This window comes from Lepidochelys olivacea, assembly GCF_965140295.1.
Source record: "Lepidochelys olivacea isolate rLepOli2 genome assembly, chromosome: 11".
Taxonomy (NCBI): domain Eukaryota; kingdom Metazoa; phylum Chordata; order Testudines; family Cheloniidae; genus Lepidochelys; species Lepidochelys olivacea.
The window spans coordinates 56611795-57627039 of NC_140421.1; the positions used below are offsets into that span (position 1 = coordinate 56611795).

Here is a 1015245-nt window from a genome sequence, read left to right on the forward strand (position 1 = left end):
TCTAGAGATAAGGCAGAAGAACTGGTAACTCCTCCCCTCCGTACTTGCTATGTGTATAGTATTAGATCCACTAAAATACTCTTCACAGACAGAATATATCTACCTCATACACACGTATCATATATTTCCTTGTCAGTTAATCATTTTTAATCTTAACATTTGAATAAGGTTTAACAATATGTACACAAATGGTAGCTTTGGAGTCCTAGAACTTGGAAAGAACAAAAAATGACAATGTTATGGAGGAAATATAAGGTGAAGACCACTAGGGGATGCTAAGAAGTGCATAGCACACCAGTTGGAGGGCATATCATTTGAGTCAAGTCTAGGCAAAATCATTCAGTATTGTGGACTGGAAGTTTTCTTACCTGATCATTTCCTTTCTGCAAGCAGTGTTTCCCACAATTCTGCTACATATGGGTTATTCCCCTCCTGTTTCAGATTCCAAAGGCAATTCAAAACTGTAGCATAACCTGTGCTAGCTACACCCCCTTCTCCAGCCTGCTGCCAGATGATTAATTCCAAAGCTGTGTAAAAATTTGTAGAAAATAATTAGTAACAATAATTCCAATGCTAACTGAGTAACTACGTACAGTAAGTCCTTGTTTATATGGTAACTATCCAAATAGTTGGAGAGCTGTCCAGGGTGGGTAGAACTGTGGGAGATGCTGCTAGCAGAAAGAAAATGTAAGAAAGGGGGAGTCATTTTGCCCACTAAATTTTCTCCATTGCTTCTGCACAAAGACCTACTTTCCTTGTCCTTCCTTGGTTAAGGAAATAAGACTGGCCATACTGAGTCAGATCGATGGTCCATCTAGCCCAGTATCCTGTCTTCCAACAGTGGCCAGTGCCAGATGCTTCAGAGGGAATGAACAGAATTGGGCAATTATAGAGAGTGATCCATCCCTAGTCATCCAGTCGAGGCTTCTGGCAGTCAGGGGTTTAGGGACACTCAGAACATGGGGTTGCATCCCTGACCATATTGTAATAGGCAGTGATGGACTTATCCTCCCTAAATTTTTTTTTTTAATCCAGATATACTTTTGGCCTTCACAACATCCCTGGCAATGAGTTCCACAGGTTGACTGTGTGTTGTGTGAAGAAGTACTTATGTTTGCTCTAAATCTGCTGTCTATTAATTTCATTGGGTGACCCCTAGTTCTTGTGTTTATGTGAAGCGGTAAATAACACTCTCTTATTTACTTTATCCACATCATTCATGATTTTACAGACCTTTATCACATCCGTGGTCATCTCTTTTCTAAGATGAACAGTCCCAGTCTTTTTAACCTCTCCTCATATGGAAGCTGTTCTATACCCTTAAACATTTTTGTTGTCCTTCTCTGTACCTTTTCCAATGTGAATATCTTTTTTTGAGATGGGGAAACCAGAACTGAAGGCAGTATTCAGGTTTGTATGTGCAACCACTACCATGTTGACTGACTGGACCAGGATGTGGTTCCTTGCATGTGGTTCTAGAATCTCAGAAGAGCTAGTTTGATTGTGGTTCCTTTCCTCAGGGGCCCTGCACCTTCTTCTGGGTCCCAGAGGTGCTCTCCATCCTTCAAGACTGGTATTGATGGTGAGAACCTGAAGGTCTAGAAGGTTTATGGAGAGATCCCTGTGGATATTGCCCAGGACTGTCCACTGTCTCAAGGAGTCGCTGACCTGGTTCGAGATCAGTATCTGATCTTGAATGTGCTCCAGGGAATGGTCCTATACTTTCAGAAGCAAAGCTTGGAGGCTGTGGAGGTGTGATCTCACCCATGGGGTGACCTCTGTGCAAGAGACCAGAAGGCTCAGTAGTTGAAGGCACTAAGCTATGGTTGGGCTCCTGCACTTAACCAGCATGAATATCAGATTCTGAATCTTCAGGAATGTGTCAAGTGATGGGTAGATCTGTGCTACTGATGTGTCTATCTCCACATCCAGGTGAATAATCCTTGTCAAGGGAACCAAGGAACTTTTCTTAGCATTATCGTGAATTGGTGCACTTAAAGAAGATTCAGAGTCTGGATCGTGGCACTGTGTGCTGTGGTCTGGCATGGGATTCTGATTAAGAAGTCATCCAGAAAGAGATACAGGTGAATACCTGGGTTCTGAGTCTGGCTATAATCACCACCAGCATTTTTGTAAATACCCAGTGGGCTAACGAGACACTGAATGGCAGTGTTCAGCACTGGTAGTAATTTATGTTGTAAGCAAATCTCAGAAACCTGCAGTAGCAGGGGTGCACTGAATTGTGGAGGTACACATCTGCAACATCCACTGAGGTTAGGAAGTCCCCTTAAGACAGGGATGTCACTATCAAAGCTAGATTCTCCAGCTGTAACTTTGTTTTCTTCATCCATTTAGTGAGTCTTTTGAGGTCAAGGATGACCCTGACTCCTTTGGTGCACTTCTGAACAATTAAGAAGATGGAGTAAAACCCTAAGAACACTTTTCTGGGGGAACTCCTATCACTCCTCTGTCCAGGAGATGGGAGAACTTGTTCTGGACAAGCTTGCACATGGCAGGGTTGCTGGTGATGGGAGACTGGATGAAGAAAGGATGGGGTGGAGCCCTTACCTCAAGGGAGTATCCCTGATACATTATCCCTCACTGTCTGTGGTAGAAGCAAACCAGTCATCTGGAAAGTGGGAAATCATGGCTCCCAAACTCAGGTCTGGGCAGACTCGGCAGAGGCACATTCGCCCATTGTCATAATGAGCCCTTGGATGACGCAGGAGTATCTCTAGATTTTCACTCCTCAGTTCCAAAGTTTTCCTTTGACATATCTTTCATCTTTCCTTTGGAACCTCTGCAAGTGTGTCTGTCTGATAATGGCTTTGTAGTCCCTTTTTAAAGTATTAAGTGGAGAGGGGACGAGACTGTTTAGGTTTGCCAGTGTTTTCAGCCACTATCTTGTCCAATTTTTTTCCAAAGAGGAGAGATCTTGTTAATTTAGAGGAGCACAGGACTTGTTTGGAATGAATATCTACGTTCCATGGACAAAGCCATACGTGTCTCCTGGCTAGTGATCTAAATTCCATGGCCCTGCCAAAAAACCTCATAGCATCCATTGAAGCATCAGCAACAAATGCTACGATAAGGAGGTTTTCTTATGTATAGACTTAAAACTGGGTTTGCCCCTAAGGGTTTTAAGGTCCTCCAGTCATGTGGCTTTAACAAAGCACTTGGCTGCCAGAGATGCTCTGAGGGTGGCTAAGGAAGCACCAAAGTCCCTTGTAAGGGTTCCTTCAACCTTCCTATCCATTGGATCATTGGGGGGAAATGTCCCCTTTGGGTCAAATAACCATATCCTTTGCTAGAAATGCCCCAGCTGCATCGACCTTAGGCATATTTGAGAGAGAAACTTCTCCCTCAGAGTTCTCCCTTTTAGACTCCCGCTCCCCCAGGTTGGGGGATGGAGACTGTCAGAAATTCCTGACTCAATTCCTGACTGTGAGCTCTGCTTCTCTCTTTAGAGCACTTAGGACCCATCTCAGGGCTTGTGGTGGTACCAGGAGCCATGCTAGGATCTTATTCTTGTGCTCCTGAGTTGCCACAGTCCTCCTCATCCTTAGAGCAGAACAGGGAGAAGCTCTGTTTCCTGGTTGGGCTTTTCTGTGGTGGAGTCGCAGCTTCTTGGGAGGGATAAGGGTCCCGACATACCTGTCTGACTCACAGCTCCATGCCCGAGCAGTACTAGGGTCAGCTGCTGAAAACAGGCAGGGCATGATTTGTCCTCTGTAGAGCCTGTTAAAGCTGGCTCACAGATGAAGCATCTTTTAAGTTTAGCCCAATGTTTGTGTGCCTGTGTAACACCGACAGACCCCCCCTCCCCCCAGGTCATCAGCAGGCAGGATCAAACCAGGGACCTCTGGAGCTTAGTACATAAGCCTCTACTGCAGGAACTAAAAGCCAACTGGCTAAGGCTAAGGCTGTAGAGCAGACTCATTAATTGCTCTCTAAGTGGTCTCGGTGCCACTAGATGGTACAGAACACCACACCCAGAAGGTGTGTGGGTTACACCTGCTCTGCCATCCCTGAAAGGGGCCAGAGGAGCTTGGCAGAGAAGTGCTGCACAGGGACTCCATGTGGCTTCAGCCATGTGCTACTAAATACCTGGTCCAGGAGTGGAGGAGAGAACAAAGAAGACTGCCCCCTACTGTCCTCAAAGGGGAAAAAAGCAGAGGAAAGATCTGGAGCAAAGACAAGTGCCACTGACTGATGCCCCAGAAGCAAAAGATCTGCAGCAGGCTCGAGAATGGGGCATGACTAGCACAGGCTGTGCTACAGCTTTGAACTGCCTCCTGAAACTGTGGACAGGAGAGAAATAGCCCACACACAGCACAATTACGGGAGATGCTGGGCTGCAAAAATGCACATTGATTTCTGAGATATTGTAAACAACACAGCAAACACATGCCGGCAACATTCTCCTCTTTGTCTAGTTGTAATGCAGTTTCTTATCGGACAAGACATTCAACCCATAGCTATCACATGGGGACTGGGCCTAACCACGTCAACACTAGTTGTATATGATTATGGTTGTATATGATATTATGTATATTGTATATGATTATGGTTCTCCCACTGTGTTATAGGCTAAAGCAACCATGTCACTGAATTGTCATAGTCACAAGAATTACTCAGTAGTCTCTGACAATTTTTTCTAGTGCTTGTATGAGTGAGCCCAGAACAATCTGCAGGACCTCACTGGAATAGCACTGGATCTGCACATTGCAAAGCGTGAGAGAGCTATTACTTTGCATTTAGTAATCTTCACACCAGGAGATAGCCACATAGGAAAGACCCATATGAATAACAGTTTATAAAAAAATTGTGGTGATATTCAGAGCTTTCTAACTCATTGCTTGGGAAGACTAAAATAAAAGTTGAAGATATAAAAGCTTCATTTTGGTTTCCAAGAGCTTTTTTGCAGACAAACAGTGGCTCTAAGGGCTTTTTGAAAGCAGTTGAATCTTTTAAACAGTTTGAAAATCTCTGTGATGGATTTGATTGGTTGCCAAGTTGAGTTCCCTTTGTGAGGAGGCAATCTAAGCAGTTGCTCTAGAATTTGCAGACTTTCATTTTTGTTCTATCTTTGGTGTAAGAGCAACAACATTAATGTAATATGAAATTTTAACTCCAGTGATAAATGAGCTAACTACTTCATTGCTTCAGTTTATTTTCAGCAGCTGACTATTATTGAAACCTTATTTGGCTAGTGGCACTATAAAATGAAACAGCAGCCACCTACTCTGGGATAAGTCATCCAGCGGAGGTGATATTTATATCAGAACCTAACAAATAAGGAACAGAAGTAAAATGCATGATTTTGGTAAAGTGGAACCATTTCTGAAAAATATAGAATGTGTTATACCACTTGGTTGTTTGAATGTACATTTTAAGAATCAGAGCCACATTTTACATCATAACTCACTCAGGACCATCCATCTAGATTTTAGAACTGTAAGTAATAGAGATTTTTCACTATTACAGTCTTAAATCTTTAAGAGGCTCTTCTCAGAGAGCCATTACCATCTTAAAAAGAAACGGAGTACTTGTGGCACCTTAGAGACTAACCAATTTATTTGCACATAAGCTTTCGTGCTTATGCTCACGAAAGCTTGTGCTCACGAAAGCTTATGCTCAAATAAATTGGTTAGTCTCTAAGGTGCCACAAGTACTCCGTTTCTTTTTGCAAATACAGACTAATACGGCTGCTACTATGAAACCTGAAATTACCATCTTATGCACTGAGTTCATTATAAATAATTTCAAGTAGCTTTGACAAACAAAATAGAAATGTGCAATGCATGGAGAGATCCATTTGACTAGGAGTGCTCTCTACACAGTACGAAAAGTAAACAGCATTCCAAACATACCAAATGGTCCACAAGATGAAAATTAAAAGATGGATGCAAGTAAGAGGCTGTAGGTTATTATAGAATGTGGTGCCAAAAAAGTAAATGACAGTGCTTATGTCTTTCTTTGGCTGTTTGTATCTCCTCACATATTCTTTCAGGGACAGAACTGTTATGTTTTGTGGTTATAAAAGCCAAATAAACACTTAAAAAGCCAAGAGATATGGGAGTATTATTGTAATATTTAATATTTATTTATATCATGTCATGGAGGCATGCATGGCACTTTAGAGAAAAATATAATTGACAGGACTTTGCCCCAAGGACTTTATAATTTTGATTAGATATAAACAGCAAAGATACAAACGGAGGGTGGGGTAGGAGGAATGGGAGGATGAAGGTTACAATAATGCTGGATCATAAAATATGCTTATTGTTATCTATACATCAGGTTAGTTCATTTAAAAAAATAATAAACTATGATAAATTCTAGGGTGGAGGTCTTTAATTGCCAGTTACTATCCTAACTGCCTGAATAGGAATTCTGCTTATCAAAAGCATCTTTACAGACCCTGGGGACCAGTACAGCCTGACCATTCCTTCCTGTCCATGTCTTGTTCCTCCATTAAGCCCAGCCTGGTCAGGCCCTGTGTACGATGTCTGGCCATCTAGTCGATGGTTGGCCTTTAGGTCTGACAGACCTTGGTTGGCATTTGCATTTTTTTTTTTTTTTGGTAACCTATCATCTGACTCCTACAATGTCCCCACTATCATAATCTTTTCAATGTAGCCAATCTTATACCCTGATGTCACATTCTAGTCTCCTTTTAACTTCTTCCCCTGGCTCTGTTTGGTGCAAGAAAGCATAGCTGGCTTGCCAGCACAACACACAGTGGGCAGGGCCAGGGCCTGACTGGCTGAAATGTGCTAATTCAATGCATCTCCAGTTGGAGTTTAAAGTTGCCTTCCTCTGGGATGACTCCCTACGGTGTGGCCATCTCCACACTCACAGGGGTTGAATCTGGCCTTCGGATTCTGTGAGGTCGAGGTGGGTGAGTAAGTGCTAGTCAAGGGACTTCTCCTGAGAGCACCCAGCTCCCCAAACACATCTAGGGTGTGTCAGAAGCAACCCAGCTGATCTCAAACCCTAGGTTAAAGCATGAAAAATACCCTAATTCAGTGGACAGTTACATTTTGCACCAGGACACCACAGCCACTATGTGGTTGTCTGCTGTAGATGCAAGTAGAGCACACTGCAGTAATCTATTCTGTAGATGACATGCTTATTGATAACTGCAGTGAGGTCCACATGCCAAAGGAAATATCTCAACATTCTCACCAAACACAGATGGTAAAAAGCATTCTTGGTTTCTGCATCTAGAAACAACCAAAGATCCAACAAGACCCCCACACTGTAAATCAGAGTAACAAAAAGGTATGCAAAATTCTTCAGATGAGCAGACAGATATGACCTCTGAATTTCATCCAGCTGTTGCACCCAACCTGGCAGCATCACCTTGAACTGAACTTTATCCAAGCCCCAATCTTGGCTAGAAATTGGGAAGAGGGATCAATTCCTCACCATAGAAGGTTAATTATTATTTATTTAGATCAAAGTGTTTCATGATAAGTCTGAATGATGACTGCCTAGAAAGGAGTATTGCGTAAAGGGATCTGGGGATCATAGTAGACCACAAGCTAAATATGGAGTTAAGAGTGTAACACTGTTGCAAAAAAAGCAAACATCATTCCGGGATGTATTAGCAGATGTGTAAGCAAGACATGACAAGTAATTCTTCTGCTCTACTCCGTGCTGATTAGGCCTCAACTGGAGTATTGTGTCCGATTCTGAGCACCGCATTTCAGGAAAGATGTGGACAAATTGGAGAAAGCTCAGAGAAGAGCAACAAAAAAGATTAAAGGTCTAGAAAACATGACCTATGAGGGAAGGTTGAAAAAATTGGGTTTGTTTTAGTCTGGAAAAGAGAAGACTGAGAGGGGACATAACAGTTTTCAAGTACATGTTATAAGGAGGGAGAAAATTGTTCTTCTTAACCTCTGAGGATAGCACAAGAAGCAATGGGCTTAAATTGCAGCAAGGGAGGTTTAGGTTGGACATTAGGAAAAACTTCCTGTCAGGCAATTTATTCCAGTGCTTAACCACTCTAGGAAGGTTGTGGAATATCCATCATTGGAGATTTTTAAGAGCAGGTTAAACAAACACCTGTCAGGGATGGCCTACAATACTTAGTCCTGCCATGAGTTCAGGGGACTGGACTAGAAGATTTCTCGAGGTCCCTTCCAATCCTTTGATTCTATGAATTGAAGAGCAACAGCAGAAAATGAATCTAAAATGACAGTATCCCACCATTACACCACCATTTGCATACACACTTCTCTTTAATCCTTTACACTAGCTTCCTTCAGGCTTCCTTTAATACCTAGACCCTGTAATACCAAGAATTCTTTCAAAAGAAATAATTCCAAGGTAGTAAGAAAATTATCTTAACACTAAACTATAAAAGTTATTGTATATAAGGTGTTACATAAAGATAGCAACGTTGTTATCAAACCACTACAGAAAGTGGGCTATTACCTATTTCTGACCTGGCAGAAATATAGAATTGGCTCCAATAAATAATGGACAATATCTCTTGCTAGAACTAGCATAATAAATTATAAAAACTGCTTAAATTCTTTAGCAGGGGACCATTTACTTTTATTATTTTGGAAGCCAGTTTTTCAAGAATAACACTCAGCAATTTCTCTGCCAATAATCTATTGATTATTTGGATTTAAGAACAATCATTATGATCTTAAACATTGGAAGAGAAGTGCATATTTTCCCCAAAGATTTATACCTATTAAAATATCATGCTATCTCATCATAGGCCATTGTCAATCAAATGTACCTTTGCAGCTTTCGATCCTCTGTAGAATAGACATTGAAACAATTTAGTGAATTCTGATCACTTTCCAAGGTGGAGATTCCAGGGCATTGTCCTTTGGTAATTTCATTTATCATAGCCTTGGTTTCAAATGTGGTTCTTTTGCAAAAGCTGAGGCAGAGTGTTGCAGAGTCTTTACTTTCTCTGTTGCTGAAATGTTGTTCCCTTTAAGATATGTCACTTTCCAGAACACATGGCAATTAATGTAAGGTGATGAAAGTGTCTTTGAGATGCTCTAAAAGTTTAAACCTACTGGCCAGGATTTAGAACAATTCATATATGAGAACTAATCTTTTTAAAAAATTAGACCAAAATACTTTCAGATGCATACAGAAAAAGTTAATTTCCAAAGTTATTTACAAGAAGATTTATTTTTGATTAAGTGATTTCATGATGGAACAAGGTTTTAAACAAAATAGAGATCAGGATGAAAATAAAATAAATTGTATACAGTAAAACTCCTTCCCTCAACACATTTTTAAATAATAAGAAATACAACACAAGAGACAGGTGTTCATCTGAGTAGATAACCATACAAATCTGTAAGCAGCCAAGCATTTAAGTACATTCCTCAAGTACAGCCACTATGTAATGCCATCCATGTAACATACTCAGTCAGCTGCATTATCTGCTCTTTCTGCCTTGAAACAAGAAGATGACACATAGCTGATGCAATGTGAAATGGAGAGACATACCTCATCCTAACTCTTGAATTATATTCCCCCATTCCCCTCCTCCCTCATTTTGTCTCTTATGAAAGATACACACTAAACCCAGATGAAACAAACTGGTTTGTAGAAAAGTAGAAAAAATTGGTGCTGCATTTGATACACAGTCTTGTGGACACTCTCAACATAAAAGAGCATGGAAAGGCTTAAAAAATATACCATGTGCCCTACTTAACATTTAGAATCTATGCTCTTTTTACAGTGCCTGAAATCTTTTAAAAACAAAGAACTAGTATAAAATTAGATCAGGTAACACTTTGTCAAAAGTAAGGGAGATGCATGTATACACCTGTTTGGTTCTGGATGCCCGCATCCCCATTATAAAAACTTGTAATCCTATGTGTTTTCAAACATACTAACAGCTCACATTTAGTAGTTTTGGTTAAGAAAGAGCTAGTACATACAACACGTTGGGGTTCCAGTGTTCCTCACAGCACACACTGGTAACTATACTCCTTCCCCCCTTTCTCCCCCCCCCCCCCCGCACGTTCTCCAAAGTATTCCCTTTTCTCCCCACACCACCTTTTGCAGTTAGCAATGTTCAGCCAGTTACACTGAAGATACCCATACATATAGCTCAGTAATTGCTGATCCAGGTTCATGGATACCCCCAACATTACAGCATTTTGAAGAGAAATGGAGTACAAAGAAACAGTATCTTTCTATGATTATTTACATACTTACTAACAATACCATTGTGATTCCCAGTCCCATCTGTGATGCCAATAATAAAACAGCAGTCTCCTGAATGTTGAAGGCTAACTGCAAAATAATGTCCAACTATGTAGAACTATGGCAGTCCAATAAACTGTACTTTTTCTGTATGAAGCTCTGACCATCTTGACTATCTTGTTGAAGAGAAATGGAGAAAGACTTTCAGGGAGTTTTTGTTTTTTTTATTGCAAACTTTTTCCAATGTTTTGTTTTTTTTTAATCACAATGGCCAAATCCCAAAATCCTTACGAAGTCCTTACTCAGCAAGCCTCCCACTGACATCAGTGGAGTGTGACGGGAGTCAGGGTCCATGCAACTGAGGCCCACTGAAGTCAATGGGAGTCTTCTTATTCACTTCAGAGGGCTTTAGGTCAATCCCCCTGGAGAGAAATTTCACAGGAGGCCCAGGTTAGAAGAAAGTCCTTGATGGAGTTTCAAGGTTCTTGTGCTGCAACCAAAATGTACCCCATCCCACCCCAAAATACATACAAACAAATAAAATCCACCGCATGGAGTTTCTCAAATAAATACCGATTAAAAACTGTGTTTGAACTTTAGGATTCAGACCATCATATCTAAAATGCAAGTTACTATCTGGAACAATGGCTTAAATAGCTTCTTATCCGATACTATTTCACCTGCAAATATATCCAGTAATAAGCATAACAGTTATTATTTGTAAACTAAAATAAAAATAGACGCACCGCCTCTTATACAAGGTTCCATTATCCTGATAACAGTTCAATTAAAAAGAAAAAAAAAAAAAAAAAGACATGTAAGCTAGATTTCTGAACCTCCAGGTCAGACTATGAAGACTTTTAATACTTCTTGGCTAAAATAAGCCTTACAAGTGCAGGAAATATTAACTAACTTATTTATAATTTATGGTACTTTTCCATTTATGTGTATTATTTGGTGTGCATTTTCAAGCAAATGCCTCACTTCACAATGCAGGCTTTCCTTTTGTTATTAGTAACTGCGTGTGCACTGCACAGCATACTCCCCAACACGATTCACAAAAGTCAATGTCATCTCGTCCTCTTCATTTTTTTTTCCTGCCCTTTCAGTTTTGTCTTCACTCAGTAGCATTGCTCCATGGCTGCTGTTGCGTTGTTCAGCTCCCACTGCATTTTTCATGCCATGCCCACTGTGTGTGATTATCATACATTATGGTAACAGCTGCTCAAGAGCTACAATTACATTCCTGAACTGGCATGACTCAAGAGGCATCAGTAGTTACCTCTTGTTTGTTTATTTTTTAAAAAAATATCCAGCTTCAGGCCCCAATGGGAAACTGGAAAATCAGCAGCCAACAGTACAATCAAATCCAATGTCTCAGGGAAAATTTTCATATTGTATCAGTTACATCTGTACAGTTGGAGAACATGGTACAGTCCTAATATACATACCTACCTCTTCAAAGTATAATTTTCATGATGAAAGACAAAGATGCTTAACTGCTGACTCAGTGGAATGTGCCAACACCTGATTATGCCACCAAACAGGAAATGGAAACATGGGAGGAGTGCTAGAATCCCAAGCTGTCCTTCTAGAAGAGCCACCTTTAAGTACTGTGTGGGCAATGTACTCCATCTATGGAAGGAAATATTTTGGCTGTAATCGTATATATCACACCTTCCCCAGAAATCTCGATCAATATTAACCTATGCCCTGGTAAGGGGCTTTCACTAATCTCTTAGCCAAAGGTAGTTGCACTTAGTAGCAATTCTTGGAGGCGAGAAAATAAGTTAAGCATGTGCACGCAGGGCCGTCCCTGGGGAGCGGGGGGTGCAGGGACCGGGGCAGAAGTGACAAATCCATCACTTACAGGACTGACCCATCACTTCTGTGGCCGACTGCGCCGGCCAGTTGCACCAGGGCCTGGAGCGGTTGCCCAGATTCACTGTACCAAGGGATGGCTCTGCGCACAAAAAACCTGTTAACTTCAAGAAACTAAATTCAAAAAACATTTAGCTCCTTGGATTAGCGGAGCTAGACTTGTAGCAAAGGAAACGTGTTTAATTCCTGAGGAAAAAGTGCAGCAAGCCATAATCTTAGCTTCGCTATCCTGACTCTGACACTGCAGTATCATAAATGGTTGGTTGCTCTTGGTTGTTGATTGTAGGTTGGCTGCGGCAATAGTCCAAATCAAATGCAACTCAAGTGGGAGAAGAGAGTTGCTGGGAGGCTGCCCAAAATAAGAAAGTGAATGAAAGCACAAAGAGCTCCACTTTGACTAGTCCCCATTTTAAGAGTCTTATCGTCCCATAGATTTTCAATTAGAAGTTCCCAGTGGAGAACTCTGGTAAATTAGTGGCATAATATGGCTCTTAGTTATTATTTATGGAGAGGTAAGGACTTTCTAGTTGTGGATGAATGAGAAATTCCTGTCTGTACAAAGAAAAAAACCACCATATACTGAACAAAGAAGCAGCCCTTCCATTAGAAACCTTTTTATTAAAGAAGTTTTAGGCGGTGATAATTGAAAGAAACAAAGCTTGGATGCATTTTGCCTTCATCATAATATCAAACAATTTCTTAGAATATTTTTCAGTGGCTATTCTGTGATGTACTCTAATTACATTTGGTATTTAAAGAAAGTTAAAATTGCCAATGTAATGATTCAACATGGGGCTAATTCACTGTTACAGTAACATTTTTCAAATAATTTCAGAAGTTGTTTCATTACATTTTACATGTACAGATATATTACACAATATCTGTAACAAATCCAAAGGAGGCTTTACAATGTGTTGCCATCTTTAAACTGCAGCCAGACCGTGTACTCAAGGGGAGTTTTCTGGGGTACTGATGAAGAGTCATATGATGCCACTGATTATGAAGCAGATCTTCCCAATGAAATTAATCTTGAGCTCAGTTTAAAACACCCAGGGTATAACATGGCCTTGACAAAGGCCTGTTAGGATGGCACTCCTGATTTTTTAAAGGGGCACAGCCAGGCAGTTTAGACCCTCAAATTAGGTTTCTTTAAAATAAAATGTTAAAAAAATGAGAAATATTTTCATAAAATTATTTAAAAATTCACTAAGCTAGTTCATGTGAATAGAAAGTGCAATTGACCAGAAACTGACCATAAGCAACCAAAGTGACCACTCTGTTTGCATTGTGCATGTTGAAAAATATGCAAAAAGTAAAACAAAAATTGCAAAGTGTATTTAATTTTATATGCTTAGTTTTAACAACCTAAAGTGTTATTAGTAACAGAAAAGGATATTTTAAAAATATAGCTCTGAATCTGACAGTATCCATTTAAATATATATATTTAAATGCTATATAACCTGTATTTATTTTTCTAAGAGACAAGAGCAATTTCAAATCAGCCTTTCTAGTCTGTATTTTATGTTAAAAATATTTAACCAAAGGACTAGAATAGTTCTAAAACAGTCATTGTGGTCACTCAGATACAATTTTAAAGACCTTTCATTTGCAATCTGTTAACAAGTCGTCACTGAAAATTTCTGCCAATGCCCCTTAGATTGGCTAGTGGTGCAGTCATTGGATAATAATCCAACAATGGCTGGTCACTTGGGAAACATTTAAAAATCAGGTGTCAGTAATCATTTTGAAATTTTGTTTGGGATAGAGAGGTGCTGGAGGAAGGAACAGAAAACTCATTTTTGGGTGATGGAGTGGGTTTTAATTAAAAACAGGTCCTACCTTGTAAGATTGATGTTAAGACAGATGTCTATTATCTCTCCAAAGAAGATATTACTTAATTTCCATTAGTATTACTAGGAGCAAATTTTCCTCTTTCCCCAAATCAATGGCAAGATAGATAAATATGAGCAACAGTTCTAAAAACTACCATAATTCAATACAAACAAATTTAAACCTTTAAACATGATTCAAACCGCTTTGTATTACATTATGGAAATATCAAATCAGAAAGACTAGTCGAACACAGTTAATATAGATTTACCATTTGTGCGTAAATTCTGTCAATCCAGAACACTGCCTCTGCAAACATCTCAATGACTATCTTCAAATAACACTGTAGAGATTCATTAATACTGCAGAGACTACACGGGCATCTGCAATTAAACACTGCAGAGACTACTTTAGCAACCACATGATATTAGTCTTAACATTTAAATTTGAAGCTATTTTGGACTTCTAGAAGCACTGAAAAAGCATAACAAACCACAAAACCTTTTAAATTTCTGTAATCTAAAAACAAACAAACCACCAGTTCAATGTTCTCTGCCAGTTTCCATCATGCCAGAAACTTTCTTTTAGATGCTCTGCCACAGTGCTACTGCCTGGATTTTCAACTTCCTTTGAAAATTATATATTACGTACAGTAGAACCTCAGAGTTACGAACACCAGAGCTACAAACCGACCAGTCAGCCACACATCTCATTTGGAACCCGAAGTACACAATCAGGCAGCAGCGGAGACAAGAAAAAAAAAAAAAAAAAAGAGAGGCAAATACAGTACAGTACTGTGTTAAACAAACTAAAAAAGCAGCATTTTTCTTCTGCATAGTAAAGTTTCAAAGCTGCATTGTCAAGGTTCAGTTGTAAACCTTTGAAAAAGAACCACAACGTTTTGTTAAAAGTTATGAACATTTCAGAGTTATGAACAACCTCCATTCCAGAGATGTTCGTAACCCTGAGGTTCTACTGTATATTCACTATATAATGTAAGACCTGGGGTGAACAACTTTACCATGAGGCTTGTGTGTTGCATCGCTGGCTCCGAGCACTGAGATGATTTCACCTTAGATGCACTCTACCTCTGAATGATGTTAACTCCTTTATTTATGGTATGTCCCTGGTCCACAACATGGATAATGAAAATAATTTATTTAACTATGAAAAGTTATTTTTTTTATTGTGAAAGTATAACAAAGATTAACTGGGAAAAATAAATCTCTGCCTCCATTTTGCAGAGTGAAGGTTATGTTACACAGAAATTTATTTTGGGCTGAGAGATTCCTTTAATAAATTAATATACAATCTGCTGCTGAGGGTATTCCTTATCATAACAGAAGGCTGTCTCAGGATTTCAGTGGTCGAGAAAACTGCTATAATAAAGTAAAAGGTTCTGACATACATACCTTGAACAAGAGAGTATATATGACATAATAGGCATCCATGCCTCTGATAGTTGGGATGCGTTCATTAATTAGATGCTATTCCAACATATTTGGCAGAGATAATGATTAAGTTCACTAGAGCTGTGCAAATTACATCCCATCTTCCCATTAGGAGAAGCTGTGCTTCAGGGCACCCAAGGTTGGGATTTACCCCAGAAGAAGAGACCCCTTTCCCTGGCAGTTCTGCCAAGGGAAGAAGCCTACCTGCACCACTTGCTTTCTGTGTAGTGCTCGCTGGCTCAGAGCCCCCTGTCAGAGCAGGGGACGGGGCTGTAGGTGCCTTAAATTGGCTACTGTGAGCAACCATCCAATGGGCTTTCCGCCATATAAGGGTACTGGCAATTATGTTGGCACAAGTCAGTATCATGCAGTGGCTGAATGGGGCCCATTATTTCATTCTGCTCTGCTAAACTGTTTCCTTCCCAGAAGGAAAGCTCCTTATCAGCCAAGTAAGATCTTCTAAATGATATATTGCTTTAAGCCAGGGATTTTCAAACTTTCTCCCCATCCACAACCCCCACACCAGACAGTTTCTTGTTATGAGTTCAACCCCCCCACAATCCTTGTAATCACACCCTGTAATCTTCTGCAGAAACACAGGGCTGGCTTTTTTGGAACGGATGTTGAATGGGCTGGTGGGTGAGTGCTGCTGCTGTGGGGTAATGGGTGTGTGGGGCTGTTAATGCTTCTATGCTCCTTCCTTCCACTCCCTTTTTCAGGGACGCGTTTCTTAAAATACAGCAAGAAGCTAGCCAAGGGCTATGAGCAGAAGGGGCTGCAGCATCAAGGCAGCCAGCTCCCCATCACCTTCAGGCAGCACTTCCCTAGAGTCCAGTATGGTGCAGGCAAGACAGGAGGAGGGAGCAAAACTTCTCCCCTCCCCTTAGCTTGCTCCTCCTGGATCTGAGTGGTTGCTGCGTTTTGTCTTTTTTGCTGAGACCTGCCACCCTTGCTGATCCTGCTGGAGCTCTGCAGAGTCCTGGATGGTCACCGACTGGTGAAAAGGGCAGAATACAGAACAAAAGTAAGTAGTACATCTCATTTTTTAAATAAAAGATGACAAATGCATTTATTACTTTTGATTTGTACAAAAGCATGGCTCAAATGCAGCCTGATGTAAACTTTTGTGTCAAATATTTAACCCTTTTAATTCCAATGAGTTTCTGGATTGATGTTTGTAGACCTGTTCTCCTTTTTTAGGGAAAATATACTGTAATATTACAAGATCCAAATTCTGCGGTTCTTAGAGCCAAATTAAACTTTTGATTGGCTAAGTGACTAGAGTGTCAGGTACTTAATGAATCTGATCACATGAAACATGAGCCATGCTGAAATGACCTGCTCACAAGTAAATTTATCTACTGTGTATCAGTTCTTTGATACAACACATGCATTAGCAAACCCTGGACCATTAATGTGATATCTTAGCAAACACTGATAAACTTGGATGTAAAAACAGAATAACACAGCTTGACTTTTCTTTGCCACTTAGTGCAAGCCAGGAGCAGTTTAAGAAAACTTGTGTGATTCCTAGATGTCATTGTTTTAAGGAGGAACCCATTATTTGTGAAGTCAGAAGGTATTTTCATTTTATTTTTGACAGTCGGGTTTCCTCAGTTATCTGAACACAGGCATTATTTCCTATATCGTTTGGGGAATGGAGAGGGGGAGGGATCTGGGGCAATTTAAATTTACCCAGCACCCCGCTCCTACCACCACAACAGCATCTACTTTCTCATGGGGAGCGTGAAAAAGTAGTCTTTGCTGACAGCATCTTTATTGCCATTCCAATGTTCACTTGAGTGGATGGGTGCTCCCATTGTTACGAATACGGACAATAAGCATGTCATCTCACTGAGACACCTACTCAATGAGAGTCCCCAGAGTGGGAATCCTGAGGTTACTCTCAAACTTAGTTCTTCCACAAATCAGGTCTTGAAATGCTTGAGTGCTATCAAAAAGAACACAAAGAGCTGTATTTCTCTTCTTGCCATCCAGCATTCAGTTGCAGTTTTCTGGAACTCTGGCACGATGTATGTCGTATTTCTCAATGGCTGTACAAGTGCACAGATGCAAAACTAATTTATGGGGAATGGGTTCAAGTGACGCCTGTGCACTGTAGCAAAATTAAGCATAATTAAATTGGTGGATTCATTCAGTTTTTGATATACAATTGAAAAGGACCTCATTTTAATTAACATTGACAAGAAAACTACTCAGTGAAAATGCAAACTTAGAAAAACATTACGAACAGTTTATAGCTTGGAGGTGTTCACTGACAAGGGAGAGTGGAATCATTACTATTAAAGGTTCATCTTCTTAAGTGTCGCCCATGGTTTCTCCAATAAGCTAGTGTGTTTTACGGTGCTGTACAAATAAAAGTTGCTGGGAAAATATGAAACATCTGTATTACACTCAATCCCTTACAGGTTATTTGATGGATGAAAAATGAACCAAATGCATTTAAAATAAATGCATATTACAATATCACATGTAGTGATTTTTACAAAATTATTACTTATGTGCACAGTCCTGATATCTATAGACATGGCACTGTGAAGAAAGCTCGGTTCTTAAGAAGCTATTTTCTAGATACTTGTAAGAGTGATGCAGTTTGCGGTCAGTCTGATCATAATGTCCCTTCAACTTTGGTACATTCAGTGCAAAATATTTTTGGGAATTTCTTACTCATATAAAAATAAAAGGCATTTTTTTCCTTGAGTGCGCTTAAAGAATAAAACACTAGCACAATGTCTGTAAATGCGTGAAAAGTGAAATGAACAGAAATAGCATTTAGTTTGCTAGTTTCTTATTTACACTCTGAGGAACTTAACATAATGAACCTATAAAAATAAACAGAAGTCACTGTGTAAGTTTCTTTTTCCTGATATGCTGTGATAAATTGATACTTATTTTTTAAAACAGTTTCCATGCAGTACAAAGCATAAAATCAGACATTATTAAGTTCTCCTTATAATAGCTCATCATTTGCCATACACGCAGCACTTGCATATACATTTTCACAAACCTCCTTATTGCAAGCCATTGTTTTGACATCCCTTACTGCTGATTTTCCTTCAAATTCACTTCTGCCCCAGGAAGCTGAAATCTATGGTGCACACCATGCAGGCACTCGTAGTCTTAGGTATAGCAAGTAATGGATTTTCTGTTATAGTATATGGCATAAAGTAACCTATCTTTAGGAAACTTTTTTTTTTTTTTTTTTAAAGATTTCCATAGTTTGATTTTAGCAAATTTAGGGGCGGGCTGAACGATTTCACATTTTGACTTGAACTTTACATTCAAGGACTTTTGTTAAATCCAGTTTCAAGATACTTGTCAGATTTTGCAGTAGCCACCTTGCTGATCATGCATGGTCACATCCTTTGCTTGGGCCATAACAAACATGGCACTCAAGAAAAACTGTTTATTGCAAGACTGTTGGTTTTCCCTGCACACCAGGCACACTCCAGTATTACTGTAGAGTACTCTGCCACTACCACAATGCTTGTAACTGCTTCCGAAGCTAGATTTACTCATTCATAGAAATCTCATTATTTGAATTGTATTGTAAAACATTTTCCTCTAAGAAATCCAATACAACTGTTCATTCGTTCTTAAGAGGACAGATCCACAAACGTCCAAAGAGCTGGGCACTATGGTTTGCGTATCACTCAAGTCCAAAGGTACTTGTCTCTTCAACAGCTGTCAACAGTTTCTCACAGAGCATGGAGAATGATGGGTAAGGGGGAAGGTCAAGACGATTGAAACACGTATGAGCCCTGCAAAAAAAAAGTGGCAAATAAGCCATGGTTATTCAGAAATTCAAATGAAAGTAACTGGAAATTCAGATGTGCAAGAAGGTCCTTTCAAAATACCATGCTTTGTGAAATATTATTGTGTTGCTGAACACTTATTTTCAAGTTAAAAAAGAATTAATTGTCAAAGATATTTTTGAAATTCTGACCCTTAACGTGGATCACAAGTAGTAGCCTAAATTTTGCCTGTAAAATGTGCACACACAAAATTTGCAATTTAGGGGCACAATTGAGGCAGTTTGTTTTGAAAATTTGGCTTAGAATACATACTTTTAAAATTAGTATTTTCTATTAATAATTAGTGATATTTGAATATTAGGTCTGTAATCATGAGGAAGTTATTTTGAAGAATGAATGTACATAAATTAGATAGAGTTAGTGAAATACTAGAAAACACACATAGCGAATAGTCCTACTGACAAGAGATAGACTAGTTAGCAAATTAGGTCTTTTCCATTGATAATTTCTCTGGGCCAGAGCCTCAGCTGATGTAAATCAGTGTAGCTGCCTTGAAGTTAGTGGAGGTATACTGATTTATACCAGCCGAGGATCTGATCTTGGGAATCTATTACAGAGAAATATATTTAGTAGTTAAATGAATGTATGTATATAATTCTCAAAACACACTCTGGCTTTCTTGACAGGACAGGAATATATTCTCCCCCCTCCCCCCCATTTCTATAATCTGCCTATCACAATCTCTACATACATTGTGAAAAGATCCTAGAGACCCCATCCTCTGACTAGAGGAAGGACCAGAGTTGCCTGAATTTGATACAGGGATTTATTGAGTAGCAGGGTAATTCCGTCCTGCTCCCACTGAAATAAATGGCACAGCTCCAAGTGACTAATGCAAGTAGGATCTTTCGGGAGAGAGGTTCTGAGGTGAAAGCTCCAAGGACTTTTCATTTCCTCTTCTTTTTTGAAAGCTAACTGACCCTTTAGACCTTTGCTTTGGAAGATAAAAGTCCTTTTGTATTTGGGTTTGGCCCTTAAAGGGGCAGGACTTTCTTTACATTTACTTTTTCCTTTTGCAATCACACCACACTGTTGTTTAAACCTGTTCCCGTTGGCAAGCAGAAACCTTTTCTGCAGTGGCCTGCCTGTCACCACTTGAACAGCAAACATTTAAAAAACACACAGCATAATAAATTTAAGTGTATAATGTCAGGAACTCTCCCCCCACCAAGAACTGAGACTCCTGATTCAACATACCCCATTCAGCAGTAGTCAGAATGGCTACACTGGATTTACAGTGAGCCTTCTCAAAACAAAAGGGTGCCCAGCCCCCAAATCAGGGACCATCATCTTAACTGCCAATCAGATCCTAACTACCAGGTTGGAACATGAAGAGAAGAGGTGAGTCATTCTAGCTTGTTTATAACACAGAAGCTAAGAGTTCATTACAAGCCCTCAGTGAAGGTGAAACGCTGAATTAGCAAACAGCATTATAGGGTCATAAAAATATCAGACTTTGGGAAAGACACAGTATGCAGGGCCAGATTATCATTTTAAACATCAGACCAAACTTCAGGTGTATTGCTGTGGTAGAAAAAATATTGTATTTTGCTCCATCCAATTATTGTAGACTTAACAGAACTCAGACAGAATGTTTTTCAGCAGGTAGAGTTCACACCCCATGGTATTCTATGGGGCTGCTCATTTCCCCCCTCCCTCCCTACTAGAGGGATCAACCCTTGGCTGCCAGCAAAGGGAGCAGGTCAGCAGAATCCGTGGTTCTCTTTTCTCTTCCCAGAACATTGTGGAAAGCTATCTGTGGGATCCAGGAAGTGTGCTTAGAGGATCTAACTTTCCTGCAGAGTCCCTCCATGTTGGAGACCCTTGTTAAGGGGTGAGGTGGGGGGAAAAGACAGTATGATTACAATTAGAGCAGTGCTGTCAGGTAGTTAGATGACCCTGTACATCCACCAATTCTCTGGGTTCAATTTAGACCTCGGAAGATCCATGGTGGCCTAACCTCCAGCATCTGGTGGGTGGGTTCAACTGATTTCCCCCTCCTTAACCCTCTGGAAGGAGAATTTGGAGGAAACATTATAAAAGAAACTTCATAGAGCTTCTCTTTCTATCAGGCCCACAGGAGGGGAATGTGGACCATTGTAATAATCCTCCTTGGATCCTCTGGCTGCTCACACAACCAGCAGAAGAATTTCCTCTTGCTTCTTAATATTAATAAACTCACAAAGGGTGTGGAAGGAGAGGAGTTTCTTTGAAACAGACATCCACTTGTTAGAATTATGCATCATGCATAATGTGGGTTGTACAACCACAAATTATAAAAACCATAACGCATGAATCAATAAGGGATTCATTGCAAGCTAACAATCTTGCATCTTGGTTTAACTGATTAGTAGGAAGATAAGTTGGGTCTTCTTTCAGTTTTTGAGGATGATTTTGTCAGTGTATTGAAAATGTGATCATTTTCTTTAGAGAGAAAACTCATTTTTAAAAATAAAGATACTGATCCTGTTGAGGAAATGTGCTCTTCTTCTACCAGACAAAGGACTCTGTCATTCTGCAAGGAGAGTGATTTTACTGTGGATACTGTTTTCCCAGGACATTTCAAGCTAACTGTATACTATGTTCATCTTTGTGCTCTCACATTTTCTGATAAAGGTAAATGTATCTTAGTTCCTGGAGTCTTGACATTCAATCACTTTCCCCTTCACTGGATTTCAAACAGTATTACAGTCAAATTAACTTTAAGTCCAAAGTCCAATACCTTAGCAATAACAGAAGAATGCTGTTCGCGTGCAAATGTTTATATATTCATCATCACTAGCTGCTATATAATTAACACTGCCAACTTCTAAACATTTAAGAAATAGAGAGTAGGAGTTCCACTAGTGATATCTGATTTAGCCTGACATACAATAAGATAAACAAGCTGAAAGTAAAGGTGCTGACAGGGACAGCAGGGGCAAAACTAAACTAAAAATAACTAACTTTATCAGTGCATGCACATGCCACTAACATAGGATGGAAAGGGCAGTGATAAAAGCCAGGCAACTTGACATGCAAGGTCCAGAAGTTTCATTTTTCTGGTTCAATAAGGCTGATTATAACATGATCAGAACCGTGGAAGCTATGGAATCATCTAATCAATCTGTTATCTGTATTAGCCTTCCGCAGCTCTACAGAGCCAAGAAAAGGGAATGGCTACAATAAAATGTTTTCATTCATTTATTTCTTCTCTCTGGTATGAATTAAAAACAAACAAACAAAAACAAAAAAAAACCCTTGATTTGTAATTTGAGAGCCAGATTTTGCCAATAGTACCAGGCTCCACAAGTGGTCCCATTGAAATCAGTGGGACTATTCACAAAATAAAAATATTAATCACTGAGAGTGAGGGTAAAAGAATTTATCCCTAGGTTAATACAAAACCCTAGAACCATTAGGCATTGAAGAGCCTCTGGGTGAAATTTTCAGTGGGTGTCCAACAATTCATCCACATCTGCAGGATCTCTTTTAGGAGCCTGCTGAAAGTCTGCCACTCAGTGTCTTTGTTAAGATAGCCAGTGCTACTCAGTGTTTGCATAGTAAAGCCTCTGAAGCTGGTGCGGCTTAGGCTGAAGCCACTCTGCACATAGGAACTGGAGATGTTAGAAAAGTGAACACAGTTTACATTCTGCTCAGAGCTAAGTTTGAAATGAATGCTGTAAGTCATGCATTTCCTATGGGATTAGAGTACCATGTCTTGAGCACTGGGAGTGGCTGACTCACGACAAATAAACTTGTGTTATTTGGCTCTCATGTTTGTAAAAGTATCTTAAAACAGTAGTAAAGTTGTGGCCCAGTGTCTCCAAAGCAACGGAACTGAAAGTTAAAGATCAAGGGCCATGTTCATTGCCATGGGCAAAGAGGCAAGCAGCTGGCACCCTCCCTTCACCCACTGGGCTGAACTAGTAAAGACGCTCAGCACATATCTGAGCACTCTCTTTCTCCAAAGTGAAGCAGTTTTATTTTACAGCTGGAGCTCCGCAGCAGCCCTGCCACAAGAAACTCCCTCAGTGAGGTGCTGAATCTCCTGGCTTGTCCCGCCCCTTCTCCCTGTGTAGAGTGTACCCGCTGGCTCTGGTTTCCCTGGTAGAATGAGCAGCTTACAGGAGTGTGTCCCTGTTCCAGGTTGGATCCTGCTGCCTAAGAGGTGAATTTGGTCCCAAGTCTCTGTATCTATGCACAATAAATGAGTAAAGTGGGTTCCATAAGTTATATTTATAGACAGTTAGTTTGAGCCTTCCCTTTGAGTTCCCCTGCTTTAGTGGGTTTTTATGGGTCCAAAACACTATTTTAAATGGAGCTTTCACAATTTATTTTTCTTTCTCCCGTTTTTAAGTTACTTTAAAAATCATCAACACTATACCCCCCTAAAACATTTATTTTTACAGATGAGAAGTCCAGCAAGGAATTTAATGAATTAATTTGTCATGTTCCTCCTCACAGTAGCCAGATTATCAGTCCTGGAAAAATCTGATTTCCAGTTATTTGTGCCTCCCAGGCCAGCATCCTGCCACACTTATCAAATACATGTTTTGGGTCTACTTACATCTAGCTATTAAGGTCCCGATCTTGGTGACATATACACATGTGCTAAACTTCATTACTAGTAGCCACCCATATGGTGCTAATGGGACGACTCAGCACAGTGAAGTTACGCAGGACTGAGACCTTAGATTGCAAACCTTTTGGGGCAGGAATTGTCTTTAGATGTGAAATGCGCCCAGTGAATGGTGCCCTCATCCTAACTGGGACCTGTTATTTAATAATAATATTTCAGTACTGCCTAAAGTCGGTCTTAGAGACTGAATATTAGAAGATACAAAAACTACAATATTCTCTTTTCCTACTTAAGTATTGGTATAAAATGGAATAGCACTGCTGAAGTCCAGGTTCATTCAAGAAAATGCAACGGTTTATATTTTTAAAATGCTATAGGAACATAATCTATTTCTCATTTCAGTAACAATCATTCTCTGAGGCATGCTTAGGTGGCTGATGCACAGAATACCTTTTGACCCTAAAAGATACTACAGTAATTGTTTTGAAATATAAACTCTTAGAATTCTCTTAATGTACCTTTGACCTTCAGCTGCGTGGCTCCCATTTATACTCTTAACTGACAAGGTGGTTTTGTGTTCAAGCTACTGACTCCACAAACTTGTACACTGGGTCTGTGCATTTCAACTACATAGTACTGTTTATACTTTGACTTTCTATCAGATAATCAAAGTTAGTAACGTATCTATTTCCAACCAGTGTAACTTCCTCTAAATGCTACAGAATTGGATGATGGGAAATCTTCCCCAAATGTATTAATCTGCAAAACTGACCTCTCTGTAGAGAAATTCTTGTTAATACAGAGTTCAGTCAAGATGACTTTTCAGATCCTGGCTCATATGTCATCAGTCTTTGATACTGTAGATCATTTAAGACCACAGCTCTTTTCCTGGCATCACAAAAGGAAAAATGAGGAAAGCAATTCCTTCCTTACTTTTTCCTCTTGCCACTCTGATCATGTCACTTTCCATCTTGAATTCTATCCCTGGCTTCAGCTCTTCGAGGCTTTGTGCAACTCAGCTTTTCCTTACATCCAACTCATTTCTTTCTACTCTCCTTTTCACTTGTTTTACTTGGCCCAAGCCTCTCTACTACTTGCTCTCTTTACAATCTTCACCCCCCCTTAACATCGTGTTTTGCCGCCTTCTCTCTCTCCTCCTTCAAATCACTCCTCAGAACACACTTTTTCCTCTGATTCAAAAAATCACCACAGCAAGATTTCTACACAATGCTGAAATCATGCTGGCCCTCCTAGGGAACTGAACTAGACTGTAAATACATTGGGTCTCTTTAATCCAGAGTTGATATCCATTTTCTGGCAATGACCAATAACTTACCTTTCAGAGAACATCATAGATACTATTTTAGGGAAGCAATGCCTGCTTTCATGACAAACAAAAAACTCTATAAATTTTAGAAGAGAAGTTGTAAACCTGGTAAAGTAGAAAGAATTGAATTAAGGTACAGACTCCTAAGCACAATTAGTTTGTCTTTCCCAGCATGCAGGAAAACAACCTCTTCAATTCAAAGAAAGATAGATATGTCATACACACTGGAACAACTAGGAAGCAGAACTTCCCCTTCAGCAGAGCCTACTCAGTCAATCAATGACAGCTGTTTGTTTCTCAAGCAGCTTCTGCATAACCCCAATAGTTAGCAGCAGGGGTAGTTGAGAATATCAATGTATCTATTGTGACTGGCTCACAGAGAACTGAACTCTATCCAAGTAGTTCAAAATTTACTTAGATTAAAAAAAAAAACACCCCTACCCAAAACATACACATACACACACTTTTACCTGGGAAGAGCAGTGATTTTCCCCCATTTTTCTACACAGAATCTTCTTGGCCCATTGCTCCCTCTTAGAGATGCAAACCCCTCATAAGGTATGCTGGATGTGCCTGTAACAAACTACCAACACAAAAAGAACAACACGGATGACAGATGTACAACCTGAGGGTTGTGTGAATGCTCATGCATAAGTAACTACTCACAGCAGTGTTCCCACTAAGTCAAGTTGTTCTTGTATAAGACTTTGCAGAATCAGGCCTTATTTGAAGGGGAATCAGGAGTATTAAAGTCCTGTTTAAAATGTAGGGGAGGGAAAGTGGCATATTTCTTGATTAGCATTCTAGGAGGGAGGTCTTACTAGACTAATTTATGTTACAGATTTCACTTATAGACAGCCAGTATATAAGAATAATTATGATGCACAATCAGTGTAGAATTAAAGTCACATTACTAGCATCATCAAGCTAATAAATAATAAAGGGAGGAGGGAGAAAATAAAATACACTTAATAAGGTTTAAGAGGGACTAACTAATAAGTAAATTACCATATATGTTACATTTATGTCGTGCCTTTCATTCAGCTGGATTTCAAAGCACTTTACAAACTTTACTAACTGATATAAGCTAAGAGACAAATTCTACAGTTCTCATTTAGGTAAAATTCCCATAGATTTCAGTGAGAATTTCTTATGACATTTTACAGAGCAGATTTGACTAGAATCATCCATCAATAAGAGAGAGTCTTGTGACAGATAGAGCTTACTTATTTTTTAATGGTCTGTGATAAAACACCTATATAAAATATTTTTGACCTGCAGCTGCAGAATCCCTACACTGTATTATAATCGCAAAGGGAAATCTTAGCGATAAAGTTACACAGCCATCTATGGTACTGCATCAAAAGTGACACTTCAGTAAGGTTTCCCACATAGCATTTACACAGAGCCAGCTGTAACAGGAAAAAGGAATGTTCGTGACACAGTTAACATGATCAGATGCCAGTTCTGAAATGTTTAAAACAATGGATTTTAAACTAGTGCAACTATGTGGCAAACCCAGATAAAATCAGATATGGCCCCTTCTAAAGAATTTGGTGTGCTAGAAGTACCTGTATTTGATTACATGTAACTCTGTGAAAAACCCACGTGCATTAAAATTCCTCTACTGCCTTCAGTGAATCCATCAGGTAAATGAACCTGTCCATCAGTGGACACACTGTGTGAAGCAGTGTTTCTATTTATTTGTTCTTAATTTACTGGCTATCAACTAAGTGAAGACCTCTTGTTTTCATGTTATATAAAAGGATAATAATGGGGGACTGGATCAGTTTTCAATATCATTTTAATAATTTTGAACACCTCAGCCAAGTCCTCCCTAACTCTTCCTCTGAATAATCTTCAAAGGTAAATATGATCATGTTTCTTTTCCTTTCCTTGGAATACAAATTTTGAGGATTTTTTTAGTCAAATAATAAAAATCACCACCACCCAACACTCATACTGTTTGGTAACTTTCTATCAAGGGGACTTTTGTTTTTAGTTAGCTTTGACATTTCAATTATTTACAGTAAGCATCTGGAGACTGCTGAGTTACCAGGCCATTCCCGTGTCCTGACATCACACTGTCTGAAGGTTTCATTATCCGAAACTGATGAAGTAGTTTAACATTTAATGTGAAATGGTGTTATATATTTTTATACAAATCTACTGATTTCTCACCTGTAATAGCCTTAGCCGTTGTTCATTGTTGAATCTTTCTACAGCAGCCCAGAACCACCGAATTACAATGTGATTGTCATGGTAACCTGTTAGAACAGCAACAAAAAGCCACATTACCTTCGATTCTTTTAATATTAAGTGCTACAGAAGTGCAGGAGAACACACATGTGAAATATTAATCATTAATGGCCTTCCCCAGCTCAGTCTTAGTTACAGTCTTAGCCTCCATACTTATAATCAAATATCAGCAAAAGACAGCAAGTGAGACTAAACCAGGGCTCTTATCAGGGTCATTGCACGTTGCTCCAAATTAAAGGCAGACATTCAGTTTCCCTTTTGCGAACACTTAAACCATTAGCAAGCCAATCATCCGAGTTGCCAATTCTTGTGACATTACATTTTTGTTTTTTTTAAAAGCTGCTCATGATACCAGTAGCAACTGCAGCCACCTCACTCAAAACAGCTGTCATCTCATTCTTCTTGATGGAACTGAAGCTGGACTGCACTCGGATAGGCTCACTACCAGTTCCAGATAGCCTTTGGAAATGGAAGTGAAGTGGTCCTTACTAAAGAATTCTGCCTTACCACTCTCTTTATGCAGTCAGGCAGGAGAAAAATCAGAATAGTTGAATGTAAGAGCAAGGAGAAAGACTGAGCGTAATGGGAATGTGAGAGGGGTTTGGAGTCAGATATAACATGAATCTTTACCTGCTGCTGTAAATGAACTCTGAGAACACCTTTATGTCAAAGGTTTGCCTACTCACTTTCAGATGCCATCAACCTCTCTGTAAATTCAAAATACAAACATGCTCTTGCCGTTTGGGATCTTACTCCTTTTATCAACTAAAATGTCTGCTCCTAATTCAAAAGCTAACCAGGAAAATAAAGACATTCCAAAATTAGTTTAAATGGGCTCCAACACTTATTGAATTGACATATTTCATAGAATAGGTTTAGCAAAATCTTAGACAAAGGGTACTTCCAGGTTCACTCATGCAGTACCAGAGCTAACTTTGACTAGGGAAAAAAAAAATCAATATCACCTCCTCTATACTCTGTGTTGTTTCTCCAGTCACTTAAGTCAATTTCTGCTGTGCCAGCAATAACCAGTTCCAATTCTCTTGCATCAAATACAGACACCAGCCTAGCGTCAACAACCTGTGAAAGGAAATAGAATACATAGAAACCTGCCTTCATTGTTTGTGTTATTTTTGCCTCCTAATAAACAGACTCCGCAGTTACTAATGCTGTATCATTTTTCAAGTAATGTTCTGGCTTGTTCAATGAATGGGGAGGTTTAAGGTTAAAAGATTTTTCAAAAGATGCAAATATGTGGACTATTCTTCCACTGGGTTTCATACTGTAGCTACATTCAGTTTCATTAGAAGCTCTTAGTATTTAGAAGGAAAATTATTAGAAAAATAATACAGAAATACTTCCAGGGCAATAAGGGTCAATATATTCAAGGTCCATGTTCAAGGTGGAAAATGTAAAGGAAAACATCTTGAAATATCCTCAGCCAATTGTGTAATGCTGGACATGGAGTAAAAAATTCCTTCCTGAGTTCAACTCTCCTTATTATCTGAGTTTGCACTGCTGCTAATGCAAATAGTGGTAAAAATGTTTTCCATTTCTTTAGAATATAGTCATGTTAGTTGACTCAATGACCTCCAACAAGTGACCTCCCCATATATAAGACGACATTTGATTATTATGAAATACATTAGGTGCACTGTAGGATACATATAACTCTCACTCCTGATTTTAACCTATGTTTTCTAAACACTGCATGGTTGGGTGTATTAGAAAGGCAAGTATGGAGAATGCTACATAATATACATATGGGAACTAGAGTTGAGTAGGATTTCTCACCTCGTAGAAACCTCGAACTAGACTTTCTGTTTGCTGCACAACCCCTCTCTCAATTCTCCATTTCACCATTCTCTCTATGTATTCTTTCTTGTTCTTCTCTGTGACTGGGATGTTGGCACCCCCTGGTTTCAGTTCCCGTTCAGTGATCTTAGAGGAAAACCATAACCAAAATAATATAAATACAACAAGAATATATTGTAAACTCAAGCTTTTTGTTAAATACGTAGCGCTAATTCCCCAATATCCTAGGCCAAGCACAGATTGGTTTAACAGACTGGAGTACATAAAATCAGACAGATGACATGAAACTGAAATCCCTGTTTTCACCAGATCATGTCAAGTACAAAGTAAGAACAAGCAGCTTCAAAATAAGAGATGCAAACCAACTTCTGCATTCTTTAGGTATTGCACTGGTAGGTAACGAATGATAATCTCTCTATAGGTTTTTCGATTGTTCATATCAACCAAGATTTTTATTAATGAACTCAAATCAGCTGGGAATGACATCATTTTTCAGTCCAAAGAAACAGTTACCTAACAGAATATAAAGAGGAAAGGAAAGAAAAGTAGCAATCTTGCACACCTGCCCAAAAACTTCTTCATTTACAGTGAATGTGAGATCTAGGATATCATGTATATCGTTGTCTTTCATCCACTGCAAACTCTGGTGGAACTCCTCATCAAGGTATTCCAAGTCACTCAGGTCACAGAGTCTAACATAAACAAGAAGAAAATATACAAATATAGCTGACAGCCGTAGTGCGTGCTCATTAACAGAGCTGAGACAGGACAGCCCTACAAAACAAACTGAGAATAAAGGGAGCTCAGAGAAATCAACAGAACAAAGAACAGTGGTTACTGGATTCCTTTGTGCTGACGTTCTGAAGTCAAGTTAGTAGAAACTATTCTGAATCTCTGTATTTGCCTAGCAATGATAATAGCAACTACTTGCGTAACTCTCATCTCTTTGTTGTTAAACTACAAAACCCTGAATTTCCATTTTAAAGACCTTTTGCTTGTAAATTTCACTTTATTTCGAATTCTGGCCACTTGCACCATATTTCAATTACTAATACCCTTATTTTGACCATGGATTACAAAAAATGCTATTAATTCTTGTAATACTTAAAAAGAACAGGAGTATTTGTGGCACCTTAGAACTAACAAATTTAGTCAGTGTCTCCTGCAAAGATATGTGCAGAGCTGGTTCAGACACCTTCTGTGGAGCTGCAGACCCAGGAGGGAGTGCATGAGCAGGGGTATCCATAAAGCTACTTTGTAGTGTCTTTCCGCTGGCAAGGCCATAAGGGGATCATGAATCAGGCCCACTGTTTGTGAAGGTGGCAGAATCTGGCCCACAGCTATTTAAAAAACTTCTAGCAAGCCACTATGACCAATAGATAACTAAACTAAGTAATCACATGATATTACTGCTGGAGTCCTTCTCTTTCACCACCCATCCCCCCTACTGTTTTATTCGTCTCCCCCGCCACATCACCTCTAACCTTGGACTGTAAGGTCCTTGGGATTGGGACCATGCCTTTTTAAAAAAAATTCTGTAAAGCACCTAATACAGTTTTGGTTGTTGTAAAAATAAGCTTGTATTATTTGCACAGCACCATAAATGTGAACAGTGCTTTACAGATAAAAATAAATCATCTTCCAAAATTCTCAGATGTGGCTTCTGATTTTGGGCTTCCTTTTTTGGATCCCTAAACATTAGATCTGATTTTCAGAGGTACTGAGCAACTGCAGTTCTTGTGGTCTTCAGCTGAGCTGCAAGATGCAGTACTTCTGAAAATCAGACCCAGGATATCTCAAATTAGGCACCTCAAATTGAAGCAACCAAAAATCAGAGACTACTTTTGAAAACGCCGATCTTAAAAAGTCTAAATAAGGTTTGATTCACATCCTGTCCTATGAGTCATTAAAGACAAATGAACAAGCACTCTATTAATATCTGATGTTTCACTGCAGGATTTGAAGAGTATGATTTTATAGAAGGAACAGGTGATGTAATTGGTTGACAGGAATCACAAGGTTTTGATATTATCAGCAACAACATCATCTAAGTCATCAAGTAACTGGCTAGTACCATAAATGGGACTTAATTTAGGCAACTATACTTTAAAGTAAACCTTGGATTAAAACTAAATGACCGAATTATATTGACCTATCTTCTTGGAGTAAAGAACCTAACATTTATCGCTGGTCAAAAACTGCATTTTCCATGAGAAAAAGAAAATCAGAACATTTCTACTCACATTCTGAGGAGGGCTTTATAAAAGGGCCGTGTAAAGAAGGCATCTAACAAATACTGATGTATCAGAGCAAGACCAAGGATTCGACCACTGAACCTGAACCTGAACGACAAAGGAAATGAGTTATAACCAGTACACTCAGACTTTGTGGTTTGTGTGCTGCCCTATCATTTGTCTGTGTACCAAGTTTAATAGTATATTTAAATCAGATAACTATAACTGTGTTGTGGTAGCCTGTTTCTTTTTAGTTCTCGGTAGAATGTAGCGGGAAAAAAAAATCTGCAAGGCGTGGAAAGTACCTGGGGTTTCAAAGCTGAAGTTGCCACTTTTCAGCTACTGAAATCTAAACTGAACTCATTCTAACCCTACTAAACTAGGTCCTTTTTTCAAACCCTGGCTTCCAACATGACAGTTGTTTTCTGCCCCTCCATCTCCTCATTCTCCCTTTCTGAGCACTGAGAGACTGACTAACAGATTATTCTAGGCATCCTTTTCTAGCGAGTGGGTGGCTCCATGCTCTTTTTCATGACTGATGGATGTTGGGCTCCATGTAACCTTTTCTGGGGGAGTGGCTGGAAACTATCACCCTTACCATTCCATTTCCCCCAAAAAATACCAACATGATTTAAATCCCCTTGTAAACTCATTGCTGCTGGAAGATTAGAAATTAGGAACGTGGCAACTTTGTTTGCAACACTAGGGCCTTCACATAGACTCTGTTAGACTCCAAGGGCACAATTCTGCTGTCAGAAATGATGGTGCATGTTGCAGAACATTGTGAAAAAACTCATTAAAGAAACTAGGCATGCCCTCCATATATCTGAAAGCAGATTCAAGCCTAATGCGCTCTCTGAAAGAAAATCAAGTTTCTAGACTTCCTGGTAAGATATATACTCAGAACTACTTTACTTGGGAAAAATTAAGGCTTTGTTATGCCTGGCCCTATGCAGGGTTTGCAAGATGGGGAAGAGACACACAAAGCTTCCTCTCTCTCTGCACAGGTCCATTCCTTGCACTCTCTCTGATGCTGATGCTAGCACTAGTCTCTCCAGAAACAAATGGGTCATGCCCCACTCACTCTCTGGCTAGATCTCTAGCTCCACACAGCTTGGGATGGGGAGAAGATGGCCACGCACAGCCCTGCACCTTGTTCTGTCAGACTGTCATGCTTTTTCAGATGCAGCATATACAGTTTGTTGTTGCTGAACTTCTATCCAGAGTCCAACAAGTGCATTGCTTCAACTGATGAGCAGTGCAGCCAGCACTAAATGGCGTAACTCTCAACTATACTTCATTGCAATGATTCTACATCATTTGAGACCCTAATTTGCCTCTGTCCTACACAGACTTGCAGCTGTCACCCATTACTGTAATTTAAATACCTTAGACCCAGATTCTCAGCTAGTGTAAATGGCATAGCTCCACTGATTTCACTGGAAATGTACTGATTTATACCAGTTTAGAATTTGGCCCTTAATCATGAAATTGCAATTTTATATATATATATGATACATTTTATAGATAGATATATACTGCACATCATTTCAGGTTTTTTTCCTCTGTTTTTCAGATTCCTCATAGTACATCCTTTTTACAGATTTTAAAGGCTACTATCAGATATATGGACCTTGATTAAATAGCAAAGAACAAGAAGAGATATCTCAATAGATTTTCCTACTCCAGATGTGGACTGCCTTACTTGGAACAATCTATATTCATGGAAAAATCTCAAACAAACAACATGCAATAAAAGCTGATTGAAATCTCTCATACACTGAGTTGACTACAAGCCAGTGTTTAATATAATCTGCTTTTCATGCACAAAGGACTGACAGTGCTTTGGTGAAGCAAATGTTTGCTCTTGTACAAGAAGTGTGGAGTTTCATATAGTGAGCCAAACCCACAATACATATGTTCCAAATCTCATCTTTGCTGACATTGTGAGAAAAAAGAATATCTGTTACCACCAACTACAAAAAATAATAATGAGGAAAGTCTAAAGAAATGCAATTATTTTACTGCTGGTTAAAAAGATCAAACTCTGTGTTTGAACAAATATGAGCTGGTTCTCCACAAGTAGAAACAATAGAAAAAATAAGATTAAAAATTAATTCTTACCATTCATGGTGATTGTCTACAAAAGCAGACATGGGACTTATTTGTACTGTGTAGGTATCATTGGCTGAATATTCAAATAAACCATAATATGGATTGAAAAGCTCTCTGGACACCAGGAAAAAAAACTCTCTTGAAGGTCCACTGTAATCCAACCTTTAAAAAAATTCAAGTTAATTAATTACAGAAGGTTTATTTGATACAACAAGGCTTATCATAAGAACATAAGAATGGTCATATTTGGTCAGGTCTCTAGCCCAGTGGTTCTCAAAGTCAGTCCGCCGCTTGTTCAGGGAAAGCCCCTGGTGGGCCAGACCTGTTTGTTTACCTGCCGTGTCCACAGGTTCGGCCGATCCCACTGGCCGTGGTTCACCGCTCCAGGCCAAATGGGGGCTGCGGGAAGCGGCGCAGGCCCAGGAATGTGCTGGCCACCCTTCCCGCAACCCCCATTGGCCTGGAGCGATGAACCATGGCCAGTGGGATCTGCCGAACCTGCGGATGCAGCAGGTAAACAAACCGGTCCTGCCCGCCAGGGGCTTTCCCTGAACAAGTGGCGGACTGGCTTTGAGACCCACTGATCTAGCCCACTATCCTGTCTTCTGACGGTGGCAAATACCAGATACTTCAGAGGGAATGAACGGAACAGGTAATTATTGAGTGATGCAGAGGCTCAGAGCATGGAGTTGTATCCCTGAGCATCTTGGCTAATAGCCACTGATGGACTTATTCTCTATAAATTTACGTTCTTTTAACCATTGCATAAGGTTTTTCTAAGGCACCTATCACTGTGGTGTTTAAATCCTTGATCCCGTGAGATGCGTCATGTGGGTGGACTCCTATGCCCGCATGGAGCCATAACTGAAGTGGAGTAGCTTGCAGGATTGGGGCCTAAGTGACACACAACCTTCAGTGAAGACCCTTGCTTAGTCTATATCGGTCTCTTGAGAATAACTTTGATCACTGGTGTCAACTCGAGTCATTCTGGAGAAGCTAAAGGGAAAGCAGAAATCCCTTCCTATATACAGCACACAATAAAAGAGCCATCATTAAACCTACACATATATGCATCTGACAAATCAAGGCCAGAAATGAAAAACCAATCATTGTATCCTTGCAGATTGGAAGCAATATGGAAATTCAAAGAGTTATATTCTCCTTTACAAAGAAAATCTCAAATTACTTTAATGCTTTATCTTTCTTGGACTACCTCTCTCCTTTCAGGACCTTCACCCTATCAAAGTAGTTTGTTTTTTATTTAAAAAGCTGGGAGTTATTTAGATTCTTTATTTATTAGAAACTATAATCTTGAATTAGTAGAACCTGAAGGAAATGCATTCTCCAGGTGACATGTAATTGCCCTCAAATTGGTAGGACAGACAGCCTCCTTGCTGAAATAGAATTGAGACAAATTATTGTCTTGCCACTCCTCCCAGGGTCACAATTGAAGTGAATCAAGTGCAAGACTAATACCTCTGTAGCAGTGCAGAATGGAAAACTGGGGAGTTTCCCACTGGGAACAGACATTATTATAGCCCTAAAGGAGAGGAAATAAAGCACCACTATAGCCCAAGGATTTCAGACACTGACCTTCTTTAGTCTAAGTAGTGCCAGGATAACGTACATATAAAAAGGCAAGAGACTAAACTTTGAAAGGACAATCTGTACCTCTTATGATAATTATCCAATGCACAGTTAATATACAACATCAAATGTATAGAATGAGACATGCTTTGCACTATATATGTGTGGGTTTTTTTCCTCTTTTATTTTGATTTCAAATACCTAAAATATAAAAATGTACATATCCTTGGATCTGGGCATCTATGTCCTTTTTCAAATATACAAATAATATACAATACAAAAAGAGTTTATATTAAAATATATAATATTCCACCCTTTTCCAAAAATGCTGGCCATTCTATTCCCTTGTGCAAAAGCCTGAGCAAACAGATCAGTTTTTTAATGTGCTCAGAAGCTCAAACAATTTGTTTTATTTTAGACCAAGGTGGGGCCTGGATTCCAAAGATGAGAGGCTCTTCAGAATGCCCTGCCAGCAGCTCCTTCTCATTCAAATTGAAGGAGTGTCACTGCTCACTGCAAATGCATGGCACAAGGAGAAAAATTCTCTGAAACAGGCAGTTCTCTAAACTGGCCATTCAGGCACTTACATGTGAAAATAAACATCTTAGTATCTTACCTGGAAAAACAAAGAGCAGCTCACGCAAATCATAGGAGATTAGGGTTGGAAGAGACTTCAGGAGGTCATCTAGTCCAACCCCCTGCTCAAAGCAGGACCAATACCAACCAAATCATCCCAGCCAGGGTGTTGTCAACCCGGGCTTTAAAAACCTCTAAGGATGGAGATTCCACCACCTCCCTAGGGAACCCATTCAAGTGCTTTACCACACTCCTAGTGAAATAGTGTTTCCTAATATCCAACCTAGACCTCCCCCACTGCAACTTGAGACCATTACTCCTTGTTCTGTCATCTGCCACCACTGAGAACAGCCGAGCTCCATCCTCTTTGGAACCCCCGCTTCAGGTAGTTGAAGGCTGCTATCAAATCCCCCCTCACCCTTCTCTTCTGCAGACTAAACAAGCCCAGTTCCCTCAGCCTCTCCTCATAAGTCATGTGCTCCAATCCCCTAATCATTTTTGTTGCCCTCCACTGGACTCTCTCCAATTTGTCCACATCCCTGAGCACTCGTATAATATGTTCACAGTGCAAAACCCTGCTTCGTGAGCAGGCTCCCATGTTCTGCGCCAGCTCGGTTTCTGAATGAATTTAAGGTATAACTCCACTTTGCAGTGTGCATAATGCACTGCAGTAGTTTAAACTCAAGATGACAAAGGTAAAGGTGATGATATTGAGAGGTCCATGTAAGAAAGAAAAGGTCACAACCACCTTGACTGCTGGCTGATATCTGGTTATTAAACATCTAACCACCTCAGTGAGAAAAGGCAGGCCACGCTCTCAGTCAGAGGAGCAGATGTAATCTCCACCATATCAGGTTTGCCTTCTCCCACCTATTAATATCTTCTGAGTCTTTTCTGCATTGAGCCTCAGCCAAGTAGCTCTTATCCATGCCCCAATCTCCACCACCCATTTGCTTCAGCTAAGGAAAAAAGATGGCCTTGTTCTGACACGTAGGTGATCGAGGTTCAGTTCCTGGCTGTGACATAGATTTCCTATGTGACGTGGGCAAGACATTTAGCCCCGGTTCCCCATTTGTAAAATGTGGAAATGAATACTTTTCACCTCACAGAAGAGTTTATGAAGATAAATTCTTCAAAGTTTTACCTCACCAAAGATACTATGATGCTGGGGTCCATGTAAGTATCTACAGAGATACAGAGCAGGGTGTCACAAGCACATTGAAGACAATGTAACCAAGGTTTTTGTTTCTTTCTTTCTTTCTTTTTTTTTTTAAACACTAACCCTCCCAATAGCCTCAGATACTCATTAAATAAGAGATGTGGCCAGATAGAACCCTGCCACAGGAGAGCTCCCTCTCACGCACTAATGGTGCAAAACACTCTGGGATTTAACAGAAAGTAATGGACAGCTATTCCTTAGTGTCTGTTTCTGCTAGGGTTCCATGAATTTCTACACTACTTTACCATCAAGAGTTACCAAAGGCAGCTGACAGACCTAATATCAACCTGGGCACCCAATCCATCACTAGGACATTTCATCCATCAAAGCAGTCTCCATGCCATGCCCAAGCCTGCAACCAGATTGTCAAGGAAATTGGAGGGATCTAGATACCATGAGAGTTTTCTTGCCATAGCCTTTTCAGTAATCTTACCCAGAAATGGAAGATGAGATAAAGAACAAGAGTTAGCATTGACGGTTTCTTGAGCAATGGATGTACAAATGCTTTAAGGTAGGCAAGCAACCCACCCTCCCTAATTGAAACTCTCAAACTCCACCAGCAATTGGCCCAGCTCTTCCCCACTGGCCTTCACCAAACAAGGAGGAAAACAACAAGAGTTGTTTGCAGTGTTATTGTAGCTGTGTGGGTCCCAGGATATTTGTGACATAAAGTTCCCTCCATTACCTTAGTGAGTGATGCTGACTGAAACCCAAGCAGAGAAGCCTTAGTCCCCTTCAACATACAGCCCCAGCCTCACAGATGCAACCAGTTCAGTATGAACCTGGGCAATTTTGTCCATCAAATAATGTAATTTTTCCTCACAATGGGAGGAACACAATACAATTAGCAAGCAATGACAGCTCAGACTATCTGTGTTGTTCAGCACCCACAAAAAAACTACTGATCAAGATGATGCCGATGCTTTAGTGGAGGAGACTCTCCTTTGCCTCCTACTCATCCATGTCACAAGAATGCAAAAAATCTATTGCACAAATCGATCAGCTTCAGTAAAAGACTTCTGCCATTAGCACTCTGCCAGTCATCTCTGCAACTTCAGTTGTTGCCTGCCATCTATAAACCCAGCATGTGACCTGTGGGAATGAAGTTGGGAAGAGACAGTCTAGGGATCACTGTCAAGTTGAGAATGAAGCTAAGAATGCTCTATCTGAAGAAAAACTATTCTCCTTCAGTGATCTGGAAGCATTTAGGTTCCATTAACATCTCAGACTGGAGTATCAAAGCTGGTCTCTCACCTGGACAGGAGAGGTGTGTCCACCCTCAAGTTGCAGAAGGAAAGGATAGTTCCATGTGATGGGCAAAATTCCAGTTGCTCAATCTCCAATCCCAGCCCAAACACCCGATCAAGAATATGGTCAACTATAGGAGTTGAGCCTCTAAACTTCTGAGATAATCCCATGGCAGCCATAGTAGCCATGAAATCCCAGGATAAAACATGACTTTTGTGTTTTATCTAATTCCAGCTATTCCATCCAGCTGCTTTTATACATACAGTTAATATAACTCACATCAGATGGATCATTCATTACAGTCCTGCTCTGTCAGTCAGGTTTGTCCCACAACTAAAGACTTGGCACAAGAATGAAAAAACTCCATACAATAGGCACTCAGCCACACAACAGCTGCAACCGGAGGCATTTGAGTATTCAAACGCAGAAGTACTGTGGTTGGCAGCATGTTTCAATTCTCCTGGGGAGGAGTGTTAGGCATTTTAAACTACCACCCTCTCATGCAAGGCAGCTGTTTGACATGCAGAACAGACTGTAGCAGCAGGACCTTTTGATACAGTTAGATGCTTGTTATTTTTCAAAGTCACCTTCATCAGTGCTAAATAAGCATTTACAGTATAAATGCAAAGAATAGCCATAGAGTAAGAAAACATGACACATTATTTTACTTTATATGATCTCTTTAGACTAAACAGTTCTTTGGACTTAAATCATGGGTGAGATTCTGAGCTGTGCTTCTAACAGGAGCTAGGAATGTTAAGTTAACTTTAAGCCATCTGTGGACCCTCCCAGTCCTGGGCTGTCCTGAGGGCTGGAGAGAGACTGGAATTTAGACAGTCCCAGGGGCCCTTCTGAATTATGGCAGCCTCCCTGGGCCAACCTATGAACCACAATGCTTCCCAGAGCCTTCACAGTGATGTTTGCTGCAGCCTGGCTCGGGCACACCCCCTGCACCAGGACTTACAAGGGGATCTTTGGGAGTCAGCCTCCACAGTGTCTGCACCAAGACCAAGGGAATCCACCTGCTGCTGCCACTGGGGCTTTTATGGCCCACTTATACCACTCCAGCCATTTTACCTGACTTACGGGGCTGGAGCAGGGCATGAGGATATCACTACAGGATTCAAGGCATCAGAAACATCAGTATATTAATTCTTTTGTCATCTGAGATGGCCCAAGACATGGGCTTTCACATGTATATAATCAACCATTAAATAAAAAATGACAGAGTAATAATAAGTCATATCTGAAGACATCTAAGGTAGATGGATGATACTGTTGATTTTGCTATTGACAGCAAATCCAGGCCCTAAAACTATCCCTTTTAAACTATCCCTTTTTTACCAATGCCAAATATTTTAAAAAAAGTATCTGGTCCCAAAAGCCAAATGTTTGGCTGGAAAATCATGAAATGTAGAAAAACTAATACATTTGGGGTTCATTTTATTTGCTTTGAGATTTTGATTCTTTTCTGAAACCATGAGGACTAGAACTTATTTAAAAAAAAAAGTACAGTGGATTCTCTCATATAATCTCATGATTCCAGGAACTGGGGCTTTATAAGAAAAAACACAAAATATTGTGAGACTCATGATAAAATTGTCTGAATCGCAACAGTGGGGTTTAAATTACCCCATGTGCTAAAGCAAACAAGTGTAGAGTTAATCAAAATGTTCTCATATACATTCAGTGGGGATTTCATTACCTATTTCTTTATGACTTATATTTACAGCATTACAAATGGACGAGGAACAGAAACATAAAACCAAGTTCCTGCCCAATTATCAAACAATAGTTTAGCCTGCATTAAAAAAAAGGGGGTGGGGGAGAGTAGGACATGCTTCTTTCAAAATTTCTCCTATTTCTTTCCCTTCCCCCACAGATAGTCATCCTACATCTAACTAAATGAGCAGTTCTGCATGGTTCACATCCTTGCATCATCTATGCTGAAAGATTTGTTTGCACACATCCTCTCACCATTCAAAACTGGATCAAATGATTGTATAAAGCTGAGATTAGTCATTTTGCTAGCAAGACACTTAATGTCATTTTGATTTGATGTTACTCATAAAATAACTCATTCTTTTCCTCAAAGAAAGGCATCTTGTACAGAAGTGGCTATCAGGGGAGAAAGGAACAGTGTGTGTAACGTGTTCCTCATCCAGGCCACTCTTCATCTTGTCATTTTGTGTTTAGAAAAGCAAAAACCTGACATGATCTGATCTGGAAGAACACAATCTACCTGACTTTAGTTTTATTTTCTTATTGTATTTTTTCAGCTCTTCCCCTCCCCTTCTCCCATTCTCTCATGTATGGCTTGCAATCATTTTATATATATTTTAAATTTGGGTGAAGCTGCTAGTAGTAAAAACAAAGGCTGAAATAAGTTCAATCAAAACACCTTAATCCTGTACTGTTGCATTCCTGCCATTCCAGTTCTGGGTTTTTCTTGGACCAAGAGTACCCATCAATCTGAATGGTGCCAGTCAGTATGGTGATATTATGTATGTGAACAAGCCCACACTTGCAGTTAGGGTGAGACCACCACATTTTACTTAAAAACTTTAACTAGGTCATATTAAAACTTGGCCGTTGAGGATGAACTTTAAACACACTACAGAGTTTAGAACCTTTAAAAGGAGTATTTATCTAATCTTGTACAAACTGCTTTTACTACACCAGAGCTGTGAAAAGCATTCTAGAAACTTAATGCCAAACCACATGGTACTAACAACCAATAGTATTATAAGGACTGGTTCAAGACCTATTTTGCAACAGCTCCCTTAAAGACAGTGCAAAATCTCTGAAACACATGTGAATAAAATTCAGTATGTTTACAATCATTACAGTTTTAATCACGTTCATAAAAGGTCAGACGTGAACAACTATTCATTTTCAAGCATGTTGCCAATAATTGTGTGTGCAAATCAGGTGTGAAAATGCAAGTTAATCTGCATGTTTTGCCACTTGAAAAATCAGACCTTTGTGGCAAATCCTCATGCCAGCACCCATCCTAGCAGCTCAGCAAGGCAGAGAACAGGTAGTAGCGTGGCTGTGGCACCCACTTCAGTTTATTAGCTGAAGCAGCTCTCTATGCCCCTTACACATCACTACTACAACATGAAGGATAAACAGAGGATCCTCAAAGTAGCAGATTCTCTGGATATGCTCTCCCACAACCTACCTCCTGCCGTGCTGCCACCCCCACCTACCTTCTGAGTACCGTCATGCCAGGAGCCACTGCAGTGCAGGGCTTGGTGCTGGGCATTGGATATGCATTCCCCTCCGCAGTTGAACTGTGTTGGATTACACTGCCAGGAGTCCCTGTGCAGTGGCAAAGGATGAAGTAAGATTTGTCTCTTTGGGTCTAATGAAATAATACATTGTAAAAGGCTTTAAGAACTCATGGGGGAAAGGTGTGGGGGGGCAGGGAAGAAAAGCAATACATTGTTCAAAGTTGCATTTGGATAAAGGAGCTCTGACCAAATTCCTAACCTGGCCTCATAATGCAAATCATACAAATGCTACAACACATCAGCCTTCAGTCAGCTGCAGGCTAAGCATTTGCTGCATGGCTGTGGAATATTAGAAACACTTGTTTATTTAACAAATAGCAACCAACCAGTTGCCTCTGAAAGTTTTATTTGTGACAAAGGACGTGATTCTGAAAGGTGTCCAGGGCTCTTAATTCCCATTGATCTGAATGGGAGTTGAGGGTGCACGGCAATTGGAAGGACTGGCCCTTTCGTCCACCCTGTCTAACTCCCACCAATCAAAATACCTCCTATCTTGTAGCAGGCATGAGGAAAACACTGGCAGAGATGAAAGAAATAGAAACAAAATGACAACTAGGTTTGGGTTTTTTTGCTGACTTAATGACACACTGAAGTATATATTGGTTACAGCAGAAATTCCATATACACATAGATACATGCTCTTTTTTTTTTTTTAAAGCAAGATGCATTACCAAGAGCATCAAAATGAATTATTTGGCTTTGTGAAATGTGAACAGCTGTAGGTTCTAGGCTTATGTTTGTGGCATTTCCTGACGACAATCCTTCCTCTTTCCCCTCTAGACCGCAACAGTATGGTGAAATAGCCAAGGACAGCTGCAAACATAGTTGATTAATGTGTTCATGCCCACTTCCACTACTCACCCTTCCTCCCCAACAAACGTGACATAGAGTTTATTTCTCTGCAGGTCTTTTCTTGAGTAACCCATAATCTGATTGAAGGCATCTTCCAGCAAGTGGTCTCTCCTGATGATTAATCTGCACAGCAAGATAATTTTAAACACGGTAATTCACAAAGGTGAACTGCAGATGAAAACACATAGTTACACTGGCTGGTAACTGTTCAAGATAATGGATACAAACAATATTTAATCTCCTCTTTATACAACCATTTGATTCAGATTTAGCAGCTAATATCGGTTAGCGTATGTGCTTCTTGGATATTCTTTATTCAATAAAATTAATAAAATGTCCACATAAAGAAATAGTATTTTAAATTTTTCAAGTCCGGTTCTCATTTACACAGTCTGCTTTGCACCATTCTGGCAGCATGAAGGGGTTTTGAAGTGGGCATTTAAACCCACTCGAAAGGCTGTTTACTGTGCCGGGGCTCTGTAAAGTGGCCTTAAGGTAAATGAGAATCTGGCTCTTCAACTAAAGCAATATAGTCCAAGGCAAGGTAAATTTGGTTAAAGGTGTTGGATTGACAGCCCTGGAGTTTAATATCCTGTATTTATGCACAGAACAGGTACAGAAGGACAGCAAGCAATGCCAATTGGAGTGGCAAATAGTCCTCAGAGCAGAATTTGGTACTAAATGAAAAAAAATGTAATGCCCTAGTTACTGGAAAATTTGTAGAAGGGGGAAAAATCAAGGGTCTGGAATAATGGCCAAAATAATCCTGCACAGAACTGAACATTTATGTTCATGGCCAAAATATGTTTATGCAGCACTGGATTCCCTTAGGGAGAAGAGGGAGAACAACAGGAGGAAATATAACCACCTGAAATTGTGTTACGAATTATTCTTGCCTGTCATAGCAAAATGGCTGCAGTAGTATATTATTTGTAAACATTCAAACACCTTAGAAACAACTTTTAATTTAAAAAGTTACCTATTTGTATCAAAATAAACTATAATTTTGTTTCTCTCCCTTAAAACCTCTGGTATGATGGTAAATCCTACCAGAAATATACCTGTAGTTCACAAACCCAGAAAAACAAGGTAACAGGAGCATTTATATATCATAGATCTTATAGCTGGCAATAGCCACCCCCTTGCACAAGGTATTTGCCAAACTGGTCACTGCAGCTCTCTCTTTTCTTTTTTTTACAGCTTACTTTTTTCTATTTTTTAATCAATTACATCACAGGTAAGCATTTCCATTCAAATCCCTTTTCAGCTGTTGACAATTTTAAGAAATGTTCACCTGAAATTATCAGAGTTTGGACTCTGCCCAAAGGTGAATATTTTTGGAAAATTTACATAAGAAGGGCCATACTGGATCAGACCAAAGGTCCACGTAGCCCAGTGTCCTGTCTTCCGACAGTGGCCAGTGCCAGGTGCTCCAGAGGGAATGAACAGAACAGGTCGTCATCAAGTGATCCATCCCCTGTCGCCCATTCCCAGCTTCCGGCAAGCAGAGGGTAGGGATGCTATCCCTGCCCATCCTGGCTAATAGCCATTGATGGACCTATCCTCCATGAACTTATCTAGTTCTTTTTTGAGCAAAAATGGTTAAGTGGCAAAGAAAAATACACCTTGCCCTTTCTAAATGCAGTGAATTTTTTTTTTAAAAATAGCTCTAGTCCCAGAGTGGTTGGAGCTAGAAAACTGGTATGAGGCAGGGAGATGGTTCTTTGGGAGAAAATTTATCTTTTCCATGAAAAGTAGGTTTTTATTTGGTTAACTTATGGGAGTTTGAGGATCACAGTTGGTGTAGGGCACAGATTTTTTTTTTATATCAGGCAAGTGTCATGTGATGATGATCTCTTAACATAATAGTTCTATCACACAGTGGATGGTAGGTCCAATTGGCTGTGACGTGGTAGGTCCAATCTCACATATGCCAAAGCAGGTGCCCAATTAAGAGGGCAGGGCAGCAGCTTGGAGCTATAAAGGACTAGGGAAAGACCCAGGGAGGGGAAATCCCAGTGAGTTAGAGTAAATTGCTTCAGTCAGGACAGGAAGATGAGAGCTACCAGAGACCCAGGAACTAGAGGAGTCCCAGAAGGAAGCAGAGGGTGGTTCCCAGGAAAAGGCCGAGAGGGGCTTGCTGGCTGGCGACCCCAGGCCAGACAGCCAGGGCTGGAGAGGGTTGAAAGCAGGAGGAGCACGAGCAGGAGCAGCAGCAGGAATTGCCTACTGTCTCTCAATCGGACAGCCAGAAGAATGGCCGGAAAGGACTGAAGGCCAAGGAGCTGTGGAGGAGCTTACCCACGGATATTCTCACTGCTGGAGAGCTGGACCCAGAAGAGCTGTGAGAGGGCCAGTGGGAGTGAGGGAAGCCAGGATGTTCCCAGGAGAGAGGCTGTGGGGGTTCACACTGGGAAGAGCAGGGTTGCACTCAGGTTGGAAGGGCTGGGGTGGCTGTCCTGGTAGAAGGACAGGAGAGGACTGAGAGCCCTGCTACCATCAAAAGCACCAGTGTGTGGCATGGGGGAAACAGAGATGAAATGTCTTGAATTTTAATAACTGCTTGCACTGGGGGGAGAAATGGACTCCATGTCTGGGACTTTTGTTATGGATTATTTGGCCTTACGCTGTTGTAATAAACCAGCCCCAAGGAGGAACAGTATTGAGACAAGACAGCCTGAAGTTATTGGGTCAGCTGAGAGGGGAAACTGAGGCAGACATTCCTGTCGTACTGTGTCCTGCTGCAGGAGGCTGCTCCTGGAAGGGGCTGCCCGATGACACGTATGTAAGCATGTGATTAATTATTCTATACTAATGAAAATTCACAAGGAGGCAGAGTTAAGGTGGCATGAAGCCTTCATTTCGGCACTCCCACATATGGAGTGCTTAACTTTACCAAAAACTACGTTCAAGTTTCAAATTCTTTGGAATTTAATAATATTTAATTATACAAATTCTGATCAGTAAAGATTCTGTATCTACACAAAGATGAATCATATGAAAGTATATTTATTTTTGTTGCTGGGCAAGACAAATGAAAATAGAGTTACTTCAACTTGCCCCACAGTGACTGTTGTAATGGAAGTGGCCCAACTGCTCCCTGTTTCTTTGAGTGCTGCTCTTCAGAGGACTTTCTGCCACTGCAATAGTATTAATGTGCATGTGAAGAAACTACAGCAGGAGGTAACATCGGGAAGAGATGCTTCAAATGTGTTCTCTGCTGTGAGTGAGATGGCTTTTAGTGCCTTATAACACACTTCACATTGAATTCAATAAGTGCAAGAATGCATCATGTTACCAGTGGGATTCCCAGAGGAAAGAGGTTCTTACACTTGCAAGGAAAGAAGTTCTGCCTGTGAGATAAACCCTATTTGATAAGGTGCTTCTACATACTTTAATTTCCCAGGCCCTTGTCCATATCCTTTAGTCTCCAGCTTCCTGTAGAAGTTCCTCAGTTTGGCTTCAAAATCTCTTTTATAAGGAGCTGGAGCTCTGGCATTAGCACGCTGAGTACCTGCAGCAAACAACAAGCAGAAAATGAACTGCAGCTACGCAAAGCATCACTTTCCAGCTCTGACTGAAAAGAAGGTTCTTTGCTGACCAAAAGCATGGGACATGGTTGGTTTCTTTTAAAATCCTGGTTTATAAACTGCTAAGAGATCCGTATCTCCACACCTACTGTAGGTTTAGATGTTTTTGATTGCTGTTTGTTTGTCCAATGGCTTCAAGATTTTAGATTAAGTCCTAAAATGTTGAAGCCATCCAAAGCAGACCTCTCCCCTCAAAAAAAAAAGAAACAAAAAAAAAAACCCAAAAAACCACACCTCAACAACCCCCTCAAAACCAAACAAAGAAACTGGAAAAGACCCAACTTTTGTTTGGCATATGTGCATTTTATGAATACCTGTGTTTAACGACTAAAATGATGCATCCTCCTAAAAAAAATGTTTTTCACTGTCAAGAAGAAAAACAGGTTCCAATGAGCTAAATTAGTATGTCCTATGTGTGTAATACACCTTATAGAGTGCACATAGAATCATCAATGCATGGAGTTTCTCACCTTACTGAGGAGAGAATACTGTGAAAAAGTTTACTCAGTGAAACTCAGTCAAGTACAACAAAGGAGAAAAATATTGGGAGAGAGGAAAGACTGAAGACTTTTCTCTTCATTCAGATATCTGGATCAAATGAATTACTGTACTAAGTTTCTTTCAAACATGACTCAAAAAGGTGAATTCATATTTTGAGATACAAGTTTAAGGAACAGTTCTTTAAAGGAGGCAGATATCTGTATGCCAAAAAAATTGCACATCTGCCTACAGTTGCATGCACAGTTATTGCAAATTGGGTAAATAAACCATTGATATTAATGTGACACGGAGTGGGAGGGATTTATCCCACCTCCCTCCCAGTTCAGCTGTGTAGCCAGTGGTACCTTCTAGTGTTTAGTCCAGTCTAGTTTTAAACATCTCAGTCAATGAACTTCCTCTACTTCCCTTGACAGACTATTCCACAGCCCAAAAGATTTCACTGCAAGAAGGTGCCCTCAGATTCAGCCTACATTTTGCCCTTTTAATTTCATTCTCATATCCCTACTTACCTATAACTTTAAATAATTCCTCTCCCTCTCTGGCATCTAGATCATTGAAATATATATTGTTCAAAATATACCTGGAAGGTTGAAGTTTCATACACCCAGGAATATGGGTAGGCTCCTAACTACTCATTTGTGAGTAATCTCATGTGTGCATGCAATTGGCTTTAAAGCTATTTATAAGTAAAATATCAGCCAGTTCAGTACGTCACTTTTCTTTTCTCTCCCTATATAAGGCTAACCCAGCAGAGGAGGTTTCATTACTGTGGAGGCAATGTGCCTAGCCTTCAGCAAGGGAAAGAGGGAAGAGGAGGAGCAGGCAGTTTGCTCAGATTCTCAGTGGGAGGGGGCTGTGCTCACAGACTCTAGACAAGTAGGCTGGGACGAGGAAGCAGCTTGCTTAGCCATCAGCTAGATGGGTGGGGTGGATGAGGTAGCATCCTCATTCTCTGGGCTGGAATTGCTCGAAGAAGCTGAATACTCAGTCTCTGGACAGATGTGGGAGAGGTAGAGGAAACTGTCTCTCATTTTGGTTAACAACGAATGCCATTAATGGGTCCCTTAAAGAATCCCAAGTGTTTCCCTGTCACCAGAGGATGATGGTGGCAGTAGTGCATGTGAGAGGAATTCAAGCTCTTAAGGAGAGTTTATCAGAAGCTGTGTTTTTGTAGTCCTTCCCTCAGCCACTCAACCTATCAGAACTAATAATCCATGCCCCATCCTCAGAAGCCAGGCAGAACATGTGTGTCGCTTGAAAGTCAAAAGACAGGGCTCTGAGGGAGAATATGGCAGGAGATCTTTGGAGTTCCAGGAGACATGTGCAGAACATCTCTGGAAAACTAAACCATACACATCAATTGAACCTGCTGTAGCTGTTCATATTTTAATGAGTATTCCAGGTGCTTCCTACTGGACATTTCTGCTGAATACTCTAAAATATGTAGCCATTTAAATATATACAGTACATTAACTGATGTCTTCCACATCATTTGTTTATTTGGAGGTTATTTTGATGTGGGTGGAGGGAGGTACAATTATGAGTTCACCAAAGAATGTGACAAACCCACACTTTCATCTGCATTGTGGTAACAGCCCCCAAAGGAACCTTTTGCTAAGAGATACATCATGGTAAATAAAACTGGTAACATATTGCTTCATGGTTCAAAAACTATCAAGAAATTATTCTGTCAGCACATGACAAACTCTCACTGCAAATGCTAAGAAATTCCTGGGCAATTATAGCAATTACTTCCACCTTGTGAACCAAAAGTGTTAGGGGAGGGAGAGGGCTACAAAAAATACAAATGATATGGGTAATCATGCTGAAGTCTCAAACAGATTACATTGTCCAAAAGAGATAGAGAGAGTAATTTCATGACTATTTGTGTCCTTTAATGGAAGAGCACAGTAGCTGAAGAGATCTGTAACTGAGGTTACTGATCAAAACACTGACTTGATCCCTATTATAATTGTATCCTCTGCATTCAGAAATCTTCTTCTAATTTGACACCACTACATTTTAGGATACAGGGATATTAATCAATTCCTATGAAGTTAAACATCACATTCACAGCAAAGCCAGTAAGATCAGCCTGATTAGTGTCACTGCAAGAAATTAAAAAGGAATTAAAAAAGATCACCCCCTTGCTGTACAGAGCAGCCAGTTTGGCAATACAAAACACACAGAGCCCCAGTAGAAATGACTACCTGTTTCAAAGATTTCTCTTTAAAAAGTCATAGGGCTCCATCCACAAAACCAAATGACTGATAGGCCAATTCACTGTGTTTTCTATTTATCTTTTTGTGTTTGTTAGAACAGAAATTGTAACTAAGAAAAATGAATCTGAAATCTTCACATTTCAATATTTAGGTCTTAATTCAGGAAAGAAATTATGTGTTTAGTGCTTTTCTGGATAGGGATGGCAATAATTATGTGTTTCAGCTTAAACAGGTGCTTTATATACTTTGCTGAATCAGGACCTTCACCAGGGTGTTTTGGTGGACCCACTTCAGAAATGAGAACTGTGAGGATAGAATCCCTTTTGATCATAAAAGACTGCCAAGTTTGCAGCAGCAATAAGGTGCGTGTATATGGATGTTCATTTTTTCTTTCTTCTTAACAAACGACAAGAAATAGTTTCTACACAAATAGTAGCTGCCACAAATGTAGGCAATAACAGCAACACTAGCTGTGGATGTATATTTCACTGCTGTTCAGAAGAGAGTCGTTATCAAAACAGTCATGAAAAACTCAGCTTAAACTGCTGCCTTGCCCTTCACAGGTGCATGGCATGGAATAGAGTGAGAAATAGGGATGTAAGAGCAGCCTCTATATCGTTAGTGCCCTTTTGCCAAAGCTGAGTACTGTACAGGTAAACTCTGATTATCCAAATTCTCAGGATACAGCCAAAGCTTTGAATAAAGAGAAAACACATTTAATATTAAATACAAATAATGTGGATAATTGGAATTTAACTATAGTGACATAGATACAAATGTAGCCTGTCACACTGCACAGCCCTAAGGTGGGAGGGACAAGTTAAAATGGGAGCATGACCAGACTTTAGTGTGCCTGCTAGTTACCAGCAGCAGCAGCAGGCATTTTTGAGAGCATGCACTGCTCCTTTCTTCAAGATACTCTCTTCTCCCTACAGCACTCTTGAGGTGTCCTATCTTTGCGTATTCTGAGGAAGCCAAATACCTCAAAGGACCTTTGTTCGGACACTACAACTCCATACCCATCTCTCCCCAAGGCACGTCAAAGATTTCCAGTTTGACCACATCACTTTTTTTTGTTTTGGCAACAAACAGATTTTGTACATCCAGCTCTATCAGGGCAGATTAGGACCCACTAACAGGTCTGTTGGAAGGTTAGGGGGCCTTATCCAAAGCACAAACCTTTTAGGAATCCTCTTAGAAGAAGATTTTATTAAAACAACAGAATCTGACGAGAAGGACCTCCTCAAGAGAAGCTAACTTATTTTACACCTATTATGCCCCCCCAGCCCAGTTCATGGATTGTATGGAGAGATCCAGCACTTAAATTTGTGCCAGGGCTTGCCAGGGCTGTGCCCCAGCACCTCCGGGCTTGGGAGTTCATAGCCCTGTCACCTCTGGCTTGCCGCATCAGTTATGAAAGTAAAAAAAAACTGCTCGAGCCCCGGCATCCCTTTCATTACAAATTAAACACTGGAGAGTGGTAGCATTTGTTCTGTGGCAACAAAATCCATATCAAGAGTGAAATGAATCACATTTCATGACCACCTGGAACCTTCAGATAGTGCAGCATGCAACAGCCTGCTGGGTTAGCAAAACTGCTTACAGGGAGAACTTTATGACCATGATCTGTGACCAGGACTGGCTTCTGACTGCATTCCACATAAGTTCAAGGTATTGGTTTGAGCTACAAAAGGCAAATGCTTCAGACCCTTGCTGTTTTAGAGATCACCTTTCCCCTCGCAGCACGCCACCACTGAGATAGGCTGAAGAGCTCAGACTGACAGCACCCTGCTGGAAGGGCAGTGGTAGCAGGATGTTTTCATTGAAGAGTCCCCCTTGGGTCTCACAGAATCCAGTCTTTTGACTTTCAGGACACACATATGCTACCCCAAGCTTGTGAGAATGGGGCATGGATTATTAGTTCTGTTGGGCTGAGTGCAAGACTACAAAAACACAACATTCTGATAACCTTTCTTACAGGCTTGAATTTTCCAGGTGTGGTCTTGTCTCAGCCCACATTTTTCCTTTTACTTATCTATCACTATTCCTTTCCAATAAAATAATACCAGCTATATTTGAAAACATCAAACTGCTGTATGTGGACCTCGGAGGAGAAAATAGGCTTTGCTACATTTGAAATAATTTAGTCTGAATTAACTAAATTATTAATCACTATTTAAACATGCACAGATATTGTCACATATTCTAAAGTGTGTGTCTGCAGACAGATTTATTTAGCGTGTGCACAGTCGTCTAGCCAAGCGATGGCATCTTCAGTGGTGTAGACTGTCATGAAGGCCCCAGCAATACTGGTTGGCTGCACAGAGACCTTGCCCGGAGCAGAACCTGTTCAACAGGGACCACTGGCGATGGGGCAGGTCAAAACCAGGTGGGCAAATTGTGGGGTTGGCGACGAGGGACTGGTTGGGGATTATACCAGATATCCATTCCTCTCGCCAGAGTGTTTCTGCCCTAACATCCTGGAGTGGCAGATGAGACTATAATGGGCGACATGACGGCAAACGTGCAGCTGGTGGTTTAAAAAGATCATTGTGCAGCAGCAGGCTTGAGTTGCAGTACGCACACTCTTAAACACATGGTAAGTGACAGCAGTCTGACTTTGTATAACTGTTGTCACTCCCCCTTATTCCTCAGCCCTCTAGACTTTGGTGCCCCAGCGTGGACCCTTTCATAGAATATCAGGGTTGGAAGGGACCCCAGAAGGTCATCTAGTCCAACCCCCAACCTTTCAAGTCAGTTAGAAACAAGTTTTACCAGTCCGAAACAAAGCACAAGTTCTGGAGTTTGAACACATTTTTTTTTTATTGTCAAATCTCATTGTGAGCCCAAGGCAAGTTTCCAGTTTGAGAGGTTCATGCCTCATCACGCTGGTTTGCTCGAATCAGAAATGGGATTAGGCCTTAGTTCTGCTGAAACAACAGCGCTCTGATCTCAAGGAAACTGGGATGTAATTATATGAAGCAAAATGTAAATTAATAACGACAGCAGGATTACTACAATACTATAATGAGATTATTATAGTATTGTGATGAAACTAATCCTTTGGGGGATTACAGCAGTTACTAGGCCACTGTGTCCTATGTGCAGTAGGAGTAAAATTTTCAGAAGTGCTAAAATGACTTAGCTGCCTAATTCCCATTGCTAATCAATGGTACTTAGGTTTATAAGTGCCTAAGTCCCATTTTCAAAGGTGATTCAGGCACTTAAGAGCCTATGTCAGGTCTTTTGAAAAGGTTATCCTGGTTAATAGTAGGCCTATGGTACGAGGCTGCCATACAACTGTTTTATTTCAATTTGTTTGCAAAGAGAATCCCCAAACCCATTGAAAAAAAATTTCCAGCAGTATTAAGTAAACTTCCCATGCCTTGCAAGAAAATAAGAAGCAGACCTATCTGAATAGTATTTCCCCTTTAAGAACAAGAATATCACCAATTAATTTTTTTCAATTTTTCTTTTCAAAAATATGTTTCAAACAATGTTTTAAAAGTAAATCTTAGTGCTCAGGAAAGATGCTATACTGACTTCCCCACAGTCTGTTCTATAGATTTTGTACTGCATGGGCAGTGCCAGGGCAAGCTACAGGACACTTTCCAAGACCTTGAACTGGAAAGATCATCTCTCAGGGTGACGGGGTATTTTAGTTTCCTCATTTGTGTTGTGAAGTCAATGGGAGTACTCACGTGCTTGAGGTGAAGCCTGGGTTTAAGTGCGTTGCTGGATCAGGACCTCAATCCTTAACTACTCTGGTGAAAATGCTCTGGTGGAAGTGTGATTTTGTGATGAGGAACCCTACCAGAACTGGACTGAAAACACCAACTTATTTCAAAAGGCCACCAAGACAGTGTAGCCTGTCAAGAATCCATCAAATAAACCTCTGCAAGCAAATCAGCAGTGCTACGACTTCCAATAAATACAAGTCATTTAGGCATTATTTACAGACTAAAGAGCAAAAATCAAAGAAAATAAACCCCATATATAGAGCTATATGTTCCTACTGCATATGAAAATGAGACTACACGCTTCAGAATTGGAGAGTAAATAATAAGGTTACATTTACATTATTTGTCTACTTTTGTTGTGTAACTTCAAAATCTGTTGGACTACAGTGGATTCTCATCATCTCACTGTCTATGACCTCATCATCTGGAAAGACTTTCATGTCTTACAAAAAGGGCTCTTCTGAGAAACATCATGCAGAATTAAAGCTGTCAATGTAACGAAGTAATTACAGAAAAAGTATCCGACAGCCAAGAATTCCTTTACTGCTTTTGTTCAGAGGGTAAAATCCTGGTCTCGGTGAAGTCAATGACAAAACTCTTATTCCCTGATCTTATTTGGTGCACACTAAGTATCTGGAATTGCTCCCTAAAGATCCCACTGTAAACTTCAACAAAATTTACCTGGAGAGTTCTGAGGTGAGGATACTGGAGAACCTCTTGGGGACTGGCAATAACTGGGATGAAGTAAGGCATGTGGCGGCACGTATGACATTATTTCTTCTTCGAACAAACTGGTAAAAAGGAGCAAACAGGAGAAGGCAGAAGATGTTTATCTGAGCCAAGGATACGTTCTACTTTCTAGCAATAATGTGGCCTTCAAAGCCAGTCTGGTTTTTAGAAAGTCACTCACCTGTCTCCCGTGCACATGCTCAGAATGCAAAAAAGGAGGCTTTTGTTGCCCTTCTGTCAATGTTATCTCTGTAGAACAAGGACTGGAATCTTGCAAGTGACTGGGAAGTCACAGTTTTAGTTTTGTGTGTGACATCTCAGTGTGATGACGTGTACTTGTTTTCAAAACTAAGGTCCACGTATTTAATGGACCCTTTAAAAGTTACATTGTTTTATACTTTTGCTTATACATTTTCCCTGCCAACACACCATTAACATTCACGGCACTTTCCTATACAAAAATTTGTAATATTGTACATAAAGAACAGAGCCAAATACTCTGAACTTCTGGTGTAATCAATCATGTGCGAATTGACTTAGTGAATTGAACAATATACTCTTTAGTCTATTAGGAATTAATGCTTCATTTACTCTTACTTAACACGTCATATACAGAGAAAAAAGTATCATATAGAGTTTCACCAGGTTAGGCTTCAGTATGCCTCACCTATTTTTCTATGATTTTAAAATGTTTTCGGGAAAGTACAGTTTAACTTTCACAGCCAGAAACATTGAAATAATCTATAATTTAGATACCATTTAATAGTTCATAGTATGGCTGCCAAACAATTAAAAATAATCACAATTAACTGCAAGATTAAAAAAAAAGCTGTGATTAATCAGATTTTTAATTGCATTGTTAAACAATAATGGAATACTAATTTTAATTCAGCATGGAAGCATGTCGTCTGGAATGGTGGTCAAAGTCTGAAGGGGCATATGAATATTTAGAATATCTGGCAAGTAAATACCTTACAACAACAGCTACAACAATGCCTGTTCTCACTTTCAGGTGACATTGTAAATAAGAAGGTGGTAGCATTGTCTCCTGCAAATGTAAACAAACTTGTCTGTCTTAGCAATTGGCTGAACAAGAAGTAGGACTGAGTGAATTTGTAGACTCTAAAGTTTTACATTGTTCTGTTTTTGAGTGCAGTTATGTAAAAAAATAATTCTACATTTGTAAGTTGCACTTTCACGATAAAGAGACTGCACTACAGTACTTGTCTGAGGTGAACTGAAAAATACTATTTCTTTTGTTTATCATTTTTACAGTGCAAATATTCTTAATCTAAAATAAGAATATAAAGGGAGCACTGTACACTTTGTATTCGGTGTTGTAACTGCAATCAATATATTTGAAAACATAAAAAACATCCAAAAAATATTTATAATAAATTTAAACTGGTATTCTATTATTGTTTAACAGTGTGGTGAAAACGGCAGCTAATCGCTTACGTTAACTGTAATTAATTGATAGCCCTAATTCATAGACCATGTATGGAATGTTTGCATAACCCTAAATCTCATTGATTTTTTCCAATTTGATAAGACCATAACATCCAAAGCAGGCATGTTTATAATATTTTAACATAATACATATATAAAATAAAATATGAAATAGCATAGCTGTTGGATGTTATCACAACATATACACATTGAATCGACTAGTTAAATGACCATCTTTATTTTCAATTGTTAGGCTGTACAAATACATCATTGTCTTGTGGTTCTCTCATTTCTGAGTGATATAGTAATCTAACTGGTTAAAATAAAACGGATTTCATGTCAAATCTGTTCATTACAGATACCCGCAATAGTTCTTTGTGAATGGTTTGGGGGGTTTTGGAACAGATATTTACTGACATTTTTGCACTCCTAAAAAATCATCTGCAGTATATAATATGTTTTTTCACAGAGAAAAGTTGAACTATGGTCTTCAAATGTGAATAAAATCTGAAAAAACTGGTTCAATCTGAGAATAAATTAAGAACCTGATTTGTGTTTAAATTAACAAGATAAAACTAGAACTGCATAGCATATAGCCTAATGGTATGTTTACAAGCTCAGAGTGCAAATTATCTCCTCCTAGGAACCCCATCTCTGAAACAGAATATTCTGTTACATCAGGTTTCAGAGTAGCTGCCGTGTTAGTCTGTATTCGCAAAAAGAAAAGGAGTACTTGTGGCACCTTAGAGACAAACAAATTTCAAATAAATTTGTTAGTCTCTAAGGTGCCACAAGTAATCCTTTTCTTTTTGTGTTACATCAGTTATTCTCAGGCTATTTTAACTAAGGCACCTTCATTCCCTATATAAAAAGGTGTTTATATTCAGCTGAAATTTGAGTTTTATTGATGCGTGGGAGAAAACATTTTAAAATTTGCGTAAAGTTCTCCAGCAGTAAGAAAATTCCCACATTTTGAATGCATTGAAGACAAGGATGCATTGCTCCTGCTAGAACATTTTATATTTTTTTTCCTGTTTAACTCTAAAATGAGAAATCAGGCACACACACTAAATTACTGTTTTAAACAACCCCATCTCTGCTTTTACATCAATATTTACTATCACCCTATAGCTTACCAAATAACTCAACACAGCTTAGTGAGTTCCCAGGTACACCACTGAGGCTCTTGGGAACCAATAGAAACACAGAAATCATGTATTCAATAATTTATTTCCTGAGTACAATGATTATTATTAGGACTGAAAAGAGGGCTAATCACAGATCAAATCTATTAATAGTTAAATTAAGAGAAAATCATTGTAAACAATTGATTTTAAGAAGTAAGTGTGTTAAGTAAATAGAAATCTGAAAAATCAGATATTTGGTTTTGTACATTTTTGTGGGGGTGCTCTTTGTCTTTTTGAATTTTTTAAATTATGAGTTTTCCACGAAAGAGAGATATCAATTATAGTATCAAATTATTGTATTTCCATTATAAGAATTACTTGGAGTCTTCGGTATGAGCAGAATTTACAGATTAACAGAAAAATACATTCAAGCAGCAATGACAAAATGATTTATATCATGTCTATTTAAAATAGAAATAGAAATTGAGGTTCAGTTTTCTCTGTAAAACGTGTGACCTCTTCATGTATTATATACCAATAAAAAAAACCTACAATTTTGTCTTCTATTCTTTTTATTTTTTCTTTAAACAACATCAGCACAGTTTCAGACTAAAATGTTAATAGCTTTTAATTAATTCACAGATTTTAAGGCCGAAAGGGACCATTATGTTCATGCAATGTCACCCCAAATAATAATTATATTAATGCCAACACTTCATAATTTAGACTATTTTTAACATTAAATGTAAAACTTTTTTCTACAGATATATTAGAGAAAAAACTGTTTTTCGGGAAAAATCTATCACACTTACACCCTGAATGAGCATACCATGTGTCGGACATAAGAAAGACGCTACTATCAGCTGCCTGTTTTTCTGGGTATGCAGTGTTGTAGCCATATTGGTCCAAGGATTAGAGAGAGAAGATGTGTGAGGTAATAGCTTTTATCGGACTAACTTTTGTTCGTGAGAGAGACAAGCTTTCAAGTTTACACAGGTCTGAAGACCTAAAGAAGAGCTCTTTGTAAGCTTGAAATTTTGTCTCTCTCACCAACAGAAAGAAAAGGAGTACTTGTGGCACATTAGAGACCAACAAATTTATTTGAGCATAAGCTTTCGTGAGCTACAGCTCACTTCATCAGATGCTGTAGCTCACGAAAGCTTATGCTCAAATAAATTTGTTAGTGTCTAAGGTGCCACAAATACTCCTTTTCTTTTTGTGAATACAGACTAACACAGCTGCTACTCTGAAACCTGTCACCAACAGAGTTAGTCCAATAAAAGATATTACCTCTCCTACCTGGTCTCTCTTTTCTGAACCAATGCTGAAGTGGGATACATTAAAGGGACAGTTCCTCACTCCTAAAAAGCAATAATCAATCATCCCATCAACAAAGTGAGCAAAAACTGTCAGCATAGTTGAAAGATACAGTGTGGTGTTCAGCTAAAATAACGGAAGCATATCAAGTGCTAACTTCCAAAAACATGATACTTGCAAATCACAGAGGTAAACAGAAAATATACTTGAAGGAGCACAGAGCAGGGACTTTCAAACTGTACTGATCTATATAAATCTCTGTCCTTCTAACAATGACTATAACTGAAAAATTTAGGGCAATCAGGACAAGCCCATTTATTCTTTTCCTTGCAAGAGAATCATATAGTAGCTTGGACTGTAATTAGGTTTAAATTCTACTTGCAGTACTGTACTCTTTTACCCCCTCCTTCCCGCAGGGATAATCATTTTTCCGCACCACTATGAAAAATGTGATCTCCCTACTAATAACCGACATCTGGAATCTCAGCACTGGGAAAATCAAGAGTCTGAATCCTCTGCTGCAGCTCCCCCAGCTGCAATTCTGAGAACTGAAGGGGAGACATTTAGGTCACCCTGTCAGTACACACAATACACAGAAAGGCACTTCCCCAGCTGCTCACAGCATATTCCCAACCATCCATTATGAAGCACTGCTACCTACCTTAGTAACATGACAAGGTCTGCATCACTGGATAGACGCACTAGTCCAGGTGTTCCCTCTGTTCGGATAAACTGGATCTTCTCCCTGTTTAAGCAAAGGAAGAGTTCCAAGACATCTTTTGCAAATAAGGCACCAATGTACACCACGGCAACAAGAAAAAATGCTGGGTATACCCAGTAGACCTCTGGGTTATGCCTCTCTATTTCAGACACCATTTTTCTCCCTGCCACACCATGTCCATGTGAGCAATAGAATCAAACAATCCCAAAAAAAAAAAAAAAGAAAAAAGAAAAACCAACCTAATTTGTTCAGAAGAATGATTCTCCTGTTGCCCTCATCTGTAAGATGCTCAGGCTGCTTCAGGTAACACAGCCATCCAACCAATAAAAATCAATCCCTCAAGTTAATATAAGTTGTGGCCCTGAATTCAAAGCAGCAGACAGAGCCCTGTGGGAGGACATTGCTATTCTGAAAGTGAACTGCTTAAAGTAGTACTCTCCAACTCCTTTCCTCTCCCCTTCATTTTTTAGTACAAATTCAAGCTGTCTATTACAGACCATTCGTGCTTTTTAAGGTAGCTTTTATGTACAACACTGCACTTACAGATCTTCCAGAAAGGCTTTCTGCTGTGTGTATGCATGCACCTTTCTCTTCCTCCCAGCCCTCCCCTACCCCCCAGCCCCGCACACTTCCCTCCCCAACCTCCCAATTCAAGTCAGTCACTATTCTGGATTCTATGCATGCCCAACACTGTGCAATGCTGGTGATTTTTAAGCTGTACGCTGATTAAAGTCCTCAGATGAATGCCTTTGAACAAAAAACAATTATTTGGGGGTGGGTGAGTGAAGTCTGTGTGTTACTTAACTGCAACAGAGTCAGGAGAACAAGACCTTGAACCAGCTTCAGAAGTTACACCTCTCTATATCAGTGAAATCTGTTGTACTCTGGGGTAAGAGTTCACCACTGGCCTCTCCTCGAGAGTGGGTGATTTAGTTTGCACCAAGCTATTGATGGGATATGCTGATTCTGCACATCTCCAGCAACCTTAGCTACATAGCCACTTTTGGGGCTGTGGTGGAAGAGACGCTACAGATCAAAGGAACTGGGGAGCGACAACAGGAAGAAACAAGGGCAGAGATTTCAGCAGGAAGATGGAGGGATCATCAAGACAAAAGCTGAAATTGTTCAGAATTAGGCATGAGGCCCAAAGAAAACAACTGAGGCAGGATGGAAGATGACAACAGCTTGAACAGTAGTAAAAGGTGGCTAGATGGACCTCAAAAAGAGAAGAAGCTGTTGGAAGGAGAAGGGGAAAGGTGACTCTGTGAATCTGTCAGAGGATGGCTACAGAAAGTCACAAGGAGACAGCCAGATTTAAGTGAAGGCAAAGAAAATAAAGGGCGGCAGACAAGGGGGCTAAAAATGGCACAGAGAGAGAGAACGAACACAGCTGTTGAGAAGGAGGGGAAAAGAAAAAAAGGACGGGAACAAAGTTAGGTGCTTTAAATATGGAATGCCAGGAAAGGAGACGGGATTGAGGATGGGAGGACAAGAATATGGGGCATGGGAACCTGTATAACATCTGAAGGTGATGAGGAGCAAGGCAGAGGAGAAAGAAAAGAAAACACACCTGGGAGCGTAGGATATATGAGGGCAGGGAGGAAAGGTGAGAGGAGCTAGTGGGGAGGTGGTAGGAAAGAGAATGAAGTAGTGTTCACATGACCAGAAATGGGAAGGAAGAGAAGCAAAAAGCTGATAAAGGGATACGGTGAGGCAATCAGAAAGGAAGATGAGAGCATTGGAGACGCAGAGAAGGGGAAACAAGATGAAGCCATAGCAATAGCAGCACTAGAAGTCAGGTCAGAAATGTATGTAAAGAAGGATGAAATCGTGGCCCTCCTGGGAATAGGAACTTTGCCATTGACTTCAATGGGGCTGGGATGTCCGAGCAAGCAAGCAAGCAAGCGTACGTGTTTAAAAACAAAACTGCTGTACCTTTTGCAAGCAACAAAAAATCCCTCCAGAAACTATCACTTCCTCAGAAAAATAACAGTACAAACTTTCCAGCAGTAAACCCACACATTTCAGACACAAACAAACAAATTAAAAGCCACAGAGAAAGAGAAGAAATTCAAACCACAAGAGCTGTTGCCTCCTACTACTGACATACATGAGTTGGCCCAAAACTCCTCATCAAAAGCCCCAACTAAAGCAAAGACAGGGAAAATACATAAAAAGCAGTTCTAGCCCTGCACGAGTACTAGGGAAATACCAGAGAAAGCCCAGTAATGGCCTGCCCCGCCCCATAAGGGTCAGAGAGAGAGTCCAGCCAATCCAGAAAAGAGCTGCTGTACAACTGGAAGTAATTTATAATCCCTAGCTATGGAGAAGTGAATGTCAATAACAACATGCTCAGTTCTTCACATACTGTCCAACTGTGTGCACGTGTATTAAAACAAAAAGGTAATCCAAGATGGGATTTATTTTTAAACTTCCATAATAATTTAAACTTAACATGCACCTTTGATAATAGAACAAACAAATACAACAGAGTCATAGGAGGAGTGCATACTGGTCATACGCACACTATTAATCATCTTCCCCAATAGGCCTTAATTCAGCAAGGTAATTAGGCATGTGCCTAACTTTAGGTGACTTCAATGGCACTACTCAGTGTCACATGCTTCAAATTAGGCACATGCTCAAGTATCTTGCTGAATCAGGGCCCTAAAAGCTAACTAGGAAAACGGGTAGCAGCATCATTATAAAAGATACACAGCGATGTGATGGAAGCGTCAGTCCTATAAAAACTGTGTGAGATGCAGTTTTAAAGAATGTGGGAGTAGGGGCTAGGGGCCAAAGGAAGGCAACTAATTCTTAACCAAGCATCATAACTCCAAGGAGCGAGAGCAAAGATCTGGCCATACAGTGTACCCACTCTCAAACCAACTATACTGAACAAAGCATCATGCTCCTCTATTCAATAAAATCCTCCATCCCTCTACTAAGGCAGGTAAGAGAGACAGACACATTTCTTCAGTCTAGTTACTGCAGGGACAAACTGTACCTACTGAGTAATGGATCCTATCTACTGGCACATACTAACACCTTTTTTACCCTTGGTCTGTAATTTTAAGCTGTGAACTAACTGATCCTGACAAGGTCCCCGTGGCGAGCTTGCTCTGATACTATGATCCGGGAACCAAGATACTAGAAGTAGTAAAATCTGATGATAGCGTCAACAATCTTTTGAACATCTTCTGATTTGCAAACTGAGTATAACAGGGCAGAAATTAAGAAAATTGACACTGGGGCTGTTGCTATTGGAGTAACTGAAGCCAAGAACCTCAGGGGAAAAAACCAGAAGTTGGTTTTATTTTATTACCTGATGGATTGGCTTGTTCACATGTTGAACACAATTAAAATGAGACAAGCCTTCTGCATAACAATATGGGTACAAACAGGGAATACTTCGACAGGCTGAGATCTGCTTTGATTTTCCTCCTCCCCTCAATTTTCTAGAAAGTGTGAATTCTGTTGGTAGTTGATTTCAGGGTTGTCAACCAGGACTTACTCAGAGGATAAATCAGTCATCAGTCTACTTGTTGGGACATGAAGCTCAGGGAAACTGCAAAGCAGGATAGCTGACTGAGCTCTGAGAACTTGCAGGGCATGCAGGGTCACTAAGAGCAAGTCTACATTACAATCAGAGGTTTGACCGCTGCATGTGCAAACATACCGGAGCTAGCTTGATCTAGCTAGCTCCAACAACAACAACAACAGTGAAGCTACGGCAGCACGGGCAGCAGCACAGGCCAGCCACTCAAGCGTACAGCCTTGTGCTGCTGCGGCTTCACTGCCAGTTACTTCAGCTACACGTGCTGCAGTCACGCCTCTAACCGCGGTGCAGTCACACCCTGTGTATCGCGGCACAGAAAAGGAGGCAGGTAAGTAGTTGCGAGCTCTTGAGCCAGCACATCCTGATCAGACTGTTAGAACACGTGAGACTCTGACTCTGGGAAGTGAGAGCACTGCATTGGGAGCCACAGTGCACAGTGAGATCAAAATCTTCCTAACTACCATAATGACAGATGTGCAGCAATGAACTCACACATTTTTCAACAGTAGTGTCTCCAAGACAGTTCTGGAAACATACATTTGAACACCAATTTCTAATTCCCATGTTAACAGCAAGTTAGTTTTACAGCTAAGCAACATATACTTAATTACGAAAGAGATATACCCTAAGGGTGAAATTCACTCCTGTGTAAAGGGTCAGCATAAGACTTAAGACAGCATAAGACAAGTCCAGCATATTTATGAGGGATTTAAAGCTCCATCCTGCAATGTGCTAAACCCTTTGACTTCCGTTCAGCAAAGTAATTAACTACCTGCTTAATTTACGCATGTCAGTAATCCCAATGACATCAACAGGACTACTCATGCTCTTAAAATTAAGTACGTGTATAGGAAAGACTTAGTGGCTTTGTGTTGACCCTCTGCACGGGGTGAATTTCACCCTGTATCAGTTATATTCTACCTGTGATATATAATACCATAATCATCATATAATATTATAAAGCATCTTTGATAATATACTATGTATCTCTTGCGGTTGTGCAAGAACTATACTGGTCTGTTCCTAAACCATATGTGCAACTCTAAACATGCTAAATGGATATTGCTGATTGAACTTATCCAAAAATGCAGGGCCAACTCTAGGTTTAGGAAGAACCCTACAATATATATCAAGGAAGATGAGCAGGGCCCCAACGAACGCCTTTCTAACTGAATGCTTCACAACCATGGACCACCAATGGCCACATCTTGCCTGCCTGCCTGTTGGTGAGATTCTGTGACTTCTGGAGATATCCTACGTCAGTAGCTCCAACCCTCTTTCCCCCCCGAGATACTTTGTCTTTGTAATGGAATGGCAGGCTGGCATCCTACTCTTCCAGCTCCCATTCCCCTTGCTCCACGCCTAGCACCCTGAGTTGTCCATCTATGCTCACTTTCTCCCCTGCCTACCTGCCTAGCATGGGTTTGCTCATCCCATCCCTTTTTGTTTTCATTATTCTCTTCTTCCCTGTTCCTCACTGAAAATTATTATTCACATGCACACACTCTCTTTCCACTTCCTTGGTTGCCCAAGGCTACGTGTTGCTGGCGATGGCAGAGTTCATTGGTGGCTCCGGGAGCCAGGCGACATGCACTAACGTGGTTAGGAAGAGTGCTAAGGGAGAAGAGAAGATAAGACCAGCTTGTCAAGCTGCAGTTTAAGAACAGGGGGAGGAGCCAGGTACCTTTTGAGGAGCTGTGGTTTGCAGAGGTGCCCATGGCCACATTTGCAGTGGGGAAGGGAAGGAAGAAGGACAGATCCAGGGTCATGCAGTTTCACCTGCTTCCACTATTCCTTTTCTTTCCCCTGCATCCCTCCCTAGCGTGGGAAAACTTGCCCTACTTGGGCACCACCTGAGGATGGCTGAGGAGCTGAGCAGAGAACCAAATGAGAAGACATGGAGAAGAGACTAAAGTGCGCTATTTATGGCCTCGCAACCGACAGGCTGGATGCATGTGTGTAAGTTCCTGAAAGAGCGTAACTGCACTATTGCAAAGGTCCAAGGCACTATATAACAGCACATTAAAGGAATGTTTCCTGCAGTTCTTTGATTACGCTGAAATTACACAAGGTTTGGGGGATTTTTGGGGGGGGGGAGGGAAGAGAGGAAGGAGAGGGTTTAAGTTTATAAATGACCAATGGACATCGAGCAAGCAATATTGCCCCCCCCCTTTTTTTTTTTTAATACTGCAAACTTTGCCAGAAAAAAAGAATACGAATTGATGGTCTGTTCTGAAATGGGACAGTCAGTTGAAAGTAAAGCTGGAGAACAGAATCAACATCATTACCTGAGTGAATGATTCCTGGTAAGATCTGGTTGACGCTCTTGTAGAATTTCAAAGATATTGGGCTGTCGCAGAAATGCGACAATCTTGTCGTTGTAGGCTGTAAGTGGCAACCGAAAACAGCTTACTGCAAACAGGTGCATTGAAAAACAGCATTATATTTTTATAACTTCTGAATAATAATGATAATGGAATTATGTCTTTATATTCATAATCTTTTTATTTACTACATTAATATGATCTTTTCATTACATTTTTAGCCTAAAGGCTAGTGCTGGTTTTTGAATTTGGATATACATGGCCCACTTTATTATGAATAAAATTTTAGATTAAAACATCATCAGATGTTAATGTGCCTTTCTGAAGAATTCAGAGTATTATAATATTTCATCACATACACCCTCAGCTCACGCCAACCTGGAACATATAACCACATGAATAAAGTGTACGGGGCCTTATTTTCTATACTTCTTTATTTCTTAGACTTACAGGACCAGGTGAAAACATAAGCTCACTGCTTAATAGTAAATTGCATGTGCTTCTTATTGGCTGCACATTAATGTGTGGGTATTTTTGTTTTGCTTTCTCCTCTCCTTGCCTCCACTATTCTGAAAAATAATTATCTGTTTTACTCATATTAAGGATCTGATATAGTCTCACAAAAGTAGTATCTTCACACAAGGCTGAAAATCTAGGCTTCCATACCAGCCTTAACTCATGCCACTTTGCCTAGGTACTGTGATTCTAAACCCTTATGGTACACAATGACAAGTGTATTGGCCAGCTCTTCTGCCTTAATGGTGAATTTCCTTATTTTTGCTTTCAAGAAAGACTCAAAGCTTCACAGATTTTATTCCTCTTCCTTTTAACATTAGAATGAGAAAGGAATAAAATGATCAACAACAAATTCATAAGGACACTGTCAATGTTGGTATGTCAATTTGTCCTACCTTCAAATAGTTTTATCTGGCAAGAAATATTCTACTATTATCATATGCCTTTATAACTCCCCAGTTCTGTCACTGGGAACTATAACTTCCTTCCTAGTACCCATGATGATGATGTGTTGCACTAAAACCTAGTGCATCATTTTTTCTTCCTGCTCTGCAGCATGTATTTGAACATACATGGTTTACACAGCTGCACACATTTTTTATGACAATAGCAATCCTACTGCTGGACAGATTGGCAGACAACTTGTATTGTGCCATACAGGAGTAAGATGCAGTCACTAATGAAACTTCTAAGAAGGTCTGACAAATATTACAGTCAAAAGTAACGAAAAGCTATTGAAATGTAATTGGCAGTGGCCATCTTTTCATTTATGGTTTTTATTTTTACTGTTTGTTCTATCACAAAGAAAAAGATTACATAAATATTTTATATTTACTCATGTCTCTAAAGTGGTTCCACCTATGAAGCGAGGGCCCACTCAAAGTGTTTGTGCCTGTTCCACTGTCAATTATTAAACAGCAATTAAAAGTATCTTTGTTCAAAACATCTCCAAAAGCTCAACCTGAAAAATATACAGTGTCCATAGCAAGTGAAAGGAGTTTAAATCTGTGGTGACTGTGCTACTGAACAAAGATCAAGCAGATCAATCAATCATGATTTTTTGCACAATGCCTGTTAATTCAGCGCACTAAATTATTTTCTTAGTGGCGATTATCACAAAAGGCTTTGGTGTGTGTGTGTAACTGAGAAAAAATTTAGGCTACTGACCAATTCTGAGGTGCCTCACACCTCATGGAAGCCCTCTGAAATAAAAGCCTAGTATTTGTATTGAAATTAATGGGACTACATAGGGCCCAGGTCAATACAGAATCTGGCCCTCTATTTGTAACTCTTCTAGTTACTTCTGAGGGGAAGTTAATTAGAAAATTTAATGAAAGAAACCCTTTGCATTAACTAGCAAACATTTTGGTATTAATAAATTGGTCATGCCTGGAAGTTTTTCCACTATTACGCACACAAATTGAAATTCCATGATAGGGATTGATAACGGATAGAGCTAGCCATAACATACGGTAAAAGCAAAAATTAGAAAAACCCAGCAGTGCACACAGACATGCACAGTTAAATCAAAGTACACTTCCCTCAAGAGAACCTCCAAGCCCTGACATACCCACTGGAACCATGTCCTGGTACTGAGCCCTGCTGACTGTATTAAACGTGCTGGACGGTCTTGGTAGAACCGGTGGTCCTGAATGACGGGAATCCTCTCCTACCTAAAAGTACAGTAGTAATTATGGTCAGCACCAAGCAAATAACAAAACAAAACAAAAACACCTTCTTCATCATGGCCTAGATCTAAAAGACAGGAAACAATTCTCATGATGACTAAGAAAAGCACTAGAATCCAGCTCACACTCTCTCAGTTGGGTGGATTCTGCAGGGCACACACAAGTAAAAAGCACTAAAACAAAATTATTTTGTATCACCAAATAGAGCAGATGGAACTCTGAACTCACACAGGGAGCAAGAAGGTGTTATTTGTACAGAATTCTTTTTCACAGAAAAGCAACACTTGATTATGGTCACTACTAGGAATCGCTTTAATGTCAGAGCAACTTCTTGCTTTTGTGGGCTTGATCTTGTTGCATTACCATTGTTTTTTTGCTTTTAATTATTACTATTAATTCCTTTGACTTATTCCCGCTCCATTCTGTGCACTGAACATAGCAGGGAAGAACAAAGAGTTTATGATAATGTAATTACAGATTGCATCATATTATTAGAGATTGTATCAGAGTGTAGAGGGCAGAAAGCTGTCCTAAAGAGGCAGCACTAGTTTTCCCCCACTGCAAGAGAATTCTCAGGTCGTCATCAGCCACCCCCGAGTAAGGTACGTCAGGGGTGGGAAGCCGGGAAAATGCATGCAAGGAGTAAGGAAGCATTCCGGCAGACCCTCATCAGCTACAGTTGCTACTCACAGATAGCATAAATTAGAGCAGCCCTCTAGCTTCTCTAAATTATGCTGAGTGCAGTGTTGGTCCCTAACCAGACCTAAATGAGAGTGGAAACATGGCTTAGAATCACCCTCCGCACCCCTTTCCTCAACTTCAGTGAAGGTAAACTCAGTACAGTCAAGGAATGAGCCTACAGTATTTGCATATGCTTATAAACATAAAAATATCTTACAGTCAGGACATAATTTACTCAAAACCTCCTAGTGAAAACAATACAGTTCAAGAGCTTTGTAATCAGAACCCAAATACAGAATTTTTTATATTATAGATAAGGAGTTTTAAGCACTTCTACTTAGAATCCATGTTCTAAAAAGGTTATATTATTACTAGTGTAATATCATATGGACCACAACATTTAACGGTCTGACATTCTGTCAGTGGTAAGAAGAATTTTTACCTTTCTTGGTCTATAGTACCATGGAATAGATGGGAAAACGTTTAGTATAATGTTTAGGCGTGCATGCACACAAACTTGTTTTTCTAAATTAAATCGCCTACTTGCTTGGACACTTCCCAAGTCAGTGTGAATTGCTGTGCTAGTAAAAAACAGGCTACGGCTGTTTGGTGAAGAAATCTGTATTCAAGAGCCCTCCTGTGGTTTGATGGAGTTACTGCCCTTTAATAGCAGCAGATAAAATCCTATCAGATTATTAGCTTAATCAAATCAGACCTTTCCTTGTACAATAAAGGCCATCATTGGCTTTTCAAAAGGCAAGAACGTCTTTCGTTTGCAGGTGGATACCACACTGGCAGAACCATTAAACGACTGACAAAATAATGTTTGAATGGAATGATGTGAAAACTGGATGATCCTGAAATCCTTGTTAGCTAAGTAACAGGAGGAGCAGTTCAGGCTTACCTCACCAGCACTGTGGCTGCGCTGTCTGGTTAAGTGCTGTCGATGCACTAATGCACTAGTGGGCCTGCTACTCTGCAAGGGAAGCCGTGGGTCAATGAACGTAGTGGTGCGGGAATTGTGGTCAACAAAAAAAGCCTAGAAAAGGAAAAAGAAGATTTCAGAGTCAACATTCATTGTAACTTAGGAGCTTCCTAACTACACCTTCCTGCAGTAAGTACACCGGCAGGAGAGAAAGTGTGTGAGAGTTAAAGCACAGGAGGATCTGGGTTCCAGTCACTGCTTTGAGACTCTAGGAAATTATCTCACTGTGCCTCAGTTTTCCCCTTCTGTAAAACAAGGATAATGTGTCTGTCTCTCACAGGAGACTTATGAGATTTAATTCATTAATGTTTATACAGCATTTTGAGATCCTCAGATAGCCCACAACATGAAAATACCAAGACAAATCATGATTGTTCTTCTAGAAAAGAGGACGTGAATGTCTAACAGAAGTTATGTGAGCACATTCACCAGTTCATTTAATCTATATGCATCTAAAAGGAGGTCACTTAGTGGCAACAACATTGCACTTTAACAAGTTATTTATCATATCATTATAAATATAGATGGGGTGTGTACACGTCAAGCATATGATTATGTTCGAGGACACAGTGTGATTATAGGTTAAAAGGAGCTTTCACCATCCTTCTGCTAGAACTATTCTAGGTAGGCCAACTTAGAGAATCGACCAGGGATACAGAGAAGATGATGCCAAAAATATAAAAAAAGAATTTAAGGCAGGCCCAATGGTTTCCTGGGATAAGAAGAAATGACAAGTATTGACTGGTTAGCCATTTGCTGAGAGAAGGCCACGTGATCATGGGTCCTAAACCCGAAAAGCCTCAAGCTGCAATACAATTAGAGCAAAAAAAAAAAAAAAAAACAAAAAACCAAAACCCCCTCTCTATTCCAAGATAATTTAAACTTGTTCCAGTTTTAGTGTCACACTTGGGAACCATTTCCTTGCCATTCTCATGCTTTTGGGGATTTTCAGACACTGTGAAGGAGACACGTGGCACCATAGGGGGAGAAGGATATCTAGACTGAGAATCCACCCAGGCGATCCCAAGGCAGGTACATCAGCTCCCAAGGGAAGCAGTTCCTCCTGTCTGTTCAATGTCACTTCCTGGCCAGGAGAACTAGTAGCTGCCTTGTAGTTCTGACAGCCTGCTTATGCTCATGCCTCAGCCCCTGTTACTGCTCCTGGGCTCACTCCCACTTCAGCCTGCTCTGCTCTAGCTCATGCCGCTGCTCCAGTCTGCATCTGCGCCTGCCCCAGCTGGCTGCCCCGCAATTCTGACAGCCTTCTCCTCAGCTGGGAGTTTTGGCTGTTGAGGAGGAAAATGGCTACTTATCTTCTCATAAGTGTTGTTCTGCAAGATGCGTTGCACGTGTCCATTCTATTGTGTGCATGGCTGTGGAGGAGATGTCATGCACCAATGCTAGAGTTTCCCTAGCGGTACTTGTAAGGGTAACCTGGCTTCCTTGTGCCTGGATCTAAAGATATAAAGGGTGGAACCCACTCCCCCAACTCTCCTTCACTTCCTTTGAATGAGAATCACATAATGAGAGACTTTGATGTGCTGGGGAAGGAGGGTAGGTCACAGAATGGATATATTCAACACATCTTGAAGAGCAACAGTTTTTCCTTTTTCAGGAGATTACATAGGTCCATTCCAGTGGAGGTGACGCCCAAGCTGTTTTCAATGGAGATGGGGCTCAGAGTCCCATCTGAAGAGGGACTGTTGGAATGCTTTCCCAACATTCATGTCACCCCTTGAGGCGGTTATAATTTCATAATATCTAGCAAAGGTACATACACATCACTACCCTGGAAATATCAACGAGAGGACTGGTTCCTACAAAGCCAGTAGATGCTAAATGTGCTCTAGTTGAATGCACTGACAGTTTTTCAAGAGGTGTCAGAAGTTTGGCATTATAGCACACAAAAATGCAGCTGGTAATCCGTTTAGAAAGTCTGTGTCATCACAGGATGACCTCTCATTCTCTCTGCATAGGAAACAAAGAGCTGACAAGAAACCTGGAGGAGTTTTGTTCTATCCAGATAAAAAGCCAGAGTTCTGCACACATCCAGAGTATGCAGCTTTTGTTCATTTTTCTAAGCGTGTGGCTTTGGAAAAGAGACCAGTAAGTATATTGGCTGATAGTGGGGGCGATGGCTACTAAGAAGAGTACTTTAGACAAAAGATGTAACACTGAACAACTGACTAAGGACTCGAATGGAAGCCCCTTAAGAGCCTACAAAATTCAAGCCCTAAGGCAGGGCCAAATCCCAAATAAGTGGGCAAAGCCTATTCAATCATTTCAGGAATCTGGTTGCTATGGGATTAGTGAACATAGTCCTTACACCAATACAAGTGTGACATGTAGGAATTGCAGCCAGATGCACCTTGATCAAGCTGACTGCTAGATCTGACTCTTAGAGAGACAAAGTGGGTGAGCTAATATCTTTTATTAGACCAACTAGGGATGTAAATACCATTTAAAAAGTTAACTGTTTAAATTATTAAAATGTGTGGTTTAAACGGTTAACTGATTTAGCATGTGAGGCTGATCCTGCAGGCCGGTGCGGCTGGGACTGGGGCCGATCCGCTGGCATGGCTAGGGCCTCTCTGGCCGGGCGGTGCTGTTGTGCCAAGCGGCACGGCTGGGCCCGCTCCAGCTGGTGTGGTGCTGCTGGTCGGCCGGCGTGAGGTTAAGAGTTAAGGCAGATTAACTGGTTAACCTTTTACCTCCCTAGGACCAACTTCTGTTGGTGAGAGCCACACAGAGCTCTCCTTCAGGTCACAAAAGCTTGTCTCTTTCACGCACCTTGTCTCTCTAATATCCTGGGACCGACACGGCTACAACTACACTGCACACAGATCTGACTCTTTCAGGTGTAGAACAGAGTTCAAAATCTTCTAGACTGAAGATTAAGAGACACATATTGGTGGGTCACCCACATGGAGTAGTGTTTCCACTTATGGTAAGGAAGCTAAGGTGTAAGCAGAATATTCTGGATCGCTGCTGAACAGCATGCCACTTCTGGCATTAACCAACAAGAAACCAACTCTTGACGTGAAGCACTTGTTGAGTTGAGATGCAACACCTGACTGTGGTTTTATAAGATTATAGTCCTTGACTAGCTGGAGAAGCAAGGGACAGCCTGCGCAGATCAAAGTACAGGGTTGTCTTGGTCAGGCTGGGTCTATGAGGATCATCCTTCCTCTATTTGCCTTTCAATATCACTCTGGGAATGAGAGGTACTGGTGAGTAAGCATATAGTATATCATTGTTTCATGGAAATAGGAAAGTGTCTGATATGGAACCCTGACTGTGGCCAGCTTTGGAACAACAGTGGGGGCATACCCTGTTCTACCATGTTGCAAACATATCTACTGGAGGAATTCCCACAACTTGAAATACCGACACATTAGAGTTCATGGTCTCTGCTTAGATCAGCAGGTGTGAAGCCTTGGGAGTTATATAATTCCTTATATTGAAATCCCACTTCTTGACTGCCTCCTGACATAGGTTGTCTGACTTGGTGCTTGTTTACATAAAACATAGCTGTGGTGCACGCCATGAGCACCTGACCTGAATGAATGGGTGACAGGAACTGCTGACATGCTCAGAATGTTGCACGCTGCTTCACAGTTTGAGAACATTTATGTGTAGCCTGGCCATGTGAATAGACCACATACCTTGAGCTTGCAGCTCCCCACTCCATGATGGAAGCATCCATTTATGAAAGTCACTGAGGGGAGAACTGGTAAGAATGGGACTGCCCTGAACACAATGCCTGGGGGGATCCATCCATCCAGGGATGACAATACTCAGGCTGGGATGTATGCCAACTTGCCCAGGTGGTGTACCTCCTGGCACTAGACAGGTTTTAGCCATGCCTGCATACACAAGAGGTGGATCTTGGCTTGTGTGTCACATATGTACAAGTGGCCATGTGCCCCAGAAGCCTGAGGCAGTTTTACACTGTGGTTTACAGCTGCTTCTTGAAGCAAAGCCTGGACAAGCCAAAGCAATTAAAAATGAACTTTAAGAAAAAAACAAAAACAAACACCCAACTGGATGAAAAAACGAGTGCCACTAACTACTATGGATAATTATACACTAACTACATACACATTTAAAGGCAAAAGACTACCAAAGTACAACAACATGCTCCGACCATAGATGGTAAAAAAGGAACTGAAGGAGGATGCGGTGGTTCGCTCCACCCTTTATATCCTTGATTCCAGGCATGAGGTAAGGTAGGGCACCTGCCTGCCCACCCCTATTAGGGAAAACTTTCTGTTACCAGTGCATGAGACATGCACACACCCCCCCTCACCCCACAGTGGAATGGATATATGCAATCACTTGAAGATGAAATCAGAGTTCCTCTTAGAAGCTGTATGAAAATACACAGACAGAAAACATGAGTCATGCTATAGAAGAGATAAGTATTATTTACTATTGTGGGGAGCATAGGGTCACTTCTGGAAAGTTCACAAGACATAAAGGAGAACCAAAAGAAGCTTCAGACTATGGCATGGGACTACGATATCAAATTGTCCTTTTAGTTTTCAGGACAATGGGTTTGAGGTGTGGAAAGTTTGGAATTTGGGAAGGGGGGGTTGTCAAAGGGGAGAGGGATTGTATCTGTGTACTGTCCCTATTGTGACTATAATTTATGATTACTGTTTTGAAGTTTTCACTAAATAAATGTGAACGGAAAAGAAACTGAGGCTCCAACATATTGGGAATAGTTCAGCAGAGGACACCAAAACTCTTAAGGACCCTGACTGTCACGATGCTGTCTGGTAATCTGGAGCTAAAGAGAGATATGCCTTACAAATTGGTATCTGGGATGAGACAAACTTTATACAGGAAAACTATATACGTTTTGGTCAGCTGAGATATCTATAAATGTATAAATTAAGCATAATGTTTCTCTGTTGAATTTTGAAATGTTTTTGCTAATGGCAATGTTTGAGCCTCAGGCTAGTGGTGTCTACCTGGCAAAACAGTGATGTCATTTGTGACACTGGCTACACAGGATCCAGGCATTAAAGAATACTAAACTACTCTGTAAGCAGGATGGAACCTGTTTTACCAATTTCAATATTGGCTTTTTAAATTTCTGCAAGGAGGCAGAGGGAATGGGCCATGTCATCTTTGATATCTATGCCCCAGCTAATAGGTTTAATTCTCTTACTAGCAAGTGTCCAGTAATTCTTTTCAGGCACTGATATCTATTTTATCCAACCCTATCTATCAGTATTTTGAAGGAGGCAAGACAACCTTCCAAAGGCTGACTTCAATGTACCAACCTTATAATAGAGTATATTTAGAAAAACAAATAAAAACAATGATTCGATACGAAAAAAGTTACTTGTTTAGAACTTCCTTGCAGATGCCCAATTCTCTGATTAATGCAGCCATCTAACACCGCATATAATGCTTTTTTGTACCCACTTAAACTATGCTTAAAGATTATATTAAGGGTGATCATGTCTTATTAAGCATGAATGCTTTTAGGCCAGCCAGCAGCAGTCTATAATATAATAAAATGCAGATTTACTGCGCTGAAGCTTCCTTAAAGAAAGTCATTGGAACTTCAAGTCTCTGGGCTAATCTGGATGCTGACACCACAGCTGGAAACTGAGCTGAGCACGCACACATGTGCACACACATTAAAAAAAAAAATCCTAATTTTAAAGAAACTCCTATCACTGGTCCTGGCAAGGTACAGCCAGGAAACTTACAACAGTTGTGCAAAGTGACAGAATCTTGGTTTGACCAAAAATTAAATCCCTTCCCCCTCAAAGAACTATAGATTTTTAAATAAAAGTTATTTCAAATAAAGGCTGTGAATGCTTGTTTTAATACGTTACTTCATCAAGGTTCAACTTTATTTTAACATTCCCTAACACATACTATTTATACACTAGTTTTCTGTTTATACACTGGTTTTCTATGTATGATTTGCTTGCAAATCCAGGAAAGATTCTTTTTTTTTTAAAAAATATGAGAAGGCTGTTTAGTTTAGAGACAGGCATTTCAGAACTAGTTCTGCTTAAGCTTCCCCACAGAGTTCTATCAATGGACCTCAATTCACAGCCAATTGCGCAGATGTAAGAAACATCAGCATCTACTGGGGAGTAAAGCCCACTTGTCCCATTCTTTGTCTCTGCTCTAGCTGCTGATCTATGAAATAAGACACTTTAATCTTCTTCACCGCCATTGGCCTAATAATTTGTGTCATGAAGAAAAATATCCATATATCCTCTAACTGGCAGGGTCCCACTCAGTCATTCATCCTCTATATCACGATATATAAATCCAAGAATTCACTTGTGCACATGAGATATGTGTTTCATTTTTCACCTGCTGTCACCTTAAAAGTATGTTAAAGCATAATAAAAAGAAAGAATTTTTTAATTGCAGCACAACAGAGATGAGGTATGGTCACCATCAGCACAAGTACTAAGGCAAGTAGAAGATATATTTATGCATTGTGGCAAAAGTATTGGACAAGCAATGCACATGGCACAATTTAGGCCAACCAAGCCCTCATTTAGGTCATACACATGCTATGATTCCTCTACTGTACTGAATACATTTTTCTACTGTGACTCAGCTTCCACTGGTCACTGCGGAAGCAACTACTACTTGTGGAAAAGCCAATTCATAATGGTGAGAACCAGCAATCATGAGCTAGGACACAGAAAATACACTTCAAAATAAAGAGCTTCCTCTGAGGCTTTACTCAGTGCTTCCTCTGTGTTTTATTACGGCTGCATTAATCACGATCACCAAGTACTACACACAGAAATCCAGGGTTTGATTCTCCCTCTGGAGGATATGAGTAGCTCCTACTGAACTCAAAATGGAGTTACTCATATTCTTCAGGGAGAGAACTGGACTCCAGGAAATTTAAGGGGAAGGGATCAGTGAGACAGAGAGGAAGAGGAAGAAAAAGGAAGTTAAAATAATTGTATCTCCCCCACCATTTTTACACAATGTTTTCCTTAAAGCTGCAAAGTAATAAATCCAAGACAACAACATACCTCAAGCATATTTCTTGCCTTCAGTTTGGAGTCTGTTTGTATTCCTTTCAGGTGTCAAGCACATTACTCATGTGGACACGCAAACATTCATGGCTAAACATAGCCAAGAATTATAGACATAGGCACTTATTGTCTTAGTCAGACTATAGTCCTAACTGTTGCATGCAGTTTTGTTGAAGCTGTGTTGGTTCCTGGATATTAGAGATAAGGTGGGTGAGGTAATATCTTGTATGGGATCAACTTCTGTTGGTGAAAGAGAGAAGCTTTCGAGCTGCACAGAGCTCTTCTTCATGTTCTGGCAGGCTCTGGCGCTGCTTTGAGCTGGTGGGTCCTGGATTGTATGAAGCTTGCGTCTGATGATGAGCTTGGAGAGTTGGGCGGTTGCTTACAGGTCAGAAGAGGGGGTTCAGGAAAGATTTCTTTCAGGATGTGGTCCCCATCAAATATGGTCTGTACTTGTTTAAGGATACCTCCTACTGGTTCCAGTGTGGGGTCAAAGGTCACAGCTAGGGAGTATGGTTGGAGGGAGGTTTATTATACCCTTAGTTGTCACCTACCAGCTCACCCATGCAAAGAACCCATACAAAGTATCATTAAATAGTTACAATCCATACTTGATGACAACCACTTCCTGACAGAAATCTTCCCTGAAACCCTTCTCTGGCTTTCAAACAACCCACCACCTCACCAAGCTCATCATCAGAAGCAAGCACCCCACAGACTAGGATTCAACTCAGAGCAGCACCAGACCCTGCCAGACCAACAGACGCGAAACCTGCAGACATGTCTCCATTGCTACAACAATCAACACCCCCAACAACACACCTTTCAGAATCCATGAGTCCTACACATGCCTATTACAGCATGTGATGTACTTCCTACAGCACACAAAATGTCCCAACAACAATTATGCAGGTGAAAGCAGACAATTACTATGCTCCTGAAATGAACTCATACAATGATAAAAGACAAAAACACTGCATCACTTGTGGGTGAACCCTTTTCACAAAGTGCTCACCCTATATCTGGGTGCTTATAACCCCCACCCCCACGACCGGAGAGATGTTAACTGGCCATTTCACCTTGAAAGGTCCTTTAAAATATGTGAACTACTTATGCTAAACAATCTGTTCCACCTCGTATGTAGTTGTGACACTGAGTACATTTCACAGGCTTGAAGAACAAGTCTGGAAGCTTGAAAGCTTGTCTCTCTGACCAACAGAAGGCAGTCCAACAAAAGATATTACCTCCTCCACCTTGTCTCTCTCTAGTCCTAATTACCATTTATTTCTCACCCAAATAGATATCACTATCACTCCCTCACATGTTAATTCTAGTATACTTTTATTCTTTCCTATACCTATGCAAAGGAGAAAATGCCACTCTAGGTAGCACTAGTACAATGTAAGGCCACTGAAAATTCCCAGTGGTAGCTTCAACTTAACTTTTGTTTACTTAGCATTGAATATAAAATTCCAAATGTCACGGTCATACAAAAAGTAACTGTAATTGCCCCCTGCTCAACAATATTCAATAATATTTTCCCAAGGAAAGAAGCAGATCCAATATCACACCAACTTGAAAAAAAAGGAAAATTAATGTAGGAACCACAGAACAAATTTAAACTTTTACTTCTGAAATAAATATCATAACTTTTCTGACAATGAACATTTCTAATTCAAAGGATGGGTTAAAAGATCCTAATTCTTTTAAAGTGGCCAAACTACAGCCTTAAATCTAGAAGGCTTTTAAGAGCAGATGCCTCAATCCCATCATTACAAAGACAAAATCCAACCAGCATTACATGTGTGTTCCAGGTACCTTGCCCTGATGGTCATGCTTCATTTCCCAACCTCTCGGCAGCTCCAGCTGTTTGTTAGCAAACATATTGAGGAAGCCCACCAAATCTCGATTATGCTGGTAACGCTCAAAATGGTGGGTGTCCCGCCGGACTTTGGTGATCATGTGCTTCAAACACGTGTTGTTTGTAAACATGCGGTAGGCACTCTGAAAAATTCATAGTAAAATAATTTCAGGAAAGGACACAAGAAGTTAAACATCTACATAGACAGACAACAGTTGGATGAGTGTCCTACGTTCCAATGAGTGGATAATAACTTGAACCCCAAAGCACTTAAGCCTGAGTTCAGTGGGCACTGGTCCTTGCCCAGGAGCAGTCTCACTTGAATTCAACAGGACTGCTCACATGTTTAAAGTTATGCATGTTCTTTAGTGATTTGCTGAACTGGGGCCCTGACAATTAGATAAATAGTCAGCAATATGGAAGAATGGACATTAAAGAGAGAATAGCAGAATGGGAAGCAGTTATTAAATAAACATTTCCCAATATATTTGTTCATAAATGTTCTATTCTTGCAGGCTTTTCCAAAGTATCTATATTTTAATCAAACAAAAGTATTTAGCTCTTTTTCCCTGCAAAGGCAGCCTTCCTAATGTAAATTTATGGCCTGCAGCTCTAATAAACTTTGAAGGAAACTGTTTCCAGCTGAACAATAATAGCAGAAGAAAAGCCATGAAGTCTTCATTGCCTGACTCTATTCACCCAATGAGGTGCAAACTATATTTTCCAGCATTCCACTTCACTGATGTTGGTATAGTTATGACTGCTTCTTCTAGCAGTAAAATTGGCCTAAATTGCAGAGACTTCACAATGCCTTCTTAAGCATTCTCTTAAGGGTAATATATATAGAATAATGTAGCCATTGTACCTGGCAACAAAACTGAAAGTGTATTATAGTATGGCACTATATTCTTTTATGGAAAGTCACCAGGGATTGACATTAACATTGTTTTGACCTACTTGGATTCTAAAAGGACACTTGGCGTGTTTGATTGTAGCTCTACATAAACAAAAAGAATGAAAGTCACAGAAATACACATGCCTTTTTTTCATCAAACAAAAATGGACCCCTGCCTTATGAATTAAAGATGCAGCTATGCAGGCTAGATTCCATGCAGCTGATTGGAACGATACACACACCATACGATTAAAACTAACACTGCCCAGTAGTTTTAAAGCCACTGAATTATTAACAGGAGTACTTGCAACAGTGAAGTATTCATTACATTATTTCTATTTATAACATGCAAGGAAAAAATACTGAACAGAAAAACCTATGTAGGAAAGAGACTATTGGAGAATAAATAGGGAAAACTTTAAATCAAATATGGGGGAAAACAACACAAGAGGCCTCTTTTATTCAATGATTTCTAATGTACTTTCATATAAAATAGGTGAGTATGAATATGCTCTACTTAAATCCTCAAAATAATGTAACTTGAATAGTGCACACAACCGGCCATCTGCAGGGGTGTATTTAACCCTTCATAGGTGGATCACCTGTTGCAAGAAGCACATTAGTTATGTTTTGCAACATAAGACTGGGCAAACAGATAAGCCAAAAGTAAAAACTAAAGCACTGTAATGCCTCTAAGGGCAGTTTGTATATCACACCCAGCTCCAAAAGAACACACATCCAGCTCCAAAAGAACGCACTAAAGCAGTAGGATTTCCTACATCTGCCTGAATACACTTACCAGTCATGTCTGTAGATTGTAAGCTGTTCAGGGCACAGATTTATTTGTTTGGCACCTTCCCTCTATTGTATAATGCCATATACACTTACAATGCTGTATACGGTAGAAGCCATTACAAAGTTAATATTTACCACCATTACTGGAGTGATATCTGATAATGCAGAGATTCACTGTGTGTAAAGTAGACAATAACTGAAGCATCTCAAATAACATGTTGGTAAATGGGTAAATACTGGTTCTTTAACAGTTATCACTGTAAATAAACAAATAAAATAAATAAAATACCAAAACAAACAAACAAAAAAAGATTCACCATTGCATCACTCTAGTTTTCTGCACATCTAATGTAATGCAGTGGTGAACCAGACCCATAACAAATAAACGCTGCAGTTCCGCAGCACAGATGAAGTCGAAAACCTTGACTTGACTTAACAGCTGGTATACTGCCAATTTTCCAGTGTTTTCATGGATATGCACAGTTTGAATAGTAAAGTAATAAATGCCCCATACTGAGTAGCTCATCACATAGTTTCCTTTTTCATATCTTAGCCTCAAAATATTGAGTAAGATTTTTGTATATAAGAAAAATACAGAGACCACAGATGTGCCCATATTTATCAACATATATTTATGAAATTGCATGTCGGTATACACTGTACTCACAGGGTTAGAATGCAGCACTGTAAAGAACTCTGGACTGATAAGGAATTTCACCGGAGGAGACTGCAGCAATAAAGTAAGCCTGGATCTGGAGGTAGAGTGAGGCAGAACATTCTCCCTTCGGAAATCTAACAATGAAGTGAGTGACAAAGGTTTCCAGTAATAACTTTTAACAAAACCTCACTGCAAACAATGACACTGATTTGCATTATACACTCATGATAATTCCTTGATGGACATTTCTCTCTGGTTCTTAAAACAGTCTCTACATAAGTGTACCTCAAATAATCCTAATTTATCAATGCATGTTTGCTGAAGATATCAGAGGTTTCCAGGGTAACAGTGCAGTAATAGTTTTTAATGTTTTCTGATGTAAGATATACAGAAGTGCCGCTCTTACAAATCAGTATTTACCCACAGTCACCACACAATGGTACTTGGGATACAAGAGCCATATTCCTACAAATGGAAAAGGCGGCAACTGTGGTGTGTCAGATACCATTGTGCTGTAACTGCAGACAAATACTGATTGTTTTTAATGCCAACCAACGTGAATACGTAGCTCATGAAAGCTTATGCTCTAATAAATTGGTTAGTCTCTAAGGTGCCACAAGTACTCCTTTTCTTTTTATAAAATTAATGTAATTTGTTATATGTTCCACTTCTCCTACTACAAGATAGCCAGCAATGAAGCACTGATCAGTTGTACAGTATTTAACCAAAATGCTCACACAATGGAGGAAAGAAAAAGTTGGGTACGGAAATCGATTTCAGTTCCATGTTTCCAGATGGATATGATAAACATTTGGGTGTCCCTTGAGCAGCCGCTTTTGCTTATTGATTTCTCACAAATATCATGAACCGGAGAGGATCCATGGATATCATCTGTTATATTCTTTCAACTAGAAAGGGCAACTAGTAAGCCTCTTTTAAAACAAACAGGAGATTTGGATACAGATTTTAAAGTAGATGGGAGATTGTAAACATAGATTGGGATCATGATCGTACCCAGGTCCACCAAAAATCATGCCATCTTCCATCCTTCACAAGCCCATTCTTTTATGTGTGTGACAATATGCACAGGGTCATCCTTCCTCACTAATTCTGGGAAGTCCAGCCACCCGTAAATGACAAATGAGCTCCGTTAGGAAGAACACTATACTTTAAAAAACTAGAGTATATAACTTAATAGAGGAGACAGGAAGAGGGAAAGGACAGGTGTTAAGTGGGAATAAAAGCTGAGGGAAGAACAGGGACTTCGAAGGGGGGGGTGATCGGAGAGAGACAAAAGAAGGAAGGAAAAGAAACGCAAATGGAGAAAGATAGGGAACATAATAAAGGAGGGGAGAGTGGGAAACAAAGGTACTATCTGAAACAAATATGGAGAAAAATATGTCAGGCATTGAAGGAGTTCTGAAAAATGGAAGAGAAGAGAGATGAATAAGAGGAGAAAAAGATTCTTAGAGCTACTGCTCATGCAGTATTTCCCTCAATTCCTCCCACTGTATGTCCATCATAGGGACGCTGCCTTATTCTCAGATGACATTCTCATCACTTCTTTTGTGAAAGTCAGTAGTAGAACATCTAATTAGCTTCTTGGCACCTCCAGCAGTCCCTGTGCCCCTCCCCCCATTGCCAATAATGAAATTATGCACTGAGAAAGACCCTGACTTTTGGCTTCAAGGGGTTAACTTTAACAATGGAAAAACAATGGAAAAACCTCACAATTTCAGACTTGAAATTGCCTGACAAAATGGAGGATTCAGGTTACTTCTCAGATATATAATTCTGCTGGTTTAATTCATTCAAACTCTAAGCTCATCTTCCCTGACATTAGCAACAGAAGCAACACTGATAATAGCTCAGAAGTCAAGAGAAGAAGGGGAATTCATATTAACAGAGTGAAAGGAATTACTACAGAATAGCCTGCTGTTCTCTCTATGCCACCAATAATAATACTAATCACTAAAAAAGTTGACAGCTGCAGAACATTTTTATGCAAATGGCCTACATTAGCCATTTACATAGCTTCCTAACGTGAGAGAGTAAAGAAGCTGAAAAACACACACACACACACACACACACAGTTCTTCAACATGCTGATTGAATAAGTCCTAATAAGCCGAGCCATCGCCTGCAGAAACAGGACAGTAAATGATAGTAAACGGTGATCCAGTTCTATGCAGACAGAAAATAGGGTTCTCCTTATCTTGCTCTCGCTAAATGGCTGATTGGCTGAACTCTCCATTGATCGACATCAGTTTTATTTTTACCTGCATTAGAATGATGGAAGTCAGTATCCTCTCCAGCTCCATCAATGGCATGTGGGTGCTCTTCAGGCCTATCATTAGTCATCGTTCGACGAATACTCTGATATCTAGAATTACAAGACTGGATTTACATACACTACAGGGTGAATATACCCTACATCTGGCGCTAGGAAACTTCAACTACTGAAGCTTGTTTCATTTGCTTTTTCTCCCGTGCAGCCTAAAATCTACTGATGTCTGATTATTCATAGCCTTCTGTGGCCTGAATTTTTGTGGTTCCTTACCCATTGTTTTTGGCCAGGTTGCCATTGAACATTAATGGAACACAGATTATAGTAGCCTGCATCCAGATTCAGGGGGACATTCAGAAGAACCACACTTAAGATACACTAGTCTACAAAAGACGGCGCAGAGCTACTCATGGTAGCAGCTGGGACCTAGTCCTCATGCCAAGCACACTTTTGGTACTATAAACTTAATAATCACGGACAACAACAATTCTTACCGGCGATTCAGCTGCTCCATTTGCTGTATAGAATTTGACCTCTGGAGGATCTGTGGGGCTGGAGGAGCTGTGGGTCGCTGCCATGTTGTTGTTCTGTTTACATGATCCACGTAGAATATCCTCCCATGGCTGTCGATTCGGGCCTCCCAGTCTGAACAGCAATAAATCGTCATGAGGTATGATTTTTCTTTAAATTTTGCTGCTTTTTAAACTATACCTATTGTCCTGAGTTTCTATTTCTCTTCTACAAGATTCCTTCAATCCAGCACTTTTTGATTGCCCTCTGTCTACATGACTCATAGCTAAAACCCCAGGCTTCTCTCAGATGTTATTCCACAAATCAGCCTCCCACTGTCCTGAGTTTTTACAGAATTCACATGTAATATGGATTATCCAATATGTGCTGATGCTCCACTGACTAGGGAGTGTGTGACCCTCGGCAGAATCTGTGTGTTCACACCCTATGCACTAGTGCAATGATGTTTTGTACAAAATATGCCTTGTGAGGTATCATTTGAAAACTACCACCACACTGGTCAATAATATCATTGTAAAATATATGTGACAATGCTGTATGTGAAATTATGGATACTCATTGATATTATGCTTTAAAGTCTGTGACTAAAAGGTGTTTAAACCAAGCATGCAAGGTGGAATGGATTAACAGGTTTTGTCCAGAAAAAAGGAAAGAGGGTGTGGCCAAATTCAGTGGGCTATTTATTTGTATTGTAGGTGGCAGCAGGAAGAGATAATTTGCACTTTAGCAATCACCAGCAGAGGAGGAACCAGCATAGAGCCTTATCTTCCAGAACCCATGGCTCGTTTACTGAGCATGAACTAATTAACTTTATTTGGGGATAGCCTTCAGAAGAATACATTTCAGAGGGTCACTGGACTATATGAAAGGGGAAGCAACCATCTAAATTATCCTTCACCATAAGGAGACAAAGAAACCAAGTGATTTGACCTCTGTGAGGGGTCCTAGCCAGGCCAGTCAGTAAAAATTTGGAAAGAAGACTGTGGGTGAGAGAAAGACCTTCTTGAACAAAGACTATCTTGCTCGGTGAGTGTTTTCACTTTTATTTGCTTGCGTCCTTTAATTTTAACTCAGTATCACTTAACCTGTGCTCTTCTGTGCATACATTTGTTTTACTTTTAAACTTAATGAACCCAGCACTGTGTTTGAACTGAAGTGATAGTTAACTCTGATTAAAGTAATAAGCTGTACTTTTGTCTCTTTAAAGAAGCAATAAACCTTACTGCTTCCTTAAGTGTTCCAGAGGAGGGCTGGATGCTTCCCGGCAGCCAGACAGTTTTGGGAAATTCAGGACTGGGGTGTATGTTGGTGTCACCCTGCAAGTAGTAACCACAGGTTGTGTTGTAGGCAGGCTACTGGGGTCAGAGTGCTGAACCAAGGCTTCACAGCACCCAGACACAAGGGAACTGCATGCTTGTCTGCTGGTGCCCTGGATGTGAGCTACAGCAACAGAACATTTAAGGCACTCAGGATTACAGGGCAGACAGTGACACAACCTCTCAGTGGGTTTGTACCCCAAAACATTACAGAGTGTGAATCCCAAATTAAACAATTCAAGATATTTGGGTTCACTCACTTCATCTGCAGTATGCTGTGATGCAGTCATTGAAGTTTACGGCAGGTCAGAAGGCCAGGTCAAGTTCCATGCACCAAATGAGCTCCATTTAAGCCCGAATATATAGATTTAAGCAGAACTTCAGGGCTTGTCTACACTACCTATCAGATCAGCGGGCAGCGATCGATCCAGCAGGAGGGGATTTATCAGACGCGATAAATCAACAGCTGAGCGCTCTCTCGTCAACTCCGGTACTCCACCAGAACGAGGAGCACAAGCGGAGTCGACAGGAGAGCGTCGGCTGTCGACTTACCGCAGTGAAGACACCGCGGTAAGTAGATCTAAGTACATCAACTTCAGCTACGCTATTCACATAGCTGAAGTTGCTTATCTTAGATCGACCCAGTACAGTAGTGTAGACAAGCCCTGAATTGCACCTTTATAGAACAGAGGTGACCTTTGTAAATCTTAACTAGTTGTTTTGATTTTGATACTATTTTTGACAGCTGAAAAAACCGACCACTAGGTAAGGCAGATTAGTTAATGATACATAATGTGTATTTCATTGTGATAAATTACTCTTTAGAGAGGAAAGATTATATTAAATGCTCTTCCAGTGCTGCAGTGTATTACTATGATAAATGAAAAACCACAATCAGCTAAGCATCCCTTAGCAGAATTCACACACACAGTAGAGTACTAACAAGAGACTGTGGAAAACAACCAGGCACATTCGTAGGGAAAGCAACAAATAAATGGAAGGAGACAACCTTAATTACTTGCATAGAAGCTTGTTTACCTCTCAGGATATTTCAGAGTATATAGAGATTTTATATTCAGGTGAAAAAGGCCTTTCTAGAGGGAAATTTGCCTCTATTTAGCACATATATTCTCCACTCCTTTCTTCAAATCAAGTTGCAGCTGAACAGTGTTGTGCTAAGAGTGTTAAGATCCCATTCCGGAAAAGCACTTGTGAATATGATTAACTTTAAGTATGTAACTAGTCTATTTTCTTCAAGTTAAGCACAGGCTTAACTGCTGCGATGCACTGAGACTGCAAAGTCATTACTGAGGCAACCATTCAGATTACTGCCTCCTTCTATCAATTAAACTGGATGCAAACGTGCTTACAAAAATATATTTTTAAAACAAAAGCTTGGAAGTACAGTGAATTTGCATAGTTTCTATGCAGTTAATCAAGGTTTTAGAATACCAGGTCATCTGTTTTTTGCTTTCCCTATTAATACAGTGAGTAATTTGTAAAATCAGCATATGGTATATGTATATTGCATAAATAATATATATTTTTCTAATTTTTGATCATCATCTATATGGCAACTGGAATAACTATTTTTCTTCTGTCTCAGCTTGAAGCAACACCACCAAGAACGTATCCCAAAGCACCTTGAGACTGTGGTACGCTGCCCACAACCTTTGACTGAATAAGCATGTTCCATTACAGTGAGTGTTGCTCCAGATAACATCACAATATTAATAATGTAACATTCAAGCACATTTGCAGACAGAAAAACTGAATCCAGATGGCATTTAGTGTTTTTTTCTGGTTTAAGTTTTATTCATAGCAGCACATGGATAATCTGTATATACCCTTGCACTGTGCCTTGATTTTTTTTTCCTCTAAATACTTATAGAAGTATAGAGGCAGGGAGCAGGGAGGGAATATCAAGGCTCAGTATTCGGTACAAACACACACACACCCTCCTAGTAAATGACAGTGTTGCAATATTATATTGCAAAACAAAATGTAAATATTATGAGATTTTTTTTGAAAGGTAACAATTATAGCAGACACAGCTTATGAGAAAAATAAGCAGTTTGTATATACATCACTGCAGTATAAAAGCCACCTCTCAAATGTTTCTAATTTATTATATCTTGACTTGATCTCATCTAAATATTTCCTGTAAATGTCCTGTATCTTGTCAGTGAGAAAAGTGATGAAAATGCCAAAAATACTTATCTCCCCCAGGCAGGACTCTGAAAAGAGATACTGTGTTATGAGAAATTTTAAATTAAGGTGTAGGGTGCTAACATTCTCTTTGGCTGACCTGGTAGTTGGGGATTTTTGAATGACAACACTATCATGACCATTTGTTGTAACAGAATCAAACTGTAGCAAGAGGATAATGGGCTTCATACAGTACTCCTCTGAGGTGTCTCGTTACTAATGCCAACACAATCCTATTCCATATGGCAAGATTAATATCTTACTTTTTATTAAATTAAATGGGGAAAAATCCTGATCCCATTAAAGTCAAAGGGAGTTTCTTTTCTGCTGTTTGACATCAGTCTTCAAAACCACCTGCCTACTCTCACCACCCCTTGGGAAACAAAGAATAAGTAGTCAGGGCTGATATAGGTTAGTGATTGTCTACGAAGGTGATGTTGGTAATTGGCCTCCATATTTGGGGTGGGGAGGGAGTGGGGGTAAACAATGTTTCCCCACTAGCAGTGTACAGGTAGATGATATAATCCTTCCCCTTCAAATATTTAATACTGACTGGGTTATCACTGGGCCAGGGTTATTCATGTGCATTAGTCAAGTAATTGAAAGCAACGTGCTAGCCACATCTACAATATTGAGTAACGATTTCTAAGCCAATTTAGAGGCATCCAATAGTTAAAATAAACCTAGATATTAAACTATGTCCAGAGTGTCTTCATGTCCTCCACAAAACAAAAACAATTAAAATAACAAATGTTTAATTTCTTTTCACAACTAATTGTATCACCATTCCACTAATGATCGCTCTTTGGATCCATCAGCAATGAGAACATTAGCGCCCTACACCTACTGCATCCCGTGAATAATAAATATATCCCATGACACAACAGCTGAAAGCAGGAAGGCTAAAGCTTCAAGTTCTCGCTTTCCAACTGATCCTAGAACTCCAGTTAGCACTGTGTGTCGTGGAGTTACGTTATTTCAGTGTAAATCTCCACCAGCTTTGAAGTACTCCACAGCTTCCAGAGTCCTTGGATATCTTTGCTTCCTAGCCCTTACCACAGCACATCACCCCACATCACCACTCATCTGGATCACAAGTTGAAAAGGCAGTTTCTTTCCCCCATACCTCTCTACCAATTTCATTTAGTGGACGACCACAAGAGGTTTAATCAGCACAGCACATTGTGGTACTTCCTAAACCGAACAGTCTCTCTTACAAAACATTTCATAGCCTTGTTCCCCACATAGAACTCCTCTGCTGAGCTTCGTTCTCGTTGAATTACAGGGCCATATTACTCCTAGAGTAGCTCATATCCTGAACATTTTGATTAAAGTAAAACAGAATCTCACTTGGTGGCAGAGCCTCATCCACTCTCTGATATCGGCTAGCATCCTGACGTACTGAAGGTAGAGACCTCAAAGTCTGGTGGCCATTGGCTTGGGAACCTAGAAATAAACAGAGAAGACATTCTGCTATTTTTTCATTCAGTGCTAAGAAGCTGTTGAGTGACCTCTGAATTGAGCGGCACAGTGAACTTGGATTCCGTCTGTAATTTCAAGTCTCAGAGGGGGCACCAACTCACATCTGGCCCCTCAGACAGCATGCAGACCACATGGAACCACTGCGGAAACCCAATTTAAATACAGTAACTGCTGCTTTAAGATCTTAAGGCCAAGTTCTATATTGGGGTTCATGGCTGCAACTCCACTGATTTCAGTAGAATCATGCAAATTTACACTACAAGGGAATTTGGCTCTTAGTGTCTGGATAGTAGGACAACAGAGGTCTGTTGAACATACTTTAACAAGATCTCCCACAAAAATAATTTCTCTTAGTCACGTAAGCAAGGGGTGAGGGCTGCTCAGTGAGAGAAGGGATAAAGGATTCTACTTATTGGTTTGTTCCCTTAAATGGGGGGAGAGAATGCCATTTGTCAAGATTTCTTATATTACTAATTGACAGGTTTCAGAGTAGCAGCCGTGTTAGTCTGTATCTGCAAAAAAGAAAAGGAGTACTTGTGGCACCTTAGAGACTAACCAATTTATTTGAGCATAAGCTTTCGTGAACATGCATCTGACAAAGTGAGCTGTAGCTCATGAAAGCTTATGCTCAAATAAATTTGTTAGTCTCTAAGGTGCCACAAGTACTCCTTTTCCTTATGTAACTAAGTGCACTTCACTGGAAAGATGTACACATTGTTGCTGAAAAATATACCAACCATACTAAAAGTATACACAACTTGTACACTCTGGGTGAAATCCTGGCGCTACTGGAGTCAAATGACAAAACTTCCATTGACTTTAATGGGGCTGGGATTTCACTCTCTGTGTAGGTGGCGTGTGAGGATTCTGAGAGAGTCTGGGAATATTGTTTCCAGGGATATTTTGGTGCAATCTGGTACATTCAGAAGTCTAAATGTTATTCTTCAAAAGTATTTGATGTACTTCAGATAAGCCTTCACTGGCAGGGATGACTTACTGTAACAGTATCCAGCATGTGATCAACTCCATCAGAGGCTGGCGGTCATCCCAGGCCTCCTCAAATATGGCGGTGAAGTGCTACCAAGGAACTCCCAAGAGTCCCACTTCATCACCAGAAAAAGGAAGTGAATGAATACATGGTAAATTATGACTAGGGACAAGTTATTTATTACAATATATTACTACTTACACTGAAGTTAGGTATGACATGCAATTTTTATATCCTAAATTAGCTTTACAAGTAATTGTTGTAAATAGAATGAATGTATGAAATCTCTTCCCACGGACAGACATGTTTGAGCAGGTCAGAATTTGTAAATGAGAGGGGAATCAGCTTTAAATCTGATAAATAATTCTTTAAAAAATAGAGCTTTTTTCCTCTTTGCACTTTAGAGTGGAGAAGGATCCTTGACACATCATAAACTCTAGGGTACAGATGTTGGGACCTGCATGAAAAACCCCCACAAGCTTATTTTTACCAGCTTAGGTTAAAACATTCCAAAGGTACAAACTATTTTACCTTTTGTCCCTGGACTTTATTGCTGCCACCACCAAGCGTTTAACAAATATAACAGGGAAAGAGTGCACTTGGAAATGTCTTTCCCCCTAAAATCCCCCCAAGCCCTACACCCCCTTTTCTGGGGAAGGCTTGATAAAAATCCTCACCAATTTGCATAGGTGAACACAGACCCAAACCCTTGGATCTTAAGAACAATGAAAAAGCAATCAGGTTCTTAAAAGAAGAATTTTAACTAAAGAAAAAGTAAAAGAATCACCTCTGTAAAATCAGGATGGTAAATACCTTACAGAGTAATCAGATTCAAAACACAGAGAATCCCTCTAGGCTAAACCTTAAGTTACAAAAAGACACAAAACCAGGAATATACATTCCATTCAGCACAACTTATTTTATCAGCCATTTAAACAAAACAGAATCTAACGCATATCTAACTAGATTGCTTACTGACTTTTTACAGGAGTTCTGACCTGCATTCCTGCTCTGGTCCCGGCAAAAAGAACACACAGATAGAGAGAACCCTTTGTCTTCCCCCCCCCCCCCCCAGCTTTGAAAGGATCTTGTCTCCTCATTGGTCATTTTGATCAGGTGCCAGCGAGGTTGTCTTAGCTTCTTAACCCTTTACAGGTGAAAGGGTTTTTCCTCTGGCCAGGAGGGATTTAAAGGTGTTTATCCTTCCCTTTATATTTATGACAGATGCATAAAGATTTGTTTTCCCCTTTCCCCAAAACAATAAAAGTGCCAGGAGCTCAATTTCTCATTTATTAGTTTTCTGGTTTGTTTTTCCCCTCATTAATAATTTTGATTAGCCAACACAGTAACAGGATGTGGTTTCTTTTCCAAGATACAACACTTTCCATTTCAATTTTTTTTAAATCTGATTTTCAAAACCATAACAAATTGATTAAAATACTATTTAAATGTTTTTTTTTAAATCAGACTATTTCAAAACCCACCAAGAACAGAACTATTTTGAAATTTTTATGAATTAAGTATTTTTAAACAACTCTTCTAATGACTGCAGAAAAGACTTCTCACTTATAAAACAGCCCCATTTATTGACTACCATAGTAATTACCTCCAGTAGCTCCTTCAACTTGTGTAGCTCCCTCCTCGCAAGCAGCTTGGGCCCCTCCAGTTTCTTCATCCTGACACTGGCTACTTGCTGCTGCAGCCTGCAGACTCCTCCTCTGCCAAATTTCTTCGGAGTCATCTCTATCCTGTAATTCAGCTAGCTGCCGAGCCTCCTCTTGAGTGCTGGGTAACCGCACCGCAGGTAAAGAGCCAGGAGTGCACACAGAGTCCTGTGTTTCTGTAGCAGGCTCGCTTCTGGTCACATGGGTGGCACAAGCTCCCTCTTCCTCTTCCTGAGAAGAAAAGGCAGGAGTCTCAGAAAACCTGGCACTTTCAAAAGAAGAACACCGAGTTTCAACTGAGGAGAGACGTGTAGTCACACTTTCATTGCAGGAACTGTCCGCCCCTTCCACATCACTCTCTCCTTCTGGCCTGGTACTGACCTCACTGACACTTTCTGTGCGAGCAGGATCGCTGTGCTCAGTTTCTGAGGATATCTGGGAAGGTTCAGATCCTTGGTCAATGGATTCCATTTCACTAATACCTCTTCTGCTACCAACTGCAGAGTCTGAAGCTCCCGTGTCTGCACTGCTAGTAGGCTGCTCTGCCACCTGACAGGCACCCAATTCACTGCTAGCCCATTCTACCGACAGATTGTTCTGAGAATCTGGCTGGCCTTCACCTTCTTCTCCTGCTAACTCTGATGGTGGAAGCCCTTGGAGAGTCTCCTGCTGGTCATCAGAGGGCTGCAAAGGATTTTCAAGGGCTGGTGCTTTCCCATCCTCTGCAAGACCTTGCATTATCTGATTTGATGATGAGTAACTTAAAAAATTTCCTTCAACACCCCTTGTAGCTCCATTAAACATTACTAAACCGCCATCTTCTTCCAAGGAAGACTGAAAACCCAGATCTTTATGCAACTCATGCTCCTCTTCATCCGAGTCAATGTGAAGCATTGCATTAAGTCTCGTGTCAGTAGGAAAACTACTCCTTAGTTTCGGGGATGCCCCAAGTGAACGCTCACTGCAGGCAGATGTCCCAGGTCTGGGATGACTATTATGTTCTATTGCATCCAGATAGTCATTCAGTGAGTTCTGGCGACCTCTGTTAGGTGATGACCTTGCAGCAGTAGAGGTTAACTCCTCCTGGTCCATTTCTAGAGTTGTACTAGTCCTTAAAGAATGCGTAGAGACTGCATTTCCAACAGACTCATCAAGGATTGGGCCATTTAAACAAATTGGAAGTGCATCATGGTTCCCTGCTGGCAAGTCCTCATCATCAGAAGGGCTTCCTAAGTCTCCATTCACAGAGTTCACTCCTAGCAAAGTACCAACTGTTTCTGGTGAAGCATCTGCAGTGAAACACAAAGACTGGGAATGAGACACATGAATATATTCGTTCAGTTCATTCTAATATCTCTGCACAACACGATGCTATAAAAACACACTTCTGTTAAGATACCCATTTGCTGTATACAAACAGTGAAGTGAAAAACAAAACCAAAAACAAAATAAAATACACTTAAAAAAATCTATACTCCTACTCATGCAGGACCAACATTTATAGACTTCGCCCAATCTAAGTTTAACCTATTTTGTACAATAAGGAAACACAATATGCATGAAGTATCACTATAAAGGACTCCCATCCTGCTCTTATATATTCAGCACATTGCCAAAATTGGCTTTGATAAAAAACAGTTTTCTAAAGTTTGTGCTCTTGTTCCTAAGAGCAAGATCTGCACAGAACTTGAGACACATTAACTGCAACAGTCTCCTTATGAGGCAACGAGATGCACCGCAGCCAGTATCTGAAATTAAATGAGGCAGTCACAACCTGTACAAATATGACACTCTGCACAGAACAGTTTTATATTTACTTAGGTTTTTTTCTCTTTAGAAAAGGAGGATCTAAGTTCCATGGATAGTAACTGTATGTCTACACTTCAAAAATGACCCCAGCAGTGAGTCTCAGAATCTGGGTCAACTGACTCAGACTTGTGAGACTTGTGCTACAGGGCTAAAACCAGCAGTTGAGATGTTTGAGCTGGGGCTGGAGCCTGGGCTCTGAAACCTGGGGAGGGAGAAGGGTCACAGAGTATGTCTACACAGCAGCTAGACACCCGTGGCTGACCTGTGCCAGCTGACTTGGCCCTGTGGGGCTCAGGCTGTTTCGTTGCTGTGTAGACTTCCAGGCTCGGACTGGAGCCCAAGCTCTGGGACCCTCTTACTTCTCAGGGTCCTAAGGCCTGGCTCCAGCCCGAGCCTACACAGCAGTGAAATAGCCCCACAGCCCACGCCCCATGAGCCTGAGTCAGTTGGCATGAGCCAGCCAGTGATGTCTAGTTCCCGTGTAGACATATCCTCAGAAACATTTTTACACTTTAGGAATTGAAAAGAATGTATGAGGTCAACTAATCTCCCTACAATGAAAATACTTGTATGCCAAGTACGTTTGAATATATCAGCAATAAAAAAAAGTAGAAAATAAATAGGATAAAATTAGTATTTAGCAGTACTGCTAATAATAATCTCAAAAGTAGTATTTGAAATGTTTGGTCCATCACTTTCACACAAAGCTTTTCTATAGTATGGGCACTATACACAACAGGATTAGTATGTGTAACAGGTAGTCATAGTACATAATGATTTTCTCTACCCAATCATGTGTGCGCACAGGTTTTAAATCTCACCTTCATGAATGGAAGATGTAATCTCGACTTTGAATTGGAGATACCCACTTACATGGTCAGCTGGGAGCCTTCTGCCGAGGTTATAGCTGAGAATCTGGTCTCTGCAGAGAAGAAAAAAATTACTGTTCTCTACATCTTTTACTATTATTTTAATTTTCAAATGTTTTACATCACAGGCTCCTGTCAGAGAGATCCGGCATAATAAAAGGTAATAGAGAATCATGAATTCATAAAAGTGAGCATCACGTTAGCTTGTGTAACAGAGCATGCAGACTGTACACTTCCTAAAAGACAATTACCAGATAAAGCAACATAGCATATCCATAAACTATGCTTTCGTCTTTATTCCAAATATAAAGCGTGCACTGGCAAATTTCATCCACCCACAAATCTTTTCTTAGGCCATGTCTACACTACCTGCAGGATCGGTGGGTAGTGATCAATCTACTGGGGATCGATTTATCTTGTCTAGTGTAGACATGATAAATTGATCCCCAATTGCTCTGCCATCGACTCCGGAACTCCACCACTGCAAGAGGCGGAAGCGGAGTCGACGGTGGATCAGCCGCCGTCGATCCCACGCTGTGAGGACGCGAAGTAAGTGATTCTAAGTCGATCTAAGATACATCGACTTCAGCTACGCTATTCTTGTAGCTGAAGTTGCATATCTTAGATTGATCCCCACCCCCAGTGTAGACCAGGGCTTAATAGAAAAACAACAACAACAAAAATGTGTGTACTTTAAGATTACAAAACCTTTTCATTTCTGAAATCATTCTGCCCTCTGGTGGTTTTTACTGCACAGAAAATATTTTTAATTATTTACCTGAACAAGAGACACTATAATTTTTATTTTTAGGTTCCAATGCAAGAAAGCACTTATGCTAAGCTCTTATGCCTGGGCTTAAATTTATACATGTGCTTAAGCCTTAGTAACTTCAATGGGACTTAAAGAAGTGCTTACGTGCTTCCAGAACCGGGGTCTTAGGATGAGATTCTGAGCAGCATAGAACTCACAGCCCAGGGTCCTCTCCAACATAGTTTAGACAGCTGTGTGGGGCCTTGTCTAAGGCCTTGTTTACATGGGAAAGCTTTACCATTTATACAAGTATAGTTATACTGGTGTAACCCCCCATTTGGACATACTTATTCCAATATGAGTGAGACTTTTTTTGGTTCAGCTTAAACCCCTTCCCAAACGACAAACTAAACCAAAAATGCCACTTCTATACCAGCGTAAGTGTCTCCACATGGGGGCTAGGGGTAATAGCAGTACAACTATAGTGGTTTAAATTCACACCTTTGGAGAGATTTTATATATATACATATATATATATATATATAAAGCTGGAATCTCCACATCGCTACATGCTACAGCCCTGTCACAGACACACCATTCCTGTCCTCAATCAGGCATGTCCTCTTTGCCAGGGCATAGGAGGGGGATCCTCAGAAGACAGCCCTTTGGCTATCTTTCACAGCTCCTGTGCTGGCATAATCCTCCTCCAGATGGAAAAAGAGCTTTTAGAGCTCCTTTACGCTGCTCTAGCCATTTTATGCAGCATAAACAGGCCAGAACGGTGGGTGAGAATCACACCCTTAGTGCCTACATTAGGACAGGCCATATTAACTTCTGATTGGCTATGTTTCATATTTTCCACAACAGCTTCACAAAATTCAAAATGCGTTGGCACTTTAACTACACAAATATGCAGAGTATTGGTGCAAACAATGCCACAAATCAGGACTAATTTCAAATACAGACAAGGCCTAAATTAGCACTATGTACCTTGAGAATGGCAAGTTCCAAGCTTCAAACATTCCATTACATTCCCATGAATCAAGAGTAACATCACTGACATGGGAAAAAAGCGTGAGCCAGGAATGCTTTTTTATAGTTCCTGTGTACAAAATGCAATATTCCTCCTGTGCTCCTCAAACCAAAGCAAGTTTTGTTCAACAGAGCAACCATAGCGTACGTCTATTTTGTGTGTGAAAATAAATCCTGTATATTCAGTTGATTTGGCACGTCTGGTAGGAAATTAGATCTGAGTGGATGATCAATGCAAAAGTCTCTTTAAACAGCATTACATTAAATTTACAAAATAAGGGTCTGATTCACCACTGTGTTCCTCTGGTTTTACGATGCTGTAATCTATTGGAGTAATTTACTAGTGAATCAGGACCTTAAATGTTTAAGCTGGAAAACTGCCAAATTGCTTCATCCCCAGCTCGTAACAGGAAAAAGCCCTCATGGAAAGCAAGTACCTTCTCAATAAACATGTCTAGCCCCTTTCATCACTCAATACCAGTGGCTAGATCACAAGTTATCCAGTTAGAGACAAAATACACTTCTATAATAGCAGTATAATACCTTCTTTGAAATCAGAGTAAGTTCCACCACTGCAAATTGTGGCTTTGTTTGTCTACTTGAGAGGTTTGCACATGTGCATTTGCACCAGTAGCTGAAATTGGGGCTAATTCTATGTTTAGATAAGATGTAAATTAAGGGTATTTAGAGAATGGCAGCTTTCAGACTTCAGCTTGTCTAGTATTTATTCAACATTCGCATTCCTCAATATTAGTCAAGACTCGAAGAAGGAACTTCAATAATAAATAATTCCAAAATCTTACAATTCTGAACTTTCAAAATGGACTTTTATTCAGAAGATGATTCAGTGCTAAAAAATGCACTAGGTGAATTAATTAGAATTTGTTTGCATTGTAGTCTTCTGTTCTAATGAGGATGGAGCTTTGTAGAAAGCATCTAGATAGCACATTGTACAATTCTGTATTTGAGAGAGAAAATACAAAATTAAATCAGTAGCCTTCAGCACTTAGGAAACTCCAATTAGTGCAGAACGTTGCCACACATCTCCTCAGCAACACAATGGCTACTGGGAACATATCAAACCTCTCATCCAGTACCTACACTGGCTTCCCAAAGAATATCAAATCAAGTTCAACATCTCAGTCCCTACCTTAAAGAGGTCCAGGACTGGGCTTAAGGATACCTAAAAGACCATCTAAAGCTCCGAGATGAAGACTGTGGTCAACAACTTTGTATTCTGGCACAACTGCACTCTCAACAAGAGTAAAGTGTGTCTGTGTGGAAGACAGAACTTTCTCCAGGAGCAGTCCAAGACTGTGGAATGAACTCCCACTAGGAACTAAGGACTATCACAAACCTCACACACCTTCCGCTGCAAGTGCAAAGAATATTTCTTTGATCTTGCCTAGTCTAATATAAACACAGAGCAACTGGTGTCTATTTATATATTTTTATATATGTGTGCATGTATATACATACATACATACACACACACACCCACCCACCCCACTATATAAAAAAACACCTCCGCTGCACATGGTTCTCCCTCTGGGGAGAGGGTGAGAGAACAAAACACATGACAAATGTGTAGTCATGTAGTTTAACACACTACTGGAATACTACGGTGATGAGCAGTAAAAAAAAATCGATATAGGATAAAAAGAATCGAAGTCTATATTATACAAAGTTAAACCTTTGGGGCTTGGATTAATGCCATATTTTTAAAGCTTTAATTATCTCCACCTGTCCTTGAAGTCATCATGATGATGAAAGAGATTTCATTTTACTAGCTTGTTCAAAAAGAAAAACCTACTTCAGCTTACTTCTTACTTTATCATAATTTGTGTACTTCACAGTTATATTGTCTATACTTTTCTTCCAATCAGTTTGTTTCATACACCCATTGAGGCGTCATAACCTAGATTGTAAACTCACTGGGGAAGAGGCTGTCTAGCTGTCTAGCGCCTAGTCAATGGGCCCTTGATCGCTGACTGGTACTTCTAGGCACTACTGCAATAAAAATAACAGTAATTACTTGTCCTGGATGAGAGGTTAAAATATTTTTTCAAGACTGCTTTAAAATAGTTCTAATGCTAACACATTACCAAACTGAATACCCACCCATTTTCTCCTTGTGCACTTAATGTGCAATCCTTCCTCCTCAGAATGATATAAGATAATGTATATACAACTGAAATATGGAGACTGAAAATCTCTTCCATAATTTTGGCTGGTAAAACATACAGAAGAGAACTCCCTGGATATGGATAAGCACACCAAAATCACTAAGGTAGTCCCCAGACTTCACACAAAGCACTACTATGAAATAGAGAACTAGAAGAACATTTTGAGCATCAATGTAAAAATGAACACATAAGGTGCCACGGGACTCTTTGCCGCTTTTACAGATCCAGACTAACACAGCTACCCTTCTGACATTAAGCAATATTCTGACAGTCGCTCACAGAGTTGTTACATTCGTCTAGTGTCGAGCAGTTTGCAAATTTATTAGAATAAGCCTCTTATTCTGATGTATCATAATTTATTTAAACTGAGATCTGAATAAAACTATTGCACTAGAACAAATATAAGTATCACATTTAGAAATCAAACGACAAATAAGCAATGTGGGTTTTTTTAACGCAGGACTTCTTAGGAAAGTCAGTTTATATATGAAGCTGAGATACTCTTGATATTATAATAAAGTGTATGGGCAGACCCCTTTAATTCAAAATTACTCAACAGAAGGCACCATCAACATTTTAATGGTATACTTTTAAAACAAAAACAAACCAAAAAAAAAAAAAAAAACTTACCTGTGTAAATACCACCTTGGGAAACTTAAAAATTAAAATTGTTTTCAAATTGAATTTGCCTTTCTCCATTCATGCAACTTCTTATTTTGGTGGTAATATCTATGAAAAATAGGGAAATTCATCTTACCTTAGCCCAAAATTTCCTTTCTTCTATGGGAAAAGTCCACAGATCCAGTACAATTGGTCTTATTCCTGCTTGTAGCTTCTTGAGCTCAGTAACCAGACTTGTCAATCAGTGAGGCTGGGAGTGGCCACTCTCCCGAAGACCCAGTCAGCTAACCAGTCCAAGATACTTCGAAAGCTGTTTTGTAGAGCTACGTCCTTTAAAGTTTAATTCACAGGTTAATTAAAAAAACTTAAAATCATACAAACGTTTCATGCTGCAGAGCAACGTGAAAATCCACCCCAAATACAGTGTTCCCACAAGTGAAAATTCCACCCAAGGAAATATATGTTTTTTCCACATAAAGAAAATGGAGGAGAGTGAGACACTAAGCCTCCCTCAGAATCATAATCCTTGTGCAGAGTGGGTTGTGCAGAGTGGGTTGGATCTGTGGACTTTTCTGCTAGAAGAAAAGAAATTTTTGGATGAAGAAAGAAATTTTCCTATTCTTCTTTATAGGGAAAGTCCGCAGATCCATTACAATGGGATGTCCAAAAGACGTGTATAACCAGGGAAGGAAAACAAAGAATGAATAAGGAGAGAGTGCTCTCAATTTTTTAAATATATTCCAGGGTGAACAAAGAATGCAGACCCCTCCATCCAATGGAGGAGGCTGAGGAGGTCTGCAAAACTTTAAATTTGCAAAACTTAGCAAAGGTGTGAAAAAACACATGACAAGGTAGGCACTGTACATCTGTATTTGTATGTTGTATGTATGAATCTTCAGGTCAGGAGGATTCCATGGCTCTGAATGAATGAGCACGTTTTCTTTCGGCCCACTTTGCATTGACGCAATACATCCAGGCCTATAACTTACCACTATGCTATACATATAGACCAGCCCCTTTAGATGCCTTGTTTGTAAAATACCTTCTCAAGGCTAAAAGAGAAGTGTGTTATAAACATATCTGAATATCCTATTTTACCTAATACATCTCACATATTGTACATTTAGTTAGATTTAATTTTCTGGCCTTGGGTGCAGATTCTTCTTGTAGAGACGACATAACCAAGTGGCGTTGCCACTTGAATTGGACATGAGACCCAGAACTTCCCCTGACAATGTAGGGCCAACCCCCACTCACTCTGCTTCTTGTGGCTGTCCAGGAGTATGTTATGACATCCCCCCAATCTTCCCCCCAAAAAAAACAAAAAAACCAGTCATGCTTTGGGCCATGAAAGCAAGTGAACAATTGCAGCTATTGCCTATTAATTTCTTCATCTGGAACAACACTTCAGTTTCTTTGCTGGGTTCTGGATGCAGCTAGGTCCATGGACAGGCAGGCAACTCAAGGCCATCTCTCCTCTTGAAGATGCTGTACACTCCATTCTCCTGTATTTTTCCTTTTCTTTTCTTAACTGATGCTATGATGTTTATTTCCTCTTATATGAGGTGCCTGAGTATACAACAGCTTTCTTTTTGTTTGTTTTTTAAATATGCACCCGGGAACAGAGATTAGAAGCTCACAGCCACATTGAAGATCTGGTACCACCTTGTTGATAAAAGCCGTTGCTGAAGTGCTGTACAACACCACCGGTACATCTTGGCTGATCAGGACTGGACTCTTAAAACCTGATTGCTCTGCCCTTGATCCAACTGACACCATGTTGGAGGTCTCATCTTCCATTATCCTTGGATAAAATGGTTCCCTCAATAAGGTTCCCTATTCTTGAAGCTGGCACGGATTTTCTTCACCAATCCTTTCTGACTGCAACACGTTGTGACTTTCCAAGTACTCCTTGGCACTGGGGCAAGGGAAAACAGGAATGAAGGGTACTACAACCTCAGGATATTTAGAAATTTATGGAGAAAATAACCCACATGGAGTCTCACTCTCAACAGAATGTTATTGCTAGTGACCTTCGTTCTTATCCAAGACATCAGAACCATGATAGATGTGTCTGGAGAATGAGTGACATTGTGCTTTCTGAGCACTGGCTTCTGAATCCTGATCTCTGATAGAAATAAACGCCTCTGGAAGTGGATATCTATGACTACTCCCAGAAGTAATATTGACTGCATGCCATCACTTGGATGTTAGTGATATTGCCAAAAAAAATTGTTGTTCCAAAAAATCTGAACTACATAATGGCTGTTTTGCGTGCCTTTTCCAGGAACAGTAATCTGATGAATGGGACACCTTATGTGTATACGGGAACCCTTTCTGCTCAAGAAAAAACAGCATTGACTTGCATTTTGGAAAACACCCCTAAAAAGGCAGGTAGGCCCAGGAATAAAGAGGTATAGTTGGTAACTTTGTCTGTTGCATGTCACATTGATATGTCCTCTGGGAGGGTCGCATAATAGTATGTAAATAGGCGTTCATCAGATCAATTATTGATGGAAATTGATGCTTTGGTAAAAATTAAAGGTCTCCATCCTGAATTGAACTGTGGCTTTTGGAGAAAATCCACTCAAGAATTTCCAAATGAGCCTCCTGTTTGGAATTTGGGCACTAGAAAGAAGACAAAGAAGAAGTGTAAGTCGTCTTGTTCGCTGGGAGATCAATTTTGCAGCAGACGAATACGGCAGCCTTCATATGCTCGCTTTCAATTGGTTGGAAGAAGGGGATGTCAGTCTTGGTTTGAAATGCTTTTAATTCTCAGATGTAAGCCAACTCGATATCTCACGCTAAGATTCATTCTTCTGACAGCATTGATCCAACACTTGAAATTTCCTGCTCTCTATTTGGGAAACCTCTTCAAACCGAATCAGCCCGTAGTCATACTTGCTTGAAAAAATGCAGAGGGTTGTCCTGCAGTATCTCCTCCGTCTCTCATGTCACTTTGTGTATTCAATCAGCTCAGCTAGATGGACATATCTCCTATAACTCATAACTGGATCAAAGAGTGCCAAGACCCACAATAAGTTCTGTATTTCCTTTTGAGCTACCAGAATGCCTTAGATTATGATTATTTTATATTTTATTATTAATTATTATTATTATTAAAGGAGGATTTACCTGGTAGTGCCATCTATAGTCACCAAAGCACCTGTCCTCAGGATACTTAGCAGTAACAAATACCCAATTTGCCGGGGGATTGGATTTCTGGAAGAGTATACAGTACTCATAATACTCCTGAGAATGGTTTCAAATTGCTCCTCAAAAGCTGATTCTGAGGTTCTTCCCCTGAGGGTTCTAGCTTAACGACTGAAACAGCTCTCACATAAGTGAATCTGAGGAGACTTCTCTGCACTTTCTGGGCTCTTTCTTGTCCCTTTCAGAGCCTTTACTCTGGGAAGATTTGCATTACAGTGAACTAGAAGGGGAAGAAAGTCCCTGCACCTCTTTTTCCTCCTTTTACTAGGAAAATAAAGCCTTAGAAATTTCCTTTGTGGAGGAGTGACTCCTGTGGCCAGGATCTGTAGTATGCCTTTATCTTTCCTTCCTAGTTTGTCAGAGTTATAGGGGAGAAAGTGAGAGAAATTAACCTTGAAGTCCAGCCACTGCATGAATCCTGATTTATGGAGTTTGCCACCCCCTAAATGGTAGGACAAAGGGAGAGAGAGAGTGGCCTCTATCACCTATGATAACAGAATATCACTGAAGAGAGAGCCTGGAGGGAGAACACCACCACCTGCTGCTGTGCTTCTGAAATAAGTTCAACATTTGTAAGGTTCACTCTTTTGAGATGATCCCTTAGTAGGGTTCCTTAAACTTTACAGATTCTCCCTAAACCCCTGCTTGAGGCAAGGGCACATGGCACAGCCCTTTTGTGTCACTGGATCCTGCTGTGAACCAGGCAGTCTTACACAAGATGCCACATGGCACTGCCCTTGGTCCTGGGTGGACTAATTTTAATTAGCAAGCAAAAAACCTTGATTTAAATAATTTTAAATCATGTTTTGAATCCTAATTTAGCTATTTTCCTAAAGAAAGGCTGAGTCTCATTTGTTGGTAACCATTACAACATGTTGGTCTGCAACTAAATATAGCCTTTACACTAAATTTGGTGGTTTTTATTTTATTTTATTTTTTTGGCAAACCTGGCGGATACACTACATCCACACACATTTAAGCAATATTATCGCTTAACCTACATTTATTCAGATTCTTAACTTTCACATTTTTATTATGACTAGAAAATGGTGAATGTTGCCATTTCTTATTTACTAGATGATTAATTTTTACTTCTGATTTGTGTTAAGATCTATTTGGATGGAAATGCAAATTCAATTAAAAGCACAAAAAAAGCACATACATTTTAAAAATAATATTACTAACTTAAATGTGCTGGATACAAAAGAAAAAACATTTTAAATGCAAACCATATTTTGATAAACGAATATTGATTAAATAAAGGAGGACTTATCTATAGTTAGGGAACTGAACTAATTTTGGCCCCTATGTCCTTCAATATTTTAGAACTAGTAGATCTCATCCTCTCATGTCTACTTTTTGAAACTGCTTTTTCAACTCCCAGTTAGAGTCTTAACTTTGAATGAACTAGTCATTGAACTGCACTAGCTGAATAAACTGAAATGAAGAAAATATTCTCTCTGCTCCTGCAGAAGAGACTACATGCTGTCAAAAGCCAGTTAGCACTTCAACACAGTCTGGTTCTAGATGCATAGCCAGTGACTTCACCAATTCACTAGTTTGACTTTCTTTAAAATATGACAACATACACGTACTACTTTACATTAAATTTTATATTTAAATTATTTGAATACATTATGTAAAGGCTTAAAGTTATAATAAGATGTCAAATTCAAACAGTTTTTTTTAAATAAACCTATATTTAATTGAGCTTAGAAAATCTTTTAAAATTTAAAAAAAAAAATTTAAATCATCAATTTTTCTACACCCTGCCTTTGTCTCACTGAATCCCATATTAGGCCCTGCTGTGCTAAACAGCAGCCCTTTGTTTCACCGAATCCCTTAGCGAGACAAGCAGAGCTGCACATAAGCTGCATGGCATGGTCCTTTGTTTCAATAGATCCCTCAGTGTCAGGCAGACTTCCATAAAGGCTGGCTTACACCTTAAACCAGTCAAAAATAAGTGCATGGTCTCAAGTTGCAGTGGGGGAGGTTTAGGTTGGATATTAGGAAAAACTTTTTCACTAGGAGGGTGGTGAAACACTGGACTGCGTTACCTAGGGAGGTGGTGGAATCTCCTTCCTTAGATATTTTTAAGGTCAGGCTTGACAAAGCCCTGGATGGGATGATTTAGTTGGGGATTGGTCCTGCTTTGAGCAGGGGGTTGGACTAGATGACCTCCTGAGGTCCCTTCCAACCCTGATATGCTATGATTCTGTTCCAGTAGCCCTTTACCGCCTGCTTGTTCCTCCATGTCTGGGCTGCTATCCCTCTCAGCCCTGCAGGACTGGCTATATTGGGATTGGTTGATTCACAGTGAGCACGGTCCCATCAGCCTCACCGGTGTGGAAAGTCTGATCCACTACACGAGCAGGGTTCAATTAACCTGGCAGCTGTGGCATGGCTGACCATGATAGGGTCTGATTAGCCCAGGCACTTTTGCATTCTTTTTTGCCAACTTCTCTGTTCCTCTTATTTGCTGTGAGGTGTTCTACCACGAATGCCTGCCCAGACATGTTACGCAGGAAGCTGCTGCAGGCAGCAACCTCAGTATAAGAAGGGAGTTTCCAGCAACCCTGCTGCAGAGCCCCCCATCACTCCTGAGGCTAAATAATAGCCCTGTAACACTTAGAATCCCTTTTGGTTTTGTTTTCTTGTTGCTCTAAGCAGGAGGTCTGGTAAAGTCTTCCAGCAGCTGCTGAAGGCAGGTCAAACTGGCTAAGTCTTCATGGATATGGCCACTCCCAGCCTGCCTGATTGACAAGTCTGGTTAACACCCTCAAGAAGCTGCAAGCAGGAGTAAGACCCATTGTACTGGATCTGCAAACTTTCTCTGCCAAGGCCACTATTTGCCTGACAACCAGGATGCAAACAAGAACATGATGTTACTCTCACGCCCTTTAACTTCCCAGGAAGAACATATTTTTTGCTTCTGCTTCTTATGGCCTGATCCAGAGCTTCCTTGAAGTCAGTAGAAAGACTCATTGACTTCAACGGGCTTTGGATCGGGCCCTAAAAGAAGAGTGTTTGACACAGTTCAGCTCCTCCCATTTTCTTCACATGCGTGAATATTAAGAGAAGTATTATTTATTGTCTACTCCTAGAACTATTAAATGCACTATTAAATGAATTTTAAAGATCCTGATAAAACAAAGTACTGTACTGGATTATTTCTTAATTTTTATTTTAATTTGTATACATACTATTATCTGTCCACTCTTAACCTACAGCCATCTTCCTCCTGAACCACAATGCCAGGGCCCAATGTTCCAGCCCAGAATCCCTTGCCTTTATCCTTCCCTCCTTGCCCAACTATAGAATTCCAGAGCCTGTCCAACCATCAAGCAAGATTGGACAGTGTTTCCATCCCTACCAATGGTCACTTTGGTTATCTGAAAACTTGTCTTTTTAAAAACAAATAGTATCGAAAGCTAAGAAAAAGTTTTTAAAAGCACAATAGATTAATTTTGGGCCCCATCAAACCTTTATTCATAGTGAAAGTCAATTTCAATTTTGTGGTATTCCCAATACTCAGAACAATACCCAATTAGAATCCTTTCATTTCTACCCAGTTAAACCATTGTGAAATCTTTCTCACTATTAAGCTAACTATTAGAAATGTTTGAACTATAAAAAGAAACAAGACAATAAAATCTTTTTGTTCTAAGTTGGCACACTACTGTATATTGCTGGAAGTAGCTATGCCTTACTTCCTGATTTATTAGCAACAAGTTAATTTTTTTTTGCCTCAGAAACCTTAAAAAAATAAGTTGTAACAAACCACACACAGGTGCTTACACACACAAATTTAAAACAGTCTAAGAAATGCAAGCATATTCGTATCAGAGGTCATAAGGCTACAGAGAGATTAGCTTCCTGCTATGGCAAGTCTGTGGTATATGATCACAATGAGTATACGATTAATTAGCCAAGAAAAGGTCGTTTGTGCCAGTATCGCAGATGCTGATCTGATCTTCCCTACTGACTTAATTAACAACAACGAGTTAGTTTACCCTATTGCATGCCTCTCCAATAGTCTCTGGACTGGTATTGTTAACTTCCCAAGAAAGCGCTTGATGATAGGACGACTCTTGGCAAATTTGTCTTTAATTTCAATTTCCAAGACGTCTGTTAGAAGTGCAACAAAAGAATATTTCTGAAAAAAAGAACACATTCAGTAGTGTATCATTACACCGTTATTCAACATATATGTACATTTACACCACCCGTATGTGACAGGCAACCCAAAGCAATGTTTATTGATGATGACAGCTGCTTCCAGATTACAAAATGATGCTTCAATCATTAAAAACAAATGATTCTCCCTCCTCGAAGAATAAATGGCTTTTTCATTTCTATATTACTATGATGTTTCATCAAAAATGACAGTTTGGTGAGGCATCAATTTTCTGCTTGGAACAGCCTACATCAACTACTTAGACTTCCACTGGCCTTCACCTTTCGGATTTCAGTGCAAATCACCACCTTACAAGAAAGGCTAAAAACAGTCTGGCTGGTTGGCTAAATAATTCTCAACAGGGAACAAAACAAGAGGCTAGAGTTCAACTTAGTTACAGACATCAACCAGACAGGTTCAAATCGCTGCACATCTGGCAGAGTCATAAATCAGCAAATGAATGAGAGTCATGAATAAAAACAAAAATTCTCATCCTTGTCAATCAGGGTTGTATTTCCTGTGGCTGTTAGCCATCTGTTTGCTACAGAAATTGCAAGTTGTCATTGTGGAACCCACAGAGAAAAGGAGAGGGCCAATTCTGCATCAAGTTCAGCATATGTAATACAATCATAAGATAGTACTGTCAAAGCATTGCTACAGGGAAACGCACATCAGTTACAGCATGCGAATATAGTTTGTGGTCCAATGAATACTGCACAATACATTATCACTTTAGTAATAAGTTGCAAAAATAAGAGACCAGAGAAGAAAGGAGGAAACAGAATAGAGGAGTTTTTTATTTTTATTTTTTTACTGGCTATTACAAAGAAAGACAAGAGACTCCAACTAAAACTCTTATTTCTGAGCTTAATTGTGAGGGAAATCTGCATAACTGTGAATGATGCCAGAGTGATATCACTGGGGGAAACGCCCTCTATTTAGCCACAGAACAGCTAGACCATGAGTAGTGGCAGTGTTAACAGTGACCCTACACTGTCCTGCTTTGTTGCTAATCTACTTCAACCATGTTCTCTGTTAAGATTCCCATTCCCACTCTGTCCTTGACCTCTTCGTTGAGTCTGTGAAGTCAGACACCAAATGTGGCGGGGGCACATGTACACTAGAATGTAGACTCAGACCATCAATTCATTTCACAAAAACCAAACCAAACCGTGAATAGCCTCAAAAGGTTACAGGTTTTGGTTACTAAGAGGTATTCATTTTAATATTATTTCCAGTTCAGTGGGTTTTTTTCAACACACACATTTGCCATTCAGCACTCAAATGTATATGAGAGAGTGTCATTTCAGTGTCCATTCTAACAACAAAACAGCCTTCCCTGCGGAAACAAATCTCAAAAGTTGCCTTTTGTCAAGCTACATATAATAATTCAAAGATCATCCCCCTTGCCTGATGACAGAGAAATCTTTGACCTTGCCAGTTGCTATGCGCCATGAGAGAGAATAATTTCTCAATTAACTGTAGTCCAAAACATTGCCCAGGTTGAGCCTGAACATGAATGTTAACTTCCTGTGCCTTTTTGTAATGATTCTTCTCACAACATATAATCCATTCTAATTAATTTATTCCTGCAATTTCAAGGAATCCACAGGGCTATTAAGCAATTCCAAAATTTGCTATCAGAAGAGGGACTGAGAAGCTCACAGCATATGATTAAAACATGTTACAGAAAACAACTGTTCCTACCCAACAAGAGGGTTCCTACAATTACTGCAATTTCCATGTCAATTTAAATAACCAGCTCATAGTATCAGACGTTAAAGACCAATACAAAAAAGAAGGAAACAATATCCTAGTGACTTATTGCACTAGCCAATTGAAGGAGTTCTTAAAAGGCATACATTACCTCTCTGTGCCAAACAGGATTAGTTGTGTTACTGATGATAGTAGACCGTTTTTCCTGACCATGATGGGCAAATGTAGGAAATGTGCTTTTCTTTCCTGGCTGAATGGACATCTTTAGGTAAGGATCAGGATTGAAGAACATCCCTTTTTTAAGCCCAACTGCTCTAATATCTTGAAAGAAAGAAGGAAAAGGAACAAAAAGATTAAAACATGAAGTTCACAAATGAGGTAGTCCTAAAATATTACCTCAGATTTCAGTTTAACACAAAATTACTCATACTATGATTAATTAGATCTAGTGAATGGAAGCCTATGGCAAGAATTCACTCAGTTTTCCTGAGAGAATAAACAGATGAGGTAATGAGACTAGACTGGGCTCTTGATTTACATTCCGGTCTCCAGTTATTTCTAATATAAAATACTTTGCGCACTTCTGACTCTGAGTTGCAGAATTGTTTTTTTCCTGTATTTGCATTCAGAGAAAAAGCACCTAATCTCCACTCCTCCACATGCTGCTGGATTTAAAAAAGAAAGAAAGAAAAAGAAAAGAAAAGAGCCACCCATGAAATAGGATAATGAAACAATGTTTTTCAGGATTGATACACTGATGCATAAAGATCACCCTAAATATTCAGAAAGCAAGATGGTGCTCTGGGCTGGGAGGCACATGGTCTCAGCCCAGAGGAAGAAAAGCCACTCCCAAGAGAGGAGATGCGGAGTTTTCTGAGGATGTTTCTTTCTTTACACAGAGGTTTTCCCCCACAGAAACAAAGTGTGGCAGCCTTGTGCCATCTGCTGTATGATGGAGGAACATACACTGATGCTCACCTGCCAGAAGAACTTTTGTTCGTATCCTCAGTACCTGCTTAAATGCTGGGGCCACAAGCCTCAAATAGCCAGGGTAAGAGGGGCACTTTCAATACAATAATTGATTTTAAAATTCACTTTCAAAGTATTTTTCTTTTCCAGTTCCCCGAAGCCACAGATTTCTGGGTCCTTCTTCATGAGCTATCCTAGCATGTAGTGTGCAGTCTCCAACCTCAGTGAAGCCGGCACACACGAGGTCAGATATGCAATTTTGTATGTAGTTTTTGCACACCCAGAAAAAGGTTGCTGTACTAAAATGAGACCCTGAATTTGGATTCAACCTAAAAACCCCAACCTAACGATCAAAAGTAATCGTTGGGGGTGAGGACATTAAAAATAGTATATAGGAAATACCATAAAATACATACTAAACCCTTTTAAGAGCAATTTCTTCATAACTGAAATGACAGAGAAAGAACATTACAGTTCTCTATCATGCACTTCTCATCTGAACCAGTTAGACACTCTCCTTCTCCAGGCAGGAGCACAGTTATGCTTGTGAAGGAAGAAGCCCTCTATGCCTCTTTGTAAATGGTTATCCACCAACCATGAAAAGCAATTCATGCATAAAGAGACAAGAACTCATTAGCAAGCAAGAGAGACTTTAATGTTTTCCCCCACTTTTTAAAATATATCCACAGAACGTAATCTCTGTGTGCATTCAGAATAATTTAAAATTAAGAACATGCAGGATCCTACAGCCTAAGGCAGATATATTATTTCATCACGTGACCCGATTTTACATTGATATATTAATATAATAATGTACTGCATTATATCACTAATGCTTTCTGACATGCACTGTCATGGCCTATAAACAGCAATGGTTAGGGAGGTTCAGCCACTCCGCTTTCTAAGTATTCCCAACTAATTTTAGAGACCTCTTTATAAAAACAACCTATCCTTTCATCATCTTTAAAGGCCAGCATTTTGAAATGGGTTTATCTGAACATAGTTAATTAAAGTGCTCTTAGAAAAGATTGGAGAATGAAAAAGAGCAGGCTTTTAAAAAAAAATATGAAAGGCACTTCCATAAAAGGAAGATTATAACCTGACCTTTAAAACAAAGTCGGTAAGTCAAGATGGGAGCACAGTGAGGATTATTATTTGCAACTGTGTTTTCTATTCAATGTTTTCCCCAAATATTTGTGCTCAAATTTTGTTCACACACTAGTCAAGGAAAATGGACTTCTCAGCCTGTAGCCAAAATTTGTTTCATGATTAAACAATGTTAGTTTCACACCAAAGCAGAAGTCATAGACCTGCTTTTCCCAGTCAGTCTGCCCAAACAAGATTGTTATTTCCATGCTCTGTTGCTAGAGGAAGTGTAAGGACAAATTTACCCTGACCGTGCACCTGTTTTGACTATCCCCTGGAGACAGTGCAGGACCTAAGTTTGTCTTTTTTGGCAGACTGCTTTCTTTACTGCTTTCCTCCCTTGGTAACCAGAGTGCTGATGAGCAATAAAGGTATTTATGAATGGACAGATGCTTAGTTAGCACCACACAGGATCAAGCCAGTTGAAATGTTATATTTATCCATGTTCATCTCTGATGGGAGTGTTAGCAGATCAAGAATGGATCAGAGCATTGCAGCAGACAGAGGGGGAAAAGGCCATTCTGAGTGAGTGAATTGATGAAGACAGCTCCTTCCCACCATTCCCATACATGCAAGTTAGGTGCTCCACTGAGCAACTATTTTGGGAACAATAGGTGGCATATTCAGAGATCTGTCCTGGAGGGACTTCACGAATAGAAACTTAAGTTTTGAAACATTAAAATGAGCAGAACAAAATGCCACCATTTGTAATTACTTCAATTGCTGGAGCTAAAGGCTGAGTTTTCAACTCGAATGAGAAGGAAAGATGTGGCTACACAGGAAGTCAGGCTAGATAATCTAGTGATCCCTTCTGGCCTTAAAACACAGTTTCATTCACTTCAGCTTCACTGAGCGTTCAATCATGGAATTAAACTTTTACAAAGAGTTCATGTTCCATGGGTGGGGACAGTTTTCATCATGACCAAACTGACACATACTATAAAGATTATAGTGAAAAGGTGTAGTGCAACTAAACTTCTATCTTGTGCTAGAGATGCCCAATTGCTATTCTAATTTTTTTCCATTCCATCTCTTCTTCTCCTCCAGGTTTTGCTACTATAACTGACCTTCCTGCTTAGATCATGAGAAGATGTAACATACAATTTAGAACGCCATTTTAATGTCATTTGTGTTCACAATTATTATTTGTAAGTGTAATTACAGAATTCTTCAAACGACAACTTGATTTTTCCTTTCCTCTGAGAGAGTCCTCCATTAGGGCAACCAATAGTGAAAGTTATTCATGTAATTTTTAAAAGTATATTTTCTCCGGTCTGCCGGATCATCTAGTCGGACCACCTATGCAGCACAGGCTACGAGTATCCCACACTAAACCCAGCAACAGAAATTAGTTCAAGGTATTACCAGCCCTCAGGAAACTAAGCTACTATGTGCCACAGGCAGAGGATAGGAAGGACCAAGACGGATCAATCCTCAAGGCCCCTGAAATGGGAGGAAACTGATTAAGTGAGATGAACCTAGATGATCCTGACAAGAAACCTGCAGAGTTGCTGCCAATCCGACCTGTTGGAATATTCTTTTCTGACTCCACATATGGCAATTAACTAGTCCCTGAACAGGTGACATTTCATTGTACCACCAAACCCCTATGAATACCTAGCAGCGTGCCATCTGTAGTAAGAGATGGACTGTACACTCTGCAAATGATGGGTCCTGTGGCTAATCACTGTTGCATGTGTTCGTTGTAGAGCTAGACCCCCCTTTATGCCACCTTTCTGCCTCCTCGCTAGATCAGTCTCATATCTCCTACTTGTGGGTCACGTCTTCTGTCTGGGATGCAATCCTCTGCAAAAGTGGATATTTCATCAAAATAGTACATAGTAAATTCAACTGTCCTCTGATGCGATATTATACCCACATTGGAGAGTAATGCAATTACTGATGTAAGCAGTGTCAGGATGAGCTCCACCCTGACATCTGGTGGTGAGGTGTGGCAAGTTGTGGAAAAGAACTTCAGGGGTCGATCTCATTTGCATAGGCACACCCACCCCACCTAGAATGAGGCCATAGCTGCCCAAATGGTCACTTTGGCTGCTGTGGGATCCCCAGTGTCTCTGTTATTGGGGCAGGAAGAATAAATTGTTATTACCCTGATTATGGGAACTGTGCTTGGAACTGTACTTGGCCTTTTGTTATGATGGAGGGACTCACCATCAACTAAGTAGCACTCGCTAGGCAAGGGTCATGGGTTTTAAAACTCTGACTGGAGAGAGGCTGGGGACAAGTATTAATACTTGGTGGCATGGGCCCCTTGGTGAGGGCCTTACATGCTAATTGCACTTCCTCCTCTCTCCACTGTGGAATATCAGAGCTAATTTTGATTCCATTAGGAGTCTAGTTACAGGCTGCTGAGTTCACTTTGGGCTAATGGTGCACCAGCACTGAGGCTCACCTACTGCAAGCTGAATTCACCAAAGAGCTGAACTGACTAAGAGCTGAAATCACTGAGTGTTGTGTTAAGTAGTGGGGGAGCCTGAAGATATATTGTGGAGCAGTTTGTGGGATGGCTGGAGTGCCTTGTGGACAGGCCGGTGGAGCAGTTCGTAGGACGGTGGGAGCTGCTTGTGGGACGCGGAGCAGTTTGTGGACCGGCTGGTGGAGCAGTTCGTGGGACGGCGGGAGCTCCTTGTGGGCCGCGGAGCGGAGCTGAGTGAAGGAGTTCGTGGGCGGCTGGCGGAGCGGAACAGAGCAAAGCGAAGGCCTATGGAGCTGTGGGGTGGTCAGCTTCAGATCATGTAAGGTGCCTCTTACCCCCGTCCCATCTCCACCCAGGTTGGGAGGTAAAGCTCCGCAGATAAACTTTCGAACTCTGGGGCTGCCCTGACCAGGGACACAGACTTTTGGGTCATTGGACTTTTGGGACTTTGGGTGATTTGGGGTTAGAATCATAGAATACCAGGGTTGGAAGAGACCTCAGGAGGTCATCCAGTCCAACCCCCTGCTCAAAGCAGGACCAATCCCCAATTAAATTGCTGGACTCAAGAACCAAAGGGAAAGGGGCATGCCCCAATTTGCTTGGGGTGGGTTTTTTTCCTCATGGGTTGTGTTATGAATCCTGTTGGTGTTTCCCCAACATAATGCCACATTGTTTCTCTCTGTTATTAAAAGGCTTTTTGCTACACTCAGACTATGTGCTTGCGAAAGGGGAAGTATTGCCTCTTGGAGGCGCCCAGCGGGGGTGGTATATATTTGTCCCAGGTCACTGGGTGGGGGCTCGAGCCGGTTTGCATTGTGTTATTGGAATGGATCCCCTAGATATTGAACCCGGCCCTTGTTGCTGCCAACTCTGACGGGCAGAAGTGTTGCACTTAAGTATGAAACAGAGGGATTTTGGCCATGATTTAAGTGTAAATTGCAGTAGTGGAGTCACTACTGATATCTCTCTATAATCATATTCATACAGGGGGCTGGGACTAATCTTTCACCCCCAAAAGTAGAAACTTCTTGCACTTAAGACAAAAAGAGACCTACTTTGCCAACATTAGTTAGGTTCCTGATCCTCTCTGCAGCCAGCCCTGGAGGGCAATATCATTCACACAAAGGCACTACACCCTGCAAAATTCTGTTTACAAGGTAGAAGTATCTCCTTCTCCACACAAAAAAGCCCAAACACTTAAAAAACATACTACCTTTCCCCTAGACACAGCACCTTTATGGAAAAATCTTATTAAATTTGCCATTCTATAAAATGTTTAAATCAACCATACAATTCTTGCAGCTGAGCTAGAACTCTCTGTTACACTCTATAGGGTTTTGGAGTGATTTTTATTGAACCCTATTTATTTTCTATAGGCTCTCTTGTGTTTTTCCCCATTAATTGCTACAAAACCATTCTAAAAGACAGCGTTAGTGTGTTCTAGTCCTACAGAGAGAGAAATCTCCTCAAGGTTTTTGTTGTCTGTTCTTCCAGATTTAGGGACCAGATTCTACCTTCGTTGTTCACATTGAGATACTTTACTCTCATGAGACCACATATAGATTAAGCACTAATCAACATGAGTAAGAGTTCAATTCCTTTTCTCGGTTACTGACTGGGAAAAAAAGTGTTCAGAAAGATTTCACTATTTACAACCCTTGTTGTTTTGGTATTCTGTCCATCTCTCAAAGCAATGGGACTACCTTGCATTCCATTAGCCCTTTTCTATGTGCAGAAAAGATAGCTTTACCACTACTCAGTCTGAGATGGATGTTCCCTTGGGCACACTGAAAATTTCTTGGAGACTTCTCATGCTAGGTCCAACAAATTGGTTTCATTCACTTCTAGATATAAATGAATCTGGTTTGCTTTCAGCATACACATGTTCTCAATGAAATTATATAATCTGAGCCACTAGCATGCACTCCTAAAGAAGACAGATGCAGCTGAAGAGGAAATGTTTTCCATCTTTGAGTATTTTAGTTCAGTATTTTTTTTAATGTACATTTGCTTTGCCATAGCACAGTTGGAGTTAATTCTGACTTTCAGTAACAATCTAACACAAAACTCATGCTTGTTTTAGTGGGATAATGCAAGATACTTCTGAAATCTTACCTGATAATTCAAAGCTGACTAGTTTCCGAGATTGCTGAGTTGCAGAAGCACCTTCATCCATGCCATCCACCCCCATCTAAAGAGGGAGAAAAAAAATGAAGCGTATCATGGCATTTTTCATTTGTTTTTGTATGTTCATGAGGATGGTTATGAAGTACTCAGGAGAAAAATATTACCCATAGACAAAGCTATAATCTGAAGACACCAGTACTTGTTTCCGTCCACCCCAAATTCCCTGGAATTTCACAAATACTGACAACTGTCTGTGCAATGTAGGGTCAATATTGCAATACTGAGAATATTTCTGAACATACATAATGCATTATTATTAGGTGTGTGGAAGGTATTAACTGGAGAAAGCGAAAGTACTTCTTCCTCATAGGTTTTTGTGTCCTCTCAAAAAATCAATAGCGCAAATTGGCATCTTATACATAAGCATGAACTAACCACAGACACTGTGCAGTAAGTAGTTCCATGTACCATTTATGACCTAAACACAAAATACATGGCTTACTGAGGGCAATCAATCAAAATATTTAACATCTGTGTGACAAAATAAGGCACATCAGATTTCTAACTATGGCATTGATCTGAAAGTCATGCTCATACCTGGGAAACTTTCCCTGAGGTTTATTTCTACTTTCCCTGATAAGGGCTTTTTTTGTTTGTTTGTTTTTGTAAGTTTCACTTCTTAGAAAAAAAAATCTGCCCCATTGCCTCCTTCACAAGTGGAGTTTTTGCAAATGCATCAGTAGGCGGAGCTTGCCTCCCCCTCCCCCCCAAGAGTGACATGTATCCAGCTAAACAACCCATCACAAATCATGGACTATTAGGGTACGTCTACACTGCAGCTGGGAGGGAGCCCCCCAGACCAGGTAGAGAGACTTGTGCTAGCTCCACTCAAGCTAGTGCACTAAAAACAGCAGTGTGGCTGTTGCAACACAGGGGGCAGCTCAAACTAGCCACCCAAGTCCAAGCCCACATGACCTCCTTGGACTGAGCTTGGATGGCTAGCCCATGCCATTCCCCGTGCCGCAACATCCATACTGGTACTTTTAGCACACTAGCTCGAGAGGGGCTAGCACAAGTCTGTCTATCCACACTAGGAGGCATGCTCCTAGCTTCAGTGTAAGACGTACTCTTACTTTTCGAATCAATTGAAAATATAGGGTTTGTGTTTCAGGACAAATGGTTCCAAAAGGAGGCACAGCACTCTCATCCAGCAGGGAAAAGACAATGAATTGCTAGGATAAGGTGAAGACAACCTGTGGAAATGCTTACCAGATTGTAAGTCTGATAAAGCTTGATACCTGGACACACTGTAGGGTGTACACTGGGGGTATCTCTAATAAAATAGAGTGTTACCAAAGTGATTTTATATTTAAAAAGAGAAAAATATATTGAGGATATATGCTTGTAAATTAAGGGTATAAAAAAAGATACACAATAGAAAAACTATTAAGTGATCTGTTTCCAAGAATATAAATCATAGTTGGGGTGTAAAACACTGAGAAAGATACTGCAGTCTGGCTGCATTTAGCCATATGTTAAATCTGTGAAAGATAAGACACCTCTTTACATCAAGACTGGATAGCTTTCTAAAAATGAAGCTATTACTCAAACAGAAGTGACAGGCTTGATATAGGAGTTACTGGATGAGGTTCAGCGGCCAGGAATTCAGACTACATGATTGTAATAGCCTCTGCTGGCCTTAACATCTTTAATCTGTGAAGAAACTCAGCTTTGCCTTAATATAAAAAGTGTAATGGCGGTCTTTTAAAAGTTTTTTTTAAACAAACAAATATTGCGATCTCATCTGTTAATCTGACTGCCATGCCAATCGTCATGGAATGTATCTACACACTACAGCAGCGCAAACACAAAACAAGACTAAGCGGTGAGAATTAATCAGCATCTGAAGTCTAAGAATTTCCTCATTAGCAAAATTCTAACATTTAGCAGAACATGTAGCAAAGATGAAGAAACAGCAGTGAAAGAAAAAGCGATGACAATCATGTCTGAGGTCTCCATTGGCCTTGAGTCTCTTCAGAAAGGATGCACAGTGACAGAAAATTTACATTGTTCACATCTCAGCATATTTCATTTTGCATAAGTACAATATTCACGATTCACCGTTTCTCATGCAATAACATTTCTCAATATAGTGTTCTTCATTCTGTCACGTGCCTATTGACTATGAAACTGTTATTCCAAATGACTTCATAAGGGTAAGTCACCTGTGACACCATGCAGCAGAATGACCTGGTCTTCCATGGACAATGGGTTAACTCCATCTCAGCTTCCTCTATCCTTTGCAAAGGTGCTTGGAAAGCAGAGAGGGGTATATATATATCTTTGGGACAGTTGGGCTGAACACCAAGGGTCATAAGAACTGTGGAGTTTTCGGGTTTTTTTTTTTGGGAGGGGGGGCTGTTAACTTATATTGATTTCTTGTTCCAAACATTCTTCATTAAGAAAAAGTCCTCACGGATTCTGTGTATATTTTTTCTGAGGCGTCCTTCCATCAGATAGGACCACATTATCATACTAATAAATCATGGCAACAAACTATCCACATGAGTGATACTTTTTTTTTTTAAACAGAAAAAATGCCTCCATTCAATTCAATGATTATAAAAGTAAAAATACATCCATGTTACAGCAGGGCTGGCACTTTGAGGGCATATAATCCAACACAATGACAATGAAATACAATCTTGAATACCCACATCTTTCACATATTCATTGTATATACCCACACTGTACAGACCTCCTTAAAAAGGAGGAGTGCAAGATCAAGAAAATACTAATGACATGGAATAAATTACAACGTTCAGTATCCGCAACTGTACAATCACCAGAGGATTATCTGGCTACACATTATATTACTAAATAAATTAACAAAATGTACTGTGGAATATTATGTAAACTGGGTACATAGAGTGATAAACTGAAATAAGTATAATATAAAGTTGGGAAGCCTTGCAGTGCATATAATAATGCATTTATTTAACAGAACTGAATTATTTATTTTAAACGATTAAAACTATTTACTTTAAATAGTCAGTATTTCACAAGAGTGTGTTCAGCACTGGGATAAATAGTTTGATGTTGAGAGGAAAATCTAAGTCTACTACACTACAAGATGCTTAAGGAGTAGTCACGAGAATTCAATTATTTTCAGGTATTACCAAGAATTCTTCCATCTACCCTTGTAATTTCCATTTTAATCAGTGGGCAACTCTCAGTAGTTCTACCTACTTTTAATAAGTAATTAACAGTCCAATAAATTGGAGTTTTAGTCATCTCAAGCTTGAGATATGGGTAAACCCAAACTCAGAAAAGGTATGCTTTACATATATAGAGAGGTTTAGATTGAGGGAAGCTATTCATGTTTCTCCTTAGTACATCTCTCCACAGGAAATAACTCAGCATGCATATAGAATCATGGCCAGTCTTTTCAGTTTGTTACGTCAGCATAGCTATGAAATAGCTGTAAGCAGGATGTGCACTGAATTGTAGGTATTGCCAAACAAATGAGCATCAAGAATTGCTTACTATCGCAACAAATAACTTGCTAGAGCAGAGTTTATTCAGGACACATGCAAAAAACATGCATGTGATAGCACTGACTGTCTTGATCTTGAAAGGTGCCAACGGCTGATCTGCAAGATGCTGAAGACTGTAAACTCCCATTGGAGATGCTTAACACCTTGCAGGATTAGGCTCAAGCCATGCAGTTCCCAAAATATTATCAAACAGTTCAGTGTGTTTAGATGTATGCTCTATGGGATTCTCCCAGCTTTCCTATTCTGTTGTTAAGGGCTTTCTGTCCATGCTGTACTACAGCAAACTCACTTATCAACCAATTAACAGAAGGTCCTACTTAATAGAAAAATTACATTCACCAAATGATTTCACACTGGGTTTAATACAATTGCATCCACTCACTACCAAGTGTCATTAAACAGGCTCCTGTTTGTTTTCTTTTAAATCCCTGGTTTTCTGACCCAAAAAGCATTTAATGTTGATTATTGTGTGCATCTCAAGAGAGTTCTCTGTATTTTGATTAAATATGTAATCTACAAATGAAAACTCAATTTAGTGCATTTTGCTTAGTTGTATAGTTGTGTGTGGCCAAAAATTGTGTAAATCTGACTGAACTGAAATACAGTTCAGTTGTGTGCAGTGACTAACAATGGTGTCATGGAGGTTCCACATTTAACGTGTCTTCTTTTCTGTTAGGTGTGCATAGTTCATAAAAAAAAATTTCTAACTAACCAGGTTTTCCATCTCAACTTAGTATCTGAGTGTGAAATTGGGCTGTTTTCAGTATCTTGTACAGAGATACTGAAGAACAAATTATTCCCCTAGTCTACACCTGTGCAGTCCTATTGTCTTCAAATAACTTCTTCAGTTGCAACAGTGTACTCCCATTAGATGTCAATAGCAGTGCACAATTAGAACTGAGAATATAATGTAGCTTTTTCCATGTAATTTTAAATTAAGAGGTTGCAGACTTAAAAAAGTGATAGTAGTAGTAAGTTGTCATTCTCTGTACAGGCCAGACTCTAGAGGAAGATAAGGCAAACATTTGCCAGTGAGCTAATTTGAAGACAGGAAAATTTAATACCAAGATGAACAGGTTTCAGAGTAGCAGCCGTGTTAGTCTGTATTCGCAAAAAGAAAGGAGTACTTGTGGCACCTTAGAGACTAACCAATTTATTTGAGCATAAGCTTTTGTGAGCTACAGCTCACTTCATCGGATGCATTCAGTGGAAAATACAGTGGGGAGATTTATATACATAGAGAACATGAAACAATGGGTGTTACCATACACACTGTAACGAGAGGTTTCAGAGTAACAGCCGTGTTAGTCTGTATTCGCAAAAAGAAAAGGAGGACTTGTGGCACCTTAGAGACTAACCAATTTATTAGAGCATAAGCTTTCGTGAGCTCGAGAGTGATCACTTAAGGTGAGCTATTACCAGCAGGAGAGCGGGGGATGAAAAAACCTTTTGTAGTGATAATCAAGGTGGGCCATTTCCAGCAGTTGACAAGAATGTCTGAGGAACAGTGTGTGTGGGGGGGGAGGGCGGGGGTTTAGAAGAATAAACATGGGGAAATAGTTTTACTTTGTGTAATGACCCATCTACTCCCTGTCTTTATTCAAGCCTAAGTTAATTGTATCCAGTTTGCAAATTAATTCCAACTCAGCAGTCTCTCGTTGGAGTCTGTTTCTGAAGTTTTTTTGTTGAAGAATTGCAACTTTTAGGTCTGTAATCGAGTGACCAAAGAGCTTGAAGTATTCTCCGACTGGTTTTTGAATGTTATAATTCTTGACGTCTGATTTGTGTCCACTTATTCTTTTACATAGAGACTGTCCAGTTTGGCCAATGTACATGGCAGAGGGGCATTGCTGCCCTCCCACACAGTTCCTCAGACGTTCTTGTCAACTGCTGGAAATGGCCCACCTTGATTATCACTAAAAAAGGTTTTTTCTCCCCTGCTCTCCTGCTGGTAATAGCTCACCTTAAGTGATCACTCTCGTTACAGTGTGTATGGTAACACCCATTGTTTCATGTTCTCTATGTATATAAATCTCCCCACTGTATTTTCCACTGAATGCATCCGATGAATGTAGCTCATGAAAGCTTATGCTCAAATAAATTTGTTAGTCTCTAAGGTGCAACAGGTACTCCTTTTCTTTTTACTAAGATGAACGAATCCTAGGTTCTACTCCAAGTTCAAAAGGAAACATGCTTTAGTGATTACAGACCTTTCTGCCCTGTTTCCCCCTCCCTGCTTCTTCCCCTGGTCCCTCTACCTATCCTTGACCCAGTCCTCCCTGACCACTTGTCCCAGCCCCCTCCAAACCAAACTCATTGTCCCAGTCTCAGCCCTCCCATATTCAGCTCCACATCCCAGTCCCCCCTTCTACTGAGCATGTGTGAACTGAGATTTTCAAAGGCTCATGACTTGTCCAAATTTCTGTGGATTTCTACAGGGATGGCAAAAAGGCACTTCTGCTAAATTTCAGGTCATTGTGCTTCTCAACAAAACAACTGTTTTGCCCATGCTAAATATACGTATTTCCTAACCTAATTCTGAGGAAAAGTTAAACTGTTTTGGCTCATACTTTCTAAAAAGATTCAGCCTGAGGTAGATACATAGCATGAAAAATCTCAACCCAACCAGTTAAAGTTTGTCAAAGTTATAAGCAATTGAAAAAAAAGTCTTATAATGAAAAGTATTGAGCAACCTTAACAAGAGTCATCACTTCTATGCAGCCTATAATACAACTGGATTACATCAGGTAAAATCACAAAAATCCCAGTTAATGGCAAAACTCGGAGATTGCAGTTGATATTAAGTGGGTATGACTGACAGGTTAAAGCATCTCTTTACAGATAAATTACAAATTGATATAAAGGCTCCACTTACCATCACAGCGGGGTTTTTCACAGTGATACATGGGGTAGTAGCTCGCAGGGCTCCACTAATACCATGGTAGTATTTAAAACAGATCTTTATTTCAGCTGGGAAAACAAACAAACACACACACTCATGTGGAATCCATACACTGATAATGTGAGACAAAACAGTGGTAGCCCCATGCTTTGGAAAGCTCAGCGGAAACTCAACTGAATCGTAGTTCACTCTTCTGGAAATGAGCGATGGGCTGTTTCACCAACATTATTTATTAATCTAGCCCATCTCCAGTATAATGGCATTTCAATGAAAGTTATGATTTATATTTCCTCTCAAATTCTGGAAACATGAAAATCTTTTCTTCTTAAAGAGGAAAGAGCCAAATTCCAAAATCGCTTCAAAGCCAGTAAAAACCTGGTGGCCCATTCACAATAATCACTTGGTAAGAAAGATAATAAATTTCAGCATGTGGTTTTGTCCACATGAAAGCAGCAGCCTAGACAGATATTGACCTGCTTTTTATACATCTTCTGGAGCCAAATAACAGGGAGACAAGATCACTGAATAATGTATTTAGTATTGGCATTGACCTGTGAAGGGAGCTCCATTTTACTCTAAAAAATAAAGGTGAATTAAAATCACTTAAGATCTTCATCAGATCTAGAAATAGATTTCTTGCAATGAAAGAGACTATACTGTATTGCATGCAAGCTGTTTTATGCTTAAACTATTTTGTCATGTAACTGTTAAACCCTGGAAATGATATAACCCTAGATATAGCTACTTTTCAACATTTGGTCAGTTTAATTGAGGATATTTTGTATCTTGATATTTTATGCAATAATTAAGGAACTGACTATTTGGCTTCTCAAGGGGAAAATATTATACAAATATGCTTAGATAATACATTAATGTTTTTAGATCACAGTAAAAAGTGCCAGCATGCATTATACTGAGATGAAAATTTAACCAAGAGGTAAAAGCTGAGGCTCTGCCAAAATTGCATATGAAAACTTTTTTTAAAATGTGGATACTGTTCTGGAATACAGAATGATTATTAATTCTACAATAACTGTGGTTATCCAAGAATCAGTGTGGATCCCACTGTAGGTGTGCATCCACCTCATGCAAATCAGAGCAAAGAATTCTGAATAGCAGTGCATGCAGGACCACCCATGTACCCTGTGTCTCCTCGTGCTCTTGTATGAGGACAGAAAGGTTGGGGCAGCCACAGTCCTCCTTCAGTTCCCTTGGAATTCTAACCCCAAGATTGCTGAGGGCTCTGAAACATGGGGAAGGAGGATAGGGCGTGGGATCCACACTGTCTACAACACCTCAGAAAAACACAGTTACTGTAGGGTAAGTAACTGTTCTTTCTTCAAGCGAAAATACATAAGGTTTAAAGTCAGAAGTCATCTAGTCTGACCTCTTGTCTATTACACGCCATTGAATTTCACCTACTTATCCCTGTACTGAGCCCAATAAGTTAGGGATTATTCAAACACAAGTTGTAATTGACTAAAGCATCTCTTTTCCAGAAAGGCACCCAATCTTGATTTGAAGACACCAAGAAATTGAGAATCCACCACTTCCCTTGTAGTTTGTTCCACCCTCACCGTTAAAAATGTATGCCTGATTTCCAATTCGAATTTGCCTGGTTTCAGCTTCCAGCCACTGGTTCTTATTATGCACTTCTCTGCTCAATTAAAGAGCTCATTAGTACTTGTTATTTTCTCCCCATGAAAGTATTTATACACCATAATCAAGTCACCTGAATTTGAAAAACTAAAGAGGTATTGTACTTCAGCTATAACAGTGTAGAGGCCCTTCAGCACCGTATGTACAGATCCTTTTGTGAACTGGGGGGAGGGGAGAGACACTCTTTCAAGCACTGTTTACTGACAAAACTCTCAACTGTTGGAGGCAGTCCAGAGTACTGCATATACATTTTCAGCAATACATAAGGGTCTCTATAATCTCTATTGATTTTTCCCAAATTCGAAAAACAGGAATGAAAAGACATAAAAAATTACTTCCATAGAATGCTGGGAATTTATTTTATTTGTCCCTTTACAACTGATTAGATAGTTCTAAACAGAAGCCCACAACTTAACAATTTAAAAACCATTTATAAAATAAATATTTGTACTTTAATCATAAGACGTATTACTATACATTTTTTCCAGGAGTTTGAGCTTTGATATCCCAGCTATGAACAAAATTTCACTTGAAGATAGTCTCCCATCCACACCCAAGCACCAAAAATATAAACTCATCATGGAAATACTTCCTTTTAGAACACAAGGATCAAGTCACAAGTTTGATGTCATCAGGATTTAGCTCAATAAGGTCCAGTCTGTGGTCCTAACTCCCCAAAGCTATGGCAGCCATGATGGACCAGTCAACTATGGCTTCACATGATGGACCATGATGGCAGCCATGATGGACCAGTCAGCTATGCCATTCCTCCTGGCCTCTTATCAAGTAGTTGGGTCCCGAGATCCTATGATACAATATCAAATGTGTCTCAACCACTACCAGCGGGTCCTGGAGATTCAACGTCATTCCTTAGGAAGGGACTACAAGACAACACTGGTCAATGTGTCCCCAACATGAATGCACAGCACTTACGATAAAACAGATAGTCTCACCAGCTGGAAAGTTGAGAGAACTCATGTTGAAATTAAACTGGTCAGAGAAAGAAAAGTTTCTAACTGATGGGGCCAGCCTTAGATCTACTGATATCAAGAACAAAGATATTTTTGATGCTCCTTGTTTTCTCCTCCACCCTTTTCCCCTATATTTCTCTCATCTGTTTCCCTCTACTGTCTTCCCCTACCAGCTCTTTCTCTCTGGCCCCTACACCATTATGTTATTGGCTTTAAACAGATATAATAGATTTCACATGCAAATGACTTGATTATTCTACAATCCTTACTGAATGCCCACTCATGGCTTACAAGGGTTCATATTACTGTTCTGAGTGAAGGCCAAGTATATTTACCCAGGGAGCTTAAGGTTGAATCCCTGTTCCACATACATCCATGGATCTGTGCCTCCTTTATCATATACATAAAATGGGGCTTGTAAAGATTCTTGGATAGACTAAGTGCAAAATATTATTATACACAATCATCTACTTTGCATATTAAGCTACAGTTCAGCAAAGCACTTATGTACATGCTTGATTTTCAGCACAAGTAGTCCTATTGTCTGTTTTGTCTTAGTGAGATTATGGAGATTTGCCATATGTTGTGTAAATGAGACAAAAGATGATAAAAGTTTAGCTTGATTCTCAAAAAGAAAAGGAGTACTTGTGGCACCTTAGAGACTAACCAATTTATTTGAGCATAAGCTTTATTGGATGCATCCGATGAAGTGAGCTGTAGCTCACGAAAGCTTAGAGACTAATTAATTGATTTGAGCATAAGCTTTCGTGAGCTACAGCTCACTTCATCGGATGCATCCAATGAATTGAGCTGTAGCTCATGAAAGCTTATGCTCAAATAAATTGGTTAGTCTCTAAGATGCCACAAGTACTCCTTTTCTTTTTGTGAATACAGACTAACACGGCTGCTACTCTGAAACCTAGGTTGATTCTGACACTTTCAAAAATAGTGGTTAAAGGCAACAGATTTAAAAACAAAACAAAAAAAAATGTAACAAGAAAATTTCTAAGGAATCCCAAACCATCTTCAGCAGAATACTGAATGCTGCTAGAAACAGTTTATAAATAGTTTGGGAACAACAATCATGCAGAAATGAGATAAACAGTCCCCAGATGGAACAATTAAAGGACATGGATTACATAATAGCAGAACAGCATTCCAGGGTTCTGGAGGTGCCATGTAATTCTCTTCATTAATCAAAGCTAATTCAGAATTCTGCTGCTTAATTATTTCCAACATACTCTAAACTTCCTAATTCTGAGGTGACCCTGATGGGATTGAGAAATATTAAGATATTTATCTTGTATTTTCTCTGGTCTTGATTCCACCACCCTTACTCATTTTGAGTTCATAGACCATCAGGGTTGGAAGGGACCTCAGGAGACCATCTAGTCCAACCCCTTGCTCAAAACAGGACCAATCCCCAATGTTTGCCCCAGATCCCTAAATGGCCCCCTCAAGGATTGAACTCACAACTGTAGGTTTAGCAGGCCAATGCTCAAACCACTGAGCTATCCCTCCCCCCACAAACAGTCCCATTAATTTCTTGTAAAGTAAGGTATGCAAACAAGAGTCAGGCCCTTAGAATTTAGCGGGTTAAATGAGAAAAAATAGGAATATTAAAATTAAAATGCATACAAGTGATGAATATTTGATAGTCATCTTGCAACAAATATTCTTGGTCAAAACTTCTTCTCATTGATGTAACTTTATGAAAACACTGAACTTTGCATTCTTATATCTCCTAACAATGCCTTCCCCCCCCATCCCTGCCAACTAGCCTTAGCATTAATCCTCAAGGATTTATGGCATGCTGAGTTCAGCTTTTAAAACAAATATTAAAAAAAAAAAAAAAAAAAAAAAAAAGATCTGAGTGGAAGGAATGGTCACAAAAATTTTTCAAATTCTACCTCTCACTAAGTGAAAATAAGCGAAAAAATGTTTTTAAATCAAACTGAAAGGGAGATGATTGGAAAATGAGCTTTACTGACCCCAAGTACAGCAAGTTTCGATCTCAAAGAACTATTTTTGCCAAAGTTATAATTAGTTGAAAACAGAGCTTGCATATAGACACCTTATATATCAACTCTGACTGTAACATCAGTACACCAGCATGATGCAGACAGTATACAAATGAACCATACATATATGCATTATTACATTCATTGAACCTATCTCACACTCCCTTCAGGCCCCAAACTGAGATTCCTATCAGTACAAAATACAAATGGTCTATATGCACAGATGTTGAGCTAGAATGTTGTACTGCAGTGACAGTAGTAATTTACCCATAAATATCCCAGAGGTGATTGATGTGACAAGACTTGGAGTATCAGAAAAAATCCCAACAGCAGCAACCATGCGTTAGTGTTCAAGATTTAAATCTGTAGTATCAGCACAACAAATATATGCAAATCAATATATTTATAGAAAATTATAACACATTTCTACAATATTTATCGAAATAAAAATATGACATTAAAGCTAAAGTACTACTTTATGTAGGATTTTTCTTGGAGAGAAATTTTGATATTAACATTCATCGGAATGAGATTACAGACAGTATAGTACATTATTACTTTAGAGCCCCAATCCACCAAGTGTTTACTTCTGAGAGTAATCCCATTGACTTCAATAGCCTTTGTCTATTGTATAAAGCTGAAGACAATGGAGTAAGCAGTGTGCCCAGTGGCAAGTGTTTACAGGACTGGGCTTTTATTTTGTAGCCTCTTTCATACAAAATGATGGAGAAGTGAGATGCAAACACTATCAGTGGAAATGTCTGTTTACTAGCCCACTTGTTTGTGAACCCCTCGACTGACCTTGTTTTTCCTGCTCTTTCTTGGGAGGTAAAAGTAAAGCGCTCTCTCTCTCTCTGAGAGAAAGACATTTCTAATCATCTTTCTTATACTCTTGCTACAATAATTTCATATTCAGAGAGAATTGTTAATAAATCACCAGGTGGTTTTGATGACATTTGTAGATGCTCTAGTCAGTTCTACATTATAGGTGCAAAAATTAATTTTGTCGCAAAAGTCATATGGAGAGTCTGCAGAACAATTTTATGAACACAGAAAAGAAGGCTGGTCGAGTGGTTTGGGCAGTAGCCTGGGACACATGGGTCAGTTCCTTGCTCTGCCACAGACATCTTGTGTGACCCTGGGCAAGTCACTTAGTCTCAATGTGCCTCAGTTCCCCATCTGTAATATGGGAATAATAGCAGAACCCTACCCTACAGGATGTTACGAGGAAAAATATATTAGCAATTGCGAGATAATCAGATGTAATGGTAAGAGAGCATTACAAACAAAGAAAAATCAGAGCAGCAGCAACTTTAGGAAACCCAGTTTGCCGCAAATGTCTTATTCTGGCATATCGTTCTATTCTATTCACTTAATGTGGACATGGAATGTCACTTGTGTATTTGGCAGTATATTTCAGGAATATTTAGGATCCCTAGAATGACAAAGTTAAGGGTTGGAGATATTCTGGCTGTTCCCCAGTGTACAAAGTAGACAGGTTTTAAAAATAAAAATGATAAGAAAAAACACCAGACGAGACTGACTGCCTCCCTGCTGCTTTCCATTTTAACTGATAGTGTAGCAGATGGTAAAGATCAGGCCCTGAAATAGTTGAGATGACTAGTGAATCACAACTTTTAGCCCCTCACCATACCTCCCTCCCCCGAAAACAGGCAGCTCCCATTAACTTGTTTTACATAACATGAGTAACAAAATATTTCTCTTTTTTAAAATCTCAGTGATATCACAGCTCAATTTTGCTTTGTTGAATTTCTACAGCTACAGAGTGTTACATTTCATGCTAACATCACACTTTTGCCCTTTGCCTAGGGACCAGAAGAAAGGAACACCTGCCTCTGTTATGGCTGGCGCTGCAGCATAAAGTCAGCCCCTTTGTCTGGAGAGGACAGCCTAAGGGCACCAGCTATTTGTGAGGTGAGCAGGACATTGTATTCGGCAGGTGCTTCATTTCACCCTTCCTTTTCATTCCCTGCTCGCTCCCATCCATACTGGTTGTGGATATTTTTGGAGCAAGTTGGTGTGTGCACAATTATTATTATTATTGGTCTTTGTTTTGATTACTATTTAGAGCATTTGTTTAGAAAAGAGTCTTTTCTGGCTGCTTTGTTGATTTTTGCTTTAGGATAGTGAGTTCTCCTTGATCATCTTTGTTTGTTGATTCTTCGGGGGGGGGGGAGGTGTCTTTGGGGGAGTGAATGAAACTCACCATTTTCACAACAAAGAATTTCCCCTGCCACCTTTTGTGTCTGCTTTTTGTGGTTTGTTTGAGTTGAGGGGAGGAAAAGAAGAGTTCTTCCTTTGTGTTTGTTATGTGTTTGGCAATGGCGTGAATGGAAGATGGTTCCGTAAGGAGAGGTTATATGATGGGAGAATGAATGAATGGAGCAACTAACCTAAAGGGATTGAAGATACCCTAAATTAGGGCCTTAATAGGTACTAAACCATGTGCCTGACTTTAAACATATGACCAATCCAATTGACTGGGACTACTCACAAAAAGTTAAGCAGCTTTTTCAGGGCATAAAATGTAAAATGCCTCTCTGAAAAGGATGTAAGCTTTGGGGATAGCAGAAGGAGCCTTTGGCCCAATCTACCCAACTCTCACCGATAAAAGCGAACGTGATGGAATTGGTCATTCCAGATTCCTCGTAGACCACCCTGATTATTTAGCACACGGTGTGGCTGTAATATCATTAACAGGTATTATCAGCACTTCTCTTAGTGAGTATGCTAGCTATCTTTAGATAAGAAACCTTCTCTTCATACTCGAGTACTTGTCACTTACCACCAAGTCTCATACCTACACCATTTGAGAAAGAGAACTGAGAAAGCAGCAGCTACTCAACTTTAGGTGCATTGGAATACCAATAATTCCCATTTGAGTACCAGCCTTTGGCATTTAGGCTGTGCTTGTCAGGGTCACGAATAAGTCTGCTGCAAGGTTTGGATTGCGGTCAACTAGTCATTTTGTTCATGCTGGGCCCTCAGTAGCATTTGACACACTGACCATGGATTGTAGTTTCAGGAAATAGAGGGCATTGCTGTGCCTGGAACTGTCTTTTAGTTGTTCCAGTCATTCCAAGAGAAGAGCAGTGTAATCACTAAGCGATTTAAATATCGCAAACCGCAAGGATCTAAACTATGACCCATAGTTTCAGATACATCGAGTTCGTTTCTAAATGCAGGGTAGGTATTATTGGTACACTGATGAAACCCAACTACATAGCTTTAGCTTGATGGCCACTGCTCTGGAGGCGTGTTTGGAAAATATTAGGTCCAATGCATCCATCTGCCACTTAACTTCAACCCTGGAAGAAAACAAGTCTTGCAGAAGGACAGCTGTCACCTACAGGACATATCGTTCATGCTGATTCCCTACTGCAGGAAGTTAGGTGTCTCTTGTGGTCAAGCCCTGAATGGAAACGCATACTACTAGTGGCATATTTATCCTGGGACACTTCGCAATAGCAATACCTTGTGCTAACAAACACAATATTAGATTGACATTCCCTCTTGAAGAGTGTCATGTGGGCTTTTCAATTGCTTGTACCTTGTTCATAATACAGTGGCATAATTGTTAAATGCCAAAAACAACAGTGATCACATTAGACCTGGCTTGCATTCTTTATGTTGGCTGCCTGTGAAGTGGCTAGCTGATTTTAAGCTAACATTGCTGGTTTTTTATAGCCCTACCCCTGGAACCCAAGTATATTTGAAATATTCACCTTGACTCTGGTCTTGATGGTATGTTGTATCTGCACAAAACCAGCCATTTACAGATCCAAACATTGCACCTCAAGTCAGCAGGCAATTGTACATTTTCTGTGATGGGCCTAAGTGTGTGGCATTCCCCAGACATCCATCTTAGTCCATGGCTAAAATACTGCCAAAATAATTTGATGTTTCCCCAGCCCCCAGTGTTTATTAGCTTCCTATCCTATACCTCCCCTCCACCCCACACACTTATTTTATTTTAATGAATTATCTGAATTCATTTCATTTTTATTCTATTAGGACTTTTTATTATGTTTCTATAATGTTCTATTGTACTTTCAGAACCATGTTATGAAATGCACAGACCCTTGGTGGGTAATTTGCATCAAGACCTACAAACAGTTAACAGCATCCCAATGTAAAATGAGGTAATAACAGACAGGCATAATTTCTCTCTCTCTCTCTTTTTTTTTTAAATACCATAGCATCATAGAATATCAGGATTGGAAGGGACTTCAGGAGGTCCTCTAGTCCAACCCCCTGCTCAAAGCAGGACCAATCCCCAATTTTTGCCCCAAATACTTAAATGGCCCCCTCAAGGATTGAACTCACAACCCTGGGTTTAGCAGGCCAATGCTCAAACCACTGAGCTATGCCTCCCCCCAGGCAACATTTGTTACTTTCAGGCAAATTGGGTTGCAAAGCAGCCCTTGAAGCTTTCCTCATCTCTTCTATGACAGAATTGTCTTTGCACCTTTGATGCCAGACAGATTAGAATTTCTAACAAGTTCATCCACATCATTCCAGGATTATCGCATGGATTTCTCCCAGTTGATTAAAATTACAGAAGGTAAAACAGTTCCTTTTCATGTGAAAAGTAACACTTCACAGCAGCCCAGTTGCTTATGAAGATTGGTGACTGAATTAGGAAGGGGCACAACTTTGTAATTTGAATTTTGGCTGCCAGTACCTCTCAAGGAGTTTAACTTCAAAGAGAAGCTACCACTGTATTCAGTGTTTCAGAGGTGGCTGGCAGCCTTTTAAGTTTTACTTAACTTAATCCATTAAATTGGGAGCTCCCAATTCAGATTTTTAAATAAAGATCAAACCAAAGCAGCTGAGCTGGGGAATGGTGGTGGGGATTCCTGAGACATAGAGAAATCAGGTGACTTAAAGCTGCTTTTCATGTGCACCTCTGCTATTTTAACATCCACAAGAGAAAGCAGGCCTCAAACTACTGCTGTAAAAAGAACATCGGGGCATATGGAGGACAGCAGGAGGAAATTAAAGTATCAGGAAATCAATAATTGGGGGGTGGGGGGATATTAATTTTTAGTTTAAATAGGAGGGAAATGATACTTCTCCCACACAACTCTGCCTTTTTCCTAATGTTGCTCCCTATACTTGGAAAAGCTCCCTCTCACCATCCTCAAAGTAACCTCACTCTTCTCCTTTAAATCTCTCCTTACAGCTTGCTCCTTTCATCTAGCTCTTCATAGTTAAACTCCTTTTTGGAGTCAGCTACTCAAGGTCTCATTACTATTTTTAATAAAGCTGGTCAAAAAATCCTTTTTTTGTTTTTGCAGAAAGTGGTGGAAAAAAGTTTTTTTCTCCCTAAAATTCCTCCTGCAAATATGATTGATGAAAATAGAAAATTTCCAGAAAAAGTTTCATTTAAAAAAATAACTGAAAATTTTAAAGCAGCTCTAACCTTTTACTTAAGTCAATTTTTTAAAAAGATCCCCAAAATTATATGTATTTATTCCAAACATAACATGCATATAGTTCATTATTTACACATTTGGAGTTTTACTACTCTACAATAAAAGCTCCCATCCACTCCTCAGGACACCCTTGAAAATCATTTAAAAGCACATTAACAACCAGATTTGTCAATTACCCCAAACAAATCAAATAAAATCCTATAGCAACAATATAGATATAACAATCATCCTCCCCACACAACTACTACCCAGCCCTACCCAACACTTGTTTCCTGACAGGAAAGGAGTAAAAGGTGAATTTTGCACCAGGCTATCATACTCCAGGCTCTTACAGAGAGGGAACAGGGAACAAGTTTTAAAGGTCTGGGGTCAAAACACCCTACCAGCCATACCCTCTCTTTGTACCCATGAGACTTTAGCTCCACTCACTAATTCTTGCTGCTTTACTTAGTTGGACAAAGCAAAGAAATAATGATGGCAGATAGAGATTAACAATTTATTAGGGGCAGGGACCTCCATCTCCTTACAACTTTTATCTAAAGGGCCAGGCATACGTATGGTGCTACAATATAGAAGTATCTTTTTTGCTACTATAAACTAGGTCTCAGAGTGGAAGAACATTTTTGGAGTAAAAATGCACAACTTTCTTCAGCTTCAGGTCTTAGAACACGCCCAAAGGGTGCTCCAATGGCCCAAGGATATACAACCTTACTTCCTCTATACATAACTGTGAGGGGGTCTATCAGTTCTTCTCTGCCCCCAGCTGGAGGAGCTGCTGCCATGACACGCCCCTGCTCAGGCCAGGCTACCAACAAGACTTAGTCTCCACAGACCTAGAAGGGCCAGGAGGAGACAGTGATCAATCAGAAGCCAGCAGGTCAGTTCAGGAGGCTTCTTCTCAGTCTCAGAGGCAGAACTGGGTGAGACTGGAACAGAGGAGGAGCTCTCCAGTGCTTGCCCCAAGTCCCAGAACCAGGTCAGGGCCTTAAGTAGGACTAAGTGCTTGCCTTTGAGGTGTTTTTCTTTAAAAAGCACAGACAGCCAAACTCTGAATTTTTTATTCTATTTGACCGTTTTTAGACACTGACGCAGAGTTGATGGCAAGGGCCACCCTGCTCCAGCGGCCACTAGGGATGTAAATATCCGTTTAAAAAGTTTAAAATTATGTCATTTAATCGGTTAACCAATTAAATGGAGAGGGGCTGAGGCCATCCGGTCCTGGGGATGAAGGCTAGGGTCAGTTATCCAGTAAGACTAATGCTTACTGGTTAACCGTTTCGTATTCTACATCCCTAGCCGCCACAACTTCTAGACTAAGGAAGGGCATACCTATAGTGCCATGCCTGGCACTGCAAGAGTGCTAAAAAGCAGCCCTACATGTGACAATACCCTAAACACACTCAAGGGTCTGTTTAGTTTTCCCTTCCAAAGCATGGCTCTTTGTAAAAACAGCTAACAGAGGTGATTTCAAAATGCTGTCAGACATGGAAATATCACTAACCATAAGCTGCTTTGTTTAGCAGACTTTGATAAAAAGTCATAGCAACTAACAACCCTTAGGGACTGCTGGTTTCCATGTCCATGCCCACCCTGTATTACACACATAGGTACTTACGTTCCATAAAATAGGGGCCAGGTTCAATTCGCCATATGATTTGTCCTTTTTGTGTGCCCGTCACTCCCCGGTTCTTGGAATCCCAGAAATTGGCAGGAGAATTCTCATCTGCAACAGCAAAAAGAAAACCTCTTTCTGTAAAATGGTAACTAATATTAGCCACTAACATCAGTGGATTCTGCCCAGCATGTAACCCAGATATAGGTCAGGTGATAGTAGCCAGGAAATGACTAGCAACAAGATAGAGAGGCCTTAACGTTCTTTCACATTTAATAATCTACAGTTCTTTGGGCAAATAACCCCTTTTCTTTATAATCTGCAGGTTTGGTTGTCGGTTTTTTTGTTGGTTTTTTTTTTGGGGGGGGTGGGGGTTGAGAGTAAACCAAAAGACCATTAATCTTGGATCTTACACTAAACAGAATGTTTGTTTGTGGTGGTTTCTTATCCAGACTGATGGGCATTAAAATGAAACGGTCAATGATAAATGGCCTTTCACTCCACTGCTGGTATTTATATCCATTTGTGCAAAGAGAGCAGACAGACATATAAATATAGTAAATGTACGGCATCTTGTTAAAGGTAACCTGCAAAGGCAAAGTATTAAATTCCAAAGACTTTACTTAGTGTTACTTTCAATATCTAGGCTAATGGGAACAAGCAGCATGGTGCAACTGAAAACACCATTCTGCTTTTCATCTTAGAGGTGCCACATTGTACATTCTCATCAGAGCTGTCCCCCTCGCTCGGTCATGTGACACTCCAGCATTCCCCAGCTGCAATATAGTGAAACCCAATGGACAGAGCAGCAATACAGTAGTTCAGGTACATCAATTTTTTTTAATATATTGTTTCTTTAATAAAGTATATCCCCTAGAGAAGAAAGGAGGAGGTTTAATGCTCCTAAGGTCTTGTCCTGCAAGATGCCAAGCAACTGCTGTTAGGCAGCTCAGCACTCTCAGTTCTTAGCTGACTCCAGTAAGCATTCACGGTGTTCAAAACCTCTAGGATGCTCTCAGCAAGGTAGAGGATCAGGCACTTAATAGAATGCATGGTATCTGTGAAGAAGTAAAGAAGGATTGGGCGAGGAAAATGTTACTCTTAAGTTAATTAACATTTTGGTGTTGGCATCAATAAAAAGAGATTTTCACCAGGTGACAACTTACTTTTCAGGTACCCAGGCTCTTGTTGGAATGAAAGGAATGCAGGCTGAGAAGCTGTTCACAGAGAGCAAAGGAGAGCACAACAGGAGTTGACTGCCAACAGACAAGCTGATGTAAGTCGATGTGGAATTATTTATACAAAAAGTTCACCCTGATATTTTACAAGTTTAGTTGAGCTCAGATGCTTTGGTAGGCACATAACTAGGCTCACAGAGCCTTCTCTCTCACTGCACTTGTTTACCCATGTTAATTTTAAAAAATATTTCTATTTAATTGCATGGGCATGAGTGTACATTGCTACACTCCTAAAATGTATTCACTGAACATGTAGCCTCCTCTGGGTTTTAATGTGCAATCCTTATTCATGCAAGTAGTCCTTTTGGACTTGATGAGAGCACTCACATGAATGAGGATTGTAGAATTCAGCCCTATGTTCCTAGAAATGTGTACTCCATCTAAGAAAGAAAAGAAGAAAAATACAGTTTTATTATTTAAAATGTCACAAATATATATATACTTAGCTGAATTCTCTACACTGAATATTCAGCTCTGTGTATGTACACAGTATTCTCCTGAATCATGGTACCACAATTCGCTGTGTAATTAGTTTACCTAGAAGAACATATAATCTCCTTTCAAAATCAAAACACAAGCTTTTAAATCTCACGGCTATTTTCAAAGATGAATGCAGTCTGATATTATTTAAAGCACTTGAATTTTATTTATTGATTTTGTTTGTATATAGTTAAATTACAAGAGTGGGTGTCAGAAGTCCTGGGCTCTGTTCCACAAACTTCCTATATGACTTTGGGCAGATCATGTCATTGTTCTGTGCCTCAGTTTCCTTGTCTATAAAATGGGAAGAAGATGACTGCTTCCTTACCTTGAAGGCATGCTGCAAGACTAAAATTCATTTATGTTAGCATTGTGCTTTGAAATCCTCATATACAAGACACTATGGATGTGCAAAGAGTTACTGGCCCAAAAATCAGGAAAGAATTTCTGCAAGGATCATTTATCTGATGGAGTTCCTCCCTGATTGTTCTAGGCCTGCCCATGACTCTGGAGGATCTCCATGGATTCACAAAAGGCCAAAGTAATCTGCACAGAAGCCCTCGTGCCTCCACACTGCTCTGGTGAGTACCCTGCTCCCTCAGAGCAGCATGGCTCTACTCACACACTAGTCATAACTGCCCCTTGGAGATGGCAGGAGTGGGTGAAGTCCTGTGCGGAAACATAATCTAGACAAGATCTGATTAGTATTATCCCCATGGGGCTGGAGGGAAGACCATGTGCAATTGCTGGCATCCTGCTCTTCCCTGAACACACCCAGACACCACCTCCACAGAGATAGGTGACCCCTACTTCCACACAGGAGTCGGGGAGATTTCTATGAAGATGGTCCTCTCTATGTTTGGATGTAGGGGTCAGGACATTCTGGACCACTATTATTAACTCCCAGTCCCAACCACGGTAACATCCTTATCAGTCTGAAATAGTTTCCTTATTCCTCAGTCACATCAACTGTCTACAGACTGTGATCCTGCATAGATTTACCCACACGCTTAACTTTACACATTAACTTCAATGGAATATTCATAGTGCATAAGATCAGGCACAAACAGGATCAGGGCCTAAACCATGTAAATGTTTTCTTCATTATTATCATACCAACTTTTTCAGCGTCAATGACATGCAGTTCAATGCTGTGCCATTCCATCATCTCTCACCATTCAACTGGGCACATTTTAATTTTTCAAAGATCAACAGTGTAGCAAAGCACTCCTCACATACATGTTTTGCTACGTCATGAACCATACTTACCCGAAACAGTCACATCCCATGACAATCTATTACACTGAATATTCGCTCAATTATCTGAAACACGAATCATTTCAAATGATTCATTTTTCATTATTATGCCTAGGGAACTATAGTTGTCCGACAAGAGCCAGTTGCTGTAACGTGCTCTTGTTTCTTGAATTCAAGTATGAACTGAATTGGAGAGTGTTCTATTTAGATCAGATTCACAAGGAAAGACATTCAGTATATTGTACACATTAGCATGAAAACACAATGTATTGCTTCAGGTAATGGAAGAATGCAATAAATATTTTAAGCAACAAAATGTGACTTTATCAACAACGTCTCGACAACTAAAATGTTTAACATTTGTTCTTTAAGGGCCCAATCCAAAGCCAACTGTGATGATTCTTGAGGTACCTAGGACAGAGAGTCATCTTGTTACCCCCTGCCTCCAGCATGAGGGAGTCTTGCCTGCGAGGGTTGGGTGTTTGCTCCCTAACACCATCAGCCTCTCAAGCACTCTGCTCTGGGCTATGCTAGCCCTTTCTTTTGCCTTTCGGGTTAACAAGAAGTGCACTCCAGTTCCCAAGTTCCCTTGAATCATTCCCCTGTGATGTCCAGCCCCTGACACTGGCTACTCACAGAAATCCCAGATCCTCTGCTCCCAAAAGAGTACCCCAGTTTACCAGTTTCACTTTAAACCACCACTCCTGTATAACACACCGCACTTGTAGTGAACCAAAAGAAGGTTTGTTTAAGAAAGAATAGAGATTCCACTGGAAACAAGGGACAGTGATGGAAACAAATGGTTACAAAACAAAATCATAAAACTTGAAGCAGGGCCTGCACTTATTTATAGCTACCTTTCCTATTGAACAAAATAGGTTCCCACCCAAAGTTCAGTCTGTTGCAAAGCTGACTGGCTTCACATGAACCAGGATCTAACCTTTCATTAAAAATACCCCCACTCAATAAGCTGTCTCCTCAATGAATGGATCCAGAGTCTCTCTTCCCTTTGTCTGCTATAAATGTTCCTTTTTTTTTCTTCAAACCTCCATGTGGTTTCAGTTGTTTGCAGTTGTCTTTGATGGCTTTCCACTAACTGTTCTGTGATGGGGCAATGGTAGACAACTGTACTTTTCCTGACCTCACCAGCTAACCAGGGAGGGATGGCAACTCCCTGATGCATAAGTAAGCCATCGCCACCTGATATCGCTCCCTGAGTGACGTCTTTTAACCTTAAGGCCAGAAGGGCATAAATGTCAGTATAGTTACACTAATCCTTAAATATTACCTGAACACACATCATGCATAGATTAGGAACAATAATAAGTGACAAGCTTTCAATAGAGACCTTACATGTTACCCTTTATGGACAAATACCCTGTAGGCAGTGTGTTTGATGTTGCAAGTTTGTCAGGTCTGAGATGAGAGCTGTTTGCAAAGAATAGTGGACCCTTTGCCAGGGGGCCTTTGTGTCACCCACTATAGTCACTGGGAGTCTTTCCATTGACTTCAACCAGCTTTGGAGCAGGCCCTAAATGAAGAAGCTGCAGAAGGTGCAAGCTGCCTCTGAAATATTGAGTAGCTGAGAAGGTTCCAGATTTTCCTAACATTTCAATTTGTTTAGTCAGGATGTAAAACAATATCCTACGTAATTAGCATCCTGCTTCTCTCCCCTTTCAGCAAGAAACACTGCCATTTCTAACCATGCTTCTAAATCAAGTGTAGTCCTCCTTGGTGCTGCAACTGCTAGTACAATAGAGAGGTGGGGAAAATTAATAAAAATGACAGATTTGCGAGACAGCTCACTCCACACAAATTATAAATTTGTTTGTTCAGGGTAGGGGCTTTTTTTTTTTTTTAATATGGTTATTTGCTATTTGTGTTATATCATTCAACGGGAAGAATGATTATCAGTGGGAAGATAATTTAAAACTTCGGTGCATGGATTTAAACAAAACAAATATTTTCCTTACACACCAATAAAAATGAAAACTAAACTAATATACAAAAAAAATAAAATATACCTATGGACTGACTCACTCTCTCACACATACAGAGAGAGAGAGAGAGAGAGAGAGAGAGAAACTCTGAGCTAAAACTCTGAGCTAATTTTCTCAGAAACTAGTTCTGTGGTCCTTGGTCTGTGGTCTGCAGTCAAAGTCCTGAAAAGGACTGGAAGCCACAGGCCAGGACTGCTGCATTCATCCATGGGCAACTTCAGTTTTAAGCAATTGTAGACCCTTTTTTGGCAGTTAATCCTATTGCTATTTGTTCAGCTGGCTGATTGAGTTGGAATCTGTGCCAAACAATTTGTCTACAATCAGTGACCACAACATACAGCATGCAATAAACTACAGTCTTCATACATCAATAATTTACCAAGTCAAATTTCCGCTCTAGCAATGCAAGATCCCCAAATTCCTGTATGTAGTTATCTCTTTGCCCGGGTAGGAAAAAACCCTAACAATGTTCTATCAGATACAACAAGCTCTAGAAATTAACAATTACTACATAATGATGTAATACAATTTGGTGGATGTGGGATTCAGCTAAGTTCTTTCAAACTGCTGATCTACTCCAAAAAAAATGACTTGTTCAAATAGTATTGAGTGGTTGCATGTTAACCACGTCTCAATTACTTCCAGATCAAATTGTTCAGTTTATGAGTAAATTAAAAAACAAACAAAACAAACCTACTAGCCCTGTAAACAAAACCTTGAATTTGAGAATCAAAATGAATTTTTTCCTTCTCATGCTTCATCATCAATAATAAAAGTTCTTCAGACAAATGAGGCTCCCAGATCCAGCTGTGTAACCCAATGTCCTCAAATTGCGTCTTCGGTGACAACTGTGCAAAACTACTACTGCCCACAGTTTTACACAGGCGTAACAAACTGGACCTTAGTGAACAATCCTGTTGACAATGCGCAAAAAGGAATAGAAGCCAACTCATTTTTCCTTGCCATTGTTAACTCTGCAAGGATACCTAGAGTAAAAACAAATTTGTGTCACTGCTGTCAACAGACATAAGCTGGGATATGTATAGCAAACAGCCTTGTTGAATAAGAAGGTACCATTTTTGCAAAGTCACTTTTCAGACTAACTGCACTACCCTTATAGTTCTGATTTCATTTTGCTACTATAGTGCTAGCTTCATCATGCAGTCTCAGCTTTTAATTGCTGTCTCTTTACTTTGTTGTCTCGGATAAACAGTTTCCACAGTTAACACTGAAAATATATTCCTTGTTTAGCCACCAGGCATTCTAACACTAGTGAACACACGACTCATTATTGGATTGAATTCCTGGAATTACCCTTAATCCTTGGTGCCACAGTTTTGCTGAATGAGCCAACAGAAACTGGGATTGCTGTAGAGAGGATGGCCTCAGCCTTCAGAAGAAATGCGTCACTTTGGTGTGGTCTTCCTGGCTAATTAAGTAGTAGTATTTGCGTACTTTGAATGGGCCTGAGGCTAGATGGTCATAATGAAAGGTCTGGATGGGGAGATCTACATCAAGGCAAAATGGGGGAATCTGCAGGGCTTGACTGGAGAAAAATGAAACAGAAAATTCTCTTTCCCCTAGAGAAAAGTCTCCAGAGACCACTGATTCTACCCATGGCCCTCAGCAGTCTGCACTGGTAGCATTTCTGTTGAGCCCCAGACGGAGTTTAAACCTGCTCTCCTATAGCTAAGAGCAGCAGTCCTGCCTGCATCCCCATCCAAGCTGAAAGACCTTGCCGGTAGAGCTGCTTCCAAGCACACAGGTACGATGAAAATTAAACAAACACTCTTTTGTTTGATGAATCAAGCCCAAGTCTGTATGGTCAGAAATCCCTACAACTATGTATCCTAGGGACCACATAAGATTTGACATACACGATTTAGAATTGTAAGAGGAAAACTTTTGAAAAATAATTTTTAACAAAGTTTGTGTTTTTTAAATTTCATTGATTAACAAAAATCATATCAGGTGTTTTTTAAATTTACAATTTGATTTCAAGATACCATTATGGAGCAGCTCATTTTTCTATGCAAAGATTATGACAGGCATCCAGCCAAAACATGTTTGACTTTATTCAATATCGTTTTAACATGCAAAATACTAAAGAGCTATAAAAAAATCATCTGGGATTTTTCCCACATTTACAAAGTCATAACAACAGTTACATTATCCAATGGATGAAATATAATCTTCTAAAAAATAAAATGAAAAGAAGGTCCTTTTTTGATTGGCTGGCAATCAAAGATTTGCTATATTTGTTAAATCCATAACTAAATATCTCAAGAGAGATCCACAGCTTCATGTCACAAATTGAGAGAGAAGATTAATGATCGATGTCATATAACTACAAAACAGAAGGCTCTCTCTTACTTGATAATTCTTGCTTTGTTAAAAATAGATTGATTGCCTAGGAAAGATAGAACAGGGTACGCTGAAGTCGTTTTACATTCAACTGTGGAATTATCAGTTGGGGTTAGGTTTCTCCTATACTTACAAAAATCCCAGGCACGAAGACTTATAGCATAGAGCAGAGGTTCTCAAACCGTGGTCCGCGAGCTCCATTCAGGTGGTCCGCAGATAGTTCCCTCTAAGGTGTGCGCCTGGACAGCTGCACACAAGAGAATGAAGGGCCACCCACCTAAATAGTGGAGCTGCGCAGGCGTGGCTCCACTAATTAGGTGCCTGGACCCTGGAGAAGACGCATGTGTAAGGTGAGGTGGTTGCCTTGGGGGGGGAACAGGGTAAAGATGGGAGGGGGCAGTGGGGTGAGAAGAGGGGGTGGGGGGAATTTGGGAAATGCAGGCCTGCGGCAGCCAGAGAATGAAGCGACTTTCCTCAGCTCCGGGGCTGCAGCTGCCGGGGAGAGACGGCCCTCCTTCCCAGCCTGAGCTCTGTGGCTGCTGTGGCTGGGGAGAGACCCTCTCTCCTTCCCAGCCCCAGCTTAAGGGCTGCCATGGCCAGGGAGAGAGGGCACATCCATCGCATTAGAAAGGTAAGACTACGGATATTAAAATATGAGCTGTGTGCTTTTATGTGTAGAACAAAAATCGTTTATTATTAAGGGGTTTTTTATATAGCACTTTTCTCCAACATGCTTTACAATGGCTAGCTAATGGTAAAAACAACATTTGGAAAGATCACTAAGTGGTCCGCTGAGACTTTCAGTAATTTTCAAGTGGTCCGTGGAAAAAAAAGTTTGAGAACCACTGGCAAAGAATCTCATCGAGTACATATTACTGCTACCTCATCAAAGAATGCAAGTTTCAGCTGATCTTGTTTTCTCCTCTTTCTTCTAACCAGCTGAAATTGTAAACTGGGATTTGAAAATTAAGTGTTTCAGCAAAATATGAATCCAAGCACTTAAAAAGTCAAGTATTCTCAAAGGCTGATAGAAGCAATAACACTGCCTCCTAGGAGTCACACCCCACCTCAAATGTACTGCCATTTATTTGCATCTCACAACACAGGATCTGTACTACTGCTGAAGGGTGAGTATCTGACATTAGAAATCCTATTGCATCGAACGAGGAAAATAGATTTATTAAACTCTGTGTGTCATATCTTTTTTGCTACTCTGCCCAAGGAAAAAGGATAAACTCCTAAAATATACCTCCTCCGAATCATTTGTTGGTATTTTATACAAGTTGAAAAGAGTTAGAAAACAGAATCTTCTAACAACATTACAAAATTACCAAGCCTGAGGCTAGCCTGATAGTAATAGTGCTCTGAATGGCCATGTGCAGATCCATGCTCATTTTCTGGCCTCAGTTTCTCTGGGTTGCAGCATCCCAACTGTTGAAAAGTATGAATGGGGAAAGGCTTTCCACACTCAAGAGCAACTTCCCTGGCCAAGTAAGAAGCCACATCAACGGGCTCAGAGGAGAGTCTTGTCAGGTCTCCTTGGCCAGAAAGTTAGTGGCCATGTTACTAAGTCTCTCTGATGGCATTACATTATGATCATTGTGATTACTTGATCAATCAGAATGGATCCTGCATATTGTTTCACAAAACTCATAATGCAAATGTGTGGTTTTTTACAAGGTTCTAGAGTGAAGGTCCTTCCTATGAGGTTCTTCTAACTCACGTAGTTTGAGGACGCCCAAAATCTTTAGTTAATAAACATGGAAGCCAGTCATCAGGCTTTGAAGTGTGCACTCTGTAAGTGAGATGTTGTGGTGCTTAGTCTTACAGCTCTTTTCTTAAGCACCACCGATGAAGATCATCAAGAACACCCCCTACAATAGCCACTCAGGCAGCGCATCCTTGATTAACGGAGCAGCACTTAAATGGAACCAACTGTTATCTGAAACAGGGTCACATTCTCACCTTAAGTCAGGAAAGCCATGGTTCTGTTTGGATAATAGGGAAGTCTAGATTAGCGTGGAATGAAAAATCAAGGTTGCACTATGTTATCTCTGAATTCACATAATTAACAAATGCATTGCTGCTGAAGCATCATTTATAAAGATGATTCTGGTTCCCAATGCCTAAACTTGCAGACAATGAAACACAGAGACAAGAGAACTACAGGCTCATTAGTTTGTGTTACAGAACAGCTTGTAACATCTATCAGCTAAACTGAGCGCAAATTTAGAGAAACATTTTGTCCCTTTGGAATAAAAAAATTTCTAAAAATACTCCAGCCCTGAACCTTCACGAGGACTATTCACTTTGTGAAAGAAAAATATGCTGCCCGTAGCTATTTAACTACTTAAAAGTTACTATAAATCAATTCCTTTTTGTTTAGTAGGTTGAAAAAGAGTTTGTGACATACAGCTTAGAGAAAAAGTTATGTCAAATACATTCAGTTGCTGTGAACATTTTTTATGAACATTTTTAATCATCATCATCATTCACCGCTTTAGAAGGGTCTTGCAATCTAAAGCTCTTCAAAAAGATCTTCAAAAACATTCATGCAGCACAGCCTGGAAAAGATCGATCACGGTGCTAGCAACATTGTCCGTACGTATTACGGAAGATATTGAAGTGGATCTCAGACTGGGGAAGGTTTCAAAGTATCCTTTTAAGACAGGTTATTATTTTTGTCAGGTGTTTTCTTAAAGTAAGTGTCACCTGATCTGCAGAAACTGATGTGCAGCGAGTATATTCCTTTAACAAGTATATTTTTGTCTCAAAGTGAGTTTCATTGACCTGACATCAAGTTCTCTAGTAAACATACTATAAAGAATGATCTGCCTCCTCTCCATTTTAGTCAAGTTTGAACATTTTCACTAATATTTTCTTTTTTACTAGAATGTTAGTTAAATTGCTTGTTTTCATTATTGGGCAGAGATGCAAACCATCAGGTCTTAATTCTGCACCAATCACCAGTAGACCTCTAGGCTGAGATTTTCAATGAAATCCTGGGGATTTAACATCCATTACTTTTACAGCATTGTGATGCTCGTAAATGCACTCAGATTTTTATTAAACACAAAGAATTCTAACAACTGAAACAAAGAATGCATGTTGTAAATTTCATTGATTCTTTGTTGTTTCAGTTGTTAAAATTCTTTATGTTTAATAAAAATCTGTATTGGCTTTATGTGGCTGAGAAGGCACAAATTTCTGTCCCTACCTGCTAACACTGACAGTTTTCATTTTGATACACTGTAAAAAGATGCATGCTTTTGCAATATTAAAGAGTTCTGTGGGCACAAATAAAGGAAGCATCACATAATTCACTGGAGAATCTTGTGTGTGTACTTTAAGCAGTGAAACAACCTCACTTCTCTTCTACATCAGCAAAAAAAAAGAAATGCTTAAAAGCAATTGAAAGTGGTATCAACACACATTAAAAGGGAGAAGGCAAATTTAATCCTGAGGTCTCACTCCTCTTCTTAAAGTTTAGTAAGCAAATTAAATCTTGTGAACAAAAGCATCCCCAGAAAGCAAGTCTCTAGGTAAATTATATTAAAGCAATTCACTTAAAATGCACTAAATGAAGTTCAGAGCCTTTTTCAACCTTCCCCTACTTCCAAATGTTAAGTGACTAAGTGTGATTTATACTCTGATAACAGTCAAATAATTTTCCATAGCCGACTGAACGTTTCACAGGCTTTCCAGGGGGAAAACAATTTTAACAGAGAAAGCGTATTTAATACAATCCTAAAGTTGCCTGTAAAGGATCCACACTTCATTGCACATTCTAGCCTTACCTCACTACTGCAAAGGATCCCTGCTGATCCTAAACTGCACTCCTTCATATCAGACCCAGTTAATGAACTGGAGAATCAGAAAGTGAGACGTTCAACAGGAGGTATTCTGCATGGCTCCTGTTATTCATGCGTCAGCCCTGTCTCCAGTGATATGCAGTAAGGTTTTTAAAAGTTGCCTTCTGGAACCAGACAGTGCAGCTCAGTGTTGAAGAACTAACACTATACTATCATCATTGTGCAATCACCACTTCAGAAAGGTGCTTCTGCATTTTCTCTCTTCCTTCTGTCATTATAAGGAAGGGATTTAAGAAGGATGGTCTCAAACTCCTAAGGAGTTTCCACCAGTTACACACAATTGACTGTCCTCCTTTAATCAAGGGCTTATCTAGGTTCAAACATCCTAAGTTAAAATATATAAAGTATTACGTCCTTCAAACTAAGCTATTTGTGGCCACTCCCCTCTGAAGGGTACAGGATGCAATAGCTCCATCCTCCCTCAGCTTCCTTCCTTTACTTTTCCATGGGAGAATTCCAAAGAGCGAGTTACGTCCCACATGTAGTTAAGCAGACTGATGTAAACAGGAGGACTTTAAAATCCCAGAAATGACAGCAAGCCAGTCATAACAAAGAACACAGTGGGGAGCTCACTGGGAAAGCTGGCTTTTGTTTTCCCAGCATTTCAACACACTGTATGATTTCCTTGCAAAGCCATTTATTTTAGAGCAGTTCGGGTTGCTCAGTGTCGTTCTGCTGGTGCAAAGATACCATAAAGCTGCTGTAGCCAGTCACTGGAGGATTCCTCAGCACAAAAGGATCAATGGGTGGCAAAGAGCTGCTTCTGCTAGGCCACCCCTTCTTCAATGGCAACATAGGCGGCAGCGGCAGAGAAAAGCAGCATGGTTAGGGCTCCCTTATACCTGCTGATCTGACTGCTAGAATCTCTACTTGTAGCCACTGGCAGCTGGTATATGGCTGCTCTAATTTATGCCACAGACCATATGTCAGCATGGCCCCAGGATCAGGAGAGCACAAAAGGTGGTTTAAGGCCAGTTTTGCACCCTGTTCCCCTTCCTAAATGTCACAGAGTTCTTCAGTCACGCTCAGGATCTGGTCCACAGGTTCCTCACCAAGCCCTGCCTTACCGAATGTTTGTAAAACACTGCACAGGTTTAAAGTGCTAAGAGATTTTTGTTATTTTTGATAATTCGGTAATTAATATTGACCAAATATTGACCAATATGGACCAAAACCGGACCCAAAACCCCACAACCACCTGCAGAAGTGTTCATTCATACTCAATAGACCTTTCAGTAAAGCGCTTCCAATCAAATCAGGTGAGATGAGCTTGCTACAAGCAGACTCTGGTAACTTCTGTATTATTTCCATAGTGCTATCACTGCACATGACTTTTCACGAACACACAGAGATGCAATCCCTGCCTCAGAGAGCAGTGAAAGGAAAAACCTCAGGAAAATATGATAAGGGACATTTAAAATACAGTATAGCCGAAGACTGAGGGCCAGATGCTGCTTCCACTAAAAAGTCAATGGCAAATCTCACATGGAATTCTATAGTCAGCATCAGGCCTTAAGGGATGAACAGTGCAACTCTTATCTGTGTAAACAGTTCAGCCAAATGTGAGCAGCTCCACAGTGATTCAGTTTGCAGGATCAGGCCCAGGCACTTATTGGCAGACTGAGTGTTAAACTGATTTCAGAGTGGTGGCCGTGTTAGTCTCTAAGGTGCCACAAGGACTCCTTGTTGTTTTTGCTAATACAGATGAACAAATTTATTTGGGCATAAGCTTTCGTGGGCTAAAACCCACTTCATCAGCATCTGATGAAAGCTTATGCCCAAATAAATTTGTTTGTCTCTAAGGTGCTACAAAGACTCCTCGTTGTTTTTGTTTAAACTGAGATAGTCAAGATAATAGCTGCAATTCATTTACCTATTCTGGAAACAGAGAAAAATACATTGTAACTTCAAAGCATACATGTCCTCTCTAGAGGCACAGGTGCTTTCACAGGTTGTGAGAAATACACATGCATGAGGGTTTAATTATTTTCAAATCAAGCCCCATTAATGTTTTAAGAAGAGCTAGATTCTTGATCTAAATTGTAAGGCAGTCTTTTTAAATACTTATGCTATGGGGGATTCTAAAATTTTGACTAATAAAGACATAACAGTTAAATCTACAGGTGGTGCGCAGAAAGAGACAAATATGACAGATAAGATAAAAGACTCACTTAAAATCTTACTGCTTAACAGGGGAGAGAAGTAGCCATCCTGGCTCCTGCCCTCTTATAGAGGACACTTTGACAATATGAGATACACACAGGGATATGCTGCAGTTGTGCTTCACCACATGAGGGGGAGGAAAGCATTTAACAGCCTGCCATGAGGCTATAGGTCAAAGTTCTGGACTCTAACATATGGGCCAGGTACAGGTCTTCTGCAAAATAGTAATACAGTCCCTCTACAAGGAAACACAAGTAATGAGTATGCTCAGATTTACACACCCACAATCAGAGATTTAGTGTTGCCATCCATCTCTTTCAGCCTTGCGGAGTGTGTGTTTGCTCCTAAAACTCTAGCTTTCATATGTTGGCAATGTGTTTTTATTCTTAACTGCAAAGGAAAATACATTTACAGCCTTTTCCATGGGTGGGTGGGGGGGCAGGGGGTGGAGGGGAAAGGATTCCACTTATACAGGAAGCCAAACTGAGGTCATCTCTGACCAACGTTCTCCACGGGGAACATACTAGAGGACAACGCCACTTGAATGACAGCCAAAGTTATTTGTGCTTATTATACTGTGTTTGTTTACATATTAGGAAGGAGGATTAGCACTTTTTAGCCTACTCTTTTGATCCACAGGATGTTCAGGAATGAGCTGCATACTTCTTGTCAGAAGGCCAGAAGGAACCATTAGACCACACAGTCTAACCTTATGTATATCACTGGCCATTAAATATCATCCAGAGACCCCTATATTGAGCCCAATTACTTTAGTTGAACTAAAGCATTTTAGTCCTCAGGAGAATAAACTGTTATGTGCCCAAGGCAGAGAACAGGAGAGATAGAGGTACCACCAATGCCCACAGCCCCAACAATGGCAGGGAACGGATTAGGTGGAATATGCCCAGATGATCCTAGCAGGTGATCTATGCTTCTCAGATGAAGGCGAACAAACAAAAACAACAAAACCAAAGTTCCTTCCTGACCCTAAATCTGCTGATCAGTTACACCCTGAGCATATTAGCAAGATACATCACCCAGACATCTAAAAAAAGAGGATTTTCTGTGCTACCTCAAAGTACTGGTCCATCCAGGCCAGTGTGTCATCTTCAGCGGCGGCCAATTCCAGATGTTTAACAGGAAGGTGAAAAACAGAAAAAGACCAAACCAACCCCCTGCCCATTCCCCTCCTCCCCCCCCAAAAAAAACTTTTCATAGATTTCAAGGGCAGAAGGGACAATTACGGTCATCTAGTCTGATCTATTGTATAGCACAGGCCATAGAACTTCCCCAAAATAATTCCTAGAGCATATCTTTTAGAAAAACATCCCATCCTGATTTGAAAATTGCCAGCGATGGAGAATCCACTATAACCCTTGGTAAATTGTTCAAGTGATTAATTACCCCCACTGTTAAAAATTTACACATTCTCTCCTTCTTGAATTGTGGACACCAGAACTCAACCCAGTATTCCAGCAGCAATCACATAAGTGCCAAATTAGAGGTAAAATAAACTCCCTACTCCTATCCCATTTATGCATCCATTCAAGGATCACACTAACTGCTTTGGCCACAGCATCATACTGGGAGTTTATGTTCAGCTGATTATGCACCACACCCCAAAATCTTTTTTTTGAGTCACCACTCCCCAGAATAAAGTCCCCCATCCTATACATATGGTCTACATTCTTTGTTCCTAAATGAGCTGCCACATGCCTCCAATTTTCTACCAGTTAATTCTTACGTTGCACAGAAGTGGAAATCCTAGGAAGTCTCTAGTACTGCACCCAAACTGTAAGCTTCACATATGTTATGTTACTGAAGTTTAAATTAGTTGAGGGGTGAGGAAGGCACTAGTCTCTTGTTTTCATGCAAAGCTTTATCCTGCATTGCAGCATGTACCAATTTATTTCCCTCCCTTTATAAACCCCCTTTTTTCATTATCATGGACACTGACATATCAAGTGATTATTAGAGAGTGTCTCTATGCTGTCCTAAACAATATGGGTCCTTGGTGATATTGGATTCACAGCAGCAGTTTAGTGAGTTAATTAACTGGAAAAAAGGGCATGAGAAAAAGACACTACAAAAACAACAAGTAACTCTTTTCAGAAGTGTCGCAGAAGACAGTGGTGAGGAATTGAGAGGAATTCCACATTTCAGTATTCCAAGTCGACATCATTTAAATTCAAAGTATTCAAAGACAAAAATAAAGCCCTTCACCCATCACAATCTGGCAAAGATTCAAGAGTGCAATAACAGGAAGGAAATGACCTCAAGATTAAACTCTTTCCTGAAGATCTCATTAATCTCACTGTAAAATGATGTGCATTTCACACTCATCTACATCTTACGTGCATCCTTTTTATACATTACTTGAGTGCCACAGCACACATCTACATTTCTTCTGCAATCTCTCTTGGACTGAGTGGTCTCTACTGTGTGATACAAATGCCAGGAGAACACGGTCAATGCATACATATTTTATACAACAACCTGAATTTCTAGAATGTTGAACCACAAAAGACAACCAGAATCTAAAAACAAACAATGAATTATGTGCTATGAAAGAAATATGAAAATATTTTTTCTTAGAGAATAACAGTCACTAAATTATCCCAAGTGTGTTGTGAGGTACCAGTAATTAAATATTTTAAAGTGTTTTGTCATCTTCACATAGAAAGAGACCCTACAGAAATGCAAAGAATTGCTATATCTTCCATCATTTAGCTTTTGATGGGTAAGTATTTCATATTTTTAGGAAGGAAATAAGAGGATGACAAAAATAGCAAGTAAGAAGAGAAATACTGTAAAAAGAGCAGGTACGAAAAAGGAAAACTCTGTTCATTCTGGGTCTCTCTTCTTTTTTCCTCCTCATGACCATTTTTGCTTCCTTCTAACTTTTAATTACCATATTACTGCATCTCAGCTTCTTACAGCAACTACAGTTTCCCTGTAACGTTCAGTTCCTAATCTACACACATAAGCTTGGAGGTACAAATCAAGAGGAGTGGTGGTAAGGAGCTCTCTTTTTCATCCATTTCTTGACCAGTCTGTACGTGGCCACAATGAGAGGTAGGTATTAAAAGAGGTATACAAAACTGCTACTATGACATCAAAGTGTGTGCCATTCAAATAAGCTTCGTGATATTTTGTAGACAGTTAACATTATTGAACTGTAACAGTCATTAGGAAATTTATAACTCTGAATACCTTATTCATTTTGCTTCTAAAAACACACAAAGTGGGCCTAACCGTTTTCATTTATTTCTTACTCTCCCCAAACTTTGATCAAAGTCAAATGTAGTTTTAGGATTCAGGTGACAAGTTTATGGAGGGAAATGTTAAAAAAGCCTGAAGGCCACATACAATATCATTCTGGAGCAAGGATGATTACACAACATGCTGATGGTCATGTTGAGTTGCATCTACACAGCTAGCATCATGTATTATCCAGTTCTGAGAAGGCTTGTTTTAAAAAGCAAGACAAGGGCAAGCTGCTATTACATGTATCTTTTTTATGTATCCAGAGTGTCTGGAGATTTACATTCTCATATGGTTAGGAATTTTCTATTAACTTAATTGGATACTTTTCTGAAGGAATTAGAAGGTGTGCACATATAATGGTTTTCTTTGGCAATACTTCAACTACTCTGCTTAAAATGAACAAATAAACGTCACCACTATTATTTTTCACCTTGTGTTAAGACTCTGTGTTCGTATCCTGCCTGAGCTATCCGTGGTATAGAGTAAAGACAACATTCTTCCTTCTCCATGTTAAAAGGTCTATAGGGATGATTGGCTTTATCACAGGAGACCCACTGCTGCTCCATGCATCATCGCCTTTTGGGTGGAGGAGTCGGGTGCATCGTAGAAGGCAGGTTTGGCAGTTTAAAGGGAAAGCAGAAAACCAAAGTACAAGGCATGTTCCTATTGAAATAGGCTCAGAAGCACTCCCTCCAAGGACTGCTGCTGCAATGTCTGTAAGATTATGTCCCCTGCCACACTGCTTCTGGCTAACGTCCATTGCTAGCCAAAGCCCTTTAGTTTCTTTCCAGTTTCTAAAGCCAAAGCTATTTTCTTTAATCTTGTATCAATCAATGTTAAAGATCAGCTACCAGTGGAGACTCAAGTCAACAGAGGCTGCTGGGTGCTCAGCACTTTTGATGATCAGGTCACTGACTCAGGCCCCTGAATAAGGACATAAGAATGTAACTTTAGGCACCTATGTTTGAAAATCTCAGCCTTTGCACAAAATTAGGTCAGCACCTGTATCATCACCATTTCAAGTGGCAAGCACACCAGAATACCGTGACTCATAACATTGATGTCTCCCACGTTTTACCAGTACGTATGATTTCTTTACTACTTCACTTTACTACTACAAAGGCCCCTATCCTGAAAAAGGCTTAACCTTAACTTTATGGCTAACTTTATGCACTGAATAGTCCCACTGATTTCAAAATACACACAACAGTATAATAAAGCTCTTGAAAGTTTAATAAAAAACAAAAGCAGCAGAACATTCTCTATAATATTCAAATTCCTAGCTTTCCCCTCCTTCTTTAACTTTTCCACAGAAGAATTCCAAAAAGTACGTGTCAACTTGAGAATGATAAAGCACAGAACTAATAGCAAAACAATCATAAAGAGGATAATATTATAGGTTCATTAACCTAGGTTTGTTGTTGTTTTGTAACTAACAAACTGCCTTGCGTTTAAATCTCTAGGATAATATATGCAGTTTACCTCCCCCCACACTCATATCCACAATGAAAAAACTGCTGAACCAATGAGTTTTCATGCTTAAAAAGGAATCTCATAAAAATACTTTCAATAAAAGGAGATGCATTTGTTAGCTGCAACCTATTGAGAGATTAACGAGTGCAGCCTAAGTACTTGTTTTTTATCCTGGCTTTTTTTCCTCTAATGAACTGGACACACTTTTTATTCGGTTTACAATAAAATTACCTGAACTGCAAGTTTAGATGCAATGGAGTGAGTTTTCAAAGCATGTTGGGTTTTTACTTATACCTTACATCCCACAAAACACACACATATGTATATAAAAAAATACACAAACTGAAAATATGGCTTCCATGCTCACACCAGCTGTCATAAGGACCTTCTAAGGGAAGAAATGAATTGTGTGACGTTAACCTGCAATCTAAGCTTCTTGTAGAAGGTTTTGCATTATTTCCCCTCTTAACTGCAGTCCTGTAGAGCATCAGGTATGCATTCTTTGCTGACAGCACTTCAGCTGTACTAGTAAAACACTCCTAGTGCTAGATGTGGTCATAGACAAAAGTCCACACTACGAGTATATTATACTAGCAAAATGCTCCTAGTCTGGATGCAGCTAATAACAGCAAACTGTACTTTTGTTGGTACAGCTCATTTCAGCTCCTCTGAGGTAATAAAGCTATGCCAGCAAAAGCGCAGTTTTGCCAGCATAACTTTATCCACACTAGGGGTTTTGCCGTCATAGCTATGTTGCACAGGAATCACACCTCTCCATATCCCTGACCAACAGAGCTATTCTGGCAGAAGTCTGTAGAGTGGACATGACCTAGGTATCTGACAAAAAGTTATGCTGCATATTGTGTAGTATGAATGGAGGATTTTAACCTTGACATTAAGTGACCTATTACTTGCATAAAGTTCAAACTCTACTGGGAAACAAAAATTCATATGGTGAATAAGGGAAAAGCAATAGAATCACCCACAATCCATGGAGAGCTGCCAATGGGATGGAATTTGTATACTATAAAAGGTGTAACTGATCATTTAAAAAAAATTAAAGCAATTATAGGACTATGTGCCTGAATAGCATAATGCAGTGAGAGATATTAAACATATATTTTCTTGTGGGGGGGATGGAGGGGGAGGGAAGGGTTGGTTGTTATTTATTTCAGGGCTCCCAAAGTTGCAGAGAGCAGTCACTCACTGCACTGAGAGAACTACAGCAGGATGCATGCTGTGACTTCATACACATTAGAACTTCACTCATGCATAGAGCTATCCAGCATGTGGGGATTTTTGTACAGGGTGTACTCTAAGATAAAGGTTACAAGAAAGCTGATGTCCAAAAGAGTGGGAAATAATTTTTAAAACTTTAGGAAATCCAAAACAAATGTACATGCAAGAGAACTGCATACAAGTACAATCAAACCTTGAAGTTCATCAAGATCAGCAGCTGCAAGCCAGTTACGGTCTACAAATGCATTTTAAAAATCAAACATATCCAGAACAGGAACTTCAGGCCAATCCTGCTTTCATTAAGTCAATGAGACTTTTGCCACTGATCACAATAGGAACAGGCCCTTGGATCTTGTGATGCTCAGTTGAGATCATCCAAATGGCAACTCGCCGAGCCATTTGCTTTCCAGGTAACCTTAAGTACCTTGAGTCCCACATACATATCTCCCATACATAACATATTCTTCAAAAGGCCTTTTGTTTTTGTGAGCAGACAGCAAAAAAGAGTGCTGTGAGAGACCTTAAAATAGATTCACAAATGCCCGCATTCTACTTTTACATTGTTTACCTGTAAATCTCTAAAAATATCATTTTGAAATGTTATGAAACATACATCTGCCCTTTAAAAGCTGTACACTGTGTACTGGAATGTGTCAACAGCACAGAAGGCTGGTAGAGATCTTTGTTGCTGCAGTATGTTTTTCTAAGCTTAAAATGACTGACAAATTGTTCTCAATTCTCTTTATTATTAAAAATATCCCAACAAGTATAATCAGATGCATGTCAGCAAAATTATTTGGCAGCTCTACTAAAATATTTTGCTTGGATACATTAATATAATTGCACTACCAGCATGTTAAGCTTTTCTCAGTACTACATTGTAAAACATGACTCATGTTGGCTACCTATAAAGCAGGGTAGGGTATTTTCAAAACCTACTTCCCACATCTTTGCTATAAGAAGTCTGGAGATATGCAGAGAACAATTTTCCTGTCTCCTTCCTTCCTGTTCTTCGGTCTCCTGTCCCCTTCCTTGAGCATTAGCAGTAGTACTGACTGCACAGGTGACTACCGCACTCGATAAGCGGCCTGTAACACCGCTGCTACGTTGTTGTCAGAAGTTCCTGTAACTGTGACAGGCATGACCCATGAAGAGACTCAGCTGTTACTGAAAAGTTTGTCTCCTTATGCTGGCTTTGGATAAAATGCACTTCAAGTTTTATATGAAGTACAGAGGAAGGGATTGGAAAGGTGAGACCCATGAACCCTGGCCCGGGGGTCTAGCTGGAATACAGCTCCCTGGGTCACTTTTATAGAATATTATGGGCACTGGCTCCATGTGAGCTCCTCAAAGTGGCCCAGTCCCTGCTCTACCCACCTACACTGAGCTAGGTAGGCTGGCACAGAGATCCCCTGTAGCCTTCAGGGAGTGCAAAAGCTGCACATCTGTTCCTGTGGTGCCCCTTACATGAAATAAAATGGAATTTTGGGTATTTTATTTTAATTTTCCTTTTGGTGAAGAGTTGACGCTGACTGGTTTGTTAGCAAATCTCTGACATGAGGGTTAGGGTTCGGAGGCTTTTTGGAAGAAGTATGTTTTCAGAAGAGTCTGAAGGAAGAAAAAGTGGGGGAGTATGTCAGGCTGCATCAAAAGGTGAGTTCCAGCTGTAGGGACTGCAGCAAAACAAGCCCACTCACTGGAGTAGAATGGCTACATTCATAAAGAGAAGCTATGTGGAACACACAATACTTCTGAAAGTATCCATTATAATCAATTACATGCACTTACACTCATTACAAAGACATGACCAAAAAACCTCAAGTTTGATCAAATCCATACAAATGTTTCAGTGAACATAATCATACGACTGAAATGTTCTGCTGTTATTAGAGGGAGTTGCACCAATTCCCCTTGCCTCACAACTCCTTGATAATATGTATTTCAAAGAACAGTTGCACTGATTTTAGGTTAACAATCAGATACTGTGTCTACCCCCATCTTCCTATCCCCAGAGCCTGGTATGCAGATCCTGGTTAATTACATGAATCTACAGTACAACGAAAAGGGCTTTCATAAATAAGTTTGAGAGATCAGAAACCGCAGCTGATTGCAGAAAGCCTCAAAACAAACACCAAAGCAATGTTAACTACTGATCATACTAATGTGTCAATTAAAAATGGAATAAGGGTATTTCTACCCCATAACAATTGGACAAATGCCTCAAAAGTTTTCCACAACTATTTGCTAAAAAACTGATTTCACTTCTGCATTGTTTGTGAGCATTTCAGCTTATTTTCCATTAATATTTACTGGCAGAAGTGTTTGCAGAAAACAACAAAATTAACAAATATTAGATAATATTAATGGAAAGCAAACTATAAACTCAAATACTCTTTAGGTCAGAAACAGTCTCTCACTGTGTGTTTGTACAGCACATATCACAATGAGATCGCAATCTTGGTTGAGGTCTCTTGGCACTACTATGATAGAAATTAAAACACACCCTGGAGTATTGGCACTTGATTTTAAGAGTTATGCTCAAATTAAAGAACACAGACAATACCATGTGATCTGTATGTACAATCACAACTACCCAACAGAGTTTCAGAGTAGCAGCCGTGTTAGTCTGTATTTGCAAACAGATGCATCGGATGCACTGAAGCGAGCTGTAGCTCATGAAAGCTTACGCTCAAATAAATTTGTTAGTCTCTAAGGTGCCAGAAGTACTCCTTTTCCAACAGAGTTTGAATTTCAAATATTGAATGCATGTGACAACATTAAATGAAAGATCTGAAGACCAAGACATATTCAATAAAGTTGTTCAGAAAATAATGTTGAGTAAACTTAGGAAAAATCACTCTGCTCGCATACATGCTGCAAATAAAAAAGGCTAACTTAATCAAATAACGTATTTGCTACACATTATCTACACTGCTCTAGCAACAAGAAAATACAGGTCAACAGGTTAAGAAAAATATTCCTTGATAAAATCACCACACAGGTGGCACTAAGAGGCTGGAATCTACCCCAACTGACTAGCTGGGAATTCCCTGGTGTCGCAGAGCTCACATCTGGTGTGAAATCAATGTAGCCAGTTCCTAGATCAAATGGTCTGCCTCACTGCATTATGGGGCAGGAGGGGGACAAGTCAGGTGGAGGGCAGAATGCACCTGTGCGTCACCAATTACCAAATGGCTTGTGGTACACCAGCTGGAAGAGTAGTAGTTAGTATTAGAGTCAGTCAAGTAGGACATGCTCTAAACTCTGCAGCTTGAGAATCAGGGATTCATCACCAGCTCTCTGACTACTCCTTCAATCACTCCTATGAGGAGAGGATCTTGGTGCAAGAGAAAACCGGGCCAGAGTATTCAAGAGCCCATTCTGTGGATTTTTGCCTTTTGAAAATGAATTCAGTATTTTCAAAGGTGCAGGATGACTGCACAATACGTTTTGGGTCACAGTGATTTACAGCACCTGAGGATCTGGCCCAGTCCGTGTGCATGACAGAACACTAGTTTTTTTTTTAGTTCTGTGTCCTGTGTAAAGCCAACAGGCGTGCAACATTTTATTTGTTTTGTTTTTTAAACAACTCTCACCTGGGTTCCCAACAGCTAGATGTAAATTTTGCATGAACCAACAGTGAGGAAGGCCAACGCCAGACACTCTCCAGGGTTCCTGTTAAGATCAGTCTAACCTTTCACTTACGTCCTGCTGTTTCTACTGTTTTATATGAAGTTTGCCAAGATCAACTGTTAAATTTTTTTAAGTTTAAATCTAACGCTGGTGAGAAGTGCCAGAGTGAAAGCCCTGGAGACTGTCCACAGGCAGATATATTATGGGGAACAGCAGTCTGAGTTGCCCCACACTGACCCAAGGAAATCACTTTTCGACAAGACAGAAGTTAGTTCAGTTTGTGTCCCCATTTAGGGCATTATCCCACTGCTGAAGTCAATGGGACCTTTCTCAATGACTTAAAGGGAAACAGGATTGAACCTTCAGTTCTTGTTTTTACCGGAAAATGCCAAGAACTGTATCAGTTGTGATAGTGATTTCTTGTTGGACTGTTTTAAAATTTGATACACAAATAAATCAATTCACTGCCTTCAACCAATTCTGAAGGGTGTTTGACATTATGTAAAGTTATTTTGTTGCTCTTATTTCTGTTAGCAATCACATACAGAAAGGTCAAGTGGAGCAGATAAAAGTAGTTTCTGCAACGACATGTTATTTTAAAAGACTATAATTACATATTTTGCGTGATAGTCAGCAAACATATTTGTATTTGGAACAATCACGAAATGTTCAAATTACTCAAGAGAACAACAGTGTTAGAACACCCTAACATTTTAAAAACTACTCATGTTATCAGACATCCATGCTTCAGAACAGTAAGAAAGAACAGTATACTCTGTCATTAGAGCACCTCCCAAGGGAATAATATGGAGAAACATCATATTAGGGTACTGTAACTCAGAACAGCCTTAGGTTTTGTATTCACTACTAAACGTGGTTGCTAATGCATGTTAGATACCCACCTGTAAAATCCCAGTACACATAAGGCACTGTAGATTTACCATGAGGTGAACTGTGTGATATCAACGATAGCTGGTTGATGTATGGTGTTGATCTTACCTAGATACCCCAAGGTACACACAAGTCCCTTGTCTCCATTACAGTTTTACAGCAACATAACTATTACATATTAGTACACATCTTTATGGCAGTGAAGAAACAGTCTTATTAAACAGGGGAAGTGTTTGGTTCCCCATTAGACTTTGCTACGAAACTGGCTAAAGAGCTATAACCCAATTAAAATTGTGATTTTCATTTTTTAATCAATGCTCATGAGAACAGTGTTTACATGGGGAGATCAAGTTAAATTATTTATAGATTTGAATCCAGCACTATTGTGACTACGAGATCTACATCAACTCCCTGGCCGACAAAGCAGAGGACGGCCTGAAATACAACAATCTGCATCCTGCCTTCAGAGCCATTACACGCCTAGCTGGCATCCATAAACAGCCTTCTAACATGCTTATCACGAAACCAGCCAGCTCTCCCTGCTCATCAATACATGAGGACCTGTACAGATGGAAAACTCCTTATTAAAGCATGGTGAGCCATGCCCCGGCTAATGACTACCCAGAGCTATTTGAGCTGGCAAACTGCACAGCTGCAGATCCAGGAACAAACTCATACTTCTTCGTGTGACGGAGCATCAGAAAGGCCATCCAAAAGTTATTAAATGGACAGGCTACTTGACCTGATGGTATTCCATCCGAGCTGCTCAAAGATACTTTGGAATCAGTGAGCACTGGCCTGCAACAACTGTTCTTAACAGTTGGGCATCAAGCGAAGTATCAGCAGCAAGATGGCATCAAAGTGGAAAGATGGCATCAGAGTGTCCCTGTACAAAGGCAAACACTCAAACCAAGCATTGCAGCTACAGGCTGATGTCATTGTTAGTGGTCCCTAGAAAGGTCTTCACTCATGTTCTTCTTGGCAGGATGCAGCAGCTCCTTAACAGACATTGTCATGCACAGCAATCAGATTTCCCTTTTGGGTGATCGACAAAGGACACCATCCTTCGCCTCTGGCTTCTGGCTGAGCTGCACAGAGAATTTAGCCACCTACTTCACGTGGCATATATATATCAAAGCACCTTTTGATTCAGTCAGCAGGTCAAAACTCTGGCTAAATCTGGTGCGTGATCTTCACACAGGTACGAGAGTGCCATGTTTCTACACAACCTCACATGTGCAGCAGGGATGCACTGTCACCCTGGCACTATTCTGTCAAGCTATTGACTAGATTTTAGGTCTTGCCACTCCACTCATTGGAAGCAAGGCTAGTCAAGAAGCCTTCACTGATCAAGACTACGCTGACAATGCTGCCCTGCATATGGAAGAGTCTCAGAATTTCAGGCCCACCTTCCAAAATAGTCTAATGGCAGAAGACCAAGGCCCAGAACCTAGGAGCTGGGCCATCAGAATCCCTAGTGCAGGTGGGGTCGAGTACTATGGAGACTGTTGAAGAGGTCCTCTACCTAGGCTACAAGCAGAGTTCAAACATTCACAGGAAACTGGACATTCTTCAACAAATAGATCTTGCCAGCTCCTGCAGGAAGGCCATGTCTTCCTTATGTCTTTGCACTGAGACAAAGTTCAGCATCTATCACACCCGTGTATTACCTGTATTATTACACGGGTCAGAAACCTGGACCCTCTTATAGGCAGACTTGGAGGGGCTAGACAAGCCATATGTGCTGTCAGCACCAAATACTGAGCATATAAGTGGTTCAACTGTGCAAGCTGTCATCATCTTGCAAAGATCTTCCCGCTGGAGAGTGGGGGGGAAGGATCTTGGGGTTACTCTTCTGAGCAGCTGTCTTGCCCAGAGAAAGAGGGGTTACCAGGCTCTCCTTGCTCTATCTGCTCTGGATCCCTGTCTGTAGCTCTCCACTGCTACTGCAGTGCAGAGGAGGGTAAGGGAGGGGTTGGGCAGCTACCTGTGTGGTCAGCAGATGTGGCTGGGAGCCCAGGGTCCAATGGCCAAGTGGGTAGCTTCCCTGGCCCTTCGACACTGTGCTTCAAACAATATTCCCCTCACATGTATGTGCGTGGTGGAGGATGAGGGGAGAAGCTGCCTCACTTGCTGAACCTGGGGCCTGATCCAGTCACCTGTTCCAGTTACTGGAAACCTTGCCTATGCCTGAACACTTGAGAGAGGCCTGGGTCTCCACAGAACAGGCACAGATCTCTATGTAGACACTTAATCAGCAGGGCAAATGCAGGACACAATGCCTGGTTTTTCCTCTCACTGTTCTCTGCCATACTGCATTCTGCATAGGCACACGGAGAGTCCCAGACACTAAGGTGAAAGAGAATCCTCTGCTGATAAAGGCTGACACTACAGCCTGATTATTTTATCCTTCTTGTTCTTCTCCTTTAAATTCCACTCCAGCAGGACGAGCTGGTCTGCAGACAAAAAAAATCGAGCAGTTTCTCAGAGGTGGAGCCACACTTGCCTCTGATTGACAGATTTGGTCTGCCTCCTAGGCTGTATACAGCCACGTACCCAACCTCATGGGTCTGTGGACCTCATTACAAATAAAGAGGAAAATTTGATCAGTTTTGTTAAGACCAACTATGCACCATAAACCAAGTTTCAGCCTGTTACTGATAGTAACATTTCAGTTAATTCTGGAGATTTTAAAGCTTTTGTAAAAGGCTGTTAAATGTCCAGGTCATGCATGATGAGAGAAACAGTGATTATTTTCTGTTACTGCAATACATATATTTCATTTTCACATATGGCAACAGTAATCTCATGTTGAAAAGTTAACACCTGGGTCCCAATCCTGCAAACACTATACACATGCAAACTGTGGACTGCGACCTTAAAAAGTCATTTTTAGCTGCCCTCTGCTTTTTGTGCTGGCATATTTGCATATGCAAAACTTACAATTATTTGCGCAAATAGTCACTTGTGAATAAAGACTAGATGCCCATCTCATTTGCACAAACAAAGGCCTCTTTTTTTGAAACTGGTAAGCACATGGCAATACAGTACCAATCACCATACCAAAGGAAACTCTATAGACATCAGAAACAAGGGGAAGTAGTGTGTGAATAACTATGTTCTGTCCTTTTTAGAAGCTATTTTGTTCAATAGTTAAAAAAAAAAAATCATAACATGGTTACATATATTAACGTCAAGCAGAAACAGTATAGCCCAGAAATAGTTAAGGAGCTTTGCATATTCTGAACTTCCAAATGCACTTTCAAAGATGTTATTTTTCCAGGCCAGGCATGCACAGGAAATTTGATTAGTTCATTTCTATTTCAGTGCCTACACATTTGTACTGTCCCTGATCTGACACTGGCTATTGGACTGGAGCCCGCGGTTTGCATAACATGTCTTTGAGATCTTTGCTGAGGAGCCAAAACACAGTAGGTCTAAATGTGCCCAACAATTTGTCACATAGGTTAGTACGTGGCTGGGTGCATTCAACTCTGTTCTCTATTCTATTTGCACGCTGTCCACGTGTGCCTCATCCCTAAGCTAGAAGCAAGAAAGTGTGCTGATCTGCAAGTCTACTGTCTCATTTCAAGCATGTGTTATCCTTTTTCTTCCTTCTTTCAGAGCATATTACAGCTCAAAATTTCTCCAAGTTACACAAGCACTTCTGCAGACCCAGTACATTTCCTCTTTTAAAATCTCAATCACCTGTCTTTCATTGCTCCCACTTCTAGGGTACCCACCATCTTTCCCGCATCTTCAACCACAGCCATTGCAGCAGCCAATCTCCAAAAGAATTCAAAATAATTAAATAAAAGCCTTAAGATTGCATTCTGTATGTTATTACATACATTTACCAGGGTACACTTTCCATGACTTAAAGTTAATAATACAAATATATAGGGCAGAGCCCCTGATACCTGCAACTTTAAGGCAGAGCATAGAGAGGTATCTAACTTCATAATATGGAGGATTCCTCTTTATAGATCTCTGCAAACACAAACCAACTTGTAAAATATTAATCTTAGTTGAGGGTAATTCTGCACGCGTGCACACACACCCACACCCCACCACATATTGCTTAGCGGGGGGGGGGGGGGGAATCTATTTTCTACCCACTAGTGATACCCATTTATTTCTAACTCAAAGATGTCAAAGCAGCTCTCAAAAAACAGCCAGCTTCATTTTTTATACATGTGGCTAGATCACAATGCAGGTCCCCTACCACTGCTGCAGATGCACATGATTGCTGCTTTCTTCATTCATCTGTTTTAAGAAAGATTAATAGATATTTGTGCAGCCTCTTCATAAATACTTAAATTGCATTAACCACCAGGACAGAACTGCTGTGGGACTGGCAGCTGTAGCTCCTATTGCCTACTGCTGCTTCAACTCTAAAGGTCAAATTAAAAAGCTTATGAATCAAACTTTCAATCTGATCTCTGTATCTGTCCTTGGAGTGCAAGTTCAAGGCATGTGAATTTGCTGCATATGATTACCAGTCACATAAAAAACATTTGAGACAATGTGAACACCAGAAGGAAAAGTATGCGTTATCTTCAAAATAATTTCCCAGCTATATCTGCTGGGGACTAGGGAGGGTGAGGGGGGTGGTACAACTCACAAACACACCCTTGCAGAGACACCAGGTAGAATGAATATGTGGAGTAGCCATGTACAATCTTGCGATACCTAGCCACTTATGAGAACCATGGATAATTTAGCGAAGTAGGATGTTCTCCTCATTAAAGAGCTAAGTGTTCTAACATTGCCGGTGTGAGACAGAAGCCACTGACCGACTGGGTGAGCTGTTTCACAGTAGGAGTGTTCAATGAGGAAACACTACTGCTCTGAAAAGCATTTCTTCACCATTGGATGTTTTTTCTTCGACGTGATGCTTCTTATCTTCTTCATTGTGATGACTCGACACACTCATTTGGGACACTCCATGCATTATTTTAAGCAGTCGATGTTAACTTCTTATATGGCCTATCTACTTAGGATGACATTTACACTCACATAGTGGACCAACACAACAACTATGCACCACTTGAGTCCCACTTTAGCCATCTAAGTGCACAGGGGTGAACTTTACCCTTAACAAATCAAGGATAAAGGGAATAATAAAAAACAGTTAAATACTACAGGGCTTTCTATAGATCAAAAGGCATATTGCTGCATACTAGCCCACCCCCACTCTGCATGGTTGCTGACACAGGCTGTTCATAACATTTGTTTCTGATGAAATATTAGAAGTGACATCATGCTACAATACGAATAGTTCAAGCTTCTAAGTAGCAGCAAATCTGATTAAATTTGCTGTACGTACCTCCCTGCTACAAAAATATTTAGCCATTGGATTTTAATTTGTCTTGCTGGAATGGACTGGCGGTTAAAGGCAGTTAAAGTGTATATGGACTTGACTCTTTACATGAAGCATGGCACTTTAACAAATATGTAGATATATCACACACAACTCCAATAATATAAACCGTTATATATTATTATAATGTAGAGTACAGTTTAATTAGTACTATTAAACACTTCATGCTTTGTAACTCTATTCTAGTGATTAAAGCAAAATACATTGCGGGCAGGTAATGAAAATTTAAGAGGAAGGCTTCAGGCTCATATTTTATTCCTGAAAGTTTTTCTCTTGCACTTTATCTCATATGTGGCTAAAAAGGTTGTTCATAGCCTTTTATTCTTAATAAAGGTTGATTTATCTGCTTCTGAGTCAATCTACCCCCACTCAGATTTGCAGGTTCTTGGTTTGGGCTGAGTACAGAGCAGTCTCTTATAGTGCAAGCCTCCAAAGTTATTGTATCTAAAATATCCACACTAAAGGAAGGGAAATTGTTATTTTGTTTCTGTATAATTATAGCTGAGAGTGGGGGGTTACTTAAACTCCATTTCTATGATGCTTTCTGTTACTGGTTATTAAACCACACTCCTTTGACCAAAGGCAGTCTGCAGAGAAGAAAGGACTGTTTACATGATTCTAATTCATTCTTTCCTGCTACTAAATCTCATTAAAAACAGCTAAATACTTTCCTAATACTTTCCCATGTAAACAACTGCAGCAGCTAGTACAAGGATGCTGTGCAATTTATGAATAGGAGGCAACATGATCCACAAGAAAGTCTCTATTTATTGTGGTCCGCCCTGTGAAAAAGCTTGAGGAGCACTGTGTTCTGTAACTAACTGGAATTATTAAATACTGATCTTGCTCTGCAGAGTTGAGTATATGTATTCATAATGAAGTTTAATTTTTTTTTTAAATCACCACCACCACACCACTATCACCTACCCCCCTCTGCTTCTTTCATAAACTGTATGCTGAATGTCTAAATCTGTAAGCTATTTGACACATCCCTTTTTCATTTATAGTGCAACTTTCAGGGGCCTGCATCCTTACCGACCGAGTTTGTGATCTCATAAGCAAGGACAGTCCAGGCTCATTAGTAGTGGGAAGGAAGACTTCCGTGGAGAACCAAGATGTTGCAGGAAATGGTGCTGGCAGCTCAGTATATAATCCTCTTTTTTTGAGTCAGTACAGAGTCAGTTCTCCAGTATGATAGCAAGAAGCATGCAGTTGCAAGTACCAGGTTTTGGATGAGATTTATAACCTGAACCTTTGCGATGAGTGTTGCAAGAGAAGCGGATTCCTGACCAAATTCCAATGTGATTAATTGCATTTGGCCAATTAGACTTCCCAGCACTTTCGTTTGGATAGGACATTCAATTCTGGTCTTCAACCATTGAGTAATGCAGTTATGTACCATTAGCAGCTGCCATGTTTCAAGTTTGAGATTGAAATACTGCCATGGAAATATTGCTAACAATGAGTAAAAGGACTTCTATTTATACTGCATATGGTTTATAAAGGGTGTAAACCCCTTTCAGATTTTTCTAGATGAGAATGGTATAACAACCTAAATATAACTATGTGCAATAAATATATCATCAGTACATAACACTGCCTCCTCTTGGACCTGTCTCTAGAGAAATAAATGGAAGATTACCATATGTTCATCATTTATCTTTTAATTCCACTCACGCAACAGTGTTTGTCCACCACACACGGGAAACGCAAATAACCTTTTCTCCTCCCATTGTTTTAAATCCCTTACAGAGAAAAATATTGGCTGTTTGGCATTCCCTTCTTATTATTTTACCACTCGACATATAGGAGATAAAGCTTGCACCAGGAACAACTTTTAAGAAGCCAAATATGACCATGGGGAATTGCCTCCTTTGGCATTCTTCTGCACTTTCTTCTCTCTTGTAGTCTCACATTCCCTAGATAATTAGGGGCTCTGGAAAAGCTAGCAAAGGACAGATGGGATCCCTCAGTGTTTTGTATTAGTTATTTTAATAATTACCAATTTTCTTTTTCTTCTTTTGGAAGTGTTCATTTGGAAGTGTTTTGGACAGGGCACATTTGGCACAAAATTCCCTTGTTTGTCTCTAGTATTTTGCTTCCTTATCACCCTGTCAGTTAGCTGGAGTTGGCAGTGCACACCCATAGAGCATGTATGACTGTCACAACTGTTACAAACCAGCCAGCCAGGCCTGATGTTCTTGGTTTGAAACCAGAGTTTTCCTTCTTCTATGTGGTCTCCCTGCCACAGCTGCCCGATAAGCAGCACAAAGAGGTGAAGTGACTTGCCTAGTCACCCAGCAAGTCAATGACAGAGTCAGAAAGAGAACCCAGGTCTCCGAAGTACCAGTTCCATACCTGCTTCACTATGCCACACTGCCTCTCCCCCACACACACATCCCTTTTTTGTCTCTAATGAAGAGAATAATTTAGATAATTCCCATCACGAGCTCTTGACGTCTCAGTTGACTAAGATGCTAGACAATGGAAAATTTGCTCACACACTTCAACTATGAAAATGCAGGTCAGCATTTTTGGAATTAAATGTTTCTTGCTACCATCATATGCCCATCAGACCATAACAAGCTGGTTAATCAGCAATGGATGTGCAGGTTACAAAGTTCAGATCTGCATCCAGATCCCACCTTCCCAAAAGTTCAGCAGCATTCAGATTCTGTATTATGGTTCGGCTCCTGAGGTTTAGAGCTGGTGTCTTGTTAGATTCCACCTCTAAATGTTAAACAATTCTAAGAAAACAAATTTTATCTATGCAATACATAACATGAAACTTACGTTTTACAAAAATAGTATTTTCTCATCTATTTTTAAACTAACTACTTATGATTGTAGTCAGATGCCAACTCAGTAACTTGGCAGCATGCAGATACCCATTCTTGGGATGTTTGCTCCTCGGGATGGAAAAGAGGATGTTGTATGCTCTCTCTCAGAGGACAAACACATGTCTGCCGTATACCATTAGAGCAGGGGTGGCCAACCTGTGGTTCTGGAGCCACATGCGGCTCTTCAGAAGTGAATATGCAGCTCCTTGTATAGGCACCGACTCCAGGGCTGGAGATACAGGCGCCAACTTTCCAATGTGTCGGGGGGGGGGGGGGGAGTGCGCACTGCTCAACCCTTGGTTCTGCCACAGACGGTGCCCCCACTCCACCTCTTCCTACCCCCTCTCCTGAGCCTGCCATGCCCTCGCTCCTCCCCCCACCCCGAGCCTCCTGCATGCCACAAAACAGCTGATCGGAAGGTGCAGGGAGGGATGGGAAGGCGCTGATTGACGGGGCTGCCGGTGGGTGGGAGGCACTGGGAGTGGGGGGGGCGCTAGTGGGGGGGCTGCTGACATATTACTGTGGCTCTTTGGCAATGTACATTGGTAAATTCTGGCTCCTTCTCAGGCTCAGGTTGGCCACCCTGCATTAGAGGATATATGGAATGTCTTCTGAGATAGTTCCAGAGGAAGCTTAAAAGCCTAAATGTATGTTTTTAGCAAGAGATAAAATGACTAGTGATTACAAGTACATTGCATTTGCAACATTTCAGCTCCAAAACTCACAATACTATATTAAGGATATCTGGTATGCAACTACACCTCTGTATTTACATCACACCTCTTGAGCCATCCTGATGTCCCAAATTTCATATCAGAAATTCTCCTCGTCTCTTCATAATCTGTAGCTTTCACACATTAGTGACTGGAATTCTGAAATCAGACATTAAATCAATGTTCTAAAATGAAGATCAGGGTTTTTTTAAAATGTTTTTTCCAAAGCTATTTCAACATATGGAATACAAGAATATTTTGAGTCCTCACTACCTTTTTCCAAAGAATACCTATAAATTCATATCCATGGAGCATGCGATTCTTGAATTCAGTATCTTCAGTCCAGTAAGTGGTTTATTTCAGGAGGATGACTCACTTCCTTCAAGCTTTTACAGCTATCTATGTGAGTGGGAAAAAAAAGTCAGAAAACTTAGAAGTACTCAAGGAAATGAGCCAACACATCCTGGAAGAAATACATCCAATGCGTGCACACAACGAGATAGATAACCCAGCCTAAGACTCATGAAAGAATGAACAGGAGGAAGAGGTTTTAAAATACCTTTGACATTTCATCCAAACCAGCAACTTTTCTTTCCCTGAATAAACTGTACTCAAGAATCATATGTTTCATGGATGTTAATGTTAATGATCATGTGTTTACATCCGTACTACTTCTATATGCCCGTCACACTGTGGGGAAAAAAAATGAGGTATATTTCTTAAGGAAAATTTTAACTATGACCCCCACCCCACAAAAAATACTGTAATCTGATGTATTTCCAACAAAATATTTCAATACAGAAATGCCACCATAGTGCCTGTCATAAAAATAAAGGGAAGGGTAACAACCTTTATGTATGCAGTAACATGAAATCCCTCCTGGCCAGAGGTACAGAATCTCTTACCTGTAAGGGGTTAATCAGTTCCATTAACCTAGCTGGCACCCGACCAGAAGGACCAGTGGGGAAAGAAGATACTTTCAAATCTGGCAGGAGGGAAGGTTTTGTTTTGTGCTCTTTGTTGTTCTCTCCAAGACAAAGGGAGAGACCAAGCAAGTAATCCAGCTCCTACTGAATGATACATCTAAAATTATAGAAATAGTAAGTAATAGCTAGGAAATGTGTTAGAGTATCTTTTGTTTTAGCTTGTGAATTTTCCCTATGCTGAGAGGAAGGTTTATTCCTGTTTTTTATAACTTTAAAGTTTTGCCTAGAGGGGAATCCTCTGTGTTTTAAATCTTATTACCCTGTAAAATTACCTTCCATCCTGATTTTACAGAGGTGCTTCTTTTACTTTTTTTCTTTATAATAAAGTTCTGTTTTTGAGAATCTGATTGGGGTTTTTAGTATCCTAAAAACCCAAGGGTCTGGTCTGTGCTCACCTTGTTTACTCTCAAGCCTCCCCAGGAAAGGGGGTGAAAGGGCTTGGGGGGATATTTTGGGGAAACAGGAACTCCAAGCGGTCCTTTTCCTAAATCTTTGTCTAACTTACTTGGTGGTGGCAACGATACCATCCAAGACAAGGAAAAATTTGTGCCTTGGGGAAGTTTTTAACCTAAGCTGGTAGAAATAAGCTTAGGGGGTCTTTCATGTGGATCCCCACATCTGTACCTAGAGTTCAGAGTGGGGAGGGAATCCTGACAGTGCCTCATGAGAATTCTACTTCAGATGCCCCCATTATGCTCTTATTAGTCTCTATAGGCAGGGGTGGTCCCTGTTTGGGCTGCATCTCCCATGATCCACCACGGTCTCACTTATTCATGAGGGTAGACTGTGCATCATGGGAGTCCCATTGCTACAGGACACCCGGGGAGACGAAGTCTAATTGAAGATCCTGGCCCATACACAAGAATGGGAACATGAGGCAACTGAACTACAACTCCAGTGAGCCTCTGCCGTAGCATTATCTGAAATATATTGGTTTTCAGTCAAAAAAATTTAAAGTTTTTGGACAAAAATCTACAATTTTCTACAGAAAGACGACACTTTTCATGAAAAAATTCATTTAGTCAAAAACCCAATTTTCAATCAAAAAAGTTTTGAGCGAAAATTATTGACCAGTCTTAATATGTACCCTTCCAAGCATCGCTTACTCTACCAGGGTTTCATGCCTAAAGTGAGGTCATAAACAAAATGTAAAAGCTATTTTCCAAGAAACAAAGCTCTCAAAGAAAAGTACTGAAAAAAACTATCCTTTTCCTATTCTTAGATCTTTGTACTAAGTACAAAGTAGTAGTGTCCCAAGCAGCAGTGACTCAGTGTCACATCAAAATTAACTTTCAATCCAGCTGCTTACAAGTGCGTCCAGAGAGTGGATACAAAAACGTACATTTCTGTGGCTGCATCCATGCAGGTTGGAAGTCCTCAGTGCAGTTTAATAAAGTATTTAAAGACATATGACTGTTTCTAAATGGCCACTGGTAGAGACACCGATAAATGTTTCCAATGGGTGGGGGAACGAAAGAGGGGAAGGTTTGGTGTCTTTTATTTTATTATTAATTATTGGTTCAAGAAGGCCTGAAATGTTATTTCTTTGTAGTGTTTTTCCCCCTACTTGTTTTTATCTTTGAAATATCATAGAATCATAGAAATGTAGGGCTAGAAGGGACCTCAAAAGTCATCTAGTCCAGTCCTCTGCACTGAGACAGGACCCAGTATGCCTAAGACCATCCCCGACAGGTGTTTGTCTAACCTGTTCTTAACCTCCAGTGATGGGTATTCCACAACCTTCTTTGAAGCCTATTCCTGTGCTTAATTATCCTTATAGTTAGAAAGTTTTTCCTAATATCTAACCTAAATCCCCCTTGCTGCAGATCAAGCCAATTACTTCTTGCCCTATTTTTGGTGGATATGGAGAACAATTGATCATCGTCCTCTTTATGAACAACTATTAACATATTTGAAGACTTATGTCCCGGTGTCAGTCTTTTCTCGACACTAAACATATGAGGCAGGTTTTTTTTTTAAAAAAAAAACTTCCTCATAAAAGGTTTAGAAAACATGACCTATCATTTTTGTTGTTCTCCTCTGGACTCTCTACAATTTATCCACGTCTTTCTTTAACTGTGGCCCCCAGAACCGGATACAGTACTCTAGTTGTACTCACCAATGCCAAGTAGATTGGGACAATTTCCTCCCAGGCCTTAAATATGACATGCATGTTAATACACCCCAGAATGATTCTAAGAACATAAGAACAGCCATAGTGGGTCAGACTAAACATCCTTCTAGCCCAGTATCCGGTCTTCGGACAGTGGTCGATACCAGGTGCTTCAGAGGAAACAGAGCAGGTAATGTCACCTATTTCCAGCTTCTGGCAAACAGAGACTAGGGACACCATCCCTGCCCATCCTGGTTAATAGCCATTGCTGGACCTATCCTCAATGAATTTATCTAATTCTTTTTTCAACCCTATTATAGTCTTGGCCTTCACACCATGCTCTGGCAAAGAGTTCCAAGGGTGGACTGTGCATTGTGTGAAGAAATGCTTCCTTTTATTTGTTCTAAATCTGCTGCCTACTAATTTCATTTTGTGATCCCTAGTTCTTGTGGTATGTGAAGGAGTAAATAACACTTCCTTATCTACTTTATCCACACCAGTCATGATTTTATAGACCTCTATCATATCCCCCACTGAGTCGCCTCTTTTCCAAGCTGAAAAGTCCCAGTCTTATTAATCTCTCCTCATATGGAAGCCGTTCCATACCCCTAATCATTTTTGTTGCCCTTTTCTGAATTTTTCAGTTCCAATATATCTTTTTTTGAGATGGGATGAGCACATCTGCATGCAGTATTCAAGATGTGGGCGTACCATGGATTTATATAGAGGCAATATGATATTTTCTGTCTTATTATCTATCCCTCTCTTAATGATTCTCAACATTGTTAGCTTTATTGACTGCCACTGCACATTAAGTGGATGTTTTCAGAGAATTATCCACAATGACTCCAAGATCTCTTTCTTGAGTGGTAACAGCTAATTTAAACCCCCATCATTTTATACGTATAGTTGGGATTATGTTTTCCCATGTGCACTACTTTGCATTTATGAACACTGAATTTCATCTGCCATTTTGTTATCCACTCACCCAGTTTTGTGCTTTTTTATACTTTTTTTTTGCAACTGATTCACATTTTTGACTAATACAATTTGTGATCCACTATAACACCCAGATCCTTTGCCTAGCCAGTTATTCCCCATTTTGTAGTTGTGCATTTAATTTTTCCTTCCTCAGCATAATACTCTGTACTTGTCTTTGTTGAATTTCATTTTGCCGAGTTCAGACCAATTCTCTAATTTGTCACAATCTTTTTAAATTATAATCCTGTCCTCTAAAGTATTAGTAACACCCCCAGCTTGGTGTCATCTGCAAATTTTATTAGCATAGTCTCCACTCCATTATCCAAGTCATTAATGAAAACATTGAATAGTACCAGACCCAGGACAGACCCCTTGTGAGGCCTCACTAGATATGTGTCCCCTCTGCCCAGTTTGACAGCAAAGCTACTCTGAGTAAGGTCTTTCAACCACCCTTGTAGTAATTCACCTACACCACATTTCCCTAGTTTGCTTATGAGCCTGTCATGTGGATACATCAGAAGTCTTTACTAAAAATCAAGATATATCACATCTAGAGCTATCAGAGATATCTCGTCTGTATTTCTCTCATTTTGCTGGCAGTCATCTAGAAGGAATCAATTAGGGATTTGGAGCTCTTTCAGTTGCTAATTGAAGGAAAAGTGTTCAGTCTTTAACTAAACAGCCCTCCTCACAAGACATCTGCATTAAATAGATATTCAGTAGAAACCACCACCAGAGTTTAAACATGACGACATTAACATGAACTAGGTACCTTTGAGAGTGAGCCACCAGGGTCTGCAAAGGACAGTAAAAGGCCAGTACAGTGCACTTTAACAAACCACACCCCTCTAGCAGGCTTTGGCACACCATACAGGGAAGTGTAAGGAATCGCTTCCTCCTTCAGTTATTCAGGTTCCACTCCTTTGGTACTCAGGATGTCATAGTCCTACTAGTTTAACAAGCTTCCATGAATCCTTCCAAGAAAAAACAATCCAATTAAATTAGATAACTGATTGCATCTATCATGTAAAAAGCAAGCAAGCAAACAAAAAGTTTGGAAGAAGCCGTGAGGGAGATTCTAAGCTTTCTTCATGCTTCATAGAGGAACAAACCCAAATGGTTGCCTTTATTCATTTCCAAGTCACTTTTAAGTCATTCTCAGAAAATTAATTCTTGAAGTTTCTCAAGCTTTCTGAGCCAAACAGTGATTCTATTTGTGCAGAGTTTCAGAATAGCCACATGACCATTTTTGATCTTTGACTCACTTCTTGACTTTTTCAGGGGGTGAGAGAACAGGCTCCAAAATGTGGGTATCCTGCTTTATGTGCTCCACTAGCTTGAAACAAATAAAGGAGAGCTGCAGTCTTAACTGTGACTTTCCTTGTTCTCCTGGATCATGTCAAGCCTTATAGTTGTTTTTAGGTTAATACATTTCATATCCACTTACCAAGATAAAACCTTAATTTGCTGGCAGTGCTTAGTGTTTCCTTGAAGACAAGTATCCACAAGATTATACTGGTGTAAGTAACCAGCCTTACTGTAGCAGAATGTACTCTGTGGACTACTTCTTGGTGAAACTGAAGATTGTTTTCTACTGGAAATTAAAATGGGGTTTTGTAAAATGATTTGGATTAACCAGATCTAACTGCACAACATTCCCAAGCAGACAGACATTCAAGCAATAGCAATTGAATAATGCATCTGTCATTGACTCTTGCACAGCAGATGAAGACGACTGAAAGGATCCTGGGCAATCATCCAAGCTCCTTTTTTCAATCTACTTCAGCTCCAGGACACTATTAAGAGGGGAGATTATATTGTCGGTGCATCACAGGAGATCTACTTTATCTTGGAAATTTAAAGAGTGTTTCCCCACACTTTAAAAATACCAAAGAAATGGCCATCATTGCTTCAGCACCATATTTTCATTTCCAGGGCAGCAGCACCAGTCCATGAATGGCATCTTGTTTCATAAATTCCCGGGATCCTTTTTCTCTAGGCTTCTCCTATATCCTGTTTTAACATGGTTTGTTAGACTGCTGGGTTACGTTTTACCACTGTGAAGGTGGTGGGCAGAAATAGATTCTGCCACTCTTAACCTTCACAAGCTCACATCACAAAGATAGTAGCAGTCCTATCCAAACCCATCCTAAAGAGTGTAAACTGGATGTGAAATGTAATTTGTTAAAGAGCAAGTCTAAAAGAAACAGAGCACTTGCATTTGCAGTTTCCTGTTACAAAAGAAAATATGGACCTTTTTTACTAAAGAAAGTTGCCAGAGAAGTGATGGAGCTCTTCTTCAGGAGCAGTATCATTTTTACTGAGGAACCACAGGTCAGAGCAAGGTACTTTAAAATCATTACTACTAGCAGGAGACAGAGGAGGAGATAAAATGTTCAAGAAAATTAATTAAGTGAAATATAATAAAGTAAGGTTTCAGAGTAACAGCCGTGTTAGTCTGTATTCGCAGACTATAAAAGTATAAAACTTTTACTATATAAAGTAACAGGCTCCTTCTCATCCTCACTTCCTAAACAAGCAAAAGAAAAAGGAAAACAAAGTGGTTTAATCAAAGGAGAGCTGAGGAGTTTTTGCTTATTTGTTTTTACACCTCTCCTTCATTTCCCCTTCTTTCACAACAATAGCTCTTTCTCTACTATGCAGCACACTCTTGCTGATGCAGATGTAGCAGGAGTTGTGCCTGAAGCATCATCTCCACAATAATATCAGGATTTACTAGCCTAGAAGTGTAAGTCTCATGGCTGCGCCCAGCCTCCAGTCTCGTGTGACAACAGATCCAGCCAAACCACTGGGGCAGCTAATTAGAGCCTCTGAAGTAAAAAAGATTTGCAGCTCAACCTGTAGACTATTGTATGTCACAAGTACAGTGTATAATAAACCTTGAGGGCCAAATCTTGAGACACGCTGAGCGACTGGAACCCCCAATTACATCAGTGAGAGTTGCAGGTGCTCAGCAGATAGGCAGCACTTTGGGGGATTTGACCAGAGTATGCAAGACAGATTCCAAAATTACAGTATTTATATAGGTTTCAGAGTAACAGCCGTGTTAGTCTGTATTCGCAAAAAGAAAAGGAGTACTTGTGGCACCTTAGAGACTAACCAATTTATTTGAGCATAAGCTTTTGTGAGCTACAGCTCACTTCATCGGATGTATTTATATAGGCTGTAAAACACCATGGGCGAAATACTGGCCCATTTGAAGTCCATGGCAAAACTCTCAGCAATTTAAATTTGCCTCAAGGTATGCTTTTACAAAACTTGTAGAGGGGAAAAGAAAAAAAAAAAAAGAAGAAGAAGAAGAATAGACATTCCCCCTGCAGCGTTTGCCACCAAACATTTGGGCATGCTGCCAGCTAGAAACAAAATGAAACCAACTAACCTACTCCCATGAAACAACCAGAGAAAGATGCAAAAAGTACATCAGCAGCATAAAAAGTGAAACAGTAAGTTTGATTTTGAACATTGTTTATGGTTTTAATGATCCAAAGTATTATTCAGCAACATAGGTAAGGAAATCTCTCTCAAAAATGCATAGGGTCAAATTCTTTGCTGGTTTAACTGGGTGAAATTCCATTAGTACTAGCAGAAAAGTTGGCCCATAATTTCTTGTAACTTGACAATGTCCTTTTAATTCAACTACTACAATTTTCATAGATTCCAAACCCAGTAGGGACCACTGTGATAATCTAATCTGACCTCATGTATAAACACATGCCACAAAACCTCCCCAGAATAATTCCTAAAGCATACATCTTTTAGAAAAACATCCAATCTTGATCTAAAACTGCCAGTAATGGAAAATCCATGATGACATTTGGTAAATTGTTCCCGTGGTTAATTACCCTCACCATTAAAACTTTATGCCTTCCTTCCAATCTGAAATAATCTAGCTTCAACTTCCAGCCATTGGAGTGTGTTATACCTTTCACTGCTAGATTGAAGAGCCTTATTAAACATTTGTTCCCCGTATAGATACGTACAGACTAATCAAGTCACCCCTTAACCTTCTCTTTGTTAAACTAAATAGATTGAGCTCCTTGAGTCTGTAAGGCATCATAAGATATGTTTTCTATTCCTTAAATCATTCTCATGTCTCTTCTCTGAATCCTCTCCAATTTATGAACATTCTTTTCAAATTGTGGGCACCAGTACTGGACATAGTATTCCAGCAGCAATCACACAATATCAACTATAGAGGTAAAATAACCTCTCTACTCCTACTTGAGATTCCTCTGTTCCTGCAACCCAGGATCACATGAGCCAGTTTAGCAGCAGTATAGCACTGGGAGGTCATGTTCAGCTGATTATCCGCCACAGCCCTCAAATCTTTTTCAGAGTGACTGCTTCCCAGGATGGAGTCCCTCATCATGTAAGTATGGACTACATTCTTTGTTCCTAGATGTATTAATTTACAGTTAGCCATATTAAAATGCACTTTTATTTGCTGGAGCCCTGCTTACCAAGCGATCCAGATCACTTTGTATCAGTGACCTGTCCTCTTCATTATTTACCACTCCCCCAATTTGTGCGTCATCTGCAAACTTTATCAATGATGATTTTGTGTGTTCTTCCACGTCATTGATAAAATGTTAAATAGCATAGAGCCAACAACCGACCCTTGTGGGATCTCACTAGAAACATACCTTTTGATGATGATTCCCCATTTACAATTACATTTTGAGACCTATCAGATAGCCAGTTTTTAATCCATCTAACGCTGTCCATGTTAATTTTAGATCTTTCTAGGTTTTTAATCAACATGCCATGCAGTACCAAGTCAAATGCCATACAGAAGTCTAAGTATATTACATCAAGATTATTATCTTTATCAACCAAAAATAAAAGAAGGACATGAAGTTAGTTTGACAGGATCTCTTTTCCATAATCACATGTTGATTGGCATTAATTATAGTATCTTCTAATTCTATATTAATCAGGTCCCGTATCAGCTTATCTTTCAATGAAAACCCACCATAAAAACTTCACCGTTGTCTTGCCATTTGGTTTTCTGTAGAGTACAATCCCAGGAATAATTTTCTATGGTGTAGTGAGGCAGAGTAGCCTCCCTCCAGACTCGAGAGCAAAGGACCACTACAGACCACCCCGCCACTGTTAGGGCCCTAGGCTGGGACATGGTGGAGTTGGGCAGGCCCGCATCCCCCTGCCATCCCACCCCTTGGGTGGCCGACTCCCCTCCCTAGGCCAGGAGGCCTGTGCTCCTTCAACGCCCCTGCCAGCACCCTAGACTGCCTGCTGGTGCTCAACCCTTCTGGAGCCCCTAGACCGTATGTCCCTATCTGAACCCTGAGACTGTGTGTGTTTGGTGGCTGCCTTAGCCCACAAGCTGAGGTTAAAGCCTGCTCTCTTCCCTGCCCAAAGGGCTAGAGCTACTGACTGCATGTTTGCTGGCTGCCTTTGCTTACAAGCTGAGGCTAAAGCCTGCTTCCTGCTCTGCCCCACCCAAAGGGCTAGAGCTATTGACTGTTGTGTTTGCTGGCTGCCTTAGCTGGAAGGCTTAGGCTATAGCCTGCTAATCAACTCAGCCCCGCCTGAGGGCTCGGGCCCCAGACTGTTAATTGCTGTTAGTCCCAGCTGAGGGGTTGTGACCTAAAGACTATGCAGGGCGCAGCCCCGCCCCAGGGTGGGGACAAGAGCCCCAGGCTATTGTTATTTGTTTGCCTCTGTTAGACAGGCCCAGAACCATAGACTGCTTACAGCTCGGCACTGCCGGTGTGACCCGAGCCTAATGATTACCACCCAATACAACAAGGCAGAGTGACCTCCCTCCCCATTGGAAAGCGAGGGACCACTACACTTGGTGGAGAACGTGGGCATCCCCCCTGCCGGGATAAGGGGACAAGCCAACGACAGCATTAGACAGAATCCCTTCGCCCTTCCCCAGTTTAGGAAGGATGGTTGAAAAGTTGATTAAATGGCTCGCTGAGAGCCAAACAACTGCTGTAACAGCTCGAGAATCAGCAACAGCAACTGATTTGAGAACTGAGGGCCCAAAACTATAAGCAGCAACAACAGTGCCTGCAGCACCTTGCAGCACTACTGCCGACCCCAGGGGGCTCCAATCCCAAGGGTGCAGCGTCCCCAGCTGACCCCATGGTGCTGGTGCGCTTGGCAAAAACGGGCCTTGAGGACAATCCCAAAGCCTTCCTTATCACATTTGAGAGGGTCGCCTCTGCAGCTAAGTTGCCCCTGGAGCAATGGGCCACCCTATTGACTCCGTACTAGACAGCCCCGGCCCAGGCTGCCTACCAGGGGCTCCGGGTAGGGGAAGCCCAGGACTATGGGCAGTTGAAGGCCACAATCCTTGATGCACTTGAGATCACACCGGAAACATTCCGGGGGCAAAGCTGGGGGAAGAGCTACACTCCCAGGGCCCGACCGAGGGCGATAGCCAGCAGCCCGAATGGCATACAGGGGCCGAAGTCGCCAACAAGTTTTGCTTGAGCAGTTCATACATATCCTTCCAGCACGAGGAAGAACCTGGGTCCTTCGCCACCGACCGGAGACCCTGAGCACAGCCACGGCCTTTATGGAGGACTTTTTCGCAGCAGAGGCTACTGTAGGGCCTGGGGCTAAGCCGTTGACTCCGATGATGGTCCACCCCAAGGAAGAGAAGACTCATAGCCAAAGGAGCGAACCCCGCCCCAAGACACTCTGGGGTGATCGACTCCCCTCCCTAGGCTAGGAGGCCTATTCTCCTTCAACACCCCTGCCAGCACCCTAGACTGTATGGGTGCTCATCCCCATCTGAACCCCAAGACTATGTGTGTTTGCTGGCTGCCTTAGCCCAAAGCTGAGGTTAAAGCCTGCTCTCTGCTGTGCCCGGCCCAAAGGACTAGAGCTACTAACTGTGCGTGTTTGCTGGCTGCCTTTACTTACAAGCCGAGGCTAAAGCCTGCTTCCTGCTCTGCCCTGCCCTGCCCAAAGGGCTAGAGCTATTGACTGTGTGTGTTTGCTGGCTGCCTTAGCTGGAAGGCTTAGGCTACAGCCTGCTAATCAGTTTGGCCCTGCCCGAGGGCTTGGCCCCAGACTGTTAACTGTGGTCAGTCCCAGATGAGGGGTGGCAACCTAAAGACTGTGCAGGGCACAGCACCGCCCTAGAGTGGGGACAAGAGGCTCAGGCTGTTATTTGTTTGCCTCTGTTAGATAGGCCAAGAACCATAGACTACTTACGGCTCAGCCCTGCCAGTGTGACCAGAGCTCGAGGACTGTTGCCCAATACACTGAGGCAGAGTGGCCTCCCTCCCCACTGGAGGGCGTGGGACTACTACATAGGGTGATAGATGTTTGCATGTCAGTTCAATGTGTTAAAAGCAGATCTCCATTTATCATTCAATTGAAACTCAGATATGTACATCGAAGAGATTTTTCTTCACCCTCTGGCTACCATTGGTTTAATCATGGCAAGCACTCTTTAAACTGGACTTTTTTGACCAGTCTATTAAGGGAGTATTACCACAGGTTGATCTCACTAACATGGGTAGGTGTCCCATACTGCGGTATACTATTGTAGGTGGTTCATTTTGCCAGCCAAGCCCATAGTGTTGACATGGGTTTCAAATGCAGAAAAATGCATCCCAGGTTCAAGAAAAAAAAGCAATATATTGATTAAAATTGTGACCCTGCAAGGTGCTGAACATCCACTGACTAATGGGAACTGAGGGGGACCAGTATCTTGTGGGAATGAGCCTTAGATCTAAATGTAGCTAACATTATACCAGAGTGCAAACAACCTCAAGTAAGTTTTCTACATGTCACTCAGTATTCTGTGTTTAAATCTTCAGAGATATAATGGCTAGTCTGAAAGGTAAAACCTCATTAGAACTATGAGAACACCACCTCTGATAAAGTAACTTTAAGAGTAACTAAACAGCAACGATAGCAAGAATTGCTATCCATTTCTTCTCCAAGAATGAGAGCAGTTTCCAGATGGGTAAAGCAGGGAACCAAATCTCACTTTTTTCAATCCTGGTGCAGAACGTTTTGTCCTGTCTACCTTAGCGGTTAAGCTGATTTCAACATAAGCTCAAAGGAGTCCCACTGCTGACAAGGACTGTCAGCAATGGATTGAATTCCTACTGTAGACTGAACATATAGTATTGTGATCTAAACCCCTATAAAAATGTATTTTATGAAGTCATTTCCTGGACCAATTTCCGTTGAAAGCTGATTAGATAAGAACATAAGAATATAAGAATGGCCATACTAGGTCAGACCAAAGGTCCATCTAACCCAGTATCCTGTCTTCCGACAGTGGCCAATGCCAGGTGCCCCGGAGAAAATGAACAGAACAAGTAATCATCAAGTGATCCATTCCCTGTCACTCATTCCCAGCTTCTGGCAAACAGTGGCTAGGGACACCATCCCTGCCCATCCTGGCTAATAGCCATTGATGGACCTATCCATCATGAATGTATCTAGTTCCTTTTTGAACCTTGTTATAGTCTTGGCCTTCACAACATCCTCTGACAAAGAGTTCCACAGGTTGACTGTGCGTTGTGTGAAGAGATGGCCTTGTGCCTGTATGTAGGTGGGGAAAAAAGGGCTAAAAGTGCACATCTGGCATTCAAGTGCTCTTTTGACTCATTTATTTTAACGAGAACAAATATGTCCTCTAAACTCACTCCCCTTTTACAATATTACTCCCATTCGCCCCACCTTCCGTTTTGAGATGGGGGAGGGGGTTTACTCACCTCTTACCCCCCCCCCAATCTTCTGCATCAATAAACTTTTCCTCTTACATTTCTAATATCCATTCTTTACATCCAGCTACTCATTTTTATTAAACGATATATCATACCAATGCCAGCAGCCTAACATTCCATTCACTGCACAATAGCAAGCCATGGTGTATGCACTTTAGAGGAGAAAAACGGGAAGGAAACACTTTAAGTTGCAAACCTACACAGAGTTCTTATAAACAATTAGTATAAGAATAATTTTAGAGTTCTGAGAAATACTTGGTTGTGTTGTTTTAAACTGTTAAGCAAACATGAAAGACAGGGTGATTTCCTGTTCTCCTAATTGGGATAACTATCTACGGTTTTATCAGTAGTATTTCTATTTATTAGTATGGATGGGATAGCATGTTTTAAATCCTTTTCTCTCCCATGCCTCTCTCTGCCAGCAAAGAGAGTCCAGGCATCTAAGCACACTTATGGACACAAGCACAATCTAAGAGAGTCCAGGCATCTAAACACAATTATATAAAAATTCTCATTCTCTCCCCCTCCCTCCAGCTTATTTAGGAATGAAGTGGATTGGCTAGAATATTGAATATACTAATCATCAATAATTATAATGAGTGATGTGTGTTTCCCTAAGTACGCTGAAAAAGGTTCAGTACTTTTTAATTTTAAAAAGATCACATTGTATTGAGATACATTTACATAAGAAGTGGGCTTTGCAATTTTAGTTCATATTTCTCTTTCTAGAAAGTAGTATTGGAAAGTTAAAAAGCTTCTTAGAGATAAAGGCCCAGATTGCTTAGATCAAAGGTTCTCCAACAGCGGTCCATGGACCACCAGTGGTCTGTGAGCTCCATTCAGGTGTCTGTGGATAGTTCCCACTAAGGTGAGCACCTGGGCGGCCGCACATGAGAGAATGAAGGGCCACCCACCTAATTAGTGGAGCCACGCAGGCATGGCTCCACTAATTAAGTGCCTGGACCCTGGAGAAGACACACATGTAAGGTGGTGGCCTTGTGGGGAATAGAGGGTAGGTGGGAGGGGGCAGTGGGGTGAGAAGAGGGGGTGGGGGGAATTTGGGACGTGCAGGGCTGCAGCGGCCAGAGAAAGAGGCGACTTTCCCCAGCTCCAGGGCTGCGGCTGCCAGGGACAGACAGCCCTCCTTCCCAGCCCCAGCTCTATGACTGTTGTGGGGGGGGAGAGACCCCCCTCCTTTCCAGTCCCAGCTCGGGGGCTGCCGCAGCAGGGGGAACCGGGAGAAAACCCCCTTCTTCCCATCCCAGTGGCTGCCGTGGTGGGGGAGAGAGGGCACATCCATCACATTAGAAAAGTAAGACTACTGATATTAAAATATGAGTTGTGTGCTTTTATTTGTAGAACACAAAAACGTTAATTCTTAAGGTTTTTATATATATATATAGTGCTTTTATCCAAAGCGCTTTACAATAGTTAGCTAACGGTACAAAAAACATTTGGAAAGATCATTAAGCGGTCTGCTGAGATCCTCAGCAATTTTCAAGTGGTCCCTGGAAAAAAAAAGTTTGAGAACCACTGGTTTAGATTTAGGGAAGGGACTGTCTTATTATGTGTGTGTGCACAATCCTTAGCACAATAGGGCCCCAATCCCTGACAGGGGGTTCTAAGATACTATTCTATGTAAATTATAATACTTGAGATTTAATAACAAAAGACCCCTCACCAAGTCTGTAGATGCCTTAACATCATTACCACCACACTAAATAAAGCCTTAGCAACATTGAAGTATCCATTCCAAAGGAATTTAGCCAGCTACCTACAGAAACTCCTTTTCATCCCTTCATCACTATGCAAAGTAAACCCTCAGCCCTCTCTCTATCAGAGGTCTTTGGCAGCATGCCCAAAAGTAGGGATGTAAACTTAGGTTTAAAAAGTTAACTGGTTAAAATTATTTCATTTAACCAGTTAACCGAGGTAGCTGGGGGGCCTGGCATGATGGGGGAAGGGGCTGGGACCAATTCGGCCGGGGCTGGGATCTGACTTAGTGCAGCTGGGGCCAGCTGGCCGGCCAGCCAGCTCAGCACAGTGTCTGGGGTCTGGCCACGCAGTGCGGGGCGGCTGGGGCTGAGGTCCTGCCAGCTCATCGCGGGGTAGGGTGGCCAGATCTGGAGTCCCACTGGCAGGGCCAGGACCGCTCCGGCCCAGTTGAGGCTGGGATCCCTCCCTCCGGCCTGCCGCAGGGCCTCTGGGGTTAACGGTTAACTTTCGGGCCCAGTGCTTACCGCTTCAGCGATTAACCTTTTACATCCCTATCTAAAAGATCACCAAGTACTGGCTATTTTGGATCGAGTGTAGGGAAGCAAGTTCAGATCCTCTGAGCTCTCACAGAGAACATCTCACAAGCTGGCCTCACCTTTTATAATAAGGGGGATGCATCTCAGGTACCCCTACTGTCTGCCGCTGTGGCAATACAACATGGGGAGAGGAGCCATCCCTAAGGTAGGCCGGACCCAGGCCAGTTAGAGATTTGTGGGTTTTAACCCACACCTTAAGCTCTACCCAGAAACGAACAGCACCCAGAGCAGATACCAGAGCACTGCAGCCATGTGCTCCCAGAGAAACTCAAAAAGCAATCCATTCTCTGCAGCAGCTTCATTCTCTGGCCTGTCACAGATCCTAGCCAGTGTGCCCTGCTGGCCACTCACTTGGACTCCTGTGAAGGGAGCTCAAGCCTTTGTGCTCTGCGCTCCCTGAGGTGTGTTAAGCTTCTAGAACTTCTGCAGAATGCAGCATCCCTTAGCCTCTCTGGCACATTTCCAGGGCACTGACTCTCAGTCTACTACTACTTCCCAGAAATGAAGCTCCTCAGCCCGCCTGCCCCAGGCCCCCATGACCCCCCAAGATACCCCAGTAACAAACGCACCCAAAAGGTATGATGCTCTTGGTTACCCTTTAACTCTCTGATGGGCCTGCAGTAGCTGTAATACAGTCCACACACACTCATACACCTTGCATCGTCTACACCTTTATACTTAATCATGTAAAGTGTGGCAGAGTACCGATCATGCAAAACTATAAACACATGTCCCTGCCTCAGTTTCCTCACCACTCCAGGACATTCTCTGAGCTGGGATCTGAGTCCCTTGGATTGCCCAGAGTCCTTCGGGCCATCTGGACTCAAAAAAGTGGGCAGAGCCACCTATCCCCGTGAGGCTGCTACATGCTGGTTGACCTCTCCTTCCCAGAGTCCCATCCCCCCACCCTAGCTTCTGTGACCATGGTCTCTCTCTCTCTCTCTCTCTTGCCCCAAGCTTCCTCTCCCTGCCTGGATTCCCCTGCTTGTGTGTGTTTCTTTATTTAAATCCCTACTGATCACCTGGTCTCTTTTATTCTACTCTTCGTAAGTGTCCACTTCTCCAACTTTCACCCTTCCTTCACAGAAATCAGATAAACTGGTTTTGTAAAGATGCAGTTCACCCTTTGTTCCCAGACGTTTGCACCCAAATAGGGTACAAAGGGTACTTAAGTCGTAAACACCCTCTGTTGAAGGGGTAGTCAATTTTTTTTTCCTCAAGGTCCAAATTTCTTGGTCAAGGTATAGTCAGGGTTCAGGCTCCAGAGAAACATTTTACACACCGCAATACTGATAATTAGTAAATAAAAAGATTCTGTGGTCTGCTCAAAAGCATCTGGTGGTCCGGATTTGGCCCTGTTGACCACCCCTGCTCTACTATACCTGTCGGGTGCGTATCTGTTACAGGATCTGTCAGCAATTCCGGGTTTAGTTACATAGGCACAGATAAGTTGTATTATGAAAAACTGTTGTAAAATATCAATCAAAATTCATAAATTTTTCAGACAGCCACCCAAATCTGCACCCCACACAGAGCACATTACAATAGTCTAATCCTGAGGTAACAAAAGTATAAGCAGCAATGTCAAAGAAAGGGTGGCAACCTCCCAGTTGATGAGATTCTCAAATCAACCCTAAGTTGTTAAATCTAGTTACTAATGGCAGAACTTTAGTGAGTCATAAAGATGCTCTCCTTCACTGAGCTTCCACTTGGCAAAGCAGCGATGGACATTTACAGCTCTCTGATCTTCAGGGCAGATCTGCACTTTTCCAGGCCTCAGAGTATGCTACAGTCTTGAGGACTCCAACTTTAAGCAGATGTCTACATTCCCCAAAGAGACTGGATGCCAGCCCAGCATAGCCAGAGCACAATGCACTCTGGCCACATCCCCTCCCCACACCCAAGTTTCCCCTATATCAAAGCCAAGCTAGCAAGTAGTAGAGGGGTTGCGTATACCAGCTCTGCAACCACCAGTTGCAAGCTCTCCAAGGCTAGCTGAGAATTCTGCCAGATCCAGCTAGCAGAGAATTTTAAGGATCTTCTTACACTGCTCATACAGTGTAAAGGGGCCATATAACACAAAGGAGAATCTAGCACAAAATATTTTGATTTGTATTTGTTGGTTAAAGATTATTAGAAATATATTTGATGATATTTTCAGTAAATTGCTGCAGTTATAACTTATGGTCTTATATATCTGATATTAAACATAAAGTATGACTACTAGCTTCAGAATCCTAACACACATACTACTTAACCTGCCATATGACTATCCAGGAGTGCTGGTAACACTGTCCTTAGAGTACAACATTCCTGTCCTAAGCAGGAGAAAGAAAGAGAGAAAGCCTTAGTAGCTATGATACCCAATACAGCAACTCAGATGCACACAACTAATAAAGAGCCTGTGTAGATGAAGGTGCCAAAGACGTCATAAAAATTTACAGTATGAATTCCAACACTGTGCACAGAGCAGAAGTAATCCATAGTCTATTATTTACACATATATATACACCAATAGGTAATATATGTGTCTACTTTTTCAATCCAGTTGTCAGCAATTTGGAATACATTACATTTTCAGAGTTACTTTAATAATATTGCATGTCATGTACATTTGATGATAGGAAGTGGTGAGATAAACGGTGCAATGTTTACCACATATCTATTTAAAAAGCAAACAAAATAAAAAACAAAAACACAAGGCCAAGGCCAAAAATAAATGAAGAAAAGTGACTGATGCTAGGGAATGTTGAATTAAAAGAGCAGTATGGATTCAGAAGTGTATATTGGTATCAAATGTTTATATTTGACAGTCTAGCCATCACATGGAGCAGCCACTTGCATCACAAAAGCCAGATGGAAAGAACATTGGTTTCTGTCCAAAGGATCATATGAGAAGTTTTTGCAGTGGAGAGATACTGACAAGTCACACAGCTGAAAGTGCACAGTGGAACTCTATAGTTGCAGTCATGACCAAAGCATCATTTGTTTAGTTTTGAAACCAGATATTTTAGAAACATAAAATGAAATTAATTGAAGCATGTGTCTCCCGACAACTCTTCAGTCCCAGCCATCAGAGTCATCCCGACAGTGGCCAGTGGGCCACATCCAGAGGCGGAAGTAAGCCAGTCCAGTCCGGGGTACGGGCAAGAGCCAGTATGCCACGCTGGACCGGACCGGCTTCCCCCAGCGGGGATTTAAAGGGCCCGGTGCTCCGGCCACTGCGGGGAGCCCCAGGCCCTTTAAATCACCTTCAGAGCTCCAGGAGCGGGGCTTGGGTGGCGCTTTAAAGGGCCCGGGGCTCCCCGCAGTGGCTCAGGCGGGGATTTAAAAGGCCTGGGACTCTGGCCGCTGCAGGGAGCCCATGGTCCTTTAAAGCACCACTGGAGCTCTGGCAGCGGGGCTCGGGCCCTTTAAATCCTCACCTGAGCCCGAATGCCGGAGCCCCAGGTCGCTGGCAGCTGGGCTCCAGCAGGGATTTAAAATGCCCGGAGCTCTGAGGCGGCCGGAGCCCCGGGCCCTTTAATTCACCCTGGGGCTCCCGGCCACCTCTGCAGCAGGGTGATTTAAAGGCCCCAGAGCTCCAAGCCAGAGCCCTGAGGCCTTTAAATCGCCTCTTCCAGTTGAGGCCATGCCCCCACTCAGCGTACTGGTAAATCCTTTAAGTTATTTTCACCCCTGGCCACATCCGGCCCGTCAGATCGTTAATCTGGCCCTCACCTCCCGCCGGGGTCGGGATTTGTCCTGCTCCGGAGCTCCAGCCAGGGAGCAGGGTCTGGGGCTTGCCCCGCTCCATGCAACTCCCAGAAAGCAGCCAGCATGACCCTTCTCCAAGCTCGACCCTCCTCCGGCTCCTACATAGTATGCAGGGGCGTGGCCAGACAGCTCTTCACGCTGCCCTGTCCACAGGTGCCACCCCCACAGCTCCCATTGACCACGGTTCCCGGCCAATGGGAGCTGCAGGGGTGGCACCTGCGAACAGGGCAGCACGCAGAGCCACCTGGCTGCGCCGCTGAGCCGGAAGGGGGACATGCTTCCGGGAGCTGCTTGCAGTAAGCACCCGGAGCCTGCACCTCTGAGCCCCCCAGCCCTTCCTCCCCAATCCCCTGCCACAGCCCTGATCTCTCTTCCGCCCTCTAAACCTCTTGATCCCAGCCCAGATCCCCCTCTTGTACCCCAAACCCCTCATCCCCAGCCCCACCCCAAAGCCCATACCCCCAGCTGGAGCCCTCATCCCCTCCCGCACCCCTACCCCTAATTTTTTGAGCATTCATAGCCCGATACCCCAATGTGGCCCTCAGGCCAAAAAGTTTGCTCATCCCTGGTCTAGGTCCTTGATTAATCAAGGAGTTCATTTCATTCTCACTTAAAATAGATATTTAGATATCCACTGCTGGCAGTGAGACTACACAGAAGAGTATCATTTATTTTCATTCCTTGTACTGTTGTGATTCAAGAACCACATATGGAAGGCATCCCATTGTGATTGCACTGCTTTCTGAGTAGGATTGTACTAAATTAAAAAGTGGGAGGAGGGAAGTATCAGATTTTCTAGTGGGGAAAAGCTGGTAGCTATACCAATAGCCATAAATCAGGTTCAGACTCCATTACGAAGAGAAGAACTAGCAATGAAAATAACCGGAGGAAAAGCATGGCTTGTAAAGACCATCGATTTTTATTAGAGATGTTTGTCTTAATCACTGTGGGCCCCCAGTACATTTAGTTTTAGGGTGTAGGGTTTTTTTTAGGGTAAATGTTGCCATAACTGTTTATTACCAGTGTATATTGGCTCTACAGTAGCCCTAGTGTCTTGGTGTTGTGCAGTCATATAAACAGAGGGGGAAAAAATGCACACAGATGGACTTCTCACATGAAGTCCAATGGGCCAAAACATTCAGCTAAAAGAAACGGAGTACTTGTGGCACCTTAGACACTAGTACTCCTTTTCTTTTTGCTGACACAGATTAACATGGCTGCTACTCTGAAACCTACATTCAGCTAGAAATTAAGGTAATTAAAAATGCTATTTATTTAGGCCAAACATAGCAGTAGCTGTGGGTTCTAGGTAGAAGAGTTTCCAATTTAACTGTGGAACAAAATGAGTTACTACAGCGATAGCACCACAGAAAAACCTAGAATACACAGATCATCATCTAAACCAAAGACCCCACTCCTACTCCCACTGAAGACAGCGTCAAAGGTCCTACTGACCTCCAAGGAACAAAACTGGGCCTTTAGTGTGGGCAACTGTTTTGCACTGCTATCCACAGATCCAAGCTCCAAAATGATACTTCACAGATTTTAGCAGTAGCAAAAAAAAAAACAAAAAAAAACAACCCCACAAAATCATCTCTAGCAGCTGGTGACTAGCACATTTAAAAAAAAAAAATATATATATATATAGGGTAACGATTACAATTTAAGAGTAGAAATATAACCAATGCAATCAAATAGAAAGGAAAATTCATCTGTAGCACAGAACATTTTGCTACTTTAATATATTATACAGAAGTTGAACAAGAAAAACCAATAATAATCAGGCTTTTCCAGGACGTAAGAGAGATATTAGGTCATATGGTTTTTGTTACAGGAGTCAAAGAAGCCTTTGAGGATAGAAGAGGTCTTTAATTTTTTTAATCTATCTGAATTGCTATCTTAAGTGTATTAAGTCCAGCTTATGTGAAAGCTTTTCTTTTCAATCTTGTCTGACCTGAAATGGAAAGGCTCCAAAACTCTCCAACCCTATGATCTCGGTTTATACTAAACCTCCTGTCTAAATTGTCCTCTATAGTTCTCCCCCAGTCCTTATAAAGAATATGCTATTGTGCAACAGTGCTGTATTTATTCAAGGAAAATGTCAACCAGATTGTGAGAAACAATTGATGGAAATAAATATGATGACCTTTGATATTCAGCATTATAAATGTGCTCAGGATCTCTAGAGTAAAAGCCATACGTCTCAGAACCAGGACTCCATAAATTAGGACAAAAACATCTAGCCTGGGCAATTTGGCCACAGAAGAAAATCTATTAATGACAATGTGTTTCTCAAACCCAGCACCACCCCTTTCTTTGTTTTGTGCTTTCTGATTTCTTAAAAAAAAAAAAAAAAAAAAAACCCCAGACAGTCTTAAATAAGTACATAAGCAGAACCACTGAATACAACAGCAACTGTGCCTCCTAACTCCAAGGCTGAATTTAGCCCAAGCTATTTAAAAATTAACTCACAAAACCCCTAGCCTGGCTTCATTCAGAGTTTCAACAACAACAGGGTTTTTACAATCAAATCCTTTACATGGGCACACTGCCAATCCAGGGCATTTCTTTCATTATGTTTTTTCTTAAATTCTTAATTTCAATACAAATGGTTAATTCCTTATCACTAAACTTATATAAAGTTCAACAGTATGAACGCTCCCTTCAGTCTCTCACTCGTGCTGCTTGTCTTTCTCATATACACACAAGGGAGGTGAGGTAATATCTGTGTAAGCTCAAAAGCTTGTCTCTTTCACCAACAGAAGTTGGTCCAATTAAAAAAAAAAAAAATTACCTCACCCACCTTGTGTCTCTAATATCCTGGGACCAACATCGCTAAAACAACACTGCATATACACAAAGGCTCTCTTTAAGTGTCCAAAGAAAGATAAGTAGTAATTTCTCTCTCATTCACTAGATAAAATGACAAGAGCTAAAGCTAGTTTCTGTTCATTGCAAAATGTTTTAAGGCTTTCCTCATGGACTACATTAAAACATTTTGGATCGTCAGTTCTTTCTAGAACTGCACGGTCTTTGGGAAAGTCTTTGTATCTACCACTGTTCTGACACAGGACCTAACGCAATGAAGCCCAGGACTCTGATTGGGGCCTCTAGGTGCAGCTTAATAACTAATAATATTCCTATAAAGTGTGATTCACTGCCCATTGAAGTCAATCCCCGATTTCAATGTGCAAATTGGATCAGGCCACTAGAGTAGGTTGGCAGGAATTCCTAATACACCACTAACTTTAACCATTCGGTAAAACTCGACTAATAAGCATTTAAATAACTGTTCACTGGTGACTTGAAACTAGTGGGAGAATTAACTGAATTAGCACAAGAACAAAGAGGAAAGTCTCTTTCTCAGTTTCCCTCTGTTACTAGGAAGGCATTCTATAAAATTTTAACATATAGTAAAAGTCTACCTGGGATTTTTTAAAAAAGAAAAGGAGTACTTGTGGCACCTAAGATACTAACAAATTTATTAGAGCATAAGCTTTCGTGAGCTACAGCTCACTTCATCGAATGCATACAGTGGAAAATATAGTGGGGAGATTTTATATACAAAGAGATCATGAAACAATGGGTGTTACCATACAGACTGTAACAAGAGTGATCAGGAAAGGTGAGCTACTACCAGCAGGAGAGCCGGGGGGTGGGGTGGGGTGGGGGGCTGGGCTGAGCTTTGTTGCAAGGATAGGCAACAAAGCCCGTTGCCAACTGTGTCCACATATCTATTCAGGGGACACCATCATAGGGCCTAATGATGTCAGCCACACCATCAGAGGCTCGTTCACCGGCGCATCTACCAGTATGATATATGCCATCATGTGCCAGCAATGCCCCCCTGCCATGTACATTGGCCAAACTGGACAGTATCTACATAAAGAATAAATGGACACAAATCAGACGTCAAGAATTATAACATTCAAACACCAGTCGGAGAACACTTCAATCTCTTTGGTCACTCGATTACAGACCTAAAAGTGGCAATTCTTCAACAACAAAAAAAACTCCAGCAAGAGACTGCTGAATTGGAATTAATTTGCAAACTGGATACTATTAACTTAGGCTTGAATAAAGACTGGGAGTGGATGTGTCATTATACAAAGTAAAACTATTTCCCCTTGTTTATTTCCCCTCCTACTGTTCTTGTAAACTGCTGGAAATGGCCCACCTTGATTATCGCTACAAAAGGTACCCCCCGCCCCCCCCGATAATAGCTCACCTTTCCTGATCACTCTTGTTACAGTCTGTCTGGTAACACCCACTCTTTCATGTTCTCTGTGTATATAAAATCTCCCCACTATATTTTCCACTGTATGCATCCGACGAAGTGAGCTGTAGCTCATGAAAGCTTATGCTTTAATAAATTTGTTTCTCTCTAACCGTGCCACAAGTACTCCTTTTTGTTTTACGGATACAGACTAACACTGCTGCTACTCTGAAACCTGGGATTTTTTTTAAAACCATTTCTTTCACATCTCTGAAAGACAGAGCAATAAAGCAGCACATTATAGTGCACCAGATTCTCTGAAGTAAATGAGATATCTCCAGAAAGAAAGTTCAAAAAGAAAATCTTTATCACTATTCTTAAAATTTCCCTCTAAAAACACTCTAATGTAGCAAAGTTCCTCTAATTTACTCTTTGACAGACCTCTCAATTAAAATCGGAGCCAGAATGATGCTTATTTTTCAGAATGCTCATGTTTTCTCTCTGTGTTATTTTATGGAATGAATAACCACTTCTTTTTTAGGAATGATCAATTTTTTTCTTTCATGAGCCCTCTTTGTTTCATAATTAATGTAAATGAGAAAAGAACAGGGTTGTGTTTTGTTTTAAGCTAAGAGATAAATATTTTCCTTTGTCTATTGGTATTTCCTTCAGAGATTGTGCTGTACTTGGGGGAGGGGAGAGTGGTAAATACAGCTACTGCATTATGCTGGCAAAGAGCCAGAGAGCTTTCTTAGATTATGTGCAATTCACTAACACGTATGTCAATTACAGGAGGAAGTGCCAGAGGAGAATGATTGTATAAAACAGACTATTTTAAAATAAAGAACAGGATGGCTAAACCCAATTAAGTATTTATAATCCCTGCACTGCAAATGAAATTAAGGCTTTATATGTATGTATAATTATACACACACAGACATGTATTGTGTGAAGTGCTGAATGACCTCAACTTCTAAAAAAGTGCCTGGGAGTTGAGGATGCCTTGTAGTTAAGGATGTAAAGAACTGAAGGTAGTGGGATTACTTATTACTTATATACCACACCTTTGTAATGTCCTGATATCAGTCAACTTCATCCTAAAATAAACAGAGTGGGGAAGGACAGGGTCAGATTCAGGGTTGTTTGTAGAGCCTTGGCTATGGGCATTCTGACTTTCAAATGTCTGTAACTATAGCCTTAACTCTGAATTTCCAGGCTTTCAATATTACAAGATTTCAATATTCTAATAGTGTTGTTTCAGTTAATTGACATCTATTTACCTTAAGTGACATTGTGAATTTTCTTTCCCCACACACAAAGACATTTTAAAATATTTATGAGAAAACTATAAATACCAACATGGCGAACAAATATTTAATAATGGGCTCTTCAATCTACCAGAGAAAGGTATAACACGATCCCATGGCTGGAAGTTGAAGCTAGACAAATTTAGACTGGAAATAAGGTGTAAATTTTTGACAGTGAGGGTAATCAACCATGGAACAATTTACCAAGGGTTACTGTGAATTCTCCATCACTAGCAATTATTAGATCAAGATTGCATGTTTTTCTAAAAACACATACTAAAGATATGCTGCTCTGGGAATTATTTTGGGGACCTTCCAAGGTCTGTTCTACACGGGAGGTCCAACCAGATGATCGCAGTGGTCCCTCCTGGCCTTAGAATCTACGTATGTATGACACTAACAAAAGATTTCCTGGGAGTTTTCCCAACCCTCCTCCCTCCAAAGAAATCTTAACACACGGATGAGTGAAGACTAGCAGACGATTCATATATTACAGCATGGAGTCTATTTTGCTTAATTACAAATGTGTTGTAGAGCCATCATAATATTCACAATGAATACTCCGCTGGTGGTGATTTGGGGCCTGATTCAGCTCTTATCGGAGTCAATGGAAAGTCATAAGAGCGCTATCCAGCTCTTTAATCTCTCAAAGCTGAAGCTGTTCAGCTGAGGGTGGGGTTTATCTTGTGGACCTTTTGTGAGCACTACAGTCCACTGGAACTTAATGAAGCATTGTGAAGTTCAAAAATCTATAGGTACTAATTCCTGCACCCTACTATCTGAAAAAAACAGTCCCACTCTCAGCTAGGCCTCATGACAAACAAATTAGAGCTTTCTAGCTCATGCTATTAGAATTATTATTGTTTATTTTTTTTAAAATTACATTTTTTTAAAAAAAAAGTCTCTCAGTTTAGCTGAACAACCTCAAACCTTCCCTCTCCCCCTAAAAATATTCTGTTATGAATAGGAAACACACATGCCAAATTTCAAGTCGAAGGGATTTTTTTCAGGTTTGAATAGATGCATAACCAGAGTTAGAATGGAAAGCAAGTTACAGCCTTATCTATATAAAGAGTAAGAACAGTGACTCCATAACACAAAATAAAAACAAGTTTTAAAGGAAAGATTCTGCTAAGATCTTACTCCTATGTTAATCAATAATAGCAAAACACTCATTGACCTCAGTAAGGAGCTGCATCCAGTGCTGAAAGATTTAAAGTGCCAGAAAGGAGAACAGTTAAAAATAAATAAATAGAGTAGCTGGACCTCCTCTCACTTTTAACACAAGCACATAAGAAAGCCACGATGGATATTATACACTACTGCCCTACACTGTAACATGCTGGGGTTTTTAATTCAGAGGAGGCAGTCTGAGTTTATTTGCCCTCTCAGTAGAGGCTAGAGTCAGTCTGTGCCTTTGTTTTGCACTTTGGGAGGCTCAGCAGACACACAGCAGAAAAGTTTTTTATTCTGGAGCCAGATTGAAATTGCTCTTTGACCATTTTGGGAGACAGCTGAATAACTGGACAGGAGGATGGTATAGTTTAGGGCTTGATACTGCTCCCACTGAATCCAATGGGAAAACTTACCAACTTCAGTGAATGCAGATCTTTATTTCAATAACATTTCATTGGTGAGGATATTGAGTAAGATGAACTGGTGTTAGTTCGAAGATGGACAAGGTTCCAGTTGTCATACATGTTTTCTCTTGATTTTGATTCTCTTGGGGTTTAACTAAAATGGTGGCAATATGGGATCCAGCAGCTAGACCCCTGTCTACATTAAATTTCCCTCTCTGGCTGAGTACCATTAAAAAAAAAAAGGGGGGGGGAGGAACATGGGGGGGGGGGAGGAGTGATTTATTTATTTTGGAGGGGTCCTGAAGAATATCCCTTTCATGAATGGGAGTTATTGTTTATACAGATGCAATCCTTTACATTTTAGTGTGCAACAGCCAGCCTCAAGAATTTATACAAAATACATCTTCACAAATGCTGAAAACACACCTGGCCAGAAATAATAAATTATTGTTTACAAGTCTAAGAAAACCTTTTTCCTATAAAACCATAAAGATGAATCCTGGAAAAAGTCATGACTGCCTACTTATAAACACTAAAGTGAAAAAAAAGCACGAGATATTAGGCCTGGTGGTAGAAGCATTTGGCACACAATAGGTATTCTGTAAACACCATGTTACCATTAATTTGTCACAGTTTCAGAAAGGATAACCACGCTAATGGGACAATATATCTGAAATTCTTTGAGTGAGATAAAGGAGTGACTCCTCTGAATCTCTTCTGAGTTTATGGGGGAGTGGCACAGCTAACACCTCTGTTGATTGTGCATCTCTTTTGGAATATGTATTGGAATACGTAAACGTGCCCCCTAAAATTGCAAGTCAGTAATGCAGCCACCAGCCAACAGTAACTAAAGATAGAAATAGGAAGATTGTGTATGCACACAGCCTCTGTTGTCTAAGGAGGCAGCATTTCACCACCTCGGAGGTAATTATGGAACCAAGATCTACATTAAATTGGCTACACATTTTCACACTTCACTGAACCAAGAGGGAAAGAGAAAGCTTTAGAGTAATTTTGTGCTGTCTCATCTCATATTTTATCTTTACATGCACCACTGGAGAAAATGAAAGTGAGAAGAGGTGGCAAAGGACCAAAACCATAGAAAATTAAGAAATGATTCTGACTCACCTATATGATAAAGACCTATCCAGTCTGTTGGGTCAACTTCTTCTTTAATATCCCAGAAAATAATGAGGTTCTGAGATTGCCCTAGGGTGTATTCATAGATACTTGCTGTCAAACTAGAGCGGCTGTCAGAGGTCACTAGATCAGTGTCACTATTGGCACGCTGTAAGTTCATGTTCTCAGGTATGGTGCCCTGAGATGCCAGACTCTGCAGGTTCTCTGGGCTCAGAGTATACCGTAGCTGAGGATTACGTCGTCGCACAAAAAGCAGATGTTCTCTGGCTGAACTTGCCATTGTGTGTGTGTCTCTCTCTCTCTCTCTCTCGTCGGTTTACATAAAAAAAAACTTCTCACTTCAGGATCTGCAAAGAACAAAGAGAGGCATGAAGTGTTAGAGCTGAAGGATATTGGATCAAGCGCCACATGTAGAGAATTTAAAGGTTTCTTGAACTGGGATTGACCCTATAGTAGTCTCATATAGATGAAATACAGCTCTTAGTTCATGAATCTACCACTACAGCCATCTAAAGACACTATTCAATACACTAGAACTGAGGCACATTGCACAAACTACTTGTGGCAGTCTTGCTGACATTCAAAATCTAACATGCACTTTGTATTAAAATTTGTATACCATGAAACAAACAAGGAGCTACTGTGCACAGACTAGAAAAAAACAGAAAAAAACAAACAAACAAAGATCCAGCAACCAAGATTTAGTACTAGCCCCGATAAATAAGTGGATTAAGTCTGACACATGCTCAGAATACACGGAGATAATAAAGTCCTCTTTTAGCTAAGCAATTACAACAGTATATCTTTGTTTAGAATAAATAGTTTCTAGTAGCATTTTATAAAGCTTTTTTTAAATTAAGGAGTCAGAAAAGTAATACAAACATTTGATAGGACTTGTATACAGCTTTAGCAAGCACACAGCACCATAGCTAAGTAATACAAAAGTTATTTTGTAATAAAAAGAATTTTTAAAAGTATAGAAGAATCTAAGAGGAAAACTATGGGTTCTAAGATTTCTCTAGATCATGCACAAATATGCCAATTCCTTGAGTGATGTATTCTAGGAGTAAGGGCTGAGGTTCAATTAGCCCATGTCACTGTATCTGCCCAATTAGCTTTGTTTCCTTTTGCCCAGGTCTAAGAATAGACACCTCACGAATTCAATGATTCCCATCGGATCTGGAATAGATAACAGAAGGAGGTCTTCTCCAGAAAGGAGGAGATGTCAACATGGCATTAACCCAGTATTTATTATTAAAAAAGCCTGCACAATTTCCAGAACTAAGCTATGCAATATTTTGCCAGTAAGAGACAGGTTACTTCAATTTCAGTCAGAGATTGTTTCCCCTTAACCCTTGGACTGAAAGGAACTGCAAGTAGGCTGTGTCAGATATTCCTTTGGTAATCATCCCTGTTCGTATATGCTCATTTACAAAATGACCAGAAGATATTATATAGGTCTACCTCCTGGGACTGACCTCTAACACACTCTGGATGGTGTTTGGATTAAACAAGGCCAAGGTATATTCTTTGCAGCACCTTACATTACCCAAAACCCAGGATTTGAAAACACATTTGATAGTTCTAAGAATTTGTAATTTCTGTAGCTTTACATTAAGTCATGTCTGTTAAAACTGCCTGGTAAATGAATAGCTAGTAAGCAAAGACAAGGGTGCCAAGTTCCATGAGCTTCTTCTCATGTCTGTCTCTCTCCATAGACAGTCTCCCTCTTCACTTTCAAATCTCTCCACATAACATACTACTTCTGTTTTGTACAATAGCAAAACATATTGTTACTGAATAACCAACCAACCAACCAACCAGAACTTTGTTTTTCAGAATGGAATGAAACACACTGTATTTATCTGGGTAAAAAGGGTTTTGTGTAAGCAAGTGATTTATCAATGCAAATGATACATATAGGTAGAGCCCTGCGCGGATATAAAATTTGTATCTGCATCTGATCCACGATCCGCAAACATCGTCCGCGGATATCCGTTAGCTTAAAATATTCCAAGTAATGTAATAAAAATGCAACAGAATAGATAATTTCAACCATGCAAGGATTATTTTCATAGTGGATACTAGCAATAAATAAGTTTCTTTCCACTGCGGAAAAGACAGTTTTACAGTTAAAATAATTTATTCCATTAGAAGAAAACTGAATGTATGCTAACAAAAAGGATCATCAATCAAACCATTAAGAATTAATGTTAAGTGGTCTAAAAGGTGCTGCACTTCCATAAGGCTGTGAACTAAAATTTGTGGTCCTTATTTTTTTAAAACCCAGACAACTACATAGTCTACCGTGCAGAGATTGTGGTGTGACTTTCTCACACTCTTTAAACAATCGCAGCCACTATGGCAAGGTATCGGACCATTTTTCAAGTTAACCATACACAAGGTCAACTGTAGCACAATTGTGTCCTCTTTGAAGGATGTCTGCTGCAAGCAGAATAGAACAGATCTCATTCATTTTAAAAACATATATTTTGAGGAAGTTTACAGATACCTGTATATTATTCTTGAGCTTTCTTCCTGGTTTCATACCTCTCGCCTTAAGCTATCATATATGGGTATTTTTATTTCCTTAAAATAACCCAAACATTTCCTGGCAGTGCTGAATGTCACCTGCTGTGATTTTCCCTGTTTCCAGGAAGTTTTTAATTTAAAATGAGGTAAAGCTCACTGGAAATGGATGATGATTGTTGGCCATCTTCCATAGTATTATAATTATGATTAGACCCACCGTATGCTAGCCCCATCAGTCAAGTCTCTTACAGCTGCATTATTAAACAAACTAACGCTAGCAGTCAAAGATGTAATTATTAAGCAAAAAAACAAAACAAAACAAAAAAAATTCACACAGCTAGAGCTCCAGTCTTTTTCACAAAGGTCTGGACTCTTATTAAAAGAGTAAGAAACTACATGATATTAGTTATAACAAAAGTAATATTTTAAATTTTTACATAGGATTTTACAAAACATCACAACACACCATCCACATGAGTATTTCTTCACTTAACACTGAAATGCAGTCACCTGTGAGGTAAAGTAAGGCAGCAATTCAACAACACTATAGGACAACAGCTGAAAAATAAATATTCCATTAAAACTCCAAAGGGTAAATGTAGAATGGGCAAATATTTATATCCACATTAGAATTTGGCTATGACTAGAACTAAACAACTTGAAACTATGACTTGAAACTCCCTCAGCACGTCCCACAAAATGACTATTTTTCAAAACCAAAAACTATTGCCAAAAGTTTTGTCAAAAAATAATTTTTAAAAGCAGAGATTTCACATTTTAAAGGGTTTTTTCCCCCACATTTCCAAATTTCTTATTTTTGTTTTTTCCTGTTTCTCCTCCCATTTTTCCTTTCATCCACAGAATGCAATGCAGTGAATGATGTGTTGGGCCCTTCCCCTCACCCCCCACTAATTTTTGGTTTTTCTTTTTTCCTTTGGCCACTTGAATTTTAAAAACCTTCCTCAATTTTGAAAAGTTTCAGAATGGCAGAATTACAGTTTCTTTTTGCTGTTCGTAGCTTTTCAAATCCTCTTCAACTTTGGAAAAAGTTACTGGAGTAGCAAAAAGTAAAATAAAATAAAAATAAAGCGAAAGAGTAAAAAGAAAACCTAGACATCATGCATTTTATTGCACTCAGTATCAAAAGGGGTAAAAGAAAAAAAGATATTTAATAACTATGTGACTTTTGTTTATGCCTTATTCAAAGATTTTATAGTTAATGGTATGAATCAACAGATTTCACTGAAATGTACATGTGAACTCTGCCTCTGACATCAACAAGGTAAAATAATTTTGTATCCATATGCATCAGTGAACGTTAGGAAAATTAAATATTTTCCTAATGGTCTACAAATAAGGGCAGGTCTACGCACTACAAACTTGCATCGGAACAGGTGCACTGAAGCAACTGCACCACTATTGCACTTCTGGTGAAGATGCTCTAAGCCGACAAGACAAAGCTCTCCTGTTGGATTAATAATTCCACCTTTGCGAGAGGCAAAAGGTATATTGGCGGGAGCAGCTCTCCTGCTGACATAATTCTGTCTACACAGGGGGGTTAAGGTCAGTACAACTACGTCACTCGGTGGTGTGGATTTTTTCACACCCGCGTGATGTAGTTATACTGAAAGAAGTGTGTAGAGTAGACCTAGCCTTGTGCATTTTCTTTTCCTGGAATGATGACCATGGGGTAACTCAGAGCAGAGGAGTAATTATTTGAAGACACAAGAGTGCTAAGTGAGCATTTACCAGCTTCATTCTGAACCACTGGAGCATCCAGCATAAAGATTAGCTAATCACAGATGTTGCTGGTCTGTTTACTGAGATGAGCTTCATTGGGTCACGTCACCTTCTCCTGATCTACCGAGGTCTTATGGATTTAAAAGCTTTCCTGGGTTAATCAGTTTACACGGAGTTGTTTTAGAAGTGTTTATATAATCAGACAGATTTTTAAAGTATCCTGTGTTTCTATACACTCCCTCCTAATGTTTGTAAGACAATGCTCTTAGAGACCATAACTCTATAAAAACAAGCTTTATGCAGGAGTTCAATGGGACTTTTCACATGTGTGTTTGTAGGATCCTGACATAAAAGCATCTACTGGTAACACCCCACCATCCCCACCCCCTACTAGTAATTAAATTGCAGATTTCACAGTGGAGCAACACCATTCTCTATGCAGACCCAGCTTTCATATGATGCAGCTGAATTCACTTTCTACTCCAACCAAATGCTAGAGGTATCATCAGTCTTGCCATCTCAACAGCTACGAGGGCTAGAAACTTATTGGTGACCCCAAGTCTTGCAATTTCTTTTTTTATTTTAATTCTTTTAATCTCATATCAGGTATTTTACGTAAGAGCCGCAGCTTTTAACAAGTGGTAACATGAGACTCAAATCCTGCCTTTTATTTTTTTTAAACGTAAGTTTCTAGCCCATGTGACAGCACAGAGAAGCTTGAAAACGTGACCCAAATGCACCTTAAAAGCCCAAAAACCAGAAGGCAAATAAAAAGAACCCAAAATATATTATTTTAAAATCTTTTGGTTTTTAAGCAAACATGATTTTGTGGGCTGACTCATTTTTCACAATACGTTTTATTTTTGAAATGAAAGCTGAAATTCTGATATAACAACATGACTCCATGAGCTGAGGCTTTAAGAAAAGAAAACAGATATTGCAAGACTCATTATAAAATTGTGAGGTGCCAACATTGTATCATAACCCTTTCCATCAAGCTTTTATATAGGGTTCATTCTTGTTACCACAGTTGGTGATTTTCCAGCTCGAACAGTTTTCTCTGGGGCTGGAGCCCCGAAGGGGAAAAATGGTGGGTACTAAGCAGCACCGGCAGCCCCCAGATCAGCACCTCCCCATCCCTCCCAGCACCTCCTGGCTGCCGCGATCAGCTGTTCCGTGGTGTGCAGGAGGCGCTAGGGGGCAGGGCACACTCGGGGACAGGGACGAGATGGGAAGAGGCAGGGTGGAACCTTGTGGGAAGAGGTACAGTGGGGGTGGGGCCTGGGGCAGAGCCAGGGGTTGAATACTCTCCAGCACATTAGAAAGTCAGTGCCTCTGATCAGGACACTGGGTTTAATTCTAAACTACCCCTTAATAATTATCCGCACTGTTCAAATATTAATAACCACACAACTTTCAAAAACTACACCAAGATTAGGTTCGTCAAAGGTTAGAATATTATTTACCATAACTAATTTACAGAGGTGTTATGATAATTTGTAAAACACTTTACATGTTCAAAGTGATATATAAAAAAGTGTTAAATATATGATTATTACAATAGATTCAATGGTACCATGTACAAACTATAGTTGCAATAAGTTCTACACTGAGTAATAACATTTCTGTTAGTTTACTTTGGTTATTTACGTGTGAGTTTGGGTCTGAATCCCAACGGCAGGAGATAACGTAACATGAATACCGCGCCTGGTTACATAGTACGCTGGCTAAATGGCACCAAGAGAGGAGATTTCAGCTCACACTATCATCGTATACTTTAAACTCCTGTACTCTCCTCAAATAAACATGGTTTATGCATAAATATTATAAAGCAGCAGTAGGGAACCTTTTTTCTATCAGGGGCCATTGACCCACAGAAAAAATCATTTGTGGGCCAAACACCCCCCAGTGGGTGAGCGGGAGATGCGGGGGCTTGGGGCTTCCCTTAGGCTCCAGGGTGGGGCTAGAAATGAGAGGTTCACGGTGTGGGAGCAGGCTCTGGGCTGGGGCAGGGGTGCGGGAAGGGGTGAAGGTTCCAGGTGGAGGTGCAGGCTCTGGGGTGGGGCTGGGGATGAGGAGTTTAGGGTGCAGGAGGGGGTTCCGACCTAAGGCAGGGGGTGGGGGTACTGGTGGAGGTTAGGGTTGCCAACTTCCGAATTGCAGAAAACCAAACACCTTTGCCCCACCCACTGCCCTGCCCCTTCCCTGAGGGCTCCGCCCCACCCCTTCCTGATCCATCCCTCATACCGTCCCTACCTCTGTTGCTTGCTCTCCCCCACCCTCTCTCACATGCTCATTTTCACTGCAAGGCCCAGACAGGCATATTTATTGTTTTGACAGATGTATTATGCTAAGTCCAGGTTTTATTTGTTACAGGACACTACAGCTGGCAGCAGAATATAGTAAAAAAAGGTAATTTAAAAAAAAATGAAATTTTACAAACCTTTTCATGATTCTTTCCCTCCCCTCATTCCATTTTTCGTAAACAGCTCCGTGTTTCTGTTCACTAAAGTTATTATAATTTTATGTGTGGAATTAGGACCACACATTATCTCAGCTGCAATGTGAGGCCCATTATCTCAGCTGCAATTAAAGGCCCATTCCTGAAACCCAAATACAAATCCATAGAGCACAACCACAGAAACGCACACCTGTCCAGATTCATGTGTACACATCTAGCACGCACTAACACATATGCTTCCACATTATTTATTATTACAATTGTTGTTTAGTGCCTAGAGACCCCAACTAAGATCAGGGCTCCAGGATGGTGGGTACTGGACATACACATAAAAAGAGACAGTCTGCAACAAAGAGTTTATAATGTAGCTAAACAAAGGTGAGGACAAATGTATGATACATTGGCTCTTCAGCCATTACTAGTTAACAACATTCACTTTTTAAGAAATAATACATTTCTTTTAGAGTTCCCTTCTCTTTTAAAAGCTTGTTATGAAATGAATACACACATATTTTAGGTCATCAGCTCTTTTGTGCGCAAGCCAGCAAAAGGAATAAAAAAGTCAAAGAGTTAGGCTGCAAATTTTATTCATACAGGCATACACACACGAGGCAATACACACACCTCCCTACACAAAAACACACAGTCTCTTACACACATACAATGCATGCATGTGCACACATTTGCCTACACAGAGACACTTTCATACACTTTTCCAGGGGCTGCCTAAATCACCCAGCCGGGAAGGGGGGAGGATAGGGAGGGAAAGAGGCCAAGGATGAGAGCAGGGTGGGGGCGGGGGGCCAGTGAAGGAGAGCACAGGGATGTGAGGGGTATGTGGAGTGAATGGGGATGCAGAAGACTACAGGTGCATGAGAATGTGGGGGGCACAGTGGTGTATAGGGATATAATGGGAATGCAGCAGTGTATGGAGGTGAATGGGGTGTAGGGCTCTGGGAGGTGGAGAGAACGGGTGGGAGAGCACTGTAAGGGGTACATGGCTGGGCAGGGCAGGTGTCGGGGGCAGGACAGGATGGGATGGAGAGGGATGCAGTGATGAGGGAATGGGGTGGGGGGGGGGGGTTGGGACAGGGAGGGATGCAGCCCCATTCCCAGCACTCAGAGACAGGGATACACATACCTCAAACTCCTGGGTGCCGGTGATTGGGCGACAGACAAACCGCAGTTCACCACGGGGCACGCACCATAGCTCGAGCCCAGCCACACAAGGAGCGTGAGGAGAAGAGGGCCGGGCAGCAGCGGGAGAGGCGAGCACCACACAACCCCTCAACAGCCCCCTGCTGAGTGCTCACAAGTCACACTAGTTCCTCCCCTGCCCTGACCCAGCCAATGGGAGCTGTGCCTGTGGGCAGGACAGCATGCAGACCCCCATGGCTGCCCCTAAGACTAGGAGCCGGACATGCCGGCTGCTTCCAGATGCAGAAGCCGCATGGCACGCTGGCTAGCAGGAAGCCTGCAAGACCCGCTGTGCAGCACGGCTGCACTGCCAACCGGACAGTCAACAGCCTAGTCAGCAGCGATGACCAGAGCCACCAGGATCCCTTTTTGACCAGGTGTTCCACTCCAAAACCAGGCCCCTGGTCACAACTAATGGGGGTGTGGGTTCTGGGAGGGAGTTAGGGTACAGCAGGGGGTTTGGGGTGCGGGCTCTTGCTGGATGGCATTTAACTGAGGCAGCTCCCAGTTGGCGGGGCAGCAGGGCTAAGGCAGGCTCCCTGCCTGCCCTGGCCCTGCGCTGCTCCTGGAAGTGGCCGCCATGTCCGGCCCCTAGGTGGAGGGGTGGCCAGGAGGCTCTGCGTAGTGCACTCTGCCCACACCCACAGGTGCCACCTCCGCAGCTCCCATTGGCTGGGAACAGCGGCCAATGGGAGCTGCGAAGCTGGCACTGGGGGCAGGGCAGTGTGCAGAGCTTCCCTGATTGCCCCTCCATCCGGAAACTGGGGCAGAGGTGCAGAGGCTCAGGGCTTCCAGCCCGTGGCGCGGAGACTTGCCATGGGCCGGGTTCCCCACCCCTGTTATAAAGCCTTGGCAACAGAGAGGACAGAAATTTGTCTGAAGCACAAAAGTCTCTGGAGGAGGAAGTCCACTGCTTTCTAGAATAATGTTATCTTCTCACAACAAACTACCAGTAGTACTGATACTGGTGGGACCAGTTAGAAAAATCTATACATGGTTGATAGATGTGATCTATAAATATTCAGAAAAGCTTTAACTTGTATTCTCTATGCATTATCCCAGAGATCGTGAGATAAAGACACAGATAAAGAATGCTGGGAAAAATAACATTATGTCCTTTAAAACTGCCAAAGTTCCTCTAATCTCGAATTCTTATTGTTCTGGTAAAACACCTGTAAGTAAAAAACAAAACGAAATCACCACCACAAATACAAACTTGGTAGTTTCTCTGATTCAGTTCATGTGCCCAAGAACTATAGGTGTTGTAAAGTCTGGACTTGAATAACAATTCCAATAAATACTGCAATTTAATCAAAATCAATTTGCAACAGACAGAAAGCTTCACTTGAAAATGAGCCCCCATCTTCAAACCAAATACTCTGCAAAAAAACCTCTAAACACATGCTTCTATATCTCACCCTTTACAACAGTTAGGTTGTTTTTAAAATTCATTAATCCATTTTACATAGAATGACACCAAGAAGTGGCAGATGATGCATCAAGGAGCTGGATATTGGAAAACATTCTACCACTGAGATATATGTGGCAGGCTGGGTAGATTTTCATTAATGAGACTTGCGTAAGGCAACCTGAATCCCATATTTATTGTCGAACAAGAAAACAAGGCTGTCCCAAAACCAGAACTGTGACAAGTGTACATGCTAGAGGTTGAGGAGAAAGGGTCACTGCTTTTGTTCCTCATGGAATAAAAACTTAATCTGAAGTTGGATGGGAACGTACTTGTGCATTTTCCCTCCCTCCAAGAGGAGCTGATGATCTTACTTGTACTTTAAAAATCCCAGGAGTACTGATTCACCAGTGCATCAAAAGAGGATGAAAATATGAATTATCCTCCCATTTCAGTTTTCTTCTAAATGCCACTAAACAGTTGCACTCCATACTGCCCTATGAGGACAACATGTATAATTTGCTGCATCAGTTGTCCTTTACGTGAAGCGTGGAATACCACTGGCTAAGAAGGACTAGAGCAGAAATTTTATTAAGTACCAGGCCAGGGTGGGCAAGTTATCTATTCGGCTATCAAGAGATCGGAGAGGGAGCAGTGTTTAGTGAAGCCAAGTCTCAGTGTGGAAATAAATTTCATACGCTTTTTATTCTAAGGCAACTGAGAAATTAGCAAGGACTAAGACCAGCTTCGTGTTTCACATTGGCTTTCAACTGAAATTAAAACCTGGGTAAAGTAGTGTCAAGGTTCCTCCCCCACTCTGAACTCTAGGGTACAGATGTGGGGACCTGCATGAAAACCTCCTAAGCTTACTTTTACCAGCTTAGCCTAAAACTTCCCCAAGGTACAAATTAATTTTATCCTTTGACCCTGGATCTCCACTGCCACCACCAAACTCTAACTGGGTTTACTGGGAAACGTAGTTTGAACACGTCTTTCCCCCCCAAAATCCTCCCAACCCTTGCACCCCACTTCCTGGGGGAGGTTTGGTAAAAATCCTCACCAATTTGCATAGGTGACCACAGACCCAAACCCTTGGATCTGAGAACAATGAAAAAGCATTCAGTTTTGTTACAAGAAGACTTTTAATAGAAGTAAAGGAATCACCTCTGTAAAATCAGGATGGTAGATACCGTACAGGGTAATTAGATTCAAAACATAGAGAATCCCTTGAGGCAAAACCTTAAGTTACAAAAAGGACACACAGACAGGAATAGTCATTCTATTCAGCACAGTTCCTTTCTCAGCCATTTAAAGAAATCATAATCTAACACATACCTAGCTAGATTACTTACTAAAAGTTCTAAGACTCCATTCCTGGTCTATCCCCGGCAAAAGCAGCATACAGACAGACATAGACCCTTTGTTTCTCTCCCTCCTCCCATCTTTTGAAAGTATCTTGTCTCCTCATTGGTCATTTTGGTCAGGTGCCAGCGAGGTTACCTTCAGCTTCTTAACCCTTTACAGGAGAGAGGATTTTTCTTCTGGCCAGGAGGGATTTTAAAGGGGTTTACCCTTTCCTTTATATTTATGACAAGTAGTATCAAAGCTGCTTATCGGGCTATCAAGGTCTTCTTAAATACTTCACAGAGGATCAGAAAGTAGGAGGATTGATTTCTTCATAAACTCCCCCTGGGACAAAATTCAGGATTATATCTAGATTTAAAACAACATCTAGGGTTTAACATAAGCTTCAATTAGTGACAGTGAAAAGGAGCAATTTGGACTAAATAGTGATTTTTTTAAAAAAATTCACCTTCATATATAAAAAAATTGATGGGGGAAGTTATCTGATTTAGTTTTCATAGCAATGGAAAGTTATACACCAATGCATTTTCCATATACAAATATTAAATAATTATAAAAAAATATGAATAAAAGGCTGGGAATCCCCAAACCAGATATATGATTGAAGAGAAAACATCAATAGAATGAACAACGAACAAAAAAACCTTTGAGTTCACATACTGCCGTCTTCATCTTAGTCATAACAGTGAATCATTTCTTGTTTATGTAGGGATCTTGTAGGCGGCTTAAGGCTGTCGGCTGGATTGCAGACTCTTCCCACAGTTGTTACTCAAAATATATTGTTAAAGGGCTGGCCCAGAGATGCAGCTGGTCATCCTCTGAACTACCATACAAACCTTCAGTATGGAAATGACTGTGAGATAAGCACTCTGGGCTGATGAACGGTGGTGGCATTGTGGAAGTGAAGATTAGCACATTTAATTTTTCACTTTCCAAAGAACAGAACAACGTCACATACAGAGTCAGCATGGAAGATGATGAGTAAAACAGCATCCTGAACCCCAGGACCAGTGAGGGTGAAGGTTCTCCATTCTCTAGAACAACTTTATCCACAATAAGGTGCTTCTGTGTTTGAACCTCATTAAGGAACATAGGTGACAGCCCTAAAGAAAATGTCTGGAGTCTCTCACTCTCTCAAACCCCACTTCCCCGCCACCAAAGGATAAGCAAATCCAAATAATTTTAGAGACAAGCAGTCACAAATAGAACACAAAGAGCAAAATACATATGCTGGCTTCTGTACTATAAAATGTTGTTTTGCTTAGTACAAAGATTTATAGGTGGAACAATAGAAATTAAGTAAAAGGGCCATGTCAGGGTATGAGTAGGGATGGCTGAAAAATGTAAACATGTTTCCATGGAAAATGCAGAAGTTGTTGTTTTTCAGTGTTTGAACCAGACCGAACTGTTTTCCTAATTTTTTTTTTTGCAATTTCTGCTCTATATTTTTTCCTAAAACATTATTGAAAATGTTACCAAAATGGTTTTTGAAAATTTTTCGTTTTGATGTTTTTGATAAAAAAAATAAAACTAGATTAGAAGAAGGGCAGAGGTTCATTGCAAAAAATGAACTTCTTAGCATCATTTCTGAAAAAAAGTTTAAAAAAATTTTTTTAATTGAAAAACAACTTTTCATTTGAAACATTACAATATTGTTTAAATATTATTTAAACCAGGCATTTTCTTTCACTTTCCCAGCAACTGCTGAAGCCAGCTGGGATAGGAAAAGTCTGGGGAGCCTCTGAATATTTTCAGCCCCACCCTCAAAATTCTGGGTCATGGCCACTATCATTGGCAGTCATTCTGCTCCTTAATAGGCTGGTGGTAGCTGCTGAGCTTCCTCCCATCTGGTGTCAAACAGGTCATCCCTGCGGCACAAAATCCCTTTCACTTCCATGTACATATTCATATTAATATACAGTACTGTAACAAATATTCATTATAAAGATTCCACTTTCATTGATTTCTAACAGCAGACAATTCCTCTTTCCCATCTCTTCTGAAGACATCTGGTTGATCTCCATGTTCCCATTCTTTGGCTGTGACTATTGCTGCAGCAATTCTCTTAGCAACCAACAATGGTGCACAGCTGTCCATGCCATTGTGCAAATTTCCTGGCACAATATCCTTTCCATACAGGCAACTCACAATCCCACATCACTCTCAGGGAAGGCTTATAATTGTCACCAGACATCTCATCCTCTTCCAGCAAAATTCATCACATGCAATGTATTTATTTGGAGGATCTAACATGTTCTTATTAAGGTGAAGCCTACATAAAGGTTTCTTTTCCCTGCAACTGTGTCTCAGAAATAAGGGAAAGAAAAGGCATATGTTCCTTTATCTCTGTCTTTGAAGTACCTGATGGCACATTTTCCAGTATTTTAACCAGACCAATTTTCAGTGTCTCAAGTACCTGAATTTCCATATTTTTAAAGAAGTTATTCTATGGTCTAATACATCTCATTATTAGGTTCTTTCCCTGATAGACAGCCTACATTTTCCCTGATTTTCAGCTGACACTTAAGCTAACACAAAATCAAATGCTTCCTATCTAACCAAGTATGTAAAAGCAAGTTATCAAGTGAAAAATGGTATCATTACTGAGATGACAAGAAAGATTAGCTATTTATAACCCCCAAGGAATTGGTTTTTCCCTGCTGTTGATCAAGCACCTTTCCACCTTGGTACAGCCATGATCTGATTCTTCTAGCCGGATATAACCTGTGACTTCCCAATCCGGTATCAAGAAATGGCCATTTTCATATTATAATGTTAAAATGCAGGGCTCACCTCTGAGATATGGAGGTTAAAGAGCTAACAGTGCAGTTGACAAGGCAAAGCAGCATTGGGATATGTCAATGGATTGCAAGTACCATTAGTCAGTTCATTCTCTAACCCCTATTTTGTAGTGTAGTGTAGACCTATACACCAGAAAACCTGTCACACCCAGCTACATGACTGCACCAAAGGAATCTGATGAGTTTGTGTCAACACAACCCCCTATCAAGAGGCTGTTATCTAGCCTACACGTTCTAACAGTCTTTAAGAAAAGAGAAAGAACATACTTTTAAGGGAGGCAATATATTTTAGAGGGAAGAGAAGAGGATTAGGAGTCAGAAGTACTGGGACAAGAACCCACCAACTCCCTATGTGACAATAACTGTAAGAAGTGTGACCTATCCCATTCAACTCAAATCAAGACACTGTGAATATGAACCCAGGGAATCTGAAATTTTTCCAATGCGCCACAGAATCCAACATCTCTGCCATGGAATTGGCCATTTTGTTGCAGTCAGGAGCCCAACATTTTGCATTCAGTCTCCCTGTCTTGGGATGAGCCTCTTGTTCTCCAAGAAGGAATTAATTGGATGATATAACAGGATTTCAACCTAAGTTCATGACGCTACAAGTGTCAAGAGTTTACAGGCACCCTGCTTTTCCCCACATTGCTAAATGGTAGTGGGATCCCACCCAGACGTGATGCAGGATGGTCTCGGTATGGAAAAGGGGGTCCCCAGGTATGGAAAAGATTAAAAAACACTTTATTATATAAATGCAAAGTACATGGGAGCAGATGGCAGGTAGAGAAATAAGAGATTCTCAGACTAAAATATGGGAAAGAATGAACAGTACAGTATTGGTTAGAACCTACTCTGAGTGTTTGAGAGGAATATATCCCAACCAATCAGATATAAAAGGCATTCTAAACACATTTAGGAATCATACACAGTTATCAGACCATTTGTGGCAAACAGAAATGAGATTTTAAAAAAATAATCAAACTGAATGGTTTATCATCACCCTACCATTACTGCATGAATTTCCAGTAACGGGATTCTATATTTTAAATACGTTATCCTGTTGATTAGCATACATGAGACTAGTGGTCATGACACACTGGAGGAAAAAAAAATATGACTCTGCCAATCCTAAGGAAACCTGAGGAACACTAATCATGGACAAATTAAAGAGATGTCATCAGTTTAAAAATGGCACTTCTGTCTCAAAGTTCTTTATCTAATGTTAAAGTTAACACTGAAGTTAACTGTACCTGAAAGCTATTAGAGGAAGACATTTATTTCTCTTTTTTTCCAGTTTATTTTGTGCATCTGATAGTAATTTGTGCTTGGTCAATTTCATTGTTTGCACTGAATAGTCAGTCCTGTTTCTTCTGTTGTTTGTGTGAGTCTGTTATAGAGCAGTAAGGGAGAAGAAAACATGCCGAGATAGGAAATATTAACTGTAAACTTCAAAAATTGACAGGGGATTCACTGATAGGTGAAATACCTTAAACTGCTTTTAATTCTTTTTTTGAATGGACTAAATTTCAAGTTACATTAGCTGAAAGATCATAACGATTGTTTTGAAATATAAATCCTCCCATCCAATTCTTCAGTAGACAGGCCAGTTACATTCAAGAACTATACTGACTGGTCTGTTTTCCCTCCAATGAACCCAGATTTGCTTATTATAGGACATGCCATGGACTTCTTGGATCTGTAGAGAATATTAAAGACAAGACAATTATTGGTATATTGTTGAAAAGCAGTCTAGCTCAAAGCTATGCTTATTCAAGAGCCTAATAAACTTGCTATTTTCAGAAAAGTATTAGCATAAGCCAAATTCTTTTTGGATGAAGGAATTTCTAAGTATGTGGAACTGAACATTTTTCAAAGCACCACCATGTGTTCTTTTTTAAAATCTTTTGATTAAAAAAAGCCTGTAAGACAGAAATAAGCCAATACTATTCTGTGTGTGCAAACAATCAATATTCTTTTATTTTAAAAAACAAAACAAAACAAAGAGTCTTCTATTGAGAACAGGACTATACAATTTTTTTTCATTAATTCTTTTAATGAAGGAGACAAATATCCAGTGTATAAGGGAATAGCATTGGCAGTCTGGAGACACGAGATCTATTCTTGGCTCGGGCACCGATTCATTGTGTAACCTTAGCAAGTCACTTATCAGTTCTACATCTGTAAAACAGATTGTTAAGCAGGAAAAACAACTTACCTTTTGTGAAGCACTCTGAATAATAAGCACTAAGTACTATTCCTACTGCCTCTTACTTTAGTAACTACTGACATATAGGGAAGAGATGAAGAGTACAGCACAAGCAACATGAGATGATTGAAGTAAAACCCATACAGACGTACGCTGGATAAGTCTTGCCCAGGACACAAAACTGCAGTGCAACTGGATAGCTTCTGTTCCTGACAAAAGTGCTTACAATGAGTGTGCTTTGCAAATCATAGCATCCCACTCTCCGCTGATTTAAATTACTCAGCTGCTCTAAGAATAGTGCCGGTGACACTTTTCCTCCAAAGCCAGTACTGAACAGTGTTCCAATGTGCAGTTAGAAGGCACAATGCTGTTGGAAGAGCCTCTATCCATCCAAAGCATCTCTCCCCAAGGTGGACAGGAAGTACAGAAGGAAATTAAGTAATGCTAAACTTGCAAAATGTTCTCTTTAGATTAACCTTTCATCCAAGTGTAGCTTGAAGTATGACATTTGCAGAGCCATGAGGCGATGGTATGGAGGTTGCTACATCACATGAACGGGAAATTGGACCACTGGATATGTATGATGATGAATTCTGTGGCCCTTCTCTTGGACAATGCCTATTACCATTCTGCATGTTGGTCTGTGGAGAGCTAGCATGGAGATTCCATCACTAGAATAGAGGGCATGGAGAATTCCCTGGGTAAACATTGGTACGTTTCCACTGTATCACGGCATTTAAAATGAGCAAAGGGACTTATCAGAGTCCTCAATGCAACGGCAAATTTCTCTCGAGGTCAGTTAATGCAAGCAATCCAGGATGAACTTTACTGCCTCCATCAGATCAGACTGTCTTGACTTTTAATTTATCCTACTCTGCATATTAAACTACACCGATCTACTCAGCTTTTTAACCGAATGGCTTGTTCAGCATAAAGTTCTGTCTTTTTTAGCCCAAATAATGAGTTACAGTTTTTCATTTCATCATACAGCTGTTCATTTGAAATCTGAATATTGAAGTAGTGTGTGCTAGTAGTTTCAAGATTACAAACAATGACAATCACAATACATACATAAAAGCTATAAAACTATTTGACAGATGGTCATGCAGTGAGGCTTAAGATGATAATCAAGTGACAGGGCTACTCCACTCTCTAAAGGCACCTGTGACAGGGTGTATAGGTCCTTCAGTGCCCTGAAGCTACGAAGCACCATGCCTCAATGCACCTAGGAGCAGAGCCCCAAAGTGATTCACAGGTAAAATACCAGCTTTCCCCCTGCATGTTTGGTAACCGATGCAACTGAGCCTGCACTTGAAAAAAAGAGTTTGAGCTCTTTTCATGGAAATAAAATATCTTTAACAGCCATCCTTGCAATGAGAGACAAGGTGGGTGAGATAATATCTTTTATTGGACCAACTTCTGTTGGAGAGAGACAGACACAAGCTTTCGAGTTTACACAAAGCTATCCTTCCAGTCTGGAAAAAGTACTCAAAGATAGGGCGTAACTCAAAGTAACACTGAATTACTTTCCCAGACCCAAGAAGAGCTCTGTGTAAACTTGTCTCTCTGACCAACAGAAACTGGTCCAAAAAAAGATTTTAATTCACCCACTTTGTTTCTCTAATATCCAGGGACCAATATGGCGACAACGTCCATGCATGGAGACAGTGCAATAGCATAGGGCCTGCACCCAGATAGTGCTGGCTACAAATGGGTCTGTGGGAATCCGCCAGTTCTGTGCACCAAACTCTACACCACCTGGTGAATAATTTTATGGAAACAATCATAGAACATGAGGGTTGGAAGGGACCTCAGGAGGTCATCTAGTCCAACCCCCTGCTCAAAGCAGGACCAATCCCCAACTAAATTATCCCAGCCAGGGCTTTGTCAAGCCTGACCTTAAAAACCTCAAAGGAAGGAGATTCTACCACCTCCCTAGGTAATGCATTCCAGTGCTTCACCACCCTCCTAGTGAAAAAGTTTTTCCTAATATCCAACCTAAACCTCCCCCACTGCAACTTGAGACCATTACTCCTCGTTCTGTCATCAACCACCACTGAGAACAGTCTAGATCCTTCTTCTTTGGAACCCCCTTTCAGGTAGTTGAAAGCAGCTATCAAATCCCCCCTCATTCTTCTCTTCTGCAGACTAAATAATCCCAGTTCCCTCAGCCTCTCCTCATAAATCATGTGTTCCAGTTCCCTAATCATTTTTGTTGCTCTCCGCTGGATGCTTTCCAACTTTTCCACACCCTTCTTGTAGTGTGAGGCCCAAAACTGGACACAGTATTCCAGATGAGGCCTCACCAATGTCGAATAGAGGGGAACGATCACGTCCCTCAATATGCTGGCAACACTCCTACTTATACAGCCCAAAATGCCGTTAGCCTTCTTGGCAACAAGGGCACACTGTTGACTCATATTCAGCTTCTCATCCACTGTACCCCCTAGGTCCTTTTCTGCAGAACTGCTGCCTAGCCATTCAGTCCCTAGTCTGTAGTAGTGCATGGGATTCTTCTGTCCTAAGTGCAGGACTCTGCACTTGTCTTTATTGAACCTCATCAGACTTCTTTTGGCCCAATCCTCTAATTTCTCTAGGTCCCTCTGTATCCTATCCCTACCCTCCAGCATATCTACCACTCCTCCCAGTTTAGTGTTGTCAAGGTTCCTCCCCCACTCTGAACTCTAGGGTACAGATGTGGGGACCTGCATGAAAAAACCTCCTAAGCTTATCTTTACCAGCTTAGGTCAAAACTTCCCCAAGGTACAAAATATTACACCCGTTGTCCTTGGACTGGCCACTACCACCACCAAACTAATACTGGTTACTGGGGAAGAGCTGTTTGGACGCGTCCTTCCCCCAAAAATACTTCCCAAAACCTTGCACCCCACTTCCTGGACAAGGTTTGGTAAAAAGCCTCACCAATTTGCCTAGGTGACTACAGACCCAGACCCTTGGATCTTAAGAACAATGAACAATCCTCCCAACACTTGCACCCCCCCTTTCCTGGGAAATGTTGGATAAAAAGCCTCACCAATTTGCATAGGTGACCACAGACCCAAACCCTTGGATCTGAGAACAATGAAAAAGCATTCAGTTTTGTTACAAGAAGACTTTTAATAAAAAATAGAAGTAAATAGAAATAAAAAAATCCCCCCTGTAAAATCAGGATGGTAGATATCTTACAGGGTAATTAGATTCAAAAACATAGAGAACCCCTCTAGGCAAAACCTTAAGTTACAAAAAAGATACACAGACAGAAATAGTTATTCTATTCAGCACAATTCTTTTCTCAGCCATTTAAAGAAATCATAATCTAACACATACCTAGCTAGATTACTTACTAAAAGTTCTAAGACTCCATTCCTGTTCTGTCCCTGGCAAGAGCCAGCATACCGACAGACACAGACCCTTTGTTTCTCTCCCTCCTCCCACCTTTTGAAAGTATCTTGTCTCCTCATTGGTCATTTTGGTCAGGTGCCAGCGAGGTTACCTTTAGCTTCTTAACCCTTTACAGGTGAGAGGAGCTTTCCCCTGGCCAGGAGGGATTTCAAAGGGGTTTACCCTTCCCTTTATATTTATGACAAGTGTCATCTGCAAACTTCCTGAAGGTACAATCTACAGCATCCTCCAGATCATGAATGAAGATATTGAACAAAACCAGCCCCAGGACCGACCCTTGGAGCACTCCGCTTGATACAGACTGCCAACTAGACATGGAGCCACTGATCACTACCCGTTGAACAATGACTGAAAACTCATGGAGTTTCATGTACCCCTATTCAAGAAAAAGCTTACAAGGGAGACAGTTTGGCTCTGTGTTTGCAGAAATACTAAAAAAGATCGAATTATAGGCTTTAAATAGTTAGGAAATAGAAAACAGAAACCATGGTGGACATGATACTGCATTCCTTCACAAGCAAAATGAAAAACCGTGATGGCTGCGATACTGCATTCCTTCATAAGCAAAATGAAAAAACCATAATGAAAATTTATTGCACACGAAAATCATTGTAAGGTTGAGCAAATAGATGATTGATTGATGAGGATGATATGGATGATGGACGATGATAACAGAGATGGTAAAACTTAACTTATTTAGAAAGGCAAGTAAAATATTTTATTGTACCAGGCTAAGAAGAGCAAAATTTTCCAAGGATGCCCCCATTTCTGGCATCTTTTTGATCTCCTGGTTTTAAAACTTTTCTTCTGCGTTTTACTAGCATCCTAGCCATTTTACCCTTTGTTCTGTACCTTTTATTTTCTTCTCATTTTTTTTTTACATATGTGATTGCTTTTTACTCTTCCTTAAACTAATATTTTTCTCTGCAATGTGTTCTCCTTCTGTTTGGCTGTATCTTTCCTTTGCTGTAATAAGGGAAAGTCATTCTGAGTCACTCTTCACAGCCTATCTAGATCCCTTTCCCACCCCCCCTTCCTCTATTTTTCCTCTGTCAATCTGAAACAGATAAGGGGAAAGATATCCAGTGTACAATACAGACACACTCACCCACTTTCTATCTTTCTCTTTTCCATCCCCACTCAGAATACAGAGGACGTGGAACAGCTGAATATGAATAGGCAATAGCTACACAGTAGTACTATTTTGTCTAAATCAGGTCCATTTTCTTCTGTTGCTTTCACTGTGAGGTTTGTCCACACCACTGAAAAAAACAAACCATGTTTTCTATTTGCTGATTCATCTTCTCAGCTCCTTTTTAGTAAATGAAGAACAACATTAGAATTTACTTCTGGAAACCCTCTCTGGATATTTTAAAATAAGTTTAAAATTACAGTGTCAAAGTTTTGCTCTAAAACCATAAAAACTCCATAAAGCAGGGACAGACAGAGAGATCCTGTCTCCTTCAGTTCTCAGATGACATGAGTTTGATGACTCAGCTCAGATGTTAAACACCAGCTCTCATTACAAAAACACCATATAATTTAGACTGTCTGAAATTTTCTCTTAAGGGAAAAACATAGTACAGCATAAATATATACATATTTATTTAAAAACTTATCTATATAGTGTATTATTGGGGCAGATCATGATTCAGGTAATTCAAGGTAAAATAAGACATCTGCATACAAATGTGCATTTGTAAAGACAGTCTTACTTCCACACATAGACAAGAATACATGCCAAAAGTCCTATTAGTTTAAGGGATGAGGTCTAAGACAGGATCGGAGCCTCAGCATCAGAGCTTAGTCTCTTCTATGCCATTATGTTAATGGAGCAGCTCTTTGCAGGCCTGCAATACTCATTCTCAAAACAGGATAAACAATTCATTTTTTCTAATGTGCAGGTTAGAATTAAAACTGGCCTACTGCAAACGTACAACACTCAGCTCTGTTTTTCCCTTTACAAGCTGCCATGTGTACACACAAGAGTTGTGCCTCTTAAATTACACCAGTGTAGTTATGGCAATACAACCTTCCTCGCGTGGAAACAGTTATGCCAATATAAGGTATTCCAATACAGAAAGGAAAAAGTTATATAGGCATACCAGTTATACCAGTATAACTGTGTCCACACTAGAAGTTGTTCTGGCATAACTATTCCGGAAAAAGAAATTACACCCCCAACCAAAATAGTTGTACCAGTACAAAACCTGTGCAGACCAAGCCTAAGGGCTTGTGTATACTTGCAAGTTTTGTTCATGAAACTAATGTAGACACGAAAAAAAAATCAACAAAAGCAAAGTCACCAAAGCGAGTCTACATTTGCTCCCTTTGTCATAGAATATCAGGGTTGGAAGGGACCTCAGGAGGTCATCTAGTCCAACCCCCTGTTCAAAGCAGGACCAATCCCCAATTTTTGCCCCAGATCCCTAAATGGCCCCCTCAAGGATTGAACTCACAACCCTGGGTTTAGCAGGCCAATGCTCAAACCACTGAGCTATCCCTCCCCCCAACAATAGTGCCCACAAATGTCCACAATGGTGCCCCAAATGTTGACAGCGTGAACAATGCACTGTGGGTATGTATTCCACAGTGCCTGGCAACACCATCTGTCATTAAGTGTTGTGAGAAGGCAGAAACGGAGTGCGGCAAATCCTGGGATGTGCAAAATGTCCCGTCATGCATCGCTTTGTGTCCCAGCCCTCCAATGATTTCTGGCTTCCTTTCACACTGTTCTGGCTTTTCTTTCGTGCCATTTTTCCAACTGTCAGTCTTTGTAGTGTGTGCCAGCATCTGCAGGGAGAGAGGATGGATCCCACACTTCTCTCCTATGCGCTGTTAACAGTCGTGAGGACATCACACATGGCAACAGAGTTACTTGCAAAGTTACTGACGTAGGACGAATTGCAGGCATCCGAGTGTGATATGGACAGCAGCAACTTTTCAGCGCTTTTGGCATTCACAGAGCGGCTGCATATGGTAGACTTGCTTTTTGGCTAGGGAAACAAGCACTGACTGGTGGGATCACATTGTCATGCAGATGTGGGATGAAGACCAGTGGGTCCAGAACTTTCAGATGCATAAAGCAACCTTCCTGGAGCTGTGTGCTGAGCTGGCCCCTGACCTGCAGCACAAGGACACCAGAATGAGAGCTGCCTTTTCGGTAGAGAAGTGTGCTGCAAATCGCTGTGTGGAAGCTTGCGAATCCAGACTGCTACCGGTCAGTTGCAAATCAATTTGGAGTAGGAAAGTCCACTGTCAGGGCAGGCACACAGCTCCGTGAGCACCCCAATCATGGTGAGTGTTGGGAGTGGGGGGAAAAGGTGGTTGTGCGTATGAACAAAACGATCACGGCTTGCAGGGAACTCATTCTAAAATTATCACACATTTTTTCCACAGGTGGCCAACCTGCTGGCTGACATCTCACTTCTGCAGGTAAGCAGGGAAACCAGAGCACAACTACTGCATGCTTGCGGCTTTCACCCCGGTCTACATGCAGCTCAGCTATGTGCCACTTTGGTCCCAGCTCCAGTTTCCTACAATGGGGGAACTAACAAAGCAGCAATCCCCTGGAATCTGCGGCAGAGGATTAACAAGCATCTCTTGGAAACTTTCCATAGCCTCTCTCTGGAGGATTCCCTGGGGGTCTTGATGTCCATGGACACCCTACTTGGCCATGCAGATTAGGTACACAGGGCAATGTCCAGCTCAAGTAAAACACTATCTGCCTCCCACTTTTCAATTCCCTATACAAGCTGCAGCAACTTACCCAGCATCTCATCTGCTTCCTATTCCCCGTAGAGAATTCTGGAGTGGAGAAAAGTTCCTGGCTGTCTGCCCCATCGGGAGACCCCGCTGGGAGCTCCATATTCTCTTTTAGCTCCACTTCTTCATCCAGAATTTCAGCCTCTGGGTTACCCCCACTTTCTACTGCCTCTGAAGTATCCACGGGTCTATTGACGATGGAGGTGGGGTCACCACTGAGAATAGCACTCAGCTCCTTATAGAAGCGGCAGGTCTTAGGTGCACTACCGGAGCGATGGTTTGCCTCCTGCGCCTTACAGTATGCCGGCTGCAGCTGCTTTATCTTCGTTCTGCACTGCTGCATATCCCGATCATAGCCCTTTTTGCAAAAGCCTTGTGTCCCGATTCCTACGGGTCACTCGCAGCTGCAACTGAACAGACTCTTCTCTCCGTATACTGATCAGATCCAACAGCTCAGCGGTGGTCCAAGCGGGAGTGCGTTTGGTGCGATAGCTAGCCATGCTCACCTGGGAAGCCAGCAAGCAGGAAATGGAATTTAAAATTCCCAGGGCTTGCAAGGGGGAGGGGCGGATTAGCTGGAAGGCAGTGGAGTTCAAACCGCTGACCAGAGTGGTGGCATGGGAATTGTGGGACACTTTCTGGAGGCCAATAAAATCCAAAAAATAAGGCGTGGTGTCTACACTGGCTGTTTGTCGACAATAAAAGGAGGGGAAAGGCAAAAAAGTCTCTTGCAGGGGTGGAATTTTTTGTTGCCAAAACTGGGCTTTTTTTTTTTACAAAAGTCCCATTGCAGTCCCAGCATATTATCGCTGTTGTGTCACCAAAAGGCAGTTTTTGGCAACAAAACTTGCCAGTATAGACAAGCCCTAAATGAAGCACATGCCATTGTAACCCAACCACCTAGATTAGTTATATAACTATAGAAACACTGCCTGAAATCTTAATGTTCTTAACCCACAGCTCAGAATCAATGTGTGTTACGCATCCCCCTCTTTGTCTGTTCCATGAAGGATGAGAGTCTGTTACGGCTCTCAGACAGCCTGGCTCTTTTGCTGAAGTGTTTTCGGAACTGGAGGTCTCCAGCGTATCAACTGTCACACTCACCAGTTAAATGTGCACAAGCGGCAAGAATAAATTGGAGACAAGCAAATAATATACCCTGAAATTCATGAAAAACATCCATTTTATGAATTGAAGTTATGTATGTATTATAATTATGGTGTTCTGCAGTAGCTTCATTATGCTGGGCACTGTACAAACACATAGCAAGAGATTGTCTCTGTAGGACAGGAACTGTGACAGATTAGCCACTGGGCCCACAGGGGCCAGACGCCCCGACCAACTGGAGGGGCCCCCAGTTTCCGTTGCCCAGCAGTTGGGGGAGGGGAAACCTGTGCCCCGATCATCTCCTCGGCAAAAGCCCCTGAGCAGGGGAAGCCCTCGCACCAGTGGCCCCAACCCTGTCCCCATCAGAGGAAGCACCTTGTGCCCCTACCCCATCCCCAGCAAAAGCTACAGGGTGGCAAGGGAAGCCCCCATGCCCCATTCTACTCTCCGGCAGAAGCAGCAGGCAGGAGAAACCCCAGCACCCTAACTCTGGTCCCCTTCAGAAGCCCTGGTGGCTGTGGGGGAAGCCCCAGCACCCAGACCCCCACTTGTGGGGCAGGCAGAATGAGGGGGACTCTGGGTGGAAGAGGGGTGGGGTCCCAGGGAAGGGGCAGAAAGGGCCTGGGCTGTGGAAAGGGCAGAAGGGGCGGGAACCCCCATCCTCCCCACTTGCTCTGGCCCAGTGCACAGGGAAACCTTAATCCACCTCTGTACAGAGGTTAATATTTGAACAGACAAGACAAACAAATGGTGTAGGGGGGAAAACGGAGTCACACAGAATTGAAGTGATCTATGACTGTATGTTGTCACCACGTTTAAGCCTACGTTTCTCTTTAAAGTTTCCCGCTAGAGTGTTCAGTTGGTATCTTGTTTCCTTGGGGTGTCTTTCATATTTCCACCAATAAAGTTCCTTTACTATTAAATGGCTATGTTTGACCCTTCATGCATCTGCTCCACACAGAATCATCATCAACATGCTCTCCCTCGGATAACTCACCCTGTAGCAATGACAAACGCCGTGTAATACACTTTCTCTTTAAAAATCAAACCTCTTGCTACCACAGATTTGATGTACAGTATTCATGACACTGAAAAGCACATTTGTATAGTTGCAGTGAACTGGTTGTGCTGCAGAATTCCTCTGCAAGCACTGATGCTATTGCCCTCAGTTTAGCATTTTGATGCTAGGTCACATAGTCTGCCTCAAAAATATCCATCCCAAGACTGCTATTAAGGGGATGAATAACAGAAAAAGCAACCAGTAGGTGAGGGTACTGTGCCGCAGGCTGGGAAAGCACGAATTCACATTCAATATAATCATTTTTTTGCTATGTATCAAATGTTCTATGGTCATATTGACAGATTTTAGGTCTTGAAAGGAGCTTAAGAGAGGCCAGAACAAAAGGATAGCATTCTACTTGCTCGTTAGAAGTAACTCTAGAAGCCTACATACGCTCACTCGTGTCAGGTTTCAGAGTGGTAGCAGTGTTAGTCTGTATCAGCAAAAACAACGAGTCCTTGTGGCACCTTAGAGACTAACAAATTTATTTGGGCATAAGCTTTTGTGGGTTAGAACCCACTTCATCAGATGCATGGAGTGAAAATACAGGAGCAGGTATAAATACATGAAAGGATGAGGGTTGCTTTACCAAGTGTGAGGTCAGTCTAACAAGATAAATCAATTTAACAGCAGGACACCAAGGGAGGAAAAATAACTTCTGAAGTGGTAAGAGAGTGGTCCATTACAGACAGTTGACAAGAAGGTGTGAGTAACAGTAGGGGGAAATTAGTATTGGGGAAATTAAGTTTAGATTTTGTAATGACCCAACCACTCCAAGTATTTATACCTGCTCCTGTATTTTCACTCCATGCATCTGATGAAATGGGTTCTAACCCACGAAAGCTTATGCCCCAATAAATTTGTTGTCTTTTATCCTGCTTCCTAGGCCTCTCCTTTTCTCTGGTGGCTTTGTTTCCTACTCATATCTGCACTGCACTGGGATCTAAGCTCCTTGGAAGGGAAGAATGGAAGAGGCAGAGAAGGATTCTACATGAGTGAGTAAAAAGAACGAGGAGTCCTTGTGGCACCTTAGAGACTAACACAACTTTTCTACTCCTGTGGCTTTTCCCACAGGAATTGATCAGGAAGACTGATAAATACAACTTTGACGGCAAAAGAGAAGCTCAACATTTGTTTCTCTCCCTCTGGCTAGAAGAAATAAAATGCACAGTCACGAGGAACAGACAGCAGTGGCGCTGAGGCAGGAGTTAGAGACTAGCAAACTGCAGAAAAAGTACTGAGGTATTTAAAAAACAGGAATGGCAGATCCAAAAAGGCATACTTTGCTTTTTAAAACAATTACTTTGATTGAATAAAAACAGTAACATTATTTACTACTTACTACCAGGGTCTCTGATTATTCACTGCAGCCTCATCTCTGACTGTGGGTAATCCGCTGTGCCAATGGAGACACTGCTCAGGGACAACATCACATCCATGAATGGTAAACAAATTTTATTGCCACTTAAAGGAGGTTGATTTAACTGAAGGCGGAGGCTGCAAGTTTGGGGACACTGCTGTCTTAAGCACCGGGGGTACCCCACAGCTCCCTGCCACTGCAGGACCCTGCAGCTCCCAGCCATTAGGGCTGAAGTCACAGATTCGGTGACTTCCGTGACCTCTGTGACTAAATAGTAGCCTTATATATTGCATATATCACCGATTCATCCTGCAGGTACACTGCATCCACCAAGAAACCAACCCTATACCTGTATTAATATCTGCTGTGGTCTCACAAGTAAAGAGTTAAAAGAAACAAATTAAATAGGCCTGAGGATGTTGCTCAACAGGCTTTTTATTTCTCCTGACTATCCCCACAAGGGGTATTTACAAAGACTAACTGGCAATTAGCATGCCTCATTAGTACACTATAGTGGAAGTAAAGAAGGAGAGGTTTTCACCTTGTGCAGCAACTAGAGTTCTTCAAAATGGGTGCTCCACTTCAGGTGCTCATGTGCCCTGTGCAGCTTAGATCTAAGATTTTTGGTAGAAATGCCTGTTCAGTCCTCGGATACGCTCCAGACATCCTGCCCCATAATGAGGCTATATGAAGCTGCCTGGGTAAACTGCCCTTAGCTCCTTCTCTACCACAAAGCCCAGCAAAACAGAGGGGCAGGAGGGTCGGTAGTGGAGGACCCATAGGGATACACATCTCAAAGAAGTCCACTTACAGCACAAGATGAGTAAATTCTCCTCCTTCGAGCAGTGTACGTATAGATGCTCCATTTCAGGTGACTCCAGAGCAGCATCCTCAAAAGGAGGCGGCGGTTTCAGAGTCAGTTGGAACCCTGAAGACAAAACTGCATTGCCAACCACAACATCTGACCTGAAAGCATGAACCAAAAGCATAATATTTGGAGAAAATATGTACTGAGGACCCGGTTGCAGCTATGCAAATTTCAGCAACTAAAACATTTGTCAATAATGCCATAGATGTAGAGGCAGGGAAAGACAAAAAGTCGACTTAAGTGAGTGGCTACCAGTCACATGATCTTTGGCTTCTGATCTGCTCTAGGTATATTCTCAAACAAAAGCACTTGATACTGGAAGTGATTCTTGCTGTCAAACAAAGAAACTTCTTGTGAGGGGGTAAACTGCAAAATGAAAATATGCGCCCTGACGATGGAAGGACTAACCCTCAGACTAACCCTCAGAATGTAGCAATGGAATCACAACTGAGAAAGTCACCATCCTCAATTTCTGTAATCTCACAAAGGTGTTTAGGAGTCTGAGAAATAAAGTCTGTCTCCAACCCCCATTCCTTTTGGGGACCAGAAAATATTTGGAATAGAATCCCTTCCCCCAGTGCTGGAATGGAGCTGCTTCTACAGCCCCTATAAGTAGAAGAAAAATGACTTCCAGTCTCACCAAGAGAACATGAGATGGGTCCATGAAAGGGGACCGTGAAGGGGTGGTGGGGTAGCAAGGATGGAGGTGAAATGAACGGAACTTGATATTACGTCTCCAAAACCCATTGTCAGATGTAATCTGCTCCCAGACAGGTCGGAAACGGGGAGACGTCTCCAAAGGGAGGAATGTGGGTGGGACAGCAAAGCTGAAGAATGTGGGTGGGACAGCAAAGCTGGGGATGTTCTGCACCTTCAACGAACCCAACAAAATTAATGCTTGGACAAAGATGATGGCTGATTGGTGGTACCAGTCATGGTAGGTGGTCTTTTCTTTTGGTATCTTGGCCTCTTGTTAGGTGGCTCAGAAGGGCTAGGTAAGTAGAGAACTGGACCGAATGAGCTTTCTGTGCCATTTGTGACCTGCTTAATTTTATTTTGTTTGCAAGGATGCATATTCCAAGGGACCTGGCAGTGGCCCTGGAATTTTTCAAAGCATGAAGAGATTTGTCAGAGGACTCAGAAAGGTTTACGCCCATTAAAAGGAAGGTCTTCAATGGTATTTTGGCACTCCCTTAGGAGACCCAGACTGCTGTATCCAAGATGCTCTATGCATGGTAGAAATGGAGCAGGGCTACTGTCTTGGGAGACTTGCAACAAGGTTCTTGTTAGGAGTAAGGCTATAATTTAGTCACAGAAGTCATGGAATCTGTGACTTTCAAAAACCCCCATGACTTCAGCCCTGCCGGCTGGGAACTGCAGGGTCCCACAGCCTCCTGCAGCAGCAGGGAGCTGTGAGGTACCCCCCGACACCCAAGCTCCCAGCCGCCGGTGGCAGGGGGGACCCCCACAGCTCCCAGCTGGCAGTCACAAGGAGATTTCCACAGCTCCTTGCTGCCCCAGGGGGCAGGGGGACTCTGCAACTCCCAGCCGCAGGTGGAGGGAGGTTCCTGGAGCTCCCCGGCCACCCAGCATCTGCCCAGCCCCTTCCCATTTTATCATGGATATTTTTAGTAAATGTCAGGGACAGGTCACAGGCTTCAGTGAATTTTTCTTTATTGCCCATGACCTGTCCGTGACTTCTACTAAAAATATCCATGACAAAATCTTAGCCTTAGTTAGGAGCTGACCATCGGCTCTGATTGCATTGAACTGGTCACAGATGTTCCACAGGGGGATGTTCAATAAAATTATTGCATTTTTCATAATTGGCGTGGTTGCTTTTTACTATTGGGGTTTGGTAATTTGCAACACAAAATTTCAGAGTCACTGAAGAGTAGCTGATCCAACCGAATAGTTTGAGTTGCTTTTGGTACTTATCATAGGGCACAGACGTTGTGTGATGTCTGCCATGCTCATGACCATCTCCATAACTACAGAATTTAGTGCAGTGTAGGCAAACAAAAAGTTTGGATTTTTCACCAGGACATAATTCTTTTTTACCAATTTATTTGCTCATGAATGGTGTGGTGTCAGGATTTTGTCAGACTCTTCTTGGCAGGATCCAGTAAGGCTTTGTTTACTAGTAGAGTCACATGACTAGAAGCTGTTATATGCAAAACGTCCAACAATTTATGTTGGGACTTCTGGACCTCCTCTAACAGAATCTGCAATGAGTCAGCAATGCATTTCTTCAACTCCTGAAACTGTTTAAAATTGTCGTCAAGAGAAGGTAGCGGGACATTACCACCTCATCTGGTGACTATGATGAAATAGCTTCTCGCTCCTCAAAAGCCTCCACCTGAAGTTGGGGAGGGAGTGATAGAGCAGGAGAGGGTCTCCCTCGATGATCCTTGTCAGAGTTTCAGGGGATCTGCACCTATAGCCCTATCCCCATTTCCATGTCACAGTGGTCCACTACAGGAGTTCCCAATCAGGCTTCAGGTCCCCACCCGTCTTTGGGTAGGGACTCTTATCCCACTCCCTTCTGACAAGGGTTTTCAGGCTGCCAAGCTCCCTCCCTTACACTGTGATGCCCCCAGCAAACCAGTCTGCGTAAAGGTGCTTTTGCCTTCTCTTTGAGGGCTATGAACAGTGTGTTGCCAGCTGTTACAAGTTACCACACAGCTCTTTCTAACCAAGCACATTTATTCTTAAGGTAAAAAATTACAGAGAAAAATCAATAAAAGTTCCTATATACATGCTAAAAGTTTACCTGAAGTCACCTATCAGTCTTATGGGACCCTAGTAGGCCAAAGGGTTGGGACCCCCTTTGGACAGAAGGTCTTGTCTGTTTGCTGAATTAGAAAGAAGGCCCTCTGTCAGTTCAAGCTCATCCTTTTATACCAAAAACCCTTTCTTTGTCACTGAATCTCTGGAAAACTCACACTAAACCAGTATATGTAAACTACTCCAAGGGGTGGTACCTCTCTAGATTTGTTTAAGTTGCAGTGACTCGCCATATTCACCTCCCTCTCTTTTAGTTCCTGTAGGAACTGTGGTAACCCTCCTCCATGGAGTAAAACAGTCATGCATAAACCATTCATAGATCTAATACAGTGGTGAAAACTGCTAGCGATAGGCAGCCCATGTGTCCCAGTACAGCCACTTAGGTGGACCATATGGTAAAGGAGGGAGGCATCCACTCATTGGTCATGCCAATGAGAAGGGACACAAAACTGTTTCTACCTTGGAATTTCTCTCTCAGGGAAGGTGGTCAGGAAAATGTCCCTTTGATTATAGACAAGAGAAGCCCGCCCCAAAATCAGGGAGTCTGAGGAATCATCCTCAACATAGTCCAAGGGGGGGCAAACAGTGAAGGTGAAGAATCCCAGTTGTTGGGATTGGAGAACTAGGAGACACTGGGAAAAGATAAGGCCAGCCCATCCTGGTACCAATAGTTGCTCAGTACTCTATAAACACCAGACACTCCAGCTTGTCTGAAACAAACAAGTTCCTGGAGTATCTAAATTCCTGTGATACCAGATGTATGTGAGCTGAGACAATACAAGGCTTCGTTGCGGGTAGTGCTGGTCCTGAGAGAGCTGACTGTTTCAGTGGGCCCGTTTTAGAAAAATGACACTGGTACTAAGGATACTAACTGTTTTGGCAGTACATGTTTAAATAGGTGATGATGGTACCAAGGACACTGATGACTTCTGGGGTACCAGTTCAGTTACGGATGCCAAGGAATGTGTAAGTAGTGCCAACCTCCTAGATATAGAGTGCTTGGGGTCTCTGCTAGAGCGACCATGTTAAGATGGTACTTACATCAGTACCTACATCATTGTAGGGAGAGTGGTCACTTTGGATGAGCTATTACCAGCAGGAGAGTGAGTTTGTGTGTGTATGGGGGTGGGGGGGTGAGAAAACCTGGATTTGTGCTGGAAATGGCCCACCTTGATTATCATGCACACTGTAGGGAGAGTGGTCACTTTGGATGAGCTATTACCAGCAGGATGGTGAGTTTGTGAGTGTGTTTTTTTTGGAGGGGGGTGAGAGAACCTGGATTTGTGCAGGAAATGGCCCACCTTGATTATCATGCACACTGTAGGGAGAGTGGTCACTTTGGATGAGCTATTACCAGCAGGATAGTGAATTTGTGAGTGTGGTTTTTTTGGAGGGGGGTGAGAGAACCTGGATTTGTGCAGGAAATGGCCCACCTTGATTATCATGCACATTGTGTAGAGAGTTGTCACTTTGGATGGGCTATCACCAGCAGGAGAGTGAGTTTGTGTGGGGGAGGGTGGAGGGTGAGAAAACCTGGATTTGTGCTGGAATGGCCCAACTTGATGATCACTTTAGATAAGCTATTACTACCAGGACAGTGGGGTGGGAGGAGGTATTGTTTCATGATCCCTGTGTGTATATAAAGTCTGCTGCAGTTTCCACGGTATGCATCCAATGAAGTGAGCTGTAGCTCACGAAAGCTCATGCTCAAATAAATTGGTTAGTCTCTAAGGTGCCACAAGTACTCCTTTTCTTTTTACATCAGTTTTGATATCGATGTATTTCTGACACTGTTTTTTCAAAGAATTGAAAGTCTTGGGAGAGCTCTGAGTAGCAGAGCAATCTGGAGCCTCAATGGTACTCCCCCTGAGGCCTCTGAAGTGGTCAGTTTCTGAAGTGACCAACTTCTCTTTGATGGAGGCTCAAACAGGAGATCTCTAGAACTCCTCTTCTTTGGAGCCTTGTCGGTACCCTCTGCACTCTTCTCCCATGAAGATCCCAGTGATACAGAGGTTTATCAGGGCACTAAGGATATGTCTACACTACAAAAAAGCCACCAGAGGTTGATGTACAGAGGGGTTCTCTGGGCCATAAGCTTCCAAACACTATATATTATGAACAACACTGACTTCTCAAAGCTCACAAAGAAATGAAAGAATGTGAAATTTTCCTTTCAACTAGGGATAAGGTTTAAATCTCCAGTCCAGGGAAGGGATCAATAAAAGCTAAGTAACATTTGATTTCTAGATACACACACACAAAAAAAAAAAAAGACTAAAATAATTGTAGTTCATGCTCCCTTCTTCGGACAAAACAAGCAAAATCTATTGTTTAAAACACAAAGCTAATAAATCTGAAGAGAGAAGCAATTAACCAGCCGCATACTGACTACTATAAAATGTCAATTCTATAGGAAACCGTGAAGAAATAGTCAAGCAGCCAAAAACAAAATTTTAAATGATATTTTTAGCAAGGGATGGATTTTACACCAAATTCTTTAACAGAAAAATAAAAAAAGAAAAGCAAAAAGCAGGGCCTTATCTTCACCAACCCATTTTTCCTACCGCTTTCAATACTTTGTGGCTAATATTTAATGAAGTGACATATAATTTCATATATTTCAGAGGCAATTTATTTAAATTTTTGTAATCTAAAGCAGAACTCACTTGATTCATTCACTGTATTAGCAAACTGCTAGTGGAAGTTCACATTAGCACCCTGGGGAAATGCAACAACTGTATTCCCTCATGCTTTTGTTATATTAATTTCATCCAATCAGTAATGAGAGATGGAAAGGGGGCTAATCTTTACCAAAACCAGGGAATCATAAAAACATGTTATTACAGGTTGTACATAGCTCTGTTTCCCTTCAATGAAAGTATAGCAGCAATCACACTATGGGCACTGGGGAGAGGGTAGATCACAAAAAAACAATTTTCTCCTGAAATATAAACTGTAGTTCAAACTGGCTTTCACATTTTCAATTAAACATCTTGAGGCTACCTACTATAGGTGTATCATTTTCCTCACAAGGATATGTTAGCTCAGAATACCATGGGTGCTTGAATAGTATTAAACATGCTCTTTGCATAGTTCAAATGAAAGTATTTATAAATGATTAATTTCAAGAAACTGAAGATTTTATAATCTTTAGTAAGAAACGTCAGATATAGATAACCTCTCCCAACCTCACAACCACTCATCTCAGACCACTTGAGTCACATGACTGTATCCTTCACAAAAGGGTCATTAATACAAGAGGTCTAAATTTATTAGATTGCAACAGCACTGAACCTAAACAGACACAGGACGTTTAGATAGCACTGCTCCATGGAATGCAGACTCTCAGTACTGAACTGCTTGCAGTGCAATTGAAGATATTGTCAGAAAGGGCGAGGACTGCAATTCTACAATCCCATACAATCTCCTACACGAAGCAGACTCAAAAGAGAAAAAGTCAATCCTGCGGCTCCCAAAGAGAAGAAACAGGGATGACAGGGGAGGATAAAGGAAGTTTTCATTGTTTCACACTTTGGCGTCAATCTTACCACAGAGGACAAGAGGAGAACAAACAGCAGCGAACAACCATGTGAGAAAAATTAGGATACAGCAATATCCTAATACATAGGTATTATTACGCTATTGCGTAGATGTACTCCATACAAAAACAATGTTAAAAGGATGTTCAGGTTTGAAAGTGAAGGACCCAAAAGGTCAGGAAATGCCAAAGTTAAGGTTGCCTGTGCAACCCCCATTATGCATACTTATTACAATGAAGGATTTTATTTAGGTGACTGCATATGTTGCATTCACTGTCCTGTCCAATTTCCACAATGAATGAGGACCTCCAGAATACAAATTAACAATAGTTAATGAACAGCCATAACAAACTTAAGGTGATGATACGTAAAGATGGTCAATTATGAATGTATGCTTGTTATTAAATATTTCAGAAGTTACTAGTAAGTAGGACTAAAAACAGACATGCATCAGCGAATTTCTCTAGCTGTGCAATTCACATTCATTACCACCCTGCAAAGAAACCTTTTTTTAATAACTGACCCATTTCTATTTGGGCCAGAGCTGCACATTTTAATGCTGCTGCATTTGTCCGCAAACCTTCTTTGCGCAAGGGGAAGGCGATTTGAGGCACACACAATCTTCAACGCCACAACTGCCAACCACATAGCAACAGTGGAAATGCGTTGCGAACCCTGGCTGCAGCAACTACTATGATCGTTATGCCTCCCTGTGCAGGTGTTTGTAGGTGCAGATCTGCATTTCTCCCAGCCCCACGCTCTAACCAAACACACTGTGCACAGTTATGGACAAAGACCCTGTGGAGCATAGTCATGACAGAGGTTACAGAGCCCTGAGCTACCTCCTATTGGCCTGCATTCAACCCTCACACAGAGCAATGCCACACCAATTCTGCTGAATTAAAGGTCAAGTGCTCCTACAGAACTAGGGTCAGCCCTGAGGCAACAGAAAGAGAATCCTTTGAAAGCCACTGTAATTCAATCCCAATATTCATTTTCCACAAAGGCCTGTATTCTGACTTGTCTCTTGAGCACTTTCATCCAACAATGGTGTCACCCTTTTTAGACTCTCTCAATATGGAGAGGCAGCAGAGATGATCAAATAGTTTTGCACTACCAAAACAGTGCCTAAATATCACATGTAAACATAATGCAATGTGCAATTAAAAAAAAAGGTTACAGTCTTGGTGCAAAAAATAGAAACAAAAAAATTAAATGGGGTAACTAAAAAGTCTACTTTTTGTGTTGTTGCTTTCTTCGGGATGCTTTCGTTAGCACAGTTTAGGTGTGTGTGCACACGGGGGAAATCAATAATCAACTCGAGTCATAATTTAGGAACCAGAACTGGTACAATACCAGGACAGGAGTGTATGTTTTTTGTTCTCTGTGCAGGATCTAACACAGTGGGGTCCCTGCCCATGACTGGGGTTCTTACATGCTACAATAATATAAACACACACAACATTAATGTTTAAATCATTAAGAAGCAGCAATGCTGTTCATCCCTTACACTGTATTCAAGCCAGACATCCATTTACCATCCTCTTCTTGTTCTTCTCCAGCCTGAACTTCCATGAAGTTTTCCTGCATGGCCATCTCAAGCTAGAACTCTTTCCATGATCTGGTCCAACACCTATTCACCTTTTCCTTCAAGTACTTCTTTAAAGCACATTTCTTACAACCAGCCTATAAACCCCAGTGCTCCTTCAATGGTGTGTCAACCAACAAAACATTACTAAATTTCCCTTCCCCCAGAATTCGACATGAATTCAACTTCTTAGAACTGACATGACACATACTACACTTCACCACTCAGTTAGCTTTCTGTGCTAAATCCCAATCCTCATCTCTACACTGGCATAATGTCTTTTTAGACTGTAAACTCAGACTGGTAAGAAGTCTACCTTCATATTTCTCTGTGAAACACCTAATACACCGAGTCCTAAGTAAACTAATTAAAAATCACATGAATAATGCTGTCAAGAATATGTGAAAAATCATAATTGTCCCTTTGCCAGAGGGTCAGTTAGAAAGCAGCCACCATTTATGAATAATATTAACTTTAACCACAACACACTATACAGATATTTGTACAACTAAGGAAACGTTAAAATTCTCCATAAATTATCTGCCTGTGAATCTTTGACTTGATTGTTTAAAACCAAGTTTAAAAATATTAATATTTTCACATAATATAAAAGGTGTAAATTGGGGGTGGGGGTTCAGCAGTACTACTGCCTAGACAGTTATTCCCCATTTTGTAGCTGTGCATTTGATTTCTCCTTCCTAAGTAAACTACTTTGTAATTGTCTTTATTGAATTTCATTTTGTTGAATTCAGACCAACTCATCAAGGTCGTTTTGAATTCTAATCCTGTCCTCCAAAGTGCTTGCAAAGTGCAGCTTGGTGTCACCTGCAAATTTTATAAGCATACTCTCCACTCCATTATCCAAGTTATTAATGAAAATATTGACTAGTACCAGACCCAGGACTGACAACTGCGGGACCCCACTAGATACGCCTTCCCAGTTTGACAGTGAACCACTTGAGTACCGTCATTCAACCAGTTTTGAATCCACTTTATAGTAATTTAACCTAGACCACATTTCCCTAGGGTCCTTATGAGAACGTCACATGGAACTGTGTCAAAAGGCTTACTAAATCTAGATATATCATGTCTACTGCTTCCCCCATGTCCAACAGGCCAGTAACCCTGGTAAAGAAGGGAATTAGGTTGGTTTGTTAGGATTTGTTCTTGATAAATCCATTCTGGATACTCTTATAATCTTATCTTCCAGGTGCTTACAAATTGACTGTTTAACAAGTTGTTCCAGTATCTTTCCAGATATTAAAATTAGGCTGATTGAGCTATAATTCCCCAGGTCCTCTTTGTTCCCCTTTTCAAGGGCAGGTACTATATTTGCCCTTCTCCAGTCCTTTGGGACCCCACCAGGTCCTCAATGAGTTCTCAAAGAGAACAGCTACCAATTCCAAGACAAAGCAATCTAGTTCCCTAAGTACCCTAGATGAATTTCATCAGGCCCTGCTGCTTTGAATACATCTAATTTATCTAAATATAATATTTTAACCTGTTCTGTCCGTATTCTGACTTATGTTCACTGTACTTTTTTGTTAATATTAACTGTGTTGAATAGCTGGTCACCAGTAGTGAAGACTAAAGCAAAATAAGCATTAAACGCCTCAGTCTTCTTGATGTCATCAGTTATTAGTTCTCCTTCCCCACTAAACAGAGGGCCTGCACTTTCCTACATCTTTCTCTTGCTCCTAATGTGATTCTAGAGCCCATTTTACTGCCTTTTGTGGCCCTGGCTAGGTGTAACTCTTTTTATGCCTTAGCCTTCCTGATCTTGTCCCCATACACTTGGTGCTATACTTTTGTAGTCCTCCTTTGCAATCTGTCCACGTTTCCACTTTTTGTAGGATTCCTTTTTGATTTTCAGGTCATTAAAGAGCTCCTGATGGAGCCATGTTGCTCTCTTACTATTCTTCCTCTCTTTCCTTTGCATCAGGATACTTTTCTGTTGTACCTTTAATACTGTCTCCTTGACAAACAGTCAACTCTCCTTTTCTCTTAGATTATCTTGCTCCATGATCAGAAAAGAAAAAATTCAATCCTGGATGCCATTTATAATACCCATCAAACAGAAACTGGTCCTTAGTGTCCAGTCAGATCAAATTAAAATAAGGTTATTATTTCATTTAATTATATTGTTATTGTGAATGGGAATTTGGTGGAAGATTTTCAAAAACAAAAATGGCAATTAGATGTACAAAGACTGTTTAGCATCTTATTCCCGTCAGTGACTTTGAAAATCTCTCCTCTGTCCTTACTTCCCCATAATCATACTGAAAATTTACTACCTTGAGTCTTAACCTAAAAAAAAGCTAAAAGGAAAAGACAAGTGTAATTTGAGCACAATTCAATTAAATTATAAAAAAGAAAAATATAGAGCTATATGGATTTATTTTTTTCTCCCATTAATGCAACTCCCCTACATCAGTAGTTCTCAACCATAAATACATGTACTCCTGGGGGTTTGCAGAGGTTTTCCAGGGCGCACATCAACTCATCTAGATATCTGCCTAGTTTTAAACAGCCTACCTAAAAAACACCAGTGAAGTCAGTATTAACTAAAATTTCATACAGACAATGACTTGTTTATACTGGTCTATACACTGAAATGTAAGCACAATATTTATATTCCAATTGATTTACTTTATAATTATATGGTAAAATAAGTAAGCATTTTTTCAGTAATACTGTGCTGTGCCACTTTTGTATTTTTATGTCTGATTTTGTAAGCAAGTCGTTTTTAAAGTGAGGTGAAACTTGTGGGTATGCAAGACAAGTCAGACTCCTGAAAGGGATACAGTAGTCTGGAAAGTTTGAAAGCCAATGCCCTGCACTATCCTATATTTTTAAACATAATTTCACATGATGGCCTTATCAAAGAATAAGATACAGTGCAGTCTTCTAGGTAGCCTGTGTTTCAATGACAATAATTGTGCCAAATTCACTGACACGTTCCATCTCTGTTGCAGGTTATTGGTAAACTGAATAGAAATCACCAGTAACAAATCCCTTCAGGGCGAGCTGACGTGAACCGGGGAAACAGAAGCAAAGGGTTAGTATTTTAAGGCATAAGACAGAAGCCTCCAATTACCACGACAGTACTTGGTTATCTGGCAGCTCTCTAGTTTTGTGCTCATTTCATTTTTATCCTTTATCTAATCATCAAAGTGACCCAATTATTACATCCAAGTTACTCTAAGTTATCCAGTTCCCACTGCATAATTACAGTAGTCCTGCAATAAAAAACATTAGATTTGGGAAAACATCCCTCCACTAGGTCCCTTAGTAATAGGCTTCAGTTTTATTTGTCTTTCTTAAATTCTGACAGCTTAATAAAGTGTAGCATGCCTTTCTTGCTGGCACTTTATTAACAATCCTACTCCACATTATCACGTATGCAGAAATCTTGAATGAGAATATAAACAAAACAACAAAGCTACCAACATCACATACTTAGAGACGAGGTGGAACTCTAAAAATATTAGTCACTGGACGAAACAGTAAAATTGTGGAAATGACCTGTAAGATTAGTTCAGAATATGCCTTTTAAGCACAGGGATGGTCAGAGCCAGGGTTTTAATTTAGTCCAATATTTTTCAAGGGTTTAATATGTTACTGTTCATCACAAATTTAAGAGACATTTAAGCAATAGCAAGATAGAAAGAGAGGTCTGATTCTGTGCATAGACACAAACACAAGTAGCATTTAGCTATCCTTACCATTAGCACTAAGAGTAAGACTAATGACAATTCAGGCCTGCTACAGAAATATAGCAGCACACAGTATGCTGACTATTTAGATCATTCATTCATTTTAAGGGCTATTCAGTTACAACTTCTTTCCTAGTAGTCTGCTAGAGACCAAATCACATCAATGATACCAATTGCTATTTAGAAATCAATAACCATTTAAAATAAGGCTGTTGAAAATGGCTGAGCAAGCTTCCAACACTGACCCAACACAGATTTTATTTATAAACTCAAAATAAATGTTGTATCTGCTGGTCTGATAAGCTGGTTCAAGTCCAGATATCACAATCCTGAATCATCACTTTTCTATTAATGTTAGTGTATAAAGTTATTGGAAATACCTAGGTCTTTCTGGCACTGACTGTGGGGAAGAGAAAGGAGAATATTTGCTAATGGTATCAATGCAATAAATAAAATAAAAATCCTGTTCCTCCATAAAGAGACACAGGAACAGGCTAATACCTCTAACTGTAACATGCCATCAGATGTTGTATCTTGCGGAGTTTCAGGGAATGGAAATAGAATTTCATATTTTAAAAAATTACATTAAGTACATTAGAGAACATATCAAATACTTCCCAATCTCTGACAGTAGGTTTATCAGAGAGAAATGTCTTTGCAACTGCAGGAAGTAATAGCTCTATAGTTACATTCAGCATAATTCTGAACTGAAAGCAGATGTTCTCAGTTATTGGCCAGGCATGTCAATAAACCTTGTGATCTGACCATCTCTCTCTCACACACACACACACACCCCCTTAATGAAATGGTCTCTAAATTATTGCCTTTCTTCCCTGGCAGCACATACCTTTGTTAAAAGCAGAAATGAATTCACAGCCTTAGCAAAGCCAATCTATGTTGCAGTGGTAGGCAGTGTAAAATCTGCCTCATCATTATGATGATGTATTTTCCCTACTGTCATATATCAGGGTTACAATTCCTGATGTGACTGGCAGTAAAAGAATCAGGAAAGGAGTCTGGCAGAGTCTCAAGAGAGTCTTGAAGCAGGACTGGGACAGGGGGTTGGTGCACAGGAGGGGGTGAGGGCTCCAGGTGGCACTTACCTCGAGGGGCTCCCCGGAAGCAGACACATGTCCCTTCCTTGGCGCCTACGCGGAGGCGTGGCCAAGTGGCTCTGTGCCTTGCATCTGCCCACAGGTGCCACCCTAGCAGCTCCCATTGGCTGCGGTTCCCGGCCAATGGGAGCCGCGGAGCCAGCACTTGGGGCAGATGCAGCGCACGGAGCCTCTGGCCGCACCTCTGTCAAGAAGCCGAGGGACCTGTCACCGCTTCCAGGGAGCTGCACAGAGCCAGGTAGGGAGCATGCAAGCCCGCCAAAATACCCCCAGCAGCAGCGAGGGTCCTGGGCTGCCTTTCTCCCCCCCTCCCCCAGAGAACCTGCAGCACCCCCAGACTGCCCCCTCCTTGCCCCCCAAGCACCCACGATTTAGTCAGGGGTATATAGTACAAGTCATGGACAGGTCACGGGCCATGAATTTTTGTTTACTGCCTATGACCTGCCCATGAATTCTACTAAAAAATACTCGTGACTAAAATGTAGCCTTAATTATAACATACTCTCAATTCTTCTGCTGCAAAGGGAAAGCCCTAACCTAACAAGCCATTCCTCAGCTGAACAGCTGTGACTATTTACTTTGGAGTAAATACATACTGGATATTGGCACAAATACCCAGTGACATGTAATACAAGAATCAATACTTTTCATGGCACCAAAAGATAAATTATGAACATTCACTGACAATTTTGTTTATTGAATTACAATTTTCAACAGTAATTCAAGAAGATAACTAATTACGCAGGCCCTGAACCAGGCCCAGCAGCAGTACCATCCACTGTGTGTGAGCAGTCACATATGGGAGATGCTCAGTCTGGCACCATCTTCATGAAACATGGAGTACCGTTGGCATCCACTGCCATCCTACCAAAGCTTAACATTGACTAACAGGAATAAGGAGGGTAGGTTACACAAAAAACAAAATCAATAGATAATTAGAATGTGTTAATAGCACATAATGATAGGAAAGATCATTATGCAAAGGGGAAAGCCTGGTAAATAAAAGATGGGAAACACCCCATCAGGGCTGGATTTACACCTTACGCGCCCCTAGGCACAGCATCTCCAGTGCCCCCCGCCTCCCAGTCCAAGCCAGGGCGCAGCCCACCTGCCCCAGGCGAGGTACAAGGAGGAGATTGTGCCTCTCCCCATGTGAGTGGTCCCCGGGTGTCTTCCATCCGTCCCACAGCCCAGCGTGGCAGACACACTCCGGCTCTGCCCGTGCAACTGAATGGGGGCTGGCCACGCCCCTCCCTCTCTGGCACGAGGCAGAGGCGCAGCAGAGATTGGGAAGGGGCTGGGATGCTCCCAGCACCTTCAGCAGCCACCCCGCCCAGCCGCAGCTCTCAGCACCCCCAGGAGGGCTGACTCACACGCTCACTCTACTCCAGCCCCACAAACTGTGTGGCCACCAACCTGCACCACGAGCCCGGCCACCTGCAGGGGAGCGATATGTATTAACTTTTAAATGCCCCTAGAATGCGGGCGCCCCAGGCATGTGCCTACTGTGCCTAATTGGAAATCCAGTCCTGCACCCCATCATAGAACCTTCCACAGGTTTAGTGAACTATACCATACAAATTAAATACTAGGTTACCAGCATTCCAGAGAAAGCAAGCAGATTTGCATGTGTAGTTCTCTATTTTAATTTTCATATAGTTAACTAGATCAACCAACAGAGACTACTAGGTCTCTTGACTAAATTAGAGACAGCAGAGAGCATCACAGCTGATGGAAGCAAATCCCTGGTTTCCATGCAACAGAAATATATCCTAAGAAAAGCTTACATGGACTAATGGACCTGCCTGACAGAATATGTTACCCAAGCAAAACATACTATCTGCATCAGTTGGTCGCAAGTACATTTTAAATCACATGCAGACACAGATAGGCTAAGAAATGTATGGGGATTTTTTAAATTACAAAAATACTTATTAATTCTTTTAAAATCTCAGAGTAGCACATTCTGTTACCTATACACAGACTATTGGGGTGATTTAAACAAACTATGTATAACAAGACAGGAAATAATTTCTGAATGATTATAGATTGCCACAGATGGTGTCATATGGCAGCATAACAAAGGTCAAGTGACTTTAATAATCTTAGAGCTGAAATTTCCCACAGATGCACTGCTTGGAGTGCCTTGATGCTTCTAAAAATACAATTTGTACATAAACATGAGATAGGGTTGCCAGGCATCCGGTTTTCGATGCAAATGCCTGCTCGAAAAGGGATCCCAGCAGCGCTAGTCCACAGGGCTGACCGGACTGTTAAAAATCCAGTTGGCAGCACAAAGGGGCTAAGGCAGGCTCCCTGCCTGTCTTGGCTCTACGCAGCTACTGAAAGCAGATGGCATTTCTCTCCAGCTCCTAGGTGGAGGTGTGACCACAGGGGCTGCACATGCTGCCCCCACCCTGAGCGTTGGCTCCGCAGCTTCCATTGGCCAGGAATAGTGGCCAATGGGAGCTGCAGGGGCGGCACCTGCACATGGGGGCAGCATGCACAGCCGCCTGGCCGCACCTCCGCCTAGGAGCTGAAGAGAAATGCCGGCCACTTCTGGGAGCCCTCTGAGGTATGCACCACCGGAGCTCAGACCCCACAGCCGTCCCAGACCCCAACCCACTGCCCCAGCTCTGAGCCCCCTCCCACACCCCAACCCCCTGCCCCAGCTCTGAGCCCCCTCCCACACCTAAACTCCCTCCCAGAGCCCTCACTCCTCCCCCAACCCCACAGTCCAATTCCCTGCCCCAGCCCGGAGCCCCATCCCACACTCCAAACTGCTCATTTCTGGCCCCATCCCCAGCCAGAACCCTCACCCCCTCCCATGCCCCAACCCTCTGCCCAGCAAAAATGAGTGAGTGCAAGAGGGTGGGAGAGAGCGAATGACAGAAGGAGGGGGATGGAGTGAGAGGGGGCGGTTTTCTGCAGTCAGAAAGTTGGCAATCCTAATATGAAGAAAACAGTTAACCTGTACATTGGCCATTTTACCTAACCAACCAGCAAGTTCCAACTCTGTCAAAAGTTCTTAAACCTCTTTTCTAAAATCTATATTATTTTAATGAGTTGAAGTATGCAGATGAGGATAACCAGAACATACAGGGACTAATCCAAAGCCCTCTGAAGTTGGCAGGAATCTTTCCACTGAATTTAATGGGCTTTGGATCAGGCCCATACAAAATGACATACATTTGCACAGCCATAAGGATCCCCACTAGTCCAGTCACCCTCTGGTGTAAACAGATTTCTTTCAAATGCTATAGTATCATTCTCATGACAACAAAAGTAGCCAGCAGATACATCTTTCCTCTACATTTCTTAAATCATGGACCACACAAACTATGAAAAGCATTTCCTATAGCCAATTATCTTTGACCTCTCTTTAGACATCTCCCTCATTTTCATTTTGAAGCTTTTACACCTTCAGCATAGTGTATCTCACGATTAACACTAGACTATTCTCACAACAAGCATGAGAAATTAAGTCTGTATCATCATTTATTAGTACAAACGACCCTTTTAACTCCATTATTAATCCCTAGGCATGTTTAAAAACATTCTTAAAAATTGTTCTATTATTAATAGGTGTACAATGGAATGTTCAGTGTCACATAGAAGACCTTCCATTATTCATGGTCATTTATAAGGCTGATGGTTTAAGCAGAAGGCATTATTATTTCTGAATATACAAACAAAACCACAATTATATATGCCCTACTTTTTATAATAGACAATTATTCTGTTCAAACATGAAAACAGAAAGCAAATACAATACCAGAAATGTTTATCTTGATGTCTGACAATACTGTTTTATAAAAATGATGTATATTTTTATCTATGATTAGTGTCAAATCTTGCCTTTTCCTCTCAATACGGTGTAGGATTTATGAACTACAATTTTGGGAGGATAGGGGGCTGGCTAGAGAGAAACTTTATGTGCATAATGAGATTCCTGGCCATAAAAAACTCTAGTTTGTTTATTCTAGACTTTTTATGTAAATATCAGAACCAAAAATGGGCTTTCAGTTTTAAAGCAGAAAGTCCACAAGTATCTGAGTGTGGGCATGTGTGGTGTTTAGATGTTGCTTGTAATTATTAGAATTGGGAGCACTGGCTGTTGGGAGTCTGAAAGGACAGGAAACAGGAAGAAGGGGGGAGGAGTTGAAGAGGCTGAGGGAGAGCTACCGAGGGTGCAGCAGCAGCTTGGAAAAGAGGTTTCCACTTTAACAAACAAAGTCCTGTTGAAGTTTGTTAGTACCTTGCCTGGCTACTACAGCATGCTCTTCCTCCTCTCATGCTTGCTCCAAGAATCTCCAGCAAAGCATGTGCCAACAGAATCCTGACTTTCCCATAACATTTTTTTCATATCACAGTAATCTAAACCTAAACCAAATTTTCCTCCTCAATACCTTCATTATAAATAGCCTTATAACCCTTTTCTCATCTCTGCCACATAGCAGCAGTCATTATCGCTATACTAATCAATGCCTCAGAGGGTACATAGCCTTATCTGAAACGGCAGTGTCACTCCAAAGAAGAAGGAGGAATCATGCACATTTTAATTTCGGATATTCATCTCTCTTTTTATTGTGATTAATTGGTATAATAATTTCTATTGCTGTTGCACACATCACAGTAGTAAAAGGGTTAATATTTAATGGTAGTTGATGTTGCCAATAATTTGACATCTTCAATACTTATCACTAGGACACTGGAGTTTTACCAGAAAACTCAAAGACAAGCAATTATGTAAGGGAATCCTGCCATGAATACCATTATCCAGAGCCATGTTTTATTTAAGAGGCAGGTTGTCTCACTCCCAACAAACTGATAATTTTATTAGCAAGCTGCTTGTTAATTTGTACTTTTTGTGTGTATTTACTGAATCAAATGGATAAATTTACCTTATGACTTATAATTCGAGTTTTAGAGAAGCATAATATTCATAATGATTCACTAAATACTGCATAATTACAAGAGACTTTGAATTTAAAAATTAAAAGTAAACATGCCATTAATAGTATTAGACGACTCAACACCTATTGCCTAATAAAGGAAGCTTGTCAAGGAACAAAAACAGCACACTCCAGGTATGACATTTTAAAGCAGTGAATCCATTACAGTATAGGAATATGTTCTAGTAGGAGACATTTATTTAAAAAAAAAAAACACAGTGGGATCAAGTGTTTCTCTTTTGGATAAAATTAACAAAAAGGTAAATACTGTGACTGAAAAAGTCTGAATGAACATTTCAGGGGCAAACATTCACTATTAGAACATAAGTCCTTTCCTACAATGCAAAGAGGGGGCAGCTGGGCTGCAGAGAATAATCTGGAGGGCCCTTTGTTGAGACTATTTCATACAGCTTTTTATTTATATTATTGAACACTCGTCACCCATATTAAAATTTATCCAGATTGATCAAGATGACCATCTAAACCAGTGGAAGGAGACAAAGGCCCATGCTATTATTTTCAAGGTATATATCTGAATAAAGCACAGATCAGGGATTCTGCCCTTATTGCCTGTATTTTCTCAACTAGCATAAAAAATTTTCCCAGAAGCTTGCAGGATATTAAGGTACAATGGTTTGAAATTAAAATGGTGAGAGCGAGAGAGAGAGAGGGTTATTCTATCAATGATCCTCAAATCTTATTATATGAAGCACAGAATGCGCAATTTGTTTTTAAATTACTTACTTTGATTTAACGGCTGTCAAATATTTTGGTTCTTTTTATCTGACCAGCCCTTTAGTAAACAATAAAGCAGTGAGTCACTATGTTTAGTCATCAGTCAACAACTGTTTTTCCCAATCCTTCTTGCCCCTAAAAACTGGAATACAATAGGACTGTATTTAATGTGTTGGCCTTTGTTTGATAAGGAGGTGGGATCATAGCCATGAAATGTCAATATTTTTGCCCAACTCTTACACTTACATCAAAGATGCTGTGGGTCCTTAAGACATCAGATTACATAACTATACCCATTATATCACATTAATTATTTTGTATATTTTTACCCTTCTTCGCGGACTTGCCTCCTTGCTAAAGTAAACTGTCGGTCTTTTCACACTCTCTTCACGGGGAGGTGTTTCCAGGTCTCTAAATCACCAGAGGTCAATGAAGAGGTAAAATGCATAGCAGAACTCTCAGAGATTGCACTATGTTCCTGAGAGACCACAGAGCTCTCAAAAAAAACTTAAACTACTAATCACCCAACCTTTCCAAAAACAGTCATTCAAGTCACCATATCTCACTGAGGAATAAAAAGTAAAATAAAAAAAATCTAGTATTTCATATGTCAATCATTCCGAGATAGGACCTTTCAAGAAAAAAAAAAAAAACTATTCTCTCTCACAAAGAACAATCCTCTGATAGAAGTATTCATGAAATTTCAGCTGGACTGGTTCACTGCTGGCAAAGTTAGCCGAAGTGAACAGAAGACTAAGCACTCTACCCTAATTATGGAAAGATTACCAGCTCTCCATAACAAATGGCTCATTCTATCTTTTGATCTCAATATTCTGTACAATTATTTCCCCAACCTATACTGAAGATTTTTTTAAAAAGAACAAAGATTTTGCAAAGTACCATTTAATTTTGCTAAGAATTCTTGACTGAATTTTAAAAATTTCTGCCAAAAGAAAATGGTAAAATTAAAGAAAAACTAACATTTTATAGAGAAAGACTATTTTTTAATATTTCTGGGATGCACCAGGCTAATTTCTGCCCTGACATACAGCCAGGCACACAACTGACTTTTGAGACTGAAATGCGTAATATGTTGGGACAGAATCTAGCCCACTAGTTTTAAGCATGATGTACCCTAGTTTCTGGAATCATTTCTCACCACCAACACTGGGACAGTAAAATCTTTGCCACCTTCCTCCGTGTTCCGATGGAGATTGCAGAAAAGCATGTGATCAAGTTATACAACCAACTCCAATAGTTTTGTACTGCTGCTGTTTTTAATTAGTGACAAAACAATTTCCCAGCAACTTTTTCCCCCTCTCAGAATTACAACCACAACACTTAACAATGAGGCTTTCCCATGTCAAAATCTTCAAAGAGCAGAATTCATAATTACTTTTTCTTGATAATGTGGAGAAGGGATGAAGGAGGAAAAAAAAATTAACTTCTTCTCTTTTGTACACTCATGTATTTCCCCCTTAAAAGGACAGTACCAAAAACAAATGCCAGCTGGTGATTCTACATCAGCACACTTCAAATGAAGTTGCATTGCCAGGGAGTCAATGCAGAGCTGCAGGAAGTCCTGACTCAATGGTGAAGCATAGGCCTATACATGGATAGCCTGTGCCCCTCATGGATCTTGGGGAATAACACTGGTTTTGTGAGCCAGACCCAATTCTTTCACAAGAAAGCTATGCCCTGAAAGAATTCTCAAGTGCTTCTGCCTAATGGGACAGCCTAACCCCATGCAACATCAATAAGGTATCACTGGGGATAGTCTGATCACAAAAGGCAATGTTTTCTGTGTCCTGAAAAGATAAGTGAATTATGAAAAAGGAAGGAAAATAGATTTGCCCTGTGTACTCTAACATATTCTATTTAAGACACCAAGGATAAAATCTTGCCCCATGAAAGTCAATGGGAATTTTGCAACTCAATAGGGCTAGGATTTCACTCCAAGTATCAACACTAAGGTTCATGCCATTGTATAAACTATAACACTCCATCCTCATTCTCTCTGACACATTTACTTTTAAAGGCCAGCTCCACTTGGGGATTATTGAGCCACTGAGTTTCCCATAGACTGAGCCGTGCTCTACACTACACAGTTATAAGCGGTCTTATGTCGACCCAATTATGTCAGTGTATACACTACAGCCTTGCTCCCGCGGATGTAAGGGTATGTCTACACTTACTGTGGATCAATGCTCCGATGATCGATCCACTGGGGGCTGATTTAGCGGGGCTAGTGAAGACCCGCTAAATTGACCACAGATCACTCTTCCGTCGACTCCAGTATGCCATTGGAACTAGAAGCACAGGTAGAGTTGACGGGAGAGTTTCTCCCGTCGATCCAGCACGGTGTAGACACCGTAATAAGTCAGCCTAAGCGACATTGACTCCAGCTACATTATTCACATAGCTGGAATTGCGTAATTTAGGTCAACTTAACCCTGTAGCGTAGACCAGCCCTGTGTGCCCTACTCCACTAACAGAATAACTCCACCTTCACGAGGAGCGTAGAGCTTACAGTGTCTGTGTAGACCAGTTGTTGGCAAACTGCAGCCCACGGGCAGCATGCGGCCCCAGAGGGTAATCTAATTGCGGGCCACCACACATTTTGCAAACATTGACCATCTGCAGGCATGACCCCCTGCAGCTCCCAGGGGCAGCAGTTTGCCATGCCTGGCCAATGAGAGCTGCGGGAAGAAAAACTAAATATATTGTATCAAGCTGTTTAGTTTAAAAGTTACATGCTTCACTAAATAATTTGATTTACACTGCAAATCAGATCCTCAGTTTTTGCAATTTATTGGCCAAAAAATTCAAGGACCAGAGGAAGGCTTAAATATAAGCATTCTTCTGTAACACTAATATTTCAGAATCCTTATTTTAGCATGCTCCTAAACACTAGTCACATACAGCTACCTAATTCTAGTTGAATTTTTTTCTAAGGAGTAACATAAAAATGACAAGTAGGAGAAGAGACAGAAGCATCACAGCAAGAAAAGTGTCATTTTTTTCTTCTTTCAGGAAATATTTAGCAATAAGTCCATAAAGTGATTTCAGCTGGCTTCACCAGTTAATACTGGCTTAGCTGCAGAACTCACATTTGCATCCTGGAGGATGATCACACTTTTTGAATAATTTGTATTAGTGAAGTTATTATCACCCTCATTTTTTCTATTCTTAATCTCACATGCTGCGGATTCGGCAAAGTCAGCTTCACCACAACCAACTAAACCTCTCCACAAACTTCTAGTATACTGGAATTGCTTTATTGTATTCATAATTTTCTTGAAATGATTTTTAGCCCATTTACAAAATCTTTTCAATGTACTTCTATTTCTGTTCTACTACGGCTGTGCTTTAAGAAGTCTCCCTCTATTCTTTAGTAATAGGAGAATCTTATGAACACTCTTCCTCTAGTCCAAGAGAAGAGTTGAATCTATGAAGCAAGACGAAATCAACAGTAATTTAATTCCACACTGCACTAATGGTTCTATGGTTGGTAGAACAGACAAGCATTTTATGCAGCAAATCATCTGCGGTTTGGTCAGAAGTTTCTCTTTGGCTCAGTGCTTTCTCAGTAATGAAGCAGATTTTACGGAACACTATAATAATGAATTCGTCTTCCAGTGCTTTCATGATTTCCCTTCTGCAGTTTTTAAGAAGTAGGCACAGCATTTTTGTTGACATGCGTACAATACGCGAGAGAATGGAAAACAGCATTTCTGTGAAACCTATCAGTTTTTGTTCTCTTGCTACCATTTTTTTTCAGGTCAGTCATTGCATGATCAATGACTGGCTTGGAAAATCCACTCACCAGTTGTTTGCAGGACATTTTCCTGGTGAATATGGACATGTGTTATGTAACTTAAATTGATGAGACCACGCATTAGAATTGATGTAAAGGCCAGTACAGGAGGGACTATGCTAATATGTATACTAAGCCTCTCAGCATTCCCAGTGTGAACTAGAGGTCTTCCACAAACTTGAGCAGAGTTAGAGTGATATGAATCTTTAAAGGGAGAAAAAAAAAAAAAAAAGCAGTCCTGTATTCTCTTTCCCATCCACATGATTCATGAGTACTTACTTAAAAAAAAAGATGGAGGTTAGGCTATAAGCCATCAATTTCTACAGAATATGAGCTTCATCTTTTAAAAAAAAAAGTACTGTTTAAGATATGAAGTACTATCTTTCTCTGCTTCTCCTCACAGCTGTCACAAACAGCAGCAGAGTGAAATTAACAGGATTCTGGTCAGACTTTTCAGAACCCTGTTGACAGCCTGAAATTTCAAAGCATCATGTCAATTTCATTCTGGTCCTGGTGGGGAAACCTAGGTGTCGGCCTGGCAGAATTCCATTTTTATATATAATTTTGTCAGATAAAAAAAATGAAAAATAAACATTATTATCTATTTAAATTTTCAACATTGCAGAAAGTTATGTGGGAATGTCAGACAACAGGGCAGGTCAGAATTATTTAATTTTAAATGACAGTAGACACTGATTTCCAAAAAGTTAAAGCTTTATGACCATTAAAATATACAAAGTAAATATCCTTAACTCAAACTCTAATTAGTTCTCAAGCAACATTTTTCTTATTTTGCCTACCTGTATATTTCGATTATTAATGACAAATATTTGTGTGTGTTGGTCTGTGGGGAAACTGACATTTACTGATAAAAATCAGATCCTTCCAAAACTTACCTAGAAGCAGCAGGTACTGGAGCTGTTCACAGGCAGGCGAATACAAAAAAAATAAATGCCCGACATGGGGGAGTAGAATAGCAGAGACCTCCCCCTTCTCCAGCAACCAGAAGCCTGGGGAAGGGATGTAGTGCCCAATGGTCAGGAAACTGGAGTGTGAGCGAATAGCAAGAATGCAAGCAAATGGCTTCAAAATTATCCAAAGTGTATTAAGCTTGAGGTGGATATGAGTGATGGAGTCTACAACCTGGGCTAAGGAACAACACCGTGGGAGGCATCCCAGCAACCACTCCTTTTTAGGACTTGGGTGTGAGGGGAAAGATTGGGGTTTTAACTGGGGTGCTATCCCTGGATATTGCAATGGTGCACTCCTCTCCCTCATTCTTTCATATGACTCTTTAGCTTTTCTAGTAGGTGTCTGCTAACTTTTCCAACCCCTGAATTAAGCAGTACTGCCTCTTTCTCAAGAGATCAAACACCATGAATCAGACCCCTCAAACCATTAAGGGTTTTTGTTTTGTTTAAGATTATATTGTGGTTTTTCGGTCTTTTGATTTTTGAACTCCCCTGCCAATCCTGTGAGTGAGAGTGACTGTCCCAAACGTATCAGGTAAGGTAATTTTGGCCCCTGCTGCTGGAGCTCTCACCACCTCTGCCTGCCTCTTGCTCAGCAAGGGCTGGCAATACTGATTACTGTACTTCATTTATGGCATACTACATCCCCCCACCTATAACATTACCTACAATCCACTAAAATATGGCCTCATCCACATTTGCCTGAAAACCTAGCGCTCTGCTGCACTTAAATTCAGTTCTAGCCCTGTATGGCTGGACACTGCTCACTGAGCCAAACTGTGCTGAACCACATTCTAGCGCAGAGCCCAGAATCTAAACTAAAACTCAATTGCTGAACGCAGTTCAAAACAGCCCGGCCATATCCATGCTGGTCACTCAAATAACATTACAAGGTACAGTGCCAGTGATTCTTCTCTATAGCTAAACGGTGTTTCAAACAGGGAGTGCTTGAAATAAAGTTTCTCATAAAAAAAATCAGCTTTCCCACAACCATTAGCAGTACAAGCAACAAAACCCACACACTTTCTTTCTTCATTATTTTGGAGGAATTAAAGCAAGATTCCAGCACAAGGCCATCAGTGAGTCACATTAGTCCCATTGCTGGTGGAGTTAATAATGTTAAAGAAAATAAGACAAGCGGTTTTCACAAAGCCACAGAATATATAACCAGATTTTATATTGCATTTAGCATATAGTGTAAGATCCAACTCCATTTAAATCCTTTATAAAAATGATGCATCCCACCTTCCTTCAAAGATGCTTCCTTTGTGTATATATATTTTTGGAGAGGAGGACTGGGGGATGGTTAACCATTTTGTTGACTGACTGAACTATTTCACTGTAACATCTTGAGTTTGTCACAGCATATGGTCTTTTATATTTCCAGGTAGCCTTCGATCTAAGTGCTGACCTGACCTATTCTTGAACTAAATGAGATCAGCACATTCAGGACGCGATGCTTGACCTTTAACGTCCTTTACTTTCAGCTATTTATATTTATACTTTAAAAATGTATTTCCTGACTACAGAAAAAGGGATCTGTCTGGCTTTAAATCTGTTTTGTGCATTGGTGCCTACTGCCCTGCACAGAAAGAAATTCTTACTCTACGTTGTTCTTAAATTATGCAGCCTTCCCTGCTGTGAGTTGTAAATCATTCATAAGTTAGCATTAGTGAATAGGCAATGAATTATTAGCAGCAACGTGCTCCGAGGCCTCTATGCACTGAGTGTGAAACATTTTGAAGAACAGGGACATATTCATATATTTTTCTGTTTAAATAACACGTATGTGGGGAGTGGCATGGAACAGATTTAACCTCAGCAACAAGAGCAATTTAGTTGAAATGCTGCTAAATCGTCTCATTTCATTTCTGGATTTTGAATTTTTCTGTACTAAAATGGAAGGGTTGCATGTATAAAGGCAAATCAGAATACCTGAAGCCGTATTTTCGTTTTAATATTTGGGATTTTATTATCTTAAAAAAATGTAAATATATTTCACCACTGACACATTGTCATAGGAGATTCTTACCTTGTCTTTTAGACTTTTGGTCAACTTTTATTACTCCGAGATGGGCATTAGAGAAACTGAGACACTATACAAAAAATAGTTGACATTAAGAGCCAAATCTTACAGTCCTTATTCAGGCAAAACCCACATTAAATGATGCACCTCCACTCAAATTAAATGGAAGTTTCACTTAACGTAGTAAGAATTGCAGGATTTAGTGCTAAATAAATAAAATAACTAATGTACTGAAGAAGGCTCAGAGGCACACATTGAAGTGAAGGTTGGAAAATTTCCCTCCCTCTGATAGGAAACCCTTCTCTGGATGCAGGTAAATCATCCCTTCTGGACAAGACTTATTTCTAGAATTCATAAATGTGTGTGTGAAAAACAAAGGTTTTACCTTTGGAATGCAATAAATGTCAAATATATTCAAAGCACTTCCAAGGAGAAGGTAGCCCCTTACGAGTATTTCACCCCCGCCTACCTGTGATACTGTGTGATTAAAGATGACCACTTATATAATTGATATTACCACTGTTTTACAATTGCAACAGATCTTGAACAAAGTGTATCATGTAAGGCATCAACCAAAAAGTTACAATCTATTGAGTATGATTATCCTGATTAAATCCATGTATCATTTTTGTATCCAAAGTTATGAATATTGGCTATGTATTTGTATCTCCAGCTCGTGTTTTGCTCCTGGATGACACCTTCCAATTAGATTTACATCAGGGCTAGATAGTTATGTGTTGATGGCCCATTTAGGAGAAGGAAATGAGTCCACTCTCACAATGAGTCACTGAATAAACTCATCCCGCACAGTAGGTCTCCGTGCAGATAACTCAGACAGCAAGGAGCCAATGGCCACCCCTCCCCATTGATTCAGCAAAACATGTAAGGGCATGTGATACGCTCATGTGACCCTGGACTCCATCTTGGGCCAGTAACTTTCCATAAACAGGGGCTGTGGGTTTGGTTTGGAACAGTACATTTCCACGCACATGGCAAGGGATTTAAAAGACCTCTGAGACTCCTCCATTTTGCCTCTTTCCTGCTCCAATTCTCTGGACTGTGGATTTACAACTAAGAGGAGTATTTTGAACTATGGACTGAGAACTTTCTAATCTTTTGACAGTTACCAGAGAGACTTTTGCAAACCAGCAGTCTACTATACTGCTACAACCCTGGAATGAGGACTTTTTGCAAACATTTGCATGTACAACCATGTACATTTACAACTCTTCTTTTCTTAATAAATCTTTAGTTAGTTTACTAAGGACTGGCTGACAGCATGATATTTGGGTAAGATCCGAGATACATATTGACCTGAGGGTAAATGTCTGGTCCTTTGGGATTAGTAAGAACCTCATATATGGTGAATTAGGTTTTCAGTAACACCTCACCATATTAGACCTGTTTCAGAGTGGTAGCGGTGTTTTCGTCTGTATCCACAAAAAGAACGCGAGGCATACTTGTGGCACCTTAGAGACTAACAAATTTATTTGGGCATAAGCTTTCATGGGCTAAAACCCACTTCATCAGATGCATGCAGTGGAATATACAGTAGGAAGATATTTACACACACACACAGAAAAAAAATGGGGGTTGCAATACCAATTCTAACAAGACTAATCAATTAAGGGGGGGGAGAAACAGACTCCAACGTGAAACTGCAAAACTGGAATTAATTTGCAAACTGGACACCATGATATTAGGCCTAAATAAAGACTGGTAGTGGATGGGTCATTACAAAAACTAATTTCCCCACACTAATTTCCCCCTACTGTTACTCAGATGTTCTTGTCAACTGTTTGAAATGGGCCTCATTACCACTACAAAAGTGATTTTTCCTCCCTTGATATTCTACTGTTAATTGAATGGTCTGGTTAGACTGACCCCACAATTGGTAAGGCAACTCCCATCTTTTCACATACTATGTATACACACACACACACACACACACCCCTGCCTGCTACTGTATTTTCCACTCCATGCATCTGATGAAGTGGGTTCTAGCCCACAAAAGCTTATGCCCAAATAAATTTGTTAGTCTCCAAGGTGCCACAAGGACTCCTCATTGTTTTTGCTGATACAGACTAACACAGCTACCACTCAGAAACCATTCTCTCTGTTGTCCATCCCCGGCACCTGGTCACACTACCATCTTATCAGTTTACTCTGTATATTTATCAAGAATATAGAGAAAAGAATTTCCAGTAAGCAAATTGAATACATAAGTTTGTTCGAAAAGTGATACTGCATCCTTCCTTCTATACGACTATAAGAAATCTTTATTAATTTTGTTTTATTTAAAACAATAGATTCCTCTGCCCCTTACTCTTTAAGCCTCTCACCCGTCAATCCTCTTCGCAACACCTTCCCATACAGGACATAGGTTTTATCACAGGCTAAGTATGACATTTTTTGTGAAGTCACTTAACAAAATATTGGCTACATATCACTGAATCTATCTAGGTACTTATACAGGACTCAACACCTTAGTATTTTGGTAAGAACTGCAGATTAGACATTTATCTTCTATCAGTACAGTATCACCGTTTGCTAGTATTTATAGCAAGACGAGGAAAGCACAGAGAAATAGGGAATTCTGCAGGGCTCTTAGTAAGACTGGTTGATAGCTGAATGGACCAACAGAACAATCTTCAAAATCAAGAATACAATTTCTGCATGTAGCTCATTGTGCCTACAAAGAGTCACCGATAACTTCTTAGCCAGTAAGCTTGAACTCAGCCCATTTATACCAGCTGAGAATCTAGCCTCAATGTTTTAAAGAAAGATTATAGTACAAAATTAACTCTCAAATAGCATAGTACATTACTGTCTGACTGCCAGTCTCTGCTCAAGAGTCTAACTCAGGACCAAATTCTGTCTTTGTACGCACACACCATAGCGTCTGATAAGTCACTATTAGCCCTCAGAATTTGCATGTATGGCTTCCACTCAGTAATTCATACTACAAGCCAAATTCTGACAGAGTGCTTATTACTATTATGATGTATTATTTTTATTGCAGTAGCGCCTAGAAGTCCCAGTCACAGACAAGGGCCTCACAGTGGCAAGTATTGTGCAAACATATAACGTAAATATGATCCTAGCTCTAAAGAGCCTACAATCTAAGACTGTTTAGTATTTGAATTATAAGCAGTGCCTTCGGCACCCAAGCAGGGTTCAGAGCCCTTTTGTGTTGGATCCTGTGCGTGTACACACACACACACACAGTGTGAGAGACAGCCCCTGCCCTGAAGAGCTTACACTGAGCATAGACAAAGAGTGGGAAGGAAAATGATTTGCTCAGGGTTGCACAGCAAGACTGTGCCAGGAATAGAAACCAGGCCTCTCAGTGCAGAGCCCTATCCACTAGCCTGGTGGGTCTCAAACTTACTTGCTTGCCCCCACCCTGTTCTTTGTGTCTATAGTCATTTATCCCTTCCCCCCAGTACATATACCACCACCCACCTCTGAAGGCAACACCACACCAGCAGCATAAGCCCGGAAGGGTGGCAATGTGACAAGTAATATTCGTCAATATCACTTGTCACAGAATACTTGGTGCCCCATTGCCACCTTTACTTCTGCCTTGTTGCTGCCACCCCGGGGCCAACAGCCAGAGTCTTATGGCCTCCCGGTGAGGTACTGGGGAGGAGAGCCTGAGCCCAGGCTGTCTCCTGGTGAGGGATTGAGGATGGGAGGAGAAGGAGAGACCGAGCCCGGGCAGCAGGGCTCCTGCTGTCCCTTTTATCCCCACTTCTCAAGTATGCATGGCTCTTCTGCACAAGTCCTAGCCACCTGGGATTTACAGCAAGAGCTCTTTTTAAAAAAAAAAAAAAAAAGAAAGAAAAAAAAAAGGCAGCACACAGCTCGCATCTCCATTGACACACTACCGTGCCACATTGACACACTACACTGCAGGCCATAGAACTTCACCCTCCCACTCCTGTAACCAGGGTTTAAATTCAGCCAGCGCTGTCGGGAGCAGAGCTCCGGTAAATATTTTTAAGACCTTGACTCCAGCCTGATGCTACTGAATGGTGTAAACCAGTGGTTCTCAACCAGGGGTCCGTGGCCCTCTGGGGGACCTTAAGCCAGTTCCAGGGGGTCCACAGAGTCCTGTGGTTGAAGTCTGGACACCCAAGCCTCCTGCAGGGCAGAAGCCTCAAGCCCTGGTGCTGCATAGCTGAAACCAGGAGCCCTGCTACCCGAGCAAAAGTCCCTAATCTAGTCCACCCCAGTGCCCAGAGCCCCAAGCCAGTCACCAGAGGTCAATGCCAGCTCCTGTAAAATCTCTTGTAAAGTGCATCAATATTATAGTGATAACATCAAGCGAATGTGAGCAGGGTTTCTTGCACATGAACATAATCATAATCCCTTTGCGATCATCTCTGAAAGTACAGATCATATCAACATTACTTTTTGTTAAATTGGTAGGACTGTCTCTCATGCTGTTCAATGCTGAGCCACGTGTGAAATCCTGGATTGGGAAAGGCAGACATGCTGTAACTGATCTCAGGGAAGAAAAAAGTATGAAAACAGGATATATCTGTGGAGCCTCCTCAAGTAGTTTTTTGTTTGTCTGATAAGCAGAGAATTGGCCGGGGGGGGGGGGGGGGGGGAAGAAGAGGGAAACGCAAGAGGCGGGTTCCGGGAAATACTCTAGGAGAAGAGATTCCTAACCTCTGGCTAAGTTACTGAAGTTCTCAAATCATGGTTTAAAAAAGAGAGACTTCAAGTTACAGAGAATCCTCCATTTACACTAGTTTAAACCTGCAAGTGACCTACGCTGCAGAGGAAAACTCCCAACTCTGTCTTAGGATGCTCATGGGGTTCCCAATTAATTCCATGGGAGCCACGTATGTGAATCAGAGAGCAGAATTTGGTTCACTGGGTTAGCAAATGCTTTCTCTCAGAGATAGTTCAAAGCACTACCAATATGTCACAGGCAGACTCAAGCCATCCCTGTCCAATCTATTAATCTTCCCTCTGGCCGGAGAGACAGGATAGTCAAAACTGATCATGACGGATTCTGTTCAGCTAACAAATGGGTGGAAGTCCTACATTTTCTCTTACCAGTCTGTGAAAACGGAAAGGACCAACACTACTGACACTTTCTTAATCCTCAATGGCCAAGCAATTCTCTGGTGCTCAGTAACCTTACAGAAGGTCATGAGCATCTTGCAAAAGCACATGTGGCTATTTGTAAAAAAGCCTTAGTTTCACAGCTTCTAGAAAATACGTATATTCTATTTTTTTTTAGATGATCCAAAGAGTATGTGTAACAGAATTCGGATTAATTATAGCCCTCTAAATTCAGCATAAACCACTCTATTTTCTGACATGCACTGCCTCCAAGAAAATATTACACCTAAAGTTCTGCAATAGATCCTCACTAGATGCACAGGTTATACAAAGATAAATAATAGTTTCACACCCTATGTACACGAGGAAGGGTTTCCATGTGAAGATTACAGGCCACCCTGGAGATAAAGCACTCTGCGCGAGTCATATATAGAGTATAAGATTATACAGATGAATTTAATTAACTAATCAGAGCTCTTCCTTTTCTAAGCTTTACTTGTGGAAGGTTTGTTTTTTGTTTTGCTCTTTTACCCAAATATCAAGCATCTGCTAAACTAACGCTTGCACTAGGTAATTAGATTGTATTCTTGTCCATTCATTTAGGGAGGAATTCACTCCTATGCAGATGGGCTGTGAATTTTACTTTTAGTGCTTTAACTGGACTACTCTTTCTCCTGCTGTCTCTTCCTCTCACTCCGAAAACTCACTTTTCAACCAGGATGGCAGAAAAAGAACTACCCTATCAATGAATGCTGGACACTCAGTTCCACTGATAAATGTTCATCACTATTACAACCATTCAGCCAACACAACAAAATATAAGCATTTCGCCCTATGAAACCGTGAAATTGGGAGGTTCAGGGCTACTGTGAGTTTTCCAGAGTTCTCAGTGGTCAGAGATGTACTACAGAAGGGTTTAGGCACCTGGTGGGAGGCTGGAGTCAGGATTTACAGAGAAAAGAATTTGATGGGGCACAGGATTTTGACAAGGAAAGATCCAGAGAAGCTTCCACAACTAGTAAAGGACAGATTGGTTAACAGGAATATGTGAGAGGTCTTGGCAGCTGGTACCACAAAATTGTAAGAGGGTACAATTTGTATTAGACATGAGTATAAGATGTACAATTTGGGAGGTGGGTGGGGAAGCTTAGGGGCTGCCATGGCATTCAGACTCAAAATACTTGTACTTGAACCAATATTCGGCGGGTCCTGATCGAGGGGAAAAGGTTGGTTTCTGCCAAGCTCTCACCAGAATGTGTTTTCACAGATGCCCCTGGTCTGCAAGACTGCAGCGTATCCCTCACAGTCAATAAAATCTGAAATTGATGGTTGGGCAGTGCCACAGAATGAAAGCCAGACCTATATCATCCAAAGGGCTTGCGCTATTTAAATCCCTGTCAGAAACACCAAATGAACATTTATATCACACACAGTAAAGGCTTATGCATATTTTCATGCAAGGAAAGAAGTTGGGAGGCAGGGATGGAGAAAGATGCCAGAAGCATTTATCTGGTATCTTGGCCACAGGAGAGCAAACAGAATATGTCCTACTTCTAAAGGAAAAAGAAGCCAAATAACTGACAGCAGCAAAAGGCATATCCAGCGCAAGAAAGCCTTTGATGAATTCACTATAGCCTGGTTTCACTATTCATGAACACTTACAATTCACAATGGACTGCCATCAAGAGCACTCGGTTAAACCTGACTCCCCAGTAGAAAACAGAGGTCCTCTCTTTGCAGCTTTCAGGCCCTTCCCAGGAGAACCCCAAGACACTACTGCTAAGAAAGCCAAATCAATGATTATGGAGAACTTTAAGGCTTTTTTCTCAGCAGGAACAGCCATGGAGCAAGCCTAGTTTTACTGAGAGCACTAAAAAAGAAGAATAGTCACCTTTTCTTCCTTCATGCAGGCTAGTTACACTGCATCCCTGGGCAAAAAACACAAGACTGATTGCAGTTTTAATGTCTATTCAATATTGGGGTAAATATACTCATTGATATTTTCCAACAGTGTAATTTCAAGAAAATCCAAACAAAGCTGCTGAGTGAAAACATATGCACTCATTCCTTGTTCTTAAAACATTCCCTTTTTATCAGAATAAAGGATTAACCAAAGCTTTGGTTAATCCTTAGTCACAGGTCCTGGATCCTGTCAATTGACCAGAGAAAAAAACCAAAACCTGACATCCCACAGGAAAGATGTGGAGAGAGGAGAAAGGAAAGGAGCCTCCGATATATTTACAGTTTTAGATCAGTGAGATTTAAAATGTAAGAATTATATTGAAGATTTAAGCTCAAAAGAGGTTTGTAAGCCTGTTTAAAAAAGGATGGTCTCTCCAAAAAGTAATCCCAGATTATACCTCATACTCAGCTATACTGCACTGTAGTGCACTTTTCCAAATTTTGATTCATATTTCCTCCTGTTCCAAAGTTTTGTGGGGGGGGGGGTTAATAGCTTTATGTATCCCTATTTTTATTCACCATTTGTAATTTGCCTTTATAAACAACTCAATTCTGACACTTAAAAATAATTTGAGTTTGCACTGAAACAAAGAAACACATACAAAGATGATGCTCTGGACTGAACAGGTACGGTACTAACAAGGGGCCTCATTCTACTCGATGATGTTCATTTGATTGACAGAAAATAAAAGTGTCACAAACTTAAAAAAGTCATAGTTCATACTGATTTCTCAAACCAAGACATCCAGGTATAAATCACAGTAGAGAATTGTAGTGTGTAACCCTGTGATATAATTTCTAGCACCCAACAGTCCAAGGTGACCTGTGAGGAGGCCGAACGGTAGGGATGAAGATGGTTGAGGAAAGAATGAGGCCAATCCGGGGAGCTGATGGGAAGCGCTCTCGAGTGTGCCCTCAAAATAAGTGATGCTTTGCCAGGCTGGGTTGCGAAGGTGAGTGGAAGGAAGAAGGATGGTGATGACTAAAACTCATGTCTCTAGCGCTCCTCCTTGCAGGCCCTTGCTGAGGCTGTCAAAGGCCTTGATGGCAGAAACGGCTGGAACGGCTTCCTTGCCGACTATGGTGTCTGCAGACTGAGCAAGTGACGGGTGGACCGAGTGTCCTTCAGACCATGTAGCCTTCTATCTGTCTGCTCGGCACAGAGATCATTCCCCTCAAAGGGAAGATCTTGGATCGAGGCCTGCATTTCTGAGGACAGGCCAGCAGTCTGAAGCCAGAAGCTGCATCTCATGACCACCGCTTACATGACCACGTGAGCTGCCAAATCAGTAGCATCCCACGCCATTTGGAGAAAGCACCTAGCTGCTGAGCCAAATCCTGGGGCAGGAACTCCTTGAACTTACGGAGGGAGTCCCATAAGTTAAAGATTTCAGAGTAACAGCCGTGTTAGTCTGTATTCACAAAAAGAAAAGGAGTACTTGTGGCACCTTAGAGACTAACCAATTTATTTGAGCATGAGTTTTCGTGAGCTACAGCTCACTTCATCGGATGCATACTGTGGAAACTGCAGAAGACATTATATACACAGAGACCATGAAACAATACCTCCTCCCAACCCAACTCTTCTGCTGGTAATAGCTTATCTAAAGTGATCATCAAGTTGGGCCATTTCCAGCACAAATCCAGGTTTACCTCCCCAAGAGTGCCTGGTGGTTTAACCACCCAGAACTGAAGGCTGGTCATTGAATAAATCTTCCTTCCAAAAAGGCCTCTTGGCCTCCTTATTTTTGGGGTCAAATTGGTTTACCCGTCTGTCCTTCTCGTTGGCCACAGAGAAACCGGCAAGCCTGAAGGTGGGGGGGGCGGATATACAAATATTCAAAGCCTTTGGTGGGGTCAAAATACTTTTTCTCTGCCTTCTTGGAGGTAGGAGGGATGGAAGATGGAGTTTCTTTTTTCTATTTTTAGGACCCCATTGTGGTAGCATGACACAGGCCGGGGTAGATGCAGAAAGTACATTAAACAGGGTGTCCGTCTGTTCGGCCTTCTCCTCCACTTCCAAGCCCAAGTTCATAGCCACTCTATGAAGCAAGGCCTGGTGTTCTTTAAAATCGTCCAGAGGGCTGGTACAAGAGGACCCCGCCACCACCTCATTCAAGGACAATGACAATGACTGGTCACCGGGAGAGGCCTTTGGGCATCATCCCCTGCGTGGGAAGAGGGTGTCAGGTGAGTGGTGGGCGCTCGCTCCTCTACCTGGCCTCCGAGTATACCTTGTGCACCAAGTCTGGTGCCACTGGCTGCTGCTCCAAAGCAGTGGCCGAGGAATGGATGGAAGGAGGCATCAGTATCACAGGCATGCCCCATGTGCTCCAGAAGGGCCACTGCACCGACCACTGGCCTTGCTGCCATGATGGTATAGCAGAGGTCAGCACAGCCTCCGGCACCCAATTGTACCAGTGCTGTCACAGCGAAGGGCTGAATTCCCTTTCTCTACAGGAGGAATCACCTTCTGGTGACCACGGAGGGGCTGTCAAAGCTTGTGTCTGACAGCTAACCATCACTGCGTGTGCCCCATAGGATAGGTCCATCAATGGCTATTAGCAAGGATGGGCAGGGATGGTGTCCCTAGCCTCTGTTTGCCAGAAGCTGGGAGTAGACAGCAGGAGATGGGTCACTTGGTGATAACCTGTTTGTTCATTCCCTCTGGGGCACCTGGCACTGGCCGCTGTTGGAAGACAGGATACTGGGCCAGATAGACCTTTGGTCTGACCCAGTAGGGCCATTCTTATGTTCTTATGCCTTGAGTACGTGGATCGGTGCCAGGGGCAGGGGGATCAGTACCATGAGGGAGACTGCTCCCACGCTCTAGGAGACAGGGATCTGCACCAAGGAGAGAGCCAGCAGAAGGATGATTGGTGCTGGTGAGATGGTGACTGATGCATACCTTTACGCGACCTGCATCGAGAGGGCGGAGACTGCAATCGTGGTGCCGGCAACCAAGGATGTCCTGCAGAAGACAGAGACCTGGAACGTGGAGACTGAGAACATGGTCTCATCTCCAAAGACCAGTGTCATTTGCCCACCTTCTGGGGGGTCTTTACGGCTGGCTTGCCCTTGCACGGAGCCCTAGGGCTAGTGGTGCTGGTAGAGGCCTCTGCTCTCAGGGTACCAGGAAAGCCTTGGAATGCGTCAGCCCTGCCACAAGTCTGGGTCCCCTACTGCTCCCAGGAGAAGGTGGAAGATCTCTCAGGGAGCTAAGGGGCCCCGGGGCAGAGTCCAGCCAGGAAGGCTTGGATGCCAGGTGGAGAGCAGCCTCCATAAGGGGGCCCTCAAATGAATGTCTCCCTCTTTATGAGTTCTGGGACAAAAGTTCTTACAGATGTGACACTTGTCCCTCACACGTGATTCCCCCAAGCACTTGAGGCACTTGCTATGCAGGTCGGTAACAGGCATAGGCCTGTTACAGTCAGAGCAGGGCTTAAAACCCAGAGATCGGGACATGCCCCGCCTTGGGCAAAGTCCCCCCTGGGACTTTATTTCTAATTACACTACTTAACAACTACTTACTAACTACTGTAAACAGACTATTTACAAGGCCCTAAGGCTCAAAGACTGAAGTAGAAGAACCGCTAATCCTTCCTAGGCAAGGGAAAGGCGCTCTGACTAACCACCATGGGTGGTAAGAAGGAACTGAGAGGGTGTAAGGCCGGCAGCACCTAATATACCGATGCATGAGCGCGGCACTTAAGAGGGCACCACAGCCGACCCTATGGACACCGCTAAGGCAAAAATCTCCAACGGCCGCACATGTGGACATGCACGCACCTAGAATAGAATCGACATGAGCAAGCACTTCAAGAATTGTCCTTCTTCTTCGCTTCTGTTTTTCTGAAAACAAAAGAGTTAGCAATTTTTTGATGTAGACAATTTGCAACAAAATTCCTACCCACCCATTATTTTGTGGAACAATGAGTACTTTCACGTCAGAATTCAGCCCATTATCTCCATCATCTTCCTGAAATACTAGTACTGCAGGTGAACAAGCAATCATGATAAAATCAAGTGCAAAACAGTTCAAATTATCCATACCTGAGTTTTCCATTTGCCATTTTTTACTTTTTACTCATCATTGCTAAGCCAGATTTTAAAATCACAAAATGGTTGTTCACACTAGAGTTCTATCCTCAGCCCACAGTATAAATCCTAAAATAATTCAACATACTGTAATCAGTTATTCTGTATAGTCTTTTCCAAGCTTGTCCGTAATGTATTCAGATGCAATTCAAAACAAATCATTTCTTCCAAAAAAAAAAAAAAAAAAAAAAAAAAGCATACAGGGATGTACTATACCATAAAGCTGATTGAATTGCAAGAGAATGTACTTCAAATGAATGATATGCATTGTAAAAAAAAAAAAAAAGGGTTAGTTTATGAGACCAGAACTAAAACTAAATATTCTTAAAATGATCACATTTGTCTTCTGGAACTGAAACTAAATTCTCTGTACTGGTTGTTTTTCCTTTCATTAGATAGCCATGAAAGGTGACAAGGACCTCTGCACCTTTGACCTTGCTCTAGCCTCACTCAGTGCACCCCTCCCTGCCCCATGTGACACGCCCTGTACTACAGTGGAATCTCAGTGCTGTGATTCTCTCATTCTCAGACTGGGTCTAGGTTACTACACCCTGTGTGCCAGGAGCCAAATAGGTTTGAACCCTGCAAACCCTCCCTCCTTTGGGAGCAGTGTGTGAATAGGCTGACATCAAACAGCCTTTACAAAACAAAGGACTGTTTAATCCCAACAGTAGGGACAAAGCATAACAAGAGCAAAGGGTTAACAACACAACAGTCTACACACACACACGTTACCTAACTGGATTTACCCCAGTCTAACTCTATTAAGTGCATTGGAGTTACTCTTTATACTGGTGTAAATGACAGGAGAATCAGGCCAAAAGAGTGGATGGAAGGTTTTTCTTTCCCTCACAAAATTAGAGAGGTATGCAGTAGAGGTGTGCCAAATATTTGGAAGAAGATGCAGAGCTATTTAGAACTCTGGAATCAGCAAAAACTAAGGCCTGACTTTATCATCTGCCTATTCAGAGTCATTAACAATACATTCACTCTAAAGGCTATAACATGCTCTTATAAAAGAGTAAAGAGCAGAAAGCAACTTGCCCCCCTCCCCTAAAAAAGGGGGGGGGGGCATGCACACAAAGTGTTTTTTCCCCCAAGGCAAGCAAAGCAAAATATGGTTATCCTTACAGATCCAGTCTTCTTCTGAATCTTCTTTGATACCAGGACCATAGAATTTCTAAGAGGGACAATATGAAAATGTCAGATTACCTCATCACCATGATGGAGCAAGAACTGAAATGCAGGAATGCAAGCTATATGAAAAACAAGTTATATTTATTTTATGTTATGTATCATTCAATGGTTATTTCCACATTCAAAGTATGGCTTTTCACATTTCACTCAAAAATGTGCATAATTAATCAAAAATTTCTAAAAAAACCAAGCCCACTTTCACCTCACAACTATTAAACATCTATATTGTTATATGTGAATTTTCCTCAATCTACTAAATCATCATAATCCATCTCTATCAAAGAATGTGTTTTAAATGACCTAATTTAGATAAACATGGATCTTGCATTCTCACTATGTGGACTACACAGCCAACAATTATTTCAACAAGCGCTACCTGAATTCCTTTTGATTTAGATGACAAAAGATTTAATAAATACCAATGTAATATTTTAAGCCTGTCGTTTAACGTGCAGAATCTACTGATGGCAGCGTAGAAGGAACCAGTTATTTGAATCACTAGATTTTAATGATAGTGTCCTTCCACTGCTATAGAAAGAACAGGAAACAGTCCCCCCAGGTGTATTGCGACTGCCAGAGGTGCAAGGTTAGGTGTAGTGATTCGCAGCAGTACTGCTGCTAGAAGTTACAAGATTACAACTCAGAGGTACTTACAGACGCTATAATTTTTATTACTTGGCATATGCAATCCAGTCAATCCAAGCCACAGCATTCTTAGCTGTGAAGCGATAATGGAACCAGACAACCTATCCATCCATTTATCAAAATATAGGCAGCTCCCCAATAAAGTGAAGGAGAGGAGGGCAGAGGAAGAAATAGTAACTGTGACTGGATCAGGAAACAGCAGACAGAAGGGTCATTTATGAACAAGTTTAACACAACTCTTCACTGGGTATTTAACCAATGTGACTGTAGTGCAGTGGAAATGCCACACAGATGAGACAAATGGAGGACATTATAAAGGTAATGGGGGGGAGGGGGTTGCCTCATATCACTGCTTTGGTGTTTTTTTTCTTTTTATGGGATCTCCCTTTCTGTACTCTTTTGTGTTGTGTGGTGAAGATCTCTGTATTTATAATGATAGATTAGTTTGACACCAAATGTTGTGGTTTCAGGCTATATTGTGATTACGTTGTACAGTATTTGTTTATTCAACTAGCGATGGACATACATCCCACATATACAACACAGAAACTGCTGGATTCTTTTCCAGATAAATGAATTTAGCCAACTTCACAATTATGATTAAATGCTTAATTGAGTTATTTGTCATCATACACAAGATACATTGTTCTCTGGATTCCTTTCGACAGAATATATTTAACTTTCATCTGAAGAGAAGGCTTTTGAAATTCAGTTAATAACAACTCTTGATTGGCCATTAGGTGCAACTGAAGAGCTACAAGTGGCTGGTACATCAGAGCTGCATCAAATATTTACAATGAAAGATTCTCACATTTCATTTTTCATCCTCCATGACATTGCTTTCTGGCCTCCAGTTTTCTGAAATAGAGAGCATTTCAGTTCTACTAACTGCTCTTCTTTATGAGCTAGACACCTAGTTTGTTGTTTTAGGAGTCTAAAAAAGGCACGATTCTGTAGACCTTACCAATGCAAAACACCAATTAAGCTTAATGGAAATTCTGCAGGAGCATAACCTGATGATCTGGGCCTCAAATGGAGATGGAGCGCACTGGAGAGTTATATCAGAATTCAAACAGAATGAAAGTAGTACAAAGATCACTGCTACAAGTTACAATCTGTAAATCCTCATGCATATTATGGCTGTTTTAAAAATTATTTTCCACTAGTTATGCATCCTAACCAGAACCCAGGATCTGAACGCACCCAAAGACTGAGGATCAAAATTTGGAAGCTCAGGCCGGCCCACCTCTACATTTCATTAGAGTCAGTTACTGAAAGCTAGGTCTCTGGAGTACAGCCCATACTCACGCACAGTGATGATATTCATAGTACTCAAAACCAACAAAACAAATCAAATACAACAGATCCTCAGAGTTACGAACACCAGAGTTATGAACTGACTAGTCGACCACACTCCTCATCTGGAGCCAGAAGTACACAATCAGGCAGCAGCAGAGACAAAAATAAATAAATAAATAAAAGCAAATACAGTACTGTGTTAAATGTAAACTACTAAAAAATAAAGGGAAAGCAGCATTTTTTCTGCATAGTAAAGTTTCGAAGCTGTATTTAGTCAATGTTCAACTGTAAACTTTTGAAAGAATAACCATAACGTTTTGTTCAGAGTTACGAACAACCTCCAATCCTGAGATATTCGTAACTCTGAGGTTCTACTGCAGGGATCAGCAACCTTTGGCACGCGGCCCATCAGGCAAATCTGCTGGCAGGCCGGGACGGCTTGTTTATCTGTAGCGTCCGCAGTGGCGGCCAACACATCCCATGGTCCGCACTATTTCCCGCAGTCCCCATTGGCCTGGAATGGGGGACCACGATCAGCTGAACCTGCGGCCGCTGCAGGTAAACAAACCGGCCCAGCCCGCCAGAGGATTTGCCTGACAGGCTGCGTACCAAAGGTTGCCGATCCCTGTTCTACTGTAAGAGATTCCTGCAAGTAATGGAATAATAGCCAGAGCAAGTAAAATCTCCGTTACAAACACCAGAGTTACAAACTGACCAGTCAACCACACTCCTTGTTTGAAACTGGAAGTACGCAATCAGGCAGCAGCAGCAGCGACCAAAAAAAAAAAAAAAACCAATTCAGTACAGTACAGAATAACCATAACATTTTGTTCAGAGTTATGAACATTTCAGAGTTCTGATCAACCTCCATTCCCGAGGTGTTCATAGCTCTAAGGTTCTACAGTATAAGGAGTTCAGAGACAGTTTAAAAATCAGGGCGTCACTGTCCTAACAAAAAAAGGCAGTCACTACTGAAGGGCCTTTGTAGGCACTACCTGTGAGAAAATCTATGTGCTAAGAATACGTTGCCAGTTATTGACCAGTTACCTGAAAAATGTTATTCTGGAATTATATGTGCACAAAAAAAGTCCTAAAAATAGCCTTAAGGGTTTGTTTCTTTTAAACTCAGTAATGGCTTTGATGCTTTCCAGTTTTCGTTAAAACTAAAATTCACTTTCAGGTGACACTCTGTGTGTGCCTATGCACTTTTAGCTTTTCTCTGAATCCGAAAGAGATTTTAAAAGTGTTGTGAAACAAGCTGTGGTTGCTAAATATTTCTGTGTTTAGTCCTGCTTCCTAGGCTTTATTTGCTGTAACGGAGTTGGAGGAAGACCAATAACAATTTCTGTTTGATAAAATACATGTCCAGGCAAAGCCTTTAAAAACACTGTCTAGGTATTTTTCAGACCCTAAAAGTTCTCTGCTCCCCCGCCTCACGCACACGGTGAAAGGGAGCAGCCACGGTGGATGCACCTTCTCTAAATAATCAATTTTTCCAATCCATAAAACACGTTCCTGGAGATGCAGGCTAGGAGCGGGAAGCAAAAGCTAGGAGGATCACCAGGAGGCAGCATACCTGTTGCAGACATATGGGAGAGCAGAAGCAATATTTGGGGAAAGTTAAATGTTAACTGCCACTCTCTGAGGAGTCAGAACACAAACAGAGCTTGGCAGGAAAAAGAAGCATAGTTACTCACCCTATCCAGACCCTACTACCATGGCTAGAATCTACCATAAATGGATCAGCAGGGCTGACATCCTACATACTTATATATCCCTGTCACATATAAACAAACAAACAAAAAAAACACCCAACATTCCAGGCACACAGTTTGTCTACCACTACCTGTAGATGAATGTGTGGTCACAGAATTAAAATAGCAAGCCGCACTGCAAGAATATTCATACTCCATAAGTTACATAACAACTATGGCTAATTCCAGTCAATGGATTGACAAGAAACATCACAAGCATGCATTGTACTTGTACGGTATGGAAGTTTTTCAAATAGTTACAGAAATGCAAAATATTATGTACATTTACATTTTAATGAATTAAAATATTTTCTCTCAAGTCCTTATAGACTTAAGGTTTTGTTGTTGTTGTTGGGGTTTTTTTTTGTTTTTTTAAAGTCCAGCAAAAATTAGACTAGCTATAACAAAATGCCCCAGTAATGAAACTCTTCATAGGAAAAAACAAAAAGATGTATTATAAAACATTTTTGCTGTATGTAACAGTGTGAATTCCATATTTGTTGAATGCAATTTATTTTGGTATTTTCTCTGTAGTAAATTTCCAGAGAGACTAACCATATCTCATAGCATTTTCAAAGCAAGTTTGCTATTATGGAAATACATTGTAGTGTCTTCAAAAATCAAAACAAAATGACAAAGAAAAAGAGAACTGGTACATTACATCAAATCACACTGGGTGATGCTAGTCTGGCTAATAATTGAAACTGGCCTGATCATGAACTGTTGTAAATTGGTATAGCTCCAGAAAGAAAGCTAGGCCACTTTACATCAAGTGAAAATCTGGCTTATTTGTTTCTTTTTTTCAAGCAAATGTTATGTCTAGAAAGGCTTGAATTAAAAAACATGACGATGTGAAACACACACAGACACACACCCTCTTCTTTCAAATCATCTAACTTATTTTTCACAGGCCACAGAACAGCCATTAAATGGTTAAAACTTTTGGTCACTAGCAATGAGATTCAAACGACCAACCTAGAAGCGAAAGCTTCATTACCAAAATCCCAACTCATCCAGTTAAGTGTTTTTAAATTTATGGTAAATTTAGGGTCATTCAGAAGACTGCAAAGAATAAAAATACATGAATTTACCCATGAGTAAAAGTAAAAGATCAGTCCTGCAACAACAACATTTCTCTTTTTCCTTAAGTGGAATTCTTTATTAATAAAAGAATCCATTCTGAATAAAGAGCTCAGTTCTGAATGGAACTATTTGCAGGAGAAAGCATTACTCAATTTAAGTAAGGGCTGTGTACTCAGCTCCAAAATAATTATTTGAGAAATAAGACTCACTACAGTTGAACTACAGCCCACATGAGAATGCACTAGACTGATCTGGCTGAAAGAGAAATGTTTTACTCTTTAGATGTGGCTTTTTATCTTTTCAATATCAACCACACATACACAATCAGAGTGTTCTGTGAGAGAGCTCCAGCCAACTCTTTCTCCTTCAGTACTGAAGTTCAAGCTCTTGGCTTTTCTTATTTCTGAGTCATTTGGAATACTGAGCGCTGCAGAATTACCATTTATGAAAGTAAGCAACCTACTCTATTTCGAAAAAAGATGAGCCTCACATATGTTTAACCAATGTATACTTGTTTAATTAACTTTAATACATGGATATATGCACCTAACAATGTCTCATTTGCTATTAAAGGGATGTCATTAACTTATCACATTTGTCAGAAAAACATTTAAATATTATAGTTACTTGTAACACCTGCAACTTAACTACTACAGATGAAAGACTAGAGGAAAAAAATGTTGTCAAGGTTCCTCCCCCACTCTGAACTCTAGGGTACAGATGTGGGGACCTGCATGAAAAACCTCCTAAGCTTATCTTTACCAGCTTAGGTCAAAACTTCCCCAAGGTACAAAATATTACACCCGTTGTCCTTGGACTGGCCGCTACCACCACCAAACTAATACTGGTTACTGGGGAAGAGCTGTTTGGACGCGTCCTTCCCCCCAAAATACTTCCCAAAACCTTGCACCCCACTTCCTGGACAAGGTTTGGTAAAAAGCCTCACCAATTTGCCTAGGTGACTACAGACCCAGACCCTTGGATCTTAAGAACAATGAACAATCCTCCCAACACTTGCACCCCCCCTTTCCTGGGAAATGTTGGATAAAAAGCCTCACCAATTTGCATAGGTGACCACAGACCCAAACCCTTGGATCTGAGAACAATGAAAAAGCATTCAGTTTTTTACAAGAAGACTTTTAATAAAAAATAGAAGTAAATAGAAATAAAGAAATCCCCCCTGTAAAATCAGGATGGTAGATATCTTACAGGTAATTAGATTCAAAAACATAGAGAACCCCTCTAGGCAAAACCTTAAGTTACAAAAAAGATACACAGACAGAAATAGTTATTCTATTCAGCACAATTCTTTTCTCAGCCATTTAAAGAACTCATAATCTAACACATACCTAGCTAGATTACTTACTAAAAGTTCTAAGACTCCATTCCTGTTCTGTCCCTGGCAAGAGCAGCATACAGACAGACCCAGACCCTTTGTTTCTCTCCCTCCTCCCAACTTTTGAAAGTATCTTGTCTCCTCATTGGTCATTTTGGTCAGGTGCCAGCGAGGTTACCTTTAGCTTCTTAACCCTTTACAGGTGAGAGGAGCTTTCCCCTGGCCAGGAGGGATTTCAAAGGGGTTTACCCTTCCCTTTATATTTATGACACGCCCCCCAAATCTCAGCTAGGGTGAAACACTGGCTGGGATTTCTTCCTGGAGCTCTAGGAAAACAGAGTTAATAAGACACATGCATCTCTAAATATACTACCAAGTACATAAAGACTAACAATATTTTCCACATCTCAAGGATGATTTTAACCAGTTGATTCTGGGAAACTTTCACGGGAGAGTGCATCAGCCACTTTGTTAGAAGCTCCTGAGATGTGTTGGATGTCGAAATCAAAATCTTGGAGAGCTAAACTCCACCGAAGAAGTTTTTTGTTAGTTTCTTTGACGGTGTGAAGCCACTTCAGTGCAGCATGGTCGGTTTGCAGGTGGAAACGCCGTCCCCAAACATATGGGCGTAGCTTTTCCAGAGCATAGACAATGGCATAACATTCTTTTTCAGTGACTGACCAGTTGCTTTCCCTCTCAGACAGTTTTTTGCTGAGAAACACTACAGGGTGGAATTCTTGATCAGGTCCCTTCTGCATTAAAACTGCTCCCACACCACGCTCGGACGCATCTGTGGTTACTAGGAATGGTTTGTCAAAGTCTGGGGCCCTTAGTACAGGGTCAGACATGAGTGTCGCTTTAAGCTTGTTAAAGGCCTTCTGACACTTTCCGGTCCACTGAACAGCATTTGGCTGTTTCTTTTTGGTTAGGTCTGTCAGTGGGGCAGCGATTTGGCTGTAGTGCGGTACAAATCGTCTGTAATAACTGGCCAAGCCTAAGAAGGATTGAACCTGTTTCTTTGACTTTGGGACAGGCCACTTTTGGATAGCATCCACTTTGGCCTGTAGGGGGCTGATAGTTCCTTGACCCACCTGGTGTCCAAGGTAAGTCACTCTGTTTAGGCCTATTTGACACTTCTTAGCCTTAACAGTTAGTCCTGCCTCCCTTATGTGCTCAAGGACTTTTTGTAGATGTTCCAGATGGTCTGCCCAGGAATCCGAAAATATGGCCACGTCGTCAAGGTAGGCGACTGCATATTCTCCTAATCCCGCTAGGGGACCATCTACAAGTCTTTGGAAAGTGGCGGGTGCATTTCGCAGCCCGAAAGGGAGTACATTAAATTCATACAGCCCGAGATGTGTGATGAAGGCTGACCTTTCCTTGGCAGATTCATCTAGCGGTACCTGCCAGTACCCCTTGGTTAAGTCCAAGGTAGAGATGAACTGGGCCTGTCCCAGTTTCTCTAATAGTTCATCTATGCGTGGCATTGGATAGTTGTCTGGGCGAGTTACAGCATTTAGCTTACGGTAGTCCACGCAAAAACGTATTTCCCCATCTGGTTTGGGAACTAGAACCACTGGAGATGCCCATGCACTTTCAGAGGGGCGGATTACACCCATCTGTAACATATCCTGGATCTCCCGTTCTATAGCAGTTTTAGCTTGAGGAGACACCCGGTAAGGTTGGACCCTAATTGGGTGAGCATTACCTGTGTCAATGGAGTGGTATGCCCGTTCAGTCAGTCCTGGGGTGGCTGAGAACGTTGGCGCGTAGCTAGTGCACAGCTCCTGGATCTGCTGTCGCTGCATACGCCCAAGGGTCATGGAGAGGTTCACCTCTTCCACACCACCAGCACATTTCCCTTCGTAGTAAACACCTTCAGGCCACTCAGCGTCGTCTCCTCCCTGGGCTGTAAACTGACAAATCTTTAATTCTCTGGAATAAAAGGGCTTTAGAGAATTAATATGGTACACCTTAGGCTTTCGGTTGGAGGTGGGGAATGCTATGAGATAATTAACAGCTCCCAGGCGCTCCTGGACCATGAATGGCCCTTCCCACGATGCTTCCATTTTATGGGCCTGGAGCGCCTTTAAGACCATGACCTGGTCCCCTACTTTGAAGGACGCTCTCTGGCATGTTTATCATACCAGGCTTTTTGCTCTTTTTGAGCATCCTGTAAGTTTTCTTTAGCAAGGGCTAAAGAGGTTCGGAGGGTGTTTTGTAGGTTGGTTACAAAGTCCAGAATATTAGTTCCTGGAGAAGGTGTAAATCCCTCCCATTGCTGCTTTACCAACTGCAATGGCCCCTTAACCTCACGGCCATATACAAGTTCAAATGGGGAAAACCCTAAACTGGGATGTGGTACAGCTCTGTAGGTAAAGAGCAACTGCTGCAATACTAGGTCCCAATCATTGGAGTGCTCATTTACGAATTTACGTATCATGGCCCCCAAAGTTCCATTAAACTTCTCCACCATGCCATTTGTTTGATGATGGTAAGGAGTGGCAACCAAGTGATTTACCCCATGAGCTTCCCAAAGGTTTTCCATAGTTCCTGCCAGGAAATTAGTCCCTGCATCTGTGAGGATGTCGGAGGGCCAACCTACCCTGGCAAAAATGTCTGCTAGTGCCTGGCACACACTTTTAGCCCTGGTGTTGCTTAGAGCTACTGCTTCCGGCCATCGGGTGGCAAAATCCATGAAAGTCAGTATGTACTGCTTTCCTCTGGGTGTCTTTTTCGGAAAAGGACCCAGAATATCCACAGCTACTCGCTGAAATGGAACTTCAATGATGGGGAGTGGCTGGAGAGGGGCTTTGACCTGGTCTTGGGGTTTTCCCACTCTTTGGCACACCTCACAAGACTGGACATAGGTAGAAACATCCTTGCCCATTCCCTCCCAGTGGAATGACCCCCCCCAAACGGTCTTTTGTCCTGTTCACCCCAGCATGGCCACTAGGGTGATCATGGGCTAAGCTCAAGAGCTTGGCCCGGTATTTAGTTGGAACTACCAACTGTCTCTGAGGATGCCAGTCTTCCTGGTGTCCCCCAGAAAGAGTTTCCTTGTATAAAAGTCCTCTTTCTACAACAAACCTGGATCGATTAGAAGAGCTGAGAGGCGGTGGGTTGCTCCGTGCCGCCGTCCAAGCTCTCTGGAGGCTTTCATCTGCTTCCTGTTCGGTCTGGAACTGTTCCCTTGATGCTGGAGACATCAGTTCCTCATTGGATTGTGGACCTAGGCTTGGTCCCTCTGGAAGCGATATAGGGGATGGAGCGGTTTCTGTTGACTGTGAACCGCTCTCCGCTGGTGCACTATGTTGGGATTCAGGCTCCAGCTGAGCCTCTTGTGTAGGGTTATCGGCTGCTGCCAGTTCAGGTTCAGTGGGGCCCTCTGGTGTTGAGGTTGCAAGTACTGGATTCAGTGCTGACACGGGGTCTGGTGTTGGTTGTTCGGCTGGTTCTGGTTCTGGGACTGGTTCCGTCTGGGTCTCTGGGACTGGATCCACTACTGCTGTTGCAGACATTGGCCTGGGGTCCGGGTCCATCACCTCTGACTGGGTCCTGATAGAAGTTTCCGGAACAGAGCTAGGCCTCACGGCTTGTTTAGCCTGGCCGCGGGTGACCGTTCCCACCCTCTTGGCCTGCTTCACATGCTTGGCCAAGTCTTCCCCCAACAGCATGGGGATGGGATAATCATCATAGACTGCAAAAGTCCACATTCCTGACCAGCCCTTGTACTGGACAGGCAACTTGGCTGTAGGCAAATTGAAAGAGTTGGACTTGAAGGGTTGAATTGTCACTTGGATCTCTGGGCTGATTAAACTGGGGTCTACTAAGGAAGCATGGATAGCTGACACTTGTGCTCCGGTGTCCCTCCACGCGGTGACCTTCTTCCCGCCCACACTCACAGTTTCCCTCCGCTCCAAGGGTATCTGGGAGGTATCTGGGCCTGTGGACCTCTGGTGTGATTCCGGTGCAATGAACTGTAATCTGTTGGGGTTCTTGGGGCAGTTGGCCTTTACATGCCCCAGCTCATTACATTTAAAACATCGTCCAGCTGACGGGTCACTGGGGCGAGGAGGGTTGCTGGAGAACGGGGTGGTGGGACGATAAGGGGTCTGGAGGGTTCTTTGGGAGGTAGGTGGGGCTTTGGGCGGCCCCCGGTAATAGGGTGTGGTCTGGGGTGGTCCCTTCTGGTCTCCGCTCCAACTGCGACCAGTTTTCTTCTTCTCTGCCACCTCCACCCATCTGGCTCCAATCTCTCCTGCCTCGATTACAGTTTTGGGCTTCCCGTCTAGGATGTATCTTTCTATTTCCTCAGGAACACCCTCTAAGAATTGTTCCATTTGCATTAGGAAGGGCAAATTTACTGGAGAGTCAACACTTGCTTCTGATATCCAGGCATCCCAATGTTTCACAATGTGGTAGGCATGTCGGGTAAATGACATGTCTGGTTTCCACCTTAGGGCTCTGAACCTCCGACGAGACTGCTCGGGTGTTATCCCCATTCTGACTCTCGCCTTGGATTTAAACAGTTCATACTTGTTCATGTGTTCTTTAGGCATTTCAGCTGCCACCTCAGCTAAGGGTCCACTGAGCTGCGGCCTCAGCTCTACCATGTATTGGTCACTAGAGATGTTGTACCCAAGGCAGGCCCTTTCGAAGTTTTCTAAGAAGGCCTCAGTATCATCACCTGCCTTGTAGGTGGGGAACTTTCTGGGATGGGAAGTGGTACCTGGAGAAGGATCGCTAGGGTTTGTTGGTATATTCTGCTGGGCCTTTATCCTCTCCACCTCCTCCACATGCTTCCTCTCTTTTTCCTTCTCCTCCTCCACATGCTTCCTTGCCTCCATTTCCCTCTTGTGGGCAGCCTCCTGTACCTCCTTCTCCAGCCGCATGAGTTCTATCTGTCTTTCATGTTCCCTTTGTTTTTCCTCAGCCTGAAATTTGGCTAATTCCAGCTGTAGTCGAGCTGAGGATTTGGTCATTCTAACCTCTCTGTTTTTAACTAACTTTACACCCGAGGTTTAGAAATAAACAAAACATGGCTGTAAAATTTTGCTGCGCTGGAATAGAATACCTATTCTCTGATAGTGACTGTCAGCCTACAGAAAAAGACAATTCCCTTGTCCCTGGGCCCAAATTAAAGCAAAAAACCTCCAACTACTTGGAAACCTGCTTACCCAGCCCAAAGAAAAAGCAAATGGGTAGAACACACACCCCCTATTTACTTTTAGGAAGAAAAGAAAAAAAAACCTCTGGGTTGGAAGACTGTGAATTTCCCTGCAGGAGTTAAGTACCCTGCCTCCAGGCAAAGAAAACCTGCAATTCACAAGATAATCCCCCTTTGTCTCTGCTTGGCCACAAAGCAGAGAAAAAACAATCTGCTTTTAGTTTCAACTGCTTTCTGGACTTCCTTTCCAAAGGAAAAAAAAATTTCTTTTTAAAATCTGTATTTCTAGTTCAAAAAATCTCAACTGGATCTCAAAATGATTTCAGGTTAATCCCACCACTATGCCACCATGTCAAGGTTCCTCCCGCACTCTGAACTCTAGGGTACAGATGTGAGGACCTGCATGAAAAACCTCCTAAGCTTATCTTTACCAGCTTAGGTCAAAACTTCCCCAAGGTACAAAATATTACACCCGTTGTCCTTGGACTGGCCGCTACCACCACCAAACTAATACTGGTTACTGGGGAAGAGCTGTTTGGACGCGTCCTTCCCCCCAAAATACTTCCCAAAACCTTGCACCCCACTTCCTGGACAAGGTTTGGTAAAAAGCCTCACCAATTTGCCTAGGTGACTACAGACCCAGACCCTTGGATCTTAAGAACAATGAACAATCCTCCCAACACTTGCACCCCCCCTTTCCTGGGAAATGTTGGATAAAAAGCCTCACCAATTTGCATAGGTGACCACAGACCCAAACCCTTGGATCTGAGAACAATGAAAAAGCATTCAGTTTTTTACAAGAAGACTTTTAATAAAAAATAGAAGTAAATAGAAATAAAGAAATCCCCCCTGTAAAATCAGGATGGTAGATATCTTACGGGTAATTAGATTCAAAAACATAGAGAACCCCTCTAGGCAAAACCTTAAGTTACAAAAAAGATACACAGACAGAAATAGTTATTCTATTCAGCACAATTCTTTTCTCAGCCATTTAAAGAAATCATAATCTAACACATACCTAGCTAGATTACTTACTAAAAGTTCTAAGACTCCATTCCTGTTCTGTCCCTGGCAAGAGCAGCATACAGACAGACCCAGACCCTTTGTTTCTCTCCCTCCTCCCAACTTTTGAAAGTATCTTGTCTCCTCATTGGTCATTTTGGTCAGGTGCCAGCGAGGTTACCTTTAGCTTCTTAACCCTTTACAGGTGAGAGGAGCTTTCCCCTGGCCAGGAGGGATTTCAAAGGGGTTTACCCTTCCCTTTATATTTATGACAAATGTGTTTCTCCATTTTTTTTCCAGTTTAATGCTTTGTGCATTTAACAACACTGTATATATGTACTCAGTTTCTCTGCTTTCCACCTGTGTGTGTATGTGAAAGTAACTGGTGTTTTTTAAATGATTAGATTTCAAGTCGATGGTATCACTTAGAGCACCACTGGAAAGATCAATTTATGTGAGTGAAAGAGACTAATATGAGGGGTCCTTCCTTGCCTGAACCAAGAACCTTATAACATACCAATATCAAGAGTATGCACTATTTATTTTAAATTAAAAATTTCCTTATATTGATTTTCTTTACACATATAGGTTTATCAACAAATGTAAAAGAAATCAAACATCTACAGAAGCAGAAAACAAAGCTTGTTAACTTAGTTTTTATTTACTAATTGTTGCTTACTGATGGATTTAAAGGGATATTCAGATAGTTCATGACTAAAGTTCAATCTACTATATCTTAACACTGTTTTAATATGGGGAATGCATGAGCAAGTTGTGAAACAAGCAGGATTGTGCCAAGGTAAGACATTGTGGCCCTTGCAGGGAAAGGTCTCCAACCTTTGACACTCTCTGTCCCCTTTGTGGAGGGGAAGGCCACAAGTTATGGCTTGACGCTTAAAATCCATCCATATCTCTGTCCTAATTTCGCCTGTCCAGATCAAATGCACCCTCCTGCCTCAACAGGTTGGGGAACTGGATGTTGTGAGGGCTGTCCCCCTTCACCGTCAGCTCCAAGGGAGAGAGACACTCAGTGAAGGACACTAGATAGCTCTCTCCCTCCTACTCTTCCCCTCCCACCCCCACCTTGTAGTCTCTGGAACCCACTGGCGAGTTGGTGGGTAGGAGTGCTAGTTGGCCCTTGCAACCCAGCTCCAGGGATTTAACCAGAAGCCATGTGGAGCCTCTTTTGGCTCCATTCCAGCAGCCCCACCCTACCCACCTAGTTAGGGAAACCAAACTGGCAGATGCTGCAAGTCTAGCTAATCATCTGTTTGGGTTCAGAAAGGAATTTCTTCTCCCACAAGACAACTGGCAGAGGCCCAAGGAGTTTTTTGCTGTTGTCACAGCACCTTCAACTCAACCAAGTACCAAAGAACCTACTTAGTACCTAACTGAGGTACTTGGTTGAGTTGTTAACTTGTCACAACTTAAGGCCAGTTTCCAGTACAGTTAAAAGAAAAAAAAAAAAAGAACAGTTCCCAGATGTAAGATCTGGGCTTTTGCTGATGGGCTTTGGGCTGATGGGATAGGACCACCAGGTCTCACCCTCACAGGTCAAGGTCCCACCCTTCTACACCGTCTGTCCCCATTGCGGGGCAGGCAGCAGAGCTGTAGTACTCCAAATGAGCTGGGAGCCAGACTAGCCTGAGTCATGGGTTATATGGCAGTAGCCCTGTAGCCCAGCACTGAAATCACTTCAATGCCTGCTATAGGAGAGTATGGGTGATGGTCAGGTTACTCAGGTAGCCCACCTGCCCTGTATGCAAGTTTAATAAAAGTTGCAGCCTGCCACTTAAAAGCATCTGTGTGTCTGTCCTCATTTCACTGCTGTGTCCAGAACAAGGGCTCATTGCTTCCCACCAGGCTATGACTGATCCATTCTACTAACTGTAAGGACCGCTGACTTCAGCCATCACACTCACCTGCATCTCTTTTTTTCCTTACTGTGGCTACTTTTTCAGACAAGGGTGACTTGGAACATTATTCTGTGGGGTTTCTTTAAGATGCTGTTGATTATTATTGGAGAAAAGGGATTTTTATTTCTGTCTTTGGGCTCCTATAATTACAGTCTTAGTCTTCAGGGAACTTTTAAACTAGTGATGCTATATTTCTCTTGCACAATGCATTTAAACAGCAGGACTGATTTTCAGCTTGCTGAGAACGAATGGCGATGAAGCTTCCCACTCAGCCACAGAACAAATGAAGCCACAATTACCTGTCCTCCCTCCATACAACATTCAGGTGGGCTCAGCATCCAAACATCAGCTGTTGCTAACCAATATTTTTTCCTGATATTCTATACAAGTGACCAAATTAAAATATTAAGGGTACATGACACTGTTATTAGAGGTTGCATGGCTAAAATGCCACATGTTGAATTGTTTAAAAAAAAAAAAAAAAGACAAATATTTGTGCCCAATACGCTGATTCACAAACAGAACATTACACATGTTTTTTTTTCAACTTTGAATGGGCAGTAGTTGGCTCCAAAAGAGACTTAACAGCTCAGCTGATCTCTTTTCATATGACAATTGTTTGTTCTTTACTCAGTTCCCAAGGGGGTTCCTCTATTGTGTTCCAATAGCTGTACAAAGGTTGGAGAAACAAGCTATTTATTAGGTTAAGGATCACCAAACTTGCTCTCTGGCAGAGGGGGGGGGGGGGGAAGAGTAAGCAGCTCAGATTACCCATCAATCAATTATATTTTTCAGGTATTTTACATGGACAGGTGGTGGGGTGCTTCAAATGCCAGTAATAGCCTATCTATACAAGTGTCCATGTTACATAAACCTTCACCACAGCTGCCAACAAAATTGACCATCTCAGCAGAAAACCATGAACTGAACAGGCACAGAGACTCAACCCAGTCTCTCCACTGGAGGCAGCCCTCCAGATCAAGAATGAGACATACTGGAGGTAGCAGCAGAGGAAGCTTCAACTACTTTCTGTGTTATACTTGTTCTGCAGATACACAAGAGACTTCAGTTTCCAGAAAAGTTGATCTGGCACTCTTCTCAGGTACTAAATCCATATATCAAAATAAATATGAATGATAACAGTTAATCATGTACTTCTCAACACTGCAAGGGCACTAATATGACTGGGCAAAAGCCTCCTGTGTCATTACCTAAAAAGCATAATGAACTAGCATATGCTGCAAAAACTTGCAATAGCTCAGTCTTCTACTGAAACTCTACATCAGATCTAGCAAATAACCCTGCACATCCTCCCAAACGCCCACAAACCTCACAGTGGACAGCAACCACTTCTTACCAACAGTCCTCTACGCCCTCTTTCGTTGAAGAAAGGTTTATGCATAATGCAAGCCAAATCTCATTTTCCAGTTAAGTTTGAGGACTCATCCTATGTACCTTCATAAAGCATTCAGGGCAGTGACGAAGAGCACAATTCACTTCAGGCCCAAGCCTGTTTCAGATTCTCTCTCTAGAACCTAGTACCATGGAACAGCTCACTGAATTTTATTAAGCTTCTTAACCCGTAGTTCTATATTTTGGGCACGGAAGTTAACTTTCATCTTGGCATATGAATAGCTGGAATGCCCTGCAACCCCTTTGCCATAACAGAGAGTTTTCACTATCAATAGGGGACTTGCAGACAAGATCTATAAGTACACCCCCCTAGTACAGGAATAGTCAATTATTTTTTGTCAAGGTCCAAATTTCTTGATGAAGGTATAGTCAAGGACCAGACTCCAGAGAAACATTTTCCACACCGCAATAACAATAATGATAATAAGTAACTAAAAAGATTTTGCGGTCCATTCAAAAGCATGTTGGTGGTCCAGATTTAAAACCCCATAATCCAGCTGTTGACTACCCCTGCCCTTAATGAGAGTATCAAGATCATCAACACAACTAGGCTTTGCTGAAGGCGTTTTCTCATCCTGTGATATGAAACTCACCAGTTCCTATGTTCTGTGGCCCCAACTCAGCAAAGCACTTAAACGTGCTTAAAATTAAGTATATGTTTAAGTCCCATTTAAGTCAGTTAAATAATACTTTTTACTAATCAATTTTTGTCAAAGTATTTTCCTTATGTCTGTGCAATTACATTTTAGTCAGTGGGACTGAATGGATATAATGGATCAAACATGTTAGTTTTGTCAGATACAGGGTTTTTAAAAAATACAAAACAGAAAAATCTGGATTGGATTAAGATAGGAAAAACATGGAAAATTATTTAAAAGCATGATCTGCAGACTCAGTTTCTTCAGTTCAGTATTCAAAAAGCTTCCTATGCCATATATTACACAGCATACCATCCTTTGGCTGCTTCCACATAATGAAAAATGTAATAGTGTATTCCTTAATTTTTTTTAAACTGCTTTACAAAAGCAATCTTTTTTTTTTTTAATTCAGTATGACTATTTAATCTTGCAAAGCAAAATTTGTTCCATTTCTTCTCAGGAAAGCTGGCAAAACAGCATATTGTTCTGGCAGACAGCCACCATAAACGTCAGAGAAGGACTCACTGAGTTTCTTAAAGGGACACGCCAACCTGGATTTAACAGGTTTGAAAATCATTGTAAATGTAAAACAATAAAAAATTTCTGTAAGAGAAATCAACTTTGAAAACAAGCAACATCATGGTAAAGTATGCCTTTAAAGAAGGCAGGGGATCCCTTCAGTGACATTCCATGGCTCCAAGCCAAAACAAATGCTGTAGTAATGTACAAGCCAGACTGAAAGATATGCCACAAGTTTGCCTTGAAATTGTGATTAGGCTGTTTAGATTTTTTTAAAAACAAATGAACTGAAGGCCTATAAAGTACAACTATAAAGCATGACTTATTAAGCATAATTAAAAATTATTTTTTAATCAACCACAGGGATTGTCATGCATGCCCACTGTCTAGTTTAAGGTGACTTTGTTAAATTCCAGTGCAAGCCAGTAATGATACATGGATCCTGTTTTGCTAGATTATGTTGTAAATCAATAGTTCACTGAAAGATTAAATATGAAAAGTAGTCTCTAAAATGTGCAAGTCAGTTTTGTCATCTACCTGTCACTTAAAGCCTATGCATCTTTTAGAATTTTCGATCCTACACAACAGTTTAGATCGGAAAGGATCATTAGCATGTTTCTTTGACAGGCTAATAATGATATATTTTATAGTCATGTACATCAAATCATATATAATCACCCATTAAGAGAGAGTTTTCCAAAAGGTAATGATAGAGCCTAACAGGAGGGAAAATGTCCATTTGGGTAGTATGTTAGTAAGAACTTTGTTTATCTCATCTATCAATGCCATCAGTTTCAATTTTTCAGTGCTGCAAGGAATTTCTATTGAAATATTTACAAACTATCAAAGATTAAAAGAAATGTATAACTCTTGCAAACATAAAACAGGAAAGACATCTCAGAACATACTAAAAGTAGCTCTATATAGCTCTAAAGTAAAGTAAGGACCTAATTCTTTATTGCTTAAGCTCAAGTGGGAGTTTGGGTGCAGAAGGAATTCAGGATTGGGCCTTTTGTGAAGATTCGTGTATAGTATATAGGCTACTTTTACATAGCTTCCTAGCAAAGGAGAAATAAGGTCTGCCTTTTATTTATAAACATGCTATATAGGCTCCTGATGACAATCCAACATTAGATGAACAGAGTACTAAATTAAGTAATCAATATTGTCCCCACACAATAGGCTCCTATAGTTTTACTGAGGCCATAAAGCTTCTTAGAAAAACAAATGGTTCTTTCCTTTTTGAAAAACCCTCTTGGTTTGTAATGACATCTGTCCAGAAGAGGCTAGAGAAATCAATCATGTCAAAAAAAAATAATCTCCATGCTACATAAGAAAATAAACAGAGTGATAAGAAGACTACAAACACAACAGTTTGGTTCTTATTCGTCTAGATAATTAAAATATTATGAACATGAAAAATCACTAGTTCCAATATAACATACCAGGAATTTATGTCAATCCATACACTTTTCTCCCATGCCAGAAACTAGAGAAGATCTTGGGAATCACATTAAATAAATATCATACTAAATAGTGAGAAACACTAGAGGAGATAAATGCAATGCACAAAGTGACAGACAGAAAACAGTCACAGTCATAATTAAACAGACAAAAGGCCTAAGGACCAATTTTTATAGCTGGGATTATGCATCAGTTAGCTGCCTATGTCCTTCATATGAAGTTATCCTGAATTAGTGTTCCAGTGACTGTGAATCACCAACATTTAAATTTCCTTTCAACAAACCTTTATTTTGCATTTTAAACTTTATGGTTCCAACAACCAATTTCACTAGTTTACTGAAAATTTATACCTTAACTTCCCCCCCCCGCCCCCCAAAATCATTTTATTTTCTTTCCCTGCACAAACAAATCCATGCAGCCTTCCTCCGCACAGGCACACGTGAAACTGAGGAGCCTGGAAGAGACAGAGAATGGAGGAACTTGACACATCTGCCATTGCACTTCACACAGGAAATGTATACATCCAAGCCTGCAGTTCCAGGTTATTTCATGCCGTAAGAAACAGTTTCATCCACATATTAAAAAAAAAAAAAAAACCCTGAGGAAAGCAATGCAGGTATTTAACCCTCTGGCTATGATGAAGGGCTGACACAAAGAATATTCATCAAATAGGCTCATTTAGAGTTTAAAACTCCAACACCTTGTGTACCAAAAAAAAAAAAAAAAAAAAACCCCAAACACAAAAAACGGAAGCGCATCGTAATAATGAGCAGAACAGCCAGGGAGGCGAACCAAAGCAGCTCATTCTCCATCCACCTATCTACCTGCTACACCAGCAGAGACGGTCGCGGGGATGGAAACCCAGCCAATGAGCAGCAGCAGGCGACTCCGCCTCTGACGAGCGGGGTGCGCACACCCCAATCCCCCTACCACACACGCACCCCCCCCCCCGCAGCCCCCTTTCAACTTACCCCCAGCAGCGTCTGCAGACGGGGATCCTGGGGAGGGGGATTTCCAGCCAAGCTGCACGTCGAGGACGAGGATTCCTGCAGGGCCCTTCCCCGTCCACGCACCGGCACCTCCCTCCCCTCCAACAGCCTCTGGGTCTGGGAAGGGGGCGGGCTGCAGCGAGGAGAGGCTGCGGGAGTCATGCAGTCCTTGCAGCGGGCAGCTGCGGCCGCTTAACCTGCCGCTGGCCGGCGCCCCAGCCCTGCCGCGCCGGCCCCTTGTCTTTCCAACACCACCACAACAAACAACGGGGGATAATGAGCGGCCCCGGGGGCTGGCCCGGCCCCTCCTCGTCTCCCCGCCCCCCACCTCCTCAGCGGGTTGAGTCAGCGGCTGCACCGGGCGGGGGACCCGCGTTGCGCTCTGCAGCCTGAGGGGGGCAGCGCTGCCTATTGGCGCCGGGGGCAGGGAGGAGGGTCGCTGACTCCTGAGCTCTCCCAGCCGCAGCGCAGCCCAGGGCTGGGCCGTCCCCGCGGGGGAGGGCGCCACTCCCGCCCGCTGCGCTTCCCGCGCTCGCGGGCGGGAAGATCACCACAGCCTGCCCTGACCGCTGCTGCCCGGGCACGGCGGGGCCCCGGGGCCTCTCCCCCGCCGCCCCATCACAGCCTGGCAAGGTGCTGGAAGGGATTGTGGGTAGCTCCAGCTGCTCGTGCCCCGAGCTCTCCCCTGCCGCAGGCTCCGCTGTGGCCCCCCTGGCCGTCGGTCCCGGGCACTGGGCGCGCCCCGCGGCAGATGTTCACACGCAGCCCGCAGCATCTGGGGCCCGCCCTCAGGGTGCCCAGCGCCTCCAGTCCCTTTCTAGCCCCAGCTCCTCGGGGGTGGCTTCAAAAGGACCAGTGGGGAAAACAGCAGTCATAATCACTCACCTGCCACTGGGCTCCAAGTGAACCAGTCTCAAAAGCTGACTCTTGCCAAGTGATTATGCCCCAAATGAGGCTTTTACCTCCCTCCCCGGTGTGAACATGATGCTAATGAGCCCCACTATGAAACCACCAACTGCACATTTAGCAGGCACTTCGGCAACCATTTGGGGCTGGCCCCATCTTTTTTGTTCAATGTACAGCAGGACCCTGGTGCAGGGCTAGTTCCCCAGAGAATTTCAGAGGGCAAGGTAATGCAGGTGCTCCCTTTTCCTATTAGCTTAAGGGAAAGCATCTGCTTAAAAAAATCAGGTTTCTGTCTGAAAGGTTTTACCTAATGTTGTTACTACCAGTAACACCTATCCTTCATATCAATTAAAGAGGATCATCTCTATTTTTCTTCCAGTTGGTTTACTTTGTGTATTTAACAGCACTGAAGGTATGGCCACTTTCACTGTTTCCCTTTTAGTCGTTTTCCCCTGTTCTTTGTAGTGGTCTTTCATGCTGCACGACAGTGGAGAAAAATATTTTGAAATAGGAAAATGTGATTGTAAAACCACAGAAATTTCCAGAGTAATACCTACAAATATTTTAACCTTTCAAAATAATTGATTTGTATATTTCAAACTGAAAGGTATTGTTTTTACTGTTTGTGAAGGGTTGCTGAGGTAGTAAGAATTAGTATGATTGTTTTCTGGATTCAGAGTAGCAGCTGTGTTAAAGTCTGTGTTCACAAAAAGAAAAGGAGTACTTGTGGCACCTTAGAGACTAACCAATTTGTTTGAGCATAAGCTTTCGTAAGCTACAGCTCACTGAATGCACCTGATGAAGTGAGCTGTACCACCGAAAGCTTATGCTCAAATAAATTTGTTAGTCTCTAAGGTGCCACAAGTACTCCTTTTCTTTTGTTTTCTGGACATGTACCATCCAATGACAGAGTATCAGTGTGGTTACAGAGTGGGAGTTTTGTCTAGTGGATAATGAAAGGGGGCTGGGGGTTAGGGCTTCTGTTCTGAGTTCTATTTTCAGATCAGTAACTGACTCATTTGTGACCCTGTCACAAAGTCATTTAACTTCTCTGTAGCTTGGTTTCCCCATTTATAAAATGGGTATTATAATAGCTACTTATCTCACAGAAATATAGAGAGGCTGAATATTTGTAAAGCAATTCTAGATCCTCGGGTGAAAGGTGTTATAGAAACACTAAATATTATTTTATCATAAAACTACAGCAAGTAAATGAGGAATAGTTACCTTTGAAATTAATATTAGTCCTGTCTACGTCACACTGCCTGGTACTTTTCATAAAGGGATTGCCAAAATGTCTCTTTTCTCTGTTGTTATGCAGTGAGCTATGGGACAGTTAACCATCTCCCTACACTATAAAGGTGACTGCACTTCAGTGTCTATGGTATGGAGGTTTACTTGTGTATTAAAGTGAAACATATTACATGGCTTAGATAGACAAAAAAGACCTGCTAACTTCCTCCATTAGAAGTCAGTCTTCTCTTTCTTCTGTTTCTGACTGAGAAATCCTCTCTGTTTCTCAACACCTCTTCATCATTTTTTGATTATCCAATTTAAGCCATCTTCCTCTTCCACCTATTCTCTCCTGCTTGAGTCCTTCCTCTCCTAGCCAGCTCACCCACCTGGGATCTTGTTAACTTCTTTTAAAAGAAAATGGGCAGGAGCTCTCACTCTTCATCTTTCCTTCTGACCTCCTCAGATTTTGTTCTCTGAACCCTGTGTCCTACTCTGAGCTCTCCAATCTTCTACCCACTTCAAACCCTTTGATTGTCAACCTGATCCTATTTCCTTACACGTGCTAATCTCCATTTTTATCCCCCCCACAATTCATTTCCGGTTTCTTATGAATCACTCTCTTCTCTTCCCATACATATTCAAATATGCCATTTCTCCTCTCCCAAAGACAGCCAACCTCAACTCCAATTCTTTATCACACACATGTCCCTCCTTCTCTTGATCTCAAAGCTTCCTGATGGGCCTGCCTGGTCCTAGTGCCTGTGTTATTTTCTCTGTCTAAGCAGAGTATATGGTAATACATGCTTTATATAGTAATTATACAGTCAGGAATTCAGATGCTGTCATTTGGGTGTCCGCTTGTAAAACCACATGCCTACATTCCAAGGCCCTGATCCTGGAATGTGATGCAAGCCAGCAGACCTCTGCATCTGTGGGGAGGCATATTGACAATGAGGCTCTACACAAGGCAAGGTTCTGACCAATGTATCACATTGCAGGATCAGGACCCAAATTTAACTAACACTACCAGCTACAAAATTAGCTTGTTTTACAGACTTATTACTATAGGATTCAATAAGTGGGATTTACTATGTGACATCTCATGCCTTGATTTTCTTTGATGTTGCACACAGTTGAAACACTGCCTACAAAACAGACTATGGCAAAGGTCAAAACAACTCAGACTATTTACTAAGATGGTATATTAGTTGAAATGGCAAGTGTTCTTACCATACTGGTAACTAAACTGCTAATTAGGACAAGTTATTCAGTTTCTTTGGATTGTATTAAAAAGCACAGCTAGTGAATTAGTCAAGCAAAATAAATAACCTGGCAATGACAGATTAAATTAATGTATTTTAAAATAATAAATAGATTCCATGCAGTCTACAATCCATTCCTGGCAACCTGAGTGAAATCCTCTCTATTGAAATCAATGACAAAGCTCCCATTGACTTAAAAAGCGCAAGGATTTCATCCTCAGTATGTGGCTCATCTGTATGATACTGCATAGTACTGCTGATGTTGGCATTTGTGACTAAATTCCAAACTTAGTCAAGATATGAAAGGCAAGAAAGTTCCTAAGTCTGCGGTGTGTATAATTTTTTACTTTTTTTTTTTTGTTTTTACTAACCACCAATTATGTTTCCTATGTATTGTGTGTGTGTTGGCACTGAATCTTACTCCATAATTTGAGCATTCTTAGTATTTGAATGAGTAGTCTAATGCAAACTTGTCATTGGCTCTTAGGAGCTGAAGATTGTCATATACTGGTACATCATTCAAAAGATAATTTTCCCTAGGCTTGCAATAAGAGCTCAGACTTGAATTATGACCACATCATCGTTATTTGGGCATTCTTAAACATATCCATCCCTCAGATACTATTTGTGACTCGTGACAGTACTATGCTGACTTCTCTCTCTCTTTTGGTTTTGTTAAGGGAGGAAAACAATATGGAATGCTATGAGTTTCATAATGTTTTTATAATTTCTTGTGCTTTGTTTATGGTTGTTGTGATATTTTTAAAATCAAAAGGAGAAATATAGCAGATGAAAAGTGTTAGCTAATGAATTATTCCCACTGAATTAACAAACAGAGCCCTTTGACTGACACTAGTGCACACTGTTTAAACTAAGACTTCTGATTTATCACATTCAAATACCACATAAATCACATACTGGATATTTATGCTTCACTCACTCAAAATAGATTTTGAGAATGTCCTTTATAGTGTACTGGGAAAATTCCATCTGCAGTGGGCAATAAACTTTAGTGCACATGAATCTTTAAAATCCTCTTGATTTCTCCCAAATATGCATGGAAGCAATAACAAAAAAAGTACTGCAAAAAGCATTTGTAGAAACCAAGCACTGTATTTCCCTCTCTGCTTTTGGTAGTCACAATCCTATAGGATTCCTAACTATACTTCTAAATTCACATAATAAATATCTGATAATAGCATGTACTGATTTTTCTATTAAACCTCTCCTACCTTGTTTGGTATTTCTTAGGACTGCTTGCTGTTCTTACTCAGTGTGATTTCAGTTGCTGGAGAGGTATGGCTGTATGTTTCTCTTAAAATATGAAGCCATTTCAGAGAGATTCTTCCCGCACCCCGGTCTTTCTGCTAAATGACTACTTTACACCCTTCTAAAGACATCGTGCAAAGAGAAACAGAGGGCACATATCCCACAACTTTTCAGAACCATGTCTGGAGCACCTTCAGCACTGATATCCTCTCAAAAACCAGGGGTAGAGAAAGGTGGCCTATCTCTCCAGATCAAACAAATACTTACCCTCTCTCCCACTCAATTGCTTCTTTCTTATGTGTCATTCTTCACCTCACCTTTGCTGAAAAAGGCACCAGTCCTACAATTATTTATGCAGAGGACTAACTTCACTCATGTGAGTAGTCCCATTGTGTTCTGATCATGCTGGTACTATTTGCTGTTACTGGGATGGGACAGATGGATCTAGGCTCCCCACCCTACCTAGAGGGAAGAGCGGCTCTACCCAGATCATGAATACTGGAGACAACATATAAAAAAACAGGGATGGGAGCAAAGGTTAATGGTTAAAAATCAGGAATTCAGTGGGGGACACTCAGCAGAGAATCCCCAACAGCACCTACGGCTGCTCAAAGGTGTTTATGGAGTTAGTGGACACTGCCCAAAGGAACTCTGTTAGGAGGTGTGATCAGATGAAAGACTGGAAATAGCCCCCTTCTCCCCCCCAGTCACAGAGTATCCCCACTCCACCTTCTTCCTCCTGGTATGATGGATGGTCATCTTGGCCAACACCAGGATGAAGCTGATGAGGCGGTCTCGCAACTTTGTGGGGCCACTGATGGAGTGTGTGAGTGAATTAGCAGATGTGGGTAGAAGTGCAGACAGAACCTCAGTAAGAGGTTCTGGAGGAGTCAGAAGAGGGGCTGGAACCTGATACACCCTACACAGATGTGTGCCAGGATCTCCCTCTCGTCGCAGAAAGAGCAAGAGTCAGCAGTTTGCTGGTGGTCCTAGGGTTATGATGGCTTTCTGTAAACTAGATCTGCAGCACTTTAGAGATCTTGAGCTTTCTGCTACATCTAAAATGCATGCTGGGGAACCTCTGAGCTGAGAAGTTATTTTCTGTGGATCCTATGGTCCCTGAGATTAAGGTTATGACGTATCTCAGGCACAAAACTCTTATTCCCTGGATGTTATAGAAAACCATACTAGCACCACAGGGAATCTGAGACCTGAAAAATAGATAAAGTAGAACCATGATACTGAAACTATTAGCAGAAAGTTGTTACATATTCTTAGGCCAAGGATTCAGCAGAGGAAAAAACAATTTTAAATTATCCCATAAAATTTTTTAAAACCAACCAAAACTACTAACAAATGTTAAGGTGAATTGTAAAAATTTTTTACCCCAAACAAACTGGTTAAAACTCAACCTTTTTCTGATTTCATATTGGCTGGAGTCAGCTCTTTCCATGAACCCTTTTGTCACCATTCTTTAATGGATCATAGCTCATTCACTGTCCTGACTGTACTATATGTGATGAGAAAGTTACAAAATAAGATCATAAAGAGGTGTATTAGAAAGGGAATGCAAAGATTATGTAGACTTGTATGCGATTGAGATAACTGAAGAGAGCTTCGAATTTAAAATAATTGATTAGCCAGCATTAATATTAATAAGTTACAAGCACACTGTCAGACAAGATTTTTTCTGATTGCCATACCCTACAATAGCACTAGAAGTATTTAACTATAAATAAATATAAAATAGCAAAAATGAGGAAAGTAAAATGGAACTCCAATACCTTCTCTTTCCATTCTCTTCCCTTTGGTTATTTCCTATGGCAGAATCCAGCACAGATAAAAGATGAATTGGCAAAACAAGATCACCATCTAGCCATAGGTGTAATAAGCAAGAGGGAGCTGGAGGAGTAATGCCCTACAGGGAGATATCATCCCTAAGCAACAGATAGCTCAGTGGTTTGAGCATTGGCCCGCTAAGCGCAGGGTTGTGAGTTCAATCCTTGAGGGGGCCATTTGAGATCTGGGGCAAAAATCAGGGATTGGCTCTGCTTTGAGCAGGGGTTGGACTAGATGACCTTCTGAGGTCCCTTCCAACCCTGATATTCTATAAACAAGCTGAAATGTAAGAAATAATTCTGTAGTCTACCAAGTATGTCTCCTCCTGCCAATACAATTCCATTCATGGGAGTGGGCAGAGATAAATGCCCAAAATGAGAGTTTCTATAGTATGACTAGTATAAAATAGAGACACAGTCACATGATGTGGAAATCACATGTTTCACAATACTTCTGGAAAGATTATTGTGCAGAAGGTGCAAGCAATGACTGAAAGAACAATCACCCTACATGCCAAAAGCTGCAGGCCACATTATCTGTCCTAGCCTGCCCTGTTTGTATAGCACAGAGAACATAATGGGAGTGGAAACCATCTGCAATTTCCCAGCTGGGGATTTTTCTGACATAAGGGAATTCTCAGTGGGCATATTGTTGTCATAGCCAGTTCTTACAGCACACATACACCTCTGCAATTCCAGCAGAAGGGGGCATGGCTGGAGCCTGCAGCACTCCAGGCCATCTCCAGTTGGTAAATGATCCCTTGGGAACTGTTACCACGTATCACAGACAGTTACTTTGTCAGGGCAGGCATATATCTAGCCAGAGAATCAGGAAGCTTAACAGATAGCCCCACACCCCTCTTCTGTGCCATGCAGAAATTCAGTTCACCAAACCATCTGGGCTAGTCTGTTTGGGGCTTGAATCTGCTGGCCTTACTCTGACAAAACTCCCATCTTAAATCAGAGTTTTACCAGAAAGTGCCTTGCGAGATTGGACCAGATGAATATTGGTAAATTTAACAATCAAACAAAAACTCTGTCCTCAGTTTAGAGAATGAATAGTTAAAGCAATTTTAAATTAAAAAAAAAAGCAAAAAACTAAATGTATCCCCCTACTGTAATTGTAGTAGAAACTGTTGACAATTTCTGGTTATAGCAAATATAATCTATTACAGTACCTAGTGCTTCTAAAGAAGCAAACTGAAATGTGAATGAAGATCACCAAGTATGGGTTAAAGGTGAGATGACCAAAAGTAATTGTCAATTCTTCTTCGTGCTTGCAGAGGTAAATTTTAGAGCTGTACCCACTGGCAATGGATGTAGAGTTAGCCCCCACAAACACTTCATCTAAATTTGACTGCAACCATATTTGTATGTATTTTCTGTTTGACAGTAAAAGTGTAGGTCAAATCTGCAAAAGAAAGCCATTTCATGCAATTCACAGTAGTAACGCATCGTGGGTAGCCTGTAGTGTAGAGATGTGCTAGAGCAGTGGTTCTCATCCAGGAATATGTGTAGCCCTGGGAGTACACAGAGGTCTTCCAGGGGGTACATCAACTCATCTAGATATTTGCCAAGTTTTACAACAGGCTTCATAAAAAGCACTAGCAAAGTTAGTACAAACTAAAATTTCATACTTATTTATACTGCTCTATAAACACTATACACTGAAATGTAAGTATGATATTTATATTCCAATTGATTTATTTTATAATTATATGGTAAAAATGAGAAAGTAAACAATTTTTTCAGTAATAGAGTGCTGTGATACTTTTGTATTTTTATGTCTGATTTTGTAAGCAAATAGTTTTTAAGTGAGTTGTAACTTGGGGTATGCAATACAAATCAGATTCCTGAGAGGGGTGCAGTAATCTGGAAAGGTTGAGATCCACTGTGCTAGAGGACCGATGCAGCACTGTTTGTGTGACAGTAGAGAGCTTCTATTGCTGGAGAAGGAGAGTTCATTGTTCACTGAGAACATACTTGCAGAAGCATGCAAAAGGATTTCTGTGCTGATGCAGCTCAGTGGCATGTAGGAGGGGACACATGATACAAAAACTGAAGTTGTGAAGATATGAAAACACTGGTGGAGCTCAGAGGGGATCACAAATCTTAACAATAAGTCAGGAGAATTCAAAGATAGACATACTGGGCCTGATTCTGCACTAATTACACTAGTGTATATCAGGAGTAAGTCCGCTGAAATCAATTAAGTGAGAGCAGAATTTGGCCAACAGAGGCACAGAAATACCATCCTATAGAAATACAGATGTCTTATCTCCAGAGAACAAACAAATCCTCGAATGCTTATTTAGAGACCCTAGTTACATTACTTTACACTTCTCTAGACAATGAGCAATGGTGATATGAATTACATATTTGGCCTACAATTGACTGCCAACCTGGCCTTTTGATTGACAAACTCCAGTCTAACACTTTAGGAGCTGCACCCTTCCCACAGGAGCAGGAGTTGCCAAGTAGGAGAGGCTTTTTAAACATTACATTCGTAACTAAATAAATAGCATGCATTAAGTGAGCAGGCTATGCTGTAAGTTATATAAAGAAAACAGTTATTTCCCTGGCATCTAGGCAGCAGGTTATTTTAATGATGTTAATTCTTTTTAAAGGTAACATTGGATTGATAATGGAATGAAAAGAATTGAGAAATGCCACCCAGGCCAAAAGAAAAATGAGAAACCTCGCACTGCAAATGGAACCTTCTATTCAGGAGATGCTTGTCCCTCACTGTTCCTGTCAAACAGGGTAATGTGCTTATGCATTTCACACAGACACCATCACCAACAGAAATTCAACCAAGCTATGCAAGAGAGCTGCCAAACATTGTAATGGCATTAATACTGCATGAGGAAAATAAATAATGCCAGAAAAATAAACCCATTCCATCAAGGAACCCTGAAGATTAACCAAATAAGCATTCTTCCTGTGTCAGCTCCAGCTAATCCGTCTTTAAGTTCTGGTAGAAGCAGTTACATTACATGATCTTCACCCATAGTATTATATTTATCCAGAAAGCCCATTTCAGCATAGCTGGTTGGTTTGAGGAAAGAAGTGTGTATCTATAAATCAATACAGATGCCTAAAACACAGTAATTGAAAATGTCATTTAGAATGATGAAAATGGCTAGGGAACAACTGAACCTGCAACATGATCATGTGGGGCAACAGCTCTGCCAATCCCTGCACTCCATTTGCTGTGAGGGGGCTCTCCTCTGATGACTGCATACCTCAGAAGTGTTGACAGCCCTATCCTCAGTGGAAGGGAACTTCAAAGAAACAGTGACCATTTCCCCACTTGCTCAGAGCTGTCCCCATAATCAGAACCAGAAAGATCACAATGGTGGGAGAAACCCCCTGGCTATCCTGAGTCTGATCTCATTCACCTTCCCCCATTTCTGCTCAAAACAAAAAGGAGGAGCGTGACGTTTGCAACCTGTCTCTGTTATGATTTGTGTTCCATATAGTGTACCTCTAAATGCAGAAAGTCCTTCCCCTACAGCAAAGACAGCCATTATGTGTTCAAACACAGCCTGCTGCAGGCTAACCACAGATTGTGTGCTGTCTCATGGATAGTTTGCTTTAGTACTTTCTTGTTTTGTTGCTCTCTTAATGTCAAATGAAGGTCATTCTGATTGACCGTATGAAAATGGTGGCTTTTTTCGGGGGGAAACCCAACAACAACATGACACTACTGTTTTGTGATGCAGAGCTCCAAGCTGTAAAAACAGCAAGATGCCTAACAATGTTACACCCTGCCTTCTCTCCTTCTAGTATGTACCTTTCTACCGTTCCTGAACAAAAGGTAGTAAATGGTATTAGGGGTGGATGAAAAACTGCCTTACAACCAGATTTATCAGGGAATTCCACTGTGTCCTGAAAAGACAAAGCAAATGAGTGGTGCAGATAGCACATATCATTTAATACAACTTTCTTTTCTTGTGTTGTGGACTGGGCTAATTATTACAAGAATGAATAGTGGTGACCAAAATGGTAGCTGGCAGCTCCGGGGGTGATTTAAAGGGCCCGGGGCTCCCCGCCCCTGCTACCACTGCTACTGGAGCCCCGGGGCCTTTAAATCTTGATTTAAAGGGCCCGGATATATAAAGGCCCTGCCTCTTTCGGTTGAGGCCACGCCCCCTGCTCAGGACTCGGGCATACCGATAAATCCTTTAAATTACTTTCACCCCTGGCTACAGTAACTCGTATTTGTGTAACTTGAATGACCAGCTAAACTGGAAACAGGTGCTGAGGCCCTGCAAGTGCTTTTAAACATTTAAAATTCAAAGGTGGCAAAAAAGGAAGAATCGTTAACAACAACTACTACTCAGCGGAGATAGTGGTGGATTAGCCACTGGGCACACGGGGCCCATGCCGACTGGGGCCCATGCTAACTGAGGGGCCCCTGGAAGGCCCCGCGCCCCAACCCTGCTCCACAGCAGCACCGCCAGGCTGGGGAAGCTCCTGCACCCACTCCCCAGCAGCAATGCTGGGCTGGCGAGTAGGGCAGGGGAATCCCCCACTACAGACCCTGTCCCCAGCAGAAGCCTAGGGACAGGGGAGGTCCCCCCCAGTGGCTGCTGACCCCATCCCCAGCAGAAGCCGCAGTACGGAGCAAGCCCCCCACCAGTGCCCTCCACTCATCCCCAGCAGAAGCCATGAGGCAGCAGGGGAAACCCCTGTGACTGACTTTGCTCTCCAGCAGAAGCACCGGGCGGGTCGGGAGAAGCCCCAGCATCCTGACCCTGGTCCCCCGCAGAAGCCCAGGGAGTGGCAAGGGCAGCCCCAGCACCCGGACCCCCATTGCAACCCTGAGACTGGACGAGCTCTCACTCCCCAGGACTGTGGTGCTTCTCTGGTCTTGGGGCCATGGGGTAGTGGGGCAGAAAGGAGTTGAAAGGGGTTGCGGGACTGCAGTGGGGAGTGGAATGGAGGGGACCCTGGGTGGAACAGGGATGGGCCTGAGGAAGGGGCAGAAAGGGGTGGGGCTGTAGGCACAGCCACAGGCAGAAGGGGGGCAGGGCCAGAGGTGGAAAGAGTGGGGAGGGGCCTCCCCATTTGCTCTGGCCCAGGGCCCCAGGAAACCTTAATCCGCCTCTGAGTGTAGACCTTCAAAGAATCATTAAGCTGTTACAACATGGAGTACAGTGGAGCAGACAACATTTCTAGAAGCATTTACAGCTGCCGATGTTCTGCCATGGGGTTGTGAGGATTCTAATGATAGTTGGAGTGGAAGTTAAATATATCAAGGTCATTCCTACACTGGCACACTTAGATCAAGAATACTTGTCAGACTTCAGCAATATTCACAGGAACGTAGCAAGGAAATACCTAAAATAAAAAAAAAAAATTGGGTTAGAGTGTGATTACATAACAGGAATACAAGATTACAATTCAGTAAACATTCCTGCTGTCCCTTCAGGGGACCAAAAGGAAGCTGCCACAAGCTGTTAAAAATCTCTGTTCAGCGCTTTAAAACTGCATAATGAAAAAGAAAGAAAATCTCATATGTCCACATCACAAATTTCAGGTCTTTCTCAAGTAATTCTGATCTGGGTGCTCCATCAAAAGCTGATTGTTTCCAGGGAAGTAACTGGTAATTACAGTAAGAGGAGAGCACTAAGTACCCTTTGCTTGATCCTGAATTCCTTATTCAGGCAAAACTCCAATGGAAAATAGGAGATTTTTTTCTCTATAAAAACATCCAGTATACGCCTGTGTCTTCACTGACAGCAAGCTGTAAAAATAGCAAGATACCTAACATGTGATAGTGATCACACTGTAAAATTCCGTGGAGACAAGGCACAGGCTACCACTATGATTTGGAGGGGAGAATCAAGCCTCAAGATGGTAGGTGTCCCATCTTTGGAGATTTTTAAAGCTAAATTGGACAAAGTACAGGAACTATGCTCTAGGGAACAATCCTGCACAGGCCCAGAGACGGTCTACATGGCAAAAGTCTTCTTAATCTCTAATGTCATTGATTCTGTTAACACAGTGCACATGACTGAACAATGCACATTGAAGGCCTTTGATCATGTGAGTCTGGCAATGTGAGCAAGCTGGTCATCATGGTGAGGTCAATGTTCATAGCTTATCATCTGAGAGAAACTGTATTTCATGAACTAGTAGAAAAAAATGGAAAAGTCTGTTCTAATCAAACTAGAATGACAATCTTTGTTCCCACCTAATGCACCCTATTAGATTCACTGATGTGATTACATTTAATTCCTTAGTGAAGAAGCTGAAAGCAGCAAGTGGAAAGAGAACAAGTAATAAATAATTTGGTTTTGCTGGTTAATTCATGCTACTTTATCTCCCCCCTTATCAAAGGTATCATCTGAATAACTCCAGTAAAGTGCTATGATCTCTCTCTACAAAAAGTGTCACCTGCTACTTGATATTTCTATGAGTAACACTATTAAAATGTGCTCACTGAAGCTCTATACCGTGAGTCCTCGTCCAGCTGGCCAAAAGAAAAGGGGTTGTTGTCCCTTTAAGGAGTCCCCTTTCAATGAACGGGTAGTAGAGGGGAAAATTTTATGTGGACAGAGTAGGGAAGAGTAAGAAGAAGCCGGACCAAGGGGGCGGGAGGCACTGCCCTTCCTTCTGACTGGAAGAATGTGTGGGGAGATGGTATTTCTACCCTATGCAGCCCCGGAGAAGCCCTTTTTTATCTGAATCAGGCTGCAGCACCTACCCCTAAAATTTGCAAGAGAAAAAGGCTTCACGACTTGCTGTGAGTATTTTGCTAATCGCCCTCTTTTCCTTTGGAGCTGGGAAGGAATTTTCCCCTCTCTGCCACGTTGGCTGAGGTGGGGTGGAGTGGGTTTCCACCTTCCCCACAGCAGGTTTCAAGCCTGGTGGGATGGGGTGGAGGAGCTAGGTTATAATGTCATAACTTAGTATATAAATCTTGTGTCAGATGTCCAGTGCAGGTACGGTTACCCAGTAAAATGGATTGGAAGAGGATTTGAAAGAAAGCACTCTTAAGGGAGCTGAGGAAGGTGTTATTTGGGGCTCCTACATCTGGTACAGCAGAAAGCTGACACCCATCCTAATCTAGCCCCCTTTATCCCTCATGCGAAAAAAAAGTGGCAGATTCCCAATCATCCCACATTGGGGATTATGTGGAAATTATTAAGGAAATGATTACCCACACTGTACAATTTCTGGCTGGGTACTCCCAGATTTTAAGCGAATAAAGTTGAGACCTAATTAAACCACATCATTGCTTCCTGTTTTTCTTCTGTTGTGGCCAGACAATATCAGGCTATAACTTTTGGGCTAAGCTGTGAAGGGCCTCCCAGAATCAATTCCTGGTATGACATTCAACACAGTGGCACATGGAAATTCAGAGATAGCCTGGATATTCCAGATAATACAACTACCTTATATTTAAGAGTCCTTCTGGATGGAGTTTGGTATGTTTCAGACAATACCACAAGCATACATTTGGGAAACCTCTTAATTTATTTAGTCAAACAGCATTGCACGGGATTTGGCAGAGGAGGTTGAAATTAATTTGTACATATAGCCCTGGTCTACACTAGGACTTTAGGTCGAATTTAGCAACGTTAAATCGATTTAAACCTGCACCCGTCCACACAGTGAAGCCCTTTATTTCGACTTAAAGGGCTCTTAAAATCGATTTCCTTACTCCACCCCTGACAAGTGGATTAGCGCTTAAATCGACGTTCCCAGCTCGAATTTGGGGTACTGTGGACACAATTCGATGGTATTGGCCTCCGGGAGCTATCCCAGAGTGCTCCATTCTGACCGCTCTGGACAGCACTCTCAACTCAGATGCACTGGCCAGGTAGACAGGAAAAGAACCGCGAACTTTTGAATCTCATTTCCTGTTTGGCCAGCATGGCAAACTGCAGGTGACCATGCAGAGCTCATCAGCACAGGTGACCATGATGGAGTCCCAGAATCGCAAAAGAGCTCCAGCATGGACCGAACGGGAGGTACGGGATCTGATCGCTGTTTGGGGAGAGGAATCCGTGCTATCAGAACTCCGTTCCAGTTTTCGAAATGCCAAAACCTTTGTGAAAATCTCCCAGGGCATGAAGGACAGAGGCCATAACAGGGACCCGAAGCAGTGCCGCGTGAAACTGAAGGAGCTGAGGCAAGCCTACCAGAAAACCAGAGAGGCGAACAGCCGCTCTGGGTCAGATCCCCAAACATGCCGCTTCTATGATGAGCTGCATGCCATTTTAGGGGGTTCAGCCACCACTACCCCAGCCGTGTTGTTTGACTCCTTCAATGGAGATGGAGGCAATATGGAAGCAGGTTTTGGGGACGAAGAAGATGATGATGAGGAGGAGGTTGTAGATAGCTCACAGCAAGCAAGCGGAGAAACCGGTTTTCCCGACAGCCAGGAACTGTTTCTCACCCTAGACCTGGAGCCAGTACCCCCCGAACCCACCCAAGGCTGCCTCCTGGACCCAGCAGGCGGAGAAGGGACCTCTGGTGAGTGTACCTTTTAAAATGCTATACATGGTTTAAAAGCAAGCATGTGAAAGGATTACTTTGCCCTGGCATTTGCGGTTCTCCTAGATGTAGTCCTAAAGCCTTTGCAAAAGGTTTCTGGGGAGGGCAGCCTTATTTCGTCCTTCATGGTAGGACACTTTATCACTCCAGGCCAGTAACACATACTCGGGAATCACTGTAGAACAAAGCATTGCAGTGTATGTTTGCTGGCATTCAACCAAAATCCGTTCTTTCTCTCTCTGTGTTATCCTCAGGAGAGTGAGATATAATTCATGGTCACCTGGTTGAAATAGGGTGCTTTTCTTCAGGGACACTCAGTATAGCCCATTCCTGCTGGGCTGTTTGCCTGTGGCTGAACAGAAATGTTCCCTGCTGTTAGCCACAGGGAGGGGGGAAGGTTGAGGGGGTAGTCACGCGGTGGGAGGAGGCAAAATGCGACCTTGTAACGAAAGCACATGTGCTATGTATGTAATGTTAACAGCAAGGTTTACCCTGAAAGAGTGTAGCCACTGTTTTATAAAATGTGTCTTTTTAAATACCGCTGTCCCTTTTTTTTTCTCCACCAGCTGCATGTGTTTCAATGATCACAGGATCTTCTCCTTCCCAGAGGCTAGTGAAGCTTAGAAAGAAAAAAAAACGCACTCGCGATGAAATGTTCTCCGAGCTCATGCTGTCCTCCCACACTGACAGAGCACAGACGAATGCGTGGAGGCAAATAATGTCAGAGTGCAGGAAAGCACAAAATGACCGGGAGGAGAGGTGGAGGGCTGAAGAGAGTAAGTGGCGGGCTGAAGAGAGTAAGTGGCGGGCTGAAGACAGGGCTGAAGCTCAAATGTGGCGGCAGCGTGATGAGAGGAGGCAGGATTCAATGCTGAGGCTGCTGCAGGACCAAACCAGAATGCTCCAGTGTATGGTTGAGCTGCAGCAAAGGCAGCTGGAGCACAGACTGCCACTGCTGCTCCTCTGTAACCAACCGCCCTCCTCCCCAAGTTCCATAGCCTCCACACCCAGACGCCCAAGAACGTGGTGGGGGGGCCTCCGGCCAACCAGCCACTCCACAACAGAGGATTGCCCAAAAAAAAGAAGGCTGTCATTCAATAAATTTTAAAGTTGTAAACTTTTGAAGTGCTGTGCTTAAAGTGCTGTGTGGCATTTTCCTTCCCTCCTCCACCACCCCTCCTGGGATACCTTGGTAGTCATCTCCCTATTTGTGTGATGAATGAATAACGAATGCATGACTGTGAAGCAGCAATGACTTTATTGCCTCTGCAAGCGGTGATTAAAGGGAGGAGGGGAGGGTGGTTAGCTTACAGGGAAGTAGAGTGAACCAAGGGGCGGGGGGTTTCATCAAGGAGAAACAAACAGAACTTTCACACTGTAGCCTGGCCAGTCATGAAACTGGTTTTCAAAGCTTCTCTGATGCGTACCGTGCCCTCCTGTGCTCTTCTAACCGCCCTGGTGTCTGGCTGCGCGTAACCAGCAGCCAGACAATTTGCCTCAACCTCCCACCCCGCCATAAACGTCTCCCCCTTACTCTCACAGATATTGTGGAGCACACAGCAAGCAGTAATAACAGTGGGAATATTGGTTTCGCTGAGGTCTAAGCGAGTCAGTAAACTGCGCCAGCGCGCCTTTAAACGTCCAAATGCACATTCTACCACCATTCTGCACTTGCTCAGCCTGTAGTTGAACAGCTCCTGACCACTGTCCAGGCTGCCTGTGTACGGCTTCATGAGCCATGGCATTAAGGGGTAGGCTGGGTCCCCAAGGATACATATAGGCATTTCAACATCCCCAACAGTTATTTTCTGGTCTGGGAAGAAAGTCCCTTCCTGCAGCTTTTGAAACAGACCAGAGTTCCTGAAGATGCGAGCGTCATGCACCTTTCCCGGCCATCCCACGTTGATGTTGGTGAAACGTCCCTTGTGATCCACCAGAGCTTGCAGCACTATCGAAAAGTACCCCTTGCGGTTTATGTACTCGCCGGCTTGGTGCTCTGGTGCCAAGATAGGGATATGGGTTCCGTCTATAGCCCCACCACAGTTAGGGAATCCCATTGCAGCAAAGCCATCCACTATGACCTGCACATTTCCCAGGGTCACTACCCTTGATATCAGCAGATCTTTGATTGCGTGAGCTACTTGCATCACAGCAGCCCCCACAGTAGATTTGCCCACTCCAAATTGATTCCCAACTGACCGGTAGCTGTCTGGCGTTGCAAGCTTCCACAGGGCTATCGCCACTCGCTTCTCAACTGTGAGGGCTGCTCTCATCCTGGTATTCATGCGCTTCAGGGCAGGGGAAAGCAAGTCACAAAGTTCCATGAAAGTGCCCTTACGCATGCGAAAGTTTCGCAGCCACTGGGAATCGTCCCAGACCTGCAACACTATGCGGTCCCACCAGTCTGTGCTTGTTTCCCGAGCCCAAAATCGGCGTTCCACAGCATGAACCTGCCCCATTAGCACCATGATGCATGCATTGGCAGGGCCCATGCTTTCAGAGAAATCTGTGTCCATGTCCTGATCACTCACGGGACCGCGCTGACGTCGCCTCCTCGCCCGGTATCGCGTTGCCATGTTCTGGTGCTGCATATACTGCTGGATAATGCGTGTGGTGGTTGATGTGCTCCTAATTGCCAAAATGAGCTCAGCGGCCTCCATGCTTGCCTTGGTATGGCGTCCGCACAGAAAAAAGGCGCGGAACGATTGTCTGCCGTTGCTCTGACGGAGGGAGGGGCGACTGACGACACGGCTTACAGGGTTGGCTTCAGGGAGCTAAAATCAACAAAGGGTGTGCTTGTACATCAAGGAGTATTTCAGGCAGGACTGCACGGAGGGTTCCAATAAGAAATGGTGCACCAAAGTTATCGTTGTTATTGGAACAAGGAGGTTAGCCTGGCCTCTGATTGATACATGGCTAGATTAACCTCGCTGCGCCTTCTCTGTGACTGACTGCAGTGTGATCTAGACAGGGGAGGAGGAAAATGAGTACAAAACAAATCTGGTCTATTTCTTGTTCTGACCCACTCCATCTATCCTTTACATCTTTGGCTGGCAGCAGACAAAAAAGGCGCGAAATGATTGTCTGCCCTTGCTTTCACGGGGGGAGGGAGGGTGGGAACGGGGTCCTGACGATATGTACCCAGAACCACCCGCGACAATGTTTTAGCCCCATCAGGCATTGGGATATCAACCCAGAATTCCAATGGGCAGCGGAGACTGCGGGAACTGTGGGATAGCTACCCACAGTGCAACGCTCCGGAAGTCGACGCTTGCCTCGGTACTGTGGAAGCGCTCCGCCGAGTTAATGCACTTAGAGCATTTTCTGTGGGGACACACACACTCGAATATATAAAACCGATTTCAAAAAAACCGACTTCTATAAATTCGACCTAATTTCGTAGTGTAGACATACCCATAGAGAACTTGCAATATGTGATGCATTGCACGTCCTAGCTCCATTTGTTTCTGAGAAGTGCTAGAATGTAGCATGAACAGAAAGTATCAGCATAGAAATAGTGATTCTGCAACTGAATGCACACTTGAGAAAGCTACTGAAAAGCTTAACGTGTATGACAGGTGCTAGCAAGGCAATGTTTTGCCAGACAGCTGCAAATTTTCTTTGATCTGTACCATATGTTTGAGCCACAAGTAAGCTAGAACTGTTCTGTAACCTGACTGGACATGTCCAGTGTACAGTAGTTTTGGTCACAAAAGCAGAGGGCTAGTGTTGAATATGCAGTTTCCTGGGCATGCATGAAGGTCTGAGACTTTGGGGTAGATCTATACTAACTTTTTTTTACTAATTAGACTATTTGCCCTTACATTTAACTGCATGCCTGGGGAAGCTGTAGGCCTAGTTTGATATAAGTAACTTGCCTCATTTCTTGGTGGGCGTGATTGGAAAGGTGAACGGAAGGTTACGTTGTCATAACAAGCAGTATGCTGGAGTCAGGATGGCTAGCTAAAATCAGCGGCAGCCTCCTGGTATTAGTAAACAAGCCTAAATGTAAGATAAAACAGAGGTCAGATTATGCATGAATAGCACATGGATAGACAATGTTGTACAGGGCTTGGTTCCTACAAAGTAACCAAGCCAGTCCCAAAATGTATGATGCAATGTAATTGTGGATATGTGGTATGCCCTATACCCACTCCCTACGCTTGGTCAACTCAACATAGCTTTGCTATATGCCAAGTAAAGCTACCTGAGTGACAAAATCTGAAGTCAAACTGAGTTCTTGGAAAGCTAAGGGGAAAGATGTCTTGGAAGGAATCCTAACAGAGGCTCATTCATATCACACTCTGTCCAAATACACCTGGCAAACAGGTGCAAAATTTCAAGAGAAGCACAGAACAAAATCGTTCTGTTTTGTTTGTTAGTCTATCGTTTGTTTTCATAGACTTGTTTAGTTCATAATCTGACATATTCCAAAATCCTCATTTAGACAAAACTCTTAAAGCCAATGGGTCAAAACCAGCCCATCTTATTCAAATCTTATTTGAATTTACTTGATTGCATCTATTCAATTCGCTGAAAAAATTGGAAATGCAGCTTAGAAGGCTTTAATCCAGGAAGCTTAACTCCTTGGCACCAGCTGTTTCTATGTAGCAATGGATTTCACAAACAAAAATATCCAACACAAAAGGATTAATCTTCAACAGTTGTTTTTGTTAGCTGAAATATATATATATATACTCTGTGGTATTAGTCCACTCACTGCATCTGTGGGTATTTTTTGTCTTTAATAATTTTCATCTCATCACTGTGTTTTTATTGTCAGAAGCTCTCAGACTACAGCTTTTCTATCAAAAGAAAACCTTAAGTAGTTTCAGGACTCCAACTGCATCTAATATTATGACACTCTTCAGGGAGGACCCTAGTCTTTACCCTTCCCACCAAGGTTCTTCTAAACAAAAGTCTAAGGACTCAGATAAATCCCTATTATTTTAAACTATATGACTGTTGGCTGGTGGAAGGCAGATACTATAAAAATTATGTACAAATAACTCCTCCTGTAAATTCAATAGAAAAACTATACTTAAAGTTACATTTAAAGCATTCAAGTATTGACAGGTTACTGAATAATGTGTGCACTGCAAATAACTGCAGTTTTGCATGACCTTTCCTAATGTAAGATACAAGGTGGATGAGGTAATATCTTTTATTGGACCAACTTCTGTATTAATATGCCTAGTAAGGAATCTATTTATCAAAAAAAATTACCAAAACCTTTTTTTTGGTCTGTATTGTTACAAACATACTTGCTGACAGGTATTTTCAAATAAATTACCAAAATAATTGAAACTGGTATGATTATATGGTGTTGTTTTGACAAAATATGCATAATTTTAAAACATGTGCAGAATTTTTAATTTTTTGGCGCAGAATTCCCCCAGGAGTAAAATTAGCAGTAGCACACTAGGGAATCTAGCCTATTATTTTTCAGTACAATTGCAGCAGTAACAGATATCAGATGCATCTAAATATCTGGAGTTGTAGACTTTAATTTATACTATAACCCGAATACTTGTAGCCAAATGCATCTTTCTTTTGAACCTCCTGCAGTTAGTGAATCTATTTAAAGATTATTTTAATATTGATCACTTAATTTTTTTTGTCATTGTTTTGATTTGTGTTGCTGCTTGTCTGTAAAAAGGGTCTATCTAAAAGACGTAACTCTGTATATAAACAATGCAGTGCTTTCTATAATTTGTGGCACAGTACTTCAAGACATCAAAATATAGTTCCATCAATGCGGTCAGCTTTTCTTTGTTTTAATTCCTTATATCTAACTAAACAGATCATGTTCCCTGCTCAGAAGTATCAGTAACTGAATGATATTTTTCTCTTGTATGTATTTGAAATATTACATCAGTATTACTCTGATCGACTGTGGTTCAATCACTCAGCCACACCACAAGACCAATGTATTTTCCCAACTATTACCACTGTTAAGCAATAACTCCATTGTGGGAGAATAGAAAAGCATAATCTTTTATGTTAATAGCAGTAAAGATGGCAGACCTGTTGATTGGATATAAGCATGCTCTGCTATTTTGTAACTGTATATACTATTTTGAAGTCACACCCTTCAGTCTTTTACTTCAGCGGCCACTTTTCTTAAATAGTGAAAATGCTGTCGTTCCTTTTATGGTTCACTTTAAGGAAGATTTATTTTGCATTTGTAAAATTTTGGAGCAATATCTATGAGTGAGATTTACTGTATTAACAAAAGGGAAAATGACGGATGAAATAACCCCCAGGAAGACTGCATGATGCTCAAAAGACAGGCATTCCTTTTTATTTTTAAAAAGGGGGTTGGAAGGACTGGGAAAACTGGAGGATACCACTTCCATATGGCACAGGCAAGATGTATGCATGGAGTGGTCTTTCCATGTGTGGATCTTGGTAACACCATCTTAGAATCATAGAATATCAGGGTTGGAAGGGACCTCAGGAGGTCATCTAGTCCAACCCCCTGCTCAAAGAAGGACCAATCCCCAATTTTTGCCCCAGATCCCAAATGGCCCCCTCAAGGATTGAACTCACAACCCTGGGTTTAGCAGGCCAATGCTCAAACCACTGAGCTATCCCTCCCCCTTATCTTGTCCCCTATACTTTGTACCTCATGATGGCGTACCAACCACTGAAGTCCCAGTTCAGCAAATTGATTTTTTATATCAAAAATTAGTGGTAAGACATGACCCTATGTGGTCACCTGACTTATTGCTTTCTTGTACGTTGGGTATGGCAGTCGAAAGAACTGACTTTTTTGAATCTTAATATTCTGCTTAAGGAAAGTTTGAATACATGAGGGTTTCTTTAATTGACTATGAGAAAAACAGGATGCAAAAGGCCTTGTAATAGCTGGTTTCTATGCTCAAAGCTGGGATGTTCAGGCTCGAACTAGACAATTGCCAGTAGGCAATGAAATGGAATGGAAAATTAGAATCTCTGCTAAAGAAATAATACAATGTCTTTTGCCTAGTTGTTGCTCACTGTAAGAGATTTCCAAATCAAAGTGAATTATAGCATCCTATGACAGCTTTGCTGGCAATCTGGGCCTCTTATCCTCTTTACCTGTGTTGAATGTCTTAAAATGGGATTCATGAGATTATGGAAAGAATGTAAATCACGTTCAATAGGCCAAGATCAGGCCATTTAAGACAGAATCACACAGATGAAATCTTGCAATAGATAACTGATGTGAGAAATGCAGTGATCCTAAAATGTTGATAACATACCTATGGTCAAAGCATACAAAATATAAAGGTGAAATGCTGGCTTCATTAAAGTCAATGGCAAAATTCCCATTGACTTCTAAAAATCTAGCCCCACAGCATAGTAGGTTTTTATAGTAGTTCAATATGGTATTAACCGGGCTAACCCGGCTATGAGTGATGAGTTGATATTTTGATTGCTCGGCATCTAACCTCTGCCTCTGTCACAGGGTACCTCTGTCACTGGCACTGCCCAGCCAGTTTGTGTGGTCGCATGGTCACAAACACATACCAGTTTGTTACCCTTTCACTAAGTGTGTGTTTATTCTTCCTTGACAAAGTATTACAATATAATTCGGGTTTACAGCAAGAAAGAGACTTCCCTGCAGCGTTCAGTCCTCAGCCAAGGCTCACTCTCTGAGCTCCCTTGCTTCCTGCTCCTTCCACTTACTTCTGCCCAATTACATCGTTAGCCCAATGATTACCACCTAGGTGCTCATAATCCCCCAACCGAAAGTGTTTAATTGCTCATAGCTGAGCTGACAAGCTTCTTCATGCAACATCAGTGTCCAGAGTGGTAATAAGAGTGCCCTGGCACAGCATCTCAAGGTAGCAAGGCAGTGCAGTCCACCCAAAGGCGTTAGAACATAGGCTCAAATCCTAAGCGATTGAAACAAATTTCACAAAAGAATTTTGATGAATGATTATGCAATATACTCTGTAATCTTACAGAGATTACACTCTGGTCCAATGAAAGTAATTCATTTAAATGACAATTCAGAACTGTATTTCCTGCACCTGTCAGAAGCAGGGCAAAGGCTTGGGGGAGTCAGGGGTAATAGAGGAGCTAAGGGAGAGGAAAGGAGTTTGGAGTGAACCTGGAGGGTTGTTGGGTGTGGGTGGGAGAAGTATGGAACAAGTTTTTGGGGGCGAGGGGGAGGATGGGATGGTTAGGGAGTTGGGGAGCCTCCCCCATGCAGACCTCAAACTTTCCCGTACAGTCAGACACATCTGCTCCTTTCCCTGCACCTCCTTCCCCATGAGTCTCTGCAGCCTCCCTCCCGCCCCCGTGTTCCAGCCCCACCCCATGTGGCATTGCACCTCCACTCCCATTCAGCCCCGGACTCACTGCTGTTATCCCACTAGCTCCTGACCCCACGCCCCAGTCTGTCCCCCCACTAGCCATTCTTAACCCCAGTCTGGTGCCACCCTTCTCCCCAGCAGTCCCATGTGCCCCATTCTGTCCTAACCTAGCTCCGCTGGCTGAGTGCTGTCATGAACTTCTATGCCTGGGGGAATTCTGCAACTCGGCACAAGCACAGAATTTGTTTTCCCAGCCACAGAAAATACATTCTGCTCAGAAATGCTGCAATTCCCACCAGAGGCTGCTGTGGTGCCAGAATTGCCACCTTCATTCATGGTGCTGACTGTTCTGGCACCACAGTGGCCTCTGGTGTGTAAAAGACAGAACTGCAGCACTTTTTGGACAATATATTTTCTGTAGGAAAAAAATAAATGTACAGGACACATGAATTCTGTGCATCCACAGTGGCAAAGAATTCCCCCAGGGGTATAATTTGCACTAAACTGTGGTGACATCCTCGAGCCATGGGAAGATCACCCCAGTGCAAGGTGGATGCTGATGGTACAGAAGCCCCTATGCTACTCTTCTTCCCTGCTGCTGGCATAGCAGCATAGACAGGGCCCCTTAATGGTGTGGCTTTGGCCTTTTGGTGTTATTAGCATGTCTTATATTGGAGCAGACTAAGAGCTCACACTGAGGGAGCAGCTCTGTACACAGTAGCCCAGGAATTTGGAATTACAATAGGTGAGTTCTATGCCACATTTGCACACAGACAGCCTAGTTTATGTTTTGTGCCGATCTGCCAGACCCCAAGGATTTAGCCCAACCGCTCAAGTCTCTGGTTGGTCACATAAAGAAATGATATAACTCAAACCAAGGAATGCACATTGCAGTTGAAACATTACAACATGGTAACGGTAGGCCTATTACATAAAAAACCCAAAGGTGGCAGAGTTTATTCCACAGGTACAATCAAGATTTTATTACCCTTTGAGTTCAGAATTGTTCAGGTAATCCTAATAATATACTTTTAGCTCATCTAGGTGGGGAAGTTTCCGTATTCCAAAGAAAAAGTTCAATACACTTTTTAAAAACTATTTTTAAAAAAATCACATCTTTAAAACTCTGGGGCTCTGTCTAGTCAGATAGATTAGCAACTATTGTATGTTCAGTTTGGTGCAGGTTGTAAGAGGGACACACGCTGCATGCTCTCTCATGGAGACTAGTTTTATTGTTCACTTATTCTGAAGTGAAGATCATTCTGAAAGAATCTGTTTGTTCTTTCTGTATGAAAAAATACTACAGTACCAAACTAAAAACAGCACAGATGTGATGTCATTTCTTTCCCTCCAATATCAAATCAATATAACACAAAATGGAGACTTGTAGGGATTGACAAACGAGTTTAGCTTAACTAAGAACCAACTCAAACCATCACTCAAACCTCCAATTGAATGTTGAGGTTTAAAGAGTCTTAACATTCTGTCATACACTACATTAGTTTTTGTGCCTGTGCTCATTCACCCTTTTATTTCCTGCATCAATACTGAAAAGCAGAAACATCAAGAAATAGAAAGCTATTATTTGAACAATTCTGGCATGACAGGAGCCAAGCAGGGGTAGAAATCTCACAAGATTAGAGACTTTGTTGGGAAGTTTCCAAGCTTTTTTGTAGATCCAAAATGTTTAGATAGCGGAATATAACTGGGTCCTTAGTGATGTAAGTATTTGGTTTATGTTTGTGAAATGCTCACGCTCCCTAGAACCATAGGTTAAAATTTTGGCAGCATTAATTCATTTTTTCAAGGCAGATAAGTATCATGTAGTTTATTTTGTGGCAGTGATTCAGATAACATTAAAACTTGAGGCCAGCACTTCCAAATGCAAGCCACTCTATGCTAAAATCATACTTAGGCACCTAAACAAAAGCGGCCTGATAAATTAAAGCTCAGCATCTCTGATTAAGTGAATCTTACATGATAGGAGCTTATTTACACATTATCACCCCCCTTTAAAAAAAAAGCAAAAACATAAGATTTACAGCTTTTACCTTTTAAATATGAGGGTAGAAAATATTATTCGATGCATTAATGCTCATGTAACAATGAAAGTTTGAGATATTTATCACATTTGACAGTATTATTTCATATTTTATTAGATTAGGGCTTCTCAACCAAGTGAGCCCTTCCATACTACTAAAGGGAAGGGGAATCCCCGTATGGAATAGGTTGACAACCATATTAGTTAATACTAGTGTATTTACATAATACTTTTCATGTAAGGATCAGTAACCAACTCCCCAGCCAACTTGCATCTCCAGTGGGGGGTGGGGGAGAAGGTAGATATATGTAAAGATCAAGAATGGCTGTCAATCTAATTTTTTATAATGTTCTCAAAAGTTATACAATTATTTCACACCTTTTTGAATGCTACTGAGATCCAAATGAAGGATATAACTGGCTGCGGTCATGCTGATTAGTTAGTTATAACCTGATTTCATTCTCAGGGCACTATAAGGCCTAGCAGAACTAACCATCATTGTAAACTGAAAGATTTGCTTGTACAAGGGGCATTCACAAAGTGTCTAGCCTGACAGAGAAAAAGATCAAAACAGTCCATGTTCAATTGTTCATTTTTTAGTATAATCCCCCTTGACATCAATGCATTTGATCCAGCACAGCTGCAGCTTGGCTATGCCTGGCTTGTAGGAGTCCAGCATGTCCAGAAACCCTTCAACTCTTCTCACAAAGATCTTCCTTCATCTTGAGACACATAGGAGTGTCAGGGAGCCAAATCTGGTGAATAGGCTGCATGGGGAAGCAGTTGAGCCACATTCAGTAGCTGTGGTCACTGCAACCTGGGATGTCTGGGGTGATGCACTCTCCTGCAAAAGCAAAAAGTTCCAAAAGTTCTCAGGAGAGGTCAAGTCACACATTTTTGATCAGCAGTCAACACTCTGGGCACCCATCTTACTAACACCTTTCTCATGCCCAAGTCTTCATCTAGGATGGCATGCACTGACCTAATGCTGATGCTCACTATCTCAGCTGTGAGACTGACTCACTGACTGTGAGACTTCTGTCATTCATCACCGTCTTGTGAACTGGATCAACTTTTGCTGGTATGGTAGCCTCTGAGGCATCCTCACCTTCGCTCAAGTGCACTGCTGATTCTCCCTCGCTTAATTCAGCAGCCACACACTCTGGCATATAGAGGGCCATCATCCCCCAGTATTGCCACCATGTCCTCATAGATTTCCTTTGGGGCAAGCCTTTCTTACTGAGGTACTGGATTACCACTCAGTTTTCATTCTTCTTCATTCTTCTCCATTTTCCAAATCTTAGGTAACTGACTCACTTCAACCACATGTCCTCGTAAGTTCTGTACTGATGAAAAATGGTTTCTGACAAGGAAACATCACAGATCAAACTATTGATTCTTTTAAATCTATTGGGCCTTAGCATATCATTAAATAGGTCAAGCCAGACACTAACTGAACGACCCTCATATGCGTGTGCAAATGCGCACATTTGGGAAGATTGCTGTTTTATAATCTGGATATACTGATCATTCCAATATTATTTAATTATAGTTGGTAGCACCCACCTGTGCCAGGTGCTTTCCTAATATAAACGAAGGCACAGCCGCTCTTCTGAGGAGTTTACAATACAAGAGGGGAAAGAAAAAAAAAAGGAATGCGACACTAACTAAAATGGTGGTTATTCAAGTCTATCATGTTAGACTGAATGTTTTCCAGGGGCTTGTAATATAACTTTATACAGGTTTAAACATATCCAGAATATTAGTCCCAAATATTCCAATGCATTTATCTCTGGTAATGTATGGCAGCACTTTATGGCAGTCTTGGATAATTAATGAATTCCTCCTGTGAGTGGTTCCCCAGGGGAACTGGGACACCACTGAGCCCCCTGACCCACCAGCCTCACTGATGTGACAATCTGCAAAGCCCTCCAGCCTGCACTTTCACCAGCATTCATACAGGTAGGGACACACCCAGCTGCAGTTACACGCAGGCTCTCCAACCACCAGCTTCCCAGCCTGGGAACCCAGAGCAGTACCATCCTCCCCTGGTCAAATCAATACAAACAACAAAAAAAGATTCAGGAAATGTTTGACAAATAGATTCCTTACTAGGCATATTAATATAGAACTCTGAGTAATAATTCATTTAAACTACAATACAGAACTGTATTTCCTGCACGCCTCAGAAGCAGTGCAAAGGCTTGGGGGAGTCTGGGGTAACAGAGGAGCTGAGGGAAAGGGAAGTAGATTGCTGGGAAGGCGCCGTGTTGTGAACTTGAGGGCTGTTTTGAGTATGGGTGTGAAAAGTATGGAACAGGGTTTTTTGTGGGGGAGTGAGGAGGGACTGTTAGGGAGCTTCCCCCATGCAGACCCTGGCTGACCCCTTGCCTCTCCCATTCAGTCAGGCACATCTGCCCCTGTCCCCATGTGTTCCTGCACCCCCATGTGTTCTTGCACCCCCTGTCCATAGGTGTCCCTCCACCCCCACTCTCCCCATCTGGCCCTGAACCCCTCCCCATGGCCCTGTATCCCCTCCCCATGTGTCTGTGCCCCCACCCAGCCACTCCCCTATCCCTATGTGTTCCTGTATCCCCTCCCACACCATAATGTGGCCCTGCACCTCCCTCCCCCGTGGCCCTGTGCCTCCACTCCCATTCAGCCCCTGCCCCAGTCTGTCCTCCCCCACTAGCCCTTATGAGCCCATCTGACTCCCCAACAGTCTGTCTCCTGACCTGGCCTGACAGGCACTGTGAAGAAGGCAGGCTCTCTTCAGCCACTGGCCAGATTCTGTCACCACAGTGCCCTCTGGTGGGCAAAAGGTGGATCAGCTTTTTTCTGCACAAAAAATATTAAAATATGCATGACTTATTAATTATGCATGCACACACTAGTACAGAATACCCCCAGGAGTAATATAGCTTTTGCATATGGCAGGAATCCTTGGCTCCCAAACCACCTTGTGGAAAAATACTGACATCCCAAGATGTTTAGAGACATAGCAGCCATTACTTATAGGCTGTTTGGAGCATTCTCAGGAAGGCTCACCAGGTGAGAGATAAGCTTCTCCTAAGGCCTATTGTTCTTTCTAATGGTTCATTGCACTGAATAGGCCCTTCCCAACCATCTGACTGAAAGCATCTTGCCTAGTAGGCATTACCCAGGTGTAACTACATTTGAAATACAGCTATACAGTCAATATTCATAACTTCAGATGAAAAATGATACATGCATATAAATAGGATAATATTCAGTAAATCATAACTTCCCAGTGACCCCTCACATGACTTATCTTGAATAAAATGCATAATTATGCTATAACCATATCATAATAATATCACTGTGAAGAATATGGGGTGCATGTCACACCTCCCACTCCACAAAGGAGGCATTTGCCTCTGAAAAGTAAAAGGGTGAAGAGTTTGTACTGTCACCATTGGGCACTGAATGGCGAACCCCTAATGAAGGTAGTGGGGTCAGACTGTCAGCCAGGTTAAGTCAGCCATGTATATCAATGAAGGCATTGGAGCTATGCTAATTAAAGAAGCTGGCCCATTGTCAATTTAGTAGTAAAGGAGCTTAGAGCTAACCTTCTTAGCCGCAATAGTGTAGATGTGCCATTTAACAATAAAATTCCAAAGAGATCTGGTTGAGTGGTTGAATTCCAAAAGCTATTCCCTTTTACTGCGACAGTAAAATGAGACAGATAGTTTGTTTAAATGAAGTAAGGTAGTACAATATATCCAGATTAGAATAAGGATTATATTATACTAAAAGGTACCAAGTTATGTTATTGTCTCAGAAATAACAATGGAGGCACCAATTCTGATATCAATGTAAAGCAGGAGTAACCCAAATTAAATCTGTGGAGGGACACTGGAATACCATTAATAATGGAAAATAGTTTGCCTTTCTAACTCCCTCAGTATTCTACACAGAGGTTAAAAAAAAGTGAACTACCTGCAGAAGAAATCTGAGTATCATAAATAGAAGTAATTCATAGAGCCGAAACCTACTGTCACTGAAATCAAGGGGAGAGATTCTCAATTTACTCCAATGGGATCAGGATAGGTCCCATACTTTGTAGACTGGTCAGACAGAAGCCAGCTGTTTGATTAAGGCACATTTCTTAGATATCGAGTATGCCCTTGGTCAGGTGCCCTGTAGCCTAATTGGCTTCCAAGATCTAGACAAAGGGTTATTTGAAATCAATACACCACTTAAGTAGTTTTTTTAAAATTGGATTTCTTCCTGGAGTGACTGAATTTATTAGTCTGCTATAAACAAAGTGCAAATTAAAATTACCTCATTTTCCTATAAAGTTACCATATTTCAGACAGAAATTGTTGGCTGTTCACTGGGAAATTCCTTGATCTCAGCATTTTGCTAAATTAAATATACTGACCAAAGGAACCTTATGACACTGTTGAAAACATGGTCAATTAATATGTGCTTATAGGAATGGATTTTAAAAAACGTTAGATTGGACAAGACAGTTTAGTGGATTAGTTTGGGTGTCCTGAAGAGCATACTTCAGCTAAGCAAGTCGGTCTTCCGTTGTGTAACTCCACAGTCTATGCTCTCCTGTATAACAGCCACTGCCCCCCCCTCCAAACACACACACACACACACACTTCCTGTGTTTACTTGGATGTAACAACTATTACTTTGCACTATAAGAGAATTTTTTTAAGATATGAGGTCTGGGAAGAGCCTTACTGGGTGTGTCTGCAAAGCAGCAGGGAAGAGGCTGACACACATTTCCCCCAAATAACTAACACAAGGAGTACGATTATCCTTGAAAGGAAGAACGTCATACATGACCTATACAGAATGTTTAGTTTCAAACATCTAAGTTTCATATTAAAATAAAAAAACAAGGGTGTGGGGGGAAGAAAGCAGAGCCACATTATGGCAAATTTAAACTGGAGATTTCTTATATGCCTACAAAGTAAAAGGTAAGCCCATACTGCAACATTCAGATCCAGATTTCAAACACCTCAATGTCTGCAATGGCTCAGATCTGGGATTTTTATATAGGTCTACTGTAAAAATAAGCACATCTGGATGTGTATACTTTGACAAACTCAAAGTTCAGGGTTGTAGGAAGGGGGTGGTTCTACATTTTTTGATTGAGCTCCATAGTGGTGCCGGGGGGGGGGGGGCGGAGGGAAGAGATTTGAGAGAATGCAACAGGAAGGAGGAGAGATGCTATTAGGTGGTCTCAGTGTGCCCCCCAGAAAGTAGGGAGAAGTCTGACTAACTTAAAGACCTACTTGCTACTGTCACAATTAAAGCTTTGAAGAATATTCCATTTTGACAAATATTTTCTGTATTACCCGACACCATTAGAGATACTTGCCTGCAGACAAGATACGATGTTGTTGAGTTTGTCTGCTCCTACTGCTTATGTAATGCCAACAGATCCCAGGGATCTCTGGAGCTTGGTGCGTGACCATCTACCGTATGAGCTAAAAGCCAACTGGCTCTTAGCTAAGGCCGTAGAGCAGACTAATTTTTATCTAAGTGGCCGTGGTGCCACTAGATGGGACAGAACACCAAGCCCAGGAGGTGTGTGGGTTACACATACGCCTCACTGCCAACATCAGAATTGGTTACCTGAGATTATATTATGATGTTACAACCTACCTTCCAGTAAAATAATGGATAAAAGACATAATTACATTAGATTACAACCAGTGATGAGCTGGAGCCGGTTCGCACCGGTTCGCGCAAACCAGTTGTCATAAATATAAAGGGAAGGGTAAACCCCTTTGAAATCCCTCCTGGCCAGGGGAAAGCTCCTCTCACCTGTAAAGGGTTAAGAAGCTAAAGGTAACCTCGCTGGCACCTGACCAAAATGACCAATGAGGAGACAAGATACTTTCAAAAGCTGGGAGGAGGGAGAGAAACAAAGGGTCTGTGTCTGTCTGTAGTCATCTTGGCCGGGGATAGACCAGGAATGGAGTCTTAGAACTTTTAGTAAGTAATCTAGCTAGGTATGTGTTAGATTATGATTTCTTTAAATGGCTGAGAAAAGAATTGTGCTGAATAGAATAACTATTTCTGTCTGTGTATCTTTTTTGTAACTTAAGGTTTTGCCTAGAGGGGTTCTCTATGTTTTTGAATCTAATTACCCTGTAAGATATCTACCATCCTGATTTTACAGGGGGGATTTCTTTATTTCTATTTACTTCTATTTTTTATTAAAAGTCTTCTTGTAACAAAACTGAATGCTTTTTCATTGTTCTCAGATCCAAGGGTTTGGGTCTGTGGTCACCTATGCAAATTGGTGAGGCTTTTTATCCAACATTTCCCAGGAAAGGGGGGGTGCAAGTGTTGGGAGGATTGTTCATTGTTCTTAAGATCCAAGGGTCTGGGTCTGTAGTCACCTAGGCAAATTGGTGAGGCTTTTTACCAAACCTTGTCCAGGAAGTGGGGTGCAGGGTTTTGGGAAGTATTTTGGGGGGAAAGACGCATCCAAACAGCTCTTCCCCAGTAACCAGTATTAGTTTGGTGGTGGTAGCAGCCAGTCCAAGGACAACGGGTGGAATATTTTGTACCTTAGGGAAGTTTTGACCTAAGCTGGTAAAGATAAGCTTAGGAGGTTTTTTCATGCAGGTCCCCACATCTGTACCCTAGAGTTCAGAGTGGGGGAGGAACCTTGACACCAGTTGTTAAATTTTGAAGCTGGTTTAGAACCGGTTGTTAAAGGAGTGGGCAAACTCTGGCCCACGGGCCACATCCGGCCCGCAGGACCGTCCTGTCCGGCCCGCCTGAACTCCTGGCTGGGGAGGCTCCCCTGGCTTTGAATCCTTTTTTAATTTTTAACTCACCTGGCGGTGCTCCGGGTCTTTGGCGGCACTTCTGCGGCGGGTCCTTCCCTTGCTCCACGTATTCAGCGGCAATTCGGCGGCAGGTCCTTCAGTGACACCGAAGACCCGGCGCAAGGGAAGGACGTGCCGCTGAAGACCCGGAGCGAAGGAACCGGCTCTTCAGATTTTGGCAGCTCATCACTGATTACAACTAATCTTAGCGTCACAGGGCACTCTACGCACCACTAGATGGTACCTCCTCCTGGCCACTGTGGGATTAGCTCTGCACGGCTGACACCCCTTCCTGTGGTTGCACCCCATTTCTCCACTGCTCTCTGTCTGCAGCCCCTCTCTCACTCCAGGAGTTGCTGCTACTGTCCCTCCAGCCTGGTCACCATACGTTTTACCCTTCTGGGGTATTCTTTCAAAGTCTCTTTTCACCCACAGTGGCAGGCAGCCCTCATGCCTGCTGCCATAACTGAGCCACTCCTGCAGTGACACAAGCAGTCTTTCAGTTCACTGCCCTGCTGGTGTCATTTCCTCCATGGCCAATAGGGGAACCCAGGCACACCTACTCCAGGTTCCAGCTCAGACCTCTAATCAGCAGAGAAGGTCTACTCCCCTCCTAGACCTTCCAGCTACTTTCCCTGAGCTTTCCTGTGTGGCTGGCTTCTCCCCACACCCTCTGTGTTTGCCAGCTCCCAGCTCCCTCCTCAAGAAGTAGCTGTGGGCTACTTACTTCTGTAACCTCCAAACATACCTCCCTCCCTTCCTTCAGGAAGTGACTACAGCAGACTTCCCTAAAGCCCCTATCTGCTGGGAGCTTCTGGGCTTTGTAAAGGCCTCTCTTCTTCCCTCAGAAGTGAGCTTCTCCAAAGTAGCTCCCTCCACACAATTTAATTGTCTGATTGGGCTCACTTGGTCTAATTAAGCACTCAATGTGGTGAGTGCTCGAGGTGGGGGCAGCACGCAGAGGCCCATGCCCCACCTAGAAGCTGGGCCTGCTGCTGGTCACTTCCAGGGTGCAGCATGGTGTCAGAACAGGGAGGAACTAGCCTGCCTTAGCCAGGCAGCACCACCAACGGGACTTTTAACGGCCCAATCAGTGGTGCTGACCAGAGCCACCATGATCCAGTGCTTTACATTCTGCACTGGATGTACTGTGTCATGACCCGCAGTTTGAAAAACCACTAAAGTGAAGACAAGCAGCTTATGTTTGATGTAATAGAGAAGGGAGAAGCCAGTAGGAGGATAGAAAGAGGGGGTGACATGGTCAGAGACAAGCTAGGAAAGTGATTTTATAATATTTCATAACTGACAACATGCATCACTCTCTCCTAAAGTATCAGTTATTAGCCATTGCAGCATGTGAGACTAGATGGACAAACTGATTCAGTTTGGCAGATTTTATTTCCATCTACCAGCTTAAAAAAAAACAAAAAAAAAACCCACATCATTCTTTCCTACCTCCCAAGTGAGCAGAATGCCACTTGCCATTAGAACTGAGTGACTTTATAACAAAGATTGTTTATCAAAAGGGGGTTAAACAGGCAAATAATTAGGGTTCTCTTCCTCTCAGCCCACCCAAAGACAATAGTTCTAGGGTGCTGGCAAGACTCCACCTTGAATACAGAGTTCAGCTCTAGGCATTTAAATAATAGAAAAGAGTAGACCAATTGGAGGGAATTTAGAGAAGAGCAACAAAAATATTAAGAGAAAACATGATTTTATATATGCAGGATAGATTAAGAGGAATATATATGATTATCAGATGCACAGGTAGACACTGTATAGGCTTTGCACACAAGTGGAGACTGATGTTGAGAACACAAGTTAAAGAAAACAACCCTTTATTACTGTCGAAGAAAACAGTCTTCGTTCTCAGCGTGGTTGTAACAGATCAGAGACAATTTATTCTCAAGCAATTGCAATGAGGGGAACTACACACACAAGCAGGGATCTCCCTTACTCCAGGTAGGACTCCAAAGAAACAATTGAGGCAAGCCTTTATACCTTTTTGCGACAAACAATAATGATCACAGCTGCAGTTTGTTTATACATATTCCTACCTACTATCTTATTTTTCTCAATCAATTCTGCTACAGTCTACATTCCAATTTTAATCAAAGCAAGGTCAAAAAAATCTCAGACAATTTTCCCAGCGCCTAGCACAAGCCCCGCTTCTACAAATCTTGCGTTATTACCAATAAGGTTAGCCTATCTAATACAAAACTCTGGCCTAACACAAAATTGACTACTATGCTTCCACACATCACAGGGCGTTGTCTCCTGCATCATCTGTGCAGAAGAGCAATTTTAAATAAATAATCAGTTTCAGGCTCTTTTAAAGTCTGAAGAGAAACTCCATTGTGCAAGGATATCTGAGGCTGCAAAGTACATCAGACTGCTTCATCTCAGTCCTCACAGTTAAGTGCTTTGATCAGATTCTTCTTTTGAGAAGTTTAACATAGATAACACCACAGACAGGTTGATTTATGCTTTTTACTCCTGCAGTTTTGATTTGATGTAACTCTGGCACAGAAGTTTTGGAAAGGAAGATCAATAATATGAACAACAAGTTCAGCTCAATCATTTCTTTTAATGCAAACTAAATTGGAAATCTGTTTCATCTGTTTATTATAAAATTAATACTGTGCCTTCAGGCTGAGATATCTTTTGTCAAATATTGTCCCCATACAGCAACTTATGAAAGGATCTACATATCAGTTGCTCTTTTTATATGTACACCTCAGGTATATGCTGTTCTTCTGTATAAGGGGAATTTTGCAACAAAAAAAATTAAAAATTCTGCACACTTTTTAAAATTCTGCAAATTTTATTTGTCAAAATAACACTATATAATCATGCCAGTTTCAATTATTTTGGTAATTTATTTCAAAATACCCGTCAGCAAGTATGTGCTTAACAATACAGACATACACAAAAATTGCCTGAAGAGTAGAGAGTTAAAGAAACCCCTAAGTGTACTTCAAGGCTGTGTACCAGATTGGGTCCCATTCAAAAAATCAGGGAGGGAGGAAGAGAAGGTGGGGTGCCCACCTTACAATTTTTAGCTCAGGTTTTTAGTGGTTAAAGCAGTCACATGGGCTGTGGGAGACCTGGGTTCAATTCCTCCCTCTGCCAGAGGAAGAGAAAGGATTTAAACATGGGTCTCCCATCCCTCAAGAGAGTGCCCTAATCACTGAGCTATGGGATATTCTGATGTGGGGCTCCCTCAGTCTCTCCTCTTAAAGCTGTTCCATTTTGAATAAATAACTAAAGAGTCAGTAGAGCAGGGGAGACTAGATCCTCAGTCACCCATATCCCAGATGAGTGCTCTAACCACAGAACTAAAACTTACAAAGTGGGTGGCACTGCTACTACCTTCTCCTCCTCTGGCTGTTTTGTGGGTAGTTCCATCCCTGCCTAGCTCATTCTCACAAGAATGAGCCACCTGCCTCCTGGAGAGGGGTTCCCAGACATGAATCATTAGGAGAGACAGGCACTTAACTACAGGCTGCAAGGAGGCACCTATCTCCATGAGCAGAGGAGAGATTAGGTCATACCCCTGTTTTCAGCATCACCCTTTGGTTAGCTTAGGTGGCTTCTTACCTAGGGTGCTGGCTTTTGTTGATCGCATTCTCAGGCGCCTATCTCTCCCCATTCATTGTGTCAGGATCCTAGGCAACTCACACAGGCTTTGTGAACTGTAGTGTTGTTCCTGTGATTTTTTTAGGCACCTAAAAGTTAGGTGTTGTCAAATGTCTGCGTCAAAATGTCTAAATCCCTTTGTGAATCTAGCCCAGAAGCATTAAATTAGCAAAAGCCTTCTAGTAAATTTTCATGTTAAGATTCATCTATCTGGTTTCTTTTCATATTGCTTCCGAAGGGTAAGAGCACAATCACAGTGGAAGGTAGTGGTAAAGATCGTATCATTTATGAAATCTTAAATTGAAATCATTAACAGAAACACTAGAACAATTACTAATTATCCTACTTAAGCCTTCTTTTGTATTATGACAGAAAAGTAGCAAGTCATTTGCAGAATTAGTCTCTCCAATAATTACCATTAAAAATTTATCAGGAACCATCCACAGGTATAGATTCCACATTCAAAACAGTGAATGTGATTTAAGTACTCTATTTGCAACTCTTATTTCTGTACTTATGATTTCTGTAGTATTTGATTTAATTTTTTTATTATTCTTTTCAATATTAGTGTATAACCACCATTTGCAGTTATGCAAGATATTATAAGATGCATAGCCATCTCATTAGGACTATTGCTGTTTTTTCTGCTGTCTGCTGCCTTCTAGAGATAAGATTCAATTAATAATAGCACTTTACACTTCTATAAATACATGTAATCCAAAGATCTCAAAATTCATAACACCTTTTTGTAGGAGCTAAGATTGTATCTATTTTACAAATAAGGACGTTGAAGACCAGGTGCCTCATAGTACCCAAACTCGTACTATCTTGGCCCATGATAATAATTTGCCTGGGACCTGAAGGAGATACATAAATCTGCATATAAATTGACCTAAATGCTTATACTAAACATTTATACAAAACACCAAACTATTTCTTGTAGTGTAGTCTTCTGAATAGCTTAATAGAAACTGTATGAGATATCATCAGTAAAAATCTGCAAATAATTAGTTCTTACTTCAACCAGCTTCTACATTGATAGGGTGTGTTCACAGACCATATTTTATGCAGGGGTTAGCAAAAACACACAAGTCTAAGCCTAATATATTAAGAAACCGATTACAGATAACATTTCACCCTCAGAGATGTTCCAGTAAGCTTCTTTCACAGACTAGATTCCTTCCTAGTCTGGTCCCAATCCTTTCCCCTGGTACAGTCCTTGTTAGTTTCAGCAGACATCTTAGATGAAAAACAGGGGCTTTCTCATGACTGGCAGCCCTTTGTCCTGTTCCACCCCCTTTTATAGCTTTGGCACAAGGCAGGAATCTTTTGTCTCTCTGGGTCCCCACCCCTCCTTCTAAATGGAAAAGTACCAGATTTAAGATGGATTCCAGTATCATGTGACATGATCACGTGCCACTGTAAGATCTCATTCTTCATTATCCATGGGCTGGCCCACAGGTACACAGGAAGGCATGCAGGTTAATAAACCATTTACAACCAACTGTAGTCAATGGGAGCCATCAAGATTCTAAACTACCATTAACCTTTGCATAATTACAATAGGACCTCAGAGTTATACTTCATATTTTAGTTTCAGATACAAGAATGAAACATTCATACAAATAGGATGAATATATTCAGTAGGTTATAACCTTTGTAATGATACCTTACAAGAGACCTTTTGCATAAGGCATATTCCAATTACATCATATTCACATTCATAAGCATTATAAGGTGTCTCCCCCCTTTTTGTTGTGAAAGACAGATAACTTTGGGACCAAATGAGTGACATGCCTCAGAATGAGGAGGGCAACTGAGATACATTATGAGGTGGGACAAAAAAGATGATACCAATTTTGCAGATCCCAGCATTCAAAAACTGTGAGGTTTGGCCCTCCCCAAACCCCATGCGATATTGGGGGGAAAAATCCATGATATGTTTTGTTTTCTTTTTATTTCCCTTCTGGGTTTTGAATCTTTAGGAACCACATTTTCAAGGTTTTTTTTTCTCTATCACCCAAAAGGGCTAGAAACAGACTTAAAAAAAAATGAAAGCTGAAATTCTTGTGTACTCTTATCACTCTAAGAGCTGGAGCTTAAAACAAAAAACTCAAATTTTGTGACAATCGGATTACTCACAATACCTGGAAACTAAAGCATCAGGTCTCCTTGAAGGCCATACAGAACAAGAACCCATAGTGCACTGCCAACCCTCACCTCTCACCACTAGACCAGGCTGGCCCACGTTGTTCTATGCTGGAATAGAGACCGAAACTACATATCCCGGCATGACCCGCTCCACCCTGGTGAGGTTCATTGCGCGTGCGCCTCCGGCAAAAAAAATCCCAGGTGCCTCCCCGGCAGGCCGACACTGTTTAGCTCCCTGTCTGGGTGGAGCGCGAAGGACTACAAATCCCAGAGCGCAGCGGGAGTTAGGGTCGCGGCGCGTGCGTAGAATGGGGTCCGCTAAAGCCGCGGGTCGGTTTGAAGCGGGGGAGGAGCTCCATGGAAACGGGGCCGCGAAGTGTCAGCGAGCGGGGTAAGGCTGGCCCGGGGGGGGCTAGAGCGAGCCCCCATCGCCCGTGGGGCCCGGCAGCTCCCGCGGGGGGAAGGGCTGGGCCTGGGGGCGGCGGGGTGGCAGCCCGTAGGCCTGGGAGTGGCCGAAGCCGGGCGCCCGGCTGGTCGAGCTCTTCATTCACCCTGCGACGCGGCCACTTCGCCCCCAGGTAGCCGCTGGACGCGGGGCAGCGATGGCCAGGCCGCCCATCGCCCCCATGAGCGTCAGGGCCACAGCGCCCGAAGCCTTCGCCGTGCTCCGCCAGAGGATGAGCGTCGTTGAGGAGCAGACCAGCGCGCTGGCGAGAGACCTAGAGATGCTGGGTGTGAACGGACAGAGGTACGGTTGGGACGGATTGTCCGGGACCGTCTTTTCCTGGGGAATGCGCCATATTTGTTGGTAGTCCCTTTTTCTCTGCTTGTTCCACTTCTGTTTCCGAGTGAGCTGGTATCTCGGCGTCTCCGGGGAGCAGAAGTTGCTAGCAGAGGCACCTGTTTCATGCCGCTGGAAAGTTTCTTGCTGTGCCTGCTGGCTGCAGCAAGATTACCAAAAAAAAAAAAAAAATGATATAAATGGTGCCACATGTTCTCTTCTTTCAGCCTTGATCTCTTCCATTCCAAGCCCTTAGAGACAGCTGGGAGCCCCCAGCCTGTTAGCCCGGTTCGGGCCAGGGTAGCCTTTGCAGGTGAAAGTGACGTGCTGTGGAAGAACTGTGAATCCCTCGTGAATCGAATGTGCCGGTTGGAGAGTGTGGTGCAGACCTTGAAGCTAAACCTCTTCCGGCTGCAGACTGAAAAGGAGCTGAATCCCACGCATTCAGGTACAGACAGTAGAAAGCTGGTTTTTGTGTTGGTAGCAGATGTTCTCATTCTCTTTCAGCCCTTCAGATGCAATTTTTTCTGCATTTCTTTATAATGACCATTTTTGATCCTCTCTTGCTGTCTGGCAGCGCATCTGGAACAGCGTATGAATGCAATGCAGGAGGAACACTTGCAGGAACTGAAGGTTGTGCAGCTAGAGGCAATGAAGTTGCGCCAACAGCTAAGTGAGGCAAAAGAGGATGTAGAAAAGGCACAGGAAGAAGTTCAAAGATTAAGTGCTGCTTTGGAAATTGCTACAGCAACTAAGGTACAGGAGCTGGCTGTGAGTGTGCATGGTGGTGTGCTGAGCTAAGTTCCTTCTAAGCTGCGCAGCCACGAAGCTGCTGATTGAGCCTCGTGCAGGGGCTCAGGGCCATGGCGGGGGGAGATGTCTCTCCCCCAGCACGGACCTGCTGGTGTGGGGAGAGGCTCAGTCACCCTTCCCTGCCAGTCCCAGCATGGACCTGCAGCGGTGGGGAGAGGCACCCAGGGGTGAAAGTAACTTAAAAATCTTACCGGTATGGAAGCCTGGCTCTGGGCCCCCGGAAGGGGTGGGGCCTTGGGTGGAAGGGGTGGGGTGGGGTGGGGTGGGGATGTGTCAGTCTTCCCCAGCCAGCTCTTCAGCGCTGCCCAGCCTGCACTGCCCGACGGTTCGGCGGCAATTTAAAGGACCCAGGGCTCCAGCTGCTGCGGCGGTAGTAGTGGCGGCTGGGAACCCTGGGCCCTTTTAAATTGTTAGGTGCCGGGGCAGCTGCCCCTTTTGCTTCCCCCCTCTTGGCAGCCCGGGGGGCAAAAGAGGAAGTGATGTTAAAGCACTGCTGCGGTGGCAGCGCTTTAACGTCGGCTGTGTACAGGCCCATCCCAGTGACCACTTCTTACCGGTAAGCTGTACCGGCCCACTTTCACCTCTGGAGGTGCCCCTCCCCTTGGGCCCCAGCATGGACCTGCCCTGGACTTACTGCAGCTGGGGGAGAGAAGCCCCACCCTCAGCCTGGCCGAGCCTTGCCAGAGCTGCTGCAGCCAGGAAGAGGCGCCTCTTCCCCAGTCCCGAGCTGCCGCAGCGAGAGAGAGAGCTGGGGGAGTCCTCTCTCCTACCGCAATCCTGGGGCAGCCTGCACCCTAAACCCCTCATCCCCAGCCCCACCTCAGAGCCTGCACCCCCAGCCAGAGCCCTCATGCCCCCCCCACCTCAATCCTTTGCCCCACCCCTGAGGCCCCGCCACACTCCAAACCCTCGGCCCCACCCCAACCACATGAATTTTTGTTACATGCATCAATATGAAGATGATGTGTCACACATCACCGCCATATTGGTACAATAACAAAATTTATTCCGCATATGGGTGGGAAAAATTAAAGGGAACACTGGTACTGAGAGTTGTAGTCCTTGAAGAGTGTCTATACTGATTCCAATACTAAGGCACTGGTCTTTAAAGGCTGCCAACTTTGAAAATGAAACTCTGCTTTGAGGTGCTCGGAGGTTAGGTATGTGTGATTAGAAATGGCATTGTGTGGGTGGTGCTGTTTTTGTTGGAGTAAAAGACAATCTCATCTTTGTGAAGGGGACTCTCTGGATCCAGCAATAAATGATGGTGATAAACTGAGTGTGACTTGGGGGGGGGGAAAACAAACAAACCACCCTGTATTTATAACCCCTCAAGAATTGGGGTTCTCCACTTCCAACTCATGGATTGCTAAGCACATCTCCATTTTTCTGTATACTCTTTGGGTCTCACAGCTAGGCCTTTCAGCTGAAGAGGACTGGTCTGGAATCTGTTATCCTATCTTCTTAATTGTCTTAAGTGGTTGCTGAAAAGCAATGCAAGGTGTTTTGTCTCTTTAGAGCACCAGACTAGAACTAGGAATCAAACCCAGGTCTCCGCATGGCATGAAATGTAAAACATGCATGGGTTACTGGCCAGCCTGGTTTTGAAATACTCTTCAAAGTTTTGCTGCAGTTGTGAGGCATAAATTATTATTTATTATTTGTCCTTTTTAGACAGATGTAGCCATTGCAGCAGAGGAGCTGAGAACAACAAAACACATAATGAACCATAGACTTCAGGAGGTAAGCACAAAAGAAGGTTAGAAGGAAGAGTGAGGTGATAAGATTTTTAGGGAAAAGCCTGGATGGTGATCTGGGTATGAATCTATGAAAACCAGGAATGGAATATGCACATCTGAAAGAAGGCTGCTGAGCATGCCTCGATCTACAAACCTAAGACAGAATGTCCTTCATGCAAGATACAAAAATGCGTTAGTTGACGTTACTAACAGAGACCTGAGTTCCATGCTGTGGAAGTAGGTTTTACCCTTCGCTGACAATCTTCTGCTTCTTTTGGTCATGAAGAATGACTTTATTGCATCCAGAATGGAACTGGTGACTTAATGTCTGCTACCTAGTGAACAAGTTGTAGCAGATACCTTGTTATGGACTAAATAAAAAAATAGAGTGCAGACATGAGGCATCTTATTGTCCTCATGAAGTAGGGTGTGAGCTTCTGCAAAGCAGCCTAATCCTGTTTGAGAATGTGGGTTATGTCCCTTATGTCATTTAATAACTTCTCAAGCCAAATGAGCAGCAGTTCTGAAAGACTTAAAAGGTGTCCTGATCTTGTCTTGGCCAGAAGGATGCTTGATGCAATATGCAGGCCGCAGTGGTGTTAAGCCTTTAGGGAACAGAAAGGATGTGAGGTGGGTAATGGAAGCAGTTGGTGAGATCATGCAAATCACTCCGTTCACGGGGAAAATGGATTTCCTCTCCCCTCCCCCCCCCAGCCCACCTTGCTCCATAAAATGGGAGGGAAAGAGAAGATGACCCCTCCTAAGTTCAAAAAACCATAAATGCCTCATGGGAGTGCCAAAAAGCTAAGTGCTTTTTCTCACTGTTCTTGAGACCCTAAAGCCGTAGTTGTCAAAACCTCCAACTACAAATACAATGTGGATACTCTTTGTCAGCATAGGTCACACTGAAAACTTAATCATAAAAGTGAATATCAAAGAAAGTAGTACACTTAAATGTACGTGAGCGGCTTCTCTGACTTCTGGTGTGGACCACCTTCCTTCCCATTCACAATCACACAGAACAGCATCAATTGATGATTGAGTCTCTCTGTAGAAACTATAACAATTACTTTCCTGGCATTCCTTTTTTAAATATTTTCAGCTTCTTTTAATGTTCCTTAGTAGCTGGAAAGAAGTAAAGTTATCACTGTGTGTGACTGGCCAGATCTCCCCAGACCACTGGTAGAGAGATTTTTATCACTCACTTTCATTTTAATTATTAAATAAAATCCTCTGTTTTTAAAAATAGTTGATATTGCAATAGAACTTCCAGTTTGCTGTGCCGGAGAAAGGCGGCAGGTCTTGCAGTAACATTCGGGTTCAGCTTGCCCTGAAGTACACATGGCCCTTGTTATAAGCAATGCATTTAGGTACTTGTGCTGTACTTACTGGAGGATGACAGATCTGAAGCATCATGTGGAGTCTCTTCAGATAATAGTAGTCATTATGCAACTTTAAACATTTCTGTTGGTGTGTATCTGATGCTCTCTTCTTATAGTTCACAGAAGAAGCAGAAGTATCTATTCCCAGATACACTAGCTCACATGATTATCACTCAGTATTTTGGCAGTACTCATGACGGGGATATAGCTAGGCCCCGGTTCTGGCCCCATTTCAAATTGGTGCTGGTTTCTCTGCAACAAACCAAAAAAAAAGCCTCTTCTTATAGCCTCATTTATTCATATTTGTCCCTGGGAATTCTCTTCTTATTATAGGCCCCTTATTAGTAACTCGATACAAATGTCTTTAGCGAAATCAGGCTTCAAAGTAATCTACATGTTCTGTCAACATCACCTGGAGATAAAAGAAACTCTCCTGGGTCCTAGCTTTTCCTGGGGACACCAGAGATTAGAATCACCTGTTGGATAGGGTCAAGAGCGTACCTTATGTGATTTGCTTTTATAGGAGGTTTTACACTGAATGTGTCTAAATGTTTCTAAAGCTTGTAGTTCCAGATACAGAAAGCTTTAGATTCAGCTTTCTATATCTGGAATTGGGTTTCCGGGGAAAAGAGTAGCTGCTTAGTCCTTATTGAATGGCAGCTATCCCTTTTAGTGATGAACCCAAGAGTCTCGTAGTAACAGAGTATGCTACTCTGCAAGGAATTGAACTTTGGGTCTTGAGTGTGCTGTGAAGACAATATGCCTGATTTCTAGTCTCAATTACAGTGATAGTCAACTGGAATTGCTCTGATGTGAGAACAAAATCAGGCCCACTATGTTTGCTCAGTCCCTGCAGTAGAAGAAGTGTCTCATATCTGTAGTGACTCTTTCCAACACATTCAGAAGCAATGTTGACTCAGTTTAGAGGAAGACAGACACAGTAGGGTCTTGGATGGAGGAATGGTAATGTGGCACAAGAGCAGTGAGATTTGAGGCAGAGAAAATAGTTGGGTCTCTGAGCACACTGTAGGGAGTAGAATTGCCACTCTCAGTAAACACAAATTTTGGTCCAGGTGCCAAATTTGTCTGGTTATTAATACATTTTCCATAGTTGAATGGGTTGTTTGGTATTGCTTCCTTGCTTTACCACTTCCATGAAATACTTACTCCATAGTGTTATATCACGTTTAGCAGATCACTGGATATTACTAATAAGGGTTGCTTTGCTGTATTGAACCCCTATCTGCTTCATTAATCTTCAGGTTTTTATGGCTTGGTGCTGTCTCCAGCCAGATACCCAGTGTTTTGTCTCTTATAGCTAAGGGAGCAGCTTTTCCAGGAGGCAAGCCTGCGGGAGTCTTTGGAGGAATCCCAAGCAACCATGCTGCAACGTGTGCAGGATATGGAGATAACAGTGGAGGCAGAACGGGAACAGGTTGGAGAAGCACAGCACCTCTTCCACTTTTCCTTTGTCTTTTTTTTTTCTTTGCCTCGCAGGAAGAATAATAAGAGGTTGGAGTGTTCTTCCTAGAGAGCAGTTAACATACCTTTGTAATCACTTAGCTTCAGTATGCAAGGTGCGGAAAATGGAATCTTGATTAAATTTTAATGAGGTGTTAAAGGTCTAAAAGTTGACAAGCAATTCAATATGAATGCTCTGCAGAGAAACAGACCAGCAACTGTGAGATCCAGCAAAAGTAAAAATAAAGCAAGCAGAAAGTCCTGCAGCAGAGTGAGGGCAATTAAGTTTATTGCACTGAAGGTAGCACGTATGATTACCTGCCTTGTGGGTAGATGGCATGTGTGCGCATTCAGTGCAAGTACCTCATGGTCCGAGGACACAGTACAGGCTCTTGAGATCGGAATGGCTGAACTGGAGGAGCTAAGGGGGACAGAGATGTACATAGATAAGACTTCCCTGGACACAGTAGAGCAGAAGTGAAGGGAAACATTCCCATAGTTGGGATCCTCCTTCTGGATGATTTCATGGTATACTCTCACAGTGAGCATAACTCTCTGGGGTGGGGATGCCTGTTATTAGGAAGAAACAGGTAATAGTAATGGGGGATGCAATTATTAGAAAATATAGATAGCTGGGTTTGTGATGACTGGAAGAACCGCACAGTGAATTGCCTGCCAAGTGGAAAGGTTACAGACTTCTTGCAATATCTATACAGACTTATGGGCAGTTCTGGGGAGGAGCCGGTGGTCATGGTATATGTAGGTACCACTGACGTAGGGAAAGATAAAAGAGGCCTGGAGGCCAAATTTAGGCTGTTAGGTAAGAGATTAAAATTCAGGACCATCATGGTAGCACTCTCTGAAATGCTTCCAGATAGGCAGAACTGCAGGGTCTCGGATGGTGTTGGGAAGAGGGATTTAGGATTATTAAGAACTGGGGAACCTTTTGGGAATGGAGGAGCCTGTAGTGGAAGGATGGGCTCCACCTAAACCAAAACAAAAAACCAGATTACTGGCATGTAAAATTAAAAAGGTCATAAAGTTTTTAAGCTGAGGGTAAACCAACAGGTGCAGAGATGCACAGAATTCGGACAAACCCATCCGATTTATTAAAGAGGATACTCCATACCTAGTAAAGAGAACAGGATAGAAGTTGATAAAGTAGAGATAAGGACTGAAGAAAAACAGTCAAACAAAAAAGAGTACTATTCAATTACATGACTTGCAGGCACTCAATTAAATACAGTAACTCCTCAATTAATGTTGTAGTTATGTTCCTGAACAATGTGACTTTAAGTGAAACAATATTAAGCAAATCCAATTTCCCCATAAGAATGAATGTAAATGTGTTAGGTTCCAGGGAAAAAGTTTTTTTGCCATACAGTACAGTACTATAGTTGGGAGGTGCTCCCGCCTTACCCCACACAGGCACAGCCCACTGGCACTGGAGACAATGAGGCAGGCAAAGAGGCTGAAGGTGCTGTAGGCTAGAAGAAGCACGTTGTGCAGCAGCAACGGCAGCTTCCCCTACTCTGCAAGCACCAGGGGCAGGGGGCTCAACCCTTAGCCCTCCCACTCGACCCCTTCCCCCAAGCCCCCACCCTTAACCCGCCTCTTCTTCCCCCCCCACCTCCTCCCCCTTTACTCCGCACGCCGTGTCCTCCCTCCCCTGCCTCCTGTCCATGGCAATCAGCTGGCTTGCAGCGTTCAAGAGGGAGGGGAGAGGAATGAGGACTCGGCCCCCAGGCTCCGCCTCCTGAATGCCACAAGCCAGCTGATGGCAGGGGAGGGAAGAGGGAGGCTGCACGCAGTGTCCTTGCTCCTCCTTCTCCCCCCTTGCCCCCCCCCCGCCGCAATCAGCTGGCTTGTGATGTTCAGGAGGGTGGTTGGAGGAGCGAGGACTCTGAGCACAGCCTCTCCCCTGGCTCCTGCCCACAGCAATCAGATGGTTTATGGCATTCAGGAGTGGGGGGGAGCCTGCGGGCCGAGTCCTCGTTCCTCTCCCCTCCCTCTTGAACGCCGCAAGCCAGCTGATTGCCACGGGCAGGAGGCAAGGGGGGGAAGGCGCTGATCTGTGGGGTCTGCCGGTGGGCGGGAGGTGCTGAGGGGAGGGTGTAGAGGAGCTGATGGAGGGGAGCGGGGGCTGCCGGCTGTGGACAAAGCAGGCACCCAGACGACGTTATAGCAAAGCATTGCACAACTTTAAATGGAGCATGTTCTGTAACTGAGCAGGGATGTAAGATTGAAACAATGTTAAGCGAGAGGATGTTAAGTGGGGAGCTACTGTAGTAACAAATTTTATAAGTGCTTGTATACAAATGCAAAAAGTCTAAATACTAAGATGAGTGAACTTGACTGCCTGGTATTAAATGAGAATATTGATATAATAGGCATCACAGAAACGTGCTGAAATGATGATAATCCATGTGACATAATTATATCAGGGTATAAAATATATAGGAATGATAGAGTAAGTTGCACTGGTGGAAGAGTATCAAAGGGGTAACCGTGTTAGTCAGTCTCCATGCATCTGAAGAAGTGGGTTGTTTACCCACAAAAGCTTATGCCCAAATAAATGTTAGTCTTCAAGTTGCCACCGGGCTCCTCGTTAGTACTAGTGGAAAAGTGGCATTATATGTGAAAGAAAGCTTTGAGTCAAATGTAGTAAAAATCTTAAATGAATCAAATAGTGTCATGGTATCTCTATAGATAGAAATTCCATGCTTGAATAATAACTGTAGGAATATACTACTGACCACCTAACCAGGATGGTGACCTTTATTGTGAGACACTCAGGGAGATTAGAAAGGCTACACAAACAGAAAACACAGTAGTAATGTAAGGAATTTCAACTATCCCCCTATTGACTGGGAATATATCACCTCAGAATGGGAGGCAGAGAGATAAAATTTCTAGACACTGTTCATGACTGCTTCTTGGAGCAGCTAGTTCTGGACCCACAAGGGGAGAGGCAATTCTTGATTTAATTCTAAGTGGTACACAGGATCCGGTCCAAGAGGTGAATATAGCTGAATCACTCAGTAACAGCAGCCATAATGTAATGAAATTTAATATCCTTGTAAGGAGGAAAATACTAAAGAAACCCAGCACAATAGCGCTGAACTTCAAAAAGGGGAACTACACATAACGAAGAGGTTAGTTAAATGGAAATTAAAAGGAACAGTCGTGAGTGAAATGCCTGCAAGCTGCATGGGAACTTTTAAAAAACACCATAATAGAGGCTCAAAACTATATGTATGCCCCAAACGTGTAAAAATAAAATAAATAAAAAAAAGTAAGAGGACCAATAAAATGCCACCATGGCTAAAAAGCCAAGTAAAAGATGGCTAGAGACAGAAAGACCTCTTTTAAAAATTGGAAGTCTGAGCCTAATAAGGAAAATAGAAAGGAGCAAAACTTGGGCAAGTCAAGTATTGCCAAAAAAAGAATTTGAAGAGCAACAAGCAAAAGGCACAAAAACGAACAGCAAAAAATTGTTTAAGTACATGAGCAGCAGGAAGCTTGTGGCACTACTGGACGATTGAGGAGATGAAGAAAGCACTTCAGAAAGACAAAGCCGTGACAGAGAAGCTAAATGTATCAATCATCATTGCAGAGGGTGTGAGGGAGATTCCTGCACTAGAGCCATTCTCAGGAAATATCCCAGATTGTGGTGTAAATAAAGGAGGTTTTGGAATAAACTGTTTAATTAAACAGTAATAAGTCACCAGACCCAGCTGGTATTCACCCAAGAATTCTGAAAGAACTCAACTATGAAATTTCAGAACTACTAACTGATGCGGAACTTCTCTCGTAAATCAGCTCCTGTGGCAGGTGACTGGCGGATAGCTAATGGGATGCTGACATTTTTAAAAAAGGCTCCAGAGGCGATCCTGGCAATTACAGGTCAGGAAGCCTAATTTCAGTAATGGGCGAAGTGGTTGAAACTATTGTAGAGAGCAGAATTATCAGACGCATAGGTGAACACGATTTGTTGGGGAAGATCAACATGGCTTCTGTAAAGGGAAGCCATGCCTCCCCACTCAGAATTTTTGAGGGTGTCAACCAACATGTGAACAAGAGTGATGAAGTGGATATAGTGTACTTGGACTTTCAGAAAGCCTTTGACACGGTCTCTCACCAAAGGTTCTTAAACAAAGTAGGATATCATGGGATAACAGGGAAAGTCCATGAGACTGGTTAAAAGATAGGAAACAAAGGGGGGTGGGGGAATAAATGGTCAGTTTTCACAGTGGGAGAGAGGTAAATAGCAGAGTCCCCCAAGGATTTGTACTGGAACCAGGGCTGTTCACTATACTCCTACGTGATCTGGAAAAAGGGGTAATCAGTGAAATGACAAAGTTTACAGACAATACAAAATGATTCAAGATAATTGAGTCCAAAACAGACTGTGAAGAGTTACAGAGGGATCTCACAAAACTCAGTAACTGAAAAACAGAAGGGCAGATAAAATTCAGTGTTGCTAAATACAAAGTAATGCACACTGGAAAACATAATCCCAACCGTACATACAAAATGATGGGATCTGAATTAGCTTTTACCACTCAAGAAAGATCTTGGCGTCATTGTGGTTAGCTTTCTGGATACACCTGCTCAATGCGCAACAGCAATCAAAAAAGCAACAGAATGTGAGGAATCATTAGGAAAGGGATATATAAGACAGAAAATATCATAATGCCACTATATAAATGCATGATACACCCACACCTTAAATACAGCATGCAGTTCTGGTCACTCTATCTCAAAAAAAAAAGATATTGGAAGTAGAAAAAGTACAGAGACGGGGGGTGGGGAGAGAGAGAAGATGAGGGGTATGGAACACCTTCCATTTGAGAAGAGATTAAAAAGATGGGGACTGTTCAGTTTAGAAAAGAGACAACTAAGGGTGGGATATCTCAGAGGTCTATAAAAGCATAAATGGCACGGGGGGGAAATTATTTACCCCTTCACAAGGTACAAGAACCATTGGTCACCCAATGAAATGAATAAGGCAGCAGGATTAAAACAAACTTCTCCACACAATGCACAGTCAACCTATGAAACTCATTGTCAGGGGATGTTATGAAGGCCAAAAGTATAACTGGGTTAAAAAAAAAGTTCATGGAATATAGGTTCATCAATGGCTATTAGCCACTATGGTCAGGGATGCAACTCCCTGCTCTGGGTGTCCCTAAACCTCTGACTGCCAGAAACTGGGACTGAACAATGGGATGGATTACTTGATAAATTCTCCTGTTCTGTTTGTTCTCTCTGAAGCATCTGGCACTGGTCACCGTTGAAAGACAGGATACTGGGCTAGATGAACCATTGGTCTGACCCTGTATGGCCATTTCTTATGGAAGGCCTCTGTATGTATTGTGGTTTTATTAAGGAATCTACATTGATATTCATGATACACCAGAACATGAAGGAAGTTAATTATGACTGGTTTATCCTAAGTTATCAGCTGGCAATTTTTCTAATTTTAGTTGAGGGTTTTGGGTTTTTTTTTGTCTTTTCAATATTATCAATGGTACAAATGTTTTCAGTGTTTTATAAGTAACTAAGCAATATTGAACATTAAAAAGAAATATGCATAGTAGTATCAGCTAGCAAATACCAGCTTTCTGCTAGAAAACAACATTTCTGAAGATATTCCATAGAGTTCTTAAACCTTCTGGAGTAACAATGTTTTCCCCATGAATTCCCACAATAACAAAGGTGGCTTTTGGTTCACAAGTGTATTTGCAATATGAAGCCCTTGTGAAGCACGAGGGAGGTGAATGCAGAGAGAGACTTGGTTATACTTCAGATATCCAAAAAAAAACCCCAAGCAACAAAGGCTGCCTAAACATTTCTAAATCCACAGCACTTGCAACAGGACTACAAACAACAAAAAAACAGGTGTGTTTAAATGAATCAAATGAGCAAACACTGTTTCATTTATGTATTTTGTCAATCCTGGGAAAACAGGTTTTGGGCTGTCAAGCATCTGCTTAATCTCTGTTCTTTCAAGGTCCCTTCTGCTGTCTCTGGAATTGTTCAGCATACTGCTAGTAGAAATTTCATACTTTCTTCTTTTCCTAGCTTTTGTGAATTATCTTAATATTCTTGTAGACTTCAAGTTGTACAGGAAACTAACAGTGAATGAGCAAAACAAGATTGGATTAAAAGGAGAGAAAACGGTTTAATTTAATTCATCCCATGCTTTCTGACGTTTGTATTTATCACAATGTCCTGTTTTGATAAGTAATGCGAGAAGAGACAGAATGGTTCATATGTTCAGACCTTGCTTACTTAACAGTCTGTTTTCAGTGGCAGATCCACAAAGCCTGTCTTTCTGTGATCCTTGTTAATGCAAGCGCAGGCCACCCTGCTAATTTGATTTCACTTCTCTTATAATATGTGTTTTTATTACCTCTAGCTCCACCCCTTTGCATAAAGTAAGCAGGCAATCGGGACCCTTTCTACAACCTCTGATACCCCACTAACTGCTCTTTGTGATTCTTCTTTAAAACATTATGCTTGAAACAATCTGATTAGCTTTTTCCTCTCCAATAGGCTAACTTTTTGGATTCCGAAACTTGCTTAGATTCTCATGTTTTTATAAAACTCTATATCCCAGAGAAAATCTGATTGTGTGATATCCCTATAGGTACAGGTGCTGCAGCAGGACTGCCATGGCCTGCGCAAGGATGTCCAGCTTGCCCGAGAGAGGTTACAGAAGGAGGAGGAGAGAACTGTACAGCTGGGGCAGGAGTGTACACAGCTGAAAGCTGACCTGGGTATGATAGCAGGTCCTCAGCTAGGATTGAGTATTGCCTTTTTTATTTTCAGTTTTCACCAAACAAGTTAGCAGTGATTGGACCACTAACATAGTGAACATCTGTGTAAATGGGGTAGGATCTGAGGCCAAAACAGAAAAAGAATAAGTTAAGAATTACTTAGACAAGTTAGATATCTTCAAGTTGGTAGGGCCTGATGAAATACATCCCAGAACACTTAAGGAACTGGCTGAAGAGATTGCTGAGCCATTAGCAATTATCTTTGAGCACTCCTGGAGGACGGAAGAGATCTCACAGACCTGGAAAAGGGCAAATATAATATCTATCTATAAAATGGGGGAGAAGGACAACCCAGGGAATTATAGACCAGTCAGTTTAACTTCGGTACCCAAAAAGATGATGGAGGAAATAATCAAACGATTTGTAAGCATCTAAAAGAAAACAGTGTGATAAGTAACAGTCAACATGGATCTATGAAGAACAAATCCTGGCAAATCAACCTAATATCCTCTTTTGACAACAAGCTGGTGGATGTGGGGAAGCAGTAGATGTGATACATCTCAATATTAGTAAGGCTTTTGATATTGACACACTTGACCTTCTCATAAACAAACCAGTGATATATAGCCTAGACAAATCTACTATAAGGTGGGTATATAACTGGTTGCAAAAACAAAACAGAAAGTAGTTGTCAATGGTTCACAATCAAGCTGGAAGGGCATATCGAGTGGGGTTCTGCAGGGATCTCTCCCAGATCCAGTTCTATTCAATATTCTCATAAATTATTTGGATAACGCACAGAGAGCACACTTGTAAAGTTCATGGACCATACCAAGCTGGGAGAGGTTGCAAGCGCCTTGGAGCACAGGATTAGAATTCAAAATGATCTGGACAAACTGGAGAAACGGTCTTAAATAAATAGGGTGAAATTCACTAGGACAAATGCGAAGTACTACATTTAGGAAGGAATAGTCAATTGTACAAACACAAAATGGGAAATGACGGCCTCGGAAGGAGTACTGCAGAAAAGGGATCTGGGTGTTAACTGGATCACAAACTAAATGAGAGTCAACAATATAATACTGTTGCCAAAAAAAAAAAAAAAAAAAGCGAACATCATTCTGGGATGTATTAAACAGGAATGATTTAAGCAAGACACGAGGAGTAATTCTTCCACTCTACTCAGCACTGATAAGGCCTCAGCTAGCGTGCTGTGTCCAGTTGTGGGCACCACACATTGGAAAAGATGTGGACAATTTGGAGAAAGTCCAGAGGAGAGCAACAAAAATGATTAAGTCTAGAAAATATGACTTATGAGGAAAGATTTAAAAAAAGGAGTTTGTTTAGTCTGGACAAAAATAGACTGAAGGGGGATAATGATAAGTCTTCAAGTATATAAAAGATTGTTACAAACAAGAGGGTGATACATTGTTCTCCTTAACTACTGAGGACAGGACAAGAAGTACTGGGCTTAACTTGCAGCAAGGGAGATTTAGGTTAGACATTAGGAAAAACTTCCTAACTGTAAAGGTAGTTAAGTGCTAGAATGAATTACCGAGGCAGGTTGTGGAATCTCTGTCATTGGAGGCTTTTAAGAACAGGTTAGACAAACACCTGTCAGGGATGGTCTAGATTATACTTAGTCCTGCCTCAGTGCTGGGGACTGGACTAGATGATCTATTGAGGTTCCTTCCAGTCCTACATTTCTATGCTTCTGATTTGTTAGCCCTGCAACACCTTCCCTACCAGACAGCAGAGGCTTGAGTGACTGAGGTCCATCATTTCAAAGCTGGTAGGGTCCTCCTGATAGGATACAGCTGTATTGGCTAATGGGAGGACTGCTGGTTATGAGGTGATGGACTCTTGAAGAGTCTTCTCTTGGCTTTTATCTGAAGCTGCTGAACCTTTTCCTAGCTGCAGGAAAGTGGCTGCAGTAATAATAGGGAGAAGGGAATAGAATGATAGCAATTTTCTTAATGGATTTAATCAATGTGAGTCTCTTTCAGAGAAGATTTGAGCTAGTGAGTAATCATAGGACTTCATTCTTGAACTGATATTTGGGTATTATGCTGGTTGCTAATGACTTGATCTTTTGGAGCTATGGGCAGAGGTATAAGTTAGCACAGCATGAAAAGTTTCCTTACCGCTTTTCCTTTAGATAATTTGGGAGATGCTGTGAGAAGCACTGTGATGCAGGGGAGGGATTTAATGAGGAACACAACAGCCTCGTGGAACAAAGATGTCAGTGCATGAAAATTTAATTGATCTGATCAGGAATCCCTGCTTCAGTGAAGTAAGTCCGGTGGAATCTCCACCCAATTCCAAACAAAAGTTACACACTTGCAGAATGAAAGGACCATTCCTCCTGGTATCTGCTATTTTTCTTTAAAAATAAAACAAAAAATAAAATCCCTGGCCCCCACCCCCAAAAAATCCTCAATATTGCCTAAGTGTTCTTCCTAGGATTCCTTCCTTCAAGACCTGTCTGTTCCAGATTCTAGTTCCTTTTGCCAGAGAGCCACTCCCTCTTTCTTTATATTCAGGATGAAATTTAATGACCCATATCTGCTTCATTGAGACAGCAATAATTAACCTGCAGCTTGATTAAGGGTTCCAGCACCCACTAGGAGGATATGAAAACAGGAGAATCTTGCCACCCTGTTATAGTAGGATTGAATGGGTGGGAGAGACCTCTCTTCCTGTACAAACACAGAACAGTTTCCTTTTCCCCAAACAAAAATCCATCTATTACCCAAGTGCCAAATTTAGGCTGAAACTTAGTGAATTTCTAGTATGTACTAAAGGATTAAAACCTGGTACTTGTCACCAGTGTTCCCTTTAAATTTTCCCACCCATGTAAGGAATGAATTTTGTTGTGTGCACCAATGTGGAGGTGATGTGTAACACATCACCTCCACATTGGTGCACACAACAAAATTCATGTGGTGGGGTAGAGCCAGAGGGTTCAGAGTGTGGGAGGGGGCTCAGGGCTGGGGTAGAGAGTTGGGGTGGGAGGTTTCTATCTGGGGGTGTGGGCTCTGGGGTAGGGCCAGGGATGGGGGCTCAGGGATAGGGTGCAGGATGTGTGTGAGGGCTCGGTGGAGCTGGGGCTGAGAGGTTTGGGTGCATTGGTGCTCCCTGGGGCTATGATGGAGAGGACTCCCTGCAACAGCACCTGGGCTGGAGGGGAGAGGTACCTCTACCCCAGCTGTGGCAGATCCAGGCTGGGCTGGGGAGGGGTCAGGGGAGGGGTGCCTGTCCCCCGGCCGCGGCAGGGCTGGGTTGGGGGCAGAGTGCCTGTCCCCCAGCCGTAGCAGGTCCGGGGCCAGGCTGGGTTGGGGCCAGGGGAGGGGTGCCTGTCCTCCCAACAGGGCCAGGCTGGGCCAGGAGAGGGGTGACATGGTAGGTCCGGGGCTTGGGGAGTGGCATCTCTCCCCAACGGAGCCCTGAGTGCCTGTGCAGTGCTTAATAGGCATCTGTGTGGCCATGCAGCTTTAGAGGGAATTTAGCTTGTCACCTTGTACTTTGATCCCTTTCCCACAGATTGAATTAGGAAGAAATGAAATGACATTTTTCACTTAACATTTTTTTTCTCTAGCTTCTCCAAAGGGAGTTTGCTTACCTCTGGGGGAAAGATTCATGCAGAAAGTAAAAGTGAAATTATCCTTCTGATTAAGGCTTTCTTCCTTTGTTATTTGAAATATCTTTTGGCTGACCTTTCCAGATTGTACTTTGGATGTTGTAACCAAGAATCTTTGATTGGCTTCATTTTTATATTCTTTTCATTCATGTATCTCTCATCCTCTTCACCTTTGTCAGTATCTCGTTCAGAAGCAGTGCAGAACTGGAAGAGGCATGTTATACAGATAGTTCATTCAGACCAACACAAGTACATTCTTTTTCTACCCTCTATGTGTTTAAACTAGGGGCCTGAGCTTTTAGACACAAAAACATATATGGTATTGCACATAATTTGTGTGTACAGTTGCCACATCATTCAGGTTATGAGTACAGCTACCCAGGATGCATGTGCAATCCCAGCCATTGCATGGATGAGGGAGAGGTACAATTGTATGCTTTCCTCTTTTAAAAAAAAAAAAAAAAATGTAGTAGTCTTGCCTGTGATTAACAGGAAGGAAGGATGTGCTCGACAGTGACCCTGCTGAAAGGTTAGATCCATCAGTAAAAGTGTTATCAGACAGAGCAGCATGTTTATGGAAATCTTTCATATTTGTTCCATATTCAGTTACCTAAGCAAGCCACTTTAATTAAGAAGGTGACATTTTGATTTACAACCATATAGTTTCATGGCTTTGTTTTGATTTTGCTCTGCCTTAGATTCCAGAAACTGCATCATTTCCCAGCTCAGTGAAGAAGCAAAAGTAAGTTGTAAACAACTGTTGGAGGGGGAAAGAGTTGATTTTTCTCCTTTTTCTAATGTAAGAAGCAAAATACCACTGTACCTCAGTCCTGACCTGCAGGCCCTCTGTTAATCCTCTCATGCTAACCTAGTGAGGAGGGCTTTAAACTAGGTTCACCGGGGGAAGGAGACCAAAGCCCTGAGGTAAGTGGGAAAGCGGGATACCGGGAGGAAGCACAGGCAGGAATGTCTGTGAGGGGAGGGCTCCTGCCTCATACTGAGAATCAGGGGCGATCAGCAGGTTATCTCAAGTGCTTATATACGAATGCACAAAGCCTTGGAAACAAGCAGGGAGAACTGGAGGTCCTGGTGATGTCAAGGAATTATGACATGATTGGAATAACAGAGACTTGGTGGGATAACTCACATGACTGGAGTACTGTCATGGATGGTTATAAACTGTTCAGGAAGGACAGGCAGGGCAGAAAAGGTGGGGGAGTAGCACTGTATGTAAGGGAGCAGTATGACTGCTCAGAGCTCCGGTACGATACTGCAGAAAAACCTGAGTGTCTCTGGATTAAGTTTAGAAGTGTGAGCAACAAGAGTGATGTAGTGGTGGGAGTCTGCTATAGACCACCGGACCAGGGGGATGAGGTGGATGAGGCTTTCTTCCGGCAGCTCGCGGAAGCTACTAGATCACATGCTCTGGTTCTCATGGGTGACTTTAATTTTCCTGATATCTGCTGGGAGAGCAGTACAGCGGTGCATAGACAATCCAGGAAGTTTTTGGAAAGCGTAGGGGACAATTTCCTGGTGCAAGTGCTAGAGGAGCCAACTAGGGGGGGAGCTTTTCTTGACCTGCTGCTCACAAACCGGGAAGAATTAGTAGGGGAAGCAAAAGTGGATGGGAATCTGGGAGGCAGTGACCATGAGTTGGTTGAGTTCAGGATCCTGACGCAGGGAAGAAAGGTAAACAGCAGGATACGGACCCTGGAATTCAGGAAAGCAAACTTCGACTCCCTCAGGGAACGGATGGGTAGGATCCCCTGGGGGACTAACATGGAGGGGAAAGGAGTCCAGGAGAGCTGGCTGTATTTCAAGGAATCCCTGTTGAGGTTACAGGGACAAACCATCCCGTTGTGTCGAAAGAATAGTAAATATGGCAGGCGACCAGCTTGGCTTAACGGTGAAATCCTAGCGGATCTTAAGCATAAAAAAGAAGCTTACAAGAAGTGGAAGGTTGGACATATGACCAGGGAAGAGTATAAAAATATTGCTCGGGCATGTAGGAATGAAATTAGGAGGGCCAAATCGCACCTGGAGCTGCAGCTAGCGAGAGATGTTAAGAGTAACAAGAAGGGTTTCTTCAGGTATGTTGGCAACAAGAAGAAAGCCAAGGAAAGTGTGGGCCCCTTACTGAATGAGGGAGGCAACCTAGTGACAGAGGATGTGGAAAAAGCTAATGTACTCAATGCTTTTTTTGCCTCTGTTTTCACTAACAAGGTCAGCTCCCAGACCGCTGTGCTGGGCATCACAACATGGGGAATAGATGGCCAGCCCTCTGTGGAGAAAGAGGTGGTTAGGGACTATTTAGAAAAACTGGACGTGCACAAGTCCATGGGGCTGGATGAGTTGCATCCGAGAGTGCTAAAGGAACTGGCGGCTGTGATTGCAGAGCCATTGGCCATTATCTTTGAAAACTCGTGGCGAACGGGGGAAGTCCCGGATGACTGGAAAAAGGCTAATGTAGTGCCAATATTTAAAAAAGGGAAGAAGGAGGATCCTGGGAACTACAGGTCAGTCAGCCTCACTTCAGTCCCCGGAAAAATCGTGGAGCAGGTCCTCAAAGAATCAATCCTGAAGCACTTACATGAGAGGAAAGTGATCAGGAACAGTCAGCATGGATTCACCAGGGGAAGGTCATGCCTGACTAATCTAATCGCCTTCTATGATGAGATTACTGGTTCTGTGGATGAAGGGAAAGCAGTGGATGTATTGTATCTTGACTTTAGCAAAGCTTTTGACACGATCTCCCACAGTATTCTTGTCAGCAAGTTAAGGAAGTATGGGCTGGATGAATGCACCATAAGGTGGGTAGAAAGTTGGCTAGATTGTCGGGCTCAACGGGTAGTGATCAATGGCTCCATGTCTAGTTGGCAGCCGGTGTCAAGTGGAGTGCCCCAGGGGTCGGTCCTGGGGCCGGTTTTGTTCAATATCTTCATAAATGATCTGGAGGATGGTGTGGATTGCACTCTCAGCAAATTTGCGGATGATACTAAACTGGGAGGAGTGGTAGATACGCTGGAGGGCAGGGATAGGATACAGAGGGACCTAGACAAATTGGAGGATTGGGCCAAAAGAAATCTGATGAGGTTCAGTAAGGATAAGTGCAGGGTCCTGCACTTAGGACGGAAGAACCCAATGCACAGCTACAGACTAGGGACCGAATGGCTAGGCAGCAGTTCTGCAGAAAAGGACCTAGGGGTGACAGTGGACGAGAAGCTGGATATGAGCCAGCAGTGTGCCCTTGTTGCCAAGAAAGCCAATGGCATTTTGGGATGTATAAGTAGGGGCATAGCGAGCAGATCGAGGGACGTGATCGTCCCCCTCTATTCGACATTGGTGAGGCCTCATCTGGAGTACTGTGTCCAGTTTTGGGTCCCACATTACAAGAAGGATGTGGATAAATTGGAGAGAGTCCAGCGAAGGGCAACAAAAATGATTAGGGGTCTGGAACACATGACTTATGAGGAGAGGCTGAGGGAACTGGGATTGTTTAGTCTGTGGAAGAGAAGAATGAGGGGGGATTTGATAGCTGCTTTCAACTACCTGAGAGGTGGTTCCAGAGAGGATGGTTCTAGACTATTCTCAGTGGTGGAAGAGGACAGGACAAGGAGTAATGGTCTCAAGTTGCAGTGGGGGAGGTTCAGGTTGGATATTAGGAAAAACTTTTTCACTAGGAGGGTGGTGAAACACTGGAATGCGTTGCCTAGGGAGGTGGTGGAATCTCCTTCCTTAGAAGTTTTTAAGGTCAGGCTTGACAAAGCCCTGGCTGGGATGATTTAATTGGGTATGGGTTCTGCTTTTGAGCAGGGGGTTGGACTGGATGACCTCCTGAGGTCCCTTCCAACCCTGATATTCTATGATTCTATGTACAGGGACTGTTATATGGGTGAGATTGGATAGTGCCTTTTTTATGTGAACAAATGCCACCCAGAGACTCAAGGCTAAATAAAATTAAGGCCACTTTAATTCTGAATAAGAACATCTACACAGGGGCTTAATGTGGTTCAACTAATCCATTTTAAATTCACACTTTTTAGTCAGTTCAGATAAATTTTTCTCAGTTCCCTGTGTAAGACAAGCCCTTAAAGGCTACTAAACAGTTAGCAAAACAGGGATTAATGTCACAAGTTATGTGCCTAATCTAGGTTTGTCTTTGTTTTTTGGAGGTATTTGCTAAATGGGGAAGGGCTCCTATCAGTGAAGAGTCCAGAGTTGAATGCAAAATTCCAAGTGTGGCTGCAACAGGGTCATAGAAAGAGGCTATTTACTTTCTAATCCATTATTATTTATTTTGTGTATTGCGGTAGTGTGTAGGAGCCTGAGTGATGTAACGAGACCTCCTTGTACTTGGCACTGTACAAATACAACAAATAGTCACTAGCCCCTGTGAGCTTACAGTCTTTATGCGGTCTGTGTATATTCAGCCCAAAGCTGTGCTTGAAACCAAAAAGGTTTTAGTGAAGTCAAGGCTTGGTATATACAAGCAGTGCTGTAGCAATGGTGATAGATGAGCCGATGTAGGATTTGTGGCAGGAGGAGTGTTTAGGGTCAAGAATGGTGCCAAGATCACTGACAGTAAAGACAAATAGGTGTTTTGAGTTGATATGAGGTTGTTCTTGGCTATCCAAATAAAGAAAATACACATGCAGAAAAGGCTAACTGGAGTCTCATAATCTTGGCTATCATTGGCAAAGGAAGTTTATATTAATGGAGCCCAGGCTGGCATCTGCAGGTGCTCTGGTAGCACTGTCACAGGCTAACCAGCTCTGTTAAACAAAAGGCAAGAGACAAATGTGAAATGCCCTGAAATTCTTGGCTGGATGATGAAATACACTGGGTCTGTTTTAACCTTTTCTCAGGGAGAAATTCTGTTTGATTCTTCCCTTTAGAATGCACAGCTGTCTTTCAGCAAAGAACACGAGGAAAATGTGCAGCTGCGATCTGAAATAACAGCTCTGCGAGAGACAGCAGAAAAAGTACAGGTAATGAAAGTAGCATCTCTTGCCGTACCACGGAGCTAAGATATGGGGGCAGGATCTACAATGACTCATTGAATGTGATGCTCACATCTTGGTATGCCTCCCTGGTCTGAGGTAAAGCTACACAATGAAAGTTGCACAGTCTGCTTGCTGAGCTGGTGACAGTGAAGAGGCTTCAGATACAAATGTTAAATATGATGACTTAGTTTCTTGATATCGTAATTTGAAATCCCAAAACATTCGCTTTAGTTTATGATCTCTGATTTAGCTACGATTCTAACATAGGCTTCCATTCTTGTGGCTGCTTTTATGGATATACTTAGACTTCTAAGAAGGTGCAATTTCTACATATTGAAAAGGTATATTAGGGCTGTTGGCCCTAATATAACTCATCTCCAACATAAGGGCTGAACATAATTGTGGATTCTCCATTACTTGAAGACTTTAAATCAAGACTAGATAGCTTTCTAAAAGAGATGTGATAGCTCAGTCAGAACTTATTGGCTTGATGCAGGATTTACTGGATGTGTTGTTATGGCCTGTGTTAGGCTGGAGTCAACATGATTATAATGGTCCCTGCTGGCCTTAGAATCTATAAAAGACACTTAATTGCTGCTTTAGTAAAAACAAGATGTGCTGCAAAACGTTTGGAGTTTTTGGCTATCTAATGCTCTCTTCCACTTCCATCCTGTACAACAGTTTTTCTGTTTAGCAGCAGCTCTTCAGTGAAGTGAATGGATCTTTCCAGTGTTAGAGTTTTGGCATTTCTGCAGCATTGCTGTAGTGTAAAGAGATGTCCCTTACAAAAAAGCGTTCTGTAATGATTTTATCACGGAGCTGAGAATAGTACCTAGATCTCCTATTTCCAGTCCTGTATTTTTGTCACAAGGCCATCTTTCAATTCCTGGAGAAAGGCAAAGGGCAACTTACATCTAGACAGTCCTGCAGTGATTGGTTCTAGACAATTTATTTTTTAAACTATAGAATGGAATCTGGTCCTTTGTTCTTGCCCTGCGCTACTTCAAATATTAAGTTTCATTGAGTGAATCAGGATAGAGCTTCAGTACCATTAGCTTTGCTGATACTGGTTTGTGTGAGTCTTACAGTATTTTTACAGCAGCACACTTTGTGACCCTTCCACTGAAAATTGGTGTTATCTGAACACTTTTCTTAGTGGACCTGGTTATAGCAAAGGTCAGACTGACCTTCAAAACTGCAAGATGATGGGGGTAGAGGAAAGAGAAAAGAAATTGATAGGTTTGTAAGTGTTTATTTCTACTACAGAAAGTTTGAAATAAAACGTGTGTGTTTTCCCCTCTGTAGGCCATTAATGACCAGTTGAACCAACAGTGCTCAGAACTGAGTGCTACGCTTCGAAGAGTTTCCATGGAGAATGCTAAACTCTTTTCAGATCATCAGGCCATGCTTAAGGTATGCAGTTCACAATTAGGCAAGTAAAATAGCCACTGTGAAGCATCTGTGGCTCAGAGACCAGGAAGACTAGATGAGGGGAAAGCTCAATAAACCAGTAGCTTACATGAATCCAGTAAAATATTTTATGGATTAAGACTCCGAATTCTAGTCAGCTTGACATAGTTGATTTTGAACACTTGGTATCAAACCCCAATAAAATGTAAAACCATGTTATCTTATAATTCTCCGTCCTCCTCCTGCTTAAATGACAGGTAATATCCTTGATAAAATGAAAATTAATGTGAAGGTAGAATCAGTGCACAGTTTGGTATCCAAGAGTGTGTTTAATTGACTAGATCCAACCTTTCACCAGGTCACTTACTCTAATATGTATCACCTTCTGGAATTTATTCTGTCTTCTCTGGAGAAAAGAAGAATATTTCTCTTATACTTTCCTTCCTCCACAAAATTCCTGCCTTCTCTTCAGTGCAGAACTAGCCCCTGCTCATTCTGGCATCTTTAACTATTTTTCTGTCAGCCAGTTGGTGTCATCAGAGAATGGCACAAAGCATTCTTCCTTGGGATAGAGAATTCAAAACTTAGACTGATACCAATCTATCAGTCTGTCTTCTGGGACTTTACTGATTTCTCAAAGATTAAGGACTTCGCTATTTTGGTTTGATGTGTCTAGCAACTATTTATTTAAGAGAGACATTATCAGATTGATGATTTTTTTAATTGACTAAAGAAATTCCAGTTTATGGATGGATACCCTCTAAATCGCAAGTACAGATTTTTAAATTAAAAAAAAAAAAAGAGAGTGTTTATGCTCTCTTGCATTACTTACAAGGGTATTTTGGGCAGGCCGAAAAACGCCACCAAATATTTACATTATTTAATATTTTTATGAATGACCTGGAAGAAAACAGAAAATCATTGCTGATAAAGATTGCTGATGACACACAGAGTGGGGAGAGTGGTAAATAATACAGGCTAAACAGGGCACAAGCAGACAATGTGTTTCCATACAGCCAAATGTAAGGTCTTCTAAGAACAAAATAAAGTCATAGTTACAGGATGGGGGACTCTATCCTGGAAAGCAATGACTCTGAAAGAGATGTGGGGGTCGTGGTGACTAATAAGCTGAACATCAGCTCCTGGTGTAATGCTATGGCCATGCGCTCATGCAATCCTTGGATGTATAAACAGGGGAATATCAAGCAGGAATAGAGAGTTATACTACCTCCGTATTTGGCACTGGTGCAGTTTCTACAGGAATACCGTGTCCAATTCTGGTGTCCACATTTCAAGAAAGATGTTGAAAAACTGGAGTGAGTTGTGTTATAATATCCAGTACTAAGAGAGGATACAGAAATCTCCCAACTGACCAGGAGAGAGAGAACTTTGGTTTAAATAGCAGCTTTGTGCCTTCTCCCAGTCTTCTTTTGCTGGAGCCTTTGTATAATCTGAATTTTCACACTGACATTTCCTTTCCATCTTTAGGCAGAACAGGAGAGGATGACTCAGAAACTGCTGGAACAAGACTTGCTGCTGGATGCTGCCCGTGCCAACATTATAGGAGAGCTGCAAAGCATGCGGAACGAAAAAGCCCAACTTCAACAAGAGCTGTGAGTGAGGAATATTCTAAATCTTTATCGTTTGATCTTTTCTCCGTTGTATACTAGCCGTCTTTGGTGTGTCCTGGTCCCTGTATCTCTCCAAGCCTCCTACAGGTTCTACTTATTTTCTGCTGGCTGACACTTAATCGGGACTTTTGAACACAGTAAAACAGGCACCAATAAGCATGTCTAGTGTATAATATAAAATCCATTTTCTGTTCATGACATCTAAGATTGTGAGGCATAGAACTCCAACTCAGCTGTTTCCTGTATTACTTACACAGGGAGGCCTTGCACACAGAGCATTCTGGCTGCAGACAAAAAGCATGCCTTGCTGAGCAGATGACAACCACACAGAAGGTGCTCCTGGAGTCTACTATTGCTAGACTACGAGGTGAACTGGAGACAGCACTGAAGGAGAGAGGATCTCTACTGTTGGAGAAGGAGAGTCTTCAGCAAGAAGTACAACAGATATTTTCCTGTCTCTTACTTTTATTTTAAAGGTGTATCATAGTAGAAGACATTTGCATCTGCTTTGCTAAAATTCCCATCCTCCCCAGTGTTGGTCCCATGGTGAAGTAGTATAGTCTCATATTCTCTGCAAATGTGGAAAGATGGGTTGGAACATAATAGTTGGCCTCCTCCCATTCTGATTCTTTGGTGTCATTGCAGACAGCATTGGTGCTATGTCTAGTGGATGAACATAAGAGAGTAGATTGCAATGTAACAGTTATGAGGTTGCCTTGCCCTGTCAGGGAAGGGAAATGAGGAAAGTGCCCTGCATGTGTAGTAAGGAAGAGAAAGAGGATGGGAGGGATCCACTGTATACAGTTGTTTCTAATTTCAGGGTTGGTCTGTGACCCTTCTGTCTGAGATGAAGTGCTACATCTCTCTGTTGGAAGTATTAATGGATCTCTAGGGTGGATTTAGTAGAGTCCCTTTTTGCTGATTTTAAAAGTGACTTTATTTTAATTCCTTATCGCAGATGAAGAAAGCAGCAAGTGACATAACACAGGAGAGGAACAAATTGGAAGTGGAACTAACTGGGAACAAGGTACTACCAAGTACGCATGACTTCACTCTGACTTCTGATTCTATCCATTCTTTTGGGTTGGTATCCAAAGTACAAACAGTTTTATCTTAACTGAACCTGTGACAGAGAGGTGAGAGTTTTCTCTACTACTGATGTTAGTGATGGAAGGGAGACCTGAATCTTTGGGCTGGACTCCAAGATTGCATCTGCTTTAGCAAACTTTACAGCCATAATTTACCATTGGTGCAGCCCTTTTGACTATATCAATGATTGCAGCTGTGGTGAGACAGAATTCAGTTGTGTTTACAGCTATATCATCTGTGATTAGACTCAGATCTACACTACAGCTTCCACCATTGCTGGAGGTTGGGGGTCACATGAGACTCTCGCTGTTCCTTAGCAGTTGAATGAATCACCTCAACAGCATTTTCAGCCCCCACTGAATTTTGAGGTCATATGTACTTATTTTCTGTGTAGCTCTCTCAAACTTGCATTTTAAATTTTGGATCTGTAATGTATACTTGAGTGTGTTTGCAGCATAGTTACTGCTGAGCTTATCTGTCAGGTTAACTTCTTGGGGAAGGCTGAATCACTAGTGGTGAAGGGAAGGTAAAAGCAAGTAGCTCTGGGTATGAGGACCTGTGAATAATTCACACACTTGGGGTTGAAATTTGGTCCATTGATTTGTATTGTATCCAAGACACTTAAAAGACATGATTGGAATTGGATTTGTTCTTGTTTTGAAGCTAGAAATGGGTGCTATGAGATCCACACTGCAGAATCTGGAGAAGGAGAACAAGAGGCTAATGGATCGCTTGGCAGCACTGGAACACCAGCAGGTAACCTGAGTTTTCAGTCAGCTTTTGTTGGCCTGTGTACGCACGCCTTCAGTTTGTTCTAAAATAGGTAGGTAACCCCAGTGTTCTGACTAGCGAGTGACTGTTCCAGGAGTCAAACTGCAATCTGAACTAGTTATCCTGATCACATGGTATTTCTGTGTCTAGTTTCCAAACTAATGGAATGTGAGAGAGGGGAGACAAAAGAATAAAATAACGGCTACATGTTAATTTTGTTTTCAAGTTTCCATTTGAATTTGTTAAAGGGTGAAAAGTATTCATGCTGTGTGGGGGGGATTTATAAGTAGCTGAAGGGACCACTTATGCTATGGGTTACACTTGGAGTTAGGGATGTGATTCCAAACTTGTGTTGATGTACTTTTGCTAGCTCTCCTCGAGCTAGAGTGCTAAAAATAGCCATGTAGCCGGGGTAGCATGGGCAGTGACTCCAACTAGTCACCCCGAGTATGTACCCATGGAGTCCTGAAGTACAACTATATCAGGGATTTTCCCATGAGTATTCTGTTCCATTATGTAGTATAGGTGGGACTTTAGCCTATATACACCATAAGATAGACGATAACTGACTTGTATCTGGCTAACACTTCTGTTGGTACTTTGAGATGTCATTTCTGCTGTCCTTTTCCTATCCTCTCTCACTATTGCTCTAGCACTGAAACGTGACCAGTACTAGAAACAGTGGAAGTGTTAGTGGAGACCAGCTGCAGAGTTTTTACCACTGTGTTCTCCAACTGTACTGAGCAGGTCCAGATCTCATGGTAGTAAAAACTGTCTACTCTAGTTGTGTCAATGTGAGACTTTCAGAAAACTTCATTGTAAATAGGTCCTCAAATCAGGAAGCTAGAGAAAATTCAGCTGAAACAGCTTCTGAATGTCTGTCACGTGGTGATCAAAATTATTTATAAGATAGTTAAATTCTTTAAAGTTAGAATATAAAAAGTGGCAGTTTATTTATCATCTCCCCTCCACACACAAAATTAGCTTCACAATAGTTAGTCACCCATTATAGGGGTATGAATCAACAGAATGTTCTGAAGCTTAAAAATAGTTCATCTCCATAATTTTCCCATTCTGTGTTCCTTCTGGTACCTTCTCTCACTCTGAAACATTTTTTTCCCCTAATCCCCTTGCCTCCCCCACTCTCTCTCCTTTGCCAATTCCTTTTCTTCTCCTTTCCCTCTTGCCAGAGGACAGGTTCTTCTGCCATTCACTTTCTTGCTGCCTGTGCTTGAGGTTAGGCTCTGTGATCCAGGGATTGGTCTAGATGGTTGAGAACCAGTGTATGCCGGCTTCTTCCTATAGGCTGAGGTGGCTTAGTAACAAGGTGGTACAACTACATTTTTCTGCTGCTCTGTTGTTTCACTTGGTGAGACCTCTTGTTCATTTTTAAATGAAAATCTGGACAAAACAGGAGGACAAAGGTAATGCTAAAACTTGAAGGGGAAAAGGGCTAAACCTCAGGGAGAAACAAGATGCTGAAGCCCAAGTCCATTTTGGCTTGTTTTTCCTAGGAGAGGGTGACTTCTGCTCTTGTTTTCCCAGTATGCTCAACAGCAGGTCGAACAGGTTCTAGCAGAGCTGACTGACAGTAAAAATAAACTGGCCTACGACAAAGGAAAGCTTCAGGTACCTGATTTTTGCCTTTATATAAGTTTGTTCAGAAATCTTTCTACCCAGCTGATCCAGGATTATTTAACCACATCTTCACTATTACAGTTGGAAGGAAGTTCTTGTATTTCCTTTTGCAGATGTCATTTGTGCAACAGCTGCCAGATATTTTTAAGTAGTTTGGGATTTAAAACTGTCTTTGATCCTCATCAGACCATTTATTGCCTTTAGGTAAAAGACTGGGTTGAGATGCCTCACTTATTACAGCTATAGGATTCCGGGTAAACAAGTCATAGGATGTTTGAAAATCATTGAGTAACGAGGAAGGAAAGGGGGGCATTCTAAAGCAACATGCATGTTTAGAAACCCTCAAAGAGAGCTTGGGAGTTTGGAGTGTCTTGGATAAGCAGATTATTCCAAGGAGTAAAATAAGAAGGGACCAGACAGCATGGTGATAAATAAAAGTGAAGTAAGTGCATAATAGAAGGGGATGGTGAAAGCGAGATACTTTCATTTCTGAGTTGCGGATGGGTGCCTTAGAATTTGGGAAAGGGGTGCATGGATTTTGGCGTGCTTGTGAAAAAACAGCATAGAAGGGGCCAGTTCAGAGAATGGTGGCTATTTACATGGTGAGACAGCTGCATGTTTGTTTGTGTCGCTACATGTGGTGATTATTATTATTATTATTAATGAATGCACAAGTGGTACAATAAAGATGGGAAAAGTTTTAAAAATTGAACATAGGGAAGTACGAGATGAAAAACAAAAAATGTTAGAAGTGTCAAAAGGGCTTAGGTAGGCATTACACATGCTTTAGTCATTGTAGCTTTGGGGGCAGCCTTGTGGAGGCTTTAAAGTCCTGATAGACCAGCACGAGATGAGCCGCTATTCATAGGTGTACAGTTTTCTCAGCCTCACTGCAGCTACACAGAGGGCTGTTCCTGAGTCCGCAGGGGTGGTCATTTGCTGCACACCACATCTGAAATGGTTGAGTTTGCACCAGAGACAGCATGGCAACTCGAGGCCAGGAGTCTCTTGTGAAGCGCTGAGTGTTGAGGGAGGAGTTTCTTACAGGGGGAGCAGCTTGTTCCCATTCTGCTCACCACAATGTGATGAGATGGTCGGTAAAGTCCATATTGGTCTTTTATTGATGAGTTGGTGGCAAAACACCTCCTGTATATCTTTGAAAAGTGGCAGTTGTAGTATCTCCTGGATTGCGTCAAGGAGGTTCTTTCCTGCAACAGAAGGCCTGATGTTAGGAGACTGGTAGCCACTTACGTTTTGTGCTCTCGTGGTTCCTGTTGTTAGTCTCATTGTTAGATTCAATTGTACATCAACTAGCTTTGTGTGGGGAGAGTTTTTGGCCACACAGGAGCACACTAGTCTCTAAGTAGCAAAGAGCTATCGCCAAGCTGTGCGGTGTTTGCGCATTAGCTCCCCAAGCTGAGACTGCAAGCTTATTGAAGAAGCCATTTCTTTTCTTAATCTTCTGAGCTACCTTGGAGAGGTAAATGTGTGAGCTAGAATTACTCGTAAATATACTGATGATAGTAATAGGTGAGGGGACAAGACACTATACTGAGCTTTATATTAAAATGATTCATCCTATTTTAATTTTGCCTTTATGTGAAGATAAAGTGACTCTCTTGCTGCTCCTCATATTCTGAGACTTTGCTCAGTGTTAATTTCTTTTAGTTTTACAAACTCTCTCTCTCTGCTTCTCTGGCTGTCTCAAGCTCATTCCTTCTCTTCACTTACTAAATAGGTGCAGTGAGATGTATGCTGACTTTGTCTCTGCTTTTTCCTTTAGACCAAAGTACAGCAGCTGGGGGAAGAACTGCAATCTCTTGCAGATGCACGTTCAGAGAACAGCCATCTTCGCAAGCTGAATACAGCCTTAGAGACTAAATATACTCAGGTACAATCAAACTCAGAGGATTCTTCACTTCTCAGCATTGGAGTCAAACTGCTCCCCTCAAGAACATCAATAGCTTAATACTAACTTTTACTATTATAAATTACAGGTGAATATAGAACTTGGCTCTGTCAAGATTAACATGCAAAGGATGGAAGCTCAGCTGAAGCAGGTACCAAAACAACAAGGCTGTTTTCCAGCAAATGTAATGTGTGTGTTTAGGGCTGGAACTTGCTAAATCGGTGGGATTGTAGGAATTTTCATGTCTGTCTATTCCTGGCTCACAGTAGAGAGTATACATTGTCACAGGTTATTTGGTTGCTTTTCTGGGAGGGGAAAAGGAAGAAGGCTGTGAATGTTCAGCCTAATCTGATCTAGATCACTTATTCAGTCTTGTTAGGAACAGCACAAAGAGGGGTTATGTTGCACTGGGCAGAGGTACCGAGCTTGCAGGTTTTATTTGGTGCACTGGGCCATGTTTTCTGCTAGTCTTGTTTGGGTGTCTGAGAAGAAACAGAAGTCTGAGAGTGCCAGTTTAATATTGCAAATTAGTTCTTGGTCAGAGAAGGAAATCCTTTAGATTCTTAAAGAAAATTACAGTTTACAGAAACTGCCTTAAAGTGTGTTCTGTTGGGCTGGAGAGCTCCTAAAGGGGTGAAGGAAAATGCTTAAGTTGCAGGATATGCAAATTTGTAAGTTCTGTCTGGTAACCAACAGATAGTATGTGCCATGCTAGCTTGCACTACACATTAGAGAGGCAGGATGCAGCAGTGATTAGGATGGGATCCTGCAGTGCAGTAGGCCTTGGTTCAATTCCCTGCCCTACCACTTACCTCCCATGGGCAAATAAGTCATCTAGCTGTCATACCTATAACACTGCCCTACCTCACAGGGATGTCAGGGGGGATAAATACTGGAGCTGGGCAGAAAAGTGTTTACTTGTCAAACAAACATTTTCCCATCCTGAACTGGGATGACTATCTCAAATTTTCATAAACCAAAAATCCAAGAACAAACATTTGGTTTGGGGCACTCAAAATGTTTAGAAAATCAAAAGTTGTTTTGAACTTGAAAACCAGAATTTTCCATTTTTTTTTCTAAAACTGATTTGAAAAATTCATCTAACTTAACCCTTTCCTGCAAAAAGTTTCACTTTTGATAAATTGGAATTTTTTGACAAATATTTCATCAAGCAATTCCCAAATAGCTCTAACAGATATTTTAAAGATTGTGAGACAGTCTGACACTGTGGTTATGGAAGCCATAGATCCACACCAAAATCCACTATCCGAATGCCCTCAAACTTTGGAAAAGCAATTTACAAAGATAACTTAATATTATCTTCATTCTACAGATAGGGGAAAAATGGAGACACAGAAAGGTCTCAGAGCAAGAGATTGGCAGAGTCATGAATAGAACCCTTAGAATGTTCTGCCTCACATGACGCAAGATTAAGTTCCAGATGGTGAGCTGTTACATTCTGCTCGGTGAGGTCACAGTATATAGTATGATAAGAAGGGGAAAGGCATAGTGACATTGCATATAGTTCTAATGCTGTACTGGTGAAAAGTGATGTCTCAGTGCTACTAAGCTATGAAAGGAAACCACACTGATTTAGCTTCCCTGGATAAGTTGCTGTGGAAAATTTAGTCTTGCAAAGTATTAGGAAAGAAAACTGAAAAAAACCCTCGGATTAATCAGAAGTAGTAAATGATGCTTTAAAATGGCTTATAAGGGCTTTATAAAGTAATGCAGTGCAGGAATAAGATGCAGCATCTGTGAGTGTGGCCTCTGTTGTGTCTTCAGTGGGATAGACATTTTGTGGGTAGTTTGTTACCTTACTGTGCGCTCTTCTGGTTTTCTTTATTTCTTCCTCTTTCCCTCCTCCCACCCATCTCTATCTACTTGGACTGATTGGTTTGTTTTGTAGCAACAATGCCACCAAAAAGAAGGAAATCCCCAGAGAGGCCCTGGCAGCAGAAGCCCAGTGTTCATTACATTAGGTCAGATATGGGTGGTTTGGGAGAGGGAGCTGCAGGTTTTGGATCGCATGTTTCTACTGTCCATTGCCCTTCACACCGGGTTCATTTCATGCCGGATCTACATGCAAGGAAGTCTGCTTCTGAATGTGGTGACTGTCCTAGAATCTCTCTGAGGACTTTGTTAAATGCTATTAAGACCATGGAGGAAAGACTGGAGAGTAAAATAGACATCCTCACTCCAAGGCTATTGAAAGCTGAATGGTCTGCAGAACTTAGTGAAGATGATTTCCTGATGGTGAGTGAAGACTTTGAAACAAACTAGCAGGAGTGCCCAACCTAGGGCCCACCAAAGCATTTCATAAGGCCCATGGCCTGTTTCAATACAATCTACTAACGGCCGATTCATTAGCATTTTATCATCATGTGTACATCGTTTTAGTTTACACAAGTGTATAAATAGATAATACTGTACATTGAAATAACCTATCCAAATACACATGAAAGCAGCTGAACTTAAAATATAAATCAATACAGGTGACTTTAAATCTTATTAAAATATGTAGAATCTGTTTGGCCCGCACAAGTTTGTGCCTAGGTTTATGTGTCTCTCCTGTGTAATAAGGTTGGGCACCTCTGAACTAGGCGATGGAAACTTAAGGGAGTTTCTGGGGCACTAATAATTAAATTGTTAGCGAAAATGAGGAAATACTGGAAAATACCAAATACGGGTGTCTTTGGGAGCTTCTTGTGTAGAAAGGTGCAGGCTCAGTTAATGAAGTCCAGATACAAGACAAAGTTTTCAGACTGAAAGTGTTTCTGATTCTAGACTTGAGATAATGTAGTTGTGGTCTGTCTGAACTGTTGATGTAAAAAGGCCATATGACTGATGCTATATATTTAGTTTGTTGGAAGACAATAATCAGGTTTGGTTTATAATGGGATTGGGACAAAGGAAGCCCTCTGTGTTCTAAATTTTATCTTGGTAATCCAGCTGAGAAGCTGTGAACCTGATTTACAAATGGAAGTTTCAAGGAACAGAGTAGAAACAAACTTTGAGTTACCCTGGGTGACACAAAGTAGATCACCTTTGATTTGAGAAAGCCAAGTATTTTGTCTTAAAGTTGTTGTTTTTTTCTTGGCAAGCAGAGATTGGAGAATATTGTGTACCTGATACCCAGAGGACGTCACTAAAAGTTACTATTTTTTTATTCCAAAAATATAAGTAGCTGCTTCTGGTTTCCATTTTTTGGGCAATATGTCAGGAGTTTGGCTAAAATCTCTTCCTTTCTGCCATCTCTTTTTGAATGACCTATTTTGTGTTCTCTTTTAATATTAAAACAAGCAGTATACCCAGAGACTTGTTCCTATGCCTAGAGCTATAGTTATGGCTGGCAATATCCAGGGGAGTCTCATGAAATGTTAGCTATTTGTGTTTAAAGTGGCCTTTGGATTTTGCAAACAATTGACTTGTCCCTCCTTCCTCTCTATTACAAACTGTGGATTATAAGGATTGTGTTTACTGGGGGATTAGTGAGCAGTGGCTCTTTTCTTGCTTAGTCTGAATTTCTTATTTCATCTGATTTTAATTTTGTCAGATGTTATTTTGCAGATCTCTAACGATAATAACTGTAACAAACAGTAACATGCACTAAAATGAGAGAATGATTGATCTGCAGTGAGAAACTGTAATGACTATTGATAAAGCACCTAGGACTCTGGACAGGGTAACAAATATTTAAAAATCCATTAAACTAGAAGAATATTCTCTAAAAATAAAACCAAGGAAATAAATCCTATCAATAGATTCAGGAGAAAACACATATGCTTGTTTCACTGCTACTCATGTTTAATTTATTTAAAGCTTGGATTCTGAGGGAAATATTGGATCTTTGTTTCATAAAGTCAAAAAGAGATTTAATGCCCCATGAAGGAAAGTACTGCAGCCCCTCCTGGGGTTGGAGTTTCCAGTTCTATCTCTTTATCTCCCTCACCAAGGCCGGATGAGGGGTGGCAGTTTCTTTCTAATGCTTGTTTTGAAAAATAAAATCTCTTGTTCTAAATACCGAATCAAGGTGTCTAGATTTTAGGACATCTGGACCATTTCACTGGTAAAGTCCCTTCACCACCTTAAATTGTAAACTATTAGATCCAATTCCTGTGATTTGGAAAACTAGAATTCACCCTCTTCCTCTGTCTCTTTGCAAAGGCACAGACCACCCTTGAACACAAAGAAGAAGAATTTTCTATGGCAATCAAGTCCCGTGATGAGGCATTGCGAGAGAGTCAGAAAATTAAGGGGCACATGGAAGCCATGGAAGAGAGGGAGAAGCAAAAGGCAAGGAAACAGGGTTTTTTTTTAAAGGAGACAAATCTGCTATAGCCTGGCTCAGATTCCAGCACAGCAAATTTAAACTTCAACATAAGTCTTATTAGCCGGTTGATGTCTACATGGACAACAGTGCTCCAACACTGGTTCTGGAATGTGTGTAGAATACTGACTCCTGAGTCTCAAGGTGCTGTACAATCCTGTATAATGTTTTGCAGTATTATGCTTTCAACTGATGGCCATTGATGAAGTAGGCAGTTGATGCCAGCAACATACAGGAGGTTACCAGGGGTTAATATTTACTTAGAAAGTTCTGTATCAGCAGTTGGGACCTGATTCTCCTCTTACATCATTGTAAGTCAGGAGTTATCTTGAAATCAGTGGAGTTAACACTTACTTAAAATGGGTGTGAGGAATCCCCAATTTTATCTTTAATGTTGGGCCCTAAACCTTTGAATAAGGGTGCAAATCAGAGTCTGGCAGATAAAACATTGTCCGTGTGGACTTCATAGTGGACAATACCGCAACATGCTATTAGAGTTCGTATTCCACTCTCGCTCGTTCCCTATGCTGATGGGAACTGAACGCCACAAAGGCAGCATGTTCAACCAGTGTTGGTAAAGTTGCATGGGTTAGGGCTGGCCCTCCTTAGCCAGAATGACAGGTTCCTCTGATGATTACACCAAAGGAAGGGTGGGAAATGGAGAGGAATTCTGGAGAACTTTTCTCTTCCCGGCATACCTTCAAATACAGGCTGAAGGAGATGTTGTGATAATTGGGCCTATAAATTTACCCTAATTGTGAGGTAAACTATAAATAGTAAGTGAAAGTTCATAAGATGTCACAAATCATAATAAATGTTTATATGGGAAAAGGTACAAAAGACAGACTGAATTAGTCCATTAACCACTCCTTTTTGGAGGCCTTAAGAAAGTGACTTTAGAAAGAAAAATTGGCTACTGGCTGCCACTCTCACCGTCTCTTGGGACTTTGTCATCCTGATCCTGAAAGATGTCCTGACCAGGCCAGAGAGAGGGAGCCAGGTGACACTGCCACTAGCTCCAGCAGAATCCCAAATACCACTTGGGATGTGAGACTTCCTCTCCCCACCCCACCCAAAAGTAGGTGCTTTTCCTTCCCTGCCTTATTTCTTCTTTCCTAACACCCCTCCTTTTTCCTTCTGCCTAATAAAACTCTGGCTTATCTGGCCAAGATTATATTTTGTAACATAGTGGAAAGCCTGTGACCAGAAAGAGGCAGCTAAATGCAATGCCCTCCTAAATAGCCTCATGCTGGTACAAGTTTGCTAGGTCTCGGAGTGGATAAGACCATGTACTGTGCCTGTGTTTTTCCAGCAGTGAAATTACAAGTGAAAGTCAACATCAGAGACAGAAACTTCATTTTCTATCTTTGCTGTTCTTTTTTCTCTCCTTGTGTGTGTGTCTTATTTTATCTTTTAGATCGTGGGACTGGACTTTAACAACAAGAAGAACAACAACTGCTCATACCCATCTCTACTTACTTCTTTTCTTTTCCCCAAAAGGACAATTATTACCATCTTTAATACCATCTAAAAAACTATCAGACAACGTTTTTTTCCTTCTAAAAAACTCCTAACTAAAGGGAAAGGAAACAATTGTGTGTTTGCCATGGTACTAAGCAGGCTGAAATCTCTGTTTAAAACTGTTTAATATTGGACAGTGACTGAGTTATGTTAACACCTTTGGCCCATATATTCCATCTAAATTAATACAACAAAGACAAGACTGATCTTCCCTGAGCCTGCGGGAGAAGTAGCCTACTTATGATTTATATGAAGAGTATAATCAAAGTAGTCTTTATTGGAAGTTAACCAATTTCCCCCCTCTGCCTGCTTTCTTGTATTTTAGGTGGCAAACTTACAGCGCCAGCTACAGGAGGCAAAGGAGGATAACGACAAGGTGACATCTGTCCTGGAGAATGTACTGGCTTCTCACAGCAGGATGCAGGCAGCTCTGGAGAAGGTGCAAACTGAGCTGGGACGCAAGGATTCTGAGATCACAGGGCTCAGAAAAGACAGGTAACTGTGCTTGAAACTCTTTGCGACTCTCAGTATCTGTAATGTTGTGAAAAACTAGACAAGCCAGGCCAGGGAATGGCTTGATCACCGACTCTTTCCCTAGGGCTCAAGATGATTATCTGCCTTTTGGGAAGTAAGCAGACTATATGGGACCAGATAAGGTAGTTCCCAGTGAACCCAGTTTGTTTTTATAATCCCTGCAGTTAGTTTTTTCTGCAATATTGGGAGAATGGAGGCATAGCACTAGCTGATTTGCCCCTCATGTACACATGATCAGTTCCGTAAGGGTTGCAGTTGAGAATACACTGCCTTCTTTGTTAACCAACTATCATTAAGTGCAGTGTGCCTGTTCCACAAGACTTCATAAAAATATCTCCAGAAGTTAGTCATGTGTAGGGATTTATAACTGGGGATAGTGGGAATCAACATCCAAAAACCTTCTACAGACTGTTTTAATACTCGTAACTCAGGGATCGGCAACCTTTGGCATGCAGCCCATCAGGGTAAGCCCCTGGCGGGCCGGGCTGGGCTGTTTACCTGCCGCGTCCGCGGGTTCGGCCAATCACAGCTCCCACTGGCCACAGTTCACTGCTCCAGGCCAATGGCAGCCAGCACATCCCTCAGCCTGCGCTGCTTCCCGCAGCCCCCATTGGCCTGGAGCGGCAAACTGCAGTCAGCGGGTGCTGCGATCGGCTGAACCTACGGACGCAGCAGGTAAAGAAATCGGCTCAGCCTTCCAGGGGCTTACCCTGACCGGGCTGCATGCAAAAGGTTGCCGATCCCTGCTAACATATAAAATTTTTCCCCACTGAGGCATAACTCCTTGAGTATCTCTGCAAATTTCCGGGTGCACATACCCTGCAATTTGTCTGTCTTTGTGTAGTAACTGTTGCTTGTTTTAAATTTTAGGTATAGTGCTCTGTTATTATAAAGCCAATATCTGATTATTAATCCCTATAGGATCTTATATAGGCATCTAGCAGAGAGGAGATTGTAGTGTAAATGTAAATAGCACATTAACTGTATTTTTGTCTCTGATCTAACTTGATTAGCACATGGAAAGATTGCTCTATTTCCTGTGTGAACAGAATTTATTCTGTATTTTTTGTGATTTTTATTCTAGTTTGAACCAGTTAACATCCAAAATCTCACAGATCAAAGATATCTGAGAATTTGCAACACTTTCTTCCCTATGTTTGTGGACTCTGTGTTAGTTGTAAAAGAAAGTTTCAGACTGATGAGTTGGCAGAACATGTAATTACAGTTGTGACGTGAGCCAATGAAGCATGCCAGTCACATTTACAGTGGTATTTATAGGCAGGCAACTCCTGTCAGCCATGTATATAATGCCAGTCATTATACTATAGGCCAGCAATCCCTGTGTGGCAGATTTTCATGAATGGGAGATAGCTGTACATTGCTGCACAGCAAATCATTGTGCTGGCAACTGGATGATGCTATAAAATTAAAACTGATCTTGGATGCCTAGAGCTAACATTAATGTCATTTGGCCTACCTTTACATGCTGCTTGGGAGTATACCAAGTGGTATGATAGCTGTGGCTGAAGCCAATTCATCATCTCATGGTGTGCATCAGAGGGGGAAGAAATTGGGAGTTGAGAGAGAAGATTGACCGAAATTAAAATTCAGTTCCAGTCCAAACAAGATACTTTGAAAATAGAAAACTGTGATACGACCTCCGCTCTACAGGGGAGAAGAATGCATAGGTAGCTTTGCTGTTAACCATGCCCCTTGATTGAGTCTTTATTCTCTCTCTCTCCTTTTGTTTGCAGGACCCAGAGCCAACAAAAAATCCAGAAATTAGAGGCAGAATTGGAACAGTACCAGGCCAAAATGGTTGTCATAGAAACTCAGCACAATAGTCAGGTAGAGACCAAGTTTTTCCAATGATAACAGGTTGGATTAGTTCTGTGGTACTGAACCATCCTGCTTTTTTGGAAGATGGAATGTGGGGGAGTACCTGCCAGGAAACTTACAAGGCAAAATCTGTAAACACTGGGGTAGATCATTTTATGGAGATTATAGAAAGGAAGTTTTACTCCATCCAGAGATGCCTTGAGAGAGCTAAACTTCCAACTGTCTTCAAATGGGAACAGAGAATGTGGACAAAGGTTTCTGAAATGTGCATTTCCTTCTCATGAATATCTTTATTTTGTTCTTCACATTCTCTTTACCTCTCTTTTTTTTTGGGGGGGGGGGAGGGGGAGTGGGAGTAAGAGGGGGGCATTGCTGCTTGTGTTTAAACTTAGAAATATTTAGTCTAGTCTTCTGTCTTTTGCTGGAGGCATTGGAGGCATCTCTTCGGCCATGTCTATACCAGGAGAAACTTAAAATAGAATTGTGTTTTAAAACCTAACACTTAAAGACAATTTTGCCCTTAATATAGACAGGGCAGTTGTTAGTGTCAGTCATGGTTATGTCTACCATGGACAGCCTTCACTTGGAAGGAAGTTTGCTGTCTTGTGAAGCCTTGATGGAAAGCAGGATGTGATGCTTGGTCTTCTGAAATTGAGTCTAAGGACTTCCCACAGGCCACCAGTTGCCCTCAATCGATAGTCATCAAGCAGAGGCTGCTAACACACCATTTGTATTTGCCAGAGTTCTAGTCGAGCGAATTGACACTGACTGGGAAAAAGATCCCTTCTGTTCTTACTGGGGAGTTGGTGAGGGAAGGAGTGTTTATAGAAGTTCTTCTCATTCAATTAAATATAAATTAGATCTCTCTCTCTTTACCCCTGAGGTGGACCCACTTTGTAAAGCACTAGAAGTTGCTAGAGCAGACAACAAGAAGCTTGCTTTGAGTTTGGAACAAGCTCTGCAGGCCAATAGTACCCTGCAGAGCAAGCTGATACATACTCAGGAAGAAATGAACAGGAAAGAAATTGAGCATCAGCAGTTGATGGCCTGCAGGTAAGAACAAGTGCAAGGTGCCGTGGCTGAGGAACACTTTGCTTTTCCATTTCTAGCTGCAGAGCTTGTGGCCCTTTCCATGCTTTTGTCAGTTGCAGCAACAATCTCTGTGGTGTGGCTGTTGAGCTTGGTGGATTGATGGACTGGTGCAAAGCCCTCATGAACGAGCCGTTTGCCTGCTGATGCAGTGACTTCTCCAGGCTCCTCTGCAGTATTGGAAGGCTGCAAATGGAGCCCAGTCTTTCCTCTGGGCTGTATGTGTGGCGCAGCCCAGAATGCAGGAGCACTATTCTGCTGTTTGAGTGAATATGCCTGCGTGGCTGGCAGCACTTGCCACTGACAGCCTTGCAATATGGCTGTTGTTCCTGTACTGCCAGGAGGGGATGGGGGCGGGGAAGGAGTCTGCCTCCTGGGAACTGCAGGCTGCTTGCTGATAGGAGTTGAGGAATGTTATGAGCTGGAGCAGTCCGCCTCATTCTCCTGGGAGAACTCTGCAGGCTGGCCTAGAGCAGATGCCTCTGAGAGGAAAGCCTCCCTCAGACAAGGAGAATCTGTCTTGTATTTCTGTTTGGAGCTGTTGTTGAGGAAAGAAATGTGCTGAACGTGCAGTTGGATGAACAAATTGAACTGGCCTCCTGGACTGCCATGCTTCAAAAGCTAAGTCAAATCTTCATGGCGCACGTAATGTGGCAAAATGAGGCCCACCCAAGCACAGAAAATATTTTTGGACCATCACTTTTTCTTGCTGTTTTCTTTTTGTGGCCAGGTCTTCCCACTTGTAGTGTTTATGAATTCATTCAGTATGGTTTATTTCCTATAGCTTTTGTCTTCCTTCTTTCCTGAAAGGGAGCAGCTAATTGAAGAAGCCACAATGGAAGAAAAGCTGTATACCGAACGCTTGGAGTCCTTGAAGAAGCAGTTTCAGACCGAGCGAGAGGCTACAAGGAAAGCAGGTCACAGGGAATCTGCTGAGGTGAGGAGGGGCAGAATTGCAAGATTCCTTCCATGGTCAGTTTCCCGAGAAGAGCTCTGCTTCCCAACAATAAGAAAACAAAAGTGATCTATGACACTTCTTGTCCCCCTTTTGTGTTGCAATATCACTTGGTAGCAACATAAGAGAGTTTTGGCCTGCAGTGGACAAAGTGATGCTCTGGTGGCTGTAGCATAGTTAGTGATGTATTTATCACGTCTATCCCTCCCCTTTTGTTTTTTGTGCAAACCTAACTGTATTTCCCTCTAAGGCCTATGGAATAAACCAAAGATTAATTAGAATGTGGTTTCCAGGAAGGACCAAAAGGCTATAGTTTGAAGGTTGTATGATGTTTGATAGCAGCCTCCAATTATTGCAAAATCCTTGTCATAAAAACATGGTATATGGAAGAGAAGAGGCAGTAAAACAGTGGTCTCTGCTTCTTTGGTCTGTCATGGGCTATATTCTTTCTATGATCTGTGTCCTCTGACCTTACAAGAATTCAGAAACCCAGAGGTTAACCTGTGTATTCTTTCATTCCCTATGAATAACTGGAAGATCCAGCTTAACAGCTACTTACCAGAGACTCTCTTCTTGGTGATATTCACAGGAAATACATGTCTCTGATTACCCTAGCCAGACATTTTTGGGGATGAACATGAACTAACCTCTTCTATATGCCTCCTAGCTGAAGAAAGCCCTGGAAGAGGCTTCTTCCAAATCAGCTGAAGTGTCCCGGGCTAACAGGGAGCTGCGGCAGAAAATAATGGAGTTGGAAAAGTCCCTGGTCAGTTACAGGGGGAAGCTAAAGAGCCAAAGTGCTCAAATCAGACACTACTTGGCCTCCAAAACTAACAACATCCAGAACACAGAGAGGATAAAGGTTTGTGCAGATACCTTTTCACTCTGAAAAACCCCGTTCATACACCATCTCTCCTTGTAATGGGAAGAACTACTGCTGTCACTGCAGTGGGGCCAGGCCAGGATACTGCCACTGGTATAGAAAAAACCTGGTGCCAGTAGGAGTCTGATAGTGTCAGTAACAGCTGGGAAATGCTCGTCTTTTGTGTCTTTTTTTCCCTACATTAAATGCTCTTTTTGCTATGGAATCACTCTATAGTTCGACAGATCACTTCACGGTAGTCCTTTGTTTCCCAGTTCAGTGGATTGGATAAGGCATCTTTTTGCCAATAGGTCATGTTGAAGGGAAGGGCCTACAGCTTCTGGCCGCCTTTTATAAATGAGTGATTTCCAGTCAGTAGAACACTACTGGGTGCTGGGTGCTTGTGCCTCCCTCTCCCTGTCTTAATGAAGATCCTCTGTGCTGGGCTCGAATGCCACTCTGCTGCCTGCTTGTCCCCAGCAGAGCATGTGTTACTCCAAATCTCAGTCACACAGTAAGGATGGCGTTTGGAGCAGCCCAAGCTCTGTCACATTAAACAATTTCACTGGAGCTTCCTCCTTTCATTTAAAATTATTTTCAGGAGATTGAATCTGAGCTGAGGCAAATGGAACTGATCAAGGAGCAGTATCAGAAAAAAAACTATGAGCAGGTGGGAGCTCACTATACAACTTCCCCTTTCCATTAGATTAGAATCTGCATGTGGTCACTGAGATCTCACTTCCATGCCATCTCTAGTCACAGAGCATCCAGAAATTCGTGACAGAGTTAACAAGTCTTCAGAGTGAGATGCAGACCTTGGCCAAAAACCAGCATGAAGTGGCAACACGGAACAGGCAGCTGGAGGCCCAGCTGGAAATGGAGCAGAAAATGCGGCGGCAGCTAGAGAACCAATGTCAGGTAAAATGCTCACAGCCTTGGAAATACAGTATGATCCGTGCTGAGCTGCATGATCCTGTCCTGGGGTCTGAATGCTTATTGCCTCTGAGCATGTTGCTGGGCCATAACTGTAGGGTCCTATTGCCAGTGGTGGGTGCTCATTCCCATGCCAAGGGGGCTTTTATAACCTCTCTTTATAGCTGTTTATTGGAGCATGGACAGCAATGTATGGCATGGGCTTTTATGGAACTGAATATTTGACCTACTGGGCTGGGAGTTATTCTACCAAAACTTTCCAGTCCAGATTCCTGCTCATTCTGTTATATAGAAGTGGTTTGTGTTATGTCCTGTATGAACAAAATAAAGAGAGAGGTCTGGGTGTTATTTTTCTCTCTCCAGAAGCTAGATGATACAGTCAAACACTTGAAGAAATGCAAAGAGGAAACTGAGCAGAAACTGAAAGAAGCCAGTGTAGAATCGGAACAGGTGAATACAACAGTGGGAAAGAAGAGATCCTCTGGTACAAAGCAAGAGTTATCCGTCCTTGGGGATGACAAGATTTGTTTGTGGGACATGCACTGGGAGGCCCTTTAAGTGTTAAGAACAAGCCTTTGATGAGGTGGGAAGTAAGGTGCAGCCACAGTCTATTTCTCCCCATGGTCATTGGCTAGTGCTTATCCCAGGCCCTTCTTCTGTTAGAGCTCTTAACAGTCTCCTATACAAATTATTATAGTTTAGTTAGGCCTGTAAGAGGAAGTTCTCTCCATTTCTGTCAGTTTCCACCTGGTTCAATGGCTTGTGGGTATTGACAAGTTTAAAACACCTGCACATCTGTCCTCTCCATTAAGCAGTGTGAGCCGCTATATTGTACCATTTTGAATAACATTACTCCAAACCACCTCTTTTAAAGGTGAGTCACATTTCCCCATGCACCTCATCGCTTATTGAAAGCCGATGGTATTGCACAGTAAAAGTCCAAAGCACAATACCTTACAGAAGTGTTACAGTAATTTGGTTCCAAATTGTACAGTACTGTAGTTATTTCACAAGGGAGCTCTCCAGGGTAGGTAAGGGAGTAAGTAATAAAGGTCCTTTAAATTCAAACTGCACAGTACTTTGTAGCAGTAGTAGGTGGATAGAAAGCTGGCTAGATTGTCGGGCTCAATGGGTAGCGATCAATGGCTCCATGTCTAGTTGGCAGTCTGTTATCAAGTGGAGTGCCCCAAGGGTCGGTCTTCGGGCCGGTTTTGTTCAATATCTTCATTAATGATCTGGAGGATGACGTGGATTGCACCTTCAGCAAGTTTGCAGATGACACTAAACTGGGAGAAGACGTAGATACGCTGGAGGGTAGGGATAGGATACAGAGGGACCTAGATAAATTAGAGGATTGGGCCAAAAGAAATCTGATGAGGTTCAACAAGGACAAGTGCAGAGTCCTGCACTTAGGACGGAAGAATCCCATGCACCGCTACAGACTAGGGACCGAATGGCTAGGCAGCAGTTCTGCAGAAAAGGACCTAGGGGGTACAGTGGATGAGAAGCTGGATATGAGTCAACAGTGTGCCCTTGTTGCCAAGAAGGCCAATGGCATTTTGGGCTGTATAAGTAGGGGTATTGCCAGCAGATCGAGAGACGTGATCGTTCCCCTCTATTCGACATTGGTGAGGCCTCATCTGGAGTACTATGTCCAGTTTTGGGCCTCACACTACAAGAAGGATGTGGAAAAATTGGAAAGCGTCCAGCAGAGGGCAAGAAAAATGATTAGGGGACTGGAACACATGACTTATGAGGAGAGGCTGAGGGAACAGGGATTGTTTAGTTTGCAGAAGAGAAGAATGAGGGGGGATTTGATAGCTGCTTTCAACTACCTGAAAGGGGGTTCCAAAGAAGATGGATCTAGACTGTTCTCAGTGGTAGCAGATGACAGAACAAGGAGTAATGGTCTCAAGTTGCAGTGGGGGAGGTTTAGGTTGGATATTAGGAAAAACTTTTTCACTAGGAGGGTGGTGAAGCACTGGAATGCGTTACCTAGGGAGGTGGTGGAATGGCCTTATTTAGAAGTTTTTAAGGTCAGGCTTGACAAAGCCCTAGCTGGGATGATTTAGTTGGGGATTGGTCCTGCTTTGAGCAGGGGGTTGGACTAGATGACCTCCTGAGGTCCCTTCCAACCCTGATATTCTATGATTCTATGATCTGCATATAGGATTGTCCTTAACAAGAGTTCTTGCTAACACATGATGTGAAATAACTTGCTAATTTTACAGCATTTGTCGTTCTTTAAATGATCCTGGTGCCAGCACATTGCCAAGCAAAGGCCATGCTGTCTCCCCTCTTTCTTCTGTGGTTTGCTGTATTTAGCCTCCATTTTACTCTCTTCCTCTACCACCTTCTTGATGCTTTTCCCTCTAGTTAGAATTGTTTTCTCTTGGGCTAGTGCCAATGAGAGGCCCATTAGTTACTCAATAAGGGGGTAACAGCAGTGCAGTGTGGACCTTTCCACCCCCTCCACCATGTTGTAGGAAGGAGGCCAGGATGGCCAAGTGGTGTGCTCTATGCTTACATAGAGGTGGGAGATTTAAAGAAGTCTGGATTTGAAATCTTGCCTGTCTGGTGTGCAGCCCAGAAGTTGAAACTGCTAACAGTTCTCTTTCTGACTCTAATCACTACTCTCTTCCTCAGATCACAGCTAACCTGGAGGAAGCTCACCACTGGTTCAAATCTAAATTTGACAGCCTGCAGCTAGAGCTAGTGAAAAACAAACAGCAGAATATCCCCAGTGAAAGGAACTATTGCAAGGAGGTAAATAAGGGAGTTGCTTTTACTTTCAAGGTAGAGGTGCATAGTTAATGGAAGGATGAGGAATAGGGAACAGCCTGTAGTAGAGTTCCCTGGGTATGTTAGAGGAGCAATGGTATGAGTACAGGCAGGCCATGCTGTTGCAAGGAAGAGTGCTGGCACCTGTTGAAGTGAAGGTAATAGCAAGGCCATGCAGGACTGTAGCAGGTGTTTCCTATGCAGAGGTGAGTATCAGTGCCAGAAGAAAGCCAACACTGTTTTGTTTGAATGCATATAACATGGGCAGGAGAGTTTCTGGAGAACTATAAGAAAACTCTGCCCCTTTGTGATGTTCTGCTGTATGCAGAGCAGGAGCAGAGAGGCGTGATCTGCAAACAAAACTTCCCCACCTCAAGCGAGGGGAAGAGCAGACCTCAGACCAAAATTTTCCCTGTTTCCTATCTCATTTATTTAGCAGGTTAAAGGTGACAATCAGAATTTTGGTTTCTTAAGCCCTGTTGATTTCTGCAGTTCCCATTAGCCCCCACCTCTCTCAGCCCAACTAGCATCTCCTTGGGGCAGGAAAACACTCTCAAAGGAGTAAGCCCCTGGACAAAGGTTTTGAAGTTTAGTTCTCTAACTTTTTGCTGATGTTTCACAGAATGTGCTTATTTGGTGGGGAGATGACATTTGTTGAACCTACTAGAGCCAGGTGGAGACAGGAGAGGAATGAGGGAGCCCCTTTCTCTCCATTTTCCATATCCTGCTTCTCTCCAGCTATATTTTAGGTCTGATTAAGCTCCTACCCAAAAAACTGTATTGAAAATGAGTGGCTGTAGTGTGCCTTCTTCTCTTGCTTTTCTCCATGACTGCTGCTATTCTCCTCCGACACTCATCCAAACAGTTCTGTAAAGACAGTTCTCCTTACCTTGTTTTGTATGCAGATCTCAGAGCCTTTGTCTCTTACAGCTGTGGCAATTCCCAGAGAGCTGTTTGACCTTGCTCTAAAGATGTATCTTGAGCTGCTGCAATCTCTGTATTTTCTACTGTTCATTGGGAATGAGAGGGGATAATCAGTTTTCATCCAGTACCCTGTCCTTTAACAGATGGAGAAGGAAAAGGCCATGAAACTCCCTAGCCAAGCCTCCCTGAATCGCTGGGAGACTAAGCAGCAGCTCAAACTCATCTCCAGGAAGTACCAATCTGAGCTAGACAGGAAGTGATGTCATCTAACCCAGGAGCTTCCAGGCTGCCATCCCACCCTGCACTTGTGAACACCACAGTTCAGACCAGATCTTCACATGGTGGAAGATGAGCCCTAAGGTTGAAGTATCTTGATCTATAAGCATCTGCATATTTCAGAAGATTTTTGAGTGGGTGTAAGCAGAGGTCCTGTATGAACTTATGAACAGGGTCTGCTCTGATTCAGTGAGGAAGATCCTTCAAATAAAATGCACCTTGACTGGCTGGCTGATGGGAGACCAGTGCAGACAGGTTTTGGAATATTAAATTGTGTGCTCCAGTTCAGCTTAGCTAATAAGTCTCACCTGTCTGACACATACTGGAATGTATTATTTTGTGAGGTAGCTTTCCATTTCCCCCACCCTAACATGGCCTTTGAGTGGGACTAGTTTGCTTAAACACTTTATCATGGAACTCAGATTAGCAAAACCATAATTTATAGCAAAGAAATTATTCCTATCTCTAAAGCTTCCTATACAAGTAAGTTTATGTTCTGGATCTTTGTCTCCAGTCACATCTCTCATTTGTGTTTTAGCAGCTCAAGAGGAGGGGAGTGGGTTGGAATGAGCCCTGCAAAGTGAGGAGACATCGTTATTATTGAGAGCTCAGATTGTTGTGCAAGGATTCTGCCTATCCAGGGGATGGTCTTTTGGATTCCTAGGTTGGTGATGGTAAACTTGCTGAAAGAGGGCAGTTGTCCACTGTTGGATACTGATGGTTACCTGACCAGTACAGGGAGGATCCCTTCTTAGCTGATGGGAACAGCTACCATTAGTAGCAGTAAAAGGAGCCCTGGGTCTGGGCACTGAGAGGAGGACAGTGCCCTTGAGCAATTGCAGGATCCCTGTCTGCCCAAGGCTCCATTGCTGGAAGGTGCTCCATGTGGGTGTGAGAGGCTGCCAGGCAGAACACCTTGCACCATTGGTACCCATGTGATTAATAGAGTTGATTAATTCTGCACCACCTTGGAACAAGTTACCCAAAGGGCAGGTGGTGTCCACAGCAGGTGCTATACACTCGTAGTTGCAGTGGGTTAAGACTTTAACTACCATTCCCTTATGATATAGAAACGAACAATTTTCATCCACTGTTCAATTAATGAGCACTTCTGAGTAGCTCAGATTCCCTCCTTAAAACTCAGTCTGTCTTGGCTTACGGTGTAACCCAGCTACATCAGATGTGCTGTTACACACCTAATTTTAATAATTACAGTGCTGTTTCCTCCAGTTGTCTGATCCATTTGTTTTTGTGGGGCTAGTTTGAAGCTCTGTGGGGCAAAGGCTATGCCTTCTTCCTCTGTGGTGTGTACAGAGCCAAGCATATTGCTGGGACTTGGCAAATAACAATCATTCCACCCATTTTATATACCTACATTTGTCATATAAACTTAATTATGCTACAACAGCCTGGACCATTATTTTAGGACCTGGTCCTGCCCCTATTGCTGTCAAAGGGGTATTTTGCCATTGACATCAGTGAAAACAGGATCAGACCCTTAGTGATTAAGCACCTGATTGGAAGCCCATTAAAACTAATAGGTATCTTTCATTAACTTCATGGCTCAGATCCTGTTATGTTGCTGAAATTCCTAAGCAGCAGAAGTCTTCAATACAACCTTATGTTCCTCCTCCCAATCTACCACTGGCGAGCTGAGTTTCTGCACACCACATCACTTCTGAGTGGTGGGGTTAAAATGAGCTTATGTGTAGGATTCTGTTCCATAGCCCTGTTCTCCTCTCGGGTCAGTATCAGTAGTGTAGTCTAACTCTGCCAACGTTAGCACCAAGCTGTAGGCATAGCCGGAAACCAACCTAGCGTGGCACTGGCTGCCTTATTTCACACTTCATCTATTTGATCTCGTTAAGCTATGTGGCTGTTAATGACAAAACACACTGCCCTTCATCTAAAAAGAGATGCTATGAGGTATGGTCCAGTGAGGGAAGACAGCTCCAACTGCTACCATCCAGTTTCCTTTAGTAGTTGTTGCTACCAAGGAGCCATTGTTTTAGTGATTAGTGGGTAGGGATTCTTTCTTTCATCAGGCCCTCTTTTCACAGATACAGGACACTGGAGTGCTGTGTGTATAATTGCTGTGTATAGATATCTGCTTTGTATTTAAATAGTCATTAAATCTGCTTTAATTAATACTTAAATAGTTGCAGGTTGTCATTCTAATCCATGGTACATGAAACCTATTATTTCTTTTAAACAAGTACCCAATAAGCACTTGTCCTGAGGTGTTTAGGACTGAGTGTGGTGAGACTTAGACGCAGTCTAAGCATAGAGTAATACTTACGCTGCTGTAGTGCTTTTCATCCTAACCACTAGCCTGCTACAGTAAAGCCCAGAGGATGGGGAAATGCCTTGATGTTCACTGAATAGTTTTTGCTGAATACTCCCTTCATCATGGCGGGAGGAGCAGCATGACAGGAAGGCAGGATACCACAGCCTATCATAACTACGTAGTAAATTGATAAAGGCAGAATACAATTACCTTAATTTTACAGGAACAGTATGGTTAATGCTGTTCTTAGAGACAGCACCCTGGGCTTGGGCAGGAACTCCGTTTTGTGCCTGAAGCAGGGGACGGGTGCTCCTAGTACCATGCTGGGGCACTGACACTGAAGGAAGAATAGCAGCTCCAGAGTCACCAACCAGCCTTTCCTGCAGGGCACAGCTATTCCCTGCCACCCTGCACTGACCTGCCACTGCCTTCTGAGCCCTATAGAATTAGAGCAAAGATAGCTAGGACTGCACTTCTGAGAGGTTCTGGGCTGGGTGGTCTCCATAGTTCTGAAGGAGAGGGGAAAAAACCAGCTTTTTTCTAATTAGATATGTCTCACAGTACACAGTTATGGGTTGGACTTCCCCCCGCACTCAATGAAGATAGGAGCACACATGCTGTTGAAAGCCATGGGATGTGTTCTTTTAACTCAGTTTTATGGCATGGGATTTCCAAAAGCACCCAACTCTTTCTAAAAATTGTCAAATGGGACAATACGACAGCGGAGATCACTTTATTTTCCCCACTATTGGAGTTGTGGTTTTAAATTCATTGTAGTAGTTAGAGTTAAATTCAGACCTTAACTTTTCCACCACCTGCTGAATATTGGTAGGAGTAGATGTACAGTGGAGTCACATCTTACGCGGGGGTTAGGTTCTAAAGTCAGCACGTAAAGCTAAAATTGCGTATCGTCAAAATTACCCTTGAAAATCCCTTAAATTGCCCATAAAGTACAGTATACTGTACATGGTTTTGTGTATACAACCCTGTACAGTAATATGTATAAATGTATACACTAATGTACAGTATAAAGAGTACATATGCAAAATATAATTTTACAGTAATGTATTTTTAATTACGGGGGGTTGACGGCTTGATGTCGATCCAGGAGGATGGATGTGATGGAGAGCGAGTCGTAGACGAAGTGGTTGGCTCTGGTTCAGCTCAAGAAGTTAACTGCGTAGGCTCATCTGCTGCTGGTTGTTTTTCCCTTTAAAAACATGGTGATCGGCAACTGTCGCTGTTGTCTCTTGAGCTGCTCAAACATTTCTTGGTATGGTCTCAAATCATCCATAAAATACTACGTGTGATTTTGAGGCTTCGTTCCATAGAGGGATCGTATTCAGAAATTAAATCATTCTTCATTGGCAGATGTAGTTTCACCAGTCGCTCCACATTTTTGAGGTTGAAGCGGTTCCTAAAACTGTTAAGCCAACCTTGGCTGGCTTTGAATTCCTTCTCAAAGGCTGTCCCTCTTCAGCGGGAGGTTTGAACAGCATGTAGAGGCTAAGAGCCTTTTCTCGCAACGTGTTGCCATCGATAAACACACGTTTACAGTTCACGTCTTCCAGCCATTAGTTTAATGCCTTTTCAGTCTTCACTAAAGTCTTAACACGCACCAAGCTCATCACCTTAGCAGTTATTGGAGCACTTGATGCCACAGCTTGAAGAATTTCTCTCTCTCGAATCTAGATGGCACAGATGCTAGATTGGTTGCGGCCATATTTACGCGCCACGTTGGAGACCAACATACCATCTCTCAGTAAGTCCAACACAGCCAGTTTTTCCTCCAGCGTTGCAACAGATGGCTGTTTCTTCGGTTGAGCACCAGATGAAGTAGTTGGCTTGAGTTTAGGGGCCATGTTGTACGAAAAATATGTATCTTTAAACACTAGAATCACACTCAGCGTGGCGAGATGCTCACACTACGAGAGGCAAGCAGGAACTGAGACCAACTGAGGGAACAGCAGATTCATGTCTCCCATCTCACGCTCACTCCGGGGCATATGCTCACTGAGTGGAATGGTCGATGGAATCGCCCGCGCTATTTACAGGTATCTTGTTATTTTTCTTTTTTTGCCGAGCGCATATAGTTGAATTTGCATAAGTTAAATGCGCGTATGATGCAACTCACCTGTACAACTTTCATTGACACTGCCATACTGTAAATGGATAATCAGGATAAGAACTATGAGCTGCCATGGTAAGTCGTTATAGGAAGTGTGAAATTTCTACTAAACAAACATTTTCTACCTCAGTAATATTTGGAAGATGGCAAAACTAAATAAAAATATGCTCACTTATAGAGCTATATAGCATTACACAGCATTAGACACTGTTAGCCCTTACTCTGGATCCATGGCCTTCAATGAAAGTACATACATGTGAGAATAGCAAGCAGCTTTCTAATGGTCATTCCCAGTATCACTCAGACAGAACACATTTGTGGTTAGGGTTTGAGGACAAGGAGTAGACACTTTTGTAAACAACCTTCTAGGGAGGTCCAAGCTACCCACCACTATTGTATCTAAGCACACTCTAAGAACAAGACTATCCAGGTAATTAAGCCCAATATTGTAATAATTTATTATTTGATACAGAACGGTCTACAGTTTAAAGTAAGAAAATAACTTGGGAAAGGAATATCAGAGCTGGCAGCAACTACAGTTAAAGTTGCCTAAAAAATGTTTCCATTCTAAGCCACTTACCAATTGATTACAACTTTGCCAACTATTTAAGCTAAAGGTTTCCACCTCCAGCTGATTTTTTTTTTTTGTTTTAGCAGAAGCAGTTTGGCCATTTCCGAGAACGCAGTTAAGAAAAAAAACAACATTGTTTTTCACAGGTTAAATTCTTAACAAGGTTCTCTGAGAAGCTTCTGTGCATTCATGTTTTGGATCCAGTTAATTCCTTGAGTACCATCTGTCCTGTGCACTGAATAAAGTTGCGGCAAAAACAGTATCTGATCATACAATTAGAGACTATCATACGGACATAAAAAAGGGAGCCAAATTAAGGTTGCAAAGTCTAGCATTCAAGTTAGAAAATAGTAGAATTAAAGCTGACTTTTGGGGAAGAAGGAATAATATTCGGGATACTATAAATGCTGGCCAGTTATGACCTATTCTCCAAAACACAAGTCATTTTCTCTTACCTTCAGCACATCAGAAGTCCACAGATTGAGATTTTTTTTTTAATTGTGTTGATGAGCGAACAGCACACTTTCAACAGTAGTATGTATGTGTCATCATTTTGTCTGACCATTTGATCTCATCATCTGATCTAATATAAACAAATTATATTTTGGTTCACCAGGAACAGAGAATTTGGCAAGACCTTTGTTCCAGTTTTCTTCAAGAGCTGTAACAAGTGGCTGAGATTTAATGCATGAGCCTGGTTATACCACCAAACTGACTAATGTGTTATCTAATATAATTCGCGTTACCACTAAACTTCAATTAGTTGGGCCAGCTCGAAGTACTACACATACCAAAATTTAGTATTGTAATACTACAAAGACTTTTAAAACAAATCTTACTGAAGATAAGTTTCAGAGATAGGACTATCATCATCACTTCCAGTATGACGTTATTTCTCTGCAGGATAAGATCAACATATGACACCTGTATAATCGGAATTATCATTCTTGATTAGCGAAGCAATATACAGAATTTGCAGCACCTCTCTCTCAATATTTAATTATTTAATACAGGAAGATAATGGGCTGTAGGTTACGACACCTAACAAGTGTTTAGCCCACTACACAACTTAGGACTTTTTTTTGTTTTTGCTGAGAATAAGTTATTTAAATGATTGTTAATTTTATAAATAAAGATATTTACTAGACCAATTTACAATACTCCTGAAAATGGATACCTTTTACCAATGTGACACCGATTTAGTAATATAAGAAAATTACTTTTCTTAGACACAGCTTGCGATGAAATAAAATATTTTTCTAGGAATCTTTATCATCCTTTTTAAGTACTTTAAAGGTCTTGCAATTGCAGTTATTTGTAATGTTAAGTTTGTCCCCCTTCTCTCTGGAAAAATTCTCCCAGGAATCCAAAGCATCTATTGTCTGGTTGTGTTCAGCTTATCTTCCCCTGCCCTTCAAGCCCATTTCTTCAGTCTTCCCTCTCCTATATAACAGTAACAATTTTGTACAGTACATGGCAAATGTAACCAATTGCCAGAATTGAACTTGGACAGTAGCCAGTTAAATTACTTTTTAAAAATCTTCTCAAAAAAAAGTACACATTTTTAGTCCCTGAGAATTCTGTGTACCAGCACCAACTTCAGGCTTCACAAAAACTTATCAATAACGTGCTCGACCAACATCTAAATAGGTCTGGAGAAGCTGCTCACAAAAGCCTGCTTGTCGAACCTTGCTTGTATCGGGGCATTTTACAGTTCCAACCTCAGGAAACAGAAAAAATAGCTTAAAAGTTCAGGAAACAAAATATATACAGTAACTAGTAACTCTGATCCAATCACAGCTAGATCAGTTTAGAAAAAATATGTACACATCTTTTTGAATGGGTCTCTCCATTGGTGTGTAATGCATGAGATCCTCATTGCCCCAGTGGAAATGACAAATGTTATTTTCCTAGCAGGCTACCTCTTAGTCATAAACAGGTGCCACAAACTCCATCATACGATTCCATATGTATACAACAGCTTTTGAGCCATTCTTAAATTTCCACTGCTCTGATAAATTAGTGACAAGTTGAAAGCAACATCTCTTCGCAAGTCTGTCTGATCAGCTTCTATTCCCTGAAAGAATTAAAAAAATCATTTACTAGCTTGCATGGATACTATACCATGAGTTACATTAAAAAACATAACAAAATCAGTGCAATAACACACATGGGCAAGTTCTTTATCATCTAGGTACTCAGTTCATTCCCACCACGTTCAGATAGTTACATTGGAATTCTATATTTCTATACTAAACCTTCATAATCATGAAACAGAGAAAATACCAGTTATATTTAATATTATTCTGGCTTTTAAAATAGACCTTATGTATGCTTCTTTATTCAGGTGGCAAAGTTCTTCAGCAACCATTTTCTTGCCGTTGCTACACCAGGCGGATAATAAAATAAACCTGACAATCATTACCTGAGCAATTTGAGTTATACATGTTCATGAATACAGCTCAGATGACAATTAAATTAAGTGCTTTCTCTAGTGCCTCTAAAATTACACTGGGATTATTCAATGCAAATATAAACTGGACACTCATGCTTTACTTCTGGTTAAAACATATTAGTAATGCTGATCTGATTTTACTTTTATAGTTCAAATGTTTAACCATACGGTACCTCTAAGATGAGAGGAGGAAGCTCCAGTGCCTTTTGGTAATAATGGATTGCCATATGCACTAATCCCAGCTGATGAAGGCCACGGCCTAGGTTATAGAAAGATTCTTGGCATGGTCCACGGAGGCCCAGGTACCGGTGAAGGAAAGAGAATCCCTATGCACAAAACATACATTGGAAGCTTTATTTTTTATAAAACAATAAGCAGCATGTTTTAAATTTGCAAAAAGAGGTTTATGCCCATAAATATAACTGCCTAATTTAAGGCCAAATGCAAAAACAAGCCATCCACTTTCCATGACACACTAGACCAACAGAGGAGATTCTTTGTTGCCTCAGCAGCCTCACACAGTGAAGACAACAAACAGATCTTTTGATAAACTTTGAGCAAAATTGCTCAGAATTATTACTATATTCTATAGCACTCAACTCTGATAGATATTTACACACATGTAAGACAGGCCCACGCCCTGAAGAACTTGCCATCTAAATAGTGAGACAAAAGGAAGGGGAGGAACGAAGGGATACAATGAGATTGTTTGCTTAACCCCGTATATGTTACGCTTTAGAACACCACCTCTTGTCTACTATTTTTTTAAACACTTGCCCACCCCAGCCCCCTTTATCCCCATTTGAATTAGAACCTGCAGTGATGTTACACTCCGTATTATTTATGGAAATATGCTTACGATATGGATATGGCATAACAGATATATTTTATGCAAGGTGGGTCTTATAAGGTATCATCGGAAAGGTTATAATTTACTGAATGTGATTATCCAATTTATATGCATGTATCATTTCTGTATCTAAAGTTAGGAATATTGACTATGCAATAATTACAACTGTGTGTGTAGTTGGGAGACACCCACCAGACAATAGCCCATCAGCCTTGATGGGCCATTAGGAAGAAACAATAAGACATTTGAAAATACTAATCTCTCCTTCCTCAGAGGCTTCCTGGGACTAGATGTGACACTACTTGGTGAGGTGGTCCTGTCACCTGGTACTAAACACCATCTTGGACTTCTAAAAAGGGGGGGGGGGGGAGATCAACACTGGGAAACAAAAGATTCCCGCCTTATGTAAATCGTATTTAAGGCTGGGGATTAAGTTGATCTTGGTTCACTCTTCACTGAATCCCCACCCAGGAGGACTGCTGGAAACACCTTAGGAACAAGGACAAAGGGAAAGGGGGAGGAGTACTGAACCCAGGCTGGAAAAGGGATCACAGAATCATAGAATATCAGGGTTGGAAGGGACCTCAGGAGGTCATCTAGTCCAACCCTCCACTCAAAGCAGGACGGATCCCCAACAAAGAGGTGAAATGACACAACCAAAACCACACAAATCAGTATCTGAGCCAGATTTAGAATGTAGGAATTCCTGACTGCCAGTTCATTAGCTATAGCTCTTATGAGCAATCCTTCAACAAGTCAGTGTATGAGCTAAATAAATGTGTGGTAAGGAAACAGAGTTCAGTTTCATGTTTTGAATGGATCATCACCAAAAAAAAGTGAGCATTTTTGTAACAGCCATGACAGCGAACCAAAAATTTGGATTTGTGCAAATGTAGGAAAAAAGGGGATTAAAGGCATGACATTTATTTATATACAATGGCTATGAAAAGCATTTTCATTTTTCCCCTTGAATTTCTTTCTTTCTTTATTTTTTTTTTTTAAACTTACAAAGGAGCATTGGCGAAATAATGTAAGAGCTACAGCCTTGTTTTCCCCACAGGATCACCCTTTCTGCCTGACATCCCTTACTATCCTATATCCAACTCATGTTATAACTTTGGCTAAGATTGTATCATGGTTATTGTTAGTAAAAGTCACAGACATGTCATAGGTAACAAAAAAAATTCACGGAAGCCCTGACCTGTCTGACTTTTGCTACTACAGCTCCATGGTTTCCCCCGCCACCATGGTGGCTGGGAGCTGTGGGGTTCCCCCTCTGCCCATGGCAGCTGGAAGCTGCAGGAAGAGGATATCGGCCAAAGAGAAAACAGGACACCCCCAGCCGCTCACCTGAGGCATCCCGCTGTCCCCCACCCCCACCCCACATGAGGCTGTTGCCCATCGCTGAAACCCTGAGGGCCCCCTCAGGAGTGTGTCACCTGTTGCTGGAACCCTGAAGGGGGGCTGCTGTCGCCTGTCACTGGAACCCTTCCAGGACCCAGCTGGCTGCCAGCTCCAGAGCCCACAGCCCCTGAGGCTGAAGCACAGAATGTCACAGAGGTCTCTGGAAGTCACAGGTAGCCTTAGTTACAAAGCCTCATGCTAAGACTGTCCAACCTGTAAGGGCCACACACGCATGGCATTCAAAAATAATACACCATGTGTGTCTTAGTGGATCTGGTCTGTGAATAAGATACCTTAAAATTTAAGCTGCAAGCAGGGTAGCTAACCTTCAAGAATTTCTGCAACCAGCATTTAGGGTGAGAAATTACTTCTTGAAACCAGTTTCTTTAAGATCTTAAGCTTAGTATGTGTGTTTTGTTTTATTTGCTTAGTAACCTGCTTCGTTCTGTTTGCTATCCCTTATAATCACTTAAAATTTACCTTCTATAGTTAATAAACTTATTTCTTGTTTATAACATAATACAGTTTATGCAGTTCATATCTGGGGGGGGTCAAGAAGCTGTGCATCTCTCTCTCAACACGCAGGGAGAGGGTGAATTTTTATGAGCTTGCGCTATGCAGATCTTTCTATATAGCACAAGACGATATTATCTTGGGTGTACTCTCCAGAGGAAAGCTGCACTTGAGTGCTGGGCAATTTCCTAGCTGAATCTTCCCATAGAGAGCTGTTTGCAGACTCTGCAACACAGCCAATAAAAAAAATTATAAGGGCAGGAACAAACAGCTCGGGGTAAAGTAATGAACAATTCACATATCCTAAGTAAAAAGACAAAGGGTCTCATCATGCTTCTACTGAGCCAACGAGAGTTTTCCCATAGGAACCCAACTCTCGCAGAGCTAGAACTTGCAATTTCCCCTGTCCTGCGGTTTAGCCACTAGACCAGTGTTTTTCAAAGTTCGGGTTGCGACTCAATACTGGGTCGCAGCATGTAAGGCACTGCCTTGCTTAGCATCCAGGGACCCTAGCGGCTGTGGTCAGCACCGCCAACCGGGATGTTAGAAGTCCTGTCAGCGGTGCTGCCCAGCTAAGGCAGGCTAGTGCCTACCTGTTCCGACACCGTGCTGGGCCCCGGAAGCAGCCAGCAGCGGGTCTGGCTTCTAGGCAGGGGGGCCACGGGGCCCCACGCACTGCCCCCACCCTAAGCACCAGGTAATTCCCCTTGCTCTCCCTCCTATCCCTCTGCCCCCAATTCAGAAGGATCTACTGCCCCCATCCCTACCACCACCTCTGCCGCTGACTGGCTATGTAGCTTTGGTAAAGTCATTCAACCTCTGGGCCTCAGTTTCTCATCTATAAAATGTGAGATGATACATCTGCCTGCCTCTCTCCCTCCCAGGGTTTCTGTGAGCATTCATTAGCTAATGTCTATACAGTGCTACAAAGGTGATGGTGTTAGGACCAGAGTCACCTCCCAAAGAGAACACATTCAACACAACCATTTTAAGATTAAAATCCACCAGAATATTTCTCTTTTTCAATTGAAAGAGTCTTGGGAAAAATCAAATTGGGTTCAGCAGGAGGCAAAAAATGGAACACAAATTACTGTACAGTAATGACAAGGGTCATGTCTCATTTTGATGTCACACAGGAATGTGCAGCCTCTGCTGTAACCAGGGGGCATAATTTCTACAGCCACTATTGATAATCAGAGAAGAGAGCTCATTCAACAGTAAGGAATTAGCTCAGACTCTAACAGCTGATGATGATAATTAGAGTCACCACTATGTCGCTGTCTGGGTGAACTACTGAACAAACAAATCAAAGCAAAGATTAAAAACCCTCAACATAGGTGAACATGAAATGAGAAAAGCAGAGACAAAAAAGGAAGGCATCTTTGGAGGGTGACATTTTTCAAGTATATTCTTTGGAGACTGTCAGCAACAGAGATAGGAAGGAAGGATTATTACACAGGAAAAAATAGTTAAACATATTTAAAATTAGGCCAAAGTGTGCAAACTTGAATGCCTAAAGCTAGGCATCTACATAAGTGCTCTGATTTTAGGGTTGCTCAGCACCTGCAACTCCTACTGAAATTAAAGGGAGCTGCAAGTGCTCAGCACTTCTAAAAATCAGGCCCTGTATTTAAATGCCTAACTCCATGCCCCCAAACTGGAATATGTTGGCCCTAGCTCTTCACCTCATTTGGTTCACTGAAAGGTATCGGGAGGAGGAGTAGAGGGAATAATAATAATAAAAAAAAAAACACCTGGAATTTCCAAGGAAGGGATTTGAAATAATAAAGAAAATCAGGATTGTGCCAGTACCAGAAATGGGCCTGATCCACACGCTTCAGATCCAGTGTGGGGCTGTTCAGCCCCAACTGTCTGGCAGGTGCGGACACGAAGAAATGGGATTAGTTGAATGTGGAAAAAGATAGAGCTGCAATTCAAGAAGAGAGTCTGTGGGCCATGCAAATCCAGGAATCCATGCAAACCTTCAAGGTAATTAACCTAAATTTGAATACAGGCATCCAGAAGAAATCAACAGAAAGGACAGTGATGTTGCATTAGCACTTTCAATGTGTGTCATATTTTAAAAACAGACAGTAGCTGAAATCTTTTCAGAAAAAGAGTATGGGTTAGAATTTGACTTATAAGGTTGAAAATGCAGATGCAAATTAGTTTGTTACTTTTTTAAATTAAATCAATGCCATTTTCTTCAGGGGCTTAGGTTAAAAAAAATTAAATGTCATAGGCAATTTGTCCATAGTGATCTTATGCACAGCTGATTATCCACACACTTTCCTGTACAAAACTTGCAAGCCAGTTATACAACCGAGCAGAGCCATTGCAGTATATCAAAAGGTAAATCACTTTAATACCATTATACCATGGTCCCTAATGCCTTCAGGGTAAAGAACACAAGATTTCCTCAATTGGATCATTACAGACCAGCCCAAAACCTTTCACGGGCCCAAAGTTGCCTCAGTGGGAACTGAGAGCATTCAGCATCTTGTGAGCTCTAGCCCTTAACGAGTTACTAGGGATTGCTCACTGATTAATGCTCCTCCATGCATTACACACGAGTCTCAATGTGCTCAGTGAAGAACTGTTATTTGACTCTCAGCCCTACTGTGCAGTTTGTAGAGCTGTCAAACTATTTATTATGCTCTGTAGGAATTAGCCCGTTTTTGTTAATGAATCATTCATGAATCAATCCAGAATGATGATCTTCCTATGATCCTCCCTTCGTTTGTAGGTTTTCAGCAAATATTTTGGACAAAATTTTCAACCTGTGGTTATTTGTGAACTCTTTGCTTCAGTTACATTATTTGTGGTTAGTCATCTAAGTCATTTGGTGGTGTTTCTGTTCCCTGTTTGGGTAAGGGACTCTTGTTTTTAAAAACCAGAGTAGTGAATGCTTCGCTTCCAGCACAAGGGTCAGATGAATAAACATCCATACTAAAGCTAGTGAAGCTGAAATTATTTTCATGAATACATGGCAGCTGCCTAAATATATGCAAATAATTAAAGATTCCCCAACCCACAACAAAATGAACTGAATTGCTTTTATTCACAAAGGGGAGATTTTCAAGAACAGAAGTGACTTAGGAGCACAAGCTGACTGTCACTGGGACGCGTGCTCCTAAGGTACTTGAAGGGTTTTGAAAATTCTACCCTAACTCTATTTTTTAAATGTCAATCAGCTCTAATAATGTGTCAGAGCTGTAACTGTGTGAGCCATGACAGAACTAAATGACAGCATGTGCTATGCACAAAGGAGAACAAACTAACTCACCTGTACAAGAAGAGCATGTCTTTTTAACACATACTTCTGAGATGCCATGTGGATGAAAGTTAAGCCTATGCAAAGGCTGTACAGAGGTTCATCTGGCTTGGTACGGAAGGCTTGCACATATTGTCCTAGGAGAAACAGGAGTAAATGATCTGATACACTCTCTCTTAAACTGGGTTTCATTTTTTTCAAAAAACCTAACACTTTTTTGGAAGTGTGAACTGAAAAAAGGAAGGAAACAAGAAAGAGAATCAGATTTCAAAATGACTGCATCAAAACAGGAAAGAGGGAGAATATGAGTTGCAGCAGTTCTCATGTTTTCAGCAGCTCTCTGATACCACACTTAAACATATCAGAATAAAAACAAAGACTTATTAGGAGCGGGGAAAGAGGGTCTTGTTGGGGTTGTAGCTCAGAGTGGCAAGGTGCAACAGCAACAATATCTTCAAACATCATGAGGAAATTCTTTAGACTTTTGGTGTATACTACTTTCTAATGTATTTTCTTTTGAGAGACCTGCGGCAGATCCTCAACTGGTATAAATTGTCATAGCTTAACTGAAGTCAATGCAGCTATGATCATTTATACCAGTTGAGGTTCTGCCCCCTTGTTTTTGCACCATGGTGAACTGGTTGCTTCTAGCATATTAAAAACAAAACAACTAAAGATCTAGGCCTCTTATTTATTTTAATGCCCAGTTAATGCTGTTTAGAGGAAAGACTATCATAATTCAGAACATGGTCAATGTTTCTGATTGAGTGCCTTGTGGTTACTTGACGAGAAAGAAACATCTTATTTTCCTATTGTCTTTTTATAAAGAAAATGCCACTTTTTAATGGAACACAAATTTTAATTTCAAGAGATTCATTACACACATTTTCTTTTTCTTGACTATTAGTGCTGAGAAAGATGTCAAACAGTCAGCCTTGTGAAGGAAGAAGAAGAAGAAGGGGTGAAATACTGAAGTCAATGGCAAAACTCCCATGGACTTCAACAGGACAAAGATTTCACCCAAGACTTTTGAAAGAGAGTAGGTGATTTTGGGTGTCCAACTTTAGATACTTTAAAGGCACCTGATTTTCAGAGTGTGGGTGCTCAGCACTTCCTAAAAGTCAGACCCATTTGAAGTCTCTCAAGTTAGACATCCAAAAATGGAGGCACTCAAAATCAGTAGTCTTTGAAAATTCTGGCTGCCTTCTATGGTTATCCACAACACAGGTAAGACATGGATAGTGGCAATGCAGACCCCCCCCACTTGACCACCTCCAGTGTGCCTCAACCCGAACCGGAGGTACTACTCTTATGAGTGGGAGGGCAGGTTCAAGCTCCAGGACCAGCCACCCCTTGGTCACTCCCCTGAGTTACAAAAGGAGTGCCAAACAGGATGCTGATTTCTTTTTTTTTCTAATGTGGCCTCATATCCAATCAGAACCGTGCTGAGACCTCCAACTGATTTCACAACTCTGGACTTTGAGTGGTTGCTATCAGAACCTGCCCAATTCCTCTGCCCTAATCTATATACAGAGATTGGCAAAATGGCGACTTCTTGTTTATTTTAATTATATTATTGGTAACTTGCTCTTCTCTGACACGGCATAGGCTGATGACAATTTCTTAAATTAACCCTGCAATATTCCTTTGAACAAACACTTAAAACTTCACATTTGCCATATACTGCTGATTAAATGGGCCTGTTTCTTTCTTAGTGTAATCATTTAATTATCTTTCTTGCAGGTTCGTTAGAAAACTTCTAAATCACGTATACCATATATATTTTAAACCAACACTGAAACATTGCCAGTCCATTCGCTAATGCTCAGAGATTCTGTTACCAAATGGTTAAATAGTATGAAAATGCCTATTCACACTAACTAAGAACTGTACTTCATTTATTGAAGCAGGAAATAAATACTCGGCGATTTTTTCCTACCTGAAGGGCACATTCACTCTACTTTGAAAAAAATATACTCAAAATATGAGAAATTTGATGGTAAAAATAAGTACAGGAGAGTAACATTTCACACCCCTAAAGGTCATACTTGTTGATATTAGTACAGTATAATGATGGCCTTACCGAGAGCATGCTTGAAACTACCAGATACAAATGCATTATGCCCATTTAGGACACACAGTGCATGATTATCAGGATTTTTCAGCATTAATCGAAGACAAAAGCGATGATGTCGTACATCCTGAGAATGCATGGTGACTTGATTGAAGATGTTCCAGAGTTGTGGTTTATTAACATTTTCCATTAACATTATCCTAAAACATGAGCAAAAAGCATTTATTGAATATCTTGTATGTAAATATGCAATAAACCAGGGAGTGAACAGTCTGTAGAGGAAGCCACAGGAGCTACAATTTGCTTTAAGACTATTCTTTCCCTTTGGACTTCCCAAAAGTAAACGTTAGATCAGTGAAAGAGACAAACTTGGGATAAGAAAGCTTGTAGAGTACTTTCATAATGTACATCACGATGACCAAATAGCTGCATTGCACACAGAGCTAGCTACTTTATTACATTGCTTTGCAATTAAAGGACACCAAAGAGCCCCTTCATTTCAGTCAATGAATCTGCTTTTAAGGCACATTTAAAGTAAACAGTATTCGGTTTCTTTTAGAAACAACAGATCAGCCCAATGGCAATTCAGAAATTAACTATTTTACATCAGCAGCAAATGTTCTCAGCAATGTAACTACAACCTCAATGGAAATCATTATACAGACCATTAAAAAACACAACGTTGTGATCAGCTACAGTCCAACACTTCTCACCTGATATAGTTGTAACCTTTTCTGAAGTTCTTGTCCAGAATTGCAGCTGAAAGACCAAAGTACTCCAGCTCTTTGCGCTTTTGCCTATCATCATAAAATGAATAATATTCCAGTGAGGAATCCACCAGCAGCTCTGCCTCCTTGTATCGGGAAAGGTCACACAAAGAGTATATGGCTTTCAGGAGGAGGTTCCACCAGTCATCTTTTGTCAGTACACTTGTGAGCACAGCAAATATTGCTAAAATATTAATAAAGCCAATCAGTCAAGGAAATTAAAGTCTTAAAGGGCTAAAGACTTACACACACACACCTTTTAAACTTCAATCTAAACTTTTATTTGTTTTTTTAAATGAAGAGTCTTTTACATTAAGAGTGGAATATATTTCAATGGTACTTGAAATCTTTCATAACACAATTTATGAAATTCCTGTTTTTTTTAACAGGAACCCATAACCATTAAAGTGAGAACTTCAGAATTCCAGGGAATTTAAAACAGCAGCAATTCAAGCTGCTCCAGTATTACATAAACACACATTAAAAACTTCCCCATTTACCTGATGATGCTAAATAACTACAAGTCTGAATCAGGTACAGTTTGGATCTAGCTGGAAAACAAAGCATTATGTTTTGTTTTTAAATATTGTTATGCCTAAAGAGACTTTTCCACTAGCAGCAGTACTGAGTATACTATCTGCCTGTCAGATAAGATTAGCTTGCTTTTAAATGAGGGGAAAACTTGATTTTCCTAAGCCCATCAATATAGGCTTGTGCAGTCCCAATGTTTGTGGCAAAGCTTTGCTCGATGGAAGTAGCTCATTCATTAATATACTCTTTCATATTAACAACAAGACTTTGCAATCTTTACTCATTCAAGTAGTCCTTACTGATGAAAGTCATTTCCTTGGCTTGAAATCAGACTATTCATCTGAGTAGAAAGACTGTAGGATCAGGGTGTAAATTAGGCACTGTATGAATAAAGCATGGGGGTGAAACAGATATAATAAAGTCACGTACATTTGAATAAGGATTTGGAGTGTAACATAATTACAGGATTTTTTGGTATGTAGGAAATTAAAATGATTTATTTTTTTAAAAGTCTGTTACCTTTTGCATCACAGTTTGCAGTCTCTTGGTCATCACTGTCTGAAATTTTATCCCTAGACACCTTCATAAGGTAAAGGTGTCTCTCCCCGGATTTGGAACTAGATATCAAACACACCTGAGCTCTATTCATTGCTACCTGGAAACAATCATGAAGGACAACAATTCTAAGTTTCTGATAATACAAATACATCCTGTTGCCAATACATCTTCTCTAGCTATGTTCAAAAATTGTTTTCAGATCAGTTATGCCATAATAAGTAGAAGCATATTTGACTATTGTTCACAAACACTAAGACTGTATTTAGCATTGTTTCATGTTCCTGTTTAGACTGAGTTAACCAAAAGAGAAGGATAAAAGCTCTCCAGAGGAGTTGAATTTTTATAAAGGTTGGTAGACTTCTGTCTATAGTCGAGTCAAAACTTCTTTCATAGAGGCATAATCAAAAAGATACCATGCTACCAGTATCAAGATTTTAGAAACAGGTGGACAGTCAACTAACCAATTGGTACAGTGACTGTGACCCCAAACTGTAACAATTTTGGGAAAATGGAACTCTGAATATAACAAAACTCAAACAAACAAAAAGCAACAACAACTTGCAAACTAAGTAAATTCTACCTAAAAATAGTTTTTGTTAGGATATGGACAACAAGTGTAAAAGGATAGTTATTTAAATAATTTAACTTTAAATCATCTTATTTATGTGGCCTGTGTAATTTACGGTAGCTATACGCGAAACACAATACTATCTACCACAAACATTAAAAAGTGATTCTATGTTCTGATTGTTCTATGCATAGTCAGGAATAATATAGAACCTGAAACAATCTTGAAATCATCCAGTAAAGACCCCAGTGTGCATTTCATTTAACATAACATATGCAGACACTTGTGAGAAAATACAAATAAAAACAGGTCATGTACAAATAGGCAGTATCTGTAAAGAAGGCATATCAGTAGTTTAACGCATACAATAGAAGTTCTCCTTTTACAGAATAGAGCATTATTTTGATTACAAATTAATGGCCTAATTCTGAAAAGGTACCTAGTGGCTTTGATGGGAGCACCTCTGAAAGACTCAGGTACACCAGATGATGATAAAGCATATTAAACTATGATATTTCATATATAAGACATCAGTTTACAATTATTTCTATAGATTTCTAATACTTTTGAGTACTTTTATCCTTTGGCTTAAACAGGACATGTCTGTCCCATCCAGTAAAGCTTGGCTACAAGAATTAACTTACCTTTAATAGCATTGCTAGCATGGTAAGTAAAGTGTCCACATAACCGTACATTTTGCCTTGAGAATACAACAGCGTTGAACGATGGAGCAGTAACTTTAATTCCTAGATAACATTGAGCAGAGTTAATTAAGTCATAAACTACCACTACCTACACTTAGTGTTTTTATAAACATTACTTTTCTGGCTGCTAGTATAGTATTAGTACCAAAAAAGAAAACAACAATATTTAGAAAACTGTATTAAAATCTTAATGACAGCATGGGAAAATCAAAACTTCCCTCAGATAATAGTTGTTTTGTTTCATCACTTAAATTTAGAAGAAAATCTATATAGCTCTTATTTGATGGAGGAGCTATTGGAAATGGGATACAGAACCTATCAACTATGTCACACTTACAATCAGATCAGTAGTAGACAAAAGTTAACATCTGATTCTGCTGGACAGCTGATGTGAAGTGACTGGTCTTTAGTCCAGTTCCTATTGGACAGGTGGTCATACAGCACACAAAAATCAGAGTCAGAATTTACATACTGGGAGTTGGGATTAATAGACATGTAGAGTGAGATACCCTCTTGACCCTAGCAGTGGTCCCTCTGGAGCACAGTAGAGAATGTTTCACCACAACCCCCCATTGTGACCTGTGCTGTAGATAGAGAGACCACAGTCTCCAGTATTGCCAAGCTGGCATCTTTTACCAGCATTAAAATTACAATGTTTCTTTACAGAGTATACAAAATCACTCCAAATGCCATGGAGGAAATTTACCAAAGAAATGCATTTAGCAATACATTCTTGCCATAACAGAATTATGTACACCAAAACTGTGGACACAAGAGTCAAGACACAGAAGAAGAAAAAAAAAAATCACATTATATAACATTTCACCTACCTGCTGGGCAGCATTAGCATCTTGTGCCAAAGTATCTGGATCATACATTGGTTCCAGAGCCTCCAAAGCTTTCTCAGGCCGGCCCAGCTGCTGCTGAAGTGTAGAAAGTGAAATTCTTGCATCCAAATGCAACGGGGCAAGATCAACAACTTTCGCATAGCTCTCTGCAGCACGCTCCATATATCCCAAGGCTTTTAGACACTCTAGAAATAAATACCAACAAATACAATACACTTATATGACAGAAGTGAGACTGTGCCTATTTTCATACAAACTAGACTAGTTCTGTATCACACACAGGCTTTTGTTGTGCTCTACAAATGAACTACACTGAGCACATATTACTAAAATAGTAACACACAATACGGTATCTTGTGCCTGAGGAATAACAGTGTCATTTAATCTGCAGAATCTTAAGAGAAAAAACACAAAACCATGTTTCTGCAATCACCACAAACAGAAAGATGAACAATGGTCTTCACTGCTAAGACTAAATATTTATGTTGAAATTGTTTCAATCAATCTGAACATTTTTGGATACACTTGAAGAGGACCGCCATAAAAGAAAACCTTCCACCACAAGGATAAATGTGATACACTCTAATCGTAACTACAGCATGGTAGACACTTATGACAATTTATCATATGAACTCTCTATCCGATGTTCAGACATTCTTAGCTAATGGCCTAAGAGGTCAACAGGAGATGATGGTGGTCAGTGCAAAAGCACCTATCAGTTTCAGGCCTTTACAGCACTAATGTCACCAGAATGTTATTAGCATCATATGGAAATGAGTTTCTACTCTTCAGTCAGAAGTGTTAACAACATTGCAATACTGCTTACCTGCATGCCGGAGCCAAACTACTGCCAAGTTATATCTTTCAGAACAAACTAAGGCACTCAAGAGTGGTAGTGCTGAATTGTATTCTCCAACATCCAAAAACGCCTCTGCAACATCCAGGTACAAGTCCCCCATATCCTCTGGATTTTGCTCCACTAGAGTAGTCAAAAGAGGCTTTTCCCCCCAAAAAATAAAAAACAAGTAAAAATGAAATACTAAGTCAAGCCACACACATACACAATTACTGTACTAACCCACTTTATATTGGAGAGGGCAATGGAATATTTACATTTTCTATTCAACATCTGAAACAATATGCATAAGTGGTCCATCCTGAAACTTGAACCCTTCATTTTTATGTGATTTCAAAGGGAAAAAATGAGATTAGAATTTCAGGATAGGTTCCTAAAAGAAAAATCTTATTTTGGCTGTGATAGAGAAAAGGAAAACTTCACATCCAAACACCCTTGTAAAGATCTCCATCAGGATGGTGTGTGAGAAGGCTTGAGTCTATACTATAATTATGATTTTTAAAATCCATCCTACAAGCCTCCTGTAGTGCTGTTGTGATGACCTTCCTAGCTTTGTGGTCATTTTTAGAAAATGAACAGTTAAAACCACAGTGGCAAATGGAAGTCCTTGCTCATGAGAAAGTGAAAATGACGCATTACATGATTAACCAAAATTACCCCATATTTATCTATGTATTAGTTTTTACTTACACTGAGTGGCTCCAGAATGTTCAGGTGAACCAGGCACACCATTAGTTTTACTGTGATGTCAATTGGAACTCCATCAGGTATAGAGCAGCTAACTTTATCTTCAGCTACAAAAGACAACACTTAGTTCTGAAACCACAGCTTTTAACAATGACACCACATCCTCAACACCTTTCTATTATATCCTCTTGCCTGTTACACTTCTCCGGTCCTGATTCAGCTCCTCAAAAGTCAATGGAAATCTTTCTATTGATTCAATGAGTGTTAGATCAGGCCCTAACTGATTCATTTCTTTCTTGCTTACCCTGATGTTTGAACCAACTTCCTACTCCCTGTGACCTAAGCATCTGATCCTGCAAAGTGCCATCAATTTTTACTGACTTCAGCAGTAGTTGAAGGTGCTCTGAACCTTGCAGGATATACTCAGCACCACAGAGTCCTTAGTGCCCTCCCTCTCCTCCTTCAAACTCTCTTCATTCACAAAGCCTTCCTATACTGACCTACTTAGTGTCCCCAGCTCCTTTACTATTACATGAACTGTAGTCCCGCATATGCTACTTTTTCACATTAGACCATAAGCCCTATAAGAACAGGGACTGACTCTTTCTGCATTTTGTAACACACATAGCACATACCTACAGAACTCTCCTTATTGCAGGCTTTGTAGGTATAATTTAGAGAGAATGGCAAGTATGCTGTTCATGTCAAAGAGGTTACTCTTGTTAACTAACTACTAAATCGTATAGAAATCCCACACTGAAAGTTCATTAATTTGGGTTTATGGTTGCTCAAATGTACTTCCTGTAAACGCAATCAATCACTAAATGTCAAGGAACTCACCAAATCTGAACCAACCTAACATGCCTCACCATCAGTCAACATGAACCCCAAACACATTCACAGACTCCTCAGGTTTACAATCAACTCCATTTCACTTCTAATACACAACCACTAACAATACACACTTCCAGGACCTATAAGTAACAGTTGTGAGGATTAGTCAATGTTTACATTTCTTTGAACAAATAAAGCACTATATACATGCCAAGTATAATCATTATCATTATTCAGTTGCTGATAAATGTTTTAAAATCATGATAAAACAGCAGTTTCAAAGTGGATAATTTCTGGAAACTGGGTGTTTTTAAAATCTGAAGGTGGACTGGGTAGGAGGCAGTAATTTTCAACCAAGGAAGAAAGGCAGATCAAGAATCTTTTCTAGACTAAATCCAACATCCCTGCTGTCAGAAACCTTCACTGTTGCCCAGACTTTCAAAAGCTGAATACTGACCATGATCAGGTTACACCTTTACACTAGATTCAGAATTAAATTGCTTACAAACAGCGCTGGCCTCAGCTGGAAAATCTTGGTAGTCGATCACTGCCACTTGACTCTCCTGAATTTCCACAACAGCCACTACATCTTTCATGTCTGACAGGAAACAAAAATCAGATTAAACACTTTAGCAGTTTTCAGTGAATCCAAAACTATTTAATTTGGTGTCTACATTTGATTAGTAGCTTTTTGTTAATTACTGAAAAGTAGTTACAAGCCTCTTTGTAAAAGATGGCACAGTGACAAGGGCTTTAAAAAGTTGAGAAAGGAAAAAGGGAAAGTAAGCTTCTAGTGGATTGTATAGGTTTGTCCTAATAACTATGTGATTTGGCATGACATAATAAACTGCATTTATTTTTTGATTCGTAATAGTTTTGCTCCTCATTTATGTTTAGTAGTGAGAAGATTTTTCAGGAGTTTTGCCTGAAAAAGGAGCACAGGACTAGGTCTTATATTTGCACTGGGTTTGGACTTCACTGCTAAACCAACTGGTCAGCCACAGACAAATACTACTGGCCTGAGCTAGTTTTTTTATTTATTTAAAAATAATAATTTTTCAGCTTGATAAACCACTTAAAAGCACAGCAGACAAACATTTTCAGAACCAAGCAATGGCTTTCATGTGGAAGCAAATTTATGATCCCAAACTAGTATTTATATATCTGCATAAACCAAAATTGAATTTGTAATTGCACAGGTAGGGTTTAAAAAGAATATAATTAGTTTTATCTCATTTAGTATAAAGACAGATATTTGAGTCAAGATGCTATTAAATTAGTGTTTTTCAAAAGCTATTTATCTAAGAAAAGTAAATAATCTGATCTGAAAACCTCAGTGGGAGTTTTAGCAATTTAACTAGCCACCTATTATATTATAACCTAGACAGCAGCCCATGGGTTTAATGAGTCACCACATCAAAGTGGCCAACTGGCTTTCATGAGCAAAATTAATTTACTATAAAAAGTTTAATAGACCATGTGTCACCTACAACAATGAAGAACTTTTCAAGAAAAATCTAGAAGTATTGAATAGCTCAAAAGAACATGCACTACAAGGGAGATACTGGTATACATGGCATCGTACTAGCTGCTTGTTTGCCAGTTACCTTTATTCTCCTCAGAAGGGCCTTGTTCAGTCACTTTCTTTGAAACTACAATTCCTGAAAAATCCGTAATAACCTAAAAATGGAAGAGCAATTCATGTCCTGTTAGAAACAATAAATCAACATAAAATAACTGTTCTAGGTAAACAGCTTCACAACATGGTCATTGCTGGAGTAACCCATGCAAAAAAGAGTTAATATAAGGTTTTTCAATTTTTTTTCCCCCCAGAGTCTGGACCATATGTTAATAGACCATATGTTAATGTCTTGATTTAAAATATTTAGACTTCCATAGAGAAGTAGTGAGCAGGAAGGTGATTTCACCTCTGCATATGGCATAGGTGAGACTGATGCTGGTATAATGTATACAATTCTGGTTTCCACATTTTAAAAAGAATCTTGAAAAACCAGAGAAGTTGAAGAGCCAAAAAAATGACTGAAGGGCTGGAGAAAATGCCTTACCAGTCAGAGACAGAGAAGCGCTCAAACTGTTTAGCTTACCAAAAGAAGAGATGCCTTGATTACAGTGTTTAAATACTTTCATGGGAAAAAAATTACAGCTACTAACAGGCTCTTTCATCAAGTGGGGAAAGGCATAACAAGAACCAATGGCATGAAGCTGAAGCCTAACATATTCAAATTAGAAATAAATTTTTAACAGTGAGTGATTAGCCATTTAAAAAAATATTGAGGGGAGTGGTGTATTCTTCAAGTTGTGAGGTCTTCAGATTGAAACTGGGTGTCTTTGACTAAAGCATAACTTATTGGGCTCAACAAAAGAACAACTGGGTGTAATGGCCTGTAATGTATTATAGGTCATAAAGATGATCTAATGTTCCCTTCTTGCCCTAAACTATGAATGATCTGTGCTGATGTGTCACAGACACACAGATCGTGACTGTTTGGCTTCATCAGGTTACCCAGATCAATACATCTAAGGAGAAGAAAATCACATTTTTAAAATCTTCCCCAAGAAACAACATACAAATCTTCTGTTGCCTCTTACCGATTAAATCAAACTTGATTTCAATGCTAATTTACTGACAGACTGGAGTAATGAATATTAAAGTATTAGACTTGCTGAACTATCACAAAACTGGAAAAACTATATTGCTCAAAATCTTCAAGATAAAATCTGCCCCTCTAAAGGGCACAGAACGGTTAAACCTGACACAAAAGCATTTCATTGTCATACCGCCATAGCTTTGTCATACTGTTTGTTGGAGATATACAGTTCAGCTGCTATATTAATATCTTCCATGGAGATGAGGCTCTGATGTTTAGTAAAGGCTTCCTCCATTATCTCAATAGCAGAGGTGACATCATTGGCTTCATAGTAACTCCTATAAAAATATGGGTATGAGATATTAGTGATAATTTTCAATGCTATATTATGAAAATTAGTCAACTAAGATTCACCCAAAAAATTGTATGGATTTTTAACACGTTCCCGTGTCCCTTTTATTTGTCTTCTCCTCCTTATGAGGATTTTTATTAGAGCAAGTCAGGATTTTTTTAAGTAAAAAAGAACAGATTTTTCAACCATGTGATAATTTTTTACCATTTGACTGATTTTTATCATTAGTTTTTCTCTTACATGTTAACTTTTTAAAAACCCAATAAATCGCTTTCTCTTGCCTTCTCTCTCTCCTCCACCCCTTCCCCCGTGTCCCGTAACCAAGTTAGCAGGCTTTATTGTATTAAGGTACTCTCAGCTGAAACTCTAATATTGTTACAACACTAATTTGCATACATATACCACCTCCCGTCCACGGATCTCAAAGGGCTTTAAATTATTAAAGAATTAGCCTCGCTGGGCCTCTGTGAGATGAAATAAGTTATTCTCAGCCTGTTTTGCAGATGAGAAAACTGAGGCACACAAAGCAGTAACTGACTTGCTGAATAAATCAAACAGTTGATTTCAGCACTAATTATTGGATATGTAATACTGTTCAGAAACTGCTTCAGTTCCTGATTTCAGGCATGACTCCTGAACTAACTAGGTTCTGCAGAAAGAGCATTATTTTAAAGGCTGTAGAAGTCACAAGAAGAAATTCCCAATGATTTTTCTAAAGGGCAAAGGGAATAAGCTTAAATTAATCAGATTTCTTTCAATCTTGGAAAATCAAGTCATGCTATTGGCAAAAGAACTTACTTCGCCATGTCCCTGGCCAACTGCATAAAGCGTTCTCCATCAAAAGGGGACAGAAGATTTAAGATACGTCTATAGCCATCCATTGCCATTTTATGGTCTCCCATCTGCTCATACAAGCTTGATCTCTCCCACAGATAACGGACATTGGTAGGGTCATACTTTAGAGCTACGACAATAACCACAAGTAGTCAGTACTGTACATAGCTTAGACAAATGCAAGTCTGGACTCACTATGCTTGCTTGACTATCCACCTGAATCATACATGATAAAACCCGTGACAAGTGTCAGTATCATCTTAGAAGATAAGAAAAATAGTACAGAAAACAATATTTGCAGCCTGAGGAAAGATCTCCTATAATACTCCAAATCCAATAGACTTCTCTAGTATGTACATTAGCTACTAATGTAATGCTTTCAAATATATAAATTTATGATGTTTATCTTCTCCCAAACACAGCAAAAGGGGTTGCTCAATCATCCATAGACTTCTAATATTCCCATACACTTTTAATAAGAAGGAAAAACTCTCAGACCTTGTAGAATGAGACATGCCTATACACAAAGATCAAATCAGTTTTAAACAATGTTACCACAGTCTCAGCGAACAGAAAACGGAACGGGATAGCTAAAGCAAATCAAATGATTATCATTACATTATCAAATAAAATTACCACAAGTACAAAGGAATAGTAAAATAGTCATTACATTACCTTTTGAATAGCAAAATATGGCCTGTTTAATATTGTCCTGCTCTAGTGACATTTCTGCCAGTCTAACCCACTCCTCAGTGTCACTAGGGTTTAAATGAGCTGCAATCAACTCAAATTGCAATGATTTCTCCATATCACCTTGGTCTTCATAGATCATGGCAAGAGTAGAAAATGGCTCATAAGCAAGAGGAGCTATTAAAGACAAAAATACTCATTAACCAACCTGAAATAAAATAATTAACTTTTAACCAACCTGAAATAAAATAATTTAGGATTCTGCAAATAATGCACAGTAGAAGTATATGAAATATTCAATTAATTTGTTGAAACAAAGAAACTTTCAGACAATCTCCAAGTTCATCTTATGTGTAATTAAACAAATTGACTAAATCTTACACAGTATTTTATCCATACAGCAAACTATTTCTACAACCCATTTAGACCCCAATTCTGCAAAGTCAATGGCACTTAAGTACTTAAAGCTAAGCAAGGGCATAAGTCTTTGCAGGATCAGGGTCTTAATTTCTTTTTACAAACAACAGAGAGAGAGAGAGAATGCTTAAAGATGAGCTAAGAGTATTCCTAATACCAAATTAATGATTTGACCATTTACAAATAGACCAGTTCTTTATGCTGCAGTATTTGATATTAAATGAAGCAACACAGTTAATTTTTACAGTTTCCTTGATGAATACTATAAATTCCAGATTAATACACCAGCCATCAAAAGGAATAAGATTTAAGTCTCACACACTCCCATGAAATATTGAAGTACCTTGTCTTATGATTTCCATGCACATCAGTATAGCTTCCTCATGTTCCCCTCGAGCAAACCTAATGTTGGCTTCTCCCATGAGTCCTCTCAGGGCTCGAGGAAGTTTACTGCGAGGCCTTTTCTCCTAAATTGAAAGATTATAACAGAAACAAATATAAATATACCATAATAGGTTTGGCAAGCTGATCAGCTGACCAGTCTAACAATATCAAATTGACTGCTTATTATTTCACCAGGGTCAAACATTGTCAAATACTCTAGCAAGAATGCCCTGATGTAGGCGGTGGCCTACCTTTTAGATTACATCATGGTGTCATTCTTTCTTTTATTATTACCACATTTCATTGTGTTTTGCATTTTCCGGAGTTAAAATAAGTCAGTTAAGTAACTTGGTTGTAATTAGGCATAAGCATCTAAGGGTAAGCCCACTTAAGATTCTAAAGCCTTACTCTTTTTTTGTAACTATTCTAATAAATTAGTGCTCTAAAATATGTGACCATTTTTGGCTTTACTTGACAATATTTGACTAGTCAATTGTCCAATTATTTTTGGACTGCTCAAATGCCAGCCCTATTCTATTATGCCCAAATTCAAGAGGAATCAATCACATCTGTAATTTTTGTTAAACAAATATAAACTATTTAAATTTGAGAACTATGGGAAACTATTATTTGTTTCAGTAGCACTGAACTACAACTAATAAAACTGTCAGAACTAATTTTGGTAGCTTGCCGTGTAATCCCACATCCATTTATAAAAGTTTAAAATCTAATTATAGAAAAACTAAAAATTACTCCCCTATTCTTTAACCAAGTGCCCTTATATGAGCAGCCCCACGCCGGGATAAAAGAGGAGGACTCTTCAGCTGAATTTGTGACTTAGGTGAAATCTTACTGCAACAAAAACAGTTCAGTTAAACCAAAACCTGAGGATGGTAAGTGCACATGGAGCTCAAAACCCAAGCATGACAGATCTCAATGACAGCCGAAGGAAGCTTATATAAAGCGCAGTCAACAAACTGACTCAGGGACCAGCAGGAATCTTTTAAAATATACAGACATGTAAACAAATCAAACAGTTAAAAGGGATCAGGAGACATCATGTATAACATTTTCAGTTAAGTTTTCAAATATTAGCATCATGTCTCTAAAATGATGCTACAGACAACATTTATTCACTGTGCTTCAGTGGTATCATGCAGACTACATGAAAATTTTAAAATGCAAATACTTGCTTTCATCATTTTTTTGGTCTCTCGATTAAGCACCATCTCCAATACAAAAACATCTCCTGCTGTGGGTTGCTCAGGGGTTTCTTCATCTTCCTCCTCCTCTTCCTCTTCTTCCTCCTCCTCATCTTCATTTTCCCCAAGCATGGAAGCGAAGACCCGATGGACGGATTTACTGACCCCATCTGTCGTTTCTCCTGGTTGAAGAGAATCAGAACAGATTTATAACACATCCTGATGAATCAGTGTGTGTTGGTGTTTAAGGCAGGTCTAAAATACTGCTGGTCGTGCAGATGGAATTGCAATTGTTGTTGCTGATACCCCCATAATTCTCCCAATTCCTCCCCATGATTGACTGAGCCTGCCTCTTGGAGATACAGGGCACCCACCGGTGCAATGGCAAGCCTGGATATCATGGAGAACAACCATTTCATACTTACATTCTCTAATTGTGCAAACTGTAAACTGTTTTTAAAAGTCACTGTGATAAATGAAGGGGGTGGGGGGAGCTACCTTTTATGGACACCCAGCCAGCCAGTTAGCTGTAAAATCCCTGTTAATAGCTGTTCTCTACTTGCTTTACCTGTAAAGGGTTAAAAAGTCTGCATAGGTAAAGGGAAGTGAGTGGGCACCTGGCCAAAAGGGCCAATGGGAAGGCGAAAACTTTTTAAAATTGAAACAAGACTTCCCTTTTGGCTGTCTGTTGTTCTCAGGAGAGAGGGGACAGAGCAAAACAGGGCTGAAGCTATGCTGTAAAAAGCTGTGAACCAGGTATGGAAATCACAGATCATACCTAAAACTACTCAATTTGAAACGCCAGGTATGTAAGTAGATCAGAAAATGTCTAGAAAGATACGATTAGGTTTACCTCTTTTTTTCTTATGGGTTTGTGGACTCCTCTGTGTTAACCCCAGATGCTTTTGTTTTGCTTGTAACCTTTAAGCTGGATCTCAAGAAAACCATTCTTGATACTTATTATATTTGCTTTTTTTAAATCTAGCAATAGCCTAAGTTCCAGATGTATTTTCTTTCTTTTTGTTTTTAATAAAATTTACTCTTTTTAAGAACAAGATTGTGTTTTTTTGTGTCCTAACAGGTTTGTGCACATGTTGTTTAATTAGCTGGTGGAAACAGCTTATTTCCTTTGTTTTCTTTCTCAGCTCTTCCCCAGAGGGGGGCATGAAAGGGCTTGAGAGTACCCCACACGGAGGAATTCCCAAGTGCACCTTCCTGAGTAAAAAGGGAGTTTTGCATTTGGGTAGTGGCAGCATCTACCCATCCAAGGTCAGAGAGAAGCTGTAACCTTGGGAGTTTAATACAAGCCTGGAGTGGCCAGTAGTCATTTTTAGAAGTCTTGCGGGCCCCGACCTTCTGCACTAAAAGTGCCAGAGTGGGGAATCAGCCTTGACAGTTACCTATCAAAGAACACATGGTTTCAGCAACAAAATACTGTGATTTTTACATTTCTACAGTTAAGCCACCATACTGACACGTACCTTCTGTTTCATTGCAACTCTGGGATTTACCAGATCCTTTTCCAGATGTAGATGGAGCATCTGGGTCATATGTATTTTCCTCAGTAGGTACACTTTCTCCATCCTACAGACATCAAAATTAGCTACAAGGTTTGCAGTACAACTACTAATTTAATTTTACTGTTCCACCTGTATTTATAATTACTGGCATTTAGACTATGGGTTTCTGGCTTTTTGTATTGCTGATGGAACAGATGCTATATTATTCCATTAAAACAGGCACCAACATTGATTATAAGAAACTTCTGTTCGCACCAGTGTAAAGTGAACTCAATACTCTGACTGTTCACTGTTGTACTACATTAGTTTTGACTGAAGTCTCTTGAAGAATACTGCTTGTATCGAAGTACACTGGAATAAGATTATACGGTTCCCAACATCTCACAAAAAAATGAGGTGTGACTATCCAAGTGAACAAAATTGTAAACAAACATCATGAATGCTTTTAAAAGCTTGCCTCCTTTGTCTAAAATTAAATGCAATGCTGAAACCCCTACATAGTTAGATGTTACAATTAATAGTTTCTTGAAACAATCTGTTATACCTGTGAAAAATTTGGATTAAAATGCTCTCCTGACCAGTAAGGCCTCCTCTGGGGGAACAAAGTATTTTTGTGTGGAACAGCAATTTCAGTGGCCCACAGCAATGGCTCTCCTATTTACTGTAGTTGGGATATAGTGGAAAATACACAAATAAATGAAGAAATGAAAAGAGCACTTCAATAATGTTTGAAGGCGTTGCTTCTTGTATCATGAAAATACATAAAGAAATAGAAAAGATCAGATGTTCCAAATTTCCAACATAATCTAAGTTTCTTTTCATTAACTAAACAAAAATTGCCTATAAAGTAAGAGGGACAGTTTTTAGTCTACAAAAATAGCATGTTTATAAAATAAAACAACTCCTGCTAGCAAATCTAGAAACACCTTAAAAGCTACAGCCATGAATAATGAATCAAAACAAAACCTTTGTATGCATACAAAATTATATTTATCCCATTATGGGAATGAAAAATGCTTGGCCTTCATGTCCCCGAGGGAACCTGGAGTATAATTCTCATTTTCTCCAATTTTAACCCCCTCCCGACTTTGCAGTGTGGGAACCAGCATTCTTGCCAGGGAGACCAAGATTCTCTTCAGAGCCAGACACCTACCCACTCTGCAAAAGGAACTGCCCTTCCTTATGGTGTTGGGCTCCACTCACCAAGAATTTCCCTTGTCTTTCCAGAAACATGGCAATGTACAAGAGTCATATCTTACCAGTATCAAATAACAGTAATTTCTCACATGTATCTCATTATCATAAATTAAGTTGAAAGTGAACAAAATATTTCATGGATTAACAATGTCCACACTTAATGCTGGCACATAGAGCACAGGCACTACATGCATAGCTACATGCCACGGCGGAAGTCAGGCTATGCCCACACTTGTCACTGCAGCACATATCTACACACCAACGTGAAAGGCTCTGACAGCAGGGAGGTACAGTAATGGGGAAAGGCGCTGGCATTGGGGGAAGGCTCCAACAGTTTCCCACTGACAGCGCCTTTCTCCACAGCTGGGAACTGTCAGTCTGGCATGGAAACGCTCTGGCAGCAGGGACACAACACTGCCAAAAACAGCAGTGTAGATGTGATAGGCACTGCTTGAGCATGTAGTAATGTGTGTAAGCTAAACACCCAGGGGACTTAGGAACATAAGGCACTCTATTCGCCTAAGCTGTTTCACTGTCTACATTGCTTTTTATACCCTGCTGGGCATCCCCTATCTGTGCCCTATCTGCTGCTGGGAGTGCAGCGGACTCTCCCCTGCCTCATCTCCCCAGGCCATTGCCCTGCACCCTCCCCGGCCATCTCCCCCCCCCCCCCCCCAAGGCCATTGCCCTGCACCCTCCCCGGCCATCTCCCCCCCCCCCCAAGGCCATTGCCCTGCACCCTCCCCGGCCATCTCCCCCCCCCCAAGGCCATTGCCCTGCACCCTCCCCGGCCATCTCCCCCCCCCCCCCAAGGCCATTGCCCTGCACCCTCCCCGGCCATCTCCCCCCCCCCCCAAGGCCATTGCCCTGCACCCTCCCCGGCCATCTCCCCCCCCCCCCCCCAAGGCCATTGCCCTGCACCCTCCCCGGCCATCTCCCCCCCCCCCCCCCCAAGGCCATTGCCCTGCACCCTCCCCGGCCATCTCCCCCCCCCCCCCCAAGGCCATTGCCCTGCACCCTCCCCGGCCATCTCCCCCCCCCCCCAAGGCCATTGCCCTGCACCCTCCCCGGCCATCTCCCCCCCCCCCCCAAGGCCATTGCCCTGCACCCTCCCCGGCCATCTCCCCCCCCCCCCCAAGGCCATTGCCCTGCACCCTCCCCGGCCATCTCCCCCCCCCCCAAGGCCATTGCCCTGCACCCTCCCCGGCCATCTCCCCCCCCCCCCCCAAGGCCATTGCCCTGCACCCTCCCCGGCCATCTCCCCCCCCCCCCCAAGGCCACTGCCCTGCACCCTCCCCGGCCATCTCCCCCCCCCCCCAAGGCCACTGCCCTGCACCCTCCCCGGCCATCTCCCCCCCCCCCAAGGCCACTGCCCTGCACCCTCCCCGGCCATCTCCCCCCCCCCCCCCAAGGCCATTGCCCTGCACCCTCCCCGGCCATCTCCCCCCCCCCCCCCCCAAGGCCATTGCCCTGCACCCTCCCCGGCCATCTCCCCCCCCCCCCCAAGGCCATTGCCCTGCACCCTCCCCGGCCATCTCCCCCCCCCCCCCAAGGCCATTGCCCTGCACCCTCCCCGGCCATCTCCCCCCCCCCCCCCCAAGGCCATTGCCCTGCACCCTCCCCGGCCATCTCCCCCCCCCCCCAAGGCCATTGCCCTGCACCCTCCCCGGCCATCTCCCCCCCCCCCCAAGGCCATTGCCCTGCACCCTCCCCGGCCATCTCCCCCCCCCCCCAAGGCCATTGCCCTGCACCCTCCCCGGCCATCTCCCCCCCCCCCCCAAGGCCATTGCCCTGCACCCTCCCCGGCCATCTCCCCCCCCCCCCCAAGGCCATTGCCCTGCACCCTCCCCGGCCATCTCCCCCCCCCCCCAAGGCCATTGCCCTGCACCCTCCCCGGCCATCTCCCCCCCCCCCCCAAGGCCATTGCCCTGCACCCTCCCCGGCCATCTCCCCCCCCCCAAGGCCATTGCCCTGCACCCTCCCCGGCCATCTCCCCCCCCCCCCAAGGCCATTGCCCTGCACCCTCCCCGGCCATCTCCCCCCCCCCAAGGCCATTGCCCTGCACCCTCCCCGGCCATTCCCCCCCCTCAGGCCATTGCCCTGCACCCTCCCCGGCCATTCCCCCCCCTCAGGCCATTGCCCTGCACCCTCCCCGGCCATCCCCCCACCCCGTTGCCCTGCACCCTGAACTCCCCTCGTTCCCGCAGTGTGCACACGCCGGGCCGGGCCGGGCCACGCCACGGTGCAGCGTGGGCGGAGCCTCCTGGCGAAGGGGCACCGGGGCCTGGCGGGGGCGGCACTAACGGGCCAAGGAACGGCCGCGACCCGCCGCCTGAGGGGAGCGGCCGGGTCCCTCACCTTCCTCTCGCGGCTCTTGCGCTCCTCTCGGCGCCTCTCGAACTCCTCGAAGGAGATTTTCCCCTCCAGGTAATCGATCAGCTCGGGGCTGAAGCCCGACATCGCGCGCCCTGCCGCGAACCCAGGGAAGGGGCGGGGGCGGCGGCGGCGGGGGCGGGGAGGGTTGTTTCGCGCACGGACTCGGCGTCCCTTGTTAATCGGGTCCGACCGCAGCTCGCTTCCGCCGCGCAAGAGTTCCCGGGTAGCGCCCGCTGGCGGAGCCGTGAGCAGGCGCGGTAAGGATGCGAAGCCGCTGGCCTCCCCTTGGCACAGAGCGAGGGAGCCGGAGGCCGCGGGGCGATGGTAGAAGGGGGAAGGGCGCGGCTGACGTTCCGCACGCAGCAGCAGCCGCCGCCGCCGCCGCCGCCTGAGGGCGGCGCTGAGCCCCTGGGCCCGGCCTGAGGAAGAGCTCGGTGTAAGCGGGAGAGCGTCTCCGCCCCCGCCGCGTCTCCGTCTCCGCCCCAGCCTGCGACTGGCGCCGGCGCTGCGGGCGTTCGGCACAGCTGGGGCTGTGCGGGAGGGCCGGTGAGGAGAGGGACTGCTCTCCACCGCCTCCCGCCTGAGCTGAAAATACGCGTTTCCTATGCTCCGTTCAGCCAACATCTTTCCCAAACACCAACATTACCCCGCCCCTCCACCGTTTTCGGAGTAAACCCGTATTTCCAGCCCAGTGCGCTGTATGGGCCCCATCCAAAGTCTAATAAAATCCATGGAAGTCTTTCCTTTAACTTCAGTGATCTTTGCATCAAGGAGGTACTTATTGATAGCTGAAAGGGTATCTCCTGTTCCTTGCACTGTTTTAAGTGGTTGAAAGATCATGTTAGAGAGAGGTTACTGAATCCTGACCAGATAAAGGAAGTGAAGGACTATGAAAAGAACATAAAATACAGCAACAGGTGCATCAGAAGGGCACAGATAGATCAAATAAGTGGATGCAGCTATCCAGGAAGAACAGAAGTCTAACTCCCTAATTTATGAAGATACTATTGGATGTAAACATTTATGGAAATCTATATTGGGAAAGCACCCTAGATTGGGTCAGGATTAAGTCAGATTTAACTCTTGGGCAGCACAGTTCAAAGTGAGTGTGAATCATAGAATTATAGGACTGAAAGAGACTTGAGAGGTCATCTGGTCGTCCAGTCCCCTGCACCCATAGCGGGACTCAGTATTATGAAATGCTACCAAGTTAGAATAGGAGCAGTTTACACCCACATTGCTCTCACTTTGTACTAGTGAAAATGAAAGGCAGTGTTGGATGGGCCCTTAAATTTTTTTCAGCCAGCTGACATGGAAATATAAAAAAGTTAGATGTATATTTAATAACTCAAGTTTTACTGATTACATAGATTCCTTGGAGGAAAGATATCTGTAGTTAATTTTCTTTTCATCAAGTGGAAACACAATAGCAGAACTCTTAAAAATGGAGAAACCATTTCTGTGACCCATTTGGAGTAGGGCAGTGATTATGTTTTTAGAGCAATTATTGTATTATCAGGCAAAGATGAAATCACTTACAGATATGTATTCTAGCTTCTGAGTTTGTATTAATTTACATCGAGTTCTATAGGCATTTCTAAATATCCTACTCTGTCTCCTGTTCCTTTTTTTAAAAAAAAGTCTCCATTTGGTGGACTGGATGGGACCAGACTACTTACCTGTGCTAGTTTATAAAATAAAATCCCTTCCTAGTTTATAAAATAAAATCCCTTCAACTACTAACAGCTAAAGGAGTTTCATTTAGATGATAGATGTCTGTGTTTTGAAGCCAGTGGCCTGCCTTCTTGTCCCGGTTCTACAAGTGTGCAGGTATAGCTAGTGACCGTGTCAATACTGAAACAGCAATGGAGCTATTACCTCCATATTTCATACCCATTATTAAACAAGGGGTTAGGCCCTGATTCTGCAAAGACTCATCCATGTGCTCAAGTTGGGTGAAATCCTGATCCTATTGAAGTCAAGGGGACTTTTGCCATTGACTTTAATTGGGCCAGGATTTCATCCTTTAACTTCAGTCAATAGGACTACTCACATGTGGAGTATTAAGCACGTGTAAAAGTCTTCTCAGGATCAATGCCATACCTTCCAAATGAGAAGTAACTGTGGTAATCTGAATGCAGGATTTCCTGATGCCATTTTAGAATATGGTACTGGAAATCTGTAATGGTTCAGCTACATAAGGAATGATCAGAGTAGAAATAGTAAGATGGGCTCTTATAAATGATTTATTAATTACTAAATTGTGGGAGTCATCGGGATTCTTTACTATGAGATTCCTATCAAAACATAAAAGCCAAAACATTTAAGTACTCTGATGGCTATTGTGTTTCTGAACGAGACCTTGAATATGACATTAATAATGTATGTCTTAGGACATCATAGGGCTTTTCTTTTTTCCACATTTATGGAGGCTCTTTTTGTATTATCTTCTGCCTTTTTCAGTGGGATGATCTTGGGATATCTCTCAGATGTATACATCTGATGAGTCTATCTTTCTTTCATGACTATTTAAAAAGATTATTATTTGTATTGGGGTAGCACCGAGGAGCCCCAGTCAGGAACGAGGGCCCCTTTGCGGTAGGTGCTGTACAAACAGAACAAAGAGATGGGTTTCTGTAATGACTGAAGTGTTTTTTTTTAAAATTCCACACATCTCCAAACCAAATACAAAGCACTATAATGAAGACTCAATAAATTCCATTCAAGAAAATAGTTATCTAAATCTAGATGTAATAAATTTAAAAGGTAACATTTATTTACATTCCTTGACAAAGACAATTAGGAATAGTCGGACAAACTACATCAGATTGAACTTTTCATTCATTTACATTTCAACAAGTAAAATCTTGTCAAACCAATCTTCACAACCATACATACCTCACCACCTGAAAAGTGAGCAAATATGGCAATTACAGCCAGATGTCAGATTTGTGTATGTAAAGACTCCGATGCTGAAGAAAATGTTAAATTGTCAGATAAGTTAGAAACCCCAAAGCAGTAACATTTTGCCGTGTATGCTTCCAATTCACATGAAGTCCAAAAGTAACCACCTGAAAGGAAAAATAAATAATAAAATAAGGATAGTAAGTAGGAGCATTTAAAAGCACATGGGGTCTGATCCAAAGCCAAAGGACCCTAACTGAAACACTCCCACTGACTTAGATGGGCTCATAAATCCCAAATTATTAGCGTGAGCATTGTTAAACAGTAAATTATTGTCTTTTCCTACTGGGAGTAATCTCTGTAAGCGTCAGGGTGAGGAACAGATTTCTCAAGGCCATGGAATGGCAGTGGAGCTACTGTGGCTGCTTGTTCCGGCCTCTCACCTTTCATAGGATCCAGCCACTGGCTGCATACGTACATATACACAATTTCTTGCCCATCTCCCTGCATGATTATGGCACAGAGACCTTTGTGGAGTACAGCTCTGTGGTGCTTGAGGACTGGATTTCAAATCCTGCCCCACCTAGAGTGGAAATGTACAGTTCTGCTGTGTTTAGCACATCATGTGGCTGCAAGACTGATAGGGTAGAGAGATTAGGAAGTTGAAATAATTAACTGAACACAAACCATGGTTAGAATTTAAATATTTTTTTAAAATGCCCAGTCTTTCAGCCCCTAAATCTTCATCAAGTTAACAACAGAATTCCCAGATATTTTGGGGGCCCAGAATCTGATCTTCTGTGATGCAATATTTAGACAACACAGTAAATCAAAGGTAGGGGACCACAATTAATTCTGTGTTTCTAGGTCTTCATCAGTTTGTGTCAAACATCAGTGTTGTTTTATGTTCCTTAGGCCCCAGACCTTGAGTTATCCTCTGTGTGGCTAATGCAGCAAAACACAAGTGCCCAGTAATTTAGTAATTTCACAGTAAATATAAACCATTTTGTAAGAACACTCAAAGCAAATATTTTCATTTATGAACAGCCAGAAATTTTTATTGAGAAATCATCTCTTACCCACTATTTATTACTAAAAACACTCCAAAGGGTCATTTAAATCACATTTGAATTTTTTTAAGTTTATAATTTTCATAGCTTCGCAATTTTAAAGCCAGAAGGGAGCACCAAGATTATTTAGTCTGTCTTCCTGCATTACACAAGCCATAGATTTTTATTCCGTAATTCCTTCACCAAACTAATAAATTCTTATTGAGGCGGAGCATATCTTTTAAAACCACTTTTAAATCCATTTGACATTGTTTGTGTGATGCTGGGTTTTTTTTCAAATTAAACCCATCAAAAGGTGACTTAAAATGAAAATATTAATACAATTGTCACTATAATATAATGAATGGTGGTGGTGTGCTACATAGTTCAGACAGAGCCATGGACTAGTGAGCTAAGCACAGGACTGGAAGCCAGGAACTCCTGAGTTTTAATCTTGACTGCCACTGACTCCTTGTAGGTCCTTGGACAAGTCACTTGGGACCTGATCCAAATCTTATTGAAGTTCTTACTGTTTGTAGAAAGGGGGAAATAATACTTAGCTACCCTCATCATGGTGTCATAAGGAGGATTGCTGTTTATATAGTATACAAAATAAAAAATAAATAACCAAGTTCCCTGCAGTACATTTGGCCATGGATATACTAATAGTGCAAGCTTGATTCATTTTATTTTACATTATAGACATACGAATCAGTTTGCACACTATTTTATCCAACCTTCACTTTTAATTAAAGAAATATGAAAATCACATTACATTTACAGAGATTTAAAAGGCGGATTACTCTTTGTTACTGTAATGTTTTCTTTTTTGAGTCTGTTTTTTCCTTGATGCGGACATATCATGGGAGGCTATCAACAGCCTCCACTTGAAAAATTTAGGTTGTAATAGGTTTTACTTGATCTCTTGAAATCTTTTCCTGTTTAATCCAGCAAAGGTCAAGTATTTGTCTCTGGAAATAAATTAGAGACATAAGCAGTGCATACACTTCTGACTTCAGAATACCTCTTACCATGCATATACTCCTGTTATTCCAGAAAGAAATTAACTCTTCAGAAATTTCTCCTTAAATAAATTTCAATCGGCTTTGAGTGAGAGTTAAAATACTACATGTTTCTGATGTGTTATCAAGAGCAAGTTATTTTTTTTCTTCATATAGAAGGGAAAATTACCCGAATCCAAATCTGTAACTCAACCACATGTAACTGTCAGCACAGAGGAAAAACAATCACTTTTACCTTGGTCAGCAGCTTCTTTCAGCCTTTGAAGTAGTTTTGAAATATTTTTTTCTTTTCTTCATAATCTGCAAATGCAGAAGCAGTAGGATCCGAGTAGATCGCTACAGGCCTGGGTCTGTCATTATTCATGGAGAAAGTATCTAGGAACTTTCTCAGATCAAGACCTCTTCCCGAAAAATAAGCCTGGAGTGTCCTGAAAAACTGAAGACAGTTTACATTTCAAAAATGTAAAATAAATAATCATATCCATTAAAACAAAGTAAATACACTACTTGTGAAAGGAACTGGATGGGAATGAAGTCCTCTATTTTATCCACAAACATGTACAGCATAGACAATGGCAGAGCAAGCTGCTCCACTCGGCTTTCACACTGTGTTTCAAGTATGACCTGGAATGATGACACCTTGCAGTGAGTTAGTCATATTCGTTTGCCAAGTACAGTCAGTCATTAGCCCCTGTGATGGCACTGGCCACACAGACCCAGCACTTGTTGACAGATTCTGACACTGAAGTTAATAGGATTGCATGTGGAGTAAGGTACTTCTCATCGTGAGGAAGAGTGTCAGAATCTGGCCTTGTGATATGGACACCTGTCCAAAGACCACCAACCCATCTCAGCTGAGGTCTCAGCTGAGCTGTACTGATGCAAACTTGTAACCTAGAGGAGAAAACCTCTCCCAACTGCCAGTCCCCACAATGTGTATATTTCTGACACCGAGAATATTAGTAAAAGGTATTTGTTAGCTTTGGTTCTCCAAATAACAGGTGGCATAAATTAGGAAAATTGAATCAGACTGTTTCAAAGGTCTGAAATTATTTCTTCAGATCCCTAGGCTTTAGGGTACACCTTAACTGTGAAGTACACCTTAACTGTGAAGCTTATTGAACAGCCTACAATATCTGGAAGTCCCTCAAACTGATATGCGTTCCAAATATACAAGAGTATAGTTTATGTAAAGCCTCTAAGATCTTCATAAGAAATGTGATTAGAGTATTATGCTGCCCAATTTGCTAACATTTTCTTTAGAAAAGACGCACAGTGAAACCTGCATTAAGAACAGCCTCTAGCAACAGCCAGAGTAGCCTCAGGTTTTCCAGTACAATTTTATTTATCCTAAAAGTCACCTGCAACTGGTTTGAGCTGATCCTTTGGCTGGATAGTCTTCATTATATTTAAAAAATACTAGGTTTTAGTTAGTGGGTTTTTTTAATTTATATTTGGTCACCTTCCAAACAAGTACAACCATTGCTGCTAATCACTGACATGTTTCTCACAACTTTTGCATAAGACCTTATAAATAATCCTTTGTAATCGAATATTCTCCATTATTGTTAATTGGCTGTCATATCTTAAAGCATTCAAGGTGCTGTGTCAGATGTGAATATATTTGTGTTTTCAAACCATGGTTTAGCATTTGACTTAAGCAATATTATCTATACAGTCAACAAGAACAGGACTAGGAGAACACACAGAGCACCCCTATTCTGTTGGATAAAGCAAGTTCTATTTTCATAGATCAAAATACATCTCTTTTAAAATTAATGTGTACTGCACATGGATCTTCCTCATACCTATGTACAGTATTTGAAATTGAAAGTTTCTTCAAGTTAGATTAAAGCATGTGCAGGTGGCTGCTGACGCTGACCATACAGAGCACAGCAGAGTTACTAACACTAGCTAAGAGGTTCCCTTTTCACTTTGAAGTTTTTAACTACAAAAGGTAAGAAATTCTTATAATGAGACACCTAAATATGTGAAACACAAAGTTTGGGCTTCATTACAGTGTTTCCTGTAGGGTTTCCTTACCAGATCTCGGTTTCTGGGATTGTTCAGAGGTTTCCATTTTTCTTCTGGCCTCAGCGGAGCCCCCTTTGCCAACCCCCTCAGAGTAAGCGTAGTGCACAGAACCAGAAGTGCCACTTTACACATGCTGGAGAGATGAGCAGACTGCACATGAGAGGGGGAAAGAATCAGACTGCATGAGTTCTATAAAACATGCACCACTGACACATGAAAGCAAGCATTTCATATAATTAATGCGGATAAATGGTTTAAAACAATCAGTCCATGACAAGGAGGATCTACCTACTGGAGAATATATATTAGTGTGTGTGTGGTTTTTCTCCCTCCCTCCCCCCCCCACCTTTAGTGTATCTTGAGAAACAGATTAGTCCTAAAGAAATGCTTCCCATTCCATTGCTACCTCTGTGACACTGGTCCCCTCTCTATTTCCATCATATAATAGTTCTAAAATAGCTAACCATTTTGTTACAGCAGCAGATCTTTGTGTGCCCTGAGGAAAATATAGCAATATAATTAAAAATGCAGATAGCCCAATTTTAAAACTGCTTGAGAAAAACTAAATATAGTAAATATATGAAATAATAAATTAATAATATAGTACATTTTACAACTTGATGCAACATAAAAATACCCAAACACTTACTCTCACTCTCTCCTTAAATAAAGCTTACCTGTAAGTTTGGCTCTGGCTTGCCCCTTCCTGGCTAGCCTGTCTATAATCTGCAAAACAGACTGATCTCTCCACTTATATTGCTAGTGGACTGACTGTGGGTGGGTGCCAATGACGTTAGTAGTATTGCAGTAATGATTCCATTTCCATCCATGACAAAGACCCTTGAGAATCTCATCATTGATACTCTTAAGGCCTGTTGCTACTAAATTTTGCAGCACACAGTGCCCTCCCGCCTCATCCAGCCACATCACTGAAAATTTGTGGATGGCAAAATAAGAAATTTCCTGCAGGGATGGTGGAAGCTTAATAAAATGTTACTTTTATACATTTGTTTTTCAGATAATTCTATCTGGCACAAGGATCTCCAAGATAAGCTAGATATGGTGCAATTTCCTGGTGCTGGAAGATAGCAAGGTGAGGTCTATTTCAAGATGCAAAATCTTAGCACCTTAATGAAAATATTAACCTGATATCATCGGCGTTCATTTACAGATTGCATCTGGGGATACTAGAGTGGATGATTCCAAGGTATTCTAGACAAAGATTCTAACAAGGACTACACTCTTTAACTTGTTCTTATTCAATAATATCAGTTCAAAACTGCTATGACATTTGATCGTAGTTCTCATATATTTTTCTCCTTACAGTTTAAAGAACATTTTAGTTACAGCAGTTGCACTAAACTGTCATTTTTCAAGTTGGGCATCTTGGTCATTCTTTTAGCACCAGTCCATTATTATTAATGATAAATATTTGTATAAAATGCCATATCAGTAGGTGTGTATCTTTATTTATTGAGATTTAAACTTTTTAAAGACACTGATCTATGGCTCTAGGAACTCTGACATCACTAACACAAATAAAATTCCAGCTGCATTATTTTGCTATCTATAGTAATGTGTGTACCTAGCACATAGATTATCTTATAAGGTTACACTGGGAGTTATTATAATATTTAGACTAGATTGTTTTTGTTATCTGTGGGCAGCTTGGAGACATTGAGCTCTTAAATACATGCATTCTGGCTTTCAGATCAACACCATGGACAGCAACAACAGGAGAAACAGCTGAGTAAACTGCATGGGGTTTCAGCTATTTTAAATTAACCAGTCTGACCGAATAAGCTAGTCACAGCACACACAAACACACCACACACTCTTTATATGTCTGTCAAACAGATGCTTCTCATATAAGGCAGATAGAAGTTGAGAAGGACCTCAATGTCCGGTAGTGAGGAAAACTTCTGGTTTCATGCCAGTTCCAGGGCATTCACCAAGTTTCACTCAGCAGTTTTGTTTGTAGAGTTTCTCTCTTTTTAGACACAGAAGAGGCTGTGTTTGTCCTGGAGGTTTCTACAGATTTCAATGAGACCAGAAAGAGAACATAAACAGACCCAATAATTAACTCATCTTTGCCTTTGCTATTTACTTTCCCCCCATAGAAACAGTTATTGAAAAAAGTTAACTGGCCACCTTGCTCCTTGACTAAGAGATCTCAGTACTGGAACTCTGGTGGTCTGGATTGAATGTCTGGCTCTGCCACTGGCTTCCTGCGTGATCGTGGGCAAGTCACTTAATCTTTGTGCCTCACTTCCCTATCTGTAACATGGGGATTGTCTTATCTATTTAGATTGTAGGGGCTTCAGGCAAGGATTGGCTTTTGCTAAGCATCTGTAGCACACCAAGCACCAGGCCCTCCCCTCTGTTGAGGCCTCTATGCACTACTGTAATACAAATAACAACATTTTAAAAATATAAACAAGTGAGAAAAATAATTTGAAGTAAATATGGAAAAATAAAACATTTCTGATGTGTTCTGAAAAAGTAAATATACTTAGTTCATCTCATTTTTTAGGATCTGGTCCAGTAGAAGCCATTATTGCTTTTCTGTCTGCATTCACTCCAAAAACCCCAGAAATGAATAGACAAACATACTATCAAGATAGTTCTTCAGAATAGAAGCAATTTCAGGTGGTCTATTTTATTATCGTATAATGTGGGCATCTTATCTGCATGATGTACTGGATGCAGACTAAATTGAATATGACTAATAAAATATTTGAATGATGCGTTGAAAAAATTTTATAATGTCCATTATAAACAGATGTTTGTTAAATAAAACATCTGAAATTGCCCATTACTACTTCTGCATTAATGAACTCCTGTATCGTAATTTAGCTTTCTAACCTAGTATCTCACCTAGTATCTTGGAAGGCGGCTGAGGGGGGATATTTGTACTCCTGCCAGTCCCTGATTGTGGCTGATCCTACTGTTGTATAAGTCAATGCAAATCTCTCTGACTCTAATGGCAACAGAAGCGAATCCAAAGGTATCACTTGTCTCAGATGTGAAGAGATATCTAGTGGTTTGTTTTGGCAACGAGCAGAGTGGAAGGAGATACTGCCTGCAATAACTGCTGTTACATATTTTTTGTTGGCCTGTGAACTAAAATCATTTCATTCCAAGAACAGGAATATAATAAGAGTCAAAAATATCCCATAAAAGCTCTCAGTACCTGGACCAGGAGAAAATAGCTGCTTCTGTGGTCAGCTAAAGCAAAGGCTCATTGGGTCTTAGGCTTCATACTTATCCCATATTCTTTATCAATGATTTTTATTACTACTTTAACCAAAATTACAATCACTTAATTATTAATCAAAGAAAACCAAACAAGAGTTACAGGGTTTTGACTTTACAAAACCCCAGTATAAACCACATCAGAGTCCACTAAAACACCACCAGGTCTCTGAAGAAGGGAAAGAAAAACCTTAGAAATCCAAATAGTCTTTGGGGTTCCCAACCTGCGGATTGTGATACTCTTCCTCTTTCTTTACGTCTAGATGGGGAATATGGGAGTGTCACAAAGGTGTGTTTTGTGTTGTGTGGTCATGGAATGGAAAACACTGAGACCCTCTGAAGCAAACATCAGAAGAAAACTTTGCATTTTGTCATGCAGCATAAAAAGTGTGTAAGTAAGGTCATTTCCATAGAAATATCTCAATTATTAATTTTTTTCAAAGAAATATTGACAATTATATATTTGAATTGGAACCCTAATGACAGGAATTAAAGGCAGAGGACTGGAAGAGGGCAAATATTGCCCATCTATAAAAAGGGGAATAAGGACAACCAAGGGAATTACAGACCAGTCAGTTTAACTTCAGTACCCAGAAAGATAATGGAGTAAATAATCAAGCAGTTAATTTGTAAACACCTAGAAGATAATAAGGTGATAAGTAATAGTCAACATGGATTTATCAAGAATAAATCATGTAAAATCAATCAAATAGCTTTCTTTGACTGGGTAACAGCCTTGTGAATGGGGGAAAGCAGTAGATGTGCTATATATGTTGACTTTAGTAAGGCTTTTGATACTGTCTCACATGACCTTCTCATAAACTAGCCTAGATGGAGCTACTATAAGGTGGGTGGCATAACTGGTTAGAAAACAGTTCCCAGAGGGTAGTTATCAGTGGTTCACAGGCAAGTGGAAGAACCTATCAAGAAGGGTCCTTCACGGATTGGTCCTGAGACTGGTTCTGTTTAATATCTTCATAAATGATTTAGATAATGACATAAAGAGTACAATTATAAAATTTGTGGATGATACCAAATTGGAAGGGGTTGCAAGTGCTTTGGAGGATAAGATTAAAATTTAAAATGATCTGGACAAATTGGGGAAATGGTCTGAAATAAATAGGATGAAATCCACTAAGGACAAATGCAACATACTCCATTTAGGAAAGAACAGTCAGTTACACACATACAAAATGGAAAATGACTGCCTAGGAAGGAGTACTGCAGAAAGGGATCTGGGAGTTATAGTGGATCACAAGCTAAATATAAGTAAACAGTGTAACACTGTCCTTCCACACCCAAAAGCGAACATCATTGTGGGATATATCAGCAGGAGTGTTGTAAGCAAGACATGAGAAGAAGTTTGTCCACTCTACTCTGTGCTGGTAAGGCCTCCACTGGAGTATTGCGTCCAATTCTGGGTGCCACATTTCAGGAAAAATGTGGACAAATTGTATAAAGTCCAGAGAAGAGCAACAAAAATGCTTAAAGGTCTAGAAAACATGACCTATGAGGAAAGATTGGAAAAAAAATGGGTTTGTTTAGTCTGAAGGAGGCTGAGGGAGGACATAAGTTTTCAACTATATAAAAGGTTGTTACGAGGAGGAGGGAGAAAAAATGTTCTCTTTAACCTCTGAGGATAGGAAAAGAAGCAAGGGGCTTAAATTGCAGCAAGGAAGGTTTAGGCTGGACATTAGGAAAAACTTCCTGTCAGGTTAGCTAAGCACTGGAACAAATTGCCTAGGGAGGTTGTGAAATCTCCATCATTGGAGGTTTTTAAGAACAAGTTAGACAAACACCTATCAGGAATGGTTTATTACTTAGTCCTGCCTTGAATGCAGGGGGCCGGACTAGATGACCTACTGAAGTCCCTTCCAGTCCTGCACTTGAATGATTCTATGCCTGCACCTTAAAACTGAAGAATATTTTAAAGCATGAATATTTTGCATACATGTCACACTATTTTTCCCTTTTGTCACAAAAGAAAGAGGTGGGTTGATAATTTGAGATGCATTGGGTTTGATATGGGGCATTTGTTATTGAACAGGCTGCTTTCAAAGCGTAAGCTATGTTACAAAGGAATATACATTAAATTTTGATTATATTTTCAATTTGCAAAAGGTAGTTGACAATAAGTAATGCTTTAACCGTAGACTTTGAGTCTACTTACGTTTAACCTACTGTTCTTGTATATACACCAGGATGATACTTTCTGAGTAGGAGATATAGCTCTATAGTTAAATGAGTAAAAACTCTGCTGGAACTATGGGAAGGAAAGAGGAGACTTGGTGCATTTCTGACTCTGTCTTCCCATACAACAATTTTGTGATGAAATCAGGTCTCATCTGAACAAATAAAAAAATCCTAAATAAGGTGCAAAAATCTGTCAGGAAGTTCTCTTTTGTACTGAACCACACTATCCTCCACAAAGAAGCTAGGAGTCCAATAGCCAAAGTTACCTCACTGTCCCGGGAGGCAGTCGGGGGCAGGGGTGTGGATAGGGGTCAGGGCAGTCAGGGGACAGAGAGCGGGGGTGGGGGGAGGGATTAGGGGCGGTGGTCAGAGGACAAGGAACAGGGGGGTTGGATGGGTCAGAGGTTCTGAGGGGGGCAGTCAGGGGGCAGGAAGCAGGTGCGGGTGGATAGGGGGCAGGGGCCAGGCTGTTTGGGGAGGCACAGCCTTCCCTACCCGGCCCTCCATACAGTTCCATGCCCTAATGTGGCCCTCAGGCCAAAAAGTTTGCCCACCCATGGGTTCAGAGCTCTTACCCCATTCCCCACCTTCTTTAGGTGTTGCTTCTCCTAACCCACTTCAAATTCCAGTTTGCTGGGGAGCCAGAACACCTACTGAATGAGTACCTGCACTAGGTACCTGCCAAACTGTGATAAAATAACTTTGGCAACTTAACTTACCCACCATGACCCAGGGCTGCTGAGAGAAAGGTGAGAAAACTACAGTTATAATCGATGTACAAGAAAATACTATGTGAAATAGTAATAGTTTGGGAAAGAAGAAAGACTAGAGGTGAGGAAAGAATAGTTACATTTTTCAGCAAGCATCATCTCAGTTTATTATGTTTTCTCTTATGAGAGTTAGGCAGATGATGTGTGCCTACCACTTAAGGATAAATTAACATTTTGAAATCTATTCTATATGGAGGATAATTACTGCCTCTCAAGTCCCAAGTAGGCCAAGTACTCTTTAGGTCTGAACAAACAAATTACATATTTCCCCAAGTAATGTTATTAATACATAGGCTTCTTTTGTTCACTGTTTTTATTTTCTTTTTATTTTACCTTCCTAATACTTAGAATACCACGTATTACAATTTAGAAAGAAAAGCACTAAACTGCTTCACATCAATACCTGAGCAAAGACTGAAGGCAAATGTTCAACACTATGCCCAATGGTGTGGGGAAAAATACAGGTAACAACATTCACAACACTCTGCACACAGTATGACTAATAGGTGGCACTTTTTGTGAATTACAACCATTTATATGAATGCAAGTGTTAGTGTACCATAAAAAAATATATACACAAAAATAAGATGTGTATTTAATACAATATATATGCTGGACAAAAGTCATGCACATTTGTGTGGAAAAGACAAGTAAAAATTAAATTTTGAGTACATACTGCACATAATAGACCCTTCAGACAGTATGAAGGTCGCAAATGAGTTCCCGTTCAAATCTAACTTTCACTGATGTCAACAAGAAAAGGACTAGGCTCCAAGAGCACAATATTGCAAGGTGCTGAGAGCTCTCATCTTTCACTGGATTTCAGTAATGTACTCAACATCTTTCAAGGTGTGTTCAGCACCTCACAGGATCAGGCCCTAACTATTTATATTTATCATATATTGCATAAAGTACAGTTGAGAACTCAATTACAATCATTTTTATAAAGAATGATAATGGATTATAGCCTCAATATTCCCACAACTTTAGTTAAGACCCTGTCAACAGTCTCTATAAACCTGTAACTGCTGGGGTTAACTCCACCAAAAACATTCATGCCAAGTTTAAACTGACCATACAAGATCTCAAACTATAAGAAAATATTTACAAAAAATCAATTAGGCTGTTTTGAAATTATAAAAATTCCAAAATTGTTTGTGGTTTCCAACATTTTTAAGAGCTCTTGTAATTACTTTAAAACAGTATGAACTGATATTTTGCAGGGGCAAGAGTCTATCATGGCATTTGGAGGAGAAATTAAAAGACGATCTGCAAAGGAAACAAATTATTGGGCTTGTTCAATTTTTTCTTGGTTCTTTATGATTATAAAGGTGCTCTCAACTTTGGTAGGTGGTGTGCGGTGGTATTTTTTTAAGGTTTTTCATATTAGAAATTCAGGTTTTGGCTAGCTTGGAAAGGAACAATGATTGGAACTAGCAAAACAAAGTCAAGAAAGTGAAAGTGAAGTGATTGATAGAAGATTTTTACTCACACCATTTAAACAGGAATTAATAAAAATAAAAGTTTTGAAGTCCAATGACTATTTAACATTTTGAAGAAAGGTCATCTTTGTACTGGATTCAACATCCCTGCCCCTTCAATTAAAAAGTGAGGTTTAACAATCTTCTGATATCCAGTAGGTCCTATCGCAAGAGCCAGAAAAGCCACAGTTGACTGTCCTCATATTCTTAGAAAAAAAAATTTAAATCCAAAAATGAATAAAAGGATCTGAAATGCTTTAATGGATCAGAAAGAACCAAAATATGGCATAAGTCTATTTTTTGTAAAGTCCTTTGCAGGTTATATGTAAAATAATTAATTTTTCTTCAGAAATATAATTCACTATACAATGCTTATGGGAACACTACAGTATTATACCCTTTTGCTTTTAAACAGGCCCAGATATTAAGTGTACATTGTTAATGTGGTCTTTACAGCTTTAGGTAAGGTTTCTAGGGGAAAAAATAAAATCTTAATATAATTACAATTAATTTCTATAGGGGGTTAGGATTGTGACACAAAAAGCAACAAAAGCCAAGACGCACACCTGAGGCTTATACTTCTTTCTTGTTATTTCTTTTTTTGGTCACAATGGTAGGAGTTCAGGAATTAATGTAAACAACAATTCTGAATTTCCTGCCTTTAAGGTTTGGATTCAAAGCAACTAATGTAAAGAAAATTTAGTTGTATTTAAAAAATAGTGGAGGCCTCCAAGAATGCCACAGCTAACACAGGGAGAGTAAGAAAGTAACACCCCCCTCTCTCCTGCTACTCAATCAAGTTTCAATTATGATCCATACTTTAAAAAAATTCTTTGGACAACTTCATATGGACTTTCACAATGTAATCAAAGGCTACCGAAGTTTACAGGCTTGAACTGCAGTGTGTTCATTTAGTTGTTTAAATAGTGAGAAAATATTATGTAATTTTCATTTTGGTTTGGCACTCTAATTGTGTGTGTCATTTTTATTCTTTGTAGAGTGCTGTAATGTTATAGCTGTCAGTTACTGAAGTATCTCCAATATGGTTCTCAAACTGCAGTTACATAATTGAATATTAAAGTTTTAATTTCCACCAGAATAAAATAGTTAATAGTCAAACGCAGCAACAGAAATTAAAAAACTTAAAAATCAAAATGCCTCATACATTTTTTTCAGATTTACAATAAATTCAAACATTTTCTCACTTGTTTCAGAAAATGGAAAGAAATTCTTGTTGGTATAATGATGAACACACAAAGCTTCAATGCACTGATTTCTAATGGACCGATCCTGCATAAATTTAAGATACTAGTTTTAGATTTATTATTCTGAACACAACGCTTGACAGTGTTTGCACAAATATGCCTTAGGGTTAGGGAATGATACTGCAAACCTTTACTGACATAAGCCCTTATAGACTATGGTCCTGAACCTGCAAGAAGCTCCACACAGTCCGGCCTTGTGCCCATGCAGACATGCTTGCAAGATCAGAGTGTAAAGTGGGATTACTCATGCGTCAGGACTACCTATGTAAGGGTTTGCAGGATCAAGCCATAACTCTGAATCCAAATAAAGGGCCAAATATCACAGTTCTTACTTAGGCCTCAATTCAGGTAGGCACATGCTTAAGTAGCTTGCAGAATTGGGGGCCCAGGCAGATTTGCCTGACTAAAGAAAGGCTGCTGAATTTTTTCTAAAGTAATTTAAAAATTATTAGAAAACACAGAAATACTGTAGTAAGGGTTTTCCAAGGTACAAATTTATACATTTTATTTAGTTTAACTTTAAAACACATAGGACTCTTTAAATTAAGAACTTTGATTTGCATTCTTTCATTATTAAGAAAATATATCAAAGTACTACCATTCTAAAAGGTTTTCAAAGAAACTTGTATAGATTTTAAATACTTATTCATTTTGAATGCTAGCTTAAAGTTCCAGGTTTTTTTAAAAAAAATTAAGTAGAAAAACTTGATTTTATTTAGTCCAGTATGGATTTGTCTGTTAAATGTAGATCATTGGCACAAACATCCAGAGGTATATAACAGTTATATACAGCTTTGGTGGCAAATGTGCATGTTTTGCTAAGGTAATGAACATTTTTTAAACAGTTCACAACACAGTGCTAAGTGTTGTAAAAACTAGCTCACTTATTTTCCAAAACGGGATGTAAAAAGTCTAACACTAAAACTGAACAAATGTCGAACATTTAATATGAAATATAAAATGAATTTCAAGATTTTAGGCTGTTTTGTGGTTAACAGTTCTCTAGTAGTTTAACAATTTATAACAGTAGAAGCATTATTATATAAATACACACTCAAAAAAGCACACTGCAGTTCTATTAAGCTGCAGGATTTAATGTCTATAAAATGGCTACTCTCTTTTCTCTCATCACAAGCAAGACTGAGGTCCAAATATGCAAGTAATCTCTCATCATTTTACTGAAAGACATCTGATCATCAGTTATGTTTTCCATTAATGTTTAAATCTGTTCACAGACACTAGAACTGTATTTATACTCTCCTGTCAAAAACTAGAAAGCAGATATAGCAAAAGCTATTAAATATAATAAATTAATTGTCACTTGGTATTTGAGGTGTTTATTACTGGCAATGGGACAGAAAAAACAGACTTTGTATCAAGAATGGTACTGATAAAAGCAGTAACTTTTTAAACCCTTAAATAAAATATATAAATCTGATTCATGTTATTATCAAGACTGTGATTTTTGTTCAACAGCAACTTTTAATATGACTGCTCATCTGTAGCCTGGCTGGGTTAACTTACATTTTGTTTTGTTCCATGCAGATGCTCCATTATAGTAATCACATAGCACTCCCAATTTCTCCTACAGTGTTATAGATAGAATATTTTTTAGTTTATTTCTCAGTCCTGTATTACTATACCATTCATTTTGCAATGTGCAATAGCTTGCTATTTGAATCAGCTCCCTAAATGATAAAAATTAAACTGTGCTGAATATTAAAAATAATTCTAAATGAAACTCCAGTTCCCACAATTATTTTTAAAACAACCCTACACACACACACACACCCACCCCAAGCCCTATTTAGGATGATGCTGATACCTAGCTTGCAGAAGTCCAGTTTTGTTTTGAATAAATATGATACCACCCCTTGTGGTCAATATTCATTCAACTTTGAGATACATTGGTTTGAAAAGACCCAGCTAACAACCAAAGTCATATGAGTTCTCCTTTCTATCATCACACATTATGGTCACATGATGAATTGGAAGCTACAGAGCAGATACTAATTATTGCAGGATGAGAAGACAGTGCAGAAAATACCTGCATGCTTGGTCACAGTGACAAGAAAGACAATACGCATCAAGTCAAGAACAGTTGAGGATACTGGGCTTTATTCTGGGGACACCTTACTAAAAAGTTCTAGTTATAGCCCATTTGCAAAATATTGATTCTACTGTATTTTAACTGAAGTTACTTAATTTTACTCCTGGGTTCCTGTCCTGGTTTCGATTTTGTTTCTGAAAGCTTATAAAAACAAGCCAAAAAGCACACTTAAGAATTCACTGAATGGATTTTGAAGTTCAGCTAAGGAACATTTGCTCTCTACGTGGCATGCACCCATCCAAATCTGACAGATCTATTTGGAAACGTGCAAGCAAATAATATTGCAATATTAATACCCTCCATGCAGCTTTTATTCCCACCAGAGATGGGGAACAGAAGTTAGAAGACAGCATGGCTCCTGAGTGACCTGTTCTCAAAGCGGTGAGAGTCCCTAGTCCATTAAATTTGCAGGACACTATTTTCTTGCGGTGGGGGCTAATTCTGTGGTCCCAATTCCCCTATATGTCAACAGCCATCTTCACCTTTAAAAGGGAGACTGCCCCTAAAATATCACAAGATAATGCCGTTTTCAGACTGCTTTCTCTCCTCCGAGCACAGAGGCGGCGAATGTTGGCTAAATTACAAGAATAAACTGGAAACTGACTCCAACAAACATGTTTAAAACATATTCCACATGCCATCTCTCAGAATTGTTTCATAAATGTTGGAACACAGTATATTAATAAGGTATCATAGGTATGTTTACCATTATTCACAGAGGGTTCACTTACATCTGTGCTGGTTTAAAAGATTATTGGTTCTACCCCTATTCCCCGTTTTAAATATAAGGACTCTCAATCCAACCCATAGGATCTTTAACAGAAAAATAAACTGAAATTTAATAAAAAGTGTATTCTTTATACCTTATGAAACTGTGTCTTTTTTTTTAGAAAGCAAGAGAGACAAGCAAAATTAAACCTGCATTAATAGAAACAAACATATACATGTACACAACTCTAAAAGGGCCTGATTTGCAGAGGGTCGGTGCTCAGCACAGTCTGAAAAAATTAAGTCACAAAAAGGAATTCCAGGTTGGTCATACAAAAATCATTGGTCACTTTTGAAAATCTAGACCAAAGATTTTAACAATTCTGTAAAACACACTCAGCCTGAGACTGCTGTATGGGAATCCTATGAGTATCATCATCTCATCTGAGAAAAGGTATTGCTCTACATAAACTAGAGAGAGACGAGGTAGATAAGGTATAGTCTTTTTACTGGACCAACTTCTGTTGGTGAAAGAGACAAGCTTTTGAGCTACACAGAGTTGTTCTTCAGGTCTGGGAAAGGTATTCAGAGTGTCACAGCTGATTTAGCTGTGGAGCTTGAAAGCTTGTCTCTTTCACCAACAAAAGTTGGTCCAATAAAAGATAACAGTTCACCACCTTGTCTCTCTAATCCATTGTACCAACATGGCTAAAACAACATTGCTATATAAACTACACCATTAATAAATGCAAGAGTTGTATAATTTCTACCTAACGTGAAAGGTATTCCATCCATACCCTATGATGGTGGTTTGGGATAGCAACAGCTCAGATGTTTGTCTTAGGAAAACACAGTAATAGTCTGGGTTTGACTTCCATCAGTTCTCATTTTGAGACAGATGGTATGTGAGGTCCTACAAAGCAGTAAAAATACATTTCTATACTTGCTATTTAATGAATAGTTTACTTAAAATAGGGTAACATTTTATTCTAATTTTCATAACGTCTTAATATATGCTATGTAGATGGCAGTTTATAAAATAAAAATTTCATATGTACCCACAGAAGGCCATAATCAACAGAAATAAGCCTAAAGACACGCTTTAGTCTCCTCATTCACAGAAGTGTTTTACGAACAGGGAGGGAGGTGATTTGACCATTGCTGAAATACTGTGGCCAATTCTGGTGTCCATACTTTAAAAAGGGTTTTAAAAAACTAGAGGGGATTTGAAGAACAGCAACAAGAATGATTTGTGGCCTGGAAAACTCATTTTACAATAAGAGAAATAAATTGAACTCATTTACTATCTCATTCAAAAGGAAGTTAAGAGGCCATTTAATTTTAGTGCACAAGAATTTACACACACCCCGCTGATAGTAAGGGGGGGGGGGCGGAGAGGGTCTTATTTAGCAAACCAGGACATAAAAAAGATAGTGCTGGAAGCTAAACGGGAAAAGTTCAAACAGGAAGTAAATATTTAACAGTGAGGATATCTAACCACTGCAACAGTGTAAATGGATCTATTTGCAGAATAAAGTACTACTCAGTGGTCAGAGTAGCAAAAATCAGGCCTGGGGATGCTAGAAACAGTACAATATGCAGCAATGAAGACCAACCTAGGATAAATAGATTTCACTTGATTGTAATGGCTTACCGAAAACTCTACATGGGTCTGCTACTCTCTCTCTCATTACACAATCATCCAAAACTAGAAATATTATTACTCTACTCTGTTTTTGAATATGAGGTTTTAGGATAAAGAACTGCAGAATTTGGCTACAAATACACACAGCATACTAGGAGTGTTTGTGTCATATACATACATTTGGGTAGAAATCAAATTTCAGAGTGTTGTTTGTCCAAAGACCTTTTCTGATTTACAAAAACTATGAATAGCCTAGCATTATATAAATGTTAAGATTAGAAAACCAGCATATACATTACTGATAACAGTAATGGTGACACAGTTAGTTACTGTTATCTTATTCATACTTACAGCCGTCTTAAGGGTTCATGGATAGCTTGGGCGAGTGGCTTGTTTATGAGCTGACAAAAGTAAGGTGCTGCAGTTTGTCATGTCACCTCACACTTTCAGTTTGGAAAGTCATTGCATAAACTTAGAGTTCCCAGCCAGCTCAACTAAAAGACTCTTAAAAACAAGCCAGAATTAACTGAGGCACTTCAGGCAAGAATGATGCAATACAATAGAACAAATGGGTTTAGGCTCTACTGCTGTACGGAGCATATGATGTAACTTGACTGTTGGTACTGGATTTCCTCAACCTATTCATAAGAAGAGATGATCCAAAAAAAAAAAAAAGCGCTATCAGATAGGATCAGTGCTTTGATATTAAGGTGATAGGTGCCTCAGAAATACTAGAGATAGATAAGATACACAGAAATGAGTAGACAGTCCATCTCTCTTTAGAATCAACCAATCAGATTTACAAGGATTATAGATAATTTTAGCTTGATGGACACAATTTTGTTTGTTTTGTTTTAAAACACTTGTACAGTACCAAGGGAGAGATTTGCCATACATTACAGATATCTGTCTTAGGTATTTTAACAATGCCAGTCACTGTAGGATCGAGGCAATAAGATGCTACTTTACAGAATTGATTATTATGGTCAGTATTTCCCACTATTACTAAAATTCTGGCACAGGTTTTCTTCAGAATTTGTCAATGTTTTAAAACAACATTACAGAAATTGTGTATGAATCTATGATATCTTCCTGAATAGAAAGCAACATAGAGGAGACATAGTTTTATCACTCTTACAAAAGATAAAGTTTATAAGCCACCAACGCTTTCAATAATCACACAAATGTGCCACAGACACTGATAAAAATGTTTGATTTGTTAGAAATAACCGATCAGTAGACACAATACATTCTAGTTTGTTTAGATACAAGAAAAAAGAAAGTTGTGACAGCTTGTTAGTGTGGCATAAAATGATTAAAAGTATTCTTGGCTATTTAGTTTTGTGATGCACTTTCAATCATTTGTGAATTTTACCCATCACATTTTAAAACTCAAGAACAAGACATAGGTTCAATACATACACACAGCAAGGTAAACGTGTTTCAACAGAAAACCAAGTGTCAACAGAAATATCAAAATGTCTGCAGTATGGACACAGAATGGTCTGCCTACTGAAATCTAGAACACTGAAGTGTTATGCTAATAAGAAAAGAGATTTTTGTGTCCAGAGAAATATTGCAATTTTCCCATCAATTTTTCAGATTAGTAAACTAACACCATGAGCAGGTTTCTGAGATTTCCCAAACACCCCAAACTTAACAAGAAGTGGTCACAATTCTGTCATCTACTCCAAATGATGTTCATTAGTGGTTACATTGATCTGGACATTTCTTTGTTCAACTTGACATTTTTTTGCAGCATCCATTTCTGGGTCACACTGCTTTTCCGATTTCATTTGGGAAACTAAAGATTTACACAATACAACAGAACATATGTAGAAGAAGAGAACAGATTACAAAGTATGGTGCTCTGTATAAATGCATTGGTCCAAAGGCCACCACAGCTGCAGACAAAGGGAGAGGAAGTTGCGCTGCAATTTTCGACAGTTTACTGTGAAAAGAGAGAAAAACAGTTTAGCATTTTTGTAACTGCAAAGCAAACAGAAGGAGTCAAAGTTGTGCAAGAAGGATGATTTTACTTGAACCTGATTTGAAGAAGGATGTATTGATATTAAGGTTTAGAGATTTTCATTTAAAGAAGTTACCTGTTCCTCATTCAGGCTGTTCATCTAAAAGCAAGAATATACAACGTGAAGGCTAAAAATAATCCTTAAAAAAAAAATTTTAAAGCCACCTTAATGAGCATGTTTTTAATATTTTGAAAAATAATATTTAAAAATAAATGCTCTGTTTCACACCTAAAGAAAAAACAATGCCTGATGTTTCACAGCACTTTACACAATTGGTACTAATTGATAGCTTTTGCATAGAAGCCAGAAGTTCTAATGGGCCTGGAAAGGACCGAGGCACTTTGGTGCAAACACACAGTTGAACTTGCTTTTAAGAAGAATGTATTGATTTTAATGTGTAATGGGTGATTTGGAAAACCTTGTGCTGTGACTCTCTGCACTGTACCTGTACTATGGATAAATAAAGGACTTCGTCTACTAGCATTGTCAACTGAAACCATTCATGGAAGGCTTCACTCTGTTGTTAAAGGCTAGGTTGACTATTCACTCTGTGCTATTTTGCGCAACAAGGTGAAGTATTTTAATTTAGAAGCAGATGATTCATGTGCAATAAGTTTTTCATGAATTTCTTTTATTAAGGGCTTGCCTATATGAGAAATTTTTCCAATTATACTGCCCTAATTATATGATGCAACTCCCTCATGTGGGACACTAATTTTGGAATAAGAGACGATTTTTTTCAGTTTAACTTGAACATCTTCCAAAGCAACATAAAGTAAACCAGAAAAAGACATTCTTATCCCAGAATAAGTGTCCATTCAGGGAATTATCACAGTGCAACAATATGGGAGCTTAAATTCATATCTTTACTTTATACAAATATAACTTTCCCATGTATACAAGGCCGAAGGCTCACAATCACCTGTTAAGAATAAAGCTCTGAAGGATTCAATAAGGTCTGAATGGAAAGCTGAAGTTCTTGATCTGACAGATTGTTTAGGTGTCAAATCAATATTACATTCATGTCCTGGTTGGTGAACAGAAGTGATCTGTTGCATTTGACTAAACTAGAGCTGATCTGTGTCAATTTTTAAATGTAGTTTGAAAAGATATCCACTGAGATACCTGGCTCTCCATTTCAAGGTTTAATAATACAAATGTCATGAATGTTAATGAGGGGTTACCAGTTAAATATCTGTGTAACACAAATCAACTTTAACCACAGAAGTGGAAAAGGACTCAAGAGTAAGAATTAAACGTGAAGACAGGTATATGGTCTACAAGAGGACTGGAAATAATAATAGAGGATACCTTGATTTTACTTTAGTGGTACTTGAATTCATGAGGATTCCCAAAGTGGATACAAGAATAATAGCCATAGTTCTACATGGATCAGGATCAAGTCTAATATTGTACCTACAAAATAAGCAAATTGTGCAAAGACAGCATATTATTCCCCCCCCTTTTTTGTTTTTAAACCACTTTAAACCAAACAGAAATTAAACAATCAAAAGGACAGCCTGGCAACATCTGAACAGCTAATCCCATACGAATAAAAGAAATTAGGGTGGGAGCATTCTCAGTGTAAATCAGAGGGGGCTAAGATTCAGTCCTGCCTGTAAATCCCTTATGTCTCTATCATATAATTTGCTTTACATAATAGCTAACCATAATCCATTATACAAACTGATGTGTACAGATACCCGTTATTTAAATCATTCGATTAGAACCTTTGGATACTACTATAAAGTAATATTAATAGTCAGAGAAAGCTTTGTAATTCTGAATCGTCAGCCATTTGGGAGATAAGTACTAAGCAAACTATCATGCTGATTTTCTTTTTATGCTGGCAGTTTAAACGTTACCTGAGATTTTTAAACCAATAAATTAAAGACGGTGAACTGAGAAGCACAATCCATGTAAGTAAATTGATGATTGTAATATGTATCTTAAGACTGTTTACAACATTGTCAATAGCTCTATTGGCAGTGGGTGATGCAGCTGCTGCTTCTGTAATGGTCTCTGTTGAGTCACAGTTCTTTACTGTCTCTTTATTGGAATTATCTGAAGTTTCTTTTGCGTGCTTTGGAGCCTGTAAAGAAAAAAACGAAAATATTGGTACAGAGTAGATAAGGCTAATAAAATTAACTAGGGCTATCAAGCATTTAAAAAAAATTAATTGTGATTAATTTGGCTGTTAATAATAGAATACCATTTATTTAAACATTTTTTGATGTTTTCTACACTTTCAAATATATTGATTTAAATTACAACACAGAATACAAAGTGTACAGTGCTCACTTTATATTTATTTTTATTACAAATATTTGCACTTGAAAAAACAAAAGAAATAGTATTTTTCAATTGCCCGATTGCAAGTACTGTAGTGCACTCTCTTTATCCTTAAAGTTGAATTTACAACTGTAGAATTATGCAAAAAAAACCCTGCATTCAAAAATAAAACAATGTAAAACTTTAGAGCCTAGAAGTTCACTCAGTCCTACTTCTTGTTCAGCCAATCACTTGGACAAACAAGTTTGTTTACATTTGCAGGAGATAATGCCACCCGATTCTTGGTCATGTCACCTGAAAGTGAGAACCGGCGTTCACATGGCACTGTTGTAGCCAGCGTCACAAGATATTTACGTGCCAAATGCCCTAAAGATTAGTATGTCCCTTCATGCTTCAACCTCCATTCCAAAGGATATGCATCCATGCTGATGATGGGTTCTGCTCAACAACAATCCAAAACTGTGCAGACCAACGCATGTTCATTTTCATCATCTGAGTCAGATACCACCAGCAGAAGGTTGATTTTCTTTTTTGGTGGTTTGGATTCTGTAGTTTCCACATTGGAGTGTTGCTCTTTTAAGACTTCTGAAAGCATGCTCCACACCTTGTTCCTCTCAGATTTTGGAAGGCACTTCAGATTCTTAAACCTTGAATCAAGTTCTGTAACTATCTTTAGAAATCTCACACTGGTACCTTCTTTGCATTTTGTCAGATCTGCAGTGAAAGTGTTCTTAAAATAAACAACATGTGCTGGGTCATCATCTGAGACTGCTATAACATGAAATAGATGGTAGAAGGCAGGTAAAACAGAGCAGGGACATACAATTCTCCCCCAAGGAGTTCAGTCACAAATGTAATTAACGCATTATTTTTTTTTAACAAGCGTCATTAGCATGGAAGCATGTCCTCTGGAATGGTGGCCAAAGCATGAAGGGGTATACAAATGTTTAGCAGATCTGGCACGTAAATACCTTGAAATGCCAGCTACAAAAGTGCAAACGCCTGTTCTCACTTTCAGGTGACACTGTAAATAAGAAGTAGGCAGCATTATGTCCCGTAAATGTAAACAAACTTGTTTGTGTTTGCGATTGGCTGAACAAGTAGGGCTGAGTGGACTTGTAGGCTCTAAAGTTTTACAGTGTTTTGTTTCTGAGTACAGTTATGTAACAAAAAAAAAATCTACATATTGCACTTTCACTATAAAGAGATTGCACTACAGTACTTGTATGAGGTGAACTGAGAAATACTATTTCTTTTATCATTTTTTGAGTACAAATATTAGTAATACAAATAATAATATAAAGTGAGCACTGTACACTTTGTGTTCTGTGTTGTAATTGAAATCAAATATTTGAAAATGTAGAAAAAAATACAAAAATATTTAATAAATTTCACTTGGTATTCTATTGCTTAACAGTGCGATCAAAACTGCGATTAATCGTGATTAATTTTTTTTCCAGTTAATCATGTGAGTTAACCGCAACTAATCAACAGCCCTAAAATTAACATAAAGAACACCATTAACATAATCGCAATGTGCCATATCTCATGTAGGAAAATAAACAGATTTGCAATTTACCCAGATCTAGCCAAGGTAAAGGACCACCATCTTGGATTCCCTGAAAAAGCATTTTTAAAAGAAATATTCATCTTTTAAAGCTTCTAATTCAACCACAGTCTCTCCTTTTAGAGCAGTGGCTTCAGGACTCCAAGAGGAATGAGAACAAGGATGGGGAGTGGAGATACCATGAGGAGACCTCAGGGAGCTCCTGGAGAAAGGACAGAAAAAAAAGAACAACAGAGTACAGGGGACAGTAAAGAGTCTATGTGAAGATCAGAGATGAGAATGCAGAGAGAAAGGTGGAAGATACCATAAGCAGAGTTGGAGACAGGCAGCAGGACTGAAAGATGAAAGATAAAGAAAGGGGATGCTGATTTTCAAAGAAGAGACTAATACAAGAAAAGAGTAGACAAATGGGAATGTGACGGAGATGGACAGAATTAATTAGAGATGGAAGGAAAGAAATAAGACAGGAGAAAAAAATTAGAAAAAAAGCAAGAAAAAATTACAACTTTTAGGTTAGCCAATTAAAGATGTCTTTTATTTCATTTCCCTGGCATGTAATTCTAAACCTGGAAAGTGAGGGTAGCTATTCTGAGCACATATATTAATGTACACACCCCTCGATTCTATAGTTAAGTAATGGGAGAAAGAAGCAGAAAATATTCTAAATGTCCTCATGCATGAAACTGGTCTAATATTGAGTTTTCCATTCATTCTTAACAACTTCCTGGCCATCAGAAGTTTAGTCCATATCTCCCCCCGCAAGTCCTTATTAATTAAGTCCTACTACCTCTCCTCTTGTATCCCACCCATGGTTAATTCCTGAGCTAAGTATTTATAGGTAGAGCACAGGTTATTACCAGCCTATACAATTAGATGCAAGAAAGAACATTTTCTCCCTATTATATTCAGGGAACACAAAAGGAAAATTACACACAGGAAAATGACAAAATAATTAGCTAGACAAATAACTACTGTTTCTTCCTATCCTAAGATTAAAGACTTCTTACCAATGGCATCAAATCTCAGGTTATCACCTCAGTGATCTCAAGAATGAGAGAATAAAACAGACATCAATGCTGACACAGGCTACTCAAGAGTCTCTGCTTTTTTTCCCTCTTCTACTCCAGTGAACCAAAGAAGCCATTACCTCTACAAGAAGCCATTACCTCCAGTGCGAGTTCTAGACCCCTCAAGTCACCAAACCACCAACTAAACTTATTTCCATTTTAAAACTACCAAGTCCGGGTAAATCACAGCTGTCAATGTCGCTTGCCACCCGACATTCTTGAGACATGATAAACACACAACCCCATACAGGGGTACTGATTGTTTTCTGTCATCTATAGTATTAAATAGACTTACCATATTAAGAACATTTTGCTCTGTTCTTACATTTGAATGTAGCTTAATAACCTATGAGAAGACAGACGACATGTTTATTTTTTTTACATAGGTTCTACACACAACAGCTGCAGTGCCTAAATAAAAAAACCTCTGTGCTGGCTCTAGAGTCTTCCGTCCTAATATTTTGGTTCCTTGGGAGCACAGCTTAACTGAAGCTGTAATGAAAAGGACTTTCCCAGAAATGTCCTCCAACACCTTTTCAAGTGCTCAGAATGGTGGGTGTATTAGTTTCCCTGTTTTTTCCACTGAGTTTGACAGAGGGCAGGGAAAACTCTACATATTCCCTGCCCCTTTTACTTCCATTTCGCCTTCCTCAGAATCCCTCAACAAAATACACAAGAGATGCTTATTTTCAGAGAATCTGCTGCAGTCAAAAAGGTGCGTGTGTGTTGAAGGGTGTCAGCATGCAGGTAACATGCAGATGGCTGTAGCCTCCTTTGGATCACAGGGAATACAGTGAATTTGGAGACCAAATTGCTACTCATTTGACAGTGTGCACACACGTCCCCTCCAGAAAAATTTTGGGAAAACTCAGAGGAGGAAAATTCTGCAAAGATTCCATCAATCAAGGTCCCTTCCCATTACTCAAATTTCCATAAGGGGGCAAAATCAGGCCCTTGGTTTTATAAACCTGGATTTGAAAAGTAGACTCACTGCATTAGACATCTGTGCATAATATCACTTTACAATAGACACACAAAGATTAAGTTTGTAGTTCCTTCAGGAGGACGTGCTCAGATGAGTAAAAGACTTAAAAAATATCATTGGATTATGAAGCACACCAGAAAAGTATGGATTTTAAAAGTTTCCGCATATATTAGAGCATTTTTAAAATCCTGAAAAAACTGTTCTATATTTTCTCTTTGGTAGTCATCTACTATTGAAATACCTAAAGAGTTTAATTCAGATATTGACTCAATTATTCACTGTTTTAATACCTTGAACATGTAGTGAATATAGATAATTAATACAGCAAATGCCCCACAAGTGGTACAGCTAACAAAAATCAGAAGAATGGCCATAAATGCTCTTCTTGGTGTCATCAACTTGCTGTCTTTAGGAAGTCCAGAGGGTCTACAATGACAAAATTACTATCTGTTAGAGTTCTGAGACAAAAATCCACAATTACATAGAAAGGAAAAAGTTTCTAGTTCATGAATAACTTAAATCAATTATGTAACAAGCTAGGAAGTAGCTGCTGCTTACCTTCTCAGAGGTCCATAAGCAAGTTTAGAACATTGTTAACCAATCAAATCACATGCAAATTACGATGCCTGAAATACTCTTCAGCTGTCAGTTTGTTACCTCATACTTCCATTTCTTCAAGAATGTCAGGTATTTGAGTTAATAAATTCATGGCCTTTTAAGTGTCTGAGACTATATGTAATAAATAATTCATAATCTGACTTCTTGTGTGCATGAAAACCAAGTTTTTTAAAACACTGGCCTAGGTTTTGCATCAATCATTAAATCTTCATGTTTACCTTAGGAGAAGCCAATAACTGGGAATAACTGGCTAAACTGTAGTTCTGCGGAAAAGTATCTGGGAGTTATAGTGGATCATGAATTGAATACAAACCAACAAGAAGATTTAATTGTGAAAAAGCACTGAAATAGATTTCAAGGGCGGTTCTGGAATCCTGTCAGTAGAGTTTTAAAAAACAGGTTAGACAAACACCTGTTAAGGATGATCTAGATATACTTGACCCTGCCTCAGTGCAGGGGCTGTACTAGATGACCTCTCGAGGTCCCTTCCAGTCCAATACATTTCTATCTGCTTATTATTATTGTAGTACTAGATCAATACACAATGGTGCTTTCTAATAGCAGTGTGAATAAAATGTAGTGTCACATGACAGTACAGAAGCCATAACAGAGTGCTAAAAAACATTCATTTTCTGACACATTTTTCCTTAAATAGAGATTATTCCTGCTCAAAGTCTCAGAAAGACAGGAGCAGATATCCCGATTCTTTGGACATTCAGTTGATGTTACTAAGAGTCAAGAATTAGTTTTTGAGATTACAAAAACCAGCTGAAGGGAAGTATTTCAGCAACAAAATGACTGAGTGGAAAAACAAAAATCCTAATGAAAAGTATGTGGAATGAAAAGTTCTTTGTGGCAATACAATGGGCATTCTGATGCTAAAAATATTTCAAAATAGTAACTTTAGAACAGAAACTGAAAATAGAAACAAAAGCTATCTGGGCTGACTAAGAGGTGTGAAATGATGTACAACTGAACACATTGTGCTAACTGGTAAAACTGGATGTTGGTGAAGCAGCACAATGGTTTTCTGAGGATCAAAAGAAGATGCTAGATATCAACAGGTCATCTTGAACTTTGAGATACCAGCTGAAGTTAGGACTCATGCTGTTATTTCCTAATAAGAAAAATGTTTGGTCTAAGTGGAACTGAGGCACAGAATGGGTGAAAAAAGGAAAGAATTCAACAACTTAAATGTTAGCAATGATCAGAAAGACAGCAAACAGGTTAGTTCTTAAAAATAAATAAATAAATAAATGAGACAGACATTCTATTATGTAAGACTTAAACATGAGACAAGGACATGACTGAATGGAAGAAACATCAACTGACAAAGTTTTCTAATTGAACCAAGGTAGTCTGACATGGAAGATGTGCAGTATGGATTCAGATCAGGAGGACAGATATAGTATTCACAATGTGCAAACAGGTTTGTATTCTGGAAGAGACAGAGGAGGAACCCGAACAGCATCTGAAGTCTATTGGGGGAGTGGAGGAAAGATGCCCAAACGGACAGGAATTTCAAACAGGAGGAGCCAAGACAGCTAGAGATCATGGATTGGATGGCTGTGTTGGAGGATTAAGATGATAGGGCTTCTACACTTTTCTCCAAGTAGCTGCACTCTGACCAAGGGGACATTTATCATTTTTACTTTGTGCCATAATGCACCCATTAGAGTCATCCAAGACATCAGACTTGTTTCAAAACATCCATTAAAATAACATTGGTCCTAGTGGTCTAGAAACCACCCATTCAACTCCATGTGGGCAAAAATTATAATCTAAAAAGGAAAGGAGTCTGTAAAATATGGACTGCTCCAAATGAAAAGGTTTAGATCCAAATACTGAAAACAGCTACACAGGGACCCTGGCTGACACTACTTAAGAAAGAATTCTACAGAAGGGCCACGACACACCAATCCCCTGCTCCTGGCCTTAGCACACCACTTAAGTATAGACACTGAGGACAACACAGCCACTCTCAGTTGCCTTCTAGGGATTCATGGAAAGATACAGTTATTCACAAACCTCAGGACTAGACTCCTCCAGGCTTTAAAAAATAAATAAATAAATAAATAAATATAAGCAAAACTCTGAATGAAATCTATTGATTTACTGGCAGCCAGTGCAAACTGTGGAGCATGGGTATTAAATTTCTTTACCCTACCCTGAGTGTTCTCAGAGTTAGCATGCAGTCACGTTGTTCAGTCAAGATAGAACAAGAATTGGGCACCTATAAGAGAAATCTATCCAAAGCAGGATTTTAATAAAAATATCCTCAAACTGAAAACTTACAGCTTTATCACTTAAGCTAAATTCTATGCGCTTTCAGCAGCGATAAGAGTATCTCGGTTGAAATGTGACAGATTGTGTGTGCACTATATGTATTATTGCCACCTAATTGATGGAATGTCAAAAGTACAAATGTGTAGAAAAGGCTCATCTGGTGGATCTGCTCTTTGCTCAGAGAGTAGAGAGATTGAGTTTCTGGAGCTAAAACACTAAATTAATTTCTATGTGAATACAGCCAAACTATTAAAACATGATTAAATACATAATCCAATTTGGCTAATTTAGTGTTCTGTTCTTTCAAAAAGTCTTGTTAGGCTTCTTATATCTTAATAGTCTGTACATATAAATAAAAATTGAACGTTAAAGTATTTTCAGATATACCTGTAAAATACATGTTTTCTGTACATGGAAATGTGTGTGTGTACAATTCTTACTGTATGAGTCCTCAGTGTTCTATAATTCAGGGTATCAGACACTAATAACAGAATGTGAGTTTATGGCTTCCCCTGGGCAAGGGTGCATGTTTTGCTGCCCCTGGAGCAGCCTGGGAAGGAGTTCTGCCCAGTTTTCCCAAACTGTCAAATATAAAGGGAAGGGTAAACCCCTTTAAAATCCTTCCTGGCCAGAGGAAAAATCCTCTCACCTGTAAAGGGTTAAGAAGCTAAAGGTAACCTCACTGGCACCTGACCAAAATGACCAATGAGGAGACAAGATACTTTCAAAAGCTGGGAGGAGGGAGAGAAACAAAGGGTCTGTGTCTGTTGGTACGCTGCTTTTGCCAGGGATAGAACAGGAATGGAGTCTTAGAACTTTAATAAGTAATCTAGCTAGGTATGTGTTAGATTATGATTTCTTTAAATGGCTGAGAAAAGAACTGTGCTGAATAGAATGACTATTCCTGTCTGTGTGTCCTTTTTGTAACTTAAGATTTTGCCTAGAGGGATTCTCTATGTTTTGAATCTAATTACTCTGTAAGGTATCTACCATCCTGATTTTACAGAGGTGATTTCTTTACTTCTATTAAAAGTCTTCTTGTAAGAAAACTGAATGCTTTTTCATTGTTCTCAGATCCAAGGGTTTGGGTCTGTGGTCACCTATGCAAATTGGTGAGGATTTTTACCAAACCTTTCCCAGGAAGTGGGGTGCAAGGGTTGGGAGGATTTTGGGGGGAAAGACGTGTCCAAACTACGTTTCCCAGTAAACCCAGTTAGAGTCTGGTGGTGGCAGTGGATATTCCAAGGACAAAGGATAAAATTAATTTGTATCTTGAGGAAGTTTTAACCTAAGCTGGTAAAAGTAAGCTTAGGAGGTTTTCATGCAGGTCCCCACATCTGTACCCTAGAGTTCAGAGTGGGGGAGGAACCTTGACACAAATCAAAAAGGCAATATAGGTAGCCAGCGCAAGAAAGAGGGCACCTTAATGTCCCATTACCTGGGGGTGTACTACAGGCCACAATCCGGCCCTTTATATTGCTTGTATTTGGTGTTGGCATATCCTGATGATCAATAAAAAGGAGTTTATTGTAACTGTATTGTAGGATCTCATCCACCCAAGTATTCCCAATCTTACAACTGTTAGGTTTCTCTGATTTACTTATTATCGTTACAGTCATCGAAAGAAAGATAAGTATTATGCTGTTTTACCTTGTCAAAGATAACCACAATGAAGAAAAGAGCCTTAGAGATGAAGAGAAGAGTATGCCACCCCAGTAGGCAATTCCTGTCCCAAAAAGAAATAGAATCAGGGACACAAGGGGGTCCCACATATCCTGCTTATTCAGTAAAACAGCATCCAACTCTGGCAAAAACAATACATTCCATATATCTTTAAACCAGTTAAACCTGCCAAAATATGAAAGAAATATTAGTTGTCTTTTCTGGTCACTGTTTCAACAAAATACACATAATTATTCCTGACTCTACAACCTTTTAATCAGATCAATATCACATGGCAAAGGATCACAAAGAAAATAAAAGAATACTACTTTGTTTTTTAAAAAAATGTATAAATAAAACTTCTACACTTTGGAAACTGCTACACAAAATTAAAACAAGTAACAGAAAATAACCTACCCCAATAGAAATTTAACAACATTCACAATAGGGTCCACTTTGTAGGGTTTGGCTGCTCTAGCCAGTGCAAGAACAAAATCTGAACATTGGCCTAGAAAAAAAATGATAAAGACACAATTCATACCTTGCCACAAGGTTCTAAACAAAAGCTCAAAACCAGAAAGTGAAATTAAACACAAAGCTTCAAAAGTGAAAATAAGAATGATAACATACTAAGACTATTACTGTACAATAGCAAGGCTCTTGTTCAAAATCCTTATCAATCAGTTGATTGCTCAGAAACAGATGGCCTGGGACAACAGTTTTAGATAGACAGACACGATAAAAAAGTTTTTAAGAGATACGAACATCACTTGATCTTGAATAAATATGCTTTTAGTGACAAGAGATTACCCGTTTCCTGCACACATTTCAGTTTATTTTTAATTCTTTCAAAATAAGTTCTACCCCATAACTATTTTTTTTTCTTAAACTTCTGACACGGGCAGAATGTCGCTAGAGGAGGACACTAATGGGGAAAAACACTGTGCTCCTTTTTGTTTGTTTGATATCATGGCCCAACTCTTAAAAGAAGATTAATATGATCGTAAGCCACAAGAAAAACTACAGTGATGTTTCTCTATGAGGAGAATATTAATATGGTGGTTTCTAAATTCATAATGTATGAAAATATGATTACTATACCAAAAAAAAAAAAAAGTGTGGCTAACCAATCTTTTTACACAATGTTACCTGTTGAAATTAAGGCGCTTAACTGTCCTCCATATGCAAGTAGCATATTAGAAATAACATACACAGGAAGGGAACCACCATGAAACCTTATTACCTAGAAAACAAGGATGTTATACAGTTAACTTGAGCACGCCAAAAATGATTAAAAGATTAACGTGAGTTACCTCATGGAACAAGAGTGAAACTGTTTTCATGAGGTTCAGGTTCTGCTCTCCCCTTGATGTGTATGCATCAGTAACTCCCATTAGCAATAAAAGTTATTCTTGATAAATATCCACGAACCATACTCCTGAATTGCCACCTGATTGTGTTTGGTTTTAGAAATCAAATACCAAATAACATGTGTTTCTGATTTTGCAGTCAGGATAAGTGTGGAAGGAATAACATTGCATCTGAATCATGTTTCACTGATGAAATCCAATATATTTAACAACAAAACTTAGAAATCAGTTTGAGATAATCACTTGTCTGCAATGCCAGTAAGTTTGTAGCCAAAGAGCTTTTCAAATCACAGTTTTAGATTAGTTAGAATTGGTATAGAAACGTAAAAATACTCATAACAAGTGACAGAGAGGAAACAACTGTGAGCAAAACTGACAGTTCTGACTGTTTAGTGAACATTTTATTCCTTTTTCATTAACAGAATCAGAATTTAGTAAAAAACTAGGATAACAGGAGAGTCTAACTCACAGACACATTTAACTATTCAATAAACCAGTATTTCATGACACAAATCTGTTTTATTTTGCCAAATCTGTGTAACTGATGTCATAAAATGCAAGCTAATAATTTTTTTAAATGTACACTGTAACATAGAGACGCCTTCTGGGAGGCTAGAAAAGTGGAAATATTTTAGACTGATGTATACATTTCGGAGATGCTTGCGAACAGCATTCCTAGTTACCAGTACTTTGGTACTATGAAGCTTCAGATGGCCTGTCTATTTCTACTGATTCTAGCATGGAAATGCATCCTTCCTGTACTGCAAAGTCTGCCAAAGAAACAGATGACTCTAATTAGAGGATTTTTTGCCATTAGAATAAGCTATGTTCACCACCAAGCAACATTTCCATGTCTGAAATGGAACAAAATAAATACCTGGAGGCAAGGTGAACACCCCTCACAGCAGCACCCTTTTCAAAGGTATAAGTCTAAATATGTGATCGAGGACTGGCACAATTGAGTCTTACCCCTCACTTGGAGCTGAGGAATTTCTGCTTACATGGGAAGTCCATCATTAGCAAGTGCCAGTGATCTGTAGTGCAAGATTTTTCTTGTTCAGTGCTCCGTTATGCTATTAAGACACAGCCCATCGCTGGGTCCTGCACAGGTGCACTGTCCCAACAGGTGCTCCTGGAGGCATTGTGCCTGACTCAAGTACAAACACCTCTGGAAGCTTCAGAAAGGTTTGGCTGCTAGTCTACATTTTAACTTCATCTACATTAGCCTCTTCCTTATAAAGTCTCCCACAGTCGCTATCACCATTTGAAGTCTAACAGTGGGAACTTTAGCATAGACAAGATTCTGATGTTAACTAGCTCAAGTTTAAAACACCACTTAACTTCACCTAAAGATTTTTGTGCATAAATGGGAGTCAGGGAGTGAGAGAAAAACTTGAGTTATAGCTCAAGCTGGCAATGCAGTAGAGACAAGCCCTTAATGTTTATCATTTGTTGTATCTTTGCCTACTAACGTTATAAAGCTGGGTGTTAAGTGGGATGGAGGAAGAAGGAAAATGACCCAAGCTAGTGCTAAAACACATTGTTAATAGTAAAAAGTGTGTTAAGTGTAACATGTCACAGTTCTTATTGATATATGAACAGTTTATATACTGCACGCTAACTGGTTCAATTTAGCTTGTTGAAAAACCTTGTAGTCACAGCTAATCAAATTACCAATTCTATTATTAACCATTAACTATTATTAAAAATTTAAAGTGTTCGTTTTTAGTACAACTTGCCATGACAGAATCAGTGTAAAATATGTTAGAACCCATCTATACAAAAAAAAAAATCTACACAGATCTGAGGAAAGCTAGAATACTTTTTATAATTCTTTAAAAATTTAGGGCAACATCTATCCTGGTATGTCGTCTTGCAGAGTAAAAGTACTTTAATCTAACATTGGATGGTATCTTACAGTCACACGCACACTCTATCTTGACAAAATCCAAGAAGGGCATAGCAAAACAGCTCTTTTTAAAATAGCATATACACATTTAAAAGAAAAAAAATACCCAAACACTTTTTTGGCAGAACTTCGGGTTCCACACATCACTCTTTTGAAATATTGCTTTTATAGTCCACATACATTTTCTCAGATACAGGAAAGACTTTCTTCAATCAAGACACAGTACTCAAGAATGTCACATGTGTTTTCATTTATGTTTGGCATTAACCAAGAGGGCTAACCACAGACTTACTCTAGTGATACACAAAACAAAATTAAACATTAAAAGGGTTTCCTTACTTGCCCAAGAACTTGTGAGAATGAGGTCTTGATGGTGACCTAATTGAACACACACATTAAAAAGAACTTTAATATTTTGTTGTACATTACTGTCAACTGATGAACCTTTTGAATAATGCTAAGCACAAAAAATAGAAAATTAACACTATATTTCACATTTTGGCTTTCTGAAAGAAAAAGAAATCCTCTGTATCAGCAGCAGATCGATAGCTGAAATGTACATCATATCACCCTCACCCAGGGAAAGCTCAAGTAATATTTTAAAGGGTTTTATTTGTTTGAAGACATCAGCCCAGCTTTCAATAGCCCTTCACCTGCTCCAAACTACTTTTAACTGCACTACGTAAATAAAAAGTGATTGAGAATATTAAACACCTTTAGATTTGATGAGGAAGAAAATAACATTAATTGTTAATTCCTCAAAATGTGCAGATAGAGAGACGAATTATATATGCTAAAGAAAATAAATCCTGTTACTTACTTCATATTGACAATCTACAGATGAATAAATATTTAATACTACAACAGTGCTGTCATTTTCAGGTTGTGCAATGTGCAGTTTTGCAGAAATCTCAGTAAAAGATGGAACTCTGAAATGACAACGATTAGTAAATGCTCTAGTTATAATCAAAAGATACAGAAATATTTTAGCGTGTTCAATACAAGTGGCTGCAAAACACTAGCAACATAGAAAAGCATCACAGCAAAGACCAGCCTGATGGCATAGTGGTGAGTATTTATACGATCATGAAGAACATCAATCCAAGTCTCTTTTTCTCTGAGCTGTCATGGGCCAGGGTATTAAAGGAAGACTTCAAGCTCAATCCCCTAGGGGAGGAGGCCTCAGAACACTCCTAAGCGAGCTACGTAAGTGATGGGCTCAGTTTGACTCAAAAAATTCAATCCCGTCCTCAGCAAGTAAACTGTTGATTGGGGCTTGAGCCTTCAAGAGCTGAGGAGGATGAATATGTGGGGAAAAAAGGGAAAATGAGAATCTTCAGAGCTCTGAAATGAACAGGGAAGACTATTTTCAAAACATTAAATCTAACTGTAACCTGCAATGTATTACAATTAATCCTATTTCAAACCCATTTTATGTTTTAACCTCAAACCCAACAAGCTCTTGATGTTGGCCAGAGCAGCTGGTTATTTATGAGAGCCATTAGAATAAATTGTAGATATTATTTTAAAAATGTACTTGCCTAAGAGTATAATTGTCATTAGGTTATTGCTAACCATTAAATACAGTATGAATTTTGGAGCTTGTTTTATATGTAAGAATGAAAGAATCAATGAAAGAATATTTCTTCAAAGCACCATAAGCATTACCATTGTGCATGTCAGATAAATAAATGGACTCTTACACCTGATGTTCAGGGACTGACTTCCCCAGTCTGAAATAATTGGCTGCACTTCTCCTCCTGCAAATACTGGAGGCAGTTCAAACTTGTTCATGTCTTTTCTGCTATTACCCCCTATGTACTTCCAAACCTCCCTGGATACACTAGACGTAGATGCTTGCCCCGCTCTGTCCCTTTTGTTCACCTCTAGCAGCACAAAGAGGGAACGTGGCCCTTTTTTTCCCTGTTGAGAATTCCTGTGGCATGGAGGAGCCCCCAGGGACTGACAGCCCGGGTAACAAGCTTCTATGCAACCTCCTCCACATAGCCATGGGACATGGAGTCTGTCAGGGTACAGAGGTGCATGCTACACCACAGTTGGCAGCTAGCATAGGTTAAAGAACCTCCCAGGTCATAATCAACTCTGATGCCTGTCCCCAATTACACCAAGTAGAACTTTGACGCAGCAAAGAATCTCTAGACCTAAATTCTTTTTACTAGAGTAAATATAATCTAACAGAAATATCTTATTCAGTTGTGTTAACTACATACATGGGCCCTGAAGAAGCCATCAGAAAGATACCTAAAGGAATAGTTAATAGGGAGAAATACAGGGGGGAAAAGTTTTTTCTATTTCTAAAAATGAGTAATATTAATCTAATTTGGAAGCACTGCTAGAAGCATACTTCCAAAGGGTGCTTCTGTGTAGTGCTTTAAAGGGTGTTGACCAGATAGCTGCTTAAAGATTTCCTTTGTGATGGCTGTCATCCTTTCTATTCAGGATGCCACCCCATGGCACATTTTCTGTGGGCTCTCATCCCTTCTGGCTTCTGTTATGCTATGATACAGCACTTGATCCACTTAGTTATGGAGAATTTGGATTCCTCCAAGACCAGGTATGTAGGCTGGTGGTAAAAGAACACCAATGACATTTTCCAGAACTGATCAGTTCTACTCACGTATATTTTAAACAGAGCTTCACGTATCTACTGTGTGCCACGCTGCTCCTTTAGGGCCCTAAGGCTTCAGGTAAAAATGAAGGAAGAATGAATTCCTATGATACGGAAGGAATGACTCAGACACTCAACTTCCACCCTCATTTGTCCTTAAGGAAAATGCAGTAAGGCTTGTGCCCTTCAAGAACAAAATTTCTGAGACTCTTCTTGCCAACGTGACCGCAACCAAGAAGCAAACTTTATGGAAACAAGAGGCCTAGCTCCCAGGATTTCAGCTGAAATACTACTTGGGTCAGGGACAATTCTATGTTGTCCATCTGCTCTCCCCTTCACGTGGCTTGCCCTCACACCCTAGAAAGATATTTGCCCTGGCTTAAAGCTTGGTCTTCCTCTTCACCACATTCATCTCCATGGACTAAAAGAGTATCTTGGAGGGGAAAGGAACCTTTCAAGTTTCTATGGCTCAGGGTTATCGTGGAAAATGAAGAACTGAATTTTCTTCTGGCTTTTTTCCTCTCTGGGTATTGACCGTTTTAGTTCAGATTTTCCTTCTGGAGGATTTGTGACAGCGCTCATTTTTAGGAAATGAGTCTCCTCCTTGTCCGGTGTTCTGTTTTAGGCTTTATCTCAGAGTTCTGAGCCCTGGTACTCACTCCTCATCCTCTGAAATACAGTTGGAAAGGAATGAGAAGAATGTCCAAGAGAGCCCAGATCTTCCTCTTAGGCAGAAGGAGAGAATGAAATTGCATATGCAGGAGAACTACATGTGCTTTAAGTGGATAATTGTGTCATTTGGTAAGATGCCAAATGACTCAATTATCCACTTAAAGCACATGCAATTGAACCTTGAAACTTTTCCCTTTAGAAGTGGTTCAGAACCAAGACTGTGGGACATTTTAGATTTACTACTGAAGAGCTGTCAGTCAGTGAAGAGGGTCCAGTTTGCTGAGTCCCAAGGGCTGAAGAGGACTAACTGATCAATGCCAGAGGACAAAGAGAGAGAGAGCGTGAGAGAGCAGAAATCCAGATACACCATAACAAGCTGTCCAGACTCCCAAGTCCCCACCCCTTCAAAGTGAAGGTCAGCATCCCTTCTACGGCTTCTGGGATGTCTTCCTGCACAGATATAGCATCTCTTGAACTTCAGATTGCTGCAGGTCCTGTCTACACTGATGGGAGAGGACGGAGCACATACAGAGAAATAACAGCACTGGAAACGTTGGTCCCTTAAGGGAGAGGAGTAAAGATTTTGCTTGTTGCTCCCCCTACGTCAGCTTTACAAGCAAAAATTTGCTATGTATAAGGGGAGAGTGCTGAACTACTCATCTGTCTTCATTGGTGGACTTAGGGAATCTGACGCAAGAGGTGCAGCCAAACCCCTGAATCTCACGGACAGGTCTGAACTATCTCTGGTATTTAGAGGAAGAGAGAGGCAGCCCAAACGTCTCAGACAGAGAGAAATCTAATTCCAGAACGATTACTCTTTTACCATGTCTGGAATGTAAACTCTACTTTGAAAGATAGCAAGAAAAAACAATCTCAAAACACCTTACTTAGAGACAGTTATTGAGTCTTCATGTGACCATGGTACATGGAGTCTGTAAACACTCGTTTTCCTTCCTAGAAAGGAATCAAAGTAAAAATGAATTATGAAACATTATTGTATGAGATTAAAATTACTGTAGTTCATTCACAGGTCAACGCAATGGATAACATGACTATTGGATTATTTCTACATTTCAAATATCTGCAACAACTGTTACAATTTGCACTTTTAAAACTCACTACTGATACTTTGAAAAACAAGATTAAATGGAGAATATAGACTACAGGTGAGTCGCATCATACGCACATTTAACTTACGCAAATTCAACTATATGCGCTTGGCAAAAAAAAACCCCAACAAGATACCTGTAAATAGTACGGGCGATTCCACCCACCATTCCACTCAATGAGCGTATGCCTCAGAGTGAGCATGAGATGGGAGACATGAATCTGCTGTTCCCTCAGTTGGTCTTAGTTCCTGCATGCCTCTCACAGTGTGAGCATCTTGCTGCTCTGAGTGTGATTTGTGTTTAAAGATACATATTTTTCATACAACATGGCCCTGAAACGCAAGCCAACTACTTCATCTGGCGCTCAACCAAAGAAACAGCCATCTGTTGCAACGTTGGAGGAAAAACTGGCTGTGTTGGACTTATTGAGAGATGGTATGTCGGTCTCCAATGTGGCGCGTAAATATGGCCGCAACCAATCTAGCATCTGTGCCATCAAGATTCGAGAAAGAGAAATTCGTCAAGCCATGGCATCAAGCGCTCCAATAACTGCTACGGTGATGAGCCAGGTGCATGATAAGACTTTAATGAACGCTGAAAAGGCATTAAACTTATGGCTGGAAGACATGAACCGTAAATGCGTGCCTATTGATGGCAACATGTTGTGAGAAAAGACTCTTAGCCTCTATGCACTGTTCAAACCTCCCGCCGAAGAGGAACAGCCTTCTGGTGAGAAGGAATTCAAAGCCAGCCAAGGTTGGCTTAACAGTTTTAGGAACCGCTTCAACCTCAAAAACGTGCAGACTACTGGTAAAGCTGCATCTGCCAATGAAGAGGCAGCAAAAGCCTACCCCGAACAATTAAAGAAAATCATAGAAGAAAAGGGCTATCTTCCGGAACAAGTTTTTAATGCTGATGAGACTGGGCTCTTCTGGAAAAAAATGCCCAACTGCACTTACATTTCGAAATCAGAAAGACAAGCCCCTGGCTTCAAAGCAGCTAAAGACCCATGTGACTGTGTTGTTTTGTGGCAATGCGGCTGGGCATTTAATAAAGCCGGGCTTGCTCCACAGAGCTGCAAATCCCCATGCCCTAAAAGGCAAGAACAAAAATCTCCTGCCTGTGTTCTGGCAATCAAATAAAAAGGCTTGGGTGACAGCAGCGTTATTTCTGGATTGGTTCCCCAAGTGTTTCATTCCGGAGGTCAAGCGGTACCTCGAAGAGAAAGGACTTGACTTTAAAGTGTTGCTGATCAGAGACAATGCTCCTGGCCACCCTGCGCACTCCGGTTTCCGCATAAAGACATTGAAGTCGTCTTTCTCCCCCCCAATACCACCTCCATTCTCCAACCTCTCAACCAAGATTCACTGTTTCAAGGCCACATACACGAGGCTTACATTCTCACAGATATGTAGCGCTATGGATGCTGATCCCAATCTTAATGTGATGGAGTGCTGGAAATGCTTCAACATCTCCGATTGCATCACTTATATTAAACAGGCAATGGATGCAATCAAGCCTGAAACAGTCAATGCATGTTGGCGAAACCTATGGAAAGAATGTGTGAATGATTTTAAGGGTTTTCCGACCATTGACAAAGAAGTGAAACTCATTGTTCAGGTGGCCAGGCAAGTGGGTGGTGATGGCTTCATCAACATCCTTGAGGAAGAAAATGAAGAATTAAATGAGAGCCACAGAGAAACATTGACTAACGAAGAGTTAGAGGAACTGATAAAATCGTCTACAGAAGACAAAGATGATGACGACCACCTTGAACAGGAAGAGCCAGCAAGTTGGAATCTTCATAAATTTGCTCAAGTGTTCCAAGCAGCGAAACACTTGAATGATTTAATTTCTGAATACAATCCCTCTATGAAACGAAGCCTCAAAATCACACGTAGTATTACGGATGATTCGAGACCGTATCAAGAAATGTTTGAGCAGCTCAAGAGACAACAGCAACAGTTGCCGATCACCATGTTTTTCAAGGAAAAAAACCAGCAGCAGATGAGCCTACGCAATCAACTTCTCGAGCTGAACCAGAGCCAACCACTTCATCTATGACTCGCTCTCCGTCACCCAAGCTCTCTGTCACCTCCATCTCCTGGATCAACATAAAGCCCTGACGACCCCCTGTAATTACCCCCTGTAATTAAAAATACAGTACTGTAAAATTATATTTGGCATATGTACTCTATTATTTATTGTACATTACTGTATACAGTATACATATTACTGTACAGGGTTGTATACACAAAACCATGTACAGGATACTGTACTTTATAGGCGATTTAAGGGATTTTCAAGGGTAATTTTGACTATACGTGATTTTCACCTTACGCGCTGACTTTAGAACCTAATTCCCACGTAAGATGCAACTCCACTGTATATCAAACTGTTTGGAAAGAAATCTAAATTGAAAGCCATATAATAATATATTGAGAATTCATATTTGGTTGACAGTATAGTTTGGAATAGCGCACGCGTGTGTGTGTGTGTGTGCACGTGTCATAAATATAAAGGGAAGGGTAAACCCCTTTGAAATCCCTCCTGGCCAGGGGAAAGCTCCTCTCACCTGTAAAGGGTTAAGAAGCTAAAGGTAACCTCGCTGGCACCTGACCAAAATGACCAATGAGGAGACAAGATACTTTCAAAAGCTGGGAGGAGGGAGAAAAACAAAGGGTCTGTGTCTGTCTGTAGTCGTCTTGGCCGGGGACAGAACAGGAATGGAGTCTTAGAACTTTTAGTAAGTAATCTAGCTAGGTATGTGTTAGATTATGATTTCTTTAAATGGCTGAGAAAAGAATTGTGCTGAATAGAATAACTATTTCTGTCTGTGTATCTTTTTTGTAACTTAAGGTTTTGCCTAGAGGGGTTCTCTATGTTTTTGAATCTAATTACCCTGTAAGATATATACCATCCTGATTTTACAGGGGGGATTTCTTTATTTCTATTTACTTCTATTTTTTATTAAAAGTCTTCTTGTAAAACACTGAATGCTTTTTCATTGTTCTCAGATCCAAGGGTTTGGGTTTGTGGTCACCTATGCAAATTGGTGAGGCTTTTTATCCAACATTTCCCAGGAAAGGGGGGGTGCAAGTGTTGGGAGGATTGTTCATTGTTCTTAAGATCCAAGGGTCTGGGTCTGTAGTCACCTAGACAAATTGGTGAGGCTTTTAACCAAACCTTGTCCAGGAAGTGGGGTGCAAGGTTTTGGGAAGTATTTTGGGGGGAAGGACGCGTCCAAACAGCTCTTCCCCAGTAACCAGTATTAGTTTGGTGGTGGTAGCGGCCTGTCCAAGGTGTAATATTTTGTACCTTGGGGAAGTTTTGACCTAAGCTGGTAAAGATAAGCTTAGGAGGTTTTTCATGCAGGTCCCCACATCTGTACCCTAGAGTTCAGAGTGGGGGAGGAACCGTGACAGCACGTGTGAAAGATAAATAGATTAATATATATATATGACCGTTAAGAGTGAAATGTGTCAACTATCCTCCAATAAGCAGAGTAGGAAACCTTAACAGGTACCCCGCTGTGCCTAGATCTTCTTTGTGTGTCCTTCTGCCACAGCCATAGGTTTTTCCAGAGTTGGGCATATGATAGGGCCCGGTCTCTAGTCCTGGCAAGATCTTCCATGGTGCATGGTTCCTTCAGAAACCTAGATAAATCCTTGCTAATTATTTTTATTTAGATCCACTCTCCCATATACACAGTGATATAGATTATAGATTTTTTATTTGAAACATGTATTCACAACAGGGTTTTGTCCAGTTTTTGTTTAAAAGAAGTGTGTAAACAGATCAAGACCTGCGCAAAGATGATTTGGGTTCATTTTTAAAAGCCATAAAAATCTTCTATACTGAAGGGTCTCAATAGTTCAGGAAAGCAGTAATAAGCCACAGAGCGTCTCATCCCTAAGTCAACAATTCAGATTTTACTCCAGTCAATAGCAATTGAAAGCCCTTGCCACACAAGGACTTTAGAACTCATAGTCCAGATCCTCACAGACAGTGTCAACCTAACAAAAGCCGACTAATATAAGCGGCATCTCTCTTTGCAGACACACAGAGGATGGAATGATTAAGGAGACCAGGCTACTCCCTCACCTTTACAAATGGTCTTTCTAGAAAGAGAGGTGAAGCACACTGGCAGGGTTGGGAAGCTTGTACAGACACTGCCAATATTTTATCTGTTCGTTGGATAGAACAGAGGATTTCAGTCTCCAGAGCTCTCAGTCTGGCAACTTTCACAGCAAAAAAATTACATAAAAAGTTAAGAACTTGATAGCAATCACATTACAGTATGGAACATGAGAGAGCTGGGAGGCAGATATATTTCTGACAGCTTTTTTTCTATTGTACATTTTACTGCAACCATTCATGTGCACTTCAGGAAAACATTAAATTTACCTTTGTGTGGGTTGCAGTGGCTCTCAATGTAGATTTTAAAAGCTTGGTATATCTGAAAACAAAACAAAACAAAACAAACCCAAGAAACATTTATTCACTTGCATTTCCAAAGGAACTAGTTAGTTAATATCAATTTTGTTTAATTCAGTATTTTTACCTGGCAAAAGTGTTGGAGCTGTACATTGTAAATTAGACCAGCTGAACTGAATACAATTTTGCTTGAAGAAAGCCCTGTAGAAATGACAACCCTATATTATTTCCAATTAGTAAATCTAGAAAAGTAAAGGACTAGAGACTGATTTGCTTGAAAAGTTCACTACATCTAAGGTTTTTCTTGGAAGTTGAGATATTGTATATCAGGTGTACATATAAAATATTTATGAAATTCCTAATAGTAAGAGGGTGAAATAAGGCTTGCTTAATAGGAAATTATCTTTAAACTTACTAAAAGATTGATCTTTGGAGTTATTTTAAGGCCAGATTTATTACTCAAAATATGCCAACAAATGCAGTTTTCAAGTTTTGCAAGAGCAGTGCATTATACCTACCAAAAGAAAAAAGATGTGTTACAGGAAGTTGTACTGTTCGGGAATCCTCTTTAAAGAATTCACAGTCCAAAGTAAACTGCAACATAGACATATTATTTTATTGCATAGATCGGAAATGAACATAACGCTAGAGCATTAAGTCTGGCCATACTCTCTTCAGAACCCCAGGCAGATGACAACGTTCGAAGGCTGCTGCAAGTCATGTTTCCATGGTTCACTTACAGTGGCTGGCCAGCCGTTGGTTCAGCCACTAGCACAAGCCAGAAGGAGCTTTAGACTAGCTTGGTCTGATTTTCACCCAGCTGCAATGTGTTGCAGCATGGCCAAAGCGCTTGTATCTCTAAGTCAGTGCCTCCTACTCGGGGCACAAGAGAGTTATACATGGCTGGCTGTGCCCCTCAAGGATTCCCACACACAAGAAGAATATTTAGCTGGCCAATTATGTCAGCTTTAGCTATCCTTTAGGCTCCTGGAGCGGCACAAATGGACTGAGCTGAGCTGAGAATCTGGTGCACAATCTATAAAATACATTTAGTTCATTTAAAACTATTCTCTCACCTCACCTGAAAACCAGTATTTCTCACTTTCCTTTATAAAAGTGGTTTTCAAGCTGTTTTCAAGCTATAAGTTAAAAGAAAGATGGTCTCTCTATGAAACAATCTCCCTTCTTATTCATGATTATACAAACCACTACTCTTACATTCTCAATCACAAAACATCCTTGTCACAGCTACTGCAGCTGCTTACATGAAAATATAGTACTAGAATAGTATTCATGTATATTGATCTGTCTTAAAAATAAGCAGATGAACAGGAGGAGGAGAGCTAGAACCACAAGCAAGCAGCAGTTCAAAAAAATCACTGCTCTACAATATTATCATGCTAGAAATTATAGCTACTTTCAGTAGACTAGATGTTAAATTAGTTGAAAAATCTACCTCTGAATCACATACTGTAGGACAGAACTATGTAAAAGATATTTAGTGCAACTCTCGATATTTATTACATTTTCCTTGCAACCAATAATGACCAAATATAGTATTCAGTTATCTTGAACAGATGCTGAATAAAGCGTTTTTAAGTCTCATCTTTGTTACCTTATTGCCATTAATAGCTGGTACATAAATTACAAGATTGGACAAAGCAGGATATTCCTGAAGTTTCAGAGTTACAACCTAAAATAGGAAAACAAAAATTATTTACAATAAAAGTATAGTTTGGTTCAGTTAAAAACCTCAGGCGAGAGCCTCACTCCTACTCCGACTCTTTTATGTGGGGTAAGGGGCCCTAAAAACCTCATATCTGGCCAGGGGAGAAACCTGCAAGCCCTGGTATTAAGGGGGTATGCCAGGCAGGGCCAGAGCATACTGTGCTACTGAGATTCCAAGAAGCAATGCAGGCCATGGGGCTGCCTCAGGAGATTGCTGAAACTGAGAAAGGCTCCCCGGGCTGTCTAAATTATGCCAGGGCCTGCTCCATCCCCTACAGATGACTGGGAGTGCTCAAAAGAAGACTTAGAGCGACCATCACACAGCACACACCGCCAGCACTGAGTTCTGTGCTGTGCCTCTTGAAGGTACATCACAGAATCTCACACCTAAATGTGAATACTTGTAATCATTGTGAGCTTCACAAATACTAGCAGTTACAATTAAGGGAAAAAACAGTTCATATGTAAGTGTCCTGCATTAAAAGAGTGCTGTGTAATATCGTGAACTAAACTGTGTACCACATCACATACTCTACTGAAGTTTAATATAAATGTTGAAAGACTGTACACAACTCTTTAGATATGGCCCAATCCTGCTCCTATTAAAAAGCTACAGGTAAAACATTTTATTATGAATTTCTAGTTACAGATTTCAGATACAGTAGGTGCTGAAGGAATTATGATGAGATACACCCTTAAATTGCATATATTTGGACAGCAGCTGAGAAATGGATTACTCTAACTACCACTGTTCATGTACTGTCACTTCCATGGATTATTAATTTAGATAAATATTCTCCTGCTATGATGAATACGTACCATTGTAGTTTCATTAACGATTGCGTATCACACAATATTCAGTCTCTTTGAACTCTGTTGCTGTCTTTATCTATGTGGCTGCAAACTGTGCTATCAACTTTAGAAGTGAAGGAAAATGCCTGTCCATAGAGGAGAACTATACAAAGTCTACAAGATGTAAAATACATGCTAAGCCTTCTGCTATAAGAAAGGGAGTGAAGGGAAATCTCCCAAGAGTAGAACGACAGAAGAAGGTACTGATTTGCCAATAGTAACAGAGAAGTTAAGTCTCATTCTAGAACAACACAAACACAATTTAGAGTCTATTTGTTTCCTTTGATTATAAACCCAAGATGATTTTTGAACTCAATTTTATTGCTGTAGTTTTAGTTTAGTAAACTACAATGTTCTTTTACGTTTTCCATAGGCTTAACAATGAATTGCCACAGTTTTTAATATTTGCTTTTGAAAACTTCAGTATGGACTTTTAAACTGAACTCCAGCTTAGAATAATTTATTGTAGGAATAAACATCACTTTCATATACCCTCAAAAATTAAGATAGTTTCCCACTCCCCCAGTAGCATATATCCCAAGAGGAAACATGGCTTAGAAATCATATAAATTCTATACAACATGTGAATGCATTACATTATTCATAACCCCACACAAAACCTCTTCATGTAAATGCTCACTCCATTTTGTTGCAACAAAATAATGTATAGTACAATTTACCTTAACAGTTGGCAGTAACTCAGCTTTCCAGGATAAATCAAAACCTTCCAGGCTGTAAAAGTTAAAATACTTTAAAGTGCAAATATACAAAATGCACATATTCATTATGAAAGGAGCAAGCAGTAAGAGTGTATTAATGTACCAGCCTCTCTCTACCTCTATAGAAATGCACAAGGTAACAGGTCTACTTCTACTACAGTTAAGGCTCGGTGTTTGTCACAGAGGTCACGGATTCTGTCACAGGAGCTGCCAGAGCAGCTCTGACACCCCCTGGGCCAGGCTGCTGCTGGGGCAGACTCGGCCCCCCCACTCCACCCCCCAGCAGCAGGAGTTAGGGTGGGGGCTCACGGCTGGGGTGCGGGGCAGTGCTTACCAGGAGGGCGGGGGCCACTCCCCGGAAGGGTGACAGCAACTCCTCCCCTCAGCTCCTAGCTCCACATGCTGCCTCCGCCCCCAGGCACCGCCCCTGCAGCTCCCATTGGCCAAGGTTCGGAGCCAATGGGAGCGTCAGAACCAGGGCTTGGGGCACAGCAGAGGCAGCACGTTGAGCTAGGGTTGCCACTTTCCAGGAGCTGGGAGCATGCCCCACCCCCCTCCCCAGCACTCGCGGCATCCCCCCAGGATGCGCCCCTCTCCGCAGCACCCCCAGGGCTGCCCTTCCAAGGGGTCCCTCCCCAAGTTTTAGTCAGGGGTATATAGTAAAAGTCATGGACAAGTCACGGGCCGTGAATTTTTTGTTTACTGCCCTTGACTTTTACTAAAAATACTCGTGACTAAAACAAAGCCTTAACTATAGTTAACTGAATGATTGTCCGTATACCACACGTTATAATTTAGCAGTCTAAAGTAATTTACGACTCAAAGAGCAGAGATGTTGCAAATCTGATTTCAGACATATTGGCAGAGCCGTATAGGTATCAATACCGCTGCATTCACAAGATCTGGCTGTTATTAGTCTCAACTTTTTGAAGCATAATGAAAACACTTAATGAACTGATATCTGCATTTGTACTGAAGCAATGCACAATAAGTAAAAGCATCCACTGTTCTCACAGCTTAAGGGAATTTATAAAAGTGTATCATATGCAACCTCAGCTTTGCCTATTGGTGAAAACCTTTCAGGTGGCAGTTCAAAGTGGATATTGGACCTATATGTTAATGAATTTACTCTAGGTCAGTGTGATGAATGATGGGGAGGAAAGGTAAGCTCCCTTTTATGGACACCCAGCCAGCCAGTAGCTATAAAATCCCTCTTAGGAGCTGTTCTCTAATTGCTCTACCTGTAAAGGGTTAAAAAGTCCCACTGCTATGTTTAGGTAAAAGAAAGTGAGTGGGCACCTGGCCAAAAGAGCCAATGGGAAGGCTAGAACTTTTTAAAATTGAAACAAGACTCCCCTTTGTCTGTCTGTTGTTGATCTCCCAGGGAGAGGCGGACAGGGCAGAGCTATGCTGTAAAAAGCTTGGGCCAGGTATGAAAAAATCATCAGTATCATACCTAGAAACTACTCATTTAAAACCCCAGATATGTAATGTCTAGGAAGACTCAGTTAGGTTTATCCCTTCAATTTCGTTATGGCTTGTGGATTCCTCTGTGCTAACCCCAGGTGCTTTTGTTTTGCTTGTGACCTTTAAGCTGGACCTCAAGAAAGCTATTCTTGGTGCTTAATCCTTGTAGTTGTTCTTTTAAAATCTAGCAATAGCCTGAGTTTCCAGATGTATTTTCTTCCTTTTTTTTTTAATTAATAAAATTTACCTTTTTTAAGAACAGAATTGGATTTTTGTGCACGTTGTTGTTTAATTAACTGGTGGCAAAGGCTGATTTCCTCCCCGCCCCCCAGCTCTTCCCTGGAGCGGGGGGGGGGGGGGGGTTGAGGGGGATGGTAGTGAAAGGTACCCCACAGGAAGGAATTCCCAAATGCGCTTCCTGGGCTCTAAAAGGGGTTCTGCACTAGGTAGTGACAGCATTGACCAATCCAAGGTCAGAGAAAAGCTGTAACCTTGGGAGTTTAATACAAGCCTGGAGTGGCCAGTATTAATTTTTAGAATCCTTGTGGGCCCCGACCTTCTGCACTTGAAGTGCCAGAGTGGAGAATTAGCCTTGACAGTCAGCTACACATATTTTAAACAAAAACCCAGACATTTCTCAAAAGATTAATAGATTCCAAGGCCAGAAGGCACCACTGTGATTGAGTATGACCTCCTGCATAATGCGGCCATAAAACTTCCATAAACTAATTCCTAGGGAAAATCTTTTAGAAGACAATCCAATCTTGATTTAAAAATGGTCAGTGATTGAAAATCCACAACCACATTTGAAACTATTCCAGGTCCCTTTAAATGGTGCTGTTTGACTATATGGACTTAACTCACAATAAAAAAAACGATACTATAGTTAAATTAGACTTAATGGCCCCAACTCCCTTTACTGGCTAAGCTTGATACAGATCCGGAGAGTGTGCAAAGGGGTTACAAAAAGACACCTTTGTGGTTCCTAATCCAGTGCAGGGCAATTATAACACCTGGGTACCAAGTGGCCATACAAGCACCCTTGCCATGCTCCCTTACTTTGGCCCAGAATACAGAGGCAGAAGACTACTACACTAGCCCTATGCCAACCCAAGCAGTAGAGTAAATTTGCTTTAAGACAGCTCTGAGCTGTTGGAGTTCAACAAAGCAGATTTAAAACGGCTAGTGAATCTGGCCCTAAAAATGGTTTCAATTTGCATTAATTCATTACAAATTCCAAAATTTATCAATTAAACCTGACAATCTAATTTGCTAAAATGAAGTTGCTAAAACAAGCACATCCATTTCTAAATGTCCTCAAGTGACAATAAATTCATAATAGTAGTTAGGGAAGAAGAAGATCATTCAGTCCATCCTTTGCATACAATGGATACAGTCCCATGACAGAGGACGTATTAAAGTGATATTACATACAAGTTATGAACAAAACAAGTTACACTGCAATAAAAGTTGAGTTTTACCTTTTTTCTTTAAATACTAGGTCACTTAATATTGCTTTGAATCTATTTAAGTATCAAGAAAGCTGATTGTACATTATACCAGATAACAATGAATTTTAACAGCAGCAATCCTTTTTAAATCCCTATAGTTCTTCCTCCTAAATTGCTCTGTGTTGCATGACTGAATGCCCAAAACTGATCTTATAGTAACTAGTTAAATAAATTACAAAAAGCCTTTATACTCACCACACAGATGAACTACTGTTTAAGCAGCCATAAATCCAGCTACTTGTACCCTGTTAAATCAATAACATGTGAAAATGTGCATTACTACTTTAAATTTTGTGTGTGAGTTTAAATATAAAAATATTGAACTTCACTCCAAAAAAGTTTAGAGTTAGTGTTGATGATCCACTCTTAATTTATACCTGCCTAACTGTGACACCTCATCAGACATCACCCACTGTTCTAATCCTCCTTCAATACTTATATACATCAAGGTGTATTAAAAAAGAGCAGACTTCAATCTTCATTTCCCAATCCTTATCTATCACACATTTCTATAGTGGCCCTCACTATAACCACCAAGTGCTCCTAAGAGGAACTTTACACACTCAAACAAAACACAAAAATGCAGTTGCTTATGAAGTATGATTCATCTCCTGTTTCCTTAGCTATTTATTTGTAATCAGTAAGATTCACCATCTCTTTTTCTTGATTCTGTAGAGTGTTAATGACATCGTGTCTGCTGCCAAGATGCTTGATACCACAAACTCAGAATTATGATTATGAGATAAAGTAGAACAAACAGCTCAAATACTAGAATGAGAATCTTTGGCTAAACAAGAAATATGTTTAATAATTTGCCTTTTTCGTTTTTGCTAACCATGAAAATGAACAGAAGATATTGCAGCCTAGAACACCTATTATTTCTCATGAAAGAAACAAAAGTGAAGTGTTCAGAAGTCTCAAAGCACTCTTCTAAAGAGATGGGGTGGTAATTCCAGTATCTGGGTAGTTATATTGTGCCTACCTAAATCCCTCAAACAGAATGTGGTGGTGATCTTCATTTCTTGTCCCAAACTGTTGTGTAAAGTTACTGTATTATTATTATTATTATTAACTGACTGCTGTGCATTCCACAGGTGGCAAAAGTGTTCCCTCCATATTCCTCGCCAACCTCACAAGCAAATTGTAAAGTAAAGTATTTGGAAGACAATAGATCCTCAGACAAGATGATGATGACAGGGGCAGTACAAAACTAAAGTATTATTTATATAATCGTGTAATCAAGAATTCTAGTTTAAGGACTGTTACGAAAAACAACTATTGAAGATGTACTGTAGTTATACTACAAACAATAGATTTTTTTGGCAATCAGCAATTGTTTTTGTCAAAATCCTGTCAGCAATTAATATACCTTATAAATGTGATGAAAAATTCAGTTAGTTCAAAATTAAGCCTAATCAAAAATTCAGTTAGTTCAAAATTAAGCCTAATCAAAAATTAGTTCCAAAATACCCAAGCAGCCCAAGTAAAATTTATATTCTTACCAAGCAATGTTGTGTCTGATTTAAAGAACTTCAGTTATTTTACATCTTATAAAGCAAATTCCACTCTCATGCAAGAATCAGACACAACATTGCTAATGATTAAAGCTAATCAAAAGTCAGAAGTTCTGTTTAGCAGAAAATGCCAATATTCTGGGGGCGGGAAATGGTGTTCTACTTTTTGTTCCAAAACGGAATTTCCAAAAACTTCTCACAGAAGGGAACACCTGAAAAAAAAATCATATTGAAATAATCAAAACATTTTGTTTAAAATTTTTTTAAATGAAATTTGAGTCTGGGAGCCCAAATTTTGAGGCCCCTGGCTCAGCTGCAGCTCCCAGGGCAGAAGGCTCGCAGATGGCCTGGGAGCCTAGAAGACCTGGGAACCATGGCTGAGCCAGGAGCCTCTAGGCATGGGAGTCAAGGCTTTTGGTGCCTGGTACCATGGACTAGAAGCCTTGAGAACCACATCTCAAGCTGGGTCTCCCAGTGTTTCCACAGCTTCCAGGTTCCTGGCTCTGCAGCAGGGTGCCTCGAAGCCCTTGGATCTCCAGCCATGGGGTAGTTTTTATGTCTGGGCTGCCCCGAAGCCATGAACCCTGGAAGCCCACTAACTGAGCTAGCAGGAAGCCAGGCAGGGTTCCACTGGAGCCCGGTATGTTTTGTCAGAAGTTCAAACCAGATGCATTTCTGTGACAAACTGGCATTTCCTGATGAAAACCTGCTTTGTTGCAAAATTCCTAATGGGCTCTACTGAGGACACCCAGCCTTATACCTCCCTCTTCTACGTGCATGCTCAACATCATCACAATGAATGCAAAAGATGAGGACATTTAAGGGCAGTTTATTCAAAATGAACTCAGGTAAGTCTGAAGTGATGCTGGTGGGAAGGGGGAACAATTATAGGAGCTAACCGAGACACTGACCTCTCCCTTCCACTAAAGGCATCTACCTTCCATTCACCAAGTTCGTATGAAATCTTGGAGTCTCAGTGGACTCTTCACTAATCTCGAACACCTATGTAGAGAAATGCATTCTTCCACCTCCAGTTAAGAAACTACACTCCTCCTTTTCAAATGAGGTGGTGAGTCAAAGTGATCCATATCTTTGCCTTGAGGTGAAACTACTGCAAATCATCATGTTTGAGGCTAAAAAGTGGAAGAAACACAAACTCCAGTTGTATAGCACACAGTAGCCCATCTCCTCAACAGGAAAAACAGCTGAGAACACATTAACTGGTGGAGCTCCATACCCTCTACTAACTCCCGGTTCATTTATATTGCTCTAGATAAGGCCCTTACTAGAGCCCCATTTTGGGATAGCCTCCCTATTCAGGAAGGTCACTTAAGCACATGCTTTTCTGAATGAGGCATAAGATGGGGCGTTGCTACATTAAAGACCCAAAGCTACTGAAGTTTGGAGTGGTGAACTGCAAAATCTATTATTGGCAACTCTAAGTCAGTCTTAGGGCTTGTCTACATGGTAGACCACAGCAACCTGAGGTGTGAATCCACCGCACTCTAGCCTGCCACCGTCTAACTGTCCATGTGCTGACACGTGTTAACAGTTCATAAAAATCTTAAAGTACCCTAACAAACTCTTAATGCGTCAGCAGGGCACACACACACAGTTAGACCTCAGCAAACTAGTGTGGGGTAGATTCACACCTCAGCTTGTCGCAGTCTAATTGTTCATAAAGACAAGGCCTTAGTGTATATATATGTGCAGTACTCAGATACTATGATAATGAACACACTAAACATAACAAATACTAAAAGGCATGTGCCCCTAAACAAGTAATAATACGTAGGGATTACAGTAAAAAAGCGGTCTCTGTTTAATAATTACTGGAGTAGTTAGCTCAATACAGCTGTTTAAATGGAAACAACAATTCAGTTTCATAAAGTTAAAATTGGGTAACAACAGATATATTTACAAAAATACAGAAAGCACATATTTTCTCACCAACATACTGTTTTGACAGTGGACATGACTGTAGGTTTTTCTGTGGTTTGAAAGAGGAAACATGAAATATTTTCCATCAGATTCCTTAAAAGAAAAAATATTGCTTATTAGAAAAAAACACAGAAATGACAAAATTGAAATTAGAAAAAGATATTAATGCTACTTACATTATAAACTGTATAGGTCCATTTTGAGGATTTGATTTTAATCCAAATCAAAGTTCCTAGAAGTAAACCATATGCTTTATTTTGCTCACTTGCGTGTGATAGGAAAACCTTAATTCTAGTTGTATGTTACTGCAGGAATTGCCTATGACGTATAATAGTAATCATCAGCAGAACTTCACAAAACACAAACATTCTACTTTATCAAGCACATTTTATCAACTTATTGTTCATATCTCCAGAAGTTAGACATAGGAACATTAAAATATGTAATGCAATAGTCACGACTGCTATTCAGAATTGCATACAATAGTTAAAATCAACTATCTATACAGCACGCCAAACCAAGGGATGCTATTATTACTTGCAAAATTTATCAATACGTGCTAAAATAAAAGGTCTCAAAGAAAAATAGCATTAGCATCTGGTGGGCATCAATGTCAGTATGGGGGCTGAATACAGACAAGAGAGTGTTGAAAATACAGCAGCACAGCATACTTTCTTTGCCCTTACCACACTTTCAGTCTCACAGGAAAGGAACATAAAAAGCCCAAATTCAGGCATCAGAATTAGGAGCAGAAGACTGACTACACGAAGAAAGTATGAGCAGAAAGGAAGGAGGAAGGGGGAGGAGTAATAGCACATGCTCAAATTCACCCTTCTTGTAACTCCTTTGAACTTAATGGCATTACAGCATGGATAAATTTAGGCAAGTGTCAAAAGGGAATGAGGAAAGAGGAAAATGCAATTGAAAAAAATTGCACATAAATATACTCCAAATTGCTATTGAAGTGGGGGGAGGGGGAATATCTGACTAAATGATTAATGAAAACCTAATCTATAAAATGATGTCCGTTATATTGTAAACTAAAGAAATGCAAAGATATGATTCACCTCCTCCTAGCCTATTTCAACAAAATTAAGCCTTGGTAGTTACTCCTGGGCTCTACAGCCATGGCTCCTCCTTGTTAACTTCCTAGCAGCCAGAGAAAGTCAAATAAGGAATTCTGCAGATTCTCCAACCCCAGAGAGGAGCCAATTCTTCATTATAGATTGGGTCTCCTTGCCCAGCTCTGTCAAGGGAAAGGAGCCATTGAATCTGCACATCTGGGCACCTAGGAATTCCCCAAGCATCCATAATTAGCATAGTGGCTTTACAGTACATACATACCAACCCCCCACCAGGATAGGGTATGGACATGGGAAAGGCTATAGTCAGAACATCTGAACTCCAGCTACTCCTGTGGTTGCTGGAGATCGGTCAGCCAGGCTTAAACTGGAACAACTTTTGTTTCCTGGCTACTCCCCAGAATCTGGAGAATGCAAAAGTGGCATTTCTTTGCCCCATTATGGTCCTCAACCAAGCCTAGTGCAGCTAGAAACAAGAATCAAGACCATAGTTTGTCGCCATGCATTCCAAATGGTGTTTGAGTGGTGCCTAAAGAAAGAGTCTGCGCTTCAGCAATTCAGTAGTGAGAAGATTAACTCTTAGACAAAATGTATCCTCAGATCCTGGTCAAAGAATTAGACTTGCATACCTTTAAGTTCAGTAAGTGTTTCAGGACCTTCCTCAAAGAACTTTGCTGGGTGCCTCACAAAGTGATGATTCAATACTAACATTCTCTTCTTTGGATCCTCGGTTATCTAAAAATACAAGACAACTTGTTAAAAATCTACTTAGCATTTTGTGTGCTTTACAAGAATTACCAAGACATTAAGCCAGCAATGCAGCTTTATTTACAGTAAAAGTCAGAGGATAATATAGTTTCTAATTTCAATTCAATATCTGGAGCTAATAAAAATACTCTATTCATCTATATCCAATTACTGCTATCTGCAAATTGCAACTGCTCGAACTATACAAAAAGTTAAAACTATGTATACATAAAACCAAAAAGCTGTATTATATAAACATTGCTAAAGACACAGACACATACACACACCATAAGGTGATATCTATGTGATAAATTGAAGACCCATGTAACAAGTTAATTTTTCATGCACCTATAACTAAGGTTAAGATTTAGTCACGGGTATTTTTAGTAAAAGCCATGGACAGGTCACAGGTAATAAACAAAAATTCACAGCTGGTGACCTGTCCATGACTTTTACTATATGAATACCATGACTAAAACTTAGCAGTTCCTGGCGCCCCGGACAACATTGCTCTGAGGGGCCTCAGGACACCACTACTGGGGGCACCCAGGGGCTGAAGGTTAGCCCCTGCACTGGCTGCGGGGGCTGACTGCCCCCAGCCACCCCTGCTCCAAGGCCCCAAGGACCACCGGTCGGGTGCTCCCCAGGGTATTCCCCAGGCTGCCCGAGCAGTGGTTAGTGTGGCAGGCCCCAGGACTGCTGCTCGGGCACTCCTCGGAGCCAGCTGTCCCAGGACCACCTGAGCAGTGTCCAGTGCAGCTGGCTATGGGGCACCTGGGGCCAGCTGCTCTGCTGGCCTTGGGATCAGCCACACTGGCCATTGCAGCTGCAACAGTCATGGAATCTGTGACTTCTGCGACCTCAGTGACAGAGTCACAGCCTTACCTATAACTGATTCACTTGCTTGTGCTCATTAATCCAACTTCCTGGGCCCAACTCATACACTTCAAATGTCTGAGTTCCTAAAATGTTCAAATGCTTCAAACCTATGCCATTTTTCTTTCTTTCTTTCTTTCTTTTTTTTTTAAATCAACCTCCCAAAGTAAGTTTCCTCCTACTTTCTGCAAATATAGCTATGCAATTTGTGAGTATTATAGCCATCCCCAATGAGTTCTGAAAATTTTTTTCCCCAATGGACCAGTCAACTTTTCTATACCCATATTAAAAAGGGTTCAACTGAACAAGCTTCAGAGACCAGTGAAGCTATCAAAGAATGACCCAACCTCTCAGCCTTATTCCCAGTTCTTCATTTTTATTGCTGTAAAATTACGCAAAGGTTCAGGAATAGGATGAAATATGGTGAAAGGTTCTTCAAATAGTTTTTCAAACAGTAACATGCAGTGGGCAACATAACATTTAAGCAGGTAGAAAAGAAAAATGAGACAGAGGGAGTAAAAAGAAGCAATAAATAGGGAGAAAGCGAAGAAAACTAGTAAACTCATCAGCTTTTCCCTTGATTTCCCCTAAGTAAGCATTCCAAATTTACATAGAGGGTTTCTGTTTTGTTGAAATAAATTTGCAAAAGGACATTAAATATGTAAGCAAATGTGTGTACCTTATCACAGTACAGCTGAGCAGATTTGTTTAGGATCACAAGATCCCAGGCCTGTTTAACTCATTCTATCTCAGTGAGAAAGTCAGGGTATTAGCCCAGCTATAATTAACTCACTGACTCAGCCAGCAGCAAAAACTGAACCATTGTCATTCTTCACAGAACCCAAAACACAAGATTCTGGAGCACGAGACATCAAAAAGCCAGCAATTTTCAACATGACATAAAATTATCAGAAAGTAATACACAGTATTTGTCCCTGACTATTACAATGGTAGCTAAAACATCACTTTGTTGGGGGAAGAAAATCCTCACCTTCCTCCCAGTATTTATGGGGCATGCAGGAAATGGGAACTACAAACCTGTTTGGTGGTTTCATCAATAACATCAAAAAATGCCCTAATGGTAGCCAAGACCAATTCTTTACACCTAGAACAAAACATAAGGAACACTATATTTAAAAATGCAACTACAAAAAAAGGTATGGGCTAGATATTTTCAGAAAATTACTCTCTGAAGTTAAATTAATTTATAAAAGGAGATGAAGGTAAGGGATGGAGAAAGATGTCATGTCAGTTACCTAACTTCTTTGTCCTATTTGCTTACCATACTATGGAGAGGTGGTCTGTTGAGGCCCAAGTTCTAGGTACTGCTGAGCTCTGTTTGAGGGAGAAAAATATATTAGCTTTTTGGGGATTCAACATTAAAACATTAGAAATTTGAAAATGTATTTGTGATTTATGTCTGAATATTTATTAAGATGGGCTTTTACAAAATTATCAGACAAGAGCTTGGTTAGCCTTAAGATAAAGCTGGAGAAAAAACCTTATCACTTCAGGAACACACTTTGAATTCTCATGGTTAGTTTTCTTTAAAAAATAAATTAAAAAAAAATAAAAATGATCATTTTCCCTAAAGTTAAGGTTCGCTATCTTTAAAACAAACAAACAAACAAACAAACAAACATACATACATTTCTCAACTTATTTAAATGGATTCTATTATCCCATGTTCCCAACTATCCATCAGCCATCTGCATCCACTTCCAAAACCTGGGTAAGTAGGAGAGACTCGCAATGTAGCCTGAATGTCACCAGTTCTGGACTCTGACAGATCCAGGGTGGAACAGAGGGGGAAACAGTACCAGGTGGAACATAACAGAACCAAGACACACACACACCCCTACCTCCCACCTCTAAAGAATATTTAGCAACTGTACATTTCAACCATTTAATCTTTTAGCCTTAGAGCATCACAATTTCTGTCCTACCACTCTGGGGGGAAGAGTTGGACTTGTAAGAGCCAAGATCCCATTTAAGGCTTCACAGGTTAAAACCAATATCTTAAATTTCAATCAAAAGTGAACTGATAGCTATGGAAAATCATGGAGCACAGCTGCAATATGATATTTGAGTGAAATGCCAGATAAGTGCCTTTATGTTCTGCACCAACTGCAGTTCCCTAATAATATGAAGGTAGAGTCTCATGTAGAACATTTTATAATAGCTCAGCTTTGACATGAGAAAGGCATAGATCGCCAATGTGAAGACTGCACCCAAACTAAAATTATGCACATTTATTACCAAAAAAAGATGATACTCTTGACTACTGCTACCAGCTGGATAATCAGAATCAGGTAGGAATTCAACAAGATTCACAGGCTGCAAACCTTAAAATGAATGGCAAGCAGCTCTCAACAGACAGGGATTATTTCAAACTTTCAATGTAATCATTATAGCATGGGGCAAACAGCAACAGGGAAATAATTCACTCGTCTGGGTTGAGTTTCAAGTCACTAGCCAACACCCAAATTTCCATTTGAGCCCAGGTAAATCTCACCAGTGGGGTTGGTGGAGATAGAAATATAAATCTGGGTGTTATCAGCATAACAAGACGCCATGTACCATTCTTCAATATACATGCTGTAAACCTCTGGTACCCCTTGCTCAAGGTATGTATACAAGACCACCACTATGGAACAGCACATGAAAACGCCTTTGTTGAAAATAACCATTGTCCAATACTACCCTTTGGTTACTCTCTTAGTTAGTAGCCAACTGAATTCTGTTACAAATCAGGTTAAAGAACAAACAAATTTCCAGTTATTAATTACTAGTGATGCAAGTTGCTTTAAATCCACTGTATCTAAGGATTATGAAGCAGAGTGGAAAAAGTAACTACAAAATGAAATTTTCTCCACCTCACCTTTGTGCTCCAAAGTGAAATTTGTATATGGCACATCTCATTATCAGATGTGTTCTTTCAAACCTAGTAATACTGCAATAAGAATTTATTATACTACGCCATACATACTGTTTTCAGACACAGGTACATACAGCCCATAAACAGTTAACATAATACCATTAGAAGACAATTAAAAAAAAAGATTTTACCACAACAAATAAGGCACTGCTATGTTGACTTAATCTGGGTAGAAAAGCGAGTCCTGAATGAACTTGGTAATCTCTGAATCCTCCCGCCACAGAAAGGGTAGTTAGATTTCTTACATCTTGGGCCTTTAAAATCCAATGATTGTTTACAGCTGTATAAAAATCTTTTAAAAAATTGAAAATAGATTAAAATTCACTTTATACAAAGAAACAGTGGAAATTTTTTCACAGCATTTAGTAAAAACAGTTTTTTCTGAGCTGTGCTGGCAGTCTACCCAGAAGTCAAGTTTCCATTCCCATTTTTGAGTCTTGTGTTAGACAACAAAACTGTACCCAATGCAGGGGTGATCAGACAAGTCAGATGCAACTGTTTTTTTACACCAGCTGAGGATGCGCTTCCAAATATTTAATCTCATGATCGATAGTGATCAATAAGGAAGGCCAAACGGAAGTATGCATTTGTGATATCAGTCAACAGTAGAGGTAGAAATTAATAGAAAGGCAGCAGTGGCAAAATCAAGGGGATAGGGATCACCCATGCTTAGCTGCCACAAAATACAAACAAAAAGATAGAACACAAAAAATTCTACATATAATATACTAATAAATAATAATAAATAATTATACACACACACACACAAAAATATACTACTGCACAGTTAGGATTGCCGACTTTCTAATCGCACAAAACCGAACACCCTAGCTCTGCCCCTTCCCCAAGGCCTCGCACCTTCTCGGAGGCCCTGCCCCCCGCTCACTACATTCCCCCTCCCTTGGTAGCTCACTCTTCCCCCATCCTCACTCGCTTTCATTGGGCTGGAGCAGGGAGTTGGGGTGCAGAAGGGGGTGAGGGCTCTAACTGGGTGTGTGGGCTCTGGGGTGCAGGAGGGGCTCCAGGCTGGGGCAGAGGGGTTCAAGGTGTGGAAGGGGGCTCAGGGCTGGGGCAGGGGGTTTGGGAGAGGGGTTACCTCCGGAGGCTCCCGGTCAGCGGCACAGCGAGGGAGCTAAGGCGGGCTTCCTCCCTGTCCTGGCACCGCACTACGCCCCAGAAGTGGCCAGTAGATCCTGCTACTAGGCGTAGGCAGCTCTGTGTGCTGCTCTTGCCCGCAGGCACCAACCCTATGGTTCCTGGACAATGGGAGTGTGGAGCCAGTGCTGGGGCGGGGGCAGCGCACGGAGCCCTGTGGGCACCCTGCCTAGGAGCTGGACCTGCTGGCCACTTCCAGGGTGCAGCATGGAGCCAGAACAGGTAGGGACTAGCCTGCCTTAGTTCCACAGCACCGCCAATGGGACTTTTAACAGTTGATGGTACTGACCAGAGCCGGTAGGGTCCCTTTTCGACCGGGTGTCCGGTCAAAAACCGGACACCTGGTCACCCAATGCACAGTACAGATTCATAACTTTTGAAATGGGCATTCTTATCAAGTGTAACTTCATAAAAATTAAAATACTGCAGAGTATTGATATAATGTCAATGCAGTAATTCTTTTCTCCTTTGGGCTCTGAAAATTTGTACGTTATGCTATCTACAAACATTTAATCTCAATTAGGACCAATATTTGTATTTAATATTCTCACTGCCCCATCCAAATACCTTTGACTTCACTGAGAGGGCAGGATGAAACTTGGCAAATTGCATAAAAAGTAACACAATAACTAGGTATACAGTCAGAAGAGAACGTGATTTTGAATATCAAGGTTTAACACAAGGAAGCATTCGCTCATGGGAGAAATAGGAAATCACTTTGACCTGTAATTTACAAGGTTCCAAATTACTTCTATTTTCTGTGTAAGATGCTGGAAATTAAGTGTTCCCACCACTACACCAAAGGTCAAGTTAAAAGCTGAAAGACAATATTTTGATATTTATGTGACAAACTGATGTTCTTTTAGTGTCCCAGTTCTGTCATAGGAGAAAGAGTGAAAGATTAGAGCTTCTAAGAGCATCTCTCTTTTTCCATAACAATGTGTTTTCAGGCCACTGTAATGCAACAGATTCTCACACACACACACACACACACACACACACACACTTAAGCATTAAGAAAGAAACATAGTGCCCAATGCAACACTTAACTGAAGTAAACTTACCAGTAAGATATTTGTCTAAAGGCATTACAGGTGCAACATGAGGTGTGGCTTGTGTAATGAGGAGGTTTATAAATTCAGGCTTAAAATTCTTTAGAGTGAGCAATGCTCTTGCAACAAGACCACCCATGGAATGACCTACTATTGCAACACTGCTTGGAGCAAATTCTTGATCCTTCAGAAAAAGAAAACAGTAATCACTCAAAGTTAGAATTTGAGAACATTCATTTAAACAAACAGATGAAACTTAAGGCTTGTCTACACTTACCAGGAGATCAACGAGCAACAATCGATCCATCGGCAGTTCATTTAGTGGATCTAGTGAAGACCCACTAAATGAACCACAGATCGCTCTCCCATCGACTCCTGTACTCTACCGGATCAAGAAGAGTAGGTGGAGTCGACAGGAGAGCGTCTCCCGTTGACATTGCGTAGTGTGGATCCCACGGTCAGTAGATCTAAGCTACTAAGCTATTCACGTAACTCAAATTGCGAAACTTAGATCGAATTTCCCCTGTAGTGTAGACAAGGCCTTAGACGTTGATCTATCATTTAGTTAAAAGTTGTGCATTTTTCCTCTTAAATTAATCATGTTGCTCAAAGAAAATAGTCAGGTTTAATAGTTTGACAAGATGTTACTAACTGACCCATATTTTAGATGCTTTGGTCTTCCAGAATCACTAAGTAAACACAGGCTCATCACAAGAAAAAGTTAGAATGTAGGAGGTGCTGTACTTCAAAAACTGTAGTTTATAGCTGATATTATAATGTTTGAGAACCTTAAGGAAGCAGACCAGCAAATAAGCTTTTAGGCTGAGGCATGTTTTCTAAATCTGTATTAAATATTTAAATAAACAGTTCTGAAAACATAAATGAGCCTACTGCATTTCTACTACAAAGTAGTTTACATATTATATGGAAATATTTTATTTAAAAAAATGAGAAAACTATCCAAGGCTTTGGGCACCCTCACCATGAGAGTAAAGACAAAATCCAAAATTTGTTTATTAAATCAAGACTAAAACAGGAGTATTTTTCTCTCATCCACATAATCTACACCACACAAATAATAGCCAATATATCTATTACAATTAAAGATTTGCATCCCACAATTTTCCACTGAACAAAAATTCCACCCCAGTTTTTAGTAGAAAAGGAAAAAAAATCTCAAAATACTATTCATGTGCATACCTCACGTCTTACCTTGTACAGCTTAAGAATTACTTTAATGCACTCATGCACAAATCTGGTTTGTCTGTGCAGACTACCACCATATAGTGCAACCAGCTCCTCATTAAAATTGACAGTGAAGAAATTGAAATGGTACTTGAAGTCAATGTCTTCTGCTTTTCTAAGTGCTATAGAGCCAAGAGAACGTACTAGGAAAAGAAATTGCACTAGTTAAATCACAGAAACACCTTTCTTCTAACTGTAGTCAACGCTACTACTCTCAGTTGGATTCTCCAATACAAACAAGTCACTATGTAGCTGGTAAAAACAAATGTTATCTTACTACCACTGGATATTCAAGTTCTTTAAACCTGACCAGTGTTCACTTGATGCAAGTCATTTGTATGCATCAAAAAGAGTGGAAAGCTTTCCTCTTTTACCAACCTATAAGTATACTTCCCTTGTTTTCAGACATACATACATACATGAGAAATTAGGATGAAAAATATCAGTTAGTTGATAAGAAATCTCTTTATAATAAAAGTGCAACTTACAAATGTAGATTTTTTTGTTGTTGCATAACTGCACTCAAAAACAAAACAATGTAAAACTTTAGAGCCTACAAATTTATTCAGTCCTACTTCTTGTTCAGCCAATCGCTAAGACGAACAAGTTTGTTTACATTTACAGGAGGTAATGCTGCTAGCTTCTTATTTACAATGTCACCTGAAAGTGAGAACAGGCGATTGCATGACACTATTGTAGCTGGCGTTGCAAGATTTTTTTAATCGCTTGAAGCCCTAGTATAAAGACTACAAAGAAGAATGCTTGAGCATGGGGAAAAGTCTCTCTGGGGACAAAATGCAAGTTTCTCCTAGAGAGCAACATTTTGTGAGCTCTAGATCCTGCTTTGTCTTTAGTCACCCCTGGAAATATCCTCTCACTGTGCAGATTCAGTTATCGAACAACCTCAATGAGCCCTGTTGAAAAAGCTAAACACCACATATTCAAAGCACTGAACAGATATTAAATAATTCCCACAGCACTCTGGTAAGATTAATATATTTTAAGATCAGAAGGGACCATAAATCATCTAATCTGACCACCTATATAATACGGGCCATAGAATTTCATCCAGTTACTCCTGTATTGAGTCCAAAACTTGTGCTTGACTAAGGCATATCTTCCAGAAAAGAATCCAGTCTTGAATTGAAGACTTCAAGAGAGGGAGCTCCACCACTTTCCTTGGTAGTTTGTTCCAATGGTTAATCAACTTTGCTGTTAACTTTGTACCTTATTCCTAATACAAATTTGTCTGGCTTTAACTTCTAGCCATTAGTCTTTGTTATGCCTCTCCCCCCTAGATTAAAGAGATCTTTAGTACCAGATATTTTCTCCCCATAAAGGTACTTACACACTTTAATCAAGTCTCTTCTTGATCTTTTTGCCTCATGATAAGGCATTTTTGCAGCTATCAAATAATTTTTGTGCCTCTTCTCTATCCCATTTTTCAGTATTCTTTTTTAAAATGGGGACACCAGAACTGGATGCAGTATTCTGTTAGCAGTCTCAGAAACGCCACAGACAGTAGTAAAATCACCTCGCTACTCCTGTTTATACATCCAAGGATTGCATTAGCCCTTTTTGTCACAGCATTGCACTGGGAGCTCATGTTTGTCCACTATGATCCCTAAATCCTTTTCAGAGTCACAGCTTTCCAGGATACAGTTCCTCCATTCTGTAGGTACAACCTGCATTTTTTGTTCCTAGATATATGACCTTCAGTTTGGTTGCAATAACACACATTTTCTTTAAGTGGGCCCAGACTACCAAGTGATCCACATCACTCTATATGTTTCCCTTTGATTCCTAAATGGTCACTCTCTGTATTGCTGTGTTTTCAAAAAGACCTAATTAGTTCACAATAGAGTCTGTACTTCTTTAAACATAATTACAAGTGTCCATTTGGCATCTTGTGTGATGATTATTTCAGTAATCTTCTTTGGATATCATTGTCCTCACATGCCTTTAAATATGTTTTCTAAAACTATAAATTATGAAATGTTTTACTATGTCATTTTGACAAAAGTATGTATAATTTCAGTCAAAAGAATTAAAGCACCTTTGACGGTTAAAAAAGTCAGTAATAAGTTATTCATTGGCTAAATGCATGCAAGGCTTATTTACTCAGCTAAACTAAAACTATTTTGGGGCATATACTAATTGTTTACAAAAGCACAGAGGTTTTTTTAACATCACCATTAGAATGCTGAATAATTCTGTTTCAAAGCACTTTCTTAAAACAAGTAATGATCTATGAAGAATGACTGTCTTCAGAATAACACTCATTATGCTATATTTAATTAGTTAATGGTTGCACAGCACTTTCAAAAACGTAAACACTACTTAATTACAAAGTACTCTCATATCTTCATTTTCCTCTACAAATATACAACTATTACTTCCAATCTCTGAATGGAATGAAGTACAGCAGGAGATAATGAGTTTATACCAAATGTAGAAACAGGCTACATTAAGACTTGGAACAACATGCCAGGGTGGAGCCACTTGCCCCTCAGGTAACTAGCAGCAAATCCAAAACCGCCTTTGTAGATGGGAGGAGGAGTTGAAGCTTATTTTTAAGGTATCTAAAACTAGATTTCATATCAAAGACCTCAGAATTCTCCAGTAGCTAGTGAGTTTTACCCCTTCTTCTAATTCAGTTGTGCTTTTATTCAATATGACTGTTCTAAAATATCGTTCAAGTCGAAAATCAATCAGATTTTTGCAGGTCAGTCAGGTTGCCAATAATGGTGTAATACAATAGACCTGGTCTGAGTAGCAGACTGTGGATTTTTCCTGCCTACGTTAGTGAAATTTAGAGGAATTACAGAATGATCCCTGTGGGAATCATACAGAGGTGCTGGGTTCCTGAAGCACAAGTACCTTTTAGGATGTATCCACAATAGTGAAAATAGAACCCCAAACTCACCACTGGAGCCCACGAGTGGTAACAACAGTAAAGCTATGATTTTAGGGGCATTTTCATCACTGTGTGCCTGGGCTGGTCTGAACTTATTTACATAAGAGCTTCCACCAGAGGGCAACAGTAGTGATTTATATGGGTCCTATTTTTGCCAGTACAGAAAGGGTCGCACTGACCCTAGTCTCAAACGAGGATGCTTTCCTACTTTCCTTGGGTAGAGGACAAACAACACTTTGTGGTCAGGTGAAAGAAATGTAATAACGTAATTAAGTTATCTTAATTTAAGAGAACTAACCTCACATAGAACTGTGTAAAAATTTTTAGTTAAATCATTGGACAGACAATGTACATGTGTCTTAAAAACAGTGATTGATTCAACACAGCATTATTTCAGTTTTAAGTGAAATCAATTTGATTTCAATGGACATACACTGGGGTAAAACTGGTAAAGCTGTGGGGAATCAGTCCCAGAATTAAATCTATAATCTTAATAGGTTAAATAATAATACATTCCATTGAGTCAAATTATTTAAAGCTATGCTATTTCTTTGTTTTACTATATATTTATTTATGAAGTGTTAACAGGTTTACAAATCCTTGCCATGTAAATATCAGAAACAAAAAAATAATCGTAGCTTTTGTTGAGACATTATACAGGAATATAGTCATCAGCTCTCTATTGATTACAGTGTTACCATATTACAAACTGCATACATAAAACACCTTTATGTCATTTCTAGTTATTTTATTATATTGAGTGAAATGTCTGATTACACATTTTTAAACAGACTACATACGTCTATAAAGAGTTAATATTAAAGGACAGGTGTGCTTTTTTTTTTTCGGGCAGGTGAATGTACTTTGTCTAAGTATTGAATAAAAGGTACCGGTAATCAAATTCTTAAGTAACTTTTTTGTCCTCTCTGTATTTCGCTGGGTATGTAATTGGTATGGTAATTTTTCCCATAAAACCAACCTCCTGTATTTTTTTATATCATTCCTCTACAGTTGGACTATTTTTCTTTTTGCAATGAGAGGCTATCAGTAGCTGAGCAAATATGTCTATGCCTTTATGGACTTCAAAATCTGTGAAGTCTCATTCCAGGTAAACATCTTCGACAGGGTTCTCCGGTGGTGAATATCAGCATAGCTTCACTGACTTCAACTGAGACACTTCAATTTACACCAGCTGAAAATATGGCCCCTTATCTCCTGGACACTGTACATAAGGAAATTCTTCATTATTTATACTTAAAGTAGTAGCAATGAGGCATTTTGATATCATTCCTGTAACAGCTTTGACCTGTCTTAGTAATATTCCAGAGACTTAACTCTTCCTGCCTTTAACTAAAACAGATAACTCTGTTTGTACAACTTTCAAAATTCACTTTACTATAGCCATACCTTGTTTATAACTCCCAGCATTCCCAGGAAGGAAGAGAACTGGAATCCCTGTCAATATCAGATTTTTGTTTTCTTCAGCGTAATTCCCTTCCCCATAGAGATAGAGCTCATAGGCTGGAAAACGTCTGGATATTTTCTTAGGTAGTTTTATTTTCTGTGACAACAAATACATATGGTTAAACATACAGTATCTGACTAAAATTAATGGATCTTTAGCAGCTCCTAAGAATTCAAGATACTGGACTCCTAAAATGCAAATAAACAATAATTACAAAAGAAGCAATTTGCATCATTACAGACAAAAAAAGAGAATTTAGCCTCAATAATGCTTATGCAAATTTACGAAAGGGAAGACTGCTATGGAAATCATTTTTTTTCTTATAATCTATAAGTGAAGGAAATACATAAAGGTTTTCTTTTTTTTCCGGAGACCTATTCTTTATGATGTAAGTCCTAAATTGATTAAAGTTACAATTAAATTTCTAAAAGTAGTACAGAGAAAGAGTATTAGCTGGAGAGACCACAGGTTTTTGTGACAAGGATTTCCACAAAGTTGTTTTTCCTTTGAGATGTAGAAATCCGGATGGATCTTTATTTTGTGTACAGATATTTCTTCCCTTTCACTTTGGTGTAGTTTTATAGTTCTGAAAGATGCTAACTGCAGGTCACTCGGAGCTTGATTTAAAGCTTACTGAAGTCGATGGGAGTTTATTGACGTTCGTGCAATTTGGATTAGGATCTTATTATCCAGCTACTGTTGCCTGTTGTTGGCTTCAGCTTTTGTGATTGGTTATATGTAGCAAAAATAATAAATAAAACTACTGATTTTTTGTTTTATCTTAATAACTTTCTGTAGGTTCTTACAGCAAAATCCATTTAAGTGGTGCATTTTGTACACCGTCAAAATATAAAGAAAGCAATATCTAATACATAAGCTGCAATACATTGCTGTACACACAGTATGACTTTTTGCTTGCTACAATATATGCACTTGCTCTTCTGAAGCTAAAACAGCAAACGGAAGCTAATGTATTTCACCCTTCCAGGCAATTGTTAGTCAAGACGGCGAGCTTCTGTATTACAGAAAATGCAATTTAGGAGGTTATCTTTGACTCCTTCTGGGATTCTCCCTCCACATCTCTTCCTCCGTCACAACATTTAAAAAAATCCCTCCTTCCTTTTTTTCCCAATAGTCAAATCACTTGTCTTGATTATTGCAACATCTGCTTTTCTGGTCTTCTGTATATTAACGTTTCCTTCCTCCAGTCTGACCAAAGTAATCTTGCCAAAATCATCCTCCTTACCTGTCATTTTGACCACAACATCCCCTCTATAAGGCTATGTCTACACTACAGCTTATGTTGGCATAATTTGTGTCACTCAGGAGTGCAAATAAATTGGCATGAACAGTGCTATGCTGGCAGGAGAGCTTCTCCCACCGACACAACTTCTGCCACTCATGGGGGCTGGAGTAGTTAAGCTAACAGAAGAGCTCTTTCCTGTCGGCTTAGAGTGGCTACATTAGAGAGCTTACAGTGGTGCAGCTGCACCGCTGTAAACTCTCTAAGGTACGTCTTCACTAACCAATGCTAAAGCACTCCCGCCACCTTCTAGAGACTGGTAAATCTGGCTGGATTTGGGGAGTTTGTAGTCGCCTACCTTGATGATATGGCCATATTCTCAAATTCATGGGCAGAACACCTGGAACACCTCCAAGCTGTCTTCCAGCGCATAAGGGAGGCAGGATTAACCATTAAGGCCAAAAAATGTCAAATAGGCCTAAACAGGGTAACGTACCTTGAACACCAGGTGGGTCAAGGAACGATCAATCCTCTACAGGCTAAAGTAAATGCTATCCAAAATTGGCTTGTCCTTAAGTCAAAGAAGCAGGTCCAATCTTTCTTGGACTTGGCTGGGTATTACAGACAATTTGTACACACAACAGCCAAATTGCCACCCAACTGAATGACGTAACCAGGAAAAAACAGCCAAATGCAGTTCAGTGGACTGAGAAGTGTAAGAGAGCCTTTAACCGGCTTAAGGCGGCCCTTACGTCTGACCCTGTTCTCAGAGCCCCGGACTTCGACCAACCTTTCATTGTAACCACAGATGTGTCCGAACATGGTGTAGGAGCAGTTTTAATGCAGGAAGGACCAGATCAACAATTCCATCCTGTCGTGTTTCTCAGCAAAAAACCTTCTAAAAGGGAAAGCTACTGGTCAGTCTCAGAAAAAGAATGTTATACCATTGTGTATGTTCTGGAGAAGCCCATACCAGGCGGCGTATCCACCTGCAAACTGATCATGCTGCACTGAAGTGGCTTCACACAGTCAAAAAGACTAAGAAAAAACTTCTTCGGTGAGCCAACACCATCTGTGATTTGGGGGTCATGTGATAAATAAAGGGGGGGAAGCTCCCTTATGGACACCCAGCCAGCCAGTAGCTATAAAATCCCTTTAGTAGCTGTTTTCTAATTGCTCTATCTGTAACGGGTTAAAAAATCTCGCTGCTATGCATAGGTAAAAGGAAGTGAGTGGGCACCTGACCAAAAGAGCCAATCGGAAGGCTAGAACTTTTTAAAATTGAAACAAAGACTTCCCTTCTGACTGTCTGTCGTTCTCCGGTGAAAGGTAAACCGGGCTGTAAGAAGTTTCGGGCCAGGTATGAAAAAATCATCAGAATCATATCTAGAAATTACTTATTTACAACCCCAGATATGTATGTAGATCAGGAAATGTCTAGGAAGACATGATTAGGTTTATCCCTTTTATTTCTTTATGGCTTGTAGACTTCTTTGTGCTAACCCCAGGTGCTTTTGTTTTGCTTGTAACCTTTAAACTGGACCTCAAGAAACTATTTTTGATGCTTATTTATTGTAGTTGCTCTTTTTAAATCTAGCAATAGCCTAAGTTCCCAGATGTATTTTCTTCCTTTTGTTTTTTAATAAAATGTACCTTTTTAAAGAACAGAATTGGATTTTTGTGTCCTAAGAGGTTTGTGCACATGTTGTTTAATTAGCTGGTGGCAACAGAGGATTTCCTTTGTTCTTCTCTCTCAGCTCTTCCCCAGATGGGGTGTGTGTGTGTGTGAAAGGGCTTGAGGAAGAAATTCTCAAGTGTGCCTTCCTGGATTCTCAAAGGGGTTTTGCACTTGGCTGGTGGCAGCATCTACCTATCCAAGATCAGAGAAAACATCTTCTGTATTTTCCACAGTATGCATCCAATGAAGTGAGCTGTAGCTCACGAAAGCTTATGCTCAAATAACTTGGTTAGTCTCTAAGGTGCCACAAGTACTCCTTTTCTTTTTGCGAATACAGACTAACACGGCTGTTACTCTGAAACCAGAGAAAAGCTGTAACCTTGGAAGCTTAAAATAAGCCTGGTGTGGCCAGTATTAATTTTTTAGAATCCTTGCAGATTCAAAGTGCCAGAGTGGGGAATCAACCTCGACAACCCGTGAGAAGTGAGTAAGGGGAAAGGAGAGGAAAAAACAAGTTAACATAACCAGAAAGATACGTTTGAGACTTATTGAGTAACTGAAAGAAACGACTGTTGCATTGTCCTTCAACATCCTTCCCTCCTGCTTTTTTGGTCCACTTCTGACACCCCTTCTAACCCATAACTCATATTAATCAAAAAAACAAATGAAATAGCCCCACCCCGAACTAAGTTTAGACCCCAAACAGGGAGAAACAGAGACTTCCTGAAGCCTACTAGGGATTTTGCTATTGATTTTAGTAAAAGGCACTCAGATACTTTGATGACTGGTAGCAGTATAAAACTCTAAATAGATAGTTTTAGGACAGAGGTGGGCAAACTACGGCCCACGGACCACATCTGGCCCGTTGGACCCTCCTGCCTGGCCCCTGAGCTCCTGGCCCAGGAGGCTTGCCCCCACAGCCCCTCCCTTGCTGTTCCTCAGCGCGCCATGCTGCCGGCGTAGTGTATTAAACTGCTCCACATAGGAACGTGCTACTGGTAGCAGTCACGGAGAGCAATTTACTACACAACACCAGTGCTCTGGACGGCTGGGCAATGCTCTGGGTGGCGCGGCTGTAGCGCCGACAGCCACCAGTGCTCTGTGCTGCGTGGTAAGGAGGCAGGGAGCAGGAGGGGCTGGATAGAGGGCAGGGGAGTTTGGCATGGTGGTTGGGGGAGCAGGAATGTGGATGGGGTCAGAGCATCAGAGGGCGGGGAATGGGGGGGTTGAATGGGGGCAGGGATCCTGGGGGGGGCAATCAGGAAGGAGGTAGGGTTGGGTGGACCGGTGGGAGGCAGTCAGGGGCAGGAGTTCTGGGGGCAGTCAGGGGACAAGGAGCGGGGGAGGGGATGGGGGGGTAGATGGTGCAGGGGTCCGGGGGGGGCATCAGGGGGCAAGAAGCAAGGGGGGGCGGATAGGGGGCGGGGGCACAGCTTCCCCTAACCGGCCCTCCATACAATTTCCAAAACCCGATGTGGCCCTCAGACCAAAAAGTTTGCCAGCCCCTGTTTTAGGACCTTCACATTTTGTCATGTTAAATTTAGGTTGTAAAGTGCCTCAGGCTAGGTACCATGTCATTATTTGTTTTTGTGAGGTGTATAGCATATTTTTGGGTGTTTGAAAATAAGAATGCCAATTAATAGTGAATTTCCCTTTTGTGATGTGGATACTTGCCACTTAAAGTCAGGCTAGGTAGCTCGGACATATACCAAATTCTTGTGTAACAACTTTGCGTCACTGCCAGCCTTAGCTACATTTAGACAGGCACTTTAAAGATAAACGGCAGATGGATTTTGTTCTGTGCATGTACAGCGCCTGAGAGCTACAGTAATATAAACAATAAATAATACAATACAATACCTAAGCCATCCAGTCTACCTCATTTTCTTTCCACAAACGTCCCCCTCTCCTCCACAAAACAACAAAAGCCAGATACTTGGAGACATATCATTCTGTGATGTTGTTCCTCTAGCTATGACTTCAGGCATATTGCGAGGGAAGTGTGGGGAAGCTTGTACTATCACTGCCTGTTGTACCACTGTACTGTAGATTGACACTTCAGTCTGCACCTTTCACCACCACAAAACCTGCTTATAAGACAGATAATGAGAATTTAAGTGCTGACAATCAATGAACAGAACAGTCATGCTGGTGGGTGTTAATTTTAGACAACTTCCAGTCCTATAATCAAAACAGAGATTTTGCCAATTACTTGTAAATTGGTAGTACTATGTAGATTGAAGCTGAAGTAGGTTTTAGCCATCGGTAGTTCTGAATACTATATTTATAAAGATCCTAATCACTTACATGATTTTATTTAGTGAAGGGATCACTTAAGCAAGTTAGCCCATGTATTTACATTAAGTAAGCTTTCTCTTGTGCTTTTCTTTTCTAAAGTGATAGTCCCCAAGTTAGTAGATCCTAAAATTTACTTGCTGCTTTGTTACCTGTTCAGAACATGTGATGCAATATTTTGTTTAAAGAAAAATGCTTTTCTCCTCCACAAACAATGCCCCCAGTTTTCATCTCATACCCACCGAACAAATAACTGACCACTTGCTGGAAAAGTGATTTTCACTACAGTATATATAGGATGCTTAAATATCATTTTATTACAGTGACTTTTTTCTAAAAGTTATTTGTGTTGGGAGACATTTCATTAAAAAAATTAGAAACACTCCATCATTATACACACTGCAACCACTGACAAGTCATTCAGCAGATCAACAAGAGGATTTAGGCTAGTCCCTGCCTAAGATAAGTTCATGAAGGATGTGGTTAGATAAAACATCCTTGAAGTACAAGACATAAACTATGTCTACACCAGCACTTTTGTCAATATAACTTATGTTGCTCAGAGATGTGAAAAAACTCCCTCCCGAGCAACAAATTACACCAACAGAAGTGCCGATGTGGACAGCACTATGTTGACGGGAGACATTCTCCCACCAACATAGCTACCACCTCTCGTTGGGGGTGGTTTAATTATGTTGACAGAAGAGCTCTCTCCCGTTGGCATACGCAGCTACACAGGTACAGCTGCGCTGCTGTAAGCTCTCTAGTGTAGACATGGCCATAGTTGTTTTGAAGAGGGAATATTTTTACAGAAACACAATACCAGTACAGAACGTGTGCGCATACACACCAGCTTTCTCCTCCACAGCATGGCTTCTCCTGTTACTAGATTCTGCAATTAAGTCATAATCCTGTGATTGAAAAATGTTTGTCATCCTAAAGGATAATTTGCAAAGCAAATTCAAAGGAAAACAGCTGTCTTCGTTTGCATCTCACCGCACTCCCATATATTCATGTCATTAAATTAATCCCATTTGATATTATGCTTTGATCTTCCAGTTTGTGTGCACAGGCAGTTCAGGCATCGCCACATTGATCAGTTTGTATTGGGCTCTCTGGGAAAGTCCTCCTGGGGTTCCAGATCTATTTCAGCGCATCCGGCTGCATGTAGTCTTTCATTCCATAACCTCAGTCATGTTAAGGAAAAGTTAGCATATGTGCATGTGTGACTTCATTTTGGTTTGGGGCCCACCATTGTCTAAAAGCAAACATCATGCACCAGGAGGAGTGTTCCCTAGATACTGCATTCCTGTGAAACCCCTCCCCCCTTCGTTTCCAGCCTGTCTCGACTCCCGGTTTCTGTTCTTGGTCTGTTCCTAACTCCCTGCCTCCTGGCCTTGATGCGAGCCTCCCATCCTGATAAGAAAGGCTACTGGTACATTGCTTTAGGACCATGTTGTGTAGTTGAAGTAATGGTTTAGCACGGGGGATGCACTTAGCAGGGATAGGTGGTAGATAAGAGAAGGGTTTGTCTATTGGCTAAGGTTTCCGATTCATGAGGGCAACATGCTTTGCTAAAAGGTATATAATCTCTGTATAATCTGCATTCGGGGTCCCCTCCTGATTAGCAGGGGGGCACCATGCTCGAGCGTAATAAACTTAGTATCTTGGGGAACTCTGCAGTTGTGGACTTTGTTCGTGTGCCTCAGCCTAGACTCGAACTGTGTGTGACCTGTGAGGTATAATTCGCAGCAGTTTGTGTGCGTGACCTGTGAGGTATAATTCGTAACAGTCATGCCTTGCCAACTATCATATCCAAAAGCACAACACTGGTTATAAAACTCTTTCGTAATACAAGGCATTGGATTATTCCTCTGTGATCATATAATGAATGCCTTGAGTTTCATCTGCCATGATCTTTCCCTTTGACTTGTTACCTTCCTCCTGATATCAGGTAGTGCAATGGCAGCCAGTAAGTACAGGCTATCCTTTGGTGTTGGCTTTAAACATCCTGTTATTCCATGACAACTGTCGTCTAGCCTGGACGGATCGTTCCAACACTGGACACGCATACTGTATGGAGTAGCACAATGTGATAGCAGTGGTTTGGAAAGTAACTGGATTGGCTCCCCACTTTGAGGTGACCAACTTTTAGAGGATGTTGTTACAGGTGCTAATTTTCCCTGCTTTGAAGGAAATTGTCTGGTCCAATGTTGTTGGATCATATTAAAGAAGTTCTGTATTAAAATCACAAATGAGTTTGATTCCCCATAGTTTAAATTCCAGGGTATTACTAATTAAGAGGTCTCTTGGTTTGTGGTACTGTTTCTCTCCCTCTATGTGTTAAACTTGCAAGCTGCTAATCGCGTTAGTACATTCTAAGACAGAGTCTGTTCTCAAAGCAATTCTTTGTAATAACAACTACTCACACAGAGAGAGACTCAAAACAATACTCTGTAACAACAGGTTTCAGAGTAACAGCCGTGTTAGTCTGTATTCGCAAAAAGAAAAGGAGTACTTGTGGCACCTTAGAGACTAACCAATTTATTTGAGCATAAGCTTTCGTGAGCTACAGCTCACTTCATCGGATGCATACTGTGGAAAATACAGAAGATTTTTTATACACACAAACCATGAAAAAATGGGTGTTTATAACTACAAAAGGTTTTCTCTCCCCCCACCCTACTCTCCGGCTGGTAATAGCTTATCTAAAGTGATCACTCTCCTTACAATGTGTATGATAATCAAGGTGGGCCATTTCCAGCACAAATCCAGGGTTTAACAAGAACGTCTGAGGAACAGGTGGGGGGGAGGTGAAGGGGGGTTGTAGATTGTAGGTTGTAGATCCTTGATAATGCGTTGGAGGGGTTTTAGTTGGGGGCTGAAGGTGACGGCTAGTGGCATTCTGTTATTTTCTTTGTTAGGCCTGTCCTGTAGTAGGTGACTTCTGGGAACTCTTCTGGCTCCATCAATCTGTTTCTTCACTTCCGCAGGTGAGTATTGTAGTTGAAAGAATGCTTGATAGAGATCTTGTAGGTGTTTGTCTGAGGGGTTGGAGCAAATGCGGTTGTATCGCAGAGCTTGGCTGTAGATAATGGATCGTGTGGTGTGGTCAGGGTGAAAGCTGGAGGCACGTAGGTAGGAATAGCGGTCAGTAGGTTTCCGGTATAGGGTGGTGTTTATGTGACCATCGTTTATTAGCACTGTAGTGTCCAGGAAGTGGATCTCTTGTGTGGACTGGACTAGGCTGAGGTCTCCCCTCCAACGCATTATCAAGGATCTACAACCTATCCTGAAGGATGACCCAACACTCTCACAAATCTTGGGAGACAGACCAGTCCTTGCCTACAGACAGCCCCCCAACCTGAAGCAAATACTCACCAGTAACCACATACCACACAACAGAACCAGTAACCCAGGAACCTATCCTTGCAACAAAGCCCGTTGCCAACTGTGCCCACATATCTATTCAGGGGACACCATCACAGGGCCTAATAACATCAGCCACACTATCAGAGGCTCGTTCACCTGCACATCTACCAATGTGATATATGCCATCATATGCCAGTAATGCCCCTCTGCCATGTACATTGGGCAAACTGGACAGTCTCTATGTAAAAGAATTAATGGACACAAATCAGATGTCAAGAATTATAACATTCAAAAACCAGTCGGAGAACACGTCAATCTCTCTGGTCACTCTATTTCTGATCTCAAAGTGACTATGGTTCAACAAAAAAACTTCGAAAACAGACTCCAACGAGAGACTGCTGAATTGGAATTCATTTGCAAATTGGATACAATTAATTTAGGCTTGAATAGAGATTAGGAGTGGCTAAGTCATTATGCAAGGTAACCTATTTCCCCTTTCAGAGTAACAGCCGTGTTAGTCTGTATTCGCAAAAAGAAAAGGAGTACTTGTGACTAACCAATTTATTTGAGCATAAGCTTTCGTGAGCTACAGCTCACTTCATCGGATGCATACTGTGGAAACTGCAGAAGACATTATATACACAGAGACCATGAAACAATACCTCCTCCCACCCCACTCTCCTGCTGGTAATAGCTTATCTAAAGTGATCACCTTGTTTATGCAAGGTAACCTATTTCCCCTTGTTTTCCTAACCCCCGCTTCCTCAGACGTTCTTGTTAAACCCTGGATTTGCCTGGAAATGGCCCACCTTGATTATCATACACATTGTAAGGAGAGTGATCACTTTACATAAGCTATTACCAGCAGAAGAGTGGGGTGGGGGGAGAGAAAACCTTTTGTAGTGATAAACACCCATTTTTTCATGATTTGTGTGTATAAAAACAAACATCTTCTGTATTTTCCACAGTATTCATCCGATGAAGTGAGCTGTAGCTTACGAAAGCTTGTGCTCAAATAAATTGGTTTGTCTCTAAGGTGCCACAAGTACTCCTTTTCTTTTTGCGAATACAGACTAAAACGGCTGTTACTCTGAAAAGAGATTGAAATATCCATGTTAAGATGTTTAAAAGAAAACAGGGTAAGCCAGTACCAGAGGGAGGAATGGAGTCAGAAGGAACTCCAACCTCACCTTTTGTTAAAGAAATTACACCTTTTAAACAAATCCTTCAAAAATTTGGGCACAGTCCTTGGACTAAACAAGCCCTAGCTGATGTCTGCACTATTTCGGACCTAGAGGATAGACTGGCTCAGTATATCCTCATATACAAACCTTCTAGTGCTGCCAAAAGAGATGCAGCAGCAATTTGGTTGTTGTGGGAGGCATGTAAGGATTCTTGTCTTCATGTAAAGAGGAAAAGGCACAAACGGAAAAGGGAGCAGACAATTGGAAGGTGCTGGCTACAAATACCCAAAGCCAGCTGAAAATAGTGAAAGAGGCACTCCAGGAATACAAAAAGAGTGAAAAAGTTAACTCTGCAGAGGCTGGAGGGACGCAGGTAAAGGGGGAGAAGGTCCTATGCAGGGCACCCCCAGGCATAATTACAAAGAGAAAAGAGAGTTAAAAAGTTAACTCTGCAGAGGCTGGAGGGAATTAAGCAGCTAAACTTTGTGAAAATGTTAAAAAGGAAAAGTGTTAGAGAAAGAGTATTCTTGGTTTCTTTGCAGCCATTCTGAAGGAAAAATGGGCCCTTTTCCAAAGGAATGTCTGTAAATTAGCCAGGCAAAAATGAACTATCTGATTAAAATCATTTGACTGGACAATTTAGTCAAATTTGCTAAAAGAACACAAGAGGGTTCTATTGGGACTTAACTGTCTCAAATGTATAAAGGGAATGTAAGACGTAAAAAATAGAGCAGTGTGGAAGGGATGTTAAGGAAAAGAAAATGTGTATGTATCTATCTGTGTGTGTGTAAATATGTAAAGTTCTAGGACCAATTGGTTTTGTTTTTGTTTTAAATAATGCCACTAAAAATCCATTTGACTCTTTAAATTCAAAGTTGCAAAACTGACAGACCTTTTTGCTAGACACAGGTAATTAGTGTTGTTTGGCTTTGGGATTTGGCATTTAACCCTTAAAAGGTAACTCAATGCTTTACAAAATTTAAAATGTTATTAAGTTGTGGCTGCAGCAGGGTAGTCAAAATGAGAAAAAAAATTTCTGGTTTCTTTTTGTTTGGTTGGTTGGTTTTCATTTGGTTTTGTAACAAAATAGCAGATGAGAGCTGTAGAAAAGAAATAAGAAATCTAAAAAACACAGTGCCCCTCTGAAGCAACAGCAGGGGTGAGGTGCACAAAACAAAAAGAAGCAATGTTAGAAACACTGAGTCTTAAAATGGCTCTGAGTAATATAAAGGTACATGAAAACTCTGTAAGCAAAAAAAAAAAAAAAAAAAAAGAAATAGTTAAGTTAAACTGTGGAAGGAATGCGCATTTGCCCCAGAACATGTGCAAGGTATATTGTAGAAGGGGCAAAAGAAATGCAAACATACCATGCTACTTAATTAAAATGCTATTAGGGCTCCAAAGGGAGCCAGAATAAGTTGGGTTTTCTTTTTCAGATTGCTGTGTGTTTTGGAAGCAGAAGTTAAAAGTAATCAAAACTCTGGTGAAAGTTGATTGTGTCCCTTTTAAGATAGAGTCTCTGAGCTGCTGATCGCTTTAAATCCAAAAGCAGGAAGCGCCTATGAAAATGCAAATTATCTAAATGATAAAGGAAGGAAAGAACTAGCAGCACAAAGGAGCTGCAGATAAAGGACATACCTAGTTAGCAAACAAATTGTCTAAATAAAAGGCATGGGATAACAAGATAATTTTAATAAATTTAATGATAATAAGTACCCCTGTAACAACGTATAGTGTGTATGATTTTTGGGAAAACCCTTTAAGGTTGTATGGTAATGATGCTTCTCAGCTATTACCTGTAAATAAACTTAAAGCTTAACACAGCAGGAAAAACATTATAAAATTGATCTGCTGTATAAGAAGGAAAACTGAGGTACCCCACCTCAGGGATTTAATGACTAAACAATGGGATAATTTCCCCATAACCCTTAAAAGATAAAAGCCATTGAAACCTGGCCTGCCTATAGAACAAGAACAGGAAAATGTGGGGGCAATTCCTGTTTTGCCTGTAGTCAGCAAGGGTATTTGTAAAAGAAATATTTTAAGCAATAATCTGCTACCCCAAAAGGGGTAGAAACATGTTCTTTTTGTCTTTCAGAAAATCAGGAAAAGCTGATGCCAGCTGAAGAGCAACCCAATACCATGAATCTACTGTCACAATAGAAATTGTGTTTTGTGTTCTATGTTTTGTCTTGTTGCTAGCACAGTTGTGTGTTTAAAAAAAATATACTAAAGACCTGCAGGTAATTAAAAATAAATTAAGCTCTCTGTCCCAGCTACAGGACAGCCTGATACAAAAACAAGTACATGCCAATGTAGACTTGGTCCAAATTGGTCTGGGTAACCTAAAAGCCCGATGGAATCTTTGGAAATGGCTTAATACTACCACATGGCTTATACATTAAAAAAAAAATAAAAAAATTAGAAATAGGAAACTACACAGCCATAGCTATGGGATGCACTGAAATGCAGATACTTGCCCTAGCTACTTTGGAACACGAAATGTTCTGGGTCATATTGGGAAATATTAAGGGTTTGATGCATTTGTTAAAACGAAGAAAGAGATCATTGTTTGACACTTATCAATATGAATGGATGCAATACGTTTCCAGTATTGTAAAACCAGACTTGTTAATGGGAGAAATTGTTGTCAAAATTGCACACCAACAGTCCCTGGAGGCAAAGGTATTGAAGGTTAGCCCACTCCCCATATTACACATGGGATCCTTCTGGCTACCATGGACCTCGAGCCAGTGGGCTGGGGAGGGAGGGAACCTATTGGACACTAGAGGTTGTACCGAATGGACTCCTCAAAAGTGGGTGTGCCTCACCTTGCCTGTTGCTCCAGAACCTTGTAGTAAAGATACATCACTAGGATCACGTATGTGGGATGAACTGGAGTCACAAACTCAAATTGCCTCACAGTACCTTCTCTTGAATAGGCTACATAGAAAGTGAAACTGACGATTATAAATCTTAGTGTCAAAAGGGGGATTATGTTGGATCATATTAAAGAGAGACTCAAAACAATACTCTGTAACAACAGAAACAGCACCCAGAGACTCCCCGCCCTTTTGTTGTATTCATCTTGCTTTGTTAACAATTGTGATTAAAATAGAGATAGAGGATATATGTGGATGGATGCTTGGTGTGGATAATAACTGAATGATCAGGGAGGTGCCAGCCTAAGAACCCAGTGTCCATCGGCTGAAGAAGGCGTCAAGTGGAAATAACCAGAGGACCCCCCCCACCCCCCGGAGGGCAGACTGGAATCCACCCAACAGCCTCAAGGATGGGAGAACCAAAGAACAAGATAACATCTAGCAGCACGGAGCCATCAGGAATGTGCTATCTGCTGATTGATTCAACAGCATGATGAAGCAATTCCCATAGACTGGCATAGGAAGAAATTCCTATAAAAATGGACTCTAGAAAGTGAGAACTTTGGGGTCTGATTCTGCAAACCAACTTCCAGGAGCATCAGATGAGCATCTGACAAGGCCCTGCTCCCTCCTCATGTCCAGGCCACCGGCTTGGCATGAGCAACTCTAAGGCTGGTAACTATGATAACAACCTTGCAGAACCTGTGTGTGGGTGTGTGTGTGTGTGTGTGTGAATGAATGTGTGAATAAATATGAGATTGAATGGAATGTTATAGCTATAACTAACTGCTTACTATGATTCTTTCTGTGTTCACAATAAATGTGGTATTTTGCCTTTTTCCCTTTAATAAGATCCTGCTGGATGAAAGGCCATCATCTGTGTCTTGGTCAGGTTGGCACGAATCTGGTTCTTATTGTAATAAATTGAGAGAGATAGCTCAGTGCACACCAATCTATTCTCGACAGTGGCAAAGTCCTTCTCCTGGGACGTGATGCATAGATAGTATAGACATATATAGTTAATAATTACTAATGGAAAATATTTCTCTCTGAAGTCGAGTACTTTACTCTTTTAAATACTATTTGTTATTTCATATTTATATAGAAATGGGAAATGCATTAGATATGAATAGGATAATAGTATAAGAAATCTATCATAAGCTTTTAAGAAACATAGTGAGATCATATCTGGTCCTAAATTTTTGCTTTGTAAAACCTTCAAGGTTCATCTGCCACTCACCAATAGAGAGGTGGAATTTCATTTGTCTGAAAATTTTGTCCTTAGCATTGCTACAAGTAGCAACTAACCTGCTTATAACTGAAAGTTAGCAGAAAAAGCACTCTTTTCTGTTTGTTTACTTGGTGCATTTGAGACAGCACTCTCTGCAGCATCACTTTCACAAACATCCCCCGAAAAGTCAGTTTTTCCCTTGCTAAAGAGCGATTATATAAGGTATACTACTAGCAGCTGCAATTTAAAGTGGCTTTGTTTTAAATTGCATGACACACCATTCAAATGGCGTTCTATTCAAAACTAGAATTACAAGGAGTCAGTTGATTACAGAAAAGCATCCCTCTAACAGTCATGCAACTGCTTTCTTGATGTTAGTTTTTCTGTGAACATAGTGCGGGGTGTGAACGCCAAGCATTGTCGAACCACAAGCCAGGCTAAGCTCGTGGCACAGGAGGCTAACACCTTAGAGGCACCCCCAGGTTACTGGCCTGGCTGCCGGGCGTGCAGCCAGGGAGGATTCAGTGGCCTGTGGGAGACAGGACTAGGGTGACCAGATGAACCGATTTTATAGGGACAGTCCCAATTTTGGGGTCTTCTTTCTTATATAAGCTCCTATTACCCCCCCACCTGTCCCGATTTTTCACACTTGCTGTCCAGTCACCCTAGACAGGAGGGTCAGGCCAGAGGAGCGAATGGCCCCTCAGCTAATGGATCCCAGGCAGGGACGTTTGGACTAAGCAGAGCAGCCGGTGCTGACAAACGCCCCGGGCGGGGACCGGAGAAGCCGGTTTGCGAGGGACACGCCAAAGGCGGGTCTGGCCCCGCTTACACCCAGCGCGGGGGGCGGCCGCCCCGGGGAGCAGGGCGGGCGGGCGCCCCCGGAGAAGTGGCCGGCCCCGCGGCCAGGGAGCCCCGCACTCACCAGGTACTCGGGGTACTCGTACATGTAGGTCATGCTGCACCGGTTCTCCTCGTACACGAACAGCACGTCCCGCACCCCCAGCAACACCAGCGCCGCCACCGCCCCGTAGAACAGCGCGGCCGCCACCCCGGGACTCCTGCCCATCGCCCCTGCCGAGCGAGCCCCCGTCGCCCGCCAGCGCCACCGGCTCCACACGCCGCTCACCGAGGGAGGGGGCAGAGCTAGCCTCCCGAGGAGGCGAAGGACCCAGGGCGTGGCCGGCGCAAAAAACTGGGAAGAGTTCCGCCATGATGGAAAGGTCAGAGCGTGGAGGAACCCGTCGGCCATGTTGGAAAGGTCAGGACCGAGAAGGGGCCCGTCGGCCATGTTGGGAAGGTCGGGCTCGGAGTTCAAAAAGGGCGGGTCCATTACGTTCGGAAACTACAGTCGGCGACACGCGTCTGCCATGTTGGGTAGGTCACCGTGCAGGAAAGAGGGACTTGCCCGACCGGCCATGATGGCGTGGGAAAGCGGTAGGGCAGTGGGCGGCTCAGAAGAACCGCAGGGAGCCTGGGAGCTGGTGTCTCCTCCCTGTGCCCGTTGAGCTGCTCTGGCACTGCAGCACCCTGCCTCCTTTGCATGGGGCATGGGCAGCCCCGCCTCGCCGCCGGGGCATGCCCCTCTTCCCACTCGACTGCCTGGCCGCCACCTCACAGCGGCCCCGCACCAGCGCAGTCGTTCTGCTCCCCCCCAGCCTCGCTGCTGAGGTGGGGGCCTGGTAGGGGTGCCAGGTGTCCAGTTTTCAACCGGAACGGCTGGTCGAAAAGGGACCCTGGCGGTTCCGGTCAGCACTGCCCACCGGCCCGTTAAAGGTCCCGTGGGCGGTGCTGTGGCACGAAGGCAGGCTAGTCCCTACCTGTCCTGGCACCGCACTGCGTCCCAGAAGCGGGCGGCAGGTCCGGCTCCTAGACAGGGGGACCAGGGGGCGCCGAGCACCAGCTCCGCACTCCCATTGGCCGGGAACCGTAGCCAATGGGAGCTGCAGGGTGGTGCCTGCGGGCAAGAAGCCTGACATGTCTCCACCTAGGAACCAGACCTGCTGGCCACTTCTGGGGCACAGCACAGAGTCAGGACAGGCCCAAAGCCTGCCTTAGCGCCACTGACCGGGAGCCACCAGAGGTAACCCCGTGCCCCAACTCCCTGGCCCAGCCCTGAGCCCTCCTCCCCAGCCCCTCATCCCTGGCTCCACCCCGCAGCCTACACCCCCAGACGGAGCCCTCATGCCCCTGAACCCTAATCCCCTGCCTCAACCCGCAGCCCCCTCCCACACCCTGAACCCCTCTGCCCTGTCCCCCAGCCTGGATCCTGCACCCCCAGCTTGAGCCCTAACCCCTTGCCCCAGCCTGGAGCCCCTTCCTGCACCCTGAACCTCTCATTTCGGGCCCCATCCCAGAGCCCCCACCCCCAGCTAGAGACCTCACCCCCTCCCACACCCCAACCCCCTACCCCAGTGAAAGTGAGTGAGGGTGGGGGAGAGGGAGCCACTGAAGGAGGGGGAATGTATTGAGCAAGGGGCAGGGCCTCAGGGAAGGGGCACGGGAAGGGGCCCCAGGAAGGGGTAGGGGAACGGTGTTTGGTTTTGTGGGATTAGAAAGTTGGCAACCCTAGGGCCCATGGGGTTCAACAGCAATACAGACTCCTAGGACTCATGCAGAGCTGAGGGGAGAACAGTGAACAGAACCACCTGCCACTTGGGCAAGGGGCCCAAATGTCCCAGGAGAAAAAAAAACAAGGAAGAAACTCTGCCAGTAGGCACTGGCTGGTTTTCCAAGCCATTCTGTAAGATATACAGAGCAGAAAGCAAAGGACTGTTTAGGATCTTGAAGGTAGCTGTGAAAATAATAGATAAAATGAGTAGCTTGCGTTTCTGAGGGTGCATTTGGATTTGAGGAAGACATCAGATCTTTCAAAAACATAAGTGACCGAACAGAAAATACTTGAGTTTTTCCAAAATACAATGGGGCATTTTACTTGAAAAGTGCTCAAAACTCTCTGAAGGAAAAAACAAAACAAAACCAAAGCTTCCTCCTTGGTAGAGATGTCATACCAATGTGTAATACAAAAGATAACTTGAGCAGAAGATCCACAAAGTGATATTTTCCTTACCTGGTGTTTATTTTTCAAGGACTTCTCTATCAATCCAGACACTTGGGTCATAGTTTCTCCCAGCAAACAGGTGGAGACAGAACGCTGACACTTGGCCTTTTCCAGAGGGGCTGGCATGTTACATTCTAAAAAAAAAAACAAAAAAAACCTACCAAAAGGAGGCATAGTGGCATTTTCTCTCAGGCTCCCAACCACTCTGCAGGTTCAGGAGGTGCCACAAAGCAGATTCTCAGGACCGCTATTCTACACTTTTCTTATCTAAGGGTTTGGGGGTCAGGGGAGAAGGGGTAAAGCTGCTGCTGTGGAGGAGGGCTATTGGGGTTTGTGTGTAGTCATTCAGCTGGGCAGCTCTGGCACTAAATGAAGAATCTTGGGAGGAGTTTGTTACAAGTATTCCTATGTTTACAAGACTTCCTTAGGGAAGACTCCTCCCTAGTTACCTCTTCCAAGTCTGAACTGCCCCTGGATGCCAGGGAGAATGATCTGACTGAAATGAAGTCTGGCCCTCCTCCTAACCTGGACTTGGCTCTGGTTCCCTTATGCAGCCAGTTATAATGGATGTCTCTAAAGGATGGCTCTCCTGTTGCATGTGAGAGTGAGTCCCCACAGGTTGTCAAGTGCCTCATGTACAGCTAGGGGAGCTTTGGGTCTTTGAGGCATGTTCTTTCTTCTCTTCTGCAACAGGGTCTTCTAAGGACAACAGTCTCTATCTTAGACCGAGAATCAGACAACAGCTCAAGACTGAGAGATACCCAAGACCCTTCTATGTGATGATGTGACATCCTCATGTTGGGAGGAATTATAACCCCAAGCATCTGCCATGGTATAAATTATTTACAAACTCCAAAAGAATAGAGTGTGGTCTCAGGAAATAAGAGGAACTATAGTAAAACCATGATACTGCTTTGCTATCGGGCAGTAATCTAAGTTACTTAAAAATTGAAGTCTGCACCTTTGTGACAAAATAAAACATTTCAGGGGACATGTGGACTTCATATCAGACTACAAGGATCTCAGAAAAACCTAATGCACATTACTGTGTGCAGTGGCTTCTTTGCTACAGATACTGACATATGCATAGTAGTACAGTGCTCTGCCTTCTTCCCATTTTTCCTCAACAGTATCTACAGTATTTTAATCTCTTCACGTGGGTAGAATTCTAGTAATGCATGCTGCAGGTTACTACAGGTAGAGCTGGAATTTAACCCTGTATCTTTCTTCCCCCATAAAAGTTAGCTGAATACCTAGTCATGCAGCTCATTTTTATGGATATTAACCCTTTTTGCTACAAAGAGGAACGTATAGGTTTATAATATTAAAATAGGTAATTGTATTGTTGACTTTATTTTAGTACTGGCTAGTCTCTAAGGATACAGCGATACAGTTTTAGTGAAAGTCAATTTTTTTTGCGGCTACTTAATTTTGAAAAAAAAATCATTCAAGGTGACATCCAAATACGTATCTGAACAAAATTACTTATACAATAGTTCTGCTACTTTATATAAAGTATAACCCATGTTAATACTATCATAGTCCATTTCTTGAGCCAATTGAGATAGTCAATGCATAAGAGAAAATTTAGAAATATAAAATGAAGTATAGACGGTTCAACCTACATTATCCATCTTTTTTCTGCAATACTGCTTAAAACATTTTTCTAGTGTAATTTCACGTTTTTGATAAAAATATATTACTCAGTTTTGCAACAATATTTGTACCATTTTTATTTGTAAAAATAACCATCTGAATGCATTTCAATAGTAGTTTACAGTCAGAGTACTTCATTACATTAATACAGCATTCAGTAGTTGAAAAAGATACTAAGCTGTGCTTGAACAGATTCAGATTGGATTCCAAGTCATTCACTGGAATAAGTATTTTTTTTCCTCATTTTGTACAGTCATGACATTTACTGAAGTCATTAAACTCCAATTTACATAAGAAAACATTACAGACAAAACCCCACCAAAACCATCAAACAATATTTTATATTGTTTATGACAAATATGTTATCCAAAATATAACACTGGCACCAGATTTGTATCACCATGGTTTGTAAAGATATATTGCACATGCTAAAGCATAAAATAAGATGAAACTACAAAACATAAGGTTATTGGCTTTTAATATGTAGATCACTGCATAAGAAACGCATAGAATTACATTTTATGCACACTCTCAGATTGTCACTATTTTAAAACGTCCTGCCCTATAAACACTGACCTATGGTTTACTTTTTGTGTAATAAGAAAGCCTTTTCAGCACTGCAAAAATTATACATAATTTCCTATAGAAATTTAGCAGATTAATTTTCATTTCAACGCAGGTAGAATATACAAAAAGAAAAAAAACTACTTCATACTTTCCAAAAAGGCTTGAAATGAAAATTTACTGGTATTATATTGCTTTGATAACACTCAAATGAAATAAACAAAAGATAAGTTTCACAAAACACTTCCAGAATACACAAATATAAAAAGGCACTCTAAAGTTTCTTACATGACAAAAAAAATCACAAAGTCGTTAATTCATCCTAACGGATACATGATCAAGTTTCTCAACATTACAAAGGATAATAATCCATTTTATGTATTTGTTCTAATTTAATAATAAATCTGGCAGCTGTTTACTGCATAAAAAAGTACCAAACATACTACGGTGCCCTTTTAGTAATGATAAACTGAATTCCCATAGCTATTTCAATGTAGAATCATGGAAGATTTTAGGCAATTTGAAGATTGTAACTTTTGGTATTTATGATAGAGACTTGGGAACTATTCCTGAAATGAAGTCCACCTACAACTATGGTTCAAATATAAACTAAAACCCTGATCCTTCGCACAGAACCATAGGAACAGACCAGTGCATTCACACAGAGCCCCATGTTGTGGACAGGCGCAGAGGTAGCCCATATAACAACATTATAACTCGCAGCATCAGGGCTGAAGTGCCTCATCCTGTAACATTTATGCACATAAGTAACTTTACTCCTGTGAATAGTTCCATTAACTCAGTGGGACTGACTATTACAAGAATAAAGTTATGTTTAAATGTTTGCAAGAGCAAGTCCTAAATCACAAATTTATTTCTATAAGTGTGTACAAATTATTGTACTAATAAAAATATGGGGGTGGGAGTTTCAAAAGTGTTCAACATTTTACCTAACTCTGTTCCTATTGACTTCAACAAGAGCAGAATTAAACCAAAGCTGAGCACTTTTGAAAATCTAACCCATACTGTACATTTTTTTCTCCTAAGAGTACCATGCTCAAAACATGGACTTTCCCAGTGCCCTTAAGAGGGTAACCAACAAAGCGTATGTGATATCTTTCCTATGATTCCTGTAATATAGCATACTTGAAATCACCAATACAACTGGATGGCCAGTTTGTAGTCAATGAGAAAATTTAGATTTGGTTCCTTTGTCTTTGTTTTAAAGTAGACACAATACCAGATATAAACTTTAGCTATTTGTAGATTGTACTCAATCCAAAATCCATTGAATTCAGTAGGAAGCGTATTCTGCTGAATTCAATGGGTTTTGGATTTGAACCACAGAATGATCAAAGAAATTCAATAATCATCTAGAGTTCTATAATGTTACATATAATGGGTCATCATAAAGTCAGCATTTTATTGACAAATACCACACAGATACCACAATTACTTCCTACTAAAATACTGGTATCTTAGCTATCACTGTGTGGTAGCTAATAGGAAATGCTGACTTTTTTTAATGACCACTGTGACTATTACCTCTGCATTTCTATGGTAATTGTGACCCTTTTCTCCTTCTAATGAAAAAAACCCATAGGAAATGAAACTTTAAGTGTTCGTTCTATTTAGAAACAACAAAAAGCAAAATGTGGGATTTCCATTCACTTCTAAACAGACACCACAGAACCCACCACTCTTTCCATGCTGGTCTCTCCCCTTATTTTCAGTGCTTTAAGTAAAGTAGTTATTTATTGCTCTTTAGCAATTAAAAAAATCAAAATAGTCATACAGTACTAATGTAAGAGGGGAAAGCCCATGGTTCAGGTGCTTGGGATTTCCACTGCAGAAAAACATAGAAAAAGAGAAATGTGAATCTTTAAAGGGAGTACCCCTTGAGATTTTTTTTAACTTTAAGATTTGAAATTTTCTATTTCATAATATTCATAGAGACATTTTACAATCATTTAATTTTAGCAGGGCAAAATACAGGTAATGTATTATGTATACTACTAGATACCCATATATGCATTAAAAGTATCACTAAGAATTACATACTTAAAATGTTTCTTTTTCCCCTCATGAAGAATGGGAACCTGTCAACAAATTTTAGCAAATGTTGACATTGATTATATAGAATACTGTCAGAATTGTCAATTAAAAAAACAAAACAAAACTATTTTTTCCTTTGCCCTGCCTAAAGTGTTTACTGAGGAGACACCTCCCATCCTTCCAGCATAGACTTAAGCCTGCTAACAGCCTGAGTGGGAATCATAGGTAGTTTCCACAAATTTCTTTACTCCAAGCCACAGTACATCTCCTCTATCCTCCCTGTGCCACATACCTTAGCTGTGTTATGATGCCCCCTTTCCCTGCTAGGAAGTTGTGAGTTTTTCCTATGCTCTAATCTGTCTGATAAAGGGTGCTTGAGTGGTGCAATGCACAAATTCACTCTCCACCCCTTATGAACAGAGGCTGGTTGTTTCATCTTCACATTACATATGAGTAAGGACCTGAGGTTAGTTTTGAACCCATGTGGCCACGCTACACACTCCCACCGTCCTCCCCACTCAGGCCAACAGGCTTGGCTTATATTCACGTTTCATTTTGTGTTATGCCAAATAAGATTCACAAAAAAGGAGAACAAGCCATAGTTATTTTTCCTGGGCATTGATTTCATTTCGAATAAATATAAACACATTTACATTAAAAGTATATGAACATTCTCTCTAGTCTGGAAAAAAATAAACTGTGGTCAACACATCATCAGTTAAAAACGCCAAGCTGTCAGCTAGAAATTTGTGTCATAAAATGTAAAATACACTCCAGACTATTCATTACTCAAAAAGTTTACATTTTTATTGTTTAGAAAAATTACTTCATTCTGTCACTTGCATTCTGAAAAAAATTAAAATCTTCCATTTAAATACTGAAGCATTTTGGTCCTCATGGTATAGAGCTGGTTAGTTCATGGTAGTTTATTTGTTTATTTTTTAAAGGCTCAGTCTTCCTTTTGTGCATCTGTTCCAGACGAGGAACGGGGTCCATTTGACCTAGAAGCTTTGGCAGAAGGAGTAGATATATTCACAATGTTGATGTTGCTTAAGCAAGCTGGTATCAATCGGCTGTTCTAGTACATCATGATTCCCTTTCCATAATATGCTTTCAAATTTACTGGCGTTTGTTTGGTATGTCCACTTTTGATGTAATGCTTTCACTTGCTCTGTATTTACCTTTGCTCTATTCATTTTAACCCAAATATTGGCAAAAGTATTTTAAACCCTGATAATGTTCCTGGTAAAAACAAGCTATATAAGTTTAGAAAAGAAAATGAAAAATATCAGTTTAAATTGGCAACAAAATTTAGATGCATCACAATCAACAACTTATTTTTTTTTCTGATACCAGATTTGTGGTTAATTGCTCAGGTAACAGAAGCTCCGAATGATCCTAGTTCTGTAGTGCAAATAAACCATATATGTTTGTGCTGAACTGAAAAAGCAAATCAACGGCTGACTCATGCTGACTTCACACAAGTAATTCCACTGATGTAAGTGGTGAAATATTGGTATGAGAGACAAAAGCAGGATTTGGCCTTAAATTTTTATATCAGTATTCTAATTGTGTGCTGTATCTAAGATCTTTAAAAAGTGCCTTCTGTATATTTAAGTGCTTAATACATGCAGAGTGTAAAATGTTTTTTTCCCTTAGAGAAGGTAATACAGGCAGTACTTTAAAAAGATGCACAACTTTACCTTTGGTTTGTGTAACGAACTATTATCTACCCAACAGAACCTGTATTAACTAGGAAATAGACAACAAGGAGGAGAGGGTTGGGGTTCTTTCTTGGAATCTAAGAAAGCCACATTGGAAAGCCATCTGTGTACCAACTATACAGCTAGGGCATATGAATATTTTATACAACAGTTCCCTGTTCATTTGTGCTGTCATAAAGAAAAAGGCATTTTCTCTTTTTCTACTTAAAAAAAGAGCTAGAAACTTTCACAGGAGCACTTGGGGCCTAAAGAAAACACGGTGAAACTTGAAGCTACAGAACATAAATGTGAATTCATTCAAATGAAAATCCCTAACTTCTATATTAAAGACTAGATTATTTTTAATTTTACTAATCCTTTCAATGCCCAATTCTGGAAGTTTTGGTCAATAATAATACTTTAAAAATATAATGTGGGATTCAAGCTTTTTTTTAAAAAAAACAAAACAACTCCAAATGCAATTAAGAAAAAGCTTTGAATACCGAAGTCAAAATGTTTCAGAATCGGAATCATTTTCATTGTACCCATCCTCTGTTCCTATATTGTTACTCAAGGGTTTACTGTAAGAGTTAATACTGCCCATATTGGAGCCATCGCAGAGATGTGTCCTGCTTAAATTGTCTTTTTTAAAACAAACGAAGTTGAAAGGCATCATTGAACTGGAAGGAGAAAAAGGCATCATGGTAGCCAAAATGAGTGCCAGGCAGTCAGCCACGTCTTTGTTAGGAGCGCAAGCCAGGGCTGGCGTATGACCTGGGCACAAATGCAGACAAGGCAATGGTTAGTACTGGGGGTACTGAGAAGGGAAATGAGCATTCCTCAAATACATCTCTAGATGACTTCATAATAAGGAGATGTATGTTTAGTTACAATCATGCCAGGCAAGAGAACGTGTTACTTATTTTAAATTAGGCATGCTGGGAAAATACACAATTTATGGAGTGTTTAAGCTAATGACCACAAAAAGCACTATTTTAAAACTCAGGCAGCATACAGCCTTCACAAAATGAATAAAAACATTTGGTAAACACAGTTCCACAACACAGACAATATGATTGCAAAACGACAACATAAATAAGCATATGGCACTATGAACTGAAGTTGATTTCCACTTCAGTTCATATGAACAAATCACATTCTGAGAACAATGACCTTCAGTTGAAGATAAATGTACATTAGATAAAAAATATTGGTTCTGCATTAATGAATTTTTAAAAGATTTTATAATATTGAGTATTTTAGAGAGTAATTTATCTAGGAATTAAGTTATCAGAGAAAGGGACTAGACACCTCCCCCCGATATATGATATTTACAGTAAGTATGACTGTATAGATTATTATCCAAAATTTACCTTCCTGTTCAGAGAAGAATGGTTTATTCAGGAAGCATGCAATATATTTTTAAAAATTAAGTAAATGTAATAAGGGCTTGGTGAAATGAAGAACTGGGAAACCTCTAATGGCAGCCAATCACCCAATTTTCATTGCAGAGTTAACTTGGGCTCCTATTTGGATGTTTGTACCCCAGCTCTCATCTACACACAAAAAGCTTTAAAAGGATGGGTTTTGCTTACAAGTGGGTTGCTAATCTTTGCAGTGAGGACACTGGCTAAATCACTCAAGTCCCATGCCTTCCCACAATTCCCTCTGTATGCCCAGAAGGACAAACAAGTTCTCCGACAATTCATTCGGAATCAGAGTAGCTAAGCTTACTGCACCACTAAGAACCATGGGATGCTCCTACCAGCTCACACAAGTACAGTACAGCACCACCGTGGATGCGGCCAAATGGATATCCTCAGGTATGGCTTTGCAGTGTGGCCATTCACACCTGAGTTTGGCCAACCATAGTTCTTACACTTGAGTGCCAATCACGCAAGTTAATTCTGCAGTGAAGACATACCCTCAGTGCGTTTCATATACAACTACAGCCGAGCAAATAATTTCCAGCTAATAATGATTAGTAGTAATAGTAATTGATTAATTTAACCTCTCTTTCTTTGGGTACTATGTCCAAGAACAGATCATGACTTCCTCAGATGTATTCATTAGTTACTCAGATATGTTTTTGTGCTTTGGTTTGGTTGCTGTTGCTTTAAAATTTCTAAGGATGATAATAAACAGTCCATTACAAGTATTTTGGAGATAAGAAATTTGAACTGTGGTGATTAGTTATGATCACATGGTACTAGTTTTGTTCTATGATTGGATAAGTGTGACATTTTTATAATTTGGAGGTTGTCTTGAAATCCCTCAGTGAGAGGTAGATGAGGAGGATTAGGAAAATCTGAACCTTTTCCTTTCAGGACAGCAAAGCCTTGTCCAAGACATCATTCATCATTACAGTGCTGTCAGATGTACTGCCTGGGTGAAGAGTTTAAATTTAATCTTCACTCTTTATAGTCGCACAAATGTAATTGGTTTTGTATTAGTTGTAAAGTGTGTGGAGTTAGATCCATATTTGGTTCATTTACTTCTTTCTATCCCAAACCCTGGCAAAAGATTTTCAGAGCCCCATCCGTTGGCCACTTCAAGAGATGTACTATCTCATACAAAACATACCGCATCTAATGCAAATCCTAGAGCCTGAAAAGTGAAAACTGATAAAACTTGATAGCTCATAAGTTTGTAGAAAGTGGCTTAGGCAAATTCACTTTTACGTTTGAGAGAATATTTGAAGAAAATGTTTGTATTCATCAAGCTCTAGGTACAACTTTTGATACAGTAAGTGAGACGCTATTTATTTTTAATCAGCTGCCAAATGCTATTAATTAATTGGGTTCTTGTTTGTAGTCCTATAATAGATACTTCAAGTACACTTTTTCAGGAAGCTGGGAACCTGGCAAACAGTGAAAGCTCGGGCATAATTCCATTCAATTAATTTTTTTTCTTTTTTTTTTTACATAAAGAATGTTTAGATTGCTGAACAAAAACAATCTCTGTAGATTGCTTTATTAAAAGAGAAAAACAGGGCCAGCCTGAAATTGTAGTAACAGTGCTCTTTAGGAGACTCAGATTCAGCAATGACCTTGAGATCATCAGTTTGGTGGAAGTTTTTCAAGCCATGGAAATGGTTGGATCCTGGGAATAGTATCCTGTCAGCACTGCTCTTCAGAATGTTCTAACAGCAAATAGACAGAGTGGCAAATCAGTTGCATTGAGAAAAGCGATATGTCTTTGCATTCAGCTACAGTCAGGTACCATAACGGTAGCCACTCACTAAAAGCATAAGGGTGAGGTGAAGGGTAATAAAAAGAAAAAATTAAGCAGTAAGATTAAATAGTTTAGAAACCTTCTGCTCCTCCCCGATCAGTTGGAGGGGATGTAGAAGATTGCATGCTATAATAAATGGGACTGTGGCAAACAAAAAATCTTTAGTTATCTAATGATATTAGTATAATTGCTTAATTCTGTGAAATATGCAGAAACTGTTAATTCCAATACCTGTAAGAAGCAGGTAATTACATTTAGTAAATACATTTTATTATCATAATTAGTGCTACATTTTGGGTCAGGCAAAATTCATTCACCAGTGCTCCACAGGTTTTCTTTGTAATAAAACATGGTATTTTAGTTTTGGTGTAATAGACATTCTTCTTACAAATGCATTTACTTGGGACCAAATCCTATCCACGATTTAGATCCAGATGACTTCAACAGAATTAATTCATGCAGTCTGACTAGTATAATTTGGCAAATAAGATTAATCACTTTTATAGTGTTTTTCATCCATAGATCTCAAAGTGTCTTACTGTGATGGGTAAAAAATATTATTCCCACTTTACAGGTAGAGAAACTGAGGCACAGAACTGTTACATCAAATACTTAAATGCCATTGAGTCAGTGGTGTAAGAGAAACCAGCTTATTTCAGGAAAGAAGGAATTTTAAAGGTTAAAAGGTTCAAAATACCATAAAAACAGAGTTTTGATTTTCCCTTACAGATACTTTGTGTTTAGAAAAAGTATTTCATAGAGGTCTGAAACAAATATTTTCAAGTTTAGTCACCAATTGAACATGTCTCACACTATATTCACACTTACTACAGGGTGGTAATAATTTGTTAGCTTGTCAGATTTGGTCAGAAAATTTGATTACTAACTTTGATCTCAGAATGAATTGGGGGTACAAACAAACAATTGCTGATGTTTTTTCTCCTAATCATTAAACATGCTCTGATGAGATGTATAATCCTTAACTCTAGAGCAAGGAGTCAGAATTTTCTCTTGCCTTTCGCATGTTTAGAAAATTCAAACCACCATTGCACCCAGGGGTTAAAGAAAGACTAGTTGTTGACAGCACATGCAAAATTAACATTAAAGAGACTGTTGTGATGTCTGCAGTGTTTACTATAAAACATACAGAAGTAGTATCCTTGTTTGGGTGCTTATACAACTGAAAATCTTATTTACAAAGGAATATAGGCATCAGTGTTGTCTAATTAACCAGTTTTCAGGTCTATTTCTTTGGTCATTTGTAAAAATCACCTTAGGTGCTCTTCTTAAGACTGTCAGATTGTATTGTTTCACTTACCATTTTCATCTACTGCTAGTACGCACGCCCCCTTGGCCAGCAACTCCTCAACCACCATCTTTAGGCCATTTCGTGCAGCAATATGGAGAGGTCTACAAAACATAACACTCTAGATTCAAGTATTTGACACATCCGGTTAAGTAACACGTAAGAGCATGTTCAGTTGCTTTTCTGGATCCTCAGTATTATATTCCAGATAGATTTTAAATAGCATCACATCTTTTAAACGTAAAATTTAAATTCAACATCTATAAAACATCTTGTTTTTACATACACACAAGAATGCACACACACGCTCTTTCTGTACGTGCATGCACATATATGTGTGTGTATAGATAGATAGAAGGGGAACTGATAGTGACCCTGTATATCGTGCATGTGTAACCAGGGTGTGGTGTTCTATACCATCAAATGGCAGAGGCCACTTAGAGTTAAAAAGCCAGTTGGTTTTTAGCTCATACAGTAGAAGCTCATGCACTAAGCTCCAGAGGTCCCAGGTTCTATCCTGCCTGCCGACAACCGGGGTCTGTGAGCACTACTCATGCATAACACTTTTCATTATAAAATATTTACTTGAAAAGCTCTCACACCTCCCTTGTTTGCAGCAGACCTTTGATATTTGGCAGGGGAATTAACCTCAGTCTAGCGAAATGGCTTTTCTTTGTCCCATCTTCAGTTTGGCTAAAATAGAATATCTTAGTTTAGCTAAGATAAAAATTCACTATTTCACTTTCTCTCCTTTGGGTTCTGCAGGAAAATTCTGGCAGGATGCCAGAATCATTTATACATTTTGTTGCTAGGCCCTGTCACTATTGAAGTACCAGGGTGTGGAGAGAAGCTACTCAGCACTGTTGCAATACATCCCAATTGGTAATCAAAGCATCCCTTCTCTCCCCCTGGAGTTGGACTGTGGTGTTTTCACCTCTTCTCCAGGGGTGAAGCCTCCATCAGCCTTCCACACCTGCTCTCTTGTCAGTGGGAGCAAATCAACCCCTCAGTCTACAAGACAGGTCTTCATCCTACCCTTAGATAAATGGGTGCATCATTATGTGCAGCATTGCCGACCCCAAACATTCAAAAACCATGAGTCACAGATTACAGCGTGGGCAGTGACAGAACCCCTTACTGGTCTGGGCCTGTACAATTTGCTGTATTGTCACCTCTGGAGAACTGTCTCTGAGCTCCCCGGAACAGTATTTGATGCACTTCCTGTTAGTCTGGGAGGCGAACAGATCTGGGTAGGGAATTCCTCACTGAGTGAAGAAGCAGTTCACCACTGAGCTGTGAAACTTCCACTCATGGTCAGTGGCAAAGTGCCTGCTGAGGCTATTTGCGAGCCCATTCTTGGTTCCTAGGAGTACTCTGCTGATAGGGTAATATGGTTCTTGATACACCAGTTCCATAAGCATTTACACACAGGGGAATGGATCTCGCATCTCCCTGTTCATTTATGTAGAATACGGTTGTCACGTTGTCTGACATGAGAATGTGGTGAGACTAGATTAATGGTAAGAATGGCTTGCGTGCTTCTTGGACTGCTCTGAGCTCCAGGAGATGAACGTGTATCCTGGTTTCCGAGGGCATCCAAGTGTGACCGTCTATGTGAGCCTCCAAACTAACAAAGAGGTATCTATGATTATTGTCCTGTTGGGTGTGGGGGATAGAAAAGGAATGCTCATGCACACTTGTGCAAGATCTTTCCAGCAAGTCAGAGAGGCCCTTATTGTAGTGTTTCAGAGTAACAGCCGTGTTTGTCTGTATTCGCAAAAAGAAAAGGAGTACTTGTGGCACCTTAGAGACTAACCAATTTATCTGAGCATAAGCTTTCGTGAGCTACAGCTCACTTCATCGGATGCATGTTGTGGAAAGTGTAAAAGATCTTTTTATACACACAAAGCATGAAAAAATACCTCCCCCCACCCCACTCTCCTGCTGGTAATAGCTTATCTAAAGTGATCACTCTCCTTACAATGTGCATGATAATCAAGTTGGGCCATTTCCAGCACAAATCCAGGTTTTCTCCCCTCTCCCCCCCCCCGCACACAAACCCATTCTCCTGTTGGTAATAGCTTATCTAAAGTGACCACTCTCCTTACAATGTGTATAATAATCAAGGTGGGCCAATTCCAGCACAAATCCAGGGTTTAACAAGAACGTCTGAGGAGGGGCAGCGGTAGGAAAAAACAAGGGGAAATAGGTTACCTTGCATAATGACTTAGCCACTCCCAGTCTCTATTCAAGCCTAAGTTAATTGTATCCAATTTTTTTTGTTGTAATATCGCAACTTTCATGTCTGTAATCATGTGACCAGAGAGATTGAAGTATTCTCCGACTGGTTTATGAATGTTATAATTCTTGACATCTGATTTGTGTCCATTTATTCTTTTACGTAGAGACTGTCCAGTTTGACCAATGTACGTGGCAGAGGGGCATTGCTGGCACATGATGGCATATATCACGTTGGTGGATGTGCAGGTGAACGAGCCTCTGATAGTGTGGCTGATGTTATTAGGCCCTGTGATGGTGTCCCCTGAATAGATATGTGGGCACAGTTGGCAACGGGCTTTGTTGCAAGGATAGGTTCCTGGGTTACTGGTTCTGTTGTGTGGTATGTGGTTGCTGGTGAGTATTTGCTTCAGGTTAGGGGGCTGTCTGAAGGCAAGGACTGGCCTGTCTCCCAAGATTTGTGAGAGTGTTGGGACATCCTTCAGGATAGGTTGTAGATCCTTAATAATGTGTTGGAGGGGTTTTAGTTGGGGGATGAAGGTGACGGCTAGTGGCGTTCTGTTATTTTCTTTGTTAGGCCTGTCCTGTAGTAGGTGTGGAAGTATAACATTGTATATGGGGACATGCTGGATACATTGTATATGAGAGGGCATGCCAAAACATGTTACAAAGTATCTGAGGGAGCACATGTAGGGACAGTTAGCTTTTGAATGGAGAAGCAATTAAGATAGAGCCAGCACGTCTAAGAAGCAGGCATCAGAATGGAAGGTGTGAAGAGCAATTAGTTAACTGGAAGCTGTTAAAGGATCTCGAAGGGTGGTGACTAAAATCTTTTTCTTCTTTTGTCTGTAACTTGTTCTCCAAAAAACTGTATAAATTAAAAGACACAAGCCCCACTCGGGGGGCTCACTTCTAAATGTATTAGCAGAGCAGCTTTGCTAATAAAACAGAGTGGTCTGATAAATTGTGAGTCTGAGTCAAACTTTGACATAGGTGACTTCTGGGAACTCTTCTGGCTCTATCAATCTGTTTCTTCACTTCCGCAGGTGGGTATTGTAGTTGTAAGAATGCTTGATAGAGATCTTGTAGGTGTTTGTCTCTGTCTGAGGGGTTGGAGCAAATGCGGTTGTATCGCAGAGCTTGGCTGTAGACGATGGATCGTGTGGTATGGTCAGGGTGAAAGCTGGAGGCATGTAGGTAGGAATAGCGGTCAGTAGGTTTCCAGTATAGGGTGGTGTTTATGTGACCATCGTTTATTAGCACTGTAGTGTCCAGGAAGTGGATCTCTTGTGTGGACTGGACCAGGCTGAGGTTGATGGTGGGATGGAAATTGTTGAAATCATGGTGGAATTCCTCAAGGGCTTCTTTTCCATGGGTCCAGATGATGAAGATGTCATCAATATAGCGCAAGTAGACTAGGGGCGTTAGGGGACGAGAGCTGAGGAAGCGTTGTTCTAAGTCAGCCATAAAAATGTTGGCATACTGTGGGGCCATGCGGGTACCCATAGCAGTGCCGCTGATTTGAAGGTATACATTGTCCCCAAATGTAAAATAGTTATGGGTAAGGACAAAGTCACAAAGTTCAGCCACCAGGTTAGCCGTGACATTATCGGGGATAGTGTTCTTGACGGCTTGTAGTCCATCTTTGTGTGGAATGTTGGTGTAGAGGGCTTCTACATCCATAGTGGCCAGGATGGTGTTATCAGGAAGATCACCGATGGATTGTAGTTTCCTCAGGAAGTCAGTGGTGTCTCGAAGGTAGCTGGGAGTGCTGGTAGCGTAGGGCCTGAGGAAGGAGTCTACATAGCCAGACAATCCTGCTGTCAGGGTGCCAATGCCTGAGATGATGGGGCGCCCAGGATTTCCAGGTTTATGGATCTTGGGTAGTAGATAGAATATCCCAGGTCGGGGTTCCAGGGGTGTGTCTGTGCGGATTTGATCTTGTGCTTTTTCAGGGAGTTTCTTGAGCAAATGTTGTAGTTTCTTTTGGTAACTCTCAGTGGGATCAGAGGGTAATGGCTTGTAGAAAGTGGTGTTGGAGAGCTGCCGAGCAGCCTCTTGTTCATATTCCGACCTATTCATGATGACAACAGCACCTCCTTTGTCAGCCTTTTTGATTATGATGTCAGAGTTGTTTCTGAGGCTGTGGATGGCATTGTGTTCCGCATGGCTGAGGTTATGGGGCAAGTGATGCTGCTTTTCCACAATTTCAGCCCGTGCACGTCGGCGGAAGCACTCTATGTAGAAGTCCAGTCTGCTGTCTCGACCTTCAGGAGGAGTCCACCTAGAATCCTTCTTTTTGTAGTGTTGGTAGGGAGGTCTCTGTGGATTAGTATGTTGTTCAGAGGTATGTTGGAAATATTCCTTGAGTCGGAGACGTCGAAAATAGGATTCTAGGTCACCACAGAACTGTATCATGTTCGTGGGGGTGGAGGGGCAGAAGGAGAGGCCCAGAGATAGGACAGCTGCTTCTGTTGGGCTAAGAGTATAGTTGGATAGGTTAACAATATTGCTGGGTGGGTTGAGGGAACCATTGCTGTGGCCCCTTGTGGCATGCAGTAGTTTAGAAAGTTTAGTGTCCTTTTTCTTTTGCAGAGAAGTAAAGTGTGTGTTGTAAATGGCTTGTCTAGTTTTAGTAAAGTCCAGCCACGAGGAAGTTTGTGTGGAAGGTTGGTTTTTTTCTGAGAGTATCCATTTTTGAGAGCTCATTCTTTATCTTTCTCTGTTTGCTGTAGAGGATGTTGATCAGGTGGTTCCGCAGTTTCTTTGAGAGCGTGTGGCACAAGCTGTCAGCATAGTCTGTGTGGTATGTAGATTGTAATGGATTTTTTACCTTCAGTCCTTTTGGTACGATGTCCATCTGTTTGCATTTGGAAAGGAAGATGATGTCTGTCTGTATCTGTACAAGTTTTTTCATGCAGTTGATAGATTTCCACTCCATACGGCTAAATGCAGTGCCTTGCATAATGACAGGTTTCAGAGTAACAGCCGTGTTAGTCTGTAGTCGCAAAAAGAAAAGGAGTACTTGTGGCACCTTAGAGACTAACCAATTTATTCGAGCATAAGCTTTCGTGAGCTACAGCTCACTTCATCGGATGCATACTGTGGAAAGTGTAGAAGATCTTTTTATACACACAAAGCATGAAAAAATACCTCCCCCCACCCCACTCTCCTGCTGGTAATAGCTTATCTAAAGTGACCACTCTCCTTACAATGTGTATGATAATCAAGGTGGGAATTGTCACTACCATGTTTATCCTGTGTTTGCTCAGTATATATGCTGTTCGAAGCCAAGCCTGCAGGCAAGGAGTCAGAGTCTGGCAAATGGAGTTACTTAAGTACATGACTCCAAGCAACCCAGCAGCGTTAAACAAATCCAGACTGATGTCCAAGCGTGTGCATAACTTGACCGGTCAGGCTGCCCATGGCTTACAATCTGTCCATAGGGAGATAAGCTCTTGCTCTGACTGAGTCTAAGGTCACTCCTATGAAATCTGTAGTCTGTGTCAAAGTCACAGCAGACTTTTCCATGTTCACAAAGGTTCCCAGTGATGCTAGGAGACAAAGTAGCAATGAGGTCAGTGCCATGAGTTTTGGACATGTCCTGCCCTTCAGAAGCCAGTCGTCTAGATACAGGAAGATGGTGGAATCGTCCTATCTGAGTTGTGCTGCTGTTATGGAAAACACTTTTGTGAAGACCCTGGATGCAGCTGCTAGACCAAACCAAAGTAGCCTGTATTGACAGTGGTCGGGACCCACCAGACATCTGAGGAATCTTCTGTGCGAAGGGTGAATATCAGTGTCAAAGTACAAATCTTTCATATTGAGAGCTATGAACCATATGTCTTTATCCACGGATGGTATTATTGATGCCAATCTAACCATGCAGAAGTTTAGTTTGCAAATAAATATATTGAGTTGCTGCAAGTTGAGAATGGGTCTCCACCCTTCTCATATTTGGAATAAAACCCTTTTCCTTGATTTTGCTTTTCCTTGCTCCCCACTGGAGGAGAAATTTTACTCCTAATGTAGGATCTCCTCATGAGAATGGTCTCTGAAGAGAGACAGGGAAAGAAATTTTGGCAGGTTTGGGAGCCAATGGAATAGCCAGAATGGACGATATCTAGCACCCACGTATCCTTTGTTATTGCCCCCAGATGTGGGAAAATTGTGCTATGTGTCCACCAAAGGAGATCTCGTAATTGGGTGGAGATGGCATCAACATTAGTTCGTAGCTCCCAAGTGTCCCATCAAAAGTATCTTTTGGCTGATGGGGAGGGACAGGTGGTGGAGGCCAGGTAGCTGTAGTAAAGGTGGATGAGGCAGTCTATTTTTGCACCTTCTGCTGTTTGCAAGGTAGCTCATAAGAGCACTGGTAAAGACCTCAGCTTGTAAGACTGCTTATGGTACTTCCTCTTCAGGGCTGGTCTATATACACCCTGGGAATGGAGGATTGCCCTGGAGTCTTTTAGTGAGTGCAACGACTTGTCTATCTTCTGGTTGAAAACACTGACTTATTCAAAAGACTAGTGTTCTGTACCTCCCTGGAACCCCAAAAATGTAGCTAAAATTCTCAGCACATCACTGTAGCTCTTGAAGCAATATTGGCAGTGTTGACTGAAGCCTGTAATGAGGTTCTTGCCACTAATCTTTCCTCATCAATAAGGGCTTGAAATTGAGCCCTGTCCTCCTGGGGTAACATGCCTTTAAAATTCAGGAACTTAGAATATTTTGCCAGAAAGTCCTGGTAGTTGGTAATTCTAAATTGGAGGCTGATGGAATTAAACACTTTTCTCCCCTCAACATTTGACTTCCTTATCTGCACAGGTTGCCCTTGGGAGCTGTTGGCTGGACCTTTTTGTGGCTGTTTGGATGACTAGGGAGTCTGAGGCAGGGTCGGACAACAAGAACTCCACTTCCTTTGCTGGGACAAAAATACCGCTTTTCCATCCTCTTAGGTGTAGGAGCACACCTAACTGGTATGTGCCATTCAGTTCTTGCTGGTTCTAGTATGGCCTCATTCACTGGGAGTGCTATTTGACTAGACTCCTTACGCTGTAGGATGTCCAAGAGCTTGTGTTGTGAGTCCTGGACCTCCTCTGAGGGGAACTGGAGCTTTTCTGCTATTCTCCGAAGCACATGCTGGTGACTGAGACTTTCTCAGAGATTTACTCTTTACATCTTTCTGTGTAGAGACAGATGTTGAGGCTACCTTTGGTGAGGTCTTTGGCGCCATGGATGGAATCAGTGCCATGATACTGCCTACATCTCTAGCGGCCTCTGGTGTCCGAGAGGTTGATGTAGTCATACTAGGAGGCCTATGCACAGAGAGGTCCTCTGCCCCTGGATCTGAAGATGGTCTTAAGGCTTGTTGCATCGCTAGGAGCATCCTCCTCCTATTGTTTCAGAATCTACCCTTGAAGTAAGTGTAGATCTTGCACTTACTGGGTATATGAGCATCTCCCAAACAGCAGAGGCTCTGAGAATGAATGTCACTGATAAGGACAACCTCACTGCAGGAGAAGCACCTTTTAAATCCCTGGGACCCAAGCAAAAGATCAAAAACATGATTTCCTAAATAGTTGAAATCTCTAACTATATCTATGAATGACATTTTTTCCTAAGGCAAAGGAAAAAAAAAAGGGGGGGGACAGCTGTTCCAAGAACTATAAACCATATAAAATAGCTACCTATATACTAACTAGCTAACTAACTAACTGCTGAATACTAAAGAGAACAGACACACAGTAGACCAGTGGTTCTCAACTTACAGCCCATTCAGCACACAGCTAAGGGCCATGTGACATTCTCAGGGCTATACAGGTAGTATTGGATGTGGCCCACAATGGTAAATAGATTGAGAACCACTGCAGTAGACCCTGCAGTAGGTGATTGAGAAGGAACTGAGGGCAGTTCGCCTGCGCAGCCCCATATAGCCTAAATGTGTGTGGTGCACACATAGGCCAAATGGGCACTGCTACCAAACAGCTTCGCATGTGAATTGGCGCACCCACAGGGACTCTACTCGAAGAAGAATAAAAAGTTATTGCTAGCCTTCCTTCATCAGATCGAGCCAGGAGCACCCATCCTCTCATCCATAAAATCTGAAAAAGGACCACATTTCTTCAGGACCCATTGTGGGCATTACACTAGTTGCCCTTCTTTCCTTGGGGGCTAGAAAGGAATTTTTCCCTTACCACCAGGTTGGTCAAGACAGGGTGAGGTTTTTTTTTTTTTTTGGCCTTTCCCACAGTAGGTTTGGGACCCCGTGAGGTGGAGCAAGGTTGGGAGATTAGGTTATAATGTCACAATTTAGTATATAAAATGCATGACAGATGTCCAGTGGAACCAATGGAAGGGTTACAGATATTGCATAAAATGAATTGGAAAAGGATCAGAAGGAAAGCATCCCTTAAGGGAGCTGAAGGAGGAGGGTTAGGGGCTCCTACGTCTGGTACAGTGGGTAGCCAACTCTCCTCCTTTTCTAGCCCCCCCTTTAGCCCTCATATGAGGAAAGGAGGCGAGGTGCAACCTGGCTGGGGATTATGTGGAAGTGATTAAGGAACTGATGATGACCTGCACTGTACAATTTATGGCTGGGTACTTCCAGATATTTTAAGTGAACAAAGTTGCAGCCTAATTAAGCCACATCCACTGCCTCGTATCTTTCTTTTGGTGTGGCCCGACAATGTGTGGATCAGACCCTAGTACTTTCCTAAAGACCATAGCAGGAAAAAAAAGTGTTGCTCTTCTTTAACTTACTTTGTTTAATCTGCAAGGGATAATATTTATTTATTTATTTATTAAGACATTAGGAGTCATATTCAACACAACAGGCTAAGATTTCTGCTTTATTGACTGGAAAACCTATATTTGTTTTTAAAAGACTAAAGCAGCTGATCTTCACAGAAACACCTTATACTACATGCTCCACAGGACTAAGTATAGCTGATTATATTCCTCAAGATATTCCAAAATTCAACAGTTTTCAGATATTCTACCACAATGAAACATTTTACAGTTATTATTTTTTTAATTACACACTTATGAAAAATCTAAGTAACGATAATTTGAAATTCCAAATCTGAATTTTCTGGTAAAAACAATACATAAAAGCACAAGAGAATAAATAGTAAAATTATTTCAGCATTTACTTACGTCTGCAATGCATTATTTTTTGCATTAATAAGGCTCTGTTCTTGGATCTTGTCCAGTATTAACAAGGCACATTTTTCATGACCCTAATATTAAAAAGAAAAATAAATAAATGTTAATCTGCAGAGGGTTTTAAAATTGGGGCAACATAAATAAAAAATACAAATCCAAATTTAAAAATGCATTTAGAATTACAAACATGCTTCTGAGTTTATAAAAGGGTGCATACTTGATGCATTTCAAAGGCCAGGAGACACACAGTGCAATCCCTACCATTATTACTGGGTGAATTTTAAGTAATCCAAATGTGCCAATTGTGGCTTTTTTTCCTTTAAAACACTGCATGCCTTATAAATATAGACCCTACTTTAAGCTGAATTTGAATCCATGTCTTCATGAAATAGCAGTGATCTTTTGAAAGAGCAGTTAACTGATTGTGAATATTTTTTTAAATAAATAAGCAATATTTAGCACTAGTAATAGTACTTCTTTGACCTTTAAATGCCTGATTGCTTATGCATTTTAATTAGGCAAAGAAACTTTAAATAATTTTTTTCAATTAAATAGCTGAAGAAGTATTTTCCCCCTGTATGATAAGGGCACTACTGACAATTAAACTGTCCAAAGATTTTATTAAACAATGCAGAATTGGGCCACAATTCTGCAACTTCTTCTGCATGAGTGCAAGGGTCAGCCTGGGCAGAACAAGTTGCAGGGTTGGGATTTTGGGGTATAGGTGTCTAGCACAGGTATCCATTCCTTGAAGGTGGTCCAGCACCAAAAGTACCATAGTAAACAGCTGATATGATATGCTAACAAATAAATATAGCTGATGTATCTTTATAAAAAAAATTTGGGGGCAGGGGGTACAGCAAAGAGGCCTTGAACAAACTTGATCACTACTAGACTCCCATCTATTAAAAGGTGCAATTGAAAAAGAAAAACCTGTTAAGGGAATGAGGGCATTTCTTTCTTGCTAAGCCAGGTAATAGCAGCAGCAGAATAGGAGGAGAGAGGGGAGAGAGGAGGTGAAGCCTACTGAGGTTACTAAATACGTGGACACAGAGCCTGGAAAAGAAAACCAGGTCCAAACCTGATCTCTGCCTCAACTTTTTTAAGATCTTGGCATCATCTTGAACGGGAAATTTGTGTCCCTTTCCACAGAAATCCGAGAGATTATGTAAATCTGTATTATACTGCACTACAGTGAGACTATTCAGTAAGTTCTCCTTTGGTCTCATAGCTTCTTCACATTAGAAATATTTCCTTATTCCTGTTACCAGTATCTCAAAAGTAGTAAGATACAGCAGCCTATATTTGTCTTGCCTCTCAAATTACTGTAACCTTGCTGGATAGGCTGAAGAGCAAGTCAACTCTACTACATTTCCTCCCTCCTCTTTCCCTGCCCAAGTCAGTGTATATCACAGCTTCATTGCACTCAGGATTTAATTGGCCTGAGAGATGAATGTCTTCAATACACTGCCAACACCTTGTTTTAAATACCTCTTCAATGCACACATATATAATATACATAATGCGAGTCTGTGTGTGTGCGCATGCAGGTAGTCTACAAAGTTCCTTAACATACTTTACTGCTAGCCAAGTGCAAGGGTGTATTCAAGTCCTTATCCTTTACAGTCAGATCAGCCTTGGCACTGTTCACCAAAAAATCTGAAATACAGAAACAAATACCATGGGATAAGTACTACCGATTGATGCACATGCAAACTGCAAAGGAGAAAATTAACTCCAGTCCCCATGTGTGCACACAGTACTGAACATGGTGAAATAGAGCCTTATTCTATATAAACCATACAAATGTGGAGGAAAAATTATCAATGAACGAATTGTAATTTGTGCAGTTAATCAGCAATCAAACCAAAGCTAACAGCTGGTTGAAAATGGAAAACTGTTAATTAAATGTTCATTTTACCCAAAACTGTCAGTTCAAATGTATTCTAATACTGTATGTATTTTAATTTGACTGATGAAATCTGCAGCATCAGAATGGCAGTTTTGGCCTGAAACAGTCCACCCAGTTAACAACTGTGGATCCTGCTTTGAAAGGTTTAAGTGGGTTCTGCTGACTCATATCTTTGGGGGAGATAATGGGTGTAGCAATCCACGATGTGGGCCACGCAGTCAAGCCTGGAGAGAAAGTATCAGTTAACAGTTGCTATAGGGTTTTTAGAAAAAATAAGTCCAGACTCAACTTACAGTTGCCCATTCAAAACAGTATTTTGTGCTTCAAAATACACACCTTTTAATAATTTAACTACAAAAGATTACTCTGCTAGAAGGAGATTCTATTGCCCTGTAGAATCAGGGAAATAAAAAAAATGAAGGAATGAATACCAAGAGCACTTTTTAATCACACGCTACACGACTTGGCAGAAAAATGGGCATGGTTTATCCATTATTGAAACTATTTGCAAAGTGAAGTAAAAACAACGGACATAAGAATTCTGGGTGCAATAAACACGAGACTTTTTAAAAATATGAAGCAAATTTCCTTTTACCCTTATATAAAATAGATGGACACACATTTAGGTATGTACTCTTAGTATCTCTTTGTATTTTAATAATAATCCCCAAAGGGGGGGTAAAATGATAAAGCACTTGGATGGGTAAGTACAGTAGCCTTCATTTTCTTTCACGATTTACAGAAGCAAGTAGGTACCTACCTACTGCACCTGCATGTCCATTTTCAGCTGCCATCATAAGTGGTGTTTTCCCTGAATTATCTGCAGCATTTACCAGTGCATTGTGATTTAAAAGAAGCTGCAAGCATTCCACATGATCGGCAAAGGCTGCCGCATGCAGTGGAGTTCTAAGAGAAAAAACAGCATGATCATAGCTTTAAGATATTAAATGATCTATAAAGAATTACAATATTGTTGTTCCTTGTAGCCTTAAGCAGAACAATACAAGAAGTTTTGAAGCTTTTTTCCTATGAAACTTGAAACTCAAAACTCTCAACAAGGCAAGTTAGGATGCTACTCTCCTATAAGCAATAAAGGTAACAGTTGCATCCTCAGTGTTTGTACAATGAAAAGTCTAAAACCGGCAAGCATCAGGTTGATCGAGTTGTGGACAAGCTCATAAAAACAGGATGTTTAACTTAACAGAACGTACTGCACAATGGAAAAAACTAGCAGTCCTCCCTATTATTCCTGATTTTTTGAATAAGCTTGTGATGTAGATAAAATGTAAGGAAAATTTGGATCTGGCCTTCCCATTATTAAAAAAATGCTACAGTATTCTACTTACAGTAATGACCTGAATACTGCAGTAACAGTACTGTAACCCATAATGTTTGACAACATTACTGTAGAGCGTAGCGGTGATTTTATAAGGTTTGTAGCTTATGTTAATTTTGAGAGGCTCCCACAACTCTAAGGATGGGTTCTCTGTCTCCACATGATAAGACTAAGACATTTGGGGAAAAGAAAATTGGGGGGGCAGGAGTTGTTTCCAGCAGTGTCTGATGATTGGGTGTTCTTGTTTTGTTTTTTAGCTTTATTGTTATCTGGAGAACTTTGAGAGTGAGGTATTTAATTTTAATTACATGACCACCATTTTATTTGTTGTAAGGGTAACCAGAGCATGCAATGGGCAGCAATTCAATTATTATACAACTTTAACAAAACTAAATAAATATGTAGTGTGATGTTGCACTCCATATATTTTATGGAAATATGCTAATTAGTGTGAATATAATGTAACTGGAATATGCTTTATGCAAAAGGTCTCTTGTAAGATATCATTACAAAGCTTATAATCTACAGAGTAAAAAGAAAAGGAGTACTTGTGGCACCTTAGAGACTAACCAATTTATTTGAGCATGAGCTTTCGTGAGCTACAGCTCACTTCATCCGATGAAGTGAGCTGTAGCTCACGAAAGCTCATGCTCAAATAAATTGGTTAGTCTCTAAATTGGTTAGTCTCTAAGGTGCCACAAGTACTCCTTTTCTTTTTGCGAATACAGACTAACACGGCTGTTACTCTGAAATGAGGTCTTACAGTGACATGAGTCCATGTCACATGATACTAGAATCCATCTTAAACCTTTTCCATTTAGAAGGAGGGGTCAGGACCCAGAAAGACAAAAGCCTCCCGCCTTGAGCCAGAGCCATAAAAGGGGATGGAACAGAAAAAAGGGGGCTGCCAGTCATGAGAAATCCCCTAGTTACCACCTGAGCTGGAACTAACAAGGACTGTACCAGGGGAAAGGATTGGGCCCAGACAAAGAAGGAGTCTAGTCTGTGAAAAAAGCTTATTGGAACACCTCTGAGGGTGAGATTTACCTGTATTCAGTTTCTTAATGTATTAGGCTTAGACTTGCATGTTTTGTTTTATTTTGCTTGGTAGCTTACTTTGTTCTGTCTGTTATTACTTGAAACCACTTGAATCCTACTTTTTATACTTAATAAAATCACTTTTGTTTATTAACAAACCCAGAGTAAGTGATTAATACCTGGGGGAACAAACAGCTGTGCATATCTCTTTATCAGTGTTATAGAGGGCGAACAATTCATGAGTTTACCCTGTATAAGCTTTATACAGAGTAAAATGGATTTATCTGGGGTTTGGATCCCATTGGGAACTGGGTGTCTGGGTGCTGGAGATAAGTAATCTGCTGAGTGGTTTTCAGTTAAAGCCTGCAGCTTTGGGGGTGTGGTTCAGACCCGGGTCTGTGTTGCAGCAGGCTAGTGTGTCTGGCTCAACAAGGCAGGGTGCTGGAATCTAAGCCATCAGGGAAAACAGGCTCAGAGGTAATTTCAGCACATCAGGTGGCAGTCCCAAGGGGGTCTCTGTGACCTAACCCATCACACACAAAAATACACTGAGGAGATTCTCACTGCCCCAAATAAATTAAAGATTTGGATATGTACATGACCCAGTTGACCCCAACTGTCATTCAGAGTCAGCAGTGTATTTTGTTTAATAAGAGTGCTTTCAGAAGTTAAATACTTTTCAATCTTACTAATTATGGTCCTGCAAAACTGAATGTGCTTAAATGCTTTTGCTTAATCAAGGCCTATGTGAGGACACATATATAGTTCTATTCTTATTTCATAACCCCCATCAAGTGCACTCTTAGCTTACAATTTTTATGTTTTACAACTAGGAATTAACTCAGCTTTTTTATTTGCCCCAAACTGGAGTCTACTATTTTCTTTTAACCATAAACAGCAATCTAAGAAGAGGGGGTAAAATAAAGCCTAACTACCACCATACTGGGTTCTGGTGAACAGCCCTAAGCCCTGGGCATTTTAAAGAAAACAAAGTAATATTTATTTTGGTAGCAATGTAAAATAATTAATATCCTCTCTAGAAGTGAATCACCACTTCCTTTGTTAAAGTTCAACTTCTGTGTCATCAGGAGCTGGTCTGACAAATTTTAGTCCAGATGTAGATTAGTTGCACAAAGCAAAAATTATGATCTTAGACTGATTTATGAAGGTGAAATGCATTCTATTCAAGAAACTGAACTCTTACCTTCCTTTGTCATCTTTACAGTTGACAATGCTGGCATCTATGGCCCCAATGAGCAGTGAAGCACAATTTTCATGATCATTTATCCTATAAAGGAAAGAACAATTCTTTAAAAGGAAAAAAATCTAACTGTTTTCCACTCTGCCATACACACTTCACTCCCTTCCCCAACTGACAGTACATTAGTATTCCTTTCTGTATATTTGTAATGTGTCCCAATTAATTTTTGCTTTAAAAATATGGCCCTGATCCCAGCTGCTATAAATCAGTGTAGCTCCATTACAAACAAATTGCAGCTACTATTTTGGATTTGAATCACAAAAGAAAAATAGGCACTGGTCCTGCAATGGCTGCGCACAGCCGATACCTTCAACGGAGCTCTGCCAACACAAAACAAGCTGAAAGTTCAATGCACTGATTAAACCTTAAAGCAAAACAAAACAAAAACCAAATACACACCTTCATATTCAACTGGAACACTTGTCAAGGTTTAAAATGGCTTTAGGGAATCCTTCTCAGAAGTAAATTTGAACTAGTGGCTCTGAGTGAACTCCCCAAAACTTCTTAAAACCCTTTAAATTACTTTAAACTTAAATCACATATCTGAGCCTAGGCAATGCTCATATGTGTGGGCTTAAGTGAAAGTAACTTTTTTAAAACATTTAAAGTGTTCAAAAGGTCTCACAATTTCCAAGGAGTTGAGAGGTTGGGGGGGAGGGGGCGAGAGGAGAGAAATGGCGGTCTGTATTTGGCAAAACATTGCAACACCAAGCAGTTTGTCTCATGGATCCAACAGGCCTTTAAGCTGAGAAGAATGTTATCCCCTTAGTCTTCATAGAATCATAGAATATCAGGGTTGGAAGGGACCCCAGAAGGTCATCTAGTCCAACCCCCTGCTCGAAGCAGGACCAATTCCCAGTTAAATCATCCCAGCCAGGGCTTTGTCAAGCCTGACCTTAAAAACCTCTAAGGAAGGAGATTCTACCACCTCCCTAGGTAACGCATTCCAGTGTTTCACCACCCTCTTAGTGAAAAAGTTTTTCCTAATATCCAATCTAAACCTCCCCCACTGCAACTTGAGACCATTACTCCTTGTTCTGTCATCTGCTACCATTGAGAACAGTCTAGAGCCATCCTCTTTGGAACCCCCTTTCAGGTAGTTGAAAGCAGCTATCAAATCCCCCCTCATTCTTCTCTTCTGCAGGCTAAACAATCCCAGCTCCCTCAGCCTCTCCTCATAAGTCATGTGTTTCAGACCCCTAATCATTTTTGTTGCCCTTCACTGGACTCTCTCCAATTTATCCACATCCTTCTTGTAGTGTGGGGCCCAAAACTGGACACAGTACTCCAGATGAGGCCTCACCAATGTCGAATAAAGGGGAATGATCACGTCCCTCGATCTGCTCGCTATGCCCCTACTTATACATCCCAAAATGCCATTGGCCTTCTTGGCAACAAGGGCACACTGCTGACTCATATCCAACTTCTCGTCCACTGTCACCCCTAGGTCCTTTTCCACAGAACTGCTGCCTAGCCATTCGGTCCCTAGTCTGTAGCTGTGCATTGGGTTCTTCCATCCTAAGTGCAGGACCCTGCACTTATCCTTATTGAACCTCATCAGATTTCTTTTGGCCCAATCCTCCAATTTGTCTAGGTCCTTCTGTATCCTATCCCTCCCCTCCAGCGTATCTACCACTCCTCCCAGTTTAGTATCATCCGCAAATTTGTTGAGAGCGCAATCCACACCATCCTCCAGATCATTTATGAAGATATTGAACAAAACCGGCCCCAGGACCGACCCTTGGGGCACTCCACTTCATACCGGCTGCCAACTAGACATGGAGCCATTGATCACTACCCGTTGAGCCCGACAATCTAGCCAGCTTTCTACCCACCTTATAGTGCATTCATCCAGCCCATACTTCCTTAACTTGCTGACAAGTATACTGTGGGAGACTGTGTCAAAAGCTTTGCTAAAGTCAAGAAACAATACATCCACTGCTTTCCCTTCATCCACAGAACCAGTAATCTCATCATAAAAGGCGATTAGATTAGTCAGGCATGACCTTCCCTTGGTGAATCCATGCTGGCTGTTCCTGATCACTTTCCTCTCATGCAAGTGCTTCAGAATTGATTCTTTGAGGACCTGCTCCATGATTTTTCCAGGGACTGAGGTGAGGCTGACTGGCCTGTAGTTCCCAGGATCCTCCTTCTTCCCTTTTTTAAAGATGGGCACTACATTAGCCTTTTTCCAGTCATCCGGGACTTTCCCGGTTCGCCACGAGTTTTCAAGGATAATGGCCAATGGCTCTGCAATCACAGCCGCCAATTCCTTCAGCACTCTCGGATGCAACTCGTCCGGCCCCATGGACTTGTGCACATCCAGCTTTTCTAAATAGTCCCTAACCACCTCTATCTGCACAGAGGGCTGGCCATCTCTTCCCCATTTTGTGATGCCCTGCGCAGCAGTCTGGGAGCTGACCTTGTTAGTGAAAACAGAGGCAAAAAAAGCATTGAGTACATTAGCTTTTTCCACATCCTCTGTCACTAGGTTGCCTCCCTCATTCAGTAAGGGGCCCACACTTTCCTTGGCTTTCTTCTTGTTGCCAACATACCTGAAGAAACCCTTCTTGTTACTCTTAACATCTCTGGCTAGCTGCAGCTCCAGGTTCGATTTGGCCCTCCTGATATCATTCCTACATGCCCGAGCAATATTTTTATACTCTTCCCTGGTCATATGTCCAACCTTCCACTTCTTGTAAGCTTCTTTTTTATGTTTAAGATCCGCTAGGATTTCACCATTAAGCCAAGCTGGTCGCCTGCCATATTTACTATTCTTTCGATTCATCGGGATGGTTTGTCCCTGTAACCTCAACAGGGATTCCTTGAAATACAGCCAGCTCTCCTGGACTCCTTTCCCCTTCAAGTTAGTCCCCGAGGGGATCCTGGCCATCTGTTCCCTGAGGGAGTCGAAGTCTGCTTTCCTGAAGTCCAGGGTCCGTATCCTGCTGCTTACCTTTCTTCCCTGCGTCAGGATCCTGAACTCAACCAACTCATAGTCACTGCCTCCCAGATTCCCATCCACTTTTGCTTCCCCCACTAATTCTACCCGGTTTGTGAGCAGCAGGTCAAGAAAAGCGCCCCCCCCCAGTTGGCTCCTCTAGCACTTGTGCCAGGAAATTGTCCTCTACGCTTTCCAAAAACTTCCTGGATTGTCTATGCACCGCTGTATTGCTCTCCCAGCAGATATCAGGAAAATTAAAGTCACCCATGAGAATCAGGGCATGCGATCTAGTAGCTTCCGTGAGCTGCCAGAAGAAAGCCTCATCTACCTCATCCCCCTGGTCCGATGGTCTATAGCAGACTCCCACCACTACATCACTCGTGTTGCACACACTTCTAAACTTAATCCAGTTTAATCTAAACTTAATTCAATGAAGTCTTTAATGTTTAAAAATATTAACTGTAATTATTACATTCAGCATATGTCACTTTATAGTTAATATAAAAAACTATTTTTTCATAGAATACAGTCACTTTTTAGTAACCTTTTAGTCAAGCCACTATTTCTATATAAATGCTGTCATTTTATGGATGACAATGACCTCTATTATCTTAAACCCAAAGAAGAGCTTGTTGAGTTTTGGTCCCTGGCTCCGGATTGCTCTACTGGGGAGAAGGAGACCATCTTTTTTTAAAAAAGTGACCATTTGGGGTTCAGATTTTATGTATCAAGTTTCAGCCAGTTTTTATTTTAAGTGGGTTTTTATATAGGATCCGCACATCAGTTATTTCTGGGAGAAGATAATTATACTACCAGTAGAATGAAGAGTTCATAAGTCAGTAATTCTAAACCTCAGCAGGAATCATGAATGTTTGTGTTTGATTCTGTAATTCTTATTGATTTTTCTGCTGGCTTACCCCACTCAAAAAGCACATTCTCCCGAAATACTGCATATGCTTTGCCCTAAATTGAGCTAATTTTTTCTGAGTGTGACAGGCAGATTTGGAGCTGGCCTGTGGTAATTTACTGACAGTGTATGTTTGCCTGCTTATTGGGATGTTTACTGTATGAATATGTACGAATAGAAGTCTGTCTTAAATGCAGGTAGGAAGAAGAATGGCTCAAGGCAGCCATCTATTAACACTTCAGAGTGTTAAGGCACAATGCCAGAATTTTGATGATTCTGCCTCCATCTTCAGCCAACCTACAAAAACTGGTTATGGCCAGGAATGGCCAGAACCTGGCAAAACAGAAGAACAAAGAACTGTAGCAGGGTTTAAAGAGGGATGCTCTCTCTTGGGGGAGAGAGCGCTCAAGGGAATCAGACTGAAACCAGCCTCAGCGCCAGGAGCCTGCTGGGGGTTGATCAGCAAGCGAAGCCCGCTTAGGTCACCATTAGGGGATGGTTGAACTTGAGGTAAGGTAAATATTTCTGTAAACTTGTTTTAAATCCTTTTTTCTCTAATGCTGCACTCAGGCCAGAAAGGGGACAGAGGTGCAGCTTGCCCTGTAATCATGAGAGTGCAGCTTCAGGCCATTAGATGAAACTTGTAACAAACTCACTCAAAACGGCAGTAATTTATATGGCTCTTGATAGCACCAGTTTTTCACCACAAGGATATGTATGGACATCATCATCGGATCTAAAAATCATTTGCTAGTACTATTATCTCTACACCCAGATAACTTTATTGTTTTCATACTACTCATTTTCTGGATACATCCTAAAGCAAAAGAGCCAGATTTAATATTGATACTTCTACTTACACAGCACAGTGCAATGGAGAGAAGTTGTTACCATTAAATTTGCGGAAATATTTCTGTTCCAATAGTACCTCTATGCAGTTTTCATTACCTACAAGAGATCAGATGATTTATTGTTATAAACAGCAGGAGAATAGCTCATTTTCATATTAAGGTCACATGTGCACTGCATTTTAGCATCTGAAATAAGCTAGGCTGTACTGCATACGTAAGTTCTTATGCATGAGAACTTATGCTTCTTAAGGAGCATGAGATACTTTTTGAGGTGCTGCGAACTAGACCGATCTCTCATTTGGACGCTGTTGTTTTTTTTTTTAAAAAAAAAGGTCTCTTGTGTTTTCACATTGTGCTATGACACTCTGCAAAAGTGTCTTTTAGATCTTCAGAGTTGGTCAGCCATCTATCACTCTGTACTCAGAAACTTAGTGTTCGACTTACAGTCTCAAACCACCCTAATGAGAAGACACTAATGCCAGCCTGTTGTACTGTGCGTATTACAGTAACGGGGGGGATAGTCTCATGCACCAGTGTACAGGAGGTGGCTCTAGTAGGATGGAATCCTCGCCTCAGTGATGTCACTGGGAGTTATGCCAGATTTTATGCCCAGCCTCCAAAGGATGGCTCCAGTGTGCATCATGATTGAGGCATGCACCTAGTGGCTGACTCTGAAGCAAGGTTGCTGTTTTGCTGGTATCTCCCTGCCTTCTGACTTGAAGGATAAATGATGCAATTTCTTGCTACATCTTCAAAAGGCAAAAGGAGAGAATCTACATCTCAAACTTTTTATGCTGCTAGCTATTTTACTATTCTACTTCCTAACACTAAACCCACAGTTGAGTTTGGCAAAAGGTATAAAAAGAGAAAATCTTACCATTATAACAAGCCCAGTGCAATGGTGTATAACCTTGATTATCTTTGAAACTACAGTCCTCTTCTGACAGTGCCATCTGCAGTAATTCACTCAGCCAAGTGGCATGACCATGAGCTGCTGCATAATGTAGAGGTGTCCTGCCTCTGGAGTCTTTACACAAGATAGATACTTCTTGTTCCAACAGCATTTGAACGCATTCCTCATGCCCAGTCATAATCTGATAACAAAGAAGTGAATCAGCAGGTTGATATAGTGTCAGTGCTGTGGCAAAGGATATGTGAGATACATGATGTATCTTTTGAATACTGGGTGGAAAGGTTGGGGTCCAGGAAATTGGTGAGAAGCTACTTGCTCCCCTGAGTGCCTGAGTACTAAAGATCCTCTTTGAGTCTTACTGAATGGGGGTCAATCAAGAATGAAACCACAAATACTAGGGAAGAAAGGGTGAGGGAGGAGCAATAACAATACTACCAAAAATATCAAATATTTTAGAAAGCTGCTGCAGTAATCCAGCTACTACTATCACATCTGCCGCCTCTGACATTGATTTGCTTATCTCGTACAGTATTTTAATCATGTTCATGTATTGTTATCAGTATGGAACAGAAGATTTATGCAATGGTCTCTATTTTATACAGATATTTCCAGGACTCTTTTGGAAAACTGTTCACGACATGGCCATATTTACATGTAACCCTATCAGCTCTCTCAGCAACTACATCTTGACTGAGGAGCTTACTCCGAGAAGAGATTATATCTACCCCAAATCTCATTGCCTCCCACTCAAAACTTATTACATACTTCTTTAACCCAGCCTTCCCAATATTTTCAGTTATTTACAATCATCTCTCAGTTTAATACCCCTTTGTTCATAAAAGAAAAGCCATAACCATCAAGTTAATATGCATAGTTAAGGGTCATAAAATTAAATAGTCACCCCTCGATGTAAAGCTGTGCATCCCAGGAGATCGGCTGCATCTACAGATGCTTCTTTTTCAAGTAACAAGGAAACAGCATCAATGTGCCCATATGCCACAGCTAGCATCAGTGGGGTTCTAGAAAATAAGAAGTTAATCACAGCTTTAAGAACACATGGCATTTTTCCACTTTTAACTTATCCTTTGGGGATCAGGGGCACCAGGAATTCCTGCCATTTTCCCCACACTTCCTTTCTCTACCAACATCTTCATGCCCTATATTCATCTACATAACCCAAATTAAGGTACTGTTTGTCCAATTTTATTGTTAAGCAATGCAACCAACAAAATCATTATTAACAGAGAAACACATATCTGATTTGTAGGCAGTTTATATTGCAGCATTGTTCAAGCCAGTCCATGTTAAAAATTTGTTCTTTAATAACTCTTATCAGCAGCCCGCAGCAGAATATCAGCTTCATGATAAACCATGAAGCTCACTTGTGTAATCACCCCCTCTAATTATTAAGGTAACTATTTATGTAATTTTTAAATTCTTTAAAAAATCCTGGGCAGAATTGTTTAATAAGGGAGGGAAAGCCAATTGCATTCAGTATCTCATTTGCACCGATCATCCCTCAGCCAGACACTGGAGCAATATTTCTTCCACTTCTTTTCAAAACGGGATTTATTCTCCTTTTGCTTTAAGGTGATGGTTCAGGGACTGAAACTGATGCCCTTTAAAAACATGGCATTCATCTGTCTGTGTTTTCCCAGGTGAAATTTCAAAGCTATTCAAAATTTCCACATTTAGAATATACTTGCATCCTCCCTCCGTAACTACCTTTAATGAGAAGTGAAAACCATCATCATGTACATCAACTCCAATTTAAGTGTCACATTCAATTAATACTCTGTTCAAATTCGCTGTCCCAAAAGGCCAAGTATGTCCTAAGATATCAATGTTTTGGGAGGGGTGAGAATCTCCCTAGAAACAGCTCAGAAACTGATCCATTTTTAACTGGATTTAACCTTTAACTGAATTTAGCCTTAAACATCTCAGAAGAATTGCATAAAGATTGAGGTAGAATCTAAAATTAATAAATAATGTTTCCCCCTTGCTAATGTTTATTCCATGCTTTGATCAACTGAATGTGTACTTTGTAAGGTTTGTCAAATTCTATGAGGAAAAATTGGAGTGGTGCAGGAGATGTATACAGTACTATATACAGTAGAAGTATTGTATACAGTATAAGTACCGATGCTGTGAGCAATTTATGGAGCTGTCATTCATATCACAGTACTGTATCAAAACAAAAAAAAACATACTGTCCTTTGGCATCTGTCACATCAGGGTTGTCTGCAACTTCCAGCAACAGCCGCAAACATGGTGTGTGACCGTTGATGACTAGAAAGAAACAACAAATTTACCAGTCTGTAAACATATAAAAACTAACACACAGTTATGAAACTAACACAAGAACTGCATTTCAGACACTGTTCCCTCAAAACACCTATGGCAGAGAGGTTTATTTAAGGTGGGAGAAGACATTTTCCAGTGACAGAAATGAACAGTCAAGTAATTTTCACTTAGCTTGTACTAATGAAATTGTGCTCTTGGTTCTCAGTACAGCAAAAAGAGGATAGTTTTTGTTACATACAGAAATCACAAACAAGCAACGCAAAAAAGTATCTGATATTTTTTGAGTCACATTTGAGAAGACTCTTACCAAAGGAAGTAACATTTCAGAATCCTGCAGATTGGATGAGACAATACTTCTTATTTTTAATAAATTGGCAGTTACATGAGCAAATCTTATTATTGTTGCTTGGACCTGTGTATGCTGTTCCTTGGACACCTTACTGCTACGTGTCTCCACAACAGGCACCCAAGAGGCATAAGGACTGAGTGGAGACACCCTCTGAGTTAGTCCCTACAGAACAGGGATGAGGTAACACTGGTGGAGGAGTGTGGGAAGCTTGTGCTACTGCTCCCCAGGTTGTACCCAGCAGGAGGACATCCAGTCTCCCCCCACCCCCCATTGCCAACCTCAGACCTTTCAATGGCATAAATGTCAAGAATTCACTTTATTTATTCAAATAAATAATTTTTTAAGTCAATTTGTTCGTCTCAAAGCTAGTCTCTCCTCCCCGTTCCCTCCTACTTTCCCCACAGCCTTTGGCCAAGATTGTCAAAAGTGACTTGCGGTTTTGGATACCCAGTTGGGGACCTCAAAGGGGCCTGATTTAAGGAAGTGATGACAACTTGCCCTCTGACAATCAGGCCCTTTTGAGAGGACTCAAACTGGGCACCCCAAATCATCGTCACTTCTGAAATTCTCAGTCTTTATTATCAAAAGGTGGTTTTCTCTATCAGTTCTCAACAGAGAGCTCCCATCTTCCTCTCATCCCTCCAGGCCCTGCTTTGTGGCAACCTTCCTTAGCCAATGGAGGTTAGATAAGACTCTTTGGACCCTCACGACGCAGTTAGCAGGGGATCACAGTGCACAGGGATTTGAGGAATTTCCTTGTTCGTCAATGCAGAGGGCTAAGCAGAGCCAAGAATTCAATCTGAGTTTTTCCTCTATTTTTCTAGTTTAACATTGGTGTCAGAACTATTTCTCAAATTGAAGAAAAAAAATTAAATGTAATCCTTACAGATTTACAGCTCTTACAGACCTGGAGAAAACCTCTCTCAGTTTAACACATTATGTTTAGTAGGGCTAGACACTCAAAACATTTTTGTTTTTTTCATTTGTTGCAGGACTTGCGTTTACACAATCCACCAAATGGATGATACAGCACTGGGTGGTTTTTTTGGGGGGAGAGGGGCAAGGGGTTGTTTTTAATTGCAATAATTTCTCCATCATCTGCATATAACGTGATCCTGTTCCCATCCTAACAGGAGAGTTGTTCCTTCTCTCTGCCTGATATCCATGGGCTGATGCAACGAACTTTGTGCACAATGCCATGTCACATTGCGCTGGCTGAGAAACTTGTACACATCATCCTGGATTTAAATTGCATACCCAGAAATAACCTTTGCTGCTCTATCTACAAAAATAAGAATTTCTCTGATATTTACCATTAAGTAATGGCATATGCAGAACATGTAAACAGCTCTGCAGTGCAAATGAGTCACTGCTTCACAGTCAAATCTCTCCCTCAGTAGGAACTGTGAATGTGTGAAAAGGGTTTAGGTAAATGATCAGTAGAACAGACACTCCAAGAAAGTCTCAGGAGTTGGCCCAGCAGCCACTTAGCATTACAGATCTTGCAAGGAATGTGAGTTTGGTCCCTTGGTCTCAAGCCAGTAGGAGCTAGCTAAGCACTAGAGAAGCCATACACTCAGTGCTAGAGGGAACATTTGCAATTCTCTAGAGGCCCCTTCCTGGCCAGAGCAGAGACTGGGGTTAATGCGAATTGCAGTGGGAGCCACATCTAATCTAGGCTACAGAGAAAGTTACCATTATACAGGGCCAAATGATGTAACGTACAGAGAGTATCCCCAGGAGAAAGCAGGAGGTGTTCTCGCTGGACATGCCTGGAAAAAGTAGGTACTTTTAGTTGTATTATTTCTCTAGTAAAATGACAAAGCTTCACACAGAACAGAGCTGTGTAAAATTCTATGAAATGCAAACCAACCAAGCAGAGTATCTTTCAAATGTTTTGTTCATGAAGAGTGTCTGTGTGATTGTTTGAAAGGATGAGTTTGTGTGCGTGCACACGCAAGCCTTCTCTCTCTCTCTCAAGCACACACACACACAAAGTAATTCAAGTGCTTCATTCAGTGTGATTTCTGCCCATACACTTTTGCTTGCTTTGTAATAAAAGATGCATGGAAGTGGTATCCATGGGCTGCTAGGGAGTTATCGTGTGGACATTCATTTAGGTGCTATAGCTTCTGTATGGAACACTCTAAACAACACAATAAAAATTATTCAATTTCAGGAAGTGTCACGGAACAGTTGAGAATGGGAATTTTAGTTCCTAGTCATTTTGTGGGGGGTGTTTGTGATTGGGTTTTATAGTATTGTGCACAGCCCCGTTCCGTGTAATACTTTGTGTTATTTTACTAGAGAAAATACATAAAAGTCACATATGGTGTCTCTCTTTCTACTCTGGACTAGTAATGGCTCCCTTGGTAATCCCATCAACAGCAACGAGGCGGGCTGGAAGGGGTGTCACACACATGAATAAAGAAAAGGAGTACTTGTGGCACCTTAGAGACTAACCAATTTATTTGAGCATGAGCTTTCGTGAGCTACAGCTCACTTCATCGGATGCATACCGTGGAAACTGCAGCAGACTTTATATATACACAGAGAATATGAAACAATACCTCCTCCCACCCCACTGTCCAGAAGAGTTCCCAGAAGTTACCTACTACAGGACAGGCCTAACAAAGAAAATAACAGAACGCCACTAGCCGTCACCTTCAGCCCCCAACTAAAACCCCTCCAACGCATTATTAAGGATCTACAACCTATCCTAAAGGATGACCCAACACTCTCACAAATCTTGGGAGACAGGCCAGTCCTTGCCTACAGACAGCCCCGCAACCTGAAGCAAATACTCACCAACAACCACATACCACACAACAGAACCACTAACCCAGGAACTTATCCTTGCAACAAAGCCCGTTGCCAACTGTGTCCACATATCTACTCAGGGGACACCATCACAGGGCCTAATAACATCAGCCACACTATCAGAGGCTCGTTCACCTGCACATCCACCAATGTGATATATGCCATCATGTGCCAGCAATGCCCCTCTGCCATGTACATTGGTCAAACTGGACAGTCTCTACGTAAAAGAATAAATGGACACAAATCAGATGTCAAGAATTATAACATTCATAAACCAGTCAGAGAACACTTCAATCTCTCTGGTCACGCAATCACAGACATGAAGGTCGCTATCTTAAAACAAAAAAACTTCAAATCCAGACTCCAGCGAGAAACTGCTGAATTGGAATTCATTTGCAAATTGGATACTATTAATTTAGGCTTAAATAGAGACTGGGAGTGGCTAAGTCATTATGCAAGGTAGCCTGTTTCCTCTTGTTTTTTCCTAACCCCCCCCCCCAGATGTTCTGGTTTAACTTGGATTTAAACTTGGAGAGTGGTCAGTTTGGATGAGCTATTACCAGCAGGAGAGTGAGTTTGTGTGTGTATGGGGGTGGGTGGGATGTGAGAAAACCTGGATTTGTGCAGGAAATAGCCCAACTTGATTATCATGCACATTGTGTAAAGAGTTGTCACTTTGGATGGGCTATCACCAGCAGGAGAGTGAATTTGTGTGGGGGGGTGGAGGGTGAGAAAACCTGGATTTGTGCTGGAAATGGCCCACCTGATGATCACTTTAGATAAGCTATTACCAGCAGGACAGTGGGGTGGGAGGAGGTATTGTTTCATATTCTCTGTGTATATATAAAGTCTGCTGCAGTTTCCACGGTATGCATCCGATGAAGTGAGCTGTAGCTCACGAAAGCTCATGCTCAAATAAATTGGTTAGTCTCTAAGGTGCCACAAGTACTCCTTTTCTTTTTGCGAATACAGACTAACACGGCTGTTACTCTGAAACACACATGAATGCACATCGTCTTTGTGCCCCTGCCAGCACATGCTTGCGCGCTCTCTCTCTCTCTCTTTAGCTATGTCTTCGCTGACCCAAAAAGGTGTGTTTTTACCTATGTGCATTAGCTATCCCACAGTAAAAACAAGGCACTTTAGTTTTATCATGAGGCCAGCTAGGAGAGGCAGGGAATATAGTACTGAGCTTGCCTAGCTAGTCGCTGTAGACACTACAGATGCCTTGTCTGCACTAGAATTTTACGGGAAGATAGCTATCACACATTAGTTATCTTGCTGTAAAACAACCTGTGTGTCGGTGAAGACAAAGCCCCCCAGCTCTTACACACACACACACTTTCTCTCTACATATATTAAGAAGAGTTAGTCTCAAGTCTTTATCCTGTATATGCAGTTTTTTGCCTTCTGATTAATATGTATCTAGCTCAACTCTTTTCTCTTCTAGAGTCCCCTGTGTTTTTGCATACACACCTAGTCCATGTTGGTTTACAGTAGATTTATAGGTTAACTTGCTTTGTTCATATTCCTAGCAGAGCTTTTACCCAAAAAGGGAGACATGCCGAAGACCCCAGGAAGCCCTCTAGGGATTAAACTATTGCTACTGATTTTACATGTAAGGCTCTCGGATACTACGGTGATGGGGGGCAACGTAAACCCTAAGGTAGACAAGATAAAGAACAGTGATTAGAGTGTGACAACGGTAAGAAAAGTAACTGTAGAAATAGCATCTCCATACTCAGCAGATCTGTTCCCTGTCTGTATTTTGAGTCACAAAAAACAAAACAAGTGTTTACTACATGTTACTCCTGTTAGCACTGCAGAATCCATACACCCCTGTGAGAATGACCTGTGGACTCTGTATTAGCTGCAACAGAACTTGTGCAGCTACAACAGAATTATGAGCGACTTCTGAATTGCAAAATCTTTGATACTGGTGAGGATGCACAAGCCGGAGTGAATACTGCTTGTTCTTCACAGCCCAAACTCAGTTTGCAACTTTGACAGTTAGAAAAATTCTGGGCCTGATTCAAAATTGCATTACTCTAGTTTCTTGCAGGCTTTACTCTGTTGATTTAAATGGCATTAAACCAGCATAAGACTGCAGAAAGGCCGACGTGAATCAGGCTCTATTTTTTTTTTTTAAACTGAGCACACATGAGATTGAGTCACTGAAATACAGTGAACATGGAAAGCAGCTATGCCATTTGCACAAATAACTTTCCAGAGTCTGACCACATTTTAAAGGAGAGGGAAACCTTCTATTGTGACCATCCTCATTACTGCAACATTACACAGAGGTCAGGCAGACAATCCTTAAGCCCGGACCATGTTATACAAATAGAATTGGAGGTTTTTGGTGGCAGAGTAATTATGTTTTCTCAATCCAAGTAAAATACCAAACTCCCAGGGTGTCTTTTGAGTCTGCAGGAGCTGACTGTGAGCACAATTCTTCACTGGTACTTCTGTCACATCTTGAAGCTATAATGATTTGCCAATCTCAGGTTGACTGTGCTCTGGTCTTTGAATAATGTGATGTCATTTAAATTCAGCAATTTTTAAATGTCACAATTAATGGGAAGGAGCAAGACCCTCTCTGATTGTGCAACTCCAGATACCATGCTTCCCCTAGATGAAAAATAACAAAAGGCTAAGGCCTGCAGAATTTTAAAGCATCAGTATCACAAGGCTCTACCTCTTGAGCTAACATTATTGCTGAAAGCTAATGGAGAGTCACTAACTTCTATCCTCTTTTCAGGTATCTAACCACTAGAAGGTAAAATCATTGCAAGATACTGAATCATAAGTCCAACTTCAACCACACCACATGTCTCATTTACTTTTCAGAGACTATTCACATGCTTAAAGGATAGTCAGGTGCTTAAGAACCTGGCTGACTTGGGCCTAAAGCTTTGAGCAGTTCTGATATATTCCACCCAATCGAAGTGAGTGGATGCAGTCAACGTTTGGTGCATGCCAATCCATTACAGCTGACAGGAACAATAATATATTCAGGCTAAATACCCAACTGCAGGCTAACAACCTGTGTACTAGCTGCCTAGATGACAACATGGGACAACTCCAGCCCACCACGAGCCTTCAACATGATAAGGCGGGACTCTGGTAGGTATAGATACACACTGAAAAATATGAGCAATAAGAAAATATATGTAATTTTTAGTAGCTTTAATAGGGCATGGACTTTTTGACAGAACTATAAACATATGGAAATAAAGCAGGAGGCACAATTTGAAGATGAGGTGAAAGGAAAGGAAACCAAATGACATCCATACTTATGGCTAACACATCTGCAGAGCAGGATCTCTCACAGTGCAAATCTTATGTGCACATATTACATTTAATCATGGCGTTGTATGGTGTCTATTTTCCTCTTGCACCACATGCACTATTAATCCTATACAGGAATTAGAGCATGTGATGTATCGAAAGGAAATTATACCATTGTATCTGCACTGCGTTTTACAGTCAACACTCAGTGACACATTAGACAACCATCTAAAGCTTCTTCTTTTTTTTTTTAAATAAAAATTCACTGACTTCTGATAATCAGTTTGTGCAGTTGCCATACAGCTCTCCTTTGCTGCACTGTGGCAACATTAATATATGCGTCTTTGAGCCACAATTTAAGAAGTCCAAAGCATATTGTTTAATTTATACCACAGGTCTACAATCCAGGTTTTCCTTAGATACAGTTAAAATATACTGCAGACAAAGGTGAGACACAAAGTAAACACAGCATATTTTATTTTGTGTTGCCCATTTGCATATATGACTGCATTTTTGTCAGAATAAAATGTGCACACATCTCTAAAATCTAAGCAGAAAAAACAGCTGTGCAGGAAGACAAGTAAGTCTGGCCCTGAAAACGAATCTATAGCAAACAATGTACTGATTCTATTTTGCCACTAGAGGTTGCTGTTGGACCATACTGAATCCATCAGTATGAGGTACCATGACAAGTAGGTTCATTGTTCTGTTTGTTAACTATACATAGATCAGAGGGGGGGGAGCCAGAAATCTTTAACATGTTAACGAACAGCCTTTAAGATGTACGACACCAATTCCATACTTTGTAATTAGAGTACCTGACTTGCTAAGGAACACTCAACAAACGAAGGCGAGAAAGACTATTAACCCTTATGGAAGTGGCTGGTTCCCAAGAAGTTTACTAGCTAGGTGGATAACACTTAGAAACTGATGATTTTCTCTAGGTTTTAGAGGAAATAAAGGGGTGGGGGATGTGCTGTTGCAGAAGGCCACTGAAGGTTTCTGGCGGTGGAAGGGCAGGGTGGGACTTATCTGGAGTGAGTACAAACTATCTCACTTCATCATCAGTGGGATCCACCTTGATTTTCAGTCTTTTTTCCTTGTAAGATCTGCCTCATTGCTACTTACGTCTTCATCTGACTCTCTAGCCTGAAACCATCAAGTATGAGGTGGGGTGGGGGAAAACCATCATGCATCAGAGAAGGAAGATAGGTGCGGAGAGAGGAAATAGCCCTGGTGAATGAGGTCTAGGGTCAGGCTGTAGCGGGAGAAGTGGAGCACTTCATGGGGACAAGGGAAAGTTGAGAAATGGAAAGATAGTTAGCTCTAGTTCCTGGTGGCAGTTCACAAAGATGAAGTCTCAATGCTCCAATAATTAATTAGGTTAGCAATAACCTTCAAAAGAGATGGTAGCTAAGCAAACATCACTACTAACCTCTGTCTTGTTATAGGTTTTCTCTCTCAAGAGAGAATACAACTACACTCACCTGAGGCATGGAGCGGGGTTCTTTTGGTGATGTCATCTTTTACCAAGATGGAAGCACCCTGGCTGATGAGAGCTTCAACACATTCTGCATGTCCCTTAAAGGCAGCCAGGTCCAAGGCAGTGCGTCCTTTCTCATCCTTAATATCCAAGTCTACCAGAGACTGAAGAAGTACCTCCAAGGCTTGATGATGACCATTATAGGCCTAGAAATCCAAAACAGGTTATATTGGGAATAAAGCAATACAAATCTTACTCACTACTCTCCTGACTGAAAAGCACAACACGTGCATCCCAGGAGCACAATTTTTCATTGTGATAGTCATTTGAACACAATGGAAACTATAATACAGAGATACTTTATTCTATGGTTCTATGACCTGAGACTCCCAAGTACATGTGGGTTTTCCCACATTCCAGTGTGAATGGTATAGGAGGCCAGAGGGTTTCAGGTGCCTGAAAATTTGTGTTTTTTAATTACATAAGAGGCAATAATGAACATCTAGTCTCTGATCTGCATGCCACAGTCCAAAGAACCTCACCCAATCATTTCTGCATCAAGCCTTATCAAATGTGTACAGATAGCTCAATGTAATGACACGTGCAGGATATAAATATGAGAGAAGAGACAGCATGGCGTAGTGTGCCGCAGAGGTTTGAACAGCGTGAGTCAGACACAGTCACATTACTCAGCCACAAATAAGTTCTGCATGCCAGCCTAAAGAAGTGCACATAAAACTTATACCCACACCATCTTTGTATATTCTTTATATGGAATGTCTTTTAAATAAAAAATACTTTAGATATTTAAAGTCAAATTTACTTCTATAGTGAGGCCAAATTACCTTAGTACCATAAGCCTAATTATTGAGATCTCTGTGGAAGAGAAAAATTCTAAGTAGTAAAACATACAGAAAAGCTATTTCAATTACCTATTAATATTGCAGCTTTAGGGTCTCACATATTGGGGACCTTCTGGCACTAAAAGCCAGAGAATGCTTCATTGGAGAAGCCTGCCTGGTGAACTTCCCTTTTACAAAGGTGTTTGGCTCTCATTTCTAACCCTGACAGGATGAAAGATAGTTGATGTTAAACCTCTCATTCGTTAAACCTCTCTGTTGCCTGTCCTGGACCTCAGGCCAATGTGATATGGGGGATGGGTTGAGAAGGAAACGAAGAAAACTTCTGGCACCAGGTTGATTTAAAAATAAAATAGTGGCTTGCCAAAAATTGTGGAACTTTTTGGCTAGACATCCCTGGAATGCTTTGTCTCATGCAACTTTGGAAGTCCACAAGAACGAACCCCTCCTTTGGTCAAATACCTCCAGTCCCCCTCCCCCAGCCCTCTCTTTTTAACCCACAGTATTCCATACAAAAGACAGTATTAAGAGAACCTTAAAGTTGCACTGGTAAGCCGCCAAAAGTCAGGAATTGCCAAAATTAAGTTTGTATGGGGTAGGAGGAGGGTGAAAAGGAATTTGAGTGGGAAAAAAAGAGTCAACTGTTGATAAAATCCATGACTTTTTGCAAAATTTCCCATGACAAATTTGCTGTCTTTATAGGAGATTTTTTTGAATGCATCAATACAACAGAAAAAGGGGCTCCCTTAAATTAGTGAACTCTCTAACTGGAAACCAGAAGATATTTTCTCCAGTAGGCTTCTGACCCTTCCAAGAATTATGCACATGCTTACTCTAGTGCTGTGAGTCGTCCCATTAAAAAAAACTACTCACAGTTGTATGATTTTAAGCATGTCTTAAGTCTTTGCAGGATCAGGACTTTGTTTATTTTATTTTAGTTGAATTTTAAGTTTCTACAGCAGCTTTCAGAAAAACAGCTGCTTCAAAAACAAGATGCAGTGATCATCAGAAGTCAGGTGTGTGCATATGCTAGGGAACCTGTGTATATCCACAGATAGCACAGGTAACATGTAGTCTCACTGCTCATTCAGTTTCAGGAAAATTTAAATTAAACCCTGCAGAGAGAGTTTTGTGAAAAACAAACCACTGAACATGCATTACGAGAGAAAGAGCAAAATAATTTGAAACAAAGGGTTTGATACACTTCACCCATTTTCCAGTTCAGACGCATTCTAAAACTGATTGTGATGTTCTTTAATTTATACATTATTCAAATTGAATTGTTGAATAATTTCTTCTAACAATCCTTGGGCTGTGATTTATTTGTGAGCAAGCACTTTGCTGTAAAGTAAAAATCTGTGCTATTTTGAGTGGACACTGAGGTTACATGGACTATTTCTGGTCTCTGATTGAATATGAGCAATTCTCAGAAGAGGTTTCCGGTGCAAATGTTCACAGTCACAAGCTTGAAAGTTTGTTTATATTTGATGTTTCAGGGAACATGTATGCCAGCCAGTAAACTCAAACAAAAAAGAGGGATGAAACCAGCTGAAACTTATTCATTTATAAACTCCAGTGAATATCCATGAAAATTATTTGCACGGTTCACCCAACTCTAGTGGACATGAACTGCACTGCTTATCATTGGACTCAGTCACATGCTGGGGGTTTTTTTTGTTTTGTTTTGCTTGGGGTGTTTTGCATTAATCTCTGCATAGTTGAAACAGTTCATGAAAAAGGCCTACAAGAAGGAAATACAAATGTAAAAAAAACCACACCCACTAATAGTCATTGAAGTTCCAAGTCAAGTCTTATTTTTCACCCTTAAAAATTATGACTTTCCAAAAATAGCATCAACTAAGGATTAAAGAAGCTAATTCTTTCCCTGCCTAACTCCTATTAACATTAACAGGAAGCATACATATGTATCTAAGGGAAGATTAACCCTGAGGACTCAGAATTTCCTGCCTTTTAGGTATGAACCAGACTATTAACCTTATTTAAAGATTTGATTGTCCTCAATATTTACAGCATACCTACTGGACCTGGCTCTTTTCTGACTCACATTGGTTTTACATTGCTGTAATGTGAGAAGGATAGGGACCCCCTGCATTTTAAGTATAATTAGTATGATTATACACCAGCAGTAATACAAATGATTTCAGAATCACATGTAGATGCAAAAAAGTATAATCAAAATTTTCCAAAACCGAGTTCCTAAAGTAAGGCTCCTAAATTCTTCTTTAGGGACCATAAATGGCTGGATTTTGAGAAGTGCTGAGCAGCTAGCAGCTCCTCTTGACTACAGTGGGAGCTGCTGAGTGCTCAGCACTTTTGAAAACCCAGCCAAGTCAGGTATGTCTACACTTGGGGCTGGGGGTGTGATTCCCAGCTCCAGATGACGTACCCACGCTAGCGCAGATCAAGCTAGTGCACTAAAAACAGAATGTAGCCATGGTGGCACAAACAACTCACCGCCCAAAATGCATTCCCTCAGAGACGCTAGATACATAACTTGGGTGGCTTGCACGCTAGCTCAGTGAGAGCTAGCACATGAATGTCTCCTAGACCTGGAAATTATACCTCTGCCTTGAAGTGCAGACATACCCTTAGTTAGATACCTTCGTAAGGATTTAGGGCTCGGAGTTTCAAAGGAAATTCAATGTGAACTGTGCACCTAGCTCCCTTACGTTTTTTGGTTGGTTTTTTTTTTTAATCCCTATCAAGGAAGCATTTTTTAAAATCTTGGTCCTAAGTCCCTTTTCAGCTGTTACAATGCAGGTCTACTTACTTCACAGAGGTTAAGTGGTTATTTATCTGATCAAACACTGAACGTGTGTCGTATACTTACAGCTAAATGCAAAGGACTTTTAGTAGCTCCTGAATCTGGTTCATCAAAAATGTTGCTGGTTTTTTCCAGAAGCTAAAAAGAAGAAGAAGAGTAGTTTTAAAATGTCTTGCAAAGCATAAACACTTCCACAGCAATCTAAAACAAAACAAATCAGATTACAAGTTACAACTTGTTAAAAGCAGGTTTACGGTTACTTTGGTGAAGAGAGAAATGTTTGCCAGATTTACTATATACCAACGGAAGTACCAGGAAGATTTTAATACTAATCTTCAAGAATACCCAATTTCTAAACATAAAAGAAAACACTAAGAATCCTACTTCTATACAAGTGGCTTTCAGTGCCCAGAGTATGGTGTACTCTACTGTATGTTAAATGTTATTTTCTGTCAACTGCCTCTGTAAAATAGATGCTAGATTTAAAAGTCAATCTGGTTCCCACTGAAGTCAAACTACCCACTGATTTTAATGGCAGCAGGATTGCCCCCTTAATTTGTTCTCTTTTGAGTGACTATTAACTTTAAGAAATGTGGTCTTTTAAAAAACAACAACAAACTTATTCTTAAATACACAGGCTTCATATGTAGATACACGAACTGAATGATAAAATTAGAAAGCAAAAGTCTATGTGTGGATTTCTGCAGCACTATCACCACCTGTAAGGCTTCCTGGAAATGACCTCTTGTACTAACCAAATTCCTGTCCTCGCTTGACTTTTACTCAGAGTGAGATAGGATAACCTCTGCCACTTCAAGTGTCATAAATCAGCAGGCAGACAAAAATATTTTGTTTGCAGACATTTCCCACAAATACTTAAGGAAGGTTTTTAATGAGTGTTTAACAGCTTTTTGTTGTGACCTCCCCCACAAAATATTTTCCAATTATTTGATACAATGAAGTCAAAACTAGTTTAAGCCCCAGGACATTCTCATCCATGTTAAGAGTCCCACTGAAATCAGAGGGACGACTTGCATGAGAAAGGATTACTCACAAAGGAAGAAGGATTTGCAGAGCCGAGCCCTTAGCCCAAATTATGAATGATAAATAAATCTGTAAGAAGAATGTAATGTGTTTGTATATGCTTATCAAAGCAGGAATTACCTTTATAATGACAAGGCCAGCACATCTCATAACTAATCATACTTACAGACAGCTCTCAAAGCACTTCACAGGCTTGTCAAGTGGGATAACTATTCACCACCTGAATGGAACATGGCAGCTATTTAACAGCAGTAGCAAAATTTCACTGGGATGATTATTATTTATATTACTATAGCGCCTCTGAGTCCTGGTCATGGACCAGGAACACATCGTGCTAGGCGCTGTACAGATAGAAAGTGGAGTCCAAAAACGTGTCCAAGTGAAGCTGCAAGGGTGATGATGTGTTTGTATACAGTACCACTGGTGTGCACGGAATGTTACACTACAATTAGAGACGGTCCTTGTCTTAAGGCATTTATGATCTAAGACGAGTATGGGTATGACATCAAGAGGATGCTGGAGGAAATAATATCAGGCAAGAGTTGATGGAAAGGGCGATGAGTAATTAATAAATTTGTGGGGCTGCAGAAGCCATGACAGTTCTTTTTATAGTTATTTATTTTTGTGATGGAGGGAGATAGATAGTTGAGGATTTGTAGGAAAAAGGTGGGTTTCAAGGAGGAGAGGAAGATTTTGTGGCATATACAGTATTAGGGGCAACATTCCAGGCATATAGGGCTGCATGGAAGAAGGTATGAAGATGCTTGTATGAGAAGGAGAAAAACTGTAGACACAATATCAGATGTTTCCCTGACATAACTCCATTGACTTTAACAGAATTACACCAAGAATAAATCTGACCCATCATAACTATCCAACCCGATTCCCATCTAATGTTAACAATCTAGTCAAATGCCACAAAGATATGCATATGTATAATTCTACTGTAATTCTAGGAAAATAAATTGATTTTATTTACAAATACATGGTTAGTGTTTTAAAAAAATATTAAAATTGGGAAAGAAAAATATGTTAACATTGGACACTGCTGATAATTCAATATTCGTGTATGTTAATACAAAATATACTCCCTTCCAGATACAGGCCTCAAGCATGCAATTTGATCTTTCAGAATTTTGGGTGGTGTGGAGATGGGAGTTGGGTTTACTGTTCCACTTTGGGCTCTTCTCTAATTCCTACCTTGTTTTCCTCTCTGTTTATAAAGTGTGACAAAGTTCCTGCTCTACCTTGGTGGGTCTTGCGCTTATTGGCAGATTTGCTCGCCTTGGAGCTTCACGGCAGCCCTCAGCTTGGACATTTTTCTGAACCCACAGTCCAGGTCGACTCCTCCTGTGTCTGACCAGGAGTTGGGAGGATTTGGGGGGAACCCGGGCCCGCCCTCTACTCCGGGTTCCAGCCCAGGGCCCTGTGGAATGCAGCTGTCTAGAGTGCCTCCTGGAACAGCTACAACTCCCTGGGCTACTTCCCCATGGTCTCCTCCCAACACCTTCTTTATCCTCACCGTAGGACCTTCCTCCTGGTGTCTGATAATGCTTGTATACCTCAGTCCTCCAACAGTCCGCGTTCTCACTCTCAGCTCCTAGTGCTTCTTGCTCCCAGCTCCTCACCACAAACTGAAGTGAGCTCCTTTTTAAAACCCAGGTGCCCTGATTAGCCTGCCTTAATTGATTCTAGCAGCTTCTTGATTGGCTGCAGGTGTTCTAATCAGCCTGTCTTAATTGTCTCCAGAAGGTTCCTGATTGTTCTGGAACCTTCCCTGTTACCTTACCCAGGGAAAAGGGACCTACTTAGCCTGGGGCTAATATATCTGCTTTCTATTACTCTCCTATAGCCATCTGGCCCGACCCTGTCACAACAGTTATTTAAACATTTACAAAAAATCCTTATTTAATAATCTGCATTTGATGACAACTGGGATTATTTTTTTAAGGTGCCTATTTTCTTCAGAGAAATTTCTCCGTGAGCAGCCAATATATACACATTAGTATTCAGCATCATTTTAATCTAAATATTTGGCCAGTAGTCTTCAGTTCTATGAGGCATGCTCTTGTACAGATGATTAATCTGAATTCCTATTTTCTCCAGTGGGTAATTGAACCTCTAAAAATAAAAGTGACCACTAAACCGGTTCCCCTGTCTGCTTAACACCTATCCCTTTTTTAATTAAATGCCTCCCATTTATTGAACATCAAACCACTATATTTTGGGATCAGATCCTTAACATGGAACTTCTCCCTTTATCTGTTAGGAGGCTCTAGAAGTTTTTGAGCAAGACAGATAATTGTCTTTCGAATAGAGAAAAAATAATTTGCAAGTTACCAGAATTAAGGCTCTAGATGAAAAAACTGCAGGATTGGAGAGCTCTCACAAAAGGAATCTTAGTGTCTTGAATTAAAACATCTTAAGATACTGCAGACTAATCTTAGTAAGCTTACTACTCAAAATGGTGAATTTCTCCATCATAAAGTCAAGCATAAATACAAATTTGATGGTAAACCTGGTAACTCTCCAGGCTCTCAGATACACAGCCAGAAAATACAAGACAAGAAATTTGAAAAAGAAAACAAGCCTCAATAGTTCAAAGAGATACAAATAATGATTTTTGAGTGCATCTTGCTACATGTAATTCTTCATACTAATTAAAGCTAAATTTCCACATGGATTCTATAGAATTAAACATTACACCCACAAAACGGACAAAAAAAGGCCAGGTCCCTGTTACTGTGCAAAATGCCTCTGCAGAGAAGGTTTTGTCAGTATTTCCATGGCTTTGTAATTTGTTCATAATAAATTACAATTGTTCATGTGCTTAGGCGACTGGGGGAGAAGGAGAGGTGTCATGATGATTTTAGACCTGTCCCCTCAACACACATTTTGGGATTCAATTAATAAATAAAGGAAACTGAGTTTGGAACATAAGCTCATTTATCTCACTTTAATAAAAGTGAATAAATTTAGTTATGGTGCAAGACTACGCATTAAAGTGATATTCAGCAGCTATTATTTTATCTCTAGCTCCATCCCACCCTTCAAAAAAAGTTGTCTACACTCCTGTTATTGCCATATTTGTCATAAGAACAGATTCATGTAAAGTAATGGATCTATATGGAGTACACTTATAGTTCTAACTCCATAATGCATTCATCTTGCATTACATTTGTGCAGAAATTATATACAATTAGGTATTTTTTAAACATATGTGAATTTAGTGCTCATGAAAGGTGGCAGACTGACAGCCCTGGAGACCAAAATACTCTTAACCAACAGAACTGGCAAAATTTGGTGGTGGTTGTTTTTTTGTGATGTGGACACTTGTCCACTGAAAACAGGCCAGAGATGAATTCATTGTTGCACACAAAACCATCCACTAACCATCAGATGTTAGCAATTTTTGATCACTACTGAACTGGACTAAAACCAATACCTGACAGTGAAAGGCTTCTCATATCACATTTCTAATCCCCTGAGCAATCTAGTCCTCTTAGTTGCTTACTAACTAGGCTTCTGCGGCATTTAAGCCGGTGTCAATAACTTAACATCATAAAGGGACATTTTAAGTAAAAGTGGTGAGTGACACTTTTTAAAAGATTAGGGATAGGATACCCATCTTTCTACATTTCCTCACTTGATACAAGCACATTTTAAAATGGTCAGTTTATGTACGAAGAGCTGGAGAAAAGGCTTCATTTTCCTTCACACCCGGCCAACCTCTTTTGAACCCACTTCCCTGCCGGGGTTTTTAGTAGTGTGATGCTAGTTTCACAAAGCTGGTACAATGTAAGGAAACTCCTATGACCATGACTTAGTTATGTCACTGCTAGTTAATTACCCTGTGAAGCTGGTATTATAAACTGTATCCTGTCTCTCTCAACTCTGTGCCACGATTAGAAATACTTATAGTTCTTGCACTGTTTTTTACAGGAGGGGTATTTATTGACATCAAGAGGATTTGCTGCCTGTTCTAATCCTCTGGCTATAATAATGGATTATGATCAATTATTGTCCATGTTTTTCTGGTTCTGATGTATCACTCAATGATACAGGATGGTTTATATGCTTCTTCTTACAGGCTATATAGTATGTTCTAGGAATTAGCTCTAGTAAAAATAAGGAAAAGCTCTACATGGCATTTCTGAAATTTATAATCATTAGACAGAATGGCAGATGAACAGTTTAGTCACTCATAAAATGTTTAAATCAGGCTGCTGAAAGGAAGAAGTTAGAAGCTATTTCAGTCCATACATATCACAGTGAGGGGTGCTACGTTAAATCATACAATAGACAGTAATTCATGGTTGCAAACAGGATCTGACAAGTTCAAAAGTTTTGATGCACCACATTATGCGTGTTGCTGGTAACTGTGTTAAGTAAAGGTCTGATCCAGCTCCCACTGAAATCAATGAGAGCCTTTCCATTGATAAGTACCCCACCCTACACTGTAATGCAACTTTTATATAGATATTCAGAGTTACATTCAAACATGAATATTTTAAACGTTAATGAACTTTTTCAATTAGTGCAGGGGTGGCCAACCTGTGGCTCTGGAGCCGCATGCAGCTCTGCGGAGGTTAATATGCGGCTCCTTGCATAGGCGCTGACTCCAAGGCTGGAGCTACAAAAGTTAAGTTTCCAGTGTGCTGTGGGGTGCTCACTGCTCAACCCCCTGCTCTGCCCCAGATCCTGCCACCACTCCACCCCTTCCCCTCAGCCCGCCATGCCCTCGCTCCTCCCCCGTCCCCACCAGAGCCTCCTGCGCACTGCGAAACAGCTGATTGCCGCGGATGGGAAGGGGGGGAAGGAGGGGGAGGCGCTGATTGGCATGGCTGCTGGTGGACGGAAGGCACTGGGGGCTGGAGGGGGGTAGCGGATGGGGGGCTGCTGACATATTACTGTGGCTCTTTGGCAATGTTCATTGGTAAATTCTGGCCACCCCTGAATTAGTATAATTAATATTAATCACATAAAATAGCAGGCCGTTAGGCTAGATGGGTATAATGTGATAATCTAGCCATGGTATTTATTTTGAAAGGGTGTCGAGCAAATAGCATATGGAAATTTTCACACTCACACAGAGCTAATCAGAAGGTAATTAAGACAACAGAAATATTAGAATAGCGTACTTTTGCATTAAAAAATGTGTACAGATATAACTTCTAGTACATGAGGTCATCCAGAATAAGCAATTAGTTACGATTTCAGAATGCCACTTTCAAAACAGAGCATAAATATTAGAGTGACATATAAGTTTGAGACTGATCTCCGCTTCTCCATTGCAATATGAAGACTCAAGCACTGTTTATACTGCAGGAAAAACATATTAGCCAGACCTGTGTTTAAATATTGCTCTTGCTGGCTAAGTGTTAACACAGTTTCCTGGCCAGCATAGGCAGGACAAAACAAACTTCAGCATGGTTAGAACTGGGTAGTTCACAGACTAATAGAATATTACCCTCTGTACCATTCTACATCAAAGGGAGGACATGTTTAGCTTCAGAGTTCATTCTAAATTAAAGGGCTAAATTCAAAGCTGATGTATAAAGTGATACAAAATTACACATCAGTAAGTAGGGGTAAGGGTATCTATACTAGAAAAGCTGCATAAACTTGATCAAGACAAATTGGTGTGAACCTCAATCCAGGAAACAAGCACTTGGTTGAGTACTTTAATGAAATCAGGATCTTAAACCAGATTAACCCTTTATAAATCAATTTAGCTTATGTCAGTAATTTAGCACAGTAATTTACTGAATTAATCTAATGCAATTTAAAGATTAAATAAATGTAGGTGCCTGTACAATTCAGATTTACGCCAGTTCAGTTAGATTAATCTGTGAATCAAAACTGAAATCAATCAGTGCAACTTTTCTAATGCAGATAAGGCCTATAGATGCTTGAAGAGGGTTGAAGAAGGTATAGATTGAAGTAGGGTTTGAGCTAATTTAAATCTGCACCTTTTGTACATGCTCCTGGTTATCTGATTTTCCTGCTATGCTCCTTTCCTCTGTCCACTCTCTGTGTAAATTACTTAGGGCTTGTCTACACTTAAAGCACTACAGCAGTGCAGCTACACCGCTGAAGCGCTTCAGTGAAGACACTACTTACGCAGATGGAAGGGGTTCTCTCGTGGATGAAGGTAAACTACCTCCCCGAAGTGGTTGATCAGAGAATTCATCCCTTGACCTAGTGCTGTCTACACCGGGCATTATGTTGGTTTAACTGCGTAGCTCAGGTGTGGATTTTTCACACCCCTGAGTGACATAGTTATACCAATCTAATTCCCTAGTGTAGACCAGGCCTTAGAGTCCCATAGATTCAGACTCACTTCCGAATTGGCACTGTAATTTAAAAGAAAACACCCTAGAAACCGTAGATTTTGCTTCACATTACCAAAAGCAGCTTTAATTTATATACAGAAAGTAACAAACCAATCAGATACATATGATTGATCCATTGGATCTAGAAAATCACAGACTGAAGAAAAGCAAAATATTTTCAAGTGGAAGCTTGAAATCTAGTCTTTAAGAAGCAGTAGTCAGAAGGCTTGCTTTAAATAAAAGTGACACACATGCATTTATTTGAAATACATAGCATGCTGGTTAAGAAATTGTGATTCTTCTGTTGAGTTCATAACAGAGTGAATACGACAACGTGTATAGCAGTAAGAATTTAAATGATGATCAAAGCACACAACATGCAATTATTTTTTTCATTTACTTACTATCTCCAATGGACTTTTGCTTCCAATCTGATTAAAAATGGTAATTAGTATAATTAAAACACAGAATATGAAAACATTTTGGTGCATTACAGATGTTTCTTTTTTAGTTCTTTGCTTTACAATAAACTGCATTACAAATATTTCTTGAAATATTTTTCATGAAATAGGTCTCTGATCTAAAGGTCTTGATCTTGCAGGTCTCTGCTTATATATGTAGCACTACTAAAGCAAATGGGACAACTCACTACTGAAAGTAAATATTCAGGGCCCAGTCTATGTGGAGTCAAACATTTTCTTTATTGGGAAAAAAATAGAAAAGTAGGGGGAAATACTATGGAATACAGATCTATCACTAACCTGTTTGTTCAATGGTTACTGTTACAGATATATGCTTAAAATTATAAAGTGCTTTTTTATGCTAGTAAAAAAACCCTAAAACGTAACTGTTTTTATAATGACAGGTTTCAGAGTAACAGCTGTGTTAGTCTGTATTTGCAAAAAGAAAAGGAGGACTTGTGGCACCTTAGAGACTAACCACGAAAGCTCATGCTCAAATAAATTGGTTAGTCTCTAAGGTGCCACAAGTACTCCTTTTCTTTTTGTTTTTATAATATCAGTGAACACAGAGAGTAAGCAAACTATTAAAAAACCTTTGTTAAAAAACTAGAAAACTCTGTCAGCAACCCAATTATCTCATCAACCCAGACCACAGAAACAAGGATGTTTGTTTACCATTGGATGGAATTTGGACTTGATCTAAAACTAGCAATAAGAAATCATTTTAATGGCTGTGTTACAGGTGATAATTATGTTGCCAATGTGCTATTTAAGGACACATTTTGATTCTCGCATGAGATTTATACACATAATTGCCATTTGTGCTAATGGGAGTTCCATGACTCTCTCCAACACACAGCCATGTGCTAATAGATTCTCTGTAGACTCCACTCTAAGCAAAGTCACGCTAGAATTCTTCCTGTTCCACTAAAAGATTAATCATCAATATGGTGATGCAGGAGACGTTGCTAACTGGTGGTGCCACTAGGAAGGCTCTCTTTGTTAAATACATGTGAAAAATTAATGCTCTTCTGAAAATTGCCTTCAGGAGGGCTAGAATAGAGATCATAATTCTGTCTTCATTATACTTCTTTAAAACAACTGCAGAGATGCAATTATATGTATTATGCTGTAATTTTCCTACCATAATGAACTCAGGTTACGTAGTAAAACACTGTTACACCGTTTCAATTTCAGTAAGGTTCTGTGCATTAACAAAAATAAATTTGCCAACCAATCTTTAATCCAGCAATAATGCTACATATTTACTGCTGTTCCTACATTTTATTATAGTCCTTGGCACATATCCCACAGCTCTGTACATCTGAAGAAAGAAGATGGCCGGTTATTGCTGTGTGGGGATAGGAGTCTTCTGTCATTGATTTGTGTTATTAATGTTGGGCAGATTTTTTTTTAAATTACATGACATTGTTACATGTGATTTTCCCCTCTAAATTTCAAGCTTTGATTTGGGACAAAAGCGAAGGTATTAAAACAGCTAAAGGGGAAATAAAGGGAACAAAGAGGGAACTAGAGCAGTGAATGAGAGGTCCTAATGTTACATCAATCAGGCAGTTTAGAGGTAGACATGCTGCTCCTTGAGCCACCAGGAAGGTCAAGGAGTCTGACAGCCACCCACTCACCCACTTAGCAGTGCATCTACATTCCAGACCGCAAAGAGATACAGGCATTATTGGCCTGGGTGTATGTATGGCTAGTAGGTACTCTGTGTACTCACATTAAATAAATATCACTGCCTATATTCTTTCGGGTTAAATAATTTAGGCTGACTTGGATGATAATCGTTTTTTAAAAATGCTGTGGGAATTTTCGTTTACCCTACTTGGAAATTTTGATGTCTCCAGACAGGACTCAGCGTGACTGTCACTTGGTTTATGACCACTCCCTCTCTTGGTAGGAAAGGACATTTCTCTCCCTCCATTTTATGCCTATATTCGTGTGGTGATGGTGGTTGCAACTACTCTTGGTTAGAGTTATGGTCACATTCCAGCAGCCTGAACCAGGCATATGCTATTTTCTCAGAATACCTCATGCTATAACAGTAGATCTTTCTTATAGTTAGAAATAAAGGGCCCCATTATTAAAGGGTGAAAGATGATTTCAAGTAGACTTCAATAGAACTAGGATGATTTACACCAGTTGAGGTGCTGCCATCCTTTTGCCTTGTCCATACAGAATCCAATTCTTAAATGTACTCTTCACAATACAGTTTCCAGGGGAGACACCGAAACCCCTCTTTTATTAAAAGCCACTTTTAAAAGGAGGATTAATTATGCAGAGCTTGCCTCCTACAGACCTCCTGTATACGCTCCTGATGGTTCCACTTGCTTCCACAATGCACACTTTTACCCAAAATGTTCCCCTGGAGAAGACCTGCCAGACTCCAACTTCTAAATATCCTGACAACAACTTGAAGTAAAGTGCAGAAAGAAGATACTTTTCCTTCTATACACCTCTTCTCCACCAAGGTAGTAATGCGAATAGAGTCAAGCTCATCCCTGGTACAATCCCGTGGCTCTGGCATCTGGCCTCTGACTCCAGCTCCAACCCTAACCCTGAGCTCCAATTCCTGAATGCTGACTCCAGCTCTAACCACTAGACCTGACTCCTGCTCTAACCACTAGACATGACCACCCACATACTGGTCTCTGACACTAAATCTGGGATTGTTAACAACTCTGGTATCAAAGTCATGAGCAAGTTACTCTACTCATCCCAAACAAGTGCTGTTAAAGATGCTGAAAACACTTATGCATATGCTTCATTTTCAGTTCATGCTTAATTTTTCCAGAATTTAATCTAAAATCTTGAGAGCACTTCATAAAATGTCAAACACTGCATTCTGTACACAGACTTTTATTTACTGAGTAACTATTTTAGACATTTTTAGATAATTTTGGAAAGTTTCAGTGGGATCACTTCTTGTATCCTTCCAGCTATAAAAATCAAGTACCTTAGTTACCAGGAAGCCAATTGTATTTGTCCCAGGGGGAAAGAAAAATTAGAAATAAAATTCTTACATATGATGTCACATTAACATCTCCTATCTTGGGAGCCGCCAGGTCTCGGAATACACCCAGGTGCATGTGCCTTAAGTCACTCACCACTGAACTGTAGCCACCACTTGCTTGAAACACAGCACCCTTGAAGAACCAGAGTGGTAACTGCCTCCAGTCAGTCACAAAGGGGGAAGGTAGAACCGTGTCCTCATAATAAAGAGGTGGAGATGCAGGCAACAAGGAAGCCCAACAGCTGCATCTGGACAAATATCTGAGTCATGGCCAGATGTGGAAATGGAACTTTTGAATGCTTGTCCATACCAAAGGTTAACTTATCACTAATAATTAGCCTCAGCTCCCTGCTGTGATGGATGGATGATTGTTGATAAGGGATATATAAAATTAGCATTAACCATATGACAGATTTACTGGGCTAATGATTTTAGCTTCTTTACATACCAGGTTTACATTGTACTTCCTCTGCATTATTAAGATGTTTTTCTGAGTGCAGGAGCTCTCTCACACACTTCAACAGACTGCCTCAGTTAAATGAAAGAGACATATCAGGATATGCCTCTTCTATTAGATGTGATTTTCAGTGCAATCATGTTCTCATCCCACCCTCAACTGTATTACAGTTGCATTAATTCACTTTCTGCCTCAGCCAAAATGTAGAATTCATTTGCAGATAGAACAAAGGAGATAATAGATTACAATAAAAAAGAATAATTAATTCTTATGGCCAATCAAAATATTTCACTGCTGCAGAATGACATTTATTTTACGTGCTCTAAACATATATAAAATCAAAGGGGTTTAACTGGCCTTCCAGATAACATTTTAATGTGAAATTACAGTTTAAATTTCACACTTTGCACATCAATTCAGATTTTACATTCATGGCCCATTTCAGTGAAATATACAGGTTTTTTAAAAACATCAGTATTAACTCAGTGATGTTAATCTTACCATGACTCCAAAATATTAGCTAATGACCTCCCTGAATACTAACGGAATCAGTCCAGATTTTAAAAAATGTGTAGGAAAAGAGGTTATTTTTAGCAGAAAGAAAGCAGATGGGAGATACTGACACATTTACTCAGATATGTGTGCCTACCATTCAGTCTTTTATGATTGGCTGGTTACAGATGGAGATAGAATTCAGGTATCCATTCTCATCCCCGTTTCTTTAGCTGCATGATGTTATTCACTGCTGTACAGATATTCCATTAACATCCCAGATGACGTAAGTGCCATCAGGTACAAAAGCCCTCTGATTGAACACTATTTCAGAACAAAATATTATGATGGGGTGACCATGTAAGCTTTATCTAACTGGGTCAAAAGATTTGCCTTTTCATTATTAATTCCCTTCTCTCCTAACTACCCCCATTCACACACAACACTCAGTTCACTCCAGCTGGTGTGAGAAGATGTAGGATTTCCAACTCGATGCCCTGAGGCAGGCAGATACTACACACATAGGATCATAGAATATCAGGGTTGGAAGGGACCTCAGGAGGTCATCTAGTCCAACCCCCTGCTCAAAGCAGGACCAATCCCCAACTAAATCATCCCAGCTAGGGCTTTGTCAAGCCTGACCTTAAAAATATCTAAGGAAGGAGATTCCACCACCTCCCTAGGTAATGCATTCCAGTGCTTCACCACTCTCCTAGTGAAAAAGTTTTTCCTAATATCCAACCTAAATCTCCCCCACTGCAACTTGAGACCATTACTCCTAGTTCTGTCATCAGCTACCACGGAGAACAGTCTAGATCCATCCTCTTTGGAACCCCCTTTCAGGTAGTTGAAAGCAGCTACCAAATCACCCCTCATTCTTCTCTTCCGCAGACTAAACAATCCCAGTTCCCTCAGCCTCTCCTCATAAGTCACATGTTCCAGTCCCCTAATAATTTCTGTTGCCCTCCGCTGGAGTCTTTCCAATTTTTCCACATCCTTCTTGTAGCGTGGGGCCCAAAACTGGACACAGTACTCCAGATGAGGCCTCACCAATGTCGAATAGAGGGGAACGATCACGTCTCTCGATTTGCTGGCAATGCCCCTACGTATATATCCCAAAATGCCATTGGCCTTCTTGGCAACAAGGGCACACTGTTGACTCATATCCAGCTTCTCATCCACTGTAACCCCTAGGTCCTTTTCTGCAGAACTGCTGCCGAGCCATTCGGTCCCTAGTCTGTAGCGGTGCATGGGATTCTTCTGTCCTAAGTGCAGGATTCTGCACTTGTCCTTGTTGAACCTCATCAGATTTCTTTTGGCCCAATCCTCTAATTTGTCTAGGTCCCTCTGTATCCTATCCCTACCCTCCAGCGTACCTACCTCTCCTCCCAGTTTAGTGTCATTTGCAAACTTGCTGAGGGTGCAATCCACACCATCCTCCAGATCATTTATGAAGATATTGAACAAAACCGGCCCGAGGACCCATCCTTGGGGCACTCCACTTGATACCGGCTGCCAACTAGACATGGAGCCATTGATCACTACCCGTTGAGCCCGACACAAAGGATTCATCACAAAGGATGGACAGGTAACATTTCCTTGCTGCCCTCCCTCAAAGGTTCCACTGGAGAGCAAGAGCAGGGGAGGCAACTTTAAGTCACCGTTGAGACTCCCTCACAGCCCTACCAGTTTAGACTGACCAGGGAATATCTCCCAGCTGCCTAGGCCACACCCCTCCAAAGCTAGCAACTCCTACTTTGGGGCCTGGGTTGGAAGAAGGGAGATTGTCATGCCTTAATATGCCCAGTCTTTTTGCCCCACCCCACTTTCCAGTGTCAAGAGTCCTGCTTTACATTGGGAGAAGCTTACACTTCTTAATAAAACACATACACTCACAGCATTATATGTGCACCACACATCTTAATTGTAAGGTTGGACATTTTTCTAAAATCACCTTCCTGTTCGTTATGTGAATACGGAGGGGCTGAGTTTCTGAGTGTACTTCAGATCACTGATGCTTTGAGGATAGAATCTCGCTTTCAGTTATACATGTGCAACCTCAACCTTACAGAAAAGCATAATTGTGAGCAGAAATTAACCTTAATTATTCGAAGAATCTGGAATGATTTATTTAATCTTAACGAGAGTTGAGGGAGCTCCTTTGTTCCTAGGATAGGGTCCACAATGAATAACAGAGAAGCCAAAAAAAATCATATTCCATGGACAATTATCCTTTCCCCAACTGAAACCAAGGAATTTTTTTAAAATAATGCTGATAAAAGTAGGATGCTTAAGGAAACATGGATCAGTTCTCCTAACTAATTTATCTCCATTTTATATCGTCTCTTCCTTTTTATATCTTTTAATTAAGAAGTGACCAATTATTTGAAGTAGGGTTTTTTTATATACAGTTTAGGTCAGAAACCACCATAAAACAGAAAAACATGAATATAACCAGCCCTTTGGAAAGTCTGATGAATTGCAGAATGCCTGAAGCAAGCAATCCTATGCATCAATCCACAGATTCAACCTTGGGGTTAATTAGAATTGAATGCTTCCTGCAACATTAACTAAGGAGTCCTGTAACAGGTAGCCCAACCCTCCAGACATTAAGAGTCAAGTCACCCTGTTTTGTATCTCCTTCCCCACACCAAGAGCACTCCCCACCCCAGGGCAAGTTCTACCCCGGGGGGGGGAGGGGGAGAGATTTATATTTTCCTCCATTTAGTGATGCTTTCAGCTTTGGGACTGCAGGGTTTGGGAACTCTCCAATTCTCCATCCAGTTCACTAACCATGATAAGCAGGTGATCTCTTTCTTCTAGGGTTGCCTGATACTCCTCAGCCAGCTCACTCCTTTCCCTCAAGGTCAGCTGCCTGGCCTCCTCCAATGCAGCCATTTTCTCCTGATACTTCTCTTTCAGAAAGGTCAGCCTTTCACTCTTCTCCCCTATCAGCAATGTGTCACACCTCTTGGCAGCAGTACCAGGTTCTGCCGTGACTGCAGCATCCACCCTTATGCAGCCTCCAGGTATGTGAACTGTTCATACACGCTCCTGGCTGACGTTTTCTGCTGCTTGACTTCTTGGACCCAAGCCTGCAGCTGCTCTGCTTTATTCAACTCATTAGCCTCCTCCTCCATTCTGTGCTTAAGTTCTTTAACTCGGTACCTGATCCTCTCTGGCTCATCCTTCCAACCCAGTGTCATCTCCCCCACCTTGGTTAGGGAAACGATTTTTCCCTCTGGAGCTGGCACTTCTGGCAGCAGACTATAGCATTCCCCTGCCTAGCTTATGGGCTTCTGATGCTACAACAAAATGCTTCTTGGCCTTTTTCTCCTTAGGCCTCTGTGTTGGGAATCTGCTGCACCCTCTCACCCTTCATCCATCTGGCCAGGGATTATCTTCCTTATACTGCAGGGCTTTCCTCAACTGCTTCTTCAAAGGGCAGACTTAATGTGCCCAGCCTTTCCACACTTATAGCATTTAGGTGGCCTCTTCCCCCCTTTCCTCCGATCCATCCTTCAGCATTCCTCTGATTCTGACTGGACCACCTCTAGAATCAGGTTGCCACCCTGGGCATTCAAACTGGCCACCCTGGGCATTCAAACAAGTCTGTCCTTGTTTCCCACACTAGAAACAGAAGCCCAGTGCATACCTTTCCACTGATCACGTGCTGTTGATTTTGCTGGGCTACCCACAGCACCTCCTGTTGTCTGCTGATCTTGCAGAAGTTGCAAGAGGACAACCTGGATTTGCTGTTGTCACATCAGATAATGCAGTAATTCTTCCATCTTGTTCTCCAGCGCTACCGCGTTGATGCTTCCGTCCTTGACAGGAAGGGGTTCAGAGATCCTGGCGACTGCACCAATCTGTAGCAGTGTGGCTGCTATTGCCTCCTGAGCTCCCCCTCACAGACAGGGGTGCCTCTGCCATTCCCCATCCCTGTTTTCTCCTTCATGGGGCTCCTTAAAAGCCATGCAGTCTAAAGGAAAAATTAAAATATTCCCTACCTGTGGTCCAATTTATTTAGTCCTGAGACACGCACTGGTTCTTCTGACCCCAAAGTGTCTCTTTTCCCTTAGTTGGGAAGTTCTTGCTTTCTTTCCCAAACCAGGGCCACAGTTCAATGTCTCCACAGAAGCCAGTCTTGCCCCCTGCAGCTGCTTCTTCAAGCAAGCTACCACTTCGCAGGCTCCTGTTTTCTGAGAATCCCCCACTCACTGCAGCCACCTGCTGCTCTTTATAGGGAATTAGCAGCTCTCACACAGGTCTAGCTCCTTTAATGATCAGGGTTGGCTGGCCCCAGGCCCTCCAGCCATTAAGGGGCAAGCTACCCCTGTTACAAGTCACTCTTGTTGTTTATGGTAGAGGAGATGATCAGATTGGGCATGATTCTAAATCTCAGTCTAGGATGAAGAAAAGATTTTGTATTTTCTTTCCCTCCAATGAATACATGGAGGGTGGAGAATGGGAATCAGAATTTGATGACTTACTCTTCTTCCTTGTGTTACATGGAAAAGGAGGGGCTTGTAGTACAAAAAAAATCATGAAGGGAAATGAAAAAAAATTAAGGGCTGGTTTGTTAAACTAAGAAAAACCGTGGCAATCTACTGCAGTCAATAGCTAAAATAAAGGTTGTGGTTCCAGACAAAATCCTAGACATACCTCTCTTGTTCAGGGCACACTAAATTATAACCAAACCGTGCCAGGGTCTCCCACAACACACACTGCTCCTGTTCCTTTTCACCTGAACTGTAAAGATTTATATCTTAGCACCCAGACACACAATATTCTACCACTTCTCCACAAAATAATCAGGGTACATGACAGCATTGTCACCAGTGATGATTTTACATTGGCTCCACTGCAAGTCATAGCATAGTGGATGTGCTGGGGATGGAACTTCTCCATTATGGCCTCTCTGGCTCGTGCTACAAGCAGTACCAAGGAGGCGGCTATAACTCTTCAGACGGCCTTAGTTATTTCAGGGTCCATTTTGGCTAGGGGAACAGCCAAAGATGGTCAAGATGCAAAGCTGTCACAAAGCCCCCTTTGTCTTCTCCCCCTTGCTTCTGGGAGGCACAACACATAATCTGACCCAGTGCGACAGGGTGCAGCCCCAGAACTCAGACAAACGAGAACGAGGGATCAGAGCAGAATATGTTTGCTTTCCTTGCATGTCTGTATCATTTCTAAATGAAAGATCCACACAAGGACAGCCTCCCAAACAGGACAGGACACATGAGAACATTGCTAGGAGGAGGCACCAAACAAGGGAAGCCTGGCAGCAATGACAAGGGAGAGGGGACATGTATGCTCACAAATTAAGGGGGAGAGTTAATAAGGCTTAATGCTCCACCTAAAACTTGGATTTAGAGCTGCCATAGGGAAATTTCAATTTAGAGCTTCCTTGATTTTGTGACTTTGATGTAGACCATCAACACAATTTCCCATATGGCAACTGTGACTAATACTATGCATATTATGAAAAGTAGTCCCTGTGTATTGTGCCGTCACCCCTTTTAATACAGAAATAATTTGGCCTGTTAAACAAACCAAGGAAGCAAAAAAAAGGTTCTAAAAAGGCACCAGATGCCTCTGTTTTACGGGACTGAGTACACATAAAATTTTATTTCTCAACTTTACGCCATTTTTGGTATGATTAGAGCCAACAAAACATCCAACAATATAAATAAAATCTTCATCATACTTCAAATTTCAAGCACTTCAGCTAATCTGCATCACATGCTATTCATTTTTACAATTCAGAGCTTTTTATAAATTCACACTATATAATTTTCTAGCAACTCTGCTTTTTTTGCTGACAAGTATATCCTTTCCCTACCTGATATGGTTAAACATATGAAAATTAGGGAGTATAATGTTGACATGGACTATGGCAATACTGCAATTACTGCATAATACGTAAGAAAAGGTACTACACTTTTGTGCAGTTGATAGTAAGGAGTGTCATGCTACCGTTACTCAGCTTCATTAGATCATTCAGTTAATGTGTTGTCTATGATGAATAGCCACATAAAAAAAAACACATTTAAGTAATGTTTTGACTGCAATCAAAACTCTCCAAAGCCATGCTACACTTAGGCTCTGATCCAGTGAAGCATGTAACGTGTGCTTAAGTCCCATTGATCTTGTGTGTTTAAGTGTTTTGTTGAACAGTGATTGGATTAATCATGTATTTTATAGCTAACCCATGCTTAAGTACTTTGTTGAATTGGAGCCTTAAACAAACACATACCACATGTTCAACACCACCTAAACACAAAGACCCAAACTCTGCTCCCATTCCTATAGGCAAGGACATTTCTAACCAGAGATCAACCCATTATGGTTCCCCTGTGCAGGGGAGAGAGGCTTTGGGTCTGTATCTCCTGCAGCTGCAGTCCTCCTTAATGGCTCTTTTCATAGCAATGCAAAAGGACAGCTGGGACTGGAGCACGTCCAGTACGCCCATGACTTCATGGACAAGATAGAACAACTAGCTTTGCGCTCCATGCCTCTGGAAAACGGGGTGGGAGAAAGGGAGGAGAATGCCACCTGTCTGCCCCCACATGAGGGCCATTTACTCTGGCTTTGTGCCGGGATCAAGGATCTATGTTGAAAGGGCCATAACAATGCCAAGTTACATCTGGTTCTGAATATTTGTCTGCAGTGTACCTTCCTCTACATTTCTTCAGCATCATGAACATCTATGGTGCTCGAACAATAACAATCCTGTAGAGTTCATAACATGCCCGTGAACATCTTCTGAAAATGGATGTCTTAGCACTGATTGAGCTGACTCACCAATTCCAAACACTGTCTATGGCCATAAGCAGCAGCATAGTGCACTGTATTGTACCCTTCTTTGTCTTGGATCGATGGATTGGCATCCTTTTGAAGCAGGAACTCTAGACACCTGTGAATAATGTACACATTTAAATTACAGATCATACCATTTAACAGAATCATCTCCATTGCAACTATGAGCAATACTAAAGCCTCTTTTCTAAAAGGCTGGCTATTCAATATTATGTTCCTTACAGAATCTCGTACCACACAAGAGTTTTCCTGCCTTAAACTTCTGTGCAGCAGTATCTGCTGGTCTTGGAGTAGCTTGTTTGATACTGTGACACTCTGTATCCCAAAGCAACACCATGACACCACCATATATACCATGAGGATATGATTATGGTATGTCTTATATGAAGTATGTCATGTAAAGTATCAATGGAAAAGTTATGATTTGCTGAATATGATGACCCTATTTGTACGAATGTATCGTTTTTGTATCTAAAGTTATGGATATTGACTATGTACCAGTATTTCAAATGTGTTTGCTCCTGGGTAACACCAACAAGGTAGTTTACATCCAGTGTAGCCAGCACATTGTGGATGAACCATTCAAGGTGATGGCCTATTAAGACACACTATAGGCCACAGGAGAACCTTATCTCTACCTGATGGGTTTTCCTGTGAATGCTTCAGCCAGTATATGGATAATGGCTGCTATGACTCATCAAAACATGCAAGGGCATGTGACTAGATCATGTGATACTGGACTCCATCCTGTGCCTGTACTTTGTCATTACTGATATAGTTCAAAATTTACTGATCAAAATCACAGGTATCTAAACTAATCCAGTAGCTGGCTGACTCTGAACTCAATGGCAAATGAGCTATGATCCTAAATACATATCTTTTGAATTCTTTTGATAGTGATAATTTCTCTATCTGAATCAAATATTTTCTGGGTACTCGCTGGGTCATCTATCAGAGTTTAATTTTTTACCCCTCTGGAAAAAGATTTCAAAACGTTTTCTTTATAGATATTTAGGTCAGAAGGGACCATTATGATCATCTAGTCTGACCTCCTGCACAACGCAGGCCACAGAATTTCACCCACCACTCCTGCAAAAAACCTCACACCTGTATCTGTGCTACTGACGTCCTCAAATCGTAGTTTAAAGACTTCAAGGAGTAGAGAATCCTCCAGCAAGCGACCCGTGCCTCATGCTACAGAGGAAGGCGAAAAACCTCCAGGGCCTCTTCCAATCTGCCCTGGAGGAAAATTCCTTCCTGACCCCAAATATGGCGATCAGCTAAACCCTGAGCATATGGGCAAGATTCATCAGCCAGATTCTACAGAAAATTCTTTCCTGGGTAACTCGGATCCCACCCCATCTAATATCCCATCACAGGCCCATTGGGCCTATTTACCATGAATATCTAATTACCAAAACCATGTTATCCCATCATACCATCTCCTCCATTTCTTTGTCACTCTCTTCCACATGTCACAACCATGCAGTCAAACTAATGTAAAACTATTATCAACAACAGTGTCATTTTAAACAAAAACACTGCATAAAAACATCAGATTTGAACACAGTTATACTTGTTGAGGACACTGGGTTATATTTTCCTTGCAACATACAAACCCAGTGTATTGCATTTAAATAAAATAGTGTGTGATATTAAAGAATTATTAGAGTATCAATGCAATAAACATGTAGTTAGGGAAAGCAACAAGCATGGAAACAGAATTGGTAAATACATTTATACATCAAAGAGCAGTTTACTCTGGTTAACTCCCAATAGTATCAGGCATTTGTAGCAGAGCAATGAGTGAACAAGATAGGAGTGTAAACTGCAGCCCAAAGAAGCAGAGCGATTCTCTAAAAATGGAGTCTGCTGTATTGACACCAAACTTACAATGCAGCTTCTTTTTCCTTCATCTCATTGGCTCTTTCAAGTTCTTCGGCATTTTCATGGGAGTTACCTAAAATATTCTTTCTTCTTAACATAAGGGATAGAAAAATGCAACTCGTTTTCAAAATGTCATATCAGTGATTTTGGTGTAATTTACCACCCCCACTCTCTCCTCCAATCAAGTGACCACTTCTTGGCATTAGTCAGGTTAAATAAAGGGCCTAGCATATAAGCTAATCACAGTCCCAAACATTGAACACACCTAAAATATACCAGCTCTTCATTCTGTATGTCAACTTCCAAAGTAATCAAAAAGTTTTGATTTCTATCAGAACCAGTTTGTTCATCACTTTCTGGAACTTTCTGTTTCTCCACACCTGCCCCTTGCCCTCAAAGACTCTTCTTTGCAATCCTGTGTTCCCCATCTCCATCCTCTACCCATGGTAACTTGCTGTACTTCCCTGTTGACCAAGGGATAGAACCCTGTGAAATTTTAACCACCAGCACTAAATTGGCCTGTCTTGACTGTGCTCTCGAAGGGTTGCTGACAGTTCCCACACTCTGCTAAAGTTCTAGGCAACACTATGATGACACTCCAGCAAAACTCTTTAGACATGTAAAGGGCTGAACAAATATTCAAACTTTTGAGCCTACTGGAAAGTGGAGTGTGTCTGGCAATGTTACATGAAGGGGATCAGTCTGGTGGGGATGGCTGGTAGTGGGTTAAATTTTGTAGACAGACATTATTTGACTCTCAGGACTGGAGAAATCAAGAGCCAAGAAAGAAAAAAAAGTTTCTGAACTGCTATGAACCTTCACAAATATTTGACTCAAAAACACAGTTTGGTCTAGTTGGATTTTTTGCCAAACTAATTTGCCCATAACTAATTTTAGTCTCTATCCAACACATGTATTCCAGACTGGATTTTGAGCAGTACAGAATGGTGCATCTCTTCAAAACATTCAGTGTCCCATCCTCCACATCCAGATTTGACACTATGTAACCCAATAATGATCCCAATTCTGTCTGAAATCCAGTAGGATTTCAGACATTATAGATATTTGAGATATGCAGAATATGTACCATTAATTGATACAGGATGTTCCCTGACTATTACTCATGTGTCGTGCCTCAGAAGTAAATGAACCATTCAATGCTGTAAAAGTGTTAGAGGATGGCACATACATTGACCATGGACCCAAATATTCCCAGCCACAGTTAAAGGCTGTATCTGCTAACCACATTCAGATGATCTCACTTAAATCTATTAATAAGTCTCAACAAGTGGGGTGGAGGGAGAGTCTGTGCTGATCTGCAGAGGCAATACATTCAGAAATCTCCATTTACTGGTATGCGGCCTATCTATTTCATTAAAATGCGTTTGTGAATTCTCAGTGTAGGAATGGATACATTCAACTGAGAAGAAGTCAAGACAGCTAAATCTCTGGTAGAACAAACTTTTAGTCCTTCCTGAACTGCTCATTACTGGGCTGGATACAAAGAAGAATCATCTTCAATGGTCTTTGGACCTAAATAGCCTGACCTCTGGAATTTTTTTTCCATATGTTGAAATAGTCATGACGACCTACAAAATGGCAATGAACATAAAATAATCATCCGGCATAAATTCAGGGTAAGGCCACAAAAGCATAGTATCATTCCATAGCATTCTAAAGGCAGATCAGTAAGGGAATTCTTGAATCTTATTCACTCATCTAAGTGATACAGTGGCTACTAAAAGGACAATATAAGAAGACAAGAACACTCCCCATGATGTTCAAATCCAATGCTCCAGTTGGAACTAAGTGTGAAATGTGTTTTTTCTGTGAAAAATGACAGGGGGAGGAGGGGAGAGAAGAAGATGCATTCATGTGTGCTGTGTCTCAGGGCCTTCCACATCAAATTTGCTCAGTGTTTTCTAACTGCGAGCTCCTTCTGCAGTCTCCAAGATTCAACAGTCTGTGCTAACTGTAAGCAACAGGAGTAGTGGGGTCAGACAACCTTACTCGTCTTGAGATGGAGCATGATGAATTCATGATTGGGATTACATGACAGGACTGCCTGTAATTTAGGACTGGACTCAATGACCCAGGATACACCTTCCAGTCCTAAATTCCTTTGTTCCCCTCTCAAAGAATGGGAAGGGGTAGGATTAGTTCCAAGCTCTATGACACCACCAGGCGAAACAGCAGGCAAGGATGACATATACCATGGCCGATAAACATGGTCTTTACTGTAATTGTTAGATTCAGAAGTCTTAGCAGGCTTAAATGCTTTTTTCTATTGCTGGGGTTGGCACCCAAAGAGATAAGAGGACTGAGGAGATTCCGAAATGAGACAGATGACAACTTTGGTCTGAAAGATGGGTGAGAAAACCCTAGGGACTTAGCCATAGATCTAGTATCTAGTTTTCTAATTTCAATAGATTTAGTATTACCTCGGGGTCTCTAGAGAGCAAATCAAAAACATTAGAGTGCAACATCTTGAGGCAACCCAAACAGTCTGAGCCATAAAACATTGTGAAGTATAACTGCTGATGCCAGAGAATGAGCAACAGTGCTAGACATGTCCAGCAACATGTGTCTCACCTTTTAACTTCTCCGGAAAGGGTCATCTCACAGGAAATTTTTACTCCATAAGACGACATTCTATAGAGGTCCATCGCCACCTGATAGTTTAGTATCTTTTTGGATATGCACATTGCAAAAGCCACCAACAAAGAAGATCATTTTCAAAGCTGGCCTAGTTTATGTGATTCTCTATCCGGGGTGGGGTGGGGGGGGGAGGTGTCATGTGAAGGTACTGCCCCCCTTCACTATCTTGAAAGCCATAGAAACAACCAGGAGTGCAACGAGGGAAAAGCAATCTTACTGATGTTTGGGGACTTGACTAAATGAATCAGGCTTTCTGCTGCTGCTAAAACTGGCTTGATGCATCCTAATCTTGGCCCAGGGCCTGTTTACAGGCAGGGCCCTGACTTCTTTCAGTACAAGGAGTAACAGCTCCTGATGGAGACATACCTAGAAACTTCCACTTGCCTTCCCTCTACTCTATCATATACTAGGGATGGATGTACAGGAAGTGCAGTCCTTTGAAGACCCTGCTGCTGCCTCATGGGTAGGACCATATGGATCTGAGGGTGATGTTCATATACTTCCTATCTGTTTTACTGCAGGGAATGGTTCTGTGGTTTGCAATGGCCTGGCACACAACCTTCTACAGTGGGGCTACGCAGAGGCCATTTAAAGAGAGCAATGAAGCTTTTTGAAGGTGTTATACTGGAAATGAATTGTATGTCAAACAATTTGTTACAAGACTTAAATGTATACGAAACTAAAGTGAATGATCCCTTAGACCAGGAGAGAAGCAGAGAAGGAACAGAGAGAACTGTGTGGGGATATCTAACAGGAAATGAAAACAGCAGACTAATGGTTTTAAATTCCAAAGGAGACCTAAAGCTATAATCAAGGCCATTTGATCTATGCTTCCTGTCATAGGGTAGACACCACCAAATTATGGAACAAACTGAGAATTAGAAATTGTACAGACTAACCAGAGATTTGAGAGAAGGGGAGATGGAGATGTCATTAATGAAGCTGTTGCGGAGAGTTTCTTAACCCCACTAGAATCAGATTTTGTTCCCAATTGGCTTAAGAGCATGGCATAACACCTCCAACCAATGGACCTCCAGTTCCCACAAGTACAGTGGTCTTTTCTGCCAGTGGCTGTTCCCATTTTTCTGCTGGAACACAGAATCTTACCTCTCCTGCTGAGTCCCCAGTTGCTTAGCAGCCTCTCACCCCCAATGGGTTCTGTTTCTGTCAGCCCACACAGTGATGTTCACAAGGGGCCTAACTCATAGGTGCTGAAACTAGGGATGAAGGTGCACTGCCTGGCTTGAAGTGGTTTCCATGATATACAGGATTTACAGTTTGGTTGAATGGCTCTTAAAACCTCCACTGTACATATTGTTCCAGCACCCTCGGACCTATTCCACCACTGTCATATGGGTATGCTGGCAATAGCTTGTCTTTGTTGTCATCCCACACCTGGAAAGATCTCCCTCGCATTGCCTCATGCTATGTCCTTTTAAAAAGACCAAAACAGTAGAGCAGGAATGGGAAATTCCCTGAACTCTCTCTTGTGGGAAAACCACCAGAATAAGGAAACAGGAAGGCAAAATGGGAGAGGAAGTCGTTCAGCAGGAGAAGGTGGGCAGCATTTTGGCGATTTATGTTGCAACTTGAATAAAAACATACATTGTGCAGCAGCATAACTGCACTATACATGACTCTGCTTATAGTCAAAGCTATTTCAATAATGGGTGTGTCTAGGAGGAGGAAGAGGATTACCTTTGCTAGTGGGTTTATGTTTGTTTGTTTAAATGAGATTGTGGCAGGAAGAGAATACAAATGACAATGAGTTGGAAACACAGTAAAAACAAGGAATACAAATAAGCTTTTTTACTTTCTGTCCATGTCCGAAGCAGCAGCATAGTGCAAAGCAGTACGTCCCCAGTCATCCGTTTCATTAATATTTGCCCCTGTGGTCACCAGTGTCTCAATACAGTGGAAATGACAATTCGCAGCTGCATAGTGCAAAGGTGTCCTGCAAAACAAATAGCAATTTATTACTTCAGACACTTCAGCATGACGTGGATTATACTAATGAGTCCCAATTGCACCATTCCTAGAGTGGTCTCAGGTAAAACAAAACAACCTCCATGCTCCTCCCTCCCCACCCATCCCCCAAAACCCTCAGATTTGGGGGTTTATTTACAGCTTCTTGTTCAACCAAAAAACAAGAATTAGTCTCTGGCCACATTCACTTAATGAAGTTTAATGGTCTAAACTCCAGACAAGCAATATAAAACCGAACAAAACACCACCGAAAGGGCAGTTCTTATGTCTCCAGAGCTCTCTGCCTGGTTTGTACCCTGTCTCTCCCTCTCATGAAAGTAGCTCAGCCCCTTTTTTAAGTCAGCAGGCTCAGCTGCAGCCTGTTGCCTCAACTCAGGGTGACACAATGAAACATCAGCCTGTATTTAATCCTCAAAACATCATGATGTTGCCTGGCTCAGTCAGAGTCTATGGGCAATGACTGTGGTGGGGTGTGACATAGCTGTGCAATGACCTATCCACCCTGTCACACTGACAGATTCCAAAATCCAAGAAAGAATTCATTGTGCAGCATAGTTCACAGAGTCAGAGATTTGGCATCCCCAACTCAGAAGCATGAGTATCATTCAGAAAGCACATTCATTGCTGGGAAGGCAGGAGTTCCCTGCTGGGTATGAAATTTTCAAAGGCTGCTTCTACCACTCAAAGACACGAAAAACCTCCACCAATTAAAATTCTTCAGTACAAAAAAAAAAGTTTTTTTGTTTCACTTATTTTTTGGGGAAGTTGTGAAATATAAATAACCAAAGAATGCTTCATTTTCTTACTAGTGCTCTCAATTTTGTACCTGTTTCATTTACACAGGATAAAGAACAGCTTTGTTTTTATTTCAAAGCTGTTGCTGAAAAGGTGACATACCTCACTGTGTCTGTTTAGTGCATATGGTTTAAAAACAAATCAGAAAGCCCTTTACTGCACCTTTAGGTTGGAATGCCAATAATGCCTGTAACATATTTGAGCCTTTTTATGTTAGATTAGTTTATGTTGTCATTATGAACAAGAGCAAAACCTCCTAAAGGTTATAATCTTGTATATTTAATTTGCTATAACTTTTACAATGTCCTTTCTGAGATACATAGCACAAATGATCCTTAAAGAATACCCATTTAAAAATACGGCAAGACTCATTTTTTTCCATTTTAATTTGGTTACAGTTGTAGTATTTTTTGGATTACACTATCCTTGCTATCCAGCTCTTTAAACTGAACTATGCTATTACTCATATCGCAGTTCAAAAGCAAGTAAATCACACATATTGGGACCAAGATTTTCAAAAGTGGGGACCTAAAGTGAGGCTCCTAACTCATTTCAGTATTAGCTTTGCTGCATTGCCACCACTGAGAAAAACAAAGGCATTTGAGCTGGTTCCCTGCTGGCTAGCATGACGGGGGCTTTTGACTGGGAATTCTGTAGAACACGGATTTGAAATTTCTTCCCATCTGTGGTCCAAAATAGCCCAAATCTGACGAATGTCTGGGTTCGTTACAAGGCTCATCTGTTTTTCGATTTTAAAATGGGGTGTGGGGGGTTGGGGGAAGAGAAATTTTAATTGGAAGGATGGAAAATTGTTCAAGAGGGAGGAGATTTGTGGTGGGTAATTTTTAAACTGCTGCCCGCAAAGGTGCATAGTGCATAAGATCTGGCCCCCAATTTTACCCCTTCCATAACACAAAAATAATTTAGGCTCTTGAAAAATTCACTAGATTTTCAAAATGGCAGACCAATTCAGCAGGTCCCATTGACTAGATTGGGAGCCGCTGACAGCTCAGCCATTTTGAAAATTTGTTTAGGTGCTTAAGGCCTCAATCCTGCAAAGTCCTATGCACATGATTAACTTTACACACCATGAGTAGCCACTAAAGTTAAAGGGACTACTAACAGTGTGTGAAATTAAGCACATGCATATGCATTTCCAGGATCAGAGCTTAAAGATGGAGTAGGCTCCTATTTTTTAAATCCGTGGCCTGGGTGAAAACTGTTTGGCTGACTATGTAATGTACATCCGGGGCGCTCAGGAAGTTGAATCAGCACATCCATTTCTGTCATAACATTACCAGCATTATTTTACTCTGAGAAAGTCTAGAAAGCAGGCTCATGAGCAGTAGTTCTCCCCAAAGTGACATGCAGGTGCTATCTTGGGCACAAAAGCACAAGAATCCAAGCAGCGCGAAGAGCAATGAGGAATAAAATTAAACCACTGATATTTTTAAACAAGAAAGACACAAGAGCATGGGCGTGGCTTTCATATATTTAATATAGTCTGCACCTGCCTTTTTGGCATTTAACTTCAAGCAGCAGTATCCTATTGTAGGATTTCCTACCCCCTTTTACCATTTACCTTTTTAAGCAGAACATATTGATTTCCAGATTGAGGGCTTTTTCTTTCTCTTTCTTTCTTTGAGATATATCTGAAAAAGAGCTTCACAATTTACATACCTCCCACATTTGTCCTTTTTATTAAAATCTGCTCCACTACTCTGCAAGAGTTTTACACATTCAACGTTACTGAAAAGACAAGGAAAGAAAACAAAGAATGAGCAAAACAAAAGTTTTCATCTTAGTACCCCAAAAAAAGAAGTGTTATTTCACTATTTGCAGAGCAGAAACTGGGCATAAACTGCAATTTAAGCCTGAACAAAAGAACCAAGAAAAAGGAAACTTGTAAAGATCACACCTTTATTTCTGGATAAGCCTGAAATGCTATTCCAGACAAGTAAAAACTAGGGCTGTCAAGCAATTAAAAAAATTAATCACAATTAATCACACTGTTAAACAATAACAGAATACCATTTATTTAAATACTTTGGGATGTTTTCTACATTTTGAAATATACTGATTTCAATTACAACACAGAATACAAAGAGTACAGTGCTCACTTTATATTTATTTTTTATTACAAATATTTGCACTGTAAAAAACAAAATATAGTATTTTTCAATTCACCTCATACAAGTACTGTAGTGCAATCTCTATCATGAAAGTTGAACTTACAAATATAGAATTAAGTACAAAAAAAAGCTGCATTCAAAAATAATACAATGTAAAACTTTAGAGCCTACAAGTCCACTCAGTCCTACATCAGCCAATCGCTCAGACAGACAAGTTTGATTACAATTTGCGGGAGATAATGCTGCCTGCTTCTTGTTTACAATATCACCTGAAAGTGAGAACAGGCGTTCGCATGGCATTGTTGTAGCCGGCATTGCAAGATATTACGTGCTAGATGCGCTAAAGATGCATATGTCCCTTCATGCTTCAACCACCATTCCAAAGGATATGCATCCATGCTGATGATGGGTTCTGCTCAACAACAATCCAAAACAGTGTGGACCAACGCATGTTCACTTTCATCATCTGAGTCAGATGCCACTAGCAGAAGGTTGCTTTTCTTTTTTGGTGGTTCAGGTTCTATAGTTTCCTCATTGGAGTGCTGCTCTTTTAAGACTTCTGAAACCAAGCTCTACACCTCGTCCCTCTCAGATTTTGGATGGAACTTCAGATTCTTAAACCTTGGGTCGAGTGCTTCAGCTATTTTTAGAAATCTCACATTGGTACCTTCTTTGCATTTTGTCAAATCTGTTGTGAAAGTGTTCTTAAAATGAACATGTGTTGGGTCATCATCTGAGACTGCTATAACATGAAATATATGGCAGAATGCAGGTAAAACAGAGCAGGAGACATACTATTCTCCCCTAAGGAGTTCAGTCACAAATTTAATTAAAGCATTTTTTTTTAACAAACATAATCAGCATAGAAGCATGTCCTCTGGAATGGAAGCCAAATCATGAAGGGGCATACAAATGTTTAGCATATCTGGCACGTAAATAACTTCTAACATCAGTTACAAAAGTGCCATGCGAAAACCTGTTCTGACTTTCAGGTTACATTGCAAATAGGAAGCAGGCAGCATTATCTCCCATAAATGTAAACAAACTTGTTTGTCTTAGCGATTAGCTGAACAAGAGGGAGGACTGAGTGGACCTGCAGGCTCTAAAGCACACGGCCCATCAGGGTAATCCGTTGGCATGCCGCGAGACATTTTGTTTACATTGACCATCCGCAGGAACAGCCCAGTGCAGCTCCCAGTGGCCGTGGTTCGCCATTCCCGGCAATGGGAGCTGCAGGAAGCAGCGGCCAGCACATTCCTGCGGTCTGCCGCTTCTCACAGCTCCCATTGGCTGGGAATGGTGAACCACGGCCACTGGGAGTTGCAGGGGGGCCGTGCCTGAGGATGGTCAATGAAAACAAAATGTCTTGCGGCCCACCAGCACATTAACTTGAGGGGCCGCATACTGAAGGTTGCTGACCCTGCTCTAAAGTTTTACATTGTTTTGTTTTTGAGTACAGTTATGTAACAAAAAAAATCTACATTTGTAAGTTACACCTTCACAATAAAGAGACTGCACTACGGTACTTGCATGAGGTGAACTGAAAAATACTATTTCTTTTATCATTTTTACAGTGCAAATATTTGTAATAAAAAATATAAATTGAGCACTGTACACTTTGTATTCTGTGTTGTAATAGAAATCAATATATTTGAAAATGTAGAAAAACATCCAAAGTATCTAATATATTTCAATTGGTATTCTATTATTTAACAGTGCAACTAATCACGATTAATTTTTTTAGTTAATCGCATGAGTTAACTGCAATTAATCAACAGCCCTAGTAAAAACAAATCAAAATATAAATAGAAAGTAATAAATATATCCTGGATTCAAGGTGAGGGGAGACAGTCAAAAATTGTGCTGCTAATGCTTCCCAGGCTGAGCTGAGGATTTTTCCAAGAGCATTTTTGAAGTCTGAAGCAAGTTTACAAAATGCTAGGCTAATAATGAGGAGGAGATTTAGGCCCTGATTCAGGAAAACACTTAAGGCCAGGATTAATTTTTTCGCATATGCTGAAGTCCACTCTGTTCTGCAAAGCATTTAGCATAAACTTAACTTTAAGCATCTACTTAAGACCCATTTTCTTCAATGAGACCTAAGAAAAAGCTTAAAGTTAAGCACATCTTTAAGAGCTTTATTGCATTTGGATAGGATCATTCATAGTTTTTATCCCAGCTGAATGAATTCAATATGATACAACTATGTGTTGTTATTGCTTAAATTGAAATGATTCTTAATGGAAAATAAAATAGCTGCATTTTAATGTCTTTGTAATTCAAGTAAATAAATGTACAATACCACACCGGAAGATCATGTAATGAAGCACAATAATCTTCCAAGACTCCTTTGTCATTCAGAGGGGAAATAAATCATTTCTACTAGGAAACAGAAAAAAAGAGATCCTTTGGAAGGTAGTCTCATCTCAATGCCAGTATAACTCCCATTAATGTTAATGGGAGTTACAGATACGCATCAAGATGAAAATATGTGTTTTATGTACAGCTCCATTTCCAGTCTAAAAGAAGTGGATGGAACAAAACAGGTGTTCATCCCAATCTAAAATTGTCAGTGTATAAAATATCTACACAATGCTCCCCACAACGAACCCAAAATAAGAGTTCTCGTTAGTGATGACAATTACAGTCAGCCATAGATAAAAACTGATTTATTTTCATGAGCAATTTTTGCCTCTTATTTCAGTGCCTTTCTTTCAGACACTTGGGGTATTATTTTGAGTTCAGCTTTAAGCAGAGGTACTTTCTGAAGAGTGCTCTGTCAGGCTAATTCAGTCCATCCAACTACTATATATCTTCTGTTAACTGTATTAAATAAATGTTTAACAAGAGTAATCCTATCCCGTGTTTGGAACACTTTCATAATGTACCTCTGATGGTGACGACGTTGGTGAAGTGGACAATGGTCCACTAAGAAGTGAGCTGACAACTCATTCTTACAAAGGTTACCAAATAGTCACCAGGTAATTACCATATCTGGTCACTACAACCACTGCCAATCTAGGATGGATTCTAGAGGCTCCATCTAGCGATCTTCCGAGCCATCTTCTGAGCCTCAACAGAAGAGCCAGAAAACAATAGCTTGCCAAGCGATCTGTGCTTTTTCTGTGTTAATTTCAAACAAATCCACTGGGAATTAACAGCAAATCTTGAAAGAAACTTGGCAGAAGGGCTACAAATGAAACTGACATAATTTAATTTTCATTCATTTTCACTCCTAGTATCCTACCACCCATCTGAATTGCATCCTCAGAAATGAAAACCTTTTGATTCTGTATTTTGGTTACTTTCAATGGGCTTCAGAGGCTTAAAATAATCTTTCTATGACTGCAACCTGGAAAAAAAGACTGTGGCATTTTAATGCCTTAAAAAGCTTCTTTTATAACTAGATTTTGACTCAAGGACACAACAAGAGGGCAGTGCCTAACTGCACCCCAGCAGGAGCATCTCAGGGAGCCACTATTCCTTCCCCGCATCCACCTTCAAGGGATGGTCATTTACTGCTGGCCCCATGTCAGGCTTAAACTACAACCCCACCTCCTATGCTGGTGTGGCAGTACTGGCCAGTGAGTGAGAGGTATGGAGCCAAGAGTCCAACCCACGCAACCAGGGAAGAAGCGAGTGAGTGTGTAGCCTCTCTTGCTCCTGGGACCTGGACCCAAAGTCTAAGCAGTCTGCATATAGGCAGAAGACAGGGGGATTGTTACTCCCTCCCAGAGGTGTGCATTTCAAATCACAAACTAGCCTTCTGTAATAAAAGACCAGGTCCTACCACCCTTGCTCAAACTACAAGTAGCCCTAATTTGAGCCTCAGTTTACCAAATGCTGGCGGAACACAGCCTGGAGAGAGAAAGATTTTACATCGAATTGTTTTGCTCCTCTTTAATTGGAACACATTCCTTTGCAGATGGTACAGCTGGCTTGAGTTACACTGACTCCACAATTAAATTACAACTTGCGTAACAGCTATAATTGTAACTACTCACCCTCCTGCAGCAGCAGCGTGGAGGCACGTTCTTCCAAAATTATCTGGGGTGTCTATTTCAAAGCCTGCAGACAGCACGTGCTCATTACTAAACAAGGACACTATGCTATACTTTTGTCCTAGTTAAACCACAAGAAACATTGCAGAGACAGAAAAAACAGTGAGTTAGAAAAATCAGAATGCAAGCAACTCTAGTCAGCAAGTGGTTGTCATGGAAACGGACAGTGGCTGCTCAAGCTTGGTGGCTCTATAAAAAGAACTGTGAAGTCAAAAAGAATCTATTTCCACATTTAGCCTTGGGCTACATAACTATTAAATCATGTGACAGGCATTTCTGAGGCGGATTCTTATCGAGAGAATTGTGATAGCAGGCACAAAAAAACGATGAAATGAGGAGAGGCACAGAGTGAGCCCTAGCATGTACGGAGTTGAATTTTATTTATTTGTGTGTTTTCCAGGGTGGTTTTAGATTCTGGAAGGATGCTTCCAGGAATGTGCAACACATGTTTTTAAAGATGCACAAGGCTATAGAAGTAAAACCCAATGCAGATTCTTACGGAACTAACCCTGGGATGCCTAAGTAGCCTGCTTCCCCCGCTGACCTAATAGCCCAGGACAGAGCACATCAGGGTTTGCTGTAATTGGCTACACAAGTTACATTTTTCACGCTATTTTTTCCCCTAAACATCCCAGGGGACTCAGCCTTATGGCTGAGAGCGGTTGTGGGAGGTTTCACATGCTAAGGAATGATATATTTTTCTGGAAAATATATGAACTGCTCTCTATCTTTGAACTCAGTGGAACTTCTGCCTGCATAAGGAAGTCAAGAGTTGGCACCTTATTACTACTCTCTTTGAAAGAGCAGTATCAGCAAACTAATACTTGCCCTCCCCCCGCCCCCAGAACTTTAGCTATCCCATTTTCTTTACTATAGCCCTGATTCAGGAAAGTATGTGTTTTAGTCCCATCAGCTTCAATGGAATGTAAGCATTTGCTCAAATGTTGTCCTCAATAAGGGTGCTTTCCCCTGAATCAGGGCCTAGAGTTGTTTGTTTCCCGAAGAACCTACAGTATCTCACATTTTTACAGCTTGGTAAAGGATTTTCCCTTTCCTCCCCTTCCCTGTGAATTAAAATAAACTCTCTGTGACTGCCAGGGGAAAAAAAAGCATTCAAAGGGCTTCAGGCCTGAACAATACAGGATGCTAGTAATTATCAGCATGCAGTTAGGAAAGCCACACACACTCCCATATGCCAAGCAACACAATCACATGAAGCAGCACAGGAAGTCTTTCATTTGGACAATTCACAACACCGAATAAAACAGGGGCCATAAGCAGCATGTTCATGATATTAATTAAGCTCCACAGTCGCAGCTGGATTCACTTACCTGATGACAACAACTTCCTGCAGCAGTCCGAGTGAGCATTTAGTGCTGCTAAATGTAAGGGGAACATGTTGTTGATACCGCACCTGTTAGGCAGAACAGTGTTATTAGTTACCAAAAGAACGGGTTACATTCAGCACAGATGATGAAAATTCCCCTCTGAAAAAATATCGAGTCTGTACTTCTGTAGTGCATCGTTAATTTTATTTGAACCTTCTATAATCTCCCTCTGGGGTTTTGTTAAAGCATAAAGTTAGTATCCGATTTTGATTACACTCTGACAGCAAGGATAGGTATGGTTTTAAAAACGAGATGAGAACCTAGGAGAGAAGAAGCTAAGAGAATGGATTTTGTTTAGATTCAATTTCTACTGTGACTGTCAGTTGCAACACAAGTATTCTATCACATGAGGTGAAAGTAAATGCTGAAAGAATCCCTGTATTGCCTCTAAAACCCATCTTTCCTCTACTTCCCTATTGCTAACATGCCAGTTTAAATCTTATTTAGCTCCCACCTAGATTATTGCACCTCCCCCTCGTCTTTGTCGTGTCTCCTCTTTCCATACTTCAGTCCATCCAAAATACCATTGTAAAGACATCTCCCTGTGCTCTGACCACCTCACCCATTTCCTCACTCATGTCACACATTGCCCTTTCCATCTACATCAAGTTCCAGGTCCTCATCCTCACCTTTGAGGTTCTGCCCCCACCCCATACATTTCTCTTCTCTTTCCACACTATACAGCTTCTTCCGCTAACTGCTCTCTTTGTCTCCTGCCACTTGCAGCTTCTCACCTTCTGTCAGGCTGCAATTACACTTGTAACTGCCTCCCAATTCCTGTGCACCAAACATCCTACTTCATCTCATCCATCCTTAAACCCTCCACTTTCCCCAACCCTGCCTATATATCCTCACGAGCAGTGTCTCCAGGCATTTTTGTTTTCAAATCATTATCCCATCAATCCTTTTTCAGTTAGACTGTAGGCTCCTCAGAGCAGACATCTTGACAAAACCCTAAAACAGGAACCTAAAGTTAGGGTCCTACATCCATATCAGACATTTGCTTGATTTTTCAAACATACTGAACCCTCAACAGCTCCCACTGACATCAATGTGGAGTGCTCTGTACCTTTCAAAATCAGGCAGGTGGCTAAATATGGATTTAGAAGCCTAAGTTTAGGCTCCTGGTTTTGAGACTCTTGTATTTTGGCAGGTTTTTGCAAAGTGTCATTTATGCTTACATTACTTTACCGATACGACGACATAGACAATCCTTTGGTGCAAATCCCTGTAGAGCTTCTGAACTCAGCTACTGTGTATGAGGTGAGAATCTACTGTTTGCTTTTGCAGATGCAGCTAAAAACAGTTAATTAAAGTCCTGGATGACGCCAGATGGATTCATAGCCATCACTCAATTTCTTCAAGACAACCCAAGGATATACGTAACATGATCATATCATTAGGCAGGATTTCAGATATGGACCCAAAGGAACTTGTTTTCATGAAAGATTTGGTGGCAGGAAAATTTCTTAGAGAACTACAAAGCTTTAATGAAAGTTATTTCATATTCATACCAGGATAAGCTGTTTAAAATCCAACTCTAACACAAAGGCTTAAATTTACAAAAGGTGGCAACTGAGCTGAAACTGCAAAATATGTAGCTGTACCTACAACCCAGGAGGAAGTTTGTGCAAATATGTGCTCTCTTTCTCTCTCACACCATTTTCATTTTTACTATGCACATAAACACGAGTGTAGTTTTTTTTAAAAAAAATATGATTTGTTGCAAAATCTGTATTCCCATTCCTCTTTTCCTTTCACATTGCATTTGTCAACCTTCCTACTTGACCACAATCAGAACTGATCTACAGTGCTGTATAAATTTAATTTAATCAATGCCCTGCCAGCATCTAGGTCTCCCACAGAGTAAACCTGCCCAAGGATGCTCTGACACTCTATTCTTTGAAAGGAAATAGCACAAGCTCCACCAAGCTGCTCAAGTCTGTCTAAACAGGTTGCATTTCTAAGCTGTGGATATATTTATTTAACCTGAAATCACAAAGAGGATTTATTATATATAGTCATAGTATTCTCCATGCACCTCTGATTTTTACATCTATTTCCCCTTCCCCCCTAGTTATCTCAAGCCACATTTCCCCATCACTGTATAGAGATTTCCACCCGAGTGCATATTTTGGCTGGTGTCCATCAAGAGATGCAATTTGCACATCTGCTAGCCAGTGCCATACTGTATAGAGCTGCTCACAACTGCTCCCTACATTATTTACCTTCCATACCCCTGAAATGCAATTGCATCAAATTGCTGACCTTGCTGTCTGCAGTTTCTGCTAGCAGCACTGAAGAAATTCTCTCTTTTCAATGCCAGTTCAAGGAATTAAGCCAAAGTTATTTGCATACAACACATTAAAAGCTCATTCCCTCTGGCAGTACTGAGTAGGTAATTTCATTTTCAGAACAGTGCCATCACTTGGATCTGCCTACTGTATCTAAGCAGATTTCTCACTTCAGATATTTCTGCTGTTGGCAGAGGTATTTTATTTGATAAATGCACAGGTCACCCAAGTGTGAAATAGAAATTTTGAGCAGAAAACCTAGATTGCAAGAGCTAGTTATCTCACTGCTATTCATTGTTACCTTAAACCTCAGAAAACAGATGGACTGAAACTTTATATATTAGACAGAGCTAGCAAAAATCATATTTAGACACAAAGGACCAGATTCTCAAGCTGGCATAAATCTGACCCTGCCTTTTTTGTCTGGCAAGAAGCAGTTTTAACAAAACAGATAGCAAAACATGGTGAAAAAATACTTATTTCAAAATCTCCAAATGAAAAGCCTAGAAAACTGCAAACATCTTTAAAAAGAAAATAGGTTGACGTGGGTCCTAAAACAGGATGTTCCCCAGCAGCTACCGCAGTATTAGGCATCACAAATACTGCTGGTTGGTTCTAGTGAGGAAACACTCAATTGCATGTTCAGATGTATACGGTGAATACTACAAAACATTTATAACAAACTTTACGGTGCTTCATTCACAGAGATGGGCAAATAATTAGCTTTCTCTGTTCCCTGCTTGTTCAGGGAACAAGAGATTCACATTAGATATCTAAACCAGGTCTCCTCCCTGGCATTACCCTGTGGCCACCAGGATGGCCCAAATGCCAGTATCTTTGCACTCCGAATACCATCTCTTTTCCCTTTCACAGTTAATTTTACTCTTCCCGCAACTAGTTTGGAAATTTAGTGCTCTGTTACATCACTGCTTTAGGGCAAGGTTCTAGGAGGTGCTAAATGCCCAACTCTCACTGAAATCAATTCACCTCCCAGGATTTGGCCCACAATATGTATACATATATGTAATCATGAACATAGTCAAATGCAGTCTCTCTCTCATACACACACAAACACAGAGTAAAATCAGCCTAGCCAAATCAATCCCTTGGAGCACAAAGAGCTGAACAACATATCAAAATTTATCTCTTAGTTTCACTCAAGAAAACCGCAAAACAAAATCAGCCTCATCATCTCAGCCAGTTGAAGATCTGAAACCATAAGACACAAAGACTGGGCACCACGGCTGCATTAGGTTCTGAAATAATTTTACTGACTAAACCCTGCTTTGTCTTTTACCATTTCTAATGATACTTATCCAGCACCAATGGATACTAGATAAAGGAATAAATCAATTTAGTACTACAAGCCTATGGACGTAAATTATTTATTTTAGACACTGAGGGAATTACATGCCCTTCATTAGTAGCTTTGTATTTTATACTGATTTCAAATTGACTTCCTGATACAAACTATTTGTTACTGAATTCATAATTATGCACATGCATTTTAACCTGAATACACTGGAACTTGAAAAATAAGCAGTATCTAGCATTACCCATAATACTTGACCATTAGGAACAGCATTTCTTCAGCAACCTACTTGGCAGCATCAGCTCCGCTGGTTATTAGGGTGTTAATCAAAAGCTCATGTCCATATCTCGCAGCCACATGCAGAGGGGTGTTGCCATCCTTATCAACACAGTCAATTTCACCTCCTGGAAAAGACATTTTCACACAGTGTAACACACAAGGATTTAGTGCGAGTCAGCAACCAGAAATACCATTTATTTATTTCCAATGAATGCAGCTTACCCTCATAGTTACAGCTGTAGTTTAGTTTGTATATGAGCAGCAGACACACTGAATTTGTGGGACAGGGTATCAATACACATCAAGCCATTTACTGTGCCAGTCATGCAGGATGGCCACAATTCTGACTGCTGCATTTTTTTTACTTTGTTCTATTCCCGCCTCTCTACATATTGCACACAGGCCTTTCCCTATAATTGCCGGCTGTGGTACACAGATACTGCAGGTGTTGCTGTGACTCTGAATTGTTGCTGATTTAAAGGCAAGAGCAGCTGCCCTAAATTACATCAACAGAATTAATTGTTGAAATTTTGCCACAATTCTTTAGGTGACTGGTGCTCAACCTTGTCCACAAAGCAATGATAGAAGATGGAGCTCTTCCTCACTTGGCTGCTTATTGCACCCTCACCAAGTCTGTCAATATTTGATCAGTGGTGCTGCCTGGTAGCTGTAGCCCAACCTACAGCTCTCTCAGGGTTTTCACAAACAGAAAACCCCAAGCACTTGCATAGCTGCTTCCTATCTTTGTTTGTCATATGCTTCTTCAGGTGTAAATTCATCTCTAATCAAACCTACATGCCACAACACAACTGTAGGTGCAGCAAGACACACAGGAAGAGAGAACCGAATGCAAAGTAACCTGGAGTAGAGCAGAGAGAGCTGCAGCCTGTAAGAGAAGGTTTATACACAAAGAGAGAAAATAAACAGCATAGATACAAAATACAGGTGGGGGAGAGAGTGTATTTAACCAAACAGCCCAATCCACAACACTAAAGCAGGTTTACTTTCAGCTTGTCTCCATAACCCTTTGGTAACATCACTATTTCATGAAACAACCACTATACTTGCCACAGCTTTAGGCAGTCAGAAGGGAAGATAACCCTCCAAGAGAATCTCTATCCAAAGACACGATCCTCAATATTAAGAAGTTTAAACACCACTACATTAGATGATCTTCTAGCTGGTTCATAGATGCTAAGGTCAGAAAGGACCACTGTGATCATCTAGTCTGACCTCCTGTGTAGCACAGGTCATAGAATTTCCCCCAAATAATTCTCAGAGCAGATCTTTTAGAAAAACATCCAATCTTGATTTACCAATTGTCAGTGGTGGAGAATCTACCATGACCCTTGGTAAATTATTCCAATGGTTAATTATTCTACCAGTTAAAAATTTATACCTTATTTCCTGTCTGAATTTGTCTAACTTCAACTTCCAGCCATTGGATCGTGTTATACCTTTCTCTGCTTTACTGAAAAGCCTATTATTAAATATTTGTTCCTTGTTTAGGTACTTACAGACTGCAATCAATTCACCCCTTCTCTTAACCTTCTCTTTGTTACGCTAAATAGATTGAGCTCTTTGAGTCTATCACTATAAAGTATGTTTTCTAATCTTTTAGTCATTTTCATGGCACTTCTCTGAACCCTCTCCAAATTATCAACACCCTTCTTGAATTGTGAACACCAGAACTGGACACAGTATTCTGCCAGTGGTCACATGAGTGCCAAATACAAAGTTAAAACAACCTCTCTATTCCTACTCAAGATTCCCATTCATGCATTCAATGATTTCATTAGAAAATTTGGCCACAGCATCACACTGGGAACTCGTGTTCAGTGATTATCCACCACAGCCCTCAAATTTTTTTCAGAGTCACTGCTTCCCAGGATAAAGTCCCCCATCATGTATGTATGGCCTACATTTTTTCTCCCTAGATGTATACAGCACTTAGCCATATTAAAACACATATTGTTTGCTTGAGCCTGGTTTACCAAGCAATCCAGATCGCTCTGTATCAGAGACCTGTCCTCAGCGGCGAGCTGTATCCGGTTCGCACAAACCGGTTGTTAAATTTTGAAGCCAGTTTTTGAACCGGTTGTTAAAGGGGTGGGCAAACTCCAGCCTGCGGGCCACATCTGGCCCGCGGGACTGTCCTGTCTGGTCCACCTGAGCTCTCAGCTGGGGAGGCTCCCCTGAGAATCCCTTTTTCATTTTTACTCACCCGGCGGAGCTCCGGGTCTTCGGCGGTGGGTCCTTCAGTGCCGCCGAAGACCCGGAGCGACTGAAGGAACCGGTTCTTCAGCTTTTGGCAGCTCATCACTGTCTGTCCTCATCATTCTTTACCACTCCCCCAATTTTTGTGTCATCTGCAAAACTTTCAGTGATGATTTTATGTTTTCTTCCAGGTCATTGATAGAAATGTTAAATAGTGAACTAATCCTTGTGGGAACTACACTGGAAACACATCCTTTTGATGATGATTCTCCATTTACAATTACATTTTGAGAACTATCAGGTTAGCCAGCTTTTAATCAATTTAAAATGTTATGCCATGTTAATTTTATAATCAAAATGCCATGCAGTACCAAGTCAAACTCCTTACAGAAGTCTTAAGTATATTACATCAACACTATTACTTTTATCATCCAAACCTGTAATCTCATAAAAAGATATCCAGTTAGTTTGACAGGATCTATTTTCCATAATCCCATGTTGATGGGCATTAATTATATTACCCTACTTTAATTCTTTATTAATCAAATCCTGCATCAGCCACTTCATTATCTTGCCTGGGATCAATGTCAGCCTGACAAGCCTATGAGGCATAAACCAGATTTTTGATTCTTTCCCCTTGTAAAAATTTATGGTATAGTTAGAAACATGGGTAAGGTATTTTTAAAAAATATATGACAGAATCAAGACACCGGAATTCTATTCCCGACTCCGCCACTGACACATTCTGTGACACCGGCCAATTTATTTCACCTCTCTATCTTCTGTCATAGAACAAAGATAACTACCCTAAAATAAGGATAAGCAACACCTGCGCACCTTTGTAAAGCACATTGATGTTTACACATGGAAACTGCTATATAAGTGCTAAGAATTAGGATTATTACAATCGAGAACTAGTATTCACTCACACATCCAGCATTTCTAGTGGATCCGTCACCCTTGGTGCTCTTCTAAATCACGAGATTTATTTTAAGTTGGACAGTACTAGGGCAAAAATGTAAGTCATGACATGTACACTGGTGGTCCCCAAAGTGTTTCATTAATACAACTTCACTTCTTAGTCATAGGACCCAACAAAAACAAAAGATCACTCAGCTGCAAATCTTACTGAAAGAACATCAGTGAGAGAACACTGCTGAATCAAATCAGCCTTATAGTCTCATCTAAGCCTCTACCTATCTCAACAATAAAAGAGTGATTTAACATTACACGGACAATAATTTGAAGACTTATCAGATGTCTCCAACATTCATACTCAACACAAACAGTAGCTGACAAGGTATGTGAATGGGGACTTCTGATCAAAACATTAACAACTTGATTAAGCTATGACACCAGGGTTAAATACTTTTGTATTTTCAGGTATAAGCGGATGTCATAAAAATTGACTGTACAAATAAAGCTAGTTCTGTCTGAGAGTGACCAGATTGGTGCCAATATCCTGCTGTACTAAGTCACCTAGCAAAGTCCTCACAGACATGTGGGAGAAATTTAAATGACAAGAACAAATTGTTACCATATTTTATACTCCATCCCTTTACAGGTTGTTACCATCGAAAGTTGTAACCTTCTGCCTTAATTTTCAGATGGTTATTCACCCTCAAGGCTCTTCCGGACACAGTAGGTGGGAAAGGGAGCTATTTCTGCTAACTACATCCTTGGCTCCATTCCATATTTTTCTGGCCAGCTGACTCGCACCTTTGGCTATTTATTATCTTATTTTTGTGACACAGCCCACAATACCCATACTGTCGTCCCCAGGGGTTACAAATGACGTCTGATTAAATTAAATTTAATGCAATTAAACCAAACTGCAACTACATATCTGACACTGAGAACATTTTCAAGAGTAGTCACTGATTTTTGGTGCCTCAATTTTTGGATGCCTAATTTGAGACATAACTGGGCCTGATTTTCAGAAGAGCTCACAGCTCCTCTACATGATCTGAATGGAAGAAGCAGGAACTCATTACTTTTATAGACTCGCCCCTTCCTATATCAAGACAGGCGTATCCCACCCTCTTCCCTGTCACTCAAACCCATAATCTCAGCTTCATCTCTGATTTAGCTCTCTTTTTTGGGCTTCACATCCAGGCCACATTGAGATCTGGCCCCTTCTTTCTGCGCAATGTCTATGAGAGCTGACTTTTCCTCTCTCCCCATACAGCCAAGACTCTTGCCTAAAGTGTGATAATCTTATGCCTTGACTACTGTGTCTTCTCTAGCCTTGAAGCCTGCCACCTTGCACCACCCATTTCCTGGCTTGTTGGTCTGCCTATGTCACACTCACTCTCTCTCTCTCTTTCTCTCTCACACACACCCTTTAAGTTCCTCCGCTAAATCCCCCTCTTCCACCACATCAAACACTAATGTCTTGTTCTAGTCTTCAAAGCCCTTCACAGTTTACAAAAAGAAAAGGAGTACTTGTGGCACCTTAGAGACTAACCAATTTATCTGAGCATAAGCTTTCGTGAGCTACAGCTCACTTCATCGGATGCATATGATGACGTGAGCTGTAGCTCACGAAAGCTTATGCTCAAATAAATTAGTTAGTCTCTAAGGTGCCACAAGTACTCCTTTTCTTTTTGCGAATACAGACTAACACGGCTGTTACTCTGAAACCTTCACAGTTTAGTCATACCCACCTATTTGCCCTGTTTCCTTATCATGAAGTCAGCTCTCACCTTCACTCTTGAATTGCCTGCTTGTCCTCATTGCCACAAGACCCTTTGTGCTTTCTCCCAGGCTGCTCTTACAAGTGTGAAAAACTCCCAGTCAAAATCCGTAAAGCCACCACTTTATCCTTTTTCACATCCCTCCTTAGAACACACCTCTGCTTGAATTACACAAGAAACTGCCATACAACAGTGAGTAGGCACGAGATGTGTTGTGATCACTCCTTCAGATTGACTAAGAATTGTTCACAGAGCTAGTCTGTGCTAAAACATTTTATTATTTCTGTTCCTCTGTCCTCCTCCTCTACACTTCCCATCCGTTGTTTATCTCACTCTCATGCTATGTCTTTTAGTCTGCAATTTCTTAGACTTATGCTGGAGCTGGTGGTGACAGTATAGTTAAAGTTGTGGTTTTAATATGTTTCTACAATGCCTGTTACAATGGTGTTTCCACCTGGTTGACTTCTGTGAATGCTACGATGATCTAAAGGGTAAATAACAGTAGTATAACAGGACAAACTGCAGGGTTATGATATTTGATATAGGAGAACAATTTAGCATGTGTTAGGTGCTTTATGCACAAGAAAGAAGACTGGTAACTGCCCTGAAGAGGTTGCAATCTGAACAGACAAAAATGAACACAGAAAAGGAGAAGAGTAAAATGACAAAATGTTATAGGTAGGACTTTTTTGACTGGGCCTTTACTTAGTGCAGGAAATCCCCATTTCTGGGTGAGTAAAATTTAAAGACAAAATTAAGAAGCTGGGCTGATGCCACTTGGAAAATGTGCCCCTAATGTTTATCAGAACACTCCCTGCAAAGCTTAGCCATGTTCCAGCCAGTTGGGGAACACTGAATATTTCTGGAGGACATGGGGGGTGGCAGGAGCTGAATTCCAACATTCCCTAGGCACATACAAGAAAAAAAATGCACTTTATTCCATGGTTTGAAGCCGAATGATTTATAATTTCATACAAATAAAGATGTAGTTGTATAAAATATGAATAATTATCACATCTTCATATCCTGGAATGGAAGGAGGGCTGTAGGGGTAACAGGCTTAGTCCAAAAGGCAGAGGGGGCAGGGGAGAAAAAAAGCATTGCACAAATATGTCTTCTCCAGGCCATCAAGGAAGAGAGTATTTACTCCTTAGTAAGAGAGGTGGCTATAATGGAATTATGATCTTTAAGAAGTGAGGGGAGAGCATGGGAAAAGAGATCCTTAGAGGTCCAGAGGTGTGGAGGACTCCTGGAAGTGGAAAAATTGCTAACCTTTTTTTTTTTTTTTAAAAAAAAAGCTTGTTTTAAGAAGCAAGTTGTGGCCTCTTCTGAAAGATAAAGAATCTGAACGCTGCTTTTGCTTTCATTTTCAGGTCAGGAAACACAAACACACAAATCACAGACCACTGTCTGCTGGTGGAGAATGGGATTTCTTGATTAATTATAGGCTTTGTCTAAGATCGCATTATTAAATGAGAGCTTTCGGACTCACTAGCCATCAGATTTCATTAGAGTACTTAAATACCATTGAATTTTGGTCCCTCAGCATTTTAGCACAGAACAACAAACTGCCCCCTCCAGCCAGTAAGTGGCTTGGAAAAAGCTCTGAGCAGATCATTGCTGATTAATTAATTATCAGAAAGACTTAACTTACCATTCTGAATGAGGGTTTGCGACCGTGTGAACCTCCCGTGGACAGCTGTCATGTGCAGTGGACTCTTGCCATCTTTACTCTAACAAAAACAAAACGAAAGACACTTACCTACAGTATAAAGTAATGCCATCAATGTCGAGTTTCTCAAATACTATCAACAGCTTGAAATAATAAAAGTAACTAGAGCTCAATCCTGCAGTTCTTACTCAGACCAAACTTCCATCAAGTTTAAAGCACTGTAGGGCTGAACCCAAGATTCATATGAGGATACATGCAGAATGCCTTTTTTCTGTAGGTGTCAGACCTTCTTCAGCAATGGGAGTGGGAAATAAGGCAGTCGTTGTTGTGAATAAATTTTCAGAAATATTCCACCAATGTGGGGTACATGGTCCAAATTGGTAATAGATAAGTGTTATATTCCTGAGTGTTATTTACTTTCTAAACATTATGAATAATTCTCACAGTATTTCCTTATCTTCCATATTGCCTGGGGAAAAGCCAGGAAAAACACAGAGCTAAGTTTCAGCAGTCCCTGGAAAGTGTAAACAAATACAAACTATTTTTCAATTTAAATAGACACACATTAAAATGCAGTCCACTACATAAAGAAAAGAGCTTTGATTAATAAACTACTATCCAAAGAAAAATCGGATGTCCATCAAAGACCATGAGAAAGCAGGTGCAAACAGTTAAGGAAAGGTAGAATGTCTAATGGTCAAAGTTTTGGAGCCAAGGGAAAGGACCTCTGTCTAGGAATATTGACAGGGAGCCTGAAGAGGAACAGAGGAAGGATGTGGAACCTGATGACTCAAGCTATCCCTTCTTTTTTTGAATCAGGCTTTGGATTCATTTTCAAACGCAATTCCCAACTTTATTTTAATAAAATAATACTGATTACTGAGCATCTATTAATTTAAAAAAACTTTACAAAGGTGGGTAAGTACTATTATTTCCATTTTACAGATGGGGAAATGGAGGCACAGACTTAAGTGACTTGCAAGAGGTCACACCACAAGTCGGTCACAAATACAGCAATAGAATCCAGCTCTTCTGGCTCCTGGGTTGGAGTCAGAATTCCCTGATCATCATTAAGTATTATTTGTGATACAATAGCATATAGAGGTCCCAAACAGGATTGGGGCCCTATTGTGCTGGGACTGTACCTGACATTTTTACTACTCGACAGAAGCCCAGAGGAACATGCAGAATTGTGTTGAACACATTTTTAGGGGGAATACCCAAAATAATTATTTCTGTGATAACTGTAGCCCACTGGATGTGGTCTTGACTGCACTTCTGGGATTGTACTTAAGTAACAGCGCAAGTCCTCAGAAACTGATTGGCCTTGAGTTTCAGGGTGCCATTATATCATATCAATCAAGGCACTATGAGCCTCCCATGAAGAAAACTTAATTCGAACTCCCAGCAGCACTGTGTTATTCCATCAGCCAATTCCCTGAAGATTTTACAGTAACACTGCATTTTGTTATTCTCACTTGCAGCCACTTGTGGCATGCAGAGATTTTAAACCAAAAGGGGATAGATATTTAGGCAGCTAAAATTGAAGAGATGAAAGGTAAGCTGTACCTGAATATTAACGTCTGCTCCATTATTCACTAGCAGTTCAAGACACAAAGCTCCATGAGTGGAGGCAGCAGCAAAATGCAAGGGGGTAAATCCACTGTTATTAGGCTGATTAACATTAGCACCATAGTCAATCAACTCATTAACTACAGAATCCTGACCATTATAACACGCAATGTGAAGCGCAGTATTTCCGTAGACATTCATTTCATCAATCTGCAATGAGACAAGAACATACGGTTAAAATGACAGACATCAGCTCGTGGCTTTTCACCAATTCTCAGACCTCAGTGGTTCATGAGCCAAATGAGAGATCAACACTATCCAAAAGAGCCAAAATAGTGTGAGTGGGAAATATTTAGTTTATATCTATCTAAACTATATACATATATTATTCACACAGCAAATAAGTTAATAACATAGTGCAAATTCATAACTTAATTGATTAATAACATAGTAAAAGCACCCTGATTGGTTAATTATTAAATCACACAGTGTTTTAATATCATGTGCTGAAAAGAGCCACAGGAGACACCCTAAAGAGTCACTTGCAGCTTGAGAGCCACAGTCTGAGCATCACTGCTTTACATAATGCACCTCATGCTGCAAGTGGAAATAGGTGGAGGCTTGAATTGTCATGGGTCAGTGTTCATAAGCAACTTTCATTGACAACAAAATACCCCAGTAACGCTTCATTCTGAATGTTTTTCTTTTATTATTAACTTTTTGCTCTGGTGGCCATTTTAAAAAGTCAATGTAAAGCTAAAGACTGGCAGCAGGACAATCTCATGATGACAATGAAACTAAAACTAAACTGGAAAGCTGTTACATCCAAGAAGGAAAGTAGGAGAAATAATAAGTTCAGGTTCCTTTAAAAATAATTATTGCAGTTTCATTTTAATGACGAGCCAGACTTCAGGTCTCTCTCTACAGATTTCTTGGGGGGGTAGGGGGGGCAAAGAAACCACACAGTCCTTTATACTGCATCCTAATAAGAAGCCAATACTCAGTACCACAGTATAATAAAGGTATTAAGAAAATCTTAGATCCAGACTTTTCTGGATTGCTTGTGTAGAAATTAGTTGTTCTACAAAATTAGATGAAGCAAGGTCAACAATGACACTCTACAAAGTCAAGGAGACTACGGCACAAGTCATTATCCCTGCTTCCCAGACACGAATGCTGTATGTTCCCCAATTTCAGGGGATTATTTGTCCCTGCAAGAGATTTTTAAGTCTGCTGGGGAATGGACACTCAGATGATCACACACAAAATCTGCATCTCTTGGCAGCTACTGCACACAGCATTTGGGCCTAGAAAGCGGTCCAATGTGTGAGATAGATTCTGTAATCCAAAGAATGGGAAATGGTTTCTTCAAAAATTCTGCCAATGTCTGTAGCAGCATCACCAGCCAGACAAAATCTCCAAATAAACAGGAGAACAAAAGCCAGGGCAGCAGAGAATTTTCCATGATTAAAGTACAGATTATAAAAAGATTACAAATAGTTACCCAAACCTCAGTATTTTGTGGCTTTTCTTTAAAATACCAATTGCTACTTACCTCTACACCTAGATTAAGAAGGTGTTTCACTACATTAATCTGCCCATTGGATGCAGCAGCATGAAGTGGAGTATAACCCTTTTTGTCCTTACAAGTCACCTCTGCACCATGGTTAATCAGCAAGGCAACAACTTCCAGGTGGCCTTTAAAAGATGGGGGAATGGAAATCATCAGTGACCTATACGCTCCTACAGTGTAATTTACTCAAATTACTGTTTTCTTCCTAACTCACTGTTCTTTTTGCTGCTGCTTCACAAATGCTCTCACGGACGACTCATTTTGCAAGAAAATATCCTTAATCCTAGTGTAAGACATGCCTGCTTGGTGTGGCATTCTGTCCCCCTCTAGTAGTGACTCGGCCAGCTAGAGATTGATGAGCCTGCTACAGCAGCTGAGGAAATGGAATGCCTCTTTTCAAGATTTCCATCCAGTTTTTTGTGACCTCAAGTTAGTCAGTAACGCCTCATTCTAACAGCCCCGGATAAACTGGCTCTGGATGTAAAAATTCGGTTCAACGTCACTTATCCCTCCAGTTTATGAGATTTCTTGTGAGCACAGGTTGCACTACTTCACCTACTCTACGGGCCACCACTTGGAGTGGGCAGCAGGGATCAAACCTGGGACCTCTTGATCTTAAGGCATCAGCCTCCACTGCCCGTCCTAAAAAACACATCTCTGTCAGCCAAGGTTGTAGCAGGTTCATCCATCTCTAGCTGGCCTAGCCACCACTAGATGGGGACAGACTGCCACACCGAGCAGGCATAGCATACACTTCTCATTAAGGAATCCAGATGAAATGAGTGTTTGTCCTGAAAAATGTGTCAATTCCCTGCCCAGTGAACAAGTTCCCCATTCTTCTCTTTACCCTTTCATACCCTGTTCACATGCTACTCCCCTGTTAATAGAAGGAAGAGTGAGCATACCAGCCTGACAGCACTGAAAGATTCCCAGAAGAGGGTTCTGTCGGTGCCATCTATTAATTCAGCTGCCAGGTCCTTTCTATGGTCATCTTTCTGGCAACTGCTCTGAGTAAAGGAACCTCCTGACTGGAGCATAAGTACATAGCATTTAACTAGCCTCTCTGGTGACCCCACCCACACTGTGCCTACTACCTGGTTAAGACTGAGTTTTCCTCTATTATAGAGGATATAACTAGGCCACCTTAGTCAAGGGGTTGATCCCAAGCATTTTGAAACCAAATGTGAGACTTTCCATTGACACCAGTGAGCTTCGATCATGTTATAGGTGAGCAAGTGTAGTAAGGGAATGTGCCTCCCCCCCGCCCCAAAAAAATTCATTATTAACCTCAAAATATGCAAGGCACCATAATACCCATGGTATTTACAAATGTCTGAGTCCCAACCTTGTTTCTGTGTCATACAATCTGCACGCTGTACAGGCTGGAAAATCTTTCATCTCTACAGAGCAAAGTTCAAATCCCAGTCTAGGTCAGAAGCCAGCCTTCACATTCGATATGTGGGCATCACAAAACTACACTACATTTTCCCACAGTTTGGAAACTCCTTGTCATCTCTTTCCCATAAGGGACCAAGATTAGAATTAAAGTGAACGTTACAGGTCAGGAGTGAAGGTGCAGTGGCAGTCAGTTTGAGGGCCCATGAATTGCAGATCCAGGGATGTGGTGGCAGAATTGTGCGAGGGCATGCACAGCACTGGCCAAGATTATGGTCCCTGTACTTCTACCATGTTTACAGCAGAGCTCCCATTGAATTCTATGGCACATTTTATTTTTAAAATGGATGGGATGATATGGTCAACTATTAATTTAAAAAGCAAATTTGATGAACATTAGCAATGATGTGAATGCACGAATCAAGAGATGCCTTGTGATGAAGGAAGACAATTAAGAGTGGAAATGATTATATAGGACTTTACCGCTACATAGTAACCCAACTTGTTCTGAATAAAGAGACAAATAGGAAAAACAACGATTTCAGAAAAAGCATATTAACTGCATTTGTGCTAGTCATATCTGTTAATTGATTGTCTCGTTAGACTGACCTCACACTTGGTAATGCAACTCACATCTTTTCATGTATTTATACCTGCTCCTGTATTTTCTACTCCATGCATCAGATGAAGTCGGTTCTAGCCCATGAAAGCTTATGCCCAAATAAATTTGTTAGTCTCTAAGGTGCCACAAGGACTCCTCATTGTTTTTATCTAACCTAGTTCTTATTGAAATCTATGCTACCGCTAATTGTGACAAAGGAGAGTTTAATATGTATTTTTCATACCAAATATATTTGAGGCTTGAATTAAAGTCAGAAGAGAAAATGAAATTGAAAAAAAGTAATATGAAAAAATATTCAGGTTATGTTAGATGGACACTTTGGGCCAGACTCTCAGCTGGTATGAATCAGTGTAGTTCCATTGAAATCCATGGAGCTGTGTCTATGATATCAGCTGATGATCTGAGCCCATAGCCTTAATCAGAGTAATTAGAATTTTCACTTTCCATGGCAGGAACTGGGTCTTGTGTAATACAGAGCACAGTGTTGGTACTTCAGTAATAAAACAGACTACAACACGGTTCTTACCCATATATGCTGCCCAATGAATAGCTCTCCTGTCCTTTTTGTCAAAAGCATTGATGTTTGCCCCTTTGGCTAAAAGCAAGTTCACCATCTAAAACAACAATGAAAAGTAAATCTTTGGGTCAGCCATGTATTCCATTTACATGGATTAGTCTATCAAATAATGCCGTCACCCTGGATGTAATGCTTGGGGCGGAGGGCAATACATTGTTGTGAATTGTCGAGCAAATCACACTTGCCTTTGTATGATATGAGCATAAGTTTATACAGGAAAACTTAAGCCTTAAAATTAGAGATAGTTTAAAAATCCCTTCCAGGAACCTGTAGTTTAATTAAACTAATCATTAAAAATGTATGCTTTTTTTTGTAAAAGGCACAAAACTCCCCAGCCTGGCCCAACCCCACCTGAAACATGCCGGTAAGAGTTTTCATTTGTACATTCTAGTTCTACATTGCAACTCTTCCAATACTTTATTTTTTTAAAACGGTGTGGATTTAGTGATTGTGGAAGATGTTGGATTCATGGCAGTGGGAGACACTCTGGAATCACAAAACCACATGAGCAGCAGCACTGCACGCTTTTACATGCTACCCGTCCAATGCATCTCAATCCTGAGCGACAGGGACAACATTATAAAGGTGAAAGGATAATTCAGTCTGCATGCTTATTCAGGACTCAATCCTACAAGGTGCTGGGCACTCTGGCCTTGAGCTGGGAAAGCACCCAAGCATCTGCTTAATTTTAAGCATGTGAGTAACCCTTAACGTCAATGGAATTATTCATATACTTAAAGTTAACTACACACTTAGATACTTTGCTGGATTGGAGCCAATCCTTCATGCCTAGCATGATCGAGCCTTCAGTCCTTGTTCCCTCTGCTGACACTGCCAACAAGTGTGCCATTTGCTATTAACTATCACGATACTGGCTTGCTTGAAGTAACCCCCTGCCCACTAGCAACGGGACTCAGACCAACTCATTTCATATATGCCAGCAAACAGCTAGCAGAAAGTACAAAGCTTCAGTTGCGATGACTAAACATAAAAAATTCCAGATCTCCCAGCACCATCCAGACATTAATATCAGGACAAGCAAAAACACACAAAACAATTTGAATGTAAAACATACAACGATTTTCTGTATCCAGCAAAACAAACACTTTAATCTCTTCAATGTTCATTGGCGAAATGAATCAGAGATTTTATTAAAACTATTTAATCTATAACTAGTTGTGCACTTTATTACACTCTACCATTAAATGGCATTACATCAAAGAAAGTCAATCATGTTAAAATGATAAATATTAACTCTTTCCTAAAATATAAAACTTTTAAAAGGGCGGTCTCTATAACTCCTTTTATAGCAAATACCTGTAGGCTGCTTTTTGTAAGTTACAACACAGTAAATTAACTTCTGATTTTTTGTCAATTGTATCAATCTCAGTTGGAGAATTTTTATTCACACTTAGGCCTAGATCAGCGGTTCTCAATCTATTTACCATTGTGGGACACATATGCAGCTCTCTATGTCTTACGTGGGCTGCATCCACACACTATATATATTACCTGTCTGGCCCTGAGGATATCACATGGGCCGCAGCTGTGTGCTGATTGGGCCGCAAGCAGCCTGCAAGCTGAGAACCACTGGCCTACATCCTGATGTCAATGGATCTCTGCGCTGGGATCAGGACCTTAATACAGTGGCTTTCAATTTATAAGGGTGTAATTGTTTAGTGCAGTGGTTTTCAACCAGGGGTCCGGGGCCCTGTGCGGGGGCACGAGTAGATTTCAGGGGGTCCTCCAAGTGGGGCCAGCGTTAGACTTGCTGGGGCCCAGGGCAGAAAGCCGAAGCCCCACTGCATGGGGCTGAAGTCCAGGGTCCTGAGCCCAACTACCTGGGGCTGAAGCCAAAGCCTGAGCAACTTAGTTTCGTGGGGCCCTGGCAATTTCCCTGCTTGCTACCCCCTAAGGCTGGCCCTGGCTTTTATATGCAGAAAACCAGTTATTGTGGCACAGGTAGGCCATAGAGTTTTTATATCATGTTGGCAGGGGGAGGGAAAGGGGGGGACTCTGAACCAAAAAGATTGAGAACCCCTGGTTTAGTGAACACTAAAGAGCAGTGGTTCTCGAACTTATCTTAATGCACCTCCCATTTCTTTGTGTTTATAGTAGTTTATGCCCCCACCACCAACACACAAGTACATATACAGATTAAAAAATCAACATGCGACTCACTAAATATTAAAAACAGTACGGCATTGATTGAGACAAAGCCAACAATCCATTGTAATAAAAGCAAAAAAGCAAAACTGATTGTGGTCGATGCTTACAATTAAATGTGCACATCACATCGTAGCACATGGGTTAACGTACGGATGGCAATGACTTTGTATCATGCTACGCAAGCTCAACAGAAATCTGTCAAAATGCACAGCACCATCTAGAGTCAACTCCACAGCACCATCTGAAGACCTGATGTGTGGTCTTAGCTTAGCTAGCTATTCATTACTGTGGGTAAAATGTGTGCAGTAAGTTTTTTTTCTAAAGCTTGTCACATACCCCCAGATTACATTCCACACCCCTCTAGTTTGGGAACGTATGCTGTAGAGAAACTTACTCCACAACCCTGCAATGTAAATGGAAGTAGCATGGTCTATTTTTAAACCAGAAACAAATTTTCTAGAAAGCTAATTAGAAAAGCACAATGATTGACTTGTGCATAGTCCAGACGCTTGTGTTCCTCTTATGAGATAATGAATGCTTCTTCAATAATTTTTGCATAGTTCATTGTGCCCATAGGTTCTGTATTGCACAGGCAGTTAACTACGGGATAACACATTGGACCAAATGTTGCTTGCATTTACAAATGGTACCAGCCCACTGACTTCAGTTAGGTATCACCAGTGAGAGCAGAAGTTGGTCTTATGTCTCTAATAAGTGAAGGTTGGATATCTAGCTACCTTTGTCATACAGAGATACATGAACTCATCGTTTATTTTGAATTAGACAACAGTGCCACAAATCAATAAATTATATCAACAATGCTTCTCGACCACTTACCTCAATGTGGCCATTCAGAGCTGCATGGTGTAACGCTGTCCGCCCCCCTCTGTCAGAGACATTGACACTGCTCAGCATTGGAATGATTACTTCTGCGCACTTCACTGCTTTGTTTGCAGCTGCTACATGCAACGGTGTCTGCCAGTTCTTGTCCCGAGCATTAACATCCGCTGAATGCTTAATCAATACTTGCACTGCTTCCTGCAATGGAAGCACAGTTATAAACATGCTATTAAAATAAATATAGGGCATGTCTATGTATAAACATATCTCTCTACACGTCATATGGTGAAGTGTGGAAAAAATGGTTCTTGAGAGTTACTGGTAGCCATAGAAAACTCATATGTGAGCAGGGAAAAAGACAACCAGAGACAGTCATTCAAAAATATTCTGGTGCGGGGGAGGTGAAGGGGAAAGAAATTGTTGATTCAAATGCCCTTGTATTACATGTCATCTTATTGTGATACATTTAACTTTCTTCATATATATTTGTAATCATTTAAGGCAGAGTCTTGCATTGCTAGCCTACACAAACTTTTCCTTTTGGGTTTTAGAGTGTGCAAAACTGCAGGATTGGGTCCATGCCAGATAGGTCCACCTACCTTTAACACTAGACATTATAGCCATGTTCTACTCGAGGAAATGAATGTATTTAATGTATCTGAGATTGAAATGGGGTAAGTATCGTGTATGATGAATTCATCTGTAAAATAAATAAAGCACTATTTGGACAGTAAGGCCGAGACAAAATTGCTATATGCAGCAGTGATAACAGGACAGAGAGAACAAAAATCCAAGTTAATTGTGCAGGCGACAAATTTCAGGCTCAGAACGTGTGAGAGTCCCAGATTAAGCTGACATTCATGTCCTTAGTGCCTGTCAGCACTCTTTTCCTTTTCCAGTGACCAGAGTTTACATCAAGTGTCTCATTTGGAACACAGAATTTCTTTGGCTTTTTGTCACTTTTAGATAAAACTTCATTTTTACAAGTGATAATTTAAGTGCATATACCAACAAAATTAAACTACATATTTTCCATTTGAGACATTGCACATCTCTTGACCAAGGAAATATGTACCACCCATACTTAGGTGGGCGGAGAGGGATAATATATTTAGAAATCTCACAGTTGAACAGAGAGGTTTGTTTTCTCCCATTTGAAATTCTAAAAAATAAAAGACATTTTAAAAACATCACAACCACTATGGGCTGGGTTGGGGCTGAATCTAACTCAGCCATGCGGGGTGGTAGTGGGGTCACCCCTACAGGACTGCATTAGACCAGCTTGTATCATGGTAGGAGACATGGAGAGGGAGATTGTATGCTAATCATTCCCATCTCCCACCATGAGCAAGTTAGTTGGAAGGGCTGGGCATTGAGAGGGGTACTGTGGCAGATTATTCCCCCTCCAGGACAACATGGGAGCAGTAGTGGAACTGTGCCTCAGAAGGGTGTCTCAGGCAGAATGCCCCCTGAGACTATGCCAGGGGCAGTACACCTTGGTCCTTTAGCTACAACCCTGAGCAAAGGATAATCTAGCCCTAAAAAATATCAAAAGGACCAGAAAGCTTGTCTTGTCATGTTAAACACATATAGAATGGTACTACATATTTTTGTTAAAAGTACAATTATACAATAGCATTTATACAAAACGTAACTAGGTATTATAAAAAGTTCTAGACACACATATTATTTGCACAATTGGATCACTTTAGATAAAGGAAGAATAAGCAGTTTATTAGCGTGCCTATTATTTGCACATTTTATATTCATATTATACACAAACACACGTGTATTACACATATATATGATGCCTTAAGTTAGATTTAATAATTGTATCATAGTAAATGTGGTCAGACTTTCAGAAGCGCTGAGCACCCTCAGTGACTTCAGTGGGATTTATAGGTGCTACAGACCTCTGAAAATCAGAGCATTTACTGCCCCTTAAATTCTTTGGAGATGTAGACAGAAGTTGAGGCTAGCAGCTGTGTAAATAATCCTTATATTGTAAAAATGGATCCTGATCCTGCAGTCATTACTCATGGAGTAAGGGGTCCCTAATTAATTAAAACTTTGGGTGCCTCAATTCATCGATTTTAAGACCCAAAGGGAACATTATGATAAGCTACTTTGACTTCCTGCATAACACAAGTCATCAAATTTCACACCATGGGTTTGTCTTCAGCGCAACAATTAACTCAAGTTACTCCACTTGAGCTAGCGTCCACGCCCTGAAACAACATGCAAGCTACATAGAATGACTGAATTAGCAGCTAATCAGTTGTAACTCAAGATGCTGCATCCCCGCTGCATTACTTGCTTGAGCATCAGCAGCACTCAAGCTTCAACCCACCTCTGACAGGCTGTAACTAGCTTGAGTTTAAGGCGCAACTTAACTCAAGCTAGAGATTTGTGTGTGTGCATGGGGTAGGGGCAACACATGAGTTATAGCTCCAGTTATCCATAGCCTCTGTTTGCCAGAAGCTGGGAATGGGTGATAGGGATTGGATCACTTGATGACTACCTGTTCTGTTCATTCCCTCTGGGGCACCTGGCATTGGCCACTGTCAGAAGACAGGATACTGGGCTAAATGGCCCTTTGGTCTGACCCAGTATTGCCGTTCTTATGTTATGTTCAGCTAACAACTGGAGTGAAGACAAGCTCAACAATTCATGCATCATTCCCATAGTTTCTGATTGAGCTACGCCCAGTCCTGATCTAAAGACTTCAAGTAATGGAGGATACATCCCATCTTTATGTAGATTATTCCAGTGGTTAATTACCCTCAGTGTTTAAAGTTTTCAACTTATTTCTAATCTGAATGTTTCCAGCTTCAGCAGTTGGAAGTTAAAAGACAAATTTAGGCAGAAAATAAGGCCAGGCATCTAAATAAATTCCTTGATTTGCAGACCCGCTGCATGCTCTCAACTCTAGAACTAATGGGAAAATAGAAATCTCATCCTGAAAGAAATTCCAAAATTTCATTTCATCACGAGTCAGGCAGAAATGTAGAAATCACAGCATTTTTTGTGAAATGAAATATTCCCAAAACATTTCATTTTGATAAGGTTGAAACATTTCATTCTGACTTCATATTATAAAATTTAGAATACAATATAATAGTTGAAATAATAAAGCGTGAACAAACATTTCAATCTTATCAACACAACCTTCTGATATGGTCAAAATGAAATATTTTTACTTCACAGTGGAAAATTTTGACAAAAATCAGCTTGTTCCCATAACATGTTTCCAACAGAAAAACAGCATTTTCTAATAGAAAAACATTCTGTTGGACAAGCTACGACCAGCTCTCCTCAGCTTAGGGTGACCGGACAGCAAGTATGAAAAATCAGGACAGGGGCTGGGGAGTAATAGGGACCCATGTAAACAAAGCCCCAAATATCTGGACTATCCCTATAAAATCGGGTCATCTGGTCACCCTACCTCAGCTCTTAGTAAGAACTGTCCTTAGGCAAAACAAATAGTCTTAAAAGAGGACTCTCAAAAATTGTATTTTGTGTCTCTTTTGCTCTTTACACAAACATAATATGAAGGAACCACGTGAGGGAACAAGTGGGATCCAAATAACCATATTTACTAACTATAAGTCACAACCATTTAAAGGGATACACCCATATTCCTATGCACTACAGTACTGTTTTTCACATACAGAAATGTTTTCTGTTAAGGCTAGGCAAAGTTTTATTAATGTACAACAAATACATCATATATGTACACATCACGTGCCTGGGAGAGCGCACACAGCCTGGATCGACACTACAGCTATTTACTGTAAGAGTTTAACTCTTTTGTCCTCTATTGATTTCAGCAATTTCATCTTCTATGGCAATCCCATAAATTGGTGTATAGCAAATTTACACAATAAGTGAGACTGCTTATCTTAAAGTGTTGATAATCATATATCATTATTAGTCTCTTAGAGGTTTTATTATTAATTATTATTATTATTACTACAGGCCAATTACTTTAAAGTTACTTAAAGAAAATTCACTTTGTACACCTTTGGGACCAAAATTCTACTTGAAGTCAATGGAAAAATGAATGTAAATTTGACTCTTGAGATAGAAAGAAACAGGTGTTGGAAGATACAAATAAAATAAAATAAAAATAAAGGCTTGACAAGTAATTTTTTAATTCCATTTAAAAATGTGTATATACACTTTCATTTACATCTACATATGTATTCCATTTACATTCCACTTGGGAGCTAAACTTTATTCCAATTCTTTAGGGAGGTGTTTTTCTCTCAACTTTTAATTATCTGGCTTTTGAAGATGTAAAATAGATCTTTATCTTACCATAATTTCCATGTATATATTTAGTACAATGGTACTGCTTAGGACTCTGCATTTATATTTCTTTTAGCATTTGCAGTATAATCCAATTATCAGAGTGAAATCTCTCAACCACTTCTAACTGTACAATGCTAAAATTTGATACATACATGAAGTAGCCGGTACAGATACATTTGAGGGTTTGTGGTTTTTTAAATAACCAGTTTAAATCCCTGAAATCAACTTTATGTTTTAATGAGTTTTAAATCCAATACAAAATTTTTTGCATGTGTTTTTGTCAGACTCTAAATGGTTGCAGAGAGACAGAATCTAGGTGTTGAATGGAAGCTTCAGAATAAGCAACTCTCTCTGTATAAAACCTTAGCCTTACAGGTGATTGTTCTAAAAGTGGACTAAACCCACAGATACTTGACAAAACATAATTAGGTCTAACAGTCAACGTTTGGCCCAAGAACCCCCTGGATGGCGGATATTGACCTGGAATTATGGTACTCATGTTGGTAATTTGTCAGATAGCCTGTGCAATGATTTATTTTCACAAATATAGCAATACCAATAACGGCAGCATTTAAAAAACATCTTATGATGCTAAATGTCATTCAAAATGTTCATAAAGTAATGGCCTTCACATGAACAAGAATTAGCAAAGGAAAAAGAACATATGAAAATTACATTTCTATAAAAATATATACATTAAGATTAGCCAATTTACATGGGCGTCAGCTCACTTTTTCTATTGCTCCCTCACATACTGTACCTGTGATATCATTCCTTTTGGAGTGCTAGAATTACCAGAAATATGGAAAAGAAAGCTGCTCAACAGGAACTCTGCAAAGGGTCTTCACTTGCTTTCAGCAGCAAGGGGTTAAGGGTCAGGCACAAAGCCACAATAAGACATGCATTTTTAGCTAGGACTGTCACAACAGATAAAATTCACCTGTATCTAAAACAGCTAAACCATATTGGTTGTAATTACTGGGTTATAAAGATTGTGGCTTTTACTGAAGGTTTATGTCTGACCTCAATTTTTAATGTGGCTTTTTTGTATTTCACTCCTTTACAGCATTCGTATTCTATTAGCTATTTCTTTCAGTGGGCTTCATTGGAAGCCAGCAGCTGGGAAGCTCAGCTAGTAGCTAAGCAATGCTTGAGTTCAGAAATGAGCTAAGGATTCCTGCCTCCAGGCTTGGCAAGCACTGGGATTGTTATGGAGGTGATTCCATCAATTTCTGGAGGACAGCCAGCTCATGTCTGTGTTAAATGCTCCTCTCAGCAGCCAATTCAGTCTGCAGTTGCGTGCATCATGTCAGCTCAATATTAAGAGGATAAAAATACACAAAGAGGCCACAAATGGAAGCCCAGAATGATGGTATACTTGAAAATTCAGTCATGCTTGGGTTATTCTCTCTGATAATTATTATCTCTCCTCTTTTGAGATAGCAATGAAAAACACTACTGTGAGATGCTGAAAGATTTCTTGTTGCCAAATGGAAAAAATATGGACTTAACTCTATTTTATGGGTGAATCAGGGGAATTAAAAGGAAGCTTTATGGATGCCTTTAAACACAGTTATTCAAATCAAACTACACATTAAGCCTGTTTGATCACTAGAGACACACCCTCCCGTTCCAATCCCTCCCGCTTACCTCCACCCCCTACCCCACTATGTCTGACCATTTTAAGGTGATTAGACCAGCACCACTGCACAGTATCTCCCACTTAGGTCAAGATCATTCTATCTACTGATTGTAGGCTGAAAGTCATGTACTTCAGTAACTTAAATAAGGCATCATATTCAGGAAAACAATCAGATACACAGGAGTGGAAAACCACAAGTATCCAGCAGGCTAACAATAAGAACGACACACAGACAGTAGCTGATTACTCTTGCTTTAGTGAAGACCAAAGGATTTTGCAATCAGAAAATCCTTTCCCCCCCTTTTTTTTTTGCATCTCCATTTATACTTTATTGTGGTAATGGTATTTTTTTCATTGTTTGCATGCAACTGCTGGGGTAATCAAACCTTACTCACTTCGCTCCTTGAGGCAACAGCCCGATGAAGAGGGGTCAGCCACATATTGTCCTTGGCATTGACACGAGCCCCTGCAAATAAAAAGTACAGATTATTGACATGCTTTTGATGTAATATCTACAATAATAATACAAAAACAATAATAATAATATTAATGTGTTTCTTGGTAACAAAGGGCTATGCCGTATAGATATGCACAGAATTTATCACAACCTTGCTAGCATCAGATTATTTCTACTTTGTTAACTCTTAGAAAATTACCTTACTTTCAAAAACGAGAAAGGTTCAGCAGTAAAGTGGGGGTAGGAGGCCTAGGTTGTCTATCAAAGATTAGCGGGTCTTCCTAAGACCAGGCAAATGTACAAGGGATGTCAGGAGACTGGGCAACTGAGGTAGGGATCTGGGACCTGATCCTGCAAGCTGCTGAGCCTCTCAACTTTTGGAGCAGACAGCATTTAACATCTCAGGATCAAGTCCAGTGTCACTCATCCAGCAGGAGGAGGAAGAGGATTCTTCAACTTGAAGTGCTTGTTGGAAGTGTTGGGGAACTATTTAAAGGGGCAACGGGGGAAGGTTGGGCAGCTGAATACTGTTGGGTCACTTGTTGAGTGGAGGGGGTAACAAGGATGTTTTGGGGCAGCTAGAGTGGGGTGGGTCAACAGAATACACACACACTAAGAAAGTGAGCTTGCACATCCATGTGAGGACACAAATTTAGTTTTAAGTAATATTTTAAAGCAATCCATTGAGGCACTCAGGCAAACAACAAGACATCACTGGAGAGGGCAGAGAAAATAAAGAGAGCACTTTATTTTAAAATATTGTTGTTATTGTTTGAAAGCAGAACGTTTTACAAATTAGCAGAGTAGTCTGCAAATCTGTCCTGGATACAATTGGATAAGTGTTAGACAAGTATAAGCGTCCTGCATATATCACAAACAAGCCTTCAAATTCTTCACTAACAAAAAGGATGTTTTAACCTAATTTTGCACTAGAACTTAAGCTCATATAATGTACCCAATACAGGGACTTTGGTTTTAATTTCTGTAGTGGATCATTCAAGGTCTAAAGCCCCAAAAGTATTTTCCAAAAACCCACTGCTCATGGGTGCTTACAAGTTTGCCCCTCACTCGTAATGGTCATTGAGAATTTGGTTCTAATGATCAGAGTAGAAGCAATTTCTCTGGGTTACCTTTCAGGTTTTAAAAGTTGGAAAAGGTTTCAAACCTCCCGGATCACCTGACTTCAGAAAAATAACATTACAATTTGTCAAAGTGCCAATATGAGACCTACAGTTATAATCTGACTGGCCTGGGAGTTTTACATCTAATGGAACTTATTATACCCATGCAAAACATGTCTGGTTTAGTAAGTTAGATGTTTGATTTGAGAAGTTCATTGATGATGGATTTACATTTACAGATAATGCTGATACAATGAGTAAAACAGAAGTGAGGTGTTACCCTATTTGATCTTCATAACAGGATTATTATTTACATTGCAGTGGTGCCTATAGTCCTCCATTATAGATCAGGGCCCCATTGTGCTATGCACTGTGCAAACACATAACATAAGACAGTCTCTGCCTCAAGGAGCTTTTAATCTAGGATTCCAATGTACCTTGTGTTACGCTGTTTTGGATAAGTCAGAGTTGTCAGATGCAAACTGCCTGGTCTAAATCCCAATGACTGGCATCAAATATTTCTTTTCAAGCGATTTATTCTGTGGTTCAGTTTTTTTTAACTGAGGTTCTCCTGATTTATCTTCACCCATTCAAGAACTCCCATGAGCAGATGATACCAAAGCAGAAAAGCTTATGGGACAAATAGCATTATGTGATAAGCAGTTTTATCATTCCTCAATATTCAGCAACTATAGTGGCATCTGAGAAGATGATGATTAGAAAACCCAGGAAATTGTTTCTTTCAGTAGCTTGTTAAGCCTTTCACTGATCCACTCACCCATCAAGAAGCTGAATAGGCAGCTGCCTAGAAAACCCCCAAAGAAAAAGATAAAAGCAAAACGATCACAACACACACACACAAATTATGCTGAACGTTCTCAATCTTATCTCTCTCTGCTGTTTTCCACATCCTTTCCCTCTGTATGTTTTTCAATGTGTTGTTTACCTAACAGAGTGGAATGGCTCATTCATAGCTAGTTTAGTCTACCATACATTTGTAAACGTTTGTCTTTTCAAATGTTTCACTCGATACGCCTTATTTGGTTTAACCAAATGCCTGGGATATATGGTGTTGTGCTTTTAAGCATCAGCTTCCATCCAAGGATCTCGAAGTACTTTTCAATACTATTAAGAAAGACTCTCCACATTCCTTAAAGGTGGGGAAATGGGACATTGTATAGAAGGTAAAACAGAGTCACACAGAGTGGAAGGCCTACTTTTTCAAAAATGCTCTCTGTTTTTGGGTGCCAACCTTTAACACCTAGGCAATGCTTTTCTGGTGCTGAACACCTACACTGCCCATTTAAGTCAACCTCTGACATCCAGGCCCTCTGTGTTCAATTAGGTTTCAGAGTAACAGCCGTGTTAGTCTGTATTCGCAAAAAGAAAAGGAGTACTTGTGGCACCTTAGAGACTAACCAATTTATTAGAGCATAAGCTTTCGTGAGCTACAGCTCACTTCCTCAGATGCATATCATGGAAACTGCAGCAGGCTTTATATATACACAGAGAATATGAAACAATACCTACTCCCACCCCACTGTCCTGCTGGTAATAGCTTATCTAAAGTGATCATCAGGTGGGCCATTTCCAGCACAAATCCAGGTTTTCTCACCCTCCACCCCCCACACAAATTCACTCTCCTGCTGGTGATAGCCCATCCAAAGTGACAACTCTTTACACAATGTGCATGACAATCAAGTTGGGCTATTTCCTGCACAAATCCAGGTTCTCTCACATCCCCCCCACCCCCATACACACACAAACTCACTCTCCTGCTGGTAATAGCTCATCCAAACTGACCACTCTTCAAGTTTAAATCCAAGTTAAACCAGAACATCTGGGGGGGGGGGTAGGAAAAAACAAGAGGAAACAGGCTACCTTGCATAATGACTTAGCCACTCCCAGTCTCTATTTAAGCCTAAATTAATAGTATCCAATTTGCAAATGAATTCCAATTCAGCAGTTTCTCGCTGGAGTCTGGATTTGAAGTTTTTTTTGTTTTAAGATAGCGACCTTCATGTCTGTGATTGCGTGACCAGAGAGATTGAAGTGTTCTCCGACCGGTTTATGAATGTTATAATTCTTGACATCTGATTTGTGTCCATTTATTCTTTTACGTAGAGACTGTCCAGTTTGACCAATGTACATGGCAGAGGGGCATTGCTGGCACATGATGGCATATATCACATTGGTGGATGTGCAGGTGAACGAGCCTCTGATAGTGTGGCTGATGTTATTGGGCCCTGTGATGGTGTCCCCTCAATAGATATGTGGGCACAATTGGCAACGGGCTTTGTTGCAAGGATAAGTTCCTGGGTTAGTGGTTCTGTTGTGTGGTATGTGGTTGTTGGTGAGTATTTGCTTCAGGTTGCGGGGCTGTCTGTAGGCAAGGACTGGCCTGTCTCCCAAGATTTGTGAGAGTGTTGGGTCATCCTTTAGGATAGGTTGTAGATCCTTAATAATGCGTTGGAGGGGTTTTAGTTGGGGGCTGAAGGTGACGGCTAGTGGCGTTCTGTTATTTTCTTTGTTAGGCCTGTCCTGTAGTAGGTAACTTCTGGGAACTCTTCTGGCTCTATCAATCTGTTTCTTTACTTCTGCAGGTGGGTATTGTAGTTGTAAGAAAGCTTGACAGAGATCTTGTAGGTGTTTGTCTCTGTCTGAGGGGTTGGAGCAAATGCGGTTGTATCGCAGAGCTTGGCTGTAGACGATGGATCGTGTGGTGTGGTCAGGGTGAAAGCTGGAGGCATGCAGGTAGGAATAGCGGTCAGTAGGTTTCCGGTATAGGGTGGTGTTTATGTGACCATTGTTTATTAGCACTGTAGTGTCCAGGAAGTGGATCTCTTGTGTGGACTGGACCAGGCTGAGGTTGGTGGTGGGATGGAAATTGTTGAAATCATGGTGGAATTCCTCAAGGGCTTCTTTTCCATGGGTCCAGATGATGAAGATGTCATCAATATAGCGCAAATAGAGTAGGGGCTTTAGGGGACGAGAGCTGAGGAAGCGTTGTTCTAAATCAGCCATAAAAATGTTGGCATACTGTGGGGCCATGCGGGTACCCATAGCAGTGCCGCTGATCTGAAGGTATACATTGTCCCCAAATGTGAAGTAGTTATGGGTAAGGACAAAGTCACAAAGTTCAGCTACCAGGTTAGCCGTGACAGTATCGGGGATAGTGTTCTTGACGGCTTGTAGTCCATCTTTGTGTGGAATGTTGGTGTAGAGGGCTTCTACATCCATAGTGGCCAGGATGGTGTTATCAGGAAGATCACCGATGGATTGAAGTTTCCTCAGGAAGTCAGTGGTGTCTCGAAGGTAGCTGGGAGTGCTGGTAGCGTAGGGCCTGAGGAGGGAGTCTACATAGCCAGACAATCCTGCTGTCAGGGTGCCAATGCCTGAGATGATGGGGCGCCCAGGATTTCCAGGTTTATGGATCTTGGGTAGTAGATAGAATATCCCAGGTCGGGGTTCCAAGGGTGTGACTCCAAATCCAGACTCCAGCGAGAAACTGCTGAATTGGAATTCATTTGCAAATTGGATACTATTAATTTAGGCTTAAATAGAGACTGGGAGTGGCTAAGTCATTATGCAAGGTAGCCTGTTTCCTCTTGTTTTTTCCTACCCCCCCCCCAGATGTTCTGGTTTAACTTGGATTTAAACTTGAAGAGTGGTCAGTTTGGATGAGCTATTACCAGCAGGAGAGTGAGTTTGTGTGTGTATGGGGGTGGGGGGGATGTGAGAGAACCTGGATTTGTGCAGGAAATAGCCCAACTTGATTGTCATGCACATTGTGTAAAGAGTTGTCACTTTGGATGGGCTATCACCAGCAGGAGAGTGAATTTGTGTGGGGGGTGGAGGGTGAGAAAACCTGGATTTGTGCTGGAAATGGCCCACCTTTTGATCACTTTAGATAAGCTATTACCAGCAGGACAGTGGGGTGGGAGTAGGTATTGTTTCATATTCTCTGTGTATATATAAAGCCTGCTGCAGTTTCCATGATATGCATCTGAGGAAGTGAGCTGTAGCTCACGAAAGCTTATGCTCTAATAAATTGGTTAGTCTCTAAGGTGCCACAAGTACTCCTTTTCTTTTTGTGTTCAATTAGGGCACCCAAAAACAAAGGGACCCTCAAGTCAGTGAATACTTTTGAAAACGTATACCTAACCGTAGGTCTGTCTTCATTGCAAAGTTAATCTGGGCTCTTAGCTGGGTATTTTCTAAGTGGGGGATCCTCAGAAGGCAGCTTTTTACCTGTCCTCCTCAGTCTTGCACTGAAGGAATTCTCCCCTGGCTGGAGACAAAGATTTTAGAGCCCCCTTTATACAGCTCTGGCCTTTTTACCCAGTGCAAATAAGCTGAAGCAGGAGTGACAGTCTCACCCATGGTACCCAATTATCCGGGACTAAGGTGACCTCAACTGGAGTGTCCAGTTCTGGGCGCCACATTTCAGGAAAGATGTGGACAAATTGGAGAGAGTCCACAGAAGAGAGACAAAAATGATTAAAGGTCTAGAAAACATGACCTATGAGGGAAGATTGAAAAAACTGGGTTTAGTCCTGAAAAGAGAAGACTAAAAAGGGGATGTGATAACAGTTTTCAAGTATGTAAAAGGTTGCTACAAGGAGGAGGAAGAAAAATTGTTTTTCTTAACCTCTGAAGATGGGACAAGAAGCAACAGGCTTAAATTGCAGCAAGGGAGGTTTAGGTTGGACATTAGGAAAAACTTCCTAACTGTCAGGGTGGTTAAGCACTGGACTAAATTGCCTACGGAGGTTGTGGAATCTCCATCACTGGAGATTTTTAAGAGCAGGTTAGACCCGTCAGGAATGGTCTAGATAATTAGTCCTGCCATGAGTGCAAGGGACTGGATTAGATGACCTCTCGAGCTCCCTTCCAGTCCTATGATTCTAACTGCAGCATTTGAGTCCAAGGACTGCACAGGAGTAGACATGCACCAAAAGGGAGCAGAGAGGATGAAAGGCCTTGGCCAGCAGAGCCATGTGGAGAAGAGGGCATGCTGCATCCTCGTAGGCAATGGTCATGGCTACACTCCCCTTGCCTGGCAGGAAGTTCAGTGCCTCCTGAAGTTTTGTCGGGGCAGCATGGCTCCATGTTTAGTGCCTTAATGACACTGCATGTGGTTCTGCCATAAAGGTTTGACAGAGTCCTTAGACAGCAAGCCCCTCAGGGCAGAGACTGGACATCAGATTTCTGCTCTTTTGTACACCAGTGCCACTTCATTGAAGCCATGAATTGCACTGGAATACATTTCCTCTCTTGTGTTTCTATTTGTCTGGAGAGCTCTCCATGGACGTCCGTGATTGGGAGTGGTTACAGGTTGTCGAAATAAATCTAACAGATGGTTACTACCTGACTGCACTTCCTATTCTGTGGAAAGGGCATGAAGAAGGCAGTAACATCCAAATCTCAGATCTATGTGTTTTAATGCACACGAAACAAACTCACAATACACTCCCCCATTTCAGCCAGATATTACAGGCCAGATCCTCAGCTGATTTATACCCACTGAGGATCTGGCCCCACGTCTTCCATGTATTCTGAATCCACTCCTATTCTAATGGTTATCTAGAATGCCATTTCTGGTATTTCTCGGTGCACTAGGGCACAAGCTTTATTCATTAGAGGCGACATTTATTTGTGCTACCACCAGTTCTCGCACTACAAATCTCAGTATGAGCATATTTCACTGAATGTCTCTCCTGAGTCCCGTCTGAAATGCAAGGGGCTGATACTTTCCTTGGCTTCTTGTCATGCTCAGAATATTGTGGTTCAAATCTGACTGTAAATAGTCCATGCTTTTATTCTTTAAATATACTGCCTGTCCTCTGATTTTAAAGTCGGGCATTAGAGATACACTTTTTAGAGTGCTAAATGTGATCATCAGATTAATCTTTTGTGAAGTATTTTACAAATTGGGTTGTGCTGAAGGCAGAAGAGAAACAAGGGGAAAACATTGCTATTGTGATCCAAGCTCTGGCTTGGCTAGCCCTGGCAGATCACTATGTCACAGAAATTTACAAAGACCTTTTCTCTTCCAAGTGGGTACAAGTACTGGTGTGTCATGAATGATGATACTTCAGAGACTAAAATGAGATGACCAGGTAGAACATACCACATACAGAATTAGCTCTGACTCAAGCCCTGGGAATGTAAGTATCCGTGTTAGTAGTGCTCCACTAAGTCAAATCAAACTGAACCCCTGCTGGCATGAAGGCTAATCATTAAAACCTTAAATTATGAGCTAGTTTCTCTTTGTTTAACCCCCCGTCGGATATTTCACAGAGTTGAGCGCATCATCTGCATTTTATCCTATCCTCCAGACAAATACTAGAGCCAATGGATGAGGTCTGGCTGGTAACTTATTTGAATTCATATTGCCTAGAAGAGCATGGAGACACTCTTTCCCACATAAGGAACACACTGGAAATCAAGAAATGAAATGTATTTTCCACAGCAAGGCCACATCTTCACGAGCTGATGCACTAGAGATGCTACAGGAATTCTTGGGAGATACGGGTCAGAGCTACCTCATCTCTTTATTCATACAGATCTTCCTTGTGCTGCTATTTGCAATCCTTGAAAAGATAATGCCTCTGCATCCGGCTCACATGCTGACAATTCACAATAACAAGATGTGACAATGGCTACATGCTGTATTACCACATGTCAAAATGAAGGTAATTAATCTTTACCGCCTGTTGAAGAGAGGCATGTTTGCGTCTAATGTATTGGAGAAACCATCCAATCATAGTCTGTCAATGTAATAATATTCACTCGCGTCTTTCTGCTGGGATCAATGACATAACTGGATGATCACATGTGAAAATCTCAGAAGTTAAAGTTCCTTGACTAAAGCAATTGGCTAACCCATGGTTTCTAAATATATGATGGACAGATGGAATGTGCACAAACTTTCTCATTTAGTTGAATCCCTTTTTTGCTTTCTCCAACCGTTTTTTTTGGACAGCAAACTCCGCTTACAAGCTGTCTGTACAACATACATCTGGTAGGAGAACAGCAACATCAAAATTTAAATGGAAGAGCTTTGTTACAGCTACTGTTGCATTTAAAGATGTACATATCACTGATAACTGGTCCATCAATTAAGCCAGAATAGAAACTTCGAGCAGATGCTGCAAATGTCAGTAGGAATCTTGACAGATATTGCTTATTCCATAAAATACCACACACAGGATAATGCAGTGGTGTTTGATTAAGCTGCAGTTTATTGTTACAAACTTTGATATTGCCAAGTCATTTATCCATCACAGAACTGATCGTGTATTCATCACATGAATCTGATCTGAAAATAGTTTTATTGTTTTAGCTTAGTAACAGCAGTCAGATGCAGAGAGCTAGACTCAATTACAACAACAATGGTCTGATGCCATATTGCCATATTCCGTTCAGTTGGAGGAAGCAAGCTATCGTCTGGCAAACCACACTCAGATAAAATCTTAGCCAATTTGCACTCTGGCCCCAACTAAAAAACAACATTTTTTTTTCCAGGTTGTAATAAGTTCAACTAGGTTTCCAACCCCCACTTCTAGTTTTTGGTAAACTCGTCACCTCCTGCATTTAGTCCCCAGTAGAAATGCTATATTCCTGAGAGATTTCCTTCCCTGCCAGAACAGCAAAAGTGCTGGGAAGTTTGCAGCAGAGCTTTTTCTTGTGAGATTTAAAGCCCAAATTCTTGTCTAGAGAGATTCAACGTAAGCATCCAAATTTGCTCATCTGAACAACCAAACCTTCATCTGAGATTTGCCCTTCAGAAGGCAAATTAGCAATTAAATAATTACTTTTTATAATACAGTGTGTGTATATATGCAATAATGTGCCTCAATCTCTAGACTACATATCACATAACAGTAGCTGTTTAATGCTACAGAATCTCAAGAGCTTGACGATCAGATATACGCCTGCACTCAATTCTTACCACATCAAGGATGTTGATGCATTTATTTCCTGTTACAACACAGTTATATTTTTAATATGTGCTCCTTACTCTTTCAACTTGTATCTTCCTCCTCACCCTCAATTAGGCTACTGTAGTGCAATAAGCCCTACTCTTAACAAGCTGGTTTAGAAACACATGACCTTTGGACATTTGCAGGCACATCGAGGAATTAGCCATGAACCTTCTACTCTTCTTGTGAGGTGCCAACTCTACCTTTTATTTTGACAACTATCAATCGTGCTTTTCATTTTCAAAATCATATTGAAGCACAACCAATTATTTATCACATTGCCTCTACAAAGGTAGGTGGGTATTTTATTCCTATTGCAAATTGGAAATCAATACAGAGAAGGGTTAAGTGTCTTGTCTGAGGTCATAGAAGTAGGCAGTGTCAACCACTGGGATAAAAATTCACAGTCCAGTGCTCAATACCCTGTCTCAGTCTTTACATTGCACAACAATGCAAAGAGAGATTTGACATTCCCCTGCTCAATCACCCATCATACACTGTATCTACATATAAGGATACATCTATCATTATGCAGCAAAAAACTTAAGCATGTGATTAAATCCCACTGGAGACATCAGGAGTTAACACATAGGTCCCTCACTAAATAGGGACGGTCTTAAGCATGTGCTAAACTTGTTTTCTGAATCCGCAAATAGTAAATAGTTTTAACCCACTGCAAGTTGGTAACAATTTGTAGTTTTGGTTCATTTTGTTATTCTCAGAGTACATGTTATGTAACTATAGCAAGCAATTTAAACTGGTTCTCTGATTCTGCAAACAGCATAATGCTCCTTGGAACACAGAGATGGACAGGGCCTGGATTTAACCTCCATAAGTTAAAGATGCCTCCCTTGGGCATTCACTTTAGTTTGTAACATTGGTTTCTCTGTTGATGACTAATTCAGATTTCACATTACCTGACAAAATGAGGAGCTCAATGATCTCTGCATCTCCCAGAAAAGCCGCAACATGAAGCGGGGTGCGTTTTTCACCATCCTGTAAAACAGCAAAGATTGCACAGCTATAAAGTATGGAATGCCAAAATGTCATTAAACTTTAGCTAATATTTGATTTTCTAACAGTTTCTCATATTAGAAAGATGGGACTCAACCAGCAAAGAACGAAAAGTTCTGAACGAGGCATTTCTCTTTAACAATCCACACCTTACATGCTATATTTTTTTCCATCAAGCATTGTACAGAAACTATCCTTTTCTCGGTATTCTTTTTCACAGATATAGTGAATGTAATTTGTATCTCATCTGTACCTCTCTTCCTTCCAACCCTGGATAGACAGTTATGCATGAGGGAAAACATTGTCCTCAATTAGGCCCTTTTTGAAATGTTTGCTGCTTTACTGTTATGCTGACATAATTCAAATCATTCTGGACATCAGCCTTTGTAATGCAATTTGATTGAACAACACAGCACAAGGCTCTAAAAATAATACTTTTGAGAAAGGAATGGAACAGTTCACAAGGACATTATAGATAGAATGTCCTTTCTCCACAAAGGTAATCCAAATACATGCAGCCTTTCATAAACTGTTCATCAGTAATTCATTGGCTCAAAATAGAGAAGTCTGGCACAGTCTAGTCTGGTATTGCCAAACCCAAGCATCCAAAAGTCTTGAGTCAGGCCTCCCCCCCCGCCACCCAATATCATGAGATTGGCTTAAACACAAAGAGATTTTTAAAACAACATATTTGGAGTTCTTTTTGTTTGCCTTCTGGCTTTTGAACCTTTAGGGTTCATGTTTTCAAGCTTATCTCTGAAATCAGGAGGGCTAGAAACTTACTGTAATTTAAAAATGAAAGCCAAAATTCTTTTGTATTCTCATGAATCCAAGGTCTAGACCATTAAGAAAAAAAAAATCCACCAAATACTACAAGATTCACAAGAAAATCACAAGAGGTGGTAACAGTTTGTGGGTTATTTGGACCATATTCAAAATGTTCTGTAAACACTAACAAATCAATGCTGCAGAATCTTTTTTCTTCTGAACAATGAAAAATCTTTTCCCAGGCTACACTACACACAAGCCCTGCAAACCTAGGAGCCATTGATGGACAGGGTGAGTTATGGGCAGGAGGGTGTTTAAGTCTCTCATATGCATATATTATTACAAAGCCTTCGATTTTTTTGAAATAATTCTAAAATACTGTAAAACACTTGAAGACAGACTACTCAAACATAGCCACACTGATGGAGGAAAGATTTTCTTACAATCTCCCTTTCTCACCTAGTGGGGAAGTTATAACAGTATTAAAAATTTCTTGTTTTTCACTTCAAAAATATCACCACTCTATGCACTTGCAGGCCAGAATTCGCAAGAAACCTCAGTGCCTATTAAGACACCTAAGTGGCCAGATTTTCTAACATGCTCAGTATTCAGCAGCACCTGCTGAGAACAACAGAGTGCTGAGCATTTTTGAAAATCTGGGTCTACATAGTTTATTCAGTAACATTTTCTACGATGTAATATATTATGCTTCAGTTTGCGCTGGCAGGACAAGTGTTTGCTGTGGGATAGTGTGCCTTAATACTCAGAAGGATTACTTCATGCTTCTCTCCTAAGACGGTACAATACATGCAAAATCGTAAAACAAAGACTGGTCAAAATCCTGAACAAAAATAGAAATGTTTTCAGTGCACTGGTTTTTTTAAATTAATGCATTGCACTGTAGAATCTCTCTTGGTTTTGGTGCAATATTAGCAACAGTTCTTGCCTCTGTCAACTGTAAGCTTTATAGTACCACCTTGTCACAATATACAAGGCTTGATAAGAGAACAGAGGGATGTGAAATGGGGTATTGGTGATGCAAGTTCAAGCAAGTATCCAAAGCAATCCCATTAATTGATTGATTGATAAGGAACATTTTACAATAATTCAAAACTTAATGGGGACTTGGCTGTCTGAAAAAAAAGGTGCAGCAGGAAAGTGGAATTTTGTGCCTGTGACTTGTTTTGACGTAACATTTTGAGCCAACAAGATATTCAGTGGATCATCTGATATGATCAATTCATACTGTCCTAAAAATAAAAGCACCAACCCATTTACAGGCAGAGCAATGTCTATCCACAAGCATCTGATCCTCAGACACTGAAGTCATTGAGAGACGACTTCAATAGCAGCAGAATCATGTTTTAAACAAACCCCCAAAAAAAGTTTTTTAGTGCTTTGGTTGTTTTTAAGCCTGATTTCTATGTTTCCTAGATAAGAAAATAATTCCTCCTCCACCTGTCACAATTGAGCATCCAAGAACAAAACAGGGCTCATGCTGATGCAAGTTATAACTGAAGAAGGTAGACTGAAATAATCTCTAGTAAAAGGCAAAAAACAAAACAAAACCCAACCCTCCAGAGGGTGATCATTTATTGGAGTTACTTCTGAAGAAGCCTATTACATCTGTAGCTGAGTATGTACATAAGTAGGTCAGTCAGAGGATCATTCTCAGGTTCCTGTTTAAGCTACAAAAAGCATGACAAAGAAAACAAGTTTCAGAGTAACAGCCGTGTTAGTCTGTATTCGCAAAAAGAAAAGGAGTACTTGTGGCACCTTAGAGACTAACCAATTTATTAGAGCATAAGCTTTCGTGAGCTACAGCTCACTTCCTCAGATGCATAAGGAAGTGAGCTGTAGCTCACAAAAGCTTATGCTCTAATAAATTGGTTAGTCTCTAAGGTGCCACAAGTACTCCTTTTCTTTTAAAGAAAACAAGAGGAACTAGGGCATATGCACCTATAATGAAATTCACTCCTTGTGTTCAGAGCCCACACAAAGACCATCCACCAATTAAATGGTGCCCAATCTTTGTGCTGAGCCTAAGCACAGAGAGAAGTTCAACCGCAGACATAATTTTGACATGATGGTAGAACAGTGAAAAATCAATGAGGTCTAAACATTGAAGGCTACAAATAGAGAGAGAATAAAAAAAGTATTATTTCAATCTGTAAAAGGTTTGGCAGTAACCAAGTTCATATAAACATTTAAAGGAAAGAAAGCAGCAAGAGGAGATAGTGAAAGGAAGACTGGACACAATGGTAAGGTAAATAATAAGGCATGTTTCAAGTACAGAACTTAAAGGTACAAGACAATAGATATGTTACATGATGGCTAAGACAAGTTACAGAAAGTGACGTAAACATTCCCCCCCTTCAAAAATGAATTAATTTGTTGCCTTGGTTCACAAAAGAGCATGTGCATCTACTGAAAGTGTCAATGAAGATGTAATGGAAAACTAATGTCTGCCTCCATTTTTGGCCATATTAATTGGTTGAGCCACAGAGACCAATGTAATACATTTAAAATACTGCTTAGCACAATTAAGATCAGATTAATACTTAACCAATTGCCAGGCCTCTCACGTACACCAACGTAAATCAGGAGAAATGTCACTGATGTTAATGGAGATAAGAACAGAATCAGAGCTAAAAAGATTTAGGGATTCACACTTTCTCCAAATTGGCCAGGGTAAATTTACGAGGCAGAATAAATCAAACATCCTATTGGATGTATATCAATGACTAGAACAGAAATTGAATCAAATGTAATGGAAACAGTCACACAGAAAGAACCTTCAACTTATTTTACACAATTTAAGCCACACTTACAATTGTTAAGAGACGGGAATGTATTGACATAGAAGGGACAGTTCACAAAGTAGGTGGTAGTGTCGATAGAACAATTCATGTACAATTTTACTTCAGAAAAAATAATGTAGGGTGTTGGGAGCAAAGGCACCCTTGGGCCTGTTAGAAGCCTGCTGTGAATTTTAAGAGTCTGCTCTGATAACATTTAGCAGCATGAGCATAACTACAAGTGCGCACGTGCACAACACTGCAGAGCAATCATGCTTAGTGCTGCGCATGTGTCATGAAATTGCAGAGTAATCATGTTTGTGAGAAAAAGAAAAAAGACAAGACAAAGTAACTAAAAAAGCTAGAAAAGACCTACCTGAACTAAAACTAAACCTGTACTGACAGGAGGAGAGTTGATATGGAAATCAGAGACTAATACATATGTATAAGAAAAGATACCAAAAAAAAGTTAGAAATATATCTGTGCAACGAAAGGGGGTTGAAGCTGTATTGTCCGGTGCTGAAGGCAACTGTGATGAGATCATCCTTATGAGCTCCTCACTTGTAAGTAACTGATCACCACTAGGGTGACCAGACAGCAAGTGTGAAAAATCGGGGTAAGGGATGGGGGGTAATAGCCTTCTATATAAGAAAAAGCCTCAAATATCGGGACCGTTCCTATAAAATCGGGACATCCGGTCACTCTAATCACCACTTGCTGAGTGTTTTGTCTTAATAAAGATTTGTTAGACCCATGTGATGAGTAAGTGAATCTCAATCCAACATACAGTAGGCAACTGATTAGGAGCTACTAAGAGGAAAGAGCAATTGAGCAGGGTTAGCTCCTGGGCTATTTAAAACGTAGCTATGGTCAAAAAGTTGATTTTGGAACACAACATCTCTTTCTCTTCAATATTTATTTTCCTTCAGTGATTCCTCTGTTAAACTGTGCAATTTACAAAATAAATTCAAATGCCTAAACAGGAGCACCAGCTGGTATATGAAAGTCAACTTGTGTTATTTCTGCTCTCTGCATTTTCAACAGCCATAACCACCCATACAGGTTTCCTGAATCAAAACTTAAGGCCGGACCCTACTAATCTTAACCCCCTAGGTATGTTTACGCTGCAATCAAAGACCCTTGGCACGGCTGCTGCTGACCAGGGTCAGCTGACTTGGGCTCACAGGGCTGTAAAATTGCAGTGTAGACATTCATAGAATCATAGAATGTCAGGGTTGGAAGGGACCTCAAGAGGTCATCTAGTCCAACCCCCTGCTCAAAGCAGGTCCAATCCCCAATTAAATCATCCCAGCCAGGGCTTTGTCAAGCCTGACCTTAAAAACTTCTAAGGAAGGAGATCCCACCACCTCCCTAGGTAACGCATTCCAGTGTTCCACCACCCTCCTAGTGAAAAAGTTTTTCCTAATATCCAACCTAAATCTCCCCCACTGCAACTTGAGACCATTACTCCTCGTTCTGTCATCTGCTACCACTGAGAACAGTCTAGAGCCATCCTCTTTGGAACCCCCTTTCAGGTAGTTGAAAGCAGCTATCAAATCCCCCCTCATTCTTCTCTTCCATAGACTAAACATCCCCAGTTCCCTCAGCCTCTCCTCATAAGTCATGTGTTCCAGTCCCCTAATCATTTTTGTTGCCCTCCGCTGGACGCTTTCCAATTTTTCCACATCCTTCTTGTAATGTGGGGCCCAAAACTGGACACAGTACTCCAGATGAGGCCACACCAGTGTCGAATAGAGGGGAACGATCACGTCCCTCGATCTGCTCGCTATGCCCCTACTTATACATCCCAAAATGCCATTGGCCTTCTTGGCAACAAGGGCACACTGTTGACTCATATCCAGCTTCTCGTCCACTGTAACCCCTAGGTCCTCAAGGAAGCAGGCCCACATTGAGGGTCTCAGAGCCCAAGCTCCAGCCCAAGCCCAAATGTCTACATTACTATTTCTAGCCCTGAAGCCTGAGCCCCGTGACCCTGAACCAGCTGTCCAAGGCTCTGAGACTCAGTGCTGTGGGTTTTTATGGCAGTGTAGATGTACACTTAGTGTCGTCAACTACACCCAAAAGTCAAGATTTGCATGACTGGGTCCTTAGCTGGCAATTTTGTGGCTATCGTATGAGGCAGAATAGAAATGCATTTTGCTCTTACACAAACGAGAAGGATAACAACGTAGGGTTTTTGTAGTACTTTTCCTTCCATAGGGCTCAGAGTATTTTACAGAGATTTGTGAATAATATCCCCTGCTTTCAGATGAGCAAACTGAAGCACAAAGAATTAACAGGCTTGTCTACATGGTGTGGCAAAGTAATCCTGCTTGAAACAGAACTACAGTAACACTCACTAGGAACCTTTTCGAGCACGTTAGCAGGGAGTGCCGAATCAGTTAGAGTGTAACACTTAAGCACGCTACAATTTATACACCTCTGGTGTGCACTGTTGCACTATGTAGACAAGCTCTAAGCAACTTGCCCGAAGTCACGAGCAAGTCAGTAGCAGTTACAGGAATAATTCCAGACCTCCCGTCTCCCAACTGCATGCACAATGCAGTTTCCCCTGATACATTGGCCCCAAAGTCCCAATAGTAGCTTGCTTATGTCAGTGAACAAGGCACACAACAGACAACACAGGAAAGACATATGTGCAGTGGCAGGTGGCATTTTATAATCACACTTCTAACTACATGTGGAGTATTTCTGTTCCAGTACTGGACTTTTCAGGATCCATATATGCACAAATAATTCTAGCAAAATGCAAGTTTGCTCAAGTCGTCTTCATTTTCAAATGTGGTAGTGTGATGTATTCACAAATTCCAGGCTTATTCTGAGCATTCCAGTATTAAGTAAAATACAGGAAAAGCTGGATTTTCAGTCAAACAAGGACATGTTGTGAAATGACAAAACACTTACATAAAGTGTGGTTACTAGCCTAGAACAGCTTCACTTGCTAGTTAGAGTGGTTATTTTGTCATACCAAGGTGATATAGGCCATCATGTGCCAGCAATGCCCCTCTGCCATGTACATTGGCCAAACCGGACAGTCTCTATGCAAAAGAATAAATGGACACAAATCTGACATCAGGAATCATAACATTTAAAAATGGGTAGGAGAACACTTCAACTTCTCTGGCCACTCAGTAAAAGATTTAAGGGTGGCAATTTTGCAACAGAAAAGCTTCAAAAACAGACTCCAATGAGAAACTACTGAGCTTGAATTAATATGCAAACTAGATACAATTAACTTGGGTTTGTATAGAGACTGGGAGTGGCTGGGTTATTACACATATTGAATCTATTTCCCTAAATTAAGTATCCTCAAACCTTCTTGTCAACTGTCTAAATGGGCCATCTTATCGCTACAAAAGTTTTTTTCTTCTGCTGATAATAGCTCATCTTAACTAATTAGCCTCTTCCAGTTTGTATGGCAAATTCCACTTCTCTGTATGTATGTGTATATCTATCTATATATATATATATATATACATATATCTTCTTACTATATGTTCCATTCTGTGCACCCGATGAAGTGATCTGTAGCCCATGAAAGCTTATGCTCTATTAAATTTGTGAGTCTCTCAGGTGCCACAAGTACTCCTGTTATTTTGTCACTGTTACAGAAAAGGTTTCTGTTAAATCCAAGTGACTAATCCCCCTTTGATAAAATGGGATTGAGGAAGATATGTGGCTTGTAGATCACTTGTCTAAGAGTCTCAGTCATTCTGAGGTCTGTCTTATTGGCTGTTGATGTGGGTTCTGTAGTGGCCAAATTAAGTCTAAATAATATTTTTATTAATCAATCATGAATACACAAATGTGAATTCATGCAAAGAACACAGCTTTTTTCCCCTGAAAATGGAAACACCATTTATTAACTTATATTAAATCTTCAAAATGATTTTTTAAATCTCTCTTTACCTTACTCTGTTGACTCCTAGCAAGGGTCATGCTTATGGGGTTTGGTACCATACTTAAAATACCTTTAGTCTAATACTTACAGAGTAAGACACTGCACTGGAGAATATTAAGTATTATGTATAATAAATATCTCCATTATTTTGGATGAATTCTTGATCGGTTATGACTATGTGGATTATATAAGGTAAGCAAAAGTGCTCAGTATTGTTTTGCTGCTGGTCCTCCTTCCTACACATAATCTCAGGATAGGAAACTGTGGCCTCTCATATTGGACTACTAATCCTCATTTGTAGCTGTGTACATTAGTATCATCTCAAATTCATGCAAATGTATTTAAGTTTCTAGCTTTCATGGTTGCAGACTAAAGCTTGAAAGCATGACACAAGTACTCTAAGCTCAAAAAACAGAAGGCAAATAAAAGCATCCAAAAATTAGTATTTTTTTTAATTTTAGGATTTTGTAATAAATGATGATGATTTGGAGGGGCCTGACTCTCAAATTTTGAGCACTTCATGTTGGCAATGCTACTTTAAGAAAAATGAAACCAGTTGCATCTGTACACTGCCTACACATCTTAATTTGTTCCCCATCCCTCCAGCTAGTCCTTCTCAATCACTCCATTTCAGGAAGCACTTGTGTAGATAGATCTTCATAAAATGACTGCTAGAGACTTCAATTTTTTTTTTTTTTTTTTTATGAAAGGTGGAAGTAGTGAACAATGGAGAGGTATGCAGTGTTGTTCTTCCACACCTGAAGAACAGCTCCTGTGTAGCTCGAAAGCTTGTCTCTCTCACAAACAGAAGCTCGTCCAATAATGTAGAGGTATGTCAGCAAGCTCTCATAATGAAAGTCAATGTGATTTGTGCGACTACTTCCCTTATGCGCCTTTGAAAATCCCAACCCAAGTTATTAATAAATCCCTACATAGATTAACTGTAACAAATATAGTACATGCAGATGGTGCTTTGACTGGTAGAGCTGGTGAAAAATGCAATGTATTTTCCATGAAAAGGTTCAAACATGATAAAACTTCTGGCAGAATTTCATTTTTTTTCCAGAATTTGTCACCTTTTCCAACAAAAAACAATTTTGGTTTATTCCCCTCCTACACACACACACATTTTCTCTGCCTGGCATAAAGAAAAAAGGGAAAAAAAAGAAGAAAAAGGGAAGAGGGGAAAAACAAAGAAGTTTTTCAGTTTTCAAAAACCACACACTTTTTGTTCTTTATCTTTTTAAAGTGGAAGATTTAAACCTATATGAAAATTTTCCATAAGTTATTTTGTTGCAGTTGAAAAGCCATTTTTCTCCGAAAAAAATTGACCTGCTCTTCTCCCTGGGGGGCTGGAATCCTGGATGAGTGAAGCCCTAAACAACTGCCTAGATTTCAGATGCCCACCACTGGTTCACACTGTGTACGGGGCCATCACTAGAGGGAGGGTCAAAAAGCTCTTAGGGAAGAAAGAATGAAAGAAAAAAAATCTCAGAACTGTCCCCCTGTTCTTCTCCAAATTAAAAAACTAACAAAATTACATCTATATTTGCATGTATAAAGGGTAAGTGTTAAAAATACCCGCCTGCAGCTAGCTCAGTGGTTTCATAGTACAACATATGTTGGTCTATAAAACTAAGACACAGGGATTCCAATCAAAATCCCTATTCCTTGGGCTGTAGGTCAGTGAAAATTGCCTGCAGAGCCACCTGTGGGTAAAAGCAGTCAAATGTTTAGTGATAAGAAGCAACTACTGCCCGCTAGATAAAAAGTATCATTGCCATCAAGATGTAAAAGCAGCAACTGGTTCTCCACGAAGACCAGTGAGAAACACGGAGCAGTCACTCTGACCTCTATCTTGGAAAAATGAACTAAAAACAAACAAGCCACACTAAGCCAAACAGTTACAACTTTTTCTTGGTTACAAAATAAAAGTCCCAATTACAGAAGCATCATTTAGACCTCAGATTTCAGAACAGCAGGCGTGTTAGTCTGTATCCGCAAAAAGAAAAGGAGGACTTGTGGCACGTTAGAGACTAATAAATTTATGTGAGCATAAGCTTTTGTGAGCTACAGCCCACTTCATCGGATGCATGCAGTGCAAAATACAGTGAGGAGATTTATATACACAGAGAACATGAAACAACGGGTGTTACCATACACACTGTAACAAGAGTGATCAGGTAAGGTGAGATATTACCAGCAGGAGGGGGGGGGGAGCCTTTTGTAGTGATAATCAAGGTGGGCCATGACAAGGTGTTGTCAACTGCTGGAAATGGCCCACCTTGATTATCACTACAAAAGGCTCCCCCCCCCCCGCCTCCTGCTGGTAATATCTCACCTTACCCGATCACTCTTGTTACAGTGTGTACGGTAACACCCATTGTTTCATGTTCTCTGTGTATATATATCTCCCCACTGTATTTTCCACTGCATGCATCTGAAGAAGTGAGCTGTAGCTCACGAAAGCTTATGCTCAAATAAAATTTGTTAGCATTTAGACCTCAGAGTCATTTATTTTTTTAAACACACACTTCCAGGCTAGGAAAAATATTGTTTATATTGCTAGGTTACATAATTTGTTCTTCTAATTTATGATTTGCTCTGCAGTCTTTTCTAAGGTTAATATTCTATTTCCTTAGATAAGGACAACTCTCATGCTGCTTTGACAGTTTACTATTGTTAGGTATCACTTATTTTTCATAGTTTCCCATGTCCCATTTTGTTCAGCCATGCTAATAGCTATTCTGCTGTGGGCTCTGAAACATCACATATGACTTTAGAAATTCTTAAAGCTCACTGTGAGAGCAGTCAAATCGTATTTTTACTTTGTATTTACATTTTAACTCTTTCAATATTTTTACTATTAACCAAAAATGATCAACAAAAAACCCCATCACTAACAAGCAATGCCAAAGTTTCCTGTCACATGGCTAGAAGTAGCCGAGCATTGCTGAAACGCTTACATGGAAGGAACTAGAAACAGACAGAAGATAATTCGCCTATGCAGTTGGGAGTTGTGGTGTCTTCTACCCATTCTTTTAGTGACATTTCCAGTGTTTGGTATTTATCTGAAATTACTATTTTAAATTTATATTTCTGAATATATCCTGAAAAATATTTTTGTAATTACTGCAAAGACCATTCCATTTCTTATACGCAGACGGGAAAGCTGGTGGGTCAACACAGTCTTGCAAGGGCTTTCACTGTACTAAACAGAATTCTACATAAAAATGTTCACATCAATTATTTTTTTTCCATTAAAAGCCATGGTCTCCTCATATAAAACATATGCTACCCACTTAATATTTTACCTGGGAATTGAGTACATCTCCAAAGCAACAATCACCAGCAACCTTGGACTGAAGGGGACATGAAAACATTTTATGGGTAGAACTGAAAGCATGTGACCAGCTGGATCTACACAACAAGAGTTTTTGACAAACTAATATGCAGTATAAAAAACAGATTATTCACCTTGTAGGTGTGTCAAAATTCCATTGTTACGATTGGAGAAAACAAAAATAGAAGGGGATAAAAAGCAGACAATATTTTACAATTAGCACCTTTAGATTCTTATTTCAGGACAGGACATAAGAACTGATACTTACATCATCAGCTTTACCTCAGCCTCTCCTTTCACCTCTCTATATGAGCCTGATCTGACGTCCACTTAAGTCAGTGGCAACTCATTCTGTTGAGATCACTGGGAGTTGGATGGAGCCCTGCTGAACTAAAGCTGGGGGATCACTGCTACAGCTGTAAGACAAATCTCGACGTCTACCTCTTTCAACCAGATATTTGACCCACAATGGCCACAGGAGCTGTAGTTCCAATCAAGAGCCTCCTATGTTGTAAATAAACCAGACAAACCACTGGAACTAGCTCAGAAGAAAATAACTGAGTTTTCTGGTCTGGAAAAGACACAGGGAAAGGATATTTAACTTAAAAGACCAAGTTGACAGCCTGCAAATCTCTGTGTGGTCTCAGCTCCACGGTCTAACCAGCTCCAGAGCTTACCAACTATACTCAAGATGCCAGCAAAAACTGCTCATTTTAACAGTTCTAATGTCATTGAATACAATGGGGAAAAGTGTAAGGCAAAAAACAAACAAGTTCCTAAAGAAGAGCAGGCTCAGCTTTAAGATTTTCCGCTATTAAATACTTAACCTCTGCTTGTTTACAGCTGTTTACCATTGTCTAAGCTAGACATAAGCCAATCTATCCTGCAATAATTCCTCTGTGTATATATCACTGGCCAAGCTGCAGCTTCCTTTATCTTGTTGTTTGAGATAGCTGTAGTGAAATTAGCTTAGACATTAAATATATTCAAATCCTGAATGAAGGTCAGTCCCAAATCTGCAAGGGCTCATTATTAGTGAGAAATTCTACAGAGATTCAAGATATGCTACTTTCAGCTGTTTTTTATTTCACAACAATAGGGATTTGGACAAAACTTACTGTCCCTGACTGACTTGCACTTTAAAGTAATTATGGTACATGTAGGGAATTACTACCCTGTGCTGTAGATAATTATTTGTTCCAGTAATAACTAGGAATCTATTTAAGCCATGAATCTCTAGCTACCAAATATTTTCCATTTTGTTAGTTTTTTTATACTAATGGAATCATTCATATCGAAGCCATGATTGTTCATAAGCACAGTTACATACACATACAGTCACTTACCAGAGCGTTAACATCCTCAGTTTTGTAGATCAACATCCGTATCTCCTCTGGATCCCCGCTGAAAATTGCTTGGACCAGTGGTGGCTGAGAACAGAAAACAATCATTAAAGGTTTGGTTTTTGTTCTTTTAAAGACAACATATTATTCCTTCTAACATTTACCAATACAGTGCACAGACATTATGCATTCAATCCTTCGCCAGTCGCAAATCAACATGAAAATCTTATAAGCAAGTTTTATTAGCTTGCACCCGGTATATCTGTATGCCTGAACATGTAAGTGTACAGATCGGGATCCCCATTAAAATGGCAGCTTTTGCCAACAGACACCACACAGTTAGCATAGTTGTTTCCTAGTCTAAGTATGAGATTACCAGTTTTCCCTTAGATACTACTGAGCTCTAGCTGTCAGCATATGGTGAAGTTTTAATGACAACCATTCTATAGACAGTTAAGCAGAAAATAATATGAACAGCAGTGTATTTCTCAGTGATTATTATGCATCTCAGGTTATTTTACTAAAGAAAAAGCCAATAATCACAGTTTAACTACCCAAGAAGTAAAAGAATCGTCTCACTGCTTGAAATTAGGAAGTGGAATGTACAAATATATAATAAGGCAGAAAGAAGGAAAAATCTGGCACACACATTTCTGAAGTGTTGTTGACAGGGGAAAGATGACATCACTGCCAGTTAATCAGAATGTCGACTACTTCACACTCTCTCTCTCTCTCTCTAGGTTTGAATTAGGCCCACATACACTATAGTATCTGAGTTATCAACTAAACTGACAGGAACAATCAACTTTGAAATCTACTCAATTTAAAAAATAATTGTTTCAGATACCAGACCACAGATCCTGTGCCAATGTTTGCAGTTTTACAATCACATTTTGCCTTTTTAAAAATATTTTTCTCTCCTCCTTGATGTATGAAAAGCCCACATAAGCAGCAGGGGAAAATGACTAAAACCCTCTATTCCTGTAAAGGGTTAAGCACATTTGAAATGCAAATTGACTTCAAGGAGACTACTCAAGAACACAAAATTAGATAAAAAGAAAAGGAGGACTTGTGGCACCTTGGAGACTAACAAATTTATTTGAGCATAAGCTTTCGTGAGCTACTGCTGTAAAATTTGTTAGTCTCCAAGGTGCCACAAGTCCTCCTTTTCTTTTTGCGGATACAGACTAACACAGCTGCTACTCTTAAACCTGACAAAATTAGATAGAGCTTAAGGGACCTGACTATACACAAAATGCTGTATAATGCACAATGTCAACAAAGTAAAGGAACGGGGAAGATTATCATTGAAAGAGGACAGAAGAAACACTGTCCTGAGTTCTTACTTGTAACAAAAGCAGGTAAAAAAATTCTGACAGACATCATTTTTAAATTGACTGTGTCCCTTTAAGAGAGCCTAATCGCGAGAAGAGGCCAGGGAATTTGGGGACAGGATGGATACACCAGATGTAAGGAGGGAAGGTGGGATGGGATGAAGGAAAATGGAGAAGAGAAAAGGGTTAGTTAAGTGGAAGGTTGAGGTGAAAATTGTTCCTCTCTCCCTGTATTTTGAGGATAAAATTAATAATAATATATACATATATCCAGTTATGGATACCACACTTTAAGAAATGCTGAACACCAAAGCATTATTATCCTTCAGCTTCATCTCTCTACTTATCAGGTGTTCAGTTTGTGAAAGACGTTCTTAATTAGGTTCCCCACTACTGATGATGCTTTTGCAGTGCAGGCTGAAAGTTCTCCTCGAGCTCTTTCTCAATGCTGCCCATGTTATCGACAATAGAGCTGAGGCAGGTGAAATCACCAACAATCTCAACTGGCTGGTCGCCCACTAAGATACTAGAGCCTGCAGTATGTTTAAAATCATCAACTGGAAGAACTTCGTTTTTACCTTACTTCATTTTCAGGTTGACTTTTGCTGCATAGCTTTCCAGGGCTTTATGTGTCACGACTAGCTCGTTCATTGATTTGAAAACTAGCACTATGTCGTTGGCAAAACCTACATTGGTGAGGTTCTTATCATCATGGCGTATTCCTAAACTGCATTCACTTAATGTCTAATCAAGCACACAGTCTGTGACAGCACTGAAATGTTCTGGTGTAGCAACAAATCCTTGTCAAATGCCCAACCTAATCTGGAAGAAGGAGGTTCTTTTCCCTTTTCCAAGAACACAGCTTGAGGAGTCACCATAGAGAAGATGGAACATTCTACAGAGCTTGCCAGTGAGGCCTGTGAGTTTCAAGATCAGTTAAAGCGATTCCCTGTCAACAGAGTCAAAGGAGGCCTTGATATCCACAAATACAATGTGAACAGAGCACTTGAATTCTCGTGCCTTCTCGATAAACTGGTGGACAGATGAAGATTTGCTCTGCTGTGAAACAGCCAGGAGTCAAGCCAGCTTGTGGTCTGCTCTTACTCCTCAAGCTATCAGTGGTTTATTCCTGAAATTTTAAGTCCGAGTTGAGAATGTGCATCTGCTGGTGTTCATCATAGAAAAAGTATTGTTCTACTTGTTGGCTGACAGTGGGAAAAAATGGAGGTTGTGCAAGTTAGGTATGTGTTGATGATGGATGTAGGATGATCTGAACTGATGATTTCCTTGATTTGCAGCCAGTGCTGTTTACACATGAATGACTAACTCTACCAATGATTGTTTTCTTTTTTGGGGTGGGGGCAGGGTGCAATTTCCTAGGTTTTTTAAAATGTACAATGTGATTTTGTAAGTAATGAGACTGAGAGACTTAATGAGATATTCTATTGATAGAATAGTTAAAATATTTAATTAATGTATTTATTTATAGAAAATGTTTTGACTGAAAATTCCTTCAATTCCAAAAGCAGCAAAAATTTCTAATATGAAAAAAAATTAGAATGTGAATGTCAAAAAACGCATAGTAAACTAATGGAACTGGAAATAGAGTGCATATGTCATTCATGTTTTTTCTATTCCAGATTTTGAAAATGTGTACACTTGCTTTATTGATCTGGATTTCAAGTGGTGTCAGATTCCAGAGAAGACGTCATTTAGGACGTGTACAAAATTTTCTCTTCGAAATCCAAACCAGCAGCCAACATAAAACTTTTGTTTTATTGTTCTTTTATAATAGCTATTACATTTGTGATTATGAAATGTGTCAATATTTCTTACTGTAGGAATGTGGTAGTGAATAAGTGACATTTCTTAAAAATAACTTCTAAGATTGCTTCTGCAGAGATCTTTCCAATTTTAGGTGCATTGTTTACTCAAAGAATCATGTGTGTCTTGTTAGACACTGTAATAGCGAGGATGATCTTTCTTATAGAGATTCTCCCCTCCCCCAAATTTCCGTACACAAGGTATGTGAACTCATTGTGATGGGACATGCTACTCTGCTTGGTCCTGAGAGAGGCAGAAGAGTGACTGCATTAGAAAGTACCATCCAGGCCAAAGTTCTATGAGGAGAAGAAAGAGTTAATCAGCAGAACTACAAAACAACATGGGGTGAAGTCCCAGCCCCACTCACCACAGAAAACTAACTATCCTGTACTGTTTTTACTCTATATTGACACAAACAAATCTTTGCTTCCTCCAGTTTCGTTATCCCATTAAATTCCATAATATATTATACATCAACTTGATGTAGAACACACTATAAAAAATTATTGAAAAAACCACATTATTCAAAAGGCATTTCAAGCAAAAGAGAACAAAAAAAAATCATGCAGCAAAGCAAAAGGTAGAAGGTAAAAGAGTCATACAGACAATGCAGCGAGACAGCTGACATTTTAATACGAAACAAATGAATCTATTCAAGCCTTCACAATGCTCAGAAAAGACGAAGGGACTGATTCTGCAATGCTCAAAGAATGCAAGATGAAGCCTAATATTTGTGTTCACACATTTTTTGCAGTGCCACTGTCAACAGTACAAATACAATAATCTCCTCTCTGATCCCTGTTCTATTCCTGGCTGTCAGTTTGGCTCCAGATCTTGGCTGCTTTCAATTTTTCTTTAAATAGGCAATCTTTTGCCCTAGGGATGGCTAATGTTTCCAGGTGAATCAGAGGTTATTTCCTGCAATTCCTGGAATCCTGCAATTCTTCTACCCAGAAAACCTCAGTGACAAAGCTATGTTGTGGCAAACTTATGAGCCAAGTCACTGAAAATAACTCACAACTTTTTAAATTTTAGGTCACTTCTAAAAAGTGAAAGAGCAAAACAAATTGATTCAATTTGCCAAGTGTCTTTTCTTCTTACTAGCTACTTCAAACTGATCGTTTGCCCCAATTTCTGTTTCTCATTTTAAAATGTGTCTGGAGATCACATCTCCAAATTACCTGAACAATTAACAAACTGCTTCGGAGTTAAATGGATCAAATGGAGACAGAAAAGATGCTGAAGACTGGTTAAAATCTGGCAGTATTTTGCTGTGTTAAAAATGAGGATGACCAAAAAAATAATGACAGGTTTCAGAGTAACAGCCATGTTAGTCTGTATCCGCAAAAAGAACAGGAGTACTTGTGGCACCTTAGAGACTAACAAATTTATTTGAGCACAAGCTTTTGTGGGCTACAGCTCACTTCATAGGATGCATAGATGGAACATATAGTAAGAAGATATATGTACATACAGAGAACATGAAAAGGTGGAAGTTGCCATACCAACTCTAAGAGGCTAATTAATTAAGATGAGCTATTATCAGGAGGAGAAAAAAAACTTTTGTAGTGATAATCAACATGGCCCATTTCAGACAGCTGACAAGTCCTCATGTTAAGTATCCTCACACCTTCTTGTCACACCTAATAGTAAGGCAACTCCCATCTTTTCATGTGCTGTGTATTTATACCTGCTACTGTATTTTCCACTCCATGCATCTGATGAAATGGGTTCTAGCTCATGAAAGCTTATGCCCAAATAAATTTCTTAGTCTCTGACATGCCACAAGGACTCCTGTTCTTTTTGCAAAAAAAAAAAAAAAAAAAAAAGAATGTACAGGAAAATTTGATTTATTCATCAGTTCTGGTGATAACAGACTTTTCCCCAAGCTTAAATAAAATATGTGCAATGGTAAATTATACATTATCTTTAGGATTATAAAGGTGAGATTTTCAAAAGCACATATGGGTTTCAGGAGACCAAGTCCTACTGGCTTCCTAATCTCTTAAATGCTTTTGGAATTCTCCAATTCCTTGGGACATGAAATGTCTTTAAATTTTGGGTATTGTATAGCTTTGAGCAAAATGAGAACAAAATCAATAAATAATACATGGTGCATTTGGTAAAAAATTATTCTCGCTGCATGTTTCCAGCATTGGGTGCTTCATTGTCCATCTATTTCAATACACTGTAGGACGCCAGTATTTTAGCTAGCAATCCTTTTTCATACTGTATTTATTATACAGGAAGGACAGAGATGTAAGAACAACAGTATACCTAAAAGAGTCCACAGACTCCAATAATATATAATTTCTGAATGAAGTGAAGACCACACAGTAAAAATCTCTATGGAAATAAATCCCAAATTACAAGAAAACAAATAAACCAGGTCTACTCTACTGGCCTCTTGAAAAGGAAGACTATATTGAGTGCACAATACTGATCCTGATGGGGGCCATCGGTGCTACTACTGTAACAGCAAACCCTGCTCACCTCCAATCCCATCCCAGAAAACAAGATCCAGAGTGTGTACAACGATAGTATGAACTGATCCAGGAGTTACATAGGATAAACCCAAGATAACCCCATTGGTTGTCGGCTTTACGGGCAGAAGTAACTCTGACAGCGTTATGCCCAAATATATATGCAGGGTTATGCATATACATAGACAGTAAACTATACCCTTACAGTCTGACCCCAAGATGGTGTAAATCAGTTTAGCTACTTTGACATAAATGATCTGATGCCAATTTACATTTGGCCTTCTGTCTTCAAGAGGGACCCAGCCATTTGCTTTCTAAAGAGTGAGGAGCTTTCAAAAGAGCTTTTCACTTGCTCTCTCAACCAGAAGTCAGCAAAAGACTGTTAGGTTCAGAATGTCAAAAGAGATAAAATGGTCATCAGCAGGACAGAGCAATAGAAACCATTGTGGTGGGTCCACTATGTCCTGACGACTTTATGGGAAGGGGAACTCTTTATTAATGACTAGCCATTTCCACTTTGGCTGTAACTGTCCTCTTAATTTCTCAATATCCTTAAAGCCTCACTCACACATGCAAACCCACACCCACCCCTGTTCCTCACTAACCACAGATCCTCTGGAGAGAGTCAGCATCCCCTCATCTCCTTCTATGCTATGCAACAGCTGCAAACAAACACAGAAATGGAAGAAAAACTGAACTTTTGCTAATTTGTCTTTCTTCATAGTTTCATAAATCAAAAACTATCTCATCTCAGATTATCATAAACCTACACACACACCCCATGTAAACCAAAATGTTAATAATAAAAACCAGATTATAATCATCCTGCCATGATCTGAAATATTTCAATTGCTTATATCTCCACTTCTTTAATTGTGCCACATTTGGGTTCGAAATGGTTGAAAATTATTCAGCAAGTCAATCACACAGGTTGTGTACATCTAAAAATCAATTCCTGCATAACTGAGAGCTAGGGGCTCACACTAATGAAGAAACAGACTCCTTATATTTATTTAACCTTCATGAGATCAGACTAATAATCTGGTTTTAAAGCTCTTCCTTACCCTTCAATCTACCTCTTATTTATAGTCATTTTCCTAGCTAAAAGGTCTGTTTTCCATAGAGCTTGGTCAAAATATCAATATTTCCATGATTACATACCAGGCTTATAAAATCATTGTCCTAACATAATCTGAAAACCCAACAATCAGATCCTGAAGTGGTCTTCAGTTTCTACCTCACTCAGGCACCAAGACCAGGATTTTTCCCCAAAATGAAGAAAATACCTTAGATTTATTTGATAAAGAACCAAATGCTGAGGATACTATATAAATAAGTTAGAGTTGCACTTTAAGTAAACAAAGCAGTATTAAAATCTCCTCAAGAAGATTCAGCTCAATTAAATATTGGTCACAGAAACTGTTCGAGGATACTTAGAAACCTTTGAAAAAGATTTCATCTTGGAGCAACTTTTAGTCCACAGGGAGATGATCTCAGAAAATGGCCCTCGCGCTGTGACTGAGACCCAGTCATTGCTGGTGCCTCTTTGTTCTTCCCTGCTATGGCTTGGAGGGAATGAAGAACTTCTGACATTTCAAAAGGGGAGGGGAGGGGAGGGCAGAGGAGGGATCATAGAGAACAGCTTGGTTTGCGCAGTCCCATTGGAAATGTTAAAGATAAGTCTCTCAAGCCTTGGGGATCTGTACTACATTACATGCTATCCAAATAGCAAAAAGAAAAGGAGGACTTGTGGCACCTTAGAGACTAACCAATTTATTTGAGCATGAGCTTGTAGCTCACGAAAGCTACAAATAAGTCTCTAAGGTGCCACAAGTCCTCCTTTTCTTTTTGCGAATACAGACTAACACGGCTGTTACTCTGAAACCTATCCAAACAGCATTACTATTGACCACTGCGACAATACAGCTATGGGGTTTAAAAAAAAAAAAAACAGCAGCAGGAGGAGGAAGTTTCTTTATCTGTCTAAATGTTCTACAGGAATGGAAGCTCAAATGCCATTTTGACTGTTCTGCACGATATTTCATCACAAGAAAAGCACGGGGGGATATTAGCCAAAAACAACCATCACCCCACATTGGTATCAATTCAGTTTTCCAGGAAATTTTTTACCAGCAGATTCACTTGCACCCCTCCCTCACTTTAAAAAACTCAGTACAAAAATGTTTCCCCAGTTATTTACAGCATCGGCTAATTAATAGATAGGAAACAAATATTGCATACGGTATTGTACCCAAACCATTTCAGGTGCTAAGTGAGAAAAATAGAGCTGTTCAAAATGGATACCTATAAAAACAGCCATGTTAGAAAAGGCTAAACATTTAAATAGTCCCATTAAACAACACAATTAGGACTGACTAGGGGCCAAGTCTTCCACCCTCTGGACTCAATGGGATGACTGCCATTAACCTCAAACTGGAACAGAAGCAAATACCAGATCCAAATCTGGTATTCAAAAGTTCACACACATTTCTGCTCGCATTAAAGGCAATGCAAGTTATGCTGTTGATTTCATTGGCAGCAAGACTGGAAGCCCTGAACTGGGGAAGAAAACCAACTTTTCAAACATAAGGCCTTTGAGTCCAAAGCCCACTCAAGTCGATACATTCTAGTTCTCTGCTTTTTGAGGTTATTTCTGTTCTGTGCACAAACTATTTCTTCCTGCTCTTCCTCTTTATTACTGTTAGTTCATCAGTCAACTAATGACTCACGCTGGTTGCAGATTTTTGTTTCTCAGTTCCCTCTCCAAAAACTAGTATCACCAATGCTAGTAATTGCTAGTCAGCTCACATTATTGATAGGCGCTTTCATCCAGTTTCCACTGTCCACAGCAACAATTATTCTTAACAAAACATCTCTTCCTAACCTGTCAATGAAACGCTCATCTTGTGCTGGTAGTCAGGATTCAAATTCACCATCGAGTTCCGTACAATTAAAAAACATAGTGAATACAGCCGAACACACATCTCAGATGAATAAAACTGGGAGGGGTTCTTGGGGTAGCACGATGGTGATACTTTCCATTTCATATAAGGGAATGTTTTAAAGTTGAGCCTCAATAAGGAATGTGGATAGTTCAAAGAGAAGAGAACAACACATTGATTCAATTTTTATGCAGAAAAATTCCCAGTGAAGCAATCATTAATATCTTTGTACAGGACTCCAATACTCAAAAATTCTGTGCAATCTTTGTTAACACAGGAGTTATTATTTTCTCCAAGTGAGGTAAGAAAGAGAAGCTGCTAAATCTGCCAGTTTGAAAGATGTTTTCTTGTAAGTTAAAAGGCTTTTGCAAAAGTCTACAAAATTTGTGAGCAATAGTGATTCTCCTGTTAATTCTTTAGGCTTCTCCTGGTCCATCGGCATGCCTAAAGACAATCTTGTGACACAGGAAATGCACTGCAAATGAAGATGTGCTTGCTGCAGGAGTAGGCACAACCGCACAAACTTTAATCTAGCAAGTGCAGTAACGATAGCTGTGAAGATGTGGCAGTGTGGCCCCTGGCTGGGCTAGCAACACTAGTATGTACCCAAAGTCCCCAGCAGGCTTGTACAAGGTTGGCTCCCCGACACCAAAACCTGTGTTATATCCCCACGACCACTTAACTCTTGCCAGCTAGATTAAAGCTAGTGCAGGTATGTCTGCAAGCCCCTGTGCCCCGAGCCCGCTGCCTGGCAGGCACGCCGGGCGGGTAGAGCAGGGCAAGCCCCCGCGCCCCCACCCTGCTCCCCAGCAGAAGTGCCAGTCAGGCAGAGTGGGTCGGGGGACGCCCATTTTTCTGGGGGCCCCATAATTGGCCCGGGCGTGGGTCCCGTTGGCACAGTGACTAATCCGCCACTGGTCTCTCACTCCCTTCTGACCAGGGTATTTCCAAGCAGCACAATTCCCTGCCTTCACTGTCTTATTCCAGCAGAGACAGGCTGCCTAACCTGCTTGCTTTCTCTTCAGATGTTAACATGTGTAATTACTACGGTTATAAGGTACCACACAGCACCGCCTGTTGCAAGTCTATTTTATTCCTGAGGTAAAAGGCATTACAGCATTGGCTCAGAACAAGTATACTCATGACATGTTTAGTCCATTCTTTATACAGTTCAGAGGTCTTTGAACTGGAGTTTCCAGGAGCAGGTAAATTACAAGACAATTGGCTTCTCTCCCCAGAGTGTAGCTTCAAAAGGATGAATTCGAAGTGGGTCATGTGTATTCCCCTCACCCTCCAGATATTTCCTAGGAAAGCCACTTTACACGCAATGTCCCAAGAAGTCCTTTGAAGTTCCAAACATTTACATTAGTCAAGTCCCTAGAAAAGCTACGTACAGTCCAACAATAACACAAACAGTTGCATCTTCAATACACTGGATGCCAAGGGCACCAAGCCCAATTCAGTAAAGGTTTAACTTAATTCAGGGAAGTTTATCTTAATTCCACAAGGTTTGTCAGGATATACCAGGATACTGTCAGTCTGTCACAACATGATCTTTGCAAATACTCCAGTCACTGAGGTTACCAAACAAAGGATGACAACTCCAAGTGGAGAATAAGCAGCAAGAACAAATGACTTCAAAACACAGATCCTAATTTCATAACAAAGTCCTTAGTTTTGAAGCCAAGGATAAGCAAATAGGATATCTATGCAGCAGTGCTTATAAAAAGGGGTTCCCATGAAGCTTCAGTGGTCTCTAAGCTCAACTATTCTAAGCAGTCAGGTGTGGGAAGAAAGAGGGAAGCATCTTGGGTAAGAGAGAGGTCTGTGACACAGTGGGCCACTGGAAGTTCACTACTCTCTCAGCAACTTGTCAGGTCTGACATAGTCACTACACTGCTGCCATGAGGGGCGACTGCCGACATATACCCAACCTCTTACTGCTCTGGGTCTCATTTATTGATCCATGGAACGTGTGTCAGCTTCACTATACCTAATAGTAACAAAAAATGCTTTTTTAAAATGAATTGAATATTCATGCACATGGTGCCAGATTTGTTTTCCCTTGAAATTCCTTGGTGGCAGTGAAGAGAACTTTAGGGAAATTATTCCTCAGAAAGTATGCTGTTTCCTGTTGCTTGTTTCCGATCTAGTACTGCCCTTGTGTAGTTTAGCAGCTACAATGTAATGCAAAAGTCAGATTAAGGTTGACTATAATGTTACTTGTATTAACAACATTGTAACCGTGTGAAGGTGTATATCAGTTCATAACAACGCTTCATTCCTATGTTTGCATTTGGAATGTTAAAGCTGGCCTGGAGATCGGCCTGGAGATGGGAGTTGCCTTACCGAGTGGGAGGTCAGTCTAAGGAGACAATTCAATTAACAGTAGGATACCAAGGGAGAAAAAAATCACTTTTGTAGTGGTAATGAGAGTGGCCCATTTCAAACAGTTGACAAGAAGGTGTGAGTAAGAGTAGGGGGAAATTAGTAAGGGGAAAATTAGGTTTTGTAATGACCCAACTACTCCCAGTCTTTATTCAGGCATAATTTGATGGTGTCCAGTTTACAAATTAATTCCAGTTCTGCAGTTTCACATTGGAGTCTGTTTCTGAAGTTTTTGTTGTTGAAGAATTGCCACTTTTAGGTCTGTTATTAAGTGACCAGGGAGACTGAAGTGTTCTCCTACTGGTTTTTGAATGTTATATGTTTGCAAACTGGACACCATCAAATTAGGCCTGAATAAAGACTGGGAGTGTTTGGGTCATTACAAAACCTAATAGTAAGGCAACTCCCATCTTTTCATGTGCTGTGTATTTATACCTGCTACTGTATTTTCCACTCCATGCATCTGATGAAATGGGTTCTAGCTCATGAAAGCTTATGCGCAAATAAATTTGTTCGTCTCTGAGGTGCCACAAGGACTCCTCATTGAATAAACTGTTGTAACTCTTCGTATCTTATGGTGAAGACGGAGACAGCCCAGGAACTCAACTTGTGCAGAATACAGAAGGCCACCTGCTAGGTAGGGAAAACAACCAAGAAAATATCCTAGCAGTGCTACCAAGCCCCATACTGGCTCCCTGTTCACTTCCAGTGCCAATTCCTCACACTCTACTCTTGATCTTCAAGGTCTTCAATTTGTTAGTACCCAGATACATTAAAAACTACTCTACTCATGAACCACTGAGATAGCTACACTCCTCTAGGGCAATGCAGCTGATAGCTCCCAGAATGAAACTCTCATTAGCTGGAGACAAGGGGCTCTCCACTGAAGGGGTGGTGGAATGACAGCCAAGCCCAGCCCCAACCATTTTCACAGAGCATGTTGCAAGACTCATCTGTTTGTAAAAGTTGTCCCACAATAATGGATGACAAGGAATTACAGCAAGCAAACCAACCATAGAAAGTAAAAGCTGATGAAACTGAGAGAAGTAAGGAGCATAGGCCACTATGGACATCTCTATGCAACATTTAATTACAGTGCATGGTGCTCAGATACTATGGTGTCTTGAAGTAAAACAGGTTAGATAGATAGAAAAAGATTTCAGGTTCTTAAAAAAACCCTGTATCATCTATTTTAAAAACTTACGGACCAGCTCTCAATACATTGCTAGGCAGTGCCACAGATTATTAAACCTGAAAGAACCTTAAAAAAAAACCTAATTAAACTTTAACACTTATGCTGTTTATTTTTGCACATCATTCAGTCTGAACAATGAAAAACTAGTTCTGTTCACTCTTTCACACACAAGCATAATTAATCTTATAAAATAGAGTGTTGTAATGTTTGGGTATCTGGAAAAAGTTTAAAATTAAAAAACATTTAAATTTATTAACATATTTCTGTTGAAAACATTTTAGTGCTGTTGTTTTAAAAACAAATCTATGCCTTGAGCCTCAAATAGGCTTTTATAAAACAGTAAATCATTATTTGCTCTCCAGTTCCATCGTATATAGTCTGATATTGTCTTTTTAAAATTTCCCTGTAAAAAAGCAACATTACAAAAAAAGCTAATTAGATAATTTATGGAACTGCTTATTAGCCAAGTAAGTGGCATGTTGCCTTACAATACTTTGGTCTGTATCGTTGTAACTGAGCATTATTTAGAACATTTCTCTAATGATAGCAACAAAGAAAGTTGGCGATCATCAGTTGAATTGCTAAATTCACACAACTAATTGGGTAATCAAATCAGGAGATGCAAATTGGCCACTTCACTAAATAACTACACTGCATTACAAAAAAAACCCCAACAAATGACAACAACAGTAGTAGGATTTCCCAGTCGCGATCTAGTTCACTGTCCTTTGACGATTTCACAGCCTGCACTCAAGCCCTGGTGGAGGCTGTTGGGATTCTAACAGCATTTCCTTTTAACAGTGCTTCTCTCAAACATTCCCACATTTACAGGTGTTTCTGCAGTTCAGGGAAAAGCACATTAGAGGGACAGTGTGGGGGATAAATTTGTCGCCACCTATATTCTACAATTCTAATCAATGGAAAGGGTCAGGGCTTCGGTTTCCACGGCTTTCAATCTGGTTTACATGAGCCCTATGTTTAAGCTTAATTTTTTAAACTGCATTTTCAAATGGTTAAGCTGAACACCCACAGGGCAAGGAGGAAGCCACCGCCTCTGCAGCCAGGCACTCAGATACCACAGAATATGCTCCGAGGAGAAAGTTCAGGATATACACCTTAACACACTTAAAACTGCCGTCACCAAATAAGGACATTTCACCAGAGAATTAGATCATATCAAGGAACAGGTCACCCAAATAGCCCAAGAGAAGCTGCTTCAGCACAGGAAATAACAAAACTTTCCAACCACACATCCCTAGTTGTCACCTACCACTCCACCCAGGAACCCATACCGGACATCAAACAATTATAACCCATATTTGATGGGACCATATCCTGAAAGAAATCTTTCCTGAACCCCCTCTTCTGGCCTTCAAATAAGCTTGCCAAGCTCATAACCAGAAGCAAGCTCCCCACAGACCAGGACACACCAACTCCAAGTGGTACCAGACCCTGCCAGAACAGATAAAACTTGTAGACATATCTCCACTGCTGTAATGATCAATACTCTGCCCTCCCCACACACAACATACCTTTCAAGATCCCTGGGTCCCACACATGCCTATCACAAATTGCGTTGTACCTCATCCAGTGCACTAAATGTCCCAATAACTATGTGGGTAAAACCAGACAATCACTATGCTCTCAAATGAACTCACACAGAAAAGTGATAAGTGACAAAAACATCAAATCACTTGTGGGTGAACACTTTTCCACAAAGCAATCACTCCACATATGACCTCTCGCTTCTCATTCTCAAAGGAAATCTGCACAAAACCTTCAAAAGATGAGCCTGGGAGCTTAAATTCATAACTTTGCTAGATACTAAAAACCATGGACTTAATAAATACCCTGGATTTATGGTTCATTACAACAATATGTAACCTACTAAACCCTCCCCCTGTTTTGGCAGGAGTGTTAACTGGCCACTTCACCATGAATGGTCTCTTACAATATGTGTCAACTACTTACGCTAAACAATCTGTTCCACCTCCTATTTAGCTGAGTGCCTTTTCCAGACTGGAAGAAGAGCTGGTCCAATAAAGATATTACCTCAACCACCTTGTCTCTCTTTTACTCCACAAGGCATTTTCCACATCTAAATCCTGCTTCTACTTAAAGTACTCGCATCCCAGTATAGAGAATTCCCTCTCTCTGAGGCTTTCACTCTGACATTACATTAACCTAATACTAAAGCAACGTTATTAATTTCAGATTCCTTGCTCCTGAGGGCTAAATCCAGTAGGGAGACAGTGTTCTCTCTCCCCAGAGGGGAACAGACAAAGGCTTCCATTGTTCCACAATGTTTCTCAAACCAGCTTAAAATAAACGACAGGGAGCAGCCCAAAGGCCCGGTGCTACTCCACTCTGAGAACATGGGGCAGCTTTTGTGGTTTGGATACATTCTAACATCAGCTGCCCCCAGTCAGTAACTTTGTTCTATCGGCACCATAATCATTTCCACCACACACTGAATTTTAGCCACTACTACCGTCATGTTAAACAAAACTGTATAAATCTTTGAGCAAGTTTTTGCACACCAACTGCTGGACATTTCCAGTCTGGTTTCAGGTTATGCAGACACTCTAGTATCACGGTGCTACAATTCTGCTCTCAGAGGCAGAGCTGTGGGGAGGCACTAGCGCTAATTTGCGGCTCTGCCACGGTTTCTGAGAAAAACCTCAGGAAATACTTAAGGCACTTTTTTGTGTGCAAAAAAAAAAATCATGTTTTCTAAACAACTTCATCCTCCCCCATGAGCTCAGCCTTTGTTTCAGATAATCGAAGTGCTACAAAATTACTTGCTCTTGTTGCAAGTAGCAACTGATAACGTGCCAGGTCCTTTTGGGGTTGTTCACTGAAGTGTTATCTGACTCCATCTTTCATTGGGCTTGCTGCATTAAGAGAGTGGAGTCTGGCCACAGTGCACTCAGCACAGAGTTTGCTAAGCAGTGTTTAACAGAGATAAGGAAAGTAAACCACAGTTCTTCATCACTGTTCAGCCTCCTGCCACACTTGGCTCAGATTGGACATTTGCAGCTGTAGTCACTCCCAAGCCAACATGCTCTCTGCGGTTCAATGCGTCTCATCATTCTGCATTCAGGGTTTTAAAGCCTGCTGACAAAGTTCAACTGCCTTGAGAGGGATAAGTTAACAGCAAACTGATCCTCTGCTCAAAGTTTGCTCGACGTTCGGCAAATGGAAGGAGAGAAGATGCCAGGAGAGACCTGCATGTATAGCAGAGCCATGCCTGCCAATGACAACAATGACAAATGCTGGAGAGTAGGCTTCCTGCAAGGTATGTACACCCCTTCGTCCCCCATTATCTGGAGCTGCAAGTGTAAGGCGTTAACCACCAAGCCATTCAAAACATACAAGCCAGACTAGACGTCTACAGTTTCCCTCCTGCCTGTTCTCCCTCTGCAGGTGATGTGACCCTTCCAGGAGCCATCCGAATGCACCCCGCTGGGGTGCGAAAATCCAGCAGTGTGAATAACAAAAGAGCAAGAGTCCTTTATGTCTGTCCCTTTGGATGGTGGGTTATTTGTCCTGCTAGAACATACTCAACATGTGTTTAGATTACATAAAAACACACACACACCCCCCCCAAACAAACGGAAGGTCGCAGAGTCTAGCACCCAACAGTTAGAAAGACCTGATTTAAAGCTGCCTGTGGCGTCCTTGCCCTAGACTCCCCTCTCGCCTCCACCTTTCATCCTGCTCTCACTTCCTGTGCCGGGCACCACAGTGGCCCCTGACTACTGGGAGGAGCAATTGCAGGGGGATTGATGCTCAGCCCCTGCAGCCCAGGGATGAAGCAAGCCCATGAAACAAAATCTTAGTTGAGATATTTTAGCAGCTAAATTCTCCAGATTATGTGATAACTGAGATTTTCAGAGACTCAGAACTTGCCAAATTTGGGCCAATTTTCATGGGAATGTGCCATTTGCTGAGCCTGACGCCAATGCAACCCTCCTGCCAAATTTCAAGTCCCTGCAAGATTTTTTTTTAACATGGACAAAACACAGTGTTTTTCCCTACCCTCATTCTAAGAAATAGCAGAACTGGTTTTGCTGAAAGCAGACAATAGCCACGGAAAATTTCAGTCTAAGCTGTTAATGCTTGGCAAAATTATAAGCCACTGACAACCAAGTCTTAAAATGGAAAGTGTCAGACAGCCTTAGTTATATGTGGCACTACGTGTACCACCTATAATAAATACAGGGTTCAGTGCATACAGAGTTAATCTGAGTCCATTTTCCCTAACTAATGGGGCCCAGTTAATTACCAGCATAGTCTCTACTCTACTGACAGCATTGGTTTGCTGCAATTTAGGGCAGGCAACAATAGAGATGTTCCCTTGCTGTCATTACGAAATGTCACTGGGAGTTCACACATTCATGAAGAATTGCCACGGCCCTCAACCTGGATAAGAATATGACCATTAAAACCAATCTGCCATCCCTCCTCCTCCCACAGTACACTTCTGGGACTAGATTCTGTAATAAAGTGTAAGGCAATACTAGGAGTACATTTCCTGATAGTATTCCATAAGGCTAGACTGGATGGTTAGCACTTATAAACCCCTTTACATTAATAAGAATATAATAGCTCATAGCCTTAAAATGGGAGCGAATTTTCAATGTTGTTTCAATGCTGATTTAGACAATTGGCTAATGTTATCTGAAGGCCAGGGTAACTTCTTTAGTTCCCATTACTTTTCATTTCATGACCTTTTAAAAATAATGGGAGCTTCTGTATGCTTCTAGGAAGCCAGGAATTATACCCTGAATTGGAATCTTAAAATAATGCTCTAAAATGTACACAATTGTTAGGATGATGTTGTATCACATTCATTCTGTGACACAGAGCCAATTAGGAACACTAAGCCAACTTTTAAACTAGGTAACAATATGTAATTCAAGCAGTCACGACACCCCTTGTTGTATTTGTTTCGCCTGAGATTTTAAATCCCTGCTCAGAGCCTGACAACACCTACAAATGAATATATTTTAATTTAACCCATCAGTTTGCCAGGTTGTGGCAGGCTTAACACCATGGTCCACTTGCGTCTAAAACAAAGAATTGATTCATGTTATCTAACCTTCTTCATCAAATAGCAATCCGGTAGCATTAGATATAGAAGGTCTTGAAAATCAATACATTTGCTGGCATGATCGAAAAACTAAGAAAAACAAATGAACAATCTGAAGGCTCCAGCAGGCTGTAAAATGACAGTCTGTGCCAGTTGGAAATTAAATAAAACTACAATATCTAACAATTGGCTATCTAACAAAATACTGGAATAAGCAAGCTTCCATTAAAACAACAGTGCAGGTCACACTAAAACCCACAAATAAGAGGAAATTGACAGTTAAATCCTTCTGTTGTCCCATTGTGCCAAAATCTTGCAGGGGTCTCTGCTCAATGAACAACTTTATATGCCATATGTGCTGCAATATTTAGGCAGAACAGGGACAGTTAAAGGAGGTATTTTAGTTTCAACTATTCATTTCCTAGGGTTTGCCAGATTAAGAAAAACTGTCAAACACTGTTTAATCTATTTCTTACTTTTACAGTTCTTTTTGATAAAGGGACAAAATCAGATCGCTCTTCTGGAAGTATGATGCACGCACATTTACTGTACATATATCTCCAAGTTAAATAGTTAATTTAATCTCCTTTATAAACAAAGTACCAAATCAGGTTCGTAGCAGAGTGGTTGCTATAAATACAGGTACCAAAAACCAGAACCCCATGTCCAAAACCTTTCAAATTTCAAGGGACTGAGGGTTTGGATTCTAATTCTGGCCCTTTACAGTTGTGTTTTGGAGTCTGATAAGGCCTATTTCCCAGTTTGGATCAGATGCAGAGAATAATCTCATGAGAGACCAGCTGTTTTTGTGAACTTTCAGTCCAAGACAAGGGAAATCCTGCAAGAATAGCAGATGTCATGAACTTTCCATCTTTCAAGATGGCAGAAGCCTCAGGAGATCAACTTTCTACCATTTCAATATAAACTCTCATAAAAACAGCCCACAGAATTCCATCAGCATTGAACCTGACCCTCTATTTACTTCAGACCCCACTCTTAGCATAAATAAACCTAATCCTGATCCAATAAACAATCTCCTTAGCTCCTTAGTTAATAATAGCTCACCAGGTTTTATTTATTAAAACAAAATTTGTTCTTGGGTTTCATTTTTTCTTCTCTCTCAAGTCAGATACATTTTTTTTTTTTTGGCTTCCAATCCATGAACTGCCATACTGGATCAGATCGCTGATCCATCTAGCTCAGTATCAAATGCTCCAGAGAAAGCAATACTCCTTCACATACCAAAATGAATCTAATCAACTCTGCAAGACTATACAGGAAGGCAGTGGGGAACTGTTTCCTGGAATGATCATTTTATGCTTCTGAAACCTGGAGATATTATGATCTCTATCACAGTCTTAGTTTCCTAGCTCTCTCTATATCAGGGATTCTCAAACTGGGGGTCGGGACCCCTAAGGGGGTCACAAGGTTATTACGTGGGGGGTCACAAGCTGTCAGCCTCTACCTAAAACCCCACTTTGCATCCAGCATTTATAATGGTGTTAAATATATAAAAAAGTGTTTTTAGTTCATAAGGGGGGGTCGCACTCAGAGGGTAGCTATGTGAAAGGGGTCACCAGTACAAAAGTTTGAGAACCACTGCTCTCTATATATTATCAGCAATTATCCACTCCTTTTTTTGTCTCAATGACCCCCTATGGCAACGAATTTTATGGATTTGAATATAGGATACTATACATAGTGCAGGACTCCCTTTTACTGGTTCTAAATTTGAATTGTGACTACACTCTTCAGAGCTCTGAATTGGAACCACTTCATTTTGTATTCAGTCACCATGTACCTTATTCAGCTATTTAAGGGAAAGAAGATACCACCTTTCAAACTGGGATATCACCCACCTTCAGAAGGACATGTTGATACAATCTATAAACAGAACTCCTAGGCATCTCAGCAAGTAGAAAGGTTTTCAGTGCTCTTTAAAAACTTCTTGTGCTTTTACCAATATATCCTCTGTTCACCTTGTGGAGGTGAGGTGGACTAGGGAGGTTATTAGAATGGAGAAACAAGTGTTCTCATATAAACCTATGTGATGTCAAACATTCCTTATTGGTATGTACATCTACATACCCTATGTTATTTCAAAAAGCCTGATTTAAAGGCTCACACAAGAGCTTGCTCCTCACCACTGTCATCTATTCATTTGCAACCCCCGCTGTTTGACTTCTCTTGGGGAAGGCAGAAGGGGAGCTGTTCTCCAAGTGAATGTCAATCCCAACTTCAGGGCCAAAGCACATGCCTGGCTGCAATGTCAGCAAATCGAAGTCCAGACTCAAAGACAATCATCTCTCTCTGAATATAAGCAGAAGCAGATAAAAATGTGCCCATTCTTCAGGAAATAATTTCATTTAAGATCTGTTAGCAGAGCATCAACTGGGAACAAAGTGTTTAGAATATAACTCTGGGTCATTTATATAAAATCTCAAGTGAATGAAAATCATTGCCATGTTTATATCCATGATAAAGAAGTAAAGATATTAGCATGTTACAGCTCACATACAGTATAGATATTACAGTATACTGGTGAAAAGCATGCAAAATATTAAACTGCTTACTGCCATCACTTTCCATAGGCTCAGTGTATCTTGATTATTTTATAGATTAATTAATGGATGTCTAATGGTTCTGCTAAGTCAGTCACATAACTGATGAGAACACAGACAAGAGTTTTGGATATACAAGAAATGCAAGATGTTAAGGGACATATTTACAAACTTTTTAGTTCCCATTACTGTGATAAAACAGAGTAAAGCAGTGAAAAACCATTAACCTTAAATTCTCAGCTAAGTTCTTTAGTCTCCTCCTCTGGCAGTTTTCTGCAGCATTTTGGTACAAGGCTATTTTTTAAACCCACACTGGATAGAGGATTTCAGCTAGCTGAGGAAATTAACAAAATTCAAAGTCTTTCAGTTCTAGAACATCAGTTCAGCTTCAACCCAGAGCAGTCATGACTGTAAGCTGTTATTCAGTCAATGGTCATTTATTGGCTCACACAAAAAGAAGTTAGGTGCTCTTGGTTCTTGTCCACTTCCTAAGAGAGAAGTGTCCATATCACAAAAACTACCACCACAACTGGCGCCCACATTGTTGGCAGGCTAAGCCAAGAGGCCAATGAAAGAGAAGAAATGGAAACATTCCTTTCCCACCCTTAGAGGTGGTCATTTCAGGGCTGAAGCACATTTATATGGAAGCCTACATTGCCACTGCCCAGATTCTACGTGTTTCTGTCTCCAGGACTGCCAGCTGGCCACCATTCCCTAAATGATATCTTCACCCAAAAGACAACACACACCTGTCATACCTAAATTGGATAGTATAACAAAAGAGAGCATTAATAGGGGAGTCAGTGTGGTACAGTGGAGAGGGTGCTGAACTGCAACTCAGGAGAGCTGGGTTCCATTCCTGGCTCTGCCACTTACCTACTGTGTGACCTTGGGCATATCACTTCACCTCTCCATGCCTCTAATGGGCAGATGGGGCTCATCAGCTGTGGCAGGCAGCCCAGCTAGACGGAAAACCTCTGATTTCATACCAAGATCAGCAGCCCTGGCCCACTGGATTATAAAAGTTGTGCCAGTCACGCATGCTCTATGTGATCTGCACCACCAATCCCAGCTAATGGAACAAGGCAAAGCAAGCAACAAAAGAGAGTGTTATCAGTGTGACACCTAACATGGACTGTATATGTTCCCAGGCATTGTTGATTTAACCCACATCTGCAAAATACTTAGCTACTTTGAAAATTGCATCTCAAAAAGTATCTATTAAAAAAAATCAATGTGCATTTGTTGCCCTTTCAATACATTACTTCATCACAGGACTAAAGAGAGGTCAGCAGCAATATAGGCTGAATGCATTACCTTCAAAATTTTCAGAGATGCACACAGAATGCTGCAAGTACATCATAATCATACTGTGCTGCATTCTCCACTGCAGTCACTTACACCTGTGCAGAAGGAGTGCAAAATGCCACCATTCTGATTTGTTAGTATTTTGCATGAACTTTATACAGCACTAAGTGACCAACACAATGCAAGGGAATAAATAATCAGGCCCATAATACAAATGGGAACAAGCTCATTTCAGTTGGAGGCATATACACATAAAGGAAAAGCAGGTATATTACAGTATCATTGGATTTTCTGTTTACACAACTTCCCATTAATTAAACCACAATTCCTTGCCATATGCTGCATAGCAGTAAAATATGCTCTGACTCCAGTTATGGATCATTGTAATGCACAGTAGCTAAATAAGATATAGAATAAGAGAAATATGCTAATATTTATTTTAAGCTACCTTGCAAAAATAGAAAATTACATAATATATCTTATCTACTGCTCCAGCAGCACTAATTCAGCTATTCCAGGCTCATATGTGCAATTCTGGTTGCAGGGCATTGTACACCAAAGACTTCTGTGTATCAGATTTTGTTGAGTCATCACAGCATTGGATTCCTGGATCTGATCCCAAGCAACAGGTAATATTCTATACAGGCCTTGTCTGACACTGAGCACGGTGTAAAAATCGCATATTGTAGGAGAAGAGGAGTTAACTTGTAATCGCTTTAAAGAACTATAATTAATCTGACAGGGCAATTAATTCAAGTCTTCATGGTGGAGCTATGCTAAGTGCCGAGAAGTCCAAACATGCACACATGGAATGCATGGGTACACAAAACAAAACTTCAAAAGCAAACCACAAACCCCAGTCATGTTCCATCCATTATGCAACATACATTTATCTACCTGTGCTGACAGCAAAAATTATATATGACACACAGGTTGTTCTCTTATTTGCAATTCAGTTTAGTAAAATGTAACGGCCATTAAAACTGCCAAGTCTGACTAGGAAATCAAATTTAATTCCTACTGTTTTTATGCACTATTTTTTACTTGAATAATTCATTTTGCATTCAAACCCTTGGATAACACAGCCACCATCTGTGAATTCTAAATAAGATGAGGAGAATGATCAAATACAAGGAATATTTCTCTGTAACAGTCTACAAAAACTGAGCTGGTTGAATGACACTGAAAACTTAATCAATGTTTCATCATAATATTTTTCTAACCATTATTTGTAAATTATTGTTTTCATTTATTAGCCCAGCTCCCAGATGCAGTATGCTTTTTAGTTCTCATATTTTGGCACTATTTCTTTCCCCCTGAGCCTTGTTAGCAAGATATTTAAACAAAACATACATGGCAATATAAATTTATTATTGGTTTGAAAACTGAGAATCTTGGGGGCAATTAGAAAAATGGTTATAATCGTACTGTTCACACTCAAGTTTGGTGTTATATATTCAGTTCTAAAGACCGATTAAAAAAAGGCTAAGGATGTCACTGAATAAATAGTTATTAACAGGACCATTGAGGAAAAAATTAGCTAAATTGTGGTAAAAAATAAAAACCAAGATAAAAAGCAGTTCTTTGTATCAGACCTTTTGGCTATGATCAAGGATTCAACCTGCTCCCATCAGAGGAAATGGCAAAAGTGTAATATAAGGTCTAATACCCTGAAATCAATGGGAGTTTTGCCATTGACATAAATGGAAAAAAACTGTTGACTTCAGTGGGGCCAGGATTTTGCCCTATACATTTTCTAATGGATAAATATATTGTGTCCAAGTGGTGAAATGGGACCAACAGCTCATCTGACTATATTATGAGAAGCAGAATGATCTAGTTTATTAAGCACAAAACTGGGAGTCATGAGACCAGGGTTCCAGTGACTTGTTCTGCATTGTGGACATTTCATAACTTCTTTGTGTCCCACATTGCACTTGTCTCACAAGGGTCTCGTGAAGAGTAAAGGTTTATATAGCACTTACATGTGCGCTAAGTATTATAACTACATGTATTGTTATCCAGTTTTCACTTCCTGCTTTTCTTCTCCCTCCCTGATTTATTTTTCTATATTTTCTATATTTTCCATGTTAAAATTTTGTTTACCCAAAATAAAATGTATCAAGGATAACTACTTTAGTTTAATTTACATGTGGTTTTCACTGTAAAGACAAACAAGACTTATTTTGGAATCTGGCCCAGGGACAGGAATATTTTACCTACTTACTTTACAGAGCACCTGTTACTGGCTGGCTACGAGGGTACAGCTAGACTGCAAGCTGGAGGTGTGTTTTCCAGCTCGGGCAGACATAGGTGCACAATATTTGGACAAGCTAGCTTGCTACAAACAGAAGTGTAGCCACAGCAACGTGGGCAGCAGGAGGGGCTGGCTACCCGAGTCAGTACCTAAGGTCTTGGGCAGGACTGTACTTAGGGCTGCTAGCCCCTCCTGCCACCTGTACTCCCATGGCTACACTTCTATTTTTAGCATGCTAGCTGGATCAGATCTAGCCTGTGTATGCCTACCCCAGCTGGCAATTACACCTCCAGCTCAAAGTGTCGACGTACCATAATGATAAATACATTATCCTCCTTAGCTTTGTTTTGCAACCACAGGATTTTCTGTAACTCTTTTTGTCTTGAACATCTTTTGTCGTAATCTTGGACAAGGCCATTTTCTCATCAAGTGCCAGTCCCTTCCTCCTCATAATGGCACTTTCAGTTTTGTATTATGGACTTTGCATGTAGTTTATATATGTGTAGCGGACTAGTGGCCCATCTAATGCTGTTGCCAGTTCCACATGCTTCAGAGGAAGGTAAGAAACCCTAGTAAACAATTATGAAATAACCGCCGCACCAGCGAAGTTTCTTCCCAAACCAGGGCAGTTAGTAGCTGGCTTGTACCCTGAAGCACGAGTATTTGAATCCCCAATTTTTTTAATCCTATCCAATGTAATTGTGAATGTAGTCACTAATGACTAACATATAATTTATTTTTTAAGATTCTACTAAAGCGCTGGATATCATGTGGCAACAAGTTCTGCAAGTTAATGATGTGTGTGTAAAACAAAGTCTTTCCTTTATCAGTTTAAATTTGTGGCTTTTCTGTTATGTCCTCTTGTTTTTATGTTATGAAAAAGGGTAAACAGGAGGAGACCCTGATTTACATTTATTGTTCATTATTTTCTATCCTACCATGGCTGTCTACATCTCCTTCTATTCATGTCCCCTCCAAACTAAACAACACTCTATTTTCAACCTCAAGCTTCCATATCCTTAATTATTTTCATCAACCATTTCTAGACCCTTTCTGCTTCTATCTCTTTCGAAATAGGGGACCAGAACTGAGCACAGTATTTCAGGGAAAGGCCATTCATTTATAGAATAGAAAGAGTGCACCTTATGTATTTTATTATAAACATTTATATACTTGGTTTTTGGGGAGTCATAACCATGCAACCAACATACCCATTATTCAGCTGCAGTGTACCATCATTTAGGATCACTCATCATCCAAATTGTAGCTTTTTAGTATTAAAAAATTTAATTTTACTATTCAGAAATCTTTTACCATTTCATTTGTAAAGTCAAGTAAATCTCCTGAAGGTTACACAATGCATAATGGAGTTTCAAGAAAGTTTCCATTTAAGGATACTCTGGAAGGATTTTTTATCTATTTCTACTTTTTGTGTTGTATGAAATTCTATCAGTTATCTCAAAACTTGATGAGATGAGTCTGTTTATCATTCTCCTTATTTGAAAGGCTTCAAGTGATGAATAAATGTCTTGCCAAGATTTTCTGAAACAAGTATCACCTCTACATTTAATAGTGTTTATAGATTGAGATGGGTCACTTAAAAAAAGCAAAGACTAAAATCACCTCCAGATTTATACTACTGAGATGCATATTTAATGTTTTTATAACAGAACAGATCCAAAATTATCAAGATTTGAGTTGCCAGTTCTTCACATGGTATTTTGTTTCACCCTAATTCACAAGGGTTTTTTTTTTTTTGTGCTTATATTGGGCCAAATCCTCCCCTTTTTACAATGGTTCAATCCCATTACACTTAACACTGGTGTAACTGAGGGGAGAGGGTAGCTCACCATGTTCAATATGTTGGACCGTACAGTGACTACTTTGAAAAGCCGTAAGAGAAATAACAATGTAACTTTCCATTCACAGATTAACTCTATAAAATGGAAATGTACACTTTTGCCAGGAACGTTAAATATCTTTCAAGGACTGAGATCCAACGAATACCAGATTTAAGATCTTTGCTCTCATAACAGTGTTCTGTTCTTCTGATTGTTAAAAAAAAGAACCAATAAAACCTTCAATTTCTTGTAAAAATTCCTTCAAACATCTTGAGGACTCAAACCCTTAAGCACACAAGCATGTCTTCTATCCAGGTCAGAGTAGTCTGCAGTTCATCTGCTACAGGGATTCCAACTACCCGTTCTGAATACAACCTGATTTTGAAGAAGTCATACTGAATTTTGAGAACTTTAATTGTAATTTGTTAAAGGGTCCTGGGAGGGAAAACAAAAGCTCAGGGCTCATGAAATGTGATCAGGTTGCAACAGTGTCTTCAAATGCAATGATGATGTGCCCTGTTAACATGAAAAGCATACACCCAAATCTAGTAGAATCATTTGCAGTAGTTTCAGTTTAATCCAAAAAGGGCCAAATTCTTAATATGAAAGACAAAAAAGGAAGCAATAGAATTTTAGAGAATCCTAAATATGCTAGATTTCACTAAGAATTCATCCAATGATATTTAGTAAATTGGAAGTGTGTATTTATATTTTCTCCTTCATATGGATGCTGATTACATGCAGAGAAAAATCACGTGAAATGCACTTTCACAAATACATGGAGAAAAAGCTAGCCACATAAATTCCTTGCTACCAAAAGACCTGGTTGTCACAGGGGATGGGTAATGGGACATTGAGTCTTCCCCTTCTAAACCATCAGTTAGTATTAAAGATATGATTTAATCACACGTATTTTTAGTAAAAGTCAGAGACAGGTCATGGGCAATAAACAAAAATTCACGGCCTGTGACCTGTCCATGACTTATACTATAAATATCCCTGACTAAATCTTGGGGGAGGGAGGGCACTGCTGGGAGGGGCACCCCGGGGGTCCGCTGCTGGTGGGGGTGCCCCGTGGCCAGCGTCTGCTCCAGCCACCCAGGGGCCACTGAGAAGTATCTGCTCCAGCCACCCGGGAGCCAGCTGCTTGGGCAGTCCTGGGCTCAGCCACACTGGGCGCTGCAGGAGTCACAGCGGTCATGGAAAGTCACAGAATCCATAACTTCCACAACCTCCATGACAGACATGGAGCCCTAGTTAGCATCCATCCTATCTCACTGATGGACAGAGTTGTCTCAGCTTATGTTCAGCAATCTGTGATGTGAGCTGGCTCAGCATCCATGTTAAAAAGAAAACAACGGGCAGTAAGGACATGCTCTCTGAACTGAGTTGAGTCTGTTAGCAAGTCAGTATAGGAAGTACGTACTGCCACTGCTTTTGCCCTTTTTATTCTGAGCCCAGTCATGCATGGCTAAGATAAATGGGAACTTTGTCCAAATAAACTGAATGGGACCAAGAACATTATGGATAGAAGAGGTTGTAAGTCTGGCATCTTTCCCAAGCACCAAATTTCATTTTGAAGATGTCGTATTATTATTAAACAGTATTGCAATGATATCAAGTGGTTAATTTCTTTAATCAGATTCAATTTCTAATATTAAAGAGCTACAGAAAAAGGAAAAGGAAAGCTGCTGAGAGAAGAGCAATACAATGAGATTAATAAAGCTTTTTATAGGAAACGTTGTTAGAATATTTTACTTACCTCTTCCAGCAACTGTGAATGATGCTGTGTTATTATTTGTGGTGTATCAGACTGCTCAGTAATTTATAGAATATAGAGTATGATAGAGTACTTGCCCTGAAGATCTTGAGATCTAAGAAGCATTTTCATAGATTCATAGATTCCAAAGCCAGATGGGACCATTGTGATCATCTAGTCTGACCTCCTGTACATCACAGGCCATAGAACTTCCCCAAAATAATTCCTAGAGCAGATATTTTAGTTAAACTTCCAATCTTGATTTAAAAATTGCCAGGGATGGAGAATGCACCACAACCCTTGGTAAATTGTTCCATTGGTTAATTACTCTCACTGTTAAACATTTACACCTTATTTCCAGTCTGAATTTGTCTAGCTTCAACTTTCAGCCATTGGATTGTGTTATACCTTTCTCTGCTTGATTGAAGAGCTCATTACAGAATATTTGTTCCCCATGTAGGTACTTATAGGCTACAATCAAGTCACTCCTTAACTTTCTCTCTGTTAAGCTATATAGATTGAGCTCCTTGAGTCTACCAATATAAGGCATGTTTTCTAATCCTTTAATAATTCTCATGGCTCTTCTATGAACCCTCTCAAATTTATCAACATCCCTCTTGAATCTACCAACCCTACAAATAGATAAAAGTGTAACAATCCCACTACAGATCATCAAGAAGGACAGAACTCAGTACCTTCAGCATCAACACACATGCCCGTACCACTTGAGCTAATGTCATAACTCCATTTGCTAATTGCCGTTAATAGTTTCTTATCCTCTAGGAAGACCAGCCACTCATTAGAGGAGGAGGAAACACCACACTTAGGATTCACCTACACTTTTTAAAAGTTCTGCCGGTATAGCTATACTGGCAAAATCCTCCTAGCATAGACACTGCTTCTACAGTCAAAAAGTGCTTTTGCCAGTACAGCTTATACTGGTTCACTGACTGAAATAAACTATACCCCTAAAAGCACTGTTATGCAGGTATAGCTGCTTCTAAGCTAGGGCTGTTGACAGTATAGTTATGTTGCAAAATACAATTTTAAAAAAAGCACCAAACTAACACACTACCACCTCAACTTGAGATTGCTATGCAGGCAAAAGTTTCTATTCTAGACCCGACTTTAGTCAGTGTGTTACACCCACTTTACATATGTGGAGATAAAAAATTGAAGAGCCATGTGATATACAAATTACGTACCTCGGAGTGCCTTATCTGGCCTCTGATCACTAATCCATCTCTCTAGGACTTACGATACCATTCCAAATAACTGACTCCATTCATTCATTTTAAAATTGACCTGTCAGAAAAACACCTCTTCTACTTCCTGGGAAATGTAAGAATTCCTCCCCCATGAAAATTACATTCCTCCAAAGCCCAGTATGGACAAGGCTCAGACCACAGCCATGAACAGCTCTTCTATACCTAAAATTTGCATGTCTTTGAAGTCTTATATTGGCACCTTCAGAGGACTAGATGTGAATGTTGGGTCCTACTAGCATAAATGGGTGAAAATCCAGTGAAGATAATGAAGCTGAATCCACTGATGCCAACAACGAACTAGGAGTGAGCAGGCGAGGCAGTCACCAAGGTGCATGATAAATAAATGTATCATATGGCTCCGCAGTAGATCACATGGATATCTGTATTTCTCATACGTGAAGGAGCTATCCATGTGATAAATGCATCGCAGGGCTCTGTAATTTATCTATCCTGTGCCTTTCACTATCTCACCTGCCCTATGCCCACAAATCCATCTTCTTGGGCTTTATTATAGCATTCCAAACAGCTGCCATTTGTTAAAACAATCCATCAGCCAGACAAATGCTCCCCTTCAAAAAACATTATTCCCACCATGGCCAAGATCAAGCAAGCTTGTCTTGAACCAACAGAAATTTCTCTGTACCTTAAAGGGCTGTGACTATAAGTACTCTATCTCACTGCATTTCAGATTTAGAAATGGGAGCTGTCCACCATCAGAAGCAGATGTCCTGTTCGCTACAAACATGTAGAAATGCTTCAGGGCAAAATTTATCACTGGCACAAATAGGTGAAAATCCACTCAAGTCAATAGAGTTGCACCAACTTATGCCAGCAGTGAAGTTGAGCCATACTTCTATGGTCTTGGAAAAAAACATTACAAGAATCAAAAAACTGAACGAACACAAGTGATCTGGCAAATTAAACGCAATTATAAATGTTACAAGCTGGGCAATGCAGATATACATTTAACAGTGTAAGATTAGCACCATGTTCCTGCATGGCAATCACTTTATTTCAAGCAGTCTCCACAGACTATTTGGAGGGAGGGAGGGGAAAGTAATTAAGACTTTACAAGTTTTATGAAAAAAACAACAACCATCAGTTGTAAGGCTAAGTCACTCCATGGCAACTTGAACTCCTATTGCAGGAGTGAACCAAACCACGACTTGTACAGTAACTGCTTCAGGGTTGCTCTGGTGAGAGAAGTAACACTCTGACAGGTGGTATGACCCAACCATAAATCCTGAATACGAACTCACAAAGCCAGAATGGGTAGCTGGCACATGGCCAGCGCTCTCTTAAACTACCCGTTATTATAACGCATTGTTGGCAAAGCTCCTAAAGCCATAGAAAGAGAGGAGGAAAATTAACTCAGGCTTAATAAACACTGTAGGATAAACATAATTTTTATGTCTTAACTTTTTTTTTTAAAGACATAGTCAGCAATAATATCCAGCTCCTAAAACTATGCAGTCTCCCACATCTTCTCTTTATACCAAGATGGAAGATGACTTTTTTTCTGTTGTAACATGGGATCATGGTACAGAAAGTCTAACACCACTTTGGAGTGGTATAGAATATATAAACAATTTACTGAGGGCAGTTATCTATGGAATCCCATCCAACAGAGATATTTTACATCAGATAACATTTAAGTTAAGGTAAATGCATAACTATCCCAGATTACACCTTAAACTTAGTCATAATATTGCTAGTGCATTGGAGATGTCTTTCTAGAAATGGACCCACACCAAAACCCCAGATCTGAACTTAAGGAAATTTCAGATCTGTATCAGAACTTTGCAGCTGGCCCCTATATCTATGTTGGGCTGAACAAAACCCTGCATCTGAATTTTACAACTCAAGTACATGGCTACCTCTAAGCTACAAATCCTTGTAGAGAAACTAGTATTTTGTATTGCTTTTGCTTCCTGTTCCATTTCAGACTCTTTGCAAGCAAACTCAAGAGTATCATGAATTCTTTGGGACAGAAAATGATTAAAAAACCAACTGACGGGAAAAGTGCAGGTTTGTACAGAACACATTAGAGAATAAGTGATGGCCTGTTAGTATTCCTGAACCATATCACACAAATGACTAAAATGCAGTGCAAGTCATGAGAATGTGTAAAGGAAAAAAAGGGGACAACTCATTCTATGACCATGTTAACTACGTTACCTGCTCAAAAGAATGTTTTGGTCCAAAAACATGAAAACAAAACAAAGGTGAAATCGTGGCCCCATTGAGGTCAATGGGAGTTTTGCACTCACTTCACTAAAGGCAGGATTTTGCCCAGGTTGAATGTGCCCCTCTCAAACAATTAAATCTAGAAGCAATCGAGGAAGATGTGTATTATGCAGCAACCACTATGCCAACCCTCTCTAGTTTCTCTCTAGCGTGATGACAGAGTTAACAAAAACACATTAAATAATGCAGATTAACACTCATTCAGTAATACAAAGCTGTATTGTGAGTGAGTCTTTGCTGGCAAGTATACTACAACAAGCAAAGCAAAATGGAAGCAAAGAAGAGTTAGTGCTAAGTTTTTTGCTTTTAAAGCAAACAATGGGGGCAGGGAGCACTACCCATTTGCTTTTGCTCAGAATACACTGCAGATAGCACCACAGGAAGTACAAGGTTTGGCCATGTCCCCCTCAGTCCAGGTTTCTTTCTAGTAATGTCTTAAACTAAGTTTAGTAGAACCACAAAGACTAGATTTTTGTTATTCAGCATGAAATGCACAACGTTCATTTTGTACCTTTAAGAGATATCATTCATGCACCAATCCAATGTGTGATCATCAACAAATGTTTGCTCTTTCATTACTAAGGGTCAGTACCCAAGAACAATAGTTCTGTATACCTTTAAAATGACAACAGCTCGGGGGGTGGGAGGGAACAAACTTAACCGCAATTGCTGGTTATGGCTAGTCTTATCATACCTACCCAAATAGCTATGACAACCATAATATATAAAAATACAGAAACAGAAGAAGGAAAAAAGAAAATACCATAACGAGGGGAAGGAAGAATGACCGTTGGCTCAGGAAATTTGGGCTCCATTCTTAATTGCCATAAACATGGGGCAAGTCATTGAATTTCTCTGGACATCAGTTCCTCAGGGGTACTATGGGAATAATAGTCTCTGTGTCCGGGGGGTGCCGTCAGGTGAAATCCATAAATATGTGGGAGGCACTCAAGCACTACACCGATAGCAGTCATGTCAGCAGAGAGCTCTATTAGAAAGAGTCTGTTTGTAAAATCAAATCTCCAGTGTCGGTGGGTTTGGGTTTTTGTTTTTAAACCAGCAGTGGGAATTGGAGTTAGAAAAAGAAGTAAACTTATGTCCATTTCTGGCATTAAAGCATAAGTGTGTTGTTGGTGAGTCTCTGTTCTGTATTAGCCTGCCAGGTTCTTATTTTACAGCACCCAGTTGTGTGCTAGATGCTTCTTGTGTATAAAAGAAAAATAACATGGACCCCTACTCCACAGAGTTTACAGTCCAAATAACCCAAGATTTATTTTCAGCTGGTGATGGTTGGGACACATACAGAGGTTGATATGCCTGCTACAGCTTTGGCTACCAGAGATAGGTCTCTCAGCTCAGGCAGAAGAGGTGAAAGCTTTAAGATCCAGAGGTCCCAGGTTTAATCCCCGCTGCTGAAGGCTGACTCAGAGGGTGTGGGGTTACAGCTTCACAGATCATCTGATCTTCCCCCTCTCCCCACACAGGGAATGCGCTAGGGTCATACAGAATAGCACCAAAGCCTTGTGGGCCACATTCCTGCCTCCTTCCCTCTGGGAGGAGGTTCTACCCAGAAACAAGCTGACACATTCAGGCTGGAGATGGGGGGCAAGAATTGTCCCACAGAGACTCTCATTTCTCCAAAGAATTTGCTATTTTCACAATGTTTGTTCTGCACTCACAATGAGCGTACAAATGGTTTTAGCTCCCTGGAAAAAGAAATCTTGTCATTCGTTTTACATAATTCACACCGTTTCAAAAATAGGCTGTCACCGACAACCTTCCTGGATAGGACTACGCTGCTGCCACCATCGAGTTCCAAAGCAGCAGCTCGGCTTGCTGAAGCAAGGACTGCAGCATTAGGGACTGAATGTAGCCAATAACTATTAAAACTCCGGAAGATTTCTGCTAGCAGAATGACGTAGTAAGATGCACAGCATTTGCTAACTCAAAGCCCTAAAATGGTTCCTCTTCCTTTCCCCCCTCTTGTTAGTTGTGATTGACTGTGAAGTTGGCATGAGACCTTAATTGCTTAGTCTTTCCATGTCAGCATTTCCAGGCTCCTGTTTTGTCAGGTTTTCAGTGCCTTTTATTACAGAAATGTGGAGGCCAGCAGAAGAAGTATAGTTTTCTTCATATCCAAACAAAAAAACAAAATAAAAATACATTCCAGGGCCCAGCAAATCCAGCTACATTCCAGCAGCAACCGAGGACAAAAAGAGGACAATAGAGTGTCATATTGTCGTTCAGCTTGGATTAAGTTAATTAGTTTCTCAGAAGAATGGTTTACCAAGGAATATTTGAGACAGGCGTGTACATGATTCTCCCACAGTGAAACCAAAAGAAAACCACACACAGACACAATTCAAAGGACAAAATCCATACATATCAGCAGTGCAGGTAAGATCAGCTGCCATAGATTTCTGCTTCTGCCCCTGGCTCCTGCTCTAGGTGGTACTGTGCTGCTAAAAGTGAAAAGAACTCACGTGTAAGTACATCTTGTGAGGTAGAGTTAAGGTTATTAGAATGTGTAATGTGAATAGGTACATGACATATTAAGTTACTTAAGGAAATATATAACCTGTGAGGGTAAGTGAATATTTTTCTTAACTCATCGTCTCCATACTTTTTACGGCTAAGGGTTATGGAAATGTTGTTCTTATGAATTTTGTATATGGTTTGTTTACTGGAGCAATTTTTGTGCCTATATTTTTCTAAAAGGAAAAAATCCCTCACCTAAAGCCCCACGTTGTCAATTGCAGCATCAAAATCTCTAGCATTATTAGACAGGCCATTAAGAGCTCAGCTTGACAGCATCCTTCCAGGAAAGTGAGAGCAGAGGATACAAACATGTGGAGCAGCTGGATAGGGGCTGGTGTTTTGCACTCCACTAGCTTGGTCCTATCTTACATTACTGGCATTTCATCTATCTTACTGCAATAAGCCAAAGTTTCAGTCAAGTCCTTTATGATTTGTGGGGAGGGAGGCGGGGGGCAGGTGACAGACCACAATAGTAACGTATAGTGAAAAAGCACAAAGAGCAGTACGTCCGTGTGTCAGGTAAGAATTCAAGCAGCGACTCTCCAGAGGATTAAAGCTGTAAGGGTCTCTAAAAGTTAAACTGGTCAGTAAGTTTCAACTGTACAAAGGAAAAGTTCAGGGTCCGCTTTCAAAGTCAGCTTCATGAGCTGCCCTATCACCTCACCAGGCCTAAAGGCAGCATCTCTTTTTGTGAAGGAAAGAGTAAATTCATTTTTTAAATGTTTAACCATCCCTTCTCATTTGATGGCAGGGAACCACTTTTTACATCACTCAGTCTCAGAGGTCAACACACTGCTACATAAGCTACAGCACAGAACTTACATTTTTTTCTAAAATCCTTAATGTTTTTCCCTGCCAGTGGAACTTGTCAGATAACTACACATATAACAAGACAGGAAGAAACCACCATGCCTTAGTCGTAATCATCTGGGTTTACATACTGAGCTTAGAATATTTGCTACGTCAAAGGATCTTGGGGAAGAGGATGAGAGGAACAGTCATCAGAAAGAGAGGGAATTTCCACTAGTAACCTATGAGACATTCACTTCCACAAAAATCCCAATAAAGAAAAATTATGCTCCACAGAAGAGATGGGGGAAGGTAACGGTGTGCTCTGTGTCCCAACTGATGGGTGTTCATTATTAAAGTTAGTTGTAACATTCATAGAATTATTTTACGGACACCCGAATCAAAGCCGAAATCTGAATATTCCACAAGGACATTCAACTTCTGAACACAACTTGGCAGCTGGCCTTCTTCTCTCTATGCTGGGATGGAACAAAAGCCCAGTCAGAACACTCCCCATACTTTGGAGAAATTGGGATGCACACTTTGTTGCTTGGACCTGCCTCTAGCCACCATTGCTACACGTCAGGAGTATTACACTAACCACCAGTGCATAATTAGAAAAATGAACTAGGAAAGGGATTAAGGAGTTTCCCTTAGGAAACTTACTTCGGAAAATTCCCTGTAAAAAAAATCTCCCAGCTCCACAAAGGCCTAGAATAAATAGATGACTTGACTCAAAAGCAAGGAGAGCATGAAATACATGAGAATAGGAGAGACTGCTCCATTCAGGAAGGAGACTATTAAAAAAAAATAGGTGTGATTTTTGGACAGTGTCCGCTATTTATCACTGAACCTTTGTTGTTGGGTTGGGTTTTTTTGGTGTGTGTGGTGAGTGAGTAAGTGAGTGAGTGAGTGAAAGCTGATGCTGTATTACCAAATATAATGAAGTAGGTTTTAACAGGGTTTAAAGAGTCAGAATTTTGGGGACTCTCACAATGTTCTGAGAGTACTGTTTTCGTGACAAATAAATTGGCCCATTCCCCCAGGCTCACAGTTCCAATTTTATAACAAATTGAACTCTGCGATACCACATTCTCTCACCTCGTTACTCTGCCTCTCTCATCTGAAATGCAAATAAACCAGTTTGCTTCTCGGCCTCTCTTGCTGCTTGTATGTGAGAGGAACAATAGAGTTGCTGTTAAGTTTTAATATTTTCTTAGTAAAGCCATGAATATTCCAGTCCCTTTGTGCACACACATAACATAGATAGTAAGTGGGCACTATGAAAGAAATGCGTATGAGATATCTCAGCAGAGTTGGCAGCACAGGATAGCGAGCAAATTTGTGCTCATCCCCATACCAAAAGGGCAACAAATTAAGTACAGTTTTACTTAGTATACGTGGCAAGAAAACATGGATATTTCCCCCCCCCCCAACAAAAACATTAGGTATATTGATAAACAGCAAGCAATGGCTACTGGCCAAAAAATGCATCATAAATAGTATCAGTAGCTATTTTTTCACTACCTAAGGCAAATTAGCGATTTTTATTTTTTTATATTTTACACACACACACACACACACACCAAAGTTCTTCAATATGTTCCCCTTTGAGATCAAAAAGAGGAAAAGACAAAGCAGTCTTTGATGCTATCACAGCCTGAACAGAAATTATATTTAACAGAATAAAGTTGGCTGGAGACTAATTTTTTAAAGCAAATCTCAAAGCTATGAAGTGATACTTTTTCCATGAACTGTTGTTCACATAAAAGATCCCTGTGTTTCACATTTTTAAGAGAAAATCTGAACTAAAAATACCATTATAGATCTGAAAATTTTGTTAAATGCTTAGATTCCTGTGTTAAATGGAGTATTCATCACTTCTGTAATTCAAAGTAAAAGGAACAAAATTTTATAATTTATAATAATTTATAGAATAGCTTTTTAGCAGCTTTTCAAAGTAAAAAGGAATAACCGCAGACAAAATGTGCATGTACATTAAAAAAAATCCATACCTTCAGAGAGCTTTACATCCCACATAATTCACTTAAAAATATACCATGTCAGTAATGTTTTGTTTGTGTTGTAACTTGGTCAAGTCTTAAAAAAAAAAAATGTAATCATCCAGTTTCTTTCATAATTAAACTGTACTCAAGGCATAAATATGTTCATTAAAAGTGTTCCATGGAAAGTTTCTACTCCATGTGATATTTTATGATCAGCTCCTGTTATGAATATTGTCCTAAATTTTGCAGATGTCTAAATAACATCTGATTATACAGTATGTAGATGATCGCTTATCAGTGAAATTAAGACACAATGCTGAGCCTGAAGAGCTGAATTCCTAGATTGTTATCCATTCTATCATGGGGCCTAAAATAATTCCCCATTTCTCCAAGATTTTATTGCAATAGAAGACAGCACTCAATTCCACTGCAAGTAACAGAGTTTGATTTAATGTGATAATTACTTTGAATCATAGGTTAAGAATGTACTACTGTTTTTTCAATTCTCACTATGGGATACCAGAGGCCGAGGAAGATATGTACATTTTCCAGAATGGTACACTGCCTCCATCATGTACAAAAATGCTGTGGCAACACCAAGAAAATCATCATCTAACATTTATATTATCGTGGCATCTAAGGAGACAACTGGGTTGGGACCCATAGTACTAGGCTCTGTATAAACATCTGTCTCAAAGAGCTTATGATCTAATGATGGCTGTTACATTTTCACTTTCCTCAACCAATGCTCAAAAATGAATAAGAACAAAACCAACAAAAGCCAAAAAGCTCACCGGCCTGCTCTGGAAGCCAGGATGTCAGCAGGACAGGCACAACTGCAGCCTACAGGACAGTTTTGTTATTTTCTTGCTTATTTTAATCAGTGGCCCTTGTATCACAATGGCTCCTTCCACCATAGTGCCAGGAGTTAATCACATTCGCCAACAAGATAACTCTAGCCCCTTTACACCTGTCTTCCCCAGCCAAGAGAAGATGCCTGATCGTTGTGATCTCACTGCCTTCCACGTTCACTCTGTTCAAGACCTTCAGACATGTTCAGTTAGATCTCTCCCCCGGGGGGCTGGCACTGTGCTGCTAACCTACAAACCCTTGCCTACTGAGCCAGAGATGGAATTATTTATGAAATGGATTATGTATGTAATCCATGCCAGTAAAACCTGTTATCATGATAGACCGGGAATATGGTTTTGATAATAGCGTTTTTCCACTGGTCTTTGCTCAGACTGTGGCCGGCCTTGCACAGGATGGGGACCGGGCACACACAGCCTTTTCTCCCTTATGTTGTGTACTGGTGCAACCGTCATGGGAAGTGGTGGCGATGCTCTAGGCACTAACCGCCTAATGAGGCTGGACAGAATGGGGGCCACAGTCCCACCTAGAACAGAGCTGGCCTTGTATGGGGTGGGGAGGGGAAAGACCCCTTTCAAAAAATGAGGCAGTCGCCACTGTAATGTCAGCCCCCCTAGAGCCCGAGGGGAAATTCGCCCTGAGTCAGCCAGAATTCTCCCATTGGTTCCCACTGCAGTCCCTCCTCACCATCTCCACGATGGTGGCTGAAAGCGCTGTTAGCATGACTGGCCCTGATCATTTCTACATTTATACCACAGATTTTAATTATTGTTTATTATTGTATTGTAGGTGTCGATGCAGCACACCCAATGCCTTGAAGGGGTGAGCTTTTTATACATAGATATAAACACACAGAGAGTTGCCCAACCCATCTCGGGAGAAACTAAGGACCAGAAAAGCTGCATTTCATTCCTCTCCTGCATTAGCAGAACTGTATAGGGGAGACTACACAACAGTTACTTGCATTATGACTGAGTCTAGCCAATGCCCTCAATCTGTCAGTTCCCTAGTCTTGCCAGCACACTTAGATACACAGTTCTGTCCACTTGGATACTATTTCTGTAAGAAGAAAGGAAAGAGCAAGCCTGGCCCGGAGGGGAGGAGAGAAAACAGGATGGGGGGTGCAGAGAGGGAAGAGTGCAGAAGCTCTTCAGTGCTGTGTTTTGGTGAATAGAATATGACAGCAGTTATTCATGAGCTGCATTGCATACATTTGTTACAAACATGAGGAGGGAAACTTGTATCCATGCGCAATAATAGTTAGTAACTCACTCGTGTTTTAAAACAAGCATTAAGCTTATGACACAGAGACAGAACAGTCAAAAGACTCAGCAAAAAGGCCTTAACTTCCCAGAGCTCAAGAAAGGAAGTAAATGCATGAGTTGAGGGATTTTCAATCTTTACTACGAAATTCATGACTTCTGTTATTTTTTCCACAACTTCCATGTTATTAAAAAAAATGAAGGGCCAAATGCTTTTGTCAGTTAAATAATATAGGCCCCGGGTAGAGTATAAAAACCCAGATCAATCTGGAGTTAAAGAATTTTATCGCTGATGTGGCAAGGTAGTATCTAAACTTATCATACAACTCTCCTCACAATTTAAAGTAGAAGTCAATCCAAGTGCAATGCAGCAAACTACCTTCAAACAGGACAGTATCAGGCAATTATTGCTAACAAGCCTGAACCACAAAATTTAAAGCAGTGAGAATTTTTTTGGCTTGGGACAATGGCTAAGTCCTAGCTGTTTTATGAGCCATGTGAAATTATCTGAGGCTACTGGCTGGAGTTTGGGCTCATCCTTGGTCTTATTCAAATAAGAAAACACTACAGCCATGAAATAAATAAGGCTATAAATGTACATTTTTAACACCCAGCATCAGCTGGGAATGTTCATGGCACAACCTTGCTCCTATTACAGTAAATGACAAAGTACCCACTGACTTCAACCTGAGCAACACTGGGCTTCCAAACTAACTATAACAACAGAATTAATGACAGGCTCAGAGTCAGCATTAATGACATTCCACCCTTTTGCTCTGAAAGTCTTGCAGTTATCAGTAACTCTCAGTTATGCTGGTGGGTGAAATGAGTATAAGGGAGATCATAATCAGGCCCAATGTACTCAGGTCTGGGTTCTAGACTGAGCTCCAAACAGGTAGACAACTGTGCCCATGCAGAGCCAGTTGCAGGATTGGCGCCTGACTTACTCAGAATTTACATCAGTGTAACTGAGCAAAATTTGGTCCACAATCTTCTGTGGTGACTACCTCTTAACTTCCCTGCATAACAAAGCACCTCCCAAATCTAACTGCCTCCAACTAATACTTACTATCAGACAATTATTTGTGGTTTTAGACAGAGAATTACTTGACAAAGTCCAAACCTTAAAGTAATTATATAAAAAATTATGCCGAAGACATGCTCCCATGTAATTTCAGACTGCCTCTTCTCTTACTTAAAATCAGAGTTACATAAATATTTTGGAAGGAATATAAAGCCTTATGCTTTGGGCCTTAAACAAATCACCATCAGGGATCAGGATGAGACCTTCCTGTAGTGAAGGAAATTATCCCATATCTCCTTACTGCAATATTTCTTGCATTTTCTTCTGAAATATTTGGTGCTGACCACTGCTAGAGACGGGATACCAGACTAGATAGACCTGATTCAATAAGGGCAGTTTCGATGTTCTTTCACATTTCTGATTTTTGTCAAGTCCCTTATTCTGGAATTTTGTGCTATATGTCAGAGGCAAAGGGCCTTGTTGGGAGAACCCGAGTATGACATGAGCTAAACGAGATGTACCGGGGACATCAAATGCAGATTTCTTATTTTAAGAGTTATTGCATGCATTTCATAACAGTTGCATATGTGTAATAAACACAGGGATTGTGAAACAGAAATGTGATCAGGGTAGGTGAATTATAAGAAGAATCCCTGTGTTTATTACACATATGCAACTGTTATGAAATGCATGAAATAACTCTTAAAATAAGAAATCTGCGTTTGATGTCCCCGGTACATCAGTTTGAGCAGTAAGTAATTAAGATACATATTAGTAATGTACCATATGCTTCTGGTACTGATCACATGGAATTAGAAAAAACTTGTCCTGTACTTGTGCATTTCAATCATTCATAATAAACAGTCAAATACACTTGCTTTTGCTACATATAAACCACCATGCTATTTACAGTAAGTACCCAAAATAATAAATTTCCTCATCCCTCACCATAATATCTGCATGTTAGGATTTAAGGATAGTCACTCTCCATTTATGGCCATGGCTGGATAGAACAATTACAATACAGTTAAGGTGGCAACACTTTCATCTCACGTGGTGTATTAGAAGGGAAATGACACATTAGAATTTTCCCACGCTTTTGGATCTCTACATCACAGCCACTGCCCTTCCAGAAGAACTGAGCAGACCTGATTTGAGAGCCCATCAATATCCCTCGTTTATCAGCTGGGAGGGATTGCATTTGAGAGACATAAAGCACTCCCTCCCTCCCTCAAGAGGGAGCGTGAGCCCACAGCCTCTGCTAGCTAAGGGGTAAGAGACCTGTACCAGACAACGAACCTATTCTTCAGGGCAGTGCAGAGCACTAGCCCTTCGAAGTTGCCTTTATTGTTGTTTGGCTTTCTTAAACGTTGAAAACACTTTGTCAGTATTCCCAACACAAACATTTAGGACGAGGGTAATCACGAATGCTGATGCAGAGAGGTGCAAATTAGATCTCCCTCTATCAGCAAAACGTTTTGGGCCTCAGTTGAGTTACGACCATACCCCTCCTGCTCATAAGGGCAAAGGGATGCATCTTCAGATTCCAGATGGGGCACCATCAAGGGAGAATAGCACTGAAACACAACCTCCCCCAGGCCGCTTTCTTTGGAAATCCTACGTCAGATTTGATATGTTTTAATAAGCGAGAGCGTTAAGGAGCTTAAATAAGTCAGTGCAAACCGGATGAATTTGGCTTTTACTCTTTAAATCCAAGGCTGTTGATAAGGGTCCCAGCTTTAGTTCAGTCAAGTTGCAGAAGTTATAATCCAAAGAGCAGAAAAAAATAAACTATTAAAAAACACAAAAACGTGTTGAGCTTTTATGTTAGCTTTGCAGTTGTTAATCCTGAAAGTTATAAAATAAAATCTGTTTATACATATATAAAAAGGTAAGCAGCTGGTATGGCTCGTATGGTGCATTTTGTCTTAAACATCTTTAATAATAATTTCAGCGCGGACCACTCTGAAAAGACAGAACAAAAATCTAAAATTTGGCCAGATGCGTTGTTTGTAGGGCACTTGACCCTGGGACTTCCTGGGCTTCCAGTTATACTGGGACTCTAGAAATAGCCAGGATTAGTACAGACCAAACTGTACTGACATGCAGTAGTTAGGTTACAAATAACTTCCTCCATTGAGACATTTCCCTCTGTAATTACAGCAGAGCAGAATATAGCCAGCAGAGGCTATGCTGCCTAACCACGTGCTTATTTACTTTGCTGGATCCACCATTTCAGTTTTGTTCAAAATTTTTCTTCCAGTTACACAACATTGCTACCATCCGTCTCTGTTTCTCCCAGGAACCCCTAGAAACTTCTTTGCAGTTGCTCAGACCTGGCCCCAGCCACAGAGGCAAAGAAAGTTCACAGGAAGCCCCAGCTTAAGCAAAATGAGGTGCTCTCTCTGGTGTTTATGGTTTATTTACTGGCTTCTTGTACACCCATAAGAACACAAACTAGCCCAGTCTCCAGTCACATTGAAGTAGTTTAGCCATCAGTAAACAAGTCAACCAATATAAAACCAAACATCATCAGAGCAGCTTTTCTATCTCCAGAGGGTCCTACCCTAACTTTAGGTCAGCAAACCTCTGCTTTTCCCTCCCACGAAAATAACTCAAGCCCTTTTGAAGTCATGGCTCAGCTGCACTGCAGGACCTCAGCTCAAGGAAGTACCTCGGGGTAAACTCGGAAACACAAGAACACCTGCACACAGACCCACTGAAAAACTGGAGCTCCACATGGGAACACAGATCCGCCTACGCAGAGCATGCTGCAGGATTATTGTCTGCAGGAAAATGTGGCTTCTGATTTTGAAATTGACGTAAATAAAAACCAGTAGTTACAACCCAAGAAAAGTTTGCCTTTTGAAAAGCTACAGGAAGTTTCTAAATGTTATCTCAGTTCCTCTTGGAAATGCTCAGTCAGACTTCAGTATAAATATAAAAATTGAGTATCATCATTATTCAATGAACCCAAATAAGGATGGACAAAAGGACCTCAGCTATATCTCCCTCTCTTTGGCAGAATTCACGCAATAAAAATGGTAAACTACTGCCAAATTTTATAGCCATACCAAATTCTTTTATATAGGAATAATGGAAGTAAGAGTGAGCTGCATTTTAGCAAACTTATCTGCAGCACTGAAAAAGAAGCTTTTATTGCATAAAATTGTTAGAACATAGCAAACAGCGGATTGACCTCCCAGGCCTGAAATTATCTAACCAACCACGTCAACTATGAACTCAGAACTGGATCTCTTCCAGTCTTTCTTATGAAACTTCTGATTTTGCTCCCATGTTACTACAATTTCTATTTTTATTTATCTATATAATTGGAGCTCTCCTCTTGTGTAGTAGCATAGTCTATTTTGTTCAAGCAAGTTCCCAAAATATAATTGGAACGCCAAGGGTGGATACAGCTAATTTGTTTGATTCTATTTCCTGTTTGTGATTATCTAAAATTCCTTTGACAGAGGGGAAGGAGATCATTAATAAGCAATGGAGAAATAAAAATGTACCCACCAAATAGGATGTTTAATGCTTCAAATTTATTTCACCTGAGCATGTAGACCCAATCATCCTGCATTCCTTCCAGTAAATTCAATGGAAGTTCTCAGTGCACAAAAAAATATAGAATCAGACCCCCTAATAGCCCATGTTAAAAACCTCCATTCAGGGATCAGGATACCAAAGGCTAGTTGTCCCTGTTTACTGAAAATTTATCATCTACTTTTAAAACCTCATATTTTAATTTTTTTCTGAATATTCTGGGGAATAAGGAGGGGAGAAACCTTGAGAAATTGTATTCTTTAGAAGAGAAAGAGAGAGAGAGAGAGAGAGAGAGAGAGAAAGTAATTTGAATAGCCCCCAAACAGTCTTTAAAATAGCCTTTGATTAAAAATAAATTCACGAGCAATTTATGTCAATAGAAAATAGTTGCACATATTTTTGTTAAACGAAGTACCTGATATTTTAAAGCTTAACAAATAAGCCTTGGAAACCATGTTTACGTCTATTTGTTGTTACTAATATAAAGATAGGAAACCATTTATAGCCAGTAATCTGAGATGACTCTCTTTCCAGCAACTATGAACTTAGCCAGTAAAACTCATTTTTTACTGAGAAGATGTATATGATCCCACAATGCTGAGAAACATGAGGATGGTGAAAGAAAGTGAGGAGGCTCACAAAAAAGCCCAAGATTTGATGCTCAGAAATTCCTAATATTCCTCCTGAACTATTGCTGAGCTGCAGAGTCTGTGTCATGCTACTTCATTTCAGAATGGCTCGGTCTTAAAATAAAGGGTAAAAAAAATCTCCAGGTGACAACACACGTTCCACTTCAGCCATGAGAATTAAAAGAAGAAAAAAAAAAGTTTGGATTGTAATTCACTTCTATCCATTACATTTCAAGTCCCACAAACTGCCCTTAGATCACAGGTTAGGCTGTTGGCTCAATCTATTATTCGTACCTTTCATTATTAATGAACCACTGCAAGACAAAGCAGTACAGCAGCAGGTCAAAATATGTTTGTCAGATGCTAACTATGAAATATGGGAAGTGTCCGACAATGAGACTGCTGAGGAGGTGCTCAGTGCAATAACACAATATTACTATATTGCTTTTTCTTCAGTGGGGGGAAAGCTTCTAACTGCTACACACATAATTTGCCATTGTAAAGAGAACCTGGCAAGCTGCTTTTTGAGAAAGCATAGAAGACATTCCTGAGACAAGAAGCAGCTCATTTCTACCCCTGTATTCTGCAAGAACCATTTTGGTGACACAATATATTCGGGAAAGATTTTTTGTGATATCTGTATAATTCTGTGACACTGTTTTAGGTTATGGCCAGCAAGTTCTGCCACATAATTGAGCTGTCTGACAGACTGATGGATTACCCAACTAACTATAAGTAGTGATATATCTTTGTACGCCTTGCCACTCTGTTATAACACTGCATAGGAACACATTGCCCTCCTGATGATGTAAATTTTCTTGATGTATTGTGGCAAGTGCCATTTGTTAACTCCACCAAGATTAAGGGAAGTAGGCATGACCCTCTACTTGGGAAGATTTAGCGCAGAAACATGAAAGTTATACTGGAAACCACAGGAACAGCAAGGCTTGGGGAGAATCATTAGGCTTAGGTTAAGCTAATATGTCCTATTATTATCTGAGTTACCAATAAAATCTATCCCCAGAAAGGAGGCAAGTTTCACTTTGTACACAGAACGCAGACTTCATAGGAAGAAGGGTGGGAACGTCACCTGCTCACAGTCTTGTTTTGCTTAGAAAATTTCAAAACACTTCTGTTTTTCCTTCTCTGCACTGTTGTTCAAGACCTGGTATTATACTGACAGTATTTTGAAACACGAGTGTTTTAAGTGTGTCACTACAAAGCTCATTTGGAAAATAGCTTCAGAAGGTTACTGAACACGTCAACTGCATTACATAAAACATTTTACATTTCTATAATAGAAACCTTGATCTCCTTGGCTAAAACTAACTCTAAACTAGAATTATATTTGTGGACATGCACACAGATGCACACACAGCTCAAAGCTTTACTCTTTATTCTTTCCTCTAAAGATAATGTTACTTTGCATGAGGTGTCAGTTGTTTACATACGTCTCACATTTTAATCCTGTGGGAATCCTATTAATATTACAGCCATTATTGAATCCATTACTCAATGCTTTGCAAAAGCTGTAATATACACAAACTTACCTAAATCTCACTTATGTTCTCTACATGCAAGAGTGCCGAATCATTACATTCGTCAGTCTCAGAAACCTATGTGAGCTGACTAGTAAAAGTACAGCTGGAGTAAGAAGGCTAAATATATCTTTTAGGATTATGTAATTCAGACACTCAATTTCTGCTTCTATAGTGAGGAAAGGAGTTGACATGAATTTTCTCTGCTGCTCTTGTTAAGCCAGACAATTGCCTTGATGTCTTCTCTTTTTCCAACACAGCGATCAACATTATAGGCAAAACTCTCACAAACCCTGCATATCACATCAGAGATGAACAAATAAGTGATCGTCTCTCTTCAAAATCTGTTTATTTTCTTTTAAGGACAATTTATTTGGGCTTTTATTAAATTTGCATTTCAGGCAGCCCCACGAGTTTAAAAGACAGAAAAAGGAACTATTTCACTGCTCCTTCTAAAATGAACTGAGAGTTTACTGCAGAGAGTTTGCTGTAGTTCCACAAGTGATAAACTGTAGAGATGGCCCCAAAACACCATAGGACCCAAACACTAGGTACTTTGTCACTTTGGGATCTTCAGAAGCCACCTGTGGATCTTGATTTTGCAAGTCTGGACCATCTCCATTACAGCATCGTGTTTATTTATCCAGTAGCTCTTCTCCCACACATACTGACCCAACTGCTTTTGTGTAGGAATTTTTCATGCAAGAGTATTTCCGGACTGGGCCTTAGATCTCATGGGCATATTTACAATACAATATCATCATATCTGTTACTGCCATTGAAAGTGAAGCAGACACATGCAGTATGATTTTCAAAAGAAGATCATATCCAAGACCTCAGAGAACCTAGCTTTTTATTTTTGTTGCTGTTCCCTGCTCTCCATCTTTTTAAAATAAACCAACACTACAGTAGTGGATTTACATCAGTTCATGTACACAAGAATCTGGCAATTCTGCTATCTCAATCCAGTTATCCAGATCACTAGTACCCCCAAAGTATTTTAGCACAAGCACACTGATCTTTATTAAAATGTTGCAAAAGCTAAAAGGGACCTAGATCAAGATTTTCAGAAGTGACCAGTGACTTTAGGGCATCTAACTTAGGACACGTGAAAGGGGTAAGATTTTTAGAGCACCCAGTTTCTGACAATCAGGCCCCTTAGAGGAGCCTCAAGTTTCCCTTCCATTTCAATAAATCACTGGTTACTTTTGAAAATCTTGGTCCAAAACATATTCTCCAAATTGTGACCACTAAAATGCCCCAGAGAAATGTTATGACTGAAGCAGGGCCCAGCTTGTAATAAACCCATTCTGTGTGTATTAGAGTAGGGATCTAATGGGCAACCTCTTCACAAAAGCAGGCTCGCAGGAGAAGCCCAACAGCTCCATACCGGTGCTGCATACTGACATACACGTGGGAGAACGTGCTCAGCCTGGTTCAGGGCATAGGTGAGGGAGGAAGAGAAGCCCTTTGTGATGCTCACCAGCAAGTCAATTAGGCAGTCAAGATGCTCCCACTAGAGATCTTGATAGTCTAGAGGAATACCGGCTACCGAAACAGGGTAAGAAGCACAAAGTGGATGGGGAGTCCTTGAAACTTCATCAGTGAAAGTGTGTAAATCATTCTCCAGCAAGCAAAACCACAAAGTCAGATCCAATGATTCCAGCAACCAGCACTTGCTATCAGAAGGTCTCCAGTTCATTCATAGGAGCGACTGACTGAGAGCAACACACGAAGAGCTCTAAGCTCCCTCATCTCGCCCGGAACATGGATACAGAATTTCACAATGACTCAACCCCTCATCTTGCAAAACTTCTTCATATCAAGAATCAAGAAAGTGCTACTCTTACAAAATCTCATAGGTTAGCCAGCCTTTGAAATCCAGTTGATATACAATTTTCCTCAGGATAGAAAAGAACTGGAAAAATGATTCCTATAAACTAGCTCTTTTATCAGCCAGCTTTTTAATCACCACCACAGTAAATCCTATACTTCAACAACACGGAAGAAATCTTCACTGTGTTTTTTTAGGTACAGATATATGAGATATGGTCTTAAGTTTCAGGCACATCTGTTTCTAAGTGATAGTAGACGTAGGGCCTAAAAAAGGAAACAGGATACAAAGAATTCATTTTTCTTTTGTATGGGCAAACTGTAGATATTTAAGATTTGTATTATACACTTTTAGCTCCCAAGTGGTAGAAAATTAGTTTCACTACCACCAAAACTATCTCTAATAGAGGAAGTACGCATGACAACAGTAATTTTTAAGTTTCACTCTGACCCACCATTTTGAAAAACAATTTGGTTTTCTTCAGCCTTCTCTAGGTCAACACAGAGTGAATTACAGAATACATCTGTCTAGACATAGAGGCTCACTGTCATTTGTTCAAGCAAGTTTATTTGTATATCCTGGCAACTGGGTCAGAATGTCAAGCTGACATGCTAGGATATAAGCAAGATCATTTCAAAACTGAATGGAAGCAAACAGAAAAGCCAGCATAATGCATTACCAATGTTCATTATACAAAATTAGGTAATGCTTACATCACAGCAATATTCACATCCTTCTGCTTTCACAGAACATTGATCCCTAGGTGTGAGTAGTGGTGGGAAAACAATGCATATAAAATATTGTTCTGTCACAAGTTACATAAACTGCTATCAAAGATTTTCTTTTTGTCCTCCCCATCAAACTGCTATGTATGGTAATATATGCAAAAGCTGGAGCAGCAAGGGTTCACTTAAATTTGAACAGTTGGGATTTTATTTTTACCTCCAGAATTACAAGCATAGCCCCAAAACCCACACTCAGTTTGATCACAGAAGTTACTACAGTCTCACTATTTTTGAAGCTGAAGCAAGAATTGATTTTCTTTGTATACTAAGCACATGTATACCACTGGATCTATAATATTGTCACAAATGATGACATAGCCAGAAATATTTATTTTTCATAAGTAAAAGTTAAATGTAACTCTTTAGTACCTGAAATAATATAGTTGAAAAAATAAATACTTGGCCCTTCCATCCTGTGTTTCATCTTCCATATAATTTTCAAAACACGAACAGATTCATCCTCAGAGAATTTTAACAAGAAGCTTGAAGTTGCATGCTAAGTGATGGGGAGGATACCAGATATCTCAGCTTAGTCATAAGTACAGCATCAACAAACTGAACTAACACTGGTATTCAAACAAAGATGGGCCGCAACACAAATTCTTAACCAGGCATACAGCAACAAAATGCCAGTGCAGAGTAGATGCCAACTGTGGAATGCAATAACTGATGTCACATATATACACTCCTCTCTGTTTGACAGAGATAACTGGTACTTGCTTGTGGACGTGGTCCAAAAATATTGGGAACCAGAAGAAAACTATTCACAAAGGTATAAAGAAACAAGCAGATTAATAAACAACATCTTACATTTGCTGGCATCATTCATCCCAAAGGATCCCCAAATGCTGTACTAACAAACTGATATAGAAAATTATGCATTTCACTCACCACTGAAATGCTGCCACCTCTGGGGTAAAATGGGGCAACGGTTTAACAGCACACAGCAACATGAAAGAGACTAAGGCAGAAAATGAGGAATTCTATATCCAACTAAAAAATGGTTACAGACACCAACAGTCCTGACATCCCAAGAAAGAGTAAGACAAAAATGTTATAAATATTAAAACAGTGCTGATTCATATGTGCTGCAGTTACCCAAACCAGCATCCCATAACTGTCAGATGCCCAAAGCACCAGGACCTTCCTACTTACCCATCCCTCAGGGAGACCCTCAGGACAAGAAATGCTTCCAGGTTCATGTTTAATCAGTTCGTTTAATCATGTTTAATCGGTCTGATGTGAGGTGCACTTTTTATAAAGATAAAATGTAATGCGCTGCATGATTTTTTTCCATTTCTTCTCTTTCAGCTGCCCATGGACACAACAAGATCACAGACTCTCAGTTACCAAGGGGAAGACAGATTAAATTACAGGCCAAAAGCCTTGCTCATGCTTTATTTTTTTTTTTCCTTTAGAAGGGGAGAATGCTAGGCTGATGGTCTAGCAGACTGCACATGTTTAGCGTACAGATGCAGGTAACTAGGTTAGATCTCCAGCACTGGAATAGGAAGTGAACTTGTACCCGGGCTCGAGAAAGAAAAATTTCCTCACACTTTGAAGCTGGGAGGAATTTTCCAGTTGATACAGCAATGGTCTGTATAAAAGAGGGAGACAGCCATAATGTGAAGAGAGAGAATATTCCAGATTACTGGAGGAGTACTGCTGTATGCTATTTTGCAAATAGATTTAAAACATATTTTTAAGATAATCGCCTGACAATAACTAATTAATAGGGTTGTCCACTTTGAAAAGATCTTTATTAATTAGTTTGGTGGTTTGGGCTCAGTTCCTAGAAAGCTAGAAGCTGCATCATAAAATCACCATTCATTAGGCACCACTCACAGCACTAATATAAGATCAGCATCAAGAATTAAATATTTCTACCTATTCCCTGGAGGTTTTCCTGCTTAACCTGTTCTCATTTTGCCACGGTGGGATTTATGCTCTGAGGATTTCTGCACAAAAATCCATGCCCACTGAAATTAGATCATGTACCTAAAGGTTGGTAAAAGTGAACCCAAAAAATCACATGTTGCTTTATAGCGCTCACAGAATATAAAAAACACAGGGATTGCCATACTGAATCATCTCAGTGGTCCGCCTGGTCCAGTATTCTCTCTGTGACAGCTGCCAACACCAGATGCTTCAAAGGAAAGTGCAAGAAACCCTACAGTGGCAATTATGGAATGAACTGCTGATAGAGATTAGGAAGAAAGATTCCCCCATCATTCAGTGGTTGGTTTATGACCTGAAGCATGAGAGTGTATATCCCTGCGGACACTGTTATCCATGTAAATATCTAATCTTTTTTAAAAAATCATGCTAAGTTCTTGACCTGAACAATATCTTGTGGCAATGAATTCCTTATGTTAAGGTACCAGTTCTATTTAAAAAAACAAAATTCTTTTCTCAGTTCACTGGATGACCTGTATTATGAGAAAGGGTGAATAAGAGCATTTGACTGACATCTGCTATACTATTCATTATTTTGTATGCCTCTATCATGTCCCCTCTTATTTGTTCCCTCTCTATGCTAAAAAGTCCAAAATAAATAGTCCCAGTCTTTTCGCTCTCTCCTGATATGCAGGTTTACCATATGTCTAAGACATTTTCCACTGTCCAACTCTGATCCCCTTCTGTTGCTACTTTATCGTTTTTATGATAGGGTGACCACAGTTGAACACAGTATTCCAACTGAGAGCACACCATCAATTCATACAATGGCATTAGAATATTATTTTCTACTCCATTCTTTATCCATTTTAACATTAGCAGCTCTTTTTTTTACCTCCACCACATAGTGGGCAGAAATTGCCATTCAACTTTGTCCACAGAGATTCCCAGGTTGTCTTCCTGAGAGGCTGTTAATTTAGAACCTAGTTGTTAATTTAGAACCTAGTAGCTTGTATCAACAGTTTATATTGTTTTTTCCAATGTGCATTGCCTTACATTAAAGGCAACCCAATGTTAAGTTCAAAATACTTTACCTAGTATGTTTTGTTGATATTAACAAGTTACAAGATACAGGATAAGAAAAAAACAGTTCTATGCAGTAATCATGTAGCCTTAAGAGTCTCCTTCAATTCTAGGGCTTGCCAGCAGTAAGAGTTGAATCATAAGTGAATAGCCAACAGTTTAAAATCTGTACTAACAGGGAGCTTTGATTTTAATAATTCCAAATATGTATTTTAAATCTCCAATTTGAAGACAAAAGCAAGAAGTTTGGAATGATCTTTCAGAATTTTATGTGCAACTTGGGAACATTATTAAAATTAGCCTTAATTGTCCCTTGGACTTAATACCACTCCTCAGCCAGCTGCAGGAGACATTAGTGAACAACATGAAACTGCCACATGGCGCTCACAACCAACTTAAAGGAAGGAAAAGATGTCTCCCGAGCATGCCCAGCACTGGAAGCAAGAGTCTAGGAATGACATCCTGGCCCCACCAAAATCAAGGGCAAAACTCCACAGATTTTTACAGAACCAGGATTTCACCACCAGAATCTAAAGGAGAGCTGCTATGTGGCAGGGCAAAGCATTAATTTTAGAGGCAGTATGCCAGCCCCCAGAAAGCTGCATTTGTCTGAAAGATAATATAGAATACCTGATTATAATTGAATTTTAAGAACTGAACACTTGTACTAGATGATTGACAGTCATGGAAAATATATTCTTTGTCTGCCCCACCAGCCAGCCAAACTTATTTTATACAACTGATGACAGGGCCATAATCTTTGCCAGTAAATGATAATACGTTTGTCATGCTAGGCTGAACATGTACAGACCCTTTAAACATACTGAATAATACCAAAGTGTACACAATGGGTTTCTGCTATGAATTTCTGCTCCCCACCCCTTAACTGTTGTGGTAGTTATGTAGTTGCTGATAGCAAGGTAACAGAAAATTCAGTCAGGAATTATTTTAGTGATTTCAGCCGAGAGATTCCCACTGGAGATCATTCAGTATACTTCCCGTATTGCAGAACACTTGTGTCCACGTACAGAGCAGTTTTTCAGATGGAACGTGTCTATACAGGTGCTGTAATTGCACTGTTTTCTGATTTGTTTCTGGGTGCAACTCAAGATGTTGGGTCTGATCCATAAAGCCTTGTACGTTGGGGATTCAGGTTGTATTAGACACCTCGGGTTTCAGCTGAGCCACTAAGGTCAGCTGGGTTGTTCTTTGTAGCTATTTCCTACATATATACATCTGGGGGGAGGGAGCAATGTATTTTGGGGGGCAAGAACTCAAACCTGGAATTCTCTCGTTCCTGTCCTTCAGAATAACTGGAATTCTTGACTTTCAAAGGCACATTTCAAGGCCTATCCATTCTCTCAGGCTGTGCCTAGAAAAGAGGTATGGTGGGTGGGGACTGATGTTCTTTCATTGTTTAAGTTTCTGCGAGTTTTCTTTTCTTGATATTTGTCAGAATTTAGCTTATATTTCATATACACATGCCCAGAGGCCAAGAGAGACAATTTAGTACTAGCAGTTTTTTAAGTTTACAATCTACAAATTTTTAAGAACAGTTAGAAAAAAATCTATTGCCTTACAATAATTTTAAACTTATTCTGACCGTGGTTTAAAGGGGGTGGAAGAGCGGTGTTGGAAATAAATGAGATCATACTAAAGGATGTGACACTGTGAGGCTATAAATCAATCCAGTGAAATAGCCCAAGGATGGAGAAAATCAATATGTTAGTGCAAGTAACAATGATGTAGTGTCAGACTCATGCTCTAGTGGGCCTTGAATAAGAATCACTTATGAAATGCCACAGAAACACAGCCTGGTAAAGTACTTAGAGCCACCTATTACACATACACTTCAAAAATAGAAGAGGAAGATACCTTAAGTCTGGGTCACACTGCACTTTTCTTATTTTGGTATTGGAAACCTTGCTTCACTTCCTTGACTATATTGGGGCATCTAAGTTTTGTCTGTTCCTTTTATGGCCTGTGCTTCAGCTAATAAAAATGACTGATAGCCGTTTCCTAGTTCATAAGAATGGGGGGGAGGGGTTGGTTATTTTACAAGAAGCCAGTTTTATACAATTCAGGCCTTTTAAGTGCTGTTCACTTAGTCCCCACTCTGAGGTAGCTTAAACCACAAGCTTATCACTATGCTGTAGCATTCCAAAGATATTTTGATGTATAGACTACACATAGTCCCACAACAGGAAACAGATATAGAATAAGGATGTGATTTAAAAAAAACAATGCTGAACAGTCATTCCAATGCTGCACAAACCTCATTTTGTCTTAATTATTTTTCTTATTGTAATGTACCGCTGCTTGTTGGGGGTGGTTTAATTGTGTCGACGGGAGAGCTCTCTCCCATTGGCATAGAACGGCTACACAGGAGATCTTACAGCCGCACAGCTGCATCGGTACAGCTGTGCCGCTGTAAGCTCTCTAGTGCAGATGTGGCCTAGTCTTGGCATTTTTAAGCCCTCTCTGCATTTATACACTGAATAGGTTTCTTACAATTCAGTAACGTTTCTGAGCTTGTAGAATCAGGATGTGGTTTCACTCTTTTGAACTTTAGCTGTATGAGCAACACAGCAGAAGTCATTTTTAATAAAAAGTCAATTAAAAAAAAAAACCAAATGCAGCTGTAAAAAAAGATGCTCTCTAATACCATGAATATGAGCACTTCACACATATTTTAGTACCAGACAATTCAAAACCAGAGGACATAAAATATGAGGCACAATATTTTATGACCACATATGAAGGAATGACCTTCATGAGGAGTTCTTGACTGAATGGGTTTTTCTGTCTCTCATAGCTGAAACTCAAACAGTAGGCTCATCGTTCACCTACAGATTACTTTGGTGTAAAATCATAAAAAGTATTCCTCAGTTAACCAAAAATACCTTATTTCATTTTGCCAAGCCTCCCTTCTGATTGCTGGTGTTCCACACTCTGGATTCAGGACTCACTCCTAGACTGGAGGAGAAGTAATGAATCACCCACAATATGGCTGCTGATCACCTCATTTGTAGCCACTGAATAGTTTTTAAGGATGCATTGCTTAGCCATCCCCTTGGTCAATGGAGGTGGTCTCAGGAGCAAAACTCTGCAGATGTCTCCATGCTCTGGAAGCTCTCCTATGTACAGCTTTACCAGGAGAGTATGGCAAACAAAATCATGGAAGGGGAGGATGAGAAGCATGAACTCAGTTCAGAAGGCAAGAAAGCACTGAAAGCATCCCAAGACAGGAATGACCTGGAGCAGTAAGCAAGAAACATAGTTTTCACAGAACACTTCGGGTTAGTTGAAAGGAATTGAGGTGGGTAGTTCAGAGAGGACGTTGGAGTAGTGAAGACAAGAGATAACCAAAAAACAGGCAACCTGCATATCAGGTGAGGAAAGGAGATACCAAAGGGGAAAAACAAACAGGATTCGATTACTCCTTGGACCTGGGATGAGGAGAAACACAGGAGACAAGTTCAACACCAAAGCTGCACGCCTTGTTGACAGGAAAGAAAGCAGAATTGCCAGGAATGATGCAAAGGGAAATTTTTGAAAAGCATTAAGTGGTTTGAGCTCTTCTAAGGAAGTCTCGTAAAAGAGCAAAGTATCTCGTTGTAGTACATGAGAGACAACAACACCAGGGTCTTCCTTGCTTTTTACTGACCTCAAAGGTAGAGAAGTATAACCAGGAAAAAAAATCATGTCAAGCTTTTACAAACAAACAAACAGACTTAATTAAGCATTCTGGAACCAGAACCACAATCTGTGGGGTTTATGGGGGAAGAGGGGAGGAGATGGGGCAATAATGGGCACAAGGGCTCCTGGAAGACTGTGTAAGTGTGCTTATGGCTACACATTTAGCAAGCTGTAAGAGGGAGCTTCTCCTATACATGATCAATCAGGAGAAGCAGAAGGACTTCCGGTGCACCCACAATGGAGCAGCCTGTATGTCAGTGTCCATTTCAAGACAACCCATGCCATCTGCAAGGGGCAAACCTCTGAGGAGAACTTAAATACAGCAAGTATGAATAAGAGATTCTACCCCTCCCAATAGATGCACAAAAATGCATCACTGGTGCAGTGCCCTTTGGAGCAACCAAGAGGCTCAGCTGTATCCGACACAGACCCTGTGACTGCTGCAATCTCAATTCAGTAGAGTGGAAAGGCATGCTGCATTCAATGAGGTCTAAAGTTTCCAGGAGCAGCAACTTACTGTAGCTGTGGATCACAGCCAAATATAGCAAAGGAAGTGTTTACAGTGTGGCTTCAGAGCTTGGACATAAAAGGAAGAACTGGCATGGACCCCAGAGAAGTGTCTATCACATAGGATTTGCATATGTGAAATGCCATCAGCCTCAGGTATTCTGGGTATGTGGAAGTCCTCTATAGCTGTTCTTGCTAACCTCCTTGTTTAATCTGTCTATTTGCTCTCAAGATCCTGACTTATTTAATCTTGCCTTCAATATCTCTCAAGCAATTACAATGCAGATACTTTAACTATGAGAAACAATTAAGTGTTTTTAAGAATCTGCCGTGTATACATTATATTTGCCTGGATAACTAACTTTCTCAAAGCTCTATTCCACTCAGTCGGAGCTTAACTTCAAAAGATTTGATTGATCCTTTGAAATACATTTCAACAAGAGAAATGCTGTTATGCCCAAGTTCCAGAAACTGCTGGAAATAAACAGTTAGAAATTGGGGGGTGAAGAAGGGGCATTAATATAGTATAACAGAAATGTAAAATAAAGCTCTAGACCGGGGTGGGCAAACTACGGCCTGCGGGCCACATCCAGCCTGCCAGCCGATTTAATCTGGCCCTTGAGCTCCCGCTGGGGAGTGAGGTCTGGGGCTTGCGCCACTCCCGTGCTTCAGTTGGGGAGCGGGGTCGGGGGCCGCTCCGTGCGTGCGTGCCGCAGCTCTGCACAGCTCCCGGAAACAGCGTCATGTCCCCCCTACTGCTCCTACACGTAGGAACAGCCAGGGGACTCCGCACACTGCCCCCGCAGCTCCCATTGGCCAGGAACTGCGGCCAATGGGAGCTGCACAGGTGGCACCTGCAGATGGAGCCGTGTGCAGAGCTGCCCAGCCGCAGCTCCGCATAGGAGCCAGAGGGGAGACATGCCACTGCTTCCGAGAGCTTCCTGAGTTAAGCACTGCCTGGAGCCCACACCCCTGAGCCCTTCCTGTGCCCCAATCTCCTGCTCCAGCCTGGAGCCCCTCCCACACTCCAAACCCCTCGGTCCCAGTGTGGCGCACCCTCCAACACCCCAAACCCCTCATCCCCAACCCCACCCCAGAGCCTGCACCCCCAGCCAGAGCCCTCGCCCCCCCCCGCACCCCAACCCCAATTTTGTGAGCATTCATGGCCTGCCCTACAATTTCCATACCCAAATGTGGCCCTCGGGCCAAAAAATTTGTCCATTCCTGCTCTGGACGATATCCTATGTGTACACCAGAAATTTTTGAGTCAATTTCCATCTTCCACTCAGAGGATTTGATGTGACAGCTTAAGAGACCTGACTAAGTTTATGCTTCTAGCATTGCAAGTTGTGCTCACTAGTCTTTGTACTAGACCAGTATCACAAAAACTGTCTAAAATGACCAGTTTTCTTACCCTGCCAAAAATCTACTGGAAGTTAGTGATTGTGGCAATTTGGCATGTGCCACTCCATTTCAATTCAGATTTCTTCATTTATCCAATAGCATACTAAAAACATAGTAATATCATGTAAGTATCATGTGTGATAGACCCAGGCCAGTTGGGTACAGCAGAGTAGCCTTATTGGGATCCAGGAAGTGGGTGGGCGTAAAGCAGAGTAGCCTTATTGGGATCCAGGAAGTGGGCGGGCAAAGCTAAAGGATCCCCCCCAGCCTAAGAGGGGGGTCCACAGGCGTGCGGTCAAAGGGTTAAACGAAGGGAACCTGACGGGGACACCGAGCAGAGAACACCGGACAGCGTCCACCGCTCCTCAAAGGCGTCAAGGGAGTCAGTGGACGCCGCCCAGAGGAACTTCTTCATCTGATTATAAAGGGCCCTACCAAATTCACAGTCCATTTTGGTCAATTTCATGGCTATATGATCTTAAAAATCGTAAATTTCATGATTTCAGCTGTTTAAATCTGAAATTTCATGGTGCTGTAATTGTAGGGGTCCTGACCCAAAAAGGAGTGTGGGGGGGAGGTCACAAGGTTATTGTAGGAGGGATTGCGGTACTGCTACCCTCACTTCTGCACTGCTGCTAGCAGCAGCTCTGCCTTCAGAGCTGGGCAGCTGGGGAGCTGTACTGCTGCTGGCCAGGATCTCAGCTCTGAAGGCAGAGCCACTGCCAGCACCAGCGCAGAGCAAAGGTGGCCTGGTATGGTGTTGCCACCCTTACTTCTGCGCTGCTGACTGCAGAGCTGGGCCCTCAGTCAGCAGCCGCCACTCTCCAGCCACCCAGCTCTGAAGGCAGCGCAGAAGTAAGGGTGGCAATCATAGAATACCACAACCCAAAATAAACTTCTGACCCCTTGCAACTCCCTTTTTGGGCAGGACCCCCAATTTGAGAAACACTGGTTTCCCTCATGAAATCTGTAGGGTATAGGGTAAAAACACACAACCAAATTTCACAGTCCGTGATGAGTTTTTCATGGCTGTGAATTTGGTAGGGCCCTAGTTATAACAAATATGTACACTTGTAAAACTTGAACAAGGTCCTTTTAACTTTACAGGGCCCAATCCCGGAGCCACTCTATGAAGTCCGTGCGGGTTCTGTGCACAGAGTAGCTTCAGATCTGGGCCCTTAGAGTGGACTAATGCAAAACACAAAGCAAAAAACAGGTCAGGGACACCAAGTTGTTTTCATGTCTCCATTTAGAATATGGGAGCCAGCATCCATTTTCGTGTGGTAATGGTACAACATCACATACAACCACCACCAAAACTGCAATTCCAGCTCCAGCTGAACAAAGCACAAAACACTGCTGAGAGCTAAGCAGGCTACAGGGGCCTGGATCCTTGACTGGAGTTCCTAGGAACTATCCTAATGTAAACAACAAATAACAGGAGGTGAAGGCACTCACAAGACCAGACTCACACTCCATAAAACGGGCACCTATGAGTGTGCATATATTTATAAGTGATGAAGGCATAGGAAAGATTTTTCAGCCTCAGTAATATAGGTACCAAAATGTCTGAGATACAGGATATCACATGTAATATAATGTATGATGGAAAAACCTAAAACCAATTTGATAGTTAATTAGCAACCCTCATGCATGGAGTGCCACCAGGCACAGAGTCCCTAGATCTTACAGCTTTTGTTAGGGGTGGAAAGGATAGTATCTCAGTAGTTCTAAGGCTAAATGTGGATGGATGATCAGATTTATGTGGAGGGCTGAAGGGTTTCTACCAGGAAACATAGGGAAAGAGCTATTGCAGGGAGAACTATAATTGCTGTTTTCATCTGACTACACAGACAGAGCAAATATTGGGTCAGCATCAAGAAAGATACCTCACTGACTCTACAAAGAAAAATAATAAAACTTAAGCATTTCAGGTCCCAAGCCTAGCAAAGCAGACATCCAAAAGATCACTGAGACAAGCTTAGGAGAACAAAACACCACAGCTTCTGTACTGTACCCTGCAAAGTGACACAAGCACAGGCTCGGGAGGATGGGAACCCTTCATCTTACGGAATAAAAGGCTGCTAAAGAAAATTGAGATTCAGAAAGTGATGGGGAGAGGCTAACCCAGAGACAGCTCAGAAGAGTCAGGTGGATTTTCAGTAGTATCAGAGGATTAGTTATGGTACTAAAATAGAGTACTGTAATTGTTGTTGTCATTACTATTAAATAGCTTTCTCTTTTCAATAGAAGTTGAATGCTCAGAGGATTGGTAGGATTCTAGTGTCTAATTTTACAGCAAACCAGAGGCCACAACCACAAGTTCAAGAGAGATCTTGTAACTGAGACAAAATTTCTGCGCACACAGGGCAGATGAAGTCTGGGATGAACTGCCAAAGTCAGCAATAAGAAGCAGTGCTAATCAATTAGAGAGAGAGCTGGATGGGTTAATGGAAAAAAGAGTGAATCCAGGCCTCCAGCCACCAGCTACATTTTTGGTGTGAATAAATATGGAGAAGTGGAGGCTGACTTGCATTTCCTGGATCAGGTCAGTGCCAAATTGTTATTCATTATGGAAGTGTCCTATTTGCTTTTTTTTTTAGCAACAATTTCTAATTTAAAAGTTGTAGACGTGATGCAGAAATAATTTGGGTGAAATTCTACCACCTGTATTGTGCAGAAGGTCAGATTAGATGACCTGAAGGGTCCCTTCTGGCCTGGAAATCTAAAATTAAAACATCTTTCCTTTTTCCCCCCTGTTCATTGGTTTGTTATTGTAGGATTGTTCTGGCCATTATATTACGGGGGTTCTTAATTTAGGGTGGAGATAGAGGGAAGCCATTTGTCTTGGTGCGGAAAGGGGACAGAGCTGCTCGTCAAAGAAACAACATGAAGTCTGCAAGGCCAATATGCTATAAAATGAGGTGAGCCCCTCCATTTAAAAGGAAAAAGAATGAGTTATGGAAAAAAAGGGGCAAAAGTTGTAAGAGAGAAAGCATCCCAGAAACTTTATTCATTGCACCAAATCATACATTTGCACCCTAGCATACATTAGGCAGTAAACCAGAAACTTCCATTAAAAGCAAAGGACAAACGATAACATCAGCATATAAACAAAGAGCAGGTTAAATGTTTGGGCCTTTCAATCACAACAATGTCTCTTTAACAAGGGCAAGCATTAATGGACTATATGGTTTTATCACTGCTCCAATAAAAAAAACCCATAAAGGTCAGGCTATATTGACTATCAGTTCTTTTTTTTTAGTGCATCTTTTGATAATATATAAAGAGATCCTCTGATGACTCATTAAATTGATAGAAATTACACCAGGCATGTATAGATATTAATATTAATAATCCCCACTACAGACATTTTGTTTTTGATTTAATAGCTTTTTGACAAAAAGAAATACAGTTTGTACTGTGTAGGTCAAATAAACCTCAAGATGTAGGGTATACGAGGTTTTCTAATTCAGGAAACTATATATTAGCACTTAGAAAACAAGACCCAGTCAAAAACTCTGAACTTGTATCTTACTAGGCACTTTCGTTGCAAAGTTAAAACATTTCTATGACTCAATCTTTTGACTTTTTTCTATGATACTTTCATCTTTACAGGCACTGTAGAATGTAGCTATAAGAGAAAGTGAGAAGCAGATAAACCTGTTATTAACAAAATGTAAAATGGCAGGTTACAATTCCACCCTTCCAGCGCTGTTAGTGCTCATATTAAGCCAACAATAATTAAGAAATAAGGAGTTGAAAGTCATTCTAAAAGATACACAGCCAGTTTCAACCTGGTAAATACAATATATATAAAATTAATGAAGGACACAAATTTTTTTTTGGAGGCGGGGGCAGGAGAACAAACCCTTCCTCAACTTTTTGCCAGTCCTGTTCCACTGGAGATGCACAAACTGTCACCTTTTGAGCTAAAAATTTCTTCTTGCTTCCACAAAAAAACAAAAAAACCACAGAACACAAATCATAATTTTCAGTCATCACACTGACTCTTGAAACCATTGAAACCACTTATGCTGCTGCTGCTACTGTAGTAACTGAGCAGCTCACAATCTTTATAAGCCAATACCCCAGAGCGGTGTTTTTGCCATTTTATGGATGAGGAACTAGGGCATAAAGAGACGAAGTGACTTGCCAAGATCACACAGGAAATCTGTGCCAGAGCAAGAAACTGAGCCCTCGTCTCCCAAGCCCAAGCTAGCACCCAAACCACTGGACTAACTTCTCTCTCTCTCTCTCTCTCTCTCTCTGTACTATCACTATCCTACCATGACTGGTGGGGGCTTTGCCAGTGACTTCAACAGGAACATGAACAGGCCTTATTCCTCACATGAGACTTCAAATATTTCCAGCCTATTGCACTATAGAAACCCAGATATTTCAGTGCAGCATCCGAATACTTCAACCCTCTAATCAAATCTGTGTTGATTTATAGAGTTCTCGTACATCAACAGTTTGACTGCAGGTATACAAATGGCTGTAATTACCAAATAGCCACCTCCAAATACTACTCCTGTCGATCTTGTACTTAATAACCATCCGGTAAAACTAATTGGCACGTGTTGGCTAATGAACATGCAATATTTTAAGAGGTATATTCCGTACAATTACTATTGGGAAAGGTTCCCTTCTACAGGCTCATGTGAGACAGTGAAATGACTTTTAAAGTCCTAGGGAGAGTCTCGCACTGAATTGGTGAGAAGCTACCGTTCACCTTTGTTCTTTGTGTTGGAGCTTGTCTACGCTTGGAAATATACCAGGAAAGCTATTCAATAATTAATCCACTCCCAAAGCGGATTAAGCTAAATTGGAAAGAGGCACTTGTGACCGCACCCACCTCCATGGTGCCCCCTTGTGGCCCAACAATAACTACTCACTCTGTTGCGGGGTTTCCGATGGTCAGGTGCCGCCTCTCACAGGTCCAGCAGAGTAGTGCTTTAGCCCTCCAGCTAAGGCACACTTCACTTCCACCCCTTTCCAGGGTATTAAAGTCCAAAAATAAAGGAATATAATGAACTCAAAACCAGGGTCATCCAATGAGTCTTTGGCAAGACCCCTCCTTTCCACTCAGGTCTTATCTTCATGAAGCCAGTCCTTTTAGTTAGGCTTTCTGGGCCTAGTCGTACTCTCCAGCAGGAGGCTCATCTGGGCAGCAAGCTGTCTCTGACTCTCAGCAGAAACCAGGATTCCCTCGCTGAAAGAAGTAGCACTCTGCTCTTTCCTTCGTGGTCAGCCCTGAACTTAACTGGGCCTTCTCCTCATCATTCCCTCTCCATTCCTGACATCTGCCGCAGGTATAGCGGGGCAGGATCCACTGGGTCCACAGCCCCTCATTAACATTTTCCTGGCTAGTGTAAGACCTCTATGTCCCATCACAGCACGTCTTATGTCAGAATAAACATCTCCACACAGAGGCTTACATGAAAATAACTGTCCTGATGTCACTATTTCACTAAATTTCTAAGTGTGAACAAGCCCACCAACCACAGCAAACAGGGTAACCTCACTTTATGGCAGCAAGTGAAAGCAGAGCAAAATGATACTTGAACTCCTATGTCACCTCTGATCCTAGGGCCCAAGATAGCCTTTGTTTATGAAAAAAAGGATGGTAGCCTAACCCAATGGATCCCAGCTGTAGGGTGCAAATGAGAGCGAGTGCCAATTCTGGGGTATGCTCCCCTGCTCTGCCAGCCCCCATGAAAGCAGAAACAAAGTCAAATTTCAAAAGGATGAATATAAACAAATAATACAATGTAATACAATATAATGTAGGGACAAAATTAGAAAGGCCAAGGCACAAAACAAGATCAAACTAGCTCGAGACATAAAGAGTAAAAACAAAACATTCTACAAATACGTTAGAAGCAAGAGGAAGACCAAGGACAGGGTAGGGCCGTTACTCAATGAGAGGGAAAAAATAACAAAACATGGAAATAGCAGAGGTGCTTAATGTCTTCTTTATTTCGGTTTTCACCAAGAAGGTTGGTGGTGTTTGGATGTCTAACAGTGAATGCCAGTGAAAATTAGGTAGGATCAGAAGAGGCTAAAATAGGGAAAGAACAAGTTAAAAATTACTTGGACAAATTAGATGTCTTCAGGTCACCAGGGCCTGATGAAATGCATCCTAGAATACTCAAGGAGCTGACTGAGGAGATATTGGAGCCATTAGTGATTATCTTTGAAAAAAGAAAAGGAGTACTTGTGGCACCTTAGAGACTAACCAATTTATTTGAGCATGAGCTTTCGTGAGCTACAGCTCACTTCATCGGATGCATCGGATGCTGTAGCTCACGAAAGCTTATGCTCAAATAAATTGGTTAGTCTCTAAGGTGCCACAAGTACTCCTTTTCTTTTTGCGAATACAGACTAACACGGCTGTTACTCTGAAACCTATCTTTGAAAAAGTCATGGAAGACAGGAGAGATTCCAGAAGACTGGAAAAGGGCAAATATAGTGCCCATCTATAAAAAGAGAAATAAGGACAACCCGGGGAATCACAGACCAGTCAGGTTAACTTCTGTACCCAGAAAGATAATGGGGCAAATAATTAAGCAATCAATTTGCAAACATCTAGAAGATAATAAGGTGATAAGTAACAGTCAGCATGGATTTGTCAAAAACAAATCATGTCAAACCAACCTGATAACTTTCTTTGACAGGGTAACAAGCCTTGTGGATGTGGGCAGCAGTAGACATGGTATATCTTGACTCTAGTAAAGCTTTTGATACTGTCTCACATGACCTTCTCATAAACAAACTAGGGAAATACAACCTAGATGGAGCGACTATAAGGTGGGTGCACAATTAGTTGGAAAACAGTTCCCAGAGAGTAGGTATCAGAGGTTCACAGTCATAACGAGTGAGGTCCCACAGGAATCAGTTCTGGGTACGGTTTTGTTCAATATCTTCATCAATTATTTAGATCGGGTGGGGCCCGAGGGCCACATCTTGGTATGGAAATTGTATGGCGGGCCACGAAACCTCATGAAATTGGGGGTTGGGCTGCGGGAGGGTCTGAGGGCTCCAGCTGGGGGTACAGACTCTGGGGTGGGGCCAGAAATGAGGAGTTTGTGGGAGGGGGCTCCGGGCTGGGTAGGGGTGTGGCGGGTGGGGGTGAGGGCTCTGGCTGAGGGTATAGGTTCTGGGGTGGGGCTGGGGATGAGGGGTTGGGGGTGCAGGAAGGTGCTCTGGGCTGGGACCAAGGGGTTTGGAGGGCAGGAGGGGAATCAGGGCAGGGGGTTGGGGTGTGGGAGAGGGTCAGGGATGCAGGCTCCAGGCGGTGCTTACCTCAAGCAGCTCCCGGAAGCAGCGGCATGTCCCCCCTCCGGCACCTACATGAAGGCGCAGCCAGGCAGCTCAGCACACTGTCCCATTCGCAGGTACCGCCCCTGCAGGCTCCCAAGGAGCTCCGTAGCTCCCATGGTTCCTGGCCAATGGGAGCTACGGAGCCCCTTGGCTGACCCTATATATAGGAGCCGGATGGGGGACATGCCACTGCTTCCGGGAGCCATACAGAGCCACAGCACACATGGAGCGGGGCAAGCCCCCGGCTGCAGTGCCGGAGCGGGGCAAGGAGCTCAAGGGCTGGATTAAAACATCTGAAGGGCCAGATGTGGCCCCCGGGCCGTAGCTTGCCCACCTCTGATTTAGATAATAGATACAGAGTACATTTATAAAGTTTGAGGACGATACCAAGCTGGGAGGGGTTGCAAGTGTTTTGGAGGATAGGATTATAATTCAAAATGATCTGGAGAAATGGATGGAAGTAAATAGGATGAAATTCAATAAGGACAAATGCAAAGTACTCCAGTGAGAAAGGAACAATCTGTTGCACACATACAAAATGGAAATGACTGCCTAGGAAGGAGTACTGTAGAAATGGATCTGGAGGTCATAGTGGACCACAAGCTAAATATGAGTCAACAGTGTAACGCTGTTGCAAAAAAAGAGAACATCCTTCTAGGAGTGTTGTAAGCAAGACACGAGAAGTAATTCTTCAACTCTACTCCACACTGATTAGGCCTCAACTGGAGTACTGTGTCCAGTTCTGGGTGCCACATTTCAGGATGTGGACAAATTGGAGAGAGTCCAGAGAAGAGCGACAAAAATGATTAAAGGTCTGGAAAATATGACCTATGAGTGAAGATTGAAAAAATTGGGTTTGTTTAGTCTGGAAAAGAGAAGAGTAAAAGGGGATATAACAGTTTTCAAATACATAAAAGGTTGTTACAAGGAGGAGGGAGAAAAAGTGTTGTTCTTAATTACTGTGGATAGGACAAGACGCAATGGGCTTAAATTGTAGCAAGGGAAGTTTAGGTTGGACATTAGGAAAAACTTCCTAACTGTCAGGGTGGATAAGCACTGCAATAAATTGCCTAGGGAGGTTGCAGAATCTCCATCACTGCGGATTTTTAAGAGCAGGTTAGACAAACACCTGTCAGGAATGGTCTAGATAAGTAGTCCTGCCACGAGTGCAGGGGACTGGACTAGATGACCTCTCGAGGTCCCTTCCAGTCCTATGATTCTGAAAGCCCCTTTGCAGGGGCCAAGAATAGAAGCTGGTTTCCACTGCATTCTCCCCTTCCTCACAGCAGGAATCTGAGCAATTATCTGTGCTTGTACAGCTTTCCTGATCCATAATTAGGGCTCCTAGAAATGATGGTAACACAAATAATATCCATCAGTGTCTGCACTTGCCCCCACTCTGAGAGGGAGGGTTCGCACAGGGGCAGGTAGTCTGCCCACAGGCAGCATTACAGGAACCAGGCACTCTTACATTATAATCCTTGCTCTAGTACTGACTTTAGTTATGTGTAAGTCTACAAGAACAGCACAGAGGAACAGACCCTCCACTGAAATAGGGATTCCTTTCCTCACAGAGCCCTGCAGCCCTACCCAAACCCTCCCTGCTGAAGGGAGAGCCCCAAAGAAACTCCACAAGGCAAGTCTCACAGTTTCCAGGCCCCCTTCCATCCTCTCACTGCATGGGAGTTCCATTTAGCCCTTAGGACTTTCCTACACTGGGAAGTTTTTGTATGTGCCTTGAAACCAGTTTATTCAGAAATAGATCCGGCAATTTTAAACTAGGTCTACACTAGCTCTAACCGATTTTAAAATTGGCTGAAACTAAACCAGTTTTAAAACCAATTGGAAATTGTCCTCAGTGTAGGCATGTCCTTTGTCTGGATTCTGTTTTAGTACATTGTCCCCCTCCTATATGTGTAACTCATATATACATTTAACACTTCAGGATAGAAGTAAGTGAGCGTTCCCCTTTGACTAAGCAAATTTTTTATCCCTTTACAGAGAGAATCAGTAGTGAAACATCTACCGGGACTTTCATTTATTACTGTTCAAGATTAATTTAATATAGATTGTCTGAACATTTCCAAAGGATCCTATATAATTTGGACTATCTTCCCTCAAAGACTACTGTTTCAGAGACCAGCAAACAAAAATACCAGTATAAGTATTAACAAGAGTACAATAAGCAATTTAAATAGTAATTATCCTCAAATACAACTTTATTCCTGAAGGGTTTTAACTGTGTACCTGAAGTATAGCTATTTATGTAGAGCTCACTTTGATGCTCAAACATACTAGTGAACACTAACGTAGTTCATTCCGACAGTCTCTGAACAGACTGAGCACACATGTCCAGATAATGCATTAAGCCAGTTTTGTTACTTTTGTGGTTCGAAATCTGAAAACTCTGCCTGCCATGTACTATACTGGTAACTAAAAACAGATGTTGAGTGCAAGGCTGTGTGCCGAATTCCTTGTTAGGGCTTTTTGATGTGGAATATATGTATGACAAAGACAAAGGCGATGGTATATCCATGCTTGTCCAGCTTCTCTAAGCTTTTGCTAATACTGTGTCTGAAAGATCTTTCTGAGGAAGACGTCCCTGAAATCTTCTTATGAATTCGTATAAAAAGCAGTTCCTAAAATAGTGTGTGCACTGTGATTCACTTTCATTTTGCCTTTCTTTCCAGAGAGCCTGGTGGTAGAGTTCACACCCATCTAGGAGGGCAGCAAGTTTTAATATACAGTGCTAGTGAACAGAAAACAGATTTCATCTGCAGTAATAAAAAAGACATTAGGAACTTGTGTGGTCTGAGCACAGGACTCGGGGCTAGGAACTTCTAATACTGAACGTGACCCATGTTGACTCTCTGTGCCTTCAGGCAAGTCAATTAACCTCTGTCTCAGTCTGTAAATTGGGGATAATACTTCTCTACCTAGCTGGGTTGTTGAGAGGATTTACTAGTTTGCATTTGTGAAGTGCTTTCAAGGTAAGAAGTGTCATCAGTGCAAGCCCAGTACTATTATGGCAAACCACTGAATAAACTAAATGTTATCATAGCCAGAACAGGACATATTTTTAGCCTAACAGCTGGAAAATGATGAATCTGTAAACACACAAAAGAATACCATTGGACCCATTACCATCAAGAACTCTCATGTCTACAGGCTCCTGAAATTTTCAGAACCAGCCCAGGCTCTGTTAATATCTATATTATATAGGCATAAAACACAAGAACAATTCTGGATTCTATGGGGACATTTCATTTGTACTCAGGCATGTACATCCTATGCTGCTCAGCAGATCTGCGTGGCTTGAGAGATACCTACTCTGCATGGTACTCTATAGTTCTGATTTTCTGCTGCACAGAGTTTACACAAGGCACAGCAGGGGAGGGAAAGCTGTTTCCAATTTCATTGCTCATTGAATCTCTTGCTGCTAATGTTGTCCAGTCAGCTTCTTGTGTATTGATAACTGTTTCTTTAACAGGATGCATATCATTTTTAAGGTTGAAATAATCATAACACAATGCAAGCATATGCAAGGGAGCCCATCTAAAAACAAGCAAATTTCTGTCCTGCTGGAAACCAAAGGGGAAGAGATTATTTCTTCATGAAATCATTTACCTGTGAGCCTATTACGTTAAACAGCAAAACATAAAAGGTTTCTCAAATCACTTTGCACAGGTATCTTTATTTTTTATTATATACCACAACAACGATTCATCTCATTCTCCTCCTGAACCATTACATACCTAGCTAGGAAGATCAAATAATCTACTGAGACTAAAATCACAGTAATGTCCCCACATATTGAAAATAAACATATGTGATTCATATGTTTCAGAATTCTGGCAATTATCTTCTCCAGACTTGACAGTCTCACAAAGCTAATGTTTTTGTGTCAACAAGGTCTCAAATCCAAACAAAGAAGAGGTATAGCCTGTACCATAGCTAACATGATCAGGATTAGCTACTGATAATGACATCCACTGCAGAGTCATCCAAAATAAGACTTAGCACTAGTCAACAACTTAGAAATGATTTCATGATATTGCACATTCTTGTTAGTAGCATAGTGGATCAATATGAATTTTACAAATATTACAGAAGAGCTATTTAAGGAAATTATGTAGGTGGTGTATAGATTAAAACCCTTGTTATGAAACTGTTTGTTTTTCCTCTTACCACATGATATGATTTAACTTCAACCAATTAAGTAAACACAAATAAAGAACATTCAGTGAGGAAGGCACTGGAATCAGTAGATCAGGATTCAATTCCTTGCTGTGCCACTTACTTCCTGTGTGACCTTAGGCAAGTCACTTAATTTCTCTATGCCTCAGTTTCCCACGTGTAAAATGGGGATAATCCTTCCCTATCACACAGAGGTATTGCAAGTATAAATTAATTCAAGTTTGTCTGACACTACCTCTATATAAACAGGTCTCAGAGTGGTAGCCGTGTTAGTCTGTATCAGCAAAAACAATGAGGTGTCCTTGTGGTACCTTAGAGACTAACAAATGTATTTGGGCGTAAGCTTTTGTGGGCTAAAACCCACTTCATCAGATGCATGGAGTGGAAAATACAGTAGAGAAGTATAAATACACAGCATATGAAAAGATGGGCGTTGCCTTACCAAGTTGGGGGTCAGTGCTAACCAGCCAATTCAATTAAGGTGGAAGTAAGCTATTCTCAACAGTTGACAAGAAGGAGTGGAAATCACTTTTGTAGTGCTAATGAGGCCAATGTAATCAAGGTGGCACATTTCAAACAGTTAACAGGAAGGTGTGAGTATCAGCAAGGGGAAATTAGTTTTTGTAGTTGTAGTGGCTGTCCACTCTACCCTCTCCACACCTTTGCTTCACTGTTTCCTACATGGCCACCTCCATCTAGGCTTTTTCTACCACCTTTCCTAGGCCCTCTCCCTAGTCCATTGTGCCAAGCCCACCCCAGCATCTCATTCGCCCTGCAGGTCTCCCACCACAGTGATTTCAGGTGCTTCTTACATAGCAGCCTGTGAATTCATTCTGCAGTCACATGACTCCTCTCACTCATGCACTCCATCTAGAGAATACCCTCTCCCAAAAACAAGTCTTAAAGGGGTTCCCCAATCCCTTTAACATCCTGGGCAAGCTGAGTCGTGCACACGCCCAAAGGACCAGTGCCCTGGTGCATTAACCTATACGAACTCTCCGCATTTGGGGCTTTAACTCAGAATGAATAGGATTGAATAGGATACCTCATGTGAGCATGCACAACTCAAACAGAAGCAGTGGTTACAGAATCTGGCATACTGTATTTACTAGGTTTGCACAGCATTTTGAAAACCTTCCTAGAGCGGATAAGGAAATAAGTCCCCTTTCGATTTTAAATTAGAGATGAATGCATGTGTCATATTGGAGAGTACATTAAAACAGCTGGAAGCGCACAAACAATATGGGATATTTTAGGCTTTTATTCTTCTGTTTTATTTTCCCCCCATGACATGTTAAACCACAACTGAAGAATATAATGAGCAGGTCAATGCTAAACAGCTTTAGCACTAGAGTATTCTAGCTTCTACATCCGAACACCTCTGTCCAAAATCACCCATGCAGCGGGGCTGGTTTAGAGATCAATAACAGGAACAGGACATCTGCCACCCACATCACCCCAACCAAACAGAGACACGCTGGAATGTTAATGTGATATTTGCCGCCCATATTCCAGTGCAGAGTTAGAGCTATGCCTACACAGCGCAACTCTTGGATGATAAAGTTGGGAAACCAGGGTGTCTTCAGTCTTCACTGAAGGCTGTCCGGAGCACGCTGCAGGTTCCCAGTCCTTCTGTTTAATAGGAAAACATCATCCACTACTTCCCTCATCCTTTCACAAACACCCCAGAAACTAAATCTTGGATGACACAGAACAGGAGGCATCTGGAGCAAGACAAGCGAGATGGGACAGGGTGGGGAGGAATAGTCACACACTGAATCTTGGGCCTTGTAGGCAGGAGGTTAGGGGCCAAGTCATGGTTTTGCCATGATCTTCAAGCAAGGGACAGCACTGTTGTACAGCCCTTCTGGACTCCCTTTGCTCCACAAGCGAAGTACCCTGTGCTGAGTCTACACCTGACACTAGACACTTGCTGTTCTGAACTCATGTGTGGTTACAAATTTTGCAATATTTGGTGTTTTTCTTGAAGCCCCACCACCTAGAGTCCTTTGCTTACTTGAGACTCTCAGCTTTCATTTAAAAAAAAAAAAGTTTCTACCTCTCCTGGTGGCAGAGAAAAGCTTGAAAATGGGACCCAAGAGTACCCTGAAGGTTCAAAAAGCCAAAAGGCAATGAACCTCCCTCCCCCACACACTTTTTTTTTTAAAAACCTCTGGATTTGTATACCAATCGAATGATGGGGGGGAGGGGGCGTGCCTTCTTCAGGATCTTTCAGTGCTCGTGGTTGGCAATACTGCATACTTCCCTTGGCACACTAGTAGTTATGCTAGCCAGCGCTTGGGTGACTTCACACCCTGGCTCTCCCCCAGCCCAGCTTTGCAAAAGGGAATCACAGCAGCTCTGTAGAAAAGTGCTCTCTTCTCTGTACAGCTACTTCCTTCCTTTTGCCAGCTACCTGGGTGGTGAGGGGGGCACCTTGCATTCCACTACTCAACTGGGCTGCCATGCAAGCCAGGCCGCAATCTAGCCCTCGGGGAATGGCATTTCAAAAGACCCCCACATTTGCTTGCACCAGCATTCCTCCGCAGAGCGTTGAAAGACTATACAAATAAAACAAAACAGCAGTGTAATTGTTATGATCATGAACCATAACCAAAGCAGTCCTAATAAAAACTATACTGCTCAGCCCAAAAGGGAACAAGAAACCCCTTGAAAGGAAAATGCTACTAAAACAGACAGAAGGAAATAAACATATTAAAGGTGACAAGTTAAAAATAGTCAATATCCTTAATAACAACCAATTTTGCCAGCGAGATATGCAAGACTAAGGACATTGGCAGTATTGAGCTGCTGCATAGGAGCACACAGTACTATACTGAGCAGTATATCTTATTGTACTGACTGCACTATGAGTATACTACACGTTCTATTTAGTTTCACATGTTCAGTCAGTGATTGTAATGAACAGTTGAGAATAATGCTGCCAGATTGCTACTGGATAAGATTAAGAAGAAGCAGTTATCAATTCATCTTTTTAAAAAAAGCCATCCACTTCCACACTAATATCTGAAATACTTTAAAGATCTGGGTGTGTAAAATACTTAAATTACTTTCCCTGCTACAAACTGGTGATATACACCTATGTAAAATGTGAGCCCTTGAGTCCCCATCCTCCAGCCAGACTTTTTGCAGACTGTGTTAGAAGTAGTTAGTTCACTGTTTCCGTCTCCACATCTGGAGATTAAAACAAGTTTAAAAAGGCAAATGGTTTACAATGTAAATATATGGCTTCTCTCTCCACAGATATACTATTTGGCATTCACATATTTTTAAGAGTTTTTTTTAAGCGGAGTATGTCACGTTATTTATCTTTCTGAGACAAATAGCTTGATCCAAAGCCCAGTGAAATCAACAGGAATATTTTCTGTTGACTTCACTGGTGGTTGCTAGATAGGGTTCAAAGACAGGAAAGTAACACAGGTCCAGATTCAGCAAAGCACTGAAGCATGTGTCTGAAGTTAAATGCTTTGCTGAACTGGGCTCATACTGATATCGCATGTATTCCCAGACTGGATCAGAGCCATAGCCCATCTAGTCTCTTGACATTGGCCAGCACAAGATGCTGGAGGGGAAGGTGCAAGAACACCACAATAGGCAGATGTAAAATAATATGCCCCCATGACAGGCTCATAAAACTTCATGCTTCAAGGTTTATACCAATCTCATTTTATTAGAGATTAGGTGTCAATTACAGGAGCAGGGGGTTGAGTTTCTGTGGCCTGCAATTTGCAGGAGGTCAGACTAAATGATCAAGATGATCCATTCTGACCTTAAAGTCTATGAGTCTACGATAATGCTTAAAAAGTTTGAGAAAGACTAACTAACAAACCTGGGTATTTTTGTTATTCATGCAAATGCCCAGTCACACCCTGAATCTTGCTAACATCCTGTGGCAATGAGCTCCGCAATTATATACATGTGTGAAAAAGTGTTTCCTTTTATCAGTTTTGAAATTATCACACACCTAACGACACTGTATCAGATTAAAACTGTTAAGGGCCAAATCTTCCAGGGTTGTCTTCGAATTTCCCCATTTCTCAAGCCTATGTATCTATTTTTAGGCTCCTGAATAAGGTCTCAAGCTTAGACAGCTTTAAGACTTCAGTGGCTCATGCAATGGGATTACTCAGTGAATAAAGTTAAACACGGGCACAAACCATTATCAGGAACTAAAAGTGGCCTGATTTTCAAAAGTGCCAAACATCTGCAGCTTCCACTGACTTCAGTGGACCCTGTGGGTTCCCAGCAGCTCGGGGTGGGAGGAGGGAGGAAATGAGTCTAACTGTAGACAGCCAGGTTTGAAAGTCTAGACCTAACCCTTCTGTGTAAATTAACATGTCATGTGAAAACAAAACTCCTATTACAGATCTCTGAGCAAAGGCTCCCTCCGAAGGCTGATGAATAGCACAAACAAAAAAACTTTATTTTTAAACTAAAAACCAAGTTGCTAAGACACCAGCTGATCTGTCAAGAACATAGGAAGAGTCAAGTTAAACTTCTGACCGATGGAATAGCCTGAAGGACCAGTTTCTGTCACCTGCCTACACATCAAATCCTTCATGACCTGGTCTGCACTAGTACAAAACATCACCTGTTGAAGACAATAGGTGTGAGCAATTGTTTCAGCGCTGATTCCATTGCCTGCAGTTTAACTGCAAGCATAGGCCAGGACAAACCCTGATCAGCAACGTTTCAGAAAACCCTGGTTCAGACTTGCAGCTTAACTGTGTACAGCGGAACCAGTACTCAGTACTGCACCCACTGTCAGCAATTGGTAAATGTAACTCATGGAAACCAGACCCATGGAGTGCTCCCAGTGATTTCAGTACTGGGGGCCAATCCTGCAAAGCCCTACTAAGTGCTCAGCATCCTGGGGTGCCATTGAGGGAGCTCAGTATCTGGCAGCATCGGGCCCTTCAGGAGCAATCTAACCAGTTTCCACAGGTTAAAAACATGATTGCAATCAAATGAGGAAGATTGTCCAGTTTTAATCAAATAAAAATGCCAAGACAATGCAAATTGCCATTATTCCCAGAAACCAAGAAAAGGGACTAGACGCTGCTCTCATTTATATCAGTGTAAATCTGAAGTGCCTCCATTATATTCAGCACAGTTACTCTGGATATACACCAGCATAATTGAAAGCACAACTTGGGCCAAGGGTAAGATTTCAGAATACAGCCAAGACTCACTTAACCTTGGTAATATGAGGAGCCTGTAAGGTTAGTCTCGAAATATACAAAGATGAACGTTAAATTGGGTATACTCTCTCTCTCTGAACTGTAATAACTGCATTATTAATCAAGCAAAAGCATATAAAGGCTGATGAATGTTCACAGCAGTTTCGCTTCCCAAAATAATTTTATTTAAAATGTGAAAGTTCATGTTTCCATCCTTCTAATGAAGAGGAAGCTGGAGTCAACATGTTGCCCAAATTAAAAAAGGTTCCTCATAAAGACAAATGTACTTGATTTTACATTTTTACAGTTAAAATTTCTTCAAGCCAGATGTGCTCAGTTGGCAGTTATGCTCTATAAAGCCTTTACTAAACTGTTAAGTTGTTGGTGAGCAACTATTTATTACTAACCAGTTATTTTAGTAAAAAAAGCTTTGCATGGCCAAAAGATAGTTTGTTATCAAATTAACAAAGTTACGAAAGCTGCAACATAGGAAATATATCGCTCACATCACATTAATTTACAAGTAAATGTCAGAGCAGAAGTGGCAGTACCTAAATATTGCACCATTTGTCATTAGGGATTATATGCTGATTTAAGAAATTATTTGATGCAAAAAATCAACTATGGCCTTCAGACAGATCTCATATTTATGTAATGCAGTAGCTTGAGTGTTGGGATTTTGTTTTGTTTTGTTTTGTTTGGGGGGGGGGGGTTGAGCGCGGGGGGAAGGCACAAATACAAGCACACCCCCATGCAAAAAACTGAAAGCTTTACCTCAGTAAATGGCTTCAGTCAGGTACGTGTCAAAACTTGCGCAAAAATCAACCATTTTGGTTTTACTTACTTCCTCATAAACTTGCAGCTGTAGAGAGGAAGTGGAGGCTTTGCAAGGCCATTTTCTCAGTGCATCCTTTTTAAAATTAGAAACCAAGCCATTACAAATAATTCCAGCACAAGAATGTGTTCCTGCATGTAAAGCCAGCTAATAATGCGAAGTATAAACAGCAACCAGACAAGCTTATTTCAAACTAGGGCATACAATATTGTACGGTGCAAACATAGTAAACTGTCTCCATTTTTAGCTATACATCCACTAGTTTGTTTCCAGTACATAGTTAAGAATTGCTTTTTCTTCTAAAAAAGCAAAATACATATAAATGTTTCTCACCAAAAAGTAAGTATTCTTCCAGATTTTCAGTTATCTGTAATTTATTGGCCAAGACTATGCAAACTCCAGTGATGACCTCAGTCCATTGGTTCACAATTATCTTCTCCCTTTAAAATTAAACGTTTTGTGCTTCCATTCTCATTTATTGTCAGGCCAAGAGGGCTCCAACAGTAAGTAGTCACAGGTTTCACATACTGCAATTAAACCCAAGTTTAAGACATAGGATAGTGGCTGTGAGAACTTAACGGGCTATGATCTCCGGAAAATAAAGTGACAAATGTCGAATATATGCTCCTGGAGAGAGATGTTATTTAAAAACAGTTCTATAGCTCAATAAGTGCAAAAATATTCTGTCACTGGAACATTCTAGAGGCAGTGTTAACATTTAAAAGTCTCAGGAAATGCAAAAGTTAAAGTTCTATCAGCAACATTAGCCTGTATATTTAATGGTATACTTTTATAAAACATAAGTAGCAGTGTATTAAGCAACACATTTAATAAGATAAACAAGAATAGAAAATCCAAGATCTGTTCAATGTGACAAAGGCCGAAGTCTGTGCCTAGGACCCAGGCTCCTGGAGCCATGTGATTACATCAGAATCTCAGCGTTCATTAATTTTTTGTTAAAGTTTCTACCCCTCATGGTTGCAAAAAGAAAAAGCAGCCTTGAAAACATGGCCCACTGTGCATGTTATTAAAGCAGCCATACCTGCCTGAGTCTGCAGACAGCCTGAACCAATGTCTTTGAGAGGATGAACTACCCCAGGCCTCTCAAAAAAAAAGTGTTTACCCCAAGGGCCACTGCCCCCAATAGAGGATTCTGTTGTGTGGCAGGAGGGTTAGAGAGCAGCAGGCCCAGCCTAACCACCCACCCAAGTACATACCCTAGCAAATCAGGGTAAAAGTACAAGGTGACCCCTTCAGCTACCACCCCGTCACTCCAGGGAGGAGAGAGAATCTTGGCTGCTCCTGAGAAGAAGCCAGGAGGCCTTGCTGCCACTCGTTTAGGGGAGAGGATGGGGAGAGACAGCCTCCAGGCTTGGTGTTTTGTAGGACTCTGGAAGTGTCTGACTTCTCTTGCTGTCAAAACCTTAACTTGCCCGTTTCTCAATCAATTGCAATTCAGTGATTTGCCACAAAGCTGAAGACACCTACACCTGGTCTACAGCAGCATTTCTATCATTGCTAGGGCCGGTGGAGCTGCACCAACCCTTGAACAACGCCAAGAGAATGATGGCACCAGCAAACAGCACAGCTGTACCACTGGCAGCAACAGGGGGGCCCCAGCTGAGGTATTTTTACCACCAGGTCAGGCCTAATTTTTAGGATGCAGTAAGAAAAAAAAAAAAAAAAGGTTTCCTAGAGAGCCAATCCAGTAGGCAAATACGTGCCCCACACTACATAGCACATGTCTCTATTAAACACAGTCATGACAACCAAATCATATTTTAATAGTTGAGCAGGAATAGGTCAGAAGGTGAATGTCCTGCAGAGATAAAATACCATACCTCAAGTGTATAAAGAAATATGAGGTTTTGCTGATAGTTATTCAAGAAAGAGCAATGTTCTAACATGACATATACCCGGAGTTTCCCAGGCACTTAACACATCCATAGCAAAGACTTACTGTATTGCCCCTTTATGGCGCCATCGCACTTCTTGGGACTTTAGGACTGTGTCACTTTCCCATTGGAAGAGAAATCTGCAGACAAACAGACTCTGAATATTTCCTTGTCTACATTTTTTTAGAGCACGTGCACATGTCTCATTTACTTGAACACAGATGACAAAACCAGCAACAAAGTTACCTGTTGCAGAAATCTCAGCCAAGAAAGCAAGCCTCTTCCTGACCCTGTATCTCGCTGGCCTTGTCTACACTAGACCTTATTTCCTTCTCTGAGTATGGTTGGACAATGTAATATTTCAAAAGCTGGTGGCCAGTCTACACTAGAGCTCTGACCAGGGTGCCAAGAGATGTGAACAAGAGGGAGAAATGCCAGGGTTTTGGTTTTTTTAAATGTACTTTTTCTTTAAAATATGTGAATACATTTCCACAATTTCTGTGGATAGTGTGTGGCTAGGAATAGCTCGACCAAAGGAAGCAATAGCTGCTGTGGTGCATGCGCAGGGTTAATTATTTCAATTATTTTATTTATTCATTTATTTACCAGAATGAGTGGCCATATACCTGTTGATGTGAATTATTCCCCTGTTCTACAGTTACCTTAGTTTATAATGACAACATTTTAAAAATCTCAAGCTGTTTTTCAATTCATAGATTATAAAGTCAGAAGGGACCATTTTGATGATCTTCTCTGACCTGTGTAACACAGGCCAAAGAGAACTTTCAGGCACTTATCCTCCCCAGGAGTCCACCAGCCATTTTCTGTGATTTTACCATCACATGTGCCCATTTTAAAATAAAAAGTTTCTCTCCATCCTATACTTCCCCCCATTGATGCATGCCAGACTGACACACTTTAGGGTAAACTGACTACAGAGAGGAGAAAATTAAACTGACTGTCTGCAAAGTGCTGCCAAACACATGAAGTAAACATATTAAAACACTGCCTAGAGAAACAGTCTCAGTTTCTTTCAGTTCGTCACCTTATGAGTTACTTTCAGCTATAGCAGGTAAATGTTTTCAGACAGATTGATGATTTCTAAGTGGATGGCAGCCCTGTAAAAACACACACACACATTCAGGTTCCGTTACTTTTTAAAAATACCATTGAAAAGATGCATGTGATAAGAGTGTAATTTAGAAATATTTCTGTTGTCTTGTTCACACAGGACTTGAGCTCATGGGAAAGACTCCTTTGGGCTCCTTGGAGTCAACAAGGACCGACAGCCTGCTCCTGGTTCCACATAAGTCAACAGCAAAATTCCCATTCACCTGAGTGGTGCACGATTGGAGCACTAGGTACTATGGCCCTTTAGAAAGAGGCAGCTGGGCAGCCCTTTTATGCACATTTTAAAGGGAATAATCTTAGTTTAAAGGATGTTGAGAATATTTATAAATCGAAGAGGGAGTGGAGCAGTCAGCACAAATGCACGTAGCTGTACCCAACAATTCGGCACAGAAGGGCTTACGTCAACATCTGAAGAACACCCACAAACAGGATGTTTTTTGAAGCACTTCTCCCCCACCCCCACTCCCACCACACCCCGAGCGAGTTAACAGAAGCAGGAGTTTCTGGACTGACCCTTACATTCAGAAATAGCATGGTAAGGTAACTCTTGCTTAAGCAGTGCTAACACAAACCCTCAGCAGGCAAAAAACTGACATCCCAAATCAAACACAGTAAGCTAAATGCATCCTCTAACTTAATAGGAAGAAACGTTACCAACTACAGACCCTTTCTGCACTGTTATTACTAGTGCTCTGCAAAGGGGTCCTGGGCTGGTGGTACAGAAATGAGACGGAGGAGGTACCAAGATTTAGTTTCTGACAAAATGATTTTCCACAAGCTGTGTAAATTTTCTTGAGTTAAAGAAATACTCTTCAGGATTTCACACTCTCAGTGGAGCACTCCCACTAACTATCACCTGTGTTCTAGGAGCCTCGGTGAAGATTTACATCTCATCTCCATCACTTTCAGAAATAAAACTTCCATTAAAAAAAAAAAGTTTCCTGAATGCAATAAATAAATAAATAGTTATACAGAAACAGACTTGTTAAGTGTGACTGGGAGTAATTAATAAGAGACTGCCTACAGCCCATTGGACTGCACTTTGGGAGACTTGGGTCTGGAAGAGATCTCTGATCTTTCGTTACTCAGAACACCAAAGAACACAGAATCATCAGAGAGTCATAGAATCATAGAAGATTAGGGTTGGAAGGAGGTCATCTAGTCCAACCCCCCTGCTCAAAGTAGGACCAATCCCAACTAAATCATGCCAGACAGGGCTTTGTCAAGCCAGGCCTTAAAAACCTCTAAGGATGGAGATTCCACCACCTCCCCAGGTAACCCATTCCAGTGCTTCACCACCTTCCTAGTGAAATAGTTTTTCCTAATATCCAACCTAGACCTTCCCCCACTGCAACCTGAGACCATTGCTCCTTGTTCTGTCATCTGCCACCACTGAGAACAGCCGAGCTCCATCCTCTTTAGAACCCCCTTTCAAGTAGGTGATGCTCAGGCTCAGGCAGATAAAACTACATCTTCAGGAAATGATAGCATAGTCCAAACAACCTGATTAAAAAGCAGCTCACAGGAGAGAGCCAGCTCATTAATGTATTCCTTTTCTGATGGTTATGGCACACGGGAGAAAGTGGTATCTCAGAAACCTGGAGGAAGTGGAAAAATCAAAATACACCAATACCATCATGCGCATGATTGGACATCCTCAGTCCTTACATCGTAGAAGTACTGAACCCCCTTTTTCTTGCCCTTTCCCCCTACACACACATATGACCTGATTTGAGTTGGGAGAACAGAGCCCATGTTTGAATGTCTAGGACAACCCAGTTGTCAAAACATTAGTTTTTTATTCATGCTGAACTCTAGTTCATATGCATAAGCTCATTACATACAGCCACACCCGCATTGAAAATAAAACACTGAACTAAATGGTCAGACCTTAAAGCGCATGGGGAGAAGAAAGATAATAAATAGCAATGCCACTTTGTACTGAAATATCACTTTTCATCTGTAGGTCTAAAAGCACTTAAACTTACCCTGCCTATTGTAATTGGCATGCACCGTAGGGGATGCAAGAAACTGCATATACGAGAAGTGAATTATCTGGAACGGATGTGGAAGGCTTACGTAGCACTGTCACTCAATACTGCTACATACAAAGATGTCAGCAAAAGTTGAAACCTTAAGTGTCTAATCTCAATTTAGGGTTTCTTCATTTTTTCAAGCTTACTACTTCAATCACTCATATACAATTTTTGGAAAAGGGGGGCCAGGAACAGAAGGAAGATTGATAGATTCACTTCCACAAGTGAATGGGGGTTGAAAATACTTCCTTTGGTTAAATGATTAAAAAGCTACCATGTGGTCCAGCTGATTAGCTAGCAATTGCCATCACTCAGAAATGAGCTCATGTAACTTGCTTGACCAGAAACAGATAGGATATAGTCTTAAACTAAGCTCTATTACCAAATAAATATGTGAATACAACCAGGACCGCTTATAAAGTAGACCTACTTTATTGTTCCACCAACACAGCATCCAAGCACTTCTCAAGTGTCTTAAAATAGAAACAAGAACAATCTCTTCATTTTTTCTGACCCTGTATGAAAAATAGATTAATTCGTTTATGATTATCTTTGTTTGCCTGCTTTGTTTGCTTGGTTGCCTATGTGTGTGAGAGAGGACAAGAGCGAGAGGGTGCAAATGTGAAAAAAAATGAGGAAAACCTAAGTCACGGAAATAAGACTTATCTTTACTCCTCATACCAGCATGTGGCTTCTTTCGGCTCTTGCTACTAAGTATCATCGAATTTTTACAGCGCTGGAGGTAGACCACCTTGTTGGACCCTATTGATCCATAGTTTCGTTGTTCCGGAGGAAGGCAGTTGTTATGGGAAATTACACTTATGGAGGGAGAAGAGATCTCTCAGGCAGACAGAACCAATCCCATGGAGAACCTGATCCAGATTCTGTATGCAGCACAAAGAGCTGGGGTGATGTGATTGTGGTGACCTGTGTTGCTAAACAGACAAGCTGCTGCATTTTGTACCCGTTGCTGCTGCTAAAGGGTGTGGGGCTTCATTATTAAAAATACAATAAGTTGTCATAATAAACACTGGAGATCACAAATGCAGGAGTCACCGTGCCACTTCTGCATCTGAGTGGACAATATGCAGTCTTCTGGCTAGCCACAGATGAAAGCTGGTGTGTTTTGCTGCCATGGCTGTCTGGACACCCAGAGCAGTGTAGCCTGTGGACCAACTAAATCTGAAGACACATATTGTAGGCAGTGGAGGATGTTATAAACATGTAAGTGCCTCAAAGTGCATCATTCTTCCTACCAACATCACATCAGTCTTAACAGGGTTCAGCTTTAGCCAGCTGTTCTTCACCCAGATACTGATTTCAGGTAGGCATGGAAAAAGCTGAGAGACAGCGCTGCTTAATAGTTGATGTAAAGGAGGATGTAGCACCTGGCATCCTCTGCACACTACTGGCACTTCAGCCTATGTTGTCATGCAAGGCCTCCCACTGGCTTTGTTATAGATACTGAATAACATGGGGAAGAGGATGAGCCTTGGTGGGAATCTAAAGGCAAGGGCTTTAGAAATGGAGAACTAGTGTCTCATAACAACTTTCTGGGCTCAATCTTTATTTTAAAAAAAAAAGGAAAAAGAAAAGGCCCTGAACCATTTTGAAACACTTCTATTCACTCCTATATCCTCATACAAGTGAGACAGGAACATCTGGTGATCAACCATACCAAATGTCACAGAGCAGCCCAGCATGAAGAGTATGGGTATGTCTATGGACAGCAGGAGGACATCCCCCAAAATAAGAAGTGTTGCCATACTATGCCCTGAAGCATGACCCATCACACTGGCAAGCAGAGAGTATTTAGAGTGTGCTGCCATGCAAAGGCATACTGCAAAGTCACCCTGCCAGTTCTGATAAATCAATCTACCAGGTTTGGAGATTGTTAGAGGTGTGGGAGGGGAAGAGGAGAAATAACTAATCTTTAAAAAGTCCAGACTTCCCCCCTTCCCCCCGCCAAGCACCCTTTGTTGCAATACAGACTTCACAAGATGCAATCCACGTGGCTCAAACCAGTTTTACGCTCTACTACCAGTGATGAAGCAAGATCCTTGTTGAGGAGGTTTAGCAATGGTTTAAAAACCTTTAGCGCTTTAATTCCAAGGACCTCATGAAACACGATTTCAGACTTAGACGGAAAGCACTGAAATGCTACACTTCCTTTACCAGCTGTAGTGCAAATGCCTTTAATATTATGCTGCAGTCTACACTTTCAATTTACAGATCTCACCTGAATCTTCTGATTTATGAGACTTGTTCTATGCACTACAGAGCAGAATGAAGTCTCATGGTGTGAAACATTCTCTTCATTTGCTATAAGCACCACATCCGAAGACATGAGTGTAACAAGGGACACGCCAGGAGACAGAACTATAAACACTGTCTTTGGTTAAATTATGGAAATGCATTTAGACTACTATAATTCATACAGTCGCCTTTCAATGTTTATTTTATTTTAAAAGTAGCTCATTTTTTCCTTTAAAAATTTGGTGTTAATTATAAGGCAAATGCCAGGTAGAGGATTTTGTAGTGGAAGGTTTCTTTGGAAATACATAAATAAAATGAGAGAGAGAGAGAATGCATGCACATGTGTGTGTGTAGGCATGTGTGTGTGTTAGGGGAAAGGGAGTTGTTTGAATAAGGACCCCTAACTGCTGATGATCATTTTAAAAGTAACAGGAAAGTTTTGGACTCCAAGGACACCCACACTGCAGATTATAGGCAGACCAAGTTAAACTAAAAATAGCTGATTAAGACAAGCAAATGTGTAACAGATGGTACAATATGTTGATAAATTAGGCTGTGGGAAACATACTATCACTTTACTAAATATTTTAAAATTCTTTTGAACTTCTTTTAATGGTAAGAAGTGATTTAATGCAAATTATAGCTGCTCTATTATTAAATTTAACATTTTAACATAAGCTGAGAGTTGAATATTGCCATTTTCTAATAGTGTGCAAACAGTTATGGCAACAAAACCAAAAATGCACTCTTTAAACATGAAGGCCTAGTAGAAAAATAATTACTATGTATCATGGTAATAAATAGCACTGAATTCTCAAAAGAAGGTTAATACACCTTAGAGACCTTACACAAATAGCCAACATCCATTTTTATCCTACCCCTCAGCTCTGAGAATTGTAAAACTACATATTTGACTTGAAAGTTGGATAGTATATCAACTCTAACTCATCAATGGGTAAAATGTTCAAAAGCGAATGAATGTCAAACATTTTTCCTATACAGAATACTAGATTCACTTAAGTTACACATATAGGCCCCAATTCTGCAAGCTGCTCCCAGCAGAAAAAATGCAGGCAGAATCCCATTGTCTTCAATGGGGATTCACATGGGCACGCACTTGGAGCCCATTACAAAATTGTGGCTCTTTAAAATCTGATCCTGCATAGCAGTTGACTTCAATGGGAGTTTTAGGTGCACAACAAGGAATGCAAAAATAGGACGATCATTGGTTAAACAGGTTTCAGAGTAACAGCCTTGTTAGCCTGTCTTTGCAAAAAGAAAAGGAGTACTTGTGGCACCTTAGAGACTAACCAATTTATTTGAGCATGAGCTTTTGTGAGCTACAGCTCACTTCATCGGATGCACACCGTGGAAACTGCAGTAGATATCATTGTATATAATGTCTACTGCAGTTTCCATGGTATGCATCCGATGAAGTGAGCTGTAGCTCACGAAAGCTTATGCTCAAATAAATTGGTTAGTCTCTAAGGTGCCACAAGTCCTCCTTTTCTTATTGGTTAAACAAACAACCTAAATGGTTAAAAAAATTCCCTTGTTATGTTTTTTATGTGAAATAACCTTTTAAAAGAAACCTACATGAAGGTTTGTTTAAAAAGCAACTAGGAATCTGACAGTGTTTGAACAGCCAAATAGCAACCATGCACGCAGTTGCAAAGTGTTAATATTAATCGGGAGGAAGAGGCAAATTAAAACATTAGTTTAAGCAACTCAATGATTAATTAATTAATTCCAACGCTGGACTGATGAGAAAATGCAACTAGTTCATTAAAGTAAATGTTCTAACATTTCTCATCTGCCTCTTGTCTCTGAGTGACACTGAAACACACTGAAATCTACCTTGAGCCACAATATTTCACTGATTTAAATGGAAACAGGTCTAGGCTGCGGCAGAAGGGAATGCCAAACCAACAAACACCAGAAAGATGCAAAATAACTGGGCTGTTCTAGATGGTTGGTTCAGTGACAAATCCCCTAATCGATTCATCTGAAAGACAAACAGCGCCTTTCTTCCTGGCATTTTGACATTTGCCTGTTTTCCCCACACAATGCAAAACTCGACTGACTAGTAACGCAGTACATTATTAGCCTCAGGCAAAATAGCCTTATTAGCCCTCCTCCCGCTTCTCTGAGCGCGTCGCCCGGAGACCAGACAGACAGACAGACAGACACACGCCCGAATGGCGCTCGCTGCACGGCGCAGTACCGGCGATCGCAGAGCGGCCGGAGCGCGGGGAGGGTGTTTGTGCTCCGCAAACGGGCGGAGCACCGCAAGACGCGGCTTCACTTGGCTGAGCGGCACAACAGCAAACCCCCCCCCCCCCCCCCCGCGAGCTGGAGCTGCCGCTGCCGTTGCCCGCTCCGCTCCTGGCCCGCCGCAGCGCGGGCTCCCTGCCGCGCGGGGCTTTGCCGAGCCTCCCGCAAGGCTGCCCGGGCTCCTACCTGGTCGGCGAGTTTGAGGACTGCCATTCTCCCTCGGCGCGGCTCGGGCACATGCAGCTCCGCGGTCCGGGGGTGTCCGCCAGCTTCAGGAGTTGCGGGCCGGGTGGGGAGGAGAGCTCAACGCAGCCGTGCCTGGGAGACCTGCAATTGACAATCCAGCTGCTCGCTGGGGTCAGGAGGAGCCCAGGAGCCTGCCGCTAACCGAGCCTGCCTGATACAGGAAGTACTGACTGCACAAGCCCAGCTGCCACTGACATCACCCCGTGCACAACACACGCACAGAGCAGCTCTGGGCAAGGACAAGGCTGCCTCCTACTGCTCGCATCTCCCCCAGAGCATCCCTCTCCATCCCCATCCCCCCCCGCACACACACACACACGCACGCACAAAAAGACCAGGGCTGCTTCCTGCTGCTGCTCACAGCTGGGCTACCCTCACCCCGCTGCACCTCCCCTCGCCAATATTTTCTTTGTTCCTGTCACAGCCTTGCCCAAATTCCTTCCCTTCCTGCCTGTTTCTCCAGCATGTTGCACTTATAACATTGAGCAGCCCTTGGCATGCCTGGCTGCCAGCCCAGCTCTCACTGAGCTTCCGGTCTGTAGTCGTTAAGGTGGCACTTATCACCTTGGTGTATAGACACAACACACTGCAAAGCTGTGGTTCTCAAACTCCAGCCTTTAGAGCAGTCGTACACATTGTCCTAAGGGTCTAGAAAGCACCAGAATGGAGAAGGAACTTAGGGAGGTGTGGTGGGAATGAAGGGAGGAGATGGCCCAGGAGCTGATTTTGCTCCTACAAAGCAGTCTTTAGAATGAAAGGATAGGAGAAATATTATTTAATGAGTATAATCAGGGAGTTTGGCCCTACCCTGAGAGTTTGCAATCTAAGGTCCCAAGTCTGCAAACCCCTTAGGTACAAGAGTAACTTCATGCACATGATTCGTGACTCCTTGTTGCACATTTGCAGGATCAGAGCCTGAGATTTCATAGTCTGCCTCCAGTGGGACTCCAAGCAGGTGTAAAGGTTAGTTCACACAGAATAGAATCCGGGCTTAAGTTACACACCGTCAGGACAGGCTAATAGTACACAAATACATAATGCAGATAACAGAATCTGGACTGGGATTTAGGAAAAACAGGTTATGTTCCCAACAATCCGTTCTGGCACAGGCTTCCTTGGGCTAGTCACTTAGCTTGCGGTGAGAGATTAACTTAACCTGAAGTGGTAGTTACTGTTGCCCATTCATAAAGGGGGAAAGGAGCCTGAACCTCAGAATAAACAGTAGTTGCCATAGAGCCACTGCTTCCCTACACTGCACCCTCCTGCCTCAGTTGCTTCTCCCTTTGCTTCCCTCCTCCAAAGGGAGTGGAGGAGAATGTGGGACCCTGATAGCCTGGTTGTCTGTTACCCTCCCCCTTAAGTAGTCATTGGCACTGATGGGTAAAATACACGAGAAAAAAGGCACGGGGAAATCAGGCCCTTCCTCTCTCTATGACTCACTTTCCACATCTGGAAAATGGAGATAACGTTTCCCTACCTGAAGCCAGATTTGTGGTGCTTAATCCTGCAAACATTTATTCACATGCTTAATTTTACTAATGTAAGGATTGGGACCGTAATTATGGCTTGAGTCTCTTCTCATTAACACTGAAGTAAAACCGCTGTAGTCCAGATGAAGTCAGTAGAGCTCTGCTGGTGTAATACCAGTAGAAGTTAAAGGAGAATCAGGGTCTAAATGTTTGTAAACTGTTTTTGTCACTGGACAAAAGGCACTAAATGAGTTCAAAAAGTGTTATTTTTATATTATAAAAAAGATCCAGGATAAGTAGATCAAGTGTCAGATTTTGTCATTTTATTATTACTTTGTTTATATCATTTTATATTAACACATGCAATTATAACCCCTTTACGGGGATCCCATAAATACTGATGGCCTGAAAATAAAAGGAAAATTAAAATTTGGACCAGTTTCCAAATTCAGATAATTCTGTATAAGACAGAGGCAGTATTTCTTTTTAAACAAATGAGCCAATGCTTTATTGGTCTAAAAATTTTTTTAAAAAGTAATCCTTCATTAACAAGCCATGCTCATAATGACTACAGTGTTCTACAATGACCTAAAAACATTACAGGTAACCCAACGGCAAGCTATAACATTTTGGCCCTTTGCTACAGCATGCTATAGGTTTTGTAGGGTTTTTCTTCAAAAATAATAAATAAATAATAATAGCAGTACTTACAACAGAAGAAAACCATCCTGATGAGGAAACAAGTGTCAGTTTCAGACTTCCAAGCGGTTACTATAAATGGTGATTTAAAGTTAACAAGCAAATTATGAACAATATTTTGACACTATGCATCATCTTAAGAGTTTTTCCAAAAATTATCAATAAAAATTGATAAAATTGATTAAAAAAACCCCCACAACCCTGTAGCTGTTAGGAATTTGAGACTTCTGCTCGGCAATTTTCTTTGAAAATTTCATTCCCTTATGGTCTTTGTCATGCCGGAATACCTACAGTACTGAGCTTGCATCAGCAGTTTTGTTGTGTGTCAAAACATACGTTAAGAAGGGCCATTGGCAAGACTGCAGTGCTGTCCAATAGAGAGCTGGGCCCTTTCTATATCTCACTGATTTTAACTAGAGCTACTACTTTGACAGCTAATTCACAGACTTTGTTGAAATACCCACTTATCACACAGTGGTCAAAAGTAAGCATGTCAAAGAAACTTCTAGCTGAGAGCAAGCAGAAAAACTTAGCCTTTATTTTAAGTGAGGATCTGTCACTATTCCAATTATAAACTCCCATTCTCAGGTACTTAGAATGTTTGCTCGAAGGTGAAATTTGGTAGATACATAAGGAGCTTGTTTTTTGGAGCTGTTAAGCACACAGCTCCTTCTGGGCCAGATCCCCAGCTACTAGAATTCAGCATAGTTCCCTTGAAGTCAGTGGAAGTTTGCTGCCAATCAGTTTGAATGGAATTTGCTGATTCATGCTAGCTGAATGAACTTCTGAAAATCAGGCCCAGCTTCTCTGCCTGTAGAAATCATTGCAAAGCAATGGGGGTGTGATGTGCTATTGGTGGCCTGCTTTATTCAGAAAGCTGGCACAGAGGTTGCACACTGCACGAGCAGTAGCTTCTGCGTGCCCAATCAGCTTATCAAGTAACGCATGATGTAGTCGTTTACCTTAAAGGTAATGAACGTATGGATGACTGTGGTGAGGTCTTCATCTGAGATGTCAGGGCTCAATCTCTTGGCCTTCCCAAGATGGACAAAGATATTTTTGGCACTGTTGCATTTTAGGGACATAGGAACTTACAGAGATGAGCCTATCAAGACTTGAGATTTTGAGTCACTTGGACAATAAATATGCAGATGCTTTCAATTTACAGAACAGTTAGAGACTTTGCTAGATTTTCAAGATTCTTATTAGCTTTCCTCCAGGGCCCTAATTTCTGCCAAACACTGGGAAGGCCGGGAGATGGCTATATCTCAGTTTCATGAAGAGACAAGATTTCACCAGTATGACATCATAGGCCATGCCACTTCTCACCCAGCATCTTCACACAGATATCAAAGAAAAGGGGTGATAGGACTGAGCCTTGCAGGACTTCATTCCTGAGAGTCCTGAGGAGAGTAAAATCACTTCACAATAACTTCTGGTAATTACCCTGAAAGTACAGACCAGGAACTACTCTAAGGTGATTCCAACCACCCCTGCCAGTTGGTCCTACAGTTGTGTTAACAACACTTCATGAACAGTGAAATCCAAGGCTTCTGATAGACCATGTGGCATCAGCAAGGATGCCTGCCCACCCTCTATCTAGTCTGGAGAGATTTTGTTGACCACAGTGAATAACACCATCTCTATGCTATGCCTAGGTCTGAGCCCTGACTGGTTGGGATCCAATGAATCTGCAGATGTCAAATAATGTTGGAATTAGTGCACTACTACCTCCTCTGTAGTCTTTTCCGGAAAGGGGAGGTTAGAGACTGGAGGATAGTGGACAAAGACACTGGCATTTCATAGAATCATAGGACATCAAGAGGTCATCTGGTCCAGTCCCCTGAACTTGTGGCAGGACTAAGTATTATCTGCACCATCCCTGACAGGTATTTGTCCAACTTGCTTTTAAAAGTCTCCAGTTATGGAGATTCCACAACCTCCCTAGGCAATTTATTCCAGTGCTTAACCACCCTGACAGTTAGGAAGTTTTTCCAAATGTCCAACCTAAACCTCCCTTGCTATAATTTAAGCCTGTTGCTTCTTGTCCTATCCTCAGAGGTTAAGAACAACAATTTTTCTCCCTCCTCCTTGTAACAACCTTTTATGTACTTGAAAACTGTTAGCATGTCCCCTCTCAGTCTTCTTTTTAGGGTTGGTTTCTTGAGCAAAGGCCACATTGTCGTTTGTTTGTGAGTTGCTGATAGGTTGCCTTCCTTTAATGAGACATTAACAATTTCCTGCAAGATAGGTGTTCCCCACTGGCTTTAACTAGCCAGTCTGGGTTCAATTTGCAGTGAAAGGCCTAAAATGCCCTCCGTGCATACATGACCTCTGCCTGGGAAGTTGGAAGACACTTAGGAAGGAAGGATGGTGCATTTGTTCCCACTCGCCCTGATGCTGCCCTACCCTGGCTCCTGAGAGAATTCCCAGAATCCAGTCAATCTTATTTGTGAAATGAGAACACACACAGTTACATTTTCAAATAACAGAATAGGAATATAAACCCTCATGCTTTAGAGCATAAGGCAATGGCTGACAGTGGGTTGGTTAGGAAGGAATTCGCTGTTGGGCTGTTCATTTCTTAACAGTCCACTATGGGAATTTTTACAGTTTCTAACATATCTCGTGATGGCTGCAGTCAGAGACCCGGTACTGAACCGTATAAACTAATGCTCTGACTTAGTTTAGAAATTGCTATTTTTAAATAAATATGAAGTTTCTCAACACCAGAAACGGTCCCTGCTGAAACTGAATGGAGGTGATTTTTGAATATGAGCTTCCTCATTCAGGCCCTAATTCAGGAAAGCACTTGAGCACGTTCTTAAATCCACGTTTACTCAGGATAGCACTTACGAATGGGCTTAGTTTTAAGCATGTTTAATTCCCATTGATTTCAATGGAACTTAAGAACATGCTTGTCCTGAATGGGGATGCTTTGCTAAATCAAGAACTCTGACCCCACTTTCACATGGACCTGGAATGCAATCTTGTTTTGGGCCCTAGCCTAGGACCCAGAAGACCTGAGTTCAGATAGACCTGCTCTCCCACAAACTTCCTGTGGGACGTTACTGTGTCTCTCTGGGCCTCAGTTCACTATCTGTAAAATGGAAATGACAGCACTTCCCTGACTTACAGGGGTGTTGTGAGGAGAAACACATCAAAGAGTGTGAGGCACTCACATAGTACAGTAATGGGGGCCCTTACAAGTACCCTAGATAGAAAGGTGTCCTAGCCTGTTGCTGTGAAAGTGATTCTGATATCACAGATTCAGCATTATTACTTCACTGAAGGACCAAGAGGGAAACACAGGTGACCTGCATAAGGAAAACAAACTTTGTTTAAATAACAAGTAGATTAGGATTTTTTAAACATGGAAAATGAAAATGAAACAGTGAAAAGAAACAGTCTGAAAGCTAAAGGAGTTATTCCAGATTTAGGAGTTGTCTACTCAGTGAAGCAATATTCTAGAGGTGTGTGAGTTCTAAAGTATACCAATGTGTTGCACACTAACTGGCCACGTGAACCCTGCTGTCATGCATTACAAGTTCCCTAGCACACATTAAGGTAGTGTTGTTTGAAATGGGACTACATTAACACATCCTATTACATGCCAGACAGTTAATATGGGACATGTTGGTGTGCATAAGAAATCACACCCCTCTGGTGAGCATTGTAGACAATTTCTTAGAGTGAGGGTGAGATCAGGATCTGCTGCATGACTTTTACACTATTTAGGACTACAAACTGTGCTGCAAGTTAGTCCCTTGGTTCCCCACACGCTTCTCATTTCATACAGATGTTAAGATCACTACATCAGTCTAATGATTCTGCAGCTTAGTAGGATGTGGTCACGTGAAGAAAGCCAAGAATCTGGACCTCCTGTCTAGCTGAACTGCCCTTTGCAAAGCTGGGCCTGCTGCTATATTTAAGTAGGGTGATCATTTGCAGATGGAGTGGAGGTAATCGTCCCCAGATTTGTGCATTGTTCTTACCCTATCTATAAAGCTTAAGTAAATATCTCATTCTTCAGCTGTATTCTTTGCCACTGTTGAGAGATGGACCTCATGGTAAAATCTGTTTAACCTCTCTGATGTCCTCAACACTCCAGAGCATGTTTGAGGTCCCCATCCCCTACGCCCAGCCTTAACACATTCTAAAAGGCTTATTCAGAGGAAGGCACATTCACACCCCAAAATGTTGCATCAGCCTCATTATGTGATGAAACAGAGGGGGGAAAATAACCAGGCGCAGGAGTTCTGCGGACAGGAAATCTGAATGAAGAGGGAAAGTTGAGGGCTAGCAATTCTGTTTGGAATGAGGGGAAGAGAGGCTCTCTCTAGGTGCTAAGATAGGAGGCAGGGCAAGTAGCCTCATGGCACCAAGGGGGGATGTCTAATTATTCTGGGTACTGTCTAACCTTACCAAGCTGTTGTAGCATGTGGAGGGAGTGGTACTAGGATTCACCTGCATGAACTGCTTTTTATTGCCCACCTGAATTCATCTCCACTTAATTTATTTCCAGAAGGCAACATTTGGTTTACTTTTTTTCCCCAAGTAAGATTTCTTCCTGACACCATTTTAATCTGTTTTTATTCCTGGATGAGCCTATTTCTAACACGCAAATAGGAAGAATATGTAAACAGCAAGTTTAAAAAATAATACAAACCATGGCATAGGGGTGGGAGGGAAGGAAGGCATTCTCTTGTCCATCCACATGCCTCTCTGCATCTCAAACATTTTTAAAATGACACTTTTGCAGGTATTTAGGTGGTATACATGGAGACCTAAACACACAATGCAGCAGGAAACCAGGTGGATTTGTAATCTTAAACCATGGCCATTGCGGTGTTGTGCTGTGCTGAGCAGAATGGAATAAATACGGTTATATCCATGCCTCTAGCAGGTCTTCCTTCATTTTTTTCTGCCCAGATTCCTCTCTTTACAGGAGTCTTCACCCAGCTGAGGTAAACCATTTGTTGGTAATAGTACTCCAAGAAGAATGAGACCAGCTGAAAAATATACATCAGGTTAATCTGGGGCCAATTCTCTTCTCGGTTACACTGCTGCAACTGTATTTAAGTGTAACTGAGAAGATAATTTTGCTGACTGTGGTAGAATCAGGACTTCTACCATTATCAGAGTAATTTTGCAGCTGTATGTGTGAGAGAGAAAGAAACTACTCACTATGAGCACAGATCCCTGACTAAACTGCCAAGACTGATCAGTTTTCAAAGAAAATGACTTCACAGATCTTTGCACATCTTTCAGGTTTAAGACAACAACTATTTTACATCTGATAAATTAAAAACCTTTTGACAACTGACAGAATGAAAACCTCCAAAACTTCAGCCATACTTCACATAGCTCTCTGCTCTCAGTGGGCCTGATCTAAAGCTCACTGAAGTAAATTGAATAACTCCCATTGACTTTAATGGGATTTGGATCGGGCCCAGTGCCAGACAATGGAGGACTGAGGGAAAATTGATTTGTGGCCTTTTTTGGGTTCATCATAATGTATCAAAGAAGAACCGAAAGGGCATTTTTGTTTAAGACATTTTATTTTCCCCCTCCCCCTTCCAAATATCAGGGCTATCTAGTCTTTCTTCTCTATTGTCATATTTCAATGCCAATCAGAAGCTAAGCCATATGGGATGAGGGGTTTCCTGGGGCTGGTTACAAATGCAGGGTCTAGGGCAGGAGTGGGCAAACTTTTTGGCCTGAGGGCCACATCAGGGAATAGAAATTGTATGGCGGGCCACGAACGCTCACAAAATTGGGTTTGGGGTGTGGTAGGAGGTGCAGGCTCTGGGGTGGGACTGGGGATGATGAGTTTGGGGTGTAGGAGGGTGCTCTGGGCTGGGACTGAGGGGTTCAGAGGGTGGGAGGGGGATATGGGCTGGGGCAGGGAGTTGTGGTGCAGAAAGGGGTGCAGGCTCCGGCTGGGGGTGCGGGCTCTGGGGTGGGGATGAGGGGTTTGGAGTGCAGGAGGGTCCTCCAGGCTGGGATCGAGGGGTTTGGAGAGTGGGAGGGGGATCACGGCTGAGGCAGGAGGTTGGGGTGTGAGGAGAGACGGCGGGGGGGGGGGGAAGACAGGCTCTGAGCAGCGCTTACCTCAAGTGGCTCCCGGAAGCAGTGGCATGTCCCTTCTGATGTGGAGGCGTGGCCAGGTGGCTCTGCACGCTGCCCTATCCTCAGGCACCGCCCCTGCAGCTCCCACTGGAGCACGCAGGAGCCGGAGCAGGGCCATGCCGGCTTCCAGGAGCCGCGTGGTGTGGCCTCGACCTAACGCCTCGGCGGGAGCAGGGCTGAGCCGCTGGTGCGGCTCACAGGCCAGCTTAAAACAATTCGCACGCTGGATCCGGCCTGCAGGCCGCAGTTTGCCCACCCAGGTCTAGGGGATTGATCTCTTGCAGCTGTGTATGTATGAGCAGCAGAAAGCCAGTAGAAAGGAAGGGAAGGAGTCATAAGCCTGGCCTAGGGAGTGAGCAGATAGAGCTGCTTGGGGCATAGAACTGACAGGAGGTGCTTGGAAATTGAGAGCAAGGAAAGTGCCTGCTCTTGTCTCATCCGACTTGGTTCAGGGAAACAGGACTTTGTGAACACTGTAAATAGGATTGCACCAAAGAAATAATTGATTCCTACCATTAATTTATTTTCCTATCAAGATGCAGTCCCACTAGGCCTCAAATAGCAGCTAACTGCTTGGGCCAAAAGGGTTAACACTTTCATTCTAAAAGTACCAGTATGTTATGATTATTATTCTCTGCTCTGAGGAAGCTCGTAGTAGGAAGGTGATATGGAAGGGGGGGGGTTCAGCTGTTGTGACCTGCACTGGATGTGCCATGTTTGTCTTTCTTCCACAGGACAGAAGCGACTTTGTCTGTACAAAGTGCAAGCTGGTCTCCATATTGGAAGAGAAGATTGAAGGTCTGGAGCAACAGATAACGACCCTGCGTTGCATACGGGAAACTGAGGATTTCCTGGACGAAACTCAGGATAGGCTTCTAGGGGCACAAAGCTCAACAGATATAGAGCAGGTTGCACAGAGGAGCCAAGAGGCCAGTGAAGAAGCTTGGCAACATGTGACCTCCAGAAGAGGTAAGCGGAATGTCCGGGTTCCAGCAACGCAGACACAGGTAACTAACCGCTTTCATGTTCTCTCCACAGGTATCGTTGCGGAGAGTGGACCAGATGATATGTCTGGGGCGAGAAAGCAGAAGGAGACTCCGCTGGTTGGAAGGCATGAGATGTGCTGTCCTGAGGTTGGGGGTTCCACGACCACCACTCCCAAGAGGAGAAGGCGGGTGGTGGTGGTCGGGGACTCTCTCCTCCGGGGGACTGAGTCATCTATCTGCCGCCCTGACCGGGAAAACCGAGAAGTCTGCTGCTTGCCAGGGGCTAAGATTCGCGATGTGACGGAGAGACTGCCGAGACTCATCAAGCCCTCGGATCGCTACCCCTTCCTGCTTCTCCACGTGGGCACCAATGATACTGCCAAGAATGACCTTGAGCGGATCACTGCGGACTATGTGGCTCTAGGAAGAAGGATAAAGGAGTTGGAGGCGCAAGTGGTGTTCTCGTCCATCCTCCCCATGGAAGGAAAAGGCCTAGGTAGGGAGCGTCGAATCGTGGAAGTCAACGAATGGCTACGCAGGTGGTGTCGGAGAGAAGGCTTTGGTTTCTTTGACCATGGGATGGTGTTCCATGAAGGAGGAGTGCTGGGCAGAGACGGGCTCCATCTTACGAAGAGAGGGAAGAGCATCTTTGCCAGCAGGCTGGCTAACCTAGTGAGGAGGGCTTTAAACTAGGTTCACCGGGGGAAGGAGACCAAAGCCCTGAGGTAAGTGGGAAAGCGGGATACCAGGAGGAAGCACAGGCAGGAATGTCTGTGAGGGGAGGGCTCCTGCCTCATACTGGCAATGAGGGGTGATCAACAGGTTATCTCAAGTGCTTATATACAAATGCACAAAGCCTTGGAAACAAGCAGGGAGAACTGGAGGTCCTGGTGATGTCAAGGAACTATGACGTGATCGGAATAACAGAGACTTGGTGGGATAACTCACATGACTGGAGTACTGTCATGGATGGTTATAAACTGTTCAGGAAGGACAGGCAGGGCAGAAAAGGTGGGGGAGTAGCACTGTATGTAAGGGAGCAGTATGACTGCACAGAGCTCCGGTACGAAACTGCAGAAAAACCTGAGTGTCTCTGGATTAAGTTTAGAAGTGTGTGCAACAAGAGTGATGTAGTGGTGGGAGTCTGCTATAGACCACCGGACCAGGGGGATGAGGTGGATGAGGCTTTCTTCCGGCAGCTCACGAAAGCTACTAGATCGCATGCCCTGATTCTCATGGGTGACTTTAATTTTCCTGATATCTGCTGGGAGAGCAATACAGCGGTGCATAGACAATCCAGGAAGTTTTTGGAAAGCGTAGGGGACAATTTCCTGGCGCAAGTGCTAGAGGAGCCAACTAGGGGGGGCGCTTTTCTTGACCTGCTGCTCACAAACCGGGTAGAATTAGTGGGGGAAGCAAAAGTGGATGGGAATCTGGGAGGCAGTGACCATGAGTTGGTTGAGTTCAGGATCCTGACGCAGGGAAGAAAGGTAAGCAGCAGGATACGGACCCTGGACTTCAGGAAAGCAGACTTCGACTCCCTCAGGGAACAGATGGCCAGGATCCCCTGGGGGACTAACTTGAAGGGGAAAGGAGTCCAGGAGAGCTGGCTGTATTTCAAGGAATCCCTGTTGAGGTTACAGGGACAAACCATCCCGATGAGTCGAAAGAATAGTAAATATGGCAGGCGACCAGCTTGGCTTAATGGTGAAATCCTAGCGGATCTTAAACATAAAAAAGAAGCTTACAAGAAGTGGAAGGTTGGACATATGACCAGGGAAGAGTATAAAAATATTGCTCAGGCATGTAGGAATGTTATCAGGAGGGCCAAATCGCACCTGGAGCTGCAGCTAGCCAGAGATGTCAAGAGTAACAAGAAGGGTTTCTTCAGGTATGTTGGCAACAAGAAGAAAGCCAAGGAATGTGTGGGCCCCTTACTGAATGAGGGAGGCAACCTAGTGACAGAGGATGTGGAAAAAGCTAATGTACTCAATGCTTTTTTTGCCTCTGTTTTCACTAACAAGGTCAGCTCCCAGACTGCTGCGCTGGGCATCACAAAATGCGGAAGAGATGGCCAGCCCTCTGTGGAGATAGAGGCGGTTAGGGACTATTTAGAAAAGCTGGATGTGCACAAGTCCATGGGGCCGGACGAGTTGCATCCGAGAGTGCTGAAGGAATTGGCGGCTGTGATTGCAGAGCCACTGGCCATTATCTTTGAAAACTCGTGGCGAACCGGGGAAGTCCCGGATGACTGGAAAAAGGCTAATGTAGTGCCAATCTTTAAAAAAGGGAAGAAGGAAGATCCTGGGAACTACAGGCCAGTCAGCCTCACCTCAGTCCCTGGAAAAATCATGGAGCAGGTCCTCAAAGAATCAATCCTGAAGCACTTGCATGAGAGGAAAGTGATCAGGAACAGCCAGCATGGATTCACCAAGGGAAGGTCATGCCTGACTAATCTAATCGCCTTTTATGATGAGATTACTGGTTCTGTGGATGAAGGGAAAGCAGTGGATGTATTGTTTCTTGACTTTAGCAAAGCTTTTGACACGGTCTCCCATAGTATTCTTGTCAGCAAGTTAAGGAAGTATGGGCTGGATGAATGCACTATAAGGTGGGTAGAAAGCTGGCTAGATTGTCGGGCTCAACGGGTAGTGATCAATGGCTCCATGTCTAGTTGGCAGCCGGTATCAAGTGGAGTGCCCCAAGGGTCGGTCCTGGGGCCGGTTTTATTCAATATCTTCATAAATGATCTGGAGGATGGTGTGGATTGCACTCTCAGCAAATTTGCGGATGATACTAAACTGGGAGGAGTGGTAGATACGCTGGAGGGGAGGGATAGGATACAGAAGGACCTAGACCAATTGGAAGATTGGGCCAAAAGGAATCTGATGAGGTTCAATAAGGATAAGTGCAGGGTCCTGCACTTAGGACGGAAGAACCCAATGCACAGCTACAGACTAGGGACCGAATGGCTAGGCAGCAGTTCTGCGGAAAAGGACCTAGGGGTGACAGTGGACGAGAAGCTGGATATGAGTCAGCAGTGTGCCCTTGTTGCCAAGAAGGCCAATGGCATTTTGGGATGTATAAGTAGGGGCATAGCGAGCAGATCGAGGGATGTGATCGTTCCCCTCTATTCGACATTGGTGAGGCCTCATCTGGAGTACTGTGTCCAGTTTTGGGCCCCACACTTCAAGAAGGATGTGGATAAATTGGAGAGAGTCCAGCGAAGGGCAACAAAAATGATTAGGGGACTGGAACACATGAGTTATGAGGAGAGGCTGAGGGAGTTGGGATTGTTTAGCCTGCAGAAGAGAAGAATGAGGGGGGATTTGATAGCTGCTTTCAACTACCTGAAAGGGGGTTCCAAAGAGGATGGCTCTAGACTGTTCTCAATGGTAGCAGATGACAGAACGAGGAGTAATGGTCTCAAGTTGCAGTGGGGGAGGTTTAGATTGGATATTAGGAAAAACTTTTTCACTAAGAGGGTGGTGAAACACTGGAATGCGTTCCCTAGGGAGGTGGTAGAATCTCCTTCCTTAGAGGTTTTTAAGGTCAGGCTTGACAAAGCCCTGGCTGGGATGATTTAACTGGGAATTGGTCCTGCTTTGAGCAGGGGGTTGGACTAGATGACCTTCTGGGGTCCCTTCCAACCCTGATATTCTATGATTCTATGATTCTTAAAATGTCTTACAGCAGCACACAAACTGTGGTAGGTGCTGTACGGGCCAAAGAAGAAACCTGAAGATCTTGCACATAAAAGCCTTTAGAGCCTGAGGAAATGAAGAAGTCCAGCAGAACAATACAGAGTTTTATTTTACCACATTTTAAAATCCATTGGATATGTTTTATACTCAGAACATAGAATCCTTGCACTTTGTTTGCAATGTTAACTTGAGAAGATTGTGTGGGGGTGGCACCTGACATTATTTACATGAAGATGAGAGGAGGCAGGGTTGAGGGATGTTATGCCCCATTCTTGTTACTTCCTTGGAAAAGCTGGTATTTGAATTTAACACTGGCTCATGCTAACTCTGTAAGGCCAAGAGGGAAAAAAATCTATTTTTCTCTTGGTGCTCCAGTTAAAGAAGAAAATTAGCGACATGACCCAGGGAAGGACTTTGATCCAGAAATAGGGAATGTAAATGCTTTACAGATGCCAGATAAGGATGTTTCCAAACCAAAAGTAAACAAAGGACTTTCAACCCCAAACCCCTTTCCCCTTCCAAACATTTTAATAGAAAGGGAATTTTATCCACCAAATTCTGAGCCACACTTTTTTTTTTAAGTGGTTATTGAAGTGTGAGGACATAAACACAAAGAGCCATGAGTTAGGCAGCAACTAGAGAACCCCCTAGCCACAAAGATCCTACGTTTTCTAAGCACCCCACTGCAACACATCCTGGTCCTCTCTGGTCACTGTGGAGGATCAGAAACTCCATAACCACTCCACATCTCCCTGTCTTTATAATAAAAAATTATAACAAACTCTAAACCAACCTATATACACACGCATGCACAGTTCAAAATGCACGTCAAGTTCCTTAATACTGTTTACATGACTATGTCCCCTTGTGAAGAGACATGCCCTCATCCTGGTATGAAGGATGCTAGGAGTTCCTCTGGGCCTGTTCCATGCTAAGGAGACACCTGCAAGGCTTGCTCAGCCTGGAGGGAGAGGAGCTTGAAGAGGGGGAGGAAAGTTAGCACAGGAAGAAGATTGCTGCCTAGGGACTGCTGGCAATAGAGGGAGCCCAGCTGAGAAAGAGAGAGAGCTATGGGACACATCACTCCTGAGGCCGCCCTGATCGGTGGTAAAGCAATACACCCCAGGAAGAAGGGGTTACAGGTAAGCCCTGCAAAGGAGCAATAGACTCAGAAACTGAGCCCTTAGATTTGACTCTCTAGGGCAGGGTGGCCAAACCACAGCTCGTGAACTACATGTGACTCTTTTACACTTAAAGTACCACTTGCACAATCTGGTAGACAGATTTTCTGCCTACCAGACTGTGGGGGGAGGTTGGGGCTTCTGGCCTGCAGCGGAGTGGTGTGACTAGAGTTTCTGTGCTGTGGGGAGAGGGATCTTGGGGCTTCAGCAGAGAGCCCTGGCAGGCACCTCCCATGGGGCAGAATCCCCGAGACACCCCCACACACACACAGGACAGAAGCCCCCGCCCTACCACCCTGCAGCTGGCGCATCCAGCTCTCGAACTTCTGAAGATTATCACATGTAGCTTGGAGGGTCAGTGACTGTGGCCACCCCTGCTCTAGGGGCTGCCTGCTCTAGGGGCAGACCTTCCCCTCTTGCAAAGGGAACAACAGGAACCAAACCCTGGCCTGTGGTGGTATCCCTCCGAGAGCTTCCCCAAAGGCTTCTAACTGGGGGAAACAAGGGGGTAAATGATGGACAATAGGACCTTGTGGGGGGTCCAGGGAGCCCATCCTCCCACTCCTTACCTGTTGCATTTAAAATGGTCCTGAGCAGTATTCAATAGATCAAGTCTTTGAGGTGGTCTGATCAGTCTTTCAGGCTGTATTCTCACTTCTGTTCTGATTTCCCTGAGGAGGGGCTCACTTCCTGACAGAATGCTGGCAGCACCTAGATCCTCTCTTCATTGTACTGGGAAATATTGAAGATGAACCCGATTCCTCTGGAGAAATCCTTCTAGAGTCTCCACTAGATAGGATCTTGGGAAATTCTGCCCAGTTTCAAATGTCTGGGAGCTTTTGAAACAAACTTTGTTCCCTGGCCTTGGTTCAGGTAGTTAACTGTTCAGCACAGAATGAAAGAAGTTTTGTTGAGAACTTTTATTTTAGCATCCTGTTCTCAAAATGCCTTCAGACCAGGCCACTTAGTTTAAGCTGTATCAATGCCCCCGGTAAAGTTGTCCTTAGTCCAGACACTACCTGTATTTACAGTTATGCCAGGAGTGCTTTATATGGGTCCACTGATTTTTTCAGAAGTCTTTTTAAAAGTCTGCATTGCTCTGGGGTTAATGTGGACTACTAGCTCAAATGTTCAAAATCAAAGTCAGTGGTTTTCAACCTGGGGTCAGCAGAATAAGATTTCCATTTCAAATGTGTTAGGAGTCCACAGATGAAAACCACTGTCCTCTGCAAACACTAGGGATGTTTCAGAGGTAAAATGAGCCCCATTATCAGACACCAGGACTTCAGGAACTCCATGTCTTGCAGATATTGACTTTAGTTTCTGGATGACCTCTGCCCCAATAGCAGAGTCAATATCTGGAGAAGTGATCAGCTACAGTTATGTGTGTGTGTGTGTGTCCTTTACACAAAAACAAGTCTGTGAATATCATCTGCCAGGGAGCTTTGTGAAGAGTAATGGTTCTGGTAGTTGATTTATTTTTTTCCTTGTCTCACAGCTTTCTACTAGAGTCTGAATTTGCCTGCCCAGATGGGTCCATACAGATTGTTCTGCTCGTAACCTGCGCTTGTTTATACCTTGGTGTGCCTCAGATTTTGGAGAGCATCGATTTCTGAAGTACTGTAGGGATATGAATGTGCTGTCCTTTCAGTAGTAGGCCATTGGCTATGGGAAGGTCATTTTAGTCCTGTTAGCATGGCTGTTGGCAGTGGACTCCTTTGACCCCACATTCTTTGGCAGAGATGAGTCCGTTTCTGGCAAGTCTCGTCCTTTAGCTGTTCATCTCTAATTTGCTGAAGTTGGTTGGCAAATGCTGGAATTGCTGCCAGAACAAGGTTGATGTAGTCTTTGACATCTCTCTTGAAAGCCTTTTCTTTCTGCCATCGATGGCAACTCAACTGTGTCTCTAGGTAGAGCAACTGCTGCCATGAGTGTTTTCCTTGATGTGTTCCATGTGGAAAGAAAATTGCACCAGCTGTAGTCAAAATCTTTTAATGCTAGGTAGAAGGTCATGTGGTGGTCTTAACCCCAATAATGCCACTAAGACTTTATGATCTGTTTCTTATTAAAATTCTAGTACTGAGCCTTTCACAGGCCAAAGTGACTGCAAGAACATCCTTTTCCACTTGAACATATGGCTGCTCGCTTTCTGTGAGGCTTTTGATATGAATGCAACAGGTCTCTCATCTCCTTCTGGCTGTTATTTGTATGAGCACTGCTCCTAAACCATATGAAGATGTGTCCACTGTTACTGTTGTTGGACGCTTGGGCACAACATTCGGTAAACAGATGGAGAGATCAGTTTTTATTGTGTTAAATGCATTTTGTTGTGTGCTCCTCCAGATCCACATATTGTGACCATTTAAAGAGATCCCTTAAGGCAGTGATACTCAGACTGAGGTTCGTGAGCCGCAAGTGGCTCTTGGCTACACATGATATTAAAAATGTGTGATTTAATTTTTAACCAATCAGGATGCTTTTACTCACCTCACCCAAACCCAAAGATGTGTCTACTGTAAGACCATTACTGGGCATGACAAATCATTTGGGGAAACTCTTACCAAATGTAGCTCATCAAACAAAATCCTTAAGACCATGATGCTCAGAGCTCAGTGGTTCAGGAGCCAAATTAGTGATTGACATTACCCAAAAGTGCCACAGTATTGTGTGAATTCATTGTTTCATTTACTATATATAATATTCTCACAGCAAATAAGTCTCTAGAAGTACACACTCATTGCCATCTGATAACACTCCCTCTTGGATTGTTTCCACTAATTTTGGTTACCTGCATGCTATTGCAAAATGTCCCATTTCTGTCATCTTACATTCTGCTTCTTTAGTTGAACATTGCTGCCAGCTCTGGGTTGGTATCTTGCCATATCTTCCACAACTTTTCTAAGCTTCCCTCTGATTAAGGTTCTTTGGTCTCCCACTCTAGTTGTGAGGGGTTCTTACATTGCAAATTTGGTCTGATTGCTCTTTTCATGTGTGTCTCTTCTCTTTACTGTGTCAGTATTGTCTGATGCAGTCTCCACTATGCTGCTAGCATGTAAGTCACATTGCTGTTTCTTTGTTTTTTGGCATTTGCTAGGGTGAGATCTGGGTTTAACTGAAACTGTGCTTGTAAGGTGGTAATCTTATACCAACAATTATCCTAGTCTTATTAGTTCTTCTTTTAACAGTCCATATTTGCAATGTTCAGCAAGACTATGAATGGCATTAATAAAAGGCTCAGCTGTTTCCCCTTGTTCCTGACACTACCTATTACATTTGACCCTTATGAATAATATTCTGTCTGCTTATGAAATGGGTATCAAATGTCTTTCACTTTGAAGTTTTCTCTTTTCCTCAGAGAGGGGGTAGGGCATACAGGATACTAGCAGCAGCATCACAAGTATCAGGGCACTTACTGGGTATTCTTGGTCTCTCTCTGTTAAACCAGAAGCCACCGCGAATTGCTCAGATCTTTGGTTCCAGAAAGGCCAACTGTCTGAGTTGCCAAAATCAAACTACTCTAATAGAGCCACTTGTGCTATGGGCTCCATTGCAGTGCTGAGACATGGCTCTGCCTCCTTACTGCAGCAGCTTTCATTGGTCTCCTTCCTGATTTTTCCCACTTGCCCCACCTCCTCGCTCATCAAACTGGCAATCTAGGGGGTCTTTTCTTTCCTTTACTCCTCCTTTAGATAGAGATTCACTCACTTCTGACACGATGTAGTGCGAGAACAAAACACAGAGAGCCATATTTTAAGCAGCAACTGCAGCACCCTCTAACCATGAATGCCTGTGTTTATTAAGCTCCCTGCTGCAAAACATCCTAGTCCTTTCTGGTAACAGCGGAGGACCAGGAACTCTATAACTACTCCACAGTTCTAAAAAATTCACCCGGAGTAAACTACTGCTTGTTTTATACAAAGATGTAGTCCTAGTCCTCCTACTTTCCTGCTGCATTAGCACAATATATACACTATATTAAATGCAAAATGAAGTCAATGCAACTGTAAAGATGAACTGATAAAAATCAAAGTCAGGAGAAACAAACACCAGTGTTCCAACAGCAACGTGAAGTTAGCTGTGTTGCACATCCTGTCAATTTTGTGTTGCACATTTTACAACAACCAGTAACATATTTAACCAGGAAAACAGGAACAGAAAATAGAACAACAGAATATTAGGGTTGGAAGAGACCTCAGGAGGTCATCTAGTCCAACCCCCTGCTCAAAGCAGGACCAACACCAACTCAATCATCCCAGCCAAGGCTTTGTCAAGCCAGGCCTTAAAAACCTCTAAGGATGGAGATTTGACCACCTCCCTCGGTGACCCATTCCAGTGCTTCACCACTCTCCTAGTGAAATAGTGTTTCCTAATATCCAACCTAGACCTCCCACACTGCAACTTGAGACCATTGCTTCTTGTTCTGTCATCTGCCACCATGGAGAACAGCCGAGCTCCATCCTCTTTGGAACCCCCCTTCAGGTAATTGAAGGCTGCTATCAAGTCCCCCCTCACTCTTCTCTTCTGCAGACTAAATAACCCCAGTTCCCTCAGCCTCTGCTCGTAAGTCATGTGCCCCAGCCCCCTAATAATTTCCGTTGCCCTCTGCTGGACTCTCTCCAATTTGTTCACATCCCTTCTGGGGGGGGGGGGGGCCAAAACTGGACGTAATACTCCAGGTGTGGCCTCATCAGTGCCGAATAGAGGGGAATAATCACTTCCCTCGATCTGCTGGCAATGCTCCTACAATACAGCCCAATATGCCACTGGCCTTCTTGGCAACAAGGGCACACTGCTGACTCTCATCCTGCTTTTCATCCAGTGTAATCCCCAGGTCCTTTTCTGCAGAACTGCTGCTTAGCCAGTCAGTCCCCAGCCTGTAGCGGTGTATGGGATTCTTCCTTCCTAAGTGCAGAACTCTGCACTTGTCCTTGTTGAACCTTACCAGATTTCTTTTGGCCCAATCCTCCAATTTGTCTAGATCACTCTGGACCCTATCCCTACCCTCCAGCATATCTACCTCTCCCCACAGCTTAGTGTCATCTGTGAACTTGCTGAGGGTGCAATTCATCCCATCATCCAGATCATTAATAAAGCTGTTGAACAAAACCGGCCCCAGGACCGACCACTGGGGCACTCCACTTGATACCGGCTGCCAACTAGACATCGAGCCATTGATCACTACCCACTGAGCCCGATAATCTAGCCAGCTTTCTATCCACCTTACAGATTGGATGAATGGACTATACTTTGGATTGGATGAATACCACATACGTACTAAAGACCCATTGAACATTGCTTCTAAACCCGTCCTTTGCTAGCCCTGCACAAATACATCAAACTGTGCAGAAGGGATTCATGGAATCTTTCTTCCCTTCTTACACCTTTCCACAAACAAATCAGAAATCCTTTAACCTAATAGTCCTCAAGTGTTTCCATACTTAGACTCCCCCATCCCCGCTTCCAAATCAGGAACCCTCTCCCATTTAGCAATATGGGAAGAGCACACTGTTGGCAACCCCTTAACATCATGACCGCCAGGTTGAGCACCCCTCCGTTAAAAGATTCAAATCCATCTTAACTGGATCTGTCTTTCACTATAGAATCCAATTAGAGTCCATATTATATGGATGTTTGGATTCCCAGGTTGTATCAGCTTTGTTTAAGTGAGTATTTGTTAAATAGCCTAGAGTTAAATGATGGAGAACAGAAGAATGAAAAAATAGTTGTATGCGCAGTACAGGGTTATATGTGCTTTGCACAAGGCCAATAACCAATGCACAGTGTCGGCACATATTTGAAGATGGAGTCTATGGTCTGTCCACACAGATGAACCCTGCACTGCCTGGAGCTTCAGTAAGGTTATGCATCAGTACAGGGGTCTTCCCTGTATGGAGCACTTTGTGGGGTCGGGGTTTGAGTATGGCTGTGCTCTCCAGCTGACACAGCTAGCATCTGTACATATACCTGGAGACAGAACCAGGAGAAGAAGAGGTTGAAAACTGTTAATGAGAATGTTCTGGCTTTTAAGCTTCTGCTACAACTGCCTTGCTCCACAAGCTCCTTGCATTCTCATTGGGGCAATGAAGAGCCTGGGAGGTCTTATCTTGTAGTTGCCGGCATAGTGGTGCAAAGCTGTCCAAATTCAGGTCGTGCCTGATGGGTCTGCATGGAGTTCTGGGAAGTCCAGCCTATGACTTCAGGGACTGTGAAAGGTACAATGAACTGTTATGCTGAGAAACACAAACAAATGCAAGTGTAGCAGGAAATCATGTATTTCCTCATTTAATGCCAAGAACAAGTTAGAGCTTGCATGTACTTCGCACTATTACTGTTTAATGTTATGGTCACCTTTTATTTTAACATTGCTGACCACACAATGTAATACCGCAGGTAAATAACATTGGCTATAAATTGGCTATAAGTGGCTTTTTTAAATTACACATGTCCACAGCCATCTCCACAGTGCAAGACTTCCTGGCAGATTTTGAAGTTCCTTCAGTGCAGGAAACAAGTTACAATGTAGCATTTTGGGACACGTCCATGAGTTTCTTATTGCTGGCAATGCAGTAAACTATAATTTTCCAAATAGTATCTTATGGAACTGAATAGGCTATGCACAAAGAATCAAAGGCAGGAAAGCTAAGCCTGAATTATTAGACCACCACCCACTAAATAGTAACATCTTGAATAAGTATGCCAAGTAGGTGGGACTGGTTTTAATCATGAGGAGATGCGGTTCACTGTGAGACTCCTTGCTAAGTCCTTCATGTCACACTGCTGACTCGCTAACAGAGTAAGACTGCTGACAGCAGATTACTCTTCTTCACCAGTCCCACTCCAGATGGCTTGAGTTCACTCTAGCTAATAGGAAAAAGAAACACTAAAAAAAAATAATAATAATAGTTGCCGATCTCTCACAGAACACAGTTCCAAGGAACCCTGCCTTCTTGAAGGCTGGTGTTTGTTCAGAAAGCATTGTTCTGCTGTAATAAATAGCACCAGCTGAGTTCTCAGATGTCTTCCTGTGGGCAGATTTGCCTGGCAATAGTTTACTCCACATGCAAAATATTAAATTTTCAGCAACTACAAGTTTAGGATAATTTTATTTTAAAAATTGCTTGTATTAGAATAAAATATTCTTCAGCTTCATTCCCTTTTGGGGGGAAAATGTAGGGAGGGAGTAGCATGATTAGAGAGGAGCATGGGAGTTCAGACAGCAAAGTTCAATGTACTGCAAGTGGTTATGTCTGTTTACTACTGACTAGCTGTGTCCACCTGAGCAAGTCACTTCACCCCCCTCAGTGCCTCAAAGGTAGGTAATTCATTAGCAAAGCTGACAGTGGTGTATTTCCAAAATGTTTTCCTTTTGCTTTCCAGAACAGTGGCTGTATCCCCAGGACTTCAAAATCTTGCCTGCTATACCCTACAGAAAACAAAACAAGTAGATTTGAGACCTAAACAGGAACATTTATTATACAAGCTTTTTAGCTTAAGCTAATGCAAAAACAACTTTTGTTTCTGAACCCTTCCATTGAAGGACATTTGAGTGTTTTACAAATATCAACCAATAGTATATGTGATTTAGCATCATAAATTAAAAGGCAACTGTCAAGAGTGCTTTGAGATCTAAAGTTGCCTCCTCTTTGTTATGTAGTTTCCCTTTACAAGGGAGGGTCAGTATCATTACCTGCATTTTACAGATGGCGAAACCTGAGGCAGAGAGGTGAAATGACTTGCCCAAGGTCACCCACCGGGCCAGTGGCACAGCTGGTCTCCTGAGGCCTAGTGACACAGACTTGGTTGAGCTCTCCCTGCTGGACACTCACTAGGCTGCTGTGTTTGACTCCAAGTGCTGAATCCTGTGTGCTTCTAAGTCCTCTGAGACCGAGCAATGTCCAGGCACCGTCTCTGGCTCTAGCCTGTCAAATCATTCCCAGGGTGCAGACTCCCTCTCTGGTACCTCTTCTTGGAAGTGGAACCTCACAGTCCAGCTTCCCTAGGCCAGACAACCAGTGTTGAACTCCAACTCTCCACCTTTGCTTAAGCACGCCTTCCCTAGAGCTCTGCCCTGGTAGGGACTCAGGTTTACTGTGTAATTCTTTGGGAACATTCAACAGTTAAAGCAAGGAACTTAGAGGCTTTTCACACTTGCCTCTTAAAAGACACGTACACTTTACTTTCAGAGAAGCCAATGAAAAATAGACAGTTTACATGCAAAACCCTCTTACCATTATCCTTGCCACTCTGAGAACCCTTTGGGTTTTGGTCAGTCCTTTTAAGGTTCTAGGATCCTCCTCCTCTTCACTCTTGTCTTCTTCTGGCTGGTGAGAGAGCTAGAAAGAGCAGACCTTGTCCATTTATAACTTTCCAGTCTCCTCTGTCAAATGAGCCTCCTGGTTATCCTCAAAGACTCCCTCAGGAGATCAAAGCTCCCCTACCAGGTGATCGGTTGCTTGATTACTTTAAGGGGAGACTGGAAAAACCGATTTATGGCAGATTGGCCACCCTCTCTAGCATACCCATTTTATTGCCAGGACAAAGTAATCTACTATTAACAACCTTTGTTTGCTTTGCATTTTTTTCCCCCTGTCAAGTCAACACCTCTCCAAATTCCTGTCTAAGATGAAGGTAAAAAGACTCCAAGGAAGGTACCAATGACATAGGGAAAGATAGGAGAGAGGTCTTGAAGGCCAAATGTAGACTGCTAGGTAAGAGATTAAAGTCCAGGATGTCCATGGTATCATTCTCTGAAATACTTCCAGTTCCATATGCAGGGCCGGTTAGACAGGCAGAACCGCAGGGTCTCAATGCATGGGAGGAGGAATTTAGGTTTATTAGGAACTGGGGAACTTTTTGGGAAGGGAGGAACATATTCAGGAAGGATGGGCTCCACCTGAACCAGATTCCTGGCATGTAAAATTAAGATCAGAGGTGTTTTTAAACTAAGGGTTGGGGGAAGCTGACCAGCATGGAGAAGGACAGACACATCCCTTGGGGGAGTATTTATTAAAGGGAATAGATGTAGTAAAGAACAGGGAATAGATGTTTAAAGTACAGGTAGGAACTGAAGAGAAACAGTCAAAAGAGTTCCATTCAATTACACCACATGAAGGCAGACAACTAAATAGCGACAAATTTTTATGTCTTTTATACAAAAGCAAGAAGTTTAAAGACTAAGATAGGTGAACTTGAGTGCCCAGTATTAAATGAGGATATTGACATAGAGAGGCATCACAGAAACATGGTGGAGCTATGATACTCAATGGGACAGGGGAATGCCAGGGTACAAAATATATACAAATGATAGTAGGTCATAGTGGTGGGGGAGTGGCACTACAGGAAAGAAAGCATAGTGCCAGATATAGTAAAAATCTGAAATGAATCAGAACAGTGCCATTGACTCTCTACAAATTGAGATGCCATGTTTGAATAATAAGCGTACAACAGTAGGAATATGCTACCAACCACCTCACCAAGATGGTGACCGTGACTGTGAAATGCTCAGGGAGATGAGAGGCTACAAAAGTAGAAAACCCAATAATGGGGGATTTCAACTATCTCCATATTGACTCAGTACATGCCACCTCAGGATGGAATGCAGAGATAAAATTTCTAGACACCATTAATGACTGCTTCTTGGAGTAGCTAGTCCTGGAACCCAGAAGGGGAAAAGCAATTCTTGATTTAGTTTTAAGTGACGCACAGGATTTGGTCCAAGAGATGAATATAGCTAAACCGCTTAGTAATCCGATAAAGTGAGCTGTAGCTCACGAAAGCTTATGCTCTAATAAATTTGTTAGTCTCTAAGGTGCCACAAGTCCTCCTTTAGATACAGACTAACACGGCTGCTACTCTGAAAGCAACCATAATGTAATTAAATTTAGCCTTCTTATCGGTGTGGGGGAGGGAGGGAAGTACCAAAGAAGCCCACCACAATAGCAATGAACTTCAAAAAGGGAAATTACACAAAAATGAAAAGGCTGGTTAAATGGAAATGAAAAGCAACAGTCAAGAGTGAAATGTCTGCAAGCTGCATGGAAAATTTAAAAAACACCATAACAGAAGCTCAAAATGTATGCATACCCCAAATTAAAAGACAGTAAGAGGACTAAAATAATGCCACCATGGCTAAACAGAATAAAAAGAGGTGGTTAGAGATAAAAAGACATTTTAAGAAATTGGTAGTCAAATCCTACTTAGGAAAATAGAAAGGAGCGTAAATTCTCTCTAGTCTAAAAGTGTAATTAGACAGGTCTAAAAGTGTAATTAGACAGGCCAAAAAGGAATTTGAAGAGCAACTAGCAAAAGACACAAAAACCAGCAAAAACTTTAAGTGCATCAGAAGCAAGAAACCTGCCTAAAACAGTCAGTGGAGCCATGGGATGACTGAGGTGGAATAGTAGCCCTCAGGAAGGGCAAGGCCATAATGAAGAATCTAAATGAATTCTTTGCATTGGTCTTCACTGCAGAGGATGTGAGAGAGATACCCACACCTGAGCCATTTTTTTTTAAGAAACAAATCTGAGGGACTGGGGTTTCAATGGAGGTGGTTTTGCAATAAATTAATAAATTAAACAGTAATAAGTCACCAGGACCAGATGGTATTCACTCAAGAGTTCTGAAGGAACTCAAATATGAAATTGCAGAACTACTAACTGTGGTATGTAACCTATAATTTAAATCAGCTTCTGTACCAAATGACTAGCAGATAGCTAATGGGACACTGGTGGTGTATGTGTTTTTTTAAAGGCTCCAGTAAGCCTAACTTCAGTACCAGGCAAATTGGTTGGAAATATAGTAAAGAATAGAATCATCTCACACATAGACTAACACTGTGTTGAGGAAGAATCAACATGGCTTTTATAAAGGGAAATCATACCTCACCCATCTATTAGAATTTTTGAGGGCGTCAGCAAACATATGGACTAGTGGATATAGTGTACTTGGACTTTCAGAAAGCCTTTGACAAGGTCCCTCACCAAAGGCTCTAAAGCAAAGTAAGGAGTCATGGGATAAGATGGAAGGTGCTCTTATGGATCAATAACTAGTTAAAAGTCAGGAAACAAAGGGTAGGACTAAACAATCAGTTTTCACAGGGGAGAGAGGTAAATGGGGGGCTGTGCTCCCCAAAGGATCTGGGCCAGGACAAGTTCTGTTTATCATATTTGTAAATGATGTGGAAAAAGGGGTATGGTGGTGAAGCTTGCAGATGATACAAAAGTATTTAAGATAGTTAAGTGCCAAGCAGACTGTGAAGAGTTACAAAGCAATCGCACAAAATTGGTTGACTGGGCACTGAAAGGGCAGATGAAATTCAGTGTTGACAAATGCAAAGTACATTGGAAAACATAATCCCAACTGAATGTACAAAATGATGGTCTAAATTAGCAGTTACCACTCACAAAAAAGATCTTTGCGTCATGGTGGATAGTTCTCTGAAAATACCTGCTCAATGTGCAGCAGCAGTCAAAAAAGAAAACCCAAACAGCAATGTTAGGAACCATTCGGAAAGGAATAGATAACAAGACAGCAAATAACATAATGCCACTATATAAACCCATGGTATGCCCACACTTTCAACACTGCTTGCAGTTCTGGTCACTCCATCTCAAAAAAGATCTAATAGCCTTGGGAAAAGTACAGAGAAGGGAAAGAAAAATGATTGCACATGAGGGGAAATTAAAAAGACTCGGACTGTTCAGCTTGGAAAAGAGACAACCGAGAGAGGATATGGGAAAGGTCAATAAAAATCATTAAAGGGTGCAGAGAAAGTGAATAAAGTATTTACCCCTTCACATAACACAAGAACCAGGGGCTCACTTAATGAAATTAATAGGCAGCAGGTTTAAAACAAAACATAAGAAAGTAATTCTTCACACAACGCACAGTCAACCTGTAGATAAGGTGACCAGATAGCAAGTGTGAAAAATCAGGAGGGGGATGGGTGGTAATAGGCATCCCTATAAGACAAAGTCCCAAACATTGGGACTGTCCCTATAAAAACCAGGATATCTGGTCACCCTGTCTGTAGAACTTGTTTCCAGAGGATGTTGTGAAGGCCAAAAGTATAACTGTTCACAAAAGAATTAGATACATTCATAGAGGATCGGTCCACCAATGGCTGTCAGCCAAAATGGTCAGGACACAACCCAATGCTCCAGGTGTCCCTAAACCTCTGACTACTAGAAGCTGGGACTGGGAAATGCTGAGTGGATAATTAGATCAATTGCCTTGTTCTCTTCAGTCCCTCTGGGGCACCTGGCACTGGCCACTGTTGGAAGACAGGATACTGGGCTAGAAAGACCATTGGTCTGACCCAGTCTGGCCATTCTTATGTTCATAAACCACAGTATAGTCTTACGACTGAAATGGTCCTCCCAAAACAAAACGGAGTTTGGAATCGATACATACAGACATATACTAAATTACCACATTTAGTGTTTATCTACTAGCCATGCTGCCTCTAAGCACCCCTGTGAATAAGGTAAATATTATCTATATCTTCAGTTTTTCTGTAACTATTACAATAGTATCAAAGGGCCGGTACTAAAGATTATTCCCATTTTGCAGAGAAGTTTAGTGACTTGCTCAAGTCACTCAGCCAGTCATTGGCAGAACCAGGAATAGAACCCACAAGCCGTGGCTCCCCATACTGTGCTCCTTCTACTAGCGCATATACTTTCTTGAGCTAAAGCACTGGTTCCCAAACTGGGGGGGTCGTGAAGAAATACCAAGGGGGGAGGCGTGAGGCTGCCCTGCCCTTCAGCTCCCAGCCGGGGAGGTGAGCCCCTGGCCCCTTCCATCCTGTCCACCCTCCCCTGCAGCTACGCCGCCGCCTCCCAGGCTTTCCAATAAGCCAGTCCTGCTGCTCTGAGCAGCCTGATAAGGGGGCAGGGAGCGGTGGGAGGAGGGGTTGGATAAGGGGCAGGATGTCCTGGGGGGGCAGTCAGGGGACAGGGACCGGTTAGATGGGGCGGAGGTTCTGGGTGGGGCGGTCAGGAGACAGGGAGTGGGGGGGGGGTTGTATAGCATGGGGGCCTGTCAGGAGGTGGGGGTGTGGATAGGGATAGAGACAGGGAGCAGGGGGTGTTGGATAGGGGGTGCGGTCCTGGGAGGGGGCGGTCAGGGGACAAGGATCGGGGGGGGGGAGGTGATAATAAAGGAGAGGTGGGGCGGCATGAGGGTTTCTCGAAAATTAAAAAGGGGCATGATGCCAAAAATTTTGGGAACCACTGAGCTAAAGCATGTTATTAAACCAATACACTTTGGTAACACAAAGTGAAAAAAGTGTATGGCACAAAGCCATGGAAAGAAAGTACAGACAGGACAATGGAACATTCTATGATGAATGAGCATGCATCTAAGGGTTATGCATACTGAGGAGCATTAAAATTACTAGGGACCTAGAATTATACCATGTTACCCAAAAGTCAACTATGGCCACCCGGAGTTTTTAAATAATTGCATGCAAGATGAATGAATATGTGGAAAAGAGTGATCAAGGATAAAAATGGACACCAGGGAGAGAGAAACAAGGTTGAAAGGAAGGTGAAAGAAAATGCAGAATTATGTTGTAAAATGTTATACAGGTTATAAGAGCAGTGGTGAAGACAAAGGAGGATTTCACTAGAAGTTAAAATAAAGGACAAGGTTTTTTTGGAACAAGGAGTGAGTGAAAGAAACAGATGGAACTGTTTGTTTACTGGTGGAAAATGTACACATTCTGAACATATCCCAAAAGGGCTGCATCTGTGTTTACAAAGATGATGTGAAAGCAACAACTGGCACTACCAGAGACAATATGATCAGATACATGTTAGCACTGATGGGGAAGAAAGTAGAATGACTAAAGAATGAGAAAACTCAAGAACCAATAAAGACCCTCACCAGAAATCCAAAAGAAGAAAGAAAGGAGACAAAAACCTGTAGCAGATGTGTTAGGAAGCTCTTTAATATGTGAGCTGGGCTGGTGGCCCCAGCACCCTTGTGAACAGACAAGTGTCCATATCACATAAGGATCCCTGTCAGTCACTGCAGGAGTACCAAAGATTGACTAGGCAAGGAAGCTGTGTTATCAAAGGTGGTCCCTTCACACCAAGCTGGAACACATTGGAAAGCCACTGTAGGAAAGCTTTTACTGCAGCTACCCATACCATAGCCAATCTGTGGATAGACACCAGGTTTCAGTCTCCAAAGCTGTCTCATGAATACTCCAATCACACATTTCAAAACAAACCCCAAAAACTCTTTAGAAATAGGAAGCCATCTGCAAAGGAGGAACTCCAGGATATCACAGACCTATATGATTATTTTCCTCACGGGTCTTTTTAAGAAGAGGAAGAATGGGGGCATCTGGAGAAACAGGGATTTATATCACAGTTCAGAGTGGTGATTCAAAACAATAATCTTATGCCCACCTCAGTCAGATATACAGTTACAAGAACTGATAGAGCAGCAAAGGTATGAATAGTGGACATATTTTATAGGTATCTATACTACAGTATAGGGTATATCCTACCCTTTCTCTGTGGCCAAAGCTGTCCATGATATGAGCAGAACTGACATAGTTCTGTTCTGCTGGGATGTTGGGGTCAGGGTGCCAGGGCTGGGAAAGAAAGAAGTTCCAAACTGAAGTCTAAGGAGTGGAGGGCTGTGGGATACCGAGTGCATCAGATCATCTTTGACAATCCAGAGCTGTCAATCAGCAACCTGTCATGAATAAGCACTAATTTTACACATACAAATTATTTACACATCTAAAATATAACTACTTCCACTAGAGTAAGCTTTGTGTTTGTGCAGCACCTAAAACAATGGGGACCTGGTCCATGACTGCATATTTATTATTCATCTTATTTTCAGGCAACTTCACCAGACTCCCAAACTAGGCTATAATTAAAAGATTGTCTTGATATAAAGGTGGATTTGTTTAAGAACATTAGCTAGCATGTTCCAATGAACATATACTAGACTTCGAACGTCGGCAAAAGGAGGTTCTATTTTAGCATGGTAACTGGTTGAGTTAAGCTGGGCTTCAACTTGACCAGCGAGCACACACTAAACTGAGGTACACCTTGCCTTATCTATACTAGGATTTTAGAACACATTAGCCCATTTTAACTAACTCATTACTAACCCTCCCACATAATCTAAGCAGGAAACCCGACAGCTTGAAGACTTGCAGATACTTCACTAACATGAGGGCAGCACATCATTAGACCAGCTGGAAGTGCTTCATGAATCAAGGATTGGGAATCACTGTTACAAACAGAGATAGAGTTGCAAGTGGAGTGTTCACTGTGAAACCAGCTTTTGCCCATGGTCCAAAATAGTCCTGGATTATTCACCTTCAGAACACATGGCAAAGCCCAGCTTTTTGCCTGGGCTTTTGAAAAGGATGCATTCTGTTTATTTTAGGAGACAGCAATTTTGATGAAGAAAGTTTTTCTACTTGCTTGAGATGGGGATGGAGTTGTTTTGGGATTCACTGCTGGCGTCAGTTGTATTGGTTCTTTAAATGTTAAAAGTGCCCAGTGTAGTACATAGGTGTCTTTTTTTAGGTCATTATAAATTAATGATTCAACATTTCATCAAGACTCAGAAAACTAAGTCTACTTGAAAACGGGAGTGTTATTTCCCCTTAGTGCTTTCTGAGCTTTAACTGGTAACTGTGCCTGCCAGAAACAGCATTATTTACTCAATGCAAATCAATCAACCAAATACATTAAAATTTAGATTCTTTCTTCTAGAAAATGCCCGAGGCTAATCCATTTTAGTACAATAAGTTTTATGATAAGAATAAGGAGGAAATAAGAGAATCAACAACTGCTGTTTCTCAATGTTTGTGACACTATCATTTTTTAAAAAATACTTTGTTTAAAACAGAGAAACATACAAGATTTGTACCTCCATGTGAGAATGTCATTGACACTAACACTTGCATATAGCTGAAAGCCTACTATAGAATTGTATTTAGCCAAAAACCTCAGCCTGCTTTCACTGAGAACAATATACTCCCGCTTCCCATCTTGTCAAAATTAGCTAGAGAACATAATGCTACAGAAATGCCTGGCTACATTCCAGTGTGTTCATTGTGTGGAGACACTACGAATAAGATAACAGAAACATCTGCAAATAAACTTAAGAGATAATTAAATGGTTTTATTCTTGGTGAATTTGCTTTTTTAAAAATGAGGAAATAACCGTTTTTGAAAGTCATATCTTTCATTTTTAAAATTCAAACCAGTAACCACCTGGTTTTCATTTCCTGGTTTCCTCCTCCTGTCTCAGCTGTGTACTGTGCAAAAAACAAAGAGTCCATTCTTTAATATTGAATTTCAGATGCCTTTAACCTCTGTTCCATTACTAGTGCCTTGGAATCTGGGAAAAGCTAATATACAATATCTGCCTTTATTAATTAAAATAATAAATGGCTAGTTCCACTTTTTTAAAAAAAAAATCATTTATTCTCTGGGCCCACTAGAGTTTGGACAGTCTCAGAGCTTTGTACTTTGATAGACAAAACACAAATGAGACTTTTCAGTCAAAATAGCTGTATTAAAACAGTACATCAGTATTTGACAGTCTCAGGTTGAAGGTTACCTACCTGCTTTTCAATTAAATGGATGAGACAGACTTTTTAAAGTTGGTTCCTATTGAGAGTAGTACATGGCTTAAACAGACACTCTTTTACACAATTTTCAGCATATAAATAAATACCAGTTACATAGCTATATGCCCTGGCTCTTTAAAGAGAGAATCACAAGGTTTGAAGGTTGTTTTTGCAGCTCTTCACAAAGTAGTTTCTTCAATGACTGAAAAAGTTTATTCTCTTGAGTAACAGCTAAACAGAGAAAGTAAATGTTGAGTCGGATGCAGCACTGTGTTTAAAATTTTACTTGGACACCACAGCAATCACACTAGCAAGTTTTAGGAAGACAGCCTAATAGCACAGTATCTTGTGAAATATATACTTCGAACAGAGAATTAATAGATCTCTAGGGCTCAGTCCTGTCTTCAGTTGCACCACGCAACTCCAGAGAATCACATAGATGGAGTGGATAGTACCTGTGTTGTGTGTAAGAGAAGGTGTGACAGGGCACTCTACTCAGTGCAGGTGGCACCCCTTCCTGACCATTCTGGGGATTAGCTCTGCACAGTCAACATCCCCTCCTGTGGCTGCACTCCGCTATGCTCTGGCTCTTTCACCATCTGTGGCCCTTCCCTTGTTCCAGGAACTGCTGTCTCCTCTTCATGACTCAGCCCTCCAGCCACCTTCCTCAGCATGTATTCCCCCCTCCAGGCACTAAAGCCCTTCCACATGACTGGTCTCAGGCAGCCTTCTCCAGCTTCCCCACAGGCCAATAGGGGTACTCAGACCCACCCTCTACTCCAGGTTCCACTCTAAGGACTCTGTACCTTGCAACTCTCTGTTGCCAGCTTCCTGGCTTTATAAGGCCAACCCAGCTCCTCCCCCAGTTGGACTTCATCAGCAAATTAGGCTTTAGCATGCCATGGCTTTCCTCCAGGTGCAGCCTATAGGTTAACTGGGCTCATTCACCCCTTCATGCTTTGTGTGGGGTGATCATCCCATTGCAGAGGTGAACAAAGATAGGCTAGAGGCATAGGGGAAGAAGTATATAATGCGTATAAACATTAGAGAACACTCTCCTACAAAACCTGAAAAATTAACCTTCTCCACCTTCCTCTTCCTTCCGCAAATAGCTGTGAAGCCCACTGGCAAAGTGTGTCATCCCTTTCTAGTATCCCTTGAGAGAAGAGTCGCCTATTAGTGCTCCAGCTCAAGTGGTACAGGCCTGTGCTCTGTATTTAAAGGTCCAAACCATGCTGATCACCCAAATTAGGTGTCATTATAGGTCCATGTGATAGCATTTGTTTTTTCAATTTACTTTTTGTTTTTAAATGAGGAAGTTACATAGAAAAACTGCATTTTAAAGATTGCACAATAAACTCAAAAGTTAAGAAGTGCCCAAACTGAGCTAGCCTGTATGATTTTAATTCAGGCCCCTTGTGTGCCTGCATTATGGTACAGTATTCAATTACATAATTTTATACTGTTTTCTCCAGACCTTATTCAGGGCACAGGATGGATGGTGCTTTGGGGATGAATCTGTGAAAGAGGCTGTTGGCTTTAGGACCCCACCTCATTTGCTGCAGAAGTTGGAAGGTGTGTAGTGAATGAGGCCATGAATGACAGGAAGAGAAAGGACAGTCTCATAGTTAAGGAAGAGAAGGACACCTTGAAAAATTGGAATCTGCCACTAAGTTCCTATGATGTTATTCAAATCAAACTTCTCTCTGTTACCAGTTTTACCAACAAGGGTTTGAATTTACTCAGTAATTTAAATAGACCTCAGATCAATTAGATTGAGTGAGTTTTATTAGACAATTAGTTAATTAGACAAAGCATAGCAGAAAGAGATCGACATTACCACAAACTGTGAGAACCTATTCCTACAAAAACATGACAACTAGCTTAAGTTGTGTGGGTATAAAAATGTGAGTTTGGAAGCCAAATTCAGAACCAATCTGTTTACCATTTCATTCTATTATTTTCTTTTTCACAGATGTTTTATTTTCCCCCATAAATTTCCAGTATATTTGAACATCTGATTATCTCCATCTTTTTGGAAAGCATATTAAGTTCTGCTGACCTAAGCATCTGTTACTTGTTGTTAATACATCACTAAAAATAATAGCCCTTAACAAGTCTTCTAAAGATTGTCAGGTCTTTTCTGGTAATTCTTAGCAAACTATTTTCTCCTTAGCATGTCTCCCAAAGTACTTTGGGAGTTTGGTTCATAGGCAAGCTCCAGGCCTTACAAAAGTCTATTTCATTCATCAGCACAACAACTGGCCACTAACTGTGAGTTCCTCAATTTTGGCCGTCCACCGTAAGACATCTGGGACCAAAGTTGCAGAAGTGCTGAGTACTCGCATCTGCAACTGGAGCTATGATTTGAACCTGTAAAATGCTAAGTACTGTGGAAAATCAGTTCCTAGCTGCCTCAGTTCATCATCTGCTCAGTATTGTCAAGATCAAATCATTAATGTTTGTGAAGCACCCACACTATGGTGAGAGTACCGCAGAAGTGCACAGGAGGAAATTAATACTTCGGTATTCAGTGCAAGATTTGGATGGTGTGTATTAAATGGATCTGGGGTCATATATTGAGTATGGTGGATAAAAGGAAATACTGAATAGCAGCTCATTCACCCATTCACAGAATGAGGCAAGGGTCCTGCAGAAAAAAAAACAGTAAGTGTCAAATAATTAAAGCCTGAATAATAATGTGTACACACAGGGGGACGAATTAGGGTTTCACAGGCAACCTTAATTCTGGTATTTCCCACTTTTGAGTGCTCGACTTTGCAATGTTAATGTTCTTTTAATAGTTTGCTGTTATGAAATTTGCTATAGGCACAGATTTGGGATACTACTACTCATATGGTGAACTATATTTAATTATGCTAAATCATCCCAAATAAACCAATCCAAAAGTATGTTTCACCTAATGCTTTTTCTAGAGCAGATTCATCCTTAGTATAAATAAACTGACTCCAGTGGAGGTTCAACAGTTATAGATTTGGCCCAGTCTTTCTATTCACTTCAGTAGACTTTGCAGTTCCCTGTTCAGGTTAGGTGCATTGTTAGGAAAAAACAGTGATAATATCTGAAGAAGATAATTTTCACATTTCCAAAGTTGATTTCTTCTTCGAGTGCTTGTTCACGTCAATTCCATTTTAGGTGTGCATGTGCCCACGTGCACGGCTGTCGGAGATTTCTGCCTTAGTGGGATCCGTGGGGCCGGTTGTGGCGCCCTCTGGAGTGGTGCTCCCATGCGGTGGCATATCAGGTGCCACCGGCCCTGTCAGTTCCTGCTTACCGCCCATGACGGTTGGTTGGAGCACCTTGTCTTGCATTGCAAGAACAGCTGCGGTTTATCCATTGACTTGCTAGTTGTGGTTGTACGTATCGTTTCAGTTAGATAGCTAGCTGATAGTGTGTCAGTCAGTCAAGAGAGTCCCCCACTGGGGCTTTGCCCCGAGTGGGGCATGCCCTGCTGACCCAGCTTTAAGCCATGTGCGTTATGCAGCAGGCCGATGCTGATCCACACGATAGCTGCCTTAAGTGTCTAGGAGACGCCGTCACAAGGACAGGTGCCGCATCTGTCAGAACTTTCGCCCGCGGATGCAGAAAGAGCAGGATATCCGCTTGAGGGCATTATTGATGGACTCTGCTCTTCGTCTGGCGTCGGAACCCTCCACCGCCGCACCGCCGCCCAGCACTTTGGGCTCGGCGTGCAGCGCACCACTGGTGCCGGACCCAGCCCGGCACTGATCCGTCTCGCCAGTGCCGAAGAAGCAGCTGAAGTAACGAAGCCCCTCGGCACCGAAGGACAGAGCAGCATTGGGCAAAGGACCTCTGTCAGGCCATGCGCCCACTATGGGGAGTCAAGGGGGTACCACAGAAGTCAGACCCACCAGCCCTGCCAAGGACCCACCCCGGGCAGTGGCAAGGGTTCCCACCATGTGATGGGAAGCCCAAAGTGGTCTCGGCAGCCAAGGAGAATCTGGGATCTGAGAATCAAGCTGCATTCTTTCCTTTTCACTGCTTGTCACCAGTAATAGTGACTCTGAAGGTCCAAATTAAGCTTTCAATTATACCTGTGCAACACAATTAGGCCTCCTGCAGTTGCACTAGTGTAACTACTGAGGGCTTACCTGGAAGACACTGGGATTGCACAGATCGTCTGAGGGTAGGTGCACAGGGTGAAAGAAGGCAGGAAGTAGGCACAGATTGTGTGAAAAGATGGGTTTAAATGCAATCATCATCAGGTTAATTAGGCACTTGGCTACATGCCACTCTGACAGTCCACCGTGCTCCTCCTGAAATAATTGACAAAACTCCACTCACTTCAATGGAAACAGCATCAGGTCTTTAATGCCTTGGCCTTGTTACTGGGCAGGAGTAACTTGGGATGTGTCTACACTGCAGTGTAAACCCAGGGTTAGTGGGACTTGAGTCTGTGGATCCTGGGTTTGCAAGTTTGAGCATCCACACTACATATTGACATTACCACAATATCTGGACCTGTCCATGCTGCAGTACACAGATCTGAGTCAAACCATCTTATCCCAGGTTTCCTAGCACCCTCTCCCAGCTGTTCTAGCTATTGGTTTGTGGTGCAACATGGGAAAACTTGACTGTCCACCCCATGTTACAGGAACTTGTTGCAGCCTGCCAAGTTATGAAACCATAATCTGTCTTAGAGGGCCTGGCCAAAGAAGGTTTAATTACATTCTCAGTAAGTGCAGAATGTTGACTGCCTGTGCACTTGTAGACCGAAATCCTGCTGGCACTGTTTACAGACACATTTGGATTCCTGTCATCAATGCTGTCTGCGTTATTGTGGCTCCCTGTGTTCTTCATAATTTTTGTGAAGCCATTTCCACCTGAATGGAGCTGTGACGGTGCTGGACTGGTGAACCAGTATGCTCAGGCAGGAAGTGCACCTATCACAGCTGGGACAGGATGCACCTGGGCAACACAGATCAGGGATGCTCTGTCTATGGGCTTGCATGGGCCAATGGAAGAGGGAGAATAGTATGTTTGTGAATGTGCTTTACAGTAAATGAAGTACTGACACATCACACAATGAGAAGCACGTGTGTTGCCATGCATTGTAGTTATGAATGACTTGACTACTTATGAAATGGGGGCAGGGGCAAGTGGCAAGAACTGGAGTTACAGTATGACTTGACATACAGAAATATATTGAGAAATAGTGTTTGCATGCCACTTCCCAGTTGTCCCTATGTTCCTCCTCCAGAAACTGCAAGCCTCTCTTCACATGCTGAAATTCTGTCCTCTTGCTCTGTAGGCTGTCTGTTTCTTTCCACTTGCCACGAACCCTTCTCCCTCTTGCACCGCACCAGTTTGTTGGTCCTGTTCAAAATGTTCACCATAAGTTCATCACAGAAATGCTTCCACTTGGACCATCCTGTGACAGTTTTGCAGCCCGGGCCACACTGCAGTGGGCCTAGTGGAAGGACTAGCAGAAGTCAAAGGGCCCACAAACAAACATCAGAGAGTGCGTTATTGTTTCAGGGCTTCCCAACAGGTTCAGGGCATCTCTTGGCAAAAGTGCTGTGTGCAATCTCAAGGCCAAGAAATGCTTTGTAAAACTGAGCTTCCGTGTATTCTGAGAGGAACACCTCAGCTCCCAGAAGCTCCTTGGACAAAACTCAGTTAATCACAATGAAAAGGCCACACAGAGAATGGGAAGTTACAACTTTTTGGTTTTTAAATTGCAGAGATCCTTGGCTTTCTGGGAAACAGGGAAGCTGCAATTACTACACAAGCCTTCTCTATACTTTCAGCCATTCTGGAGAACATAACCATCTTAGGTTTCAGAGTAGCAGCCGTGTTAGTCTGTATCCGGAAAAATAACAGGAGTACTTGCGGCACCTTAGAGACTAATCAATTTATTAGAGCATAAGCTTTAGTGGGCTACAGCTCACTTCATCGGATGCATAGAATGGAACATATAGTAAGAAGATATATCTATATATACACATACAGATAAGTTGGAAGTTGCCATACAAACTGTGAGAGGCTAATTAGTTAAGATGAGCTATTATCAGCAGGAGAAAAAAACTTTTGCAGGGATAATCAAGATGGCCCATTTAGACAGTTGACAAGAAGGTGTGAGGATACTTAACTTAGGGAAATAGATTCAATATGGGTAATGACCCAGCCACTCCCAGTCTCTATTCAAACCCAAGTTAATGCTATCTAGTTTGCATATTAATTCAAGCTTAGCAGTTTCTCATTGGAGTCTGTTTTTGAAGCTTTTCTGTTGCAAAATTGCCTTAGCCCTGCTGCACCGCTGACTTGGAGTCACCAGAGGTAAGCCTGTGCCCCAACCTCCTGCCTCAGCCCTGAGCCCCCCCCAAACCCGGAGCCCCCTCCTGCACCCCAAACCCTCATCCTTGGCCCCACCCCAGTGCCTGCACCCCGATAGAGCCCCCAGCCCCCTGCACCCCAACCCTCTGCCCCAGCCCCGAGACCCCTCCCACACCCTGAACCCCTCTGACTTACCCCCCAGTCACCCCTGCACACCAACTCCCTGCCTCAACCTGCAGCCCCCCTCCCTAACCCTGAACCCCTCATCTCCAGCCCCACCCCAGAGCCCTCAGCCCCTCCTGCACCAGCCCAGAGCCCCCTCCCACACCCTGAAACCCTGTGCCCCGCCCTCCCAACCTGGAGCCCCCTCCTTCACCCCAAACCCTTCATCCCCGGCCCCACCCCAGCGCCCACATCCCCAGCTGGAGACCTCACCCCCTCCCACACCTCAACCCCCTACCCCAGCCCAGTGAAAGTGAGTCAGGGTGGGGGAGAGCAAGCCACCGAGGGAGGGGCAATGTAGTGACTGGGGGGCAGGGCCTTGGGGAAGGGGGGGGCAAAGGGGCGTGGCCTTGAGAAGGGGCAGGGCTAGGGTGTTCGGTTTTGTGCGATTAGAAAGTTGCCAGTCCTAGTACACACTTGAATGGAATTTACGTGAACAAGCACTCGAAGAACCAGTGTTTCTCAACCTTGTTCAGATTGGTGACCATTTATTCAAAAATGAAAATTTGTACGACACACTTACATTTACTAGGAGAAGAAACTGTATCACGGATTAAAATAAATCTATGTAATACAACTTTCTACATTTGACCTAACCAACATGACAGTTTGGCTACTCTGGAGATATCCTAGAAATTGTATTCTCTTTGCTTTAGAATAATAAAATTCCCAAAGTCTTGTGATCCCACCGATTGCCCTTCATGAGCCACCAGGGGTTGCAAATCTTAGGTTGAAACATTAGTGTAAACAGACAGATGTCTATTCTGAATTCTGAACACTTTAATCCACATTTTGGAGGCAGTTTACAATCAACCCTAGAGTATGTAAGTTCTGACAAAGACAAAATAATGAATATTTGATGGCATTCCATTAATTATTTATCTTATTTCCATGATGCATGTGTCTTGGGTTCATAATATTTTAATAGTCTATGTCATTTTTATGGTTCATCTTTTGAACCCCCATTTTGGTGTGTTCTGTTTAGCTATCATCAAAGACAAAATTGCTACCTTCATCTCCAGTTCTTTTAGACCAAAATGGTATTTACTTGTGAAGGTTCATTTGACATTACATGTGCCTTTAAACTATTTTTCTTACTAAGATGAAAATATATTTTTTAAAAATGGTCAGATTTCAGGAAAATGGAATTGTTGCCATCAAATTAATTTTACTGGTGAATTTAGGATTAAATCAATTTGGTTTTCAAAATTACAGATGGATATTGTTGCATGCTACCCAACAAATTTATACATTGCTCTCACTACTTGTCACAATCAACTGTTTCTATTGCATTGTAACACCTTATTGACAATGATAATTTTTCAGGCATCAAATACAAACATCCTCAGCCTTTGCAAATATATATCCACACATTCAGTTTTTACTTACCTCTGCAACCCAAATGACATTAGTGGCAATGGTACAGATGAGGACAAAATTTGGCATCAGATGCTATAAATAGAGACAAATTAAATTAGAATTAAAGGAACACCTTCTACTTGAAATTTTATTCATAAAGAAAGTAAAAAATAATTTTAGACTTTGTACTAGCTTGAATGCCCCAGCCAATTTTGTTTTACAGCTGCATATTAATATTTGTCAATTTTGTGCTTAAGAGTAGCCAATTGTACTTCTGGAGCAGTGTGGGGTTTTTTTGCTTATTTGCTACATTGCAATTTTGTCTCAGACAGGATATTTGTTTTAGGACAATGCAACCTAGATGGAGCTACTAAAAAGGGTGCATAATTGGTTGGAAAACCGTTCCCAAAGAATAGTTATCAGTGGTTCACAGTCAAGCTGGAAGAGCATATTGAGTGGGGTCCCGCAGGGATCAGCTCTGGGTCTGATTCTGTTCAATATCTTCATCAATGATTTAGATAATGGCATAGAGAGTACACTTATCAAGTTTTCAGATGATACAAAGCTGAAAGGGGTTGCAAGTGCTTTGGAGGATAGGATTAAAATTAGGGCTGGCAAGCAACTAAAAAAATAATTAGTTGCACTGTTAAACTATAATAGAATACCATTTATTTAAATATTTTGGATGATTTCTACATTTTGAAATATACTGATTTCAATTACAACACAGAACAAGTCAACAGGGCTCACTTTATGTTTATTTTTGATTACAAGTATTTGCACTGTAAAAAACAAAATAGTGTTTTTCAATTCACCTCATACAAGTACTGTAGTGCAATCTCTTTATCATGAAAATTGAACTTACAAATGTAGAATTATGTAAAAAACCTGCATTCAAAAATAAAAAACAGTGAAAAACTTTAGAGCCTACAAGTCCATTCAGTCCTACTTCTTGGTCAGCCAATCACTCAGACAAACAAGGTTGATTACAATTTGCAGGAGATAATGCTGCCCGCTTCTTGTTTACAAATGTCACCTGAAAGTGAGAACAGGCGTTCGCATGGCACTGTTGTAGCCCACATCGCAAGATCTTTACGTGCCACATGCACTAAAGATTTGTATGTCCCTTCATGCTTCAACCACCATTCCAGAGGACATGTATACATGCTGATGATGGATTCTGCTCAATAATGATCCAAAGCAGTACAGACCAACCCATGTTCACTTTCATCATCTGAGTCAGATGCCAGCAGCAGAAGGTTGATTTTCTTTTTCAGTGGTTCGGATTCTGTAGTTTTCACATCTGAGTGTTGCTCTTTTAAGACTTCTGAAAGCATGCTCCATACCTCATCCCTCTCAGATTTTGGAAGGCACTTCAGATTCTTAAACCTTGGGTCAAGTGCTGTAGCTATCTTTAGAAATCTCACATTGGTGCCTTCTTTGCATTTTGTCAGATCTGCAGTGAAAGTGTTCTTAAAACAAACATGTGCTGGGTCATCATCTGAGACTGCTATAACATGAAATATATGGCAAAATGCGGGTAAAACAGAACAGGAGACATACAATTCTCCCACAAGGAGTTCAGTCAGAAATTTAATTAATGCATTATGTTTTTAACGAGCATCATCAGCATGGAAGCATGTTGTCTGGTAGGGTGGCCGAAGCATAAAGGGACATATGAATATTTAGCACATCTGGCACATAAATAGCTTGCAACGCCGGCTACAGAAGTGCCATACAAATACCTGTTCTCAATTTCAGGTGACATTGTAAATAAGCCGGCAGCATTATCTCCCGTAAATGTAAACAAACTTGTTTGTCTTATGATTGGCAGAATAAGAAGTAGGACTGAGTGGACTTGTAGGGTCTAAAGTTTTACATTGTTTTGTTTTTGAGTGCAGCTATGCAACAAAAAACCTACATTTGTAAACTGCACTTTCATGATAAAGAGACTGCATTACGGTACTTGTATGAAGTGAATGGAAAAATATTTCTTTTATCATTTTTACAGTGCAAATATTTGTAATAAAAATATAATATAAAAATATAAAAAAAGCACTTTGTATTGTGTTGTAATTGAAATCAATATATTTGAAAATTTGGAAAAACATCTAAAAATATTTAATAAATTTCAATTGGTATTCTATTGTTTAGCAGTGCGATTAAAAATGCGATTAAATAGTGATTTTTTTTAATCGCGATTAATTTTTGTGAGTTAACTGCAATTAATCGACAGCCCTAATTAAAATTCAAAATTATCTGGACAAACTGGAGAAATGGTATGAAATTCAATGACAAATGCAAAGTACTCCACTTAGGAGGGAACAATCAACTGCATACATACAAAATGGGAAATGACTGCCTAGGAAAGAGTACTGCAAAAAGGGATTTGGAGGACATAGTGGATCGCAAGCTAAATATGAGTCAACAGTGTAACACTCTTGAAAAGAAGAAAAAAAAGCAGCAAACATTCTTCTGGGCTGTATTAGCAAGAGTATTATAAGCAAGACACAAGAAGTAATTCTTCCGCTCTACTAAGCGCTAATTAGGCTTCAACTGGAGTATTGTGTCCAGTTCTGGGCGCTCGTTTCAGGAAAGATGTGGACAAACTGGAGAAAGTCCAGAGAAGAGCAACAAAAATGATTAAAGATATAGAAAACATGACCTATGAAGGAAGATTGAAAAAATTACGTTTGTTTAGTTTGGAGAAGACTGACAGTGAACCTGATAAGTTTTCAAGTACATAGAAGGTTGTTACAAGGAGGAGGGAGAAAAAATTGTTCGCAACCTTTGAGGACGGACAAGAAGCAACGGGCTTAAATTGCAGCAAAAGCGGTTTAGGTTGGACATTAGAAAAAACTTTCTGTCAGGGTAGTTAAGTTCTTGAATACATTGTCGAGGGAGGTTGTGGAATCTCCATCACTGGAACTTAAGAGCAGGTTAGATAAACACCTGTCACAGATGGTCTAGATAATACTTAGTCTTGCCATGAGTGCAGGGGACTGGACTCCATGACCCCTTGAGGTCCCTTCCAGTCCTACGATTCTATGATAACTCTCTGTCCTCATCCAGCAGGACAGTGATGGAAGAGTCATCAAGTTGTCCTAGATACAATGGACTCATGACCTGCTTTTACTACACAAGTGTGGCTGCAACTATCAAAGCATGTAACAACATTCCTAAAGTGCAGTTTTTGATTTCCAAAAATGCCAAACCAAATAAGACTTGGACTTTTTCTGAAAAGGCAATATTGTGGTGAGAGAGTTGGGAGAAATCAAGGTAGTGCAAGTGGACTATTGAGGCGTAACAAGCAAACTTGTTTTACCAGTATTTGGCATGAAGAATTTCCTTTCAGTTTCACTGTTAAAATATACATTTTTGTCAACTGGTGCTGGAGATAAAGCATAAAAATAAAATAGTACAATGCAATTTTTATACTTTTACTGTATCAAGTAGGATCCTTTTCTCCTTTCCCTCCCCTTTTTTTGGGCGTGTGTGTGTGTTTGGGGGTGATGAGAGATTATATGAAGGTTTTTTTCCCCCTCAAAGAGCATTTCAATTAACAGTTGACTGCTAGTTTCCATTTCCTGCTGAATAATCTCATGGGTTTACTTGTCATATTAATATCTTAGAAAATATGGTATAGTTAACACACAGGACTGGGCAAGTCTCTTAACCTCACTGCGCTTCAGTTCCGCCCTTCCTCCCCAGTCAAATGGAGACTTACACTGACCTACTTAAAAGGGCTCTTGAAAGACTAATTGCATTATCGTATTTGTATAATGCTTTGAAATCAAAGTGAGAGCCCTACAGAGATGCAAACAAAGCATTGCTGAACAAGAAAAAGCTAGAAACAAGTTCAAGTGACACTATATAAAAATGTTGCTTGTGGTTCTGTGAAGAGAAGAGCTCCTGAACTATAAAGCCACCATCAAGAACTCTCAGCTGTTGTCATGTAATAAATTCCATAGTGACAAGCTACTTAGTGCAAGTAGAAATATTGTGGTCATATTTTCAGTTCCCCCCAAAAAATCAATATTGTCAGAAAAGGTAACAAGTAATGATCTGCCCCAGAAATAGGGTTGTAAATTTCTAACACACAAGTACTTTTTTTAAAAAAATGACATAATTCAGATGAGATATTTAAGTGTCCTTGAAAGTTAGGATAAACAATAGTTGCTTATATGCTAAACAGGAAAAAGAATGTTGTGCATTGATACAAACAGCAGAAAGAAATCTGTTAGACCATTAGAATTCAAATATGAAAGGAGAATGCAACCTGATCATAGAATGGAGTGTAAATCACTCACAAAATAATGCCATTGATTTCACACCACTGCTGTTTTCATCCTACTATTTCATTAGGCTGCAACGGCATCATCACAATGATAACCTTACATGGCAATGTCAGGACATCATCCCATGTTTTGTGTGGTTTTCCATGTCTCCATTTTATAATATGTCCTTCTTGACTTATTTTTTATTGCTGGAGTATGTATAATTGGGGGTGAGCAGGAATAAGGGAAGGTGTTTCTTCTACCCTCCCCTATATACCGGCAGCTGGTAAGGACAAAATGATTCCAATAATTCCTGTCCATTTGCTCAGCACTCCCAGCAGCTGCCTCAAGTCCGGTACTACAGATACTATTTTTCTGACAAATATCCAATTAGCCTAAATCAGACCTAAGCACTATACTGGTCACTTTCATCCTGGGCAGGTACACCGATTAAAAGGCTATGAAACAGATTCACGTTCACATTCAACTGACAACGCATTTTTACTTAGACCATCTAGAAAAATCTTCATTTTTTTATTACAATGACAGCACATTTAATCTTCACAGCCATGAAATTTTGAGTGAAGCAATCTGACAGCAAGCAGTAACTAAAAGCCATGGTTTCCATGCAAATAGAATGTGAAAACTATGGCAACCAGCTACAGTACAGTTTCATTATCCCATTATAAAAGACACACATCAACTACAGTTTGTACATTTTTCTTATTTATTCAAAACTAGGGGATAACAAAATGAGGGTTAAAATTTACGCCACCTTTTTTACATAAACAAATGCTTAACAATCTATCAAAGAGATTCGCTTCACAAGCCTCTCTGTCCAAAAACACACACACAAATTAGTATTTTATACACAAATGTTTATTTCTCAAATAAACATCCCCTTTAAACACAAGGAATGAAATCTAAATCTTCATAAAGATGAATCCAAAATGAAATCCCTCCAGTACATTGTGTAATCACACTGTGTTCTTGGTCACTACTGGCTTTAACTGTTTAACATAAAAATAGGACAGATTATTTAAAAATCATGCTAATGGATTTCTAGCTCCTCCTCTGACCAGCTCTAGACTGATCTGCAACGTTTTAAAATTTTACATCACCAAATTCGAAGCAAGTTTAAGTGTGGAACAGCTGTGCATTAAACACAAATGACTGAACAATAAGATTATAAGATGTAATCAAGTTCATAACGAATGTAGGTGTTCTTTTCATCATTGTAGATTCTTGGATAATGTGCTATCAGGGCATCCTGTGAGCCAATATAGATTGAATTATAAATCTTCCAATACACATCTCTGACTTTCCTGGCAGGGTGAAACAAACCCTAGGAAAATAAAACAAAATATAAAATAAACAAGCCTTGTACATTACAGACTTGGTATTTGGGCTATGCATAATAGTAAAAATAAAACAAAAAACTTAAGCAATTATTTTAAATCGAGTTTAGTTATTAAAATAAATGCCAACTAAAAGTCTGAGCTGAGAAAACACAGTGAACTCTCTCCTGTTACTGCTATTCTTGTTTAACTTTCTAATGAAGATAAAACAATGATTTGTCATTACTTCATATACAAAGGAAATATTCAAATTTAGGAGTTCTGCACCCTTTAAGTCTCATCTGTTCTTCAGGGTGAATTCCACTGTATGAGTTTCTGGTTGTTTTGCTCTTTTTAGAAAGGTGAAGAGCCCAAGCAAAACAACCAGAAACTCATACAGTGGAATTCACCCTGAAGAACAGATGAAGTGCTAGCACTGAACGGGACATCGGCAGGAGACCCAAGTTCTGTTCCTGGCTGTGCTAACTTGCGGTGTCCCAGAGGAAGTCACATCACCTCTCTGTGCCTCAGTTTCCTCAAGTGTGAAGTGGGGATAATGCTACTCAGTTTCTCCTTTGTACAGCACAGAGATGAACGCATGGAGGTGCTATACAAGAGTTAAGTTTTTATTATTACCCCCTCACTGCAGAACAGGTAGAATTTTAAGGCTCTAGGGAAATACTAATCTATTGCTTAGTAGTTTAAGTGAGGAAAATACAAATTAAGAATATAAAACAGACTAGGCAGAGATGTCCCCTTTCGCTTTCTTTCCTTTTCCCTACTCCCTTATTCCTACTAACTCCTCACCCTACCATCTTAAAGAGCAAAACAAAACACCAGACATGCAACTAAAGAAGCAGAGTCAGTTCCTTGCTGTATTCAGTTCCCTATATGTTATATCCTCATCCCCTGCCTTTCATCTGTTTTGTCTTTTAGACTGCAAATCCCACAGGACAAGGAGTATCTATTGTCTGTGACAGTATAGCAATGGGGCTTTTGGGTGCTACCATAACATAAATGTTCACTAATAAACAACATTCAAACCCAATGCTGAGAGAATATTTCCTATCTTACAGTATAGTTTTCCAGTGCTTTGAGCTATCTGGTTTTAATTGTCTTGAGGGATGAACAGACTACGTGCTAACACTAATCACTATCAGTTTGTTTCCTGAGATTTAACCTAAATTCAATTTAATTTCATTCACTATTTTCTCTTACACACCCCCACTGTTCCTCTCAGCCCTTCGTATTTACCTTCAAGGATCTGCAGATGGTTATACCCTCACAAGTTAGTCAAACTAAACTTATTTTTCCCTTCATCAGCCTCATCTTTCATTCCCCACACGTTTTTCTGCAGCCCCATGATTACTTTCGTTTCACTTCTCTAAACTCCCTAAATATTGTGACCAGAAATATGTAAACAAAGTGTGCAGAACTTAATACAATATTTCAAATACAGTTTGAATCACAAAGTAATATACTATTACTCTCCCACCTCTGTGGCGTATGGCAACATTACACTGCAAACACCAAAGCTGATATCCATTATCATCCTTAACACACTTTTGGGATTTCTCCTTTCCAGAAGTCTCCTCCTTGTTGAGTATCAAGGTTTGACAAATTACTTTCCCTGCCGCCCCAACGTAAGTAAGCATACCTGTAAACAATACTGCAGCATTCTACACGGTCCAATGGCAACTCTTAGGCCCTCCAGTGCTCCCATAACTGCCTGAATGACGTGAGGAGATGTCTCAAACACATTGGGCCACACATAATTTAACAAGTGATTCAGAGAATCCTCACAGCCAAATCCATATACTCCAAGAGACATATGCTGCACCACAGCACTGGCTGTTTGTCTGTGTACAAGGTCTCTGCAAAGAAAACATAACCTGTTTATTTAACAAGTTCACTTGCAAACAAAACTTTCTGTTGGAAATCATAATAATTAGGGCCCTACCAAATTCATGGCCATGAAAAACATGTCACGGACTGTGAAATCTGGTGCCACCCCCATAACATTTGGTCTTTTGTGTGCGTTTACCCTATACTATACAGATTTCATGGGGGAGACCAGTGTTTCAAAAATTGGGGGTGTTGACCCAAGGGAGTTTGGGGTGTGTGTGTGTGTGAGACAAATTTATTTTAGGGGGGTTGCGGTATTGCCACCCTTACTTCTATGCTGCCATAGAGCTGGGCAGCTGGAGAGCGGCGGCTGCTGGCCGGGAGCCCAGCTCTGAAGACAGCACCGCCACCACCAGCAGTGCCAAAGTAAAAGTACTGCAACCCCTTTACAATAACCTTGTGGACCCCCCCCCCCCAACTCCTTTTTGGGTCAGGACTCCGATAATTACAGCACCTTGACATTTCAGCCATTTAAATCTGAAATCATGAAATTTACCGTTTTTAAAATCCTGTGGTCGTGAACTTGACCAAAAAGGACTGTGAATTTGGTAGGGCCCTAATAATAATGCTTTTCTGACACAAAGAATGCTAAAAAGTTGATGATACTCTTCTATTCTTCCTTGCAAACAGCATGGGGCAGAGAAATTACACTTCAAATCAGCTAATAAAAAATCATCTAACAGTTTCATAGGAGAAATTACTATCATTTAACATTGCTCAGTAGTCTAGAAAAATAACTAATTAAAAGTTGTCCTAATATGGTAAATCTTGAGTCATTCTGTAATTATCTCATTTTGCAAACTTTTAGTCTTCAATGGTATTACTAAAAAAGGATTGTATAGTTGTTTGGAACACAGAGAAAGTTGGCTTGAATTACATCAAGCTAAAATATATATGTTATTCTATTAATGTTTTTGAGGAAGCAATCATCTCCATGTACATTTTTCTGCTACTGAGGAACCAGGTATGGGAGGGAAGCGTGTTTAATGTAACAAGAAGAACTTGAATGTGACAACAAGTATCCTAAAGTGATAAATTACTGACCTGTCCATTAAAGCGTCTTCAAGTAGTGGTGTAACAGCATAAATGTAATCTTTTCCCATCTCTCCAATGTATTCAAACAGAAAAGAAAGAGATTTTAATACACCATTCTGGACATTCAGTTCTGGAACTCTGTATTCATTCATCAGAGCAGGCAGTACTGTGAAAGGTGAGCATGTTTCAGCTACAATAGCAATTGCTACTGTAGTACATACTCTGTTCTGTCTTTCCTGTACTTTCAGGTTATTTAGCAGTGTAGCCAGCACATCATGGGGTCTGGAAGAGACAAAATGCAGGAGTTTGTCAGTGAAAAGATCTAAATATGTACTAAGTTACTTTTAATGTCAGAAACCAGTCAGTCAATAATAGATTGTATCTCAGAGACAGACAGTTGATTTGGAACTAGCAGAAGGCAGCGAGTTGTGCAATAGCTGTGTGATCTTTTCATGACCCTCATCCATCCTTCACCACTTGGAACTCAGTTGTTTATCTTGCCTCAAATTAGCTAGTACACTCTTTGGAGTAAGAATTTTCTGTTACTAGAGCCCTGATCCTGCAAACATTTATGCTCTTGCAGAAAATTTCACACATGCTAAGTGTTAGCTGGATTAGGGTGTATATTCATACAGTGCTTGTATGATGTGGTCCCAATTTTAGGGCTTCTAGATACCTTGTATCTGTTTTTGAACAGATTGCTTATTTGGATGTCTGACCATTTGCTAAGAACATGTAGACTAATATACAGAATTAAGCTTCACGCTACACTCTGACAAGACTATAAATTGGTAATACAAATTAACAGCAAAAATTATTTCTTTGGTGAAGTTATTTATTACAGAAAACACTAACGGAAGAGATTTGTGGAACCACAATCTCAAGAACAAGGTTGTATGAAAGGACCCAGGAAGCACCTGAATGTACCATTTACTCCAATTTTTCAATCAGAAAAATAAAAAACCTATAAAATTAGAACCATTCTAGTACAAGCATTGGAAAAAGATGGCTATAACTTAACTTTATCTTTCTACGAACATAAAAATGTACTTTGATCATGTCTGCCCTACGAAGCTAGGGTACATCTACACTAGAAACCCTACAGTGGCACAGCTTTAGCGCTGTAGTGTAGACGCTTAATACAGCGATGCAAGGGGATGGAGAGGTGGTAGTTAGGTTAATGGAAAAATTATACCATCAACCTAGCGGTGTCTACACTAGAGCTTAAATTGCCTAATTAATCACATAGGGCAGGAAATTTTACACAGCCCTGAGCTATGTGGGCCAAAAGAAATCTGATGAGGTTCAATAAGGATAAGTGCAGGGTCCTGCACTTAGGACGGAAGAACCCAATGCACAGCTACAGACTAGGGACCGAATGGCTAGGCAGCAGTTCTGCGGAAAAGGACCTAGGGGTGACAGTGGACGAGAAGCTGGATATGAGTCAGCAGTGTGCCCTTGTTGCCAAGAAGGCCAATGGCATTTTGGGATGTATAAGTAGGGGCATAGCGAGCAGATCGAGGGACGTGATCGTTCCCCTCTATTCGACATTGGTGAGGCCTCATCTGGAGTACTGTGTCCAGTTTTGGGCCCCACACTTCAAGAAGGATGTGGATAAATTGGAGAGAGTCCAGCGAAGGGCAACAAAAATGATTAGGGGACTGGAACACATGACTTATGAGGAGAGGCTGAGGGAACTGGGGATGTTTAGTCTATGGAAGAGAAGAATGAGGGGGGATTTGATAGCTGCTTTCAACTACCTGAAAGGGGGTTCCAAAGAGGATGGCTCTAGACTGTTCTCAATGGTAGCAGATGACAGAACGAGGAGTAATGGTCTCAAGTTGCAGTGGGGGAGGTTTAAATTGGATATTAGGAAAAACTTTTTCACTAAGAGGGTGGTGAAACACTGGAATGCGTTCCCTAGGGAGGTGGTAGAATCTCCTTCCTTAGAGGTTTTTAAGGTCAGGCTTGACAAAGCCCTGGCTGGGATGATTTAACTGGGAACTGGTCCTGCTTTGAGCAGGGGGTTGGACTAGATGACCTTCTGGGGTCCCTTCCAACCCTGATATTCTATGATGTACTTAACGTTGTAATGTAGACCAACCCCATGTCTATTAAAACAGCATATGTTACTGAAGCGTAACGGATTGTAGTTTGCCTCCTACAAAGTGAATAAAATGAAGTACAAAAAAACCTATTGTACACAACAATTTGGCTGAAAATTTTAAAAACAAAAGAAATTCATTGTTCTTTTTTTTCAAGAAAACCCACAATTACCACCGTTCTAAGAAAGGGCCTACACATGCTGATCAGTATCAAGACAACATACTTACCCAATAGCTTTTGCAATATAACCAAAAGTATTTACTGTGGCTCGTCGGATAGCTTTCTTGTGAGCTTTTAACAACTCCAGCAGTTCAAAGCAGATCCTCATCCATTCCCTTGCAGAAACATATTCTGCTCCCCTGGATAAGAAAGGGAATGCAGGTATTTTAGTAGTCACACCTTTTTAAAGCAAAAAACAGATTACAGGATGTACACCTATGCTACTAACACAGGAACACAGGCTCACCTTCTCTCTTTTTAACAGTTAATGGATGGCTATGTGAATTTTTGTTATAAGAGTACACAACCACATAGGGAATTAAGCTTCATTCTATGGTCTGCATCAAGTATATGTAAACTGACAAACCAATTAAAGACTAACAGTAGCAAATAATATCATTTAAATAGTATATGAGACTGCAAATATATACCTGATCAGTCATACTTTGTACCTACATATTTCATTTTATTAATCATGAAGGCCTGTTAATATGAACAATCTTTGTAATAAAGCAGGGGGGCCAACCTATGGCTCCGGAGCCACAGGCGGCTCTTCAGAGGTTAATACGCGGCTCCTCGTCTAGGCACCGACTCTGGGGCTGGAGCTACAGGCGCCAACTTTCCCAGTGTGCGGGGGGGTGCTCACTGCTCCACCCCTGGCCCTGCCACAGGCCCTGCCCCCGCTCCACCCCTTCCTGCCCCTGAGCCTGCCATGCCCTCACTCCTCTCCCCCGCCCCCCTACACGCCATGAACCAGCTGATCACGAGATGCGGGGAGGGACTGATGGGCGGGAGGTGCTGGGAGCGGTGTGTGTGAGTGTGTGTGAATGAGAGAGAGAGATGGGGGGCTGCTGACTTATTACTGTGGCTCTTTGGCAATGTAGGTTGGTAAATTCTGGCTCCTTCTCAGGCTCAGGTTGGCCACCCCTGTAATAAAGCTTAAGGAACTCCAATAGCCCCAAAGATTTATAAAATCCAGATCCCAAACCTGGTAACTAAATTATCAAACATTAAAAATGGGTAAATGTTGTGACCTGTTATGTAAGCAATTAACATGTCATGGCGTTTCAGAAGTATACCACAACAACTCACCTGTCAGCAATACGACCAACTAGGTCGATACAATTCTCCTGTACTTTCTCATGTCTGTTTTTCAAGATAGGTGTGAGTCTTGGCAGCAGGTCCTTGATTGGTGGCGTCATCTTGTGCATACCTGTTCAACAGAACAACACCTTATTAAGTCTCATTCTCTTAAACCCACCCCTCTCCCCACTTGCTTCTGATACAAAAACCCCACATACCTATAACATTCACAATGGCTTTAAGTGCTCCAAGTATACTGCCTAATACTTCAGGGTATTCCTCACCCAGATACTCATACAGGACAACACCCAAGTGTCCCATCAGTTTTTCCTAGAACCAAGTAACAAGATGTAAAAGTTAACAAAAATTCTCTCACTTTTCTTTCATTTAAAAATGACTTTCTGTGGAAAGGAGGAATGGGAGAAATGAATACCTCTTGACAGGTCTTCATAACAACTGCAGTACGTGAGATCAGGTCAGCAGCCTGCTGCCTAACTTTGGCTGATTTGTTGTTCAAACGCCATAAAACTGTACCACAGATCTGGGGCAAGTACGGTTTAACTCGTTTGCCAAGAGCATTAACCACTGTGCCAAAGCCATTCAACATCACAGAGTCCTGAACAACAACAACAACAAAAAAAAGAGTTAGAAAAGCAAGATCAACTACATCACTAATTGCATGCAGTATTGTTGTAGCCACATTGGTCCAAGGATATTAGAGACACAAGGTGGGGGAGCTAGTATCTTTTATTGGGCCAACTTCTGTTGGAGAGACAGACAAACTTTCAAAGAGCAGCTCTGTGTAAGCTCAAAAGCTTGTCTCTCTCACCAACAGAAGTTGTTCCAATAAAAGGTATAACCTCACCCACCTTGTCTCTCTTATATCAACTGTCCATTTACTATTGAACAACTTTCGTACCTACAACCTTTATAATATTTGCCACTTTAATATTCCAAAACTGCCTTACAAATTTCAGTGCTCTTTGTTCCAATTAAAAAACCCATGCAATTCTTGTTTGGATTTCAAGTGTAAATACTATTTTTTCCAGAACAGTGTAAACAGATTAAATTAAATATTTTAACTGCTAAGAGCATCTTCTAACAATACCTCTGTGGTCTGTTCCTGGAAGGCATACAGGATACCGTCAATAAGTTGTTCTTCTAGTTTATGGTCAATGTCTGCTGCACCCAGGTTCCCCATTATTTTCTCAATTGTTTCCATAACCATTTTTCTGTACTGCTCAGCCTCATCTTTCAGATCATCCACAATCCTGGAAATAATTTCTGCTGCTCCAACTTTGTTTGCCAGCTCCACTGTTGTATCAACCAGCTGAAACATGAAAATATAGCTTTGGGCAAAATAATCAGAGAGAGAGAGTTTACAAAGACTTCCTAAAACCTCTAAGATGATCTGGGAAATCCTTTGCCTGGTACAAGAAAAGAAAGGGCATCATGCTGGTATAATTTACTCTCAAGAACAGAATAAACCTCCTGAGGCAACAACCAAGTTGCAGAAAGCCATTTTCAAGGTTGTGGGTAAGCAGAAAAAATTCCAGAATCTCAGATTCTTGTCTATATCCTGAGAAAAATTATTGCAAATGGACTAATCCACTTGGTTGTTCTTTGCCTTCAAGTCAGGGAGTGGGAGAGTTTTCCTTGCATAGATAATTAAAAATTACAAAACATTTTGTTTTTAAACTAATGTGAGGTGGATGTATTACCCAGATAATTAAACACTATTTTTTTTAAATGTGAGTTTGAGCACTTTTGTCATTCGCAGTGGTAGTGTGAATTTCCAGAGTTTGTTTCCTGTTAGGATGGACTGAAAATGATTTAAAACACACTGCCATGTTAGTATCTCTCAACTGGAAGGACCAATTCTAGAGTGCATGGAAAGTGAAGCATTTAAGTCTTCTCTGAGACTGTCAACGTGGGTGTTTGAGCTAACAGTGGTAACACTTTTGCGGTGGGGACACCTATCCGCTAGAAACGGAAACCAACCAGTCATTTTACATAGCACAAATGAGCCATCAGATGGTACTTACTTTTGTACTACCAACTGAGACTGGTATTCAAACAGGTAAACTAGAAGCAAAATGTTTTGTATACCATTTAAGAATGCTGATCCTTTTAACCATCTATCCACATCTCACAATGTGTCTCTGCCCAAAGTGAATGCCGTCTCAAGATACATTGAAAAAGTCAAAAATAAATTCACCACCACAAACATCTTTATATATACCATTTGATAAATTTAATTCAAAGCAGTTTAAAATCTTTTCCAAACTAAACTATACCTGTCTGTAATTTCTTCTGTCCAGTGCCATTCTGTGCTGCCAAAAGTGTTTGAAAAATGGCGGCAGAATCTCTGTTTTAATGTAGTTTGCTTCAACGCCATCTGTACCACAACACTGCTTTACCACCTAACAGGGAATAAAAGTGCAACAGTTTTAATGCTGTAGACCATTTTTTGTTTTTAGAAGAATGCTTATTAAATGACAGATTCTTTTATTGATCCAAATCACAAGTAATATCAAGTTTACTTTAAACATTACACTGACAGTGTTTAAGTGATTTTGACATACCTTTAACACAATTTTTTTCATTTCTTCATCAGGAGACTGGAACTCTCTGATAAGGATTAGCATTACTTCTCTGGTATAGTAGTTGGCATACTCAGCATCCATAAGAGGGATAAGATACCCAATAGCTTTCAAAAAGGCAGCCAGACCCTATTATAATACATAATATATTTGTTATGGGTATTAAAATATATACAGCAGTTTACATTCAAAATAAAGAGATGCAAAGAAACAGATTGTAGAGACATACCTTTCCTCTGTGCTGACGTATACCCTTCCATAAGGGCTTTAGAACGGAGTCAAATGATTCAATACCATAAGGAGTAGCTGCCTCAGCCAAAGCAGCAATAGCCAAAGCACTGATAGTACGCACTTTCTGCTGCTCATCCACCAAACCTGGAAAACAAGTCATATTCAGTAAGTGCTTCTTACACCATTACACAGAGCTTGAATTACTGTGGAAAAATGGGGGAATGTGTGCCAGAGGACAGGAAAGAGAAAATAAAATCCTTCTTTTGTTAAAGTGTAAAAGCATGCCCCCCACTTTTCCCTTCCATCTTGTGCTCAGCATTTCCTGGCACAAACCTTCAATATCTATTTTGGAATTAAAAAAGTCTTGTTTACACAGAGAACTGTTTGCTCTAAATGTCTAAAAATCAAAAACAATGAGGAGTTTCAGCTTCAAATGTCTCCAGATTCAGGCCTCTTCAGGAAAAGTACTCAAGTGCTGCTTCCATGGCAGCTATTTAACAAAAAGGAATCATTGTAGAGAAGTCACGGGCAGGGGAAATCCAGATGAAAAACCTCATGTTATTTTATAATACCTGGAAAAAAACCAGAATTGAAACAAAACCACCCAACTACATCAGGCTGTGCTCTAACACTTCAGAAGCTGATTTTTTAAAATGTTTCAGAAAAAGTATGTGGATTATTTACAACCTATGAAGTGCCTCTATTGTGGATTTTAAAACATTTCACTCCCTAGAATTCTAGATCTTCTCAACAATGAAGTCCCAAGAGCTCCATAATACAGCGATTAAAATTGACCAGCAGATGTTTCACTAAAACAAGTAAGCAATTACAATACAAATCATCCTAAGTGCGGTAGTGTGAACTTGATACATGGGGATGTTATTGTATCAATAAAGAAAACTTCCTCAATTAGAATTGGCTCGCACGATGCTCATTGAAACCCAAGCGTTCTCCGTAATTTAACCACTAATATAGAGAATACCTTAAATTATACAAGACTTGTTGAGAGATGGAGAACGCAGGACAATATGCAGTTATACACAGTCAAACAGTATTGTTGTCATCTACTAGTCAAAACATGGTCCAAAGAGCAAGAACTATACTACATAAGAACTAAAGGATTAATAGTCCAAAAGAAATTAGAAGTACTAGTTATTTTCAAGTTATTGTCTTCTGTGCTTTATAGCTATAACAACTCACATATAAAGGTTTATTACAGTTATTTAAACCAGGCTATAGACCAAAATCTTTGAAAAAAACTATAAAAAGGAAAGACGAATACTCTGATGTAGTCTCTATTAGATTACAAAGTCTAGAACTGACATTCAAGAATTTGAGTACAAACTAGAGAAAACATTTAACAAAAAACAGAACATACCATGTTCAATGATTTCAACCAAACTTCTGAGATGAGGCAAGATAGCACAGCCCATAAGAATAGCAATTTGCTGTACAATCTTGATGCCAGTGTGCCTAGCTTGCCAGGATTTTTTGCTCTTACATACAGCTTTCAAGAAGGGCAACAGAGAAGGAATGCCTAAAGCAGAGGCGACAACAGCAAAGGCTCGAGCTGTTGTATTTCGGACATATTCATCCATGTTATCAATATCAGGTCGCATGGTGGAGATCATTGTAGCCAAACCAGCAGCCTGAAAGACAAAAAAATAAAACATATATACTTTGCTGGGTTTGTAAGTTTCTTATCACATAACCATTACATTTTCAATACTAAAAAGCAGAATACTCCAGGTCACATAGTTACAGTTACATTTTAGCTATAACACTATCACATTCAGTACAAAAAGGAAGGATGCTGCAGTGTTACTACCTTAGCCAAGTTTGATATAATTTCTCTGCCTTCCACTCTCGCATAGTAGTCTTCATCAATCAGTAGTGGTTCAATGACCACAAGAATCTGAAAAGGGTAACAAATGAACAAATTAACACTTCAAATTATATTAATGAATATCTCTCAACTCAAGTATTATTGTCCACTTCAGTAGTTCTGGCCCTAAGAAAAGGCTGGTTAACATGGTGATTCCATGGCTCCCACGCTCATTAAATTCAAAAGATCACCATCTCCCTTAATAATCCTTTACCCCCTCATTCAACATTGATTGATTTTCTAGACTACCTTTCTCCTCTAAGACAGGATGCCAATACCAGCGATATTGCACGGACCAGCTACCACAATCTTTTATTTCCAGCACACTCATGTACAATTAACTCTTCCAGACTGCCTTGCTTTTAAGTTTTATATTTTGATGTGTTATTCATACAACTTACAAAAGATGTTCTGCAAACGAAATCTGGTAAATGACTATATAAAAGCATTTTAGTATTACATTCTGTACTTATAAAAAGGACAGTATCTCTAACTGTGCACTCCTACCAATAATGTAAATTTTTTTTAAAAAAATGAAGATTCAAATGCACAGATGCATAAACATCTGTAAATATGAGCCACAGAAAAGTAACTATTATAAAGCACTCAGTAAAGAGTACAGACTGCATTCATAAAACCAATATTACATATTTAAGTAAATTTCAGTGAAACAGACCTTGTGTACATATGGTCGGACCAAATCATCCAGTTTGTACAAGATTCTGTCAATAACTTTGACAAGCAAGTGACGTTCTTGATCTTCAAGTGTTGGTGACATCAGCAGAGGTAGAATCTGATTAAACAGCGGACCTGCTCCAAATTCACGAGCTTTATCAGTAATCTGGCGCAAAGCAGCCTAAAAAAGAAACCCCTCTGAATTAAACCACACAGAATGAAACCAAAATAACACAACATTTCTATGTAATGAGCAAAATCAAGCCATAATCAAGTGCATTTCTACTGATTTCAAATTATTTATGCATGCTGTTGCCAGAAATGCATTTGGAACAATGATCTTAAGATACAATAAAATATAACATCCTTCATATAAATGTGTCACAATATGCTTTATAGATGTAATTATTATAAAATAGAAATATTTACTGAATTATTTAATACAGTTGTGACCAATATATAATTTAGAGAGGGGGAAAAACTAAGGCATAAATAAGGGAAAAACAATACAGAGAGAAAACAAAAGTTAGATGAGAAGAAGGAAAAAACAACAGACAAATAAAAGTCCTTTAGAAGCAGCTTGGAGAAAGCCCATGGGCAGTTCTAGGGAAAAAAGCTGAAACTGGATCCTAAAATAAATGGGAAGGAAATTACGGTATTTGAAAAGGAGAGTGGTATGTCCACATCAGAAGAATATCTTACTTTTCTCATTGGAGGTGTACCATTCTTTATTTTCAAGAGCAATTTCATTATTTTTCTTTCTTTCTGTTCTTCTGGACTAAGTGTTGATTCATCAACATCAACCTATAAATAATTCCAAATATATTAATTAATGCACAGTTTTTCTACCATCTCCAGCCCCATATAAGGAGACATTAAATCAGTATCAATAAAATCTCATTTACCAGTAGTTTATCAAAGTATTGAATATCATCTGGTTTTAGGAATGGAAGATTTCCAGATGGTTGGTCATTAACACTCTTCATGGTCCGATCTTCTGTTTGCATGTGGAATCCAGTCATACCACCCAATGGTGTGGGAGTTGCTGTAAGTTTGCGAGCTGGAGTACGAATAGGCACATAACCAGCTGGAGGGGGAAGAACCTGAAGCGAAATAAAGATAAAAATAATGCACTGAAATAAGGCAGACATCTGAACACTAAAATCTAAAAAGTATTTTCAGACTGCAAAGCAGAATGTTAAAAATAACATTACCTGACAGTCACAACAGCCTCAGAACAGGGAATGACTGATACATGTATCTGTCATGTTAACTGTTTATTCTACTGATTTGTGACAGTCTTCCAGTATATGTTTTTGAGTCTACCTTTGTATTGTTGTAAATTAAGTAACTGTGATCTTACAAATTCTTTGGAACTGCGTACATGCTGTTGGACTTGAAAGTACAGGAATGATGTCAAGAGGAGTCCTAACAATCGTAAGTACTACTGTAAAGTTCTCATGAGAGATGAAATTTTAGCCTTTAAATGTCTCTTTATGAAGTGATTGATATGAATATTAAAAGAAGTGGGTTTTTTTTTTAAATGTAGCATGTTAATACTGTCTTACTGACAGTTTTCAATCTCTGTCTGATCTGTTTTACCACGCCATGGGCTCTAGTTCTGTAGCCATTCCACATACGGAACTCCTTCTGAAATCAGCATGAGCTCCCTAAGGTGAAGCAGAAGAAAAACTGCCCTCCTTTTAATTTAACTCTTAAGTTTTCCCCTTCTAATGGATATTTATAAAATACCAGTAACTAAATTAACAAAAGTTAGCATGAATTCATCTGTATTTAGTGTGAAACATTCAAATCATAACATTTATTTTATTGTTAAAATCCATATTCTGAGTGGAAAATGTATTACCAGTATGTTACAGCATATATAGCGACAGACTGCTTTGATATACTCAGATCAACTACCTTATATCCCTCTGGGAACATGGCATCCAGTTCTTCATCAGATAGTGGCCGGTTTCTCTCATCTATTTCTCTTTCCCAGCGCCATGCCTGTAGCTGTTCAGGAGTCATGCTCATTATATGACCTACATTTATGGAAAAGAAAGTATTTTAATTTTTATCTGCAAGGGTACTTTCTTTAATATTTTAAGACAATTATTAAGAATTAAGACATATTCAGCACTTGAGTACAGAACTGGCCTCAGAATTCCAATCTCTTGAGTTAGAACTTTCAGGAAAGTCTAGCAATTCTTGCCTATCAATTCAACAAACATTCACAGCAGACTTTGAGGTTACATTGTTGTGTTCCCTGCCAGAATTCAATTGCTACAGACATTCAGAATACAAAGTTGGGCTTCCAAAGTCAAAAAGCAGAATAGGGATGCCTACATAAATCTACATTATTTTTACATTTTAATATGAAGTGATAGAAAACAGAAGTCTTAGTTAATGGATTAATCTTACCTGGTGTAGGGGTTGCCATGTTCATGGCTGGTGTACCAATTGGTGTTTTGCCAGGTGTCAAAACGGGAGTACTACCACCCATTTGGCTAGCAGGTGTTTCATCCCAACGTGACTTTCTTTTACTTGCTCCAGGAGTTGGGGTTTCACCAACTGAATCACCACCTCGATCTGTACGAGGAGTCTCAGCCCATCCACTGCCATGTCCCGGTGTATCTATAAAAATAAAAGCCCAATTTTTTCAGATTATGATGGCTGCAAGTCAGATCTTACAAGCAAAATCCTAAAGTTTCTGAAAGTCAGAAAAACAAACAAAACATTCTAAAAGGGAAACATTACTACAATATCAAGATCTGATCTCCCTTACACTATTCCATTCCACTCTTTCACCTCCTTGCCCATAACAACATACTAACAGAAACACCAAGCTCCACCACTGGTAGATCAGATAAACAAAGATACCAAACAGGTAACCAAAAACTTCCCTCATCCTTAATATTAAAGGCTACCACCAATATAATGAATGTACACAATAATTTAATCTTAGGGAGGAAAAGAGTCTGTCTTTTTTTATATTCTTTGGTTTCATCTGAGCAATCAGTACTAGATATCATTGCAACATATTTGAAAGAACTTGAATATTTTATATATTGAACACTCCAATACTTGCTTTGTAAAAATATTTTAACATATGACAAAGATTTTTTTTATAGTCTAATAGGTGAATAAAATTTGTCAAAGCAAACAGGGGTATAAATGCATAAATCTTATGAAACATGCCCAATTGACATTATAAGCAACATTTTCTATATATCCATAAAAGACAATATAATGTGAGCTTCTCTGTCCTGTCAGCATGCTTCAAAAGCCTCAGCTGCAGCGGATAGTGCAGTATCACTACTAAAAAGACTCTTAAGCTCTGGTGTACATTTAAACACAGGTCAACACAGTTGTGGCACTTAGTGGTATGAAATATCCATACCACTGTAGCTATGCTGACCTGCTTCCCCCATGTAAATGCAGCTAAGTTGACAGAAAAATGCTTCTGTCAGCCTAGCTGCTGTCGCTCCATGAGACTGAGTTCTTACAGCGACACCAAAACCCCTTCTGCATTCACACTATAAGGTTACAGTGGCATAGCTATGGCTGATGCAGTGCGCATACTGCCATGCTGATGCAGTGCGCATACTGCATCGCCTTAGTTTCCTTTACTAAAACCATGAGGGGTGAATTTTTTGTGACAGAACTCTGCCTACTAGCACCCCAACTGAAAAAGACATCAGCCACTGGATATCAAAGAGCAATAACTTTTTTCCCTACTTCTGGCCTGACCTGCTTTCATACTGACAGCCTGAAGTTAAAAGTTCTTATCCCATTACCCATCCAGACCTTTCTATCAATTCTAGTAATTTCAGAAATACCTCTTTCTGTTTTGGGGGTCTCATCCCATCGATTTTTACGTGCACTGGAAGTTGCACCTCCATGGCCTGGAGTTGCATGACCAGGTGTATCCCGTCCAGGGGTTGCAGCTCCTGCTGGTGTATGACTGGGAGTAGGATCCCATATTTTTGAGCCTGGGGTTGCTCCAGGAGTCTCACTACCCTTTGCACGGCCAGGAGTTTCATCCCACCTCAAAGAAGGAGTATGTCCAGGGGTCTAACCAAGACAAAAGCACAAGCTGTTAAAACTCCTCAGCTACCTTTGATTTTATTTTGTACAGTAAAAGGTAAGTACTTAATTTCTATTTAGTATAATAAAAGTGCAGTCTGTGCGACATCTATAGAAGCCAAGAGCTTCTGTAGAACTCCAAAGACTTGCTGGAAACATTGACAGCTTTTACAACACAGAGGTGAACCAATAAAGGGATAATTACCTCTGCTTGATCCCAACTGGATAGTTTTTTAGGAGTAGTACCAGGAGTCTGGTCAGCTGTTTGATCCCAACGCCGTTTGCGTTTTGAAGGTGGCTGGGAGGAGGTGCCATTGACGACTTTAAGTTCCCCAGCTTTAGCTTTTTCTGCTAGTTGTTGCCTAATTTCCCTCTGTTAAAAAAATAGAGAATTTATTCCTTAGAAGGGCACTCTTATGTTAAAAATAATTCTCAAAACAAGTTTCTTTAGGGTAATATTGTAGGTTACTAAAACAGACAGTCAAATTTACTCTCATGCTGTTTCCTTTTGCATTTTTCTCAGCTTAGACGATGAAATTTTGACACTGTTTATAATCAATTTCTGGGTCAATTTTAATTTCAAGTTCCCCTACACTAGCATAACACTGCAATGTTTGGGTTCAGCATTCTGCAGCTGAATATTTATTTTTTAAAAAGTTTTCACTGGATTGTTTTTAAAGGTTTCAGAGAAACACCTATATTGGTATTAGATTTTTACAAAACCACTATTTTATGCCAAACGTGTCTTACCACTGTCTCTCTAAAAGGTTGTAGATGTATTACAAATGGAAAGTTAAATCACATTTTATTTTAAAAGTGATTAATTACAGAATACTTTTCAATATGTGATCAGTAAGACAGTGTACATTTAAGAAGTTTACTACACGTTTGCCTCAACCGAACAACTTCTTTACCCAAGTGCTTAGAAAAGTATTATTTTAAAAATATTTTTAAATGAGTTATATCACAGCATGCAATATTTGAAGCTAATAATTTAGATTTGAGTTAGCATTATGTCTGATCTTAATTGTTAAGAAGATTGCTTTAGACAAGTTGGATATATAATTCATATGGAACTCTTTATTTTAACTTATCAGTATGTACATAAATATTAAGATGACAACATAAAAAACATGGGCCAGATCCTCAAGTGGGGTAAATCAGCATAATTCCATTGACGCCAAGGGACACGTGTGTGTGTACATACACACGGAATTTGCACCATTATTTTGGTTATTAAAAAAGAAAGTTTTAAATATCAACTTTTAAACATTTGTACTTTTTACGTTTTTCTCATCTTTGACCAAAAATCAATGTCGGTTTCACATCAGAGTTCTTAGTACTGCAAAATGTTGTAGGCCTGGTTTGACGTAAGTGAGACTTCATCTCTTGAGAGACGGGATTAGTGAGGTAAATGGATCAGTAGGCTGGAAACAGAATGGCTGTACCACTTAAGATACACCCACACAACATTTACAATGGACAAGATAACAATAGCTAAGGTAAGTTGGGAACGTAAGATGAAGTAAAAGTAAGTCATACATGAACAGTGCATGGACAGAGCGTGCTGTACAGGAACTGGTTCCTACAAAATAACCAAGCCAATCTCAAAACGTGTAATGCAATGTATAGTAAATGCAATATAATGTATAAATATATACAAAGGAAGAGTTTTGCTCTGTAATTTCAGATATGTGGTATGCACTATACCCAGGCCCTATGCTTCTGCGTGTTCAACTCAAGTGTAGTTTGATTGTATACAATAAAGAAAACTCAGTGATAAGTTCTGAGTCAAACTGAGTTCTTGGGAATCAAGTGGATAAGGTCTCCGAGGCTGAGTGGATAATGTCTCAGAAGCCACCCCAACATACTCCTGAGCAGATAAGGTCTCAGAGGCTACCACTACTTACTGGTGCAGCAACTCGGATCCGTTTGTCTGGAGCAGGTAACATATACACCCATTAGTGTGAGGGTCGCAACCTAGCATTAAGGAAAATGGCATTGGAAGGAATTAAGGGTTTAATATGAAGAACTTCACACCACATTGGAGAAGTAGGTTAAATCTAAGGGCAGACCACAGGGACTCTCCAGAGAAGTATTAAGGGGACAGCGGGATCAGGTGAAAAGAACTCCAGAGAGCAGGGAAAAAAGAAGTACATAAAAAATGAATGCTTGGCAAAGCATACCAGAGGTCTGTTGAATGCCACTGAAATTTTCAAAAAAATAAGACACTCTGGCAACCATGGAAAAAATAAAAACCTATTTCTTTCCCCCTAAAACAAAGAAAGCCCAAATCAAGACAGCAGTTTCTCAAGGATTGTTTCTGATGGCTAAAACTTTACAAACAAAATGTGTCACCTTCAGGGATGAATGTATAAAGCATAAAGAGTAAATAAAAGTTGTGGAGAAGGAAACAAATTAAATAGAAAAGATTCCTGACAGGTCAAGGAGAACACAATGCCAGTTACCTATTTGCATGAATCTAAAGTAAAAAGCAGCTGTCTGTCTAAGACTGTATTTAGTGAGTACAGCTTTTGCAGGCAAAGTATACTAAGTTAAGAAGTAAGAGCAAAAAACCACAAAAGATAAGTTTAGAGCCACCAAAAGAATTCGTCTGAGAAATGTGTCCCTTTGGGAGATGAGTAAGTGATTTAAGCAAAGAGAATGAGGAGTTAAAAGGAGCTTTTGCACAAATGAACACTGAAGAGTTCAGAGGGAATTAAACAGTTGGGTTTGTGAAATGTTACAGTGAAAGTGTTAAAGAGGATGCCGAAGGATTAAAGAAGAGAATGCATGGTTTGATAATGAAACCCAGTTATGGCAGTATAACTCGTACAATCACACCCAGTAAAACCCTTAGTAATCAAATGAATGATGCAAATGGGAGGTCAGGTGGTGACAACTACCACCACTATATGCAATTTTCCCCCAAGAAGATTTCACAGCTATTCTGAAGGAAATGGGCCCTTCCAACGAACAGAGTCTGTAAATAATTGTGCTGGCTGCTGCAAGCAAAGTGACAATCTGATTTCAATAACTGGATTATGGATGATTTGGTCAAAACCACTAAAAAGGAAATAGGGATTTTGATATGGCTTGATTACTTCTGAATATGCTAGTGGGGATGCGATCTGGGTTTTATTGTGTAGAAAAATAAATAAGAGCAATGCAAGAGGCATTAATTAGCTCAAACAACAGATTGTTAAAAAAAAAATCTAGTAAAATTGACTGCCTGTCAGAGAAAGAAAAAATTAAGTGCAACAATCAGCTTATTAAAGCCCCAGATAGCTGACACACAAGGAAAATAAGGGAGTGAAAACAGCACTAAAAACTAGGGCCGTGGATTAATTGCAGTTAACTCACGCAATTAACTCAAAAAAATTAATTGTGATAAAAAACTAATTGCAGTTTTAATCACACTGTTGAACAATAGAATACCAAGTGAAATTTATTAAATATTTTTGGATTTTTTTTACTTTTTAAAATATATTGATTTCATTTACAGTACAGAATACAAAGTGTACAGTGCTCATTTATATTACTTTTGATTATGAATATTTGCATTCTCAAAATGATAAAAGAAATAGTATTTTTTAATTCGCCTCATAAGTACTGTAGTGCAGTCTCTTTATCGTGAAAGTGCAACTTACAAATGTAGATTTTTTCTTACATAACTGCACTCAAAAACAAAATAATGTAAAACTTTAGAGCCTACAAATCTACTCAGTCCTACTTCTTGTTCAGCCAATCGCTCAAACAAGTTTGTTTACATTTACGGGACATAATACTGCCTGCTTCTTATTTACGTCACCTGAAAGTGAGAACAGGCATTCGCATGGCACTACCGTAGCCAGCTTTGGAAAGTATTTACATGCCAGATATACTAAACATTCATATGCCCCTTCATGCTTTTGCCACCATTCCAGAGGACATGCTTCCATGCTGATTATGTTCATTAAAAAAATACTGCGTTAATTAAATTTGTGACTGAACACTTTGGGAGAGAACTGTACATCTCCTACTTGGTTTTACCCACATTCTGACACATATTTCATGTTATAGCAGTCTCGGATGATGACCCAGCACGTTATTTGTTTTAAGAACATTTTCATTGCAGATTTGACAAACACAAAAAAGGTACCAATGTGAGATTTCTAAAGATAGCTACAGCACCCAAGGTTTAAGAATCTGAAGTGTCTTTCAAAATCTGAGAGGGACAAGACATGGAACGTGCTTTCAGAAGTTGTAAAAGAGCAACACTCAGATGCGTAAATTACAGAACCCGAACCACCAAAAAAGAAAATCAACCTTCTGTTGGTGGCATCTGACTCACATGATGAAAACGAACATGCATTGGTCCACACTGCTTTGTATTGTTATCGAGCAGAACCCATCATCAGCATGGACGTATGTCCTCTAGAATGGTGGTTGAAGCATGAAGGGACAGATGAGTCTTTAGGGCAGTGGTCCCCAACCTTTTTTGTAGGAATAACATACTGCTATTCCCAGAAGACTGTGGCAGGTGCTGGACACCCCGCTGCAGCCGAAATGCGGCCGGGAAACGGCAAGGCTTCTCGGCGGCATTTCGGTGGCGGGGTGTCCTGCAGGAGCACAAAACTGCCCTGACGGGTGCCATGGTGCCCATGGGCACCGCATTGGGGACCCCTGCTTTAGGGCATTTGGCAAGTAAATATCTTACGACAATGGCTACAACAGTGCCATGTGAATACCTTTTCTCACTTTCAGATGACATTGTAAACAAGAAGTGGGCAGCATTATCTCCAGCAAATGAAAACCAAACTTGTTTGTCTGAACGATTGGCTGAACAAGAAGTAGGACTGAGTGGACTTGTAGGCTCTAAAGTTTTACATTATTTTGTTTTTGAAGGAAGGTTTTGTTTGTTTTTGTTTTTTTTAACATAAATCTACATTTGAAAATTCAACTTTCATGATAAAGAGATTGCACTACAGTACTTGTAATGGGGGAATTGAAAAATACTATTTATTGTTTTTTACAGTGCAAATATTTGTAATCAAAAATATAAACTGAACACTGTACACTTTGTATTCTATGTTGTAACTGATATCACGATATTTGAAAATGTAGAAAACATCCAAAAATATTTAAATAAATGGCATTATATTATTGTTCAACAGCACGATTAATAGCAATTAATTTTTTTAATCGCATGATTAATCAAGATTACTTTTTTTAATCACTTGACAGCCCTAGTAAAAACAAAACGTTGCTAGGGTACAGCAGTTATCAGAGCTCAGGCCAAAAAAGTTCTCTCCCTGTGAAGAACTTATTCAAAGCTTAAATTCAAAAATAAAAATTGCAGTTCAGAAATGTAATCAATTTAAATGTGTCATCTGCGCATAACATGCAATTTACAAAAGGAAAACTTCAGGAGAGTACAACCATTTTAGGAAAGAAGGTCCAAAGGCTCAGCTGGCAAGCAAGTTTCAAATATTTATTTGGTCTCTCAAAACTGTTTGCAACACAGTAAGGGACCACAGAACTGAAGAAAACTCCTATTTAAAAAGAAAATGTAAAATATATCTAAAAATGAATTGGCTTTTAAAAGATTCCACTAAAAATCCAGCTAAATCTTGCATTCAAAGTCGCAAAGCTGTCGCAGACACTGAGCAGCAGCCAATGTCTCCTGACAGTCTTAACTTTGTTATTTAACCCTTCGGGTGTCTCAATGCTTTTACAAAGTTTAACTTTTTCTTTTTTTTAAAGTAGGTTATATATGTTAAATATAAATTAGCAAATAAAAACAGGGACTAAAAGGGTGGCCAGAACCAGGATGGTGAGAAAAGATCCTTGATTCCTTTTTCAGTAGTAAAGCAACCACTAAAAAACTGCAGAAGCAAAATAAATAATAATAAAATAAAATGACAATTCCTCTCCAAGAATGGGCATATGAACAATGAACCTTAAGATGGCTCTGAGTGACCAGTGACTTGTATAGGGGTACATGAACACTCTGTGAACACAAAATAGTTCCATTTCATATAAATATGAAGTTAGTATACTCAATGTACACTAATATATAATTAAATTAATACAGCTAAAAATGTTATAGCAAATAAAAAGTGCAAGTTAAATTATGAAAGAAAAAACATACTACTTAAAGTACTACAATGGCTCCAAAGAGGATCCACAGTAGGCTCTTTTCTTTTTCAGGTGGCTGTGTACTTTGAAAGTAGAAACAAACCCAGCACCAAGGAAAAATCAGTAAATATAAAATGGACAGAGCATGCTTTACAGGGACTGGTGCCTACAAGGTAACCAAGCTAATCCCAAAATGTATGATGCAATATATAGTAATAAACACAATGTCTTGTGTAAGCGTATTTAAAGGAAAAGGTTTGCTCTAAATCTGGGGGTGTGGTATGCCTGGTACCCACCCCCTATTGAGCCTGATCAGCTCAAGTGTAGTTTGACTGCATGCCAATAAAGAAACCTCAGAGACGAGTTTGGAGTATTGGAGGCTACTGAACGGATAAGGTCTCAGAAGCCACCCCAACATGTGCGTTTCTAATACTGCAGCACAGAAATTTCTTTAAAAACCTATTTGGAATCTATTAAAATACAACTTGGAGAACCATTTCAAAGTCTTTTAAAAGACTTTATTTTTCTTTTAAAAACAAATTTAAATTTTAGGCCAAATTTAAAGAAACCCAATCAACTTGAATTCTCTAGTTATTTTTTTTAAATGAACTAAATACACGTTCAGATATGATCCCTGTCATCAGAATCTTCTGGCAATTGTTTTGGGGTTTTACAATCACTTTTTAAAAATCTCTCTCCCGCCTCTGCTGGATGAAAGATCAACATCGGAAGGTGACTATACAGGAGGAATAACAAAGCTGACTGAACAGGAAGTAATTTACTTTGTGTGTATTAAAGGAACAACAACAAAAAGATTTTCCTCCTCCATGGTTATCTTAGCTGTTATTTTGAACCCAAGTAGATAAGCTTTCAAACAAATGATATTTAAACAAGTAATAACCATTTACCCATGAAGACTGGATTTCAAAGGAGTCTAAGGCCCAAGTTCCTTTAGAAATCCAAGACAAAACAAATAAAGCATTAAGCTCAGATCAAAAAGATAACAGACCTCTTCTTTTGTTAAATGCTGTTCACGCATAACATCCATATATGTTCTGGCATTCATTTTAGGATCAGGTGTCTTCCCTCCTGCAGAAGAGAACAGCAACAGGACAGGAATACAATAAGTACAGGATAATCAAAAAATCTACTTTTTTCATTGTCCTGCTCTAATATTATATTATTCCATAATCACTTAATTTTACTTTTTTGATTGAATTTTTTTAAAAATTACACGTATCTTACGTTTATTCAGTTTGTTGATCAATTTAACCTGTTTGAACACAAACATAACTACTGCAGTTTAAAACAAATATTTTAAAGCAGATAAAAATGATAAAATGATAACACAGTTAAGAGTCTTCAGAAGTGATGGGTTCCTGGGTTGCTAATCCGGAATACGTACACTTTCGTGCCTTTGTGTCCATCAGCAGTTCTGACTTCAAGCAGCAGAATAGAAGCCTAGAAAATTATCTCTTTACCATTAGTAACACTTTGGAAAGATATTTATATTCAAAACATTACCTTGTGTAAGCTGTTAAATCCTACTTGTTATCTGACTATGAATAACTACTGTATACCTAGATAATGATTCAAAATGTTTTAGCATAAATACCAGTTTATACATTTGACAAATTTGGACAAAAAAACCCCTCTAGTTCTTTATTTTGAGGTGTCATATTGTAGAAGGGCTTCATTTTTTATATTATAAAAAAATGAAATTATACTATTTGACCCTCTTTTCTTCCGAAGGTACAATTACAATTGGGAGTTGATTGTAATATACAGTACATTTACCACCACGATGATACTCACAGGCAAAAAGATTTTTGTATACCATGTTTTATTCTGTGTATCTTGAGTTTTTATTTTAACTTTTAAATACTTTACGGAAGCCCAAGTATATAAAAATGAGACTTATCATGGACACACTATTCTAAAATAATGTGCAGATTTGCTATACAAGCAGTATAGCATTACAATTTAGGAAAAATAAAATTCTTAAAACATTTTCTATACTGAAGATCATTGCCCAATTGGCAGTGTCATTCTGACACTAGCTTTGATAGGACTTTCCTTTGGAATACTTTTTCACCATAATTTACACAGGATGTGTTGAACTGCACCCTTAAGAATGCAGACAGGACTGGCATATAGCAGTACTGCTGTAGGAAAGAAATTAAGGACAGTTAGTATGGGCCTGTGAATTCTGACAAAACATGTTTATATCAATTATTACAATTAAGCAAGTAAAATAATTAATATCCCTATTAATTCATGCAGGCTGAAATTCTAATTTGTAAACCTGCAACAGATTCAAATTTTAAGCAAACAGGCGCCTTATTTTCACTTGTGAAACTCACTCACCTGAGGAAAGCTTCCATCAGGCCATTATGCCCCTTGTGCTGACTTGCATACTAAAATTAGCAGAACAGACTTGCACTATTAAAAGTATCAAAGTCTCTTTATATGCTTTTTGTTTCACTCAGCTATACTACCTGCATTAACATAAGATGGTAAGAATTATGTGCTCTATTTTGAGAATTAGCATTTCAAAAGCAATAATCCTGTAAAACTACGATTTGGAATGAAAACTTTCCATGTACTCAAAGTACATTTATTTTGAGCACAAAATACATAAGTTGTTCAAAGTACAGTACACAACCCAAAACAAAATTAAAAGAGAAACCTTTAACCCTTTGTGTTTCTATGGCAATGGCTCATTATTTTCTTGTCCTTCTACCTGGAAAGAAAACTTGTGTTATAAAGATGAAAAATATGACATCTGTGATTTCAACCAAATCTATAAAATCTATATAAAAAAGGGGATGTTTAAAACAAAACTAAGTTCATAAGCATGCCAAAAGAAATCAAAGGGCTAAAGACAATTTAAGACAACAAACTTGATAAGACCTATAAAAAAGTGAAACCAATTACCATCTGCAAAAGGATCAAGGCGCTCAGGAGAAATGATCATCATCCGCCTGTGCTTTTTGTATTCATCTTCTCGATCTGCAATCTTCTGTGGACGATGTTCAGCAAAGGGATCATACTTAAAGTAAAGAATATTTGACTGTTAGCCCACTGTATAAAATAGCAGGATGAAAGATATCTGATGAGTGGTAGAAAGGTAAACCCATGTGGGTTTCCAGTATTGTCACATAGGTTAGGATTTATTTTACAGTCTCAAATCATAAAACATAGGAACACTAAACTGTGGGGAAATTACCCTTTACAACTGGAAGAAATGATTGCTACCAGTAAATTTCTGTCCAGCAGACAGAAACCACATCTGACTAAACCACATTACCATGCTTTAAATGAACTGCTCTTTCACTTAACTCTAGTTTTTTCTCCTCCTTATAAAGGTGATTTTCAAGCACTTGACCCTGTTTTTAGTAATCAGCCTTTTCACCAACGTTGTGCCAGAGCTGTCGTTCATAAAATTGTCAGTTTCATAGTCTAAGAACTAATGTATTTTTCCAAATGGCTTTTAAAGTCTTAAAAATATGGAACATAAAAGCTACAGGAGCCACTTTAAGATAATACATTGTAAAATGTTTTACTAAAAACCAAAAACACTTACACAAAAAACCTAGAATGACTTTCCTCTGTACTTATAAATTTAAGAAAATTCACCTGTTCAGTTGACTGTGGTATGTCATTAAGTAATGCCACTGGAGCATGGTACCCTGGCTTCTTCTGACCAAGCAAACTTGTAGTGGAGTAGTCATCATCATCCTGTCAAAACAAAATTTTCAGAAAGATAAATTTATTGTTTATTTTAAATTGCCTGTTGCAAGACTTACAATATAGAAATTTGTAGCTATAAAATGTATCGAAATAGAACTAGCTACATTTACTCTATACTTTATCCCCCTGCTCACAAAGGTACAGTTTTACTCCAAAAAAATGAACTGCTGAGCAGATGATGCTACCTACATTATTAAAATATAGCTTGCCAAGGTGCAGGCATCATGTGTTCTACCACATGATGCCAAGCATGAAGTAAACGGTCTATACTTGTTAAATAGAAGTACCGGATGATCTCCAACATCAATTGTTGGAAATGTAGGATGCAAGAAACATGTAATATACCTAATAAAAAGAATTTCCACGCTTCACAATCCCTAGTAAAGTAATTCAATCTGAAATTTTGAAAAGAAAATGGCTATGTGAATGACAAAATTTCAGGAGGGAATTCTGATGGGAAACATGGGGCTGGGGGCTGGAAGGAATCAGAAACTTATAAAGAAACTGCCAACTCAATAATAGCTTTTGAATCACAAACAGAAGTCTAAACAAAATATTAGAAATTCTCATGTGGAAAGTACCTACAATATATATACTGCACATATAGTAATTTAACTGCATTGAGTACAGACATTCCCTGCTACAGTTCAGTTGCCAGTTTTAATAATACTATTAGATAACTATTAAAAGTAAGCCATTTGAACAGAAATATATGCAAAACAGTTATTAAATTGACTTTATCCCCTTCATTAGGAGGTCTGTGTTTTAAATGCAGCCTTTGACCTCTTCTAATGACAACTAATAGCACTTGACAAAAAAACAAGCAAGCAACTATCAAAATATCCACTATGTAACTAACTTTCGAATGACAAGTATCAGCTTAATTTTTGTTTTGTTTACTCTTCCCTCTACATCATATACTCTTTTAAAGAGTATACGTGAGTTATTCAACCTTATGGTCTATTTCTTTACAGTCAGAGGAGTTAATGAGTATTTTGTGACTATTCACACAACTAGAATTTTGGTGAAGACTTAAAATATTTGCCTAAACTTTGTAAACATTGGGAATTAATATTTTGACAGTCTTATTTAAGGACATTATTGAGGAGAGGAGTTAAATACGAGCAAAAAGACAATCCCTTTTCTTTTCTCTCTTTTTACTTTTAGAACCTATGTAAATTAATTTTTTTAATTGTACATAGTTTGAAATTTTTAGTTTTAAATAGTCCATCTGTAAATAATCTGCTAGTTTTTTTATTTTACGAATTTAAAAAAATACTCAGAGAAACGAAAGTAAGATCTGAATTATTTTGACTGCTTTCCCTAAATCAAAGAATATGTTTCACTTACATCTTCTAATTCAGTTGCTGCAATAGAAGTCACATATCCAGCAAACCTGCTGTCACTGCCACCATAAATCTCTTGATCATAGTATCCTGTGGAATCAAGGCCTACTCCCTGAGCTTCATCAAGGGCAGCCTTTTTTCCTTGAATTTCTCGAATCTGTGCTTCAATATCTAGGAAGAAATAATCAATTTTAGATTCTTATCTAGTTTGTTGTCAAAGCAAAGTTTACAAGCATGATAAGTGGTGAGACATTTGAGAAAAACCCAGCAAATAATATAGAACATTACACTATACATTATAGAAAAGACTGATTTTTTAATCCCTATTCCGAAGCGATCCTCTTCTAGTAGCACCTCTCATGCACACAGTTATATTAGAACAATATCTAAAGGATATAGCTCATATTTATTTATAACTAAGGCTACTAGTTAGTCACAAAGGAGCTATAGGGTACCCCTGCCCCAGAACTGGCCCCAGAACTCCAAGCCGCTGCGTGTAGTGGGGTACCCCACAGCTCCTGGCTGCCTCAGGGTACCCCCCAAGCTCCTGGGGCAGTGGGGGAACCCTGCAGCTCCTGGCTGCACGGGGGATGGGGCCCCCCAGAGCTGCGAGCGGCTTCTAGCCCTTGCGCAGCTGCCTGCTACAGGCAGCTCCTAGCCCCTGCACACCTGCCTGTTGCAGGTGGTATGGAGACCCATAGATCCCCATTTTGTCATGGATCTTTTTAGTAATAGGTCACGGCTTCCATTAATTTTTTCTTTTTTTGCCCATGACCTGTCCATGACTTTTACTAAAAAGTATCCGTGACAAAATCTTAGTCTTATTTAAAACAACTAGTGCTAACATTATTTTCTTTGTTCTGCTAAATATTTTGGGGGAAATTATTTTCCATATTTATTTTGCAATCTCATTTAAGTTTGGACAGCAGAAACTAATCCTATTCCTCAATCCATGTAATATATTCATACAAAAATTTATTAAATTGTTTAATATAATTAGAACCCTTCTAATAAATGATTCAACTCAGATAGTTCAAACTGGATTCCACATGTAAAGTTACCTTGATTATCACTACAAAAGGTTTTCTCCCCCCCGCTTTCCTGCCGGTAATAGCTCATCTTAAGTGATCACTCTCCTTATAGTGTGTATGGTAACACCCATTTTTTCATGTTCTGTGTGTATATCAATCTCCTCACTGTATTTTCCACTGAATGCATCCGATGAAGTGAGCTGTAGCTCACAAAAGCTTATGCTCAAATAAATTGGTTAGTCTCTAAGGTGCCACAAGTCCTCCTTTTCTTTTTGCGAATACAGACTAACACGGCTGCTACTCTGAAACCTGTCATATAGCCCCACTGTAATTATTCATGAGGTAAGAACTTTCTGTCTAAAGGTAAACTCTTCTAAATTCTCTAAAATCTGCATGCCTTGCAATTTGTTGTATCACAGATGGGATAGGCTATATCTTAGGAACCCCCTCCCCCCCAATTTGGCTCACTTACCCTAAACCCATGCCCAAGTCTGTTCTTAAGGCTGACATATTCTATCAACTTTTTTGAGCAGACTTAAGGATTAAACCAAAGTTCTGATCATGCCTAAAATGGCCTCAACTGTTCGACATTTATCTTAGCTAGCTAGTTATCACTAACCCGTTTCCTATTATTTATTAAGTTTTATTCAGCTATAAATATGTCTGTCTGCACGGGTATGGAATAAAGGAATAAGTCTATTTTTGGAAACTTAATTCATCTTTATTAGTTCACAACATATGCTGGGTAGGGCTGACATCATTCACAGACAATAGTAATAGGTGCATTTACAATGTTATATTACTGCACATACACACAGCACTCATTACAAGGTTCAGACCAGGGTGCAAAAGAGCAATGCCACGCAGAGCGCACTACAGCAGCACACGTTACTGGAGCTCACTAAGGAAATGGTCTTCCAAAGGGCAGGTCTACACTACTGTGGGGATCAACGCTCTGATATCGATTCACGGGTGGTTGGTTTAGCGGGTCCAGTGAAGACCGTCAAATTGACTGCAGATCGCTCTCCAGTCAAGCCCTGTACTGTACCCCTGACTAGAAGAGCAAGGTAAGGTAAGTCAAGGGGAGAAAAATCTCCCATTGACCCCCCGCGTGTAGACCCCGTGGTAACTCAACCAAAGATACATAGCTGGAGTTGCGTACCGCGGTAGTGTAGACATAGCCAAAGCCTCTGTGCGCCGAATAGCTCTAGCTTGAGCTCTTCTTACTGCTCTGATATCTAGCTGCCCAAAATCAGGAGATAGCCATTCTACCTTCACGTCTCCTCCCCTGCAGCAGAAATGTTCCCCCCTTTGCTTCATAGATATTATGCAGGACACAGAAGGTAGCTATAACTATTGGGATTTTTTTTCACTGAGTTTCAGTCTTGTGAGTAAACATCACCAGCAACCTTTCAAACAGCCAAAGGTACATTCAACTGTCATTCTGCATCCGCTGAGCCTGTAACTGAAGCACTCCTTGGTACTGTTGAAGCAGCTGGTGTACAGCTTCCTGAGCCATGGGAGTAATGGGTAGGTTGGGTCTCCCAAAATCACTATTGGCATTTCAACATCCCCAATGATAATCCACCAGTCTGGAAAGAAAGTCTCTGCTTGCAGCTTTCTGACCAGAACCTGTGTTCTTAAAGATGCGTACGTCATGCATGTTCTCTGATCAGCCCACACTGATGCTGGTGAAGTGTCCCCAGTGATCCACTAATGCTTGCATTACCACAGAAAAGTAGTCCTTTCTGTTGCTGTACTCTGTGGCACGGTGGTTTGGGGACAAAATAGATGGCATGCATCTCCGTATCGCTCCACCGCAGTTTGGGAATCCTATCGCTGCAAAACCATAATGTTCTGCACATTGCCCAGAGTCACAGTCCTTTGACTGTTTGGTAGTAATCGGGCATTGCAAGTTCCCACAGAGCAATCACCACTTGCTCCTCCTCTGTCAGTGAAGATCTCATTTTGGTGTCACTGTGCTGGAGGGCTCTGCACACAGATCCAAGAATGTGGCTTTGTGCATACGAAAATTCTGCAGCTACTGCTCCTTATCCAAAACCTGTATGACAGTGCAAACCCAACAGTCGTGCTCATTTACTGGGTCCACAACCAGCGCTCCACCATCTGCAGCTGCTCCGTGAATACCGCCAATAACTTTGTGTTGTTTCTTTCTACATCCCACAGAAACCTAGCCGCCAAGGAATTGTCATGTTCCCCGCAGCTCCTCTGGTTGCTTTGCAAATATTGCAAGATCAGGTGCCCCATGCTTGCAACGCTCATCACAACAATAGAGCTGTGCAGGATCCATACTTCTGACACACATGGCAGACAGTGAGAAGGGACGTGCAGGTTTGCGGGGATTTTGAAAAGAGGCACAAAACATCATGGGATGAAGAACATTGCATTATGAGATGCTGAAATCATGTTCCCAGTCACCCCTGTGTGACTCGTTTGGCCCCATCAGGCATTGCAAAACCCTCCTGCACTAAATGGTGGCACGTTGCGCAGTGGGATAGCTACCTATGGACACTGCTCTCTGCATAGATGCAAGTGCAGCCAGTGAGGACGTGCACCGCTGACATAGTAGGGTGACAAGATAGCAAGTGTGAAAAATTGGGACACTTTTCTGGGGCAGGAGAGCGAGGGATATAATTGCGTAAAAAAGACAAAGCCCCTAATATAGGGCCATCTGGTTACCCTAGACACAAGGAGCATAGTGTGGACATGCAAAAGCAATTGAATTACTGCAGCAGCTGTATACTGATGTAATATAGATTGATATAATTTGTAGTGTAGACAAGGCCTCAGATGAACACAGAAGTTCACACCTCTCAGAGCTACTGTTTCAGGCTGCATTCATCTCCATGGGGTGCTCTCCTGAGTACTAAAACACGGAGATCAATGGACTCCTTCACACTTCTCAAAGCCTCCTATTCTTTCTTGATTATCTTGTGCTGGAAAACTGGATACAGCAAAGCAGTTGCTGATAATTAATTTAATAACCTATTATAGTGGAGCACCACCTCTCCAGCTGTTAAGATTGAGAAGACTTTTCTGTTTAAAGGGTAATTATTCTAAGTGTTCTAAAATACACATGCTTACTCATGAAATTTGGCTTAGTTATCCAAATTTGGGGTCATGTGAACAAGAGGTTCCTGAGATACAATCCATCTGAAAAAAAACCAGCTTGTATTAAGGTTCACAGATTCGACCAATGTTATTTGTGCACACCTGGCCTGTGAATGGCTTAATGGGACAGGAAAGGGAGGATAAGCTAGAAATGGCAGGGGTGGGATTTACGTTGCCGGGAAGGAGAGAAACACACCAGTCTTCTTTCACACACTTGAAGTTACTGTAACTAGCACGTAACAAAACCATCAAGTTTTTTTAGACATAAACCATGTCAGATTTCTCTCACTGGCCCCACTGACATGCATTCCAACCATTTCAAAGTACAAACATTATCCCACTCGACTATAACAAAGTGTATGGGGGGTGGGGCACTTAGGAATCACAGCAACCATGTGGCCTATGGGGTGAACAATGGACTGGAACTCGGAAAGTCTGGGTTCTATTCCCATTTCTGCCACTAGCATGCTGGCTCACCTTGGCCAACTCACCTCACTGCTCTGGGCCTCACTTTCTCCATCTGTGTAATGGAGATCATGATATTTTTCTCCTTGGTAAATTTCTTTTGAGACCAACTGATGAAAAGTGCTACATAAGAGCTAGGTATTATCATTACCTGGCAGCAGTACCATTTCAACTACACACTTACATTACAACTGCCTAAACGACCACTAACTCCTACCAACATTTTTCTGTTTTTTAAAAATACAACCCTCGGAAATTCACTCACAAAGGACTTGCTAACACAGAGCTAAGGTTGCCCAGTGGTATCTCATGCCATTCCAGCAATTCAAGTTCGGCAATCTCAAACTTCTGGAAAGCAGGAAATACAGAGTTATGATACATGTCCATGCAATTTTAACTCTGCCCTCTGAGTGATGGCCCAACACAGTAATCACATATATACCCACACTCTACCTTTCCAGTGTAATGAACAGGCACTACCAACACTTGCCCTACACTCAAACACTTAGCCTATTGCACAAAACACACATTACTTAAATTTTACAACCCCTTCACCTTTATGTATCTAGAAAGATAAACTGGCACCTAACACTATACTTTCACTTGCCCTTCATCAAACCCACTGACCATGCTCAATCTGTCACCTAACTGCTGACAATCCCCTTGGCAAGAAGTTCTTGTATCCTGATTCTGACAACCTACCGAGGAGTATAAAAGTTGATGATTTTGTTTAAAAAATTAAAAAATTATTTCAATGAAATCTTCTGATTGCTATTTAAATTATAGTAAGTTTTTTTTCTTTTAAATAAACCTGTTTAAAAATAAAATCTGAAATTAAATACAAAATACGTTAAGGCTTAACATTATTATTGAATTGTGAATGTGAAACATGTTTTTGACAAGAGAAGTTTTAGTATCTGAAACATTTAAGGTTGTTTTGTTTATTAAAAATAAATTTTATATGCTGTTTTGCATATTTAATTCCAGTTACCATCTTAACGCAGGTTGACACAAACCATGAGCAAAAAGTTAATTGGATAGTTAATGAGAAATATATCATTCACCATTTAACATACTAAAAATATAAAATTAAAAAGAATCTGAAGATATTAAGCGATATATTTACTTAAATAAATATCTATATAGTCATCTTCCAATGGGTAGTAAATCAACCCATTTTAATGGTTAGATCAACCAATGAGAAAGCACCTTTCTTTAGAAAATAAGTTAAAAAATTGAAAAGTTGACTAAAATCAATTATGTAAATTGATGCTTTGCACTTGGTGATTTAAATCATTGTTTTGATTTGTGAAATTAAGCATACTGGATCTCTCAAGGCACACATGCTCATCTTTCCTTTGATCACAAATGAGGGTCAAGGACTCAAGCATGGCCCCCCCAACAAAAAATCACACAGCTCTGCCAAGCTGCTTCAAGTAATCCATCTAACACAGTAAATACAGCTTGTGTGCATGAAGATAACTCCCAGTGACTACTGTAGCTCCAGGACAGCAGAGTTAAGGGTGCGGCAGTGTTTACCCTAACACTGTATTTCTTGGCTATCAGAAATCTGTATTTTTCTGAACTCTGTTTTTGGGAAGGACACTAGAAACCTCTAGGACCCTTAACTGTGCATTAACAGAGTTCTCTGTCCGTGAATTGTGTGTGTGTGGGGGGGAATAAAATGTATCTCAGGGACATTTTTTCTGTTTGTAATTCTGTTTGAGGACAAAAAGGGAGACAGTCACAAATAAAACCGCCTTAGCTGTGACTGAAATCTATCAACATTTCATTGTTTGCCAAGCTTTAGGAAAAAAAATGTAAAAGACATTTGGTTTTTAGGGAGCCTTGCCACTGTCTTCAATGTAAGCAGGATCAGGCCCTAAATCAATTAGAGTGATAATAAAACTATAACAATGCCAGATATGCAATACCTCCAGAAGACTCAAATCGCAACTCCATTATATTCCCAAACAAATCAGAAAACAAAAAATAAGGAACTATTTGCCCCTAGAACTGTTAGAGGCTATAACTGTAAATGGGATTATAGTGTGCTCCTGCCACTTTAAATGCCACACCAAGTATTAAACTTGCAATTATAATTTAATATTACAATTACTCAAAATAAAGCGATAGCAAAGATGTGGATTCATCAGCAAAGAGGAAAGAAATCCCCACAAAACCTCTGGCTGTATTTGCACTCCTATGGTACTTCATTTCAATAGAGAGATATTTTAAGATATTATCTGATCAAAACTGGAGGAGGCAATTTCAGCAGACCAAACAATTAGGCAACCCAATACTTGACCAGAACACTGGGTTTATACCCCACACTTGCAGAAATCCCATAAACATTTGTAATGACCACAAGTGGTCTAATGCTCAATTTTTAAGAAGCACTGTCAGCTCGTATATCATCTTAGGAATAATTAAAACTGAAAGGATTTTTTAAAACCTTTTACTGTTTGTGTTCTTTATTATTACTCTTCATTTCATTTCTACTTTCCAGGATGAATGGATTTGTCAGTTTTATTTTCCAGTTATCTTGCATTAGACACCAATCTGGGTCACAATTCATGTAAAATTTTTAAAACTAAATTAAAAATTGTTTAGTTTTTAAAATTTTACATGATTTGTGACCCAGCCTGCTGCCTAAAACTTTACTTTCATTAAAAACTATTTAAAATAAGTTTTTTAAAACTTATTTTAAAATCTTGAAATCTTGGGTCACATAGAAACAGAGTCAAATCAAGCTAACTTTGAAGTGTCTCTGAAAATGGCCTTTTAGGATTCCAGGTTTATAGTGGGTCACCGATTCCACATAAAAATGGCTTAGTTTAGAAAAAAACATCTTTTTAATTGTATCTGAAATCAAAGCGGGATTCCTTTCCTCTCACACACTGTCACTAATAATTAAAAAACACAGCAGGTCAAATTATGGTAGGAATTATGAGGGAATGTTTTGTACATCTGCAACTGAGGGAATAATTTGACCTGACAAATCCTTATAACTGATTATCATGTGTGAGAATTAAAGAACCCAGTCTGAGGACTCAGGTGCAGTTTTCAGGGCTGCTAGACAGAAAAATGGATTTTAATTGTAAACTGAGCAAATCTGATATGGAATCATTAAGATACAATGACTATGGAACCTCACCATGCCACTTTTATGATATTTTTCACAGCAGACTAGTACTTTATCTCTTTTCAAAAAGACAGTAACTAAAACACCACAGTGCCTCTTAGTGTAAGATCAGCATTGATTTAAGCCCCAATTCTGCATTCCTTGTGTACCCACACAACTGGTTGTTTTCAACAGGAACATACTGCAAAAATTTCCCATAATTACCAGTGGTTCAGTTACCCCAAGATAGCATTCAAATAGCCAAGGCATCAATATCTGTCACGTCTTAAGGACTATGTTGTGTAGATCAGTTTGTGTGACAGTGCTTCAAACAACCCTCTGAAGCCTTATCAGTCCTACTACCAATAGAACTGAACATGTTGTAGCAATAGTGAAAGTTTTGTGGCAATACAGTCCAGTGAAGACACCCCTTTAAAAGGAAAAGCTCAGTGAACATCGCAGAGGCAAGCTTCAGCAAGGGTTTTTTGTAAGAGATAACTCATCCAACTCCTGATCAGACACAGCCCCGCTTAGTGTAGAAAATCAAAGACAGGTAGCATGATTGCATATTTAAAAAGTACTATGTTAGGCACCAAAGACTTTAGTTTAAGATCAGTTAAAAGGCTTTTTTAAAGACAGTTAATGAGCTTGGTGACTTTCCTATTTATCCTGAAAAATTCTGACGAAATTAAACAATCGTCATCTCAGGCCTGATTCAGCAAAACATTTGCTTAAGTGCCTTACTGATTTGGGATCTTAATATAAATATATAGAGTTGTTAATTTAAGTTTGAAGAGGAACTATCCTTTTCTCAAAAGAAAACTGCATTCCAATTCTTTCTTTGCTTTTAATATTGAAAAAGAAAATTATAATATCTGACAGCATGAAAGTATTAATTCTTCCTTTTCTGCATTTCACCCTATTTTGTAACTTTTATAAACCATGGTATTTAAATAAAGCATAGCATCATGAGTATTATTTAGCTATAAAAACGGGTATTGAGCACTGAGTCTTTACAAACACAACTGATACCTTCAAGTTAAAAATAATTTGGAAAAAGCATTTTTCCCCCCACATACGCCAGAATGTGATAACCTAATTCACATTGTTAATACCTTACTCCACAAACAGCTCCATTTACTTCAATTGACTGCTTGTGGCATAGGGTTCTATTCAATGTGAGAAAAGGTATAAGAATCTGGTCTTGTATTAATGTATTATATTAAAGAAGAAATATTTTTAGTTTAATTTACTTTTCCCAATTCACTCTGTTTATTTTTTGTCTACTTCAGTTAGGCTTTGTCTACACTACCACTTGTCAGTAAAACTTTTCTTGGTCAGGGTTGTAAAAAAAACTCTGCCAACACAGCTAACACCACTCATTGGGGGTAGTTTAATTATGCTGGTCGTATTTGGGGGTAGTTTAATTACGTAGTGGTACAGCTGTGCTGCTATAAGGTCCGTAGTGAAGACAACACCTTAGTCTGGACATTGAGCATAATTATTCAGTTTCACTTTTGTTTCTAGCGAATCACTTTTAGGTGCTCAAAAAAGCAAAAATATACCTGACAGCTTCCCTTTAAATTATCCAGTTGACAATAAGAATTTGAAGCTGTTAATCTCTCTGTTCTGATCCCTGGAAAATTGCTTTATGATATATTTTTTCTCAGACATCCTTCTTGGAACATTTAGCTATATACTACAACACTCCGCAGTTGTAACACTGAATACACTACCAAAGAAGTATTTCCAAAACACAAATGTGGTTATTCATGTTGACAATATACTATGAGAACTAGTATGAAACAAAAACTCATTTCATTTGTGATCCAAAGCTAACACCTTGGCAATTAGACTAACCAACCCCGCAAACATGCTCATGCTTAGTCCATAGTCCCTTTAAGCCAATGGAGTATGAAGCTGGTTAAATTAATCATATGTATGTTTGCAAGACTGGAATTTATATTTGTATTGTTACCATTTTTGGTAAATTATGGTTATGAAGTCTGGTAGCACAGAAAAGACACTGAAGAAACTCAGTATCCCCGGCAACCCACTGAATACTCAGATTCTCTGCACAATGATAGGCCTTATCTATACTCAAAATTTAGATTGACACACCTATGGTACTCAGGGGTTTGAACAATCCACAACCCTGAGTGCTGTACCTATGCTGACCAAATCCACAGCAGACAGGTGGCATTCCTACAGTGACAGGAAACCACCTTCTGTCACTGTATGCTGCATCTACACTATGGACCTATGCTGGCATGGCTACAGCACTGTAACCATGCTGCTATAGTCCCCATAGGGTAGACATGGCCACACAGCCATAGAGCTGAAGGCCAAAAGGGACCACCAGATTATTCAGTCTGACATCCTGTACATTCATAGGCCACCAACATCACCCCAGCATTATACACTACACCCAATAACTGAAATTAGACCAAGGTATTACAGCCCACAGGCATAAAATAGGAGGGATTGAGGTGCATCAATGTCCAAGGCCCCTGAAAATGACCAGGAACTAATAAAGCTAGATATACCCAGGTAATCCCAACAAATGACCTGCACCCCATGCTGCAGAGGAAGGTGGAAAAATTGCAAGTTCACTTCACCTGAATAAATATGTTATGTATACTACAGAGCACTGACTCATTGCAAACTTTAGAAAAAGAAAGCCTCCGTGACAAAATAATGTAAGCTTTCCTGTGTCTTGTCCCTCAAACTGGAACAAGATCTGCAGCTCTTGTGAACTATTAAGAGCTCCCAAGAGCTCGCATTCATGCACAGGCATTCCTCTGAAGTAGAAAACTCTGCAACTAATTAATCATTTACACATAATTCAGTAGTAACATGTGCACCCTGTCTGCATTACAGGAGCCACCATCACAACCACCAGTGGAGCTGCACTAGTAAATTATGGTTATGAAGGTTGGTAGCACAGACAAATCCTGGCAGATCAACACCCTTAATTTTGAGAGTCATGTATGATGCATTCAAATAGAAATTGTTTGTGTGTGTGGTGGACTAAGTGCTCTTGTTCTATTAGTTATTTCTCAGTTTGCATTAAAGCTATTTCAGGAGCAGGAAGTATTGCAGACGTCCTGCAAGGCAGTTTTTGCGTATGCTCGGTTGGGGAAATGAATCTGGCTACAAGTAACCCAAATAAGCCTTTTATAAAAGCAGCTACAATAATGACAAATTAAGGGCCCAATCCTGCAACCGACTGTGCTTGAAGAGATCCTTTTACACTCACTCAGAGCCTCAATGAAGTCAACAGTGCTCCTCCCATGTAGAACTGGGCTCTCATCAGGATATGACAGATTACTGTATAACCTCACATGGGCAGAGTGACTAACAATATTTCAGGAACAACATTACACCTTGACACTATATAAGTAAGGAGTGTGTCTATTCTACCTAGCAATCCAGTATCAACTACTTTATTACAAAATAAATACTATTAATACTGAGGAGGTCGAGCGAGAAAGAGACTACGCAAGAAGATCAACTAGTGTTACCAATTCGCAGTCTCTGGTGTGGAAGGACAGTAAATTGTAACGTGCAGTATTTAATAAGCGTTTGCAGGATTGCGATGCAGCCATCTGTAAACGCGGGAATACCACCACCTAGCTTTGATACAACACTTGTTCGTCAGTAGGAGACAATAACCCATGTTTGCATTTCTAAACGAAAGGCAACGAGAGTGTGAACACGCCGAGAGCCTGGAGAGCGAGGCGGGGTTTCCGTCATTGAATCACATCCAGGCTGGATCCGCACATGGCTCCCCGCTGCACGGAGCCGGGGAGGCGACTGCGCGGGCCAGAGCAGGGCTCCGACCCGACGCGGACCGGGGGCTCGCGGGCCAGACGTCACCTTCAAAAAACGAAGCGCTGCCGTTCCCGCCAGGCTCCGCGTCGCCTTCGTGCCCCTCTCCGCCCGCCCCCGCGTTACGGCGTCCACCACCCGCGCTCTCCTCGCTCGGGGCCCGCCGCTAACCCATCGCCGCTCCCCCTGCAGCGGGGCGGCCGGGATGGTGCCAGGTCGGGGTGGGGTGTGTGTGGGGGGGGGGCCTGGAGCAGACGCAGGCAGAGACGCCATTACACACAGGCCTTGCCCACTCGCCCGCTCTTCCCCCCCCAGAGCTCGCCGCGGCCTGCGCTGCCCCCTCTCCCCGACGGTCAACCGGGCCCGGCGCCGCGTGGCACGGGGACCGCAAGGCGCGCGCACCCGAGCGGGGGTGGCTCCGTTTCTCACCTTCGTGGGTCTTGGCGATCTTCGCCATTTTGTGGAGCGCGAACAACACCGAGACGGAACTGGAGCTCCCAGCCCCAGCCACTTCCGCTACGGGGGGCGGAGGGAGGGGGAAACTCACTGCGCAGCTGTAAACTACGTCACCTAGCGACGGTCCAAGGCGATGGAGACTCACTGCGCAGGCGCGGTCTGCGTCGACGGGGAAGGGGCGGCAATTGCGCAGGCGCAGTGCTGGACTGCGCGGGCGTGAGAAAGCGCACGGGGGCGTCTGAGGGGATGGTTCTTTGCGGCGGGCAGCTACCCGCTCGTTTGCCTGTTACCCTCGGCGTGCTTGGCTTTACTGAACCGTGACAGGCAGCTCCCGCCAGAGCTGCGGGGTCAGAGCTGGGGTGGAGCCTTTCTTAGCTCCGGCCGGTGGGGATGCCAGAGGCAGGTGCCGCTCACAGGGCGTTGTGCCCATGTCAAGGCTGGTTTCGCGGCCCGGTGGGGCTCAGGTGCCCTGCTGGGCTCGCCCACGGAGCTTGGGTGCCCCGCTGTGTTCGGCCGGGCGAGGCTCCTCTCTGACTCTGGAGATGACCGAGTGGGGTGCTCTGTGGAGCGCCACCCGGGCCTGGCCCGAACATGCGCTGTCCCTTACAGCGAAGCGTGCGGATAGTCATGGCATGGTCCTTTTCTCCTTTCGTACCCGCTTGGAGGAGCCGTGAGACAGTCAGCGACGCTGGCATTTGAATTCTCATAATTGGATCGCTCAGTTAAAACCTCACGGAGATTAATGAGGCAGTTCACACCCCTCAAAGCTATTGTCTCGGGTCCAGAAAACGGAGGCAGAAGTCACTGAATCAGTTATCTTCCAAAATATAAAGTAAGTCTATCTTCATAACAATAAGAGCTACAGACGTTTAAAAAAAACCAACACTCTGGTGCACAAGATGGTGGATCAGGAATATAGGGAATGAATGCCATGTAGTCTCCCACAGGTTGCCCCATGTCCATGCTATTGGTGGTAGCTGTTCCCTTCCCTTTCACAGTGCTAGGAGATTGTGACCCCAACCCAAGAAAGTGTCAACATCAGACTGTGACAGAGTTCCACCTGAGTGCCAATGTGCTGATTGGAATAACACAGCACCACAGCACAGTGTGGCAACACGATTGCTCTGCCTGGCACCTGCAAGCAGGCCCAAAACCCACGCCACAGGAAATCAGCATAACTCTGAAAAGGCTTGGATAGACATGTGATCTACTCTATCTATCACTGCTGATTGGCAGTAACACTACTGCAGATACTGCAGTAACACTACTGCAAGTAGCAGTGTTTGAGGCTGCTACTTTAGAATACAAGAGCATTATTACTTATGAATGTGAGCGGTCACCACCATGATTTCTGTAATATTTAAGAGTTTGACTTTGAACACCCCCCCCCCAATATTGTCCAATTCTGGTCTTATTTGCTAGTTTTTCAGTAGTGGAATTCCACTGACTCATCTGGAGTTACTCCTGATTTATGCTCATATTTTTAAAGGGTATTTAGGCACCCAAAGATGCAGATAGGTGCTTAGTAGGATTTTCAAAAAGCACCTCAGTGCCTAACTCCTGTAAAATCTGACCCAAACTGCCTGCAAATCCTCCTCGATGTGGGTACAGCAGCTGGTCATTGCAGCCACAAACCTGATTGATAGACACTGCATAGGGCATTCAGAAATTATGCTAATTCTGTATGTTCCTTTGGGCTGCCTTTGCTGGAGGGGCTTGAAAGAAACCTTAACTAAACTCAGAAACATATTAAGTGGATTTTCTCAAATTAAAATTTAAAAAAAAATCACCTTTAGACTCAGACCAAACCTGGAAGGTTTCAACCCTAAAGGAAACATGCAGAAAATTGAATTGGACTTGGACTAGCGTCCTAGGGGTGAAAGGCTCTGTATTCTGTTGGACAAAGAACAACAGGAAACTGCATGACATTATTGCAAAATCTGTGGTGGCTTTTATTTTTATTCTCCTGGGTTAGCGTAACCACCACCATTTTCACTTAGGGTCTCCCAACATCTATTAGATTGTAATGGTTTTCAGTCACTCAATGATACTATGCTGAGATACTACCATGATGGGTGCTCTATAAATACAAATAATGGGTAGATTAGATAGACAAGTGTTTGCAACCTGGTCTCACCAGCAAGTAGGTGGTCAAAGATGTCATAAATCATATCTCTTCTATTTTCCTGATGTATCAGAGAAGCTTAAATGAAGCCAATGTTGGCAGTTTGAGTTTGTTAAGGGTACTTTAAGAGATCCTATTAAGGTCAGATTGAGATGGGCTAGCACAGCTGTTTGGAATCTTTTTTGGGATAAATGGTAGAGTTTTTAATGGGATAGATGTTGCCATGGGGAGGAAGTTTATATTTTATTATAGTTTGTTTTCTGTGTTTCAGATAAATTTTGTCAAGCTGTATTCTAATTCAGTTTTCATTAGGGGAATGATCTATCTGGAATGTTACCATTTTTCCATTTATTTGAGCTGGCCATTCAAATAGCTGGAAGATGGTGAGGGTCTTTTCTTCTCTTCCCTTAGTTTTATATTCCCTTCTATCAGTTCATGTTTTGCTAGACTCTCTTTATTGACATCCCCACCCCTTCTTCCCATAGCCACAGAAAGGATTATTTGTTGAGTCTCTTGGAGATCTAGGCCGGGAGATCAAGAGAGACAAGAATTTAGTGTAGCAGGAGTTTAATGTGTGTAACATTGATGGTTCTCAGGGTACCCAGGACTGTTAGTCACTTTGTTACCCTCCTGCCTTCAGCGAGAGAGAGTTTTGCTTATGCTTAACTTCATGACACTTCCAGTCTTTTAGACCTCAAGTCCTTTTGGTACATCAGGTTGTCTTTTTGCTGTTCATTATGGTTTCTCATCTTATACCTTCTTTTATACTATTTCCTTTACTCAAAATATATAAACAGAAAATAATCAACGGTAACCTTTTCTATCTGTTTCTAAACTTCAGTGCTTGGAACGTGATCCTTAGCTAAACAGCAAACTGAGTAAATCCTGCCATGACTGTGCCACTGTGATGGTTCTCAAGCTACCCAGGACTGTGAGTCACCTTGTTACCCTCCTGCCTCCAGTGAGAGAGGGGCTTGCTTGTGCTTTGGTAGAAGTCAGCTCTTACCTCCAGTTTGCTAACTACCCAAACAATCTTCTCTGGGCTATGTCAGCCCTTCCTTTGCCTTGCAGGTTAACAATAGGTATACTCTGGTACCCGAGCCTCTTTGAAACATTCCCTTGGAGTGGCCAGCCCCTTATCCACTGAACACTCACAGTAATACCAGGTCTGCTGTCCCCAAAGGAACAGTATACACCCCTGCTTGAACAATTCAACTAGTGATCAGTTCCTTGTATAACGCCATAGCACTGAGATATATTTATAGTTAAAACAAACATAAGTTTATTGTCAATGATCAAGATTTAAGAGATAGCGAGTAAGAATAATGGAAACAACAGGTTACATATAAAACAAAAGTATAACATGTTTTCTAAAGACTAAACTTAACAGACTAACCTTTAGTCTAAATACATTTAGCTCATCCCAAATGTCCTTTGCAGTGTTTTCAACAAAGTCTGGTTTAGAGCCCACTTTCATGAATATAAGGGCACTGTCCATTTACTGAGTGCGATTTTATATTAATATTTAACAAATGGTTAATATTAATTGCATAACAGATTCTAACCTCATTCTGTTATGACATTGCAGTTTCTCCCTCCTTCGCCCAGCAGGTGGCGTTGTGAAGGCACACGCTCTCCGTGCGCTGCTTCCTTCAAGCCTGCAGTGAGCGCCTTCGGGTGCCGACCCCCCTACCTCTTTGAGCAACAGCCGATTGGGTGGCTTTGCTGTCGATCAGGGAGTCTGGGCGGGAGCAACCAGCCCTGTGGAACAACGGGCTGTCAGTCAGAAGAACCGGGCGCTGATTGGGCCCTGCTTGTATGGTTGGAGCGGGCGCGGCCCCGGCCGAGGCGGCAGGAGTGATGGGAAGGCGCCGCCCGGAAGCGCTGGTGCCCGGTGCGTGCTGCCTTTGTTTTACTGGCTCCCCGAGCCAGGGAGGCGAGCTCAGGGGCCGCTGCGTGTAAGAGGGGCCTAGGCGCGGCAGCGATAGCGGGAGGGGGCGGTATAGGGAGGGCGCAGGCCCGCGGCCCTGCCTGGCGGGTCGCGGGGGGGCTCTTCCCGCGCCCAGAGCCCTGGGCGCGGGGCGGGAAGTGGCGCGGCGAGCCCGGGTGTGCGAGGGGGGCGGGGTGAACTCGCGGAGCCCGGGGTGGGGGGTCAATGGCGCTCAGCCCTGAGTGGGGGGCCCCAGAGAGAGACCGACTAACGGACAGGAGCCTTGAGCCCCAGGGCAGGGAGACCACAGGAGAGGGATGGTCTAGGTACTGAAATCGCTCCCTAGGGCCGGTCCCTGCTTCAGCCTTCAACATATTTATCTCCACGTTCCACGACAACCTGCAGGGGTAGGGAAGTGCTAGCATTCCCATTGTACAGATGGCAAACTGAGGTATGGAGACAGAGGCTTCGTCTGCACCTAAAAATAGATTGACCTAACTGCCTTGGTCAGGGCTATGAAAAACTTAACGTCCTGTTGATGTAGTTAGGTTGATCTAACCCCGCACTGTAGAAGCAGCTAGATCAAGGGAAGAATTCTTCCCTTGATCTAGCTGCCATCTCTAAAAGGTGGATTAGCTACGTTGATGGAAAAAACCCTTCTGTTGATGTAGGATGTGTTTATGCCACAGCAGTGCACTGTATGATAGTCATACACTAAGTAAGTGGCTTATGGTCACACAGGAAGCGTCTGAGAGTGTAAGAATTGGACTCCTGGTCTCCTAAGTCCAAGAACCCTAACCACTGAAACACTGTCATGAAAGCATCTGTAGAGCTCTCAGCAGGGATTTCATGCCTCTGCTTCCACTTTCTAAAATATAAATAGATGCAATAATACTTCCAAAACTTACTGTGTATTTTCCATTGAATAGTTCATGTCTCTCATCAGTTTTCATTTCACCTGAAACTTTTCTAATATTCTTGATCAGTGGTTCTCAAACTTTTGCACTGGGGGACCTCTTTCACACAGCAAGCCTCTGAGTGCCCCCCCTTATAAATTAAAACTACATTTTTATATTTAACACTTTTATAAGTGCTGGAGGCAAAGTGGGGTTTAGGGTGGAGGCTGTCAGCTCATTACCCCCCATGTAATAACCTCACGATCCCCAGTTTGAGAACCCTTGTTCCTTATACATTTAAATTCCATCTGAAATGTAGAGGTCTAGCTTTGCTTTCAAATTCTAGATGACCTTCCGTCAGTTGAACATAATCCAACTCCATTGCTATCTACTTTTGAGAGAGTTAATGTTCTCAGCTTCCTTTTTTAGCTTACAATTTCTTATGAAATTTTGCCAATGCTGTACATATTTTCACAATTAAATACATGATTAAGCTAGTAGGGAGTGACTTTCTTCCATCTTTGCCTCACCAGGGGGCTCAATGTCCTGAGATCCCCATGTACATGCTGGTGAAGCTCTTATCGCTTTCTATCATTGTCTTGTGACTAAAGCATAGGACTAGGAGAAAGGAATTCTGGGTTTAATTTCCAAAAGCTCTGCCACCACTTTGTATCACCTTGAAACAGAATGGTTAGTGACTTGGCCTATTTCCCTGTCTCACAGAATTGTATTGCCTTAACAGTTGTGTGTAAAGCATTCTTAGTTATATCGATGGAAGGAACTCTGAAAGTCTTTGTGTTTATAAAAGAAAAATTGCTTTATTACTGCTTTGGCTGCCAATGGAGCATCCCATACAGCTGCACTATTCAACTATCTATAGAACCAGTTTTAAATACAGCATGTTAAAAATGCAATGGTTTTTAAACCGTAATTATCCATGATCACATATGGTCACCTCTGCGAGCTCCGATTAGGAACCACCCTTTGCCCACATAAAATGACTCTGAAAAGTGTTAGATATTGTAAAAGTATTTTTAACTCGTAATCAGAAGGTTGAAATGAATCTGTTAAACTTTCTAGTCAGTTTTTCGTCTATTCTAAATGTATGCTCTAGTTTGGTATTATAGGATTGATTGTGCTGGTGGCTTCTCTTTTTTAAAAGGGAAACCAAGTTTAAATAATATCAAAAAAGCCCTCTGTTGGTCATTAGGACAGTGTGATATAAATGTTTTAATAAAAAAAAAAAGGCACCTTGAATGTGGAACTTCCCTACTGGAATAGATCAGTAGAGCCCTGTACAGATGCGAAATTTGTATCCATATCCCATCCGTGGATATAAAGCAGATATCCGCAGAGTTGTAGGGCTCTAGATACAAAATTTATATTCACATGTGATCTGCGATCTGCAAAAATGGTCTGTGGATATAAATCCGCAGATTTTCAGGGCTCTATAGATCAATCAGGCCAAGACCAAACCTGACAAAGTTCAGAGTACAAAGCAAAAAAAACATATATAAGGGGTGAATAGGAGGGAATTAAAATAAAAGCTGAAAGGAGCAGAGATGAAGTACAGGATCTTTTACAGACAAATTAATGTGTCTCAATGTATATGGGACTTAGATTCTACTCTTTTTAGGGATTTTTAATGTGAGCATCACCTAGATATCAGAGTACAGTACATTTACATAAAGTAGACAGTGAGACTGCATTTCCTGCTCTTTTCCCTTACTACAATGATAGGCATGTTAGAAATGTCTGACATAGACAGATGGAAAAATATTTTACAATTTGTTTTAGAATTGTTTCTGATTGTTGATTCTTCAGAAATATTGCTGAGAATTAGGTTGGGTTTTTATTTTTTGGTAGATCTTGATATCCTCTGGTAACGAACAGGGGGGGTGTTGCTGGTTTCAAAATTTTTCTATGGCATTGAGTAAGCATTCTACAACAACTGTGATAGACACACTCCAAGACACCAAGAGAAATACAGGGAGAAGAGAAACTACTTGGTGGTCAAGAGGAGTACTTCTGAATAAAGGAAAGGTTGGTACCAGAAGAGAAGGAACAGCATAAAGTTATTTACAGAACAGGAGCTTCTAACTAAATCAAGTCTGATGCTCTTAAGGCTTAAAATACTCACCCTTTATTTTTTCTTCTGGTCTTCTATGTATTTTATGTTTCATTGGAGTATTTTTACTGTGTTGAAATGTTATGTTTCTTCGCACAGATTTCTTGAAACTTTGTTTTATTTATTTTTTTAAGAAAAGAAAATGATGTTGCTAGATTTCATTTTTTGAATATCCCAGGAAACTTTTCTTGGGAGCTGGAAATTAAAAATCAAAGATGTTTACCAACTTTTTTAGATTGATGCAGAGAATAGGATTGAAACCAAAGACATATTGGGATTTTAACTGAATTTAGTGCTCATGAAAGATGACTGTTGACATTCTTGAAGAAGTATTCACAAAAAAAGTACATAGGGATGTTTTTGCCTTCGTTACCGGCTGTCACTGAGCCTATGCCTCACTCTGCAGGATCAGTTTTGGGATGAGAGTGAAGTCTAGTCACTGTGGGCCAGATCCACAAAACGATTTAGGTGCTTAAGGCCAATGTTAAAGCACCACTGAGATCCTCAAAATCCGTGCTCACCTGCTGTCTCACTCTAAAGTCTAAAGGTGCTTGAATTTCCCTTTCCTAGGGAGCATGTGTACAGCCTCCTCAGTCTTGGTGTCTGGGCACCTGAGCCCCAGCAGGATCCTCAAACTAAGTGTTCCTCTGCCTATCTTGCCTGTAGAGCCTGATCCAGAAGGTGTTCCTGCATAAAAGAGGAGGTGGTGGTACTGCCCCCTTATAATGTTTAGCCCAGTGGTTAGAACACTCACTCAGAATGTAAAAGACCCAGGTTCAGTTCTCCCTGTGCCTGAGGTGAAGAAAGGAATTGAATTTGTCTTCCTTTATTTTGTGATTTCCTTAACCACTGGCCTATGGGGTATTCTGGGACAAGTAACTCTCATTCTCTCCTGTTGAAACTGTTCCACTTTTATAAATAATCAAATATGCATTGGAGCAGGGGGACTGGAACCTCTATGTCTCACATGCTAGGTGAGTGCCAAAGCCACTAACAGCTATAGAGTCATTCGCACTCTCTTTCTGTTCCAGTGCATATGCAATTACTTATATACAGTGGAACAGCTTCCATGGGATAAACTGAGAGGGACTCGTATCAGATTATGCCATAACCAGTGATTAGGGTACTCTCATGGGAGACCCAAGTTCAAATCCTTTCTCCACATCAGGCAGAGGGGGAATTGAACCTGGGTCATCTATATCCTGAGTGAATGGTCTAATCACTGAGCTAAAAATTATTAAGGGGGGTCCACCACCTTCTCTGTGGCATGTCTTAAAAAAACAAAACAGCGTAGATACCTCATTCCAGAAGAGGGTTTATGGCCGAGAATATTTAGTGGAGGTAGACACTTAGTCTAGTGTGGACTTAGGCACTTTAATGCCTTTGAGTGGTGGCACATGGTACCCACACCTCTCCTCAGCATTTCCTATTGGTCAATTTAGGTGGATCCCTGCTCACTATTCTGGCTTTTGTGATCTCATTCTTAGATGTCCATCTCTTCCCATGCATTGTATGGGTAGCCTACGTGCTTGAGCCAGGCTGTGGGTGGCAAAGTGCCTAAAAGTTAGGCACTGAAATGCCCAAGTTCTTTTGTTGATCTAGTCATGTGACCGATTCTGTCTTTGGCCTCTCTACTAAGACTGGCACCAAGTGTAATAGTTGCAATGATGGTACTTGATGTAGGCAACTGGACTGAAACCATCAACTAATTTCATAGATCACTAAGCAGCTACCAGACAGCAATGATTTTCAGTCATCAAGCGCCAGACTTTTAAAGGTATTTAGGAGCCTATTTGTATCTTTAGACATCTAAATACCTTACAAAATCTGGCCCGAACCACCTGGGAGTTGATTAGAACCAGTGTCCTTTAAGAGTTCTATACCATTACCAGTAACGTGAGCAGTCCATTCCCCTTTTGCTTTGATAATATAATTTGTATAATACAACCTGAAATTAGATCCTCTGTGGACATTTTTTCCCTTTAATGCAGGGTATGCACGTTTTGGAAGAGTGGGGATTAATATCTTTTATATGGAGATTATTTTGGTGATATATTGAGTAATATTATAAAATTGTAAAATATTCAGCTAGACTAATTTTTACTTCTCTTACATACTGCTTTCCATCCAAAGATCTCAAAACACTTCAAAAACATTAATTAAGACTCAAAATGTCTGCATAGTAGAAAAGTACTGTCCCTATAAATGGATAAACCAAAACACAGAGTTGAGGTTAAATTTTTTAAAATTGTGTGTCTACTCTTAGGCACTTAAATCCCTAATTAGGCACAAATTTACGAATGTTGATAATCCTCAGATTCCACTAAAGTCAGTGAGAGTTTGAGGGCCTCAACACCTTTGAAAATCAGTCCGTTTTTATTTTGGTGCCTAATTAGAGATCTAAATGAGTTGCTGAAGGTCACAAGAAGCCTGGACAGAACTGGGAATAGAACCCAGCATTTCTAATCCCAGTCTTGGACATTAGGCACAAGACATTTATTAGTAAAATAGCTTGTGGGAACATGTTAATTATGACCTGTATAACTTTTTCCCATTTGGGAAGAAGAAGGCATCCTACAGTTGTAAAAATTCGCTGCCTACCAGTTTTGTTAAAGTACCTCTGAACTTTTTGAACTAGCAGTTTATAGTCAGATGAAAATTAACAAATTTGAATATTTGGACCCTGAGTTACACTTGCATATAGATTTTCTTTAAAGGTTTAGCAAGCCTTTGCCTTTTGAAGAGTTTGAACTGGTTGTCAGAATTTATTGGTGAAATCCTCTTTTTTTCTATGTGACCATTTTTTGTTAATCCTCCAATAAGGGATTTCAAAATGTTCATGTTACTTTTATCTTGGGAGTTTTAGAGTAATTGTCTATTTTTATTTTTAAGGAATCTTATGTTCTTAGAGAAGCCTATAACACATGACCATAGATGGCACCTAAACCACTTGGGAAGTGGGAAAAGTATGGAAAAAGATACTGTCGAGATTGGGAAAGGGAAACTGGATTAAAAGAATGGATTCGAAGTGTACCAGGAGATGACACAAAGGCAGCATGCAAATACTGCGCATGTGAAATCAGAGCCCATCATAGTGATTTGGTTGCACACAGTAAAACAAAAAAGCACAAGAGACATGTTGCTTTATTTTCACATTCTTCTGATATGAAAAAACATTCATTTGAATTTGAAGTTGAAAACCAAAATTCATTTGATGATGATATCACGCAAGCCAAATTGGATCAATCTGTTAATGTGTGCGCACTGAAGCTAGCGGCACACATAGCTTGCCATATGAGCATTTTCACAGTGGATCACCTAGGCTGCATTGTTGGAGGGATAGCAGAGAAGGACATTAGTCTGCATAAAACAAAATGTTCCACACTGATTAGAAATGTCATTGGTCCTACTGTACACAAAGAACTTCTCAGAGACATTGGCAATGGACACTACTCGTTGATCATTGATGAAAGTACAGATGTATCAGCACAAAAGCAACTTTGCTTGATAGTAAGATACTTCAGCAACAAGCTTAAATGTATTGTATCATCCTTTGCAGGGATCATTAACTTGACTAGAAGTGGTACTATCACAGAAGCACTCTTGACATTTCTAAATGACAACAAGCTGAACATAAAAAGGTGTGTTGGGATTGCTGCTGATGGTTTCAATACAAGCTTATGTGGAAATAAGAATTCATTGCTCAAAAAGTTTTATGAACTCAATCCTTGTGGAGTTTTCATCAAATATGTAAGTTACTCTCTCTATTTGTGTTCTTCAAAAGCCATTGATGTGCTTCCATTGAACATAGAGTACATGGTTTCACGGACATACTTGTGGTTTTCCCATAGCACTTTCCACCAGAAGAGGTACCATGAACTGTATGCTGCCATCAGTGTTGGAGAGAATTTCCTGAAAATACTGCAGCTTACTGAGACAAGATGGCTGTCCATTAGCCCTTGTATTAACAGAGTACTTGATCAGTATGAAGCTCTGATGTTGCACTTTCAGTCTATAAGAGACAATGAAAGGGACTACAGTGCTGAGCTTCTCTATCAAATGTATTCTGACCCAGTAAATAGACTCTATCTTGTTTTTCTGCAGCCTCTTATTGAGGAAGCTAACAGGATCAACAAGTTATTTCAATTTGAAACAGTTAATCCAGTTAACCTTATTGCTGAATTAATGCTGTTCTATCAGAATTTGGTACAAAGAGTCATGAAACCTTGTGTCTTTACAACATGGTCATCCATTGTAAATTATGATATTCACTGTAACAGGAACTACATGCCTCTTTCAGAGGTTAACTTTGGATCAGCGTTCCTATCAGAATTAATAAATGCAAATCTTTCCTCACATACAGTAGATACCATCCAAAGCAGATGTCGAGATTGTATCCTTGAGTTTGCTAAGCAAATAAAGCTCCGACTGCCTCCAAATGTCCATCATCTAGAATCTCTCAGCGCTCTGAGCCCTTCAGTTGTTCTCAGTCCTACAAAACCTGAATTCTCAACCCTGTCTTTTTTGTCCTTGTGTAGAGGGGATCATATCAAGTTGAAACAGCAATGGAGAAATCTGGATGCAGTCTCATGGACGAACACAGAAGATAGCCAAATAGAACAGTTCTGGATAGAAGTTGCAAAACACACAGATGAAGTTGGTGATAAGGATTTTGTTGAGCTAGGATTATTTGCCCTTGCCCTTCTCACCTTACCCTTCAGCACTGCAGCCGTGGAGTGTACAATCTCACAAATGAACTTGATAAAAACCAAGTTAAAGAACAGACTGCAGGACAGCCTACTTGAAAATATCTTAAGGATCAGGGCCTATATGCACCGAAATAAGATTTGCTGCAACCAGTTTCAGCCATCCAAAGAGATGATATCTTTGTTTAATAATGAGTTTTATGCAATTGCTAATAGCAAGGATGCTACAGATGACTCTGAGGAGGATATATTTTGAAAAGACTCAAGTGAAGAGGATCTCTTTTTTAGAAAAGTAAGCAAGGATTTTCAAAATGGCTCATTGCAATTGAACTATTTGATTCATGCATTTAAAATGTTCTATCTACAAATCCGTTTTCCCATTCATTTAGTAAGAACTACTTTTCACAGAGTAAGATACATTGCATAAAACCACACAACCCTTTTAGAAGAGGATTTTTGAAAAACGAAAGTAAAATTTAATGAGGCATGCTCTAATAGTAATTCATTTGGTGGGGGTGCACTTGACTGAAGATGCTGATTAGAGAGCGCACCAAAAACCCCTCTCCATTAGCCTATTAATGTAATGCAGTCATGGCATATTTTTATATTGAGTGATACAGAACTTGACACTACATTTCTGTGCCTCAGTACAATACTCTCAGTCAGGAGCCAAATGGCTGGCTGAAGATTAAATAAAACCTGCTTTTTTACATATGAGTTTTGGAGGGCACTACCCTTGAATAATTTGTATTTATGACTGTGTTAAAAGAGATACTTCTTAGGGCATTCTGCGCCAAAAAAAAAAATAAAAAAATCTGTGCACAATATTTTAAAATTCTGCAAAACTCTACAAATTTTATTTGTCAAATAAATGTGGAGGCTCCACATAGCATTGGGGAGCATAGGCCACTGGCTGCACAGAGGTGGGAGATCATTGTGCAGCTACCCCTTGGGATTCGGACTCGGCGGTGAGGCTGCACCCAACCCTGACAGTGCTAGAACTGGGCCTGTCCCAGAAACACCCCAGGGCCCTTCCCCTCCATCCAGGTGCACCAGGTGTGGGCAGGCAGGCTTGGCAAGGCAGGAACCAAGTGTGGCAGGGCTTAGCGTGGGGGAATCCAGGGGTGGGTTGAGAGGGTTCTGTGTGCGGTAACCTGAGTGCAGGTGGCTCAGTGGGGGATCCAAGTGCAGGGGGGATCTGGATGCACAGGGGCTTGTTGGGGGGTTCTGGGTGCAGCGGTAATGGGACTCTGCAGGGGGTTCCAGGTGAAGGAAGTGGGGGCTCATCAGAGGGGGTCAGTGTGGGGAGGATAGAGCTCTTCAGGGGGGTCTGGGTTTGGGGGGCTCAGTGGTGGGGTACAGATGCTGGAGGTGTGAGAAGCCCAGTGAGAGAGGGATCCAGGTGCAGCTGGTTAGGGTTTCGGTGGGGTGGGGATCTGGGTGTGCTTGGCTTGTCGGAGTGGTCCAGGTATGAGGGGGTATGGATCCATGGGGGTTGGGCGGATGGGGGAGCAGCTCCCTGTGCAGGGATCCCTCTCCCTGAAGCTGAGGAGCAATAGATGCAGGGGGGAAGGGGAGGGCACAGTTTGCAACTGGGGGAGAAATCGGGGGGTGGGTGCCATGCAAGGAAAGAGGAAGTCCTAGCAGCTGAGCCTGGCGCAGGGCAGGAGCTACCAGCCTGGTCTTCCCCAGTCCTGCCCCTGCCTCACAGTGATTTACTTCTCTGAGAGCTGCTTTGGGCACCCAAAAATACTCCTGGGGAGGGTCGCATGACTGTTCTTGTGGCTTCCCTTTGCAGGAGATGTAAATTCTGCACATGTGCAGTGGCGCAAAATTCCCTCAGGGGTAAAGAGAAGTCTGAAATTCAAAGTGGCATATTGTAAATAAAAAGACTAAGGATTATTAAAATAATTGTAAGATAGTTGTAATTTCTTAATGGTATTGTCTTGTGCTTTTGGGACTTTTTTTTAATTAGATGAATTATGTACAAGTATGAATTAATAACTATTAAAATAGTCTGGAATTATAACAGTGGAGGATAACACCATGAAATATTTTAACTGTTGAAATACCTATTCTGAACCCACTTTTATTAATTTTTAATGTACATTCTAAATTTTTGTAATAAACTGATATAACCTATCATAAAAAACTTGTAGTAATTCTGCTGTTAGAAACTGAAGTCCTGAGTGTGAGAGTGTTAAATGTCCTTAATTCTCAAGGGCATTCAAGATGTGGCACTAGTGAACACGAGCAGTGTAGTTAGTGATGTGTATGAAGACAGCTGGTTACTCAAAGGGAAAAAAATCCATAGGAACTCTTCTAATTTGGTTTTTATTGGTAGAGAGTATTTTATAGTTCCCTAACTATGCCAACTTGTGGAACTGGATCTTCTGAATACTATTTCTTACCGTTCCTAGTATATTAACCACTCTTAAACAGGGCCCAGATACCTGGAAAATAGACCTACATGCAGCCTCTGCTTAGGTAATACTCTGAAATCTGCTTAGGTATGTAATTTCTCCAGGGTTACAAAGCTGACTCTGTAACCCTGAAAGCCCCAGAGTTTAGATCAGGGGCAGGCAAACTTTTTGGCCTGAGGGCTGTATCGGGTTTCTGAAATTGTATGGAGGGCCGGTTAGGGGAGGCTGTGCCCCACCAAACAGCCAGTCATGCCCCCCCCCCGCCCTTCTTGCCCCGTGACAGCCCCCCCAGACTCCTGCCCCATCCAACCCCATCTCTGTCCCCTGACCACCCCTGGACCCCCTCCGCCGCCCCATCCAACTCCCCTCTCCTTCCTGACTGCCCCCCTGGGACCCCTGCCCCATCCAACCCCCCCCTTCTCCTTGAATCCCCCCAGACCCCTTTCCCCTGGCTGCCCCCCACTGCCCCATCCACCCCCCCTCTCCTTCCTGATGGCCCCCCTGGGACTCCTGCCACATCCAGCCACCCCTTCTCCCTGTCCCCCACTGCCCCATCCAACCCCTGCTCTCTTTCCTGACTGCCCCCCCGGGATCCCTGCCCCCATTCAACCCCCCTGTTCCCTGCCCTCTGACTGCTCCAACCCCTAAACACCCCCCCACCGCCGACCACCACCCCTGAACGCCCCTGCATTCTATCCAACCCCCCTGCTCCCTGCCTCCTTACCGTGCTGACTGGAGCACTGGTGGCTGGCAGCACAGATGCACCACGACAGGCAGCCGTGCCACGCAGCACAGAGCACCGGGTCAGGCCGGGCTCTGCAGCTGTGCTGCCCCAGGAGCTCGCTGTGCCAGTGGAGCAGTGAGCTGAGGCTGCGGGGGAGGGAGAACAGCAGGGGAGGGGCCGGGGGCTAGCCTCCTGGGCCAGGAGCTCAGGGGCTGGGCAGGACGGTCCTGCGGGCCAGATGTGGCCCACGGGGCATAGTTTGCCCATCTCTGGTTTAGAGGCACTGACCTTTGTACTTGAGTAAAATGCTCAAGGTAAACTTCCTTGTTATGCACAAAGTAGTATTACTTGGAGTTAGGTGCACCGTCAGTTCTCTTTAGAAATAATAAATATAAAAACATCACAGACTGGGTCTGGGGGGAGGTAGCAGTGGTCAGGCAGCAAAGGAGCAGGGTCTGTGAGGACAGGAGCACTGGACACCACAGGGCTGGGCCTGGAATGTGTAGATGAGGGAGTTGGAGACAAGGGAGCATGGGTGTAGTTTGTGAGGCAGGGGAGCACTGCCACCCCAAAATGCAAGCCTCACAGAATTTGGACCCCCATACCCCCTGCCATACACAGCCCCATTGCCTAGATTGGAGCTGCTCCAAAAATATAGAAGTTAAACTATGCCTGGGTGGGGAGTGGGAGCTGGAGATAAGGGGCAAGACCTGAGGGGCGGGGGAACTAGTGCCAAGGGAGAAGCATTGGAGGGAGCTATAGGGCAGGGTTCAAGGTGGGGGGAGGGGCAGGTGCTGGAAGGGGGTACGGCCAGGGTCTCCAGTGAAGGGGAGCTGGAGATGAGGGAAGGGGGCTATAGGGCAGGGTTTGAGGGGTGCAGAAGCTGGAGATGAGGGGAAGGGGCAGGCACTGGAGGAGGCTATAGGGCAGGGTCTGAGGGGTAGGGGGAGCTGGTGATGAGGGGTGGGGGGAGCTGGTGACGAGGGCAGGGGGCTACAGGGCAGGATCTGAGGGGTGGGGCCGGAAGCTGGAGACCAAGTATAAGCAGTGGTGGGGGCTGAGGCGCGGGGAAGCGAGACCAGGCGGGGCAGAGTCTGAGGGGAGGCTTGGAGACGAAGCAGGGTCTGGGCAGTGGGGGAGCTGGAAGGCGGGAACCGGGACAGAAGGCTCGTGGGGGAATTGCCCCGCGCGCAGAACGCAGGGGGCGCGAGGACACGCCGCAAAGCCTTGTCTTACTCCTCCCGACGCCAGCCTGTGTAACTTTAAGAGCTGCTGAGTGTCACTCCATTCGGCCAATCAATGGGCTGATTCCAGCACTCGCCCCGCCCCTGTTGCTCCCAGCCTTATGTAACCCCGACAAAGCCAACCCTAAGCCTTGTGACTGCGCGCGGCCCCGTAGCTCTGTGTCGCGCTCTCGCACCAGAGTCATGGGGTGGGTGTGGGAGGGGGTGTGTCGAGGGTAGGACACCGCAGTCCACATAGCAGTGACGTGAGGGACTTTTAGCACGGTGATTGGCGTCGTCTGGGCGGCTGCTGCGCGGTGATTGGCTTGCTAGAGATGGGGGCGGGTCTGGCGCTGGCAGCCGTTAGGCAGGCTGGCTGACTGGGATGGGGGGGTGAGGTAGCGGGGCTGAACATGGCGCGGAGCGGCCGGGCGCTTGGGAAGGTGCTCGCCGAAAGGCTCACGGCGCCGCACAGAAGCGTTCTCAGGTAGGCGGGGTCCTCCAGTCACAGGGACATGGGGCGGTATAAAGGGGCTGATGATCCCCCCCCCGGGGCCCGTTCTTCCCCGCGCTGCGAGCGGCTCCTCTCACCGCGTAGGTACTGGGAATCTCCCTTGAGCCGCTCCCCCACCTCGTGAGAGGTGGCCCCTGCTTGCTCCACCCAGGAGCTGAGTGGCGATAATTAGCAGCGTTGACATTCGCCTTGCGGTCAGTAGGCTCCAGAGTGAACACGCTGGAGATGAATGGGGCAACTGCTTGCTCCCCTCGGAGCCCCCCTCTGGCTGAGGATTTGGGGTCCAGGGGCCCAGGTCTCTTTCCAACTCAAAAGCAATAAATAGGTAGCTAGGTAAATCCCCCCTAGGTAGCCCCAACATCAGGCTGGAGTTAAGGGGATAATTTAAGGGTGAAATACAGTCCCAGGAATATTGTGATTCCAACAAACTTTACTGCAAATGAAATGTCTAGTTCTGCTTGAAGGAAATGCAAAGCATTAACTGTTAGCAAACTGACACTCTCTCTAGCTGAACCAATATATATAATTTTGGGGTAGATTTCAAACATATTTCAAGACCTGTGTCATGACATTTTAATAAATGTAAGGTTGATTAAGAGTCAAGATCTACCCACTTTGTGTCACAGCTGTTTCTGTTAAACCCAGTCTTTCAATTATAGAGGCAAATTGTGTGAAAACAAAAGAAAACTTGGAAAGCAAAATGGACTCAACTATTTCTTTTAATAAGGAGTGAAATAATAAAGGGACTCTTGCAGCCTTTATTGTTATTAGGGAGCTGCTGGTTGTGCCTCCATGTTAAGGTTGAGGTAAGGTGTGTGTGGTAATAAATAGGTTGGAGTCAAAATCCCTTCATGATGTCATAAACTACATTTAGTTGTTTGACACAGGGACTGAAGTAGAAAAATGTGAGATCTTTTTTCCCCTCTTTGGAGGGGGAAAAAGAAGTAATTTTATGTCCTGTCCACATTCAAGTGAAGTTTAATGTGGGCTGGAGATACTAAAATAGTTCATCCTTGTTAAAGGAAAGTAGCTTTCCTTGATGAAGCTGAACTGTAGCTCACGAAAGCTTATGCTCAAATAAATTTGTTAGTCTCCAAGTTGCCACAAGTACTCCTTTTCTTTTTGCGAATACAGGCTAACACGGCTGCTACTCTGAAACCTTTTTAAAAATTATTTTAGTATGTGTGGTTTGAGGACAAACTCCATTCCCAGAAACTGTGTTTATATGGTTATAGCCCATCTTAAACAAATGTGATGTTTAGGTGCTTTTGATCCAAGTGTAACTTGTCTTAAAATGATAGTGTGTTCAGAACTTTCTGTCCTTGACAGTGAGATAAAGAATTAAGGGAGTGTAGATATTACTAGGTTTTCATAAGCACTATGTTCATGATCTACCAAATACTTTAGCTATAGATCCAATCTGTACCAAATTTATATAAACGTATCTTTATAATAACTTGTATAATGCATGTACCAAGTACGTACCTCTATCTATTAATGTTTTACTCAATAATGTGCTATTAATAAAACGAGAGACATTCAGACCACTCTTCCATAAAGTACTTTGGCCTGTGCATTTTCCTTTGTCACTTAGTGCAGAGAGGAGCATTGTGGAAAGCTGCACAATTGTGTGAAAAGAAAAGATGTCTATGTGGTATCTTAACACTACGCAGCTGCTTACAACCCCTCTAATGTGTGAGCTTTGCTCTGCCTATGTGTTGAGTACCAGACTAACTAATGAGGGAGAAATTGATGTCCACTAGGATTTGGAATGAGATCAACTTATGTCACATTGGTGTCATAGGCCATAAAACAGCCACTAGATGACATTAACTTTATGAAACTGATATTTGAGAAACTATGAACATGGTTACAGTGGCACATCCTTAGTACTAATATGTTTTTTCTATCATTTGTTAGATATCTCTCTTCTTCTAGTACTTGATTCTAATCAACTTCAATCTTAAAACAGATCTAGTTTTTTAAATTTAATAAAATCATGGAGTATATGTTGTTTGAACATGTAAGATACAGTAGTAACTGTTGACTCCGTGGAGCATGAAAGACATGTGGTACCATAGTAGTTGTCCTAGCATTTGGAGATAAAGCAGTAAATGATTGGTTTGGATAATAGTAAAAATGTATACTAAGATGTGAAAGCTGGCTGCCCTGTTGCTAGAGAGGGGTAAATGCAGGACTAGAAGCCAAGTACTTTCGAGTTCTAATATGAGCACTGCTGCTATCTGCCCTCTGTGCCTTAAACAAGTCACTAATGCTCTAAATCTGTTTCCCTATCTGTAAAATTGGGAATATGTAGTGTCTGAAGATGGATGAACAATGAGTGTTGAGCACTGTTTTTTATATACCTAAACTAAATACTTTGTTACTACATGTGTCCTTGAAAGAGTTAAAAGCCTGATTCAAGAGCGGCCCTATGCTTAAGTCCCACTGGTGTCATGTATTTCACTGATGTCTTTTATAAGGATGCTTTCTTGAATCGGAGCCAAAGACAGCACATTCTTGATATCTGATTTATCTTCAGATGAAATCAAGAGGAAAATAAACTGATGATGCAGTATTCCATATGAAACCTCTCCAGACTTGTTAACCTTGTAATTTCTTCTTATGTTAACCATACCCGCCTACCTTTGAATGGTATTAAAGCTCTAAATCAGACACTATGTATCAGCAATTATTTCTCATTGTCCTTATTTATGTTGTTTAACATCTAGAATTGGGATTTGGAAGTTGCAAAGCAAGCCTATCTGAAAAATGGTTTGAAATACTTTTACTATATCATTACAGAAATTTAAATACACATTTACTTTTGACAATGTACTATATATAGTTAAAAACTCTCACGCTTTATTTTTGTCTGGGGTCGAGAGAGGCTAACTTAAATGTAAAATAAAGCCTATTCCAGGTTTTCTGAGTGCATTGGCCAGATTTATAGAAATTGGATATGGATAAGGATTTATTAATTATTTTATCAATCTCTCTGGCACTGCAAGATTGTTTCTATGGTACCCCTTGCTGCATCTTGTCCAGGCACATTGCTAAATTATGGGACTGTAGTCACATCTTTTGAGATACAACTGTCCTACAGTCAAATAGATCTCATTCTCAAGGGTTTACCAGATACTCAGCCTAACTTTCCCTTTCCTAATTTCATACCAATACTCCTGGTTGTATCTCCGATACAATCCCAAGTAATTCCTTTCTGTCTCTGGTGTTTACGATTCTAAATATTTGTGGTCTATGATCTTGTTTCACATGTTTTATTACCTTGCAAAATATGTATATATTATCTCTCTTCTGAAGTCCCTCCCAGACTGGTTTTCTGTCTAACATGGTGAACCAGAATTAAATGTAACTGTAGCCCTGGGGTAGTTGTACAATTGAGTTGTTACTTATTGCAGTTCTTAGGGGCATAAGCATTTTTGTCAAGTGTTCATGATAGCTTTGAATAGAATTTAGTTACTCAAGTAGATATTTCTGTTATATAAGCTCCTCAAAGCAGGGATTGTGTCTCAAGAATATTTATAAAATGGCTTGTATAATTACAGTATTATTCGAATGTCCTGTAATAAAGCTCCATTGAGGTGAGTGCAGAGCAGGTATGTGATGCTTCCATGATGTATTAAATGTCTGCCCCATAAATTTACACTGTTGGTTATTGTAGGAAATTAGTGGATGTTTTGCAGTCACAGGCCAGCAAAGTTAATAGTTTCTTCTTTAAATAGTTGGCAGTTTACACTTAGTTATCATAACTTGCTAGACTTCAGTGGTTAAGGAGAAGACTCATCCACCAGTGCACTATGTTTAAAAAAAAAAAAAAACCTTTCAACTTATTGGGGAAGGTCAGTTCCATTTTTAACTCCTCATTCATATGACTGCTTGATTCTAGAGTTACAGCTCTGATTGTGTTAGAAATACGATAGAAACCCAGATAGTTCATTAGATATTATGGGGAGAGGGACCACTGGTAGGTAATAGAGCTCTCTCTTTTAAATGCATTGATGCCAGGAATCAGGACTTCCTGAGGTTAACTTTTGTATAAAATATACTAGTGCTTCTTAACAATGAGAGATCCCAACTCAAGCAGAGTATTGAATTTAACAGTGTAGATGGATCTATAAATGTGATGATTCACATTTTAAAACTGAAATATGCTTTGTATTTTTCCATAATCTTAAATTCATTGAGAGAATATAAATATGACCTTTATAAGTATTTCTGAAAAGTAAATGGTGAGGTTTTATTTCTGAAATTCAAGATTATATATGATCTCAACTGTTTCAGGAGAAACAAATGTCTAAAGTAGGATAGGGAGTGTAGTTTCCTCTCCAAAAGGCCATGCAGCCAGGAACTTGCTTTTTAAGAGAAATAAGGGGGGAGGAGAAACTAACTTCTTGTCATCTGAAACATAAAAATATGAATGTATTTTTAATGGTATTCAGCTGTGTATCTCAGACTCCAAACTTCTTTTTCTGTTCACATATTCAGAATGGGACAAAATATTAGAGATGACGTCTGAAAACTACTTGTATATTAGCAGGAAATGCTGGTCTGCAAATCAAAGTGAACTCAGTTTAGTGTATGGCCTCAGACTGAGTTGAAGCCAAGCCTTAAAGGAAGGCCTTTGTATTTTACTGTGTGCCAATTTTTTTTTTTCCATGACTGGGAGCTATTTTTAGTTTCACCAAAGACAAAAAAAGGTTAACATTGCATCTTGAACAGCTTACAGACTGTTATGGAGCTCATTTTCACATCTGAAGTAAAAATTTTCTGCAATACTGTAGAACAGATTGCCTGTATATCTCACTTTAATGTATGCAGAATTGTAGCCGTGTTGGTCTCAGGATGTTAGAGAGACAAGATAGGTGAGGTCATATCTTTTATTGCACTTCACCCACCTCTCTATCTTACTTCAAAGCATTAATGATTTGTTTTGTTAATCAAAAACACACTATAATAAAACATTTTCACAATTGCAGGCACTTGGCTTCATGTGGTATTCTGATGAGCAGAATTCCTCAAATGCAAGTATCTGTAACAAACCGTACCTTCGCAAGAAGAACTTTCTTCAACATTGCTTCACCATTCGGAAATAAAAGAAAAGAATATTCTGAGAGAAGAATTATAGGGTTTGTATAATAGAACTATGGAAATAGACTTATAGATGTGTGTGCATTTGGTTTCTATAAGTTGTTGTAGATAACCAGAAATACTAGAAATGTTTATGGCTTATGTTTAGTGGTGACTAATGATTTTAAAGGAGCCTGACTTTCAGAAAGTGTAGAGCATCTCTCCCCTCAAAATCAGGCCCCTTTTAAGTGCCTCAGAATGACCACCAAAAAATGAAGACACTAAAAATCACTAGCCAGTTTTGAAAGGTTTAGTTGTCTTGTCCAGAAATTAAACCCAGTGTTCAAAAAAATGTATAATAAATAAAATTTAAAAAGCTACCCCTTCTAGTGGAAAGAATGCCTTAACCATTTAATCTGCTTCTGCAGAAAACTAATTCCAGCAAAATAACAAAGGTATGAACTCAACTAGTTTTTCCTCATTTGCTCCAAGAACATGCTAATACTTTGCACTTATATTGCATCTTTCATTTGAGGATCTTAGATTGCTGTTGGGGTGTGTGGAGAGGAAGCATTATCCCTGTTCTATAGATGGGGAAACAAAAGTACAGAGCTACAGCCGAGGGTGAAATCTGGCCCCATTGAAGTCAGTAGACACGGACAGGGGTAAAGGGGCCAAGGCTGGGTCTGCAGCTGGGGGTGGATCTGTGGCTGGGAGTGGGGCCGCTCCCAGGTGCAGCTCTGCTCCCGGTCTTGGCCCTGGGCCAGGAATGGAGCTCGGGCCAGGAGCAGAGCTGTGCCGAGGCTGGGGACAGGAGCCAGGGACATGGCTGGTGGCGGGACTGGAGCAGAGCTGGGGGCAGGAAGGGGTTCCGTGGTGCTCCCTCCCCACCATGTCCCCTGGAAGTTCCTAGCAGGGTGTGCCCCACAGTTTTGGGACTTCCGTTTTAAATTGTTAGGAAACATGCAAAAAGCTTTTAATATTACAATTAGGTAAACAGTGAAGATATTTTACTTCACAAGGGCCAAAGTTTAGGATCTCTTTCTTCTCAATTTGATGACTGACATTGGGACACCTAAAGCAGAAAAGAGGCTGCGTGTTCTACTTTGCTTTAATTGTTTGTAATGTCACCAGTTGTTTTAGGAGAAACTCAAGATCAGAATTTTGTGTTTATTTTTTTTCCAAATGGTCTTTAAAATGTTTTAATCTTTAATTTAAACCCATCCCCATACTTCCTTAGAGTCCAATCCTGCAAGTGCTATGCACGTTGGAAGTCAGTTCACTCTGTGCGTATCAGGAGGTGCACAGCACTTTGTGGGTATGGGCTGATCTTACTTACTATTTCTAAAGCACCATAAATGTAATTAACACTTCAAACAAATAAGAATGTCCATGCCCCCAAGGAATTTGCTATGTGAAGTTTAAACAAGATGTATGAGGGAAGATGACAAAATGCTGGGCACAGGATGGAGGGTGATGTGCGGACAAGGCCTGATGGGATAAGATAATGGAGTTGCTGAGGTAGCTGATGGTTAAACTAGGCAGTTCACAGCATGCTGAAAGATTGAAGAAATGAAGGGTACAGAGATGGGTCTGAGCTACGGTTTTCCCCCTATGATAAAAGATAATAGGGAAAGGAGCCAGTAGGGGAGAGTGGTTAAAGAGGAAAAGAGGAGGTGAAATAAGCAGAAGGGAGGAGTTATGAGTTGAAGGGTTAGAGGGAGATAAACAAAAAGAGACTACAGCAGCAGGAGGATTCTTTAATTAGGTCTGTTTTCTAGAAACTCTTGGAGATGAGTACCAGTCCATTTGAAGGACTAAGGAGTTGACTGTGTAGCTAAACATATGCAATGCCGCCTATGTTTGCTCCAGGTGGTGCTTAAAAATATACTTATTGTATTGTATGTGGCCAACATTTGACTTTGAAATGGTCATAACTGGTTAAATCAAAATCGGTTTTCTTCAGAAGACTGACAGGTCTCAGTGAGGGCAATTTCCATGTCAGATGGTTGCTAGATTTTTTTTTTGTTTGTTTTTATTATTTTTCTGCAAGGTAGCTTTTTTCCCCTTTCCAAAAGCAGCTGTAATTTTTCCTTCAAACTTGACATATACTCAGCCCCCCTCACCGCCGTTTCCCCCTCAAACCCCCTCACCCCCAAAAAATCATTTCCCAACAGAAACCAACTTTGGAAACACTCCTGCAGCTTTGCCTCTAGCAGTTGTATCAGCTTTCCTAATAATACAGGATTTTTAAAGTTTGTATATTTTAAAAGCATGCAGATCTGCAAAACATATGAATGGGCTGATTTGCTAAAGGGTGGAATGAAAAGCTAAAGATCTGCAGAATTATACATACTTAAATTTGTATCTCTGTAGAATTTACTGCAATTTTGCATGTCTAGGGGTGGGCAAACTTCTTGGCCTGAGGGCCACATCAGGTTTCAGAAATTGTATGCAGGGCTGGTTAGGGGAGGCTGTGCCTCCCCAAACAGCCAGGCATGGCACAGCCCCTTCTCCCTCTCCCTTCCAGCTTCTCGCTCCCTCCATTCCCCCTTCCCCTGGCTCCCTGTCCCCTGACTGCCCCTGGAACCCCCACCCCTGACTGCCCCCTGCCACACCATCCAACCCCTCTCTCCTTCCTGACTGCACCCCCCTCCCCTGGACCCCTGCCTCCATTCCACCCCCATGTTCCCCGCTCTCTGACCGCCCCGACCCCTATCCACCTCCCCGCCGCCTGACCACCACCCCTGAACTCCCCTGCCCTCTATCCAACCCCCGTGCTCCCTGCCCCCTTACTGCGCTGCCTGGAGCACCAGTGACTGGCGGTGCTGCAGCCGCGCTGCCCAGCTGGAGCCAGCTACACCACCGCGCAGCATAAAGCACTGGGTCAGGCTGGGCTCTGCAGCTGCACTGCGCCAGGAGCTTGCGGCCCCGCCGCCGAGAGCACTGCACCAGCGGCGCAGTGAGCTGAGGCTGCAGCGGGGAGGGGAACAGCGGGGGAGGGACCAGGGGCTAGCCTCCCAGGCCAGGAGCTCAGGGGCTGGGCAGGAGAGTCCCGCGGGCCGTAGTCTAGAAGGCTGAACTAGAGGTATAAAAACTGTTCTGTGGAAAATCACTTGCACAGTATTTGAAGAGCCTTTATGAATAATAGAAAACTTTTATGTTGATATCGTTGTTTGACCATTACCAATGAAGGTGATATAAATATTTACCCTGGGCCGAAACTTCGTATATGGGTCAGAATCAGTTTAAAAAAAAATCTGTTCTGCATTTACCCCATTAAAAACTAGTTCAAGACAAGACTAGAATTTCCATCTTGCTTTCACCCTAAGGGTTTGAATGAGATTCTGATTTATTAAAAAGTCGGAGGGAGGTTTTTATTAAATCCAGCATCTTAGTCTAATGGCTTCTTTTTAGGGTTTTTTGTTTGTTCGTTTGTTTTTTTGTTTTTGGTAAAGTCCATTTGATACAGAAGTAGCTTAAACTTAAGACTAAAAGGTTCCCCCATTTTTGAGACATCTAAAATTTAGTACCAACAGTGTTTATCTTGAAGAATTGCATGTGCAGACTGCTTGAAATTGGCTTTTAGCTTTTTTTTTTTTTTAAATACTGAGTAATTTAGGCTCCAATCCTGCAAACACTTATGGATATGAGGGGCTAGTCATATGCATGAAATTACAAATTACTCATTTGTGTGTTTGTAGGATTGGGATCTTAGCTCTCGAATGCAAGGGACTAATAGCAGAAGCTTGACAGAACAGACGGTGGGTAAGCACTGTGCTGGCTTCCCCACCTAGCTTTACCAATATACCTCATCCTAACCTGTGGCACCTCATCTATTCCAATGTCTTGCTTCCCTTGAGCAAATACTGATTTGTGCCAAATTGCTTACAACTCTTTCTTAACTATTTTTAATTAGCTAAGTTACCTGTACATTTTTTAACAATAGCTATATTGTCTTCAGTTGATTGTATCTTTTGAGATTCTAAGTTGTATGATTTTTAGAGTGAAAATATTCATTTAATTTTTTGTAAAGTGTAGTCAGCATTTACAGTGCTGTATAAATTACTGTTAAAATCTTAAAAGGATGTAAATCTGCAAAGTCAAGAACTCATATGTTTGGAAATACCAAATTAAAGTTGCCCATGTAACTTATAGTAACTTGAAAAGCTTTTATATTTAAATTACTACAGTTTTATAACTGGTAATGTCATGTTTCTATTTCCAGGTATTCCATGCAGGAAATGTATGAAGTGGTAGCTGTTGTGGAGGACTACAAACTCTTTGTTCCTTGGTGTAAAAAGTCAGACATATTATCCAAACGTTCTGGGTACTGCAAAGCCCACTTAGAAATAGGATTTCCTCCTGTGGTAGAGAAGTATACATCAGTTGTTACCCTAGTGAGACCTCACTTGGTTAAGGTAATTCTTATTTTGTGTGTTTCTTGTGTGTAACTTTTCCTAATATCCAATTGTATAAATGTAATACTTTAAAGAAAACAGGAAACTATGACTTCAAAACAAAATTCAAAAATGATTCATAAAGCTGTTTTGAGTGGTGCTATATTTTCAAAAACTGTGTGTGTAGCTTTTGTTTAAGACCTAATTACAGCTGAGGGATATTGAACATTGTTTTTAAAATGTGTCTTTAAAGAAAAATCTTTGCTTTATTCTTTTTATTGTGTGAGAAATAACCAGCCATTTATGTGATACATGTATATACCATTCCTAGTTCTCTTCATTATAACGAATGTTAGTATAGTTAGTATATTTAGTATATTTTTGTTAGTATATTTTTTATATAATCCTCTTTAAACTTAAAATTAATTTTGACTTACCCGCTTCTCAAAGAAAAAGGGGCATGATGCTTCAGACACTTCAGCAAGAACTGTGGCATCTGTCATCACTCTCCTCCAGCGTTCATGACTTACATTATTTGGCCTGTTTGGCTGGAAAGGAGCCCTTTAATGGTGAAGGCTTGTTCAGTAGCAAGACTGATGAGAAGATGGAGACTTTTGGGTTAAGCTGGTCAGAAGAGAAGGAACCCTGCTTCATCTTCTTTCATATTGCAGAGGCAATAACTTTCATCTGTTTCCTTTTACCCTTCTTCATAACCATTTCAACCATGGTAGTAACCAAAAAGGCAGATTAAAAGGACAACATTTTAAGCAGAAGTCTGGCACTTCAGCTGCTCTTTTGTCCTCTACACCTACTCAGGCTCAAATTCAAGGGTTGCTCGGGAACCTAATCTCTTATTTCTTTTGCACTTTTCTGTCTCACACCTTTCCTTCACTTTGGGAATCACCTCATCCATTTTCTTGCAGCATGGAGTAAAATTGCCATAGATAACTTGTGTTAAAGATAATTGTTTGGCTAAGCAGTCCAATTCTGCTCTTTCTCCCATCCCCATTCTTTCCAGGGATTCCTCTTATAAAAAACACTGTTAAGAGCAGAAATGGATTCCTTGTTAAGTATGCGGGATATAAGATGCCAAGACAGTACAGTGGGGAGAAGGGCTTTTATTTAAAGTACTTTCTCATTCTGGGGGGTAAAAATCAGGACCTGAGACAGGTGAACAATTACAGCAGAAAGTTCAGGTTTCACATGCTGACTGGACTCTATCCCTACTATTTTTCTACAAGACTGGCTCTTGACCTAAAAGAGAACTGTGAAGGTAGGCATCAGGCTGCTTCATAACTATCTCTTAGATTTACAGCTCACCTTAAAAGAGCACATCTAGTCTTGGAGAAGACTAGAACAGGGGTTCTCAACCTTTTTCTTGCTGAGCCCCCCCCCCCAACATGCTATAAAAACGCCAGAGCCCGGTGGGGGAGGACTTGGGGCTCTGAGCTTGGGGGGGACCCTTGGGCATAGGCATAGTTTTACTTCTGTTTTGGAGTGGGCAAGAGCTGGCAGGGTTTGAGACAGCTCTGCACAGTGGGGTTCAGGGATGGAGTGCCACCTCCACCCCTGACTCACTCAGGAGGCCACCCAGCCTGTCTGGGCTTTGGGGGGATGCAACCAAAAAATATAACTCAAAGGGGGGAGTCAGTTCAAAAAGTTTGAAAACGACTCAGGGTGCAAAGGGGGGTAGCTAGTGGCTGTGTGCAGGCAGTGGGATAGCTCAGGGTGCAGGCAGGTGGTAGCTAGGGGCTGTGTACAGGTAGGCAGGGACAGTCCTAGTGTGGCTCCTGGCTTCAGCCCCCACGCTGCTCCTGGCTTGGGGGGAGAACGGGGTGCCAGATTCAGCCCTACGCCGCTCCCAGCTTGAGGGGTAGGGAAGGGGGTGCCAGATTCAGCCCTACGCCGCTCCCAGCTTGTGTGTGTGTGTGTGTGTGGGGGGGGACATGGGATTCAGCCCCGCACTGCTCCCGGCTTCGGGGTGTGCTGGTTTCAACCCCGTGCCACTTCAGCGCAGGGGCTTGGGGCTCTGGGTTTCAGCCACGGGGCTCTGTGGATCCGCTGAAAGGGCTTGTGGACCCCAGTTGAGAACCGCTGGACTAGAGTGGTGAACCACCCCTAAGAGTGGTGAAGGGAGAAATCTATTTTTGGTGCTTAAGGTCTCTCCCAGACCTATTGTCTTTGTCTATATGAGGATTTTTTTTTCCCTAAAAATTCCCACCATTCAGATCCATCAGTGTTGGCAAAGTGGGAATGGTACCATAGACAAGGAGCTGCTGGCATTCTAACTTATGTTATTATGGTGGCAAAAACACCAGCAGCGCCTATCCACCATTGCTGTTGCTGACAGCATTGAATCGTTAGTATCAACAGTGGCCGATGTGAAGGAAAAAAATTCTAGTATTGATGTGTCCATTGAGGCTAGAAGAGTTGCAATGGCAGCATGCTGTCTCCCAGGGTAGAGGAAGAACCATGTAATTTCTTTCTGAAAATTCCAAGGCAATTGGGGAGCAGCATTTAGGTGATTCTTGAAGAGGGAGCATTGTTCAATCCTCTGCTGGAAGTATGGCCAGCCCAAATCTGGATTTGGACAGCAAACAAGAGTGAGTGAAAATAAGGGCTACATTGATCTTCAATCCCAGAGTGGAGGTTACGAAGCCAACACCACTATACTCGCCTAATATAAAACTTTAGGCAAGGACTCTAATCAGATCCGCCCGTAAACACTGCTTGCTGGGAACTGAAGCCAAATATGTATACTTATGGCCAGATTCTGCTATTCTTCTATAGATTAATCCCTTACGTTGAAATCAATGAGACTCTTCATTCAGTGAGAGTGGTAGAATATGTTCCTTAATGACATGCATTTCTCGTGAAATAATATTTGTGAACTCTCAAACTTACAGAGGTGGCTGCAGTTGAGACCTACGGTAGTTTAACATATAGCCACTAATACTGTTTAGCATCAAAAGACAATAACTACAAATTAAGACCATTTACACAGGGTAATTAAAAATATTGGAGACATTTCAGTGCATATAATTTATACACAAGAAATAGTAAAGGTTAAATATCAGATGCCTTGTTTAAAACCATGGTACTTACAACACAATGGTACTAAATGATTGCAATTTACAATACTAGGGGCACTATTCTGTTTGTCCTACATACGTCGATCTCTTAGTTCTGTGCACCTGCTTTGAAATCTGTTGTGGCTCTGAGAACAGAAATTGGCCCCCTCCACACCGTCCTTTTTCTACCTAAGAACTGCTCCTCATGTAGATAACTTGATTACATTGCTTGAAATTATTTTAGGTAAACTGGTCTTTTCTTGGCTTCAATGCAGGAGAAATTCTTAGCTGCACCATGCCTTTTAATATGTAGTGAAACGTGAAAACATTAACTTTCCTAATACCAGCTTCCAAAAGGAAATACTTCGGCCTCGTATATTTAATGTACGAGAGCATAGTTCTAGCTTAACTCTTAAACTTTCTTTTAGGCATCCTGCACAGATGGGAAACTATTTAATCATCTGGAAACAGTGTGGCGTTTCAGTCCAGGAATCCCAGGTTATCCAAGAACATGCACCTTGGATTTTTCAGTAAGTATGGTAATTAAGCTCACTGACTGCTGGAAATGTACTTAAAAGCAAACTACAGCCATGATAAACACAAATGTGCTGCTACTAATGAAAAATATGCTAAGCACATGCACTGAAAAATCATGTTAACTTTACAAAAGTTACTGTTAAACTTTACCATGTGAAAACTTCCCTTTCTAGTCCTCATGAGGAATACTTCTTTGATGAAAACATTAGCTTCCACTGCAATGAAATAGTTCAAGGGGTTGAGTATATTCCTCCCCTCAAACTACTAAACACTTAATGCTGGTGTTTTCCAGGCTGCCAGACACAATTATCCCATATGTATTTGTCTCAGTCAGTGATAGAAAAGCCTACTAGATGATCTAGACCATGGCCCCACAAATACAGGATTGTTCTCATGTTAACTTCTAGTTTTAAATATTCCAATGGAGAGGATTCCAATGGAGAGGAGTGGTATTTTCCCTCTGCTATTTAGCATAGAGTAGACTCTTTTTTTTTTTTCCTTTTTTGTGTACTGACCTTTCTTCTTCCTCCTTTGTACTGTTATCCAGTCCCTTTTTGGTTGTCTCAGCCAAGCTGTATGTATTGAGCTCTTCTGTTCTAGTCTTTTCTCCACATAAGTGCTCCAGTCCCTTAATCACTTCTTGCTCCCTTATGAACTGCCTGCATGCAGTTTATATGGTTTGGTAATGAGGTGGCTGCAGTTGGAAGTAGTATTCCAGACAGTTACACTGGAGTTGTATTCAGGGAAAATAACGCCTCTCTATTCTATGATGGGAAACCACTGCAGCTCAAAACTGTGTTAGCCCATCTCCCTTCTTAGTTATTTGTTTTTTTAAATTTATCTCCTAATTCCTCTGTGTATATCTTTCTCTCTGGCTATATATATATATATAGAGAGAGAGAGGTGTGTTTTTTTTGGGGGGGTCATTCCCAAGCCAGGGACCTACCTGAAAACTTGCACCTCCGTATACAGCCTGGCCTACAGCAGCAAATGCTGTACTCATGTGTGGGTAGATATTGTTGCCATCTGCTGGAGTTCCCTGATTTAACACACTCTCTCTCCTGTAAATAGGAGAGAGCTCTTTTGGTGCCTCCTGTAATTTGAGACCCTCTTGCATGGGCTAATCTCCTTCCATTTATTGGGATTGGGGACATCACAAGTTCAGGAATAGGAAAACAAGCACATGCTTGTAAAATTAAATGATCTTGCAGGACATGCCACTTAAGCTTGCAAGATGTATGGACCCCCAAGCTATTTTACTCATAGAATGTAAAAGCTCCCCAGAAAAATTTATTGTCCTAAAGCTCCTCAAAAAAAGCAGTATGCTAGCTCCCACTGATTGTGCAGAAATGCTGAAGGCTTTATCCCAAACCTTGTGTGAGTTGAGAAAGTCAGAATGACTGGTTTTAAATCCCATAATCCAGATACCTTGTTCTAAGGAAACACAAACTTTAAAAGAAAAAAAATCTTACATAAACCACTTTATGACATTCTAGGTTGTTAAAGGGAGTCAAAATTGGCCTTAAAATGGACACTGTTTGACTTTACGTGGAACTGCTATCATGGCCCTTTGCCATCCACCGTATTTTGAAGAGGTAAATGGTTTGTATCAGTAACCGAAGTAGAGACAGTTGATTTCTTTGGATGTAGAAGAGGACTCTGAGTGAGGCACTTTGGAATTCTAATCTTGCTCTGTTGCTGACTCGCTGTGTGTCTACAGCGAAGTAATTTAAGTCTTTTCCCCATCTGCAAAACTATGATTAATACGTATCTACAGTACTTTACCGGTGTGGTGTTATGGATTAGTAAATGTTTGTACCTAGTTTAGAAAAGTAAAGCACACTAATGGTTATTCCTTATGCTTGCTCTCTGAATAAAACATTTTACCATCTTTGACATCACTTAACAGTGTATACTGCTGGGAACAGAAGTAGCAGAGACATCTCCACAGCCTTTTGGAATGTGACAGAGGGCTTGGCTACACTTGTGAGTTAGAGCGCATTAAAGCAACCCCAGGCGTCCTAGCTCACTACCCGTCCACACTAGTAAGGCACGTAGAGCACTCGTGGTACTCCACCTCAGCAAGATTAATGCTTGGCTGAAATGCCCGGGCGTCAGTGTGAATGAGGTGTTGCATTACTGCGCTCTGATCAGCCTCCGGAAACATTTCATAATCCCCTTAAGTCAAGTGGCCACTCTTGGCATAGTTTTGGAATTGCTGCAGGTATGCGGATATGCCCTTTGAAAGCTCTATTATCTGCTCCGAGACACAGCAACCATTACTGTGGAATGCTGTGTGTGTGAGAGAGAGAGGGGTGGTGGGGAGGAAGGTCTGCTGTTGTCTGAACTTACAAGACAGCATGCCGACATGCTCTCTCCCCCCACATACACACAACACACTCCCTGTCACACTCCACCAGCCCTCCCCCCCATTTGAAAAGCATGTTGCAGTCACTTGCATGCTGGGATAGCTACCACAATGCACTGCCCTCTGTGGCTGTTGCAAGAGCTGCTAATGTGGCCATGCCAGTGCGCTTGTAGCTGTCTGTGGACAGATTGCAGCGCTTTGCCTACTGCGCTCTACGAAGGCTGGTTTAACTCAAAGTGCTCTACATCTGCAAGTGTAGCCGTGCCCAGAGTAGAACTAAGTTATTTGCAATAACTGAGGGTTTAAGTGAAACAATTAAAAATGTAGTTTTAGGGATGTAGCTTTAGATGCAAAAATAGAAATCTGAGCTGTGGGCTGCTGCTTGTTCCTACAGGCTACTGTGCCAGTCTTCAACCAAGTCAGCAGTGAATTCTGAATGAGAAGTATCTTAGATCTAAGCTGTGTTTTAGCTCTTTTTAACCTTTCTTCCTACATAGCTTGAATACAGCATAGTGTTATCTTTAGTTCACTGGAGAAATCTGTAGTATCTGAAGTTTTTAAACAAAATTAAACACTGATACTTTTTTGCAGGACACAACTTTTGGTCTCTGCCCTGTAGTTCTTGTTCCATAAAGAACTTTTAGAGTTGCCAAAATGTGCTTGTCTTGCTTGAGTAAAGTTGCATGTGCTTAAAACCCTTGTATAAGTAGATTAATATGCGCACCATTCCACACAACTCAAGAGGAAGACTGCTGTATCTATTTGAAGCTGTAAGGTCAATTTATAGGCAGGCAATGAGTGCCTCATTTAGAATTTAATTGGGACACCACTCTTAACACTGACTCTTAGGAAGAATGACACATGATGTTTAAGCATCTTCTAGGAAACAGTGCACCTGCAGCAGCTGAGTACATCTTAACACCATGCTGCAGCTCTTAGTACTGATTGTGGTAAATTATCACCTACTTAAACCATATGGAAATTTTGTAAAAAGATTTCTCTTACTAGGGTGACTTGTGTATGCAAAACCAATATAACTGAGTTAAGACAAGATTCCAGTTTATAGTGATGAGTGTTCCCTAACTAGGGACAGTACCAAGTAATATGACAGGCTATTTCATGTAAACAGTAACATGGTTGTCATGAGTTATTTAAGCTTCCTTTCTCTTTCCTAATGCTTACTTTATGCTGATATTTTTGTTTTAAATGCAAGAATAGTTAAATGGTTAGAGAGAATGATAGGATCCAAAATCTGGGACTGTAGTAGTCTTAGGCCTTGCTGCTTATAACTAATACATTAGTGCTGTATAAAATCAGTTCTCATTTTGTGTTTGAGAGAGACCATTCACTAATTGGAATACTTGGATCCAAAGGTGGTGAGAGCAGCAAATGTAGTTTGCAGCAAAGTTAAAGCTATAGCCTTAATCACTGAAAGATGGGATGTGGAAAAGTAGCAGCTGGTCTTCCTCCCTAATTGCCATATTATTCTTTCCTTGCTTTAAATGTAGCTATAGCATATTATGACAACCACAAGTCAAGGTAAAAACTAGATTTAGAGTTAAAATGAAACGCCTTTTGTGTTCAATTGTGTTTACACATTCTCTCTCCATTTCAGGATCTAGCTCAGTGCCACCCATAAATGATCTCTGGCTGTAACTCCATGTCTGCCAGACCTTACTCACCTGAATTCAAATCTATTTTCACACTTTTCCTCTCATTTACCTAGGTCTCAGTTTGCCTCAGTCATGAACTTATAACTGCATGCATTATTCACCCATCTTCACTTTTTTTTTAAATAGTGATTGTGCTTTTGTATTATTACTGAAGTATTCTGGGCTGTAGCATGTATGAAAGATGCTATCTAAAAATGAACTGGGTTGAATGGCTCATGAGTTTTCACTTGATATTTTTCAGAGGGATATATAAACTTCATTTGCATAGGGTTAAATCTCCCCTTCTTACAGTTTTTTTAAATTGTGCTAGATATACAATTAAAAATACCCTTAAGTAAACAGATTATTTAATCTTGCTTTATCAAAGTCACTGAAATGATAGATGCTAGAACAATCTTTCTTCTTGATTTCTCAAACAGGTTTCTTTTGAGTTTCGTTCACTTCTACACTCTCAACTTGCAACACTATTTTTTGATGAAGTTGTTAAACAGATGGTAGCTGCCTTTGAGAGAAGAGCATCCAAACTCTATGGCCCAGAAACTAGTATACCTCGGGAGCTAATGTTTCATGAAATTCATCACACATAAAGGGAAAAAAGTTAGTTCTCTACCTTTATTATACTCTAATTTGTACACCTTATTTATAAGAGGTGCTTTTCTGTGGGCATCTATTTAACTTAGCTTTGTGTGATACTGCTGTACAAAACATGCATATAAGATGGAACCAGATGTACATAGAGGAATATTCAAGCTTCAAGTGCAATTCAGGGTATGGTGTTTGTAACAAGCTGAGTGGCAGCTTCTGTCAGCTAGCCAACCAAGATTGCCTTTACCTTGCCAAACAGTTTGATTATATGATGAACAGCACATCAGCATTACTGCCTTATCTAAACTGTTAAGTTTTTTGCAGTGTTTGTAATAAGTGTATGAAGTTTAAGTTATTAACAGTTTTTGAACATATGTAACTTATTCTCATGGTATCAGTATCAACCCAAACAAGTTCAGGAAAAGACAACTGCCTGTAACTTCCTACTTTTCCCTGCATCAGGAATACTAGACTTGTGTGTCAAAAAAGACTGAAAGAAGAATGCATTAATAGATGGCTTCAATACATTTTAACTGACAAGATTCCTGTGGACAAAGTATTGCCATCAGATTAGCAGCTGTGGTAAAAATATAAACTGACACATAACAAGTTAAGAGCAGCAATTACTTGTTCTACAACTTGCTGATGTAGACTAAATCAGTGTGGCATTGTACAAAGTATATGTAATTCACTTAAATACAAAGGTCTAAAGTGAGCAATTAAAGGAAGCTTTTTAAAAGTCTACTTAAATCCACCCATTCAGTGCTACCATCAAACAAATTACTGTAACATTAAAACAATGCAAAGGGGTAAATTATGCCAAGAATTCTTGAATGCATTTGATGGGCTGGCATTAGAGTTATTCCCTTGTCTTAACTGTCTATATTCCCCCTCCTCCCCAAAAGCAAGCTGGAGCTAAATTGTCTCAAAAATTAAAGCTATAAATTAAGTGAATGAAGAGATCTGCATTTTTTCTATATTATATTGAATTGCCTAATTCCTGTTTTTAATTTTACCATTAGATCAAGTCTGAAATCAGTGAAATATTTACCCCTTTTCCCTTTCAGAAAAGTTAGATGTATTAAGTATATATAGAGTAGATATCCCAGGAAAAAGTAAATCCCTTCAGATTCTTAAACTGAGGAGATTTAAATCAGTTGCAGGCATTACACTGAGTGCACAATTTCCCTCCCCATACAATAGCTTCACTGTTTGCTGGGAACATGGAACCATGAGACTGACTTGAGTTTTCTGTCCCTCTGCAAACTTTAAACTGAAGGAAAATTTTCTCCCACTTTCCCTGGAGGACATCATGAGTTGCAACACTCTTCATGCAGCTGTAGAGGTATGGTTCTTTAACTTCAGGTGTTAAAAATATACACCCCAATGTGTTTAAAGCAGTGACAAAAAAAATCTCCTCTCCATGTTCTAGTAGAGTGTCTGGTGATACAAAATTGTTAGTTTTCAACCTGGGGGGTACTAGTTTACTTTACAAGACCTGCTAATTCTCCTCTAGAAAACACAAGATTCCTTTTGAAATATCATAGGCAATTTATTCTTTCATACCCTCACAGTTTTCCCAACACTGCTGCTAAAAGGATCCAATACATGAAATAGGATTAGTACTCAATAGGCAGAGTGACAAGTCCCTGTCCATAGCTTACTACTTCAACTACATTAAATTTAAGATTAATTTTTCTTAAGAACTGTCAGTTGAGCTTGTGGTCTACACTCACCCTCCATGGAGGGGAGGATTGTTTCTTAAACAAATACTCCATCCCTTCCCAGCACTAACAGTCAGATTTCTAGCAGACTTTAAATGTGATCCCTGTTAGCATTAGGTTTGATTGTTAAAGGTTTATGGACAGGTGAATAAGGCGATACATTTCATAACTTTGAACAATCTTTTATTACATAGAGGTTGTCACATAATTGTATATTTGTCTCTGTACAATTTAAGTCTTGCACACAATGACTTCATCAGAACTTTGCTTAGTAGTGGGAAGCACCAATAAATTCTGATTAAACAGAATTTCAAGTGCCTTAATTTGATTAAATTTAAAGCAGAAAACTGGTATGTGGATCTTGCACCCAGTAGCAGGAATGTACAAATGTCTTTATTGCAAAATACAAAATAATTTATCTGTAGGCATGGACAGTGACTGTAAACAGTTACATGAGTTAAATGAAATCCAGTAACTAATGGTTACAGTGATTCTTTTAAACACCAGCCTCACTTCAGTCACTATCCACCCCTTGCACTGACTTCTGAAGTTTTAGCAAACTGTCAGTCTCAACCATCACAGTTCACCATGGATCAGTATTCCAGGAATTAGAACATGCCACCTCCCATTCCTCCACCCATTCCACCCATGGGCACTTCCTTTTCCTCTTTAGGAATTTCAGTAACTACAGCTTCTGCTGTGGATAAAAGGGAAGCAACACCTGCAGCATCCATCAAGGCAGTTCTTACAACCTAAGAGAATGGGGGGGAAAAAAAAAATTCAATACTAGTTCTCCCTCCATTAAAATAAGGTACAACCGTAATGTTCTTTGGAGAAAAAAAAAGGTCACATTACCTTTGTAGGGTCAATGATTCCTTTCTCTACCATATTTACGAAGTCTCCAAGCATTGCATCATACCCAGTGTCAGGTGGACTTTGCATGATTTTTTCAACTATCAATGATCCTTCAACGCCTGCATTCTTAGCAATAGTCATTGCTGGAATTTTCAGTGTTCTCTTAATGATTTCTATACCTGTAAAAAGTATTTTTAGTGTTCTAAATACAGTACATTCTCCATGCGTTCTACTGCAAGTCAAGTACTCTAACTTACTGATGTGCTAAAAAGTTACAAGGAGAAAAAACGATTTTCTGCCTCTTCCAGGAAAGTGTTAGGTAATGACCTACTGCTGGGCAGCATTACAAGAGAGGTCACTACTAGTACAAGGCTCAAGCACCTGTTTAAATTACCATTATCACTCTTGAAAATAAGCTATGAACTTACCTAACCAAAGACAAAACACTCCCCACTCAAAACATGGTTAGGAAAACTTGGTACAGCATGATCTGCTCTGAGATAAAGAATCTTTAGAAGCCACTGTCACATTAGATTCCCCAAATTAAGTGAAATGTTTTCAATCTTTAATTTTAACTACAATTGTTATGAGACACCCATTTTGTTTAACTGTTTAGAAAAGTAATAGTTTAGTTCTCTTGCATTAAATACCAGTCTCAGAATAGCTGTTTGCCTGCTTTTTCTAAATTAGACCAGAAGGAACGCTTCTTCCCATTTTTAATATATAGCAGATCATCAGGAGTGTCAAAGGTTCCTCGTTAACCAGACCAAATAACCATAAAGGACTCATTGATATGAATTGTATTCTAACCTAGAGAGAACAGCTGTTTTTGAAGGTAAGTGGTATCACAAGGAAAATGTTAATCTTCAAACTAAATCCATTCTTGAGTAGTTTGCTTACCAATTCTTTGATCTTCATTGACTGGCGTTAAAGCATCTAGTGCTGGGATGCATCGAAGCAATGCACAACCACCTCCTAGAACTATACCTTCCTCTACAGCTGCACGAGTAGCATTCAGTGCATCAGTAACTCTGTCTTTCTTTTCATTCACCTCAATGTCACTTGTGCCACCAACCTAGAGTAAATGAGCCACATCTCGTCAGTTGCGTAAAGTCCCCATACATTCTCAGAGGCAAGGAAGTGCTTCAGACTTCAGAAGCACTGCAGGCCAGTTAAACATCAGTAACAAACTGACTTTTCCATTTGAATGCCAAAAAGCAAGAAAGAAATTGGTCAAAAAATTATAGGTTTCAGAGTAACAGCCGTGTTACTCTGTATTCGCAAAAAGAAAAGGAGTACTTGTGGCACCTTAGAGACTAACAATTTATTTGAGCATGAGCTTTCGTGAGCTGTAGCTCATGCTCAAATAAACTGGTTAGTCTCTAAGGTGCCACAAAGACCTTTTCTTTTTTCAAAAAATTATATGTACTTTAGTTGTAGAGAGCCTCTTGCAATTAAGATGCTTTATATTTCTAAAGGTGTAAACGGATCACTTCATCCATCCTTGAAAAGCAAAAATATGTATTCCTGCTGTAAAAAGGGATCAGAGTAAGAATCCCTTATCCAGTTGAAGTGACAGAAAATGAAATCCGTAGAAGATCTGTGTAAGCTCAAAGATTTGTCTCTCTCCAACAGAGGTTGGTACAACAAATACCTTACCCACCTTGTCTCAGGAAATTAAGCCTGTAGATAGTGATTTACAGCCCTATTCATGTAAACAACATCTTGTGGATTCTTAGTGGCCACAAAGAATTAAGACCTTCATTTTAGTCTAAGAGCACCCACAGATAGCTAGGTGCCTTAGCTACTAGGCAATTTCTACTTACCAACTTAGCACCACTTCATATAGCAGTTTGGCCTTTCCACAGCCTCCAAACTTAAATAGTGAGCCAAACTGCCTCTCTTGAACTAACACGCTCAGCCAGGTAAGGGACAATTGCAGTTGGCACTACTCTGGAATACACATTTACTAATCTTAAAAGGAAGACCACTGGCACATATTGGTGCTCCCTAGTCTCAGTGAATGTCTGCCAGTTTTGACCCTTCAAAGTGGCAAATAAATCCAACTCAGACACCCAATAAGAGTATCAAGTATGATGATCCGAAGTTATAAAGATAGTCTTTATTAACTTTAATGTCAACAGTGTTGGGTCCTATGTGACCAACTAAACCCCACTCCTGCACCTAGGGAAGCATTAAGGGATTACATAAATGTTGTTAAATTGCAAATTGTCACAGGGTCCTGGCCCCTTATAGGAAAGATGAATCAGCCCCACCTGTGCTATAATTAATTAGCTGCTTCCCAGCTTGAAGGGGTGGGATTGAAGAGGTGATAGGTTAATGGACACCTGTGCCTTATAAGAAGGCTGAGAGACTCACTGGTTGGAACTACAGGGAGAAGGCAAGCTCCATTGAGCCCAGGTCTGCAGGAGACCAGGTACTCCTGGGGAGCCAGCCTGTTCTAAAGGATGGAAGGAACAGAGCCCAGTAGGGACCCAGAATGGTACACCAGGGGAACCAGACTGAGGTAGAGTACTCTATCCCTTAGTCAGAAAAAGGACTCAAAAGTAGCCCAGAAAGCGGATGGGAACAGGGTGGTGTGAAGACAACACCTAAAGAGTAGAAGAGCTTTTCTGTTTGGGGGACTTTGTAGTTGGACTTTTGCTATGTCAGAAGGGGTGAAGTTTGTAACTTGCCTGGAGGGGTAAGCCACATCCCCCCAGCACAGACCAGTGGGTGGAGAGCTGGGAGTTTTGGTAGTGCCATGCTCAGCCAGCAAGGGTTGTTATAGGGCACAGCTTCTCCATGACAAATCTTAAGTACCAAAGATATAACCATACACCCTTCACTATAATTGCTTCACCTAGACAGGGAGGTTTTTCTCTCAAGGGGGAAAAAAAAGGCATGTAAAGTAATGTAATTTCTAACAGGAATGTCACCCTATTTTAAGCAATCCTGACAAGAAAAAATGTGTAGCAGAGGTCCAATTTATCAGGTTTGACTAAAGTAGTGGGGTTTTTCTGGCACTTTAGAAATGGAGACTAAAGAGGACACCTCTGCTAAGCATTTAAAGAGTCAAAGTGATGTGACTGCTAAAATGGATCTTGAGTGAAAAGTAAAATTTTGCTGTCGTTGTCCATTTGGTATAGCATAGTTCTAGTCCAGGGGTTCTCAAACTTATTTGATCAGTGCCCCCTTCTGTGTCTGTAGTAGTTTATGCCCCCACCCCAATACATATCCCGCCACCCAGCTTGAAGGTAGAGCAGAGAGCAGCAGCAGCTACTGGCTAAGAACCCAGCCCTGAAGGCAGCGCTGCACCAGCAGTACAGAAGGTGGAAACGTGGAAAGTGATATTAGTCAATATCACGTTTCCCAGCAGACATAGCATCCTATTGCCACCCTTACTTCTGTGCTGCTGCTGCCATCCCGAGGCTGGACAGCCAGAGCCCTGCCACCTCCAAGTGAGGGGAGGAGAGCCTCAATGGCGGGGCTCCAGCTGTCCCCTTTACCCACCTCCCAGATGTGCATGGCCCCTTCTGCAGAAGCCCCAGCCACCTAGAACTGACAGCCAGAGCTCTCTCAAAAAAACCAAAACACCACACAGATTGTGCCTCCCTTGGGAGGCCTGCCCCATAGTTGGAGAGCCGCTGTTTTAGTCTAATAAGGAAGTTTAAAAGTTCCTCACCTTTAGTACTGCTACTCCATCAGAGAGTTTGGCCAGTCGTTCATTTAGTTTCTCCTTCTCATAGTCACTTGTAGTAACTTCTAATTGTTCAATGATTTCTTGGATACGCCTTTCAATTTGAGCTTTTTCACCCTTCCCTTTCAGAAGCATGGCATCATCTTTTGTCACAATGACCTCACCAACTTTACCAAAGTCATGAGGCTGAATATCTTCTAGATTGAGACCCAAACCCTCTTCTCCAAATACCTGAAATAGATCATATGAAAGCTTGGACGCTAAGGCCTTATCTACATGGAGACATTTCCCTGCACAGCTATAGTAGAATAACTATTCTGTTTTAACTCCCTGATATGGACACGATTCTGGAATAGTTACTTTGCTTCTGAAGCAGAATAATTCTTCTGGAATAGGTGATTTTATTCCAAAACAGACTTGCCACATGGGAGAGTTGAATAGCTTTAATGGAATAGTTATTCTGCTCCAGCTATACCAGAAAGTTCCCCTGTATAGACAGGCCTAACTCTGTTATCAATGCTTGTATATAGTGATGAATTTGACCAACATTAAAAAAAAATAAAATAAAAATTCTAATTTACAGACCTTCAGCAGTTACCAGCTAAAAGGAATACTTTGCACATTTATCTCCACCATGTCAGGTGTGATAGTTGTGTTAGAGACACTGTCAGGCCATTTCAAGGAGTTTCCCTATGTTACTGATGCCTGCAATTATTATAATGGAATTTAGGGGACTTTACATTTTGTTTATCCTGTTCCTTTTACACGGCAGTGAAGCCTATCATTTTCAAGAATTAGTTTGGGTCTTGTATAATGCTGCCGTGTTTTTAGACTAGTATACAAAAAAAATAAAGATGGCTTTTTAATATTATAGTTGCCCCTGCCATAGATTTTAAAAAACAAATAAAATTAAACTACCCAACAGAACACTACATGCTCCTTAAGACCAAACTCTAGAAGTCACGACATGCTCACTAACATTAATTTTGGTAATGCTTTTGTTCAGTTTTATAAATAGTAAAAACTTCCAGAACAACTCTGATAAGTTTCCTGGGCGCCACCTAGCTATTAACCTGAAGATTACTTGGGAGGTATAGATGTGATAAAAGGCACTCCGTGAAAAAGCTATTTAATGATCACAAACAGATCATTTTGCATTGCACTACAGCTCTCAAAACTTACTCATACATAAAACATTAACATTTTAAATGAAAAAGTGCATAAATCAGACTCTGTAAGGTGCCAATCTGACTGCCCTGCATATTAAAGCTTTTTACAATACAGTAGTTCCAAAACAGGCAAAAAGCCAGCCACAGTGCAAGTTCTCTCACAGCGCCCTGTCATATCAAGCGTCTCTTAAGGAGAGATGACCTAAAAACAAGAACAGTTCCATGTCCATCCAATATGTTGAAGAGACTATTAACAAGAACTGCAGATATCAGGTGACCAGACGTCCTGATTTTAGGGGACTTGTCCCGCGTCCTGACCTTACGTTGGTTGGGACGGCCTTTGTCCCAATATCGGGACCGTCTGAACCACAGCCGCAATGTCATCACTCACTGCTTCCTGGGGCAGCTCCTGGCGCCCATCTGCCAGCAAGAGTGGAGCTTGCAGGCACTGGGAGCGGGCAGAGAGCCCTCTGCCCGCACAATCCATGACTCTCGGAGCCAGAGGGACCTGCCCAGTCGATGCTTCCCGGGACAGGAGCTACACCAGGTAAGCACCGCCGGGACTCCCCACCTCGCCCCCTGGCGGGTCCCTCTGACTCTTAAGGTGGGGGCTCTGTGTGCTGCCAGCACCTGCAAGCCGCACTCCATGGCTCTGGCAGCTACCACTGGTGCTTTTCCCGGCCAATGGGAGCCACGGAGCTTGCGCTTGTGGCGGGCACAGCACGTGGAGCGTCTGGAGACTCCCCTCGCTGCTCTCACCCTAGGAGCCAGAGACCTCCCAGCGGGGCTGGTGAGTACGGCCAGGGAAGGGGGGCCTGTTGGGGGAGATCTGTGTGTGTCAGGGTACTGGGGGTCTGTGTGGGGCACTGTGTAGTTGTGGTGGTGGGGCTGTGGGGAAACTAGCGAGTGAGGGGTTCTGGGCAGCTGGGTGTGTGTGCACACAGCACTGTGCATCTGTGGTGGAAGGGTTGTAGGGGGCTCTGGGCATAGTGGATCCAGGGGGCACTGGGCAGGGGAGCTGTGTGGTGCAGCATAGGCCCACCCCCAACAGGAAGGGGCACGCTGGTAGCACAGGGCCAGGCGGACCAGTGTGCCTCTGGTTGGGGCTGTGCACCCGTGTCTGTCTTCTCCCCCCCCCAATGTGTCCAGATCACAAGAGTGAAATATCAGGTCACCCTAACTGCAGATGTGAAGCGGACACCTAATAACCAGCTAGAACAACTGGCCGCTTACCATGCTATACAATGGCATGACAGTCCAACCTGGCCCAAATGTCAATCAGTGACCTGAAAAGGGTTGTACCCTGTTACCAATCCCTCAAATGGTTATCCTCTGAAGCATTTTGTAGGAAGTTAAAATCAAATGGGTGCTTGGCCACAAAGTGAATACATTTTTACATATTTACAAACACATGCATATAATTTACTTACAGCACCACCCGTAGCAATTGCCATGTCCTTAAGCTGGTTCTTTCTATTGTCACCAAAACCTGGTGCTTTTACAGCAACAACCTGGAGGCCAACCTTTAATCTGAAAAGAAAAAGTTCAGTGAGAACACTAATTCTAACAAAGTGTTAAACTGTTTACACTTCCCTGTTACAGTAGCTGAGAGAACAAAAGAATGTTTTAAATGAAGATTTTAGTGTAAGACAGACAAACAAAGCAAAAATGCCATCTTAATGGATCCCACAAGCCCATTAATTGGCTTTTTCTACTAAACTGATTAGCAATGAAACCATCAAATCACTAGGATTCAGAGTTATCACCCAAATTAGATGAATGGGGCTATTCACAGCTGTTACTGTTTGTCTGCATTGCTGAGAGGAGACCTAAATAAGAAGCAAAAGTTGTCAAGTTCAGACAGATACATTTGGTCCTACTGCTCTACAGAGTAAACCGTGCAGGAACATCTGCTGTTTTTAAAGCCACAGTTTTCTGACTCTGAAGTAGACTGACAAGATTCTATTACAGAGGTACACCTATTCAAGCCTTACCTGTTCAAGACGAGAGTACTGAGGGCTTCACCATCAACATCTTCAGCAATAATGACCAAAGGCTTACGGTGAGCGTTGGCAATTTCAAGAGCTGGAACTATGGACTGAACACTGGAAATTTTCTTCTCACTGATTAAGACATAAGCATCCTGGAATTCACATTTCTGTCCTGCAGAGGCAATAAGTATTGTTTGAACTATCTAATTGTTCTATTTTAGCAAGTATATATGAAGGTACCCTTTACAATCCCCAAGTCTGATCAAATCTGGCCACTACACTCTCCATTTACATTTATATTAGATAGAATGAAAACTAGTTTCAAGTAATATTTCTACTCCTGAAACCTGATGCCAGTTTGTGATTTTGTAGCATTTCTATTTTCTCTCTCATGAAAACTCCTACATAGTCAGAATTAGTTGAACAAACTACTGCACACGAGCAAGCCACTTAGGAATTTTAGCACTTTGCTGTGCCACAAATGTGTCACGTCCTCAATTTGTATTTGATGGACTTAACCCTGAACAACATATACACAAATAATACTTTTGGGTAAGAACAAACTTTTGCACGCATCCATGTATATTCTGGGGCAAAGGAACACCCACCAACATTATCCTGCCCCTTTACTTCATTTTGTGAAGAGAAGGTGATTTTACCTTTCCCCAGCCCTTACTTACGAAAGAATGCTCTAGTTCTACAAGGGAATGCAATAACTAGCCACGCAAATAAACTTATGTTTCTCAAAGATCAAATGATACTTCTATTCCATGTAAACATAAGTCTTAAATTTAATTAGCATGTGATTACACTCTGAAGAGACCAACATGGCATTTTCTTGTAAGCAAGATTTTTTTTTTTTTTTTGCTTTTTTTTTTTTAAATGCCAGTCTGATAACTTATCAACTTTGGATCAGAAAGTTAGGCTGTGTTTCCTGGCTCACACACACCAATTACAGAGCCAATACAGCCAACAAAAGGTAAAAACTTGTTTTAGTTCAAAAAGTAAGCAGCTAACCAAATACAAATAGGGAAACATCTTTGGGTTCAGAAAAGTTAAGGATAAATGTTGACACTTTACCCAAGATTCACTTTACCTATATTGTAAGCTCTCTAGGAAGACATTCTTTTTGTTCATACAGGTTATAGCACAAGGTACTTCGATGGCAACTTTTGCAAACTCACCTTTGGCTGTATTAATGAAGTATGGTGAGATGTAGCCTCGGTCAAACTTCATACCTTCAATGATTTCTAACTCATCATTCAGGGTTTTTCCATCCTGTTTAAATGTGATACAAATTTACATTTAATCTATAGTTTACGTAGTACCTAAAGTGCTTCTATGCACATATTTTTAACATGTCAATCACCATGGAATTCAAGTCTCTCTGCTACCTTCACCACTGTGGTTGTATTCTTTAGGTCCTCTACCCTTTATGGGGGAAAAGAGAACGAGGGAGAGAAAGAGGGGTCAATCTAAAAGTGATACTGTCTCTAGAGGGGGAAGTATGGGCGCACACAAATTGTGTTCTAATGGAGTCGTGTAAAACACATCCTTACCTCCTGTGGTGGAAACAATGTCTCACAAGAATTAGATCAAAAACACGAAGAAAATTCACCTCTACTTTTATAGCTAAATTCATCCTGTATTAGTCTTTTAACAGAAATTATCTTGACCAGTTAGCAGTATTTATTGTTCTAGATTACTTAAACAGTGGAAGGAAACGAAAAAGAAAAAAGCTTGTGAACTAGTGATTGTTGGCCAGTATAGTCATTCTTAGCTCAATTTACTGCAGTTAAGAAACCACCACATTCTCCCAATTATCTTTGAGAGATTTTAAAAGTACTATGCACCATGGAAATACTGGTATGTCTCAACCAGGCTACTGAGAACCATTCAGCACGTCACATTAGTTTAGACATATGTATCTGCTCTGCAGTCCAACTCATCACTGATTCAGTTTCCATTCACTGTATTCCATGTCCCTGTATTTACTATACCGATGTTACAATCACTGCATAATTTTTGTCTATATTTCATCTGGACTATAAAGAGCAAGCAACAGTCCTCTTAAAAAAAGTTGTGTTCTCTAATTTCTTTGCACTATTCCCTATCGACTATGAGACAAAACTATGACAGTGTTAATAAGCTGTTGGGCTCACTATGTACCCCTAATCCAACTCCAATTTACTGGAGTTCTGTAGTGAGGACAGAGTACATGTAGTAATGCCAAACAAAACAAGAACCAACAACATACAGAAGGTCTGGAATTCAGAATAAAGTGGAAGGAGTTTAAGCTACAAGTGCAGCGAGTTCACTTCTTACTCTGGTTATCTGTGCTTTCAGCAAATGTTCCTCTAACTTGGTAAGTTTATCTTCAACGAGCATAACAATTACTCTTACCTTGACTGTGATAACACCCTTCCGTCCAACTTTTTTCATTGCATCAGAGATTATGTTGCCAATTTCCTGGTCCCCATTTGCTGAGATTGTGGCAACCTTCAATGAGATGTTAGTTATTTTTCCCTTTAGCACTTGATTGATCCACTATTTACAGAAGTTAAATTTAGGGACAGTTTTTACAGGAGCAATAAGACTAAAGAGTTACAGGTCAGAGAACAAGAGGATGCAATTCATGACATGATAACTTCAGCATTAACATTGCCGCATGATTAGATATGGAATATTAGATATGTGAAAAGCTACAGCCTTTTCACGGAAGTCTTCCATTTTTCATTAGTACAAATTAGAGTTTAGGTTCCACACCAAGTCTTCATCTCATGTTAAACAACTGAGAAGTCTAGAAATCTAACCACAGACATTAATGTTTCTCCCATAGATAGCCAGTGAACAATTACAAATGAGTTTAATATAAAGCTGTTTCTCTTCTCAATATATGTAGTATTCACTTGTGAATCAAGATAGCAATAGTCACTTTTGGCATTTTGTGACATGAAGACAGAACCTACTTGGGAGGCTAACGAGTCAGCTGAAGATCAATGCTGGTTATCAGAGAGTGGACTGGACCCTTTAAAGGCCAATGGTCCAGCCCTCCTGTGCCTCATTAACAGCCTCAGAGCAGGCAGCTGGTCTCCATAGAGCAGTGGTCCATAAACTTTTCAGGGTCATGCCCCCCATGACTCCAGCGTAGGGGTGGGGAAATGCGGACCAGAGTAAGGATGCTGCAGCTGGGGGTGGGTCTGGGACCAGGAGCAGAGCCCCAGCCTGGGATAGGGCTGGAGCCAAGCTGGGCGGCCCTGCCCCCATGGGGGATGGCCTGGGCCCCAGCACATTCCCCCACTCCCCCAGGACGGACGAACACACACACCAGCTAGAGAAAGCTGAGGCAGAGCACTAAAGGCTCATGCAGGCTACAGAGACCTAAAGATAAAATATTACAACTCAAATTGAAAATGCAACAAGAGTCTGATCAACACAATAGCAAGTTGATATCATATACCCAACCTGTAATTTAACTGGTTCCATTAAAATTATTTTTACTCTTAATAGCACATCTTCACTTGTTGGATGAAATTTTTATTTATGACAGTTACAGAAAACTAGTAAACCGAGAAGGAATAAAGCCTCACCTGAGCAATTTCTTCTGGAGTCGTAACAGGTTTGGACTGTTTCTTTAGTTCAGCAATGACAGCATCTACTGCTAGCATCACACCTTGATAGAAGAATATGATAGTTATTGTTACTCAGGTGAATTCTATTTACATGGTACAGAACAGTCAAGTCCAATGACAAGCTTCAAAATTCCTCAAAATTGGAATGCAAGTTAAACAATGCAAGAGCAGCAACATATCCTTTTTTCCCCCCATTTGTATACAAAGTAGAGTACTTACTTTTTTGTTGTTTCTAGGCCATGCACTTTCAAGGACAAAGGACAGCCTGTCCCAATCTTACAAACAACACACTAACAGATTTACTTTTTTTTTTTTTTTTTTAAAAAAGACGACCCATCAATATTAAATTGCAAGTGCATAAAGAATAGTCAGTGAGGAAGGAAGAAAAGCAGAGATAGCTAAGATACCACTTGGAAAAGAAGTTACACAGAATTTAAAAGAAATACTCTGGGCACATAATACTAAGGACTGTATAAACATTCCCCGATTTATAACTTCCATAAGATTAAGCCTATCAGAAGACAGATTTTACTGAGATCTGTTGTGATGAATGACAAGTAAATACGATCCAGTGATTATATAAAATGTGTGTATCTAAAAAAGTAAGGCCTGACAATATTAATTCATCCACTTGACAGCAAAGTTACTCATTTCTATGTTCTGCCCCTTCCCAAAAGGGTCATGTGGCTTTTTCGAGTGGAGCCAGGTTCTCTCAAACACCAGTCAAATTTGCCATGGGTGAAGCAGAGAGAAGAAACTGACGAGATAAATGTTATAGGAAAACCTTAAGCGCACGAGTGACAAAGAGATTGTTAAATTCTTACCTCTCCTGATTTCCACAGGGTTAGCTCCTTTGCTGATTTTTTCAAAGCCCTCCCTGGCAATGGAACGCGCCAATACTGTTGCAGTAGTAGTTCCATCTCCTGCCTCTTCATTTGTGTTGTTGGCAACATCCTGAACTAACTTGGCTCCAATGTTTTTGTATTTGTCTTTCAAGTCAATTGCCTTGGCTACTGTCACACCATCTTTTGTTACCTTGGGACTTCCCCAGCTTTGTTCAATAATCACGGTTCTACCCTAAAATCATCCAACATACATAAGAGGTAAATTAACTGAAATGATACCAAGCAGCACAGACAAAAGGGATTACCACAGATTGATCACTTGGCACATCTAAACAACGTACAAGGCCTACACTACAATAAAACACCCACGGGATGGCCCATGTTGGGTGACCTGGGCTTGTGGAGCTCTGGGACCCCAAAAGGGGGGTGGATCCCAAAACCCAGGCTCCAACCAGAGCCCAGACATCTACACTGCAATTTTATAGCCCTGCAGCCCAAACAAAGCCAGCTGACATGGGCCGGCTGTAGGTGTTTTACTGCAGTGTAGACATACCCTCAGACAGCCACTCTCCACCAAGAGACACAAATTTGTTAATAGTGCCAACTCAAAATATAAACTTACTTTTATGAAGAGGAAAGTTTTTCCTCCTAGTTTCCATTGTCAGAGAGTGAGATTTATAATGGTTCTTCTATTTGGGGCCAGAAATCAGTGAAAGCATATGGTACCATTTTAAAAGGAGAGCATCCAACCAACTTCCACAAACAAAGTATATTATGGGGTGGGGGACTGAGTGCACTGACATCTATGATTTTTAAATAGCTGATTTAATATAAAAGATATCAATTGACAGTACTGAAATCCTTTGCCCACCCACAGGACAGCTGCATTACAGAAAAGGGCCATACTGAGGCTAGGTATATACTATAAACTTATATCAGTATAACTACATTGCTCAGGGGTGTGAAAAATTCACACCCAAGTGACAGGTATACCAACCTAAATGTAGAGAGCGCTATGTCAATAGGAGGGCTTCTTCCGTTGACAGCTACCGCCTCTTGCGGAGGTAGATTAACTATGTCATCTTCCACTGGCATAGTAGCATCTTCACTGAAGGGCTACAGAAGCACAACTACACTGGGGGTTGCGGCAGCATTTTAGGTATAGAGGTGACCTCAGTCTCATCACTTTTTCTCAGCCCTCACCTTGAGAAGCTAGCCATTCACCTACATCCACTACACCTTTGCCCTTCAGAAAAGCTGAGAAGGTGCCAACTCCGATTGTTACAGGGTGACTAGGTCCTTCAAGAGGAGGCAGGGGCCAATGCACCTGATTGATTAGTTACCTTCTGAATGGGGTTAAGAGAAGGCACCTAAGCCATATAAAGGAGAAAGTCAGAAGAGGGGCAGATGACAACTGCATGAGGAGGAAAGGACAGATGCCGGGAGAAACAGAAGCAGCAAAGGAGAGCTGATATAGAGAGCCACCGGGAAGAACAAAAGGTACAGAACATTAGTGGTGAGGACTGGCCAACGCTGGTGAACCCCTGCTGACTTACAAGAAAGCTTATACAAAGGCCCCTAGGACACAAAGGGAAGAATAGCCTGAAACAATAGGATTGATGCAAGTCAGGAGAATGGCTCAGTCAGGGAGGCCTAGGTGAGTGGAACACTGCTAGGGAGTTCTCATAGGGGAGACTTGTCTGGGGGCTACCAGAGAATAGTCACGGTAAGGAAACAAATCTGGGACCTCTCAAGTGGATGGCCTGGAGACCAGAGCTCTGGAACATGACAGATGACATTCCAGAAAGGGGTATGGAAAAAAAGCCGAGAATCTCCTGCACTTTGGGATTGTGGAAAGAATGATTTTATCATGAGGGTTCTGCAGATTATTCAATATATACAAGAATAAACTATGACTACAGACAGGCCTTTGAACTGAACATTGAAAGAGAGTTTATTTAATGGCTGGACCAAGAGGAAACAGACAGGCACACACATCATGGTGCAGTTTGTGGCTTGGGGCTCATCTTGTCATAGTGATGAAGAAATAAATGGACAGACCAACTCATTTCTCATAAGCTACGCAGCCACTAACCATGAAAAATAACTGCTTTGAGAAACCCATTCTCACATGCTGTTGGTTGTGTTTATGTAGATCATTTATATCATGGCTTTTAAAAATAAAGCAGAATTTCCTCCCCACTTGAAAGTTTCTCTCAAGCTGATAGATATCTGATTTGTTTTTTTGGTTTAAAAAGAAAATTTCAGGAGTGTTGAGTGATGGAACACTTACCTTTGGAGACAAACTCGATTACATGCAAATATTCTATAGTAATATATATAGCCTCAATCCTGCAAACACCTAATGTGTATAATTATATTCATGGGAGTAGTCCAACTGCATTCAATGGGATTACTCACTGGGATAAACATTTGCAAAACTGGGCCCTAAAGGTGCATTCACCCATCATCCACCCTTATTATTACAGCTTTGGGACTTGCTTGCTCTTACTTATTTACCAGGCCAAGTCAAGATGAAACCAATGCTGACAAAGTCTGAAATTTATATTCCCCTAGAGAAGTGGCTCTCAACCTACTTATATATTGTGGGCTGAATCCATATATTGAGGGTATCACATACATCACAGCTGTGTACTGATGTCCATGACCTTGCTTTAAGCATGAACCCTCTCCAAACTGTCTTATTCCAACATCATATGATCCAGCAGGACATAACAGCTAGTACTCTGAAAGCCTAAACTTGTTGAAGGCAGTTAAGCTGCCTCTATTCTTTTTCCCCCACTGTATGTTCACTTAAGCTACGCTACTCACATTGTGTGATGGAAGTACTTAGCTTCCTCTCATCACCAATGGGTTTATTACTTAAAACAGGACTAGGTTCTAACTGAGTAGGACACTTCTAATTCAGTCAGACCCCATTAACGCTAACTACCATAAATATATCCTGCTACAAATCATCTTCCATCCACTGAATGGGACGTCAATTGTCCAGCCAACATTTAAGTGACTGTGTGGCGCTGGAAAGACAGATTTAGCAGCAAAGAAGAGATTCAATTCCCTCTAATAAGAGCATGGCACACGATACATTCACCATTTGTTATGTACACAGTGATTGAATGATTGTACCTACTGTAATTTTGAAATGGTCCATTTGATAACTTTTTTATTTTATGAACTCCTCAATCCCTAATTAGTTTATAAAACTGGAATGTACTGTACAAGTATTCACGTTACACAGAAAACAGCTTTTAATATACCTTTGGTCCCATGGTGACAGCTACAGCATCTGCTAGAAGATCTACTCCCTGTAGCATGAGAGCTCTAGCCTCTGCTCCAAATTTAACATCTTTTGCATAGGCCCGTAGTAGGTGTGGGGCCAGTGCTCTGGACACTGGCCTCATCTGATGTAGCACTGTTGATAAACGGAGCATTTCTGAAGGAAAAAAGTAAGATACTGCATTAGTTTTATTGTGTCACAGTACTTTGAACCACCATATTCCTGTGTTTTGTTCTCAAACTCCTCCAAACATTTAGAGCAAACAACAAGTTACTAGTAGTTTTTTTTGAGTTTTAAATGAAAGCTGTGACCGATCAAATATTTTAGTGTCCCAATTTTTCTAACAGTTGGATATTAGAGCAAAAGTCCAGGAGTCTGGACCCCTGGATTCTAATCCCAGCTCTTCCAGTGACTCACTATGTGATCCTGGGCAAGTCACAATTTTTTCCTTCTGTAAAATGGGAATAAAGTTTATCAAGCTCACGAGAGCATTGCGAAGTTCACTTTTTGTATGTGAAGAGATTATAGCCACAGCAATGACGAGTGTTGTGAGACTACTAGTATTATGTATGATAAAGCAGGAAAAGTGGGGTATTTCACTGAGACTATTACAGACAAGCAGGTTAGAAGAAAATGTCTGTCAGAGCTCAGCAGCTTTATCAGCATAAAAATCCTAAAAGTTGCTATTAGAATGTGATCGTGAAAAACGAACAGTTCAAGGGTGAGAGCATCTGGTGATAAACTAACAAGAAAATTGCAACAGTATCAACAGCCTGGCAGAGAAAGTCTGCAGAACCCAGGCCTAGCCCCCCTCCACATGGTTCTCTCCATCAGGACACAAGAAGGTCAAGAGACACTCGCCCCCTGCTGCTGGATGAGCCAACCTGCACAGGCAGCGGAGCCACCCGCATGGAGGCCCCTTCTCCCCGAGACTATGGGAGAGGCTGTACCTGCAGCCCAGCACGACAAGGCAGGACACCAAGCCGCTAACAGGGCGATGCCGCCACTCCCGCAGCGGCAGCCAAGGGCCGGTAACGCTTCCAGCGCAGAAGAGAGGGGAACACAGCACGCAGGAAGCCGTGCGCAGCCCCCTGTGTGTCTCTCTCACACAGTCCCACACCCCCCTTCCCAGGCTGAAGGCGAAGGGGGTCTCTCTCTCACACACACAGACACAGATACACAACCAAGGGCAGGAAGCGGGAAAATCGCTCTCTCTCTCACACACACACACACACACAAAGGAGAGCAGGAGGGGGAAACCGCACACCCAGGCAGGCGTCTCCTCTCTTCTCCCCCCGCCCAGCGTACGAGGTGGGGATCCCCCCCCCCACGCTCCCGCGGGCTGGAGGCGGGGATCCCCGTCCCCCGCCGTGGGCACCAGGTGGGGGCAGGGTCTCTCACACACGCCCCAGGCCTTGTGGCACCGGGCACGTGCGGGAAGGGGCGTGCGCGCTCCACGGCGGCGGGCAGGGCTCGGGGAAGCCGCGAGGAGCCGTCCCCTGCCCCCTGCCCCCCCAGCGCCGATGGCCCCCCCAGCGCCGATGGCCGCCCCGCGCCTGCAGAGGCTGCCCGGGCGGCGCCCTGGAGGCACGTGGCTAGCGGGAGTAGAGGCCCCGGCGCGGCCAAGAGCGGCAGGGGAACAGGCGTCCGCGCCGGGCCCCGCCTCAGCGGCACAAGCCGCCAGGCCGCTCACCTGAACACGGCGGGCAAGGCAGTAGGCGGCTCCGCGGTCCGCAGCTGGACGAGCAGCGCAGCGCTGTGGGACTGAGTGACGGGAGCCTGGAGGGAACACGGCACTCACGGGCTCTGCCCCTCCCCCGCTCAGACAGCGACCCATGTGGGGTCCTGTGCGGCCAGGCCCCGCACCCAGCATAACAGTATACGTTTGGCCCAGCTGGAGGCGGGGCGCGGCTTTCCGCCAATCGTTCAAGTGCCCAGCCGGGGAGTGGGCGGGGCCTACGGGACTGTGCGTCCTATGCGTGAGCTCCGGCTACTCGCGTATGAATCAAACAGGTTTTGGGGCCTCCCAATTCCAGAACCTTCTGGAAAGCTCATGCTCGCCACAGGTCAAAGGTGGTATTACGTCACTTCCGGGTGTCGGCCCGATGCAGGGTGTAACGAGGAACTATTGAGGCTCGTGTTCGGCTCTGCTGTAAAGAGAATCCGGTTCTAGCGCGTAAGGCGCCTGCAAGAGTAAAAAATAAACGTGGAAATAACGTGTCTTCTCGGGACAACGGAAATAGCCCCGCCTTCCCGCGCGCGGCGCCAGAGGGGAGGTGGTGGCGCATGCGCAGTCAGAGTGGCACCCCCCACGTGTATTAGGTGTGGGTCCGCGGCGCTCCGTTACTCACAGCACGGTGAGCGGGAGGGACTCGGTGCGCCATGGTGAGTGTCTCCCTCTCCTCGCGCGGCCCGGCCGGGGGCCCTTGGGCCGGGCTTGCGCGGAGGGGGGGGCGCGCTGCGGCAACTAGCGCGGGGTAGGTGGGAGGGACGCAGGTAGGGGCCGCGCTCCGGCTTCTCTCCAGCACGTTGTGGTGGGAAGGGAGGGAGCTGCTCTGGGCGCCCCGCCATTGCCGCCCTTGGGCTGCGGGCCTGTGCGGGCACGGGGACCATCGGGTCTTCCGCCCCCCCCCCCTCGCAGCCAGCGGGCACGGGGGCCATCGGGTCTCCCCCCCCCCCCCCTCGCAGCCAGCGGGCACGGGGGCCATCGGGTCTCCCCCCCCCCCCCTCGCAGCCAGCGGGCACGGGGGCCATCGGGTCTCCCCCCCCCCCTCGCAGCCAGCGGGCACGGGGGCCATCGGGTCTTCCGCCCCCCCACCCCCCCCGCAGTGATGAGCGCATGGGCGTTGGTGGGTTGCGTGGCCTAGCACCGGGCAAGGCTGCACCTCATGCCTCGGAACCTAGTCCTCCAGTCCGTCTTTGGCGGGCTTGCTGAGCCAGCCTTTCCGCCCCCCCTTGAGAAGTTAAGCCAGTGATCCGATATAAACACCAGCTGAATAGGAGCTGAGATTGTAGCAAAACACCATGTTCTTGCTGTGTGCTGGTGGAAACAAATGTGTCTAACTTCTGGCTACCATAAGTAGTTGTGAAATGAAAGGCAGCATGCCTTTGTAATGGAATTTGCTGTCAGGAGCCTCTGAAGTGAACATGTATTCCAAGTTGACCTGTAACTTACCCAGCAACAATCTTTTTAAATTAATTAAACTATTTTTTCTCTTTTTGGCCTATCCATGAAAGTGACCTTGGATGGTTACAAGGTCATTTAGATACAGTAGAAACTGCTACACCGATAGAAACAGAGAGAACAAGGATGTTCTTCTCTTCAAATGTTTTTGCTTTGTCACCTATCAGAAACAATGTTGTTTAAAAAAAAATAGAAGCAAGACTTAATACACTGACAGAGTGAGCTCATATTAGGCATCTGTAATGTGTCTTTAGACAATGCTAAAGCCTACAGAGTTTGAGGAAAAAATTCCTTTTGCCTTTTTTCTGCTATTGTATCAGAGGGGTAGCTGTGTTACTGTATCCACAAAAACAACAGGAGTTTTAAAAAGGTAACTCCCTTCTCTTTATGTGCCAATATATATTTATGCCCGTAGCTGTAATTTTCACTCCATGCATCTGAAGAAGTGGGGTTTTTATCCACAAAAGCTTCTGCTCAAATAAATGTTAGTCTTTAAGATGCCACCAGACTCCTTGTCGTTTCTTATATTGATTCTTCCCTCATGCTGTCTTTCCTGTGAGAGAAATTACTGATTCAAAAAAACAGGATTTAGTATAAAAGCCCCTAAATGCTTAAATCTAAGTTACTTAAACTAAGTGTTTTCAGCATGTTGATAGTGTTGCCCATGTCTTAATAGAAATGGGGGATGATCCACAATTAGCTAATACTTTTGTGAATAACAGCTACCTGCTTCCAAGTAGCTCTGCTTCTGTTAGTAGCACTGGTCTGTGAAGACAGTTCTTATTCTTTTCTTGTGTAGCAGCAACCCCTAATGGAGGGACCTCATCTTGTTCCTTCTCCTAGTTTCCAGCTGCTTCTACAAGTGTCCAGGCTGTGGCGTCCAGACATCTGTAGAAGCAACTGGAAAGGAGCAGGGAGCCAGCACCATGTGACCTGGCAGTTCTCCACAGGCCACAACTTGATTATTTTTTAACTAAAACGTGTTCCCACTCCCTGTGCCTCCCTTTCTCGTGTTGCTTGCTTAGTGAAGTTGTAGGGATGGCAGACTGGTATGTGGCTTCTGCTCTGTGATCTCAAACACTATTACCTGCTGACTCAGTAGTTAAGACTGACATTGACAGCCCTAGGCTGGTAACATTTTTACCATTGCCTCCTGCTAACTTCAGTTCAAAATAATTGCAATCCTCAGTGCTAGCTTCGGGTTTCCTTTCTCCATCCTAAGCTGCTTTCCCCCTCCTGCTGTCTGTTTCTTCTCCAAGAAGCAAAGTGGCAATGTTTGTAATATACTTAAATGTATCATATGTTAAATTTTACACAAAATTATAAATCTTAACACTTTTGTAAAAATCACTGGACGGTATCTGCAAAACTTTTTGCAGATAATGGCATTCCTTCAAACATTTTTTTGTACACCTTATCTCAAACTTCAAAAGCTGGCAAAAGTAGATGAGTTAATAGTCTTCTCTCCCAAATAACTTAGCACAAAATTGTACCTTAATTATTGTATGGATTGTAGACTTGAATATTTCAAAAGCCTTGACCAACATGTGACATGCTTAATCTTTGCTTCTTGGTTTTGAAGCATTCAGCTAAAATAACTACGCCAACTGTTCCACAAGTGTCTTATATCTTAGCTATAGGTGACTCTGATTTCAATCTGTATGTGAACTGCATTTAATCAGAAGTAATTAATCTTAATAACATATATTATGCTTTTTAGATCTACAGAGGTTTAAACTACATAAGGTTTCCCTGAAGCTTTCCTCATCTGTTAATGTTTTAAGTTACCTTAGGCAGTTATTTAAAATTTATTTAAAATTCTGTGCATTTTAACTGTTAAACTTGTCTATTGCACATATTGAGACTAGGAGCCTATTCCTTCTATAGACTTATGGGATACCTTCTTACAACAATAATTTAGCTCTGTTTTTGCTTAAATATTAACTTACTTTTGGGCCTAATACAGAGAGCTGCTGAGTACCTGCAACCTTCATTGATGCCAGTGGGAGTTCCAGGTGTTTAGAATCCAGTCCTTAGTTTGCTATTTAAATAGTAAAATCATGGTTTTGGAACTTTGGATTGCAATTTTGTTGCAGTCTCAAATGTGAATGGGCCCTTTTTATATACAAAAATACCAAATTCTATTTTAACAGGCAGGGAAAGCATTTAGGAAGTTTCTTCCCCTGTTTGACCGTGTTCTGGTTGAAAGATGTGCAGCTGAGACTGTATCCAAAGGAGGCATCATGCTTCCGGAAAAATCTCAAGGAAAAGTGCTACAAGCAACAGTAGTAGCGGTTGGATCAGGATCCAAAGGAAAGGTAAATATGTCCAGATTTTGCACCATGCGAACGTTTTTGGATAAAAGAAATAAAAGTGGAATGTTATCTGGAAAAAAAAATCAAAATAGCTAAAGGATGTTTGTCATTAAATTTATATTGTGTCTGATCAGAACAATAAGTATAATATTTTGAAGAGGAAGATGTCTCCTCCCCCTTCCCCCCCCCCCCCCGCCCCAATTGATTTTTGACTGGTTTTGCTGGCCCTGCTCAGTCATATGGTGCCGCATGGCCCCATCCTGCACAGCAGCTTCTGGAGCCTGCAAGCTGTGGCTGTGGGGAGAGGCAGTGGAAAACAGCTGGGAGCTGTGTGGTGAGTTGCTGCTTTTACTGCTGCCTCTCCATGCAGAGCTAACACCTGGGAGCTTCAGAGAGGGGACACTGAGGGTAAAGGGGGGGGGGGGCGTGACTCAAGCTATTGGGCGGGAAGTGAACCTTTACATTCTGGCCCTGTCCTGATGCCCAGAAGACTAGACATCTCTGGCAGAAGCCCCTAACCTCACCACCCCGCCACAGGCAGTCTGGTATGTGGAGAACGGGCAGGCCTGGGGGGCTCTGCAAGCCGCACTTTAACGGTAAAAGAGCCGCATGCGGCTCACAAACTGGTTTGTCCAGTAAGACTATATGGTAACCATGTGGGGGTAGGGCAAAAAATGAGTCAACTAAATGACCAGAGGGGCAGAGTTTTTCCCCCAAGATGGGCCCAGCTGACACACATGACACACCCAGACTCGGGCACCAACACAAGCATAACAAAGAAACAGGAACTGGGTTGTCCTAGGGGTTTTTTAAACTCTCTACTTCTGGGGGGATTTTTTTTTGTCTGTATTGTTACAGGCATACTTGCTAACAGGTATTTGAAATAAATTACCAAAACTATTGAAACTGGCATGATTATATTGTGGTGTTTTGACAAATAAAATAGGCAGAATTTGAATGTACTGTGCAGATTCCCCCAAGATTAGTACTTCCGCTGCGAAACAGTTAGTAAATATATTCTGCTTAAATTTTCCTAAATAACTGTGTGTGGTTATGAACAAATGTAAGATATTTCTAGAAACTTATGAGGGTTTTTCCTTCCCCTTTAGAGTGGAGAGATTCAGCCAGTTAGTGTAAAAGTTGGTGAGAAGATTCTGCTGCCAGAATATGGCGGTACTAAAGTAGTACTGGAAGACAAGGTTTGTTTGCTGAACTTTATAATTGCAAGCTAAATTGGTTTACTAATATTCAGGATTATTTTAAAATCCTTCTAGCTAATAGGCCATGTGAAAAAATGAATAGTGTTGTTGACAAACTGAATGACCGATACAACTGCTAATATTCAAATTGAGGAGCATCAAGCTGGCCCTGTGGCTTTTGCACACTACACATCTGTGATCCTCTGCTGTGAGAGAAACACTTCTGCCCCTGACATTTCCCCATACCTGCAGAGAGAAAGTGGTTCTCTTTACCTGTCAACTTATCTTGGGAGGAAAAAAATATAGAGGGCTGACTGCAATGTCCTCCTTGCTGAGGAGGAGAGACGATTCCAGAGCCTTCTATCACTAAATGTTACTGCTCCCATGAATTCGTGAACATGGTCTCCGAGGATGCTCCTGCCAGGAAAATTTACCCCAGAGCCTTGCACAAAGGGGTGAAAAAATCCCCAGGAATGAAAGAAACATAGTGACAGGCTCTCGGGGCAACAGATATTTATAAAAGTCCTTGGGTTAATAGTTCCTTTGATTGTGTAGTATTGGCTTCAGCCATCAGCAATAAATCAATCTCAGTAACTACAATATTTAGTGCTACTGACCCTGGAGACAGTTACTAGTTCTGTGAGATTTGGCTGCAACAGATATAAACTTATTTTTTTCTCTCCATTTGCAGGAGTATTACTTATTTAGAGACGGTGACATTCTTGGAAAGTATGTGGACTAAATTTCTCAAATGGCTGCAGTATCATGAAGTTGTCCATTCCACTAAAGTGCTGAAATCTTTTTCCATCATGTAAATAATTTCCTGTTCTTTATTTTATAATAAACAGATAACCAGTCTCTATGAAAATAACTCCTACAGTTCCATTGTAGTGATGCAAACACTTCAAAATAAAGGAATGTGTACAGTCAGAGAAACACATGTTCATTCTTATTTTGGAGTTCCATTGAACAGTTCAAAGTGCTGCTGTTAGTTTGAATTTTTGTAACTTTTCCAGATTGCAGAAAATTCAATTTCGATACCCTCTAAACTGTCCTGAATTTTTAAATTTTATTTTAAAGGAATTTTAGAATGGTGGGGTGTTTTTGTTTTTGCTGCCTTATAGATGTTTGTGTGGTTTCATTGTTCATCTGCTTCTCTTACTGCTCCCCAGAAACAGTGAAACTGACTACATCCAAATATGACTTCCATGCATACCTGCAGTACAGTTGTACTGGTAACAAACACTATGTTTCCAAAAAAAATAGACTAAGAGCTGGAAGGACTAAACCCCCTCCGCAGAGGAGTGCTACAGAGATTATTTTATTGTAATTGCTGAACTAGGTGAAACTCCTTTTCTTGTTCAACCTACCCGTGGCAACCTCTTTTCTGGTTTAATATGAACCAGACATCTTCTATAGAAACATTACAATTGTTGCTTAATATAAAAGTTATACATTCACACAAAGACGTTGTGTAGGCAGAGGCGTTGAATATTCATGTTATACAGTAGAATCTTATTAATATGCTGTCTATCCACTCCGCAAAATTATGTTCTGTAATGAAGCTTAATGTCAATAAGATGACAACGTTTTTAAAAAACATACTTCAGTGCATTTCTATGGCCTTACTGCTAGATTTGAGTCCTGTTACCTTCTGTAAAGACACAACCACTGGAGCAGAATTATCTTATCAACTGGGGATATACAGAGGTCTTCCAAGGGGTACCTCAACTCATCTAGATAGCTGCCTGGTTTTACAGCAGGCGACATAAAAAGCACTAGTGAAGTCAGTACAAACTAAAATTTCATCCAGACAATGACTTGTTTATACTGCTTTATACACTGAAGTGTAAACACAATATTTATATTCCAGTTGATTCATAATTATATGGTAAAAATGAGAAAGTAAGCAAATTTTCAGTAATAGTGTGCTGTGACACTTTTGAATTTTTGTCTGACTTTGTAAGCAAGTAGTTTTTCAATGAGGTGAAACTTTGGGTATGCAAGACCAATCAGACTCTTGAAATGCGTACCCTAGTCTGGAAAGGTTGAGACAGTGCTGTACTCCCCCCCCACCTTGGCCTTTTCTGTGATGCACCCTGTCAGCAGTCAGTGAGGTTGAAGTTTGCTACTCCCTTCTTCCACCAGCAGCAAAGTGTGGTTTTAATTTATCCAAGATATGTACTGTGATTTAGACCAGTGGTTCTCAACCAATGGTCTATGACCCCAGTGGGGCCTTGGGCTTGAATCTCTGTGTCCCGTTGCTCCCCGTGGGGCAGAAGCCATGAGCAGAGTTGCAGGGGCATGGGAGTGTTAAGTCCAGGACTGCCTAGCTCTGACACTGCAGTTTTGGGGGCATCTCCCTACCTCTTCCCTGGCATCTGAGGCCCCAACCCATGTTCAGGTAGGAGGTGGGAAGCAACTGCTGCTCTGCTCCATGGTACCAGTCAGGTAGCTGCGGCATTCCCCTGTTTCCCGCTGGTGCCCAGCGTTGCAGCTGCTCCTTAGCTCCCAGCCTCCTGTGAATGCTCATGCAGCTTATAAGAGCCGTCCAGGTCAGGGATCTAGCTCCATGTCTGGCAGAGCTCTTGGGGAGCAGCAACTGCAGGGGAGTTATCTCGGCCCCCTACATTAGGGTTAACCAAGACCCATAACAAATTTAGCCCTCCTATGTGTTGGTTTATGAACATGGTTGTTGGATGAGGGAACCAAGTTAGGCTTCAGCTTGTGTGTGTTGGGTTTGGCTTTTTGTAATGGCCCTCTAGGTGGCCAGGGCTTGGAAGTTACTGGCTCACAATAGGCTGGGTTTAAAGGCTTTTCCCATCATGTAGTGTATGGACTACAAAGAAAATAGCACTGTGGTGGTTTTGAGGTATTTGTCAATCCAGAAGCATATTCCAGAACATACAGTGGTGGTTCATTTATACAGACATAGCATTCTTATACGGTAAATATTATCCAGCCATGATTTAATTTTAACTGAAGTAACATTTTTTTCCTTAAGCAACCAACCCTTGCACTCAGCTTTTTTGGGGGGTAAGAAAATAACTTCTTCAAAAGGAGATTCAAGGTCACTCAAACTTAACAGTGTGTAAACCTTTATACAGAAAGTTCCTTTTCAATAGGGAAGCTTAATATTTGGCTGCCCAGACCTGATTTAATTTTGTGTTCATTGAATTTATTTACATCCTAAATGGAATTCTGATTCCTGTGGGGTTTTTCTGAAGCAAAAGAAACAGGTGCAGTTGTTACTACTACTGACAAAACTTTAACAGTAATAGTATGAAAAATACTGCTACTTATAAAAAAGCCAGTCTGCATATTAGACGACCAAAATAACTGTGAAATCAAAGTTCCAAGAAAAATGTAAGGAAATTATGAGCCCAATCCTGTGCCCCTTGAAATGAATTGCAACAGGCTAGAACTTTTATTTAAAAAATGCTGCTTTTATGCTCTAAATATCGTGAGTTGAGGGTTTAATGGTCTAAACTTCAGGACTGAAATAGCTGGACTTCCTGGAACCATAACTGTATTTTGTATTGATCGTATGTTGATAATGTTAGCTCAGTCTTTTGATCTTCCAAGGTAGATAAGGATTGCCAACTGTGGCTCTTTTGGAGGAGACCTTAAGTCAAGACCCCCTGTGGTTTATGTGTGGACATTCATGATCTCACGTGGCCTGGTGTCTTTAGCCAAAATGCTCCCTGCCCCAATTTTGTAGTATCGGTTGGTTACCACCACCTCTTCATAGACATCTGCTTGCATTTCAGTGGGTCTGCATCCAAATTAGGCAAAATCATGTGGTCATTACCAGTCTGAGACAAACTCCTATTGACTTGTCTGATAGTCTGCAAGGTGGTTTAGAATGAAAGCTGCTGAATAAAATGCAAAGTCATGTATTAGCATTTATTAGCCTAAACACTTGAAAGCTGCCCCCTTTCAATTTTACCTTCATGATTCCAGTGATGCATTTTATTTCTGAAACGGAAGATTACTGTACCCTAACTGTTTTAAAACCAACTGATTGTGCAACCCAGTGCTAATAAGCAAATGCACCTTCTGCTGTCACAGCAATTATGATGCAATCACTTATCTTCTATGATAATGCTTGTGTTCTGGGATTTAAACAGGTCACATGTTAAGTTGAATCTTTGAGCTGGCTGAGATTTAAAATATTAACAGCCTAGTTTGTTTCTGTAAGCTAACTATTCATAGATAAGAACTGGGGTGGAGATTGTCTTTTAATGTAGGTCACTAGGTAAGCCTAATATTTGAGAGTCCCTCTAAATAAGAGTCTTTTAAAGATAAGATGCACACAGGGTTCTTCTTCGTAGTGGATATCTCTAGGGGCTTGATGCCTGGGAGACCTGAGGGATACAGGTTTCCTTAGCATATATCCCACTGATTATTTGTATTTAGTGACTAAGAGTCCTAGTCATGGACCAGGACACGATTGTGCTAGGTGCTGTACAAGCAGCCCAAAGTCGCTTGGATGTATTGAGCATGCTAATGTTGCTACTGGTACTTCACCCATTATTCTGCTCCCTCCTTATGTTTTCCGGTCTCTGAGATTTTCAGCACTTCTGAAAATCAGGCCACTTTTATGTAAGTGCCTAAAATGGATGTAGCTTCTTAACTTTATGTAATTGACAGAAAATTTGGGGGATTTAAGATCTGTTTTCTCATCCGAAAACTGGGATAATGCCTTCCTACTTGTTTGTGAAGTGTGTTGTGGTTCTTGGGGGAAAAAAGAGTATTATAGTTTACAAGTGCAAAGTGATAGTGTGTCCCTGAATTCACTCTGCACTATAAATAAAGTGATTGATGGGCCAATATGCACAGATTACATATAAGGTGAAGGTTGTTGGTTTTTTTGTTTTTTTTTTTTTGCAAGGCTATCACTGGGGGCAGGGACAGGATGACTTAGCAACTGTGATTTATCTGCCACTGTCCTATCAATCTGAAGTCAATGACTGTGCCAATAGTTACCCCTCAGGCTTTCTTGGGGGAAGGGCAGCCACTTGTTAAAAATTCTCACTTCCAGCTTTCAGAGGAGCAGCCTGTTAGTCTGTATTCGCAAAAAGAAAAGGAGTACTAGTGGCACCTTAGAGACTAACCAATTTATTTGAGCATAAGCTTGCGTGAGCTACAGCTCACTTCATCGGATGCATCCAATGAAGAGAGCTGTAGCTCACGCAAGCTTATGCTCAAATAAATTGGTTAGTCTCTAAGGTGCCACTAGTACTCCTTTTCTTTTCACTTCCAGCTGTTTATCCCATATCAGAGGTTGTCTGTTTCTTCCTCTGCTTTTTAGACTACTGGTAAGTGAAATGGGGAGGTATGGGTACTTTCTGTTCACCCCTGCACTTTCTCCCCAGCCTTTCGATAACTACATCGGATTGTGGGAGTGGGGACATAGGTATGCCTTTCAAACTTCATTCCCGTTCTGCCACCTTACAGATGTTGCCTAGAAGCAGCTGTATTATCTTCAGGAAACTTTGTTGCCCTAGCTGGCTCCTTCCTCTGTGATGATGAGGCAGGAATGTGCCTTGGTGAGGCTTCTGTGTGAAAAAGCACATTACAGCCAGAAGCCCTAACCCTGCAAAAATAACAAGAACATAAGAGCAATCATACTGGTTCAGACCAAAGGTCCAACTAGCCAAGTATCCTGTCATCTGACAGTGGCCAGTGCAAGGTGCCCCCGAGGGAATGAACAGAACAAGTAATTGTCAAGTGATCCATCCCCTGTCGCCCATTCCCAGCTTCTGGCAAACAGAGGCTATGGACACTATCCTGCCTAACAGCCATTGATGGGCCTATCCTCCATGAACTTAGCTAGTTCTTTTTTGAAACCTGTTATAGACTTGGCCTTCACAACATCCTTTGCCAAGGAGTTCCACAGACTGACTGCATTGTGTGAAAAAAATACTTCCTTTTGTTTGTTTTAAACCTGCTGCCTATTAATTTCATTTGGTGACCCCTAGTTCTTGTGTTAGGAGAAGGAGTAAATAACACTTATTTACTTTCTCCACACCAGTCCTGATTTTATAGACCGCTATCATATCCCCCCTTAGTTGTCTATTTTCCACATTGAAAAGTCCCAGCCTTATTAATCTCTCCTCATATAGAAGCCGTTCCATACCCCTAGTCATTTTTGTTGCCCTTTTCTCAACCTTTTCCAATTCCAGTATATCTTTTTTGAGATGGGGCGACCACATCTGCACGCAGTATTCAAGATGTGGGCGTACCCTGGATTTATATAGAGGCAATATGATATTTTCTTACTCTCCCTTAATGATTCCCAACATTCTGTTCACTTTTTTGACTGCCACTGCACATTAAGTGGATGATTTCATTAATATTAAATAAATTGGCCAAATACTCTGACTTTCACTCATGAAAAATGAGGGTGCAGGTTTAAAAAAAAAAAAGTGAAATGATTCTTTAAATATTCATCTACTTGGTAAAATTTAACATGGTTGGACAAATGCCAGACATAAGTAACTAAATACTGGGAGGGAGAGAGGCTTAAAATCCCACTTAAGACTTCTTGGTTAAAAAAATACCATTAATTTCTTTTCTCTTTGACTTGCAAGAACTATGAACTGGTTGTAGATGGATAGAGCTGATACTAATTGCCTTCTGACATACGTGTTCTTCAGCTTGATTTATTTGCATTTTGGAAGCTCTGCTGTCCTTGAATTTAAAGTCAGGGACAAGCAGCTGTCAAAACCCTAACTTCTGTGCTTCAAATTTTAGCTAACCTTTAGAAAGTATGGAAAGGAAAAAGATCAGTACCTAGTGGCAGGGGAACCCCTGCAGCTAATGAGTGGGTCTGCCTTGTGCCATGCTTCGCAGAGCAGAATGCCATCTTTCAAGGCATTAACTTTGGATTGTATGAGGTCTAAAGAGGATGGAATATGAACCCAGATATTTTTACTTAATCCTTCATTGTAGGCCACCATTTTCCCCCTCTAATTTTATCACCCAGTTAGGGAAAAAGGGTTTCCCTCCTGTCTAGGGTTGGGAGGGTACCCTTTCCTGGTGTTCTGTATTAGCCAAACAAACACAGATCCGATGAAGTGAGCTATAGCTCATGAAAGCTTATGCTCAAATAAATTGGTTAGTCTCTAAGGTGCCACAAGTACTCCTTTTCTTTTTGCGAATACAGACTAACACGGCTGTTACTCTGAAACACAGAGTCATGACTCTTAGATAAAATGAGGCACTTTAATGTGAGCAAGTATGATAGCTGAAGGGCTCACCAATTCCTACACAGGAAAATGGCGAAGCCCAGAACAAAGAACAAGGTAGAGCTTTTATAGCTTGATTCAACATACTTTGTGATATCTCTTCCAGTTCAAACTGCTCAAACCCTGTCTGTCTGAGTCCTGAGGTATGAACATGGAGGCCCATCCCTATAAGGAATTCTTTCCCCAAGGGGGGAATCCAGCAGCGAGTCGGTGAGGGGTGTACTAACTCCGCATAAGCCGGAATCAAGGCTCTACAATAGCCACTTGCCCCTGGTAACTGGTGGAGTTGTTTTTTTGTGGTAGGCCTAGGCATGCCCAGAACGCTATTAATCCTGTCTTGAGTGAGCGCAGTAGAGGTATAAGAAATACGGTGCCCTAAGTATTCCACCTTGGGTTGGGCAAACTGTAGCTTGGAAAGCACTACTTTGTGACCTTTTTCGGCCAATGCACAAAGAAGGATTCGAGTATCTTGTACACAGGCATCCTTGGCTGTAGAGCATAACAGATCATCAACATACTGTATCAAAGTAGAAACCATAGCCAACGAAATAGAGTCCAGATCTTGCTTTAAATACTGGCTGAAGATGGTAGGGCTCTCCCTGTATCCCTGAGGGAGGCGGGTCCACATGTATTGACGTCCGTCAAAGATAAAGGCAAATAGGAACTGTGAGTCTGGGTGCACAGGAATGCTGAAAAATGCCTAATAGATTCGCAGGACAGGAGGTCGCAATTAAAAAGCTACGATCCTCCGATAACAGGCCAAGCTGGACCATTTGCTCAGCAGTTAGAGGAAGGGTGCATAAGGTGCCACCAACGCCTATAGCCTTTACAGTTGCAGAAGTAGTAGGAAGGTTGGGGTCCTGTAGAGTACTTCTATCTGCTCCGGTGTCAACTAACATTGAATAAGTTTTTCCTCCCACTACAACGGGAAGTTCCGGATGGTTTGCATCCAGCTGCACTGTCCAAGAAGTGGAGGGGGTTTCTGGCGGGGGGAGTGAAGCATTGTGGGCGGCTAGCTTTCAATCAGTACCTCCTTCTTCTCGCCCCCTTTCCTGAACCCTTTGGTAGGCTTGCATAAGAGGGTCAGCTGACTGGGGGGGGGGGGCGGTAATTCGGGCACTGGGCAGCCCAGTGTCCCTTTTGTCGGCACCGCCGGCACTCATCTGGCCCTGCCCTTCCAGGCTGTGGCTGGAAGTTCTGACCTTGTGGTCCCCATCCCTGGGTAGAGCTGCCTTCCCTTCCGCCTCGTCCCCGAAAGCCTCCCCTCCTACAGCTGGCGTCTCGTCCCCGAGGGCCGTCTCGGAACCCTTGCAACTGCAGATTAAGAAGCTTTTCAGACCTCCTAGTGTAATTTCTTTCTATTCTTCCAAGCATGGGCTGCTAAACCCACCACCTCCTCCAGCGTTTTGTTTTCATAAGCTGGTTGACTACACGCAGACTTCCGAGCGAATGGCAATAAATTTTTTACATACTGGTCGATCACTTGTGTTTTTGCTACAGGGGAGGTTGGATCTAAGCCGCCATGGTTTTTCAAAACCTTACAAAGATGGTGGAAAAATTCCCGTGGATGTTCATCGTGCTTCTGAACACATGCACCTACCTTTCCCCAATCATAAACAGGCTTAGACATCTCCTCTAATGCTTCTAAAATTCGCTTTCTCATATTATTCCACACACGAACATTCTCTGGAACATCCCAATCCATTTCAGGTTTCTCTTGCTGATAAGCCTCCTTGCCTTGTACCGTCTCTCTGGCTTTCTTAAACACCGTTGCCTTCTCACCCTCACTTAGCACTTGATTTAAAACCATCTCTACATCATCATAATTACAATTATACATTGTGAAAATACCCTTCAACTTTTTAATAAATTCTTCCGGACACTTTCAAAGTGGGGGAAAAGTAGCAGACCAATTCATTAGATCCGTGCTGGTAAAAGGGACATACACCATTTGCGTTCCCCCCACACCACTTGGCAGTTGTCGCATAGGCATTTGGACTGCACTAGCCATCACAGCACCAATAACTTTTGCCTGAGGTGTGTCTTGAGAGCGGGTTTTAGCGGGCGTCGCATCACTGGGGTGTTGCGGATCAAGATGTGCTACCTCCCTTGTAGAGGTGCCAGCCTCCTGAGCATCCCTCTGCTCTGTGTCAGATGTGGGTGCATCAGTAGTGAGTGGGAGAGCGGGGCCGCTCCTCTCCCTGTAGTGCGCCCAGTCACTCTCCGGGGACATGAGTGCGTCGGGGCTGGGCTGCGGTACCCCACCCCATATCCAGGTACATTCTTCCAATGGTATAGGATCCCCTGCTTCCTTCAATGGGAGTTGGGGATAAACAGACTTTGGCGTTTTTGGCTTACCGGTCAGCATCACCGGATCCTGGATTATAGGGTGGAGGCTACACGGCTTTAAGTTTTTCTACCTCAATTCGTAAACTAGTAGTTACACTGGCGCTTTTGCGCTGTTCGGCCTCTCTTATCCATACATCAGAATACTTAAGTTGCCGCGGTTTCAAATCACGCAGTACTTTCCGTAATTGAACAACAGTATGTAACTCAAATGTTCCTTCCCCCGGCCAGCGATTTCCTGGCTCCAGGTCGTCTTGCATCATTTCCACCCAGGGACCTTGACTCAAAAATATAAACTTATATACAGTTTTGTTGCTATCCGATTGTAAGGCCTTGATATCCCTATCATAATGTTTTAACATATAGCCCAGGGGCGTAGAAGGATCAACAGTTCATTATGACCCCCCTCCCAACTTTTCCCAAAGACAGAACCCCTGACTGTTGTCAAGACAATCACAAAGGAAAAATTCAGAACTCACCAAGTTCCCACCGGCTGGTGTTCACCAATAGGTCCGGACCCTAGTGCTTTTAGGGACGCCTTATTTTGCCAAAACGGTGGGTGGAAGCGAGACAGGAAGCCTTCAGGGTTAAAGCAACCCAGGTGCCGGCAAGAAGGATTCAGAGCCCCGACCGTCCACCGGTCCAGAGAAGCGGCAATCCCGGATGAGCCCCCAAATTGTTAGGGAAAAAGGGTTTAGCTCCCGTCTAGGGTTGGGAGGGTAGCCTTCCCTGGACTTCTGTATTAGCCAAACAAACACAGAGTCATGACTCTTAGATAAAATGAGACACCTTTAATGCTAGCAAGTACAACAGCTGAAGGGCTCACCAATTCCTGCGCAGAGGAAAATGGTGAAGCCCAGAACAAAGAACAAGGTGGAGCTTTTATAGCTTGGTTCAACATACTTTGTGATATCTCTTCCAGTTCAAACCAGTCAAACCCTGTCTGTCTGAGTCCTGAGGTATGAACATGGAGGCCCATCCGTATAAGGAATTATTTCCCCAAGAGGGGAGTACAGGTTACACACAGTTCAAATTCTTTCTACCCATAAACATAGGGAAAAGACAGATAAGCATAGGAAAAAGACAGAAGCATAGCTTTATATGATTATAGGGTTGTTTTCTGGTTCTTTTCTTTATCAACCCTTCATATAGAAGTGCCATTTTCAACCTTTTGACTGAGAGAGCAAGCAATTGCTGCGCCTGGAATGCTGGCCTTCAATGTGCTTCGGGGGCAGGGAAACTAATGCAAACTGCATTAATGCACTAAACTGTCACTTGTTCAACATTACTAAGTACATCCTACATGGAACCACCAAGCCAGTCACACAGTCAGCTCCCTGAGGTAGTTTCCAGGTATATGCATTGGAGCCCTAAGGATCCCCTATTTCCCATCACTTTATCTTGCTCAGGTTTTGACTGTCAATCTGGCCACTGAGAACAGGACTCGCCTCTCTGTGAATGCTGTTAGTGACATTCCCCAATCTAAACAAAAACTCAGAATGATTTAACAGCAGGAACCAAAGTTTACAATGTAGATTATGAACACTTTAATGTTGGGAATAAGCAAAAGTAACACTAAATGTGCTATCAAACTGAAAATGACCCTGCAAGGGGTGCAAGGAAAAACTTTTTCAGCTTGAAAGTGTATCTCATTCAGAATTGATTTGATTGGTGCAATAAGAGTGCATGCTGTATGACCCTTATGCACCTTTACTGAAGGATGGAGGTTGCTACAAACATTTTGATGTAGCAAGATAATTTATTTACCTTTTCAATTGGTAAAAACTCCTTACCCCACCCCTCGTTTTTTATCTTCCTTGCTACCAAGATGTTCAGTCTCATCCACCTTCTGATCCATCTATCCTGTCCCATTCAGTCCCCCTCCCAAGTGGTTCTATTTTGCCTTCCACTCCCTACAGGCACAGCTGTCTCTGTCTTTTCCTTCTCTCTGTCCTCCATTAGCAGGCACGTTCCCCCTCCACCCCCAACCTCCAACCCCCATCTCAGCAGAATTTATTCTATCTTCCTTCCTCCTCTCTGCTTTCCATCCCCCCTGCTAGCACTCAGATAACAATGACGACAAGCATTGTATTAGACCCTGACAAGAATATTCCATCCCCATTCCCTCCTCCCTGTCCTACTGAAGCTGTTCTATCTCTGTGAGAGTTTTTTCCTTTGCTGGCTCTATTTCTACATCTGCATTTCTATATGCACCTCCAGTGACAGCTACTGTACCCAGGTCAGGCACTAGTGCAGGTGGGAGTGCCTGGCTTGGTTCACCCTAGAACCAAGGCCAACCCTTCTCATGCCTGCTCACTGCAGACATGGGGTACTTATTAGCCTTTCTATCCACTTCACTCTGAAGGGCCCTGAGATGCTTTGTGTCCATTTTGCCACTAACATCCTAGCTTAGTGGAAACCAGACCAGCTTTACAGCTCTATCTCTATCCTCCTAAAATATTGCTTTTATAATGTTTTGACACCTTTTGTTTTCTTCTGGTACTAAAAGAATTAAATTCCCCTTTAGTTACATTTTTCAGAGTAGCAGCCTGTTAGTCTGTATTCGCAAAAAAAAAAGGAGTACTAGTGGCACCTTAGAGACTAACCAATTTATTTGAGCATAAGCTTGCGTGAGCTACAGCTCACTTCATTGGGTGCATTCAGTGGATGCATCCAATGAAGTGAGCTGTAGCTCACGAAAGCTTATGCTCAGATACGTTTGTTAGTCTCTAAGGTGCCACAAGTACTCCTTTTCTTAAAAATTACATTATAAGTTTTTACTACTTTGTCACTTTAAATTTTTTCATGTAATTTCTAGTATTTCTAGAGAGGGGGAGACTGCTTTGCTCTGGACTTGTGCCCGCAATGCTATATTTCTGCACATAAAGACGTCTTGTTTTCAAACAACAATCTGGTTAGCTTACTAGCCTTTGGGTGCCAAGTTCACATCGGATAGAAGTAAGTATAACTTATTTTGTGGGAAGTTGTATGGTATTTCATGGAAGCTCTATGGCATGTGTTAGCCAGGAGGTCAGACTAGACGATGACAGTAGTCTCTTCTGGCCTAAGAATCTATGAATCCTACTAATTATTTTTGTGAGGCCAGGATCTTTTCTTAGGTAAAACTCCCTCATGTAGGTGTTTTGAGGCCATGTGTTCCTATCAGGTGACATGTAACTGAAGGGCAAACAGAGGGGAACATTTCTAAGACACCATGAATTTTCCTCTTGAGGAAAGTCAGAAAGGGGAAGCCATATTCCTTACCAACTATCTAAATACAAGCCCTGTAAGCACCAAGATAGGGACAAGATAGCTTTTCCTTGTGGTGTGGACTGGTCCAAGGATTACTTTTTATGAAAGAGAATCTCTGATTGGCGATGATGGTCTCCCCCAAGTCCTTAAGAGTTGTGACCCACCCTTGCTGAGACGGCTCCAGGGCAATTCTGAGTGGCCTGAGAGGCCAGGGACACTGTACCTGCCCCCTCCCCCCGGCTCTGAACCCGGGCCAAGTGCGGGCCTGCAGGCTGGGGGTGGCTGTGCACAACATGGGGGAGATCAGACGGGCAGGGGCCGTATTTGCTATGGGGCAAGGGGCAGTTGCCTCCTGACTTTCCCTAGGTCTAGTTGCACCGCCCCCCGGCCCGTCCCCTCACGGAGAGCCAGACCCCGACAAGGCCCCTGGAGACCCCGCCCACACCCCCCAGGCAGCTCGCTCGCTCCCGCCCTCAGCGCGCACAGCGGGCGCACCACTGGGCACCGCCCCCGCCTCTAGGGGGTTGTTCTAGCTGCCGCTGCCACTCCCGCCTCCTCGCCGGCTCTTCCTCCTGCCTCCCTCCTCGCGGAAGCTGTTTCACTCACAACCCTGCCCCCCCCCTCCCCTCCCCTTTCTGGGCGTCACGCAGGCTGTTCCATCTTCTTCCCACCCTCCCCACCACCAGCTGTTCCCGAACCTCCCTCCCTCTGCTCCCGCCGCGCCTGTTCCTCCCACTCTTCGTCAGTGGCTGCCGCATCCGGGTCCTGGCGCCGCTGTCACTATGGTCATGGCGGAGGGGACGGCTGTGCTGAGGCGGAACAGGCCGGGCACCAAGGCCCAGGTGAGGCGCCGCGCCCCAGCCGCCTCCTGCCCGCGCGGGGCTTGGGGCTGGCAGCAGCGGGCGGGCTGGGCCTGCTCGGCCGCCGCGCTCACGCGGGCTGGAGCCGGCGCGGTCGGTCCCGTCCCGGCGCGGAGCCGCTGGGCCTCCCCGGCCCCGTGCGGGGCGCCAGTGGCGGGCGGGCGGGCGGGGGTGCGGGGTTGGGCGGCGCCCGCGCTGGCCGGGGCCGGGCCCGGGCCGGGCGGCCCGCAGCGGGCTCTGGCCACCCGCTGCCGCGCTGGGCCCGGCTCGCCTAGTAGGGACCCGCGCTCGGGTTGTCACCGGAGCCGGGCAGCTCCGGGCTGCTCCCCGCCCGGCTGGTGCTGCTCGCCTCGCTCCGGCTGCCCCGGCCGGGGCTGGTAGCGCTTCTCGCCGCCCTGGGGGGCCTGGGTGTGGATTCCCCCTGCCCGCCTGGCGGGGGTGAGTCTGTTCCGTGTTTACCCCTGTCGGTAAAGGTGTTTTCTCCGCTGGGATTGACCGGGAGTCCCCCTCCCAGGGACCTAGAGGTTCAGGAGTCTCCGGTCATAAAAAAGAGTCCGAGTCGCTAAATGTCAGTGACTACATCTGAAGTAATCCTACACTTACGTGCATCTTTTCATCCTGATGGTGTGTGTGAATTACTTCACCAGCCACTGACAGGCAGCCACCTCTGAGGTGAAATTTTATACCTTTTTAACAGCAACTAGTAAAGTTACATAATGGTTTAGGATGGAAAATGAACAAAACATTCAGTCAGAAAAAAGCAGGCAGTATATTTGGTCCGATGAAGGAATAATAGCTAAGTGTCTTGGCGGAGTTAGGCTAACACCCCATCATAACAACCCAGAGGTGCTGCTGGAAGTACCACATTAGTCCTATCTTGCCGGTCAGTTGTGAAATCACTTTAATACCACTTCCTTTAGAACCCCGGACTTCTTTTTGGGGTCTCTAAGTATTAACCAGATCGAACTCTTCTTAGCATGTGAAAAGGAATGGAAGAGATGACATTTACAGTATTACAAGTCAAGCAAAGCTTTAGCTTTAATTTAAAGATATGAAATATCTTTGTGGTAGCTCCTTTATTGTAAGTTTCATATTTTGGTTCTTCGGAGGGTGAGCATCAGTCCCATATAGTCCTTCGCAACTTTGTCTGCTTCCTCTCTTTCTAGATGTAGTTTCCTGTTTGTTAGAACTGTAAAGGTTATTTTTCTACAGCATGTTGAAGTTTCCTGATATTAAGCATTCAGAATTTGCTGCAAATGACGTGCTGTCTTTTCCACCCTTTATTAAACTGGTTTAAATTTGGGTGTTTTTTCCATAGGATTTTTACAATTGGCCTGATGAATCCTTTGAAGAAATGGATAGCACACTAGCTGTTCAACAGGTATTTTTTGTTTTAATAAATATTTTTTCATGTGTTTAAGTTTAGTCACCCAAATCTTGTGACTTTTAGCAAGATGTAAGCAACAGGGCACAGTCTCTTCTTGGTTGTGATATAAGTTGTACAAAAATAACTTCATAATTCCATAGAGAAATAGAAATCAGTGTACTGGTTAATACAGTAATTTTGTGCGTAGAAATCACGAGAATCCTGGTGTCCGGTTTCACCAGTTGAACAGGTTTTATTGCTACCTGGTAAAACTCACTGCTCCTCTTACCATTTCTCATTCAGGGAAGACGTTTTCCACACACTGTATTTTGGGATATTTGCTTTGTTACTTCTCCGCTATCGCTACTTTTTTTTTTTTGTCCTCTTACTTTGGTCCATCAACATAGCTGTTCACTTCCACCTAGACTAGACTAAAGAAATAAGTAGCTGTTATCCTTACTGTAGTGGCTAGTAGGTATATATCAAAGTAGCTAGAGTTGTGGGGCAATCCTAAATATGGTGTCTTACTATCTTTAAATAACTTTTAGAAATTATTACTTTTTCTTCTCAGTATATCCAACAAAACATAAGGGCAGACTGTTCTAACATTGACAAAATCCTGGAACCTCCTGAAGGGCAAGATGAAGGTGTATGGAAGTACGAACATTTACGGTAAGAATTCATGTTTTGTTAAAATGTAGAATCAGGAAACCCAACCCATTGATTAGCAGTAGTAATGAATCATAATAGTCTGAATCTCATAGACTCTAAATATTTTTGTTTATGACTGAAAGAAAAAAAACTCTACAAGAGCAAAACTTTGTACTATTAAACATCTTAGAATTATGTATTAGTAATAGATTTGTAGTCTTAAAAATGGAATTTATTTGCTCCTTTTCTAATTACCAAGTTCACTGTTGTGAGCATTCCCTTAAACTCCCTTTTGCTTTTAAAAGTTTGTGATATCAACTTACGTGTGTGTTTGTCTTCTTTTAAATAAATCTTTGCAGTTCATTTCTAGAACTATGTCAGTATGGACTGAAAGGACAGCCATGAGTTTCCATAGCACCTCCTCCCATCAATCTCATCAATTCCTTACTTTCGCTTACTAAAATATGAATATTGTCATCATTAGATGCTCTCCAGAATAGCTGTTAGTCATGAGGCCTGTTTTTAACAAACTGAAAGAAAATACTTTTTGCAGTAAACATGTTCTCTGTTTTTATTGCAGTCACTATCAGGGAAATCTTGATAATTTTTCTGGCCTTCTCTTTATGTCTGTTAGCTGTTATAATACATTGGTTAAGCTGGCTACCTAGATGCCTTTTATGTTTCCAAACTGTCCTTGTCACTGAAAGTATTTATTTTATTATAGTACAGACTCAATATTCTGCTAACTGATATTTCCACCCTTATTCCTGCTTTGGTTTTTACATCACTTTGCTAAGATTAGTGTCCTGGCATTCTGAAAAAAATCAGTTTTTTCCTTAGTTTGACTGTCTTGTCAGTCCATCACCATACATTTTGAAGGGTAAGAATAGTTTTAAGTTAGTGCCTCCCAATGAGAGTTAGGCACGTAGGTTCTTTTAAAAATCCTACTAGGCACCTAAATACCTTTAAAAATGTGGCACTTGGGAGCCTAAGTCCCAATGATTTTTAATGAGATGTAGGCTCTTAAGTGCCTATATTTCTTTTGAAAATGGGACTGAGGTGGCTAAGTTAGTCACTTCTGAAAATTTTACCCTGCCTCCTCTGAAGCGTTAAACCTTCTCTAAACCGTCTGCTAGCGTGTGCCTGAGAGTGAGGCAAGCAGCAGCTTCCACACATAGCCTCACTGCATTACACCTCAACTCTGGCTGACTTAAAGAGAGGTACTCCTGGAGGTCTCGGTAGTATTCTCTTGAGCATTTGGGGATGGCACTAAAGCCTCAGAATTAGACTTTCAGGATATATAGCATAGATAGGTTTGATCAGTTTGCACCTTATAATGTGTTTTTCTTCAGTGCATGTTTTAAGGGATTTTGCTTTTTTTCTTTTTTTTTTTCTCCCCCTTCCTTAAACATGAATTGATATCAAAAGCAAATTTGTAAAATGTAGATTTTCCTAAGGGAGAAAATATTATTTTCCTAGTCTCTTCTATTGGAATACTGTTCAGTTTATCCTTTTTGACAAAGGAGAAAACTAGAATATAGTTGTATGAGTTCCTCTGAACGAATAATAAATTAAATTTTCTGACTTATCTTTTTGTATTCCTGTCCTCTTATAGTCTCCTCTTATTTTTTATTTTCTTCTTTGTATATTCTACAGATATGTCCACAGATTCTAAATATGTCATAGCTGCTGAAATTATTTTGAACATTGTTTACATTTGATCTCATTCCTCTTCTGCTTTCTACACCCCAGTCAATGTAATGTAATTGTTAAAAATGCTAGAGATGCATAAAACCGTTAGCTTTTATGACAAGTTGTTCTTTGTGTTAAAATGTTTCCATTAGGGGAACTGTTTTGACAATGCTGTATTTAAATTTCTAGACAATTCTGTCTTGAGCTCAATGGACTTGCTGTCAAGCTTCAGGTAACTCTCTTTTCTTGTTCTCTAATGTTTGTGTCAGAGACCAGGTTGTTTTTGTATTTTTAGATGTAATATTAGCTCGCAAAGCTTTGCAAACTTTTAGTTCACATTTTTTAGCCACCATGATTTTAGGAACATAGTTTTAGCATTCCAGAAGTCTTTAGTTGATCAGGTAGCTTTAAAATATTTTTCTGATTTTAAGGAATTGGGAGTTAAATTCTTTTAATAATGATTAAATCTTGCTTTCTCTGTTTGGTATTTTATTAACCGAACAACTGTTTCAACAGAGTGAATGCCACCCAGATACATGCACTCAGATGACAGCAACTGAACAATGGATTTTTCTTTGTGCAGCCCATAAAACGCCCAAAGAGGTAAGGAGGATATTTTTTGAAATATATCTGTAAAGGCCCATATTTTCTTCAGTGATCCATGCACCGAAGGGGCCGTCCGTGCATATCTTGTCTTAGTCAAATTGAAGGGATATGTGGGAATGCGACTTTCATAGCAGAACTCCCTGCTTGCTTCTCACATCCTCCGTAGTGACTCATAGGAGGCAGAAGAGCAGGGAACCAGCTGCTCTCCATAACAGTCTCATACAGATCCCTACTTCCCCCTCACCTTTTGTGTGGGAATCTGGAAGAGTAATATAGCTTTAATCTGTATTACATTTTCTCTGGTCACCTCCATAGTTGTTACTGGGCAGCAGAAAGGGATTTCTTTTTTATCAGATCGAGCTTTCTTTCTCTGCAGTTTCATGGAGTTGGAAGTCTTCCTCTCTTTCTCCCCGCCTCCCTGTGGACTCTCAAGTCCCTGCTCCTGGTGACAACTTGCAGGGAATTCTGCAATGGGAACCTCTGCATCTTCAGCTACTCTGACACCCTCCTGTGGCTTTCTCCTTGCAAAGGGCCATTCTGGCCCTTGGATTTTGACCTTAGTTAGTTTTTGTGCAAATTTCGGTAGTAAGACTGTAGACTGCTGAGTAGTCTGACTTAATTTTTCTGTACTGGTGCATGAACAAGAATCAGTAACATTTAATGCATGCTTGGTAGGCCCTGGTATACAACTGTTCACATTACAACCATCATTATGTTGAGAGTCTTAGCAAAGAGATCAAGGACTAAGTAGTCATGGAGACTGCACTTTCTTCTCAGCCTTGGAGAAAGTTTCCTTTTTAGGGGTGGGTTGAGGCACTCAGGTGGGATGCTTTGGGGTGCTTGCCGTGCTATTGTATTAGCTGCTGTACAGATCAATAAAAATGCCTGTTCCATAGCTAGAAGTTCAACATCTTTCACCAGAAATAATGTGCACTGGGGGGGGAAACGTAATAAGCACATGATGACACCTTCCCTTTGAAGTAAGTGAAGAAAGAAGTTTGGGGGAGGTGGGAAACAAACTTTCTCAAACAGAAATGGAATTGGAAGTGAACATACAAAATCAGAAAAAGGGACCATCCAGAATCTTGGTTCGTGTTTTTAGTTTTTTCCTTTTCCTCACTGAAACTGACTTTTGTATGTTCTTAATAATTGGAAAGTAGTTAAGTGGCCAGGCTAAAACTGAATGAATATTACATGAGTTTACTTCTTATTTTCTACGTCCTCAAGCTAACAGTGTTTGTCATCTAAAATTCAGTACAGAATAATTATGGGGTATTGATGAGGAGATGGGAAATTGATATTTTGCTACCCGTTCATAGGTGTGTTGATATGTTTCACGTGTCCAGACCAACCAAGTTATAGTGTATTAGTTTGGAATACTTGTCACTCAGTCAATGAGATCTGTCATTAACCCTGCATGATTTAAACAGTTAAGTATGGGGATTTTAATTTTTCCATGGCTTGGTCTGCTACAGCACAGACCATGGGCTGGTTCCTTCTAGTATGTTGACAGGCACAATGATGACCAATCACAGCCAGGATTTTCACACTCTCCAGTTCTTTCTCTGCTTTTCCAGTTTGTCCTGCCTCGCTCTGAGCAACATGCAGGAATGTTGCCCTACTCTCCTCAAGAGAATTTTTCTAGCAGCTTGGAACACCCAGAGAAGGTTAAAATTGAGGGTGGGAAATACCACAGTTGTCCCTCTTGCACCATTGCATTAAGGATGTTGTGCGTTCACTTGAACTAGCTATCACAGGAGTCTGATTAGGAGACAACCTGGAACATCCAGGTGAAAAGATCTTTGCTCTGGTGGGAAAATCAGCACAAACTAGGGATAGGCTTCCTTCTCCAGGGGCCAGCCAATCTCATGACCGTGTGAGATGCCACGTGGATATTCAGCCTTGTCGAGGACACAGTCCTAAAGGGAGAGGCAGCTTCACAAACTGTGGAGTATTAGACTAGCCCTGTTAGCACCTCAAGAGCAGGTCAAAGGAGAGTGCGTCTTCAAATTCTGACCGGGTTGTAGAGTTATGTATTTGAATGTCCAAGCACATGGAACATTACCCAAGCTCCTGTCTGAGTCACCCAGTTGGTGAACTTGTATTTTCTTACCTTCAGAGTGGCTTTCCTGGTGGCTGTTGGTTTAGAGGATAGTAGAGCTGTCTGTCTTATCTGATCTCTCTTCATACCTAGTCTTCCATAATCATAGTGTGTTCCTTTAAAATTGTTCCAGTTGTTTTGCCCAAAGTCCTCCCCCCTTTAACTTAAACCAGATGAAGTGATTACGAGGTGAACTGCATTTTCGACCCCTTTCACTGCCTCTTGAGTATACCCCTCAGGTGACAGATGTTGTTACCTTCACCCTTCTTTGGGTGGATTCATGTGGTCCTACCACTGTTAGACTGGATCTTTCAGCTGCAGCCTCCCTGTTCACCAACTGTGTTAACCTGACAAACCCAACTGTATTTGGCACATGTAAGCCCTTTTTCCTTGGCAACCTGACAGCAGCTGATTTAAATGGACTCTAAAACAGCTTCTTCAAAACAAAGCATTATTTGTTCACCCCAAAGGTACATAGCATGCAGAGCAAAGGGATAAGTTCTATACACAGATTAAGGTTTAGATAAGGGGGAAAAAATATTTTCAAGCTCTAGTAAGTTCCATTCAGCCCAGTTATCTCCACATCTGGGTTGGGAGAAGCTTTGACTCTCATTCTTCCTCTCCTAGGTAGGGAGGGATTTATTGTAAGTTATTGGAGAAGTGGGTGGAGCACAAGGAGTGGGAAGATCATGGACTCTGATCCTGCTTGTCAAAGCAACTGAGAAGCAGTCCATAATCTGCCCTCATGACTGAGCCATGGAAGCCAAACTAACTTGTAGGCGGTGGGATGAATTTTTTTTCTTTGGCAGTGTTCTTCCATTATAGAACTTCTGTCATGTCAGTTGCTAAAGAGCTAAAGTGCCACCGGACTCCTAGTTGCTAAAGAGACACTTAATTAGAACATCATCTACTCCTGTGCATATGCCCCATCTCCAAAACAAGCATCCTCCTGAAATAACGCAATAAGGGGTACTTGGAGCGATAAGTAATAAAACAAAGGAGACAGAGACAGCTCTAATGTGGGGGAAGTTTACTCAGACCCTTATAGAAACTCTGTAAAACTTCTGGAATTCAAAATGGCTATGTGATATATCAGACAATTCTGTGTAAAATATTATGTGTGATGCAGTGTCATACCTGTTTTCCCCTCCTAATATTTTTTAGTGTCCTGCTATAGACTACACCAGGCACACGCTTGATGGAGCTGCATGTCTTCTGAATAGCAATAAATATTTCCCCAGCAGGTAAAACTCCTAGAAGCATCATCTTTAATTTTTTTTTGTGGGGAGGTGGGGTTGTTTTACATTCAGAAAATCTTGTTCATAGGTGGAACAAATCTGAAACAGTTTTTGGTAACGCAAATTGTTTTTCATGTATCTAGTAGAATAAAATACTGTATTGTTCATATACAGCATTACAGAATATGATGAAAAATACTAAATGTGGCAGCATGTCCACAGTTACTGTTGTTAAGTATGGGGAGAGGTCCTGCTTTTAGTGCTGCTCTGCCACCAGCTTGTTAGAGGTAAAACAGAGGTGTTTAAGGGAATATATTACCAATGCAATTTAATCAAGTTGGGTTTTTCAGTGTGGTCCAGGACTCTAGGTTTCTAGTGGGGAAAATCCCACCTCAAAGGAGGGAGGGAGTTGTGGTGGCTTAAGGTATTATTAGACCTGCTGTGCTGGGAAACCCACACCAAACTAGTGCAGTCCCAAAAGTGGACACCACTGTCTACAAAGAGGCCTGGCCAAGGACATGCACAGATTCAGGTCCTCAGGTAGTCTCCATGCCAATTTATGGAAGCCTGGATGGAAAAGTAAAAGCTGTGTTTTCTGGGGAGGAGCATCCATGGAGCACAATGGTCCTGCTGGGGAAGGAGTGTGCAGTTTGCATCCCTCTGTGCTAGAAATGGGGAATCTAGCCCCTACTAGATTAATTTAAAAATTTGGCTCTCTGTGGGAAGAAGCCAATGTTTCTGCAATCAAAATACACAGTTTTAAATATGCAGAATGAGGCAACTTAATATTTTTACTAAAATCTTTCAAGAATAATGTTAACATTTAAATTCTGTAATCAGTCATCCACAAAACCTAACTCTTGGAATTTCAAGTGGGATCAATTAATCCAGTATAAACAACTAAAACTAAATACACAGGTGCACATGTGTATGTGTATATCTGTATTCAACTGGTAGATTTGTAAAACTAAGTACTTTATAACATTTGACTTACAGGGTTAGCATAAAGGAATCCTCTGTAGCCAAACTAGGATCAGTGTGCCGTAGGATTTACAGAATATTTTCCCATGCGTATTTTCATCATCGGCAGATATTTGATGAATATGAAGTAAGTAACTGACTACTTTGCATTTACTTTCATTAGTGCGTTTACTAAAGTGATGCCACGCATTGTTCTTCTGCAGTTGTTACATATTTTCTTCTCTTAACACTTTCACTTCACATACCTCCTTAGCCAAGGAAAGTACAGTTCATAATAGATTACATGTATATAAGAATTGTGTGAAGTTTCACATGAATGACTTTGGTCTTCAAACTAAGCAATTTCATTTGTGCTTTTTTAATCCTGTTTATTATAGTTCTCCTAAATTGGGTAGAAGTTCACTATACAGAAGCAGAAAGCTTTACAAGAACTTTAATACCGTCAGTTCAATGACACTTGTTATGAAAATTCCTTGCCTTTGAGTGTTACAGGAAACCCATAGGATTATTATCATTAAAAGTAGAGAAATATTTTTTCAGTTTACTTTATCCATTTGACAGCACTTGTGTACAGTCAGTTACTTGTTTGTGTATATCTTTCACATAGTAGTAGAGGAAACATTTTAACAGTTGAGAAGTCTGATGCTAAAGCCACAGACTCAACAGGGATCTCAGGGGCATATATGGTACTTGTAACTATTTTTTTTAACTGACTAGAGTCAGGAATGGAGGGCTTAGAGGTGTGAATGGTAGTAAAAACATGGGTAAGGACTAGCATGGGGAGGAGCACAGTGGGTGCAAATTCCACTGGAGCCTGTGGACTCTAGTAGCAGCTAAAGAATGGCTCAGCTCACTGTTTAGTTGGGGTGTATATGTGTGGTGGGGGAGGGATTTAATTACCACAGGTAGGCACCTATATACAGCTTTTGTTAGGGCTTTGCATAGTGAACCAGGGTATAGTTGACACAGAATTGCTTATCTGATTTCATCCTTGTTATAGTGGGACTTGAATATTTTTAACACTGTGTGTTATGCTTTTAACACTGTGTTATGAAAATAAAGCTTAAATAGGTCCTTGTGTCCACTCTTATGAATATAAAAGGGGGAAATAAAACTATTTTACTAATGGATTCCTTGTGGTATTATTATTTAGTTGTAAACCACCCAATGTTCCTAAAACTTACAAAACCAAGGGGACAATTTATTTATGCTCCAGGATTTTTATGATAAATTTCCCACAATTCTGTTTGAAATATTCCCTTCTCTTATATGTCATAATGCATTTTATTTTATATTGGAATTTAAATATTTTTTTTCCATCCTCAGAATGAAACCTTTTTGTGTCACCGGTTCACTAAATTTGTGATGAAATATAATTTGATGTCCAAGGATAACCTGATTGTACCAATTTTGGAAGAGGAGGTGCAGAATTCAGTGTCTGGGGAAAGTGAGGCATGATGGGAATTGTGGTACAGAAAGCAACTGTACTGAACACACAATTGACATTATGTACTGTATATATCATTTTAGACACTTCAATCATGTATCCTTATTATAGCTTTGTTTAGTATACTTTTTGTATGCTGTGTGCATTGCCTTTTAATATGGGAAATACTTTAAGTTATTCATGAACTGTATAGTCATCAATGTGGCACTCATGGTTTTTAAATAAAATTAGTATTATCTGTTTATAATACCTGTTAATAAAATAATTACAGTTGTGTAAAATTGCTGCTAAACAATCATTGGATCACAATCCTCAAATGTGTCTGATTAAAAAGATAGGTGAGACTAAGGTTTCACACAAGCTATTTTCTAATGAAATAGCAATGTTAGCCTTAGTTCTGAGTTTAATACGTACCTTAAATTTAGAATCCTGCAGGAAGGTCCTTGTAATGTAGCTTATTCCTAATTTTAGCTCTTACTTTTTAAAAAATAACTCATTTGTTTCTAAGTTTTACTTCTGCTTTTGGGCGTGAGTATATAGTATCAACTATTCTTGTATGTGTATATCCAAATATTAAACACAACTACAGTATTAGTAATACCAAAAGGATAACTTTACTATGCTACCAAAAGTATATTTTTGATCTAATGAGAGACAGTTGTGTACTTTCTGGACTTGCCTTTCTGTAACAGTAGAGGCCTGTATACATCATGGAAGTGATGTGTTGAGTCTTAAGGCAAGGAAAGATTATTTTTTCTTGTGAAAGTCCTCCACTTTCGTTCCTCCCTGACTTCTCAAAAGAATAGCAGTGGCTGAAAATAACTTTTCCTCTTGCCTGTAGTAAGGTACTTAGTGGTTTTATACCTGTGCATATCTATAGTAACTGCTTACAGATTATACCTCACAATGTTCATATTACACTACAGAACAATGTACTAGCATAGTCTTGTTTATAGTCTTAGCAAAAAAATTGAACTCTAGCCTTGCAATACTTTGATTCACGTTGAGAGTATGACTAACCGTGTGCTTTCATCCATTCACCTGGATTGTATCCACTGAGGTGAAGTGCATCCATAGTTGGAGTCGTTTGCAGATTTGCAATAACTCACAAGTTCCATGAGTGCTGCTTAATGGTGTTGAACTGTCCAGAATTTGATTAGAATTAAATGTTTTAAAGACTATTCTAGCAGACTTATTGTTAATGGTGTACATCAATGAAGAGAATCTAAAAGCACTAGCAGTGTTCTTTTATTAAATGGATCTTGCCTAGATAAAGTTAGTTTTGTGGCTTCTTCACATAGTAGAGACTTATATTGTCATGGGCCTGTTTATGTATTGAAACAGGTTAAAGTGTTGGCCTTAGTGGGCCAAGCCATTTATCTAAACTATACCTCCTCTTGAAGGTGTGTTTACCTGGGAATGAGAGCTAATTTATTTTTGAATAGTAATTTCTTCAAAATATACTGAACATGCCTTAAGTATTAAATACAAAATATTACAAGTCAAGTATACCCTAAGCAACTGTACCATCTGGATATAAAATGAGAACATGGAGAGAGAGAGGTTTTAAAGTGCTTATACAGTGCTGCCTTCCTGGGCAGATATTTTTGTGTGTTTTCATTTTTAAAATTGTATTTAATGGTCAGCAGGGTCACTGCATCAGATGCGCTCTTAGTGACTAGCTTTAGCTATTGTGTTTGTACACTTGAGGTTTATCTTATACAGGTCAGATGACTTGATTTGATATCTTGAAATTTGTACTGAGGGTAGAGGATTACACTTTGGAGGTAATAAGATGTATTTAGCTTTGTAACAATCTGCTGTTGCAAGATAGACCCTAGGACATTTCTGTTGTACAGCCACTTTGACAAACTTACATTGGCCTGGGACAGGCAAAAAGCTGGTGCTCTTCACTACTAAACATTTTTTGTAAAATTGAAGATAGTGGAATGGTGCTCAGAACTTCATTAACACCTTAAACTTCTCTCTTCCCCTTCTCTCATGCTTTGAGTTCTAGTAAAAGCCTCCAGTACTGTTAATCTTGTTTGTTCTCATTCACATAATTAATATGTCATACTGTAAAGTTGACTCACTGTACTATCTAAGCTGAATATAAACGGCCTCAGTGAAACACTGCTTATATTTTCCTTGCTACTGTTTAGTACTGTTTAAGTACTCAGACAGTGTACATACATGAACCTGAGTGGTACCACAAAACTTTAGTTAGCCTAAGCAAACCATTGATTTGGTTAGTAAATATTTTAATGGTTTCACTTACAAATTTGCATTCTACATAATAGGGAAATTGAGCTACATTTGACTTTTGAATTAAGTTTTAAAACCAAGTGGCTAAAATTAAAAAAAATTCTTTTTCCATACCAATATATTTTGCTAAAAGATTCATTCTCCCCCCACCCCCGTTTCTTCCAAGAATACAGATAACTGGATATTTCATGCTTTGTAGAGTAAGTTCTGCGCTCTCTCATTTCTGGATACAAAATAGATTTTGAGCTCAAATAATATTCCTTGTTTAAGAATGTAGAAATGTTACTCTTCCCAGAGGCTGGGGCTAGAATTTGCATTTATGCCCTGTCTTGCTTCAGTAAAGAGCTAAATGATTCAAGAATACAAAGAAAGGTAAGGAAATTCCTTTCATAGACCACCTCCCTAGACATTATTAATACAAACATCTAAATAAGTGGCCTGATTATAAGCAAAGGACAGCTTTCAGTGTTTTTCCCTGAACGATCTGTCTCTTCTGATTCATGGTTTGATTTGTATTACTTAGCCACAGTAATTCTGCTTGTCAACATTAAACAGATACTAAGAGATTTTAATTCAAAATGTCATGCCAGTTTTCTGTTTGGACAAAACAAATCAGTATTGAAAATCAAAATTCCAGCTATCCCTTCCATGCTGTGGACTAAGCAGCTGGGAATTGTTAAAACGGCAACCTGAACTACTCTTTTGCTCAGAAGAGGAAATGTACCAAATATAAATAAAATAACTAGTGTTTGATAGAGTTTAGAAATCTAATCAAACTCCTGCTTTGTTTTATGCACCATAAAAATTGTTAAAGGGAAAAATTATAGCTTGATACGAGATCTCATCTCCTCCTCAGTCTGAGTGGCATAAACTACTGTGATCTAAGTAAGCCAAAACTTTCAGTTCTAGCCAAACATAATTAAGAAAAACTGATAGCTGAATTGGTGTAGTTGCCTCTAATACTAAGAAACTCCCAGTCCCAAATACAAAAAGGACCTCAACTTTACAAAGAAGCCACTAAAAATCTGGTTATGTATATCGCACCTGAACTGCGGGAGGTGTTGGGATTTTTTTTACACAGGAGGTATTCACAAATTGTAGTGAGAATGAATCAGTTATATCTATGTGATGGACACAGTAGACCATTATGTTTAGACTCGTACATGACCAGAAATTCTATATGTGGACAGGAAATAACTTAGGAATTGAAAATGTAAGATCTTTAGAAGTTTATGAACAGTCTAATTATATCCCAAACATCTACTTTTAATAGTTTTTAGTGTATTTCTGTTATGGTGTACAGACAAGGGACCCATTTGTAGCTCACACATGTAAAGTCAAATTCCTGTTTTGACACTGTGTAATCAAGTTAGTTACTTGACTTTTGTTTGGAGAATTAATCCATGTGCCAGTAAATAATTCAAGCTTGATTCTTAATACTATTTCAGTAATTTTGTAAATACTGTACTAGTTCAAATAAGAGAACATATGTTGTCTACCTGATAAAGATACAAATTACACATAAACCGGAGTATGAATATGAAAAATTAGTGACTTGCCAGTAGTCTTAGTCTTCCTGATTAAGTTTGTAAAGCAACAAGAACTGTCTCCCATATTGAGACAGATGCTGGTTCTAGTATTTATAAGGAGTGGGTATTATCTTAATGCAATTGTCCCTTTTGAAATCTATCACTTCATCCAAAACTATGAATTTAAAAGTATGTTTTTTCACTTTAGTGCATGGATGGCTTTAAGTCTCCTTACTTATACATGAATGAACATTAAAATGCAATAAGAAGCTATTTAAATGGGCCTAATAAATATTCTCAAAAGGTACTGCATATAGTAGTGCTAAGGGTGATTAATACACTGAAGATTTAGCTTCAGTCAAAGATCAGATTTGCTTGTACAGGCCCCACCTGAAAGAGAGAGGCAGGGTTTTGTGTTCTCAGGTGCTGGCAGCCAGAGTACCAGCCTTCTGACACATTTTCCTTCTATGCGATAAAGCTGTGCCTCTCAACCTCTGAAATGGAAATAAAATCTCACCGCTGCCTGAGTTTGACTTGGTTTATACTGTATTTTAATCTTGTGTTTCAATGAAGGTTTAGTCAGAGAGACAGTTCCAACTTTAACTTAACCCTTTTGGGGGGAGGGAAGTACATTTTTAGGTAGAGATGTATGAATCCTAAGTATAGTTCAATTCCCATAAAATCTTTAAGAAAAAAAAATACAAAATATATGCAATGTTCATTGGTTATGGGGAGATGAGGAAAAATGGAGAAATCCATAACAGAAAATATTAAATAGAAACAGTGACAAGAAATAACATGGATGGCAGATGAAAAGAGCAGCGAGGAAGGGAGCATTTGAGACAGATCCATTCTCACCGGAATTCTAATTTGGAGAGTAGAATACATCTTGAGAATGTGTGATTGACTGCACCTGTATGACAACATTTGTGACCAGGAAGGAATGTTAAGTGTAATTTAAATAATCCAGTTTATTATTTCATGAAATGAAAAACATGTAGACTTTGCTGATTCTGAAAATACATTGACACAAAATTTGTCTCGTTCAAGGTTGTAAAAATATACTCCTAAAGTTGAGTTCCTACATCCTTATTAAGGCACTTGAATAAATTGCCTCATGTTTAAAAAGTGATCAGCACTCTATCACTCTTATTCACTGAGGGGAGTTGTTGGTTGCTTAGTAATTTTGATCCCACTGTTTAGGCATCTAGCTTTTTGAAAGGGCCCATATTAATAGTCATTGCTGTCTTTAAGCTCTTTTTGGTGAAGTATGGTGCATTTTATGGGTTAAATGTTCAAAGCTATTCTTTTGTATACATGTAAAGCCATTTGTATGCACAAATCAAGTAGTCACACATTTAACTATACAATTCACAAATGCTAAATTGAGACCTACCTATATAATCACATACATATGTAAAATCTGCTAGAGCAATTTGGAAGGCACTTTTGAAAACTTGTCTCTTAACGTCAGCTGATTACTCTTTGAAAAAAGTTTGTTTTAAATAATGATGTGTGAATTAAGTTATGAAAACTTGCACAGGGACATCACAGAGTCCTATTTCTGCTAGTATAATGCACAGACACCTGCAGTGTAAGGTGCCTACCGCCTAGCAATATGCTTCAGCCCTGAACTGGTGGGGGTCATCTCATACAATGAGAAGATAATCCATGTGCATTCAATCCTTGCATTTCTTCTGAAACTGCCAAAAAGGTTGCCAAATAGTTCCACCTTTGGCACTTGTTTTATTTTGTGGCTCATTAATTGGGAGCTGCCCTATTAAGCAATATTATGCTATACAGTACCTTTCACCCAAAAATCTCAAGAGACCACGTGAAGGAAAATGAAGCTCCAGTGAGTTTTCTTGCTTTGCTGTCTCCCTCGCTCACCTGATGTCTAGACTAAGACCTGGATTCATACAGAGTTGCTGTCACTAGGTTTATTTCCTTTAGTACTGACTTAAATTCATCATGGTACTGGAGTTCATTAGGTCATTGTGGGTCTAAGTATATTGTTCCCAATGAGGGCTCAAGGCCGGCTGCTGAAGCTTTCAAGTCCCTCTTTTCTAAGTGTGTCTTCTATGTTCATGCCTCCAGGATTTCTTGGGAAGAAAGTCTTACCCAGAAATGCTACTGCTGCATTAACTTGAGGGAAAATTGGGAGAATCTTTGGGTTTTGGAACCTTCTAGAATTTCAGGGATTGCTGACAACCATTTCCCATTCCTCCCTAGAGATTTCTTCAAAGGCTGAGTATACAGGGGGTGGTAAATTTTGTGTCTTTATGTTGGATAGGAGATATCCCTTGGCTTTACCCCACTCACCTTCTCTCTGACTGGATTTCACTGGTTTTACCACTTTTCTCACATGCCTGGCAGAAAGAACCTCTCCTGCGTCTCAAGTTTGGGGTTATGATCTGAAGTTGAGAGTTTGGGAGTAGTCAGAGCTTGTGGAAGGAAATGAGGATCGGGAGTGATTTTTGCCTTTTTTCCCTTTTGGTGGGAGAATGATTGTTCCTGCAGGAGAAGGGGGTCTCTTTTTTGATGGCAGCTCCCCTTGAGGTGATATCCCATGCAGCATGTCTTTAGCACAGTCCTTCCTCAACAGCGTACAAATAATGGGAGGGAAGGGCAGGGGAACATTTGTAAAAAGGAGGAGAGTCTAAAACGGTGCCTGATGCCTTGTTAAGTTACTTGGTTACCCAGTTGGGAAGCTGAAATGGGAGCCTGCAGCTCTTTGGCAGTAGTCTGGATGGAGTTTCTCTGGAAAGTCATTGATTGGTGATGTTGGTTCAGTTGTTGTGTCCCAAAAGCTGCAGAGGACGGACTTAACCTCATGGACATGTTTCTTGAGGCAGTGTGGCTAGTGGGAAAGTCTGAACAGGCTGTCTAGACTCAGACTCTTCCCTTGACTGAGGTCTTGCAATCTTGGGGTAATCACAGCAGACTCCTCCTGTGTGTGAGAGAGCCTGTCTCCACACAGGTGGAGCAGCTCCTGGCCTTTGGCTTGCTCCACCCATTGGAGAGGAGTACAGCTGGTGGTCCTGTTCAGGGAACAAAGTCCTGGACTCATCTAGTCTGACCTCCTGCACATTGCAGGCCAGAGAACCTCATCCAGCCACTCCTGTAATAAACCCCTAACCTCTGGCTGAATTACTGAAGTCCTCAAATCATGGTTTTAAGACTTCAAGTTACAGAGAATTCATCATTTACACTAGTTTATTTAATTATGCTAGATTAGGGTCTCTGCTAATCTGACCTGAGGGAAAATTCCTTCCCAACCCAAATATGATGATTAGTTAGATCCTGAGCATGTGGGCAAGACCCTCCAGGCAGATATGTGGAAAAGAATTATCTGTAGTAACTCCCTGTGTAGTGTCCCATCTCTAGCAGCTGGGGATTTTTGCTACTGGCAGTTGGCAATGGGCCACATGCCATCATAAGCAGACCCATCATACCACCCCCACCATAAACTTTTCAAGCTCAGTTCTGAAGCCAATTAGGTTTTTTGCCCCTTCTGCTCTCCCTGGAAGGCTGTTCCAGAACTTCACTCCTCTGAACGGTTAAAAACAGTCACCTAATTTTGAGCCTAAACTTGTTGACGGCCAGTTTATAGCCCTAGAATTGTCAGTCCCCTAAGGAAAAGGTGAGAGAATGATGAAAGCTGTTGTCACTATTCCCCCAAATGAGCCATTAAAGCTAGGATTGCACTGGATAAGGCAGCAATGCTGAGCTGTTGCTATGGCCACACTGCTGGAGGCAGGGAAGCTGGAGGAAGAGTGGAAAGGGCCTGGCCAAACCTTGAGCCTCAGGGACATGTCTAAGTGGCCTCTGGCATTTTCAAGGACAGGTGCAACCCAATCTCTTGGAGTAGGCTAGGGGTCAGGATTCAGAATGAGGTTGCACCTGGTTGTTGGCTTATAGAACCAGAAAATTGAAAAAAGAAATTAATTAGTTTTTGAAGTCCTCACTTAGATCCTGTTTCAATTATAAAAACATAAGTCAACTGTGAGTCTAAAAGTAGTCAAGCTTGTGACACATTATTGGTAAACAGAGTCAGACTGATAAACACTTCTATCTGTGTTCATTAGCAGTGTAAACTCTTTGTTACAGAGGTATCAATATGCCCTGGTCACAGAAGCCAAAATGTCATTTTACAGCTGTCTGATTTGTCATTCCTCAGCATTGACTGCCTCAGATATTGCTGCAATAGGGAAGATTTGCCATAGGCAATGTCTATTTAATCTCAATTCCCAACATGCCCGAGTTACTATGTAATTGTACCCTCGAATGAAGTTAAATAAAAGGTCTAGTCATCAGCTGCTTAAAATGCCTGCCTGCTGGCAAGTTTTCAGTAGTAGCTAGCCTATTCAGTATAGCAACAGTGCCAAAAGCTTCACAAGACCTTCATTCTTCATTGGCTCTTCTTTAACAGTCTAATGTTAACCTGAGGGGGGCCCAAATTGCAGGTCTCAAACCAAAGCTTACCAGGATGCTGTCATGTCCTCAACCTGGTCCTTTCGCGACTCATGGGGCCCCTGTTCAAACTGCTGGCCACGTGCTCCCTCCTGTATCTTTCCTGGAAGACAGCTTTCCTGGTCGCCATTACATAGGTCTTCCACAAGGATAAGGTGCAACTCTGACCGCACCTGGCCTTTCTCCCCAAGGTGGTGTTGGCCTTTCACACCAGCCAGGATATTTTCCTGCCCGTTTTTTACCCTAAACCTCATGCTACTCCCAGGAAAAGCGAATGCATTCCCTCAATGTCCACAGGGCTCTGGCTTCCTACATCAAGTGCACTAAGCCATTCAGGAAATCGACCCAGCTCTTCATTGCAGTGGCGGACTGGATGAAGGGCCTCCCCATCTCCTCTCAAAGAATTTTCTCCTGGATCAAGTCCTGCATCTGTGCTTGCTATGAGCTGGCGGGTGTGATGACCCCAGCTGTCACCGCACACTCCACTAGGGTCCAGGCCTCATCAGTGGTGTTCCTGGCCCAGGTACCGATCCAGGAAATCTGCAGGGCAGCGACTTGGTCCTCGCACTACACCATCGTCTGGCACGCCAGAGACAATGAAGCTTTCGGTAGAGCGGTACTCCAGTCAACGTTCCTTCACTCCAACCCCACCACCTAGGTAGGGCTTGGGAGTCACCTAATTGGAATCGATATGAACAAGCACTTGAAGAAGAAAAAGCGGTTACTCACCTTTGTAACTGTTGTTCTTCGAGATGTGTTGCTCATATCCATTCCAAACCTGCCCCTCTTCCCCTCTGTCGGAGTAGCTGGCAAGGAGGAACTGAGGGGGCGCTGGGTCAGCAGGGTCATATATTGAGCGTCATGCAGGCACCACTCCAGGGAGCTCCACAGCAAACCCGACAGATGCTGCTAGGGGAAAATCTTTCCAACGGCCGTGCACATGGCGCATGCACACACCTAATTGGAATCGGTGAGAGCAAGCACTCGAAGAAATAAAAGTTTTAAACAGCAAATTTTCTTACCAATACCAGCTCGATTATTGAAAATTGAAGAGGAAGTAAGCAGGAGGGGAGAAAAGATACACAGTGTCCATTAGATACTCTGGCACAGAACCAGGGAGAATTTTGAATACAATGAAGGCAATTTTGAATTAATGGGCCAAATTCAGAGGTGAATGTAAGGATGTTAAAATTAATGTAAGTGACTTACAGCAGCCTAGACGGGCAATGCTGAGGTGGAAATTACATACCACCTCTGAATTTGGTCCAGTACCTTACAACTTTAGGTCTTTAAGTGGGACACTGCCAGATTATTGAGGTTCCAAGTTTGTTTTGTTTAAAAACTGGGGCCTGAGGGTTACAAAAGCTAACAAATGTTGTTATGAAAACTTGTCTTAGAACATTTGTCATGCAGTACTGGAAGCCCAAATACAACAGCATTATGCTATTCAAACAGGAAAAGGAGTGACTCTAAACATTGATAATGTCTTCCAATACCTCACTGAGCAATTTTATTTCAAGGTGTGTCTGTCTTAATTTTTGGACATCTCTTTGCTGTGCTTTGAACATGATGGACAGCAGGAAGCAGCTGGGAGGAACTAAATATAGCCACTGAACTTCCAGTGATTTGGACCCAACACAAATCTCAGCAGAACCCCACTAGGCACTTTCCCCCAGTGCTATCCTTTGACTTTATTATTAATTTATCTTTAATGGTTTTTCAGACTGTTCAATTTTGGTGCCAGTGCTCAGGGAGAACCCACATGAATTCATATTCCAACCAAAATTTCATGGGACAGTGTGCTTTACTAAAAGTTAAAAATATAACAGCTACTTTATTATTTTTGTCCACTAAGTCTCCAATCCTGCAATGAGCTATAAAACTCATTGCTGTATCAGGGCCTAATTTTGTAATTTTATCAAAAATAGCAATCGAGTTTGGTGCAGTTTTTCTTGATAAACCTGTGCAGATTGCTCATAGTTTATTATCTTCTCAACTTGTACATTCTCTCGCTAACATTTCTTCTACCATCTTGCTAAGAATAAAAGATAGATTTACCAGAAGTAATTACTGGGACCATTCCTTTCCTCCCTTTTCTGAATATAAGTACCATATTTTTTCCAGGCCTATTTCTCCTACAGCTTCAAAAAGAATTATCAGTTTGATAAATTCTTTAGTCAATTCCATTTTGCCCTAGGAGGCATGTTATCAAAATCTGCTGATAGGTCTATCATTTTCTAAGCATTCCTGTTAGCTACCTTTTTTCACTAGTTATTTAGAATGTTTTAATTACTCCCAAATTGTCTGTGCTACTTTATATTTGGTCAAAAATAGATTTGAAAAAAGCAGCTCAGTAGCTCACCTGAACGAAGACCATAAACTCATTTTGTAATGGCTACCAAACAGCAGTAACTTTGGGTTGCTGCCGAACTGGCAATTTGGGGCCCAATTCTGCAAGGTGCTGAGTGACCTAATGTGACTGTAGTGGGAGTTGAGGGTGTGCAGAACTTTGCAGGGCAGTATTCTGAGAGGTGAAAGGCTTCGTATCTTATTACCCATCCCCATCTCAGCTGCTTTTCTTCAATCTGGACACCGGATAAGTTACTGCTTTGTTTTAAGGAACAATTTCTATCCTTCAGGCTGTGCTCTACTCTAGATCTTTTAGTCTGTATTTTATCTCCTTTAGATGAATACCACCAGTTCTGGTGACTAACTGTATTTACGTTTCTGATGTTGTTTTGTAGGGTCATCCTTTGAAAGTTCCATCTCTCTTAAGTGACCTCAAGCCTGTGGCAGGAATTTATAGGCAGATGGGGAAGAATTACGAAAGCCCTTACACTCACTGGTTATGTGGCAAAAGAAAATAAAAAGTCCTAGTATACAAGATGAGTGTTCTGAGAAAATCACGCCTGAGTTAAATAGTCTGTATACCGGGCCTCCTGCAGGGGGGAGAAGAAACTCATCTATCGTCTATTAAATGAGTGAAATACAAAAGTGCTGGGCGTCAGCACAGCTGTAGAATAGGGTTATGGGCGATGGCCTACAGCTTTACTATGTGTCAAAGGGGTTTATAGGGTTGGGAAAGGCTTCACAGAAGCTGGTAAGATATTAAAGCTGGATTATCACTAGTATCTAAGGGACAAAGACTGAGCTACAGTTAAAGCTTGCAGGAAGGAGGAGGGAATTAAACAGAGGTGATCAGATTTTATTTGTCCTGACTTTAGAGGTGTCGCTTGTCTCTCAATTAACAAACAAAACCTGTTTTTCTAAAAGTGGGGATGTGCTAAAAAACACACTCTCTGCACAAACCCCACTTACCTTCTGAAAGATCCCTTTTCCCCGACATGCAAGTGGTGTGAATCTAGCATAAACTCTGTTCAGAGTACGGAAAAATCCTCCAGTTTATGCACATGGGCAAGATAATTCTTTATTTGCATTGCTTATCTGAGATTCCAACAGCTGATCTCAGAGAAAAATTAGTTCTAAACTAGTGTATGTTATGTTAGCTTTTGTTCTTTTTTGGAGGTGAACGTATTTAACTTTACCCAGAAAGATTAATTGTGCTTAATTTAATACTCTTCAATGATAACATGTTACTTGAGGTTGCAGTTAAGTTTTATGTTCTCTAGGATTTATTTCCATTAAACTATCCCACACAGGAATACAAGTTAGCCCTTTTCCCCCAAAAGTTGGTGGACTGGAGCTTTTATAACTTGGAAAAAGCTTTAAGTTTGCATGTTACCAAATTCTTGGTATATTGTAATGATACATTTGCCTATTTCCTGTGTGTATTTAGCTGCTTCTTCAGATTTGACTGGTATACTCTTAGTATTTATTGTATATTAACTATCTTTTAATGTCATTTGTTTTTCTGGTTACAAAGTCAAGCACTCAACATAAATCTGGCATTTCCTAGCTTTTAAGTTTCCCCTTGTGTACTGATTGAAGCAGGGGTCCTGCAGAAAAAACAGCATGTGATAATACAATTAAAGACTTTACCATAACACAACATAACACAAGAATTAGGGGTCACCAAATGAAATTAGTAGGCAGCAGGTTTAAAACAAATAAAAGGAAGTATTTCTTCACATAGCGCCCAGTCAACCTGTGGAACTCCTTGCCAGAAGATGTTGTGAAGGCCAAGACCATAACAGGGTTCAAAAAAGAATCACCATAATTAATAGGCACCAGGGAGCCAAATGAAGGTTGCATTGGCAGCCCTAAAACTGGCATCTCCTAACCTGCAAGTGCTAGGCTTTGCAACCCAAACTATTTTTTAATGTAGCTTTTTTAAAGGAAAAAAGTAAAAACATTTTATGTACAACTGTAAGAACTTACACCCCCCATTCCTGCATCATTATGATAATTTGAACCCCAAACTTTCAGCAATGCAAAACAAACTACCACCTGAGCTACAGGACTAACTACATTAGCTGGCTGCAGAAGAAGGCTATTATCCTAGAGGAGGAGTGGAACTATGTGCTGGATCCCTGGAGGTGGTTGAGGAGCCTGACTTATGGTATGTTTTCACTACTCGCCGGATTGGCGGGCAGCGATGGATCCAGCGGGGATCAATTTATCATATCTAGTCTAGTCTAGACACGATAAATTGATTCCCAAGTGCTCTCCCGTTGACTCCTGTACTCCACCGCGGAGAGAAGCGCAGGCAGAGTCAACGGGGGCGCAGCAGCAGTCGACTCACCGTGGTGAAGACACCATGGTAAGTCGATCTAAGTATGTCGACTTCAGCTCCGTTATTCACATAGCTGAAGTTGCGTAACTTAGATTGATCCCCCCCCGCCCACCTCAGTGTAGACCAGGGCTTAGATTTCTCTGTCCCCTCCACTTTGGGAGGTGTAGCAAGCTCCCCAGAAATGGATGAGATGCTGGGTCTGTTTGGCTGAGGGCATGGGGGAAGCCCCATCTAAGCTCTTCCCCCAAACCCCACTGCTATAGCTACTCTGGCAGTTCCCAGTGTACCCAGTTGTGTGCGCTGCTGTGGGATGGACTTGGCTCTTAAAACTTTCGAATTCAGTTATTATTTTGACACGCTGCCAGCATTTTCCTGAGGAATTCAAGAGCGAGAAGGGAAATGGCAATTTTAAACCATTTATAACTCCGCCAAACCTGAATGGAATTTCATGGGACAAGTAAAAGGCACATCTCTAATCCAAGCATTTGGCTCTGCCAAATTTAAATACCTAGAGGTGTTACAGTTTCTCAGAACACCTGAACAAACCGGCAAGAATCTTCTACAATAGAAAAGCTGTTAGGCAGCTTACATGGAGGGGTTGTTACCAGCTCCCATTACAATAACTTTATTATCTGACGTGTGCTATTTCTTGGATTTTCTGGAAACAAACAAACAAACCACCTCACGGAATTGAATTGAACTGAAATAGCACTAAACCTTTCCCTGATTCAGTGTTGCTCATTACACAGTAATAACAAACATGTTCTCCCCACTCTGCTGGCCCCTGAGGATCCCAGTATCATTCTGTCTGTACACTGTGAATTCCGCTCTCCTACCAGTCTAGGCCAAAAGTCCCTTTGCAGTCTGTTAATGCTGTTCTCTCCATTGCTGATCTCCACTATGGCAATAGAACACAGTGGCCTTCTTTGAAGTACAAATATTTACTGGAATAAAGGCACTTCAATGGGGAGGTACATGGGATCATACAAGAGGGGGATTTTACCTAATACATCGTGTGCGCAAAGTGGTTAAAGAAAGAGAAGGGTCAGTTAAGTGAGGCCTTCCTTCCATCCAGCTGTAGTAAAAAGACCCTGATTGTCATTTAATTACATTTCCTTAGTACTGTGCCATTCTTATTTTGGCCAAATCTGTTTCCATCAGTTTAATAGGATCAATCACTAATTTCAGTTAAACAAATGCCTTGTGAAGGTGCATGTCACAGCTTGTGCTTATAATGTCCATAACAGTGTTTGAATAATGCAAGTTTTAGTTGCACTCAATCACCTTTATCATCAGCACAGACATTTTTCTTTAGCTTCCCCCATTCTCAACACTTTTCTCATTTAAAATTTTTGCATTCTCTATTAGGGATCTGGGGCAAAAAATGGGGATTTGGTCCTGCTTTGACCAGGGGGTTGGACTAGATGACCTCCTGAGGTCCCTTCCAACCCTGATATTCTATGATTCTAATTAAATGGCAACTTTCTATAGGCAATGACTGAATTACAATACCAGCCTAAAGAGCCCAACATTGATCAGAATAAAGGATGAAAGGATGTTAATTTATTTTTATACTAATGACTTGGTTCCAGAGGTTTTTAATAAACTAAATGGCTGATCAAATTAGGCAGTGACTGAATCAAGTATTATTGCAATATAGCTGCAGAAAATCATTATTAACACCTCTTCCAACACACCTACATCAATGTTAGGGTCTTTTAGTACTCAAGCCTCTTGAGCTACTCTCCTTGAGGATGCTGATCTATAATAGTTTTCATAATTACCTCTGCAAGCAAGACTCTTCCAGCCAGGAACTTTATGAACAGGTGAATACATTTTACACACACTGATTAGGTATTCAGTTGAGACATAGCTTTTATATTTTCATATATGAGCCAAGGGGTCAAATTTTGCCTCTCCACATGACTGCCCCCAAAACAGAGCTATATACACGCAGCATTACTGTGCATCCATAATCTTACTGGTAGCACTCTCTGCATAGCCTTCCAAATGACCTGTTTCTATTAACTGGCAAGGTAATACTTAGTTGTGCTGACTATGCCCTGGGAGGTCCTTTGTCTTAGCTTTGGATTGTCCCTGACAGCTCCTTTATTTTAGATGGAACTGAATAAGGGCAGAAAACATCCACCCCACACACTCCCATTGCCCTTGGTTTTAACGGTGTGCACACATGCAAGCTGGAATGTGGCTTTGTGTGTTAGGTACATCCTGCTATAGTACTCTCATTGAGACTGAAAGTGCAGCACTGAAATTTCTAGGTTTAACAGGTTCTGGATTTAGGCAAGGCAAATAAACTGAAAATTGCAATTAAAACTTAAAAGGACAGTCAAGTATTTTATAGTTAACTTTTTAAAATCCTCTAACATTTGTGATACTCTTTTAGAAAAATACCATTTCCCTCTACTTGTGGAAAGCATTGTTTTCCCACTCCACTGTCTCTTAGACCACAAGCCATAACTGATCTGCCAGGTTTTCTTCCCTGTTGTTTATAAGCATCATTGAGAATATCACCAGTGAAGTTAGCAGAGTTCTAGAAATGCAATGTTCCATTAAGAACAGACATAAACCCACAGTATTTTACAGTAGTAGTATTATTTGCTAACAGTATAACTCTAGAAAGAAGCAAAAGATATATAAACATGAGTCTGGGAAAACCAAAGGATTATACAAATGCATATAAAGTAATGTAGTAAATTCAGTCTTTACATTTGTTTTAATTATTTACAGTTCCCTCCAATACAAGTTACTTACTTGGTCACATACATGTGACCTGAGTGGCTCCATCTTCCTGCTCGAACTGTCCATCATCCAGTTCCCTTAACACACTATCGCTGCTATTGAATCCTGAGAAGCTTTCATATGGGGCAGATCCCTCCTTGCTCCAACATGGTTTAAAAGGAGACAGATGAAACTCATCAGGTGGATGCCCACTTTCTGCAGGGCGAGATGTAGCTGTGTCTAATCCAATACTTCTGCTAGAGACTTTGCCTTTCTCGTCACTTCTGAGCTGCCTTGTGGATTTCTTCTGAAACACAAGAGATGTTTGAGCATTGAGTTAAATAGAACAGGCAAAAAACTGAGTTAGAACCTGGATTTCGGAATGAACAGCTAAAAGGATTAAAAAGGTTCCACACCAAAAAGGTATGAATTTAATTTAAGGAGTAGTTACAGAGGAGATTTATGTGACACCACAGGAATTTTTTGTTCCAGAATATAGCTGCCCTACATTACAAACTCCTTTGGAGTATAGAAATGAGAAATAAATATAAAGAATAAAACTTAAGAAATAATTTATTCAGTTTGAGAAAGAAGAAAGTAATTGCCTCAGATCAAAAGGCAAGCAAAGACACTGTACAGGACCAAGGTTAGAGCAAGCACACGGACCCATGTTAACAGAAAGTAGCTGTTATATTATTTATCACTTATATAGCACTTTACAGATTCAGAGCCATTTACAAACATTAACCAACTATTTCTCATTTCACCCCTTTGAATAGGCATAATTATTTCTATTTTGTAGTTGAGAAAACTGAGGCACGGATAGGTTAAATGAGTTGGCCAAGATCACACAAAGTCAGTGTCAGAGCAAAGATGAGAACACAGGAGTTCCTGACCCCTTGTGCCATTCTCAAACCATTAGACAGAATTAATTCTCTCCTATACAGTTTGAACTGCACCCCTTTTTCCTGCACCCCTTCTGAAACTATTAAAAAATGTCCCTTTTGGCTAAAGGAAAGGGATGTGGAGGTGATTGATACATGACAGACTGTGAATTAAGACGAAAGGGAAGTAGTGGCCCCTGAAGAAAGAGAAGGGAAATAGGTTTTGTTTGGCTGCCTCAGTGAGGCGGTGGCGAGGCCTGCACGAAAGGAAGGAAAAAAGTAAAATAAAACTTTGTGTATGGGTCAGTGTCAGAGCTTTATCATTCAAGGTTGCTTTTCTGACTTAGCTGCACCACCCTCTGAACCATTTGCCGAGGGAAACAAATGTTATAACTCTGATTAGACAAAAAACATTAAAATAATATGGCCCTGTAATCCAAGAGGCCATTGAAATATTACACCTCTTCAGGTAAAGTAAGGAAATCATGGGCCAGACAAAACTCTACCATCCCATCATAAAGCCTGAAGTGGGGGAGAGAGGAAATGGACAGTTCCTAATTAATGCTTTCTTCAGAGTGGGGGGGAGGGGGCCTGTGGAGCCACAGGACAAGTTTGGGGCATTTTCCCCAAAACCGTGCAGATGCTTGCTGCTGAGAAAAGTAAGCTGCATATACCAGCCGCTATCTGGGGTTGGGCTTCCACACCCTTTGCAGTAGAAGGGAGGACAGGGGCTGATATTTACAGTGTTGCCAACTCTCATGACTTTTACTATGAATGCTGTGATATTTGGTGTTTTTCTTAAAGCCCCTGCTGCTAGAATCATGTTATTACCTGGTAATCTCAACTTTCTTAGAAAACAAAAATAAAGTGCATTTCTAGCCCTTATAGTTGCAGAGAAAAGCTTAAAACTTGTGAACCCTAAAGACTCCAATATGAGAAAGCAAATAAAAAGAACCTCAAAATTACTGATTTTAAAATTTCATGATTTTTAAGCCAATCTCATGGTTTCTGGAGCTTGACTCATTATATTTAAATGATGGAATAGGCAATACTAAGGCTGTTTATTTACTTTGTGTCATTCAGCCAGTTTAAACACTGAAGTAACCTAGTCAGTTTCACTTTCTGACTGTCAAGGGCTATATTGTGCTGGAATGTTGAGCTGCAAATGCTTTAGGGGGATGTTTAGACCCAAACAAAAAAACTGTTTCCATCAGAATTTTATTTTTAAACAACAGACAATTCTCTTGTTTTCATAAAGCCTACATTTTGGGCCTAAAGAGGTTTCTTGAAAAACTACAGCTTCAACATAATGCAAACTTCACAACAGCCATCAGAAAAAAGACATAGGAATAAAATATAAGTCAAAGTGTAATCCTCAGCACCATGGAGGTCACCTAGGTCTCTCTAAGCAAAAAGAAACATTAATTTGCCAGTGTTTAATACCTCACGTATATCAGATTATAACTAGCCCATGCAAGGATCACCTTAATGAGAATTTATTCATGAAGGGTTTCTAGGGCAGAGGTTAAAAATGGAGAATGCTTCAGATCTCAATAACTGAGTTTATACCTGAAATCTATCTGCATAGTACACAGCTTGAGAGACAGATTACATTAGTCAGGCAGAATTAGTAAACATATGGATTTCATCCCTTAAATGGAGGTATATAGAGTTAAGAATTGTTTGGTTGCTAATCCATGGTCATTTTGTTGAAATGATTTATCCTTTATGACATTTTGTCTCTTTAGTCAAGTTTAAGATTTAGACAAAAATCAGGTTATAAATGGAAAAAACAGGAAAAGTTTAGAAAATGCTATTCAGCTCCAGACTGAACCACTTACTCATTCCACACTGAAATGACCTCAGTGCATTGAGATTTCCTGCTAGAGAAACAAAACATTCATCAGTGCTAGAAGGGGCATGTGTATTTAGATACTGAGTTCTTTTATGTTTTAAATACACTGGTCCCATATGAGAATAGGTAGATACACATCAACTATTCCTTATTTACAGACTTCCTGTACATTAATATTTAAGCCAAGGCATTCAGATTACAATGAAATAAAAGAATGGCTACAGCACACCCTCTCCTTATGGTTCTTTAACTCAAAGGATGTAAAGGTCATCTAACTGCTGATTGTCACAAGATTAGGTGATGCAGAGAATTTAAACGGGTGGGTACAAATGTCTCCTGTCTTGAACTTCAAGCACGTTTACAAGATTGATCAGTCACTCAGATGGATTATTTTTAACAAACTATATAGTTTACTTGGCTTGTAAACCTCTCACAGTGGGAACCTGTCTTAATTGTTCTATAATTGACCATGAGCAGCTATGTTGCTTTATAGGTCATGGTGAAGATAATAATAATAATTAACAGTAGTGTGTGTGGTGTATTACAGATATACAGGAAGACAAGGTCCTTGAGAGATTATTTACAATCCAAATTATACAGAATGCAGAAAAAAAAACACAGGGAAAGGAAAAGTTCAGAAAAGTCACATAGTTTGGTTTGTTAACAACTAACACTGATTTGGAACAAACAAGATGTCCTTTTAAAAAATTTAATGAGATAAATTATTAAGAGTTTAATGTCAGGCATGAGAAGAGTAAATAACAGGATTTGAAGAGTATAACTGAGGATGTTTGGCGTACTGGAGGAAGGAAACTGTTCCAGACAAAGGGGCAGTGTGAAAAAAGTTGCAAAGCAACAAGCTGGAGACTAAAGACAAAGGGTGCATTAAAAACTGAGGTGCTGGCAAAAACTAAGAGGAGGAATATGTTGAAGCCTATTGAGATGTAGGCAAGGGCGACAGCATACAGAGTCTTGAAGGCAAGGAGTTCATACTTTGAGTAAAGAGACAAGAAAGCAGTGAAAGGATTAAAAAAATGCAAGTATGTAGATAAAGAGAATGTGACATTATTGGAGATAACAATTTGAGCTGTATATATTTATTTAAGTGGAAAGGGAGGGACAAGAGGCAGGGTGCTTTTGCATCAACAGTTTTAGGTAATGATTTTTAGTTTCATACAGAAGCAAACTAGGATTTGAAATCAGGGAATAAAGAGTGATAGAATGAGCCTTAACTATAGAAAGTTAGATGCAGGTTTCTGGAGGATATTAGCAGTTGTCTCAGTAATAGGTTGCATTGTGGTTTTTTAGTTTAGTTTAGTTTTTCCCCTTCTTGACTGGTTTGCATTTTATTTCAATTTTTCTGTAGCAATGCAGTTAGTTAATAAGTGAAGCAGTACATGGATGAAAACAATATCTTGTATATAGCCTAAAAGCTATTATTTAGACTGAAATATTGTTTCCAGAGTTAATCACTTCTCTGGTTGGATATCCTGTAGCTTGTTCCATCAAGAACTTTGGAAAGCCTTTCAGTGCACTGCAACCATACAAATTCTGCTGGTATTCCACATCAAAAAGAAAACTTCATTCTGATCTCAAAACTCATTGAGAAGAATATGCAAGTGATAACATAATCTTTAGGTGAGCTGTGTGACAGGACCTGTTACCACATGAAAAAAATGTGTTAACAATAAAAGACCTAAAAGTAGCCCCTGCAGCAGCTGAAGTTCAGCTGCTCCCTGTTCCATTTGGGAAACTCCCTCCTTGTAGCAGCACTATAAAAGGCACATTGAGCATTATACAGCTGGTGGTAATAATCACATGCTGTCAAGGGCCAGAGTTGCACCAGCAGTTGCAGATATGGAGTGCAGTAAATTCTGGCATCCACACAGCCCCAGCAGGGAAGGCAGGACAAATCCTGCACTGGTGAGCTCTCCTTTGCCAAATAGCTTTGTAAATCTCTACCATGGACCTTCCCTTTTATTTTCTTTCTGGCTTTCATGTGCAGGTCACACTTTCCCCCTAGCTAGATTTGCCTCTACTTTGAGCTAGCATTCTCAGCCTTGTAAGATGCTGCAGAAATGTTCATCTGTATCCAGCCCCAAATTAGCAACTTCACAGATAAACATTATTGTAATAGTTTTGTGTGATATAATAAGACAACTTCCCTGTGTCCATCTGTGTTGACAACTCCATTAGCCTCCCAGAATCTCAGAGTCGTTGGAGTCATATTTGAACCCTCCCTGTCCTTCTCTCCTCACATCCAAGCTGTCACCACATCCTGTACTAATCTCCCACTCCCTCTCTGATCCTGGTCCATGCCCTGATTATCTCTTGCCTAGACTAGCATAACTCAGACCTCCTCCCAGACCTGAAGAGCTCTGTGTAAATTCAAAAGCTTGTCTCTCTCACCAACAGAGTTGGTCCAATAAAAAAGGTATTAACTCACCTCCCCTTCTACCTCCTCTCTCTGACTTTAGCCACCAAAAGCTGTCCATATTCAACTATCTCCTTATACTGACTCAGTAAGAACATAATCTTTACTCACCTCTGGGGTCTGGGTGTTTGAATTCCACATAACAGGTCTCTGAAGGAAAACAACTTGCTTTGTGGCCAGATTTCCTTCACTGCAAATTAAAGCAGATAATTTGAGTGTTTTTAGAGGGAATAACATTTGTAACTTGCTTTTGATTTATCTAGACTTTCAGGATAACTACATTTTATGATGCACACACAACATATGCTATAGAAGGCGTTGGAAGTATCGCCTATAATTAAGGTTGTCTAACACTTTCTTATATAGGCCCTGTTTTCAGTTGCTTTTAATTTTGCCAGACTTTAACCATTTGGGCTGAAAATTTCCATGCCAGTCCTTGTGTTGGCCTGAAGTTTTTTGGAAAGTTTTAGATGAAATAATGCAGTCATTTATGAGGCAGAGATTAGGGAAAATGTTGTCTTGCCCATGTTAAAAAATTCTTACAAACTCCTTTATTGAGAAGCTGTAATGATGCCATAGGTTAGCGCAGGGACTTGAAATTTGGCTGACGGTGGTGGAAAAATGGGGTGTCCTTGTGGCAGGAATGTTCCTTTTATTGCCCCATGAAAATCTAAGATATAAACTTCTGAAAAGTGCAGCTCACACATGCCGAATAGAGATTTGTTAGAGTTTGTCAATATCATTCTCCAAAAATTTTGTCTGCACTTAGCATTCCCCATACTCTCACAGCTCCTATGTATTGACTATAATGAGCATGCTCCTTCTCCACAGAACAACTGAGCATGCTCTATCCCCGGGTTTGGACAATGGAGAGGAGGACGTTTCCTTCAATTAATCACTGTTCCCGGCCGCTGGGGGCTGTTGTGGCACCAGAACTGACAGTAGAAAGATTCTCTCTCTCTCTCTCTCCATGCTCCTGCTGCTAGTGCCTAGGCAGTGAAGAGGAAGCTACCTGATCTGAAGGAATACAGAGAGGTGAGGAGCAAGTTGGGGGTAGGGATGGATCGATGCAGAGGGGATCAGAGAAAGAGAATAGTGGGTACAGAGACAGAAGGGTCTATAGGTCACTAAACCACACTCCCTCTAAAACCTGGAATCGAATCCAGGATTCCTGAGTCTCCACATTCCTCTGTTGTCAAATAGCTGTTAAACACACTGGCTAAATCTGTCTCTCATCACCCTCTAGTGGCTGAGTCACATAGAGGATAATAGCCTACTATTGCTGCCAGTTTCAGTTAGCTCATGTGGTAGAAGCCTGTATACTCACAGACAATCTTAAATCTGGCATTTCCTAATTTTTTAGTACTTAGTTTTGCAACCTGAACATTCATATAGTTTGTTTTTGTATGCAACACACACATATACACACACATCTATGTAAATGCATTTTGTACGTGTGTGATTGTGAACACCTCTAATAAGTTTTCACCTCTGAGAATGATTAACTTTGCATATTAAGACTTTGTCATTTATTCTTTTTTCTCCCCTGTGACATTCCCAAACCAACTATCATCATGGCACTTTAACCTTCCCAAAGATAGCTGGGGAACTCGAATCCTTCTGAAATGATTTTCAGGAGTGCTCACTAGATTAGTAGGCAGGGGCTGCTTTGTGACTGATGTTGACTGAGCAACAATTTTTATTATGCATGAAGGTCTCTACGGGCTTGTCCGCATAGTGTGGTGGTGCTCATCAGTGCACAGTTCTAATGTACTCCCATGTGTTGTGCACTAAGTGGCCCGTGTAGACCCTGCTGGTGTTCACTAAAAGTTCCCTAGTGTGCATTAATGTAGTACTGTTTGAAATGGGTCTATATTAACACGCACTAGGGAATTTTTAGTGTGTGCCAGCAGGGTTTACACAGGTCAGCTAGTGAGCCACGCGTTGGTGTGCATTAGAATTCACACCCCTCTGGTGTGCACTACTGCCCCACATAGACAAGCCCTAATGTATTTGCTACTGTGTACTACCAAGTTCTTCTGTGGAACAACAACAACAAGAAGTATGAGAAGAATCACCAGCATTTTCTAAGATACATGGTGAGTGCCCAACCTAGAATATCAATAGTTATTGATGCAATTAATTTATACATAACTCAGCATTTTTAAAGATGGCAGCGGATAATGGGATTGACTCTAATCACCTTTTAGCATGACCGTAACTCCCAGCGGTAAGGGGAAAAGAAGGATATTTCTCATTCAGGATAGAGTTCATTTAAAATTGCTTTGATAGAAGAGCTATTTTATGCTTTCAGGAGGAGATGTTAACAAAAACGCTACATTGCCATTTTCAAAGCACTGTTCAGATAAACGTTTGAACTTGAATTTATTTAAAACATCCATCTGAGATTTAATTCCAACAGTATCTTTCTTCATGATGAGCTAGGACATGCCATTATACTATTTTTATATTATTCAGGACTCCTCTGATTGAAAGAAGTCAGACAGTTATACTTATTCTGCATTCTTTCTTCATTATAAGCATTTTTCTTTGCCCACATATTGTATATACTCCAGGCTGTTGTTTCACTACATGAAGAAATTAATTAGCTCAGATACTTGTAAAAGAAATAAATGCCATGTATTTTCTGTTATTCCATACTCTGATTATTATACACTGGACCAAATAATTGTGTTCTCAGGTACACGGGTGTAAATTTCAGTTACGGTGGACTACCTCCACTGACTTCAATGAAGATGCTTTGCATTCACACCAATGTAAGAACTGAGCCTTTCCTATAATTTAAAAAAATTGGACTCAAAAGAGGAAATTCATCCCTTCTCACTGTGTTTCTGCCTTCTCTTTATTCTTTAAAAGAGAAATGATCCTAATCATCAAGGGGTGCACAAATCTCAAAATGTAGCTGAACTCCACAGCCACCTGTGTACTCTGGAACTCAGCTCTTCAGTGATTCACTTACATGGTAGCATGCTAGGGAGAGAGGAGAGTTTGTGATTAAGTACTAACCGTCTCTAAGGTGCCACAAGTACTCCTTTTCTTTTTGCGAATACAGACTAACACGGCTGTTACTCTGAAACCTGATTAAGTACAGTGGGAATCTATGGATCAAAGTAGTAGCTGAAATCCAACTGAGCCTGGATAACCTATACCCTGACTGTGGGCTGTGAGGTGGAGAATTTTATCTTTTCTTTTGCATTTACTCGGGCTTTTCATGGGAGAGTACAATTTCACCCACACTAAATGTTATGTGTGTATTTATTTTAACACCCCAGTGATTTTCAGGGCAATTTAACGTGATCTTAAAAGATGTCTGTGAATTCACTACAAAGCTGAGACATCTTTTGTGGTTGACACTTAGGATCTCTCTGTGGCGCAGCAGAGTATCTTTGATGTGACCTTTGATTTAGCTGGAACAGCCCAATAGTTTCTAGGATTGCCTGCACTATGTAACATTTGAAATTATTTTCTATTTGTTCACATGCTGCCCAGATTGTCTAACTAGTACAATACTGTCCTGTTATCAGCCTGCCAAGATAAGCTGACTTTAACGAATCCTATGGCTCATGATTGTCAAGGGATGCTGAAAGTATGAGACACCGGTTACAGTGTATCTTTGTTCCCCTCACATGTTCCTGAAATGTAAAAAACATATTGACTTTTATTTGTATGCATGCAGTTAAATATAAATGCAGAAGCAAAGAGAGTTGGATGAGTAAATTCCACTTCAGAAATTGTTATATATTAGGAATTATCTACTATAATGTTTAAAGATATTCAAAATGATAAATCCATCTTACTGGAAGTTCCAAGTGTCAGTGTTTCTACTTTAGCACTTTACTGCTATAGTGTTAACATTCACGTTTCAGTCTTTTTAATGTTGCTCGTGAAAGTCAATGGGACTTTCTCTCTTTCCCCTTCCTTTCTCTAACAAACTTATAGACAGACACAGTTAAAACCAAACACACTCCACTGCACACAATGCATCCGATGAAGTGAGCTGTAGCTCACAAAAGCTTATGCTCTAATAAATTTGTTAGTCTCTAAGGTGCCACAAGTACTTTTCTTTTTATGGATACAGACTAACACGGCTGCTACTCTGAAACTTCTCCCCTGGGGAGAGGATCAGAGAACAGACACATGACAGATATTAGTCACGTTGCTTAGTGCAATGCTGGAATGTGCTCAGATACTAGGGTGAATCATATGGTATACAACAGAATAGTGGTCCTAAGTCATTTAGGTGCTTTTGAAAATCCCACGCTAAATGAATTTACTACTGATGAAAGGTGCCAGATGGACAGCCCTAGTCTGGTGGCCTCTATGAAATCACAAAACAGCTGCAGCGTGATCTGTAGGAATGCAAGTTGCCCCACTACTGTACATAAACCCTACCCACAATGGGCTGCCTGTGTGCTGAGGGGTCAGTTCTGTCTCTGCCCCCTTTGCTGAAACTCTGCAGTGGAACCATGGCAAGGGCACATTGTTTAGGATCTTCCGTCTCCAGTGAGCGATGGGGTGGACTCGGTATTTGGCCTTTAAAGCTGTTTCATTCTGCTGGTCTACAGACTCAGTACTGTATTGGTTCATGTTCAGAAGGAAAGTTTTCACAACTATAAGAGCTAGAAACTTAATTTTTAAAAGCAATTAAAGCTTATGTTTTGCAGAAATTGATAAGGCCACAAGATAAGTGCTGGTACCACCATGGAAAGGCCCATTTTGACCCAATCCAGGTCTTTAACAAATGTCCTCAGATTCCCTTTGTGGCTCTGTATCTGCTTATACTTTAATGAATAGAAAACACTGGAAATGGCATATTTTGCTGGTGACTAAAAACTGTTTCTTGGTAGGAACTGGGCAGTAACAGGGCCAATGTGAGAAGTTTGCACTGCTACTTCTGTGGATAAAAGGTGTCAACTGAGCAGCTATTATAAGCTCTAAATCCACAATAAAATAATAATAATAATAATGGCTCAGACCATTTCCTATGTGGGAAATACTTTCATAGGAAACTTTTACATAGGGGAAGAAGAAAATATATTACTATTTTTGGAATCACCAGATACCAAACAGTAACATAATTATTTTTGCTGTATACAAATCCGTTCTGGATAACATGCAATGAGGCTTCTATGTGTATAATAAAATGTGCTGAAATATCTGGGAGGGACACAGTATTTTATCCATAGCACCTGCCCCCCAATAAAAAAAGGTTGAATATCACTTTAATGACTGATTCTGGACTTAAGTAAATTTGTCCACTTTTAATAAAGCAAGATAAATGAGCTTCTGTTCCAAACTCACCATTTCCTTTATTTAATGATGAAATCCCTACACTTTTTTTTTGCGGGGGGGCGGGGAAGAGAGAGTAAAGGTCCCAGTTGTCTATGCCCAGGTGACTACTACTGGAAGATAAGTGGTAAGGTGGAACAGCAGCATGCACAGCCTTATTTAAAATGGCCACTGCTATATATCGGTGACTGTTTCACATACTCATAGTTTTGCCTTTGCACACTTTTCTTGGATGGGGAAAATAAACAATCTTAACAGACTCTGTGTTGAGGAATACAGCCCTCTGGAGGGGATGAAACTGTCAGTTTCCCCAAGCTACTAATGCTTCTTGATCTGGGAGTTGCTTAGCTTCATGACCAGCTTGAATTAAGAGGAGAGTCAAATACTACAGACCTCTGGTGTGACCAACCAGTCTGTTTCTCAGGGTCTTCATGCATCTTGGTTGGGATTTGGTCTGAGAGCTTCCTGGCTCTTACTCCCTGGAGTAGGGAGTTAGTAGCTCCTTCCTTTGGAGAGTATGTATGCACTGCAGTTGGGAGCGTGATTCCCAGCCTAGGTAGACAGACACATGCTAGCTGTACTTAAAAATAAATAAATAAAAAATAGCAGTATGGATGTTGTGGCACAGACTAGCCCAGGGAGACATGTGGGCTTGTACTTGGGTATAGGCATGCCCCAAAAGGCCCCCACCCACACACTTCCCTCCTGCTTAAATGCCTGCCTCAAGGATACGAGGTGGGAATCCTCTCTTTCAGGTTGAATGGTTTCTCTAGCATGGGGCAGGGCCTCTGCCTGATTTAGAACTTGTACATCCCATCTTGTATACAGGAATGGAAAAACAAATAATATTAAGCTTTTAAATGTTTAAACTCTGATCAAGAAAAGGGGAGATGGTGAATGCTGGGTAGGTAACAGGCAAACTAACAATTTTTAAAGTCCAGCCTTATTGAAATGCTGCACACAACAAAACAGCCATGGGCTTAATTCACAACAGAATTGAATGACAGTGGGATGGCCACAGAATTTAAATTAGAAAGAGAAAAATACATAAAATGAGCTATTTCAAGTTTTCCTCTCATTCCCAAGTTCCCTCTTTCTCCTAGGCCCAATGCATTATGAGAACTTAGGTTAAATAATAAGTGACAATACACTAATTACAGCAATGTCATTTTTTTTGCACTATATTTGCTTTCTGGTGCTTGTAGACTGTCTGTCCTGCTCATTTTCAGGGACTGCAGTAATCAGTGAGGGGAAATAAAGGTCACTATAAAGTAAAGCTGCTGAAATTTCTGTAGGGGAGATGTTTTTCCTTTTTTTTTTCCCCCCAGTGTCCTTTTTGGCAGGGTGGTCATGGGAGAGCAGCACAGAGACTATTTTGTTAATCCCACTGGCAATTTGTTTGTCTGTTTATGGTGTGTGGGCAATAAATTTGTCGTCTTAATACACATATGATCATTAAAGCAGTCCTTTAAAAAATTATGGAGCTTGTTAAGGTTGCCACCAGCTCTGATACTAAGATACTATTTGTCATGCTTGAATATAGTGTATGTGGGTGATACTATCATGCAGGATATTTCAAATGTTTAAGATGAAGTTTAGGGACGTTTCCTAGGAAAAGAAGGCAAGAAGCTGGGTTGTAAATTCTAATCCCAAACTCAGTTTGTTTATGATCCTGAAAATAATGCTGTGCCATCAGTTTGAGTTAAACAACATTCAGGCTTTCCAACAATCGTGGATTAGTTTGGAGAGTTCAGTCTCTCTGCTTTCAACTGGAGAGTCCACTACTACAACAGGGAAAATTCTTCAAAAAATGATGCAGAAGAGATTTAATCCTAGACCCCCAGGACTCTGTTCATCATGTGAATTTAGAGTAAATCTGTATCAGTAACTATCGCAGCATTAGAGATTGTTGGGTAGATTTCCCAGCAAAAGCTTTATCCACCAGTAAGAAGAGAGGCAACACATTTCATTCTAAAATTACTAATAATATTATCCTGAGCATCTGAACTTTTGGTAATTCTCAAGATCTGGCAAATAACTTCTGAGTGTGAAAAATGTTTTCTTACATTTCAGGTTTTATTTGTAAATTACCTTTTTCTTTAATAAGCAGTCCAGAGAATGCTAATACCCTTTACTTCATATTCAGAATGATTACAAGTCTTAACTCTATTTTTGTTCTTGCCCTTACCAAGGTTCAGTTGACCCCTCAGCTATTGCTATCAGAATAATAGCATCCATCAGTATCTCAAATATTTTAAAAAGTCATGTCAGGTATCCATTTCTCCAAGACACTCTCCACTGTACTCCAACAATACAATCACAACAATGCTGATCCTCTGTGGCAAATACTGTACTAATTACTACAAAGTCACTGCTTGTTTTTCAAACGTCATTGCACAAACATACAGTGCTGTAGGTTTTAGGTCCTGATGTCCAGCTTCTCTGCTACGGTTTTAAACAGCAAAGAAAACTGTTTTTAAGGAAATATTTCCTTTGTCCCATGTGACCTTACCCTCGAGATGGGGAGTTAGAGGAGAGGGCAGTCTTGCCAGACTCTGCTCATCACTCCCTTTCCCAGATCTGAGACAATAATCCATGAACTGCTGCTGTCATGCCTTTATAGGAGCTTTTATTTTGTAAAGTAGAATATCTATTGCAAAAACAGGAAAATTATTAAAAGTTCCAGAAGTTGAATCTACAACTTCAGTGTATCACACCACACTGATTCAGATCAGAACCACATGACACAGAAAAGAAAGCCCAATCATCACATGATAAATCTGGCTAGAACCCAACCCTGTTTTCCTTAAATGTGAGTTTCTATGCTAACATTAATGGAAGGAGGATCAGCCAGTTTTATTAATGTCAGCTTTGAGACCATCACATCTCTACAAAGAAAAACAAACAATGAACATTAATGATTAATGCAGAGAATAGATTCTGTGTGATAAATTGGGACAAGAGTGAGAGAAAATAGAAAACTTTTAAAGAAGAAATTAAAAATGGAAAGCAGATTTTGCTGTAAACTAGTCTTTGCTTTTAAACAGAGTTTCATTAAGAATTATTTTATACAAGTTAACTTTGTTTAAAGATACGGAGAAATCATCTGCCAGAATTCTTAGTGCTCTACTAAATAACCTCCCAAAGTGCTCCATTTAATGGAGATAAAAATGCTAATTGTGACTGTTCTTGGCAGTGTAGGCTATTAGATACTGTTTCTGAAACCTGTTAATATTCTATCTTGGTTTTGAGGTCAGAGTTCAAAGTCTGGGAAAAGGAACAGCTGTACAGACCTCATAGAATGCTCTTCTGTATTCAGACTTTTAATTTAGATTCTTAGGATAATCTGATGATGGCATAATGCCTATCACACAAATACTAGCTTTTCAGGAATTTCCTCTTTTTTAAAAGATAGCTATATTGAGACCTGGAAATAGCAGTTATCAATATAAATTCTACTCAGACTGACGGGACAACACTTTCTTCTTTATAACAGTTTTATCAATTCACACTGTCCCTTTATACAGGGACTTAAAATGAATCTGATAGGCACTATATAAATGTAAGTGAATTTCTTCCAAAGGCATTTCACCAGACACCTCTACAACATGCTGCAGCTGAACTGAACAAAAAATGGTTATGTTTTATACAGCAAAGAAAAATGTTTTTAAAGAACTATTTCCTGTGTCCTATGTGACCTAACCCTCGAGATGGGGAGTTAGAGGAGAGGGCAGACTCGCCAGACTCTGCATATCCCTCCCTTTCCCAGATCTGAAACAATAATCCATGAACTGCTGCTGTCATGCCTTTATAGATTTAAAAACCTATGCATTAGAACAGTGGTTCTCAAACTTTTGCACTTTCACATAGCATGCTTCTGAGTGCCCCAGCCCCCTTATAAATTAAAAACACTTTTTATATATTTAACGCCATTATAAATGCTGGAGGCAAAACGGGGTTGGGGTTTGGGTTGGAGGCTGACTGCTCACGACCCCCCATGTAATAACCTCGCGACCCTCTGAGGTGTCCTGACCCTCAGTTTGAGAACCCCTGCATTATAAAGTGTGTGTGTGAGAGAGAGAATGAGTGAGAAGGAATTATCTGAAGTGACAAAAAAAATACACAACTAGTTTGCTATGAAAATAATGATGAAACATGGCACACTCATCAAAGGAGATGAACAGGCTCAATTTTCCTGGATTAGCACACGCCTTAATTTGCTATAAAGAGTATGTACCTGGTTTTATGGTAGTGTTGTTTCTTAAGTGGTTGAAACATGTTTCTATTCTCTCAGGCCCTGACTCAGCAAAACACTGTTGTGCTTAACTTTAACCATACAAGTTATCCCATCCTTATTCATTAAAGTCAAATGGAATAAGTAAAATCTTAAATGCTTTCCTAAATAGGAATGGGATTATTCTCATGCTTAGAATTAAGCACTCCCTTAAATTTTTTGCTGAGTTGAGGCCTCGGGGCCTAATCCAAACTCCTTTGAAGTCAATGGCCCTAAATCACAAGGCACATTTTTAAAATCCACAAAATCTTATCTAAATGAAGCTACTTACATCCTGAGTCTCATTAACATTTTTATATATTCTTCCTTATTGCATATAGATTAGTTATGTATACAGATATACACTCCGAGATTTCTATTTCTAATATATTCCAGAATTGCATATTTTATGCTTTAAGCTACTTTCTGGTTACCTGTCATGTCGGATGATCGGTGTAGGCAGTACACATGTAAGAAGCCATCCAAACTCAGCAAGCGTGTGCAGTAAAGGTCCATAATCTGTTTTAATTTCACATCCCTACATTAATAAACCAATATAAAAACAGTAAGTGCACTCTGCAGTTTTACCTTATTTCCATATTTAATGTAACAAATTACAATTGACATTATTATTTTATTGAAATAATACCTTGAGGCTGGATTGTAATTGTGTTAGGCACTATACACCTATATAACAAACAGACAGTCCCTGCCTCAAAGAATTCACAATCTTCGTGTCAGACTATAGACAACAGGTGAATAAAACAAAGAGATGGGGGTATTAATTCGGTATATGGGCTTAGGACTAAAGCCCAAATTCTTCACGATACTTCAGCAAGCACCTCGCGTGCTTAATGTTAGGTATGTACTTGAGTACTTTGTTGACTTGGGGCCTAACAGAAAATTTCCATTTTAATTATAATAGTAGAATAATCATTTTTAATGACATTGATTTTTTTAACCTGATTTTTGACTTTGCATTCTGAACAAACATGTCACTGAGTTAAGCTCAAAGCTAATGATTTTTGCAGGTAAAAATGTAAAGGAATAATTATTAAAAAACCTATCAGGATCTAGGAAAATATTATTTTAGGATCCTAAGAATCTGAGACCTATGCAGAAGGAAAACTGAACAAGTCAACTTCTAAATGTGCTAATTACTTAGAAACCTGTTTTACTATACAATTTTTCCACCTTTTTCCAGCAGCGGAGCACACATGAATGAGAGTGGAAAAAATGGCCTTTACCATATAGGCAACACCAAAGACCTCTGGAATACCCAGGTATAAAAACAATTAACTTTTTCCTTCCCATTGTGGTTTCTCCAGGACTGTGTCTCAACAATACTTCTTTGTGTAAGTATGCTGCACACTAACTTTTAGGCCCATTGTGGATCCTGCTGGCAAGCACTAAAAGTTCCCTAGGTTGCATTAATGTAGTACTGTTTGGAGTGGTGCTACTATGGCTTCTTAACAGGGCATCTCATCACAAATAGTTCATTTGGATCAAGAGTTTTTTCCACCCTTGCTTGGTCTCTAGTGCTTATAGGAGGACATCTGAACCCTCCTATAAGCACTAGAGACCAAGCAAGGGTGGAAAAAACAGGGGACTGATGCCTGGATCAAAGACTGAATTCCAACAGATACTACAGTTCCTGAAAGATGGCCGAGAAAAGGGCTAGTTGCCTTCATTTACTTGAATTGTTAAAAATTAAATTTATACTAAAAAGCAGCTGATCAGGCTTCAGGACAGCACTGAGTGGGGAGGAGTGGGGAAATTGGCAGCTTTGACTACAGTGGAAACAGGGAACGAAGTAGAAGAAAAGAGAAGAGCAGTGTAAGTATACAAGGATCTTAGCTTTAGAAATTGAGATTATTTAATTACCAATCAAAACTAGATTTCTGATTACAGAATCACAGAAATTAAATATGGAAAAGAGATCTAGTCTCTCCCACTGTCAATGCAAGATCGTTTGTGAAAGTATGCTTCTTATTGATTTCTCCAGTCTACTTTTAAATATGTTAAGGATGAGGTGCAATGTAGTCCACAAATGTGAACGTGGAGAGGCCACCTTTTAAAAATAAATAAAATCATTTTTTTAAATTGCTTTTTCCTCTTGCTTGTCCTGCAGTGTTAACAGCCTATGACTGCATGAGCTGCAGAGTCTAGTGCAGGGGTGGGCAAATGTTTTGGCCCGAGGGCCACATCTGGGTATGGAAATTGTATGGCAGGCCATGAATGCTCACAAAATTGGGGGTTGGGGTGGGGAGGGGGTGAGGGCTCTGGCTGGGGGTGTGGGCTGAGGAGTTGGGAGTGCAGGAGGGTCCTCTGGGCTGGGACCGAGGGATTCAGAGGACGGGAGGGAGATCAAGGCTGCGGCAGGGGGTTGGGGCATGGGAGGGGGTCAGGGCTTCAGGCTCTGGCCAGTGCTTACCTCAAGCAGCTTCCAAAACCAGCAGCATGTCCCCTCTCTGGCTCCTATGCGGAGGTGTGGCCAGGCAGCTCTGCGCGGTGCTCCGTCTGCAGGAGCTGCCCCTGCAGCTCCCATTGGCCGTGGTTCCCGACTAATGGGAGCTGCGGGGGAGGCGCTAGGAGCCAGAGAGGGGACATGCCGCTGCTTTTAGAAGATGCGCGGAGCGGGGCAAGCCCCTAACTCCGCTCCCCGGCTGGAGCGGGGCAAGCCTCGGACCCCGCTCCCCGACAGGAGCTTGAGGGTCGGTTTAAAATGTCTGGAGGGCCGGATGCGGCCCCGGACCATAGTTTTCCTACCTCCGTTCCAGTGTATGGGCAGAGCTACTGGAGAGAGGCAGAAGAACCAGTGAAAATATGTAAAAGGGCAACAAGGAATAAGGAGGAAAAAAAGGCATGGGCGGGGTGGGGATTCAGAATATATGAAAAGAAAAAAGAAAACAGGAAGTATAAAAGGGAAAAAGTGAGGCAAGAGAGAAAATGAACAGGATAAAAGACACCTCACGATCTGAAGCTAGTGGTCATCTGTAGAGCTGGTCAGTAATATTCCATTGGAATGACTGTGATATGTAAGACCTCAAATCTTTTTCTTTGTCTGAAAACTAATGGATTTTCAATAAACATCTTCTGATGAAAACAAAGCTTTTAAAAAACTGCGAAAAGCTCTTGTGAGGAAGGGTAATATTTTCAAAAATACCGAAGTGACCTAGGAGTTTGAGTCCTATAGACTGTCAGTGAGGTTTAGGCTTCTAAATGCCTAAATTGCTTTTGAAAATGGGAATTGGGCTCCAAGGGCATTTAGGGCACTTTGGAAAATTTTACCTGAAATCCTTCCTTTGTGCACTACAAACAAATCTAGCTGCCAAAGGAAACATCTAAGTGTTATGTATTGGAGGCCAAATTCAGATCTCAGTTTAAGCAGGTGCAATTTCACTGACTTCAGTGAAGTTATTCTTGTTTGTACCATGTCTCAATTTTGTGCAGTCCCGTTGAATTCACTGTCCCTATTCACATGTGTAAAGTTACTCAAGTGCCAAATGTTTGCAGACTAGATCCATGTTTTGCCCAGAAAATAATTATCTTTACATTTTTAAATCTCCCCCCGCCCCCATTTGACACATAATAGTACTTTATACTGTATAAAGGCAGCTGAATTAGAGCTAATTGCTTGTGATTTTTTTCAGTTTGCTGGCAATTCTGAAAAATTAAAAAAATTTGTTTTGGTCAAACAAAACATTCTGTGTTTCAATTTTGACCAATTAAAAACATTTTTTATTTTTAAAATAAAATTAAAGGAAATTTTGAAACAGTCATTTGAAACAGAAAAATCAAAATGTTTAATTCCCAAAATATCAAAATGAAATATTTCAATTTTTTCAGAAATATGTGTTGAGTTTTTTTTAACTGAAACAGTTTAGTGAAATTAATACAAATCTGCAACTGTTTGGTGTCATTGAATTTGCATATTTTGCTGAAAAAAGTTTATCAAAAAATTTCACACAGTTCCAGTCTAATTTTGTTCTGAGAATACTACTCCTTGTCAAATTGAAGTCCCAACTGCATTAACTATAATTTTTGAAAGGATTGAAAATTGAAAATTTTGAAGCCCAGTAAATAAGAACTCCAAAGAAATGAGGGGTATAAAATTATACCTTTTACAAAGTGTGCCGAACTGACACACTAATAAACTGTGTAAATGTTTCCATAGAAAAAGCTGGCCTATAGGCAAATAAGGTGGAAGGTGTATTCTGTCACAGTAAATGGAGCTTGAGAAGGGTAACACTGTAATGTCACTGATTAAAAAGACAATCATATGTGATCAAATTTACTGAGAACAGAAGGGACTTTTCTGAGATTATGGGACCTGACCATAGAGGAGATTGAGAAACTAGTTACTTAAAGCAGAAGACTTGGCAGTGGTTACTGGTCACCTATTTATCAGCAACCTGGCATGAAAATGTTTAATAAATGGATGCAGAACAAGGATTCTCAAACTTCATTGCACGGTGACCCCCTTCTGACAATAAAAATTACTACGTGACCCCAGGAGGGGGAACTGAAGCCTGAGCCCACCCAAGCCCTGCCTCCCCCTGGTTGGCAGGGAGCAAAGCTTCAGCCCCAGGCTGGGGGCCTGTAACCTGAGCTGCACCGCCTAGGGCTAAAGCCCTTAGGCTTCAGCTTTTGGCTCCAGTTGGTGGGACTCTGGCTTCGGGCCCAGGCCCGAGCAAGTCTAAGCCAGCCCTGGTGACCCCATTAAAACAGGGTCGTGACCCACATTGGGTCCCGATCCACAGTTTGAGAACCGCTGATGTAGAAAGAAATGAATTAAAGCACATTTTCAAACATTACAGTCTGTAAAACAAATACGCCACTCTTAAGCAAGTGTAAAAGATGATTTTTCATCTATTTTTGATCAAATTTCTACACTACATGTAGAGTCTGATTGCTAGATCTTACTTGTCTATTTTATGGATTTGATTAAAAATATACAAATTCAGCATTCAGTCTTATGATTTCAATGGTAGTCTTGTTTGTGTAAAGCTGACTGTAAGAAGGCATACTAAACTTGTATCTAACTCTGATACAAACATCCGAAGAAAAAACAATACAGAAAATTAAAGATAAAATGTTAAATTGGTAAATAAACAGCGAGTTACCTCAATGACAGTCCATTGTTCTACAACTATTGTGTCATTTCCTTTCCTGTTAGAACCTGGAACTCCTGAACCTTCTTCTTCATATATAAATAATCCTTCTAAAGATTTGGGCATGTGGTCTCCTGTGGAAGCAAGGACATGTGTAAGGTGAACTATAAAGACTTAGGCACATATCCTGCAACGATGTACACATCTTCTTAACTTTATACACTGCTTATAGTCCCATTGGAATCACATTATCTGAGACATCATACATTCATTTTTAATGTTTTTTTCAGCTGTCTCAGTCGCCACTTTATAAGCTATGAAGTCATATTCTTAATCAAATTACTGTATTTTCCCTTTCTACAGGGAGTCAGCTATTAATTAAATGCAAATTTCCATATTATTAAAAGCATTAGCAAGTAAGTGCCATATTTGAGTTTGAATTCCTGTTTCTTATACAACAGAAAGATAACCACTATTTATGAAGCACACAGAAACTCTATACTCAGCTTTGAAATCACATATGTCTGACCAAAACAAATACAGTTGTTGGAGATGGGAGAGGATTAAAGAAAAACAAAACAAATTACAGGGTCTATCCACAGTCACTTAAAAAAAATATGAAATGGCCACAGGAAGAGCCTGAAACAGAAGTAAATGTAGGAGGATTCCTGATGGGAAGGAAGTTTCAGAGAACACCTCCCTGACTTACTTCTTGTGAGAGTTTGATAATATCCAGCTGGCCCAAACTAAAGCTGTGCATCATATGTTGGTTCATTTTCTGTCTTTGATAGCATAGTGCATCTCCTAAGAGCCATCTGGAAGCCCTTTCTGTAGTGGTACCTCAATAGCCGAGAATCTTAAAAACTAAAAAAAATTAAACTAAATTTAAACAGAAAATAGAAATACTCTTCAATATTTTAAATCTTCTCCAACATACCATGAATGTACAGAGAAGATTGTCTCTGTGACATAACTTATGGTTATGCACAAATACTGTGATACTGTAATTTTGTTTGGAGAATAACTGAAAGAATTCCACAGTTGGTCTGACTTGGAATTTTACCAGATGGACATAAATTTTCTAAATATAGTATGAATTTGACCATCTCAAACATCAATTTCCAAATCAATGCTAAGTATTAAAAGAGTCACAATAATCTTACTTCTTTTTGGGTCTGCATTTGCAGTAAATCTTACCTGTTTTTGGAGATATGTGTATTTTAAATTACATATTTACAGGCAAATATACCTATCATGCATGTATTGAAATAGAATGTGTAATGTTTAATTTTCACACACACACACACGCGCGCACACAATGTGGCTGAGAGTGTAAATGTGTGTGTGTATATATGTATGTGATTGAGTGTGTACACAATACACCCGCACACACTTTATTAGGGTTTGCAAATAGTTCAATTCTATAAATTCATTAACTGCAGATCTTCTCTTCAGGTTTTAGGTAGGTGCTTGAAATAGACAGTCAAAATTAGGAAATATTTTAACATTTAATATTTCAATGTTGTCAGATAGGTCTTCTATATTTTACAAAATTATTGAAATAAAAGTCACCTCTCTGCTGAGATATTTTTAAAAATTCCAGTATCTGTTTATAACATTCACAAAATATTTAGTGACAAATTCCTCCCTTGTGAAACTCTATCAACTTCAGTGGAGTTTCAGTAGGAATGCATTTGGACTTTTTGTCCGTCTAGTCTATGATAGTAATTTACCATTTTGAATGCTAGTACCCAAAACAAATTCTAGAGTATAATATTTTTTAAAATATCTCATAGATAGTTGTACAAACAGAAGAGCAAATAAAATGTTGCCACGACAGCTTTTTCTGCGTTAGAAATAGTGAACTCTGTTGTGGCTCGATATTCATTATATTTTCTCTTGCACTAAAATAGGAACTAGTTCAACCACTCAAATAAACAGAATACTGCCAAGTTTTGTTCTGATAGCTTCTGGAAATACTTCTGTTTTCTTTGCTAAAATGCTCTTTTTTAAAATTCCATAGGGCCTGAGCCAAATGACCATTTCTGCAGCTGTTTGGGCTACATGTGGTGTTACTTATTCATATTGTAATAAAGCCTAAAATGTACTAGGTGATGTACAGACAAATAGGAAGACAACTCCTGCTAAAAAGAACGCAACACCTGTTAAAAAAAAAAAAAGCGAGGATAAAGGATGCAACACACGAACAAAGTAGACAAGGTGGTGGGAGGCACTCATTGTTTAAATTCCATTTTATCTATTTATTTTTGTTCAGAAAGGTGTTAGATTTCAGCTCTCTGGGAGGCCCAAATATTCAACTGATTATATAAACTCTTTTAGGTTGACGTCAAGAACAAACAAACCAGGCAAGAAAGAATCCAGTAGCTAAATTCAGCTCTAGTCTCTTTGTAAACTCTTTCCCAGGTTACAGACACTTGAGAAGGAGAAAAGCCCACCCACACGTTAGATTGTCTCTTTAAACGTATACATTTTAATCCAGCATTGTTACTCCCAAGATCTCCACTGCAATATATAACAATCAGGCTGGGCAGAATCAGAGGCACCCGTTGTTCAAAGGAGGCAGCGTGGAATGCCGAAGTAAGATGTTCCCCAGGTGTTAACAATGGGAGAGTTCTTCATAAGAACAAAATGGTAAAGACTTGTGGAGAATAGGAGGCCTGTGGAACTTCTGTTGGACAACAGTTGCGGAGGTTAATTTTGGTTTAAAGCAGTTTTCCTCAATGAATTAGAACAGGTATTGTCCCCTCTATTTCTAGCACTGGGAGAAATCTACTAAAGTCTAAGGGCATGATTCCACTCCCACTGAAGTCAAAGCATATGTCTACACTGTAATTAAAAACCTGCAGCTGTCCTGTGCCAGCTGACTTGGGCTCAGGCTACAGGGCTCTTTAATTGCGACAGGCTGGAGCCTGGGTTCTAGGACCCTGTGAGGTGGGAGGATCAATCAGATCAGGCAAAGAGAAGCAAGTTAAGTTGTTGCAGGAATTATTGCTTAAGGGGGAGGGAAAAGAGAGAGTTTTTGGAGCACCTCCTCTTAATCATGTTGTCTGATGAAAGTCACAAATAACAGGCTTCCTCACTTTTATATTCTAGGCCTTTTAAAATAATTCTCTAGTAACTCTGGGATACCTTTTTGTCTGCAAACTGAAGAATGACAGCCTTTTCTCAAACACACACATGCACTGAATGAATTTGGCTTAGAACTGTGGCCTCATGATTTACAGAGATTGAGTGATGCACAGCAAAAGTTAATTGCCATATAAACAGAAAAATTGATTGGTACAGTGGGGATAGAACTGTCAGGGAACAGGCAGATACTAAATGACTCATAAAAAGTTACCTTAAAATATATTATTTAGCTAGCACTCTTAATATACTTGATTATTTTACACAGAATGAGTTTGAGTCTTGCACAAACTGTTTGTGAGAGTCTGTGAAGAAACACTTCAATGAACTTTTACAAAGCAGCTTTTCTGAATTAAAGTCCTGTGCTCCATTCATTCATACACAACTGCCATAAGCAATTCTAAAAGAACACTGACCATTTAGAATCTAGGACAACCGAAAAACAACAAAACTTGGGCAACAGACAAAATACCACTTTAGAGGAACTTAAACTCTTCATTCAGCACAAAATAACTTAAGAGTAAAATTCAAGGAGATAAATAGGTCAAGCAGTTCAAGTCTGTTCACCTAACAGAGTATTGCTATAAAATATTCTCTTCTTTGCATTATATTCTAATCTTAAATCAACTAATATTAGGTAAGGAAGACAGCAATGTATTAATTAATTTTGACTAAAAATTTACATTTGGTATGTAAGGTTCAGTTTCAAATACTTGCAAAAGAAATTGCTACATAAATTATTTTGTTTTGCAATCCAGTAAGATAATTTCCTGTTTCTCACATCATATTCAGTTGAAAAATATTTAACAAATATTAATAATAATTCTATCTTAATTAAAATATTAATCATACCTTAAATAGTACAGTAGTCTAATACTGAAGCCACAGACTTTCTAGTAAGAAACAGCTTTTGAAGGTATCATTTGTAGTACAGTAGAGCTCAGAGGGTCTGTCACAGGGTGGGCTGACTCTTCAAGGGATTTGGACTCAACCCTACCTGTGCCTTATCATCTGGTGATGGGTGGTAGGTAACCAGGCATCACATGATGGTAGCCAAGGGACAGGACTTCCTAAAAGAAGGAGCTTGCTCTGTCAAAGTAGTGTTAGATCAGAGGCTAGGAAAGAGCATGGGGAAGTCTCTCTAGATAAGTTCAGAGTGGGCCTGGTAGAGCTCCTCTGCCCAGAGGAATGTAAAGAACAGAGAGCAAACAAGCAAGTGCATGTGCACCCATGCAAGCTGGACGCTGAAGCCTCAGTACAGCCAAGGAGAAAGACTTGCAGGAAATTGGGAGGCTCCTTGAGGGGATCCAGAGAGCACTGAGTGATATAGAGGAACAGGAAAGAAGCTCTCTACAGCAGCCAGATTAAAAGGTCTGACTGGAGCCACCTTCAGTGAGGGGCAGGACAGAAACCTTAAGAGGAAGAGGCTTGAGGAAACAGAAGCAGCAGGAAGTGGAAAGAATTGTTGAGCCCAGCAAAGGGTTGAAGAAACTGGAGAGGGGGAAAGACTTGTTTTGGTTTAAGTTGATATTGGAACTGAGTGATTTTAATAAACCAGACTCCAAGAAGAGATGGTATTTGATTTGCATAAGAGGGTAGGGGCACTTTCTGAGAATGCAAAGAAGGGGAAATTGAGGCACTGGCAGGGTCCATTGCCAGTTCAAGAAAGACCCTGCTAAAAGCATCAAATGAGGTTAGGGCACAGTGTGCTAAGTACTCTACAAACATTTAGTAAGAGCCAGTCCCTGCCCCAAAGAGCTTACAGTCCCAGAGGTACTAAATGACTTGCCCCAGGTAATACAGCAATTCTGTGACAAAGCTGAGAACAGAAGCCAGGTTTATTGGTTTCTGTCCTGAAGTCTAACTAATAGAGTAGCGGTTCTCAAACTTCATTGCACTCTGACCCCTTTCTGACAACAAAAATTTCTACACGACCGTAGGAGGGGGGACCAAAGACCGAGCCCGCCTGAGCCCCGCTGCCCGAGTCCTGCCACCTCAGGCGCGGTGGGGGGGCCAAAGCTGAAGCCCAGTGGCTTCTGCCTTGGGCAGGGGGCATGTAACCTTAGCCCTAGGCAGGGGGACTTGGGCTTCAGCTTCAGTCCCAGGTGGTGGGGCTTGGGCTTGGGCTTCAGACTTGCTGGGGCCCAAGGCCAACACCAGCCTTGGCGACCCCATTAAAATGGGGTCATGACCCACTTTGGGGTCCCAACCCAACCCCTGTAATAGAGCCATTGGTAAAATCTTGCTTCTTTTAAAACAAACAAAAAACAAACCTCCACAACAACAAACCCTATGGCTAACTACTATTGGAAAAAAGAAGAAATAACCCCCTCTCTTGCCAAGTGACTGAAATAAATGGAACTTCAGGCTGGTGTGAAGGTCTGGGCTTGTCTTTTAAAGAGCGCTGAAACTATAAACCAACATAATACCCAATCACATCGAAATTTTGTTACTTAAATGATTAATAGAAACGCGGTCCTTAAATAATTGTTTGAGGAGCTAGCTGTGTAATTAGAGTGACCTATATGTCATACTTTACTGACTGGATAATAAATGATTAAAGGATTAAATGTTAACTTCTACAATGTATGGTGTTGTGTTTAAATATAATGTGGCTATTGTCAGTGACTATCCAAAACAAGCACCTGACCGGTTGCAGGTGATGTGACGCTTTGTACATTAATCATTTGGAATGATCAGAAATGACACTTGCCTCATCACAACATTTACAAAAGAGGGGATCACTACTGGAGATAAGCCAAAGACAAAAACTCTGGCTCTAGAACAGATTCCAAACTTCCCCAGAGTTCATGGGTGTTCAGATGCAAGGTTTGGTTTAGGGCCATCTCTAATTACTACAATTTATTTTAGTAAGTGCGGAGTACACTGTGGTAGTCAGTGAAAAAGATAAAAAAAAGACTCAATAGCCAAGGAGAAAAATTTAAGGGCATTAGTGTGCACCAGCTGGGGTATGAATTCTAGCACGCACCAGCATGTTGTTCACTAACTGGTCAAGTGGACCCTGTTGGCGTACATAAGCAATGAAAGTATAAGCAATTTGGTCATAGCAGTTTTGTTAACAGATACTATCAGAAAACACTAGGGGTAAAATCCTGGCCCCAGTGAAGTCAGTGGGTAAAACTCTCATTGATTTCACTGAGGCCAGGATTTCACCCTACGGGTCTAATCCTTCCATCCTAACACACACAAAACACTCTCATTGATTTCAGAATGCATCATGCTGGAATAAAGACTGCAGGAACAGGTCTTTAGTATTTATCTTATAGTGTATTTATAACACTGTATACTCAATGGGAATTGAGGGTACTCGGAATTTCACTGGAAGGACTCAACAAATTGCAGGACTAGGCCTTCTATGAATACCAGTTGATACGCATTCTGAGAATATTATGCCTAATATTTTGTTACTATATGTAATTATTATTAGCAATAAGTATTTGAATAAAATAGCATTAGCAGTAAGTGATGCTCTAATTAATACTTTATTATTAAAAATAATATTTTTTCCCTTTGGAAAACTTTGAGCTGGGTAAAACAAAAGAGAAATTTCAATTATTTTAAGATATGACTGTCAAGGAAACAGTGAAAGTTTTTCCTCTTTAAATCAGGTCTCGTTCTGTGAAGTTGCAACAACAAAAATTACCATAGTACCCATCATTTTTACAAACAGGGATATCAGATTTGCTCCTCTATATTGAGAAGCAAAATCTGACCTATGTTTTGCACGGTTTAAAATCTCATGAAAAATACACTTACTTACCTTTAGAAGTTTCCCAGTATACAAAAGAATCAATTAATGACAATCCTTGTTTATAATAAAATGCGGTTAGTTCTAGCCAGTCTGCATCCAGAGTACTAATGACTGCCCCTTTTCTTGTTACTTTCATAGACAAAATGCCCTCATAATAGGTCCAGCAGGTTGAGTCATCATCAAAAACATTGAAGACTGTATATAATTTATTATCTGAGTGAAAATATAAGAAAAGAAAAAGATCAGAAAAAGTAATGTCTTAAAGGAATACAATCAACTTAAAAATTACACTTCTGTCTGAATATTATTTGCTATTTTTATTACAAATAACCATTAAGATTATTATTTGACAAATTATTTTTCTCTACTTTCAACTTTTCTATACAATGAGAGCACTCTGTATATAATTTTTGTGGTTTCCCTGTCAATCAATTAGTCAGTTTTCTTTGATTATGTGGATCTTTTCACACAGCAACATGGCAGGGAAAAAACTTGGAAAAAAACCCAGAAAAATGTAATTATAAAACCACAAGAATTGTCAGGGTGATTCAGGGGAAGGTGTAGTGCTTGAAACTACTTTTAACTTTTTTTTTAACTGACTAGATCGTGAGTTGATGGTATTCCTTTAACCCATTAAAATCATTAAATTTTTTAGGGAATCTACTGAAAAAACATGAATCTCACTTATTTTCTATATCTAAGCATTAAAATAATGCTATTATACTAAACAAATATAACAACCAGTAAATGGAGTTCCAGATGAATTAATTCCACAAATCCAAACCTCTTAAAGAACACTGCAGTGACTGGTTATATAAGGCTTTAGCTAAACAAATGTTTACTACATAGGTATATAATTACATATACACACATGCTCGTATATTTATGGGCAAAGCCATGGAATAAACTGCATTTTTTTGTGCACACCTTGGACTAATTTATCAGCAAATCAAATCCCTGGGACTACTACTATTTCAAACCCCTGAGCAACTTTAAGCAGCACCATCTAAAAAACAAACCCACCAGAGAAATGTTTCCTCCCCCCACATCCAAAATGACCAGTCTGACGTGAAGTCTAGGCAATTTGTCAACTCTGGACCATTGACAGGCTTAAGATTTACTATTTCATGACTGCCTCAGAGTTAGAAATGGAACTTATATAGAGGATATATTCCTGGGTGGGATGAGGGATATGTGGGGAATTTTTTCTGGGACTAAGCTTGAAAGGTGTCTGTGTGTGGACCTGACTGCCTTCAGCAAATCTATGCACAGTCTGAGCACTGTAGCATGCCTTTTGGTCCTTTCCTGTGTTTTTTCTGATGCAGGGAGCCTGACCTCTCCTTGCACAGCTCACTCAAGTGGCTCTGCTCTTCAGGGGCATTTTGTCATAGACTTCAATGGGCCCAGGATTTCACCCTCAGTGTCCACCCTCACTCCTGTCCCTACATGTCTCTTCTTCAGCCTTGGGGTAGGCCAGGAACCAGAATGGAGAAAACTGAAGTAACTGAACAATACTGAATATCTGTATTATTTAAAAGACTCAGAAGTCTGATGTTATTGAAAGCTGTGCAGAGAAGAAAGATAATTGCCAGGCTCCTCCACAGCTAAGTGAACTGTATGTTCAGTATTATCTGATTCTTGGAACATTTGGATATTTCTATCAGAGCTAGATAATTAAAGTTCCACTGTTTAAAGCCCTTTTGTTTCATCTGTACTATTTAATGATACTGTTTCATTATTTATGTAGTTTATTTTATACAGAATCTTTATATTCCAATGGTTTCAGAGTAGCAGCCATGTTAGTCTGTATTCGCAAAAAGAAAAGGAGTACTTGTGGCACTTGGAGACTAACAAATTTATTTGAGCATAAGGTTTCGTGAGCTACAGCTCACTTCATCTGATGCATCATGAAAACTTATGCTCAAATAAATTTGTTAGTCTCTAAGGTGCCACAAGTACTCCTTTTCTTATATTCCAACATTATCCTTTAAAAATACATACAGCTTTTTGAAAGGTGAAACCTTGTCCTTTTCAAAATGGTAAAAAGCAATTCCAGTATTTTCCATCTATTTATAAGGAAGAACATTTTACTAGCAACAGCTAGTAAAGTCACTTCCTTTTAAAACATCTGCAATCTAGCTTTTCCAGGGAAGTGATGGACAGCAGCCAAAATAGAAATGACAATTCAAGCAAGAATTTACATTTTAGAAGTTGGTTGAATATGCATAGTTTACTGTGATGGGGTATGTACCCCATAATGACTCTGAAAGGGTTAATGTGGTCCAAGAGGCCAATTAATCCATCTGGTTGCATACGGAGGATGGGCCAGGTGTGATTAAAGATGAAATGCAGCTGGGAAAGGGCTGGATGGTGCTATAAACAGACCAAGTTTAGAGCAGAAAAGGCTGTAGGGAAGAAACTATGGTTGCTCTTTTGGGAGAAGGGAATCATGAGATCTGCAGAGAACAGGATGCCTTTTGCAGGGTGAGCAGAAAGTCTCAAAAAATATTTGGCAGGAAGGGCCTACATCCACAAAAGGATATAGGTGTTGTGATGCTCAGTGCAGCATGACCTAACTTTTAGGTGTGTAGAAAGCCTCAAGAACAGCACCATGATCCATTAAACCTGAGGTAGGTGCCTAAGCTCCCTATAGAGAGAGGCACCTTAGAGTGCAATCTACAAAAGCCACAGGTTAGGTAGGTAGCCACTTAAATTAGCAAATGGGAGATGCTGATGAGAGGGGTGTGTCCTAAGCCCTATCCATCTTGCAGGGATAGGATCTCCCTACAGCCTGGATTTAGGCACCTATCTCTGCTTGCAATCCACAAACTAGGGGAAGATGGGTGTTCTTCCACCTAATTCTCCTACCATACCCAATCTGATAGGCATGTTCAAAGTCTGCCTACCTGCACACAAAACAATAGGGACGTGCTCTCTTATAATGCTGAGCCCAGTGGTTAGAGTACTTATCTGGAATAAGGGAGGACCTTCCAACACTGTTCAAGTTCCCCCTCTGCCTGATGAGAAGGGATCTGAACAGGAACCTGCTACCTCGTCAGTGAGTGCTCTAACCATTGGGCTACAGGATATTCTGATGTGGATCTCCCATTGAAGTTGCTGAACTTTACTTAAACAAGTGCATAACAATCAACTGGGATGAGAGTGAGAGTAAGAATCGCTACTGCCCAATGGATAGAGCACGCACCTGAGAAGTGGCAGATTCCTGTTCAGATCCCTTCTCCTCATCTGGCAGAGGCAGGCACTTGAAAGTGGGGTCTCCCACATTCCAGCGAGTACCCTAACCAAGGGGCTAAAAATAATAAGGGAGCTCCTCCTTGTCCCTCTCACTCCCTGGCACTGTCTTGTGTGGACTTAGGTGGTCTCTGACTATGCCTATTGGATTGGGCCCTACACGTGAGTTAGGCGGAGGCACACCTATCTTCTCCTGGTTTGTGGATTGCTCTGAGATTTAGGTGGGAGAGAGGCCTCCTGGTGCCTAGAGTGAGACCGGAATGTGCATGCCCAGAGGCAGAAACGTAGGCAGCTAGAGAACTTTTACTGCAAAAATGTAGGTGCTGAGTGAGTTTAGGAACATATGGGGTAAGGTAGTGGGGTGTGTGTGTCATGGATCATAGTGGTGCCAAAAAATGGGACTTGCCACTTAAGTATCTCTGTGGATCTGGCCTGAGAAGTCAAGGGAGGTTGCAGCAGGCAGTCTGGTGGAGTGAACCTTGACTGCCTGTCTTAGAGACCCTGGACTGGAACGCAGTGTAGAGGGCAGGCTAGGGTTCTCCTTCCAGCCACTGGCAAGGTGGTGTGAAGCCCGTGAGAAGGGAATATAGACTACTAGAAGCCCTGAGAAAAGAGTGTACAGACCACTGGGCTCAGAATTGTGTGTGGTGGATTGGATGGAGGGATCGGACATTGGTTTTGTTGGACTATCTATTATCTCAGATGGGGTGTGATTAAATGTGACCTGGCTAGAGGGCTGATTCATGAGACAAGGCAAACCACTGTAGGGCTGGAGTGGTCATCAACAGGGGATCCCAGAGGAGAAGAGTCTGCTATGCCATATCTAGCCTTGATGGAGGGGCCCATTGGTGAGTTGACCCTTACTTGTAGTATTGTGTTAACACACAACACGTGCATCCATAAAAATAGTTTGTTTTCACACTCAATTTTAGATGGTCCAACTGACCAGATCATTTAAGGCCTGGTTTACACAAAGTTTTTTACTAGTATAACCATGTTGGTTAGGCTGTGAGAAGACAGATTTACTGATATAACACGAGTACAACCCCTCTAGCGTGGATGCAGTTATAGCTGTATAAAGGTGTTTATAATGGTATTGTTCCTGTACAGTATAACCGCCTTTATACCAGTATAACTGCATCCATACCAGGGGCTTATACTGCTTTATCTGTACCGGTACTGTTAAGTGATACAATTTAACACAGTTAATGTTTTTGCTTCATGCTTTCATATTTGTTAATAGGAAGTACAAAATCTTAATGCAATTATCATTTTGTGCAAATGTTCATGTCTACCAGACTTATTACATACCAGTAGTAATATACTCAGAACTAGATATTCAAACCTTGAACATCTGATGGTTCCTTAAATTTGGCTCTCAGACATGTCATTTTATTTTGTATCTCCTGCACAAGGATTGAGATGAACATGGCATATCAAAATAGGATGCAAATCTGCATGCAGAATGGCATGCAGTTAATTGAATTTTTTTCAAACTGTATGCTTGTAACTTTTTAAAGGAAATAAGGGTGATATGCAGTGTTCAAAAAGAGTGGATGTTACATTTCCAAGTTATTATCTTAGAAATGCTAATAACTTCTATGAACATGTGACTAACAGCTGAAGAAAAGTAAGACAAATCCAGGATAGAAATCTTTTAAGATTTCCATAAAATGTTTGCATTGAAGAAATGTCTTGGTTGATAAACTGGTTATAAAAATATCCATGTATAGAGTGCTGTGACAGACTAAGATTTCTCACTTTTTTGTTCCAAGTTTAATATTTATATTCCACTAATCTTTGAGACTAATGAAACCTGGCTTTCACTTTGGGAGGAAAGAGTTATGCTTTAACTGGTTATGTTATAAAGGCTCAGCACATTGCACAAGAACCACTTGAATTCAGGTATTAATAATAAAATAATAATAATAATAATAAATAATAATTGGTTTTCTTTACAGTCCTCAAATGAAGGAGGGTACTTGTTTCCTGGCAGGAAGGTAGAAAAACTGCCATTGAATTTAATTAGAATGTGTCTGGTACATAATGGAAGAATTCACTATGCTAAACAGTCATTTAAAAACCCATCTATTAGGTAGCAGGTGGGTAAGGTTGATAGCCTTCACCTCAGAAAGGAAGGAAGGATGAACGGACTAAAAAGACCTAATAGGGAAACCCATGTGTTCCTCTCTCTGTTTCCCACAAAGGGCGCATCTCAGTAGAAAAAAGGTCTGTTCTTAACTTGTGTTAGATATTGCATGGTAACTAACATGAGGTCCTCATGAAGACATGGCAGTTTGTAATTGTAATATGAGTTATCAGGTTGACGTAAACTCTGGATTCCTTCATAGCTTTACCACGACTTGTTCATGTGTGAAAATTAGGAGCTGCCTTGCCTTCACTAGGATTTTATTCATTTTAGTTACCATGCGTCAGCTAACTTAAAGAAGAACACATTTTCTTTCTTAATGAACACTTAATGAATCGCCAAAGTAAAGTTGCCTGACATCCAGAGTCACAGTGTTCTAGAAGATGACATCTCAAACAGAATGGGTTATATATTTTAATATCTTTACATCTTCCTTTTGTAACTAAGCTTTCTGCCATATTAACAAAAATGTTCACCAATGAGTTTTCTTATACTCCACTTTTCATGCATGTTTCCTCTAATGTAAATAAATTCTTTATCTGTTATCCTCTTTGATTTCACTGTTGCACTAATTTGAGTTCTCTGAGGGTATCTCTTGAAGGTATGTTACCAAAATCAGTCCATTAAGAATAGATTAGTCTGCTATGCATTACATGGGCTGGAGAGGAGTATGTTTGAATTATATCCCCTAGCACCTAATAGGTCCCTTTTGTCTTAAATTGAATTCAAGTTAGGGAGTTTGAATAATTGTGGTGTAATCTTAGGGGCCTATTAAAAGTTTCTTGCTGATTAATAAGGGTAACAAATCTTGTAACACAATTTCATCCTTTGATGATAGGACACCATTTTTCAGGCACACACAGTTGTGTTCACTTATGCACACACTTGTCATACAAAGTTATTTGCTTGCAATATTAAAAACATTGAGCTTTTACTGTCTATGCTTTAACAGTCTAAAGTTTTAACAGTTCACTTAAAACAGGGGAGATATGAGAAGAGAGAGGTAATTTCTACATAATATTGGATACATACTACAGAAGACAGAATTAGTATTGTTTTCTATTTGTCAAGCTGCTCTAAAAATGAATATGTATTTAAACTTAGAGATCTTTAAAACCTATATTTTATAAGCTAGAATATACTGTAATAAGTTTTGCTTTACATTTTTGTTATCCTTTTTTGCTATAACTCAATGTAATTATCCCGCTACTGCAATAGACACACGGTGTTTTTTTACCTTCTCCTTTCCTTGGTTTAGTAGGTCTGGGGCTGCCTTCTTTTCCAAATTGGAAATCAGCATCCTGTAACTGTCCCCTTTCTGGCTGAATTTCTTCCTCTATTCCACTCTCAGATGACTGACCACTCAAAGTCCCTTCATTCCAGTTTTTATAGTTTTCATCATAATTGTATTTCCTGTGCTCTCTACTCCTTATGCTTAGTGCTGATTCAGAGTCCACATTTCCATCTGTGTTTGTGCCATTACAGAATTTAGGTTGTGGAAAATGCTGTGTTATAAATCCAACAAACTTCTTCCCTCTTTTAGCAGCTTCATTGACCTGCATGTATAAAATAGAGTTATTCTGAAACTTTATGAATTTACAGATTGAAGATAAGACACTTCTACGTCACACATATTCCATAAAAGAAGATGCTGATTTGCAAGCAAATATATCCAAGACGCAATGTACTTAAGGATTGTGGAGTTCTCATGTTCTATATTTTAAGGCAAATATCAGTTTACTTGATTCTGCAAGCTCTCCATGCACTGAAGTCAATAGGCATTCTGCAAACAGGGTAGCTTCTATGATTAGGCCAAGAAATGTGTTCAAATACTAGCTGTAATACTAACTTAAATGTATATAGCGCCTTTCATGTAGAAGAATAACAAACTTTTTATTACATGTGTGTGAACTTCACAACCCACTAAAATGCAGCCATTTGGGATAAAAAATGGTATCTATTCTGCAACAGAACCAAAATTATCTTGAGGGCAGCAAGCAATGTTGGGGGAGATTTTTAAAAGTGCCTAAGGGATTTAGAAGGACAAGAGACACTCTCCCTCCAAATTACTAAATTTGTAACTTTTTAAAAGGTTTAACCATGGATTATTGATGCAATCATTTTAAAAAATACTGGAAAGATTTGAATTTAAGGGTAATTTTTTGACTAATAAAAATATTTCCCCTAATGCTTATACTTCAGATTTCCTTGTACGAGACTGAACAAATGCTTATTTTAAGTTTATTGATCATTTAATATATGTATTTAATATTAATGTATATCTGACTTACCAAAGTAAATTGGTATAAACATGAAACTGTATCTCATTTTAAATTCTGATTACCTCACAGAGTATTTATAATACAGCCATTTAAAATCTCTAAACAACTCTCTCAGCTACAACCTCAGTGATCCTAAAATATTTTAAAGATGCTCTTCCTTTAAACTTTCCTTAGCAACTAATTTAGACAACTATATTACTATCATTTTTGTAATAACAAAACTTTCCTGTTTCAATAGGTCTTAATTTAGAAGAGGAAGTGAGAGACAAAGTTTATTAGGGTGGAAGTTGAATATTCTTTAATTTTGAAAAGATTTACTGTACAAGTAACCAAAGGTAAATACTTCTATAAAAGCAACACTTTTGCATGCCAGTTGTAATTTACAGAATGAGATGAGACAATCTATTTGTCCTTGCTTAGAAAATCCATCTACAGATGTCAGTTTTATTTGAGTATATTATTTAACAAGGAACAAGTAAATATGCATTTTCAGATTTTAATTTAATACAATATTACAACATAATTCTAGAAGGAGCTACTATATGTGCATATCCCTTCAGAAAGTTTGATTACTGTTGCCTAAACCATGAAAAACAACAAAATAAAGGTCAGAGCCTGCTCCCAATGACATCAGTGGAAATCTCCTTTTGAGTTCAATGGGTTCATGACAGAGTGCTAAACAAAAAAAGAAGTGCTGAAGGGGGAAAAGCAACACTTCCTTCTTACTTAAATGAATGCCTTGGTAATTTTTATAAGCCAGAAAACCAGGTTAAAATTTGCAAATTGAAAAATAATTCATCTGTAAATGTAAATACATATGTTACAGTTAAGAATCCTGTGAGCAGAGAAGTTAATTTTTTTTTTCAAAAACTGCCATACCTTTTCTAACAATCCTTTCACTACGTCATTTGTCAGTGTTTCATACATTAAAGGACATTCCTCAATCACAAGCCTGGGGTGTCTTTGTCTTCTGGGTGCTGTATGCTTCGGGCTGGAACACGGAAAGAAAGCAGTCTTTGTCAGCAGCTTGCTGCTAACTTGCACAAAATGCTTGCATGTAGAATTCTTTTCTTTTTTGAAAAAAGTTATGAATGAAATCTTGGCAATACTTTTTTCACACTTCTGCTTAGAAGTGATTCTTTCCTATGTTTACACAAAATATCAGGTACTGTGCCTTATCGTGAAAGTACAAACAAAAGCTATATTAAGTATGAGTATAAATTTGTACCCATTTCTTGAAACATTCAAGTACTTTAGTGAAAAGGCATTGTTTTCGTAGCAAATAAATCCCATGTGTTCTCAAATAATAGAAACATACAATGTTACAAACCTTAGATTATACTATCAAATGTAAATAAATCTATGTGAATATACATAGAATGCTAATAGTCTTAGACAGTGTCATTTTAATCTCAAAAATATAGCCATGATTCTGGAGTTCTACATACACAGTACCCTGTTCAGATTTTTATGATATGACAGTCATTTCCAAATACAATATTTTACAATTTATATCAAGTAATTACATGGTATAATCAGTGTTGTATAGTTATAGGTTAAAGATCTCTTCTTAAAAAAGCATACATGGAGTGACTAAAATCACTTCAACAGAGAGATTTAGCTACCTAGTATGTTTATTATTCAGTTGCTTACTTGGAAAAATGTTTTTAAGAATTACAATATGGTACCTACATTGTCAATTTAAATTGTCAATATTTTCATTACACAAACACAGCTGTAGTGGATGTGTTCACAGGGGATCCATAGCACAGAGTGTAAATACTGTTTCTTGTGTGGAGGAATCAGGAGAGGTACATGCTCCCCCAGGCCATCTTCTTACTCAAATTCATGGATCCTGGTGGAGAATGCAAGGGCTTTTCAGGGGTTTCAGGACAGGGGGAAGCATGCAGTAGAAGAATCCCCATAGTGCAAGGATGTGGAGAAAAGAATCATAGAATATCAGGGTTGGAAGGGACCTCAGGAGGTCATCTAGTCCAACCCCCTGCTCAAAGCAGGACCAATCCCCAATTTTTGCCCCAGATCCCTAAATGGCCCCCTCAAGGATTGAACTCGCAATCCTGGGTTTAGCAGGCCAATGCAAAGAGTCTGAGGAGGGATTCTCCCTGCTGCAATGGCAAATATATGCTGCAGTGGTCGGGCAGGGGCACTGTAATTTAGACTAACTCCTGGTCCTCAGAGGCTTGAAGAGGGAGGGTGCAAAAGTAGTAAAAAGTTTTCTGTGCTGCATCTCCTAGAGGTACAGAATATCAGCCACAGTTTTCACTAGTCTTTCTTCCTCTTCTTTCCAGCTATGTGAGAGTAAATTGGGTTGTTTCCTGACTTGTGTATCAACAGAACTTTTAGCTAAATTTCCATTGTAGAAACTTTGACTAAAGATGCTGTATAAGTGAGAATTAACCTAGCTTGATTATCAGATCCCAAGTTTAGTATGCATGGTTGACTATGAGAAAACATATGATTTTATGAGTCAATTGAGCCAGTCTGGCCTGCAAGCATTGAGAGAAAACTGAACCTCACAATATAATTTTACAGTGTCACATTTCAGTGTAGAATCACATTGTAAATGAATTCATTCCAGGCTCTGATTGAAGGCAACTTACCAAAGAACACCCACTAAAGGCACATCTGTTTGCTCCTTAATAGCTAGGACAAACAGGAGAGTGACCAACTGGGCAATCTTGTAACCTAAGGACTCTCTTTGTTTTAAGTTTAAGCTAAGGCAGGAAGTATTCACTGTTGCTCTGTAAATCTAGGCATCCATGAATGAATGTGGGATTGAGGCAACTAGAAGAGAAGCTTGTAACTGGGTATTTTTAAGTTAGTGTGTCTTAATAGTTACTAATTGTTTCACAGAAGGTACACTGCAGATTTTTTCAGTTTGTTTTTGTTTAAATCAATACTTGCAATGTAGATTCACAGGATTAACTAATGTTTTGGGTTGGGTTAAACCCCGTTGAAACTGGTGGATGTAACAGCTGCCACTCATTTGGGATAAATATTAGAAACAATTATGTTTCTTTGTGGAACCAGATAGCTGAAACATCAGAGGCATCTGCCCAAAACAAAGCCATGTGCAAGGCTGCAGTAGAAGCTGAATCATGTGACCCAAGTGGGTTCCACAGTGGTCTAATAAACTAAAAGGTGGATGGGGAGAGAGGGATTGGAATGATGTGTCAGTGTGTGAGAGAGTCAGGAAAAACAGAGAAGCAGCAAAAGTCAAACACAGCCAGAACAAGAAGTGTTTGGAATGTGGCTCTGAGAAAAAGCCCAGAGAGAGAGGTTTTGGGCTACTCCTGTTTGGAGGTGGGGTAGATGCACAGTAGCAGGGTCCACACGGACACTTAGGATGAAGCAGGCTAGTGAGGGGTAGATTTACACCCTTTACTGCTGACTAAGTGCTTCTATCGACAAACCCATAGAGCAGCTTCAGGGCTGCTCTAAATTGCATCCAGGCGCTCACATCCCCACAGGACTATTATGGCGGCTGGGGATAGCAGGAGCATTGCAGCCCTGCCCCTTTTCCCCATCCTTATCTTCCACGTGTCCCTTTCGCTGGGAATTGCAAAGTGGATGGTATAGATCTGTGCCAGAGAGGCTGGTTATGCTGACTTCGTGATCCCTTTGTGACAAAGGCAGCAGAAAACCAGAGACTCTAGCACAAAATCTACAAATCAAAATCTATGCTCTGTGGTTGCCTGCCATTGATCTGCATAACAAAACCACCAAACAAATTGGCATGAGTAGTCTCCGTTCAAGAGAGGCACAGAACTGGAATATACAGTGGATTGAAGGTCAAAACGTAAATGTATTGGTAGAGTTCTTAGGTAAATTTGCAGTTTGTGCCTGCCCTAGGCAGTAATTAAATTCCATTGTTAGGAATGGAAGCTTTAGGCATTTTAACTTTCTATATATAAAAATATCAGTTTTAAATTATTTACATAACCCCTAATTGCTACCGTGACATAATGGAAATAACTCTGCTAACCATTCTATTGCACAGCTTACCATACTTCTTTAAAATGAAGGGTGAGAACTTCATTTCTGCAGAGTCTATACACTGATGCTTCGCTGTGCAGATTTGAGTGCTTTTTTCCTGATGTTATCTTAAGAACAGCTGGGTAAAGAGCATAGTGGCCATAGGTTTATCCCCCTAGAACAGTGGTCTCCAACGTTTTTACAAAAAGATCACTTTTTGAATCTAAGGGCAACCCAGGATCTACCCCGTCCCTTCCCCAAAGCCCCACTCACTCCATCCCCACCTCTCTCTGTCACTTGCTCTCCCCCACCCTCACTCACTTTCACTGGGCTGGGGCAAGAGGTTGGGGTTCAGGAGGGGGTGCAGGCTCTGGGCTGGGGCCGAGGGTTTGCAGTGTGGGAGGGGGCTCTGGGCTGAGCCTGGAGCAGAAGGTTGGGGTGCAGGAGGGGGTGAGGGGTACAAGCTCTAGGAGAGAGTTTGGGTGTAGGAGGGGGCTCTGGGCTGGGGCAGAGTGTTGGGGTGCAGAAGGGGTTATGGGGTTGCTGGCTTTGGGATGGGGTAGAGTGTTGGGGTGCAGGAGGGGATTTGGGGTGATGGCTCTGGGAGGGGGCTCAGGGTGGGATTTGGGGTGCAGGAGCGGTGTGGTGTCCTGGCTCCGGGAAGGAGCTCAGGGATGGGGGTTGCGGTGTGGCCTCTTGCTGGGCAGCACTTACCCCCAGCAGTTCCCAGTTGGCGGTGCAGCAAGGCTAAGGCAGGCTCTCTGCCAACACTCCCCTGTGGCCCCTGGGGAGGAGCGGGGGGCACGTGGCTCTATGTGTGGGCCCCTCTCGGCATGCACCACCCCAGCAGCTCTCCCGGCCAAGGGAGCTGTGGGGGCGGTGCTTGCAGGCAGGAGCAGCGCACGAAGGGAGACCCTTGCACCCCCCAACCCCCCCGGCCGCAGGGCTGTGCTGGCCGCTTTCGGGAGCGGCGTGGGGCTGGGGTTGGCAGGGGAGTCTGCCTTAGTGGCAGTCACACTGCACTGCCAGAGATCTCCATTGACTGGGAGATCCTCTAGGCTGGTGACCACTGCCCTAGAAGCTTATATGGAGTATCTTGCTTTCACAGCGTTTAAGAAAAGGAATATAAAATTCATGCTTTTCAGGCATAAGCCAACCACTAGTTCAGTTGGGTTAAGACGAAATTTCCTCTGTCAGCAATCTGTTTAGGGCCCAATTGCGTCTGTCTCTAATGCAACTATGCAGGAGAACAAGACTGCACTGCATAACTGTGCTGGGAATCCTTGGAACTTGGGTCCAGGGATGAAGGAGAGATCAAATGGTGTTCACTTGGTACCACTTCCCTACTCCCTCTAAGCAGGTGCACAAGAAGTAGGGCACAAGGAGGGCAGGGAAAACTAAACCATGGAAGATTTCAAAAAAGTCATGTAGGAGCTCAGGACACGTGTAATTCTCTCTGTGCAAGGCAGAATGAGACTGAGAAAAAGCTTGAGCTCACTTGGACTAGTACCTAAAAATACTGGAATTCCCCTGACCATTCTTACATATTTAAGAGTGATGTAAATGAAAACTCATCAAGTTAGAGATTGAAAAAGACTTTTTCAAAGTGGATAAAGTCAGAGTATGTTAACAAAATTTTTTCAGAAACGCTAAGAGTTCCCTTTCATCTAATCTTGGGAACACAGCTTTAAGAGGTAAAGTATACAGCTTTCACAAAAAATTGCTCTGCTTAGATTTGAGATAAAGAAAACAGGGAAAGCAGACAAAGATGTTCATTTACAAAAACGATACATACAGCAATCCCTTTGTTTTTGTACCATGAAATATACATATTTGTAGAGGGAAACTGGCAAAGAATGCAATTAGCGCTACAAAATGTACACATACATGTGTGGGTGATGGTTGAACCACCAGGCTTTAGAGGCATTCTCATGCTTGTGCGTGCATTTGTGTGCTCTCGCTCTATTGTCTTTCCATTATTTAGGCTAGAGAGCAGAAGCCTGAGTGACTCTGCAGCCTGGTGGTTAGACCACTCACCCATGATGTGGAAGACCCAGGATCTAGTCCCTCTGGTCTAATGGGTCTTTCATTATTTATCCACAGTGCAACAGCTTTAACAGGAGAGAGGGAGGGACTCCATACATCAGAATATCCCACAGATCACTGGTTAGAGCACTCACCCTAGTAGCAGATCCTTGTTTAAATTGCTTCTCCTCCATAAGTGGAGGGGGGACTGGAGCAGGGGGTCTCCCACCTCCCAGGAGAGTACCCTAACCACTGGATTACATGTTACGAGGGTGGTCCTCCCTACTCACCCCAGTATGATGCTGGCAGATCAGGTGCCAGCTCATGCCAAGACCCCCATGCCTCAATTGAATACTGACAAATATGTAGCTGGAATCAGTCTGGCTCACCTGTTTGTTAGTATTGTTAAAATAGGAATTAGAATGAAAAGAATGTGTTTAGTGCTTAGACTTTATGGAGTGCTTGTAAGATGCGGCATGCATTAATCTCATTTAACATCTGTATCCCATATTAAAAGATGATAATTGAGCATTTGTAGTGTAAGCTTCTGTAACTGTGTAAATCAACAGACAGGAGAGTGTGAAATGCTGGTGGCCAATGAAGGTGTCATGTCCTGCCCAGCAGGGAAGACTCATCAACACCAGATGGAACGATTGTGGAACATTAGACAATGAAATAATTTGTTGATTTCTCTCCCATAAAGATGAGTTATGCAAGTGAATTCCTCAGAGCTCAAGTGGGGAAGGGAATAAAAACTCCTAACAAGAAGTTAGTTTAATTGCATCTCTATGCTGGACTCTGAGGGGTAAGCTTTCTAGGCATAAGCAAAAGAACCCCAGTGCTTAGCCTGGATTAGCCCTAAAGGACGTATAGAATTTGCTTCTATTATCTTCTGAAACTTAAGATTGCAACTCAATTTATGTGTATGTCTTCTGGTTTAGCCTTGTAAAGATCTCTCATTTCCTTTTCCTGTACAATAAATCTTTAGATTGTTTATTATAGGATTGGCTACAAGCATTGTCTTTGGTGTGAGATCTAAGGTGCAATTGTCTGGGGGTAAGTGACTGGTTCTTTGAGGCTGGGAGCAACCTTAATATTTCTGTGATCCTTGGTGTAAAGGACAATCTAGCAAAGGTAGACTTACCTGGTCAGCAAGACAGAATAGAGTACCCAAGGGGACTGTATGTGGCTTCATGTTAAGGCTGTTATAGTACATGAGGAGTTTACACTTGATAATTGGCTGGTGAAATCTAATTACAGAACTCACAACTAATGTGGGGTTTGTGCCCTGCTTCTTGACAGTCTCCCCTGAGGTTGGGTACTTATGCTCTTGAGCCACTGCAGGACAAATTGACAGCTGTTTTCTTGCTAAAATGGCACAGGTGCTCTAACTCAAGAGGTTTTCCTGACTTACAGAGATAGGAGCTTCCCTGTAGACTAGTTTTAGGTGCTTATCTCTGTGAGAAGTGGGGCTTAGAACACACACCTCTGGTCAGCATTTCCCATTGGCTAGCTTATGCTGTTCCCTGCAGAGCCTGCTGGCCTTTGTGAATGGCAGTCTAAGGTGCCTATCTCTCCCTATTCATGTGCAGGAGCCTAGGTGCCTAATTCAGACTTCGAATTGCGGTGATTCATCCAGGTGCTCAAAGTTTGGCGTTGTGATGCTCAGTGTCACAACACCTAAATCCTTTCGAGCATTCAGACCTTGCTTCATCCTTGAAGGTGCTTTCTAACGTCCTGATTAGTATTAAAAGTTACAAGGAATGCATGTTGAAAAGCCATTTGCAAATTTTTAAAATATGAATGAAGCAAGTTCTATGTCATTTAATTCAAATAATTTTTCTCCTCTGCATATTTTACCTTAATTTGAGTCGTGATAGTACCACTCGATACAAATAACTTGCAGAAAAGTGCTTTCTTCGCCCAACAGGTAATATAATAGGATGAATTGCTCCTACAACATATCCTTTGATGTAATACTCTTCCACTTTTGTTGCTATATCCAACACAGAACTGATTTTGATAACTTCTGGATTCGAGGACACTAAAGGAATTGAATGAACAGAAAACATGGACATTATGCACAAGTGTTACTCAGTATGCAGGTGTTCATACATACAAATAAGCTACTTACCTATATCTTAATGTAGCACAAAAGATATAATACATCTATATTCCCCAATGTACATATATACAAAATATAGCGGATGCATAGTTGACCAGGAATTATACAGGGATAATAAAAACAGTGATAAAGTTATACATCTTACAAAATAGAAAGATCAGAGTAACTTTAAATCAGTTTGGCATCAATTTAATGATCTGTCTGGCTTTATTAATAGAGCGTAAAAGCTGTGTCAGCATCTATACCTCCAACAATCCTTCCTGATGAAAAGGAAGATGACAAAAAGGGAACATAATAAAAACTCTGTTTCTAAACTGGGATTCAGGCTTGTCTACATGAAAGAGTTGCATTGGTTTAACTTGAATCAGTTGTTAACCCAATTTGGCTAAAATATTGCAAACCTATGTGTGGACACTTTTATTTTGGTTTAAGAGTAACTTATTCCTAATCAATTTAAGCTAAACTGAAATAAGTGTGGTTTAGAGCAAAATAAGTGTCCATGTGGAGTCTTGTTCCAGTTTAACAAAACCAGTTTAAAAATCACACTTTTAGTTAAAGAGAGCACCTTTCTTGTGCAGACAAGACCTCAGACACTAATATCCTTATCCCATCCCAAAGTAAATCGAATGGTGTGCAGCTAGGGGCCAAACTATGCCATCAGTTTTTAGCAGAATTCCCCTTGGTCACACTGGGGAGTTGTGTTCAAACTGTGATGGCTCAATATAGTCTCATTTTCTGGTTGAATTAGCAGAAACACAAACGAGTACTTTTGGAGGCACATTTTATTTTGTAAAAAGAACAGGAGTACTTGTGGCACCTTAGAGACTAACCAATTTATTTGAGCATAAGCTTTCGTGGTCTACAGCCCACTTCATCGGATGCATAGAATGGAACATATAGTAAGAAGACATATATACATACATAAAGAGAACATGAAAAAGTGGAGTAAGAGGCTAATTAATTAAGATGAGCTATTATCAGCAGGAGAAAACAACTTCTGTAGTGATAATCAAGATGGCCCATTTTAGACAGTTGACAAGAAGGTGTGAGGATACTTAACATGGGGAAATAGATTCAATGTGTGTAATGACCCAGCCGCTCCCAGTCTCTATTCTAACCCAAGTATCTAGTTTGCATATTAATATGAACAGAGACTGGGAGTGGCTGTGTCATTACCACTCTTCTCACTTACAGCCCCAGATACAGTTGTCAGTATCATGTTTTCTATGCCACTGCACAACTGTTAATTCTAGAGAGGAGATTGTTTTGACTGGAATTTGACACTCTCCAGCAGGAACACCTGCTGCAAATCTTTTAGTTCATTTTAGAGTTCTTACAGTTCCTAGTTTTTTCACTATGCTTTTGGTGGATGAAGAGATGGAAGGGACAATGTTGTTCAATAGTATCAATGTGTGACTCAGATTGGAATTAAACATCGAAACCACGATGGTAGTTTTTAGATTTAAAAAGCACTTTTAAGAGTTGGTTTAGGATTTTCCTCTTTGTCTCTCTCTCTCAAAAGAAAATAACTTAAGTTGAAACGAGTTCACTCTCCTTTGATTTTACATCAGCCTCTTTGATATAAAGGGGAAAAAGTACATAAAAGCACAATGATAAAAACACCACTTTGAAAATATATTCCATATGGTTCAATTCAGGTTCCCCATCTCCCTCTTCTTAATCACCTCCCCAGAAAAGAGATGTGCTGTAGCACATGATACTCATGGCACCATGTCTTCTCCCCACATGTAAAGGGTCTGTCTAACATACAAGTCAGAGAGTGTGCACCTATTTTCCATATCTCATGTAAACACACATGTAGAATATGATACTGACCAGGACACTCCATTTCATCAGCCTTTTGGGATCTGGTGGTTAAGATTAAATTTATGATGTTCAATCTTAGCTCTAAGAAAAGGAGTACTTGTGGCACCTTAGAGACTAAAGTACTTAGAGACACAAGTACTCCTTTTCTTTTTGCGAATACAGACTAACACGGCTGTTACTCTGAAACCAATCTTAGCTCTGCCACTAATCTGCAGTGTGGTCTGCAAAGTCTCAATCTATCTGTGCCTGGTTCTCCTATGTAAACTGGGGATGATATCATATGTATATCACAGGTTTTTTTAACGACTAATTAGTTAATGTTTGTACAGTACTTTGAAAAATTAAATACTAAGTATTATTGAAGTAATTACAAAGTATTATTAAATCCTATCCTGGGGGAAAGCCTAATGCCTGATGTGCCCTCTGCCACAGGAATCTTGCTGGCACAGGGCAGATTTCTGACAACAGCTGGACAATATACTGTGGGGAACATTTTTTTGCGCCTCTGGGCAGGAACAACATGCATCCCCATATATGCACTGATGGCAGAATGGGCACTAGCAGACACAAATCTAGATACTCCCACTAATACAAACTATGTTACCTTGGGGACATGATGCAAGGGCTGTTGTGTTATCCGGCTATACCTTACAATTCACTGTTGTACAGTGCAAATGAAACATTTCTTGCTAGATCTGTAGAGGTGCGGTGTAGGAAAAGAGGCTCATTTCAAATATCTTCTCCATCGCAACCCTTGCATGCTAGATGACAGAATTTAGCCCTAAGTGAACCGAGCTATAAAATTCCTAACCATAGTTCCTTTAAGCACATTCTGCATAATGAAGCCAATGGACATGTTCAGGTTTACTGCAACACATATGGTGTAACTTAGACTGCATGCCACAGCCAAAAAAGCAGGTTTGTGTAAAACATGGCCCACTTCCATCATGTTGCAAACTGTTGCAACTATTCTAAAATTTAAACAGAATTTCTATCTTGTTGTGTTTGCTCACAACAGCCAATCACAACTGTTACAATAATATAACCCAGAAGTTTGAAATGTTAAAAGGTGATAGCAAATTAATTTGTATATACATTTGTGTTTATCCAAAGTGATAGATGCTTTTTATTGTTTGAAATTTCAGCATGCTGATACGAAGAACATAGACACAGGTTTCTATTAAAAAGAGATGTGAAGGAGGCATAAAGCATTATAGTGAGTGTGGGAAAATTCTAGTGATCCCCAGTTACATGTTTTAGTTGACCTTCCAAAATACTTTAGTCAAGCTGCTTATGTGAGACACACCTCATAGCTGCGGAGATAAAATTGGCACTAAGAAATGGACACTTAAAACCACAGTTGGGTAGATTCTCTACTTTATTCCACTCCCTTTATTCCACTCAAGTGGTGCAAAGTGAAGACTGATTGCATCTTCCTACCTAGGGATTTTTCTGGTGTGGGGGAGCATCCAGTGGCCATTGATCCAGTTCTTAGACCACCATCCCTGGAGCATGTTAGGGACAAGAACGAGAGGCCAGATCACAATGTACTCTAGCTCTGCTTAGCTGGTTGATAGTTCCTAGGCTGCTCTAACTGGTGTAAAGGCTTGATAGAGAATCAAGTGAGTTTTAATAGTCTCCTTGATAAGCCCTTCATTCTGTTTCTTTGAGCATAAACTTGTTGAGTTAAACTCTGCACTAGCTTAAATTTAATGTAACTGTGCTTGTTATACTTTCATCCCAATATACAATAATATATGTAAAGTGGGGATAGAAAGGGTGTAAAAGTAAGATTTTAAAAAGTTTTTTACTTGGGACCAGATCAGGTACTTAGGTGTAAAAATTCACACAATGAGCAGTACATGTTGGGCACGATCTTCTTTTTCCTCAACGAGTAGAAACTGAAAGTGCTATGAAGACAGCACTCAGGTCTCTGACAGCATGAGATTCATGTTGCTCAGAAGTGATACAAGCTGGTTGATCATAAACTATATTAACTGAGCTCTTAATATAGCTCCCTTTATCCCAAAGGTACTGGTGCAATAAGATGCAGGATGGAGCTGATAGTTTATATGAAGGAAAAAGGTACAGGTTCAAAACAGGCCCTACAGTAAATTGGCCACTCCCTGTATTCCATGAACAAAAACAAAGTTCACTATAATTTAGAATTTTCCTAGTAAAAGAGGGCGAGAGCAAGTGTGTACTGAGATTGTGTGTGTGTGTGTGTGTGTATGAACGTAGCTCTGAAAGGCAGAGGTATATGAGAATATAAAATATATGCATGCAACTGACATTGTTTTACACAGATAGGCCTACATTTTCAAACTTAGTTGCCTAAAGCTAGGCTCTTAACTCTATTTTTAGGCAACTAACTGAAAGTGACCTGAATTTCAATGTTGTTGAGCACCCATAATTCCCAGTGAAGTGAATGCAAGCTACAGGTACTAGGCAGCACTGAATATCAAATAACTTTTAGTAAAGTGCCTAATATGGATTCATGAGTCTAGTAATATGCACCATGGTTTGAAAATGTGACCACAATTTTTTTGCAATGTGACACTGGTTATTACATATGATGATGCTAAAAGAACCACCTTTTTCCCCCCACACCTTACTAAGTACATATTTAGTTTAACATTGAAAACAACTAACTTCTTTAAAACAAATCCCTTCCAGAGTGTTTTCATAAACTTGTATGTGCATAAAAATATGATTTAGAACACAATGAACTATTTAGGAACTCCAAACAAACTTCAGAGTCAAGGAAAGAAGTTTTATTATCCTACACATTCGTAGCAATACAGCAGCAGGTAGTTAATTTATGTATTACACAACCCAGCTCTAGTCTTGGAGTATATTGTTACTACTACTTCTCAATACAAAGAAGTTTTGTTTCCTGAACCGAACACGTGAATGAACAACTCCTCTTTCTAATTAAAAGCTAAAAATACTGTTGGTTGTCAAGTACTATAATTTAGTACAATGCTATGTTTTCTATTCATCAAGTCATGCAGCTTACTTAATCATCAACACTTCAATATGTATAAACATGAACATTAATGTAATCTGGCAGTTCAAAGACCTAGTTCAATAGAGGTCTGACTTTTATATTTATTAAAATATTCCTGTACCAAGTCACATAACAGATAACATCACAATTTCCCCCCTTTTGACTCTTTCCATTTATCAGCGTATTTACTTTAAATCCCTACCAACAAGAACATCTCGTAAAACTGTTAGTTATAAAATGTGCAGTCTTACAAAGTAACTGCAGCACAGAGCTGTCTGTTGTCAGAGGGCAGCCATCTGGACTTGTTTATTTGTGTTTTCAACTTTCTGGAACAGGGAATTACTCTGTCAGAGACAGGGAACCATGTAAATGGAAGTACCCCACAGCGCACTGTCTGCCTCTAATTGTACACAGAGATTTTAATTTTATTTCAGGCACAATTTTAAAAGACCAGTAAGCAGTTACAAAGTAAGAGGTAGAAAGAAGGATTTAAAAATAGGCTCATTAATAACTAATCTATAAGACTCTCACTAAAATATCTGCCATAAGGCTAAAAAAAGGTTTCCTTATAGCATTTTAAAAACTATTTCCATATAAAGTAATGAGCTATGACTATAGGTTTTTGGAAGCTGAATAATTTAAAAAAAAGAGTTATTCATTTAGGGCCAGATTCCACCATTTCATGCTGAATGTACTTACTTTTGAGAGTAGCCACACTAAATGCATGTGTGTGTGTGTGTGTGTGTGTGTGTGACTCAAAATCAATAAGGATGGCAGAATCTGGCTCACCGGAATCTAGGAAAATCTTTCAAGCAATTTCTGTCCAGTTTCCTTAAAAGGACAACTGTGTAACTTTTTTTTGTTTAATATGTAAGAAGTTGCAACTTTATTTTATCTGAGGACCTTAGATTTAAAATTTCCAACTAAAAGGCTGGTATGATTAGCTTTGATAAGGTAAATGAACTTCACTTTCTCTTATTTGAATCAGAAGAAATAAAAATAGTAAAATGTAGTTCCTTCTTTAGCAAGAACTTATAAGATAAAATAGAAGAAAAATACCTTCTAAAGTAAAATCCAGCAATACATATTCATAAGCAGAGTCAGTCTTTGTTTCCACTTGCGGTCTCTTCAACGTAGAAAATATTTTTCCAGGGCTGCTATCATCTGGGTCTTCTAGCTTTCGTAGTCCGCACCCCATGGCAAGATCTGCAAAGGAAAAATCACAGGAAAGGGGGTGGGGAAAGCAGCAAGTTCTGTTACTCTGAGGGAAAAAAAAAAAAGTAACAAACTTAACTGCCTTGGATTTTGTTTACTAGTAGCCAAAAATCCAAAGACAGAAAAATTTCAGTTCCCAAGTTAGAAAGTGCAGACATTTTCTATTAGTTTTTTCAAATAAGCATTGCACCCGTAATGACTTCAAGCTACTAACTCATCAAGAGTGGGCTTGATTTTACAGAAACGTACAAGCTGCTACAACTTAGCAAAGATTTTCCATGCCACGTCAATTTACAGCCAGCCCCCCCATCAGCATTCTGTTGCAGAGGACACCAATAGTGCTTTGTCTGTCCCTCTTGGCTGACTGATAATGAGGCAAAAAAGAACTGAAATAATAAAGTTAGAAGGAAACATATATAATTACCTACTGTCAGAAGATCTATTCAGATGCAGTAGTAAATGAGAGGAAAAAGAGCAAGTCAGAATGAAAGAATGAGAAAAGAGAGTCTCAATATGGTTAGAGACGAAAATCATTTCCAGAAAGGAAGTCAGCTTCAAGAGGAAATTGCTTCTGGCATCTCAAAGGGAGGAAAGTAAATGAAAAGCAGTTTAGACTCAATTTTAGATTTGAAAGCTTGGTTCTTATTTTCTTTCCACAGGAATTTTCTTCCCGATGGAAAAGCATACATGATCATGCTGTAATAAAGAATTTTCTTGGCAAGAAGAGTATATATGATCACTGTAAAATTTATTTTAAAAAATCCAGGTTAATAAAAGACAATTCAACTTTTGTTATATTTTATTTTAAAAGGTCATACTAAAATGCACCTTATGTTAAACCGAAGAGACTGTTGTTTCAAGTTATGCAGTATGAATAAAGTTCTGTGGCCATTTCCCTTCCATTTTCCATGTACATTAAATAGTTAAGACTTTTCTTTTGTCAGACTTACTACAGTGATTAGTACAGCAATAGATTTTCATCTTAGTAAAGAGGTGCTTTTAAATCACATCACATAGCTCTATGAACCTGTAACATAAAAGAGCTTTTTACAGTGGAGAAAATGGGAGATGGTGTAGCAACAATGTAGACAACAGTGACACAGTAGACCCAATTTTATCTTCAGGTGCAGGAACAGAACTCACATTGAAGTAACTGGTTCCAGTTCTGCCCTAACATACAACCCAGTGCATGCAGTTATTCAGGATGTACATCAGAGCAAAATAATAGTCAGTGATTTCAGGGGGAGATGCACACATGAAACACAGAGGACAGAATTTGGCTTAATGTGTGGTATTTTATTACATCAGGATAGCAGTTTGGAAAGGAGGGGTCTTTTGGAAAGGTCTCGTGTATTGATTTATCTGAGCTGGTTATGGTGAGACACAGAGAGAATGGAGTTGGATTTTGCTGTCAATTTGCATACGGTGTCCTAAACAGAGCTGGGCAATTAATTTTTTCGGCAATTCCAAAAAATAAGGGGGGGGGGAAATTGGTTCAGGTCAGTTTGAAGCAAACCCAACATTTTTTGGCATTTTCAGTGAATCGAAAAAGTCAGAAAAATTTTGTTTTGGGTTGTCAGAGAGAGAGAGAGAGAGAGGAGAGTGTGAGTACGAGCTGTTAGTCTAGTAGTTAGGACATTCACTGGGAAATGGATGTAGGGAGATACCTGGATTCTAGTCCCTCCTGCACTGAACATTTAAGTATGTAGACCCACCCCAGAATATCCTTTAACCTGTGGATTAGGGCAGTCACCTGGCAGGGGGAGACCTGGGTTCCAGTCTCTGCTCCGGAATGGGGATTCAAACGTAGATCATCTCCCCGTCCCAGCTGAGTGCCCTAACCATTGGGCTAGAGGTTATGAGGGGGCAGCTCCTCCTCCTCCTGTGCTTTTGGTGTGTGAATATAGACCAAAAATAAAAAAAAGATGTTTATTTAACATCAAAATTAACCGTTTTGACATTTCTGAAATCTTTTTTTTTTGTTTTGACCAGAACAATTCACTGAAATCAAAATGAATTTGTGAAATGTTTTGATTGACTTAAATCTGCATTTTTCATCAAAGAAAAGTTTTGCCAAAAAATTTCACCCAGCTTTAGTCCTAACCTCTTTGGCTGACTACCAAAATCTAGTGCATTAAGTTCATATAGTTTCATGTTCTCTGATTTTATTCCTGTTCCATTGTAGTGTATATAATGTTAATACATAGTTTGTGCTTTCATTTAAGAAGTTTACCAGTAATTAGTTCAAAAAAGCCATATTCTGTGCATGCAGTCTGCTTCATGGCTCCTTTGGGTCAATTAAGCCAAGGGTGGAACCAAAGATTTCTGAGATTTAGAACATACCTCAAGTACTGTCACAGAGGATCTAGAAACTGTTTTAGATCAGACTTCTTTCTCTAACTTGTGAGACTACTCCTTTAAGAAGAGACTCAACTGGTTGGAGCTAAGTGAGTCCATAAAGGGTCTTTGAGGAGGATGACTTCAAACAATTTATCCAAGCCAAGGGGAAAAAGCAACACTGGCTGGGCATCGTTGAGAATGTCTTCACACAGACTACTATAAATCACTGGTGGGCTGATGTGCAATAGACATATTACTGCAGACTGCACATATTTTAAAGCTGGACCTATCGTCCTGATTTTCCATTTTGAGATTAGGGAGTAATGGGCACCACATAATGAACTAAAGCAACCTTAAAGCTGTACTAATTTTCTAAAAACTAAACAAACTAACCTTACTAGTTCCTAAGGTTTCAGACAGATCCAAGACAAATGCAACTGACAGGCAAAAAGTGGATAATTCCTAGACCCACAGGCAGAAAAACAAGGAATGAGAGAATATTTGGACGAAGCATCTCTCATAATTATGATCTGAATGCTCAGGTCTTTAGACAACGCAGGCACATGAATGTAAAGGTTAAGAGATCAGCATTATAATAAGAACTATATCAATCACTACTGAAATAAGACATTTAATAAAGTATAGGCATGTACAAAATATGCCTTTAGGATTCCTATTACTAAGGGTTAAATTAAAGTTGGCTTACTTTCAAAAACCTAGAGAAAAATGAACAAAAAAAGATGAAATACTGAGAAAGGCTCTCTGAAACTTTGGGCTGAAATTTGAGAGGAACTGAACAGTTAGACTGTAAATCACACTGTACAAAAGATTTACATGAGTTGAACCATACCAGACTGCAAAACTATTTCACCTTAAATTACGTTTCCCTGCTAAATTCCCTTCCAGTGTCCAAAAAGACCACTGTTTCATGATATAAGAATGATGCTGTCTGTCCAAATCAGTAGTCCTAGAATAATGAATGAAGGTAGAAAATAGCAGCACTCTGAAGTGGATGGGTACTTCAGTATTCAAATGTTTTATATACAGAATTGCTCAGTATTGGCTCAGGCCCCCCCAGCAACTACTATTATTTTAACCTTCTACTAAATCTTTAAACCTAGTACTAAAAAAAATCTTTGCTTTTTCATGAACAGCAAAATAGTTCTTACACTTGTAAATGTTTTTATGAAGAACTAATGTCAACATATTTTTTAGTTAAACAAAATGTATGTTTAAAAAGCTATACTGACATTAGTTAGTTGTTTCTTTGTAGCAACATTTAAATGTATAAGAACTGTTTCATGGTTCATGAAAAAGCAAGAAATGTATTTAGTATAGGGTTTAAAGAGAATATTTCATAAGTAAAGAATGGATATTTACCCTGCAATAACTGTGGTTCTTTGAGATGACGCAGTCAGTTTGAATCACACTGGAGGTGTGCGTGCACCTCATGTGCATGAACTCAGAATCTTTGGAATAGCAGTGTTAGCTGGGGCCATGCGTGCACCCTGAGTCTCCTTATGACCCAGTGAGAGGGCATACAGGATGGAACGGCTGTAACACTCCTTCAGTTCCCTTGCAATTCTAAGTCCATGACTCTGACAAGTGGGGATGGAGGGTAGGTCATGGGCTCCACACCCACCACAACATCTTCAAGAGCCACAATTACTGTACAGAAAATAACCGTTCTATCTTCTCTGAGTATGTGTCAGTGTGGATCCCACTGAAGGTGACTGTCAATAAGTATCCTCTCAGGATGATGGGAATGATTAGTATCAGCTACATCAGTTAAATAGAGATTGACATACTATTCTCCCAAACTTGGTATCTTATCTAGTAGTTAAGATCAGTGCATAATGCTTGACAAATGCGAGCGGGTTGCTTCATGTGCCTTGCAGATTTCAGATATTGACACATTTCAGAAGTATGACAAGTATGTTGATTGGGCTCTGGTGGAGAGACCCTTACTAATTGGTGGGAGACCAGCTGGTAACATAGTGAAATGCAACATCCATTTTGACGGTTTTTGCAATGAAATAGCCTGACCTTTGAAGCAGCCAGCTATGGTCACAAATAGATGGAGCAGTCTAAAGGACAGAGAAAATGATAGTGGAGGGTAGTGAGCAAGGGTAGGGGGCCAGAAAAGAAATTGGATGGAGCAGCTATGGGTGACAAAGTACAGCAGATATTTGTTGGCTGTAATCTCTGGCCGTGCCCAATCAAAGTGGGGACAAGGCAATTTCTGGCATGGTGATGACATGACTCTCAATATCCCTGTCAAATCTGCTGCCTCTGGGTGGCAGCCTGGTGCACAGTAGAGTAGGGGGATGATCGGCACCTCCTGGTTTTAACAGGATTGCTTTCTAGGCAAGCATTCCAGTTGGTGACTGTGGAAATAAGATTATTTTATGCTTTGTGGGGACTGGTACAGGAACATCTTGGGATATAGCACTGGAGTGTAAATTCCCACAGATCTCAGCATTGCCCTTGAATCCATGAAGGAATGGAATGTCTTGTGTGTCTGGTTCCTGAAGAGCTCCATGCCCTTGAAGGGCAAGTATTCTATTGTTGCCTGGACTTCTTTTAGAATTCAAGATGCCTGTAACCAGGAGGCCCAGCACATTGTGACTACCATGGCCATGGATCAAGCAGCCATTCTGGGCTCCTCCATTGCTGTTTGTAGGGCTGTTTTTGCTACTATCTGCCCTTCTTTGATGGTGTATCTCAGCTCCTCCCTAGAGTCCTGCCAGACCCTTGATAGGAAGGGGAGTTGCTCTGACCTACATCAGAAAATTGTATTTTGCAAACAGGGCCAAGTAGTTCAGGATGTAGAATTGGAGAGAGGCTGACAAGTAAGTCTTTCAGCCAAAGAAGTCCCTTTCTTGGGGTCCTTATTCTTTTGGCGTCCCCTTGGTGGACCTGAACTCTTCCTGGACCACAGAAACTCCAAGCGACCGTATTGTCAGATGCGTATAAAAATGTTCAAAATCCTGAACTGGGACCTGACAGAACTTTTCTACTGGTGTAAAAGTAGGGGGAAAGCAAGGTTGGGGTGTGCCACAGTTCGTTTGCTGAGACCAATATTTTCCCACTGATTGGAAGAGCAATTCTTGTCAGCACTGCGAAGCTGAGGCTACCAAACAATTTGTGTGTGTTCTCTTGGATCACCTCTGCCTCTATATCAAAGCTTTCAGCTGTTTTTGGAAGTCCCTAAAGTCATCGATGACAGATATTGGGGCTGAGGTTAAAGCCTGAACTGGAGAAGAGGAGTATTCCTTAGCTGGGGAGGGCAGTTGCCGTGTTTCTCAAGCAATCTTTGCTGCTTCATAAAGAAGGTCCTCAGTTCCAGTGAAGAGGGGCTGGCTTTTGATGTCAACAATGATCAAGACCTTTCCTTTTTGCTGAAACATGTGATGGGACTCCACTCTGGGAAGCTGGGGTATCAATTGGGCTACTACGGCCATTGTGGTAAATTGTATAAGTAATGGCCAGACTGCAGGTGGCCCATCCACAGACAGTAATGCACTAGTACCCAATATAGGGTGCTTTTGTAGCTATCGTTTCAGTCTACCAGGAGAGGGTTCCTGGCTCAAAACCAGGGAGAAGGAATGGCTTGGAGACAGCAAGGAGAAGTACATCTCTGGGAATGGTGGTGCCATTGAATACATGTCTGGTGCTGATGGTGCTGGGTCCAATGCTGAGAGGAGCGGTGAAGGTGGTTCCTTGAAAGTACACCTCTGTAATAGGATGGGCTCTTTTGTCAGTGCCAGTGTTAATACGGGGGTAAATTTGTGTCGATGTCAATATAGCCTCTCATGCCTTTTTTCATTGTCGGTGCCCTGCTCCCATCCCTCAATATTGAAGAAGTAGTGTTTTGGGTCCTCCTGATGGGATGGACATATTGTCCAGTCTGAGCTTGCACTCAATGCAGGTGTGTTGCTTGGCATCCAAACTGAATGGTGCAGACGCATTTGGTGCCAACATCATCAGTGCTAATTGGATCAACACGAAGGATTCTGGTGTCAAGTGTCAGTGGTCTTGGCACCTTTTTAGACTACTTCTTCCCACTGGAACTGGTGGTATGATTCTTGGATTCTGGGGCAATTGCTGACGTTAGTCTCAACTCCATCTTGGAGGATTTCTGCCTCTTTGGGACCAGATGTGAACTTCATGGATTGTTAAAAGAAAAGGAGTACTTGTGGCACCTGAGAGACTAACCAATTTATTTGAGCATGAGCTTTCGTGAGCTACAGCTCACTTCATCGGATGCATACCATGGAAACTGCAGTAGACATTATATACACACAGAGACCATGAAACAATACCCCCTCCCACCCCACTGTCCTGCTGGTAATAGCTTATCTAAAGTGATCATCAAGTTGGGCCATTTCCAGCACAAATCCAGGTTCTCTCACTCCCTCACCCCCCTCCAAAAAGGTGAGGGAGTGAGAGAACCTGGATTTGTGCTGGAAATGACCCACCTTGATATTCATACACATTGTGAAGAGAGCGGTCACTTTGGATGGGCTATTACCAGCAGGAGAGTGAGTTTGTGTGTGTGTGTGGGGGGGGGGGGCGGGCGGAGGGTGAGAAAACCTGGATTTGTGCTGGAAATGGCCCAACTTGATGATCACTTTAGATAAGCTATTACCAGCAGGACAGTGGGATGGGAGGGGGTATTGTTTCATGGTCTCTGTGTGTATATAATGTCTACTGCAGTTTCCACGGTATGCATCCGATGAAGTGAGCTGTAGCCCACGAAAGCTCATGTTCAAATAAATTGGTTAGTCTCTAAGGTGCCACAAGTACTCCTTTTCTTTTTGCAAAGACAGACTAACACGGCTGTTACTCTGAAACCTGTCATGGATTGTTGTTACACACACTGGGGGTGTAGGTGGTGTGACCTAGTTGTTGGAACAGGCATTATACCTACTGGTCAGAGCAGAGCTGGAAAGCAGAACCAGAGTTGTGGTCAGGAGACAAGCCAATGGTCAGAGGCAGGATTCAGAACAAAACCGGAGTTGTGCTCAGAGCCAGGGTGTGCAGACCAAGGTAGAGACTAGGGCTGAAGCAGGAACAGGTGCAGATTGGAGCAAAGACCAGTACAGGAAGCAGGTCTGGCACAGGTGAGGTGTAGAACATATTGAGCAGCTGCTGTTGCTACAAGGCTTAAATGATTATTTGCTGGCTCTTCTGTCCAATCAGGGAGCACAGTCACTTAGCTTGAGCTTATTGGCCCAGTCAAGCTCATTGAGTTGCCACGCAACTGTGCCCAGAGCCAGCTGAGTTCCTGACAATTGCTCCAAGATGTAATTTGAGACTCCCATATCTCAATTTTCAGGTTCAGGTTGAGAATAAGCAGTGGATGGAACACTTGTCAGGGATGTGTCCTTCCCAGAGGCAGGAAAGACATCTGCTGTGTACATTGATTAAGGGCATAAGACCATCGCATGAAGAACAAGGTTTCAGTATTGTGGGTTAGAGTCTACTATTGCCAGCAGCTGATATGAAGTTGCTCGCCCTGCAGTAAAGCAGTTTGGTGGGGGTATCTCCTCCATCTTTTATTTATATATATATAGGAACAGCCAAGAAAAAAGAATAACAAACAAATTCATAAGAAGGTGAAGAAAAGTTCTTCACAAAAAGTTTGAGTCTGAAGCTCAAAAACAGTAGTGCGTTGGACACAGTCCAGGTTCAATTTTACTGTCATGGGCAATAAGCGGGAACAGAGGGAGAACAGCAACTGCTCCACCCTTTATGCCTTTACATGCTCAACCCTGAAAACATGAGGATCATGCACACCTATAGTGGGAGCCACACTGACACATACTTGAAGATTATTTTTCAGAGAACAGAATATACCATTTACAAGTTACTTGGTTTGGCAAATTCTACTTATTTTGTTCTGTGTCTCATCCTTTTCTGGAATATCCCCTAATCCATAATCTCCCTCCTAGTTGTGTGAAGAAACTGATAGGCTGCTAAGGGACCCTGAGAGAGGGAAACTTGAACATGGGCCCATTGAGGATGATGGTTTGGGCAAGAAAAGTCTTTCTATTCCTCCACCTGGATGCTATTTTAACCTAATTTCCTAAACAGATAGTGTAATTAATCTAACACATATGAAAACATAACTCTGTTTAAGTGACAGTAAAGCAGTAGACTCATTGTACAAGTTTACAAATTCATTTTTTAAACAATTCCCTGATAAATATAAATGTTTATATTTATCATTTACACTATTCTAGTCTACTTGATCAAAAATAAGTTACACCATGAGCAGTAAATACAGGAAAATTTATTTGAATTAACCTTTTAGTTACAAAAACAGAGTTTTATTAGAAGTTACAAACTACAGAAACTTGTTTTTTATGACTGTATTTCACATGTACAGTTTTAACACAAAATTAGATGTTTGTTTTACTATTCTAAATGGTAACAGGTTTACTAAAATCTTAAGGTCTATGAATTTATTGTTTAAACATTTATTTCTGTACATCAACAGCACCTTACTGAACAAGGCTGCAGTAACCAGATTAAATGCACCTGGAATACATTATCAAAGCAAACATTCATCCGATTAGCTAAAATCCTGCATACTAATATAAGACAAAACTTAAACTGTTATGTCACATGTCAGCTTTAGTTTTATCATGCTTCCATTTCCAAAAATCAAAATACTCAAGAACCTTTATTATGAACCACATAAAGAGCATTCTGTTTATATTTAATGTATACATTTATTATTAACTGCAGCTAATTTTGATGGAAAGAGGTTATGGTATAAAATATATATGGCTCTGTTTATACTCTGTAATACTGTATGGCTCTCTTAAAGCTATCATTTTAAATATATTTAAAAATATTAATATCTCAAAAGGTCCATGAAGGCCAAGAGACCTGTACCTTTCTGCTATGTATTAAATAAATTATTTTGTATTTTCTTTAAAATGAGAGCTACACAGTACAGCTAGCCAAGCATGATAAGTGCTTACCACATTTCAAACTTTTTTTTTTTTGCACAACAGGTTCTAGTTTTCTGATAGGAGTGTACAGATGTATCATTGAGACATCCTTATTATATTTTTCATTTCTTTAAAAAATGACTTGTTAAATGTTTGTTTTCTTCACTTAAATAGAGAGCCGTCATGAAGTGAAGAAAGCTTTAATCCAGGTGAGCTGAAATTACTGCACTACTTTACCTTTAACACATTTCTACAAACCTATCTTACAATAAAGGCGCATCCTTGAAACTTCCAACATTTTAAAACTATGCTAACATACAGGTAAAGCCATGTGTTCTGTTAGCGTTTACTAAATTGTTATTGGAATGCAGTTTGTTCATTAACATAATGGTAAAAAAATTGTGTAGGACACAGAAAATTGTTGTCTTAATGCAACCTATTTTGGAAATGCATTTTAAAATACCTTAAATACAAAAAAATCACATTAAAATGGCAAATTAAATTGTTTTATGATGAAAATGAATTGTTTGCTAGTTCTCAAGAAAGATTAATATTTTGTGTTAATGCTATTTCTAACCTTTGAAACAGGTATTTACTATCCAAATAGAGGAAAATCTACTTTACTTAACATTATGACATTCCTTGATCTAATGCATAAAAAATGTTCAGGAGCTATGATAATCATTGATATCAGTTCAGATGTAATTTTTCTGTCAGTCAGAATCTATGGTAAATATGATTTTCCAGTGTTCCCTACAGCAAATGTTCACACTAGCATTTTGCCACATAACTATCTAGAATACAAAATTCAGTCAGTATCAGTTGTTAGTAGTGCTCTGAAAGCTAGCTTTCTAGCATAACGAAAATACAAACTGGGTGGCTAAGTCAGAAAATTAATTTGACTTCAAGGTCAAAGATTGTCAGTGGATAAGAGAAGATACTGAAGAGAAGGAGGAAAATTTGTCATATTTGATTATCTTGACAAAGAATAGTATTGGTATAGGCAATGATCCTGCAATCTGATTTGGGTAGGACTCCTCCCATGCACATGTGTAGAGCTTCAGAGGTGTCAACAGAGCTCTTCGTTGATACAGAATTACACCCATAAATATTATATTGCAGAATCAGGACCACTGCATGTAGAGGCAGCTGTATGACTTCTGTACAAAAGCATGGAATTTCCAAGAACAGGGAGAATGGGATAGAAAAGCATCAAACGGGGGTGGAAGGTAGGAATGAATATTAGAAAAAAACTACACTGGAAGTATCAAGATAATGACACTCACAGATTTTTTAAAGAGGGAGTGGGGTAGTTCTTTCTTAATGTATATTATTTTCTACAAGAGGAACATGCTGAGAGTACAGCTACATATGGGAGTTGAATTTTAAGGCAGGGGTGTCCCAACTTTGCCTAATGAAGGGCCCCACTGATCAGAAGCCTGAGGGTTGAACCTAATTTGCATAACAAGGATTAGGTTGCAATCATCCTAAGAGAAGAATTTAAAGAACAGGAGCCTATTTAGTCACCTGTCTGATCTTCAAAAGCACTGAGCTACCAACACCAACAGCTGCAACTGAAGTCAACAGAAGCTGCTTAGTGCTCAGTGCTTTTGAAAATCAATCAGGATCCTAAATATAGTTTTAGGAGCCTAATTTTAACCTCCTATTTTATTAAAAATCTTGGCTTAATCTTAAAAAAATGATGTATGGCTCTTGGAGGCTTGAGGTCCCAGCATTCAATGCTCTGTATCTTGATCTGTTCTAGACCAGTGGTTCTCAAAGACAGTCCGCCACTTGTTCAGGGAAAGTCCCAGGTGGGCAGGACCAGTTTGTTTACCTGCCGCGTCAGCAGGTTCGGCTGATCGCGGCTCCCACTGGCCGCGGTTCGCCGCTCCAGGACAATGGGGGCTGCAGGAAGGGCGGCCAGCCCTTCCCTTGGCCCATGCCGCTTCCCGCAGCCCACATTGGCCTGGAGTGGCGAACTGCAGCCAGTGGGAGCCGCGACCGGCTGAGCCTGCGGATGCGTCAGGTAAACAAATCGGTCCGGCCTGCCAGGGGCTTTCCCTGAACAAGCGGCAGCCCGGCTTTGAGAACCACTGTTCTAGACCACACAGATAGAGCCCAGTACGTCAGGAAACTGCACTTTCATACTGAAGAAGAGGGTGGCGGCAGACTTTTTTGTAGAAATCTGTGGGCTGTAGTTGATGTGCACAGTGTAGCTGGGCCATTCTTCCAAGGCAAAAGAAGAAGCAATACAAAAGAAAGTCCAAATTGTAAAATGAAATGATAAATACGAAGGTTTAACTTTTACTTTTCAGAACAAGTGTCTTTGGGCCAAATTTTGAAGTCCTTACTTAACTTTTATTTAAGAAAATTCCCACTGAAGTAAGGACCTCAGGATTTAGTCCTTTGTACTTCAGCCTGGAGAAGAGGGAAATTAATTTTTTTGTTTACAAACAAATCTCATTTAATATCTACTACAATTTCTTGTTTTTATGAATTCTGAGTCCCTTATATAGCAGCTCACAGTAGCTCATCCCATCATTTTATTTACCTTAGATTTATATTATTTAATGTTCATATAATTGCATTCTGTATTTGACCAAATAATTAAAGCTGGAATATTTTTCAAGTACAAGAATTAGAGTGTGGTCAAACAAGAACACATTTTCAATTGCTGAATTTTGAAACTTTAATATACCTATTTGGTTTTTACTCTTCAAACTGGGATTCTTATAACTAAAGCACAAAAGAAAGAATCAATTTTGCCAGTCTGTATTATAACACTTTAAATGACATATCAATTCAACCTTTCCCTCACATCAGAAAATTAACTGACACTTACAAAAGAAATCAACTACTTCAATTTAAAAAAATGACAGTTAATACTATAGTTAATAGCTTGATCTTTAGATGAGATACTGCATCTGCCTCTGTAGCACTAAGAACATGTTACGTTATTTATAAAATAAATGCATAGTCACTCAGATTGAGTATGAGAGAGATTTTTCAAAATAGATATTGTGCCATCTTTTTTTTTTTGCATTACTAATAAAATTATCAGACTACCGTTAGTTATTTCACATATTATTTTCCCCCTTATGTTTCTGAAGAAAATAAAACCAAAAGTTAATATTTATAGTCTAAAATCAAATCTGTTCCTATAAATGGAAATAATAAATGTGTGAATATTTGGGCTTTTTAGATACCCTTTACCTGATATACATATCAACAACTGCACAATATTTGTGCACCTTTGAGAAATCAGATCGAAAGACTTCAGCTGTAAACCAAAATTGTTGAACACATTACTGCATAACAAATTTACTTTTTGGACCTCTATAATTTAAAAAATATTGTAATAAAAATGTTTTAGTAGAACAAAGAACAAACTAAAACTGAATTCTTGAAAGCAGAATTTATAACTCATACTGAAAACATGGGTCAAATTGATATATATGTTGTTTCATGATATTAGAAATAAAGCTGTAATAACAGAACACAAGACCTTTCCTGGCTACCTTTACTTACAAAATATTTACAACTGAGTAAATGCTTCCACATAGATGAAGCAGTTTTAGGATGTGCCAAAATGTCTATAACATATCTATTGAGATAAATTCTAAAACCTAAACCAAATATAAAAATAACTGGGTAGATGCTCACTGGTGTAGATTGTCTCAATGGAGCTATGACAATTTAATCTAGCTGAAGATCTGCCCCAAAACAATGAGCTGATATCCTCAAGATCCCAAGTTATATTTACATTTTGACATAAACTGTTTAAAAATGACAGTTGTTGGGTTATCACAAACATTTTTTACAAGAGGTATAAATCATATTTACGTGTGATCTTGTTTCTGTTCAACAATGGTGCAAAACTGATTTAGTCTTGGAGTGTTACTAAAACAGTAAATAAAATTATATGCTATGGGCCTGACTCTCCTCTCACAGCAATGTCAATCAACTGGAGTTAACCCAGTATAAGAAAGAGCCGAATCAGGCCCAGCACAATATAAAAGAAAACCACTGACTGCTGGATTTTAAATAAGACTGAATACTACCTGTGTATGTATCTACCACTGCTATATATAATGCCCACTCTGCAAGATCTTCACCTGATATAAACTAAAACAGAATATTGCAAATGCAGTTGGAAAGTCACTATCAAGCAGTTCAAAAATGTAAAAAAGAATTTAAAACATTTTACATACAAAAGAAAGGTAGAGATAAAGACTTTCAGTACTACATAAACAATAAGCCATGGCTTGCACTCATATTAAATACAGTAGTCATGTTTTAATCTATCAGGAATTTAAAATTTAATAATATAGATGGAATCCTTAAAAAGGAAGGCAAAGGGGAAAAAGAAGGAATAAATTATTAAGTCCTTGTGGTTGAGGAGAAAATTGTTTTCCATCTCAACACATGATATAGTCAGTCAATGAGTTTTTAATCCTGCATAGACAGTAGAAAAATATTAATACTTAAATGCCAGGTGAAGGTTTTCAGTTGTCTTAAAATATAAAGTATTAAGTAAATTCGTGTTCATTTTCTATAGCTAAAAATCATACCATAAACATGAATGTATTGTTTACTGTATTCAAGAACAGTGTCAGCCTCAGATAAAGGTATAGACTTATAAACAAATGGTCCAAATTATATTCTTAAAAATTCTTATCACAAAGTAACTAAAATTACACCTATGCAAGAATTCTTATCTGATTTGATTTCAACAACAACAAAATAAAGTTACACAAACTATACATGACGTGAAAAAATACAGTTATGTTTAAATAACAATATGTAAAATAAAATAATTGGTATCCAAATCAAGTATATGCTGTCAGTCTACAAGAAAATGGCTCAAATGTTGAAAATGTCTGTTGTAATTTATCTGATACAAAAATGAATTTTAGATTTTTCCTGTAATACAAATATGCTGTTTTTCAAACTACTTTAATAAATAGTGCATATACAATAGTCTGTATATCACAAATTACAAGTCTGTCACCTAAATGTGCATTAATTGATAAAGGAAACCATGATTTTATCCTGCATATCTTGTGTTTGCTGACATGAACTGCAAGATTTCTTTTTATTCCTTTTACAAAAAAATAGGGCATTTTAACTTAGGCATACTCAGTAAATGTTGAGAGTTACTAAATTACATACCCTCTGTGTGCTAGACATATTAGCATAGTAGACATCTAAGATTCTATTTTACAGAGTCTGTAGAGGAAGGTGGAGTGAGAATTGTATCTTCCATTCTGTAATCTTTCCTAGGATGAAAGTGAGGGCTTCGTGTATATCGAGGTTTCAAACTCACAGATGAAGGATGTGAAAAATTTCTTCTCACAGAATGTAACCTTGGTTCCTAAAAAGAAAGAAAAATACCATTGTGTTTTCTCTGTATATTTTAAAACGGTGTTTTGTTTATTATACTAAACATGTAGTGGGAAAGATCCAATTTAGGATATATATGTACCACCTGTCTGAACACTGGTGCGCATCTCTAATTTGGAGGATAAGGACCTAAGGTAGATGCAAGACTTACGCATGTGGATAGTCCCACTGGAGTCAATGGTACATGTGATGGGACTACTCACATGCTTAAAGTTAAACACATGCATATGTCTTTGCAGGATCAGGGCTTTAATGTATTTGAGTTGTTTCTTTAACAAGCAGAGACAACAGAGGAAAAATACTTTGTAAATCTCCTATTTTTCCCTCTTATCGCATACTTTCATGATTCAAATACTGTTCTTATAATATATGCAACTACTCAGCCTCTTGCAGGGCTCCCTCAAATCACTTAGGACTCACAAACTATGAATGCAGAATTTCCACAGATACCAATGTGAGTTCCATGTGCAATTGAAGATACAAGGCTAGATCTTCAACTGATATAAATCATCATAGCATCATTGACTTCCATGGAGTGACATGATTTTCACCAGCTGAAGATATGTCCCACAACTTGGCCTAAGTATCCTTACCACATCACACTGACACTATCTGTTTAAAAATAAAATGAATACATTTAAATGTATTCATATCTAAACAGTTTTCATGCCAAAGCACTTTACAAACAAACTCACAAGGATCTCAGCTGCAGTGCAACTGTAACAGCATGCAGCAAGACTGAACAACAGTTTAAGATAGGTAGTGAAAAATACCATATTCAATTGAAACTGTAAGGGGCAATATAGGTAAGCACAATATTATCATCTAAATTGGAATTTTAGCCACAATACTAGGATTCACACATTCATACTTGTGTTCAGTGCTATGGGATACTTAATGACCAAAAGTATTCAGTACTTTGATTTACAGCTCTTCCAAACCCTAAAATGTCTACCAGCATAGCTTTGTCCTCTGCCCCCGCACCCCCACCTCAGTGTGCTGGGGTATCATAATTCAGTGGATTGACTCAGAGGGAAGAGTTGCACCAACGCCCTTCTTGCAGCACCCACATGTTCTTGGAGGTCTCTCATCCAGTGGTGACTCAGCATGACAATACTTAGCTTTCAACCCATAACAGATTAAACAGTGGGGGCAAGTCTTCCAAGTTATACTGGTGCAAAGCTGATATTAGTGGCACTGCACTGGTGTAATTAAGAATAGAATTTGCACTCTTATTTTTATATTTCTATTATACTTGTATGGTGTAATATTTTACTTCTTGATAAGTATGATTCAACAAGCATATAGAAATAATAAAACATATTAGGGCTGTCAAGCAATTAAAAAAGTTAATCACCATTAATCGTGCAATTAATCTCACTGTTAAACAACAACAGAATATTATTTATTTAAATATTTGTGGATGTTTTCTACATTTTCAAATATACTGATTTCAATTACAACACAGAATACAAAGTCAACAGTGCTCACTTTCTATTTATTTTTATTACAAGTATTTGCACTGTAAAAAACAAAAGAAATATTATTTTTCAATTCACCTAATACAAGTACTGTAGTGCAATCTCTTTATCATGAAAGTTGAACTTACGAATGTAGAATTATGTACAAAAATAACTGCATTCAAAAATAAAACAATGTACAATTTTAGAGCCTGCAAGCCCACTCAGTCCTACTTCTTGTTCAGCCAATCGCTCAGACAGACAAGTTTGTTTACATTTGCAGGAAATAATGCTGCCCTCCTCTTATTTATGTCACCAGAAAGTGAAAACAGGCATTCTCATGGCACTGTTGTAGCAGGCGTCACAAGATATTTACATACTAAATGCACTAAACATTCATATGTCCCTTCATGCTTCAACCACCATTCCAGGAGACATGTATTCATGCTGACGATGGGTTCTGCTCGATAACAATCCAAAGCACTGCAGACCAATGCATGTTCATTTTCATTATCTGAGTCAGATGCCACCAGCAGAAGGTTGATTTTCTTTTTTGGTGATTTGGGTTCTGTAGTTTCCACATCGGAGTGTTGCTCTTTTAAGATTTCTGAAAGTATCCTCCACACCTCGTCCCTCTCAGATTTTGGAAGGAACTTCAGATTTTTAACCCTTGGGCGGAGCGCTGTTGCTATCTTTAGAAATCTCACATTGGTACCTTCTTTGTGTTTTGTGAAATCTGCAGTGAAAGTGTTCTTAAAATGAACAATATATGCTGGGTCATCATCTGAGACTGCTATAACATGAAATATATGGCAGAATGCGGGTAAAACAGAGCAGGGACCATACAATTCTCCCCCAAGGAGTTCAGTCACAAATTTAATTAATGCATACTTTTTTAATGAGCATCATCAGCATGCAAGTATGTCCTCTTGAATGATGGCCAAAGCATGAAGGGGCATACGAATGTTTAGCATATCTGACACGTAAATACCTTGCAATGCCAGCTACAAAAGTGCCATGCAAATACCTGTTCTCACTTTCTGGTAAATAAGAAGAGGGCAGCATTATCTCCTGTAAATGTAAACAAACTTGTTTGTCTTAGCGATTGGCTGAACTAGAAGTAGGACTGAATGGACTTGAAGGCTCTGAAGTTTTAAATTGTTTTGTTTTTGAGTACAGGTTTTGTAACAAAAAAAAATCTACATTTGTAAATTGCACTTTCACGACAAAGATTGCACTATAGTACTTGTATAAGGTGAACTGAAAAATACTATTTCTTTTGTTTATCATTTTTACGGTGCAGATATTTGTAATAAAAAATAATATACACTTTGATTTCAATTACAAATAGAAATAAATAAATATGAAAATGTAGAAAAATATCCAAAATATTTAATAAATTTCAATTGGCATTCTATTGTTTAAAACTATGATTAATTTTTTTGAGTTAATCATGTAAGTTAACTGCGATTAATCAACCGCCCTAAAACATATGTTGTTTTTGCTGCTGTAGTGCTTCCATAGATCTCAAAGTACTTGAGAAGGCTGGCTGATCATTAGCCCCATTTGACCTACAGAATAACCAAAGCACAGAGTCATATATGAATGGCCATACTGGGTCAGACCAATGGTTCTTCTGGCCCAGTATCTTGTGTTCTGACAGTGGCCAGTGCCAGATGCTTCAGAGGAAATGAACAAAACAGGGAAATGTTGAGTGATCCATCTTCTGTCATCCAGTCCCAGCTTCTGGCAGTTGAAGGTTTAGGGATACCCGGAGCATGGGGTTGCAGCCCTGACCATTCTGGCTAATAGTCATTGGTGGACCTATCCATCTTGAACTTATCTAATTCTCTTTTGAGCCTGGTTATACTTCTGGCCCATGGCAACAAGTTCCACAATTTGTATATTGTGTGAAGAAGTACTTCCTTTATGTTTTAAATCTGCTGCCTGTTAATTTCATTGGGTGACTCCTAGGTCTTGTGAAGGGATAAATAACACTTCCTTATTCACTTTCTCCATACCATTCACAATTGTATAGATCTCTATCATATCCCTTCTTCATTGTCTCTTTTCTAAAATGAACAGTCCCCGTCTTTTTAATCTCTGCTTGTATGGAAACTGTTCTGTACTCCTAATTATTTTGTTGCCTTTTTTCTGTACCTTTTCCAATTCTAATATACCTTTTCTGAGATGGGGCAACCAGAACTGCATGCAGTATTTAAGGTGTGGGCATGGGTTTATACAGTGGTATTATATTTTTCTGTTTTATTATCTATACCTTTCCTAATGATTCTTAGCATTCTGCTAGCTTTTTTGAGTGCCACTAAACACTGAGCAGATGTTTTCAGAGAGCTATCCATGATACAAGTATGAAGATCACTTTCTTGTGTGGTAACAGTTAATTTACACCCTATAAGTTTGTATGTATAGTTTGAATTATGTTTTCCAGTGTGCTTACTTTGCACTTATCAACACTGAATTTCATCTGCCATTTTGTTGCCCAGTCACCCAGCTTTGTGAAATCCCTTTGTAACAGTTAGCTTTGAACTTAACTATTTTAAGTAATTTTGTATTGTCTACAAATTTTGTCACTTCACTGTTGACCCCCTTTTCCAGATCATTTATGAGTATGTTGAACAGTGAAGGTCCCAGTACAGATCGTTGGGGGACCCTGCTATTTACCACTTTCCCTGGTGAAAACTGACCATTTATTCCTACCCTTTGTTTCCTATCTTTTAACCAGTTACTGATCTGTGAGAGGACCTTCCCTCTTATCCCATGATTGCTTACTTTGCTTAAGAGTCTTTGGTAAGGGACTTTGTCAAAGACTTCTGAAAGTCAAAATACATTATATTGACTGGATCACCCTTGTCAACATGCTTCAAAGACTTCAAACACCCTCAAAGAATTCTAATAGATTGGTAAGGCATGACTCTTCCCCAACACATCACATTTATCTATGTATCTGATAAATCTGTTCTTTACTATAGTTTCAAACAATTTGCCTGGGGTACTGAATTACTTCAGGTTTACCACCTGTAAATGCCAGATCACCTCGGGAGCCTTTTTAAAAAATTGACGTTATATTAGCTACCCTCCAGTCATCTGGTACAGAGGATGGTTTAAGTGATAGGGTACATAACACAGTTAGTAGTTCTGCTATTTCATATTTGAGTTCCTTCAAAATGCTTGGGTGAATACCATCTGATGACTTATTACGGCTTCATTTATCAATTTTGTTCCAAAACCTCCTCTGCTGATACCTCAACCTGGTACAGTTCCTTAGATCTGTTACCTAAAAAGAATGGTTTGGGTGTGGAGATCTCCCCCATATCCTCTGCAATGAAGACTGATGCAAAGAATCTCTGCAATGGCCTTGTCTTCTTTGAGTGCTCTGTCAGCACCTTAATTGTCCAGTGGCACCACTGCCTGTTTGGCAGGCTTCCTGTTTTAGTTGGGATGTGCTCCCCACACTGGCCTGAAAGAACTGAATTAGGCTGGGGGGGGGCAATCAGCCAATTAAGCTGCAAATGGGGGAGATGTAGGCTGAGTGGAGGGTGCTAATTAGAAAGAAGCTCACCTGTGAGAGAACAGGTGGGGCTTCTATAAAGCCAAGAGGCTGGCATCAGTGGGAGGTGGTAAGGAGGAAGCCTGCAGTTTCTCTCTCTGAGGTAATGGAACAGGAAAGGGAGATAGGAATCCACAAGGAAGCGTTTACTTAGTAACTCTAAGAGAGAAGGGTCCGACTAGAAAGGCTGATGGAGGAGCTTAAAGAAGCACAGTAGGAAATAGTTCAGGAAAGAGAGTTGTATGGTTGGTGAAGTCCCAGACCTTAACTGCTCTCTTTAGGGCCCTGGACTGGAACTTGGAGTAGAGGATGGGCCTGGGTTTCCCTACCAACTACTGCGAAGTGGTATTGCTAGAGGCAGTAAATGGGAAGACTGCCTGAGTCACTGTGGGAGTGACATAGTCAGGGCAGTGGGTGTGAGGACTGCCTGATACTGCTTGTGTGGAGAGACTTGGAAAGACTCCCTTGAAAGGGGAAATCACAGTGTGACCTGGCTGGAGGATCAAGTCACGAAGCAGCCGTACCGTGACTCTGTGAGCAGGAAGAGAGCAGCAACTGGGTGGAACAAATCCCTGGAATCGCCAGGAGGTGTCACCCAGCAGTGAGTAGAGCATCCCTAACAAGCAGTCATAAAAATATCCTGTTTAAGATTGCACATTGAGTCTAAGTTGGGAACACAGCATAGATCTTCTGACTCATAGCTCTATAAGTCATCCACAAAATCACAGCTACCTTCACTTTAAAATTTCTATTATAGTCATATAGTACACAGCTACAAGGAATCCTTTGAAGTTAACAATAGATGTAAATAAGATTAAAGTATATTAATGCCATAGTTATGACTGAGGAGACATTTTTTCTAAGCACTTCTTTTCAGGTATTGATAACTTTCTGAAAACAATACCCTTTAGGACAGTGGTTCTGAACCAGGGGGTCCGAGGCCCCCTGGGGGGCTGCGATCAGGTTTCGGGGGGGGCCACCAAGCAGGGCCAGCATTAGATTTGCTGAGGCCCAGGGTAGAAAGTCGAACCCCCACCACATGAGGATGAACCCTGAGACCAACCACCCAGGGCTGAAGCCAAAGCCTGAGCAATATAGTTTCATGGGCGCCCCGTGGCATGAGGCCCCAGGCAATTTCTCTGCTTGCTATCCCCTAACGCTGGCCCTGGCTTTTATATGCAGAAAACCAGTTATTGTAGCACAGGTGGGCCGTGGAGTTTTTATATCCTGTTGAGGGGGCCTCAGAAAGAAAAAGGTTGAGAACCCCTGCTTTAGGATGAAATTCTTGATTTTTGTTCTTAGCCCAAAGAAGAATTTTCTTCAAAACTTTAGTATATCTCTCTGTTCAGAAGTTGTGAGATTTAAGAGAGAACCTCAGTAAAATTAATGTGTGTGTCTGCAAATTTTACACATCTACAGAAGACTTCTGCTATCCATTTTTCAGGGAAAGTTTTGTTAAGATCCTTCCAGTTCTGGATGCATTTACCAACTTTAAGTTTTCACAACCTTAAAAAAACCCACTGAATTAATTTCTACAGGCTTCCCTTGTTTTGTACACCTAACTGTAACTTAAAAGCCAAGTCACATTTGAAAAATATCAGCACACTAGGTTTAAAGTTATGACTGCTTGAAATCAGCCAACTGAACAAAAAGAGGTACAGACTCAAAACCATCTTAAAAAATATCAGGATGGTTCAAAATTTCAGGTGAGTTGTTTTGGGAGGCCTGGATTCAGTAGTCATTGGTGAAGGACAGCTGGGTTAAGGATTAGCTCCATTTATGGATGGCTCACAGATAAGGACAGCAGCATTCAGGCTATGTAAGTGTTTTAACCTGGATCAATTTGGTTTAACAAGTTGCACTACCCATATTAATTTTTAAAAAACAAAACTCAAAAACAAGGATTTTCCATGCAACCCCTCCCCCCAACCATTAATGCAATGATAAGGGTGGATAAACTAATGTTTAAAAGTTGGAAATACAAAGTGAAAGTTAAACGCTAAAACCATAACTTTGCCCCTTTGTTCTTAAACTTTAAAATACGGTCTCTCTTCATAACATTATACAGAAGAACCTCAGAGTTATAAAGACCCTGGGAATGGAGATTGTTCATAACTCTGAAATGTTTGAAACTCTGAACATTATGATTGTTCTTTTAAAAATGTTCAACTGAACTTTGACTTAAAACAGCTTTGAAATTTTACTATGCAGAAGAAAAATCTCATTTTAACTTTAAATGAAACAAGCACAGAAACAGTTCTCTTACCTTGTCAAACTTTAACTTTCCCTTTATTTTTTATAATTTACATTTACCTGTATTTGCTTTTTTTTTGGGTCTCTGCTACTGCTTGATTGTGTACTTCCAGTTCCAAATGAGGTATGTGGTTGACCAGTCAGTTTGTAACTCTTAGGTTCTACTGTATATTATTTGTAAAATATTTCACACAAAATAGATAACTTGTAATGTTTGCAGTGTTTTCCCCATTCTTGTATAATTATACTAGATTATGACAAACTAATTTTAATCTTTTGAATTAGGAACAAATTCTGAGAGCTGATGATCACCTACTGACTTCAATGGGAGTAACTGGTGTTCAGCAACTTAAGACATTTTATATGGCAGTTCCCTTTGCTAAAATATAGATTTCCCAATATCCATATAACTTATATCTAGCAAAATATTTTTCTTTCTTTCTTTCACACATGTTGTAAACCTTTAAACAGTGTTTTCCTGGATAGTTATAGTAACAGAATATATTACACCCAAAACCTATGTTGAAAGAACATTATTAATATTGCAAAGAAAAGCACTCTAAAGTTAGAAAATAAAATTGCTTTGCAAACTTAATTCAGCCCCCTTGTGCATATGTATTGCTATACAGTCTTTAATTAGATGACCACTAGAGCTGGCCAGAGAACAACAACTGAATTTTGTGGCAACTTTTTGAGGTTTCAAATTTTGTCTTTGTTCAGCACTGGAATGGAAATTTTTGTGAAATGGAATTGTGCTGAAACATCTGTTTTCAGATGAAAAAGGTCAAGTTTTTGATTTGGGCCTCTCTCTCTCACCCTCACCGCAGAGTCCAGAAACCCTACCATTGAAAATTTCACTGAAATAAATACATTTCCATTAAACATTTTGGCTACAACTAAAAGCATTTTTTGTCAAAAAATGTTTAGTTGGAAATGTTTCAACCATCTCTAATGTCCACATGCTATTTTTCTATAGGGCTATATCATTCCATGCACAGAACTGATTGTGCTCACTCAATGAGCAGCTATCAAATATTTTGTTTTCTTTGTTTAATATTTGGTCCCATCCATGCCTCATTTACTGAACTGTATCCAAACCCTTCTCTTAAGACAGAATTATTGAACTCCACATGTACTTTTCTATAGCACTCATCACCACAGTATCTAAGTCTTTCACAAATATTAATGAATTAATTTTCACAATAGGCCTGTGAGTTCCACATCCATCAATTTACACCCGCACAATTCATCAGCAGGGTTGGAACCTTTTGTTCTACCACACAGGCCTCTCCCACTTGAGCTAAGTAACTGACAGCAATAGTAGTGTCATCCTATATGTGGACCAGCAGTAGAAGAGGAAGGGACACTCTGCCAGTAGGTTTCAAATATATTTGCCAATAGCAAAGGAATGGTGAGACTTAGGAAGCCTGGGTTCCATTGCAGACTATGGCAGGGAGAGTCTCTAGTGGGCACAGGCTCTTCTGCACATACCCCCAAGCTTGATCCCTTTCTGATACATCCCTTTGAACCTGTCCCTATCCTGTCTCTCCCCCACTCCAGACTCCTCATTCCAATCTTTTTCCTCACCTAACCAGTTCCAGTCTCCACTGCCCTCAGTCTTCTCATCGCAGACCCACCTCTTTCCCAGCAAGCCCTTGTCTCCACCCTTATCCAGTCCCAGTCACCTTGCCCAGCCATTCCCAGTTCCCTCCTAACTGCCCTGGATCCTTACCCCTACTCTTTTTGCCTAGCTAGTCCAACTTCCCCCGTCCTGGCTCCTCATCTGATCTGTGTCTCAAACCTCACCCTAGCCTCCTCACCCACATGCCTCATCTTCACTGGCTCCCAGTCTCCATCCTTGGGCTCCTCATCCAATCTCAGTAGTATTGTTTCCCCCAGCCCCTTGTCCCAGTCTCTTTGCCCAAGCTGTCTCCGTTCTCTCCCATCACCCCGCCTCCAATGTCAGACTCCTGCCTCACCTTCTTCTCCCCAACCCACCAGTTTTCAAGTCCAGTCCCCCTCCAGCTTTTTATCCTCACCTTCTGCCTCCCAGTCATCCCCATTTCTATCCCAGTCTCCTTGCCCAGACAGTCACAGTCTCTGCTCCCAGCTCCAATTCCCAGTCTCTTCTCACCCCAATTCCCAGTCTCCCTCTCCTTCCACTTGTCACTACCCCAGTCCGGCTTTTTTCCTCAAGGCAATGGAATCAGGCAGCTTCCTCTTCCATGCTCTCTGGGTCCAGCAAGGGATAAATGGAGCACAGAAGAGAGTCTCCCTGCTTTCTGTTCAGGTGCCCAGACAGGGCACAGCCCACAGCAATCCAGAGCTGCAATTGCAGGGAAAATCCTGTTCAGCTCCAGGATGAAGTATGCGCAGTGTAGACAGAATCTTTGTGGAATTTGGCTGCTAAAATCTAAAGCTGTATCTACACTACAGACCTTAAAGCTGCGCTGCTGCAAGGTCTCTTGTGTAGCCTCTCTATGCTGGCAGAAGAGAGCTCTCCCACCAGCACCATTAAACCACCCCCAAAGAGCGGTGGTAGTTATGTTGGCAGGAGACTCTCTCCTGCCAACATAGCGCTGTCCACACTGGCATCTTTGTTGGTCCGGGGTGTTTTTTCCCCCACTCCTCTAAATGACAAAAGCTTTGCCAACAAAAGTGCAGTGTAAGACATAGCTAAGTCTCTACTGAGAATGTGTGAAGTGCAATTTTTCAAAGATTTATAACTAGGCCAAATTTTTTTGGGTGGATTTTCATGAATGGCAAAAGGCACATCTCTGACTCAAAGGTCACCTCCTGTGCCAAATTAAGTCCCTGTTCCAAAGCATGGTGGGCACTAAAGTTTTTTCAAAGGAAAGGTCACCAGAATTGTTTTAACATGGGCCAAACAACAGTTTTGCTACACATTACTGGAAAACCCTGAACCGTTTTGGCTGAAATTTTTCAAAAAAGTTCAGCCTGAGGCAGACACCTGGCATGGAAAATTTCAGCTCAAATGGTTAAAGCCTAGCAAAGTTATAATCAACAGAACACAGGGTCTTATAATGGGAATTGACATGGAAACCTTAAGAACAAGGTGCTACTATCACTGAATATAGCTGATATTTATTTATATTTTGTTTGTCCGTCTCTTAAATAGAAGCCTGTTTATTTCATATTTTCCAGGTACCCTATCCTAAATCTGTCTTTAAAAAGTCCAAATCATACCTTCTCTGAGCACTGGATATACTTTTAAAAAAATATTGAGCTTCCTTTTTGGACAGAGTCTGCTACCTTTCCTCATGCTGAACAGTATTTTACATCAGGAATAGTCCCATACAAATCAATGTGACTACTTCTTGAGTAAGACACTTACACACATGGGATAGCATATCAGATTTTTGAGTGCTTAGTTACCATTCTACTAAGTTTTTCTATAAAAAAAAAAAAACCCTAGATTTTTTTTTTTAAAAAAAAGAAACAGCTTCCTTCTCAAAATAAAGAGGATGGCTGTGTACTTGCAACTGAATATATAATTCCAGAGCATGAAATAATGTTAAAAATTAGAGGTGGGCACTCAAAATAGGATGGATGGAGAAAGGGATAGAGTGCTTACTAACAAAGGAGAAGAGAAACAGGATGTCAAAAAGTTTTAAATAGAATAATCTGGCAGTAAAAATGGCTCAATTTTAAATTTTCAACGTAAAGACAAGGTTTCAAAAATAAAAAATATTAAAATACTTTAAACAATCAATCATACTTTCAGGAAAAATAACTCAAAACATGCACAGAATCCTGGGAAGTTGGACTAGGAAGAAAAAACTGGTGGAGGAAAAATACGCAAGATTCACAGTCTCAAGGATGAATGATATGGATTACACAACTTGCTTTATAAAAATGGACAACTGGTTCAGATTAATAAAGGAACTGACACAAACATACAGCAGATTGGGCTGGTTATACTTTGGCACACTTGATACCTAACCAGTTTGCAACAATCAGGCATTGCAAAGAATGAACTGACCCTAAGTTTCACAATGGGCAGCCGCTAGCTGGTTCGCTGAAGATGGATCTTGGCCACGTGGGAAGGACTGGACAAGAAAATCAGTACATCTTGAGTAGAGCTGCCAAAATGGCTTAATAATGAATGCTCCACAATGTCTGTCAAGTAAAGAGAGAGAATATACAGATCAGAGAAACTGGAGGGAAAAACTAAGCTGAAATGAGAGCAGACTACAAATACAGAAAAAGAATAGATGGTAAAGAGAGTACAGAAGGAAACAATGTACAGATAGACAGAAGACATTTCCCTGAACCAACACACATTAATATGAAATGCATCAAAATTACTCAATGGAGTTCTAACAATATTTCTGTTCTACAGACTGAGACAAGCAGATTGTGTGGGGAGACAGAACCCATAAGTTATGTCCCCAGTGTCGTGAGAGACTGGTTGCGTAACCTTGAGCAAGACACTTATTTTCACTGTGCCTCAGTTTTCTCACCTGTAAAATGAGTATAATAATACTTACCCACATCAAAAGTATATTGTGAGGCTTAATTCAAATACTTTGAGATTTCTGGTAAAAAATGTTTTAAAAGTGCAGAGTATATATTAATGGCTACTGACTTTTTCACAATGCCCATCCCATGACTTCACCTTAAAAAATGCCACAATAAAATCATAGCCCTAATTATATTAACTATAAATAAAGCAAAGCATTTTGGTTCATTGGGGTTTTATTCCAAAGTCTGAAAGTCTTTTGAATTCAAATGAATTCTCAGAACAAACATGACTGAAAGGTCCAGGTATCTTTCCTGAACCCAAGGACACTCCACTCAGAGGTGAGTCATCTTCAGAGACAATTCTTGAAGAAGAAATGATCACCACACCTACAAGACTGACTAGCAGTACTTTCAGATTTCAGAATTGTTCTCTTGGAACAGGCACCTAGCTTAGTTCCAACATAAAAAGAATGATTTTGAATTATGAGTCCCATGCACAGCTTTGGAAATGTCAGAAATGGACACAGGTTTTCCACATAAAATGTAGAAGCTAACTTTGTCCTATTAGAAAAGGCTTTTAGACCATTTGGTAAAGGAACGCCTTGCCATAACAGCACTAAATGCAAAGTCTGATCTATTTAGACAATCTGTAGACTGAGATGGTTGCTTTTAGGGACAAATCTAAAAGGGATGCAAACAAGGCACAACCAGAAGTTATGGTCTTGATGCAGGAATCACATTGTGAAATGCAGGAAATCAGACTAGATGATTATAATGGGCCTTTTGGCCTTAAAATTATGAATCTATTATGGTAATTTGTGGAAGGACTTTGTCTTATCCATACAGCTCAATACTCCTAACATTCAGAGCGTAATTCTCCTTTCATTCATCTCCAGTTTAACTCCATTTATGGCATGGGAGTTGCTCCTAAGCTACATTGGTACAAAGTGAGAGAATGCAGCAACCTGATTTGTGCAGTGCCCAGATACCATAAAAATACATACAATATGTATGTATTGCACGTTTGATATGAGTTGCTCAAAGTCACTGTGCAGTAAACCCAAGTGCTCCTAATGTAAAGCAGAACTCATACATTATTGCAGTAAAGAGAGAATGACCTTCCAGACCTGCAGGCTTGGGTGCTAGAAGGGAAGGGTGGGAGGAGAGAGAGAGAGTGTGTGTGCATGCACAGGCAACCCCCACCCACCAGTCTGATGGTCCTGGAGTGTGCAACCCCACCCACCCACCTAACCCTCAGCCTAACCCTCCTTTTCCCCTCTGAGACCCTGCCCCCCCACACCTACTCAGCTCTCCTGGAGTCTGTCTCCCAATCCTCCTGGAACCTTTACCTTCCCACCCTACTTCTCACTTTACCCTCCCCACTGGCCCTCAGGTGATGGGTCTATCCTGTTTCCTGAATCTGGCCAGTCCCCAGCACCAGGAGGAACCACCCCACACTTTCTGCAGTCTGCAGGTGAGGGCCTGGCTGCCAGCCTGCAGCACAACACAGAACAGGTCACCAAGATACCAGCCAGCTGAACTATGGTATACTCACTCCCAGCAAGGTTTTAAAAAGTGGGGGCACATGGCCCCCCCCTGCTTTTTAATGGGTCTTTGCTCCTCCTCACCCGGTGCATATTCCTGCAAGGTGAAAAAACCAAGGCCATTTAAAAACAAAAGTAGTGGCAACTCCGATGTTCTGAACAACATGAATTAGAACTGTGGGTAGCTTATTTAAAACCCTAGAAAATTCTGAATCCACTGGTGAACTGAACTGGTTGTGACTGGACTACATTCAGTTCTGGGCTCCTAATTAGCTGAAAGATGTTGAGAAAATGAAGAGAGTTAAGAGAGAAGCTACAAAAATAGTGAGGGGATGGAAATAATTACATGTAAGGAAATATTAGGAGAGTTACATTTGTATAACTCTGGATTAAATAGCTGATATGGCCTATTCTAACAACAAAAAAAGAGAGATCCTCATGCTTAGAAATGCTCTGATTCAATTCTAGACAAAGCTAAAAATATGACTGCAGTCCTTAATTTTTTTTAACAGTATCTTAGAACAATCTCAGGCAGTAAAGAAAGCAAAATCCTTAAAAAAAAAAAAAAAAAAAAACAGAAAAACCTGCCTACCTTTGACAGCAAAATGACTTAACTTGCAAGATAAAAAGTTACTTTCCTGCAGAGAACTTACAAGTCATAATAAAGAGTGTTACCATCAGTATAAAAAAAAAATACAAAAAACCCCAAACCCAACCCACAAAACCCCAAAACAACATATGGTTGATTACACTGGCATCTGTTATACTTGATCGGCACATATGTCTCCATCTGGGGGCATCTGTCTCATCTAGAATCTAACTTAACAGCAGAGGCTTTATTCTAGAGGTTAACTTTTACACAACAATTTTTAATAAAGCAGATGAATATCATGTCAAAGAATGGTTCAGTAAAAAAGTGTAGAAAATAAGCATCTCACAAAAGTCATTTTTTAAAGCTTCTGTACACATGAAGTAGAAGGTAAACTGAATACTACAAGCATCATGATCATCATGACACTTAATGGTATGGGGCATACATGATCAGGATTTAATGAAATATCACACCTCCAATTTACTTTACCGATGCCAGTAACATTGATGAAGATGCTTACTATGTATAAAAATATAAAAAAGAGTTACGAAGATGAGCTACAGAAAGAAAAGGGAGATGTTTCTTGAGTGTATGAATCACTCCTACAAGTAGTATTCTTCACAGATTCATACTTAGCCTCTGACTTTTTTATTCTAGCTCCCTAATTTTAATTCAAGACTATATTTAATGCTCTAGCCCCCTCTACTGGAAATCTCTAATGAATATAGGTCTTCCATTAATGGGAGATTTTTCAGAATTTTTAAATTTCCTATTTACAAGGAAGTCCACCGTGCAGAGCAATGAAAGGGAACTCACACACATATATAAAAGGATTGGCTGTGTTTATCACATTGTTTATAAAATGGAGGTGAATTCTGGAGCTGGAGGTGTTTCTATAAGGATTCCTTGGAGGCAGCTTGGTGCTCGCCTGGAGTGAGCTGTAATACCCCAAGAGGGGGGAAGTTTTGCTATTTTGTAGCATTCTCAGATGCATCCCAAAACCCACTTAAAAATCCCCTGAGGATATGGCTTGTTCATGCCATCTTTCTGCTATGGCTTTGGTTCTTTGGAGGCAGAACACCAGGGTACTCCTGCCATCAAGGGAGTGAAGTGTCCTGTCTTTGGGAAAAGCATGGGGTTTTGAGAAGAATACAAGTAAGTGATTGATGTGGAACTCAGTTACAATCTATAACCCAAGGGAAATTTTCTCTTTGTGGAATACTGTATAAGGAGAGTCTGCTATCATGGCTGCTAGCTCACTGACCCTCCTGGCCAAAGTGATGGCCACTAAGAGTGCCACTTTCATGGACAGATGGGTCATGGCACGTTGCCAAAGGTTCGAAAGGTGGACCTGTGAGTGGTGACAGGAAAAGATTGAGATCCTATTGAGGTATAGGTTTAATGACCGGTGGGAAAGTCCTGATCAAGCCCTTCATAAATTGCACAGTAGCCAGGTATGTAAAGACAGAAAGTCCCCCTACTGGAGGGAGAAAAGCACTAATTGCTGCTACGTGTACTTCCAGTAAACTCAGGGCCAGACTTGAAGATTTTAAGGAAAGGAGATAGTCTAGACTAACTGGAATACACACAGCACCTAGTGAATGTTGGTGGGAACATACCCAGGCCAAAAAACGCCGCCAGGTAGCATGTTCTAGTAGAATCTTTTCTACTTTAGTTACTTCCGGAACGCAGGGTGGATGGGTGGGAGCATGAGTGTTCTATTTCCAATGCCTATCCAAATACAAGGCTGTGAAGTGGAGTGAGCACAGGTTGGGGTGCTTGATCTCCATTCCCTCTCCCCCATCCTGAGTTAGGAGATCCTGAAACAGGTGGATCCTGATAGTGTGCGCATCATTAGAATTCCATGAACCAGAACTGTCTGGCCCAGTAGGGTGCTAGGAGGATGATGGTGGCTCTGTTGCAGCAGATCTTCCATACAACCTGTGGTAGCAGAAGGATGGGAGGAAAGGTGTATCTGATCCAGAGGAGCCTATGGCTCCCCTGGAACAATACCCAGAGAGCTTTTTGTTAATCTGGGGTGCAAAGAGGTCCCCCAACGGAGTTCCCCACTGTGAGAATATATTAGTTAGAACTGTGTAGTGGATCTCCCATTTGTAGTCTGCAGATAAGCACCTGCTCACCTTGTTTGTCAGGGAGGTGTGGACATCCAGCAGGTATGTAGCCTGTATTGTAATGTGGTTTCTGATACACCAGTTCCAAAGTCTGATTGCTTCCAGGCAGAGGAGCTACAGGTGATATGAACCTTGCCTCGCCACTAGGGGGAAGATCACCTGCATACTCAGGAGTGGTGAGCATTGTATGCTTAATGTGTGTATTCTGTTTAGGTAACTGTTAATAAATAGAGGTTAAGGATATTATTGTGTAAGGCTCTTTCACTAGGAAAAGACCCGGTAGAGCCCTGAGTCCACCAGGAATGGCTGTTAGCCATGAGCACATGGAGGGGTAGAGCCTGGAACCCAGAGAGGAGTAAATTTGGGTCCCTTACTTCCTGAGCACCCAAAAGAGAGAGTAGTGGTGGCGAGAGACCTAAGTTGTGCAGGTAACAGTCTTTTTTGGGGATTAGGAAATATGGGGAGAAGAACCCTCTCCCTTGGTCCTGAGGTGGGACGCACTCTATCAACCCCCAGAATACAAGGAATTCCACCTCTTACTGAAGACTCCGTTGGTGAGAGTGGTTCCCAAAGGGGGATCAGGAAGGCGGCTGCTGAAGAGGGAAGAAAAGAAACTCTATGAAGTATCCCTGGTAGTCTCCAGGACCCAACTCTGTCTGGTGATCTTGTTCCAGCTGAGGGCGAATGAAGTAAGACATCCTCCAAAGATGACAGGAGAGGAAGTTGATGGCATCATTGGTGATACGCGAGTCTTGACATGCATGTCAAAAATGGCCTTTGGGCTGTGGTTGGAAATAAGTGGAGGGATCTGAGGAACGGGACCTCTGAATCCTCTGTCATTTATGCAGACTCAGGTGGATGCTAGTAATATGCAATGTGTGAAGGGGGTGGTCATGGTCTAAAGCAGTGTTTTTCAAAGTTCGGGTCATGACCCAGAACTGGGTTGCAGCATGTAAGGCACTGGGTCTCCTTCCTCAGCACCCAGGGACCCTATCAGCACTGCTGACTGGGACGTTAAAAGTCCCGTCGGCGGTGCTGCCCAGCTAAGGCAGGCTAGTGTTTACCTGTTCCGACACTGCGCTGTGCCCTGGAAGAGGCCAGCAGTGGGTCCAGCTTCTAGGCAGGGGGGCCATCAGGCTCTGTGCACTGCCCCGAGCACCGGCACATGGGAGCTGGGGGTGGTGGTGCATGCGGGCGAGAGCCATGTGGAGCCTCTTGCACACCTCTGCCTAGGAGCTGGACCTGCTGCTGGCCACTTCCAGGGCACACTGCAGCCTGCAGTGCCAGGACAGATGGGAAGCCTGCCTCTGCACCCTGGCTGTGCTGCTGACTGGGAGCCGCCGGAGCTAAGCCCGGGCCCCAACCCTGTGCCCCAATCCCCTGCCCCAGCCCTGAGCCCCCCAAACCCAGAACCCCTTCCTGCACCCCAAACCCTTCATCCCTGGCCCCACCCCAGAGCCTGCACCCCTAGTCCAGAGCCCTGATCCTCCTCCCAGGCAACCCCCTGCCCCAACCCTGAGCCCACACCCCAAATTTCCCCTCCCACACCCTCATCCCCAGCTCCATTGGGTCACAGGCATCAACAATTTTCTTCAACTGGGTCCCCAGAATAAAAGTGTGAAAACCACTGGTCTAAAGGGCTGTCTCTAGTGTTTCCTCCGGGGGATGGAGTGTAAATTCCCAGGGATCACAGAGTGGATTTTGAATCCTTTAGAGAACGCAGGGATTTATACATCTTTTCATTAAAAAGGTTGGACTCATCAAAAGGGAAGTCGTAGATGGTGGACCTCTCTAGAAAAGCCTGACAACTGGAGCCTCAAGTCCCTTTGCATGACCAGCCCTGTGGCTAAATTTCTGGAAACTGAGTTCTTTCTGTAGCTACCTGTATCATCACCAAGTTAGGGGCAGGATGGGAAAACAAAAAGTCAGCTCCTTTGGCAGGAACAAAATATCATCTTTTGGCTCTTTCTGGTGTTGGAACACAAGATGCTGGTGTGTGCCAAACTGCTCTGGCCAGTTCCAATATAGCCTTGTTAACTGGAAGGGCCACCCTGGTCGGTCCTTGCACTTGCAAAGTCCAAGAGTTGGTGTTGAGAGTGCTGGACCTCTTCAAATAGGACCTGTGGACCATTAGTGACCCATTGCAACAGCTCCTGATACTAATGGTGGAAGTTGATGAAGGAGTGATGGCATTGTCTGGAGATGATGAGGAAGCCCCCTCAGAACCGGTTCCAGCTCTTCCTCTTTGTACCCTAATGGAACTAGCTGACGAGAGGAGTGGAGCAGTACAATTCCTGAGAGAGGTCTGGTCACCTGCCATGGGGTCCCAAAGGCCCCAATAAGGCCTCAAGGAGGGATCCATTGGCCATGGTGGCCCCCCGGGCAAACAGTACCAGCTCCCTTTGGGGGCGGGGGGGTTATATCCAGAGGGATGGTAAGAACAGCTTGTCAGGGCTCCTGTGCCTTACTGGAGATACCGGTGCAGCTGTCTCCTCTGATTCCTTCAATTCCAAGTTTGCAGTGGTGGTTCCATCAGTACTGGGCGCTCCTGCCCGATGGGTGGAGATGTAACTGCTCCTGGGACATCAGTAACGATCACACTCTGGGATAAGAATGTCCCTCAGGAGGAGAAGGCCTGAAAGGAGTGGAGATTGCGGGGAGGAGAGGAATATATCCTATGGTGTACTAAGGTCTCCGTATGGCCGAGAGTCTGGGGAGTTCCAGCAGAAACACCTGAAGGATGAGGCTTGTCTGTCACAGCCGGTCGGTCTTTGAATAAACAAGGTTGTACCAATGATGTATCTGGACCTGTAATTGTAGATGAGACTGAAGAGTGTATGTCTTTCCACTTCAGTCCTGAAGGTCTTCGGCGGAGCCAGTTCCCTGGGTTCCATATGTGACATCTCACCCAAGCTGGACCGGCTAAGGAAGGAAACGCGTTTCTTATGGACAATCCTCTGTGAGGATCTGTCCTTACGCCCATGAGATTGCCCCTTACTGTCATGGGAAGTCTTGTAGGAGGAATCCTTGGGCTTTGGTGCTAAAGGTTCTTCTCCAAGGCCTGTGCTTGGAGAGGCACGGCTGGTTGGTTGAGGCTGATGTACACAGAGGGAGGGTATTCCAGGCCCAGGTCAGAGCGAGGACTCAGTCTCCTCCATTAGGAACATTTTTAGTTAGAACTCTGATCTTTCTAATTCTGGGTGGAAAGCATTGACAGATACTGCACTTCAAAGACATACGTGCGTCGTACAGGCATCATTGATGATTGTCACTGAGGAGAAGGAGCGAGAAGATATAATTTTTGAATCCCAGGATTCTGGGCATAGTCCTGGGACCGGGGAGCATTTTCCCTGAATGGCGGGTGACGGAACTATCTTATACTAACTATAACTACTAAGCTAAGATATAAAAACTATTTACGAAGAGTTTATTTTACAGGTTATGCACGGAGTGAAGGATGACACAATTCTGACTCGGGTCATGTGCTGATAAGCAGGAACTGAAGAGGCATCTACCCACACTGCCTCTTTTATCCTCGGTCGGGAGCACGAGGGAAGCTACTGAGCATGTATGGGTCAACGAATATTGCATTGAAGAATTTCTGGACTCGGGCACATGGCATGCATGCGTATCCCACATGTAGAATACACAAAGGGATCATCACTCAACAAACATACAATTATTTTAATCTTTCATTAACTGATGTTTGTTCTGAGTTTTGATGATGTAAGGTGCTATTATGTTTTCACAGAAACACAGGAACAGTCATACCAAATCAGATCAGTGATCCCTTTAGTTCCATACCCTTGTTTCTGACCGTGGCCAGTCCCAGACGTTTCAGAGGAAAAGTAAGAAACCTCAAAGTGGACAATTAAAGACTAACCTGCCTTAAGGATAAATCCCTTCCTAACCCCAGAAAGTTAGTGGCTGCTTTATGCTTTGAAGCACAAAGGGTTATACCACATCTAATTTGTCTTTAAACCTATCCAGCACAACTGTGGATGATCTCATTAGCCATACAATGTTTATTACTTTTTGCATTACAACTAAACTCTTGGCCTCAATGATATTTAGTTCCACAGGTTAATAATACAGTATGTAAAAAAGTATTTCCTTTTCCTTCTGTTTTAAATCTATTTTTCAATTTCATTGGATAGCCCCTTGTTTTTGTTTTCTATACCATTCATTATTGGGGGAGCTGGTATTTATCCCCTAAATTAAGTTGCCTAACATACTTTGCATTATGAAGGATTCTTGTGACCTTTTCTTTGAGATGATCTCACAGCTCATTTGTTTGTAGGAGTCCTTTGATATTTGGAAGGGGGAAATACCCTCAGGCTAAAGCAGCGCCTGCTTTTTGTTAACATCCTGAAAATATGCTAGAATATTAAAGGCATGATTTTGTCATACAGAAGCTGTGCTTGTCTGTCCCTCTCTCAGCAAGTTCAGCTATATATTTTAAAATTCTATTTTTAATTATTATTTCAGTCAACTTTCTCCTAGAGAAGTAAGGATCACTAGTCTATAAGTCCCTGTACCATCCCTAAAGTCTTTTTTAAAGATAAGTACTGCCATTTGTTAACCTTTAGTCCTCTGGAATAGCAGCTGATCTTCATAAGAGGTGGCATATTTTTTAAATTTCTTCAGATAACCTCCATCTTCAGAAATCCTGGTGATTTGTTACTTTTTAATTTATCAATTATTTCCAGCTCTTCCTCATTTGACACCTTATTTTCTGACTGTCTCATAGTTATTACCTGAATCGAATAATTCCAAGGTGGGTATCTCCCCAACATCCTCTGTGGTGAAAACTAATGCAAAGAAATAGTTAGTTCCTCTGCAACATTCTTGTCCTCCTTACTTACCACCTGGCAGTACGTAAGACCAAAAGAAAAGAAAAAGACTACAGAGCTTACTTTAACTGGCTCAGGCTGCATCACAGGTGTTGGCATAGCTATGGCACTCTGGGCATAAACTTGGTGATATGCTGCTTGAACTCCATGATCAGAATATGGCTGTCAAAAAAAAAACCAAACATTTTTTATAGGAAGATTTTTAAGAGTACAAAAGCATGCTCTACATTTGTATGTTTTTGTAAGCTCTCTTATGATTTAAACCGCTAAAAATTGTGGACTAAGTTAACCTGACTACCTATCATTAATCAAGGATTTTTTTTAATTTATTTTTTCCCCCATTGCAGAACAGGTTTTGGTAAATCACTTAATATTGCACACTTGTTTATCAGTGCCACCCACCTTTCTTCCTAACGTGGAAGCCCATTAAAGAGATTAATTTCTGTACTATGAATTCAGTTTACTCATAACTGTAAAGGAACAGTATATAAATGTATTATATTAATATTGAAACTCCGTAACCAATATTTTCAGCTCGTTTTAAAAATTTACTCAGGAAAGATGCAGAATGCTTTTTTCTTCAACAGGTGTATTGTATGCATGTAGCTTCCCCCAATATCAATAGACTATATACCTGTGGATTGAAGGCATGATACAGCCATGTTTTCCTAAATTAATTCTGGTTTTATTTGTAGTTGATCTGCCTCCTAAAATTTCTTTGTACATAATTGGTAACCTTCTGATTCATGCACAATTGGTAGAGCATGCAAGATAAATATAAAATTAGCCAGCAAAGGAGCAGTGTGTGCAGTTGCATAGGAATGTCAATATACATTTGTTTTAGAGAAAAAAAAAGTGCAGGCTTCTGCATATACTGTTTGTCATTTGCTATAATTTTTAGTGAAAAATACTTGACTTCACCCCCCCCCTCCCCATAGTCCTTCTAGCTGCTTTAGTGATTAATTCTTTTAATGAAAGAATACTATGCCAATATATCAAAATAATTGTACAGGTCTTTTGCCGTAGCTCCATTTTCAGTAAAACATATTGCTATATTTTCCTTCCACTTCTTATATATTCAATTACTAACAAATGGTTTTATCAGAAATTTTCTAATACTTTCTCTCCAATCTAAAAATTAACAATTTTTGGAAAAAAAAAGACTGCAAAAAAAAGGATTGCTGTTGACTAAGAAGTAAAGATTCATATGCACAAAACAGCAGAAAAGATTTAATTTTTAGAACCTGGAAAACCTTACGATTCTAATCCCCAGAATTGTCAAACACCACGTTCCTCCACAGAAAAGTATTCCAGCGAATTTATATTCTTAGAAGCATTCAGATCAGACTATAACCATTCAACAGTCCTAACAAGCAGTTCAGTCTGGATTTATTCATTTTGAACTGTTAGCGTGAATGTGGAACTAGCAGAAACATTTAACCTAGTCCTCCCACTGCTGCCCACAATCCAGTGGCAGCCTTTCAAAATATTTCAAAATCCAGTGTTTCTGCTAGGAAGCCGTGCCAGGAATTCTGAGAGAGGTAACCAAGAGGCACTGCGATTGCAATGACTTAAAACAATACTAGTGTGGGCATGGAGAAAAAGTGCAAAGGGTTGTAAACTTCTGCATGGCTGATGTAGTTGCACTGAATTGTTTGTACTTAAATTGGTTCTGTTTAACTGGTTCAAATAAAAAATGTTCAAGTTTCTATTGCATATAAGTATATATATTGTATATAAAAGTTCCATGAAAGTACCTCTGGAACTGCAGCTTCCATTAGAGAGAAAGGAGGAGGTACACATCCACTGTCCTGTGCAATTTCTAGTGGCTGATAAATAACTTCAGAAGGGTGAAGATAAAAGAATGAGGTTGAAGAGGCAGGAGACTGAAATAAAACAAGATTTAGTACACGTTACTGAACTGTGCCAGTGGTAAGCAACACCAAACTAAAGACTTAAATAACTGACACTGAATTTTAGGCAACTTAAAAAAATATTTAAAAGTTTTAGATACTACATTTGGCTTCGACTCCCCTTGCTATTTTTGTGTTTTTACAATCAAATTTTCTTCTTTTAAAAATGTCTCTCCTCTGCTTTGTGAAGAGCTGACGCAAACAAAAGGGAAAAGTAACCGACCGACCATACAGGGGAAATAATTAAGATGATTTTACATGAAGTTCTGTCAAAAGCACTCAGTCAACAAACTGTAAAAATAAATATTCTCCTCATTCAGTTATAGTAATCTTATATACTACTGTAAAAAAATTAAAAATTAAAGTTTGCACATACAAGTATGAATTTTAAAATTGATGGTGTTGCTTTAACATTTTAATCCCAGGGCAATTTGGTAGAAAAGAAGAAAGAGAAAACACAAAAGTCAGAAAGCAAGAGAGAGTAAGAAAGTTTTCTAAGCACATTCAAAGTGAACTGATGTACTTTTAAAAGTAACTAAAATATAAAAAGTTGTTTAAGATTCCAAATCCATAACTGAAGAAATATATAAACTTAAAATATATTTAAAAACACATTATTAAAGGAAATTGAAAGGTTGTTTTTTTTAAAATCCCTGCAAAAATTTGATAGTTTTCTGTTTTTCCTGCAATAGTTAACAAAAAAAAACCCCAAACAACTGAAGTAGAAGAGGAAATATTGCTTTGTGTACTCGTGACATCATACATTCCCACAATAAAAATACAAAAACCTGAATACCAGTTGTGGCGTTTAAATAGGAAATAAAGCAATTTTCAAGTATTTTTTTTTAAACTTATCCATTTGTTATTTTTAGGTCTACCCATGCATAGTGTTAATCTTTTAGGATATTATGAAGGTATTGATAAAGACTTAAGTTAAAATTGTGTTGAGATTTACACTTAAAGCAGGATGAACATTCCTGCATTCCACACTCTAACGACTAAATTTAGTCTTCAAATTTACCATCACAACTCTTCAGAGAACAAGTTAATTTTATCCCCCCACACATTTAAAAAACAAAAGGAAACTCCCTCCACAAAAAAATGTTATTAAGTTAGTTAAGGTTGCATTTCCTATGAATGCAATTACTACCTTACCAAACATTAGATTTCACAGCCTAACAACAAATTCACTTTAATTTTTAGCATAGAACCACTCACAATGCACATATGTACGCAAAACCATAATTCTATCCTACTATCTCATGTAAAATATTACATGTATCTATAAATTAACAATCTTGCTTAGTTCGTCAAGCACTGTGTAAGTTTGTGGTGCTAAACTAAGTGTCCAGTCTTGTAAATATTTAATTACATGAGTGAAAATTTTCATAATTGGAACAAGTCTTAACTTTGCACACATGCCCTAAAAAGCTTAAAATTATTGGCTCTCAGCCTGCATGAAGCTCAACAAGCACAAACTCCTGTGCCTATACTGTACTCCATAAAAGCGTAGCTATCCATGCTTACTGATTCTGATGAAGGATCAGGGCATTGAAAAGTTTGTATTTATTACAATGTTTTTTCAGCTCAACTTTAGCAATAAGATACCATGAATAATTTTTGGGTTTTGTTGACGTGGCTGAATCATAAAACAAATAATTGAACTGGTGTAAAAAATTTCCTCACACATATCCTCACAAAAAAACTTCAGATAAAATAAAAAAAGACATAAAATGTTTTCAGTTTGGCCTAGATCTGTTATTAATCGAGAGAACTTTAAAAAAACAAAGACCATTACAAAGAGAGTCCTGTTTCATGTTCCCCCAAGATTGTATCATGTGATGGTCAGCTGTTCCAATCTTGCTGGCTTGTCTTGTATGAAACAACACGAGATTTAGTTCCATCTTGGAAAAGGGGACTTTTGTCTTGCAATTCTTCATAGATGTAAGCGGGTCCTTAAGAGGGAGTCTGAAATTTGTAAGCCCCAATGAAAATGGCATTCTTCAGACTCCACTTGCATTGGTATATTTGCTTTAGGCTTACCCAACTGGTGACTGAGTTCAGTAACTCTTCGATATGAATAGCTTTTATATTAGTAGCTTCCACTACAGTGCACAGTGGAGAGAAGATCTCTGGGAATAGAACTGGTCTTCTCTTCTTTTTCTTATTTGTACATGCCACTGCTGTAGTGCTGTCATATTACTAGGACAAGCTTCTGGGAGGCTCTGACAGTTTGGAGGATATGTCTGTGTCAACTTATGAATTTCAGCTTTGGCTTGTGAACACCGTTTCTATTTGTAAGAAGACGTAACTCACCCTCTTCAATAACTGTGGTTCTTCAAGATGTGTGTCCCTATGGGTACTTCATGCTAGGTGCGCTTGCGCCCACTGCACCTTTGATCAGAGATTTCACATAGCAGTTTCCGTTAGGCTCATGCATGCACGTTACTCAGTCTTGTGCATCGCACCATTGTTATATAGGACCGCATGGGCCAAAATGCCCTCAATTCCTTCTCAAGCTTCATGACAGATAATTCCAAAGACAAAGGAAAGGAGTATGGGTAGTGGAGCACACACAGGGACATGCATCTCAAAGAACCACAGTTCCTGCACAGAGTGAGTAGCCATTTCTTCTTTGAGTAGTGTCCCTAGGGGTGCTTCACTCCAGATGGCTACTGAGAAGTTCCCCTTAAGGAGGAGGGGGCTTTGGAGTGAGTCCAATACAGAAGAAAGACCAGCAGAGCCAAATACAGCATCGGAAGCGGAGTCATGAGTTCATGCATAATGCTCAGCAAAGATATATATATATATATAGAGAGAGAGAGAGAGAGAGAGATCCAAGTCGCAGCTCTACGTATCTCAATAATGGGAACATTTTTCAGAAAGGCTACTGAAATAGAAATGGACCTTGTAGAAAGTGTTTGTATGTTCGAGGGTGCTTGGAGATTGCAAGGTTGGTAGCAACAATGAATATAGTCGGATATGCACCTAGAGAGTCTTTGTTTATAAATTGCTGACCCTTTTGATCTGTCTTCAATTGAGACAATTTGGGGGACTTTCTAAAACAATTAGTCCTGTCAAGATAGACGACCAGCGCTCTTCTAATACTGAGTGCGTGTAACAGTGCTTCCTTCTTACCCAGCTCCGGTGTAGGGTAAAAGACCGGAAGATGAAGGTTAATGTGGAATTCTGAAGATGCTTTTGGTAAGAGCTTGGAGTGTGGTCATAATATGACTGTGTCTTTGAAAAATACAGTGAAAGGGGAGTATGCCATAAGGGCCCCTATTTCCCTAACTTGCTGGCTTGACATAATGGCTACCAGAAATGCCGTTTTCACTGATAAATGGAGGAGCAAACAGGTAGTCAGTGGCTCAAACAGTGTCCTCAAGTTGGGATTCCAAATCAGAATAGGACATTTGACTTGTGGGAAGAGATTTCTGACTCCCCTGAGAAATCTTATTGAAGTTGAGTGAGCAAACACAGAATAACCCTCTATTAGAGAGCGGAAAGCTGCCAAGTGGACCCTAACAGAGCTCAACAACAAACCTGAGTAGTTAAATCCAGGATGTAGTCCAGTATATCTGACAGCGATGAGGTTGCTGGTGGAATGTGCTTTAGGTCACACCAGAAGCAAAATCTTGTCCATTTTTGCGAGTAAGTGTAGGGGGTAGACTGTTTCCTGCTATGTAACAGTACTCTTTTTACTCCCCCTGAACAGGCTGTTTCTAAACCTGCAAATCATTGAGTAGCCATGCTTTGAGGTGAAGCACTCTGAGATTGGGGTGAAGGATCTTTCCGTCTTTTTGGGAAAGAAGATAAGGAGCAGTCCAGAGAATGATCAATGAACAAGAAGCCAGCTTTATGAGGGTAAGGAAACGATGTCCGTCTGGGCCAGGGTGGAACTATTATAATAACTCTGGCTTTGTCCTCCTCTTTCTTGAGCAGAACTTTGGATATTAGAGGAGTCAGAGGGAATGCACACAGTAGACCTGACAACCACAGAAAGTGAAAGGCATCACTCCAAGGACTGGAGACCCAGGCCACCTCTGGGGCAGAACTGAGCACATTTCTTGTTTCTGGCCATGGAGAATAGATCTATCTGAGGGATGCCACATTCCATTGTACTCAATCACATATTTTGGCAATCTATTTCCCACTTACATGCTGATCGCCTGGGACGTAAGCTGCTGTGATGATGATCTTATTGCATATGCACTAATTCCAAAACTTTGACATTTTCGGCACAGAGGGAAGGGGGATCTTCCCCTCTTTGTCAACTGATATAGAACATGCATGACCTGTTGTTCAGCACGACCTGTATGTATTTGCCCCAATCAATGGTAGAAATTAGAGACAGCCATATCTGACTGCCTTGAGTTCTAGGATGTTGATGTGCAGAAGACATTGCTCAACTCCCTAACAGAAGAGCAGGGACAGACAAGGTTCTGGGGGCTGTTTTAAAAAGGACATGCTCTTGAGGAAAAGGAAGCCATTTCTTCTATGGAAACAAATGACCCAAAAAAGGAAAATGGAGGCAACAGAGACTTTACTTAAATGTCTTGGACCAAACCCAAGACCCACAAAGTAGGGTGAGATAACACTGAAAGGGATTACGTTCAGGTGTGTTTTTGTTTTCCATAGGTCTGTAACTCTCTTGTGCCTTTTAAGAGGTGTATGTGACCATGTCTACACTAGCGAGTTTACAGCAGCACAGCTGTACTGATGCAGCTGCACCGCTGTAAGCCACTCGTGTAGCCACTTGATGCTGATGGAAGAGAGCTCTCCCACCGACATAATAAAACCACCTCCACGGACGGTGGTAGCTATGTCGGCGTGCAACTTTGCTGATGTAGCACTTAAGGAAGATGCTATCTACACTGACAAGAGAAGCTCTCCCACTGGCATAGGTAGTCCACTTCCCCAAGAGGCAGTAGCTATGCTGACAGGAGAAGCCCTCCCATTGACATAACACTGTCTACATGGGAATTCGATTGGTATAACTGGGTTGCTCCTTTTTCCACACCCCTCAGCGATGCATTTATATCAACCTAGGTTTGTAGTGCAGACCAGGGCTAAGGCTGGGCCAAATGGTGACAGACGTCACTGCTATTAGACTAACCAGGGCATGTCTAATTGCCCTGTGTTTCAGGAACTTAATATTCCCTTTGAGTTCAGACTCAAAATCCCTTGGATGGCAAGATTCCCCATCCATATAAACTAGAGAACTCCTGTAAGCTGGACAAAGCTCTCCTGTGGTAAAGAAATACTATGTGAATAAACAAACTGGATGTGATATTTTATTAAATTGTACTATATCCCTTCCATTATGCCAGGAAATACTGCATGATTGCATTACTGAGATATAGCAAACAATATTAACCTGAACAGTGCTGATTAACTGCCTTGGGAGATATCATTTCATCAATGAATTATGTACAAGTGAATTAAAAATTGAAAAAGCATACTGTGCATTCAAACAAGGAAAGCAATGACCAAATGCTGTAATTATAAAATATATTTACCTGTGGAACACTCCATTGCCACTGCCCTGAAAGATACTGTGCAGGTGCCTAGGTTCATAAAAATAAGATAGTTTATTATTTCATAATTCAAACATTCTTATATGGAAAACACACAGACCTTTCAAATGCGTTGTTTTGAAAATAAAACAGACACTTGCAGGTCTTAGCTGATGAAAAGGATGTAAGGTAAAATTTTCAAAAGAGTCTGAGTAATTTAGGCGCATAAGTCCTATTGACTTTCAATGGGACTCTGGTTTGGGCACTTTTGAAAATGGCACTTAGGATCCTACATCACTTAAGCACATTTGAAAATTAATTTTTTTAAAATAAATAAAACAGATAAAATACGAAGTTTTACTACAATTCAAAAGTATTTTTAAAACTTTGCAACAGTCCTATTTTTAAAGATATTTTTATCATGGCCACAACTGATCAATAAAGCCAGAAACTTTCCAGAGAACTCTTCTTCCAATTAAGCATTGGTTCCCAAACTTTAACAACCTGTGAACCCCTTTCACTAAAATGTCATGTCTCGCGAACCCCCTCCTAAAAATGAATATTTCCAGGAATTTTATCCTTTACCTGAGTATAAATTATAAAAGCAGTGATCTTGGAAATATAAAATTTGTTTTTATAACATCCTTATTACACATTATTTATTATTAATAACGATTTATCATGACGCTATTTTTATTACATTATGAAAACAGCAACACTCTTCCAAGATCTCACTTTTGTGGCTTGTAACGCTTTGAATAAGCCTGTTATAAGACAAGGCTCCTATGTTTCATCAAGGAGTACCGCATGAAGGTATTTATGAAGCCAACTCAAAGAGTTCCTCCTACACAAGGATTCAGATCTTGAGCAGTCTAGGCAAACAACACACATTACAACAAAGCTTAAACTTGTTCTTCATATTAATTTTAAAAAACATACTAAAAATAAATGCCTATTTAATTTTAAAAACAGCAAAAAATATCCACCTCCCTTTCCATTTCTTATAAGGAGTCTTGAAGTTTAAATCTCCTCAGTGTGATAGATATGCTTGCTTTGATCTGCTTAGCTCTTGGAAGTCCAGGGGCTCTGGGCTGCTGGCCCCGGGTTGCCCGTGGTCCCTAGGGACAGCTCTGTCCACCATTAGGGAATTTTTTCCCAAGAACCCCCTATAACATTTCATGAACCACTGCAATAAGGTCCCAAATCTGCAAACTACTGGTGAGAACCCTTGTGCATGCATAAGTCCCTTTAACATCAGTGAGACTGCATGGGTGTTAGAATTCACATTGGTGCATCTAGTTATAGGATCAAGTTCTAAACCCTTCGTGATTTCCAACTTTGTATGATTTGTTCACCATTTTTTTAAGCAAGGATGGGATTGACCCAGCTATCTAGCATTACCATAAAGAAAGGACCAGAGTTCATTCCAAGTAGGCAGGGAGAAAATTCAATCCCAGTGAGGGGTTGCAGGAATGGAATACCGCAGTGTGCTATCTACTGTTACTTTAAATTTTAGGTATTGCACTGGTAAACTTTGAAGGGAGCATTGTTTGGCCAGAGGGACAGATGCTACGAATTTATGGTTTTGAGAGAATGGTGAAAGCAAAACTAGACAGTTGGAGAGAATGAGAGGGTTACTCACCTTGTGCAGTAACTGAGGTTCTTCGAGATGTGTATCCCTGTGGGTGCTCCACTTTAGGTGACTATGCACCCGGTGCCTCTAATTGGAGAATTTTGACAGCAGTACCTGGCTGGGCTGCACATGCGTTCTCCCCGTCTTGCGCCTGTTGCGGTAGTTGATTAGCGCTGTGCAGCCCCCCCCCCGCAGTTCCTTCTCTATTGCAGAGGACTAATTAGAACTCCGAAGTAGAGGGGAAGAGGGAGGGTAGTGGAGCACCCACAGGGACACACAAATCTCGAAGAACCTCAGTTACTGCACAAGGTGAAAAGAAAAGGAGTACTTGTGGCACCTTAGAGACTAACCAATTTATTTGAGCATAAGCTTTCGTGAGCTACAGCTCACTTCATCAGATGCATATCGTGGAAACTGCAGCAGACTTTATATATACACAGAGAATATGAAACAAAACCTCCTCCCACCCCACTGTCCTGCTGGTAATAGCTTATCTAAAGCGATCATTAGGTGGGCCATTTCCAGCACAAATCCAGGTTTTCTCACCCTCCACCCCCCCACACAAATTCACTCTCCTGCTGGTGATAGCCCATCCAAAGTGACAACTCTTTACACAATGTGCATGACAATCAAGTTGGGCTATTTCCTGCACAAATCCAGGTTTTCTCACATCCCCCCACCCCCATACACACACAAACTCACTCTCCTGCTGGTAATAGCTCATCCAAACTGACCACTCTTCAAGTTTAAATCCAAGTTAAAACAGAACATCTGGGGGGGGGGTAGGAAAAAACAAGAGGAAACAGGCTACCTTGCATAATGACTTAGCCACTCCCAGTCTCTATTTAAGCCTAAATTAATAGTATCCAATTTGCAAATGAATTCCAATTCAGCAGTTTCTCGCTGGAGTCTGGATTTGAAGTTTTTTTGTTTTAAGATAGCGACCTTCATGTCTGTGATTGCGTGACCAGAGAGATTGAAGTGTTCTCCGACTGGTTTATGAATGTTATAATTCTTGACATCTGATTTGTGTCCATTTATTCTTTTACGTAGAGACTGTCCAGTTTGACCAATGTACATGGCAGAGGGGCATTGCTGGCACATGATGGCATATATCACATTGGTGGATGTGCAGGTGAACGAGCCTCTGATAGTGTGGCTGATGTTATTAGGCCCTGTGATGGTGTCCCCTGAATAGATATGTGGGCACAATTGGCAACGGGCTTTGTTGCAAGGATAAGTTCCTGGGTTAGTGATTCTGTTGTGTGGTATGTGGTTGTTGGTGAGTATTTGCTTCAGGTTGCGGGGCTGTCTGTAGGCAAGGACTGGCCTGTCTCCCAAGATTTGTGAGAGTGTTGGGTCATCCTTTAGGATAGGTTGTAGATCCTTAATAATGCGTTGGAGGGGTTTTAGTTGGGGGCTGAAGGTGACGGCTAGTGGCGGTCTGTTATTTTCTTTGTTAGGCCTGTCCTGTAGTAGGTAACTTCTGGGAACTCTTCTGGCTCTATCAATCTGTTTCTTTACTTCTGCAGGTGGGTATTGTAGTTGTAAGAATGCTTGACAGAGATCTTGTAGGTGTTTGTCTCTGTCTGAGGGGTTGGAGCAAATGCGGTTGTATCGCAGAGCTTGGCTGTAGACGATGGATCGTGTGGTGTGGTCAGGGTGAAAGCTGGAGGCATGCAGGTAGGAATAGCGGTCAGTAGGTTTCCGGTATAGGGTGGTGTTTATGTGACCATTGTTTATTAGCACTGTAGTGTCCAGGAAGTGGATCTCTTGTGTGGACTGGACCAGGCTGAGGTTGGTGGTGGGATGGAAATTGTTGAAATCATGGTGGAATTCCTCAAGGACTTCTTTTCCATGGGTCCAGATGATGAAGATGTCACAAGGTGAGTAACCCTCTCTTCTTCTTCGAGTGATGTTCCTGAGGGTGCTCCACTTTAGGTGACTGTAGAGCAGTGCCCCTCAGGTGGAAGGAGGGGTTCGGAGTTAATTCTCAATGGACGATAGGACTATGTGTCCAAGCCAAGTGTCGGATGCTGAGACTTGGTCAATGACATAGTGTTGTATGAACATGTGGGGTGATGTCCAAGTAGTTGCTTTGCATATGTTACTCCTGGGGTAATTCTGCACCAGAAAATCCAAAATTCTGTGCCAAAAAATCCGAAATTCTGCGTATTTTATTTGTCAAAATCATGCAATATAATTACACCAGTTTCACTTATGTTGGTAATTAATTTAAACTACCATACAGAAAAAAATCATAACAACTGTTCAGATTTCTTAAACACATGAAAGTTAAGTTACAAAGGTAACCAAGACCCTGCATTCCAGTTATAATGGATTTTCATTTAAATTACATTACTTTTATTTTGGTGTTCTGTAAAGTAGACTGTCGATTTAAAATGCTCTGACTTGCACACATGAAAGTCATACAGTTTTGCTAATCATTGTTCTGCATTTTTTTTAAAACGGATAAGTAAAATAGATCCTGAGCTGTAATCTAACCCCATTGTGCCTCTCTGGTTCAGGAAAAAAAGCTAGAAAGGACACAGACCTTCCTAGTGAGGATTCCGTTACTGTCATTTACAATAAGGGCACATCTTCACTGGCAACATTAAAGCGCTGCTGCAGTAGCACTTTAATGTGGCTTGTGTACTCGCGGCATAGCTCTGGGAGAAAAAAAACACCTCCATGAGGAAAGTAGCTACCAGCTACCAGGATTACTTTGGCTTGATCATATCTGATCTTGTGTATGACACTGGGCAGTGGTGGGATGGAAGGGAAGGCATACAGGAGAGGTGCGTCCCATCAGATGAAAAAAGCATCTCCTCTGGATTTTGATCCCAGACCCGCTCTAGAGCAAAATGTTGGACACTTGCTGTTCTGGCTCATAGCAAATAGGTCTATTGAGGGGAACCCCCATTGCTGAAATATGTTCTGGATCACTGAATTTATTTCCCACTCATGGTTGCGTGAAAACTTTCAGCTTAGCGTTTCTGCTGTGATGGTCTGAGATCCTGGTAGGTAAGTGGCTGATATGCTGATGTTGTGTCGGATGCACCATGTCCACAACTTTATGACTTCTGTGCATAGAGAGTGCGATCTTGCTCCTCCCTGTTTGTTTATGTGGAACATGCAGGCCACATTGTCTGTCATGATCTGTTTGGTTTTGTTTTCAATTAGAGGCATAAAGTGTGCATAGACATTGTGAACTGTTAGCAGCTCCAGAATGTTGATGTGGAGAGTTGATTCCGAAGGAAACCACCTGCCCTGTGCTGTGAGGCTGTTTAAATGGACAGCCCAACCCAGAAGGGAGGTGTCTGCTGTAATTATCATGGGGGGAGCATTTTGTGTGGGTACACCATTGTAACGAGTCCTTGACCTTCACTGGCATGCTTAGGAGTTTGTTCAGTCTGTGTTTGTGTGGAATGTACACTGTCCTGAGCCAAGCTTGCAGGAAGAGCATGCATAGTCTGGCGTGATTTACTACATATGTGGTCACCGCCATGTGACCTAGTAGATGAAGGCAGATCCTGGCAGATACTTGTGGACTGTGTATCATGGTATCAATCAAGTTTGTCAGGGCGACGAATCTCTGAGGTGGTAGTGATGCTTTCGCCTGTATAAAGTTTAAGTGGGCCCCAATAAAGTCCAGTTGTTGAACTGGTGTTAGCATTGAGTTTTGAAGGTTTATTTGTAGACCAAGATCTGTGAAAAGTGACATTGTCTTTTGCGTGGTTTCGACGGCTTCTTCTCGAGTGTGAGCCTTGATTAGACAATCATCTAAATACAGGCGAGTCTCATCTTACACGCATTTAACATGCATGAATTCAGCTTTGCATCGTCGGCAAAAACAAAAAAAAGAGAGAAAAATAACCATTTAAATACTGACAGGTTTCAGAGTAACAGCCGTGTTAGTCTGTATTCACAAAAAGAAAAGGAGGACTTGTGGCACCTTAGAGACTAACCAATTTATTTGAGCATAAGCTTTCGTGAGCTACAGCTCACTTCATCCGGATCCATACTGTGGAAAGTGTAGAAGATCTTTTTATACACACAAAGCATGAAAAAATACCTCCCCCCACCCCACTCTCCTGCTGGTAATAGCTTATCTAAAGTGATCACTCTCCTTACAATGTGTATGATAACCAAGTTGGGCCATTTCCAGAACAAATCCAGAGTTTAACAAGAACGACTTGGGGGGGGGGGGAACAAGGGGAAATAGGTTACCTTGCATAATGACTTAGCCACTCCCAGTCTCTATTCAAGCCTAAGTTAATTGTATCCAATTTGCAAATGAATTCCAATTCAACAGTTTCTATGACATCATAATCAAAAAGGCTGACAAAGGAGGTGCTGTTGTCATCATGAATAGGTCGGAATATGAACAAGAGGCTGCTCAGCAGCTCTCCAACACCACTTTCTACAAGCCATTACCCTCTGATCCCACTGAAAGCTACCAAAAGAAACTACAGCATTTGCTCAAGAAACTCCCTGAAAAAGCACAAGATCAAATCCGCACAGACACATCCCTGGAACCCCGACCTGGGATATTCTATCTACTACCCAAGATCCATAAACCTGGAAATCCTGGGCGTCCCATCATCTCAGGCATTGGCACCCTGACAGCAGGATTGTCTGGCTATGTAGACTCCCTCCTCAGGCCCTACGCTACCAGCACTCCCAGCTACCTTTGAGACACCACTGACTTCCTGAGAAAACTACAATCCATTGGTGACCTTCCTGATAACACCATCCTGGCCACTATGGATGTAGAAGCCCTCTACACCAACATTCCACACAAAGATGGACTACAAGCCGTCAAGAACACTATCCCCGATAATGTCACAGCAAACCTGGTGGCTTTGTGACTTTGTCCTTACCCATAACTATTTTACATTTGGGGACAATGTATACCTTCAGATCAGCGGCACTGCTATGGGTACCCGCATGGCCCCACAGTATGCCAACATTTTTATGGCTGACTTAGAACAACGCTTCCTCAGCTCTCGTCCCCTAACGCCCCTACTCTACTTGCGCTATATTGATGACATCTTCATCATCTGGACCCATGGAAAAGAAGCCCTTGAGGAATTCCACCATGATTTCAACAATTTCCATCCCACCATCAATCTCAGCCTGGTCCAGTCCACACAAGAGATCCACTTCCTGGACACTACAGTGCTAATAAACGATGGTCACATAAACACCACCCTATACCGGAAACCTACTGATCGCTATTCCTACCTACATGCCTCCAGCTTTCACCCTGATCACACCACATGATCCATCGTCTACAGCCAAGCTCTGCGATACAACCGCATTTGCTCCAACCCCTCAGACAGAGACAAACACCTACAACATCTCTATCAAGCATTCTTACAACTACAATACCCACCTGAGGAAGTGAAGAAACAGATTGATAGAGCCAGAAGAGTTCCCAGAAGTCACCTACTACAGGACAGGCCTAACAAAGAAAATAACAGAACGCCACTAGCCGTCACCTTCAGCCCCCAACTAAAACCCCTCCAATGCATTATTAAGGATCTACAACCTATCCTGAAGGATGATCCAACACTCTCACAAATCTTGGGAGACAGGCCAGTCCTTGCCTACAGACAGCCCCGCAACCTGAAGCAAATACTCACCAACAACCACATACCACACAACAGAACCACTAACCCAGGAACCTATCCTTGTAACAAAGCCTGTTGCCAACTGTGCCCACATATCTATTCAGGGGACACCATCACAGGGCCTAATAACATCAGCCACACTATCAGAGGTTCGTTCATCTGCACATCCACCAATGTGATATATGCCATCATTTGCCAGCAATGCCCCTCTGCCATGTACATTGGTCAAACTGGACAGTCTCTACGTAAAAGAATAAATGGACACAAATCAGATCAGATGTTAGGAATTATAACATTCATAAACCAGTCGGAGAACATTTCAATCTCTCTGGTCACACGATTACAGACATGAAAGTTGCGATATTACAACAAAAAAACTTCAAATCCAGACTCCAGCGAGAAACTGTTGAATTGGAATTCATTTGCAAATTGGATACAATTAACTTAGGCTTGAATAGAGACTGGGAATGGCTAAGTCATTATGCAAGGTAACCTATTTCCCCTAGTTTTTTCCTCCCCCCCCTCACCACCAAGTCGTTCTTGTTAAACCCTGGATTTGTGCTGGAAATGGCCCAACTTGATTATCATACACATTGTAAGGAGAGTGATCACTTTAGATAAGCTATTACCAGCAGGAGAGTGGGGTGGGGGGAGGTATTTTTTCATGCTTTGTGTGTATAAAAAGATCTTCTATGCTTTCCACAGTATGCATCCGATGAAGTGAGCTGTAGCTCACGAAAGCTTATGCTCAAATAAATTGGTTAGTCTCTTAGGTGCCACAAGTACTCCTTTTCTTTTTTTCATTTAAATACTGTACCTGTAGTCCAGGTGATTCCGCCCGCCATTACACTCAATGTAATTTTGACTACACGCGATTTTCGCTTTATGCGCTGACTGCGGAACGTAACCCCAGCGTAAGATGAGACTCACCTGTACGGGTAAATCATGACCCCTTGCTTGCACAGATGGGCCGCCACCACTGCTAGAACTTTGGAAAACACTCGGAGGGTGGGGGGTTGGAGATTGATTGCTGTGATGTGGAGGACTGCGAAAAATTTGATCTTCGTTTGGGTGGTGTTTGCCTACATCTTTGAGGATAATACGGTCCCTGGTTCTTGTGTACGGAGCCCGTCTAGGACGTTATAACGTATGATACCTGCCCTGTTTGCATTTTGTTGCAGGTGTATAGATTCCTAGAGATCTAAGAGTGGCTCTCGAGTCCTTTAAGGAGAGAAGTGATTCGTTAATCTGGCTGGCAAACAGCTTCAGACCCTCGAAAGGAAGGTCCTTTACTGTTGATTGCACCTCCCTTGAAAACCCTGAAAAGTGAAACCAGGAGGCCCAGCAGATGCGATGGTCCTCGCAGCAGTGTCAGCGGAGTCCAGTGATGCCGGAAGGACTGTTTGAGCTATAAACTGGCCTTCAGAAATGCTCTCTCTTTTCCTCTGGTATAAGTTCAATAAAGTCTGCTAATTTTGAGTAAGTCATGTGGTCATATTTTGCAAGAGAGCTTCATAATTGGCAAATCTAAACTGTAATGTTGCCGATGAGTAGGCCTTGCAGCCAAGTAAATCCAGCCTTTCGCACTCCTTATCATAAGGTGTGAACCTGGAATAACGGTGCCTACCTCTTTCGTTAACAGTGTCCACCAAGAGAGAATTTGGGGGTTGGAAAATAAAAATTTTAGCCCCTTCGAAGGGACATAATACCTTTTGTCCATCCTCTTACACTAGGTCGGATTCTGGTGGGTGTTTTCCAGATGGTTATGACGGGCTCCATAAAGGCAAGGGAATCTTGGAAGATGTCAATGTGTGGAGTATGTCCAAAAGCTTGGGCTGATATTCAGTAACCTCTTCAAGAGGGATTTGAAGTGTGTTAGCTATTCTTTTAAACAGTTCCTGAAACTGTTTGAAATCATCTCCAGCAGTAGGGGGCAGAGGCATGATGGTCTTGTCAGGTGAGGATGACAAGCTGGTTGCAGGGATAGCCTCCTGGTCTAACTCCTGATCTGTTTGCTCAAAAGTTTGTTCCTGGGAGATGTCAGGTGGTACTACTGGTTTTGGCGAGAAGTGTCTATACATTTCCCTGCTGCTTGGTGGCTTGGGAAAATATTGCCTGTATGCTGCCCATGAGCCCCAGAATGACCATTGTGGTGGGAAATCACCTAAAGTGGAGCACCCACAGGGACATCACTCGAAGAACTACCTCAGGCTATGAAATGATACACCCATTTTCTAACTTTTACCTGGTAAGGATATGTAGGTTGATGATAAACAGGTTGAGCTACCATTACAGGGGAACTGGAAATGGAACGTGACTTTAAATGAAAAAAAAGAGATAAATTAGAAATTTTAATACATTAATCTCAGGAATTGTTACTTTTACTAAAACATACACCTTAAGTACTATATGCTATACAACTTACCATTTTAAAAACAAAATAATTTATAAAGAATGGTTACTTACAGTAACTATGATTCTTTAAGATGATCACTTGCATGGATTCACACTGCAGACAAAGCACATGGCCTAGGCACATGAACTCAGAACTTTCTTGAAAGCAGTGTTCATTGGGGCTGCTCACATAGCTTATATCCTCAAATTCCCCCCACCCCCGCCCAATCCTGTGGATATGAAATGGAGTGCAGCTTCAAACCTAATTTAGGTTCCTTCCACAAAACACAAGATCTGCTGGAAGACTCTGGAATAATGGAACATATCGTACCAAAGTCCACAAGGTTGAAATAATTGAGGGCCCTGATACTAAAGGACACAGAGTATGTCTACACAACAAAGAAAAATCTGCAGCTTACCCATGCCAGCTGACTCATGCTCACGGGGCTCAGGCTGTCGGGCTCTTTCACGGCTGTGTAAACTTCCAGGCTCAGGCTGCAGGCCAAGCTCTGGAACCCTCTCACCCCGCAAAGATCCTAGAGCCTGGGCTCCAGCCCAAGCCCAGATGTCTACACAGCAGTGAAACAGCCCCACAAGTCCAAGTCAGCTGGCACAGGCCGACCGTGGGTTTTTCTTTGCTGTTTAGCCATACCCTCAGCACCAGAGGAACCAACATCAATGTACTGGGAAGCCCAGATTTAAGGCACTTGAGGTAGTCAACACCAAGGTAATCAATGCCCAGGTGCTCAACACAAAGGGTATGTCTACATGGCAGTTAAAAACCTGTGGCTGGCCCATGTCAGCTGACTCGGGCTTCTGGGGTTCGGGCTAAGAGGCTGTTTCATTGCGGAGTAGATGTTCGGGCTCAGGCTGGAACGTGATCTCTGGGACCCTCCCACCTTGCAGAGTCCCAGAGCCTGGGCTCTAGCTTGAACCTGAACACCTACACTATAATTAAAAGCCCTTTAGCCCAAGTCAGCTAGCATAGGCCAGACGCAAGTTTTTAACTGCAGTGTAGACATACCCATGATGTCTAAAAGACAGAATCCAACAATAAACTCTGTGTAATCTGTAAATTTCTTCCCAAGACATCTTTCCAATGCAGTTTCTTGGTAAAGATAAAATATTTGTCTTTTGGGGTTGAAAGAAAGGTGCTTGCCCTTCCCTGTTTAAATCCAGCACTTGAACTACCCCCATTTATCCTCTTCCCAAAACAAATATCAATTCTAAAATGTATGTGAGACAGATTGGGGGATATGTTTCAGAGTAACAGCCGTGTTAGTCTGTATTCGCAAAAAGAAAAGGAGTACTTGTGGCACTTTAGCGACTAACCAATTTATTTGAGCATAAGCTTTCGTGAGCTACAGCTCACTTCATCGGATGCATACTGTGGAAAATACAGAAGATGTTCTTATACATACAAACCATGAAAAAATGGGTGTTTACCACTACAAAAGGTTCCCCCCCCCCCGCTGGTAATAGCTTATCTAAAGTGATCACTCTCCTTACAAGGTAGTGGTAAACACCCACTTTTTCATGTTTTATGTTTGTATCAATTTATGAATTTCATTTTTTGTGAACACTGTTATATTTCACCCTCCATTTTGAATGTAACCTTTATTGTGGCCTGAAATATTCATTATGGTAGCAGGAACTTGACACATAATAGGGAGGCTATGGCAGAGCCATCAGCATTGAAAGTGGAACACTGGGGTTGCTATCAGCAGGGCAACTGACTTTGAACTTTCTGCCCAGAAGCTGGTAGGGGGAAGGAGCATGGAAAATCCCCCGTGGAAAAACAAGGACAGAAAAGGCTGTTTTAAAAAGAGGAATACGCTTTAAGCAAGGGAAAACCATTTCACTGCCAGAAACAAAAAACCAAGCTGAAAAAAAAAATGGAGGCAGGAGGGGCTTTATCTCCCTAAAGAACAGTGGTCAAACCCAAAGTTCCCAAAAGGGGGTGAGATCACACTGAGGGGACTGCATTCAAGAATTTATTTTCCATAGATCTGTAATTCTCTTATGCTTTTTAAGAGTAAAGTGTGTATGTGTATAAGAAATTCCTTTGTTAACCCTGTGTTCCTTGCTTTATGGCTACACTGACCCTGAAGGGATTAACTAGAAAGCTCACACAGCCAGGTAGACTCTGTGGGAAAAGTGTGGACAGTGGTTCTGGGGTCTAGGTGGCCAGACTACAATGTCTCACTGCCCAAGAAGAGTGTTGTACATTGGGTCAGTGGATTCAGTGGTCACAATAGACTGGTGTCTATTCAGGGACTGGTCTAGATTGTGACTGCATGTTGTCACAAAACTCAGTAGTTCTTTCCTCTTACTGACAGCCAAAACCTTTCACAACATTTCTACATAGTTCTCTGTTATGAATTTCTTTCTGCTTTACAATGTCTCATCCTTTGTTCTATATTTAAAAAAAATAGGTGAGGCTAAATGAAGTGAGAACTTAAACTTAATAAACTTTTTTGTACTATTATGCATTTTTAAAGTCACAGATTCCCTAGGAAAAGACAAAGGCAAAAGCATTAACGTAATGTAAAACAGTTTGTTTTATTCAACACGATCCATGAAACCTGTACTAATGATCATCTGTTAACTGCAGTTACCTCCTGACAGACATATTAATTACATTATATGATGCAAAAACAACAAGGAGTCCTTGTGGCACATGAAAAGATGGGAGTTGCCTTACCAAGTGGGGGGTCAGTGCTAACGAGGCCAATTCAGAGTTGGAATTAATTTGCAAACTTGACACCATCAAATTAGGCCTGAATAAAGACTGGGAGTGGCTGGGTCACTACAAAAAGCAATTTTCCCTCTGTTGATATTCACCCCTTCTTGTCAACTGTTGGGAACAGGCCACATCCACCCTGACTGAATTGGCCTCATTAGCACTGACCCCCCCACTTAGAAAGGCAACTCCCATCTTTTCATGTGCTGTATATTTATACCTGCCTACCGTATTTTTCACTCAGTGCATCTGATGAAGTGGGTTATAGCCCACAAAAGCTTATGTCTAAATACATTTGTTAGTCTCTAAGGTGTCACAAGGACTCATTGTTTTTACTGATAGAGACTAACACGGCTACCCCTCTGAAACCTGTCATTGTATGATGCAGTTACAGTCAGAAAAGCAGCCAGTTCCTCAGCTGCCATCAAACATCATGAGAGACTAGGTGGGTAAGGTAATATCTTTTATTGGACCAACTTCTGCTGGTGAAAGAGACAAACTTTTGAGCTAACACAGAGCTCTTTGTCAGGTCTGGGAAACGTACTCAGAGGTTGTGTCTATACTAGAGAGTTTACAGTGGCACAGCTGTACTGTACTTCTTGGGGGGGGTAGAAGGGGAGGCTGAAGGATAGGATCATATTTTCAAAGGGTAGACAACGTGCCCACGCCCCACCTGACCACTAGCTGGCAATGTTAGTGGTTGTTCACCTACTGAGGGAAAGGAGGGGAAAAAGCCGGGGCGGGGAGAGGTTAGTGAGTTATAGATTGTTTATAATAAGCCATAAATCCAGTTGTCTCAATTCAGTCCATGATTTTTAGCTGGCACTTACCATCCCACACTGGAAGCCTTACAGGATAACACCAAACAATTACAACCCATATTCAATGAGGACCAAATCCTGAAAGAAATCTTTCCCACCTCTTCTGGCCTTCAAACAATTCCCCAACCTCTCCATGCTCATGATCTGAAGCAAGCTCCACGCAGACTAGGACACACCAACTGAAAGTGGTGCACACCCTGCCAGAACAACAGATGCAAAACCTATAGATATATCTTCACTACTATGATGATCATCACCCCCAGCAACATGCCTTTCAAGATCTATGGGTCTTATACTTGCCTATCACAACATGTGATGTACATCACCCAGTGCACTAAATGCCCCAATAACAACTATGTGGGTGAAACCAGACAATCATTACGCTCTCGAATGAATTAACACAGAAAAATGATGAGACAAAACTACTATATCATCTGTGGGTTAGCACTTTTCACAAAGGAAACCTGCACAATCCCTTCAAAAGAAGAACCTGGGAACTTAAATTCGTAATTTTGCTAGATACGAAAAATCATGGACCAAATAGAAACACTGGATTTATGGTTTATTCCAACAATCTATAACCCACAAGCCCCCCGCCCCCAGTTTTTTCCCCCTTCAATACCCCTAGGAGTGAAGAGGTGTTAAGGGGCCACTTCACCTTGAACGGTCCCTTGAAATATGTGTATGTGACATGTATTTATGCCAAGCAATCTGCTCCACCTTGTATTTAGCTGGGAAACACTGAGTACATTTCCCAGACCTGAAGAAGATCTCTGTGTAAGCTCAAAAGCTTGTGTCTCTCACCAGCAGAAGTTGGTCCAATAAAAAATATTACCTCACCCATCTTGTCTCTTTCATATTCTGAGACCAACACAACTATAACAATATTGCCTATAATTAAAGATAATGTACAGTTAACAAGTTTCATGGTAGTAATTAATTTTCTTCAGAGTTTTATCTATTTTGTATAACAAGGAGAGAGGAAAGAAGAAAACATGGAAAATACAATAAAGAAGCAAAAGGAAACAAGCTTCATGGAACAGAACCTTACCAACAAGCCAGTTGTGAGACATATGCAGTATTCTCAAATGATAATCTTTCAGATATTACTTACAGGCCATGGCTGTGGAACAGATGCAACTTCAGGAGTATGAAAGTAAGCTACTCCATTGTGATAAGTATAAGGATATCCAGTTGAAGTGGTCAAGTACATTGTTCCAGCTGCTGGCATTATGCTAGATCCTACAATAAACAAGGATGGCTGAAATTAAAATTAAACAAATTTGCAGCTTTTAAAACAAGTGAAGTAATAGAAAATTCCAATGCACATTTTAATTGCCAAACATATAACAAATTTTATACTTGATATATCTACTCCATGTTGCTGCTCTGCATCTCTCTGTAACAGGAATGTGTCTCAAACAAACCACAGATGCTGCAATGGCTCTGGTGGAGTGCATTTTTGAATCCTTGGCAGGAACTACGCTTCTAGCTAAAATGTAACATAGTTCTCTGTATCTTTTTATCCAGTGTGACAGCCTTTGTTTGCTAATAAGCTCTCTCTGACATCTTTCCCCATAGGCTATAAATAGTCAACTGGATTTTCTAAAGGCTTTTGTACTCTCTAGGTAAATACATTCTAATGTCCACATTATGCAGATAAAATTCCCTGGGTTGGAAACAGGGCTTTGAAAGAAAGCTAGGAGGGAGAGGTAGTAAATGGAAATTTGACACCATCTTGGACATGAAGCTAAGTTTGGGCCTCACAATCACCTGGACCTTATGTACCTAAGTGTATGGTAGTCTGGCCATTAATGCATCAGTTCTCCAGCTCTTTTGGCAGAGGCTTTAAGATGGCTTTAAGAAAAGCTGTCTTTAGAGACAGATGCACCAAAGACATTTTCTTGAGGGGCTCAAAGGGAGGATCCACGAGTTTAATCAGAGCAAGATTTAAGCCCCAAGAATAGAGAAGGCTCCCTTGTAGAAGGAAAAACATTGGTCATGCCTTTCAGGAACAAAGAAACAGTACAATCAGAAAATATAGATCTGTTTTTAATATGCCTGACAGCTAAATGCTCCTTAAGCCTGGATTTAAGGAGAAGGAAGTTGTCCAATGTCCTGATATCAACTTGGGGAGCCTTCAAAATCATCTCCAATGGTGTCAAAACTACTCTGAGACAACTGCAGATTTGAATCAGAGAGGTAAGTACAGAAGCAGAGTCAAGTGGTGGAAAAGTATGTGGTGAAATGGGCAGTAGCCTCAGTGGTGGTCCCCCATTCATGCAGTGGGAGAGAGAAGGGGTTCTTGGGATCTATAGTAATGACATGTCCAGGCTGATTGGTGCTCAGAGGTCTGCCACTGGAGATGTGTGTTGAAGAGACAGCTATAGCGTTAAAAATCTCCGAAATACTCTTGTGTTGAAGAGTAAGAGAGACCGTTCCGCCTCGTCTTTTGTTTGTGCCCCTCTAGTGGGGAGAAGTGCTTCCCGTTCTCTTTCTGATTTCCTGGAGGAGTCCTGTGGTGCCATAACTGATGTATTGGTGCTGGAGGACATGTTCAATATAGGACTTTGTGCTGGAAGAGAGGGCTGTGGTGCTGGATGAAGGGTTTGACCTGGGACTTTTCAAGCCTTATGCCACAGTGCCAGCTCAGTTTTTACTGTTGTGCCATAAACTGATTTTGATGCCACAGAACTGACAGGACTGACCACTGGTAGCTGAGGGAGTCTCTCCCTTTATGGGGCTGTAGCGGGGTGGCTACCCTGCTCCTAAAATAGAAGGGGTTAAAAGCAGCCCTGGAAAGGGCTGTGGCTGGCTGACTGGGGAAGCAGCCGCAGCTGGGCGACACCCCAAGCAGGACCCAGCTGGCCTGTATAAAAAGGCTGTGAGCCAGCGGCCCAAGGAGTCTCTCTCCAGGCTGGGAGAGAGCAGGGCCTGGCTGCCTGCCTGACAGTGTACTCAGGGTGGTGCAGTGCTGGGGAAGGAGCAGGCTGAGTGGGGGCGCTCCAAGCTGGCAACTCCCCAAACTGTAGGGCCTGGTCCAAGGCCCATAAAGGTACTGGGAGGCAGAGGAAGGCAACAGGTCCGAACCCCCTTGCCTATGATGAGTGGCCTTTACACTGCAGTCTGCCCCAGGGAGCGGGGGCTTGGTGATGACTGGCAGTAGCCCAGACTGAGGCAAGGCGGGGATAGTGGGTTGGGGGATTCCCTAGGAAGGGGAGATCCAGAGGCAGAGTGTGGGGGTACTGCCAGGGGGCAGAACCCCAGAGAAAGCAGCACTGGGGTCTGTTAGGGACATGGGGGCTAGAGCTGTGGCGGATCACCGGCCTGCAGAGGGCACTCTGGTGGCTGGATTCCCGATGACTATCAGCAGGAGGTGCCACAGGGGTGAGTCTGCTCCTTTACAGGAGCTAAGTAGATTCCAGTCTTGTGCCTTTGGTGGAAGATGGTGCAGAAGCCCAATGAGAAGGGTTTGTCTCAAAGAAGAGGACCTCAGGATTGATCATGGTCTTGACACCAGTCATGGGCCTGCCAGAGTTTCAGGCTGTACATGTTCTGAGGCCAGATGAGTCTGGAGCCTCAAGTCTCTCTCCCTTCCGGCCTGGGGAGTAAAGGCATAGTAATGGTAAGAAAGTTGGCTTTACTCAAAAACAGATGGAACTGGATGTGGGCATCAGACTCAGGAATACCCTGGGCAAGAGGAGCACCTCTTGAAGCCCTTACAGGGCTCAGGACCTGTCATAGTTCTGGTAAAGGAGCCCAGAGATAGGCCAAGGGAATGGCTACTTACACTATTCTAAAGTTAACTAACTATACTACACTACACTAAACAATACTAACTATTTACAGACTTACAAGAAAAGGTTATAAGGTAGTCTAGCCCTGAGGACAGGACATGGTGAGTTCCGTCTGCTCTCTGCAGTGGCAATGAAGGAGCTAAGTCAGTTAGGGTGCATACTCCACTATATAGAGTAAGGCGATGATGTCATTCTTGTGTACTCCCAATGGAATAGGTTTTCAAGGCAGTTCGGCAGCTCAATACCAGGAGATGCCAAACCCACAAAATATAACACACAGAGGCCCCTGGAGAAGAACAAAATGCTTTATACTCTATTTAGTTTGTAAAACAAAACTCTGTAATACAGATAAAAGCAATTACAATGCAAAGGTACTGAAATATGACTGTCCTGGGTAAGCTAAGCCTTTTATCTATGGATTCACACTCTTTGACAAGACACTTCATCAGTACGATTTCAAAGTCTTCCCAAAACTCCAAAAATGGAAACTAAAAAAACAGGGATGCAATTTTGGATAAGCAGATTGTTGTAATTTAATGCAAAATAACGTTAAAAAACTTAACAGTAGAGCTGGTTGAAAAATTTCCAAATTCCCAATGTCGACAAATTTTTCATCCATTTTAAACATAAAAAATCAAGTTTTTATTAAAATTTAGTTTTTCAATTAGCTCTAGTTAACAGTACCTAAAAACGGTTCATACGAAGACTTTATTATGAATAATCTTTTGCTTTAAGAAAATAAATTCCTGAACACTTCAAAGCTGTCTAATCAGGTCAAAATGAAACTAATCATTAACTAAGTATCACAAACCACAACCCCAGTATTAGAAACATCTGAAGAGGTAAAATGTAAGAAAGGGGAACTAAACAATTCCTCAGCAAATGCTATTACCGAAGTCAGAAGTAAAGGTGGAAAAATAACTAGTTGACAATCCTATCAATCTTGGAAGTTTGTAATTTGGTATCAGATAAGTTAAAAGTAATGACAAGCTAAACTTGTGGGAGACTAACTATAGACTCACAGAAACTGAAGACAGTGGAAGCCTATTCCATCCCCTTCCAATTCAGTATTCCCTATGCTATATATTTATTAGTACAACATTCAGTTAACTTAAAAAATATTTCAAGCAATATTGCTTTTGTTACTTCTCTTATGAGACCATTCCACACCCCAACAGATTTCAATCTCTGAAATTTATTTCTGATATTCAGCCTAAATTTTCCATTTATAAATTACATTCTTTTGCTGATGGTTATAGCCCTTCACTGTCCTAAGTAGCTGGTCTCTTAACTTGTGTTTTCACTTTCCAGATATTTATAGGTTATTATCGAACACCACACCAACCCTTAGTCAGAACTTATTTAGGATATTCATAATAATTATCTTCTCTCATTAGGTCAGTTCCTCTAGATCCCTAATTGTATTTGTTGATCTTCTCTAAATTCCTCCCACTTTGTCTGCTCTTTCTGGTAATACAGTGCACTCAAGTAAATGGAATATTTCAAATGTGTTTGCTCCAGAGGAACACAGAGAGGGACCTCCTTTGTTCCATAACATGGTGCCTTTTGGGTATGCAAGCCCAAAACTACATTGCCTTTTTTTTTTTTGCTGACATACCACAGCAGTATCAGGTATAGAAATACCTTCCTTCTCATGTAAAAATCTACAAAAAGGGACCACCAACCATCAAAGATTTTTTGAAAAGTTTTTGAAGAACTGAAGCGGCACTGCATCATCCCTGTTCTCTAGTGTGACACTATGGGACAGGTGACACTAGAGAATAGGCAGTGGGAGTAGATATCTAAACATACATATGCCAAAGAGCCTCTTGTATAAATGTCCCAAATCTCATGCATCCCTGGCTTTACTCAGAGAACGTCCCTCCGTCTGTTAGGCGCAACCTCTGGAGTAGATAAGAGGAACATGTGCCACCCACAATATATTATCTCATTTAAATCTCCTTCAGTGTGGCTGTAGGATGAATACACTCTCACTTCGTGCCATCCTTAAACCGTATATCACTGCTGTCTCGTCGTGCCTCGGGCCACTTCCAGCACATCTGAATCCACTGCTGTGCTACCACTGGTTATACTTCAATAGCTATGACCTTTGAACATGGCTTCACACAGCACACATGGGGATTTAATGTTCGTTAGAGCAACATATGTAGCATGTCAATATAACATGTGCCCTGTTTCCAATAGGAAAATGCTGTATACAGCAAACTGTCACATACGCTTTCCCTGCAGTTAAAACACATTTGTCTTTAGCTTTGAGGCTCTGTCACAATAAGGGCCTGTGGCAGCTAGGAAGGGGCATACTGCCATACCAGAGAGTCACATTCCATGCAGCCTACCCACATTCAAGTGGATACAGTCTTCATCCATTGGATCCCTTCCATGCAATATACAAAGGAACATACAGTAGGAGGTTAAAGGATGGTGCCTGGAAATCTGGTTCTTTTGACATTTTTGTTAGTATGTCAGTGCTTCCACATGCTGACTATTCTGATCATATTCAATGCTCTGGATTAGTACAGTACAGGTCCAACACAGATATTTTTGGTTAAGAGTTCTATTTATATCACATACAGCTAAAGAATATAATGAAAATACATACGAGGAATCCCTACTTGTTGTTTTCTTATTGCTGGACCAATATTCAGTTTCTTATCCTTATAATTAAGTTTTTCAGCCTAAAACAAACAAAGAAAAACACTTAATATTCAGTACTTTTACTTCTTATTTTTTGGGTCCATATAACTACTGAAAGTAAAACTAGAAGTAGATGATAGTGAACACACCCAAGAAGCTTCTTTCAGATCTCTGATAGTGTTCCTCAAGTACTAAAAAAACCCACTTTTATTATCTAAGTCCTTGGCTTCATTTTGCAAAAATTACCAATTGTGCTCCAATATGTACATGGTGCTTACTGTGATTTGGGCAAATGCTAAATAAAATTTACTTCTGAATGCTAATGGAGCTTCCTGACCAGCTACCAGAGACATAAATAACTGCTAGTAAAAACACTAGTTTTACTTTTTTCCTTTTAAAAAATGTCGTCATAAAAATATTTGAGTTTACTTTAAAAAAAAATTAACTATATTAAAACATGCAATTAATACACTGCAAGGCTACTATATACTTTATAACAGTTGACAGCAATAATTCAGCTGGTGTGCTGTAAATTCACACTCTGAGGGCTTGGATACACTTGCGAGTTAGAGCAGCCTCGGACGCCCTAACTCATGATGCGTCTATGCTGGCAAGGTACGTAAAGCTCCCGGACTCCGTGGCTGGAGGGCTCCTGGTAGTCTACCTCCACAAGAAGCATAACGCTTCCTGCGCCCCGGCTGGAGCACCACGGCGCCAGTGTGGATGCCCTGATCTATTAATGCGCTCTGATCGGCCTCCAAAAGTGTCCCACAATGCCTGTTCTAGCCACTCTGGTCATCACTTTGAACTCTACTGCACTGCCCTCTGGTGACCGACTGTCAAAGCTGCCCTTTAAATTCTCTGGGAATTTTGAAAATCCCCTTCCTGTTTGCTCAGTAAGGCATGGAATGCTCTCAGTGAATCTTTCCTGGTCACCTCGCCTTAGGGCGACCAGACAGCAAGTGTGAAAAATCAGGACAGGGGGTGGGGAATAATAGGAGCCTATATAAGAAAAAAACCCAAAAATCGGGACTGTCACTACAAAAACAGGACACCTGATCACCCTACTATGCCCCCACACACCAGGCAATCCCCAGTGTGGAGCAATGGTGAGGTACTGGACCTCATCAGTGTTTGCGGGGAGGAAGCTGTCCAGTCCTGGCTTTGCTCCAGCCGCAGGAATTACGATACCTTTGGGCAGATATCAAGGGACATGATGGAAAGGGGCCATGACCGGGACGCACTGCAGTGCAGGGTTAAAGTGAAGGAGCTGTGGAATGCCTACCACAAAGCCTGTGAGGCAAAACACCGCTCCGGTGCTGCTCCCACCACCTGCCGTTTCTACAAAGAGCTGGACGCAATACTTGGGGGCAACCCCACCTCCACTCCGAAGACCACCACGGACACTTCAGAGCCCAGTTCAGCAAGGCAGGAGGAGGAAAGCAAGAGCGAGGGTGCTGAGGAGGAGGGAGACAGCCTGGCATCCCTAGATGCATGCAGCCAGAAGCTGTTTTCAAGCCAGGAGGAAGGTAGCCAGTCGCAGCGGATGGTGCTTGGGGAAGGACAAACACTAGAGAAAGTATCCGGTAAGCTGCTTTTATTTTGGGAAGGAAGTTGTTCGGTGCGGGCTCTTGGGGCGAAGAGGGTTAGGGCTGTATGCGTGCCTAGATGCAGAATAGGGCATTGATGTGCTCTCTCACATCGCGGTAATTGGCCTCAGTGATCTCTTCAAAGGTCTCATGCAGAAGCTGGGCAATCTGCTTGCGCAGGTTCCTTGGCAGAGCTACTGTGCTCCTTGTCCCAGTAAGGCTAACATGTCTGCGCCACTGTGCCGTGCGGGCGAGGGGACCATTCCTGCACACAGGCAAGCTGCCTATGGGCCAGGGCGGAAGCCGCACTGTAGTAGAAGACCCTCCCTTGCTTTCCAGGTCACCCTCAGCAGCAAGATATCTTCCAGGACAAACTCCTGTGGAAAATGTGGGGACAGTGTTCAGTATAGGGGCCCCCTGCACCTCTTGGCTCTCCCCAAGGCACAGAACCCCAGAGGACAGTACGGCCGTGAAACAATCATGCCCCTTGCCCCTGTGCTTACTCACCATTTTGGGGCTCCTGTGGGTTATGTGTGCTTGCTTTGGGAGGGGCAATTTCTGCTATTGTGTACACTGTGCTTGTCTTTAAGTATGGCCAAATCATTGCTGTGTCTGGTGTGAACAATGCTGCCTCTTTTAAGTGTTGCATTTTGGCTTTACAGATGCAACCTTGAGATCCCAGCTGTCCTTGTTATCAACGTCTGAAAGACTCCAAAGAATCAGGAGGTGTATGCAAAAAAGCAAAGAGGACATGCTGCATGATGTCATGCAGCAGTCCCTTAATGAAAATTAAAAAGGACAGGAGGGTCCGCCAGCAGAATGCGGATGGCCGGCACCAAAGCATGGAGTGCCAGCTAAGCATCATGGAGTGCCAAGCGGACTCGATACAGGCGCTTGTAGCAATGCAGGGGGAGCACTTCCGTGCCCGCCCCCCCTTCAGCCCTTGTCCCAAAACTCTTTCCCTTGTGGCCCCATGTCACCGCCAACCCACTTTTCCCAACATCCGGGTTCTTAACGCCACCAGCTGCCTCCAACACCTGTAGCTTCACCACCCAGCCCTGCAAACTACGACCCTTACCCACTGCACTCAACCTCTATCACCATGCATTTTAGCCATCCTGAAGTGCAGCACCCATTGCACAGCTCTCCGGACAGGAAGGCTGAGTATGCTAGGACATACGCAAACCTGTGATTGTCCCGTTCCCCACCTCACCCTCTTCCCTTGTCCCACACAGCACAGATGTGTCATGCCCTTTCTGTTTCCCAAGCAGTTGTTTCTTTGCAATAAATGAATTTTTTGGCTTTGAAAACATTCTTTATTATTGCATTAAGTAAAAGATACCATAGCCCAGGAAAGCACCAGGCACTGCAAGTCAGTGCATCATATGTAGCAAACACAGATTCCTACTAACATTGGAACCACTGCACTTCACTCCCATGTAGGGCACCAAACATTACTGGTGGCTTTCAGCCTCAAATTTCTCCCTCAAGGAATCCCTAATCCTTGCAGTGCTGTGCTGGCCCCTCTAATAGCCCGGCTCTCTGGCTGTTCAAATTCAGCCTCCAGGTGTTGAACCTCTGAGTTCCATGCCTGAGGGAATCTTTCAACCTTCCCTTCACAAATGTTATGGAGGGTACAGCACGCAGATATAACCGTGGGGATATCATTGGCCAGGTCCAGCTTCCCATACAGACAGCCACAGCAGCCCCTTAAACGGCCAAAAGCACACTCCACAGTCATTCTGCACCAACTCAGCCTGTTGTTGAACTGCTCCTTGCAGCTGTCAAGGCTCCCTGTGTAGCCACGGCATTAAAGGGTAAGCAGGATCTCCAAGGATCACAATGGGCATTTCGACTTCCCCTACGGTAATCTTCTGGTCTGTGAAGAAAGTCCTGGCTTGCAGCTTCCTGAACAGGCCTGTGTTGCGAAAGATGCGTGCGTCATGCACCTTTCCGGATCAGCCTGTGTTAATGTCAATGAAACGCCCATGGTGATCCACAAGCGCCTGGAGAACCATCAAGAAATACCCCTTCTGATTAACGTACTCTGAGGCTAGGTGGGCTGGTGCCAGAACTGGAATATACTTCCCATCTATCACCACTCCGCAGTTAGGGAAACCCATTTGTGCAAAGCCAGCCACAATGTCATGTACGTTACTCAGAGTCACAGTTCTTCTGAGCAGGATGCGACTAATGGCCCTGCAAACTTGCATCAACAGGATTCCAACGGCCGACTTCCCCACTCCAAACTGGTTAGCGACTGATCAGTAGCTGTCTGGAGTTGCCAGTTTCCAGAGTGCAATAGCCACCTGCTACTCTACCAGCAGGGCAGCTCTCAATCTCGTGTCCTTGTGCTGCGGGGTGGGGGCGATCTCAGCACACAGTCCCATGAAAGTGGCTTTTCTCACCTCAAAGTTCTGCAGCCACTGCTCGTCATCCCAGACTTGCATGACGATGTGATCCCACTACTCAGTGCTTGTTTCCTGAGCCCAAAAGCAGCGTTCCACGGTGGTGAGCATGTCCATGAATGCCACAAGCAATCTCGTGTGGTGTGCGTTATGTGAGTCGACATCATCCTCGGACTCCTCACTGTCAGTTTGTAGCGTAAGGAGTAACTTGACTGCAATTCATGACGTGTTGGTGAGACCCATCGGCATATTCCTCAGCAGTTCAGGATCCATTCCCACAGACCGAAAGGGAAGACAGAGCGCACAGTACAAAAACCATTGAAAGATGGTGCCAAATGTGGACGGAAGCACAGGGATTGCTGGGATGCAAAGTGATGCATCAGGGGTATTGGGACAGGACCCAGAATGCCCTACACCCTCCCACCCCCTTCCCACAAGCCACAGCACCAGAATGGGAAGAGATGCTCTGTAGGATAGCTGCCCATAATGCACCGTTCCCAATGCCACTGCAAGTGGCGCAAATGTGGCCACACCAGTGCGCTTGCAGCTGACAGTGTGAACACAGTGCAGCGCTTTCCCTGCTGCTGTCTCTAAGGGCTGGTTTAACTCACAGCGCTCTACATCTGCAAGTGTAGCCATGCCCTGAGGCTTGCAGCAGAGTAACCTGCTGTGCAGGTTAGTGCTGTCTACACTGGGAGTTAGGTCAGCTTAAAGACATCACTCTGGAGTATGGATTTTTCACACCCCTGAGTAACACAGCTAAGCTGACTTAATTTTCTAGTGTAGACCAGGCCAAAGTGTAAATTCAAGTAGGATGGGGCTACTTTTATTTACATCTTCTTTCAGCTCCTCATCATTTAAAGGAAAACAACAAAAGTGACTATAAAAATACTGTCAAATGCACAAAGTAAACCAACTGCAAACTTTCACTAATATCTTTCATTTATAGTAGATGTAAGTATTACTTTGCATCTGCAGTAGTTAAAACAAAAATCAGACAGCAATGTGATTTTTAAATTGTAAGTGTCCCTTTTATCCTGCTTCTGCAAAAGGAAATCTGGAGGAACCAGAGGGCCTGATTCTCCATTTCCCTGAACACTTTGTAGTCATTTACACCAGGACAAAATGGGTGTAAAATCAGAATCAGGACCCACGTTTCCACTGCCAGAGCTAGAAGGTTCAAGTACCAGATACAATATATACATTAGGGAGCTAACAATAAAACCTCAAACCTTTTGCAGTTTTATTATCCAGAATATTTATTTAAAGGAAATGTATAAAGATATCAGTTGCAGTCAAGTCCAAAGGCAACAGTCAGAGAACAGAATACTTTCCTCCTCCGGGCCCCAATTCAGCAAGATATTTAAGCACTTGCGTAACGCTAAGCACTGTGTATGTGCTTAAAAATTAGGCACGTGCTTTGCTGAATTTGAGCTCTGGAACACAAAGGATGGTACTATGTGTTCTCTTTCATGGCAAATAAACCTATTTAATGGAAAGCAGCAAGTGAGACACGATAACAAGTGTACAGTTTCCAGAGCCAAATTGCTTCCTGACACAGGTGGTGGGAACAAGCACCTCTCTGGTGATTGATGTTATATATTACATTGGTATTATCAGTCAGAATTTGGACTGCTTTTATATATATATGTATGTATGTATTATTTTAACTAGAGTTGGTCAAAAATGGGAAATACCATTTCATAAAAATTTCATTAAGAATTTTCCAGCTCTTTGAATAAAATTTTCAATAAAATTTCAATATTTTAAAAATTTCAACCAGCTCTACTTGTTGATAGGCCTCCACTCAGTCTAGAAGAGGCTTTGCTTGAGATAACATCCTCTGGTCTTCTTCAGGGAACTTCATGAACACAACTGAGCCCATGGCTCATCCAGCCAACATAGCCCAAGCAGGCCAAAAGAACAGGTTGCAAAAGGCTAAGGTTGTGGAGCCATCATGGCTTCCTATATCCTAAGAGAAGGACAAGAAAGAATATCCTGGCAGCTAAGAAAGGTCCATTCTGGGGCAAACCTCACATTCGCAGGAGCAAGAATTAAGCATATCTGGAAGTGGGCCTCACAGATCTCAGAGTTTTTTGAGTGAACCTCAGTGGTTCCTCCTTGATGAGAGTGAGGTTAACTTCAATTTCTCTCATGATCTCAGCCTCAGCCCTAAAAATACAGTCTCCTTTACAGATGTCTTATGACAGCTGGATTCTCTACTCAAGAAAATCAAAGCACCAGCAGGAACTTCAGATCCAAGTGAGCAGTATACAAGGAAGAGGCTGGAAACAGTTATCTCTACAAAGTTAAGGTACCTGACACTGAACCATCAGCTTCACCTGCCTTAGTCAGCTCCACAGACTCCCAGCACCCACCCTCCCTTAAAACTAAATCTCTGAGATGTCTTCTTGGATGTTCTGTGGGTTCAGAAGGGAAAATAATGCTACTGCTACTTCTCTTCATCCTTCTGTACCAGGAAAAGAAAGCAACAAATCTGACAAACTGGCCCACAGACATCCTGGGCTTCTTTAATACCTTCAAATCCAAGCAGGTAAACACAGAAGGGACAAATATCCACTGGTAATGGATGTCTGCAAGCACTAATACCAAATTAAAGAATTTACCTAAACAATGAGTATAATGATGATTATATATCATCTTACCTCTTGTAAAATTTTTTGTGCATCTTCTTGAGTTTCAAAAGTGATGAAACCATACCTAAATAAAAATTACATGAATTATTTTTCTTGGCATACTACTTTATAACCTAAAACATGTTATATATTACATATTACACAAAATACTATGTTAAAACATTAAGTTTGAAAAGTAAAGCACTAAGAAGTTAATAAATGACAAATAAGGTTGCTGTGGCAACCTTAATTTGGCCCCAAATGCGTATGAACTATAATAGTCTTTAATTACATGATCACATTCTATTTTTCTCACAGGACCACTGTCTCATTCAGTGAACAGTGCTTAATGAGCAGCTATTCAATATTTTGTTTTATCTTCACTGTTCAGTGCGTGGCCCTGGCCCAGGCCCAGGCCCTGCTCTGAAGACAGAATTAACATCCTCATGGGCTTTTTTATAGTGATCATCACTATAATATGACTGCTTTATAAACATTAATGAATTTATTTTCACAGCACCTGTGAGAGGAAGGGGTATTATTATCCACATTTTACAGATGGGGAACTGAGTCACAGAGAGATTAAAATCAAAAGTATCCACTACATTTTGGTGCCCAATTTACTGTATACTATCCAAACCCTTCTCTGAAGGCATAATTATTAATATCCTCATGGGCTTTTCTATAGCACTGGCCAACAGCATCTAAATTCTTCACAAATATTAATTAATTAATTTTCACAGCATCCTGTGAGGTGACAGAGTGGTATTATCCTACTTTAGAGATGGTGAACACAGGAACAGAAAGTTTAAGGTAAAAATTCTTCACTGATTTTGGATGCTCAATTTGAGACACCTGTGACCTGATTTTTCAGCACACTTAGCATCATATAGCATTTTGTATGTTCAGACACAGGTTCCTATTGACATCAGCTGATGCTGAGAGTACTTAACACTTCTGAAAATTAAACACCAGGGTATCAAGTGGGGCACCCAGAAAATGAGGAATACACAATTAGTGATCACCTGTGAAGAGTTTGGTTTAAGTGACTTGCACAGCATCATCTAGAAACTCTGTAACATGGGCTGGGATAGAATCTCATTCTCCAGAGCAATATTTAACTGCTTTAACTATGAAATCATCCTTTTTCTTCCTGCAGTCCACTGCTTCATTCGCTACAGAACTTCCAATTTCTGCAACAAATAAAGCCGGGGTCTTATAGACAACAACCTCCTTCACTACACAACCTGATTCATTGTAGGGTGACCAGATGAAACGGGCAAAATATTGGGACACATGGGGGAAGAAAAAAAAAAAAGCAGCCGGAGCGGAGTTGCCAAAGCACAAAAAAAAAAAAAAAAACCTGCCGGAGTGGCCAAAGCTGCAATATCGGGACAAATGGCATCCTGACCATGCATCGGTCGGGACATGGGACAAAGAACTAAAAATCGAGACAGTCCCGATTTTATCGGGACGTCTGGTCACCCTAGATTCATTCCCACAGCAGGTCCATCCTCTGCCAAGAATGAGACAGGGGTCCTGTGGAAAAATAGTGTGTGATTATGTAATTTTAGAGAATGTATTATAATGCATATACACAAGAGATCACTTACTTTTGAGTGCTTGCCTTTGCAGTCTTAATGTTCTTCTAAACACTATTTTTTGTTTTTTATTTTAAATTTTAAAAAAGCAAACTGAAAAAAACAAACTTCATCCTACTGATATCCAAACGGTTCATCAGCAAGGTTGGAATCTACAGAGTCTGTGAATCCATCACACAGACCTCTGTCACTTGAGATAACTATGTAACTGATAGCTGTGATGGTAAGTTGTCATCCTCTGTGTGGACCGGAATTAAAGAAGAATGAGACACACACGTAACCTGTCGGTTTCAAATGTATTTGGTAAGAGCAGAATAATGGTGAGACACAGGGATCTTGGATTCCTTCTGCAGACCTTTTGCTTTCCCACCCTGGCTTCTTGTTCTAGTCCAATTCTCCCTGGATACCCAGTCACAGTCTCCAAGGCTCAGATTTCTAAACTCAGTCTCAGACTATTTACTTAGTGCAAATCTCCCCCCACTCCCAGTCTTCCCCCCTCCCCACACCCAGTACCAGTCCCATTGCCCAACCTGTCCTCTTTTTACCACTTCAGACTCCTCAGCCTATCTGCTTCTCCCTTCTCGCACCACTAGCTCTTAGTCATAGTCTTCCTCATCCAGTCTCATCTCCCACCCCTCCCTGTCTCCTGATCTCAGTCTTTTTGCTTAAATAGTCCCAGTTCTACCCCTGTGCCACAGCTCCTTGTCAGATGTCTGCCCTCCTCAGTTTCCTTTTCCACACTGGTTCCTAATCCAAGTCTCCTTGTCCAGCTACTCCCAGTCCCCTCTCTCACCCCATCCAATCTCACTGTCCCACTCCCCCCTAGCCAACAGGTTCCAAGCTCACCATTCCTCTCACCAGCTCGCAGTCCCAGTTTCCTTGCCCAGCTAGCCCCAGTCTTTGTCCCATCCCAACTCCCACTTTTTCTCTTCCTCTTCCCTCTAGCTCCCCGCTCTAGCTCTTGTCCCTTCAGCATTTGAATCAGGCAACTTCCTCCTCCATGCTGCAGGGCCCAATGAGGGGAGGGTTCATTAAGAACACAAGAGAGACAGTTTCCCTGTTCCAAGTTTAGGTGCCTGGACCCAGCATCCAGAGTGACTGGAATCTTCAAGAATGTAGTTGCTAAAATCAAAGTCTCTATTGAGCATGTAGAAAAGAAGTACTTGTGGCACCTTAGAGACGAACAAATTTATTTGAGCATAAGCTTTCGATGAAGTGAGCTGTAGCTCATGAAAGCTTATGCCAAATAAATTTGTTTGTCTCTAAGGTGCCATAAGTACTCCTTTTCTTTTTGCGGATAAAGACTAACACGGCTGCTACTCTGAATACTGAGCATGTGTAAACTATGATTTTTCAAAGGCTTGTAACTGAGCCAAATTTGGGGCAATTTTCATGGGAATGGCAAAAGGAACATACCTGACACAAAGGACACTCCTCTTGCCAAATCTCAAGTTTCCAAATCTCCAAAGCATGGGGGCACTGGAGCTTTTCAAAGAAAAGGTCATCAGAGTTTTTTAAAATGGGCAAAGTAATGTATTTTTTCCAAGCTTCATATTCAGAAATTTTCCAGGTAAATTCAGCTTGAGACAGATACCTGTCATGCAAGATTTCAGCCAAAATGGTTAAAATTTGGCAAAGTTATAAGCAATTAAAGATGGGGTGTTTACGATGGGAAGTGCCGAGCAACCTTATTAATAGAAAGTGCTACCAGACTCATCTGTAATGACTGTAAACCTACCGACTTTTACTTTTTAAGGAAGCAAAAAATAAAATAAAATGACACTTCTAAAAGGAAGTTGGGACTCTATTTAAAAACGATAGCATATATGAAAGTTCTGGCTAAAGTTCAAAGTAATAGTAAGGGGAGCTGCAAACTCGTAATGAACTAAAATATTAAAAAACAAAAATCACAAAGCATTTTGGCTAACACACAAGAGCTTAACTTCAGTTTCCTTTCTCTTTTTCTTACACAGCTGCTCTGAGGAAAGGCAATAAGAAGATCTTATTAAAGAGACTGAAGCAAAAATACCTGTGGGAAAAAAGGGTGCTACACCAAGATATTGAGTCAACCCTATCTTGGGGAATGTTTTTGTAATAGGCTTTTTGCTTATGTTGAGAAAAATTTACTGCTGCTGAAAAATCTTGTTTGTTAGAGCAGTTTTATTGCTGCTAAATCAACCTACCAGCTTAAAATAGATAAGTAAGTTAATTCAAAATTTAAGGTTTCTACAGCAAAGTTTCCTCATCCACATTTCATGTTTGTTATTTATTATTGGCATTCTGGTAGCATCAATGTGCTAGGTGACGATTACACACCAAGGAAGATACAGTCCCTGCCATAAAGAGCTTCCAGTCTAAGAAAAAAAACAACATAAAAACTTTGAGGGAGAGGAATGGATTAAAGCAGGTAAGCAAAATATATACTCTTCAGCTACTCCTCCACCTATTAGTATTAGTCGGCTAGCTTCTTTTAGGTGTCAAGGCTGAAGTAGAACTGAAGCAGAGATTTGGAGGATAGGGTAGATGCCTTATGGATCAGTTCAGGGAAGGAATTCTGTGAGTTACCAAGGGGTGCACTGGAAGAAAACACGAAAACCACTGTCAGAGAGGTAGATAAATGGAGGTGGCAACAGTGGCAGGTGCAGACATTGGGGATACCATGATGAGAGACAAATGCAGTTAAGTAGCGAGGGGCAGAGTTGGTAATAACCTTGAAGGTGAGTAGAAAAGCTCCTCTTCTGGTGTGGGGCAGAAGCTTCTTCCTTCTGTGTTCAGAGTGAGTTTCAGAGATTGCAGTGACAAGGGATGAGGATGAATGAAGCTGCAAGTTGTCTCACATCTGCAGACTTAAGGTGCTGAAAACTATGACAGCCTCATACATAAGAATGGATCTAATATTTATGCAGGTACTCCATACCCCCTATTACAAGGGTCCTACTGCAACTCTTAGATGTGCTACACAGAACTCATAACTCGGGGGAAAGCGATGGTGATTTTATGCCACCTTTACACTCTCCTGATTTTGTGCTGCTCTGTGGCCCCTGGCATAACAGACAACCCTAGTGGCTTGCCTAAGTCATGGCAGCATGTCCCCAGTTACCTATATGCAACATAAATGTTCACAGTGCTACATGTTGTGGTCCTGCCAGCAACATGTCCCTTCCACCCTGCCCCCAGTATGCCCCCTGCACTAGAGCTTGCAAGCGGCTCTTCAGAATACAGCCTTAGTTCCTGAGCTGGGGGAATCTGTTCCTGATTGGATTCAAGTTTTCAGAGCTCCTTTATTCCACTCTGACCCTTTTACATGATGAGGTTCTCACCCATATTGTAACACAATGGACATTCTTGCCAGTGAAACTCCAGGTTAAAGTGAAGTCTAAGTGCTTAAAGAGGAGGAAAATAGTGATGTTAACCATATATTTATCAACACCACCATTCTGGGACACTGTAAGAAAGAAAACAAATGAACTGAAACTTGAGTGTGTCATATAATGCGATGCCAGTAATAACGTTATAAGCCACAAAAATCACAATCAACTTCTATTCTACTTATTCCACTTACTATTATGTTTTCAGAGTCCACAATGGATATATTGCAACTGTACTAACCCCTTTGATACTCCAGCTCTGTCATTTACTATCTTCACTTCTTTCACGCACCCATACTGGGCAAAAAACTTCCTTAGGTCATTTTCGTTAGTCTAGTAAAATAAAGCAAAAGAACAAAAAGAATACAAATAGGTTTGTTTAGTTATTAAATAAGAAATAACCACAAGATTGCTTTGGTTTGGACACACTGATCAACAAACTACTTGTAAATCCTGGGAGCAACTATTTATTAAAAAAACTAGAAATAGAGAAAAGCCTCCAAGGTGAATGTTTCTGTGACTCTTTTGGGGAGACGGTGGGTGTGGGGGCGGGAGTGGAGCGTGAGAGCGAAAGAGAGAGCAGGTAGTAATCTCAGTTTTTCTCTTACATGGTTTTAATCTTCAGAAATAAATCTAAGTATCTACTGAATTTACATTATAATTTTACTTCAATAATCTTCCCTTGTAACTTAATTATATCTGAATTCCATTTTGTCTCAGACAAGTCTTTCAGTTCTATATTTTAGTGTCATTTACAACATGAGGCATTATAATTTAGAGATCACTTTAAAACTTAAAACTAGGCATGTGTGTGTAGACTTCCACGAAGAATTTGCTAAGTTTGGAAAACAATCATTAAGATAAAGTGACGTTATTAGTCCATATTATGCAGGTCAAACAAAATTATCAAAATGGTCCCTTTTTATCATAAAGTTTATTACTGAAACACTGTGTACCACATATGCATAATATGGTCATTTTCTGTACTATTAAAAACATGCATCTAGTATGGTCTTCCAGACATACATTTATGTATCTAGAAGTAGACACTGAAATAAATACACCAGGCATTTGAATGTCTGATCCTGTGTGACCGTTGATTTGGCATGTGTTGAACCTCATGCTTCAAGGAAGTGTGCTGGTGAACATTGATCTTTGGATGCCTCAAGCCACTCCTGGATGGATCTAGAGTTCTCAGAGCCTCAAGGAAGTACTCAGAAGTTTTAATGTGTTTCTTTGATTCACCAGTCATTTTAAAAAATGTATGGTATATGTTGGAAAAATTCTTCTTCCACTTCTCCAAGGCTTACACTGCCTTGTATATGCCTCTAAGGAGCAGGAGAGTTTTTACTGATTACAGAGTTAATATAAGTTATCATAATGGTTGTGTCATTGAGACATTTGGTGAGTACTTTTTTGGAAGAATTTTACCTTCAAGACGTATTTTATAAAAAGGTGCTATTTTCTTGGTGCTACAAATTCAAACCCCCCAAAAACCAGAGACAGCAAAGCTGTGTGCAGCCTCAAAAATACAGGGAAGAATAGTAGGCAAGAGTAGATCTGAGCAGGTAGGAAATGTACTCCAAGGACTCATTACAGGTAAGCAGTCTTCCTCTCTCCTTTGAAAACTAACCCCACCGAATCCCACTTTCAGAAGATTAAAGTCACAGTCCACCAAAGGAGGGCTTAAAAGTACTAACAAAACAGAGACTGTAGAATTGTAGTCCTGACTTGAATATCACACCCAGTCCCTAAATCCAAGAGTAAAGCTTTGTAAACGTATGAATACAGCTCCATATAGCAGCTTTATGAATATCTGTAAACAATATTTCTCAGAGATGCTGTGGAACCTGCTTTAAATAAGATGTACTGTACTCCTATTTTTGGGTAATGATTCTGTATACAAACTTTTCTAATCCATAGAAAAAAGTCTCTGAGAAGAAGCTGCCTTCCCCTTGGATTTGCCTACAAAGATCAGTGTAATGGTTTACTCACATCTAACTGGAAATTCAAGGCATATTTAATTTGTGCAATTAAACTGTTAGTTTTAAGAAAATATGATCATAGTTATAAACTGGTTTAAATGAAATTCTGAAATAACATTTGGTGAGAATTTATGGTGCAAGCATTGTACTGTCTTATCGTGGAAAACAGTGTGGAAAGGGGCCAGTCATCAGGGATGAATTTTACTCAATAGATTGGATGATGTACTAGCCAGCCAAACCAGTTTTCAGGGAAAGATTCCCCAATGTTCTGGTCCCAAGAAAATGATGATTCTCATATAAGGGGGAAGACGTGTAGCAAGGTCTCCCCAAACACGATGTCAGACCATGCCTATGCCTCAGTTTCTCAACCTTCATGCAAGCCATTGGGCCAATTCACAGGTCAGTGCATCGATGAAGTTTCCACCAGTGTCAATATTTGAGTCCCTTTTCCCAAGGTTGTGTTTATTGTTCAAACATAAACACAATTCAACATCAAAGAAAGTAAACTTGGTCCTGCCACCTGGCCTCTGCCTAAGGGGGCTTCTGCTGCTGCCCACACAACAGGTCTCCCCAGCCAACTGGGTGACAACATGCACCAGGATCTCTAGAAAATTTCTTAAGAGTAGATGGACAAAGACCAAAAATCTCTGGACCAGAAGATGATACATAGATAAGGTTATAAGATGAATTGTAGTTGAGCTCAGAGTCACTGGAGTCTATATTTTTAAGCAAATAGTCCAAAATAAAATAAACTGTCAAAGATAAAGGAGCACTGTTCTTAATAGGTGTTCCTGTTGAAAACTGTTTCCACTTAGGGACACAAGTTTTCTCTGTTGAAGAGTCACAACTCTCTCCAGTAAAATCTGCAGTACCTCTTTTGAATATAGACTTCAACTGCTTTAGAGGGTATTAAGCTCCAAGTTACCAGGTACAATAACTTCAGATATAGATGTAGAATGTCAACTAGACTATGATAAAGGAGATTTGGAAGAACTGGTAGATGGGCATAGTCAGAAGGTTAAAGAACTAAACTTGCCATACTATGAAGATTATATAAATTCTGTCTTACTATATATCTCTTGGAAATAAAGGCAATGAGGGAACGTTGGTTTCAATCAAGAAGGAAGCTTCCCTGCCCATGAAACAGAAATGTGGACAACCCGGTGATGTCTCTTGTGGCAAACAGGTCCATATTTAAGGATTTCCCACTTCTGTGTCCACAGAGTTCTTCAGAAACAATTTGAATTGTACACAGAGCATGCAGCTCAGTTTGTCCACCAGGATGCTTTCCTTGCCTATGAGAAACTTTATTTATGCCAAAATATCTTGAGGCATGGTCAGAGTCTGTTGAGGCCTATTACCAGAGCAAAAGGAGTTTCAGCCTATTTCTGGAGAATGTGGAGGACATATATACATGAGACCATGATTGCCAGAAACCTTAGGAAATATATTGTGTCCTGTGCTCTCATGAATATAATTATCCTCTAGAACGAAATTGTCCTGTGGTCTCTTGCAGCTAAGCTTCTGCAGAGAAGCACAGACATGAAGGGAAACAGGAATAAAACAATGATACTAGATTTACTGCATAGTTATCAAGAGTCCAATCCAATATGATGTCTAGACGTTTACTAGAATGTGCATGTAAGAACTTCTAGCTTTTTTGTTGGCTCCTGTACATATCAGAATGCAAAGGCTACTGCTGTGTTCTTTAAAAGTGCTAATGTTGAGCGATAGGCTAAATCTGAGATGCTTGGCTCTGGCACTAGAGAAAGAGGACTGATTTACTTTGAAAATATGATGTTAAAGACCATCTAATAGACTTGGCCTCTGTAAGTTTTCTAAGGCCTTATCTGTGATTCTGTTGAACAGAGTGGAGCTTACAAATGAAAGAGACTGGAATTCTTCAGTCACGAATTGTGCATCAGGGATAACTGCTGTGGTGACTGACCAAGTTGCTGTAACAGAGGAAATGAAAGCAGTAGAACTGGTTGGAAAGAGGAAACATTTTTTGTGAAAATTTCACTGAAAAACCTGTCTCTGTTTTTCCATCAATTTTGAATGTTTTCAACAACTCTAGCAAGTGGCTTACAAGGAGTATGACACTCTCTGGCCTTTGGAAAGATTTCCTCCCAGAAATTATCTAAGATTGGCAGGAATCTATCCTAGGTTTTGAATCCACATCTCGCTAAGCCCATTTGGTAGTATTCTTAGCTGAAAGGGTTATTTCCCCTTCCCAATGAAATTCATATTCCTTATTCTCACTCTCTGAGGGAGAGATGACCTAAAGCTTTCCCACTGTTAGACCTCTCAGCTACTGCACAAACAATTAGATACCCTTCATCAGACAGGATAAGTATAAAAATTATTTGAAATACTGATGGTCCTTGGCATAGCTAGCCACAGGAAAGACAAAATTGGGAGGGAGGGAGACAGAAGTCTTTACCAGAATATTTTTTTTTATACAAAGAACTATCTGCCCTCCTAATGAAGCTCCAAATATACTGAAGAGCCTGTACATTTTCCTCTCAAGAGTAAAAACATGAATTTCCAATGCCTCAGCCACATGATCAAAAAGATCCCAGAAGTTCTTGTAATTATTATGCAAGATATACTGGGTAAATTGTCAGCCATAATGATGGACAAGATAAATATCTTCCATATCCATTCTTTTCTTTCTCTTAATTTGAGTCAATACTCAATGGGTCCTCAGACTAATTGCATTAAGGCAGAGAGGATACTGATGGTGGGAAAGAAGGAACAGCTGAACAGACCAAAAGAAGCAGAGGTCCAGGGTTCTAAAGTGGTAAAAAAAGAAAACGAGAGCAGCAGGGAAATCACCAAATGTTCAGATCAGCAAAGGAATGTGCATATGGCCCCATATTTATTGCCTTTTGGAGGGTCCAGAGCATGTAGCATCAAAGCTGCATGTGTTCCATGAGTTAGGATATGTACTAGCAATACTCTGTGGCAAATCCTTAAACAAACATGCTTACTTTTCCTAGATATTACCCTGTGTAACAGGATGGCTTGCCCCTTTATGGGCCACTGGCCTGTGCCCAGCCAACCCTGATTACTGAAGAGGCACACGTGAGCGAGATTAGCTGTCTCCCTATAAAGAGTAGCAAGAAATGGAAGAGGAGGAGGTAGAGAGAGAGAGTTGTAGAGACTAGCAAAGAGAGGAGACTTAGTGGTAGGTTTGGAGGATATACTCCTCAGGGCAGAGATTAAGGCTAGCAGGGTAACTGCCATATTGTCACTTTGATTTGCTGTTTTGGAAAATGAACAAAAGCCTGGCCAGAAGGGCCTGTGAGATTGATCTTGTGTCAGTTTGGTAGCACAGCCCTGAAGGAGGAGAAAGTTGATGGCAGGGCACTGCAGAGGCATCTCAGGCAATGACGGCGGCGCACAGGAGACATCACCCCACAACAAAGTAAAGAAAATATGCTTAACTTCCTTTTATTGTGAAATGGAGTTGAGCTGAAGGTACAGATACTTACTAATAATATGGAGATGTTTCTTACCTACAGTACTGTTTTGTGTAGAAAAAAGGAATAAGTTGATTTTGTGATTCAAAGATGATTAATGTAGTATACCAGATTGTCATTTTTAGCTCTGTCTAGAGGTATTTTTTTAAAATTCTGCTCTAAAAATGTATAATCTACAAAACATCTGTATTACAAATAACTTTTCAGATATTTTTATAAAGAATGCTTGTAGCAGTTCAATATGCAAATAAAAATAGCCATCTTTCTGTGGCAAAATCAGATAAAACAGAATTTTAAGGCTTAGTTTACAAGGATATTATCGCAAAGACCACCATCATCTCACAACCATCACTGTAATGTAGGGGTTCCCAAACTTGGTTCACGGCTTGTTCAGGGTAAGCCCCTGGCGTGCCGCAAGACACTTTGTTTACCTGAGCGTCTGCAGGTACGGCGGCTCACAGCTCCCAGTGGCAGCAGTTCGCTGTTCCCGGCCAATGGGAGCTGCAGGAAGTGGTGCAGGCCGGGTCACTGCTTTCTGCAGCTCCCATTGGCTAGGAAAGGTGAACTGCGGCCACTGGGAGCTGCGAGTGGCCGTACCTGAAGACACTCAGGTAAACAAAGTGTCTTGTGGCCCGCCAAGGGATTACCCTGAACAAGCTGCGAACCAAGTTTGGGAACCCCTTGCTGTAATCAAACAACACAATAAAATGTATTTTATATATGCTTATACCTAACATGCATAAAACTAATGAATATATAAAGTAAGACTAATAAAGAAAAAAATATCAAAACATTTATGCTATTACTTATCTACCAAGATTAGAAAAAAATACCTTAAAATCGATTCCTCCAACAAAGATGCGATTAGGAATAACTGTTCCAAATTTTGGGGCACTTGTTGGGTTATTTAAAGGCACGGGTGACACAGTGTTGGGGGATGGAGACAAAGATTCTGTTTGTGTCTGAATTGTGGTTTGCTGTTTGAGAGAAAAATATTTTTGTAAAATTTATTTTTGACATTTTGTATAGTATAAACCAGTAAAGCAAAACACATCCACACAGAAAAACGTGGAGATTCTTTGAGAACACACAACATGCTGAACAGTCAAACATTTACCATGATTTATTTATTTCTAACCAATGGCACTTATCCAGTTTTCTTCCAGGGTCCTTATCCAGGCTTATTCAGTAAAGTACTTAAATGTACCAAATAAGCATGTCAAGTGCTTAAATACCCTACTGAATTGGGTCTCAGATTAAGATCTTTGGGTCTATTTTTTATTTTGTTTGTACACACCCTGCACTATGGGGGCCCAATCTCGACTAGACCTTCTGGTTGTTACTGTAATATAACATATAATAATAATGAGGAGCGCCTTACTTTAAACTGACAAAAGGCAGTCATTATCCACTACAGGACAGGATTCCCACTGCACTCCAATCATGGATAACAGAACTGGAATGGACCTTCTGTCCAATCACATCTCACAGACTGGACTCTGCACTATACTATGCTTTCTGTGCATTTCTAAAATTATGCGTCTTGAACATATCTTGTGCCTGATTTTCAGAAATGCTAAGCACCCACAACTCCAAATGAAGTCAATGGGAGGAACAGGTGCCCAGCACTTGTAAAGATCAGGTTCCCCAGGCTGGTCCAGTAAGGCCACTTTGCTTTTCTTACACAGTGCAAAATGGCCTTAAATTGGCTGTAAATTCTAGCAGATAAGCCTTCCCCCCCGTGCACCCCTGTCTCTGCTGGTGTAAAGCCCCCCCTGTCTCTGCTGGTGTAAAGCTGACAAAGGCAACACAGTTGCCACCAATGCCAGCTTCACCTTACCCAGCCATAAGGGAAAGGGTAAGGTGGAGCTTGCTGGGGCCATTAGCATGGTGGAAGTTAGAATAGCTGCCCTACTGTTCTGATTTCCTCTGGTTTGGGCAGCCAAGGATCAAGAGACCATAACAGCTCCCTGCAGCTGCCACTGTTTGACTGTCTCTATTTTAAAAAAGGTTTAACATCCAAACTAAGTGTATCCTTACCTTAATCCAGTTTAACAGTATCCTGTATAAATAATTTTTTTCATGTAATCCTAAAGTATTATATATGTATGTTTTCAAATCACCTGTTATGCATTATTTTGGCTTTCTGCGTAAACTTAAAGTCTCAAAATTATCCTCATGACTGCCAATATTTAAACTCTTTTTTGATTTTTTCATATCAATTTTCATGTGTAGGAGGAATCTGAAGAACAGTGATTGAAACCCTGACTACATCGAAGTCAATGACAAAATTTCTACTGACAACAATGAGACCAGGATTTCACCCAGTATTCCTGATGCAGTCTCACTCACACAATAAGGAGTCGTGATACTGCTTTAATTTTATAAGTTATTTCTCTTCTAACAACATTGTACAACTGTTTGACCCATTAAAAATGGGTATCATATTTTGTGCACTTGCTTTCAATTTGTTATCCCACAAAAAGGTTCATTTTTTCTCCATATTTGTTTTCTATACATATTCTGCCAAGCTATGATCTTGCATCTTTTCATATAGGAATTCATACAATTAAGTTTTAATTTCCCCAAATGCCTTGCTCCCTCTGAATTTGAGCATTTCATCTTGTGTATATTGCTTCATCAGGAAATAAATGTAAGATAATGTTTAACTTATTTTCTTTCTGGATGTTAGAAGATATACTGAATAGTGACCCTGTCATAAATATAAAGGGAAGGGTAAACCCCTTTGAAATCTCTCCTGGCCAGGGGAAAGCTCCTCTCACCTGTAAAGGGTTAAGAAGCTAAAGGTAACCTCGCTGGCACCTGACCAAAATGACCAATGAGGAGGAGACAAGATACTTTCAAAAGCTGGGAGGAGGGAGAGAAACAAAGGGTCTGTGTGTCTGTCTGTATGCTGGTTTCTGCAGGGGATAGACCAGGAATGGAGTCTTAGAACTTTTAGTAAGTAATCTAGCTAGGTATGTGTTAGATTATGATTTCTTTAAATGGCTGAGAAAAGAATTGTGCTGAATAGAATAACTATTTCTGTCTGTGTATCTTTTTTGTAACTTAAGGTTTTGCCTAGAGGGGTTCTCTATGTTTTTGAATCTAATTACCCTGTAAGATATCTACCATCCTGATTTTACAGGGGGGATTTCTTTATTTCTATTTACTTCTATTTTTATTAAAAGTCTTCTTGTAAGAAACTGAATGCTTTTTCATTGTTCTCAGATCCAAGGGTTTGGGTCTGTGGTCACCTATGCAAATTGGTGAGGCTTTTTATCCAACATTTCCCAGGAAAGGGGGGGTGCAAGTGTTGGGAGGATTGTTCATTGTTCTTAAGATCCAAGGGTCTGGGTCTGTAGTCACCTAGGCAAATTGGTGAGGCTTTTTACCAAACCTTCCCCAGGAAGTGGGGTGCAAGGTTTTGGGAAGTATTTTGGGGGGAAAGACGCGTCCAAACAGCTCTTCCCCAGTAACCAGTATTAGTTTGGTGGTGGTAGCGGCCAATCCAAGGACGACGGGTGGAATATTTTGTACCTTGGGGAAGTTTTGACCTAAGCTGGTAAAGATAAGCTTAGGAGGTTTTTCATGCAGGTCCCCACATCTGTACCCTAGAGTTCAGAGTGGGGAAAGAACCTTGACAGACCCCAATACAGAGCCCTGCAGAACTCCAATATCTCCATTTTCCCCCTTCCTCACAGGAGGCTGTTCCTCCTCTGAATTCTCAATGAGTTTTTTGGAAAAATTCAAGTAGCGTTCAATGCAAGAAAAAACTTTTCACATGAAAATACAATAGTAAAAATGAACAGAATTTTAGCACTCAGAAGTCATAAAACTCCCCAAGTTAAGGGTGTTTTGGCAATTAACTTTGTAATGATGTACATATGTAGCATTATTTTTTATTCTTTTGACTTAATTTAAAAAAACACTCATGTTTTAACCTACTATTGATATAACACCTATGAGTTCTAGAAGTAAAAGATAAGAGATAATTATCTATTTTTGTTTTTGTGTATTTGAAAACACTTTGCCTTAGTTTCAGTTTACCCTGAATACAGAATTAGTCAATTTCTCCTTTCTATCTATCAAGCTATTTACATAACCACAGAAAGGTAGGGCTGGAAGGGACCTGGTCCCAAAGTCCAGCCGTCTGCACTGAGACAGGACCAAGTAAACCTAGACCACCCCTGACAAGTGTGTGTTCAACCTGTTTTTAAAAACCTCCAATGAGCGGGCTTCCACAACCTCCCTTGGAAGCCTGTTCCAGAACTTAACTACCCTTATTAAGTTTTTCCCAATATCTAACCTGAATCTCCCTTGCTGCAGAGTAAGCCCATTACTACCTGTCCTACCTTCAGTGGACATGAAAAACAATTGATCATGGCCCTCTTTAAACCAATCCTTAACATATTTGAAGACTGTTATCATGTCTCCCCTCAGTCCTGTTTTCTCAAGACTAAACATGCCCAGTTTTTTAAACTTTCCTCATAGGTCAGGCTTTCTAAACCTTTTATAATTTTTGTTGCTCTCCTTTGGTCTCTCTCCAATTTATCCACATCTTTCCTAAACTGTGGTGCCCAGAATTGGACACAGTCCTCCAGCGGAGGTCTTACCAGTGCCAAGTAGAGTGGGACAATTGCCTCCTGTGTCTTACATACAACAATCCTGTTAATACACCCCAGAATTATATTAGCTTTTTTTGCAACTGCACCACATTGTTGGCACATATTCAATTTGTAATCCACTGTAAACCCCAGATCCTTTTCAGCATTACTTCCACCTAACCAGTTACTTTGCATTTTGGAGTTGTAATTTTGATTTTTTTCTTCCTAAGCACAGTACTTTCCACTTGTCTTCACTGAATTGATTTCACACCAATTCTCTAATTTGTCCAAGGTCATTTTGAATTCTAATCTTGTCCTCTAAAGTGCATGCAACCCCTTCCAGCTTTGTGTTATCTGCCAATTTTATAAGCATATTCTCCACTCCATTATTCAAGTCATAAATTAAAATATTGAATAGTACCAGACTCACAAATGACCTATATGAGAACCCAATAGATAGCAAATCATTGACAACTATTCTTTGAGTACCATCTTTCAACAAACTGTGCCCATCTTATGGTAATTTCATTTTGATCACATTTTGCTAGTTTTGATTATGACAAGGTCATGTGGTACTGTCAACCTTAAATAAAAACAAGATATACCATGTCTACTGCTTCCCCCAAATCCACTATGCCAGTAACCCAGTCAAAGAAGGAAATTAGGCTGGTTTGGCATGATTTGTTCTTGACAAATCCCTGCCGGCTATACCTTATAACCCTATTATCTCTAGGTGCTTACAAACTGACTGTTTAAATTAATTTGTTCCAATATCTTTCCAGGCATCAAAGTTAGGCTGCCTGGTCTATAATTCCCCAGATCCTCTTTGTTCCTCTTGTTAAAGACAGGTACTATACTTACCCTTCTCCAATAGTCTGGGACATCATCTGTCCTTCATGAGTTCTCAAAGATATGTATAGGGCTCCTATCATCATAGTATGCTCCCTACAATCATAAGCTCCCTACAATCATAAGTATTTATCCCAGAGGTGGCCAAACTATGGCCCACGGGCCACATCTGGCCCGTGGGACCATCCTGCCCGGCCCCTGAGCTCCTGGCCCAGGAGACTCACCCCCACCCCCTCCCCCGCAGTTCCCCCTCCCACGCAGCCATGTGGCTGCATGGGCAGCGGGGCTGCGAGCTCCTGCCGCTCTGAGGGGCATGGTAAGGGGGAGGTGGTGGCAGAGGTTGGGTAGGGGGTCCCAGGTGGCAGTCAGGGGACAGGGAGCAGGGAGCGGTTGGATGGGGCGGAGGTTCTGGGGCGGTCAGGAGTCAGGGAACAGGGGGGGTTGGATAGGGCATGGGAGTCCCAGGGGGCCTGTCAGGGGACAGGAGTGTGGATAGGTCAGGGCAGTCAGGGGACAGCGAGCGGGGAGGGGGGGAGTTGGATGGAGGGGGACAGTCAGGGGGCAAGAAGTGGGAGGGGGCAAATAGAGGGCGGGGGCCAGGCTGTTTGAGGGGCACAGCTTTCCCTACCCGGCCCTCCATACAGTTTCGCACCTGGAGGTGGCCCTCGGGCCAAAAAGTTTGCCCAACCCTGATTTATCCTCATAATACGCTTGCAAAGTTCCCATCACCCCAATTTTACAGATGGGGAACTAGGCATAGAGACTGGACATGATCCAAATCCCACTAATCTCAATGGGAGTCTTTCCATTGATTCCAAGAGGCTTTGGATCATGCCATAAGTGACTTGCTCAAGATCATCCAGGAAGTCTGTGGCACAGCTCGATATTGAAACCAGGCTTCCTGAGTCCCAGAGCAGTGTCATAACCAATTTTCACAAATTCACTCAAAAGAACATGGTGTCTACTCTTTTAGTCATGTTTGGGATCACCTTCATTACTCATTCATGTTGCATATTCTGATTATGTGAATGACAGGAGGGGTAACGTTTTTTCTGCCCTTATCATTAACAGCTGATTTATTTTTTGCCACAGCCTTGTCCTGGTCAGCTCGTATATATGCCAGTGGTCACACTCCAACTGTGTATTTCAAAGAGGAAATTTTAAGCCTGTGCTGAAACTGTAGAACAGACAAGTGTGACAGTTCTTGAGGCAGTTGATTGATTACTTTTCTGTCACTAATCAACGGCCTTGAGCCATTCCATTGATATGATGTGCTCTCCATCCCTACAAACTCGCATCTAAAGTGATGATTCCATTGTGGGACCCCACAGGCATCTCTTTAACTAGTTTTCAGCTTTCAGCCAACAGCTTAAAGTATGACAGACATGGCAGCATTAACAATTTTTGGAGGTCCTTAAGAGTTCAACTTCCACTGAGAGGGAGAGATATCTGAAGACAACAGAGAAAGATCTGCAAGTGTACTTTGCACTGTCTATCCTGAGTATGTCTAGTTTAGTGCTGAATTGGGTTCTCACATATAGAGATTCTGCATAAGAATTAGCACACATTTCTTTCTGTTGAAGAATCAGCTATGTTGCTCCGGAAACAAACAACTATGGAGATGGCTACCCTGGCCAACATTTCAGCTTGACCCAGTCTAGCCAGTCATTCAGGTATGGCTAAATGAAAAGACACTCTTTTCTCATTCTCTTTACTCTGGTAAAGTTTGAGATGCATCATCCAAATCAACCTGCAATGTTTGACATAAAAACTGTTCCATGGCTACAAAACACTGGAACCATAGATGTAAACATAAATCCAAGTTATGGAGATAAACTTCAATTGATCCAACAAGTAGAACAATTCATCTGAGTAGATTCCTAAGAGACCTCATTCAAAAATTTGTTAGTCTCTAAGGTGCCACAAGTACTCCTCATTGAAACACTCTTTCCCCTAAGGGATGTATTTATTTATTTGAACCTAATTCTGGATTGGTGCTAACAGACTGAATAAAACTGTTGGGATACTTTAAATCAATTTCTGCTGTACAGCTATGGGGCCTAAAAACCAGTGGAGTGACATTTTATGACCCATAAATGGAAGAAACAAAGCAGTCTTCTTCCTATTAAGTTAAGGGTTGTGTGGATCAGCATACCCCCAAAACTCCTTAAATGAGGAGATGGCGGCACCCAGGTCTCCAGCTCCCCTGCCCTGGAAGCAAAAGAAGCAACTCTTATCGGAGCCTCTTCTCTCTTCTCAGACAATACGATCTGGCTTCTTTAAATCTGTAGCCGGAGAGTGAAGACCAAAAGTGCCACTTAAGTGGTATATCCTGAGGAAGGCCAAGGTTGTTTCTCTCTAGGAAGACTGTAGAATTCACTGGAGCTTTACTGCTAGAAAGGGCTTCCCCATGAAAGAAAGTGGCTGAGAGGCTTGTCTCTGACATCTGGCTGGCTGATCATTAATTTCTGGTTGCTATTGAGGTGGTAACAGATTTAGAAAGTCTCAAGGAGATGTCCTATCAGAAGCATCCCCATCATGTTCATTTGTATTTTTGATATTAGGATATGCCAACAAAATATTTGGGCCTGGTGAGAGCTCAAGAGAATGGGATCTATTGTACTGAGTCCACTGGTTTTTCCTCTTCCAACTTTAAAGTTGGCCTATTTGGGTAATAAAGAAGGACATAACGTAATTTATCTTTCCCTTGGCTCTAAGGATTAGATATGGATCTCTCCTTTCCATAGAGGATCCTAGTTCCCGAAGATTGTCCACTGTAGCTGGAATACTGGATCCTGAATAACGACCTTGGAACAGAACTTGTCCTTTCAAAATATCAAAAGCAGAAGGAGACATTTAGTCTTCAGAGGAGGAGACTCATTTCTCTCTCTAACCTGGCCCTCTATTTTGAATGTCCTAAATTATGTCTTTGTTAAATGCAAGAAATCTGATGCAGTTTGGACTGAAATTTCACAGTCTGCTTTTCACTGTGCAGCCTGGCTGCTGTAACCCTGAGATGGAAGAGGGAGATGCTTCCTAGTGGGATAAGATAGGGTGCAGCACATAGAAGGGTTAGGATCTTCATTGCTCCTTGTTGCCAAGGTCTTTTATTTTCTCTGTGGGTTACACCTTTAAATTTCTGTCCTTCACCATGGAAACAAAACACAACAGACATCTTGTTCTCAAATTTGCTTTTATCCTTGTTCAGCTTGTATCACCCAGACAGTAAGCCTTTCACTGAAGAAGTTTGTTCTTTCTGGCTGTTTTTTTAATCTAAATTAAAATAAAGGTATTTTAGATTGAACTAAACATATTTTACTGTGTGTACAAAAACACAGGAAGTGGAAAGGAGGTGGCAGCAGCTTCCTACTCAGGTTTTTAAAGGCAGATGCAGAGTTGCTGCATGAGCAACTCAAACTGAGGAAAGCACAGTTGGTTCACGTTCTGCAGACTGAGGGGGTGAAAAGACTGGGGGGTTGGAGATCATATAGAAGCCCAAGGGACCTCAAGGGAAGAAGACCCTGATTTGTAAAGGTATTTAGGTGCCTAACTCTGACCGATTTCCAGGAGAGTTAGGTGTCCAAATACCTTTAAAAAATTTGGCCCAAAATACCTAGAAAAAGTAGGGAAAAATTCACTAGCTGTCCCTGAAACAGGCAGTATAAATCCTCTTGGGAATGTATCTGCCCCATTCAATACCTAGGTCTCTTCACAATTGAGAGGGCCTTAGAAAGCTGGGGCTCCAATCTTTGCCCTACTCTTGCAACTGAGGGGGCGTCTCAGGAAAAGGATGTTCTCACACTTTTACTTCTACTGCACTGTGACTTTTTACCTAGAAGTAATAAAAAAATTGTTACACTTTTCTTTCACCTGACTTTTCTTAAGCTAGTAGGAGAAACGTATGCATGTTTAAACATTAGCAAATGGCTGTACAAACTCCGCAATCTCAATACTTGGAAGCTTCCTGATCCGGGACAGGTCGTGCAGGGTAGGGGAGGGGTGAAGATCTGCATGGCAGAAATCAAACTTCTCCTAGACACTGTCATCATTTAGATTACTCTTTATTTAGACTGTCTGCTTCATTTTTAATTGTTTATCTCTCATTTATTCACTACATAGTATCTTGTTCTTTTGTGCAATTTAATACTTTATGATCTCTGCTTTTAAGCATTTCTGGATATGTCCCAAACCCTTTTACCTTCCTGTGTGTCCTATCAAAGATAATCTTCAAGTGAGACAGTGGCAGCAAATAACAAGAAGTAAAATAATATCAATTTTATCTTTAGCTTCTCAGAAACTGAACATGCAGTGCGTCAATTTTATGTCCGTTAGGTATCCTAATGAATGACGCTAAAACTATTCTACAGCCTTGATTATTCTCAATCAATACCATGCCTAAAAACAACTGCCATTCAACTGTATGTGAGTTAATTAACTTCAGTGTGAGGGAGTATCTGAAAGCTATTAATTCAAATTTTGATAGGATTATGGGGGGCTGTTCTTTATTTAAACCACTCATCTCTGTATGTCAAGTTAAAAGACAGTATCACAGTCTTAATGATATTTACCACATTTGTCAAAAACACCTATTCACCATACTAGAAATAAAATCAACAAACGCTAGCAAATGTAGGCAGTTCATCTTTCTAGTTTCCTTTTACGGGTTCAGTTAGTCTATAACGTGACATCCAAAATCAAGACACAGGACAGAGTAGTTCACGTGGATGCAAACTAAGATTCACTATTAACCCTGTATTACCTTCAACCAAACATCAATTTATTTCCTAGGAGAAATATCTTATTTGCAACATTTATCAATATTTGGTTTTCACAGAGCATGCTTCCTAGGTGCACAGGAAGCGTTAGCATAGCATGTTGTGCTCTGAGCAACAGAGCCACAACACGGTCCTTCCTGAGTCCGCTGAAAAACATATATTTTGGAGAAAAGGGAAGAGCCAAATAATGGACAGACAGTTTTATGACTGATCTGGGTCGGGCCAAGGGAAAAAATTAGTCGGCTGTAATGGATTCCCACAATTATCACAGACATTGAAGACAATAAATCAACTCTTTGACTACCCCACATTTTTCTTTATAAAGCTGAAGGATTAATTCTTGTTTCAAAAATATAAATTATAATTATTTTAACCATTTGGACATCAGTTCTTTTCCGCGAAGCTTTGACCTGCATTATTCACTGTGAAGTGGAACATAACCAGTACCAAGTCTATCATGAAGATACAAGAGTCTACAACTTGTACTTCTATACTATATGATTATAGGCATTGTATCTGCAATGGCCAACATTCAAGAGTTGCTCTGACAATATATGAAGTTCTTTCAGAGTTTATTGTTTATTATTTGTATAATGGTGGTACCTAAATGCACCAATAAGGACTGAACATCCATTGTGCTAAGTGCGGTACAACCAGAGTAAAAGACACCCCCTTCCCCAAGCAGCTTACAGTCTAATGAAGACAAGACAGAATAAGTGTGAGTAGCAATCAGAAGAAATGGGGAAGGAAGGACTCAAAGAATCAAAGTCCTTTAAGTAAAATAGACTGATTGGGGTGCTGTTATCCTTAAACAAACAACAGTTTGTCCTGTTTACAGGAGCAATGTAAAATGAGGAGCAGATAAATGCCATCTTCACTGGCAGAATTTCATCTGATTTCACATACTGAGGTCCTGGCGAAGCTGTGAGAACATCCCATGCTCCTCATGGCTGTTGAAGGCCAGCAGGGAGGTCCTGGGTCTACTACTGACTGAAATTGTTACTGTTTTTTCCTGGAACAGCAAATGCTGACCACTGAAACAAACAGTCATTAAGTTCTTGGTTAAGAAGCCATTACTTTACTGAACTCACCAGTTACCACTATACTTCCTTCAAACTTTCTTGGTTCTGGATGGCTATGGAGGAGTTCATGTCAATGCAGCTTTGGATTCCTCTGACTTCCTGTGACACTATCAATCTGTTTTTTTTACCTGAGTATGGTAGAAAGACATCTGTTTCTACCTTTAATTGATGCTCTTCTGACAATGCATAAAGTTCTGGTGGACCAGGATTACCTTTGATATAGATAATCACAAGGTGCAGGTGCCATGCCTTTGTAGTCAGGCAAAGGGTAAAAATTGTTCTTTAACTGATCCAACCTTTCCTTTAAGAGGCTGCAAAAAGTAGTACTGGATAACTAGTCATCCAAACCACAGAGACTTCCACAACTGCCTAATACATAGCAGCGATGGACTTGCGTCTTTGCCGCTGATATTTATGGTAAGTATGAGTAAAGGTGGGCAAATGCGTGTTGTGCTGGGAAAGCTGTGTTCATCAGTGCATGGATTGTTTTGTGCTGGGAGATTTGTGTTGATTTGAATGTGGGCTGTGTTCATCTGGGAGATCTGTGTTGATTTTTCAAGGTGGTGAATTGGGGGGGTATGCTGCAGTGAGTGGCTCTGTGTGTTTGGGGTTATTGTGTATGGTTGTACTGTTGGCTGTCCTGATTTTGTGTGTGTTTTGTGTGGTGCTAGGAAACTTATATGGATTTGTGTGTGTGGTGAATTAGGGGAGTATGCTACAGTGAGGAGCCATGTATGTTTATTATTGTGATTGCTGATTGTGTTGTTGTCTGCGTGGTTGTGCTAATTTGCATCGGGGGGTTGTTCTGGGAGAGTAGTGATGATTTGTTTGACAGTTGAGCACATAGGTATGGCAGTTGGGCCAAGTAATTTACCACCTGTGCTGGGGTAGTCAATAGGCAGACTGCAAACCAAATCCGGACAGCCAGACCCTTTTGAACAGACCTTGAAATCCCTTTATTTAATTATTATTTTATTATTTTTCTTATTATATTCTCTGGACTCTGGACCTTGACTATACCTCGACCAAGAAATTTGGACCTTGACAAAAAATAATTGACTACCCCTTATCTGTACAGTCTCCCCCATATGACCAATGAAACTGCAGTATGTAAATTAGCTATACAATAAGAGTGGTTGGTTGATTGAGTTATATCTCTGATATCACAATGGTCTTAGCATGGTATAGAATAGATATATACCTTACTCTAGCAGTACACTGCACAGATACAATTCATAAAGTCAAAATGCCTGAGAACTTAAGAACTAGATTGTAACAGACCACACAACCCAGTGATGATTCAAGCTGCTGATATTCTGAACAAAAAGAGCTCTCAACCATGCTTATAGCTGCTTCCATAACTTCATGCTGACCCTACAAACATTTTAGCCTTCAGAATGACATATAGAGAATCTTATTATATAAATTAGACATCTCAAGGAGACTGTAAGGCATTTGGGGCAGCAGTGCTATCGGTACACCAGTGACACACAGTTCTAGCTCTGGTTCTGTTGAAATGGAGTTTCCAAATGTCTCGCTGAGACCCTGAAGAGAACAAGTTGAAAGATCCAACATGGAGAAAGAGTGAATTAACAGCGAGGGAAAGCAATTTGAGGAACTGAGGAGGTATGTAACTGGTCTATGTATTGGTAAAGGTCCTCTCCTGCTACACTGGTTTACAATCTTTACATACTTCTGGACCACATTGTGCTTGGATTACCAGGAAGCAGCAGTGGCTCTGTGATGGGGTGTACTCCCCACAATGGCTCTGCAAGAGCTGAATTAGGCCAAAGTGGCCCAATCAGCCAATTAGACTGCAAATGGGGGAGACTTAAGCTGGAGGAAGCTAATTAGAAGGAAGTTCAAATGTGAGGGTCTGGGGAGGACTTCTACAAAGGTAGGCGGCTGGCTATAGTGAAGGGAAGGAAGAAAGCCTGCAGTCCCCTACCCTGGGGCAGGGGAGACACAAGATGGTAGGAAGGTGTTCAGTGGCGAGTAATAACGGGTGCAGCTGCAGCCCTAGCCCTTAACTGTTCACTACAGGGCCCTGGACTGGAACCCAGAGTAGAGGGTGTTTTTAAGGGCACTTCTATAAAAACTGCCGGAGTCAAGGATAGAGAGACATAGGGCAGCAAATGTGAGGACTGCCTGACACTGCTTGTGGAAAGAGACTTTGAAAGACAACCCGCTTCCCCCAAAGGGTACCTGGTGAGTGACCTGGCTGGAGGGCTAAGTCATGAAGAGGAAGTAGCAACAAGAGACGGAGTGCCATCAACAGGATGGATGTCAGCCTCACAGAGCTAATCGCCAGGAGATGACGCTGTCCAGCAGTGAGTAGAACACCCGTCACAGGTTCATACAATTTTTGTTTCCATTTGTGACCAGCTATTTGATTGTATTCTTTCCTGGATGAGGCAAACCTTGCAACACTAATCCATGCTTGTCATTACTAGGCTGAACTAATGCAGTACTGTCCATTTGGGGCAATATACTCCTAGTAGTTAAGAGGCATAGAATATGGCAGTCTATTAACTTACTGGGGTAGGTCCACATGAGCATTTGAAATCAGTGCTATGTGAACCTTAGTGGGTTCAAATCTGTCTGTAGGTACAGTCCAACACACTGGTTATAAATCTCTATATGGCTGAGAACTGGTATATCACAAACTATGCCATGAGACTAAGCAAGCTTCATCAGCTATTGAAAATGATTCCTCATATGAATAAAAAATTCCTCAAGATCAATGGATTGAATTGAAGACATTATGTTCTTTGTTTGGGACTTGAAACCAAACTTGTCTTACATTGTGGAACATAAAATATCTTAGCATTTAAATTTGTAAGTTTTATAATATGCTTTTTGGGGAGTAATCTGTTTGATTAGAATCATCTGCTAATTATAATTTATTTTTAAATGTATAAAATATACCTGTCACATTTGTCCCTAGGTTAATGAATGATATTAAACACTAATCCGTACATCAATTCATACCAACACAAAGCCAGCCCATAAACAGTTAATAGCTTCAGGCAAAAGATGAAAATATAGACTGAGCACTGCTTGCTGAAGATCAACAGATTTTGCTCTGTTGGACCAGTTGGGAAAGCAAATGCAATACCAAGTGCCTGCACTGAAAATAATCTGCCTATACCTTCCATATGCTTAAGTCTAGGGTGTTAACAAGAGTACCCCACATGATATCAACTGTCATGATGGCACTAAGTGAAAGAGACAGTCTTTCGGGTTGCCAAGAACCAAACCCTATGTAAGATTGCATCCATGTTCAAATATTCAAAACAGTTAATTTCAGGACTTGGTAGACTTGGATTTGAAGTTTCCAATATTTACTACATGGGTTCCAAGTCCTAGTCTATTCCATCTCGATGATTTGGAATCTACCAGAGTAGTCTGAGTTTCGTCAGACTCTTAAATTCTGAAGGCCTACTTGTATCCCCGAGGAAGTAGCACTGGAACATTTATGGCTATGCAGAGATGCTTGCAAGACTTCCCTGCGCCTACCTAGGTGCTGAGGTATGATATTAAAGGATCCCAATATCACAAAGGGCCACCCTAACATCTGTGGTGACCTCCTCCCTAATTGACTGACTTTTCAGTCAGGTACTGGGCGGGGGGGGGAGGGGGGAATAAAAGCCTCCTGCTAAAAAGGAAGCGAAGAGAGAGAGAGAAGCACGTGCCGGGGAGGGGCGAACGGCTCGCTGGAGCCGTGGGCGCAGCTGGCCCTCCCTGCCGGTTTTGGCGGGAAAGCCATGCGCGGGCTAGGGAGCAGTTGCCTCGCTCACCGCCCCCGTCGTCTCCGACCCCTCACACAGGCCGGGCAGGCCCTGGCTATTTAATGGGCGGGCGGGGGGGAGGACACACCCTTTCACCCCGAGTCTCTGAGCCCCTTCGCCACAGAGCCCCGCGCCCCCGCACAGCCAACGCTCACGGCCGCACGTCGCCCCCACAGGGGAGTCGCTCACAGCACCAATCGCAGGGCCCGAGGCACGTTCCCCCGGGAGCCACCCCACCCCGAACCTCCCTCCGACTGACCCAGCTGGGGGGAGGGCGGCGTCGCCTGTAGCTCCGCTTATCCCCCGAGGGGCCGGGCCCCCGCACCCGTGCTACTCACCGCGTTCTCGGGCTCCATCTCCGGTGTCACGCCGGCCTCAAAGTCCCCCGCAGCACGTTTCCCGCACGCAGCTCCCTCCACACGCCGCGGCAGCTCCGAGCCTCGACGCGCTCCTGACTGTGTACCCACACAGAGCCGGAGGAGTCACATCGGGACGGGCGGGCCCGGAAAACGGAGTGTGTTGCGGAGGGGGGGGTCTTCTCCCTGCCTAGCGCACGGGTAGGGGGCAGCACTGAGCTAAAATGGGGGGCGGAGATTGATATCCGGGATTGTCTGGGGCAGCCGGGGAAAAAGAGAAGCGGGCGGTCAATTGTCTCTCCCACAGAACTACCTGCCCTCCCTTCCCCATGCGCCCCACAGAGCTACCTCACTCCCTTCCCCTTCATGGGACCCACACAGCTACCTTGCCCCGTTGTTGTGTGGCGCTCACAGGGGAAAGAGCATAAGGCAGCATCTCGCCAGGGCTCCAGCATAGCTACCCTCCCACAGTCCCTCCAGTGGATCCCACAGAACTATTCTCCTCCCTATGGGCCCCACACAGATACTACTTCATCCCCTCGTGCCCCCTAACATATCTATCCTCCCAAGAACTATTCAACATCCAGCTCTTATCAGCACACTGCAACCCCAACAGATATCGCCTCCAAAGCCTCACTGAGTTCCACTCAGTTATCTCTCCATATCCCATCTACAACCTGCTTCAGCCCATTCAGTCATCTTCTATCTCCCCTGCAGCCCATTCAGTTACTGCTCCTCCTTCCATCTTCTGCAAAACACATCCTACCTGCTAACCGCCCCCCCCATTCTCCCTGCTACTCCCTTCAGCACACTTCTTTATCACTTCCAATCCCCCCTTTCAGTCATCATCCCAGCAATCATCCCTTCCCTGCAGCTTGGGCAGTTTTCACTCCCCATCCCAGTAAAAGAGCTCTTTCATTGAGTTATAAGAGATCAGTGTTTAGGGGCCATGCCTGGAAAGTGGAACTCCCCCCTCTGCCAACCTCCCTTGCACCTGCTGGTGCTGTCACTCACCCTCAGAGCTCAGCCTGCCTCTCTGGGACAGGCACGCACAACTCCTAAGCACTACACAAAAACCCCTTTACAGCTCCTTAGACACCCTAAAGCACTGGGAGTGGGAGGGCTGCTTACTCACCTCCACGGGGTGAGTTACTAGACCCTGGGGCACCACCAGTAGCAGCAGCTGGATAGGAGTTGGTTTCTGACTTCCAGGCCTGGAGCAGCAGGAGAAAGCAGCACAAAGCTGTTGGCTGCTGGCTGCTCCTCCATTCCGTGTGCTTCTGAGTTTCTGACACTCGCATACATTCCTTCTCCCCCTCCCCCTTAGTGAGTATCATTTCACCAACAAACCCTCATTACACACACTTGCAAAAACACTGATCACAGGCTGGCTGGCACACAAACATACAAGAATAGTACCAGGGAAGGGTGGTGTAAATATTACAAATTGGAGCTCAGGAGGACTCTGTGAATGAGCTAGATTCCTCATTGAAACACCTCGCAAAAGTCCCCACACAATCCCAAGATCCCATTATATGTGCACCATATAATGGTGGCCTGATGTGCAGGCCACTATCTTAAAATTAAAAAAATAAATAACCTTGAAATATTTCAGTTAGCCACAGTCACACAAAGTAAACTTCTGTCAACCTGTGTGTGTGCGTGTATGTATATATATATTTATATAACCTCCACCATGATTTGTTATTTGGGATTGAACCTTTTAACTCCATTAGCTAATGGTAGTAGCTGGCATAGCCTATATGTGGAACTCGACCAGCCACTGGAGTTACTTGCCCATTCAGTTACTGCTTGCTGAGATTACAAACAATGGTTCCATTTAGTGTCAATTATCACAATATTTTTTGTGATGTAGGTACCTACACTGGGAGGTGAGCTGAAATGTACTCATTTGACACAAGCCACCAAATAACTTGTCAATGATTATTTGGTCATCATCAACCAGATTCTAGCTAGTGACTTAAAAATTAAAGGACGTGTGGCATATAAACAAGCTTTTGATTGATTGATTATATAGCATTTCCACATTTCTTTCAGCTCTGAGGAGGTGCTGCACTACTTTCATTGAGATAACTATAGTGCTCCTTCATTAGCCAGTTGTAGGATGACCATATTTCCCTGTGCTGAATACGGGACACCTGGTAAAATTACTCGTATTCAAGAGAATTCAACAGCAATCAATCAGAACTATGCAGTACAAATGTTAAAATTAACATCAAGTTGACTGAGCCCCTGTTAAAAAGAAATACTGCACAGTTGGATTCTTTTCATTTACCTTCTTATGTTTAAGGCTTTAGGGCTCACACGGGGAGAAGTGACACACACACACTCCCATACACACCTCTCTCTGTGCCTGGAGGCAGCTTGTCCCTTCCTGCCTGCACAGTGTCAAAAGGCAGCTAACACCTCCAGGCTGCTGCCGGTCACCAACATAACCCGACCGCCTCCTGTCCCCTGGCTACAGTGCTGGCAGGAAGGAATTAAGCCCTAAGGATGCATTGTGCACCAGGGCTCAGGGAACCTGACTGCAGGGGCTTCAGCTAACCCTGCCAGAGAGGTGGCTCAGCAAGGGAGGATACCTAGGACAGGACCCAGGGCGAGAGGGAGCTGGGGTGAAGAGTGTGCTACACTAAGTCCCTGCCCTGAGAGCTGCTGTGGCGCCTGCAGGGTTGGGGCATGAACAGGCTGGAAATCGCTTCCCCCCGCCACTCCAGAGCTTAGTTGAGGGGTGGAGAGGCTTCCCTATGCCAGCACTATATGGGGCTTTGGCACGCGCAGGGGTTGGCTCCTCCTGGCCAGTACCCCAGGCTGGAAGGTCTTGGGCTTCCCCAGGGCACTGGCCTAGCTGGAGGCAGTTGTGGAAGAAAGGAGCCTGTCAGCCAGGCCGTTGGTGAGCTGAGTGCTCTGATCCTGGGCTGGTTCTCTGCACAGTGCTGGGAGCAGGACGCACCTCACTGGGGGGAATATGGAGGACCAGCGGGGCTGGGGGAGTGAAGGGGCAAAGCAGGGAGAGGACAGTGAGATGGGAAGCACGTAAAGGGCCAATGGGTGGACAGCAGCGGTGACACGTAACCAGCTGCCACCTGGTGCCTGCCCACACTCGCCAGCCATGGCAGCACGCAGCCAGTGCTGTCTGGAAAA

General features: G+C 41.0%; 13 protein-coding genes and 4 long non-coding RNA genes across 74 annotated transcripts; 7 read left to right on the forward strand and 10 right to left on the reverse strand.

The window, feature by feature from the left end:
- Positions 1 to 18216: 18216 nt before the first annotated feature.
- HECW2 (HECT, C2 and WW domain containing E3 ubiquitin protein ligase 2) lies at positions 18217 to 274793 on the reverse strand. Of its 4 annotated transcripts, XM_084643182.1 has the most exons (30): positions 274412 to 274790; positions 190327 to 190685; positions 130394 to 130501; positions 118642 to 118736; positions 112198 to 112273; positions 105682 to 105851; positions 103651 to 103793; positions 91787 to 91887; positions 89538 to 90445; positions 89099 to 89387; positions 86373 to 86468; positions 81462 to 81612; positions 80960 to 81063; positions 78690 to 78814; positions 76290 to 76475; positions 67357 to 67491; positions 65654 to 65756; positions 63532 to 63655; positions 57625 to 57708; positions 53023 to 53132; positions 45682 to 45802; positions 42298 to 42411; positions 33520 to 33672; positions 31405 to 31503; positions 29724 to 29853; positions 29141 to 29287; positions 28312 to 28426; positions 27269 to 27354; positions 25558 to 25670; positions 18218 to 19145 (listed from the first exon to the last, which is right to left on the reverse strand). In XM_084643182.1, the coding sequence occupies exons 2-30, from the start codon at positions 190616 to 190618 to the stop codon at positions 19034 to 19036; spliced, it is 4590 nt and encodes a 1529-aa protein (XP_084499308.1). In that variant the 5' UTR covers positions 190619 to 190685; positions 274412 to 274790; the 3' UTR covers positions 18218 to 19033. The 4 variants fall into 4 exon arrangements, 3 of the variants coding, with proteins under 3 accessions (XP_084499306.1, XP_084499308.1, XP_084499307.1); XM_084643180.1 differs by having other exon boundaries at positions 18217 to 19145; positions 89099 to 90445; positions 274412 to 274791; XM_084643181.1 differs by having other exon boundaries at positions 18219 to 19145; positions 63532 to 63628; positions 89099 to 90445.
- An 11305-nt stretch (positions 274794 to 286098) lies between these two features.
- Positions 286099 to 293447, reverse strand: LOC311528043. The gene is made up of 2 exons (XR_014713501.1): positions 293330 to 293447; positions 286099 to 286286 (listed from the first exon to the last, which is right to left on the reverse strand). It is a non-coding gene; the product is annotated as an uncharacterized lncRNA (long non-coding RNA).
- Positions 288848 to 293304, forward strand: LOC311528089 (uncharacterized protein; the record flags this gene model as incomplete). The annotated part of the gene is made up of 3 exons (XM_084642716.1): positions 288848 to 289430; positions 290018 to 290416; positions 293261 to 293304. 3 exons carry the CDS (start codon positions 288848 to 288850, stop codon positions 293302 to 293304), a joined length of 1026 nt encoding a protein of 341 aa, XP_084498842.1.
- Positions 293448 to 299848: 6401 nt separating the features above from the next.
- LOC311528042 lies at positions 299849 to 312507 on the reverse strand. Its single transcript, XR_014713500.1, has 3 exons — positions 312412 to 312507; positions 302534 to 302636; positions 299849 to 300642 (listed from the first exon to the last, which is right to left on the reverse strand). It is a non-coding gene; the product is annotated as an uncharacterized lncRNA (long non-coding RNA).
- A 169-nt stretch (positions 312508 to 312676) lies between these two features.
- CCDC150 (coiled-coil domain containing 150) lies at positions 312677 to 364342 on the forward strand. Of its 12 annotated transcripts, XM_084643620.1 has the most exons (31): positions 312683 to 312806; positions 312994 to 313163; positions 313424 to 313644; positions 313774 to 313952; positions 315684 to 315752; positions 318449 to 318565; positions 325247 to 325376; positions 329715 to 329758; positions 333912 to 334004; positions 335325 to 335432; positions 336918 to 337042; positions 337318 to 337495; positions 338019 to 338087; positions 338813 to 338905; positions 340466 to 340549; positions 342342 to 342449; positions 342556 to 342618; positions 346635 to 346763; positions 348644 to 348813; positions 350607 to 350700; positions 351575 to 351744; positions 352591 to 352717; positions 353403 to 353597; positions 354199 to 354267; positions 354354 to 354515; positions 354894 to 354980; positions 357177 to 357296; positions 358379 to 358595; positions 362491 to 362560; positions 362694 to 362852; positions 363581 to 364342. In XM_084643620.1, the coding sequence occupies exons 2-28, from the start codon at positions 313018 to 313020 to the stop codon at positions 358493 to 358495; spliced, it is 3267 nt and encodes a 1088-aa protein (XP_084499746.1). In that variant the 5' UTR covers positions 312683 to 312806; positions 312994 to 313017; the 3' UTR covers positions 358496 to 358595; positions 362491 to 362560; positions 362694 to 362852; positions 363581 to 364342. The 12 variants fall into 12 exon arrangements, with proteins under 12 accessions (XP_084499742.1, XP_084499748.1, XP_084499740.1 ...); XM_084643618.1 differs by having other exon boundaries at positions 358379 to 362560; XM_084643619.1 differs by having other exon boundaries at positions 362491 to 362852.
- A 127-nt stretch (positions 364343 to 364469) lies between these two features.
- On the reverse strand, positions 364470 to 392349 carry GTF3C3 (general transcription factor IIIC subunit 3). 2 transcript variants are annotated; one of them, XM_084643632.1, is made up of 19 exons: positions 391984 to 392349; positions 388390 to 388492; positions 386900 to 387090; positions 385666 to 385789; positions 384891 to 385082; positions 384180 to 384345; positions 383220 to 383367; positions 382028 to 382100; positions 380926 to 381018; positions 379590 to 379693; positions 378870 to 379041; positions 378026 to 378228; positions 377136 to 377237; positions 375885 to 376020; positions 374781 to 375018; positions 374077 to 374267; positions 372006 to 372130; positions 366126 to 366278; positions 364470 to 365574 (listed from the first exon to the last, which is right to left on the reverse strand). In XM_084643632.1, exons 1-19 carry the CDS (start codon positions 392083 to 392085, stop codon positions 365452 to 365454), a joined length of 2739 nt encoding a protein of 912 aa, XP_084499758.1. In that variant the 5' UTR covers positions 392086 to 392349; the 3' UTR covers positions 364470 to 365451. The 2 variants fall into 2 exon arrangements, with proteins under 2 accessions (XP_084499758.1, XP_084499759.1); XM_084643633.1 differs by lacking the exon at positions 391984 to 392349 and adding an exon at positions 388973 to 389155.
- Positions 392350 to 394755: 2406 nt separating this feature from the next.
- PGAP1 (post-GPI attachment to proteins inositol deacylase 1) lies at positions 394756 to 475530 on the reverse strand. 5 transcript variants are annotated; one of them, XM_084643610.1, is made up of 30 exons: positions 475090 to 475530; positions 460222 to 460375; positions 455853 to 456040; positions 454665 to 454836; positions 452577 to 452737; positions 450790 to 450842; positions 450546 to 450612; positions 448514 to 448619; positions 446979 to 447034; positions 446812 to 446895; positions 443543 to 443592; positions 440331 to 440382; positions 438686 to 438763; positions 437589 to 437664; positions 437198 to 437271; positions 437041 to 437092; positions 432412 to 432478; positions 429044 to 429152; positions 428563 to 428601; positions 426094 to 426187; positions 425362 to 425452; positions 424933 to 425130; positions 420669 to 420804; positions 419689 to 419739; positions 416333 to 416559; positions 415779 to 415883; positions 414295 to 414388; positions 399020 to 399160; positions 397212 to 397412; positions 394756 to 395072 (listed from the first exon to the last, which is right to left on the reverse strand). In XM_084643610.1, the coding sequence occupies exons 1-29, from the start codon at positions 475495 to 475497 to the stop codon at positions 397230 to 397232; spliced, it is 3366 nt and encodes a 1121-aa protein (XP_084499736.1). In that variant the 5' UTR covers positions 475498 to 475530; the 3' UTR covers positions 394756 to 395072; positions 397212 to 397229. The 5 variants fall into 5 exon arrangements, 3 of the variants coding, with proteins under 3 accessions (XP_084499736.1, XP_084499737.1, XP_084499738.1); XM_084643611.1 differs by having other exon boundaries at positions 455865 to 456040; positions 475090 to 475529; XR_014713620.1 differs by lacking the exons at positions 394756 to 395072; positions 397212 to 397412; positions 399020 to 399160 and adding exons at positions 400633 to 401041; positions 409499 to 409559 and having other exon boundaries at positions 412789 to 414388; positions 475090 to 475529.
- On the forward strand, positions 475406 to 495517 carry LOC311528512. 3 transcript variants are annotated; one of them, XR_014713622.1, is made up of 4 exons: positions 475406 to 475541; positions 477919 to 478057; positions 493523 to 493770; positions 494809 to 495517. It is a non-coding gene; the product is annotated as an uncharacterized lncRNA (long non-coding RNA). The 3 variants fall into 3 exon arrangements; XR_014713623.1 differs by lacking the exons at positions 493523 to 493770; positions 494809 to 495517 and adding an exon at positions 482448 to 483552; XR_014713624.1 differs by lacking the exons at positions 475406 to 475541; positions 493523 to 493770; positions 494809 to 495517 and adding exons at positions 476140 to 476247; positions 482448 to 483552.
- On the reverse strand, positions 478944 to 687162 carry ANKRD44 (ankyrin repeat domain 44). 7 transcript variants are annotated; one of them, XM_084643629.1, is made up of 29 exons: positions 686933 to 687162; positions 603684 to 603767; positions 591409 to 591487; positions 581321 to 581391; positions 574967 to 575167; positions 571910 to 571997; positions 569349 to 569491; positions 567791 to 568003; positions 566204 to 566282; positions 559647 to 559761; positions 555695 to 555777; positions 554307 to 554424; positions 549851 to 549919; positions 547203 to 547343; positions 542738 to 542821; positions 540830 to 540941; positions 529986 to 530012; positions 522269 to 522340; positions 518562 to 518763; positions 510521 to 510599; positions 509212 to 509329; positions 508275 to 508491; positions 507407 to 507494; positions 502639 to 502722; positions 499821 to 499966; positions 498725 to 498807; positions 497140 to 497222; positions 487756 to 487847; positions 478944 to 482508 (listed from the first exon to the last, which is right to left on the reverse strand). In XM_084643629.1, the coding sequence occupies exons 1-29, from the start codon at positions 686957 to 686959 to the stop codon at positions 482450 to 482452; spliced, it is 3057 nt and encodes a 1018-aa protein (XP_084499755.1). In that variant the 5' UTR covers positions 686960 to 687162; the 3' UTR covers positions 478944 to 482449. The 7 variants fall into 7 exon arrangements, with proteins under 7 accessions (XP_084499755.1, XP_084499757.1, XP_084499756.1 ...); XM_084643627.1 differs by lacking the exon at positions 478944 to 482508 and adding an exon at positions 483677 to 483977 and having other exon boundaries at positions 554307 to 554370; XM_084643625.1 differs by lacking the exon at positions 478944 to 482508 and adding an exon at positions 483677 to 483977.
- LOC311528035 lies at positions 618996 to 629077 on the forward strand. The gene is made up of 3 exons (XR_014713497.1): positions 618996 to 619144; positions 625355 to 625439; positions 628997 to 629077. It is a non-coding gene; the product is annotated as an uncharacterized lncRNA (long non-coding RNA).
- Positions 687163 to 730812: 43650 nt separating the features above from the next.
- On the reverse strand, positions 730813 to 770462 carry SF3B1 (splicing factor 3b subunit 1). 7 transcript variants are annotated; one of them, XM_084643462.1, is made up of 25 exons: positions 770351 to 770462; positions 758343 to 758509; positions 756879 to 756980; positions 756177 to 756291; positions 754249 to 754328; positions 747325 to 747492; positions 746873 to 747107; positions 745455 to 745667; positions 744954 to 745075; positions 743936 to 744133; positions 743733 to 743834; positions 743032 to 743211; positions 742299 to 742385; positions 741849 to 742119; positions 740469 to 740614; positions 740222 to 740368; positions 739934 to 740059; positions 738745 to 738966; positions 738070 to 738252; positions 737855 to 737966; positions 737646 to 737766; positions 736562 to 736693; positions 734238 to 734510; positions 732946 to 733162; positions 730813 to 731296 (listed from the first exon to the last, which is right to left on the reverse strand). In XM_084643462.1, exons 1-25 carry the CDS (start codon positions 770376 to 770378, stop codon positions 731138 to 731140), a joined length of 3906 nt encoding a protein of 1301 aa, XP_084499588.1. In that variant the 5' UTR covers positions 770379 to 770462; the 3' UTR covers positions 730813 to 731137. The 7 variants fall into 7 exon arrangements, 6 of the variants coding, with proteins under 6 accessions (XP_084499588.1, XP_084499590.1, XP_084499589.1 ...); XM_084643464.1 differs by lacking the exons at positions 756177 to 756291; positions 756879 to 756980; positions 758343 to 758509; positions 770351 to 770462 and adding an exon at positions 749030 to 749099 and having other exon boundaries at positions 754249 to 754867; XM_084643463.1 differs by lacking the exons at positions 756177 to 756291; positions 756879 to 756980; positions 758343 to 758509; positions 770351 to 770462 and adding an exon at positions 754645 to 754866.
- A 113-nt stretch (positions 770463 to 770575) lies between these two features.
- On the forward strand, positions 770576 to 783437 carry LOC311528354 (uncharacterized protein). Of its 14 annotated transcripts, none has more exons than XR_014713579.1 (4): positions 774096 to 774460; positions 777195 to 777371; positions 781016 to 781097; positions 781995 to 783436. XR_014713579.1 is itself a non-coding variant. In XM_084643304.1 (4 exons), exons 3-4 carry the CDS (start codon positions 780391 to 780393, stop codon positions 782064 to 782066), a joined length of 888 nt encoding a protein of 295 aa, XP_084499430.1. In that variant the 5' UTR covers positions 774324 to 774460; positions 777195 to 777371; positions 780349 to 780390; the 3' UTR covers positions 782067 to 783436. The 14 variants fall into 14 exon arrangements, 10 of the variants coding, with proteins under 10 accessions (XP_084499426.1, XP_084499422.1, XP_084499428.1 ...); XR_014713580.1 differs by having other exon boundaries at positions 774099 to 774460; positions 781016 to 781206; positions 781995 to 783437; XM_084643304.1 differs by having other exon boundaries at positions 774324 to 774460; positions 780349 to 781206.
- A 3456-nt stretch (positions 783438 to 786893) lies between these two features.
- COQ10B (coenzyme Q10B) lies at positions 786894 to 805722 on the forward strand. 3 transcript variants are annotated; one of them, XM_084643305.1, is made up of 5 exons: positions 786894 to 787019; positions 792044 to 792193; positions 796363 to 796555; positions 800034 to 800135; positions 804603 to 805722. In XM_084643305.1, exons 1-5 carry the CDS (start codon positions 786946 to 786948, stop codon positions 804768 to 804770), a joined length of 687 nt encoding a protein of 228 aa, XP_084499431.1. In that variant the 5' UTR covers positions 786894 to 786945; the 3' UTR covers positions 804771 to 805722. The 3 variants fall into 3 exon arrangements, with proteins under 3 accessions (XP_084499431.1, XP_084499432.1, XP_084499433.1); XM_084643306.1 differs by lacking the exon at positions 804603 to 805722 and adding an exon at positions 801639 to 803017; XM_084643307.1 differs by lacking the exon at positions 792044 to 792193 and having other exon boundaries at positions 786910 to 787019.
- A 1145-nt stretch (positions 805723 to 806867) lies between these two features.
- On the reverse strand, positions 806868 to 823835 carry HSPD1 (heat shock protein family D (Hsp60) member 1). The gene is made up of 12 exons (XM_084643294.1): positions 823676 to 823835; positions 821963 to 822138; positions 818664 to 818916; positions 817798 to 817880; positions 816611 to 816706; positions 815392 to 815485; positions 814211 to 814379; positions 813647 to 813746; positions 811033 to 811278; positions 808248 to 808422; positions 807348 to 807526; positions 806868 to 807244 (listed from the first exon to the last, which is right to left on the reverse strand). The coding sequence occupies exons 2-12, from the start codon at positions 822134 to 822136 to the stop codon at positions 807101 to 807103; spliced, it is 1713 nt and encodes a 570-aa protein (XP_084499420.1). The 5' UTR covers positions 822137 to 822138; positions 823676 to 823835; the 3' UTR covers positions 806868 to 807100.
- Positions 823836 to 824083: 248 nt separating this feature from the next.
- Positions 824084 to 856794, forward strand: LOC311528356 (MOB-like protein phocein). Of its 6 annotated transcripts, XM_084643313.1 has the most exons (9): positions 824084 to 824367; positions 827320 to 827484; positions 843710 to 843772; positions 844329 to 844429; positions 846290 to 846332; positions 846617 to 846703; positions 849972 to 850051; positions 851042 to 851153; positions 852353 to 856794. In XM_084643313.1, exons 1-9 carry the CDS (start codon positions 824365 to 824367, stop codon positions 852482 to 852484), a joined length of 786 nt encoding a protein of 261 aa, XP_084499439.1. In that variant the 5' UTR covers positions 824084 to 824364; the 3' UTR covers positions 852485 to 856794. The 6 variants fall into 6 exon arrangements, with proteins under 6 accessions (XP_084499439.1, XP_084499438.1, XP_084499437.1 ...); XM_084643308.1 differs by lacking the exons at positions 824084 to 824367; positions 827320 to 827484 and adding an exon at positions 842211 to 842373; XM_084643310.1 differs by lacking the exons at positions 824084 to 824367; positions 827320 to 827484 and adding an exon at positions 842684 to 842829.
- Positions 856795 to 867768: 10974 nt separating this feature from the next.
- Positions 867769 to 917398, reverse strand: RFTN2 (raftlin family member 2). 5 transcript variants are annotated; one of them, XM_084643290.1, is made up of 11 exons: positions 917271 to 917398; positions 916687 to 916833; positions 910526 to 910709; positions 903524 to 903635; positions 901600 to 901918; positions 894971 to 895174; positions 888055 to 888176; positions 883363 to 883466; positions 879049 to 879207; positions 873457 to 873535; positions 867769 to 868476 (listed from the first exon to the last, which is right to left on the reverse strand). In XM_084643290.1, exons 1-11 carry the CDS (start codon positions 917374 to 917376, stop codon positions 868210 to 868212), a joined length of 1803 nt encoding a protein of 600 aa, XP_084499416.1. In that variant the 5' UTR covers positions 917377 to 917398; the 3' UTR covers positions 867769 to 868209. The 5 variants fall into 5 exon arrangements, with proteins under 5 accessions (XP_084499416.1, XP_084499415.1, XP_084499417.1 ...); XM_084643289.1 differs by having other exon boundaries at positions 867769 to 868479; positions 917271 to 917396; XM_084643291.1 differs by having other exon boundaries at positions 867769 to 868479; positions 917267 to 917390.
- Positions 917399 to 931365: 13967 nt separating this feature from the next.
- Positions 931366 to 1012145, reverse strand: BOLL (boule homolog, RNA binding protein; the record flags this gene model as incomplete). Its single annotated transcript, XM_084643493.1, has 11 exons — positions 1012066 to 1012145; positions 997457 to 997600; positions 991395 to 991486; positions 986215 to 986269; positions 979517 to 979592; positions 974214 to 974341; positions 969387 to 969458; positions 959876 to 959923; positions 954198 to 954326; positions 952504 to 952602; positions 931366 to 931524 (listed from the first exon to the last, which is right to left on the reverse strand). Exons 1-11 carry the CDS (start codon positions 1012081 to 1012083, stop codon positions 931366 to 931368), a joined length of 1020 nt encoding a protein of 339 aa, XP_084499619.1. The 5' UTR covers positions 1012084 to 1012145.
- Positions 1012146 to 1015245: the final 3100 nt, after the last annotated feature.

Excerpts from the sequence above, each read along its gene's own strand:
- HECW2 (XM_084643180.1), bottom strand. The coding sequence starts at position 190,618 with ATGGCAAGTTCAGCCAGAGAACATCTGCTTTTTGTGCGACGACGTAAT. Across the intron at positions 130,502-190,326 it reads GATAGGTCTTTATCATATAG|ATGAGAATTCTCCTGCCAAT; the intron begins GTGAGTCAGAAT and ends TTGCTGTTGCAG. Across the intron at positions 86,469-89,098 it reads AGTTGAAGGAGCTACTGGAG|GTTCCCAAGCCAATGGCCAC; the intron begins GTAATTACTATG and ends GTTTATTTCTAG.
- CCDC150 (XM_084643613.1), top strand. The coding sequence starts at position 313,018 with ATGGCCAGGCCGCCCATCGCCCCCATGAGCGTCAGGGCCACAGCGCCC. Across the intron at positions 334,005-335,324 it reads AGACAGCAGAAAAAGTACAG|GCCATTAATGACCAGTTGAA; the intron begins GTAATGAAAGTA and ends TCCCCTCTGTAG. Across the intron at positions 350,701-351,574 it reads AAACTCAGCACAATAGTCAG|GTGGACCCACTTTGTAAAGC; the intron begins GTAGAGACCAAG and ends TTTACCCCTGAG.
- GTF3C3 (XM_084643632.1), bottom strand. The coding sequence starts at position 392,085 with ATGTCGGGCTTCAGCCCCGAGCTGATCGATTACCTGGAGGGGAAAATC. Across the intron at positions 377,238-378,025 it reads ATGCTAATGCTGCCCAGCAG|GAATTAAAGTTACTGCTCCA; the intron begins GTAGGTGAAATG and ends AATGTTATCTAG. Across the intron at positions 365,575-366,125 it reads TTCCTCCTCTCATCTTAGAG|GGAATAGAAGCTGATCAGAC; the intron begins GTACCGTATGGT and ends TAATTCTTTCAG.
- PGAP1 (XM_084643610.1), bottom strand. The coding sequence starts at position 475,497 with ATGGACCCGCCCTTTTTGAACTCCGAGCCCGACCTTCCCAACATGGCC. Across the intron at positions 419,740-420,668 it reads ATATTCACTACATGTTCAAG|GTTATTAAGCTACATTCAAA; the intron begins GTATTAAAACAG and ends GTCTTCTCATAG. Across the intron at positions 399,161-414,294 it reads TATACAGAGCACCATACTTT|TCTGCTCATCTCTCCAGCAT; the intron begins GTAATCTGTTCT and ends TCTCATGTGCAG.
- ANKRD44 (XM_084643625.1), bottom strand. The coding sequence starts at position 686,959 with ATGGCAGTCCTCAAACTCGCCGACCAG. Across the intron at positions 566,283-567,790 it reads GAGCAGACGTTAATATTCAG|AGTAAAGATGGCAAGAGTCC; the intron begins GTACAGCTTACC and ends TGTTTTTGTTAG. Across the intron at positions 508,492-509,211 it reads GCACAGCTTTACATCGAGGG|ATTATGACTGGGCATGAGGA; the intron begins GTGACTATTTAA and ends CTTTGTTATCAG.
- SF3B1 (XM_084643462.1), bottom strand. The coding sequence starts at position 770,378 with ATGGCGAAGATCGCCAAGACCCACGAAG. Across the intron at positions 742,386-743,031 it reads TCCGACCATATGTACACAAG|ATTCTTGTGGTCATTGAACC; the intron begins GTCTGTTTCACT and ends TACCCTTTTCAG. Across the intron at positions 742,120-742,298 it reads TTATATCAAACTTGGCTAAG|GCTGCTGGTTTGGCTACAAT; the intron begins GTAGTAACACTG and ends TTTGTCTTTCAG.
- LOC311528354 (XM_084643300.1), top strand. The coding sequence starts at position 780,391 with ATGGCACCTAAACCACTTGGGAAGTGGGAAAAGTATGGAAAAAGATAC. Across the intron at positions 781,098-781,994 it reads AACAAGCTGAACATAAAAAG|AGGGGATCATATCAAGTTGA; the intron begins GTGTGTTGGGAT and ends GTCCTTGTGTAG.
- COQ10B (XM_084643305.1), top strand. The coding sequence starts at position 786,946 with ATGGCGCGGAGCGGCCGGGCGCTTGGGAAGGTGCTCGCCGAAAGGCTC. Across the intron at positions 787,020-792,043 it reads CCGCACAGAAGCGTTCTCAG|GCACTTGGCTTCATGTGGTA; the intron begins GTAGGCGGGGTC and ends TCACAATTGCAG. Across the intron at positions 800,136-804,602 it reads CATGCACCTTGGATTTTTCA|GTTTCTTTTGAGTTTCGTTC; the intron begins GTAAGTATGGTA and ends TTTCTCAAACAG.
- HSPD1 (XM_084643294.1), bottom strand. The coding sequence starts at position 822,136 with ATGCTCCGTTTATCAACAGTGCTACATCAGATGAGGCCAGTGTCCAGA. Across the intron at positions 814,380-815,391 it reads CTTCATTAATACAGCCAAAG|GACAGAAATGTGAATTCCAG; the intron begins GTGAGTTTGCAA and ends TTGCCTCTGCAG. Across the intron at positions 811,279-813,646 it reads CAATTGCTACGGGTGGTGCT|GTATTTGGAGAAGAGGGTTT; the intron begins GTAAGTAAATTA and ends GATCTATTTCAG.
- LOC311528356 (XM_084643313.1), top strand. Across the intron at positions 843,773-844,328 it reads GCACACTAGCTGTTCAACAG|TATATCCAACAAAACATAAG; the intron begins GTATTTTTTGTT and ends TTTTCTTCTCAG. Across the intron at positions 850,052-851,041 it reads AATAAATATTTCCCCAGCAG|GGTTAGCATAAAGGAATCCT; the intron begins GTAAAACTCCTA and ends TTTGACTTACAG.
- RFTN2 (XM_084643289.1), bottom strand. The coding sequence starts at position 917,376 with ATGATTTTCGTCTCTAACCATATTGAGACTCTCTTTTCTCATTCTTTC. Across the intron at positions 901,919-903,523 it reads TGAAAGGATTGTTAGAAAAG|GTCAATGAAGCTGCTAAAAG; the intron begins GTATGGCAGTTT and ends TTATACATGCAG. Across the intron at positions 895,175-901,599 it reads TAAACCAAGGAAAGGAGAAG|ATAATAAATTATATACAGTC; the intron begins GTAAAAAAACAC and ends ATTTTCACTCAG.